Below are 977,700 nucleotides of genomic sequence, written 5' to 3'. Positions count from 1 at the left end.
GGACGTTCCTCTGCATACAACTTCCTGCATTAGAAATAAAAAATATAGATTTCAATTAATAACAGAATGCTAGAATTACAGAGTGGGGCAGGCCAGGTGGCACACTTTAATAATACATTCTTTCTCATTTTGTGATGATTTTGGAATTTATGTTTATCATAGCAACTAATCTTCATCAATTAGTCTACGAGAGATCCAGACATGAGGTAAGCAGTTGAAAGCTTTGGGAAATCATGGGTCCAAAGTAACCAGTCTTTCCAAGACATGTCGCAGCTAAAACACATCTCAAATTACTCACGTGCTGTATTCCTAATGTAGAGATGCTGGCTTTGGACTGGTTTGGACACGGTAAGAAGTCTCACAACACCAGGTTAAAGTCCAACAGGTTTATTTGGTATCAAGAGCTTTCAGAAAGCTGCTCCTTCATCAGGATAAACCCCTGTTGGACTTTAACCTGGTGTTGTGAGCACTTCTTACTATACTGTATTCCAAATTAGTGTTTTTTTTTAAAAAGACACAATTTGTACTTAATGAATCTATAATTTCATAGTCCACTATCTCCGTATGTAGAGAGATTGTTCTATGATTTGCCATTCACTCACCAGAATCTTTTCCCGAGATCAATTTTGAATCTATTGCCCTATTGAGTGCAGGCTGTCTCCTCTGGCTGGCTGCACTGTTCTGGATAAGGTGACGCAGCTCGTAATTGGCAAAAACTCCAACCTGATGGTGTACCAACCGGGATATTAAAATAAAGAAACAAAGAAATCACAGATGCAATAGTTATAATTTTCCAAAACTCCCTAGATTTAAGGATTTGGAATGGAGAATTGCAAATGTCATTCCATTATTTAAGAAAACAGGGAAAGAAGAAACCAGTTAATTATAGACCTATCAGTCTAACATCAGTTGTGGGGAAGTTACTGGAATTTATCAAAGACAGAATGACTGAGCATTTCAACAGTATGAGCTGGTCAGAAACAGTCAGCATGAGTTTGAGAAAAGTAGATCCCATTTGAAAAATGTAATTGAATGGCCTTTTTGAAGTCACTAACATGTGGGATGTGGTAGTGTTTATCTATATGAACTTTTATGAGTTCTTCACCAAAAGTTAACAAACATTACTGTAACTGGAGGGAACTTTGTGCTCGCTTACCAAATTAAAAATTGGATGGAAGGGCACTAAATCAGCCTACACCAATTCGTGCAGGTATTGGTTACATTGGGTGCCTTTGAATGAGCGAGTTAATATGTAGTTATAGCAAGCAATTAGAAGGCAAATGGTATCTTGCACTGCAAACCTACTACGGCACGGTGACTTTGTGGTTAGTACTGCTGCCTCACAGTGCCAGGGACCCAGCTTCAATTCTGACTTCAGGTGACTGTGTGGAGTTTGCACCTTCTCCCCATGTCTGCATGGGTTTCTCTAAGTGCTCCAGTTTCCTCACACAGTCCAAAGATGTTGATTGATCATGATAAATTTCCTTTCCCCTGTCAGGGAGACTAGCAGGGTAAATATGTGGGGTTACAGGGATAGAGGCTGGGTGCAATTGTTGTCAGTGCAGGTTCGATGAGCTGAATAGCCTTCTTCTGCACTGTAGGGATTTTATGATTCTACTCTACAAAGGACAACCTTTGCTGAAATTTTACAGGATTTTGGTGACACCACATCAGGAGTACTTGTGTGTGTTTTTGGTCACCATATCTACGAAGGATGTACTTGCCTTAGGGAGAGGGTTTAAAAAAAGATTCACTGGATTGATTCCAGAGGTGAGAGATTGTCCTATGCGGAAAGATCAAGTAGAATGAGTCTATCAGTTTGAAGAATGAGAGGTGATTATACTGAAACGTCAGATTCCGAGAGCAGATGCCATGTGACTTTCCTAATTACAGACTCTGGAATTAGGAGGACAGTCGCAAGAACAGGGGCCTGCTATTTAGGACAGATGAGGAAATAGTTCTTTCCTCAGACACTTGTGAATCTTTTGGAATTCTCCACCTGAGTGGGCCGTGGTTGCTTAGTTGTTGAGTAAATTTGAGGCTCTGATCACAGGTTTTTTTGGCATGGGGGCACAGTGGTTAGCACTGCCGCCTCAAAGCACCAGGGGTCTGGGTTCAATTCCCGGTTTGGATCGCTGTCTGTATGAAATCTGCATGTTCTCCCTGTGTCTGTGAGAGTTTCCGCTGGGTGTTCTGGTTTCCTCCCACAGTCTGAAAGACATGCTGGTTAGGTGCATTGACCCGAACAGATGCTGGAGTATGGTGACTAAGGGAATTTCACAGTAACTTCATTGCAGTGTTAATGTAAGCCTTACTTGTGACTAATAAATAAATTTTATCAATATCAGATCACAGGGATCTAAGAGAATCAAAAAATATGAGGATCAAGATTGAAGGTCAGCTATGACCTAATTAAGTGGTGGGTTAGGCTCGAGGGGAAGAATGGTCTACACTTGCCCCTATTTCTTATGTTGTTAGCAAGTTATGAAAGAACAAAGTCAGAGTAAGTGAGTAGGCACTTGATGACAGATGGGAGTTGAAGGTGAAGAAGTAAGTTCACCCACCTTAGATCTAAGGAAGACAAACTGAAAATTTTTTGAATACCCGGAGGTTACAAGCTTTGGACTAGCAAGAGGATTTAAATGTCTAGGTGGACAAATCGCTAAAAGCCAGTGCACAGCAACAAAAAGTAATCAAAAATGTTAAATGGTGTGTTGACCATTATCTCAAACGGATTGGAATACAAAGTGTACAATGCATTCAGCAGACTCTGGATTACGGCAAGAGTGTATGTGCGTGCGTGTGTGTGGGGGGGGGGGGGGGGGGGGGGGGGGGGGCGCGTGGAAGAGGAGGAGGAGGGCGGGGGGAAGTGGTGGCAGCAGGGTTATTGTGCAGATTAAATTATCAAGACAAGTTCATAAACTGGATATCTGTTTCCTTGGGTTTTAAAGATTAAGACTGATCGAATAGAGGTTTTTAAAATTATACAAGGATTTCATAGAACATAGAACATTACAGCGCAGAACAGGCCCTTCGGCCCACAATGTTGTGCCGACCAGTTTTTTTAAAAAAAACACTGACCCACTAATCTAAACCAATCCCTTTTCGTCCATAAACCTATCCACAGATCTCTTAAACGCCCCCAAACTAGGCGCATTTACAACTGCAGCAGGCAGGGCATTCCAATCCCTCACCACCCTCTGGGTAAAGAACCAACCCCTGACATCCGTCCTATAACTACTCCCCCTTAATTTAAAGCCATGCCCCCTCGTGCTAGCTTTCTCCATCAGAGGAAAAAGGCTATCACTATCCACCCTATCTAAACCTCTAATCATCTTATACGTTTCAATAAGATCCCCTCTTAGCCTCCTTCTTTCCAGCGAAAACAACCCCAAATCCCTCAGTCTCTCCTCATAGGACCTCCCCTCCATACCAGGCAACATCCTGGTAAACCTCCTCTGCACCCTCTCCAAAGCCTCCACGTCCTTCCTGTAATGTGGGGACCAGAACTGCACACAGTACTCCAAGTGCGGCCGCACCAGAGTTGTGTACAGTTGCAACATGACGCTGCGACTCCTAGATTCAATCCCCCTACCAATAAACGCCAAGACACCGTATGCCTTCTTAACAACCTTATCTACTTGATTCCCAACTTTCAGGGATCTATGTACACATACACCTAGATCCCTCTGCTCCTCCACACTATTCAAAGTCCTCCCGTTAGCCCTAGATAGAGTAGACAGAGAGAATTTATCTCCTCTTGTGGGGCAATCTGAGACAAAAAGGCATACTCTTAGACTTTGAGTCAGACCATTTAAGAAGGAAATCAGGAAGCACCTTCTCTCACACAAAGATGATTTGGAACTCTTGTCCAAAAGGCTGAGGATACTGCATTGATTTAAATTTTCAAAATTCAGATTGATAGATTTTTCTTAATTAGGGGTATCAAAATATGGAAGAGAAAGACTGGTAAAGTGGGCTTGAAAGACAGACCGGCCATGACCCAAGAATGACAGAACTGGCTTGAATTGAATGGCCTACTGCTTCCCATCTTCAGAAGAAAACAAGGACAGCAATTTGTAGTTTCTTGGTTCCTTTTGAAATATTTAGAAAATTCCACAAAATTACAATACTGTTGGTTCTTTGAACAATGTTCTAATGTCCTGAAATAATCTTTCCCCAAAGCTATACTGCTTAGAAGCAACAATGTGGTAAGGAGATAAAAGTCTGAAACCACACTTACAAGGACATGCCTGTTCAATTATGCAGCTTTCAGAAGGTAAATCCACGCAGCTACAGAGTTGTGCAGATACAGAGAGATCACACCAACTCTCCATGGGACAATGAGAAACACAAGATGAAACAGATATAGGTTAATCAGGAAGTTGTTGAGGGTGTTCAAGTTTGCATTTTTTTTGTCCTTGGAATGTGGATGAAGCTGGCAAGTCTTCTATTTCCCAGAGGGCATGAAAAATCAACCATACAGTGTGGGACTGGAGCCACATGTAGACCAGTTTCCCTTTCCTCTTGGTCAGTAGGTGGACATTCATGAACCAGTTGGATTCAGAAGCTCTCAAGACCAAATCTCAGCTGATAAATCATTCACTTCAGCTTGCTCGTCCAGTCCCGTGTTCAAGTATAATTTTTAATAAAAATGGAAACAGTGTGCGTTAGATAATCTGCAGAAAGCATTACAAGGTTGTGTTTTTTTGTTAACACCTTTTTAATAGGTCAAATAACTGTACAGTTCATTATATTCTTCCTGAGAATAATTTATACCCCAAAATGAAGGAGGGAGTTCCAGAGAACAGGTAATACATATGGAAAATAGAAATAAAAATGTACCACACCTGCATACTACGCTGTTCCCAACAAACTCCTCGATGAGCCAGAAACAAGATGGTTAGTAACTATTTTGTTTTTAATTGTGATCATGGCTTTTGTTTTAAATAATTAAAAAATGAAGTTAAACAATGGTAGAAGAAATATTAATACACAGCACTCAATTTTGCTGCACCTGCAAATGCAGCACAATCTGTTCCAGGTTTTCTCTAAACAACTGGCATGTATTTCTGCTTGGAGCAAAGTACAGTCTCAGGTCTATTCTACATGCTAGTCTTTTTAATTAACACTTCAGAGTGTTGTTGAAATTCAGAAGCACCTCCATTCTCCACATGAGGTGCTGTAACGAAGAAAGGTGTTTTTTTTTGTTACCTTAAATGACTTCAGTCTGAAAATATAACATCTTTGTTCAAATCCTGGTTGACATATTGCAGCTAAATATTGGTCAGTTTCTATTCAGTGTGTTCCAGTCTGGAGTTCCTGTACTGTGCAGCAAGAATTCTCAGCCCACAGGTGTCCTGGAATCCTCGACTTGACAGTACTTTCTCTGCTTTTTATACATATGTAGATATATAAAGTTTTTTTTTGGCTCTTTGTGATTCCACATGCTGGTGGTAGATTTGATCACACGATCATTTCAAGAACCCCCAGAGCAGGCTTCGGACGGCTAGAGGGGTCTAGGCTGACCTCCAATCATTTTCAGTCTGGCTTGGTCAATAACATCCAGTAAGTTTTTGGCATCCACGGCCAATGCATGCGCAGCTGTCAGCATCTGTTTCTTGTATTCCTGCTGGAGAGTCGTCATCACATATTGTTGGGCCAGCTTCATTTTTCCAATTAATTCTGCTAGATCAGAGTTCAATAGCTTTTGCGCCATCTCAATCTATAGAGGAAAATAAGGTGAGAGGCTTTCACAACCAAATATATTTACAAGGTAAACCATGACAAATGAGCATTATTGTAAATATTGGTATCTACTTCTCAATGATTAAATGAATTAAGCAGCATTTAGTTGAATTGATACAATTAATCCGATTGCATATGCTAAGGTGGGAATATAATACTGATGTGCGATCATAATATAAAACTAACAGAACGTAACATGTAAAAATTGATTTGTGAAAATAATCAACAAAAAAATCAAATATTATAACAATGATAAAATTTGACCTAATAGAGATCTTCAAAATTATGAAATGCTTTGATAAAGACAGAATGCCGGAATTTTCTAGCTGTTCTTAGTGTTGGGATCTCTGGGTCCCGTTGATGGTGAACCCCCGCCACAGGTTTCTGAGTGGCAGGAGATGAATAGATCAGGAAACCCCGCTGATGGTGGCAGCATCAGAACATCCCACCGCTGGCCAATGGCAGGCAGCCTCTGTGAAATGCACCGTGGAAAATCCCACCCAATTTTTTCTCTTGTGGACAAGAGTATAGATGGAGTCCATTAATATAAGATAGTCATCATGAAATCCAGAATTGAAAGGTCACCTCTTCATCCGAAAAGTGATAAGAATGTGGAACTTTTGCTACCATAGGAGCGACTGAAATGAGTAGCATAGTTGATCATAACCAGCTGCTAGTTGGCAGGTGAGTCTTCCTGGCCTGTAAAGCTCAGAATAAAACCTGAGCCATGAGAAGGGTTTGTTTCTGAAGGCTGATTGAGGCATTATATTTGACTTGATGACTGTGCTGTATATAAATGTAAAATAATGATTTAATGTGCCTGACTTAGTGCAGTTCATAATTTTGTGTAGAAATGGTGGATGTTTAAAAGAAGTATGACCACAAATGACAAAATCATATCACTATGATGGTTGCGATGGTAAAGTTACATGAGAAAATATGGAAGGAGGCTTGTGGCGTTTAAAAGCCAGCGTGGACTAGTGGGTCAAATAGCCCCTTTATATACTCTATAGCTTATGATTTACACAATTGATGATACCTTGCGGCATTTGTTTTAAAGTTCATTAAAAAAATTAGGCCAAATCCTGCTGGAAAATCAACAATAAGTTGCATGCCTCTAACTAGGTAAAGTTGCCATAGTCCCAGGTGACCATAGATTGTTCTCCCCTTCGAGGGGGAAAGCTGACTAGTGGTAATTTAACCCGAAGATCAGCACACCTTAGGTGGGTGACAAGGTTGAGAAGGTAGGCTTCCATGAATAATCTCAGCTGTTACGGGAATTAAACACAAGCTGTTAGCATCATTCTGCATCATAAAACAGCCATCCAGTCAACTGAGTTAATCAACCTCTAACTAATGTGTAAAGTTGGCACTGAGTTCAGGCAAAAAAAAGTTGGTAAAAAGTCTGACAACACCAGGTTTTAGTCCAACCGATTTATTTGATAATAGACTCACAAGCTTTTGGGGTTAGCCCCTTCGTCAGGTGACGAAGGGGCTAACCCCGAAAGCTTGTGAGTCTATTATCAAATAAATCGGTAGGACTAAAACCTGGTGTTGTCAGACTTTTTACTGTGTTTACGCCAGTCCAACGCTGGCATACCCACATCAAAAAAAGTTGGACACTGAGCTGCAAATCTAAACAATTTTCTGGTTGATTTATTCTGTTTCAACTTTTGTCTCACACAAATGGCAGCTCACCTTTAATCTTGCCCCTGTAATTTATTTTAAGAACTTGCAGAATTTACACATTAATTGCAGATTATTTTTGGTGCAGAAAGTTAGGGCTCACCCTCAATAGCTTATTAACGGTGTAATAATTGCCAATGCAATATTTACAAGAATGTTGCCAGGATAGAAAAATACTCTGAGGAGAGATTGGATAGGTTGGGGTTATCTTCCCTGGAGGGTTGATTTATTGAACGTACAAAATTATAAGGGGAAGAGATTAAGTGGATTAAACTGTTTCTCTTGGCAGAGGATTCTAGAACCAGGGGACATAGATTCAAGATAAGTGGCAGAAGGTATAGAGGGAACATGAGGAAGAACCTTTTTTTTAAGCAGAGAGTAGTGGGTGACTGGAATTCGCTGCCTAAGATGGTGGTGGAGTCAGAGACCCCAAATTATTTTAAAAAGTACCAGGATCAGCAACTCAAGAGCTGTAAGCCAAGGGCTATGGGCTGGGTGAAGGAAGATGGGATCAGAAAGGATACCTGGGGCTGACATGGACAAGATGGCCAAATGGCCTCCTTCTGTGCTGTAATTTTTCTCTGGTTCTAAGGAATTAACTTCTTTAATCAAGAAATGGAATGATTTAAACAGTCGAGTCTTATTCTTTGATGTTGTCAATTCATTTTAGAGATTTAAATGTGAAAAAGTCTTATTGTTCCTGTCTCACTCTTCCCACTTAATCCAATCTCTTTCTCTTTCTGCATCTGATTTGACTGCAATTTGCTCTATTTCACCGAGTTGCTTTTATAATTCTTTCTCAAACCTTAAATTTAATTGGTCAAGCAGGTAATACTGTTTGTCCCATTGATCCCATGCTACTTGAACTCATACTTACAGTAGCTTAAGACACAAATTATATTTGATCTGAAGGGGGCACTGAAAATTCCAAAGCTGCACACCATGAAATGCTCACTCCTGAGGAAGTCTACACTATCACTTAAATGGAATTAAATAAATCTTTAAACAGAAATGACATAAAAGAATATGGAGAAAACAAGGAACTGGGATTAGTCAGTCAAGTTGAAAAGCTAGCAACTACACAGTTATGATGGGCTGAGTGTTCTTGCATTATCTATGATTCCACTTTTGTAATGAGTTAAAATACAACATACACTGATTGAATTATCTAATAGCTTCACGTGAAATTTGTCTGAATATTCTTAATCTAATTTGTGAGCCATAATTCCGAGCACTGGACAGTCCACAGATGGGCATTACTTTGCCTTTTCAATTGTAGAGGTCAAATATCAGGCATGTGAGCAACAAATACCAGTGCCGATTCAGTAAAGGCTCCTCTGCGCATGAGTTAAGACAAATTGTTGACAGTTGTGTAAAAAGAGGATTAGAACTGCACAGTGGTTAGCACTGCTGCCTCACAGCGCCAGGGATCTGAGTGCAATTCCCGGCTTAGGTCACTGTCTGCGTGGAGTTTGCACATTCTCCCCGTATCCGTCTGGCTTTCCTCAGGGTGCTCCGGCTTCCTCCCACACTCCAAAGATGTGCAAGTTTGGTGGATTGGCCATGCTAAATTGCCCCTTTGTATCAGGGGGACTAGCTAAGGTAAATGTATGGGGTTAGGGCCTGGGTGGATTTGTGGTCAGTGCAGATTTGAAAGACCGAATGGTCTTCTTCTGCACTGTAGGATTCTATGCTTTACTCCAAATCAGGATTCAACAACCTTATTAACAAGGGGAACCATTTTTATAATTTATTCCAAAACGCTTTATCTTAAGAGCCGCAATGCTCAAGTGTCAATAATAACAAAACCATACCTAGAAAGGAATGGTTTGATAGAGCAGACACAGCACGGATTCGTTAAGGGGAAGTCGTGTTTGACAAATTTATTGGATTTCTATGAGGATGTGACTAGTGTGGTAGACAGAGGGGAACTGGTGGATGTGGTGTTTCTAGATTTTCAAAAGGCGTTTGATAAGGTGCCTCATAAAAGGTTGCTACTGAAGGTTAGGGTGCATGGAGTTGGGGGTAAGGTGTTAGCGTGGATAGAGGATTGGTTGTCTAATAGGAAGCAGAGAGTTGGTATCAATGGGTGCTATTCTGATTGGCGGTTGGTGACTAGTGGAGTGCCGCAGGGATCGGTGCTGGGGCCTCAGCTATTTACCATTTATATAGATGATCTGGAGGAGGGGGCTGAGTGTAGGGTGATGAAATTTGCTGATGACACGAAGATGAGTGGAAAAGCAAATTGCGTGGAGGGTGTGGAAAGTCTGCAGAGGGATCTGGATAGGCTGAGCGAGTGGGTGAGGACCTGGCAGATAGAGTATAATGTTAGCGAGTGTGAGGTTATCCACTTTGTCAGAAATAATAGTAGGAGGGATTACTATTTAAAGGGAGAAAAGCTGCAGCACGCTACGGTGCAGAGGGACCTGGGGGTCCTTGTGCATGAGTCGCAAAAACCCAGTCTGCAGGTGCAGCAGGTGATCAAGAAGGCGAATGGGATGCTAGCCTTTATAGCGAGGGGGATAGAATATAAAAGTAGGGAGGTCTTGCTGCAACTGTACAGGATACTGGTGAGGCCGCAGCTGGAGTACTGTGTGCAGTTCTGGTCGCCGCACTTGTGCGAGGATATTTTGGCCTTGGAGGGAGTGCAGAGGAGATTCACTAGGCTGATACCGGAGATGAAGGGGTTGGACTATGAAGAGAGACTAAATAGACTGGGTCTGTACTCGTTGGAGTTTAGAAGGATGAGGGGGGATCTTATAGAGACGTATAAGATAATGAAAGGGATGAATAGGGAAGAGGTAGAGAGATTCTTCCCACTTAGAAAGGATAGCAGGACTAGAGGGCACAGCCTCAAGATAAGGCGGGGGTGGGGGGGTGGGGTGGGGGCGTTTAGATCGGAGTTGAGGGGGAACTTCTTCACTCAAAGGGTGGTGAATCTCTGGAATTCTCTGCCCGTTGAAGTGGTGGAGGCTACCTCGCTAAATATATTTAAGTCATGGGTAGATGGATTTTTGGCAGACAAGGGAATTAAGGGTTATAGGGAGAAAGCAGGAAAGTGGAACTGATCCACTTCAGATCAGCCATGATCTTATTGAATGGAGGGGCAGGCTCGAAGGGCTAGATGGCCTACTCCTGCTCCTATTTCTTATGTTCTTAACAAAGAACAAATCTGAGGCACATTTCAACAACATCTAAAGGTTTTTACAAGAAGTTAACTAAATTATACTTTTGCACAAGTACAATATTAACAAAAGTTCAAAAAACATAAAAATGGGTTTCATCAACCAAGATCAGGAAATGTACAAGCTCTTAAAGAGCTACATGCTTCGGAGACTCCTGCCCTGCTCCAACAGTTGCCGAATCTATCTGTAATATGCTTGACTGCAAGTGTGAAAAGCAGGGCATGTTGTAAAATTTCCACCGCAGTTGCACGTATTTTTCTTAAAAAGTTAAAGAGATTTTAGAATTATCAGTCATTGCCTATGATGTTGTACATGGGGAGTCAAGACATTATGCTGTCTTTGACTGAAGTAAGATTAGCGATGCCATGAACATTTAACTATGATATTACAGATTTTATGGACAACTGCCTTAATGGTACATTTTTGTTTTTAAAACTTTAAATTGACTTGAAAGTCATTTTTCAAAATGGAACAATTAACGTCAGTTCTCTGCGTTTGTTCAAGCCTTGTCAGACTCTTATCTCTAGAGCTGGCCAAGAAGAGTTTATAAAATGCAAATACTCCTGCAGGGATGTCCATTGCATCTTCTAAAAGGAGTAAAAACCTATTGGCTTCTAAGGAAAGAGAGATAAGAAAGGACCTCAACATAATTGAATTCCTAATAATGATTTATTGAAAATGAACGTAGCAGCCATTTTGTATTTAAACTGTAAGAAGCCATTTTGTATGGCAATTTGGAGAGAATCCAGAAGATCTCAAAGTCAGTTCCAGTCCACACTTCCCAGCTGAACTAACGTGCTTCTCTGCAATCAGGAGTTATGTAGCAAGGTATCCAGAAAGTAATTTCAGCAATAGTTTTATAATAAACTAGCCTTTATCTTATTTAAGACTAAAGCTTTACTACTGGTTAGTCTTAAGTTGAATCACTCGCTAGTTAAAGGGAGCTACGTGCAACACACACAAATTCTTAACGCATGGACCATTTTGAGGAAACATATTTTATATGGTTGTGACAACAGGCAGGTATCCCTTCTGACTTAATCATCGTTTATTTTGTACTGCCTTCCTGGTTTTTAAACATACGAGTAAGTCCTTTCTGCAAAAGTGATTTCCAAAGAATTTGATTAATTGGTAAATTTCAAGAATGTAGTAATTCTCATAAAACATGTTTGTTTTTTAATTCCATGACTGCTACTGTCCATAATCTGAATGATTGCAATGGTACAATCACAGCTTCCCTCTGATGATGGTACTGCACTTTTTCCACTACAGTGTTTGGGTGGCAGGAATAGGGCACGTAGTTGTAGTTTTAATACATTTACATAGGTAGTTTCCACTATAGATCTTGACATAGGAAGTGATAATGAACATGCTGACAAAAAGTGAGTTCAGATGCAATATGCACATGCATACACAAGATTTACTCATCAACTCATAAGTATTGTTCTGTGAGTAACAATCATATTTAATCGAAGGCTAAAATACGTATTTGCTTACCTCTCTATGAGTGCTTGCTGGGAGTGAAGGAATGGTTTCATCCACTGTAGCCAATAAAGTTCTTAATGCCAAACCAACCTCCTGAGAAAACAGTTACTGGAATCAAAGCACTGCTGACAATATAATAACCAATTCAGTTAAAGACATGAAGAGAAAGACTCTCAATTCTTTATCCTCATTCAACTTTAATGAAATTCAATGGCATTTGGCAGAACATGATTCAATAAGCATTTTGTTCTTCATGTAAACATCATTGATTTGTTACATACTCAAGCATTTGATTGAGCTAATCTCACATTACTTGCTCTTCACCGTGGTGAGCTGAGAAGAAACAACTGCAGAAGCCATTTCTATTCATGGTAGCAAGCTGATCTTATTTGGTTATTTATCATTCCACTTTGAGAATGGCATCAAGTTTGGACGATATTTTAACAAAAATGATCTCACTACTCTGGGATACATTACAGAATCACTAAAGTCCTGTGATTTATAGAAACGGAAAATTTGTAACTCACATCTTTAATTTCATAAGTGAATACAAACCCCGCATTTTACTGAGCACTTAGCTGCTTTGATTCGTCGCAACGTACAATGTCTCACAAATTTTGGGAGTTAAGTGGATTTTGACATGAAAAAGAAAGTTAGGCTTCCTGCCAAATCAATTAGAACAGAAATCCCTTTTTTGGATTTATCCTCATGAGGTCAGAAGGGGCTCACTAGCAAAAATCTGAGAACAGCACATTTGGCAGGCAACTTGGAGATGGATAATGCTAGATTCATCTATGACCCCAACAATTTTGTTTTTAATGTTCTAACCCTCTTTATAATGATTTCACATCACTCCTCATCAGAGCGGCTCGGACTGTTATTGCTTCTTGCTTTTAAAACTTATGGGACATTTTCCATATCTTTTCAAATGAGATTGTCAATTTAGTGCTAATCAACTGTGATTTTGTGCTTAATTGGGAGTGCTGAAATCTATTTCACATGGGATCCTTACAGCCAATAGATAGTTTCCAACATCAGCTTGTGTCTGATTTGATCTCAGAGGTGAAAGGACAGAGTCTAATTGTTTTGTGCTCATCAATCAAACTTGTTCTGACCTTTTCCAAAGACATAGTGCAGACTGCAAGTGTGAAGATATCTACAGTGTCAAATTTAAAAGCACTTCTCACCTTTACCATTGGTATGTATTCCTCTGGAGGTGCTGGTTGGATTTTACTAGACATTTCTATAACTGCCTTCACCAATCCAGTTACGTTTTCATACACTTTATCATTGGAACGGTCCAGGTTAGCAGTGGGTGGAGGGCTTATTTCTTGTGGTTGGATCTGGATTACAAGAATCAAAATGGTTAGCATCACATTCCACTTCTTCAAGTTACTCAATATCATCACTGATTATCAGGTATATAAATCTCCGTAGCTTCGTGAAAATCATAGTACATCATTGATTCATAACACATACCGGACAAAAGAATTGAGCTTTTAATTGCATTTCATTTCTTAACAATGTCACAATGGTTAGTCTCCAGTGTGAATATTTTCATATTTCAAGGATATGTCAGTCAGCCTTTGTAAAAAAGTGTGCTGTCACACAGGCACCACAAAACTACAAAGGCTGCCCTTAAAACAAAACTAACTATGAATCACAGCAACTTCAAGGCTGTAATTTAACTATGGGATTTAGTTGAACATCACAATACCTGTTCAGCATTACTTACGTAACCCACAGCATCATTACCTCTCAGTGATATTAGAATTATCGCTCTCAAGAATCTATTATTCTCAAAATGCAGTACCCATTCATTTGAAAAAGTGCATTAATATTTCAAAGTTATACCAAATGCCCTTGGTATTACTCACTGCTTGAAGATCCATTGTAAGTTAACAATCACGCTTGTTACAGAAATCAATTGTCATTATTTTGATGCAGTTGAAAACATTTTACATTATTGAATTGAAACATAAAATTACTATAAACACTTCCATCAAAATTGAACCAAACCTCGGAAGGGATTTTTTAAATAAATGGGCATTCTTGCAAATTGTAGGGCTAAATAAATCCATTAACTTTCTAACTCGTCAAATTGAAAATTTTAAACCCTGGAACCTAACATATTGAGCATTAGGAAATGTCTCAGATAAGCTAACAAAGTTAATTAAATTTTTAATTAGGTGAAAGATAATGAATAACCCTGAAGGCTATATTTTAGAAACATTTCACATAAGGCATTAATAATCCCTTGAGGATGAAAGCTTCATCTCTCCTGTCCCACACTGACCCTTGCAAAAATATGCCAAAGTTAGGCCTATTCATAGCACAGAACTTTTTTTCAATTCTAACTAGTGGTGTTGTCTATGACAATCATCATGTCACAAATTCTCAAAAATGAAGGGCAGGATTTTCCAGCCCTGGCACCAGCGAGCATCATTGTGGGGTGGGATGCAAAGATTTGGAGAGCTGTTGACTTTAAACAGGGGCAGCAAATCCCACTGTAAGTTTAAAAAACTATTGAGATTGTGGAAGTGCTTTCCATCAAAATAATACATCAAAACAATAATGTAAAAACTTGATTCAAAAATAATTAACCTTGTCAGAGTGCTTTTCTGCTTCTACAAGTAAGTGCTGGAAAGTTGAATTTTCATAGAATCCCTACAGTACAGAAGGAGACCATTTGGCCCATCAACTCTGTACTGACCACAATCTCACCCAGACCTTATTCCCGTAACCCTCATTTACCCTGCTAATTCCCCTGACACTAGGGTCAATTTAGCATGGCCAATCAACGTAACCCTCACATCTTTGGACTGTAGGAGGAAACCGGAGCACTTGGAGGAAACCTATGCAGTCACGGGAAGGAAGTGCAAACTCCACACGGACAATGACCCAAGGCTGGAACCTGGGTCCCTGGTGCTGTGAGGCAGCAGTGCTAATCACTGCACCACCGAGTCTTTTCTTAAAGCTTTAAGCACCAAGTACCAGGAACAACAACCAGTCTTGAATTAAGGGCATCAGAGTCAGTTAGAGAGAGAAGATCCCTGTACTGTGTGCCAGCAGTGTGATTCAATTGCAATCTCCATGCAGTTACCAGACCAATTCTTAAATTTCCCACGCAGCTATTCTTAGTGCTGCACTGAGCAAACCTTAAATTTAGTACCAATGATTGCTAAAAATATAGCCATTATTGTGCTGAATTTGCAACAAAACAGTCTGCCAAGTTGCTTATCATAAAAGACTCTCAAGCTTGAAACCACCTTCATCTCTGGATTGGATTGAACTTAAACAGAAGTTGGAACACGTTGCGTTCTAATTTCCCGATCCAGCCAATTTCTCAGTGACCGTTAAGTTTTGTTATGATCTGAATGAGAACAATATATCTTTAGTGAAGACGTGCTGATTCTCTGCTAGGCAGATGAATTGGTTGACAATTTAGAATTTTATTTTACAGAACAGATAAGAGAAAGATTTAAACTAATGCTAAAATAATATTCATGTAAATAGTCAAAACATTAAGTTTAAAGCTTTTTTTTGTGAGTGTCACAAGTAGGCTTACATTAACACTGCCATGAAATTACTATGAAATCCCCTAGTTGCCACACTCTGGTGCCTATTTGGGTACACTAAGGGAAAATTTAGCATGGCCAATGCACCTAACCAGTATGTCTTTCAGACTGTGGGAGGAAACTGGAGAACCCAGAGGAAACCCACACAGACACCATGAGAACTTGCAGACTCCGCACAGATGGTGACCCAAGCTGGGAACTGAACCTGGGTCCCTGGCGCTGTGAGGCAGCAGTGCTAACCACTAAGAAAGGTTAAACAAGAACAAAACATAGCCACAAAAGTTTAATAACATGAAGAAGCCTTTGCCCCAACATAACTTTGGAGAAAACTCAATAATTTTGTGCATATGCAAAGCAAATAGTCTCAAATGAACTATTATGTAACTTTTCTCAAACTGGTTGAGTAAAAGTGGAACATTTTATTTCATTGTATATAACTAAACAAATGTTGAAATCAACTTTCCTGAGCTCTGCAGTGGACAAACAAAACTCTAATAAAATGTCTACCAAGCCCCTGTGCTCAATTCATTCCATAGTTGCGTTTTAGTCTACTACATATGGGATCTCATTCAAATAACAGATTCTACCAGCAACTCATCAAAACAAGGCCAAAGAACATTAATAAAAATAGTTTACTTTGTAAATGATTAAAAATTAATTTACATCATATTAGTAAAAGGTGATTATAACCACACAAGTAATTAAGTTGAACATGTGTTGTTAGATACGCCACAGTTATTTTTAGTTATAAGATCAAGTGACTAGAAAAGGGAGTATTCTTTTTCTGCCAAAATAATGTCCAAATTAATCTGAACATTTTATTAAAAGCTAATTTTTTTTGTTTATTTCACTTGTAACAAGACATATTTGCACCATGTTTGTTATATTCTACCAAGCTATTATGGAGCATAGAGTCTTATGGCAATCTTGGAATTATGAAATATATCAGACATGTTTGTCCCATTGTGACAAATTGTTACTACATTTTCATGGTTAGATTAGATTAAATATTAAAAGACATTTTGTAGAGATTATTAAAAAGGTTGTACAAACACCATGGTAAGGAAATACACAAAACTTGAAAGGCTGTTATTTAATACAATTGTTTTGCCTTTTTTAGTGTTTGCCTTCAAAATAGTGCTATGTGCATTGACAACTGTTGATATGCTAAAAGTTTAGAGCCTTAGATAAACCAAGTTAAAACATAGCAATTTTTAAAAAAGAGTGTGTGGGGGAGGAAGTCACTTCTAACTTTGAGTTTAAACACAATGAAATATTAACTGGAGATTGAAATGTCACTGTTTGTAACCAGATGCAAATCTGCTGGTGTAGTTTTCAGTTCACCTCTCAGTGACATGGTAAGTTATTCAAACAACAATGTAGTATTGTATTCAGCTACAGAAAGAATACAGTCAGAATTTGACTATTCAGAGCAGGTCTGTTTTAAAATCTATAGCAGGAAGGAAGGAAATTGCTGGTCAAATTTGGTGAAAATCCAAAATTAACTTATTTTCTGGTCAACTGACTTTTTCTCGAGCTTTCTCTTTGTCCAGTCCATTGTGATACACATAAAGCTTGAACAAAAACACTTTGGAGACACCTTGTCCTTTGTCTGCTTCATACCTGAAGCAGCTCAAATAAATCAGATAATTAATCTTTCTACTTTAGCAGAAATACCCAGCCATCTCAAATGACATAAGAACATAAGAACCAGGAGCAGGAATAGACCATCTGGTCCTTCGAGCTTGCTCCACCATTCAGCAAGATCATGGCTGATCTTTTTGTGGACTCAGCTCCACTTTACCCATAACCCTTAATTCACGAATGGGGTGGAGACTGTAAAACACAAAATTGCACCAAAGCAAAATATTCAGTATTCGCAAAGTATAGCTTTCAATTTACGGAGCTGATAAACTACAACATAAAAGAAATGAAGACCAGTGTAGCTCCAAACATGCCCACTATCAAAGTATCTGATGAGAAGAGGGTCAAGAGGCAAGACTAAAATCACTGGAAAATGTTATATGGCGTACTTGGCCAATGTTTTATTTGAAAGAGGAAATATACAACGTGATTTATACACAGTAGAACTGTTCTGCACATGAAGTAAAGCCAAATAATGTTGGCCTTGCTGATGACCTAAATAACACTTTGTTATTTTATCACTTATCATTGATCAGTGACCAAACAAAATGGAGCAAACATTCCAGCTGGGAGGGCTGTAAAGCTCCTGTGACCAACACCATCATTGCTGAGCAGATCAAACTGTAATAGTCCAATACTAACAAGGAGACAACTTTCTCTATCCACACTGGGGACTGGGAAAATAACTCACAGATGGACTGAATATAATATTATTTTCTCCTGTGATTGAAATTAAACATCAAGAGTCACAAGGCAATTGCCAATGTACATAGCACCTGCAGTAAAGAACTGAAGTTCCAGCTTTGATTGTGTTCAGAATTCATTACCAAATAAACAAATTTAATTTCAGAATTTTAGCTTTGAGGTCAGAGTTCTAATTAGTAGTTGTCAAATTAACATAATCTGCTTGCCGTTTGGCCATTAATTTCTGATAGATAGAATTCTAATATGGCTGTCTGAATTTCAAAAGTGATATCATATGAATTTTTACAGGGATTATATAAAGCTATTTGGAAAAATTTTTAATTAGGAAGCTTTATTGAAGCCCAAAGTGCAGAATCAACTGAACCAGACAGATCTTTCTCATCCTGTCCTTCAATCAGCTAGAATGTACTTCCAGAAAGGGTGGTGGAAGCATATTTAATAGTTACTTTCAGAAGGGAATGGGATATGTTTGAAAGAAAGCAACTTAAAGGGCTCTGTGGAGAGGATAGAGGAGTGGGACTACTTGGACAGCTCTTTCAAAGAGAAAATGCAGGTATGACAACCTGAATGGTTTCCTTGTGCTGTATGTTTCCATTAATCACTCTTTTTAAAGTTCTTACGTATTTGAACATAGAATCTGTGAGAAAGTGCACTCCTGCTATAACAATTTAAATCTTTTACTGTTTTGAATGAAACATCTTGCAATAATACAGCCCTTTTCATGTCACCTTGAAGGAACAGATACAATAATTACATGTTAGACAAAAATTAAAAAGAAAGAAATACACATATTATTTGCTTACCCTCCATGGCTAGTGGTGAACACAATGTGAAGGTTAAAGAAATTTACCAAAAAGGGAAAAAAAGGAAAACAATTATTAAAAATGCAGCAAGCAAACCAATAATGCAATGTGCAGTTAACAAAATGATGTTAAAAGCTGTGAAGAAAATGGCAGTCTAAAAATATCATGCATCATCAAACTTGTTAGAGTGCAATTTAAAAGCTGCTGTGTACATAATTTCATTTTCAGAAGCTATTTTGTTGAACTAAAAGCATTATATAAAAACCATGCAGATCAGGTCACTTAACTATACCAAATAAATGATAAAATCCATCACTCGGTGAAAATTAAAATTTTACTGCACAGTAAGGAACCATAAAGCAGGAAACTAGACAAATATGCTTCACTTCCCAATGAAGGCAATAAAAATTTGCAGCAGCTAGCAATGCAACCCAAAAGATAAAAAAAAAACTCAAAATAAGGTAGAATGAGAAACTGTGAGCACAGATTTGCGTATTGTACAATCATTCAAGCTTAGTGTTACACAATGGCATATCTAAACTCAGATCAACAAGTTATTTCCCATTTTTCTTTCTGCACCTAGCAGAAGAGTTGTGAAATAGGGAAATTCTGCTTAAAAGAAACACAGTAAGGACACTTAAAGAATGCCCTGCCCCAGAGAGCAGTGGAGGCAAGGTCACTGAATATTTTAAAGGCCAAGTTAGGTAGATTCTTGATTGACAAGAGAGTCAAACGTTATAGGATTGAACAGAAAAATAAAGTTGAGACTGCAATCAGAACGCAGCATGATCTTATCAAATGGTGGAGCATGATCAAGGGGCTGAATGGCCTACTCCTTCCTTAATTCATATGTTTGTTTGTAATTTGAAAATCATGCCCTGAAAATATTTAAATGAAATAACATGCTCATTTTTTGTCTGAAATCCCTCCAATTTAATCTTTCAATGCATTTTCTAACCTGGTTGTACATAAATTCCAAAAACCGATTCATTCTTTGCTGTCACTTTTTCCATTAACTGAACGACCCACCTGTTTCACTGGAGTTAAAAAAAATTCTACCTCTACTGTGCTGCACTTGTACAGGTAAGCTTACTTACTGCCAGGATATTTGTGTAAAATTTCTACTTTTGCTTTACTCTCAAACAAAAGTGTCGCTTTGCTGACATTTGATCATGATTTAAAGGGAGATTGAGTGTGAAACAGGGTAACATCAGGCCAACCCAATGCTGTAGGTCAACACATTGGGTTATATTATGGAGTCATATGGCATTAATGTCTACAAGTCTGACTATAATGTGTTTCATTGCCTGACACGTGCCTGTCTTATGAGTAATTTTGTATTAAGTACCATATTTCCGTAAGATATAGAATAAACATAAGGGTGTACACTCACGCAAGGAAAAATGAAAATTTGGAATAGTATGGATGACTAAATTGTCAGAAAGTCCACGTGATTTTGGCACATGGCTTGGACTATCATGTAAAATTGTGCAACTGAAATTCTGATGGCCATGTGGTTTGATAGGTAAACTTACTCAATATAAAATAGGCCAACATCAAAATCCAATAAGTACTTTCCTTTGTGTGGAACAAAAAGCAATTATTATTAATTCTGCTAACTAATATATTCATCATTGCAAGTCATTAAATTCCCAATAATATTCAAAAATAATGTAGTTTCACTTCTTTACAGTAGATCATAGAATACAAGTTGAATCAAAGTATAGAATAACTATTGTTTACGTTTATGCTCACTGCACTCCCTTTTTTCAACTAATAAATATGGCTGTAAATGCATTAGGATTTGGTGGATGGGATCAAGCAGGCAATATACCAAGGGAATGCAAGTGTTGCCAAGAAGATCCATGGGATTTAAGACACACCCATATAAAACAGACAGTGCATTGCGACTGAACAGAAATGGCTTCATATTTCAAAACTATGACCTTAATGAGAGACATCCTTATTGAAACTTAAAGGATTCTCAGGGGGCTTGACAGGGTAGATGTTGCGAGAGCCTAAGACCAGAGATCATAATCCCAGAGTAAGGCATCATCCATTTAAGCCAGAAATGAAGAGGAATTTCTTCTCTCAGAGGGTAGTAAATTTGTGGAATTCTTTAATGCTGAGAGGTGTAGAGGCTGGATTGTTAATTAAGTATTTCCAAAGCTGAGGGAGAGACAGATTTTAAATGAGTAAGGGAATCAAAGGTTATGTGGATAAAGTGAGAAAGTGGAATTGAGGATTATCACTTCAGACCAGTCATGATTTCACTGAATGGCAGATCAGAAACAATGGGCTGAATAGTCTATTTCTGCTGCTATGTCTTATGGTCAACACCAGCAGTTCACATTTTATACAGTGGAAGGATTTTTTGAAACTGGAAAGGTCAACTTAGGGTTTGTGACTTTTGGTAGTAATAACAACTCTAACCTTCAAATCGGATGTTTCAAAATTTTAGAAGAAATGCAACACCATACGGGTGAATTATGTCAAGTTTACTGTTGCATAATATAAAAAATGCAAAAATGTAGCATGTTCCAAAGGGAACAGAGCTAGAAGGTGCAGGATATTTGACCAACATCACTACTTCAGAGATGAACACAATTTCCTTATTCACTTGTAAGTTATAGTTAATCATGCAGCATTTGTCATTAGATAGATCCAATCAAAATGCAGATAAAAGTAAGTTAATACTTAAGAGTTTGAGCAGAAAAGAAATCCACAACGTTTCTTTGCCCAGCTAGTATTCCTACCAGTACAATGCCGAAGTGAAGGCCAGTTGGGTTCAAGAAGCAGTTTCTCAGAGAATCTGACTTTCAGGCCCAATAATTAGGTGAATCATTTTTAAATTATATTTTTGCTTCACTGGTACAAAAAGAAAAATACACAAAGGAGCTTGTTTGCGTCTTTTTGATTAGGTTAATTTGTCCTTTCATCAAATTCCTGCACTAAATACTCATCCTAACTTAATGCCTTCATGAGTGGACCATTGTTAACAGATCGATTACAAATTACTTTATTGTAATTACCCAGCTATTTTAAGTTTTAATTATTTAAAATATCAAAACTGATAAATTGAAGGATTGTTAGTGCAACAGAGTGACTGAGACTGGTTTCAGCACAAGTTGCAGAAGGGAAATGAGAATTTGAAGCTTGGCAACTGTAAGTAGCATAACAGAAAAGACATTAAATACTTTTACACATTAGCTGTACAGTAGACTCAAGCATATTGGATACGGATCAAGTTAAACAAAAACGGATGGTGCTAACAATTAGGTTCATGAGAGGATTTTAAGAACACCTTTCTCTTTTGTAATTTATTCTCGGGTGTCACTGGCAAAGCCAGAATTTATTACATTCTGGTAGTCTGAAGGTTACGGTGGGCCGCTTTCTTGAACTGTTGTAGTCCATATTCTATGGCTGGAGTTTGCAGTTGTAATCACAGCAAAACTGTCAGCCCATGAAAGCCATGGTTAACCCATGAAACTGATAACTTCTGACACCAATAATTGGCAATTAAACGTGGAACTCCAAACGATGCTCTGTAATCCCCAGCTCCAACACAGGGGACGTTACTCAAGTCCCTGAAAAAGGCAAATCTTTAGAAATCATTGAACTGATGAGAACCTCCCTTCTCAGACTATAAATCACTGCTGAAACACCCAAAATAATTACACTTTATTAATGAAGTGCGACTGGGTTTTTAACTGTATCATAAGCTTATAACTATTGCTGAACACTTGCCTTTGATACTTTCGTAATGTCAAATGTTTCCATTACAATAACATTTCCATCGTTTTAAATTAAGGTTTTCTGTAAAAATTGATGATATTTCAGCTTCTAATGTGTATTCTCAAATCTTTATTTTGCCTCCTGTAAAATTAAAAATGAATTGTAATCTGTGCACATCATGTTTTGCTCTGTGAAAATTATTTAATATGATTGACTGCTTACATTGGTGTTGTTGGATGTCTGGAGGTCCCCTTGGTGGCAAATTCAAATTGATATTGGGAAAACATCACAAGATTTTTGTGGATTTCTTTCTGGGGCCAGCAGTGAACATTGTTGACCATGCAATCTGGATGACTGAAGTAGTTTACACAACTGAGTGGCTTGTGAGCCCACCTAAGGACAACCACCATGATATGGGATTGGAATGCCATATAGGCCACATTGGGCAAAAGTGGCAAGATTCTTCCCCGAAAGACATTACTGAACCAATTGGGGTTTTCTGATAATCTATGGTCAGTGTTGAAAAAAAATTGTTTAACTTTCATACCAGCTTTTATTCTCCCAACTGAACTTCTCAACTTAGCCATTCAACTATTAGTCTATACTGCTGCATTATAGTCCAGTAACATAGCTGCTCTAGCCTACAAATTTGTTCTTGGAAATCATTGCTCTGATATAGGTTAAGTTTACAAAAGATTCATTTGGTGGAAGGTAAAGGAGGACTGTAAGAAAAGGGATAACCAGCCGTTGTTATCGAAGGAAATAAAGCAGAGTATTAAATTAAAAGCCGACGTGTTCAGAGTGGCTAAAAATAGTGGGGAATTAGAAGATTGGGAAAGATTGAAAAAACAACAAAGAATGACTAAGAAAGCGATAAAGAAAGGAAAGATAGAGTATGAAGCTAAACTAGCTCTAAATATAAAAAATGATAGTAAAAGTTTTTACAAATATATAAAGAGGAGGAGACTGGCTAGAATGAATGTTGGACCTTTGGAGGATGAGAGGGGGGATTTAATGGTGGGAAACGAGAAAATGGGTGAGACTTTAAATAAGTTTTTTGTGTCGGTCTTCACGGAGGAGGACACAAACAGTTTGCCGAATATTAAAGATAGAAGGATGGTAGGAGATGAGGTTCTTAATGCAATTACTGTCACTAGAGAGGTAGTGCTTGATAGACTAATGTGACTGAAGGTAGACAAGTCCCTGGGACCGGATGGAATGCATCCCAGGGTTCTGAAAGAAATGGCGGAAGTAATAGCGGATGCCTTAGTAATTATTTGTCAAAATTCGCTGGACTCTGGGGAAGTGCCGGAGGATTGGAAAACAGCTAATGTTACGCCGCTGTTTAAAAAAGGTAGCAGGCAAAAGGCAGGGAGTTATAGGCCGGTTAACTTAATGTCTGAAGTTCGAAAAATGCTAGAATCCGTCATCAAAGAAGAAATAGCAAGACACCGAGAAAAGAACGGCTTGATCAAGCAGACGCAGGACAGATTCGTAAACGGAAAGTCGTGTTTAATGAATTTATTGGATTTTTATGAAGATGTGACTAGTGCGGTAGACAGAGGGGAACCGGTGGATGTGGTGTTTCTAGATTTCCAGAAGGCATTCGATAAGGTGCCTCACAAAAGGTTGCTGCAGAAGGTTAGGGTGCATGGAGTTGGGGGGAAGGTGTTAATGTGGATTGAGGATTGGTTATCTAACAGGATGTGGATGTGCCGGCGTTGGACTGGGGTAAACACAGTAAAAAGTCTGACAACACCAGGTTTTAGTCCAACCGATTTATTTGATAGTAAACGCACAAGCTTTCGGGTTGTCACATTGTCGGCCACTTCAAGACTTGAACAGCAGGTTAGGTATAAAGATTCGCATTCTAATCAGTAATCTGTAAACTGTCTGTGCTTTATATGCTCTGTCTGAGGCCAGAACTCTCCATTCACCTGACGAAGGGACTAACCCGAAAGCTTGTGTGTTTACTATCAAATAAATCGGTTGGACTAAAACCTGGTGTTATCAGACTTTTTACTATCTAACAGGAAGCAGAGAGGTGGAATCAATGGGTGCTTTTCTGGTTGGCAGTTGGTGACTAGTGGAGTGCCGCAGGCATTGGTGCTGGGGCCTCAACTGTTTACCATTTACATAGACGATCTGGAGGAGGGGGCTGAGTATAGGGTAACAAAATTTGCTGATGACACGAAGATGAGTGGAAAAGCAAATTGTGTGGAGGGCGCGGAAAGCCTACAGAGAGATCTGGGTAGGCTGAGTGACTGGACGAGGACCTGGCAGATGGAGTATAACGTTAGCAAATGTGAGGTTATCCACTTTGGTAGAAATAATAGTAGGGGGGGATTATTATTTAAAGGGTGAAAAGCTGCAGCATGCTACAGTGCAGATGGACCTGGGTGTCCTTGTGCACGAATCGCAAAAACTCAGTCTGCAGGTGCAGCAGGTGATCAAGAAGGCGAATGGAATGTTGGCCTTTATTGCGAGGAGGATAGAACATAAAAGCAGGGAGATCTTGCTGCAACGGTACAGGGCACTGATGAGGCTGCAACTGGAATACTGTGTGCAGTTTTGGTCCCCATATTTGCAAAAGAATATATTAGCCTTGGAGGGAGTACAGAGAAGGTTCACCAGGCTGATAATGGAGATGAGGGGGTTAGCTTATGAAGAGAGATTGAATAGACTGGGTCTATACTCATTAGAGTTTAGAAGGCTGAGGGGGGAATCTTTTAGAGATTTACAAGATAATGAAGGGGCTAGGTAGGGTAGAGGTAGAGAGATTCTTCCCGCTTAGAAAGGAAACCAGAACTAGAGGGCACTACCTCAAAATAAAGGGCGGGCAGTTTAGAACAGAGTTGAGGAGGGACTTCTTCTCGCAAAGGGTGGTGAATCTCTGGAATTCTTCGCCCATTTGAAGTGGCGGAGGCTACCTCGTTGAATATATTTAAGTCACGGGTGGATAGATTTCTGATAGACAAGGGAATTAAGGGTTATGGGGAGAAAGCGGGAAAGTGGTACTGATTCACTTCAGATCAGCCATGATCTTACTGAACGGCGGGGCAGGCTCGAAGGGCTAGATGACCTACTCCTGCTCCTATTTCTTATGTTCTTAAGGTTACATAACCAATACTCTATTAAATAATATGTCCAGATATTGATACTTTGTGGCACAGAACCAGGACAGAGCTTGGTAAAATGTTCCTCAAAAGTTAACAAAATGCAAAATATTTTAAAAGTACACGGTTTGAGTAGACCTGTGAAAGGGACAGCACCACTGCTGGATTTTTCTGGAGTCTCCAAGAATTGAAGATGGATTTCCAGAAAACTGTTGAGAGCAATAATAACAGACAAGTTTAAAAGACAAGTTATTTCTTAATATTTTAAATTATTTTTTAGAAATTGGTGATTTGAAGAAAGGTTACTTGACAGACAATTGAAACTAATCCAATCTGATAACAGGGTCTGTTTGCTTTCCAACTGGTGGGGAAGGCGGCAAATCACCAAGATGGGCATCTTAAGGTGATAGGTGTCAGTAATGTGAGGACAATTGCTGGAGTAAGGAAATCATGCAATGAAACCTCTAAAAATATGCCCAGACCAGGTAACCTTGGTTTGTACAGATGTTTTACATATATCTATAACATTATCTAGTTAATCAGTACTTCATGAAATGGAATTGAATCTGTGGTAATACTTGGAAACAGTCTTCTGGACAGCTACTTATGCTTAATGACAGCATTTTCACCTTTCTCAATTCATATCCATCAGATTTTCAGCTTGTTCTCAAAGAATTAAAACAAAATGCTGTCCACTGAAGTGTTTTTAGTGCTGACATGTAATGCCTTTCAGAGTTTTAGGTTAAGTTATAGCAGAATAAAAATGAATAAAATAAAATTTCATGTTTCTTCCACCGACACAGATGTTTCAAATGATCTTTATAAGTTCCTTAGTCTGCTTATATTTATGGACTGCTTTCCAGCATTACAATTTCCAATGAAAGCTACCTGTTGAGATATTTAGAATTTTCAATATGGTTTTCAAATCCCTCCATGATCTCACTCTCCCTTATATGTGTAACCTCCTCTATGCCTTACAACCTCCTAAGATCTCAGTGTTCCTCCATTTCTGGTTTCTTGTGCATCCCAAATTTCAACACTCCACCATTAGCAACATTATCTGTAACTGTTGAGGACCTAAACTGTAGAATTTCCTTCCTAATTCTTTCCTCCTCCTTTCCTTTGACGCTCTGTTTAAAACTGACCTCTTTAACAAAGCTTTTGATTTATTATTGTCACATATATTGGTATACAGTGAAAAGTATAGTTTCTTGCGCACTATCTACACAAAGCATAAGCTACATAGAAAAGGAAAGGACAGGGTGCAGAATGTATTGTTACAATCATAGCTAAGGTGTAGTCAATAAACACGAGTCTGACATAGGTGCCTTTGTTATTCAGGTATTCCACGATCATCTATCCTTACACTTTATAAAATTTTGAGTAGTGTACTGTTGCAAAGAGCCTTGGACCTTTCTCGATGTTGACACTATGTAAATACAACTTGTTGCTTCCCATTATAAAAGATGTCTAAACTATGAACAGGCAACACAAGAATTTGTGTAAGAACAATGAATAAAAAAGCAAAATGGAAATTAGAAAGAAGCATTAGGTGAACCAAACATGAGACAAAAATTAGTGAGGTCAAAGTTTGAGTCCACGATCTCATCTTTCTGACCTCAATAGGAATATGACAGTCAGTTCCTTCCAGTAAAAACGGATGAGGGAAAGTCAAATAACTCCATTTCTAACCTTTGCTAGCCTATGCCATAGCAAATGATTGAGTAACAATAACAACATTCAGCAGAGCTTGTGTGGCATATGTTTCAACCACTTGTACAAGAAAACTATGTCAGGTTACTACAGTTTAAACACTGAAAGCTGCTCAAAAATTGAGTGGGGTGGATCTTGATCGTCCAATGGGGGAGAAATTTTATGAAGGCGTATTGCCTGCTGACTGTCCTGAGTCTGAGCATGAGTGAGTACAGGCAGGTTACTCAATCTTGGAGGGCATCATAGCTGAGAACAATCTAGGATTCATTGAAAACTACACAGCATTAGCCTGAGCTTTAGCAAAGGTTTTTGCTTTCTTCACCCACAGAGGCCATTTGGAATAGAAGCCAATTAAGTGTTCATGACTGATAGCCTGGCTAAGATCAGTGATTTTGGAAGTTTGAGATAATTAAGACTGACCGTTGCCTTTACCCACTAGAAAAACCTGAAGGAACAAATGTGGATTAGCTGGATAAGTTTAATAGCATGATATTTTAAGTTGGTATGGTGAAATAACCTATTTTTCAGTCGATAAGAAACACCACTATTCAAAGCCATTTAAAAGTGTTATTTCTTCTTGAAACCATGCATCTCTTCAGGCTAATATTTTAAAAATAAGAATGTTTACTATTTGGTTCCCTGATGATGCCTTTAAGTACACTCCACATCTAATATACTCCATGGGAACAAGCCAAGTTTATTTATTTTCATGGACAAACCACAGTCCATTTCCTATACAGCTGCACAAAACATAACACAAGGACCTCAGCACTCCAGGTTTCAGTAAATGCATCACTGACAGCTTTTGAAGGTGATTCAATTAGTTGGTGTTTGTTCCCTTCCTCCACATTGATTAAAAATATATATTTTTATTTGACTGATAAGTGAAAGTCACCGCTGGTCATCATTATTGATTACTGACATGGCTGTGTAACGAAATGCCGGACCATGGCTGTTTCCTGTTTGTTGACTTATATTTTATATTGTTTAACTTCTGTATGACATTCATATTCAGCATGTCTGAAATGGTCCAAAAGTAAAACTTCAATTTTTACAGTTTATCATGAGAAAACAACTTGCATAAAATTTAAAAGCTATAATACAAAATTAGCCCCTTTGGCCTAATCTGTCTAGGTCAGTCTTATTAGATTAATATACAGCTTCATGATTACCTTTCAGTTATTGTATTCTATATCTCATGATTTCTATCTTTGCAATGACTTTAATCAACTGGAGGTGTGGCTTTTAATGTCCTGTGTCATGACACACCTCCAAATTCACAGTGCTCATTAGATTTAGCCTCTCTTCCCCCCCCTCCACTGACTTCAAATCCATCAAGGGAAGCATTAAATCCTGCCCATCAGTTTGGTTCCCAGGCTGTCATTAGTCAGCAATACAATAACGAAGATAAGTGACTGAAAGGCATCAGTAATTTTAAATTCCTCCCTTTATAACATTGAAGAATGATGGAACGAATCAGTACCATTCGCTTCCACCTTATTTAAATGAATCATTAAAATTGTAGCCTGTGCAGCAGACAAGGCAACCCCTTCCTCAGTAAGTATCATTACAGCATTAGCTCTCTGTAAAATCAAATACATGAATCTCCATAATGGTTCAGTAAATGGCTGACCCAGGATTAGGCTGAACCTTAATGAACCATGAGGCAAAAATAGCTCAACAAATATCAAAGCTCACAAATGAATTTATATATATCGGAGGTCAACTGGTACCCATGAACCATATCCCAGCAAGCAATCAGCATCTTGAGGCAAGGAGAAAATAAGCGTTAACAGTTTACAGCAGTATACATGGGCAGATAAAACAGAGGAAAAATGAGTTCCATCTCTTTCACCATGATCTGTTCAGTTTTTCATAAGGGTACAAACCTCTATTTTCCATCTTTTCCTTACTGTCAAGGTTTGCTCCCAAAAACTGAAAGTGTCAAACTGCTGAAAACTTCCCACAGCTTAACTGAGGATACTGTGGAGTTGGGGATTGAAACACATTGCTTACTAGCATCTGCTTGCAAGCCAATACCACACCAGGGCTTCAGCACAAAAATCCAGGCTGATACTCTTGTACAGTACAGCTGCACTGTGCAGGTGCTGTCATTTGGAGGATACATTAAACCAAAGCCCTCTGATCAAATGGACAACAACCTCAGAAGCTAAGTCCAACATAAAACTGGAGACTTTAAATTAATACAGCTAAGATCTGCTTCAACAAGGTTACCACAGGTCAAAAGCCAACAGGGACACATATCAGAACTATCTCACATATTGAACAAGGGTACTTCACTTTAACAACAGGGAAGTCATCATGACCCGAAACCAGAACCCAGACCTTTTACATATTGAATAGAGGGGCTCAAATTTTATAATGGAAGAGCTGTAATGCCCCAGGGGGTACTCAGCCAGACTCACTGTGATTGCGTATTCCTTAGTTATGCACAACTAGGATGACCTGGCCTAACCTCTTTGGGTGTTGCGACCACCAAGCCCTGCCTCTCCCCTGCACCCCGTCATCCACTGGCAAAAGCCAGGAAACATTCGAATAAGGAATGGGGAGGGCAGAAACAGCCATTTTCGAAACAAACACCAGCGAAGACTCCACTGAACCTGCTGTGACCTCGGACAACATCGTAGGGTTTGCGAGATCCACCTAAGAGGACCCTGAGTTCATCTTTCACCGTGAGCTCACTGAATTGAATCCAACAGCCTGGCTAGTATCTATTTCTCAAGCAATTAGTCTACTCTGGGGAAAGTTAACTTAATCTATTGCATAAGAATTGTTTCTTTAACTTGCAAGTATTTTTTAATAAAACTAAGTTTGAACCTCAACCCTCCGTCTCATGAAGTAAAAGCATTTGAGCAAATGTGATAAACTGGTCCAAGTGTCTGTACAGAATATTTCACAGACAACAGCCCTGCCTATCCTCTAAGTAAAAGATTCAATGTGACACTATATTAAACAACAGTTTGGGAGTTAGCCCAGTGCTCTCGTCAAAATTTATTCCACCAGCAAGACCACAAAAATAGATTATCAAATGATTGCCACACTGCTATTTGTGGGAGCTTATTGCAAGCAAATTTGCTGCCGCATTTCCTTTATAATAACAATGACACTTCAAAAGTCCTTCATTGGCTGTAAGGTGCTTCAAGATGAAAGGCACTATATACATACAATTCTTTCTTTCTATTCTGGTGATGTCTATGGAAACTGTTATTAACGCTTAGGAACAAAACATATGATTTAAAAAAGCAAGCAAAGACATAGATTAATAAATTACATGGCAGTATGAATGAGCTGGTTCTCACCAACCTATTGCACCATTCGTACATCTTTGCTTTTATTAAAGAATACATAGAATTGGTTCCCACAACCAAACCTTCACAAGAATTTACCTGCAATCTCATAAAACGATCAGCTCCTATTCAAATCATTGTCTCAAATAAAAAATGCATATAATTATTATTTCAGACAAGATGGTTTATTGATTAGTAGTGTAAGCTTTCTTATTAATGCTAACCTTCACTCCTTCATTGTAACTGTCAATTGGACTGTTTAGGCTAGCAATGCTTCCTCCATGGCTAGGGGCACCAGGTCGAGGTGGCTTCTTTGGTGGTGCTACATGCTCTATTGGACAAAAGAGTAAAAGAGAAAACCTTTATTTGAATTGATTGTTATGAGACTGGCAGCTTGATTTCTACCAAAAAAGCAGATAATGTATAATCAATTAGAGATATATACACAGAGCGTAGGACAGACTTCTTCACATTGCGGATTTCACGTGTCTGACCAACGGAATATTCAATTACCACTGTGGGAGGCCCAATCGATTTCGAGGACCTAGCCCCCTTAGTATCAGCATATCATGAACAAAGCAGTCTGTTTGATTGGCATCCCTTTTCACCGGTTTAAACTTTCACTTCCTCCTCCACCAGTGCATTGTGGCAGCAATGTGTACTACCTACAAAATACACTGCAGCCACTCACCAAAGTTCCTTCAACTTGGGCAGCATGGTGGCACAGTGGTTAGCACTGCTGTCTCACAGCGCCAGGGTACTGGGTTTGATTCCAGTCTTCGGTGACTGTCTGTGTGGCATTTGCACGTTCTCCCTGTGTCTGCATGAGTTTCCTCCAGGTGCTCTGGTTTCCTCCCACAGTCCAAAGGTGTGCAGGTTAGTCGACTGGCTGTGATAAATTGCTTCTTAGTGTGCGAAGGGTGAATGGATTAGCCATGGTAAATGTGTGGGGTTACAGAGATAGGATAGGGGAGAGAGCTTGGGTAAGATACTCTGTCAGAGAGTCATTACAGACTCGAAAGGCCAAATGGCATCCTTTTGCATTGTAGAGATCCTTGATTCTATTAGTAGCAGGTTCCAAACCCACAAACACTACCGCCTAGTAGGACAAGGGAACACTATCATCATATAAACCATACACATCCTGGCTTGAAAAGATATTGCCATTCCTTTATTGTTGTTACACAGACCACAGGATTCAAGGCTGCTCACCATCACCTTCGCAAGGACAATTTGAAATGGACAATAAATGCTGACCTTGCCGGTGACACTCATTTCAAAAATGCAGAAAATCCCATAACTTCCAAGCTTTTGTATTCCATACTTCTATTTATAAAGCACAACATTCCATAAGCTTTATTAACTTAGCCTAGTACCCAAGATTTGTGCCCAACCACTCCCCAGATTGCTGTTTATGCATCCCTTTCAAAATTGTGCCATTTAAATTGTATTGTTTCTCCTAATTCCTCCTACCAGAATATATAACCCACAATTCCCTACATTGAATTTCATTTGCCATGTGTCCTTCTATTTCAGCAGCCTATCTATGCTCTCCTAAAGTCTATTACTGTTATGCTCACTGTTCCTACGCTTCCAAGATTCGTGTCATCTGGCAATTTTGAAACTTTGCCATACATTACCATTATGGATGGATTTGTGTTTATAATATTTCTACAATTGGGGTATGAAGACAGATTGCACATCTGACTGCTTTGCATCTCAGTTCTCCCAAACGCGCTTCACTCCTGTGAGAACCCCACCTCAACTACTATAAATTAGTCCATCCTTTTTAATTTGCCTCACCTTTCTATGTTAAACTTTCTATGCTAAACTTTTTATGTTAAACTGTCTCCAAGGACAGACTAGGTCAGTGGAAGCCCATTTTATCCAAATAGATTTCTCCTGCCTCAGATTTGCCCCAATGATTGGGGATCTTAAACTCTCCTTTGAGTATTGTCGTTCAATCCCAGTGTGATATGGCTAGTTATTTCCCTTATTATTCCTGACTATGATATGGAAATAATTATTTTACTTCAGAACCTATTGCTTTTTTTTAAAATGAATCACAACATCTGACTTCACTTTACTTCAGTAGTTTTCTATCAACATAAGTCTCTTCCTCTGATTGTTCAGGACTCCATAGTTGCTACAAAGATTTGCTACTGAATGCATATGCTCTTTTCTGCTGCATCAGAAGAGTGAAAATTGAAAGTATTTATTTTGTGAAACTGCATGCATGTTATCATGTTGCGATCACGAGTTTTACTTGGTTTCTCTGGTAGGATCTGAAATCGGTCATTGAAACTTCATTCTAAAATCTATACCCATTTCTTGAGCAAAAGAATTAAAACTTTGTGTTGAAGGCAGACTTCAATTCTTACCTTGTTTACCTACAGGCTGATAGATGTGTTGATTGCCACTCTAAAAAAAAATGGAAGCATAAAAATACAAATACAATAAAATATCTGATTAGTTTAATATTTTTATATTAATTTACATCTAATTACATTACTTAAGACAATTTATGTTAAATGCTAGCTTTTAATTGAAACTCTTGAAAAACAAGATTGAAAGTTGTCCTTAGTTTTCCCGGCAGCAAAAAACTCATATTTTGATTGATTTTTTTTGCCCTCGCAATTTTAGGTAACATATTATTATTCCAGAGATGGACAACTTGCTTTTTCATTTTCAACATCCCGATCATTTAAGCTGCAGACACCAGATGATGTGACAATTGAACTAACTTGTCTATTTTGGTGTCTATAGACCAGGCTACACTTCAGAAATCTTTGAGCCAAGATTCCAAGACTTTCTTAATATATGGACTTGCTATGATCTACTAATAGTGACATCCAGGTGATGCTTACAAGTTCATAAAAAATATTTTCTGAATAAAATGCCAATGCACAACATTGTATGGTAACTGGCAAAAGCAATTTAGTGGGGAAGTAGGTTTGTCCAAGACTGATTTGGTTTTTCCAATGAAAACTTCAATTTAAAATCACACCCTGTATATGCCTCTAAATACAGACAGAAACCATCTGTGATTAAAATTATAAACAAGTCAGACATCGTTCCCTCCCTTGATCAGAGAGAGAAAGTCTACTCGTGCCACAAATAACGTACTAGAAAAACTTACTGGATCCAGTGGACTGCCGTCATCTCGATCAACATTGTTTCTCATGGATCTTGGATCAGGTTTCTGTAAAGGAAATTAAAAGGCAGAGATTAAAATATTCAGATTATGTTCGTAGCCTTATGTTATTTCTGCTGCACAGATGGCAGTGGAAATCAGTCCAGCAAAATCTAAATGCAAACAACTCAAATTCAAAAGTGGTTACTTTACCAATTTTCCAACACATGACCTGAAAACCTCCATAGCATAATATTTGTCTGGGAGAGACACAGCAGCTTATTTTCCCTTCGCAGCAGAAATTACATACACAGGATGAGAATGACATGCATTAATTCCTGCTTCCTGTGAGAGGAAGGCTTACATCTACTTGGCTGCAGAAATACAGAAAATGCGTTCAATTACAACTTACAGGACTAAGAACATTTAAAATTAGACTGATCACTTAATAAATTCAACAAGCTCTTGCTTACTTACGATATGATGATGGTGCTTCATTTCATCAGTATGGGAATGGTAAAGTTCAAAATGCAGTGAAAGAAATAGGGTCAATTCTAAATCCAAAACTGTGAACTCCATTTCTGGTTCTGACACAGTCTGCAATCAATTTGTCCCAGTCTGTAATCAATTTGTCCCAAACCTCATCCCCATGGGAACGTCTTGTTTGTGATCTATTAATTATTTGTCTCTTCTTTAAGCTCATACTTTAAATATTTGGTTTGTGACCAATGTCTTTATTTGGATCAACTGTTTTTTTCTCCAACGCAAATGTGATGTGAATACAGTTTTAAGAGGGATATAAATTATGTACTTGAAATTGATTTTAAGCAACATAGAAGTCTTCATTCTTACAATAGCTTGGTATATTGAGGTTTGCTACAGATCGCCTTTTATTTAAACAAATCTTGATTGACTCCCCTGACCTTATAACAGTGCCTATGTATTGAAACAGAGGCCATTTCCCAGTAGAATGGGGAAGAAATTTAACTTGTGCTGAGATGTATTAATAGAAAGTTCGCCCAAAGAAATCACACTGAGGTCCAATTGAAAACGGGCTTTGGGCCTCATTTGGATTCAACGGGTGAGCCAAGTTGCCATTCTGACCAGCTTCAAATCTGATCCAGGCCCCAGTTAGTCCTGGGGTACGTGCAGCCCTGGATAGAATAAAGATGTGGAACAGCTGGCAGTGGCACAATTGCAGACGCATTTGAATGGGGTCCAAGAACTGCTGTGAGGTTTCTGATTTGCATACGCAAGATACATAGTGGTCATTACAGGCAAGTGACCTTGCAGAGTTACAAGTCACTGGATTTCAATTTGGTTGTTGCTGCACTTAGAGGAGATCGGGCACAGGAGATTACTGTTTTAATAAGCACAAAATAGAATTACGTTGAATTTCTGTGTCCTAAGTTTCTGAGAGGAAGATGGAAATATAATCAAAATGTTTAACCGACTTAAAAAAGATAATATTTTTCCATAAGGTCCATGTTTACATTCCTTGAATCTGTGTGAAGATGGCTGCATAACGCTGCATTTATATGGAAATTCTGGAGGCAATATGATATCATATTGGGTGCTAACCCAAGGCAAAAGTGAATTACAAAGCTAGAAACATGAATGTTTGACTGTATGGAAATAGTTTTTCTACAAACTTACATAATAGCTACAGTTTAAAAGGTGAAAACATTCTCCTGAAGCAGACTCATTCACATTTTAGATGACACATTAGTTAGCTCTTTCCATTGATTAAACCAGCATTTTCATGCGGCAAGCCGCATTTCAATTTTCCTCACACTGGGGATGGGACGGGGCAAATGAGTAAACTCATATCTGACGTTATGTTAAAATTTTATTCTCGTCCGCACGTCCGCGCACTCCTCCCACGCGCACGCCCACGCACTTCTTTCAACCACATGTCCAAGTACTTCTGTGCGCACGGTCCCCTTGTGGACATAGTGCACCTTCGAGAGTTTTTTAAAAAATCATGCTCTCTGCAGCTCACAGCCTTGTTGCCAGGCTGTCCATGAGGAGTCATTTTATTGTTCCTTAAGCAGTTTTTAACTAGGGGTTGTATATGTTTACTCAGATTAGTCTTATGGTCCTGCATTGTAAGGAGAAAAGGTCATGGTTTCTGGGCAGGTATTTTTCTCTTCCTAGGGAATTTAAGTTTTTTTCCTATTGGGCTGCAGTTTGAATTTGAAGTTTTAGAAGGGGCATCAAGCTGAAAAGTCTCTCTATCTCTCTCCCCTGGTTTGGAAATTCTGCTGGGTAGCTGAAAGCAATGCATCTTGTCTTGATGAAGGAAAGATTCTGCACCTAGTGGCTTGCCGAGAGTCTCTCCCCAGTGCTCTGGGAAGCTGTTCTGACTTCAAACTGTTTTGAGTCTGTCATGAGAATTGCAGAATTCAGCCAAAGGACTCAATTCCATATCACGTGAGCATTAGGGTTCTCTGTGTTGAACTTGTTTAAAGGATTTTGTCTATGGAGGGCTTTGGTTTGATCGGAACATCTTAGATGTATTTGTTAAGAGATATACATTAGTGTGGTTGTTTTGTTTTTGTTCTTAATTGGTAAATGTTATTGCTAATTCTCTTTCCATACATGTTAATGATATTCTTAAATAAACCTTGTTTGATTGAAGCTCCCTAGCGGGTAATTTGAATCATACATGAAGTGAAACATATCATGCTTATCATGATGTCACAGTGGTTAGTACTGCTGCCTCACAGCACCAGGGACCTGGGTTCAATTCCTGGCTTGAGTGACTATCTGTGCAGAGTTTGCACGTTCTCCCCGTGTCTGCACGGGTTTCCTCTGGGCACTCTGGTTTCCTCCCACAGTCCGAAAGATGTGCCGGTTAGGTTGATTGGCCGTGCTAAATTCTCCCTCAGTGTATCTGAGCAGGCTGTGGAATGTGGTGAGTTGTTCACTGCAATGTTAATGTAAGCCTACTTGTGACTAATAAATAAAAACTTTAAACCTTTTACCTTCGCCAACTTCAGGATGAAAAACTTAAGATCCAGGTGGGCTCCATAAAACACTTTGAAGGTCCTGACCTGAACTGCACCCCTTCTCTCACTCACAAGCACGCACGCACCCCTTCTCTCCCTTGCATGCATGTATGCACGCATGCACCAACCCCCTTTTCTCGCGGCAATGCACCTTTTTCTTGCACACATGCCCCCCCCTCACCGAAATGTGGTGAGCAGAGGGTTTGTGCCCTCCACTGTGTTTCCATCTCAACATCATCATAGTTTTTGGGGCTCACGCTGTGCCAATCACTGTCACCACCTCATTTGTTTTTGGGGGGATCTTAATATAGAAAAATATTTTGTTGTGTTTGTCTGGATGACAACAGTTCAAAGCAAAATTAAACAAATGTGAAAATGCTTTTTGTCCAATGTGCATTATGAAATTTTATATAAATGCAAGCTCTTCTTTTCTGCAGAAATTGTTACTTGTCCTTGAATCGATACTCTCCGTGAATAGACAATCTCTGGCTGCCTAAACTTCATTGCAATGCAAGTGGGGACACTGCAAAAATAGCTTTGCACTGTATTGCTGGGATGTGGGATTTTCCAGCCCTGCCTGCTGATGGCATCATCCAGTCCCACCGAAGATCTCCTTGAAAGTGGAACATAGAACATAGAACATTACAGCGCAGAACAGGCCCTTCGGCCCACGATGTTGCGCCGACCAGTTAAAAAACAATGACCCTCTAACCTAAACCAATCCCTTTTCATCCATAAACCTACCCACGGATCTCTTAAACGCCCCCAAACTAGGCGCATTTACAACTGCAGCAGGCAGGGAGTGGAGTCACACTTGGACAGAGTGGCGAAGGAGGCATTCGGAATGCTTGCTTTCATTGGTCAGAACATTGAATACAAGAGTCAGGACGTCTTGTTGAAGTTGTACAAGACATTTGGAATACTCTGTACTGTTCTGGTCACCCTATTATAGAAAGGATATTATTAAACTAGAAAGAGTGCAGAAAAGATTTACTAGGATGCTATGAGACTTAATGGATTGAGTTATAAGGAGAGGCTGGATAGACTGGGACTTTTGTCTCTGGAGTGTAGAAGGTTGAGGGGTGACCTTATAGAGGTCTACAAAATAATTGGGGGCATAGATCAGCTAGTTGGTCAATATCTTTTCCCAAAGGTAGGAGAGTTTAAAACTAGAGGTCATAGGTTTAAGGTGAGACGGGAGAGATACAAAAGGGTCCAAAAGAGCATTTTTTTTCATTCAGAGGGTGGCGAGTGCCCGGAACAAGTTGCCAGAGATATAGTACAGGCGGTTACAATTTTGTCTTTTAAAAAGCATTTAGACAGTTACATAAGTAAGATGGATATAGAGGGATATGGGCCAAATGTGGGCAATTGTGACGAGCGTCGGGGTTTTAAAAAAAACGGGCAGCATGGACAAGTTGCGCCGAAGGGCCTGTTTCCATGCTGTAAACTCCTATGATTTTTGGCTGGGTTGTTAAAACTCCAAAGTTTTCAGAATATTTCAAAGAAACCCCTTACACAATGAGTAAAATTCTATCAATCTTTGCAATGACCTACAAAGCAATTATATGAACACACTCTCCTAGCGCCACACCCATTTGCCCTGCAGTGTTAGCTCCTATATTCTGTGCATGTCTTAACTGTAAAGTGATTTGCACTGCCTTGCCAAATGTGCTTCAGACAGGAAAAGAAGATTTAAGGCTGCGTGATTAATTTTAGTCTTCAATGGAATTTATTAGTCAGTTTGTTCCTCTATTTCTCATATTCCGAGTTGCAGGATGATACTTTCTACCCAAGATTAATCTAATTATGATACTAAACCAAAGCAGAATTAGTCCCATTTTTAAATCCACATTAAGTATATTCAATCGCATTAGGTTTCAGAGATTGCATTCACTGTAAGTAACTATTTTATGGCTGGGATGGTCTGCAGGAAGACCAGCATTTGCACATTTTACATTTAACTTTTGTGTTATCCAGCACTTTACCACCTGGAATTCTCTATTAACCAGAATTTCTGATGTTCCCCTAATATGAATCATCACTTTATCAACTTTAGGAAGCAATCACAAAGTTATCCAGAATCTGAACTTATACTCTGTCAATCACGCAAACCAGTCTCCCATCCATTGATTCCGTCTACACTTCCTGCTGCCTCGAAAAGTAATTGGCATAATTAAGGGCCCCACGCACTGTGGACATACTCTCCTCTACCTTCTTACTTTGGGAAAAAGACAAAAAAGTCTGAGGTCACATACCATCTGACTCAAGAACAGCTTCAGCCCTGCTGCCATGGACTTACCTCATATTAAATTGATCTTTCTCCACACCCTAGCAATGACTGTAACACTGCATTCTGCACTACATTCTACATTCTCCTTTCCTTCTCCCCTATGTATTCTAGGAATGATATGCTTTGTCTGTATAGCACACATGAAACAATACTTTTCACTATATACTAAAACATGTAACAACAATAAATAAAACCAATGTAATTATTTTATACTTATGCTTTAATGTAGTTTTGAAAGTTGAAAGCAAAAAATAATGCTGTTCTCTACTTCCTGAGTACTAGCATATTAGTTCATATGAAAAGTATTACACTGTATTGCAGATTGGTAAATAGAACTTTTAGTTAATGGCATTTTTATTAACTGGCACCACCCATTATTCACACATGCTGGACAATAATAATTTTACTCTAAATAATTTTGGCAGGGCAGAAAATGGATTCAAATAAAGCTACTAAGTAATTTACAGCTAAGAATTTTTGCTTGATACGGAGTCTACACTCTTTCACCAGATGGACATAACCTACTAATCTGAATGCCTTAGGTTCAGGTCTGGATTAGCTGAGAGCTAAAGCTTAGAATCCCAGTATGCAGAAAGAAGCTATGAGATCTTGAGCAGATAAACTAATGAAGTGCATTGGTATAGAGTTCTGCAGACTTCTTGCTTTATGTCCAGCTGGACCATCTTCATTTAGAACACTGGTTGCCCAGTATATCTGAAACAAAGTGGGAGGAATCTTGGCCATCCGCTGACGGGTCCATGCAAGTGGCTCAATACTGCACATATTGTCAATACTGTAACTGTCATCATTATTTGATTCACACGTCCAAAAAGACAAATGTCATAGGAGTAACATGACAGCAAGTTTGCAAGAAATACATATTTTGCCAAGGTACCCATTGGACTTCAGTTATGAAACATACAGTGAAAAGAAACATGGTTAACCTGGCCTTCAAATATGTTTGTCCATTTTCCCCATATGACTGCTCTCAAACTCTGAGAACCTCTATAGGTTTCTGCTCGACTGCATCTCCCACTCCTTGCCGACCCCCCCCAGAGAAGGATCTCTCTATGATAGTCTCCAATCATCCCCAACCTCCCCATTCTACAGCAATTACACATGCAAGCAGCCCTTTTAAAACTCATTCATGGGATGTGGGCATCGCTGGCATTTGCTGCCCATCCTTAATTGCCCTTGAATGGAGTGGCTTGCTTGGTCATTTAAGAGTTAACCACATTACTGGAGTAAGACTAGGTATGAATGGCAGATTTCCTTCCATAGTAACAATGGTTTCAGGGTCATTTTTAGGACAGCAATTGGGCCCCACATCTAAGGATCTGCTGCCTTTGGAAAGAGTTCAGAAGAATGATCCCTGGAATGAAGAGTTTGTTATATGAGGAACGGTTGAGGACTCTGGGTCTTGTTGGAGGTTAGAAGGATGAGGAGAGATCTTATAGGATACTGTGAGGCCTGGATAGAGTGGATGTGGAGAGGATGTATCCACCAGTAAGAAAAACTAGAACCAGAGAGGCAAACTCAGGCTAAAGGGACAATCCTTTAAAACAGAGATGAGGAGGAATTTCTTCAGTCAGATGGTGGTGAATCTGTGGAGCTCTTTGCTGCAGAAGGCTGTGGAGGCCAGATCATTGAGTTCTTTAAGACAGAGATAGATAGGTTCTTGATTAATAAGGGGATCGGGGTTATGGGAAAAAGGCAGGAGAATGGGGATGAGAAAAATATCAGCCATGATTGAACGGCGGAGCAGGCTCAATGGACCAAGTGGCCTTATTCTGCTCCTGTGTCTTATGGTCTTATTTTTTAAATTCCAGATTGCTTTTTTTTATTGAATCTGCCATGGTGGGATTCGAATCCAAGTCCCAGAACATTATTCTGGGTCTCTGGATTACTTGTCCAATGATAATATCTCTACACCATCAGTTCCCTTGCCAACACTCAAGCCTCAATCATTGTTTCCAGGTAGAAAGTGGCCAGGATTAAGTTTTTCTAGCAGAGGCTTTGCTGAGGAGCTCAAAAGGGCAGGGGGTTACTTGATTTTGACAGTCAGTGGGGCCCGAGTCCTCACCTGATTAGTGATGCCATGGCTGTCATCACCACTAAGCACAGCCACTCACCTCACGCAAAATCTCATCAACTTCAGCAGTGGCCAATGATGGCGATGTACCTGAAGAGGATGCAACACTGGACATGTGTCTCATTTTCAGGTATGTTGGATCTAGGGACCAGCCAGGCAGCTCTTGCTGAGGTGAGAGCAAGTGGGACTGTTGCTGCATGGAACCCATTGCTGCTACAGCAGAGGAGCTCTACCTGGCTCAAAGAGTGCCTCCCAGGGTTTTCCACTGCAGTCCCCCATACTGCCAGCAAAATACCAGCAAAAGCAGGAAGAAGCCTTTGGATGGCTAGTAAATAGGCCTCTGGGTGTGAGGGCTGGCTACCATCTGCTAGCAAGATGGCACAGTGGTGGGAAGACAATGTGCATGCTACAAACCTCAACCTTCCCATGCTATGTTATGGCTCCTCCCCACATAGCCCTTTCCTAGTAGGATCACATAATCCAGGTTTTTAATTTGCTATTACAACACTGTATTCTGTGCTCATAATGTGGTCTTCTCCACAGTGGGGTCACCAACACATATGTTGATTGTGTTGTGGAACACCTCCAATCAATCTGCAAACATAACCTTGATCTTCTGGTCGTCTGTCTTTTTAAACTTCTACCTCTACACTGTTTTCTTCAAGAAAGTTCGAGAAACAGCACCTCATCTTTCGGTGAAGCTTTCATGCTTAAGGGTTCAACATTGAGTTCAACAATTTCAGATCCTAATCACTGCCCCCAACTTTTCAGACAGCAGCTGTTGGTAATGATTCTGCTATTCCCGTTTACATCTCTTTTAGACCGTTTTTCTTGTCCCTTCTGGCTTGCACCATCACCCCTTGTCATTTAATCTCTCCTGCCTTCCATGCCATTATGGACATTTCCTTTTGACTTTTCCTCCCCTCGCCTCTTTCCCAGCCCCGTGCCCATTTCATTCTCTACCACCTTTTCTCTAATTCTAAATTTTTCAGGCGTTGTCCCAAAATAATGTGTGTTTTTTTTTCTCCACAGGTGCTGCTTGATGTGCTGAGGGCTGCCATTATCCTCTGTACATCGCTGCTAAATTTCTGCAGCAGAATTTATGTTAGGTTTTAACCCATTATCGACAAACTTGTCTCCAGTCCAGAACACAATGCCAGCAGCTATGACCACACATTCCAGACTAAGACAACATCTTCTTTTGCCAAGATAACTTGTCAGCACAGTTATATTTCTCCAAGCAGCATTTCCAAATAGGGAGAAGCTGAGCACTATTAATCTTCCATTGACATTTCAAGTTTTTCCAACCAATCTAGCATTTCTAGATTGCATTTACAGTCATAAGAAAAGTTAGAATTTGTTTAATTGTTGTTGTAGTTAAACTATAAACTCTTGTTCCATCCAATCTGGAAATAGCAGCAATTACAGGTAAGAAACAAAATTTTATCTATCAGAAGCCATTCAAGGTAATTAAAGGACGAAAATCTCACAAAAAGGGGAGGAGTGTTTTTCAAAGCATTTACAGATGTTGTGAAGGACTATAATTTTTGAGGATATTTCTCAGCATATTTTCCAGGCATAATTCCAAAACCCATAAAAATCTGTTTTATTTTTCATTTTGGCAGTTAAAGTATGTACAGGAAAGATTGGAGGATTTTTTTTATAAAAAGAAAAACTTTTCAACCCTAGGTACCCTGACCAATAACATCCAGTACACCCTGTTTGAATCCACCACATCAGACAGCCAGTCTTTAACTTTATACAATAATCTATTAATATTGTGGTTGAAAGACAAGACGACTGTTTTTTTAAAAAAATTGATAAAATAGCCTTCTTGCTTTTGTATGTTTAGGCAACACTTTACTTCCGATTCAGCTGTAAAAGATTTATGTTTGACTCAATAGTTAGCGTGCGTATTCTTAGATGCTGGTAGTTCAGAAAAATCATAATCTTGCTGCAGTTCCTCCCCCCATCTCAATCTTACTGTCTGAGGCATATCTTAATTTTTAATTCACTGGTCCTGAATATCCAAGGTCTTCTCGTACACCATGCTCAGACACTATTCCGCTTCCCTTGGAAACTATTTTCTCAGAACACTCTCCAACCTTCAATCCTCAATATTTATTGCTTCACCTCAGACTAACACTTTGTCTCTAATATCCGTGAATGTGTTAACATCTTTTAGGTGCACTGACATCTACTGCTCCATAACTCCCTGCTTGAATTGCTGCAGTCTAGCTTCCACACTTCTCACAACACGTCCCTCAGCCTAACTTTAGATTCTACATCCTTTCCATCTCAAACACTACTTATTCTATAATTATTTCAACTTCATCAACATTGCTCACCTTTACCCCTACATCAATTAAGCATGTAGCTGGAGGTTTTTGTATAAACCCAGCTGGTTGATGAAGGACAGTCAGTGAAGGAAACTGCTATCCTCACCTGGGTTCCACATCAACAAAGTTGACTCTTAAACTGGTTGACAAAGCCATTCAGTTACACTAAATACTTGTGAAAAATACAGACAACACAAGGAGGCTCAACAGCATCTTCTCAGAGCAACTAAGGATGGGCAATAAATACCAATTTTTTTTTAGCTACACCCACATATGAAGAGAAAATTATTCGTACAGAGCCTCTAGCTATTGGGTCCTAAAACTCCTTTGAAATTCTCTGCCACTCCATTCCTCTATTATCCTTTGATAAATCTTTTAAAAACAAATTTCCTTAACCAAGCTTATGGTAGTTCTTCTTAAAACTCTCCCCTTCTAGCTCAACATTTTAGTCACTTACAGTTATCTGTGAGCACCTCAGAAATGCTTTTCTAAGGCAAGCTTTTGTTGTTGGTGATGCTTGCAATTGTTTGCTAGAAAGTAAATCTGGTTACCATCTAGTCCCAGGTGTGTGCTTTACCTCTGCTCAGCCACTGCCTCCTAACTCCAAACAGCACATCTGAGGTCAGGAACATGTTGGTGGGAATCTACGGTCACAAACCTGCATCTGTGACAATGCGAATGGGAGAACGCACTGAACCACCCAATTCTAATCCTGACATTCAGTAAGAAAAATAATGCATGCAATTCCTTCAATTCCATTGGTGACTTAGGTTTTTACTATTCACTTCATTGAAACCACAAAAATCCACAAAATCTTGAAACACATTACAGCCGCAATTTTGGAGATTTTCTGTTAAGTTTCCAGTAATCCAAAACTCAAGTTAATTTTCAGACGTAAAATTATAGAAGAACTGTAGTAACTGGTTAAGTAAAAAAAAAACAATGGCAGTGAAGGGATTATACTTTATTTTGATCTTGGTTTTAGCAGAAACTCATTTCCTCTTTGTTGAACTATGAAAAATTACACTTTCTTTTTGGGAAACAAAGCATTAGGCCTGATAAAAAAATGATAACCTGACCTTCTGTCAGCTTTAGCTGAATCAAGTCAAGCCATCAACCAACTTATTTAATAACTTTTGGCAGATGAACTAATGAAGGGCAGCCTGCGAAACAAGCCCTGGGGAATGCATTCAATTTAGGTCACTCTGCCCTTGATGGAATGTGATCTCTGTGCTGACAACATGGAATCATACAGCAAAGGAGGTGACCATTTGGCCCGTTATGCTTGTGCTGGCTTTCTGGAACAGCATCGAATTAGTCCCACTTATTCTTTACTCATAGTTGTGCATTTTTTCTTTTTAAGTCTGCTTCTGTCACCCTTCCAGGCAATGCGTTCCAGATCATAACAGCGTGCAAATAAAATAATTCTAATTACCAGTTAGTGGAAACAGTTTCCCCCTATCAAGTGTAACAAATCCACTCATAAGTTTGAGCAACTCCACAGAAATCCATTGTTAACCTTCTCTACTTTAAGAAAAACAACCCAAGCTTCCCTTTCGACCATGGTAGCATTTTGGTACATCCCCTCTGAAAAGCCTTGGCATCATTTCTAAATTGTGGTGTCCAGAATGCTTAGGTCTAACCCATGATTTATGAACATAAACAAAGCTTTATGACATTAAAGAAGCAAGTGGCCTAAATTTATCTTGACTTCACCTCCCCTTTCTCACTGGTTAAATCCCATGATAAATAGGACCCTTTTCAGTTATCATTACTGAAATAAATTTGGACAATGATAGAGAAGTTGGCATTTAGCATTGCTCACAAAACCACATTAATTCAAGAACAGAAATAGATCCAACAGTGAGTTTTATATGACTTGATATAATTTAGATGGACCAGGGGTTGGTCTGACAGTTAAAAAGCTTATCGCCTAGCTACAGGTTATATCAGAAACATTAGTAGCAATTTCATAAATGGAAAGGATCAAAATGCAAAACTTTTTTTTTAAAGAAATGCGATTCTATATAATTGTTTGTATTCTCTTCTCTATCGGCCAGGTCTTTGTGTCGATCGAGCTGAGGGTGATTATGTGGCCTGCTCTAAGACCTTTCCCCACACACAGATTCAGGACATAGAACATAAGAGCGCAGTACAGGCCCTTCGGCCCTCGATTTTGTGCCGACTTGTGAAAACCAATCTAAAGCCCATCTAACCTGCGCTATTCCAATATCATTCATATGTTTATCCAATGACCATTTAAATGCCCTTAATGTTCACAAGTCCACTACTGTTGCAGGCAGGGCATTCCACGCCCTTACTACTCTCTGAGTAAAGAACCTACCTCTGACGTCTGTCCTATATTTATCATCCCTCAATTTAAAGCTATGTCTCCTCGTGCTGGCCATCTCCATCCAAGAAATAAAGCTCTCACTGTCCATCCTATCTAGTCCTCTGATCATCTTGTATGCCTCTATTAACTCACCTCTTAACCTTCTTCTCTCTAACGAAAACAGCCTCAAGTCCCTCAGCCTTTCTTCATAAGACCTTCCCACCATACCAGGCAATATCCTGGTAAATCTTCTCTGCACCTTTCCAACGCTTCCACATCCTTCCTATAATGCGGTGACCAGAACTGTACACAATACTTCAACTGCAGCTGCACCAGAGTTTTGTACAGCTGCAACATGACCTCATGGCTCTGAAACTCAATCTCTCTACCAATAAAAGCTAACAAAACCATATGCCTTCTTAACAACCTTATCAACCTGGGTGCCAACTTTCAGGGATCTATGCACATGGACATGGAGATCTCTCTGCTCATCCACACTACCAAGTATCTTACCGTTAGCCCAGTACTCTGTATTCCTGTTACTCCTTCCAAAGTGAATCACCTCACACTTTTCCACATCAAACTCATTTGCCACCTCTCAACCCAGGTCTGCAGCTTACCTATGTCCCTCTGTAACCTGCAACATCCTTCTGCACTGTCCACAACTCCACCGACTTTAGTGTCATCCGCGAATTTACTAACCCACCCTTCCATGCCCTCATCCAGGTCATTTATAAAAATGACAAACGGCAGCAGCCCCAAAACAGATCCTTGCAGTACACCACTAGAAGCTGAACTCCAGGATGAACATTTTGCATCAACCACCACCCTCTGTCTTCTTGCAACTAGCCAATTTCTGATCCAAACCATTAAATCACCCTCAATCCCATGCTTCCATATTTTCTGCAATAGCCTAGCGTGGGGAACCTTATTAGGCAACTTAATAGAGGTTTATAAGATGATGAGGGGGATAGATAAAGCGGACATGCAGAGACTACTTCCTTGGGTGGATGTAGCTGTTACTAGGGGGCATAACTTTAAGGTTCATGGTGGGAGATATAGAAGGGACGTCCAAGGTAGATTCTTTACTCAGAGTGTGGTTGGGCTGTGGAATGCACTGCCTGCTGTGATAGTGGAGTCGGACATTTCAGGAACTTTCAAGTGGTTATTGGATTGGCACATGGAGCACACCAGAATTATAAGGAGTGGGATAGCTCGATCACAGGTTTGGACATAGCTCGGCACAACATCGAGGGATGAAGGGCCTGTACTGTGCTGTACTGCTCTATGTTTCCGTGTTTCAAACGCTTTACTGAAATCCATATACACCAGATCAACTGCTTTATCCTTATCCACCTCTGTGGTCACCTTCTCAAAGGACTCAATAAGATTTGTGAGGCACGACCTGCTCTTCACAAAACCATGTTGACTATCCTTAATCAAATTATTTCTTTCTAGATGATTATAAATCCTATCTGTTATAATCCTTTCCAAAACTTTGTCCACAACAGAAGTAAGACTCACTGGTCTATAATTACCAGGGTTATCTCTACTTTTCTTCTTGAACAAGGGGACAACATTTGCTATCCTCCAGTCTTCTGGCACTATTCCTGTAGACAAAGACAACATAAAGATCAAAGCCAAAGGCTCTGCAATTTCCTCTGTAGCTTCCCAGAGAATCCTAGGATAAATCCTATCTGGCCTATGGGACTTACCTATTTTCACACTTTCCAGAATTGCTAGCACCTCCTCCTTGTGAACCTCAATCCTGTCTAGTCTAATAGCCTGTATCTCAGTATTCTCCTTGATAACAGTGTCTTTCTCCTGTGTGAATACTGACGAAAAATATTGATTTAGCGCCTCTCCTATCTCTTTGGACTCCACATACAACTTCCCACTACTGTCCTTGACTGGCCCTAATCTTACCCTAATCATTCTTTTATTCCTGCCATACCAATAGAAAGCTTTAGGGTTTTCCTTGATCCTACTTGCCAAAGACTTCTCATGTCATAAGAACATAAGAACATAAGAAATAGGAGCAGGAGTAGGCCATCCAGCCCTTCGAGCCTGCCCCGCCATTCAATAAGATCATGGCTGATCTGTCGCTGCTCAGTTCCACTTTCCCGCCCTCTCCCCATAACCCTTAATCCCCTCTCCTATCAAAAACCCATCAACCCGCGTCTTAAAAATATTTAGCGAGGCAGCCTCCACCACTTCAACGGGCAGAGAATTCCAGAGATTCACCACCCTTTGAGTGAAGAAGTTCCTCCTCAACTCCGTTCTAAACCGCCCCCCTTTTATCTTGAGGCTGTGCCCCCTAGTCCTATTGTCTTTTTTGAGCGGGAAGAGTCTCTCCACCTCTATCCTATCCATCCCATTCATCATCTTATACGTCTCAATGAGATCTCCTCTCATTCTTCTAAACTCTAACGAGTACAAGCCCAGTTTATTCAGCCTCTCCTCATAGCTCAACCCCCTCAACTCCGGTATCAGCCTAGTAAACCTCCTCTGCACTCCCTCCAAGGCCAAGATATCTTTGCGCAGGTGCGGCGCCCAAAACTGCACACAGTACTCCAGCTGTGGCCTCACCAATGCCCTATACAGCTGCAGCAAGACCTCCCTACTTTTATATTCAATCCCCCTCGCTATGAAGGCCAGCATCCCATTCGCCTTCCTGACCACCTGCTGCACCTGCAAGCTGGGTTTTTGCGACTCATGCACAAGGACCCCGAGGTCCCTCTGCACCGTCGCCTGCTGCAGTTTTTCGCCTCGTAAGTAATAGTCCTTCCTACCATTTTTCCTACCAAAGTGGACCACCTCACACTTGCCAACATTAAATTCCATTTGCCATTTCCTGGCCCATTCGCCCAGCCTATCTAGATCCTTCTGAAGACTCTCCACACCCTCCGCACAATTTGCCGTTCCCCCAATCTTGGTGTCATCAGCAAATTTCGACACTCTACACTCGGTTCCCTCCTCCAGATCATCTATAAAAATGGTAAAAAGCTGAGGCCCCAGCACCGACCCCTGGGGCACTCCACTAGTCACCATCCGCCAATCCGAATAGCACCCGTTGACCCCCACTCTCTGCCTCCTATTTGACAACCAATCCTCTATCCACGCTAACACCCTACCCCCAACTCCATGTCCCTCGACCTTCTGCAATAACCTCTTGTGAGGCACTTTGTCAAACGCTTTCTGAAAATCTAGAAAGACCACATCCACCGGCTCTCCTCTATCCACCGCCCTAGACACATCCTCATAGAACTCCAGTAAATTTGTCAGACACGACTTCCCTTTAATGAAACCGTGCTGCGTCTGCTCTATCAAGCAATTCCCTTCAAGATGCCTCGCAATTTCCTCTTTAATGACAGATTCTAACATTTTACCTACCACAGGTGTTAAACTAACCGGCCTATAATTCCCCGCCTTTTGCCTGGCACCCTTCTTAAACAACGGCGTAACATTAGCCGTTTTCCAATCATCCGGCAATCCCCGGAATCCAGCGACGTTTGGAAAATAACCACCAAGGCATCCACTATCACCTCCGCCATTTCTTTCAGAACCCTCGGATGCATTCCATCCGGTCCTGGGGACTTGTCCACAATCAGCCCCTCCAGTCTGTCGAGCACCGCCTTTCTAGTAACAGTAATGTCATTAAGACCCTCCAGTCCTACCACCTTTCTATCGCTAACACCCGGTAAATTATTCACGTCCTCCTCTGTGAAGACAGAAACAAAAAAGTTATTCAATACCTTAGCCATATCCCCATCCCCTACCACTAGGTCCCCTTTCTCATTCTCTAAAGGACCAACATTCACCCTAGCCAGCCTCTTCCTTTTTATATATTTATAAAAACTCTTGCTATCCTTTTTTATATTAAGCGCTAGCCCAGCTTCATAGTTTCTCCTACCCTTCCTTATCAACTTCTTTGTCAATCTTTGTTGACATTTAAACCTCTCCCAATCCTCTTCTCGCCCACTACTCTTAGCTACTCTAAATTCCTCCGCTTTTAGTTTAACACTTTCCTTCACCTCCTTTGTTATCCACGGCTTATTACCTCTCCTCCTACTATCCTTTTTGACCATCGGAATAAATTTCCGTTGAGCACCAAGAAAGATCTCCTTAAAGATCCTCCACTGCTCCTTAACAGACCCTCCCTCCAACGCGCTCTCCCAGTCCACATTCGCCAATTCTTCTCTCATCCTACCGTACTTCCCTCTATTCAAACAAAGGACGCGTGTCCGGGAACCCACTTTCTCCTCCTCCATCTGCACCAGAAACTCCACCATACAATGATCACTCTCCCCAAGAGGATCCTTCACCACAAGGTCCCTAATTCTACCCGCTTCATTACATAGCACCAGATCCAAGATAGCTCGCTCCCTCGTCGGCTCCAACACACACTGTTCGAGGAAACTATCCCGGCAGCATTCCAAGAACTCTTCCTCAAGCCCCCCACGTCCAACATGGGTCGACCAATCAATATGCAGATTGAAATCCCCCATAACTACGGCCGTCCCATTCCTGCACGCCGCACTTATTTGCGCGTTAACAGCCCGCCCCATCTCCAGATCATTATTCGGGGGCCTATAGACGACACCCACCAGCGTCTTCCTCCCTTTGCTGTTCCTAATCTCCACCCACAACGATTCCACCCTCTGCTCCTTGGCTCCAATATCATCCCTTGCTACTACCGTGATGCTATCCTTAATCAGCAGAGCTACGCCCCCCCCTTTTCCCTCCTGTCTATCCTTCCTAAACACTTGATAGCCCTGTACATTCAGCTCCCAGTTCCTGTCACCCTGCAGCCACGTCTCTGTAATGGCCACCAGATCGTATCCATTTGTGTCGATCTGCGCCATCAGCTCATCCACTTTATTCCGAATGCTTCGTGCATTCAGATAAAGTGCTTTCATCCCAGCCTTCACCTGGACCCTATTTGCCGCAACGCCACCAACTATACTCACGCCCCCTACTCCCTCTATTATTGGGACATCCTCGGCCTCTTCCCTTACATGTACACTCTCCTTAACTTTAGACCTCGTAAGGTCACCTACCCTCACACCCTCCCCCCCCATAATTAGTTTAAAGCCCTGTCTACAGTCCTCTTTACTCGATTCGCCAGCACTCTGGTCCCAGCACGGTTCAGACCAACCCTATCCCTCCCGAACAGGTCCCACCTACCCCAATACTGGTGCCAATGCCCCATAAATTCAAACCCATTCCTCCCACACCAATCCCTGAGCCACCCATTCACTTCCTTAATCCTGTCAACCCTACGCCCATCTGCACACGGTTCAGGCAGTAGCCCAGAGATAACCACCTTGTCGGTTCTACTTTTTAATTCCATTCCAAGCTTTTCATACTCCCTCCCCAGATCCTCAGTCTGCATTTTGCTTACGTCGCCGGCACCCACATGTACCACAACGACCGGATTCTCACCCTCCCACTCCAGGTTCCTCTGCAGCCCAGCTGCGACATCCCATACCCGAGCACCAGGCAGACAACACACCCTTCTGTGCACTTTGTCATTGTGACAAAGGACAGTGTCAATACCCTTCACCCCACTATCCCCAATAACTACTACGTTCCTTTTCGTTTTCTCTTTGCCTATGTCCTGCTGCAGCACTGTACCGTGTGCAGCTTGCTCACCAACCTCACCTGCCTCGTTATCGTCCAACTTGGAAGCAAGAACCTCAAACCTGTTATGCAGATTAAGAGGCTGAGGCCTCTGCTCCTCACCCCCTTTCCTCTTCCCAGTAGCCCCCTCTTGTCCCTGACTCTTAGAGTTAGCCAGTCTAGGGGGGGTGGATGTCACTTGCACCCCATTGACAATGGCACCCTCTCTCCCCTTGATGAGCCTCAGTGTCTGTAGCTCAGAGGTCAGCTCATTTACCCTGAGCTGGAGCTCCTTCAGCAACCTGCACTTACTGCAGACATGGTCACTGGGATGAACCCTAGGGTCCACCAGTTCCCACATCATACAGAAACCACACATCACATGCCCCTCCATTATTTACTGTAGTAGTTTTGAAAAAATTTTTTTTGTTTTTTTTTGTTTTTCAAACAAACTCACCTGGCCTTTTTTCTTTCCAGCCCTTTTTGATATTAAGCCCTAGTAGCTCACTCTGCTTCCCTCTCACTCCGCTGCCCGCTCAGACGCTGCCCGCTGTCTACACCAGGCCTCCTTTTAAACCTGGCGCTGATTTAAATCTGATGAACCACAACTGCCTGCGAACCACTCCCTCAGAATTCTTAAAGCAGTAAATACAATAAATAAATGCTTTAAACAGTTCTACAAAGAACAAAGTGCTTTAAACTTATTTTAAACTGGTTTTTAACAGGTAAAATCTTAGCTGTCTCTCTGCTCCTTCACTCGTCTGCTCCAGCAAACAATGGAAGGCTTCACCTTGTGGTCAGTTGATATTTAAATCTGATGAACCACAACTGCCTGCTAACCACTCCCTCAGAATTCTTAAAGCAGTAAATACAATAAATAAATGCTTTAAACAGTTCTACAAAGAACAAAGTGCTTTAAACTTATTTTAAACTGGTTTTTAACAGGTAAAATCTTAGCTGTCTCTCTGCTCCTTCACTCGTCTGCTCCAGCAAACAATGGAAGGCTTCACCTTGTCCCCTCCTGGCTCTTCTTAGCTCTCTCTTTAGATCCTTCCTGGCTAACTTGTAACTCTCAAGTGCCCTAACTGAGCCTTCACGTCTCATCTTTACATAATTCTCCTTCTTCCTCTTCGCAAGAGATTCAACTTCTTTAGTAAACCATGATTCCCTCTTTCGACCACTTCCTCCCTGCCTGAAAGGTATATACTTACCAAGGACACGCAGTAGCTGTTCCTTGAACAAGCTCAGAGCAAAACACCAACTTCAGTTTTGTTATTTATTTTGATTAATTCATTTTCTTTTCCAATGTTCTCTTTTCCAATGTTATGATCGAATCAGACATTTATAAATAGGAGGGCATGTGACCCACTGCACCTGTGGTAAGGGATTAGAAAACCTGCAGTGTGGGAAAAATATCTCCTAGCCTTTCCCTTCATTTTTTTTTGGTGATGATTTAAATTGAGGCCCTTTAGTTACTAACTCATAAAAGAGAGGAATAAAAGTTTTTTCCTGATTTACCTTATTGAAATTTAATTTAAAACGTCTCCTAAGCTTTCTTCTAAGGAAAACTGTTTTTCATGCTTTGCAGAACTGAAGTCTCTAATCCTTCGTATCATGTTTGCAATTTTTTGTTCCTTTTCCACAGCTATGATATCCTTCTTAAAATTAGGCATTCAAAATCAGAAAGCCCCAACTATGGTCTAATTATTGTTTTCAATAGGTTCAAGATTTCCTGTTTATTTTTGTTCTCCAAATCCCTATTTTAAAAACCTAGATCTGTTTGGCATAGGTGGCTCACTATTGGCTGCTGGCAGAATCCCAGCCACAGATGGGTCGCATTCAATATGATCAGAAGGTCCTGCCAATGGGCAGGATTGGAAAATCAGGCTCTCAGTACTTAACAAAGTGACTAACAATGTGGGGGTGACAATGGAAAAGAAGAATGAATAAACAGTGAATATAGAAATTTGGTGGTGGGGAGCAGACCACTGATAAAATAATCAAACTCACAGGATAAAACATCTGATCCAGATGGATTGCATAATCACATATTAATGGAAATTGGAGAAGAGATGGCAAATACATCACATATAAATGAAAATAAATTAGAAAAGGAAACAGTGCCTGAGGTCAAACACCCAATGCTACTCCATTCCAAAAGGGAACTAAAACAGATTCAAGGAACTATAGAACAGTTAGCTTAACAGTGATGATTGGAAAGATAATGGATAACCTTCACTGAAATTGATTTGTTATTGTCACATGTATTAGTATACAGTGGAAAGTATAGTTTCTTGTGCGCTACACAGATAAAGTGCCCCTTTCTTAAAGAAAGAAAGGAGAGGGTGCAGAATGTAGTGTTAGAATCATAGCTACGGTGTAGAGAAAGATCAATTTAAATGAGGTCGGTCCATTCAAAGTTCTGGTGGCAGCAGGGAAGAAGCTGTTCTTGAATCAGTTGGTACATGACCTCAGACTTCTGTATCTTTTTCCCAATGGAATAAGGTGAGAGAGAGAATGGCAGGTGTGTGAAGTCTGTGATTATGCTGACTGCTTTCCTGAGGCAGCAGGAAGTCAATAGGTGGAAGGCTAGTTTGAGCGATGAACTGGGCTTTGTTCACGACCCATTGTAGTTCTTTGCGATCTTGGATAGAGCAGGAGCCATGCCAAACTGTGACACAACCAGAAAGAATGCTTTCTAATGCATCTGTAAAAGCTGGTGAGAGTCATAACAGACACACCAAATTTCCTAAGCCTCTTGAGAAAGTAGAGGCATTGGTGGGGTTTCTTAATTATAGCATCAGCGTGGAGGGACCAGGACAGATTGTGATGATCTAGATACCTAGAAACCTGAAGTTCTCAACCATTTTCACTTCATCCCCATTGATGTAGACAGGGGCATATCCTCCACTACGCTTTTGCTGACATTGAGAGAGAGATTACTGTCATCGCATGAGTTCACCAGATTCTCTAACTCTTTCCTGTACTCCATTTCAGCATCATTCGCCATCTGACCCACTACTTTGCTGTCATCAGCAAACCTGAAAATCGAGTTGGAGAGGAATTTGGCCACACAGTCGTAGGTGTATAAGGAGTATAGTAAAGGGCTGATGACAATAGGAAAACATATACAAAACAAAAAGTAGAGTGCACTGCTCTTGAAAGGGAAGATTAAACTTGACATATTTACTGAATACTTTGAAGCAACATCATAGACAAGATGTAATATATTTAGATTTTTCAAAATAAGTTCCTATTGTCCAGCGGACTGATGGTAAAGGTTAGGTGGCAGAAGGTAGCAAAATAGATACCAAGCCAAAAACAGAAAGTAGGAAGTGGTGTTCTACTGCAATTGGCGCAAGAATCACTGCTATTTAAGCAATAGTTTTGGGAATTGGAGATAAAGTTTGAGAACAGCACCAAAACTGGGAGGTGTGGTTAACACAAAGGAAAAATGTGTCAAAATAAAGACACGCAGAATGAGCACGTAATTGATAAGTGAATTGTGATATAGTTAAGTATGAGGTCATGCATTTTGATAGGGAGAATGGGGGAGCAATATTCTATTGAACAAGAATGCAAACAGGTTAGAGGAACAAAGTGATCTCAGGACACATTAAAAAAAATTACTAAGTAGCAACTCAAGTTTGTAAGGCTCTGAAGCACAAATTAAGCTTGATGGTTTTCTCAATAAGGAAAACTAAATTGAAAAGCAAAATTATTAAGCGTAAACGAACTTTGGCTATTTGAAATATTATGCATAGTTCTGGTCTTCATGTTATTAAAAAGTACAATAGAGTGGGTACAAATAAGTGGGCATTAGAGTGGGTACAAATAAGGTTCATAAGGATGAAACCAGAACTGCAAGGAAAAACTGAGCAGGCTGGGAGTCTTCTCATTTCTCTCAAAAAGGGAAGACTGATAGATGACCTGGTACAGATCTTTACAATAATGAAAAGGTTTGATTGGGTGAATTTGAAAAATGTCCCCACTATGGGGATAGGTAGTCACTCATAAATCCAATAGGAAATGCGTAAGAAACTTTACCCAAAGAGTAGAATACTCTTTAGAATAGAAGGAAATATTATAGATGCATTTGAAGGGAGCCTTGATAGGTACATGAGGGAGAAAGGGACAGCTTCAGCTGGGAGGAGGCTTGTGGAGTATAAATGGGAGCGTGGACAAATTGGGCTAAATTGCCACTTTGTTCTGAAGGCTTTATGCATCTATGTAAAATGGGTACAAAATATACCATACTTGTAGGTTAAATATAGAATGAACATTCAGATTTTATTTAGCAATTCAGTAGCTTGAATCATTCTGAGACAACTCTCCAGCCAATTTCAGAATGTCTGACTAAGCTCTTGTTTCCCAAAGTAAAGTCCCCCAAGTGCCTTTGGGTATGAAAGATTCGAACTACACAGTTCACTGGAAGATCACTACAGTGCATGGGAAATATGGCAAAGTTAGGACTGATGCCAAATACTGTTATTGTTGTCAGAGGCTATTTGAACAAGACGCACAAAAAACGCTTTCGCTCACTATAATAAAATTATATTGCTTTAGTCCAGACACCATCAAATAACAAAAATCGCTTAATTCATCACAATCATCCAAATAAACTTTGAGTTTTCAATTTCCTCAAAAAGAAATGGAAGAAGAATGGAATGTGCAAGCGTATAAAAAGGAGTTTGAACATGTATGTTTTTGAAAGCACAATGCAAGTTATTCATCTCCTGTCCTTAATGTGCATAATGCATTTTTTCTCAGTATGCTGCACTTCCCTGAATTCTGTTCCACCCCAATCTCAAGGCGAGTCAAAATGATCCCAAGCTTAGACAGAACAGCCAAAGAGCAAGGAAGCTTCCATTTGTTTGGTATCTTTTACAACATCTGTGCATTCCAAAGTACTTTACAGCCAATTTTTTTTTGAATAGTAGACACTGCTGTAATGTAGGAAACATGGCAGCCCATGTGTGTTCAGCAAGGACCAAGAAATAGCAATTAAGTAATAACCAGATAACAGCTTTGTGATGTTGGTGGTGGGATAAATGTTGGCGAGTACGTCAAAATGACAGCCCTCATTACAACAGTGGAGAGATTCAAACGTCTCATTCGGGTTCCAGGGAAAAAAAACACCCAGATTTTTGCCTGACTCAATTCTCCTCCCTGGCTGCTGACTCGGGCAACCAACAGTGCACCGCTCTAGTATCCAGTTCAACCAGAGGGCTGCCTCAAAACCTCATAGCTTATTCACTACCAAGACAACTTATTACCAGTTTCCATAACAATTCCATCTCTGCCTTTGTGCCACTCCACAACCACTGAAACTCATATCCATGCTTTCATTTACCAACAGATTTCTTTTCTGTAATGGTCTTGCTGCCCTCCCAAGATCCACTGTTCACAGGTTCAAATATGGCAAAAACACAATCTTTTGTATTAGGTCCCACTCAACCACCTTCTCCTTCAAAGCACCAAAATCAACATTTTCATTACTCTTTATGAGTCTTTCCATTTCCCCATTTCATGTTACATTCCCAACCTCCTCCAAAAATAGATTAGTCCTTCAGCCATGAATCATGAATTTGACTGAGTTTTTTGAAGGGATAACCAAGAAGGTAGATGAGGGCAGTGCAGTCATGTGGTCTACATGGACTTCAGCAAGGTCTTTGACAAGTTACTGCATAGTAGATTGTTGCACAAGGTTAAATCTCACGGGATTCAGGGTGAGATAGCTAAATGGACACAAAATTGGCTTGATGGCAGAAGTCAGAGGGTGGTTGTAGGGGCTTGTTTTTCAAAATGCAGGCCTGTGACCAGCAGTGTGCTTCAGGGGTTGGTGCGATCCACTGTTATTTGTCATTTATATTAATGATTTGGATGAAAATTTAGGAGGCATGGTTAGTAAGTTTGCAGATGACACCAAGATTGGTAGCACGGTGGACAGTGAAGAAGGTTATCTCGGGTTGAAACGGGATCTTGATCAATTGGGCCAGCGGGCTGATAAATGGCATGTAGAGTTTAATTTAGATAAATGTAAGGTAATGCATTTTGATAGATCAAACCAAGGCAGGGCTTACTTAGTTAATGGAAGGGTATTGGGGGGAGTTATAGATCAAAGAGATGAAAAGATCAAAGAGAAAAAATTATTAGGGATAGGATTTATAGTTATTTGGAGTGTAATGAATTGATTAGAAATAGTCAGCATGGTTTTGTAGCGGGTAGGTCGTGCCTTACTAACCTTATTGAGTTTTTTGAGAAGGTGACCAAAGAGGTGGATGGGGGTAAGGCAGTTGACGTGGTATACATGGATTTTAGTAAGGCGTTCGATAAGGTTCACCATGGTAGGCTTCTGCAGAAAATGCAGATGTATGGGATTGTGGGTAATCTAGGAAGTTGGATCAGGAATTGGCTATCAGATAGGAGACAGAGGGTGGTGGTGGATGGTAAATATTCATCATGGAGTGCAGTTACGAGTGGTGTGCCTCAGGGATCTGTTTTGGGGCCACTGTTGTTTGTAATTTTTATTAATGATCTGGATGAGGGTATAGTTGGGTGGATTAGTAAATTTGCTGATGACACCAAAGTTGGAGGTGTGGTAGATTGTGAGGAAGGGTGTCATAGTCTGCAGGGAGACTTAGATAGGTTGCAGAGCTGGGCCGAGAGGTGGCGGATGGAATTTAATGCGGAGAAGTGTGAGGTAATTCACTTTGGTAGGAGCAACAGATGTGTCGAGTATAGGGCTAACGGGAGGACCTTGAATAGTGTGGATGAACAGAGGGATCTAGGTGTGTGTGTACATAGATCCCTGAAAGTTGGGAATCAAGTAGATAAGGTTGTCAAGAAGGCGTACGGTGTCTTGGCGTTTATTGGTAGGGGGATTGAATTTAGGAGTCGCAGTGTAATGTTGCAACTGTACACTACTCTAGTGCGGCCGCACTTGGAGTACTGTGTGCAGTTCTGGTCCCCGCATTACAAGAAGGATGTGGAGGCGTTGGAGAGGGTGCAGAGGAGGTTTACTAGGATGTTGCCTGGTATGGTGGGGAGGTCCTATGAGGAGAGACTGAGGGATCTAGGGTTGTTTTCGTTGGAAAGAAGGCGGCTAAGAGGGGATCTTATTGAAACATATAAGATGATTAGAGGTTTAGATAGGGTGGATAGTGATAGCCTTTTTCCTCGGATGGAGAAAGCTAGCACGAGGGGGCATGGCTTTAAATTAAGGGGGGGTAGCTACAGGACGGATGTCAGGGGTAGGTTCTTTACCCAGCGGGTGGTGAGGGATTGGAATGCCCTGCCTGCTGCAGTTGTAAATGCGTCTAGTTTGGGGGCGTTTAAGAGATCTCTGGATAGGTTTATGGACGAAATGGGATTGGTATAGGCTAGTGGGTCATTGTTTTTGTAACTGGTCGGCGCAACATCGTGGGCCGAAGGGCCTGTTCTGCGCTGTAATGTTCTATGTTCTATGTTCTATGTTCTATGTAGGGCTATAGGTTCATAGCTTCTTGAAAGTGGAGTCACAGGTAGATAGGATGGTGAAGCAGGCATTTGGCATGTTGGGTTACAGTGATCAGAACATTGAATACAGGTGTTGTGACATCTTGTTGTATCACAGAATCCCTACAGTGCAGAAGGAGGCCATTTGGCCCATTGAGTCCGCATCAACCACATTCCCAGGCAGGCCCTATCCCCATAACTCCACTTATTTACCTCGCTAGTCCCCCTGACACTAAGGGGCAATTTACTATGGCCTATCAACTTAACCCGCACATCTTTGGATTGTGAGAAGAAGCTGAAGCATCTGGAGGAGACCCATGCAGACACAGGGAGAATGTGCAAACTCCACACAGTCACCCGAGGCCGGAATTGAACCCAGGTCCCTGGCTCTGTGAGACACTAGTGCTAATCACTGTGCAAGGCATTGCTAAGGCATTGGAATACTGTGCATAGTTCTGGTCACCTTATTATAGAAAGTATATTATTAAACTAGAAAGAGTGCAGAAAAGACTTACTAGGATGCTACAGGGACTTGATGGATTGAGTTACAAGGAGAGGCTGGATAGACTGGGACTTTTTCCCCTGGAGCACAGGAGATCTATAAAATAATTAGGGGCATAGAAAAGGCTAGTTAACATCTTTTCCCAAAGATAGGGGAGTCTAAAACTACAGGGCATAGGTTTAAGGTGAGAAGGGAGAAATACAAAAGGGTCCAGTGGGACAGGATGGTGAGAATCTGGAACGAGCTTTCAGAGGTAGTAGTAGAAGTAGGTACAATTTTGTCTTTTAAAAGACATTTAGACAGTTACATGGATAAGATGGGTATAGAGAGCTGTGGACCAAATGCAGGCAATTGGAACTAGCTTAATGATAAAAGCTGGGTAGTATCGACAAGTTGGACTGAGGGCCCGTTTCCATGCCATAAGCCTCTACAACTCAGTCCTCTAAAGATGGCAATCTGTGAACACCCCCCCTGCCCCTGTTGCCGACTACATTCTACCAGTGCTGATATAGCTTTCAGTTGCTTTTGGCACTATTTCTGCCATCAATTATCTCTCCCTCTTTTTTTAAATATTGCTTGGTGGCCATCTCTCCCCCACTAAGCTCATCAGAATGTTTATTACGTTTAAGATGGTATAACAAAAATTGCTGTTGTCACATCTCAAGTGGTACATAAAACGTCTACTATCACTTAAATCAGATAACTAAAAGTACTTCAGAAATACAGGAATGTCCAGGTTATCAATAGAAATTAAGCTGTGTAACATTTAAACAATGCTTCACAGCTGGCATTATTTCTTTTCATCATCTGTTTACCACTGCAGCTTTTTCTTAACCAACCTGAAAGCAAGTAACTGGTTAATCCTGAGGATACACAATCCATACCTGTAGATTCTATGCCACTTCATGCTAACTGTTGAAAATTTCCCACAGTGTATCTATGTATGTAATTACACAGTATATTTGGCTAAAAGCTGTAAAAGATAGCAAACATAAAAGATCTTACCAGAAACTTCTCTTCCTGTTCAAGCCACCGCTGATCCTCCTCCATTTCCTGTTGCTGCCTTATCAACTGTTCTTCTATAACATTTGTTGGGAGCATCTGCCCCATTCCACGCATGTCCAAAGAACCAGAATCCTGAAAATTTAATTAAATGCTTAGATGGCATGCCATATCAGTTCTACTCATGCAGTATAAGGTTACTTTAGATATTGACTGAAGCTTAACAGTGCTGGCCCAAGATGTTGCCAACACTTGCATTTTTGTGCAACTTCCACCCCATCCCAAACATATAAACCAGCTGGAGTCAATATAACTTCAGATCCTATATCAAAAGATCAATTACATCACATTCTTTTACATTAACATCCCACTTTCAAGATCTAGTACGTTGCCCCTTGTAAACCAACAAAAAAGTCCATGCTGCAATCAAACTATATGTTATGTAACAACTGAAGCAAAATACTGCAGATGCTGGAAATCTGAAATAAAAACTGGAAATTTTTGGAAAAAGCTTGCAGGTCTGGCAGCATCTGTGAACAGAGAAACAGAGTTAACATTCTGAGTCTGTTTAATGCTCTGAAGAAGTTATATGGATTTGAAACATTAACTCTGCTTCTCTTACCAAGGTGCTGCCAATTCTATCTATTAGGTAATTTGATGAATGAATTTAATACTGCAATCGATCACAGCACTCAAGGTAATATCATCTGAATTTAAAGGCTGTATTATTGCTTTACAACTTAACTAAAAATATCCAGTACTTATTTGTTTGGATCATATTATGAAGGATCTCAAATCCTCAGTTCTTGAGAGATATTTCGCTGGATTAGAATATCTTTATAAATTTCTTCTGATCACTCCACCATGACTTGATGGTGGGCTTTTCTGTAGTAAGCATCAACAATCACGTTTGAAGGACAACCTGTAAGCTATCAATATTATTCCAATAAGCTGCACTGCATTATAACACAAATATATTACCTCCAGATTTTGTGGCCAAATTGGAATATCCTGAGGCCTATGGTGATTCCAGGAATCGTGAGCATCTAATACACTTGCCTGTGCAGTATAAATACTTCCAGGCATGGGTGGAATTCCATGTGAACCAGTATATCCAGAAACCTGTTAACAAACACAACTGACTGGAATGATCTTCAGTATCTTCATCTACAGATTATTTTAATCTAGAACTGTCAAGAGAGCATGGAATTTTAAACAGAGGAGTCTAGAATTTAACTTTATACTAGAGCAAGGCGAGTTCAGTGTGCTGCGGCAAAATATTAGTACAATTTTAAATTGATGGAAGTATAATGTATAAAACACACACACTTGGAACCCCTTAACATTTACTGAGCCAGTTGTTTCTTCTCCTTAAGGGACAATGCTCAAGATATAACATACTTCTATTACATTGGTAACACACAAGACTTCCATTGTAATTGGTGGATGTATTAGACTTTCTTTTGGTTGACTTACCTTGGTTTCAGACAACATGTAGTGTTTGGTATTTACCTGATAATGATTGTGCTGTACCATGTGTTGTGGACTGGGGAAAAAACCATCACTGGATCTTGGACTTGGATAGCCTGGTCTACTGGGCTATTGTAGAAATAGAAATGAAGAGAAATGCATTGTAAATATCATCAATTGTTACAACTGGACACGAAGAGCCAAGTACTTGCTAAGCGAACAGATTAGGTATATGATGAATGCACTATGACAGAAAATTGGTTATTTCAGAGAATTGGATGGAATATTCCATATTAGCTATAAAGTTAAAAATTAATTTGTGCAAATCACGTCTCTACAACTTTCAAATAAATTTGACTATTAGTTTCAAGTCAAATTTTCATCAGATGCAGTTAAAGTGGAGAACTGGCCCTCGCAGGAAAACAGACACCATCCTCTGCAATTATTCAGTACAGCAGTGGGCAAATTTAACCCAATTAACTGCAATAATAATTGCTCGCTCACACTAGAGGCACCAGTGACAAGGATAAAAAAAATCATTTTCCAACTGTGTTGTCTTTAGTCTGTTTACCTGCTGAAGGATACGGTGGATAACAAGGAATGCAGTCTGTTTAAAGTAATTTTATTAAAACAAACATACATTTAAAATGTATGTGTTTTAACATGTCATGCAAGGTATTGAATTGTTTCTTTCAGCAAGCTAAAACATAATTTACGGATAGCCTAAGAAAGCGATATGATAAAGTCAAAACGTATTACCAGCAGTTTTTCCAAAGAACAGAATTCTCACCTAGCCATGTTTTAATTGCTACATTGCGATTAAGTGGTCTTAAATACAACAGTTTGACTGCTTATTTAATAACATAAGAATAGCTTAAATTTAAAGTTGTTACATAAATGCATCACTGAGTCCCAAGGCACTGACAGGCCATAAGTAATAAACATAACCAAGATGGTGTTGGAGCATGGCGATTTCTTGCAAGCTGTGCCCAGCATAATTTCTAATTCTATCTTTTACTCTGGTCTATATATCTAAAACTTCATTCTAACTCTTTTAAACTCTCTAACAATGCTTTAATTCAATGTCTTTCAAATTTGGCGGTCCTAAGAATTCTGGGGACACCCAACCTGACTGACCTACTTGCATTAAGTTCACCTTTCTCTATACCCTAGCTATGACTATAACACTACATTCTACACTCTCTGTACAGTATGCTTTGTCTGTATAGCGCTCAAGAAATAATACTTTTCAGTGTACACTAATACATGTGACAATAAATCAAACCAAATCAAATGAACAGCAAACCATAGGACAAGAGATTAGCAGGGGTTACAAAAAGAAATAGAGGTGGAGGCCCAGGCCACTGGAAGTGCAGTTGCCAACAGTTAGGTGAAGGGAGGGAGACATGTACAATAAGGCAGGCCAGGGGAATAGAGCATTTTTGTTTCTTTTTGAGGGGTATCATAAAATCCCTACAGTGCAAAAGGAGGCCATTAGGCCCCTCAAGTCTACATCGACTCTCCAACAGAGGACCTTACCCAGTACCCCCCCACCCCATCCCCATAACCCAACACATTTACCCCGCTAATTCTCCTACCACATTTCCATTACCCCACGCATTTACCCCACTAATTCTCCTAAATCTACACATCCTGGGTCACTAAGGAGCAATTTAGCATGGCCAATACACCTAATGTGCACATTTTTAAACAGAGAGGAAACCTACGCAGACAGGGGAAGAATGTGCAAACTCCACAAGAGAGTCACCCAAGGCCAAAATTGAACCCCGGTTCCTGGCGTTGTGAAGCAGCAGTGCTAATCATTGTGCCAGCGGAGACAGAGAGACATTATGGGCTAATAGAGTGACAGTGACAGGGTCAGGGAGGAGAAAAGCCATCTAGATACTCAAATATGACAATTCTGAATGGGGCGATTGTGAATGAATGTTTGTTAGCAAGGACAGAAATGACAGATAATGAAAACCTTTTGTGTGTTAGGATATGGGCTGCAGATTTGGATTTGGCCTGAAAGGGTGGTGGAGGCAGGGATTCAAGAAGCATTTGGATTAGCACGTGAAATGCCACAGCATACAAGGCTATGAACGAAGTGCTGGAAAATGGGGATAGAATTGATAAGGGTATGAAGGTCGGCACAGACACGATGAACCAAACATCATCTTTTTGTGCTGTAAAACTATCACATGAATTTACATACTATCACAGGAGAACTGAACGATCCAAGTCAAAGCCAACGATTACATCAAAAGCTCAGAGGATTTCATAAGCAAAAGGTTAAAACTACAATTATCAAATTAATCGTCCATCACAATGCAGAGAAAGTGATAAGGAAGAAAGAATTGGGCAGAACGTAGAACGGGCAACCTATTTGTTCCAGCATGCTCTGCGGTGTCGCTGAAGTTAAATTTAATCTATATCAACTATAGCCTTGGTAAGGGGATTGGAGAAAGGGGGTAATTCAGCAGTGCTGGCAGATGAAATTCAACTCCCAGTTAAGTCATGCATGTTCTTCTAAGTTTAATATTTCTTCTGCCAATGGAGGTTTTTGCAACAACTCTACTGGCAAAACTCAAATGAAAAATGCATAATTTACTCAGCTATGTTCCACTTCAGATGTGAACTCCGAGTTACATAATAGTGCAAGGCAAAAGTGTGTGTGTGCTCAAGATCTTAATGTAGCAATCAATATAGAATATTAAAAATATTTATACAGTACGTTATGCTTTCCTGCTGAATCTGTGTCAGTGCATACAGCAACTTTCACATGAAATTATATATATGCATTGAAAGCTCAACTTGATTTCCTGTAACAATGCCCAGGATCTTTTATGAATCTGACTCGACAAAACAGTAAATGAATCTTCAAAATAGAACGTTTAAAAAGTACATCACAATCAAGTCCACAGACTTATAAAAGTGAAAGGTTTAGATGAAGATCAGTGCTTTTCATACGTGCAGTTTCAGTGAAGATGACCTACAAGATACAAAGGGATGTTTAAATTACAGGCTATATCCAAACACAAACACAAGCCAGCAACAGACTGGTTAGGAATGTCTTCAGATCGTGTTTCTACAAAATAATCAATTTAATTTGGTTGTTATTGCTCAGATAATTAGGTTTCAGAAGACTTGAGCTGTTTCTGAGAGGAGAAATTGCAGCCAATGTTGAAAAATCACCTGACTAGGTAAAATCACCTGCTGAGTCAGAAAGTCTCCTGCTACATCTCATGGTGAGCAAATTAAGTACAGATTCTTCTTAAAGGTTTGAACTGAAACATAAAATGGTGTCCTCTGGTACCTCATTATCCTAATTAATTATTATGAATTAACTACTAATTCTCTTTTCAGATTGAGGTGAAATGCTGAATAATTGATGGCTGCTTGAAAAATTGAGTACACTCTTACAAAATATCCATCTTGTCCTCACTTGACATCCATAAGTGTTTACCTTCCTGGAATAGATGGATATCAAACTGATGGAGGTGCATCTTGGTTGATTTCCACCCCTTCCCAATGAAGAGCTACTGAAATACATTCCAACATCATAATCACCTTTCCATTAAGATCAGTGGATTTTGCACCGACCAGAACCACTCCCTGTCAACTGACTGTAGTAGGCACAAAAACAAACACAAATGCTTGCTGATAGCATCAAGCACAGGCTTAATGCATTGCTTAATAAAAAAGGTAAGGGTATAATAAGACAAATACAGGAAAGTAGATTTTGATGTTTAATTTTTGCTACGCTTCATGTTCACTCATTCATTTCTCTAACTTTTAGATGAAACATTTGCTGTTACAATAAATAAGCTGTTGCCAGTACCTGAATCATATATAGAGAAATAAACTCCATCACATCACATAAATTATATGCATGCACCATGCATTATGGCATGGCAATAGCTTTTGTGCTAGTAGATAAAAAATAATCAAGTTGCAGATGTGAAAACACCAATGCAATTGAAAAATTATTGCCATCAGATTCATAGGATCAGAAAGCAGGAAGAAATGATGTAAAGATATGTGGATGCACAAAAAGACAAGCAATTAAAAGAAAGGGAAAGTTACCAATCTTACAATAGGTTCTCTGTGAAAGGGAGATCTACAATTGACATGCTGGGTTAGACTGAACACTTAGTTCATTAACTGCATCCAGGAAGAAATTGCAGTTGCATGGATGTTACTCAAAGGAACTGGAAGTTTTCATAAATTTTGTAAAAAAAACATTTTTTGTCAACTGGTTAAAGATTTGGCTGCAATGTCATAGCAGAAATATGATGCAACAAGAAGTGAGTTTATGAATTTCCTCCAAAGCACCCCCAAACATGTTGAAGTGTATGTGAATTTCATACACATGGTGAAGGGTGCAGTTGTAATTCATTTTGAGTACTCCCAGGTTATGTGTACCACAATTAACTAACTGGAGTGAATTTTTTCTTTATTTTTATTCATTCAAGGATATTGCTGTTAAGGGCAGCATTTATTGCCGATCCCGAATTGCCCTTAAGATGGTAGTGGTGAACCGCCATCTTAAATCACTGCAATCCTTGTGGCGAAAGAACTCACAGTGGTGTTGGATAGGGAGTGGATACCACTTACTGCTGTTCACATTTTAACATTTTCCATATCAGTTGTTCTGTGACTTGTCAATTTAATACTAAACAGGGGTAGTTACCTGGCTGTGCCCAGCAGGAAACTGATTAGTATTACAAAACATATTTCATATCAGCACTTAGTGTTCAGACCGAGGATATAAACATTCCATCAATCTGGGCTTAGAAGTGAAAGGCCACGTTGAAGTCACTATACCACTGAGTCATTCCCAAGGATGTGCTTATGATCTATTTGTTGTTTGGATAACTTCTATTCAGTACATTTTGAAAGTAGAATCTTGTGTAGCAAAATAAAGGGCTTACTGATGGCACTGTGTCACCAAGTGGTAACAAATGAGTTTGCATCCACAATTTCACCAAGGAAGAGCCGTCTGAACTCAGTTCACCAACTGTATAGACATTATATATGGGTGAAATGTTTCTCTACAGAAAGTGAGGGGGGAAGATTATTCTGATATACCTTTATGGCGTCTGGGCTTAAAGGGAAGAAAAAAATGAATAAAAATATAGATTTTTCAATTGACTATATAAGGTTAAGATTCATCACACCTAGCCAATATGTGCATCAGACGTGGAAGTTAAGTGCAAGATTTAATGATATTTAATTCATTTATTCTTAACTAGATGACAATGTATGTGTTGGTATTTTTTCCCTTTTGCACAGTGAATCCTAACCATTGCATCTCCCTGGACTCTTCTCCATTCTTCAGGCATCAGTTGTTGCTGCAGATTTATATTCTGCCTGTCAAAATAAAGGGGAAGCAGACGAGCACTCTGTCGATATGCTGAAGGGGGAAGAGAAGGTCTGCGCCGAGGACACATAGGAAGAAGCCTGTCAGAAGTATACGCAGTGAATGGATGCTCATAAGCTTTTGATGGCTGTTCTAGACATAAACAAAACTTGGTGTTGCGCTGGGAGAACTCAGGAAAAGACAGACTGTCCAAGCTAAGGCTGTGTTGCAAAGGTGGCCAACGGGCTGGCTGCAGACAGACACACAAAGCAAATTAAAGCAGGAAAACAACATGAATCATTGATTACAAAAGTGTGATTACGATTATCATATGATCATTATGGATGACCAACAAGCAGATCAAAATCGAAGACATGCCACATGAAAAGCAGGCAGCAAACTCAATTTTACATTGCAAAAATTGTGTTCCACAAATAAAATGTATCATAATATTAGATATTTCTGGAGGAGACTCAAAGCACCACCCTGATTTTACCTTTATGATAAAATGTTAAAATTTGCAAGGCTTACTATTAACAAATTACAAATGTGATAGAAATGTGGCCATTTGGATTTATATATAAAACACACAGCTCACTGAAAGTTAAGTTATTTCATCATACAAGAGTGCTCATTAGTTCATTACTAATGACTGATCACAGGGGTCAGTTCAGACCTTTTCAAATAAATGAATTTGAACAAATAAAGTAGACAACGCAAATTAATTTCCGAGTACTGCCATTGTGATAGAATCTCAAAATCACAGTGTATAAAAGGTATTTTTCTGCTTATTTGCTCTGAATTGGGTTATTTGACTGACAACTCAGAGCCTTGATAAGGCATTGCATAATTCAAAAACAATCTGTACCTTGTCATCCATCAAACAAACAGCGTGATTTCTGATCAGATTTTCTCAACCGTGTGCCAGAATTAGAATGTGAGGCATGTATGTATAAATCATATATATTTTAGATATTTAAACTGCGATATATGTAATATGACTACAAACATAAAAAGGAAGTCAGAACATAGTTACTTTTAAATTCATTCCTAAATATTGAAGCAACAAAGCATTGTATTATCAAATAATTGAAGCAAATGCATCAATGGCAGTACTTTAACAGAAGTTCACAAGAACCCACCCAATTCATATTTGTTATTCATCCATAGTCTGTATTTTGTACAAAAGCATGGATTTCCCTTGAGGGCTTCTTTACCTGTCAGTCTCAAATGTGGGTCAGAAGCTTACACTCACGAGGGAAACAGTCACTCATTGTAATTTTTCCCAAGGGTGGCCAAGTAATGGCCAGGGAAAGGGCTTGCCATGTGATTAAGGATGGCAGACAGTATCTCTAAGCTGGAGGGCACTCACAGACAAACTAGCTTCAAAGCACCTGCAATATACAATGGAAGATAAGTAGGGAGGTGGGGGGGGGGGGGGGGGGGGGGGTGGTGGTGGTGGTGTCTGTGTGTGTGCGCGCGAGAGAGAGTGTGTGAGTGTGTGTGTGTGTGTGTGCGCGTGTGTAAAAATCATGTGCAAATTGGGGCGATGGCACGTCATTGTTCTAGAACATAGAACACTACAGCACAAACAGGCCCTTCGGCCCACGAGTTGCGTCGATCACATCAACACCTACCAATCTATAGACCTATCTATAACCCCCAATCCCATTAAACCCCATATACTCATCCAGAAGTCTGTTAAAAGACCCCAGCGAGTTCGCCTCCACCACCACTGACGGCAGCCGATTCCATTCACTCACCACCCTCTGAGTGAAAAACTTACCCCTAACATCACTTCTGTACTTTCCTCCCCGCACCTTAAATCTGTGTCCTCTCATAGCGACCATTTCAACCCGGGGAAATAGCCTCTGAGAATCCACCCTATCTATTCCTCTCAACATTTTATAAACTTCTATCAGGTCGCCTCTCAACCTTCGTCTCTCCAGGGAAAAGAGACTCAGCTCCCTCAACCTAACTTCATAAGGCATGCCTCCCAGTCCAGGCAGCATCCTTGTAAATCTCCTCTGTACTCTTTCTGTCTATGCATCATTTGCTGCTGAAATCTTCATGCATGCTTCTGTGCCTCTAGATTATTTTAATGTTCTCCTGGCTGGCCTCTCTCCCTCTACAAACATTAGGTCATCCAAAACTCAGTGCAAATTAAAGTAACAACTGCCAAATCCTGTTCACCTAACACCCTTAAGCTCACTGATCTAAATTCCTCAATTTTAAAATCATCATCCTTCTTTTGAAATCCCTCTAAGGCCTTGCTCAATCTTCTCTCCAGCTTCACATCCTTCCTGAGTTCTGTCCACTTTATCAATCCTGGCTTTTGAGCATCCCTAATTTTAATCACTCCACAATTAGTAGTGCTGTCTTCAGCAAAGCTCTGGAATTTCCTTCCTAAATCTCTCCACCTATCTCTCTGTTAAGTTGCTCCTTAAAATCTACCCCTTCATTTAAGCTTTTTTTTAGTGGATATACCTTCTTTCTGTGATTCAGTGTCAAATTTTGTTTGGTAACTCTCCTGTAAAGTGTTTTGGGTCAATTCACAACATTGACACTGCTCTGCCAGTGCAAGTTGTTGTTATTATTGATTTCATAAATGTAAACCTATCCAAACACAAAATGAAATTTTGGAGAAATGATTTTTCCCACCACAGAGTTAAACATAAAAACAAATATATAGTGCATTCTTCCATTGATGGGAAATTGAAAGTTAACTACAACTATTCTATACTACTACAACTATTCCATATTACTAACATCAACAAACCCACAGCAGTGGTAACAGATGTCCATTTGCATTTGTAATAAACAAATGATTTAATCAATGTTCGCACATAAACCATTAATTAGATATGACTTGAAAATACGCACTATGTCAAGCAGGGAAACAAACAAGCAATCAAAGAACACTACAATAGAGTGACTTTAAGATGATTCTAATATAGTACAGAAAGTTAGTTGGGTTGAATGTCCTTGATACCTTTGGAGGGGCTTCATCTGATCCTCCTGAATCCCAAGAAACTGTGATTTGTCTTCTCTGCTCCATTCTCATTCGCTCTTCCTGTTGCACCTTCTCTTCTTCTAATATTGTACTGTAAGAAAAATATATTCATTTATTTACTATCAGGAAAACAATAATGTGAAGCAAAGTTCAGGTAATTTACCAATTAATACGTGCTTTCTTGCAAACAAATAGTTGAATTTTAGGAAGAAAATTCTGGATCATGTAGCCGCGACAAATGAAGGCACAGCTTCAAAGGATGGGAAGTGGCTGATGTTCCTGTCCGAGGTGATAAAGCTGGAAAGAAATTTTAAAACTTAAGAAAAAACTTTATTATGCATCATGACATCACTCTATTAATTGGTTGAGTTCAAAATAGGTTTGCACAACAGTTGTCATGAATGGAGTCATGAAACCCAAAGTAAATTTGAAGGAATTCACCTCTAGTTCCAATGGAAAAGGAGTATGCATATGCCCAATGCAACCCAAAAATAATCCTTCCCTGTGTCGATCAGCTAAACGACTTATACTTTTTATAGTTACACAACAAAGATTATTACAGCAAAAAACTGGTTAGGGTCCCGATTTCGGGTGTTATGAAGTGATGCACTTGAAGTGCCTATTAGGAGTGGAAAATGAACCTCATCAGCACATTCCCAATCAGGATCCCGGGGCAGTATGCTGGCTTGGAGAAGATTTACATAGGAATTACAGCATTAGGGCAGGCTAATTGGTCTTTTTAAAAATTATTTCGTGGGATTGGACATTGCTGGTTAGGCCAGCACTTCTTGTCCGTCCTTATTTGCTTACATGAAAGGCAGTGCAGGGTCACTTTCCCAAACCATTGCAATCCCAGTGGTGCAAGTACACCCACAATATTTTTACAAGGAATTATATGCTTTTGACCCGGCAAGAGTGAAGGAATGATGTTGATATCGTTCCAGGATGCTGTGTAGCTTGAAGGGGAACTTTCAGGTGGAGGTGTTCTCATGCATCTGCTGCTCTTGTTGCAGGTTTGCAAGGTGCTGTCAAAGGATACTTTTAGGTGGTACACACTGCTGCCACTGCATGTCTGTGGAGGAGAGAAAGAACTTTTCAAGCGTTGGAAGGGGTGCCAATCAAGGGGGCTGCTTTCTCCTGGGTAGTATCCAGTTGCTTGAGTGCTGTTGAAACTGTACTCATTCAGACAAGTGGAAAGCATTCTATTACATTTTTGACTTGTGCCTTGTAAATGGTGGAGAGTGGGCTTTGGGAAATCAAGTGGTGAGTTACTTGTCACAGAATTTCTAACCTCTGATCTCTTTTAGATACAATATTGGAATGGCATAGTGGCACAATCGTTTGCATGCTCCTCACAGCATCAGGGACCTGTGTTCAATTCTGGCCTTGAGTGACTGTGTGGAGCTTGCATATTCTCTCAGTGTGTGGGGGATTCCTCTGGGTGCTCTGGTTTCTTCCCATAGTTCAAAGATGTGCAGATTAGGTTGACTGGCCATGTTAAATTAGCATCCCAAGATGTGTTGGTTAAGGCTAAATACGTGGAGTTACAGAGATAGGGTCTGGGTAAGAAGCTCTGTTGGAGAGTCTGTGCAGGCTCAATGGACTGAATGGCTTCCTTCTGCACAATAGGGATCATATGATAACCTTTAAAGGGAGATTTATATTGTATCTAACCTGTGCTGCATCTGAGTTCAAAGTGTTTGATGGGATGATTTTTTTTATTGTAGAAGGCACAAATAGCATCCCAAGAGTAGCTGGAAATCAACAGAGAAAAGAGAGAGAAGAACTTAAAACAATGGTTCACAAGCAAAGAATTGCTAGGAAACCTAATGGGACCAAAGGCTGGCAAGTGCAATGGACCTGCTGGCCTGCATTTGAGGATCTAAGTAGTTGCAGAGATAGTAGATGTTTGAAAGATTTGTAATCAACAAGGAGTGAAGGCCTCTGGGGGACAGGCAAGTAAGTGCGATTAAGGCCACAACCAGATCAACCATGAACTTATAAAATGGTGGAGCATGTTAGAGGGGCTAAATGGCTCCCTCCTGCCCCTATCTTTTATGGATATTTTGAACACCTGCTGTACCTGCCCTGGGAGAGTTTGGTGCTAACAATGAGTGCCTGAAATGGGGAAGTGTCCCATGCCCAAACGCTAGCATCCCTCTGTACATAAAACTCAGAATAAAACGTATTTGAAGGACTGGAAGAAGTCTTTGCAGCTGTGACCTCACAAAATTAACAACCCTGAACTATACATATGCAAGAAGACTGACCCCTATTTAAGGCAACTGCCAGTAAATATTGTTGAAACCCAAAATAACACCAGATGTACTTTATGCAGCCTTGGATCTTTTTGTATCTTTTTAATCAAGTGTGAAATGGGACAATGAGGTCACAACCAGATCAACCACGAACTTATAAAATGGTGGAGTATGCTAGAGGGGCTAATTAGCCCACTCCTGCTCCTATTTCTTATGGATATTTTGAACACCTGCTGTACCTGCCCTGGGAGAGTTTGGTGCTGACAATGAGTGCCTGAAATGGGGAAATGTCCCATGCCCAAACGCTAACATCCCTCTATACATAAACCTCATTCTTGCCAACGAACAACACTTGGAGGAAGCACTGAGGGTGGCAAGGGTGCAAAATGTACTCTGAATGGGGGATTTCAATGTCCATCACCAAAAATAGGTCTTCAGCAGCTCCACTGATCGAGCTGCTCAGGTGCTAAATAAAGGATATAACTGCAGCACACAGTGAAGGAACCAACAAGAGGAAAAAACTTACTTGACCTCATCCTCGCCAACCTGCCTGCTGCAGATGCATCTGTCCATGACAGTAACAGTAACTGTGACCACAGTCCTTGTTGAGAATAACCTCTATCACATTGTGTGGCACTATCACCGTGCTAAATGGGACAGACTTTGAACCGATCTAGCAACTCAAAACTAGGCATCCATGAGGCACTTGGGCCAACAGCAGCGGAACTGTACTCCAGCACAATCTGCAACTTCATGGCCCGGCATATCCTCCACTCAACCATTACCATCAAGTCAGAGTATCAATCCTGGTTCAATGGGAGGACTTGCCATGAGCAGCACCTGGCCTACCTAAAATGAAATATCAACCTAGTGAAGCTACCAAACAGAACTACTTGCATGCCAAACGGCATAAACAACGAGTGATGGACAAAGCTAAGCGATCCCACAACCAACAGGTCAAATCTAAGCTCTGCAGTCCTGCCACATCCTGTCACGAATGGTGGTGGACAATTAAGCAACTCACTGGAGGAGAAGGCTCCACAAATATTTTCATCCTCAACGATGGGGGACCCCAAAACATCAGTGCAAAAGATGAGATTGAAGCATTTGCAGCAATCTTCAGCCAGAGGTGCCAAGTGGATGATCCACCTCGGCCTCCTCCAGTAGTCCCCAGCATCTCAGTTGCCAGTCTCCAGCTAATTCGATTCATTCCACATGATATCAAGAAACAGCTAGATTCTGCAAAGGTAATGGACCCTGATAACATTCTGGCAATAGTGCCAAAGACTTGTGCTCTAGAACGTGCTGCTCCAATAGCCAAGCTCTTGCAGTACAGTTACAGCACTCGCATCTACCTGACAATGTGAAAAATTGCCCAGATATGTCCTGTTCTGTTGGTTTCAGGAAGAAATTAAATGCAACTCTTGGGGTTAAAGGGACTAAGGGATATGGGAGAAAAGGAGGGGAAATCAGGACATTGAATTCGATGATCAGTCATGATTAGGATGAATGGCGGAGCAGGGTCAAAGGGCTGAATCTTGAAGGCTGTACCTGAAAAACTGATAGAAGCTGATTCCACAAACAACTTTAAGAGGGAGTTGAAGAGACGATTGAAGATGAGAGGGATGCAGGGTTACGGACAAAAAGCAAAGATGTGCAACTAAACACCAATGAGCTTTCAAAGAGCCAGCATTGGTATTTCAGGCCTTATGGCCTCCCTCTGTGCTGTAAGTTTCTATGATAAACTATGAATAAAGGACTGAGAACTTCAGTGTCAAAGGACCATGTTATTTATTTATTGTATACAAATAAATTGTCACCATTTTATTGACCACTCTCAATGAGACGAGTTAAAAGAGTTCAGCTCTTTGGGGAATAATTAACTTATATAGTCATGTTAATATCTCAATAAGCTCTCAATCAATAATCAGGAGTTGCTTCCTAGCTTATTAAGTTCTTTCCTTTCAAAGATGCTAACATAGTTAAGGTAGAACATAATTCAAATAGCCCTTGTAGGTCTCTCGACCTACAACCTTAATCGCATGTCTTCTTCCCGTTAAGGAAAGTTTTGATTTCAGTAGGGTTTAATTAGCCCTTTCCACTCCCAGCATTCAATACTGCTCTGGATTTGATTTTTGTTAACTTAAGTTAATTTTCTAGAATATTTCTTCAATTGTACACACTATCCAAATAAATATAAATGGAATAGCACCAGCTGTAAGACTTTGTACCCTATTTAAAACATGGTCAATGGATGGTCTATCAAATTCAAATATTTTCATGGCATTCTCCAATTCCTATAGGCCGGTTAGTTTAACGTCTGTGGTAGGTAAAATGTTAGAATCCATCATTAAGCAGGAAATTGCGAGGCATCTTGAAGGGAATTGCTTGATAGGGCGGACGCAACACGGTTTCATTAAAGGGAAGTCGTGTCTGACAAATTTACTGGAGTTCTATGAGGATGTGTCTAGGGCAGTGGATAGAGGAGAGCCGGTGGATGTGGTCTTTCTGGATTTTCAGAAGGCGTTTGACAAGGTACCTCACAAGAGGTTATTGCAGAAGGTCAGGGGACATGGAGTTGGGGGTAGGGTGTTAGCGTGGATAGAGGATTGGTTGTCAAATAGGAGGCAGAGAGTGGGGGTCAACGGGTGCTATTCGGATTGGCGGATGGTGACTAGTGGGGTGCCCCAGGGGTCGGTGCTGGGGCCTCAGCTATTTACCATTTATATAGATGATCTGGAGGAGGGAACCGAGTGCAGGGTGTCGAAATTTGCTGATGACACCAAGATTGGGGGAACGGCAAATTGTGCGGAGGGTGTGGAGAGTCTGCAGAAGGATCTAGATAGGCTGGGCGAATGGGCCAGGAAATGGCAAATGGAATTTAATGTTGGCAAGTGTGAGGTGGTCCACTTTGGTAGGAAGAATGGTAGGAAGGACTATTACTTACGTGGCGAAAAACTGCAGCAGGCGACGGTGCAGAGGGACCTCGGGGTCCTTGTGCATGAATCGCAAAAACCCAGCTTGCAGGTGCAGCAGGTGGTCAGGAAGGCGAATGGGATGCTGGCCTTCATAGCGAGGGGGATTGAATATAAAAGTAGGGAGGTCTTGCTGCAGCTGTATAGGGCATTGGTGAGGCCGCAGCTGGAGTACTGTGTGCAGTTTTGGGCGCCGCACCTGCGCAAGGATATTTTGGCCCTGGAGGGAGTGCAGAGGAGGTTTACTAGGCTGATACCGGAGTTGAGGGGATTGAGCTATGAGGAGAGGCTGAATAAACTAGGCTTGTACTCGTTAGAGTTTAGAAGAATGAGGGGAGATCTCATTGAGACGTATAAGATGATGAATGGGATGGATAGGATAGAGGTGGAGAGACTCTTCCCGCTCAAAAAAGACAGTAGGACTAGGGGGCACAGCCTCAAGATAAAGGGGAGGCGGTTTAGAACGGAGTTGAGGAGGAACTTCTTCACTCAAAGGGTGGTGAATCTCTGGAATTCTCTGCCCGTTGAAGTGGTGGAGGCTGCCTCGCTAAATATTTTTAAGAAGCGGGTTGATGGGTTTTTGATAAGAGAAGGGATTAAGGGTTATGGGGAGAGGGCGGGAAAGTGGAACTGAGCCACGACAGATCAGCCATGATCTTATTGAATGGCGGGGCAGGCTCGAGGGGCTAGATGGCCTACTCCTGCTCCTATTTCTTATGTTCTTATGTTTCTTATGTTCTCTCCAGTCTATTCTAAAATTTCAATCTTATCATAACAAAACTCAGAAGAAATTGCAATACTGGTACACACCATCAAAGCCAATTGTCTGGTATATTCTGCAACATTGTCATTTAATGAAGTAGCAACAACTTTACTGAGCAGCAATGGAGTTATATTTTAAACAATAACATGGTTTTAGGGCTACCTGTATGCCACATTATATCAAATTAGATTCCTGCATTGTGCCCGATCAAATGCTTAGTAAGTTATTTTGTGGCACTATTTATAAGCATCAAATGCAATCCACATTTATTTCTACTGATGAAAAAGCAAAAAAATGTCAAGATATTTTAATCCAAGGTAGCTGGTAAAATTCTTAATAAAGTGTTTATTCTTTTCAAAATCTACCTACTTTCAGGGGTGATTCTACACCTCACTACACATTCAGTTCTTTGCAAATTTTATTTCATTACTACAACCCAGCTAACCTCAGGAACTGCAATCAGGAATATTTTTCATTTTCTTGCCTAATGTTCTCCCCTCTTGTCTCTACAAGGTACTGACTTGCACAATTGCACAGAAACTGGCACTCGGCTAGCTCACCAAAATCACCATTATTAATGCTCAAGCCAAAACAACGAACAGCTGCAGGCTGTTCTGCTATGAGAGCATCATAGCCAAGCTTGAACATGATATTCGTACAAACATTTTCTCACAGTAGATACTGGCTAACAATCGACAGTAGGATGGCTAGCTGATTCTATTCCCCCTCTTCAGCACAAAGGCAACAGTAACACCTAGGATCAGCTAACTGGGAAACATTCCTAGTCTGTATGACTCAGAACCACAACATATTGCTCCTTTATAGAGTCTAGCAAATTGGAGCAGGCCACTACACTCAACTGGTCAGTGCCTGGTGTTTAGCAACCTAGCAACCTTCTCCCAACCCATCTGCACCCAACCCTATCAGCCAATCCTTCTGTTAGTTTTGCCCTTATGTGATTATCTAGCTTCCCCTGATATGCATATATGCTATCTGTGTCAACAAATGCTTGCGGTACCACTTTCCATGTTTTGAGACTTTTTGGGCAAAAAAACTTCTGATTCCCTATTGAATTTATTGTGATAACTGTTTCTGTATATGACCAAAGGATATACTCTACAGCCAGCTCTGCTCCACAACACCCTCCAAACTTAAGATATGAAAACAATCTGAAAGTCACCCTTTGGACTTGCAAAATGGATCTCAATTCATGAGGGGGGAAAAACAACCTCTGACAGACCTAAAAGCAGAAGTTGTCATCCAGCGATTTTGAGGAGAACAGAATCAAATGCCCTCAGGATAAGCAAGTGTGGTGCAAAGCCAATGCCTCCACCCATCCTTCCATATGCCATGTCATTGCAATTCGCTATGCAAACCGAAACTTAGTCTAACATCACACAAGATGATGTCAATCAAGAGTGTCGGAAGTAGATTTTTTAAAACCTGAACATCACCAGTCAAAATGATGGGAGAATCCATCATCTAGCTTTATACTCCATACAGGTACTGTTAGAATTATGAGGTTTATAATCTTCTGGTGTTTTGAGTGTCTCTCTCTTTAAGGTAAAATGAGGCAGAATCATGTGACCTGTCCTAAAGTTAGCGGTTTAAAGATGAAAGGATGTCCAGATTGTTTTACTGGGAGGAAGATGAAAAATGTTTACATTTGGAAACAATGGCAGCAGTCTGAGTGCAAACAGTGGAGAGTCTCCAAAGTCCCAGAAAAAGTTGAGATGGTCAGGTTGTAAACAGTTTGCTTTAAGCTGTCATAGAATCATAGAATCTCTACAGTGTAGGAAACCATTTGGCCCATCAAGCCTGCACTGACACCAATCCTACCCAGACCTTATCCAGGTAACCCCAGATATTTACCCTGCTAATCCCCTTGACACCAAAGGGCAATTTAGCATGGCCAATCAATGTAACCCACACATCTTAGGACTGTCTATTTAGTTCCAAGATAAAAGAGAATTGGGATCTTAAGGTCAGCTAATCAGCATTTCTACCTGGGTATAAAGTTCATATGATTCACACTGCCATAAAAATGGACTCTAGAGAGGGGAAGGGATTCTAAGATATCCCCAAAAACCCGCAAACACAGTTGATCTATCAGAATCCAGGGGAGAGAAACAGCACCTATCTACAGCAAGACACTGTGAGTCATCACGCAGGGATATAGGTGGGAGCTTATGCTCGGGCTGGAAAGGCCAAATTTGTGGGGAGGTAAAATGAGGCGAGAAGATTTGCTGAAGGAGAAATCTTGGAAAACTTAGACCGTGGAAGACTGGTTTGGAGTTAAAAATACCCAGGCTGGGAAAAGAAAACATCAAAGTAAACCTTTGGCAGCTTAAAATCATTTTGGACTGGTTTTCGTAAAATTGAATGTGTACTTAAAGGACAATGTTACATATATCTGAGTGATTCTTTTGTGGTTAAGTGTTCCATTTTATTGTTTAAAGTACAAGGAACCCACAAAATTAGTGTTTAGACAATCATGCTTTTAGTTGGTTGTTCATCGTAAATGTCTGAAACCACAATATATTGTATAATCCGATTAGCTATGAAATGGACCACTGAATTTCATTTTAAAAGTTATCGTGACAATGGAAACCTTTTCTCCTGTGCCTACCTTATCAAATCCTTTCAGCATCTCGTCAACCATTTTTAAAAACAAACATAGAAAAACTACAGCACAAACAAGCCCTTCGGCCCCAAGTTATGCCGAACGTGTCCCTACCTACTAGGCATACCTATAACCCTCTATCTTACTAAGTTCCATGTACTTATCCAAAAGTCCCTTAAAAGACCCTATCGAATCCACCTCCACCACCACTACCGGCAGCCGATTCCACGCAACCACCATCCTCTGAGTGAAAAATTTACCCAACATCTCATAGAACATTAGAACATAGAACATTACAGCGCAGTACAGGCCCTTTGGCCCTCGATGTTGCGCCGACCAGTGGAACCAATCTAATGACCCTCTAACCTAAACTATTCCAATGTTATCCATATGCCTATCCACTGACCATTTGAACGCCCTTAAAGTTGGCGAGTCCACAACTGCTGCAGGCAGGGCATTCAACGACCTTACTATCCTCTGAGTAAAGAACCTACCTCTGACATCCGTCCTATAAACTACCACCCCTTAATTTAAAGCTATGTCCCCACGTGTTAGCCATCACCATCTGAGGTAAAGGCTCTCACTGTCTACCCTATCCAAACCTTTGATCTTGTATGCCTCAATTAGGCCACCTTGTAACCTTCTTCTCTCTAATGAAAATAACATCCAGTCCCTCAGCCTTTCCTCATAAGACCTTCCCACCATACCAGGCAACATCCTGGTAAACCTCCTCTGCACCCTTTCCAATGCCTCCACATCTTTCTTATAATGCGGCGACCAGAACTGTAGGCAATACTCCAAGTGCGGCCGCACCAGAGTTTTGTACAGTTGTAACATGACCTCACGGTTCCGAAATTCAATCCCTCTACCAATAAAAGCTAACACACCGTACGCCTTCTTAACAACCTTATCAACCTGGGTGCCAACTTTCAGGGAGCTATGCACATGTACCCCGAGATCTCCTCTGTACCTACTCCCTAGCACCCTAAATCTGTGTCCTCTTGTGGCAACCATTTTAGCCCTGGGAAAAAGCCTCTGAAAATCCACTCAATCAATACCTCTCAACATCTTATACACCTCTATCAGGTCACCCCTCATCCTTTGTCTCTCCAAGGAGAAAAGACTGAGCTCTCTCAACCTACCAATCCAGGCAACATCCTTGTAAATCTCCTCTGCACCCTTTCTATGGCTTCCACATCCTTTTGGTAATGAGGCGACCAGAACTGAGCACAGTATTCCACGTGGGGTCTGACCAGGGTGCAGCATTTTCTCCCGACTCCTACACTCAATTCCTCAGTTGATGAATGTCAGTACACCATACGCCTTCTTAACCACAGCCTCTACCTGCGAAGCTGCTTTGAGTGTCCTATGAACCCAGACCCCAAGATCCTTCTGATCTTCCACACTGCCAAGACTCTTACCCTTAATATTATAATCTGTTATCCTATTTAACCTGCCAAAATGAATCACCTCACACTTATCTGGGTCAAAGTACATCTGCCACTTCTCTGCCCAGTCTTGCATCCTATCAATGTCTCATTGCAACTTCTGACATCCCTCCAGACTATCCACAACACCTCCAGCCTTTGTGTCATCAGCAAACTTACCAACCCATCCCTCCACTTCCTCATCCAGGTCATTTATAAAAATCACAAAGAGCAAGGGTCCCAGAACAGATCCCTGGGGCACTCCACTGGTGACCAACCTCCATGCAGAAAAAGACCCATCTGTAACCACTCTTTGCCTTCTGTAGGCAAGCCAGTTCCTAATCCACAAAGCCCTTGGATCCCATGCTCCCTCACTTTCTCACTAAGCCTTGCACAGGGTATCTCATCAAACGCCTTGCTGAAGCCCATATAAACTACATCTACTGCTCTTCCTTCATCAATGTATTTAGACACATTCTCAAAAAATTCAATCAGGCTCGTAAGGCACGATGTGCCTTTGACAAAGCCGTGCTGACTATTCTTGATCATACTATACCTCTCCAAATGTTCATAAATCCTGCCTCTCAGGATCTTCTCCATCAACTTACTAACCACTGAGGTTAGACTCACTGGTCTATAATTTCCTGGGCTATCTCTTCTCTGCAATCCTCCGGAACCTCTCCCGTCTCCGTTGATGACGCAAAGATCATCACCAGAGGCTCAGCAATCTCTTCCCTCGCCTCCCACAGTAACCTGGAGTACAACCCATCCGGTCCCGGCAACTTATCTAACTTGATGCTTTTCAAAAGCTCCAACACATCCTCTTTCTTAATGTCTACATGCTCAAGCTTTCCAGTCCGCTGCAAGTCTGCACTACAACCACCAAGATCCTTTTCCATAGTGAATACTGAAGTAAAGTATTCATTAAGTACCTCTGCTATTTTTACTGCTTCCAAACAAACTTTCCTACTGTCACACTTGATAGGTCCTATTCCTTCACGTCTTATCCTCTTACTCGTCACATACTTGTGTAATGCCTTCAGGTTTTCCTTAATCTTGCCTGCCTTCTCATGACCCCTTCTGGCTCTCCTAATTTCCTTCTTAAGTTCCTTCCTACTAGCTGTATACTGTTCTAGATCGCTAACATTACCTAGCTCCCTGAACCTTCTGTAAGCTTTTCTTTTCTTCTTGACTAAATTCATTACAGCTTTCATGCACCATGGTTCCTGTAACCTACTATAACTTCCCTGTCTCACTGGAACATTGCTATGCAGAACTCCAGACAAATATTCCTTGAAAATTTGCCACATTTCTTCTGTACATTTCCCTGAGAAAACCTCTTTCCAATTTATGGCTTGAATTTCCTGCCTGACAGACTCATAATTCTCCTTACTCCAAATAACCACTTTCCTAGCTTATCTGATCCTATCTCTCTCCAATGCTAATGTAAAGGAGACAGAGTTATGATCACTATTCCCAAAATGCTCTTCCACTGAGAGATCTGACACCTGCCCAGGTTCATTACCCAATACCAAATCAAGTACAGCCTCTCCTCTTGTAGGCTTATCCACATACTGTGTCAGGAAACCCTCCTGAACACACCTAACAAACTCCTCCCCATCTAAACCCTGTACTCTAGGGAGATTCCAATCAATATTTTGGAAATTAAAATCTCCCATCACAACAACTCTGTTATTATTACATCTTTCCAGAACTGTTTGCCAATCTGCTCCTCAATATCCCTGTTACTGTGGGGCAGCCTATAGAAAACACCCAGTAAAGTTATTGACCCCTTCCTGTTCCGAACCTCCACCCACAGAGACTCTATAGACAATCCCTCCACGGCATTCATGTTTTCTACAGCTGTGACACTATCACTGATCAACAGTGCCACTCCCCCACCTCTTTTGCCTCCCTCTCTGTCCCTTCTGAAACATTTGAAACCCGGCACTTGAAGTATCCAGTCCTGTCCATGAGTCATCCAGTCTCTGTAATGGCCACCACATCACATTTCCAAGTAATGATCCCTGCTCTAAGCTCATGGTAGCTAAGAGTAGTGGGCAAGATGAGGATTGGGAGAGGTTCAAACGTCAACAAAGAATGACAAAGAAGTTGATAAAGAAGGGTAGGATAAACTATGAAGCTGGGCTAGCGCTTAATATAAAAAAGGATAGCAAGAGTTTTTATAAATACATAAAAAGGAAGAGGCTGGCTAGGGTGAACGTTGGACCCTTAGAGGATGAGAGGGGGGACTTAGTGGTAGGGGATGGGGAAATGGCTGAGGCCCTGAATAACTTTTTTGTTTCGGTCTTCACGGAGGAGGACGTGAATAATTTGCCGGGTGTTAGCGATGGAAAGATGGTAGGAGTGGAGGGCCTGAATGACATTATTGTTACTAGAGAGGCAGTGCTCGACAGACTGGAGGGTCTGATTGTGGACAAGTCCCCAGGACCGGATGGAATGCATCCAAGGGTTCTGAAAGAAATGGCGGAGGTGATAGTGGATGCCTTGGTGATTATTTTCCAAACGTCGCTGGATTCCGGGGAAGTGCCAGAAGATTGGAAAACGGCTAATGTTACGCCATTGTTTAAGAAGGGTGGCAGGCAAAAGGTGGGGAATTATAGGCCGGTTAGTTTAACGTCTGTTGTAGGAAAAATGTTAGAATCCGTCATCAAGGAGGAAATAGTGAGGCATCTTGAGGAGAATTGTTTGGTAGAGCAGACGCAGCCCGGTTTCGTTAAGGGGAAGTCACGTCTGACGAATTTATTGGAGTTCTATGAGGATGTGTCTAGGGCAGTGGATAGAGGAGAGCCGGTGGATGTGGTCTTTCTTGATTTTCAAGCGGTGTTTGACATGGTGCCTCACAAGAGGTTATTACAGAAGGTAAGGGGACATGGAATTGGGGGTAGGGTGTTAGCGTGGATAGAGGATTGGCTGTCAAATAGGAGGCAGAGAGTGGGGGTCAACGGGTGCTATTCGGATTGGCGGTTGGCGACTAGTGGAGTGCCCCAGGGGTCGGTGCTGGGGCCTCAGCTATTTACCATTTATATAGATGATCTGGAGGAGGGAACCGAGTGTATGGTGTCGAAATTTGCTGATGACACCAAGATTGGTGGAACGGCAAATTGTGCGGAGGGTGTGGAGAGTCTGCAGAAGGATCTAGATAGGCTGGGCGAATGGGCCAGGAACTGGCAAATGGAATTTAATGTTGGCAAATGTGAGGTTGTCCACTTTGGTAGAAAGGACTATTACTTACGTGGCGAAAAACTGCAGCAGGCGACGGTGCAGAGGGACCTCGGGGTCCTTGTGCATGAGTCGCAAAAACCCAGCCTGCAGGTGCAGCATGTGGTCAGGAAGGCGAATGGGATGCTGGCCTTCATCGCGAGGGGGATTGAATATAAAAGTAGGGAGGTCTTGCTGCAGCTGTGTAGGGCACTGGTGAGGCTGCAGCTGGAGTACTGTGTGCAGTTTTGGTCGCCGCACTTACGCAAGGATATTTTGGCCTTGGAGCGAGTGCAGAGGAGGTTTACTAGGCTGATTCCGGAGTTGAGGGGGTTGAACTATGAGGAGAGGCTGAATAAACTAGGCTTGTACTCGTTAGAGTTTAGAAGAATGAGGGGAGATCTCATTGAGACGTATAAGATGTTGAATGGGATGGATAGGATAGAGGTGGAGAGGCTCTTCCCATTCAGAAAGGACAGTAGGACTAGAGGGCATAGCCTCAAGATAAAGGGGGGGCGGTTTAGAACGGAGTTGAGGAGGAACTTCTTCAAAGGGTGGTGAATCTCTGGAATTCTCTGCCCGTTGAAGTGGTGGAGGCTGCCTCACTCAATATTTTTAAGACGCGGGTTGATAGGTTTTTGATAGGCAAGGGGATTAACGGTTATGGGGAGAGGGCGGGAATGTGGAACTGAGCCACGACAGATCAGCCATGATCTTATTGAATGGCGGGGCAGGCTCGAGGGGCTAGATGGCCTACTCCTGCTCCTATTTCTTATGTTCTTATCCACTTTGTTCACAACACTCTTTGCGTTAAAATAGACACATCTCAAACCTTTGGTCTGAGCGCTCCCCTTCTCCATCATCTGTCTATCCTCCCTCTCACACTGTGGACAAGCTCTCTCTATTTGTGAGCTAACCTCCTCTCTCTCCCAGTCACTTCACTTTGATTCCCACCCCCCAACCATTCTGGTTTAAACTCTCCCCAGTAGCCTTAGCAAACCTCCCCGCCAGGATATTGGTCCCCCAGGATTCAAGTGCAACCCGTCCTTTTTGTACAGGTCACACCTGCCCCTAAAGAGATCCCAATGATCCAGAAACCTGAATCCCTGCCCCCTGCTCCAATCCCTCAGCCGTGCATTTATCCTCCAACTTATTCCATTCCTGCTCTCGCTGTGTTGTGGCACAGGCAGCAATCCCAAGATTACTACCTTTGCAGTCCTTCATCTCAAATCTCTACCTAACTCCCTATATTCTCTTTTCATGACCCCTTCCCTTTTCCTACCTATATCAGTGGTACCAGTCTGTACCATGATCTCTGACTTCTCTCCCTCCCACTTCAGGATATCTTGGATGCAATCAGAAACATCCCGGATCCCAGCACCACGGAGGCAAACTACCATCCGAGTTTCTTGGCTGCCTCCACAAATTGCTTGTCTGACCCCCTCACTGTAGAGTCCCCTATCACTACTGTTTTCCTCCTCCTTTCCTTGCCCTTCTGAGCAACAGGGCCGGACTCCACGCCGAAGGCACAGCCACTGTTGCTTCCACCAGGTAGGCTGTCCCCCCAACAGTACTCAAACAGGGGCACATCCACTGGGGTACTCTCTAGCACCTGACCTTTCCCCTTCCCCTTCCTAACCGTGACCCACTTGCCTGCCTCCCGTGGCCACGATGTGGCCACCTGCCTGTAACACCTATCTATCATCTCCTTGTTCTCCCTGACCAGATGAAAGTCATTGAGCTGCAGCTCCAGTTCCCTAACGCGGTCCTTTAGGAGCCGCAGCTTGATGTACCGAGCACAGATATGGACATCTGGGAGGCTAGGAGATTTCAGGACCTCCCACATCCCACACTGAGAACAACAAACTGGCCTCACACTCATAATTTCCCTTTTCTTCAAATTCCACAGGAAAAGAAACTAAGAATTAAACCTACCCTGCCTCGCCTGTTTTCGCCTAAGCCCGTTGAGCCAAAGCCTTTCAGCTCTCACCCTGCTACCTGCTCATTCAACTGCCCGCTAACGACGCTGCCCACTGTATAGTGCGGCCTCTTTTTAAACCTCGCATGCTAACAAACCCTTCCCAGGACGCCCCGTGGCCTACTTCTGCTTTACCCTTAAAAAACTTTGAAAAAAAGAGAAACCCCGCGAAAACCTAAGAAAAATAGTCTATCGCTTATCCTTCACACTCCAGCCACAAGTCGCTCCTCTCTGCTTGTTCCGGCTGAAACAATGGGAGTAAACCTGCACAGTCTTTTCTGATAAGTGCATCCTCTCAGTTCTAGTTTCATTCTTACAAATCTATTTTTGACATTCACCAGTTTTGCTATAGCCTTTTTGTAATATGAAAACCAGAACTACATATAGTACTCCAAGCACTGTCTATCCAAGGCTCAATTTCTCCATTTTTCAATTTAACTTCTTTAGAAATGAAACCCTTGGTTTGATGTTTAATGGCCTTAGTAATCAGCGTTGCTACTTTGTGATTTGTAAATATGTACTCCAAGTTCACACTTTTTTCCTAACCCATTACAGATGTATTATCCATGTAGTCTGTGGCCTCTTTGTTCTTTTTACCAAAATACACCATCTCACACGAACCTATGCTGAAATTATTTACCAATTACATGCTGTTTTATTTCATTTTGTCACATTCCTTTGCGTATCTAAACCCCCTCAATTTTGGTGTCTCCAAATTTTTTAAACGTATTTCTAACTCCTGAGCCAAAATTGTTAATGCAAATTATGAACGACAATCATCAATCCCTGTGGAAACCATTACTCATCCTTCGTCAGTCTGTCCTGAACCTCAATTCTGTTTTCTGTTTTGTAATCAGCTCGCTATCCATTCCTCTACTATTGCTTCAACTCCACAAGTGAGTTTCTAATCTTGTATGGAAATTTTTTCTTGAAAATCCAAATACATGAAATAAGTTTTTAGAAAAATTCATAGACTGATCTTAGATATATGATACATTACACCGACTGCTCTTTTAGTTCTTTGCAAGAAGTCAATAAGTTTGGTCAACATAACTCATCGTTTTGAAAACCATATTGACAATCTTTAATATACTTCTAGTTTCCAGATGTTTTTCAAGTATAGTTTGAGTAAAGATTTCATTAACCTTCTACCAATAACATTAAGCTAACTGATCTAAAGTTCCCTGGATTTGTTCTGACTCCTTTTCTCTTCATACGAATTGTCTGCCAAATCTTTGGAATTTTCGAATAATGTTTTTACATACAGTTGGTACCCTTTTAACTCTTCCCCAAATGCTTCAAAAATGTGCGGAAGCAATCCACCTTGACATGGAGTTTTATACTCCAAGCTTGATTAGTTTACATATTGTCTCTTCCCTTTCTATCCTAACAATTCAGTAAGCTTTTTGTTGTCTTCTAACATCATGCATTAGACTGCCCGATATATACTGAAGCAAAGTAACTGCTGAATGTTTCTGCCAGTTTAATGTTATTAACTGGAGTTTAGCTTGTGCATTTCTTAGTGGCCCTATACTAATTTTTTGAGTTAAGTGTCTGTAGAGTACATGATTTTTTTTACAATCCTTTTATTAATTTAGTTTTCTAGGTCCTTTTTGGTGTCTCAATTCTTTGTAAATCTTTGTATTCACTTTTGCCTTTTTTTTATGTCTATCGACTCTCTTTTTTATCAGCTTTCATTTTATCAGCTATGTCTTTTATTCATCATTGTATTTCAACAGAAGAATTGCTTTTCCAGAATTCTATTGATCATTTTAAATGTTTCTATTTGTTGTTCTCTTTCCTTTCCCGTCATTTTTTTCACCATTTTTCCATCTCTAGTTCCACTTTAAACCTTTCGAGATTAGCCTTTTTTCAAATTTACTACTTTAGTCTTTACCTTACCTACTGAGTCATCAGGAAGCTCTTTGCAGTTTTCTGTTCATGCACAAGTATATACACATGCTGTAGCAAGGCTGACAGCTAATGCAATTTTCATTCCATAAGTAAGAGTAACTAAATAATTCATGAGAAAGTTATGCAGTTCTCTGTCACAGGTACAATTAAAAACTATAATTTAGTACTTCTGGTTACACAACTAATGATTAAAGAAAACTCCATATATCATAAGGCATCAGTTTTACATTGTGGCTCACGCTCACTACCACGTCAAACTCTGGAGGCCTCACTTAAATAGAAGACAAACTATTTTTCATGTCTTAAGAATCTAAGTCAGTGTGAAATGAAGACAGCCATTTGTCTCACCGAGTTCATTCCTTCCAACGAGCCAAGTAGGGTCTGCAATTTCAAAGTCTTCTCCAATTTATTTGTCCCTGACATAAGGTTTTGCTATTTAGCTAAACTGGGCTCAATGTAACCTATTTCTTTCGAGTCAATGTGCAGGTGTTCCCTATTGGGAGGTGGTCTAAGTAGGCAGGGACTAGTGTATAAAGAAATTTTCTTTGCTGCTTGGCACTTGCCTGTAAATCAATAGTTCTTGCCTTGTGGGAGAAGGAAAACGAGCATGGTAGTCTAGGTCATGTTACTAGTCTAGTAATCCAGAGGCCTGGACTGATGACTCAGTAGCACGAGTTCAACCCCAACAACGGCAGCTGGCTGCTGGGGAGTTTAACTTCCATGAATTAATTCAATCTGGAACAAAATACTAGCAACAATATTGGTAAACCAGCAGGAAACTACCAGATTGTCATTAGTGGTCCAATAATACCCTTTAGGGAAGGAAATCTGCTGCCGTCATCTGATCTGTCATATGTGACTACAGATTCTCAGTGTGGTTGACTATTAACTGTCCTCTGAAATGACTTAGCAAGCCACAAAGGCAGCTCACCACCACCTTCTCAAGGCCAAATTTGGGATGGACAATAAATACTGGCCATTCCAGCAACACCCACTGCCCATGAATGAATAAAAATCAAGGTCAGAAGAATTAATGGTCACCAGTTTCATTTCTTAAAGAAAGACTGAGTGCCTTGTCTAATGTGGCAAGGACACAAGTGAAATAAATTAAACTGTCAAATATTGAAATCTTTCCTGAACCCAAAAGCAACAGGAGGAAACTAGGGGTCCACATAACCCCATGTATCATTATCAAACCCACAGGCCAGCTCTAAAGGAGGAATATTTATCTGGAACATTTTACAGCCACAGGACATCCCAAAGTGTTTTACAATCAGAATAAGAAGTTTTGATATCTAGTCATAGAATCATAGGATCCTGCAATGCGGAGGAGGCCATTTGGCCCATCAGGTCCACACCAACCACAATTCCACCCAGGCGCTATCCCCATAATCCCATGCATTCACCATAGTGTCAGGGGGACTTGCTAAGGGACAGTTTAACTGGCCAATCCACCTAATCCACACATCTTCAGACTGTGGTAGGAAACTGGAGCACCTGGAGAGAACCCATGCAGACACGTGCAAACTCCATATCGACAGTGACCCAAACCAGGAATCGAACCCAGGTCCCTGGAGCTGTGATGCAGCAGTACTAACCACCGTGCCGTCCAGGTCACTATCGCAATGTAAGAAAAATGGCAGTCAATACATACATAGCAATTACTAAGTGTGCAGATCATCTGATGTTGGTTGAGGGATAAATGTTGGTCAGGTCATCGGACATGAAAATATTATTGAGCGCAAAATAAGCTATAAGGCATAGATGTAGGATGAAGGTAGATGCTGAAATATTAGAATTACATTTTAAAAGAATATTTTGATATGAATTTTCTTCACAAATGGAAACATTTGACATTACAAAAATATTTTCAGGGCCAGTGAGGGTGGGTAGCAGTTAATATGAACTTAGCATGATGTTAAAAACCCAGTTCCACTTCAGTCAGCAAACTATAACATTTTAAAGAGTTTTTATAGAAAGACTAATAATGCAAAAGAGTAATTTATCATCATTTCACTGATTTCAGACTGGGCGCACATCACCAGTGCAGATGACACTAATATCAGTGGAGTTGTGGACTTTGCGGAAGGATGACTTTGCGGCGGACGCAACACGGTTTCATTAAAGGGAAGTCGTGTCTGACAAATTTACTGGAGTTCTATGAGGATGTGTCTAGGGCAGTGGATAGAGGAGAGCCGGTGGATGTGGTCTTTCTGGATTTTCAGAAGGCGTTTGACAAGGTACCTCACAAGAGGTTATTGCAGAAGGTCAGGGGACATGGAGTTGGGGGTAGGGTGTTAGCGTGGATAGAGGATTGGTTGTCAAATAGGAGGCAGAGAGTGGGGGTCAACGGGTGCTATTCAGATTGGCGGTTGGTGACTAGTGGGGTGCCCCAGGGGTCGGTGCTGGGGCCTCAGCTATTTACCATTTATATAGATGATCTGGAGGAGGGAACCGAGTGTAGGGTGTCGAAATTTGCTGATGACACCAAGATTGGGGGAACGGCAAATTGTGCGGAGGGTGTGGAGAGTCTGCAGAAGGATCTAGATAGGCTGGGCGAATGGGCCAGGAAATGGCAAATGGAATTTAATGTTGGCAAGTGTGAGGTGGTCCACTTTGGTAGGAAGAATGGTAGGAAGGACTATTACTTACGTGGCGAAAAACTGCAGCAGGCGACGGTGCAGAGGGACCTCGGGGTCCTTGTGCATGAGTCGCAAAAACCCAGCTTGCAGGTGCAGCAGGTGGTCAGGAAGGCGAATGGGATGCTGGCCTTCATAGCGAGGGGGATTGAATATAAAAGTAGGGAGGTCTTGCTGCAGCTGTATAGGGCATTGGTGAGGCCGCAGCTGGAGTACTGTGTGCAGTTTTGGGCGCCGCACCTGCGCAAGGATATTTTGGCCCTGGAGGGAGTGCAGAGGAGGTTTACTAGGCTGATACCGGAGTTGAGGGGATTGAGCTATGAGGAGAGGCTGAATAAACTAGGCTTGTACTCGTTAGAGTTTAGAAGAATGAGGGGAGATCTCATTGAGACGTATAAGATGATGAATGGGATGGATAGGATAGAGGTGGAGAGACTCTTCCTGCTCAAAAAAGACAGTAGGACTAGGGGGCACAGCCTCAAGATAAAGGGGAGGCGGTTTAGAACGGAGTTGAGGAGGAACTTCTTCACTCAAAGGGTGGTGAATCTCTGGAATTCTCTGCCCGTTGAAGTGGTGGAGGCTGCCTCGCTAAATATTTTTAAGAAGCGGGTTGATGGGTTCTTGATAAGAGAGGGGATTAAGGGTTATGGGGAGAGGGCGGGAAAGTGGAACTGAGCCACAACAGATCAGCCATGATCTTATTGAATGGCGGGGCAGGCTCGAAGGGCTAGATGGCCTACTCCTGCTCCTGCTCCTATTTCTTATGTTCTTATGTTCTTATGATGCAGGTTACAGAGGGACATAGATAAGCTGCAGAGCTGGGCTGAGAGGTGGCAAATGGAGTTTAATGCAGAAAAGTGTGAGGTGATTCACTTTGGAAGGAGTAACAGGAATACTGAGTACTGGGCTAATGGTAAGATACTTGGTAGTGTGGATGAGCAGAGAGATCTCCATGCCATGTGCATAGATCCTGAAAGTTGTCACCCAGGTTGATAGAGTTAAGAAGGCATACAGTGTGTTACTTTTATTGGTAGAGGGATTGATTTTCAGAGTCATGAGGTCATGTTGCAGCTGTACAAAACTCTGGCACGGCCTCACTTGGAGTATTGCACACAGTTCTGGTCACCGCATTACAGGAAGGATGGGGAAGCATTGGAAAGGGTGCAGAGCAGACTTACCAGAATGTTGCCTGGAATGGTGGGAAGGTCTTATAAGGAAAGGCTGAGGGACTTGAGGCTGTTTTCATTAAAGAGAAGAAGGTTAAGAGGTGACTTAATAGAGGCATATAAGATGATCAAAGGGTTAGATAGGGTGAACAGTGAGAGCCTTTTTCCTCGGATGGCGATGGCTAGCATGAGGGGGCATAGCTTTAAATTGAGGGGTGATAGACATAAGTCAGATGTCAGAGGTGGGTTCTTTACTCAGAGAGTAGTAAGGGCGTGGAATGCCCTGCCTGCAACAGTAGTGGACTTGCAAATATTAAGGACATTTAAATGGTCATTGGATAAACATATGGATGATATTGGAATAGTGTAAGTTAGATGGGCTTTAGATTGGTTCCGCAGGTTGGTGCAACATCGAGGGCCAAAGAGCTTGTACTGCGCTGTAATGTTCTTTGTTCTATGGGGAAGTGTAGAACCATGGACCACATCTGGATTTCTGCATTTAACTGCACATTCTAAAGGCTGTGATGAGTTTCAGACTAGTAAAGTGATGGATGCTGACTATTTCACTATCACCACTGCTGCAAAGTCTAGGCCAATGTTTGATGTTGAAAAACAATTCGTTGGGAGTTCTGGACAAATTGGGTTTGGTCTAGATAACAGCAGAGTCTAGCCGAGCTGAATGGTGAACAAGAAAGCTGGAGGTGTGCCAAAATTGAAGGGCAAACTAGCCAAAACCAGCAGTTCCATTGTTTTTACAGCATCAAGAAGCTCTGGATAGTAAACTTTGAAAATGAATCATGGATGTGGTCATTCATCTTATCAGTGGCATATTTCCCAACAACTGGTATTTAGCCAAATGTAGCAACTTTGCAAATTTCACTGTACACCATATCATGGATGTGGTCATTCATCTTAGTTCAGGGAACTGTATTGAATCATTTTTTTCAATTGTGTGAGGAGAAGCAACCTTTAACGGATCAGAACTGGAAAGATGCTTCTGTATTTCAGGACAAGTAATGGTTTCACACCCCATCTTTGATGGTTCATAATATGGGGCGTCTGTTAGTCCAGGAATGTAGGAACACAACTAAGTAGTGACCAGATACTATGCCTTTGAGACAAAGCTTTAGTTTTGGGTGAATCAACATTCTACAGCAGGTTTTCTCACCTTGAAATTAGCAAGTGTCACTGTTTGTGCTCAATGTGCTGGCATCAAAAAAAGATAAAAGGCAAAAATTAACTAAGAAGATAATCTCCTGTTAGCTAGTATGACTCTGTTCAGTTTTTGGAGATAGTACCTTTGCTGATGAGACTGCACCATACAGTGAGGTCATGAGATTAGTTCTCTCATGTCTCAACTGTGATTCAAAAATTTCAGTGAGACTTTAAGGTTGTCCTTGAAGTACATTTTCTGACCACCTCCCTTCAATTAGCTCACTCTTAAGTTTTTTTTCGCGAGCACTCATCAGGGATTCTCGCAACATGTCCTCCCATCTTATCTAATCTCTTTTTCTATAGAGTATGGATGCTTGGAATGTCAGTCAGGAAGACATTCTCACCTTGTCTTGCTATCCGATCTTGAGTAGTCTCTGCAAATAGATCATGTGAGAGTGGTGTAGCTTGTTTGTGTGCCATGTACAGGTTTGAACAAGTACTGCCAGCCATGAATATCAACAAGTTTAAATCACAAAATCTGAAGTCTACACTCAAGAGATCCTCAGTTCAGTCATTTGCTCCAAATGTTGATGTAATGGTTTAAGCTGAGAGATGCCAGGTATGGGGTGCTGCAATGGCAGGAAATAAATACTAAACCCAAGTGAAATACCAGTAAGGTTTGCCTTCACTTGTATTGAAAAAATTTTTGCTGAATGTGGCCCATGCCAAAAAGCAAGCTATTACAACAGATCCACCATATAGAGTGAGCAATAAAGTAACTAATAACACTGCAAATGTACACTGTGCAAGTAAGATAATATTGATGTGTAATATTGATGTTTCTTAACTTTTGACACAGGAGGGCCTTGCATGATATGAAGAGTGAGAAGTTAAAGGAAGGGAGGCGACTCGAGATACATATAGACTGTGACAAGTTGTTCAGATCAGGTTATGTGATGACAGAAGGGATTAGTTTTGATTAATGCTCTGAGCAGTAATTTTTCAAGGCAACTTCAAACACATGAAAATGTTTCAGTTACCACAAGTACAAAATAATCATGCCAATTATACTGTTGAAAACTACAATAAAATTGAGATTTAGATATTATATGCCTCAAGTGATTTGCAATTGAGATGGGAAGAATAAATCAAAATATTCTTCTATAGGTTTAATGCTGTAGTTTGATACAGCAAAATACATTTAAAATCAATTGAGTTAGAATCAACTAAAACTACTAATATGCAAGATTGTTTTAAAGAGGATGAATTGAAACTAATGAAGTGAATCATTCCTCTGTACAGTTTATTAACTAACATTGTTGACAAGTAATTTCCAATACTTAAAACAGAATTGAAGAACTCAGACTGGCATGAAAGATACACGAATACTTCAGGTAACATGAACCTATATCCACATATCGTTCTCAATTACTGTTCCTTTCACAAAAGGAACAGTAATTGAGGACTCCTTGATTTATGACCTCTGCAACTTATCCACTGGAGCACATTAAGACTTCATCTTCAGCAACAGAAATATGCAACTGTGTGTGTGTGTGTGTGTGTGTGTGTGTGTGTGTGTGTGTGGGGGGGGGGGGGGGGGGGGGGGGGGGGCGACGACGACGACGACGGCAGTGTGGTATTGTCACTGGTCTATTATCCAGAGGCCCGGGGAACCAGGGTTTTAATCCCATCACAGCAGATAGTGAAAATTTGAATTAATTAACAATCTGGAATTAAAGGTATAATGATCATCATGAAACTATTGCTGATTGTTGTAAAAACCCATCTTGTTTTTGCATTCAGAAATTTGCCTACATTGTTGCTCTCTTAGCTTCCTCTCCCTATTTGGGGATCTATAGTACAGCCTGCGTGACGTAGTTACTCTTTTTTATCGTGGAGCTCAACACGTACAGCCACACTGATGCTTTATCTATCATCCCTCCTCACAGCTATAATTGATTCTTTAACAAATAATCCCACCTTTTTGGTCCCCTCTCTATCCTGTCAGAACACCGTATTATCCAGGAATGTTGAGCTGTTAATTTTGATCCTCTTTACGTCCAGTTTCCACTATAGCAATGATTTCATGTTACTATCTGTGCCCTCAGCTTATGGCTTTGTTTGCTATATCCCTTGCATTTAGATATATACCTTTTAACTGACAAATTCCTGTGCTGTTCACTTTTTAACCTTTGCTGCTTCTGTCCAGCAGAGTTACTCATTAATTTTCTGTCTTCTGTTCCTTGATCTGGATTTGTCCTATCTGAATCTGCTCTCAGGTTCTCATGTCCCTAAAATCTAATTTAAACTCTCCCCAAGAACACTAGCAAATCTCCCTGCAAGGACACTGTCCCAGTCCTATTCAGGCTTGTACAGAACCAATCCCAATGTCTCAGAAATCTGAAGCCCTTCCGCCCGCACCATCACCTTAGCCATGCATTCATCTGCTTTCTTTTTCATTCATGGGATATGGGTGTTACTGGCACAGTCGGCAGTTATTGCTCTTCCCTAATCGCCTTATGAAGTAGTGGTGAGCTGCCTTCTTGAATCGCTGAAGCCCATGTGTTTGTAGGTACTCTGATGGTGAGGCAAGGGGGAGAGGAGTGTTCCAGGATTTTGGCCCAGCAGCAGTGAATTAATGGTAATATATTTCCAAATCAGGGTGGTCTGCAGCTTGGGAGGGGTTAGAGGGAGAGGGAGAGGGGAGAGAGAGAGAGGACTTCCGCGTGGTGTGTGTTTCCATGCATCTGCTGCCCTTGTCCTTCTTGATGATAGTGGATTTGGAAGGTGCTGCCAAAGGAGGCCTTGGTGGGATCCTGCAGTGCATCTTACAGATGGTATACACTGCTAACATGGTTAGGCAGTGATGGAGGGAGTGAATGTTTGTGGGTGAGGTGCCAATCACTCAGTTTGCTTTGTCCTGGATGGGGGTGTTAAGCTTCTCAAGTATTACTGGAGCTGCCCTCATTAAGGCAATGGAGAGCATTCAATCGCATTCCTGGCGTGCCTTGTAAACAGTGGGGAGTGGACTTTGAGGAACTTGCCACAGGATTCCTAGCCTCTGACCTGCCTTGTAACCACAGTATTTATATAGGTCATTCAGATTCTGGCCAATGGTAACCTCCAGGATTTTCCTGTTCCTATACTCAGTCACTGTGGAGTAATCCAGCAATTGCTACTTTTGAGGTCTTGCTTGCAAATCTCTTTGTTCACTCTCTAAACTCGGCCTGCAGGAGCTCATCCTTTTTCATAGCTATATCATTGGTACTAATGTGGGCCATAACCTCTGGCTTTGCACCCTCATCCTCTGGAATGCTGTTGGTGATATCCATGAACCTTGTACCAGGGAGGCAACATACCATCCTGGAATCACACCAGTGACCACAAGTGCCTGTGTGTTCCCTTAACTACAAAATTCCCTGTCACTATTGCTCTCCTGTCTTTTTTATCTCCCTTTCTGCACAGTTGAGCCACCCACAGTGCTCTGCTCATGACACCTACTGGTCTCTCCAGAGGAACTCTCTCCCCCACTGACTCAGAACTGAGTACCTGTTAGAAAGTAGGTGGTGCAGAGGGAACTGCTATTCTATCTCATTTATCTTCGTTGTCTGTCTGGCAGCCATTCAGTCTCTCTCTGCCTGCATTTCCTTAAGCTGCAGCGTGATCACCTTCTGAAACATGCTATCTAAGTTGTTCCTTGCGAATGCACCTCAGTGATATCAGCTGCTTTTCGATTTTCAAGGTACGTTACTCAAGTTTTGCATTTGTTGGCACTTTCTGCACATGTGGTTGTCCAGGACATGGGTAGCATCCTGGATTTCCCACATGATACAGGATGTGCACTTCAAATGTTTTGTGAGCAGTTTTGCCATGCCTTAAATTTTTTTTATGGTATGAAAATTAAGTGAATACAGCAAAGTTAATTGACACTCTAACCCAGAACTCCCAATAAGCTTTATTATTACCAATAAACCTTACTAACAATACTGTACAATTACCAATAAATTGCCTGAGTTGTGATGTTTAAAGTTTTCTTTTCTCACCCAGATGTTTGTAGATCTTTCCTCAAAATAGTGAGCAAACCCAGTTACTTATACACAGTCTTTGTCCTAAGAACCTACTGACCAATCAACTTGCATTTCCTGTGACATCACTTTACAACAGAGCACCAATTTTCTAAAATTTAACAACACAAAATAATTCACAAGAAGGACAATAGTTCTAATTGGGTGAGCATTATATTCAAGTACACCTACGGGGTGCAGTATTAAAATCCTGAACTTCTTTCTAAGAAGAGTACCGAGTCTAAATCTCAAATTTTACCACATTTGAAAAGACCAGTTTTCAATATCAAAGCTTTAGCAATTAAGTACAATGATAAATTACACGATTGCTCAGTAGCAAAGCATGCATACCAGAGGAGAAACATCGCAAGTTCAGCCACATTTCACAAAAATTCACTACCTCTAACTAATGTAGTAACAAATATGTAATTTCAATGTGCACCGGCAGAATTCGAGTGAGATACAAAGTGAGAAGAAGCAATACACAAGTTCCTGGGGCACTGAGGGGCAGTCTGCAGAAATTAAGAGAAGAGTAAAAGAGCTTCTGAGGGAGAACAGCAGTCATTCCTTCATTACTGGGGCTGTGACAAAATTAAGACAGCATTTGGCGAGCCCAACATCTAAGCATTTAATTATTTCAAATCAGCTCAATTTGTTCTAATTACAACTATTGCACGAACATGCTATTTTGTATTATAAAATTAACATAGCTTCGAACATGTAAAATTTCACTTGGTTAAAATATCATATTAAACAACAGAAGCTTGGCTTTGTGATTTTTCTGCCAGAAAGATCTGCTTTTAGTCCTCATCTGCTGAATACGAGTCATGAAGTGTAAGTGATAAGTAAGTGGTCACTGAAGTGTCAAACTTGATGATCGCAATGCTTGCCATGCCTAAATACACATGTGTAGCATTTCCTTAACTGAAGAAAACAACCAACTTGAATAAGCTACTCAGAAAAAATACTGGAACTCAAAAATAAAACATTCGTTTCTACCCACATGTCCCAATGGTTACATTTAATTTTACGACTGTTTCAAACACACCCATTAACAATCAATGCTTTCCTGCTCAACTTGTAAGTTTCTTAAAATGAAGATTTTTTAAAAAATGAAAGAAACTTCCTTCAACGTGCACTTTAGGTCACAAAGATGACTTACAATCATTCTAGAGTAAACACAAGATACTTACTTAGAACTGGTGTACTGCGTTTCATGCTTATCAAAAAGTTGCTTGACTTTACGTTTCCACTGCATTATCAGCATTTTTAAAAATGGTTTACAGGTTTTTGTTTTAAAACGTGCAGAGGAAATAGACTAAGACTGATTGAAGAAAACTTGCCGTGGGAATATTTATTAGGGAACTACGTGTCTCACCGGAAATATGGTTCCGAGAAAGCTATAGCTTTTCTGTACTGCTGCATGATAAAAGCTGATGGCAAAGAAAACCTGGGGAGCAGCTGAGCGATAGCCACATGCATTACTATTCACCAAACCCATTATGATGAAACAGGATGTGCGAGTGGCTGGCAGAATGAGTCATTTTGTGGAAAATTATTTTTTTTTAAGGTATGCAAGTTCATAGCCCCAAGCAAACACAAATGCCGACTTCAATCTTACTTCCAAGGAATGTCTTAACAACAGCACTCCCAAATCAAATTCATGTTTAATGTTTCTCTTTCACTGTGGGAAACAGTTGCAAAATTCCTGGGGTGAGGCAGTAGAATAATGGTATTGTCAGTGGACTAGTACTCCACAGAACTAGGGTAACACTCAAGGGACCAGGGTTCAAATCCCATTATGGCAGATGGTGAAATTTGAATTCAGAAAAAAAAAATCACAATCATACAATGCTTAAATGCCTCTGAAATGGCCTAGCAAGCCACTCAATTCTAGGGCAAATAGGGATGGGCATAAAATGCTAGCCAAGCCAGTGACACTCACATTCAGTGAATAAAAAAACACTCAAACCTGTTGGCACTGCAAAGTCCCAACATTTGTCAAAGAGCTATCAGACTGGTTAAACAACAGGCTGACACTGTCATACTCACAGAATCATATTCTATAGATAACGTTCCAGACACTACCACTACCATTCCTGGGCATGTCCTGTCCCACTGGCAGGTCAAACCCAGCAGAGGTGGCAGCACTGTGGCACATTGGAAAGAGTTGGCCTGGAAATCCTCAACCTCAAATCTCATGAAGTTTCATGCATTAGGACAAACATGCTGCACACAATGTAGCCCCACTTCCCTCCTCAGCTGAAGAGTCAGTACTCCTCCATATTGACCACCACTTGGAGGAAGCACTGAGCATGGCAAAGGCACAGGACATAGGGAGCCTTCAACGTCCATCACCAAGAATGGCTTGGTAACATCACCACTGACTGAGTTGGCTGAGTCCAAAAGGACATAATTGCAAGACAAGGCTTGCAGTGACTGGTAAGGAAATCAACCAGAGGCAAATATATTTGCCCTTATTAATCTTGATTAATAACAGGATCAGGGGTTATGGGGAAAAGGCAGGAGAATAGGGATGAGAAAAATACCAGCCATGATTGAGTGGCAGAGCAGACTCAATGGGTTGAATGGCCCAATTCTGCTTCTTTGTCTTAGTAATCTCGTCCGTGTGCCGCAAATGCATCTGTCCATGAAAGTATCAGTAGGAATGACTACCACACAGTCCCTGTGGAGACAAAGACCAACGTTCACAATGAAGATACGCTCCATTGCATTGGGTGGCACTGCCACTATGCTAAATGGGACAGATTTCAAATTGACCCAGCAACCATGATGTACTAAGCATGACTATTAAACTGTACTCAACAACAATCTACAACTGCACAGCCCAGCAAGTGCCATACAATGACCATCACCACATGACATTCAATGGCATTGCCAATGCTGAATTTCCCAGTATCAACATCCTTGGGCTTACTATTGACCAGAAACTCAACTGGACTAGTGATATAAATACTGCTGCTACAAGAGCAGGTTAGGAGCTCAGAAGATTGCAGCAAGTAAGTCACCTCCTGATTATCCAAAGCCCACTCCACAGGATCTACGAGGTGCAAATCAGGAGTGCAATTGAATACTCTCCACTTGCCTGGATGAGTACAGATCCAACAACGCTCACAAAGCTTGACACCATCCAAGACAAAGCAGCCCATTTGATTCATATCTCATCCACAAACAGTTACTCCCTGCACAACTGACTCACAGTGGCTGCAGTATGTATCATCTACAAAATGCACTGCAGGAGCTCCTTGGACAGCACTTTTCAAACCCATGACAGCCACCAAGAGAAGGACAAGGGCAGCAGAGACATGAGAACACCACCTGTAAGTTCCCCTCATAGCCCCTCACTATCCTAACTTGGAAATACATCGCTGATCCTTCACTACTGTTGGGTCAAAATCTTGGAACTCCCAGCCTAACAGCACTTTGGTTGTACCTATAGAACATGGACTGCAGCAGTTCAAGAAGGCAGCTCACTACACCTTCCAAGGGCAGTTATGGATGGGCAATAAATGTTGGTCAAGTGTGTTGGACTAAAATGGCATTTAATTACATCCTAAATTCAGATGAAGTTATCAAAGAATATGAATAAAGCGACTGTAAACTTGCCTCCTTCAGAAACTATGCTTCTTAGTTGGACGAAACTGAATATCTTGCTCATCACAGTTGTAAAACTGGAGCAGTTCAAACAACTGATAAAATTACATCATCCAAAAGAATGACAGAATGTGATTACGCACGTTCTTTTTTTTGGCAAACTTCAACAAACTGGCCTGTGCACTGTCAGTTTAACCTCTGAAGTAAGCATCCATGCTCATCAACTGAGCAGAACCATACCCTGGAATATTTTCTCACTTTGGTTAATAGTAATAAAGTTGCCCCTCTATCCTTAATTCTCACAAATGCAAAGGTTTGTCTTTTGACTGGGAAACAAAGACTTTGCACTCCCACCCCCTTAGTCATTTTCTTCTATTCTGCTTTCCGCAGTCCTTCAATACTAAAGAGGATGATCGGATAATCTGCTCACTACCTTCCACCAATGCTTCCCTGAAGAAAATCTTGAAAGATGCATAATGTCGTAGACCCAGGGCATCTCCTTCTCAGATCGTTCCTCCCTGTGATGTAGCCTCTAAGGTGGAATGATTGCAATGGCACCGTGTATATGAATTACTACATCACCATTCCATGTATAGCAATGCAGCACTCTGGCATGCTTTTGTCCTTGTCATGAAAAACACATAAACAATGAGGGAAGATTTTCCAGTTTGTGCATTTATCACAAAATAATTACGGTTGAATCTTTCAAAGATGATTATGTGTTGGATAAACTAGGAACAGTCCTTTACATGTCCAAAGGTGATCATTCAAACCTTTACAAGACCCAGTTTTTTGTTGGGTAGCTTGTTATACGAAATCAGTTTTATCCCATTTTACAAGAACTCTCGTTCAGACTTGATTCATTGAAGAACAAACAAAAAACATACATGTCTGAATTAGCAGCAAGGGCAAGTGGCCAACTTAATTTCAGGATCATGTAAACAAAGTTCTCCTGAGTCCACTTCCTGATACTTTTCACGATAACTGTGAGTTTGATTCTTAATATGCTAATTTTGCATGTTTAAGAAAGATTCTTGCTTTTTTTTGCAACATGGACAACAATTGCAACATCTTGCATTTTAAGGCTAATTATTAATAATACCTTATCAAATAAACTCAAGCGTTTTCATCATGTGAGCTTTTCCAATGTATTGAAGAATTCTGAAGTCCTGTTTTTGCTGGAGATCAGAAGTCATCAACCTTCTCATTGTTCCTTGGGAGCACATCAGAGAGGAAGAGACTGGTGAGTAAGTTACTGTGTTTCTTTTTTTTAAAAGATTTAAAATCAGAGACAGGAAGTGGTCATAGGGAGATCTAAGAAGTTTTTTTTCCCCTCTGGGCCCCCATAAATTGGAAAAGTGAAGAAACCCGATACTCTACACAGGTAGAGTATCCCACCTCTCCCTCCTCCTCTAACCAAAAAGAGAGAGAGAGAGAGGGGCTCTGAGTGAGAGCAGGTAAGTTTGTTTTTGTTTTTGCGTGAGCTGTAAGGGCTTTGGCTCAGAGGGCCAAAGCAAAAAGAGTGAGGTAAGGTAGGTTTATAATTTTGTTTTATGTATTACTTTTTTCTCTGTATTTCTAAGAAGGGCAAATATGAGTGTGAGGCCAGTATGTTGTTGCCGATGCAATATGTGGGAGGTCTTGGAGGCTCCTGGTCTCCCAGATATCCATACCTGTGTTCGGTGTGTGGAGCTGCAGTCCCTACGGGACCTGGTAAAGGAACTGGAAAGGCAGCTTGAGGACATTCGTCTCATTAGAGAGAATGAGGAGATAATTGATAGGAGCTATCGGCAAGTGGTCACACCAGGGCAACGGGAAGAAGGCACATGGGTAACTATTAGGAAGGGGAAACCTCAGGTGATGGAGAGCACGCCGGTGGATGTCCCCCTTCAAAATAAGTACTCCTGCCTGAGTACCACTGGGGGAGACAGCTCATCTGGAGGAGGAAGCAGTGGCCAGCTCTCTGGAGCTGAGCCAGTACTTCAAAAAAACTAAAAAAAGAGAGCAGCAAGGCAGTACTAATAGGGGACTCCATAGTAAGGGGATCAGATAGGCGTTTTTGCGGACACAGACGGGAGTCGTGGATGGTGGTTTGTCTTCCTGGAGCTGGGATCCGGGATGTCTCTGGACGCATCCCAGACATCCTAAAAGGGGAGGGTGAGGAACCGCAGGTTGTGGTTCATATAGGTACTGCTGACATAGGCAGGAAGAGGGAAGCGTTCATGAAAAGGGATTATAGGGAACTGGGTAGGCAGCTGAGAAAGAGGAATGCAAAGGTAGTAATCTCAGGATTGCTGCCTGTGCCGCGGGAGAATGACAGCAGGAATGGAATGAGGTGGAGGCTGAATGTGTGGCTGAGGGACTAGAGCAGGGGGCAGGGATTTCGGTTCCTAGATCATTGGGACCTCTTTAGGGGCAGGTGTGACCTGTACAGTAAAGACGGGTGGCACTTAAATCCCAGGGGGACTAATATCTTGGCGGGAAGACTGGCTAGGGCTACTGGGGGGACTTTAAACTAGAAAGGATGGGGGGAGGGAATAGTGATGAGGAGACTGGGACCGAGGAGATTAGCTCCCAGGTAGGGCAGGACTGCAGGCAGTATGAGAGGGAGGTTAGACAGGGGGTGGAGAAGGGAAATGCCCAGACTGAGGGGCTGAAGTGTATCTATTTTAACGCCAGGAGTGTAGTAAATAAGGTAGATGAGCTTAGGGCGTGGATTGCTGCTTGGGAACGTGATGTGGTGGCCATTACGGAGACTTGGATGTCTCAGGGACAGGAACTGGGTACTTCAGGTGCCGGGATTCAGATGCTTCAGGAAGGACAGGGAAGGAGGCAAAAGAGGTGGTGGAGTGGCACTGTTGGTCAGGGACAGTGTCATGGCTGCAGAGAAGGAGGATGCCGTGGAGGGACTGTCTACGGAGTCTCTGTGGGTGGAAGTTACGAACAGCAAAGGGTCGATAACTTTGCTGGGTGTATTCTATAGGCCGCCCAATAGTGACAGGGAAGTTGAGGTGCAGATAGGGAAACAGATCCTAGAGAGATGTAGAAATAACAGAGTTGTCGTGATGGGAGACTTCAATTTCCCAAACATCGACTGGAATATCCCAAGGGTAAGGGGTTTGGATGGGGAGGAGTTTGTTAGGTGTGTTCAGGAAGGTTTCCTGACACAGTACGTGGATAAGCCTACGAGAGGAGAGGCTGTACTTGACCTGGTACTGGCGAATGAACCAGGACAGGTGACGGATCTCTCGGTAGGAGAGCATCTTGGGAACGGTGATCATAATTCTATCTCCTTCACAATTGCATTGGAAAGAGATAGGATCAGGCAGGCTAGGAAGGTGTTTGTCTGGAGTAAGGGGAAATACGAAAACGTCAGGCAGTTAATTGGGCAAATAAACTGGGAGGAGGCATTCTTGGGGAAAAGTACAGAAGGAAGGTGGCGGATATTCAAGGAATATTTGTCTGGAGCTCTGCGTGACAACGTTCCGATGAGACAAGGGGGTTTTGGTAGGTCGCGGGAACCGTGGTGCACGAAGGCTGTGGTGAACCTAGTCAGGAAGAAAAGGAAGGTGTACAAAAGGTTCAGGGAGCTAGGAGATGTTAAGGATCTAGAGGAGTATAAGGATTGTAGAAAGGAGCTTAAAAGGGAAATTAGGAGAGCCAGAAGGGGTCATGAGAAGGCCTTGGCGGGTAAGATTAAGGAGAATCCCAAGGCCTTCTACAAATATGTGAAAAGTAAAAGGATGAGAAGAGAAGGGATAGGACCTATAAAAGGTGAAGGGGGAAAGGTCTGTGTGGAACCAGAAGAAATGGCAGCGGTGCTTAATGAGTACTTTGCCTCAGTATTCACGGTGGAAACTGATCTGGGAGATTTTGCTACAGGTTTGCCGCAGATGGAAAAGATTGAGTATGTGGATATTAAGGAGGAGGATGTGTTAGAACTTTTGAATTCTATCAAGATAGATAAGTCGCCGGGACCAGATGGGATGTACCCCAGGTTACTGTGGGAGGTGAGGGAGGTGATTGCAGAGCCCCTGGCGATGATCTTTGCGTCGTCGATGGAGACGGGAGAGGTTCCGGAGGATTGCAGATGTAGTTCCTATTTTCAAGAAAGGGAACAGGGATAGCCCTGGAAATTACCGACCGGTGAGTCTTACCTCAGTGGTTGGTAAGTTGATGGAGAGGCTTCTCAGGGACAAGAGCTATGAGCATTTGGAGAGGTTTAGCATGATCAGAAATAGTCAGCATGGTTTTGTCAAGGGCAGGTCGTGCCTTACGAGCCTAGTTGAGTTCTTCGAAAATGTGACTGAACACATTGACGAAGGAAGAGCAGTGGACGTGGTGTACATGGACTTCAGCAAGGCGTTTGATAAGGTCCCCCATGCAAGACTTCTTGAGAAGGTGAGAGGGCATGGGATCCAAGGGCCTTTGGCCTTGTGGATCCAGAACTGGCTTGCCTGCAGAAGGCAGAGAGTGGTTGTGGATGGGTCTTTTTCTGCATGGAGGCCAGTCACCAGTGGAGTGCTCCAAGGGTCTGTTCTGGGACCCTTGCTGTTTGTCATTTTCATCAATGACCTGGATGAGGAAGTGGAGGGATGGGTTAGTAAGTTCGCCGATGACACGAAGGTCGGTGGTGTTGTGGATGGTCTGGAAGAATGTCAGAAGTTGCAGCAGGACATAAATAGGATGCAGGACTGGGCGGAGAAGTGGCAGATGGACTTCAACGCGGATAAATGTGTAGTGGTCCATTTTGGCAGGACCAATGGGATGGACGAGTACACTATCAAGAGCAGGAGTCTTAGCAGTGTTGAAGAGCAGAAGGATCTTGGGGTCCGGGTCCACAGGACTCTTAAATCGGCCTCGCAGGTGGAGGATGTGGTCAGGAAGGCATATGGTGTACTGGCCTTCATTAATCGAGGGACTGAGTTTAGGAGTCGGGAGGTAATGCTGCAACTTTATAAGACCCTTGTCAGACCCCACTTGGAGTACTGTGCGCAGTTCTGGTCGCCTCACTATAGGAAGGCCGTGGAAGCTATTGAAAGGGTGCAGAGGAGATTTACAAGGATGTTGCCTGGATTGGGAGGCATGCCTTATGAAGATAGGTTGAGGGAGCTGGGACTCTTCTCCCTGGAGAGGCGTAGGTTGAGAGGCGACCTGATAGAGGTTTATAAAATGTTGAGAGGAATAGATAGGGTGGATTCTCAGAGGCTATTTCCCCGGGATGAAATGGTCGCTACGAGAGGACACAGATTTAAGGTGCAGGGAAGCAAGTACAGAGGAGATGTTCAGGGTAAGTTTTTCACTCAGAGGGTGGTGAGTGAATGGAATCGGCTGCTGTCAGTGGTGGTGGAGGCGAACTCGCAGGGGTCTTTTAAAAGACTTCTGGATAAGTATATGGGATTTAATGGGATTGGGGATTATAGATCGGTCTATGGATTGGTGGGTATTGATGTGATCGGTGCAACTTGTGGGCCGAATGGCCTGTCTGTGCTGTAGTGTTCTATGTTCCATATTCCCTTTCAGTGCACAAATTCAAACATCATATTCTCTTTTGACTCAACAAATCAGCAGATAATGCACAATGCAGAACTTACCCTCTAACTTTGGAAATTTCCAATTTAGACACACCATCCTTTGCAGCGTCATTTTCCTAGTCTTCCCAAATAAAATGACTTCTGCAGCAATCACCTCTCCACAGACGTCAAAGTCATTATCCATCAAAACAAAAAGATCAAACTCTGCTTCAGTTAAGCAGTCACCTCCCTCCTCCACTGTGACTGGGTCAATTCTACCGTTTAGATGCACAGCACCAGACAGATTTTAGTTGGAAACTGTATATTGTAGTTGGAAACTGAGAGGCTGAATAAACTAGGTTTGTACTCGTTAGAGTTTAGAAGAATGAGGGGAGATCTCATTGAGACATATAAGATGATGAATGGGATGGATAGGATAGAGGTGGAGAGGCTCTTCCCGCTCAGAAAGGACAGTAGGACTAGAGGGCACAGCCTCAACATAAAGGGGGGGGCGGTTTAGAACAGAGTTGAGGAGGAACTTCTTCACTCAAAGGGTGGTGAATCTCTGCCCATTGAAGTGGTGGAGGCTGCCTCGCTAAATATATTTAAGACGCGGGTTGATAGGTTTTTGATAGGCAAGGGGATTAAGGGTTATGGGGAGAGGGCGGGAAAGTGGAACTGAGCCACGACAGATCAGCCATGATCTTACTGAATGGCGGGGCAGGCTCGAAGGGCTAGATGGCCTACTCCTGCTCCTATTTCTTATGTTCTTATGAAACTCAGTGAATCCATATTAAAGGAAGTAACAACAAGACATTTAGAAAGACACAGTGCAATCCATCAGAGTCAGCATGGTTTTATGATGGGTAAATCATGTTTTGATCCAATTTGCTCGTGTTCTTTGAAGATGTAACAAGCAAGGTGGATAATGGGGATCCTGCAGATGTAGTATATCTGGATTTCCAAAAGACATTTGATAAGGTGCCACCCAAAAGGTTAATGCACAAAGTTAGGTCACATGGGGTTACGGGAAATTTATTAGCTTGAACAGAGGATTGGCTAACCAACAGAAAACAGAGTGGGGATAAATGGGGCTTTTTAGAACATAGAACACTACAGCACAAACAGGCCCTTCGGCCCACAAGTTGCGCCAATCACATCTATACCTACTAAGCCATAGACCTATCCATAACCCCCAATCCCATTAGATCCCATATACTCATCCAGAAGTCTTTTAAAAGACCCCTGCGAGTTCGCCTCCACCACCACCAACGGCAGCCGATTCCACTCACTCACCACCCTCTGAGTGAAAAACTTACCCCGAACATCTCCTCTGTACTTGCTTCCCTGCACCTTAAACCTGTGTCCTCTCGTAGCGACCATTTCAGCCTGGGGAAATAGCCTCTGACAATCCACCCTATCTATTCCTCTCAAAATCTTATAAACCTCTATCAGGTCGCCTCTCAACCTACGTCTCTCCAGGGAGAAGAGTCCCAGCTCCCTCAACCTATCTTCATAAGGCATGCCTCCCAATCCAGGCAACATTGCTGCAGCTGTATAGGGCATTGGTGAGGCCGCAGCTGGAGTACTGTGTGCAGTTTTGGGCGCCGCACCTGCGCAAGGATATTTTGGCCCTGGAGGGAGTGCAGAGGAGGTTTACTAGGCTGATACCGGAGTTGAGGGGATTGAGCTATGAGGAGAGGCTGAATAAACTAGGCTTGTACTCGTTAGAGTTTAGAAGAATGAGGGGAGATCTCATTGAGACGTATAAGATGATGAATGGGATGGATAGGATAGAGGTGGAGAGACTCTTCCCGCTCAAAAAAGACAGTAGGACTAGGGGGCACAGCCTCAAGATAAAGGGGAGGCGGTTTAGAACGGAGTTGAGGAGGAACTTCTTCACTCAAAGGGTGGTGAATCTCTGGAATTCTCTGCCCGTTGAAGTGGTGGAGGCTGCCTCGCTAAATATTTTTAAGAAGCGGGTTGATGGGTTCTTGATAAGAGAGGGGATTAAGGGTTATGGGGAGAGGGCGGGAAAGTGGAACTGAGCCACAACAGATCAGCCATGATCTTATTGAATGGCGGGGCAGGCTCGAAGGGCTAGATGGCCTACTCCTGCTCCTATTTCTTATGTTCTTATGTTCTAACATCCTTGTAAATCTCCTCTGCACCCTTTCAATAGCTTCCACGGCCTTCCTATAGTGAGGCGACCAGAATTGCGCACAGTACTCCAAGTGGGGGCTGACAAGGGTCTTATAAAGTTGCAGCATTACCTCCCGACTCCTAAACTCAATCCCTCGATTAATGAAGGCCAGTACACAATACGCCTTCTTGACCACATCCTCCACCTGCGAGGCCGATTTAAGAGTCCTATGGACCTGGACCCCAAGATCCTTCTGCTCTTCAACACAGCTAAGACTCCTACCCTTGATATTGTATTCCTTCATCCCATTGGTCCTGCCAAAATGGACCACTACACATTTATCTGCATTGAAGTCCATCTGCCACTTCTCCGCCCAGTCTTGCATCCTATCTATGTCCCGCTGCAACTTCTGACATCCCTCCAGACCATCCACAACACCACCAACCTTTGTATCATCGGCGAACTTACTAACCCATCCCTCCACTTCCTCGTCCAGGTCATTTATGAAAATAACAAACAGCAAGGGTCCTAGAACAGATCCCTGGGGCACTCCACTGGTGACCGACCTCCATGCAGAAAAAGACCCATCCACAACCACTCTCTGCCTTCTGCAGGCAAGCCAGTTCTGGATCCACAAGGCCAAAGCCCCCTGGATCCCATGCCCTCTCTCACCTTCTCAAGAAGTCTTGCATGGGGGACCTTATCAAACGCCTTGCTGAAGTCCACGTAAACCACATCTACTGCTCTTCCTTCGTCAATGTGTTCAGTCGCATTCTTAAACAACTCAACTAGGCTTGTAAGGCACGATCTGCCCTTGACAAAACCATGTTGACTATTTCTGATCATTCTAAACTTCTCCAAATGCTCATAAATCTTGTCCCTCAGAAGCCTCTCCATCAGCTTACCAACCACTGAGGTCAGAATCACCGGTCAGTAATTTCCCGGGCTATCCCTGTTCCCTTTCTTGAAAATAGGAACCACATCCGCAATCCTCCAATCCTCCAGAACCTCTCCCGTCTCCATCGACGACTCAAAGACCATTGCCAGGGGCTCTGCAATCACTTCCCTCACACCTCCCACAGTAACCTGGGGTACATCCCATCCGGTCCCGGCGACTTGTCTATCTTGATAGAGTTTAAAAGTTCTAACACATCCACTTCCTTAACATCCACATACTCAATATTTTCAGACTGCCACAAACCTGTAGTAGAACCTCCCAGATCAGTTTCCACCGTGAATACCGAGGCAAAGTACTCATTAAGAGCCTCTGCCATTTCTTCCGGTTCCAGACAGACTTTTCCCCCTTCACCTTTTAGAGGTCCTATCCCTTCTCTTCTCATCCTTTTACTTTTCACATATTTGTAGAAGGCCTTGGGATTCTCCTTAATCTTACCTGCCAAGGCCTTCTCATAACCCCTTCTGGCTCTCCTAATTTCCTTTTTAAGCTCCTTTCTACAAGCCTTATACTCCTCTAGATCCTCAACATCTCCTAGCTCTCTGAACCTTTTATACGCCTTTCTTCCTGACTAGGTTCACCACAACCTTCGTGCACCACGGTTCCTGCGCCCTACCAAAACCTCCTCGTCTCATCGGAACATTATCGTGCAGAGCTCCAGTCAAACATTCCTTGAATAACCGCCACCTTCCTTCTGTACTTTTCCCCAAGAACGCCTCCTTCCAGTTTATTCGTCCAATTATCTGCCTGATTTTTTCAGGTTGCCAAGGTATAACTAGTGGGTTACCACAGGATTCAGTCCTTGGGCTGAATCTATATTAATAACTTGAATGCAGAGATAGTAGGTACCATAGCCAAATTTGCAGATAACACAACAATAGGTGGGAGAGAAAGTTGCAAAAATGAGATAAGAAATATTTATAAATGGATATGAATAGGTAAAGAGGGCAAATTTGGCAGATGGATTTTAATATGAATTACTGTGAGATTCTCCATTTTGGTAAGAAAAATACAAAGACAAATTATTATCCAAATGAGAGAAACTTTGGACTGCTTCGATGCAGAGGAATCTGGGTGTCCTTGTGCATGAATCATAGCAAGTTAGTATGCAGGTGCAGCAGATAAGAAGGAAGGCAAGTGGAATCTTGGCATAGAATGCTGTTGCTACCATACAAAACATTATGTGGAGATGCCGGCATTGGACTGAGGTGAGCACAGTAAGTAGTCTCACAACACCAGGTTAACATCCAACAGGTTTATTTGGAATCATGACCTTTTGGAACACTGCTCCTTCATCAGGTGAGTGGAGCTCCACCTGATGAAGAAGCAGCATTGCAAAAGCTCATGACTCCAAAAAACCTGTTGGACTTTAATCTGGTGTGGTGTGACTGCTTACTATACAAAACATTAGTGAGACTGCACTAAGAATATGGTATACAGTTTTGGTCCCTATACTTGAGGAGGATGGAGGTGGATCAGAGAGGTTCACTTCATTGATTCAAGAGACATGGGGTTTGTCTTACGAAGAGAGATTGGGCAGGAGTTTAGAAGAATGAGAGATCTAATTGAGGTGTACAAGATGATAAGGGAGATTGACAAAGTAGATGTGGAGAAGATGTTTCCTCTTGAAGAGCAATTCACAACAGATCATAGTTTTAGAAAAAGGGGTGGCACATTTAAAAAGAGATGAGGAGAAAGTACTTCTGTCAAAGGCTTGTGAATCTGTGGAATTCACTGCCCCAGAGTGTGTTGGATGTTGAGACTTTGAGTAAACCTAAGGAAGGGGTGGACAGATTTTGAATTAGCAAGGGCCAGAAAGTGGAGTTGAGGCTGAAATGAGATCAGCCATGATCATATTAAGTGGCAGAGCAGGCTCAAGGGGTTAAATTGCCTACTCCTGCTCTTAATTCTCATGACTCTTATGGTAGGCTGGAGTTTAGCAGAGATTGACAAAGATGTCATGGACAAAGACAAAGGGGCTAATTGTGTCATAAGGAACTGAAGAATTAATAGTGACAAAGATTTTCACAGTAACTTTACTGCAGTGTTAATGGAAGCCTACATGAATAAATAAACTTTACTTTTAAAGATAGAATAGAAGAATGTGTTAATAGGAGAACAAGGTCAGTGTTCAGTGGGAGCATAACAGAACAAGAGACAGTGGCCATGTGGGGGAGGGAAGGGTTATGTTGGGAAAATTGAATAACAAAAGCTGGAGACGGAAGTTCACAGTCTAAAGTTGTTGAACTTAATATTGAGTCCAGAAGGGTGTATTTGCCTGAAATAGAAAGAACTTTGCACAATTGGTAGAACAGGGGTTTGGGCTGGGGGTAAAGGATGTGAGAAATGGTTGTGAGAAACAGGAAAAACAATCACAGAAGTGAATCTAATTGGGCTACAATTATCCAAATTAGCTCATTTGTGTTTTTCAGGAACACGTTGGGTCACTTTCCATTCATCTGGCACATTTAATTGATCCCTGAGATATAATTTCTACAGCCATTGCAATTTCATCCCTCAGGGTCAGACACTTGTGTGTTTTCTTCTTTTGGTTGAATTAATTTAGCCAAAATATAACTCGTATTTACATTATTTAGCTTATTCAGTCACTTCAGGATTCATAACCTTCCATTTGGTAAAAACTACTCACAAGTACTTTTTAAAATGCCTGTACCATTTTCGATCATCATTCAATCCTCTCAAGGGTCCCACTTACTTTTAATAATCTTCTTTCAATTGACATACTTGTAAGAGATGTACATCATTTTGACCCCACCAGTGAGATGGCGGAGAGGTATGTAGGCAGAGAGCTCAGACCTCAGAAAAAAGATCAAGCTTTGAGATGTTTGTGTTTGCCATTGACAATTAACCATTAAAGAGTCCATGAAATGGCACAAAAAAAACAAGTCCACATATCACCTTGTACTGGATAAAGTAAACTTGTGCATTATACTCAAGGAAGGCATGAATGGTGGTGGGACAGACACACAGAGGCAGGTAAAAGCAAAGCCTATGTGTAATACAGAGTCTCAATGAACAAACTACGATGTTGTGGCCATTATGGAGACATGGTTAGAACAGAGACAGGAATGGTTTTTGGCAGTTCCAGGGCATAGGTGCTTCAGTAACAATGGGAAAGGTGGTAAAAAGAGGTGGAGGAGTAGCATTGTTAATCAAGGATAGTTCAACGGCTGCTGAAAGGCATTTCGAGGGAGATCTGCCTACTGAGGTAATATGGGCTGCAGTCAGAAATAGGAAAGGAGCGATCACGTTGTTAGGAGTTTCCTATAGGCCCCCAAATAGTAATAGAGATGTGGAGGAGGAAATGGCAAAGCAGATTATGGATAGGTGTGGAGGTCACAGTTTAGTGATCATGGGTGACTTTAACTTTCCAAATATTGATTGAAACCTTTATAGGTCGAATAGTTCGGATGGGGCACTTTTTGTACAGTGCGTGCAGGGGGTTTCCTGACACTATATGTGGATAAGCCAACAAGAGGTGGGGCCACATTGGACTTGGTACCGAGTAATGAACTGGGTCAAGTGTTAGATTTGTTTGTGGGAGAGCACTTTGGAGATAGTGACTACAATTCGGTGTCTTTCATTATTGCATCGGAGAGGGATAAGGTCACATGGCAGGGCAAGGTTTATATTGGGGCAAGGGTAATTATGATGCGATTAGGCAAGAATTAGGGAGCATAAGATGGGAACAGAAACTGTCAGGTAAAAGCACAAATGAAAAGTGGAGTCTGTTCAAGGAACAAATACTGTGCGTCCTTGATAGGTATGTCTCTGTCAGGCAGGGAGGAAATGGGCGAGTGAGGGAACCATGGTTCACAAAGGAGGTCGAACATCTTGTCAAGAGGAAAAAGGAAATGTATGTAAGGATGAGAAAACAAGGTTCAGTTTGGTTGCTTGAGGATTATAAGGCAGCAAGGAATGAGTTAAAAAAAGGGCTTAGGAGAGCTAGGAGGAGGCATGAGAAGTCCTTGGCGGGTCGCATCAAGAAAAACCCCAAGGCTTTTTACTCATATGTGAGAAATAAAAGAATGACCAGGGTATGGTTAGGGCCAGTCAAGAATAGTAGTGGGAACTTGTGCATGGAGTCAGAAAAGGCGTTGAATGAATGCTTTTCTTCAGTGTTCACCAAGGAGAGGGGCCATGTTTTTGAGGATGAGAGTGTGATACAGGCTGATAGGGTGGAGGAGGTAAATGTTCTGAGGGAAGATGTATTAGCAATTCTGAAAAACTTGAGGGTCGATAAGTCCCCTGGGCCAGATGGGATACATCCGAGGATACTTTGGGAGGCAAGGGATGAGATTACGGAGCCTTTAGCTTTGACCTTTGGGTCCTCACTGTCCATGTGGATTGTATCAAAGGACTGGAGAGTGGCGAATGTTGTTTCTCTCTTCAAGAAAGAAAATAGGATTGACCCTGGTAATTATAGGCCAGTTAGCCTTACTGGTGGTCAGTAAGTTAATGGAAAAGGTCCTGAGGGATAGGATTTATGACTATTTGGAAAGATGCAGCTTAATCTGGGATAGTCAGCACAGATTTGTGAGGGGTAAGTCTTGCCTCACAAATTTGACTGAATTCTTTGAGGAGGTAATTAAGTGTGTGTTTGAAGGTAGACCAGTTGATGTCATATACATGAATTTTAGTAAGGCTTTTGATAAGGTTCCCCATGATAGGCTCATGAAGAAAGTAAGGAGGTATGGGATAGAAGTAAATTTGGCCGACTGGATAAGTAACTGGCTGTCTCATAGAAGACATTTTGGAGGGAATATTTTTAGATTGGAGGCCAGTTACCAGCAGTGTACCACAGGGATCAGTGCTGGGCCCTCTGCCATTTGTGATTTTTATCAATGACTTGGAAGAACATAAGAAATAGGAGCAGGAGTAGGCCATCTAGCCCTTCGAGCCTGCCCCGCCATTCAATAAGATCATGGCTGATCTGAAGTGGATCAGTTCCACTTTCCCTTTTTCTCCCCATAACCCTTAATTCCCTTGTCTGTCAAAAACCTATCTACCCGTGACTTAAATATATTTAGCGAGGTAGCCTCCACCACTTCAATGGGCTGAGAATTCCAGAGATTCACCACCCTTTGAGTGAAGAAGTTCCCCCTCAACTCCGATCTAAACTGCAGCCCCCCCCCCGCCTTATCTTGAGGCTGTGCCCTCTAGTCCTGCTATCCTTTCTAGGCGGGAAGAATCTCTCTACATCTACCCTATCCATCCCTTTCATTGTCTTATAGAACATAGAACATTACAGCGCAGAACAGGCCCTTCGGCCCACGATGTTGTGCCGACCAGTTAAAAAACAATGACCTTCTAACCTAAACCAAACCCTTACCATCCATAAACCTATCCACGGATCTCTTAAACGCCCCCAAACTAGGCACATTTACAACTGCAGCAGGCAGGGCATTCCAATCCCTCACCACCCTCTGGGTAAAGAACCTACCCCTGACATCCGTCCTATAACTACCACCCCTTAATTTAAAGCTATGCCCCCTCGTGCTAGCTTTCTCCATCCGAGGAAAAAGGCTATCACTGTCCACTCTATCTAAACCTCTAATCATCTTATATGTTTCAATAAGGTCCCCTCGTAGCCGCCTTCTTTCTAATGAAAACATGTGAGAAACACATACGTCTCTATAAGATCCCCCCTCATTCTTCTAAACGCCAACGAGTCTAGACCCAGTCTATTTAGTTTCTCTTCATAGTCCAACCCCCTCATCTCTGGTATCAGCCTAGTGAACCTCCTCTGCACTCCCTCCAAGGCCAAAATATCCTTGCACAAGTGCAGCGACCAAAACTGCACACAGTACTCCAGCTGCGGCCTCACCCGTGCCCTGTACAGTTGCAGCAAGACCTCCCTGCTTTTATATTCTATCTCCCTCACTATAAAGGCCAGCATCCCATTCGCCTTCTTGATCACCTGCTGCACATGCAGACTGGGTTTTTGCGACTCACGCACAAGGACCCCCAGGTCCCTCTGCACCGTAGCATACTGCAGCTTTTCGCCCTTTAAATAGTAATCCCTCCTATTATTTCTGCCAAAGTGGATAACCTCACACTTGCTAACATTGTACTCCATCTGCCAGGTCCTCGCCCACTTGCTCAGCCTATCCAGATCCCTCTGCAGACTTTCCACACCCTCTGCGCAATTTGCTTTTCCACTCACCTTCGTGTCATCAGCAAATTTCGTCACCCTACACTCAGCCCCCTCCTCCAGTTCATCTATATAAATGGTAAATAGCTGAGGCCCCAGCACCGATCCCTGCAGCACTCCACTAGTCACCAACCGCCAATCAGAATAGCGCCCATTGATACCAACTCTTTGCTTCCTATTAGACAACCAATCCTCTATCCACGCTAACACCTTACCCCCAATTCCATGCACCCTAACCTTCTGAAGCAACCTTTTGTGAGGCACCTTATCAAACGCCTTTTGAAAATCGAGAAACACCACATCCACCAGTTCCCTTCTGTCTACCGCACTAGTCACATCTTTATAGAAATCCAATAAATTCGTCAAACATGACCTCCCCTTAACGAATCGGTGCTGCGTCTGCTCTATCAAACTATTCCTTTCCAGGTGCCTTGCTATTTCTTCTTTGATGACAGATTCTAGCATTTTTCCAACTACGGACATTAAGCTAACTGGCCTATAATTCCCTGCCTTTTGTCTGCTACCTTTTTTAAACAGCGGCGTAACATTAACCGTTTTCCAATCTTCCAGCACTTCGCCGAATCCAGCGAATTTTGGTAAATAATCATTAAGGCATCCACTATCACTTCTGCCATTTCCTTCAGAACCCTGGGATGCATTCCATCGGGTCCTGGGGACTTGTCCACCATCAGTCCCGTTAGTCTATCAAGCACTATCTGTCTAGTGACAGTAATTGCATTCAGGCCCTCAACTCCTACCATCCTTCTATCTTTAATATCCGGCAAACTATTCGCGTCGTCCTCCGTGAAGACCGAGGCAAAAAACTTATTTAAGGCCTCAGCCATTTCCTCATCTCCCACCACTAAATCCCCCCTCTCGTCCTCTAAGGGTCCAACATTCACTCTAGCCAGCCTCCTCTTCTTTATATATTTGTAAGAACTCTTACTGTCCTTTTTTATATTTAGTGCTAGTTCAGCTTCAAAGTCTATCCTTCCTTTCTTTATCAACTTCTTAGACATTCTTTGTTGATTTTTAAACCTTTCCCAATCTTCTAATCGCCCACTACTTTCAGCCACTCTGAACGCATCAGCTTTTAATTTAATACTCTCCTTTATTTCCTTCAATAACCACGGCTAATTATCCTTTCTCCTACATTCCTTCTTTATCATTGGAATATATTTCTGCTGAGCACCGAAAAAGATCTCCTTAAAGATCCTCCACTGTTCTTCAGCTGTCCTACCAACCAATGTGCGCCCCCAATCTACATTTGCCAATTCCTCTCTCATCCTATCGTACTCCCCTCTGTTCAAACAGAGGACACAGGGTGGGGACCCTACTTTCTCATCCTCCATCTGCATCAAAAACTCAAACCATACAATGATCGCTCGTCCCAAGAGGATCCCTCACAATAAGATCCCTAATCCTTCCTGCCTCATTACACAACACCAGATCTAAGATAGCTCGCTCCCTCATTGGTTCCGTCACACACTGTTCAAGGAAACTATCCCTACAACATTCCAAGAACTCTTCCTCAAGCCCACCGTGTCTGACTTGGGTCAACCAATCAATATGCAGATTGAAATCCCCCATAATTATCGCCGCTCCATTTCTGCACGCATCATTTATTTGCTTGTTTATAGCCCGCCCCACCTCTAAGTTATTATTTGGGGGCCTATAGACCACACCCACCAGCGTCTTCTTTCCCTTACTGTTCCTTATCTCCACTCACAACGATTCCACGTTTCGCTCTTTGGAGCCTATATCTTCCCTTACTACCGCCCTGATATTATCCTTAATCAGCAGAGCTACCCCACCCCCTTTTCCTCCCGTCTATCCTTCCTAAACACTTGATACCCCTGGACATTAAGCTCCCAGTCCCTGTCACCCTGAAACCACGTTTCCGTAATGGCCACCAGATCATATCTATTTGTGCTGATCTGCGCCACCGGCTCATTCACTTTGTTCCGAATGCTTCGTGCATTCAGATAAATTGTCTTCATACCAGCCTTTATCTGGACCTTATTTGAAGGAACGCAACTAACCTTTCTCATGCCCCCTACTCCCTTATTATTGGAACATCCTCAACATTTTCCCACACCCATACCCTCTCTTTTACTTTAGATATTGTAATTTCTCCCACTTCTGCACTGCACCCCCCCCCCCCAATTAGTTTAAAGCCCTATCTACAGTCCTAGTTATACGATTCGCCAGGACTCTGGTCCCAGCACAGTTCAGACGAAGACCATCCCATCTGAACAGGTCCCATCTGCCCCAATACTGGTGCCAATGCCCCATAAATTCAAACCCATTCCTCCCACACCAATCCCTGAGCCACCCATTCATCTCTTTAATCCTATTTGCCCTATGCCCATCTGCATGTGGTTCAGGTAGTAATCCAGAGATAACCTAAGAGGGGGCTGAAAGGTGGGTTAGTAAATTTGCTGATGACACCAAGATTGGTGAAGTCGTGGATGAAGTGGAGGGCTCTTGTAGGCTGCAAAGAGACACTGATCGTATGCAGAGCTGGGCTGAAAAGAGGCATAAAATCAGGTACATTTATTTGCATAGTATGGCACTGAAAAACTGTAAACAATTTGAATATTCACCTTCCACAATATTCAATCAGATGTCTGACTCAAAGCATATTCTTCTACCCACCAGTGACAACAGGATTCCACAGCAGTAATTAATTCTGTAAACTGGGGAACAATGATAGTCTCTGATTGAATCCTGAGGTTTAATTTTCTCACTTAGATATTGGACAGGTTCTTTGAGAATGAAAATTTTGCTCATGAGAGTGACATTGAAATCAAGGAAAATAATTTGTGCAAAAATTCAAATGAGGAGCGTGCTGAGGTACCCTGTATGCAATACAGAACACTGTCCTGTAACTTGTATACAATTTCCCAATGAATCTTGCAGCTGTTTATTAATAATCAGATTACTAGCAAGCAGGCCATTCTAGACTGGGTATTGTATAATGAGAGAAGATTAATTAGCAACCTTGTGGTGCTAGATCATTTGGGAAAGTGTGACCATAATATGGTAGAATTCTTCATTAAGATGGAGAGTGACACAGTTAAGGCTGATTTGAGGATCCTGAACTTCAGGAAAGCTAACTTTTGACAGTGTGAGATGTGCCTTGGCTGACATTATCTGGCAAAGGATACTTAAGGGGTTGACTGTGGATAGGCAATAGCAGATATTTAAAGAACACACGATGAACTTCAACAACTGTTCATCCCTGTCTAGCATAAGAGTAAAATGGGGAAAGTGGCTCATCCACGGTTAACAAGGAAATCAGGGATGATGTTAAAGCCAAAGAGGAGGCATAAAAATTAGCCAGATAAAGCAGCAAGCCTGAAGACTGGGATAAATTTAAAATCCAGCGGAGGAGGACAAAGATTTAATTCAGAAGGGGAAAATAGAATACAAGAGTAAGCTTGCACAAAACATAAAAACTGACTGTAAAAGCTTCAATGGATACATGAAGAGAAAAAGACTGGTGAAGACAAATGTCTTCCTTACAGTTAGGATCAGGTGAATTCATAATAGGCAAGAAAGAGTTGGCAGACCAGCTGAACAGATACTTTGGATCAGTCTTCGCTAAGGAGGACACAAATAACCTTCCATAAAAATATTAGGGAACAGAGGGTCTAACATGAAGGAGGAACTGAAGGAATTCATTATTAGTCATGAACTTGCAATGGGAAAATTGCTGGGATTAAAACCCAATAAGTCCCCAGAGCCTGATGCTCTGCATCTCAGAGTACTTAAGGAAATGGCCCGAGAAATAGTGAATGTGTTGGTGATCATTTTCCAGCATTCTATTGGTTTTGAAAGATAGCTAATGTAACCCCACCTTTTAAAATGAAGAGAAAAAACAGGGAAATTATAGACCAGTTAGCCTGACATTGGTGGTGGGGAAAATGCTGGAATCATAAGAACATAAGAACATAAGAACATAAGAAATGGGAGCAGAAGTAGGCCATCTGGCCCCTCGAGCCTGCCCCGCCATTCAATAAGATCATGGCTGATCTGTCGTGGCTCAGTTCCACTTTCCCGCCCTCTCCCCAGAACCCTTAATCCCTTCTCTTATCAAAAACCCATCAACCCGCTTCTTAAAAATATTTAGCGAGGCAGCCTCCACCACTTCAACGGGCAGAGAATTCCAGAGATTCACCACCCTTTGAGTGAAGAAGTTCCTCCTCAACTCCGTTCTGAACCGCCCCCCCTTTATCTTGAGGCTGTGCCCCCTAGTCCTACTGTCTTTTTTGAGCGGGAAGAGTCTTTCCACCTCTATCCTATCCATCCCATTCATCATCTTATACGTCTCAATGAGATCTCCCCTCATTCTTCTAAACTCTAACGAGTACAAGCCTAGTTTATTCAGCCTCTCCTCATAGCTCAACCCCCTCAACTCCGGTATCAGCCTAGTAAACCTCCTCTGCACTCCCTCCAAGGCCAAAATATCCTTGCGCAGGTGCGGCGCCCAAAACTGCACACAGTACTCCAGCTGCGGCCTCACCAATGCCCGATACAGCTGCAGCAAGACCTCCCTACTTAGTGAGCATTTGAAAAGTGGTGACAGGATCGGTCCAAGTCAGCATTGATTCACTAAAGGGAAATTGTGCTTGACAAACCTTCTGGAATTTTTTGAGGATGGGACCAGTGGAGTGGACAAGGGTGAACCAGTGGACGTTGTGTATTTGAAAGGCTTTTGACAAGGTCCCACACAAGAGATTAGTGAGCAAAATTAAAGCTCATGGTATTAGGGTGGATAGAGAACTGGATGGCAGATGGAAGCAGAGAGTGGGAATAAATGGGTCCTTTTCAGGGTGGCAGGCAGTGACTCGTAGGATACCACAGGGTTCAGTGCTGGGACCCCATCAATTCACAATATTGATTGGTGGAGTAGAGGATGAGGTGGAGTTCTCTTGCAGGCTGCAAAGAGACATTGACAGGATGCAGAGCTGGGCCAAAAAGTGGTAGTGGGAATTTAACCCTGATAAGTGTGAGGTGATTCATTTTGGTAGGACAAACTTGAATGCGGATTACAGGGTCAAAGGCAGGGTTCTAAGGAATGTGGAGGAACAGAGAGATCTTGGGGTTCATGTCCACAGATCTCTGAAGGTTGCCACTCAAGTGGATAGAGCCGTGAAGGCGGCTTATAGTATGTTAGCGTTTAATTACAGGGGGTTTGAGTTTAAGAGCTGTGGAGTTATGCTGCAACTACACCAGATGTTGGTGAGACCACATTTGGAATATTGTGTTCAGTTCTGGTCACTTCATTATAAGAAGGATGTGGAACCACTGGAGAGAGCGCAGAGGAGATTTACCAGAATGCTGACTGGTTTGGAGGGTAGGTCTTATGAGGAAAGGTTGAGGGAGCTGGGGCTTTTCTCTTTGCAGCGGAGAAGGATGAGAGGCGACTTAATAGAGGTTTATAAGATGATGAGAGGGATTGCTGGAGTGCAGACACTATTTCCTTGGGTGGATGTAACTGTTACTAGGGGGGATAACTATAAGGTTCATGGTGGGCGATATAGGAGGGATGTCTGAGCTAGATTCTTCACCCAGAGAGTGGTTGGGGTGTGGAATAGGCTGCCTGGTGTGATAGTGGAGTCAGACACTTTAGGAACTTTCAAACGGCTTTTGGACAGGCACATGGAGCACACCAGAATTATAGGGAGGGGATAGCTTGATCTTGGGATTGGACATAGCTCGGCACAACATTGAGGGCCGAAGGGCCTATACTGTGCTGTAATGTTCTATGTTCTAATATACATTAATGATTTGGACGAAAGAACTGAATGCAATATCTCCAAATTTGGACGGCAGTGAGTGCTGTGGAGAGGATGCTAAGAGGCTGCAGGGTGACTTGTTCGGGCTAACTCAGTGGGCAAATGCAACATAATGTGGATCAACGTGAGGTTATCCACTTTGGTGGAAAAAATGAGGAAGATTATCTGAATGGTGGTAGTTTAGGGGAAGGAAAAGTGCACAGTGGCCTGGGTACCATGGTGGAATAATTGCTCAAGGTTGGCATTCAGATACAGCAGATGGTGAGCAAAGCTAATGGCATGCTAGCCTTTATAGCAGGAGGATTTGAGTATAGCAGTAAGGGTGTATTGCTGCAGTTATACAGGGCCTTGGTGAGGCCACACCTTCAGTATTGTGTGCCATTTTGGTCTCCTAATCTGAGGAAGGACATTCTTCCACTGAGTGAGTCCAGCAAAGTTTCAGCAGACTGATTCCTGGAATGGCAGGACTGACATGTGAAGAGAGACTGGATCGACTGGGCTTGTGCACACTGGAATTCAGAAGAATGAAAGAGGATCTGATAGAAATCATATGAAATATTGATGGGACTTGACAGGCTACATGTGGGAAAAATGTTCCTGATATTGAGGAAGTCCAGAAATAGGGGTCACATTCTAAGAATAAGGGGTAAACCATTCAGGACTGAGATGAGGAAGAACTTCTTCACTCAGGGTTGTGAACCTGTGAAATTGTCTACCACAGAAAGCTGCTGGGATCAGTTTGTTAGATATGTGCAAGAAGGAGCTGGATGTGGCCCTCGAGGCTAAAGGAATCAAGGGGTATGGAGAGAAAGCAGAAGTGGGATACTGAAAGTCCATGATCGTATTGAATGGTGGTGCAAGCTTGAAGGGTTGAATGGCCTACTCCTGCACCTATTTTCTACGTTAAGGGTTAAGAAAAATTAATATTTTCATTGGCCAATAAAGACCATGTTCTGTACATTCAATTTTCTTCACAAATTAATGCCGATTTAGGTTCAGCTCAGCAAGAGATTTTTTAGCAAGTCAGTTTATTTGACATATTTTGAGTGAAGTCAAGAAATGAGGTACTCAAAAGTCAACAGCAGTAATTGTTAGATGCAGGAATTAGAGAACTAAGTTGAACCACAATTTTGGACAACAAAATAAAACAAATACCAGCACAATTGCTTAGAGTATGGAGTTTTAACAACAGTTTTATTTACAGTATCCAAAATTCGATTTCCCAAAAAAAAACACACAAGTTAAACAGTAGCCTTTAAAGGGAGCACTGCTAGCTTCTACCAGAAATACTAAAAAAAACTTGCCCACATTCAACACCAGCAGGTGAAGGAGTGCATTAAAAACTAGCCACTAGGCATCCTCATTTCTAACTGCTACTTTTGCCTTCTTCCTGGTCACTGACCCCAACTTCAAGTAAGAAGTCTCACAACACCAAGTTAAAGTCCAACAGGTTTATCTGTAGCAAACACCACTAATTTTCTGAACTGGCTGTTCCTTCGTCAGGTGGATGGGAGTTCAAAACCTGATGAAGGAACAGCCAGTTCTGAAAGCTAGTGGCGTTTGTTACAAATAAACCTGTTGGACTTTAACCTCGCGTTGTGAGACTTCTTACTGTATTTACCCCAGTCCAACGCTGGCATCTCCACATCCCAACTTGGAGGCCAGCCTTGGTCTTCCAACACCTACCTGAGAGTTAGAGTTGCCTGAAAGCAAACAGTCTTTGCTGGGGTACCTGAGGATACCCAGTAGGCATATGCAGTCGACCGCTCTGTTGATAATTCTGATTTAAGGTTCCAAATCCAAAATCCAGGAACACCCAAAATCTGGAATGGTCCTGATTTTGGACATCGAACCTGTGCATGAAGCAGCACTATTCTGTGATCATTAATGTCAAAGATCTAACGCAAACTTTAATGCATAATTAATGCCTTTTTAAAATTAATAACATTTTGATTCTGTACAACTTCAAAACAGAGCACATTAGAGATTTCACCCCCTCTAAGGTTGAGTTACTGGTGATTTTTTTAATTGCATACCTTTAACAAGACAGAAAAATTTAATGTAGAACTGTTAAAAGAAGTAAAGAGTACATGAAACAAGAGACTATCTATTGGCATGCCTCAAGAATTGATGGTAGAGTTGGGTTAAAGTGCTCAAGTTGACAAAATGTTACTAGTGGTGCCCCCAAGCTAAGAACTTTTCACTACATTTATGAATTACTTGGATGAAGGAACAGAGAGCCATCTGTCCAAGTCTGCTGACGGCATCAAATTAGATATAAAATATAGCACATAGGAGCACAAAGTTGCAAAGAAGATTTGGGGGAGTGGGCAAAAGTGGCACCGGAGTTAAATGTGGAGAAGTGTGATGTCATCTCCTTTGGTTTCTAGCCATCTGTTTCTCAAAATGGTTAACTGGCATAGTGTTAAGTGCTTTTGCTAAATTCCTGTTCTACATATGCATCCCTCTGCAGATTTTAATCTCGATTTTCATTTAGTGCTGGCTAATCTTTGCATTAACTTGTTCTGTGATCACAGACCAAGTTAATTGGCCTTGTTACATAGATAACATTGTTCTGTTCATGTTTACAAATAAACCTGGATTATTTTCAACTCAATTCAGTTATTGTTTCTTTGTAACTAGAAGTAATAAAATCTAAAATCATTGTGTTTCTCTAAATTTTCCTTGAATCATCAGTGGGGCTAGTCTTGAGTTTTGTAGCATGGGTGACAACCTGGCAGACTACAGTGGCATGCCCTACATTGATTCCATTGACTTTAATGGAGGGACAGACTCTACTATTAATGGTCAATGCTTTCCCTTTCTTACTTGTACTAAATAAACTTTGTTTCACGTTTCTGCTTCCAATGTAATTTACTTTCCATTTGTCAATATTAAAACCCACTTTTACTCATAAGCTCATGCGCTGTCATCAATTGTTGCCCCACCTGAAGGGAGACATACAAAAATAATTGTACTCCGAGTGGGGGGCTTCAATATTCATTTTCAGGAGTGACTCAGTAGTATCACCAGATACCACGAGGACATAGCTGTTAGACTGGGTCTGTGACAGGTGGTGAGGAAACCAACAAGATGTAAAAACGTACATGATCTCATCCTTACCAGTCTGCTCATTGTGGAACAGTACCAGAATGAGCACTGACAGTTCTTGTGGAGACAAAGTCTCATCTTCATTAAGGATACCCCTATCATGTTGCGTGGCACTACCTCTGTGCTAAATGGGACAGATTACAAATAGATCTAGCAACTCCAGACTGGATATCCATGAAGCACTGTGGACCATCAGCAGCAGAAGAATTGCACTCAACCACAAACTATAATCACATGGCCCAGCATAGCTCCCATTACCACGAAGCCAGGGGATCAACCCTGGTTCAATGAAGAGTGCAGGAGAGCATGCCAAGAATAGCTTCAGGCATATGTAAGAATGAGGTGTCAGCCTGGTGAAGATATAACACAGAACTAGTTGTGTACCATTCAGCATAAGTGACAAGTAATATACAGAGCTAAGCAATTCCAGAACCAACATATCAGGTCTAAGCTCTGCAGTCTTGTCATATCCAATCATGAATGGTGGTAGAGAATTAACCAACTCACTGAAGGAGGAGACTCCACATATATCCCCACCCTCAAACTGCAAACTCACAAAGACTTGTTAAACTGCACCAATACAGGAAGGACAAGGGCAGCTGATACCCAGCAACACCACCATCTGATTGCTTCCCTCCAGGTCACTTGCCATCCTTCACTGTCAGTCAAAATCCTGGAACTCCTTGCCTAACAGCATGGGGGGTATACCCACACCTTACTTAGCATGCAGCTCACAAACAAAGATTACAGGATCAACAAAGACATTTTAATGAACAGAATGCACAATATGGAAAGTTGTTTTGAACAGGAATGGGTTTTTCTCCTTTTATTGAATACAGGCTGCATCCAACTCACCGCTTCCCCAGTCTTTTTCCCGCCTCTGCTGTAACAGGCTTGATGAACCTGCAGCACAGATTGTGACCTATGATAGCCCCTGGAGCAACTGTTCAAAATGCTAGTTAGATGGACCAGTGAGGTTAAAGACCTTTGCATCAGTGAGCCTATCAACAGCAAACATAGGAGAAAAATAGGTTGTAATGAAGAGCAGTGAACACTGGCAACTGCTGGTGTATAGAGATGGGCACTGGACTCATGGGGCCTCTGCTCATCACGCTTGGCCCTGCTCTCAGACACTGGCAGGGCTTAGGACTTGCTCTGCTCTCTCTTCCCCTTTCATTGCATCTACTCTACTGCACCACTGATTGAGTGAGTGAAAATAAGGGAAGGTGGACAAGTGTAAACGAGAGAGGTGTGGGGATGGAAGGATAGGAGCGTCGGGGCAAGGGCAGGCAGGAGGGGCGACGTAATGAGCGCATGGGTAGGATGCGCATGTGCAGGAGAGGTGAGTGGGTGAGGCAAGGAAGTGCAAGCAGGGGGCGGGAGAGGCAGGCAAGGGGGACTGGAGAGGCAGGCAAGTGGGAGGGGTGAAGGCAAGCGGGCAGGAGGGGCATGAGTGCTGAGTAGGAGGTACGTACATATGTGGGTGGGTGTGCATGTGAGGGTTGTGAATGCTTATGTATGTGAGGGGTGAGAATGAGAGAGGGGTAAGGAGGATGATAAACTGTGGCATACTGCAAGGGTTCTCATTCACCGTCACCCTCACACGTTACTCTGAGGGTAAGTGTGCATGCACCCTGAAACTGGCCTGAGCTCAGGAGAGGCAATGACATAGTGGCATTGTCACTGGACTCATAATTCAGAGACTCAGGACAAGGTCTAGAGACCCAGGTTTAAAGCCCACCATGGCAGATGGTAAAATTTGAATTCAATATAAAAAAATCAGAATTTTTTAAAAATCTGGAATTAAGATGTCATGCCAAACCTCATCTTTCTGAAATTTGCTCATTGGTCCCAAGTGAGAAAAATCCAAATGTAACTGACCACACAAAAAGCCTTCTCTACAACATGATACAATTTCTGGAGGAACATTCACAAGGGAAGGGTACTAAATATAAACTCCACTAAAAACTATTACAGGAACAGTAACGAAACTGCTCAACTGAACTTTGACACCATTAGTTTTTGATTTTTTTAATACTGTTTCACTTAATACGAAAAACATGTACACCATTTCTACATATGCCTTTCATGATCTCAATACATTCCAACTGCTTAAACAGCCAATGAAGCATTTGAAAATGTAGTCACTGATAAAGTAGAAATCAATGCTCAGCTGGATTCCACAAACAAGAACGTGATAATGACAAAATATTCTGTTTGTTTACTGATGGTTGCTGGGGGATAATCATTAGTATTCCAGAACAACTCCCCAGTCTTTGAAAAGTACCATGGGAAATTTCACGCACACTTGCAGACAGGGTCTCAGCTCAGAGCCTCGGCCACTGTACTAACTGTTGGACTAGATTATGAGCTTCAGTCAGAAAAGGAAACTAAATTGTAACTGTAGCATTGGAATGAGAGTAGGCCATTCAACCCATTGAGCCTGCTCCACTACCCAATATGATCAAGGCTGATCATCCACTTTAGACATCAGTCAGTCTCAGTCCAAAGGTTCATAATCACCCAAATGAAAAACAAAATTTCTCCTCACCACAGTCCTAGCTGGCATCCCGCTTATTTCAAAATTGTGCCCCCTAGTTCTGGACTCTCCGACCAGAGGAAACACCTTCCCTACATCTACCCTGTCTATCCCTTTAAGTATTTTGTATGTTTTAATGAGATCATCTTTCATTCTTCAAAACTCTAGAAAATACAGGTCCAGTTCACTCGGTCTCTCTTTGCAGTACATCCTGCTATCCTGGAACAAGTCTGATTACTCTTTGCTGCACGGCCACTATGTCAAGGCAAGGGGACCAAAATTGCACACAGTACTCCAGGTGCAATTTCGCCAATGTTTGCAGGACTTTGCTACTCATGCACTCAAATCCTCTTATGATAAAGGCGAACATGCCAAAAGCCTTCCTAATTACTTGCTGCAGCTGCATGTTTGTCCTCACTGACTTAGACACCCGAGTGCCTCTGTACATTTACACTTTCGCTTGCCATTTAAGGAATACCCTCCACATCTGTTCCTTCTACCAAAGTGAATTACCTCATCTTTCCATAGTATATGCCATCTGCCATGTTCTTCCCACTCACTATGTCCAAATCCTCTTGAATCCCTTTGCATCTTCCTCCCAACAAACATTCAATCTAGCTTTATGTCATCTCCGAACTGAAAAATATTAGTTGTCCCAATCCAAATCATTGATACATACTGCAAACAGCTCAGGCCCACTTGCCACAGCTTTCAATGTGAGAATGACCCATTTATTCCCATTCTCTGAATTCTGCCTGTTAGCCAATCCTTCAATGCCACTATATTCTATCCCATGTGTTTTAACTTGGCTGATAAACCTCTTGTGGGGAACTTTAACAAAAGTCTTGTGAAAATCCAAGTATGCTATGTCCACCGTCTCCCATTTATCAATTCTGCAAGTGATATCTTCAAAAAACTCCAACAGGTTCATCAAACAAGTTTTTTCATTCATAACTCCATGTTGATCCTGCCTAATAAGATCATTGTTATCAAAGCGTTCATGAGAACATAAGAAATAGGAGCAGGAGTAGGCCATCTAGCCCTTCGAGCCTGCCCCGCCATTCAATAAGATCATGGCTGATCTGTCATGGCTCAGTTCCACATTCCCACCCTCTCCCCATAACCCTTAATCCCCTCTCTTATCAAAAATCCATCAACCCGCGTCTTAAAAATATTTAGCGAGGTAGCCTCCACCACCTCAACGGGCAGAGAATTCCAGAGATTCACCACCCTTTGAGTGAAGAAGTTCTTCCTCAACTCCGTTCTAAACCGCCCCCCCCTTTATCTTGAGGCTGTGCCCCCTAGTCCTACTGTCCTTTCTGAGCGGGAAGAGTCTCTCCACCTCTATCCTATCCATCCCATTCATCATCTTATACGTCTCAATGAGATCTCCCCTCATTCTTCTAAACTCTAACGAGTACAAGCCTAGTTTATTCAGCCTCTCCTCATAGCTCAACCCCCTCAACTCCGGCATCAGCCTAGTAAACCTCCTCTGCACTCCCTCCAAGGCCAAAATATCCTTGCGTAAGTACGGCGCCCAAAACTGCACACAGTACTCTGGCTGCGGCCTCACCAATGCCCTATATAGCCGCAGCAAGACCTCCCTACTTTTATATTCAATCCCCCTCGCTATGAAGGCCAGCATCCCATTAGCCTTCCTGACCACCTGCTGCACCTGCAAGCTGGGTTTTTGCGACTCATGCACAAGGACCCCAAGGTCCCTCTGCACCGTCGCCTGCTGCAGTTTTTCTCCATGTAAGTAATAATCCTTCCTACCATTATTCCTACCAAAGTGGACCACCTCGCACTTGCCAACATTAAATTCCATTTGCCAGTTCCTGGCCCATTCGCCCAGCCTATCTAGATCCTTCTGTAGACTCTCCACACCCTCCGCGCAATTTGCCGTTCCACCAATCTTGGTGTCATCAGCAAATTTCGACACCATACACTCGGTTCCCTCCTCCAGATCATCTATATAAATGGTAAATAGCTGAGGCCCCAGCACCGACCCCTGGGGCACTCCACTCGTCACCAACCGCCAATCCGAATAGCACCCATTGACCCCCACTCTCTGCCTCCTATTTGACAACCAGTCCTCTATCCACGCTAACACCCTACCCCCAACTCCATGTCCCCTGACCTTCTGCAATAACCTCGTGTGAGGTACCTTGTCAAACGCTGCCTGAAAATCAAGAAACATGACATCCACCGGCTCTCCTCTATCCACCGCCCTAGACACATCCTCATAGAGCTCCAGTAAATTTTTCAGACAGGACTTCCCCTTAACGAAACCGTGCTGCGTCTGCTCTATCAAGCAATTCCCCTCAAGATGCCTCATTTCATGTCACATCCTTTCAAATAGATTCTAGCATCATGTGAGGCTAACATGCCTTTGGCTCCCTGTTTTCTCTCTCTTGTGGAGCAACATTTGCTATCTTCCAATCTGCAGGAACTGAGAATCAAATTACCTGCAAAATTTTGGAGTATGAAAGGCAACACAACCATTATCTCCATAAAGCTACTTCTTTTAACATTCTGCAATATAAAATATCAGGTGCTTGGGTCTTATCATCCTTCAGTCCCATTATTCTCTTTAACACAACCTTCTTACTGATACTAATTTCCTTCAATTGCTCATTCTAAATGGTTCCCTGGATCTCTGAGATACCTTATATTTTTCTCAGTGAAGGCAGACACAAAGTAATCATTTAGCTTCTCTGCCATTTCTCTATTCTCTGTTATAAATTTTCCTGATTCCATCTTAGCTAAGTGTTTTCTTTTTATGTACCTATGTTAGCTTTTACAGTCCATTGTTATGTTTTTTGCTAGATTGCATTTGCATTCTACGCTCTCCAGTTTCTTGATTCTCCTCTGCTGCATTCTAAAATCCTCCAAATCCTCAGGTTTACTACTATTTCAGACAACTTTATAGGCCTTTTCTTTTATTCTTACACAATCCTTAGCTTGACTTTTTTGAGGAATGTACCGTTGCTGTAAATTACATAATTTTTAAAAGACTATCCATTGCCTCATCCACCTCAGTCAATTTGCTCCTCATAGCTCCATAATTTCCTTTGTTCAAATTTAACACCTTGGCTTCACATTGAACTACCTCACTTTCAAACAACGTAAAATTCAATCATAATATTGAATTGGATTCAATTGAATTGCAGAGCAGCTTTGACAAGCTGAATGGCCTGCTTCCGTTCCTATGTTCCCAACATGGTCATTCAACCCTAAAGTTCTTTCACAACAAGATTACTAATTAGATAGTTTTTGTTACAAAATAATCAATCTGAAATAACCTCAACATCCTGCTCCAGAAAGCCATCCCCAATACTCCAGAAACTCACGACCATAGCATTAATATGGATTAGGTTTACTCAGTTGATACTGCAGATTGAAGTCAGCCATGATCACTGTACTACCTGTGCTATAAGCTTTTCTAATCTCCTGATTAAGATCATGCACCACACTATCATTATTGTTTGTTGGTAGACAAATATTTGCTGCTCGTTGTTGTTTCTTAGCTCCAAACAGATTCCACATTTTGTTCTTCAGATTGGGGATCCTGTCTTAGAAATGAACTGATCACATCTCTTATTGTCAATGTAACATTACCTTTTTTACTGTTCTTCCCAAATGTTGAATATCCTTGATTATTTAGTTCCCAATCTTGATCACCTTGCAGCCATGTTTTCATAATGGCAATTAGATCATGCAATTTACCTCTTTTGTGCCTTTAATTCATCTACCATGTTGCATGCATTCAGGTAGAATGATCTTAACTTTGTCTTTTTGACATTATTCCACATTCTAAGCTTATCTGATGCTTGCCTGCATTTCACCAGCCCCCGAATTGGTCTTAGCACTTTGCTACCTCCTCTTACCAGCTTTACATCCTTCCAATTTGAGCTATCCCTTCAATTCCCTTCTTGCTTACAAGCTAGTTTAAACCCTTCCCAACAGCACTAGCCAATTTCTCTGACAGAATTATTAATTTTCACAAATTATTTCATATGGGTGTCACCAGCTAGGCCAGCATTTATTGTCCATCCCTAACTGCCCTTGAAAGGAGTGGCTTGCTAGGCCATTTAAAAGTCAATCACATTGCTGTGGATCTGGAGTCATATGCAGGCAAGACCAGGTAAGGACAGCAGATTGCCTTTCCTAAAGGACACTAGGGAATCAGGTGAGTTTTTAAATTACAATCAACAATCATTTCATGATCAGTAGACTTTTAATTACAGATTTACAAAAGAAATCAGTCCCTATCCTGTTAAGGTGTAACCCATCCATCTTGTGCAGGTCCCACCTGCCCTAGTACAGGTCTCAATGTCTCAGAAATCTGATGCCCTCCCTCCAACATCAATTCTCCAGCCACATGTTCAATTGATCAATCCTCCACTTCTTATGCTCACTAGTACTTCTTAGTACTCACTGGAAGTGAGTCTGAGATTACTGCAATTTAGTTTGGTCAAAACTTAATCAAAAGATAATGAGAACTTCTTCCTACCTGAGCTGCTGTTTCAGTTCATTGAACCGTGGCCTTCTGCTCGGATCATATGCCCAGCATTTTGTCATAAGGCTGTAGAGCGTTGGAGGACAGTTTGGAGGCATTGGTAACCGCTCACCATTTTCAATTCTACCAATTACATCGTTATTTTTTACTCCTTGAAATGGTTTCACTCCGTACATTAGAATTTCCCACATACAAACACCTAAAACATAGAAATAAAAAGTTAAAACATTTTAATTTAATATTAAATTGTTGTAGCTTAAAAGTGAACTCTCCTTTCAGCAGTTTGCCTAGCAAATTGAACCAACTGGTTTCGCTAGAGAAAACATCAAGTTTTGTACACATGTTTAATACTGGAAATAAAACCAGATTGCCTCACAATCCTCCAAATCCCCCTGATCTGATGCATTAGGCTTCCTCAAATGTTGTCCACTGCATTGGTTAGAATAGTCTCTACCCAATGTTATTGTGCTATAATCTCAATGTCAAGCCAAGTATTTCCATTTACAATTTCGGCTCAATTTATCAAAACAAACTGCTACAAGCAATCTTCAGAAAAATTAACATGAATTCCTTCATGTGCTTATGTAGCTTCCTCTCAAATCTGTCCCAGCTATTCCATCTACTCCTCGAGTTGGTTCATTCCATATTCTGACCATTCTTTGAATAGTTTCTCCTGAATTCTCTTCTGGATCTTTTCATTACCTTAAAAACTTCTATCAGGTCACCTATCAGCCTTCCCTTCTTGAGAGAAATGAACTCCAACTGCATCCAGTACTTAAAGGACTAAATCATAGAATTCTACAGCACACGAAGCCACCATTTGGCCCATTGAGCCTGCAACTGACCACAATCCTACCCAGGCCCCTACCTCCATAACCCCAGGCATTTATCCTAGCTAGTCTCCCTGATACTAATGGGCAATTTAGCATGGCCAAACCACCTAACCCACACATCTTCTGGATTGTGGGAGGAAACCAGAGCACCCGGAGGAAATCCATGCCGACACGGGGACAACGTGCAAACTCCACACAGACAGTGACCCAAGCCAAGAATTGAACCTGGGTCTCTGGCTCTGTGAGGCAGCTGTTGCTAACCATTATGCCACCATGCCGCCCTAAATAAAATTATTAATGGCTTCAGTGATGACTAAGAACATGCCATTTAATAGAGTTGTCACAAATGAAAGGGGATAAACTTGATATCTCAAAAATTGGTGCCATATTATGCAACACAATACATTCTGCACTCTCTCCTTTCCTTCTCTATGTATGGTATGCTTTGCTGTATAGCATACAAAAAACAATAGTTTTCACTGTATACCGATACATGTGACAATAATAAAGCAAATCAAATCAAGGTGCTGGATCTCCTCCCCTGCATCCCTGCCTAAACAGTATTGCTAGGAGTCTGCCAAAGGGAAATGGCAGATCAACAGTTACTTAAAAGCCTGCCCTTTTGAGTCAGGACGCCCAGCCAATCTGAGGTGACCACACTCCAGAGAACTTTTGAGCATAAGGCACTGGACCTTTTCCGATATGTATAGAGGGTCTCAGCAGGTGAACCCCAGTATTTGTGTTGCTTTCTAAGAAGACTTTAGACCTTATGTCACTATTTCTTAGCAATTTCTGTACTTGCACCTATTGCAAGTACTCCTCTATCTTGATCAGGCTCTTATCATGCAAACAGTATGAAGCCTTTCTTCTTGCCAAAATGTACCATGTCTCCCATATTGAAATTCCTTCCATAGACATTTCCTAACTCCATTTCTCTCTCCTCCTTTGATGTTACCTGGCTGGCACGGTAGCACAGTGGATAGCACTGTTGCTTCACAGCGCCAGGGATCCGGGTTCAGTTCCCGGCTTGGGTCACTGGCTGCGTGGAATTTGCACGTTCTCCCCATGGCTGTGTGGATTTCCTCTGGGTGTTCCGGTTTCCTCCCACATTCTGAAAGACGTGATAGTTTGGTGCAATGATCCAAACAGGTGCCAGAATGTGATGACTAGGGGTATTTCACAGTAACTTCATTGCAGTGTTAATGTAAGCCTTACTTGTGACTAATAATAAATTATATTGATCCTGAATTACATTTGCCAATTACATACTCATTCTAAAAATTTACCGTGCAGTAAATTTTCTGCTGTCCGCAAATTTTGAAATTGTACTGTGATTCCTGAGTACAATTCATTAATGTAAATCATGAACAACTATGGTGCCAGCAGAGATCTCTGTGCAACACCACTTCCCAACCTTTAGCCTGTAAATAACTTTAACAGCAGCTCTCATTTTTCTGACATGTAGCCTGCTGGCTGTCCATCCTGCTACCTATCAATTACACATGCTCTGACTGTAGTCATTAGTCTAGAATGCAGTATTTATTGCAGGCTTTTTGAAATACAAATTTATTTATTTTTTGTCATGCAGGAGTTTGTATTTTAAAGCAGCATTTTATAGTCACATGCATTAGGGTAGATGAAGAGAATTCGATCCGAGACATCAAATTGATTTATTGACGTGGCCTAACATTTTCTGAAAGAATGTAACCAGCAAGTTACATCAAAGGAGGAGAGAGAATTGGAGATGGGAAATGTCAATGGAAGGAATTTCAAAGCATTTATCACAGCCACCAAAGTTTGCATAGTAGGGGTGAGTCTCAAAAACGTCAAAATTCATTAAGTGTGGAATGGCGATATGGGTCACAGGAGATGAGAGCAAGGGTGTGACCAAAAAGAATATAAACACAATGACGTGATTTAAAAATTGGAAGCACAGAAGGAAACCAGTAAGCAACGTAGCCCAACGTGCACATGGGGGTGATAGATGAGGAGTAATTGGTGCAGTACAAGTATGCGCAGCAGTTTTGGATGATCCTGACTGAACATGAGTCATTTATAAGCAGGGCACTGGAACTGTCAAGACTGGAGGGACAAATGAGGGTTTCAGCAAAGGGCTAGGGCAGGGGCAGAGACAGGCAAGGTTAATGGAGATATACGCAAGAGTTCTTTATTATGAACAATATATTAAATCAGAATCCTAATTTGGGACTGAAATAGATGAAGTGATTGTGAATAATCTGGTTTGACCAAAGTAATGGTAAGGGAGGGCGATGCATCAGTGGCAACCTCGGGAAAAGAATGACAACACGAGTCAAAGGTGAACACTTCTGTCTTTCCTTCACGTTATGTGGAGGAAGTTGTAGCTCAACCAACACTGAATATTAGTCTGGTAATCTGACAACAAAGTTACAGCAAACAGATGGAGACAGGCTGTGGAGAGGTAGAGCTGGGTGTTATTAAATGTTATGGTGCAGGGCAGAAAGAGAAGCCACTGCTGGAGATGATCTGACGTTAATAAAATTGATAAGTGTGGAAGCAAGTGAAAGGAAACCTACCTAGATGAACAACAGAAGAAAAACAGTCAAACAGAATGATGTGGCTAGCCAGGTCAAAAACTACAGGAATGTCAATAAGGAATCATGCATTCTGGTCACAGTCACAGAGGACGGCAGGAATGGAATCCCGAATGCAATAACGGCAGGAAAGATGGGTATGAATTTGGAGGCGAAGTTGAAAGTTGAAGTTGTCCAAGAGCTTTGGGACTTGTAATAACTTTGTATGTATTCATTTAATTTATATAGTTATTGGGTGGTCTAGTCAATGAGTATTTGAAATGAATATTGCTGAAAAGAGAGACATGGCAAGCTTTCTGTCTTGCACTCATCAGGACACTTTGCAAGAATATCAGTTTCAAAGGAAAACAAGAACTCATGCTGTGAGAGAGGAGAATGCTGATAAAGCTTTGACATCTCTTTTTTCAGCAATATTTATGTTCTGTACTACCAAACGAATATTTGTTTTCAAAATGATTGAGGGATTTAATCAGATAAGTACAGAAAAACTATTTTCTCTTGAGGGAGGATCCAGAATAAGAGATCTTAATCCTAAAATTAGAGACTAATCATCTATGACTGCAATCAGGAAACACTTTTTTTTAAGACACAAAAGGATAGTGGAATCCGGAACTCAATCTATAAGGGTATAAATGCAGGATCAATTAAAATTTTCAAACCAGATATTGATAGACTTTTGTTAGGTAAGGGTATTGGGAGATATGGTTATCCACAATCCAAAGACGTGCAGGTTTGATGCACCTGCCACGCTAAATTGTCCATCAGCGCAACCCAAACAGGCGTCAGAGTGTGGCAACTAGGGGATTTTCACAGTAACTTCCTGATAATGTGAATGTAGCCTACTTGTGACTATTCAGCTAACTTTATTTTACTTTTAAAAGGGGGTTAAATGATCAGCCTTGATTGAATGGAGCAACATTAAGGACAAAGGGAGCGTATCCTAAGCAGGGAAGGAGGAGGTTGGTGATGTTGGTCATTTTGAAAAGGAGGGGTATATTGCTTGAGAATATTGAATGAATTACTACGTTAGCCAGCACGGAAGCCCGAAAGGGAGGTTTGCACAGTCAGTAATTTAGTGTGGCTGGGATCAAGAAAGCAGGTAATAAATCTAATGGATGATAAGCACCGACAGGGAAGATCAGATACGACACATGAATTTAGGATTTGGGCTGGGGGAGTTTTGGGATGGTGGACAAGGAATTTTAATTCAGGATATAATTACTTCAGTTTAAAGAGAAGTGGAGTGGAAAAACTTAGACACAATTGCACAACTTGCATGACTCTTAGTGATAACGATGTCCATGTTCTTCTTGCACTCCTTATTAGACATGAGGGTGTCAAAGATGGGGAGAGGGGTTTAAAGGGGACAACTATATTTCATTTGAAAAGCAGCACTATGTATATGAATGGAGTTGAAATAAACTTACCAAACATCCATACATCACTAGCTGAGGTAAACCGGCGGAAGTTAATTGATTCAGGTGCCATCCATTTGATGGGTAGCTTCCCTTTCGAGGCTGCCAAAAGAATGACACAGATTCACAAAAAGCACCATCTATCCCTTTATTTCCACCTTTAATCCTGTTCATCAATTGTACAAATTTGAAGTAAGCCCTCACAAAGCAAAGTAGTGCAATCCTTATGCATTATAAAAGGCCTGGGTTTGTGCTTGGGAATGCAATTGGGAGGAAATATGTAGAACATAGAACATTACAGCACAGTACAGGCCCTTCAGCCCTTGCTGTTGCGCCGACCTGTGAAACCAATCTAAAGCCCATTTAACCTGCAGTATTCCAATATCATCCGTATGTTTATCCAATGACCATTTAAATGTCCGTAATGTTGCAGACAGGGCATTCCACGCTCTTACTACTCTCTGAGTAAAGAACCAACCTCTGACATCTGTCCTATTTCTATCACCCCTCAATTTAAAGCTATGTCTCCTCATGCTAGCCATCTCCATCTGAGGAAAAAGGTTCACACTGTCCACTCTATCTAATCCACTGGTCATCTTCTATGCCTCTATTAAGTCACCTCTTAACCTTCTTCTCTCTAACGAAAACAACCTCAAGTCCCTCATCCTTTCCTCATAAGACCTTCCCACCACACCAGGCAACATCCTGGTAAATCTCCTCTGCACCCTTTCCAATCCTTCCTATAATGCAGTGACCAGAACTATACACAATACTCCAAGTGCAGCTGCACCAGAATTTTGTACAGCTGCAACATGACCTCATGGCTCCTAAACTCAATCCCTCTACCAATAAAAGCTAACATACCGTATGCCTTCTTAACAACCCTATCAACTTGGGTGCCAACTTTCAGGGATCTATGCACATGGACACTGAAATCTCTCTGCTCAACCACACTACCAAGTAACTTACCATTAGCCCAGTACTCTGTATTCCTGTTACTCCTTCCAAAGTGAATCACCTTACACTTTTCCACTTCAAACTCCATTTGCCACCTCTCAGCCAAGCTTTGCAGCTTATCTATGTCTCTCTGTAACCTGCAACATCCTTCTGCACTGTCCACAACTCTACCAACTTTACTGTCATCTGTAAATTTGCTCACCCATCCTTCTACGCCCTTGTCCAGGTCATTTATAAAAATGACAAACAGCAGAGGCCCCAAAAGAGATCCTTGTGGTACACCACTAGTAACTGAACTTCAGGATGAACATTTATCATCAACCACCACCCTCTGTCTTCTTGCAGCGAGCCAATTACTGATCCAAACCACTAGATCACCCTCAATCCCATGCCTCCGTATCTTCTGCAATAACTTACCGTGGGGAATATTATCAAATGCTTTACTGAAATCCACGTACACCACATCAACTGCTTTACTCTCATCCACTTCTTTGGTCGCTTTCTCAAAGAACTCAATGAGGTTTGTGAGGCACAACCTACTCTTCACAAAACTGTACTGGCTATCCCTAATCAAGTTATTCCTTTCTAGATGGTTATAAATCCGATCTGTTATAATCCTTTCCAAAACTTTGCCCACAACAGAAGTAATGCTCACTGGTCTATTATTACCAGGGTTATCTCTACTTCCCTTCTTGAACAAGTGGACAACATTTGCTATCCTCCAGTCTTCTGCCAAAGACTTCTCATGTCCCCTCCTGGCTCTTCTTAGCTCTCTCTTTAGGTCCTTCCTGACTAACTTGTAACTCTCAAGTGCCCTAACCGAGCCTTTACATCTCACCTTGACATAAGTCTCCTTCCTTTTCACAAGTGATTCAACTTCTTTAGTAAACCACGATTCCCTCGCTCGACCACTTCCTCCCTGCCTGATAGGTACATGCTCATCAAGGACACGCAGTAGCTGTTCCTTGAACAAGCTCCGCATTTCAATTGTGCCCATCCCCTGCAGTTTCCTTCCACATCCCATACATCCCAAATCTCGCCTAATTTATAGAATAGAATCCTTACAGTGCAGAAGGAGACCATTTGGCCCATCAAGTTTGCACCAACACAATCCCACCCAGGCCCTATTCCCATAACCCTACATATTTACTCTGCTAATCCCCTGACACTAGGATCAATTTAGCATGGCCAATCAACCTAACCCGCACATCTTGGGACTGTGGGAGGAAACCGGAGCACCTGGAGGAAACCCACGCAGACACAGGGAGAATGTGCAAACTCCACACAGACAGTGACCCAAGGCTGGAATTGAACCCGGATCCCTGAAGCTGTGAGGCAGCAGTGCTAACCACTGTGCCACCATGCTGCCCCTGTATTTTTTTCCCTACGTTTAACTGTTGATATGTTAGTTTACTGCACTCTAATCAAAAAGCTCACTGTGACACACGAAAAATAGTCAATGGTAGCTAGAGATGACAGGTTTAAATGTCGATTTTTGTGTATTTCGATAATTGCATCACAATTTCCTTTCCCCCAACTGTAACTCTTGCCCTGCGGTATATATCTATCCCTTTCCATCACTAATGTAAATGTAACCAAATTGTGGTCACAATGTGTCTCCTATTAGCTGGTTATCATAGAACTCCTACAGTCCAGGAGGAAGCCACTTGGCCCATTAATTCTGCAACATTAGCAATCCCATCCAGGCCCTGTCCCCATAACCTCATGTATTTGCCCTGCTAATCCCACTGACATTAAGAGTCAATTTAGCATGGCCAATCTACCTAACCTGCGCATCTTTGAACTGTGGGAGGAAACCGGAGCACCTGAAGGAAACCCAAAGGGAGAAAGTGCAAACTCCACCTAGACAGTCACCCGAGGCTGGAAGTGAACCTGGGTCTCAGGTGCTGTGAGGCAGCAGTGCTAACCACTGTGCCATCACGCCACCCAAAGATGTTGGTTCTGCCAAAGTGAAGTTAGTGCCAAATTTCTGCTCAAACACAGTGGCACAAGTCAGAATGTAAACTCTCCCTTGAATCAGCACAATTGAGAAGCATTAGTCAATGTAATTCATCATTGTTGGAAAAGTAGCAACAGTAGCAGTAGCAATTGGTTGAGCAATCTAGAGGTCCAGACAAATGATTTGGATGAATGTTCGAATCCTGTGAGAAACACAGCTCACAGTTAAACAATTTAGTCAAGTCAAGTTCTGAAGGAGCAAGATTTTATTTGACGTTCTTGCAAGACCGGGTGTCTAGCGAAATAGGCACACCTCACATAGATTTGCAGCACATTTTATACCTTTTTTACAAGCATTGTGATGGCTTTGCAATGTGATGTTCTCCCCTAATTGGTGGTCCCTGTCCCATCTATGTGTTGACATTCCCCTATTGGCTCGAGGTGCCCTAAGTTCCCATCACCTCTACTCCCCATCTAACAATGTCTCCTGTTATCACAAGAGTGCATTAGCAAACTCATCCATCTTAGCCAATACTGTTACATGTCCAGTTCAGATTGGCAGTAATCAATCCTTTGCCAACTTAATCACTGCTGTCCCGACTATCTCAGTGACCCCTTCCCCCTTTTATGCTTAGTTGTATAAACAACACATCTTGCAGACCATTTGCTTTTTATAACGTGGGCCTCTTACATTCCTGCAGGATGTGGTGTATGCTTCACTGCACATCACATCTCTGATGTTATCTCTACATTACCTGGGGGTGCAAGTGCATAAGTCCCTGAAGGTGTCGGTACAGGTGCAGAATGTGATGAGGAAAGCGTATGGTATGTTAGCCTTCATAGGAAGAGGTATAGAATATAAGAGTAGGAGTTTGATGTTGCAGTTGTATAGAATGTTGGTTAGGCCTCACTTGGAGTACTGCGTCCAGTTCTGGTCGCCGTACTACCGGAAGGATGTAGAGATCCTGGAGAGAGTGCAGAGGAGATTTACCAGGATGTTGCCTGGTATGGAAGGGCTGTCTTACGAGGAAAGATTGGATGAACTTGGGCTGTTTTCCCTTGAGAGACGTCGGCTGAGGGGGGATCTAATAGAGGTTTATAAGATTATGAAGGGAATAGATAGAGTAAACGGTGGTAAGCTTTTTCCGCTACAAGAAATGGATAGAACGAGGGGTCACGGGCTTAGGGTGAGGGGGGCTAGGTATAAGACAAATATTAGAGGGCAGTTTTTCACGCAAAGGGTAGTGGGGGTGTGGAATGCACTGCCGAGTAAGGTGGTGGAAGCAGGCACGCTAGGGTTGTTTAAGAGTCACTTAGACAGCCATATGAGCGGGCTACATATAGGGGGATATAGTAGGCCTTACTGAACATTGTAGGCTTGGGAATACGTTTTGCCTCAGGAATGTTAGTCTTTGCCTGTTTAATAATGAATTTTTTTGTCTCCACAGGCATTTAAGTCCAGCAAGGGGCATGCAGGCGGCAGGTTGTAGTGGGCTGCTCTTGGATGTTGCTTCGGGAGTTGCCTATTGCTTCATGTCGTTAGTGTGCTTAAACTGGACCATCTCGAGGGCAACATGACAGCTCAGAGACTATCTCTGTTGCTGTGCGGACACATGGATTTGGGCCTGTGTCTGTGGGAGTTTGCACGTTCTCCCCGTGGTTGCGTGGGTTTCCTCCGGGTGCTCCGGTTTCCTCCCACATCCCCCAAAGATGTGCTTTTAGGCTGATTGATTGGGTACTAAAATTGTCCCTAAATTGGACCTCCCTGATCCTCGCACGTTAGGCGTAGACTAAAATCATGAATAGGTCACTGAGATAGTAGGACGGCGGCGCGGGCTCGTTGGGCCGAAGGGCCTGTTTCCCGTGCTGTGTTGTTCTTTGTTCTTTGTATTACAGGCAGTCTTTTTATTATCCCTAATTATTGCTGTGTTAGCAGCATCGAACCTTATGTCCTATGTTTGTGACTAAACTCACAGTTGTTTCCATAAAGTGGGTTATCAATGTGCCTAACTATATCCAATCTATTTAACTTTAAGCTATTTCTCTATGCTCTACAAATATATGTGCTAACAACATCTTTACCTATTGCTCACAAATCCCACCCAAGTAATTAAGAAATTTAAGTTCAGCTAAATAAATATGGAATAAAAAGTTATCAGTTAAAGTGACCATGAAACTGCTGATGGTTGTGACAACTCATCTGGTTCACTAATCTCCCTTAGGAAAGGGAATCTTCCAACCTTACCTGGACTGGCCTGGCCAATCTGTGACTTTGGACTCATTGCTACGTGGTTGATTTTTAAATGCCCTCCAGAAATAGCATAGTAAGCCACCCTTCTGTAATCAAGATAGCTTACCATGATCTTCCAAAGGGCAATTAGGAATGGGCAATAAATGTGGTCTTACCAGAGAAGCCCAAATTCCATTAATGGATTTTTAAAAAATGGCCAATAAGGTTTCAAGGTAATTGAAAATATATTCAAGTAATTCGAGGGCTTGATGCAGTTGAAGAAACAGGATCATCAATTACATAAATTGGCTGCTGATCATAGGTTTCATGTAGCACAGATAGATCAATTTTCTGAATTTGAACTCACTTAAACTAAATTTAAAGTTATTATAGCTAAGTATGAGAAACAGACCTATGAGAGATTTGATTGATAGGTCAGTGGAGCAGGTTTTTAATGATGGATTAATGTCTGTGTGTGTAATTCTGGGCGTAATGTGACAAACTGCCCTAAATAGGTACAATGGGCATAACGGTCAAGCCAATCTGGGATGTGGTTAATTTTGTGGGTGGAGATGACTTGAACAGACTTTTGAACCAGTGCACAAGACTGCAATGGCTACAGGCATAACTCGTTTACACCTTAAACTCTGTAATCCTTTCGATTACTTCAGTTGTGTTTATATTTGGACGACATACATGAAGATTCCAGGCCATTGTACTTAATCAGAGAACCAGGAAAATGCAGATCTTCCTTTTTCATATCATAAAGATGGCACAGTGGTTAGCACTGCTGCCTCACAGCACCACGGACCTGGGCTCGATTCCCGGTTTGGGTCACTGTGTGTCTGGAGACTGCACATTTTCCCTGTGTCTGCATGGGTTTCTTCCAGGTGCTCCAGTTTCCTCCTACAGTCTGAAAGATATGCTGGTTAGGTTCATTGACCATGCTAAATTGTCCCTTAGTGTACCCGCCCAGGCGCTGGAGTGTGACAACTCAGGATTTTCATTGTCACTTTATTGCAGTGTTAATGCAAGGCTACTTGTGATACTAAAATAAAAACAAAAAGATATGCAATGATGCTGACTTAGATTAACTGATAGTAATGTAACTCAGGTATATGTTAACCTAAAACAGAATAAAACCCAATGTTAAATTGATGAGATTTTTGATATTCTGTCAAATATTTCATTTTCAGATTCTTTATGCTTCCATTCTGCAATAATTGCTTACAAAGACCCACACAACAAGAACTGCAAATTACAACGATGTGAAGAGCCAATAGTACTCGACTCATGTTCAGATGCTTGTATTGCTGGGGAATGCACCCTTTATGAAGTAAATGTCAAAGGATTTCAAATAAATAGTGAAGGATTTCTTTGGACCAGTATTAAATCTGATAGGTTTACAAATTGCTATGTTAAAAATCTAATGGTTCTCATATTTCGAATAACTTACTGTTGGCATGTTATCAGAATGTTATTTCCACAGAAGCAAAATATTGCAGATGCTGGTGCCCCGAAATAAAACAAAAGCAAGTACCGAGAAACTCAGCAGGACTATCGGCCTCTGTGATCAGAAAAACAAAGTGAACATTTCAAGTCCAATATGACTCTTCTTTGGAACAGTCCCGACTCAAAATGCTAAACTCTGTTCCTCTCTCAACAGATGCTGTCAGACCTGCTGAGATTTCCAGCACTTCCTCTTGTTATTCACAGAGACAGCCTCATCCGAACCTTTATGCTTTTGGTTTTACTCTGATCCCTACCTTTGTAATAAGTGCTGTCTTCCATGTATCTTGATAAACCAAAGTCTCCTAACTTTACACAATCCAATGAGGATACCAATACATTTCTGGCAGCAATATCCCTGCAAGGAGAAAAAAAATGCTTTAATTGTTCCTCTGAAGTGATGGGGCTTATTTGGTCAGATTAATCCTTTTCAGTTCTCTCAGATACAATGATGATTCATATTAGCATTTTCACTGGACAACAAGCTTTTTCTCTATGGTAAATTGCATTTCAAAGGCTTATCAATTTAATAGTGGTATTAACACAGGAGTCATGATCCATCAAACTAAAGGGCCACAATTTACAAAACACAAGTTGCTACAAATAATACAACTCAATTCTCACCTAAATCAACAGCTTTTCCCACTGTCCATCAGCTCATCAGCCACTCACCAAACTCACTGCCCAGGGGCTGATTCTATCTTCAATTTTTTAGATATCAAGTTTATCCTCTTTTGTTTGTGACAACTCATTACTGAAGACATTAATAATTTTACTTAGGGCGGCATGGTGGCACAGTGGTTAGCACTGCTGCCTCTCAGCCCCAGGGATGTGGGTTCAATTCCTGGATTGGGTCAGTGTCTGTGTGGAGTTTGCACGTTCTCTCCCATGCTTGTGTGGGTTGCTTCCAGGTGCTCTGGTTTCCTCCCACAGTCCAAAAGATGTGCTGTTTATGTGCATTAGCCATTCTCCCCATATCTATGTGTGTTTCCTCCCATAGTCCAAAGATGTGCGGGTTAGGTTGATTGGCCATGCTAAAATTGCCCCTTAGTGCCCTGAGATGCATAGGTTACAGGGATTAGAGGGCAAAATACGTAGGGATATGGGGGAGAGCCTGGGTGGGATTGTGGTCGGTGCAGACTTGATGGCCGAATGGCCTCTTTCTGTATTGTAGGGGTCCTTGTGCATGAGTCGCAAAAACCCAGCTTGCAGGTGCAGCAGGTGGTCAGGAAGGCGAATGGGATGCTGGCCTTCATCGCGAGGGGGATTGAATATAAAAGTAGGGAGGTCTTGCTGCAGCTGTATAGGGCATTGGTGAGCCCGCAGCTGGAGTACTGTGTGCAGTTTTGGGCGCCGCACCTGCGCAAGGATATTTTCGCCTTGGAGGGAGTGCAGAGGAGGTTTACTAGGCTGATACCGGAGTTCAGGGGGTTGAGCTATGAGGAGAGGCTGAATAAACTAGGCTTGTACTCATTAGAGTTTAGAAGAATGAGGGGAGATCTCATTGAGACGTATAAGATGATGAATGGGATGGATAGGATAGAGGTGGAGAGACTCTTCCCGCTCAAAAAAGACAGTAGGACTAGGGGGCACAGCCTCAAGATAAAGGGGAGGCGGTTTAGAACAGAGTTGAGGAGGAACTTCTTCACTCAAAGGGTGGTGAATCTCTGGAATTCTCTGCCCGTTGAAGTGGTGGAGGCTGCCTCGCTAAATATTTTTAAGAAGCGGGTTGATGGGTTCTTGATAAGAGAGGGGATTAAGGGTTATGGGGAGAGGGCGGGAAAGTGGAACTGAGCCACGACAGATCAGCCATGATCTTATTGAATGGCGGGGCAGGCTCGAAGGGCTAGATGGCCTACTCCTGCTCCTATTTCTTATGTTCTTATGATTCTACGAACATAGCAAGCTATATGTCATAAGTTTCAAAAAAGCTACAAAACAGTTAGCTTTTACTAAAGAAAACTCAAACCCGCTGTGAAAGAAGAGAAACATTGTCATCCAGCTCGCCGATTAAAGGCAACTCTTAGTAAAGCTTTAATATTGAATATGTCAGTGATTTTACAGCAAAATTAATCTGGGATAGCTTAGAGTGACCTCTGTCAGAAGGCTAGCTTCTTTCAATTCTTGGTGATTCCCAAAATCTAATCTCATTTCAATGATGACTTAAGGTTTTTCTGGTTTCTTCACTTTGTTAGTTTGCTCATAATTCTTTGTGCATTTTTATGTCGCACTTATTTAAAGCAACTTGTCACCAAGAGGCAGTTTCACTTTTTTCTGTCATTCATCTGTAATCCAGCAGGTGGCACTTTGTTTCCCTTCATGTGTAGGGATACTCATTATAAGATTAAATTCCGTTCATTATTTTCTTCCCATTAATAAACTGCGCAATATTAAAAAGATAAGGTTGCTCATCTCTGCCTGATATCAAGCACTTAATATATATTCAGTTTCTCAAATAGGGGGTAAAAAAGCCCAGGATTTGGAATATGCATGGAACATACTTCCAAACAACTTAAAGAGTCGAGTGGCACTTTGTTTCTAGTTCAAACACCATTATATCCACTGATTAATAAATAAATGGGCAACAATACCCACATCCAAATTAACATTCCTACAATGTCCTTTCCTTGAAGCAACAAGACGAAATTGCATATTTACTCACCGATGTACAAATCTCTTGCTCTCCAGATAAGAGAGTGCTGTGCTGAGCTGGTAGGCATACAGAATTAAGGAGGCCAAGTCCAAGTTGTATTTTCTGACTTGTAAGAATGACCGCAGCTGAGCACAAAACAAAATCTAATTAAAACCATCAGTTAGAATCGCCGGACCCCTAGAGTGTAGAAGGAGGCCATTCTGCCCATCAAATCTGCACTGACCACAATCCCACTGAGGCCCTATCCCCACAATCCCATGCATTTACCCTAGCTAGTCCCCTTGACATTAAATGGCAATTTACCGTGGCCAATCCACCTAACCCACGCATCTTTGGACTTTTAAGTTAAAAAACAATTCTGAAAGGATTAATCTTTTGACAAAGACCAAAAACAAGTTATTCTAAATGTATCATATTGCAAACCTTAATGAAAACCACTTATTATCGTGCAGGTTTTATTTCAAAATAAACTTTAGAAAACAGTCAGAATCTCATCTTGTTATGGCTTATGTTAATCTTCAATCTGTGTAAGTCTCATAAAATCTAGAAACAGCTGATCAAATAAAATTACTGAGCATATGCCTTAAGAAAAGTCATACATTTTAAATGATACAAATCACTGGTTATGTCATAGCTGGATACCGTATTGTGTTCAATTTTGAAAGCCTTATTCAGGAAGCATGTGATAGTTACAAGATAATGAAGGGGCTAGATAGGGTAGAGATAGAGAGATTCTTTCTGCTTAGAAAGGAAAACAGAACTAGAGGGCACAGCCTCAAAATAAGGTGGGGGGGGGGGGTGCAGTTTACATCAGAGTTGAGGAGGAACTTCTTCACTCAAAGAGTGGTGAATCTCTGGAATTCTCTGCCCATTGAAGTGGTGGAGGCTACCTCGTTGAATATATTTAAGTCACGGGTAGATAGATTTCTGATAGACAAGGGAATTAAGGGTTATGGGGAGAAAGCAGGAAAGTGGAACTGAGCCACTTCAGATCAGCCATGATCTTATTGAATGGCAGGGCAGGCTCGAAGGGTCTACTCCTGCTCCTATTTCTTATGTTCTTACGGAGTGAGTGCAGAAAAAAAATCACCTAGATGTTGCCAACGATGGAAGACTTTTATTTATGAAAGTCGAGAGAAACAAGGTTTTCTCATTATAACAAAGGAGGTTAAGGGAAGAGCTAATGGTGAAAAACATTTCCATTCTTTCAAGAATTACCAAATCTTTATGGTTTATGGTAGCCTTCCAACTCATAAGACAATGATTTGCACTGTGGTCAACTCCATGTTAAGCATCACCTGCTGTGGCTCAGGACCTTCACTCTGGCATGGCTGTCTCTGCTGCATTTGTTGCAGATAATTAGAGTGGGTTGAGAAGATGCAAAGTTCAGTGGCAGCTGTTTCCTCTGGACCCTCTTCTCATAGCTGAGCTTTTGGTTTCTGCTCGTCTCTTAAAATGCTTTTACTAACTTCAGATTCTACAACATTCAGGTCCACAAAATTATGAGAGGCATTGACAGGCTGGATAGTCAGAGGCTTTTTCCAAGGGTGGAAGTGACTATTAGAAGGTGGCGCAGGTTCAAGGAAAGCGGGGCAAGTTTAAGGGAGATACGCAGGGGAAGTTTTGCAAGCAGAGCGTGGAGAGTGCCTGGAACGTGCTGCCAGAGGATGTGCTGGAAGCTGGCACATCCATCAACATTTAAGAGGCATCTGGATGGGTACATGAATATGGAGGGAAGAGAGGGATGCTGACCAAGTAAGGGCAGAAGTTTTTTCAGTTACGGCATCATGATTGGCACAGGCTTGAAAGGCTGAAGGGCATGTTCCTGTGCTGTACTTTTCACGACCATCGTGACTGTCTCCCAATGATCAGCGTTAATGTCTGTTATCAGCCTATCTCACATGCAGATACCCTTGTAGTGGAGGTAAAGGCTGCCCATGAGGTCATGACCCAGAGGCCAGCTCACCATATGGAAGGTCTTCGAGTATAAGATTATCATCTATTTGATGAACACACCCAATTGATAACATTGTTAATTCAGCATGAATACATTTGACACAACGAGGGTGGAAACTATCTAGCATGTCTAGGTTTAGCCACTGTTCAGGAGTGCACAAAGGATGCAAGCTTGGTAGACTTAGTTTGCTGTTCTTATTCAGATTGCTATTATTCCACACGCACTTCCTCAGCTTGGACAGTTGCAGCTTTTGTGATACACGTGTTGACTTCAGCATCAAGTGACAGATTGCTGGCAATCTTGCAGTCTAAATATGTAAAGCTATCAACAACCTCTCACAGCACACTGTCTAGCTAGATGGCAGCATTGCAACAACCTGCACCATGACATTTATTTTACTGATGCTGATGGCTGAATCAAACTCTTTACAGTCCAAGAGAGTCTGTTTCTCAGAATGGAATATTAGCACGGCTTCTTTGCTGCAGAATAACTCACTGAAGAGCATTAGCATACCTTTTTCTTGGATCTCAATTAAGCAAGACTGAATAATTTTTCATCAGTCAGCATGTACCGGTTAGGAGAAAGGGTGGGAAAGGTAGGATTAGGGAACCATGGATTACTAGAGATATAGAAGACCTGGTTAGGAAGAAACGAGAGGTGTATGTCAGGTCTAAGCAGCTGGGAACAGAGAGATCGTTGGAGGAATACAGTGAGAGTAGGAGGGATCTCAAACGGGGAGTTAGGACAGCAAAGAGAGGGCATGAGATGGCTTTGGCAGGTAGGATTAAGGAGAATCCAAAGGCGTTTTACTCCTATCTTAAGAACAAAAGGGTGGCTAGGGGTAAAATCAGTCCTCTCAGGGACAGACGTGGGGAATTGTCCTTAGAGGCAGAGGGAATGGGGGAGATCCTGAATGAATACTTTGCGTCAGTATTCACGAAGGAGAGGGGCTTGATGTTTAGTACAGTCATTGAGGGAGCGGTAGACCAACTGAAAGATCTATTGATTACGAGGGAAGAAGTGTTAGGGCTTTTAGAGGGCCTTAAAACCGATAAATCTCCGGGGCCTGATTGCACTTATCCTAGGCTGCTTAGAGAGGTGAGGGATGAGATTGCTGGGCCTCTGACGTGAATCTTTGTCTCTTCTTTGGACACAGGTGAGGTCCCAGAGGACTGGAGGATAGCGAACGTGGCACCGTTTTTTAAAAAGGGTAGGAGGGATAGCCCAGGTAACTATAGGCCGGTGAGCTTAACGTCAGTGGTAGGTAAGTTGATGAAGAGGATTCTTAGGGATAGGATGTATGCGCACTTGGAGCGTTGCGATCTGATTAAGGATACGCAGCATGGCTTTGTCAAGGGGAAGTCTTGCCTTACGAATCTGGTAGAATTCTTTGAGGAGGTGACAAAAACGGTTGACGAAGGACGAGCCGTTGATGTCGTCTATATGGATTTCAGTATGGTGTTTGACAAAGTCCCTCATGGTAGGTTGGTACAGAAGATTAAAGCTCATGGGATATGTGGTCAGGTACCTAGATGGGTAGAGAACTGGCTTGCAAAGAGGAGTCAGAGAGTAGTAGTGGAGGGGTCTTTTTCTAGCTGGAGGTCTGTCACTAGTGGTGTCCCGCAGGGCTCGGTACTGGGACCTCTTCTCTTTGTAGTGAATATAAATGATTTGGAAGAGGGAGTAGGTGGTGTGATCAGCAAATTTGCTGATGACACCAAGATGGCTGGATTGGCAGGCGGTGAGGAGCAGTGTCTGGCAATACAGCGGGATATTGATAGGCTGGTTGATTGGGCAGATACATGGCAAATGGAGTTTAATCCGGATAAATGTGAGGTGATGCATTTTGGCCGGAATAATGTAGGGGGAAGTTATATGATAAAGGGTAAGCCCATAAGGAGTATAGAATCGCAGCGAGACCTGGGGGTGCAAGTGCACAAGTCTTTGAAGGTGACAGTGCAAGTGGAGAGTGTGGTGAAGAAAGCCTATGGTATGTTAGCCTTTATAGGAAGGGGAATATAAGAATATATAAGAATTTATTATAGGAATATAAGAATATAGGAATATAAGAGCTGGAGTCTAATGTTGCAGCTGTACAGAACGTTGGTTAGGCCGCATTTGGAGTACTGCGTACAGTTCTGGTCGCCTTACTACCGGAAGGATGTGGAGGCTCTGGAGAGAGTGCAGAGGAGGTTTACCAGGATGTTGCCTGGTATGGAAGGACTGGGGTATGAGGAAAGATTGAAGAAATTGGGGCTCTTTTCCCTCGAAAGACGCCGACTGAGGGGGGATCTAATAGAGGTATATAAGATTATGAAGAGTATAGATAGAGTAAACAGAGGTAAGTTATTTCCTATAATAGAGACACATAGGACTAGGGGCCATGGACTTAAGGTGAGGGGGGAGCGGTACAACACAGATATTAGAGGGAGGCTTTTCATACAGAGGGTAGTGGGGGTATGGAATGCTCTGCCAAGTAAGGTGGTGGAGGCAAACACGCTAGAGTCATTTAAGAGTAACTTAGACAGGCACATGCCTGAGTTGGAGATGGGTGGATATAGGAGATCCTTTTAAATAAGGGTCATTAGCATTGGGGCGTCCCTGGTAAGGTAAATGGATATGGTACAACAATAATTTTTTTTCTCCTTTTCATTCACAGGTTTTAAGTCGGTCCACCTTGTGTCCAACGAGGGGCATACACGCGATGGGTCGTACTGGGGCTGCTCTTGGTTGTTCGAGATTGGCCTAGTGCTTCATGTCGTTAGTGTGTGCCTAAACTGGACAGGATACTGGGCAAGACGACAGCTCAGTGACTATCGCTGATTGCTGTGCAGACACATGGATTTGGGCCGGTGTCTGTGGGAGTTTGCGCTTCTCCCCGTGCTTGCATGGGTGTTCTCCGGGTGCTCTGGTTTCCTCCCACACCCGAAAGATGTGCTGTTAGGCTGATTGGCAGGAATAAATTGTCCCTAAATCAGTTTCCCTCAATCTGGATGGCCATAAAACATTAGATAGGGGTCAGGGGTAGAGAGGTGGACTGGTGGTGTTGAGATGGCAGCGCAGGCTCGTTGGGCCGAAGGGCCTGTTTCCCAGGCTGATTTTGCTCTTTGTTCTTTTCGTTCTTTGGTATGTACGCAGACATCCTCCGTAGATGATTTAAAGGAATAGGACATCAGCAAAGAGAAAAATATACCAAAAGTGTAGGTGCCTGTTCTGATGTTGGCCTGTCATAGCTGATGTTACCCATTACAGCATCACAAAAAGAGAGCACATCGAGCAGCATTGGTGGATGGACACTTTCCTCCAACAGTTTAAATAGGCAACATCTGCTGACATGGCAGAATGCTATGGTGGGATCAACAAAGGCATCATATACAGTGACCTCCATTGGTCACGACATTTTTCTTGCATTGCAGGACTGAGATAATCATGACTATTATAGATCTTGTTCAGAAACCACGCCAGAATTTGAGGATCTGCAGTCTGACAAGGGTAACATGGGCAAATTTTCCAATGCTTAGCAGGGGGACTCTTCAATTGTTGCTTATTTTGCCCTTCTTTTCTTGTAGAGAATCAAAATCTTTGCATCACCCATATCCCCCAGAGGCATTGCCCCCTTTCTTCAGCAGAAACAGAGAAGTTTGTGTAAGTGTTGTGGGAGTGTCAGTTGCCTACGCTCCATGTGTTCAGATAGTATATTACCAACTGCCAATGGCAAGCAAGTCAATTGTTTTGTGAAACTCCTCCACTGTGGGTTTGATATTCAACTCTGCTTTGACTATCGTGCCTGGAGTTTCCTTAGCGACAGTGCTTTCCTTAGAGTATAATTCATAGCGTTCAATCCACCTCTCCAACTGTTCACTGCAGTTGGTAGTAACTTCCTCTATTTTGTTCACAATGGAGCTACTTTTTTTTTACAAAAGAACCTGTTGCCTTTTTAATCCTTTCATACACAGTGTCAAAGGACAAGTAGATATTTGGGCAAAGTTGTGACCATTAGTTACTTGGCACACCACTAAGCAGTCTGTTGGACTTTCCTTTGAGCATTTTTTTAGTACATCCAGTCTTCTCTACCAGATCTCTGTCCAAATTAATGAGGCTGGAATGCTTGGCTTCAATAACAGGTCCCATCACAGTGGCGCTAACTTCAAAACGAGTCAGCATTTTTCTGCTCTTGCTTCCCAAATGTTGAGAGTACTGTATTGTAACAATACATAAGAAATCGGACAAGTAGACCATATGGCCCTTTGAACCTGCTCCGCCACTCAATGCAATCTTGGGCTTCAACTTCACTTCCTTGCTCATTCCTCATATCACTTGGTGCTCCCAGACACCAAAAATCTGTCATCCAGCCTGAAATATATTCAGCAATGGAGCATCCACAAACTGCTGGGGCACAGAATTCCAAAGGTTCACAATCCTTTGAACATAAGAACATAAGAAATAGGAGCAGGAGTAGGCCATCTAGCCCTTCGAGCCTGCCCCGCCATTCAATAAGATCATGGCTGATCTGTCGTGGCTCAGTTCCACATTCCCGCCCTCTCCCTATAACCCTTAATCCCCTCTCTTATCAAAAACCCATCAACCCGCGTCTTAAAAATATTTAGCGAGGTAGCCTCCACCACTTCAACAGGCAGAGAATTCCAGAGATTCACCACCCTTTGAGTGAAGAAGTTCTTCCTCAACTCCGTTCTAAACCGCACCCCCTTTATCTTGAGGCTGTGCCCCCTAGTCCTACTGTCCTTTCTGAGCGGGAAGAGTCTCTCCACCGCTATCCTATCCATCCCATTCATCATCTTATACGTCTCAATGAGATCTCCCCTCATTCTTCTAAACTCTAACGAGTACAAGCCTGGTTTATTCAGCCTCTCCTCATAGCTCAACCCCCTCAACTCCGGCATCAGCCTAGTAAACCTCCTCTGCACTCCCTCCAAGGCCAAAATATCCTTGCGTAAGTACAGCGACCAAAACTGCACACAGTACTCCAGCTGCGGCCTCACCAATGCCCTATACAGCCGCAGCAAGACCTCCCTACTTTTATATTCAATCCCCCTCGCTATGAAGGCCAGCATCCCATTCGCCTTCCTGACCACCTGCTGCACCTGCAAGCTGGGTTTTTGCAACTCATGCACAAGGACCCCGAGGTCCCTCTGCACCGTCGCCTGCTGCAGTTTTTCTCCACGTAAGTAATAATCCTTCCTACCATTATTCCTACCAAAGTAGACCACCTCGCACTTGCCAACATTAAATTCCATTTGCCATTTCCTGGCCCATTCGCCCAGCCTATCTAGATCCTTCTGTAGACTCTCCACACCCTCTGCACAATTTGCCGTTCCACCAATCTTGGTGTCATCAGCAAATTTCGACACCATACACTCAGTTCCCTCCTCCAGATCATCTATATAAATGGTAAATAGTTGAGGCCCCAGCACCGACCCCTGGGGCACTCCACTAGTCACCAACCGCCAATCCGAATAGCACCCATTGACCCCCACTCTCTGCCTCCTATTTGACAACCAATCCTCTATCCACGCTAACACCCTACCCCCAACTCCATGTCCCCTGACCTTCTGCAATAACCTCTTGTGAGGTACCTTGTCAAACGCCTTCTGAAAATCAAGAAAGACCACATCCACCGCCCTAGACACATCCTTTGAATGAGTAATTTCTCATCTCAGTCCTAAATAACTTGCCTCTTATCCTGAGGCTGTGTGCCTGCGTTTTAGGTTCCAATGGAATCTAAAACACATTGTTTCCAGTGGAAACAATGGTTTAAATGGTGTCATGAAGTACTTCACTTCTGCACTGTGTGAGAGCGTCGTAGAGTGTCTGTTTAACTGTGTTGAGGAACTGTTGGTTTTTATCTGAGTAGTTAGTATGGCTGCATTGATAAGAGGATGCCATTTTGGTTTGAATGAAAAACTGCATTCTAACACTGGTGTGTACCAGCGAGTGATCTGCATCAGAATGCGCTGTCGTATCTGTGTGTTATGGCTGGTGATGATCAGGTCCAACTGGTGCCAATGGATGTCACCTACACACCTTATGACATGATTTGTTCTGAAAGGAAGTGTTGGTTGCAGAAAACTCATGATAGCAGCAAAATTCACACTGTCTCTCTCAGTTTTCACTGATATTTTCTGGGATATTATGTTATGATGTCTGATGCAGGAATGTCACACAATGCTGATGGTAGGTTCTGATTAGGGATTCTGCTGAGCGAGCTTCAAGCTCCTCACTGAAACAGTCTTTTGCCTCTGTGGTGGAGCACAGTGCTGGAGCATAGATACTCATGAAGTTCACTGGCACCAGTTGAAGTGGGGGTGGGGGCCATGCAGAAAACACATTCTTAACCATCTTGAAAGGGGTGCTATCAATAAGAGTGGAGAGTTCCTTACAGCAAAGCCTACACCTTGTGCATATGTTCCCTCTGAACTCTTACCCTGCCAAATGAATGTGTAATGTTTTTCTTTCACTGATCCACTGTCAGCGTGCCTGGTCTCTTGTAGGGAGGCTGTGTCACTATTCAGCCTATCAAGCTTTATGTTGATCACAGCTGTCATGAGCACATTATCAATCAGCTGCAAGTGGTCAGTTCCATGTACATGGTCCTAACATTCCAACGTATCAATCAAAGAGTTTGCATCTTCTTTATTTTCATTTGTTTCATTGATTTGCTGGGTGGAATTGATTCTGCCCATTTGTTGAACTGAGACTCTTTAAGCTTCACACAACCACTGAACTAGATGGAGCATTGTGGGTCATTGTACTAGTCAGGGACTTTCTGATCCAAGATGGACAGTTATTGGCCAGAAGGACACATTTACCCTTCTCAGTATTACAGACAGCCTGTAGCAACCATTCTCTGAGTCAGCCGAGTTGGGCTTATCACTCATTAATGCTGACTCCAGTGTTGAGTCAATGGCCCAGCAAAACTGGACTGTTCTCTCCACAGTGCAAGCATGAACAAAATTTATGGAGATCTTGAGCTTCCTAAATGTCAGGGTCTCCCTCTCAACTTGTCCAATTGAGCCTAAAGGAATGCAAAGCATCAAATTGGTTGCAGGACCTATCAGTTTGCTTTTGGGTTCCACTCCAGATTTTTTGTCACCGTTTACTATTGGCCTTCAACTCTCCCGAGGCAACCAAAAGACAGTGGAGCTATTTGCCATTGGTTGGGAAATTTGGTTCACGAGTGTCAGCACATTTCCACATATCAGGGGCCTGCACACTGCATGTCTGTGTGCAAAACCATCTCAGAGTTCCTCTGAAGCTTTAGCTTGGGCCACTTGTTTCCACAAGGAGGCACAGCTGAGGATTCATCTGACAGAAGAAGCCTTACACTGGGTTGACTTTTTTACATTGCTGCTTGCCAATGGTGTGAGCTGAAAATGAGAAGCAAACTAGCATATAAAAGCAGAAAACATGCTAACTTTCTACACCCACGCACCAGATGCATTGACAAGTCAGACACATTTCACGAAACAAAGAGTAGAAAGTTAAGATCGCTGTCAAAATAACAAAGGGACAAGCTATTATTTTTTATAAATAGGTGGTGGTTTGAACATGGAATACACACCAGAAGCAGTGGTAGATAAATATTTGAATTATTTAAAACCATATGCAATGTCAATAAGCCACCTTTGTTGCACCTTATTAAATATCCTTTGATCATTTATGTACGTATCCATGGAATATCTTTCGTTAATACTCCATGAACTTTAAGTTTATCAAACTAGCCTTTGTCCTTTTCATAAATAAGTGTGCTGGCAATCCTGAACTAACTCATGTCATTCTGAATGAATTCATGTTTAAAAAAAAACACCAGAGTCTTTAATTGTATTCAAATGTTTCTGATTGCATTCATCAGTACATACAATCATACCTCTCCGAAGGTACACAGCTCCATTATTATCCAGACCGGATTTTCTGTAATTACACCAATCAACTTCACTATATGAGGGTGGTCAAACTGTCGCATCGTCACTAAGAAAATAAAAAAGAATGTGTTAATTTTAGTGAAGACATATTTTGTTAACTGAATCAAAGAGGAAGACCAAAACTATGGCTAGAACTCAGAGTCAGGAGCAGGCTATTCAGCCCCTTGAGTTAGTTCAGTCAGTTAGATTGGGGGTGATCTGTATTCCGATTCTATTTATCTACCTTTCCAATATGTTCCTGGAAATCCTCACCTAATAAAAATCAATCAATCAATCTGTGACTTGAAAGATTCAACTGACAGCATCTGCAGTCTTTTCATGGAGAAAATGAAGGTTAACCAGTGCAAACTGATCAACAAGTCTACATCAATAAATCTCTATCAAATACTGCACTCTGTAATGGTAGAATACTAGCTTGGCCCAACACATTTCTTGTCATTATCAATATCAATATTCAACTGAGCCACCAGAACAAAAATGTTCCTGAAACCTGTTTCCCAAAGAAAATACAGGAAAAAAAACACCATTCAAATCACCCAAAATTCATATTCTATGCTAATCAGTGTTCAAAACTTAGCCAAAGAGATCACATCAAATGTCAAAACTGGAGAATAATTACTAAGTGCAAATCACAATGAAACACTAAAGCCAATGTTTCATTAATTTGAACCATCAGTTAACTGCTTAACCTTCAAGACAAAAAGTTGGCCAAACCAGGAAGAATTTCTTCAATGGTCAAACCAAAGCGATGCATTTCTTTTGTAAACACTTGTTAACAGCTGAAATACAAAGTCAAAACAAAATTCCTGTGAAGTGACACCATTCCTACCATCATATAAATGCATCTATCAAGCTAGTGCCTTGGAACGATGATGCAAAATCTGATTCAATAACCATAAAATGACAAATGTTGACGTAACCACGCCCAAAATATCAGACAATAATACTACGACTACCTAGTGTCATGAAGTGGCCAAACACAGGTTTATATGCCAAATAGAAGAACTGTAGCATCTCCCAAAAGGGACAGTGAAACTGGGCCACTTGGACAATCCATTTCCCCTTCCAGGAGTAAGCCAAGTAGTGAAGTATGGTACTGGAGCCAATCTTTACTCAGTCTTACATTTATTTAGAGTGAAATATTACAAGCATACCTCTTCTAACTCAACTACATCAGTTTCAATAAGTATCTTGAGTGAAACTCCAATTAATGTCCTCATCTGCATGCAATTTGTCCTCATCTGCAAACAATTAAACACATTTTCAATACGTACTTTAGCAAAGCCTTTGACAGAGCGCCACATGGGAGGCTGTTGCATAAGATTAAATCTCATGGATCCAGGATGAGATCGTCAATTGGATGCAAAATTGGCTTGATGACAAGATAGGGGGTGGTTGTAGAAGTTTATTTTTCAAACTGGAGGCCTGTGACCAGCAGTGTGCCTCAGGGATCAGTGCTGAGCCCACTGTTATTTATCATTTATATTAATGATTTGGATGAAAATTTAGAAGGCATGTTAGTAAGTTTGCAGATGGGCTGATGAAAGGCAGATGGAGTTTAATTTAGATAAATGAGGTGACGCATTTTGGTAGATTGAACCAGGACAGGACTTACTCAGTTAATGGTAGGGCATTGGGGAGAGTTATAGAATAAAGAATCCTTGAGGTACAGGTTCATAGCTCCTTGAAAGTGGAGTCACAGGTGGACAGAGTGGTGAAGGTGGCATTCAGCATGCTTGGTTTCGTTGCTCAGGACAATGAATACAGGAGTTGGGATGTCTTGTTGGAGTTGTACAAGACATTGGTAAGACCACACTTGGAATACAATATACAGTTCTGGTCACCTAATTATTGAAATAATATTATTAAACTAGAAAGAGTGCAGAAAATATTTACAAGGATGCTACCAGGACTTGATGGTTTGAGTTATAAGGAGAGGATGGTTAGATTGGGACCTTTTTATCCTTGAGCATAGGAGGGTTCGGGATGACCTGACAGAGGTCTATAAAATAATGAGGTGTATAGATAAGGTAGATAGTCAATATCCTTTCTCAAAGATAGGGGTATCTAAAACTGAAGGGCATAGGCTTAAGGTGAGGGGGAGAGATACAAAAAGATCCAAAGGAATAATTTTTTTCACATGGGGTGATGAGTGTCTGGAACGAGTTGCCAGAGGTAATAGTAGAGGCAGGTACAATTTTGACTTGTAAAAAGCATTTAGACAGTTATATGGGTAAGATGGTTATAGAGGGAAATGGGTCAAACGCAGGCAGTTGGGCCTAGCTTAATGTAAAAACTGGCTGGCATAGAGAAGTTGGGCCAAAGGGCCTGTTTCCATGCTGTAAACTTCTACGACAATTGAAATGCAATTAACAAAGGGGCGGCAACGAGGGAAGTCTGGGGAGGTTATTTGCAATAGGACATGAAGTATTATATATTCTCTAAACAGTCCTAATGATAACCTGTATGATGTGACAATGTACATAAATCTAAAACTCTATTTTGTACAAAAAGAGTGTGCAATTATACAGCATTCTATCACATCTCAAGGCGATCCCCTTGTAGATCAGTTTTTGAAATGAAGTTACTTATGCAGGCAAAAATGACAGCCAATTGGTACACTGCAAAGCACAGCAACAGTATGCCACAAGAAATTACCAACTGATCAGTTTTTGAAAAAATGTTGCAGAACACAATTTATGGGTCCTATTGACCCATCATGGTTTAATGCTTCACCAAGAGGATTTAACAGCAACAAAGTACTCATGGACAGAAAAAACTAAAATGAGATTAAGAAAGGAAGACAAAAGCGATCATAAGCGTAGGAAAAAAAAGAGAGAAAAAAAACAGGTCAGAAGAAGGGCAGTGTAAAATTACAAAGAGAAATATAGGATATGGAATCAAGGGGCTGGTCTTCTGTTGTATATACAATAATGGATGAAGTATTGTCAAGTATTGAACGCCAAGCAAAAATGACCAAAAAAGGGTATGATGTTATAACATTAACAGAGGAAGCGAGTTAAAAAGTATAGGATCAACTCCCACCCCAGGATTTTGAACACGCATTCTTGGTGACATCTCAGGCCATTACTGTTGGAGGTGCAGAGCAGGATTTTCCAGCTTTTCCTGCCTGTGGGATTTTACAGTTCCGCTTAAGTCAACCTCTCCCAAGGCATGGGTGGGAGAGCTATGGAAAAGGTCTTAACCATGATGGCATCAGAAGATTCCGCCAGCAGCCAACGGCTCTCCACATCGCAAAATCGCTGTCTTTTGGATGAAACATTATCTGCGATACATGCGACTTTACAATAATGAGTATACTTCAAAAGTACTTACATAGTTGCAAAACACCTTTGGATGCCCAAGGCTGAGAATTGCACTGCACACACAAAAGTCTTTCTTTCTTTATTCCTAAGCAGGACCATGAAGCTGTTGGATTGATGTAAAAATCCAACTGGTTCATTCGTGGCTTGCCTCTTAACTGCTGAAGTAGCCTCACAAGCCATCCAGTTCTGTCAAATTACTGCACAGCGGTTCAGGAAGACAACTCACCAGCACTTTCTCAGGACAACTAAAAGTAAATAAAGTTGCCATAGTCCCAGATGACCATAAACTAGTGGTGATTTTAACCTGACAGTCACCACAGTTCAGGAGAGGGCAAGGTTCAGAAGGCAGGCCTTCACAAATGATCTCAGCCAGTATGGACATTGAATCCACGGTGTTGCTATCATTCTGCATTACAAACTACCCTTCCAACCAACTGAGCTAACTAACCCCATTCAAGGGAATTAGGGATAGGTAATGAATGCAGGCCTTGCCACTGACACCCATGTAAAATGAAGATTGACCTGTACCCTCTCCACTCCATGATGATCAAAACTTTACTTACATAGAAATGAGTTCTGCAAAAACTTCACATGGAAAAAATTACCTTCTCAGATATAATTCATCGTGGATTTCTGAAGCTCAGAATAATATCTGGCATCAGTACATGAAGGGCTGTGTTCTCCATTATAATTTTAGGCTCGCCACAAGATATTTCCGTCTATATATTTTATGGACTTCAACTTAGTTGAAGGCAGTTTTTGTTTAGAAACCAGAAGCATGGGGCTGCTCCCAGTCAAATAAACACATCACTAAAGAGAAGGAAAAAGCAAGCCTTGTAAGATTGCCTAATTCTTTTCTCTTACCACATCTTTGCTATAAAGACATCAAAAGCAGCCTCATAGTTAAAAAGGAGCCACAACATTTTCAACAGTCTTGCTAAAGGGCAAACCTGCTACACAGCAGTTTGCCTGTCCAGCTTTTGAATAATGCTTTCACTATGCTCAGCTGCTGGCTTAAAATCCCAACTTCAACAGTTTCTTCACCAGTGCTAGTTTCAACACCGCGTTGGTGAAAATAAGAGAGAGTTGGGCAGCTGAGTCAAGTGTTATTTCAAACCTTTTACTGTAACAAACCATCCCTCTATTCATAAAAGTAGTAATTGCAGTTTTCAACACAGCCATTCAAATTTTGACAAGAACTTTTCTGTCAAGTAACTCAATAAGGTATCATGCCATAAGAAATGTCATGAACAAATTTAGGCAGGAAGTCCCAGGTAGATAAATAAATTTAAAGAACATTAATTGCCAATAGCTTTCCCAATAGTGAGTTGGAGGAAATGATAATTGCCAGTGACAGGCATTTTCCATCTTGTCACATTTAGTTGATCCAAACATAGTTTAATATAACCAATAATGATTACTTTTCCAAGGCTGAGCTTATGCATGTACATGGGGACAATATGGAATAGGTTGAAGGCTACATACTTCTCAGCAAGGTGCTGTAACATTAAGTAGTTGAGAAACACAAGGTGGGACTTTAGATCAGACCAAATTGGATTGAAGAAGGATTGCCAGCAGATCAAAGGTACTGCCGGTTGAAGTGTGTGAGAGCGCCATAGCCTCTGGTAGAACAGGACTCAGGCTTTGAACATTTTCCACTTACCTGTCCAGATTACTTGCAATCTACATGCTGGCTTGTTCACTAAGCAGGTCTTTCATATAGGTTTCCTAATCGACCTTATCTCAAAAGAAGTGCATACAAGAGATTGTTCTTGCAATTTATGCTCATTAGAACTGCAAAGTTTGTATTTTTTGTTTCAGACACAAGCTTGTGTTACTGGGCCCCTGCAGCATTTCCTTGCATGCTTACTACACCCAATCTACACCCGAACAGTTTGAATAATTCCCACACTACTTAACCACTCATACATAGGCTGTTCTGGTGCATTATACAAAAAAGGCAAGTTTTTTTTTACCTTAAAGGCACCATGACCAGTTTGCAGTACTGCAATATTCCAGGATTTGAAAGGCTTTCCAATAACAAGTTCTGCACACACTGTGAATGACCTGTCAACAGCTAAAACAATTCCCAAGGTAATATGCATCCTTAGGAGCCAGAGCCTGTCACTTAATCTTTGGTCAAGATTGATGCATCTCGAAAAATCCTACCAAAGCACAGGCCATTGCTCTGCAAAAGGAGTGTTGTATGTGGTCTGCAGACATAACAATCAATTGAGGACTAATCTCCTCTAAATTATAAAAAAAAAGTAGTTTTGAAATGCATATTCTTCTAACAAGGCAGCATTTTTGCCCACTCCCCTTTGCTCTGAAAGCACCAAGAGATGATCATGTAAATTAACCTAGAATCACATTATAGGGCAAGCATGACAGATTCCCATCCGTGAAGCAGTTCATAAATTAAGAGCATTCTCAGCGCAACCTGGGAGCTTTCTCTGTTATTGTCCTGGTTATCATAGAATCATGATGTGGGTATGCCGGCGTTGGACTGGCGTAAACACAGTAAAAAGTCTGACAACACCAGGTTTTAGTCCAACCTATTTATTTGATAATATATTATATTATATTTGATAATATATTATCAAATAAATAGGTTGGACTAAAACCTGGTGTTGTCAGACTTTTTACTGTATCATAGAATCATACAGTGTAGAAGGAGGCCATTCAGCCCACTGAGCCTGCACCAACAACAATCCCACCCATGCCCTACCCCCATAACCTCACGTATTTAACCTGCTAACCCCCTTAACGCTAAGGGGCAATTTACCATGGCCAATTCACCTAACTTGCACATCTTTGGAATGTGGGAGGAAACTGGAGCACTCGGAGGAAACCCACGCAGACACAGGGACAAGCCTGGGGCCAGAATTGATCCTGGAGCCCTGGCACTGTGAGATAGCAGTGCTAGCCACTGTGCCAAACCTGTGGATTATACACCCACAAAGGATCAGATTTACTGAATTCAGTTTCACTTTATTGAATTCCTGTCCTCTGACCAGTACCGTAACAATATTGATCCATTGCTTTAAATATTATTATGGATATATGTGGCTGAAAATCTGTTGCATTAGAAGATAATGGAATGAACTGTATTGAGAAGTGAACCTACTCTGCAGAGTGAAATGGTGTGACCCTATGCCAGAAAGGTTGAACAGAATAGCAAATTACTGCATTGTTAACAAAGCAAAGAATGTAATGGAAAGATCCTGTGGTTATAGTCAGCACCATTCATGAAAAGGTATGATCATGTTTTTCGAACTGACTTCCCCATCCCAATACCTGCTTAGTAATTCCTTGCCAAGATAAAGTTACAACTTTAGTAACACTGCATTATCTCATCCAAATACTCATTACCCATGACAGAGTGTCAGTAGGCTACTCAACCAATTGAGGAATCATAGCCCAAATAGATCCCATCCTCAACCAACATACAAACAAATATTCAAACAGGGGTTGGACAGCAATCAGGGACATAAATTTCCCTCTCCCTATCTCTGAAGCACTAAGGCCAGTTACAACTCATCAACTTGACTGATGAGCCAATCTGGTCAGAGGATGCTGATTGAAGTTTGGAGACCAAGAAGCTGAGATTTTCATTGGGTAAACTCACAAACCCCTTTGGGACAGCAAGAATGATTCCCAACAATCTCCAGCCTTAAATGGGTCCATCACACCCAACATAAATTTAAAATGATAGCACACCAACGTGGCAACATCGCAGCAGTAGAGCCCATCTAAATTGGCAGATTATCCAGACGGATATCTAGAATAATGAGCAAGTACAGGATTGCTCGCTCACCTCCGTTTTGCAAATATATTTTGGGTGGTACAGTGGCACAGCGGTTAGCACTGCGGCCTCATAGCTCCAGGGACCCAGGTTCAAATCTGGCCTCGGGTCACTGTCTGTGTTGAGTCTGCACTTTCTCCCAGTGCCTGAGTGGGTTTCCATTGAGTGCTCCAGTTTCCTCCCAAATATCAAAGATGTGTGGGTTAGGTTGATTGGCCATGCTAAAATGTCAGGGCGATTAGCAGGGTAAATATGTGGGGTTATGGCAATGGGGCCTCGGTGGGATGTGGTTGGTACAGACTTGATGGGCCAAATGACCTTCCACGCTGTAGGGATCCTATAATTCTATGATAATAAAACAGCCATTAGTTGAGAATAAGGTTTTAGAATTCTTCAGATACTCCCCCCTGAAAAAATAAGTTGAGAAAATTTGAAACATTAAGATCTCACCTTTAGTGTCTAATGGCATTTGTGGTGTAGGTTTGACAGAAGTAGAAAATTCTAACTGTAGGTGTACAACTTGCAATCTTTTAAAAGGGCTTTGGGGAAGTCCTCTTTTTCTGTTAGTAACAGGACAATAAAGCTAATTTATCATCAGCAGTCTAAAAGGCTAGTAAAAGCCTTGGCAATTTTCGGCAATTGAATCAAAGGTAAGATCAAAGCCCTGCTGCACCCAATGATGAATGGCCATGAAAAATTAGATGGCAAGCAGGAGGCGGTGGCGCCATGAACATCTCCACCCTCAATAACAAGGCAGCAAAGCACATTAATCTAAACATCAAGGCTATAGAGCTTGCAACCACATTCAACTATAAGTGCCGAGTGATGATCTAAAGGTCCCACCATCACAGATGCCAGTCTTTCCCAAATCATTAACATAGATTGTAAATAGTTGAGGCCACAGCACCAATTCCTGTGGATATTTACAGTTTGCCAACCTGAAAATTACCCTTCCACCCTGGCTCTTTTTCTTGTGAGCCAATCCTCTAACTATGCTAACATATTTCACCAACACCATCTTGTGTAGTGACCTTTTCAAAAATTGATGTGGGCATCAGTGGCAAGTCCAGCATTTATTATCCACCACGAATTGAATACCTTCTGGAAATCCAAATATACATCATCTACTGATTCCCCTTTATCTTGTTACACCCTCAACAAATTCTAATAAATTTGTCAACACAATTTCCCCTTTCACAAAACCAAGTTCCTTTGCTTCCTTACAAATTGATTCTAGCATTATTCCATTGAGTTAGACTAAATGACCAGTGTCCTGCTTTCTGACTCCTTGCTTTGTTGAATAGAGATGTTACATTTGCAGTTTTCTAGGCAGCTGGGACCTATCCAGAATCTAGGGAATTTTGGAAGATTAAAATCAATTCACTGGCTATCTCCACAATCATTTTTAATATTGAGGAAGCAAGGGGGCAGGAGGAGGACTTGGACAGGTTAGGAGACCAGGCAAAGAAGTGGCTGATGGAATACAATGAGGAAAAGTGTGAGGTTACACACTTTGGAAGGAGGAATGGAGGCACAGGCTATTTTCTAAATGGAGAAATGCGCAGAAAATCAGAAGCACAAAGGGACTTAGAAGTCATTGTTCAAGATTCTCTTAAGATTCAAGTGCAGGTTCAGTCAGCAGTTAGGAAGGCAAATGCAGTGTCAGCATTCATGTCGAGAGGGCTAGCATTCAAGAGCAGGGATGCATGTTTGAGGCTGTATAAGGCTCTGGTCAGACCCCATTTGGAATTTTATGAGCTGTTTTGGGGCCCCATATCTAAGGAAGGATGTGCTGGCCTTGGAAAGGATCCAGAGAAGGTTCACAAGAATGATCCCTGGAATAAAGAACTTGTACAAAGAACCACTGAGCACTCTGGGTCTGTACTCGTTGGTATTCAGAAGAATGAGGGGGGATCTTATTGAAACTTACAGGATACTGCTAGACCTGGGTAGAGTGGATGTGAAGAGGATGTTTCCACAAATAGGAAAAACTAGAATCAGAGGGCACAACCTCAGGCTAAAGGGGTGATCCTTTAAAAGAGAGATGAGGAGGAATTTCTTTAGCCAGCAAGTGGTGAATCTGTGGAACTCTGCCGCAAAAGGCTGTGGAGGTCATTGAGTGTCTTTTAAACAAAGATGGATAGGTTCTTGATTAACAAGGGGGGGTCAGGGATTATGGGAAAAAGGCAGGGGAATGGGGATGAGAAAAAAATCAACCATGATTGAATGACAGAGCAGAATTGATGGCCGACTGGCCTAATTATGCTCCAATTTCTTATGGTCTTATTTCTTCTGAAGACCCAAGATGTTGGCCATCAGGGGACTTGTTAGCTGTTAGACCTTTTAGTTTTCTCAGTATTCATTCTCTAATGATAGTGACTGTTTTAAATTTCTTCCTCCCTTTTGCCCCATTATTTTCTGTCATTATTGAGATATATCTCAGGTCTTGTACTGTGAAAATAGATAGAAAATATTTGTTCCAAGCTTCTGCCATTTCCTTTTTTCCCCATTATTATCCAGTCTCATCTTCAAAGGGGCCAGCGTTTATTTTAACTACCTTTTTTTTATACTTGTAGAAGCTCTTACTGTCTGTTTCCATATTTCTTGCCAGTTCATGTTCATACCCTAATTGTCCCTCTTTTTTGTCTTTGAGTCATCCTTTGCAAGTTCCTAATCTTTGCCAAATCGCTACCACTAATTTTCACAGCACTGTTTTTCTTTCAATGTGATACTCTCTTTATCTACCTCAGTTAGCCACAGATGGTGAATCCTGCCCCCCCCCGCATCTAAAAGCATCTGGGTCCTCATACACCACAGGGACTACAGCAGTTTAAAATGTGATTCCCTATTACCTTCTCAAGGTCAATGTCCAACAGACAAATAAAATGTTGCTTTTATGTATTTAAACTTGTGATCATTATAAGCTATGACTGTACCTTCACATCAGTCTTTACACTAGATTTTCAATGTACATATTACAGTGACACATATTAGTCTGTTACATCATGAACTGAATTAGCCAAAATGTGCTGCTGAAATACAATTAAATATTTAGAGGGACAGACATCACTCAAGGCATCAATGAAATTCCAGAATACGAGGTGATTATCTTCCCCACAACATCTTTGCTGTGCTACCTCTTCAAATCGAACCATCTGTTCTCATCCCACTTATACAGCAGTTGTTTGAACTGCTATATTTATTAAAGAATAAAAACACATTGCATAAACTTACATGCTTCCTGTAGGAACTTCTCTCGCACACTATCTGAAGTGGAGTTTTTGCACGTCTTGATAGCAACTGCCATCGCAGGATTTTCCTGAATAAATAAGCAAGGAGTAAAAAAATATATAATTATCAATGTTCACTTAAGTAGTTTGAACTAAAACATAGAAATACTGTACCATTTAAATTAATAATCTTGATCCAGAAAAACAATTTATGGATAAGCCACTTATAAATGACAAGAAATTTCATTAAACATTTCAATAGGCAAAAATACTCTTCAGTTAAGATCCAATTTGCTACAAATTCAATAAAGACCAGCCCTGTGTTTTTCTAAATTACTATAGTACATTCACAAACATTTTTAAGCAACGTATACGGAAATTCATTGAGCAGGCCAGGGTTTTGTTAGAGCACAAACTCTGTTGATGCCATTCTAAGGAGTGAGGGTTATAGCCTTTTTGAACGATTGATGTCCCTAGAGTCCCTTTGACAGGGCGGATATAGGACAGTGTGTGTTGGATGTATAAAAATTTAGTTGAGAACAGATTATATAGTATATAAAAACAGAAAATTCCAGATATGCTCAGTGGGTCTGGCAGGGTCTTTAGAGAGAAAAACAGGGTTAACATTGTGACCTTTCATCAGAAGTTCTGTTTCCAGATCATATAGTCTCTGTCCTGTATTATGTGCAGTCTGTGCACCACACATATGCTCGAAAGATGCTTTATTCCTGTTTGCTGCGAGGGGAAGTGTTATAAAACATCAGTACCAACTAACTAAATAAGACAGGACAAATAAGGTGGCCAGTGTTCTTTATGTCAAGATCCTGTAAACCTTGACTCAGTTGGTCTTCCAAAGAGTCAGAAGATTGTTGTTTCAAGATCTATTCCAGGATTTGAGAACATAATCTAGGTTAACACTTCAATGAAGTGCTAAGAATGCAAACATCAGCGAAGATGCCGTCTTTTGGCTAAGACATTAAACACAGATTGCATGCCTGCTTTAGTGCCTGAAGTTAAAACTGAATACCCATGGCATTACTAAAAATTGAACAAGAAATTCTACTGGTGTTCTGACAATAATTTTCTTTCAATCAACACAATAGTCATTCTTGTTATTGCACTTTGTTGGGTTTTGCTGCACTCAACATTGCTGCAACTTTTGCCTACAAAAAAAAACTCACTGCATCGGGAAGTACTTCATTGTATGCAAAACACTTCACTAGTTCAGAGCTGTCCTATAATACTAGGTAAATGCAAGCCTCTAAAGCAACCACAATCTGCTTTATTACACATGGTGCAAATTTTGTTTTAAGAAGTCTAACATGATTTTCAAATGTACCCAGACTTTCTGACTGGCTCAGTTATGAAAATGGCAACTTATTATTTTCTAAACGAGACTAGCAATTATGAATTTCTTACCCAACTCTGACTATAAGAAGAAACGAACATTTATAACTACAAACATATTAAGGTCTTCACAGAAGACAAGGCAGATTTAAACAGGTTCCTAGAACTCAAAGAGACAAGGAGAGAAACTCTGATATTGTTTCTACATGCTTGCTTTCATTCACTATCATATTGCTAGAGGTTGCATTGACATCAACATAGATGGAAACTTGACCACTTGTTTGCAGATGAAAACAACAACTTGCCCTTTATTGAAGCCTCTTCATTTGGTTATACTTATCAGATGCCCCACCTAAACTGCATCAACATTGACCTGGCTAGTTATTGTAGCAAAGTGATTATGGACTGGAGAAGTAATTCATAGGCCTGGACTTGGGACCCAGAGGCATGACTTCAGAATCCACCAAAGCAGTCATGGAACTTAAATACAATTAATTAGATAAATATGGAATAAAACAGTAATCATGAATCTACTGAATTGTCACCAATATTCTGTTTGCTAATATCCTTTACACAAGGAATCTGCAATCCTTACTCAGTTTGACTCGAGATTTGCTGCGATGTAGTTGACTCTTAACTGTCACCTGTAATGTTCTCAAAGGTAATTAGGGATTGATAATAAATTCTGTTCCACCCAGTGGTGTCTCCGCACCCCAAACATCAATAAGATAAAATCATCAAATCACATCATAGCCCCTTCCTCTACTTTTTTACCTTTTGACGTGGCTATTCCAATTAGTTGGTCTTCCATGTCCTAACCTCTGTAAAAACTTGTGGTCATCCAAATCTCTGCTGTGTCTCTTTGGAAGTTTTAACAAGTTACGTTCAGTTATCACCCCGATGCTCACTCATCTACACTGGCCCCAAGTTAAGCAATATCTTGATGTTAAATTCTCATCCTGTTTCAAATCCCTTCATGGCCACGCCCTTCCCTAGCTAGGACAAAGAACAAAGAACAACCCAGCACGGGAAACAGGCCCTTCGGCCCAACGAGCCCGCGCCGCCACATCTTCCTACAATCTTCTCCAAAATATCTGTGTTCCTCCGATTTCGACCTCCTGAACATCTCTGATTTTAGTCACTCTATCAATAGTGGCCATGCCTTCAGCTGCCAAGGCTCAAAGTTGTGGAATTCCCTCCCTCAGCCTCTCCACTGCTCCATTTCACTTGTGTCCTTTGAGACCTACCTCCCCAAAGCACACCTCTTTGATCAAACTTTTGGTCAACTGTCATCATGTCTCCACAAAATGGTTACAGAGACATTTATTTCTCGCCATAGGACCTCATTGCAAGACCCCATTGCTGCATTTTCTTGTGTTATAACTATGATTACTTAAAAAGTATGTCACTGGTTCTGAAGTGCTTAGGTGCATCCTGAAATCATGAAAAATAAATTAAAAGTGGGTGGCACAATGGTTAACACTGCTGCCTCACAGTGCCAGGGACTGGGATTGATTCCCAGCTTGGGCCACTGCAGAGTTTGCACATTCTCCCTGTGTCTGTGTGGGTGCTCCGGTTTTCTCCCACAGTCTGAAAGACGAGCTGGTTAGGTGTACTGACCCGAACATGCGTCAGATTGTGGCGACTAGAGGAATTTCACAGTAACTTTGTTGCAGTGGTAATGTAAGCCTTACTTGTGACTAATAAATGAACTTTATTGTTGAGATGTTGGATCAAAGTTAAGAATGTAAGAACTAGAACAGGAGTAGGCCATCTGGTTCCTCGAGCCTGCTCCGCCATTAAATAAGATCATGGCTGATATTTTCGTGGATTCAGCTCCACTTACCTGCCTGCTCACCATAACCCTTAATTCCTTTACTGTTCAAAAATTTATCTACCCTTGCCTTAAAAACATTCAATGAAGTAGCCGCAACTGCTTCACTGGGCAGGGAATTCCACAGATTCACAACCCTTTGGGTGAAGAAGTTCTTCCTCACTCAGTTCTAAATCTGCTTCCCCTTGTTTTGAGGCTATGCCCCCAACTTCTAGTTTCACCTGCCAGTGGAAACAACTTCCCTACTTCTATCTTATTTATTCCCTTCATAACCTTATATATTTCTACAAGATCTCCCCTCATTCTTCTGAATTCCAATGAGTATAGCCCCAGTCTACTCAGTCTCTCCTCATAAGCCAACCCTCTCAACTCCAGAATCAACCTAGTGAATCTCTTCTGCAACCCTCCATTGCCAATATATCCTTTCTCAAGTAAGGAGACCAAAACTGTACACAGTACTCCATGTGTGGCCTCACCAGCACCTTATACAGCTGCAACATAACCTCACTGTTTTTAAACTCCATCCCCCTAGCAATGAAGGGCAAAATTCCATTTGCCTTCTTCATTACCTGCTGCACCTGCAAACCAATTCTTTGATATTCCTGCACATGGACACCCAGGTCCCTTTGCAAAGCAGCATGCTGCAATTTTTTACCATTTAAATAATAGTCCTTTTTTCTATTATTCCTACCAAAATGGATGATCTCACATTTACCCTCGCCCACTCACTTAGACTATCTATATCCCTTTGCAGGCTTTCAGCATCCTCTGCACACTTTGCTCTGCCACTTATCTGACTGTCATCTGCGAATTTTGACACACTACACTAGGTCCCCAACTGCAAATCATCTATGTAAATCATAAATAATTGTGGTCCCAACATTGATCCCTGAGGCACACCACTACTCACTGATCACCAGCCAGAAAAACACCCATTTACCCCATTCTTTGCTTTCTGTTAGTTAACCAATCATCTATCCATGATAATGCATTACCTGTAACACCATGCAGCTTTATCATATGCAGCAGCCTTTGGTGCGGCACCTTGTCAAATGCCTTCTGAAAATCCAGATACAGCACATCCACAGGTTCCCCATTGGTTTCATTACTTGCGCAGTGGACATAGAAACCACAGAAACCATAGAAAATTACAGCTCAGAAACAGGCCTTTTGGCCCCTGTGCCGAACCATTTTTTGCCTAGTCCCACTGACCTGCACTTGAACCATATCCCTCCACACCCCTCTCATCCATGAACCTGTCCAAGTTTTTCTTAAAATGTTAAAAGTGACCCTGCATTTACCACTTTATCTGGCAGCTCATTCCACACTCCCATCACTCTCTGCGTGAAGAAGCCCCCCCTAATATTCCCTCTAAACTTTACTCTTTTCATCCTTAACCCATGCCTTCTGTTGTTTTCTCCCCTAGCATCAGTGGAAAAAGCCTGCTTGCATTTACTCTATCAATACCCATCAAAATCTTATACACCTCTATCAAATCTCCCCTCATTCTTCTTCGAATGTTCTCAAAGAATTCCACCAAATTAGTCAAACATGACCTGCCCTTCATGAGGCCTTCATAGCGAGGGGGATTGAATATAAAAGTAGGGAGGTCTTGCTGCGGCTGTATAGGGCATTGGTGAGGCCGCAGCTGGAGTACTGTGTGCAGTTTTGGTCGCCTTACTTACGCAAGGATATTTTGGCCTTGGAGGGAGTGCAGAGGAGGTTTACTAGGCTGATACCGGAGTTGAGGGGGTTGAGCTATGAGGAGAGGCTGAATAAACTAGGCTTGTACTCGTTAGAGTTTAGAAGAATGAGGGGAGATCGCATTGAGACATATAAGATGATGAATGGGATGGATAGGATAGAGGTGGAGAGACTCTTCCCGCTCAGAAAGGACAGTAGGACTAGGCGGCACAGCCTCAAGATAAAGGGGGGGGGGCGGTTTAGAACGGAGTTGAGGAGGAACTTCTTCACTCAAAGGGTGGTGAATCTCTGGAATTCTCTGCCTGTTGAGGTGGTGGAGGCTGCCTCGCTAAATATTTTTAAGACGCGGGTTGATAGGTTTTTGATAAGCGAGGGGATTAAGGGTTATGGGGAGAGGGCAGGAATGTGGAACTGAGCCACAACAGATCAGCCATGATCTTACTGAATGGCGGGGCAGGCTCGAAGGGCTGGATGGCCTACTCCTGCTCCCATTTCTTATGTAACCCATGCTGCATCTTGCCAACGGGACAACGTATATCCAAATGTCTCACCGTTTCTTCCTTGATGATAGTTTCAAGCATTTTCTCTACTACAGAAGTTAAGCTAATTGGCCTTTAGTTACCCGCCTTTTGTCTATCTCCTTTTTGAAAGAGTGGCATCACATTTGCTGTTTTCCAGTCTGTGGTTAAGTACTTTTCTAGTGGGAAGGAGGTAAACTTTCTGAGGGCAAGTTTCCTAGACACTTACACGACCTATTTACAGATCAAAGTGTAGCTAAAGCATACTTTCACCTGGGAACAGAATGTGGTATGCAAATACTATAAAAATAAGTAGGCGGTACAGAATTTGAGTATTGCTGAAAAAAGAGACAACGCTTTTCTCATCAGGCTGCAAAAATAATACAAGGAGAAAACAACAATTTAAAATGTTCAATCCTTTTGATTTCAATTCATTTTAAAAATCAACATCACCTGAGATTTCTTGAAGCTTGCAGATGTGTGCTCTGATCTTCACACAATCCAAGACTTCAGGTAGTGCAACTTTTAAAATACTTACACAATCAATGGAAGTTATGCACTGAAGATCTTTTTCTTCAAATGCAGTGATCAAAACAATGAAAGAGTTTTAAAAAGGTACAAAAAGTGTTTCTTAAAATTGTTGCATGATTAACATGGCAGATGAGGGGCATATGATGAATAGTCTGATTTGCTAGTTCCGGCATGCACACAGCACCCATTATTAATTTCACCAGCTAGCACTCCATGCTGAAGGAAAATCTATCAGAATTTTTCTGAAATGTAATTTTTAATGAATCCAACTAATTAAATTGCACATATTTGTGTTGATTTACCATTTAGAACTGACAAACAAACTTGTTTGAGACTGGCATTAATCAATCAATGGACACAACAGCATATGAATACATTAACAAACTTTTCTTTGCCCAATTCTATTCCTGGATCTCTGATCATGTTTTTCAATTAAAACTCAGCACCACATTACAGAAAGGATGTAGAAGCTATTGAAAAGGTGCAGAGGAGATTTACAAGGATGTTGCCTGGATTGGGTGGCATGCTTTGTGAGCACAGGTTGAGGGAGCTCGGTCTTTTCTCCTTAGAGAGACAAAGGATGAGAGGTGACCTTTTAGAATTGTATAAGATATTGAGAGGTTTAGATTAGGTGGATTCTCAGAGGCTTTTTCCAAGGGCTGGAATGGTTGCTACGAGAGGACACAGGTTTAAGGTGCTGGGGAGTAGGTACAGAGGAGATAACGGGTAAGTTTTTCACTCAGAGGGTGGTGGGTGAGTGGAATTGGCTGCCGTCGGTGGTGGTGGAGGCAAGTTCGATAGGGTCTTTCAAGAGACTTCTGGATGAGTACATGGAACTTAATAGAATTGACGGTTATAGGTAAGCCTAGCAGGTATGGATATCATCAGCGCAACTTGTGGGCTGAAGGGCCTGTTTGTGCTGTAGTTTTTCTATGTTCTATTCCCTTACTGAAGCAGAAACTGATCTGATTTCCTATCAAGCACTACAAATGAACAAATGATTACGGTATTTGGTGCTGTTGCTTTCGCGAATTAAAGATCTAGTAAGGTCTAAGGTATTGCTTTGAACATATGTGCAAATGAACATAGTTCACCTTTTGGCTTCTGTCATCATTACAAGAAAACGTTTGCAACATTTGAAATAAAAGTGAAGCACAAGGGCCTGATTTTCTTGGAGTCAGGTTGACTTAAGTTTTTTTAGAAAAAGCAAGCGAAACCCAGATACTAAAATCACCTCCCTATTTCCAGCAGATTCCATTTGTGTCAGTAGAGGGGAGGGAGTGGGGCATGAATCATACAGGCAGGGAAAACAACACTCAGCAGAGCCATTGGAATTAGTGCTGAGTTCAAGCAGGCTCCATTTTGTTTGCACCAAAAGCCTGAACCTACATTTTGACGGTTACTATGTTGAGGAGGAGACATAAACACTCGAAGAACGTAGGAGGTTTGCTAAGTAACATGATTTGGAGTTACTTAATTCCTTAGTCCTTTAAACAAGAAAAAAAATACAGGATGCACCCGTTAAAGTAAAAACAAACACACAGTTGGAGTGCATTGATTGACAGGCCACCTGATGTAACTTAGAAAATAAAAATCACCTATTCCTAAGTTATAATAGACTTCATTGTTGACATCTTCCAAGGTTATTAATACAGTTAAGCCCGTTATGAATTTGTGTCTCAGTTTCAAATGCTCCAAAGTCACAGCTTAGTAATGGGCTGAGTTCATATTTTGTTGACAGTCTTAATAAGCTATTAATGAATTCACAGCCCTTGATGTCATTAATGAACAGAAGTTTGCTTCTATAATGGATTGACTACTTGAAATGATTTAGAATCTTTGAATAGGTTTTCAGGAATTGGATTTTGTTTTTCAGTATCAAGGAGTAAGAACTTGCTTGATTGTTAGAAGTTTCTTTCATCTCAGTGTGACTCCTGAGGTCCGTCCACAGTGGATACTGAATGAATGGATAAGGAAGTGGTACGTAAGTATGAAGTAGCATGGGGAAGCATGGAGATAGCACAGGGGTATGAGATGGTACAGAGATGGCATGGGAAAATAACGCTAAAAGGATATTCTACTCAAATTCTCTTTCTATTTGACTCCAGACTCCATAAACTGTAAGCATCACATTTTGGCAAATAAATAGATTGCCTCCATGGTAGCTGTTAGGAGATATTTTTCAGGTTAAGATATTCCATTGCCAATAATTTTAGCCCTGCAATTTGGGGCCTCTTTCACAAGAGCCTTGCTCCAGTGGACATTCATATGAACATGAGGTAAACTGGCATTTGAACTTGATGTTCCCCAATGAGATTCCACTCTCCTGCTGGAACTTGATCAATTTTCTGCCTATATTGTCTTTAACCTTGTCACAAAGCTTTAATTTCTGAATTACTTACAGGACTCATGTAAATTCCTTGATGCACATCACCGAACTGCCCCTCTCCAATGCAGCGCCCCAGTTCAATTCTTTCCCTCTGTATCTCATAATCCCTGGCTGTAAAGAGTGGAGAAAATTAATTATTAAATCAACTTTAGTAACAAATTATTTTTCGTGTTTTTAAAGTGAGAAACGGTTACACACTAAATGACACACAAGTTGGCACAATAATATTCATCCAACAGGCAGCAAGCATAATAATCAGGCAACAATTAATAAACAGTTTCATTACCTTCATCTATCCCATAGCTTTCTGCATTGCAATTGGGAGTAGGGGGAAGAAAATCAAAAAGCAAGTGTACATTACAGTTTCTGAGACAAGTATGGAACATAAGAACATAAGAACATAAGAAATAGGAGCAGGAGTAGGCCATCTAGCCCTTCGAGCCTGCCCCGCCATTCAATAAGATCATGGCTGATCTGTCGCTGCTCAGTTCCACTTTCCCGCCCTCTCCCCATAACCCTTAATCCCCTCTCTTATCAAAAACCCATCAACCCACGTCTTAAAAATATTTAGCGAGGCAGCCTCCACCACTTCAACGGGCAGAGAATTCCAGAGATTCACCACCCTTTGAGTGAAGAAGTTCTTCCTCAACTCCGTTCTAAACCGCCCCCCCTTTATCTTGAGACTGTGCCCCCTAGTCCTACTGTCTTTTTTGAGCGGGAAGAGTCTCTCCACCTCTATCCTATCCATCCCATTCATCATCTTATACGTCTCAATGAGATCTCCCCTCATTCTTCTAAACTCTAACGAGTACAAGCCTAGTTTATTCAGCCTCTCCTCATAGCTCAACCCCCTTAACTCCGGTATCAGCCTAGTAAACCTCCTCTGCACTCCCTCCAAGGCCAAAATATCTTTGCGCAGGTGCGGCGCCCAAAACTGCACACAGTACTCCAGCTGCGGCCTCACCAATGCCCTATACAGCTGCAGCAAGACCTCCCTTCTTTTATATTCAATCCCCCTCGCTATGAAGGCCAGCATCCCATTCGCCTTCCTGACCACCTGCTGCACCTGCAAGCTGGGTTTTTGCAACTCATGCACAAGGACCCCGAGGTCCCTCTGCACCGTCGCCTGCTGCAGTTTTTCGCCCCGTAAGTAATAGTCCTTCCTACCAAGCAATTTATGTAGCATGGTATTGCAATGAACGCTGAACAATGGATTAAACCATTAGTTCTTCTGTGCAAAAAGCTGCAAATGTGTAAAAGAAACAATTTAGTGTAAAAATTTTTATACGTAGCAAAATTAAGACGGTGGTTTTCTCTCATTATAAATTGGTAGGCAAAAAAATCTGCTTTTACACATCCCTTTTCACAATCTCAGGGTGCCCAAAAGTATTACACAGCCAACTAAGTACTTCTGAAACGTTGTAATGTAGTAAACATAGTTGTATACTACAATCTCTCATGCAGAAATGTGTTAAAAACTATACAATCTGTTTCTTTGATGTTGGTCAAGGTATGAACATGAGCCAGGACATCAGGTATATGCTTTTGTTCTTCTTCAAAATAGTGCCCTGGGATCTTCCACATCAGAGGGCAGTTGGGGCTTTGGTTTAACATCTCACCCCAAAGATGGCACCTCCGACAGTGCAGTCAAGGTAAAATAATGGTTTGTGGCATAATTTAAATGATTCTTGTTATTTGATCAATTTATAAAGATTTTGTTAAACTTTGAACTTTTACACTGTACAATGCAATAAAACATTCCAAGGCACTTCACAGGAGCATAAGAAAACAAAGTATAACAGAGTCACACAAGGAGATATTAGAGAAGATAACCAAAAGCAGTTTCTTAAGGAGGAAAATTGGATCGAGAGATGGAAAAGGGTAACAAAGAGAAATCCATGGGCATAGGCAAATGAAGGCACTGCCTCCAATGGTGCAGCAATTATAATTGGGGGTGCCAGATTTATAATTGAAAAGGCTAGAATTAGCTGAGCACAGATATCTTTGGACAGTTAAAAGGTTGGAGGCTGAGGGAGAGGTACGGTCATTTAGAGATTTAAAAATATGAAAGAAAAGAGATTTTAAAATCGAGATATTGTTTGAATGCCAGTCATTGTTGGTCAGTGGACACAGATGTGAATGCAACCAGGTGCAAGATAGGACATGGTCAGCAGAGTTTAGGAATACTGCAAGTTTACAAAGGATAGAATATGGCAGACCAACCAGGGGTGCATTGGAAAAGTCAAGTCTAGGAGAACAAATGCATGGATAAGAATTTCTGCAGCAGACAAGACAAGGACAAAGGCAGATCATGACATGTAGGTGGGCAAAAGCAGTCTTAATGATGGTATAAATGGGGTCAAAGGGTGACATGCCATGCTAAGGTTGCAAACAGTCCAGTTTAGTCTCTTAATTGCCAGGGAAGCAGATGGAGTCAGTAGCTTGGCAACAAAGCTAGAGGAGGGACCGAAAACAATGGTTTGGACATTTTATTATAGTAAAGGTGCTATAAAATATAAGTTGTTGTTGTTTAGTCTATGCATTATTTAATTGAACTAAATTTCTGGTCATCCAGTACTGATGCCAGATAAGCTGTCTAATAATTTAGCAAAAGGTCTAACACCACCAGGTTTTAGTCCAACCGATTTATTTGATAATAGACTCACAAGCTTTCGGGTTAGTCCCTTCGTCAGGTGAATGGAGAGTTCTGGCCTCAGACAGAGCATATAAAGCACAGACAGTTTAGAGATTATGGATTAGAATGCGAATCCTTACACCTAACCTGCTGTTCAAGACCTGAAGTGGCTGACAATGTGAGTGGAAGGAGCACTGATCGCAGGTTACAGAGATGTGTATTGTCTCCAGACAGTACAGTAAGTGAGGTTTTGCAAACCCAGGCAAGTCACGGGGGTTACAGATAGTGCAACATGAAGCCAGCTCCAGACATTTTGGAAAGATGATGGCATTAAAGAATGAACAAAGGTCACCAAATATTAGTCAAATGGACACTATTATCAATGCTGCAGTCACAGAATCATTACAATATAGGAGGTAGCCATTTGGCCCATCAAATCTGTTCTGGCTCTCTGAAAGAGCATTCCAGCCAGTTTACACCCCCAGAAGAGGAAACACCCTCACCACATTCTCTCTGCCCAGGTCCCTCAGAATCCCAAGTTCCAATCAAGTTACCCTCCACCCGTCCAAACTCCATCAGGCACAAGCTGAGCCTGTCCAACCTTTCCCCACAGAGTGATCGCAGAATTATTGTATGATTAGCATATGTCAATCTGCATCCCTTCCAACAAGAAAAACATGAAGCCTTCAAAATTTGGATCACTTTCAGTGCTCTGTGAATCAGTAGTATGCAGAACTATCCCAATGTCCTTTTATCTTATCTCAGAGATCTGGAGTCAAAGGAATGAAAGGGAGCAGCAAATAAAGTATAATCATTTTAACTGTAACACAGAATGATGCATTAAATCAAACATTCATTGTGGGCATTTGGATTTTCCTTGATTTGCATACAGAACTTCAATTATCTATTTATCAGGAAAGTTTACTTCGCTTTAATGTAAAAATTTGCCTAAAATTGCTTTTGAAGCGTTCAGTTAGTTGGACACATTGTGTAGAGCTTCAAAAACAGCGGCTGTTAAAAGGTACCAGGAAATATGGATTTTCTCCTTTAATCCCAAGTTAATAGCAAATCGTATCAAAGTCTTATGGCGCAGTGATAGCAGCTCTACCTCCAAGTCAGAAGCTCCAGGTTTAAGTTCCACTCCGGGACCTGATGGCCACAGAACGAACTTCCATAATATGGCCAGACTCATTATCAACCAGCAAAACCTTCCAATACATTTATGTTAGGCACTAAGAGCAGGAGAGTCTCCATGTCAGAAGCTGCAGAAGGCAATGGCAAACCATAGTATCTTGCCAAATGTAACCATGGACCATCACCTGGTTGTCAACAGCTTCTTAGGCAGAGAGAGAGAGAGAGAGAGAGAGAGAGAGCTAATTTCAGTTGGCAGAAATGGTTCTGGGTCATTTCAAAACAGTGGTCTGAGTGAGGGAGGCAGCAGAGATTAAAAATGATTGTTATATCTGTGGAGTCTGAGAAGACCTCCTGCATTTCTTTGTTCCACAAAATAAATATTGTTAACAAAACAATATCTGTACAAAATGGCTGCTGTGTTTCCCACATTACAACTGTGACTACACTTGGAGTACTTTGTAGGTAGTAAAACACAAGTGGGGCATCCTGGCATCATGAAGCGGTTATATAAATGCAACTCTTTCTTTTTATAATGCCTTTTACCTGCCTCCTCTCTTTCATCGAGCACCCATACCTTCCCCTCCCATTGCAAACTTAATTTTAAAATATCCGTACCACAGTACTTTTATCTTCACTTGCCAACTCCCCTTCCCCACAATTGCTCACCACTATCCTAGTGCCTTCATACCCTCTCACAAACCATGACCATTCCAATCAATACAATATACAACAACTCTGTCAGGTGGACTATATCTTTAACAGTCCTGTCCATATCACAAGTGCCATAACTACCTCTCCAAGCAGTCTGACATGCCGCAATTTTTATTTCAGTTCTCCAAAGTCTTTGTACCAGAAGCAATGTTCCTGACCAGTTCACAAATATCAGAATCACTTGCCACATATTAGAAACTTAGATAACTCCCCCAAATCCTGACTTGTATGATATGCAGATCCTATTTATTCATCTGCAACAATGTTCATAGCATCTCCCTGAGTCACAATAAGTTAAAATGGATACAGGGTTTAGTTTAATAACAATCATGGGTTTATTTTCCGAACAAATATAGACATATTTGAGCCTGGAAGTATCGATGGCACTCGTACTCTGTAATGAAACAGTTTAACTTAATCATAGAAATATAGAAAATAGAGTAGGCCATTCGGCTCCTCGAGTCAGCTTCACGATTCAATCTGATCATGGTTGATCCTGAAGCTCAAAACTATACTCATGCACCCTCCCCTTCACAGCTTTAAAGTCTAGAAATCTATTTCCTTCTTAAATATATTCAGTGACTTGAACTTCTGTGGTAGAGAATTCCACACATTTACCTTTCAATGAGTGAAGAAGTTTCTCTTCATCGCAGTCCTTCGTACATTAACATTTCCCAATCTATTACCATTTGAATAATACTCTGCCATTCTCCTTCTCTGTTCAAAGTAGATAAATTCACATTCATCCACATTATGCTACACCTGCTATGTATTTACCCATTCACTCAACTTGTCTGAATCACCTCAAAGCCTCTTAAAACCCTCCTCAGCACTCGCATTCCAACCAAGTTGCGTGTTGCCAGCAAACTTGGAAAAATTACTTTTGGTTGCCTCATCCATTTATTCCTACTCTCAGTTTCCTATTTACTAATCTATTCTCAAACACTGCAAACCAGAGGTTCATATACAATATAATTTATCCTAATGGCCATTTCACTTTACGCCATAGGCAGTTAGCATATATGCAAAGAAAAAGGTGCAATTTTGTCCACCTTTGCTTTTGATATGAACTCATTGGTATGTGTTGATTATAGGATCATGAAGTCTGGGCTTCACCCATCCAGTGATACTTGCTTCCGATTGGCTGTTGCTAAGTATATGCTTGGTAAAAACAACCAGATTCATGGCCTTTCCAAGAACAATACTACCTCTATCCACTATCATGAATTGAAAGATGGGAAGACAGTGATGTATCGGTAATGTCACAAGATTAATAACCTACAGGTTACTCTTGAGACATTGGTTTGAATCCCACCACAGCAGTTAGTGGAATTTAAATTCAATTAATTAAGAAATCTGAAATTGAAAGCTAGTCTCATTAATGGTGACCCCAAAATTATCATTGCTTACTGTAAAAACATATCTGGTTCACTGTGTTTTCAGAAAATAAATATGCCATTCTTACCTTGTCTGGACTACATGTGACTCCAGACCCACTCTTAACTACCCTCTGAAATGGTCTAGAGTATCACTCAGTTGTACCAAACTGTTACAGAAAAATTGAACTAGATGGAGCAGGTAGCAGCTCACTCAAGGAGAATTAGGGATAGGTAACAAATGCTGACTTTGTCAGTGATGTTGACATCCCAAGAAAGATTAAACAAAAACATGATTTCAGAATAAATTTGGAGCAAAAATAGGACTTGGAAAAATGAGCACCAGAAATTTATACTAAATTTCCAGTGATCTTTGACTGGGCTAAAACATTTCAATTCCTGAGCACTCAATATTATAAGGTAAGGTGACAACTTCTTGAAGATGCAGGTAATTTGTTTTCTACCCAGCAACAGGTTCACAGGAGGTCAAATAACTAAAGATGAAAATTAAACACTTGCTAAGAAGCTGAAATAAAACAGAAAATCGGAGGTAGTCAGTCAGTATGATAGCGTGAATAAACAATCCCATATAAAGCCTCATTTCATCATTCAGACACTGACTGACAATCTACATTTTCAGCTTTTCTGTTTCATTGTCAATTCATTTATTAATTCATGGCAATGTTTGAGACAGAAACAAACGTAGACCAATGATACGTTCCAAATCTTTAAAGTCTTGCCCCTCCCAATCTCGAATTTCTTCTTGCCCTACAACCCTTGGAGACATCCACACACCCACAATTTTAGCTTCTTGAGCATCCTTGATTTTAGTGACTTCACCATTCACCAAGTCCCTTTAGCTGCTAAGGACTTAAACTCTGGAAATGCCCCACTGTCCACCACCACCTGTCCTGTTCCCTCAACTTTTCCACCTCTCTTTCCTTCTTCAAGCCACTCCTTAAAATCTAATTCTTTGACCAAGCTTTTCATCCTCATGTGGCTCTGTGCCAAAAGGTGTTTGGTAACACCCTATGAAACACCTCAAGATGTTGGACAACATTAAATGTACTGTTGAAATAGGTGTTGCTGTTGCGTAATGTTTGTTACAAGGGATTATTAGCCTTTTCCTCTAGCAGACGTCAAAACATTGGAATTTTCAAAGAAAATGTGCAGCAACATTGATCTGTCTCAGAAAATACATTAATATTTGTAATTAGAAGTGTAAATAACATACAACCGAGAAAACAATAGGTGATTTTAAACTGTCCCATGATTGTGCATTTTTTTTTCCACTTACAGCCCTCATGCAGAATGGTCATTCAAGTTTAGCATTAGGTGCTACTGTAATTTACTACCCCAAATACCAGTAGTATAGTATAGGATATGTTATGGAAAACAGCACTTATAAAAATTCAAGTAACGGTTGTAGTCAAATCTACAGTCATGCTTCATATGAGCTATTCAATTAGATCAGTCATAAACAACTTGTAAGTATTCATTATCCATTCATCGTGACCACAGATCACTGTGAAATTTGGATGAATCACTGCAGAAATTCATTCACCTTCAGTTCTCCCATGATCAATATACTCTGTACTACTTCAATACTGCAGTGCTAATCACAGAACCGTCTTTCATATTTTAAAGAACTGTGTCCAAAGAAAAAACATGAAGTAGATTAATGGGACCAAATAGCCAAGTACTTTGTTTTACTTTGGGTTTGAAAAGAAACAAATGTTAACAATTTATTAAATGTCACTGGATTAAGTATTAACAAAACTAACCAGCAGTGAGTAACTTCACTCAGCCACACAGGTTTCAAGACGTGCTCAGCACAAGAAACAAACTGATGCCTGAAGATTTAACTTTTGAGCAAGTGACTATGAAATTGAATGACATTTTCTATACAACAGCATTCTAAGTATTTCTAAACAATGTCAAAAACTATTTTTAAGCAAGTTGTTTTTCCACTGTAAATCTAACCAGCATTTGAATGAACTCCAAATGCCTCAGATAAGACACACTTGTACAAACCCGATGCTTATATACACATTTCCTATTCAACAGACGTTTAAATATGAGCCACATACAGCCATTACACAAGAGCAAATGTACTTACTGGAGGGCATGGTGTATGTGTCCTCTTCATCTATGATCTCTGCATAGTCATCGGTTTCTGCAAGTGAAGAACCACGCATTTTAGTTGAGTTTGCTCAAGGCACAAACCGTTTCTAATTAAAAACTTAGACACACAGCAGAAGGAAGGCATTAGAAGATTAATGTCCCTTTTCCTTTTAGACAGGGCTGAAGCCCACGCTTTTGAAAAAAAAACTTAGATTTCACTGAACCGCTATTACAGAAAGTGACGTCTGAGGACAGCCAGAATGCAAAGCTATTTCTGGAGAATAAGATGACATCATCCAGTCATAAGTACAGCCTTCCCTCCAGAAAAAGGAAGAACAGCAAGTAGGGGGATGATTCCTGACAGGATGGAAAAAGCATCAACAAATGTTAAACAAAACAGAAAAGCTCTGACCTGTGTTTGAAACACGCTGTGGTTTAAATTAAGAAACTTCACATACAAGATCTGTATGCCACGGCAAGCTCAAAAATTGCAAAAACCCTTTCTGTTGGCCCCCTGTGATTTACATAAAATGTCAAGGCTCTATCTGGCCAAGGTTATTATCGAGCAGTACAACACAAGGGAAAACAAAGGTGGTCTTTGCCCAGAATTCAGTTCTGATGACTTCCCACACATTAACATTTCTGGCACTTTGCCTTGTAACTATGGTTAAAAAGAAGTATTTCATTTGGAACATTCATGCTAGTTAAATGTAATGTAACTTGAGAAAAATATTTACATGGATTTCCTTGGAACACATTCTTCTGAATACACATTCTGCAGTGTTTCAAGATTTAGGTAAATACATCTACCTAATGGATTTCCCAGAAAATTGAAGTACAAAATTTGAACTTGTGCTTTACGGTTTCAATGTAATAAAATGTCCCAGGACAATAAAAAATATCAGAGTGAGTAAAATGGCAAGTTCAGGGAAGTAAGTAAATGAAAGAGAGATAGATTTTGATAAGCTTTTGAAGGAGGGCAGCAAATCAAAGCTGGATGGCATGAGGAGATGATTCTGAAATAAGCAGCTGAAATGGTTCTACTGTCAGAAGTGAAGAAGGAATGCAAAGTGAGTCATAAGAATGAATGATATGTACAGGAACAGAATCTGAATTGAGATGGAATGATAGGAAGTGGTGAGACCATGAAAAGCATCTGTGGACAAGTGCAAGGGTTTTGAAATCCATCCAAAAATGCCATCAAGTGAAAAAGTGGAAATGAAGGGGCAGTACTGGCAGGCATGTGGGTGGTGGAGTATTGCACATATAGCAATTTCCTGTAGAGGAAAACTTTGATGTCTGTTAAGGAGAGTACTGGAGTAACTGAGTCAGCAAATAACAAAGTTTCAGAGGTAGGAGGAATGAAATAGGAGCAGCAATTTAATTTTCCATGTCCAGGTGGGCACTGTGAAACTCTGCAAGATGCAATTCCCTGCTTTGTATAGGGATGACTACTCTCGCTCACCATAGGATCATGCCAGCCTTGCAACCTAGTTCATTTTTCCTAATGTGATACGGCTTCACGTCTTCAGAAATCAACTTATTCTGTCAACCAGCTGTTTCTGATCTTTGATAATATGGGTCTGATGTTTGCACATTCATAGGCTGACAAGAACAGTACCCAATTGATTCCTGGCTGGTGCAAGCAACGGAATGATCTCACCATCCTTGAAAAGACCCAACAGTGGCTCGCCTTAACAAGTATAAAATGTCTACAATAGGCATATTGGTATTCACACTCCATGGATAGTGCTTCTTTTTCTATCTCAACTTCTGTAATTGATGTCTCAGATCTATCAGCTAGTCTATGTGATAAAACTGCCCAAATGCTAAATGGAGAGGCATCACATATTAGCACTAGCTTCTTAGATGGATCAAAATGTGCCCAAAGGCAAGGTGAATGTAATAGTTGTTTGACTTTGTTAAATACTTCTCTCTGGGCACTTCCAAAATCCATCTCTAGTGCTTCTTCAATAAAATGCATAAAGGAGCCAATCGTATTGACAAACTTGGTAGGAATCGCCCATAATAGTTAACCATCCCCAGGAATGATTTAAGCTCTGAATTCATTCCAGGGGCTGGCTCCTCCTTCATTGCCCATACTTTGTTCTACATAGGATGCAATCCCTGGCACTGGCACAGTAACTGAGGTAAGCTACTTTGCTGGCTTGGAAAGTGCAGTTTTCCCTTTTTAGGCAAACACTTGCCACTTGAAATCTTCTTAGTACTTCTTCTACATTGCCCAAATGTTCATCTGCAATTGCACCAATAATCAGAATGCCTTCCAAGTATACAATGACACAAGGCAAACTCCTCAATAAGCTTTCCATGGTTCTTTGAAATATGGCACAAGCCGATGAAACGCCAAAGGGCAAGCATGTATACTGGTATAATTCTTTCTGAAGTTAATAGTCATGTAGTCTCTGCAAGCATCATCCAAGCTGGGAATGGAATTAAAAAGTAGAACCGACAAGGTGGTCGTCTCTGGGCTACTGCCTGAACTGAGTGCAGACGGGCGTAGGGTTGACAGGATAAAGGAAGTGAATGGGTGGCTCAGGGATTGGTGTGGGAGGAATGGGTTCGAATTTATGGGGCATTGGCACCAGTATTGGGGTAGGTGGGACTTGTTCGGGCGGGATGGGGTTGGTCTGAATCGTGCTGGGACCAGAGTGTTGGCGAATCGAGTAAAGAGGACTGTAGACAGGGCTTTAAACTAATTAGGGGGGGGGGAGGGTGCGAGGGTAGGTGACGCTACGAGGTCTAAAGTTAAGGATAGGGTACAGGTAAGGGAAGAGGCCGAGGATGTCCCAATTGGTGGCGTTACGGCAAATAGGGTCCAGGTGAAGGCTGGGATGAAAGCGCTTTATCTGAATGCACGAAGCATTCGGAATAAAGTGGATGAGCTGGTGGCGCAGATCGACACAAATGGATACGATCTGGTGGCCATTACAGAGACGTGGCTGCAAGGTGACAGGGACTGGGAGATGAATGTACAGGGCTATCAAGTGTTTAGGAAGGATAGGCAGGAGGAAAGAGGGGGTGGCGTAGCTCTGCTGATTAAGGATAGTATCAAGGTGGTAGCAAGGGATGATATCGGAGCCAAAGAGCAGAACGTGGAATCGTTGTGGGTGGAGATTAGGAACAGCAAAGGGAGGAAGACGCTGGTGGGTGTCGTCTATAGGCCCCCGAATAATGATCTGGAGGTGGGGCGGGCTGTTAACGCGCAAATAAGTGCGGCGTGCAGGAATGGGACGGCAGTAGTTATGGGAGATTTCAATCTGCATATTGATTGGTCGACCCATGTTGGACGAGGTGGGCTCGAGGAGGAGTTCTTGGAATGCTGCCGGGATAATTTCCTTGAACAGTGTGTGTTGGAGCCGACGAGGGAGCAAGCTATCTTGGATCTGGTGCTATGTAATGAGGCGGGTAGAATTAGGGACCTCGCGGTGAAGGATCCTCTTGGAGAGAGTGATCATTGTATGGTGGAGTTTCTGGTGCAGATGGAGGAGGAGAAAGTGGGTTCCCGGACACACGTCCTTTGTTTGAATAGAGGGGAGTATGGTAGGATGAGAGAAGAATTGGCAAATGTGGACTGGGGGAATGTGTTGGAAGGTAGGTCTGCTGAGGAGCAGTGGAGGATCTTTAAGGAGATCTTTCTTGGTGCTCAGCAGAAATTTATTCCGATGGTTAAAAAGGACAGTAGGAAGAGAGGTAATAAGCCATGGATAACGAAGGAGGTGAAGGAAAGTGTTAAATTAAAAGCGGAGGAATTTAGAGTAGCTAAGAGCAGTGGGCAAGAAGAGGATTGGGAAAGGTTTAAATGTCAACAAAGATTGACAAAGAAGTTGATAAAGGAGGGTAGGAGAAGCTATGAGGCTGGGCTAGCACTTAATATAAAAAAGGATAGCAAGAGTTTTTATAAATATATAAAAAGGAAGAGGCTGGCTAGGGTGAACGTTGGTCCTTTAGAGGATGAGAAAGGGGAGCTAGTGGTAGGGGATGGGGATATGGCGAAGGTCTTGAATAACTTTTTTGTTTCTGTCTTCACGGAGGAGGACGTGAATAATTTGCCGGGTGTTAGCGATGGAAAGGTGGTAGGGCTGGAGGGTCTTAATGACATTACTGTTACTAGAGAGGTGGTGCTCGACAGACTGGAGGGGCTGATTGTGGACAAGTCCCCAGGACCGGATGGAATGCATCCGAGGGTTCTGAAAGAAATGGCGGAGGTGATAGTGGATGCCTTGGTGGTTATTTTCCAGACGTCGCTGGATTCCGGGGAAGTGCCGGAAGATTGGAAAACGGCTAATGTTACGCCGTTGTTTAAGAAGGGTGCCAGGCAAAAGGCGGGGAATTATAGGCCGGTTAGTTTAACGTCTGTGGTAGGTAAAATGTTAGAATCCATCATTAAGCAGGAAATTGCGAGGCATCTTGAAGGGAATTGCTTGATAGGGCGGACGCAACACGGTTTCATTAAAGGGAAGTCGTGTCTGACAAATTTACTGGAGTTCTATGAGGATGTGTCTAGGGCAGTGGATAGAGGAGAGCCGGTGGATGTGGTCTTTCTGGATTTTCAGAAGGCGTTTGACAAGGTACCTCACAAGAGGTTATTGCAGAAGGTCAGGGGACATGGAGTTGGGGGTAGGGTGTTAGCGTGGATAGAGGATTGGTTGTCAAATAGGAGGCAGAGAGTGGGGGTCAATGGGTGCTATTCGGATTGGCGGATGGTGACTAGTGGGGTGCCCCAGGGGTCGGTGCTGGGGCCTCAGCTATTTACCATTTATATAGATGATCTGGAGGAGGGAATCGAGTGCAGGGTGTCGAAATTTGCTGATGACACCAAGATTGGGGGAACGGCAAATTGTGCGGAGGGTGTGGAGAGTCTGCAGAAGGATCTAGATAGGCTGGGCGAATGGGCCAGGAAATGGCAAATGGAATTTAATGTTGGCAAGTGTGAGGTGGTCCACTTTGGTAGGAAGAATGGTAGGAAGGACTATTACTTACGTGGCGAAAAACTGCAGCAGGCGACGGTGCAGAGGGACCTCGGGGTCCTTGTGCATGAATCGCAAAAACCCAGCTTGCAGGTGCAGCAGGTGGTCAGGAAGGCGAATGGGATGCTGGCCTTCATAGCGAGGGGGATTGAATATAAAAGTAGGGAGGTCTTGCTGCAGCTGTATAGGGCATTGGTGAGGCCGCAGCTGGAGTACTGTGTGCAGTTTTGGGCGCCGCACCTGCGCAAGGATATTTTGGCCCTGGAGGGAGTGCAGAGGAGGTTTACTAGGCTGATACCGGAGTTGAGGGGATTGAGCTATGAGGAGAGGCTGAATAAACTAGGCTTGTACTCGTTAGAGTTTAGAAGAATGAGGGGAGATCTCATTGAGACGTATAAGATGATGAATGGGATGGATAGGATAGAGGTGGAGAGACTCTTCCCGCTCAAAAAAGACAGTAGGACTAGGGGGCACAGCCTCAAGATAAAGGGGAGGCGGTTTAGAACGGAGTTGAGGAGGAACTTCTTCACTCAAAGGGTGGTGAATCTCTGGAATTCTCTGCCCGTTGAAGTGGTGGAGGCTGCCTCGCTAAATATTTTTAAGAAGCGGGTTGATGGGTTTTTGATAAGAGAAGGGATTAAGGGTTATGGGGAGAGGGCGGGAAAGTGGAACTGAGCCACGACAGATCAGCCATGATCTTATTGAATGGCGGGGCAGGCTCGAAGGGCTAGATGGCCTACTCCTGCTCCTATTTCTTATGTTCTTATGTTCTTAATTCCAGTTGTTGAAATGCATGACTTGTATTGAATTTAGTATATAATTGTCTTGCATATAAATCCTCTATTTTAGGGATAGGGTACATGTCCGGTGTACCTGCTTGGTTTATTCTTAATTTATAGACTCCACAGATGCAGACTGTTGTATCTGGTTTTACCACAGGCACTATGGGGGCTCTCCATTCCGCAAACTGATTGGATAATACTAAGTTCTTCTAGCCTTTTTAGCTCGGTCTCGACTTTCTCCAACAAAGCATAGGGCACGGTTCCAGCTCTGAAAAAGTCTAGGGTGGCTTCTGGGTCTATGCGAATTTTTACTTTTACGCCTTTTATTTTCTACAGTTTATCCTGAAAAATGTCCTACTACTTGTGGATTATTACATGCAGGCCCCCCTCTTTAATGTTGAAAATTTCCAACCACTTGAGTTTAATTTCTTGGAGCCAGTCACGATCCATCAGGCTTGGTCCTTGGCCAGACCCCACAATTAATTTGGAGACCATAGCTCAGGGCTATTTGAGTCATCCCCACTATCTCAATCACCTCTTCTTTGTAGGTAGCCAATCTAGTTGAGGTGTTGTTCAGCCTCAGAGGCTGAACTCTTTCTCCAAGATGCTGGTAAGTCTGCTCCCCTATTACAGTAGCAGACGCTCTTATGTCTACTTCCATTCTTAATTGTCGGTTGTTAACCAGTAACACTGTAATAGGGGCTACCTTGCTCACTTACACATTATTAACCTGAAGAACATTTTGATCACTTCTAGAAAAATCTTCAACATTATGTACTGCTGCCGATCAGTCCACTCTATTGCTACTCAGCAGGCTCTGCTTATTCTTATATCCACGCCTCAAATTAACCTTTCGGTGGTACACAAAGCATTCTGCATCCCTGAATCTGCAAATCTCTGGGGATTGGTTTCCCCCACATCCGTAACACACTGTATTGATCCTGGACTATTGATTTGTTCTCTTCTACGGCACCACGACTGGCTGCAGTTTCTTGCCCAAACTGGTAGAAAGTGCTATTTTGCATACTCCGAAGTTCGTTCTCAGCACTCTCCATTGTTAATGCTATTTCCAGCTCCTATTTTAAAATCGATCCCAGTTTCCCTGCTACCAAACTTCTGAATGGATCTACCTCGCATTCAGTTGATCTTTTTCTACACCCTAGCTATGATTGTAACACTACATTTTGTACTCTCTCCTCTATGTATGATAAGCTTTTTCTGTACAGCACGCAAGAAACAATACTTTTCACTGAATATTGTATGACGGTGGCACGATGGCAAAGTGGTTAGCACCGCTGCCTCACAGCATCAGGGACCCAGGTTTAATTCCCGGCTTGGATCACTGTCTGTGTGGAGTTCGCACATTCTCCCTATCTGCGTGCATTTCCTCCGGATGCTCCGGTTTCCTCCCACAATCCAAAGGTGTGCAGGTCAGGTGCATTGGCCATGTTAAATTCTCCCGCACTATACCCGAACAGGCGCCGGAGTGTGGTGGCAAGGGGATTTTCACACTAACTTCATTACAGTATGAATGTAAGCCTACTTGTGATTAATTAATAAACTTCAATTCTGATCTCAGGTCACTGTCTGCGTGGAGTTTGCACATTTCCCCTGTGTCTGCATGGTATTCCTCCAGGTGCTACAGTTTCCTCCCACAGTCCAAAGATGTATGCGTTAGGTTGATTGGTCATGTTTAAGGCATGTGTTAGGGGGATTAGCAAGGTAAATATGAGAGATTACGGGAATAGGGCATGGGTGGGATTATGGTCAGAGCAGACTTGATGGGCTGACTGGCCTCCATCTGCATTGTAGGATTCTATGATACCAATACATGTGACAAGAATAAATCAAATCAAATCCCACCAGCGACTTTCTCTATATTGCCTCGTCATTTGCTCTGCAAACCAACTGATCCCTTAGTATCTCATTATGTTGTCCCAAAGTCATAATGCTCCATGATTTTCCTAAGCCTTCCTACATATACTGCAATGTCCTCCCTCTGGGGTTTTCCCCATTGAATTAAACTTAAATCATGGAGGGCTTGGTATGGTAGTGGCCTTTTACCAATTTTATGATTTCCGCAAATGGCGTGTTCGGGGATGCGAGACCATGGATTAAATTATAGGTTTGGATCTAACACTCACTTAGTAATATTGCCTTCCTCATTCCTTCCTCAACTCCTTTGTATTTGAGAAAATATTCTAAACACTCAACAGTCTGTACCCATTCGTCAGTAGAGGAGTCAAAGGGATCCACTCTTTCAAATACAGGTATCCTTGCAGCTCCTTTTTATTTCACAAGGTCAAATTCAACAGGATCAGGTTCTATGCTGATGATGTTGTAAGCACACTTGCTGCTTTTTAATCTCATCACCAAATGTAGTAACTTGGCTCCACCAGTTAATATTTATTCATAGTAACAATGACATAAGAGTAATGTAGATTGGATGTTTACAGTCATGTCTTCAGGCTCCAACTGCTGGGATAAGCCCAGAGAAGCCCCAACTCGGTTCTTGATTGGTTAGTCTGGGTCATGTATTGCCTTCAGAAGAAAGGGGCCAGGCACCGCAATTGGATATTGGGTGATACATGGCAATGGCATATCTAGTTATGAATCACTCAATACTAAACTTTTCTATAGCAGGTAATAAAATGATTTCAAAAATATAGTACTGCTACACTAAGGATTATCTACATTTTACCATTTAAACCATTTTTATTTGAGCCTTGAGTAGTGTCATTCAAGTGAACAAAACAAAGTGGGTATGAAATTAGAATGGTTTGTGCCTATTGTTTGGGGGCGAGGGGGGAGGAGGGTTTGTTCTAAGTGTTCCTGCAGTTTCAAGCAACATTTTGGGATGAATCACACCAGCTACTATATTACTGAGGGCATTAGTGGGTATGCAGTAAACAGTTGCAAAAGTATACAGTGCAGACAGATTGTGACAAGCAGCAAGCAAGACTAATTTGAAACCACTGATGCCATGTTGTAGCTCAACGCTTCAGCTAAACCCATCACTTAACCGTACACAGCTGGACATGGGTTCTACAGCAGGTAGGGGCCTCAGCAGCACTATATACATAATTATTAAATACTTGGAGGTTAGGTATTATCTCCTTTCTTTTAGTTTTTATTTCAATTCTAGAAGTGTCTGGTGATTTCCATTGTTGTTTAAAGTTGCAAACACAGGGAATGGTGGGGCAACTACTAAAGATCTTTCTGCTGATTAAGGACGGAAAGGAGGACATCAGTGAGCAATTCAATATGAACTTCAGCCAGGAACAATGGGCTAGATTTGTCAGTTAACAGCGAGGAAATTGTGCTTTCCACTGACCTCAAAGAATACTTCCCTTAAAGATGTAGCAATCTCTATAAGGTACGGATGGAATGCATCCCAGGGTTCTAAACGAAATGGCAGAGGTGATGGCAGATGCCTGAGTAATTATTTATCAAAGTTCGCTGGATTCCGGGGAAGTGCCGGAAGATTGGAAAACGGCTAATGTTACGCTGCTGTTTAAAAAAGGTAGCAGACAAAAGGCAGGGAATTATAGGCCGGTTAGTTTAACCTCTGTAGTTGGAAAAATGCTAGAATCCGTCATCAAAGAAGAAATAGCGAGGCACCTGGAAAAGAATGGTTTGATCGAGCAGACAGAGCACTGATTCGTTAAGGGGAAGTCGTGTTTGTCGAATTTATTGGATGTCTACGAGGATGTGACTAGTGCGGTAGACAGAGGGGAACCGGTGGATATGGTGTTTTTAGATTTCCAAAAGGCATTTGATAAGGGGTCTCATAAAAGGTTGCTACAGAAGGTTAGGGTGCACGGAGTTGGGGGTAAGGTGTTAGCGTGGATACAGGATTGGCAGTCTAATAGGATGCAGAGAGTTGGTATCAATGGGTGCTATTCTGGTTGGCGGTTGGTGACTAGTGGAGTGCTGCAGGGATCGGTGCTGGGGCCTCAACTATTTACCATTTATATAGATGATCTGGAGGAGAGGCAGAGTTTAGGGTGACGAAATTTGCTGATGACATGCAGATGAGTGGAAAAGCAAATTGCGTGGAGGGTGTGGAAAGTCTGCAGAGGGATCTGGATAGGCTGAGCGAGTGGGCGAGGACCTGGCAGATGGAGTATAATGTTAGCAAGTGTGAGGTTATCCACTTTGGCAGAAATAATAGTAGGAGGGATTATTATTTAAAAGGCGAAAAGCTGCAACATGCTACGGTGCAGAGGGACCTGGGGGTCCTTGTGCACGAGTCGCAAAAACCCAGTCTGCAGGTGCAGCAGGTGATCAAGAAGGCGAACGGAATGTTGGCCTTTATAGCGAGGGGGATAGAATATAAAAGCAGGGAGGTCTTGCTGCAACTGTACAGGGTACTGGTGAGGCCGCAGCTGGAGTACTGTGTGCAGTTTTGGTTGCCGCATTTGCAGAAGAATATATTGGCCTTGGAGGGAGTGCAGAGGAGGTTCACTAGGCTGATACCGGAGATGAGGGGGTTGGACTATGAAGAGAGACTAAATAGACTGGGTCGGTACTCGGAGTTTAGAAGGATGAGGGGGGATCTTATAGAGATGTATAAGACAATGAAGGGGATGGATAGGATAGAGGTAGAGAGATTCTTTCCACTTAGAAAGGATAGCAGGACTAGAGGGCACAGCTTCAAGATAAGGGGGGGGGGGGGGTGGGGAGCAGTTTAGATCAGAGTTGAGGAGGAACTTCTTCACTCAAAGGGTGGTGAATCTCTGGAATTCTCTGTCCATTGAAGTGGTGGAGGCTACCTCGCTAAATATATTTAGATCACAGATAGATAGGTTTTTGATAGACAAGGGAATTAAGGGTTATGGGGAGAAAGCAGGAAAGTGGAACTGATCCACTTCAGATCAGCCATGATCTTATTGAATGGTGGGGCACGCTCGAAGGGCTAGATGGCCTACTCCTGCTCCTATTTCTTATGTTCTTATGTTCTCATGTGTTTACAACTGCTTTCCTGAAGGCAGTTTAAATCTGCTACCTAGTCAAGAAATCTCCAAGTATACAACAGCAGTGATATCAACAAGCTTGGTAAAAAAGCCAATCACATTGACACATTCTCTCAGACAACAAATCAGGAAATTAAAAACACTGAAACTTTTACATTTCCTGATAGCTAAATAAATGATGCCATTTGGAATAAGACAGAAGTTAAAACAAATGGACTAAAGAAAGAAAAAATATGGCGTTTATGTCATATTATTTAACGGCCAAATGAGCTATTTCACAAAAATAAAGCTATTTTTTCAGAGCAAGTGAGGGTATTCAGCAGTAATTATGAAGTTAGTATACCGCTAAAGACCCAATTAAAGTTCATTTAATGAAGTGCAATCTTTCCAAGCATCTTTAGTGAGATTCAAAGTGCAAAAGTGTAAGTTTTCTTTAATTCACTGACTGCTTCAGATTGCAGTCTGGCCAACCTCAACACAGCACACTCTGAAGGAACGCAGAATCAATGCCAGCAACATCTGTGTTATTCCTCACGTTTTTGAGCTCGTAAAGTTTGTCAGTTTTAGCAGAGTAATGATGTTGAACCCTGATAGTTTCAGCATCATTAACATCAAAAAATCCAGACTAATGTGTAAGGCATCTGCATAAAGATAACCTCACTGAAATCTGCCAACTCATCGCAAGGCAGGAAACACTTTGCTATTGGGTGAGAAGGTGACTGTGGCACTTCAATTTTATGCACTGATTCTTTGTAGATTGGAGCTGGGGATATTTCCAATATCTTGCAGTTTCCTACCCACTGTTGTGTAAAGCTCTATATTCAAAGGAAGCTAACTATATAGGCAGGGTGAGCACATGGCTTTGCTACGATTGCACGTTTCCCCATAGTGCAGGGTGACACTCGGTTATCAACCACTTTGTGGGCAACAGTATCAGCAATAGCCACCCCAATAATGACCAGTACCATCTCCTCCATGGGGTTTATGACAAGCAGGGGTGATTGTACCCAAGTTAGCTCCTGCTGCCTCTGGTTATATGCAAGAGAGAAAGAAATGTTTCAGTGAGTGTGCTGCATTGGTTGACTTGCTAACAGCAGGTGCAAGCTGAGAGATATGGGTATGGGCAGCAGTGCTAACTGTTGTGGGAATAATGAAGCAGATGAATGTCAGATATGAATCCTGATTGATAGACACTGGTGGTATGAGAGTGATGGAGGTGTGATGAATTGAACTGTGTTTGAGGCTATTGGGCAGTTGGTACGGTTTGACAATGAATTACTGACCGCAATAACTTACACAATGTCATTGATTAACTTGTGGAACTGCTTCCAAATCCTCCAGGCGTGATGCCTGCCAATGACCTCTATGGCTATCTGCTCCCACTGCTTTCTGAACAATGTCTGGAAGGCCTCTTGATCCCCTATATTGTAGAGCTGTAGAATCATAGAATCCCTACATTGCAGAAGGAGTTCATTCTGCCTCTCAAGTCTGCACCAACCACAATCCCATCCAGGCCCTATTCTAATAACACTACATATTTACCCTGTTAATCCCCCTGACACCAGGATCAATTCAGCATGGCCAATCGGCCTAACCCACACATATTTGGACTGTGGGAAGAAAATGGAGCACCTGGAGGAAACCCAAGCAAACATGGGAGAACGTACAAACTCTGCACAGACAGTGACCCAAGCTGGGAATTGAACCCGGGTCCCTGATGCTGTGAGGCAGCAGTGCTAACCACTGTGCCACCATCAGAGCATCTCTCCTCCTTTCCACCTCCTCCAGAAACTGCAGCATCCAAAAACTTTGGCGTCTGCTCTCTCCCGCATTGTTAATTTTCAGTGTTTCTAAGATAATCATTCCTGTATGACTAATGACTTTCTTTTCCTGCTCGATTGCCCTTCTCTTTATGAGGGGCAAGCATTTTAGACTGTGCTACTGGCCTTCCCTTATGCCTTCAGTCAGTCAACAGCGTCGTTAGTACTGGCTGGATGCTGATATTTTTAAAGTAAGCAGACAGCGTGAAGTTGGCTTGCTGCTTGCACTGTGCATCATGATCCCGGCCCACTCTCAAGAACCATCAAATATAACTCACATGAGGGGAGAAGCTCAGAAATATGAATGTGGACCTGAATAATTTGAAGGAACCATTATGCCAATGTCAGCATCATTCAGGTTAATTGTACATTCTGGCCCTCATCTCTCCAGGCCTCAGGTCCCTGATTTGGGTACATCTCACTGTTTGAGAACCTCCTTTCCAAGCAAAATAGAAAAGTGGTTTGCCTTATTTTGTTGCAATATGTCGGAACACATTTTAACCTCTGCAGTCTGATAAAGCATTAACTTCAGAAATAAGTCTGAAAGATGTGCTGGTTAGGTGCACTGGCCATTTTAAATTCTCCCTCAGTGTAACCGAACAGATACCAGAGTGTGGCAACGAGGAGATTTTCACAGGAACTTCATTGCAGTGTTAAGATAAGCCTATTAATAGATAAATTAAACTTAAACTTAACTGTTTTTTGATAATTTTACTATTAAGATTGTTCATTATTCCCCAAATTTCTCCCTTGATACATATGGAATATATTTTTTTCATGTAGTCAGTCTGCTCTGGATCTGTATCTAACAATTATACATTGTGAAAGAATATAGTCACATAATTCAATAGGGTTTCTTTCAAATGTTCTGGTGACTTTGATGCACACAAAGTTAGGGACAACGCTTGCAATGTCAACAAAATAAAGTAGATAGTCATCAACTTCAGGAAGCATACTGAAAGACATGCCTCTGTCGACATCAACTGGGAGGAAGCAGAAATGGTCGAGTGCTTCAAGTTTCTAGATGTCCAGATCACTAATAACCTGTCCTGGTCCCTCCATACCGACATAATAGTTAAGAAACATAAAACGTTACAGCACAGTACAGGCCCTTCGGCCTTCAATGTTGTGCCGAGCTATGTCCAATCCCAAGATCAAGCTATCACACTCCCTATAATTCTGGTGTGCTCCATGTATCCAATAACTGTTTGAAAGTTCCTAAAGTTATCCAATAACTGTTTGAAAGTTCCTGAAGTGTCCAACTCCACTATCACAGCAGGCAGTCTATTCCACACCCCAACAACTCTGAGGGGAGAATCTACCTTGGACATCCCTCCTATATCTCCCACCATGAACCTTATAGTTATACCCCTTATAACAGCTACATCCACCCGAGGAAACAGTCTCTGCACGTCCACTCTATCAATCCTCTCATCATCTTATCAACCTCTATTAAATTGCCTCTCATCCTCCTCTGTTCCAAAGAGAAAAGCCCCAGCTCTCTCAACCTTTCCTCATAAGACCTACCCTCCAAATCAGTCAGCACCCTGGTAAATCTCCTCTGCACTCTCTCCATTGCTTCCACATCCTTCTTATAGTGATGTAACCAGAACCGAACACAATATTCCAAATGGGATCTTACCAACGTCCAGTATAGTTGCAGCATAACCCCACGGCTCTTAAACTCAAACCCCCCTGTTAATAAATGCTAACACACTATAAGCCTTCTTCATGGCTCTATCCACTTGAGTGGCAACCTTCAGAAATCTGTGGATATGAACTCCAAGGTATCTCTGTTCCTCCACATTCCTCAGAACCCTGCCATTGACCCTGTAATCTGCATTCAAGTTTGTCCTGCCAAAATGAACCACCTCACACTTATCAGGGTTAAACTCCATGTGTCACTTTTCGGCCCAGCTCTGCATCCTATCAATTCTCTTTGCAGCCTGCAAGAGCCCTCCACCTCATCTACTACTCCACCAATCTTGGTGTCATCAGCAAATTTACTAACCCATCCTTTCAGCCCCTCTTCCAAGTCATTGATAAAAATCACAAATAGCAGAGGACCCAGCACTGACCAGTGTGGTACACCGCTGGTAACTGGCCTCCAATCTGAAAATTTTCCTTCCACCACCACCCTCTGTCTTCTGTGATACATACTTCTGTGATACAGCCAGTTACTTATTCAATCAGCCAAATTTCCTTCTATCCCACACATCCTTATCTTCTTCATGAGCCTACCATGGGGAACCTTATCAAACACCTTACTAAATCCAAGTATACGACATCAATTGCTCTACCTTCGTCTACACACTTCCTTCCTCCTCAAAGAATTCAGTCAAATTTGTGAGGCAGGACTCACCCCTCATGAAACAGTGCTGACTATCCCAGATTAAACTGCATCTTTCCAAATGGTCATAAAGAACATAAGAACATAAGAAATAGGAGCAGGAGTAGGCCATCTAGCCCTTCAAGCCTGCCCCACCATTCAATAAGATCATGGCTGATCTGAAGTGGCTCAGTTCCACTTTCCCTCTTTCTCCCCATAACCTTAATTCCCCTTGTCTGTCAAAAACCTATCTACCCTTGTCTTAAACATATTTAGCGAGGTAGCCTCCACCACTTCAACGGGCAGAGAATTCCAGAGATTCACCACCCTTTAAGTGAAGAAGTTCCTCCTCAACTCTGTTCTAAACTGCACCCCCCTCATCTTGAGGCTGTGCCCTCTAGTCCTGCTGTCCTTTCTAAGCAGAAAGAATCTCTCTACTTCTACCCTATCCATCCCCTTCATTATCTTATACGTCTCTATAAGATCCCCCCTCATCCTTCTAAACTCCAACGAGTACAGACCCAGTCTATTTAGTCTCTCTTCATAGTCCAACCCCCTCATCTCCAGTATCAGCCTAGTGAACCTCCTCTGCACTCCCTCCAAGGCCAAAATATCCTTGCGCAAGTGCGGTGACCAAAACTGCACACAGTACTCTAGCTGCGGCCTCACCAGTGCCCTGTACAGTTGCAGCAAGACCTCCCTGCTTTTATATTCTATCCCCCTCGCTATAAAGGCCAGCATCCCATTCGCCTTCTTGATCACCTGCTGCACCTGCAGACTGGGTTTTTGCGACTCATGCACAAGGACCCCCAGGTCCCTCTGCACCATAGCATGCTGCAACTTTTCACCCTTTAAATAGTAATCCCATCTGGCCCGGGACACTTATCCATCCTCAAGTTTTTCAAAATTGCTAATACATCTTCCCTCAGAACATCTACCTCCTCCACCCTATCAGCACTCATCCTCAAAAACACGGCCCTTCTCCTTAGTGAGCACTGAAGAATCGTATTCATTCAATGCCTCTACTCTTCTGAAAGCCCACCCAATGCCTCTACTTTCTCAGAAGACGAAGGAAATTTGGCATGTCTGCTACGACTTGCAGTAACTTTTACAGATGCACCACAGAAAGCATTCTCTCTGGTTGTATCACAGCTAGGTATGGCTCCTGCTCTGTCCACGGCCACAAGAAACTACAAAGAGTCGTGAATGAAGCCCAGTCCATCAGGCAAACCAGCTCCCAACCATTGACTCTGTCTACACTTGCCACTGCCTCGGAAAAGCTGCCAACATATTCAAGCGCCCTGAACATACTCTCTTCCATCAGGAAAAAGGTGCAAAAGTCTGAAGTCACATACCAACCAACTCAAGAACAGGTTCTTCCCTGCTGCCATCAAACTTTTGAATGGACCTATCGCGTATTAAGTTGATCTTTCACTACACTCTAGCTACGATGTACAACACGTTCTGCACTCTTTCCTTCTCTATGTACGGTATGCTTTGTCTATACAGCTTGCATGAAACAATACTTTTCACTGTATACTAACACATGCGACAATAATAAATCAAATAAAATCAAAAAGCGTAAGATTGTAAAGTAAAACTTAAGTTTTTCCAAATATAAAGCTCAGTGAAACAATTTGCCAAATAAACAATTTCTACAACATATCTTCCACACTAAATGTCTTTTGACTGCAATGAGATTGTTAATTTAATGCCAAACAGGAACGAGTTTTGTACTACATTCTAAGTCGATGAGGAACTGGTTCCCAATTACTCAAACCTTTCCACCAGGGTCATATAGCCCTTGACTCGTTGTAACCCTGGTCCAAACATGCACAAAACAGTTCAACAGGCAGGTGGTTGTCACTGTCCTAGATTCCAAGGCTTGATAGAGTGTGACAATAAGGAACCCTGGTAAATTGAAGGCAATGGAAATCAGGGGGAAAACCATCCATTGATTGGAATCACACTTAGCACAAAGGAAGTTGTCAGAGGTCAATCATCTCAGTCCCAGGACACTGTTGCATGAATTCCTCAGTGTCCAAAGCCCAATCACCTTCCACTGCTTCATTAATTACCTTCCTTTCATTATGAGGTCAGAAATGGAAATGTTGAGTATCATTCACAGCTCTTTAAATACTAAGTACTTTTCAATGGACCTACCTTATATTAAGGTGATCTTTCTCTGTACCTTAGCTATGACTATAACACTGCATTTTGCACCCTCTCCTTTTCTTCTCTCCTATGTACTCAACGAATGCTTTTGTCTGTATGACACAAGAAACACGACTCATTTCATACAAATACATGTGACAATAATAAATTAAATCAAGTCAAATCAAATGAAGCCCTGATGCACAATATGCAGCAGGACCTGGACAACATTCAGGTTTGGGCTGATGAATGAGTGACAAATAACAACAGGGCCAGGCGATGACCATCTCCAACAAGCAAGAATCCAACTGCTGCCCCTTATCATTCAATGGCATTTTTGTCCATCAGTGAGTCACTCGTTATCAACATCCTGGGATTACGACTGACCAGAAAGTGATCTGGACCAACAAAATAAATACCGTGGCTACTAGAGTAGGTCGTAGACTGAGAATCCTGTATAGTATAACTAAACTCCCGATTCACCAAAGCTCTCCAATGCACTAATCAAGAGTGTGATGGGACAAGGAACAAAGTAGTCTGTTGCTCAGCATCCTAATCACCACCTTTAACATTCACTCCCTCCACCACTGACGCACAGTAGCAGCAGCATCATGATATAGAAGATGCACTTCAGCAACTCACCAAGGATCCTTTAACTTCACCTTCCAAATGCACAGTTGCCATCACCTAGTAGGACAAGGGCAGCAGTTGCTTGTGAACACCATCACCTGCAAGTTTCCCTCCAAGCCATAAATCATCTTGATTTGGAACTGCATCACCACTTTTTCACTGTCACAGGTTCAAAATCCTGGATTGCCCTCCTCAGCAACACTGTGGATGTTGCTGCACCAGATAGTCTGTAGCAGTTCAAGAAGATTGTTCACCACCATCTTCTCAAGCGCAATTAGGGAGGGGTAATAAATGCTGATCTTGTCAGCAGTGCTCACATTCTGCCAAAGAATTGAGAAAGAACCTCACCCTGTTTTCAACTATGTTTGAGATATAATCACACTAAAACTCCAACAGGCCAAGAAACCTGCATCTGACCAGTTTAAAGTTTTAAAGTTCATTTATTAGTGTCACAAGTAGGCCTACATTAACACTGCAACAAAGTTATTGTGAACATAAGAAATAGGAGCAGGAGTAGGCCATCTAGCCCCTCGAGCCAGCCCCGCCATTCAATAAGACCATGGGCTGATCTGATAGTGGTTCAGTTCCACTTACCCGCCTGCTCCCTTATTGATCAGAAATCTATCTACCTGTGACATAAACATATTTAACGAGGTAGCCTCCACTGCTTCAATGGGCAGAGAATTTCAAAGATTCACCACCCTCTGGGAGAAGAAGTTCCTCCTCAACTCTGTTCTGAATTGACTCCTCCTTATTTTGAGGCTGTGCGCTCTAGTTCTCGTTTCCAATCTAAGTGGAAATAATCTCTCTGTTTCCACCCTGTCTAGCCCCTTCATTATCTTATATGTCTCTATAAAATCTCCCCTCAGCCTTCTAAACTCCAACGAGTACAGGCCCAGTCTACTCAATCTCTCCTCATAAGCTAACCCCCTCATCTCTGGAATCCACCTGGTGCACTCCCTCCAAAGCTAATATATCCTTTCTCAAATAAGGGGACCAAAATTGCACACAGTACTCTAGGTGCAGCCTCACCAGTACCTTGTACAATTGCAGCAAGACCTCCCTGCTTTTATACTCCATCCCCCTTGCGATAAAGGCCAACATTCCATTTGCTTTCTTGATCACCTGCTGCTCGGCAAACTGAGTTTTTGTGATTCATGCACAAGGACCCCAGGTTCCTCTGCACAGTAGCATGTTATAATTTTTCACCATTTAAATAATAGTCCATTTCACTATTATTCCTTCCAAAGTGGATAACCTCACACTTGCCAACATTATACTCCATCTGTCAGATCCTTGCCCACTCACTTAGCCTATCCAAATCTCTCTGCAGACTTTCCATGTCCTACACGCAATTTGCTTTCCCACTCATCTTTGTGTCATCCACAAACTTTGTTACCCTACACTCAGTCCCCTCCTCCAGATCATCTACGTATATGGTAAACAATTGAGGCCCCAGCACCGATCCCTGCAGCACGCCACTAGCCACCAACTGCTAACCGGGAAAGCACCCACTTATTCCAACTCTCTGCTTTCTGTTAGATAGCCAATCCTCAATCCATGCTAACACTTTACCCCCAACTCCGTGTACCTTAATCATATGCAGCAACCTTTTGTGAGGCACCTTATCGAATGCCTTCTGGAAATCTAAAAACACCACATCCACGGGTTCCCCTCTGTCAACTGCACTCGTTACATCTTCATAAAAATCCAGTAAATTTGTCAAACATGACTTTCCCTTCATAAATCCATGCTGCGTCTGCTTGATTGAACCATTCTTTTCCAGGTGTCCTGCTATTTCTTCCTTAATGATAGATTCCAGCATTTTCCCAACTACGGACATTAAGTTAACCAGCCTGTAGTCATCCGCCTTCTGTCTACCTCCTTTTTTAAACAGTGGCGTCACATTAGCTGTTTTCCAATCAGCTGGCACCTCCCCAGAGTTCAGCGAATTTTCATAAATCACATCTAACGCATTTGCTATTACTTTTGCCATTTCTTTTAGTACCCTGGGATGCATTCCATCCAGACCCGGGGACTTGTCTACCTTTACTCCCATTAACCTACCCAACACTACCTCTTTAGTAATAGTGATCGTTTTAAGGTCCTCACCCCCTACAGTCCCATGACCGTCAATTATCGGTATGCTATTTGAGTCCTCCACCGTGACGACCAACACAAAAAAACTTGTTTACGGCCTCGGCCATTTCCTCATTTCGCATTATTAATTCCCCCTTCTCAACTTCTAAGGGTCCAACATTTACTTTAGCCGTTTTATATATTTGTAAAAACTTTTACTATCAGTTTTTATATTTTGTGCTAGTTTGGTTTCATAATCTATTTTTCCTTTCTTTATTGCTTTCTTAATAGTTCTTTGTTGTTTTTTTAAAGCTTTCCCAATCTTCTACTTCCCCACTAATTTTGGCCACTCTGGTTTTTAATTTGATACTCTCCTTTATTTCCTTAGTTATCCATGGCACGTTATCCCATTTCTTACATTCCTCCTTCTTCACTGGAATATAATTTTGCTGAGTACTGAGAAAAATCTCCTTAAAAATCCTCCACTATTCCTCAGCTGTCCTACCAAATAGTCTGCACTCCCAGTCTACACTAGCCAACTCCGCCCTGATCCTATCATACTCACCTTTGTTCAAGCAGAGGTTATTGCAGAAGGTCAGGGGGCATGGAGTTGGAGGTAGGGTGTTAGCGTGGATAGAGGACTGGTTGTCAAATAGGAGGCAGAGAGTGGGGGTCAATGGGTGCTATTCGGATTGGCGGATGGTGACTAGTGGAGTGCCCCAGGGGTCGGTGCTGGGGCCTCAGCTATTTACCATTTATATAGATGATCTGGAGGAGGGAACCGAGTGTAGGGTGTCGAAATTTGCTGATGTCACCAAAATTGGTGGAAAGGCAAATTGTGCGGAGGGTGGGGAGAGTCTGCAGAAGGATCTAGATAGGCTGGGCGAATGGGCCAGGAAATGGCAAATGGAATTTAATGTTGGCAAGTGCGAGGTGGTCCACTTTGGTAGTAATAATGGTAGGAAGGATTATTACTTACGTGGAGAAAAACTGCAGCAGGCGACGGTGCAGAGGGACCTCGGGGTCCTTGTGCATGAGTCGCAAAAACCCAGCTTGCAGGTGGTCAGGAAGGCTAATGGGATGCTGGCCTTCATAGCGAGGGGAATTGAATATAAAAGTAGGGAGGTCTTGCTGCGGCTATATAGGGCATTGGTGAGGCCGCAGCTGGAGTACTGTGTGCAGTTTTGGGCGCCATACTTACGCAAGGACATTTTGGCCTTGGAGGGAGTGCAGAGGAGGTTTACTAGGCTGATGCCGGAGTTGAGGGGGTTGAGCTATGAGGAGAGGCTGAATAAATTAGGCTTGTATACGTTAGAGTTTAGAAGAATGAGGGGAGATCTCATTGAGACGTATAAGATGATGAATGGGATGGATAGGATAGAGGTGGAGAGACTCTTCCCGCTCAGAAAGGATAGCAGGACTAGGGGGCACAGCCTCAAGATAAAGGGGGGGCGGTTTAGAACAGAGTTGAGGAGGAACTTCTTCACTCAAAGGGTGGTGAATCTCTGCCCGTTGAAGTGGTGGAGGCTGCCTCGCTAAATATTTTTAAGACGTGGGTTGATGGGTTTTTGATAAGAGAGGGGATTAAGGGTTATGGGGAGAGGGCGGGAATGTGGAACTGAGCCACGACAGATCAGCCATGATCTTATTGAATGGCGGGGCAGGCTCGAAGGGCTAGCTGGCCTACTCCTGCTCCTATTTCTTATGTTCTTATGTTCAGAGGACACTGGTTTGGGACCCTACTTTCTCACCCTCCATCTGTGAAAATTCCCTAGTCACCACACTCCAGCACCTGTTCCGGTACACTGAGGAGGGATTTAGAATGGCCAATGCACCTAACCAGCACGCCTTTTGGACTGTGGGAGGAAACCGGAGTACCTGGAGGTAACCCACACAGCCACAGGGAGAACATGCGAACTCCACACAGACAGTGACCCAAGCCAGGAATCGAACCCAGGTCCCTGGCTCTGTAAGGCAGCAGTGCTGGCCACTGTGCCACTGTGTCGCCCAGCTGCTTATGCTGAAGTAAAACTAAAAGGATAGAATGCCACTCCCAATAGCAGTCAGTGCTTCCTTACTTACTTCAAGTTTAATTTTGTGAAACTTCAATGCAATCATAATCTGACAAAAATAACCATTAAATTTGTCTCCAAAATTTATTTAAAGTACTCAATGCTATGGTACAGAATGTGATGCATTCATTTACTTCTGAAGCTGTCAGACATGCAACTGCAAATAGTAGCTTAAAATTATTTTAGATTGGAATCTTTGAACCTAGTCATATCCAGATTGGTTTACTTTTATAGCTGTTCATTGACAAATAAAATTGATTAACATATTGCTTGGTAATTGATGAGAAGTTGAGGAAATTTAGTTCTTCCTCCTCGGTAAGTATTTTGACAAATATTCAAAAAGAAATAAAATCCCAGGGGTCTGCATTAAAGCTCTATTCCACGATGGTCATGATTACACATAACATCAGATCTCATTTATCAATCTCAGAAATAATCTAAAAGTCAGTGTTAATTTTGATGAAGGCACCATTTCCCAGGGATGGCACAGCATGCTGGAGTCATTGATGGTAGCATTCAATGATTTTCTGTATAACAATAATGTTGAAATCAATGTTATTGAGCTGAGACCAGACACCTTCCAGGAAGAGGAAAAGCAAATGACTGTTCTAGAACACACACACACACCAATAGCAAACAGCACTGCCAGAAACGTGACATTAAAATATCTTGATGCAAAATATGGTGCAAGAAAAATCAGATAGCAAATACATAATTAATGTAAAAACCATCCAAATAATGGCATTTTGCCAGTAGCAATATTTACATTTAGAAAGCAGTTAGTACATTTTATAGTTGTTGATTTACATGCACAGAATGAAAACGTCAATTGTAAATATGCTAGATTTTTAGTTAAAAGTAGTTTCTGAAGTGCTGTGTGGAACGTTTGCAAAAGCCAGACTCTACATTTTCCTAATGTCTATACTAAAATCAACACTTCTAAAACATGAATTAATGTTGTTAGCAAGTTCAAATTCTTTGTAATTTTAAGCATAACAATTACCGTCCCCACTAATTTCATCTGTGAATCCAGGCAGCAAGAGAGAGAAAGAGGAGAAACAAGGAAGGAAAAAAAGTGGAAAAAATGCATTATTATTAGAGACAAGGAACAAAGACAACAATCACTTTCAGGAACAAAAGGGACAGAAAATGCAAGGAAATATAAATTACATGGGATTGCTACAAAAATTAAAACTGAATTAACAGGTGGTTTAAAAATAAATCTTTATGAATTCCATAAGACTCTAAGTTAATGTTTCATTTTCCCATCCTTAAATTGGGATGAATCATTAAGGTATTAATACTGGAAATTAAATCAATTTCCACACTTGGCAGCATCTGTCAACATCAACCACTCACTCCCTCTTCAAGTACAGTTTCCCAGATACAAAAAAAATCGTTACCTTGCCTATCAATATGCTTAGAAGCTAGATGAACCTTGCTAGAATGTTCAACACGTCTGTTGACCAGCTTTTGTGCTCAGAATTCATGTCCATCAGGCTGACAAACTGAAAACTATTTCACTTGGGACCCAAAAGCTAGCAGAAAGAGGACACTTACATTCCATTAGTTTGGGCTGGAGTCAGACTCAGATGTTGAACAATTGCATCATGATAACTTCACTAGACTTGTAATCCAAAGGCCCAGATTCCTGCTGTGGGGGCAAGAGTTCAAAAACCCACCAAGGCAGCTGGTGCAATTTAGAAATGTTTTGAAGTTTAATTTGTGATTTGATTTTGTTTCAGGCTGTTTCCCTTGAACTAGTTCATTTAGTTTAATTGGTTTGCACAAGAGTGGGAAATAAAATGATACACTATAATGTAACAAGATCTAGGCTCAAGTTTGCCGAGGGAATAACAAACTGAGCAGCATGTCATGGATTTCTAATATGCAACCTGTTGTCACCTCAACAGCAGAATTGAAAGAATGTTCGGGGAAGGCCCGGGGCAGGAGCTGGATGGAAACCAAGTGCTTAATCAGGAATAGTCATCAGAGAAACATAGCAAAGTGTGTTAAAATTTTGTCAATAAAATCCTTAAACTTTAGATGGAAAATTATTCAGTGTTGAATGCACTTGGTAGACTCCTTATATTAAACAATTGGGCGCACCAGTCATCATATTAGCTTAAGTAGCCAAGATAATTTTTGAGAAGGACAGTAGAATAATTTTAATATTGAAAAGTTCCTTTATGCAAGCTTTGGTTTGAAAGGAATAAGTTTTTTCAAAACTGCTACAAAGCTTCAGTGAAAAAGTTAAAAAGGTTAGAAAAACCATGGTAATAAATCAATTGGCATTTTACGACATCTTGTTCTACTTCAAACTTAAGATGGAAAGAGGCATTAAATACAGATTTTTAATTTCATATTTTCAATAAGGATCACAGTTTAATGCATATATAAAGTATGTACAGTATAAAATTCTCAAATTCCATTCAGGAAATATAAATTAAAAATCTGAGTAGAACAATTTCTACTTGAAAAAGCAGAATGAATGCAAGATATTGCATTAGCAGACAAGCAAATTATACTAATTGCACGTTGAAAGTTAGGCTAAATCAAAAAACTGCAGATGCAGGAAAGCTAAAGTAAAAGCAGAAAATACTGGAAATATTGTCAGCACCGGTGGAAAGAAAAACAGGTTAATGCTTTAGGTCAATGCCCTTTCTCAGAATTGGAAAAAATTAGCACTGTAACAGGCTTCAAGCGAGTAGAGGCGGGCAAAGGAGGAAGAAAAATGGAAGGTCTGAGATACAGTGAAAGGTAGGAATGATTAAATGACAAAAGGGATGGCAGTGAAAGAGAAAAGGTGATGGTAAAGGGACAAGTAAGAAAACAAAAGCATGGATCTAGAAGCAATATAAATGGAACAAGCAGAATCATAACCAACAGCTGCTATCTGAAAAGAAAACCAAAGAAAACAAAAACACAAACAAAAAAAGTAGAAAATGAGGAAAGAAGTTATGATCTGAAATTGTTAAACTAAATGTTGAGTCCAAAGGGCCGTAAGGTGCTGAAAGATGAACCAACTTCATTCTTCCCTCTACCAACTATCTGTGATTGCTGTATTTGCACCCCTGTTGTCACACTTGATGAGATGCTCTTCTGGTCCTCATATTCATGCCATCACACCAACTATTTCCACCTTCAGCACATAGTCCAACCTCACCCTACCTCAGTTCATATGCTGCTGAAACTGATTCCAACCTTCGTTATGTCCAGACTTTACCATTCCAACACATTCCTGGCTGGTCTCCCGCATTCTACTTTGCTCAGCTTAAGATGATCTAAAACTCTGTGTGCATATCTTATCTCACACCAAGTTCACTGACCTGCATTGATGTAATTTTAAAATTTGCATCCTTGTTTTCAAATCTCAACATGGTCTAGCTGGTCTGTCACTGTAAACTTCTCCAGCCCCACAACTTTTCAAGATATTGGCGCTTCTCTAATTCTGGCATTTTAAATGCTTCACCACCAGTGGCTGTGCCCAAGTCCCAGGTTCTGGAATATCCAGCCTACACTCCTACTTCACTTTCATCCTTGAATACACTCTTCAACACTTATTTCTTTGGCCAAGTATTTTCTCAACTGACTTAGTATCACCGTAGGGCCTTGGGACACCTTATATTTATATACTACCTTTAACATTGCTGTTGCTGACGTTGAGATGCTGTTCCTCAAGTTTATGTTGGGTTTCAATGGAACAGTAAAGGACAGCAAGAGAGATCAGGGTGAGAGTGGATTGGAGAATTAAAATGGTAGGTGACAGGAAGGCCAGGGTTACACTTGCACACTGATTGGAGATGCTCCACAAAGTGGTTACTCAAACTGAGTTTGATTCCTTCGTGTGCAGGGGATCACATAGTGAATATAAATTGCAAGAATGTAAACACGCTGCTGTTCCTCTTGGATGGAGTTTTTTTTGGGGCCTTGGAAGATGACGAGGAAGGAAATTAACATCTCACCTCCGTGCTGTTGACCTCCGACATTAGCTCTGTTTCCATTTCCACAGATGCTTTCAGGCACTCAGAGCATTTTCAGAATTAGTTATTGAAACATTATGTTATTGTTGATATTAATGGAAGTTGTTCTACCAGGCCATCAACAACAAGCAAATATATGTTACTTGAAGGTGACTGAACATTGCCGAATACAGTGGTCATGGAATTTACTTTGCTGTCTCTCTTGCAAGAAGACGTATTCTTTTTCTGTTTTAAAATTTCTCCTTAATATTTATCAGTAACTGTCAACAGTAAAGTTCTGTCTTTGCAAACTAGATAAACATTAGCAAATTAACATGACGATGGGCTGAATGACTTCTTTCTGCAACCCAAATGTTTCATGGTTCTAATTGTTTGGGCCATCCCACTCCAGAAAGAATGTGTCCATTTATATAAAATCACCTTTAAATACAAAGGCGAACATTCAATTTTATTGGATAAATAGCTTTGGTTGATCAGACAGGTTATAAAGTACATATGCCAAATGATAATGTGCATGAATACTACAAACACAAGTGCTGTTTAAAGACTAGTGCAATCTCAATCACAAAGCTGAAGTGTTAGACTGAAGACTACAGTTAAATTAATCAAGGCAATACTCTAGATTTTTCATGAAGTCAAACAGCAATCCAGTACCCTTGGGTGTATGATGAGAGCAGAGGATGAAGGGAAGAAAACGTCTGGCTTTTTTAACTCTGGGCTGCCAATGATTCATTCCTTCAGTGTTGACAGGAATAAAGGAAAAATTGAACATCATGATGAAATACAAAATATTTTACAAATTGGAAATTCAATGAACAAAGAAACCTTAAAACTTTATGAAATGCCAAAGTTTTCAAATATCATTACGAGCTGCTTCAAAGGCGCTAAGCAACAAAAACTATTACTTCTGTTGCCTGTAGCTTGAGATGTACATTTTCACTTGAACAGTGCTGTCTTTTACCTGTAAGCAGCCACCCATTGTTGTGAACAACTATATGAAAAGTTGCTTCTTCACTATTGCTGGAACAAAAATGGTGTTAAAGCTCTTCACCTTGCACTCATCAGCATAGATGAAAGAAGGAAGATGCTGAATCTCATGCAACGTAAGTTCTTCTTCCCTTTGGGATTTAGCATTCTTACATCTGTCCTGATGAGTGCAAGACTAAAAGCTTTGACATCATGACAGACTTTTCAGCACTCAAACTATACTATTAATTGACTATTTCTTCACTCCCTTTCTTCCAGAGTCACGTCAATAAAATATATTACAACATTTTTTTCTTTTCAATCTTCCATTTACATATTTAGCAGCTCAAAATTTTGCTTTCTCCTTTCCATTTTTAAATGGATTTTCTGAAGAAACACATGTATATTAATCAGAAGTCAGAAGTTGCAGCGTGACATAGATAGGATGCAAGACTGGGCAGAGAAGTGGCAGATGGACTTCAACGCAGATAAATGTGTAGTGGTCCATTTTGGCAGGACCAATGAGATGAAAGAGTACAATATCAAGGGTAGGAGTCTTAGCAGCATTGAGGAGAAGGATCTTGGGGTCCGGGTCCATAGGACTCTTAAATCGGCCTCGCAGGTGGAGGATGTAGTCAAGAAGGCGTATGGCGTACTGGTCTTCATTAATCGAGGGATTGAGTTTAGGAGTCGGGAGGTAATGCTGTAACTTTATAAGACCCGTGTCAGGCCCCACATGGAGTACTGTGCGCAGTTCTGGTCGCCTCACTACAGGAAGGATGTGGAAGCTATGCGGAAGAGGGTGCAGAGGAGATTTACAAGGATGTTGCCTGGATTGGGAGGCATGCCTTATGAAGATAGGTTGAGGGAACAAGGTCTCTTCTCCCTGGAGAGATGAAGGTTGAGAGGCGACCTGATAGAGGTTTTTAAAATGTTGAGAGGAATAGATAGGGTGGATTCTCGGAGGCTATTTCCCAGGGCTGAAATGGTCGCTATGAGAGGACACAGGTTTGCTGGGAAGCAAGTACAGAGGAGATGTTAGGGGTAAGTTTTTCACTCAGAGGGTGGTGAGTGAGTGGAATCGGCTGCCATCGGTGGTGGTAGAGGTGAACTCGCTGGGGTCTTTTAAAAGACTTCTGGACGAGTATATGGGATTTAATGGGATTGGGAGTTACAGATAGTTCTATGGCTTGGTAGGTATGGATGTGATCGGTGCAACTTGTGGGCCGAAGGGCCTGTTTGTGCTGTAGTGTTCTATGTAATCCTTTCCTATCTCTGTCCATTCATGCCCATTGCCTTTTTCTTCTCCTTCCCAGTCTCTGCAATCATAATTTCCCCTAAGGCAACACCACATTAAATGCAGGCTCATAGGACTAGGGTTAATATATCAGTATGGATTGAGCAATGGTTAAGCAACAGAAAACAGAGTAGGAATAAATAAGTCATTTTTGAGCTAGTCGGCTAAAACACACAGGGTACTACATGGGTCAGTGCTTGAGGTTCAGTGGTTCTAATCTTTACTAATGGCTTAGGTAAGACAAGTCTGATGAGGTAAATTGCAAGAAAAATGCAAAAACGTTGTAAAGGGGCATAGGCAAATTAAGCGAGTGGGCAAGAACATGGCAAATGGAATTTCATGTGAAAAAGTGCAAGGCTGGATTATTTGCTGTGGGCGAGTTTCCTGCACCCCAGTGTAAATTTTGAGGGGTGAGCTCTCTCCCACTCAGTTGATTCATCCCGCTTAAATTTACTGTGTGAGAGCTCTTAATCAGTATGTGGGAGGACTTCCATCCATCTCCAGAAGGAGGTCCTGCCTCTGGGCATCCAGCCAAGTGGAGACCAGCAGCTCTGCATCACACGAGGATCATAGCCACTGCCAATATTGCAGGACGTTCGAAAGACAGATAAATCACAATGTCCCTAAAACAAATTAAATCCAGAATCTTATGAGGGTGGGTTGGCAAGAACTGACAAGAAGGGTGAGGGGACATGTTGGACATGGCAGAGAAAGGATGGAAATGGAGAGGAAAAACTGTGGGAGTTGGGCACGCTCCAATTGGCACAGGGGCCCCAGGATGGAGACACCCCTGCCTTTCGCTGACCTTGGACAGCATGTTTTCTTTCAGCAATGCTGGTATGGATTGAGAATCTATTAACAGGCAAAAATCAGACAATAGGAATAAATGGGTCATTCTCAGGATGGTAAGCTGTTACTAGTGGGTACCACAAATATCAGTGCTGGGGCCACAGCAGTTCATAATCTATATATAAATGATCCGAATTTGTTGATGACACAAAGCTAAATGGAAATGTAAATTGTGAGAAGGATGTAAAGGAGCTTCTAGGGGACTTGGACAAGCTAAGTGAAAGGGCAAGAACACGGCAGATAGAATATAATACCAGAAAGCATGAAATAATCCATTTTGGTTAAAAAAACAGAAAGTTTGCTGGAATCGCGAGAGGTTGGGAACTGATGTCCAAAGGGACTTGGGTGTCCTTGTTCATGAGCCATTAAAAGACAGCATGCAGGTGCAGCAGTCAATTGGGAAGGCAAGTGATATGGTGGCCTTCATTGCAAGGTGACTTGAGTACAGGAGTAAAGGTGTCTTACTTTGACCTTCAAAGACATAACTATCTCTGAATTCCCCCACAATTAACTTCCAGGGTTACCACGGGCAAGAAACTGAACTGATCTAGCCGTATGAATAATGCAGCTATCAAAGCAGCTCAAAGGCTAGGAATTTTGCGGCAAGTACTTCACTTCCCGACTGCTCAAAACTTGTCCACCATCCATAAAGCACAAAAAAGGAGTGCATTAGAATAGTTCTACTTGCTTGGACCAGCTCCAATTACACTCAAGAAGCTTGACACCATCCAGGGCAAAGCAGCCTGCTTGATTGAATATTTGTGGAAGGATTGCCAATCTCGCCACCACCAAGAAACACTAGCAACCACGTGGACCATCAATAAGATGCACTGCAGGAACTCCCAAGTTTACTTAAGCAGCACTTGCCAAATCCACAAACATTACCATCTAGAAGGACAAAAATAGCAGATACCTAGAAATACCACCACCTGGAGGATCCCCCCCAGGACAGTCACCATTCTGACTTGTAAGTATATTGTCATTCCTTCACTGTCACTGGGTCAAAATCCTGGAACTCCCTCCCTAACAACACTGTGGGTGTACCAACATCTTAGGGACTGCAGCAGTTCAAGAAGGCAGCTCAACACCACCTTCTTAAGGGCTACTAGGGATGGGCAATAAATGCTGGTCCAACCAGTGACACCCACAACCCATGAATGAATTTTTAAAAAATACTGCAATAACATTGTTTTGGTGACACTGCATCTGGAGTATTGTATATAGTTTTGATCTCCTTATCTAAGGAAGGATATACATAAAACAGAGGAAGGGCAACAGAGATTCACCAGACTAATTCCTGGATGGTGGGGTTGTTTGGAGGGAAAATTGAACAAACTGGGTCTATATTCTTAGCTTAGAAGAATGAGGCAATTTCATTGAAAATTACAAAACTTTTATAGGACGTGGCAGGGTAGAAGTAGATAGGATGTTTTCCCTGATTAGTGAGCCCAGAACCGGGGCAGGCTATTTAAGACTGAGATAAGGAATGGGGTAGCAAAGGAAAGTGGCACTGAAGTAGATGATCAGCAATAGCCTAATTGAATAACAGAACAGGATCAATGGGCCAAATGGCTTATTTTTGCTCCTATGTTCCAGTCATGCCCTCTCTAAGCTCATCTTATCCACTTGCTGCTCTCTCAACCCTCAGCACTAAACTACTGGATGTTGCTTGGTGTGGGAGGTCTTAGGTACGAGGTGAGATTGAGTAAACTAGGGTTGTTCTCCCTGGAAAGACGGGGGTTGAGGGGTGACCTAATAGAAGTTTATAAAATTATGAGGGGCATAGGGTGAACAGTTGGAAGCTTTTTCCCAGGTTGAAAATGACAAACAAGGGGTCACAAGTTTAAGGTAAGGGGGGCAAGGTTCAATACAGATATGCAGGGGACGTTTTTACACAGAGGGTGATGGGGGCCTGGAACGCACTGCCAAGCAAGGTGGTTGAGGCAGACACACTCGGATCACTTATCTAGGTAGCCACATGAACAGACTGGGAATAGAGGGATACAAACAGATGGTCTAGTTAGGAACACATGATCGGTGCAGGCTTGGAAGGCCAAAGGGCCTGTTCCTGTGCTATATTGTTCTTTGTGCTTTATGCTGACCACTCAATTTTTCTTCCTGTCTCGATTGATATGGTTAATGTTTCTCTTTCTCTCCAGGTTCTCTCCTGGTCGCCTTCAAATTTCTCATCAACATTATTCTCCTCAAAAAGCTAGCCCTCGATCCTTTCTGCTTGAAAATTACCACAGTGTTGTTGCCTCCCTTGTTCATACATCTTTACCCCAGAACTCATGCTTGAATCCCTTCAATCAGGTTTCTTCCTCTGACACAGAATTGAAACCCCTCTTATCAAAGTCACAAATTACATCCAATGTAATAGTGACAAAAGCAAGTAATCCTGCTTCCTCTTTTCAACTCATCTGCAACTTCTGACATCACCTGAAAAAGCTGCATCAGTTTCTGCTTGTACACTGGCGATATCCAGCTTTACTTTACCACCGTTTGTTTATCAATCACCACTGTACTCAATGACCTACATAGGCCCTTGGTAAATCAACGCCCCTACGTTAAAATTCTCATTCTTGTTTTCAAATCGTTCCATAGCCTTGCCCCTTATTATCTCTAATCTCCTCCTGCCCCATTCCACTCCAAGATAGCTGCACTTTACTAACTTCTGTCTTTTCAGCAACCTGATTTTAATTGCCCCACTATCATTGGCTGTGCTTTCAGTTGCATAAGTCTCAGGCTCTGGAATTCCCTTCCTCCAGCTCACCTTCCTCAAAAGCACTCCTTAAAACCTACTTCATGGATCAAGCTTTTGGTCACTTGTTCTAATATCTCTTTATGTGGCTTGGTGTCATTATTTGCTTTACAATATCTGTCAAGTAATAAAACATGCAAAACACTTCAAAAATGCTGTATAAGTAAGTACAAGCTATTGTGATGATTTTTATTCTCATTCTTACTTGTTCTCTAAGATTCACATGTTTTCCTGTCGGCTTTTGAAAGAGCTTTAAAGATAAGGAACTGAGCAATGATATATTGCTCTCGGAAGAAAAACAAAAAAAAAGCATGTAATGACTCCACAAAAATAGTTTTACTTGACTAATTAATAACAACAATTAGAACAAAGTAATATACACAGTTAGTTAAATGCAGATGTTGTCAATTAGTTTTTTAGCGCTATCTTAGTATTACCCAAGGTAAATCAAAAGAACACAGAAGTTAAATACCACTGAAAGGAGGAGAACTACTCTGATTTTCAGCTCCTCCTAGCTCTGTGCTGCAAAGAGAGTTAATATGACAGCATATGTATTTACAAAGTCGTCAATACAAATTCATCATAAGTTTGGGAAATTATTTTAACGTTTTTGAAATTTTATAGGGATATGAAAGCTGATCTCAGTAAAAACGGTTAATTAATTTTTGAATTATCACTTTACGGAATGTAATAAAATTTATCGGGGTACTGAAAAAGATACTTCTGTTGGGCATACTGAAGATTAGGATAACAGGAACAAGATTAGGCTATTCAGTCCATCAATCAAGCCTGCTCTGTCATTTAATTAGATCACAACTGATCATCTACCACAGCACAGCCTTTCCACACCATCACCACATCCCTAGATGTCATTCATCTCCAGAAATCCATCAATTTCTGTCTTGAACATGCTCTATGATCGAGTTTCCGCAGCTCTGTGGGGTAAAGAATTCCAATGAATCACATCCTTTGAGTGAAGAAATTCCTCCTCATCTTGGTCTTAAATGCCCTTCCCTTTATCCTGAGATTGTGTCCTCTGGTTTGAGACCAGCCAAGGGAAACATTCTATCTACACCGAGTCTTTAATTAACAGGGCTAAATTTTTAAGCTAATAAATGTGCTGCATGTCTTGATTAATAGTTGGCTGCTTAAATCTGCCTGCCCAAAGAAGAAAATTATAGCAAATGCATTCTCGGTCGGTGGGCATTATAACTTACAACATTAATTTCCTTCTATCCACTTTCACTTCACACTTCCTCTTGCACCGGAGAATGGCACTGAATGCAAGTTACCAAAAACAGGACAGTGGAACATTTGTGCATTTGATGAGTTTAAATATAAAATAATTATCAGATGTTTGTCCAAACTATTAAGGAGGTTGGGCAGAGGTGGGTATCTGGAGTCGGATCAGCTATGATCTCACTGAATATGGAACAGGCTTGAAAGGCTATTCTTGTGCCTATATTTGTCTGTTAAGCTGTTTTCACTCACAGCAAGTGAACATTAGAGCAACAACTTGTTCATTTACATAAATGCACTTTAGGCTGGATTTCATGCTCCTGACAAACAGGATGCATTTTCAGCAGGACAGCATACGAAATAGGTCAGATGGCTCACCCACACCTTTCTGCTCTTCCCTAACTGCTCCTGATAATACGCTAGGTGGGCAGGTGCCAAAGTCAGCAGTCCACCTAGCATATTTAAAGGAATGATTATGAGTTAATTAGGCTTATGAGCAAGCTTATGACCTGAAAGACATGTTGCCCATGCCAAAATATGGTTGGCACTCTAGCTGGTCATCACATATTTGATCAGGATGAAGATAACAAAGCTTAGGGCTGTACAACAGCTAGACAAACGAGTGACAAGGCAGCGTTACTGCAAGAACAGCAAAGTAGGCGAATGATTCACTGAGGGGAACTAAGCAGTGGCAGACAGAATATCTCATTAGCTACTGCAGGGATTTAACAAACAGGCATAAAAGGAGGAGCTTGCAAAATACAAACTCCAAAAACTGGGGCAAAGGGAACATCAAAATATAGCTATCTGTGGGACCCCATGGTGAAAATAACAAACTTGCCTTTACTTACTTTCTGGAAGATGTCATTTTTCTGCCACGAAGTGTGCGACTACAGCGCCATCCTATGTGAATATTAAGTAATGCCATTACAATTTAGGGAGCGTCATTCGATGGACAGTCTGCCAATGCTAGTTAGCATAACATTATGCTCATAATATCACTAAATGAATTACTAACAGAATGCGAAGCCAATCGCCATTTTATACAACAGGCAAACTGGCAGAATAATTGGACGAGGCTGAAGCTAACTGGATCTGTGGCTTCTTAAATCAAGGCACTGAGATCAAAAGCAAAGTGGCTTTTTAGAGGATTGCATCTAATTCTGGGCATCACACTTTGAGAAGGATATTAAGACCTTGGAGAGGATGCAGGTGAGATTTAGTAGAATGCTACCAAGAATGTGGATTGCAGTTATGCAAATAATAAAGAACCTGGGATTGTTTTTAGTTTAAAAAGGTTGAAACACAATTTAGTAGAAGTATTTCAATTTCTGATAGATTTTGCGTAAATAAGGAGGAACTGTTTCTGCTGGCAGGAAAGAAAGTAACCAAAAGGCACAGAATTAAGGTAATTGGCAAAAAAAGCCAAGCAAAGTGTGAAAAGATTTATTTTTATTCACAAGTTATAATCTAGTCTAGTGTGACTATAATCCAATCAGATAGATAGACAGACTAGATGTGACTAGACTATAATCTAGTCACACTCGGCTAAATGGCCTTCTTCTGTGCTGCATGATTCAATGACGTATAATGACACATTGGTATTGATGTGGCTAGATACTCATAATACCACGGAACAGTTAAAGATGTGAAGAATTTCCTAAAGATTGAATTATCGCTCAAGTCTTCTTATTGCTCAAATGGGTCAAAGAGTCAGTGTCTATTGAGCTATTTAAAAAAAACATTTCAAAGAAAGAAAAGTGATACAAAAATGCATGTTTCTTGGCATTAATCACATCTGCTCTTGATTCAGTTAGTCATACCAATATTGCAACGATTGAAAGCTTGTACCTTACTCATCAGATCTTCAAATTTGCAACAACTTCTGTAAAGGCAAAAGCCTTTCAGAATGGTCCCAGTAAAATATTACTAAACATAATTCAATAGAGTTTAAGGTACCTTTTTAATGTGACAGGAGTCTCTAAGAATACAGCAGCTACTTGTGAAATCATTGACAAGAAAAATTGATAAACTGATCAATGAGTTTATGATTTGTTAATTATATTTTGCCTTAGCTTGGCATAGTATCAATGACATGGGCTAAAACAGTTGAGATTTAGTACCTTCTCCTGCGGAAATCCTACGGTACAAATCTGAAAGAAATTCCTATACAAAAAGTCCTTTCACATCCAACACTAGGCCTCATCATCATTTTAACACTGAGGTCACAACACACAGTGCACTCTGTGCCTCGGCTGAAATTTCAATAAACTTCTATTTGTCCTCAGTAGCCTGGCATTTAGCATTCATTTGCGATCGACCTGAACGTAGGATTGAGCCCAGCAACATTCAAAAGAATACTTTTCATGTTGATTACTATTCAACAGAGCTAATATAGCCTGTGGCTTATTGACTCCAGCCATTGTGAGAACTCAGTCACTCTAAAGCAGCAAGCAGTTAAATTATGATCAATGCAGTTTTCCACATCATAATTGCATGGGTATTCATTCAGCCATTCTAACAAGGCCGAAATCAGTGAAGCAGAATTAAACACTGCAACAATTTCACAACAGCAAACAAAGATAAACAGCTGGTAAAATGAGTACAAACATGCAAGTGTTGACAAACTTGAAAAATTTACTAGTTATTGTTCAAAAGTTATATTTTTGTACGAAATGTAACATTATACAATGAAAGCCTAATATGAAACATTGTACAATGACAGCCATTTTTTTACTCACTGCAGGCTGCAAATTTTGATTTCACTATTCACAGAATCTCTTTGGTGCAGAAGGAGGCCATTCGGCCCATCGGGTCTACACCGAACACCCAGGCCCCATCCCCATAACCCCATGTATTTACCCTACTGGTTTCCCTGAGACTAAGTGGCAATTTAACTTAACCCACACATCTTTGGAATGTGGAAGGAAACCTGAGCACCCAGAGGAAACACACGCAGACACGGGGAGAACATGCAAACTCCACATAGACAATGACCCAAGCTGGGAATCAAACCCGGGTCTTTGGCACTGTGAGGCAGTAGTGCTAATCACTGTACCAACTCCCCCCAAAGGACTCACTGCACTAACCTTCCTCAACTAACCAAATTGCAGGCAAGGAAATCCCACGCTAGGATTTTCCAGCCTCGCCATTGCAGAGATATTTTTATTGAATTTAAGTTCCATCATCTGCCGTGGCAGGATTCAAACCCAGAACCCCAGAACATTAGCTGAGTTTCTGGATTAATTGTCAGGCGATAATACCAAGAGACCATTGCCAAACATACTTTAACTGCTTTTTGAATTTATTACTCCACATTCCACATTTGATAAATGTGATGATTTCAAGGAAAATAAGATAATTGCAATTGATTAACACTTAGAAGTTGACATATGCAGTCTTCAAGAATGTATTTAAAATAAGCACAGAATAATATTAATAATGCATTGAGGATTCCTTCACTCATTTACAAGTCTCCTGCTATAATCAATGAGAATATGTGTTAACATAATACTGTCATCACTGGATTGTCAATTAGAACTGGTAAATTATAATTAATAATCAATGTATGTTTGTGAATTTTAAAAGCATAAAATACCGAACTGCTTAAGTGTGGATTTAAAAAGCAGAATAAAGAGCCTATGTTATAAAAACAACAAACAATTATGACTTGGAACTGGAAGTATGCAACTCTAAAAGTCCTCAAGTTCAAAAATGCAAAAGATCTACTTTGAACAACCAATAAACACTTAGAAGGAAAATATACAATTGTTCCTTCTGCATAGGTCACTATTTCCCAATCAATTTGAGGGTTTTAGAAAGTAAAAACATTTTCTTAATCCCAGAAAATCCTACCTGAGACTGAGACGGTCCGAGTCCTCAATCCCTGTTTTTCACTGTTTGACAACCTGAAGAATGAATGTGCAAGATGCTGAATGTTATACATTTTCTGAAATGTCTCCTATGAATTCATTCCTTCTACCCAATGGCTGCCTGCAATAATTAGCAGGTTGTACCATTCCCTTTCTGGCACAGGGAGATTGCTATGAATAGGAGCTACTATATGAAAGCTTTGGAGGGTGGATGAAGAGAATGTGCCATGTGTATTGCAGCAAACACAGAAATTCAACATATTTAAGTTAAAGCTTAACACATTGGTGTCAGATATGGTGTAAACTGAATTTCCGATCTGCAGGCAAGCATTACAACTTATACAAAACTCTGACTCTATCATATATATTCTAAATGCAAGTGGAAAAAATCTACAGAAAATGATTGACTGAGGATCATTAGTTTGCACTGTGAACAGACAAAATGTTGATCCTGCCATTTAAAAGCCAAATAGGAAGTATAATCCACTCTCCAAAGTTCCTCACATTGCAATAATAGTAACCAGTTGGTGCTCGTGTGCATTGACAGGAGTGAAAACGAACAAGCACAGAAACCATAATGAACAGCCAAATCCGATCTGAAATTATTGTCTGAATGGTTAGCTTCTCTATTTCCCTATTTTCTTTCAAGGCCTTCCTAAAACTCACTGCTCTGAATAAATTTTCAAACACCTGTTTCCGCACCCTCCCGACCAACCCATGCTTGTATGAAGTACCTTGGGGTATTTTCCTACCTTAAAAATACAACATAAATAATTGCAAGCTGTTTTAAAAACAATGGACAATTCAGGGTAATACTAGCAGTGAAATTTGTGATCAAAAGAACTGAGCCTAATTGCATATTCCTCCAAACTTAAGAGTTTAAAATATGCAGCATTTTAAACCAAACTCCACATTGGCTCGCTTTTAAACGTGGATTTTAAGGCAAAATGGCATGAATAGACCCGCAATGGGACAAAAAGACGAACAATTTAATTCATGCAATATGAAATAAACTTTTATCCTTATAGTCACATCATTACTTCTTGACTGTCTAAAGTAAACAAAGAATTGTTAAAAGATTTCAGCCCATCTCCAACTTAGCAAAGTCCAGTTTATGTGTTTGCTTTACAACAGCTCCAAGTGAAAATGGGCATATTGGACTAAAATAGGATTGGAGCAAGCTGAAAACTAACAGTGGGCCAAAACTTGCTACAGGAATGAGTTAACAGTTTTTGCCATTAGTTATACTTGCCCTTTACTGTTTAATCTTCATAATCCTGCACTGTAAGTGGGAACAGTGAGGGAAATCAGACAGCTTGGACCAAACCAAAAATGACAAGCAACTCCATGTCTCTTTAACCAATCTGAACTACTGTGAAATGCACATCACAAGGACTGCGAGGGAACTGTATGATGTGTCAAGTTAATGTTAAGTAAAATATTGAAAGAGAAATAATGAGAGGCAAAGAAAGATCGGATCAAGAGCGAGAAGACAGACAGAAGGGAAATTAAAATAGAGTTTAACTTCAAATTTCATACTTTTATAATATCCAGTTACATTCTGAAGGAATGAGATCCCAAAAATGAGTTAATTTTCAGGGACAAATACTCCATAGCAGTAATTAACAATTCACACATGGTTAAAAGAATCTCTGACAGCTAATCCAGGTTTAATTGAATATGCACAGTTGGTAACTAGTTCCTAAACAACTCCTTGCGTCACCTCAGATAGCTCTAATTTCTAGCAGCAAGTTAAGTTCATGCCTACCAATTAAGTATAACAACTTCATTATATTTAACACATTTCAATCGTGAGTCAGTAGCACACCGAGACGGGAACTTTTTGATTTCTATGTTTAATCAGGTATCTGTCAGTGCCTGAGGTTAAGGTAACATATTATAAAATAACAAAGAGCACCATTAACCTCACCATTATTTCAACATCACATAATGGGCTATTAAAATAACAAATTGTCTCCAGACAATTTGCTGATGACACCAAGATTGATGGAAAGGCAAATTGTGCAGAGGGTGTGGAGAGTCTGCAGAAGGATCTAGATAGGCTGGGCGAATGGGCCAGGAACTGACAAATGGAATTTAATGTTGGCAAGTGCGAGGTGGTACATTTTGGTAGGAATAATGGTAGGAAGGATTATTGCTTACGTGGAGAAAAACTGCAGCAGGCGACGGTGCAGAGGGACCTCGGGGTCCTTGTGCATGAGTCGCAAAACCCAGCCTGCAGGTGCAGCAGGTGTTCAGGAAGGCTAATGGGATGCTGGCCTTCATAGCGAGGGGGATTGAATATAAAAGTAGGGAGGTCTTGCTGCGGCTGTATAGGGCATTGGTGAGGCCGCAGCTGGAGTACTGTGTGCAGTTTTGGGCGCCGTACTTACGCAAGGATATTTTGGCCTTGGAGGGAGTGCAGAGGAGGTTTACTAGGCTGATGCCAGAGTTGAGGGGGTTGAGCTATGAGGAGAGGCTGAATAAACTAGGCTTGTACTCGTTAGAGTTTAGAAGAATGAGGGGAGATCTCATTGAGACGTATAAGATGATGAATGGGATGGATAGCATAGAGGTGGAGAGGCTCTTCCCGCTCAGAAAGGACAGTAGGACTAGGGGGCATAGCCTCAAGATAAAGGAGGGGCGGTTTAGAACGGAGTTGAGGAAGAACTTCTTCACTCAAAGGGTGGTGAATCTCTGGAATTCTCTGCCCGTTGAAGTGGTGGAGGCTACCTCGCTAAATATTTTTAAGAAGCGGGTTGATGGGTTTTTGATAAGAGAGGGGATTAAGGGTTATGGGGAGAGGGCGGGAATGTGGAACTGAGCCACGACAGATCAGCCATGATCTTATTGAATGGCGGAGCAGGCTCGAAGGGCCAGATGGCCTACTCCTGCTCCTATTTCTTATGTTCTTATAAAATAGTTTAGCATGGATAGGTTACTCTACCATGTCCGCTTTGTTCAGTACTAACATAAATCTCAGAAATTGCAGAAATCGTTGCCCTGAGTTGGATTTTCTTTTTACAAAAATACAGGTGCCTATTTTATACTGCAATGCAGCAATATCGACTGTATTGTAATATAATGAAAGGGGAAAAAAGATTGAATTAAGAGAGTATAAAAAGTAAAAGTAACTACTGTATATATAGAATAAAAGATGCCACAACAGCATGGATACAAAATTGATGGGAAAGAAAGCTGTGAATGGCTGCTTCTGAACTGGGGGAGTTAAGAAATGATGTTCCTCAGGGTTCAGTGCAAGTACATTAATTACTTGAACTTGGGATCCTAAGGCATAATTTCAAATTGGAGATGACAGGAAACTTGGAAGCATGGTAAACAGTGAGGTAGACAGGGCAGACTTCAAAAGACAAACTGGTGGAATGGGCAGTCACAAAGCAAGAGAACTTCAACAACAAATAATGTAAGCAATCACTCTGGGGCCATGACCCAGTGGTCAGTTCACCATGCTGTGGAGATGCCGGCATTGGACTGGGGTAAGCTCTGCTCTGAAAGCTTATGGCTTGCGCTACCAAATAAATCTGTTGGGACTTTAACCTGGTGTTGAGAGATTTCTTACAGTTCACCATACTTTTGGATATACAACCACCATGCACCCGATGAACTCCCTCACTTATTTCTTATGTTCTTATGTTCTTCCTAAATTCCTGGGGTTAAGCACTTGGTCTTGCTGCACTCCATCTCCATCTGCATCTTCGTGCAACTTCCCCAATGGTCAGTACCAGGATGACTGTTTTTTTGGATCCATGCTAATGACTTAGATTTCAGTGTGCAGTGCAACAGTTTCAACATTTGCAGATGACACAAAACTTGGAAGCATTGTGAACTGTGAGTAGGACAGTGGTTGACTTCAGGTGGACAGAGACACACTGGTGGAATGGGTGGGCATGTGGAATTTACTGCAGAGAGGTGTCAAATGAAATATTTTGATAGGAAGAATGACAAGAAGCAATATACAATTCCAAAAGGGTGAAGGTGCAATGGGACTTATGGGTATACTTGCACAAATGATAGAAGGTGGCAAGGCACATCGACAGTGTAACATGACATGGTCAAATCCTGGGCTTTATAAATAAAGGCATAGAGTACAAATGCAAGGAGGTTATGGTAAACGTTCATAAAACACTGACTTGGCTTTAAGTCGAGTAGTGTGTCCAGTTGTGGACATCATACTTGAGGAAGGATATAAAGACATTATGGAGATGGTGCAGAAAAGATTTAAGAGAACATCTCCAGGGATGAGGAACATCAGTCACATGGATAGATGAGGCTGTTGTCCTTGAAGAGAATGTTGAGATTTGATCGCTATCGCCAAAATTCAGACAGAGTAGATAGGGAGTAGATAGTTTCCACTGACAGGAGGGTGGAGAACCATAGGACCCAGATTTAGGGTGAGTGGCAAAAGAACCAAAGGTGACATAAGGAAAAGCTTTTTCCCCCACAGCAAATGGTTAATATCTATAATGCTCTGATGAACCTGTGGTGGATGCAGATTCAGCTGTGGCCTTAAAAATCAAAGTGAATAATTATCTGAAGAGAAGAAAAATTGCAGGGTTACAGGCAGAGGGAGGGAGAATAGGACTGGCTGAGTTGCCCTTGCAGGGGGCTAACATGGACACAAAGGGCAAAATGGTTTCCTTCTGCGATGTAACTATTCTATGATTTGACATTTTACCCCTTTGGTCTAAAAAAAATTATTCCTTATAGTGAAAATGAAAAAAAACCACTAATTATTGTTCAAGTACAATTTAGCTTAAATTATGCACTGCTAATTACAAGAAACTATGTTTACTTACTTGGGTAAGGAAGGCAAGGCTCGCTCTCCTTCTGCAAGAACAAAAAACAAACAACAAATTTAAGCAGATTATCAACAGATTCTTTCCTATTACTACATACTGTTTTAAAGCTGTAAATTATGGAAACAAGAATTCCGTGAATCATGTGTAAATGATGTATATCAATCCAAAAAAATTGAAACCACCTGGATATTCAAACTAAGCAATAAATATACCATTGCAGCTGAAGCCATGAACAGAACATAACCATGGATTAATCCAAACTTCTGAAGCGTGAATTTGTTAATTATAAAACTCTTTCCATTATTTTTTAGTTTAATGTTAACTCATTCCTAGCTCCATAAAGAAGACCAGTTCTAACTAAAATTCCATCACACAATTTTTAATTACATAACCTACTACAGAAGGTTGAAGGTACCACTTCACAATATCAGAGGAATAGAATAGGCTATTAGTTTGCCAATATTGCTGTCTCTCCTAATTATGCCCGACCATCATATGCACCCACCACACCTTGACAATTATAAGCAGATTTGCTGTTCTGCGTGCATTTCAGTCTTTGAATTCCCCATCTGTCTGACTCTGGGATGTCAACGAAGCTGGTCTTCATTCTTTCACTCTCTTCACACAGAAGATGAAAAAGGAATCATAGTAGTAAGCAGGGTCATCCCAATGACACAGAGCAATGAAGGAGCCACATTAAAACAAAATGGTTGGCTCAAGAGTTTTGCTTTCATCTTGTTTTCCAATTTGGTGCTGAGCAAGTAATAACCAATAAGCTGTTATTGATAGACATTAAAATATATATATTTATCCATAGGATATGCTATATATGGGAAAGCCAGCATTTACTGCCCATCTCTAATTGCCCTTGAGAAAATGGTAGTCACCTGTCTTCTTGAACTGCCAATGATAGTCATGATGTGGAGATGCTGGTGTTGGACTGGGTTAAGCACAGTAAGAAGTCTCACAACACCAGGTTAAAGTCCAACAGGTTTATTTGGTGGCAAACGCCACTAGCTTTTGGAGCGCTGTTCCTTACCTGACGAAGGAGCAGCCAGCTGTTGTTTCTGAGCAGTAAAACCATAGTCATGGTGTTACTCATTCTCCAAGAAGTACCAGGAGAGTGAATTTCTAGTCCAAAAATATCAAAACTTATCTAAAAGAAACTACTCACATCAGGAAATTGTTCTATGTTGTATCAATCATCATTCAGACTCTTTGTTACCAACATTTAAAACTGTGCTGAGACCTATTAGAAATATTCAGCAAGTCTTTATGAGAATCTATGTTGAAGATGGTGCAAAGGAATTTCTTTTGTAGCATTTGAATAAGCTTCAATTTTAGAGAATAGTAATAGATACACAAGAAGCAAACAGAGGGTGAGGCTCTATGGACATCCTATCCCTAATGACACGAGGACACTCAGCCTCAGACTCCACTACATCCTTGGCCCAAACCGAAAAGAACTGAATTCCAAAACAAAGGTTACATCAAAGAAGCATTTGAGTGAGGCTTATACCAGAAAGCTCAGCAAAACTGAAATCAATGGGGATTAAAAGCACATCCGTTCCTAACAGTGCTGTGGGAGTACCTACACCACCTGGACAGCATCGGCTCAAGGCAATCGTTCACCACTACTTTCTCAAGGACATTTAGGGATGGGCAATAAATGTTAATCAAGCCAGCAAAGTCCACATTTCATAAAAAGTACGCTTAAAATTCAACACTATCCACAACAAAGCAGCCCACTTAACCGGCATCCCCTCCACCACCAACATACAGTGCTAAAGTCACAACTCGACAAGGCTGCCACACCTTCCAAACCCATGATCTCTACCAAGGGCAGCATGCATATGGAAACACCACCACTTGCAGGTTCCCCATCAATCACTTAAACATTTGAAAACATTTTTCATTTCTCAGAGATCAAGTTACCTTTATTCACCATACTATCACTGTTCATCAATGGCATGGAAATAGATCAATTGATCATTTCTATTTAACCTGTACCATGCAAGCAATTCAGTTCAACATTTGTTCATATAACAGTAGCAATGGCAGATCAACTAAAGATAATTCATTACATGTGCAGCTATTAGCGAAAGCCTGAAAATATATAAGTAATATGAATGCATGTTCTCTGTTTGCCTGCAGTACCGAGCAAATACTCTGACTATCTTGGACAACAAACTGGAAATTGATAGCTGCAAAATGGCAGAGTGAAGCAGCATCAGCAACTATGCTGAAAAATGAAGAATCATTTGTTTTTCTAGAAGTCAACATGAGAAGCAAAGACATATAACTTAGAATGCATCTCTGGCATCAGAGATATATGCAATTAAGTTTTACTAAAACATATTTCCAGTTCGATGCATGTTTCTGTAAAAAAGTCTTCAACATGTTCCTTAATTTTAGCTTTTCATGAGAAAAGACCGTTACTAAACATCAAAGATTTTCATTGAAATCTGAAGTATAGCAGCCAGATGGCACATGTAACCAATATTAGCTTTAAAAAAAATAAGAACTTTGTAGGAAACCAAAACCTACCTTTCTGGGACCTAATAATAAATGACTGCATGATTCCATTCACTAGGCGACAATAGCCATCTATCAAGTCTGCCATGTTCTCTGCGATGTTCAGTGATGGAGTGGTTATTGTCAAAGGCTGAAAATAAGAATGTAACATTATTGCCATAACTTGGCCCAGCTGTCAGTTCCCATCAGGACATTCAGTCCCATTCTAAACAAGATGTCAAGGGTCAATACATCATCACGAACACTCAATGAGAAAGGAGACTTCTCCAACTGTAGTTTTTGCCTCTTGTATATAAGTCATTGGCCAACTCAGACTTAAAGACCTGACAAAGAAGAAACATATAAAACGAAAAACAAGTTACAGTTTGAGTTTAAGAAGACAGATAGCAAATAGTGTTAGAAGGAGGAAATTTAGTGGAAGAGGGTAATTTTGAAGATCAAACAGGAAACTAACCACTTTTGTTTATGCAAAAAAGACAGTTACTTGCAGTGGAGTAACATAAAATATGCAGCACAAAATCAACAATTGGGATATAGGAATAATGTCAATTAAGGCTTCCTCAAATGAACTGTCTTGCAGATTACTGGGGCAACCAGCTCTGAAACACAAACCAATTACACACATTTATGTACGTTGCTAAACTATTAAAAAAAGCATAGGATATTTGAAAGAACACTATTAAAATTCCAAATATACGATTCTGAATGAGTATACGATGGGTCCACAATACAGTGATATTGAGACACCAGAGGTGGAAATCATTTCTTGTGTTTGTTTTCCAGTGGAAGAACAGGGGTGCAAAGAATTACCAATGTCCCAGGGCCATGCCCCCCAAGGATACCTGAAATATGGCAAAACCACTTTCACTTCAAGCTAATTTTCAAGCACCTCGATGACCAACTTAACAGGACCTCTTTTATGCTAATAAGGGGCTTAACATCTGTTTAAAGACCCCTCTGCCAAAGGAATTGACACCAAGTTAAAAAGGAGGCATTCTGCCTGCTCCACTCTACTGTCAATGGGATTTCTGCTGCCTAACAAGCTGCTCCAAACCAAAAAGTAATTACTTTTTATTTAATATCTTGTGGAACTTGGAGAACCTGCTCCAATGCAATCGTGACATCTAGAGTCAGTGCTAGTGGGAAAATTGGCTCAGGCCACATGGGAGAGTTGGCCAATTTGAGACTAACATCGGGGTTCGCAGTTCGGGTATGTGCTGTAAATGCATCACTAGTTACAGACCGAAAATGGATATAAAAATTTCAATCCTTAAATGTATATACGTTTCAGTGATTTAATAAAATGTTCATCACTATTATACATCAGCGATAAGAATCTAAGAAAATTTCCACTTCTTCCATTCACTAAAGGAGTATGTATTTTACAAAAGAATCTGGAAGTATATGACCCAGCACCATACACGCCAACTTGGAAAAGTTGATGGATAACTTCCAGAAGCTTGATGCAGCCTCCAAAAAAGCTGACAACACAAACAAAATAGTTGCCACGAGTGCAAACAGAAATGTGAGCACAAAACATTGTGAGTGTTGGGAAAACAAGGATCACGCCGGTGAAATCTCATTTTCTGATTGCCCCTACCTCTTGTCAGTGATACCCTGCCCAGAAAGGTTGGGAAACTTGTTTAGGGCTTCCCCCTTGTATGTTCCACATACATGGGGATCACCCTCCTTCGCCAACATGATGTCACGTCAGCGAAGTTTATAACAAGTTTTTGAAAATGGGAGCCAGTTGGAAGGAACACAGAGGGGGGAGGGGAGCTTTTTCTGGCCCTGCCAACATGAACTTGCATATTTATTCTGCACAGAGTGATCAATTATTAGCGTGAAAAACCAGATATGCAGTTAGTGAGCTACACACCAGTTTTCTTATCTCAGCCAGTGCAGAAAATGCAAAATTCCACTCACTGTAACTGAAAACAACAATTTTGCTTCATAATTTAAAATAAAGTTGGATTTCAGGATACATTGCTACTTTGAGATCTCAATCATATTTTCATCTGAAGTTCTGAGAAAACAAGCCTTTGGAATTGAAAGCTAGTCTCAGTGATGGTGCCATGAAACTACCATCCATTGTCATAAAAACCCACCTTCATTAATGCCCTTTAGGGAAGGAAATCTGTCATTCTTACCTGGTTTGGCCTACATGTGACTCCATACCCAATAGGGTTGACTCACACTGCCCTTCAAAATGGCCAACAAGCCACTCAGTTAGCAATTCAAGGAAGTGGTTCACTACCACCTTCTCGAGGGCAACTTAGTTGGACAACAAATGCTGGCCAACAAAATTCACATTCCATGAAAGAATTTTGAAAAGTTTTCAGTTATTAACAGAAGTTTCGAATCTCCCAAAAACAGAAGAAAAAGTCTTTGACACAGACACAATTGAGGTCCATTCAAAGGAATTATAAAATTAATTAACTTTGTTTTTTGATGTTAAAGGTCTTATATAACTATCAGTTTTGTTGTTGTCTTCCTTTCACAGTTTCTGGTGCAAGTGCACTGTTGGTGAATTCCTTCAAAATCACACAGTAATCACTAATGGTTTTAATTTTTTGTTATTCACAGGTTCTCTTTACAGAACTGATTTGAAACTGAAGGCAAATGAAATGCATTCTGTCCAGCTGATCTTGGAGTATTGACCTCTTTTAGTTCATGTTTATCTCACTCAAGAATTTTTTTTTATTTGGATGGCACAGTGGTTAGCACAGCTGCCTCACAGCGCCAGGGACGTGGGTTCAATTCCTGGCTTGAGTAACTGTCTGTGCAAGTCTGCACATTCTCCCCATGTCTGCATGCGTTTCCTCCAGGTGCTCTAGTTTCCTCCCATAGACCAAAAGATGTACATTGGGCATGCTAAATTCTGTCTCAGCGTACCTGAACAGGTGCCGGAGTGTGGCAACTAGGGGATTTTCACAGTAACTTTATTGCAGTGTTAATGCAAGCCTACTTGTGACACTAACAAACAAAATTTAAACTTTAGAAAGTTACAAATGAAGAGCAGGGGTAGGAGCAGGTCACACAGTCCCTCGAGCCAGTTCAATAAGAAAGATTTTTCCTCGTGCCAATCTTAAATGGGTGATCCCTAATTTGAAACAGCGTTCTCCAACTACAGGAAACATCATTTCTACATCCACTCTGTCAAGTCCCACTGTTGCATCAGGAGTCTTGGTCCATAGAAGGATTCAAAATTAATATAATGCTTGTTGAAATGCCAATTGCTTAAGACATTAGTTATCGATGGTTTGGTCTACTGTTCTGAAACTATACCTCAATGAAAGCATTTTAAAGAACAGAAAACAAAAACAAAAAAAGTTCAAGAAAGTTGACATTTGACACAAGTTGATTTGGACCTTACCTCTGCTGCTCCAGCTATTTTTAACTGCAAAGTTCCTTTCCTGTCTTTATCATCACTGTTTGAATACTGAATGGTCTGCACTTGGTTAAAATTAGCCAGGTGAGTTGGCTGTAAAACAAGACAAGTGTTCCTTCATGAATAACAACAGTAATAAAAGGCCAAACCATAGTACATCCTTTCACGCCATCAAGAAGTATCAAAGTTTTACATGTTATACTGTTGCCAATAACATTTTTCATATTAAAAAAAGCTTCTTGCAAATTTTTTTAAAAAATTGGATCATAAAATGTGGGTAGCTCTCAAGTGCAATCAGAAGACAGAGACAGGTTCATGTGCAAATGAAGATTGCAGCCCAATGACTCATTACCAATATTCTGAAAGTGTCAAGGTTCCAGATGTGGATAATTCCTAGAAGATTGAATATAATTAAATAGATTGAATACCATAACGAACCTCAATCTACAAACTCTGAAGAGCTTTAGATCAGCATTGTCAGTGTCTGGGAGGTCACCCATCTCGTTGTTGAATGGGAAATGTGACAACTAAATTTTCATTTATTATGTAAACACATGCATTATGTATAAATAAATAAATGGATGTGTGATTATATGAGAAGCCTCAATTATATCAAGAGAATTAACATGAGAATGAAAAAAAAACAATCTGGTAAAGCTGCAGTGATTATAAAGATACCAAACCTAAACCACTTGATTTAATCTAGACACACAAGTTTGGACAAACCACCACTTGGAGAGTTGCCAATATAAAAAATGAATAATACAGGGTTAATATCATGGAAATACAATAAGTGTGAAGTGGAAAAAGTGTTTTGTTTTAAAAAGGGAGGCCTTGGATTTAAATACAGCAGGTAATTTGTACAGAGCATGTTCCTACACACAATGAAGAGATAACAACTCAATTTACCGTTTCAGTGATATTGTTTGAGAATTGTTCAATCTAAAACTTTGGGCTGAATTCTACAAAGCATAGGGTTTTCCCCAGCCCCAGTTGGGGGAAGGCTGCAGCCAATTGGCCATTAATAGGCTGAAGGCTTAATTTCAACCCTTCTGGAATAAGAGATTCGACCTCAGAGAACCACTGACTAATCACAGCCAGCAGTTCTCTACAATGCGATATATCTCTATTCTGGAACGCTAATGTGTTGTGACTGCAGGATGTGAGAGCTCCTGAACGTCACTGAGACCCAGGAAAAACATATCTACACTCAGGTGTCAGAGAGATAGACACTTTTCTCTGCAGCCAAGTGTGAATACAGATGGCTGTGTTGCTTGCCCAGTGCCAGGGTTTGGAACATCAGTTTGGGGTTGGAGAGGAACTTGCTGTGGGAGACTTTCTGATCCACGTTAGGTACCAACAGCATTGATAGGACTCAAAAAGAGATTTTGCTTTGGGATCATGAACAGCTGGGGACTAAGTTAAAAGGCAGAACATTTGAACACTGAGCAAACTGCCACAAAGTAAAATCAGAAAGATGAATATGTGGCTCAAAGATTGGTGTGGGGTAAATGAGACTCAACTCATGGGGTGCAGCACGAATACTAGGGGAAGTTGGATGATCTGGTAAAACTGCAGTGACTAAAAAGATACCAAGCCAAATGGGATCTGATCTGTGCTGGGACCAGTGTTCTGGCAAGTCGTATTGCTAAGGTGGTGGTGAGGTCTTTGAACAAAATATTGGGGAGAAAGGATCATGAGAGGAGATGCGGCACAGTGGCAAGTACTACTGCCTCACAGTATCAGGGACCTGGGTTCAATTTCCGGCTTGGATCACTGTCTGTGTGGCGTTTACACATTCTCCCCATGTCTGCGTGGGTTTCCTCTAGGTGCTCAAGTTTCCTCCCATAATCCAAAGATGTGTACATTAATAAGAAATAAGAAATAAATAAGAAATAAGAAACAGGAGCAGGAGTAGGCCAACTAGCCCTTCGAGCCTGCCCCGCCATTCAATAAGATCATGGCTGATCTGTCGTGGCTCAGTTCCACATTCCCGCCCTCTCCCCATAACCCTTAATCCCCTCTCTCATCAAAAACCCATCAACCCGCGTCTTAAAAATATTTAGCGAGGCAGCCTCCACCACTTCAACGGGCAGAGAATTCCAGAGATTCACCACCCTTTGAGTGAAGAAGTTCCTCCTCAACTCTGTTCTAAACCGCCCCCCCTTTATCTTGAGGCTATGCCCGCTAGTCCTACTATCCTTTCTGAGCGGGAAGAGTCTCTCCACCTCTATCCTATCATTAGGTGGATTGGCTTTGCTAATTTGCCTCTTAGCATCAGGGGACTAGCTAGAGGCAAATTTATGAGGATAGAGCCTGGCTGAGACTGTGATTGGTTCCGACATGATGGACCAAATGGCCTCCTTCTGCTCTGTAGGATTTTATGATTCAATCAAAACAGAAACAATGGGATAGAGTCAGGTAGCGATTTGATTAATGATAACCAAAGTGTGGCAGGAGGGGTCAGAAAGTACGAACTTAAGAGCGCACCAGCAAGTAAGGTCAGAGATTGCAAAAATGGTCAAAAGTTAACTGAGATTGTTAAATTGAGTTAAAGGCTCCGCATTTGAATGCATACAGCATTAATTACAAAATGGTTCAATTGTTAGCACAGATAGAAGTAAATACTGAAGAATACTAAACATTACAAAAACATTAGAAGCTAGGAAAAAGTGGTGGGTATACTGTTAATTAAGGATATCAGGACTACAGTAGTGAGAGATGACTTTAGCTTGTAACAGCAGGATGTAGAACATAGAACATAACAGTGCAGTACAGGCCCTTCGGCCCTTGATGTTGTGCCGACCAGTGGAACCAATCTAATCACTCTCTAACCTAAACTATTCTAATGTTATCCATATGCCTATCCACTGATCATCTGAACGCCCTTAAAGTTGGCGAGTCCACAACTGCTGCAGGCAGGGCATTCCATGACCTTACTACCCTCTGAGTAAAGAACCTACCTCTGACATCCATCCTATAATTACCACCCCTTAATTTAAAGCTGTGTCCCCTTGTGTTAGCCATCACCATCTGAGGTAAAAGGCTCTCACTGTCCACCCTATCTAATCCTTTGATCATCTTGTATGCCTCAATTAGGTCACCTCTCTAATGAAAATAACCTCGAGTCCCTCAGCCTTTCCTCATAAGACCTTCCCACCATACCAGGAAACATCCTGGTAAATCTCCTCTGCACCCTTTCCAATGCCTCCACATCTTTCTTATAATGCGGCGACCAGAACTGTACGCAATACTCCAAGTGCAGCCGCACCAGAGTTTTGTACAATAGTAATGTAGAATAGTTTGGATGGACATAAGGAATCGGAAAGGTCAGAAGTAATTTGTGGGAATAGCTTACAGTTCTGCTAACAGTAGCTTCTCAGTAGGATAGAGTGTACAGGAAGAAATGATACCGCAATAATCGTAGGTGACTTTAATTTACTAGTAGATCAGATGAATCAAGTGGCAATGTTAACCTGAAAAATGAGTTCATAAAATCTACTTGGGAAAATTTCTCAAAGTAATATGTTTTAGAGCCAACTAGGGCGCAGGCTATTTTTTCTGGACCTGGTAATGAACAATGAGATAGAATTAATCAATAACCTCACGATAAAGGAGCCTCTAGATGATAGTATGGCGATCACAACACGAGAGAATTTCATGTTCAGTCGGAAGAAGTGTGGGTCCAAGACTTCTGTTTAACCTCAATAAAGGTAATTCTAAGGGTACAAAGGTTGACCTGGCTGAAGTGAATTAGGAAACCAGGTTAAAAGGTAGGGCAGTTAGAAATGCGGTACAGGCTTCTAAGGAGATACTTAATAACTTTCAACAACGATTTATCACAGTGAGAAAGACAGACTGAGAAGGATGCATCATTCATTGCTGAATAAGGAAGTTAAGGGTAGTGTCAAATTGAAAGAAACACTGTACAAATTCGCAAAGATTAGTGGTAGATCAGAAGATTTGTCAGATTTTAAGAACCAGTAAAAATGACCACAAAATTATTCAAGAGTGAGAAAGTTAACTATGAGAGAACACTTGTATTATAAAACCAAACAGTAGTAGTTTCTACAAGTATTTCGTACCTAAAGTTAGTATTGGCCAGCTAGAGAGTGCCTCAGGTATTGATAATGGAATACAAGGAAATGGCAGAGGCATTCGACAAGTATTGTGTATTTGCCTTCAATAGGGAAGGCTTAAAAAATTTGCAAAAATTTGAAAATCAAGATGTGAACAGGAGGGAGGAACTTAAAACCATTACTCGGGAAAAAATGCTAGGAAAACTAATAGACCTCAAGATATGGCAGCACAGTGGTTTGCACTGATGCCTCACAGCACCAGAGGCCCAGATTTGATTCCAGCCTGCTTGACTGTCTGTGTTGAGCTTGCACATTCTCCCCATGTCTGAATGGGTTTCTTCTATATACTCTGGTTTTCTCCCACAGTCCAAAAACATGCAGGTTAGGTGGACTGGCCATGATAAATTGCTCCTAAAGGTGCATAGATTTGACGGATTAGCCACAGTAAATGTGCAGGGTTACAGGGATAGGAGGAGGGGAGAGCCTTAGTGGAATGCTTTTCAGAGAATCGGCACAGACTTAATGGACCGAATGGCTTCTTTCTGCACTGGAGGGATTCTAAATCCCCAGGACCAAACGCCTGTATCCAAGGATCTTAAAAGAAGTGGCTGCAGATACGAGACGTATTTGCTATAATTTTTCAATTTCCTTAGATTTTGAAAGGGTACCAGTAGATTCAACAATAGTTAATGTAACCAAGAAGGGAGAGGGAGGGAAAGCAGGAAACTACAGACCAGTTGGCACAATATCTGTTAAAAGGAAAGTGCAAAAATCCATTATTAAGGAGGATATAGTAGAATTCTTAGAAAATCGTAATTTGATCATGCAGAGTCAACACGGACTTGTGAAAGGGAATTGTGTTTAATTAGAGTATTTGGAGGAAGTAGCAAACAAGGTGAACCTAGAGGTATTCTACACATGGATTTGCAGAAAGCATCTGATAAATTGCCACATTGAAGGTTACTATATAGGTTGCATGGTGAAGGGGGTAACATATCAGCTTAGATAAAGGTTTGCTTAGCTAACAGGACCAAATATAGGATATCATTGGCAAATTAAACTACTAAGATAAGTAGGAAAGCAAGTTGTCGAGAGATGGTACAGAATGTGCAAATGCAGATAGACAGGCTAAGTGAGTGGGCAGAAATTTGGCAGGAGGGTATGACGTGGAAAAATGTGAACTAGTCCACTTTGACAGGAAAAATAGACAAGCAGTATGTTATTCAAATAACAAGACATTACACAACTCGGTGGTATGGAGGGATATGGGTGCCCTGATATTTGTTTTTAAATTCTATCACAAGATGTGGGCATCATTGGCTCGCCCAGCATTCACTGACAATACTTAATTGCCCTGAAGGTGGTGCTGGTGAGCCACCTTCTTGAAGCATTGGAGTCCACATACTTTAGTTCACAAAGCTGCTTGGAAGGGAATTCCAGGATTTTGAACCCGCATCAGTGAAGCAACAGCAATATAGTTCTGGATGGCTTGTGGCTTGGGGGTGGTATTCCTATGCATCTGCTGCCCTTGGCCTTCTAAGTGGTACAGGTCAAGGGTTTAGAAGCTATCAGAAAAGCTTCGGTTAGTTGCTGCAATGTGCCTTGTATGTCACACAGTGTACTTCGGTGGTAGAGAGAAATAATTTTGTTGGATGGGGTGCCAATTAAGCAGGTTTCTTTCTCATGAATAGTGTTGTTGGAACTGCACTTATCCAGGCAAGGAGAGACTATTCTTTTACAGTCCTGACTTGAACCTGATAGATGGTGGAGAATCAGAAGGTGAGTTCTTATCTGCAGCATTCCCACCCTTTGACCGCTCTTGAGCCACAATATTTATATGGCTAGCATTCATTGTTCATTCAAGAGTCACATTCAGCATTTGCTAGAAGATACAGTGCAGCAAAATGTACTTAAAGAAATCATGGATACAACATGATAATTAAGGACTCAACACATTTCAATAAGTTGCAATGGTACTTTTTCCATTTTAAGTAATTGTCAAATTCTGTTCAAGAAAAGCATACAGATTAATCTCTATGGACATAAATTTTATCGCATACACATTTCTCAGTGGAGGATTCAGTAACTTTCATTCAGGAATTTGTTTCAATCTACTACGATGACATAAATCCAACAGGGAAACCTCACACATCATATTGCTGTCAAACTATCTGCACTATCCCAAAATGGCTATGCCCTTGAAAGTGTTTTATTAGCTTTAGAAAGTGGTGAAAGGGTAACATGTTTCGGGACTCTCCTTGCTCTAAGACCAATATCACTCTATTTATTGCACAAAGAGCCAGTCATCCTATAGTCAGCAACTGGGGTCAAAGACAGCAGCTTCCTAGAGCTGTAAACAGTCAAACAGTTTCCTTGACTAGAAACCAGGATTTAAGCAAGTCCATTATTACGAGAAGCTAAGTAGGAATGAAATTCACTTGCTAAAATGATCTAATGCTGTATTCCTGCAACCTGCATTGCAATTATAACTGGCCAGTCTTTAATTAAAGCAGTAGAGCCTGGGGGAAATTAATGTATATTATGCTGAAGGAATCAAAACATCACCACTCAGTGATTTCTTAATGGCTGTATTACACGTGATCACTTTAGCTTTAAATAAAATGCTCCACAGGGTGGCACTGCAAACAAGGTGTCACAATTCTGCAGTTGTGGCTGTATGTGCAACTGCAGATTAAGAATGAAGAATAACAATTAAAAGACCAAATATAGACTGTGAACTGTGAACAACTCTTAGTGCAGGAAAGTTTACATAAACATTTTGTACTTAGGCAAATTTAGTATCAGACAGGGTTTCCACAGAAATTAACTGTGGCAAATGTCTCTGCATGGAGGAGTGACGGACTTTTTCCAAATATGAATAAAACTCCCTTTTAATGCAATGTGTTTGAATAAACTGTTATCGAATTGAAGTAGGACAAAATAGAATACAATCAGACAGGGCCACTACTAACTTTAATAAGTGGAACTTCTCTGTATTGCAATGGCAATATGATCAAAATATCATTTCGGTTTGCAGTTTCTGCATTTCCACCCAGATACCTGGGCAGACTTGATTGAAATAGCACGGAACAAAAAGTTACAGAATTTAAAATGTAAATGAGTGAGCCCTGAACCATTTGTGCTCAAGTTCCTGTTAATTTGTACGCTTGTTCCGAAGTCCTTTCTGCAATCTTCAGGCCACTGACCATTTTCCAGTTAATAATCAATTATAAAATACTGCTCGATTGTGCTTACTCATGGGACATTTTACATTCAGATCTTGACAAATGGGATGATGTTGCTTCACTTTGGTAAAGCTCGTGCAGGGTCTGTGCAATGCAGGCACTTTTTCCTATCTGCAAACATGGCAGAAACCCCAAGCTATAATTTTGCTTTAAATAATCAAGTATGGATACTGGAGGGGACAAGAAATGCATTTTGTAATTGAAGCAAACATTTTTTTCTGCATGAATACAACAAGTTACTTGTTTAGGAGTAAAGTTTTGTCTTCTCCTAGAGAATTATACTTTTTGCTGTAATCTTGCATACTACTATGAAAGAAATGAAGACACAAGAAATAGAAAGTATTTCTATCATAGCAGCAAAGTTAGTACAATGTATTAACCAGAAGTGATAAGATATAAGGTTCTTTCAGGGATTACAGCCATAGCTAAGTCTACAGTTCCACAGGTGACTCAGCTATGTCGAGTAGGGGGCAAGGAAGGTCAAAAAGCAACAGTGATAGAAGATTCAAAAGTTATTGAGGCAAACAGATATTTTGACAGCTGCAGATTTGACTCTGGGATAGCCTGCTGCCTCCCTAGTGGAGTACTGCAGTTAATTTTGGGGGAGGCGAGACCTATATAAGATGGTCACATTGCGCTTCAACAGGGCCAGGAATAGTAATTGGTGGGGAGGTTTGTTAATGCTATCACGAGAGTTTAAACAGTTTGGAAGGGTGATGGGAATCTGAACACATAGTTAAAAGAAAGAGAAGGAAAACTGGTAAAGAAGGCAGAAAGTTAGTAAGAGAGCATGGAAGCTCAAGGAAGCAAAGGCTAGAAAATAAAAAAAGACTCAGTGAATAGTGGCATAGATCTTATTGCAAGGAGGCAAATAGATAAGACATATGAGCTGAGGGAACAGAAACATTGGGAAGTATAATATCATTGCTATTGCTGAAACATGGCTTAAAGAAAGACAGGAATGGCAGTTCAACATTTCTGGTTACAGAGTTTTCAGACAGGATTGAAGGATTTTTAAAAAAGGGCTATAATATTATTGATTAAAAACCAATCACTGCTGCGAGGAGTGATTATATGCTAGCAGGCAATCGAATGAAGCCACAGATTGAACTGAGTAGCAAGGAAGATGCATTCACTCTGTTGGAAATATACCAGAAAGACTCCCAGAGTCACAGGGAAATAGAAGAGTAAACATGGAGGGGAATGCTGAGAAATGCAGAAAGAAAAGGGTAATAACCTGATATTAATTGGATTAAATTCGGTATAACAAGTACATAGGGTGCAGAATTTTCAAAATGTATAAATGGTAGGATGTTGAGTAGCGTAAAGGAACAAAAATGTATGTCGACTAATCCCTGAAGATTGAGGACCAGTAGATAAGAAACAGCATATTTTTCTTGACTGGCCAAGGTCTCAAGTACAAAAGCAAAGAAGCTCTGTTAGAACTGTATAAGACACAAGCTAGAATTATATAAGAGACAAGCTAGACCACAACTAATGTGCTGAGTACAGTTCTGGTAACTACGTGATAAAAAGAATGTGGTCACATTAGAGGGGGTACAAGATGTTGTCGGAAATTGAGGAAGGATACGCTGTGATTGTGATACGCTGAATAAACTAGGCTTGTACTCGTTAGAGTTTAGAAGAATGAGGGGAGATCTCATTGAGACATATAAGATGATGAACGGGATGGATAGGATAGAGGTGGAGAGGCTCTTCCCGCTCAGAAAGGACAGTAGGACTAGAGGGCACAGCCTCAAGATAAAGGGGGGGGGCGGTTTAGAACGGAGTTGAGGAGGAACTTCTTCACTCAAAGGGTGGTGAATCTCTGGAATTCTCTGCCCGTTGAAGTGGTGGAGGCTGCCTCGCTAAATATTTTTAAGACGCGGGTTGATAGGTTTTTGATAGGCAAGGGGATTAAGAGTTATGGGGAGAGGGTGGGAATGTGGAACTGAGACACGACAGATCAGCCATGATCTTATGAAATGGCGGGGCAGGCTCGAGGGGCTAGATGGCCTACTCCTGCTCCTACTTCTTATGTTCTTATTGTTTAAAACAGATGAGGCCAAGAGATGATTTAATTGAAGTTTATAAAATTGTTGGAGGACGAGATAGATATGCCTACCAAAATTCAACTCCTTTCATCCTACAACCGATTTATGTAAGTTTATGGCCCCTGGTTATTGATCTCTCTGCAACACAAAGTCAATTCAGCATCACACAACTGCAGCATTAGCATGCATACTATTTTAATGCACCACTCAAGGTTTTACATTTGAAAGGCCACTTTTCTTGTATGTGTATATCGATGTACATATATATGTATCATTCATGTATTTCTAAAATAAATATAATTTTACTATTAGAAGAAAACTATTTGCAGGGCAAAGTATAAACATTTGCTGAGTTATTTCTTGAATTTTAGCAATGCAAATCAAACTCCATGATTCAACAAATCAATGAGCTGAACTGCAAAATGAAACCTAGCACAACTCATTCATCTCAACTTGATGAGGAATAGAGAAAAAAAAACATTGCACCAGCATTAAATTTCAGAAACACATCAGTGAACTGATCAAAACCACTAACAGTGAATGAAGAAAAGGAATACAATTATACTGATAAGCTCAGTGGGTCATGATCTATTCTGAGCCCCACAGATCAGAAACAGAAAGTGCTGGCAATACATGGTGAATCCACTAGTATTTGTAAAGATAAAAGATGGATTAATATCTAAGGCAAAACACGTTGCAAACACTCAAAACAGCCAATCTTTTCACTTTATAAATACCGACAGACTGGCTGTTCTCTTCCCCTCCCCATCAGTCCATGTTTGCCAGTTGAAAGAGTTTCTTTCCATTTGCTCCATCAAAATCGCTAAAAATTTTGAAAACCCGATTAAATCGCCCATTGCTTCAAGGAAAAATATCAGCCCCATTAGTACTCCCAGATGACAAAGCTCTTCATCCTGAATATCATTCCAGTAAATCCCATCTGTACCATTTCCAAGATTTCCAAATCCTTCCAAAAGTGTGGTACCCAAGAACGAATATAATATTTTACTTGGGCCTGAGTTATGCTTTTTCTTTATGTTCATTTTATTTTCTTACTTTTGTGCTCCATAATAATAAATAATAAAGCCAAGGATTCCATTTTACTTCGAACAGTTTTATCATCTTGTCATGCCATTTTCATCTTGTGCACATGAATCTCCACGTCTTTTGGTACTTGCAGCCCATTAAAATGTTTCAATTAGTTTATATCCTCATTTGACACTTCTCTGCATTAAATTCCATCTGCCATGTGTTTAATTTCACCACTCTATGATTTATTGAAGTCAGTTCCCATCTTCCTCATTGTTAACTACAGTTGCAAGTTTGAGTCATGAGCAACATTTGGAATCAGGTGTATTATGTTAATTTATTAGTTGCTTTTAATTGTATGCAGATGGTGGGCATTAACTGGGCATTCACTTTATCCCTTATAAATACAGACTAGAACTATAGTTGATCGATTAGGAGAGGTAACACTTGTAATGTGTAACTCTGTAAATAAATACAGAAGTGTACAAAGATTGGCTGTTGTCTTATTCTTCACAACTATCTTTTTGGAAGAGAACATCCTAAGCCCAGGTCTAAGTCATTGTTACACATCGGTAAAAGCTGTCTTACTAATCCTGACTTCTGCAGAACTATTGTCCCGGTTGGAACTTATGTGAGAAATGTCGTCCCCATTGGGACTTGTGTGTCATAGAAGACGAAACCCCGGATGGGTTCGTTGGGCCGAAGGGCCTGTTTCCCGGGCTGTTTTTGTTCTTTGTTCTTGGAAACCCCCAAAGATGATTGATGACTTAACTCACAATGGAATCCATTTTCATTGGGAGGGAAGTTGTTTGCTGCTGTATTACAGAAAGTTTCTTCACTGTTGACATTGTTATTATATCAGGTTGCTGTTTTAATAATTTATCATTGTTAAATTATAATTTATTTGGATTGTAATTTATAATGTATTTGGATTGTACTGTATTTGATGACTTGTTCAAAGAAAAAGTTGGGACTTGTGTATGTACATCACAGAGCAGTTAATATTACTTCCTTTAAGGTTGAGCTTCCTGACTTATTTCAATAGCCAAGCTATTACTTTAATTTCTTGGACTTGAATTTTGCTAACAAGTCTATTATGTAGCATTATATCAACGCCTTTTGAAACTGTTATCAACGGCACTTTTTTCTTCAATCGTCTCCGTTAGTTCATTAAAGATTTTATTCCAGGTTGTCAATCATTTTTGGCCTGCATAAGAACTGTGTTGGCTGCCATTTACTAATTCATACTTTTTGAAGTAAATATTGACTTGCAAGTAGTATAACTTAATTTTGATGAGAGCGGAGAGAAATAAATGCTATGAATTTACATACCATAGAGCCTTTGTCTGTAAGATAGCTGATGCCTTCTTCGGGTCCAATTGCTAATTCCACTGAAATGATCCAGCTTGACTGTTGAAGATTGAAAATGAAACACAGAATTGAATGATAGCAATTGTAGCGCTAAATGAATTCTGTTTTAAACTATACATATTACCAAATTAGCTTCTTCAAATACCAAAAGAAACTATATATTCAGAAAATCATTAATTTAGTAAGTGGTCCATACGCAGCTCAGGCTGATGCACCGTGACATTACTTTTAAATTCCAGGTAAAATTAAAACTGAAAGAATAAATACTCGATCTAGTTTACAAACTAAGGTTTGACTTCCTATCTACTTTATCTCGAGTCTTAAAATTAAATTGCTAACTACATTAAAATTCGTAGTAGTATTTGAAAGAATGAACCGCAGTTTTAAATTTTAATGAACAGCACATTCAAAGATGTTCACAGAAATTGAACAGCAACTCAATTTGTATGCATCATTTAAGCTCATCATTTATTACAAGTTTTGCCAACAATAAACTCATCTAAAATGGCGTAAGGCTTTGTGTCATAATTTGATGCGAAGGAAGAATCTCACTTTTACAACGTGAATTCAGTCAGTCAGGCACAATTTTGTCCAATAATCACATTTATACTGCAATGTATGTTTTGCTATCAAACATATTCGCTGATAAATTCCATATAGCATATACTATATACCATATACCTTTTATAGTCCACATATTCCAGAAGAAGGGGTTTACAATATTGCCAGGATAAGTATTAAGCCTGAAGATTCATAGTGTTTTGGAAACCAACAAGGAATGACCAAAAAACTGAGTTAATCAGCAAGAAATATAATTTATTTTACGAGATATTGTAAATTATTCTTCTTTCTAATCTTTTATAGTAAAATTTATTTTTGTTAAAAAACAGTCGAATCTTGTGGCTCTATTCATGAACTAAGTGGTTTAAATCTCAAACTTTGATTTGATTTATTATTGTCACATGTATTAACATACAGTGAAAAGTATTGTTTCTTGCGTGCTATACAGACAAAATATACCGTTCATAGAGAAGGAAACAAGACAGTGCTGAATGTAGTGTTACAGTCATAGTTAGGGTGTAGAGAAAGATCAACTTAATGCAAGGTAAGTCTATTCAACTGACAGCAGCAGAGAAGAAGCTGTTCTTGAGTCAGGTGGTACATGACCTCAGACTTCTGTATCTTTTCCCCAAGGAAGAAGGTGGAAGAGAGAACGTCTGGGTCATGTGGAGTCCTTAATTATGCTTTGCCGAGGCAACAGGAAGTGTAGACAAAGTCAATGGATAGGAGGCTGATTTGTATGATGGATTGGGCTACATTCACGACCTTTTGTAGTTCCTTGCGGTCTTTGGGCAGCGTAGGAGCCATACCAAGACGTGATACAACCAGAAAGAATGCTTTCTATGGTGCATCTGTAAAAATTGGTGAGAGTCATTGCTGACATGCCAAATTTCCTTGGTCTTCTGAGAAAGTAAAGGCATTGCTGGGCTTTCTTAACTATAGTGTCAGCATGGGAAACCAGGACAGGTTGTTGGTAATCTGGATAAACTTGAAGCAGCTCTGGACTCTTTCTACTTCGTCCCTGTTGATGTACACAGGGGCATGTTCTCCTTTAAACTTCCTAAAGTTGATGACAATCTCCTTCATTTTATCTACCTTTATCAAAATATTATTGGCCCCTAGCCAAATCCTACTAACAACTTGGAATTCTGGCCAAGGATCATAACAGCATTTCGAACTTGCAAACACTGCAATGCCAAACTAATACAGAATTGCTACCTGGCAGACAAGTATGGACAAACCTCCCTACTCATCAATACTCCCAGGAGTATGTCATGCACGACTTGAAAAACAGGGAAAGATGAAACACTGGGGCTTGCAAGTAATGAACTACCTAATCTGAACATTGGACAGAAAGTTTGTGTACAGCACTTAACTGATGGCACCCAAATCTAGCCAAAATTGCTAAGAAACACCAAATGTATAACCGTGGAGCCACAGAAAAGTTACGGCACTGAAAGAGGCCATTCAGTTCATCATGTCCTTGCTGGCCAAAAGAAAGAGGGAAAAAAGAAACTGGCTGCTCATTTAATCCTGCTTTCCACAACTTGTCCTTAGCCTTGAAGGTTACAGCACTTCAGATGCAGATCCAGATACCTTTTAAACAAGTGGAGTGTTTCTGCCTCAACCATCAATTCATGCAGTGAATTCCAGACATGCACCACCCTTTGAGTGAAAGTGTTTTTCCTCAAGTTCTCTCTAATCCTTCTACCAATCACCTTAAATCTATGCCTCTCTTAATTAACCCTCAGCTAGGGGAAATAGATTTTTCCTATCTACCCAATATAGACACCTCATAATATCATATATCTCAATGAGGTCACCCCTCTGCCTCCTCTGTTTTAAGGAAAAAAATCCTCTATCCAATATTTCTTCACAGCTGCAATTTTCAACCCCTGATAACATTCTTGTGAATCTCCTCTTTACTCTGTCCAGAGCAATTATGTTGTTTCTGTAATGTGGTGACCAGAGCAAAATTCCAACTACAGCCTAACCGGTGTTTTATACAATTTCAGCTTTACATCCTTGCTTTTGTACTCAATACCTCGTCTAATAAAGGAAAGTATTCCATATTCTTCTTTTACCACCTTATCAACTGCACTGTCACCTTCAGGGACCTATGGACATGCACTCCAAGGGCTTTCACTTCCTCTCTCCACCCTCAATATTGTTCTATTTATTGTGAATTTGCTGGCTTTGTTTGCCCTCTCTCAATGCGGTACCTCTCAATTCTCCAGATTGAATTCCATTTGTCATTTTTCTGCCCACAAATCATTGTACACTCTTCCCTCTTTAACCAGAATGCCTGTATCAACCCCCTCCTTGATGAAGGCAGAGAACACATTGAGAGCCCTGCACTATCTTCTGCGTCAATATACAAGTTATTATATACATCCCTGTTTGGCCCCACTGTTATCTTAGTTGTTCTCTTGCTCCCAATGTATTAGCAGATTTTACCTGGTAGTATTTTTGTATCCTCGCTTTGCTTTCTGAATTTCCTTTTCTACTTCACTCCTGTACTTTCCTTACTCCTCCAGGCTTTCTACGCTATTAAGCTTTTTGTGACTGTCTCTAGATTTGGCAATTACCATCCCTTTGCTTTGTAGAGACATGTCTATACTGTAACTGCGGAGTCTCACTTTTAAATGCCTCTCACTGCTTTGATACTGTTTTCTAGTAGCTATATCCAGTCAACTTTCGCCAGTTCACCTCTCAACTTTGTTGTCTCCCTTCAATTTAGAATTTTTATTCCTGTTCTGTCTTCATCCTTTTCCATAATGATGCTAAATTTAAGCATATGATAATCACTTTCCCCAAAAGGGTCCCTCACTGCTATTTCATGAACTTTCCCAGTTTCACTTCCGTGGGCCCTTCATTGAGCTTTTTACATGTTGGCTAAAAACATCCTCATAAATGCATTTCAAGAATTTTTTTGCATTCTGTGCCCGTCACACTGTTTGGCTCCCAACTGATAATAGGGTAGCTCAAGTTCCCAACTGTAATACTATACGGTATTGTTAGATTAATGCTGCCTTCTACTAGTCATAGAGCCAAAACAGTCATAAAGAATCAGAAGGAAGCCATTCAGCTTGATTCATATCATTTCTTCCCTATTTATAAAATAATTAAATTACTTTCACTGGAAAGAATATCACCATGTCATTACAAATTTAAGACGACAACTCACATTGCAAATTCAAAACTATGTAGACATACATCTTGCATCTGGTTCTAACTCATAAAATGTATTTGGTGGTTATTTTCCAAACGTCGCTGGATTCCGGGGAAGTGCCGGAAGATTGGAAAACGGCTAATGTTACGCCGTTGTTTAAGAAGGGTGGCAGGCAAAAGGCAGGGAATTATAGGCCGGTTAGTTTAACGTCTGTTGTAGGTAAAATGTTAGAATCCGTCATCAAGGAGGAAATAGCGAAGCATCTTGAGGGGAATTGCTTGATAGAGCAGACGCAGCACGGTTTCGTTAAGGGGAAGTCGTGTCTGACAAATTTATTGGAGTTCTATGAGGATGTGTCTAGGGCGGTGGATAGAGGAGAGCCGGTGGATGTGGTCTTTCTTGATTTTCAGAAGGCGTTTGACAAGGTACCGCACAAGAGGTTATTGCAGAAGGTAAGGGGGCATGGAGTTGGGGGTAGGGTGTTAGCGTGGATAGAGGATTGGCTGTCAAATAGGAGGCAGAGAGTGGGGGTCAATGGGTGCTATTCGGATTGGCAGTCGGTGACTAGTGGAGTGCCCCAGGGGTCGGTGCTGGGGCCTCAGCTATTTACCATTTTTATAGATGATCTGGAGGAGGGAACCGAGTGTATGGTGTCGAAATTTGCTGATGACACCAAGATTGGTGGAACGGCAAATTGCGCGGAGGGTGTGGAGAGTCTGCAGAAGGATCTAGATAGGCTGGGCGAATGGGCCAGGAACTGGCAAATGGAATTTAATGTTGGCAAGTGCGAGGTGGTCCACTTTGGTAGGAATAATGGTAGGAAGGATTATTACTTACGTGGAGAAAAACTGCAGCAGGCGACGGTGCAGAGGGACCTCGGGGTCCTTGTGCATGAGTCGCAAAAACCCAGCCTGCAGGTGCAGCAGGTGGTCAGGTAGGCTAATGGGATGCTGGCCTTCATAGCGAGGGGGATTGAATATAAAAGTAGGGAGGTCTTGCTGCAGCTGTATAGGGCACTGGTGAGGCTGCAGCTGGAGTACTGTGTGCAGTTTTGGTCGCCGCACTTACGCAAGGATATTTTGGCCTTGGAGGGAGTGCAGAGGAGGTTTACTAGGCTGATGCCGGAGTTGAGGGTGTTGAGCTATGAGGAGAGGCTGAATAAACTAGGCTTGTACTCGTTAGAGTTTAGAAGAATGAGGGGAGATCTCATTGAGACATATAAGATGATGAATGGGATGGATAGGATAGAGGTAGAGAGACTCTTCCTGCTCAGAAAGGACAGTAGGACTAGGGGGCACAGCCTCAAGATAAAGGGGAGGGCAGTTTAGAACAGAGTTGAGGAGGAACTTCTTCACTCAAAGGGTGGTGAATCTCTGGAATTCTCTGCCCGTTGAAGTGGCAGAGGCTGCCTCGCTAAATATTTTTAAGACGCGGGTTGGTGGGTTTTTGATAAGCGAGGGGATTAAGGGTTATGGGGAGAGGGCGGGAAAGTGGAACTGAGCCATGACAAATCAGCCATGATCTTATTGAATGGCGGGGCAGGCTCAAAGGGCTAGATGGCCTACTCCTGCTCCTATTTCTTATGTTCTTACGTTCTATTTACTTCCACCCACGACAAAAATGCCACACAATTATTTCAAAAATTCCTTTATTTACAAGACAGAATTAGACTTGAAACATTCCTTTCTCTTTATAGAATCCTAATAGCACTGAAACAAAATAACGTGCGTTTCAGGCTATGCATCTACATGAGGAAATACTCTTACTTAACACAATCAAAATTTCTAATATTGTGCAAATAAATTGCAATATTGGTTTCTTATGTACTATTGAAATATTTTACTGCATCTGGAAAGATGTTAAATTCTTATTTTAGCATATATATTTAATGCCTTAATAATACATTGCCAGATAAAATTCAAATGTTGGCTCGTTGATAAAATGTGATTCAATTATAAAGAAATGGCATAGCTTTATGCAAGTTTGAAGACTAGAGTTTTCACTTAACCAAAAATTAACTCGATACATTTCACTTTGTCACCAAGAATCAATACATTGATTACCACAGGGTAGGGGCAGAGATACAAATCGGCAGAAATATTCACAAAACACTGAATTAACACAAAGCCTTAAGAAAAGGTTTCAGGTGAAATGACTAAATATGCCGAAGACATGGCAGTTTTCAACTGCATCTGGTGCAAAATTTAAACACAATAAAAGTGATAAACTGTAAATGTCTAATGGTTTTCTGAAGATTTTGATGTTATTATTGCACAAAATTGCCCTTCCTGAGGTCATTTATTCACTCACTAATTATCAAAATAAATCCTGAACCCTTTGTAGAATTCCAATTCTGTCCTTTCTAGAGACATCAGTAATTATATTTAAAAATTCTCCATTAATTATTAACATCAGGATTCAATTGTCACAGAAGTCTGGAGGAAGAAAGGTTTACTTTTGGAAAGATTCTGAAGTTACAAACAAAAGTTTGTATTTTTTGTGAATTTTTAATTTGATATATTAATATCTTTGAGGAATACTACATTGGAGAGCTTTTTTAGTAGCATATGACCAAAAAGAAAATTAAAATAGCAGGAAAAGTATTTGTGGAGCATAACTGATGAATGATAATTGAAGAAGAAATAAGCAGTTAAAAATGAGAAACATTTATACACAAGCTATGTAAAAGGAGAAGATTGATCAAAGGCTCACTACTGACGAAGGTTTTGAGGTAACAATGAAGACAATGGACTCTACAGAAATGAAAGACAGAAACTTTTCATTAAATAGATTGTTAAACTTTTGGATTTATTCTCTCACTGTTTCATGTATGTTCAGTTCATATTTTGTTAAGTCAAAATTTATTAAAAACATTCTACAATCTATAGTGTCAACAAAATTAATTTGTATACACTTACTCTCTCACAGTGAACTTGCGGAAAGAATGACAATAATCAAAGTTGTACAAGCTGAAGCAGCAGAAGTATTATACATGGATAAGGAATGAAAAATGCATCAACCCGAATATGTGTTCGGCAGTAGAACACAGCACCACTACACACCCATGTCAGTCTTCTGCGACATTGAAAGTATTCATCCACACTCGCTTTGGATCAAAGGAAACATGATTAACTTTAAGAGTATCATCCTTTTTGATAAATTATAAAACATTACTGTAAAAGCTTACCCCTAGGGCACATTTGAAGCATTCCTTGTCAAATCTGTAAACTGGAGATAGAATCTCAAAGAACTTAAGAACACTTTGCTCTTCATTCAAATTGGCAAACTGTCGAAAAGATTGCTGTATCAACTTTCTTAGTGTTTTGGCCTAAAACAGAAATGGGGATTAGTTAGGCTTATCAGGAAGATCTAGTTTTCATTTGTCCAACTCAAAGACATAGCTGCCTAAAAATTTTATTTTTCCTTTAAACTTGTTATTGCCATCCTCTGGACTATGCCATCCTAGAAGTAAAAATTGTGGGATTATACTGAAACTGTATGTCCTGTTATTCTAGTTCATTAATGGTACTGGTAACTTGACCTGCGCATTTGATCAAGTCTTTAAATTTTCATAAAAGTAATTACCAAGAACGTGTCAATTAATTTTCATCCAGAAAATTATTGGCTTTTAGTTACAATTGTATACCAACAAGGGGAAGATAAGGTTGAAACCCACCAAGTTGATGGAATTGAGAGGTCTTTAACATAAGTAGTAGACAAATAAATTACAGTTCTCAAAGCACAATTAGCAATTGAAGAATTATACAAATAAAAAATCTTCTCAAAGAATATTCTTCAGGATCATGTTTTAGCATGGGGATAAAATTAAGATTAGTAATATAGAATGCAGCTGATAGTAGATATAAAAGACTGGTAAACTGCAAAGGATAATCATGCCTAGTACAAAAGAAAATGCTACCAATCCTGATTAAAACAAATAAACCTTGACAAAACTATTAACACTGGAAAACAGAAAAATATAACTTTTCCATCAGAATCAGAAACTAAAAGGACCCCGAGGTCCCTCTGCACCGTCGCCTGCTGCAGTTTTTTGCCACGTAAGTAATAGTCCTTCCTACCATTATTCCTACCAAAGTGGACCACCTCGCACTTGCCAACATTAAATTCCATTTGCCAGTTCCTGGCCCATTCGCCCAGCCTATCTAGATCCTTCTGCAGACTCTCCACACCCTCCGCACAATTTGCTGTTGCACCAATCTTGGTGTCATCAGCAAATTTTGACACCATACACTCGGTTCCCTCCTCCAGATCATCTATATAAATGGTAAATAGCTGAGGCCCCAGCACCGACCCCTGGGGCACTCCACTAGTCACCGACCGCCAATCCGAATAGCACCCATTGACCCCCACTCTCTGCCTCCTATTTGACAACCAGTCCTCTATCCACGCTAACACCCTACCCCCAACTCCATGTCCCCTGACCTTCTGCAATAACCTCTTGTGAGGTACCTTGTCAAACGCCTTCTGAAAATCAAGACAGACCACATCCACCGGCTCTCCTCTATCCACCACCCTAGACACATCCTCATAGAACTCCAGTAAATTTGTCAGACACGACTTCCCCTTAACGAAACCGTGCTGCGTCTGCTCTATCAAACAATTCCCCTCAAGATGCCTCGCTATTTCCTCCTTGGTGACGGATTCTAACATTTTACCTACAACAGACGTTAAACTAACCGGCCTATAATTCCCTGCCTTTTGCCTGCCACCCTTCTTAAACAACGGCGTAACATTAGCCACTTTCCAACCTTCCAGCACTTCCCCGGAATCCAGCGACGTCTACAATTTTGGTCGGGCTTATTTTAGTACTGTGGCAGAGAGAAAACTTTACTACAGGTCACAGTAAGAAATCTCACAATACCAGGTTGAAGTCCAACAGGCTTATTTGGCAGCACGAGCTATGGGAGCACTGCTCCTTCATCACATGATGAAGCTCCGAAAGCTCGTGCTACCAAATAAACCTGTTGGACTTTAACCTGGTACTGTGAGACTTCTTACTGTGCCCACTCCAATCCAATGCCGGCATCTCCACACATCATGTTCAAAGATCAAGTTGAGGGATAGGTGGATTTTGGAGGTGACAACATGTTTAAGGATTTTAAAGAAAAAAAGGGGGGTTGGAGATCGGATGGTAATTTGCAAGGACAAAGAGGTCAAGGACGGGACATAAGAGTATTGCAGAGAGGTGATGATGGAAGAGTTGAAAGGCTGTCAACAGATTCATGGATTAGGGTAACCTGATTGCCTCTGTCAACTGGTCTTTGGGAAAGCTTTTTATAAGAGGCTTTTCTACAAGATAGCCTGATGGCATTAGTAGTAATCTTCTGCAGTAGATTGAGAATTGGCTAAATTCCTAAAGGCTGAATGTGACTGTCAATTAACTTGATTTGTAATGATTGTTTCAGTAACTAAAGATTACAAGTTTTAAATTTGGTTGTCCTCCTCTGTTCTACAATATAGTAGTGCGGATTAATTGAAGCTCCATTCCAAAGTGAAACTGCTCATTTTCACAGCTCATTTTGATGCTGTTTAACAATCTGATCTATTTGCAAGTGTTAACTCATTCTGCCTACAAATATCCATTACTGATGATAATATATGCAGTTTTTGCTGTTAAACATCTGTGGGAAGTGGTAGAATTGACATTCTACAGTATTACAATTAAACAACAACAAACACCCATGGTACCTGAACAGGTTTTTCAACAGGATAAAATATAATTTACAGCAAATCAGATATTTTTAGTTAAAAGTCGGATTTTTGACACACTGCATTGCATTTCAACAAATATATCTTAATCGCTTACCACAATTAGCACTTCACTAATTCACTTTTTTTTGATCATTTATCAAATAGTAACTGTTGATTTCTATTAATTTGGGAGACTGTGAATTACTAGGAGGTTCATAGAAAGGATATTGACTTATTCCTTTACTCATCTGTTATGTCTGGATTGATACACAACAACTACTACTTCCTTCTCAGTCTTGTTTGGTATAAACTCCACAATATAGATCAGCTTCTAATTTTAAATCTAAGATTGATCGTATTAAGGGATATGGGGCAAAGGCAGGAAGTTCACACATCATCCATGATCTCATTGAATGAAACAAAAGGCTCAATAAATGAAATGCCTTTTTTAATTCTTTCATGAGGTGCAAGGCCAGCATTTGTGGTTGAAAGTGAGCCACCTTCTTGAACTGCTACATTCCTTGTGGTGTAGGTACAAGGACAATGCAGTTAGAAAATGGAGTTCCAACGACAAAGAAGAAATTGCAATATGGTTTCAAGTCAGGATGGTGTGTACCTTGCAGTTGGTGATCTTTTCATGTGCCTGCCCTCCTTGGTGGTAGAGATCAGAGGTTTGAAAGATGCTGTCAAAGGAGGCTTATTGAGGTGCTGAAGTGCATCCTGCAGATGATACACATTGTACTATGCTTCGGTGGTGGTGGAGTGAAAGTTTATTGCGTGGATGGAGTGCCAAACACGGAATCTGCTTTGTTCTGAATGGTGTCATGTTTCTTGATTGTTGTTGGAGCTACACTCAGTCAAGCATTTCTGACGTGTGCCTTGTGGATGGTGGACAGGCTTTGATGAGTCATGAGGTGAATTACACAGAATTCCCAGCCTTCACCTTACTCTCGTTATCACAGTATTTATGTGGCTGATGCTTTTATGTCTTTACTCCTGTTTTAACATTCCAATAATAGATCAAAAGTGGGCACCCATGAGGTCCAGTGGATCAGTAGCAAAATAATAATCTGGCATATCCTTCGTTTTATGATTCCCATCAAGCCAGGCGACTAGCCTGATTTCAATGCAAAGTGCAGGACAGCATGTTAGCAGCAGCACCAGGCATACCTGCAACTGAGGTGCCAACCTGGTGAATTTACACCACAGGACTATATGCATGGTCAACAGCTGAAGGAGTAGGCAATAGAGAGAGTCAAGTGATCTCGCAAACAACAAGTCAATTCAAATTGCTGCAGTGCGATCACATTCAGTGATAAATGGTGTGGACAGTTAAACAACTAAATTAACAGTTGGAGGCCCAGCAAGCATTCGCATCTCAAGGACCACAGAACCCAGCACATCTGAATCACTGGCAAAATGATGGAAGGTCTTGTTGACAGTGCTACCAAGCAGCACTTACTCACCAATGACATACTTTTTGATGCTCATTTTGGATTCTGCCCCGACCACTTGACTTCAAATTTACTAGAGCATTGGTCCAAACATGAATGAAATAGCTAAATTCCAGAAGTGAGGCATGGGTGACTGTCCAACACCTAGGCAGTATTTAACTCAGTGCAGCAGCAAGGAGCCCTGGTAAAACTGAAGTCAATATGACAGAGGGAAATCTCTTCGCTGGTTGAGTCGTGCAAAGTATAAAATGAAAACTGGTATGGTTGTTGGTGACCAAGCATCTCAGCCCCAGTCTTTGTTGCAAGGGTTCTTCAGGATGGTACCCAAGGCCCAATAATCTTCAGCTGTTTCATCAATGACCTGCCCTCCATCATTAGATCAGAAGGGAGGACATTCATTGATGACTCCACATTTTTGATTTGATTTAAGAACATAAGAACATAAGAAATAGGAGCAGGAGTAGGCCATCTAGCCCTTCGAGCCTGCCCTGCCATTCAATAAGATCATGGCTGATCTGTCGTGGCTCAGTTCCACATTCCCGCCCTCTCCCCATAACCCTTAATCCCCTCGCTTATCAAAAACCCATCAACCCGCGTCTTAAAAATATTTAGCGAGGCAGCCTCCACCACTTCAACAGGCAGAGAATTCCAGAGATTCACCACCCTTCGAGTGAAAAAGTTCCTCCTCAACTCCATTCTAAACCGCCCCCCCACCTTTATCTTGAGGCTGTGCCCCCTAGTCCTACTGTCCTTTCTGAGCGGGAAGAGTCTCTCCACCTCTATCCTATCCATTCCATTCATCATCTTATACGTCTCAATGAGATCTCCCCTCATTCTTCTAAACTCTAACGAGTACAAGCCTAGTTTATTTATTGTCACATATATTAGTATACAGTGAGAAGTATTATTTCTTGCATGGTATACTACACTTAGAGAAAGAAAGGAAAGGAATGGATGTAGAATGTAGTGTTACAGTCATAGCTAGAGTGTGGAAAAAAATCAACTTAATACGAGGTATGTCCATTTAAAAAGTCTGAGGGCAGCAGGGAAGAAGCTGTTCTTTAGTCAGTTGGCACGTGAACTCAGACTTCTGTATCTTTTTCCTGATGGAAGAGTGTACGTCCAGGGTGCGTAGGGTCCTTGATTATGCTGGCTGCTTTTCCGATGCAGTGGAAGTGTAGACAGAATCAATGAATGGGAGCCTGGTTTGCGTGATGGACTGGGTTTTGTTCACACGATCCTTTGTAACTTCTTGCAGTCTTGGATAGAGCAGGAGCCATACCAAGCTGTGATACAACCAGAAAGAATGCTTTCTATGGTGCATCTGTAGAAGTTGGTTAGAGTCGTAGCAGACATACTAAATTCGCTTTGAAGTGATGGTGGGCTTTTGTAACTCCCGCATTGGCATGTTGGGACCAGGACAGGTTGTTGGTAATCTGAACACCGTGAAACTTGAAGCTCTCGACTATTTCCACTTCATCTCTGTTTACGTAGACAAGGGCATGTCCTCCGCTACACTTCCTGAAGTCGATGACAATCACCTTCGTTTTGTTGAAACTGAGGGAGAGATTATTGTTGCTCCACCAACTCACCGGATTCTCTCTATCTCATTCCCGTACTGTCTTGTCATTACTTGAGATCTGACCCGGTATGGTGGTGTCGTCAGCAAACTTGAAAATCGAATTGGAGGGGAATTTGGCCACACATCATAGGTGTATAAAAGTATAGCAAGTGACTGAGGACACAGCCTTGTGGGGCATTGGTGTTGAGGATGATCGTGCAGGAGGTGCTGTTGCCTATCTTACTGATTGTAGTCTGTGGGTTAGGAAGTCTAGGATCTAATCCCACAGGGAGGAGCCACGGAGTTTGGAGGTGAGTTTCATAGGGATAATAGTGTTGAAGGTTGAGCTGTAGTCAATAAATAAGGGGTCTGACACGTGTTCCAGAATTGAGTGTAGGGCCAGGGAGATGGCATCTGCTGTGGACCTGTTCCTGCAAAGGGCGAACTGTAGTGGATCTAGAGAATCTGGGAGGCTGCCGTGATTAATCTTTCAATGCACTTCATAATAATGGATGTCAGGGTCACCAGATGATTGTCATTAAAGCATGTTGTCTGGCCTTTCTCTAGTACAGGGATTATGTTCAGATGAATTCATAGTCCTGCAGATAATGCAGTAGTGTATGATGGCTTGCAACAAAGCTGATAAGTTTCAAGTAACAGTTGAATGATAAAAGCACGAAGCTATATATCCCCACTGACAGAGGGACTAGTCACTTCCCTGTAACATGCCACACCATTAACATTCTCGGGTCACCACTGACTGAACCAACTGGAGCTACGAGAGATAAGGGATTAGGAATTCTGCGAGTAACATATCTCCTGACTCCCAAAGCCTTGCTAGCACTAAAGGCACAAATCAGGAATGTCAGCAAACATTTTCACATGCCTCGATGAGTGCAGCTCCAACCATCCTCTAAGATTTCTGACACCATCCAAGATAGAGCACTTGAACAGTTTCCCATCCAGCACTTAAACGTTCACTCTCTCCATTACTGCATATGATGGCAGCAACGTGTACTATCTAAGATGATGCTCTGCAGCAACTCATCAATGCTCCTTCAACATCAGCTTCTAAACTCATAACCTCTATCACCTATTTGGTCAAAAACATGGGAATATGCAACCTGCGAAATCCTCTCCAAGTCTCACTGACTGTGGACATATTTCACCATTTTCTCATCACAATGAAATCAAAAACCACATAGGCTGTAATGCTTCAATAAGGCAACTTAATCATCACCTTATCGCTTGCAATTAGGAATAGGTAATAAATGTGGGCCTTGGCAGTGCTGCCCACATCCCATGATTCACTAATTGCATCTATATATAACACAGATAATGCACATTTTAAAAAATATTCATGGCATCATTTCTATTCTATCCATACAGTTAGCTGTTTATAAGATTTCTTCAGTTCTGACTTTCTAAAATCACAAATTCCCATTCTGTGCAGCAGACTCAGAATTATATCACGACAGTTAACAGGTGAAATCAAAACTAAATCCTCAAATGCAGTGTCTGGATTTCATTAAATTAGGTGAATTCAGTGCAGTTTTAGTCAGTTTTATATTTTCTTTACAGTTCTACACCTGTACGCATAAGTAATATGACATGTACTGTTCTATTAGTGCACCTACTTAAGATAACTCGCTAAATATAAAATTGTTTTATCTAGGCAGAATTTTGATTGTTAGGAAATGTACTATTTTTCAAGGCCTGTAAATTGTATCCTTCAAATCAACTGAATCCCTTTAATGAGCAGTTATTTCTCTAATGAGAAAACATCTCATCCTGACTCGAAACGTTGGCTCTATTCTCTCTCCACAGACACTGTCAGACCTGCTGAGACTTTCCTGTTTTTGTTTCAGATTCCAGTGTCCACAGTGTTTTTCTTTTAAGTATTCTAGCCTGTTGCACTGCCTTTCACCACTTCAATATATTCCCATCGCACTTCCTAACCAATGAAATACATCTGAAGTGTCATCTCTGTCGGACATTCTCAAAGGAGATTTCCATGGAGGGAAACAACTGATGATTGATAAACTCTCAAATCTTTTACAGTAAGATCATATCTACAATCCATATCAGCACTTCCGACCTTTTTTTCCTATTATAAATTTGCATTTATAATAGAAACTGCTTACTTGCCACGTTGTAATTACACTATTCTTCTCGTGGAGGCAGTGCATAATCACCAGTGTTGGAAGTGTGTAATTACAGCATGATAAGTTGACAGAGCCAGTTTCTTTAAGAAATGTGGAGTAATAAACAAATATAAAATTTATGTCAAAATTTATGACTTCAAATGGGAACTGAATTATATCTATGCATGAATGTATATATACCAAAATTATTTCGAATAAAAAACATTGGCTCTATTTTTCTCATTCGTTAAGAACTTAAAAGCTGACATCAGTCAAAAAAATCTATCATTTTAATTTCCTAATGAAAACAATATACTTGTAAAAAAACAAAAGTCTTTTTTAAGAAGCCAAAACAAATTGTGATACCATCAGAAGAAATATTAGCTATAATACGGACTATACATGACAAGTATAACATGCTGTACATAACATTTTACGCAAGTCCCATACTGAATTACCAATGCCAAGAATTCCACTGTTGGTGAGTAAGAGAAGCCATATGTTTCCCAACAGGGATTGAGGAGAAATTGGGAGCAAGTCAGCTGAATCTAACCTTGCACTTTGATGCCACTAGAAATACAGCAATATTAGCAGAGCCATGGAAGTAAATTGCAAGTCTATCTGTTGCAATTGGTACGATGTATGGAAACCACTGATTTGCTCATTTGTTCCAAATTCTGAAAATGCTACCAATTTCCTTGTTTCATATTTCTCAGCATCATGTCAGTAACAAATCTTTTATTTTTCGATACAACTGAACTATCATGAATAAGAGCAGAGTAAAAACTACTAATTCTCAGCTCAGCCAGAAGAACACATCCACCAGAGAAGCAGCTTTTTGACAATAGTCTCTTGCACATCTTGGCCAAATGTTGAATTCCAAATTTTCATTGGGATATTTCATTTCCTCTTTTGAATTTTCAACTCCTTTCAATCCATAAACATTATACACAATTATGAACATTAAATTATGATGTTGCATAGACTCTACCAAGAAGAGAAATTGCACTTAAGACTTTAATCCAAAAAGCCTTACCTTCACTGAATCCAACAGGCTCTTGGGAAAGAATCTCTTCAAACCAACATCCTTCCTGTTAAAAATAAAATGTGTATTTAATTCTTAGTACAATTTTGAAGTCCCTATTTACTGACCAATAACAAAAATAGGTGTTGAAATATCTTATTCCACGATCTTCGAAATTGAAGTTTAGGTTTTTTATGTACACTATGCCAATAACACGAAACATTCCTTTTTGTACATGAACTGCATGTATTCTTTCACACGTTGCATGGAACAATGAAAGCATCAGATGTGGTCCTACAGTTCACAGGAAGGGTTATCATTCATACTCAGCTGTAAAGCATTTGTAACCAAATATCCCTGTTCATAAGATTGCTTGCTGCGGCAAAGGAAGTCCATAGAATTAAGTGAAATGTAGCATTATGATGACGAATTTCTCAGTGACAAAAAGCAGACAGTGGGGCTGTTGCATGCTTTACAGGCTGGAAAGTAGTTTAGAGCAATATTGCTCAAGAATCAGTTTTGGGTCCATTACACCTTTAAATCTTTTATGAATAACATATACACAGATGTAGGGAGCAGCATTATGAAGTTTGCAGTTGATACCAAACATGGCAACAAAGCAGGCAGTGAACAGAATGATAATTGCAGATTTCAAGACAACAGAGAGGATGGTAAAATGGGCTGAAGCAGATGGAGTTCAATGCAGAGGTATGCAAATTGTTGCACTTTGACAGGAGAAATACAGAAAGATGACAATTGGCACAATCTTGACAAGAACAGATAAACAAAGGGATCTTTCCAAAATTTGCTTGATTCTAGAAGGGACACAGGTAGCGAATTTAATCCTCTGTTTAAGAAAGGAGGGACAGACAGAATGCAGGAAACTGCAGGCCAGTTAGTTTAACATTGGTCGTAGGGAAAAGGCTGGAATCTATTATTGAGCAGGTTACAGCAGGTCATATAGAAATCTTAATACAATCTGGCAGAGTCAACACGGTTTTATAAAAGGGAAGTCATGTTTGACTAATATTTTTGAGTTCTTTGAGGAAGTAACAAGCAACACAGATCAAGTGGAACCTACAAATGTGGTGCATTTATACTTCCAGAAGGCATTTGACAAAGTGTCACATCAAAGGTTAAAACACAAAGAAAGCGCTCATGGTGTAGGGGGCAACATATTAACCTGGAAAGAGGATTGGTAAATTAACAGGAAACAGGTGGTAGGGCTAAATGGAATATTTTCAGGTTGTCCATTGTAATGAACTGAATTGTCACAAGGATCATGCTGGGGTTTCAACTATTTTCAACCAATTAGTTTCAACTAATAAAACAAAGAAAATTACAGCACAGGAACAGGCCCTTCAGCCCTCCAAGCATGCAACGGCCATGCTGCCCAACTGAAATAAAACCCCTACCCTTCCAGGGACCATAACCCTCTATTCCCATCCTATTCATGTACTTGTCAAAACATCCCTTAAAAGTCACAAAGGAAAACAGCGAAAGCTCCAACCCCGGATGGTCTTGAACCACCAACGTTTCGGTTAACAACGGAACTCGCTGATCAACTGCATCACAGGCGATAACTTGGAGGAAGAAACCAAATGCATGGTTGCCAAATTGCAGATGACACAAAAATAAATTGGGAAGGTAATCTGTGAAGAGAACATATAGGAGTTTGCAAAGGAATACAGATAGGTTAAGTGAGTGGGCAAAAAGTTGGCATGTGAAATATAATGTGGGAAATGCTCTCTTTAACAAGAAGAATAGTAAAACAGCATATTATTTAAATTGAAAGATTTTCCAGAAATCTAGTACAGAGCAATCTGAGTGTTCTGTTAAATGAATCACAGAAGTTAGCACACAGGTACAGCAGGTGATTAGAAAGGCAAATGGGATATTGTTGCTTATTGGAAGGGAAATGGTAGTTTTGCTAAAGTTGTACAAAGGACTAACGAGATCACATCTCAGTATTGTGAGCAGTTTTGGTCTCATTATTTAAGAAAGGGCATGACTGCATTGCAAGCAGTGCAGAGGACTAATTGCAAGGATTAGGGGTTTTCCTTTGAGGAAACATTGAGTCTGTATCCATTGGTGTTTAGAAGGACTTGAAGCGATCTTATTGAAATGTACAACATCCTGAGAGGCTTGACAAGGATGTTTCTTTCCCCCAATGGGAGACCAGAACTAGGTGACACAGTTTAAAAATAATGGTCTCTCATATGGAATGGAGATGAGGGGAGTGTTTTTCTTATTAATTTCATTAAGGTCGTTAGTCATGGAATTCTTTTCCCCAGAGAACAGCAGAGGCAGGGCATTGATTATAGCAGAGGCAGGGCATTGATTATCTTAAAGTCAGAGTTAGATTCTTGGCTGACAAGAAAGTTAGGTGGTATAGGAGAAAGACAGGAAATTAGACATCACAATCAGATTAGCTATGACCTTATTAAATGGCAGAGTAGGCTTAAGATGCCATACGGACTACTCCTGCTCCTAATTTGTATATCCGTAAGTTTCACATGGGAGATTACTCTGAAACACTATTTGAAAAGGTGGTGAAAGCTGATTCCATGAATCATTTTCACAGGGATTTATGCATGTTCTTGAAGAGTGAGGTCCTTACAGGGTTCCAAAGAAAATGAGATCTGCAATAAGCAAAATTGTTTATTCAGACAGCCAGCAAAAGCATGATGGGCTGAATGGTCTCTTTATGTGCTCTAAGTTTTTGTAGAATTTTACAATTCCAGGATCGACACGTTAGAGGAGCATTTTAGCCTAAAGTTCTATGCAATCCTTTTACACTAACCATGCATATTTCAAGACCAGAAAATGTTATGGTATATTTGTTCTGTTAATTATAAAACTGTTGAAGTAAATTTAAATCAGGAATCAAACAGGAATAACATATTGGAAAATTGGGGCTGTTTGGGGAGAGAATATGAGATTATTTGATAAAAATATAGGGCATATAGGGCTGTATAGGGCATTGGTGAGGCCGCAGCTGGAGTACTGTGTGCAGTTTTGGGCGCCGCACCTGCGCAAAGATATTTTGGCCTTGGAGGGAGTGCAGAAGAGGTTTACTAGGCTGATGCCGGAGTTGAGGGGGTTGAGCTATGAGGAGAGGCTGAATAAACTAGGCTTGTACTCGTTAGAGTTTAGAAGAATGAGGGGAGATCTCATTGAGACGTATAAGATGATGAATGGGATGGATAGGATAGAGGTGGAGAGACTCTTCCCGCTCAGAAAGGACAGTAGGACTAGGGGGCACAGCCTCAAGATAAAGGGGGGGCGGTTGAGAACGGAGTTGAGGAGGAACTTCTTCACTCAAAGGGTGGTGAATCTCTGGAATTCTCTGCCCGTTGAAGTGGTGGAGGCTGCCTTGCTAAATATTTTTAAGACGCGGGTTGATGGGTTTTTGATAAGAGAGGGGATTAAGGGTTATGGGGAGAGGGCGGGAAAGTGGAACTGAGCCACGACAGATCAGCCATGATCTTATTGAATGGCGGGGCAGGCTCGAAGGGCTAGATGGCCTATTCCTGCTCCTATTTCTTATGTTCTTATGTTCTAAAATATTTAAAATTATGAATAAATCAGACTAAGTAGGTAGATAGTAGATAGCACTGGAGGAACCTAAAACCAGGGGTACAAATATAATTAAATGCATGAACCAAAGCAGAAAAACCTTGTTTTACAGAGGAAATTGAGTTGTCAATTAAAGCAGAGACCATAAAAGGTTCAAAGGAAAAAGGTCTAAAGGCACATAGTTTGGATACAGTTCATCTGGACAACGTACACTGACAAAATGATTGCCAAAAAAATGTAATTCTGGTGTGATTGCATAATGACAACTATACAACCTGAAAGTTTATGCAGTGAACCTGGAGTCACATAGAAAACAATTTCTTTGACTTACAAAGTAACTCTGAAAATATGTTTTTGGGTTGAAAACTCTTACTTCCACATAGAATGGAATCCTAGAAGTCCAACAAACCTGTGTCAGTTAATCCCACTTCCCTTTTTCCAGTATCTCTGCAATTCTTTTCCCTTCAGATGCTTCTCCAATTCCCTTTTGAAAACCACAATTGGATCCACCTCCACCTTTTCAGGCAGTGCGTCAATGATTGCACAATAATACAGCACAGAAGAGACTATTTGGCCCACTGAGTCAGCAATCCACTTCATCCCACTCTTTCCCCACAGCCATGCATTTTTTTCTCCTTCAAGTATCTATCCAATTCCCTTCTGAGTAGACGACTGAAACTGTTCCCACCACGCTATGAGGCAATGTATTCCATATCTGAACCACTCATTGTGCAAAATTAATCTCTTCAGTTTTGCTGGATTGTTCCAACTGCACTTGTTGCCCAAATGGGTTTACGTTACAAGTTAATGTTTATGGATAACACAAGCAAACTTTAATCATTAATAATAAAACTAAGTATTTAACACTTTTTGCTCTCCCTTTACTTAACTTCCTAGCTTATACAATACAGTGACTCTTGACCTGGTCAACTGGGTTTTATTGGTAACAGCCCTGTCTCCAAGTCAGCAATCCACTCCAGGAGTTGAGCATCAAATCTGCACCTACACATACCCAGCACTGAAGAAGTGCTGCAGTGTTGATGGAGTCATCTTTTTGACTTGTTGCTTTGACTTCAAATGTCGTGAAATCAAAATTAATTTACTGCATATGAAGCTCTTCAGAACATTTCTGAAAGTTTAATAGAGCACTAAAAAAAATGCAAGTCCTCACCTTTTTATAAATCTAAACAACAGGAAGAAACATCAGCAGGATGCTGAGTTCCAAAGCACGGAGCCTTGACAGCTGAAACATGGCCAACTAATGATGGACCAATTAAAATCAGGAATGTTTAATAGGCCAAAATTAGAGGTGCATAGATAGTTTGAAGGAGTGTGGGATTACAAATTTAGGGAAATACAAAGCCACAGTGGGATTTGAAAACAAGGATGAACATTTTAAAATGGAGGCATAGATTAATCAGGAATTAACTGATCCAGTTATCAGTGAGTAAAATTGTGATACACGTATGAACTTGGCATGACTAAGGGTTCAGGCAGCTGAATTTTGGATGACTGAGTTTATAGAGAGTAGAGTGTGGAAGGTTGACTTGGAACAGACAATTGTGGAGGTAACAGAGGCATGGGTGAGGGTTCAGCAACAAATGAGTTGAGATGAGGGCAGGATGGAAGTGATATAATGGAGATGGATATTGATGGTCTTAGTGATAATGCAGATGTGGTTAGAAGCTCATCTCTGGGTTAAGTATGATAGCCAGGTTGAAAAAACAGTCTAGTTCAGTCATAACAGCTGCCAGGGAAAGAGATGGAGTTGATAGCTCAGGAGCAGAATTTATAGTGAGGAGAAAAGACAAAGGCTTCAGTCTTCCCAGTGTTCAGTTAAGTAATTTCTCAGAAAAGAAACATTCTATGTCCAACAATAATTCTACCTGAAATATTCTCAATGCTCCAAAGTTACATTTAAACTTGCTTCTAATGCACCATGTACGACAGTCATACAGCTTCAAAACCTTATATTTTTCATTGCTGTTTAGAACGTCTGTCATTTCCTTCTCCAAAACACTTTTTAAAAAAGAATGACTTTGTAAATTATCATTCTTTGAAATACCTTATTAATACACAGCACTGGTGCAAGTTTTCAAGTCTTGAATCACTAAAATCTCAGTCTTTGACCAGTTAGTTCATTAAAACCCTCAGGAAATGCACTCATGCACAATGTATGATTAAATACCATGATATTCACCAAATGCTAGAACATATGCAATTTCAACAGCCACAGGGACCGATCCACTTAAAACGAAAGTAAGCTTTGACATCTGACATCCGAGGAACAGTGGGTCAGCTTAAGGCAGAACATTTATCTACAAGCCACAAAGCAGATTTCAGAACCATCTGCTGATGTAGTGTGAAAGTGTGCCTAACAAAAAAAGGCAACTGGCAATGTTCCAGATCAAACTGGTACGAATTACAGCAATCAGACCCAGGGTGAACCCAGTCACAATTATGCAAACACTTAGGAAGTTCAAAATACATAGCATTATTTCTTAAAAAGCCTTGCTGAATTAGACTAGAAAAACGTTATGTCGGAAATAATTTGTCTGACTGCATACATCCTTGAAACTCCAACTCAGAACACTCAACCTTTTCACCAGCTGCAACATTTCATTCGGCAATAAAGGCACCATAAAGAAGTACTAGCATGTCTTTATTTACATCACAATATCATACAGTTAATGGATTTCAAGAAGACAATGTTCCAGAACACTTAATGATTAAAAAAATACAGTAGATGTATTATATACATCTTTATTTAGCTTGGAAAATAATCTTTGAACCTCAAGTTGAAATTGGGAGTGGATAGGATCAGCTCAGCCATATGAAGAATCCTCACAAACCAAAGGGAAGAATTGAGATTGCAATGCAAGACACCATGAAAGAAACTGGGAGTCATAAGTAAGCTGGAGAAGTTTTGCATATGCAACTGCACTGCACTTTAGGTTTACTGAAGATCAAGTTACCAACAGAGACACAAAGATTCCAAGACTAATAAATGTGCATATCTTTGAAACAAGGTTTCAGGAAATTAAAATATCAAAAGGAACAAAAGCATTATTTATTTACACATAGCCATATTGGCTTGGCCCTTTTCAAAAAGAGGTCACAGCGTCTATGACACTTATTACAATGTTACACCTTTGAGAAACAAAAGAAAAATCTATACTTTCATTAATAAGAACTGAAAAGCTTGAAATACTCAGCCAGTCAGGCTTTAAAGCAAGATCAGTCATCCAGATAACCTTTCAGGGCTGAGATTTGGAATTGTTGATTTGGCACACAATGTACACGAACTAGAGGTTTGCATTTCACCTACACTTCATGGAAAAAAACATGATCGTATGCATTTCTTTGCCTGTCATTGTGTCTGATCCAGAGAATGCAGACTGAGGGAATCAACAGGATTAAGCCAGCTCCATTTTAGTTTTGTTATAAATATCCCAGAGACAAAGGATGGGCAAGAAATTTTTAAAAATAGCTGGCACTAACAAAAAATTGCACTTTCAACATGTAACAAAAATCCCAGTTTGTCCACCACTTAGTCAATATTTGTAAAATCATTAAGTTTACTCTGAGGCAGCTTGTCTGTTCAATTCTATTAAGTACAACAGGACTCCGTACTGAATGTGTTATCCATATCACCCTGAGGGACTGTGGAGATTCTAATTAGCAAGCGTATAGAATGGATGGTAATCTGATCTGCCTTCTAATTGACCAACTTGACCATTATTAATTAGTGAATATCCTCCTGCTGCTGATCATTTAGTTCCTAAAAGCTGCTCTGGGGAAGGCATAAGGTATCGCATTGACCATCTGGTGAATAAAATTCATACATCAGTGCAGGTCTTTCTATTAATGAAAAGAATAAATTTAATTTGGTACAGACAACAAAAACTATATATGACAGTTATTGCATTGTTGAAAATATCTAGTCATCCAGAAATAAAAATTATTCAAAATCTCTTCATAAAGACCTGAAGTAATTCTCAAATTTTATGAACAGAAAAGAGTTATTGCATTGTCTGGTAATTCAACAAGGTGGAATGGGAGTATTTTTCAATTAATAAACCTATTTTTTCAATAATATTACCATTGCAGTTTTATGCAGATGTATGATCTGACTGTAATGCAAGACAATGTCTCAATATCCTAAAGCATTTATTGCCCACTGATCACAAACGTCATAGATGATTTGATTGTAATTACTAAGCAATGTTCTTTCTAACACAATTGCATCTCCACTGTATCTGTGTTAACTCAAAAGAGAACAAACATACACACCAAGATAATTAAAGATTGAAGACCTAGGGTGGCAGGGAAGGGAGACAAACACAGCAATGTGGGAACACGTATTAGTACATCTACATATAAGTGAGGACTATTTGCTTTAGAAAGCAACGTGAATGACAATAAAAGATGCGAAGTGGTAAGGATATTGCAGCCACAGATTAAAACTTCAATGTCAGATTATTCCAGACTCTTACATTTTAAATGTGCCAAAATTTGCTTTTTCTGGTGCATCTCAGATTCACAAAGCATTTGGGCAAGCTTCCTGTTCAAATGCAGCCAAATCTCTACTGTGTAATTGACTGCTTATATCTGAACAGGAAATATACGTTCACAGGTGTATCCTCTATCCCAAATTGCATATATTGCTGTGGACTTGGATTGAGTAATTGGCAAATGATCTTCAATAGGATTGCAAAAATCTATATTCATATAGGGTCATTCATGAAACAGAACATCCCAAAACACATCACAAGACCACCGCAAAGCAGGGGATATTACAGCCTATGACCAAAAACTTGATCTAAAAGGTATGCATTAAGGAGAGTCTTAACAGAAGAAAGCAAGGCAGAAAGCTTTAGGGGAAGAATTACATAGCTCAGAGCCAAGGAAAATGAAAGCATGTTGCCGGGGTAGGGGTTTGTGTGTGTGTGTGTGTGTGTGTGTGTGTGAGAGAGTGAGTGAGAATGTGAGATTAAAACAGGTTTGCTCAAGAGGTCAGAATTAGAGGATGCAGATATTGCAGTGGGTGAAAAATGGAGGAGATTACAGAGATAAGGAGGGCTGAGGCTATACACAGTTTGCGAAACAGGATTGTAAAAATCAAAGCACTAATTAACCAGGAGACAATGTAGGTCAGCAAGCACAGGGGTAATTGAGACTGGTGAGAGTGAAAATATGGGCAGCAGATCTTTAGATAGCCCCATGTTTGCAGAAGAATGTGAGAGGCAAGCGAGAAGTGCTTTGAAATAGTCAAGTTCAGACGTATATGGATAAGTGAGACTTGGCATATTTGGTGGAAAATAAGGCCTAAATGGGACAAAACAGCAGAGGAATTTGAGAGTGCAAATACAGTGCCACAATGAAGTAAAAGCAGTGAAGCAGGTTAGCACATAGGAACATAGGACTTAGAAGCAGGATGGCCAGAAAATACATGGCACTGGGGTTCATTCCTAGAAGGATATAATTGATAAACAGAGAAGTGGCATTAAATTTGTGAAGAACTTTGGTTACACTACTCAGATCAATTCCTTTTTTCTATATATGTAAAATTGTAGAAGCACAAGTAAGGCTGCAGATTTAGAACTATACCAGAATTTAGAAGTTGTATTCATCAAAAAAAAAATGAAGGCTAGGGTCCTTGTCTCTTGACAAGATTCCTGATTGAAGTGATTGAAATGAAGAAAGGCTTAGTAGGGTGGATGTAGAGAAGTTATTTCCACTTCTGGAGATACCACCAAAATTAGGGGCCACTAATAAAGATGGCCATCAATAAATCCAGGAGGCAAGTCAGGAAAAACTTTATCCAGAGAATGGCTGAAATGTGGAACTCACCATCACCAGCAGCAGACGAGACAAATCATATATGCTTAAGTAGCAGCTGGATAAATATGAAACAGAACATAATAGAAGGATATATTGATGGAACTGGATGAAAGAAAGGGTGGGAGGAAGCATGTGTGATGTACAGATACCATCATAGGCCTGCTGGGTTATATGACCTGCCTCTGTACTGTAAATACTACAAAGTACAGTGTAATAAATTGCCATATTTTTGAAACTGCACAAAAGTACTTTTTCCCAATCAAGTTTTGTAAATGCTGGGTCTTAAAATCTAAAGGTGAATATTTTGCAATAATTGGTCTAACATTTACACCTACAAACTAAACTGAGTATTTTTTAGACAGACAGAAATCATATTTATTTACATCCAGTTTTCTCAAATGAGATTTCAGAATAAAAAATAACAAATCCAAATTATAGCTTTTATCCTTTTTGAAATATTTTAAGGCAAATCACAAATCAGCTACTTACACATTGAAATAAATACTTACAGATTAAAATGCAACATATAAGCCCTTAGTACAGAAATATATAAAAGCTACTCACTCCAACAATTCATAATTTGATTTCTTTTCCAAGGCATTTCCCCGCATTTCCCTATAGAATCTCCTACAAAAAAAGGAATAAATTGTTAAATCAAACTACCTTGAAAAAGTGACATATTAATTAAACTGTTAATCCCTATTCTACTGAGAAAATCATTATAACCATATAAAAATCTGAGCTTCACAAGAAAATAATTTACATCAATTGTATTGTGCAAATACAGACAGAACGAACAGTGATAAAAGAAAAAACAGGTTTTTATGCGCGAAGGGTATCAGGGGATGCAAATCAAAGACCAGTAAGTGGAGTGGAGGTACAGATAAGCCATGGTCTAATGGAATGTTTTAAAAGGATCAAGAGTCTGAATGGTCTACTCCTGTTTAGCACAGAGAATAATATTCTGGATTTTGGCTAATCTGTTCTGAAAAGATTCAGGGACTTGCGACAAATAAATTAAACTGTCGTGTTGAAGGGCTTTTTTTGAAATCTATATGAACAGAGAAAGAATGGCTGTAGCAATAATTTAACAACAATAATGGCAGTAATAGCTTTAAAATGACTATTCTGGCTGAGAGCGAAGCATACAAAGAGGTCAAGGTTATGAGGTGCAGACAGAAACGTGGGGTCAGGGCCACTATCAGATCAGCTGTGATCTTACTGAATGGCAAAGCAGGCTCAAGGGGGTAAATGAATGGCGTACTCCAGCTCCTACTTCTTCTTATGAAAAATAGCTACAAATTCACATGTCCCAGCTGTGCAAATTCTTATAGCCAAATCAGCAAAGGCTGGAATGACCCTTTTTTAATAATTTACTATTTCTAATCCAGACCTGCAATTGAGGGACAAAACATTTACTTTTAATTGGATCACATTTCAACTGGACTTTAGTTTATTTCATTATATTTAAATAAACATTTTTGAAGTACATAATTAAGTAATATACCTGAATCTACCAGTTAGAAAATCTGTTGAGCGTATTAACATTGGCAAGATTGTCAAGATGGGCTTACCTGATCTCAAGGCATCCCAGCTTCAGTGCAATATCCTGGTCTACTTGATCTGCTATATCCATCATATAATCATTCTTAACCTAAACATGAAAATATATGCACTAAGAGTAAATATTTGAGCTCCAGCTTTGTTTCTGATTTGCTCTGCAGATTAATATGACATCTAATGGTGTAACTATTCAGCATATCCCAAGATCTGAAGCTAAAAACTTAGATATATTCAGGCATGAATCATAACAACACATTGTGTAAGTGGGATTACATGTACTGTCAATTTCAAAAGGCAAAGAATTATTCTCAAATTTCCATATGACATGAAATTCTCAAAAAAGCCATACATCTTCTAAGGAACAAGAGTAGATTTAACTAGCAAAGTAGTCATTAATTGGTTCTTTCCATAGAACCATAGCAACCCCACAACGCAGAAGACAAGCATTCAGCCTATCGAGTCTGCACTGACAACAATCCCACCCAGGCCTTATCTCCGTGACCCCTCATGTTTACCCTGCTAATCTCTCTAACCTACGCATCCCAGAACACTAAGGGGCAAGCACGACCAACTTAGCACGGCCAATCAACCTAAGTCACACATCTTTGGACCGAGGGAGTAAACCAGAGCACCCAGAGGAAAGCCTTGCAGAGACAGGGAGAACGTGCAAACTCCACTCAGACAGTGACCCAAGCCGGGAATCGAACCCAGGTACCTGGAGCTGTGAGGCAACTATGCTAACCACTATGCAACCTGAATTTGGGAAGATGCATGTAACTGATGGCTTGTAACCAAACATCTAAAACACTGCTGATGGACTGCTTATTTCAACCTGCAGAACCTTTCGAGTTTTTTTTTATTGTCACTTATCCAACACCATAGAAATCACCGTCGGGAGCTTCCCGAAGTTTGTTTCCTGAAGTAATACAAGTTTGACACATTTTCAATTCACTTTAACATATTCCCCCAGAACGATTTTCAATAATCAATAAAACTATTAAAATCAGTTTCATTTAAGGTTTGTGGGTTATGTTGTACACCATCATTTGTGAGCTCAGAGCCTAAAATTGCCCGATGTGACTGCATCTTCAAGTACCCCTGCTGATGCAAGGACATAAATTAATATAGTCTTAAGGGCACATCTGCAGATCCTGCTAGCTCTATTCAGCCAGAAACATCCAGCACCTCTTTTTAGCGGTTTGCCGAGGCCTCCTACCCCCGTCAATAAAGGTCAGTTCCTTGTGTCTAGAAACTAATCAAGATTCAAGTCGCCTCTTGGTTTGAAATCCAGGGTAGGTTACACTTGCTCACACCTGAAGGCTGATAAGCCTCACATTTCTCAGTGTACTGCCCTCTAGTCCAATATTGGGTCCTAATTACTCCACCAATAATATAATAAATTTCAGCAATGCATGGAGCATTGGAAATGATCTCAATGACAGCTTAGAAATGGAAGGCTAGAGTTGGGCATGAGGTTGGAACTAAGACGCACTAATGGATGGACATCAGAATTATTACAAGATTTTAAAGTCAATGAAATGAGGAACTTTGCACTAACGTTGACTGATGAGGACACAGAAGATGAAAGCGCAGGAGTTGGTGGTTGAGAGCAGCTGGGAAGACTGACAAGGATTACAGAAGTTATAGATGGTAACTTCTATGAAGTTGGATAAGTGAAAATAAAAAAACTGGAAAGGTTTTGCAGATTGAAATAAGTAGTCCATCAGTAAAGTTTTAAATGTTTGGTTACTTGCCAGGGAACATGCCTCTTCCCAAATGCAGTCTTACATTCTAGGTTAAGTTTGCACAAGCACAATTTGGCACAATTGCATGAGAATCTTCACATTTTAAAAGCAAATTCAAAAATTGGAAATGAACCCAATTAAACTATTCATTCTGGTTAACTGCACCTTTTGCAGGATACAAACTTCAATTTCTCTGAGTGCAGAAACTATTGCAGAATCACTGTGATCAATAAGAATCACGAGGATAGAGTTCATATGCCATTGTTTGAATTAAGGTTTTATGGAGTAAGAGATGCTGAAGATGCAGATAATCTGAAGTGTCAAGTCCATTTTTACATTATGCTTCACGCAAGCACCTGGAAGCACTGGTTTATTTCAACTGTTTTTCTGACTAAATCCAAAGCTTTATTGATTAGACCAATTTTATGTTTAGCTTTTGACTTAAACAATGAACTGTTTCCAATTGATTTCCTATCCCATTCCAATCAAAGGGCAAAGAAACAGTTTTAAGTATCATTATTCCAGCTGAGAAAGTTGACTCAACACTGACAGCACTGATTGAACTTTGAACGTTCCTTGCCTGTACAGTTTGGAATCAACGTGAGGAGGCTGAAGGTAAAAAGAGTTCTATTCTTATATAAATGTTCCAAGAAATTATATTTTATCCATGACTAGGGGATTTTATGTATTTTCTTCATGAGATTAGAAGCCCAGAGTTAAAGACCAAGTAACTGAGATTTGTGCATGGGAACCTGCATAAAACTGCATTGGGACTGTTCAGTGGTAATTCTTTTCACATGATGACTGCAGTGATAAAGGCAATTGCCTTGAAGACTCTAGGAATAACCAGTCAAAAATTTAGACATGATAGTGTGTGTTTGCCAATGGTACTTAGGTTAGCTGGAGCTTCCTAAGAACTTTTTTATGCATTTAACAACTTAAACTCGTTTTGTACTTCCACCTAACCTACTTTACAACAATGATTGCATTTCTGGAGTACTTTATTACTCTGAAGGACTTTGAGATAGCAAAATATATGCTCTATGAATTCATGTTAATTCTTCTTTTTCCATTAATATTCAATGATGGTCCCCAATATGGCAGGATCTTAATTTATTACACAGTGCAGATCAACAATTATGCATAACCAGTTAGTCAAATAGTCTATGTGGATAAGGCATAAATATAAAGTTAGGGTTATTAAATCATCCCAGGTAAGTCAGTATTCAAGTTGCCACAAATATAATTTGATAAATTCTTATTCCCGAGAGATGCAGTGAAGAACCACTTTCAGAATGTGTGGCAGCCTTTGGATCCCTTGGGCCTGCAGAATATTATCCAGCAAGAAACCAACAAATTGCACTTTGTGTCAAATCTTTAAGGGTATTGAACAACATGACAGTATAACTTTTATAAGGCATATTACATATTTCAGCTAATCGACAACCTCATCCAATACACTCTCAGCATCTAGCAATATAAGGATGAGGTTGATTTAGTGAATTTTTTTTCTTGAAATTCCATTCTCTATCACAAAAATGTCTAACAGCTACCTGTTGGAAAGAAGTTAGGTGTCTGATCATGGTCCAAATTATGTTAAGAGATGAATATCGAAGATGAAAACTCCAGTTTTCACATAGACTGATTCTATAAATGCCATTTACAGCAACAAGCCTGTCTAGAAGTTGCAAATATCAGGCATTGCAATCCTCCAAATCCAAGTTCAGCCTCGATTTATCTCTAACTTCTCTTTCTGTAGCTTAATATGAACATGTATTCCACCAAATCACCCAAACATAAAATAGAAAGTCACCTGTGCCCTATTCAATTGAAAATAAAAGCAGATTAAACTGAAAATAAATTACTGACAATCAAGTGAAATTAACTGGTGGAAAACCTGAACTAAATCAGGCAGCCAGCAAAAACAAAGATGCAAACAATTTGAGATGCAAACTAACCGAGACTACACTACAGTTCCATTCACCAGGAAACAATTTGGACGAAAACTAGTTTTCAAACATAAGTGGGCTTGACACAAGAGATGTTTTTAACACCTCAGAATTTATGAATATGCAAATAGGTATTGAAAAATGTGTATTTCCTTAAATTATTGAAGTTGATTGTAAAAATAGTGACCAAAATTTTTTGAATGACAATTACACAGAGAGTGATGTCCTCATCAACATCAATGATTACATGTCGTTTTACTACTTATAACTAAGGTAAAACTGTCTACTGCAACACAAATTGCAAAACATTTGTGAACTACAGATACTCTCAGATCTTGTCCCTTTGTATGAATTGAATTGGCTAATTATAGTTGCTATTTTTGAGTTGTAAAATTAGTTGAAGTGGCATTGGAGACACTTAAAACTTTAAATAAGGTGTCAAAGTATATTTATTCATGTCACAAGGCTTACATAAGAACATAAGAAAGAACATAAGAAATAGGAGCAGGAGTAGGCCATCCAGCCCTTCGAGCCTGCCCCGCCATTCAATAAGATCATGGCTGATCTGTTGTGGCTCAGTTCCACTTTCCCGCCCTCTCCCCATAACCCTTAATCCCCTCTCTTATCAAGAACCCATCAACCCGCTTCTTAAAAATATTTAGCGAGGCAGCCTCCACCACTTCAACGGGCAGAGAATTCCAGAGATTCACCACCCTTTGAGTGAAGAAGTTCCTCCTCAACTCCGTTCTAAACCGCCTCCCCTTTATCTTGAGGCTGTGCCCCCTAGTCCTACTGTCTTTTTTGAGCGGGAAGAGTCTCTCCACCTCTATCCTATCCATCCCATTCATCATCTTATACGTCTCAATGAGATCTCCCCTCATTCTTCTAAACTCTAACGAGTACAAGCCTAGTTTATTCAGCCTCTCCTCATAGCTCAATCCCCTCAACTCCGGTATCAGCCTAGTAAACCTCCTCTGCACTCCCTCCAGGGCCAAAATATCCTTGCGCAGGTGCGGCGCCCAAAACTGCACACAGTACTCCAGCTGCGGCCTCACCAATGCCCTATACATAACACTGCAATGAAGTTACTGTGAAAATCTCCTAGTCGCCACACTCCAGTGCCTGTTCGGGTACACTGAGGGAGAATTTAGCATGGCCATTGCACCTAACCAACATGTCTTTCAGACTTTGGGAGGAAACCGGAGCAGCTGGAGGAAACCCACGCAGGCAAGGGGAGAATGTGCAGGCTCTGCACAGACAGTGACTCAAGCCAGGAGTCAAACCCAGGACCCTGACACTGTGAAGCAGCAGAGCTAACCACTGTACCACCTTGCCACCCATACATCGGATGCAAGTCTGTTAACTGTCAAGAAAATGATTCTTGTACAAAAAGTAATTGTTTATAAAACAATGGAATAATAAGTAACTGGAGATAAATATCAACAATGTCAAACACAATTGTGTGAATACAATGCATTTGTGAACTGCCACCCAAAATTGATACCTTCATCCAAAGCATGAGGCAACTTAGTTCCCTCTCGTTGCCACTCAAAAACCTTTCAATTGAATTTCTAAAGTCTGACTAAACGCCTTGATGTTGGTTTTAACCTGGCGATTTGTTGCAAAAGTAACAGGATGAGAGTGATAGTCAAATTTACTTTGCAAACAGACTAGAATAACTAGCTCTTTAATAAAGCTAAGCTGTCAGTTAAAAGAAACCTCCATGTAAATTTAATAAGATGCATTCGTAAAGTCAGTATCAAAGATACTGAGGTTCTTGAAAGAGTACAGCAAAGTACTACAGATTAATGTCTCGTTATCAGATAGGCTGAAAAGAGTCTATACAATTTGGAAAAGCATTAATTCAATTGTAATGTGATTGGAGTTCATAAAAACATTAAGGGACTAGATTAATTTCAAATGCCTAGAAGACATGGAGGAAAATTTTCTTGATTGAATTGGACTTAGTTTGAAAATCAGGCCTTTTTACGTCTCTCAGAATATTACATGGCTTCAGGTAGAAAACTTTTATCTGATACACTAGGCATTGTAACTACGTGTGACAGATTGGATAAATTGGAACGTTCGGAAAGCAGGAACAAGATCACTAAATAGAAGAATAGAAAAATTAAGTTATGCATAAAATGGCTACTACAAACACATAAGCACAATGAATTCAAAAATGATCCAATTTCTGCATGTAGATTTGGCTGCCTCGTACCTTACAACAGTGACCAAACCTCAAAGATAATTCACCGGCTGTAAAACACCTTGAAACTTCCTGAGGCCGCTACAGGTATTAGGTAAATATTAATCTTTCTTTTGCTTTCTAGATACCAACGCAATGTCAACTGTGAAATAATTGCAGAAACAGTAATCCAGTTTTAAATTCTGCACCATCACCTGCAGGACTAATTTATCCCTGAATGCTTATTCATTGTGTGAAGTCAACACCAGTGGAAAAATTTATTATCCATAGAATCCCAACAGTGCAGAATGGAGGCAATTCAGCCCATCGAGTATGAATCGACTCCCCAAAAGAGTTTCTAATCCAGGTCCTCCCCTCTATCCTAACCCCCGTGCATCTACCATAGCTAATCCATCTTGACCTGCACAATTTTGAATTTTAAGTTTCCTTATTAGTGTCAAAAGTCACAACTGTTCTTGTTTCAGCATGTTTTCAGCTCACTGACCTTTGTGAAGGAATGCCTCATTGGGCTTTGATTCTGGAGCTCAGGTAAAACAACATTGATTTTTTTCTGTTGTCTCTGCATGGTAAATCTCTCTTTTTGCTATCTTTTACTGTATACACACAGAAAAGGCAACGCTGAAACTCTCCTCCCACATTGAGCATGTGAAAATGAACCAAACATTTGAGTTTATTCTGCTTCAATGTTTGCCATGGGGTTGGGAATAGCAACTGGATCGCACCAAAGCAGAGGGATTGAGAAATGAGCTACCACTTATCAAGATGGAAGCAAATCAAAATACCTTTGTGCTTATGGACGGGTGAGGAGATAAGAAATTCATGCTGTTAAAAACTTTCCTCCTGTCCATAACAAAAGGAATTTTCCCATCTTTGTTCAGTGCATTTCTCAGTAACTACTTTGTATTCATGGTCCCCAATTTTGGACTCCCTCATATTTTCTCCACATTTCCCATGCCCAATTTGGGCAGCATGATGGCACAGTGGTTACCATTGCTGCCTCACAGTGCCAGGGACCCGGATTCAAATCCCAGCTTGGGTCACTGCCAGTGCAGAGTCTGCATGTTTTCCCTTTGTCTGCATGGATTTCCTCCGGTTTCCTCCCACAGTCCAAAGGACATGCTCGTTAGGTGCACTGACCATGCTAAATTCTCTGTCAGTGTATCTGAACAGGCGCCGGAGTGTGGCGACTAGGGGATTTTCACAGTAACTTCATTATAGTGTGAATGTAAGCCTACTGCTGACACTAATAAATAAACTTAAACTTAAAAACAACCCATTCCTAATTTTAAAGGTCTCTATCACATCACCTCTAAAATCTTCTGTTTTTGACCATCCTCCAAACTGGAAAACTAAAGTTTATTTATTAGTCACAAGTAAGGCTTACATTAACACTGCAATGAACTATCCTTCTGCAATGAACTATGCTTCAGTCCTCCCCTTTTTGCTTTCTTTCCTTAGCCAATTTGTGCTCAACTCAGCTATTTAACCCCAATTCACATTCAGGTTATAGAGGTTTACAGCATGGAAACAGGCCCTTCCACCCAACTTGTCCATGCCGCCCTTTTGTTTAAACCCCTAAGCTAATCCCAATTGCCTGGTTTGGTCCATATCCCTCTATACCCATTGTACCCATGTAACTATCTAAATGCTTTTTAAAAGACAAAATTGTACCTGCCTCTACTACTACCTCTGGCAGCTTGTTCCAGACACTCACCAGCTTCTGCATGAAAAAACTGCGCCTCTGGACACTTTTACATCTCTCCCCTCTCACCTTAAACCTAAGCCCTCTAGTTTTAGACTCCCCTACCTTTGGGAAAAGATATTGACTATCTATCTTGACTATGCCCCTCATCATTTTATAGACCTCTATAAGATCACCCCTCAGCCTCCTACGCTCCAGAGAAAAAAATCCCAGTCTATTCAGCCTCTCCTTACAACTCAATCCATCAAATCCTGGTAGCATCCTAGTAAATCTTTTCGGCACTCTTCCTAGTTTAATAATATCCTTTCTATAATAGGACGACCAGAATTGCACACAGTATTCCAACTGTGGCCTTACCAATGTCTTGTACAACTTCAACAAGACGTCCCAACTCCTGTATTCAATGTTCTGATTAATGAACCCAAGCACACCGAATGCCTTCTTCACCACTCTATCCACCTGTGACTCCACTTACAAGGAGCTATGAACATGTACCCCTGGATCTCTTTGTTCTGTAACTCTCCTCAACGCCCTACCATTAACTGAGTATGTCCTGCCCTGGTTCAGTCTACCAAAATGCATCACCTCGCATTTATCTAAATTAAACTCCATCTACCATTCGTGAGCCCACTGGCCCAATTGATCAAGATCCCGTTGCAATTGGAGATAATTTTCTTCACTGTCCACTATGCCACCAATCTTGGTGTCATCTGCAACCTTACTAACCATGCCCTCTATATTCTCATTCAAATCATTAATATAAATGACAAATAACAGTGGGCCCAGCATTGATCCTGGAGGTACATTGCCGGACACAGGCCTCCAGTTTGAAAAACAACTCTCTACAATCACCCTCTGGCTTCTATCAAGAACAGTAAAAAGTCTGACAATGCCAGGTTTAAGTCCAACCGATCTATTTGATAGTTTACCCCAGTCCAACGCCGGCATATCCACATTCTGTCAAGAAGCCAATTTTGTATCCATTTAGATACCTCACCACGGATCCCGTAAGATTTAACTTTATGCAACAACTTACCATGCAGTACCTTGTTAAAGGCCTTGCTAAAGTCCACGTAGACAATATCAACTGCACTGCTCTCATCCACCTTCTTGGTTACCCCTTCAAAAAACTGAATCAAATTTGTGAGACATGATTTTCCACTCACAAAGCCATGCTGACTGTCCCTAATCAGTCCTTGCATCTCCAACTGCCTGTAGATCCTGTCTCTCAAAATACCTTCCAACAATTTACCCACCACAGGTGTGAGGCTCACTGGCCTATAGTTCCCAGGCTTTTCCCCGCAGCCCTTTTTAAACAAAAGCACAATGTTTGCCACTCTCCAATCTTCAGGCACCTCACCCGTGACTATTGATGATTCAAATATCTCGGCTAAGGAACCTGCAATTTCCTCCCTAGCCTCCCACAACATCCTGGGATATACGTCATCAGGTCCCAGAGATTTATCTATCCTGACTCAATTTAAGACTTCCAGCACCTCCTCCTCTGTAATATGTACATTCAGTAACCATTGTCTTGAGATCCCAGTAGCTTCAGGGCTAAAAATTAACAATTCTGATGTTTGTTTATTAATCCATCAGATTATCCTGCCACCTATCTCCTCCAATCCAAAGAATTGCCCTCAGCCCCACCCTAAATATGCTTAATCTTCGTATCAATGCATTGTGCATTTCTTTCTCCCTGTACTATACACTGGGCCCTGCTTTCTGCCAGTTACATCCCACAATGCAAAATTTCCTTAATTCCCCCTCTTTAGAGCATCATCCCTTGTCAAGGTGTTTGGGCACGATTCCTAATCTTATTTTCTTTGACTTGCTAAATGTTTTTCGTCACATTTCCATGAAAGGATACGTGAATACTTTCTAGTTTAATGATGCTGTTAGACTCAAGTCATATAATAGGCTAGGTGGTGATTTGCCAGTTGAATAAGAACATAAACATAAGAACATAAGAAATAGGAGCAGGAGTAGGCCATCTAGCCCTTCGAGCCTGCCCCGCCATTCAATAAGATCATGGCTGATCTGTCTTGGCTCAGTTCCACATTCCCACCCTCTCCCCATAACCCTTAATCCCCTCGCTTATCAAAAACCCATCAACCCGCGTCTTAAAAATATTTAGCGAGGCAGCCTCCACCACTTCAACGGGCAGAGAATTCCAGAGATTCACCACCCTTTGAGTGAAGAAGTTCCTCCTCATATATACTTACCCTGAAATTCATTTTACGAAGTTTTTTTTACTCAATCCATCATTACTGCCCTATGGCTCAGGTGGTAGCATTCTCGGCTCTGACTCACAAGGTTCCACATTAAATCCCATTCCAAGACCTGAGTACAACGATCAAGGCTAACACTCCAATGCGACACTCTGTATCCTACTAAAGGTACTGTCATTTGGGCGAACCTTTAAATCTTCTGTCTATACTGGTGGATGTGAAAGATTCCATGATACTCTTTGCAAAAAGGCCAGAGGAGTTATCCCTGGTATCTGATCCCTCTATCAACATCACAGAAGCAAATTATCTGATCGTAATCACATTGTTGTTTGTGGGAGTTTGCTTTGTTCAAATTCGCTGCCACATTTCCTGCATTACAGCAGTATCTCCACTTCACAAGTACTTAATTGGCTGCAATGCATTTAAGAGATGCCTGGTGATTATGAAAAGTGCTATACAAATGCAAGATTTTTTTTCCCCCACAATCACCCCACCCCACTCTGCAGAAAAGCTGAGGTCAGATTTAGTATAGCTCTGTTAGATTGAAATTTTTAGTGGTCTTTTATTCTCATTTATTTATTCCTTTGCAAACAAAATGAAGAATGTTTTCAGTCAAAATTTCAGACAATCATTTAAAAAGCTAAACACTTGTATCTTCAGGAGGCTGATAAGACTAAGGGGGAGATCTCTAGTTTCCAGAACTAGAGTAGTTACCAGGAAAATTTTTTAAAGCCCACACATAGCAACCAACTACATTTATCACAACTGTATTTGGAAAAGATACCAATTTGAACATAAATGCAGATTATTTTCTACCTGTGAATTCACTGAGATCCGAACAGGTTATTCAAACATGCTCAACTCACATAGACTGAATATTTCAGACATCAACTCACCTGTTGATAAAAGAAATTTAAACACGGCTTGTCTTCATTGAACTCATTCAGGAAACCTTTAGGTAGATATCTGATACGTAATTCATACCTGTGGGACGAGAAATAATTAATTAGCTGTTGATTTTAAACCTGAATATTTTTTGATTCACATTTAGGAAAATATTGTCAAACCAATTAAACACTTTTTTTGAGTTAGAATGAATTAGCAATTGAAAGTCTTATGGTCTATTATTATAAACGTACGTGATTAGTTACACTGAGGATAAACACATGATTTATCATCAATAGCAACAACTACTACCTGTATATACTACATAAGAACATAAGAAATAGGAGCAGGAGTAGGCCATCTAGCCCCTCGAGCCTGCCCCGCCATTCAATAAGATCATGGCTGATCTGTCGTGTCTCAGTTCCACATTCCCGCCCTCTCCCCACAACCCTTAATCCCCTTGCCTATCAAAAACCTATCAACCCGCGTCTTAAAAATATTTAGCGAGGCAGCCTCCACCACTTCAACGGGCAGAGAATTCCAGAGATTCACCACCCTTTGAGTGAAGAAGTTCCTCCTCAACTCTGTTCTAAACCGCCCCCCCCTTTATCTTGAGGCTGTGCCCTCTAGTCCTACTGTCCTTTCTGAGCGGGAAGAGCCTCTCCACCTCTATCCTATCCATCCCATTCATCATCTTATATGTCTCAATGAGATCTCCCCTCATTCTTCTAAACTCTAACGAGTACAAGCCTAGTTTATTCAGCCTCTCCTCATACCCCCTCAACCCCCTCAACTCTGGTATCTATACATACATATATATATGTATAGTGTTTTTGAAAGATTCTAAAGAACTTCATAAGGCAAGAATCAGGCAAAAACCAGACACTTAACCAAAGGAGGAAGTAATAAATGGGGTGATTAAAGGCTTCACTAAAGAAGCAGGTTTGAAGGAGTGACTTAAAGGATGGTAGACAGGCAAAGACATTTGAGGATAAATAAATAGTTCAGGATGTTTAATTACTGATGGTATGGCCCCCAAAGAGTGGAGGAGAATTAGAGTCCACTGGATTGATGTTGAGTTGACATAACCTGATTAAGTAATTGCTTTGGATTAAAAGCAAATTTGTGCCACTTCCTGACCTCAATTTCAAATTTCATTGTCTGGTTTAAAGCATCTATGCTTTACAGTCATGTAAAAGAACTGGAAGGAAGGTCAAATAGATCCATGCTTCCATGGGGTTTGTCACCTTTGAACTCCAGACCCTGTGTAGTCCTTTCATTGCTGCAGTTGTGAAGCTGATTCTCCTCAGTTTGTCTCGTTCACTACACACACCTGATGACAGTTTGCTGCCCAGGTGATGAAGTTGTTCACTAACTCCACAATATGTCCACAACACAAGTTAAATGTCCTTTTTCACAACTTTGAGCCACACAATAGACTTTTGTCTTTGCCCATTACAAAAACAGCTTAAAGGTGGTTGCCTCACAGCACTTCCAACTTGACTTGAAGCATGCTAATGTTAACCAAACTGTAAACAAGGATCAAATTCACTGTATAATAGACTAGATTTGAGATCTGAAAGCAGCTGTCTTCCTCTATTGCTTGCTGTATTTCAGTATAGGAGAATATCTGTACTATGGCTGTCCAGGCTGATTCTATGCTATCAGAATATTATGTGCAACAAATGTGCTTGCAATGTGACAAACACCTGTTGGTAAATTTGAAATTTTCATAGACACACTGTATGTCATGTATCACATAAAGTATGCAGTCAGGTTGAAATCAAGAGACAATTGTTTCGCAATGATGAAGTTATGAAGAAAATTGACTCGTGTTCTGTATCTCAATAAATGCAATATGTTTTGATTAAGTTGCCAAAATACAGCCTAGGTCCTTTCTCACAGATTATCTGGTTGCCTCAGATATTACAATGTCTGAACCCATGCACGGAACAACAACTTGAATTTATAGATCACCTTCAGCAAACTAAAACTGAAATCAAAAAAATTTAGTAAAATAAATATGGAATTAAAGGTCTAATAATGACCATGAAGCCACTGTTGATTGTTGTAAAAACCCATCTAGTTCACTAATGTCCTTTAGGGAGGGAAATCTTCCATCCATACCTTGTCTGGCCTACATGCGACTTCAAATCCACAGCAATGTGACTGACTCTCAGATGCTCTCTGAAATGGAGGGCAGTGAGGAATGGGAAACATATCTTCTCGCCCCGCAAATTAATGAAAAAAAATTTTGAGGTGCGTTGCAACAAACAAAACTTGATCCACACAGAGAGATATTAGCATAGACGGTCAAAGGTACGTTTTAAAAAACATTCAATGGGGGAGAGGGGGGTAAAGTGGAAAAGGGAGAGACAGAAAGTAGAGGATGAGTGAGAGGACAAGTGCAGAAGAGGGTAAAGCAAAGGTGACATTTTGGGAGAAAATAAGAGCTTAGAGCCAAGGCAGTTGAAAGTGCAGCCACCAAGGGTAGAGTAATTAAAATAAGGGATACACAAGAAGCCAGAATTAGAGAGCAGGGATCTTGGAAGGTACGATTGAATGTGGTTCCAAAGATTGGGAGAAGTGAGATTATGAAACAAAACTGAGGATTTTCTCATCGAGTTCATGCTTCAGAGGCAAACGTACCAAAACTAGTTTAGGTACAGCCTGATGTGGCAATCATGTCATCAGGTATAACCAGCAAATTAACAATTTTATATGTAGTGTTAGTCTATGTCTTTATATGGACATTGCTGGTTAGAGAAGCATTTATTACACACCTCCCACTGCCCTTGAGATAGTGGTAAAGAGTTACAAAGAACAAAACAGCACAGGAAACAGGCCCTTCAGCCTTCTAAGCCTGCGCCGCTCATTGGTCCAACTAGACCATTCTTCTGTATCCCTCCATTCCCAGTCTGCTCATGTGACTATCCAGATAAGTCTTAAACAATCCCAGCATGTCCGCCTCCACCACCCTGCTTGGCAGTGCATTCCAGGCCCCCACCACCCACTATGTAAAATACGTCCCTCTGATATCTGAGTTAAACCTCGCCCCCCTCACCTTGAGCCTCGTGTTTGTCACCTCCGATCTGGAAAAAAGCTTCCCACTGTTCACCCTATCCATAGCCCTCATAATTTTATACACCTCTATTAGGTCTCCCCTCATTCTCTGTCTTTCCAGGGAGAACAACCCCAGTTTACCCAATCTCTCCTCATTGCTAAGACCCACCATACCAGACAACATCCTGGTAAACCTTCTCTGCACTCTCTCCAAAGCCTCCATGACTCTTAAGGGAGAGGGGAGTCAGCCCCAAGTCATAGTTCATGTGGGGACACATGACATAGGGAGGATAAGGGAAGGGGATATTAAACAGAAATTTATGGAGTTGGGGTGGAAACTTAGGGCCAAATCAAACAGAGTGGTTATCTCGGGACTCTTGCCTGTGCCACGGGATAGTTTAGAGAAGAACAGAGAGAGGGAAAGTTTGAACTCGTGGCTGAGGGGATGGTGCAGGAGGGAGGGGTTCAGGTTCTTGAACAATTGGGGCTCATTCTGGGGAAGGTGGGACCTCTACAAGAGTGATGGTCTACACCTGAATCAGAGGGGAACCAATATCCTGGGGGGAAAATTTGCAAAGGTTATGCAGGGGGGTTTAAACTGATTCAGAGGGGGGGTGGGATCCTGAGTAGCAGGGATGAAATTGAGGGGGTCATAGATGAGGACTGCAAAGCGCGGCATCGTGGGGGTGGAGTAGAGCATGGTTTGAAATGCATATACTTTAATGCGAGAAGTATTCGCAATAAGGTAGATGAACTTGCAGCGTGGATCAGTACCTGGAACTTTGATGCTGTGGCCATTTCAGAGACATGGATAGGGCAGGGACAGGAATGGTTGTTGCAGGTTCCGGGGTTCAAATGCTTCAGTCGGAGTAGAGAAGGAGGTAGAAGGGGGGGAGGGGTAGCATTATTAGTCAAGGACTGTATCACAGTGACAGAAAAGAAGTTTGATGAGGACTTGTCTGTTGAGGTAGTATGGGCTGAGATTAGAAATAGGAGAGGTCACCCTGTTGGGAGTCTTTTATAGACCTCCTAAAAGTTCCAGAGAGGTAGAGGAAAGGATTGCAGAGACGATCCTGGACAGGAGTGAAAGTAATAGGGTAATTGTTATGGGAGACTTTAACTTTACTAATATTGATTGGAATAGCTATAGCTCTAGCTCGTTAGAGGGGTCAGTTTTTACACAAAGCATGCAGGAAGGTTTTTTGACTCAGTATGTAGATAGGCCAACTAGAGGTGAGGCTATATTGGATTTGGTGCTGGGAAATGAGCCAGGCCAGGTGTTAGACTTGGAAGTTGGTGAGCATTTTGGTGATGGTGACCACAATTCGGTTACGTTCATCTTAGTGATGGAAAGGGATAGGCATGAACCTCGGGGCAGTAGTTATTGCTGGGGTAAGGGTAATTATGAGGCTATTAGGAGAGAATTAGGGAGCATAGGTTGGACTAGGAAACTACAGGGGCTGGGAACATCCGAAATGTGGAGTTTATTCAAGGAACAGCTACTGTGAGTCCTTGATAAGTATGTCCCTGTCAGGCAAGGAGGAAATGGTCGAGCAAGGGAACCGTGGTGCACTAAAAAAGTTGATTCGCTGGTTAAAAGGAAAAAGGAGGCTTATGTCAGGATGAGGCTTGAGGGCTCAGGTAGTGCACTGGAAAGCTATAGATTAGCCAGGAGGGAGTTGAAGAGTGAGTTAAGAAGAGCTAAAAGAGGACACGAGAAGACTTTGGCTGATAGGATTAAGGAGAATCCTAAGGCTTTCTTTAGATATGTGAAGAATAGAAGATTGGTTAGGGCAAGATTAGGGCCAGTCAGAGACAGCAGTGGGAAGTTGTGTGGAACCGGAAGAGATTGGAGAGGCATTGAACAAATATTTCTCTTCGCTATTCACGCAGGGAGACGTAAATGTAGTTATGGAGAACACTGGGTTACAGGGTTGTAAACTGGATAGTATTGCAGTAGATAAGGAGGATGTGCTAGATATTCTTGAGGGTTTAAAAATAGATAAGTCCCCTGGGCCGGACAGGATTTACCCTAGGATTCTCTGGGAGGCAAGGGAGGCGATTGCAGAGCCTCTGGCTCTGATCTTCAGGTCGTCGTTGGTCACAGGTATAGTGCCAGAAGACTGGAGGATAGCGAATGTTGTCTCATTGTTTAAGAAGGGGAACAGAGACTTCCCCGGGAATTATAGACCGGTGAGTCTTACTTCTGTTGTGGGCAAAGTTTTAGAAAAAATTATTAGGGATAGGATTTATAGTTATTTAGAGAGTAATGAATTGATTGGAGATAGTCAGCACGGTTTTGTGAAGGGTAGGTCGTGCCTTACTAACCTTATTGAGTTTTTTGAAAAAGTGACCAAAGAGGTGGATGGGGGTAAGGCAGTTGACGTGGTATATATGGACTTTAGTAAGGCATTTGATAAGGTTCACCATGGAAGGTTTCTGCAGAAAATGCAGATGTATGGGATTGAGGGTGATTTAGTAAATTGGATCAGGAATTGGTTAGCTGATAGAAGACAGAGGGTGGTGGTTGATGGAAAGTATTCGTCATGGAGTTCGGTTACAAGTGGTGTGCCTCAGGGATCTGTTTTGGGGCCACTGCTGTTTGTAATTTTTATAAATGATCTGGATGAGGGTATAGAAGGATGGATTAGTAAATTTGCTGATGACACCAAAGTCGGAGGAGTGGTAGATAGTGAAGAGGGGTATCATAGTTTACAGAGAGACTTGGACAAGTTGCAGAGCTGGGCCGAGAGGTGGCAGATGGAGTTTAATGCGGAAAAGTGTGAGGTAATTCACTTTGGCAGGAATAACAGATGTGTAGAGTACAGGGCTAACGGTAGGACTCTGAATAGTGTTGACGAACAGAGGGATCTAGGTGTATATGTGCATAGATCCCTGAAAATTGGAAATCAAGTTGATAAGGTTGTTAGGAAGGCATACGGTGTCTTGGCGTTTATTGGTAGGGGGATTGAATTTAGGAGCCGCAACGTCATGTTGCAACTGTACAAAACTCTGGTGCGGCCGCACTTGGAGTATTGTGTACAGTTCTGGTCCCCACATTATAGGAAGGATGTGGAGGCATTGGAGAGGGTGCAGAGGAGGTTTACCAGGATGTTGCCTGGTATGGAGGGAAGGTCCTATGAGGAGAGACTGAGGGATTTGAGGTTGTTTTCGTTAGAAAGAAGGCAGCTAAGAGGAGACCTTATTGAAACATACAAGATGATTAGAGGTTTAGATAGGGTGGACAGTGATAGCCTTTTTCCTCGGATGGAGAAAGCTAGTACGAGAGGACATAGCTTTAAATTAAGGGGTGGTAGTTATAAGTCGGATGTCAGAGGTAGGTTCTTTACCCAGAGGGTGGTGGGGGAATGGAATGCCCTGCCTGCTGCAGTTGTAAATGCGCCTAGTTTGGGGGCGTTTAAGAGGTCCGTGGATAGGTTTATGGATGGAAAGGGATTGGTTTAGGTTAGAGGATCATTGCTTTTTTCTTAATTGGTCGGCGCAACATTGTGGGCCAAAGGGCCTGTTCTGCGCTGTAATGTTCTATGTTCTATGTCCTTCTGGTAGTGCAGCGACCAGAACCGGACGCAGTACTCCAAATGTGGCCTAACCAACGTTCTATACAGACGGCAATTCTTATACTCCATACCCCGTCCTATAAAGGCAAGCATGCCATATGCCTTCTTCACCACCTTCGAGGATCTGTGGATTTGCACACCCAGGTCCCTCTGTGCGTCTATACTTTTGATGGTTCTGCCATTTATTGCATAGCTCCCCCCTACATTAGTCCTGCCAAAATGCATCACTTTGTGGAGAGACTCTTCCCGCTCAGAAAGGATAATAGGACTAGGGGGCACAGCCTCAAGATAAAGGGGGGGCGGTTTAGAACGGAGTTGAGGAGGAACTTCTTCACTCAAAGGGTGGTGAATCTCTGGAATTCTCTGCCCATTGAAGTGGTGGAGGCTACCTCGCTAAATATTTTTAAGACGCGGGTTGATGGGCTTTTGATAAGAGAGGAGATTAAGGGTTATGGGGAGAGGGCGGGAATGTGGAACTGAGCCACGACAGATCAGCCATGATCTTACTGAATGGCGGGGCAGGCTCGAAGGGCTAGATGGCCTACTCCTGCTCCTATTTCTTATGTTATGTTCTTATGTTACCTTCTTGAACATAACTGGATGGCTTGCTATATAATTTCAGAGGGCAGTCAACCATACTGCTGTAGGTCTGGAGTCACATGTAGGCTAGAACAGGCAAGGGCAGCAGATTTCCTTCCCTGAAAGACCTAAGTGAATCAGGTCAGTTTTCACAACAATCCAGTGGTTTCATGATCATTACTGGCATTTTATTCCAGGTTACTTAATTAATCTGGTGGGATTTGAACTCTTAGATTGAACTGCTCAAGGTGCTATCCATTATGATAGTGTCCCTTCATGATTTGGATAGTAAAATGGTTATGCTACATTGGTGGATATCTAAATTATTTTTTCAGTACGTACAGTAATCATCAAATCAAGCAATAGCTTCCACAGTGGCTAAATGGAGCTGTCCGAACCCTCTGCTGAATTTTGTCAGGGAACAGTCTTCAATGATATGAGTCATTCACTGGAGTGCAGCATTGCTGCAGTCTAAGTTCCCTGCAAGGCCCACATGCCAAAACAAAGGCCTTGGCTAGTGCAGAAATAGTTCAAAATGCCCATGTTGGTGTCTCAGGTTGAATCCAGGTGGGCAGGCTGTGGGGTCTGAAATGAGGAAGTGTTTTTTAATGGTGGTGTGTTGGCCTCCATTGTTACTCCTTGGCATGGTGACCCTAGCCAAACAGGTTGGCATGATGGGAGGCGAGCAGCAGGTGAATTGGCAAAGTCTTTGTCCAGTGACAGGCTTGCATTGAAGTAAACTTTGCGAGTTTTCTTGTTAAAATCTCCCTCCTTATGTAAGGGGCAGGATTGTTGCTCAGGACTTGTAGAGACAAACCAGGGAACTACAGACCAGTGAGTTCCACATCAGTGGTAGGGAAACTGTTAGAGAAACTTCTGAAGGAGAGCACGTATCTCCACTTGGGAAGACAAAGCTTGATCAGGGATAGTCAGTATGGCTTTGTCAGAGGGAGGGCATGCCTAACAAATGTGATTGAATTTGTTGAGGCGGTGACCAGGTGTGTAAATGAGGGAAGTGCAGTTGATGTAGTTTATACGGATTTCAGAAAAGCCTTTGACAAGGTCCCCACATGGGAGACTTGTAAAGAAGGTAAATTCACATGGGATCCAGGGCAAGTTAATATGGTCGATTCAAAATTGACTCAGTTGTAGGAGACAGAGGATGATGACAGAAGACTGCTTTAGTGACTGGAAGCCAGTTTCCAGTGATGTACCACAGGGATTTGTGTTGGGCCCCCTATTAATTGTCATTTATATAAATGATATTGCTGACTATGTGGGGGGTAGGATCAGTAAGTTTGCAGATAACACAAACATTGGACAGGTGGTTAACAGTGAGTTTTGGACTACAAGAAGATCTAGACAGAACGGTTAAGTGGGCAAATAAGTGGCAGATGGAATTGTGAGGTGATACACTTCGGAAGAAATAATTTGACAAGAAAGTACTCAATGAATGGTAGGACATCAGGAAGTTCTGTGGAACAAAGGGACCTTGGCATGTTTGTCCACAGATTTCTAAAGGTGAAAGGGCATGTTATAGTAGGTGGTGAAAAAGGCATATGGGATTATCAATCGAGACATAGATCACAAAAGCAGAGAAGTCATGTTGGAGTTGTATAGAACTTTGATGAGGCCACAGCTGGAGTATCGCGTGCAGTTCTGGTCACCACATTCTCAGAAAGATGTGATTGCACTGAAGGGGGTGCAGAGGAGATTCACCAGAATGCTGCCTGGGATGGAAAATTTAAGCTATGAAGAGAGGTTGTATAAGCTTGGGTGGTTTGCGTTGGAGCAGAGAAGACCAAGGGATGACCTGTTCGAAGTGTACAAGATTATGGGAGACATGGACAGGGTGGAGAAGCAGCAGCTGTTCCCCTTAGTTGGAGGGTCAGTCACAAGGGGTCGTTGGTTCAAGGTGAGGGGCAGGAGGTTTAGACGGGATGTCAGGAAAAACATTTTTACCCAGAACGTGGTGATGGCCTGGAATGCACTGCCTGGAAGGGTGGTAAAGGCGGGTTGCCTCACATCCTTTAAAAAGTTTCTGAATGAATACTTGGCACATCACAACATTCAGGACTATGGCGAAGTTCTGGCAGATGGGATGAGGCGGGGGTTCAGGTGTTTCTCAATGGGCCAAAGGGCCTCTCCTGCACTATATGGTTCTACAATTCTATGACTGGGTGTCACAGGAGTTGATTTGATTAGAGGGTACCCAACCCAAGATGCCTTGCATTGTTGTATCAACAAGACTGATATGGGATGAGTTGTGCCATGCTGGTGCGCAATACTCTGCAGCCAAGTAGACAATTGCAAGATTTGAGGTTCTTGCGGTTTGAGCATCTGCAGCCCATGAAGAGCCAGCAAGGAAAAGGTTGCTGAGGATGCTGTTTCACGTTTTGCTGTCTTGCTCAGATGTCTTTTGTGTGTCAGTGTTCAGTCAAGGGTAAAAAGTGTCAAGGGTATCTAAATAAAAAGCAAAGAACTATAGATTCTGGAAATATGAAATAAAAACAGAAAATGCTGGAAAAACTCAGGAGAAAGAAACAGAGTTGAAGTTTTGAGTCCATGTGACTCTTAAGAACATAAGAACATAAGAAATAGGAGCAGGAGTAGGCCATCTAGCCCTTCGAGCCTGCCCCGCCATTCAATAAGATCATGGCTGATCTGTTGTGGCTCAGTTCCACTTTCCCGCCCTCTCCCCATAACCCTTAATCCCCTCTCTTATCAAGAACCCATCAACCCGCTTCTTAAAAATATTTAGCGAGGCAGCCTCCACCACTTCAACGGGCAGAGAATTCCAGAGATTCACCACCCTTTGAGTGAAGAAGTTCCTCCTCAACTCCGTTCTAAACCGCCTCCCCTTTATCTTGAGGCTGTGCCCCCTAGTCCTACTGTCTTTTTTGAGCGGGAAGAGTCTCTCCACCTCTATCCTATCCATCCCATTCATCATCTTATACGTCTCAATGAGATCTCCCCTCATTCTTCTAAACTCTAACGAGTACAAGCCTAGTTTATTCAGCCTCTCCTCATAGCTCAATCCCCTCAACTCCGGTATCAGCCTAGTAAACCTCCTCTGCACTCCCTCCAGGGCCAAAATATCCTTGCGCAGGTGCAGCGCCCAAAACTGCACACAGTACTCCAGCTGCGGCCTCACCAATGCCCTATACAGCTGCAGCAAGACCTCCCTACTTTTATATTCAATCCCCCTCGCTATGAAGGCCAGCATCCCATTCGCCTTCCTGACCACCTGCTGCACCTGCAAGCTGGGTTTTTGCGACTCATGCACAAGGACCCCGAGGTCCCTCTGCACCGTCGCCTGCTGCAGTTTTTCGCCACGTAAGTAATAGTCCTTCCTACCATTCTTCCTACCAAAGTGGACCACCTCACACTTGCCAACATTAAATTCCATTTGCCATTTCCTGGCCCATTCGCCCAGCCTATCTAGATCCTTCTGCAGACTCTCCACACCCTCTGCACAATTTGCCTTTCCCCCAATCTTGGTGTCATCAGCAAATTTCGACACCCTGCACTCGGTTCCCTCCTCCAGATCATCTATATAAATGGTAAATAGCTGAGGCCCCAGCACTGACCCCTGGGGCACCCCACTAGTCACCAACCGCCAATCCGAATAGCACCCATTGACCCCCACTCTCTGCCTCCTATTTGACAACCAAACCTCTATCCACGCTAACACCCTACCCCCAACTCCATGTCCCCTGACCTTCTGCAATAACCTCTTGTGAGGTACCTTGTCAAACGCCTTCTGAAAATCCAGAAAGACCACATCCACCGGCTCTCCTCTATCCACTGCCCTAGACACATCCTCATAGAACTCCAGTAAATTTGTCAGACACGACTTCCCTTTAATGAAACCGTGTTGCGTCCGCCCTATCAAGCAATTCCCTTCAAGATGCCTCGCAATTTCCTCCTTAATGACGGATTCTAACATTTTACCTACCACAGACGTTAAACTAACCGGCCTATAATTCCCCGCCTTTTGCCTGGCACCCTTCTTAAACAACGGCGTAACATTAGCCGTTTTCCAATCTTCCGGCACTTCCCCGGAATCCAGCGACGTCTGGAAAATAACCACCAAGGCATCCACTATAACCTCCGCCATTTCTTTCAGAACCCTCGGATGCATTCCATCCGGTCCTGGGGACTTGTCCACAATCAGCCCCTCCAGTCTGTCGAGCACCACCTCTCTAGTAACAGTAATGTCATTAAGACCCTCCATTCCTACCACCTTTCCATCTCTAACACCCGGCAAATTATTCACGTCCTCCTCCGTGAAGACAGAAACAAAAAAGTTATTCAAGACCTTAGCCATATCCCCATCCCCTACCACTAGCTCCCCTTTCTCATCCTCTAAAGGACCAACGTTCACCCTAGCCAGCCTCTTCCTTTTTATATATTTATAAAAACTCTTGCTATCCTTTTTTATATTAAGTGCTAGCCCAGCCTCATAGCTTCTCCTACCCTCCTTTATCAACTTCTTTGTCAATCTTTGTTGACATTTAAACCTTTCCCAATCCTCTTCTCGCCCACTGCTCTTAGCTACTCTAAATTCCTCCGCTTTTAATTTAACACTTTCCTTCACCTCCTTCGTTATCCACGGCTTATTACCTCTCTTCCTACTGTCCTTTTTAACCATCGGAATAAATTTCTGCTGAGCACCAAGAAAGATCTCCTTAAAGATCCTCCACTGCTCCTCAGCAGACCTACCTTCCAACGCACTCCCCCAGTCCACATTTGCCAATTCTTCTCTCATCCTACCATACTCCCCTCTATTCAAACAAAGGACGCGTGTCCGGGAACCCACTTTCTCCTCCTCCATCTGCACCAGAAACTCCACCATACAGAGCCCTGACTTGGTTTCTCCCTCTACAGATACTGCCAGACCTGCTTAGTTTTCCCCGTATTTTCGCTTTTTATTACAAGTGGATATCTAGTTTAATCACACATTACTCTTAGTGCAGTAAATCCAATTTAATTTGAAACTGTGTTTTTTGAATCTGGGATTACTGGGACTCGGGGGAGCACTGTACAGCACTTTAAAACACATTGTCTGCCAAACTCGTTCTCCAGTACTTATTTTCCTGGAAAACCAATAGCTCAAGCTTAGTCAAAGTAAGATTTACTCTTTTGTTCAGATCTGCTTCAATGCTGATCATGATACAGCACTTTGTAGTAAATTACGACTACACTTAATATCATGAGGTTATTACATTTGCTTTTAGCAATAGCTTCATGGTCCAGTGATCGGATTGATCCACTGATGTGTTTTTCCACATGCCAGATTGTTTGTGTAGATGAAATATTCCACAGATTATAGGATTTTTGCTGGTGAGCATCTTCATGGAGTCACACAGTCATACATTTCCTACATTGCAAGAGGCGGCCAATGGGCCCATTGAGCCTGCACTGACAACAATCTCACCCAAGCCCTATCCCTGTAACCTCACATATTTACCCTGCTCATCCACCAACAGTGAAGGAGAATTTAGCATGGCCAATGCACCTAACCAGCACCTCTTTCGGACTGTGGGAGAAAATCCACACAGAAAGGAGAGAATGTGCAAACTCCACACAGATAGTGATCCGAGGCCTGAATCAAACCCAGGTCCCTGGCATGCAAGGCAGCAGTGCAAACGACTGTGCCACCTTGCTGCTCATCTTGCCTGCTTCGAATGATTTTTTAAAAATTCAGCATCATACTTATTTCCATAACAAATCTGATGATAATCAAATTGTTTTCCAATTACTAACTCAGCAATGTCACTAAAGAACTAGTTTGTTTCTTCAGCTCCTATTCCAAGTCATAATACTTCAAGTAAAGTTTGTAAGAACCTAATGCCAGGTAATTTCAATCACAATTACTATATAGTAGCTGGAAAACATTTGAACTATTTTTAGTCCTGGTGTCCCAAAGCAGCTGGCTTAAATTCTTCATTCTGACATTCTAATTAACCTAAAAAAGTCTGCACTGACAGCTTAGTACAGATTAATGCAAGTACAACTATGCTATATTTTCATTAAATACAAATGCTTTCAAGTTCAGCACCAGATGTATCCTCAACATTTGCAAACTCTAAAAGCCTGCTGCAGATTCTTTTCACTTTGCCCTCTCCTTTCCCGACAGCAGTGACTCATAATGAAATGTGTTTCACACATGGAGATGGGAGGGGAAGGAAAAGGAATGATATCATGTCCAAAGCTGATCCTGTGATCACTGAATATGTTCTTATTCACATTTCTGACTAAGGGTCAAAAGGCTGAATCCACTGCTCTTCTGCATCTCTTCCCCAGCCTTTGTCATCTTCTCTATTCCTTGAATAATAAACTGCAACTCTGCTACCGACAACACAGCTCTCATCAACTAACTTGGCACAGTCTCGTAACAAACGAATGGCCTTCCTACTTTGGAACGCCTTCGTATCACATGTATCGTGGACTTCAAGTTCACTTTCAATTTAAATTTCCATCAATGAACACTCACACTGTGAAAGAGCACAAAGTTATCTGGATTAATTTAGATAGAAATTAGTCCTTATGCACAGTGAAGGTAAATTATTATAGATTAGTTTTACACTATGTTGTCAGTAATGTGTTAATGACTGTATTATATGATCACCCTTATGCTGATACAAACAATTTTAGGCATACAACAATATCTAAAGTGGTCAATGTAATCCAGACAATCCAGTGCACAGAAGTCCTAAAATGCAAAATAAATGTCATCAAATCATTTATCTCACAAAGTTTTATTTTAAATTAATTCACTTCTTTGATGAGGTGATGAAAAGGGTTGATGAGATTAGTGCACTTTCAGGAGGTGTTTGACAAAGTACCAACAAACATGTCAGCAAAATCAAAACCCTGGGGATTGAAGGGATAGTGCCAGCATGCAAGTGGCTAAAGGACAGAAGGCAAAGAATAGTAGCTAACTGATTTAATCAGGCTGGAGTGAAATACAGAGTGGTGTTACCCAGGGAGCTTTGCTCTTTTTGATATAATTAATGATCTGGATTTAAATACACAGGACATAATCTCAAGTTTGTCAATGATGTGAAATGTGGTAAATGCTAGGGAGGATAATAACAGACTTAACACGGGCAGAGACATGAAACATTTCATAGAAGTAAGAAGTGGTACAATTTATTAGGAAGAATGAGAAACAACACAAACAAAATGATATAACTTGACAGGTGAGGTGCATGTACAAAAATCTGTGAAGATGGCAGGACAAGTTGAGACAGTCATTATGAAGACGATAGGGATCGTTGCTTTCTAAAAGATCTTTCACTGGATGTGGGCATTGCTGGAAGACCAGCATTTCTTGCCCGTCTCAAAAGCCTTTGAACTCAGTGGCTTGTTAGTCCATTTCAGAAGGCAGCTAAGAGTCAATCACATTGATGTGGGTCTGGGATCACATGCAGGCCTGACTGGATAATAATGGTGGATTTCCTTCCCACAAAGGAATTAGTGAACCAGATAGGCTTTTGGGCAATCCATGATGGCTTCATGGTCACCAATACAGAGACTGGATTTATAATCCAGGTTTATTAATTGAATTCAAATTCCACCAGCTGTCAGGGTGGAATTTGAACCCGTGTCCCCAGAGCATTTGCCTGGTCCTCTAGATTGCTAGTACAGTGATGTCAGCACGAAGCCACCATCTCCCCTTAAGTTACTTATTTTTAGGTACATAATTATAAAGGCAAGGAAATTATGCTAAGTGTTTGTAAAAGACTGGATGGGCCTCAGCAGCAACATTCCGTTCAATTCTGGGCACCAAACTTAGGGAAGTTTTGGCCTTAAAGAGGGCGCAGAACAAATTTTCCAAAATGGCACAAGGGCAGAAGGACTTCAGTTATATAAAGAGATTTTATTTACAAACATTTGATCTTTATTTCATGCCCAATGCGTGAAAAACTCTCTTATTCAAAAGAATCAAAACATTCTAAGTGTGGAACACAGACGGGTTTAATAAGGTACACTTGAACACATAGCCAGCATGTTTCATCAGGATAATCTCTTGTAAGCAGATGTCGTCTGGTCCTATGCCCTATGGATGGTCAAAACCTTTTATTTTGGCAGCACGTCCTTCATTCACAGAAAATACAAATACATCAGGCTGAGAATCTGTTAAATCATGAAGTGACTCATGCACACTGACCAACTAAATTAAGCTTACAAATGTCATGAAAACATATTGCAAGCAACTGCTGCATATTGAGAAACTAACTGTGAATTAAAAACATTTTGTTTATACTCTTCTCAATTTAGATGGGTTGACATACATGTACACCAGTCAGTCAGTTCAACCCAAAATTGTTTTCTCATACTAAGATTTCATTAACAATTAATCCACCACAGATACTCATAAATCTACATGTATTGACAACTGTTTCGAAATAAGTTCATTCAGCTTAAAACCTCTCAGCACTCAAGACAGAATATGAAGAACTCACTGATTATTGCTGTCAAGCCAAAAAAGGTAGTCACAGAGTCATTGAGGTTTACTGCATGGAAACAGACCCTTCGGCCTAACTTGTCCATGTCCCCCTTTTTTTTAAATCCCTAAACTAGTCCCAATTGCCTGCATTTTGTCCATATCTCTCTTTGCCCATCTTATCCATGTAACTGTCTAAATGCTTTTTAAAAGACAAAATTGTACCTGCCTCTACTGCTACCTCTGGCAGTTTGTTCCAGACACTCACCACCCTCTGTGTGAAAAAATTGTTCTGCCGTCACACAAATGAGTAATGTGGTCTAGAATTTCAGTGCCAGTGTGCTGCTAGGTTTGCAGCCTATACATTCCAAAGACTGGCGGATCATATCAAGCAGCATATCTCAGACCTGATGAAGCATCATCCAGACTTGAAATGTTGGCATTCTCTCTCCACAGATATTGTTAGGCCTGAGTTTCTCCAGCACTTTCTGTTTTTGTTTCAGATCCCATCATCTACAGTATTTTGCCTTTATATTAGCACGTCTCTTTGTCTGTTTGCCCAACCTGCCCATGCCTGCAAAGTGGAGAACAATGTCCAACATTAGGTGTCATTCCATAGTTGGACAGCATTTGTTGAACAATCCTGAGTATGCCAAGAATTACACTGACAAACAATTTACTATTATTAGCCAGGTTCACAGTGTGGTGTACTTAGGCATGCTGGAGGCTACATACATTGATACAAAATATCCTGTCCTTAGCAGGCAGAAAGGTGCAATGTGTGTACATATTCTGTTTCTCAATTAAACAAAATACGCAACAGTCATTCACTGGTTCATTGCTCAGAACAATGCCTTGACCAATTAAGACTCGACCTGTCTGGTTTGAATTTAAACAAAGCTTGGCTGTTAACTGTCAGTCATCAGCTAATTGGTACATTTGCCACGGCAAGCCTCTACCACTTGCCAATCAATCAGCATTCTCTTCTCATTAAGAGAAAGTTGTTGTCCCCTTTACATTTGGTATTTTTGTCCTGATGTGTACAAGAGAAAAGGTTTTGACAACATATGAATATACAAACACATGAAATAGGAGCAGAGTTGGGCATTTGGACCCTGAAGCTTACTCCACCATTCAATAAGCTCATGGCTGATCTACCTGTATTTCAAGTTCTACGTTTCCATCTGCCCCGATAACCTTCGATTCCATTGCCTAAGAAGCGTCCACTTTAAAAATATTCAATGCCCCCACCTCTGCCACTTTAAGCAGCAGAGAATTCCTAAGTTGCGCAACCCTAATAAATTTTCTCATCTCTGTCCTCGAAGGGAAACTCCTAATTCAAAAAAAAATGCCCCTTAGTTCTGGACTCATCCACAAGAGGTAGTGTCTTTCTACAGCCGCCTTAGCAAGGCTATTCAAGATTTTGTATACTTCAGTCATGTTATCTATTACTCTTCTAAACTTTGAAACAAGCCCAGTCTGTTCAATCTTTCCCTGCAACACATGTCCCTCTTCACCACGCTTTGTACCACCAAATTAACAACTCACTAATTTTTACAGCTATGTTAACTGTTGATAGACATAAGTATTGTAGATTTATAGCTGGGCTATGCAGGGGTGTTAAAAATGGGCTTTAGCATCCCAGGCCAGTGAGGTTAAGAAAGTTAGCCGGGGCTAACTGACCAATGATCTACGTTGGTATTGTGCATGTGGATGAGAGTCAGTAATTTCTTGCAGTCAATCAGCCTATTGACTTGGCAACTAGATGTGTATGTGATGAACTGATACTTTGGCGTGGTACCGAGAATGTAACTTGCAACTTTGAAACTGTATTTCAAAACAAAGTCAAAACTTTCAGAAAAGGAAAAGCATGGAAGCTAAAAATTTGCAGAAAAAAAAATTCCAACACAAAGTCCACTGTACTTAACAAGCTTCTTTGAAGCTGTTCATCATATTTAAGACCCCAGTGTTATTATTTAAGTTTTCTCCAACATATTTTCACCGAATCAGCTTGAAGGTGGAAAACATAATTAACTAAATAAACTGAACTAATCATCAAAATTACACAAATACAAAAACTTTGTGACTAAAACAAGTGCATCATAAAATAATGAACACAGTACTTATAAAAGAGAACTGGAGTAATGTGAAATGGCATGCAACACTTGGCTCAACGCCAGACTGACCCCACAGTTTCTGTACAAATAAACTTGGATTCCTAATCAAGCAGCAACACAATGCAGTGTATTTATTTTGTTCTAAAATCTACCAAGTTAAGGTAAATCGAACATCTGTTTAAAAAAAACTGTGTTGGTACTTGACAGAGTTCAGGAAGCCATTCCTCAATTTAATAAGCTTGGGTCAACTAAGGGAGACATTATTTGAATTCTACAGCTCAATCTCAAAGGGTACACAAGCTATATTCCAAATAGTATGCCCCCTCAGTTTTAGTTTGGTATCACTGTACCACAGCTCAAACAAAAATGATGTCTTCGTAATTATGTGGACCAATCTGAATGTTCAATAATTACAGCTAACTTTGAGGAAGGCTTCAACAAGTTTGTATTATCAGTAGAATTAGTTATTTGTCAGTTATTAATTTAGTTCCTGAACAGGAAGCTCAAATTAAACATTTGTAAGTTGTATTATTATTGCCGTATATCTTTTATTTTTGACAAATGCTTAAATGCTAAACACAAGAATTGTAAAACAAATATAGTAAACATTTTTGTTCCCGATTTGACTCTATATTAAGTAAAGTTACATTTCATTTCAGAAGGAGCAAGGTCTTACTAATGGATGCAGTCAGCACAAAGCATAAGAGGAGTATTTGACAAAAATCTAACAACTTTCTCCGAAATAGATCATTTATTTTAAAAAGCCATCAAGCAAATAAAGTCTTTAACAGCATTTAAATTTGCTTAAGCGTGCAGTTGAAATGCTTTACAATTACAACAAAAAAGAGATTTGTATTGCCTCCTGAATTTGATTGATCTACGCAAATAAAAATGCAATATTAACACACATCATCATTTACTCCATCTGTTAGGCTGATTTCTACAGAACAATTCCAAATCTTTCAATACCACATGGAAGCTGCACGTCGGGATGAATCAGAAGGCACACGATTTGCTGAATAATTATATTCACATTGATTCCTGAATAGCATTTCAATTGACAGACTGTGTCATTTAACAGGTTCTGATGAGTAAATCTGAAAGAAAATGTTTTACGATTCCAGCAAATCTGTCAGTAAACTTATCACCTCCAAATTTTGCCAGTGTTTGTGAAATGGTTACATGCACTAATATAAATCAGATGTCATAATTTAAGAGAAACTAAATGCATACTATTGATAGCTTCCAGAAAAATCTTTGAAATTTACTGTTTAGAGCACCTCCACAAATACACAGGTATCATTGGTATGAGGAGAAGGCACTGGCTGAGGGTTCAGAAGACAAAATTTGGGAAATTGGGGAGTGGCAGGTTCAGCGAGAGGAAGGATCAGGAATGACTTCCTGAAAGAACATTCTCCACTTTGGTCAGTTACATGCCAGGGATGAGTGACCTCTTCAGGAATGCTTTGAGGACAGCCCTAAAGTGTTTCGCAGAATCGCTACGGTGCAGAAGGAGGCCCATTGTGCCTGCACTAGCTCTCCAAATCAGTATCCCGACTTGGTGCCAGTCCCCTGCTTTTTCCTGTACCTCACATATTGTTTCTATTCAGGTAATCATCTAATGCCCTCTTCAATACCTTGATTGTGCCTCCACCACAATTCCAGGCAGTGCATTCCAGATCCAAACCATTCACTGTGTGAAAGCGGTTTTTCTCACATCACATTTGCTTTATTTAGAAATGATTTTAAATCTGTGTCCCCTCGTTCTTGAGCCTTTTACAAGCGAGAACAGTTTCTTTCTATCTACTCCAACCAGTCCTTGTATGATTTTTAACATCTGTATCACATCTCTTCTTAGCCTTCTTCTCTCCAAGGAGAACAGTCCTACCCATTCCAATCTATTCTCATAAGTGAAATTTCCCACCTCGGACCCATTCTTGTATCATCTTCTACACTCTTACATGGTCCAGCAGTGTCATGTTCTGTTGTTAATGTGGACTTTAACCTGTATTACATGCACTATTATATTGAACATTGAAATGCTGAAGTTACCTGGTGATTTGATCGACACATGCTTAGCATCAAAGTGGTAATCACTTCTACAATGTGCAGTTGCTGCACTCTTTCCACCATGTTCACATCCTTCCAACAGTGTGGGGCCCAGGCTGTAGCTAATACTCCAACTGAGATCTAAGAGCTGATTTTGAGTGATTACCACTTTGATGCTGGGCAAAGAACAAGAACAAAGAAAATTATAGCACCGGAACAGGCCCTTCAGCCCTCCAAGCCTGCAGCAACCAAAAAGAGGTTGATAGATTTTAGGTGCTAAGGAATTAAGGGGTGTAAGGATAGTACAATAAGATAGCATTGAAGTAAAGCAGCCATCTTGTTGAATGGTGGATCATACACAAAATAAACAAGAGTAGGCCATTTTATTTTACCATCTAAAGTTTTACATCTTGTTTAATGTAGTGTAATTGTGTTTTTTGATGATGCAATTAATAAAATTTGATCAGCAGAACTGACCCTTTAAAAATAATTTTGTGATCTTGAAATGCCGTTAACCAATTGATTGATTTAGGATTTTTTTTCATTAAAAAACAGAAAACTTTGGTTTCTATCATCATCCCATGCATATGCCTAAAATTTCAACTTGTTCTGCATAATTTTTTTTAACTGATTTTATTTTAATGCTTTTTGTTTCTTCTTTGGATCTCTATAAAAATATTTTACTGTGATTGGCTGTTTAGGCAGCCTGATGATCTCCTTCCAGCTCCAGGTTGAGAGTAAACCAAAAGAGAAAATGCTAAAAAATCTCAACAGGTCTGGCAGTATCAGTAAGAAAAGAGCTGCCATCTTGAGTCCAGATGACCGTTTGTCAAAGCTTCATCAAAGGTTGTGAGTGCCCAGTAAAGAACACTGTAATCAGTTGCAGAACGACTATATAGTGATAGAGGTGAAATTCTGACCAAGATGATCTCTCAGCAAGGTTTACCTTGAACGTCTGTTGTTGGAAAAATGCTTGAATCCGTCATCAAAGAAGAAATAGCGAGGCACCTAGAGAAGAATTGTTTGATAGAGCAGATGCAGCACGGATTCGTTAAGGGGAAGTCGTGTCTGACAAATTTATTGGAATTCTATGAGGATGTGACTAGTGCGGTAGACAGAGGGGAACCGGTGGATGTGGTGTTTCTCGATTTTCAAAAGGCGTTTGATAAGGTGCCGCACAAAAGGTTGCTTCAGAAGGTTAGGGGGCAAGGTGTTAGCGTGGATAGAGGATTGGTTGTCTAATAGGAGGCACAGAGTTGGTATCAATGGGTGCTATTCTGATTGGCGGTTGGTGACTAGTGGAGTGCCGCAGGGATTGGTGCTGGGGCCTCAGCTATTTACCATTTATAGAGATGATCTGGAGGAGGGGGCTGAGTGTAGGGTGTCGAAATTTGCTGATGACATGAAGATAAGTGGAAAAGCAAATTGTGCGGAGGGTGTGGAAAGTCTGCAGAGGGATCTAGATAGGCTGACCGAGTGGGCGAGGACCTGGCAGATGGAGTACAATGTTAGCAAGTGTAAGATTATCCACTTTGGCAGGAATAATAGTAGGAGGGATTACTATTTAAAGGGCGAAAAGCTGCAGCATGCTACGGTGCAGAGGGACCTGGGGGTCCTTGTGTATGAGTCGCAAAAACCTAGTCTGTAGGTGCAGCAGGTGATCAAGAAGGCGAATGGGATGCTGGCCTTCATAGCGAGGGGGTTAGAATATAAAAGCAGGGAGGTCTTGCTGCAACTGTACAAGGCACTGGTGAGGCCACAGCTGGAGTATTATGTGCAGTTTTGGTCGCCGCACTTGCGCAAGGATATTTTAGCCTTGGAGGGAGTGCAGAGGAGGTTCACTAGGCTGATACCGGAGATGAGGGGGTTGGACTATGAAGAGAGGCTGAATAGACTGGGTTTGTACTCGTTGGAGTTTAGAAGGATGAGGGGGGATCTTATAGACACGTATAAGATAATGAAGGGAAGGATAGGGTAGAGGTAGAGAGGTTCTTCCCGCTCAGAAAGGACAGCAGGACTAGAGGGCACAGCCTCAAGATAAGGGGGGAGCAGTTTAGAACAGAGTTGAGGAGGAACTTCTTCACTCAAAGGGTGGTGAATCTCTGGATTTCTCTTCCCGTTGAAGTGGTGGAGGCTAGCTCGCTAAATATATTCAAGACACGGGTAGATAGGTTTTTGGTAGGCAAGGGAATTAAGGGTTATGTGGAGAAAGCGGGAAAGTGGAACTGAGCCACTTCAGATCAGCCATGATCTTATTGAATGGCGGGGCAGGCTGGAAGGGCTAGCTGGCCTACTCCTGCTCCTATCTCTTATGTTCTTATGTCAACAGCAAGGACCCTTGCTTCACCTCAAACCATAAATTCTAGGCAAATGTCAAACAGCAGGAGAAATGATGAAATGGAAAAAAAAATCAGAGATAGCAATTTGCAGGAAGGCAGCTGCTTCAATTTGTTAGCATATCAAATATGGTCATTGAGGTTAATTTATCATTTCATATGGTCCAATGTGTCTATGCTGTATCTTTGTAAGAACTATTCAATTAGAACAATGGCAACATGGTGGCACAGTGGTTAGCACTGCTGTCTCACAGTGCCAGGGACCCAGCTTCAAATCCAGCCTTGGATGACTGTGTGGAGTTTGCACATTCTAACTGTGTTTCCATGGGTTTCCTCTGGGTGATCCAGTTTCCCCCCACAGTCCAAAGATGTGCGGGTTAGGTTGATTGGCCATGCTAAATTGCCTCAAGATGTGTTGGTTAGGGGGATGAGCAGGGTAAATATGTGGCATTATGGGAATAGGGACTGGCTGGGATTGTTGTCCGTGCAGGCTCAATGGGCCGAATGGCCTCCTTCTGCATTGTAGGTATTCTCTGATTCTAATCCTCACCGCTGCACTTTTTACTTTTCAAGTAAGCCATTATCTCCCTCGACTTAATAAAAAATTAACAACAAACCTTCACTAAACAGCAATAGGTCAACTACAACTGAGATAAACATAAATGACGTAGAAAGAAAAACAAATAAATACTCAAGATATGGATGCTCAGAAATGGAAACAAACTGCTGGACACATTTACTCAGCCAGTTTTAGTAATTGCAAATTCTTATTGATTTGCTCCAAGTAGCAGAAGAAAAAGATGGATTTCATGAAGTAATCCTCAAAAAAAGGCTGATTGTTAAAACACATGTAACATGGGCCATTTAATACCATAGAGCTCCGAGTAGGCGGACAGCCAGATGGTTCAGTCTGAATCAAATTCTGAGCACAAGCAGCCAATATAGAAATAGAAATCAGGATCTCCTATTCCCGTTTACCTTTCAAACATAATTTGGTCTCAATAAATATTAATGTATCAACTAAACCTGTTACTTGAATCAGATTGCTAGGGTGCTGCTTGAATTGATCAGCTTACCCTGTTTCAGAAATATTAAATGATCTGTCCCAGTCAATTAAATCATTTCAGGACCTCCAACATCTGAAGCCAGTCTTGGAGAGTACTGCTAGGCTGTATAAAAATAATGGCTGTGTTCAAAAAGCACACACCACTATGCATATTAAATACAATTGACATAACAGGCCGTAAAGTATATTTCTGAACAGCTGCTACACTGCAAGATGTTATGGGACAACTGCAGTGCAACAGAGAAAGTAAAGACAGCCAGAAATTACAGCTATAGGATCTACAGCAATGTTAAACAAAACACTTCTTGCCCGACAATGACAACATAATTCCAATTTATAAACAGGAGCTAAAAGGAAAAACCTAAAAACCTTCAATAATAGGTCTATTCTTTTTTTTAAATGGTAGTTAAGATTGTCAGAAGTTATCATGGGAATTGCTCTACATCAACACAGACAGATAAAGCCTTATCAAGAACACCTGACACAGCTCCTGAAAAAGGGTGTATTTTATAAGGTTGACAATTTTTTTCCTAAACCATGAGGTGAAGTAAAGGGAATTAGCAGCAATGGGCTGGAATAGATTTCAAACTTTCTGCATGCTGGTAGGCAGAATGTTGTCGCCAATGTATTGGATTTTCTCAGAGATCAGTGACTGGTACTTTTTCTTTCACTTTTTGTTGAAGCATTTTGACAAAACTGAGTGGCTTGCTGGATCATTTTAGAGGGCAGTTAATCACATTACTGTGGGTCGAGAGACACACATCAGCCAGAACAGGCAAGGCTGACAGATTTCCTTCCCAAAAGGAAGCAGATGCATTTTGCGAAAACTGATGATACCTTCATGGACAGCATTATTGAGACCAACTGTGTATTCCAGATTTGTGAAATGAATTTAAATTACACCAGCTGCTATGATGCGACTGAATACATAGCCCCCACAGCAACAGCCTGGGCCTCTGGATTACTAACCCAATGTGTAGCCTAAAGCCGCAGCAAAGTGAAGACACCAGCAAAGCCCAGTGGCTAAAAGGGCTAGCTCCATATCAAGCTAAGGACTGTGGAAGCAGCAAAGAACAGGGTGCACAGCAATGGAACAAAAATGAGAATTGATTGGATAGTGACAGCTGCTATGCCTTGAACAGACAGTGATTGAACACAGACCTGGGTGTCATGTCCCTCAGAGAATTACAACCTGACAGAAGAATAACTCTTCAATCTGTTCCTGCCCCACTGAATTAATTTCTTCCTAACTTGACTCCATCGTCTCTTTTCTTGTCCAGTTCCTTCCCACCCTTCACGCAATTCCTCTGATGCTCTATGCCATATCAACAACTTCCAGTTCCCTGGCCCAAACCACTGCCTCCTTGCCATGGATATCCAATCCCACGACACCTCCATTCCCCATTAGAAAGGCCCGAAAGCTTTTCACTTCTTCCTTGAAAGAATGTCTGAACAATCCCCATCCACCACTACTCTCCTCTGTCTGACTGAACTTGTTCTCTCACTCAACAATTTCTCCTTTTACTTGTCTCACTTCCTTCAAATAAAATGAGTAGCCATACGGGGCACAGCTATGTCCGTATCTTTATGGGGTATGTGGAACACTCCTTGTTCCAGTCCTACTCTGGCCCCCACTCACAACCTTTCATCAGTACAACTATTTTGGTGCCGCTTCACGCTCTTATCTTGAGAAGAAAAATGTAATCAATTCCACTTCCAATTTCCACTCCTCTATCACCTTCACATGGTCCAGCTCTGATATTTCTTTTCCCTTCCTTGACCTCTCATCTCCATTTCTGGTGAAAGCTTCACACCAGCTCTGACGAAGGATCATCCAGACTCAAAACATTTGTTCTGTGCTCTCTCTACAGATGCTGTCAGACCTGCTGAGATTTTCCAGCATTTTCTGTTTGTGTTTGTTTTCTTTAAACTTGATTATTCCAACATACTTCTGGCTAGTCTCCCACATATACACTTTATAGAACATAGAACATTACAGCGCAGAACAGGCCCTTCGGCCCACGATGTTGCGCCGACCAGTTAAAAAACAATGACCCTCTAACCTAAACCAAACCCTTTCCATCCATAAACCTATCCACGGATCTCTTAAACGCCCCCAAACTAGGTGCATTTACAACTGCAGCAGGCAGGGCATTCCAATCCCTCACCACCCTCTGGGTAAAGAACCTACCCCTGACATCCGTCCTATAACTACCACCCTTTAATTTAAAGCTATGCCCCCTCGTGCTAGCTTTCTCCATCCGAGGAAAAAGGCTATCACTGTCCACCCTTTCTAAACCTCTAATCATCTTATATGTTTCAATAAGGTCCCCTCGTAGCCGCCTTCTTTCTAACGAAAACAGCCTCAAATCCCTTAGTCTCTCCTCTATAAACAGGAGTTTCTTCAAAACTCTACATCAATGGGGACAAAGTAGAAATGGTTAAGAGCTTCAACTTTTTAGCTGTCCAGATTACCAACAATCTCACCTGGTCCCCCAATGCTAACACCATATGTAAAAAAACCCACCAACCCCTCCACTTTCTCACAAGACTAAGGAAATTTGGCACGTCAGCTACAACTCTCACCAACTTTTACAGATGCACCATAGAAAGCAATCTTTCTGTTTGCATCACGATTTGGTATGGCTCTTGCTCTGCCCAAGTCCGTGAATGTAGCCCAGTCCATCACACAAACCAACCTTCCATCCATTGACTCTGTCTACACTTCCCACTGCCCGGAAAAGCAGCCAACATAATTAAAGGACCCCACACACCCTGAACATACTCTCTTCCACCTTCTTCCATCGGGAAAAAGACACAGCAGTCTGAGGTCACATACCAACCAACTCAAGAACAGCTTTCCTGCTGTCGTCAGACTTTTGAATGGACCTACCTCGCACTAAGTTGATCGTTCTCTTCACCCAAGCTATGACTGTGACTACATTTTACATTCTCTCGTTTCCTTCTCTATGAATGGTATGCTTTGTCTGTATAGCACACAGAAAATAATACATCTTACTGCATACTAATGCATGTGACAATAATAAATCAAATCAAATACTGCCCACGCTCTAACTCATGCCAAGTTCAGTCGCTGATCATCCTTTTTTCTGGTTGATCTAGATTGGTTCCCAGTCTAGCAGCAGATCTATTTTAAAATTTTCATCCTTACTTTTCAATGCCTCCACACCCTTGCCTCCTCCTTATCTCTGAAATCTCCTCCAGCATCGCTATGTTCATCTTTATCCAATTATGATTGTTGCACCATTGGTGGCAGTGCCTTAAGTTTGTTCTGAAATTGCTTTGGAAATCTTTCCACATTTCTTTCCTCCTTTACGACATTCTAAGGCTTTTGGATCATTTTCCCTAATATTACTGAACGTGGTGTCAAATTTTGATTGAGAACGCCTGTGAAGTGTCTTGGCATGTCTGATGCTAACATTTGTTAGAGACACAAGATAAATGCAAGCTGTTGACTACAAACAAAGTCACCAAAGATTATAGTGGCCTCGAATAGTCATGATTTACTATTTTGTCACTGTTACACTGTATTCATTTTACTGTGTTGCTTACCTCCATTCCTCTGCAGGATGATGCTGTTCAAATTTTTCACGCACATGTGAAACGCCCATATCTGGATGTAGCCAGTGGACTTCTTCAGAACGCATATGACTGAGTCGAATTCCAAAGCACGCCACATTCTTAACTTTGTGGGAGTCTACAATCTTCTGAATAATACCCTGAAATGAGACATAGGTACGAAATTAGATTGATTTATCCAAAAGAACCACACAATAAAAACTAACAGCAGCTGTAATTGCCTAGCTTATATATTAACTTTGAAATCAACTTATTTAAGTTTGCACCTAATATACTAGCCGTTCTCTCCAGGTAAGGCATGGTTATGAGGTGACCCAACATGGTCTTTTAAATTATGGTGGAGTAGATGTCGAGAAGATGATTTCCCGTTGTAAGGGAAACAAAAACGAGTGGTTGGGATTCAAACAGAATGTTTTATCCGAAGAGTAGTAAGAATGTCTTGAGACACAAACATAAATGCATTTAACAGAAAGGCAGATAGGGGTGAGGATGTGGAGGGATTGAAAAGTAAGGATGAAAATTTTAAAATAGATCATGACGAAGAATGGAAGAAAAGAATATGCAAATAGGTGGGAAGCAGAAGGATGGGAGGTTAAAGATAATAACTGTTTCTGTGCTGTGGATTCTATGCAGGTATAAACATTGACAATTTCATTTGCTTAGTCTTTTTTCGTTAGGTAGGCAGGATAATATCTTTTTTCCAATCCTTCATAGCAGAAGGTATGTACAGTGAGAATGGTTAGGAAAGACCATTCTTACTCAAATCTTTGGTGTGGGGGGAAAACAGAGCACCCAGAGGAAACCCACACAGACACAGGCAGAAAGTGCAAACTCCACAAATCACCCAAGGCTGGAAATGAATTCGGATCCCTGACACCGTAAGACAGCAATGCTAACCACTGTGCTAACATACGTCCCACTTCCATTTCAGAAAATTTTCAATGCTTTTTATTATCATTCAATCTTATTGGAGAAATGTTTCAAACTTGAGCAAAACATGCAACAGATGTTCAACATGTCAGTTTATTATATGCCTGATTTCCAGAATATTTGTAATTTCACAGAATGTTGTCCATGCTTCTTCATGATAGGCTGGCAGTTACTGAGATCCTTGAATGTTTGCAACAACCACACTTCAATTTTGAACATTGCTGATAATATCCTACCTGCCTTTGTTTTGCAATCTGCAAAATCTAAGTGCTACTTTCAACTGACATGTCACAGATGAAAATATACAACACATACTGTATAAATCAAAACGAGAAACGAGCTTGCAAGAGTAGTGGCAGGATTAAAGGTATCCAAAATAACCGCTGCACTAAATTTCTTCTGATTGAGAATCTAAACAGCTTGTTTTGACTCTTAATTACAAATTTATTCCCTAGCATAATGTGCAGTATTTTATATGCATTTCAGAAAATATAAGTAGATCACAGCTTTGTTCATCTGCTTTTATAAAGATTGCAAAATGTTGCAGTTAAGAGTACACAATTTTTAAATCAATCAACTTCTGCATGAGACTAAATTAATTCCCACATCAACTGAATCAATTAAATCAAAGACTAAATTAACAATTGATTCTGGTTCTTAGTGTAAAAATAACATTCATAAAACAAAGGAAATGGAAATTGCTTGATGAAGAAAAGCATCAGGTCTATTTTACCTGCCACCATCCTGGCAATTGAATAATACTATGATGTTGGAGCTGTTGATTAACAACAAACCATTTTTTCTTACATCCATCAGTTGAATATCATTCGGATCATAAGAATTAAATTGAAGAAAAATAACTAGTTACGGCAGTATTTTAAAGAAATCATTCTTGGGATACGCACATTGTTTGTACTGCTGGTTATTTATTGCCGATACCTGGTCGCCCTTGAGAAGCTGCTGGTTAAGGACAGAGTGAGATAACTACCAAAATCCCTGTTCCCTTCCCAACTGCCCACAATTGATAAGTTTTTAAGAAGAAGATGTATGTTTTCTTAACCAGAGTGTGTGAACAATAACCAGGAGCAAGTTTTTCATGGATTTAAATAAAAAGGATTGTTTACTAACTCGAATACTCAAATGTAACTAATCGTACTCACTCACACATGCACTCAAGTAAAGTACAGCTGAAGATAATACGCCAAAAGAATACTTTCTAATCAAGTGATTGTCTGCAGAAAAGTAAGTCTTCACTGCTAAAGGATATTTCAGGTGAATTCAACAGCTGAAACTGTTTGGCAACATCATTTCAGGATTCTCCCAAAGGGATAGACTTCTGCAGATCATAAAATTAGTTGCTTGTAGTCCCATTATTGTTACTAGGAACTGAAAAGGAACAGGCTTGGAGAAGTTGCAATGTCAACAGCCTTAAACTGCTATAAGGCATTGGTGTTGCTGCCCTTTCTGCTGCAGCTGTCTCTTACGTTGTCAAAACTTAAAGATTGCTAAGGGGAAAACATGGTTGCCTTACCTTGTGGCAGTTCATCATCCATTTATGGTGGTGGTCTTGGGTTGATGAGCCATAACTGGCTCATTATTTTAAAACTCTCGTTCTGAGAGGGGTTGAAACGATCAGTTCCTTTTTTTCAAAAAAGACCCAATCTGTTCCGGAATATCTCTTGATGGTCTCAGGATATGGGCAGTTAACAACTTTTCTTTTGGGAAGTGCCCTTTTCACTCTGCGAGTGTGTGACAGCTTTTAAATATGCATCTGACCTTTGCCAGTCATCTTTGCAGCACATTGGCTTTTCTGTGTAAAGAAATGCCGATCTCAGAGTCCACGTTGAAATACGTTTGTATCTAGAAGGTTATGAACATGATATGTCTTTACTGGATATAACAGGTTTCATGTTTGAACAATTGAAGTTCATATAGGGAAAGAACTGACAGGCAGGGAGTTTAGAATTTCAATCCTGAAGGAATAGTGATAAATGTTTAAGTTGGCATAGTATGTAGAACCATAGAAAAGTTCATGGTGCAGAAAGAGGCCTTTCAGCCAATCATGCCTGTGTCAGTCAAAAATAGAGAAAAATAAATTAGCCATTAATTTTTCACCTCCTTTTCCAGCAGCTGGTCCACAGCCTTTCAGCCTTCAGCACTACAGGTGCAGATCCAAGAATCTATTGAATCAGCTGTGCATTTCAGCCTCAACAAGTAGACGCTCGCCCCATCGAACACCACCCCCCAACCCCTCTAGCAATTGACCCTTTATCTAGGGGAAACAAGTCTTCCTGTTGATTAACATAGGCTCTTCATAATTTTATACACTTCAATTAGGTCACCCCTTTGCCTCCTCTGTTTAAATGAAAACAATCCTAGTCTATCCAATCTCTCTTCATAGCTTAAATTTTCAAAACTTGCTAATATCCTTGTAAATCTCAGCACTTATGTCCTTACTGAAATGTGCTGACCAGAACTGTACACAAATTTCCAACTGTGGCCGACCATGCATTTTATCCATCATTACAATCCTACTTTTGTATTCAATACCTCCCCCAGTAGAGGAAAGCATTCCAAATGCTTTCTTGACACTTTGTCCACCTGTCCTAATGCCTTCAGGGAATTGAGGAAATGCACTTTAAGGTCCCCCAACCTCTCAATATTCTGATTTGATTAACTGTCTCATGTATTAGTATACAAAGAGAGATATTCTTTCTTGCGGGCTACAAAGCATATTGTACATAGAAAAGCAAAGGAGAGGGTGTAGAATGTAGTGTTCTCGTACTAGCTAGGGTGTAGAGAAAGATCAACTTAATACTATAAGACCATAAGATATAGGAGCAGAGTTAGGCCAGTCAAGCCATCGAGTCTGCTCTGCCACTCTGATGGACTAATGGGACTGAAGGTGAACAAGTCCCCAGGGCCGGATGGAATGCATCCCAGGGTTCTGAAAGAAATGGCAGAGGTGATAGTGGATGCCTTAGTAATTATTTACCAAAATTCGCTGGATTCCAGGGAAGTGCCGGAAGATTGGAAAACGGCTAATGTTACGCTGCTGTTTAAAAAAGGTAGCAGACAAAAGGCAGGGACTTATAGGCCGGTTAGTTTAACCTCTGTAGTTGGAAAAATGCTAGAATCCGTCATCAAAGACGAGGCACCTGGAAAAGAATGGTTTGATCGAGCAGACGCAGCACGGATTCGTTAAGGGGAAGTCGTGTTTGACGAATTTATTGGATTTCTATGAGGATGTGACTAATGTGGTAGACAGAGGGGAACCAAACCGGTGGATATGGTGTTTTTAGATTTCCAAAAGGCGTTTGATAAGGTGCCTCATAAAAGGTTGCTACTGAAGGTTAGGGTGCACGGAGTTGGGGGTAAGGTATTAGCGTGGATACAGGATTGGCTGTCTAATAGGAAGCAGAGAGTTGGTATCAAAGGGTGCTAATCTGGTTGGCGCTTGGTGACTAGTGGAGTGCCGCAGGGATCGGTGCTGGGGTCTCAACTATTTACCATTTATATAGATGATCTGGAGGAGGGGGCTGAGTGTATGGTGACGAAATTTGCTGATGACACAAACTTGAGTGGAAAAGCAAATTGCGCGGAGGGTGTGGAAAGTCTGCAGAGGGATCTAGATAGGCTAAGCGAGTGGGCGAGGACCTGGCAGATGGAGTGTAATGTTAGCAAGTGTGAGGTTATCCACTTTAGCAGAAATAACATAGGACAGATTATTATTTAAAAGGCGAAAAGCTACGGTGCAGAGGGACCTGGGGGTTCTTGTGCACAAGTCACAAAAACCCAGTCTGCAGGTGCAGCAGGTGATCAAGAAGGCAAATGGGATGCTGGCCTTCATAGCGAGGGGGATTGAATATAAAAGCAACTGTACAGGGTACTGGTGAGGCCGCAGCTGGAGTACTGTGTGCAGTTTTGGTCGCCGCACTTGCGGAAGGATATATTGGCCTTGGAGGGAGTGCAGAGGAGGTTCACTAGGCTGATACCGGAGATGAGGGGGTTGGACTATGAAAAGAGACTAAACAGACTGGGTCTGTACTCGTTGGAGTTTAGAAGGAAGAGGGGGGATCTTATAGAGATGTATAAGATGATGAAGGGGATAGATAGGGTAGAGGTAGAGAGATTCTTCCCGCTTAGAAAGGATAGCAGGACTAGAGGGCACAGCCTCATGATAAGGGGGGGGCGCAGTTTAGATCGGAGTTGAGGAGGAACTTCTTCACTCAAAGGGTGGTGAATCTCTGGAATTCTCTGCCCGTTGAAGTGGTGGGGGCTACCTCGCTAAATACATTTAAGTCACGGGTAGATAGGTTTTTGACAGACAAGGAAATTAAGGGTTATGGGGAGAAAGCGGGGAAGTGGAACTGATCCGCTTCAGATCAGCCATGATCTTATTGAATGGCGGGGCAGGCTCGAAGGGCTAGATGGCCTACTCCAGCTCCTATTTCTTATGTTCTTATGTTCTTAATGCACCTAATTAGCATGTCTTTCAGACTGCGGGTGGAAACTGGAGCACCCAGAGGAAACCCATGCGTACATGGGAAGAACGTGCAAACTCCACATGGAGAGTGACCCAAGCTGAGAATCGAACCTGGGACCTTGGCACTGTGAAGCAGTAGTGCTAAAGGTTAGTCATGGCACAAATCAATTCTGGCCTCCCACATTGCCTGGATCCGCTACATTTCACCTATTGCCGCAACAGGTCCACAGCTGACGCCATTTACATTCAACCCTGGAACACCTGGATAACAAAGGCACCTATGTCAGTCTTATATATTGACCACAACTCAGCTTGAACGCCACTATTCCTACAAAACTCAACATCAAAATTCCATGGCCTGGGGCTTGGCTCTTCCCTCAGAGACTGGATCCTAAACTTTCTAACCCACAGACCAAAATCAGTATGGATAGGAAACAACAACACTTAAACAATCATCCTCAACACCAGTGCCCCACAACGTTAAGTCCTCAGCCCTTACTATACTCCTTATATGCCTTTGCCTGTACAGCCAAATTCTACTCTAACTCGATTTTCAAGTTTGCTTACATCATCACCATAGTGGGTCGGAACTCAAACAATAGTGTGAACCTGATTTTTTGGCTCTCTCAATCTTATCGGTTTAGCCTGCCCATTGACCGGTGCGGTGAGATGATAAAATCTCCCCCACCATCTTCAACCAACAAAATTATTGTGACTGTTTCTGATCAGAACTGCTTCCAATAGTTTGTCTATGACAAAAGCCTAACTAACCCACTGATAGTTTTTTGGCCTATCCTTCACACCTTTTAAATAATGGTACAACGTTCACAGACCCCAGTCCTCTGGAACCTTGCCTGAATTTAGTGAGGACTGGAAAATAACCTTCTGATCATCTGTTATTTCCTCCATGGATTCCTTCAACAACTTGGGATACAATCCATTTAGCCCTGATGATTTACCCACCTTCAAGGATGCCAGTTCCTCCAATTCTTCCTCTCTCACGACACTTATAGTATCTAATGTTTCACACTCCTTTTTAACTAGAATGTTTACATTATCCCTCTCTTTAGTGAAGTCCAATAACTCACTGAGAACCTGCTCACGTATTCTGCATCAACCCACGAGTTACCATGTATATCTCTGATAGGCCCTACCTTTCCCTTAGTCATTCCCTTACTCTTAATGTACTGGTAAAACATCTTGGGATTTTCTTTGATTTTGCCTGCCAATATTTTTTCATATCCTCTCATTGCTTTCCTAATTTCCACCTTTACTTCAACCTTGTTCTTTCTATACTCTTCTAGGCATTCTGCAGTATTAATAATACTACTATCATAATCTTTCTTTTTATACATTATGCTTGTATAATGTACTTTCTGAAGGGTTACATTTCCACCACAACTTTCACTAATTTACAGATGCACCATAGAAAGCATTCTTTCTGGTTGTATTGTAGCTTGGTATGGCTCCTGGCCTGTATGCTTATTGATGATCAAGTGGCTCTAGATTTGGTGGTACCACCCTTTTCATTTGGAGAGAACATGTCCACAGTGTTTGTAGAATCTTACCTTTGAATGTCTCCCACTGATTGGACACAATTTTTTCCTTCTCATAGTTGTATCCAGTCCAACAATCACCAACTCACCACTCAACTTGATGCAATTTGTCTTCCCCCAATTTCAAACTTCAATGCTTGTTCTATATTTCTCCTTTACTTTAATAATTCAAACTGTATTATGTTCACTATCTCCAAATGGTTCCCCATGCTATTTCATCAATGTACCCAGTTTCATTATCTAAGACTAAATTTAGAATCTCTCCCCCCTCCCCTCCAAATTGAGCTTGTTACATGTTGGCTGAAGAAAGTTCTCTTGAATGCAATTCAAAAATATTGCATCCTGTATGCACTTCACGCTGTCCATCTCTGAAGTGATATTAATAACTTGAAGATGACTGTGATGCATCTGATGCCCTTGTCCTTCCAGGCGTTGGAAGTCACAGATTTGGGACAGGCTGTCACAGAAAATTGGAATATTCTAATTGCATAAGTTACAATCCAGATTTTACAGTCAATAATATAGTGAAAGGGTTCATCGCTAACCTTGAAAAAAGCTACATTGAAAAATCTAGCGATCCCCCTGTCATGGTTTTAATCTTTCCCAACATTAATTTTATTCCAGTATCAGCTATAAAAGATCATAGAATTCCTACAGGACAGGAGGAAGCCATTCAGCAGAGTTAGAGGCACCCTATCCCCAGTTGCCATGGCTAATCCATGTAACCTAAATGTTTTGGGACACTTAAGGGCAATTTTACCATGATCAATCCACCTAACCTGCACATCTTCAGACAGAGGGGAAACCGGAGCATCCAGAGGAAACCCACACAGACATGTGGACACGTAAACTCCACAATGACTGTCCACCCTAGGCCAGAACTGAACCCAGGTCCCTGGCGCTATGAAGGAGCAGTGCTAACCACTGTGCTGCCCTAAATCTCGGACATTCAGCAACATTTGAGTCATCACACAGGCTAGGTAGTTAATCACAATGAAGAATTCTCACACGTAGCAAACCATGAAGCAAAAAAGCACTGGTTCAGAAATTATTAGAAATCAAAGAATGGAGCAAAATAAAGATTGGAGCATGCTTGTAGGATTAAGGTAGAAGCTGAAATATCAATTAATAATAGATTTAATAAAATAAATCTGTGGAACTTTTTCAGTTTAATGGAGAAATATGACATCACAAAAACATTGCTTTTTAAGAGCCAGTGAGATCGCACAATAGTGATTATGACTTAGTATACTGTTAAAATCTTCTCATTCAACAAAGTAATTTTTTCAAGGAGTTTTAAAAGAAGAATGCAGCTATGAAAAGTGAAGATTCACATCAAACCATGGTGTTTCCAAGATTTCTATCCATGCGGATTTCTACAAAGCACTCTTTTGAGAAGTGGGTATTCAGTGACAGCAACTTACAGATTTCTGCTTTGTGCATGTGCGAACACCAGGAGTTTTTGCCAGTTTGACAACATAATGATGGCCAAAGCTGACTGTTTCTTTGTCAATACAACCTCAAAATTTCAGTCACTGCAATTATTGAGACATAGCTAGAACCTAATTTTTTTTTTACAAATCACCAACCTATTACACATTACTCAGCGTTTCTAATTTTGCTATTCTTTTCTTCCCAAACCTGCCAGCCTTGTCAGAGACACAAATGATCAGAAGATGGTCAAACATAGTTTTGATTTTTTTGTCGCTCTCTTCTGCAAAGTGCTGTAATTCCTCCAGCAATTATATTCATGAAAAGGAAAGGGGCTTACCTCTCTGCTACTGGTAATAACCACCCACCTGTGGCCCTCCAATCGCACGTTAACTGTCAGGCCAGCAGGATTCTCAAAATTCCATCCCAAGGCTGGAGGTCCTTGGAGGTGGGACGATCAGCAAAATGGCAAGGGATTGTGTCAGATGTCATATCAATAATAGGCAACCCACCAGCCCAATGCTCAAATGAACTATTTCAGTGGTGAATTATGGGCCTCTTCCCAATTTCAAAGAACAAAGAACAGTACAGCACAGGACGGGCCCTTCGGCAAACTTATTGAGACCTAGCACCTGGTGGTGCATCTCTCTTTAGCCGGCCTATCATGTGTCTATCCAGATAAGTCTTAAATGTCACTGACATGGCTGCCTCAACCACCTTACTTGACAGTGCATTCCAGGCCCCCACCACCCTCTGTATAAAAAACTTCCCCCGCACATCTCGACTGAACCTTTCTCTCCTCTACCTTGAACTTGTGCCCCCTTGTAATTGTCATTTCTGCCTTGGGAAAAAGCTTCCAACTGTTCACCTTATCCATACCTCTCAATTTATAAACTTCTATCAGGTCGCCCTTCAGCCTCTGCCTTTCTAAAGAACAATCCAGTTTATTCAATCTCTCTTTGTAGTTGCAGGGGAATTTCACAGTAGCTTCATTGCAGCGTTCATTATTAGTCATAAGCCTTAATTGTGACTAATAAATAATTTACAGGCAACATCCTGTTAAACCTTTTCTGTATTCCGTCCAAAGCCTCAACATCCTTCAAGTAGTGTGGCAACCAGAATTGGACACAGTATTCCAAATATGGCCTAACCAACGTATTACATAACTAACATAATTTGCCAATTTTTATACTTGATGCCCTGTCCGATGAAGGCAAGCATGCCACATGCTTTCTTCACTACCTTTTCCACCTCTGCTGCCATTTTTAAGGATCTGTGAATCTCTACTCGCAGATCTCTCTCTGTTTGCCATTTATTTTATAGTTCCCACCTGAATTGAATCTACCAAAATGCATCACCTTGCATTTGTCTGGATTAAATTGAATCTGCTATTTCTCCGTCCAATTTTCCAGCCTATTCATATCCTGCTGTATTCTCTGACAATCTTCATCATTATCCGCACCAGCAATCTTAGTAAGATCCACAAAATTACTAATCAGACCAATTACGTTTTCTTCCAAGTCATTTATATATATTACATACAAAGGAGGTCCCAGCACTGATCCCTGTGGAACACCGCTAGTTACAGACCTCCATTCAGAAAAACACCCTTCTACTGCTACTCTCTGTTTTATGGCCATCTCTGAATCCATCTTGCTAGTTCACCCTTCATTCCTTGTAATTTTACCTGTTGCACCAACCTGCCATCACAGACCTTGTCAAATGCTTTACTGAAGTTCATGTACAAAACATCCATGGCCCTTCCCTCATCAACCATTTTTGTCACCTCCTCAAAAAACTCAATCAAAATTAATGAGACATGGCCTTTCTTGTACAAAACCATGCTGTCTGTCACTAATAAGACCATTCAGTTCCAAGTGTGTATGGATCTTATCCCTAAGAATCTTCTCCAACAATTTCACTATCACTGACATCAACCTCACTGGTATATAATTATCCGCATTATCCTTGCTACCCCTCTTAAATAACAGGGCAACGTTTCACTACTGACAGGGAGAGGATTCCTCTCTGGAAAAGGCAGGGCCTTTTTTTGAGACACTCTTTATCCCACAGAAAAGCTCCCAGGTAGAAATACCACAACCGACGTCATTTGCACCACCTGACTCCGAGCTTGCCTGATTGGCCCTGGCCCGTCCAATCCCCACCCACCTGATTAGTAGAATACATCACTGTGTTCTCTTTCCACAAGATGCAGCCACAGCAGCAGCAGCCAATGTTCCTAGTGGCACACTGAGACTCAGAGTTCTCAAACCTCTAACTACTGGTCTTCCTGTCCTTAACTGGACAGCAGGGTCAGCAGCAGCCCTTTAATTAGCTGCCTTCTGTAAAATGTAGCCCAGTGTCCAAGTGACCACAAAGCAGGATCGCTCCTTGTTTCTGGCTCCAAAAATGCTACTGCCTCGGAAAACTCTCAGTCCAAGAATAAAGAGATGACCCCAGTTGAAAGGCTCCAGCAATGCTGTGAAGACAATGATTAGTGAATTTTTTAAAATAAATACATGCTTTAGGCAATTTTGTGGGATTTTTCATATGAATTTTAAAGAATTTTGAGCTTCAACTTGCCAAGAACGTTATCTCCTCCAGTCCCTGCATTTTTTTGCGGACAGAATTAGTTTTATTATGCCTCTTTTGATTGTAGAAATGCAGATAATATTTAGTGTGATTTGTGCAGTTTGCCATTCCCTTTCTAGAAGATCAGTAAAATTCCACACCTCACTAAAACTTCAAGGGATTAAGAACAATATTTGAGAATGATAAAATTAATATCAATAGTTCAGATGGTTTTTTTTTAAAAACATGAACATTTCTCTCAAAATCCTTCCTAATTAAAAATACTTAAAATCAAAAATTGGCATTTTTATCATAAATGCATAATGTTCAAATAAATTTCAGAAATAAAGGTATAAACTCACCCGGACATCGGTGGCATCACCGTGCCTGATATTCATAGCCCAGGTTGAGGGATCGTTATCGCTCTCAAAGTAATGGAAGACCTTCAGAACTCGTTCCATGGCACCAGGGGATCGTTCCATACTCAAACGGGACTTGGCTCCTGAACCTGCTGTGTGGTTCAGGTTTGGGTCAAGGTAAGCAGCTGCCATGTTTCTGCGGGATGCTATGTGTCGGTCATATTCTATGGAGTAGGAAAATAAAAGTTAGACTCAAAAGTCGAAGGAACCATAAGGATTGTTTGATTTTTGGCGTCAAAACTTGCATTGGAACAAAATATATTGGTTGCCTGTAACAGGAAAAATTGGATTTCAAGTTGTGTTCCTCATCATTATTTCATAATTATTTCACACACAAACATGTGCCAACCATTGACTTGCAACAAAATGGCCCATACCGAAAATACAAACAGCGCTTGAATCCATCTAGTGCTTTATTTTATCAGCTGTCAGCTGTCTCACTGGTCACAGTCTCATCCAAAATCAGTCGCATTCAAATCCTACGCGAGACTTTAGCACATAATTTATGTTGACACTTCGATGCAGCACTAAGGGTTTATATAGGTGCAGTCATTCAGATGAGATGTTAAACCAAGACTTCATGTGTCCTCTCCAGGGGAACATATAAAAAAAACCCTTGCCACGATTCAAAGAACAGCTATGTCCTGATCAAAATTTATCCCTCAGTCAAAAACATTAAAGGCAGATTATCTAGTCATTTATCACTTTCCTTTGATGGGAACTTGGGTGCAAATGAAGCCGATGACCTTCTTTAACAAGTATCTGATTGATTGCAAAGGTTTTAGGTCTTCCTGAGATTGCAAAAGGTACTAAATAAATGCATTCTTTTTTTTCTTTCCTTCCTCTGTTCTTTCCACAGAAGTTGCCAGGTCAACTGGATCATCCAGCATTTTTTGTGCTTTCGTTTTATATATTTCAAATTGTGTCATGCAAATGGTTAATCAAAGCTGTTCTGAGACCATTTATGTTTTGTAGGTTACTTGGTTTCAGGAACATTCACCACACTCTCTAGTCTGATTTCCAATCTACAGCTAATCCATCAGCTCCAGCCTGTCCCATTGAGCAAGTCCCCAGCATTTGCTTCTCACAAGCAAACATCCCAATTTATTTCCCATCTGAACATGTCACTACAGCAACTGCCTGATGTGGTTGCCGTATTGTACCGATCCAATACATAAGAAAAACATGTGATATTCCATGTCACACGTGCCTGCTTCTTCCCAAGCCTAAGCCCCTTGTTTCTTCTGGCCTCAGCAGCAACCGTGGCCCCAATCTGACTCTGTGATACACTAATGCCTTTCTCCCTTCATCTTGCCTGGAAACATAATGGGAATCAGGGAATTGAATCCCTGAATCAAACTAAATATTTAATATTTGTAAGTGAGAAGCATATGGACAGCAAAGGAGTGGGAAGGATACTCAACAAGTAAAAAACATAAGTTGAAGATGTCAGTGTCTGACACCAGAACAGCTAATGATAAAAGAATCCCGAGGACTTGAATCCCCTGAGCAGTCAAGTCCGGGAATTTAGGCCCGGGAGAGTTTCAGTAGGTTAGGAAGAGAGAGTTACCCGGAGGAGATGGTGCCTTGAAATCAGCAGAAGGCAGCCCTTCCCATCCTTTAATGACTTGAGGTTTAAAAAAAAGCTTCCGGCTCATGCTAAACATTTTATGGTGTGGTCAACATATTATCAGGATCAACTGAATTTATAGCCAGCCTAATTGACCCTTAATTATCCATCTAAAAATGGTGGGTGGGTGGCTTTCAGCTCACTGACTGTGAAATGAGCAAGGGGACAAACTTGAGGTTGGTTTTTCAATTAAATCTGCCCTGGAACAAGGCGTAGATGGACAAAATTTAGTTTGGCTTTTCAACAGTTTAAAAGCCATGTAAATATCACATATCCATCCTTGTTCTTTGCTGAAAGTCTGATGACTTCTGCAGATGTGCAAATTACATTAGGTAAACAGAAAACAAGCATTTACAGTATAAAAATGACTATTTGATATGGATGAGCTACTTAGTGTACACATAACTGATTTAAAAACTAATCCACTTAAATTGATATTTGACTGGTTTGAGCATTTCAGGTGCAAAATTCCAAAAGGAAAATTGGGCAGCACGGTGGCACAGTGGTTAGGACTGCTGTCGCACAGCGCCTAACCACTGTACACTGGGACCTAGATTCAATTCCAGCCTTGGGTGACTGACTGTGGAGTTTGCACATTCTCACTGTGTCTGTATAGGTTTCCTCTAGGTGCTCCGTTTCCTCCCACAGTCCAAGGATGTGCAGTCTAGGTCGATTGGCCATGCTAAATTCTCCCTTAATATACAAAAATGTGTAGGTTCAGGGATTAGTGTGGTAAATGTGTGGTAGTTACAGGCATAGGGCTAGGGGGTGGGTCTGGGTAAGATGCTGAGTTGGTGTGGAGTTGATGGGCTGAATGGTCTCCCTCTGCACTATAGGAATTCTATCATTCTAAGAAAATAATTTCAAATTGCACAATACTCTCCAACAAAGATGGTGGGGCTTTGAAACATCGGATACAGATACGGACAGCAATGCATTTAGCTTTGTAACGATGCAAACTACCGCTTTTAAGGACTGAAATAATTTCGGAACTCAGATGTTATTTATCTGCAACCCTGACTCCATTATCCCTCTTTCATTTCCCAATACATAGATTTCACTATGTCAAGCAACTGAACACACACAATTAGGAAAGTTATGTTGTGAAGACAGACGGAGTTTGCAGGTGGATATTGATAGGTTGGGTGAATGGGCAAAAATCTGGCAGATGGAGCATATTTGTGAGGAAAATGTGAAGTTATTCACGTGGAGAATGAATGTAGAATGCCACGGTACAGAGGGAAGCATGAGCAGGTGTTGCATATAATCAAGGCGGCTAATGGAATGCAGTACTTAATAATGACAGGAGCTGAACATAAATACAAGGATGTTATGCTTCAGTTATACAGGGCACTGGTCATACCACATCTCAAATGTGTGCACAGTTTTGGTCTCCTCACTTAAGGAAGAATGTAAGTGCATTGGAGCGGTCCAGAGGATATCTAGGAATGAGCAGGTTGCCTTATGAGGATAGGGTGGACAGGCTGGGCTTGTTTCCACTGGATTTTAGAAGAGTACTTGGTGTGAGATCCTAAACGGTACTGACAAGTTAGACATGGATATGATGTTCCCTTTTATAGGCAAGTCAAGAACAATGGGGCACAGTTTTAAAATTAGAGGTCTGCCTTCTAGGACAGGAGAGGAGGAGAATTTATTTCTGAGGTTTGTACAACTTTGGAACTCTACCTCAGAAGACTGATCACTGAATATTTTTTAAGGAAAGGTAGATAAATTCTTGTTGGGTGAAAAAAATCACAGGTTATTAGGGATAGATGAGAATGTGGAGCTCAATGCAAACAGATCAGCCATGGACATATTGAGGGACAGAATGGCTTGCTTCTGCTCCTAATTCCTGCGTGCTGTTTGTTTTTACTTGAAAATCACCTTGCATTGGAAGAGGATTGCATCCCACCAATAAGTGGGTGTTGACCACGCCATCTGCCTCCCTTCTGTTGCTCAGCTGACTAACATTATGTTTGCCTCTTTCTACTCATCTATGCAGTCCTTGGCAGAGAAATTCCTGCAATTGTATTTCTTTTATCATCTGCACCATAATTTCTGGAGTTCCTCAAAGTTTTGTCCTTGACCCACTCTGATTTCTCATCAATATGCTGTGCCTTGTTGGCATCATCGGAATCAGAACATCAGTTTCTACATGTACATTGACAACAAGCAGCTCGACCTCACCACCACCTGTCTCAACCTGCTCACTATCTCTGCATGATGCCTAGTCGTGCAAGAGCCAAGATTAAACTGAATAACTAGGCTTGTACTCGTTAGAGTTTAGAAGAATGAGGGGAGATCTCATTGAGACATATAAGATGATGAATGGGATGGATAGGATAGAGGTGGAGAGGCTCTTCCTGCTCAGAAAGGACAGTAGGACTAGGGGGCACAGCCTCAAGATAAAGGGGGGCGGTTTAGAACGGAGTTGAGGAGGAACTTCTTCACTCAAAGGGTGGTGAATCTCTGCCCATTGAAGTGGTGGAGGCTGCCTCGCTAAATATTTTTAAGACGCGGGTTGATGGGTTTTTGATAAGCGAGGGGATTAAGGGTTATGGGGAGAGGGCGGGAAAGTGGAACTGAGCCATGACAGATCAGCCATGATCTTATTGAATGGCGGGGCAGGCTCGAAGGGCTAGATGGCCTACTCCTGCTCCTATTTCTTATGTTCTTATGTTCTTAGATGCTGGAAAAACTTAAGCCATTGTCTTCAGCCTTTGCCATAAACTCCATTCCCCAACCACTGATTCCATTTCCTTCCCTGGCCATCATCTCTGGCTGAGCCAGACTGCTTCCAGAATCAACATTCTATTTTTAGAGCTGAGCTTCCAATCCCATGTCTTGTATATCATGAGGACAGCCTACTTCCACCTACATGGTATCATCCATCTCCACCCGTGTCTCAGCACATCAGGCGTTGAAATACTGATCCATGCTTTGATGCCTCCAGAATTGACTATTCTCATACTCTGCTGGTTGACTTCTGATCTTCCACCCGTAATAAGCTCAAAACTTTGTTGCCTATGTTCTAATGCATATAAATCCCATTCAACCCATGCAAATTGACCTACATTGGATTCCAATGTACAGTTTTAAAATTCTCACCCTCACGTGGAAACCGTTCCATGGCTTAATTGTTCTCTACTCTTGTAACTTCTCGCAGACTTAAAACATTGAAATTTCAAAGCTTCTCCATTCTGGCCTTTTGTCCCACCATTCATGGCATTACCTTCAGAATTCCCTCCTGAAACCTCACCACCTCTCCTCCTGTGGTGCTCTTTCAAACACCCTACCTCTTTCACTAAGCGTTTAGCCCCATGCCCTTATGTTTCCTTCTCTGGCTTGGTGTAAATAGTGGCCATATTTCATTCTTGAAGGATGTGAGATGTCTAATTACATTAGTATCAATATGGAAATGCAAATTGCTGTTACACAGATACATGGAAACATAAAAACTAGAAGCAGAAGTAGGCCATTCGGCCCTTTGAGCCTGTTCCACCATTCATTTTGGTCATGGCTGGTTATTGAATTCAATATCCTGATCCCCCTTCCCAGCCTGTCTCTTGATCATATTAGATCCATGAGCTATATCTAATTTTTTCTTGAAATCAGACAACTTTTTAGCCTTAATTGCATTCTGTGGTCGTGAATCCCATACATTCACCACCCTCTAGGTGAAGAGATTTCACCTTATCCAAGTTCTAAAAGGTTTATCCTTTATTATCAAACTATGACCCATAGTTATGGACTCCCCCCACCATTGGGAACATTCTTTCTGAATCTATCCTGTCTAACCCTGTTTCTATGAGATCCTCTCTCTCTTCTAAACTCCAGTAAATATAATCCTAACTCATTTAGTCTCTTCTTATATGGCAGACCTGCCATCCCAGGAACCAGCCTGATAAACTTTTGCTGTATTCCCTCTATAGCAAGGATATCCTTTCTCAGATATGGAGGCCAAAACTGCACATAATACTCCAGGTGTGGCCTCACCAACACCCTATATAATTGAAGTAAAACATCCCTTTTCCTTTACTCAAATTCTCTCGCTATGAAGGCCAATATAACATTTGCCTTCTTTACTGCCTGCTGTACCTGTGTGCTTACTTTCAGTGACTGATGCACGAGGACACCAAGGTCTTGCTGAGTATCCACCTCTCTCAATTTACACACATTCAAGTAATAATCTTTTTTCTGTATTCATTCATGGGACATGGGTGTTGCTGGCTAGGCCAGCATTTATGGCTTATCCCTAGTTGACCTTGAGAAGATGGTGATGAACTGCCTTTTTGAATTGCTGTAGTCCATGTGCTGTGGGTTGACCCACAAATGACGTTAGGGAGGAAGTTCCAGGATTTTGACTCAGTGATTGCAAAGGAACAGTGATATATTTCGCCCAGCCTATCTAGATCCTTCTGCAGACTCTCCACACCCTCCGCACAATTTGCCGTTCCCCCAATCTTGGTGTCATCCGCAAATTTCGACACTCTACACTCAGTTCCCTCCTCCAGATCATCTATATAAATGGTAAAAAGCTGAGGCCCCAGCACCGACCCCTGGGGCACTCCACTAGTCACCATCCGCCAATCCGAATAGCACCCGTTGACCCCCACTCTCTGCCTCCTATTTGACAACCAATCCTCTATCCACGCTAACACCCTACCCCCAACTCCATGTCCCCTGACCTTCTGCAATAACCTCTTATGAGGTACTTTGTCAAACGCCTTCTGAAACTCCAGAAAGACCACATCCACCGGCTCTCCTCTATCCACCGCCCTAGACACATCCTCATAGAACTCCAGTAAATTTGTCAGACACGACTTCCCTTTAACGAAACCGTGCTGCGTCTGCTCTATCAAGCAATTCCCTTCAAGATGCCTCGCAATTTCCTCCTTAATGACGGATTCTAACATTTTACCTACCACAGACATTAAACTAACTGGCCTATAATTCCCTGCCTTTTGCCTGGCACCCTTCTTAAACAACGGCGTAACATTAGCCGTTTTCCAATCTTCCGGCACTTCCCCGGAATCCAGCGATGTCTGGAAAATAACCACCAATGCATCCACTATAACCTCCGCCATTTCTTTCAGAAATGCATTCCATCCGGTCCTGGGGACTTGTCCACAATCAGCCCCTCCAGTCTGTCGAGCACCGCCTCTCTAGTAACAGTAATGTCATTAAGACGCTCCAGTCCTACCACCTTTCCATCGCTAACACCCGGCAAATTATTCACGTCCTCCTCCGTGAAGACAGAAACAAAAAAGTTATTCAATACCTTAGCCATATCCCCATCCCCTACCACTAGGTCCCCTTTCTCATCCTCTAAAGGACCAACGTTCACCCTAGCCAGCCTCTTCCTTTTTATATATTTATAAAAACTCTTGCTCTCCTTTTTTATATTAAGCGCTAGCCCAGCTTCATAGTTTCTCCTACCCTCCTTTATCAACTTCTTTGTCAATCTTTGTTGACATTTAAACCTCTCCCAATCCTCATCTCGCCCACTACTCTTAGCTACTCTAAATTCCTCCGCTTTTAATTTAACACTTTCCTTCACCTCCTTCGTTATCCACGGCTTATTACCTCTCCTCCTACAGTCCTTTTTGACCATCGGAATAAATTTCTGCTGAGCACCAAGAAAGATCTCCTTAAAGATCCTCCACTGCTCCTCAGCAGACCCTCCCTCCAATGCACTCCCCCAGTCCACATTCGCCAATTCTTCTCTCATCCTACCGTACTCCCCTCTATTCAAACAAAGGACGCGTGTCCGGGAACCCACTTTCTCCTCCTCCATCTGCACCAGAAACTCCACCATACAATGATCACTCTCTCCAAGAGGATCCTTCACCGCAAGTCCAAGAGGATCCTTCACCAGGAAATGGCAAATGGAATTTAATGTTGGCAAGTGTGAGGTGGTCCACTTTGGTAGGAAGAATGGTAGGAAGGACTATTACTTACGGGGCGAAAAACTGCAGCAGGCGACGGTGCAGAGGGACCTCGGGGTCCTTGTGCATGAGTCGCAAAAACCCAGCCTGCAGGTGCAGCAGGTGGTCAGGAAGGCGAATGGGATGCTGGCCTTCATAGCGAAGGGGATTGAATATAAAAGTAGGGAGGTCTTGCTGCAGCTGTATAGGGCATTGGTGAGGCCGCAGCTGGAGTACTGTGTGCAGTTTTGGGCGCCGCACCTGCGCAAAGATATTTTGGCCTTGGAGGGAGTGCAGAGGAGGTTTACTAGGCTGATACCGGAGTTGAGCTATGAGGAGAGGCTGAATAAACTAGGCTTGTACTCGTTGGAGTTTAGAAGAATGAGGGGAGATCTCATTGAGACGTACAAGATGATGAATGGGATGGATAGGATAGAGGTGGAGAGACTCTTCCCGCTCAAAAAAGACAGTAGGACTAGGGGGCACAGCCTCAAGATAAAGGGGGGGCGTTTTAGAACGGAGTTGAGGAGGAACTTCTTCACTCAAAGGGTGGTGAATCTCTGGAATTCTCTACCCATTGAAGTGGTGGAGGCTGCCTCGCTAAATATTTTCAAGAAGCGGGTTGATGGGTTTTTGATAAGAGAGGGGATTAAGGGTTATGGGGAGAGGGCCGGAAAGTGGAACTGAGCCACGACAGATCAGCCATGATCTTATTGAATGGCGGGGCAGGCTCGAAGGGCTAGATGGCCTACTCCTGCTCCTATTTCTTATGTTCTTATGTTCTTATATTTCCAAGTCAGCAGAATGGCGAGTGGCTGGAGGGGAACTTGCAGATGGTGGTGTTCCCATGTATCTGCTTGCCCTTGTCTTCCTAGAATGGAAGTGATCGTGGCTTTGGAAGATGCTGTCTAAGGATCTTTGGTGAATTGTTGCAGTGCATCTCGTAGATAGTACACCCTGCTGCGACTGAGCGTAGATGGTGGACAGAGTGAACGTTTGTAGATGTAGTGCTGATCAAGTGGTCTGCTTTGTCCTGGATTGTGTCAAGCTGGAGCTGTACCCATCCAGACAAGTGCGGAGCATTCCATCATAGTCCTGATTTACGCTTTAGGGAGACAAGGTGGACAAGCTTTAGGGAGTCAACTAAGTTAGTCACTGCAGCATTCCTAGCCTCAGTCTTCAATCTTAGTACTAATTCACAATTTCAGAACAACACAGTGAAAATAAAAAGTTAATCTTGTTAGATGTCTACCACCCTGATAATTGCATTATGCAATAATAATAAAGGTTGCTAATGGGTCATGGTAATTAATCTCTATCCATTTGTCTGCCAAAGACACGAGGCAGTGAAACCTTAATGATTCTAATGCTTTTCACAAAAGTCACCTATCTCTCTCAAACTCTTCCATTATGCCATGATTTGAATTAATCACGTACTATATCCCAATTTTTTATTTAGTTCCTGCAATGAAAACATTACTCACAAAGCCATCATTTGTTGTCAATCTCTAATTGCCCTACAGAAGGTGGTAATAAACTGTCTTCTAGAAGCACAGTCCATGTGGTGTAGATGCATCCAAAGTTTTGTTAGGAAGAAAGTTTTAGCTTTTTAATGCAGCGGCAATGAAGGAACGATGATATATATCAAAAAGGAATGTAACTGACAATTGAATAAAATCAACATTATTTGTTTCCATCTCCCTAGTGCTTGTTACATACATTTATCAGTTCCTCAATACTTGCCTATTGCTTTCTTTTCAGTTTTTCTTAAACTGCACTCTGGCAGTGAAACTAAGAGAAAGTAAATTTCTATTGGTTTAACTATAAATGAAACAATTTGGCTGTTGCAATAAAGTTTCACCCTGTAGACCTACACAAGTAATTTCCCCTCTACAATTTCAAAGCATGATTGATAGAAACCTTTGATGTAATTTTGCCAGCATTATATCAAATTAGAACTCCTGTTTAAGTCCAACTTCTTGGATTTTAAGATTTCAGTTGGAATTGCCAATCTCATTTAAAAGGTAACAGCAATAACTTATTAAATGTTTTCTCACCAAAGTACTTCATAAATCAAGCATGAAATATACAAAAATACTTTAAAACTTTCCTGATATATTTATGAGAGGCAGACTTTTTTTAAATTCATTCATGGGATCTGGGCATCACTGGCTAGACCAGCATTTAATGTCCATCCTTAATTGCCCTTCAGTTGAGTGGCTGAGGGCATTTAAGAGTCAACCACACTGCTGTGGATCTGGAGTCAAGGATCGCAGATTTCCTTCCCTAAAGGGCAGATGAGTTTTTACAAAAATTGAAAATGGTTTAATGGTCAACATTAGACTTTTGGTTGCAAATCTTTATTGAATTCAAATTGCATCATTTGTCATAGTGAGATTACCCTGGGTCTCCAGATTACTTATCCAGTGAAAATGCCATTATACCACCACATTCCCTAAGCATTCTTTTTCAATTCCCACCTTTGACCCCAAACACTTCAATAAAATATTACAGCACCCTCAAGATACAACACAAAACAGAAAACCTTTTGCATTATTCACCCTTCTCTCTAACTGTATTAGAGGATTGCTGTTAGGATTACTTAGTTCAATTTGTTCAAGAAAATCACTGGTTAAATGTAATAAAAGTAATTAAATGTTCAAAGTTATTCTGGTTTTCATAATTTAAAATTCACTCATCACTGTTTGGGGATGGGGCGGGGAATGGTGTTAACCTTTCATTTTCTGAAGAGGACATGAAAATTTGGATCCTAAGATTGCACTTTAACTTCTTCAGACATCAATTCCTTTATATAATATACCAAAAGCTTAATGTTATTCCAACCATTATTTGTCCTCAACCTAGCTGATCCAACAAGACAGGAAGATGGCAACACCTAATTTAAAAATACTAATTACAGAAATCTTCTTACAATTAGACAGCAAGGAGGGCTGGTAATGGAAATGAATTTGCTTCCATGATGCATTTTGAAAATTTTTATGCTTTCAATCTCATACACCTGTTTTGCTATTCAGTTTTTTTTATGGCTGATCTGCAGCAAGATTCAACAGTCTTTCCCTCTGAACAAACAACAATTTAGTGATCAACGTTCAAAAAGATCGATTGGCATTCTCAGCCTTTTGGCTGGGTGAATTTTAGATGGTTCTGATTTTCACTTCTATAGCCTATTTCTAACTTGAAAATTGTTATCTTTTTCCTTTTACCCTAACCAAAAGAAACAGTTTATTTCCTATATATCTATGTAACACCTCCATTAGATCACCCTTGAGCAGTAAATTCAAGACATTGCAAGAAAGGTTTCCGCAACACGTCCCATAATTTAACCACTGAAGGACTTTGTCACATTGAAGTACTTTGATCTGCCCATGACCCTCCGCGCCAGATAGCCGAAGATCAGGAGTGTGAAGTCCAATCTGAAACTGAGGAACAACCCCCTCAGATGATGGAAAATGGTTGCAATGTTTCACACACTGCACAAATATGTAACACAAATTCCTCAGACTGCAGAAACTGCAGGTTCTGTAACTGGCTTAACACTATTGCTTGGGACTGTGACATTCAACACTGACCACACCAAATCCTCAAGGAACCTTCCACCAATGGCCCCTGCCTCCTCCAGATGACAGGACAAAATGCTACATGTCCAGACAGCTGAGGAGGGAGAAATTGGAAGATACGCAGGAATAGCCCATACAGGGAATCCTTCTAACAAGGCAGTATAAAATCCCAATCTTAAATATTTTAATTAATCATGAGTGAAGACAGAATACTTTATAACGGCCATTTGAATCTATTCAAATGAATTACACAACTGTTTTCCTATCCTACACATTATTGTTTACGCTATAAAATTCTAAACTGACTTTTTAAATTTATGTTTCTGTACTACCACAATTAATTGCACTAACACAGATTTTCTTATAAATTAGAGCTTTTTTTGACAATTTATCAAGGAGCAAACATTAATTTGGTGCCTAATAAACATCTGTGCAAAATTTAAGATATGAAAGCAAACATAGTAATTACAGGACTGACGTGGTACTTCCTAGCAGTGCTGAAAAGCATGAGTTCATAACACGCCGTCAGATGCACAACGCAAGGACGCCATTCAACCCAACAAGTCTGTACAGTTCATTCAAACAGTAATTCTTGTCCCATAGTCCTGCAATTCCTTTCCTCTTTCAATTATTTTTCAAATTCTCTTTTCAAGTGTACAACGGTAGGCCATCGTGGCAGGCAATGCATTCCAAATCCTAACCACGAGTTACACAAGTATGTTTTTCCTCAGGTCATTTCTGGCTCTTTTGCTAATCACCTTAAATGCCTAAATCCATGCCTCTTCATTCACTAGGAAAAAGTTTTATTTATTCTACACCTGAACCGTTCATGATTTTGAACCACTAACAAATTTAGTCTTCTCTATTCTGAGGAGAACAGCCTCAGCTTCTCCAGTCTTTCCACTGAAATGGAATCCCTCACTCTGGAACCATCTGAGAAAATGGTTCCACACTCATGAGCAGGCATTCACAGGCTTCCTAAATAAAATGTGTTGCCTAAAATAACAAACAATATCCAAGCTCGGGCCAATATAGGTTTTATATAAGTGTATCATAATTTCCAGGCTTTTGTAATCTTTGCCTCCATTTATAAAGTCCAGGATACCATAGCTTTATCAACTGTGTTGATCTACCATGCCATCTTCAAAGATTTCTGCACAACATCCTTAAGGTCTCTGTTCCAACACCTACTTAAAAACTGTACCATTTAGTGCAACAGTCTTTCCTCATTCTTTCTACAGGTTAAGTATCCTTTATCCAAAACTGGCCCCTGGGGCTAATTATGTTTCAGTGTTCAGATATTTTCTGTTTTCAAACCCACAATATAAATGGTAGGCCTCTTACGTTACAACAGCCAGTACAATAGTCAACACTTATTAGATTGTTCCTCCAGTTACCATCTCTTTCACACCATATCTCTTACCCATTAACACTCAAACCTTTAATATTACATTGCTTTATGAACATAAACGTTAACTGCACAGTTTGCTTTTGATTGTGTTTAGTTTTTGGATGTATAGATAAAGGATATTCATACTGAAATGAATCTCTCCCATCTAAGTTCTTCTTACAACATCTTTCAGTTTCAAGTTACCTGTAAACTTAACTTCGAACAGGGCATTATATGCCTAAGTCCAGGTTTATCAAGAAGGGCTGTGGCCTTAACCACTGGGAACAGTGGAACACTGGATTCTCAGAGGCTATTTCCCAGGGCTGAAATGGTTGCTACGAGATGACACAGGTTTAAGGTGTTGCTGAGTAGGTACAGAGGAGATGTCAGGGGTAAGTTTTTCACTCAGAGGATAGTGGGAGAGTGGAATCGGCTGCCATCGGTGGTGGTGGAGGCAAACTCATTGGGGTCTTTTAAGAGACTGCTGGATAAGTACATGGGATTTAATGGGATTGAGGCTTATAGATAGGCCTAGTAGGTAGGGATATGATCAAACAGGCTGAAGGGCCTGTTTGTGCTGTAGTGTTATATGTTCTAACAGATTGAAAAATAAGCACTCATTAAAAAAGATGGGAATTAGTGATTCACAGGAAGGAACTAAAGGCCTTATTGCTAAGTCTGCAGATGATACAAAGATATGTAAAGGGGCAGATAGTACTGAGGAAGCGGGGGCGGGGGGGGAGGGATGTGTGTGTGTGTGTGTGTGTGTGTGTGTGTGCGCGTGCGCCTGCAGAAGGACTTGGACAAGTTAGCAGAGTGACAGATGGAATATAACGTGGAAAAGTGTGAGGTTATGCACTTTGGAAGGAGGAATGGAGGCACAGACTATTTCCTAAATGGGAAAATACTTAGGAAATCAGAAACACAAAAGAACTTGGGAATCATAGTTGAAGATTCTCTTAAGGTTAACATACAGATTCAGTCGGCGGTTAGGAAGGCAAATGCAATGTTAGCATTTATGTCGAGAGAGCAAAAATACAAGAGCAGGGATGTACTTCTGAGGCTGCGTAAGGCTCTGCTCAGACCCCGTTTGGAGTATTGTGGGCAGTTTTGGGCCCCATATCTAAGGAGGGGTGTGCTGGCTTTGGAAAGAGGAGGTTCACAAGACTGATCCCTGGAATGAAGAGCCTGTCATATGAGGAACGGCTGAGGACTCTGGCTCTGTACTCACTGGAGTTTAGAAGGATGAGGGGGAATTTTATTGAAACTTACAGGATACTGCGAGGCCTTGATAGAGCAGACATGGAGAGGATGTTTCCACTTGTAGGAAAAACTAGAACCAGATGGCACAACCTCAGGCTAAAGGTTTAAAACAGAGAAGAAGAGGGTTTTTTTTTCAGCCAGAGAGCGGTGAATCTGTGGAACTCTTTGCTGCAGAAGTCCAGGTCATTGAGTGTCTTCTAAGACAGAGAAAGATTGGTTCTTGATTAATAAGAGGATCAGGGGTTATGGGGAAAAGGCAGGAGAATGGGGATGAAAAAAATTTCAGCCATGATTGAATAGTAGTGCAGACCCGATGGGCCAAGTGGCCTAATTCTGCTCCTATGTCTTATGAAAATGAAAAATGTTGTCTCAGAGGGTTGCTAATCTTTAGAATACGCTACCCCAGAGAGCAATGGAGGCTGCATCATTAAATATATTCAAGGCTGAGTTAGATTTTTGATCTACAAGGAAGCAAGGAATATGAAGTTTTGGGGTAGGGTGAAGCCAGTCAATGCGACAATCAGATCAGCCATGATTTTACTGAAAAGCAGAGCAGCCTTGAAGGGCCAGACGGTCTACTCCTGCTCCCATTTCTTGTGTTCTTGCATCCTTATGTTTATCTATCACTACTTTTTGTATCCTGTACCTTAACCAGATTTACATCCTGTGGATTTCAATATTGCTACAAGTCTATAAACTTTATCAAACACTTTTGGAAAGTCTAAATACACAACACAACATCAAACACATTTTTTTCATCAAAACTCTGCTTTACTTCAAAGAACTCAATCATGTCAGTTAACCAAACATGCCTTTAAAAAAACCATGCTGGCTATCATTAATTAATTCATATTTTTCCAGATGATGTTTACTTTTAGCCTGAATTTTCAAAGCAGCATTTCAGTTTAGCTCATCACATGAACCAAATGATACAAATGTTCATTGTAACTACTCCCTCTGACCAATTATAGAAAAAAAATTAACTAAAACTTATTTCTCCTTGATGGCAACTGGAATTTCATCGTCACTATTACAAAGCTCATTAAATGACTTAGCCTACATAGATACCCAGATATTTCCTTTTTGTTGGTGTCCTGCAATTCGGCAGACTATCAGAGTTTACTTCACAAAAGAAAAAGGAAAACATAATCCTTGAGCATTGCTGAAAAGAGAGGCATGTTGCCAAAGCTTTTCACTTTGCATTTATTAGGACAAATGCAAAAATACCAAATTTTAAAATATCACAACGATTTATACAAGAGAAGAAAGGAGTGGTAAGACGACTCTAGCTGAGTGTTGTCATGTAGAAAGCAACCCAAGCTCTCGGTAATTTTTTAAAAAGGCGCAACAACTGGACATATTCCTTTTGTTTGTAGAGAAGTGGTCCCTACAAACAAACTTAGTCACTTCTGACAAGTGTAAACAAGTCACAGTGGTTGTTGGTGTAGCTATTAATGCACTCGGGTTTGTTCAGCAAGTACTGCCAATCTCAGAATGATATCTAACATCAGTTGTTGCAGAGAGTCATAGAATTACTGCACTTTTTTAGCATACAAAAAAACCCTTTGGCCTATATTACCTGCACTGGCCATCAAGCATGTAATTTGTTCTAATCCCATTTTCCAGTACTCAGGCTGGTGCCCTGTAGATCCCTGTTTAAAGTGAGCTTTTAAAAGATGAGTGAATTATACAAAGGTAAGATCTAGTGGAGTGACAACTCACTATCACAAATATTTCCCACACAGATAATAGTGAGGGGTATTGTTTTGTTTTGGGTTTTGAAAGTACGGGCTGGGACAGTTTGATTCGTTCAGCCAATTTCTGGGATATCGAGCCCATGTACCTGGCATTGCACTGGCACTAAAATACAGTAGTTATGTAAACATGATTTTCCATTATCAGTCCAAAAAGAGATTCTACCATACAATTGAGCAATGCTCTACAAGAATTTCAACACCGGACTGGAGTTATCACACACTGACATCTATCCTTGATGTGTGAGCAAATGAGGCAAGTTGTGATTTGCATGAGATTACCATTAAATAGTGTCAAACATTTTATGACCAAGAATGAATTCATGTATATCAGAAGCAGGAGCAGACAATAATAAGCAGCAGCTGTTCCACCCTCCTCCCATAAAATACCACAACATTGTACGTAAATTAAACAGCTGAGTGCTTTGTGCTCTTCAATTTAATTCAGCAAAGATGATTAAACATCCTGGCCACGTTTGAGATTTTAAGGGCAGACTTAAAGAGGTGAAAACGTCAGCTGCAAAGTTCCATTCCTCAAGTAAAAAAGTTTTCATAGCAAAGGTGAGGTGTCCAACATACTGGCTCTTCAATGTACTCAACAAGAGTTATGTGCTGAACTTGGATCCCTGAGTGCCAAGATGTCAGATCTAATCTCCGTTATTCAGTCAATCAGTGGACAAAATCAAGGGGAGAGTAATGCCTCAGCAGCTGGTTCAAATTGGAAAAACTGACCCCCCCACCCCCCACCCTATAAATCAGATGGGGTGTGGTGACTGGGGTGTAGGCCAAAAGTATCTTTTAAAAAAAACGGATACAAAACACTAAGAATGTCAATTTTACTCCACTCACATTTGTGGCTGAATAACAAAGCAGTTTCAATATGCACCTTAAAAGAGCAATGTTTTACAACACCATTAAAATCTTGTTAACTACTTGACATTTTCTAAACATGACTCTGCCCTTTGTAATAATACCTTTTGCCACGAGGGGTTTTACTTCCACCTCACTTCTTGTTCGAGCACCCCAGCAAATACATGGCATGTAGGATTCTGCTGGAGAAGGAGGATCTTTCTCGGCAACAATCATAGATAAAATTTAGAATAATTAACTTCACTTTTAAAAAAAGATCAACAGGCCACAGAACTTTCGTCTTGTCGCATTACATTCTTGTAGTCAAACAATTCATAAACCAGCCAAACATGAATCACAGTAACCTGGAGCTTTTTAAACGTCACAAGTAGTATACTTCCTAGTTTTGTAACACTGTCTACATGTTTGACCACAATTCTACAGTGGCAGTATTTGTACATCCCAAACAGACGCCTCTAGACAACGAAGACATTGCGCTTAAGTATTAGATTGCACCATGTGAGTATTTGAAGATCTGATTGGCTGAAATTCCACTAAAACAAGAAAGAGTTGCAATACACAGGAACTCCTGCCAAATACGATTCAATGAGGTGGGGCACCACAAGAATTTTTAAGTGTTAATTTCCTTAACCCTTTCAGAGCTTGAACAGCAGAACAAAATAAAACAAGGCACTTTATTTTAGTTTGGATCCATCCTCAAAAAATACACATTTCCCATTAGGTAAGTACAGCATTTACAGTTTAGAAAATGGACCAAAAAACTTCTGTATGAGTCACAGGAAATTAATATGCGGATACAGCAAGTAATTAAGGTGGCTAATGGAACAATATCCTGTATTACGAAAGGAACTGAACATAAAAGAAAAGACGTTATGCTTAAGTTAGAGTCACAGAGGTTTGGAGCATTCAACCCAACTTGTCCACGTTGCCCTTTTATTGAAACCCCTAAGCTAGTCCCAATTGCCCTCATTTGGCCCATATCCTTCTATACCCATCTTAGCCACGTCTGTTGTTCATCCATCGTCATTGATGAGGACCTCGACACCATTAGTCATTTTGAGGCTGGTTGTGACGTGTCCGAAGATGACTGATCAGGCCAATTCGGGCACGGAATGTCCTGGCACATATTGGACAGGCTTGCGTAGACATTGTAGTTGTTTCGCTGGTGGCTCTGGACTTGCAGCTCATGCTTAAGTTGTGCTTCAGCAATACACCTTGCTTCATAAGCTTGACAGCCTTTGTGGATGAGGCAGCGCCAGGTAGGGCGGTTTTGTGCCAGTGTTTCCCAGGTGGTCGTGTCTCTGTCAAGCGACTTCAGGGAGGCCTTGAGTGTGTCTCTGAAACGTTTCTTCTGCCCTCCATGCGAGCGCCTTCCAACAGAAAATCCCCCAAAAAGGAGCTGCTTGGGTATGTGCTCATCTGACATACGGATGACGTGACCTGCCCACCGGGTCTGCGCTCTCATCAGCAGTGTGTGGACTGATGGTAGACTTGCTCTAGAGAGAACTTCAGTGTCTGGTACTTTGACTTGTCATCTGATGCATAATATTCTGCAAACACAAGTCATGTGGAAATGATTGAGCCGTCTTGCATGCCTTCAATACACAGTCCACGTTTCACAGGAGGGTAGTGAGTATCGCGGCACTGTAGACCTTCAGTTTTGTTGCTGGGCTGATTCCTCAGAGTTCCCATACAGTGCAGTGCAGTCTACCAAAAGCAGAACTTGCCTTTACTATTCTGCAGTTAACTTCTGCATCAATAGTAACTGTCTAAACACTTGTTAAAAGATAAAATTGTACCCACCTCCACTACTACCTCTGGCAGCTTGTACCAGACGCTCACCACCCTTTGTGTGAAAAAAGTGCCCCTCTGGGCCCTTTTGTATCTCTTCTCTCTCATCTTAAGCCTATGCCCTCTAGTTTTGAACTCCCCTACTTTAGGGAAAAGATTTTGGGTAAAGATATTGCCCATGTAGCTGATCTACGATCCTCACTATTTTATAGACCTCTATAAGATCACCTCTCCGCCTTCTACACTGCAGAGAAAGAAGTCCCAGTCTATACAGCCTCTCCTTATCACTCAAACCATCAAGTCCCAATAACATCATACTAAATCTTTTCTGCACTTTTTCTAGTTTAGTAATATCCTTTCTATAATAGATTGATCAGAACTATACACAGTATTCCAAGTGTGGCTGTACCAATGTCTTGTACAACTTCAACAAGACGTTCCAACTCCTGTATTCAATGTTCTGACCAATAAAACCAAGCATGCTGAATGCCTTCTTCACCAATCTATCCACCTGTGACTCCACTTTCAAGAAGCTATGAATCTGTACCCCTAGATCTCATTGTTCTGTAACTCTCCCCAGCACCCTACCATGGTTCAATCTACCAAAATGCATCACCTTGCATTTATAGAAATTAAACTCCATCTGCTCTTCATCAGCCCACTGGCCCAACTGATCAAGATCCCTTTGCAATCCAAGATAACCTTCTTCACTGTCCACTAAAGGGCATTGGTGACACCACATCTTGAATCTCTGTGCAGTTTTTAATCTCCTTATTTAAAGAGGGATGTAAATGCATTAGAGGCGTTCAAGTGAGGTTTACGAGATTAATACCTGGTTTGGTTGGGCTATTTTATGAGGAAAGGTTGAACAGAGTGGGCTTGTTTCCACTGGAGATCAGAAGGGGTAATTTGATTTAAGTATGCAAGATCCTGAACAGTCTTGACAAGGTACACGTGGAAAAGATGTTTCCTTGTGGTGCGAGTCCAGAGCTGGGGGCACTATTTTAAAATTGGGGGTCGCTCTTTTAGGACCGAGATGAAGAGATTTTTTTTCTCTGAGAGTTGTGTGACTTTGGAACTCTGCCCCAGAAGGCAGTCCACTGAATATTTTTAAGCGCTAGGTAAATAGATTCTTGTTAAGCAAGGGAATCAAAGAAAATCATGGATGGATGGGGAATTCACAGCACAAACAGATCAGCCATGATCTCACCAAATGGTGGGGCATACTCGAAGATCGATTGGCCAATTTCTGTTCTTATTTCATATGTTTGTAAACAATTCTCAAAGGGGATTGAATGGAATCAATGGCTCTTATTCGCCTATTCTGTTAAATATTCACTAAATTAACCCTTGTATGTTTTCACACTACCACTAATACATCTACTGAAGAGAACAAAAAATTGCTGGAAATTTAAAACAAACTAATAGAAAATTCTAGAAACAGTCATTTGTGAAGAGAACAGACAAGTTAATAATAGAGCTACAAACATTTAACCTCATCATTTCCTTCATCTCCATGACAACATTTTTATATTTGCAGCAATCTACCATGCCACCCATAAATTTATACTTTCAGAACTTTTTTTTAAACTGTATTCTCAGGATTACCTCTATTGTTATTCTTTCCTTCCTCTTGTTACGCCTGCACCCCCCCTCCCCCCTTCCTTTATGGTCAGCATGGTGTTTGCCTTGATTCCAAGGTTCAGTTCGAGTCAAATACGTTAGTAAATAATTAAACTAAATCATACCAACTTAATCTGATGTCAAGTCAGCATACAGTTGGTAAAAATCAAAAACTGCAATTGGTGACCGTACGCAAAATCATTGACAGCTAGTCAATGTAATCACAGCAAAATATCTTGTACTATGGGCTTGTTTAACCTACCTTGGAGGATGAAAATTCCAATCAGCTCAATCAAATCATTCTGAACATTCTTGCTCAGTTGAAGATTCAACATGACTTTTGATTCAATCTGCTGTTTAAAATAAGAAGCGTTTGGTCTGCAATTCCTAAATGGATACTCACGGGAGTTAGTGAAGGAGATTTCAAGCGTGAACTATATACTTTATAGAGGGCACGCTGACAATTCCAGTTGAGCAAAGATATAGAACTTGTGGAGGGAAAACACACAAGGCGTTGTGATATACAAATTTATGTTTAGAAAGAAAACAAAGCTTTAAAATTTAGAATAAAAACAAAATGCTGGAAATGCACAGCAACATCCAGAAAGGGGAAAATAGTGTGTGAAAATGTAGCCAGATGTCCTGCACACCAAACGTTAAGAGCCAGAAAATGTATTATAATAACCAAAAGCAAAATAAAAGAACAAAAGAAACCGATTCACCAAAGCTTTGACAAAGGGTCATCTGAATTCAAAATGTCAGCTTTTGTCTCTCCTTACAGATGCTGCCAGACTGCTGAGGTTTTCCAGCATTTTCTCTTTTGGTTTCAGATTCCAACATCCGCAGTAATTTGCTTTTATCCGATTCACCATCTGTTGCCACAGTTACTTCTACACAATGTAATGATTCATTTAAATTGCAATATTGGAAGCACCTTTATTGAAGTCAGCGCACTGAGAAGCAGCAAGTGCAGACTCAAGTGATTCTGGAACCTAATAAAGTTGTGATTCTAGCATATATACCAATATTCTGAAGTTACAGTTAGGAGTATGCCAACATTGCTGTTAGCATGCAAGAAAACAACCAACAGCACACACCACCTGGATGCAGCAGTGAATTGTGCTCAACAAATTGCTACTTTATACACCTGCTTGACCAATGGAATATACACACCCAGCCCAAACTACTTCAGAGCTTTGTCAATTTGTTTGTGTGTCATGGCCCTAAAACAATCCCTGCTAACTATATCATTGTATTTCTAAATAGGGTGGATTTTCACAGTCAGCAGCGAAAAGATGATACTGGCCATTGACTTTAAAGCCACATTGTAGGAAAGAGTGTAAATCAACAAATAATAGGAACATGTAAAAAGAATGAGAGAGATAATTACGGGTGACTTTAATTTTCGTGTCGATTAGAATAATCAAGTTGGAAAAGGTAACTATGACAACAAATTCATAGAGTGCATTAGGAACTATTAGGAATAGTTTCTGAGAGCATGATGTCATGGAGCCAATCAGGGAACAGGCTGCATTGGATCTGGTAATGAGTAGTGAGGCAGACTCAATAGATGACCAGGGGATGGGGATATGGCTAAGGTCTTGAATAACTTTTTTGTTTCTGTCTTCACGGAGGAGGACGTGAATAATTTGCCGGGTGTTAGCGATGGAAAGGTGGTAGGACTGGAGGGTCTTAATGACATTACTGTTACTAGAGAGGTGGTGCGCAACAGACTGGAGGGGCTGATTGTGGACAAGTCCCCAGGACCGGATGGAATGCATCCGAGGGTTCTGAAAGAAATGGCGGAGGTGATAGTGGATGCCTTGGTGGTTATTTTCCAGACGTCGCTGGATTCCGGGGAAGTGCCGGAGGATTGGAAAACGGCTAATGTTACGCCGTTGTTTAAGAAGGGTGCCAGGCAAAAGGCGGGGAATTACAGGCCGGTTAGTTTAACGTCTGTGGTAGGTAAAATGTTAGAATCCGTCATTAAGGAGGAAATTGCGAGGCATCTTGAAGGGAATTGCTTGATAGGGCAGACGCAACACGGTTTCATTAAAGGGAAGTCGTGTCTGACAAATTTACTGGAGTTCTATGAGGATGTGTCTAGGGCGGTGGATAGAGGAGAGCCGGTGGATGTGGTCTTTCTGGATTTTCAGAAGGCGTTTGATAAGGTACCTCACAAGAGGTTACTGCAGAAGGTCAGAGGACATGGAGTTGGGGGTAGGGTGTTAGCGTGGATAGAGGATTGGTTGTCAAATAGGAGGCAGAGAGTGGGGGTCAATGGGTGCTATTCGGATTGGCGGTTGGTGACTAGTGGGGTGCCCCAGGGGTCGGTGCTGGGGCCTCAGCTATTTACCATTTATATAGATGATCTGGAGGAGGGAACCGAGTGTAGGGTGTCGAAATTTGCTGATGACACCAAGATTGGGGGAAAGGCAAATTGTGCGGAGGGTGTGGAGAGTCTGCAGAAGGATCTAGATAGGCTGGGCGAATGGGCCAGGAAATGGCAAATGGAATTTAATGTTGGCAAGTGTGAGGTGGTCCACTTTGGTAGGAAGAATGGTAGGAAGGACTATTACTTACGTGGCGAAAAACTGCAGCAGGCGACGGTGCAGAGGGACCTCGGGGTCCTTGTGCATGAGTCGCAAAAACCCAGCCTGCAGGTGCAGCAGGTGGTCAGGAAGGCGAATGGGATGCTGGCCTTCATAGCGAGGGGGATTGAATATAAAAGTAGGGAGGTCTTGCTGCAGCTGTATAGGGCATTGGTGAGGCCGCAGCTGGAGTACTGTGTGCAGTTTTGGGCGCCGCACCTGCGCAAGGATATTTTGGCCTTGGAGGGAGTGCAGAGGAGGTTTACTAGGCTGATACCGGAGTTGAGGGGGTTGAGCTATGAGGAGAGGCTGAATAAACTAGGCTTGTACTCGTTAGAGTTTAGAAGAATGAGGGGAGATCTCATTGAGACGTATAAGATGATGAATGGGATGGATAGGATAGAGGTGGAAAGACTCTTCCCGCTCAAAAAAGACAGTAGGACTAGGGGGCACAGCCTCAAGATAAAGGGGGGGCGGTTCAGAACGGAGTTGAGGAGGAACTTCTTCACTCAAAGGGTGGTGAATCTCTGGAATTCTCTGCCCGTTGAAGTGGTGGAGGCTGCCTCGCTAAATATTTTTAAGAAGCGGGTTGATGGGTTTTTGATAAGAGAAGGGATTAAGGGTTATGGGGAGAGGGCGGGAAAGTGGAACTGAGCCACGACAGATCAGCCATGATCTTATTGAATGGCGGGGCAGGCTCGAAGGGCCAGATGGCCTACTCCTGCTCCTATTTCTTATGTTCTTATGTTCTTAAGTAGAGATCATAAGAACATAAGAAATAGGAGCAGGAGTAGGCCATCTAGCCCTTCGAGCCTGCCCCGCCATTCAATAAGATCATGGCTGATCTGTCGTGGCTCAGTTCCACTTTCCCGCCCTCTCCCCATAACCCTTAATCCCCTCTCTTATCAAAAACCCATCAACCCGCGTCTTAAAAATATTTAGCGAGGCAGCCTCCACCACTTCAACGGGCAGAGAATTCCAGAGATTCACCACCCTTTGAGTGAAGAAGTTCCTCCTCAACTCCGTTCTAAACCGCCTCCCCTTTATCTTGAGGCTGTGCCCCCTAGTCCTACTGTCTTTTTTGAGCGGGAAGAGTCTCTCCACCTCTATCCTATCCATCCCATTCATCATCTTATACGTCTCAATGAGATCTCCCCTCATTCTTCTAAACTCTAGCGAGTACAAGCCTAGTTTATTCAGCCTCTCCTCATAGCTCAACCCCCTCAACTCCGGTATCAGCCTAGTAAACCTCCTCTGCACTCCCTCCAAGGCCAAAATATCCTTGCACAGGTGCGGCGCCCAAAACTGCACACAGTACTCCAGCTGCGGCCTCACCAATGCCCTATACAGCTGCAGCAAGACCTCCCTACTTTTATATTCAATCCCCCTCGCTATGAAGGCCAGCATCCCATTCGCCTTCCTGACCACCTGCTGCACCTGCAAGCTGGGTTTTTGCGACTCATGCACAAGGACCCCGAGGTCCCTCTGCACCGTCGCCTGCTGCAGTTTTTCGCCCCGTAAGTAATAGTCCTTCCTACCATTCTTCCTACCAAAGTGGACCACCTCACACTTGCCAACATTAAATTCCATTTGCCATTTCCTGGCCCATTCGCCCAGCCTATCTAGATCCTTCTGCAGACTCTCCACACCCTCCGCACAATTTGCCTTTCCCCCAATCTTGGTGTCATCAGCAAATTTCAACATCCTGCACTCGGTTCCCTCCTCCAGATCATCTATATAAATGGTAAATAGCTGAGGCCCCAGCACCGACCCCTGGGGCACCCCACTAGTCACCAACCGCCAATCCGAATAGCACCCATTGACCCCCACTCTCTGCCTCCTATTTGACAACCAATCCTCTATCCACGCTAACACCCTACCCCCAACTCCATGTCCCCTGACCTTCTGCAATAACCTCTTGTGAATTTAATATTCAGTCTGAGAGAGAAACTTGAATCAGAAACAACTATGTTTAACTTAAATAAAGGGAATTACTACGAATATCACAATGAAATAAGGATAGTTAGCTAAAGTGGATTGAGCAGACAGAATAGCAGAAAATCCAGCACACAAGCAGTGGTAGACATTTAAGTAGGTGATTCATGACTCTTAGCAAAAACATATCCCAATGTGGAGGAAAGATTCAGGACAGAGATAAACCAACCATGGCTAACCAAGAAAGTTGAGAGCATTAAGTTGAAAGAAAATCCCCGAAGACTGGGATAAATTAAGAATCCAACAAAGGAGGGCTAACAGTGGCACAGTGGTTAGTACTGCTGCCTCACACACCAGGGACCCAGGTTTGATTTCTAGCTTGGGTCACTGTCTATGTGGACTTTGCGCATTCTCCCCGTGTCTGTGGAGGTTTCCTCCAGATGCTCCAGTTTCCTCCCACAGTCTGAAAGGCGCCAGAGTGTGGCAACTAGGGGAATTTCACAGCAACTTCATTGCGGTGTTAATGTAAGCCTTACTTGTGACTAATAAATAAACTTTAACTTTAAAAACAAACAGTAAAAAGAGAGAAAATAAACTACAAGTGAAAACTAGTGAATATAAAAAGTGACAATAAGAACTTCTTTAAATATACAAAAAGAGGTCAAAGTGAACAAAGACTTCGAAAATGAATCTGCGCAGATGGTTATGGAGAACAAGGAAATGGCAGAGTTAAACAGATAGTTGCATCAGTCTGGTGGAAGATACTTCAAAAATCACTCAGATTTAACATCCCTGAACCCCTCAACTACTGGAAACCATGTTTATATTTATGTCATCTGAGGCCTTCTTCGTTTTAAATACTTCCATCAAATGACCTTTGTTCAAAGAATACAACCTATTTTTCAGGTGTGGACTAACTAGGGTATTGTACAGCTTAAGCATCTACCCTCCCTTGAATTCTAGTCCTCTAAATATAAAGGTCCATTAGATTTGTCTTTCTGATTATTTTCTGTGCCTGCTCAAGACACTTTATATGAACCTGAACCCTGCAGTCCCTTTGAGACCTCTAGCTTTTCACCATTTAGAAAATACTCTGTTCTATCCCAAAATCTTTTCCTGCCCTTTCAGATTCACCAAAGTTTCCCACACGCTTAATTACTCAAACCAAAATCTACCACCCTCTTATATAGTGCCAGTAAATCCTATTTATTGCCTTGTTCCCCATTCCATTATCTTATGAACATCTCCTGGCAGTTTTTTTTGGCCATCAGAATTTGGTGCGTCTCCTAATTTCCTATCATCTACAGTTCTGGGCACTAATTCCTCTTACCCTAGATTCATTTCATCATATAAACATCAAGAAGTAGTAGCCCCAAAACGTAACCTCACAGGCTCTGCTCTCCACTTCTAACATCTCCCTAGGGGCTACCATTGACCAGAAACTGGACTAGCCATATAAATACTATGGTTACCAGAGCTGGTCAAAGGCTAGGAACTGTGTGGCGTATAACTCACCTCCTGACTCCCCAAAGCCTGTTCACCATCTAAAAGGCACCAGTAAGGATTGTCATGGAATACTCCTCACTTGCCTGCATGGATGCAGCTCCAAAAACTCTCAAGAAGCTTGACACCATCCAGGATAAAACAAACCATTGACTGCCCCCCACCTTCCATAAACATTCAATCCCTCCATCACTGACAAATAGTGGCAGCCATGTGTACCATCTAAAAGATGCACTGCAGGAACTCAAAGGCTCTTTAGTCAGCACCTTCCAAACCCATATTTATCGGGAATGTTTTAAGATTTTTTTTTCGACATTTAGTCGGTATGTATTGTCAGGAATATAGCTTAGATGCTTGGAAGGCAGCATAATTATACATTTTAGCTAATGTAGTGGTTCCTTCAGAGACAGCTAATATATTTTTGTTGATAGATGAAGGTTTCCCCTGGGATTTTTTATTTTGGATCGACAGGGTCATGTGGCTATTGGGAGGAGCTAGATATGTACCGGAGACAATCAGCTTTCAGTTCTGGTTGAGGTTTGCTTAAAAGACAGGAGGTCTGCAAGCTGCTCTGAAAATCAAAACCTTCAAGATTGTATACACTCCTTATAGCAAGTACATTTATGGTCACTAACTGTATTTAAAGCGGAATTGTAAGTCTGTAAGAGAACTTTGCTTAATTGGAACTAAAACAGTGATGTTAGAATTTGAAATGATTCTTTTCTTTTTTAAATATTGTTCAATTGTTAATGGTTAAGCTGTTTACTTTGTTAGAGTTATATTTAAACCATGTTATGAATAAAGCTTCTTTAGATTTAAAAAAATCCCTAGTTTATCGGGTTATTATTCCTGCAGTGAAGTATCCTCATATTTATGCCAAAACAGAAAAATTGTTGGGATCTAGTCTGGTTTCCTAATGTTATTTGGGATTCTGGTGCAGGACCCAAACATTTGTAAATTAAAAACAACTTTAAATCATCTTGCCACATAACTGCTCTTCATTGCAATCTGCTCGTTTATCTGTCTCCATAAATCGGTCAACATTGTAACTTGTATCAATCAAATTATAAAAGCATTACCTTAGCCTCAAATCACAGCACAAGCTGAAATGAACTTTCCAACATTTGTACCTGTTCAATTACAGCTGACTATCCATTATAAAGGTGGTAAATAAAGTGGTAATGTTTTGCAGTCATTCAGAGATATTATAAGCTAATTCTTCTATAATGTACCCCAGACATACTCTCTTCCACTGTCTTCTGTTGGGAAAAGGATACAAGAGTCTGAGGTTACATGCCAACTGACTCAAAAGCAATTTCTTCCTTGCCTCTATCAGACTTTTGAATGGACCTTCCTTATATTAGGCCTCACAGGTGGAGGATGTGGTCAAGAAGGCGTATGGTGTGCTAGCCTTCATTAATCGAGGGACTGAGTTTAGGAGTCGGAAGGTAATGCTGCAACTTTCTAAGACCCTTGTCAGACCCCACTTGGAGTACTGTGTGCTGTTCTGGTCGCTTCACTACATGAAGGATGGGGAAGCTATTGTGAGGGTGCAGAGGAGATTTACAAGGATGTTGCCTGGATTGGGAGGCATGCCTTATGAAGATAGGTTGAGGGAGCTAGGTCTCTTCTCTCTGGAGAGACGAAGATTGAGAGGCGACCTGATAGAGGTTTATAAAATGTTGAGGGGTATAGATAGGGTGGATTCTCGGAAGCTATTTCCCAGGGCTGAAATGGTCGCTATGAGAGGACACAGGTTTAAGGTGCTGGGGAGCAGGTATAGAGGAGATGTCAGGGGTAAGTTTTTCACTCTTAGGGTGGTGACTGAGTGGAATCAGCTGCCATCGGTGGTGGTGGAGGCGAACTCGCTGGGGTCTTAAGAGACTTCTGGATGAGTACATGGGATTTAACGGGATTGAGAGTTATAGATAGGCCTGGTAGGTATGGATATGATCGGTGCAACTTGTGGGCCGAAGGGCCTGTTTGTGCTGTAGTGTTCTATGTTCTGTATTAATTTGATCTTCCTCCATGCCCTAAGAATGATTGCAGTACTACATTCTGCATTCTCTCATTTCTTTCTCTATGAACAATATGCTGTATAGCGCAAGAAACAATACTCTTCACTGTATTTCCAATACATGTGACAATAATAAATCAGATCAAACAGCAGTTGACCTTAAGTGGAGCAAGTTTAAGTAATCAGTGCAAGAGTGTAAAAACCAGATCACACTGGGTGTTAGGGGAAACAAAAGGAATTTGTGCAATTACTCTGTAGACTTAGAAATAAGTCTAGCTTAAGGAAAATAATGGCTTTAGATTCATCCTTCCCTGAATATATGATTAATGATATTAGCACAGAAGTTGTTCCAGGAAGCTGCTCACCACCACCTTCTTTCGGAAAAATAGGGATGGGCAACAAATGTCTTGCCAGCAATGCTCACATCCCATTAATGAATAAAATAAAATCATGGGGTTAGGACTCCTGCCTTTATGGAGGATGTATACCAAGATGGACCAGGTCAAAGTACCTGTTTCAATAACGTCATTTCTGTGTAATTCAATGTGATGAGGTATCACAGCATGATTAGTGACAATGGAAACTATACTACTATAAGCAGTCAAAAAAAGGAGAATGGGCCATATTGGCTATGAAAAGTGGTAAGCAAAAAAATTGATACAGATGCTGTTACATAGTTAGAAAAAGGCCATTTGGCCAATCTTCGCTCATTAAGAACCTACATCAGCTGTTGAAATAATTGCAAGGGGTTTTTTTTGGTCCTCTGTGCCTAAATTCAGCACAGCGCTTTAAGCATTTTCATGTGAAGAGCATGCCAATATCAATTACTTTTGCCTTCAATTGTTGGATGGTGTGTTATATTTCCCAACAGTTGCAGCTTAATTTGAAGTCATGCTCATGCTCTCGGCACTGTTTACTGTTCTACATGTAGGCCTGTCATATAGTCTGTCAGGAACCTCCTTCTAAGTTAGGAAAGTTGAAATTCCTTCCTTCATAATTCAATCACGGACGCTAGATATCATTTTTGCAGCCCTGCTCAACACTATTCCCAGTGGCTGAGTTTCTGCATTGTGTCTGGGTGACTAGAACTAGATGTACCATTAAAAGTTTGCAGTAACTGCAATACATTAAGTATGACTTCTTCTGACTTCAATTCTATTCTTATTGGCAATATATTTCAATACCCTGTGAATAGAGAAGCAGAGTTAATGACCTAAAACATTAGCATTTTTTTTCTCTCAGATGCTGCTGCCAGGCCAACTGAATATTTCCAACATTTTCTGTTTTTATTTCTGATTTCCAGCATTCACAATATTTTATTTTTGTATTTCAACTATTCGCTTTGTTAATTACTGCCGCACAATGGTTAGATGTGCCATGTGTTTTTTTGTGTGACTACCAAACATGTCCCCTCCTTTGAAGACAATAATGGCTTGTGTTCAACTGCAGACCGTAGCCGTTCACAAATGATAATCAATGTACTGAGATTCTTCAAACATGGAGCATCAATGCCAAGTGAGGGCAGCAGAGCGGCGAAGGTGATTGGCGGTTGCAGGTCATATTGGCATAAATGTAGTCACTGTGACCAGAAGGTGGGCTTCTGGAAGATATTTTCCTATTCTGAGTGAAGGCAAGTGTCCAGGTGAGGACAGCAGTTCACATTTGCATAAGTGCAGTCACTGCAACCAGAAAGTGGGTTTCTGGAAGACACCTTCCTACTTCAAGTGAAGGCAAGTGTCTAGGTGAGGGCAGCAGAGTGGCAAAGGTGATTGGCAGTTGCAGGTCATGTTTGCAGAAGGGCAGTCACTGCAATCAGAAGGTGGTTTGTGGAGGAGCTGCTATGAAGGGACAATTGTACCCCAAACACTACTTCAGTGTTTCCCTCTTGACCTCCTCCAACCAAAAAAAGTCAGCAAGGGGACCATAAGCAAGGGACAGGTGAGTTGAGATTCTTTTATCCTTTTATTTGTATAAAGGCAATGCGACAGCTAGGGCAGTGGATGCTCCTCCTGTCAGATGTGGGCAATTAGGGAGCAACTTTGTCTCCCTGATACCTTTGACTGCAGGAAATATGTCCAGTTGCAGCTCTTCACAGACGGGAGGTGGATGCACTGTGGCAGAGACTGTGATAGACACTAGTTACAGGGAGGTTGTCACACCACAGGTTCAGACAGCTAGATGGGTAACTGCCAGGAGAGGCAGGTAGGTAGTGCAGGTGTCTCCTGTGCCTATTCCCCTTTCAAACAGGTATATCACTTTGGATACTGTTAAGGGGGATAGCCTTTCAGGGGGAGATACCAGCCTGGTAAGTGGCACACTTTCAAAAGTGTGTTGACCAGGGTTCAGGGTAAACACATTCCTCTTAGACTGAAGGGCAAGGCTGGCAGAAGTCAGGAACCCTGGATGACTCGTGATATTGAGGCCCTGGTCAAGAAGAAGAAAGAGGCACATGAAATGCATAGGCAGCTGGGATCAAGTGAATCCCTTTGAGTATAGGGAGAAAGATAAGAGAGAAATCAGGAGGGCAAAAACGGGACACAAGATTGTTTTGGCAGATAAGGCAAAGAAGAATCCAAAGAGCTTCCACAAATACATAAAGGGCAAAAGAGTAACAAGGGAGAGAGTAGGGCCTCTTGAGGATCAACAAGGTCATCTATGTGCAGATCCACAACAGATGGATGAGATCCTAAATGAATATTTCTCATCTGTATTCAGTGTTGAGAAAAGCATAGATGTTAGGGAACTTGGGGAAATAAACAGTGATGTCTTAAGGAGTGTACATATTACAAAGGTGGTACTGGAAGTCTTAAAGCGCATCAAGGTAGATAAATCCTGATGAAGTGTATTCCAGGACATTGTGGGAGGCTAAGGAGGAAATTGCAGGTCTCCTAGCCGAGATATTTGAATTATCGATTGTCAGGGTGAGGTGCCTGAAGATTGGAGAGTGGCAAATGTTGTGCCTTTGTTTAAAAAGGGCTGCAGGGAGAAGCCTGGGAAGTACTAGTGAGCCTTGCATCTGTGGTAGGTAAATTGTTAGAAGGTATTTTGAGATACAGGCATTTAAAGATGCAAGTACTGATTAGGGACAGTCAGCATGACTTTGTGAGTGGAAAATCATGTCCCACAAATTTGAGTTTTTTTGAAGGGGCAACCAAGAAGATAGATGAGGGCAGTGAAGTTGATGTTGTCTATATGGACTTTAGTAAGGTCTTCTTTGACAACGTACTGCATGCTAGGTTGTTGCATAAGGTTAAATCTCAGGGGATCCAGGGTGAGGTATCTAAATGGATACAAAATTGGCTTCTTGACAGAAGCCAGAGGGTGGTGGTAGAGAATTGTTCTTCAAACTGAAGGCCTGAGACCAGTGGTGTGCCTGAAGGATCAGTGTTGGGTCCACTGTTTTGTCATTTATATTAATGATTTGAATGAGAATATAGGAGGCATGGTTAATAAGTTTGTGGATGACAATAAGATTGGTGGCATAGTGGACAGTGAAGGAAGTTACCTCCAATTGCAATGGGACTTTGATCAATTGGGCCAGTGGGCTGACGAATGGCAGATGGAGTTTAATTTAGACAAATGCGAGGTGTTGCATTTTGGTAGATTGAACCAGGGCAGGACTTACTCAGTTAATAATGGGGCACTGGAGAGAATTACAGAACAAAGAGATCTAGGGGTACATGTTCATAGCTCCTTGAAAGTGGAGTCACAAGTGGACAGAGTAGTGAAGAAGGCATTCAGCATGCTTGGTTTCATCGGTCAGAACATTGGATACAGGAGTTGAAATGTTGAAGTTGTAGAAGACATTGGTACGGCCACACTTGAAATACTGTGTGCAGTTCTGGTCACCCTATTATAGAAAGGATATTATTAAACTAGAAAGAGTGCAGAAAAGATTTAATAGGATGCTACTGGGACTTCATGGTTTGAGTTATAAGAAGAGGCTGGATAGACTGGGACTTTTTTCTCTGGAGCGTAGGAGGCTGAGGTTTTAGAGGTCTACAAAATAATGAGGGGTACACAGATCAGCTAGAGAGTCAATATCTTTTCCCAAAGGTAGAGGAGTCTAAAACTACAGGGCATAGGTTTAAGGTAAGAAGGGAGATAGAAAATTGTCCAGAGGGGCAATTTTTTCACACAGAGGTGGTGAGTATCTGTAACCAGAGCCAGTGATAGAGGTGGGTACAATTTTGTCTTTTAAAAAGCATTTAGATAGTTACATGGGTACAATAGGTATAGAGGGATATGGGCCAAACGCAGGCAACTGGGATTAGTTTAAGGGTTTTTTTAAAAAAAGGGTGGCATGGACAAGTTGGGCCGAAGGGCCTGTTTCCATGCTGTAAACCTTTGACTCTATGCTTAATCCAATCCAATGAAGTGAAATTTAAGCAGGGAATATTGGGAGAGCCACTAACAAAAACGGTGAATTTTCCCCTCAGACTAGGGATGCTTTACCAGTTATAGCATCCATTCTGTTGCAAGTCAAGCTGGTAATTTAATAGATCTGGACTGACCCCGTAACCTACTTTGCCTGCATGATTTGCTTCCACATGAATAGCACATTTACAAACCTAATCAACATGGCTATTAATCAATTCTTATGTTATAAATAAAAATGGTTTTGCACTGTGTAATGGAAGTTGAGCATTACGGGAGAATTTCTCCAATTAAATGCATCTGGACAGTTGAGGAAGCTTTCCCCAGAACATGTTGCACAAAAGGGGAAGTCAGCAAAGTGGTGCAACAACAAAAGTGAGCATTTCACACTCCAGCTGCTTCCAATCTATTTTTAACATGGTTAAATATCTGCCTTCCAATTAACATCTCAACTATTACAATTTCATTATGTACATCCAAGCTTATTTATATGTAGTCATGCTATACAGAAATAACATCAGAAACATAGAAGAATAAAAGAATAGCCCTGGTGGGGAAATCCAGAACAAAAGGACAATCTTAAAATTGGAAATGGACCATTTAAGAGTGAAATCAAAATGTAATAAGACTTTTTCAAGCTACGTAGATCCTAGAAATATTCTAATGGGAGCAGTGAACCAACATGCTGAAAGTTAACAGAGTCCTAAAACTTATGTGCCAATGACAGTTAGGTCACATGCTGAGACTCTTGTGTCAATACATTTACATCATTTTGAAACTTGAGAGCGGAAAATAGAAAATCATTATTCATTTCTTCAACTTTTTGTCCATGTATCAAAAATATGAATTACCAAGATGCAGTCTGCAATTCGCCTGTAGGCATCATATAAATGGCTCCAAGAAGATCTTGTTTCTGTGAACTCGAGGAGCAAGTTTCAATATCAACCTAGTGAACTGAACCAAATTATCAATTGAATGGTCTGAAAACAAAACTATTTTGTGCATAATTACTAGCTTTTTAAATGTATTACAGCTTTCCTCTGGAGAATCTTTGTTCTTGCTTGAATCACAATATAAGTGAAAAGACTTCAAGCAGTGGGATTGGTCAAACATATTCTTCTTACAGCTTCTACCAATCATAGCTGATTAGTGTCTTGCGGCTTATTGGTCTTGTACTTATCACCAAACAAGATCAAAAAAGTACAGCACAGGAACAGGCCCTTCAGTCCCCCAAGCCTGCACCGATCATTTAAAAAAATCTGCCCTCACTTGGTCCATATCCGTCTATACCCATCCAGATGCCTGTTAAATGTTGCTAATATGCCTGCTTCCACCAGCAAGTTCCTGACACCCACCACTCTCCACATGAAAAACTTCCCCTGCACATCTCCCTTAAACTTTCCCCATCTCACCCTGAAACTGTGTCTCCTTGTAAGTGACACTTCCACCCTTGGTAAAAGCCTCTGACTATCCACCCTGTCCGTGCCTTTCATAATTTTGTACACTTCTATCAGATCTCCCCTCAGCCTCCATCTTTGCTGTGAAAACAATCCTAGTCTATTCAACCTCTCTTCATAGCCAACACCCTCAAGACCAGGCAACATCCTGGTGAACCTTCTTTACACTCTCTCCAAAGCTTTCATGTCCTTCTGATAGTGTGGTGACCAGAACTGCACGCAATACTCCAAATGCAGCCTAACCAAGGTTTTACATAGCTGCAACATGATTTCCTAACTCCTGTACTCAATACCCAGCTGATGAAAGCAAGCATGCCATATGCTTCTTAATCATGTTGGTCACCTGTGTTGCCACCTTTAGGGAACCATGACCTACGTGCCCAGATTCCTCTGTATGTTAATGTTCTTAAAGGTTCTGCCATTTACAGTATAATTCATACCTAAATTTGATCCTCCAGAACGCATCAAAAAATAATCGCTATCTTTAATCAATCAGCACAATTTCACACGGTGATTGGTTAACCCCACCTTGAAATGAACATGAAACTCATTTCTTCCCATCTTGATCCATCCTGTCTCCCCTAGTCTGGTCTTTTCCAACCTACATTCATGATTCCTCTGATGCTCAAAATTATACCAACAAATTTAATTCCCTAGCTCTCACTGCCTCTTTTTCATTATGGAGACCTAATCCCTCTGTACCTCCATCCTCTGTCAGAAAGTTCTGAGAGCTCTCTGCTTCTTCCTTGAGTGGAAGCCTGAACAATTTTATTCAGCACCATTCTCCTCCACTTGGCTCAACTTGTTCTGTTATTCAATAATTTCTCCTTTTACTAGTTTCACCTCTTGCATATAAAAGATGTGACCATGGGTACTCATATGGGTCCCAGTTATGCCTGTCTTTTTGTTGGTTATGTGGAATACTCCTTATTCCTGTCCTAGTCAGGCACATTCTGGCAAATCTTTTTCCGTTGTATCAATGGCTGTATTGGGTGCCACTTCATGCTCTCATCCAGACCTGGAAAAATGTAACTTTGCTTCCAATTTCCATCCTTCTCTCACCTTCAAATGATTGATCTCCAATACTGCCCGACCTCACTGTCTCCATCTCAGTTGATAGACTGACCACCAATATTCATTACATGCCCACCAACTCCCACAGTTACCTGGACTACAGCTCCTCTTACTCTGTTTCCTATAAGGAGTCCATCCCATTCTCCAAGTTTCTCCACCTCCATTGCATCTGTTCCAATGATGCCACCTTTGAAAATGACGCTTCTGATGTGCCTGCTTTCTTCCTTAACAAAGCCCCCCTCCCTCCACTGTTATTGACAGGGCACGCAACCAGGCTCAATCCATTTCCTGCACCTCTGCACTCACCCCTTCCACTCCCACATTTGACCATCACTAGGTCTCTCTTGTCCTAATTTCGCACCCTACCAGTCTTTGCATTCAAGGGTTTATCCTCCATCATTTCCACCAACTCAGCATGATATCACCATGAAACAGATCTTCCCTATAATCCCGTATCAGCATTCCACTGAAACCACTTCCTCCATGACACCCTAGTCCACTCCGCCATCGCACCTAACTCCCCATCCCTTTCCCACAGCACTTTCTCTTGCAATGGCAGAAGCCCCTTTACTTTCTCTCTCCTCACCATTCAAGGCCCCAAAAACTCCTTTCAGGTTAAGCAGCATTTCACTTGCGCCTCCTTCAATTTGGTTCATTGTATTCTCTGCTTCCAATGCAATCTCTCATACACTGGGGAGACTAAACACAGATTGGGTAACTACTTTGCAGAACACCTTCACTCAATCTGCAAGCATAATCCCAACTATCCTGCTACTTGTCATTTTAGCATCTTACTCTCACGCCAACATGCCTGTCCTTGACCTGTTGCAAAACTCCAGTAAAGCAAGCTGGAAAAGCAGCATTTCATCTTCTGATTAGGCATCTTACAGCCCTCAGGATTCAACACTGGATTCAACAACTTTATAAGAAGTCTCACAACACCAGGTTAAAGTCCAACAGATTTATTTAGCAGCACAAGCTTTCAGAGTGTCAGGCTCCTTCTTCAGGTGAGTGAACAACTTTGGACAGTGATCATTCTCCTCTGTCTTAATCTTTGTTAAAAAAACCCATACATTTTTGTCTCAATGCAAATACCTGCCTTCCCCTCCCCTACCCCCTGCACCTGATCATCTATCATTTGTTTTGAAGATTGCTACACTTTTTTGTTGCAATCTCTTCCAGCTGCAGTATAGTATCTAACAGGTGTTCTCACTCTTAGTTCTGATGAAGAGTCAAACAGATTCAAAACATTAACTCTGTCCTCTCGCTCTACAGGTGCTGCCAAGTAACAGTTTTTCCAGCATTCTGTTTGTTTCAGATTCCAGCATCCACAGTATTTTGCTTATTATTTTCATCTTTCTCTGTCTCTTACCCAGACTTCCAAGTATCAATTCTACAAGGTGCACACCAAAATGTGAAAACAATTACCGGCAATAGGAAAAATATTGCAAGTTGCGATTTTCAGGTTGTAGACTTTCCGACGGTTGAGTTTTCAGCTTTGTCTGTCAGATATATGACTACTTCCAGAGGAATCTTGAAAATTATTTCCTAATTGACTACTGTCTCCGCTGCCAGCAGTAGTCCCATTTCATTTCTATTCGTGTTGCCAAAAGTAGAGCTGCAACTAAGTAGAAAACCGAGGCATCATTTTTCAACTAAATAATAAATAAATCCCATTTTGTTTTAAATCACAAATCACAAAATTAATTTACAACAACAATTCATTCTTGATTGAGGGGTCATTGCTGTTCAAAAAAGGTAGTCTGTTCAAAAAAGGTAGTAAGGTAGTAGGGATAACCCTGGAAATTATAGACCGGTGAGTTTGACATCGGTGGTAGGGAAATTAATGGAAAAAATACTTAGGGGTAGGATGTATGAGCATTTGGAGCGTTGCGATCTGATTAGGGATACGCAACATGGCTTTGTTAGAGGGAGGTCTTGCCTTACGAATCTGGTGGAATTCTTTGAGGAGGTGACAAAAACAGTTGACGATGGCAGAGCCGTTGATGTCATCTATATGGATTTCAGTAAGGCGTTTGACAAAGTCCCTCATGGTAGGCTGGTAGAAAAGGTTAGGGCGCATGGGATACGAGGCCAGGTAGCTAGGTGGATTGAGAACTGGCTGGGTAATAGGAGACAGAGGGTAGTTGTGGAGGGGACCTTGTCGGGCTGGAGGCCAGTGACCAGTGGTGTGCCGCAGGGCTCAGTACTGGGACCTCTCCTCTTTGTAGTATACATAAATGACTTGGAAGAGAACATAGGTGGTGTGATCAGCAAGTTTGCTGATGACACCAAGATGGCAGGGTTGGCGGGTACTGAACTGGATTGTCAGGTGATACAACAGGATATAGATAGGTTGGTGCAGTGGGCAGATAGGTGGCAGATGGAATTTAATCCTGACAAATGCGAGGTGATGCATTTTGGAAGGAATAATGCAGAGAGGAGCTATGTGATAAAAGGTAGACAGATTAGGAGTATAGACATACAGAGGGACCTGGGAGTGCAGGTTCACAAATCCATGAAGGTTGCGTCACAAGTGGAGAAGGTTGTTAGGAAGGCGTATGGAACGTTAGCCTTTATAGGAAGGGGTATAGAGTATAAAAGCTGCCGTCTAATGCTTCAGTTGTACAGAACGTTGGTTAGACCGCATTTGGAGTACTGTGTCCAGTTCTGGTCACCTTACTACCGGAAGGACGTGGAGTCTCTGGAAAGGGTGCAGAGGAGGTTTACCAGGATGTTGCCTGGCATGGAGGGGCTGGGTTACGAGGAAAGGTTAGAGAAACTGGGACTTTTCTCCTTGGAAAGACGGAGATTGAGGGGGGACGATAGAGGTATATAAGATACTGAAGGGAATAGATAGAGTTAATAGTGAGAGACTGCTGCCTAGACTGGGCACAAACACGAGAGGTCATGATTTAAGGGTGAGGGGGGAGAGGTATAATTTGGAAGTGAGAGGAAGGTTCTTTACGCAGAGAGTTGTGGGGGTGTGGAACGCGCTACCGAGTAGGGTGGTGGAGGCAGGAACGTTGAACTCGTTTAAGGTACAGTTAGATTGACACATGAGTGAAACGAGGATGGGGATTGAATATAAAAGTAGGGAGGTCTTGCTGCAGCTGTATAGGGCATTGGTGAGGCCGCAGCTGGAGTACTGTGTGCAGTTTTGGGCGCCGCACCTGCGCAAGGATATTTTGGCCTTGGATGGAGTGCAGAGGAGGTTTACTAGGCTGATACCGGAGTTGAGGGGGTTGAGCTATGAGGAGAGGCTGAATAAACTAGGCTTGTACTCGTTAGAGTTTAGAAGAATGAGGGGAGATCTCATTGAGACGTATAAGATGATGAATGGGATGGATAGGATAGAGGTGGAAAGACTCTTCCCGCTCAAAAAAGACAGTAGGACTAGGGGGCACAGCCTCAAGATAAAGGGGAGGCGGTTCAGAACGGAGTTGAGGAGGAACTTCTTCACTCAAAGGGTGGTGAATCTCTGGAATTCTCTGCCCGTTGAAGTGGTGGAGGCTGCCTCGCTAAATATTTTTAAGAAGCGGGTTGATGGGTTTTTGATAAGAGAGGGGATTAAGGGTTATGGGGAGAGGGCGGGAAAGTGGAACTGAGCCACGACAGATCAGCCATGATCTTATTGAATGGCGGGGCAGGCTCGAAGGGCCAGATGGCCTACTCCTGCTCCTATTTCTTATGTTCTTATGTTCTTATGTTATGGTAGGGGCTATTAAATAAGGTTAGAACCTCGGGAGACACCGGAAAAGCAGGCTTGTAAGATTAATGTTTTTGTCTTTTTATTCCGCAGGTGGAGGTCCACCTCGTGTCAAACGAGGGGCATGCATACGGTGGGTCGTGCGTGGGCTGCTCTTGGAAGTTCCGGGAGTGGCCTAATACTTCGTGTCGGTGTGTGTGCTTGATCCTGGACCGGTAGACGGGCGCCGCAACAGCTCGGTGACTAGCACTGCTAGCTGCGCAGATACATGGATTTGGGCCTGTGTCTGTGGGAGTTTGCGCATTCTCCCTGTGGTTGCGTGGGTTTCCTCCGGGCGCTCCGGTTTCCTCCCACACATAAGAACATAAGAACATAAGAAATAGGAGCAGGAGTAGGCCATCTGGCCCTTCGAGCCTGCCCCGCCATTCAATAAGATCATGGCTGATCTGTCGTGGCTCAGTTCCACTTTCCCGCCCTCTCCCCATAACCCTTAATCCCCTCTCTTATCAAAAACCCATCAACCCGCTTCTTGAAAATATTTAGTAAGGCAGCCTCCACCACTTCAACGGGTAGAGAATTCCAGAGATTCACCACCCTTTGAGTGAAGAAGTTCCTCCTCAACTCCGTTCTAAAACGCCCCCCCTTTATCTTGAGGCTGTGCCCCCTAGTCCTACTGTCTTTTTTGAGCGGGAAGAGTCTTTCCACCTCTATCCTATCCATCCCATTCATCATCTTATACGTCTCAATGAGATCTCCCCTCATTCTCCTAAACTCCAACGAGTACAAGCCTAGTTTATTCAGCCTCTCCTCATAGCTCAACCCCCTCAACTCCGGCATCAGCCTAGTAAACCTCCTCTGCACTCCCTCCAAGGCCAAAATATCTTTGCGCAGGTGCGGCGCCCAAAACTGCACACAGTACTCCAGCTGCGGTCTCACCAATGCCCTATACAGCTGCAGCAAGACCTCCCTACTTTTATATTCAATCCCCCTCGCTATGAAGGCCAGCATCCCATTCGCCTTCCTGACCACCTGCTGCACCTGCAGGCTGGGTTTTTGCGACTCATGCACAAGGACCCCGAGGTCCCTCTGCACCGTCGCCTGCTGCAGTTTTTCGCCACGTAAGTAATAGTCCTTCCTACCATTCTTCCTACCAAAGTGGACCACCTCACACTTGCCAACATTGAATTCCATTTGCCATTTCCTGGCCCATTCGCCCAGCCTATCTAGATCCTTCTGCAGACTCTCCACACCCTCCGCACAATTTGCCGTTCCCCCAATCTTGGTGTCATCCGCAAAGATGTGCTCTTAGGCTGATTGGTTTTACCAAATTGACACTATTCTCCCCTGAATCTGGCTAAGTTAAGGGTTCCATTCGTAGACATGCAGGGTAGAATAGGTGTAGGGTGATGCGGCGGCACGGGCTCATTGGGCCGAAGGGCCTGTTTCCCGTGCTGGGTTGTTCTTTGTATTCTCATTTAATAATGTGGCAAACAGTGGCTCTTCCACCTACTTCTCAAACCGTTGCAAAGGAGTAGAGGGAAACGATTGTAAAACAAAATAAAATTGTTTCATTTTTCACAAACTATTATTTTATAAAAGCAAGAAACACAAAGATAGCAATTTCAAACCAATTATCTTATTTGAAACTTGTTAACATATGTGCACCAATCACTGACAGTGGCAATGCAAAGCGGCATACAGCATACTTGCCTTCATCAGTTGGGACATTGAGTATAAAAATTGGCAGGTCATGCTGCAGCTGTACAGAACCTTTGTTAAATCTCATTTGGAATATTGTGTACAATTCCGGTCTCTACAACACCAGAAGGATGTGGATAGTTTGGGGAGGATACAGAGCAATTTACCAGGACGTTGGCTCAGCTGCAGGATATTAGCCGAGAGGAGAGGCAGAATAAAATCGATTTCTTTGCACTAGAATGACTGGGGGGGGGGGGGGGGGGGGGCGGGGGGCAGCGGTGGGTGTGTGTGTGAGAGACCTGATAGAGGTTTACAATATTATGAGTGCATGGACAGAGTGGATAGTCAGATGCTCTTTCCCAGAGGAGAAAAGTCAAGTACCAGGGGACATACATAGGTTTAAGGTGCATGGAGAAAAATTTAGAGATGTGCGAGGCAATGTTTTTTTTTTGAGAGGGTGATGTCTGAAACTCGCTGCCTGGAGAGATGGTGGGAGCAGGTACAATAGCGGCATCTAAGTGGCATCTAGATGAATCCATGAATAGGTTGGGAATGGAAGGATACGGGCTCCATAAGTGCATACAGTTTCATTTAGGCAGGCATCATGATCGGAGCACACTTGAAGGGCCAAAGGGCCTGCTCCTGTGCTGTACTGTTCTTTGTTCTTCTATTATCATAAGCTTCATTGTCAAGGTGTATGTCACGAGTTCCTTGATGAGATTACTGTAAAATCACATAACCATTATTCTCCATTCTAGGTCCTCACCTGCCATATTCTTCTTGTCATCAATTTTTGGCATGTTGTTCGTGTCTTTCGCTATGAAGACTGACATAAAATTTCTGTTCAATGCCTCGGCCATTTTCGCATTTTGAGTTATTACATCCCCTTTCCCATCCTCTAAAGGACCAATGTTCACTTCAGCCACTCTTTTTCATTTTATATATTTGTCGAAACTTGCTATAAATATTTTTATATTCTGAGCTAGTTCACTCTCATAATCCATCTTACTTTTACTTGCAACTTTTACAGTGGCTTTCTGTTGACCTTTAAAGATTTCCCAATCCTCTAGTTTCCTACTAATCTTTGCCACTTTGTATGCACTCTCTTTAAAGTTAATACCCTCCTTTATTTTCTTAGATATCCAAGGCTGATTATCTCTTTCTACAGTACTTCCTTATCACTGGTATATACTTTTGTTGAGCATTGTGAAAAATCATTCTGAAAGTCCTCCACTGTTCTTCAATTGTCCCACTATAAATTTTTTGCTCCCAGTCTACCTTAGCCAACTCCTCCCTCATCCCATTGTGGTCTACTTTGTTTAAGCACAAGACACTGGTATCGTATATTACCTTCTCATGCTCCATTGTATTTTTAATTCAAATATACTGCGATCGCTTCTTCCAAGAGGATCCCTAACTACAAGATCATTAATCATTCCTGTCTCATTACACATGACCAAACTGAAAGAAACGTAGCAAGCTCGCTTTGCACACAGAGCCACAGTAACTCCGCTTACATGGCATTGGGCAATTGTGAGAGGTGTTGCAAGTATCTCCAGCTAGAAAACTGGGCTAGAAACAACCAGACACACAAAAACCTGCCATCATAGATACCTTCATGCCCACTGGCAATATGGTTCCTGGCCTCCCCTGAGGTTTAATCGTGGCTGCCGTAAGTGGCAGATTTCAGCGAGGCTGTCCTGACTAAAGCACAAGACATCTGGGTCCAATTTCAACTCTGCAAGTGCTTGGATTTTGAACGGGTTATTATTTCTCACAGATATTCAGGTAGCTGAGTAGATCCCTGAACACTATAACCATATGTGGTCTTCTGTCAACAGCCCTTTGGCACAAATGAACTTTTCAACTGAAGTCAATGGATAGTAATCAAACACAAGTTGATTTTTTTCATACTTAAATCCAGGGAACTAAAGTCATTTGTATTGCCCATTCTCCATCTTCCAAATTACCATCCAAGAGAGATTAGGATTTGATACTGCTTTGTCACAGCATATGGATTTTACTACCATATCAAGTAATACATTCCAACCAACATCAAAGCAGTAAGCACTTTTACTTGATAATGGCAAGTATTATGGAGAGAAAATGTCAAACTTGAATATAACATTTGCGGAAAATTATTTAACCAGTTAAAAAGGATTCATTTCCATCACTAATTAAATAAAAGAAATTCAGTTATATGGCATTTGTCTATCTTGGATCATTTCTGGTTTTGTGAAATGACTATTAGATCCTCACATCTAGGGCTAATTAAAATTCTGCTGCTAGAACGATTTCAAAAACTTTGAGCCCTCTGAGATAATGACAAGGCAGCAGCTGCCACTGATTATACAAAATAATAAGTTGCTTCAGTTGTAACCGCACTGGTCAGTGTATGGATGCACTGTCCTGAGGTAAAAAGGAACCAGAAATCAGCAATAATTATTTTAATCAAATTTCTCATGCACTGGATGTAATTTTATGTTTTTTTCCAGACACCAAGTCAGTTCTTTGGCCTCCTTGCTTAAATACAATATTTTAAAATAACATCAGCATTCATATTCATCTTTACTTTGTATTTGATGCAACTGAAAGTGTTCCCTGTCACAAATTACTCATTGGAACATTGTCTTATTTCAGCAAAACTGGCAGCTTTCATGCGCCAGCAACATTTTACAGACAACACAGAGATCAACGCCCAGTTATTTGACTTTTTGTTTTGGTTAATAGAGAAGCATGTTGGCCACATTAATTTTCTGCTTTTCAATTAATGTCATGATCTTAAACATGCACTAAAAAAGGCAGACAGAACTCCTCTGAACAGCACTTCAGCTGAAAATGACATCTGACAACTGAGCACTTGCTCAACAGTGAATCAGTTCAGATTATAACTCCTGTTATTAGGTTGTACCATTAATTGTCCAGTCTAGAGGTGAAAGTGTGTGAAACTGAATAAAGCTGACGCCATTCAAGGAAGAATAATGCACCAAACTCAACCTGTACCTCCAAATGGTTTCATATTTTGACCATTATGAAGCACAAAATTTCTACAATACATACAAACATAGATACAAGAGCAGTAGACCCTTGAACCTGCTCCGTCATTTAATATCATGGTTGATCTGATAGTAACCTAAAACCTGCACTCTGCCTACACCCAATAACCTAACGCCCCAGCTTCTTACCACAAATCTATCCACCTCCGTCTTAAAAATATTCAAAGACTTTGCTTCCATCCCTTTTCAAGAAGACAGTTGCAAAGACATATGATCACAGTTGCAAATGGCCGACCACTTATTTTAAAATAGTAACCCTCCCGAGCTCTAGGTTCTCTCAAGATGAAATATTACCCTGTCAAGGCCTCTCAAGATCTTGTGTTTAAATCAAATCTCCTCTTACTCTTTTAAACTCCAGCAAATACAAGCTTGCTGAACCTTTCCTCATAATACAACCCACACATTCCAGGTATTAGTCTGGTAAACCTTCCGTGTACTACTACCAACGCATTTACATCCTTCCTTAAATAAGGTGACCAAATCATGCACAGTTCTCCAAGTGTAGTTTCACTAGTCCCCTGTGCAACTGAAGAATAACCTCCCTATTTTTGAATTCAAGTCTTGCAAAAAAAAGGATAACATTCTATTAGGTTTCCTAATCACATGCTGTACCTGCATAACCTTTAAAATGGTGCGTTATCAAATGCCTTCTGGAAATCGAAGCACAGTACATCCACCTGTCCCATTTTAGCTCTATGATGAAAATGTGCTATTGCAATAGATACATTTTTTAATATTCATGGGGATTACCTACAAATTCAACTGTCAGTGTGTCTGTAAAATCCTGTCGGTATGACTGGAAAATATTTAGCTGAGATGGTAGGAGAGCAGGATAATTGCTCATTTTAGCAGTGTCATGCTTACTTAGAATAGAACTAATGGATTTTCGTTTATAGGTAAAGATTTCCCCTGGGTCTTGATTAGAAATGGAAGGTGGTTTTAGGTATTCAGGGCCATGTGATGATGTGGCTAATGGGAGGAGCTAGATTTGTAGCAGAGAAACAGCTTTTCAGTTCTGGCTAAGAATTGCTTGAGAACAGAAGTTTTCAGCAAGCTGCTGAAACTCATTCTCTTTTTTTTCAAAGCCTCAAGACTGTCTATACTCACTATAGCAAGTAAATTTAGGGTTGCTAACCGTATTTAAAGTGGCTTGTAAATCTCTAAGAGGAATGTTGCTTATCTGGAACAGAAACAGACACAAGCTAAAAATTAAAGTCAGTTCCTTTCATTTCTAAATATTTTTCAACTTTTAATAGTTAAGCTGCTTCATTTGTTAAAGTTATATTTAAACTGTGTTATTAAATTAAATTTGTTTTACTATAAAAGATCCCTAATTTGTCATTAGAATTACTCCCAGAACGAAGCACCCTTTCCTCATATTTATGCCAAACTATAAAACTTGTTGAGATCCAGTCTGGCAGCCTAATACAACTTGGGGTTCTGGTCCAGGACTCTAACACTTCAACAAAGAACACCAATAAGTTGGTTAAACATGATTTCCTTTTCACAAAATCATGTTGACTCTTCCTGATTATCTTGAATGATTTGAAGTGCCGAGCTTGAAAATGTTAGCAAATGTTGTCCCCTTGTTCAAGAAGGGGAGTAGAGACCATCCTGGGAGTTATAGTCCAGGGAGCCTTACTTCTGTTGTGGGCAAAGTTTTGGAAAGAATTATAAGGGATAAGATTTATAATCATCTAGAGAGAAATAAATTGATTAGGGATAGTCAACACGGTTTTGTGAAGGGTAGGTCGTGCCTCACAAACCTTATCAAGTTTTTTGAAAAGATGACCAAAGAGGTAGATAAGGGTGAGGCAGTTGACATGGTGTATATGGATTTTAGCAAAGCATTTGATAAGGTTCCCCATGGTAGGCTACTACAGAAAACACAGATGCATGGGTTATTTAGCAGTTTGGATCAGGAATTGGCTAGCCGATAGAAGACAGAGGGTGGTGGTTGATGGGAAATAGTCAACCTGGAGTGCAGTTACAAGTGCTGTACCTCAAGGATCTGTTTTGGGGCCACTGCTGTTTGTCATTTTTATAAATGACCTAGATGAGGGTGGAGAAGGATGGATTAGTAAATTTGCTGACGACACCAAAGTCGGAGGAGTTGTAGACAGTGAGGATGGATGTTACAGTTTGCAGAGGGACATAGATAAGCTGCAGAGCTGGGCTGAGGGGTGGCACGTGGATTTTAATACGGAAAAGCGTGAGGTGATTCACTTTGGTAAGACTAACAGGAGTACAGAATATCGGGCTAATGGAAGGACTCCTGGTAGTGTTGATGAGCAGAGAGATCATGTGCATAGCTCCCTGAAAATTGGCACCCAGGTTGATAAGGTTGTTAAGAAGGCGTACGGTGTGTTAGCTTTTATTGGTAGAGGGATTGAATTTCGGAGCCGTGAGGTCATGTTACAACTGTACAAAACTCTGGTGCGGCCGCACTTGGAGTATTGCATACAGTTCTGGTCGCTGCATTATAAGAAAGATGTGGAGGCATTGGAAAGGGTGCAGAGGAGGTTTACTAGGATGTTGCCTGGTATGGTGGGATGGTCTTATGAGGAAAGGCTGAGGGACTTGAGGTTATTTTCACTAGAGAGAAGGTTACGAGGTCACCTAATTGAGGCATACAAGATGATCAAAGGATTGGATAGGGTGGACAGTGAGAGCCTTTTTCCTTGGATGGTGATGGCTAACACGAGGGGACATAGCTTTAAATTAAGGGGTGGTAGTTATAGGAGCAGACGCAACACGGTTTCATTAAAGGGAAGTCGTGTCTGACAAATTTACTGGAGTTCTATGAGGATGTGTCTAGGGCGGTGGATAGAGGAGAGCCGGTGGATGTGGTCTTTCTGGATTTTCAGAAGGCGTTTGATAAGGTACCTCACAAGAGGTTACTGCAGAAGGTCAGAGGACATGGAGTTGGGGGTAGGGTGTTAGCGTGGATAGAGGATTGGTTGTCAAATAGGAGGCAGAGAGTGGGGGTCAATGGGTGCTATTCGGATTGGCGGTTGGTGACTAGTGGGGTGCCCCAGGGGTCGGTGCTGGGGCCTCAGCTATTTACCATTTATATAGATGATCTGGAGGAGGGAACCGAGTGTAGGGTGTCGAAATTTGCTGATGACACCAAGATTGGGGGAAAGGCAAATTGTGCGGAGGGTGTGGAGAGTCTGCAGAAGGATCTAGATAGGCTGGGCGAATGGGCCAGGAAATGGCAAATGGAATTTAATGTTGGCAAGTGTGAGGTGGTCCACTTTGGTAGGAAGAATGGTAGGAAGGACTATTACTTACGTGGCGAAAAACTGCAGCAGGCGACGGTGCAGAGGGACCTCGGGGTCCTTGTGCATGAGTCGCAAAAACCCAGCCTGCAGGTGCAGCAGGTGGTCAGGAAGGCGAATGGGATGCTGGCCTTCATAGCGAGGGGGATTGAATATAAAAGTAGGGAGGTCTTGCTGCAGCTGTATAGGGCATTGGTGAGGCCGCAGCTGGAGTACTGTGTGCAGTTTTGGGCGCCGCACCTGCGCAAGGATATTTTGGCCTTGGAGGGAGTGCAGAGGAGGTTTACTAGGCTGATACCGGAGTTGAGGGGGTTGAGCTATGAGGAGAGGCTGAATAAACTAGGCTTGTACTCGTTAGAGTTTAGAAGAATGAGGGGAGATCTCATTGAGACGTATAAGATGATGAATGGGATGGATAGGATAGAGGTGGAAAGACTCTTCCCGCTCAAAAAAGACAGTAGGACTAGGGGGCACAGCCTCAAGATAAAGGGGGGGCGGTTCAGAACGGAGTTGAGGAGGAACTTCTTCACTCAAAGGGTGGTGAATCTCTGGAATTCTCTGCCCGTTGAAGTGGTGGAGGCTGCCTCGCTAAATATTTTTAAGAAGCGGGTTGATGGGTTTTTGATAAGAGAGGGGATTAAGGGTTATGGGGAGAGGGCGGGAAAGTGGAACTGAGCCACGACAGATCAGCCATGATCTTATTGAATGGCGGGGCAGGCTCGAAGGGCCAGATGGCCTACTCCTGCTCCTATTTCTTATGTTCTTATGTTCTTATGTCAGAGATAGGTTCTTTGCTCAGAGGGTAGTAAGGGCGTGGAATGCCCTGCTTGCAGCAGTTGTGGACTTGCCAACTTTAAGGGTGTTCAAATGGTCAGTGGATAGGCATATGGATAACATTGGAATAGTTTAGGTTAGAGGGTCATTAGATTGGTACCACTGGTCGGCGCAACATCGAGGGCCGAAGGGCCTGTACTGCGTTGTTATGTTCTATTCTATGTTCTAATGTTCTATGAGCTACAACTTCTTTAATAATAGCTTATAACAAGATGTTAAGCTGGCTACCCTGCAGTTTCCTGCTTTCTGTCTCCCTCCCTTTTTGAATAATGGAGTTACATTTGCTGTATTCTAAATCTAATGGGGCATTCCCTGAATCTTAGGATTTTGTAAAATTAAAACCAATGCATCAACTATCTCAATAGACACTTCTTTTAAGGCCCTAGGATGAAATCTATCAGGACCCGAGCTATTGTCAACCTGCAGCTCCAACAATTTATTCAGTACCATACTTTAGGGAAGGCAGCGGCAATGTGGTATTGTTGCTAGACTTGTAATCCAGAAACCAGGGTGATGCTCTTGGTACTTGTGTTCAAATCGCGTCATGATTGATGATGGAATTTGAATTAAATAAAAATTTGCCACTAAAAATTTAATGATGACCATGGAACCACTGTCATTAAAACCTATCTGGTTTGCTACTGTCCTTTTGATTCAGAAATCTGCTGTCCTTACCTGGTCTGGCCTACACGTGCCTTCAGATTCACAGCAATGTTACTGACACTTAACTGCCCTCCAAAATGGCCAAATAAGCCACTCAGTCTTATTAAGGGAATCAAGGGTTATGAGGTTAAGACAGGAAAGCGAAATTGAGGATTATCGTATCAGATCAGTCATGATCTCATGGAATGGCTAAGCAGACTAAAAGGGCTGAACGGCCTACTTCTGCTTCTACATCTTATGCTAAGTTCAAGGGCAATTACGATGGGTAGCAAATGCTGATCTTGCCAGCAACTCCCACATCCCATGAAAGAAGTTTAAAAAAACTTCTCTGGTGCTTGTAATTTTCCTGAATTCCTCCCTTCCATTTCTTGGTTAAGACCTGCTTCTGAGATGTGACTTGTATTCTATATAGCGAAGGCTGATGCAACATACATGTTCAATTCATCTGCCATTTCCTTATTTTCCATTATCAATTCTGCAGACTCTATATGACCAACAATCACTCAATTTTTTTTAAACATGAACATTAAATGCTTTTGCAAGACTTCAATTTTGGTTGCAGGGAAAATGCATGACTCATAAGATGACATGGTGCAACAACATTACAAACATATGCGGCTGATTTAATATATCAAAGAGATTTGAATTAAAACTTCAAAGGAGAATTGTCTACATCCTAGAATGTTCTAAGATTAACTTCTTGACAAGATCTTGCTTCTAAGTATGCTTTTTCACAGCAAAGATGTAGACATGTAAAGCAACTAAAGGTATGTTCAAAGAGCAGCTCAAGTATTTGGAAGCTTGACTCTACTTGTTCATAAAGTTTCCAGCTGCCTATCACTAAAACTCATTTCCTCCTTCAGGGATAAAATTCTCTTTCAGTTTCTGTACATGAAGCACTGAACAAAGCTTTTTGCAGGAGGAGAGGGAAATTGGATAATTCAATCCACATTATTTGAATCAACTTGTGCCTGCCTACACAAATCAGTACAAAGGGGAATCATTCAGAAGTTGATGGCCCAGTTTATCCCATTTTGGTCAGAACCACCAACAAAGCAGCATGCAACCATTCCACAACCCCCACCCACATCTTTCATTTATTCTAGTAAGATTCTAATTAGTAACTCAAAAAACAAATTCAAGTATTTGTTGCAATAGAAAATAGGCAACTTGTTTTGTTATCTCAGATTGTGCGATATAAAGAAATCCAGAACTGCCTTAATATTCTCAAAGTACTATATACGGGATGCTGTTAAGACGTTATGTGGCCAAGTACAATAGAGCTGAAATAATAATATTCGACAGTCCAGCTGCCCTGAGCCTGAACTCCCCCCTCTCCTGCAATGCCATGTAGTTATTTGCATGATTACCTGCAGGTTGAAGCATGGCTGTTCAGTCCTGTCCCAGAATCTACAGTCTAAAGTTAAATCCATTAAATGTGCATATGGACATATATCAGCATCTGTCAATTCTAATATGTCCCAGCAGCCCCCTCAATAGAGCCTCATTTGCAGCTCATTAACCACTCATCCTCTTGTTCACAACCCCTCACATATTCATCCTTCCCTCAATGACCAGCCATTCCAGAATCACAAAAGCAAAATACTATTGATGCTGGAAATCTGAAATAAAATCAAAAACAAAAAAGGGTGGAAGTGCATGGCAGGTCAGGCAGCAGCTCTTTTTTATTCAATTGCAAGGAATAGGCATTATTGCTGGCCAGCATTTATTGCCCATCCCTAGTTGCCCAAGGGCAATTGAGAGTCAACCACATTGCTGTGGCTTTGGAGTCACACGTAGCCAGACCAGGTAAGGACAGCAGATTTCCTTCCATAAAGGACATTAGTGAACCAGATGTTTCTTTTCCAGCAAACAACAATGGTTTTGTGTCATCAGTAGATTCTTAATTCCAGATATTTTTTATTGAATTCAAATTCCACCATCTGTCATGGCAGGATTTAAACCCAGGTCCCCAGAATATTAGCTGAGTTTCTGGATTAATAGTCAGCGATAATATCACTAAGCCCCCAGCAAATGAGATAGAGTGTTAATGTTTCAGGTAGAGATGACCTTTCACAAGATCATTGCAACATGAAACATTAACTCTTGTTGCTCTCTACAAATGCGACTGATCTGTTGTATACTTCCAGCATTTTTTATATTTCTTTTTAATTCCAGACTGAACCCCTCTCCCACAGATCAGCACGTGTTTGGAAGACTCCACCTGCTTAGTCATTGGTCCACAAATTTGCACTGCCCACTATATTTTGGAAATCTCTTCCTCTCCCAACCTTACTCATTTCCCTTCCCTATGCACAATTATCCCCTCTAAAACCATAACTAAAAATCATTTTTATATTGACTCTGTGTAAATACCATCGGAAATCAATTTTTTTTTAGAAATTAGATTCAAAGTTCAAGGCTGCTTTCCAAGGTAGGTCATACGCTTCAGGAAACAACACATGACTACATTTTGTTATGGTGGTCTCCATGTAATATCGATACAGCAAATGTCAACATCAAGCATTCCCAGTTAATTATAGCACAGCTAGCTACAAAGCCATGTCCTCTCCCAATTTGGCTCAAATGACATGCCTTTGGTGTAACCGGAGAAGAAGGCCCCACTGCTACTACACTGGATTACCCTACTTCACACACTGGCCATCCTTCCATACAGTATTTTGACTGAGGCTCCATGCTACTGCTGAGTATTGTGTTATGGGCTTGTGTCCACAGGGAATTGGATTTGAATACTACATTCACTACTAATAAAACACTTACAGTTTGCAAATATTGATCAGAAATCAATTTAAGCACAAGTCCCAGCACCAGAACAGTGGTGTGCTAATCTACAGTAAATATCTGTCTGCTGGTAGCTGCCATTGCCAGGAGATGTGCTCTCATGATATGCCATGCCCATCTGTCCTGTGCCACCCTTAGACATCCACTGTAGCTGATCTGCAACCATTCTGTGCCACCTGTCTTCCAACTACCCGTAGGTTGACCCCTCTTTTTGCCGTACTCCACACTGCCTTCCAGAAGGGCTCCCCAGAGCTTTTCAGCTCTGATCAAATGGCCAAAATACTGACTATTTTCTGGATGTCACTTTTTTGAGTTCTGTTTGCTCTTGTCATTTCTTCTCATGTATGCCTTCTAACATTGTGTTTGTATACAATCCATATTATAAGCTTCTACATTTCACTTGACCTGCATTACATCTGTCTACTGCAATATTTTTAAACTTATCCTCATAAGCTAATTGTGGTCAGGTTTTGAAAGAATAAGGACCTTCAGGATATTATGTCACATTTTGCCAGAATACAAATTCTATTTTCTTCCCATTGCAACAATCATCTGTTTCTTTAAAGATAAAACTACCATGTGGAAAATTTGAAAACCACATGTGTACAGGAACATTGGATTTAGGAGCAGGAGTAGGCCATTCAGTCCTTTGAGCCTGCTGCACCATTCAACAAAATCCATGGCTAATCCGATTGTGGTCTCAACACTACTTTATTGACTGCCCTCATAACTCTCGATTCCCTTGTCTAACAAAAATCTATCAAACTCAACCATGAATAAATTTAAAAATCTATCCTCTTCTGGGGAAGACAACGCCAAACTCCAATAACCCTGAGAGAAAAAATTCCTGTCATCTCTGTTTTATTCTTAAACAATGTTCCAGTTTCCTCCACAAAAGTGAACATCCTCCTGGTATCCATGCACCTTATCAACTCCCTTCAAGATCTTATACATCTCAATAAGATCATCACTCATTCTTCTAAACTCCAACGAATATAGATTCAATCTGTTTCTTCATAAGGCAAGCTCTTCATCCCAGTAATGAGTCAAATTAACTGTCTCTGAAATACTTCTAAAGCAATTATATATTTTTGTTAAAAAAGGAGACCCAAACTTGTGCACAGTATTCCAAATATGATCTGCCCTGTACAGCTGCAGTAAAACCTTGCCACTATTATATTCCATGCTTTTTGCAATAAATGCCAAAATTCCATGTCTTCCTAATCACTTGTACCTGTACACTAATTTTTAGCGATTCATGTACAAGCACACCTAAATCCTTCTGTGCCACCAAGTTCTACGATCAAACAGGATGTGGCTGTCAAGCCAAACACGTTTCAACCTGTCACACAAATGAGTAATGTCATCTGAATTTCAGTGCCACTGTGATGCTAGGTATAAGAACATAAGAAATAGGAGCAGGAGTAGGCCATCTAGCCCTTCGAGCCTGCCCCGCCATTCAATAAGATCATAGCTGATCTGTCAGGAAGAGTCTCTCCACATCTATCCTATCCATCCCATTCATCATCTTATATGTCTCAATGAGATCTCCCCTCATTCTTCTAAACTCTAACGAGTACAAGCCTAGTTTATTCAGCCTCTCCTCATAGCTCAACCCCCTCAACTCCGGCATCAGCCTAGTAAACCTCCTCTGCACTCCCTCCAAGGCCAAAATATCCTTGCGTAAGTACGGAGCCCATAACTGCACACAGTACTCCAGCTGCGGCCTCACCAATGCCCCATATAGCCGCAGCAAGACCTCCCTACTTTTATATTCAATCCCCCTCGCTACGAAGGCCAGCATCCCATTCGCCTTCCTGACCACCTGCTGCACCTGCAAGCTGGGTTTTTGCGACTCATGCACAAGGACCCCGAGGTCCCTCTACACCGTCGCCTGCTGCAGTTTTTCGCCACGTAAGTAATAATCCTTCCTACCATTATTCCTACCAAAGTGGACCACCTCGCACTTGCCAACATTAAATTCCATTTGCCAGTTCCCGGCCCATTCGCCCAGCCTATCTAGATCCTTCTGTAGACTCTCCACACCCTCCGCGCAATTTGCCGTTCCACCGATCCTGGTGTCATCAGCAAATTTCGACACCATACACTCGGTTTCCTCCTCCAGATCATCTATATAAATGGTAAATAGCTGAGGCCCCAGCACTGACCCCTGGGGCACTCCACTAGTCACCAACCACCAATCCGAATAGCACCCACTGACCCCCACTCTCTGCCTCCTATTTGACAACCAGTCCTCTATCCACGCTAATACCCTACCCCCAACTCCATGTCCCCTCACCTTCTGCAATAACCTCTTGTGAGGTACCTTGTCAAACGCCTTCTGAAAATCCAGAAAGACCACATCCACCGGCTCTCCTCTATCCACCGCCCTTAACACATCCTCATAGAACTCCAATAAATTTGTCAGACACGACTTCCCCTTAACGAAACCGTGCTGCGTCTGCTCTATCAAGCAATTCCCCTCAAGATGCCTCGCTATTTCCTCCTTGATGACGGATTCTAACATTTTACCTACAACAGACATTAAACTAACCGGCCTATAATTCCCTGCCTTTTGCCTGCCACCCTTCTCTGCCACCCTTCTTAAATAACGGCGTAACGTTAGCCGCTTTCCAATTTTCCGGCACTTCCCCGGAATCCAGCGACGTCTGGAAAATAATCACTAAGGCATCCACTATCACCTCCACCATTTCTTTCAGAACCCTCGGATGCATTCCATCCGGTCCTGGGGACTTGTCCACAATCAGCCCCTCCAGTCTGTCGAGCACCGCCTCTCTAGTAACAATAATGTCATTGAGACCCTCCAGTCCTACCACCTTTCCATCTCTAACACCCGGCAAATTATTCACGTCCTCCTCCGTGAAGACCGAAACAAAAAAGTTATTCAAGACCTCAGCCATTTCCCCATCCCCTACCACTAAGTCCCCCTTCTCATCCTCCAAGGGTCCAACGTTCACCCTAGCCAGCCTCTTCCTTTTTATATATTTATAAAAACTCTTGCTCTCCTTTTTTATATTAAGCGCTAGCCCAGCTTCATAGTTTCTCCTACCCTTATTTATCAACTTCTTTGTCAATCTTTGTTGACATTTAAACCTCTCCCAATCCTCTTCTCGCCCACTACTCTTAGCTACTCTAAACGCCTCCGCTTTTAATTTAACACTTTCCTTCACCTCCTTCGTTATCCACGGCTTATTACCTCTCCTCCTACGATCCTTTTTGACCATCGGAATAAATTTCTGCAGAGCACCAAGAAAGATCTCCTTAAAGATCCTCCACTGCTCCTCAGCAGACCTACCTTCCAACGCGCTCCCCCAGTCCACATTCGCCAATTCTTCTCTCATCCTACCGTACTCCCCTCTGTTCAAACAAAGGACGTGTGTCCGGGAACCCACTTTCTCCTCCTCCATCTGCACCAGAAACTCCACCATACAATGATCACTCTCCCCAAGAGGATCCTTCACCACAAGGTCCCTAATTCTACCCGCCTCATTACATAACACCAGATCCAAGATAGCTCGCTCCCTCGTCGGCTCCAACACACACTGTTCGAGGAAACTATCCCGGCAGCATTCCAAGAACTCCTCCTCGAGCCCACCGCGTCCAACATGGGTCGACAAATCAATATGTAGATTGAAATCCCCCATAATTACGGCCATCCCATTCCCGCACGCTGCACTTATTTGCGCGTTAACAGCCCACCCCACCTCCAGATCATTATTCAGGGGCCTATAGACGACACCCACCAGCGTCTTCCTCCCTTTGCTGTTCCTAATCTCTACCCACAACGATTCCACTTTCTGCTCCTTGGCTCCAATATCATCCCTTGCTACCACCCTGATGCTATCCTTAATCAGCAGAGCTACACACCCCCCTTTTTCCTTCCGCCTATCCTTCCTAAACACTTGATACCCCTGGACATTCAGCTCCCAGTCCCTGTCACCTTGCAGCCACGTCTCTGTAATGGCCACCAGATCATATCCATTTGTGCTGATCTGCGCCACCAGCTCATCCACTTTATTCCCAATGCTTCGTGCATTCAGATACAGTGCCTTCATCCCAGCCTTCACCTGGACCCTATTTGCTGGAACGCCACCAACCATACTCACGCCCCCTACTCCCTTTATTATTGGGACATCCTCAGCCTCTACCCTTACCTGTACCTGCTCCTTAACTTTAGGCCTCGTAATGTCACCTACCCTCGCACCCTCCCCCCCCTAATTAGTTTAAAGCCCTGTCTACAGTCCTCTTTACACGATTCGCCAGGACTCTGGTCCCAGCACGGTTCAGACCAACCCCATCCCATGCAAACCATACATCCCAAACACTGGAGGATTATATTAGAAAACATGTCCCTTCAGCTGTTCGCAATAGACAACGTACTGACTGTACCCAAGCAGCCCATGTTTGCAAAACTCAAAACATACTGTCCAACATTAGATGTGATTCTGCAATTAGACAACACTGGTTAAACAATCCTCAGTGTGCTAAGAATTACACTGACAACCAACTTAGGTTTCAGTCGGGCAAGCAGTGAGGCTCACTTGAGCATGTTAGAAGGTACATATATTAAGACATGATGTGAAGATGCTGGCGTTGGATTGGGATAGGCACAGTAAGAAGTCTCACAACACCAGGTTAAAGTCCAACAAGTTTATGTGGTTGTACAAGCTTTCAGAGCGCTGATCCTTCATCAGGTGACTGAAAAGTTGGGTTCACAAACAGACTCAATTTACAAGATAATGGTTGGAATGCGAGTTTTAACAAGTAATCAGGTCTTTACAGGTGCAGACAATGCTAGTGGATGCTCCAGTAACAATGCTCCACGAGCATTGTCTGCACTTGTAAAGACCTGATTATTTGTTAAGACTTGCATTCCAACCATTATCTTGCCGATATATACCCTGTTTGTGAACCGAACTCTTCACTCACCTGATGAAGGAGCAGCTTGTGCCACCAAATAAACCTGTTAGACTTTAACCTGGTCTTGTGAGGCTTCTTACTATATTAAGACACAGGGCTCTATATTTTGCAGACATGAAGAACATGTACACTTGTTGCATCTGTTTCAACTAGATTAAATAGCTGACAACCATTCTCCGGTTAATTCCTCAGGGCAATGCCTTGACCAGAGTCAAAATGCCTTGTCTGAATGTAAACAAAGCCTGGCAGTTAGCTGTCAGTGATCAGTTAATGGGTTCATTGTCCATAGCAATGCCTCTACAAAAGTTCATTTGCCAACCAATCAGCACTCTCTTTATGCAATATAAATTGTTGTTCCTTTCACATTTGGCATTCTTGCAAGTTGTTCTGAAGCGTGCAACATGTAAAGTTTTGACATGCCATTTCTCAGCAACGCTGCTCAAGTTTCCTTACCATCCTTTCCAGAAAACTACTTCAGCTTTTACTTATCCTTCATGTGAGAAAATACTTAATTACGTTTTTTTTTAAACAAGTTTTGCCCTCACAGGTTTGTTACCTCACCACATCTGCAAGCCTTATTTGTATATGCTTTTTTTATTTGTCTTCCTGAAAACTTTCTTGGAGGCAGTTCAGTCTTGGATTAAGGATTCCTCATAACTCACCATCTATCATCAAGGATCAACCTCATTACTCTTATCTTTGCTGCACTGAGTCTTGTTGACAGAAACTTAATAATGTATTTCAGGTGTCATCTGACCAAGGCACCCTGTGGACTTCAGCGCGGTCTTCTGAATTTGCACTCAACAGATTTGGCAGTAAAATACATTAGCATTCTTTATTGCTGCCTCACATTGCTTCAACAGAATTATTGACAGCTAACACCCCAAAGTCCCTCAAAACTTGTGTTTTAGAAAGTTATATAATCTATTGATCATTTAAAGGGACAAACCTGCAAAATACGGCTCAACTCACCAGCAGTGAGTTCCTATATATACATACTTCCTGCATGTTGAATTAAAGCAAAATGAATCTAAGTATCCATCATGATTCTGGACATCTAGCAGATGTCCTACACAGCAAGGTAGTGCTTGACCAATGCTCCAACCCACCCATTTTGAACACAGCTCACTGAACTTAATCTTTGGAAATATTCTATTGATATCCTGAGAGATTCTACCAATCAAAATTTAAAGCAATGCTCCAATGGTATTTTTAAAATATTCTTAAACTATTCATACCAGAGTTTAATCCATTTTGAAATGCAATTATTTGGTCAGCTGTGAAAATGCAGTAAGGGCCATTAGACATGCCACAATCAATATTCACAGACTCAACATTAACCTAATAATTGACAACACTAACAAAATCATATAGAACTCATATCAAAATCATATAGGGCCAGGAAATGGCAAATGGAATTTAATGTTGGCAAGTGTGAGGTGGTCCACTTTGGTAGGAAGAATGGTAGGAAGGACTATTACTTACGTGGCGAAAAACTGCAGCAGGCGACGGTGCAGAGGGACCTCGGGGTCCTTGTGCATGAGTCGCAAAAACCCAGCTTGCAGGTGCAGCAGGTGGTCAGGAAGGCGAATGGGATGCTGGCCTTCATAGCGAGGGGGATTGAATATAAAAGTAGGGAGGTCTTGCTGCAGCTGTATAGGGCATTGGTGAGGCCGCAGCTGGAGTACTGTGTGCAGTTTTGGGCACCGCACCTGCGCAAGGATATTTTGGCCCTGGAGGGAGTGCAGAGGAGGTTTACTAGGCTGATACCAGAGTTGAGGGGATTGAGCTATGAGGAGAGGCTGAATAAACTAGGCTTGTACTCGTTAGAGTTTAGAAGAATGAGGGGAGATCTCATTGAGACGTATAAGATGATGAATGGGATGGATAGGATAGAGGTGGAGAGACTCTTCCCGCTCAAAAAAGACAGTAGGACTAGGGGGCACAGCCTCAAGATAAAGGGGAGGCGGTTTAGAACGGAGTTGAGGAGGAACTTCTTCACTCAAAGGGTGGTGAATCTCTGGAATTCTCTGCCCGTTGAAGTGGTGGAGGCTGCCTCGCTAAATATTTTTAAGAAGCGGGTTGATGGGTTCTTGATAAGAGAGGGGATTAAGGGTTATGGGAAGAGGGCGGGAAAGTGGAACTGAGCCACAACAGATCAGCCATGATCTTATTGAATGGCGGGGCAGGCTCGAAGGGCTAGATGGCCTACTCCTGCTCCTATTTCTTATGTTCTTATGTAACTACAAACAAATTGCAAAACAAGAACAGAAAGCTTGTCTAGTTGTTTATCCTTACATAGTTCTACCCACAAGTCAAAAATGGAGCTTCAGTTTCTTACTAAAGCAGTGATTATATCATAATATGTATGCATCTAAGTCTGCTAAATCTATCAGGGGAGTCTAAATGAGAACAAAAGAGGACATGCAAAGTTACGCTATAGTTTCATAAAAAAAAAGTGAGGCCCCATTTGAAGTTACTGTATCCTCTAACTGGGGGAAAAAAAACACATTTAGAGATAAGGAAACAGTTGCTATCTCAACAGTAAGTTTGTCTCCGACTTAAGAACATAAGAACATAAGAAATAGGAGCAGGAGTAGGCCATCTAGCCCTTCGAGCCTGCCCCGCCATTCAATAAGATCATGGCTGATCTGTCGTGGCTCAGTTCCACATTCCCGCCCTCTCCCCATAACCCTTAATCCCCTCTCTTATCAAAAGATGATCTGGAGGAGGGAACCGAGTGTATGGTGTCGAAATTTGCTGATGACACCAAGACTGGTGGAACGGCAAATTGCGCGGAGGGTGTGGAGAGTCTGCAGAAGGATCTAGATAGGCTGGGCGAATGGGCCAGGAACTGGCAAACAGAATTTAATGTTGGCAAGTGCGAGGTGGTCCACTTTGGTAGGAATAATGGTAGGAAGGACTATTACTTACGTGGCGAAAAACTGCAGCAGGCGACGGTGCAGAGGGACCTCGGGGTCCTTGTGCATGAGTCGCAAAAACCCAGCCTGCAGGTGCAGCAGGTGGTCAGGAAGGCGAATGGGATGCTGGCCTTCATAGCGAGGGGGATTGAATATAAAAGTAGGGAGGTCTTGCTGCGGATGTATAGGGCATTGGTGAGGCCGCAGCTGGAGTACTGTGTGCAGTTTTGGGCGCCGTACTTACGCAAGGATATTTTGGCCTTGGAGGGAGTGCAGAGGAGGTTTACTAGGCTGATACCGGAGTTGAGGGGGTTGAGCTATGAGGAGAGGCTGAATAAACTAGGCTTGTACTCGTTAGAGTTTAGAAGAATGAGGGGAGATCTCATTGAGACGTATAAAATGATGAATGGGATGGATAGGATAGAGGTGGAGAGACTCTTCCCGCTCAGAAAGGACAGTAGGACTAGGGGGCACAGCCTCAAGATAAAGGGGGGGCGCGGTTTAGAACGGAGTTGAGGAGGAACTTCTTCATTCAAAGGGTGGTGAATCGCTGGAATTCTCTGCCCGTTGAGGTGGTGGAGGCTGCCTCGCTAAATATTTTTAAGACGCGGGTTGATGGGTTTTTGATAAGCAAGGGGATTAAGGGTTATGGGGAGAGGGCGGGAATGTGGAACTGAGCCACGACAGATCAGCCATGATCTTATTGAATGGTGGGGCAGGCTCGAAAGGTTAGATGGCCTACTCCTGCTCCTATTTCTTATGTTCTTATAATACTTCTCCACTTGCTTCAACGGATGCAGCTCGAACAACACTTGAGCTCAACGCCATTCAAGACAAAACTTGCCTGATTATATCGGTGGAGGAGGGAGTGCCACAGTGACAGCAGTGTGAAACATCTAACAAGATGCACTGCAGCAACTCATTAAGGTTCATGTGACAGTACCCCCCAAATTCATGACCTCTATCACTCAGAAAAACAAGGGCAGCAGATGCATTGGAACACCACCACCTGCAAGCTCGTCTCGAAATCACGTACCATCTTCGCTTGGATATATCACCATTCCTGTCGCTTGCTCAAAATCCTGGGAGTCCTTCCCTAACAGCACTCTACCTACACTACATGAAATGCAGTGATTCAATACAGGTGCTCATCACCACATTCTCAAGGGCAATTAGGGATGGACAACAACACTGGCTTTGCCAGTGACGCTAAAGTCCCATGAATGAAATGAAATAAGTTTTAAAAATCATTCAACTAAGATACAAAAAGCTTTCAGACGGAGAGAAAAGAGAAAGGAAAATTCATAAACAAATCCCAACCCAAGTTGCAGATACAGTTGGGTTTTAATGGATAACCACTGTAGTCTAAAAAGCTATTAATGGTGTATTCAATTAAAATATGAAATCACCATTATAAGTTTATCATTCTATAAATTTGCAATTCAATATCAGAAAATTTACATACATTTTCAAACTAACTACCTTCAGAAAAATATTGTACGTGCACTGGCTTACTTATTAATCCTGCATAAGTTGTCGGTTTTACCTTGCTTAAAATTGTATATCTGAAAAGAGGTTTCAGCTTCAGCGCAACATCTTTCAGGGAAATTACGTTTGAATGATAAGTGGAGCCTTGAGCAGTTGGAAATTGCATTATAGTTTTTTTTGCAATAGAACCAACAAATTAGCAAGTTGACATGATTTAAACAAGAAGGCATTCAACAGAGCACATACCTTCGTTAACTCACTACAATTATGCAGCTCTTCCTGGAGGCTTTTCCCTGCCTGATTGATGCTCTGTAACTACAAAAGCTAAAAATAAATATTTTTATTCAGAGCTTCCATCCTGTGGAAGCTTCAAGTCAATCCACATGCAAGAACTTGCTCTGAAAACTCTGCTCACATTTTGATAGATCCACAGCAGCTGAGACTATGCACAATATTCTTAAACAATCAACAATCTAAATAAAACTCATAACATTTTAAATAAAGTCACTTCACCTTATCTCCCAATGTTAATGGATCCTTTAAAAATTTCCAGTATCTTGGCCAAAAACTAATCAGTACTTCCTTGGGCCATACCTCATGTACCAAATTTCACTGAAATCTATCCACTCATTGTTTACAGACAGATAAACAGACTAACACAGGGGTGAAAATATTACCTCCATCCACCTTCAGTAGCAGAGATAATTACAGATACATGCATATGTGTATGCTCATAAAAGGCTGAGATTTCTTCATAAAAACATACGTGGCCTGAAATGTTACATCACTTGTGGACATTGAACAAAACAGAACTGGTTGTGAAATGTAAGCATTCATATAAACAAACACCCATCAGTATTTACCATCCCTTGAAATAGTCAATAATTCATCAAATTAAATGTTGACTTTTTAAACTGTAGATAACTGAGGCAGTCCAAATATGAAGCAAAACAGTGACAAATGCCTGCACCTGGGTGCTTTGTTAATAAAATGAGGAGCACTGTCAGGTTTTATTTACCTGCTATGACCCGACAAAGGTGCAACAAGAGCACAAATTAGCTTCTCACAGAAGTGTTTTTTTAAACTGTTAAATGAATTCACAATTATCTGTGTTTTTAAATGATTTTATCAAACAAGGTCAAAGTGAGCACAGCAAATCAGGAAACAGTTGTCAAATAACAAAAGATATTTTCTCCGAAAGGCAATTAAGGCATTATTCTTTTGTAAAATGAATTTGTCCAAAATATTTAAGGTTTTTTTAAACGCTTGAAACATGCCAATTTCTTCTGTGTTCATTAAATGGGTAGGAATTTATTTATCTGTCAATACCTCTGGCCCAGCATACTGGGAACAGACTGCAGCCGCTCCTCTCCATGCAGACGACAACTGCTTCTTGGAACAGGCCTTGCTGCCTTGGCAGCAGCGTACACGCTAGCTAGGCCACTGCATACAATGTCTCAATTCAACACTGTCAGTATGGGCTCCAGCAGGGGGCTGGGAAGGCACTTCAATGTGTTCAGTCCAACACAAAAACCCTGCTTCCTTTCATATGCGTTTTCACATTAGTTCTCCTGTTACAGGTTCCATAGTGGTGAAGAACAGCATACGATTTCTTCAGCAAAGGACTGCATCAAACCTCCTTCAAGTTTCAGATTCTTCTCATGTTTCTCGTACATCCAAAACATCCTTGCAAACTGCTAAAAGGCACCACTGTAGCCAGCTCCATTTGGAGTTGATTAGCAAGCACCTTATTAATATGCTAATCTCACCCGCAGACTCCTGTTTACAAAACTGACAAGAGAATTCAACCGATGCCTCACTGCAAATCAAATTTGACCCAGGTCATGACTGTATGCCTTCAGATGTGCCTCTGGCATTTTGTAGACTTGCTTTTTCCCTGTTTCATTTAAAATTATGCTGAAGGTCAGGTAATAAAAGCATAAAACTTCTCTTTCATCTTGCCATTTTCTAACCATAAGAAAAATGTGCTTTTTTAATCATAACCTACGGAAACAGCATTGGAGTCTGAGCACGTACTGATTGGAAACTAGGGCAGTACTATAATAACCTATCAGTACCACAGCTAGCTCCTGAATCCTCAAAGGTAGCTTCCATATTTTCCATACAGCTGGTAAGAATGGTGACTGACAACGTTCTTTCAATCCATATGCCAACTACATCCATTTGTATTTCATTCACAATATTCCACATTGCTGTCAGGCAGTGTCAAACAGGATTCATCAGTCTTAGAATGGTACATGCTTGAAATTTGTGTTTTTATTTCTAATTCATTATAATCTATGAACAATTTAGGCCAGTGTTAAGCCCAATGTAAATGTGGTTAGAATGAATCTCATGTCACATCATATGTTTTGCATGTTCCAAACTGAATGCTACGTAACTTGACACAAGTACCACAAGAGGACAATTCTCTTTGGGGCGCTACATTTCTCCCAACAAAGTACTAAGTGGATGCTGAGGGGTATGCTGCCCTATTGGTGGTATTGTCTTTTGAAAGACAAGTAAAACTGAGGCCCTGTCAGCCCTTTCACGTGGATGTGTTTATTTATTAATGTCTCAAAGGGCCCAATTTTACCATTTTGATTCTAAGTGCCCAACCTGGGCGTAGTACAGATCCGACCTTGTAGCGCACTCGTACGCTTTCAGCCAGCTCCAGTCTGATCTGCGCTGTGGGCGGGGTTTAGCACTGCCAGAACAATTGGAGCTCTGAAAAAAATTTGAAAGCGCACCCGGGTCGGGAAAGAAAAAAAAAACACAAAGTAAAAGACCATCTCTCAGACACAGATCATCCTTGGGGACCGGTGGGGAGGGGGCAGGAGGTCAGATGCATCTCTGGGGGGTGGGGGCGAAAGGGCTGATCATTGCCTGGTGGTGGAGGGAGGCCCAATCACTCACTGATCAGGGAAGGGGGCCTGCTGCCATTCTGTGCTCGATCGGTGGGGAGGGAGGGGGCAGAGGTGGCCACTGCCACTGTGCGGGCGACCCCTTTTCCCCACCGGAGGAACAAATCCCTCTTCCTGGAGTGGCTGCCCACTCCAGGAGGAGGGATTCGTTCCTCCTGTGCAGAGGAGGGGTCGCCTGTGGAGTGTCAGTGGACCCCCCTGCCCCCTAACGCCTCCTCCATCCCCCCCCCCCCCCAACCAGAGATCCATCCGTGTTTCCCCCCTGCCACAATCAATGAGCGGGCCTCCCCCCCACCACCAGGCAATGATCAGCCCTCTCACCCACCCCGACCAAAGGATGATCTGAGTCACAGAGCCGTTGCAGGCTCTGAAGCCACTTTGGAGGTTCCCCTGCAAAATAAAAATTGGCTTTGGATTTTCATTTTGCAGGTCGCATGGACCCGGAATGGACCAGAAGAAGGTAAAGTGGATTTGGTGGGAGAGTTGGGCACACGGTTCATTAAATCGATTTAAGTGAATACTAATGCATTTAAATCGTCGGGCTGCCTGATTCAGGCACAGACCGGATCCGCGCCCAAATCGCGATTTGCTCGGATTTGGGTACAGATCACATTAAAGGCCCAATGCCCGAATTTATTGCAATTTCACACCCAAAAACGGGTGCAAATGTTTGGTAAAATAGGGCTCAAAGAGTCACATTAGTGTCACATCAACACTGCAATGAAGTTACTATAAAAATCCCCTAGTCGCCACACTCCAGCACCTGTTCCGGTACACAGGGAAAATTTAGCCCGGCCACTGCACCTAACAAGCCCATCTTTCAAGACTGTGGAAGGAAATCAGAGCACCCGAAGGAAACTCACACAGACACAGACATGCAGACTCCATATAGATAGTGCCCCAAGCTGGGAGTCGAACACAGGTCCCTGGTGCTATGAGGCAGCAGTGCTAAACACTGTGCCACCCATAATGTGAAAGGTCCCATTACACTACTGTAAAAGAAAAGAACGGGACTTCTCCCTCACCTGGTCAATATGTATCGCTCAAGCAAAATCATTAGCATCTGTTGATCATCACAATTACTACTTGTAAAATCTTGCTATGCACAAACTGGCTGCAGCATTTCCTACCTTGAAGCAATAATTGCACTTCAAAGAGTATGTCAGCAGGCTGGAAAATACTTTGGGGCAACCTATGGTCACAGAAAACACCAGATATGCAAGTTTATTTTTCCCAGTGCATCACAGAATCCTACAGCACAGAAGGAGGCCATGAGCCTGATGATTTTACTTCAAAGCTACACTTAACCTGTGGCCGATTTACCTTCACCATCCACTCGACCAAAATAACAATGGAGACAGTACTTATTCTCATTCCTCCAATTAAAGAGTCTGATGTATATGTGGGAGTGGTGGTCTGAGGGGAGATGGAGAAGCCAGAATCAGGAATGCACTTTGGAGCAAAACTGAAGTACCACAGCAGTGAGAAGCAATCTCACTGCAGATGGGGATCATGTGACAAATGTATTTTGTTACATGGATAGCAACCAAATTTGACAATAGGATGAAAAGGTTTCAAGCTTGGTTGAAAGTCAGGTACTTAAAATTGAAATATTTGGGTGAAAACATTCAATGATGCAAAAACAAAACTTTAGCAATTAACTTTTAATGAAAGGATGTTTTCGCCATGCAGGGGTGACTGTACTTGCACAACAGCAGGAGCTTACAAATATTATCTTTACTTGACAAGTCCATACAGATTGTACGAAGGAACAAAAAAAATCTGAGCAACAATTTGTACCTCCACATGACAACTATAATCGGAAAGAATCTGGCATAGTTCTGTGCTCCACATCTTAAGAGAAGTTCTATAATCATCACTTTCACATGCTTGACCAGCCACACTGTTCTCCTTCCCCCTGGAGGCAATGATCACTTGCCGAGGTAGTTTCATACGTCCTCCAGTACTTTCCCAAGCATCAGTTATTCACTTTGAAAGCTAGATAGTGTTTAGGCCCTGAGCCAGAATCCCAAATTACATTAGAAAGCTAGAATAGACCCCAACAGTGTTTCTATTTTGGCATAAACGTGAGGATAGGATGCTTCTCTCCAGGACTAATTGGGCTGACAAATTTGAGATCTTTTATAGTAAAATTAACTTTATTCGAGAGCACAGCTAAACGAGAGCACAGCTACTGTTTGAACAAAATTATCACGGTTTCAGTTCCAAATAAGCAATGTTCTTCTTACAGATTCAAAAACCACTTTAAATACAGTGAGTAACCATACCTTTACTTGCTATAAGGGGTGTAATCAGTCTTGAAGCTTTCAGAAAGACTTTGTGGAAAGCAGCTTGCTTTTGGTTTTTAAACAAACCCCAGCCAGAACTCAAAAGCTGCTTTCACTCTGCTACGTCCCTAGCTCCTCCCATTTACCACATTATCACATGGCCCTGTCAATCTAAACCCACCTTCCATTCCTTTAATCAAAAATCCCAGGGGACCTTTTCTTTTCATACACTAAAGGCCAATAGCTCTCTTATAAGTAAATACTATATGGCTAAAATGAATAATTATTCTGCTTTCCCAGTATCTGAGCTGCATTCCCTCCCGATTGCCACCTGGAGAGAAAAACCGAACTTTAAAACATTCCCCTTAAAACATAAAAAACATAGCAATAAGCACACCATCATCATAATGGTGAGAATTACAAATATATTCTTCTTAAACCACATAAGGCTATTAGAGAGACAGATACACAGTGGTAATGTCACTGGACGAGAATCCAGAAGCCCATGATCCTTGAATATCTTACCGAAGCAAGCATCTAATGGTTAAATGACAAACATTGGACTCCCTGCTACCAACACAATTGTTTCAGAGGAATTGCCTCTTGATTTCATTGGTAATATGTGATCTGAATGTATCCTGCTCTACTTAGCTGCATTTTTTGCACAGGCCACTGGGATTTTACCAATCCATAACTTCACTCCATCTTCATCCATCCGACCATTGTCATGGACATGCACAAAAACCCAACACTTGCATGCAACTGGATTTTTAGCATGGTTTTACATTTGAAAATTACCACAGGCTTTAATTTTGTTCCATCGGTCATTTAGGGAAGCGCCATCATGAATCTTGTCTTCTCACGTCCTGGGATTTTCACTAGAACTGTTCTCATACTTTTCCACTGCAGAGTTTGGTTGCTGGTATATCAAAATTCATGGATGTTCCATCCATGTTGCTGATGATATAATGAATACCCATTTTTATATCCCTGATGAATCACCATAGAGTGACAGAGTTAGAGATTTATAGCATGGAAACAGGTCTTTCAGCCCAACTTGTCCATGTCACCTTTTTTTAAAACCATTAAGCCAGTCCAAGTTGCCCACATTTGGCCCAAATCCCTCTACACCCATCCTACCCACGTAACTGTCTAAATGCATTTTAAAAGTCAAAATTGTACCCTCCTCCCTAATATTTCTGGCAGCTTGTTCCAGACACTCACCACCCTGTGTGTGAAAGAATTGCTAGATTCTGGACATTTTTATATCTCTCTCCTCTCACCTTAAATCTATGCCATCTAGTTTTAGACACCTCTACCTTTGGGAAAAGATATTGACTATGAAGCTGATCTCTGCCCCTCATTATTTTATAGACCTCTATAAGAACACCCCTAAACCTCCTACGCTCCAGGGGAAAAAGGCCCAGTCTATCCAACCTCTCCTTATAACTCAAACCATCAAGTCCTGGTAACATCCTAGAAAATATTTTCTGCACTCTTTCTAGTTTAATAATATATTTTCCATAATAACCAGAACTGTACACAGTATTCCAAGTATGGCCTTACCAATGTCTTCTACAATTTCAACAAGGCGTCCTAACTCCTGAATTCAACGTTCTGACCAATGAAACCAAACATGCCAAATGCCTTTTTCACCACTCTGTCCACCTGTGATTCCACTTTCAAGGAGCTATGAACCTGTACTCCAAAATCTCCTGATTCTATAACTCTCCCCAGCACCCTACCATCAACTGAGCAAGTGCTGCTCTGGTTCAATCTACCAAATTGCATCACTTTGCATTTATCTAAATTAAACTCCATTTGCCATTCATCAGCCCACGAGCCCAAATGATTTAGATCCCATTGCAATCCCGGATAACCTTCTTTACTGTCTTGGGATCATCTACAAGCTTACTAACCATGCCTACTAAATTCTCATCCAGTTCATTAAAAGTAAATGAGAAATAACAGTGGACCCAGCACCGATCCCTGAGGCACACCACTGGTCACAGGCCTCCAGTTTGAAAAACAACCCTCTAAAACCATCCACTAACTTCAAGCCAATTTTGTATCCAATTGGCTACCTCACCCTGGATCCCATCAGATTTAACCTTATGCAACAACCTAGCATGCAGTACCTTGTCAAAGAAGGCCTTGCTGAAGTCCATGTAGACAACATCAACTACACTGCCCTCGTCTAGCTTCTTGGTTTCCCCCTTCAAAAAAACTCAATCTTGTGAGACATGATTTTTCATTCACAAAGCCATGCTGACTGTTCCTAATCAGTCCTTGCCTCTCTAAATGCCTGTAGGTCCTGTCTCTCAGAATATCTTCCAAAAAACTTATCCACTACAGATGTTAGACTCACCAACCTGTAGTTCCCAGGCTTTTCCCTGCTGCCCTTCTTAAACAAAGGTACAACATTTGCCACGCTCTAATCTTCAGGTACCTCAACTGCGCTGTCAATGACTCAAATATCTCTGCTAAGGGACCCACAATTTCCTCCCTAGCCTCCCGCAACATTCTGGGATACACTTTATCAGGTCCCAAGGATTTATCTTTGATGCGCTTTAAAACTTCCAGCACCTCCTTCTCTGTAATATGCACATTCCTCAAGCCATCACTTTTTATTTCCAATTATATGCTCTTCTCAACAGTAAATACTGATGAGAAATATTCATTTAGGATCTCACCCATCTCTTATGGATCCGCATATAGATGACCTTGTTGATCTTTAAGATGCCCTACTCTCTCCCTAGTTATCCTTTTGCCCTTTATGTATTTGTAGAAGCTCTTTGGAGTCTCCTTTACCTTATCTGCCAAAGCAATCTCATGTCCTCTATTTGGCCTCCTGATTTAGAGGACAGAACATAGAAAAACTACAGCACAAATAGGCCCTTCAGCTCACAAGTTGCACCGATCATATCTCTACCTACGAGACTTACCTATAACCCTCAATCCTACTAAGTCCCACGTACTCATCAAGAAGTCTCCTAAAAGACCCTATCGAATCTGCCTCCACCACCACCGCCGGCAGCCAATTCCACGCACCCACCACCCTCTGAATGAAAAACTTACCCCTGACATTTCCTCTGTATCTACTCCCCAGCACCCTAAACCTGTATCCTCTTGTGGCAGCCATTTCAGCTCTGGGAAAAAGCCTCTGAGAATCCACCCGATCAATACCTCTCAACATCTTATACACCTCTATCAAATCACGTCTCATCCTTTGTCTCTGAGGAGAAAAGACCGAGCTCCCTCAACCTATCCTCAATAAGGCATGCCACCCAATCCAGGCAACACCCTTGTAAATCTCCTCTGCACGTTTTCAATGGCTTCCACATCCTTCCTGTAATGAGGTGACCAGAACTGAGCACAGTACTCCAAGTGGGGTCTGACAAGGGTCTTATACAGCTACAACATTATCTCCCGACTCCTCAACTCAATTCCTCGATTGATGAAGGCCAGTACACCATACTTCTTCTTAACCACATCCTCTACCTGCGAAGCTGATTTGAGAGTCCTATGAACCCGGGCTCCAAGATCCTTCTGATCTTCCATACTGCTAAGAGTCTTACCCTTAATGTTATATTCCTTCATCCCATTTGACTCGCCAAAATGAACCACCACACACTTAGCCAGGTTGAAGTCCATCTGCCACTTCTCCAGCCTGTCTTGTATCCTACCTATATCATGCTGCAACTTCTGACATCCCTTCAAACTATCCACAACATCTCCGACCTTACCAACCTACCTCTCCACTTCCTCATCCAGGTCTTTTATAAAAATCACAAACAGAAATGGTCCCAGAACAGATCCCTGGAGCACTCCACTGGTGACGGATCTCCATGCAGAAAAAGACCCATCTACAACCACACTCTGCCTTCTGTGAGCAAGCCAGTTCTGGATCCATAAAGCAACGTCCCCTTGGATCCCATGCCCCTCACTTCCTCAATAAGCCTTACTGATGTCCATATAAACCATATCTACCGCTCTTCCTTCGTCAATGTGTTTAGTCGCATCTTCAAAAAATTCAACTAGGCTTGTAAGGCACGATTCTGCCTTTGACAGAGCCGTGCTGACTACTTTTGATCATGCTATACTTCTCTAAATGTTCACAAATCCTGTTTCTCAGGATCTTCTCCATCAACTTACGAACCACTGAGGTTAGATTCATTTGGTCGATAATTTCCTGGGCTATCTTTATTCCCATTCTTGAATATAGGAACCACATCCACAATCCTCCAATCCTCCAGAACCTCTGCCGTCTCCATCGTCGCCAGAGGCTCTGCAATCTCTTCCCTCATAACTCTACTCCTACACCCTCTATACTCTTCAAGGGATCCACTTGATCCCAGCTCCCTATTCATGTCATGTGCCTCCTTCTTCTTGACCAGGGCCTCAGTATCCCAAGTCATCCAGGGTTCCCTGCTTCTACCAGTGTTGTCCTTCATTCTAAAAGGAATGTGCTTACCTTAACCCTGGGTAATACTCTTTTGAAAGCCTTCCACTTCCCAGCCATCCCTTTGCCTGCCAACAGATTTCCCCATCAACTTTTGAAAGTTCATGTCTAATATCATCAAAACTAGCCTTGCCATAATTTAGAATTTTAACTTTTGGGCCAAACCTATTATTTCCCATAGTTATCTTAAAACTAATAGAATTATGATCACTGATTCCAAAGTGATCCCTCACTAATACTTCTAAAATTACATCATTTGTCATGATAGAATTCAAACATGGGATTTCAGAATACTAGCTGAGTTTCTGGATCAATTGTCCAGCATGAATACCACAAGGCCATCACCTCCCCAGAAGCTGGCAATTTTTGGTGTCTCTTAGCAATTTTGGTTATCTGCCACAACACGAGGAATTTTTGTTCCATACACTAGCGACATCAATTAACCGTTGCTGTGAAATCTTTGCTGGACTCAGGATTTGATCTGGCCCACTGAAGCGTGAATTAGATTTCTGGCCATTAGTAACCCTTCTGACAATTTGAACGCCCATTCCAATACACAATTCTCAAGATGCACCCTCACTCAACCCATAACTTTCAATTTCTTTGCCTCACAAGGATCTATCTACCTCTGCCTTAAAGTATTCCATGACCCTGCCTCCACCACTTTGAGGCAGAGAATTCCAAAGACACAGAACCCTTAGAGGAGAAAATTCAAATCTCTACTCCAGAAAGACAAATGCCAATTTTAAAAAGTGTCCCCTAGTTCTGAACTCACCTACAATAAGATTCCTTCTTCTGTTCTCACATCAGTTTATCACAGACACCGAATTCTTTCATTGCATCATTTGACAGGTTAGCAAACGTTATGACGTGTAGCTTGAAACCAACTTTGAGCTTCATTCTTTTTGCAAGGTGATCCATTTCTGTTTGTGGATCACCGTATGTGGTCTGCTCTGTGCGGGCATGACATTTGCAACTGGGCCTTCTGAGTCAGTGTCTGTTTGATCTCGTAAGCCAACTCATATGTCAAGTATAACCTTAAACGCATCTCTAGGCCGAAACATTGAGGCCGATTCCTAATGCGAACATTCCCTAAACATGATGTATTGGCTGAAAAATTGGGTGGGCGGGTGGTGGTGGCGGCGAGGGAAGGGGGGGTGCCATCCTTCCTGAAGCCTTATGCATGCATTTTGACACTGAATAAATAGGTTCGTTTCAAATACTGTGATCTATGGTAGCAGCTTTAATGCAGAAAACTGTCCCATGGGGCTTCAAGGAAGTTTAACCAGACAGAAAAATGATACTAAGCCAAATACTGGGTCTTTGTAAGCTTGGACGAAGAAGATGGTTTTAGGAAGGGTCTGAAAGATGCAGAGAGGAGGAGATACTGAGAGGAAATTCCAGAATTAGTAAAAAGATGGGCAAAGGCATAACAACCAATAGTGAGGCAGCGTGAGGGATGTCTGGGAGAACAATATTGAAGGAATGCCAAATTCTGGAAGAAATGCAGGGCTGTAGCAGTGTACCAAGACAGAAAGAGGCAAGTCCCTCAAGATATTTGAAACCAAAACTGCGAGTTCTAAATCTGAGGCACTGGTCACAGGTCAACAAACATGGGAAGATGAGTGAGCATATTAAACATGGGAGCTCAAGTTTACTAAGCGTAGCTGGAAGAGCATCGTGATAGTTGAGTTTAAAGGTGATAAATTCATGTTTGAGGTTGAGCTGCTAGTGGGCTGAGGCAGATAAAAGTAAGAACACGAGAAACGGGAGCAGAAGTAGGCCATTTGGCCTTCATGAGCCTGACTGCCATTCATTTGCATCATGGCTGATCTGATCTTTGCCTAGGTCCACTTTGCTGCCTGTTCCCCATAATCATTGATGCCTCTGCAGTTCAAGGATCTATATCAGCTTTGAACCATATTCAAAGTCTCAGCCCTGAGTTCTCTGGGGTAGAGAATAAGCAATGCTTTGCTCTTCACAATGAAGACAGGAAATTCAGAGAAGAAATTGCAGCTCACCAAGGACAAGCTGTTTGACAACAGAGGGAGTGTAGGGATCAAGCAAGATGCTAGAAAGATAGAGCGCTGTCCACACATATCCTTCCTCAGCAGAGGTCGCTGAATAGCAGGAAGCCAAGACTAATCTCCAGTAGTACTGAGGACAACTGAAATGCTGTCATCAGAGATTCATACTTTGCTTGGCTGAGATCAGAGACAGCAAAATAGTCTAGGATCGAGCCAAGGAAAAAACTTTACAGCTCACCTATTCACTGGATAAAGTCTCTGATCTATCATGGAATCCTTTTATCATGCTTCTCAAAGTGATACAAAATCACAAATAATATGACAGGAAATATTCAAATATACTTCTCAAATAGAGCTTTAGCAGTCCATGAAATGATGGTGGACATCACTGTGAGCATCCAGTGAAATGCACTGTAGTGAATAAATTTCACAAGAACCATTTTCCATCAACTTTGTCTCTTTTTAATTCATTCGTGGGACATGGGCGTCACTGGCTGGCCAGCACTCATTGCCTATTCCTAGTTGCGTTTGAGAAGGTGGCGGTGAGCTGCCTTCTTGAATTACTGCAGTCCATGTTCTGTGGTTTGACCTACAATGCCATTAGCGAGGGAATTCCAGGATTTTGACCCAGCGACTGCGAAGGACTGGTGATATATTTCCAACTCAGGATGGTGAGTAGCTTGGAGGGAAACTTGCAGGTGGTGATGTTCCCATTTATTTGCTTCCTTTGTCCTAGATGGAAATGGTCATGGGTTTGGAAGGTGCTGTCTGAGGATCTTTGGTGAATTGCTGCACTGTATGTTGTAGATAGCACACACTGCTGCTACTGAGCATCGGTGAAGGTGGGTTTGAATGTTAGTAGACATAAAATGTTAGTGCCAATCGAGCAAGCTGCTTTGGTCTGGATGGTGTCAAGCTTCTTGAGTGTTGTTGGAGCTGCACCCATCCAGGCAAGTGCCTTGACCTGTGCCTTGTAGATGTGGATTGGCTTTGGGAAGTCAGGAGGTGAGTTACTTGCCACAGTATTCCGAGCCTCTGACCTGCTCTTGTAGCCACTGTGTTTATGTTGTGAGTCCAGTTGAGTTTCTGGTCAATGGTAACCCCAAGGATGTTTTTAGTGGGGGATTCAGTGATGGTTACACCATTGAATGTCAAAGAGTGGTGGTAAGAGTGGTGGTTAGTGTGTCTCTTATTGGTGATGGTCATTGCCTAGCATTTATGTGGCGCGAATGTTACTTGCCACTTGTCAGCCCAAGCCCGAATATTGTCCAGATTTTGTTGCATTTGAACATGGACTGCTTCAGTATCTGAATCGTCGCGAATAGTGCTAAACTTTGTGCAATCATTAGCAAACATCTCCACTTCTAACATGATGGAAGGAAGGTCATTGATAAAGCAGCTGAAGATTGTTGGGCCTAGGACACTACCCTGAGGGGCTCCTGCAGAGACATCCTGGAGCTGAGATGGCTGACCCTCCACAACCACAATCATTTTCCAATGTACCAGGTATGACTCCAACCAGCAGAAAATTTGCCCCCTGATGACCATTGATTCCTGTTTTGCTCAAGCTCCATGATGTCACATTCGTTTGAATGTGGTCTTGATGTCTTACCTCACTTCTGCAATTCAGCTCTTTTATCCATGTTTGAACCTAGGCTGTAATGAGGTCAGGAGCTGAGTAACCCTGGCGAAACCCAAACTGGGTGTCACTGAGCAGTTATTGCTGAGCAGGTGCTGCTTGATAGCACTGTCTATGACCCATTCCATCACTTTACTAATGATCGAGAGTAGACTGATTGGGTGGTAATTGGCTGGGTTGGATTTGTCCTGTTTTTTGTGTACAGGACATCCCTGGACAAATTTTCCACAATGTTGGGTAGATGCCCGTGTAGTAACTGTACTGGAAAAGTTTGGCTAGGGGAGCGGCAAGTTCTGGAACACAAGTCTTCAGTGCTTTTGCTGTAATGTTATCAGGGCCCATTACTTTTGCAGTATTTAGTACCCTTCAACCATTTCTTGATATCACGTGGAGTGAATCAAATTGGCTGGAGACTGGCATCCGAAATGCTGGGGACCGCTGGAAGAGGCCGAGATGGATCATCCACTTCACACTTCTGGCTGAAGATTGCTGTGAATACTTCAACCTTATCTTTTGCACTGATATGCTGGGTTCTCCATTGGTGAGGATGAGGAAATTTATGGAGCCTTCTCTTCCAGTGAGTTGTTTCATTGTCAACTACCATTCTAGGCTGCTGCAGACTGCAGAGTTTAGATCTGATTCATTGACTGTGGGATCGCTTAGCTCTGTCTATCACTTGCTGATTTTGCTATTTGGCATGCAAATAGTCCTGTTTGGTAGCTTCACCAAGTTGACATCTCATTTTTAGCTATGTGTGGTGCTGTTCCTGGCATTGAACCAGGGCTGATCTCCTGGCTTAATGGTAATGGTTGAGTGGGGGATATGCCAGGCTATGGGGTTGTAGATTGTGCTGGAGTACAACTCCGCTGCTGTTGATGGCCCACAGCACCTCATGGATGTCCAATCTTGAGTTGCGAGATTGGTTCGAAGTCTGTCCCTTTTAGCATGGTGATAGTGCCACACAACACAATGGCAGTTATTCTCAATGTGAAGGCAGGACTTCATCTCCACAAGGACTGTGCAGTGGTCAGTCTTAGCAATACTGTTGCGAACAGATGCATCGGTAGATTGGTAAGGATGAGATCAAGAATGTTATTTCCCCTGTTGGTTCCTTCACTTGCTGCAGACCCAGCCTAACAGTTACATCCTTAAGGAACCGACCAGCTCGATGAGTAGTGCTGCTGCCAAGTCACTCGTTGAAATCCCCCAGAGTACATTTTGCACCCTTACCACCTTCAGTTTTTTCTTCCAAGTGTTGTTCAACATGGAGGAATACAGATTCATCTCCCGAAGGAGGACAGTATGTGGTAACCAGAAAGAGGTTTCCTTGCTCATGTGTAACCTGAAGCCATGAGACTTCATGGCATTCGGAATCGATGTTAAGCATTCCCAGAGCAACTCCCTCCCAACTGTATAACCACTGTGCCGCCACGTCTGCTGAGTCCATCCTGCCGGTGGGACAGAACATATCCAGGGATGGTAACGGTGCTATCTGGGGTTATCTGCAAAGTATAATTCCATGAGAATGACTATGTCAGGCTGTTGCTTGGCTAGTTTGTGAGACAGCTCTTCCAATTTTGGCACTAGCCCCCAGATATTAGCAAGGAGGACTTTGCGTGGTCGTCAGAGCTGTTTGTTTTGCCGTTCTCTTTTCCGGTGAGAAGGTCAATGCCAGATGATCTGTCTGGTTTCATTCCTTTGCTGAGACTCTGGAGTGATTGTTACAACTGAGTGGCTTGCTAGGCCGTTTCAGAGGGCAGTTGAATGTCAGCCACATTGTTGTGGATCTGGAGTCATATGTAGGCCAGACCAGGTCAGGATGGCAGATTTCCTTCCCTAAAGGATATTAGTGAACCAGATGGGTTTTCCTGACAATCAACAATGGTTTTATGGTCATCAGTAGATTCTTAATTCCAGATTTTTTTTATTGAATTCAGATTCCACCATCTGCCGTGGCAGGATTCAAACCCAGATCCCCAAAACATTATCTGGGTTTCTGGATTAACATTTGAGCAATAATACCATGAGACCATTGTCTCCTAATAAATATAACAAATTTGTTCGTGAAGTAAACTTTAAAATGAACCTGGACAATAGTGGAGAGTAATCAAAATACAAGTAATTTGAGAATAGCAATGGAGTAATATTTTTAAATATTTTAACTTTTATGAGCAATGCAATGGAAGATTATTTGAAAAAGGAAACATCTTTTGGATTATTAACAATGACATTATTACAATAAAAAATATTTATTTAAGGGACCATAGAACACTACAGCACAAACAGGCCCTTCGGCCCACGAGCTGCGCCGATCACATCAATACCTACCAATCCATAGACCTATCTATAACCCCCAATCCCATTAAATCCCATATACTCATCCAGAAGTCTTTTAAAAGACCCCAGCGAGTTCGCCTCCACCACCACTGATGGCAGCCGATTCCATTCACTCACCACCCTCTGAGTGAAAAACTTACCCCTAATATCACTTCTGTACTTTCCTCCCCGCACCTTAAATCTGTGTCCTCTCGTAGCAACCATTTCAACCCGGGGAAATAGCCTCTGAGAATCCACCCTATCTATTCCTCTCAACATTTTATAAACCTCTATCAGGTCGCCTCTCAACCTTGGTCTCTCCAGGGAGAAGAGTCCCAGCTCCCTCAACCTATCTTCATAAGGCATGCCTCTCAATCCAGGCAACATCCTTGTAAATCTCCTCTGTACCCATGTAATTGAATCTGTTTTAAGTTGTCTGCTCTTAAGTTAAATGTCAGAAATATTCATTCCATACACTGTAGCTGCATTTATAAAGTGCCCCATTACATTGCTGACATCAAAGTATTTATACATTAAATTAATTGCGACACAATTAATTTTTTTTTCTCCCATTCAGTACATATCCAATATAACAACAGCACAGTTGAACAGTTTTGACACAGTAAATAAAGAGAAAATGTTTCCAGTGACAGAAGAGTCTATAAGTCGAGCATACAAATATAAGGTCATTGTCGAACAGCCAGAGGTACAGGGAGATTTTTTTTAAAGCTGCAAGCTGCTATGATCTGGAATGCACTGCCTGTAAGGTGGAAGAATATTTTCAATAGTGGCATTCCAAAGAAAATTAGATAGATAATATGAAAAAAAGGCAAGGCTTTGGGAGAAGAGCAGGGGAGCAGGAGTAATTGGATAATTTTACTGAAGAGTTGCACAGGGACAACGTATGGCCTCTTTCAATGCCATATCATTGAGTGCTTCTACAACCATTAAGAATGTTAGTCAACAAGACAAGGATGGAAAGTAAACATGACCGTGCCAATGTCATGCAAATACAGAGAACAAATGAATCTTAAATTCAATAAATGTCTTTCTTGGAGAAGGACATTTAATTAAATAGTGAAAGTTGCAGTAATTTGCTCAGTCATCCCTTCAGATTAATTAAATGTTCTGAAATAATATGACATTAATCTGGCTGCAGCTAATAACTCTACCAGAGCAAGGAAACAATAAAGATTTGGAACTATAAGCATTTGCACTCTGAAAGCTAGTGGCGTTTGCTGCCAAATAAACCTGTTGAACTTTAACCTGGTGTTGTGAGACTTCTTACTGTGTTAAGAAGCTAAACATGGAAAATGAAAACTTTACTTAAGAACAAATAAATACGAATTATTCCATGGTTTTCTGAGAGCTCCAAAGTGTTACTAGACCTAACACAGATTATTATTAGCTCAGTACGCCTAATAGTTTAGCTTAATTCCCATGAAAGCTTCACACACCACACACACAATTCTGATTCACAACTCTTTTAATGTCCCAGTTTTCAAATCGTTGCAACATGCTAAAGGGCTATTAATGGAACACCATGATAAATCCCTTCTCAAGTCTGATTCTCCTTACTTACTTTCCAAGTAGAGAAGCCACATAGAGACTTATACAGAACCTGTAACAGTCCCTGCTAAGATGCATATCTAAACATCAGCCAGATTCTTTGCAGAGAACAATTTACATACGATGCCCCAATCTGTGTGTGGATCCTGAAAGTGACTTGCTGTTTCAACTTTGGGACGGTATTTCCAATTTTGCAGTATTTTAGATTTACTGCATTCATTATACAGTGGCAGTATTTTCAGAAATTTCAGAGTATTTAACTCATTTACAACAATCACACCCATTCCTTCGGTGAGCTTCACAGCTATTGATTTCATACAAGGGTTTTTGAAAATTTTGAATTAATTTGATTTTGTTTGGCTCATTTCTACAAAATCTGTTTTCAGATTATCGAGTCAGATTCAAATTACAATAATTTGTATATACACAGCACATTTAATGTAATAACATGTTCCAAGGCACTTTGCAGAGGCATCTCAAAACAAAACATCACACCAAGCCAAATAAGGAGATACTTGGTCAAATGATCAAAAGCTTGGTTTAAGAGATAGTTTTAAGGTGTGCCTAAAGGAAGAAAGCAAGGTCGCGAGGCAGAGAAATGTACAAGGGGTACTCTATAACCAGAATTAGAGGAGCGCAGATAACTTGGAGGGTTGCACGGCTGGAGGAGATTGCAGAGATGGGAAGGGGCAAGGCTTTGAAGGAAGTTAAAACAAGTATGAGAATTTTAAAATAAAAGATATTGCTTGACTGGGAGCCATTATAGGTCAGAGAGCAGAAAGGCTTTGAATTGCCTCAAGTTTACAGGTATAGAATGTGGGAAATCAGCAAGGAGTCCATTGTAAAAAGAACAAAGAACAATACAGCACAGGAAACAGGCCCTTTGGCCCTCCAAGCCTGTGCCGCACATTGGTCCAACCAGACCATTCTTTTGTATCCCTCCATTCCAAATCTGCTCATGTGAAAAAATCATTGGAATCGTCAAGTGTACAAATAACGAAGGCATCAATGAGGATTGATGAATGCTATGTATATTGGTCTGAACCGTGCTGGGACCCGAGTGCTGGTGAATCGTGTAAAGAGGACTGTAGACAGGGCTTTAAACTAATTGGGGGGGGAGGGTGTGAGGGTAGGTGACATTACGACGCCTAAAGTTAAGGAGACGGTACAGGTAAGGATAGAGGGAGTAAGGGGGGTGAGTATGGTTGGTGGCGTTCCGGCAAATAAGGTCCAGGTGAAGGCTGGGATGAAGGCGCTTTATCTGAATGCACGAAGCATTAGGAATAAAGTGGATGAGTTGGTGGCGCAGATCGACACAAATGGATATGATCTGGTGGCCATTACAGAGACGTGGCTGCAAGGTGACAGGGACTGGGAGCTGAATGTCCAGGGGTATCAAGTGTTTAGGAAGGATAGGCGGGGGGAAAAAGGGGGGGGGCGTAGCTCTGCTGATTAAGGATAGCATCAGGGTGGTAGCAAGGGATGATATTGGAGCCAAGGAGCAGAACGTGGAATCGTTGTGGATAGAGATTAGGAACAGCAAAGGGAGGAAGACGCTGGTGGGTGTCGTCTATAGGCCCCCGAATAATGATCTGGAGGTGGGGCGGGCTGTTAATGCGCAATTAAGTGAGGCGTGCAGGAATGGGACAGCCGTAGTTACGGGGGATTTCAATCTGCACATTGATTGGTCGACCCATGTTGGACGCGGTGGGCTCGAGGAGGAGTTCTTGGAATGCTGCAAGGATAGTTTCCTGGAACAGTGTGTGTTGGAGCCGACGAGGGAGCGAGCTATCTTGGATCTGGTGCTATGTAATGAGGCAGGTAGAATTAGGGAACTTGCGGTGAAGGATCCTCTTGGGGAGAGTGATCATTGTATGGTGGAGTTTCTGGTGCAGATGGAGGAGGACAAAGTGGGTTCCCGGACACGCGTCCTTTGTTTGAACAGAGGGGAGTACGGTAGGATGAGAGAAGAATTGGCGAACGTGGACTGGGGGAGCGCGTTGGAAGGTAGGTCTGCTGAGGAGCAGTGGAGGATCTTTAAGGAGATCTTTCTTGGTGCTCAGCAGAAATTTATTCCGATGGTCAAAAAGGACCGTAGGAGGAGAGGTAATAAGCCATGGATAACGAAGGAGGTGAAGGAAAGTGTTAAGTTAAAAGCGGAGGCGTTTAGAGTAGCTAAGAGTAGTGGGCGAGAAGAGGATTGGGAGAGGTTTAAATGTCAACAAAGATTGACAAAGAAGTTGATAAATAAGGGTAGGAGAAACTATGAAGCTGGGCTAGCGCTTAATATAAAAAAGGATAGCAAGAGTTTTTATAAATATATAAAGAGGAAGAGGCTGGCTAGGGTGAACGTTGGTCCCTTAGGGGATGAGAAGGGGGACTTAGTGGTAGGGGATGGGGAAATGGCTGAGGTCTTGAATAACTTTTTTGTTTCGGTCTTCACAGAGGAGGACGTGAATAATTTGCCGGGTGTTAGAGATGGAAAGGTGGTAGGACTGGAGGGTCTTAACGACATTACTGTTACTAGAGAGGTGGTGGTGCTCGGCAGACTGGAGGGGCTGATTGTGGACAAGTCCCCAGGACCGGATGGAATGCATCCGAGGGTCCTGAAAGAAATGGCGGAGGTGATAGTGGATGCCTTGTGGGTATTTTCCAGACGTTGCTGGATTCCGGGGAAGTGCCGGAAGATTGGAAAACGGCTAATGTTACGCCGTTGTTTAAGAAGGGTGCCAGGCAAAAGGTGGGGAATTATAGGCCTGTTAGTTTAACGTCTGTTGTAGGTAAAATGTTAGAATCCGTCATCAAGGAGGAAATAGCGAGGCATCTTGAGGGGAACTGCTTGATAGAGCAGACGCAGCACGGTTTCGTTAAAGGGAAGTCGTGTCTGACAAATTTACTGGAGTTCTATGAGGATGTGTCTAGGGCGGTGGATAGAGGAGAGCCGGTGGATGTGGTCTTTCTTGATTTTCAGAAGGCGTTTGACAAGGTACCTCACAAGAGGTTATTGCAGAAGGTCAGGGGGCATGGAGTTGGGGGTAGGGTGTTAGCGTGGATAGAGGACTGGTTGTCAAATAGGAGGCAGAGAGTGGGGCTCAATGGGTGCTATTCGGATTGGCGGATAGTGACTAGTGGAGTGCCCCAGGGGTCGGTGCTGGGGCCTCAGCTATTTACCATTTATATAGATGATCTGGAGGAGGGAACCAAGTGTAGGGTGTCGAAATTTGCTGATGACACCAAAATTGGTGGAAAGGCAAATTGTGCGGAGGGCGTGGAGAGTCTGCAGAAGGATCTAGATAGGCTGGGCGAATGGGCCAGGAAATGGCAGATGGAATTTAATGTTGGCAAGTGCGAGGTGGTCCACTTTGGTAGGAATAATGGTAGGAAGGATTATTACTTACGTGGAGAAAAACTGCAGCAGGCGACGGTGCAGAGGGACCTCGGGGTCCTTGTGCATGAGTCGCAAAAACCCAGCCTGCAGGTGCAGCAGGTGGTCAGGAAGGCGAATGGGATGCTGGCCTTCATAGCGAGGGGGATTGAATATAAAAGTAGGGAGGTCTTGCTGCGGCTGTATAGGGCATTGGTGAGGCCGCAGCTGGAGTACTGTGTGCAATTTTGGGCGCTGTACTTACGCAAGGATATTTTGGCCTTGGAGGGAGTGCAGAGGAGGTTTACTAGGCTGATGCCGGAGTTGAGGGGGTTGAGCTATGAGGAGAGGCTGAATAAATTAGGCTTGTACTCGTTAGAGTTTAGAAGAATGAGGGGAGATCTCATTGAGACATATAAGATGATGAATGGGATGGATAGGATAGAGGTGGAGAGACTCTTCACGCTCAGAAAGGACAGTAGGTCTAGGGGGCACAGCCTCAAGATAAAGGGGGGGCGGTTTAGAACGGAGTTGAGGAGGAACTTCTTCACTCAAAGGGTGGTGAATCTCTGGAATTCTCTGCCCGTTGAAGTGGTGGAGGTTACCTCGCTAAATATTTTTAAGACGCGGGTTGATGGGTTTTTGATAAGAGAGGGGATTAAGGGTTATGGGGAGAGGGCGGGAATGTGGAACTGAGCCAAGACAGATCAGCCATGATCTTATTGAATGGCGGGGCAGGCTCAAAGGGCTGGTTGGCCTACTCCTGCTCCTATTTCTTATGTTCTTATGTTCTTATTATGTATCTCAATGCTTCTCTTACAACGTTGCTGAATATATACTGAAGTCAGGTAGCTTGTGCAAAATCTTCATTAAGTTTCTTCCTGAGACCCCATTCTATTTCTCCCAAATCAATGCACAACACCTGGTTCCAAATGGCATATTAGGGGACTGCTCTCTAACCTCTAAGTACCATTGTCAACTGACTATTGGCAAATACACAAATTACTTACTGTACTTTCATATTAGTAACAATAGAACTTTATGCACTCTCCAAAGATTTTTCTGAAAAAATTTTGAGAAAATGTTCCCAGCATCAAAAATACAGCAGAGATCCAATTTAAAAATCGATCTTAATTATAATTTTTGTTTAAACAATTAAGTATATATATATTGTATATATTATATATGAATATATTTTTCCATATTATATTTCTCCAATCTCTCCCTTGTCCTTCTCTGGCATGATTCCTGATACCAAGAAGGCGAGCCAACAAATTGGCACATTTTACCAATACTGGTGCAAGGTCATCAACTTGAAACATTAACTCTGTCTCTCCATAGATGCTGCTTGATTTGCTGAGTATTTCCCGATTTTCTGTTTTTCATTACAATTTTAATTCCTAGATTTAACTTTCTGGCAGATTTAAATAGCAATTATTTTGTAAATGCAACTATTTTGAGAAACTCGTGGGGAGGTTAACCACAAGATGTTGCTTACAAAGCAAATAACAGGAACGACAAATCGTCTAAACTTGTGCCAATTTGCAATTCAAGGGATAACGCTTCCTTGTGACAACTGAGCAATCTGCACATTAATCATGGCGTGCAACAGAAGAGTGAAAGGAAGTGGGATGGAAAGGGAAATGGAGAGGGTGAGACAAAAAAGAAGCAGAGGTGATCAACAGGGAAACAATGAGGAGACAGGGAAAGAAACGTGGGAGGTAGAAAAGAAATAGGAAAATTAGAAAGGTAAGGGCAATGAAAGGGAATGCAAGAGAGTATCAAAGAAAGGGAAGCATAAGTAGAAGATAGAGACATTGGGAAAGAGAAATACAGTCAGTGAAGAGGTGGGAATTACTGTTGTTGGGTTGGGTTTGGATGTGGGGGCTGCGTGGTGCAAGGTGTATCAAAATGATGTTTGACAGGATGGTTGATAGTCAGAGGATAGATTGAAACTGGAAATGCACCCAAGAGGACAGGCTTTAATTGTAATAGTCAGAGGTGGTGATGGTCAAATTGGGGAGTTGGGCTTTTTTCATCAGGTTTAGTTCTTACATTGCCAGGGCTGATGAAGGCTGAAATCTCAGCAAGGCTGGTGGTTGGAAGTATCATCAAGGTCTGCCTGAACTGCAGATGAAATATTAGTTCAAAGAGGGTATGCTGGAAGGCCTAAATTTTACCTAGCTGGCAGGCGCCAAATTGCACACTTACACAATTAATTACTTCCCAATAGTATAACTCATACCAAATTGACTGAGGATTTACAACAGATGTCAGCTTGGGAATCTGTAATTTTCAGCACAGGCCTTTTGCCGGTGAAATAGAAAGTTGGCAATTTGATGTTTTTTCTTACATTCTTACAATCAATCGGGAATCTTTTAAACAACAAATTGTAACACAAAAGAGTTTGGAGCTTAGAAGGAAACTTACTGATCATTACAGTATTCTGAATAATACTTAAGTCAGCAACAACTCCTATTTATAAAGTGCCTTTAACCTGAGACCAAACTCAGACTGGGTGACCACTTTGTAGAACACCCTCTCCGAGTCCGCAGGCATAACCCTAACCTTTCAATTGCTTGCCACTTTAATTCACCACTTCATTCTCACCCTCACATTCCTGTCCTCAGCCTTCTATAATGTTCCAATGAAGCTTAATCCAAGGTACAGCAAACAGATTGTCATCTTCCAATTCGGCAATTAAAAGCCTTCTAGGCTCAATATTGAATTCAGCAACTTCAGACCATAAATTCTGCCCTCAATTCTGATTTGTTTATTTTTCCAATTGCCAATCTATTCTTGATTCCATGTTTTTGCTTTCAAACAGTTCCTTATTCAGCTATTAACACTCACTCTGGACTAATATTTTATTTCTTTACTACAAGTATCATGACATTTTAGCTATTTAATCTCTCCCACTCTCTACCCTATTCCAGATCTTGCCTTTTGTTCTTCCTCTCACTTCCCCTTTCAAGAGCATACAATCCATTACATTTCTAACTCTCCTCAGGTCTGGAAAAGTCACATTCAATTTGAAACATTAAATCCTTTTCTCTCTCCACAGATGCTGCCAGACCTGCTGAGTATTTCCAGCACTTCGCTTTTATTAAATCACACCAGTAAGCCAAATATTTCACCTTGCAAATATGACAAAACTAAGACTCTGGAATACATTGAACACTTCTGATACTTGATAGGCACCTCTCTCAGAAGACGAGCATTAACAAGAAGATCAAATAGCAGATCAGTTGCGCTAACTTGGCCTCTTATAGTGAGTGGTGGACAACAAAGTCAACAGGATTCCTAGTGCACAGAGCATGGAAGGAAGCCATTCAGCCCAATAAAACAGCCATCCAACCTAGCCTTACTTTCTAGTTTTTTGTCTGTAACCTTGTAGGTTAAGGCACTTGATTTGATTTTGATTTGATTTATTATTATTGCATGTATTAGTATAGAGTGAAAAGTATTGTTTCATCCGCACTACACAGATTAAAATATACCATACATAGAGAAGAAAAGGAGAGGGTGCAGATGTAGTGTTACAGTCATAGCTAGGGTGTAGTAAAAGATCAACTTAATGCAAGGTAAGTCCATTTAAAAGTCAGATGGCAGCAGGGAAGAAGCCATTCTGGAGTTGGTTGGTGCATGTCCTCAGATTTTTGTACCTTTTTCCCAACAGAAGAAAGTGGAAGAGAGAATGTACGGGGTGCGTGGGGTCCTTAACTATGCTGGCTGCTTTTCCGAGGCACTTAACTACATTTTAAATATTATGAGGGCTCTGCATCCCCTTAATTTAAATCTATACACCCATGTTACAGACTTCCTCCTGCCCCCTCAACCAAGGGGAACAGGACTTTGTTATTCACTTTATCTAGACTTCTCATAATTTTATACACTTCAATTTGGTCTCTCCTCTGCCTCTACAAATTACTACAATTCACCAGTCCATGTAACATACTTGTAAAACAGAAGAGCATGAGAAAATTTCATCAGTAAAATCTCTGCTGTATCCTCAAGGGTCTTTGGGAGGACTATCAACCTAACATAAGTATCTTTCTTGAAACCAGCTCCACTAGGGTTCAGGAAAAACTCCTACATCAATTTCTTTGGACTTATCATCGCGTCCAAATCGCCAAAAAAAACCTCCCTGATCAAGTCTGGTTTACTCAACCTCAAAAGGCTAGCATTCCAGGGGAAGGCAAAGAAAACACTTCAAGAACACTTTGAAGCTCTCCTTGAAGCACAGTTGCATTGACATTAATAACTGAGAAAAACTTGCACCCAATCATTCAAAACGGCAACAACTTGTCCATCAAACTGCATCACGCCTGAAGTCACAACATCAAGTTTAAAGTTTAGTGTCACAAGTAGGCTTCCATTATCACTGCAATGATGTTACTGTGAAAATTCCCTAGCTGCCACACTCTGGCGCCTGTTCGGCTACATTGAGAGAGAATTTAGTATGGCCAATGCATCTCATCAGCACGTCTTTCAGACAGAGGGGAAGCCTATGCAGACATGGGGAGAAAGTGCAGACTCCATAAAGACAGTGACTCAAGCCAGGAATTAAACCCAGGTCCCTGGTGCTGTGAGGCAGTAGTGCTAACCACCGTGCGACTATAATTATGAGACAGAAAAGGAAATAAAAGGAAGCAAATCCTGCACCCCAGACATCCTGCCCCATGCAACCAAAGGTTTGTTTAGATCAAGTATCCAGGCTACATACCACTATTCAAGTACTGTTCACTTCTTGTCAATTTCATCTCTGGCATTCCATGCAGTTGAAAAGATTTCCCTTTGCAAAGAAGAGCAAGGCTACTAAACATATTAATAAACCTCAAATTTCCTCCGTATCATATCCTTCATCCTGTAAAGTGATGACTTCACCACTGTACAAAGGAAGTTTACATCCTTCACAAACTTCCTTTATTTATTCCATGAAATAATACATTGCAGAGATTGGCTTCAACAGAGTGGCTCCTCCATTTACTTTTCTAGTATGAAGCGATTTTGCATTTTCTCTTTTCTCACTCAAACATCCAAATACGATAACCTCTTGTTTGCATTATTATTTTTCCAAAGTAACGGTGTCATCAAGCTTCGTTACTAGTCTTCACACTGCAGATTCAACAGCTTGTTTACAAGTGTCATAGAGATTTACAGCCTAGAAGGGGACAATTTGGCTGAGTCTGTGCCACCTCTTTCCTTGAATCAAGATTCAAGCGTGACCTCAGATCACAATATTAACTTCACTGTGAAGTCAAAAATTCAAATTTAAAATGTCCTCTTCATGGAATTTCTCCATTCATTTCAATGGCTGGCATCTTACTCTCTTTTCATACCCTCCATGCAGAACACAGACAGCATACTGTGACAGGCAAACGTGACAGACAAGTGTAAAGGTCAGAAAATCCATGCCAAGTATCACCTATCTTTAAAAAAAACACTATCTGTAGATAGTCTAAAACAAATACTGAAATTTTCAACTACTCTGAACAATAACAAAAACAATAAATAGTGGATGCCATTCCTCACCGTACCAAAATATCACTTAGTGTTAGAATCGTAGAGGTTTACAGCATGGAAACAGGCCCTTTGGCCCAACTTGTCCATGCCACCCCTTTTTCTTTAAGCCACTAAGATACTCCCAATTGCTCGTGTTTGGCCCATGTCCCTCCACAATCATTTTACGCATGTAACTGTCTAAACGCTTTTTAAAAGACAAAATTGTACCCGCCTCTACTACTACCTCTGGCAGCTTATTCCAGACATTCATCAGCCCTGTGTGTGAAAAAAGTGTCCTTCTGGACACTTTTTGTATCTCTCCCCTCTCACTTTAAACCTATGCCCTCTACTTTTACAGTCCCCTATTTTTGGGAAAAGATATTGACTTTCTCGCTGATCTATGTCCCTCACTATTTTATAGACCTCTATAAAAGCACTCCTAAGCCCCCTATACTGCAGAGAAAAAAGTTCCAGTCCATCCAGCCTCTCCTTCTAACTCAAACCATCAAGTCCAGGTAGCAACCCAGTAAATCTTTCTAGTGTTGTGTCAGAGTGAGTGACAGTAATACAATTTCAGGTGATGAATTTAAAGTAGCAATACTTTACCTATATGAAGTAGTGCATGCATTAATAATTTTTACTTATATTCCAGTAACAAAATAGAATCCAAAACTCACATCAGAAGATAAAATAATGCACACTGACCTGTCGGATGATGTGTACTGGAAAGATCTGTAAGAAAGCAAACATGAAATGTATTACTTCTGGCACACGTGTTTTATATTTGTGCTCTATGGCATTGTTGGGCTTCTTTATAACACACAAAACAGAAACTGAATAATTATTAATACACAATTGAAGGGAAAGTAGTTAAGAGTATAGAATCCTCTAACACAAGCAATCGTTGAAGGTTGATCCTTCATTTTCATTGAAATGGATAAAAAGGTAAATGAAGAAAAAGCAGATGCGGCTCAAAGAAAATAAAATGGTAGATCTGCTAATTTTTCTGTTCTAAATTTCTATTCAAACTATTCAGTCACACGACGCATATTTCATTTCCAACCAGTGATAGAACATTAAGTTCCACAAAAACAAAGACTCAACTCTAAACTCTAATTGAATCTATGTTTTTCTAATATCTAAGTGAGAGTACAGTGCTTATTATAACCAGAAAATAAGAAAAAAAACTTGCCATTTATATAGCACTTATTACATCCTCACCCCAAAACATTTCACAGCCAATCAAGTACTTTTGAAATTTAATACTGGAAAACACAGCCATCAATCTAAACATATCAAGATCCCACAAATTAGGTAAGTCATCAGACAATAAGAACATAAGCAGCAGCAACTGGTCACACAGTTCCTTGAGCTTCTTGGCCATTCATTATGATTGAGGCCAACTTTTTACTGCAACTCTTCTTTCACGCCCAAACATTATGATGCTTAATCCCCTTAAAATTCAAAAATATATTGATTTCAGCCTTGAGTATAGAATTAAAGAATCCCCACAGTACAGAAGGAGGCCATTTAGCCCAGTGAGCCTGCACCAACTCTCTGACAGAGCAGAGAAGGGCAGTACGGTGGCACAGTGGTTCGCACTGCTGTCTCACAGCACCAGGGACCTGTGTTCAATTCCCGGCTTGGGTCACCATCTATGCAGAGTCTGTACGTTCTCCCCGTGAGTTTTCTCAGGGTGCTCTGGTTTCCTCCCACAGTCCAAAAGACATGCTGGTTAGATCATTGACCATGCTAAAGTGTATCGAAACAGGCGCTAGAATGCGGCAATTAGGGGATTTTCACAAGAGCTTCATCACAATGTTAATGTAAGCCTACTTGTGACACTAATAAATAAACTTTAAAATCTTACCCAGACCCTATCTCCATAGCCCCATGTATTTATCCTGTCATTACCTCTAACCTTCAAATATTGGGACACAAAGAGGCAATTTAGTTTGATCAATTAACCTAACCCACAAATTCTTGGACTTGGAAAGCAGAGCACCCTGAGCGAACCTGCACAGATGCAGGGAAAACATGCAAATTCCACACAGTCATCAGAGGCCAGAATTGAATCAGGGTCTCTGCTGCTGTGAGACCACTGTGCTGCAGTAATTAAGCATCCTTAGCCCTCTGGGCAACAGAGTTCCAAAGATATACGTCCAAGTGAAATAAAAATTCTCTTCATCTCAGACCAAAACGGCTAACCCCTATCCTGAGAATAATTCTAGACATAGAAACAGCATCTACCATGTCAAATTCTCACAGGAACTCGTATCTGAGTGTTCTGAACTCCAGATTATAGGTCCATTTTATTCAACCACTCTTCAAAGGTCAATACCCTCAGCCCAGGAATTAATCTAGTGAACCTTTATCATGCACACTCTGAAGTATATTCTTCCTTTGGTATGGAGACCAAAACTGCACATAGTATTTAAGATGCTTCCTCAACAAAGCCCTGTACAAGTACATGCAGCAAGATGTCCTTCTTGCCCATTCAATTAATATCTCTTTTGCAAACTTTGTCTTTATAACACCTTAGTCTCTCATCTAACTTTGTATCATCAGCAAACAAATTACACTGAGTCCCTTCATCCAAATTGATTGTTATAATTAGAAGGCCGCAGTATTAACCTTTCCAATACCAAATATTAATGGCTTGCCAATCTAAAGATTACCAATTTATTGCCACTCTGTTTGCATCCTTCAACCAATCCTCTCCCCATACTAATATATTACCCCAATCCCATAAATCTGTATCTTGTGCAATAACCTTTTGTGTGGTACCCTCTCAAACATGTTTTGAAATGTGTTACATCACAGCAGCACAGTGGTTAGCACTGCTACCTCTCAATGCCAAAGACCCAGGTTGGGTCACTGTCTGTGCAGAGTCTGTACATTCTCTCTGTGTCTGCGTGGATTTCCTCCAGTGCTCCGGTTTCCCCTCTCAGACCAAAAGACGTGCTGATAAGGTGCACTGGCCACGCTAAATTCTCTCTCGATGTACACCAAACAATGTGGTGACTACAGGATTTTCACAGTAATCTTACTGCACTGTTAATATAAGTCTGCATGTGACACTAATAAGTAAAACTTCAAACTTAAATGCACTGATTCTTCTTTATCAACGTGGCTCATCACATCCTCAAAAAGAACTATTCGATTTTTCGAACATAATTTCCCTTTCATGGAACCATGCTGGCTCTGTCGAATCACATTCTAATTTTCTACATGCTCTGCTACCACTTACTCAATAATGGATTCCAGCATTTCCCAAATAACTGTCAGGCTAGCTAGCTTCTTGTTCTCTGTTTTGTCTCTCGCTCCTTTCTTGAATAGTGGATTTGTTACCTTATAATCCACTGCTCCAATATTCAGGGAACTTTGGAAGTCCACAACCAGTCCAACATGCAGCCACCTCCTTTTAGAACCAGGGGATTTGTGAGCTTGTAGTCCCATTAATTTCTCTGGTATTTTTCCTTTACTAATATTAATCACCTTGAAAGATTATCACTTTCATTAGATTCTGTTTCCCATGACTTCTGTTATCTCCTTTAGTAGTGTTGATTGAAGGATGAATATTGACCAAGATACTGAGAGCATGCCTGCTCTTCCTCAATTAATGATACAGATTCTATAATGCTTATCCAAGAGGGCATGTAGAGTCTTGATTCAACACTTCATCCAAAGGTACTTCCAGCACTGTAGCACTCCCTCAACATTGCACTGAAGTTGTCAACACAGATTATGTAATCAAATCCTTTAAACAGGAGCTCTTGGGTTGAAGGTAAGAGCATTTCACTGACCTAAAGAAAGGGCTTATGTGGAGTATAACTATGGTATTGACTTGGAGTAATTGAAAATTGTACCAATATTAACCTTTAACCATCATTTGGCAGTATGATTCTTAAATTATGACTTATAATAAGTACAAATCAGATAGAATTGTTTCAAAATTTATATTTGGGATTCACTGAATAATTTAAGACATGTACATGTTTGGAATGAGTGACAAGTGACTTTGGACCCATGGAATAACCTAAATTTTCCCCACCTCAAGTCTGGGTCTGTTGGAGACTAATCGGTAAAGATTAACAGACATAATTATTTAACAGCTGCAATTTTATCATGGCATACAACTACCAGGGAGGTACCAGGTATCTAGAACAGTGGACATTTTTCACCTTTCTATGTGACGTTCTGGTGTTGAGCCACACAACAATTCTAAGACTCTTCTGCACTGTTGGGAATCTATGATTCCATGACAGTGATCAGAACTCGCTATGAACTGATCCTTGTTGCATCAGTAAGTAAGGAGTTGCCAGTCTCATGTTTGAGCAAACCATAACATAGATAATTTGATTTATTTTTGTCACATGCATTGTTATAACGCAAAAAGTATTATATTTTGCACGCTACACAGACAAAGCATATTTGTTCATAGAGTACAGACGGGAGAAGGAAAGAAGTGGGTGCAGAATATAGTGTTATAGTCATAGCTAGGGTGTAGAGAAAGGTCAATTTAACATACGGTAGGTCCATTCAAAAGTCTGATGGCAGCAGTGAAGAAGCTGTTCTTGAGTCAGTTGGTACACGATCTCAGACTTTTGTATCTTTTTCCAGACAGAAGAAGGTGGAAGAGAGTATATCCGAGGAGCATGGAGTCCTTCAGTGTGCCGGCTACTTTTGAGGCAGTAGGAAGTGTAGACAAATTCAATGGGTGGGAGGCTGGTTTGCATGATGGACTGCATTAGTAGTTTCTTGCGGTTTGGTCAGAGCAGGAGCTATACCAAGCCGTGATATATCCAGAAAGGATGCTTTCGATGGTGCATCTGTAAAAATTGGTGAGCGTTGCAACGGACATACCAAATTTCCTTAGCCCCCTCAGAAAGTAGAGGCATTGGTGGACCTTCTTAACTGCAGCATCGGCGTGGAGGGACCACAGCAGGTTGTTGGTAATCTGGACACTTCGGAACTATAAAGGGAGTAGTGGGTGGAATCAGGATATAAAAGGGGAACAGGACTTATACTGTAGTCCTTGAGAGATTACAATTTTAATTTAGATGCCCTTACTTCACTTTCTTTTTCTAATATACTGCAAACTTTAAGCTTCAAAGTCTCTATAGGGATCTTGACAGTGGAAGTGGTTCTCTGCCTGAATAGAATGAAGAACATTACAGCACAGGAACAGGTCCTTTGGGCCTCCGAGCCTGCGCCAACCATGCCACCTAACTTAACCAAAACCCCCTACCCTTTCGCGGACCATATCCCTCTATTGCCATCCTATGCATGTATTTGTCAAGTCGCCACTTAAAAGTTACTATAAGTATCTGCTTCCATTACCTACCCCAGTAATAAGTTCCAGGCACCCACCACTCTGTATACAAATCCTGACTCATACATCTCCTTTAAACCTTGCTCCTCGCACCTTAAACCTGTGCCCCCTAGTAACTGACTCTTTCACCCTGGGAAAAAAGCTTCTGACTATCCACTCTGACCATGCCTCTCATAATCTCGTAGACTTCTATCAAGTTGCCCATCAACCTCCGTTGCTCCAGTGAGAACAAGCCAAGTTTCTCCAATCTCTCCTCATAGCTAATGTCCTCCCTACCACCAACATCCTGGTAATTTTTTTCTGTACCCTCGACATCCTGCTGGTAGTGTGGCGACCAGAGCTGAATACTATATTCCAAGTGCAGCCTAACTAAGTTTCTACAAAGCTGCAAAATGACTTACCAATTTTTAAACTCAGTGCCCTGGCTGTTGAAGGCAAGCATGTCGTCTGCCTCCTTGACTGCCTTCTCCACCTGCATTGCCACTTTCAGTCACCTGTGCACCTGTACATCCAGATCCCTCTGCCTATCAATACTCTTAAGGGTTCTGCCATTTACTGAATATTTCCTATCTGCATTAGACCTTCCAAAATGCATTGCCTCACATTTGTCCAGATTAAACTCCATTTACCATCTCTCCGCCCAAGTCTCCAACCGATCTATCCCCTGCTGTGTCCTCTGATGCTCCTCATCGCTATTTGCAAATCCACCAACCTTTGTGTCATCCACAAACTTACTAATCAATCCAGTTACATTTTCCTGCAAATCATTTCTATATATTACAAATAGCAAAAGTCACAGCACTGATCTCTGAGGAATGCCACTTGTCACAGCTTTCCATTCAGAAACGCACCATTCCCCTGCTACCCTCTGACTTCTATGACCGAGCCAGCTTTGTATCCATCTTGCCAGCTCACTTCTGCTGGCGATTTCACTTTCTGCCATGAGGGACCTTGTCAAAGGCCTTACTGGTCCATGTAGACAACGTCCACAGTCCTACCGTCATCGATCATTTTCATCACTTCCTCGAAAAACTCAAGTTAGAGAGACACGACCTCCCCTTCACAAAACCATGTTAACTCTCACTAATACATCCACTTACTTCCAAGTGGGAATAAATCCTGTCTCGAAGAATCGTCTCCGATAATTTCCCTACCACTGATGTAAGGCTCACCAGCCTATAATTAGCTGGATTATTCTCGTTACCCTTCTTAAACAAAGGAACAACATTGGCTATGGGGATGTAGCCACTGAGACCTACGCAGTGGGTCCCGGGAATGGGAGAATAGCCACTGAGGATACAAAGGTTTCTCTCAAGGCCCTAGCAATTTCCTCCCTTGCCTTTCTCAATATTCTGGGGTATATCCCATCAGGCCCTGGGGAATAGTTTCATACGGATCTATTTGGAAATAGGGAAACTCAAACTCCAAGTGAAACTTTTCTTTCTTCCATCAAAGTGCAACTTCAGGAAAATGAGTTCAAACTAACACAGTAAAAATCTCCCCAATTAACCAGGTACCACTTCCTTTGACTTTTTAACTAACAGAATAGGAATCTTGAAAATCTATATAATCAATTTGCCAAAAAAGTTTGAGATGGGCATTTAGGAATGAGCAACAAATGTTGGCCTTACCAGTAGCATACATATTCCATTAAAAAAAATTTAAACAGATACAAGGATGGAAGATAACAGTTAAAATCAAGCAGTTGAAAAAAAAACTGATCGCAGGGGTGAAGGTGATATTGTAAAAATCGACAGCATCTCAGCTCAGTTTTCAGTCACGATATCAATTAGAACTGTTTTCCCTGCAGGTAATTTTGCTATTTATATACTTTGGAGCACTATGACTGTACACTAATAGAATGCAAAATTTTCCACAAAATGTCCTTTTCACTTCAGTCTTTGAGACTGATGCTAGATGGACTGCATACTTTTCTTATGGGTTCACAATTCCACAGCGCATCATATGGATGAGGCCACACTCAAACTTGAACAGTGGCAATTAAGACAAAGGCAAGAAGTGGAACCGTGCACGATGTTCAATAAAAAAACCAATGGCTAGAAAACTCCAAGGAGCAAATTTATTTTCTTTTTTGTGATTGTGGCTCCCCTTTAAAGGGTGCAAATATCAGACGCAGGAGAGATCTGTATTCCTAATGATACCACCCAAGGGCAACATTGATATTATTTATGTGCACTGAGTCATTCTTAACCACATCTTCAATTCCATTTTGACTATAAAATTCTTGATTTCGTCTCTAAGCATTCTCAAGGTCAGGTCCTGAAAATTCCCTGATAGTCAGCTGCAATAGTATTTATATACAATTTAAAGAATAAGATAAAATTAGGTTTTAAGCACAATATTAAATGAAAGTACACATGACATACATCAAAATGAAAAAAAAAACTGTATAAATATTTTATAATCAGCATTTCTGTTAAAAATGATTCCTTCCCTATAACAATGTGCAAACATCTGGATGTGTGACATCCATCAGGACCATGAAATAATGGCTTCCATATATAACCAGTTAACTTTCTCTTAACGAGCAGTGTCACCAGACTACCATTCAAACATTAACATGGATGAGTCAAAATTTCTCTTAGGGGAACGCAGGAAAACAAAAGTTATCCATTTTGGCTGTCATTGAAAACTTTGCTCACTGGTCTGTGACGTCACTACATCAAAATGAATCAGTATCCATGGATGGTGTTCTGTTTGACCTGTAAATGAATAGCAATCTCCACATCTATCTAACACAGGACCACTTAACTCCTGCACCAGTGAAAACCTCTTCCACATATTTGTTACTCCCAGGCTCTGTTTCTTTCACACTCTCCTTGTTGCTTCCTTTCTCTTCCAATAAATTTAAAATTCACTTTTTCAGAAATAAATAAGTCAATTGCCTCCAAAGCTGCAACTTCCATTAGTCATAAATTTTCTCTGCCCATCAATGTTCTTACAGTGACCTACTGGTCCTTCCATTCACCAGGGATGGTTGCGATTTCAGCCATTTGAGGACAATCTCCGAAACAGCCCAAAAACCCTTCTTTTCTATTTATCTGCTACTCTCTTAAAAATCATCTCTTCCAGCAAGTCTTGGGTCAGCTTGCCACGGTCAGTATTATTGTTTTAACCTTCTTCTGAAATATTTTTTGATTTTTAAATGGGCTATAAAAATGAAAATACTTGTTACTAAGCAGTTTGCAAATCATACAATACATGTTAAAAATGCTTCCCCACAGGGTGGATAGAGGCATAACTTGTTGCAAAATTAAACAAGACATGGAGAATAAAAATCACATTCCATACTGTTAACTGTTTCAGTCACATGAGCAGTTGGTGTGCTGCAATTTTTTTTATATATAGATTTACAGCATGTGGGCGCTGCTGGCTAGGCAGCATTTACTGTCCATCCCTTGTTGTCCTTCAGGTGGTGGTGGTGAGCTGCCTTATTGAACCACTACAGTCCCTGAGTTGTAGAAATACCTAGTGCTGCTTGGGAGTGAGTACTAGGATTTTGACCCAGCAACAGTAAAGGAACAGCGATATATTTCCAAGTCAGGGGGGAACCTCCAAGTGGTGGCGATCCCACGTATCTGCTGTCCTTGTCCTTCTAGATTGTAGTGGTCGTGGTTTGGAAGAAGCTGCCGAAGGAAAGTTGGTGAATTCCTGGAGTGCATCTTGTAGATGGTACACATGGCTGCCACTCTTCCGAGTATCATTATCTCAAGCACCACACAGTTTTAGAGACACTTTGCCATTCATTTCACCTTTCCCAAAAAAAAACTGCTGAAGGTTTTTTTTGCCTTTTCAAACATTTATCCATTTACCTTTTAAAAGCTGCCACTATTTCCAGGGCATTTTATGTCTTTTTTATTCTTCCACGGGATGTGGGCGTTGCTGGCTGAGCCAGCATTTATTGTCCATATGCAACTTCCCTTGAGAATGTGGTGATGAGTCACTGCAAATTACAGTGCCAGGATTTTGACTCAGCAACAGTGAAGAACATCAAAACAGTCTTTTGTCTATCACACTCATTATCGGAGTGTTTGCCCAGTTTCATTCTTTTTTTGTGGAAGTTTGATACAAGCAAATAGCTTGCTTGGAGGGCATTTGGTCTGGAAAAACAATCAGCCTCAACCAGATAAGGATGGAGATTTCCTTTCTTAAAGGACATTAGAGAATCAATGGGCTTTTAGAACAGTTGCCAATAGCTTCATAGTAACCTTTACTGAGACTCAGCTTTTAATTCCATATTGATTATTGAATGTAAATTCCATCAATTGCATGAGATTTGAACTCATGGCAAAAGAGCAATAACCTGGGCTTCTGAAGTAACCGCCCAGTAACACTACCACTATGTCACCAACTTACCCTGCATTAACATCTGCATACAAACAATGTCCAGGAATGGGTTTGAATTTATGGGGCATTGGCATCAGTATTGGGGTAGGTGGGACCTGTTCGGGTGGGATGGGGTTGGTCTGAACCGTGCTGGGACCAGAGTCCTGGCGAATCGTGTAAATAGGACTGTAGGTAGGGCTTTAAACTAATTAGGGGGGGGGAGGGTGCGAGGGTAGGTGACATTACGGGGTCTAAAGTTAAGGAGAGGGTACAGGTAAGGGAAGAGGCCGAGGATGTCCCAATAATAAAAGGGAGTAGGGGGCGTGAGTATGGTTGGTGGCGTTCTGGCAAATAGGGTCCAGGTGAAGGCTGGGATGAAGGCACTTTATCTAAATGCACGAAGCATTGGGAATAAAGTGGATGAGCTGGTGGCGCAGATCAGCACAAATGGATATGATCTGGTGGCCATTACAGAGACGTGGCTGCAAGGTGACAGGGACTGGGAGCTGAATGTCCAGGGGTATTAAGTGTTTAGGAAGGATAGGCGGGAGGAAAAAGAAGGGGTGCGTAGCTCTGCTGATTAAGGATAGCATCAGGGTGGTAGCAAGGGATGATACAGGAACCAAAGAGCAGAAAGTGGAATCGTTGTGGGTGGAGATTAGGAACAGCAAAGGGAGGAAGACGCTGGTGGGTGTCGTCTATAGGCTCCCTAATAATGATCTGGAGGTGGGGCGGGCTGTTAACGCGCAAATAAGTGCGGCGTGCAGGAATGGAACAGCCGTAATTATGGGGGATTTCAATCTACATATTGATTTGTCGACCCATGTTGCACGCGGTGGGCTCAAGGAGGAGTTCTTGGAATGCTGCCGGGATAGTTTCCTCGAACAGTGTGTGTTGGAGCCGACGAGGGAGCGAGCTATCTTGGATCTGGTGCTATGTAATGAGGCAGGTAGAATTAGGGAACTTGCGGTGAAGGATCCTCTTGGGGAGAGTGATCATTGTATGGTGGAGTTTCTGGTGCAGATGGAGGAGGACAAAGTGGGTTCCCGGACACGCGTCCTTTGTTTGAACAGAGGGAAGTACGGCAGGATGAGAGAAGAACTGGCGAATGTTGACTGGGGGAGCGCGTTGGAAGGTAGGTCTGCTGAGGAGCAGTGGAGGATCTTTAAGGAGATCTTTCTTGGTGCTCAGCAGAAATTTATTCCGATGGTCAAAAAGGACCGTAGGAGGAGAGGTAATAAGCCGTGGATAACGAAGGAGGTGAAGGAAAGTGTTAAATTAAAAGCGGAGGCATTTAGAGTAGCTAATAGTGGGCAAGAAGAGGATTGGGAGAGGTTTAAAAGTCAACAAAGATTGACAAAGAAGATAAAGAAGGGTAGGATAAACTATGAAGCTGGGCTAGCGCTTAATATAAAAAAGGATAGCAAGAGTTTTTATAAATATATAAAAAGGAAGAGGCTGGCTAGGGTGAACGTTGGTCCCTTAGAGGATGAGAGGGGGGACTTAGTGGTAGGGGATGGGGAAATGGCTGAGGCCTTGAATAACTTTTTTGTTTCGGTCTTCACGGAGGAGGACGTGAATAATTTGCCGGGTGTTAGCGATGGAAAGGTGGTAGGACTGGAGGGTCTCAATGACATTATTGTTACTAGAGAGGCGGTGCTCGACAGACTGGAGGGACTAATTGTGGACAAGTCCCCAGGACCGGATGGAATGCATCCAAGGGTTCTGAAAGAAATGGCGGAGGTGATAGTGAATGCCTTGGTGGTTATTTTCCAAACGTCGCTGGATTCCGGGGGAGTGCCGGAAGATTGGAAAACGGCTAATGTTACGCCGTTGTTTAAGAAGGGTGGCAGGCAAAAGGCAGGGAATTGTAGGCCGGTTAGTTTAACGTCTGTTGTAGGTAAAATGTTAGAATCCGTCATCAAGGAGGAAATAGCGAGGCATCTTGAGGGGAATTGCTTGATAGAGCAGACGCAGCACGGTTTCGTTAAGTGGAAGTCATGTCTGACAAATTTACTGGAGTTCTATGAGGATGTGTCTAGGGCGGTGGATATGGTCTTTCTTGATTTTCAGAAGGCGTTTGACAAGGTACCTCACAAGAGGTTATTGCAGAAGGTAAGGGGGTATGGAGTTGGGGGTAGGGTGTTAGCATGGATAGGGGATTGGCTGTCAAATAGGAGGCAGAGAGTGGGGGTCAATGGGTGCTATTCGGATTGGCAGTTGGTGACTAATGGAGTGCCCCAGGGGTCGGTGCTGGGGCCTCAGCTATTTACCATTCATATAAATGATCTGGAGGAGGGAACCGAGTGTATGGTGTCGAAATTTGCTGATGACACCAAGATTGGTGGAACGGCAAATTGCGCGGAGGGCGTGGAGAGTCTACAGAAGGATCTAGATAAGCTGGGTGAATGGGCCAGGAACTGGCAAATGGAATTTAATATTGGCAAGTGCGAGGTGGTCCACTTTGGTAGGAATAATGGTAGGAAGGACTATTACTTACATGGCGAAAAACTGCAGCAGGCGACGGTGCAGAGGGACCTCGGGGTCCTTGTGCATGAGTCGCAAAAACCCAGCCTGCAGGTGCAGCAGGTGGTCAGGAAGGCGAATGGGATGCTGGCCTTCATAGCAAGGGGGATTGAATATAAAAGTAGGGAGGTCTTGCTGCAGCTGTATAGGGCACTGGTGAGGCCGCAGCTGGAGTACTGTGTGCAGTTTTGGTCGCCGCACTTACGCAAGGATATTTTGGCCTTGGAGGGAGTGCAGAGGAGGTTTACTAGGCTGATGCTGGAGTTGAGGGGGTTGAGCTATGAGGAGAGGCTGAATAAACTAGGCTTGTACTCGTTAAGAGTTTAGAAGAATGAGGGGAGATCTCATTGAGACATATAAGATGATGAATGGGATGGATAGGATAGAGGTGGAGAGACTCTTCCCGCTCAGAAAGGATAGTAGGACTAGGGGGCACAGCCTCAAGATAAAGGGGGGGCGGTTTAGAACGGAGTTGAGGAGGAACTTCTTCACTCAAAGGGTGGTGAATCTCTGGAATTCTCTGCCCATTGAAGTGGTGGAGGCTGCCTCGCTAAATATTTTTAAGACGCGGGTTGATGGGTTTTTGATAAGCGAGGGGATTAAGGGTTATGGGGAGAGGGCGGGAAAGTGGAACTGAGACACGACAGATCAGCCATGATCTTATTGAATGGCGGGGCAGGCTTGAGGGGCTAGATAGCCTACTCCTGCTCCTATTTCTTATGTTCTTATGTTCTTCTGTCTCTTGGTAATGATCTTAAATATATGCTCTTTGGTGGGAATGCAGTAATTCACCACTCTGTGTTGATGCAAGGAACTTTATTTTGCTCGAGCGCCCCAGAGACAAAAAGGAGCACATACTCTCTAAAGTAACAATATTCATGAAATGCACACAGGCGTCGACTTCTGAATGCTCCACAAAGCCGAAAATTGTGTGTGTGTTGGGGCAGGAGGAAAGAAAATAAAACACTCATTCCACCCAAGCACATTCTACATAAAATTTATTTCACGAACAGAACGCAGGCATTTTAATGAAGGTAATATTTGCCTCCACGGGAGGTTATTTTGAAAGAGTCCCACTTTCCAGTATTTCAAATTGTGTATTTTTTCTGGGTGAGAAACCTCCAAAACAACCTAACTCCGGTTTTACCATCGATTCCTCTTGGAATCTGATTTGTTTAAAGTCATTCTGCTTAAAGTTGTGATTTCAGAGAAGGTAACTCAGATTTTAAGTGAGAAATTATTGTACCTTTTCCCAATTCATCTTAGCTTATCACAAAGCTAAAACAAATTCAAATAATGATCAAGAATCAGCCTGGCCTTCTGCCCCAAAATTCTATCTGCTGAATCTTTCTGGAAAGTATATGTTATTAGCTGTCAGGCAGAAATAAGATCAGGCTGGAATGTGATGTGATGATTTCACTTATGAGATACAAAATCATTATTTAAGTCTAACAACAATCACTTACATCAGGTGCAGAGAAATCCCAATTAAGAATCAGCACCTTCACAAAAGGAAGGAAAAAACAAGGGACTGGAGTGAAAACAATCGCCATTGCCGGAATCTACTCATTACACTTGGATATGTTTTAATAAATAGTTGGTAACAATATCAGAGCAGCAATTCTACAGTCATCACCACAGCATATCTCAGTGCACAAGAGGCCCTTCAGCCCATCTAGTCTGCACTGAAATGAGAGAAAAAAAAACTTGACCCGTCTACCTAATCCCATTTACCAGCACTTGGCCCATAGCCTTGAATGCTCATCCAGCTACCTTTTAAAGAAGATGAGGCAACCCTCCACCCCACCAACTCCATCACCCTCCCATGCAGTGTATTTCAGACTGTCACCACCTTCTAGATAACAAGGGTTTCTCCTTACATTCCCCCTTAACATCTGGCTCCTTACCATGAATTCTGTCTCCTCGTGACTGATCCTATCCATGCCCCTCAATCTTGTACATCTCAATCATGTCACCCCTCAGTCTTCTCTGCTCGAAACGAAAACCCAAGCCTATCCAACCTCTCTTCATAATTTAAATGTTCCATTTCATGCAACACCCCAGCGAATCTTCTCTGCACCCACTCCAGCGCAATCATATCCTTCCTAAAACGTGGCAACCAGAAATGCACACAGTACTTTAGCTGTGACCTCAAAAGTTCTGTACAACTCTATGATCTCCTGCTTCTGTAATCTATGTCTCGACTTATAAAGGCAAGTGCTCCATATGCCTTTTTCACTCCATACTAACATACCCTTCCGCCTTCAGTGATCGATGGACAGACATGCCAAGGTCCCTTTGTTCCTCAGAACTTGCTGGTTACATGCTGTTCATTGAATACTTTCTTGTCAAAATACTCCTTCCAAAATGAATCACCTCACTTTTCAGCATTAAATTCCATCTGCCATTTAACCATTCCGTCTGTATCTTCTTGTAGCCCAAAACACACAACTTCACTGTTAACCACCCAGCCAATCTCTGTGTCATCCCTAAACTTACTATTCCTACTCCCATATAGTTATCTATGTTGTTTACATAAATGATTAATAATTGGGGGCCCAGCACGGATCCCTGCGATATGCAACTGGACATTGGTTTCCAGTCACTGAAGCAGCCTTCTGTCATCACCATCCATCCTCCTACAACTAAGGTAATTTTCAAATTATGGGCATTTGCCTTCTTTGTAAGTGTCAAAGGCTTTGCTGAATTCCTTACATCAACTATACTACCCTCATCAACACACTTGGTTACCTCCTCAAAAAATTCAGTCAAATTTGAGAGGGATGACCTCCCTCTGATAAGTAGAAAGTAAATTCTGGAAAAATTAGTGGAAGTTCCTTGTTATTTTTTTAAAAAAACTTAATGACCATAAAATCATTACTCTTTTCCCCCATTGTCACAATGCCCACATTTCCCTTGCTTCTGGACATGCGAGTAACGACAATAATGAATGAGTGCCTTTCATAGTGTGGAAGGGGGGTTATGAGCTAATGCACAGAACCACAGTCAGATTCTTAAGTTAAGCAACAGCTGAGGAGGAAAGAGTTAGTGATTCATATCTAACAAGATCTGTTGACAGTTTATTCATATGTGAATGCATTAACAAGAGTGATATGAATATAATATGATTTTAAGTATTTAGTATCTTTATATCAAGATAATGAATGATGTACTTTAACAAGTACATCAGTAATTTTAATATATTTGCTCACCTCAGTCAGAAATGTGAATGTTGCAGATCTGGTAATGTAAGTTCAGAAGTTCATACTTGAATAAGCAGGAATACAATAGTTTCAAGTTTTAGAGATAGAGGATGAAACATAATTATGCTTAAACTATGAAATTTCTATTGTCCAGATAGAGAAATGTTTCAGTCTTAAGGCCCAACACTGATGCTATCTTTCTCTTGGCAATGTGCTGTTGGGAAAATAGTCAGGTGGTGGCCTCCTTAGAGAAATAGCAACAAGGAAGTGGACCATACCAAAGGGTAAAGATCCAGTAATAGAAACAGACAAATAGAACATGACTATGTCAGGTAGTGTATTGTAACTGGCTGAGGTAATCTATTATGGTTTGGACTGACATATTAATGTGAAATGAGGAGGAGTATCTGAGATAGGCAGAAAGTATAATTGTGTTGTATTTTGGATCAATCTTTAGATCTTTGAGAGGGGCTTTGTGATACTTGTCTGTACTACCTAGCCATCCCTTCAGCCGTAGGTTATTGTTATGTTTTGTCTTGTTTGGTTATTTTATGTTTTAATACATTTTTAGTATGTCTTAAGCTGAGATTTTGCCTTTGCAAGTTTTAATTTTGAAAGAATACTTAAGTTTTTCTAAAAATCTGGCCACCAATGAAATTCCTCACAACAGGAATTCCTTAAACTGGAAGCAGTAGACCATTTGACCCTTCGAGCCTATGCTACCAAGTATTTTCATCATGGCTGATCAGCAAATTCAATATCCTGATCCCCCACCTTCCCCCATATCCCTCGATCCCTTTAGCCTCGAGAGCTTTCCACAGTTTATTAACTGTATGGTTTCTAGTTAGTTAGGTAGCCATCCTGCAGAAGGCTGGAGTTATAAACTTTCGAGCAAGTAAAAACTAAATTTTTATTAAAATACCAAAAACAATTTTTATATTTTTTCTTTCAAAACAGGGAAAATACTTGAAATAGGATGTTTAGTGATCATCATTTTAGCTAATGATTATAGTAGTTAATATCATGCTTTCCACCAACTGTTAAATTAAAATTTGTTCTTGGTTATCTTTCTTTTCCCAGCCAACTATCTCCAGTTTCCACTATAAGGCATTTGGAAGATGCAGTCTTAGAATGACATTGCTTTATAATGGGTTGGTATTCTGAAAAACTTGAGATGAAAATTGTCCAGAAGAGATTCTTCCCCAGTTCTGATGTCAAACACAATCAGCCGAAATTTCAGAATGTTCAATATTATATTCACTGGAAAAACATTGATTTCTTAGAAAGTTTTAATACACAATGTCTAATAGTTAGCATGACAACTGCCCTGATAGGCTCCAAACATTGCCAATTTAGTTATTCAGTGCTTAAAATGATAGGAGGAACGGCTAAGGGTTGTGAAATAATCTCACGTTTCTTCATTCTAATAAGAACATAAGAAATAGGAGCAGGAATAGGCCATCTAGCCCTTCGAGCCTGCCCCTCCATTTAACAAGATCATGGCTGATCTGAAGTGGATCAGTTCCACTTTCCTGCTTTCTCCCCATAACCCTTAATTCCTTTGTCTATCAGAAACCTATCTACCCGTGACTTAAATATATTCAGCGAGGTAGCCTCCACCACTTCAATGGGCAGAGAATTCCAGAGACTCACCACTCTGAGTGAAGAAGTTCCTCCTCAACTCTGATCTAAACTGTCCCCCCCTTATCTTGAGGTTGTACCCTGTAGTCCTGCTATCCTTTCTATGCAGGAAGAATCTCTCTACCTCTACCCTATCTAGTCCCTTCATTACCTTATATGTCTCTATAAGACCCCCCCTCAGCCTTCTAAACTCTAACGAGTACAGGTCCAGTCTATTCAATCTCTCTTCATAGGCTAACCCCCCTCATCTCCAGTGGACTGGAAATGCTCCAAATTTATTTTTCTGACAAATACTCAATTAGTACATGAGATTTAATGGAATTGGGAGTTACAGATAGTTCTATGGCCTGGTAGGTATGGATATGATCGGCGCAACTAGTGGGCCGAAGGGCCTGTTTGTGCTGTAGTGTCTATGTTCTATGTTGTATGTTGTAAACAATCTTTGTACACCTTTATTCTCAAAATGTTTGAAAGTGATGGCTCGCCTAAACCCCAGATAAGAAATAGTTACCTTTCTTTTCCAGATTTAGTTCTACTTCTCAACAGCTCAATCTTTTGCTGAAAAATCTAGCAAAAAAACAGAGTTTATATTAAATACCAGTTTTCCAGATTAGGAACAAATTAGCAACCATCCTCAAAATTATCAATCTACATTCTTGCTTCATAAGAATACTGCCATCTGGCATAGCTCTCAGTGCTGTACAAACTAAGCTGTCTGCAGTGACACTGGCGGCAGCTGGCTTCCCTTTCTGCTTCTGAAATGCGAACAAAATACACTTGCCTCATTATTTCTCTCTGGGTTACCTGTTCATTTTCATATCCCTTGAGATTTAAAGTAAATTTTTTTGACAAAACAGCCTCTGCACTAAAATCACCCAAAGACTGAAAATGCTGTTTCCCCCACGCCTTACCATTCTGCATACCATACTTAAAGTAATTAAAAATTCAACTTTGGCTCTTTTGAACGTCTGTCATTTTATGAACATAGAACGTCAGCTGAACCCAAGTTTCTGCTCATGCAATGGAGATACAATGTTTAAATTTTAAGTGGCATTCCTCAACCTATTAGACATATGTATGAAGAAATATATAAAAAGGGTGATAATCTGAGAAAACTCCAAGCAAAGCCCATATGCCAAACAGCAGGCAACAGATTTCAGCATTATGAATGGTCCTCATTGAGTGGATCTGTCAAAATGTAGTTTATTTTAGAAATGTCATCAACAATTAAAAATAGAATTCCTGCACATGGCAAGGAGAAATGTTTATTTGTTACCAGTCGACATTCCAACAGTAACACCAAGGCCTCAAAAAAGCAAAAATTATCTTCACAATTCTTGTTCTAGAGACTAAAGTTAATGCTCTGGGGCACAGGTTTGAATCCCACCACAGCAGCTGGTGTAATTTAAATTCATGGTTGGCAATGCTGCCTCACAGCACCAGGGACTCAGGTTCGATTCCCAGCTTTGGTCACTATCAGTGCGGTATCTGCATGTTCTCCTCATGTCTGCGTGGGTTTCCTCCAAGTACTCTGGTTTCCTCCCAAAGTCCACAAGACGAGTTGGTTAGTACATTGAGAGAGAATTTAGCATGGCCAACGTACCCGAACATTGGTGCCGGAGTGTGGTGACTAGGGAATTTTCACACTAACTTAATTGCAGTATTAGTAATGTCTACTTGTGACATGAATAAAAAAACTCAAATATAAATGTAGTCTCAATAAAGGTGCCCAGGAAACTACCATTGATTGCCATAAGAACACATCATGTTCCTTTCGGAAAGGAAATCTGACAACCTTACCGAGTCTGACCGACATATGACTCCAGACCTGTTTGTGATCAGAATCCCCACTCACCTGACAAAGAGGCAGAGCCCCGAAAGCTAGTGGCGTTTGCTACCAAATAAACCTGTCAGACTTTAACTTGGTGTTGTGAGGCTTCTTACTATCCAGACCAACAGCCATGTGGTTGACTCTTAATTGGCCTCTAAAACGGCTGAGCAAACTAGTCTGTTCAAAGGCAATTCTGATTAGGCAATAAATGCTGCCTTGCAAGCAATGCCCACATCCCATACAAGAATAAAGATGCAAAACACTTGCATGTTGGTACAATTTGATTAACTGCAACATAAAGTTAACATGACCAGTTTAAATAAATGATCCATTCCAAACAAAGCTTTGTAAATATTTAAGACATAAATCTCATTCTGATCAGCAGAAAGGCTGATCAAAATTCCAGATACAAGTGTTTAAGTTTATTCATTACTGTCATAAGTAGACTTACCTTAACACTGCAAAGAAGTTGCTATGAAAATCCCCTGATCCCCATACTCCAGCACCTGTTCAGGTTCACTGAGGGAGAATTTAGGATAGCCAATGCACCTAATCAGCATGAAGCCTAATTTCAATTAAAACTGCAAAATCTCTAGTGTATCTTTTACAGCTTAAATTTTAGATGGAGCAGATTAGTGAGCTCAAAATTAAATTTGCCCATTTTCTGAAAGGACTTCAATTGTACTTACAAAATAAAAAAAATCAAATAACCACACAAATACTTTCTGGGATGATATACACCAGGACATTGCCTGGTATGGAGGGTCTTAGCTATGAGGAAAGATTGGGTAAACTGGGGTTGTTCTCCCTGTAAAGACGGTGGATGAGGGACAACGCAACAGAGGTGTGTAAAATTATGAAGGGCATAGATAGGGTGAACAGTGGGAAGCTTTTTCCCAGGTCGGAGGTGACGAACACAAGGAGTCACAAGTTCAAGGTGGAGGGGCAAGGTTCAACACAGATGTCAGGGGGACGTATTTTACACAGAGGGTGGTGGGGGCCTGGAATGCACTCCCAAGCAAGGTGGTTGAGGCGGACACGCTGGGATTGTTTAAGACTAATCTAGATAGCCACGTGAACAGATTGGGAATAGAGGAATACAAACGAATGGTCTAGTTGGGCGCATGAGCAGCGCAGGCTTGGGGGGGCCGAAGGGTCTGTTCCTGTGCTGTATTGTTCTTTGTACATTCCTACTGGTGTTATCTTGCTAGTGTTCTGAGCCAAGTTAGCACGTTAACTGAATTAGGATTACTCTTCTTTCAAATGCTGAATGTACACAAAAGCACAACGGTGAGAAAGATATTTTCTCAAGAGCCAAACTATTTTAAATCATTTTATGATATTAATGCATGCTATTTTCCTTCTGAATCTTTATACAGCAGAAATGTCAGAACAGTATGTTTCAGTTAGGGAATATCTATAATTGCTAAAAATACACAGTCCTTTCACATTACAGTCATTACAAACTGTTAAGATCAGTGGTGGGAGTGAAATTTCAAAACATTCCATATGGTTGATCAGTGCCTTAATATATTGGAAGTAATATTTGATATCAAGTGTAAAATGTAAACACAAAACCTAACAAATTCAGAAATTTCTGAAGTGTGAAATCCATGAAAAATCAATTGTTTGACATGTGGAAAGGTCTCTTGTGTGTAATCAAGTTAGAGAAATGGTATAATCGCTGAGAATTTATTTGGTTACCCTTGTTTCAACCAATCATTTCTTCATCACTTTAATGGCATGAAATAGAGATACTTCTATTTTAAGATCTTCAAAGTGTTGGTGAAATTATTCTGAAAAAAATTAAGATTTTGGACATTTTCTCATTTGAAAGTTTATAGTGTATAAAGATTTGTAGTTCTGATAATTATGCTCAATACCTTTTGCTTCTATTAATTAAATAGGATACAATAAATTTGAATATTTTTGCTTCAACCATGAGGTAAGCCTGATGTGTTCCAGCTTTCAGGAAGTGCAGGAGTTCTGGGTGGGCAACACATGGTACAAAATATCTCCATTCGGTGTCACACCACTTTCACTTAGAATACATGTGTGACTACAGGTTACAGATTAAGGTTTGCGCACAAGATAGGGAATGTTCCTGAATCAGAACAATTTTGCAGTCAGTCAGATTTTTCATCTTTTCTGCCTAACACTGCAATTATTAGTCACAAACCACCTTTTGAAGAATCTGAGCTTTAGAAAATCACGGCTTTAGCTCTGAGGGAAAAAAATCCACTACTATGAAAACTTCTAGGTATAAAATTATCAGCTGTAGATTCATATTCACCTTCTATTCCATCTGAATTGCATTTCTTTCAAACGCAAATGATTTTCCTGCATATAGGCTGATCCTCAATGACCATTAAGAGATATGTATCTATGGTTTTTGTTATTTATTTGTTCCTGTGTCAAGCACATGATACAAAACTAAGCAAGTTAGCACTAGGGAGCAACAATGAGCTTGTCTACTTAGGATCATGGAAACATTCAAAATAATTCTTACAGAAGCAAGAAACGAATCTGCTTCCATCCGGTTTATTCCAAAACTAATACCCCTCAATTGCTTAGTTTTTGATATATTTTCAATATTCCCTCAAGTTTTCCACACCAACTGCTTCCCTGGTCACAAATGAATAACCTTCAGAGTAAAACTGTTCAATCTAAAGCACATGCAGTTTCCCTCTTCCAATCATGAGCGACAGCAAGATCTTTGACAGGGTCCCTCATGGGAGGTTAGTTAGGAAGGTTCAGTCGCTCGGTATACATGGGGAGGTAGTAAATTAGATTAGACACTGGCTCAATGGAAGAAGCCAGAGAGTGGTTGTGGAGGATTGCTTGTCTGAGTGGAGGCCTGTGACTAGTGGTGCGCCACAGGGATCGGTGTTGGGTCCATTGTTGTTTGTCATCTACATCAATGATCTGGATGATAATGTGGTAAATTGGATCAGCAAATTTGCTGATAATACAAAGATTGGAGGTGCAGTGGACAGTGAGGAAGGTTTTCAAAGCTTGCAGAGGGATTTGAACCAGCTAGAAAAATGGGCTGAAAAATGGCGAATGGAATTTAACACAGACAAGTGTGAGGTATTGCACTTTGGAAGGACAAATCAAAGTAGAACGTACAGGGTAAATGGTAGGACTCTGAAGAGTGCAGTTGAACAGAGTGATCCGGGAATACAGGTACAGAATTCCCTAAAAGTGATGTCACAGGTGGATAGGGTCGTAAAGAGTGCTTTTGGTACATTGGCCTTTATAAATCGGAGTATCGAGTATAAAAGTTGGAGTGTTATGGTAAGGTTATATAAGGTATTGGTGAGGCCAAATTTAGAGTATTGTGTACAGTTTTGGTCACCTAGTTACAGGAAGGATGTAAATAAGGTTGAAAGAATGCAGAGAAGGTTCACGAGGATGTTGCCGGGACTTGAGAAGCTGAGTTACAGAGAGAGATTGAATAGGTTAAGACTTCATTCCCTGGAGCGCAGAAGGATGAGGGGAGATTTGATAGAGGTGTATAAGATTTTGATGGTATAGAGTGAATGCAAGCAGGCTTTTTCCACAGAGGCTAGGGGAGAAAAAAACCAGAGGGCATGTGTTAAGGGTTAAGGGTGAAAGGAGAAAAGTTTAAAGGGAATATTAGGGGGGGCTTCTTCACTCAGAGTGGTGGGAGTGTGGAATGAGCCAGATAAAGTGGTAAATGCGGGGTCACTTTTAACATTTAAGAAAAACTTGGACGGGTTTATGGATGAGGGGGGTATGGAGGGATACGGTCCAAGTGCAGGTCAGTGGGACGAGGCAAAACATGGTTCAGCACAGACAAGAAGGGCCAAAAGGCCTGTTTCTGAGCTGTAATTTTTCTATGGTTCTATGTGTCTCCTGTATCTAAAATTTGTGGTGACCTCAAACATACTATTGTATTCAATGCATCTATTCTTTCAAGAACTTTCTATATTTTAATACTCACCAGGTCCTTCAACCTCCTATGTATCAGAATCTTGTGCAAGTTGAGTTACTTGTTTTGCACTGATTCCGAAGCTGGCATATTCTTGTTGCAGTAAAACAGCAAGTACAATACCTGCTTTCCGACAGCTGCTTCCTGATTCCACATTTTGTGCTACCATTACAAATCTTAAAATCAGATTATGTTGTTGTACAGCTGGTGTTATACTGTTTCTTTTAGAAAGCAATGCCCCTCAAATTTCTCTGGAGTTGCAATCTGCATGCATCTATTTATAATCTTACTGTTTACTTCCCTTCTCTAGTTCCACTACCTGGTATTGAATCATAGAATCTCTGAGCAGCCAAGAATATCATTCAGTCCATTCTGTCTATGCTAGATCTTTGAAATAGCTGTCCAAATTGTCCTGTTTGTCTTTCCCCAGACTCTTGCATTTTTTTCTTTTTCAAGTATCCAATTTCCTTTTGAAAGCAATCGTCAAATCAGGTCGTGCGTTCTAGATCATAAAGAACAAAGAACAATGAAAATTACAGCACAAGAACAAGCCCTTCGGCCCTCAAGCCTGCACCAGCTATGCTACCCAACTTACCTAAAGCCTCTACCCTTCTGGGGACCATATCCCTTTATTTCCATCCTATGCATGTATTTGTCAAGATGCTCCTTAGAAGTTACCATCATATCTGCTTCCACTACGTGCCCCAGCAACAAGTTCCAGTCATCCATCACTCTCTGTGTAAATAAATCTGCCTTGTATGTCTCCTTTGAGCCTTGTCCCTCGCACTTTAAACCTGTGGCCCCTAGAAATTGACTCTTCCACCCTGGGAAAAAACTTCTCACTATCTATGACTCTCATTATCTTGCAGACTCCTATCAAGTCACCCCTCAACCTCCATCGTTCCAGTGAGAACAAACCAAGTTTCTCTAACCTCTCGTCATAGCTAATGCCCTCCATGCCAGGCAACACTCTAGTAAATCTTTTTTGTACCTTCTCCAAAGCCTTCACATCCTTCTCGTAGTGTGGCGACCAGAATTGAACGCTATATTCTGAGTGCAGCCGAACTAAGGTTCTATCAAGCTGCAACATGACTTGCCAATTTTTAAACTCAATACTGATAAAGGCAAGCACGCCATATGCCTTCTTGACTACCTTCTCCACCTGCATTGCCACTTTCAGTGACCTATGTACCTGTCTACCCTGGTCCCTTTGCGTATCAATATTCTTAAGGGTTCTGCCATTTACTGTATATTTCCTCTCTTCATTAGACCTTCCAAAATGCATTACCTCACATCTGTCTGGATTAAATGCCATCTGCCATCTCTCCACACAAGTCTCTAACTGATGTATATCCTGCTGTATTCTCTGGTGGCTCTCATCGCTATCTGCAAATCCACCAACCTTTGTGTCATCCGCAAACTTACTAATCAATCCAGTTACATTTTCCTCAAAATCATTTATGTACATTACAAACATCAAAGGTCCCAGCATTGATCCCCGAGGAAGGCCACTTGTCACAGTCATCCATTCAGAAACGCACCCTTCCACTGCTACCCTCTGTCGTCTATAACCGACAGTAGTCATGATGTGGGAATGCCGGCGTTGGACTGGCGTAAACACAGTAAAAAGTCTGACAACACCAGGTTTTAGTCCAACCTATTTATTTGATAATACTCACAAGCTTTCGAGGGGACTGCCTCTTCGTCAGGTGAATGGAGAGTTCTGGCCTCAGACAGAGCATATAAAGCACAGACAGTTTAGAGATTACTGATTAGAATGCGAATCCTTACACCTAACCTGCTGTTCAAGACCTGAAGTGGCTGACAATGTGAGTGGAAGGAGCACTGATCACAGGTTAAAGAGATGTGTATTGTCTCCAGACAGTACAGTAAGTGAGGTTTTGCAAACCCAGGCAAGTCACGGGGGTTACAGATAGTGCGACATGAACCCAAGATCCCTGTTGAGACCGTCCTCATGTGTGCAGAACTTGGCTATCAGTCTCTGCTCAGCGACTCTGCGCTGTCGTGTGTCGTGAAGGCCACCTTGGAGAACGCTTACCCGAAGGTCAGAGGCTGAATGCCCGTGACCACTGAAGTGTTCGCCAACAGGAAGGGAACAGTCTTGCCTGGTGATTGTCGAGCGATGTTCATTCATCCGTTGTCGTAGCATCTGCATGGTACATTGGGGAGACCATGCAGATTTCCTTGAAAAACTCAATCAAGTTCGTGAGACACGACCTCTCCTTTACAAAACCATGTTGCCTCTCATAATCTGGCCACTGATTTCGAAGTGGGAATAAATCCTGTCTCGAAGAATCCTCTCCAATAATTTCCCTACCACTGATGTAAGGCTCACCAGCCTGTAATTACCTGGATTATTCTTGTTACCCTTCTTAAACACAGGAACAACATTGGCTATTTTCCAATCCTCTGGGACCTCCCCTGTAGTCATGATGTGGAGATGCTGGCGTTGGGCAAGTAAGAGGTCTCACAACACCAAGTTAAAGTCCAACAGGTTTATTTGGTAGCAAAATCCACTAGCTTTTGAAATACTGCTCCTTCATCAGGTAACATTCTTGCCTGGTGATTCTCTTCCTGTTGGCGAACACTTCAGCGGTTACGGGCATTCGGCCTCTGATCTTCAGGTAAGCGTTCTCCAAGGCAGCCTTCATGACATACGACAACACAGAGTCGCGGAGCAGAGACTGATAGCCAAGTTCTGCACACATGAGGACGGCCTCAACTGAGATCTTGGCTTCATGTCACACTATCTATAACTCCCATGACTTGCCTGGACTTGCAAAATCTCACCAACTGTCCTAGCTGGAGACAAAACACATCTCTTCAACCTGTGCTTAACCCTCTCTCCACTCACATTGTCTGTACTTGATTACCTATAAAGATGTGCATTCCAACCATTATTTTGTAAATTGAGTGGGTGTCTTTATATGCCCTGTTTGTGAACAGAACTCCCACTTACATGGCGAAGGAGCAGTGATCTGAAAGCTAGGGGGTTTTGCTACCAAATAAATCTGTTAGACTTTAACCTGATGTTGTGAGACTTTTTACTGTGTGTATCTCCCCTGCAGCCAGTGAGGATACAAAGATTTCTCTCAAGGCCCCAACTATTTCCTCCCTTGCCTCTCTCGGTATTCTGGGGTATATCCCATCAGGCCTTGGGGACTTGTCTACCTTATTGTTTCTCAAGAACCCCAATACCACCTCCTTTTTGATCTCAACATGACTAACTATCTACACACTCTTTCCCAGACTCATCGTCCACCAAGTCCTTCTCTTTGATGAATACTGACACAAAGTATTCATTTAATACCTCGCCCATTTCCTCTGGCTCCACACATAGATACCCAAGGTTTTCTATGACACTATGTTGAAGAACCAATTGCACAATGGATTATATTAGATCTAGTATTGCGCAATGAGAAACGGATAATTAATAATCTCAGTGTAAAGGTGCTTTTAGGGTACAGTACCATAACATGGTAGAATTTGACATGAAGTTTGAAAGTGATGTAGTTCAATTAAAAACAAGGGCCTTAAATCTAAAGAAAGGAAACTACAAAGCTACAAGGGGCAAGTTGGTGTGGTAGATTGGGAAACTACATTAAAAGGTTAGGACAGTAGGTAAGCAATGATTAATATTTAAAGAACTAATATTTTAATAATTCCTTTAAGGAACAGAAATGCAAAAGGAAAAGTGATCCAAGCTAGACTAACAATAAAGAAGTTAAAGATTATAATATATCAAAGGGAGAGGCTTAACATGTTTCCCGAAAAAGTAAGCCTGAGGAATGGAAGCATTTTTAGAATTCTGCAAAAGCGGACTAAGAAACTTAGAGAGAAAATAGAATATGGAAGTAACAGAACCATAAAGTAGGAACAGGAGTAGGCCATTTGGCCTTTCGAGTCTGCTCTACCATTCATTATGATCATGGCTCATCATCCAATTCAATAACCTGCTTTCATTTTTCATCCATATCCTTTGATCCCGTTAGCACTAAGAATTACTTCTAACTTTCTTGAAAGCATTCAATGTTTTGGTCTCAACTACTTTCTGTGACAGAGAATTCCAGAGGCTCACCATGCTCTGGGTGAGGAAATTCCTCCTCATCTCAGTCATAAAAGGTTTATCTCATATCCTCAGACTGTGACCTCTGGTTCTGGACTCCCCCACTATCGGGAATGTCCTTCCTGCATCTACCCTGTCTGGCCCTTGTCAGAATTTCATTGGTTTCAATAGATCCCTCCTCACAAGAGCATGTGAAATAGGGGCAGGAGTAGGCCATCTAGCCCTTCAAACCTGCCCCGCCATTCAATAGATCTGAAGTGGATCAGTTCCACTTTCCCGCTTTCTCCCCATAACCCTTAATTCCCTTGTCTATCAGAAATCTATCTACCCGTGACTTAAATATATTCAGCGAGGTAGCCTCCACCACTTCAATGGGCAGAGAATTCCAGAGATTCATCACCCTTTGAGTGAAGAAGTTTCTCCTCAACTCCGTTCTAAACTGACCCCCCCCCCCCTTATTTTGAGGATGTGCCCTCTAGTTCTGCTATCCTTTCTAAGCGGGAAGAATCTCTCTACCTCTACCCCATCTAGCCCCTTCATTATCTTCTAAGTCTCTATAAGATCCCCCCTCAGCCTTCTAAACTCTAACGAGTACAGACCCAGTCTATTCAATCTCTCTTCATAAGTTAACCCCCTCATCTCCAGTATCAGCTTAGTGAACCTTCTCTGTACTGCCTCCAAGGCTAATATATCCTTTTGCAAATGTGGGGACCAAAACTGCACACAGTACTCCAGTTGCGGCCTCACCAGTGCCCTGCTTTTATATTCTATCCCCCTCGCTATAAAGGCCAACATTCCATTCGCCTTCTTGATCACCTGCTGCACCTGCAGACTGGGTTTTTGCAATTCATGCACAAGGACCCCCAGGTCCCTCTGCACCATAGCATGCTGCAGCTTTTCACCCTTTAAATAATAATCCCTCCTACTATTATTTCTACCAAAGTGGATAACCTCACATTTGCTAACATTATGCTCCATCTGCCAGGTCCTCGCCCACTCACTCAGCCTATCCAGATCTCTCTGCAGACTTTCCGCGCCTGCCACACAATTTGCTTTTCCACTCATCTTCGTGTCATCAGTAAATTTCGTTATCCTACACTCAGCCCCCTCCTCCAGATCGTCTATGTATATGGTAAACAGTTGAGGACCCAGCACCGATCCCTGCGGCACTCCACTAGTCACCAACTGCCAACCAGAAAAGCACCCATTGATTCCAACTCTCTGCTTCCTGTTAGACAACCAATCCTCAATCCAAGCTAACACCTTACCCCCAACTCCGTGCACCCTAACCTTCTGCAGAAGTCTTTAATTCTTCAAAACTCCAGTCAATATAATCCTAACTGACTCATTGTCTCCTCATATGTCAGTCCTGCCATTCCAGAAATCAGTCTGGTAAACATTCGGTGCATCCCCTCCACAGCAAGAACATGCTTCCTCAGATAAAGAGACTAAAACTGCACACAATATTCCATGTGGTCTCACCGAGACCCTGTATGATTGCAGAAAGATACCCCTGCTCCTGTACCCGAATCCTCTCATTATGAAGGTCAACATTTCATTGTCTTCTTCACTGCCTGCATGCTTCCTTTCAGCAACTGACATATAAGGACACTCAGATCTCATTGCACATTGCCCTCTCCCAATCTATGGCATTCAGATAAGAACCTGCTTTCCTGTTTTTGCTACCAAAGTGTATGACCTCACATTTGTCTACATGGTACTGTATTTGTCCACCCACTCAACCTGTACAAATCATGCTGAAGAATCTCTGCATCCTCCTCACAGCTTTGGATCATCTGCAAATTTGCAATTATTACATTTAGCTGTTTCATCTAAATCATTAATATACATGATGAATGGTTGGGGTCCTAGCAGGATCCCTGTGATACCCACGAGTCACTGCCTGCCACCTGCAAAAGACCTGCATCTGCCACCTGGAGAAGGCCTGCATATTCCTGCTCTTCCTTTGCTATCCGCCAACCAGTTTTGTATTCAACACAGTGCACTACCCTCAATCCCATGCGCTTTAATTTTACACATAAACCTCATATGTGGGACTGTGCCAAAAGCCTTCTAAAAGTCAAAATGAACCACATCCACTGGCTCCCTCTCATCAACTCGACTTGTTATATCCTCAAAGAATTCCAATAGTTTGTCAAGCATGATTTCCCTTTTGTAAATCCACGCTGACTGTTTGATCTTGCCACTGTTTCCCAAGTGTTGCATTATTAAATCTTTTATAAGGGATTCATTTTCCTCATGACCGATGTCAGACCTACTGTCAAATAGTTACCTGTTTTCTCTCTGCCTCCTTTTTTAAATAGCGGGGTTACATTAGTTCCCCTCCGATCTGTAGGAACTGTTCCAGAACCTATAAGAATTATAGAAGGTTACCAACAATGCATCCACTATTTCTCAGTCCACTTCATATGTATTCTGGGATGTAGATTGAGAAGGGTAGCAAGGATAACCCGGGTAATTAGAGGCCAGTGAGCTTGATGTTGGTGTTAGTGAAATTGGAGGAGAAAATTCTTAGGGATAGGTTCTATACACATTTGGAACTGAATAGTCTTATTAGCGAGGGAGTATAGTACGATAGAGGTCATGTCTCACTAATTTGGTTGAGTTTTTTGAGGAAGTGACAAAAATGATTGACGAGGGAAGGGCTGTGGATGTTGTCTACATGGACTTTAGTAAAGCATTTGACAAGACGCCTCATGATAAGTTGGTACAAAAGGTTAAATCACACGGGGTCAAGGGTGAACTAGCTGGATTCAGAACTGGCTTGGCTATTGAAGACAGAGGGCAGCATGGAAGGGTGTTTTTCCTGAATGGCGGTCTGTCACTAGTGATGTGCTGCAGAAATCAGTTCTGGGGCCTCTGCTGTTTGTAATATATTTAAATGACTTAGAAGAAAGCGTAACTGGTCTGATTAGCAAGTTTGTGGATGATATTGCTGGAGTTGCAGATGGTGATGAAGATTGTCAAGAGAATACAGCAGGGTATAGATAGGCAAGAAAATTGGGCAGAGAAATGGCAGATGGAATTTAATCCCGACAAATGCAAGGCATTGGTACAGCCACACTTGGAATACTGTGTGCAATTCTGGTCGCCCTATTATAGAAAGGATATTATTAAACTAGAAATAGCAGAGAAAAAATTTACTAGGATGCTACTGGGACTTGATGGTTTGAGTTATAAGGAGAGGCTGGATAGACTGGGACTTTTTTCCTCTGGAGCGTAGGAGGCTGAGAGGGGAACTTAGAAATTTATAAAATAATGAGGGGCATAGATCAGCTAGATAGTCAATATCTTTTCCAAAAGGTAAGGGAGTCTAAAACTAGAGGGCATAGGTTTAAGGTGAGAGGGTAGAAAAAAGTGTCCAGAGGGGCAATTCTTTCACACACAGGGTGGTGAGTGTCTGGAACAAGCTGCCAGAGATAGTGGTAGAAGTGGGTACAATTTTGTCTTTTAAAAAGCATTTAGATAGTTACATGGGTATGATGGGTATAGAGGGATATAGCCAAATGCGGGCAATTGGGATTAGCTTCAGGGTTTTAAAAAAAGGGCGGCATGGACAAGTTGGGTAGAAGGGTCTGTTTCCATGCTGTAAACCTCTGTAACTCTATCTTCTGGGACCTCACCTGTGCCAACAAGGAAATAAAGATTTCTGTTAGAGGCCTAGCAATTTCCTCGCTTGTTTTTCTCAGTAACCTGGGATAGATGCCATCTGATCCTGGGATTTATCTACCTTAATGGTGACTTGCTCTGGCGGGTTTACATACCCCTCCGAGACACCATCAATAAATGTATCCCTCTCCTTTGTGGATACCAATGAAAAGTACTCATTAAGGATCTCACTTACTTACTTTGGTTCTACGCATAATTTCTTTCCTTGGTCTTTGCATGGACCAACTCTTTCTCTTGCTATCCTAACGTCCTAACATATGTATAAAATGCCTTGGGATTCTCCTTAATTCTACCAGCCAAAAACATTTTGTGATCCCATTTTAGTATCCTAACTCCTTGTTAGAGTTCTTTTCAACTTTCCCTGTATTCTTCAAGTGCTTTATCTGTTTTTAGTTGCCTAGAACTCACTATACATTTTTTTACTTTTTGACTAGACTCTCAATTTCCCTGATCATCCACAATTCCCAAATCCTGACTTTCCTGTCCTTCCTTTTCACAGGTGCTCAGGTTTCCCCCCACATTCCAAAGATACACAGGTTAGATTGATTGGCCATGCTAAATTTCCCCTTAGTGTCAGGAGGACTAGCAAGGTAAATACATGTGGTTGCGGGGTAGGGTCTGGGTGGGATTGCTGTTGATGCAGATTCAACGGGCTGAAATGGCTCCTTTGCACCATAGGTATTATATGACATATTGGTCTTCACCAGTCTTTTTCTCTTCTCATCAAACAAGAAAGGGTAGGATTTTTGCGCAGACAGCCATGTGTGTTGCAGCAGCAGAGACAGCACCCCCCAATTGGCCGGCAGTGAGATTTGCTGGTTCCACTACCGTCAACAGGACTTCCCATTGACTGCACTTCTTGCCTCTGGGAAACTTGCAACTGGGGTGCGCCATTAGCTGGACCGGAAGATCCCACTGGCGTACATGGCTGGAAAATTCCTGGTAAAACTTCTACAGTTATGTAAAAATGAAAACATTAGCAAAAACAATTACAGCAGAGACAAGAGAACTTACAATGGGTCTTCATGGAGAAAGATATCAAAAAAACCTGCCAGATATATTGGAGAACCAAAGGACTAGCACGAATACAGAACTGGAAGAAATTTGTGCGAGCAAAAAAAAAGTAGTACTAAAGACAATTATGGGGTTGCAAGTTGCTAAATCTGGTCCTAATGATCTCTCTCCCAAAGTTTTGAAAGAGGTGGTAGTCGAGACAGTAGATGCACTGATGGTCAATCTTCCAAACTTCTATTGATTCTCAAATGATTCCTGCAGATTACAAGATGGCAAATGTAAGGGGGGGGGGAAGAACAGAGAACTACAGAATGGTTAGCCTGAGCAATAATAGGGAAATTAGTATAATTTATTATAAAAGGCGTTGATAACTGGAACGGAGCGAGATTGAAAAAAAGTGTTTAAGCCCAAGAGGCCTGGGGTGCTCTTGTTCATGCGCCAGTGAAAACTGACACGGAGGTACAGGAAGAAATTAGGAAGGCAAATGGCATGTTGGCCTTTACCTCAAGAGGATTTGAGTATAGGAGTAATAAGCCTTGGTGAGACCTGGAGTTTTGAACTTGCTGGCCCCGCACTCAACCCTGAAACATCTAGATAACAAGGACACCTACGTCAGACTCATATTTATTGACTACAGCTCAGCCTTCAACACCATTATTCCCACAAAATTAATCTCCAAACTCCATGGCCTGGGTCTCAGCACCTCCCTCTGTGACTGGATCCTGAAGTTCCTAACTCACAGATCACTATCAGTAAGGATAGGTAACAACATCTCCTCCATGATCATCCTCAGCATCAGTGTCACACAAAACTGTGTTCTCAGCCCCCTACTATACTCCTTATACACCCATGACTGTGTGGCCAAATTCCCCTCCAATTCGATTTTCACGTTTGCTGACGACACCATCGTAGTGGGTCAGATCTCAAACAATGACGAGACAGAGTACAGGAATGATATAGAGAATCTGGTGAACTGGAGCAGCAACAATAATCCGTCCTTCAATGTCAACAAAACAAAGGAGACTGTCACCAACTTCAGGAAGAGAAAAGAACATGCCCACGTCTGCATCAACAGGATGGAGCAGAAAGAGTCAACAGCTTCAAGCTTTTAGGTGAGCAAATCACCTGTCCTGGTCCCCCATGTTGACACTATAGTTAAGAAAGCCCACCAATGCCTCTACTTTCTGAGAAGACTAAGGAAATTTGGCATGTCAGCTACGACTCTCACCAACCTTTACAGATGCACCATAAAAAGCACTCTTTCTGGTTATATCACAGCTTGAAATGGCTCCTGCTCTGCCCAAGACCGCAAGGAACTACAAAAGGCCGTGAATGTAGCCCAATCCATCGCACAAACCAAACAGTCGCAAGTAAGGCCTACATTAACACTGCAATGAAGTTACTATGGAAGTCCCCTAGTCACCACACTCTGGCGCCTGTTCAGGTCAATGCACCTAACCAGCACATCTTTCAGATTGTGGGAGGAAACAGAAGCACCCAGAGGAAACCCACGCAGACACAGGGAGAACAAGCCTGACTCCGCACAGACAGCGACCCCAGCCAGGAACTGAACCCAGGTCCCCGGTGCTGAGACAGCAGTGCTAACCACTGTGCCACCGTGCCACCCTTGTTGCTGTCAGAGTTTTGAATGGACTTACCCTGCATTAAGTTGATCCTTCTCTACACCCTAGCTATGACTGTAACACGACATTCTGCACACTCTTGTTTCCTTCTCTATGAATGGTATGTTTTGTCTGATGTGGAGGTGCCAGTGTTGGACTGGGGTAAACACAGTAAGAAGTCTCATAACACCAGGTTAAAGTCCAACAGGTTTAGTTGATATTTATCAAATAAACCTGTTGGACTTTAACCTGGTGTTGTAAGACTTCTTACTATGTTTTGTCCGTACAGCGCGCAATAAACAATATTTTCCACTGTATGTTAATACATGTGACGATAGTAAACCAAATCAAATCCTTACCCAAGTAAGGATTTACTTGCCATTGAGGGAGCGCCATGAATGTTCACCAGACATTCCCTGGAACGGCAGGGTCATCTTATCAGGAGAAACTGAGGGCAGGGGACTTGTAGTCTTTAGGGTTTAGAAGAACAAAGTGAGATTTCATTTTAACGTACCAAATTCTTACAGGGCTCTCTATCTGTGCTGTGAAGATTCAGTTACAAGCATATCCAAGACATAGATCAATAGATTTCCGGATGTTAAAGACATCAACTTATGAAACAATGGTGTGGGGAAAATGGGGATGAGGGATCAGCAACGGTCTATGTGAGACAAGCTCAAGGAGCCAAACGGTCTACTCCTGCTCCTATTTCTTATGGGTAAAAAAAATCTAATCTTTCCTGTTTTTTTCATCAATTATCTTAAATTATGTCCTCCACCAATCAACGCTCCTGCCAGTAGAAACAGTTTCACCCTATCTACTCCATCAAATCACTTAACTTCAATCAACAAATGATCACTTTATCAAAAAATTTCTATATTCCAGAAATATTTGTGTGGCCACTCCAATTTCCACTACTTCTAGTTTGCAAAAGTGTTTCCTGCTGATGCTCTCAGTTTTGGTCACCTGTTTCAAAGGCATATGTGGCTCGGAATTACACTTTGTTTGGTGACACTCCTGTGAAGCACCTTTTACTGCCTTCAAAGTGGTACATTAAAGTAATCTTTGTTGCTGTTATTGAATGGCCTGGTTCCAATTTTATCATGTCTCTGTAGATACCCACACCAGAGGAAGTACTTTCTTTTTATCTGCCCTATCAAATCTTTTAATCATTTTAAACCTCACTGAGAACAACCCTTAATTTTCTGTGTTCAAAGGAACACATGCCAAATTCATGCAGCCATTTCACCTAATTTAAGCCTTCCAGCCTAAGTATCCTCCTGGTGAATCTGAGCCAAAGCCAATATACCCTTCCTGAAATGACTGCCCAGAATCGAACTCAGTACTACAGATGGCATCGAACCAAGGATATGTATAACTAAAGCATATTTAGACTCTCTTGAGATACAGGCCAACATTCCATCAACCTTTTGGATTGCATTTGGTTCCAGTCTACTAGCTTTTAGTTATTCATGTGCACGGGCACCAGAGTTCCTAGTTTTTCACCTTGTAGAAAATTCTCAAATTTGACTGCCTTGGATCCAAAGTGGATGGCTTCGCAGTGCACGCCACATGCCACAGTTTAGCCCATTTAATCTCTCAATTTAAATTTATTTAATCCAGATTTTAGTGAAACTTCCTGCTCCCACTTGCACTACTTTATGTTTCCAAACTTACTGTCACATGCAAACTTGGATCAAGTCACCACTTGTTCATCCAAGTTATTCATATTACAAAAAGTTAGGCTCCAGTCCACATCCCAGGGAAAGCACCTCGACACAGTCTCCTACCTTTCCCCACTAATTTTCAGCCTTGCCACATGGTTGCCCCCACATCTGTACACTCTCAATTTTGCTAATAAACTCATGCGGAATCTTATCAAATGCCTGCACCGATGAGCATACAAATAGAAGCTATATGTTGGTTACCTTGTCAAGAAAATTAACCACAAGACATCTCTTTCACAAAGCTATGCTGCCCATCTCTGATCACCACAAATTTTACTTAGTGTTCAGTCACACTTTCCCAAATGAAAATTCTAGCAGTTTTCCCCACACTGGCTAGCTTACAGATACTCAGTTCCTCTCTCCCTCCCTCTGTAAATAATTCTCCTGAACGAAACAGGAAATAATGTACTCAATGTACTTGCTATCTCATCACTTGATACCTATTACAAGGCCCGTGCTATGATCCCTGTAGAGATCAATTACCTGAAAAAAAAGGAATCCCTAAATAACTCTGACAAAAGGAATCAATGAAAGTAAAAGCAAATTACTGCGGATGCTGGAATCTGAAACCAAAACAGAAAATGGCAAATCTCAGCAGATCTGGCAGCATCTGTAAGGAGAGAAAACAACCGACATTTTGAGTCCAGATGACCCTTTGTCAAAGCTAAAAGCATAGAAAGTAGGAGATATTTATACTGCAGGGTGAGGGAATGAAAGAGGAGTCATAGCCACAGAACCCAGTGGAAAAGATTGCGTGTGTGTGTGTGTGTGTGTGTGTGTGTGTGTGTGTTGCAGGGGTGGGGGGGGTCAAACAGGTTGAATTTGGAAAAGGGGAAGCAAAGGGGGAGAAAAGGCAAGGTAAGGGAAGGGGGATGAAAGTAGGGGGAAAAGAGTGGGGGGGAGGTAAGAAAAATGAAGACAGACAATAAAAGAAATAAAAGGTGGAGAACAGTAAAAAATTAGATAAAATAGAATGAAAACAAAGGCCAAGGTGGGGTAGAACAAATCATCTGAAGTTGTTGAATTCGGTGTTGAGACCAGAAGGCTGTAAAGTGCCTAGCCTGTAGATGAGATACTGTTCCTCCAGTATGAGCTTCACTGGAACATTGCAGCAAGCCAAATACAGATATGTGGGCTTAGCAGGATTGTGTATTCAAATGGCAAGCAAATGGAACGTCAGAGTCCTGATTGCGCACAGACCAAAAGGTGCTCAGCAAAGCAATCACCCAATCTTCGCTTGGTCCCTCTGATATAGAAGAGACCACATTGGGAGCAGAAAATGCAATACACCAAATTAAAAGAGGTGCAAGTGAAACACTTTTTAACGGAATAAATGTTTTGGACTTTGGATGGTAAGCATAGAAGAGGTTGTTGTTATTCGTCCATCGTCATCGATGAGGACTTCGACACCATTAGTCATTGTGGTATGTCCGAAGATGACTCATCAGGCCAATTCGGGCACGGAATGTCGTGGCACATATTGGACAGACTTATGTAGACATTGTAGTTGTTGCGCTGATGGCTCTGGACTTGCGCAGCTCACGCTTAAGTTGTGCTTCAGCAATACACCTTGCTTCGTGAGCTTAACAGCCTTTGTGGATGAGGCAGCGCCAGCATTTCCCAGGTGGTCATGTCAATGTCAAGCGACTTCAGAGAGACTTTGACTATGTCTTTGAAACATTTCTTCTGCCCTCCATGTGCGCGTTTTCCAGCAGAAAGTTCCCCAAAAAGGAGCTGCTTGGGTATGCACTTATCTGACATACAGACGACATGACCTACCCACCGGGTCTGCGTCCTCATCAGTAGTGTGTGGACTGATGATAGACTTGCTCTAGAGAGAACTTCAGTGTCTGGTACTTTGTCTTGCCATCTAATGCGTAATATTCTGCAAAGACAAGTCATTTGGAAATGATTGAGCTGTCTTGCATACCTTCGATTCACAGTCCATGTTTCACAGACATACAGAAGGGTAGTAAGTACCACGGTGCCGTAGACCTTCAGTTTTGTTGCTGGACTGATTCCTCAACGTTCCCATACAGTGGAGCGCCTACCAAAAGCAGAACTTGCCTTTGCTATTCTGCAGTTAACTTCTGCATCAATAGTCACTGCTTGGGAGAGGGTGCTGCCAAGATAAGTGAACTGGTCCTCTGCCTGTAGTTTCTGCCCTTTGATTGTGATTATGGGTTCTGTACAAGGCGCATGAGGAGCAGGCTGGAGCATGACTTCAGTCTTTTTAATGTTGATGGTGGGTCCAAAGTTGTCACAAGCCGTGGAAAATTTGTCCCTACTGACTTGCATCTCTGGCTCTGAGTCAGCATACAGGGCACAGTCATCGGCAAAGAGGAAATCTCTCAGAACAGTCTCTTTCACTTTGGTAATAGCTTCTCCTCAGGCTGAAAAGCTCCCCATCCACTCTGTACTTGATTCCAGCAACACTGTCCTGGAAGGCATCATTCAGCACGGCAGTAAACATCATGCTGAACAGTGTGGGTGCGAGCACACAGCCCTGTTTCACGCCATTGTTGACTGGGAATGCCTCAAAAGGATTCTCTGCCATCATGCCATCATGGAACTGGCGTACCATCTGAATGAATTTGGGGGGGGCAGCCGAACTTTGACATGATCCTCCACAGGCCTTGTCGGCTTACAGTATCAAAGGCTTTCGCGAGGTCAACAAAGGTTGTGTGGAGCTCGCGATTCTGCTCCTGACACTTCTCCTGAAGTTGGCGCGCAGCAAAAATCATGTCAGTAGTCCCACGACCTTTGAGAAAGCCACACTGTGACTCTGGAAGCAGGCCCAGCTCCAGATGAGTGACCAGACGATTTAGCAGGGCTCTTGCGAGGGTTTTTCCTGTGATGGAGAGCAGCGAGATTCCTCGGTGGTTGTCGCATACTTGCCAATTGCCCTTCCTCTTGTAGACGTGTATGATGGAAGCATCTTTAAGTTCCTGAGGAATGGATCCTTGCTTCCAAAAGGACTGGAACAACTCGGTGACCTTCTCAGTAAGTGCAGGACCAGCAGCTTTATAGATCTCTGCAGGTATGGCATCAGCCTCTGGGGTTTTGCCACTGAATAGCTGACTGACAGCTTTCATGACTTCGGCTACTACCGCTGGGTCATCCATGGCGCTGTTGATATCAACCTGGGGAATCTTGTCTATTGTTTCATCGTTAATAGATGACGGTCGGTTGAGGACGGCTTCAAAGTGCTCAAGAGGTAAAAGGGACAGGTGTTACACCTGTGATCGCATGGGAAGGTGCCATGAACAACAGGAGAGATGTTGGGTACAATGGAGCAATGGACTATGTTACCCCAGAGGGAACGGTCTGCTGACAGAGGGAACGAAGGGAAGATGTGTTTGGTAGCATCATGCTGGAGTTGGCAAAAATGGCACAGGATTATGCTTTGCACGCGGAGGCTGGGGTGAAATGCGAGAACAGGGGGGACTCTATCCTTGTTCTGGGAGGGAGGGGAGGGGGTGAGAGTTGTGACGTGATAAACGGACTGCATGCTGTTGAGAGCTCTGTTGACAACCGTAAATGGGAATCCACTGTTGAGGAAAAAGGAACACAGATTAGAAGCACCACATTGGAAAGTGGAACCATCAGAACAAATGTGACAGAGGTGAAGGAGCTGAGAGAAAGGGATGGCGTCCTTACAGGATGTAGGGTGTGAAGAGCTGTAGTCTAGATAGCTGTGGGAGTCAGTGGGTTGTAATGGATATTGGTAGATAGTCTATTGCCGGAAATGGAGACAAAAAGCTCAAGGAAGAGAAAGGAAGTGTCTGAGATGGACCGAGTGAAGGCGATGAAAGGAAGCAAAGTTGATAAATTTTGAGAGATGTGGACGGGAGCATGAAGCAGCACCAAAATAGTCATTCATATACCAGTAAAGGAGTTGTGGGATGGCATCTCTATAGGCATGGAACAAAGAATGCTCCACATATCCCATAAAAAGACCCATGCATGTACCCATTGCTATTCCTTTGATTTGGAGAAAGTGGGATGAGTTAAGGGAGAAGTTGTTGAGAGATAGAATGAGTTCAGCCAGGTGGAGGAGAGTGGTGGGAATTGTTCAGCCCTCTTTTCAAGAAAGAAACGAGGAGTTCTCAGGCTGTCAGGTGTAGAGAGATTGCACATCTATGGTAAGTAGAAGGCCTGCAAATTGGAAGCTGTCAATATGACACAGGACATCTCAGCCCAGATGTAAGTGGGGAGAGAATGGACCAGGGGAGTGAGGATGGAATCAAGGTAAAAGGAAACAAGTACAGTGGGGCAGAAGCATGCTGACACAATGGGCCTGCCAGGACAGTCCTTTCTGTGGATTTTGGGAAGTAGGTAGAATCAATTAAAACTTTTACTGTAACAGTCAAGCCCAAAGTCAGCATAAAATTAAGCACATAACAGACAAATTTCACGAGAAACCATGAATCTCACTTTAAATAGTTCTTCAGTGCTCTATCCAACCTGCTTTTAAATGTGATTCATATTGCATCAAGGACATTTTCAGTTCTACTGCACCCTTTATATATTTCTCAATTTATCCTGCTGTCTGAGCATCAGGGACCCAGGTTCGATTCCAGTCTTGGGTGACTTTGTGGAGATGCACATTCTCCCTGTGTTTACTTGGGTTTCTTCTGGGTTGGCAATGCATTCCCCCACCACCCTGTGTGTAAAAAAACTTCCCCCCAATACATCTCCACTCAATCTTTCCCCTTTATCTTGAACTTGTGCCCCCGTGTAATTGTCATTTCTGTCCTGGGAAAAAGCTTCCAACTATTCATCTTATCTATATAGAACATAGAACACTACAGCACAAACAGGCCCTTCGGCCCACGAGTTGCGCCAATCACATCAACACCTACCAATCAATAGACCTATCTATAACCCCCAATCCCATTAAATCCCATATACTCATCCAGAAGTCTTTTAAAAGACCCCAGCAAGTTCGCCTCCACCACCACTGACGGCAACCGATTCCATTCACTCACCACACTCTGAGTGAAAAACTTACCCCTAACATCACTTCTGTACTTGCCTCCCCGCACCTTCAATCTGTGTCCTCTCGTAGCGACCATTTCAACCCGGGGAAATAGCCTCTGAGGATCCACCCTATCTATTCCACTCAACATTTTATAAACTTCTATCAGGTCGCCTCTCAACCTTCGTCTCTCCAGGGAAAAGAGTCCCAGCTCCCTCAACCTAACTTCATAAGGCATGTCTCCCAGTCCAGGCAACATCCTTGTAAATCTCCTCTGTACCCTTTCAATAGCTTCTACGTCCTTCCTATAGTGAGGCGACCAGAACTGCGCACAGTGTAATTTTATAAATATAATTTTATAAACTTCTATCAGGTCGCCCCCTCACCCTCTGTCTTTCCAGAAAGAACAATCCCAGTTTGTTCAATCTCTCGTCATAGCTAATATAGCCTCCATACCAGGAAACATCATGGTAAACCTTTTCTGTACTTTCTCCAAACCTCCACATAGTGCGGTGACCAAAATTGGAGACAGTATCCCAAATGTGCCCTAACCAACGTTTTACATAACTGTAACATAATTTGACAACTTTTATACTTTAATGCCCCATCCAATGAAGGCAAGCATGCCATATGCTTTCTTCTTTAAGGATCTGTGGACCTGTACTCCCAGATTTCTCTGTGTGCATCTATTCCTGTAACAAATTTATCTTACTAGGCTATCAAGTTCTTAGGCCAATCCTCCTGCTCAGTGTCTGTAGAAAACCCCCAAAAATAAACTCCCAGACCACATATGCCTAATTTTTTTCCATAAATCACCCACATTATCCATACTCCAATCTAATTAAATTCTCCTTTCTGAAGACAACGGCATTCAAACTATGGTTCCTGATCCAAAACAGGCTATACGCCTATTTAAAGAGTTCACAATAATTACTAACTGCCTATTTTCATGATTGGTATCCATCTTGCCTTTACTATAAAGTACTCAATTAACCTTCCCATGCCTTTACCCTCATCATTGATGTCAAAAACTGTACATAATAATTACAACTAATCCCCACTTATCTGAAAGTCATTCCGCTCGCTGAAGCATCGGTTTGCAAGAGACTATGAAGGATTATAGCCCCACCCCTTCCAATGAGCCAAACTGACTCATCTATCATCGACTCATTTGTGTTTTATTGCACACATCCTAACTCGCTGAAGGGATTTATTAATTTCCTGCAAACAAAGCACCATTGCAACTATCCCTATATTATTAATTTGCCACTGGTTGCAGATTGTGAACTGTGCAGAATTCAAAAGCAAATTTAAAAAGAGCCAGTTTGTTTCCAAAACTGGTTGTTGTTTGTGGTTTAAGCAAAGAAAAATGCTGCTTTCATACTCCACTTTTCATATTCCTAGTGCATCCAAACACACTTCAAAATCAATTAAATACATTTTGTACACATTTTTTTTATTTTTGTTCCAATTCAATCCAATCAAGTCCAATTCAGAGTCCCAACAAGTTGAGACATTCCCGATCCAAGCTGACAAGACAGAGCTCTCACCTCCTGTCTTGGGCTTGATCTACATGATCCAAGCTGATTGGGGTAGGCATAGCCCCTTCGCCAAGGCTTGATCTCATTTGCATCTTAGCCAAAAGGCCGAGATGCCGCTTTTAAAAATTGCTTCAAATGAAGCTTAAATGTAACCTAATGACTTCAACCAAGCACAGCATGACAGATACTACACTACCAAAAGGCCGAGAAGCGATTAAACTGATAAGAACAGACACTACACTTGATCTTAGCCAAAAGGTTTTGTACACAGTTGCTGTTCTGCAGGCTTGTGCGTCAGCCTATTTGCTCAAAACAAGGTCATTCAAACAGATCAGCCGAACACTAAGTTAATACATATTTCAGTGAGGCTGGCTGAAGAAAAATATTAGCCAGGACATAATCAGTACTCTCTGCTGTCCTTTGAATCATATCACTAGATGGTTTATCACCTGAACAGACCTCAGTTTAACACCTCAGCTGACAGATGGCATCTCCCACAATGCAGTCTGGTTAATCATCAGACTAGATTATGTGCTCAAGTCCTGGAGTGGGGCTTGGAGCCATAAGATTCTGACCGGAAGGCATGGGCACAATCAAATGAGCCAAGCTGACTATAAAAATGAACTACATTAATCAATTTTTTTTCCATCTAACCAAGTAATATTCCGATCTGAATTCTCAAATTATCAGCATGACGTCATTAGTTTATTATGCTTCATTAGCTTGACATGCTAAAGGGTTATTTCATTCATAAACTGCACTAACATAGGATGCAGTTTCCCCCTTTTCAAAAAGTTATGGAGTTTTCGCTCAATTTCAGCACATTTTCCCTGATATTGGTGTAACTGCCACAAAAGGTCATGGAATTTTAAACTAGGTACTTTCGGCACAACTCCAGCTTCTGCAATCTTTTGCAGAAGCTTTAACGCTTTAAAAACATCCTACTTGAAGGATAATTAGATGAATAATGCTTCTTGATTCTGGGACCCCAATATTAAATGGCCACCTGCTTTACAGAATATGTACTGGAAACGTCCAGAGAAAGTCTTGATTATAGCTGAACATCTGGAACATAAAAACTCATCTGTGGTGATCACGGAAGAAAAACCGCTCAAATATAGCTACTGGGTAGTCTAATCTAAAGATCATAGGAGCATATTTTAGGAAAACATTTGGCTTCGAGAGTTTAATTCACAACTGTCTGATGCTGAACTGCCATTGCAATGCCCAAAAAACTGTGCACGCTCCTGCGAGTTTCCGCTAATTGCAGTCATTTGCCAACCTTTAAGGAAGCCCCAAAAATTAAACTGGATTTTTGAACACAAAGGCACAAATAGGTACATATCCAAAGCTTTTGAATTTTCTCTGATGTACCAGTGAATGTATTCAATCTGACAAACTATATTTATATAGCACCTTTCATAGAAAACATTCCAAGGTACTTCACCAAAGCATTATCAAATAAAATTTGATACGGAGCCACATATGAAGAAAGGAGGACCAATGATTAAAAGTTTGAATAGAGGTTGGTTTTAGGGAGTGTCTTAAAGAGTAAAAGCAAAGTAGAAACACTGGGGTAGGAAGGGAATTCGAGCTTTGGGGCTTGGTAGCTAAAGGCATGGCCACCCAACAGTGCAGCTGATTAAAAGTGGATATGCTCAAGATATTATTTTGGGAATATTATAGGACTGGTGGAGATACCAAGATAGAGGGGGACAAGGTCATGAAAGAATTTGAAAACAACAATGACAATATTTAAATTGAAGCATCACTTAACCAGTAGCCAATGTAGGTCAGTAAGCATAGGAGTAATGGATGAACGGACTTAGTTGCCCGTGATCCAACTCGCACTGAGTTATTGATGACAAAAATTAATGTAGAACAAAGAAGGCTTACCAGCAGTCTATCAATGTAGCCAGGTTTGGAGCTAATAAATCCATGGATCGGAATTTCAACAGAAGATGAGCCAAAACAGGGATGAAATTGGGCGAGTTACAGAGATGGAAATTGGTGGCCTTAGTAACAGCTTGTATATGTGGCAGGGTGAATTAGTGATAGGGAGTTCATTTCAGGGCCAGATACATGATTGAGAGCAGTCTGGTTCAGTCTCAGTTTCGAGGGAGAGAGATGGAATTGGCGGCTGTAGAACAGATTTTATAGTATGGCCTCAAGACAATGACTGTGGTCTTCCTAACAGTATTGAAGGAAATCTCTGATCATCCAGTACTGGTTTTGGAAAAGCAGTCTGATAGTTTAACTGAATGTGGGGGAATTGAAAGAGGTTGTGGTGAGGTACAGTTTTGCTGTTGTTACTTAGGTTTCCAAATTTTTTCAGTAATTTAAAATTGGACGAATTAACATTGATTTAAGGTGTATTGTAATATTGCCCAACACTACTGGCTCATCACCGAATCAGTGTTATGTAGATGATCTGGGACAGAAATTTGAGGTGGAAGAAAGTACGGTAACAATTCTGGGGAGCAATTTTCACCAGAATTAACAGTTGAGCCCAAAATTGGAACCACTACCTCATGATGGTTCCTTTTCACCCCATTTCAAGTTACCAGGACTCTGTTATCATGGTTTCATCTCAGGATTTGTTTGCTCCTTACTGTAAAAGAGTTCATGCTGGAGGCAATGGTCTTTTATTGAAAATATATTTATTTATATACTATTTACAAAGGTTAAATAAGGCCAAGACATAGCTGGAGCTACTGCTGAGATGCTTCTCAGTCTTCTTCTCTCAGTGAGTGACATCACTGTGACATAACTCCTTATGCACATGTTCAGTAGCTATTAAGAGTTAATCCTTTACAACGACTACATCAAGAATTATAAGCAAAGTTCAGCTCGTGAAGTCCCACTGTTAGTACATGCATGTTAGTTCCAAACTCTGACTGCAATAGCCATGGCATTTCAAATTCCTGCAACATATATCAATCCCTGTTTCACCTCTGAATGTGGCAGCCAGTTTAATTGCAGCTGCAAGTTGTGCACACAAACCTGTAAAGAGTGACTCAAGATAGCTCAATTCCATTCTGTCTAAGACTCTGATAGCAGCAACAAGACTATTTGATCCCAGCTGCCTGTTTCAGATTCAAATTCAAGTCAGAGTTATAATCGTGAAGTGCGGAAAAGCATCTTCAGCCCATTGAGTCTGCACTGACAATGGCTACTACTAAAGTTGCACTTACCCCGTTTTCCAGCACTTGTCCCATATTCCTGAATGTTATATATTTCAAGGGTTCATCTAAATACTTGTTACCCTAAAACTATGCTCCCTCGTGATTGATCCCTCCATCAAGGGGAACAGCTGCTTCCTATTTATCCTGTCCACACCCTTCATGTTACACACCTCAATCATCTCCCTCTCAAGTTTTCTCCGCTCGAAATAAAACAATCCAAACATTCCCGGTCTGTCCTTATAACTCAAATGCGCCATCCCAGGCAACAACCTGGTGAATCTCCTCAGTATTCCCTCCAGTGTAATCATATTCTCCCTATAGCAAGGTGACCAGAACTGCACAGTACCCCAGCCGTGGTCAAAATAACTTTCTGGACGAATCCAACATAACCTCCTTGCTCTTATTCTCTATGCCATGACTGATAAAAGAAAATGTCTCATATGCCTTCTTAACAACCTTATTCACGTGCTCTGCCACCTTCAGGGAATAAGTACCCCAAGATCCATCTGTTCTTCTAAGCTTTCGAGTGGCCTACCATTCATTAAATGTTCCATTGTCTTGTTCCTTCTTCTAAAGTACATCACCTCACACTTAAATACCATCTGTCATTCTGCTGCCCATCTGACCAACCCATCTATATCTTCCTGTGAACTATGACCTTCTTCTTCACTATTAAGCACCCCATTAATCTTGATGTCATCTGCAAACTTACTTATCATTCCCTCCACATTATCATTTATAATATTTATGCATGTAACAAACAAAAAGGGATTCAGCACTGAACACTGTGATATGCCACTGACACCAGCCTCCAGTCACTCAAACAGCCTTTCACCACCACCCTTTGTGAATTATTACGAAGCCCGTTTCACTGAGGATCCATCTCACCAAGTTTCCCAAATTCCATGTGCTTCAACCTTCTCAATCAGTCTCCCATGTGGGATCTTGTCAAAAGCTTTGCTAAAATCCATACAAAACACATGAACTGTATTTCCCGCATTCACACATCCAATCACTTTTTTGAAAAATTTTATCAAATTTGTAAGGCATGACATTCCTCTGACAAAGCCATGCTGACTATCCTAATCAACCCACGCCCTTCCAAGGGGAGATTAATTCTCTCCTTCAGAGTCTTTTTTAATAGTTTCCCTACCACTGATGTAAGACTCACTGTTTCATCCCTGCCAGCTTCCTTGAAAGGTGGAGCCACATTAGCCAGCCTCCTGTCCTCTGGCAATTCCCTGAAGCCAGAGAGGAATTAAAAATTTGCGTCAGAGTCCCTGCAATTTCCTGCCTCGCCTCCCACAGCAGCCTAGGATGCAATTCATGAGGGCCTGGGGATTTGTCCATTTTTATGCCTCTCAAAACCTCCAATGCCTCCTCATTTCCTATGTCAAACTGCTCAAGATCATCACAATCCCATTTCCTGAATTCTGTACCTACATTTTCTCCTTCTCCTGAGTGAGGACTGATGGGAAGTATTCATTTAACACCTTAATGTCCTGCAATCTCACAAACAAATTGCCTCCTTGATCTCTAATGGGCCCTACTCTTTCCTCTCATGTATTTATAGAATATTTTGGGATTTGGGTAAGTTCCTAATCTTGTTTTCAAGTCCTTTCTCATGCTCCCTTTTTGCTCTCTAATTGCTTTAAGTTCCCTTTTGCACTTCCTATATTCCTCGAAGCCAGCAAGTAAATTGCTCCCTTTGGACTTTCTAAAAGCCTTTCTCTTCATCTAGTCATGAATTGTCCTAGACATCCAGGGTTCCCTAAGTTTTTGCTTCTACATTTCCCCCTATAGGGAACATGTTGGACCTATACTCTCTCCATGTCCTCTTTGAATGCACTCCTGCCCCCGCAACCCACTCCACGACAGATTTTCTTGCAAGGAGCTGTTCCCAGTCAACTTCAACTGGATCCTGCCTTATTTTAATAAAAGTTGCTTTCTCCCAATCCAAAGCTGTTTCTTACAGGCCACCTTTCTCCTTGACAATAACAAACTTGAACTGTAACGTGCTGTGGTCGCCATCACTAAAATGCTCCCCACTGCCACATTCAACGTTCGTCTGTCTACATTCCCCAGAACTAGATCCAGCATTGCTCCATCCCTTCTTGGGCCCTGTACATACTGATGCAAAAAAGTCACCAAAATACACTTCAAGAAATCGGCACTCTTTAAACCTTTTACAGTATGATTATCCCAATTTATGTTGGAGAAGTTGCATGCCCTTAATTCATCAGGATTACTTATTACACTCGCAGCAATTTAAGTAGCCTAGCCTTACTCTCATGACACTCAACATAAGAACATAAGAAATAGGAGCAGGAGTAGGCCATCTGGCCCTTTGAGCCTGCCCCGCCATTCAATAAGATCATGGCTGATCTGTCATGGCTCAGTTCCACATTCCCGCCCTCTCCCCATAACCCTTAATCCCCTTGCCTATCAAAAACCCATCAACCCGCTTCTTAAAAATATTTAGCGAGGTAGCCTCCACCACTTCAACGGGCAGAGAATTCCAGAGATTCACCACCCTTTGAGTGAAGAAGTTCTTCCTCAACTCCGTTCTAAACCGCGCCCCCTTTATCTTGAGGCTGTGCCCCCTAGTCCTACTGTCCTTTCTGAGCGGGAAGAGCCTCTCCACCTCTATCCTATCCATCCCATTCATCATCTTATACGTCTCAATGAGATCTCCCCTCATTCTTCTAAACTCTAACAAGTACAAGCCTAGTTTATTCAGCCTCTCCTCATAGCTCAACCCCCTCAATTCCGGCATCAGCCTAGTAAACCTCCTCTGCACTCCCTCCAAGGCCAAAATATCCTTGCGTAAGTACTTCAGATATGATTCAAATGATCGACTAGGGAGCTTTTATCACAAAGTTTATTTATGAATATAGTTAACTGCTATAGTAAGAAAATTAGCAAGAACCATATCAATTACAAACAAGAAACAGAACAACCATTATAATGTATAACTCTTAAATATATATCGTGTGGTCCAGTCAAAACCAAAACTTTCCAAGAAAAAACCCTTTAAGCATGTTCAACACAGCAAAGATAATGCTCACATGATAATGAAAATTTGAGCCTTTTGGTTGAAGTCTGCAGTTCTCTGGATTCACTCCAAACAGTTTGAAAACAAGACAGCTTCCCAAAACACCAGAGAAACTCTGGTCCAGCCCCCAACAACAGATTTTTCACCCTTCAGGAAAACAAGATCTTGTTTTCAGCTAACCAACAGAATTTCCAAAGAGACTTCTCTTTCAGCTTGATGCTTCTAACACTCCAACTTCCAAACTAAAACTGAAAATTAACTCCTGTACTTAACCTGTCCAGTTTTTTCCTCCTCCCAACAGTGATGTCACCTAAGGCTGTAAGCATTAATTTAAAAACTCTTAAAGGTACATTAACATCACACATCTTAAAGGTTCAGATATGAATAATGGCTACATGGGCACACAGGTACATCTCAAAGAGTTGTAAATCCATGGAACTCACTGGCCCACAGTGCAGTGGGTGCAGAATCAATGGATTCAAGAAAGAGAAAGATAAATATTTAGGATAAAGGGCTATGGAGAAAAGGCAGGGAAGTGGAGTTAGGATAAGAGGGAGATCAGCCATGATCATACAGAATGGGGGAGCAGGTTCAAATGGCTGAATTGCCTACTCTTGCTCCTAATTCCAATGTCCCTACATTCCTACCAGTAAAGCACCACAGGATGTTAAGTTACACAGATCGATTGGATAGACCAGGTCTGCATTTCCTAAGAATATAGAAGATTGATGCAGATGTCTCAGAGTATTGTAAGGTTGAAGAAAGTTATGGAGATAAGGAGTGACCAAATCAATGAGGGATTTGAACACAAAGGTGAAACATTCAAATTTGAGATGTTCATGGACTGTGAGCCAATGTCAGTCAGCAAACTGATGGGTAGAATGATTAGCAGAGCATCACACACGAAAATAAATAGAACAACCTCACAATCATAATCTCTGGAGTGTTACCTAGCCATTTGCAAACTGGTGTACTGTTATTGACCAGAAACATTAATTATTTATTTCTTCACAGATGCTATTCGACTTGATGAGTATTTGCAGCATTTTTTATTTCAGATTTCCAGTATCTGCAGAACTTTGCTTCTATAGTCCCAGGAATTCAGCAGAATGAAAGATGATACAATTGATAAAATTCTTAGGAGGTTTAATTGGAGAATGCTTCCCCTGGTTGGGGGCCTAGAATTAGAGGTCCCAGTCTTAGAATAAGGGTTGGCCATTTGTGACAGAGATTAGGGGAAATGTCTTCATTCAGTGACTCCTTGGAATTCTCTATCCCAGAGAGCTATGAATGCTATCAGTGACTATATTCAAGTCAGGAATCAAAAGATTTTTGGAAACTGAAAGAATCAAAGGATATAAGGATACAATATCAGCCATGATTGAATGGCAGAGGGGGCTCAAAGGGTCAAACAATTAAAACTTACTCATATTTCTTATAATATTTTGTGCTAATATCAGGGCTATGCTGAAGGTACAAGAAGACCGTCTTTGCCATGGACAAGATGTGGAGTTGACAGCATACAACTCAGGGCCCATTAAGGGACAGAGATTTTAAAAATCGGGTTCAGCCTGAAACAGTGCCTGGGGAGGAGAACAGAACTTATTGTAAGGATATGTTGCAGCAGGGACAGAAGACTTTAGCTTTCCCAATGTTTCATTGGAGAAAAAGATGGCTCATCCAAGAATGTATGATACACAAACAGTCTAACACCACAGATGTAGTATACAGCTCATGAGAGGTAGTGATGAAGTAGAACCAAATATTGTCAAAGCATATGTGGAACTGAACACCTTGTCTTCAGATGATGTCACTGAAGCAAGCATGTAGGAGAAGAATTAGTTTGTGGTAGCATCTGTAAGAGTTCACCACTGTACCAAGATTCAAGCTTATTGGTGAGGAATACTATTTGGGACAGAGAAAGTCCAGCAGTTCCAACGAAAATGGAGTCATGTCCCAGCATGACCAAAATTGCTGTCTAATTGCAGTTCCACGATTTTAACTGGTATATTTTTCACAACATGACCAACAAACAAAAAATAAAACTTCAATGCATTAACTTTAAACAAACTTCCTCAATAATATTTAAAATGCATTTTTTCTATACTGAAACAAATAGAATTACGACAAGAATGTTTATTTTGTATGATGACATGTGAAAATGATTTATTGACAGGAAATAATTCCAAGTAGCAAGGCAAGGACAGTTTGATTGGAGACACAATGTACGTTCTAAGGCAGCACAAAGGCTGCTAACTTGGCATGAGTCCAAACACCTGCCAGATACAATGCTTTGTTACAAGAAATAGTTTGAATGAATTTTAAATTGAATGGGTGGGGAAGACTGAGCAGCTTTGTAAAGCTTGCTGTATTTCAGATTCAGGCCCAATGCACAGGCCAACCTGTGTTTCCTGATTTATGTATGATGTTGGAAATTAAGATGGCAGATTTATAGAGTATCGTTTCACAAGGTTTAAACAGAAAGATTTTATGTGGCCTTTGAAACAAGATTGTAAGCTAAGAAGCATACATAATAAACATTTATCAATTTGAATTACTGATGAAATAAAAAAATGGAAAAAAATCATAGTGGAGCATAAAACAGAGGCAGCATTTGAAGCTTATCCCCAGTAGCCATCAAGTTACAACCTGACCTCAGTTTTAATGGTCAATTGTTGACAAGTTCACATATTTTTTCACATGTTGGACATAAAAGTTCACTTTCTCATATGCTTAAGAGAAAGGTAATTTGGTACATTATTATTCTTCTAAACATGGTGTTCTGTATTATAGTTGGTGTATGTTATGAGGGGACAGTATCCTTTTAAGAGGAGAGTGCCATGAACCCTGGTGACGTCATTAGTCAGGTTTGCAGATTGTCAATGACAATGGTCCTCAGTTTCTCGAGCAGAAATTTACAGACATGGAACAGAACAACATTCTGCACATTAAGTCAGTGCCTTATTATTCCTTGGCCAATGGTCTTGTGAAAAGATTCATGCAATCATTGAAGCACTCATTGATAACTTCAAAGGGCGAGCGAGTCAATAGTTTGACATGTCAATAGCTTCCTGCTATGTGCTGAAATACACCTCATGCCACTATCCAAAACTCGCCAGTGTACATACCATTAAAAATGAAGCTCCAAACCAAATTTCACCTCTACAAGAATATAAAGATAGGATGGTCAAATGGGCAGATAAATGGCAGATCGAATTTAACCCTGAAAAGTGTGAGGTAATATACTTTGGAAGGAGTAATTTGACAAGGAAGTAGTTAATGAACAGCATGATACTAGGAAGTTCTGTGGAACAAAGGAACCTTGGCGATCTCTGAAGGTGGAAGGGCATGTTAGTAGAGTGGTGAAAAAAGCATATGGAACATTTGCCTTTATCAATCAGGGTATAGATTACAAAAACAGCAAGGTCATGTTAAAGTTGTATGGAACTTTGGCAAGGCCACAGCTAGAGTACTGTGTGCAGTTCTGGTTGCCACATTTTCGGAAGGGTGTGATCACACTGGAAGGGATTCACCAGGGATGCTGCCTGGGATGGAACATTTAAGTTATGAAAAGAGGTTGGATAGGCTTGGGTTGTTTTTGTTGGAGCAGAGAAGATTGAAAGGCAACATGATCAAGGTGTACAAGATTGACAGACATGGACACAGTGGATAAGGAGCAGCTGTTCCCCTTAGTTGAAAGGTCAGTCACGAGGGAACACAGATTCAAGATGAGAGGCAGGAGGTTTAAGGGGAATAATTTACCCACAGGCTGGAATACGCTGCCTGGAAGTGTGGCGAAAGCGAGTTGCCTCACATCCTTTAAAAAACAAGCATGAGCACTTGATATGTCATAGCATTCTGGTCGCCTCACTTCAGGAAGGATGTGGAAGCTATTGAAAGGGTGCAGAGGAGATTTACAAGGATGTTGCCTGGATTGGGAGGCATGCCTCATGAAGATAGGTTGAAGGAGCTAGGTCTCTTCTCCCTGGAGAGACGAAGGTTGAGAGGCGACCTGATAGAGGTTTATAAAATGTTGAGAGGAATAGATAGGGTGGATTCTCAGAGGCTGTTTCCCAGGGCTGAAATGGTCGCTATGAGAAGACACAAGTTTAAGGTGCTGGGAAGCAAGTACAGAGGAGATGTTAGGGGTAAGTTTTTCACTCAGGGGGAGGTGAGTGAGTGGAATCGGCTGCTGTCGGTGGTGGTAGAGGTGAACTTGCTGGGGTCTTTTAAAAGACTTCTGGATGAGTATATGGGATCTAATGGGATTGGGAGTTTTAGACAGTTCTAAGGCTTGGTAGGTATAGATGTGATCGGCACAACTTGAGGGCCAAAGGGCCTGTTTGTGCTGTAGTGTTCTATGTTAACATTCATGGATATGGACCAAGTGCTGGTAAATGGGATTAGGTGAGAGATCAGCTGTTTCTCGCATGTTGGTGCAGACTTGGTGGGCCAAAGGGCCTCTTCTGCACTGTATAATTCTTGCTATCTGAAGAAACTCATGAGATTGTCAACGAGAGCCAATTAGCCCCGATGTCCAGAAGGAAAATGAATTTCAAAAGGCACTCTTTCCATCAAGGAGTAGTAGTATTGGCCCAGAGCTATAACACGACTGACAAGAGAGTACTTGCCACGATACTGGCCCAGACAGGTCCCATATCCTGCATGGTCCAGACTAGTGATAAAATTGTGTAGTGAAGATATGCTGACCAGCTGTTAGTGGCACACCCCTAAGTGTAACCACCCATCAACACAGGGCCTCGGCCTTATTATCTGAAGTCAGCACGCCATCCACTACATCATTGAGGGTACCACCATCTGTGTAAGAGACTCTGTATCAAGGACAAATAGTCTTCACCTGAAGTTTGCACTATCCTTAAGGTGAAGACAATCCTGTACCACTAGTAAGACGACAGCCGACACAACACAGGCACCCATTGAACAGACTATTATTAAATGTTTATCTAATGGAAACTCTTGTCTATGTAAATGCATTGCTTTTGGAATGATGGAAATACTGGAAGGTGTTTGCTTAAGGGGAAATTTCAAGAGGGGAGGTGGTGTTATGTCTTATAGTTGGTGTATGTTATGTGCAGCTGTATTCCTTTCAGAGATGAGTCATGACAGCACTGGTGACAGTCAGTTTGCAGTCTTTAGACCAGTCTTGTATGAAGCTTTACAGACTGCACAGCTACAACAAAACCTCCCTGTTGAGTTACAGCAATCAACAGGTTTGTACATTCTTTGGTTCCGACTGTGGCCGAGTAAATAGCTCTGTACAGAATATGAGGAACCTCTAGTCCCCTTTTACAATATCCAATATTTTTGCTTCAGCTGACAAGAATAGTGCATGTTACAGAATGTATAAACTCAAGGCCCACTGAAAACAGGTGGTTTCAAACAAGCTTGCAAAACTGGCAGCCCATGGACCACATTGTGCCCAGCAAAATTCTAAACTTTACTGGTTAGAAGCTATTGCACACTGACATGAGTTGGCCAATTGCAACTGTAGATCCCCAAATGGAAATTGGTAAATAAGCAATTAAATGTTGGAAACCATGGCAAAAACGATAACCTTCACTGGTTTGTAATGCATCATGTGACCACAGCAACAGAATTTGCCATTAAACTTGAACAGATCATTACTGAACTACTGTCACAACAAGCTTTACGGCCAGAATATTATTCCTTTCCAGTGGACAGTGATTAATATCGTCACATTATTCTAAGATGTTATTCTATCACAGGAGGCATAAGAGAGATTTGATTATTGTTGCATTTAAAATATTAACTATGACAATATTTTTCAAATGCATTTGAAATGCTCTCTCTGGATTGAGCTTAATCTGAGGATCATTGGTCATCTCTGGTGGATATTAAAAGATTTTATAGGATTGGAAGATGACTGTTTGCCCTGGTATAATGATAAATATTTATCCCTCAGCCACAATTCACTAAAAAAAAATGGTCATCTGAGGTATAAATTGATGACAGTGTTAACTACGTTATATCAGGGATTATACAAGTATCGGCATGATTTGGCAATCAGGTTCGCAGATGCTAGACATCCTCCATACTGTGCCCACAGACATAACTTGTGCTACAGCTGAGTTGTCCACCCTCGGTTAATATTCATCATGTGCATGGACAGTGATTGTTCAGTAACATCTAGGTCAAGTACAAAGTAAAACTCATCATTCCCTCGTTCAACAATCTGCCTTTGGCTTGGCTGCTAATATTTAATATTTTTGGCAGCTTGATATTTATCTCAATTGTTTCCTTTACAGAAAAGTTGCCTTCATGACCCGAGCAATGATGCCAAGTTAAAGGTGTAAGAAATACCAACACTATCTTTACTGTTCTTCCTACTGCTTACTCCTTCAACTTGCAGTCCCTCATCTACCGATTCATAGTCATCCTACCAACCATTCTCAATTAGTTTGATATACTCAGATCTACCAAAACTCAGGTTAAGACAGCTAAATTTATTTCATGTATACAGGAATTTTAAAGGTCGCAAGGAGATTTTCAATGCAAAGTCAAGGACAGTGTAATTAAGCACATTGAAATTCAACTCTTCAGTATTCAAACTCTAACTTGCTACAGCACTGCATTTGGGAAGTTACTACTATTTGGAATTCCAATTTCTAATCCATCTCCACTACCCTGCCTGAATGATGTCAAAATTTCAGCATGCTGAAGGAAGCTCTTTGTAACATACCTGTGATGATAATGCACTTTTTTTTTAATTCATTCATGGGACTTGGGTGTCGCTGGCTGGCTTGTATTTACTGCCTATCCCTAGTTGAGAGTCAACCACCTTGCTGTGGCTCTGGAGTCTCACACAGGCCAGATCAGGTAAGGACGGCAGATTTCCTTCCCTAAAGGACATTAGTGAATCAGATGGGTTTTTCCGACAATTGACAATGGTTTCATGGTCAGCAGTAGATTCTTAATTCCAGATATTTTGAACTCAAATTCTATCATCTGCCATGGCAGGATTTGAACCTGGGTCCCAGATCATTAGTCAAGTTTCTGGATAACTATAGTATCACTCAGCCATCATCTTCTAATTTTTGTGATATTTTGATGTATTTTGTGTTTAAGGTGGGGTCGCTTTAAGAGAGTTTTGTTACAAGAATTGATTTGTCTGGTAAACATGAAGCAGATGCTCAGAACGCAGGCTAATAACATTTTGGCTAGGAATGTGTTACTTTGTAGAGTCAATGTTTATCTAAGTTCTCCTGGGATTTTCGACTAGGTATGCTGAGACACCAGTTTTTGATTAGGTTGATTGACAGGGGCAGTCATGGGAAGAACTAAGCTTGCTGGAAAGCTCAGTTTCATTTTCAATTTAAAATACAAACAGTTGCTGCCTAAGCTACAAGAAGCAAACAGTGTGTTAGCATGGATTGAAAACTGGCACAGAAAACAGAGAGCTGGAATAAACGCGCTCTTTTCAGACTGGAAAGATGTAGCCGCAACAAGTGAGACTAGGCAGTTTGAGTCTGTGCTCTTTGGAGTTTAGAAAAGTGAGGGGTGACCTTATTTAAACATACAAGATCCTAAGGGGGCTTGGCTGGGTAGACGGTGAGATGTTTTCACTTGTGGGAGTGTCTCAAACAAGAAGATGTAGCTGCAAGATAAAGGGATGGTCAAAAACAGGTGCATAGAAATTTCTTCTCACAGAGAGTGGTGCATTTCTGGAATTTTCTGCCCCGAAGGGTAGTGGAAGCTGGATCATTAGAAGTATTGAAAATGGAGGTGGATAAATATTTGATAGATCGAAACATAGCGAGCTATGGGGAAATGGCAGAGAAAAGGAGTGGAAAACAGCATAGATCAGCCATGATCATCCTTTAAAAAGCATTTAGACAGTTGCATTGGTAAAATGGTATACAGGGTTACGGGTCAAATGCAGGCAATTGGGACTACCTTAGCGCCAAAAACTGGGTGGCATGGACAAGTTGGCCTGTTTCCATGCTGCAAACCTGTATGATTGACCAGTGCTTCAAAAATCAGGAAAAAAGTTAAAAGGAAGGCAAACTCAGGAGATGTTATTAATGGAAGTGTTAGAATTCAAAAAGGTACAAAAACTTCATGAGGACACCTCATCTAAATGCAAGTCGCATTCGAAACAAGGTAAATGAGTTGACAGCACAAATCATTGCAAACAAGTACGATTTGGTAGCCATCACACAGACATGATTGCAGGACGGTCATGACTGGGAGTTGAACATCCAAGGATATCAAACTGTTTGGAGGCACCGACAGGAAGGTAAGGGAGGTGGTGGAGCTCTGATACTTAAGGATGAAATCAGGGCGGTATGAGATAATATAGGTTCTATGGAAAAAAAAGGTTGAATCCATTTGGGTGAAAATTAGAAATAGTAAGGAGAAAAAGTCACTGATAGGCTTAGGCTATAGGCCACCAAATAATGACTTCACGGTGGGGTGAGAAATAAACAAAGAAATAACTGATGTATGTAAAAATGGTACAGCAATTATCATGGGAAATTTTAATCTACATATTAATTGGTCAAACCAGGCCAGTCAAGGCAGCCTTGAGGAGGAGTTCATAGGATGTATCCGCGATAGCTTCCTTGAACAGTATGTAATGGAACCGACAAGGGAGCAAGCTATCTAGATCTGGTCCTGTGTAATGAGACGGGAATAATTAATGACCTTGCAGTTAGGGATCCTCTTGGAAGAAGCAATCATAGCATGGTTGAATTTAAAATACAGATGGAGTGTGAGAAGGCAAAATCTAATACCAGTGTCTTGTGCTTAAACAAGGAAGACTGTATTGGGATGAAGGAGGAGTTGGCTAAGGTAGACTGAGAGCAAAACATTATGGTGAGACAATTGAGGAACAGTGGAAGACTTACAAAGCGAACTTTCACAGTGCTCAGCAAAAGTATATAACAGTGATAAGGAAGACTGTACAAAAAGAGATAATCAGCCATGGATATCTAAGGAAATAAAGGAGGATATCAAATTGAAAGAAAATGCATACAAAGTGGCAAAGATTAGCAAGAACCTAGAGGATCGGAAATCTTTAAAGGTCAGCAGAAATGCATGAGAAAAGCTATAAAGAAAGGTAAGCTGGATTATGAGAGTAAACTAGCTCAGAATGTAAAAACAGACAGCAAAAGTTTCTGCAAATATACAAAACGGAAAAGAGCAGTGAAAGTAATCATTGGTCCTTTAGAGGACAAGAAGGGGGATGTAATAACTGGAAATGAGAAAATGGCTGAGGCATTGAACAGGTATTTTGTATTGGTCTTCACAATAGGAGACACAAACAACATGCCAAAAATTGACAATATGGCAGGTGAGAACCTAGAAACTATTATCACAAAAAAGGTAGTGTTGGGCAAGTTGATGGGGCTAAAGGTAGACAAATCTCCTGGGTCCTGATGGAATGCATCCTAGGTTACTAAAAAAGATGGCGGGAGAAATAGCAAATGCACCAGTGGTAATTTACCAAAATTCGCTGGACTCTGGAGGTGGTTCCCGCAGATTGGAAAACAGCAAGTGTGACGCCACTGTTTAAAAAAGGAGGTAGACAAAAGGCAAGTAACTATGGACCGGTTAGCTTGACTTCTGTAGTAGGGAAAATGCTTGAATCTATCATCAAGGAAGAAATAGCAAGATATCTGGATATAAATTAGCCTATTGGTCAGATGCTGTATGGGTTCATGAAGGGCAGGTCATGTTTGATTAATATGGTGGAATTTTTTGAGAACATTACATGTTAATGGGGAACCTGTGGATGTGGTGTATCTGGATTTCCTGAAAGCATTTGACAAGGTGCTGCAACAAAGACTGGAATGAAGAGCCTGGATAGAGTGGAGGTGGAGAGGATGTTTCCGCTAGTAGGAAAGAACCACAGGGCAGGCTAAAGGAACGATTCTTTAAAACAGAGATGAGGAGGAATTTCTTCAGCCAGTAGTGAATCTGTGGAACTCTTTGCCACAGAAGGCTGTGGAGGCCAGGTCGCTGAGTGTCTTTAAAACAGAGATAGGTTCTTGATTTATTAAGGGGATCTGGTGTTATGGGGAAAAGGCAGGAGAATGGGGATGAGAAAAATATCAGCTAGATTGAATGGCAGAGCAGACTCAGTGGGCCGTGTGGCCTAATTCTGCTCCTATGTCTTATGGTCGTAAGCGATGGGAGCCCATCTCCAACAGCTGCTGGCCAATTGAAAGGCTGTCAGCGCGTTGGTCTTGGCGGCGCTTGTAGAGAGGCTGTCAGGAGTTCACCAGGTAGTCCCCAAAGCCACAGAGTGTAAAATGTCAGTGGTGAGGCAAACTTTTCAATTGGCACTTATTTGGCTCAGGAGGGCACACTATAACTGCCTTCGTTTACCACCCACAATCCACTACAGCTGGTGAAATCCAGTCCAATGTATGCCACATGGAGCATTGTTACTAGATTACAGGGTGAGTTAATTTAGCATTGTGAATTTTGTTGTTTGAATTTATGATAGACAATCATTAAGTAGCTCTCAGCAGCTTATAAGAACATAAGAACTACGAGCAGGAGTAGGCCATCCTGCCCCTCGAGCTGCTCCGCCATTCAACAAGATCATTGGGGCTCCAGATGTTCTGACAAAATTCTAGCCATTGATATCTTAAACTTGAATTTCTTTATCACAATCTGAATCATACTTTTTATATCAATTGTCAATACTGAAATTCTTTGTGAAAATATTTAGAATTGAAACCACACAGGAATAATATTTGGGTATCCCACTTCATCATCATTGTTTGGGCCAATCAAATCATGTAAAATGTATTGTGAAAACATTTCCGGTTGCAGTCTTTTTCCTCAGTTGCTAAAATAACTAACTTCCACATATTATCATTTGCCTTTTTTGGTGTATTCATTAACATTTAATGTAATGTCTCAATCTATTCAAATAGCCTGGGTTTGGATTAATATTTTTGCCCAGTGCAATAATATTGTGAACGAAAGGCAGACCCTGCAGTCTGAGCATGTGCAGTGTGCTCAATTTCCCAGAATGCAATTGTACTATTTCAGCTAACTAAATGATAGAGAAAAGCAACCTAAAATCTGTAGAAAGTTAACTGTGTGTTTTATATATAGAATATAGAACATTACAGTGTGGTACAGGCCCTTCGGCCCTTGATGTTGCGCCGACCAGTGGAACCAATCTAATGACCCTCTAACCTAAACTATTCCAATATTATCCATATGCCTATCCAATGACCATTTGAATGCCCTTAAAGTTGGCTCGTCCACTACTGCTGCAGGCAGGGCATTCCATGCCCTTACTACCCTCTGAATAAAAAACCTGCCTCTGACATCCGTCCTATATTTATCACCCCTCAATTTAAAACTACGTCCCCTCATGTTAGCCATCACCATCCGCGGAAAAAGGCTCTCCCTGTCCACCCTATCTAATCCTCTGATCATCTTGTATGCCTCAATTAAGTCACCTCTTAACCTTCTTCTCTCTAACGAAAACAACCTCAAGTGCCTCAAGCCTTTCCTCATAAGACCTTCCCACCATACCAGGAAACATCCTGGTAAACCTCCTCTGCACCCTTTCCAATGCTTCCGCATCTTTCTTATAATGCAGCGAACAGAACTGTACGCAATGCTCCAAGTGTGGCCACACCAGAGTTTTATACAGCTGCAACATGATCTCACGGCTCCGAAACTCAATCCCTCTACCAATAAAAGCTAACACACCGTACACCTTCTTAACAACCCTATCAACCTGGGTGCCAACTTTCAGGGATCTATGCACATGGACACCGAGATCTCTCTGCTCATCCACACTACCGAGTCTTTCCATTAGCCCAATACTCTGCAATCCTGTTACTCCTTCCAAAGTGAATCACTTCACACTTTTCTGCATTAAACTCTGTTTGCCACCTCTCAGCCCAGCTCTGCAGCTTATCTATGTCCCTCTGCAAACTGTAACATCCATCCGCACTGTCTACAACTCCTTCGACTTGAGTGTCATCCGCAAATTTACTAACCCACCCTTCTACACCCTCATCTCGGTCATTTATAAAAATGACAAACAGCAGTGGCCCCAAAACAGATCCCTGCGGTACACCATTAGTAACTGAACTGCAGGTTGAATATTTCCCATCAACCACCACCCTCTGTCTTCTATCAGCTAGTCAATTCCTGATCCAAACCGCTAAATCACCCCTCAATCCCATGCATCTGTATTTTCTGCAGTAGTTTTGTTTCAAATAAGCTGTCATTTTGTGCATAAAAAAAGTTGATGAACTATAACACACACAACCATAAATGTTCTATAATCTTCAGGAAGTGGGTTCTTCTGGGAAAGTGATACACACATACATAACTAGGAATTTTTCCCTCAGAGCAGTCTTCAATTATGGCACCGTTAGCAGCCATAACATGTAAAGATAGTAAGTTATGATAACTCACAAGAGACAGCATATTAAACCTCATATTTCACACCCTCCAAGTTGTGCAAAACCTCAGGAGTCTCTCTACGTGTTATATTAGAGGCCAAAGAAATAACTCCAATTGCAAAACCCCCCACGACTACCCAAACACAGTTCCACCATTTCCTGCAATCCACATTTCCCCCAGCAATCCACACAAACAGTTAGAGCCATCTCCCATACATAGGGCAGCATGGTAACACTGTGGTTAGCACTGCTGCTTCACAGCTCCAGGGACCTGGGTTCAATTCCCAGCTTGGGTCACTGTCTATGTGGAGTTTGCACATTGTCCTTGTGTCTGCGTGGGTTTCCTCCAGATGCTCCGGTTTCCTCCCAAAGTCCAAAGATGTGCGGGTTAGGTTGACTGGCCATGCTAAAATTGCCCCTTAGTGTTCTGAGATGTGTAGGTTAGAGGGATTAGCGGGTAAAAGTGTAGGGATATGGGGGGAGGGCCTGGGTGGGATTGTGGTCGGTGTAGACAGATAGCCTATTTCTACACTGTAGGGTTTCTATGATTCCATGTGTTGCCCAATAGCAAGGTGGAATGTCGACTAATCTGATAACAGATTGGGTCCTCTCAAAAATCACCTGACATATTTAACTTTGAGTGATGAACTTGTCATACCATCTTACCATTTTTCCTCAGCACTTAATTATGATTTTCACGTAAGTGAACAGTTGAAAAATTCAACGCCTCAAAAATCGGCTAAAATCCCAGAACACTAATTAATGCAAATGGCATTGAAACCAGCGGCTGTGTTGTTATCCCTGCATTGCACCAAACAACTCAATTCTTACAAAACAGATCAATAAGCAGCAACATTTTAAAAAAAACAAGGAGTTGAAAGCTCCTGTGTAATTCAGAGTTGACTATTTTAAAACTAGCAACATTTCATGCTTATTCAATTTATCTTGTGAACTTTTTGATTAGATTATGGACTAGAAACTCACTTTCTCCAAGTGTTAATTTTTGTGACTCTCCCTAATGGTAAAAACAGCAATGACAGAGACCACTGCACAACAAAATCAATAATCCAAGGTAATAACTAAAGTAGCTCAAAACCTCAAGAGGAACAAACAAAAGTTGAAGTTGCTGTTTGACCCGCTTAATTTTTCTGGTAGGTTGAGACAGCTGGACTTTAAAACTATGATACCCATTGGGATCAATAACTTTTTAAAAATTCAAACTTTATGTTAATTGTTGAAAGAATGACATTCTAAGATTTCACATTTTAAGGCATTTATTGTAACCAAAGAGTTAAAAACACTATTGACTAAACATTATCTTTGTGGGAAGCTTATCTTTAAAACCACAGAAGACTATTGCCCTTTCCATTTATTTTATTTGTGTCATAAGTAAGCTTACATTAACACTGCAATGAAGTTACTGTAAAAATCCCCTTGTCACCATTCTCCGATGCCTGCTTGGGTACATGGAGGGAGAATTTGAGGATGGCTAATGCATCTAACCAGTATGTCTTTCAGACTCTGAAAGGAAACCCACACAGACACGGGGTGAATGTGCAAACTCCACACAGACAGACAGTGATCCAATTCGGGAATCGAACCCAGGTCCCTGGCACTGTGAGGCAGCAATGCTACCAACTGTGCCACTGCGCCACCCATATTCTTATTTTTAGGATAATTAAAAAACACACTTCATAGGTATACATTACACCGTCCTTAATGTAAACATTCTTTGCTCTTGAAAACAGAGCTTCTAAGGGTTTGCACCTGTTCTTCTTCTTTCTTAGCCTGGTAACCTTAAACCCTAGAACAGTCCTTCATGGTATGCATATTACAAGAAAGTCTTCTCAGAGCTCAGACTAGAAAAATTTTCCAGGTTCGGTTTAACTCCTCACGAATCTGGTGTCTTCAATCTGAGTAAGAGTTTTCACTCACATTCTGGTGTAGTTAAAAAGCCTCGGGTTGTTCTCACTCTCTCTCTCTTGGACTTCAGCAGATAACTTTGTGAGAAATCCAGTTTTTGTAATGGCTTCTTCTGCATTCTTCCCCATGGCTGTGTGAATCACATGGTCCTTGTATCTAGGTAGACATTTTGATGAGCTATTATTGCGACCCCTGCTCTATACTATCCTGGAATCAAGGGATAGTTCAAACCTTTCACAATCTGACATTCTTAATATTTCCCTGGAGCTTAGAGACTCTAAATCTGTTTAGCAGTATCAAAACTATGTCCACCATTGTCTGAAAAAACACAATCTTGGCCTTCCTTTATTCTTTAACAGCTCCAACGCCGAGATCTGTTGTCAGGCAGAATTCAGCACAGTTCACATGAACTCTCCTCCCTGTTCTCCCCTAAATTTAAAGATATTGCAATACATCACAATATAAACCTCAATTATAAAAATATCCCAGCCTCAATGAATAGACAGACAATCTCAAAATATGTTTCAATATTAGGACATATGAATGGATCACACTTTTTTTGTTACATATGACATTGGCACCTTTCAGATGCCAATTCACTGTTTTTAAACCAGCATGAGGTGAGTTTATGACAGATGCTACCAACTTGATTAGTTTTAATGTTGAGCTCAAGAACTTAAAACAACAGCTAACAGAAATTGAATAGCATCCTACTGTATGGCTACTTAAAAATGTACTTAATGTTCTTAAAACTTTTTTGTTCATGAAGGAACAGCAGAAAAACAGTAGAGTTTTCATGCAAACATTAAGTTCAGGCAAAACAATTGTAATTAATAGTGCAGTCTTTAAGTATTACATTTTATCAAAACAAATTCTTCCATAGATCAATCATCTTTTTTAGTAAAGGGTATAGAATAAAAGTCAATTATATGCTGCAGAAGTGTATTTCAATAGCTAACCACAATAAAGAGACTCTTCAGCAATTTGGCTGTACTTTAATGAAATAAATAAAGATTCTGCCTAGTGGATTGAAAAGAGTTTAATCATATCAATATTTTGAAAAGGGAACCACATTCATAGTGTCGAGCTGCATTCACCTGTTCCTGGTGCACCATCACTTAACAGGCAACAATGTGAAAACCAATTAGTCTTCCTAGTAGGTCTGACAAAGTCCATGTCACCGATTTCACTAACTTCAGTGTAGATAGACCTAATAGCATGATGGTTCATGCAGTTCAGCGTATTAGCTAACCTGTACTGGACAGTCAGGAACGGGGAGGAAACAAACAAATTGATATCACGTACCCCCAAACAATCTGGCTAGTTTTCAAAAGCAAAGATAGACCAGTGGTAAGAGGTAAGGTGAGTGAACTGCTCTCTTCATATTTTGGAAAGTTAGGCCAGTCTCTTCAGTTTTGATTCATGGATCTTCCACTCTACGCACTTATGTTTAGAAAGTTATGCTGAACAGTAGAAAAATAGTGCCCTTTTCAAAATATTTTGCTAATACAACAACTCTTTTCAATCCACAATCTATTTCATAAAGGTGTAGTTACATCGTACAAAACCCACTTTGATGTGATTCACCACTGAAATGCCATTTCTACAACATTGACAATAAATTTAGTGTAAAACTAGCAGCACAAAATTAGCCCAAAAAAACCTGTGGTGCAAAAATTCACCGTTAAAGTGTACTAAACGCTTACCATATTCCCAAGCAGATGTTAAGACATATATCCAAAGCAGTTATTAATTCTAGTTGTTCCATCATGTTAAAGTGTTTAACAAGTATGAACAGATGTAGTTATTTGATCAGGCAGATCAAAACTCTCCAGAATCGATCTTGCACACATACAGATGAGAAAGTGGCAGCTGATGTGATTTAGCTAAAATGAGGCGCAATGACAGGAAATATATTCAGGGGTAAGTTGGATCTAGGATGGAGGTGGTGTTCATCTGCAAACTTAAAATAGGAGTCACGGAATGTTGAGATGATGAAACAAGAGGAATAGGGTACTGAAGACTCGGTTTGACGACTTGGTTACTGGGTATGAACTCAGAAACACACAAGATCACTTATGCAAAGTTCAGAATGCATGCATAAATAAGGATATTGATACCCAATGTAAATGCATAAAACTTCAAAAGAGGCATTGAGCAATAACCTAACAATTGAATAGAATAACAAAATTTACTGTGGTTAATTACCAAGAAACAAGTTCTGGAACAAAGCAAAATAAGACTGAGGCTCCAAAACAAATGCCGGCCATTAATGTGGAAAGTTGAATAAAGGATTTGCAACACAGGTCATATTTATATTAAGTTATGCTCTTTGATAACTGTTTCAACTTTTACATGTTGCAAATTTCAATTTGGAGTAGGGTCTGGTCACATACTTTTAATGGGAGAAAGGAAAAGGTGGTGATTACAAGCCAGTATTTCATTAAGTTTGAAAACAGCACTGATCTTCAACAGCAACGCAAGATATTCAGATATGACTAATCAGAAAAATACTCCATACATTACATACTGTGTGGTTCTCTGCCATTCACATCAACCAGCTAAATTACAAACTGCTACATCATTCCAGACGCATTGTTGGCATATCTCTATCACACACAAGAAGTCAACCATTTTAAGGACCTTCTCACATTTCAATTCTTAAAGCTCAAATCCAGCTATCCTTGCTGGGTGATTTTAACAAAATCTTTATGCCCCTTTGACAGCCAGTACAGGGCATTCTCATTCTTACATATATTTTAAAATCACAAAATGCAAGGGCCTTGAAAACATTTCTGCTACAATTACTAATAATTTATTCAGCCAGTAATTGTTCTGCAGATCTATAAAATGATACAAAGAAAATCAAAGATTTTTAAAAAATAAACAATAGAAACTCATCAAATTTGACTCCATGCAACTGAAAATTTGAATTCAGTTAACCTCTGAAGTTGACCTAACAACGTAACTAGAAAGTATAAGAGGCGTTAACTCACCATAATATTTAATATTCAGCTTCCAATTAAGAAAATCTTCCATATAAACAAAGAAGCTATCCCAACTGTAACAGTTCTACAATACTTATTAATGCGATTTCTAAGATCAACGTTTCAGATTTGCAGCAATCAGCAGCACATCAGCAGTTCCACTGAACACAGAAGAAAGGGAGAGAAAATGGCTCTAGCCCTGCATTAAAGCACCGACTAGTCTGCATCATGGTATACACTGACGCGGGTCTTTTGTTATGGCAAGCACCCAGAAGCTGCACATCAGAAACAATACACATCAATCACTACAGCCCAAAAGCACAGCAGACTCAACAATTTTGTCTCACAGATGGGTACGATCCTTATAATTTAATCTGCTGTACAAAATTAAGCAGCAGTTGTGTTGGTAATGATTAGTTCAATTGTCTAGACTGAAATACAGTTTCAGTCAAAGATGTGATTACTGCATTGAAATTCAATACTGAGACCACATTCTTTTATATAAAAAACTGTGTTTATATTCTTCGTATTGGTAATGCAACAGATTTAACTATGCAAAAAATCTAATTTGCACATTTAGCAAATTTTCATTCCTGGTATCATTCAAAGTAATTCATTTCATTTTAATTGCTGATACAGGAGATGCTTTTAAACTGTGAATATGTTTTGATAATTTTTTTGAACTTAAACAAAATTAGAATATTTTAGGGTTATTACTGAAATATAATCAGGCTAATAAATTAGAACAATGCATATTTTTACAGGGAATCCTTTCAGTGTCCTTTGTCTGGGCCTCCTTCTTCAAAGTCATAATCATGCTGTCACCACTTCACTGTTTACGGTTCATGTATTTTCGTAACTTTTCCTCCTCCCTGTATATCCCAAGGGTCTACATAGTAATGTACCAGCTGAGCCCTGCATAAACAGCCTCTCTGACATTGTAGTACATTGCAAATTACACCATGAACCCAAAGTTCAAACACAAGCACACCAAAGGTATATCTCTCATATGAAGCCTACACTAGCCTCAAGACTATTTTTTCAAAATATTACAATACGTTATTTCATGGTGAAATACGCAAATATACAGTCTTAATGCAGATACTGCGGACTAATTTTTTTCAATTTCAGTACTGATATGTTCAAATCTGACATTTATTCGCCACCTTCTTAGAATACAAAATAGCCAATATAGTACAAGTATCTGCAAACAATGGCAAAATTTAGATTGTAATGTTCTGCCATTATGAACCAACCTCTTATACATCAAGAGTAAAAATACATTTTACTGTTAATGCTACAATGGTGACATCATCTTTCCTAGAAAAGAATCAAAACAAATAAATTAAAATGCACAAAACATGTATGTTGGTTAAGCATATCCTGAATTGTTCATAATATTTTTTACACTAAGTTCTCCTAGTGTCCTCCACCAACTCCATGTTTGGTATGTTTATCTAACATCCTCAACCAGAATCTTCAAAGCAGCTATTTCCCATTCTCTCCTACTTTCTGCTCCTTCCACGTTATGTGCAGTGAAATTGAACTTGGGCAAGTATCAAAGTTTGGACTATCCAGTAAATACAAACATGTTTACATTCCACCTCCAGTTGTAGAGTGGTCATGAATGGAGTGTATCATGTTGAGCTCAAAATTGGAGTATATGTTGAGTGTGACAATTGGTTGATGGGTTCTTGATAAGAGAGGGGATTAAGGGTTATGGGGAGAGGGCGGGAAAGTGGAACTGAGCCACAACAGATCAGCCATGATCTTATTGAATGGCGGGGCAGGCTCGAAGGGCTAGATGGCCTACTCCTGCTCCTATTTCTTATGTTCTTATGTTCTTAATTCAGTGTATAGAAGTAAGAGGCATTTTGCTTCTAATATTTGTAATTTTCTTTTTACTTTGAACTACTTTCCTGAACCACTGCAGTACGTGTTGTCGGAACACCCACAATGGTGCTCAAGAGGGAGTTTCAGGATATTGACCCAGCAACAATGAAGAAATGATAATATAGCTTGAAGTCAAGATGGTGTGTGGTTGGAAAGGAACTTGCAGGTGGTGGTATTCCTATGCGCCTGCTGTTCTTCTCAGTGGATGAGGTTGAGAGTTTGGAAAGCGCTATTGAAGGAGACATGGCAAGTTGCTGCAGTGAATTGTGTAAACGATACACTGAGGCTTGGTGGTGGGGTGAATATTTATGGTGTTAGACAGGGTGCCAATCAAGGCAGCTGCTTTCTGCTGTATGGTGTCAGGCTTTGAGTGCTGTTGGAGATTCACTTATCCAGGCAAGTGGAAATTATTTCATCACACTCCTGACTTGTGGCTTGTAAATAGTGGACAGGATATAGGGAGTCAAGTGTGTTACTCACCATATGATTTCTACCCTCTGATTTGCTCTGATAGCAACAATATTTATACAGCTGGTCAGTTCAGTTTCTGGTCAATGGTGACTCCCAGTATGTTTATGATAGAGAGTTCAACAATGGTGATACTATTGAACATCAGGGGGAGATGGTTAGATTCTCTTATTGGCAAAGGTTATTGCCTGACACTTGTGTGGCTCGAACATTACTTGTCACTCATTAACCCAGGCTGAATGTTGTATATTTCTTGCAGCATTAAAGCATAAACTGCTATGTTACCAGAAACCATGAATGAACAGGGATTTATGCTACTTGCTGAAGTCCAAATTGGAGGCATTCAAGTCAGGCGACACTGACTTATAAAGAAAGCCAGATATGATCTAAGGACATCCACCAAAGATAGAGAATCTGGTGAACTGGTGCAGCACCAATAATCTCTCCCTCAATGTCAACAAAACAAAAGGAGATTGTCAACGACTTCAGGAAGTGTAAAGGAGAACATGCCCCTGTCTACATCAACTGAGATGAAGTAGAAAGGTTCAAGAGCTTCAAGTTTTTACATGTCCAGATCACCATCCTGTCCTGGTCCCCCCCCAAGCCAACACAATAGTTAAGAAAGCCCACCAATGCCTCTACTTTCTCAGAAGACTAAGGAAATTTGGCATATCAGCTCCAACTCTCACCAACTTTTACAGATGCACCATAGAAAGCATTTTTTCTGGTTGGATCACAGCTTGGTATGACTCCTGCTCTGCCCAAGACCACAAGGAACGACAAAAGGTCATGAATGTAGCCCAATCCATCGTGCAAATCAGCCTCCCATCCACTGACTCTGCCTACACTTCCTGCTGCCTCGGCAAAGCAGCCAGCATAATTAAGGACCCCACACACCCTAGACATTCTCTCTTCCACTTTCTTCTTTGGGAAGAAGATACAAAAGTCTGAGGTCACGTACCAACTGATTGAAGAACAGCATCTTTCCTGCTGCTGTCAGACTTTTGAGTGGACTTATTTTGCATTAAGTTGATCTTTCTCTGCACCCTAGCTATGACTGTAACACTATATTCTGCACTCTCTCCTTTCCTTCTCTATGAACAGTATGCTCTGTCTATATAGCGCGCAAGAAACCATACTTTTCACTGTATGTTAATATATGTAACAATAATAAATCAGATCAAATCAAAATGTTAGGATGGAACTGATCACTGGTCAGTCACTTCTGGCCTTGTGATGAAAGAAAGTTCATTGATGGAGCAGCTCAAGATGGTTGGGCCTAGGACATTATCCTGAGTGACTTCTGCAGCAGTGTTCTGAGGATGAGATGATTGGCCATCTACAATCATCTGCATTTGTGCCAGACACGACTCCAATCAGTGCAGACTGTTCCCTTTGATTCCTGTTGCTCACATGTTTTGCTCTAGCTCTTTGATATCACATGCGGTTAAACATCATCTTGAAGCAAGGACAGTCATTCTCTCCTCATCTCTAGAATTCAGCTCTTTTTTGCCCACACTGGGCTAGGATTGCAGTGAGATTTGGAGCTGAGTGGTCCTGGTGGAAGCCAAATTGGATTCCACCAAGCATGTAAAATCGCCAGGTCCAACGTACCCGTCCCTGGTAAGCTCAATATGTTCTACACCTGTTTTGAGCAAGAGGTCAGTAAGAGCATGCCCTCCAACCTGGAAGCCCTAGATGGGGTCACCATTGAAGATGTCAGAGCGGCTTTCTCGAAGGTCAACCCACAGAAACCAACTGGCCCAGATTGGGTATCCGGACGAGCGCTCTGACCCTGCACGAATCAGCTGGTGGGGGTATTCACAGACATCTTCAACCTCTCTTTACAACAATCTGAGGTCCCTATTTGCTTCAAGACAATGACCATCATTCCGGTAACTAAGAAAAGCCAAGCATCTCATCATTATGAAGTGCTTTGAAAGGCTAGTCATGGCCCAAATTAATGCCAGCTTCCCAGACTGCTGCAACAGGTCCACAGTAGGCGCCATCTTCCTGGCCCTGCATTCAACCCTGGAACACCAAGACAACAAAGACACCTATGTCAGACTCCTATTTATTGATGACAGCTCAGCGTTTAATGCCATTATTCCCAAGAAAATCATCTCCAAACTCGATGACATGTGTCTTGGCTCTTCCCTCTGCGACTCAGTGATGAACTTCCTAACTCACAGACCACAATCAGTAAGGATAGACAACATCATCTTCTCCACGATCATCCTCAACACTGGTGTCCCATAAGGTTGTCCCCAGCCCCCAGTTATACATCTTATACATCTATGACTGTGGGGCCAAATTCCCCTCCAACTTGATTTTGCGAACACCACCACTGTAGTGGGTCGGATCTCAAACAATGACGAGACAGAGTACAGGAATGGGATAAAGAATCTGGTGAATTGGTGTGCAGACAGTAATCTATCCCTCAATGTCAACAAAACAAAGAAGATGGTCATCAACTTCAGGAAGCGTAACGGAGAACATTCCCTTCTCTGTCTACATCAATGGACACAAAGTGGAAAGGGTCGTGAGCTTCAAGTTTTTAGATGCCCAGATCACCAACAACCTGTCCTGGTCCCCGATACCAACACTATAGTTAAGAAAGCCCACCAACGCCTCTACTTTCTCAGAATACTAAAGAAATTTGGCATGTCAGCTATGACTCTCACCCATCTTTACAGGTCTACCACAGAAAGCATTCTTTCTAGTTGTATCACAGCTTGGTATGGCTCCTGCTCTCCCAAGACCACAAGAGACTACTAAAGGTCGTGAATGTAGCCCAATCCATCATGCAAACCAGCCTCCCATCCAGCAACTACGCTTCCCGCTGCCTCGGCAAAGCAGCCAGCATAATTAAGGACCCCACACACCCTGAGCATTCTCTCTTCCACCTTCTTCCATCTGGAGAAAGATACAAAAGTCTGAGGGTACGTACCAGCCAACTCAAGAACAGCTTCTTCTCTGCTGCTGTCAGCCTTTTGAATGAACCTATCATGCATTAAGTTGATCTTTCTCTACACCCTAGCTATGACTCATTTCCTTCTCCAAGAACGGTATGCTTTGTCTTTATAGCACAAGAAGCAATACTTTTCACTGTATAAGAACATAAGAAATAGGAGCAGGAGTAGGCCATCTAGCCCTTCGAGCCTGCCCCGCCATTCAACAAGATCATGGCTGATCTGTCGTGGCTCAGTTCCACATTCCCGCCCTCTCCCCATAACCCTTAATCCCCTCACTTATCAAAAACCCATCAACCCGCGTCTTAAAAATATTTAGCGAGGCAGCCTCCACCACCTCAACGGGCAGAGAATTCCAGAGATTCACCACCCTTTGAGTGAAGAAGTTCCCCCTCAACTCCGTTCTAAACTGCCCCCCCCCCCCTTTATCTTGAGGCTGTGCCCCCTAGTCCTACTGTCCTGAGTGGGAAGAGTCTCTCCACCTCTATCCTATCCATCCCATTCATCATCTTATACGTCTCAATGAGATCTCCCCTCATTCTTCTAAACTCTAACGAGTACAAGCCTAGTTTATTCAGCCTCTCCTCATAGCTCAACCCCCTCAACTCCGGTATCAGCCTAGTAAACCTCCTCTGCACTCCCTCCAAGGCCAAAATGTCCTTGCGTAAGTACGGCGCCCAAAACTGCACACAGTACTCCAGCTGCGGCCTCACCAGTGCCCTATACAGCCGCAGCAAGACCTCCCTACTTTTATATTCAATCCCCCTCGCGTTGAAGGCCAGCATCCCATTCGCCTTCCTGACCACCTGCTGCACCTGCAGGCTGGGTTTTTGCGACTCATGCACAAGGACCCCGAGGTCCCTCTGCACCGTCGCCTGCTGCAGTTTTTCGCCACGTAAGTAATAGTCCTTCCTACCATTATTCCTACCAAAGTGGACCACCTCGCACTTGCCGACATTAAATTCCATTTGCCAGTTCCTGGCCCATTCGTCCAGCCTATCTAGATCCTTCTGCAGACTCTCCACACCCTCCGCGCAATTTGCCGTTCCACCAATCTTGGTGTCATCAGCAAATTTCAACACCATACACTCGGTTCCCTCCTCCAGATCATCTATATAAATATAAATATTGTATGCTAATACAAATGACAAATAATAAATTAAACCGTGTTTCATGTTAAAGGTAAAATATTTAATTAATTACTCACAACTTTAAAAGATCAAGTAATTAGTTAAAAATCTAAAAACTGCAAATTGATTATAAATATAAAACACACATTAACTAAATGAGTTAGTTAGGGATGACAGTGCAGGTAATGGACCACAATTGCAGAATGCAGGAGTCTGTGGAGAATATTTGTGATATTGGACAACCACATCTGCACTAAATACCTGCACATCAAGCAGCTTTAACTTAGGATAATGGAGTTCGGGTCTGAGGTGCGGACATTGTAGGGCATCAAGCTACCTGGACACTGATCCTGAAGAATCAGCCACAGCCCTTAGATAAGTAAGTGGTACAGATCTGGCCAATGTTCCAACCTGACTTGGAAGATGTAACTGTAAGTCAGACAGGTCAGGGAACTCCAGGTTCCATGTTGAAGAAGCTGCAACTTTTTCCCTTATTCAAGAGGAACAAGGTTCTTGGCTGCCTGCATGGAGTAGACAAAGACTGCAGGATGGATCAGCTGACAATGGCACCTTTGTACAAGACGCCATTCAAGTGAGAAGAAGGAAAAGCAAATGTGGTAGCAACAGCTGACAGTACATTCAAGTATTTGATGTTGTTTTCTGCAGCCACAACAAAGAGTTTTGAAAGTTGTGTTGCCTGACCAGTGCAGAATGAAAAACACTTCACATCTAGACAAAATTTAGAGTGGAGTGGGAGAATCCAATTGTCATGTTAACATGACAACCAATAAGATAGTGAGGAGGAGTGAGGTTCTAAGGGAAATTGAAGAGCTTAGATACAAATTAATAAGTGTGCATGATTGTCCTCATTGGGTCAAACTCCACTTAAGTCAGTGCTCTGAAGAGCCATTCAGACTTGAAACATTAACACTGTTTCTCTCTCCACTGATACTGCCAGACCTAGTGAGTTTCTTCAGCATTTATTGTTTTTCTTTAAGTCAGACTGGGACCAGTATGTTACTAAATTGAATAACCAATGCTGCAGAGCGTTTCAAAGTAAAATGTGAAGGGGGGCTTCTGGGGGGCTCAGATGAGGGGGAGGTATAAATATCACAAGAAAGGTCAGGGCCATGGGATAACATAGCAATCTGGGTAAAGATAAGCAGTGCCACAGGAAGGAATAAACAGGAAGAGTGCATCAGCAAGTAAGGTCAAACCAAGAAAAAATGAGCAAGTTACATTATCTGAATGCACAAAGCATTCATAACAAATTGGGTGAAATAATGACACGGAGGAAAATTGTTTTTTCTGATATCCATTGAAAAGACATGGTTACATGGTCACCAAGGTTGAGCACTAATTATCCAATATTTTGAAAAGACAGACAAAATAATGTAGTATTTTGGGGGGGGGGGGAGGGTAGATGGTTGTGCAGGTGGATAGCCTTGATAATAAATTATATAAAGGCAACAGTAAGAAAGGATATTGGCTTGGAAGAACAGGAAGTAGAATCTGTATAGGTGGAAGTGTCATGGAACCAACCAAGGAAAGAGGTTATTTTGCATCATGTCTTGTGTAATGAGACAGAATTAGAAATAAAGGATACTCTGGAGCAGAAAGATCAAAATGCAAAAGAATTTCACATCCAGTTTGAGAGTGAAGCACACACATTCAAAACAAGAGTGTTGAAATTAATTAAAACCAATTACATAGATGACACAAAAACAGAAAATGCTGGAAAATTTCAGCAGGTTTGTGGGGAGAGATTAGAGCTCTGACAAAGGGCCATCTAGACTTGAAACGTTGGCTCTATTCTCTCCCCACAGATGCTGTCAGACATGCTGAGATCTTCCAAAATTTTGTGTTTTTATTTCAGATTCCAGCATCCGCAGTGTTTTGCTTTTACACAGGTGACAGATTGTTTGGCTATGGCAGATTTGGAAATTAGAATAAGAGGCAAGACAGTGGAAATGCATTGGCAAATAGTTAAACAAAAATTTCATAATTGTCAACACATATACATTCCACTTACAAGTAAAAAACCCCATGGGTAAAGTGATCCATTTGTGGCTAACTTAAGCAATTAATGATAGTATTAAAAGTAGAGGCTTCCAATATAGTCAAGAGCTGTAAGACTGAGTGAGAATGGCAGAAATGGGGGATTGGGAGGAGAGAGGGGGAAAAATGTGGATCACAACAGGTTTTCACAAGATTGATTCCTTGGAAAGTTTTAACAGAATGTGCCTATACTGAGTTTAGAAAAATGGGTGGTGATCTCATTGACACATAGAAAGGCCTTTGACAGTGTAGATGTTGAGACACTGTTTCCCCTGGCTGCACAGTCTAGATCTAGGGATCATCATCTGAAGTCAAGAGGTCAGCCACTTACGCCTGATACGAGGAAAAACTTGTTCAGAGGTCTGCAAATTGTTTTGGAGTTCTGTAACCCAGAAGGGTGTTGAGGCTGAATCATTGCACATGTTCAAAGCTAAAATAAATAGATTTTTGAACTTGAAAGGAATCAATAGATACAAGTATTGAAAAGTGCTGCGCAAGTCCAAGTTCATTCATGACCTTGAGTGGACATTCTCCTGCTCCAATTTCTTACATTACGTTAACATAGTAAAAAAACTCTCAAGGTGCTTCACAGGAGCACTGTTATACAAAATTTCACACTGAGCTTTATGAAGACATCTTACAGCAAATAACAAGTGGTTCACCGAAACAAACAGATTTCAAGAAGCATCTTAAAAGACTAAAGAGAGGCAGAAATCATTAGGCAGGGAATTCCAGAGCTTAAGGCCTTGACAGCTGAAGGTAAGGCCACCAACGAACGAGCAATTAAAATCAGAGATGATCCAAGAGGTCAAAATTAGAGATGCATAGATCACTTAAAAGTTTAGGTCAAATTATGGGGTCGTCTCCTGTTTTTCAAGGAAGGAAAGTGGGCTGACGAATGGCAGATGGAGTTTAAATAGCTGCAAGGTAATGCATTTCGGTAGATCGAACTAGGGCAGGACTTACTCAGTTACTGTTAGGGCACTGGGGAGAGTTATAGAACAAAGAGATCTAGGAGCACAGGTTCATAGCTCCTTGAAAGTGGAGTCATAGGTGGACGGAATGATGAAGGCGGCATTCGGCATGTTTGGTTTCAGTGTTCTGACCACAGGAGTTGGGATGTCTTGTTGAAGTTGTACAAGACATTGGTAAGGCCACACTTGAGGAATATTGTGTATAGTTCTGGTCACCCTGTTACAGATAGGATATTATTATACTAGAAAGAGTGCGGAAAAAATTTACTTGGATGCTACCGGGAGTTGATGGTTTGAGTTATAAGGAGAGGCTGGATAGACTGGGATTTTTTTCTCTGGAGCATAGCAGGTCCAGAGGTGATCTTATAGAGGTCTGTAAAATAATGAGGGGAACAGATCAGATAGATAATCAATATCTTTTCCCAAAGGTGAGGAATCTAAAACTAGAGGGCATAGGTTTAAGGTGAGAGGGGAGAAATACAAAAGGGTCCAGAGGGGAAATTTTTTCAGAGGGTGGTGAATGTTTGGAACAAGCTGCCAGAGGTCGTAGTAGAGGTGACTACGATTTTGTCTTTTAAAAAGCATTCAGACAGTTACATGGTAAGATGGATATAGAAGGATATGGGCCAAACGCGGGCAACTGGGACTTACTTAGGAGTTAAAAAAGAGGCGGCATGGACAAGTTGGGCCAAAGGGCCTGTTTCCATGCTGTAAACCTCCATGATTCTATGAAACCCTAAAAATGCAATTCAACTCCTTCCAAATAAGCTACGCTTCTATGTACTATCGAAAACAAAGTGAATTATGTTGTGTTTTAACACCCAACAAGGTTTTGTCTTGTATCAAACATTTGGTTTACGCATGACTTGCTATCAAAGGACAATAGTGCCACTGCGTTACACTGGCAATATTCAGGTTCCAAATTTGCTCTTTTCCTATCACCCTTGACACGTTCTTTTATTGTCTAACGTGCTCTTCAATATAAAACAACAGAATTTGTTGCAAAGATAAAAAAAAACCTTTGGCTCAAAAGGTGCAACTTCTAATTTTCTATAAAACAAACTATTTAATAGAATTTTTTTGTTTAAGTTATCCCTTCTACTGTCATCCTAGCTCAGATGGTGCAGCTGTAACAGTTCAGTTGCAATATAACCAGCCAGCAGGTGGGGTATGTGGGCAGGCTTTAGTAAATTTTGAATTTTCCTATCACTGTTGCCCATCATAAAAAACATCTCACTTCAAAGTTACATTCCATAAACAAAGAAAAATAAGTTACACAAAATGCAATATATAGCGAGTGGAAAGTGTGACAAGCAGTCCTTGGATTCATGAATATCCTCTGTTAATTGGAAACCATGTAGTTCAACTGCTCAGGCTATGCCTAAACAAATATTTGGTGCAATACGAAATCACAACCTTTATTAAAAGAACCTTATAATGAGGCTTGTGACACACTGCCATTTTAGATTGATAATCAAATGCTCAATAAATAAAATTGCTCCATTATCCTACAAAATTATTTGTAAAATCAGATGACAAAGATAGGGGGAATTCAGTGCAAGGTATCCAGTCTTGTGATGATACAATTTGATGGGAAACTAAGTGATGAGGATGGTGCAACGAGACTGCAGGTGGGATGAAGACAGACTAAATGAGGGAAGTCAGCCACTTTGGTAGGATTTGTTTTAAATGAAGCCACAAAATAGTTACAGAACAGAAGGTGGCCATTTGGTAAGGGATTAGGAAATGTTCACATTCAAAGGAACCTATGATGAAGAGGAATTTCTGTCAAATAATTACACAATGATTCAAGCGCAGGAGGCCATTTGGTTCATCATGTTTCCTTTAGTTTTCTGAATGAGCAATTCAATATTGCAGAAATAGAACTGAAGACCTGTGCTCCAAAACTAGCTGAGCCTTTAGCCAAATATTTTAGTGCAGCTGCAGCACTGGCATCTACCCAGCAATGTGGGAAACTGCCTGGGTTTCAACCCTGCTAATTATCACCCCATCATTCTATTGCTGATCATCAGCAAAGTGATGGAAGTGGTCAAGCAAAACTGCAGTCCATGGGAATAAGGGAGAAAATTGTCCGTTGGTTGGGTCATACCTAGCACAAAAAACCGATTTTGGACAATGTCAGTCAATATTTCAGTCCTAGGACGTCAGTGCAGGAGCTCCTTGTATCCTAGGCCCAAAACATTTCAGCTACTTCAATTACTATCCTTCCATTAAAAGATCAGAACTGGACCAGATTCTGGTCACTGGTAAGCCCAGGATGTTGACAAGTAAATATATCATGTAAAAGGGTGAGAACAGAAGGAGTCAAATTGATTAGAGCAGGCTACGACAGAATGTCAGAGGCTGGGATTTCAGCAGAGAGGAACTCACCTCCTGGCTCTTCAAAGCCTGTCCACCATCGACATATGAACTAGGAGTAAGAGTAGCTATTTAGCCCTTCGAGCTTCCTCCGCCATTCAATAAGATGATGGCTGATCTGATTGTAACCTCAACCCCGCATTCATGTTGACCCCCAATAACCTTTCACTCTCCTTTGCTAATCAATAATCTATCCAGCTCTGCCTTACAAACATTCAAAGCATCTGGGTGGGTTTCCAACCGCACTCACCCCAGGACCAGAAATTTCCACCTGTGGTCAACGCACTTTTGCACGGTCTGCCAAATTCTGTCCCACTCGCTACGATTCCCATGGCGAGCAAGACAGGAAAATTTCGCTCCATTCCCACTATCTTTAAAGGAAGAGAGTTCCAAAGACTCAACCTTCTTAAAGATACATTTTCCTCATTTCTCTTAAATGAGCACCCCTTTATTTTTAAACAGTGGCCCCCCAGTTCTGGATTCTCCCACAAGAGAAAACATCCTCTGCACCCTGTCAAGACCCCTCAGGATCTTAAAAGTTTCAATTAAGTTGCCTCTTAATCTTCTAAATTCCAGTGAATACAAGCCTAACCTGTCCAACCCTTCCTCATAAGGCAATTCACCCATTCCAGGTGTTAGTCTAGTAAACCTATTCTGAACTGCTTCTGACACATTTATATATGTCCTTAAATAAGAGAACTAATACTGTAGACAACTGTCCAGATGTAGTCTCACCAGTGTCAAGTACAAATGAAGAATTTTAAAAATTCATTTATGGGATTGGGCATCATTAGTAGGGCCAGCATTCATTGGATATCCCTAATTGCCCTTAACTGAGTAGCTTGCTAGGCCATTTAGGTGTCAACCACATTGTTGTGTGTACTTTTGCAATAAATCCCCCTCACAATGTGCAATAACATTCTATTAGTTTTCCTAATTACTTGCTATACCTGTATACTCGCCTGTTGTGCTTCATGCACTCAGATAAGTAGATCTCTGAATCTCAGCTTTGCAATCCCTCACCATTTCAATAATATGTTTCTTTTTTATTTTTCCTGCCAAAATGGACCATTTCACATTTTTCCACATTATACTCCATTTGCCAGATCTTTGCTCACTCATTCAATGTAACTTCTGTGCAACCTCTTCACAATTTACTTTCCTACCTATCTTTGTTACCAGCAAATTTCACAACTAATCATTTGTATAAACTGTGAAAAAAAACAAGGCCCCAGCACTTGTCCCTGTGCTACACCACTTGTTGTTACATCCTGCCAATTAGAAAAAAAATTGTACCTACACTTTGTTTTGTTAGCTAGCCAACCTTCTATCCATACTAATTTGTTACCCCCTACACCATGAGCTACAAGGCATAATCAGGAGAAGGCATGAAAGGATTGCAAAGATGATCCTGGATAGGTGCGAAAGTAACAGGATAGTTGTTATGGGGGACTTTAACTTTACAAATATCGATTGGAAAAGCTATAGTTCAAGCACGTTAGAGGGGTCAGTTTTTGTCCAATGTGTGCAGGAAGGTTTCATGACACAGTATGTAGATAGGCCAACAAGACGTGAGGCTACATTGGATTTGGTACTGGATAATGAACCATACCAGGTGTTAAACTTGGAGGTAGGTGAGCACTTTGGTGATAGTGACCACAATTTGGTTACGTTTACCTTAGTGATGGAAAGGGATAGGCATATACTGAAGGACAGAAGTTATAGCTGGGGGAAAGGTAATTATGAGGCTATTAGGCGCGATTTAGGATACATAGGGTGGAGTAGGAAATTGCAGGGGCTGGGAACATCTGAAACGTGGAGCTTATTCAAGGAGCAGCTACTGCAAGTCCTTGATAAGTATGTACCTGTCAGGCAGGGAGGAAGTGGTTGAGCGAGGGAACCGTGGTGTACTAAGGAAGTTGAATCTCTGGTGAAGAGGAAGAAGGAGGCTTATGTAAAGATGAGATGTGAAGGCTCAGTTAGGGCCCTGGAGAGTTATAAATTAGCCAGGAAGGAGCTAAAGAGAGAGTTAAGAAGAGCTAGAAGAGGACATGAGAAGACTTTGGCGGATAGGATCAAGGAGAACCCTAAAGCTTTCTACAGGTACGTCAAGAATAAAAGATTGGTTAGGGCAAGATTAGGGCCAGTCAGAGACATCAGTGGGAAGTTGTGCGTGGAGCCTGAAGATAGGAGAGGCACTGAATGAGTATTTTTCATCAGTATTCACGCAGGAAAAAGTCAGTGTAGTCGGGCAGAATACGGCGATACCAGGTTGTAGACTAGACGGGATTGAGGTACGTAAGGAGGTGGTGTTGGCAATTCTTGAGTGTATAAAAATAGATAAGTCCCCTGGGCTGGATGGGATTTACCCTAGGATTCTCTGGGAGGCTTGGGAGGAGATTGCAGAGCCTTTGGCTTTGATCTTCATGTCGTCATTGGCTACAGGTATAGTGCCGGAAGACTGGAGGATAGCAAGTGTTGTCCCCTTGTTCAAGAAGGGGAGTAGAGACCATCCTGGGAATTATAGACTGGTGAGCCTTACTTCTGTTGTGGGCAAAGTTTTGGAAAGATTTATAAGGGATAGGATTTATAATCATCTAGAGAGAAATAAATTGATTAGGGATAATCAACACGGTTTTGTGAAGGGTAGGTCATGCCTCAGAAACCTTTCAAAAAACTCGATAAGGTGACCAAAGAGGTGGATAAGGGTAAGGCAGTTGACGTGGTGTATATGGATTTTAGCAAAGCGTTTGACAAGATTCCCCATGGTAGGCTACTGCAGAAAATGCAGGTGCACGGGATTGAGGGTGATTTAGCAGTTTGGATCAGGAATTGGCTAGCTGATAGAAGACAGAGGGTGGTGGTTGATGGGAAATATTCAACCTGGAGTTCAGTTACAAGTGGTGTACCCTCAAGGATCTGTTTTGGGGTCACTGCTGTTTGTCATTTTTATAAATGACCTAGATGAGGGTGTAGAAGGATGGATTAGTAAATTTGCTGACGACACCAAAGTCGGAGAAGTTGTAGACAGTGAGGATGGATGTTACAGTTTGCAGAGGGACACAGATAAGCTGCAGAACTGGGCCGAGAGGTGGCAAATGGAGTTTAATACGGAAAAGTGTGAGGTGATTCACTTTGGTAAGACTAACAGGAGGACAGAATATAGGGCTAATGGAAGGACTCTTAGTAGTGTTGACAAGTAGAGAGTTCTTGGTGTACATGTGCATAGCTTCCTGAAAGTTGGCACCCAGGTTGATAAGGTTGTTAATGCGGCATACGGTGTGTTAGCTTTTATTGGCAGAGGGATTGAATTTCAGAGCCGTGAGATCATGTTGCAACTGTACAAAACCCTGGTGCAGCTGCACTTGGAGTATTGCGTACAGTTCTGGTCGCCGCATTATAAGAAAGATGTGGAGGCATTGGAAAGGGTGCAGAGGAGGTTTACCAGGATGTTGCCTGGTATGGTGGGAAGGTCTTATGAGGAAAGGCTGAGGGACTTGGGGTTATTTTCATTGGAGAGAAGAAGGTTACGAGGTGACCTAATTGAGGCATACAAGATGGTCAGAGGATTGAATAGGGTGGACAGTGAGAGCCTTTTTCCTTGGATGGTGATGGCTAACATGAGGGGACATAGCTTTAAATTAAGGGGTGGTAGTTATAGGACGGATGTCAGAGGTAGGTTCTTTACTCAGAGGGTAGTAAGGGTGTGGAATGCCCTGCCTGCAGCAGTTGTGGACTCGCCAACTTTTAAGGGCGTTCAAATGGTCAGTGAATAGGCATAAGGATAACATTGGAATAGTTTAGGTTAGAGGGTCATTAGATTGGTTCCACTGGCCGGCGCAACATCGAGGGCCGAAGGGCCTGTACTGCACTGTAATGCTCTATGTTCTATGTTCTAGGAGTGTGATGGAATACTCACCACATGCTTGGACAAATGCAACTCCAAAAACACTTAAGTTCAACACCATCCAGGAAAAAACAGTCTATTTGATGACACTCCATCCAAAATCTTCAACATGTATTCCCTCCCCACAGTGAAGCACAGTGGCAGCAGTATGCATCATCTTCAAGATGTACTGCAGCAATTAACCAAAACTCCTTTGATAGCACTTCCCAACCCATGACTGCTATCAACTAGGAGGACAAGGGCAGCAGGTGCATGGGAACACCGCTACTTGCAGATTCACTCACCATCCTGACTTGGAACTACATCATTGTCCTTCACCGTCCCTGGGCTAAAATCCTAGAACTCCCTTCCTAATAGCACTATGGATGTACTTACAGCACACAGACTGCAGCAGTTCAAGAAGGCAGCTCATCACCACCTTCTCAAGGGCAATTAGGTATGGGCAATAAATACTGGTCCAGCCAGTGACATCCACATCCTAAGCATAAATTTTATATAAGTCGAGAGATAAGTTTGGGATTCCCTTTTCTATTAGCTGCCAGCCTCATTTCATACTTCCTCTTTGCTGCTAATTTGATTTTTCACTCCCCCCTTGATTTTTATTTAATCTGGTTCTCCATTGTACTTTCCACTCAACATTTGTCATAAGCACACTCTTTTTTTCATCATCTCCATCCTTTGTGTCACCCGGGGAGCTCTAGATTTGTTTACCCGACCATTATCTTTCAAGGGACTATACTTTGACTGGGCTCGAACTCTCTCGTCTTTGACCCATTCTCAGTTACCATTTTTCCCCATCAACCTTGGACTCCAATTGTCTGCCAAGAATTAACTGAAACTGCTCAATAATTGGGCTAACAAATCCTGGATTCATCTGTCAATTTCCTGTCAGCAACAAGCACTGAATTGAAATGTCAAGTTTCTGAACAACAGGAAATTTGCAGATTTGTATCCAAATTAGCTGCTATGTTTCTTTTTTTGTTTTCTTGCATTTGCACAAGTTGTATCTTTCCTTGTAGATATAAAATTATGAGGGGGCAATAATGGTGCAACAGGCCCAAAGCAACCCTCAGTCCATGCTCCAATCTGGCAACTCAAGCTGCAGTTCTCTTTCCCTCTCCCTCTTGGGGCGGGGGGAGCGAAGGGTGGGGCGGGGGGAGCGAAGGGGGGCGGGCAAAGGGGGACGGAGTGGGGGGGGGGGCAAAGGGGGACGGAGTGGGGGGGGCAAAGGGGGACGGAGTGGGGGGGGCAAAGGGGGACGGAGTGGGGGGGGGCAAAGGGGGACGGAGTGGGGGGGGCAAAGGGGGACGGAGTGGGGGGGGCAAAGGGGGACGGAGTGGGGGGGGCAAAGGGGGACGGAGTGGGGGGGGCAAAGGGGGACGGAGTGGGGGGGGCAAAGGGGGACGGAGTGGGGGGGGCAAAGGGGGACGGAGTGGGGGGGGCAAAGGGGGACGGAGTGGGGGGGGCAAAGGGGGACGGAGTGGGGGGGGCAAAGGGGGACAGAGTGGGGGGGAAGGGGGACAGAGTGGGGGGGAAGGGGGACGGGGGGACAGAGGGACGGGGGGGTAGGAAGAGTGCGGGGGGGGGATGAGGGAGAGGGGGGGGAAAAAGGAGTGTCTGTGTGTGTGTGTGGACAAAGAAAGAGCTGCAGCTTGGAGTTGCCATACTGGAGCATGGACTGAGAGATGCTTTGGGCCTGTTGCACCGTTTCCTGACACAAGCAAAGTGGTGGCTGTCCTTCATCTGCTAATTCGTGTTGACCATCAGTCTGAGATTTTGGATATCGGTCAACAGTCACACCCTTCAAGGTTCACTATCAAGTTCTGAACATGGCAGCAGTGAGTAGGGTGGCAAAACAAGGTATGGCCATGTCGGGAGGGGACCATTTTAAAAGCTCTTAAAAGAGGTAACGTACCATTGCAGTTGGATTTAACACTAGGGTTAGGTTCGTCCAGTCTTTAGAGCAGGAGAAAAATAAAACAGTAAAAAAAATTTTTATTACAGCACCTTTCACCCTCTCGAGGCAAACTTGCACGAGTTTCATACAACGAACAATCCTGCTCAGTAACCTACATTGGTTCCTGTTCAAGAAACTGCTAGATTTCAAAATTCTCATCAAGTAACGTAATAAATTAGTCTCATCATTTGAAGCTTGTTTTGTTTTTTGATGAATAGGAAGATAAATTTCTGATGCCTTATCTTTCCAAAATGGAATCACTGGCCCCATAAGTGAGAAAAGGATGCTCCCCCACCCCCCTTCCCACCCCCAGCAATCAATACTCAAGTAGAAGTGTCTAAGCTTTAGGAATTTGAATGGACTCTGACTTCCATGTTTAGCAACTTAAGAGCAAAGGAAGTTGAGCCAACTTAAGTGTTACATACAAAAAACATGTAAAAATATATTTATAAATTGATATTGATAAAATGCTTCTGCATCTGTTGCTACTAAACTTCATAGACCATTTTTTCCATGTGGAAGACTAGTCCTTGACCATTATTGTCCTGCTGCTATGAATTGCAGGAAGCTTTAATCAGCACAGGCTCGATTTACGTCATGTACTTCATGCTTGCTCTTCACAAGAAGGTGTGGCTCTTCATTTTTGCATGACCGATTTCCGTTAACTAATCTGAATGGGGTCATGGAGATCTGACTTAATTGCTTTTTCAAACCGCCAGGATGTTCAAAATGTGCAAGAGTTAACTCAGTGCATTAAGATATTGGCCACCAGCATAGTTAGATTTTAGCTTCCAGTAACAAAAGGAAATTGACAACATTGTGATTTATTTTAACCTTAATACAGTCAATGTGAACACACATTATAAAAGATTAAAACAAACAGCACCAAGTTTCACAACTGAATTTGGCAAATGTCATCATTTCAAAATTGTACCAATCAGCAAGCAGTACAAAGATTAAAAAAACAAATGTGGGCCTTAAGTAGATGTAACCGAACAGAGCCAGCAAATTAACGAGACACATTCGGCCATTTTCTACATTATCACATTTTTATCAACTTTTCACACAAGCTGCAAAACACTGAAGAGTTCCACAACATTGACGACATGTTGATGATCAGTTTCTTGTTCTTTCAAGGAAGTCAAACCGGCACCAAATGGTGCTCAGAGGTATTTCCATAAATCAAATTGAAAACTGGTAAAACAGCAGATAAAATGTGCTCTAAACTGCATTAAAGAAATTTACCTCTCATTCAACGATAATTTGTATTTATATAGCATTGTTAACATGGTAAAATAGCCATAAAAGATTCTTGTGTACATGATCAAAAGCTAAATCAGAGAGGCTTGAAGAAAGAGATAAACAGATCAAGAGACTTTGGCGAGGAATTGCAGAGCTTAGGCCTTCAGCAACTGAAGGGATGGTCACCAATGCAGAAGAGACTTAAAACTAGTAACACACAAGTGGCCAGAATTAAAGAAGCACACAGATCACAAATGGCTGAAGACTAGTGATGTCAGTTTGGACAAGAACATGAGAGAGTTTTAAAACAAGATAGAGTATTTCAAAAACAAAGAACTGCTTAAACCATCAGCCAGTACAAGATGAATGGAACTTAGTGCAAGTTTGGATTAGGGCAGCGGAGTTTTAGATGACCTCAAGTTTATGGGGTGGAAAATGTGGGAGGCAGGCCAGGAATGTGTTAACTCAGTCAGGTTAAGAGGTAGCAGAAGTATGGAAGTGTGTTTCAGAAAAAGACGAGCTAAGACAGGTAGAGTTGAGCAAATAGATGGTCTTAGCGATGGCTCAATGAAGTCTGAAGCTCATCACATGGTCAAATATGACACCAGAAGTTGCAGATAGTCCGAGTCAGCCTTAAAGAGTTGCTGGGGTGAGAGATGGCCAGGGAACAGAGCTTGTTGCAAGAACTTTAAGACTATGGCTTCAGGATTCCCAGTATTTACTTAGATGGAAGCTCTGCGCATGTAGCACTGATATCAAGCAAACAATTTAGAGGCAATTGGAAGTGGGGGGGAGGTGGTTTGGCGTCAAAGGAAGCCGTGGCAAGGTACAGCTGGGTGCCATCAGCATACATAGAATGCCTACAGTGCAGAAGGAGAGCATTCGACACATCAAGCCTGCACCGAAAACAGGAAACTGGAGCTCCCGGAGGAAACCCATGCAGACATGGGGAGAACATGCGCACTCCACATAGTCACCTGTGGCCAGAATTGAACCCGAAACCTTGACACGGTGAGGCAGCAGTACTAACCACTGACACTATATCGCCCACAGAATACCTAAAGTGCAAAAGAGGCCATTCGGTCCATCGAGTCTTCTCTATCTCTCTGACAGAGCATCTTACCAGGCCTACTTTATCTCTGTAATCCCACATATCTATGTGAGACAGCAGTGGTAACCACTTTGTTACTGTGCCAGGGGTGTCAAAATTGATGCTGTGTTTTTAGAATGGATCACTGTGGTATGGAGATGAGAAAGAGGGCAGTCAAGGTACAGGTCCTTGGGGTACCAGATGAAATGGTGCGGTCATGGTCAGAAATGACATGAGAAGGGATATTCTGGGTACAGCTGGATAGACAAAGAAAGTCTAGCAACTGCAGTTTGATCCAGCTGGATGAAACTGGAGAAGAGTTGGAAAAGGATTTTGCAGCAAACTATTACAAAGGCTCTATGTGGGTTCTGAATGTACCAGGGTGGATTATTTACCTTTGCCACAGTCACACAGAATATCATCCGAGACTTTGATAAGAGCTATCTTGGTAATGGCAGGAGTGGAAACTTTATTGGAGAGATTGAAATAAGAAGTTCCGGGAAAGAAAGGCATGGATTTGGGAGGTAACAATATGTTCACGGACATGGGAGAGGAAAAGGAATGTTGAAAATGGGCTGATAGCTTGCAAGAATGGTTGAATCAAGCATACCGTTCCCTTAAAAATGTTATTGAATGTATCCAGCTACAGCTACAGATACAGATACAAGTGAGGTTGGGACATGGCAGGGACTATGGGGAGGAGCGTTAGCTGTGTTAGGTCCCACATGTGGGAGTTCTTGGAGGCATCACATCTCCCGAAGGCCCACATCTGCATCAAGTGTTTACAGCTGCAGCGCTTGAGGGCCCGGGTCAGGCAACTAGAGGTGCGTTTAGAGGATGCGTTTCTGGTCAGGGAGAATGAGGAGTTAATGGCTAGGAACCATAAACAGGTGGAGGCCCCAGGGGCTGAGGAGCAGGATGGGTGGACAACTGTTAAGAGGAAGAAGAAGAATAGTCCTGGTCCACAGACCACCCCAGTGGCCCACCAAAATTCATCGACAGGGGTACAAAAGGATAGACAGGAGGGCCAGAATGACTCAGAGGGACAGAAGGGGGCTGGCAATGTGATAGTGTAGGGGATGGGAAGGTCAAAGGAATTGACAGGAGGTTCTGTGGGCAGAAGCGTGACTCCAGGATGGTGGTCTGCCTCCCTGGAGCAGGGGTACAGGACAAATCGGAAAGGATAGAGGGAATTTTGAAAGGGGAGGGGACCCAGGCAGAGGTAATAATACACGCAAGGGAGAGGGACGTAGGAAGGCGGAATAGGGCAGATGTATGCAGGCAATTTAGGGAGTTGGGGTCCAAACTGAAGAGCAGGACCTCCAGGGTGGCATTCTCTGGGCTGCTGCATAGTACCAGCAGGGCTAGGAATAACGAGATCATGCAGTTGAATGCATGGTTGAGGGATTGGTGCAAGGTAGAGGGCTTTACTTTTGTAGACCACTGGGAAGTATTTGTGAGAGAAGGGCAACTGTATAGGAGGGATGGGGAAAATTTGAATGGGAGAGGGACAAATGTCTTAGCAGGGAGGTTAGCTGGAGTGTTTAGGCGGGGTTTAAACTAATAGGGAGGGGGGGTGGGGGATGAGACTGATAGCTCATTAGACACTGGGGTCAGGAGTGAGTTGCATGATAGGGTAGGTTTGGGTGAAAGGAAAATTATCAGGGAGAAGGAGGTTCTGAGTGGCCCTGGTGGGTTGGACTGCGTCTGTTTCAATGCGAGGAGTGTGACGGGTAAAACGGATGAGCTTAGGGCCTTGATGTTTGTGAGGAGGTTAGATGTGGTGGCAGTAACGGAGATGTGGTTACGGGAAGGGCAGGACTGGCAGCTGAATGTTCCTGGGTATAAGTGTTTTAGGTGTGACAGAGGAGGGTTGAAGAGAGGTGGTGGGGTGGCACTGTTAGTAAAGGAGCACATCACAGCAGTGCAGAGGGAGGACAATATGGAGGAGTTAGGGATTGAGTCGCTGTGGGTGGAGTTGAGGAATAAAAAGGGACAGATTACAATGCTAGGGGTATACTATAGGCCACCCAACAGCCCGAGGTCAGTGGAGGAAGGTATTTGCAGAGGCATTTTAGATAGGTGCAGAAAGAATAAGGTGGTTGTAGTGGGTGACTTTAATCTTCCCGGAGTGGATTGGAAGGTGCTTAGAGCTGGGGGTACGGATGGGGAGGAGTTTGTAAAATGTGTGTTGGCAGGGTCCCTGGAGCAGTACGTAACTAGCCCGACTAGGGAGGGGGCTATACTGGATTTAGTGTTGGGTAATGAGCCGGGCAGGTGGTTGAGGTAGCGAACATGTGGCTAACAGTGCTCACAAGTCCGTCTACTTTAGGATAAAAATGGAAAGGGATGAGTGCCGTCCGAAGGGGAGGGTGCTGAACTGGGGGAAGGCGAGCTATAGCCGGATTAGGAGGGAGCTGAAGGACACTGGTTGGGAGGGGTTGTTAGCTGGCAAGTCCACGGTTGGTAAGTGGGAGGCTTTCAAGGGCAAACTGATAATGTTGCAGGAAAGGCATGTGCCGGCAAAGAGGAAGGATGGGAAAGGCAGGATTAGAGAGCCGTGGATTACAGGGGGTATCGAAGACTTGGTCAGGAAGAAGAGGGGGGCACATGTTAGGTCGAAACAACTGGGAACGAAGAGTGCGCTGGAGGAATATAGAGTAGGAGGGAGCTAAAAAGTGGAGTTAGAAGGGTGAAAAGAGGGCATGAAATGGCTTTGGCTGATAGGATTAAGGAAAATCCAAAGGCATTTTACTCTTATATTAGGAGCCAGAGAATGGTTAGAGGGAAAATTGGTCCTCTTAGGGACAAAGGAGGGGAGCTATGTATCGAGTCTGAGGGAATGGGGGAGATCCTGAATGAATACTTTGCGTCGGTATTCACGAAGGAGAGGGGTTTGGTGTCGTGTAATGTCTTGGAGGGAGCTGTAGATCAGTGGAAGAAAATATCCATTACAAAGGAGGAAGTGCTAAGGTTTTTACGTAGCATTAAAACAGATAAGGCTCCAGGGCCTGATGGTATTTATCCCAGGCTGCTTAGGGAGGTGAAAGATGAAATTGCTGGGCCTCTGACGCAAATCTTTGTCTCTTCCTTGGACACAGGTGAGGTCCCAGAGGACTGGAGGGTAGCTAATGTGGTACCGCTGTTTAAAAAGGGTAGTAGGGATAACCCTGGTAATTATAGACCAGTGAGTTTGACATCGGTGGTAGGAAAATTATTGGAAAAAATTCTTAGGGATAGGACGTATGAGCATTTGGAGCGTTGCGATCTGATTAGGGATACGCAACATGACTTTGTTCGGGGGAGGTCTTGCCTTATGAATCTGGTAGAATTCTTTGAGGAGGTGACAAAAACGGTTGACGATGGGCAAGCCGCTGATGTCATCTATATGGATTTCAGTAAGGCGTTTGACAAAGTCCCTCACGGTAGGCTGGTAGAAAAGGTTAAGGCACATGGGTTACAAGGACAGGTAGCTAGGTGGATTGAAAACTGGCTGGGCTGAAAACTGGCTGGGCAATAGGAGACAGAGAGTAGTAGTGGAAGGGTCCTTTTCTGGCTGGAGGTCAGTCACCAGTGGTGTGCCGCAGGGCTCAGTACTGGGACCTCTCCTCTTTGTAGTATATATAAACGACTTGGAAGAGGGCATACGTGGTGTGATCAGCAAGTTTGCGGATGACACCAAGATGGCAGGATTGGCAGATACTGAGGAGGACTGTAAGGTGACACAGCAGGATATAGATAGGTTGGTATATTGGGCAGATAGATGGCAGATGGAATTTAATCCTGACAAATGCGAGGTGATGCATTTTGGAAGGAATAATGCAGGGAGGAGTTACGTGATAAAAGATAGACCGATTAAGAGTATAGAAATACAGAGGGACCTGGGAGTGCAGGTGCACAAGTCTCTGAAGGTGTCAACACAGGTAGAGAAGGTTGTGAAGAAAGCTTACGGAATGCTAGCCTTTATAGGAAGGGGTATAGAGTATAAGATCTGCCGTCTAATGCTTCAGTTGTACAGAACGTTGGTTAGGCTGCATTTAGAGTACTGCGTCCAGTCCCGGTCACCTTACTACCGGAAGGACGTGGAGACCCTGGAGAGGGTGCAGAGGAGGTTTACCAGGATGTTGCCTGGCATGGAAGGACTGAGTTACGAGGAAAGGTTGGAGAAACTGGGGCTCTTCTCCTTAGAAAGACGAAGATTAAGGGGGCATCTGATAGAGGTGTATAAAATAATGAAGGAAATAGATAGAGTCAACAGTGGTAGGCTTTTCCCTAGATTGGGGACAATTACGAGAGGTCACGATCTAAGGGTGAGGGGGGAGAAGTATAACTTGGATACGAGAGGAAGGATTTTCACGCAGAGGGTCGTGGGGGTATGGAACGCGCTACCAAGTAAGGTGGTGGAGGCAGGCATGTTGGACTTGTTTAAGGTTTACTTAGATAGACACAAGCGAAACAGGGATGGAGGGTTATAGTAGACGGTATTAAATAGGGTCAGAGCCTCGGGACGACACCAGAAACGTAGTATTACATGTTACTGTTTTGTCTTTTTTAATCCACAGGTGTCGGTCCACCTTGTTGTCAAACGAGGGGCACGCACACGGTGGGTCGTGCGTGGGCTGCTCTTGAAGGTTCCGAGAGTGGCCTAGTATTTCATGTCGTTGTGTATGCTTAATCCTGGACCAGCAGACAGGCACCACAACAGCTCAGTGATTATCTCTGCTAGCTGTGCAGATACATGGATTTGGGCCTGTGTCTGTGGGAGTTTGCGCATTCTCCCTGTGGTTGCGTGGGTTTCCTCCAGGTGCTCCGGTTTCCTCCCACACCCAAAAGGTGTGCTCTTAGGCTGATTGGTGTACCAAATTGACACTATTCTCCCCTGAATCTGGCTACATTAGGAGTTCCATTCACATACACACAGGGCAGGGTAGGTGTAGGAAAATGCTTTGTTGAAGGGGCGGCGCGGGCTCTTTGGGCCGAAGGGCCTGTTTCCCGTGCTGGGTTGTTCTTTGTTCTTTTAGATAGAACCATAAAATAGCAAGGCACACAAAATCATTTGGCCCATCCACCCTGTGCCAGCACTTTCAAACAGCTATCCAGTTAAAAATAAAAATAGAAAAAGCTGCAAAGACTCAGCAGATCTGGTAATGTCTGTGGCGAGAGAAACAGAGTTAACATTTCAAATCTGTGTGAATATTCTTCACAACTAACCATCTAGTTAGTCCCAGTCCCCTATTCCTTTATATTCCTTCAAATTGATTCGCCTTCAAGTATTTATCCAATTCGCTTTTGAAACCAAATGAATTTGCATGCGTCATCTTATCAGACAATGCATTTTAAATCCTAACCACTCGCCTAAAAGTATGTTTTGTCATGTTGCCTCTGGATCTGTTTTCAACACGTTACATTTTGAATTTTTATGAAAGACGATGTACATGCAGTATTTAATCAGAACAAGGCCTGTTGCGCATCTTCCAGGCTGTGGTGTACAGATTAAAAGGAAGTTGAGTCAAGGTTTGCTTTGAGGAGCAAGCTTATGGTGGTATCTTGAAGAGTAGGGGGAACAATTCATGAGACAAAAACATGAACAATATTGGCTAACATGGAAGTCGGAAGGGAAAATGGGTAATTAACAGTTTAATGGGAATAGTGTTAATAAAGCAGTAGGTACCTCTCATGGGCCCTCAAGTTGTTGTATCAAACTCAATGATTCATTCAGAAATGAAAGTCATCTCTGGAACACAGAGGTCAACTCCAGTTGCATGAGAAAAGACGTTGGATAAAATGAGCTGAGAGATCATGAGATAATTCAGGAGGTGAATCAGAGAAAGATGCATGTTCTGGCTAGAGGCAGCTGAACAGATGATCTCAAATTTTGGTGACCAAGATTGAGCTCCTTGCACTTCACGTTGGAGGTATGAATGGAGGAGATACGACAAAAAGGGGGTTTCAGTCAATTTACAGATAGGTTCACTTTTTTATTCCAGTATGAATGTCAAATTGTGAGCAATTTCTACTGATGAGAGCAGGACTTGGTAGTGCTTTTTGTGGTTCAGCCATATCTGGTGCTGAATGGATAAACACAATAATAAGTCTCACAACACCAGGTTAAAGTCCAAAAGGTTTATTTGGTAGGAAACGCCACTAGCTTTCAGGGCTTTGCCCCTTCGTCAGGTGAAGCCCCGAAAGCTAGTAGCGTTTGCTACCAAATAAACCTATTGGACTTTAACCTGGTGTTGAGAGACTTCTTACTGTGTTTACCCCAGTCCAACATCAGCATCTCCACATGCTGAATGGATAAACCAGTTTCCATTATATCTGTTCAAATCTATGTCCTTTGGACTTAGAGAAGCAGAAATGAGGAACATACCAGGGTGAGAGAGAGGAATGGTTTTACTGGAGAATAGGAAGCTGTAGATGCCCACTTAGAAAAAGATAATACAATAAGGCAGCATCAATTCTTTTTTAATTTCTTTCCTGGGATGTGGACATTGCTGCATGAGGCCAGCATTTTTACTGTCCAACCAAATTGCCCTTCAGAAGCTGTCTCCTTGAATTGCTCCAATCTATGCAGCTTAGGTACACCCACAAACTGTTGGGAAAGGAATTTCAGAATTTTGACCCAACGACAGTGAAAGAACACCAATATAGTTCCAGGTCAACTTGGTGTGTGACTTGGAGGGGGGAAATTCTAGGTGGTACGTACCAAGCACCTGCTGCCTTTGTCCTTCAAGGTCCTTTTAAGGTGCAAGGGGCAAGGTTTAAAGGAGATGTACAAGGCAGATTTTTTTACGCAGACAGTAGTGGGTGTCTGGAACTCGTTGCCGGGGGAGGTAGTGGAAGCAGATACGACAGTGACCTTTAAGGGGCATCATGACAAGTACATGAATAGGTTGGGAATAAAGGGATATGGTCCCTGGAAGGATAGGAGGTTTTAATTAAGTTGGGTAGCATGGTCACTACAGGCTTGGAGGGCTGAAGGGCCTGTTCCTGTGCTGTAATTTTCTTTGTTTTTTTTGTGGTAGAGGTAACAGGTTTGGAAAGTGCTGTTGAAGGAACCTTGGGTAAGCTGCTCCCTTATTCAAGAGAAATCATGCATCTTTGATTATGTTCCATGACGAGCAGATAATGTAGTGCTTTCGGATTTCCAAAAGGCTTTCCATAAGATGTCACATTAAAAAGTTACTGCACAAGATAAGGGCTCATAGTTGGGAATAAAATATTAACATGAACAGAAAATCTGCTAACTAACAAGGAAACAGTTGAAATAAGAGTCATTTTCATGTTCGCAAACTGTAAATACTACAGCGCAGTAAGACGTCTCACAACACCAGGTTAAAGACTTGATGCCTGTGTCGATACGCGCAATTTTCTTGGAGATCCTCTCCACTTGGATCCAGCAGTTTGCAGTGTCGATGGTGGTCATGACGTGGAGATGCCAGCGTTGGGCTGGGGTAAATACAGTAAGAAGTCTCACAGCACTTTAATCTGGTCTTGAGAGACTTCTTACTGTGTTTACCACAGTCCACTGCTGGCATCTCCACAATAGTGCAGTGCCACAGGGATCAGTGCACGGGCCTCAACTATTTATAATCTACATTACTGACTTGGATGAAGGGACAGTGTGTACTGTTGAGCCTTTGATACTTCCAATAATTGATTCCAACTCTCTGCTTCCTATTAGACAACCAATCCTCTATCCAAGCTAACACCTTACCCCCAACTCCGTGCACCCTAATATCCACTTTGGTAGAACTAATAGTAGGAGAGATTATTATTTAAAAGGCGGAAAGCTGCAGCATGCTACAGTGCAGAGGGACCTAGGGGTCCTTGTGCACGAATCGCAAAAACCCAGTCCGCAGGTGCAGCAGGTGATCAAGAAGGTGAATGGAATGTTGGCCTTTATAGAGAGGGGGATAGAATATAAAAGCAGGGAGGTCTTGCTGCAACTGTACAGGGCACTGGTGAGGCCGCAGCTGGAGTACTGTGTGCAGTTTTGGTCGCCGCATTTGCGGAAGGATATATTGGCCTTGCAGGGAGTGCAGAGAAAGTTCACCAGGCTGACACCGGAGATGAGGGGGTTGGACTATGAAGAGAGACTAAATAGACTGGGTCTGTACTCGTTGGAGTTTAGAAGGCTGAGGGGGGATCTTATAGAAACGTATAAGATAATGAAGGGGATAGATAGGGTAGAAGTACAGAGATTCTTCCCGCTTAGAAAGGATAGCAGGACTAGATGGCACAGCTTCAAAATAAGGGGGGGCGCAGTTTAGAAGGAACTTCTTCACTCAAAGGGTAGTGAATCTCTGGAGTTCTCTGCCCGTTGAAGTGGTGGAGGCTACCTCGCTGAATATATTTAAGACACGGGTAGATAGGTTTCTGATAGACAAGGAAATTAAGGGTTTTGGGGAGAAAGCGGGAAAGTGGAACTGAACCACTTCAGATCAGCCATGATCTTATTGAATGGCGGGGCAGGCTCAAAGGGCTAGATGGCCCACTCCTGCTCCTATTTCTTATGTTCTTATGTAAAATTGTTACAAATCCAAGCAGCATCAACAATAATTTGAGTGAGGGCTATGAACACACCTTCAGATAGGGTGTCGCTTTGGAAGCTAGAATTGGAAATTGCATCCAGAAGATTCTAGTTGTAAGTAGAATCTAGTTGATTCCAGTTGTACATAGCAGTAAACAGCTTTATTTATAGCAAAGGAAAAAAGTGGATTTACGCACTTGGATAATGACAAGCACATAAATGTTGGTCAACTGAATAATAGTTGTCATGAAAGTCAAAAACAAGGCTTTCCAAGTCAGATGCAAAATAATCCTCATAAAAGTGCTTTAATCCAAATGACAAAGCACTTGTCACTTAATAATTTTATTCACTTTCGTAGAAACTATTCTCACATCCTTTCTGTACATGATTACCAATTCAATGCTTTGGGCCCAGTTCACAAGAATTTGATTAAGAAGCTCAAAGTCAAAGGCAAGTAGACTCGCTGTTGATGTTCAATAACCCACACTGAAAGATCAAGTGATTTCTCTGTTGAGAATTTCACCTCTATTGCAATGCAGTAATACTGGATACTGGGAATTTCCCAATGTGGAGCTGGAAAGATGATTGGCTGCTAAGAAACCATCACATGAAAGGGTTTTCATAGATATACAAACAGGAAGCAAAATGTACTCAAGTAAAAGCACTTCAATTTGCTCCATGTGAACATTTTTAAGATTGGGACATGCATACAAAGTTAAAATTTTCTGGAAAACTAAATCTTAATTTTAAAATGCTAATTAGTCATTTAGTAACACTCCATAATTATATATTTATTTCAGAGTGAGTTCTGCTGTACATCAAATTTTATTCATCCCACCTCCATTAAAAATCCAGTTACATCTAACTGAAGAATGTGTAACTTTTGAAGGAGTTTCAAACAGTGATTTAGAGATTTTCTGGATTTTCAGAAGGCGTTTGACAAGGTACCTCACAAGAGGTTATTGCAGAAGGTCAGGGGACATGGAGTTGGGGGTAGGGTGTTAGCGTGGATAGAGGATTGGTTGTCAAATAGGAGACAGAGAGTGGGGGTCAATGGGTGCTATTCGGATTGGCGGTTGGTGACTAGTGGGGTGCCCCAGGGGTCGGTGCTGGGGCCTCAGCTATTTACCATTTATATAGATGATCTGGAGGAGGGAACCGAGTGCAGGGTGTCGAAATTTGCTGATGACACCAAGATTGGGGGAAAGGCAAATTGTGCGGAGGGTGTGGAGAGTCTGCAGAAGGATCTAGATAGGCTGGGCGAATGGGCCAGGAAATGGCAAATGGAATTTAATGTTGGCAAGTGTGAGGTGGTCCACTTTGGTAGGAAGAATGGTAGGAAGGACTATTACTTACAGGGCGAAAAACTGCAGCAGGCGACGGTGCAGAGGGACCTCAGGGTCCTTGTGCATGAGTCGCAAAAACCCAGCTTGCAGGTGCAGCAGGTGGTCAGGAAGGCGAATGGGATGCTGGCCTTCATAGCGAGGGGGATTGAATATAAAAGTAGGGAGGTCTTGCTGCAGCTGTATAGGGCATTGGTGAGGCCGCAGCTGGAGTACTGTGTGCAGTTTTGGGCGCCGCACCTGCGCAAGGATATTTTGGCCCTGGAGGGAGTGCAGAGGAGGTTTACTAGGCTGATACCGGAGTTGAGGGGGTTGAGCTATGAGGAGAGGCTGAATAAACTAGGCTTGTACTCGTTAGAGTTTAGAAGAATGAGGGGAGATCTCATTGAGACGTATAAGATGATGAATGGGATGGATAGGATAGAGGTGGAGAGACTCTTCCCGCTCAAAAAAGACAGTAGGACTAGGGGGCACAGCCTCAAGATAAAGGGGAGGCGGTTTAGAACGGAGTTGAGGAGGAACTTCTTCACTCAAAGGGTGGTGAATCTCTGGAATTCTCTGCCCATTGAAGTGGTGGAGGCTGCCTCGCTAAATATTTTTAAGACGCGGGTTGATGGGTTCTTGATAAGAGAGGGGATTAAGGGTTATGGGGAGAGGGCGGGAAAGTGGAACTGAGCCACGACAGATCAGCCATGATCTTATTGAATGGCGGGGCAGGCTCGAAGGGCTAGATGGCCTACTCCTGCTCCTATTTCTTATGTTCTTATGTTCTTATTTGAAATTCTCTGACTAAATAATTGCCACTTCCACAACTTCAGGATCTCCATGGTAATTTGCACACGCTCTACATAATGAAGCTGTGCCTTTTTCAGATTTGTGATCACAGTAAACGCAGAGCAAACAATAACCGTTTGCTTTCAACCCCCCACTCCCACAGAGCACCGCCACCTCCCTGCCCTCAAAATTCAGCCATCAATTTTGTCAGCAGAAGAACAATTTTTACTTTTTTATTCCAGGATCCATTCAAACTAAAATGCCAGGATTTGAGGATTGACAAGGTAATTCACTTTGCTACCAAATCCTATTTGTTCCCCTAAATGATTTCAAACACACTTGGAGTCTCATTGAAACCATGGGTGATCAGCCTAACCCCCAGAATGAAGGGACAGCCGAGTAATTGCTCAGACATCATAAATCATTCCTGTTGCCTAGATGGGCTCCATAGGTTCCGCATAAATATTTGAAATGTTGTCTATTTTTAAATGAGTATGCATAGATTAAGTGGGAATATTTTGACCTACATATTGAACATGGTCCAGTACAGCATACGTGGCTGTACTCATCCTTCATAATGCTGAAAAGCTATAAGGTAAGCAACAATTTAAGATGTGCTGATTAAGATTGGATGCTGTTCACACATAATTCTCATATTCTGAATAAATACCAATGAGGTCCAGGAACTAAATCACTGAACACAAAGCTCCAATGCCAAAAAATTAATCCACAGGCCAAATCATTACAACAGAATACAGTTTCTGAAATTATTAATATTTTCCACTGGCTTTTACAGAATAAATCCAGCAGCCAAATGGTCTCAAGGATCAAGCAAAAATATATTGTTTAATTAGTGTTTTATTAAATTCAAAAGAAGGCTAAATGGCGTTTTCTGACTTGATTTAGTTCCTTGAAAATTGAATAACGTACATAATAACTTGAAAAGATTATGCAACTCTAGTAACTTGTCAAAGGAATTAAAAAGTATACTTTGAAAAGTAGTCCCTTTTGTTATTTTTATTCTTCCACGTTGTGACACTTGTTTATTCTTTTGGATACAAACTGATTCAAGCAGTGCAGTTCAAGTTAAGCCAGTTGAGGCAGCAAGAGCTACGAACCAGAAGGTAAGTGGCCCAGTCATATCATCAGAATACATCACACGCGAAGCAACAAATTAATCAAAACCCCTCAAACCTCCCTAGTTTGGGTTACATGATTCCTGTCCTACATGACGTGGCTGAACCAATGCCCTCAACATGAGGAATGCTGCGTAGTCAACAAACTGTAATCCATATCCTAAGATGTTAATAATAAAAAATGAAGTAGCATCATCCATTGATGCAAAAATCTTTGAAATGTTGATCCAAGGATCCTTATCCCATAAGTACCTCCTCTGCAACCTATGATTATATGCCATTTGAAATGACGATATTCTCTGAAAGCACATTTCTGAAAAGCTATCAACTGGAAAGTCAGGAAAGGTCTCAGGAAGCAAACAGGCAATGGGTGAAACTGGGCTCCTTTCCTGGAAAATTGCAAAAATGTTTACCACATTCAAACCATATTTTGCTTCCCATCGCTCACTTGCTGTCCTGCTTTAGTGTCCAACAGCACAAAATGGCAAGTAAAAATCTTTCAATGCATGAAATATGAAAAGACCATTTGGTTACCTAAATGCTGGAAAAACACTCCAGCTCAAATTTGGTGACGGGGATCAAAACAGTTGCGTAATTTCTCAATCCAAGTATTGTAACTTAAGTTAACTTTGGATAAATCTAAAAAGATCTTCCCTGTAAGAATACTAGTTAAATAGTGTTAATCTACTTCACTCTTTGTAGTTTTGCATTCAAAACATTTTATGCATCACCTTTCAAGATATTTGAATGGTAGATACATGAAATGCAAAACCGTTATGGGTACTTAGTTAAAAGCCTAATTGGGAACAATATCCACATAGTTCATAGAGAATACAAGAACACTCAATGCAATCCAAATGCAACAGACCTAACATTTCCAAAGAACACCCATGTAGCTTTAGGCATTAAATCAAAGTCAAACTACTATCATAAACACTCCGAAAGTATAACAGATCGGACTAAACCACATAGTAGAATAATGTAGGAAAGTAACATTTTCCACTTGGTCATTACCTCTATTTATGGCTTCTGTCTTGGATCAAACCCAGGTATCCACCACAGCCTTCAGGGGATCCAACTTAACAGCCAGGACATTTAAATGGTCAGAGCATTCAATCGTATTCCAGGCTTACATGGCAAATTTAACCCACTAACAGTGAAAGGAAATGCCTCTTTCAGGAATTGGGATCCTGCCTCAGTGCTGTAATGTCTGAGAATGATTGTTAATCAATACTCAGCACTTGAGTTTTTGAGCTGATTTGGGATTACCATCAGCAGTTCCATCGTCTGCTGATATATTTAAAAATGTCTACAGACTGATATGAAATACAGAAATGCATAAATGAAATTGGTGTCCAATAAAAAGGAAACTTTATCCATCCAAGAAGCCAACAGAAGCAGAACCACAAAAAAATGATGGTTGCTCCTCAGGTTAACGAAGTCTATTTCTGCACCCTGAAGTTCCCTTAGCATCGATACAAGAGTCACTTCATTGTTCAATCACAAAAAGTATTGATCTCACTGCCGAGTCCAAGACAATGACTGCTGGTTCCTGCCAACAATGCTGCATTTGGTCTTTATTAAGAGTCAGGAACTTAACTTTGGTAAGTTCTCTGCTTGCCCTTTGACCAACAAGTCCTTCACAACAGATTTAATGAAATCTCATCTGAATCTGATTTGATCCTATTCGTAAATTAGTCAGCCACATGCATTCAGTCTGACCTGTATTCAGGGGAACTTGTCATTACTATCAGGCACGGGCACATTCTTCATAGCAAGAAAAGATCTAACTTACAGCTTTCCCGTCCATCGCTGCTTGTAACACAAGTGTTCTGCTGAGAAGCTGCACATTCCATTTGGACCTCTGGATTGCAGGAGATTTTGTTAAACAAAGAATTCTCTCTATTTTGACATAGCAAATTTCATGCTGTCCCAAAGTACTTTAAAGCCATTGTCGTAACATAGGGAAATGCAGCAGTCAAATTACACTAGTTCTACAACATCAAGAACATAAGAACATAAGAAATAGGAGCAGGAGTAGGCCATCTAGCCCTTCAAGCCTGCCCCGCCATTCAATAAGATCATGGCTGATCTGAGGTGGATCAGTTCCACTTTCCCGCTTTCTCCCCATAACCCTTAATTCTCCTGTCTATCAGAAACCTATCTACCCGTGGCTTAAATATATTTAGCAAGGTAGCCTCCACCACTTCAACAGGCAGAGAATTCCAGAGATTCACCACCCTTTGAGTGAAGAAGTTCCTCCTCAACTCCGATCTAAACTGCCCCCGCCCCCCTTTATCTTGAGGCTGTGCCCTCTAGTCCTGCTATCCTTTCTAAGAGGGAAGAATCTCTCTACCTCTACCCTATCCATCCCCTTCATTATCTTATACGTCTCTATAAGATCCCCCCTCAGCTTTCTAAACTCTAATGAGTACAGATCCAGTCTATTCAGTCTCTCTTCATAGGCTAGCCCCCTCATCTCCGGATAATCATCAACTGGATAAATTATCAGTACTCTGCTTTTGCTGATGTTGGTTAAAGGTTAAATGTTGACCAAGGGAAATCCCCCACTCCTCTTTGAATGCTGTTAGAAACATAGAAAAACTTCGGCACAAACAGGCCCTTCAGCCCACAAGTTGCGCCAAACATGTCCCTACCTACTAGGCATACCTACAACCCTCTTTCTTACAAAGTTCCATGTACTCATCCAAAAGTCTCTTAAAAGACCCTATCGAATCCACCTCCACCACCACTGCCGGCAGCCGATCCCACACACACCACCCTGAGTGAAAAACTTACCCCTGACATCTCCTCTGTACCTAACCCTCAGCACCCTAAACCTGTTCCTCTTCTGGCAACCATTTCAGCCCTGGGAAAAAGCCTTTGAGAATCCACTCGATCAATACCTCTCATCATCATATACACCTCTATCAGGTCACCCTTCATCCTTCGTCTCTCCAAGGAGAGAAGACCCAGCTCTCTCAACCTATCCTCATTAAGGCACGCCACCCAATCCAGGCAACATCCTTGTAAATCTCCTCTGCACCCTTTCTATGGCTTCCACATCCTTTCTGTAATGAGGCAACCTGAACTGAGCACAGTACTCCAAATGGGGTCTGACCAGGATCTTATACAGCTGCAGCATTATCTCCCGACTCCTGAACTCAATTCCTCAATTGATGAATGCCAGTACACCATACGCCTTCTTAATCATAGCCTCTACCTGCGAAGCTGCTTCAAGCATCCTATGAACCTAGACCCCAAGATCCTTCTGATCTTCCACACTGCCAAGAGTCTTACCCTTTATATTATAATCTGTCATCCTATTTGACCTGCCAAAATGAATCACCACACACATATCTGGGTTGAAGTCCATCTGCCATTCTCTGCCCAGTCTTGCATCAACTTCTGACATCCCTCCAAACTATCCACACCACCTTCAAGCTTTGTGGAATCAGCAAACTTACTAACCCATCCCTCCACTTCCTCATCCAGGTCATTTATAAAAATCACTACGAGCAAGGGTCCCAGAACAGAATCTAGTCGATTCTAGTTGTAAACAGCAGTATATAGCTTTATTTATAGTCCCCTGGGGCACTCCACTGGTAACCGATCTCCATGCAGAAAAAGACCCATCTACAACCACTCTTTGCCTTCCGTGGGAAAGCCAGTTCTGAATCCACAAAGCAATGTCCCCTTGGATCCTATGCCCCCTCACTTTCTCAATATGCCTTGCATGAGGCACCTTATCAAACACCTTGCTGAAGTCCACATAAACCACATCTATTGCTCTTCCTTCATCAGTGTGTTTAGACACATTCTCAAAAAATTCAATCAGGCTCATAAGGCATGATCTGCCTTTGACAATGCCTTGCTGACCATTCTTGATCATACTATACCTCTCCAAATGTTCATAAATCCTGTCTCTCAGGATCTTCTCCATCAACTTAACAACCACTGAGGTTACACTCACTGGTCTATAATTTCCTGGGCTATCTCTTCTCCCTTTCTTGAATAAAGGAACAACATCCCCAATCCTCCAAAACCACTCCCAACTCCACTGATGACGCAAAGATCATCGCCAAAGGCTCAGCAATCTCTTCCCTCACCTCCCACAGTAGTCTGAGGTACATCCCATCTGGTCCCGGCGACTTAAATAATATTGTGGCATTATTTATACCATGCCAAGGGGCAGAATGGGCGTTGAAGGTCCAGCATTCCCTTGATACAAAATATCAGTCAAGCATATCTACTCAAGTCTCCAACATGGGTTTTGGAAGGGAGAACTTTCCAACTTGAGGTGAACATGCTACCAAGCAATTGATGATCCACATTATTTGCCTCTTTGGGTTTCATGGCAAAAACTCATCAAAACGTTTTAGCATTTCTGACGACAATTACACTCTTTCAGGAGATTACATGTGTGAATTATTAGTTAAGATGTGTGCTTGGCAGGTAATGACTTGGAATGAGTTGTTTATGCCCACTACCAGTGTGGGAAATCAATGATTTGCACAGTGATTAGTACTGCTGCCTCACAGCCCCAGGGACCTGGGTTCACTTCCAGCCATGGGCAACTGTCCTTGTGGAGTTTGCACATTCTCCCTGTGTCTGCATGGGTCCCCTCCAAGTGCTCCAGTTCCCCCCCCACAGTCCAAAGATGTGCAGTTTTGGGTGGATTAACCATGCTAAAATTGCCCTTGAGCATCACAAGATGTGTAGGTTAGATGGATTAGACATGGTAAAATGTATGGAGTAACAGGGATAGGACAGAGTACAGGGCCTGGGTATGACATCCTATCGGAAGGTCGATGCAGACTTGATGGGCTGAATGGCCTCCTACTACACATTTCTGCAGAAAATGCAGATGTATGGGATTGTGGGTAATCTAGGAAGTTGGATCAGGAATTGGCTATCAGATAGGAGACAGAGGGTGGTGGTGGATGGTAAATATTCATCATGGAGTACAGTTACGAGTGGTGTGCCTCAGGGATCTGTTTTGGGGCCACTGTTGTTTGTAATTTTTATTAATGATCTGGATGAGGGTATAGTTGGGTGGATTAGTAAATTTGCTGATGACACCAAAATTGGAGGTGTGGTAGATTGTGAGGAAGGGTGTCATAGTCTGCAGGGAGACTTAGATAGGTTGCAGAGCTGGGCCGAGAGGTGGCGGATGGAATTTAATGCGGAGAAGTGTGAGGTAATTCACTTTGGTAGGAGCAACAGATGTGTCGAGTATAGGGCTAACGGGAGGACTTTGAATAGTGTGGATGAACAGAGGGATCTAGGTGTGTGTGTACATAGATCCCTGAAAGTTGGGAATCAAGTAGATAAGGTTGTTAAGAAGGCGTACGGTGTCTTGGCGTTTATTGGTAGGGGGATTGAATTTAGGAGTCGCAGTGTAATGTTGCAACTGTACACTACTCTAGTGCGGCCGCACTTGGAGTACTGTGTGCAGTTCTGGTCCCCGCATTACAAGAAGGATGTGGAGGCGTTGGAGAGGGTGCAGAGGAGGTTTACTAGGATGTTGCCTGGTATGGTGGGGAGGTCCTATGAGGAGAGACTGAGGGATTTAGGGTTGTTTTCGTTGGAAAGAAGGCGGCTAAGAGGGGATCTTATTGAAACATATAAGATGATTAGAGGTTTAGATAGGGTGGATAGTGATAGCCTTTTTCCTCGGATGGAGAAAGCTAGCACGAGGGGGCATGGCTTTAAATTAAGGGGGGGTAGCTACAGGACGGATGTCAGGGGTAAGTTCTTTACCCAGCGGGTGGTGAGGGATTGGAATGCCCTGCCTGCTGCAGTTGTAAATGCGTCTAGTTTGGGGGCGTTTAAGAGATCTCTGGATAGGTTTATGGACGAAAAGGGATTGGTATAGGCTAGTGGGTCATTGTTTTTGTAACTGGTCGGCGCAACATCGTGGGCCGAAGGGCCTGTTCTGCGCTGTTATGTTCTATGTTCTATGTTCTACACTGCAGGGATTCTATGAAAAGGAAATTGGATGGGCCAAATGCTCTTCTATGACCTTATGATGCCTACTGATCTATTTTTTTTCAGCTTGTGTTCTGTGTGCTTGGTGGGAAGAGGTTGAAGCTGTGAGAAGAAAGTACCAACCTCTCTTTCAGAGAGTCACTGCAGGCTCAATGGGCTGAATGATGACCTTTTGAACTGTAGGGATTCTATAATTTTGTTAGTGCCTTGTAACTAGTGAAGAATTGACAAAAATATTTGTATTTTGTCTGCTTTTACAAAGGAATAGGACAGTTAGTTCCTGAGGAAGGTGTGGAAGAGTTACTATTGGAGCTTCTTTTCAAAAAAAAGGAAATGTGCTTTAAGACAATTGAGGGAGAGGATCTCAGAGACTTACAAAATTCTAACAGGACTAGGGTAGATGCAGGGAGGATGTCCCCAATGATGGGGGAGTCCAGAATCAGGGGTCAGACTGAGGATTCGGGGTAGATCATTTAGGTTGGAGTTGAGGAGACATTTCTTCACCCAAAGAGTCGTGGGCTTGTGGAATTCATTCCCACAGGAAGTAGCTGATGCTAAAACATTGAATGTATTCAACAGATGGCTAGATATAGCACTTGGGATGAATGGGATCAGAGGGGCCAAATGGCCTCCTCCTGCTTCTATTTTCGATGTTTCTATGTTTAAAACATAGGGTGACACAGTAGCACTGTTGCCTCACAGCTCCAGGGACCTGAGTTCGATTCCAGGCCTGGGTCAGTGTATGTGGAGTTTGCACATTTTCCATGTGTCTACCTGGGTTTCCTCCAGATGCTCTGGTTTCCTCCAACAGTCCAAAGATGTGCAGGTTAGGTGCACTGGCCATGCTAAATTGCCCCTTAATGTTCCAGGATTACAGGGATTAACTTGGCAAATTTGAGAGGTTCAGGGGATAGGGCCTAGGAGGGATTGTTGTCGGTACAGACTCGATGGGTCAAATGGTTTCCTTCTGCACTGTAGGAATTCCATGAAAACATTATGGAAGGTAAAAAATTGAATGGTGACATTCCTATTACCCTAGAATGCATCCAACCAACCAAAATTTGCATCCTTTTCCATCTAATATTTCTTCACATTTTTCATGATCAATAGGTTTTCCCTTATTTCTCTCCTAATCCAATCTTTCTTTCTATTGCTTTATTTTTCTTTCTGTACCTCATTTGACATTGAATTAACTCATTCCAATTCCCTTTGCTTCTCATTTTGTCCTGTTTATTTCCCTATCCTCAAATCTTAATGGTCAAGGAGATAAAATTATCCACTGTTGACCCATGTTCCAGATATTCTTTGCTCTCAATGTCATTGTCACCAAGCTCGGGCTCACAGTAGTTTGAAGTTCTGACATGCTTTTGCCCAATACGCTTCAAATGGTGTTAACCAACAAGACGAGATGCAGAACGCACTGATCCAGCAAAATCTGGCCTACTGTAGCTACCTCTTTGATGTGATTTGATTTATTGCATACAGTGAAAAGTATTGTTTATTGCATGCTATACTGACAAAGCATACCATTCATAGAGAAGGAAAGGAGAGAGTGCAGAATGTGGTAATAAGAACATAAGAAATAAGAAATAGGAGCAGGAGTAGGCCATCTAGCCCTTCGAGCCTGCCCCGCCATTCTATAAGATCATGGCTGATCTGTCGTGGCTCAGTTCCACCTTCCTGCCCTCTCCCCATAACCCTTAATTCCCTTGCCTATCAAAAACCCATCAACCCGCGTCTTAAAAATATTTAGCGAGGCAGCCTCCACCACTTCAACAGGCAGAGAATTCCAGAGATTCACCACCCTTTGAGTGAAGAAGTTCCTCCTCAACTCCATTCTAAACCAACCCCCCTTTATCTTGAGGCTGTGCCCTCTAGTCTGACTGTCCTTTCTGAGTGGGAAGAGCCTCTCCACCTCTATCCTATCCATCCCATTCATCATCTTATATGTCTCAATGAGATCTCCCCTCATTCTTCTAAACTCTAACGAGTACAAGCCTAGTTTATTCAGCCTCTCCTCATAGTTCAACCCCCTCAACTCCGGTATCAGTTTAGTAAACCTCCTCTGCACTCCCTCCAAGGTCAAAATATCCTTGCGTAAGTGTGGCGACCAAAACTGCACACAGTACTCCAGCTGCGGCCTCACCAGTGCCCTGTACAGTTGCAGCAAGACCTCCGTACTTTTATATTCAATCCCCCTCGCTATGAAGGCCAGCATCCCATTCGCCTTCCTGACCACCTGCTGCACCTGCAGGCTGGGTTTTTGCGACTCATGCACAAGGACCCCGAGGTCCCTCTGCACCGTCGCCTGCTGCAGTTTTTTGCCATGTAAGTAATAGTCCTTCCTACCATTATTCCTACCAAAGTGGACAACTTCACACTTGCCAACATTAAATTCCATTTGCCAGTTCCTGGCCCATTCGCCCAGCCTATCCAGATCCTTCTGCAGACTTTCCACACCCTCCGCACAATTTGCCGTTCCACCAATCTTGGTGTCATCAGCAAATTTCAACACCATACACTCGGTTCCCTCCTCCAGATCATCTATATAAATGGTAAATAGCTGAGGCCCCAGCACCGACCCCTGGGGCACTCCACTACTCACCAACCGCCAATCCGAATAGCACCCATTGACCCCCACTCTCTGCCTCCTATTTGACAGCCAATCCCCTATCCACGCTAACACCCTACCCCCAACTCCATGCCCCCTGACCTTCTGTAATAACCTCTTGTGCAGCACCTTATCAAACGCCTTCTGAAAATCAAGAAACAGCTGGTGTTACAACTATACCTACGGTGTAGAGAAAGATCAACTTAATGCAGGGTAGGTCCATTCAAAAGTCTGCTGGAAGCAGGGAAAAAGATGTTCTTGAGTCGGTAGGCACCTGACCTCAGACTTTTGTATTTTTCTCCCCAACGGAAGAAGGTAGAAGAGAGAATATCCGGGGTGCATGGGGTCCTTAATTATGCTAGCTGCTTACACAATGTTTTGATACACAAGCCAAAAGAAAAGCTTCATTCCACAAAATAGAGGCCAGTTGTTTGGATTTGCAAGTCAGTTGCAATGTCAAGGGCTCACTCCATGGTCAGGTTTTACCAATCAAAGCATTAATTTTGCATTAAACTCTTGAATCATTTATCCACTGTTGCTGTGGTTCCTTGTTCCGAGACATTTCGTGATGTTTTTGCTCTGGCATGACTGGCAGGTCAAGTTCAGAGGCAAAAGTATACAACACCTTTTGATCTAATTTCAACTGGGTTTAAAGCTATGGAGGAGTAAGGTGGATCATACATATTTCATTGCAATATATAACTATTGACACTAGTCTTGCTATTAATTGAACAACGCTAGAAATCTGCTCTGAACAAGGAACATTCAAAACATTGTTGGCAAAAAAAATTCAAAACTTCTCTTTTTAAATATATTTTTATTGCCATCTTGTATGCTCTGTGTGAACTCAATGCTTCCAAATGAATCCAACATGTCCAAAAATGTAGAGTTTTATCCCTCACTGGAAAACAGGAATGCAAATATCCTCGTTAAAAGTTATTGCTTGCCTTGAAGTACACGACTCTCATTTGTGGCATGTTGAAGTTTCAGGTGTGACATCATTGAGAACAGAAAGCTACTTCTGAAAGCACAAATAAAGAATTGGGAGAAACTGATACTTGAAATGCTATTAGAAAATAATCAGCTTTAACAGTACTTGAGAATTATTTAAAATCTTGCTGATGGCAAGAAAGCCATTTCAAGGTGAAACTTGACAGAAGTATGCATCAACTTGCATAGGTGCAAACCATGACAGTGTAAATTTAATTCCCATCTACATAGACATCGGTCTCATTCAATAACTTCGAGGAAATTAGGAGAGTCAAAGTTCTCAGTAGATCTACAATAGTAGTTCTCAAAGTTTTATCACCACATCATATTAAATCAAGAGTTTCTCCATGCCCCCCCCAATCCCCAAGAAAAAGATTTCCCCCTCTGCCAAAGATGCTTAATCTTGGTGGGATTTAGCCTCACTGACACCAGCAACCTCAACTTGCATTTCTATCGTCGCTTTTTTAAAACTCACACTGGCATTTTACAGGCAGTGTTGGCTTGGTATCTTATGAACTGCGTTATAACTGGAGTACTGTGTGCAGTTTTGGTCACCGCATTTGCGAAAGAATATATTGGCCTTGGAGGGGGTACAGAGAAGGTTCACCAGGCTGATACTGGAGATGAGGCAGTGGAGGATCTTTAAGGAGATCTTTCTTGGTGCTCAGCAGAAATTTATTCCGATGGTTAAAAAGGACAGTAGGAAGCGAGGTAATAAGCCGTGGATAACGAAGGAGGTGAAGGATAAGTGTTAAATTAAAAGCGGAGAAATTTAGAGTAGCTAAGAGCAGTGGGCGAGAAGAGGATTGGGAAAGGTTTAAATGTCAACAAAGATTGACAAAGAAGTTGATAAAGGAGGGTAGGAGAAGCTATGAGGCTGGGCTAGCACTTAATATAAAAAAGGATAGCAAGAGTTTTTATAAATATATAAAAAGGAAGAGGCTGGCTAGGGTGAACGTTGGTCCTTTAGAGGATGAGAAAGGGGAGCTAGTGGTAGGGGATGGGGATATGGCTAAGGTCTTGAATAACTTTTTTGTTTCTGTCTTCACGGAGGAGGACGTGAATAATTTGCCGGGTGTTAGCGATGGAAAGGTGGTAGGAATGGAGGGTCTTAATGACATTACTGTTACTAGAGAGGTGGTGCTCGACAGACTGGAGGGGCTGATTGTGGACAAGTCCCCAGGACCGGATGGAATGCATCCGAGGGTTCTGAAAGAAATGGCGGAGGTGATAGTGGATGCCTTGGTGGTTATTTTCCAGACGTCGCTGGATTCCGGGGAAGTGCCGGAAGATTGGAAAACGGCTAATGTTACGCCGTTGTTTAAGAAGGGTGCCAGGCAAAAGGCGGGGAATTATAGGCCGGTTAGTTTAACGTCTGTGGTAGGTAAAATGTTAGAATCCGTCATTAAGGAGGAAATTGCGAGGCATCTTGAAGGGAATTGCTTGATAGGGCGGACGCAACACGGTTTCATTAAAGGGAAGTCGTGTCTGACAAATTTACTGGAGTTCTATGAGGATGTGTCTAGGGCAGTGGATAGAGGAGAGCCGGTGGATGTGGTCTTTCTGGATTTTCAGAAGGCGTTTGACAAGGTACCTCACAAGAGGTTATTGCAGAAGGTCAGGGGACATGGAGTTGGGGGTAGGGTGTTAGCGTGGATAGAGGATTGGTTGTCAAATAGGAGGCAGAGAGTGGGGGTCAATGGGTGCTATTCGGATTGGCGGTTGGTGACTAGTGGGGTGCCCCAGGGGTCGGTGCTGGGGCCTCAGCTATTTACCATTTATATAGATGATCTGGAGGAGGGAACCGAGTGCAGGGTGTCGAAATTTGCTGATGACACCAAGATTGGGGGAAAGGCAAATTGTGCGGAGGGTGTGGAGAGTCTGCAGAAGGATCTAGATAGGCTGGGCGAATGGGCCAGGAAATGGCAAATGGAATTTAATGTTGGCAAGTGTGAGGTGGTCCACTTTGGTAGGAAGAATGGTAGGAAGGACTATTACTTACGGGGCGAAAAACTGCAGCAGGCGACGGTGCAGAGGGACCTCGGGGTCCTTGTGCATGAGTCGCAAAAACCCAGCTTGCAGGTGCAGCAGGTGGTCAGGAAGGCGAATGGGATGCTGGCCTTCATAGCGAGGGGGATTGAATATAAAAGTAGGGAGGTCTTGCTGCAGCTGTATAGGGCATTGGTGAGGCCGCAGCTGGAGTACTGTGTGCAGTTTTGGGCGCTGCACCTGCGCAAGGATATTTTGGCCCTGGAGGGAGTGCAGAGGAGGTTTACTAGGCTGATACCGGAGTTGAGGGGATTGAGCTATGAGGAGAGGCTGAATAAACTAGGCTTGTACTCGTTAGAGTTTAGAAGAATGAGGGGAGATCTCATTGAGACGTATAAGATGATGAATGGGATGGATAGGATAGAGGTGGAGAGACTCTTCCCGCTCAAAAAAGACAGTAGGACTAGGGGGCACAGCCTCAAGATAAAGGGGAGGCGGTTTAGAACGGAGTTGAGGAGGAACTTCTTCACTCAAAGGGTGGTGAATCTCTGGAATTCTCTGCCCGTTGAAGTGGTGGAGGCTGCCTCGCTAAATATTTTTAAGAAGCGGGTTGATGGGTTCTTGATAAGAGAGGGGATTAAGGGTTATGGGGAGAGGGCGGGAAAGTGGAACTGAGCCACAACAGATCAGCCATGATCTTATTGAATGGCGGGGCAGGCTCGAAGGGCTAGATGGCCTACTCCTGCTCCTATTTCTTATAATGAATTTTGTTAGGATCAACAGAGAATACATTTGTCATTCACAGCAAATGATATTAATAGTGATTGAGAAAGAAAAATAATCTAAGTTATTGTGCACAGATCAATGTGTTCATCACCAATGCATAGGAACCATAGCTATAGCTAACAAGGCACTGAGATATATCAATGAAATCCATTCAGTAAAAATAGAAGATCATTATTCTGAGATTATATATGTCATCGGTCAGACTGCATTTGAATTTTTGTGCCAAGTTCTATTCCTTTGGCATGATGGATGATATTACGGCCCTGGAAAAAGTTATGAGAGTGACTTAATCTATTTACTTAACAGCAGCATAGATCTACAGACAACCTAAAAGGGATCTACAAAATAATGGAAAAGCTGATACCATGCCAACTGGGGACTACTCCAGTTGGAAAGATTGGGAAGGACATGGTGGCATGTTTAAACTTGCAGAACCAAGTCTGGACTGGGTATTCAGCAGCTTCTCCTTACCCTCTAGAATAGATGGCTGGCTGATGCTTTGCATGTCTTTAGTAGGGAACTATGCCAGTTCTTCAGGGGCAGAGATCACATAATACAGAAAGCAAAAGGTTTTACAGGTAGCCACATGGTTTCGTGTGATCATCTGGATGGGTTTCAACTGCCTGTGGAGATCACAGAAGAATTTTCCAGAGAATTTTATTCCCATATTGACCCTAATTTTTGCATTTTAATACTTCACCACAAAATAACATAATTTTTATTCTATAGAGTCTTTAATCCAATGTAGTGTCCCAAGGCATCTAACAGGATTGCTATCAACAAGATTTTACAGAGGCACATAAGAAAATGTGATGGTAGATGAACATAAGCTTAGTCAAAGAAACAAATGTTAAGGACCATCTTAAAAGACTAAAGAGGAAGAGATGTGGTGAGATTTTGGGAAGGAGTTGAAGAATGTAGGCTCAAGACACATGAAGGCTATGCAAGATGAGGTGAAAGAGAGCATGGTTGAACCGAGTAATATTTTCTTTAAAGTGCACAGCAACTTGGAATGTACTTATATTTAGGGAGAGGCAATGGCACTGTGATATTGTCGCTGGACAAGTAATCCAGAAGACCATTCTGGGAACCCAGGTTCAGACCCAACAGAGCAAATGTTGCAATGCGAATTCAATAAAAATCTGGAATTTACAAAGTCTCATATGAAAATTAACATTGCCGGTTGTTGTAAAAACCCATCTGGTTCACTTCTGTCCTTTAGGGAAGGAAATTTGCTATCCTTACCGGTCTGGCCTACCTGTAACTCAAAACCCACAGCAACGTGGTTGACTCTTAACAGCCTTCCGAAATGGCCAAGCAAGCCACCCCATTCAAGGGCAATTAGGTTCGGCAACAAATACAGGCCTTGCCAGTAATGCCTGCATCCAATGAACACACACACAAAAATTAAATAGGCTGTTCACTACTTTTCATAAGTTCATTGACTTTTGTTACCACGGACAAGCAAATAGCAGTCAAGTCTCCCCAGTACAAAAGAAATCTTCAAGGGATCATCACTCTCAACCTGACTTATTTCTTCTGTACCTCTGGAAAAAAAGCTCTTCACCCTCAAGCAGCTACTTCTCTGCAAACCAACCCCCCTCCCCACCATATTTAATACCGTAATTTCCATTAAAATGGTTACTCTCTCTCACCTTGCAGTTTCTCCTCAAATCCAAAGGAAGCAGACCTGAGCGCACATAGCAAACAATTAGTTTAGTCCAAATTGCTTGGACCACATAAAGCATTCAGGCCTTGCTATCATCTGCAAATATTATTTGCTGTTCCAGCATTATCCTGTAATGTAAAGAAAACTCCCAGCTTCTTTTCCTGAATGCAAACCATTTTCTTAAACCGTCTCCATCTCACCTAACCTGTAACAAGGTCAAGAAGCTCACAAACTTCTTTGTCACTAAGACTGAGACCATCCAATTAGCAGCCTTTACCATTTTCCTCACTTCCTCATGCCCACTGGGTCAGACTTTCTTTAAGGTTTCCAACTGCCCTCGCCCCGAATTCCTCAAATTTCTCTCTGATCTTTCCTCACAGCCACTTAATGCTCATCCATGAGGCCCACCTCAGTTCCCTCAACTCTATTCCCACTTAATTGCTGACCACATAACTACCTTTAGTGGCTTCTATATCACTGAGAATGTTACCACTTCAGTCTGATCTGGTTCTGTTCAATTTTGTTTCATAACACTGCTGCGAAGCACCCTGGAAAATTTCACCAGTTAAAACGTGCTACACAAATACAAATTGTTGTTATTGTATTCTATCATTTAAATGAAAGATTTGGCAGCAATTCCTTATACTGTAGTCAAAGAATTCTATTTCGCAAATATTGTGCCTGTTGAGTGTTACTATTAAATAGCAGCTAACACTGCTCTTGACCAATATCATTGTCAAAGAACTAGGCAAAGTTTTACACAGAAAACAAATAGGCACTTAATGGAGCACATAACTCCACTGCCCTGTGCTAACTCAACATTATTACAATTGCTCAGCTCTTCCTTGAGGCTTGTCCTTGCCTGATTTATTCTCTAACAACAAAAATACTTCTTTGTTCATCTTTGTAAAGAGATTCCATCTTACTGAGGAGATTTCAGGCCAATCCACATCCAACAACAAGCTGTTAAGACTTTGCTCATGCTTTGACAATTATGGCAAATTGCACAGCCGCTGAGACAATTCACAATGTTCTAAACCAATCAACAACATTCCACGTAAAACAACATTCAACATTCCAAAATAAAAAGTCAACTTGCCCCATCTTCCAATATTAGCTGACTTTTAAAACACTTCCAGGATCCAGATCATTGCCAAAGCCTAATCAGTTCTTCTGTCAGCCATACCCCATCTGTGCACCAAGTTGTATTGAAAACCATTTTGTATTCGTTTTTGAGATATATTGTTTACAAACATGGGCAAAAATATTACCTCCACCCACCTCAGTGGCAAAGATAATAGTGATTTCTCGATTACACAATTGCAAAATTACCAACAGCAGGTAAACATCACTACAACACAGGCGGCTAAGTGGCAAATGCTGTAGCCTGAGGATTATTTTAGAAAATATAACAAGTGCTCAGTAATGAAACTGACATTTCCGAAGCTCAAAATAAATTAAAGTTAGTTTGTTTAATCTTCAACTCCTCAAAGTTTAAAATATTAAAAATAGAGGGGTATTTTTTATTTCTGGCTTTAATTAACTGTTAGGTGGATATAAGAACATAAGAACATAAGAAATAGGAGCAGGAGTAGGCCATCTGGCCCTTCGAGCCTGCCCCGCCATTCAATAAGATCATGGCTGATCTGTCGTGGCTCAGTTCCACTTTCCCGCCCTCTCCCCATAACCCTTAATCCCCTCTCTTATCAAAAACCCATCAACCCGCTTCTTAAAAATATTTAGCGAGGCAGCCTCCACCACTTCAACGGGCAGAGAATTCCAGAGATTCACCACCCTTTGAGTGAAGAAGTTCCTCCTCAACTCCGTTCTGAACTGCCCCCCCTTTATCTTGAGGCTGTGCCCCCTAGTCCTACTGTCTTTTTTGAGCGGGAAGAGTCTTTCCACCTCTATCCTATCCATCCCATTCATCATCTTATACGTCTCAATGAGATCTCCCCTCATTCTTCTAAACTCTAACGAGTACAAGCCTAGTTTATTCAGCCTCTCCTCATAGCTCAACCCCCTCAACTCCGGTATCAGCCTAGTAAACCTCCTCTGCACTCCCTCCAAGGCCAAAATATCCTTGCGCAGGTGCGGCGCCCAAAACTGCACACAGTACTCCAGCTGCGGCCTCACCAATGCCCTATACAGCTGCAGCAAGACCTCCCTACTTTTATATTCAATTTCAATCATTGACTGTTACAAGCTAGGTAAATAATTAACTTTAATGTTGACGACCTTCTAAAATGTGAACTTCATCTATCCAACTGATCTTAGATCACAAAATCCTAATTAATGAAGAAAGCCATTCAGCCCATCTGAACTGAATCATCCAGGGCAACATATTCTGATAAATACGACCTAAAACATTAACTCCTGTGCTTACCATAGCTGCTGCTTTATGTTCAACATGTCCTGTTTTTATGTGTGATTTAGCAAATGAGTAGATAAAATAAATGAATTTAACAATGTCCTTTTGCAATTTTGAGATCAAAGAGTTTTTTTTATTCTTTCAAAAGATTTTGGCATCACTGGCTAGGCCAGCATTTACTATTCATTCTTAATTGCCCTCGAGGTGGGTGGTGAGCTGCCTTCTAGAACCACTGCAGGCACTCACAGTGCTCTTAGAGTGGGAGTTCCAAAATTCTGACCCAACAACAAAGAAGAAATAAGAACATAAGAAATAGGAGCAGGAGTAGGCCATCTGGCCCTTCGAGCCTGCCCCGCCATTCAATAAGATCATGGCTGATCTGTCGTGGCTCAGTTCCACTTTCCCGCCCTCTCCCCATAACCCTTAATCCCCTCTCTTATCAAAAACCCATCAACCCGCTTCTTAAAAATATTTAGCGAGGCAGCCTCCACCACTTCAACGGGCAGAGAATTCCAGATATTCACCACCCTTTGAGTGAAGAAGTTCCTCCTCAACTCCGTTCTAAACCGCCCCCCCTTTATCTTGAGGCTGTGCTATATCATTGGCTATATCATTCCAAATGGCTATATCATTCCAAATAAGAATGTTCTGTTGGTTCAAGGGGAATGTGCATCTGCTGTCTTTGTCCTTCTAGACTGCAAATGGGTTTGGAAGGTAATGTCAAAGGAAAAAAAAGGTTTCCTTCAAGGAAATTCCAGTACAAAACATGTATATACTGCCTTCCTTTACTATATTTCAGCAAGTATTTCTGGGTAATATTAGGCTCACTGTCAATACATTTAGAAGTATGATTCAACAACTGTGTGTGGAAAAATAGACAGCAAATATGGGTCATGCAAGTCAATGAAAAAAGATTCACTTACATAAAAAGCAGGAAATGATTTGCTCATCTTTAGAGTCAGCCAGATCGGCATCTCTCCAGTCTGAAAGCATTACCAACTGTCACCAAGGTTTACAACCTACCCACAAGTAAATATTTTTTAAACTTTACTCTCTAAAGCTTCCAAAATGGATATCTTTTAGCAGCAAATTTCAACTATAAAATTCTGGCTATGAACAGTATCTAAATCAGCACCCATGGAAATCATAATTACAGCCATCTGAACGAACCCCCAGCAAAAAGACATTACTCCCCTGGACAACTTCGACAGACTTCAACTGCCTCAACTAAATAAAAATCATAAATACAATTAAGTTTATTCTAAAAATAATCATAAGATTCAGTGTTGTCCTATTGTACATAAAATTAATAAAAGATTTACCACCACATATTTCACACAGCAAAAAACACAAAAACAGGATTATCATGCAGCTTACTTGAAGCTATTAAGCGGGAGTGTCAAGAAGGATCAAGGGCATGATAGAACAGGAGAGAATGTCAAACTAACTTTGAAAGATAGCACAGCAAAAGTATTCTTATAAAAGACTTCCAAGTGTCAGGATCACAATGGTTGAAAACTCAGGCTCAGTGAAGCTAGAGGCCAACTTTAATATGGAGGCAACATGGTGAACGGCTAAAAAAAAAATCAGGTTGGAAATGTTGAGCATTCTGGGAGATAAAGTCAAGCATTCTGAGAGATAAAGGATCATTTTAAAATTATTCTCTCTGAGGCAGGAACCCCATGTTAAATATTGATGACAAAGGTAAGCAGGAGGGAGCACTTTGGCACAGTGGTTAGCACACTGCCTCACAGCTCTAGGGACCAAGGTTCAATTCCAGGCTTGGATCACTGTCTGTGTGGAGTTTGCACATTCTCCCCATGTCTGCATGGTTTTCCTCCAGGTGCTGCAGTTTCCTCTCAGTCCAGAGTTGTGCAGATTAGGTTGATTGGCCATGCTGAACTGCCCCTTAGTGTCAAGGAATGTGTCAGATGTAGGGATTAGTGGGGTAAATTTGTCGGGACAGGGCCTGGGCTGGGACTGTTGTCAGTGCAGACTCAATGGGCCTAATGGCCTCCTTCTACACTGTAGGGATTCTATGAGGACTTCTATGAGGGAACGGGCTAAAAGTTGCTATCTTGAAGCCTCTGAGCAATTCAGCCAAGGAATATCAGCAAGATGAACATTAGAGAAATAAATATTTGAGGCGATTAAAGTACAAGTTAGGCAAGAGAGGAGGTTGCAAACGAACATATGGCAACTAACCAGATTGGCCAAAGGACAATTTAGAAGTTCAGACATACTATCAAGATTTTGTACCACCTGATTTAACAGGGCAGCCGACGATCTCTGTTTTTATTCATGGTGGACTGAAGAAATATTAGCTGATGCAGGAACTTATGTTGGAAACCAGTTGTATTATGATGGCTTTAAGAAATATATTTTTATCATGTTTCTTGTAAGAAAGATATTTACAATTCAGATGTGTTTTGTATAGCAAAACCTTTAAATTGGTAGCTAAAAGGACAAGATAAATATTCGTTTCAGACATGGATTGCTTTTGTAAGCAGAGCAAATGCATTTGTGTTTACTTGGGTTTACCCTGGGCTTTCAGCCTCCACTTTGGATTACATTGATTCACAGAAACAGTGTCATGTACTTAATGGGAAGAGCTAAACTTGCAGGAGATACTGTTTTCTTCGGGCAGTCCAAACAACGTCTCCCCCGCCCCCACCCCCCTCCAAACAAAGGCTGTCTGAAAGCTCAAAGCCTGCTAACCTAAGTTATAGAAAATATGCCTGTGTTTAAGAAGAATATTGCTTGAATTGGAACTCCTTGATAGGGGAAGGCAATGGCCAGGTTGCTAGGCTATTAATCCAGGAACTCAGCTAATGTCCTGGGGACCGAAGTTCGAATCCCACCACAGCAAATAAGAACATAAGAACATGGTGGAAATGGTGGAATTGAAATTCTATTTTAAAATGGTGGAATTGAAATTCTATTTTAAAAAATCTGTAATTAAGAATTTAATGATGGCCATGAAATCATTGTCAATTGTCAGGAAAACCCACTTGGAACAATAATGTCCTTTAGTGAAGGAAATCTGCCATCCTTACCTGGTCAGATCTACATGTGACTCCAGAGCCACAGCAATATGGTTGATTCCCAATTGTCCAGGGCAAACTAGTGATGGGCAATAAATGCTGGCCAGCCAGTGTCTCCCAATGAATAAAACAAGATTAGCAGTTAACAGTCATTGAAAGTTAAGCTAATCAATTTGTTACAATTAAACTATGTCATTAAATAAAGTTGGTTTTGATAAAAGTTTCCAGTGTGTCAATAGTGTGCCTAGAGTGAAACATTAATGCCAAAATAAAAAAATTGTTGGGGTTTATTCTGGCTTCACAGTATACCTTGGGATTTCTGATCTTGTATCCAAATAGATATGGCCTTTAGAGTTTATGGTGGTTTAACAGGGCAGAAATGATATAACTACAGGCAAGCTAACAAGATGTTTGTCGTAAATGTAGTGAGTAGAATGTTACGGCAGTTAAAATAAATGTACTTCCAAACTTTTCAGTACTAAGAGACATTTCAAAATGCTTTACATTAAGGAAATGCAAAGTAGGAAGAAAATTTATTATGTAGATGAATAAAAGATGTTGCTTCAGTGCACATTTCAAAAGACTGAAGGCACAAGAGATTAACATGGTTGAACAGATATTGCAACTGCAGCAGGATATGTAAAATTAGAACCAGAGCATTCTACCTTGAATACAGACAATGGGAGTCACTGGAGGACTATGTAGCAGTTAACAATTTTCAGAGCATCGAAGGGTGGGAGGAGAAAGAGGGCCATTTTTCTACTGTCATAATCACATTCAAAGCTGTTCAATGTTGCAGGTGGGAATAGAAGTCATGTTAGAAGTTAATTCATGTATTCAAATCTCTAACCTTTCAAACATTTCTTTTAAATTGATAATACAAACGTATTTATAAATCCTAGATATCCATCACAGTGTATCTGATTGGCAACCTTAAGATCGCTATGTGGAATTCACTACCACCGAATGTAGTTGAGCACAAAACATTGTCTGACTTCAAAAAAATTAGATATAGCTCTTGGGGCTAAAGGGATCAAGGGATATATGAGAGGAGGGGGATTAGGATATTGAATTTCATCAGCCAGTGGAGCAAGCTCAAAAGGGCTGAATGGCCCCCTCCTGCTTCTAGTTTCTATGTTACTTTTCAAATCTTACCATAAGCTTTGCTTCAAATGTGTCAATACAGATCCCTTTTTGTGTCTGGACATTTAGATAACCTTTGATTTGCATGTAACACCAACCACAGCTGAGAAGGCAGCTGGCCTCGTAGGGATCTCTCAATCCAATACTAAAGCCAATTTACAACAATCTATGGTTCCAGTACAACTGCAACATAAAGTAAAATAGTGCAAATATAGGAAATTTGAAAGAAATACAGAAAATGTGGTAAACTCTCAGCAAAATCCATTTGGAGAAAAAGATAGGGTTAACATTCTAGGGCTTATGACTTTTTGCCAAAACCTGAAGCATGGTGACAAGTAATCATAATCAGTAAAGGGAGAGATCAATGCTAAACTGACAAGCCTTAAAATACAGGTTGAAAAATCTACCAGGAGGTTTTCTACCAAGTCTACAGCAAACCTACCATTAATCAATATATGCACTGGGATTCTTACAGTTCCACACGCAATGAAATTGGCATCATTGGCCATGTCGTAAATAGAACCAAGCCATTTGCTCACCACACAAGATTGATGCTATAACAGCAAATTAAAGATATTCCGGATAACCATTCAAGGATAATGGTTACTTGATCAAATCATTTTGTACTGCATATCATGCAAACTCATGAATGAGTCTGAGGCCATCACTTTTAGCCTTATAAAGAGCTCAGTCTACCTCAGGTTACTCTGGAAAGTCAAGGTTTCTCAAAAATGTGAGCAACAGGTGAATTTAGCTTCTTCACTCATCATTAACAGGATGCCACCATCAAGTCAAAAACACATACTGCCTATCACACAAATGAGTAATGTGGTACTTGAATTTCAGTACCCATGTGATTTTAGGTACGTAGAGCATATGTTCCAAAGACTGACGGATTGTATCAAACTGTATGTCCCTTCCATTGTTGGCACAGGCAAGGTATAGACCACACCCAACAAGCCTATGCTTGAAAAGCTCAAAACATAGTACCCAACATTAGATGCAATTCTGCAATTGGATAACAATTACTAAATGATCCTGTGTGCTAAAAATTACGTTGACAGCCAATTTAAGGCTTACAGTGTGGTGCATCCGCACGTACTGGAAGCTACAATATATTAATACACAGGACATTGTTCTTCACAGAAGGAATAGATTGCACCTGTTTCAACAAAACAAAATCATTCGCTGGTTTATTCCTCTGACAATGCTCTGATCAATCATGGTCAAACTGACTGGTTATAATTTCAAACAATATTTGGCAGTTGATTGTCGATCACCATGAACTGGTGCATTTTCCATGGAAATGCCTCTATCAATCAGAATCCACCAGCCAATCAGCAGTCTGTATTCAAAGTTGTTATTCCTGTGATTATCCTAACGAGTGCAAGACAAAAAACTTTGACAAAATGCTTTTCTTCCAGCAATTTTTCGAGTTGTTTGTGTGATGTGGGAAACACTGGCAAGGCAGCATTTATTGCTCATCCTATTTGTCCTGAGGAGCATCAAGTCAATTTATATGAGACTTTAGTCACACACAGACCCTTTGATGCAGGATATAGGTGACCCTAGTTGACTTTTATTTTAAAATGACAAACGAAGCAGTTTTGATTATCACATTTTGGTGCTTGGATATATATTACCACATTTATTTACTTCAGTTTCATAACTTGCCACAGTGGGATTGAACTCTCAACTTCCGTGCTACACATATAGTACCATACAACTAAGCTACCACACACAAGAAAAACGTGTGGTTAGACTCATGTACATTTGGACCAGGGCATAGCACAATTCCTTTTTCAGACACTACCAAAAATAGGTAAAAAAAAACTAAACGCCATATATGCTTACCTAAAAGTTGCATATTTGAAACCCATTCTATAGTTGGGGTCAACTTTTACACAGGTATCATTTGAAGGGTTCATCATTGATCTAAAACGCCAACAGACTAATCAAATAAATATTGTTGCTATGAGAGAAGATCAGTTGCTGGGTATTCAGCAGCAAATGGCTGACTCCATAAAGTCTCACAGCTATTGATAAGCAAAAATTAGGAATATAATGGGTTACTCTTCTTTGCCTGAATGGGTGTGGCTGCAACAATACTCAAAAAAAGCCCAATACCATTCTGGGCAAAAGTGAAGCACGTCATCCACCAACTGAAATGTCGCCCTGCTTCAACACCAGCAAATTGTGGTTACACTGCAAGAACTTGTCACACACTGCTTCAGCACCATCTCTGAAATCAAAAGCCTACAACACCAGAAATGCAGGTGCATTTGAATGCCATAATTTCTAAGTTGCACACAATCCTGACTTTGACATCTTGCACTGTTCCTTGATCATTGCTGGGGTCAAAGTCATGGAACACTTTCCCAAATCATATTGTGGGAACAACTTCACCGCATGAACTTCAAAGTTGAAAGAGGCTGCCAAGGGCAATTAGGGATGGTCAAAAATAAACCTTGATAAAAAAGGAAAGTAAAGATAAAAGGTAAGAAAATGCTCCGATTTGAACAGCACATCAGTCTGTGTTGAATGCAGCTTATCAAGCCAGTGGATACAGCACTCAAGATTTCAAGTCTGGAGGCGGTGAAGCTTAGATGAATATTTCACCTGCTGCAGGACTATGAAGTGGATGTGTAAGAAACATTGCAGAAGTTGAAATAAGCAGCTTAAAGAAGTACAGGCTAAGAAGAATGAAGCTCAGTTCAGACTGAACCAGAATCACAAGGTTAACCTTATTCACTCACATGGAAGATAAATGCTAGTACAATCTGGTTTTGTGGAGTGGTGTGCTTTCCAGTGCAACTTCTATTTATTTTAACAAGCAGTTTACAAAATATGGATCAGGGTGCAGATAAAATGAGAGATAAATACAATATAAAGGAAAAAACTGTAGACATAATGCAAAATACAAACAATGTTAGAAATATTCAGCAGGTCAGCAACATCTGTGCAGACAAAAATAGAGTTATGGCCTGGACTTCTGCAGTGTCATGAAGACTCCACCGCATATTCAAAATTACAGAAGGACCCTGGATCCAGAAATCCTGCATCCTGATCTGGCACAAACAATTTTCACTTAGGTAGTGGGAGGATTCAGTGTTGAATTCAAACATACCCCATTTTCACTGTAGCAAAGTTCTTATCTTACAGGTGGGAATTATGAATCAATATAGCAGAGTCAAAAGCTGTTTGTTGACATAACTTCAAGTTCTATAATTATAGAATTCTTAATGCTTGGTTATTTTCCATAATCTATTACCAGAGTAGGGGGTGAGTCCACAATTTGATTGACATCTCCAAAAGGTTACTAAAATTTTAGTTGTCTCGGATGTCAGATCATGAATACAATTGTTTGTTTTAATGAAGGATTAAGTATTTGACAGAATTTAAGTGTATTGAATGGACTTTCATGAATGGGAATGATTTTTTTTAAGTGCATTGAAGGTTGTAGTACATATTTAGAACTTCATTTTATTACATCTCAACATGGTTCCTGAGATTTGTCCAGGGTGAACACTGGATAAGTTGGCATAGGGCATGTAAAAGCAATGAATGGTAGATAGGGGCCACATATTCGCACAGGAGGCTGCCGACTAAGGTAAAAACCCATGATATTAGAGGCAAGGTACGAGCATAAGAGCACGGATATAAGATTGGCTGACTGGTAGAAGGCAGAGAGTGGGGATAAAAGAGTCCTTTCAGGATGATAGACAGTGACTAGTAGAATTAGCAGGGTTCAGTGTATGAACCATAAATTTTCAGTTTATTCATCAATGATCTAGATGAATGAACTGAGGGCATTGTGGCTAAGTTTGCAGATGATACAAAGATAGGTGAAGGGCAGGTAATATTGAGGAGACAGAGGCACTGCATAAGAACTTGGACAAGTTGGGAGCATGAACAAAGAAGTGACAAATAGAATACAAAGTGGGAAAGTGTGAGGTTATGCACTTTGGTAGGAAAAACAGAGGTGTAGGCTTGTTTTCTAAACGGGGAGAAAATTCAGAAATTGGAAGCACAAAGGGACTTGGAAATCCTAGTTCAGGATTCTCTTCAGGTTAACTTACAGGTTGAGTTGGTAGTTAGAGAGACAAATGCCATGTTAGCATTCATTTTGAGAGAACTAGAACACGAAAGCAGGATGTATTGCTAAGGCTCCATAAGGCTCAGACCAGACCATATTTGGAATATCATGAGCAATTCTGGGCCCTGTATCTAAGGAAGGATATGAAGGCTCTGGAGAGGGTCCAAAGCAGGCTCCCAAGAATGATTCCAGAATGAAAAGCTTGAAGTATGAGGAGCATTTGAGGACTCTGGGTCTGTAGTCGATGAAGTTTAAAAGGATGAAGGGGGAATCTTATTGAAAGGCCCAGATAAAGTGGACGTGTGGAAGATGTTTCCATTAGAGGAGAGGCTAGAATTTGAGGGCATTGCATCAGGTTAAAAGGACGACCCTTCAGCCAGAGGGTGGTGAATTTATTCTATGAGTGCTATGCCACAGAAGGCTGTGGAGGTCAGGTCAGTGTACTTAAGACAAAGATAGGTAGGTTCTTGACTGATAAGGAGATCAAAGGTTACGGGAAAAGACAGGAGAATGAGGTTGAGAAATATATCAGCCATGATTGAATGGTGGACCAGATTCGGTGGGCCGAATGCCCAATTCTGTTCTATATGGTCTTATACTGGCATTGATGGGTACGGGTAGAGGAGTGAGAACTGAGGTCAGGAGACCTAAAATATAAGCATAGTGTATAAAACATTAAAATAGTTTTTAAGAGACATCCACACCTGTGCTCAGTGTGTGGAGCTGCAGACCCTATGGAACCAGGTTAAGGAGCTGCAAATGCAGCTCGAGGACCTTCGGCTCATTCGAGAGAGTGAGGAGGTTATAGACAGGAGCTATCAGCAAGTAGTCACACCAGGGCAATGGGAAGAAGGCACTTGGGTAACTATGAGGAAGGGAAAACCTCGGGTGATGGAGAGCACACCGGTGGATGTCCCCCTTCAAAATAAGTACTCCGGCTTGAGTACTACTGGGGGGGACAGCTCATCTGAGGGAGGAAGCGGTGGCGTCTCTGGAGCTGAGCCAGTAAGTCAAAAAATTAAAAAAGAGAGCAGAAAGGTAGTGCTAATAGGGGACTCCACAGTGAGGGGGGCGGACAGGCGCTTTTGTGGACATAGACGTGAGTCGCGGATGGTGGTTTGTCTCCCTGGAGCTGGGATCCGGGATGTCTCTGGGCGTGTCCCAGAGACTTGTGAAAAGGGACTATAGGGAACTGGGTAGGCAGCTGAGGAAGAGAAAAGCAAAGGTAGTAATCTCAGGATTGCTGCCTGTGCCACGGGAGAATGAGGGCAGGAATGGAATGAGGTGGAGGTTGAATGCGTGGCTGAGGGACTGGTGCAGAGGGCAGGGATTTCGGTTCCTAGATCATTGGGACCTCTTTAGGGGCAGGTGTGACCTTGCAGTAAAGACGGATGGCACTTAAATCCCAGGGGGGCTAATATCTTGGTGGGAAGACTGGCTAAGGCTACCAGGGGGACTTTAAACTAGAAAGGATGGGGGGAGGGAATTGTGATGGGGAGACTGGGACAGAGGAGGTTAGCTCCCAGGTAGGAGAGGACTGCAGGCAGTATGAGAGGGAGGTTAGACAGGGGGTGGAGAAGGGTCATGCCCAGACTGAGGGGCTGAAGTGTATATATTTTAATGCCAGGAGTGTAGTGAATAAGGTAGATGAGCTTAGGGCGTGGATTGCTGCTTGGGAATGTGATGTGGTGGCCATTACGGAGACTTGGATGTCTCAGGGACAGGACTGGGTACTTCAGGTGCCAGGATTCAGATGCTTCAGGAAGGACAGGGAGGGTGGCAGAAGAGGTGGTGGAGTGGCACTGTTGGTCAGGGACAGTGTCATGGCTTCAGAGAAGGAGGATGCCATGGAGGGACTATCTACTGAGTCTCTGTGGGTGGAAGTTAGGAACAGCAAAGGGTCGAAAACTTTGCTGGGTGTATTCTATAGGCCGCCCAATAGTGACAGGGAAGTTGAGGTACGGATAGGGAAACAGATTCTAGAGAGGTGTAGTAATAATAGAGTTGTCGTGATGGGAGACTTCAATTTCCCAAACATCGACTGGAATATCCCTAGGGTAAGGGGTTTGGATGGGGAGGAGTTTGTTAGGTGTGTTCAGGAAGGTTTCCTGACACACTACGTGGATAAGCCTACGAGGGGAGAGGCTGTACTCGACCTGGTACTGGCGAATGAACCAGGACAGGTGACGGATCTCTCGGTAGGAGAGCATCTTGGGAATGGTGATCATAATTCTATCTCCTTCACAATTGCATTGGAACGAGATAGGATCAGGCAGGCTAGGAAGGCGTTTGTCTGGAGTAGGGGGAAATACGAAGAAGTCAGGAAGTTACTTGGACAAATAAACTGGAAGGAGGCGTTCTTAGGGAAAAGTACCGAAGGAAGGTGGCAGATGTTCAAGGAATGTTTGTCTGGAGCTCTGCATGACAACGTTCCGATGAGACAAGGGGGTTTTGGTAGGTCACGGGAACCGTGGTGCGCGAAAGCTGTGGTGAACCTAGTCAGGAGGAAAAGAAAGGTGTACAAAAGATTCAGGGAACTAGGAGATGTTAAGGACCTTGAGGAGTATAAGGATTGTAGAAGGGAGCTTAAAAGGGAAATTAGGAGAGCCAGAAGGGGTCATGAGAAGGCCTTGGTGGGTAAGGTTAAGCAGAATCCCAAGGCCTTCTATAAATATGTGAAAAGTAAAAGGATAAGAACAGAAGGGATAGGACCTATAAAAGGGGAAGGGGGAAAGGTCTGTGTGGAACCAGAGGAAATGGCAGAGGTGCTTAATGAGTACTTTGCCTCAGTATTCACAGTGGAAACTGATCTGGGAGATTTTGCTACAGTTTTGCAGCAGCTGGAAAAGATTGAGTATGTGGATATTAAGGAGGAGGATGTGTTAGAACTTTTGAATTCTATCAAGATAGATAAGTCGCCGGGACCAGATGGGATGTACCCCAGGATACTGTGGGAGGCGAGGGAAGTGATTGCAGAGCCCCTGGCAATGATCTTTGCGTCGTCAATGGAGACGGGAGAGGTTCCAGAAGATTGGAGGATTGCAGATGTAGTTCCTATTTTCAAGAAAGGGAACAGAGATAGCCCGGTAAATTACCGACCGGTGAGTCTGACCTCAGTGGTTGGTAAGCTGATGGAGAGGCTTCTGAGGGACAAGATTTACGAGCATTTGGAGAGGTTTGACATGATCAGAAATAGTCAGCATGGTTTTGTCAAGGGCAGGTCGTGCCTTACGAGCCTGGTTGAGTTCTTCGAAAATGTGACTGAACACATTGACGAAGGAAGTGCAGTGGACGTGGTGTACATGGACTTCAGCAAGGCGTTTGATAAGGTCCCCCATGCAAGACTTCTTGCAAAGGTGAGAGGGGATGGGATCCAAGGGCCTTTGGTCTTGTGGATCCAGAACTGGCTTGCCTGCAGAAGGCAGAGTGTGGTTGTGGATGGGTCTTTTTTGGCATGGAGGTCAGTCACCAGTGGAGTGCCCCAGGGATCTGTTCTAGGACCCTTGCTGTTTGTCATTTTCATAAATGACCTAGATGAGGAAGTGGAGGGATGGGTTAGTAAGTTCGCCGATGACACGAAGGTCGGTGGTGTTGTGGATGGTCTGGAAGGATGTCAAAAGTTGCAGCAGGACATAAATAGGATGCAGGACTGGGTGGAGAAGTGGCAGATGAACTTCAACACAGATAAATGTGTAGTCGTCCATTTTGGCAGAACCAATGGGATGAACGAGTACACTATCAAGGGCAGGAGTCTTAGTAGTGTTGAAGAGCAGAAGGATCTTGGGGTCCGGGTCCACAGGACTCTTAAATCGGCCTCGCAGGTGGAGGATGTGGTCAAGAAGGCGTATGGTGTACTGGCCTTCATTAATCGAGGGATTGAGTTTAGGAATCGGGAGGTAATGCTGCAACTTTATAAGACCCTTGTCAGGCCTCATTTGGAGTACTGTGCGCAGTTCTGGTCGCCTCACTATAGGAAGGACGTAGAAGCTATTGAAAGGGTACACAGGAGATTTACAAGGATGTTGCCTGGACAGGGAGGCATGCCTTATGAAGTTAGGTTGAGGGAGCTGGGACTCTTTTCCCTGGAGAGACGAAGGTTGAGAGATGACCTGATAGAAGTTTATAAAATGTTGAGAGGAATGGATAGGGTGGATTCTCGGAGGCTATTTCCCTGGGTTGAAATGGTCGCTACGAGAGGACACAGATTGAAGGTGCGGGGAGGCAAGTACAGAAGTGATGTTAGGGGTAAGTTTTTCACTCAGAGTGTGGTGAGTGAATGGAATTGGCTGCCATCAGTGGTGGTGGAGGCGAACTCGCTGGGGTCTTTTAAAAGACTTCTGGATGAGTATATGGAATTTAATGGGATTGGGGGTTTATAGATAGGTCTATTGATTGGTAGGTGTTGATGTGATCGGCGCAGCTCGTGGGCCGAAGGGCCTGTTTGTGCTGTAGTGTTCAATGTTCTATGTTCTAAGAGTGTTTATATCTCGCAGTCTTTGAAACTCATTCAAACTATTCTGATCCGGCAACACAATAATATCAGCTGAAAGAATACAATATAAGCAAACTGGGATGAACTCTCAAAAAACCAAGGGCAGCACTTTAAACAGCCTGCCTCAGAAAAAAAAAAATCAAAAGTGTTTCCAAGATCTAAAATCGATTTTGAGTCTAGAAAGCTGTCAAATACCCAATCAAAAGGCAGGTGCTGTTCTTCGAATGTCAGCTGAGCTTCATAAAATGATCAGAAATAGAAATGGGTCATTTGGTCCCCATGAACCTCCTTTGCCATTCAAGTAGTATCATGATGAACTGATCTTGGCCTTAATTCCACCTGCTTTCTGTCCCTCTCATCATTGACTGCCTTGTAGATCAAAACTCTGTTTAACTCTACCTTGACCATATTCAATGATTCAGCCTCTAATGCTCTTTGTAATACAGAATGCCAAAGATGTACCACTCAAATTCCTCTGATCTACATTTTAAATGGGAGATTCAAGCTTCAGATTCCCAAATGGAATGTTGTCCTTTCACGATGTTCACTGAAAATGGAATATTTTGTTGAGAACTGGTGTTTGGGATAGTTATTTCTCATTGGTGCAATCTGAACCCTTGTTGTCACCTGTTCTTCTCCTCCACCAAACTCCCAGGCCACTCGCCACTCGAGCTTTCTTCATTTTGATAGATTTTCCACACATTCCTCTATTTCTGTTAATCTGCTACAGCCATTGACACATCTTCTGGGTCTCAGATTCAGTTATATATTTCTTTCATTATCATCTTTTTGTCACACTTTTACCATACATCTCATTTAATGATCTCCTGAGCCTCCCTTAATCACTGACTGTACCATTTTCTCCCTCTTCTTATACCCTGTCTCTGTTCATTTGCCATGATGTGGAGATGCCAGTGTTGGACTCGGGTGGGCATAGTAAGAAATCTCACAACACCAGGTTAAAGTCCAACAGGTTTATTTGATAGCACAAGCTTTCGGAGTGTTCCCCCTTCTTCAGGTGAGTGACGAGTTGAAAAGGGAGGAACACTCTGAAAGCTTGTGCTAACAAATAAACCTGTTGGACTTTAACCTGATGTTGTGAGACTTCTTACTGTTCATTTGCAACGGAGATGAAAGGCCATCAATAGGACAAGTTAACTCTACCTTGCTCTCACTGCAGATACTGTCTGACCTTCTCAGTGTTTCCAACATTGTCAATACATATTTCAATTTCCAGCGTCTGCAGTATTCTACTTTTAATTTCATTGTTTTCCTCTGGCTGGCACATACACAAATAATTCCATTCACAAAAACGAGGAAATGAACAACCAAGTAGACTTGTATAGATTTTTTTTTCCTTAAACACAAGTCCTGCTACTTATTAACACAAAGTTATGTACAACAACTTAGCACACTCAGGTCATAATGGATAAGCTGTACTTACAGCACCAAACTTAAAAATGAAGGAATGCAAGGCTATTGTTTAAATTGCTGATTAAATTTAAGTTTGGTGTCTCACATACCTCCACCTGCACAATTCAAAAATTCCCAAAACTGCATTTTTCACTGCAGAACATAAATCTTCTGTACAGGGAATCCGAGTCTGTCCACTGTTCTGTTATCAAATATAAATCCTCTCTTGATTAGCATTCCACCATGTTTCAGGAACATTGTGACTGAAAAACAGATCAAAACATGTCCTAGTTCCGCAGGAACATTTTTCCAAGTGCAATCGATTCCTTTGGCGTGAGTAATCTGCAGGAGTAATTACGTTTTGCTTCTGGTTTGTTACTTTTTTCTGATTAGGTGGTAGTTATTTTATCTGATATATCAGGAAATCCCAGTGATTATATTACTGTTGTTGAAAAATATTTTTATAACCCAAGGACTAAATTTTTTTTTTAGTTTCCATTCAACACAACACAGCCACTACACCGAGGAGGGTTGGACACAACATTGGAAACACAATAAATCCAACATACTGCAAATTACAGCCAGCTAAGGAAAGAGCATTCGCTGTGATTTTCTTTTGCACTTGGCCTTATTCTCAGTGTGATCATTGTAAGTGCTATACATATCACATTTTTAGCCAGATTGTTTGAAGATGGCCATTGGCCATCAGTTGCTCAGGTATGCTATTCATATACCTAACTGAAAGATTAACTAACTGGTAAGTACTAATTATTCCTAAAAACGCACACAACAAACAACATTCATATTTTCACTTAACAAGTTGGTCAGTGATCAACACCTGTAAATGACAGTATAGGCTTTTATTCAAGCAGCAGTTAGTTACACCACACATGAAAACAACTGTGCAGTTTTATGGGAGACAAATAACTGACCTTGGACATCATGGAAAAGACTTCTTGTAATGTGAGAACTTCTACTGTGAGCCAACTGCTTGCCCATCTTCTGCATTATCACTATCATCAGCACAGGCTGTGACACTCAGGCAAATACAGGAGACAATGAAATCTTGCTCCCAAGATTTGGTCAGAGTCCACAACTGTTAAACGAGGAAAACTGACATGGGGTTGGGGAGGGGAGATTAATCAAGTACATCAGTTAGCTCCCCAGTTTGTTCGATGCTAACAAGGAAGCAGCAGTTGGCAAAGGATTTGATGACAGCAGATGGTTTAACCTGATGTATTGCAGCAAAAATCAAACTGCAAGAGTGGGGCAATTGCACTAAGGTGATGAAACTTCCGCAGTGGGTGAAGACTGTGAATTGATCTTCGTAGCAAAAGAGTTCAGCACATACTTGCACTAGTAGGTTTTTACAGTTTTAATGATGACTTGATTGAAAAATGGAAGTGGTTTTGGGTTGGAAAAATACACAAGATTGACAGTGAAAAGACAATGATCAGCAGGGAGAGAGGAGGCATTGTCCACAAACAGAATGACCATGAGTTTTCAGCTGCCATTTTACGATGGTCTTTACCCCATATATTCAGAACACACTGATCTATTTGGGCCTTCTCATTATGCTCCCAGGTGAGTGGAAAATGGTAATCTCCAGGAACTCACTAACTAATAGCATGAGTGTATTGACACTACAGGGACTTCTACACCTACACCCCAAGAATTAATCTATAAAAGTCATAAAAACATCCACATTGAGCAGCAAGGCAAAGAACTAGAGACTTTGTGATCTTCCCCAGAGCACTGCGGTAAGTGTTGGGTGAGGCACAGAAAAACACGGTGGTCTTCTTCATTTCACTGATGTTCCTTTTTTGTACATCAAGCATGTTTGCAAGATGTTGCTTCCAGTCACTGACAATAGTGTGGACAACAATGGCACAATCACCTAAATTGATTTGAAAGGAGGTGGCATGACAATTGCAAAATAATTCCATCCACTCATTTGGGTTCAGAATCCTGGGTGGCTTTTTTGCTGAAGGAATGGACTGAGGATGGAGTCAAATTGTGACTGAGCACACAGAAAATCATTTCTATATAATGGAATTTATTGTGGATAGGTCGATATATAGCAGCAATGCTTTCTCAGATTGATATGTACCAAAAAACTAATTGTACTTGGGTTTAGCAATAATTTTCTCAAATCTTTCCTGGTAAACATTTTCCCAACAATCTTGCACAAGAACCTATTAAGATTATAATCAACACCTAATCACCTACAAAAATGTTAAGAACTTTGGTATGGAAGTAGATATAACAATGAAAGTCCTAAGCCAAATACACCATCTGTGCTTTGGAACTTGTCCCTTCAGAACACTCTGAACAAAGAACAAAGATAATTGCAGCACAGGAACAGGCCCTTCGACCTTCCAAGCCTGCACAGGCCATGCTGCCTGACAACCAAAACCCCCCTACCCTTCTGGGGACCATATCCCTCTATTCCCATCCTATTCATGTATCTATCAAGACGCCCCTTAAAACTCACTACCATATCCGCTTCTACTACCTCCCCCAGCAACGAGTTCCAGGCACCTAAAGCTCTCGGTATAAAAAATCTGCCTTGTACATCTCCTTTAAACCTTGCCCCTCGCACCTTAAGCCTATGCACCCCAGTAATTGATTCGTCCACCCTGGGAAAAAACTTCTGATTACAATGTACTAACGAACTATAGGGATGGTTGGATGCATACGTACCTTCTGGTCCAAGTGGTGTCAGTTTCATGCACAATTTCTGCTATGCGTTATTTTTGGAAATAGGGATATGAGGAGCGATTCAAAACTCCATATCAGCAGGCAAAACAACTGCAGCAGTGATTCAAACTCCAATTGGTAAAGACAGCAGCTGCAGGAGAAACTGAGTAATTCAAGCCTCAATACCAGCAAGGACAGCAGCCATGCTAGTCTTTTCCATTTTATAAATGATCCTTGTTTGTATATCTCAAGCATGTTTGCAAGACAGTGTTTCCAGTCATTGACATTAGAAGTAGCAATGGAGATTAATAAGGCCAGAGCCAAAAAAGCAAACCAAACATGGTGGTTTAAAAAGGTGCAGCAGTTACCATAGTGGGCAATTGAAATGAATTGAAACGAAACGGGTTGGACTATGAAGGGAGACTAAATAGACTGGGTCTGTACTCATTGGAGTTTAGAAGGATGAGGGGGGATCTTATAGAGACGTATAAGATAATGAAAGGGATGGATAGGGTAGAGGTAGAGGTAGAGAGATTCTTCCTGCTCAGATCACTCAAAGGGTGGTGAATCTCTGGAATTCTCTGCCCGTTGAAGTGGAAGAGGCTACCTCGCTAAATATATTTAAGTCACGGGTAGATAGGTTTTTGACAGACAAGGGAATTAAGGGTTATGGGGAGAGAGTGGGAAAGTGGAACTGATCCACTTCAGATCAGCCATGATCTTACTGAATGGCAGTGCAGGCTCGAAGGGCTAGATGGCCTACTCCTGCTCCTATTTCTTACGTTCTTATGAATTGTGTAAGGGGAAGCTAAATATAAGAGGGAAAAGGGCATGAGAAGGGAGCGATAGGAGAAAAGATGGGAAGAGGTTTGAATGAGCATAAACACCAGCGGAGACAGGTTCAAGGCAGGTTACCTTGCGGTTGAACCAGATTATTGATGTTATATTTGACCTCACAATATGCTTTTGGCCTCATATCCATGCCTCTGTAACTTCACCCAACTCAACCACTGCTTCCGTACAACCGCTGCTGGAATTTTACTTCACGATGATATAATCGACACTTTTCTAAAGCACTCCTGACAATTTCTCATATTCTACTCTCCAGTAACTTGGGCTCATCCAAAGCTCAACCTGCCCATGTCCCAAAACACAAGTTCCATTTATCCATGGTCTCTGCGCTTCCTGATCGATACTGACTCTCACTTGAGCAATGCCTCAACTTTAAAATTCTCATCCTTGGTTTAAAGTCCCTCCATGGCTTCACCCCTCCCTATCTCTGTAATCCCCTCTAGTCCTACAATCCTCCAAGATATCAGCACTCATCTACTTCTGGTCTCTTCAGTATCCCTGATTTTAATTACTCCATTGTTGATCGTTGTGTTTTCAGCTGTTGAATTCTCCCCCTCAACTTCTCTTTCATCCTTTTCACCAAGTGTTTGGTCACCTATTATCACCTTATCTGCCTTAGTATAAAATTTTGATAATGCTCCTGCAAAGTGCCTTGGAGGACTTTTCTGCTAGAGACTTTTCTCATATAAAAATAGGTTGTTGCAACTCTATGCAGTATTTTGAACTGTGATCTCAGGCCATGACCCATGTTTTGAGCTATGTACGTTGCGATGATACTGTGTCTTTCAGAAATATATGTATATTGTGTTTCGTCGAAGGGGTAGCTTAGAATTCAGATGTTTCTCAAGGTGCTGATATGCCTGAGAAATATTTTTTAAATTAGTAGCTGGGAGAACAGGATAAGTACATGAAATGTTTGTTTAAGCAGGGCTAACCTCAAGTTTCAGAGTGGAGTATTGACAAAATTAATTGACATCGACAGAGTCATGTGCTTAATGTGAGGAGTCAAACTTGCAAGGAAAACATGGTTTCTCTTTTTTAAAAAAAAAACAAGCAATTACTGTCTCAAAGAAGCAAGACTTTTGTCTCTGCAGGTTGTCTGTAAGCTCCAAAACTGGCAACCTAAGGACAAGCAAGTAAGCTGGTGTTTTGCTAACTAATTTTAAACAGGGGGTTTAAATTTATAATCGATAACACAATTCAGGAAATTACAGGCCTATGAGCCTTATATTATTAGTGGCGAAATTATTGGAGATGATGATTTTTAGGAACTGGATGTACTCACATCTGGAACAGAATAGGCTTATTAATGATAGACAGCATGGTTTTGTGAAGGTGAGGTCATGTCTCACAAACTTGATTGAGTTACTTGAGGAAGTGATAAAAATAATTGACCAGGGAAAGGCAATGGGCATTGTATACATGGACTTTAGTAAAGTCTTTGATAAGCTGCCTCAAGGCAGGCTGAAACAGAAGATGAAGTCACATGGGATCCAAGGTGAGCTGGTAAGATGGATACAAAATTGGCTTCGGCATTGAAAGCAGCACGTAGCAGCAGAAGGGTATTTTTCTAACTGGAGGTCTGTGACAAGCGGTGTTCCACAAGGATCAGTGCTGAGACCTCTTGTTTGCAATAAATGATTTGGAGAAAAATATAAGTGGTCTGATTAGTAAATTTGCAGATGAAACAAAAATTAGGGAGCAACGGATAGAGAGGAGGATTGTCAGAGGATATAATGGGATATAAATCAGCTGCAGACCTGGGCTCAAAGATGACAGATGGAATTTAACCCAGACAAACGTGAGGTGATGCAATTTGGAAGGTCGATGGCAGAAGGAATGTATACAGTAAATGGTAGAGCCCTTAGAAATATTAGCATAGAGGAATTTAGGTGTGCAGATCCACAGTTCCCCGAAGATGGCAACTCAGATGGACAAGGTGGTCAAGAAGGCGTATGGCATGCTGGCCTTCATCAGTCGGGACACTGACTATAGGAATTGGAAAATCATGTTGCAGTAGTATAAGACTTTGGTTAGGCTGCATTTGGAGTGTTATGTACAATTCTGGTCACCACACTACTTGATGCATTGGAAAGGGTGAAGAGATTTACCAGGATATTGCCTGGTTTGGAGGATATGGAACATGAAGAAAGCAGCATAATGGCACAGTAGTTAGCACTGCTGCCTTACAGCGCCAGGGAACCTGGTTCAATTCCCAGCTTGGATCACTGTCTTTGAGGAATTCACATATTCTCTCCATGTCTGTGTGGGTTTCATCCAGGTGCTCCGGTTTCTTCCTGCAGTCCAAAGATGTGCGGATTAGGTTGATTGGCCGTGCTAAATTGATCGAGTTTCAGGGAGGCATGAGCAAAGTAAATACGTGGGGTTACAGGGACAGGGTGGGATCGATGAGCTGAATGGCCTCCTTCTTTACTATATAGGGATTCTATGAAACTTGGATCATTTTCATTGGGGTATCAGAGGGTCAGAGGACCTGATAAAGGTTTACAAGATTACGACAGGCTTGGATGGAGTGGATAGTCAGATTCTGTTTCCCAGCGGTCAAAGGGCCAATGACTTGGGGGCATAGGTTGAAAGGTGAGGGGGGGAAGTTTAAAAGCGATGTAAGGGGCAAGCTTTTCACACACAGGGTGGTGAATGCCTAGAACACACTGCTGGAGGATATGCTGGAAGCAGATTCTATAACATTCAAGAGACACCTGGATAGATGTATGAATACACTAAGAAGTCTCACAACATCAGGTTAAAGTCCAACAGGTTTATTTGGTAGCAAAAGCCACTAGCTTTCAGAGCGCTGCTCCTTCATCAGGTAAGGGGGGTTCTGTTCACGAACAGGGCATATAAAGACACAAACTCAATTTACAAAATAATGGTTGGAATGCAAGTCTTTACAGGTAATCAAGTCTTAAAGGTACAGACACTGTGAGTGGAGAGAGGGTCAAGCAAAGGTTAAAGAGATGTGTATTTTCTCCAGTCGGGAAAGTTAGTGAGATTTTGCAAACCCAGGCAAGTTGTGGGGGTTACAGATAGTGTGACATGAACCCAAGATCCCGTTTGAGGCCGTCCTCATGTGTGCGGAACTTGGCTATCAATCAGACACACAGAACAGCCACGGGAACCAAATTTGCACCTCAATATGCCAACATCTTCATGAACAGGTTCGAACAAGACCTCTTCACACCAGGACCTTCAACTGATGCTATACACTAGATACATCAATGACACTTTCTTCCTTTGGACTCAAGATGAACAATCACTGAAAAAAACTATATGATGACATCAACAAGTTCCATCCCACCATCAGACTTGCCATGGACTATTCTCCAGAATCGGTTGCATTCCTGAACACACGCATCTCCATCAAAGATGGTCACCTCAGCACTTCACTGTACCGCAAGCCCACAGATAATCTCACAATGCTCCATTTCTCCAGCTTCCACCCTAAACATGTCAAAGAAGCCATTCCGTATGGACAAGCCCTCCATTATATCCAGGATCTGCTCAGATAAGGAGGATCGCAACAGACACCGCCAGACGCTGAAAGATACCCTCATAAGAACAGGATTTGGTGCTCGACTCATCAGATCGACAATTCTGACGTGCCACAGCGAAAAACCGCACTGATCTCCTCAGAAGACAAACACGGGACACAGCAGACAGAGAACTCTTCGTCGTCCAGTACTTCGCAGAGCGGAGAAGCTACATCTTCTATGATGCCTTCAACATGTCATTGATGAAGACAAACATTTCACCAAGGCCATCTCCACACCCCCACTTCTTGTCTTCAAACAACCACACCACCTCAAACAAACTACTGTCCACAGCAAACTACCCAGCCTTTAGAACAATGACCATGACACCACACAACCCTGCCACAGCAACCTCTGCAAGACACGATGGATCTTCAACACGGATGCCATCATCTCACGTGAGAACACCATCCACTAGGTACGTGGTACATACTCTTGCAAATCAGCCAATGTTGTCGACCTGATATGCTGCAGGAGAGGATGTCCTGAGGCGTGGTACATTGGGAAGACCATGCAGACACTATGACAATGGACAAATGAACACCACTCAACAATCACCAGACAAGAGTGTTCTATTTCTGTTGGGAACACATCAGCCATCACAAGCATTCGGCCTCTGAATTTCGGGTAAGCGTTCTCCAAGGCAGCCTTCACGACACACAACAGTGCAGAGTCGCTGAGCTGAGACTGATAACGAAGTTCCGCACACGAGGACAGCCTTAACCGGGATCTTGGATTCAAGTCACACTATCTGTAACGCCCACAATTTGCCTGGCTTGCAAAATCTCAATAACTGTCCTGGCTGGAGACAATACACATCTCTTTAACCTGTGCTTAACCTTCTCTCTACTCACACTGTCGATACTTTAAGACTTGATTACCTGTAAAGATTTGCATTCCGACCATTATTTTGTAAAATTGAGTTTGTGTCTTTATATGCCCTATTTGTGAACAGAACTCCCACTTACCTGATGAAGGAGCAGTGCTCTTAAAGCTAGTGGCTTTTGCTACCAAATAAACCTGTTGGACTTTAACCTGGTGTTGAGAGACTTCTTACTGTATTTAACCCAGTCCAACGCCGGCATCTCCACATCATTAGATACATGAATAGGCAGGGAACATTCGAGTATGGGACCATGCAGAGGCAATAAAATATTAGAGAGGCATATGCATCAGCACAGACTTGATGGGCCAAAGGGCCTATTCCTGTCGTGTAAAATATTGCTTGAATTAGAACTCATGGGATGGGTGAGCAGTTAAGAATTGTATCGCGTCAAGTTTAAATATTGTTCAATTGTTAAAAGTTAAGTTGATTAATTTGTTACAGTTAAATTGTGTCATTAAATGAAATTTGTTTTGATAAAAGCTTCCCAGTGTGTCAGTAGAATCTTGCCTGGGGTGAAACATCATATTAATGCCAAAATAGCAAATTGCTAGGGTTTAGTCTGACTTCATAACATACCTTAGGGTTTCTGATCTCGTATCCTAACAAGATGCTGCCTACAAATTAGTGATTTGCAAATCTTCTATGGCTTCAGAGTGTCTCTTGTATCTTTTACAATGCAAGTTATTTGGCATCAAGAAGTTTATTGCTCTCAACAACTGATCCAGATGAAATACAAAAGATGCCATACTGAAACAATTTACACACAACATCAGAGGAAACATCCAAAATTTACAAAAACCAGGGGGAAGAAAACAAGTGAAACCAAACAATACACGTTAGCAAAAATAAACCACTTCTATTCATAAGGTTTGCATGAATTAAGGCAAAAATATACCATTTAGCTAACATAGCAAAAATCCACAGTTTTGACTGTCAAGCCATATGAAGTTAGCTAATTTCCATAAAGAGCAGCAACTTCAATGATCCAAGTGCCTCAGTGCATGCGAAATGCCTTATTGGAAAGTGCATTTGCATAGTTCAATTGCGACGTCCTCCAAAATAAAGTTATACAGCAACATTTGAAAGTGAGCCACACAGGCAATATTATGGCAGCTGACCAAAAGTCTGATCAAATAATAGGCTGGCAGCATTTGATTTGTGAATTTGCTCAAGTTTCCACTACTGCAGAGTTACTGAAGGTCTGCTGCCCCACACAGCCATATTTCAGCAAGAGTCATCAGCTTCAAGAAAAACTAGGGTAGGAGAGGACTAATTCACTGATATATTTTCAAGTACAGATCGTCAAACTGGATATTCTGTATTTGGTTAAGTCCTATTTACAGGCTGTGATTAAACAGAATAGGATATGTGGTATTCTACAGACAAAATGGACCGTCATTTCCAAACTCCCCAACATCGGATTTGGGAGGTACCCCAAAGATATGCTGAGGAATCCTTCTCGGAACTTCAAAAGGTAAAGGTTTGCACGACAATCGCCCTAAGTGTTAAGTTCTTCTGGGCAATTGCCTTGCATTGGAAACCAACCAAAAATGTGACTTAAATCGCAAACATAGGATGGTTTCCGCCAATGTTACACAAACAGTCGCCAGAAAAGGTCAGAAGAATTAAAACCTCTGATAACGTCTGGTAACTTTTGGAAAGACACAGACCTCCACGCTCGACAACATTTCCCACCACCAGTCACTACCTATCCCCGGACAGACCCCATCAACAATCACAAACAAACCACACACCCCATCCCACCAACCAATGTCTGACCCTCCCCCCACTCTCCAGAGACCAGTCACTCCCTCATTCCCAACCCCAAAGAACAACACCGCTCCCAATGTTATCACCTGTACAGAAGTAATCGACTCAAAATGCTTCTACAGATATAATATTTTATAGATCAAGCAGTACAAAAATTTATACATGTTCACAATTTTACTTCCTGAATTCCTTGAAACAACACCAACTGAATACTATAAGTAATACCATGCAATTATGTAGGTCAGTAAACAAATTTCTTAGCATCTTAAATGGTTTGTTTTATCACTGTAGCCAACTGCCCATGCTTTATGTTTTGCTAGCAAGGAATATTTGCCACTCAGCACTGTGCTGTATGTGGAAAAAAGCAGACTTGCTATATAATTTAGTTAAACATTACTGAAATGATCATAGGATTTGTTTATAGAAATAAGGAAATGAAGGCCGAGCTCCACCCAAACCAGGCACTATAATCTCAATCAAATTATATCACTGTGTAGGGACATAAACAGTCTCAAGCTACTTTCTTAATTTGCAAAGAAGTGCAAATACCAGCGTGTACATAAGAAATTTCAGACATAGGTCAGCACCAGGAATAGGTGACGCATTGGTAATTTTTTTTGGGTTATGAACAACTCTAGCAAGGCAGTATTTATTACCTATCCCTAACTGTCTTAAAGCATCAAGTCAAGCATGCATTTGCTCCCCTGAAAGGCATTTGTATATCAGTTTAAAGGATAATCAGGCAGATTCCATGGTCATTTTCTAAGCTTAACCCACACACAACCAGTTTTATTGAATTCAATTTTATAATATGCCACTGTGAAATTAGAATTTACAACCAATAGAATGGTACTCCAGTACTGCAACCACTAAGCTGCCATACTCATATTACTAGCCTTCTAAAAGATCGCTGAGAAGATTGTCTTCTTTCTGTTGTCTCTTTGACTACAAATCAACAGGAAGCTGGATTGAAGTCATGCATTGGGAGGGAGAGTTACAAATATGCTTGGCGTGTTTCCCTTGATTTAAAAATCAGATACAACCTGCCAAGATTTTAAAAAGCACAAGCATCTCAATAACAGGGGGCTGAACTTTAATCAGGAAGGGGATTATTATTTAAATATCAGAAAGCTAGAGCAGCAAAGCAGAACAACTTACACAAAAGGTACAGAAATGTACTGATTCTGTAGGAGAAAGTAAATGGACTAATGCTGACACGAAGGGATAATTTTTTTTTAAATGTAAATTTCTTAACATTGGTCTTCGTCTTTAAGGAGTGCCAGGATCTCTTGTCTTTATGGCATGTTTGGGGGAGGGGGAAGGGGAAGAGAGAGAAATTAAGAAAAGATTGGTAGCAGTCATTCTAGTGTGCACAATAGTTTGCTATGCATTTGATTCCAAGCACATTCATAATCTACAACACATCTGACTTAAACAGAGAATACAAAACCTAAACATTCCGAGAATCAAAACCACTTGGCACACATTACCTCTGTGCAACATTCCTGGCCCAGGCGTAACATTTAATTATGTAATCTCCATGAAAAACATTACTCCTGTAATTATCTTGATTCATCAGTATAAATATCCAGGGTCCATCAAGTTTAACCCAGCTTTTCAAGTGTTAGATTTAATAGATAAACAGAAGCAAGAAAGCTTATCTTACTCTGTCATTCAGTCACCAGATGTACACATCACTGGCAATGCCAGCATTAACTACCCACCCCTAATTACCCTTCCATACAAACATACAAATTAAGATTAGGTCACTCAGTCCTGTGAAGCTGCTCCACCATTCAATTTTATCATGGTTGAGCTGACCGTAACTGCCAGCCCACCCCCAATAACGGTTCATCCCCTTGTTAATCAAAAACCTATATACCTCTACCTTAAAAACATGCTAAGACTCTGCTTCCACTGCTTTCTGAAGAAGAGATTTCCAAGGACTCTCAATATTCGAGAGAGGGAAAAAAAATCTCAATCTCTGTCTTCAATAGGCAACTCCTTATTTATAAACAGTGACCTCTAATTCTAAATTCTCTCCAACAGGAAATACTCTCTCCACACCCATTCTGTTAAGACTCCTCAGCATCTTAAAGGTTTCAATTAAGTTGCCTTCAATCCTTCTAAATTGCAAGCTTAGCCTGTCCAATCTCTCTTCACAAAACCATTCCTGGTATTACTCAAGTAAATCTTCACTGAGCTACTTCTAACACATATACATCGTTCCTTAAATAAGGAGACCAATACTGTACGCAAAACTCCAAATGTGGTTTCCCCTACGTTTGAATTCAGTTCCTCCCAATAAACAATGTTCTATTGGCTTTCCTAATTACTTACTGTACCTACATAATGGTCTTTCATGATTCATGCACTAGGGCACTCAGATTCCTCTACACCTCGAAGCTTTATAATCTCTCTCTGTTTTGATAATAGGGCAGCATGGTGGCACAGTGGTTAGCACTGCTGCCTCAAAGCGTCAGGCACTGGAGTTCGATTCCCAGCTCAGGTCACTGTCTGTGTGGAGTTTTGATGTGGATATGCCAGCGTTGGACTGGGGTAAACACAGTAAAAAGTCTGACAACACCAGGTTTAAGTCCAAGTGATTTAATTGATAGTACACTCACTAGCTTTCGGGTTAGTCCCTTCGTCAGGTGAATGGAGAGTTCTGGCCTCAGACAGAGCATGTAAAGCACAGACAGTTTACAGATTACTGATTAGAATGCAAATCTTTACACCTAACCTGCTGTTCAAGTCCTAAAGTGGCCGACAATGTGCGTGGAAGGAGCACTGATCACAGGTTAAAGAGATGTGTATTGTCTCCAGACAGTACAGTAAGTGAGGTTTTGCAAACCCAGGCAAGTCACGGGGGTTACAGATCGTGCGACATGAACCCAAGATCCTTGTTGAGACCGTCCTCATGTGTGCAGAACTTGGCTATCAGTCTCTGCTCAGCAACTCTGCGCTGTCGTGTTTCGTGAAGGCCGCCTTGGAGAACGCTTACCCGAAGGTCAGAGGCTGAATGCCCATGACCACTTAAGTGTTCGGGTAAGCATTCTCCAAGGCAGCCTTCACGAAACACGACAGCGCAGAGTTGCTGAGCAGAGACTGATAGCCAAGTTCTGCACACATGAGGACGGTCTCAACAAGGATCTTGGGTTCATGTCGCACGATCTGTAACCCCCGTGACTTGCCTGGGTTTGCAAAACCTCACTTACTGTACTGTCTGGAGACAATACACATCTCTTTAACCTGTGATCAGTGCTCCTTCCACGCACATTGTCGGCCACTTTAGGACTTGAACAGCAGGTTAGGTGTAAAGATTTGCATTCTAATCAGTAATCTGTAAACTGTCTGTGCTTTACATGCTCTGTCTGAGGCCAGAACTCTCCATTCACCTGACGAAGGGACTAACCCGAAAGCTAGTGAGTGTACTATCAATTAAATCACTTGGACTTAAACCTGGTGTTGTCAGAGTTTGCCCATTCTCCCCGTGTCAGTGTGGGTTTCCTCCGCGTACTCCAGTTTCCTCCCAAAGTCCCAAAGATGTACTGGTTAGGTGGACTGGCCATGCCAATTTGCCCTTTAGTGTCAGGGGGACTAGCTTGGGTAAATTCATGGGGCTGTGAGGATAGGACCTGTGTGGGATTGTCGTCGGTGCAGACTCAATGGGCCAAATGGCTTCTTTCTGCACTGTAGATTCAATGATTCTCTTTTATTCTTCCTGCTAAAAGGAACAACTTCATATTTTTCCACATTATATTCCACTTGCAAAGTCTTGTCCCACTCACCCAACCTATGTCACTTTACAGCTTCCTTATGTCCTCTTCACAACTTACAATTGTAAAAGGTTCAGGCCCCAGCAGTGGCATATCATTCATTATATCCTGTCAACCAGAAAAAGACCCAATTTATGCCTGCTCTCTACTTCCTGTTAGCTAGCCAATCTTCTATCTATACCAATGTTACCCACTACACCTCGAGTTTTCATTTTCTGCAAAAAAAGGCTTGTTATCCGGTTGAAAATACAAATACCAGGTTAAATCTGTAAAATTTAAATTTTATTTTTAAAAATGGACACAGCTGACCATCCATGACTGAGTCATACAGTCCAGAAGAAGCCCTTTGACCCATTGAATCTGCACTGACCAAACTACACTAATCTCAGCACTTGGCCCACAGTCTTGAATGTTATGACATTTAAAGTGCTCATCCACATGCTTTTTAAAGACTGAGAGGTTTTCTGCCTTTGCTCCCTACCAGGAAGTACATTCCAGTCTCCCACTATCCTCAGTGTGAATCCCCTCTAAATCTCAAGCCACTCACCTTAAAATTGCGCCCCTCTTGTAAGAGGGGGCAACTGCTTCCTATCTACCATGGTCATACCCCTCAATCTTATAAAGCTCAATCAGGTTCCTCCTCCCTCCCCCACACAGCCTCCTCTGAGCCTATCCAGCCTCTCTTCATAGTTCAAATGTTACATCCCAGGCAACATCCTACTGAATTTTCTCTGCACCCTCTCTAGTTCAATCACATCCTTCTAGGGCGGTCGATAGAGGAGAGCCGGTGGATGTGGTCTTTCTGGATTTTCAGAAGGCGTTTGACAAAGTACCTCATAAGAGGTTATTGCAGAAGGCCAGGGGACTTGGAGTTGGGGGTAGGGTGTTAGCGTGGATAGAGGATTGGTTGTCAAATAGGAGGCAGAGAGTGGGGGTCAACGGGTGCTATTCGGATTGGCGGATGGTGGCTAGTGGAGTGCCCCAGGGGTCGGTGCTGGGGCCTCAGATTTTTACCATTTATATAGATGATCTGGAGGAGGGAACCGAGTGTAGGGTGTCGAAATTTGCGGATGACACCAAGATTGGGGGAACGGCAAATTGTGCGGAGGGTGTGGAGAGTCTGCAGAAGGATCTAGATAGGCTGGGCGAATGGGCCAGGAAATGGCAAATGGAATTTAATGTTGGCAAGTGCGAGGTGGTCCACTTTGGTAGGAAGAATGGTAGGAAGGACTATTACTTACGGGGCGAAAAACTGCAGCAGGCGACGGTGCAGAGGGACCTCGGGGTCCTTGTGCATGAGTCGCAAAAACCCAGCTTGCAGGTGCAGCAGGTGGTCAGGAAGGCGAATGGGATGCTGGCCTTCATAGCGAAGGGGATTGAATATAAAAGTAGAGAGGTCTTGCTGCAGCTGTGTAGGGCATTGGTGAGGCCGCAGCTGGAGTACTGTGTGCAGTTTTGGGCGCCGCACCTGCGCAAAGATATTTTGGCCTTGGAGGGAGTGCAGAGGAGGTTTACTAGGCTGATGCCGGAGTTGAGGGGGTTGAGCTATGAGGAGAGGCTGAATAAACTAGGCTTGTACTCGTTGGAGTTTAGAAGAATGAGGGGAGATCTCATTGAGACGTATAAGATGATGAATGGGATGGATAGGATAGAGGTGGAGAGACTCTTCCCGCTCAAAAAAGACAGTAGGACTAGGGGGCACAGCCTCAAGATAAAGGGGGGGCGTTTTAGAACGAAGTTGAGGAGGAACTTCTTCACTCAAAGGGTGGTGAATCTCTGGAATTCTCTACCCATTGAAGTGGTGGAGGCTACCTTGCTAAATATTTTCAAGAAGCGGGTTGATGGGTTTTTGATAAGAGAGGGGATTACGGGTTATGGGGAGAGGGCCGGAAAGTGGAACTGAGCCACGACAGATCAGCCATGATCTTATTGAATGGCGGGGCAGGCTCGAAGGGCCAGATGGCCTACTCCTGCTCCTATTTCTTATGTTCTTATGTTCTTAATATTGAGGATAATCGGAATGGCACACAGTACTCCAAAAAAGTTTTGTACTGCCGCAACATAACCTTTCATTTGGCTTATTGTCACATGCGTTAATATACAGTGAAAAGTATTTCTTCACGCTATACAAAGCATACTGTTCATAAGAGAAGAAAATGAGAGAGTGCAGAATGTAGTGTTACATTCATAGTTAGGGTGTAGACAAAGATCAACTTAATGCAAGGTAAGTTCATTCAAAAGTCCAACAGCAGCATGAAAGAAGCTATTCTTGAGTCATTTGGTACATGACCTCAGACTTTTGTATCTTTTTCCAGACGGAAGAAGATCATTGTTAGAAAGTTTAAAAGAGTTAGAAATAAAATTAGAAGCATAGAATGAGAGTAAAAGATAGAATTAGAAGATATGCCGAGCACAACTTGCAAGAAGTTGTCTTGCTCCAGCGCTGACTTGAGTTACCCCTGTTTTACAATATATGCCACATCCAATAAAGGCAATGTCCCATATGCCTTCTTAAACACCCTATTTAGCCTGTCCAGTCACTTTCAGGGATCTGTGGCTTCCAAATGTTCTGCCATTCATTGAGTATTCCTTTGTCTTACTCTCTTTCCAATGTGCATCACCTCACACTTTTCAGGGTTAAATCCCATCTGCCCAACAGTCTATATCCTCCTCACTATTAACTACCCTGCAATCTTCATGTTTTCCACAAATTTATCATCTTCCCCACATTCTCATCTAAATCATTTTTACATGTCACAAACAATAAGGAACATAGCATGGATCCTATGGTATGCCACTGGACGCCAACCTCCTTCACACTACCAGCCTTCTACCGCCACCCTTTGCCTCCTACACTAAGTCAGTTTTGGATCCATCTTGCCAAATTACTTTGGATCCCATGCACTGTTACTTGCTTTATCAGTCTCCCATGTGGAACCTTGTCAAAGGCTTTGCTGAAATCCATATAAAAAAAAATACATCAACTACACCACGCTCATCTACACACCAAGTCACCTCCTCGAAAAAAATCAAATTCATTAGGCATGACTCCCCCTGATAAAGCCATGCTGACTTCCCTGATCAAAACATTGTCTTGGCATGTGGAGATTAAGGTTCCCATTCAAAATTTTCTCCAATTGTTTCTCTACCAATGGGTAGGTGGGTTTCCTCCGGGTGCTCTGGTTTCCTCCCACAGTCCAAAGATGTGCGGGTTAGTATGATTGCCCATACTAAAATTGCCCCCTAGTGTCCTGAGATGTGTAGTTAGAGGGATTAGGGGGTTAATATGTGAGAAAATGGGTGGGATTGTGGTCAGTGCAGACTCAATAGGCCAAATGGCCTCTTTCTGCACTGTAGGGTTTCTATGATCTTCTATGATCCACCACTGATGAGAGACTCACTGCTCTGCAATTCCCTGGTTTATCTCTACCACCCTTCCTGGAACCACATTAGCTGCACTCCAATCCTCTGGCCCCTCCCCTGCGGCTAGAGAGGAATTAATAATTTGATTCATAGTTCCTGTTTTAAATTTTAAACTCATACAGGTCTGGGGATTTGTCCACATTTAAGCCTGCCAAAACCTCCAATACCTCCTCTACTCCCCATATCAAATTGTTCAAAAACCTCACAGCCCCACTCCATGAATTCTGTACCAACATCCTCCTTCTCCCCAGTGAAGACAGATATGAAGTACTTGTTTAACACCCTATCAACGTTCTCCAGCTTCACGTACACATTGCTGACTTGGTCCGTAATAGGCCCTTCACTTACCCTGGTTATTCTCTTCTCGTCAATGTACTGATAGAATACCTTGAGATTCTGCCTAATCTTACCCAGCTTTTTCTTTTTCACACCCCCCCACCCCTTTTGCTCTCCTAATTACTTTCTTATGCCTGCCCCCACACTTTCTACACTCCACTAAAGCCTCAACTGATTTGATGTTCCTTGTACCTGCTGAAAACTTTTCTTATTAGTCATAGGTATCCAGGGCTCCTGGGCTTGTTGCTCCCACAATTCACCTTAAAAGGAGTATTTTGGGCTTTTACTCTTCCCATTTCCTTTTTAATTCCCCTCCATCCCAAACTACTCTGCTATAGATTTCCCGCAAGAAGCTGTTATCAATCTACATTTGGCCAGGTCCTGCCTTGTTTCAAAAAAAATTGCCCTCCCCAATTCAAAACCATTTTTTGCTGACCTTCTTAAATCATGCTGTCTTAGTCACCATCACTAAACTGCTCCCCCACTGTCACATCAAGCGGCTCTGTTGCCCAAAATTAGATCCCATACTTCACCATACCTATTGGACCTTCGGTGCGGCACTTTGGCATAGTGGTTTGCATTGCTGCCTCACAGTGCCAGGGACTGGGGTTCGATTCCAGGGTTGGGTCACTGTCTGTGTGGAGTTTGCACATTCTCCCCATGTCTGCATGGGTTTCCACCACATGCTCCAGTTTCCTCCCACAGTCCAAAGATGTGCAGGTCAGGTGGATTGGCCATGCTAAATTGTCCCTTAATGTCAGGGCGACTAGCTAAGTGCATGGGGTTATGAGGATAGGGTCAGGGTGGGATTGTGGTCGGCGCAGACTCGATGGGCTGAACGGCCTCTTTCTGCACTTCATGATTTGATGATTCTACATACCAACATAAAAAGCTCTCCTGAGCACATTTCAAGAATCTGTCCCCTCGGAACTTTTTACACTATGACTAACGCAATTAATGTTGGGAAAGTTGGAATCTCCCAATATAATTACCTTTTTTTTTACACACCTCAGAGAATTGTCTGCCTATCTGCTCCACTATTGCTTGCTGACTGGCAGCCTTTAATACACTGCTAGCATGTGATTGCTCCCTTTTTATTCCTAAACGATACCCACAAAGCCTCAGCTGAAGACCCTTCCAGGCTTTTCTCCCTCCTTACTGCAGCAACTGACTCCTTCATAAATAATGTAATGCCACCACCTCCATTACATCCTCCCAGTCACACCTCAAGATCTTATACCCCGGAATGTTGAGTTGCCAGTCCTGCCCCTCCCTCAACCATGTTTCTGTGATGGCAAAATATTACAATTCCACGTTTCAAATCCACACCCTCAACTCATCAGTCTTGCCTATAACACTCCAAGCATTAAAGTAGAAGCCATCCAACTTCACCTTATTCCTTGGAACTCAACATGGTTGAATTCCCTCTGGCTTGGTTGCTTTACTAGAGTATGCTGCCGAACTAGTTTGAACTCCTCCCAACAGCAGTAGGAAACCCACCCACAAATGTGTTGGTCCCATTCTGGTTCAAGTGCAGACCTTCTCCCTTATATATGTCCTACCTTCCCCAGAAATGGTCCCAATGATTCAGGAATCTAAAGCCCTCCTTTCTGCACCAACTCTTGAGCCAAGCAATCATGTGCCCTATTCTCCTATTTCTGAACTTGCTAGCACGTGGTACTGGAAATTATAACCTTGCTTTTTAATTTGCTGTGTAGCCCTCTGAATTCCTGATGCAAGACCTCCCCGTTCCTTCCACCTACATTGTTGGTACCAATATGTACCATGACCTCTGATATCACCCGCCCCTTTTAGGATGCCCTGCAGCCAGCGACATCCCTGACCCTGAGCCCAGGGAGACATCACACCATCCTGGAGTCATATCTGCAGCTGCAGAAAAGTCTGTCTGTTCCCTAATTAATGAATCCCCTACCATTATCGTTCTTGCTTCCTTATTGCTCCCTTCCCAGCCAAACTACCTGTAGCGCCAGAAACGTGGCTTTTACTGCACTCCCTTGAGAAATCACCACCTTCATCAGCTTCCAAAAATGGAAAACCCATTTGACAGCGGGTCCCCAGAGGACATAGCACTATCTGCTTGTTCACCTTGGACTGCCTGATGGTCACCCTTTTCTTCTCCATCCCCTTCTAAACATGCTATCCACATAACTCAGCCTTGCAGATGCACCAGTGTTTCCAGCCTCCACTCGAGTTCCACAACCCAGAGCTCAAGTTTCTGCAGTTGGAAACATTTCCTGCATATGTAGTCATCCAGGATGCCGCTCTGGTCCACGACTTCCCACATAGGATAGATCACACATTCCACTCAGCTGACCTCACCTGCCGTGTCATAAACTTAACAGCTTTCACTCCCACACCAACAACTACAACTATCTTCCTCTGCACCAGGCATGACTACAGCACTAGGCATGATTACAGCCAGACAAGAGAGAGCTGATTCGGTCACTTGGATCCACATAAACTGGATTTTTTTTCAAGCAGCATGCACAGTTGGCTCAGCAGCAAGTGCTGCCACTAATTAGGTTGTAATACAACAATAGGTATTGAAAAGTATAATGTTAACAGCATGGCTAACACCAAATGTGACAAAAATGCAATTTTCTCTATATGGGATTGATTTGAAAACGTTGTTAGTAATAAAAAAAACTGCATTTTTTTCCCCACAACATCTAGAAAACAGGCTTCATACACAATGTAGAGGTTCAACTTATTTACATGAGGTTGTAGTCTCTGGGCAACAAAGGCATTTTCATTTGCTCACGTAAGCCAATTGCAGAGGAATTAATTTACCTTATATATTTTCGAGCTGACTGGGAGAGTGAATCCAAAATATGAACCTAATTGTTTATCTATTTAATAAGACATAGGAGTTTTTTTTAAAAAAAAGAGTGTTCAGACATGCAGAAGTAATCCCAAGCCACCTTGGCACAAATCAAAGAATTAGACTAACCTTAGTGAGTTTGAATGAGAGCTACATTTTAGACAATCTTCCCAAAGGTCTCAAATGTAGTTTTCTAACCACAAGTGGAGAGGAGTTAAAGCCATAGTTTTTATTTCCATTTTTCCTGGAATAGAATGCTATGGTTCTAGTTTGTGCCAATTCAGTAGGGATGCAAAGGCAGACTGAATCTGCAGGATATTTCACAGCTTTTGTTGAAAATTATTATGCAGAGAGAGGAACTGTATTTTTCTTTGGTGTCAAGTAGGAAAGTGAAGCCTGTGAACATATAGTAAACAGTTCAATTATTTTTTTAAAAATCATCTAGTTTAATCCACCTTCAATAATAGAATGAAAAGACCACAAATTTAGCCTTCTGGTAGTCAACGTGAGAATTCACTTTTGTTCAAAAAGAAATTGGTTAAAACGCACCCCAAACTCAAAGGGGCAGGGTGTCCACTAACAGGACTGGTAAGCAACACTGAACCAAACATCAAATTTAAAAATTCATGAAAGGAACATCAGTTTTAGTTCCCAACATTTCCCCTTAAGCAAGTAAAAATCCTGCTTTCCAACATTCCAATTTTTTTCAAATTAGTTTTTGTTACTTTTAATCTATACAGCTCCACTGGGTGCATGCTAACTGAAATATCTTTCCTTAGAAACTTATTCTAAAAAATGGAGTTGAACATGGCATTGTCTATTGGCATATTGCAGTCATCTACAATCATGCATTACCATCACAAAACATTAAGCTGCAGCATCTGTCAACATGACTATTAACTAGGTTTACAATAAAAACTGCTGATTTGACACGATACAATATCTCATTTCAAATAAATACAAGCACAATTTAAGAAAGATGTTTACTTCAGCAGAACAGGACAATGTAGGATTTAAACAATATTTTAAAAAATGTCTTCCAAAGCTTTAGGAAATGTAGAAATAAAAATTAAGAACACAACAAACACCAAAGAAAATCTGTGCTTTCTCCATAAATTTAGTTTCATAGGTCAAAGGAAATTCTCCTACAATCCAACAAAATACAGAACCTTAAAAATCTTCAAGCGATCTTATCAATATCTAGCTTATTGCAACAGTTGAAATGTGTCCATTTTGAAATATCTGATTCTCTGGATACCTTTCAAAGGCAAGTTTTCTTTTGACTGCATGATGTTAAGCACAATAATGTGAAAGTATTATTCAGAACTTTATGAAGTACTGGTTAGGCTCCAGCTAACTCGATTATCGCATTCAGTTCAGATCGCCGCACCTCAGGCAAAATGGGAACGTGCTCAAGAGGGTGTAGAGGAAACTGACCAGAATGGTCCCAGTGATGGGGGTTTTAGTACAAGGTTAGTTCAACAAGCTTGGAGTTCTCTTTGGAGAAAAGGAGATTGAGGGAAAATTTGAAAGAGGGAAACAACATTATTACAGGCTTAGATAAGGTGGAAAATGAAAAACACTTCCCATTACTAATGGTAGAAGGGATATGTGAGACAGATTTGAGATTTTGGGCAAGAGATTCAAGGGGAATGTCAGCAAGAACTTTTTTACTCAGCAAGTGGCAATGAGCTGGCACTCACTGTCCACAAGAGTGGTGGAAGTGAAAATAATCAATGATTTCAAAAAGAAATTGGATCGGCACTTAAAAGGAAATAAGCTTGCAGACAACAGAGATGACATTGCCTCAATGGGCCAAACAGCCTCCTTTTGTGCTGGAAGTAATTCTGTGACCCTTAAGATGGAACTAAGCAAATGGAAATATCAAATTTATTCTAATAAAATTTTTCACTACCTATTACTGAACACCCATATTAATTCATTTATTATTATACTGACCCCAGCTGAAAAGTTTTAATTTCCCAACTCAATTTGAATAAACACCCTGTTCTGGAAAAAAGAAAAACATTACCCAACCGATTATTACCTTCTTCTCTGGGATATTACACTTTGATTTTCTTTTGAATGCAGTCAGTAGGCTATGAACCTACAGACAAGCCAGCACCAGCCTGCAGAAGGTTAGGGTACATGGAGTTGCTGCAGAAGGTTAGGGTATACCCAGTTGGGGGTAATGAGTTAGCATGGATTGAGGATTGGCTATCTAACAGGAAGCAGAGAGTTGGAATAAATGGGTGCTTTTCTGGTTGGCAGTTGGTGACTAGTGGCGTGCCGCAGGAATCGGTGCTGGGGCCTCAACTGTTTACCATATACATAGACGATCTGGAGGAGGGGGCTGAGTGTAGGCTAACAAAATTTGCTGATGACACGAAGATGAGTGGAAAAGCGAATTGCGTGGAGGATGTGGAAAGTCTGCAGAGAGATCTGGATAGGCTGAATGAGTGGGCGAGGACCTGGCAGATACAGTATAACATTAACAAATGTGAGGTTATCCGCTTTAGAAGAAATAATAGTGGGATGGAATATTATTTAAATAGTGAAAAGTTGCAGCATGCTACTGTGCACAGGGACCTGGGGGTCCTCGTGCACAAATCGCAAAAAGTCAGTCTGCAGGTGCAGCACATGATCAAGAAGGCAAATGGAATGTTGGCCTTTATCGCGAAGGGGTTAGAATATAAAAGCAGGGAGGTCTTGCTGCAACTGTACAGGGCACTGGTGAGGCCGCAACTGGAGTACTGTGTGTAGTTTTGGTCCCCTTATTTGTGAAGGGATATATTGGCCTTGGTGGCAGTACAGAGAAGGTTCACCAGGCTGATGCCGGAGATGAGGGGGTTAGCTTATGAGGAGAGGTTAAATAGACTGGGCCTGTACTCATTGGAGTTTAGAAGGCTGAGGGGGGATCTTATAGAGACTTACAAGATAATGAAAGGGCTAGATAGGGTAGAGGTAGAGAGATTCTTTCTGCTTAGAAAGGAAATCAAAACTAGAGGGCACAGCCTCAAAATAAGGAGGGGGGGGCAGTTTAGAACAGAATTGAAGAGGAACTTCTTCACTCAAAGGGTGGTGAATCTCTGGAATTCTCTGCCCATTGAAGTGGTGGAGGCTACCTCGTTGAATATGTTTAAGTCACAGGTAGATAGATTTCTGATAGATAAGGGAATTAAGGGTTATGGGGAGAAAGCGGGAAAGTGGAACTGATCCACTTCAGATCAGCCATGGTCTTATTGAATGGCAGGGCAGGCTCAAAGGGCTAGATGGCCTACTCCTGCTCCTATTTCTTATGTTCTTAGTTCACTGCTCCATCTGCTGCTCACTATTGTATCCTCTTACTGCAGTCAGAGGATAAGCATTGACCCCAAAAATGAAGTATTCCCCTGCTCTCTTTAACTCATGCCACACAATCTTGAACATCCACCCAAAGGTACAAGCTCGCACTGTTCCAACATCTGACTCCATGAGACAGCACTTCATCTTAGGTTACATGCTGAAGTGAAGACAGGTAAGATAGTTAAGAGACTGCAAAAGGTGAAAATCCAAGGAAAGAAGCAGAATGCTGCAAAACATGGCATACACTTCAAAATGGACAAGCAGAAAGGGTAAAGATAGGTGCAGAATACATCCATGTATTCTGGAGTAGCTTGTAAATCAACTGCTTGAACAATAAAAAGAACAGTTAGCAGTGACCTTTATAGCTCCAGTTAGCCACACAGTATTACCTGGGAGGTCGAAAGGTTAGAATGGATGAAAAGCAGACAGGCAAACAGAAGCACTGATAAAACCACAGGTAACAGAACAAACCACAGAGGCTATGAGGGCCCCGAGTTACCAAAATACAAAACCACAATCTGATGATTTTGATCTAGTCTGCAATACTGAGAAAAATGGAAGGATTGACTTCTGATTGACAGTTAATTTTGTAGTAATGTGCATGTTTCCATTGTGAGCTGTAAACAACAATGTCTCCAAACTTCATGCGGAAGACCTCTCCTGCACGCACATGGTAAAGGCTTGAATAAGTTCACTTTATTACGTTCCACTCAGGTCCAAAGGCTCAATCTTTACTATACCCTCCAACATTAAGTATCCAGAGTTAAAATCTTAACCTTTGACTTTCTGACTTATGGTAAAAGTGCTACAACTGAGCCTACAGTGGTACTGAGCATGTAATTTAAATGCATCAAATAATTTCTAAATCGCAATGAAAAGATAATTGAAAAACACACAGTTGAGATCTTTATTTATGTGCTTTAAATCTATATCAACCTTTTCATATTTAATTTATTGGTCAATTTTTAAACAATACCCTTGTTTTACCCAATTACTAAAAGGTAAAGAAAACTGAATTGGAGGACAACTTTATGAACTAACTTTTTTATCCCTCGCTTTATCAAATATCCATAACTTGCATGGCTTCCTTCTACAAATACAAGCAGGAAACCAGCCACGTCTCTAAGAAAGATGAAGCTTTCAAGTTTCTATTTTGTGGACCCAACAGCTGGTCTCTCTTCAACCCTTGTCCATAATAACATGGCTTTGATTATAAAACATAGTGCATTGCCATATCAGGTATTTTACTGGCATACAGCGATTTCAATCTACTGCATTTTAGCGTCCAGCGTAGACAACTGTAATTGAAAGATTACTGAAGCAGCCTGAAATTATGGTAATTTTTACTTGCATGTTAAGTTAATCCCATGACTAAGCAGAAGAGCTCCGAACTATTGTACTTTTCCTGCTGACAACCACAGCCAATTATACTGAAGTTCTGAAAATAGTAACTTTCAAATAGTAATAAGCATATTTGCACTTCATCTGCATTAATACTTAACACATTCTTGATTATATTACCACGATAAATTTCTTTATAAATAGGGCCATGGATGTATTCCCAAACTGTTAAAAATCAAGTAACCAAACAAATGAACCATCGTTAGTCTTCCAATTTGCTTTGCAGGCCAATATACATGTTGCTTCCCATTCATGCTATAATCAAAAATATCTGTGGAGATAACAGGAAAATTAAATTTCCAACTTTTGTATCTCCAATTCTGTGCAAAAATGTCTTCACGCACCTACACAATAATGTTACTAACATGATGTTACAATAATGTTACAATCATGTTACTAACATGAACAGTTCAAAACTAAGGGAACTAAAATGACCGCAAAAGATACTTAATCACCACGAAATGTCAATGACTATCCTTTAAACTTGCTACAAACAAAAAGACTAATTATAGCTTAAAGATTACTGAAGGATAATTAGAATTCAGGAAATAAACAGGAAACATCATTCTTTTGAAGCAATGTCTAACTTAACAGAAACTCTTCAGGGGTCCATACATACTACAGTTGCACACAAATCAAATTTGATCTTGGAACACAGGCATTACAGTAAAAAAGTAAATGTATACAGAACATGAAAGGGCTACAAAACCTTATCAACCTTCTATATCAAGCATTTAGTTTCAAATCTCGGATGGAATACAATGTGGAAAAGTGTGAGGTTATGCACATTGGAAGGAGGAATGGAGACACAGACTATTTTCTAAATGGGAAAATGCTTAGGAAGTCAGAAACACAAAGGGATTTGGGAGTCCTTATTCAAGATTCTCTTACGGTTAATGTGCAGGGTCAGTTGGCAGTTAGGAAGGCAAACGTAATGTTAGCATTTATGTTGAGATGGCTAGGATACAAGAGCAGGGATGTACTTTTGAGGCTCTGATCAGACACCATTTAGAGTACTGTGAGCAGTTTTGGACCCCATATCTAAGGAAGGATGTGTTGGCCTTGGAAAGGGTCCAGAGGGGGTTGACAAGAATGATCCCTGGAATGAAGAGCTTGTCATATGAGGAATAGTTGAAGACTCTAGATCTGTACTCATTGGAGTTTAGAAGGGTGAGAAGGGACTTTACTGAAACTTATAGAATACCATGAGGCCTGGATAGAGTGGACATGGAGAGGATGTTTTCATTAGTAGGAAAAACTAGAACCAGGAGGCACAACCTCAGGCTAAAAGGACGATCCTTTAAAATAGAGATGAGGAGGAATTTCAGCCAGAGAGAGTGATGAATCTGCGGAACTCTTTGCACAGAAAGCTGTGGAAAGCTAGGGGGGGAGAGCAGTTTAGATCGGAGTTGAGGAGGAACTCCTTCACTCAAAGGGTGGTGAATCTCTGGAATTCTCTGCCCGTTGAAGTGGTGGAGGCTGTTCACTAAATATATTTAAGTCACGGGTAGATAGTTTTTTGATAGACAAGGGAATTAAGGGTTATGGGGAGAGAGCGGGAAAGTGGAACTGATCCACTTCAGATCAGCCATAATCTTATTGAATAGCGGAGCAGGCTCGAAGGGCTAGATGGCCTACTCCTGCTCCTATTTCTTATGTTCTTATCAGACCAGGTCATTGAATGTCTTTAAGACAGAGATAGATAGGTTCTTGATTGATATGGGGATCAGGGGTTATTGGGAAAAGGAAGGAGAATGGGGATGAGAAAATTATCAGCCAGATTGAATGATGGAGCAGACTTGATGAGCCAAGTAGCCTAATTCTGCTCTTATGTCTTATGGTCTAAGTCATTACATTTTTAGAAAATCACTTCAAAACCTGAATGAAGAGTTAGCATTGGCATTGATCAATTTAATACAAAAAAAAACTTGAAAGACATATCATTCCTTTCCACTAAATTTTAAGGTGAGATAAACCTATGACTATGAATCGCAACACTTTCACCACAAACCAGGAGGGACAGAAAGCGTTGTGGTAAAGTTAATTGACAATAACCCTGACATAAAAACAAACAGTGCTGGAAAAATTCAGCAGATTTGATCACATCAGTGGAGAAAGAAATAGGAGTTATCAATGTCTCTTGTTCGGAATTCCTTATTTTACTTCTAATCTCCAAAATCTGTAATATTCTGCCTTTAATTTAGTAATACAGACACCTGAACTAAGGTGCCAGAGACAAGAGTTCAAACATCACCATGGCAACTTGGGAATTTTAATTAATTAATAAATCTGTAGTAAAAAGCTCGTCTCAGTAATGATAATCACTAAACTGCCATAAAAACCCATCTGGAAGGAAATCTTATCAACTGTTCTACATATGACTCCAGAGCCATAACAATGTGACTGACTGTCAAAAAAGCCAAGCTTACCTTACAATGTTGAGAGTTAGGGCCAGGAGCTCCAAGTCGCTTCAGAATTTCCACACATGCACAACAGATAGGGAGCATACTACACATGTGCAAAGCCCAGCATGCCCGCACAGAAAAGAAAAAGGATACGAAAACTTGGGTAATACAACCAGGAGCAGACCAATATTTCAAGTAAGGAATAGGGCGAGGTCCCAAAGGGAGAAGAGACAGGATAAGGTCCCCAAAAAAGGAGTTCCATTCCGGGGACAGGAGCAGAGAAAGAAGCTCCAATCAGAGAAAGATTCTAGTTGACAGACTAAATGGTGAGGATTCAGGAAAAACCCTGGTAATTTAAGGAGGCTCAAGAGAACCTTGCAAAGAAGGCAGCAGCAGAAGGTTGGTGACTCTGTGCTGTAAGTCAGTGGGATGAAGGTACCCCATTGACAATGATCTCTCCCTCAATGACAGTAAAACGAAGAAGATAGTCATCGACTTCAGGAAATGTAGTGGAGGATATGCCTGTCTACATCAACGGGGATGAACATTCCCCGGAATCCAGCGACATCTGGAAAATAACCACCAAGGCATCCACTATCACCTCCGCCATTTCTTTCAGAACCCTCGGATGCATTCCATCCGGTCCTGGGGACTTGTCCACAATCAGCCCCTCCAGTCTGTCGAGCACCGCCTCTCTAGTAACTGTAATGTCATCGAGACCCTCCAGTCCTACCACCTTTCCATCTCTAACACCCGGCAAATTATTCACGTCCTCCTCCGTGAAGACAGAAACAAAAAAGTTATTTAAGACCTCAGCCATTTCCCCATCCCCTACCACTAAGTCCCCCTTCTCATCCTCTAAGGGTCCAACGTTCACCCTAGCCAGCCTCTTCCTTTTTATATACTTATAAAAACTCTTGCTATCCTTTTTTATATTAAGCGCTAGCCCAGCTTCATAGTTTCTCCTACCCTTCTTTATCAATTTCTTTGTCAATCTTTGTTGACATTTAAACCTCTCCCAATCCTCTTCTCGCCCACTACTCTTAGCTACTCTAAACGCCTCCGCTTTTAATTTAACACTTTCCTTCACCTCCTTCGTTATCCACGGCTTATTACCTTTCCTCCTACGGTCCTTTTTGACCATCGGAATAAATTTCTGCTGAGCACCAAGAAAGATCTCCTTAAAGATCCTCCACTGCTCCTCAGCAGACCTACCTTCCAACGCGCTCCCCCAGTCCACATTCGCCAATTCCTCTCTCATCCTACCGTACTCCCCTCTGTTCAAACAAAGGACATGTGTCCGAGAACCCACTTTGTCCTCCTCCATCTGCACCAGAAACTCCACCATACAATTATCACTCTCCTCAAGAGGATCCTTCACCGCAAGGTCCCTGATTCTACCCGCCTCATTACATAGCACCAGATCCAAGATAGCTCGCTCCCTCGTCGGCTCCAACACACACTGTTCCAGGAAACTATCCCGGCAGCATTCCAAGAACTCCTCCTCATACTGGAGTTCTATGAGGATGTGTCTAGGGCGGTGGATAGAGGAGAGCCGGTGGATGTGGTCTTTCTTGATTTCCAGAAGGCGTTTGACAAGGTACCTCACAAGAGGTTATTGCAGAAGGTCAGGGGGCATGGAGTTGGGGGTAGGGTGTTAGCGTGGATAGAGGATTGGTTGTCAAATAGGAGGCAGAGAGTGGGGGTCAATGGGTGCTATTCGGATTGGCGGTTGGTGAGTAGTGGAGTGCCTCAGGGGTCGGTGCTGGGGCCTCAGCTATTTACCATTTATATAGATGATCTGGAGGAGGGAACCGAGTGTAGGGTGTCGAAATTTGCTAATGACACCAAGATTGGAGGAACAGCAAATTGTGCGGAGGGTGTGGAGAGTCTGCAGAAGGATCTAGATAGGCTGGGCGAATGGGCCAGGAACTGGCAAATGGAATTTAATGTCGGCAAGTGCGAGGTGGTCCACTTTGGTAGGAAGAATGGTAGGAAGGATTGTTACTTACATGGCGAAAAACTGCAGCAGGCGACGGTGCAGAGGGACCTCGGGGTCCTTGTGCATGAGTCGCAAAAACCCAGCCTGCAGGTGCAACAGCTGGTCAGGAAGGCGAATGGGATGCTGGCCTTCATAGCGAGGGGGATTGAATATAAAAGTAGGGAGGTCTTGCTGCGGCTGTATAGGGCATTGGTGAGGCCGCAGCTGGAGTATGACAAAGTGCACAGAAGGGTGTGTTGTCTGCCTGGTGCTCGGGTACGGGATGTCGCAGCTGGGCTGCAGAGGAACCTGGAGTGGGAGGGTGAGAATCCGGTCGTTGTGGTACATGTGGGTGCCGGCGACGTAAGCAAAATGCAGACTGAGGATCTGGGGAGGGAGTATGAAAAGCTGGGAATGGAATTAAAAAGTAGAACCAACAAGGTGGTTATCTCTGGGCTACTGCCTGAACCGAGTGCAGACGGGCTTAGGGTTGACAGGATTAAGGAAGTGAATGGGTGGCTCAGGGATTGGTGTGGGAGGAATGGGTTTGAATTTATGGGGCATTGGCACCAGTATTGGGGTAGGTGGGACCTGTTCAGGTGGGATGGGGTTGGTCTGAACCGTGCTGGGACCAGAGTGCTGGCGAATCGAGTAAAGAGGACTGTAGGCAGGGCTTTAAACTAATTTGGGGGGGGGGGGGGGGGGGGGGGGTGGAGGGAGGGTGCGAGGGTAGGTGATGTTACGAGGCCTAAAGTTAAGGGGAGGGTACAGGTACGGGAAGAGGCCGAGGATGTCCCAATAATAGAGGGAGTAGGGGGCGTGAGTATGGTTGGTGGCGTTACGGCAAATAGGGTCCAGGTGAAGGCTGGGATGAAAGCACTTTATCTGAATGCACGAAGCATTCGGAATAAAGTGGATGAGCTGGTGGCGCAGATCGACACAAATGGATATGATCTGGTGACCATTACAGAGACGTGGCTGCAGGGTGACAGGGACTGGGAGCTGAATGTACAGGGCTATCAAGTGTTTAGGAAGGATAGGCAGGAGGGAAAAGGGGGGCGCGTAGCTCTGCTGATTAAGGATAGCATCACGGTGGTAGCAAGGGATGATATTGGAGCCAAGGAGCAGAACATGGAATCGTTGTGGGTGGAGATTAGGAACAGCAAAGGGAGGAAGACGCTGGTGGGTGTCGTCTATAGGCCCCCGAATAATGATCTGGAGGTGGGGCGGGCTGTTAACGCGCAAATAAGTGCGGCGTGCAGGAATGGGACGGCCATAGTTATGGGGGATTTCAATCTGCATATTGATTGGTCGACCCATGTTGGACGCGGGGGGCTCGAGGAAGAGTTCTTGGAATGCTGCCGGGATAGTTTCCTCGAACAGTGTGTGTTGGAGCCGACGAGGGAGCGAGCTATCTTGGATCTGGTGCTATGTAATGAGGCGGGTAGAATTAGGGACCTTGTGGTGAAGGATCCTCTTGGGGAGAGTGATCATTGTATGGTGGAGTTTCTGGTGCAGATGGAGGAGGAGAAAGTGGGTTCCCGGACACGCGTCCTCTGTTTGAATAGAGGGGAGTACAGTAGGATGAGAGAAGAATTGGCGAATGTGGACTGGGGGAGCGCGTTGGAGGGAGGGTCTGCTGAGGAGCAGTGGGGGATCTTTAAGGAGATCTTTCTTGGTGCTCAGCAGAAATTTATTCCGATGGTCAAAAAGGATAGTAGGAAGAGAGGTAATAAGCCGTGGATAACGAAGGAGGTGAAGGAAAGTGTTAAATTAAAAGCGGAGGAATTTAGAGTAGCTAAGAGTAGTGGGCGAGAAGAGGATTGGGAGAGGTTTAAATGTCAACAAAGATTGACAAAGAAGTTGATAAAGAAGGGTAGGAGAAACTATGAAGCTGGGCTAGCGCTTAATGTAAAAAAGGGTAGCAAGAGTTTTTATAAATATATAAAAAGGAAGAGGCTGGCTAGGGTGAATGTTGGTCCTTTAGAGGATGAGAAAGGGGACCTAGTGGTAGGGGATGAGGATATGGCTAAGGTATTGAATAACTTTTTTGTTTCTGTCTTCACGGAGGAGGACGTGAATAATTTGCTGGGTGTTAGCGATGGAAAGGTGGTAGGACTGGAGGGTCTCGATGACATTACAGTTACTAGAGAGGCGGTGCTCGACAGACTGGAGGGGCTGATTGTGGACAAGTCCCCAGGACCGGATGGAATGCATCCGAGGGTTCTGAAAGAAATGGCGGAGGTGATAGTGGATGCCTTGGTGGTTATTTTCCAGACGTCGCTGGATTCCGGGGAAGTGCCGGATGATTGGAAAACGGCTAATGTTACGCCGTTGTTTAAGAAGGGTGCCAGGCAAAAGGCGGGGAATTATAGGCCGGTTAGTTTAACGTCTGTGGTAGGTAAAATGTTAGAATCTGTCATTAAGGAGGAAATTGCGAGGCATCTTGAAGGGAATTGCTTGATAGAGCAGACGCAGCACGGTTTCATTAAAGGGAAGTCGTGTCTGACAAATTTACTGGAGTTCTATGAGGATGTGTCTAGGGCGGTGGATAGAGGAGAGCCGGTGGATGTGGTCTTTCTAGATTTTCAGAAGGCTTTTGACAAAGTACCTCACAAGAGGTTATTGCAGAAGGTTGAGGGACATGGAGTTGGGGGTAGGGTGTTAGCGTGGATAGAGGATTGGTTGTCAAATAGGAGGCCGAGAGTGGGGGTCAACGGGTGCTATTCGGATTGGCGGATGGTGACTAGTGGAGTGCCCCAGGGGTCGGTGCTGGGGCCTCAGCTTTTTACCATTTATATAGATGATCTGGAGGAGGGAACCGAGTGTATGGTGTCGAAATTTGCTGATGACACCAAGATTGGGGGAACGGCAAATTGTGCGGAGGGTGTGGAGAGTCTGCAGAAGGATCTAGATAGGCTGGGCGAATGGGCCAGGAAATGGCAAATGGAATTTAATGTTGGCAAGTGCGAGGTGGTCCACTTTGGTAGGAATAATGGTAGGAAGGACTATTACTTACGGGGCGAAAAACTGCAGCAGGCGACGGTGCAGAGGGACCTCGGGGTCCTTGTGCATGAGTCGCAAAAACCCAGCTTGCAGGTGCAGCAGGTGGTCAGGAAGGCAAATGGGATGCTGGCCTTCATAGCGAGGGGGATTGAATATAAAAGTAGGGAGGTCTTGCTGCGGCTGTATAGGGCATTGGTGAGGCCGCAGCTGGAGTACTGTGTGCAGTTTTGGTCGCCGCACCTGCGCAAAGATATTTTGGCCTTGGAGGGAGTGCAGAGGAGGTTTACTAGGCTGATACCGGAGTTGAGGGGGTTGAGCTATGAGGAGAGGCTGAATAAACTGGGCTTGTACTCGTTAGAGTTTAGAAGAATGAGGGGAGATCTCATTGAGATGTATAAGATGATGAATGGGATGGATAGGATAGAGGTGGAGAGACTCTTCCCGCTCAAAAAAGACAGTAGGACTAGGGGGCACAGCCTCAAGATAAAGGGGGGGCGGTTTAGAACGGAGTTGAGGAGGAACTTCTTCACTCAAAGGGTGGTGAATCTCTGGAATTCTCTGCCCGTTGAAGTGGTGGAGGCTGCCTCGCTAAATATTTTTAAGACGCGGGTTGATGGGTTTTTCATAAGAGAGAGGATTAAGGGTTATGGGGAGAAAGCGGGAAAGTGGAACTGAGGAGCGACAGATCAGCCATGATCTTATTGAATGGCGGGGCAGGCTCGAAGGGCCAGATGGCCTACTCCTGCTCCTATTTCTTATGTTCTTATGAGAGCTTCAAGGTTCTAGGTGTCCAGATCACTCCCTCCACCAACACTATAAATTCAGGAAGCCCACTAATGCCTCTACTTTCTCAGAGGGCTAAGGAAATTCAGCACGTCCTCGATGACTCTCACCAATTTTTACAGGTGCACCATGGAAAGCATCCTTTCCAGATGTATCACAGATTGGTATGGCTCCCGCTCAGACCAGAAAACTACCAAAGGTTGTGAACAAAGCCCAGTCCATCACACAAATCAGCCTCCCCTCTATTGACTCCATCTACACTTCCTGCTGCTTTGGTAAAGCAGCCAGCATAATCAAGGACCCCAAGCTCCTTGGACACGCTTGTTCCACCTTGTTCCATCAGGAAGAAGATACAAAAGTCTGAGGTCATGTACCAATTGAATCAAGAACAGCTTCTTCCCCAATGCCATCAGACTTTTTGAATGGATCTACCATATATTAAGTTGATCGTTCTTTACACCCTAGCTATGACTGTAACAGTACATTCTGCACCCTCTCCTTTCCTTCCCTATGTATGCTATGCTTTGTCTCTCAAACACACAAGAAAAATACTTTTCACTATACCCCAATACATGTGACAATAATAAATCTAATTAAAAAGCAATAGTATTATGTTCGGCACTGCCATAGAGCTAAAGTTGTGCTTGTGAATTAGTGCTTAATTGCATACTTGACAATCCAACCTTGGAAGTGAAACCCTGTGACTTGGGCCATCTTTGATACCATCAGGTTGCAACGACTTTTAGAGAGAATTGCAAGATTGGATCTTCGAAGGTGAAGACTGGAAAGCCTCACGAAAGAGAGAGAGAGAGTGTTTCACAATTGGCTGACTCTGTGTTTCCTGACATCTTCATTGGCTGTTCAGAAATCCATGGAATCTGTCTTGGTTGCACTGTGATTTATTGCGCAGTGTGGTGGGTTCAACCACGTATTAATTCCTGTCTCTCATTTACCCTGTATGTTCCAGTACAAGATAGATATTGCAAATTATTTTATCTTTAGTGACCGTGTAATGTTCAGTTTATTTTTGCTGGTTCAAATCTAGTAGAATCTTGTAGCTTTCTTCACTAAGCAGCTGTTTAGAATCTCAAACTTTGTCTACTGTAAACAAAACTTTATTGATCCATAATTGGATCTTATCAAAGATTTTGAGCTCTGGTCCAGCAAAGACCAGAGCAGGCCAATCATCTCAGTCCCATGAGATCACTGCAAGCAGCAGTGTGTAGGGCCAATCATCTTCAACTTGTTCATCAATGATCTTCTCTCCTTCATTAGGTCCAAATTAAGGATATTTGCTGGTGGTTGCACAACGTTCAGTGCCATTCTCAACTCCTCAGACACTAAAACAGTCCATGCCTGAATACATCAAGACCTGGACAATAATCAGGCTTGGAGGTGCTAAGTGACCAGTAACATTCGTGCCACCCAACTGTCAAAATATGACCATCTCCAACAAATAAAATCTAACCATTTCCCCATGACATTTAACAGCATTACCTTTGCTGAAACCCCACCAGTGACCCGAAACTTAACTGTACCAGTCATATAAATACTGTGGCAACAAGAGAAGCTTCAAGAGGGGTGGGTGTTCTGTGACAAGAGACTGACAAATTAGAGGGAAACTTCTCTACATGTCTGGCTGAGTGCATCTTCAACAGTCAACAAGGTTGACATTATCCAAGACAAAGCAGTCCACTTGGTCAGCACCCCATCCATCACTGTAAACATTTATTCCCTCCACCATCAACACACAGTGACAGCACTACATACAATCTACAAGATGCACTGCTACAACTTGCCAATGCTCTTTTATCAGCTCTTTCCAATCCCATGACCTCAACTGCAAAGAATAAAGAGGTAGGGCCCGGGTGGGATTGTTGTTGCTGCAGGCTTGATGGACTGAATGGTTTTCTGAACTGTAGAAATTCTGTGATTCTAAATGCATGCAAAACTACCACCTGTAAATTCCTCCAAATCGCTTCCCTGCAAGTTCCCTCCATCCTGACTTGGAACGATATCACTCTTCCTTCACAGTCCCTGGATCCAAATCCTAGAATTCATTCCCGAACGTCACTGTTCTTTCAAGAAGGCAGCTCAACACCACGTTCTCAAAGGTAATTTGAGATAGGCAATAAACACTGGCTGAGCCAGTGATGCCCACACTGCATTAACAAATAAAAAATTCCAGAATGAGCATTGTGGCTTTTCTCCAGTTGAAGTCAGGTTTGAAACAGGGACTTCTGCTCTAAAACACAACTTAGTTCCAGAAAAACAAAAGATTAAACGTAAATGTTAAAATAGAGCTTCACTAAAAGAAGTTCAGCATCTTTATAATATCAGGAAGAAGAATCTTGAGCATAAAATCTACCAGGCCACCTGACGGCTACTACAGCCTTCAAAGTCTGATAATTAATACTACAGTGGCACCAAGTACGAGTAACTTTTTTTGGTGAACTAACCCAAGATCAATATTCAATCATCCAAATTACATTTGTAGCACACCACTAACGTAGCAAGGCATATCATGGCACCTTGGTTGTGCATCAAACCAAACAGGATTAAGAAAATTCAGGTCAGAGCAGTATTTTCCAAAGATATTTGAATAAGTATAATATCACAAGTTTAGGAAGACGGTTTTTATTTGGGAGAAAGATGACTGAAGGTTGGACCACTGATCATAGCAGATTGGAATGGGATTGCATAGGAGACATGTGACCGCATGTGCACACACATACACACACACAGTGGAAGAAACTAAAGATGTGCTGGCTGCATTGAGACAAGTAACAAATAAATCAACATTACTGAGAAAGGTGCCAATAAAGTGGACACTTGGTCTTGGATAGGGATGAAGATTTTCTCCTCAAAGCTAAGGGAGAGGAAGAATAAATTAAATGGTAGCTCATTCAGAATTACAAAAGGTGGAATTCATGTTGTGTAGAGTTCAGAAGACCAAAGAACTGTGGACTTTGGAGGTAGCAAAGACATGAATGAAAGTTTCAGTGCAAGTGGCTGAGAGGCAGGAGTTTAAATCTCATCATTTGAGGTGCTAATACCCAGTATTAGTGACAGATTGGATGTAGGATTTAGGATTTAAAGTTCAGAATTGTGAATAACAGGAGATTGTGTCGGATTGCTTTAGGTTTGAGCAGTCATCCAGGGAGAGTAATGGGATCAACCACCAGCATTTATATAGCACCTTTCACATCTTAAAACGTCCCAAGAAACTTTGGAGGAGCATTCAGAAACAATATATATCACAGAGTTAAGGAGGTATTAGGGAAGCTTAGTCAAAGGGAAAGCTTTTAAGAAGCGTACTAAGGTGAGCTAAAAGGTGGAGGGGTTTAAGTGAGGGAATTACACAGTTCAGGGCCAAGCGGAGGCACAGCTACCAATGGTGGAACAACTAAAATCGGGAATACTCAGGGCATCAGAGTTAGAGCATGGCAGAGATCAAAAGAGGGTTGTGGAGAAGACACAGAGATAATGGAAGGATCAGCCAAGCAGGGATTTTCAAACAAGAATGAGAATGCTAAGATTGGGGACAAAATAGGATGCTGCAAATTTGGCCTCAGTCACCCAAAACCTGGCATGCTGTTTGCAAAGTGCAATAAAAAAAAATCAAAAGTGGCAAAGAATTAACAATAATGGATATTGTCAGGAAATCTATCAAAGTTATCATTACGTTTGGAAATAATGCCACTAAGAGGTACCATATTTATGAGGAAGAAGGGCAGTAAGGATGACAAAATCACTTGATTTGATTTGTCACATTATTAATACACAGCGACAAATATTGTTTCTTGCGCACTATATAAAGAATTCCGTACATAGGGAAGGAAAGGAGAGCAGAATGTGATATACTTCAGAAGAGTTAGAAAGAAGATTAGAAGCAGAGAGCAAGAGTAAAAGATAGAATTAGAAGGTATGCTGGGCACAGCTTGCAAGAAATTGCCTCACTCTGATGCCATTTTAGTGTGGATGCTAAAAATCTGAAAATGTAAATTATTATTTCAAATTTCCAGCATCCATAGTATCTTGCTTGTTTGGTTTTTATTTCACTGACACTTCTCTCCCCACCTGGAAGAAATTCTGCTCTTCTCCCAAATTAGATTTCTGCATGTCTCTATTTCAAAATGAAAGGTCACAGACCTGAAATGTTTAAATCTGTTTCTCTCCCAAAAGCTCTCCCATTTCAGATCTGCTGAGCACCTACAGCAACTTCATATTGCAAAGGTGACTTTGTGGACATAGTAGAAGCAACTAAAGATGTGCTGGCTGCATTGAGTCAAGTAACAAATAAATCAACAGCAAAGACAACCATGAAGAAGTATGGCGCAGTAACCCACATCAAAAACTGAGGAAAGTCAAGAACAATGTGAAGGGATAACACCGCCTCCTCGCAGTCACACAGATTGTCGTTGGCAACTGATTACAACAGTTTTAACGATTTTGGATGAAATATAACTCAAACTGAAAAGATGCAAATATGTAATGATGTATGTTTGCAGCAGCTTCTGTTACCCTATAATAATCATAGCAAGAAACAATAGCAAAATCTGAAATCACAATAGTTCAGCACATCCCATTTGTCCACCCTTCCTTAATAGCTATTGGCATTTTTGATTTTACATATTTTGCTTGGATGTATTTTTTAAAAATGTGTTCTTTGAAAGATAATTGTCATTACACCTGAACACAATACTATAGAACTACAATTGGGTATAATCTGTTTATATGCTGTTCCAGAGGCTGGGTTGGCAAAACACTTTCAATTTTTTTTTGTTTTGATTAGTATTTTAAATGTGACCACCATCAAACATAAACTTAAAAGCATCTGCACCATAAAGACTGAAACTATTCAAGAACGCTGCTCACCAACAACTTCTAAAATAGCTGAAAACAGACCGTAAGTGGAGCGCTGTCAGTGTCATCCTGTTTCAAGAACAAATACAAACAAAAAAGGAACTGCCAAGTCCAAGCAGAAATGTTAACCTATTGCCTTAACGCATGTTAAAGTTTGACCTGCAGATATTTGACAGAATCACCATAGTACAGTTTTTCAACAAAAGACTAACTGTCTGGTATCAATTAAAGTATGTACTTTGTTACCATCCATCATTGTGAATAAGTTGACCTGGCAAAAAATATTTCTGCAAACAGCTAGTGTGTAAATTAATATGTAATTTAGCCACATCATGCTATCATATAGTTGCATTAGTAGTCAGTCCCATTTTTCAGCACACAATTTCACATTACAATGGCGCGCAAGTGATTAAGCAGGCAAATGGACTGTGTTGCAAAGATGCAGAGGAGCCTAAGACTTGCCCGCACAGAGCGGACTGCACATAGTGAACAAGAAAGAAAAATCACTCTTCCAAAAAGAAAGGAAAATGGTTTCAAGCTAAAGGTATAACATTTGCTCACTTGTGCTGCCACAAGGAAATCTGACGTTAGTGGAAAAACTAGTACAACAATGGAAGATGCCCAAAATCAGATGTGCAATGAGAACAGGCTTGACTGAGAAGTTGGAATATGTCCTCAAAAATCATCAGAATGGTTACATCATCACCAGAAATGCAATGTGCAACAGCACACTTATGTGGGCCAAATCAAACCCCAAGTCCTGCAAAGATTCCAGAAACATAGAAGACAGGAGCAGGAATAGGCCATTTGGCTCTTCAAGCCTGCTCCATCACGATCATGGCTGATCATCCAACTGAATAGCCTAATCATGCTTTCTCCCCATAACCTTTGATCCCATTCACTCAGGTGCTATATCTAGCCATCTATTGAACACATTCAATGTTTTGGCATCAGCTACTTCCTGTGGTAATGAATTCCACAGGCTTTGGGTGAAGAAATGTTTCCTCATCTCTGCCTAAATGGTCCACCCCAAATCCTCAGATGGTGATCTCTGGTTCTGGACACTCCCCCCATCAGGAACATCATCTCTGCATCTACTCTGTCTAGTCCTGTTAGAATTTTATAAGTCTCTATGAGATCCCCCCCTCATTCGCCCAAACTCCAGCAAAAATAATCCTAACCTCGTCAATCTCTCCTCATACATCAGTCCCACCATCCCCGGAATCAGCCTGGTAAACCTTCACTGCACTCCCAAGAGAGCAAAAACATTCTCCCTCAGAAATGGAGACCAAAACTGCACACAATACTCTAAGCTGTGACCTCATTAAGGCCCTGTGTAATTGCAACAACACATCCCTGCTCCTGTACTCAAAGCCTCTCACAATGAAGGCCAACACACCATTTGCCAGTACCTGTATGCTTACCTTCAGTGACTGGTGTACAAAGACACCAAGGTCCCCGCTGCACACTCTCCCAATTTACAGTCATTCAGGTAGTAGTCTGCCTTCTTGTTTTTGTTCCAAAGTGAATAGCCTCACATTTATCCAAATTATGTCTGCCATTGATTTGCTCACTCACCAACTAGAGGGTGTAACTAATTTATGGAATCATGGCAGCACGGTGGCACACTGCTGCCTCTCAGCGCCAGGGATTCAGGTTCAATTCCCAGCTTGGATCACTGTTTGTGTGGAGTTTGTACATTCTCCTCGTGTTTGCATGGGTTTCCCCTGGGTGCTCTGGTTTCCTCCCACAGATGTGGATATGCCGGTGTTGGACTGGGTAAACACAGTAAAAAACATTTTCATAGAATTCCTATAGTGCAGAAGAGGCCATTCGGTCCATCTTCACTGACCACAATCCCAGTCAACTGTATCCCCATAGCCCCACATGTTTACCCTGACAGTCCCCCTGACACTAAGGGGCAATTTATCATGGCCAATCAGCCTAACCCGCACATCTTTGGACTGTGGGAGGAACACAGTAAAAAGTCTGACAACACCAGGTTTAAGTCCAACCGATTTATTTGATAGTAAACTCACTAGCTTTCGAGGGGTTTCCCTCTTCTTCAGGTGAATGGAGAGTTCTGGCCTCAGCATATAAAGCACAGACAGTTTACAGATTACTGATTAGAATGCGAATCTTTACACCTAACCTGCTGTTCAAGTCCTAAAGTGGCCGACAATGTGAGTGGAAGGAGCACTGATCACATGTTAAAGAGATGTGTATTGTCTCCAGACAGTACAGTAAGTAAGGTTTTGCAAACCCAGGCAAGTCAGGGGGGTTACAGATAGGGCGACATGAACCCAAGATCCCTGTTGAGACCGTCCTCGTGTGCGGAACTTGGCTATCAGTCTCTGCTCAGCGACTCTGCGCTGTCGTATGTCGTGAAGGCCGCCTTGGAGAATGCTTACCCGAAGGTCAGAGGCTGAATGCCCGTAACCACTGAAGTGTTCGCCAACAGAAAGGGAGCAGTCTTGCCTGGTGATTGTCGAGCGATGTTCATTCATCCGTTGTCGTAGCGTCTGCGTGGTCTCCCCAATGTACCATGCTTCGGGACATCCTTTCTTGCAACGTATCAGGTAGACGATGTTGGCCGAGTTGCAAGTGTATTTACTGTGTACCTGGTGGATGGTATTCTCACTTGTGATGATGGTATCCATGTCGATGATCTGGCATGTCTTGCAGAGGTTGCTGTGGCAAGGTTGTGTGGTATTGTGGTCACTGTTCTCCTGAAGGCTGGGTAGTTTGCTGCGAACAATGGCCTGTTTGAGGTTGCGTGGTTGTCTGAAGGCAGGAAGTGGCATCGCTCGACAATCATCAGGCAAGACTGTTCCCTTCCTGTTGGCGAACACTTCAGTGGTTACGTGCATTCAGCCTCTGACCTTCGGGTAAGCATTCTCTAAGGCAGCCTTCACGACATACGACAGCGCAGAGTCGCTGAGCAGAGACTGATAGCCAAGTTCCGCACACGAGGACGGTCTCAACAGGGATCTTGGGTTCATGTCGCCCTATCTGTAACCCCCCTGACTTGCCTGGGTTTGCAAAACCTTACTTACTGTACTGTCTGGAGACAATACACATCTCTTTAACATGTGATCAGTGCTCCTTCCACTCACATTGTCGGCCACTTTAGGACTTGAACAGCAGGTTAGGTGTAAAGATTCGCATTCTAATCAGTAATCTGTAAACTGTCTGTGCTTTATATGCTGAGGCCAGAACTCTCCATTCACCTGAAGAAGAGGGAAACCCCTCGAAAGCTAGTGAGTTTACTATCAAATAAATCGGTTGGACTTAAACCTGGTGTTGTCAGACTTTTTACTGTGTTCCTCCCACAGTCCAAAGATGTGCGGGTTAGGTTGATTGGCCATGATAAATTGCCCCTTAGTGTCAGGGGGACTGTCAGGGTAAACATGTGGGGCTATGGGGATACAGTTGACTGGGATTGTGGTCAGTGCAGATGGACCGAATGGCCTCTTCTGCACTATAGGAATTCTATGAAAATGTTTAAAAATGTTCAAAACAAACCAAAATACCTCAATGCCACCATTAGCAGTTTCTAATGACTTTTCGTCAGACAGCAGCAAAAACATGTGTTCCCATTATCCCGCATCAACAACACGGATGAAATGCCCCTGAAATTCAACATGTCTAGAAACTGAACTGCAGAGTGGAAAGGTTCAAAACCACAGGACATGTGACACCACCTTCAAGCCACATACCCATCCTGATTTGGAACTACCCTTTCACACACACCTTCATTGTTGCTGGATCAAATCCTCCAGTCCATTCTGAAAAGCACTGTGGGAACTAATCTGCATGGTCTGCAGCAGGTCAAGAAGGCAGCAGTGGTGTGTGTGGGAAAGAGAAGAGATTCACTGTCATGACCAGTAACCAGAGGCCCAGGCTAATACTCTAGTGACAGATTTGAATCTCACCATGGAGGACTGGTGGAATTTAAATTCTTAACAAAAGATATTCTGGAATTGAAAACTTTTCTCAATAATAATCTCATTGTTGTAAAAAAACCCATCTGGTTCACTGATGTCCTTCAAGGAAGGAAGTCTGCTATCTTTATTAGGCCTGGCCAACATTTGTCTCCAGATTCACAACAATGTGGTTGACTCTTGCTTTCTGGAATTGCCACGAAGCCACTCAATTCAACAACAATTAAGATTTGGAAATAAATGCTGGTCTCAATAGCGATGTCCACATCCCATGAATTAATAAAAACAAAAGTATGATTCAGTTGTATTAGCCTACATAGCCAATGGAACAAAATTACAACGTACAGTTTATTTGAAATGCAAAACTGTGCCAATAAAAAAAAAAATCAGGTTTTCTGCATGTCCATTCAGCAATTGGATGGATGAGGATGAAGCAATGTTATCAATCAATGATGAATGGAATAGTCATTCCCTAGCCAAGCTGTTCTAGTACAAAAATTGACATCTACCTAGCAATGTGGAAAATTGCCAAATGTACACAAAAAGGACAAATTCAACCCAGCCAATCACCATATTTGTCACTCTCGACCATTTGTAAACTGATGAGAGAGATCATCAACAGCACTATCAAATTGCACTGCCTTAGTAATACCATGCTCATTGGCACTCAGTTTGGGTTCCACTACAGTCATTCAGCTCCTGACCTCATTATATCCTTGGTTCAAACATGAACATAAGAACAGAGGTAAGCTGAGCATGATTACCCAATGGGAATCAGTGGAAAACTCGATTGATTGGAGTTATACCAAGCACAAATGAAGATGATTGCGGTTGTTGGAGATCAATCACTTCACCTCCAGGACATCACTGCAGGAGCTCCTTAGGGTAGTGTCCTGGACCCAATCATCTTCAACTGCTTCATCAATGATCCTCCTTCCATCATAAGGGCAGAAGTGGGGATGTTTGTTGATGATTACACAATGTTCAATATTATTCGCAATATCTGATACTGAAGCAGCCCACGACCAAACATAGCAGGACCTGGACAATATCCCCCTTGGGCGCACAAGCAACAAGTAGCAGTTGCACCAAAGAAGTGCTAGCAATGACCACCTTCAATAAGAGATCAAGCTATCACCCTCAACATTCGACAGTATTGCTATCACCAAATCCCCTATCAACGTCTTGGGGTTTACCATTGACCAGAAACTGAACTGGACTAGCCATATTGTGATTGCAGGTATAAAAACAGGTCATAGATTAGGAATCCTGCTGCTGGTAACTCGCATCCAACTCACCTAACACCCCAAAGCCTGTCCACAGGCTACATGATACAAGTAAGAAATGTGATGGAATACTCTCACTTGCCAGGATGACTGCAGCTCCAGCAACACTGAAGAAGTTTGACACCATCCAGGGCATGGCAGCCCATTTGATTGGCACCCAATCCAAAAACATTCACTCCTCCACTACCAATGAACAGTGGCAGCAGCATGCACCATCTACAAGATGTATGGCAGGAATTACCAAGGCTCCTTATATAACACGTTCCAAACATATGACCCCTACTCCCGAGAAGGACAAAGCCAGCGGATGCATGGAAACACCATCACATGCAAGTTTCTCTCAGAAACACACATCATCTTAATTTGGAAATACAGCATCATTCTTTCATTATTGCCAGGTCAAAATTCTGGAACTCCCTCTCGAACATCACTGTGGGTGTACCTACATCAACGGCCTGCAGTATTAGAAGGCAGCTCGCCACATCATCTTCTGAAGGACAGATAGGGATGGGCAATAGTGGCCTAGCCAGCAATACATACATCCCATGAAGATCAGTTGGCTGAACCAATGGCTCATAATGAAGAAAGAGGTCAACAGCACGGATTCAATTCCCATATAGACTAGGGTTATTCATGACAGCCTGTCTTCTAAACCTTGCCCCTTGCCTCAGGTGTAGTGATCTTCAGGTTAAATTGCCACCAGTCAGCTCTTGCTCTCAAAGGGCAGGGCAGCATATGATCAATCAGGACTATGGCATCTTTACCTTTATATCCCATGAAATGAATTTTTTAAAATCCTAGTGGCCTACATAAAGAATGCAGCTTATTAGCATGGGGCATGTTCAGATCCCATATAACCAAAAAGATCAAATAGTATCTGCAAAGGAATAACTTTCAAATTGAATTTATAGCAGGGGATCTGATGTCCATAGTTCAACCTTAGGTTGCGTACATCAACAAGACATCCAAGGACCATCTCTGCAACAAGTGGAATAGGGAGACTTGAAAGTGTGGAAACATGCCCTGCTTGAAGTTGTGTGTGGTTTCATCATCAATTAATGGGATGTTATTTGTGCACCAAGTGTCATCTGATTATTCAAGAAAATGTGAAATTTCCAATTCAATAGATAAAGATTATGGTGACTGGTTGTGGAGGAATGATTTTGATACCCAAAGTACCATATCTGATCCAGGGTGAAATCCTGACAATGATGCCATCGCCAAAGTGACTCAGAATAAATTTGATTAACTTTTTGTATCAAATGCCAAAGACAATGATTTTGGTTCAATGCATTGTTATCAAATTGACTCACTAACTTAATATGAATTACTGGGGTTATTTTCTCACATTTCAAAATCACAATCATCCACACCAGCAGTTCACATTTTTTGGAAGCTTCAAAGGTGGATTTATATGCCATTAAGTTTTTTTGGTCTTCTATTCAGACATTTGCAATCTAATTGTTGTACATAAAGGGAATGCTGTACAATATTCAAGTTTGGTTTTAAAAAAAATGACTAGATCATGATGTTAATTATTTATGTTTTAATTTCTGGGGCTGCCTCATGAATTCAGCCAGTCATGCTGCCAATAACAAATGACTCGTACACTGAGCTCCTCATTTACAGATCTATAATCATCACTCATCTAGGAAGTGTTGTTGAAATGCTTTTCATTTGTTATTTAAAATTATAAAAAAAGTAAAGATGTATCTGCACTTCAATTGATTGGTTATTTCAACAACTGTATTGCTTCAGTCCCTGTATGTCTTCTTGAGAGTTCACAGTTTGATCTAATTTAGTCAAACCAAAGGAAGTAAGTTGCAAGTTGATCACAGCTTTTTTCGTGAAACGTAAACTGGAATGAAAATAGGAGAACATGTCTTCATTACAGGCACTCCATTAGGAATACTGTGCATCAAACTCTGTTGCACTTCCCGACACTGTTGGGAAGACAACATCACTGGGTTCAAAAGTCGCAGATTTGCCTCAATCCTTGACACTACATATAACTACATTAGACAAATATTCAATACAATTTTTTCCCTGTTAGAATTAGGTGCTCATCAATATCCATCTCCTTCAAATACCAGAGTTTCCACCATTTTATTTTTATTTCCAAGATATAAAAAAAGTGTTCATTTCTGATCTGTGGCTACACATCACATTTGTATTTGTAGATATCCGAATTAGAGGATATTTGTCATTTAATGACCAATGTTTTTAAAATTGATATTTTAAAACTATAGTAGACTTCTTTTATTTTTGAGATCTATCTCAATGTATATAACTTAAAAACAAATGGCTTTTTTTGTGGTGCAAAAATGCATTAAAACATTTGTCAAAGCTCCACACGTTATTCCATTATTCAGATACGTTTCACTGGTAATATTTGTTACGTCTTCAATACCAGTGACAAGGGACAGATACTAAAACTAAAGCGTTAACTGTTTGTATACCAAGCGCATCTGAGTTAATAGGAATCTTTTACACAGTCAAGACATTTCACATAAAAATCATAATGGCCACATGAACATTCGTTTGCAACAAATTAACAATTTCAGTAACATTCAAGAATAAAAATTATTCCATTCCAGGGAACAAATATCTCGAATTAATGTGTTACGGTTTAGTAAATATAATGTATTAATGAGATTATTAATTCACACAATCTAGTATATAGTACACGAATATTTCGTGTCACCATTCTGCAGCACACCACTGCTTGGTGGAAGGTTAGAATGCAGTACAGATTGCAAACTGAAGCAACAGACGAGCAAGGCGAAAGAATTGTTGAAAATTCAAATGAAAACACTGTATCAGGTGTACGTGTACCGCCGCCACGAATGGAAATAGATTTGGATTTTTGGGTGGGGGTGAAACAATTTAAACGAACCTCAATGGAGGACGCCACCTAAAAAAAATACAGATTTTTGTTCGAGACGCAAGGAAAATAGCGAAATAAAAGCTTGGGAGGAGAAAGCAGGTAGTGGGAGAAAACAGCCGCAACTCTCCACTGCATATCCAGCTAACTGAAATGTGTACACAACAAAACGAGGCGAGCAGCAATATTATACAGGCATTACAACCGATTGCAGCCTTGGTAAATGCAGTGGAAGTGCATAAATGCATAACCTCAGGCCCAAATGCAACAAAAACCACAAGACTTCAAAAAGGGACACCTCTGGCGATTCTTTTTCTTTCACTCTCTGCCCACGTCCAGAATGAACTTTTGTGCCAAGGAGGAAGAAACGCACAATTAAAGCCCCCAGGCTGACAATCTGTTGCACTTCCCAATTTTTTTTTAGGGAGTGAGCTGGTGGAGATAAATAAAGTCCTTTCCTCCCTCGGCTCCCCACCCCACTCTCTCCTCTGACGGGGCTGGACAAGAACAAGGACTGCGGGGCGACAGCCGGCGCCACTCTCTCTCCATCCTCGCCTCAGAAACTTCGGGGAACAGGATCGACCGTTCAGTGATCACACACCCTCCTCCTCACTCACTCACACCGATCCCTGAATCTGAAGCAGACAATATCCCCGTACAGTATTTTTAAACATTTTTTTAATAAAAAGACACACACTTACTTTCTGTCGAGTTAGGAAGGGGAGGAGGGAGGGAAATCAGTGGCTGATTCGTTCTTCACAGACAGACAAAGCCGATAAATTGCGCCGTCTCCTTTTATTGTTTGATTTTATTTTTTTAAAACGAACACAGGCAGGAACGGGGGAAGAGGGAGGGGGCGGGGGAAATAATCGGTAAAGGAAAAGGTTGAGATTCCGGCCGCCTTTCTTGATTAGCGGCTATGTCTGACAGACAGTGCGAAAAGGCAGCGGGACCTCCCACCAGCAGCAGCAGCATTCAGATTCCCCCCCGCCCTCCTCCCGGACGGTTACTCCCGCCCCTCCCCCGTCCCCACCAACGGCTGCCAACCGCCGGCCTGCCGCACGGGCCGCCGGGACACACCGTCAGCATTCCAAGATGGCGACTGGTGGAGAGGGAGAAGGAGAGAGAGAGTGAATGAGTGGGGCGCACACACACTAAGAGTAAGAGTCCCCTCAAAACACCGTGTTCCTCTCAATGATCAAGGGCAAAAAAAATGCTGCAGATGGAACATAGGAGCAGAAGCAGTCCCCTCCAGCCTGCACCGCCATTCAGTCAGATCATGGCTGGTGACTGATCAGAGCTAAATATTGCAGATTTCAGAATCTGAAACAAGAACAGAAAATGCTGGAAAACCTCAGAAGGTTTGACAGTATTTGCGGAGAGAGAATAGAGCCAATGTTTCGGGTCTGGATGACTGCTGCTGGTTGACCCTTTGGTGTGGAGATGCTGGCGTTGGACCGGGGGAAGCACAGTAAGAGGCCTCACAACAGGTTAAAGTCCAATGGGTTTATTTGGCAGCATTAGCTTCCAGAGCCTCAATCCTTCTTCAGGTGAGTCAGAAGATATTACCTGTCTCCTGACTCACCTGAAGAAGGAACTTGAGGCTCTGAAATCTAGTGCTACCAAATAAACCTGTTGGACTTTAAGCTGGTGTTGTGAGACTTCTTTCTGGGATGACCCTTTGTCAGAGCTGCTCTGACAAAGGGTCATCCAAACTCAAAACATTTTATTCTCTCTTTAAGTCTCTCAAAACTTCATTCACTCTCCACTGATGCTGTCAGACCTGCTGAGATTTTCTAGCATTTTTCTGTTTTTGTTGCATGGCTGACCTCCCTAGGCTCAAATCCACCTCCCCGACCTGTTCCCCATATCCCTTTTTTACATTAGAAATACACTCAGCTCCTTCTTGAAACCATTCTATGATTCAGACTGCGCCATGCAATGGGGCAGCAAGTTTCACAAATTCACCACCCTCTGCAAGAAGTAGTTCCTCCTTATCTCAGTTTTAAATCTACTACCTCTCAACCTATACATGTGACTTCTTGTTCTAGATTGCCCTATAAGGGGAAATATTTGGTCTACACTTACTTTATCAAACCCTTTTAAAATTTTATATACTTCGCTCAGATTCCCTCCCATCCTTCTAAACTCCAGCAATTATGAGCCCAAACTGTTTAATCTCTCCTCGTACATCAACCGTTTCATCCCCAGAGTAAATCTGGTGAACCTCCTCTGAACTGCCTCCAATGCCACCACATACAAATAAAAGCAAAGTGCTGTGGATCCTGGAATCTGAAACTAATAGAGAAAATGCTGGAAAATCTCAGCAGGGTTTTCAGATGATCCTCATCTGGACTTGAAATGTCAGCTCTGTTCTCCTTACAGATGCTTTCAGATCTGCTGAAATTTTCCAGCATTTTCTCTTTTGGCCACCACATCCTTCCTCAAACAAGGAGACCAAAATTGGACACAATACTCCAGATGTGGTCTCACCAATATCCTTTACACTGCAAGAACACTTCTCTGCTTTTATATTCCAGTTCTTTTGCGATAAGTAACCCTCAGATGCTGGAATCTGAAACAAAAAAAGAGAATGCTGAGTGAATTACCCCCTCCCCCTGCTCTCACAGTTTCTGATTTTCTTTGCCTTCAGCTCTGACCAAGGGTCTTCCTGCCATGCAACTTTGGCTCTATTCTCTCCCCATAGATGCAGTCAGACTCGCTGAGTTTCTCCAGCATTTTCTATTTCTGCTTCTCAAAATGTTCACTCCAGAATTTTTACCCATCAAATGTCACCCAACCCCCAAAGGGTAACTTTGAAAAAGAAATCCATTTGGACAGCATGCACTTGTTTAGTTCAAAGATGATAAAAGCAAATGACTGCGGATGTTAGAATCTGAAACCAAAAGAGAAAATGCCAAAAAATCTGAGATTTTAGTTCAAAGGTGACCCCACTTTTATGGCTTAGAAAGGGACTGCCTTATTCTCATTTCAACCATTATTCAAACATTACGAATGTTTCAATTATTGTTTGTTAAATAGTGAAGATATTTACACATCCTCCCTCTCAGCAACCCTTGGTCGTAACTGTCATAAAATTAATTTTTTAAAATGTTGTCATTAGCTATAATGAGACAACCAGGCTATTATTTTCATTGACTATTCCCCAGACGATGGAATGGATTTGGAGCCCCATTATGTTGGCCCCTTGTTTCTTCTGAAACTTTTATGTTTCTTTTGTGGGGGAGGCCACACACCAAGAGGTCCACATTGTGAGAAAATTGAATCCCATTGGAACAAAAAGTATTTTCCTTTGGACCTCCAGAGAAATGTGTTACTAGCATTTAATCTGACACTTTACTTTGTATACCTAGCAATTTTGGATCTAAAAATACTTTGCATACATCCTTCCTATCCACAAGCCTTACTTCCTCTGTCACAATTTTGAGTCATGCCTTTGTGTTAACAATTAACATTGGAAATTTCTGTGTAAACATTTATAATGCAACAAAGTGAGGGGAACAGGTCAACAATCATCATCAAGAAGAGAGGCAGAGGGATTAGGGAGGGAATTGTGTAAACTGAAGTGTAGGCAGTTGAAGGCACAGTGAGGCATAAAGACATGACTATTCAGGAGACCAGATCCAAAGAAAGGAAAAATCAGGGAAATGTCAAGTTGTGGGGCGAGAAGAAATTATTTAGATAGGAAGGGCTGAGGCAATAGTTACAAACAAGAATACATTTCAAGCATTGTGAAATACACTATAGTTAAGAAAGCCCACCAATGCCTCTACTTTCTCAGAAGGCTAAGGAAATTTGGTATGTCCACTATGATTCTCATCAACATTTACAGGTGCACCATAGAAAGCATTCTTTCTGGTTGTATGGCTCCTGCTACATCCAAGACTGCAAGAAACTACAACATAGAACATTACAGCGCAGTGCAGGCCCTGTGGTCCTCAATATTGCGCTGACCTGTGAAACCAATCTAAAGCCCATCTAACCTACACTATTCCAATATCATCCATATGTTTACCCAATGACGATTTAAATGCCCTTAATGTTGGCGAATCCACTACTGTTGCAGGCAGGGCATTCCACATTCTTACTACTCTCTGAGTAAAGAACCTACCTCTGACATCTGTCCTATATCTATCACCCCTCAACTTAAAGCTATGTCTCCTTGTGCTAGCCATCTCCATCCAAGGAAAAAGGCTCTCAATGTCACCCTATCTAATCCTCTGATCATCTTATATGCCTCTATTAAGTCAGCTCTTAACCTTCTTCTCCCTAATGAAAACAGCCTCAAGTCCCTCGGCCTTTCCTCATAAGACCTTCCCACCATACCAGGCAACATTCTGGTAAATCTCCTCTGCACCCTTTCCAATCCTTCCTATAATGCAGCAATCAGAACTGTACGCAATACTCCAAGCGCAGCTGCACTAGAGTTTTGTACAGCCGCAACATGACCTCATGGTTCCGAAACTCAATCCCTCTACCAATAAAAGCTAACACACCGTACGCCTTCTTAACAACCCTATCAACCTGGGTGCCAACTTTCAGGAATCTGTGCACATGGGCACTGAGATCTCTCTGCTCATCCATGCTACCAGGTAACTTACCATTAGCCCAGTACTCTGTATTCCTGTTACTCCTTCCAAAGTGAACCACTTCACACTTTTCCGCATTAAACTCCATTTGCCACCTCTCAGCCAGATCAAAGGATCGTGAACAAAGCTGTCCATCACTCAAACCAGCCTCCCGCTCATTGACACTGTCTACACTTCCCACGGTCTCAGAAAAGCAGCCAGCATGATCAAGGACCCCACGCGCACTCTCTTCCCCCATCTTCCATCTAGAAAAAGATACATAAGTCTTTTGTATACCAACCAACTCAAGAACAGTTTCTTTCCTGCTGTCATCAACTTTTGAATGGACCTACCTCACATTAAGTTGATCTTTCTCTACACCCTAGCTATGACTGTAACACTGTATTCTAGCACTCACTCCTTTCCTTCTCTATGAACGGTATGCCTTGTCTGAAGAGGGCGCAAAAAACAATACTTTCCACTGTATACTAATACATATGACAATAATAAATCAAATCAAAGAAGGAATTTATCACATACTATATCACTATTCTTTCATTGTTGCTGATTCAAAATCCTGGAAATCCATTCCTAACACCACTGGTTGTCCCAACATCACATGGATTTTAGCAGCTCAAAAAGGTAGCTCACCATCAGCTTTTCAAGGGCAATTAGATGCAGGCAATAAATGCTGGCCTAGCCAGCAACATCCTCATCCCTTGAATGAATACAAAAAGGTAAATGAGGATGTGTTTTGGACAGCAGCACTTGATGCTGGTTAGGGCAGGAGAGTTTCAGATGAGCTCACATTTATGGAGAATGGGAAGCCAGTTAGGAGGCCAATGGAGTGATTGAGTCAGTGGATTATAAAAAGCATCTGAGGTGGTCAAACCTAGCTGAATGTTTTTTGTTGTTGGTTGTAGGAGATTGTGTCACTGATTGGTATGGGAAGGGAATGTGAATGGCTGTTGTGCTGTGCACAAGTTGCAGCATGACATGGGACAGCTTTGATGGAGAAGTTTACTGACCTTCAATTTCGTATATTCTACTGCGATTTCTATAACTTAGGTATCCACGAGTGCACCAACATACTTTGTCATAAACCCGTAAGAAACAGGATTTCCTTCTGGCTAGATGTGGCAGAGCCCTGGAAAATTAATCAGATGGCCAATTTCATTGCTTAGCACATAAAAGGATACATAATTAAAGTCCACCAGCACAGAAAGAGCCATTCAGCCCATAAAAGGTGAAAATAATTCACATTAGAGATTCCATTACAATTAGATAAAATAATTTACTGTCAAAAATTTAATATCACCATGTTACAAGAAATGGTAAAAAATTCCAACATTAATTATTGAATATAATCACAGTAGTATAATATGTGTTTAATTTCATCAGTGTCAAAATGAGGGAAATATGTGATACACAGCTTTACAAAGCAAAATATTTTACAAAGAAAAGCACAGTAGAAAATAATCCTGAAGATCACAAAGATCCCAAGTTTGTTTTTTTCAATTGCATTTGACAATTTCTATAGCTCCACGTGGTAGTGCAACAAAACACTTCAATCTATCTCACCAGCACCCAAGTTCCTAAAAATTATAGTTTAGAACCAGAGAAATTTGAACCACAAAAGAAATACTAACATTTTCCAATCAAAATTAATATTTGAAATAAAAGTTTGAACTTTAATCATATGTGGCTTCTTTCATGATCAGCTGATGCCAGGAGCCATCTCTAATCGCATCTCTTCTTTGCCCTAGTGAAAATAGTCAGTTTCTAAACTGTTACAGCACAGAGTTAGACCCTATCATACTACGCTGGCGTTTTGGTAAGGCATTTAAAAATCACTGATCGACTCACTGTTCAACACTGAATCTTTCTTTGCTTCAAACTTTTACCTTTACAAATACAGTAGTCATTTCTTCAATTCTAATATGAAGCATTCCATATTTCAACTCTGAATAAAGACATTTTCTTAATTATGTTCATCATCAAATTAATGACAATATTAAATTGATGACTTCTTATCACTGATTCCCCATCCAGAGGAAATAGTATTTTCTAGTTTGTTGAAATTCTCTAGAAACTCTCCAGTTATATTTCTCTGCTCAAGTCATAGTCCAAGAATCACAAGTATCTCCTCAAAATTATAGATTTTTTTAAAATTGTGAAGTCACCCTCATGACTCTTTTCTGTATACTCTCTATGGCTTTCATGTACTTTCAACAAAATTGTATCCAAATGTACACAATTCTGAAACTGTGACTCAGATGTTGCACCATTGCTCTTATACCATATAGCCAAATGTATAGAAACTAGGCTGCCACTGCCATTTTTATATGGTAATGTACCTGTTTTCACACTTTTGGTGAATTATATATTTAAAACTGTAGATATCACTGTTCATCCACTCACTTCAGGATTTTTCAATTGAATGAACAATATCCTCCCAAAATATATCATCTTTCTGTGACTCATCAGAGTTATCATCAAAGTTTAGAAGGCTGAGGGGGGGATCTTATAGAGACTTACAAGATAATGAAGGGGCTAGATAGGGTAGAGGTAGAGAGATTTTTTCCACTTAGAAAGGAAAATAGAACTAGAGGGCACAGCCTCAAAATAAGGGGGGGGGGGCAGTTTAGAATGGAGTTGAGGAGGAACTTCTTCACTCAAAGGGTGGTGAATCTCTGGAATTCCCTGCCCATTGAAGTGGTGGAGGTTACCTCGTTGAATATATTTATGTCACAGGTAGATAGATTTCCAAGGCAAATAATGGAAAGAACGAGGTCATGTTCTTTGGGAATTGGGTGAACCACCCAACCAGCCAATTTTGTCCCCTTCACTGTTAGGTCAGACTATTTGGAGGTGTTGGAGATCTGGTTTGGAGAAATTAGTCATGTGCCAAAAGCTGGGAAGAGCATAAGAAACACCATACTAAAATGTGCCGATGACACAAGAGTAGGGAGCTTGGCAAAATACCATAGGATTATTAAAGATTTTATGAAGAAACGGGAATTAAGGGTTATGGGGAGAAAGAGGGAAAGTGGAACTGATCCACTTCAGATCAGCCATGATCTTATTAAATGGTGGGGCAGGCTCGAAGGGCTAGATGGCCTACTCCTGCTCCTATTTCTTATGTTCTTACATTTGTATGTGTTAAATTGGATGAGCCATCAAATTAGCCATTCCACTATCCTTACTCATTTCTTCATAAAATCTTTAATAATCCTATGGTATTTTGCCAAACTCCCTACTCTTGTGTCATTGGCACATTTTAGTATGGTGTTCCTTATGCTCTTCCCAGCTTTTGGCACATGACTAGCCTCTCCAAACTAGATCTCCAACACCTCCAGATAGTCTGACCTGACAGTGAAGGGGACAAAATTGGCTGGTTGGTTGGTTCGCCCAATTCCCAAAGAACATGACCTTGTTCTTTCCATTATTTGCCTTGGAACCTAAAGCTCAGGTGAACTGATCACAGATGCTCATCAGTCTGCACATGAACAGCAGATCCAAACAGAAGACGGCAACATTGTCCAAGGTGCAGGAAGGATTTGACCTGCACGCCTCCACTACCTGGGGTCATAACCCCTTTTATGTCCATATTCTTCCTCATAGACACTGCAAAAGCTTCAATGCAACATATAAATAATGGGTATTTAAATAGCTGAGCAAAATCTCGACTTTTATCACTTCAATTTCCCCCAATAGTACAAGCTATTGGTCACGGCAGTGCAAGGATTTATCCATCTTAAGGTCTGTTATATTTTTCAGAACCAATTCTGTTTCCACAGTTTTCTGTTTCAATTGTTCCATACCCTGTTCAGTTACACCATCATTCTCATTCTCACCATCGTTGGTGAAAAACTACAATATCTATATTAATATGCAGATTTATTCTGTCAGCTTAAGGCTTTTTGGTGGGTTTATTTGGTGAGTGGTACGTGGGTAGTCTCAGTATGCAAATATTACAGTAAAATTTTAAACAATCTAATTAATCAACTGCCATTCCGTCAATGCAGAACAACAGAGTTTTGCACAACAACTGCATTTGACATGAAGTACTCCTGGTGTGGGTTTGAGAGTGGATATGGAATAGCATGGAAGGAGGAAGGAGATGGGGTGGACAGTACGGGATGGAATGCTTGGGAGGTATGAAATGGGGTTGGGATGGGGGTTTTTGATTTGATTTGATTTATTATTGTCGCATGTATTGGTTATCAGTGAAAAGTATTGTTTGTGTACACTATACAGACAAAGCATTCATAGAGTACATAGGGGAGAAGGAAAGGAGAGGGTGAAGAATATAGTGTTACAGTCATAGCTAAGATGTAGGAAAAAGTTTAAGAGAGTTAGAGTTAAGTTCGAAAACCATAGAATGAGAGTAAAAGATAGAATGAGAGGTTATGCCGGGGACAGCTCGTAAGAATTCGCCTTGCTCTGCCGCCATCTTAATGAATTTAAGATCACTCAGAGGGTGGTGAGTGAATGGAATCGGCTGCCGTCAGTGGTGGTGGAGGCGAACTCGCTGGGGTCTTTTAAAAGACTCCTGGATGAGTATATGGGGTTTAATGAGATTGAGGGTTATAGATAGGTCTGTAGGTTGGTAGGTGGTGATGTGATCGGCGCAACTTGTGGGCCGAAGGGCCTGTTTGTGCTGTAGTGTTCTATGTTCTATGTTCTATGTTCTATGAGAAGGTTGAAAGGAATGTATTGGATATGGCACGAGAGGAATGACATAGGAAGTATGGGATGGGGATTTAAAGAAATACTGTTGCAGTTTCTCCAGGGCAATACAGATGGGCAATAAATGCTGGTCTAGTCAAGATGCTCAGATCCTGTGAAAGAATAAAAAAAGCTAATTGCAAATATTTTTGTTGGTCTGTGCTCATACTACTTAATATCTCTGTCACACCTTCACCCTTCACATCTATATTTCCCCTTCACCCATAAGATATGCCTCTTTTAAACAATTCTTTTATTTAAGACATGCATACAAAAGCTCTTATTATTTAATTTAATATTGCCACATCCAATTTGGTCTTACAAGACTCAAACTAAATATAATTCTTAGTTCCCTAGTGTTTATGCAGAGGGCAGTCCAAAATCATTTCATGTACTGGGAAGTGCTACATTACCTGAATGACATACACACAGATTTTTGATTAACAGTTAAAATACACAGGAGATTTCTGTCAGCTACTTAGACTTTTTGATACAAATCTCCTTCATCATAGTCAAAACAAAGGCAGTGTGCAATACGCATCTTCTTGGCAGGTCAAAGTTACATTTATTTTCACAGGAGCTTTTAAATTGATAGATTATGTTCCAAAATGTGCTTTTAGGGCAAGGGCAGATCACAGAAATGAGTTCGCTCCTTCAGAATTTTGTCAGTTTTATAATGCACCCTGCTGATTAAGTGAATTTGTGAATTCCAGTTTATATTCATTTAAAAACTTATTTTACGTAAAAACTAGGAGCAGGAGTAGGCCATTTGGCCCTCAAGCCTGCTTTGCCATTCAATAAGACCATGGCTGATCTTTTTGCAGATTCAGTTCCACTTAACCGCCCATTCACCATAACTTTTAATTCCTTTAATGTTCAAAAATCTATCTTTTCCTTAAAAACATTCAATGAGGTAGTCTCAACTATTTCACTGGGAGGGAATTCCACAGATTCACAACCCTTTGGGTGAAGAAGTTTCTCCTCAATCCAGTCCCAAATTTGCTCCCAATTATTTTGAGGCTATGCCCCTAGTTCTGGTTTCACCCATCAGTGGAAACAACCTCCCTGCTTCTATCTTTTCTATTCCCTTCATAATTTTATATGTTTCTATAAAATCCCCCCTCATTCTTCTAAATTCCAATGTATATAGTCCCAGTCTATTGAGTCTCTCCTCATAAACCAACCCTGTCAACTCTGGAATCAACCAAGTGAAACTCCTCTGCATCCCCTCCAATGTCAGTATATCGTTTCTCAAGTAAGGAGACCAAAATTATACACATTTTGTTACTTACCTTGTCAGACATTGAAGGTTCAAGATTCACTGGCACTTAATTTTTCCTACTTGAAAGAATGGGAGCACAAGTGTCAAATCTAGAAGAAATAAGAATAGTAAAATAGGAGGACTGGATGAAATACCTGCAAAATTACGGACCTGCCAAGGCGACTGAAGAATCCAATTCTTGACCAAGTTACTCAATTGTCTTATAAAACGAGGCCATAGAGGAAAGGAAAGGGAGATGTCCAGGTTTGCAAAATCTGCTGAACAATTAAGCTACTGCCATACATCTTCAAGATTCGGAAGAGAGTCATAGGATCATAGAATGTAAGAGCTGGGAGAAGCCATTTGACTCTGCCATTTGATAAGATCATGGCTAATCTGATTTTGGTCTCAACCCCACTTTCCTTGGATGGCAAAGTGGTTAGCAGTACTGCCTCACAGTGCCAGGGACACGGGTTCAATTTTGGTTTCGGTTCACTGTCTATGTGAAGTTTGCACATTCTCTCTGTGTCTGCATGGGTTTCCTCCAGGTGCTCTGGTTTCCTTCCACACTTCAAAAATGTGTGAGGTAGGTTGATTGGCCATGGTAAATTGCCTCCTAGTGTCAGGGGGACTAGCAGGGTAATTACAAGGGGTTTATAGGGATAGGGCCTGAATGGGATTTTGTCAGTGCAGGCTTGATGGGCCGAATGGCCTCCTTCTACACCATAGGTCTTCTATGATTCCTGTCTGCCCCACTCCCAAAAATTCTTGTTTCCACCAGAGAATGAGAAAAACTGGAAATTCATGAAGGTGGGTTCAGATTCACGCCTGGAAGATGCAGCGCTACTGGTGCCATTTTGGAGAAAGCGAGCAGTTTCAAGAACCCTGAGTTGATGTTGACAGAAGATTGAAATATGCAAATTGAAATTACGTACTGGAATAGCTCATATATTGGCTTTGACTACCCTATTCATGGCCTTGGTGCCTCTACATTGCAACTCACAAATCCCAAGCTTCTGCTTTTGTTCCTTACTGCAGTAGGGTTAGAGTTCTTGCTCTTTCTTCCCCTCTACAACTACTGCTCCGCCCCTTCTTCAGCCTGCCAATGACATCACTTTGTGTCCCGATGGTGCCTCGCAATGTTGACTGAGTCTCCTGCCCGATGTCCTGCTGGATGGACAATCTCTGCTAGTGGGGACCCAAAGCCCCATAGGAATGCATTGCACTGGGTGGGGCCCAGCAACCAGCTCTGTGTGGAGCATTTGGACAATTATGAGCTGATCAAATAGAATCAATATGGACATATGAAGGTTCAGTCATATATGGCTGTTGAAGTTGAATAATTTTAGGAAATCATCAACATAGTTATTGGATGATGTATGGAACTCCATCTGGCATTTAATAAGATTGCACACATGATCATTTGCAAAGTTAAAAGTGTACAGGGTTGGAGGTCACCTTGGGTAGGACATGGGTTGGTAATTCATTTGGACATGGGAGAGAGTAGAGATCATGGAAATGTTCCATCTTTACCGGGATGTATCGAATCCCATGGACAAATGAACGAAGGTGAGAGGGCATGGGATCCAAGGGCCTTTGGCCTTGTGGATCCAGAACTGGCTTGCCTGCAGAAGGCAGAGAGTGGTTGTGGATGGGGCTTTTTCTGAATGGAGGTCAGTCACCAGCGGAGTGCCTCAAGGATCTGTTCTGGGACCCTTGTTGTTTGTCATTTTCATAAATGACCTGGATGAGGAAGTGGAGGGATGGGTAAGTAAGTTCGCTGATGACACGAAGGTCGGTGGTGTTGTGGATGATCTGGAAGGATGGCAAAAGTTGCAGCAGGACATAGATAGGATGCAGGACTGGGCGGAGAAGTGGCAGATGGACTTCAACGCGGATAAATGTGTTGTCGTCCATTTTGGCAGAACCAACGGGATGAACGAGTACACTATTAAGGGCAGAAGTCTGAGTAGTGTTGAGGAGCAGAAGGATCTTGGGGTCCGGGTCCACAGGACTCTTAAATCGGCCTCGCAGGTGGAGGAGGTGGTCAAGAAGGCGTATGGTGTACTGGCCTTCATTAATCGAGGGATTGAGTTTAGGAGTCGGGAGGTAATGCTGGAACTTTATAAGACCCTTGTCAGGCCTCATTTGGAGTATTGTGCGCAGTTCTGGTCGCCTCACTATAGGAAAGATGTAGAAGCTATTGAAAGGGTGCAGAGGAGATTTACAAGGATGTTGCCTGGACTGGGAGGCATGCCTTATGAAGTTAGGTTGAGGGAGCTGGGACTCTTTTCCCTGGAGAGACGAAGGTTGAGAGGCGACCTGATAGAAGTTTACAAAATGTTGAGAGGAATAGATAGGGTGGACTCTCAGAGGCTATTTCCCCGGTTTGAAATGGTCGCTACGAGAGGACACAGATTTAAGGTGTGGGGAGGGAGGTTCAGAAGTGATGTTAGGGGTAAGTTTTTCACTCAGAGGGTGGTGAGTGAATGGAATCGGCTGCCGTCAGTGGTGGTGGAGGCGAACTCGCTGGGGTCTTTTAAAAGACTTCTGGATGAGTATATGGGGTTTAATGAGATTGAGGGTTATAGATAGGTCTGTAGGTTGGTAGGTGATGTGGTCGGCGCAACTTGTGGGCCGAAGGGCCTGTTTGTGCTGTAGTGTTCTATGTTCTATGTTCTATGAAAAGGGAACAATTTAGTAAGGAGGTACAAAGTAACTGATTGCCATGTTGTAAACTGACCAAACATCCTCTTAAAACACAAAACTAAATACACACATACCTCAGATCACCATAAAAGCAGATATAGATGTAAAATTTTAAGTTTTTTTAAGAAAACCAATGTACCTATCCTTAGTGCCGCACTGTTCCTAAATCTACCTGGGTATGCACCATGGTAGTAAGTACCAAGGAGTGCGATGGTGCTTGGCATGAGCCATTTGTGGTTAAGGTAATCCAAATTTCAGAGCATCTAAGTTCTGCTAACACTCTTCAGTAGGCCTAGTTAGCTTCACCCCTCCATTGTGAAATTTATATCAGATGAATTTTCTCAAAGTTGTGAGATTTTAGGTTTTTACTGGAATTTGTCAATGGACATAAGTGAAAATTGATCTTAATGATATTCTGAAAATCATTTTGATCCTATCAAATCATTTCTGGAAATTAAAGCATATCATGCATTTAGGGGATTATATTATGCATACAATTTCAAATGTAAATATAATGTTAATTTATGTAAATCTATGTTGATCATTGCTATGACTTCTCAAGACATTTTTAACCACAAAAGTAGCTTTTGCTTTATGTCCAATTGGGCCATTTGATTTTTTTTTACATTAGTATCGCAACAGTTTGCTCTTTGTATTAAAAGTCCTCGAGTAGGAGTTAAGGGAGTTTAGTTAGCGATATTGTCAGAACAAGTTTTAAAGTCATGTTCTGATAATTGTCTTCCTCCCTCCTTTCCAGCCAACTTCTTCATCTTCCATCAACAAGCAAAGTTAACTTTCAAGGATAAAGTTATATGTGATTATCAGACGAGAAAAATGCATTTTCTTTTGACAGTTCCAGCTTTTCAGTGATGTAGTAGCCGTGGGAATTGAAAAACAAAGTATGGTGTTTGATAAGTATATCTTTTATAAAGTTTTCCACCTGATAATATTCCATGCATTCTTTTTAGACATATTTCTGTGAACCAAACAATGCAGTTGAAAGATAATTTGAAGAAAACAAAATTAAGAACATCCACTGTCAAAACTGTGGATTATTTGAATTTTACAACAGTCCGCTAGCGTCATGGCAACTTTTATTTTAATTAAATTTTTTTGGCTTGAAACTGAATTCAGATGATCAAACTACTGTGAAAGAGCCATGGTAAAATAGTCTGTATTATTAATCCAGTAACACAATCACTTCTCTCTGTTGCAGTAGAACTTTTTTTCAATTGGGAAAATTGGTCATATTAACTGACATTTCAGAATCAAAAGCAATTAAGAGGCAACTCATTTCAACAATGTACACCAGCTGTAAGGCTTATTATGCTATTTTTAATCCCTAGGAAGAATTGAGCTACTTCAGTACAGAACCACCCATGTTATTCACAGCATAAATGTATGACAAGCATCCATCTGAAGGTCCTCTGAGTCTATTAGCAGAATTTTGTAGGCAGGATGTACAGCACAGGAAACTGCCATTCAGAGAAGTAAAATGCACTCGACTCGCAGTTCCAAATCCTAACAATTGAAAAGCAATTAGAAAGATCTCTTAGATGCGTCACACAGCAGCAAACAGCAGAGCTCCCAACATTGAAACAAACCTCAGTATGAGGTTTTCAATCATGAGGATAAACCTTTAGCTTTCGCTCATAACATAAAACTTAGACACGGCTAACAGTGATAAATTACATCTGCCACAGTGACTACTTCTTATGAAGACTATAAATAAAGAGGGAATGCTATAAACAGAGGACTATCCTTGAATTTATCCTGATATGCATTACCTTTTCTTCAAACAGAAAACACTACATTTTAATGCAGAGCTTTGCATATTTCTGTGAATGCACAGATCGCTGTGCCTGCCTTTTTCTTGTTTATTTTGCTGTTCAGTATTTTCTTTCTTCACTTTTCCTGTCCAAAACAGTTAGGTCCAGTTGTGTCACAAAGTGGTATTTTTCTCCAGTATATCTTCCTACAAAGATGTCTGTTTAATGAGCTTTGTCACTTTTCAGAATTAGAAGTTCCCGCTTGCCTGTGAGTTTATCCAGCAGACCTTTTATTCTGAGCAGGATTAAGCTCCTGTTGTTGGTGCTGGTTTAAGCAAATATCGGCCAGCATGTCTGGTGTACATTATCAGGGTGCCTGGTGGCCACTGATCAGGTACCCAGTGGCCTCTGCCAGGGTATCTGGGGCTAATACCATTGTTCTAGGTGGGCCCCACCAGGTGGGCATTGCCTGGCCATGCCTCCAACCACCATTAGTGGAGACCAGTACAAATTCTTGCTGTTATTGCGCCATGCCCAAAGGTGAGAAGATTCTGTGCGCTTTGAATTGAATGGCAATGCATGTCCAGTTTGTGTCATCAGAAAAGGGACGAGGTAATTGCAAACTGTTTCGTGTTGGGCGCAAAGCTCATTTTTAGGCCTGCACACTATTTTCCTAGATTAATATGACCTGTGCCCGGCCTGGCGAGATGGGAAAATCACTCCAAGAGGTTAATTCGACCAATGGTTTTGTTGCCCTGGATTGGAGCAGGGAAAATTAGCCAGGTTGTCTTATTGCATTCTCCTGAGCCTTGCTGACACTCCCAAATGAATAATGGCCCACATGGGATAGATACTGTTCGTAAACATTCCTCAACGAGCAGTCAACTTCTTCAGGAGAAAAATGAATGTCAATAAAAAATATTAGTACTGCAAATTATGGATATAACATTTTGCACTAAAAGTAAACAATGTGTTTCAATGTGCAAATTATTTTGATTTTACCAATATTTTGTCAATCTTTCAGATGAGATCTTAAACTGATTACTTAGTTAGATGTAATAGATCATAGAATCTCTACTGTACAGAAGGAGGCCATTCAGCCTGCACCTACAACTATCCCACCCTCCCCACATATTTGCCCTGCTAATCCCTCTGAAACTCGGGACAACTTAGCATGGCCAATTAACTTAATCTGCACATCTTTGTGGGAGGAAACCAGAGCACCCACAGGAAACCCATGAAGATATTGGGAGAATGTGCAATTCCACTCAGGCAGTTACCCAAGCTGGGAATTGAACCTGGGTCCTTGGTGCTGTGAAGCAGCAGTGCTAATCACTGTGTCACTGTGCTGTCATGCTAATTGCTTGGCATTATTTTGAAGAAGAGCAGGGAGTACTCCCAGATGTCCTGGACAATGTTTATCCTGAAATCAACATTGCAATGGAGCAGATTATCTGATTATTATCACACTGCTATTTGTGAGAATCTGTGTACAATATGGCCACCGTGATTTCTCGACGACAACAGTGACTACACTTCACAAAGAAAATACTTCATTGTATTTATAAATGCAAGTCTTTATTTTATTTAAATGTTTAAAATTTCTTTCACTAGAATTTATATTCATGTTTCATCAGTAGCAAATACATGTAATTATATTGTGCCTTTAAAATAGGAAGGCGACCGCAAGATGCCTCTGATAGGTGTCATCAATAAAACTGGGTATCGAAATGTTAAGAAGATAGGTCAAAAACTTACGAGTACAACAAAACCTACATATATTATGTTAATTAACATGATGAAATGGCCAAAGCGGCTTCACAGGAACAATATATAACAAATTATGGTATCAAGCTACTTATGGAGCTATTGGGTTAGTTTTTTTTATTCATTCATAGGACACAGGCATTGCTGGTTGGCCAACATTTATTGCCCATTGCTAGATGGCCAAGGGCAGTTGAAAGTCAACCACAGCACTGTGGCTCTGGAGTCACATGTTGAGCCAGACCAGGTAAGATGGCAGATTTCCTTCCCTAAAGGACATTAGTGAACCAGATGGGTTTTTACAGCAATCGAAAATGGTTTCATGGTAACAGTGGTTCTTAATTCTAAATATTTTTTATTGAATTCAAATTCCACATTCTGTCATGGTGGGGTTTGAACTCAGGTTGCCAGCGCATTAGCTGAGTATTTGGATTAACAGTCTAGTGATAATACCACTAGGCTATCGCCTTCCCATAAAGCTGACCAAAAGTTTAGTCAAAGAGACAAGGTTTAAGGAGTATCGGAAAGAAATACGGGGAGAGTATTTCAGAACTTGGGGTCCGGGCAATTGAAGGCACAGTTGCCAAAAGTTGGAGCAGTTGAAATTTGAAATGCAAAAGAGCTTAGAGTGAGAAGAACACAAAATTCTCAGGCAATTGTAGGGCTGGAGAAGATTATGAAGGGCTGATGCAGAGTTTATGTGTCAGAATTTTGGAACATTTTAGTGCTACCTTGACAAATATGGGCTGGATTTTACAATCCACCTGGAGGCCAGAAAGCAGGTGAATGGATCCACCTACTCCTCATCCCCCTCACTGTAGCTTATCACAGCTTTGCCTGCAGTTCTAAATCCATCACAGAAGCTCTCCTCAACATCTTCAGGGCAGTATTAGCAGTGGCCACCATTCCCGGTGGTGTTTCCAGTATTCTGCACATGCAGCTTTACAATGTGGGACTCCTTCCTGAAGAGGAGCCGTGGTCTCACCTCATAACAATTTAAACCCCACTGGCCAAAGTATGGAGATGGGGTGAGCTGGCCAACTGGAGTTAAGCTCATCCTTTATATTGATGCTTGAGTGAGGGGAGCCTGCCTTTAATGATAAAAACAGCCCAGTCTGTCTATAGATGACACCTTTTCTTTGCTTCATGTTATCACCCACCGGCAAACAAATTTTGTAAACTGCAAAAAAAACTTTGCATTTAAATAGCTTCTGTTAGATCCTCAGTCCATCCATTGCTTTTGTGAAGTGTTATCCTTGTCAGAATGTTGGTAACATGGCAGCCAACGTGTGTAGCAACCTCCCACAATCTGTTTTTCAATAGTTACATTTGTTGACAGATAATTATTGATCACCAGCTCTTCTTCAAAATGGGGCCATAGGATTTTTAAAAATATTCATGGGAGGCTGGAGCAGCATTTATTGTCCATCCCCAATTGTCCTTGATGGGCAGTTCAGAATCAACTATATTGCTATGAATCTGGAACTATACAGACGTCTGGCTGGGAAAGGATGGCAAATTTTCTTCCCTAAATGGCATGAGTGAACCAGATGTGTTTTTATGACAGTGGCTTGACAACAGTTTCATAGTCATAATTAGACTTCTAATTCCACATGTTTTGTTGATTCAAATTTCACCATCTGCCATGATAAGATTTGAACACATGTCCCCAGAGCATTACTCTGATTATGGGCACTATCCCATAATCTTTTGTGCCATCCAGGACCTCATGCACCCCAGACATTCTCTCTTCCACTTTCTTCTGTCAGGAAAAGGATACAAAAATCTGAGGTCATGTACCAACCAACTCAAGAACAGCTTCTTCCCTGCTGCCATCAGACTTTTGAATGGGCCTACCTCACATTAAGCTGATCTTTCCTTACACCCTGGCTATGATTGTAATGCTACATTCTGCGCTCCTTTCTTTCCCTATGTACAGTTTGCTTTGTCTGTATAGCATGCAAGAAACAATACTTTTTGTTGTATACTAATGCATGTGACAATAATAAACCAAATCAAATCAAAGCCTTTGTTTAATGTCTGACCTGAAAGATAGCTCATCTGATGGTGTTGCACTTTCTCACGCAGTACCACATTGGAATGACAGCCTAAAGCTTTGTGCTGAAGCCTTTGGGCTTAAATGAGAGTGCTGCCAACAGAGACATGGCTGCAGGATCTTGTATACGTGAGCACTAACTTAAAGGAGACAGTAACTTAAATAACTAGTAACATGCATAACATCAAACAGAGAAAATAGCAAGCTAAAAATCGGCTTATTTAAGAGAAATTAAATACTGAAGGGAAGCTGCGCTTGTTTGGCCATCTGCCAATTATATTTCAAAGCAAAAATAGAGGAACAATAAAATTTCAACCCACTCTGTATTGTTGGAATGTTGACTCACATTCCAGGGGTATTTGCAGCACATTTTATATTATAAGCAATTTTACTGCATTTTATTTATAAAACAGGGGTCATTATTGCTCTCAGGATAACCAGAAAGATTTAAGAAGAAGAAAAAAGGTTTGTATTTATGAACACCTATTTATTGTTCTCACTACATGTGTTGGAATGGTTCAAACAAGATTGGAACTTCAATACTGGACACAGTTTTGTCAATAACAGTCAGATTTTTTATTTTAAATTCTCCACAAATGTGAAGAATCTTGAAGAAATCTAAATCAGTCTGACAGCTAAAATGTAAGTGTTTACTTAATTGGAATTATGCCTTGATAAACGGATTGATCATATTTCATAAAGGACTAATTACATGCTGAATAACTTTGTTGTACACGGGCCAGCCTGAGTTCTGCTCCAACTGTTTCTGATACATCTGGATAGCATTGCACCAGTGGCACAAAGGAGTGGAATTTTCAGGACATCGGCCCCTAAATGTGCATATTAATGAGGCTTGTAGTGCAGAACAGCTCAAATTTTGTTTGGCCTTGGCGCAGCCCCAGTGGAAATCCAGTGTGAGAATATTACCCCTGGTTTTCTGCTGCTCCTCTGCCTCTTGGGCATCTGTGTTGCTGGTGCACAGGAGAAGAATTTCAGTCTTTCGAATTGTCCCTGTAAAATGAAAAGTTGCAGCCATGATTGTTAAAATGTGATGGGAAATGCATATGTTAAGGAGAAAAAAAAGACATGCTTTTACATGATTGACCTCAGAACAATCCAAGCAGCTTTACAGTATTTTCCAACAACAACAAACAGAAAATGCTGGAGAAGCTCAGCAGGTCTGACAGCATCTGTGGAGAGAGAATAGAGTTAATGGTCCTGATTTGACCGGCATGCCCACCCCAAAATCACTGGTATGGGCGAGGCTTGCAGAATGGCATTCCCCTTTGGTCTCAGAGAAAATCTTATGGGCCTCGGGCAGCCGTACTAGTAAAATCAGGGCTAACGTTTCAAGTCTGGATGACGCTTTGTCAGAGTCCTTAACTAAGTATTACCAATGTATTTTTCAAATTTAATCACTATTGAAACACAGCTTTGTGTTGCTCGTTGTTTTGAGATCAATCTTGCAATATAGATGGGCAGTTTGCAGAATAATTAAAATTTAAAATTAGTGAAAAACTAATGTTTTGAACAGAAGCAACACATCAGCAGGTGCAGCAGGTGGTCAGGAAGGCGAATGGGATGCTGGCCTTCATAGCGAGGGAGATTGAATATAAAAGTAGGGAGGTCTTGCTGCAGCTGTATAGGGCATTGGTGAGGCCGCAGCTGGAGTACTGTGTGCAGTTTTGGGCGCCGCACCTGCGCAAGGATATTTTGGCCCTGGAGGGAGTGCAGAGGAGGTTTACTAGGCTGATACCGGAGTTGAGGGGATTGAGCTATGAGGAGAGGCTGAATAAACTAGGCTTGTACTCGTTAGAGTTTAGAAGAATGAGGGGAGATCTCATTGAGACGTATAAGATGATGAATGGGATGGATAGGATAGAGGTGGAGAGACTCTTCCCACTCAAAAAAGACAGTAGGACTAGGGGGCACAGCCTCAAGATAAAGGGGAGGCGGTTTAGAACGGAGTTGAGGAGGAACTTCTTCACTCAAAGGGTGGTGAATCTCTGGAATTCTCTGCCCGTTGAAGTGGTGGAGGCTGCCTCGCTAAATATTTTTAAGAAGCGGGTTGATGGGTTCTTGATAAGAGAGGGGATTAAGGGTTATGGGGAGAGGGCGGGAAAGTGGAACTGAGCCACGACAGATCAGCCATGATCTTATTGAATGGCGGGGCAGGCTCGAAGGGCTAGATGGCCTACTCCTGCTCCTATTTCTTATGTTCTTATGTTCTTATGTAAATAGCAATGCTCAGTCTCTTACATATGAAACCGAAATAATAGAGCCCTTTCCTTATCATCATAATTTAGTTTAAAAAAAACTAATATGAATGCTTCTAGCTCCATGAAGATCTATCTCACTGCAGTCACTTGAACATGCAAGCAAGTTAAACATCTCAGGAAATGAGCATAACTGCACAGAGCACTCAGACCAATTTCAAAGACAAATTCACCCAGGTCCCACATTTCCAAGAATTGCTAAATTGTAGAAGGTATCACCTGTACCTTTAATAATTAATTACTCGATTTTGCTTTTTTACAGAAAGACAATTTGGCTATAACCCTAGTTAGTTAAGATTATTGGCATTTTCCTATGCCAATAATATTCATTATATGGGAAAAATACATTCACTACAATTGATAATTTGCAGGTGGATGTAGTTTAGCTTCCATCACATTGCCATAAGATTATGTGAAGGAAGTGAAAGCAGTCACAAAGGCCTGATTAAAATTTTGTCCACCGTTAACTCTGAAAAACAGAAATGTGTTGGCATCCTTTCATCTACGAGAGATGACGGACAATCCATTTATGTGGCTTGTCTTCATTTGGTGCACCTTTGCTGTTGGCTGTGAAGGCCAATTCTTGAGAAAGAGGTTCTGCCACTAGCACTGCACATGAAGCTGTCATGTGGTATCTGGATTGTTGTTTGTGGTATTGGCGCCTGTTGCTATGCTGCTGCGACATGGTAGTTCATGTCAGCCCACAGAAAGTGTAGCCATTCCCTCTTTTACCAGCTGGTGGCTCCCAGGTGTGATCGTCAATGTTTCGGGCCTTCATGTCACACTTGCAGGCATTCTTGAAGTGGGGCCTTGATCATCTGGCTCTGATCACCACACAGAATGTCCTTGGGTATATAACCAGCTTCCATCCTGCTGATGTGCCTGATCCACCAAAACAGCCTCTCTTTAATTAGTGCCAACAGATTTGGGAGCTCTGCCTTTGAGAAGTCTGTTATATTTGTGATTTTGTCCTGCCAGGATATACCCATTTTATGTGTTGCAGACAGCAAAGATGGCAGCTGTAAGTTACCCATGTCTCACAGTCATACAGCAAGACATTGAGAACTTAGGCTTTTTAAGCTATTAGCTTGATCCTCAGGATTAGGTTGATGTTATCTCATGCACATTTTCAAAATGAGCCAAATGTGGTTGCTGCTTTAGCCATTTTTATATTGAACTCTGCATCAAGAAATAGATGGTCTGTCACTGGGGGCCCAAGGTAGCAGAACTTGCTAATCACTTCCTGTGGGTTGCGATCAGGGGTGGAGATATTCCGTGAAGATTAAAACCGAGAAGAATGGATCTTTGTAGCTGAGTTTTGAAGGGCAAATCGAATGATATCATCTGTGTGCAAGAGTTCTCTGACAGGATGTAATATGATTTTGTCTTGGCTTTCCATTGATAGATTGTGGAGTTTGCCATTTGATCCAGTGTGCAGGTTGATTCCTTTCATATCTACAGGGAGGTAAGGGGGCAAGAGCATGGAGAAGATTATGCCAATCAGAGTTGGGGTTGGAACACAATGCTGTTTCACTCCATTCTCTATTGTAAATTGTTGAAAGTGGAGCCACCAAACTTTAAAATGTTGTATATGTTGTCATGGAAGGAGTGATGAGATTGAGTAGCTTTTTAAAATTCATTCATGGGACATGGGCATTGCCGGCTGGCCAAGGTTTATTGCCCATCCCTAGTTGCCCGAGAGCAGTTGAGAGTCAACCACATTGCTGTGGCTCTGGAGTCACATGTAGGCCAGACTAGGTAAGGCTGGCAGATTTCCTTCCCTAAAGGACATTAGTGAACCAGATGCGTTTTTCTGAAAATCAACAATGGTAAGGTGGATAGGTGGATGGATAAGATGGCAAAATGGCTGAGGTGGATAGCCAATTATTTTCCAAAGTCTGGTAGAATACCTGAATGAGGTCTACAAAAGGAAAGGGGTTAACTCTGTTCACTCAATTTCGCTGCTGTAGGGAGAAAATCATGTCCACAGGCAATATGCTGGCACAGAGACCGCATTGCACTTCCAGGCACACTCAGTCTGCAAGTTGCTAGAGTCTTTAATATGTTCCAGCAAAGATCTTCATTGTGACACTAAGGAATGGGATATTCCAATCTCCTCTGTCACCTTTGTTCTTACAATACCAGGTTAAAGTCCAATAAGTTCATTTGGTAGCACAAGCTACCCTGATGAAGGAGCAGCGCTCCAAAAGCTAGTGGCTTGTGCTACCAAACAAACCTGTTGGACTTTAACCTGGTGTTGTGAGACTTCTCACTGTGTTCACCCCAGTCCAACGCTGGCATCTCCACATCTTTGTTCTTGTACAGTGTGAAGATTTTGGTGTCACACACCTCCTGGGGCATGGACCCTACCTTTCAGCAGAGAAGGAGACAGTCATTAAGGTGTATTAATACTGCATTAATTTGTAAACATTGCTTTTGTATGAGTAACATTTGTTGGCAACGTTTCTTGATAATTATCGAGCCTCTGGAGAAGATCACACCATAGTAACACCAGCTGTCAGTTTGCCTACGTTTTTCCCCATAATATAGAGTGCATCTAACTTTAGCTGTGCTGTTTTTAGGATGCACAATTTAATCTTCCTTGCATCTAATTTCATATGAGATTTTGAACAGGTTTTATCAGACAGCACTAACATTGTCATGCTAAAGGTCTGGCAGCCAGCTTATATATTTGTCTGTATAAATGTGGCACGAAATTTGTATCACATCATCAATGACTCCATATAAGGTGCAGCTAGTTTTGAGAAAGATCATTGTAATTAGTTCTAATCATGCAGTATTATTTTGTTAATTGGTGTATCAGGTGAAGCTGGCACAATGCATTATATTTCGATGCCAACCAAATAAATCAAATTAAACAAACTCAGGGACAAAGCAAGGAGGACAGCACACCCCCCGCCCCCACCACCCACCCCCCCCCCCCTTCAAAAGAAACAAACCGCCGAACCAAAGAGCAAAGAAAGGAAACTTAAAACATTAAATCAAAATGTGATTGAAAAGGTCAATAATACAATTAGTTTCAATAGACTTTTGTCTGGAAGTAAATGTTTGTGCAATTAAATACACCACATGTACTCAGTGTCAGGAAAAGCTTGGATCAACCTCATATACACAATGTGGCACTCTGAACTTTCGTGGAAATTTAAGTCACGCTACCATAATCAGTTATAAAATCACAGAATTCCTACAGTGCTCAAGGAGGCCACTCAGCCCATTGAGCCTGCACAATCCCATCCAGGCCCTATCCCCGTAACCCCATATACATAAGAACATAAGAACATAAGAAATAGGAGCAGGAGTAGGCCATCTAGCCCTTCGAGCCTGCCCCGCCATTCAATAAGATCATGGCTGATCTGTTGTGGCTCAGTTCCACTTTCCCGCCCTCTCCCCATAACCCTTAATCCCCTCTCTTATCAAGAACCCATCAACCCGCTTCTTAAAAATATTTAGCGAGGCAGCCTCCACCACTTCAACGGGCAGAGAATTCCAGAGATTCACCACCCTTTGAGTGAAGAAGTTCCTCCTCAACTCCGTTCTAAACCGCCTCCCCTTTATCTTGAGGCTGTGCCCCCTAGTCCTACTGTCTTTTTTGAGTGGGAAGAGTCTCTCCACCTCTATCCTATCCATCCCATTCATCATCTTATACGTCTCAATGAGATCTCCCCTCATTCTTCTAAACTCTAACGAGTACAAGCCTAGTTTATTCAGCCTCTCCTCATAGCTCAATCCCCTCAACTCCGGTATCAGCCTAGTAAACCTCCTCTGCACTCCCTCCAGGGCCAAAATATCCTTGCGCAGGTGCGGCGCCCAAAACTGCACACAGTACTCCAGCTGCAGCCTCACCAATGCCCTATACAGCTGCAGCAAGACCTCCCTACTTTTATATTCAATCCCCCTCGCTATGAAGGCCAGCATCCCATTCGCCTTCCTGACCACCTGCTGCACCTGCAAGCTGGGTTTTTGCGACTCATGCACAAGGACCCCGAGGTCCCTCTGCACCGTCGCCTGCTGCAGTTTTTCGCCACGTAAGTAATAGTCCTTCCTACCATTCTTCCTACCAAAGTGGACGACCTATACTTACCCCACTAATCCCCTGACACAAAGAGATGATTTAGAATGGCCAATCAACCTAACCTGAACATCTTTGGACTGTGGGAGGAAACTGGAGCACCTGGAGGAAGCCCACACAGTCACAGGGAGAACATGCAAACTCCAAACAGACAGTGACTTGAGGCCAGAATCAAACCCAGGTCCCTTGCGCTGTGATGCAGTAATGCTAACCACTGTGCCACTATACCGCCCTACCTCTAAGGGGGAGTTTTAACTTTGAGGAGCTTTTTTTTGTTTATATCCAATTCAATCCAAAGTCCAATTCAAAGTCTCAACAAGTGAGACATTCCAGATCCAAGCTGATAAGACAGGCTGGTCTCTTCCTATCTTGGGCTTGATCTACATGATCCAAACTGATTGGAGCAGGCATTGCATCTTCTCCAAGGCATGATCTCATTTGCGTGTGAGCCAAAAAACATTGATGCTTCTTTAAAAAAATGCTTCAAATGAAGCCTCAGTGTAACCTCATGACTTCAATCAAGTGCAGGATGCCAAAATTACATTTGATCGTAGCCAAAAAGCCAAGAAGCAAACTTTGAAGAACATATTGATTGAGGCACAATTGAGGATTTAAAGTTGGCAAATATGCCAGAGCTTCTAAAAATCTCTTCTAATGCACGGTGACCTCCATGCTTAACTCACAGTGTGTTCAGCTGCATCTGTGTAATCACTTGCAGAGAGGTGGGCAGAGGCAGACTTTCAATGAAACACGTCATGCCAGGGCACAGGGTATTGACCAATGAGGGGAGGGTATGTGCTGGTATCAATGGGCACCAATCAGAATAACTCTGCATTTTCTATTGGCTTATCTTTGATGACTAGTGGAGTGCCACAGGGATCGGTGCTGGGGCCTCAGCTATTTACCATTTATATAGATGATCTGGAGGAGGGGGCTGAGTGTAAGGTGACGAAATTTGCTGATGACACGAAGATGAGTGGAAAGGCAAATTGTGCGGAGGGTGTGGAAAGTCTGCAGAGGGATCTGGATAGGCTGAGCAAGTGGGCGAGGACCGCAGATGGAGTACAATGTTAGCAAGTGTGAGGTTATCCACTTTGGCAGAAATAATAGTAGGAGGGATTACTATTTAAAGGGCGAAAAGCTGCAGCATGCTACAGTGCAGAGGGACCTGGGGGTCCTTGTGCATGAGTCGCAAAAACCCAGTCTGCAGGTGCAGCAGGTGATCAAGAAGGCGAATGGGATGCTGGCCTTTATAGCGAGGGGGATAGAATATAAAAGCAGGGAGGTCTTGCTGCAACTGTACAGGGCACTGGTGAGGCCACAGCTGGAGTACCGTGTGCAGTTTTGATCGCCACACTTGTGCGAGGATATTTTGGCCTTGGAGGGAGTGCAGAGGAGGTTCACTAGGCTGATTCCGGAGATGAGGGGGTTAGACTATGAAGAGAGACTAAATAGACTGGGTCTGTACTCGTTGGAGTTTAGAAGGATGAGGGGGGATCTTATAGAGACGTATAAGATAATGAAAGGGATGGATAGGGTAGAGGTAGAGAGATTCTTCCCGTTCAGAAAGTACAGCAGGACTAAAGGGCACAACCTCAAAATAAGGGGGGAGCAGTTTAGAACAGAGCTGAGGAGGAACTTCTTCACTCAAAGGGTGGTGAATCTCTGGAATTCTCTGCCCGTTGAAGTGGTGGAGGCTACCTCGCTAAATATATTTAAGACACGGGTAGACAGGTTTTTGACAGACAAGGGAATTAAGGGTTATGGGGAAAAAGCGGGAAAATGGAACTGAGCCACTTCAGATCAGCCATGATCTTATCAAATGGCGGGGCAGGCTCGAAGGGCTAGATGGCCGACTCCTGCTCCTATTTCTTATGTTCTTATGATGAAGTGAAATAATTTGTTCATTCATTGGTAATGATGTGCCCTGTGTTTCAAGATCACCAGCTGATTTGTGTAGACCAATAGGTGCGGAGGTGTTTAGAGTAGCTAAGAGTAGTGGGCGAGAAGAAATGTCAACAAAGATTGACAAAGAAGTTGATAAAGAACGGCAGGAGAAACTATGAAGCTGGGCTAGCGCTTAACATAAAAAAGGATAGCAAGACTTTTTATAAATATATAAAAAGGAAGAGGCTGGCTAGGGTGAACGTTGGACCCTTAGAGGATGAGAGGGGGGACTTAGTGGTAGGGGATGGGGAAATGGCTGAGGTCTTGAATAACTTTTTTGTTTCGGTCTTCACGGAGGAGGACGTGAATAATTTGCCGGGTGTTAGCGATGGAAAGGTGGAAGGACTGGAGGGCCTGAATGACATTATTAGAACAAGAACAAAGAACAAAGAACAACCCAGCACGGGAAACAGGCCCTTCGGCCCAACGAGCCCGCGCCGCCGCATCGCCCTACACCTATTCTACCCTGCATGTCTACGAATGGGACCCTACTCAGTCAGATTCAGGGAAGAAATAGTGTCAATTTGGTGGAAACCAATTAGCCTAAGAGCACATCTTTGGGGTGTGGGAGGAAACCGGAGCGCCCGGAGGAAACCCACGCAACCACAGGGAGAATGCGCAAACTCCCACAGACACAGGCCCAAATCCATGTATCTGCACAGCTAGCAGTGCTAGTCACTGAGCTGTTGCGGTGCCCGTCTATCGGTCCAGGATCAAGCACACACACCGACATGAAGTACTAGGCCACTCCTGGACTTCCAAGAGCAGCCCACGCACAACCTGCCGTGTGCATGCCCCTCGCTTGACACGAGGTGGACCTCCACCTGTGGAATAAAGACAAAACATATTAGTTATACAGCCTGCCCTTCCGGTGTCTCCCGAGGTTTACCCTATTTAATAGCCCCTACCATATCCCTCCATTCCCGTTTCACTCATATGCCTATCTAACTGCATCTTAAACGAGTCCAACGTGCCTGCCTCCACCACCCTACTCGGTAGCGCATTCCAGACCCCCACAACTCTCTGTGTAAAGAACCTTCCTCTTACCTCCAAATTATACCTCCCCCCCCTCACCCTTAATTGATGACCTCTTGTGTTCGTACCCAGTCTAGGGAGCAGTCTCTCACTATTAACTCTATCTATTCCCTTCAGTATCTTATATACCTCTATCATGTCCCCTCTCAATCTCCTTCTTTCCAAGGAGAATAGCCCCAGTCTCTTCAGTCTCTCCTCGTAACCCAGTCCCCCCATGCCAGGCAACATCCTGGTAAACCTCCTCTGCACCCTTTCCAGAGACTCCACGTCCTTCCGGTAATAAGGTGACCAGAACTGGACGCAGTACTCCAAATGCGGTCTAACCAACGTTCTGTATAACTGAAGCATTAGACGGCAGCTTTTATACTCTAAGCCCCTTCCTATAAAGGCTAACATCCCATAAGCCTTCCTAACAACGTTCTCCACTTGTGACACAACCTTCATGGATTTGTGGACCTGCACTCCCAGGTCTCTCTGTACATCTATACTCCTAATCGGCCTACCTTTTATCACATAACTCCTCTCTGCATTATTCCTTCCAAAATGCATCACCTCGCATTTGTCAGGATTAAATGCCATCTGCCACCTATCTGCCCACTGCACCAACCTATCTATATCCTGTTGTATCACCTGACAATCCAGCTCTGTACCCGCCAACCCTGCCATCTTGGTGTCATCAGCAAACTTGCTGATCACACCACCTACTCCCTCTTCTAAGTCATTTATGTAGACTACAAAGAGGAGAGGTCCCAGTACCGAGCCCTGCGGCACACCACTGGTCACTGGCCTCCAGCCCGACAAGGTACCCTCCACAACTACCCTCTGTCTCCTATTTCCCAACCAGTTCTCAATCCACCTAACTACCTGGCCTCGTATCCCATGCGCCTTAACCTTTTCTACCAGCCTACCGTGAGGGACTTTGTCAAACGCCTTACTGAAATCCATGTAGATGACATCAACGGCTCTCCCATCGTCAACCGTTTTTGTCACCTCCTCAAAGAATTCCACCAGATTCGTAAGGCAAGACCTCCCTCTAACAAAGCCATGTTGCGTATCCCTAATCAGATCGCAACGCTCCAAATGCTCATACATCCTACCCCTAAGTATTTTTTCCATTAACTTCCCTACCACCGACGTCAAACTCACTGGCCTATAATTCCCAGGGTTATCCCTACTACCTTTTTTGAACAACGGGACCACATTTGCTACCCTCCAGTCTTCTGGGACCTCACCTGTGTCCAAAGAAGAGACAAAGATGTGCGCCAGAGGCCCAGCAATTTCATCTTTCGCCTCCCTAAGCAGCCTGGGATAAATACCATCAGGCCCCGGAGCTTTATCCGTCCTTACGCTACCTAAAAGCCCTAGCACTTCCTCTCTCGTAATAACTATATCCTGCAACTGAACCTCCGCTCCCTCCAAGAGACCGCACGATTCCGAACCCCTCTCCTTCGTGAATACCGACGCAAAGTATTCATTCAGGAGCTCCCCCATTCCCTCCGACTCAATACACAACTCTCCACTCTTGTCCCTAAGAGGACCAATTTTCCCTCTAACTACTCTCTTGCCTCTAATATAGGAATAAAATGCCTTAGGATTATCCTTAATCCTACCGGCCAAAGCCATCTCATGCCCTCTCTTCGCCCTTCTAATTCCCCTTTTTAGCTCCCTCCTACTCTCTCTATATTCCTCCAGCGCACACTCCGTACCCATTTGTTTTGACCTATCATACGCCTCCCTCTTCTTCCTAACCAAGTCTTCAATATCCCCCGTAATCCACGGCTCTCTAATCCTACCTTTCCCATCCTTTCGCTTAACCGGAACAAACCTCCCCTGCAACCATTTCATTTTGTCCCTAAAAGCCTCCCACTTGCCAACCGTGGACTTGCCAGCTAACAGTCCCTCCCAGTCAGTTTGCTGCAGCTCCCTCCTAATCCTGCCATAGCTCGCCTTTCCCCAGTTCAGCACACTCCCGCTTGGACGGCACTCGTCCCTTTCCATTTTTATCCTAAAGTAGACGGACTTGTGGTCACTGTTCGCCACATGTTCGCCTACCTCTACCTCACCCACCTGCCCTGGCTCGTTTCCCAACACTAAATCCAGTATAGCCCCTCCCCTAGTCGGGCAAGTTACATACTGTTCTAGCGACCCTTCCATAACACATCTCACAAACTCCTCTCCCTCCGTACCCCCAGCTCTAGGCCCCCTCCAATTCACTCCGGGAAAATTAAAATCACCCACTACAACCACTCTATTCTTTCTGCACCTGTCCAAAATGCCCCTGCAAATTCCCTCCTCCACTGACTTTGGGCTGTTGGGTGGCCTATAGTACACCCCTAGCAGTGTGATCTCTCCCTTTTTATTCCTCAACTCCACCCACAGCGACTCAATCCCTATCTCTTCCATATCGCCCTAGATTATTGTTACTAGAGAGGCGGTGCTCGACAGACTGGAGGGGCTGATTGTGGACAAGTCCCCAGTACCAGATGGAATGCATCCAAGGGTTCTGAAAGAAATGGCGGAGGTGATAGTGGATGCCTTGGTGGTTATTTTCCAGACGTCGCTGGATTCCGGGTAAGTGCCAGAAGATTGGAAAACAGCTAATGTTACGCCGTTGTTTAAGAAGGGTGGCAGGCAAAAGGCGGGGAATTATAGGCCGGTTAGTTTAACGTCTGTTGTAGGTAAAATGTTAGAATCCGTCATCAAGGAGGAAATAGCGAGGCATCTTGAGGGGAATTGCTTGATAGAGCAGACGCAGCACGGTTTCGTTAAGGGGAAGTCGTGTCTGACAAATTTATTGGAGTTCTATGAGGATGTGTCTAGGGCGGTGGATAGAGGAGAGCCGGTGGATGTGGTCTTTCTTGATTTTCAGAAGGCGTTTGACAAGGTACCTCACAAGAGGTTATTGCAGAAGGTAAGGGGGCATGGAGTTGGGGGTAGGGTGTTAGCGTGGATAGAGGATTGGTTGTCAAATAGGAGACAGAGAGTGGGGATTAATGGGTGCTATTCGGATTGGCAGTTGGTGACTAATGGAGTGCCCCAGGGGTCGGTGCTGGGGCCTCAGCTTTTTACCATTTATATAGATGATCTGGAGGAGGGAACCGAGTGTATGGTGTCGAAATTTGCTGATGACACCAAGATTGGTGGAACAGCAAATTGCGCGGAGGGTGTGGAGAGTCTGCAGAAGGATCTAGATAGGCTGGGCGAATGGGCCAGGAACTGGCAAATGGAATTTAATGTTGGCAAGTGCGAGGTGGTCCACTTTGGTAGAAATAATGGTAGGAAGGACTATTACTTATGTGGCTAAAAACTGCAGCAGGCGACGGTGCAGAGGGACCTCGGGGTCCTTGTGCATGAGTCGCAAAAACCCAGCCTGCAGGTGCAGCAGGTGATCAGGAAGGCGAATGGGATGCTGGCCTCCATAGCGAGAGGGATTGAATAAAGAAGTAGGGAGGTCTTGCTGCAGCTGTATAGGGCATTGGTGAGGCCGCAGCTGGAGTACTGTGTGCAGTTTTGGGCGCCGCACCTGCGCAAAGATATTTTGGCCTTGGAGGGAGCGCAGAGGAGGTTTACTAGGCTGATGCCAGAGTTCAGGGGGTTGAACTATGAGGAGAGGCTGAATAAACTAGGCTTGTACTCGTTAGAGTTTAGAAGAATGAGGGGAGATCTCATTGAGACATATAAGATGATGAATGGGATGGATAGGATAGAGATGGAGAGACTCTTCCCGCTCAGAAAGGACAGTAGGACTAGGGGGCACAGCCTCAAGATAAAGGGGGGGCGGTTTAGAACGGAGTTGAGGAGGAACTTCTTCACTCAAAGGGTGGTGAATCTCTGGTGTTCTCTGCCCGTTGAAGTGGTGGAGGCTGCCTCGCTAAATATTTTTAAGACGCAGGTTGATGGGTTTTTGATAAGCGAGGGGATTAAGGGTTATGGTGAGAGGGTGGGAATGTGGAACTGAGCCATGACAGATCAGCCATGATCTTATTGAATGGCGGGGCAGGCTCGAAGGGCTAGATGGCCTACTCCTGCTCCTATTTCTTATGTTCTTATGTAGAAACCATTCTGAAAATACTTTTAACAACACCTGTCACAAATGCTTCCAATGAACATTCTTCTTTCTTATACTGAAAAAATTAAAAATGATCTGCAAAGTACAATGAGTCAGGAACATTTGACAAGTTCAGCAATATTGACAATTGAAAGGACATCTTTACAAGATTTTGCCACAAAGAAACATATCAAAGGAGATGTTGATGGGGTGAGATAAAATAGAGTGGGAGAATTGCTGTTGAGGAGCGATAAATGGACCAGCATGGTCCACTTGGGCCAAATGGCCTGTTTTTATGCTGTACTTTCCATGCAATTCTAAATAACATGGGCATCTGAAGGAATCTGGTCGCATGAGAAAGAAACGTATTGGCTTACGAGTATCTTCTTTGTCTGCACATCAGAACAGAACACATGAACAGAATGAGACTCAGCTCATTTGACATCTCAGTGGAGCAGTAGTCATTGTGTCAGGTGGTGACAGGCATCTGCAGTACCCTAGAAGAGTATTTCCTCCACACTGGACCAATGCTCCCTTTAAGCTGCCCAGCCATCAGGCAAGTTGAAAGTCCACAAACAGGCTATGCACAAGTTAGCTCCTTTAAATTACTGCATATTGCAGAACCTCATGAAAAAAATTAACGTGACTTCACACTTTAATAAATTGTTCATCTACTCAAGAGATTGCAGGGAATTGTGCACTGGATCTTGTTCCCACAAGCACAGTAAGACAGTGATTAGCACTGCTGCCTCACAGCACCAGGGACCCAGGTTCAACTTTGGCCTGGAGTGATTGTGTGGAATTTGCACATTCTGCCTGTATTTGTGTGGGTTTCTTCTGGATGTTCCAGTTTCCTGCCACAGTCCAAAGACATGTGGGTTAGGTTGATTGGCCATGCTAAATTGCCTATTATTGTCAGGGGAATTAATAGGGTAAATATGTGGGGATAGAGCCTGCGTGGGATTGTTGTCAGTGTAGGCTGGACAGGCCGAATGTCCTCCTTATGTACTGTAGGGATTCTATGATTCTATGATCCCAGAGTCTGTCAAATTGATCATTGTCCTCAACATTTTTTTGCTTCCAAATCCTTCCAGAATTCAACTGGAGATAGCGTCTCCCAGTCAGCTGCACATAAATGCATAGGGAGGTCACTGATGCGTTGTTTGACAGGGCCGGTAATTATGTCAGTGTTGTTTGTAATTATGTTACACAGAATGAGTAGGCGTCTTGAGTTTGCATCTCTGGCTTTCTTCCCAGGGCTGCAGCAGGTCAGCAACTGCACACGCATGGCAAGCTGAGCACATCCACACTAACCAAGTGTATTTGAAAACTGCAAGGATCTATTCCGTCAACATTCGATTAATAGATTCTCAGGAAGCTGTCATGATGCTTTCATCCTATGGCAGTCCAAGCTCCCTGACCGCTATGTAGTTGCAAGCAGACTAAGGAATGGCTGCTCGGCGTGGCACAGTGGCATGGTGGTTAGCACTGCTGCATCACAATACTAGGGACCTTGGTTTGATGCTTGGGTCACTGTCTGTGTGGAGCTTGCACATTCTCCCAGTGTCTGTGTAGGTTTCTTCTGGGCCCTCTAGTTTCCTCTGGATAGGGACTGGGTAGGATTATGGCTGGTGCAGTCTTGACGGGCCGAATGGCTCCTTTTGTGCTGTAGGGATCCTATGATTTTATGAGAAGATGAAGGACATCCCCCTCAAGCTTGACTGATGAGCCCCATGAGAAACCCAACCAATAAAGTCCATAGGGTAGTACATAGAAAGGCACATGATAGCCTGATGTTGTGGGAATGTAAGAGTTAATGTATTAAATTTGAAACAAAATACCAAAGTATTCTGCTAACCAACTGACCTAGAAACTTGGACGTGCCCACTCTATGACAAATGAGAGCCAACTAAAAGTCACACAAAGATAGCAGCGGAATGTATACAACATAGACTGTGTAAGTTAGTTGAGTAGGAATCGAGGGGATAACATAATGTATTAAAGAATGAATAAAGAAGCAAATATTCCACCAACTCCTGGCTCTTGAGAAGTCTGTATTCAACAATGTATTTTTGAGCAAGGTCAAGTATATGCTTAAAGTGTCAAGACAGACCTCGAAGTATCCTTCAGTAATTGCCCTCCAGGGTTTCCAGAATGCGGTGTGCACAGCATTTCACAACCGTGAAACTGAAGTTACAAGAGGAACAAAGTGCTGAACGCATTTTGTCTGTGACTGAAACAGAAGAGGAGAAAGGTGGCGATCCCAATACAGCTCCAACTGAATGCCAGGGATTACCTTATAGCTGTACAGTTAGTTACAGCCGCTGAACTGATGTAACAATAGCATCCAACGGTTATTTTCCTGCCCTTTCCATCCCCTATCCCAGAGGCACAAAATAGTCCCATAACAGTTCTGGTGAAAGGTCTTTGACCTGAATTTTTAACTTTGACTCTTTCTCCACAGATGCTGTCTGACTTGCTGTGGATTGCCAACATTTTTTGTTTTTATTTCAGATTTCCAAAATCTGCATGATTTTGCTTGCTCATAACCAACTAATCAATCATTGCACATACTCTGAACAGTTCCCTTCAATTCAAGACTTCCCATTCATTAAAGAATAACTCAAAAGGTGAGTTGCTACCCAGCAAGCAAGAATAGACAGTGCAGGAAAGTGGTGAGAGAAATAAAGTGCATGTGATCCTACTCAACAACAGAAACTTGAAGACATAATATTTTATCACATGCACCCATTCAGACATGCTCACAAAATTATAAAGCTTTACTTTTCCTTTTCCTGCCACTGCTCGGTGGTGTAATACCTTTGATTTGAGTAAAAGGAAAGGCAGTCTGCTCAGATCCCTGCTTCAACTGCTGAAATGCCCTTGGCTGACAATCTGTGAGTTTTGGAGCCTGTGAGGGCTCCGTTAAAAACTGCCCCAACTGCACCTATACAGAGTCCTCAAGAAGAGTCATATGGACTCAAAACATTAAGTAAAATTTATTTATTAGTCACAAGTAGGCGTACATTAACACTGCAATGAAGTGACTGTGAAAATCCCCTGATTGCCATACTTCAGCACCTGTTCAGGTACACTCAGGGAGAAATTAGCATGGCCAATGCACCTAACCAGCACATCTTCCAAATTGTGGGAGGAAATTGGAGCACCCAGAGGAATCCCACACAGACACAGGGAGAATGTGCATACTCCACAACAGACAGTGGCTCAAGTTGGGAATCGAACCCAGGTTCCTGGTGCTGTGAAGCAGCAGTACTAACCACTGCGCCACCATGTGTTTCTCTTGCCACAGATGCTGCCAGACCTGCTGAGTTTTTCCAATATTTCCTGTTTTTATTTCAGATTTCCAGCATCCGTAGTATTTCACTTTGAGCTGACTTCCTAATTCCAAGTTTTCTTTCACCATCATCACTCTTGTGAGCCAGCCAACTGGGTGGCATGGTGACACAATGGTTAGCACTGCTGCCTCACAGTATCAGAGTTCAATTCCCAGCTTGAGTCACTCTCTGCGTGGAGTTTGCACACCCCTCCTTGTCTCCTCTTGGTGTTCTGATTTCCCTCATAGTCCAAAGGATGTGCTGATTAGGTGCACTAGCCATACTAAATTCTCCCTCATTGTACCTGAACAGAAGTGTGGCGACAAGAGTATTTTCACAGTATCTTCATTGCAATTTTAATTTAAGCCTATTTGTGACATCAATAAATACTTTTTAAAACTTTATATCTCACCCCTACCACTCTGCTGATGAGCAACATGATGCAGATCAGTAACATGCTGCAAGGCCAAGCTAAAGTACCTCTCCAGACATATTGGTGTCTAAAGTCTGTGTGTCCATGGTTAAGATTTGCATGAACTTATTTAGTTGCTTTGACTGATGTCCCACCAAGTTAACCTTTCTATCCATAGAAGAAGACTTCTTCACAAAGCCCTGCAACATCAACTCACTCATGCCTGAACTGAATTCCTACATTCTCCCTGCAATCATGGGTATTGTGCATGGAACTCATGCCACTATGTCACAAATTGTCCATTTCACTTCAGTGATTACCCTTTTAATTGATATTTTTTGCCCCTGGGTATAGCATCTATGTCCAACTTAGCGAAGGTTGGAGAGGTCTGAATTCTCTAATATGGATTTGGCACAGCATATGTTACTGTATGCTCTGAGCTCACTTATAAACTATGACTTCACCTGATGAAGAGCCAGCTATCTGTTTTATCACACTCACTAATGCGCAAGCATCTGAATTGCTGCATGACAATCCCAGTAATGGCCCATCCTCAGAAGGAATCAGCGCCTGTTAGAAAAAGTCAGACCACCAACCACTGCTGAGTGGAAAGAAAATATACAAATTAGTACTGGCAAAATAAGAATATTTCAGTTTATCATTATGATGTACACAGAATGGGGGATGGTCACATCCCCTAGGACCTGCTCTATGGCAAACTTGCTCTGGGCTTGAGACCAACAGGTCAATCACATCTGCAACAAAAGAATGTCAGTAAGCAAGACTTCAAGTTGATCAGGATCAGAGCCTATGTAAGGGAAGTCCTTGCTACTGACCAGTGTGCTTGGACAAAAGTAGTCAGGAAGGATGTAGGAAAAGCAGAGGACAAAAGAAATGACAAGACAGTGAAAAAGAAAACCTGTCAGAAAATGTATCAGTCCACTTCAGGCCAATGCTATCCATTTGTGCCAGTTGCAGAAGGGACTGCAACTCACGAATCGGTCTCTACAGACACAACAGACAATGGTCAATTCGGAAGTGACAAACACTCTCGGTGCAATCCAACATCTCCTGAGACAAACAGATCCTAGAATGTGGCGACTAGGGGATTTTCACAGTAACATCATTGCAGTGTTGACGAAAATTCACTTGTGACAATAAGCAAAATAACTCCATGCATTGATCATTGCCAGTCCGCCTAACTTACATATTTATTGGACACTAAGGGGCAATTTAGCACAGTCAATCCACCCAATCTGCACATCTTCGGACTGTGGGGGTGGGGGAGGGGTGAAATTAGAACACCTAAAGGAAATGCATAGAGACACAAAGGAGAACATGCAAACTCCACACAATCACCAAAGGCCAGAATTGAACTTGGATTCCTGCTGCTGTGAGGCAGCAATGCTAATCACTGTGTCACGTAACCAAAAGCTTGGTCAACAAGGTAGGCTTTGTAAAACAAAAGAAAGATAGAGAGATGGTGAGGTTTGGGAGGGAATTTCAGAGCTGAGGACCAAGGCAGCTGAAGAACAGCCAATAATGGTTCTGTGATTAAAATAAGGGAAGCCCGGAATTAGAAGTGTGCAGAGATCTCAGGCTATGAAGGAGGTAATGTTACAGAGATAGTGAGGGGCAACGACACAAATGAGTGCTCAGGAGTTGGCACAAGTTTGAACACAGATATCCGAGTTTTGGATGAACTTTTGGATGAGGGCGGAGTAAAGCAAACCAGCCAGGAATACATTGTAGTAGTCACGTGTCAGTTGATATCACACAAGCCTTTGAATCAGAGGTTCCATGTTCAAAGTTTGTTTGAGGACTTAAGCTCAAAAATCAGGGCTAACACTCCACTGCAGTGCTGAGCATATGCTGCATAGTTGGAGATGCTATATAAGAACATAAGAAATAGGAGCAGGAGTAGGCCATCTAGCCCTTCGAGCCTGCCCCGCCATTCAATAAGATCATGGCTGATCTGTCGTGGCTCAGTTCCACCTTCCTGCCCTCTCCCCATAACCCTTAATCCCCTTGCCTATCAAAAACCTATCAGCCCGCGTCTTAAATATATTTAGCGAGGCAGCCTCCACCACTTCAACGGGCAGAGAATTCCAGAGATTCACCACCCTTTGAGTGAAGAAGTTCCTCCTCAACTCCGTTGTAAACTGCCCCCCCTTTATCTTGAGGCTGTGCCCTCTAGTCCTACTGTCCTTTCTAAGCGGGAAGAGCCTCTCCACCTCTATCCTATCTATCCCATTCATCATCTTATATGTCTCAATGAGATCTCCCCTCATTCTTCTAAACTCTAACGAGTACAAGCCTAGTTTATTCAGCCTCTCCTCATAGTTCAACCCCCTCAACTCCAGTATCAGCCTAGTAAACCTCCTCTGCACTCCCTCCAGGGCCAAAATATCCTTGTGTAAGTGCGGCGACCAAAACTGCACACAGTACTCCAGCTGCGGCCTCACCAGTGCCCTGTACAGTTGCAGCAAGACCTCCCTACTTTTATATTCAATCCCCTCTGTTATGAAGGCCAGCATCCCATTCGCCTTCCTGACCACCTGCTGCACCTGCAGGCTGGGTTTTTGCGACTCATGCACAAGGACCCCGAGGTCTCTCTGCACCGTCGCATGCTGCAGTTTTTCGCCATGTAAGTAATGGTCCTTCCTACCATTATTCCTACCAAAGTGGACTATATTACAGAAAAGATGTTAAATCAAGGTTCCATCTGCTACTCTAAGATGCAATAACAGTCTTTCCAATTAGAGCAGTTAAAGGTGTACTGGCTAATATGTATAATAACATATAAAGCAATGTGGTTGACCGTTAGACACTCTCTGAAATGGAGGCAATTAGGGATTGTCTAGCCAGCGATGCTTACATTCTGTAAATGAAAAAAAAAGTCTCAATCAACATGACAAAAAGAGATTATTTGCTCTTTATTAAACATTCTCCTTGTGCCTGCATGAGTTTCTTTGGCGTAATCCAGTTTCCTCACACAGTTCAAAAATGTGCAGGTTAGGTGGATTAGCCATGCTAAATTGCTCCTTTGTGTCCAAAGATGTGTAGGTTAGGGGGATTAGCAGGGTTATGAGGATGGGGTGGGCCTGGGTAAGATGCTCTGCTGGAGAATTAATGCAGACCCAATGGGCCAATGGCCACCTTCTGCACTGTAAGGAATCTATGATTCTCTTCTATCACATGTCCAGTTTTAACATCAGCTGGGATCGTACCATGGTGTTATCTCCAGATTACACAGTTGATAAATTCCTAAACAAATGAAACTTGATTACTGAAGCTCATTTCAACTGAAAAAGGAATAGAATTATGCCAATTGGTCAGCATTTCTGGGAAAGCCGTGGAACCTTGCTGTGTGCAAATTGGCTGCTATGTTTGCTACATTTTATGGCCACTGGAGTGTAATCACTTTGAGACATCTGGTCTCAAATGCAAGCCTCTTTCTCAGTCTGGATATGACAAAGGCACGGGTGAGGGTTTCAGGAGCAGATGAGCTGAAATAGCCAGAGTATATCAATATTACAGAGATGGAAATATGGACTCTTGATGTTGGCGAGAGTTCCTAACTTGAGGATCATCTGGGGACCATAAAGTTTACTAACGGTCTGGTTCCACCTCAGGGAGAAAGTTGGGGTTAGTTGCTCAGGAATGGGGTTTATGGCGGGAATGAAGACATTGGCTTTGGTCTCCCCACTGAGGACATTTCCCTTCAACTGGTATTACCAGCAAAGGTTAATTTTCTCCTCATCTGACATCTGTAAATGTGCACACTTTCCAGGAAAGGTCATTAGTCAATGACCAATTGTGAGAATTGAGGCTGTTCCCTCCCAGTTCACCAGCCCAGGAATGCAAACCAATTGGAATAATCCTATTCCTTTTTCAGTTGAAATGAGCTTCAGTAATCAAGTTTCATTTGTTTAGAAATTTACCAACTGCGTCATCTGGAGATAGCACAATGGTATGATCCCAGCTGATGTTAATACTGGACAAGTCATAGAATAGAATTTGGCCCATTGAGTCTGCACCAACTCTCCAACAGAGAATCTTACCCAAACCCATCCCATCCCTACAACCCTGCTAATCCCCCTAACCTACACATTTTTGGACACAATGGGACAATTTAGCATGGCTAATCTACCTAACCTGCATATTTTTGGGCTGTGTGAGGAAACTGGAGCACCTCAAGGAAAGCCATGCAGACACAGGGAGAATGTGCAAACTCCACACAATCACTCAAGTCTGAAATTGAACCCGAATCCCTGAAGCCGTGAGGCAGCAATGCTTACCGTTCTGCCTCCACGCTGCCCAGATCCCAGAGTGAAACCTTTCTTGGCTGAACGTTACTCTTTTTCGAGAAACATAGAGGGAAGTTACTGAACAAGTTCACAGGAGTCTGCTGATTAACTTTTAACACAAAGAATAAAATATTTATTTAAAGAGGAAAAATGAACGATATTACACTAGACAAAAAGGCTGGAAAAATCCAAATACAAACACGAGAGGATGATTCAATTTCCCAATATACTTATACCTCAGCAATATCCCAATAGACACAAAACCCAATAAAGATTTACCATTATCTTGGCACCTAGGCTTCTTGCTTGGACAGGCACAGTTGCAAACAGTTTCGTTCCAGTGTATTTCTGAGGATTCATTCAGTGCTTTTCACCCAGCTGGTATCACTCCCTGAGAAAACCCAGATCACACTGTAAACTCACTATTTCTTCATCAGGGGAGGTGATGGCCTTGTGGTACTATTGCCAGACTATTAATCCAGAACTCAGCTAATTAATTTGAACCCGGGTGCGAATCCTGCCACGGCAGATGGTGGAATTTGAATTCAACCAAAGAAATCTGGAATTAAGGATCTACTGGTGACTGTGAAACCATTGTCAATGTTCAGGAAACCCCATCTGGTTCAATAACGTCTTTTAGGGAAGGAAATCTTCTGCCCTTAACTGGTCTGGCCTACATGTGGCACCAGATTCACAGCAATGTAGGAATCATGGAAACCCTACAGTGCAGAAAGAGGCCATTTGGCCCATCAAGTCTGCACCGATCCCAATTCCACACAGGTCCCATCCCCATATGCCTACATATTTACCCGCTAATCCCTCTAACCTACACAACTCAGGACACAAAGGAACAATTTTAGCACGGCCAATCAACCTAACCCTTTCAGTCCTAGGACTGTGGGACGAAACCGGAGCACCCAGAGGAAACCCATGCAGACATGGGGAGAATGTGCAAACTTCTCACAGACAAGTGACCTCAGCCAGAAATCGAACCCAGGTACCTGGAGCTGTGAAGTAGCAGCGCTAACCACTGTGCCCCTATGGCTGACTCTATGAACAAGAGCAACAAGGCATGGGCAGTAAATGCTGGCCAGTGAGCAACACCCATGTCTCATGAATGAATAAAAAAAACTGCAGAGCAAACATGAATTCCCTAAAACAAAAATGGAAAATGGTGGAGAATCTCAGCAGGTCCGACAGAATCTACGGACAGAGAATAATGCCAACGTGTTGAGTCAGAATGACCTTTTGTCAGAGTCCTTTTAACCCCTTTTAATCACTCTTTTTAGCTTCAGGTGTTGCCAAACCTCATTAAAATGTTAATTTATATGTAAAGAAAATTGGCCTTTCAGCCACAGGAGCACCCAGGCTTCTAAGCACTGAGTTTCCTACAAGTAAAAGTTTATTTATTAGTCACAAGTAAGGCTTACATTAACATTGCAATGAAGTTACTGTGAAATTCCCCTAGTCCCCACACTCCAGCACCTGTTCAGGTCGATGCACCCAACCAGCACATCTTTCAGACAGTGGGAGGAAACTGGAGCACCTGGAGGAAATCTACATAGACAGGGGGAGAACGTGCAAACTGCACATTGACAGCGACCCAAGCTGGGAATTGAACCCGGGTTCCTGGCGCTGTGAGGTAGCTGTGCTACCATACTGCCCCATCGACATGAATTCTGGAACCAGTCTACCTTTCTTAACACAAAAATAACGTGTATAAAAATTTAACTTAAAAATTATACATTGTTCATCACAATAGAATACAATTTGCAACAGAATGTGAATCGATGGATGCAAAATGAAGCCTGTTTTTCACATGCATGCGTGGAGGAATATATTTTTTCCACATTTCTCAAATGTATAAAGAACAGGCAATTTTATTTATGGAATTGTTAGGAAGGAAGAAAGAAAGCTTATTGTGTTATTTTATGGAATGCACTGCTGGAGAGCATGCAGAATACTAATGCAGCTGGAGGAGTCTATTTCAGAGGGAACCAAGTGAATCTCAGATGAGTTCTACGTTTTTCTGCTTCCGAAACTAAATTTAATTTACAAATAAATGTAACACATCTCCTGTACGACTGAAAAATATCAACTTGATTTTTAAGATTTGTAATCCCCGTAGGTAGCATCAGTTCCTGAATTAATATATTATTCATGTTAGCTTCTTCCACTAATTTCACTGTGGCTCATTTCTTGCACTTGTGTTACCGCTGAAACCATTATCTGTGGCTAATCTCAGTTTCCTGTCAAAAGATTGTTACCACAAACGTCCGTTGTGGAGTTATGAAAGGAAACCATTATCTCTGCTGGCCTTTCCTGGCGGATATAATGTAGTTACAATGCGCGTTTTAAAAAATATTAGTTACTAGGCGTCTAAAAGTTACCTTTATAACCTTTTTAAAAAACTGCAACTGCTGCGTACATAAGTAAGTAATATTGATACTGAGAAATGTTTCAATTCTTTCCCCTGCCCCTCCCTACCTCAAATGCAGAGTCGTGTCTCAGACACTGATCTTATGCTGCAGGCATTTTCACCCTTCAAAACGTCCGGTTAGGAAAATGTATTTCAAAGTTTCATCTAATAGCAGAGTCAGGTAACTGGCATGACAACTGAACTGCTTGCGCGTTTGGTAAATTGAATAATTATCAGAATCGGCTCCCCCTTGGAAAATTATTTCTTCCATTTGCTGATTAGTTTCTTGGCTGGATTTTGTGACATTGCAGCTGCAGAGGGCTCTCTTCCTGCACATGTGCTTGCAATGCCGATGATGTCAAAGCCAGTGATATCCTGCATCAAAACTGGTGCACCTGGGGGGAGTGCAGGGGCTGCGTTCATCTTTTGGACTTGAACACACCACAATTATATTTACAATCAATGCTTTGTTTTGTTTTTGTAACTTGATGACTGGGTCATAGTTGAAAAAAATTAAACTTTCAAGTGGAAGCCACAGTGTCTCCCATCAGTTTTCATGAGTGGAAATTTAACTCCACCAAATGAGATAGATGTTACAACTACTATCAATAATAGTCTTTAGGCCACCTGGACTTTAACCCAGGCAGGTGGTGAGAGAACCAACATGAAGGCAAAACCTATTTGACCTCATGCTTACCAATCTACCTGCCACAAATGGTATCCATCCATAACAGGTTAGTAGGAATGACCACCGCACAGACTTGTGGAGACAAAGACCCACTGAAGATACCCTTAATAATCGTAATCATCATGTTTAGTGGATTAAATTCAGAAGAGATTTCACAGTTCAAAACCCTGCATCAAGAAGACATTGTCTGATGTCAGCAGCATTGGAATTATATTCCATCATACTCCATAATGTCATGATCCAGCACATCTCTCGCTCTTCCATAACCATCATGCCTGGTTCCAATCCTCGTGCAGAACAGTAAACCAGAAGCAGTGCCAGGCATACTGAAAAATGAAGCACCAACCTTGTGATGTAATAACACAAAACCACATACATTATGAACAGTGGAAGAAGCATAGTGTATAGTCAGTATGAAGAGCTCCCACAACCAATAAGTCATATGGGGTCTGTGGTAAGATGAATATGGAACAAGCTTAGTCATAGAAGACAGAGATTACTTGTGGAAGGGTGTTTTTTTCTGATTGGAGATCAGTGACATTCCGCAGGGATCAATGCAACCACCACTTTATTAATTTACTCCCTCCACCACTATCACACAGTGGCAGCAGTGTGTACTGGCCACAAGATGCATCTTGGCAACTTGCCAAGAACCCTTTAACAGCATCTTCCAAACCTACAAACTTTACCACCATGAAGGACGAGGGTAATAGATGCATGAGAGCATCATCATTTGTAAATTTTCCTCCAAGTCACACACCCTCCTGACTTGGAAATATAGTATCATTCTTTTACAATTTATGGAGCAAAATCCTGGAACTCCCTCTCTAATAACATTGCAGATGTTCCTACAAAGAACAAAGAAATTTACAGCACAGGAACAGGCCCTTCTCCCTCCAAGCCTACATCGACCGTGCTGCCCGACTGAACTAAAACCCCCACACTTCCAGGGACAATATCCCTCTATTCCCATCCTATTCATGTATTTGTCCTGATGCCCCTTAAAAGTCACTATTGTATCCGCTTCCACTACTCCCCCGGCAATGAATTTCAGGCACCCACCACCCTCTGTGTAAAAAACTTGCCTCATACATCTCTTTTAAACATTGTCCCTTGCATCTTCAACCTAGCCCCCTGGTAATTGACTCTTCCACCCCGGGAAAAAGCTTCTGGCTATCCACTCTGTCCACGCCCCTCATAATCTTGTAGACTTCTATCAGGTCGCCCCTCAACTTCCGTCGTTCCAGTGAAAACAAACCAAGTTTCTCCAACCTCTCCTCATAGCTAATGTCCTCCATACCAGGCAACATCCTGGTAAATCTTTTCTGTACCCTCTCTAGAGCCTCCACATCCTTCTGGTAGTGTGGCATCCAGAATTGAAGACTATATTCCAAGTGTGGCCTAAGTAATGTTCTATGAAGCTGCAATATGACTTGCCAATTTTTAAACTCAATGCCCCAACCAATGAAGGCAAGCATGCCATATGCTTTCTTGACTACCTTCTCCACCTGCGTTGCCACTTTCAGTGACCCATGTACTCTACACCTAGATCCCTCTGCCTATCAATACTCTTAAGGGGGTCCTGCTATTTACTGTATATTTCCTATCTGTATTGGACCTTCCAAATGCATTACTTCACACTTATCCAGATTAAACTCCATCTGTATCTCGCCACCCAAGTCTCCAACCAATCCAAATCCACCAATCTTCTTGAATTCCACAAACTTACTAATCAAACTAGTTTCATTATCCTCCAAATCATTTATATATATTACAAAAAGCAAGAGTTCCAGCACTGACCCCTCCATTCAGAAACACACCCTTCCACTACTACCCTCTGTATTCTATGACTTAGCCAGTTCTTTATCCACCTTGCCAGCTCACCTCTGATCCTATGACGACTTCACCTTCGCCACCAGTCTGCCACAAAGGACCTTGTCAAAGTCCCTTATGGACTGCAGCATACACCATATGGACTGCAGCAATTCAAGAAGGTGCCTCACAACTACCTTGTCAAGGGCAAATGGGGGGTAGGTAATGAATGCTGACTTGTTAGGAGCATCCATTACCTAAGAACAAATTTAAAATCTGGTTAAAAGTTCCAACTGGTGTTTAAGCATGCTCTGACTTAATTCACTAAAATGCAATAAATAATAGGGTATTTAAACACCTACTTCATAATCTGCAAAGCAAAAACCCTAATTAAATGTATCTACTCATATCATAGAATCAGTGCTGAAAGGGGCCATTCAGCTGACCAGGCCGCCACCGACAACAATCCCACCCAGGCCCTATCCCTGTAACCCCATGTATTTACTTTGCTAATCCCCTGACACTAAGGAGCAATTTAGCATGGCCAATCTACCTAACCCGCACATCTTTGGACTGCGGGAGGGAACTGGAGCACCCGGAGAAAACCCACGTAGACACGGGAAGAACATGTAAATTGTCATAGGCAGTCACCAAAGACCAAAATCCTGGAATGTTTAAATAGAACCGTATTACATATGTGGCGGCGTGGGCTTGTTGGGCCAAAGGGCCTGTTTCCCGTGCTGGGTTGTTCTTTGTTCTTTGTACATTGATTACATAACAGAATGAGGCCATTTGGCCTATCAGGTTACTGCCAGTTCACCAAACACAACTCAGTTAGCCCACTCCATAGCCTTTTCTTTGTAGCCCTCCTCAGGTGCTTACCCAATTCCATTCAGAAAGCTCAGTTTGAATCTGGTTCCATCATGTTTTCAGGTAATGCATTCCAGATCCTAACTACTCACTGCACAAAAACATCTTTCCTTAATTTTTCATTGGTTCTTTTGTCATTCACCTTAAATCAGTGTCCTCTGGTTCTCAACTATTCCAACAAAAGTATCTCTAAAATGGGTCTTTATCTAATTTCTCCCTATGATTTTGAATACCTCTGTCAACTCTCCTCTCAACCTTCTCTTCACTAAGGAGAACAACCCCAGCTTCTTCAATCTATCTACATAATTGGCAGCATGGTGGTTAGCACAGCTGCATCACAGTTCCAGGGACCTGGATTTGATTCCCAGCGTGGGTCACTGTTTATGTGGAGTTTGCACATTCTCCCCATGTCTGCATGGGTTTCCTCCAGGTGCTCCGGTTTCTTCCCACAGTCCAAAGATGTGCGGGTTAGCTTAGCTTGATTGGTCCGTAAGTGTCCTGGGATGTGTACATTAGAGGAATTAGTGGGGTAAATATGTGGGGTTGTGGGGATAGGGCCCAGGGTGGGATTGTTGTCAATGCAGAGTAGATGGGTTGAATGGTCTCCTTCTGCACTGTAGGGCTTCTATGATCCTATGATAACTGAAGTCTATCATTCCCAGAGCCATTCTCATAAATCTTTGCCATTGTCTTCCTAAAGCCTTCCCATCCTGCCTAATGTGTGGCAACCAGAATTGGTTTGCTTCAGTTAAGGCTGTACCACTGTTTTATAAAGATTCTTATTAAATAATTTGCTTTTGTATGTTAATCATCTTTTTATAAAGCCCAGGAGCCAAATGCCTTTTGTCAGCCACTTTTGCAACTGACCCAGACATATCTAACCATTTATCCGCACACTTTTTGAAGTCTTTTTATTTGTTGGCTTCTCACTGAGTTAATTCTAAGGAATTGAATATCGACAATTCCACTCCAACAAAACTTGCAAAACACTCACGGATTGAGTTTTCAGGGTTAGACTATTGAAATAATTTGCAGTGATTGTGCATTTTGCACCTGGGGAAAAGCGTGGGTCGGAGGCAATATTGGAAAGTAGCTTTTGGTTTCAGATTCCAGCATCTGCAGGAATTTGCTTTTATCTAGTGTTAAACTTGCTCTTCCAGGAATGCTTACCCTGAAGAAATACTGCCCTTTTCTCCAACAGGATTTCCATATGTCTCTCCCTCCCATCTATCTTCACTGCTTTCCATTTCTCTCTTAGTGTTGGCTATGATTCATTTTCATTCTCTCATCTTGCAGTATAAATATCTCCCACTTTCTATGCCTTTTAGCTTTGACAAAGGGTCATCTGGACTCAAAACGTCAGCTCTTTTCTCTCCTTACAGTTGCTGCCAGACCTACTGAGATTTTACAGCATTTTCTCTTTTGCTTTCAGATTCTAGCATCCACAGTAATTTGCTTTTATTATTTATTGGAAAGTAGCTTTTACCCAATAGGAAGAAATAACAGTTTGGACCAGTAATCTTATTTCCTAGTATTACTGGTGTTCCATTTTAAGGTATGCTAGACCAGTTCAGACCATTACTATTTCTGGAAGATTATTCTGGAATAAAAAATTAAAAACGGGTAAATAAGAATAATCTTCTATAAATAAGAATAATGGTCATAACTCTGTCTTGTATACCTTAGAATGGAATGCCAGTAAAGGCCGGAAAATATGAAACAAAAACAGAAAATCCTGAAAATCTCAGCAGGTCTGACAGCATCTGTGGCGAGAGAATAGAGCCAAAGTTTCGAGTTGGATGACCTTTCGTCTGGTCCAAACTTTTTTTTCTTCTGCCGCAAGTTTTAAAAGATGTTAGCATGGATGAGATCCGTCCTTATGTTAGAGCACTGACTGAAATTTGGTTGCCTTTGATAGCTGGGATGTTCCAAGCCACGTAGCCCAAATTGGAGCACTGCTGTGGATCGCAGCCCTGCTTCTGCTTTGCACTGAATCCATCACTGCCGCATAGAAAAAGCAAAGCAGGATGTCTAATGCTGCTCCTCTCTCTTCACTGGCAGTCCCCCATGTAGCGGATGAAACTCGTGCCCTCCAATTCTCAGCAGGAATTCCCTGTGGATCATTTGCAGATTTATTGTTTGTGGGTTTCTCAGCTCCGCAGTAGCTGGATGTTAGACTTCCTCCACCCTCGGAGTGATGAGCAATAGCTTTCGGCTTAAAATAAAATTAATAACACCGTGACAAGTGTATCTCAGAAATTTACAGCAGTTTTGGCCTTTCTCAGGTTCTGAATTTTGATGGCTGCTTTACTGCCGGCTCTAGGACTGTGAAGGTGGACCTTGGGTTCCGATACTTTTCAGGGTTCTATTAGTGTCTGCAATATTATTCGCTTTAAAAACACATTACAAGAAGTTGACTCTTGGAAACATGCCTGGTACTTCGAGGGACGAAGGCCCGTGATTATCCGCTTTTTTCCTTATACTTCATCTGCTTAAGTGAATTAAGATTGAAAGATGGTTGAATCTGATTACAAATGGGGCTGCGCCGGGGCAGTTGTCGGCTGAGAGAGATTTCACCCTCCAGTGGCTGCTAACAACACCACAGTAATGTTACCAGGCAGACAAAGCGATCGAATGGTTTGATCATTGTCACTTCTTGACCATTAACTTCTTAAAATGAATTTCTTAACTAAATTTGGCAGTCAAATGTTTACACTTATTTGAAGGTCAGACCATCCTAAGGTTAATCAAAAAATCACGTTCTGGCAGTTCCTTTTTCTTTGTCTGCCAATATGTTTGCCAGGTATGACGTCTGCAGTTTTCAGCTCTTATTAATAGTCTAACTCATGCTCTTTACACCACAGGCTTTCATTTTCCTTCTGTGGGTCATATCCTTACAAAATTATTTAGGTTCTTGATTAGCCAGGGGTGAAAGGTTATTGGAGGTAGGCAGGAATGTGGGGTGGGGTTGATGTTACAATCCAATCAGTAATGATCTTATTAAATGTTGGAGCAGGCTCAAGGAGCTGAGTGGCCTACTCCTGCTCCTAATTCTTATGTACTTCATCTTAAATGTTGCAGTTTAATCTCTTTATCCATGGAAGTTAAATCATTTGATATGCCACTTTTTAACTTTATATTTTGCATATGATATGTCTTGTTTTAAGTTCTATCTGTTTTATATTTGAAGATGTCCCAATTGCTAATCTCTCTCAATCTGCAATAATAGGAAGGTTCTGGAGGCAATTCAGAGGGGGTTCATTAAATTGATTCCAGAGATGAGGGGTTTGTTGTATGAAGAGAGATTGAACAGTTTAGGCCTATACTCTCCAGAATTCAGAAGAATGAGGGAAGATCAAATTGAGGTATACTGAATGATAAAAGGATAAAGTAGACATGGAGTGGATTCTAGGACAAGAGGTCATTGTCTTGGGATAAGGTGTAGCAAGTTTAGAAGAGTTGAGGAGAAACTATTTCTTCCAAAGGCTGGCAAATCTGGAATTCGCTACCCCAAAGTGTGGTGGCTGCTGGGACAGTGAGTAAATTTAAGGAGGAGTTAGACAGATTTTTAGTTGGGAATGGGTTGAAGGATTGTGGAGAGAAGGCAGGAAAATAGGGATGAGGAGCATATCAGTCATGATCAAATGGTGGAGCAGACTCATTGGGCCGAATGGTCTAATTCTGCTCCTATATCTTATGAACTTATAATCCATTAAATAATATCAATGCCAGTCATTCAAGGTGATTGAGTAAGTCAGATTACATTTTTACTACATATGGTTATAGTAATATTTCTGGAATTAAGTTCTGTACTCCTGGCTTGTCTTTCAGTGAAAATCATATATTATTGGCTTTGATTATTTCTACATATTCCTTTCAAAGTATGCTTAATTTTATTACATGCTTTTAAGGTGAAAGGTACACAGCTAGATAATAGGTAACATGTACCTCCATGGAGGCACATATATAGTTAGCAGCACTGACAATTAGTTCCAACATTCTCTTTTTCTGTTTTCCCTTACTTATATTGCTCATTAATTCAGCAGCAGGGTGGCACAGTGGTTAGCACTGCTGCTACACACCACTAGGGACCCAAGTTCAATTCCAGCCTTGGGTCACTGTCTGTGTGGAGTTTGCACTTTCTCCCTATGTCTGTGTAGGTTTCCTCTAGGTGCTCCAGTTTCCTCCCACAGTCCAAAGATGTGTGGGTTAGTTTGACTGGCCATGCTAAATTGACCCTTAGTGTTAGGGGATTAGCAGGTTAAATATGTGGGGTTATAGAAAAAGGACCTGCGTGGGATTTGGTTGGTCTAAACTTGATGGGCTGAATGGCCTCCTTCTATACTGTAAGCATTCTATGATTCTATGAACTGTTTTCACTCTGAAAGCATAAACAGAACACATCCATGATTATCTCATCTTTATAAAACATCGACTTGAAAACATTTTGTCGGATGGAAAAGAACGAATCAAAGCCAGAGAGTTTCAGTTTTCATTTGGAGAGTTAACAACTAGATTTGTGTATTAAATGTGTACAATGTGGAGAATCTTCTAGTTTTTATGGGTATATGAGTTGAGTCATGTCACAATTCGAAGAAATTTGTCCTCAGATGGTAGCAGTGTTTGTTATCCACGTAATTTCACAATGTGCATTACTTTTTGAGTTAGTGTTTTACAGAAAAAACTATTTCAAGCGCTCATGTTTTATGCTTTGCTTCTTGTTCTATTTCTGTCCAATGTTTACTTTTTGCAACTCATCTTTGCCACACTTTCTGCCTCTTTCTCGCTCTATTTAATTGGGTTACTGAAACTGATAAATTATTTATAACTGAAACACCAAAAAACATTGAACCAGTATGGTCATAATCTGCATTACAAGCACATCGTAAAAGTTGTACCCATGTAAATGAACTATAGGAATATATAATATATGTGATACCAAATAAACCTGTTGGTCTTTAACCTGATGTTGTAAGACTACTTACTGTGCCCACCCAAGTCCAATGCCGGCATTTCCACATTATAGAAATACGTTGTGGTTTTTCCCCCAAAATAATTTTGGAAAAAATAGCCCCAAAAAATGTTAGAATGTTTCTTTTTGAATATATGTAAAGGAAGTGTTCATATGCACACAGACATTTTAACGAATAAATCCCTAGTTTTAAAATTATTTTGTTACGATATGATAGGTACTCAGTGAAAAATAGATCTAGCACAGAAGCACAACTGTGAAAATTACATATGAAAGTATGGTTAAATATTATTAATAGACAGGTGCAAATAGGAAATACTTGTATTTCTTTAAATAAAAAAATAAATACCAAAGGTGAACATTTAATGTGCAAATGAATAATTTTCAATGCAGGAAAATAGAGCTTCATCATTATAATTATTTACTCATGTCATTGACCTTGTTCTTAAATATGATTACACTATTTTCTAACCACTTCAGAGCTGTTATCCTGATGGATTGATCAACATGCAGGTTTTCTAGTTTAAAATAGAATTTTTAAAGATCAGTTTGCATGTTGAAGCTGTATGCCTCTTGCCTTGTCCAGCATTTATTAGCAGGAGAGTCATTACAACTATAATCCTTTTCAGTCAAATGATTGTCTGAGTTAAGTAAGTCCAAAGATGTGCAGGTGAGCTGGATTGGCCATGCTAAATTGCCGCTTAGTGTCTAAAGTTATGTAGGTTAGATGGTAAATGCATGGGATTATGGTGATAGGGAGGAAGAGAGGGATTGGGCCTGGGTCAGATGCTCTTTCAGAAAGTTTGAGTAGAACAGATGGGTCGAATGGCCTCCTTCTGCACTGTAGGGATTCCCTGGCGTCTTTGAATTCTCACATGTTTGAGCTATTCTTTGAATATGTTGGCTTTTGATTAATATGTTTTCCCTTCAAGCTTAGGGATCGTTGTAGCTGACTATGCTGTGTTTAATGTTCAGGGAGCCTGTTGGATTTACTGAAACTATGATTCTTTTGGACAACAAAAACGCCTGAACTCAGATGTAGAAGTTTCAGTCTTTCATTGCCTGGGTGATTATTATCTCCACAGTATATTGGAGGCAAATAGCCAAATGATGATGTAAATTGGCAAAAAAAATCGTGTGGGATGGAATGGATTTTCTGTTCAAAGATACGGTAACTTCAAAGTGGATCTGACCGTGCATGTACTATATATCCAGATTTAGCTCTGAATAGGTCAAGCTCAGCTAGGTCCTCATAAATAGTTATGCATTTGTTGCTTTAGTAAGAACCTGCAGCTACATTTTGGACACATGGGATTAGGACAATTGTTTATGCAGAGGGCTGGTTGGGCCTGAAGGCCTATTTCTGCACTGTAAATTCCATTTAATTCACTTCAAAAATGCAGTTTAAGATTATTCTATTTCTGCCATCAAGTGGCTGAAGTGGTTATTGCAAGATAATAAAATACCTTAGTACTTGTTAAAAGTACAAATGGACAGAAGTAATTTCATTTAAAAATGTGTAATTTGTTAAGTCATAGAGTCATTACCACATTGAAAAAGGTGATTTGGCCCATCAAACCCATGTCAGCTCTCTACAGAGCAAATCAGTCTGTCCCATTACCCTGCTGTATCTCTGTGACTGCAAGTTTAGTTCTCTCAGGTGGCCATCCAATTTCTTTTTGAAATCATTCATCATCTCTGCTTGCATCCTTATAGGTAATGAGTTCCAAGTCATTGCAAGTTGCAATTCTTGGCCAAGATCTTAAAACTGTGTCTCCTAGTCCTCGTACCATCAGCTGATGGGAACAGATTTTTTCTCCCTTACCAAACCTTATGCATCCCTATCAAATCTCTTTGCAATCTCTTTTATTCTAAGGACAAAGTCTCCCTTTGTGTCTAAATATCCTCATCCCTGGAAACATTCCAGTAAATCTTCTCTGCACCCTCTAAAGAACCTGCACGTCCTTCCGAATGTATGATGACTACAGAAACATACAAATTAGAAGCAGGAGTAGGCCATTCAGTCCTTCGAGCCTGCTCCACATGATTTTGATCATGGCTGATCATCAAATTCAATATTCTGATAGCCCCCCCCCATATCCCTTGATCTCTTTAGCCTGAAGAATTATATTTGTTTCTTTTTCTTGAAACCAGACAACATTTTGGCCTCAACTATTTTATTAGTTTAAACCCTCCCTAACTACTCTAGCAAGTACCAGAACTGGATGCAGTGTTCTAGCTGTGGCCTAACCAGATCTTTGTAAAGGTAGACCATAGGTTCCCTGCTTTTGTATTTAATACCTCTATTTACAAAGCTCAAAATCCCACATGTTGCGAACTATACTTTCAATATGCCCTGCCATTTTCAAAGATCTAAGTGCAAGAATCCAAGATCCCTCTATCCCTGTGCACTCTGGAGAACTGTATCGTTAATCTATATAGCCTTTCCCTATCCCTTCTGCCAAACTGCATCCCCCCACACGTCTCTGTAATAAATTCCATCTGCCACTTCTCTGCCTATTCTGCTAGTCTATCTCTGTCCTGTTGCAATTGATTGGAGTCATCCTCACTGTTTGCCATACCTACTGGTTGGCAAAATTTGAAATTTTATTATTTATTGCGAGTCATTTATATGCATAAAAAGCAATGGTTCTAACATTCAACCTTGGGTGGCAAGCTGGCACAGTGGTTAGTACTGCCACCTCACAGTGCCAAGGACCTGAGTTAGATTCCTGGCTTGGGTCACTGTGTGGAGTTTGCATGTTCTCTCCATGTCTGCATGTGTTTCATCATAAGAGCATAAGAACATAAGAAGTAGGAGTAGGCCATCTAGCCCTTCGAGCCTGTCCCGCCATTCAATAAGATCATGGCTGATCTGAAGTGGCTCAGTTCCACTTTCCTGCTTTCTGCCCATAACCCTTAATTCCCTTGCCTACCAAAAACCTATCTACCCGTGTCTTAAATCGATTTAGCGAGGTAGCCTCCATCACTTCAACGGGCAGAGAATCCCAGTGGATTCTCCTTTCAGTGAAGAAGTTCCTCTTCAACTCCATTCTAAACTGCACCACCCCCCCCTCCCCCTTCTTAAGGCTGTGCCCTCTAGTCCTGCTGTCCTATCTGAGCGGGAAGAATCTCTCTACCTCTACCCTGTCCATCCCCTTCATTATCTTATACGTCTCTATAAGATCCCCCCTCATCCTTCTAAACTCCAACGAGTACAGACCCAGTCTATTTAATCTCTCTTCATAGTCCAACCCCCTCATCTCTGGTATCAGCCTAGTGAACCTCCTCTGCACTCCCTCCAAGGCCAAAATATCCTTGCGCAAGTGTGGTGACCAAAACTGCACACAGTACTCCAGCTGTGGCCTCACCAGTGCCCTGTACAGTTGCAGCAAGACCTCCCTGCTTTTATATTCTATCCCCTTTGCTATGAAGGCCAGCATCCCATTCGCCTTCTTGATCACCTGCTGCACCTGCAGACTGGGTTTTTGCAACTCATGCACAAGGACCCCCAGGTCCCTCTGCACCGTAGCATGCTGCAGCTTTTCACCCTTTAAATAGTAATCCCTCCTACTATTATTCCTGCCATAGTGGATAACCTCACACTTGCTAACATTGTACTCCATCTGCCAGGTCCTCACCCACTTGCTCAGCCTATCCAGATCCCTCTGCATACTTTCCACACCCTCTGCACAATTTGCTTTTCCACTCATCTTTGTGTCATCAGCAAATTTTGACACCCTACACTCAGCCCCCTCCTCCAGATCATCTATATAAATGGTAAATAGCTGAGGCCCCAGCACCGATCCCTGCGGCACTCCACTAGTTACCAACCGCCAATCAGAATACACCCATTGATACCAACTCTCTGCCTCCTATTAGACAACCAATCCTCTATCCACGCTAACACCTTACCCCCAACTCCATGCCTCCTAACCTTCTGAAGCAACCTTTTGTGCAGCACCTTATCAAACGCCTTCTGAAAATCGAGAAACACCACATCCACCGGTTCCCCTCTGTCTACCGCACTAGTCACATCCTCATAGAATTCCAATAACTTCGTCAAACACGACTTCCCCTTAACGAATCCGTGCTGGGTCTGCTCAATCAAACAATTCTTCTCTAGGTGCCTTGCTATTTCTTCTTTGATGGATTCCAGCATTTTTCCAACAACAGACATTAAACTAACTGGCCTATAATTCCCTGCCTTTTGCCTGCTATCTTTTTTAAACAGCGGCGTAACATTAGCCATTTTCCAATCTTCCGGCACTTCCCTGGAATCCAGCGAAGTTTGGTAAATAATCACTAAGGCGTCTACTATCACCTCTGCCATTTCCTTCAGAACCCTGGGATGCATTCCATCCAGTCCTGGGGACTTGTCCACCATCAGTCCCGCTAGTCGATCAAGCACTACCTCTGTAGTGACAGTAATCGCATTCAGGCCCTCAACTCCTACCATCCTTCTATCTTTAATATCCGGCAAACTATTCGCATCCTCCTCCGTGAAGACTGAGGCAAAAAACTTATTTAAGGCCTCAGCCATTTCCTCATCTCCCACCATTAAATCCCCCCTCTCATCCTCTAAGGGTCCAACATTCACTCTAGCCAACCTCCTCCTCTTTATATATTTGTAAAAACTCTTACTGTCCTTTTTTATATTTAGTGCTTGTTTAGCTTCATAGTCTATCCTTCCTTTCTTTATCAACTTCTTAGTCAATCTTTGTTGATTTTTAAACCTCTCCCAAACTTCTACTTGCCCGTTACTTTTAGCCACTCTAAACGCATCAGCTTTTAATTTAATACTCTCCTTTATTTCCTTCGATAACCACGGCTGATTATTCCTTCTCCTACGTTCCTTCTTTACCATTGGAATATATTTCTGCTGAGCACCGAAAAAGATCACCTTAAAGATCCTCCACTGTTCCTCAGCAGTCCTACCGACCAATCTGCGCCCCCAATCTACATTTGCCAATTCCTCTCTCATCCTATTGTACATCCCACAGTCTGAAAGATGTGCTGGTTAGGTGCAGTGACCTGAACAGGCGCCAGAGTGTGGCGACTAGGGGAATTTCACAGTAACTTCATTGCACTGTTAATGTAAGCTTACCTGTAACTAATAAAGAAACTTTATCACTATCCACCCTCTGCCAATGTGAGAAACAGCCATGATTCTGTTTTTGTCCTTAAGCCAATTTTTATGTAAACTGACACTGACATTGAGCCTCAGTATTGTTAACCAGCATTTGGTGTGGTACTTTGTCAAATGCTTTTTAAAATTCCCCTGGACAATATTACACTCCCATCGTCAGCTGTCTCCATTACTTCATCAAGATATTTTATTAGATTAATCAAGCATGATCTGCCTTTTACAAATCTGTGCTGGTTCTCCTTGATTAACTTAAACGTCTCCAAGTGTCTGTTGACTTTTCCCCCTCAATATTCTTTCTAAAATGTTAAACTGATTGGCCTGCACTAACGAGGCATGTCCAACCACCTTATCTTAAATAAGAGTGTCATATTTGCTACTATCCAACCCTCTGGCATCTCCACCATATCTAGACAGGATCGGACGATAATGGCAAGTCTTTCCACTATCTCTCACACACTTTCTTTGGCAACCTCAGATTCAAGCCACCTGAACCAGGTGACCTATTCACTCTAAACATAGTCAACCTTTCCAGCACATCCTTATCAATGTTTATCCCATCCATTACCTCTACCATATCCACATTGACCTGTTTATAAAATACAAAGTACTCAAGCCAATTGCTATAAGAACATGATTTGGGTCTCCTGAATCAATTTTGCCATTTTGGTGATGGACTCCACTTATCTTGTCCTCAAGCTGTTTCTTCTAACAGCATCTGGAAGATCACACTTATTCACCCACTTTTACAGATGTACCATAGAAAACATTCTTTCTGGTTGTATCACAGTTCAGTATGGCTCTTGCTCTGTCCAAGATTGCAGGAAACTACAAAGGGTTGTGAATGAAGCTTAGTCCATCAGGCACACCAGCCTTCCATCTATTGACTCTGTCTATACTTCCCACTGTCTCAGAAAAACAGCCAGCATAATCAAGTACCCCTGCACACTGGACACACTCTCTTCCAATGGGAAAAATATACGGAAGTCTGAGATCATGTACCAACTGACACAGATACAACTTCTTCCCTGCTGCCATCAGACTTTTGAATGGACCTACCTCACACTAGGTTGATCTTCAGTTCTATGAGGATGTGTCTAGGGCGGTGGATAGAGGAGAGCTGGTGGATGTGGTCTTTCTAGATTTTTCAGAAGGCGTTTGACAAAGTGCCTCACAAGAGGTTATTGCAGAAGGTCAAGGGACATGGAGTTGGGGGTAGGGTGTTAGCGTGGATAGAGGATTGGTTGTCAAATAGGAGGCAGAGAGTGGGGGTCAACGGGTGCTATTCGGATTGGCGGATGGTGGCTAGTGGAGTGCCCCAGGGGTCGGTGCTGGGGCCTCAGCTTTTTACCATTTATATAGATGATCTGGAGGAGGGAACCGAGTGTAGAGTGTCGAAATTTGCTGATGACACCAAGATTGGGGTAACGGCAAATTGTGCGGAGGGTGTGGAGAGTCTGCAGAAGGATCTAGATAGGCTGGGCGAATGGGCCAGGAAATGGCAAATGGAATTTAATGTTGGCAAGTGTGAGGTGGTCCACTTTGGTAGGAAGAATGGTAGGAAGGACTATTACTTACGGGGCAAAAAACTGCAACAGGCGACGGTGCAGAGGGACCTCGGGGTCCTTGTGCATGAGTCGCAAAAACCCAGCTTGCAGGTGCAGCAGGTGGTCAGGAAGGCGAATGGGATGCTGGCCTTCATAGCGAGGGGGATTGAATATAAAAGTAGGGAGGTCTTGCTGCAGCTGTATAGGGCATTGGTGAGGCCGCAGCTGGAGTACTGTGTGCAGTTTTGGGCGCCACACCTGCGCAAAGATATTTTGGCCTTGGAGGGAGTGCAGAGGAGGTTTACTAGGCTGATACCGGAGTTGAGGGGGTTGAGCTATGAGGAGAGGCTGAATAAACTGGGCTTGTACTCGTTAGAGTTTAGAAGAATGAGGGGAGATCTCATTGAGACGTATAAGATGATGAATGGGATGGATAGGATAGAGGTGGAAAGACTCTTCCCGCTCAAAAAAGACAGTAGGACTAGGGGGCACAGCCTCAAGGTAAAAGGGGGGGCGGTTTAGAACGGAGTTGAGGAGGAACTTCTTCACTCAAAGGGTGGTGAATCTCTGGAATTCTCTGCCCGTTGAAGTGGTGGAGGCTGCTTCGCTAAATATTTTTAAGACGCGGGTTGATGGGTTTTTGATAGGAGAGGGGTTAAGGGTTATGGGGAGAGGGCGGGAAAGTGGAACTGAGCAGTGACAGATCAGCCATGATCTTATTGAATGGCGGGGCAGGCTCGAAGGGCTGGATGGCCTACTCCTGCTCCTATTTCTTATGTTCTTCCTCTACATCTTAGCTATGACTGTAACATTACACTCTGCACCCTCTTCTTTCCTTCTCTATGTATGGTATGCTTTGTCTATATAGTGCGTAAGAAACAATACTTTCTATTTTATGTTAATACATGTGACAACAATAAATCAAATCAAATCAAATGGTCAATGCATTCTGGTGCACCTACAGTCCAGGCTGTTCTGGTCAGAGATTACCATTTCCAGTCTTCTTTTGGCATTTTCTGAATTCTGAGGAGAGTGTGCAGCAGTTGAGCAGTATTTTCAGCATTATGCTTTGGAGATTAGCCTGATTCCAGGAACTTGGTTTGTACTAGGATATTGGCAGCAAGGTTTTCGATAAGTTCAAGTTACTGGTAAGAAAAAGTTGGATGACAGAGAGAGCGATACATAACTAGAAAAATGTATGTAATTTTTTTATGATTGATGTATCTGTCTGATTCTTATCTTTTGGGACCAGTTCTGTTTTTATGTCCAGAACAAAATTGAAAAGTATGAGGTGTCTTTTAAATTTGATGAAAGATATCTGGTGATGTGATAGCTATTTAAAGGCAGAAGTTGAAGGAAATCATCTTTTGGAAAGGTCCACATTCATTGAACTGTCACAATGCCAAGGAACTTAGCTTTGTGGATGCAGTAGTTGAGTGATTCTGCAGGAAATGGGGTAAAGGAGCATTGCCTAGTTTGGCTTGCCAATGCACTTTCTGCACTGAAGCGTGATTATCAATGTTTTTGGCAGGAGGTTGTGCAATGTGGTTTCCAGTAGCCAGAAATACTAGCATCAGATTGGGAAGACATTTCTGGAGCTGAAGAAATCAGGTCAATGGGTAAAATCTGCTTTTCACAAAGTTTTCCCTTTTATCCTGCTACAAATTAGCTGTTGCCCTCATCTAACTTACAACCCTTCAAATGCTTACCAGTAATGCTATTTGAGCAGCAAAAGTACAGATTTCAGTTGCAACATTTTACTGCTGCTTAGAATATCCCCATTAGGTGACTGGCAAAGACCGCAGAAAAAAAATCAGCTCAAAACAGTTATTTACATCCCGGGGTTCTGTGAATCTCCCTCTAAATTTATGGCAGAATTTTCATTTTCTTCATCTGACTTGGCATCGCTGACAAAGCCAGAATTAATTGCCATTACTAATCACCCTGAAGAAGGTGATGAGTCCCCTTCTTGAAAGTGCTGATCCACAAGAATTGATGCCAGGCCATTATTGTTTACAATTTACAAAAACAATTTGCACTCAAAATTGGAAGTAGAATTTCAAAGCTTGTTGATAACACCAAATTGGGATTGGTGGATATAATTAACACTGAGGAAGATTGACATAATGCTGGAGGATGTCAATAAACTTGCAGAATGGATGTTTATTGGTAGAAATAAACGCCGCATTACTGTGGGAAGAGTAAGAGTCCATGGACTGTTTGGAAAATAAGTATAAATGTGATAGTGAAGGGATCTCGGGATACAAATTTACAAATTAATAAAGGAGTGACACATGTTAATAAGACCCTAAAAGAGACACAAGATACTGAGATTCATCCTGAGGGTCGGAACTGAAGAGAAGATATGTTAATCTTGTGTAAAACCTTGGCGAGATCACCTGGGGTTGATTCACTCAATTGATGGAAATCTGGTTTGTGATGTACAGCAACACCAACAGTATGGGTTCAATTCCTGAACTGGCTGAGGTTCTTCATGAAGCACGCCTTCTCAACCTTGCCCCTTGCCTGAGGTATGGTGATCCTGAAGTTAAAACATCAATAGTCATCTGGGACAATGATAACTTTACCTTCAGATTATAAAAAATATAAGGATGAAACCAGAACTGAAAGATTGTATTTAGGATGTCTAAATAACTAGGGCACTTTTCTCTAGAAGAAAAGGCTTTTAGGAGTGTTGGGGGAAAGGAAGAGGTAAGACTAACTGAGGTCTTTAAAATTATGAAGGTTAGAGTTTTGTCAGGGAGAAAGAATTCATCCACTTATGAGAAGACCGAAATAAATAAGATAGTTGTCCATAAAACCCAGCTGGGCAATCAGGAAAGCCTCTTTACCCTGTGTGGTAAGAATGTAGAACTCACTAGCATAAGTAGTAGTTAAGGCAAACAGCATAGATGAATCTAAAGGGAAATTAGATAAGAATAAATGGGGGTAAGAACCAGAAGCATATGCTGATAGGGTGAGAGTAAATAAAGTGGAAGAAGGCTTGTATGGAGCATAAAAGCCAGAGTAGATCACCAACTGGCCTGTTTTTGTGTTGAGTTCTATGTAATTAATCTCAAGATTTTTTTTCACTTGTAAACTGAGCCCTCATTATTCCATTGTGGTCCACTTGGTCTAGTTATGGGTCTCTTGTGTTTTCTGCTGCTGCTCCAATTTCAGGGCAACTTTCCTCTGCGGGGTGCTGTCACTCTTTTATCCCTCTTAAAGTTGCTCCCAGCATTACTTCAGTATTTAATGTTGAAACCAGTTATCTTTATCATATTTTTGAGTGCATACAGGTTGCAAAAGAAACCTCTTACTTGGATTATATTAATTTGAAGTTTACATTTTATTAATTATTTTTAGTTTTTAACTGTAGAAGTGTTTTTTCGTTTATTTAGTCAATAGAGTATGTTGCAACTGACTGTGTGAAGCACGGGAAAACAAGGGGAAGTGGCATTTAAAGACTGCCAATGTGCACTTACAATTCTTCCCACTTCCCCTGCCATGCTTCCCAACTGATGCCTCGAGCATATTTGTTTTTGTGTACCTGTGACTTTGCTGCAGACCAGCTTGGCTAATCAGGTATAGCAATGTTCCCTCTTCAGAAGAAAGCAAGGTAATCTGGTAATCCAGGCTACAAATAGTATTCTTAACACACTTGATGATTCTATTAAAATTAAAGTACAATTGTTTGAAGATTTCATTCTGCAGATTCTGGGATTGCCATACCTTTCAATAGTATGTTCTTGGTTTCTATCAACCTAAATTTGTCCTTTCAGCTGGATCAGTGTCTTCTTGCTGATTTGTTGCTGATGCAGGTGACTTAGTATGATGAGTATTTGGTAATTCTCGAGTAGCGTGGATTTCTTAAACAAATGTATGTAGACCGAATTAAAATTTCTTTTCCATTTGTTACTGTGACAAAAATGGAGCCCAACATATACTATCAGTAATTCAGATAATTTCTTACTCTCCCCTTATGAAAAGTTGAAAACAACTTATAGAGCATATGTGGGGCCAAATTTTCATCTTGGTGTGGAAACCTGTTTCAGTGTTGGTGTGACACACTTTTAATTGTTCCCCCCTACTGGCAGATCTGAAGGAGCAGGATTGTGGGGGGAGGGAGGGATGCTCATAATCAGTGCCTGACACCTCTGTGCCAGCCTTCAATTTGTCGGGGTATGGTGGAGGTGTCATTGGATGGCCTTAAATAGCCAATTAACAGTCACTCAAATGCCCCATCGTTCCCCTGCTATTTTGTAGGTTGCCTATGTCATGCAGGTAGCCTGGCAACTTTAGCTGTGTGGGCTGTTGTCAGTCAAGTGAGTGGTAGATACCTCCTTTTGGGGGCGTCGCCTGTGTCCATTGGATATATCCCCACAAGGTCATATCTATGCCCTTTAACCCCTCCAACCTCTCAAACTTGATCTCCCAACCCCATTGCATCACTTGCTGGGAATTGCCAGCCTAGACTTAAGACCGGTGTCTCTCACCTCCTGTACTTTGGAGACTGGCTGTCTCAGCTGGCACTGCTGGGATTACAGAGCTGCCAGCCATCTGATTGGTCTGCAGTTCTCTAAGGTGGGACTTCCTCCCCAATTAGCAGAGCATATCCCACCCTTAGTTACTTCACTGAACATTAACTGGCAGTGAGGCAGTTGTGATATTTTTCCCACAGGCTCTCCATTTCTGCCATCCAAAAAACCCAATTCATGTTTTTTTTTCTGGAGGAAATCTGATTTTCCTGTTTCATGACACTGAGCAATTTTCTTTTGGCTTCCTTGTGGGTCAGAGACTGGCTGTCCCAGCTTGTCCAGTCCTCTGTGGAGGAGTCAAATGGGTCTATTTTCCCAAAGAGAGACATTGTGGTGAGTGTATTTTTGTTTCTTTTGCTTGGACTTCTATTAAAACATGTGGGCCAGAGGCAGTGTCAGGATACATTATGCTTGCAACCAGATATAATGATTCACTGTCAGACACTTGATTAGTGAACAAAAAATGATTTATTTACAAGATCTACAAGAGTAGCAATACGTATTTACAAGTGTAGCAATACATTGTTCGACTGTGGAAGGAAACCGGAGCACTTGAAGGAAATGCACACGTGGGGAGAACATGCAAACTCCACACAGTTACCCAAGGTTGGAATTGAACCTGGGTCTCTGGCGCTGTGAGGTAGCAGTGCTAACCACTATGCCCCTATTACTTGATAGCTCCTCATATCTCCGATACTGCTGTCACCTCTTCCCTTTTCATTTATCCCTTCCTACCTCTTCCCCTTCTCATTCTTCTCCTTTATTCTCAATCATTCCTTTTCATCCTTTCCTATCACACTTCTCTGATGCCTCCTCCAAGCTTCCTCTTTATTGCTTCTTCATTTCCTCCTATTTTCACTCCCCTCACTGCCCATCACCATTTGCTGCTCTTATTTGAGAGATTATGTGTATCTGTTTAAGAATAAAATTGCAATGTGGGTACTTGAGAACCGTTTGCAAATGTCAAATGCCTTTTAGGTGCTGCTAATTACGCTCATGGACAGGAAAGTGATTCGAGAAGTGTTGGCACTGGGTGGGTTGTAGGTGATGTTCCCATACATCTACTGCTCTTAATATATCAGGGTTAAGATTGAAGTTGATTATGTCCAGAGAATACTGAGGGGGACTGTCAAGACCATAAAACCACATGACATAAGAACAGAATTAGACCACTCGGCCCATCTGCTCTGCCATTCAATCATGGCTGATCTTTTCCTCATCTCCATTCTCCTGCCTTTTCCCCACAACCCCTGATACCCTTATTAATCAAGAACCTATCTACCTCTGTCTTAAAGACACTCAATGAGCCCGCCTCTACAACCTTCTGTGGCAAAGAGTTCTACAGATTCACCACTCTCTGGCTGAAGAAATTCCTCCTCATCTCTGTTTTAAAGGATCGTCCCTTTAGTCCAAGGTTATGCCCTCTCGTTCTTGTTTTTCCTACTAGTGGAAACATCCTCTCCACGTCCACTCTATCCAGGCCTCGCAGTATCCTGTAAGTTTCAATAACATTCCCCCATCATCCTTCTAAACGCCAACGAGTACAGACCCAGAGTCTCTTCCTTAACATTCTCCTGATACAATACCTGTGGTACAGGTGCACTTTTTGTTTCACGTTCTTCGCCCAACATCCAAGGCTGATTTATTACCATGTACATAATGGTCCTGGTCCTTGTCGGGTTTTTCACCTGTGTTTCTGTGGACCTAAGCTTCATTTGGTTAATATGAAATTATTGAGGTCTTTATGATGACGGGGAGTAAATGTTAAGAGAAGAAAATGAAGTTTTTCAGTGTTCAGTCTGGCAACGCAAGTTTGCATACAGTGAGTGGCTGGTTTTCGTCGTGGATTTATTTAACAGAATTTCAAGTTAGCATCACCATGGTTATGTTCTGGGTGGTTGGTGAGTTTGAGACAAGCGAGGACTGAACTGAATGCATGGAGAGGTTGCCACATTTCTTTCTCGCAAATAGTTAGCACTGCTGTCTCACAGGGCCAGGGATCTGAGTTCAAATCCTGGCTTATACCGTCTGTGCAGGGTTTACATGTTCTCTCTGTGTCTGCATGGGTTTCCTCCAACAGTCTGAAGAACGTGCTGGTTAAATGCATTAGCCATGCTAAATTTTCCCTCCTGTGTAGCTGAACAGGTGCCAGAGTGTGGCGACTTGGGGATTTTCACAGTAACTTTACTGCAGTGTTAATGTAAGCTTACTTGTAACTCAGATAAATAAATTTTAAATAAATGGAAGATTCCATGTAATACAAATACGCAGCACAGTGGTTAGCACTTCTGCCTCACAGCGCCAGGGACCTGGTTAGCACTTCTGCCTCACAGCGCCAGGGACCTGGCTTGTGTCACTGCCTGTGTGGAGTTGGCACATTCTCTCCTTCTCTGCGTGGGTTTCTTCTGGGTGCTCCTGTTTCCTCCCACAGTCCAAAGGTGTGCGGGCTAGGTGGATTGGTCATGCTAAATTGCCCCTTAGTGTCAGTGGGGACTAATTAGGGTAACTGCATGGGGTTATGGGGATAAGGCCTGGGTGGGATTATGATCGGTGCACTCTCGATGGACAGAATGGCCTCCGTCTGCACTGTAGGGATTTTATGAAGATGAGGTGAAACAACACTTTATTCTCCTGAGCATGTGCAGGGTGAAAACTTATAAATTGATGAGGAATCTGGCCATGTCATGGACGCCTGCGAGAGTTCATTTGCAGATTTAGTTGCTCTGCTGCAGAATCATCATAACCTGAAGCCTTCTGTGATTGTTCAAAGAGTCAAATTTCATAGCCATTTTCGAAAAGCAGGTAGCTAACTTTGTGGCAGAATTATGCCAGCTTTCAGAACAATCTGATTTCAGAACAGTTATATATAGAAATATACATTGAAACTAGAAGGAGTAGGCCATTCAGCCCTTCAAGCTTGCTTTGCCATTCATTATGATCATGGCTGATCATCAAATTCAATATCCTGATTCTACCTTCCTCCTTTGATCCCTTTAGTCTCAAGAGCTATATCTAATTTCTTCTTGGAATCACACAATGTTTGGAAGCAGTGGAAGTGGATACGATAGTGAGTTTTAAGGGGTGTCTGGACGAATACATGAATAGGATGGCAATAGAAGGATATGATCCCCGGTTTTAGTTCAGTCGGGCAGCATGGTTGGTGTAGGCTTGGAGGGCCGAAGGGCCTGTTCCTGTGCTGTAACCTTCTTTGTTTTGGCCTCAAATCTCTTTCTGTGGTAGTGAATTCCACATATTTACCACTGTCTGCATGAAGAAATATTTCCTCACAATTCTAAAAGGTTTAACCCTTATCCTCAAAGTATGACCCCTAGTTCTGGACTCCCCCATCATCACAGAACATAAAACACGACAGCACAAACAGGCCCTTCGGCCCACAAGTTGCGCTGATCATATCCCTACCTACCAGGCCTATCTGTTGCCCTCAATCCCATTAAAACCCATGTACTCTTCCAGAAGTCTCTTAAAAGACCCCAACAAGTTTGCCTCCACCACCACCGACAGCAGCTGATTCCACTCACCCACCACCCTCTGAGTGAAAAACTTACCCCTGACATCTCCTCTGTACCTACTCCCCAGCACCTTAAATCTGTGTCCTGTCGCAGCGACCATTTCAGCCCTGGGAAATAGCCTCTGAGAATCCACCCTATCTATACCCCTCAACATCTTATAAACCTCTGTCAGGTTACCTGTCATCCTTTGTCTCTCCAGGGAGAAAAGACCGAGCTCCCTCAACCTATCCTCATAAGGCATGCCACCCAATCCAGGCAACATCCTTGTAAATCTCTTCTGCACCCTTTCAATTGTTTCCACATCCTTCTTGTAGTGAGGCAACCAGAACTACGCACAGTACTCCAAGTGGGGTCTGACAAGGGTCTTATAAAGTTGCAGCATTATCTCCTGACTCCTAAACTCAGTCCTTCGACTAATGAAGGCTAGTACACCATACACCTTCTTGACCACATCCTCCACCTGCGAGGCCGATTTAAGAGTCCTGTGGACCCGGACCCCAAAGTCCTTCTGATCCTCTACACTGCTAAGAGTCCTACCCTTGATGTTATACTCCTTCATCCCATTGGACCTGCCAAAATGGGCCACTACACATTTATCCGCGTTGAAGTCCATCTGCCACTTCTCTGCCCAGTCTTGCATCCTATCTATGTCTCATTGCAACTTCTGACATCCCTCCAGACTATCCACAACACCACCAACCTTCGTGTCATTGGCAGACTTACCAACCCATCCCTCCACTTCCTCATCCAGGTCATTTATGAAAGTGATAAACAGCAAGGGTCCCAGAACAGATCCCTGGGGCACTCCGCTGGTGACCGACCTCCATGCAGAAAAAGACCCACCCACAACCACTCTCTGCCTTCTGCAGGCAAGCCAGTTCTGGATCTACAAGGCAACAGCCCCTTGGATCCCATGCCCTCTCACTTTCTCAAGAAGTCTTGCATGGGGGACCTTATCGAACACCTTGTTGAAGTCCAGATCAACCACATCCACCGCCCTTCCTTCGTCAATGTGTTTAGTCACGTTTTCAAATAACTCAACAGAGCTCGTAAGGCATGACCGGCCCTTGACAAAGCCGTGCTGACTACTTTTGATCATACTAAACTTCTCTAAATATTCATAAATCCTGTCCCTTAGGATCCTCTCCATCAACTTACCAACCACTGAGGTCAGACTCACTGGTCAGTAATTTCCTGGCCTATCCCTGTTCCCTTCCTTGAAACTAGGAACCACATCCGCAATCCCCCAATCCTCTGGAACCTTTCCCGTCTCCATCGCTAACGACGCAAAGATCATCGCTCTGATTCTACCCTGTCTAATCATTTCAGAATTATGTACTTTTCTGTGGGATCCCTTCTCCCTCTTCTAAACTCCAATTAATATAACCCTGACCAAAATAGTCTGTCTTTATAATGACAGTCCTGCCATCCCTGGAATCAGCCTGGCAAAGCTTTGCTGCAGTTCCTCCATAGCAAGAAGTTCCGTCTTCAGATAAGGACACCAAAACTGCACATAATACTCCAGGTGTGGCCTCACCAACATCCTATATAATTGCAGTAAAACATCCCTATTTCTGTTCTCAAATGCTCTCACAATGAAGTCAACATACTATTTACCTTCTTTACTACCTGTTGCACCTGCAGTCCTTCTTGTTGAAGCCCGTTGGCTCATTAGTATGGTCACTAATATAAACACATATCCCCATTTACTTTAACCCATCTTGTGGTAAATTTTTTGTTGTCTTTGATGTTGAAATTGTCTGAACCAAAAATTCCTTGTACTGCGATGTTCATCTTGAGAGTCTCTTGTACTTATTGTCTTGATTTTTCATATTTGCTTGGGCATATTAACCATTTCATGTCAAAGTGGGTCTCTGACTCTATATATTAGATTAACTACTCCTGTACACTTTCAATGCCTCAAGTGATGGCCAGATTAACCTTCACAAGAACTGAATTTGATATGTTCTGTCCTTTTTAACTAACTACATTTCCCATTTCCTCACACCATTATACATCTGCAATAGTTACCATTTTATCTTGTTCAGTTTGTCTGGAGAGACTTTATAGTGCAATACAGTATTCTCATAATATCTTTAAAACAGAAATCAAACATTTCTATTTGAGTCCAAGCATTAACATGCTTTGATTCTTTGCTTTCTTTCCCTGAAAGAAGGATTTACTTCCTCAAAGTTAACCTACAAAATTACTGTGCTTGACTTGTTTGTCAATTTAAAAATGATTCCAGCAGGCTTGTTGAGCTGCCTTTTTTTCCTACACTGCCAAAAATATCTAAATAAAACAAGGGTTCGCTGTGCTTGACATGGAATGAATTCATTCATCATCAGGCGAAAAGTTCGAGCTGCTATCAGAAAAAGTTAACTCCCTTTTTGCAAAGACTGTTTCTTTCTTTTATAACGTTATGGGTAAGTCTGGTTTTAAGTGTCTTTTTCCTTTAATAATTGTCCTTTTCCTGAGTTAAGTTTTAAAGTTTATTTATTACTGTCACAAGTAGGCTTACGTTAACACTGCAATGAAGTTACTGTGAAAATCCTCCAGTCATCACATTCCGGCACTGTTCGGGTACACTGAGGGAGAATTTAGCATGGTCAATACACCTAACCAGCACGTCTTTTGGACTGAGAGGAAACCACAGTACCCGGAAGAAACCTATGCAGACATGGGGAGAACATGAAGACTCCGCACAGTGATGCAAGTTGGTAATTGAACCCAGGTTCCTAGTGAGGCAGCAGTGCTAACCACTGTGCCGCCATGCAGTCACCCTAACTCTGTTTTCTCTGACAGACGCATATGGACGTAAAATTTATACAGAATTACTATTTTTTTCTCTTTCGAATGTTTATTTCACAATTCCTTATACTTGTCTGGGGTCCATGATGGAAGCCATGATGTGGAGATGCCGGCGTTGGACTGGGGTGAGCACAGTAAGAAGTCTCTCAACACCAGGTTGAAGTCCAACAGAAATTTAGATTAGAACTCAAAGATCAGGTGATTAAGGGCAGTGCTCTGAAAGCTTGTGCTGCCAAATAAACCTGTTGGACTTTAACCTGGTGTTGTGAGACTTCTTACTGTCCATGATGGAACCCAGCCTTCCTTCGTCATTTTACTTATGATCTTCTCTTTTTTTTATTTGCCAAATATCTATTGAGTGACCCTTTGGGTTCTAATCTAAATTTCTATCTGTCATGGCTAATGTTTTGTTGAGGGTCTGGCTATTATTACTGCCACCTTAGTAGTAGACAACCCCTTCCTGTCCCACGTGTTTCTCCCCCCTCACCTCACCAGAAACTAAAACAGTTGATAGCATTCTAAAACACCAGTTTTCTCATTGCACCGGAAACAAAGAAATGGTTGATACCGTTTTACCGCACTGGATTTCTCACAAATTAACCCTGGATAATACTAATCTGTATACACATTAAACAATCAAAGAAAAATATTAAAACAACATACAGATTAGGACTACAGAGCATTAACAAACTGTTCATTTGGTAACACAAAAACAGCATCTATAGACACACATGGAATCACATTAGTTAGCACTGCTGCCTCACAGCGCCAGGGGCCTGGGTTTGACTCCCAGTTTGGGACACTGTGTGGAGTCTGCACGTTCTCCTTGTGTCTGCATGGATTTCCTCTGGGTGCTCTAGTTTCCTCTCACAGTTTGAAAGGTGTGTTGATTAGGTGCATTGGCCATGCTGAATTCTCCCTCAGTGTACCCAAACAGGTGTGAGTGTGGTGACTAATGGGTTTTTGCACTAACTTCATTGCAGTGTTAATGTAAGCCTACTTGTGATGTGAATAAGTAAATAAATAAATCAAGGCAAGAAAAAGATCTATCCCTCACCAAAATATGCAAATACTCACACACAAGTTACTTCCTTTTTTTTGTTGCCTTTTTGCACAGCATTTGAACTACCTTTTTCCTAACTTTCTCGACCTTGTGACTGAGATTTACAGAAGCAGACTGCTTTATGTTTTGGGCAGGCACATGTGCTGGTGTGTCACCTCAGTGAACGGGGAGTTCACTTCCTGTAACTGCTGAAGTCAATGCCTGCTATTTTCCTAATTCCCCTTTTTAATCTAATATAAGAACATAAGAAATAGGAGCAGGAGTAGGCCATCTAGCCCTTCGAGCTTGCCCTGCCATTCAATAAGATCATGGCTGTTCTGTTGTGTCTCAGTTCCACACTCCCGCCTTCTCCCCATAACCCTTAATCCCCTTGCCTATCAAAAACCTATCAACCCGCGTCTTAAATATATTTAGCGAGGCAGCCTCCACCACTTCAACGGGCAGAGAATTCCAGAGATTCACCACCCTTTGAGTGAAGAAGTTCCTCCTCAACTCCGTTCTAAACCGCCCCCCCCTTTTATCTTGAGGCTGTGCCCTCTAGTCCTACTGTCCTTTCTGAGCAGGAAGAGCCTCTCCACCTCTATCCTATCCATCCCATTCATCATCTTATATGTCTCAATGAAATCTCCCCTCATTCTTCTAAACTCTAACGAGTACAAGCCTAGTTTATTCAGCCTCTCCTCATAGTTCAACCCCCTCAACTCTGGTATCAGCCTAGTAAACCTCCTCTGCACTCCCTCCAAGGCCAAAATATCCTTGCGTAAGTGCGGCGACCAAAACTGCACACAGTACTCCAGCTGCGGCCTCACCAGTGCCCTGTACAGTTGCAGCAAGACCTCCCTACTTAAACTTTCTGTGGAGAGAACATAAGAACGTAAGAACTGGGCCCTTCGAGCCTGCTCCGCCATTCAATAAGATCACGGCTGATCTTTTTGTGGACTCAGCTCCACTTAACCGCCCGCTCACCATAACCCTTAATTCCTTTACCGTCCAAAATTTATCTATCCTTGGCTTAAAAACATTCAATGAGGTGGCCTCAACTGCCTCACTGGGCAGGGAATTCCATAGATTCACAACTGTGTGTGAAGAAGTTCCTCCTCAACTCAGTCCTAAATCTGGTCCCCTTTATTTTGAGGCTATGAACTCTCGTTCCAGTTTCACCCGCCAGTGGAAACAACTTCCCTGCTTCTATTTCTATAAGATCTCCCCTCATTCTTCTGAATTCCAATGAGTATAGCCCCAGTCTACTCAGTCTCTCCTCATAAGCCAACCCTCTCAACTCTGAAATCAACCTAGTGAGTCTCCTCTGCACCCACTCCAGTGCCTTTCTCAAGTAAGGAGGCCAAAACTGTACACAGTACTCCATGTGTGGCCTCACCAGCACCCTATACAGCTGCAACATAACCTCACTGTTTTTAAACTCCATCCATCTAGCAACAAAGGACAAAATTCCATTTGCCTCCTTAATTATCTGCTGTACCTGCAAACTAACTCCTTGAGATTCCTGCACAAGGACACCATGGTCCCTCTGCACAGCAGCAGACTACAGTTTTTTACCATTTAAATAATAGTTCATTTTGCTGTTATTCCTACTAAAATGGATGACCTCATATTTGCCAACATTGTACTCCATCTGCCACATTCTCACCCACTCACTTAGACTATCTATATCCCTTTGCAAACTTTCAGCGTCCTCTGCAGACTTTGCTCTGTCACCCATCTGTGAATTTTAACATATTAAACTTGGTCCCTAACTCCAAGTCATCTATCTAAATTGTAAACAATTGCGGTTCCCAACATGGATCCTGGAGGCACACCACTAGTCACTGATCGCCAACTGGAAAAACACCCATTTACCCCCTCCCTTTGCTTTCTGTTAGTTAACCAATCCTCTATTCATGCTAATACATTACACATAACACCTTGCACCTTTATCTCATGTAGCAGTCTTTGGTGTGGCACCCTGTCAAATGCTTTCTGGAAATCCAGATACACCATATCCACAGGTTCCCCACTGTCAACTACGCATGCAATATCCTCCAAAGAATACCATCAAATTAGTCAAACATGACCTTCCCTTCATTAACCAATGCTGCGTCTTACCAATGGGACAATTTATATCTAGAATGCTCACTATTTCTTCCTTGATGATAGATTCAAGCATTTTCTCTACTACAGAAGCTAAGCAAACGACCTATAGTTATCTGTCTTTTGTCTACCTCCTTTGTTTAAACAGCGGCATCACATTTGCTGTTTTACCATCTGTGGGAACCACCCTGGAGAGAGTCGAGCCAACCATTTCGATTCAGGATGACCCTTGCTCAGAGCTCGACTGAGCTACGACAACGGATGAATGAACATTGCTCGACAATCACCAGGCAAGACTGTTTCCTCCCTGATGGCAAACACTTCAGCGGTCATGGGCATTCAGTCTCTGATCTTCGGGTAAGCGTTCTCCAAGGCAGCCTTCACGACACACGACAGCGCAGAGTCGCTGAGCAGAGACTGATAACCAAGTTCCGCACACATGAGGATGGCCTCAACCTGGATCTGGGGTTCATGTCGCACTATGTGTAACCCCCCATGACTTGCCTGGGCTTGTAAAATCTCACTTACTGCCCTGATTAGAGACAATACACATCTCTTTAACCTATGCGAATGCTATCTCCACTTACATTGTCTGCATCTTTAAGACTTGAATAGCAAGTTTCTAATCAGTATTCTGTAAACTGTGTGTGTGACTTTATATGCCTTTCTCTGATAAGAACCTTCCACACACCTGACAAAGGAACACCGTTTCTGCAAGCTTATGGGATGACTATGAAATAAACTGGTTGGACTTTAACCTGGTGTTGTCAGACTTCTTACTGAGTTTACCCCTGTCCAACGCCGGCATCTCCACATCAGAGCTGAAAGCCCAGAGGAAAGGTCCACAACCGACCCGCTTCAGCAGCGCCTCTCACGCACGCGCGCTGCGAGTCTCTGCCCTTGCCTTAACGGTCGCTCGGTTTGAATCTGTCGCTCGTGGGGCGAAGGTGCGCATGCGCACGTCCCGGCGGCTGGCCGGTCGCTGAGCACGCGCGGCAGGTGTGGGTCGGCTCAGGACGTGGCGAATCCGAGACAGGGGAGAAAATCTGTCGCTCAGCAGAGGGAGGGAAAGTGAGGGAAGAGCATGCGAAGCATCTGTGTTGTTGGCAGCAAACCAGCGTGACGAGTCCATTGGCGGATGGCGAATCGGAGAAAACTGCCAGCCAGCTTTTGATTAAAGTTATCCTTTCGGTTTTAAACGTATTGGTTGAGCTGCAGTTTTGTTGATGTTAAAATCGCCTTTACGTCCTGTACTTGGGTATTCACAACCATCAGTAAGTGTTTAATTCAGTGATAACCCCTTGTGTGCCTCTCTGCTCTTCATATTTTCCCTTGATGTGTACTTTTTACTTTTGAGTTGAATTCCACTTGACTTTCTTTGCCCTGCACAGTTTGCGAACTTTGATTCCTTCATCAAAAAAAACATTTCCTCTTTCGCCAAACTTTATTTTTAAATCTTTCATCTTCTCTGGAAGTCGAATCTATCAGAGATTATCTGTCCATTTTTAGGGAGGAAGTGAATTAATGCGAAATATTTCGGATTGTTCCTGTACTTTCAAAATCCAAAATCCGATCTACAAGGTGCGGGGATATTTGTGTGTGTGTGTGTCCTGAAATAAGTAAATTAAATAAGAAAGCTGAGCCTGCTGCTCTGCGGTTTCTGTCGATTTTGATTCAGAGAATACTTGTGGTTGTCAGCATTCTTCCAGTCCCTTTGTGAGTGGGATTAGTTTCACATGGTGCATTTCTGCTGATGGCTGAAGGGACCCAATCTGATGAGGAGGAGCAAATGCTGCCACAAGTGACCCATGTGAAGTGGTTATTGGTCATTGTGAATTGCTGTATTTGGTTGCCTGTTGACCAGCTGCTGTCGCCACTGATGATCATAGTGGCCTACGGGTTATTTTGATAATTCCTCTCGCACTGGGCTAATATCTCCCAGGATGCGTTAGAGTAGGGTGGGCACAGTAAGAAATTTCACAATACCAGGTTAAAGTCCAGCAGGTTTATTTGGAATCACGAGCTTTCGGAGTGCTGCACGTTCATTAGGTGACACTTATGATTCAAAATAAACCTGGACTTTAACCTGGTATTGTGAGATTTCTTAGAATGTCTCCCAGGTGTGGGAATCGATGTCTCAGGTCTCCGTGTCATGCTTTCAAGAGTGCTTGAAGTAGAGTTTTGGGTTTCCCATTGGTCATTTCATAGGATCATACAGAAGCTCTTCAGTGTACCTGACCTCCCACCTAATCCCATTTATCAGCACTTGGCCCATGGCCTTGAATGTTAGAACGTACCAAGTGCTCATCCAGATCTTTTTCAAGGACATGAGACCAACTTGCCCCCACCATCCCCCCAGGCAGCACATTCCAGATTGTCATCCCCTCTGGGTAAAAAGGTTTTTGCGTGTCCCTCACCTTGAACTTGTGTTCCTTGCTCTGGTTACCTTGTCATACAGAAAATCTTAGATATCCAAGCAGCAGTGAATATTCCGTTTTACAATAATAGATGTTAAGCCAGTTAGATAAAATATCAGAGTAATGGTTAGATGGATTGGTCATGCTAAATTGCCCTTAGTGTCCAAAGATACGTAGGTTAAGTGGAGCCACGGTAAATGTTTGGGTTACAGAAATAAAGTGGAAGGGAGGACTTGGGTGGGATATTCTTTCGGAGAGTCATTGCAGACTTGATGGGCTTAATGGCCTTTTTCTGCAATACAGAGAGCCTGTGGTTCCGAGTGGAAGATTATGACCAGTACCCCTCTGCTTCCCAGCTTTACTTCCCGCAGCCCAACCTTTTCTGCCTCCCCATATTTTCCGTTTTTCAAACATCCAGCCTTCAACTGTAACAAAACAAGCAAAATACTGTGGCTGTTGGAAATCTGAAACAAAAATAGAAAATGCTGAAAATACTTGATGGGCCTGTCAGCATCAGTAGTATGTGATAGTCAATATTTCTGGCCTGAGCTTTAATAATGTATTATCAATTTGACATTTGCTATATACACCCTTTTTATGCTTAATCTTAGTCTGAGACCTCCAGCACCTACAAAGCTCTAGTTTTGATTGCCTCATCTTTTCCCCTTGTGGGAATCTATCTTGACAGCATGTGGAGCATTCAACTTTAAAGGCTGTTCATTGTCCGATTTCATTTCCTTGCCAAAAATGTACCCAGGCCAGATCTGTTCCCAAGGTGCTGAATTTTTCCCTTCACTTGAGTATTTTTACTCTTGAATGTTCCTTTTCCTTTTCCTGATTTAAACTGAAAGTTGCTCTACTTGATCTACCTCAGGTAGGTTAGTCATGGCACAAATCAATTCCAGCCTCTCAGACTACCTGGATCCACTACAGTTTGCCTACCACTGCAACAGGTCCACAGCAGACGCCATTTCCCTGGCCCTGCACTCAACCCTGGAACACCTAGATAACAAGGACACCCAAGTCAGTCTCCTATTTATTGACTACAGCTCAACCTTCAACACTATTATTCTCACGAAACTCATCTCCAAACTCTGTGGCATAAGCCTCAGCACATCCCTCTGTGACTGGATCCTGAACTTCCTAACTCACAGATCACAATCAATAAGGATAGGCACCAACACCTCCTCCGTGATTATACTCGGCACTGGTGCTGCACAAGGCTGTATTGTGGGCCCCCTACTATACTTATACACCCATGACTGCATGGCCAAATTCCCCTCCAATTTGATTTTCAAGTTTGCTGACGACACCATAGTGGGTCAGATCTCAAACAATGACGAGACAGTACAAGAATGAGATAGAAAATCTGGTGAACTAGTGCAGCAACAATAATCTCTCCCTCAATGTCAACAAAACGAAGGAGATTGTCATCGACTTCAGGAAATGTAAAGGAAAACGTTCTCCTGTCTATATCAACGGGATGAAGCAGGAAGGGTTGGGAGCTTCAAGTTTTTACATGTCCAGATCACCACCAACCTGTCTAGGTCCTCCCATGCTGACACTATAATTAAAGTCCACCAATGCCTCTACGTTCTAAGAAGACTAAGGAAATTTGGCATGTCAGCTGTGATTCTCATCAACTTTTAGAAAACATTCTTTCTGGTTGTATCACAGTTTGGTATGGCTCCTGCGCTGCTCAAGACCCCAAGGAACTACAAAAGGTCATGAATGTAGCCCAATCCATCACACAAACCAGCCTCCTGTCCATTGACTCTGACACTTCCTGCTACCTCGACAAAGCAGCCAGCATATTTAAGAACCTTGCACATCCTGGACATTCTCTCTTCCACCTTCTTCCTTCGGGAAAAAGATAGAAAAGTCTGAGGTTGCATACCAACCGACTCAAGAACAGCTTCCTCCTTGCTACTGTAAGGGTGTGAAGAAAGTTGAACTTTCTCCACACCCTAGCCATGACTGACACTACATTCTGCACTCTTTCTTCCTTCTCTATGAATGGAATGTTTTGTCTGTGTAGTGCACAAGAAACAATACTTTTCAGTGTATGTTAATACTTGTGACAATAATAAATCAAATCAGAAAAGCAACCAGCATAATCAAGGACCTCACTTCTATTGGGAAAAAGCTTGAGAACACACACCAACCGATCCAAAAATAGCTTCTTCCCTCTCTAAAAGAGGCCAAAAGACTTGAATAGACCTACCATAGATTAAACTGATTTTTCTCTTCACCCTATCTGTAATTGCAACGCTATATTCTGTAGTTTATCCTTTCCTTCTCCTATTTACTGTATGAACAGTATGTTTTGTCTGTATAGTGCACAGGAAACAATAACATAAACATAGAAACATAGAACATTACAGCACAGTACAGACCCTTCAGCCCTCAATGTTGTGCCAAGCTATGTCCAATCCCAAGATCAAGCTATCCCCTCCCTATAATTCTGGAGTGCTCCATATGCCTATCCAATAACTGCTTGAAAGTTCCTAAAGTGTCCGACTCCACTATTACAGCAGGCAGTCTATTCCACACCCCAACCATTTTCTGAGTAAAGAATCTACCTCGGACATCCTTCCTATATCTCCCACCATGAACCTTATAGTTATGCCCCCTAGTAACAGCTACAACCACCCGAGGAAACAGTCTCTGCACGTCCACTCTATCAATCCCTCTCATCGTCTTATAAACCTCTATTAAGTCGCCTCTCATCCTTCTCTGCTCCAAAGAGAAAAGCCCCAGCTCCCTCAACCTTTCCTCATAAGACCTACCCTCCAAACCAGGCAGTAGCCTGGTAAATCTCCTTTGCACTCTCTCCAAATACTTTTCACTATCCCAATACATGACAATAATAAATCAAATCAAAGCATTTGGCTAGAAAAGACTGCTTTGTTGTTCAGCAGATAAAGATAATTGTCCATTGCAATCAGTCCACTAGTCTGCTTGCCAACAAATTCTCCTCAATGTACGTCAGAAATTCTTCCTCCTTTCAGACCGTTGCATATTATCTCAACCCTTATTAGGATAATTTAAATCCCCATTATCACGATTTCATAGATTTTGAATCTCTTTGTACTTTATTTTCTCTGCCTGTTTGCTGCTTTATATTCTTTTCAGTAATTGATGACCAAGAATACACAATAGCATAATGGTACCCCGATTATTTCTTAGCTCTGACTTTGTTTTTAACTTCCCCAGGACATTTTCTCAATTCAGAACTGGAATATTCTCCTTTATTTATATATATATTATATATACTGCTACTTTCCTTTGCTGGTCATCTTGTAATCATGAATTTTTAGTACCTAACCCTTTTTGGAATCAGGTTGCAATTATGTGTCTATTTACATCTGCAATTCACTGACCTTATTTACTAAATTTTGTGCAATTGCACGTGTGACACTACAAAACTACCTTAGATCTTGCAGAGAGATATTGGTCTGATCCCAATTGGTATTGTATTATTTCTTATTCTCATTCTGTTTCTCCCAATCCTTTCATCCAGTTTCCCTCAATCCTTTGTCCTGAACTCACTGAAATTCCTAACCTTGTTTCTCCACTCTAATTCTGCATCTAGTCTGTTGATTGTATGTTAATTGTGTTTAATTGTATTCAAGTGGTGGGAATTAACTGGGATTCAGTTGTGCTCCTCAATTCAAACTGTAGTTGTTGTATTCAGAGGTGCTGTTTTGTAATGTGTACTTTTGCAAATAAAAGCTAATAGAATTGTGTACAGATTAGCTGCACTCCATTGGAATCACTGTGTTCCCTGGATTTTTATAATGGACAGTTCTAGGGGAGGAGGAGTCTATGTAGGTGAGACTGTGCCCCAGAAATCTAAAGCCCTCCCTCCTACACAAGTTCTGTTGCATTTATTCACTTTGTTCTCTGGTTCTTGAACTTGTGGCAGGAGGAGCAATCCAGTGATAATGACATTTGACGCCGTATTCATCAACCTCCTCAAATCTACCTGCAGGACCTCATCCCTTTACCCTTTATCATTGTCATTGGCAGCTCACTCACCCCCTTCAGAATGTTTTGTGTTAGATCCTGGCATAGTGGAGGAACTATACATCTGTAACGGTAGAAATATTTGTCTATTCCCCTCCTGATGAAGTCCTTGAGCACTATTGCATTCCTGATTTCTGCGTGGGCTTCCTCCGGGGGCTCCGGTTTCCTCCCACAGTCCAAAGATGTGTGGGTTAGGTTGATTGGCCATGCTAAAAATTGCCCTTAGTGTTCTGAGATGCGTAGGCTAGAGGGATAAGTGGGTAACTATGTAGGGATATGTGAGGAGGGCCTGGGTGGGATTGTGGTCAGTGCAGACTCGATGGGCCGAATTGACTCTTCCTGTACTGGAAGGTTTCTATGATTTCTATGATCTTTTCAAAAAATGCAGAGCTACCCATGGTGCTGTTGACTTATTTTGGCTGCACTCACAGAAGCCAGTGCTCTCACTGATTTTCAGAACTGAATACTAATCTGTGTGATGCATTCAAAGCACTATCTGACTGGTGTTCTTAGTCTGCCTGCACACTCTTAAGTTGTGGGGTGACAACCTCTAGAATTGTGCTATCCATGTATTAATTTATTAGCTTTGCAGATGGAGGGCAGTAGTGTCAGTTTCTGCTGAGATTTTGAAAACTGGAGCTGGAATTGGTCATAAGGAGCATCCTGGAAATCTCCCGAGGGAGCAGGATGTGCAATTGTAATGTCATGCCCTGCCATGCTTCTATTTATTAGATTACTAATTGAACTTTTCAGAAATAGGACTTAAAAATTTTAAGATGTGAAACTTAATACCTTACACTCTTTAAACCTATTTTAGTTATTGTTCTGATCCTCATCAAAACTGATAACTTTAAATAGGTTTAAATTTCCAATAATCAAAAGGAATAATACAAGATTTCAAGTTTTAAGACTTGTCTGAACACGACCAATATCAATGTCATATCACCCTCTCCACAGAATTGCAGTCTTTCTAAGAAACAATACAAGGTACTTCCCAGCTTTCAATCGGTCCACTTATCCTGTTTCACAGAGTTGTCAGATTCAGGACCATTTAAGGTCCTTTCCCTCTGTCTTCTGAGAATTTCCGAAACGACTGCCAGCCTCTGGCCTCACCAAGAGAATCTTTCAGATTCTGTAAACATCAATACGTTACATCTGTTTGACCAGGCAACATCTTCCGATCCTCGTTCTGCCTCGTAGCTTAAAGTGAAAAATGGCCTTATTCCATCCACTGATGGCAGCAGCTGCTGTCTGCCTGCCCCTGTTCAAAGTCTGTGGGATAGCAAATCTACAATAGTAAAAACCTCTATCTCTCTGTGCTCAGATACTAAACCTGGCATATGCATTTTAATGCAACTTGTCCTGAGCCTCAATCCCTGTGGTAACCAAGTCTTTCAGATCACCTACCTCTCTTCATTACTGTTTTCTACATTTTATCTTAGAAGCAGTTTAAAATATAACCATCTTGCAAAACCCCCCTTTTGTAACATGATTCAAGTTCCTTATCTTACACCATTGCCTCAATGCTTACAATTGATCACAATCCCAATTCAGTTGGGCTCAGCTATCATTTCTCGATTGTGAAGTCGGTTTTTCACTTTTTCACTGTGGGTATTTAGCCTTCTTTATCCTCTGCCATCTGTCCTTACATAAAATGTGGAACATAGGAGGCCATTCAACTCATTATTCGGTCTCCTCTCATTTTATCAAGCTTATTTCAGTCTTTTAGCGTGGCCTCATCTGGTTTCTTTTTGAGAGCATCTAGGCCATTTGCCTTGATTATTTATGAAGCATGACATTCTAACCACTGAGTGAAGATATTATGCTCCTTAGTTACTTGTTAAGTTTACTGAAAGGGAAGCTTCCATTTTAATAACACCTTTCATAGTGTCAGGATCTCCCAAAATGCTTTTTTAAAAAAAAGTTAATTATGTATTTTTAAATGTTGTCACTTTCACTGATGTAGTGGCAGCCAGTTTATGCACAACAGGTTCCCACAAACAGTTGTGAAATAATAACAGGAGGATTATTTTTAGTAATATTGATTTACGGGAGATTAGGGCAAAATTCCCTTTAACAAAATAGTGACATGGGACGAGGGTCACTTGAGGAGCGGGTGTTGACTTAGTGTCATCGAAAAATGTACCATTCCCTCAGTATTGCAACTAGAGTGTAAATATTAATTATGTTTAATTGTTTCCAAGTGCAAGATATTAACTGGACATTCGCTTTACTTGGCTATAAAGAGACACAGATTGAAAATGTGGTTGTTTGGTTAGGAAATGTATGCTTTTGCGTACGTAAATAAATATAAAAGGTATAAAGATTTGCTCCGGTTCTGTCCTGGAGTAGAAGAACATGGTTGCTTTAAGTGCCCAGGTCAGGCCATGTCTGTGAAGAGAAAAACAAAGTTAACATTTCAGATTGGTGATCTTTCATTAGAACTGGAAAAAACTAGAAGACATAATGGGTTTTGGGTAAGGACAAAAGGAAAGTCTGTGATAGATGGCAAACAGGAGAGACTGAATGATGGTTAAGATAATCTTACAGGGCCAAAGGGAATAGTGATGGGGCAAGAAATTCAACAAAAGATATACTTAGAGCAAGCGCGCTACTGTGTGAAAGTGAAAATAAAAGAAAAAAACAAAACATGCAATGTAAAGTAAACAACAAAGGGGGAAAATTTACTGTCTGAAATTGTTAAACTTGGTGTTCAGTTAGGAAGGCTGTCAAGTGCCTAACAAAGATGAGGAGCTATTGAGCTTAGAATTAGCTTCATGTTTGCAGACTGTACTGAGCCTTGTGGAACACCTCTTAACTGCTTTCTGAAATGGTTGAGCCAGTCATTAAGCTCAAGGGCAGTTTGGGATGGTATTTCAAAACTTTGAATAGCAGGTGAAACTAATTGTTTATATGTTGCTAAAGTGCACTGCTAACATGTGTGGTGTTCACCGCTAACAAGATGCAGCCATCAAGCCAAAAGGACAACCTGCCTATTATACAAATGAGTAAAATGTTATGTGAATTTCAGTGCCTTGTTATGCTAGGTATGTAGACTGTACTTCCCAAAGGCTAGCAGATCACATCAAATAGCACATCCCCTTGGCTGTTTGCAAAACGCAAGGTGCTGACTGCACCCAATCAGCTTGTGCTCACAAAACTCAAAACATGGTGAACATGATGAGATATGATTCTGTAATTGGACAATCATTATGTTGACAGTTGATTTAAGATTATTAGTTGCGCTTACAGTGAGGCACACTTATGCATGCTACAATGCCCGTTCCTTGCAGACAGAAAGAACATGTATGCCAATTTCAACTGAACAAAATAGTGACAGCTTTCATTTCCCCTGGGTTATATCTTCAGCAATCAGAGTCAACTTGCCTGGGTTGAATTTGAGCAAAGCTTGGCAGTTAATTGTAAGTTCACTGGTGCATTCTCCATGGCAGTGCCTCCATGAATCAGAATGAGACACCAGAGCAGCCTTCTCAAAGGTCAACCCGTGGAAAGCATCTGGCCCTGATGGGGTATTCGGACGAGTACTCAGATCCGGTGCGGACCAGCTGGCAAGGATTTTCGCGACATCTTCAATCTCGCTTTACAACCATCTGAGGTTCCTATCTGCTCCAAGATGACCATCATCCTGGTACCAAAGAAAAGCCAGGCAGCTTGCCTTAATGACTATCACCTGGTGGCTCTGACATCTATCATTATGAAATGATTTGAAAGGTTCATCATGGCACAAATCAATTCTGGCCCCCCAGATTGCCTGGATCCACTACAGTTTGCCTACTGCTGCAACAGGTCCACGGCAGACACCATCTCCCTGATCCTAAATTCAAACCTGGGACACCTATGTCAGAATTCTATTTATCGACTACAGGTCAGCCTTCAACACCATTATTCCTACGAAACTCATCTTCAAACTCAGTGGCCTGGAGCTCAGCTTCTCCCTCTATGACTATTATTAACTTCCTAACCCACAGACCGCAATCTGTAATCTCCTCCACAATCATTCTCAACACCGTTGCCCCACAGGCTGTATCCTCAGCTGAGGATACATCTCCTTGTACCTCTATAACTGTGTGGCCAAATTTCCCTCCAGTTCAATTTTCAAGTTTGCTGGTATCATAAACATTAACGAGACGGAGTGCAAGAATGAATTAGAGAATCTGGTGAACTGGCGCAGCAACAATAATCTCTCCATTGATGTCAACAAACGAAGGACATAGTCACCGACTTCAGCAAGTCTAGTGGAGGACTTGCCCCTGTCTCCATCAATGAGAACAAAGTAAAAAGGATTGAGCAGTTCAAGTTTTTAGGTGTCCAGATCACCAACAACCTGTTCTGGTCCCTCCATGTGGACGCTATTGTTAAGATAGCCCATCAATGCTCTACTTTCTCAAGAAACTAAGGAAATTTGGCATGTCTGCTACAACTCTCTCCAACTTTTACAGATGCACCATAGAAAGAATTCTTTCCGGTTGTATCACAGCTTGGTATGGCTCCTGCTCTGTCCAAGAGCGCAAGAAACTACTAGTCCATTATGCATACCAGCCTCCCATCCATTGACTCTGTCTACACTTCCCGCTGCCTCCTAAAAGCAGCCAGCATAATTAAGGTCTGCACGCATCCTGGACATATTTTCTTCCACCTTCCTCCGTCAGGAAAAAGATACAAAAGTCTGAAATCATATACCAACTGATTCAAGAACAGCTTCTTCCCTGCAGCCATCAGACTTTTGAATGGACCTACCTTTTCATTAAGTTGATCTTTCTTAATACCCTAGTTATGACTGTAACACTACATTTTGAGCTCTCTCCTTTCCTTCTCTATGTACGGTATGCTTTGTCTGCATAGCGCGCAAGGAACAATACTTGTCACAGTATACTAATACATGTGATAATAAATCAAATTAAAAACTTGCCAGCCCATCAGCAGAGGCTGGATAGATTGTGACCTTTTTCTCTGCAGCATAGTAGGTTGAGGGATAATCTTAGAGGTCTACAAAATAACGAGGGGCACAGATCAGCTAGATAGTCAATATCTTTTCCCAAAAATAGGGGAGCCTAAAACGAAACGGTATAGGTTTAAGGTGAGAGGAAAGAGACACAAAAAAGTCCAGAGAGGGTTTTCACAGACAGGGTCGTGAGTGTTTGGAACAAGCTGCCAGAGGTAGTAGTAGAGTCGGGTACCATTTTGTCTTTTAAAAAGCATTTAGATATTACATGGATAAAATGGATATAGAGGCATTTGGGCCAAACGTGGGCAATTGGGATTAGCTTATGGGTTTAAAAAAAGAAGGGCGGCATGGACAAGTGGGCTGAAAAGCCTATTTCCATGCTGTAGATCTCTGTGACTCTATAACACTGTCTTCTGATGAAATATAAATTGTTGTTCCTTTTACATTTGACATTGTTGTGAATGTCCTGATGAGTGCAATATTAAAAAACCTTGATTATATGTCTTTTTTTCAGTGATACTTATTAGGGACCAGATCAGAAACTCCAAGGTATATTTTGAAGTTAGCCTTGACCCTAACTTTTCCATTTGATATTGGCATTAGGGTGAGCATCAGGTGTTTTACTCCAGAAATGATTCAATTGACTGACAGTGAAGCTTTTATGAAAACAAATTTTATTTTTAACAACACAATGAAAATATAACATGAGCATAACTTTTACCAATTGTAATACTTGACAAAGCTAACAATTCCAATTGTAAGTAGTACTCCCATAAACATAAATCCCTTTTATCAGAACCCTTTAGCGCCAAAATAGGTATGCTCACATGGACGCTAGATTTTCAATCTTTGTAACACCTCTGGACAGAAATCTAGATAGACACCTCTTTTCTGAGTCTCGTACAACCGCCTTCAGAGAAGGATCCACTTCCAAACACCAGAATCTCTGAAAAAGAGATGTATTTAAGCCCTGGAATTTCTGCATGATTTCCACCCTGATGTATGCTTAATGCATGTAGAATTTAAGTAATTATAAAGTTTAGGAATGTAAAGCATGAATAAGTTGCAGCCATAACCATTTTGCACTGGAGTGTCCCTGAATTTTTTTAAGCTGGTTCACACAGCCAAGGCTGTTCCAGCGCACTGAGGTGGATGCACCCCAGGTCGAAAAGCCAGGTAACTGCTGATTGTGTGCATGAGGGGTGTTCACCCAGAAGTTGGGTGCACAGGCACCCACTGTTAATTTTGCAAATATTGTGCCAATTGTGATTAAGAGCAACTCATACTAATTGGGAAAGGCTATGGCGCATAGTCCTTCAGTTTGTTTGATTTAGTTTAATTGTTCAGCTCAGAAGGGTATAAGAACCAGTTCTCACCAGTGCTGGGGTTACAATGTAGAAGGGAAGACTAGTCTGCAGTTATTTTGCTGGGTTTGTGAATACACCTATGAAGAGAGAATGGCTCCAGCTTTTTTTTGCTAGATGGATATTCAACAATTTAACATGATTAAAGCAGAGGATTAAATTCCATCTGTGATGGTTTGAAGCGAATAAGACATTTTTGTTTCTCTCTTCTGATTAAAAATACTGCTCCTAGCAGCCTATGGTGTGAAATGGGAAGGCCTAAAGCACATTCTCAAGCTTCTACACCATTTTGAGTGTGACCATATAAGCAGTGGACTTGTTCACAGTGGGAAAAGTGATTTTGAAATGTTTTTGAAGCATTTTAGAGGACGAGAAGCGAGATGTAATAACTGGAAATGAGAAAATAGCTGAGGCATTGAACAGGTATTTTGTGTTGGTCTTCACAGTGGAAGACACAAGTAACATGCCAAAAATTGATGACAGGAAGGCTATGGCAGGTGAGAACCTAGAAACTATCATTATCATGAAAAAGGTAATGTTGGGCAAGTTAATGGGGCTAAAGGTAGATAAGTCTGTTGGTCCTGATGGAATGCATCCCAGGATGCTAAAAGAGATGGTGGGAGAAATCGCAAATGCACCAGTGGTAATTTACCAAAATTTGCTGAACTCTGGGTTGGTTCCCACAGATTGGAAAACAGCAAATGTGATGCCACTGTTTAAAAAAAGGAGGTAGACAAAAGGCAGGTAGCTATAGGCCGGTTAGCTTAATGTCCTGGTAGTAGGGAAAATGCTTGAATCTATCATCAAGGAAGAAATAGCAAGACATCTGGATACAAATTGTCCCATTGGTAAGACATAGCATGGGTTCATGAAGGGCAGGTCATGTTTGACTAATTTGGTGGAATTTTTGAGAATGTAACATGTGCAGCGGACAGTGGGAAACCTGTGGATGTGGTGTATCTGGATTTCCAGAAGACATTTGACAAAGTGCTGCACCAAAGACTGCTGTATAAGATAAAGGTGCAAGGTGTTAAGGGTAATGTATTAGTATGGATAGAGGATTGCTTTCTGTAAGTTAACCAAAGAGTGGGGGTAAATGGGTGTTTTTCTGGTTGGCAATCAGTGACTAGTGATGTGCCTCAGGGATCGGTGTTGGGACTGCAATAGCTTAGGATTTACATAGATGATTTGGAGTTGGGGACCAAGTGTAGTGTGTCAAAATTTGCACATGACATTAAGATGGATGAAAGAGCGAAGTGTGCAGAGGACACTGATAGTCTAAGTGAGTGGGCGAGGATCTGACAGATGGAGTATGATGTTGGTAGATGTGAGGCCATCTATTTTGGTAGGAATAACAGCAAAATAGACTTATTTAAATGGTAAAAAAATTGCAGCATGCTGCTGTGCAGAGGGACCTGGATGTCCTTGTGCGGGAATCTCAAGGAGTTGATTTGCAGGTGCAGCAGGTAATTAAGGTGGCAAATGGAATTTTGTCCTTCATTGCTAGAGGAATGGAGTTTAAGAACAGAAAAATTATGTTGCAGATGTGTAAAGCACTGGTGAGGCCACACCTGGAGTACTGTGTACAGTTTTGGTCTCTTAGGAAAGAATATACTGGTATTGGAGGGGATGCAGAGGAGATTCACTCGGTTGATTCCGGAGTTGAGAGGGTTGCTTATGAGGAGAGACTGAGTAGATTGGGGCTATACTCATTGGAATTCAGAAGAATGAGGGGAGATCTTATAGAAACATATAAGCTTATGAAGGGAATAGATAAAATAGAAGCGGGGAATGTGTTTCCACTGGCAGATGAAACTAGAACTAGGGAGCATAGCCTCAAAATAAGGGAAAGCAGATTTAGAACTGAGTTGAGGAGAAACTTTTTCACCCAAAGGGTTGTGAATCTGTGGCATTCCCTGCCCAGTGAAGCTGTTGAAGCTACCTCATTGAATGTTTTTAAGGCAAGGATAGATAAATTTTTGAACAGTAAAGGAGTTAAGGGTTATGGTGAGCGGGCGGGTAAGTGGAGCTGAGTCCGCAAAAAGATTAGTCATGATCTTATTGAATGGTGAAGCAGGCTCGAGGAGCCAGATGGCCTACTCCTGCTCCTAGTTCTTATGTTCTTATGTAATAAAACATCCAATGTCGAGGCCATTTTATGGGCAAACACATAGAAAAAAAAGATGGAGAAATGTATTCTGAAATTTCCATCTTTAGATGACCCCAACAATTTAAATACATTATTTTTAATATCTGTTCTGGAAAACTTTGAGTTTGACTGCAGCTGGTTTTATAATATTTCTTATGGGAGAAAGTTGTACACATTGCCCTCAAGCCTTGGGATACTGAAAAAATGAGAGTAGTAACAAGCACTCTGATGGCTAAACTCTTGTATTTGTTGAGGTAGATGATATGACATTCTCTTCATCAAATATATTATGGGAAATTCTGTATCAAGGAAATGCAGAAGAGGCCATACCTTCTGAATGTTACATGGACAATTGTTCCCTTTGGGATAATGTGCACTCCACTAAGCGTCAATGAGAAGAGATTAAACATTGATATTGTGAGTTTGAAACAAATCTTTGAAAAAGATTCAAGCCATGTGGAGGCTTTTGGAGAGGGTACAGCAAAGAGTTACCAGGATGTTGCCTGGTATGGAGGGCATTAACTATGAGGTGAGGTTTATTTCCTCTCACTGGAACAATGGAGGTTGAGGGGTGACCTGATGGAAGGATACGTGATTAAGGGGGATGGACAGAGTGGACAGTCAGAAGCTTTTTCTCAGGATGGAAGAGTCAATTACTATGGGCATGAGTTTAAAGTGTGAGAGGCAAGGTTTAAAGGAAATGTATGAGGCAAGTCTTTCATAGGGTAGTGGGTGCCTGGATCTCACTGCCGGGGGAGGTAGTGGAAGCAGATACGATAATGACTGTTAAGGGGCGTCTTGACAAATATATGAATAGGATGGGAATGGAGGGATATAGTCCCCGGAAGGGTAGGGGGTAGCATGTTTGGTGTAGGCCGAAGGGCCTGTTCCTGTGCTGTAATTTCCTTTCGTTCTTTTCTTTGTTCCATCAATTGTCTGACTGTATTACCAAAAGGGGCACTTTCAGTGAGAATTCATTGGGAGCCCAGGATGAAGGATGCCTCAAGATGCAAATATTGGAAGTTGTTTCTTTAAAAAAGAATCTGTAAATATGTACTGTTAATTTGTTTTTAAGAAAAAAGAGAATCTGCCAGTGTTGTAAATGCTATGACAATTGAGCACATGTTTTAATTGTGATTAAGAGAAGCTGATATTAATGGGTGAAAGATTCAGCATGTATATGAGAACCTGTGGTGGGGACTGCTGTGGAAAAGGGAAGACTTGTTTGCACTTAAATTTAGTTACAAACCCAATATACCACATGTTGAAGACAGGCTCCAACTTCCTCATTTTCTAGATCAGCGTTCAGTGACATAACACTCATGGTCATAAGAATTCAGTGCTAACCACCAGACCAGCAGTGACTGACAGTAAATTAAAACCTGATCCAAGTCTTTTTCTTTGGCCACTGAAGTTACTTAAAATTGATCTGCCCTCGGTACATAAGACCTTTGGCCAGGCAATTAAATGAAACAGAGTAAGTAGTAAGACGAAGAGCATTTTATTAGTCAGATGATTTACAAGTATACAAAGAATAAGAGACTGGCTAGAATGAATGTTGGACTCTTGGAGGACGAGGGGGGGATTTAGCGGTGGGTAACGAGGAAATGGCTGAGGCTTTAAATAAGTTTTTTGTGTCGGTCTTCACGGAGGAGGACACAAATAGCTTGCCGAATAGTAAAGATAGAAGGATGGTTAGAGATGAGGTCCTTAATGCAATTACTGTCACTAGAGAGGTAGTGCTTGATAGACTAACGGGACTGAAGGCAGACAAGTCCCTGGGACCGGATGGAATGCATCCCAGGGCTCTGAAAGAAATGGCAGAGGTGATAGCAGATGCCTTAGTAATTATTTATCAAAATTCGCTGAACTCTGGGGAAGTGCCAGAAGATTGGAAAACAGCCAATGTTGTGCCGCTGTTTAAAAAAGGTAGCAGACAAAAGGCAGGGAATTATAGGCCGGTAAACTTAACGTCCGTAGTTGGAAAAATGCTAGAAATTCGTCATCAAAGAAGAAATAACAAGGTACCTACAAAAGAACGGCTTGATTAAGCAGATGCAGCACGGATTCGTGAAAGGGAAGTCATGTTTAATGAATTTATTGGATTTCTATGAGGATGTGACTAGTGTGGTAGACAGAGGGGAACCGGTGGATGTGGCGTTTTTAGATTTCCAGAAGGCATTTGCTACCTTTTTTAAACAGTGGCACAACATTGGCTGTTTTCCAATCTCCTGGCACTTCTTCAGAGTTCAGCGAATTTTGATAAATAATTACTAAGGCACCTGCTATCAGCTCTGCCATGTCTTTCAGAACCCTGGGATGCATTCCATCCGGTCCCGGGGACTTGTCTACTTTCAGGCCTCACAAAAGGTTGCTGCAAAAAGTTAGGGTGCACGGAGTTGGGAGTAAGGTGCTAGCATGGATTGACGATTGGTTGTCTAACAGGAAGCAGAGAGTTGGAATAAATGGGTACTTTTCTGGTTGGCAGTTGGTGACTAGTGGAGTGCCGCAGGGATCGGTGCTGGGGCTCAACTGTTTACCATTTACATAGACAATCTGGAGGAGGAGGCTGAGTGTAGTGTAACAAAATTTGCTGATGATACGAAGATGAGTGGAAAATCAAATTGCGTGGAAGGCATGGAAAGTCTGCAGAGTGATCTGGATAGGCTGAGTGAGTGGGCGAGGACCTGGCAGATGGAGTATAATGTTAGCAAATGTGAGGTTATCCACTTTGGTAGAAATAATAGTAGGAGGGATTATTATTTAAAGGGTGAAAAGCTGCAGTATGCTACAGTGCAGAGGGACCTGGGGGTCCTTGTGCATGAATTGCAAAAACCCAGTCTGCAGGTGCAACAGGTGAGCAAGAACGTGAATGGAATGTTGGCCTTTATAGCGAGGGGGATAGAATATAAAAGCAGCGAGGTCTTGCTGCAACTGTACAGGGCACTGATGAGGCCGCAACTGGAGTACTGTGTGCAGTTTTGGTCACCACATTTGCGAAAGGATATATTGGCCTTGGAGGGAGTACAGAGAACGTTCACCAGGCTGATACCAGGGATGAGGGGGTTAGCCTATGAAGAGAGATTGAATAGACTGGGACTGTACTTGTTGGAGTTTAGAAGGCTGAGGGGGGATCTTACAGAGACATATAAGATAATGAAGGGGTTAGATAGGGTAGAGGTACAGAGATTCTTCCCGCTTAGAAAGGATAGCAGAACTAGAGGGCACCGCCTCAAAATGAGTTGGGCGGGAGTTTAGATCGGAATTGAGAAGGAACTTCTTTCAAAGGGTGGTGAACCTCTGGAATTCTCTGCCCATTGAAGTGGTGGAGGCTACCTCGCTGAATATATTTAAGTTACGGGTAGATAGATTGCCTTTAGACAAGGGAATTAAGGGTTATGGGGAGAAAGCAGGAAAGTGGAACTGATCCACTTCAGATCAGCCATGATCTTATTGATATGGTGGGACAGGCTTGAAGGGCTGGATGGCCTACTCCTGCTCCTATTTTCTTATGTTCTTGTGTTATGATTTGTTCTGCCCTGATGAAGATCAATTTGTTAAGTTAAAGATTGGCTCATTTCTTGAGGCCACTCTCCCCAGCTTACTCCTGGCAAATGTCCAATCTCAGAAACAAGCCAAACGAACTTAAATCCAGAGTCACTTTTCAAAGGGAGCTGAAAGAGAGGCTGTGGTGTGCCTGCTTCACAGAGACATGGCTCACTCCTGCTTCACCGGACTGTGCCCTATATTACTGGAGGGCTTGTCAACCAAGCGAATGGACTGCACAGCCTCGGACAAGGCAAGGAGAGGTTGGGTCTGCCTTTGAATCAACACCTCTTGATGCTCAGGTGTAGCAACACTTGCGGGTTTCTGCTTCTTGAACTTAAAATATGTGATGGTGAAATGCCACCCTATTGCCTGCCACCAGAGTGCACCTCTATTATCCTGACAGCAGATTATATTCCACTCCATGCACACGTGAAGACTGTGCTGGATGAAATATATAACATGACAAATAGCCTTGAGATGAAAGGCCTTTTTCATCGTGGCCAGGGATTTTAACCAGGCCAAGCTCAAGAGTGTCTCACCAAGATATAACCAACGTGTTTCCTGTCCCATCAGAGGCCCAAATATCCTTGATCACTGCTACACAAACCTCAAAGACATCTATGTTCTATCACCCATCCACACTTTGGCAAATGAGACCACAAAGCTGTGCTCCTGCTCCCAGCTTACAAGCGAAAACTAAAGTGGGAGAATCTGATAAAGGATGTCGTGCAGTGTTGGTCTGATGAATCAAATGATCTACTGTGGGACTGCATTGAATCGGTGGACTGGTTAGAAGACTGTCTGATGAAGAAGCAAATCTGTGCGTTTCCCAATCATGGAAGAATGGGGACATCCACTGCTTACTGAAGTCCAGGTTTGAGGCATTTAAGCTGGGAGACCCTGATCTTTCCAAGAAATCAATGCACAACCTGTGGAGAACTATCAAAGATGCCAAGTGACAATACTGGACCAAGCTAGCATTCCAGGCTAGCCATATGAACACCCCACGATTATAAGAACATAAGAACAAGGAACCATCTGGCCCTTCGAACCTGCTCTGCCATTCAATAAGATCATGGCTAATCTTTTTGTGGACTCAGCTCCACTCACCCGTCTGCTCACCATAACCCTTAATTCCTTTACTGTTCAAAACTGTATCTATTTTTGCCTTTAAAACCTTTCAATGATGTAGCCTCAACTGCTTCGTTGGGCAGGGAATGCTACAGATTCACAACCCTTTGAGTGAAGAAGTTTCTCCTCAACTCAGCTCTAAATCTGCTCACCCTTATTTTGAGGCTATGCCCCCTAGTTCTAGTTTCATCTGCCAATGGAAACAACCTCGCTGCTTCTATCTTATCTATTCCCTTCATAATCTTAAATGTTTCTGTAAGATTTCCCCATATCCTTCTGAATTCCAATGAGTATACCTCTAGTGTACTCAGTCCCTCCTCATAAGCCAAATCTCTCAACGCCAGAATCAACCTAGTGAATCTCCTCTGCACCCCTCCAATGCCAGTATATCCTTTCTCAAGTAAGGAGACCAAAACTGTATACAGTACTCCAGGTGTGGCCTCACCAACACCTTATACAGCTGCAACATAACCTCATTGTTTTTAAACCCAACCCCCTAGCAATGAAGGACAGAATTCCATTTGCTGCCTTGATTACCTGCTGCACCTACAAACCAACTCCTTGTGATTCTTGCACAAAGACACCCAGTTCCCTCTGCACAGCAGCATGCTGCAATTTTTTACCATTTAAATAATAGTCCATTTTGCTGTTATTCTTACCAAAATGGATGACTTCACATTTACCTACATTGTACTCCAGCTGCCAGACCTTTGCCCACTCAGACTATCCCTTTGCAGATTTTCAGTGTCCTCTGCACACATTGCTCTGCCACTCGTCTTGGTGTCATCTGTGAATTTTGACACACTGTATTTGGTCCCCAACTCAAAATCATATGTAAATTGTAAACAATTGCGGTCCCAACAGTGATCCCTGAAGCACACCACAAGTCACTGCCAACCAGGAAAACATCTATTTACCCCCACTCTTTGCTTTCTGTTAGTTAACCAATCCTCTATCCGTGCTGATACATTATCCATAACGCTGCAGTCTTATCGCAAGATCTACATGACAGGCTATAAAGTGAAGATATGTAGAATCACCGGCAACAATAAGACCGTATGATATAGGAGCAGAATTAGGCCATTTGGCCTATGGAATCTGCTGTGCCTTTCATCATGATTGGTAACTTTCTCAAACCCATTCTCCTGGCTTTTTCTCCCTAACCTTTGATCCCTTTACCAATCAGGAACCTATCTATCCCTGTCTTACAGACCCAGAGTCCTCAAACGCTCCTCATCTGTCAAATTTTTCATTCTTGTGTGAACTTCCTCTGGACCCCCTCCAGGATCAGCAAATTCTTTCTTGGATACAGAGCCCAAAATTTCTCACAATATTCCAAATGTGGTCTGACAAAAACTTTTATATTCTTGTCCTCTCAAAATGAATGCTAGCATTGCATTTGCCTTCTTAACTACCAACACAACCTGCAAGTTAACCTAACAGAACCCTGAACTAGGATTCCCAAGTCCCTTTGCAGTTCTGATTTCTGAATTCTCTCTCCATTTAGAAAATAATCTATGCCCTTTCTTTCTACTGAAATGCATAACTTCATACTTCTTTCTGGATTGTATTCCAATTGCCACTTCTTTGCACACTCTCCTAATCTGTCCAAGTCTTCCTGCAGCCTCCCCACCTCCCCAGTACTATCTGTCCCTCCACCTATCTTTGTATCATCTGCAGACTTAGCCACTATGCCCTCAGTTCCCTCATCTAGATCATTGATGTATCAAGTGAAAACTTATGGCCCCATCACTGACCTCTGTAGAACGCCACTAGTCACAGGCTGCCATATTGCAAAGGACCCTTTTTATCCCCACTCTCTGCCAGTCAGTCAATCTTCTATCCATGCTAATACCTTGCCTCTAACACCACGGGCTCTTATCTACTCAGCAGCCTCCTGTGTGACATCTTGTCCAAGGTCTTCTGGAAATCCAAGTACATAACATCTAGTGGCCCTCCTTCATCTAACCTGCTCATACCTCCTCAAAGAATTCTAACAGATTTGTCAGGCATGACCTCCTTTTGATGAAACCAGGCTGAGTTCACTCTATTTTACCATGCACTTCCAAGTATTTGAAATCCAATCTTTAACAATGGATTCTAAGATCTCACCAATGACTGAGGTCAGGTTAACTGACCTGTAATTTCCTGTCTTTTGCCTCCCTCCCTTCTTGAACAGGGGTGTTACATTAGTGATTTTCCAGTCCTCTGGGATTCTCCCTGACTCCAGTGATTCCTGAAAGATTGCCACTAATGCCTCCATTATCTCCAGCTTTTTCTCCCCCCAAGATGGTGCTGGAGTGAGGTGACTTCTTGCAAACTGTGCCCAGCATGCTAATTCTTTTACTTTCGTTCTATGCTTCTAAAACTTCATTCTACTATAACACTACATTTTGACTCTCTTGTTTCCTTCTCTATGAATGGTATGTTTTGTCTGTATAGAGGTAAAGAAGTAATACTTTTCATTTTATGTTAATACATGTGACAATAGATCATATCAAATCAAGCTGTCTCCTTCAGAACTCTGGAATGTAGTCTATCTGGTCCAGGCAATTTATCTACCTTCAGGCCTTTTCAGCTTCCCTAGCACCTTCTCCTAAGTGATGGCCACCATACTCACTTCTGGTCCCTAACTCTGTTGAAATTTTGGTATGATACTAGTGTCTTCCACCGTGAAGACTGACGCAAAGTACCTATTCAGTTCCTCCACCATTTCTTTGTTCACCATTACTACTTCTCCAGCGTCATTTTTCAGTGGTCGAATGTCCGCTCTTGCCTCTCTCTTACCCTTTCTCTAAAAAAAACTCATTGAGTAGGGTAATCTATCTGCAACTTTTTAATTATGCTTTTAAAGTTCTGTTCCCTTTCTCCACCACTCCAGAAGACTATGGATGGCAGTTGATGTAAAGTTTGTATATGATTCCAAGTAATTTTTGCGTTTAAGTGAAGTTTTTGTGGCTGAAGTGTGACTTTGGTCACTATCTACCTGCAGTGATTGTCCTTACTTGTAGATTATCTCAATCAATAAAATTCCATACAAACTTATTGCTAATTCAAAGTTATTTACGTACAAGTATTCATGTCTTTAGCAACAAATTCAATGAAACAACTTAAAAGCTGCTCCAGCTCTTTTTTGAAAACTGTGTTCCATTTGTGGACATTTCTTACTAAGTGCCATTACTTCTTGACCTTCATTTGTCACAATCTGAAATTCATTTTACTTGGACTGCTTTAACAAGTATCATAGTGTATAATACCATTTTGATTGTTTTAAGATCAGTTACTCGATGGAGTATGTCAGTACTTCAACAATTTAAGAATATTGTGTTGCTCTGCTGACCACAGTGACCATTTCATGCTGTTTGCCAAGTTGTTGAACATGACTGACACCTGTTTTTCAATGCATTTGACTCCTGACCTTTGAACCAGCCTGTTTTTGAATTAATTTTGCGTATCCTGTTGGTTACTTCACACACAACATCTGCAGTGTCAGTACTATGCCAGCACGTTCTTAACTTTCAGGTGATCTTATCAGAAGATCTTGAAGTGAAGGATGTGAAGGGATAGGACCTGTGAAAGGGGAAAAGTCTGTGCGGAACCGGAAGAAATGGCAGAGGTGCTTAATGAATACTTTGCCTCGGTATTCACGGTGGAAAATGATCTGGGTGGTTGTACTGCAGGTTTGTGGCGAACTGAAAAGATTGAGTTTGAGGACGTTAAGAAAGAGGATGTGTTGGAACTTTTAAATTGCATCAAGATAGATACGTCGCCGGGACTGGATGGGATCTACACCAGGTTACTGTGGGAGGTGAGGGAAGAGATTGCAGAGTCTCTGGCGATGATCTTTGTGTCGTTGATGGAGACCGGAGAGGTTCTGGAGGATTGGAGGGTTGCGGATGTGGTTCCTATTTTCAAGAAAGGGAACAGGGATAGCTCGGGAAATTACTGACCGGTGAGTCTGACCTCAGTGGTTGGTAAGTTGATGGAGAGGATTCTAAGGGACAAGATTTATGAGCATTTAGAGAAGTTTAGTATGATCAAAACTAGTCAGCATGGCTTTGTCAAGGGCAGATCGTGCCTTACGAGCCTAGTTGAGTTCTTTGAAAATGTGACTGAACACATTGATGAAGGAAGAGCAGTGGATGTGATTTATATGGGCAAGGTGTTTGATAAGGTCCCCCATGCAAGACTTCTTGAAAAAGTGAGAGGGCATGATATCCAAGGGGCCTTGTGGATCCAGAACTGGCTTGCCTGCAGAAGGCAGAGAGTGGTTGTGGATGGGTCTTTTTCTGCATGGAGGTTGGTCACCAGTGGAGTGCCCCAGGGATCTGTTCTAGGACCCTTGCTGTTTGTTATTTTCATAAATGACCTGGATGAGGAAGTGGAGGGTTGGGTTGGTAAGTTTGCCGACGACATGAAGGTTAGTGGTGTTGTGGATAGTTTGGAGGGATGTCAGAAGTTGCAGCGAGACATAGATAGGATGCAAGACTGGGCAGAGAAGTGGCAGATGGACTTCAACGCGGATAAATGTGTAGTGGTCCATTTTGGCAGGTCCAGTGGGATGAAGGAGTATAATATCAAGGGTAGGAATCTTAGCTGGGTTGAAGACCAGAAGGTTCTTGGGGTCCAGGTCTATAGGACTCTTAAATCGGCCTCGTAGGTAGAGGATGTGGTCAAGAAGGTGTATAGTGTACAGGCCTTCATTAATCGAGGGATTGAGTTTAGGAGTTGGGAGATAATGCTGCAATTTTATAGGACTCTTGTCAGGCCCCACTTGGAGTACTGTGCGCGGTTCTGGTTGCCTCACTGCAAGAACGATGTGGAAACTATTGAAAGGGTGCAGAGGAGATTTACGAGGATGTTGCCTGGATTGGGTGGCATGCCTTTTGAGGGTAGGTTGAGGGAGCTCGGTATTTTCTCCCTGGAGAGGCAAAGGATGAGAGGTGACCTGATGGAGGTTTATAAGATGTTGACAGGTATAGATAGGGTGGATTCTCGGAGGCTATTTCCCAGGGCTGAAGTGGTCACTTCGAGAGGACACAGGTTTAAGGTGCTGGGAAGCAAGTACAGAGGAGATGTTAGGGCTAAGTTTTTCACTCAGAGGGTGGTGAGTGAACGGAATCAGCTGTCGTCGGTGGTGGTGGATGTGAACTCGGGGTCTTTTAAGAGACTTCTGGAAGAGTACATGGGATTTAATGGGATTGAGGGCAACAGATAGGCCTGGTAGGTAGGGATATGATCGGCGTAACTTGTGGGCCGAAGGGCCTGTTTGTGCTGTAGTGTTCTATGTTGTATGTTTTAAGTCTTTGCTCAATTCTCTGTGCAGTTCCCTTTTCAAAAAAAGTTACTAGGGAACCGCACAAATATCTCCAAGATAAAGCTTTTAATTTAATTAGTCTCATATACACTTTCCTTTCTCTTGAATGTATATCAATCCCAAATTTATCTGTTGGATGTAGTTCAATATAAATTACCCCAAGTTCCTTTTGATGTTGTATCCCCTTTCCTTAACTCTATCAATAGCATTTTATCTCATTACGAACCCTGGTGAAACCTTACAATGAGATAAAATATCTCCATAATATCCTGAAAATAGGAAACACATATTATAAACCTTTGTATTCTAAATTACATTTCCAGCTTTTCTAATATATCTATTAATAAATTACATCAATTGTCTCATAGTTAAGGCTGTCTACTTAACTAATCTGGCTGGTTTCCAGTAGTTTTTATTAAAATGGCTTTTATCAATTGTAGCACAAAATGCTTAAGAACATATTAATTCAAATTAGAAAATGATAGTCATACTAAAATAGAGATTTTGATGTGATTTTTTTGTTGCTTATGTGCTTGCATCACTGAATTGCCATTTCTACATCTCCAGTCCGCGCACCCCACCTCCCCCAAAACCCCAATCTCTTCAGTTCTTTTCCTCGTGGCCCCTACGAAAGGATTCTGTGACTGCAGAAATTCCCACAGGTTGGCAGAAGTCTGAATTGACCTGAGAGGAAGGTACAAACAAAAGAGCCAGGCATTGTCTTCTACCAATTAGAACTTCGTTTGTATGCTCTATGCTAATTGTTATAGCTAAGTTCAGAAAATTCAACACATAAAAGTAGTGATTGACTGTAAGACTAGCTGGTATGGCTCTACAGTGTGTGCCATGTGGCGTGATTACATCTGTAACTGACATTTCCATTTCTGCTTTAACTGACCTTTTTGAAATGCTTTCTTTCTTTGCAGAGGAGAAAAGGGTAGTTGAATGACCAATTTCTTTGCTTACCCAAGCCTTTAGTACATTTTCTTTGCTCAACTGCATTGCATTCATGGCGTATTTAAATTTTTTCGATTTCTGGTCCACTGTTTGATCTGCTGTTTCTTAGAAACATAGAAACTGGAAGCAAGAGAAAGCCTTTTGGCCTTTCAAGTGTGCTCTGCCATTCATTGTGATTATGGCTGATCATCAAATTCAATATCCTGATCCCTCCTTCCTCCTAATATCCCTTGAACTCTTTAGCCCCAAAAGTTATATCTAATTTCTTCTTGAAATCAGATAACGATTTGGTGGTACTGAATTCCACACATTCACCACCCTCTGGGTAAAAAAATTTCTCCTCACCTCAGTTCTAAAAGGTTTACCTCTTATCCTTAAACTATAATCTCTAGTTCTGGACTCTCCTAGCATTGGAAACGTTCTTTCTGAATCTACCCTGTCTCCCAGAATAGCAAGGACCGAAACTGTACACAATACTGTACGTGTGGCCTCACCAACACCCTATACAATTGCAGCAAAACATCCCTATTCCCTCTTGCTATGAAGGCCAACATACCATTTGCTGCCTTTACTGTCTGCTGTACCTGCGCACTTAGTTTCAGTGACTGATGCATGAGGGCGCCAACGTCTTGTTGAATATCCACCTCTCTTAATTTACACCCATTCAAGTAATAATCTGTCTTCCTATTATTGCTACCAAAGTGGATAACCTCATATTTATCCACATTATACTGCATCTGTCCACACACTCAGCCTGTCCAAATTCACTGAAGCATCTCTACATCCTCCTCACAGCTCACCCTCCCACCCAATTTTGTATCATTTGCAAATTTGGAGATAATACATTCAGCTCCCTTTTCCAAATCATTGATATACATTGTGAACAGTTGGACCCTAGCATGGATCCCTGTGACTCACCAGTCACTGACTGCCAATTAGAAAAAGACCCATTTATGCCAACCAGCTTTCTATCCATCTCAAGATAGTATCATAGAAACCCTACAGTACGCAAAGAGGCTATTTGGCCATTGAGTCTGCACTGACCACAATCCCACCCACACCCTACCCCCCATATCCCTACATATTTACTCATTAATCCCTCTAACCTACACATCTCAGGACACTAAGGGCAATTTTTTTTAGCATGGCCAATCAACCTAACCCGTATCTTCAATCCCATGTGCTTTAACTTTACATAATAGTCTGTTATGTGAACTGTTCTGAGTAGACCTATTTCGTTCTCTAAAAATGGATCACTTCAACCCTTTGCCTTTATGCGGATGTGTTTATATATCTACTTCATTTGGTTCTACGATTAGCAAATTGAAAGTTGTGCAACAATTTTGGTTTGGTTTCCATCTCTGTTTAATGATTCTCATTGGCAGTATTTAAATACTTGCTTAGGAAACTATAAAATTGGCTTGTCAGCTTCACTCAAATGTGCCCCTTTTTTCGTTTTTCATAAAATTGAAGCGCCTAATTTGATGCAAACAAAAAATCAAAAATCCAAAAACTAAATATATTAAATACTCAACACATTCAATTTGCTTCACATTTTATGTTATTGGCAGGCAAACTAATGTTATCTGATGTGCAGTTTTATAAAGCTTATCTTTTATGGCGACTTTGCACAAATGCTTCTGAGCAGTTCGTGATCAGTAATTATTTTTTCAATTATGTGCAAATTGTGTGAGAATTTGATATGTTGTTGTCTCATCTTGAATGTGCAGCACCCCTTCCCCTTTGAATGTACATTGGTGGAATGTAAAGCCATTTCTTAATCAATTTACAGCTGCTGTTTTACATGTAAAGCAGTCTCATTATTTAATAAGTATTAAAAATACATTTCCTACATGAAGATGCTGAGTAGCTCCAAGATCTTTTCTGCTTCATGCTTTGGATAGAAATTCTGGATTGAGCAATATGATTTGATATATTCATGAATTCCTCCTTGTGGCAGAGTTTGATCTCAGAATAAGTCAGTGACATCTGGCAGGAGTTTCTGTCATGATATGCTGTAAAAAATAAATTGGAGCAAAAGTACGTCCATCAGAACACAAGAACAGAAGACACAGGAGTAGGCCTTGTGAGCCCCCTTTTATCATTCAGCAAGATTGTGGCTAATCTTTTGCCTCAACTCCAAATTCTCTCACTATCCCCATATCTCTGAAATTCACTTAACACCAAAATCTCTCTTGGCTTCTTATCTTAAATGTACTCTGACACCATCCATCACTCTCTGGGTAGAGATTGCCAAAAATTCACAACCTTTTGAGTGAAGAAATTTCTCTTCATCTCTGTTCTAAATTGCTGACCTCTTATTGTGAGACTGTGTTATAGATTCACCAAAGAGGGGAATCATAATCATCTGCCCTATCAAGCTCTTTAAGAATCTTATGTTTCAATAGATCATCTCTCATTTTTCTCAACTCTGAGGGATATAAATCTAGACAGCAAAATCTGTCCTCGCAGGACAATTCCTTAATTCCAGAAACCAGTTTAGGGATCTTTGTTGCACTCGCTGTAAAGCAAGTATATCCATCCTTGGGGAAGGAGACTAAAAATGGATAAGGTAATGTAGCTGTGGTCTCAACAGTGCCCTGTGCAATTATAGTAAGAGTTATTTACTCTTATATTTCAGTCCCTTTACAACAAAAACAACATACCATTTGTTTTTCTAATTGCTTAATGTTCTGCATATTAATTTTCAGTGATTCATGTACAAGGAAATCCAAGGGCCACTGAATGCAAACATTTCACATTCTCTTTGCATTCAGAAAAAGCTACACTTTTATTTTTTCTAGCAGTAGATAACTCCATGTTGCTGCCTTGTATTCAATCTGTCATGTCCTTGCCCACTCAATTAAGTGAGTCCTCTGTAACCTCTTGGTGCCCTCCTTATTGCTTGTTTTATTATATTGCTAGGGGATTTTCACAGTCACTTCATTGCAGTGTCAATGTAAGCCTACCTGTGACACAAATGAACTTTAAACTTTAATAACTTAGTATCATCAGCAAACTTGGGTTGACTCCTCATCTAGTCATTGATTATAGATTGTGAATAGCTGAGGCCTAAGCAATGAGCCTTGTGATATGCAACCAGTTCTAGCCGACCAACTTGAATTGACTGTTTGTTTTATTCCTATTCTGTTTTCAGTCCATTAACTAATCCTCAATCCATTCTTATAAATTATCCCTCATCCTATGAGTCCAGATTTTGAGTAATAACCTTGTGTCACACTTTTTGAAAATCCAAATAGACTGCACTGTTGATTTCCCACTCGTCCATCTTCCTAGTTACATCCTAAATAGTACTCTTAATATCTTTGTTAAACATTATTTCCTTGTCATAAATCCAGGTTGACTCTGCTTAAACATATTAGGATTTTTTAGTCTTAATGAAACTGTTATGAATCTGTGGAAGAGGGAAATAACATCTGTGAACTGAAGGAAGTAGAGAGGTGTTTGAATTGGCAGAGAGCATAGCATCAACATTATCCTTGCCAACATCTTGTATAACATTTTATGTGACTCTTTTTTCCAGTCTATCTCTGGCACTTCTTCTGACACAAAAACTAAGTATGATGTGTGTTTCCAGAATTCTATCAATTTTGGGGTTAATGTGTAGGATTTAACAGTCTGGATTTTAAACATGCATGTTGAGGAAAATGATAGTTTGTAATATTTTTGCAATCTTATTGTCACATACTGGAAAACAAGCTTGTGGGTGAGTAGTTTAATTAAACTGAAGACAGAGGACTGCAAAAGCCAAAACATCAATAAAGAAGATGTGAAGGCAAGTGATCCAAATGATACTGAACAAGGGCCGAGGGGAAACAACTTGACCAGAATTTTTTATTAGGCAGATAAGAGAAGTTATGTGAAAGTTGACTGATGGATTTCAAAAGAAACATACATTTCCAAACTTCCAGCTGTATGTGAGGTTGGAAGAGGACTTTCTAAGAGAACACAGAAACAATAGAGTGGCTGATTAGTGGATAAAAAACATAATCAAAGTGAGATTGAAGGCATTGTGGCTGTGAGATCTTAATCAAGACTGTGTGTGCTGAAGCTAGATTCATGAATACCAGTTTGTTGCCACCCTCAGAGGATAGCCTGTCTGAGATTTCCCGGCAGGGCATTGTGTGATGATGTTGCTAGAAATTTCATGAATTAGATCCTATATAAGGAAATTTCATAGATTATATACTATATAAGGAAATTTCATAGATTAGATAACATATAAGGAAATTTCATAGATTAGATAATATATAAGGAATCTTGCATTAAAAAAGAAGCTTTAGCTTTGGGTTTATTAAAACCAATATCTAGTAGGAAATGTTGGTAGAAGTTAAGTGTGCAAAGGGGTTGTTATGTCTTTAACTGTTTCCTTTTTTAATTTTAATAAATGTTTAAATTTAATATTTAAAATCAAAGAACAAAGAACATCCCAGCACGGGAAACAGGCCCTTTGGCCCAACGAGCCTGCGCCGCCGCATCTTCCCACACCTACCCCATCACAAGTCGTCTGAGGGTTACTTATATTGACTTCAGATACCTCCTCATAATATACAAATTGCAAACGATTCTGGCAACATGTTTCAAGTTTCCTTCTGGGATTTGTGCAGTTGGGTGCTTACCATTTGCTGTGCCACAATAATGCTTGTGTTTATTCTCCTTCTGGCTCTTATGAGCATGTAATTTCTTAATCTAAAAAAAACTATCTGGAGCTTGATTTAAGCAATAGTGAGCATACTTTTCAGCCATATTATTGTACTGTATATCATAGAATAATACAACAAATGACTGTATGGCTTGTGTGGTATTTTGCTGAAGTTTCATTTTGTTTAACCTCTGACACAAGGGTGGCACAGTAACACAGTGGTTAGCATTGCTGCTTCACAACGCCAGGAACCCGGGTTCAATTCTCAGCTTGGACCACTGTCTGTGTGGAGTTTGCACGTTCTCCCCGTATCTGCGTGGACTTCCTCCAGGGCTTCGGTTTCCTCCCACGTTCTGAAAGACATGCTGGTTAGGTGAATTGACCTGAACAGGTGCCAGACTGTGGCAACTAGGGAAATTTCACAGTAGTTCCATTGCGGTGTTAATGTAAGCCTTACTTGTGACTAATAAATAAACTTTAAAAAAAAGTTCATTCAGTCAGAGAATTGTTGCATTGTAGGGGAGGCCATTCAGCCCAATGTGTCTGCACCAGCCTACCAAATGAGCAATTTATTGAGTGCTATTCCCCTTCTCCCTGTACCCCATTTCATATTTCCCTATAAATTCTCCCTTTTCAAATAATAGTCTGACTTCCTATTATTTGAATAGGAAAATAATATTCAATTATTTGACTCGACTGAACGTGCCTCTAGCGCATTCTTAGGTAGCGCATTCCAGACCTTTACCACTGGCTGTGTGGAAAAATTTTGCTTGTCGTTTTTTTGCCAGCTACTTTAAATATGTGCTGCCTCGTTCTTGCTCCTCTCATGAGTTTTTTTTCCTATCTACCCTCATGATCTTGAATATTTGCATAAAATCTCCCCCCAGGTTTCTCTTCCAGGAAAACAGACCCAACTTCTTCAATCTACCCATGCATCTGAAGTTTGCCTTCCTTGGAGCCATTCCCATAATTTTTTTTTATTACATCCTCCAATATCTTCACGTCCTTCTCAAGGTGTGATGCCCAGAACTGGATTCAAGACTCCAGTTGAGGCTGAACTTGTATACGATTACAAGTTCAACATTGCCTACTTGCTCTTGCATTTATGTTGTTCTGTTCTGTTAATGAAGCCTAGGTCTCGCAACCTGTCCTGCCACCTTCATTGACATTTACACCCAGGCCTCTCTGCTTCTGTGCATCCTTGAGAGTTGTATATCTTTATATTGTCTCTCCATGTTTTCCTACCAAAATGAATCACTTCACATTTCTCTGCATAGAACTTCATCTGCCACTTGTCTGTCCATTCCACCAACTTGTCTGTGTCGTTAAATTCGGCACTATCCTCTGCACAGTCATTTTGTGGATGATATGAAGCTTGGAAGCAAATTGGAAATTGGGCCCCATAAACTAAGGTCTCGCTCACTAACAATTGTTAGGAAATGCAATAAAGTTAATATCTAGCATTTTACATTGTTAACAGGACTTGTGCTCTGTTTAAATCATCAATATTTTTTGGCATTGCTGACTAGGCCAGCATTTACTGTCCATCGTAATTTCTCTTGAGAAGATGGTGGTGAACAGCTTTCTCAAACTGCTGCAGTCCATGTTCTGTAGGTACACCCACAGTGCTGTTCGATCGTTAAACATGTTGATTAGACTTCACCACACTGCAAACAAGTTTTTAATGTTACACCTTTCCCTCCTGTTTAAATCTACAACTCTAGAGTGTTCGAAGAAAAGACAATCATGGCTGATATCCTACCGAATGCAATATTGGAAATATGTGTAGTTGTGGGAGCATCTAATGAAAAACTGAAGGAAGTATGTCAGGTAGGTTTATTTTTATGAAACAACCTATTTCTTGTGTCTGTGATTTACTAATGCATCGTCAAGCGTACATACTCTATTCCCAGCCAAAGCTATTTTACAAGTATACAGTTGTAGATTACCAGTGAGTAGTATTGGGGTGATTATGGGGCCCCATGTGGAAATGCCAAGCCTTTGCTACCTCCTCACAGTATGATGGGCAAATTGGTAATTTGGGATGGCTGTGATGAAAGGTCAAGATCTAATGCACAGTTAATTCCATGTCTCATTACTTCACCGTACTTCAGTAGATTTTTTATATGTTTTAAAAGCAGTATTTGGTTTTACCATCTTCTGAAGGGTCTGAAAGTATATCCCAGTTAGCAAATTAATGTGAGGTATGTGACTGTTATTGTGTTAATGTGTTGGGCCATCTTCTGCTCTTCAAGTTCTCATAAACCAGTGAGATGAATCAACAGTTAATTTATTTTTAATGCTATTGGTTAAGGAAGACATGGTGACTGGATTACTGGGAGAAATCTACGCTGTTCGACTCATGAAATGGAATTTTAACATTCAACAGAATAGGCTTAGGAAATTATTTATTTTTTTTTGGTATGATACTTCTGACATGTCAGTATTCCTTCAATTGCAATTTTGTTTTGTTTTAATTTCCTGTCCCGTTCATCTACTTCTTTCCCATGCTGTTGGCTCCCCCATGGGCAACAAAAAATGGCCACTCTGTCTTCCTATCCAAGATTTCCAGTCTTTTGTAAATGTTACTTATCCTACACCTGGTCATAACAGCAAAGTGTAGTGTCTGTCACTCTGACTAATGAGTTTCCTGCTACTATTATTCTTGCACTTGAATTAAATTCTTTCCTTTGAACCGTCTTCTGCTTTTTCGTAATTGATTTGATGGCTCTATGCCCAGATCTCCCTTTTTCTGCACTTCCTTAAGAGTTATATCTTTTATTTTACGTTGCTTTTCCTACCAAAATGTATTATTACATACTTAGATTTAATCTAGTGCATGTCCACCCACTCCACCAGCCTGTCTATATCAAGTCTTTTGTTATCACTCATACCTTAAGTTTTCTGTAATGTGCAAATTTTGAAATTGTGCTCTACGCCCTCAAGTCTAGATCATAAATATGGATCGATAAAAGCACTGGTAATAATCCCTTGGGGAATCCTACTGTATACCTTCCTCCAGTCTAAAAAAACAATTGTACACCCCTACTCAATCTTCTGTCATTCAACTAGCTTCATGTGCATGCCAACACTGTCCTTTTTATTCCATGGGCTCGACTTTTGTTGACAAATCCATTTTGTGGCACTCGTGCCTTTTGGAAGCCAAATGTAAGGCAAACCAACTGAATTATCCTCATCAGCCCTTTGCTACTTCATTGAAAAACTCAGATAAAATTAGTTAAACATAACTTCCCCTGAACAAATTCATGCTAGCTTTCATTAATTCATGGAACTTCTGAAGGTCCCGGTTGAGAAACTTCCCTCCCCCTCCTCAGTTTGATGGATTGTGTTCAATGCCACCTAAATTCGTAGATGTTAAGCTCAATTGGAGACTTTTCCTGCTGAAACTAAGGGCTGCTACTTTGAAACTCCAACGTTCAGAATAAAAATGTTAGTTTGGATTGTCTTATCTAACTATTGTCTTTCCCATGTGTTTCAAATTCTCGTTCTTGTTGATTCACAGCTAAATCTGATTCTCTGTGTTAAATCCACAAATGTACACTTCCTGAGAGAGGAAACTTTATTGATATCAATTAACTGGATGCAAAATTGGGATTAAAACATTGATTTTCCTAACCTATGTTGCAGTAATTTGGGGTAGGTTTAGTGCTTTATTGTATAGACCAGCAGATCCTTAAATTGAGATACAGTCATACTTGTTAGAGTCTATTCATCTCTAGTTGATTAAAATGTATAATTTAGTATCCAGTTTTTTTGTCTTTTAGATATCAGAAAGTGCAAGTTGATTTTATATTAGCAATTTTCATAGTTCTTATACACAATCAATTATTATGATTTAATGCTTGTACACAGCATTGATTTGTCTGGTTTTTTTTAGGCAGTCCATAAAGATGGTGCTCGATCACATACTTGCTTTAGCCCAGAGATTCAGTCAGTTCACGTTCCTCCATTTGTTACGAAAGAGGTCAGTCAGTCTGGAACTGTAGCTCAAACATTTACCAGAACTCCAAGGCACCGCTCATTCAGAAAGAAAAAAGAATACAAGCAGGCTGCTCCTGGCTCAAGCAATGCAAATACACAACACATGGAGTCACAGACTGAAGAATTTAGCGTTCCAAATAATATAGATCTTCAAGGATTGTCTCAGTTATGTTTCCCAGGTATGCTATTTATATTTGAAAAGCATTTGTTTTCGCCTTTGCACATCCAACCAGGAGATCTTATACGAAATGTGCAACATATTTTCAGTTGTACTAACTGTTCTGCGGTGCAGGCTGAATTCAGCCAAAGTACATGACATGCTTGGATTTTGTGTTTTGGTGCGATTTTATGCTTGGATTAGGAGAAGGTCTTTGATAGAGTTTCACATATGTACATTATGAATATGCTTTCCAAACTGGGGTCTGAGGAGAGAATGTGAAATTGGATCCAATTACTCGACACAGACATCAATAGCACAGTTATAATTTTTGAGTGGGAATTGGAAGGCTCTCTGATCAAAGCAAATGTCTATCACCTCTTTCTGCGTTTTGTCCATGTGCTTGTATCAAACCTGAGTCCATTGTTGGGCAAAACAAGGGCAATGATCCTAGGCAGTGGGAGCTTGCAGGCCAAGGCATCACAATGCACAATCTTCTGTTTAGATTTACTGTCATATGACACATTGGTAAGCATTTGTTATAATTTCAATGTGGGAAAAAATGCTCAGATCCAGAGTAAGGTTGTAGCAAAAGCGAGGCCTTGTTCTTTGGCATTTGAACCAATTGTTGCCTCTGCCATCAGGTCAATTTTCTGAAAATGTTTGAAATATGGTTTGGAGTGGTAAGAATCTGGTCACCAGTGTTGCTCTCTGTGAAGCTGGATTGGCTCACAATCCACCCCTGTGCTGCAAAAGTCACTTGAGTCATATCTGAAGTTCCAAAATAGACCATGCCCTCGGGACACCATGATGTACAAGAAGATCAAAAATGGACCATGTCTGAATTTGATTTGACTCATTATTGTCACTTGTATTAACATACAGTGAAGTGTTGTTTCTTGCGTGCTACACAGACAGAGCACACCGTTCATAGAGAAGGAAATGAGAGAGTGCAGAATGTAGTGCTACAGTCATAGCTAGATTGTAGAGAAAGATCAACTTACTGCAAGATAAGTCCATTCAAAAGTTTGATAGCAGCAGGGAAGAAGTTGTCCTTGAATTGGTTGGTACGTGACCTCAGAATTTTGTGCCTTTTTCCTTAAGGAAGAAGGTGGAAGAGAAAATGTCCAGGGTGCGTGAGTTCCTTAATTATGTTGGCTGCTTTGCCAAGGCAGCGTGAAGTGTAGAGTCAGTGGATGGGAGGCTGGTTTGCATAATGGATTGGGCTACATTCATGATCTTTTGTACTTCTTTGTGGGTCTTGGATGTTTCTGAATGAAAGGGCAACAAAATATCTAATGTCAACTAATATCATCCTAAGGACTTTTGACATGCAAAGACCAAGTCTTGCTAATATTGAGGTTCCATCTCTTCCTGGTGCTGGAAGTAATGGGTATGGCTGTATTGCCATAAATGCTCTATTGGATTCATAGAATCCCTGCTATGCAGAAGGTGGCCATTTAGGCCATTGAGCCTGCATCGATAACAATTCCACCCAGGCTCTATCCCTGTAACCCCACGTATTTACACTGCCAATTCCCTTGACTATGTCAAGGCAATTTATCATGTCCAATCAACATAACCCACACATCTTTGGCGTGTGGGAGGAAACAGGAGCATCCGGAGGAAGCCCACACAGACATGGGGAGAACGTGCAAACTCCACGCAGACAGTCACTTGAGGCTGGAATTGAACCCAGGTTCCTGTGACGCAGCAGTGCTAACCACTGCACCACCTGTGTACTGTGTCACCATCTAACCTTTGTAGAAATGTTTGCAGAAAAATGCATTCAGTCACAAGTTGGTGAGATAGTGGTTGAGACACAGCAGAAAAAAGAAACAGGTGGATCCTGTTGGCTGCATCCTGAGCTGATCTTTAAAGATATTTGGTAGAATTACCTGTAGAATTTACAATTAAGCACCCAGCTATATATAGACTGGCGATTGAAAAAGGTCCTCCGTGTATGATTGTTCATGCACATCTGGTGAAGAGACTGTTGCCCATCTTCTTTTGGAATATATGTTTCCAAAGAATTCTTTTGGTTATGTTCATGCCAAACAATTCTTTAACCCAGGACTTTGCTACACCTAGGAAGTCTGCAGAGAAAAACATCAACTGTTTCTGAAAGGCATTAACTTTCTAAAAGATGCTCATTGGTCTGCCTGAAATATGCTGATCCTCCAGTGCAAGGATCTGTCCATGACCAAGCGTTTCAGGCTGCAAAGTTCTGGTGTCCAGGACTAGGTGTTCAAATGATGCACTGAAACCTGCTGAGGCTGCAAAAAAGTAGCAAAACAAATATTGGATCTCCTTGGCTGTGCACTGTCATCTTTTACTTTTCATTCTCTACGTGATTGATTGCCAGTGTACAGTATGACAGTCCTGAAGTATGCTGATGATATGGTAGTTGTGGATCTCATCAAAAATAGCAAAATAAACTACAGCAACTCGCTGGAGAAGTCCTTAAAATGGTGGGATAACAGTTCTCTTGAATTGAATGAAAACCAGATGAAAGAACTAGTCGGAGACCAAGAAAAATTCAGTCATATTGTTCCTATGAAGACTCATGATGTGGACACTGAAATAGTTACCAACTACAAGTGCCGAGGTATCAAAGTAGATGATAAATTGAATTGGAGGGAAAAGTGTGCAGATGTGGTGGCCAAGGGATGTACAGGCAATCTTCAACGACATTTGAATTACAACAAATGGCACTTATATTTATGAATCGACACGTTTTTTGAGCTTTACACTGCCGATTCTGATTTTATGACACCATGCTGTTGGTATTTATCAGTTGTTACGTTCCACCTTTTCACAACTGCAGGAAGGACAAATTATTTATCAGAAATAGTATAGAAATGACTTTGAAAGTGCAGGCATTTGAAAGTGCAGCACGGTTTCGTTAAAGGGAAGTCGTGTCTGACAAATTTACTGGAGTTCTATGAGGATGTGTCTAGGGTGGTGGATAGAGGAGAGCCGGTGGATGTGGTCTTTCTGGATTTTCAGAAGGCGTTTGACAAGGTACCTCACAAGAAGTTATTGCAGAAGGTCAGGGGACATGGAGTTGGGGGTAGGGTGTTAGCGTGGATAGAGGACTGGTTGTCAAATAGGAGGCAGAGAGTGGGGGTCAATGGGTGCTATTCGGATTGGCGGATGGTGACTAGTGGAGTGCCCCAGGGGTCGGTGCTGGGGCCTCAGCTATTTACCATTTATATAGATGATCTGGGGGAGGGAACCGAGTGTAGGGTGTCGAAATTTGCTGATGACACCAAAATTGGTGGAAAGGCAAATTGTGCGGAGGGTGGGGAGAGTCTACAGAAGGATCTAGATAGGCTGGGCGAATGGGCCAGGAAATGGCAAATGGAATTTAATGTTGGCAAGTGCGAGGTGGTCCACTTTGGTAGGAATAATGGTAGGAAGGATTATTACTTACGTGGAGAAAAACTGCAGCAGGCGACGGTGCAGAGGGACCTCGGGGTCCTTGTGCATGAGTCGCAAAAACCCAGCTTGCAGGTGCAGCAGGTGGTCAGGAAGGTGAATGGGATGCTGGCCTTCATCGCGAGGGGGATTGAATATAAAAGTAGGGAGGTCTTGCTGCAGCTGTATAGGGCATTGGTGAGGCCGCAGCTGGAGTACTGTGTGCAGTTTTGGGCGCCGTACTTACGCAAGGATATTTTGGCCTTGGAGGGTGTGCAGAGGAGGTTTACTAGGCTGATGCCGGAGTTGAGGGGGTTGAGCTATGAGGAGAGGCTGAATAAATTAGGCTTGTACTCGTTAGAGTTTAGAAGAATGAGGGGAGATCTCATTGAGACGTATAAGATGATGAATGGGATGGATAGGATAGAGGTGGAGAGACTCTTCCCACTCAGAAAGGATAGTAGGACTAGGGGGCACAGCCTCAAGATAAAGGGGGGGCAGTTTAGAATGGAGTTGAGGAGGAACTTCTTCACTCAAAGGGTGGTGAATCTCTGGAATTCTCTGCCCGTTGAAGTGGTGGAGGCTACCTCGCTAAATATTTTTAAGACGCGGGTTGATGGGTTTTTGATAAGAGAGGGGATTAAGGGTTATGGGGAGAGGGCGGGAATGTGGAACTGAGCCAAGACAGATCAGCTATGATCTTATTGAATGGCGGGGCAGGCTCGAATGGCTAGTTGGCCTACTCCTGCTCCTTTTTCTTATGTTCTTATGTTCTTATTATTATCTCATTGTAACCACACTACTGTAGGGCAAGTATGCTGAAGTAAGATCTCAAAACCTTTTCACTATTCAGTGAAAATAATGTGTTGCTGCTCGGTTCGGGAACTGACCTCTATTTATAACATTGTTCAAATGGGAAAACAGGTTCTGACTGCCTGTACACTAAAGTAAAGTTTATTAGTCACAAATAAGGCTTACGTTAACACTGCAATGAAGTTACTGTAAATTCTCCTAGTTGCCATACTCCGACACCTATTCCAGTCAGTGCACCTAACTAGCAAGTCTTTTAGACTGTGGGAGAAAACTGGAGCACCAGGATGAAACCCACGCAGACAAGGAGAGAACATGCAAACTGCACACAGACAGTGACCCGAGCAGGGAATCAAACCCGAGTCCCTGGTGCTATGAGATAGCAGTGCTCACCACTGTGCCGCCATGCTTTGCCACCCAGCTTCCTGCCTCCCCTCCCCATTATAGTATTATATTTCAGAAAATTAAAATTCTTTTAAGTAGATCTTACAATCATGAAACTCTTCTCTGTCTCTCCTGTTACTGCTGTCTTGGGAAAGCAGACTTTTTTAGAGTACGAAGTTATTGAACCAGGTAGGAAGGGTATTTGATGATTGAATCTTTCTTGATGAAATTTCTGCTGAAGTAATCTGACAAAAGTAGAGTGTCATGAGCAATGAGGATTGCTGCTTGCCTCAATATTACTGTTTCCTCCATTGAGTGAAAAGGCAGGACATGCAAGTCAAATTTGTTCTTGAACTTATTTGTACCCTTCTCTGTAAAAGCTTCCATCAGGAGTATTTTTTAAAATTTAATCCTTGGGATGTGAACATTGTAGAGTAGGCCGACATTTACTGCCTGTCTCTAATTGCCCTCGAAGGGCTGTGGACGAAGTGATGCAGTTGGATATGGACTCGCTGATTATTTTAATGCGTTGGAATAGTTTTGAATACATATTTTAAATTAGATCTCGATGATGGGGTAATTTTCATCCTTTTGTTCTTATCATTTATATATGTGTATATATATTAACAAATGTGTTATGTAGCCAGAATGAATTTCTGTATGGACAATGAAGTGAAATTAAATTGAATTGAAATCACTCAATGTGGGAAGATCACAATTTAGGACTTTCTCACTGGACTGGAACCAGTGTGAAATGCCTAGGGTCATATGCATGAGAAAGGGTTTCATCTGTAAATGTAGATGCAATCTACAGTGTGCAGTGGAGCATCTTAAGTGCCATGTACTGTATTAAATTTATTTTTTCTGTATCACACTGTGAATTGTGGCATTTGGATTGGACTGTCAAGTATCTTCACACATTTTATGAATAAAATATTTATTGGAACAGAATTTTTTTCCTTCAGGTTTTAACATTTCTTCCACTTGATCATTCTTCGGCTGTAGCCAGTGTTGTTTAATTTGCATTTAACTCTGAAACATTTTCAAAATAACTAACTTGTCATTGTTTCTGTGATTGAATAGGTTATTTTTCAAAGACAGTTGGAAAACATGGGCATAATTTGATCTCCATGAATATATCATATGTTCTTAGTTATAAGTGCCGGAAGATTGGAAAACGGCTAATGTTACGCCGTTGTTTAAGAAGGGTGCCAGGCAAAAGGCGGGGAATTATAGGCCGGTTAGTTTAACGTCTGTGGTAGGTAAAATGTTAGAATCCGTCATTAAGGAGGAAATTGCGAGGCATCTTGAAGGGAATTGCTTGATAGGGCGGACGCAACACAGTTTCATTAAAGGGAAGTCGTGTCTGACAAATTTACTGGAGTTCTATGAGGATGTGTCTAGGGCAGTGGATAGAGGAGAGCTGGTGGATGTGGTCTTTCTGGATTTTCAGAAGGCGTTTGACAAGGTACCTCACAAGAGGTTATTGCAGAAGGTCAGGGGACATGGAGTTGGGGGTAGGGTGTTAGCGTGGATAGAGGATTGGTTGTCAAATAGGAGGCAGAGAGTGGGGGTCAATGGGTGCTATTCGGATTGGCGGTTGGTGACTAGTGGAGTGCCCCAGGGGTCGGTGCTGGGGCCTCAGCTATTTACCATTTATATAGATGATCTGGAGGAGGGAACCGAGTGCAGGGTGTCGAAATTTGCTGATGACACCAAGATTGGGGGAAAGGCAAATTGTGCAGAGGGTGTGGAGAGTCTACAGAAGGATCTAGATAGGCTGGGCGAATGGGCCAGGAAATGGCAAATGGAATTTAATGTTGGCAAGTGTGAGGTGGTCCACTTTGGTAGGAAGAATGGTAGGAAGGACTATTACTTACGTGGCGAAAAACTGCAGCAGGCGACGGTGCAGAGGGACCTCGGGGTCCTTGTGCATGAGTCGCAAAAACCCAGCTTGCAGGTGCAGCAGGTGGTCAGGAAGGCGAATGGGATGCTGGCCTTCATAGCGAGGGAGATTGAATATAAAAGTAGGGAGGTCTTGCTGCAGCTGTATAGGGCATTGGTGAGGCCGCAGCTGGAGTACTGTGTGCAGTTTTGGGCGCCGCACCTGCGCAAGGATATTTTGGCCCTGGAGGGAGTGCAGAGGAGGTTTACTAGGCTGATACCGGAGTTGAGGGGATTGAGCTATGAGGAGAGGCTGAATAAACTAGGCTTGTACTCGTTAGAGTTTAGAAGAATGAGGGGAGATCTCATTGAGACGTATAAGATGATGAATAGGATGGATAGGATAGAGGTGGAGAGACTCTTCCCGCTCAAAAAAGACAGTAGGACTAGGGGGCACAGCCTCAAGATAAAGGGGAGGCGGTTTAGAACGGAGTTGAGGAGGAACTTCTTCACTCAAAGGGTGGTGAATCTCTGGAATTCTCTGCCCGTTGAAGTGGTGGAGGCTGCCTCGCTAAATATTTTTAAGAAGCGGGTTGATGGGTTCTTGATAAGAGAGGGGATTAAGGGTTATGGGGAGAGGGCGGGAAAGTGGAACTGAGCCACAACAGATCAGCCATGATCTTATTGAATGGCGGGGCAGGCTCGAAGGGCTAGATGGCCTACTCCTGCTCCTATTTCTTATGTTCTTATGTTCTTATGTGATTTGAAAACTGAAGATGAATAATGGGCAAAATCTTAATATCCTTCTGAAGGCAGGGATCTGTTATTTGCGCAGGAAGGTGTGGGCTGGAGACTCAGTGACTCCTTTTACCTCCTTTTCTCCCGCCAAAGTCTGGGGTGGAAAGGCTCAATAAGACCTCTTTTAATCACAGAAACGAGTCGAAGCTCTTAAGCGGTGGAAGGGTGTCATGCCATGTGAGGAAACCTGCTGGAGTCTTCTGGCCTGGTGGGTGTTCCTTCTACTTGGGCTGCCTTTGGATGAAGATAGCCATCTTTCCTAAATATTGAATCCACTCCCCACCCACGCCAGGATTAAACTGGACTGCTGCAGTGGAGGGTCTGAAGCTGGTAGGGGGGTCCATAATTGCAAGCGTTAATTTCACTCAATCACATTTTTATGTTCTGTTTTAATAAAGTGAAGCTTTAAAATATCCTTGTCTTTAGTCGGGGGTTATTTGGGGAACATAAACCCATTATTTGCATCATTGTACAGTGAAAATTTTGCTGTTCATGTACACTTAAAAAATGTAGCATTAAAAAAACTCCGCAAAATAATGCGCTGCTCTGAGCAATACTGTTTGCTTGTTTACAGGAGAACTGCAAATAGAAACTGAACCAAAGGAGGACCACTATCATTTCCTGGTGTTCACAGACGTTTTTGGAACAAGAACCTATGGTGTAGTAGTGCAGTTCTACAGACCTATTCAGGTACATAAAGCTTGCAATAATAACTTAATTTAAAAAGGCAGTGGGTAAAATTCTTGCCCTTTGGGTCTTGCCATGTGAAAGCACTTGAGCGCTTTTCCCAAATTGAGGTACGGATTGTTGTACTTTCTTTGGTCTGATCAACTGATACAGGATGCTAACTGCGTGTCAGGAATTGACAGGGTAGTCAGATAATAAGTATGTGCCCCCCAGTGCAGTAATCACTTGCTGACTGATGCAAGATTTCCCTACAGAGAAAAGGATAATTTTCAGAGCTTTCCTGCTTTGATTCTTGGTAACTTTGAAAGAGCTGCCAACTTTTCATGCTCCCCGTTCTCGATGCCTTTTTGGAAATTATCGGTTTCAAATCTTTATTCATTCTGATGCTTCCACCGCTTCTTTTTGATGAGGCTGTCCATAATGTAACATCTTCAGGCTTTGTTCTTTTGTTAATCTTTTAAAATTATGCTTTCAACTATTGAGTTAGTGACTGAATAAAGCCTTTTTTCCTAATTTTCCTTGCCAAAACCCTTCTCATTTTGAATATGCTTTCTGATCTGTTGATTAGTTTTTTTTGTAAAACTCTCGACCCCAGTCGCCCTTGAGAATGTGGTGACGAGCTGCCTTCTTGAGCGATTGATCCAACCGAATGGCTTGTGACTTATTTTGTTTCATGGTTTCATGACAATATGCAGGGTTTAATATAATTGAGAATTGGGAGAACGAGGAAGATTAACTTGACTGTTTGAAAATGCAAAGTACTTAAGTGGGGTTCAAATACATTTGGAAAGATGTGTGTCAATTGAATAAATATCGTGAATTTGTAAAAAAAATAAAATCTGGAGATATCTGTCAACTTTAGTTAATTGTTAACTGTTGGTGGCAGTGGGTAAAGCAAATCAAAAGAGATATAGTATAAGATCAATATTGAGATGAAATAGTAAGGTAATTTGGCTACTTAATGTACCATCAATGCCAGCCATTGCAGTGCAAAAAAGTTATTGTAGTTATTGAAAGGATACAGATGAGACAACCCAAATGAAAGTTTGTTTGTTTATTTATCTATTAGTGTCATAGGTTAACATTAACATTACATTAACATTGCAATGAAGTCACTGTGAAAATCCCCTAGTTGTCACACTCTGGCACCCGTTTGGGTACATTGACCATGCTAAATTCTCCCTCAGCCTAACCAGCATGTCTTGTGCAGGAGCACCTGGAGGAAACCCATGTAGGCACTGGGAGAATGTGCAAACTCCACACAGACAGTGACCCAAGCCAGGAATTGAACCCAGGTTCCCTGGTGCTGTGAGGCAACAGTGCTAACCACTGTGCCACCCTGAATAATGGTGGGATTATGAGGAGAGATTACATAAATTAGTTGCCTTCTCACTGAGAAAGAGAACGTTGAGAGGTAGTTGGATTCTGAAGAGACTGGAGAATTTTGACCATGACAATCTGTCTCACCATGTTGGACCATGAGAACCAAAGGTCATGTCCCATACCTGAATAAGGCTGATTCCAAACCAATCTGTGAAAGTATCATTTTAATGAGTGAGGGATTATTTCAATAGATTCTGCTTCCCTGTGATATATTGGAAACAGTTAGTTTTGAAATCTTGAAATTATGTAACATGCCCGTTTTGCTGCTTCTGTTAGCCACTCTCATATTTTGAATTGGCAGGCCAGCAAGTTATTTTAGTTTTTTCTATTTCAAGCCATACTTTTTCTATTTACTCTTTGTGGCTCTAACATATGGATTTATGCTCCTTTTTCAATCAATTCTATCTTTTTTACTCTTTCTTTACCACGGTGTCATTTCTGCTCCATTTACTGCAGAAAGTCATATTTTGATTCCCTTGTGCTATGATGATCTTTCTCAATCAGTGACTTGATGTCACATTTTTTGTCCTCTTTGTGTATCCTTGGTATTCAGCTCCTAAAGAAGTTTGGAACCAGTATTTCTCTGGGAGATACTGAATTCCCTCTTGTTTATTGGTGGTCCTCCAATCCTGCATTGGCAATATATGGGAAACAGTATTCTCTCTGTCCTCCTCCAATTTAATGTCCCCCAGCCATGATCTGTTTTTAAATTACTTTGCATTGATTCTTTGCTGATCTTCATGCTCTTGCATTGTTGATGTGAAATTTGTCTTTCAAAAAAAAACTTGCACCTTTTTAACAAATAAAATTTCCCAAGAAGCTTTGCATGATGTTCTGAGACAAATTCGACAAAGAGCCACATTTTGGAGAAGGTGTTTTGGGAAAGCTTGGTTAAAGAGTTTGATTTTAAGAAGCACTTTAAAGGAAGAGAAAGCATTTCAGGGAGGGAATTTTAAAGTTTCTGTACTTGGCAGTGGAAGGAAGAACCATTAGAGCAATTAAAATCTGGGGATACTCAAGAAACGGAGTTGAGGAGGAACTTCTTCACTCAAAAGATGGTGAATCTCTGGAATTCTCTGTCTGTTGAAGTGGTGGAGGCTACCTCGCTGAATATATTTAAGTCACGGGTAGATTGGTTTCTGATAGAAAAGGGAATTAAGGGTTACGGGGAGAAAGCGGGAAAGTGGAACTGATCCACTTCAGATCAGCCATAATCTTATTGAATGGCGGGGCAGGCTCGAAGGGCTAGATGGCCTACTCCTGCTCCTATTTCTTATGTTCTTATGAAACCAGAATTAGAAGAGTGTACACATGGGGATTACAGGGCTGGAGTTTCCTCATCTTGACAACATTCCCAGGTCATTCTATAAACTGCAGCAGGCGATGGTGCAGAGGGACCTCGGGGTCCTTGTGCATGAGTCGCAAAAACCCAGCTTGCAGGTGCAGCAGGTGGTCAGGAAGGCGAATGGGATGCTGGCCTTCATAGCGAGGGGGATTGAATATAAAAGTAGGGAGGTCTTGCTGCAGCTGTATAGGGCATTGGTGAGGCCGCAGCTGGAGTACTGTGTGCAGTTTTGGGCGCCGTACTTACGCAAGGATATTTTGGCCTTGGAGGGAGTGCAGAGGAGGCTTACTAGGCTGATACTGGAGTTGAGGGGTTTGAGCTATGAGGAGAGGCTGAAAAAACTAGGCTTGTACTCGTTAGAGTTTAGAAGAATGAGGGGAGATCTCATTGAGACGTATAAGATGATGAATGGGATGGATAGGATAGAGGTGGAGAGACTCTTCCCGCTCAAAAAAGACAGTAGGACTAGGGGGCACAGCCTCAAGATAAAAGGGGGGCGGTTTAGAACGGAGTTGAGGAGGAACTTCTTCACTCAAAGGGTGGTGAATCTCTGGAATTCTCTGCCCGTTGAAGTGGTGGAGGCTGCCTCGCTAAATATTTTTAAGACGCGGGTTGATGGGTTTTTGATAAGAGAGGGGATTAAGGGTTATGGGGAGAGGGCGGGAAAGTGGAACTGAGCAGCGACAGATCAGCCATGATCTTATTGAATGGCGGGGCAGGCTCGAAGGGCTGGATGGCCTACTCCTGCTCCTATTTCTTATGTTCTTATGTTCTTATTCTATAAATTAAATCAGTACTTTTGTAGTTGGTGAGAATTTCCAGTTTCTGCTTGACAATTGTGTTCAAAAGACATTTAAAATGTGGTCATTGCGATTTCAAGTTTTTGCTAAAATTGAAGTTTCTTTATTATTTATGAGTCACAAGTAAGAGTTACATTCACACTGCAATGAAGTTACTGTGAAAATCTCCTAGTCGCCATATTCCAGCACTTGTTCGAGTCAATGCACCTAACCAGCGTGTCTTTCAGACTGATTTAATTTATAGAATGATCTGGGAATGTTTTCAAGATGAGGAAACTCCAGCCCTGTAACCCCCATGTGTATACTCCTCTAATTTTGGTTTCTTGAGTACCCCCAGATTTTAATTGCTCTAATGGTTCTTCCTTCCACTGCCAAGTACAGAAACTTTAAAATTCCCTCCCTGAAATGCTTTCTTTTCCTTTTAAATTGCTTCTTAAAATCAAACTCTTCAACCAAGCTTTCCCAGAACACCTCCTCCAATATGTGGCTATTTGTCGAATTTGTCTCAGAACATCATGCAAAGATTCTTGGGAAATTTTATTCGTTAAAGGTGCAAGATTTTTTTTTTAAAGACAAATTTCACATCAACAATGCAAGAGCTTAAAGATCAGGAAAGAATCAATGCAAAGTAATTTAAAAACAGAGCACACAGAGGAAACCCACGCAGACATGCAAACTCCACACGCACAGTGACCCAAGCTGGGAATTGAACCCGGGTCCCTGGCACTGTGAGGCAGCAGTGCTAGCCACTGTGCTACCATGCAGATGGGATTGTATTGCAAATGTAATGCATTCATTGAACTAGCTTTATGACAGCATAATATTTAAGTAGGATTAAAAAGTATTTCTTGACGTATTTGTGAGTACAGTTTTATTAATACAGTTGAAAGTGAATTTATCACCAAAAGTAAACATTTCTAATGAATGGCCAGTCCTCCACTTGAGAGTAATTCGAGTTCAAATTGCTAAAAATGGCTTTCTGAAAACTGTATTCAGCTAGTTATCCATTTCAGTGGTATATATAAATTAGTGTGTGAATAAATATATTTGATACTTGCCTACTGTAACCAGAGCTTTCCCTAAGCAGAAAAATTGGATGAGTTTGGGTTAACCTGGGATGTGGCCAGTTTTCTGATTTGGGAGAATTAAACCTCAAACTAACATTAGAAAGTCATAAAAAACGTTGGTTTTGGACAACTCCCATTGAAAATCTCCTGATTCTTTTGTGAAAATTTTGCTGATTTCACACAGATTTGGCTAATATTACTCTTTTTTTTTTTAGCAGTCCTGTTCTTTTTTCTGTATGCAGTGTAGAAGCTCCAGGGAAGCTACTCATAATCTTTGACAAACGTAGCTTCCAATTTTATTAGAATACATGCCTGATAACTGTCCTGTCAGTATGCCTCGCTCATGGCATCCATGCCTTTTCAATTTCTTTTTCTGGTATTCTGGGGTTTGAATTTTTCCTTCATTAAGCTAGCAATCTGCTATGTTTGTTGTGGTAACATCTTGAGTCACCTTATTTTCTTTCTTCTCTTGAAATGTCCTTTCTTCAATTTAGGCCTTTCTTTTTCACTGACTAATGTCTTGACAACAGAATCCAACATGACCCAATTTGTATACTTGGAGGATTGTCCGTCCGCTCTCTGCGTAAATGGATTGTGGGTATGGACGACGTTTTTCCTTTATTTATATAAGATTTACCTCATTAGGGAGTGGCTGAGTAAATTATGCAGTTGATGAATTGAGCTATTGGAAAAATCTGCAGGGATTAGTTTTATTGCAAAACATAGCTTTCAATAAATGTGATTTTTTCAGGTGTGTAATGGGAATTTTTTATTCACAGGAAGGGAGTAGTTTCCAAAATGGACAAACACACTGGGATATAGCTGTGCATCACCCGAGGATGTCTTTGTATGCTCCTTCCAGCATTTGTGTGATATCTAAATTTCCTTATTATACAGCCTTTAAGGATTCTCTCTCCTGGTAAGCATTAGCGAATGATTTTGTTTGCTTGAACTGAACTCAGAGTCTGTGCATTTTAACTGCTTGTAGTTTATGCTGCACTGTGAGATTGCAATTACTTTCCCTGCATGCCTGTAGGACAACTGGAGCTTGACTGAAGAAGGATGGTTTCTGGCTGTGAATCTAGCAGTGGAATGACCCAGTAGTATCAACGATGGCTAGCACATGTAGTGAAAACACCTCTGACTGAGTCTCTTTTTGACCCTATTGTGCAGCATGGACATTGCTCCTTTTATTTGGTTGAAGTGCTGTCTTGGTTTGTTCTTGCTTCTTATTTTATTCATAGCTCACCTTTTTCTTCCTGCAGGCATCCTCTGTGTCCTTTTTTTCTATTGCTTGGATGTTTTATGTCTTTACACCAGCATTCAGCAGCAGAATGCCCTGGCTTTGCACACCTTTAACATGAATGAGGTTTGGCAGCTTTGGGTGTCATTTCAGCAGACACTTTGTGTGTTGCATACACAAACTCAGTTGCTAGGGTCATAATCTGAGGATATGGGGTGAACCTTTTAGGACGGAGATGAGAAGAAATTTCTTCAACCAGAAAGTGGTAAGCCTGAGGTGCATACATTAATACAGCATAGCTCCAGTGAGCCAGAAAGAATAAATACAAATAACTAACTCTATTCAACTTCCTTTTGACATCATTGATTGTTTCTGCTTTCAGCACCCTCATGGGTTGTGAGTTCTGTGTCGTTAAGATTTGCTGTGTAAAAGAAGAAGTTCTTCCTCACATTTCCCCTGCATTTCGTGCCCTTCATTTTAAATCTGTTTCTCTTCATCCTTCTGCTTTCAGCGAATGTGCAATGTTTTCCAACTTAACCTTGTCACTAAATCTCGTCCATTCCTGGATTTGTTTTGGTAAATCTCCTCTGCACCCATCTCGAGCACCTTCATATCTTTCCTCATGTGGTGGTGAGAACTAGATGCAGTATTCTAGTTGGGGTCTAACAAGAGCTTTCTATAAGTTCATAGTCACATCCTTGCTTTTGTAGTCAATCTCTCGTTATATTTTTATGAACAAAATCCCTTGCATGGACAAATTTGGTCAGTAACAGTGAACTAGTTTCCTTCATTTTTCCATGCACATAAATGGTCACAAGAGGGCACTAGTACACTCCTATCTTAATGGTTTTTGAAACAACTTATATTTGAGTTCCTTCACCCAAACTTCATGTTTTTCTTAACTCTTTCAGCCTGTCGTCTTGGATCTGCATGTTTCGAGATGAAATAAGTAAACCACCCAAATGAAAGAACTTGATTCATTACTGAAATTCCAGGAGTTGAAGAAATTCTAAATGACAGCGTATGAAATTGGCAGAGACCTTTTATGTGTATTGCTAGTCAAACATGCATTTAACTCAAGTTGCTGATGGGCATTTGTTGGATCAGAAAAAATCTGGCCTGCTGACATTGTGAACAGGACCGTCAGATTTGGCATAGTTTCAGATGGATTGCATTCCAGTATCTGAGTTAGTTACCTTGTAACCCCCACATATTTTTACTCTACCACCAGTCTTTGGGATTAGTATTGTGGAAGGAACCTAGTTGCTGTGTTTTTTTTTTGGGAGACAATTATTATAGAATCCCTACAATGCAAAAGAGACCATTCAGCCTATTGAGTCTGAACTCTGACAGTATCTTATCCATGCGCTGCCCCCTGCCCTATCCCTGTAACCCCACACATTTGCCATGACTAATCTACCTAACCCGCACCTCTTTGGACTATGGAAGGAAACCAGAGCACCCAGAGGAAACCCACACTGACACAAGAAGAATGTGCAAACTCCACACCGACAGTCACCCAAGGCTAGAATTGAACCTGGGTCTCTGGAGCCGTGAGCTATCCATGCTAACTGCTGTGCTACAGTGTCACCTGTTCTACTAATGTTTTTAGTTTTGAAGCTTTTTAGTTCTCAGTCTCAAATCTTCAGTTTTTGTTCTACCTCCTCTCGAGAATAGGGTGCTGGATGTGCCCTGCAATGAACTGGTCTCAAGTTGCTCAGAGTATGTTTGTTCCCCTTGTATCTTTAAAGTGGTTTGCTGGTTTCGTTGAAAACTTAAGGGTGTTGATCATGCTGCCTTGCAATGTGAATTTTGCTTCAAAGTGAAAAAGTCTGCTTAAATTTAACTTAGGTTCTGCTAACCAATTTCTTCCCAAAGGCTGAATTTTCCATGATCACAACATTGTTAGGCAATTTTGCCCATTGCTGATTAAATGTGACTGGAATCGACACAATTCCAAATATAGGAACATGCTCTCCTTCGTAACTACATAATTCTATTTTTTCCAGCTGATGTTGACTTAATTTTTCATGATGCAGTGAATCAGGAATTGTACTAACTGATGCGCCTGTGTCAAACTCCATCTTTACAGGAACTTCATCTAATGCTACTGGACTACGATGCCCTGTGAATATCCATGGGTCATCCTCTTGCTTCTGGTCATATGGATATCAACAGACCCTTCAACAACCTGTTGCAGCTCAACAACTTATGGGGAGGCAATGGCCTTGTAGTATTATCACTAGACTATTAACACACAAATTCAGCTAATGTTCTGGGGACCCATATATCCTGTCATGGCAGGATGGTGGAATTTGAATTCAATAAAAAAAATCTGGAATTAAGAATCTATTGATGACCATGAAACCATTGTTGATTGTCAGAAAACCTCATTCTGTTCACTAATGTCCTTTAGGGAATGAAATCAGCTATCCTTACCTGGTCTGGCCTACATGTGACTTCAGAGCCACAGCAATGTGGTTGACTCTCAATTGCTCTCAGGCAGCTAGCGATGGGCAATAAATGTTGGCCATCCAGCGACACCCATTTCTCCTGAATAAATAAAAAAAAAACTGTATGCAGAAGCTGCCCTTTCCTCCAGCCAGTATTATCTCTGTTTATCATCTTGCATCTGCCTTTGCAAGATAACCCTTCTTCTTATAGCTGTAGAACTCTGCTTTCACAAATGGACAATTCTGCACACAATATAAGAATATATGAATATCATGTACAAGAGCAAAGCAGAGGCTCTGTACTCTGCAATACGTGGATCATTTCTTGATTCCTGAATGCTTCTCCATCTTCTATAATGTTCAAGTCAGAAATGTGATGCAATGTTCCCAAATAACCTGAATGGGTACAGCTGCAGTAATACTCAACAAACTCAATACCTTCCAGGGCAAAGCTGTCCACTTGAGCAGCATTCAACTTCTGAATTCACGCCCACCCACTCTATCATTGGTGTACAGCGGGTGCTGTAGACATCATCTATTATAGATGCACTGTAGCAGCACTAAAATTCTTCTGACACCATTTACCAGCTCATATCCTCTACCATTAAGAGGAGAAACATGAAAATAATAGGATCACTACCATCTTCAACATGTCTTCCAAACCCTGAAATGTTTTACCTTATTACACTATGGGAACATTGTGAACACAAACTATAATACACCAATCAGAACAACCCACATTTTAAAAAAAAATTCATGGGACATGGGCATCGCTGACTAGCCATCTATTGCCCATCCTTAGTTACCCGAGGACAGTTGAGAGTCAGGAGCTGGGTTAGCAGCCCTGAATAGCAAAACTGGCTGGCTCCTCTCTCCATTACCCAGGATTATTGCCCTAACTGAGCGCAGCCCTGGAATTAGACTTATTTCCAAATACAAATACCTCAATTTGCTAGGTTCCTTAAATCTAATATTTTGCTGTTGTAGCACACGTTTAGAAGCTATTATTGCATGCTTTTGTTCACATTGTTCACAAGGTTTCTGGTCTGTCTTTCAGTCTGACAAAGCAGGTGAAATCATGTCGCGAGGTTGATTTTGATCATGAAGTTAGACGATTTGCAGCAAAATTAGCATTGATACCCAGTCCACCACCTGGAGCCCTTCATTTGGTAAGATGGCATTTACCATAGATTCAAAATAAGATAGATTGAATTTTGTAAACTTTATTGGAAATAAGGCTAGAAATGTAATATTCAAATTGTCCAAAAGGCTAGAAGTATGGGGTCATGTGATCTGGCCAATTAATGAGCTCACTGTAGTCTCAAGTATTTTCTGTGCCTCTGGTCAAAATCCATTGCTTCCTGTAGGAACAAAATGTTGATTGTTCTATCTCTTTGGGCATAACAAGTTTAAATGTCTTTTATTGTCCCGATGGTGGGGAGAAAGTTTGTCTGTTAGTCGTGTAGTTTTTTTTAAAACTATAACATGGCCTTACGATGGGGTGTGAGAGTGGAACTATTTTGTTCTTGTAATCTCTGTTGGAAGTTCCAAAACAGATGGCCAGTGAATCATGTGACCTGTAGCAGCTGTTTTATGGTTCAGCAAACAGCCCTTTAACATAGGAAAAAATAAGAACAGTAATCAGTTACCCCTAACTTGCCTGCTTCTCTGCCATTCTTGCAACAGAGCTGAAATGTACCCCGTGAAGAGAGCTGAATTAATGAGGTTGAAGGGTTAAGTAATGAGGAAAGACTGTAGAAACATGTCTTGTATTCTTTGTTTGAGGTTCAGCGTGATAATTGCAGTGTCTAAAATTTGTTAGTGTAAATATAGAGAAAGTATTTTTTTCTTGTAGGAGAAATGCAGAACAATGTGGCATGTGTTTAACTTGAGGCTAGGCCATTGAGAAGTGAAGTAGGGAGCAGCTTTTCATAATAAAGGGCAGTGGAGTTCTGGAACTCTCTCCCTAACCAATCTATCTGTTGCAAATGCATCTGTCCATGGTACATGCAGAAAGGACCATTGCATTGTTCTCGATGAAGATGAGGTCCTACCTTCACACTGAAGCCATTCTCCATCACATTGCTGCAGTGAATAATATAGTTTTGAGTGGATGAGATGCCAATCAAGTGGGCTATCTTGTCCGAGATGGTGTCGGGCTTCCTGAATGGCGTTGGAGTTGCCACTCATCCAGGCAGGTGGGAAGCATTCCATCATACTGATGAATTGTGCCTTGTAGTTGGTGGACATGCTTTGGGGAATCAGGTGGTTAGTTCTGTGCAGATTTCCCAGCCTCTGACCTGCTCCTGTAGTCACAATAGCTTTATGGCTGGTCCATTTATTTTTGGTCAGTGGCTTAAACCCCATGATACTGATGCTGCTGGAAACTCTTGAGATCGTATTGATGTTGAAACTCAAATGGTGATGGTTGGAGATGGTCATTGACTGTCACTTACGTGCTGTGAATGTTATTTTTCATTTTATCAGCCCAAGCCTGAACGTTGTTCAGCTCTTGCTGCATGTGGGCTCAGGCTCTGTGTCTGAGGAGTTGTGAATGATACTGAACACTCTGCAATCATCGGTTAACATGCCCATTTCTGACAATGTAATGGAAGGAAGACCTATTAAAAGGCAGCTAAAGATGCTTGAGTTTAGTTTAGTAGTGTCACAAGTAGGCTTACATTATCATTGCAATTAAGGTACTGTGAAAATCCCCTAGTGGCCACACTCCAGTGCCTGTTTGGGCACACTGAGGGAGAATTTAGCACAGCCAATGCAACTAACTAGCATGTCTTTTGGACTGTGGGAGGAAACTGGAGCACCCGGAGGAAACCCATGCAGACATGGGGAGAACATGCAGACTCCACACAGAGACAGTGACCCAAGCCAGAATTGAACCTGGGTCCTTGGCATTGTGAGGCAGCAGTGTTAAACACTATGCCACCGTGCCACCCATAGGACATTACTTTTGAGGAACTCCTCTGGTGATGTCCCTGGGGCTGAGATAAGTGGCCTTCAGCAACCATAACCAACTTTCTTTGTATTATAACTCCAACTAGTGGAGATTTTTCCCCTTGCTTCCCATTGACTTCAATTTTTGCCAAAACTCCTGAACAGCACATGGTTATTTGGTGCCTTGATGTTGGGGCAGGTGCTTTCACTTCATCTCTGGAATTCAGTTTTTTTGACCAAGTTTATCCGAAGCTGTAAAGAGGTCAAAAGTCAAGTGGCCCTGGCAGAACTCAAACTAAGCATCAATGAGCAAATTATTATTGATTGATTATAGCTTGACATCACAATTGAAGACAGCATGGAAATTAAGTTACAACAGCAAGGCTTGGAAAGGATGGAAAAAGCTTATTATCAGACAGAGGCCTCATTGAGGTCAGCGGTTGCGTATTCAGGAAAGAGACTCAAGTAACTTTGTCAGTTTCATAAACATTGCATTCCCGGCCTTGCCCACAAGATGAAACAAAGACAAATTACCACGACAAATACCAAAAAACAAGATAGGGGATATTGACATATTACGCTAATGAAGGAGATGGTTTTCTTTTGAATATGAAAGGGCAAAAAGCTATTTTATGATTGGTGGACTATGTATGCAAATGAAGGATTAGAAAGTTGCTCATTTCTCTTTTACTGTAATTAACTATAACTGCTAATTATTTGTATGAATTGTACTGCATTGTGTTGAATGTGTTTCTCCTTGCTAGTAAGTAATAAAGCTCATTTGGTAATACTGATTGCGTACTCTTAGTGCCTAATGTTGATTGTACCCAAGCTGACTACTGCGTCTAGTATTGATCGTACTCAGGTCGATGACTACAGATCCCATTGCTTTGGTTGAGATTAGATTATTGGGGCAGTAATTTGCTGAATATATCCTGCTTTTTGTAGATAGGATGTCCTTTTTTTTAATTTTCAAAAGTGGTTTGAGGTCAATGTGTTGCTTGGACTGGAACAGCTTGGTTGGGGCAGGCTAATTCCGGAGTGCAAACTTCTAATACCACAGCTGGTTTATTGTCAGGGTCTGTAGCTTTTGCTGAAACCAGTGTGTTCAGTAGCTTTGAGTGTCTTAAGAGAAGTTCAGGGAGGACTTCTGGGCCTCAAAGCCAAGAAGACTGAAGGCATACCTCTGTTGATGGTGTTATTAAAATTGGGTTACTCAAGAGGCTGAAATTATAGGGTTACAGATATTTCTGAGGGTTGGAGGACATTACTGAGGGTCCAGGTCGCAGAGAGCTTTGTAAACAAGGATTTGAGTTTTAAAATTGACACATTGGCAGTTTGGCCCCGTTCTTGGAATGCTGCCGGAATAGTTTCCTGGAACAGTGTGTGTTGGAGCCGACGAGGGAGCGAGCTATCTTGGATCTGGTGTTATGTAATGAGGCGGGTGGAATTAGGGACCTTGTGGTGAAGGATCCTCTTGGGGAGAGTGATCATTGTATGGTGGAGTTTCTGGTGCAGATGGAGGAGGAGAAAGTGGGTTCCCGGACGCGCGTCCTTTGTTTGAACAGAGGGGAGTACGGTAGGATGAGAGAAGAATTGGCAAATGTGGACTGGGGGAGCACATTGGAAGGTAGGTCTGCTGAGGAGCAGTGGAGAATCTTTAAGGAGATCTTTCTTGGTGCTCAGCGGAAATTTATTCCGATGGTCAAAAAGGACAGTAGGAGGAGAGGTAATAAGCCGTGGATAACGAAGGAGGTGAAGGAAAGTGTTAAATTAAAAGCGGAGGCGTTTAGAGTAGCTAAGAGTAGTGGGCGAGAAGAGGATTGGGAGAGGTTTAAATGTCAACAAAGATTGACAAAGAAGTTGATAAAGAAGGGTAGGAGAAACTATGAAGCTGGGTTAGCGCTTAATATAAAAAAGGATAGCAAGAGTTTTTATAAATATATAAAAAGGAAGAGGCTGGCTAGGGTGAACGTTGGTCCCTTAGAGCATGAGAAGGGGGACTTAGTGGTAGGGGATGGGGATATGGCTGAGGTCCTGAATAACTTTTTTGTTTCTGTCTTCACGGAGGAGAACGTGAATAATTTGCCGGGTGTTAGAGATGGAAAGGTGGTAGGACTGGAGGGTCTTAATGACATTACTGTTACGAGAGAGGCGGTGCTCGACAGACTGGAGGGGCTGATTGTGGACAAGTTCTCAGGACCGGATGGAATGCATCCGAGGGTTCTGAAAGAAATGGCGGAGGTGATAGTGGATGCCTTGGTGGTTATTTTCCAGACGTCGCTGGATTCCGGGAAGTGCTGGAAGATTGGAAAGCGGCTAATGTTACGCCGTTGTTTAAGAAGGGTGCCAGGCAAAAGGCAGGGAATTATAGGCCGGTTAGTTTAACGTCTGTTGTAGGTAAAATGTTAGAATCCGTCATCAAGGAGGAAATAGCGAGGCATCTTGAGAGGAATTGCTTGATAGAGCAGACGCAGCACAGTTTCATAAAGGGAAGTCGTGTCTGACAAATTTACTGGAGTTCTATGAGGATCTGTCTAGGGCGGTGGATGGAGGAGAGCCGGTGGATGTGGTCTTTCTTGATTTTCAGAAGGCGTTTGACAAGGTACCTCACAAGAGGTTATTGCAGAAGGTCAAGGGACATGGAGTTGGGGGTAGGGTGTTAGTGTGGATAGAGGATTGGTTGTCAAAAAGGAGGCAGAGAGTGGGGGTCAATGGGTGCTATTCGGATTGGTGGATGGTGACTAGTGGAGTGCCCCAGGGGTCGGTGCTGGGGCCTCAGCTATGTACCATTTATATAGATGATCTGGAGGAGGGAACCGAGTGTAGGGTGTCGAAATTTGCTGATGACACCAAGATTGGTGGAATGGCAAATTGTGCGGGGGGTGTGGAGAGTCTGCAGAAGGATCTAGATAGGCTGGGCGAATGGGCCAGGAAATGGCAAATGGAATTTAATGTTGGCAAGTGCAAGTTGGTCCACTTTGGTAGGAATAATGGTAGGAAGGATTGTTACTTACGTGGCGAAAAACTGCAGCAGGCGATGGTGCAGAAGGACATTGGGGTCCTTGTGCATGAGTCGCAAAAACCCAGCTTGCAGGTGCAGCAGGTGGTCAGGAAGGCGAATGGGATGCTGGCCTTCATAGCGAGGGGGATTGAATATAAAAGTAGGGAGGTCTTGCTGCGGCTGTATAGGGCATTGGTGAGGCCGCAGCTGGAGTACTGTGTGCAGTTTTGGGCGCCGTACTTACGCAAGGATATTTTGGCCTTGGAGGGTGTGCAGAGGAGGTTTGCTAGGCTGATGCCGGAGTTGAGGGGGTTGAGCTGTGAGGAGAGGCTGAATAAACTAGGCTTGTATTCGTTGGAGTTTAGAAGAATGAGGGGAGATCTTATTGAGACGTATAAGATGATGAATGGGATGGATAGGATAGAGGTGGAGAGACTCTTCCCGCTCAGAAAGGATAGTAGGACTAGGGGGCACAGCCTCAAGATAAAGGGGGGGCGGTTTAGAACGGAGTTGAGGAGGAACTTCTTCACTCAAAGGGTGGTGAATCTCCGGAATTCCCTGCCCGTTGAAGTGGTGGAGGCTACCTCGCTAAATATTTTTAAGACGCAGGTTGATGGGTTTTAGATAAGAGAGGGGATTAAGGGTTATGGGGAGAGGGCGGGAATGTGGAACTGAGCCACGACAGATCAACCATGATCTTATTCAATGGTGGGGCAGGCTCGAAGGGCTAGATGGCCTACTCCTGCTCCTATTTCTTATGTTCTTAAGCAAGGACAGTCTCCAAGCATTATGGATCTACGCACACCAGATGAACTGCAATGATTCAAGAAGTCAACTCACCACCACCTTCTCTATAATAATTAGGGATGTAAAACAAACGTTGATCTTGGTAGCAACATTTACCTACCACGAAAGAATTTTTAAAAAGCCTACACTTGCAAAGTGTTACTTTGCCTGAGATCATCAGTGGAGCAATGCAATGGAAGGTCTTTGTTTCCGCGCCATTAATTCCTGGTGCTTAAGTGACTGTTTTTACAAGAGTGTATCGCGTTGAATCCTTTCAAGCTCAAGATCTGTTTACTCTGTTTCAAGATAACACTTGTTTCTACTGCTCCTCCAAAATGTCTAATTATGTTTTATTTCTAAGTATTAACTGCAGTTTGTAAAAGAACATTTCTTATATTTTCTCAGGTATTTGATTTGAAACCTCTGCAGATTGTGTTGCCGCCAAGAGAGGATCCTAAATACCCCATAATAGATTTGGACCTTCACAGCCCTTTTCTCTGCTTCAAACCCAAATGTATCCTTCAGGTAACTACTTTTCCATAATTTGGAATACCATCATTCACTCTGCATAAGCTTCAGTTTTCATTTATGCACTTTGTCTTTTTGGCATGAGCATTTTAAGGTAATAATTCTCTTATTTCATTTTCCTAAATGTCTCCCCCTTCTTTACGTCCTCACTGCTCCCTCTTCCTACTCTCTCCTCATCTGCTGGTGCTCCATAATTTGTTGACTTGTAGCCACTCAAGGACTTGTCTATCCTTTTTGTCCTCCCATGCTGCCTTCCATCTGTCCTACTTTACCTGTTTCAATCCAGTTAGCTTTCTGCCTGCCTAGTCTGAATATCACAAATACATGCTACTATAGATGCTCATCAGATCTTTGGAGCGATTAAACGGAGGTAACATAATCATTGATCTAAAATATTAACTTTGTTTCTGTTTCCATTTATGCTTCCTTCCAGACTGTCTGAGTATTATTATTATTATTTTTATTATTGTTGTATCAGCATTTTCATAAGATCATAAGAAATAAGAGCAGGAGTAGGCCATCTAGTCCTTCGAGCCTGCGCCGCCATTCAGTAAGATCATGGCTGATCTGTCGTGTCTCAGTTCCACATTCCCGTCCTCTCCTCATAACCCTTAATCCCCTTGCCTATCAAAAACCTATCAACCCGCGTCTTAAATATGTTTAGCGAGGCAGCCTCCACCACTTCAACGGGCAGAGAATTCCAGAGGTTCACCACCCTTTGAGTGAAGAAGTTCCTCCTCAGCTCCGTTCTAAACCGCCTCCCCTTTTATCTTGAGGCTGTGCCCTCTAGTCCTACTGTCCTTTCTGAGCGGGAAGAGCCTCTCCACCTCTATCCTATCCATCCCATTCATCATCTTATATGTCTCAATGAGATCTCCCCTCATTCTTCTAAACTCCAACGAGTACAAGCCTAGTTTGTTCAGCCTCTCCTCATAGTTCAACCCCCTCAACTCCGGTATCAGCCTAGTAAACCTCCTCTGCACTCCCTCCAACACTAAAATATCCTTGCGTAAGTGCGGCGACCAAAACTGCACACAGTACTCCAGCTGCGGCCTCACCAGTGCCCTGTACAGTTGCAGCAAGACCTCACTACTTTTATATTCAATCCCCCTCGCTATGAAGGCCAGCATCCCATTTGCCTTCCTGACCACCTGTTGCACCTGCAGGCTGGGTTTTTGCGACTCGTGCACAAGGACCCCGAGCTCCCTCTGCACCGTCGCATGCTGCGGTTTTTCGCCATGTAAGTAATAGTCCTTCCTACCATTATTCCTACCAAAGTGGACAACTTCACACTTGCCAACATTAAATTCCATTTGCCAGTTCCTGGCCCATTCGCCCAGCCTATCTAGATCCTTCTGCAGAATTTCCACACCCTCTGCACAATTTGCTGTTCCACCAATCTTGGTGTCATCAGCAAATTTCGACACCATACACTCGGTTCCCTCCTCCAGATCATCTGTATAAATGATACATAGCTGAGGCCCCAGCACCGACCCCTGGGGCACTCCACTAGTCACCAACCGCCAATCCGAATAGCACCCATTGACCCCCACTCTCTGCCTCCTATTTGACAGCCAATCCCCTATCCACGCTAACACCTTACCTCCAACTCCATGCCCCTTGACCTTCTGCAATAACCTCTTGTGCGGCATCTTATCAAATGCCTTCTGAAAAATCGAGAAACACCACATCCACCGGCTCTCCTCTATCCACCGCCCTAGACAGATCCTCATAGAATTCCAATAAATTCGTCAGACACGACTTCCCCTTAACAAAACCGTGCTGCGTCTGCTCTATCAAACAATTCTCCTCAAGATGCCTCGCTATTTTCTCCTTAATGACGGATTCTAACATTTTACCTACAACAGACGTTAAACTAACCGGCCTATAATTCCCTGCCTTTTGCCTGCCACCCTTCTTAAACAACGGCGTAACATTAGCCGTTTTCCAATCTTCTGGCACTTCCCTGGAATCCAGCGATGTTTGGAAAATAATCACCAAGGCATCCACTATCACCTCCGCCATTTCTTTCAGAACCCTTGGATGCATTCCATCCGGTCCTGGGGACTTGTCCACAATCAGTCCCTCCAGTCTTTTGAGCACTGCCTCTCTAGTAACAATAATGTCATTCAGGCCCTCCACTCCTACCATCTTTCCATCGCTAACACCTGGCAAATTATTCATGTCCTCCTCCGTGAAGACCGAAACAAAAAAGTTATTCAAGACCTCAGCCATTTCCCCATCCCCTACCACTAAGTCCCCCCTCTCATCCTCTAAGGGTCCAACGTTCACCCTAGTCAGCCTCTTCCTTTTTATATATTTATAAAAACTCTTACTATCCTTTTTTATATTAAGCGCTAGCCCAGCTTCATAGTTTATCCTACCCTTCTTTATCAACTTCTTTGTCATTCTTTGTTGATATTTAAACCTCTCCCAATCCTCTTCTCACCCACTACTCTTAGCTACTCTAAACGCATCCGCTTTTAATTTAAGAACATAAGAAATAGGAGCAGGAGTAGGCCATCTAGCCCTTTGAGCCTGCCCCGCCATTCAATAAGATCATGGCTGATCTGTCGTGTCTCAGTTCCACATTCCCGCCCTCTCCCCATAACCCTTAATCCCCTTGCCTATCAAAAACCTATCAACCCGCGTCTTAAATATACTTAGCGAGGTAGCCTCCACCACTTCAACGGGCAGAGAATTCCAGAGATTCACCACCCTTTGAGTGAAAAAGTTCCTCCTCAACTCTGTTCTAAACCACCTCCCCTTTATCTTGAGGCTGTGCCCTCTAGACCTACTGTCCTTTCTGAGCGGGAAGAGCCTCTCCACCTCTATCCTATCTATCCCATTCATCATCTTATGTCTCAATGAGATCTCCCCTCATTCTTCTAAACTCTAACAAGTACAAGCCTAGTTTATTCAGCCTCTCCTCATAGTTCAACCCCCTCAACTCCGGTATCAGCCTAGTAAACCTCTTCTGCACTCCCTCCAAGGCCAAAATATCCTTGCGCAATTGTGGCGACCAAAACTCCAGCTGTGGCCTCACCAGTGCCCTGTACAGTGATTGAAATTTAACACTTCCCTTTACCTCCTTCGATATCCACGGCTGATTATCTCTCCTCCTACGATCCTTTTTAACCATCTGAATAAATTTCTGCTGAGCACCAAGAAAGATCTCCTTCAAGATCCTCCACTGTTCCTCAGCAGACCTACCTTCCAATGCGCTCCCCCAATCAACATTCGCCAATTCCTCTCTCATCCTATCATACTCTCCTCTGTTCAAACAAAGGACACGTGTCCGGGAACCCACTTTCTCCTCCTCCATCTGCATCAGAAACTCCACCATACAATGATCACTCTTCCCAAGAGGATCCTTCACCACAAGGTCCCTAATTCTACCTGCCTCATTACATAACACCAGATCCAAGATAGCCTGCTCCCTCGTTGGCTCCAACACACACTGTTCAAAGAAACTATCCTGGCAGCATTCCAAGAACTCTTCCTCAAGCCCACCGCATCCAACATGGGTCGACCAATCGATATGTAGATTGAAATCCCCCATAATTATTTTCTGTTTTTATTAATTGCATTGGATTTCAACTTGTAGAACACCACACAGGACTGATTAATACATTATTGTAATCAGCATTTCCTTCATACTTTATGTTCCTGTGTAGCCCTTTATACTGCAAATTTTGCTATTTTTTTCAATAGGATTTTCTGATTAAATGATAATGGATTATATTGGAATATTTTAAAAGCATTGCTATGAGTTTACACATTGGTTCACTAGTTTCTTTAGCTAAAGAGATGGGAAATAAGGTGGTGTATTTTCTGTTTTGTTTTTAAGTTATCATGTTTATTGTAGTACTACTGTTTAATATAGTATATTAATATAACACATGAACTAGGAGCAGGAGTTGGCAATTCAGTCCCCTTGAGCCAGCTCCACAAGTCAGTAGAATCATGGCTGATCTCAGCTCAGCCTCATCTCCCCCTTCCTGTCTGCTTCCCATAATGCTTCATTGCTATTGATTTCCTCAGATTTGTTCAGTTCCATTATCTACTGCTCTCTGGGGTAAAGAATTCCACAGACTCAGAACTCTCTGAATGAAGTAATTTCTCCTCATTTCTGTTTTAAATTTACATTTACCCCTTAGCCTAAAACAATGGCCTTTTGTTCGACAATGTCCAACAAGGGGAAGCATTCGCTCTATTTCTATCCTGTCTAATCCTTTTGACATCTTATATAACTCAATTAGATCTCCTCATTTTTCTAAACTCCAACAAATTTAGGTCTAAACTGCTCAATATCTCTTGATAGGATAAGTCCTGCATTCCTGGAATCAATCAAATTCCGAACTGCCTCTAAGGCAGTCCCTTCTTAAGTAAGGGAACGAAAACCGTGCGTAGTACTCGAGATGCAGTCACAACAATACCCTATACTGTATTTCCTGGTATGTGATGGTGAGGTGAGGCATTATTCAAATCTCATTTAAAAAATAAGTAATCAGCTAATTGGTGGTTTGGGGCAAGACCTGAATGGGGCATAAAAAACAACTGGTGGAAATGCAGCACAGGAAGAGTTGAAACTTGAGAAGTCAGGAACAATAAGTGACAGCACTCAGATTGATTGATGATCAGATTGATAAGTAGCTGGTGAGTAATTCTATTTTCAAGCCTCCAGTTTATAATTAATAGCCTGGTTAAGTTGAGGCATGGCATGGTTGCGTGGTATCATTCTGTGATATGTGGGAAATTGTTGATGCTTCTCTCAGCTGGACAGCCATGCGTAGGAAGTGTTACTAGCTGCAGAAACATGAGCTCTTGATTTTGGAGCTCAAGCTGGAGATGGACTTGCTGTGCTATATCCACATGAGAAGTACATGGAAAATGTGTTTAGGGAAGTAGCCACACCACCAGGTGAGCAGAGTGCAGACAGGGAATGAATAGAAGGACCAGGCAGGCAGTGCAGGAGTTCCCCAGTTCATCTTGCTTGCTAACTGGTTTTCCTTTTTTGCATACTGGTGAGGCAGTGATTCCTCAGAGTGCAGCTACAGCCAAGCCAATGGCACCACAGATAGTTGCAGAAAATGGATAGAAATAGTGGACAAGCAATAGTGGTAGGTGATTCAGTAGTTCTGAGCAGATGGGCATTTTGGCAGTCATAGATGTGGCTCCAAGATGTTGTGTTGCCTCCCTGCTACAGGGTCAAGGATGTCACGGAGCAACGGCAGGACATTCTTAAGGGAGTGGGTAAACAGCCAGAGGTCGTCATCCGCATTAGTACAACAGACAGAGGAATGAGGTAGAAAAGAGAATAAAAATCAAGACTGCAAAGAAAATTGCTCCCAATGCCACTCATCCTTGAGTACAGAATTTGGAAAAAAAAGAAGTGAATGCGTGGCGAGATATGGTGCAGAAGGGAGAGCTTTAGATTTTTGAGGATTGGGATTGGTTCTGGCGCTAATGGGATGTGTACGAGAAGGACGAATTACAGCTTACGAGGATTAGTACTGATATTGTCTTGGGGAGATTTGCTAGCACTGTTGGATAGTGTTCAAACTGGCTTGGTAGAGGTTGGGAACTCGAGGAAAATCAGGTAGGAGAGAAACAAAGTTGGTAATGGTCGGAAGAAAAGTAGTAAATGAAATTGGAAGGCAGCAGAAATGAAGGCTGGCATCAAATTGAGTCAAAATATGAAAAAAAAAGTTAAAGGCAAAATTTAAGAGTCTCCATCTGAATGTCTATTCAATGCTGCATAGATGCAGCATTCACAACAAGTAGAAATAAACTGAAGGCAACCAAGACTGGGATTAGACATTCAAGGGTATTTGACATTTAGGAATAACAGGTGAAAAGGAGTTAAAGTTAACGTTTATTTATTAGTCACAAGTAAGGTTTACATCAACACTGCAATAAAGTTACTGTGAAATTCCCCACAGTCCAGCGCATGTTCGGGCCAATGCACCTAACCAGCGCATCTTTCAGATTGTGGGAGCACCCGGAGGAAATCCACGCAGATTTAGGAAGAACATGGTTTGGGAGGTAGAATAAAGTTGTCAAGCTACATGTAGGCACAAATGACATGGATGGGACAAGGAAAGACGTTCTGCATTCTCAGTGTGAAGAACAAGGCACCAAATTAAAAAGCCTCCATAATCTCTGGATTATTACCTCAGCTGTAGGGTCCTTAATTTGGACTGTGGGATGAAACTGGAGCACCCAGAAGAAACCCACGCAGACAAGGGGAGAACATGCAAACTCCACACAGGCACTCACTAGAGGCCAGGATTGAACCTGGATCTCTGGCAATGTGAGGCAGCAATGCTAACCACTGTGCCACCATGCCACCTGTTAGATATTACAAAGATAACAAAAAGACAAAACTTAAAGGTTCTGTATCTGAATGTGCATAGCTTTCATAAAGTAAATAAATAGTGTTAGGGTAACAGACCAGAAAACCCAAAATATATTATGAAGCCAAATTGACCCTAACAATTTTCTATTATGGCATTAGTGTGAGGATAAGATACTTCACCCCAGATGTGATTCTATTGAAAAACTTGGAAGCTTTTAACAAAACAAACTTTATTTAATTACACAATTTAATTATACAAATGAATTAGTTAACTTGTAGCAATTGAACATGACAACACAAGATGTTAATGTTAAGATGCTAATGTTTGTGCAGCAATGAAGAGATTTTGAGGAAAAGAGGGGGTAAGTACCAGGTATTGATAATTATCTAATTTTCTTTCTACTTCAGATCCTGACATCCATTTTAGTAGAACAGAGGATTGTCTTTGTGTCAGCTGATTGGGCATTGCTGACACTCATCGCTGAATGTTTTATTCTCTACCTTCACCCACTTCAGTGGCAACATACCTATGTGCCTGTCCTGTCCAAAGGGATGATGGATTTTCTGATGGCACCAACTGCTTTCCTGATGGGCTGCCACATTGATTACTTTAATAAAGTTAACTCTGTAAGTATAGTACCATATATATAAAAACAAAGCATGATCAGTGGAACCTCAAAAGATGTATATTTCCTCCTCAGTTCCACATAGCCACCAGAAATGGAAAAGTAGCAGGAGCTTAGGTTGGTAGTGTATTTTGACCTCTGTCCTGGCCCTGCCAGCAGGATCAGTTGGATAAAGGTTTTCTACAGAGACACATTTGGAACTGCAACTGTCAGACATTTTCTTGGTACCATTCCTGGCATCCTGGGCTGGCCAGCAAATAGAATTTTTGCTCATTTCCAATGACCCTGCATGCAGCATTAATGCTGATAGCACTCTTGAGATCAAATCAAATGTTGCCGAGTAGTCTAAGTGGACAATTCTCGGTGATGATGGTTTTTATTTGCCCTGTTTAATGGCGCTGATGTTTTTGCATTTATTTTGAAGTCTGAGTTTGAGGGTAGCTGCTGCATTATGTCTTTGGCACACTCCACTGTACGGGACTGACGGTGGGGTATGTCAGACAGGAGAGCAGCTTTTTACACAGTTTCACTTGACAATGATAGCTGAAACTGAGAGCTAGTAAGAACATAAATGCAGGGAGGAGTTTCAAACTCATTTATTTGTGCAAGCGGTAACTTGAGTTTGTCATTCAGAGGAAGGGAATTGAGAACATGATGCTCAAGTGACCTGAGGACATTTGAGGATATATATCTCAATTACAACATTGAGTAACAATTGGCAGTGCAGTTTGGGGAAGTTCTTGATAATTTTGGATAAATTTCGTCTCTCTAAACAATTGAAGTTTCAAAGTTTTGAAAATGAAGGTTATTCTGAGAAGAATTTACAATCTATATCTAAAATAGTTAACCATAACAGACCTTTTCTGTTTCTAAAGGCTTGTATTGTTTATCTTTTAACATAGAACATAGAACACTACAGCACAAACAGGCCCTTCGGCCCACGACTTGCGCCGATCACATCAACACCTATCTATAACCCCCAATCCCATAAAACCCCATATACTCATCCAGAAGTCTTTTAAAAGACCCCAGCGAGTTCGCCTCCACCACCACCGATTCCACTCACTCACCACCCTCTGAGTGAAAAACTTACCCCTAACATCACTTCTGTACTTTCCTCCCCGCACCTTAAATCTGTGTCCTCTCGTAGCGACCATTTCAACCCGGGGAAATAGCCTCTGAGAATCCACCCTATCCATTCCTCTCAACATTTTATAAACCTCTATCAGGTCACCTCTCAACCTTCGTCTCTCCAGGGAAAAGAGACCCAGCTCCCTCAACCTAACTTCATAAGGCATGCCTCCCAGTCCAGGCAACATCCTTGTAAATCTCCTCTGTACCCTTTCAATAGCTTCTACGTCTTTCCTATAGTGAGGCGACCAGAACTGCGCACAGTACTCCAAATGAGGCCTGACAAGGGTCTTATAAAGTTGCAGCATTACCTCCCGACTCCTAAACTCAATCCCTCGATTAATGAAGGCCCGTACACCATACGCCTTCTTGACCACCTCTTCCACCTGCGAGGCCGATTTAAGAGTCCTGTGGACCCGGACCCCAAGATCCTTCTGCTCTTCAACACTACTAAGACTCCTGCCCTTGATAGTGTACTCGTTCATCCCGTTGGTTCTGCCAAAATGGGACGACTATGCATTTATCCGCGTTGAAGTCCATCTGCCACTTCTCCGCCCAGTCCTGCATCCTATTTATGTCCTGCTGCAACTTTTGACATCCTTCCAGACCATCCACAACACCACCGACCTTCATGTCATCGGCGAACTTACTTACCCATCCCTCCACTTCCTCATCCAGGTCATTTATGAAAATGACAAACAGCAAGGGTCCTAGAACAGATCCCTGGGGCACTCCACTGGTGACTGACCTCCATTCAGAAAAAGATCCATCCACAACCACTCTCTGCCTTCTGCAGGCAAGCCAGTTCTGGATCCACAAGGTCAAAGGCCCTTGGATCCCATGCCCTCTCACCTTCTCAAGAAGTCTTGCATGAGGGACCTTATCAAACGCCTTGCTGAAGTCCATGTACACCACGTCCATGGCACTTCCTTTGTCAATGTGTTCAGTCACATTATCGAAGAACTCAACTAGGCTTGTAAGGCACGACCTGCCCTTGACAAATCCATGCTGACTATTCCTGATCATGTCAAACCTCTCCAAATGCTCGTAGATCTTGTCCCTCAGAAGCCTCTCCATCAGCTTGCCAACCACTGAGGTCAGACTCACCGGTCGGTAATTTCCCAGGCTATCTCTGTTCCCTTTCTTGAAAATAGGGACTACATCCGCAATCTTCCGGAACCTCTCCCGTCTCCATTGACGACGCAAAGATCATCGCCAGGGGCTCTGCAATCACTTCCCTCGCCTCCCACAGTATCCTGGGGTATATCCCATCTGATCCCGGCGACTTATCTATCTTGATAGAATTCAAAAGTTCTAACACATCCTCCACCTTAATATCCACAAACTCAATCTTTTCCATCTGCTGCAAATCCGTAGCAAAATCTCCCAGATCAGCTTCCACCGTGAATACTGAGGCAAAGTACTCATTGAGCACCTCTGCCATTTCTTCTGGTTCCACACAGACCTTTCCCCCTTCACCTTTTATAGGTCCTATCCCTTCTCTTCTCATCCTTTTACCTTTCACATATTTATAGAAGGCCTTGGGATTCTCCTTAATCTTACCCGCCAAGGTCTTCTCATGACCCCTTCTGGCTCTCCTAATTTCCCTTTTAAGCTCCTTTCTACAGTCCTTATACTCCTCAAGATCCTTAACCTCTCCTAGTTCCCTGAACCTTTTGTACACCTTCCCTTTCCTCCTGACTAGGTTCAACACAGCCTTCGTGCACCACGGTTCCCGCGACCTACCAAAACCCCCTTGTCTCATCGGAACGTTGTCACGCATAGCTCCAGACAAACATTCCTTGAATATCCGCCACCTTCCTTCGGTACTTTTCCCTAAGAACGCCTCCTTCCAGTTTATTTGTCCAAGTAACTTCCTGACTTCTTCGTATCTTCCCTTACTCCAGACAAACACCTTCCTAGCCTGCCTGATCCTATCTTGTTCCAATGCAATTGTGAAGGAGATAGAATTATGGTCACCATTCCCAAGATGCTCTCCTACCGAGAGATCCATCACCTGCCCTGGTTCATTTGCCAGTACCAGGTCAAGTACAGCCTCTCCCCTCGTAGGCTTATCCACATACTGTGTCAGGAAACCTTCCTGAACACACCTAACAAACTCCTCCCCATCCAAACCCCTTACCCTTGGGATATTCCAGTCGATGTTTGGGAAATTGAAGTCTCCCATCACGACAACTCTATTATTACTACACCTCTCTAGAATCTGTTTCCCTATCCGTACCTCAACTTCCCTGTCACTATTGGGCGGCCTATAGAATACACCCAGCAAAGTTTTCGACCCTTTGCTGTTTGTAACTTCCACCCACAGAGACTCAGTAGATAGTCCCTCCACGGCATCGTCTTTCTCAGCAGCCATGACACTGTCCCTGATCAACAGTGCCACTCCACCACCTCTTCTGCCATCCTCCCTGTCCTTCCTGAAGCATCTGAAACCTGGCACCTGAAGTACCCAGTCCTGTCCCTGAGACATCCAAGTCTCCGTAATGGCCACCACATCACAATCCCAAGCAGCAATCCACGCCCTAAGCTCATCTACCTTATTCACTACACTCCTTGCATTAAAATATATACACTTCAGCCCCTCAGTCTGGGCATTTCCCTTCTCCACCCCCTGTCTAACCTCCCTCCCATACTGCCTGCGGTCCTCCCCTACCTGGGAGCTAACCTCCTCCCTCCCAGTTTCCCCATCGCAATTCCCTCCCCCCATCCTTTCTAGTTTAAAGTCCCCCCCGATAGCCTTAGCCAGTCTTCCCGCCAAGATATTAGTCCCCCTGGGATTTAAGTGCCATGATGTGGGTATGCCGGCGTTGGACTGGCGTAAACACAGTAAAAAGTCTGACAACACCAGGTTTTAGTCCAACCTATTTATTTGATAATATTCTCACAAGCTTTCGAGGGGTTACCCTCTTCGTCAGGTGAATGGAGAGTTCTGGCCTCAGACAGAGCATATAAAGCACAGACAGTTTAGAGATTACTGATTAAAATGCGAATCCTTACACCTAACCTGCTGTTCAAGACCTGAAGTGGCTGACAATGTGAGTGGTAGGAGCACTGATCACAGTTTAAAGAGATGTGTATTGTCTCCAGACAGTACAGTAAGTGAGGTTTTGCAAACCCAGGTAAGTCACGGGGGTTACAGATAGTGCGACATGAACCCAAGATCCCTGTTGAGACCGTCCTCATGTGTGCGGAACTTGGCTATCAGTCTCTGCTCAGCGACTCTGCGCTGTCGTGTGTTGTGAAGGCCGCCTTGGAGAATGCTTACCCGAAGGTCAGAGGCTGAATGCCCGTGACCACTGAAGTGTTCGCCAACAGGAAGGGAACAGTCTTGCCTGGTGACTGTCGAGCGATGTTCATTCATCCGTTGTCGTAGCGTCTGCATGGTCTCCCCAATGTACCATGCTTCGGGACATCCTTTCTTGCAACGTATCAGGTAGACAATGTTGGCCGAGTTGCAAGAGTATTTACCATGTACCTGGTGGATGGTTCCGCACACATGAGGACGGTCTCAACAGGGATCTTGGGTTCATGTCGCACTATCTGTAACCCCCGTGACTTACCTGGGTTTGCAAAACCTCACTTACTGTACTGTCTGGAGACAATACACATCTCTTTAAACTGTGATCAGTGCTCCTACCACTCACATTGTCAGCCACTTCAGGTCTTGAACAGCAGGTTAGGTGTAAGGATTCGCATTTTAATCAGTAATCTCTAAACTGTCTGTGCTTTATATGCTCTGTCTGAGGCCAGAACTCTCCATTCACCTGACGAAGAGGGTAACCCCTCGAAAGCTTGTGAGAATATTATCAAATAAATAGGTTGGACTAAAACCTGGTGTTGTCAGACTTTTTACTGTATTTAAGTGCCACCCATCCTTGCTGTACAGGTCCCACCTACCCCTAAAGAGGTCCCAGTGATCTAGGAACCGAAATCCCTGCCCTCGACACCAGTCCCTCAGCCACGCATTCAGCCTCCACCTCATTTAATTTCTTCCCTCATTCTCCCGTGGCACAGGCAGCAATCCTGAGATTACTACCTTCGCTTTTCTCTTCCTCAGCTGCCTAACCAGTTCTCTATAGTCCCTTTTCACGAGTGCCTCCCTCTTCTTGCCTACGTCAGTAGTACCTATATGTACTACAACCTCTGGTTCCTCACCCTCTCCTTTCAGGATGTCTGGGACACGCCCAGAGACATCCCGAATCCCAGCCCCAGGGAGACAAACCACCATCCGCGACTCCCGTCTACGTCCACAAAAACGCCTGTCCGCGCCCCTCACTGTGGAGTCCCCTATTAACACTACCTTTCTGCTCTCTTTTTTGATTTTTTGACTCACTGGCTCAGCTCCAGAGACCTGGCCACCGCTTCCTCCCTCAGATGAGCTGTCCCCCCTAGTAGTACTCAGGCTGGAGTACTTATTTTGAAGGGGGACATTCACTGGTGTGCTCTCCATCACCCGTGGTTTCCCCTTCCTAATAGTTACCTTTTAAAAGTAAGAATGATAGAAAAATGAAAATTATTGCAGCCCAGAAAACATTTAAACGTAATTGCATAGAATTTTGATGAATTTTAAATATTTCTCTATAAAGTCTAAAAGTAACTTCGTTTATTTCAGGAAATTGAAGGATTAATATTGGTTAACATTGATGAAGGAACGATTAAATCTTCAAACTTGACAGATATCAAACTAGACATACCCAGAATGCCATTAGAAGCTGCAGCATGTTTTACAGAAAGGTAAGTGCAAATGCAATATATTTAACAAACTTTCACGTAGCAACTCACCATCAATGAGGTCGTGCAAGCTGAATTTAATGAGTTAGGAGTTAAATTTAAAAAGTAGGACCTCAGAGGTAGTAATTTCAGGATTGCTACCAGTGCCACGTGCTAGTCAGAGTAGGAATGTCAGGAAAGCTAAGGGCTTGAGGGATGGTGCAAGAAGGAGAGATTTAAATTCCTGGGACATTGGAACCAGTTCTGGGGGAAGTGGGACCAGTACAAATCGGATGGTCTGCACTTGAGCAGGACTGGGACCAGTGCCCTAGGGGGAGTGTTTGTTAGTGCTTTTGAGGAGGTTTTAAACTAATGTGGCAGGGAGATGGGAACCGATGCAGGAAGTCAGAGGGAAGTAAAGTGGGGACAGAAATGGAAAGCAGAGAAACCAAAGACAAAAATTAAAAAGGGCCAGAGTGCAGAGACTGGAGAAGTCAGTGAATGGGTCTAATAAGGCTAACAGAAATAAAACATGGAGAATGTACAAAACATGACAGGACTGATGGTCTGAGTTGTGTTTGCTTTAATGCAAGGAGCATGACAGGTAAGACGGATAAAATTAAAACTTGGATTACTACGCGAAACTATGATGTTGTGGCAGTTATGGAGACCTGGGTGAAAGAAGGGCAGAATTGGCAGCTTAGCATTCCATGATTTAAATGCTTCAGGTGAGATAGAGAGGGTGACAAAAGAGGTGGAGGTGTTGTTCCTTTACTGATTAGGGAGAATGTCACAGCTATACAGAGAGAGGACGCATTAGTTGGGATCATGTAATGAGGCCATATGGGTAAAACTCAAGTATAGGTTGGGGTTGTATTACAGTGTGAAGTGGAGGAACTGATATGTCAGCAGATTATGGGAAGATGTAAAACCAGCAATGTTATGATGGGTGATTTTAACTTCCCCAGTATAGACTGGAATTCCTTTAGTGCTAAGGCTTTAACAGGGCAGAGTTTGTTCAGCGTGTCCAAGAATGCTTCTTGAAGCAATATGTGGATAGTCCAACTGGAGAAGGGGTTAGCTTAGACTTGGTTCTACAGCCCGGGCAGGTGATTGATGTCTCAGTGCGGGACCATTTTGGGAACAGTGATTGCAATTCTGTAAGTTTCAAGATACTTGTAGAAAAGGATAGAAGTATTCCCAGAGTGGAAGTATTAAACTGGAGGAAGGCTAACTGTGACAGTATTCGGCAGGAGCTAGGGAATGTAGACAGGGGGCGGATGTTTGAGAGTACATCCACATCGGATATAGGGATTGTGATAGTTTGTATGTCGCAAGCCAGCATGTTTGTAGGTATGTGGTGGTTTGGAAAGTTAAACACGTGGTTTGCCTGCTATCTTCCCACTCACCACCCACCACCAATCTGTTTCCCATGTTATAGTGAGCAGGCAACACATCAGGCTGCCCAATGTTGCGGCTCTTAAATGGCATTTACGGGCCTCATTTCTCCTCCCTTGCAATTTTAATTATGGCTGACTGAGGCAGAGACAAGCAGCCCAGTAGCTTTCACTGTGTGAGCTGCTGTTGGGCGGAAGTGTGGGAAGGGGTATCTCCTTTGGGTGGATCCCATAGACACCCCCCCTCCAAGATCATACCCTCCCCTCACCAGCCTGTGGAACTCATGTTAAAGTACGCTAATGAATACCTTTGCTCTCAATCAAGAATAAATTATGAAGCTTGGCAGAGAGCCCAGAAATCCATTAGTACATTGAACATAGACAATAGAAAATCTACAGCACAAACAGGCCCTTTGGCCCACAAGTTGCGCTGAACTACTAGCGCAGTTCGGCGCTAGTACTGAACTGCTACTAGTAGTCTATTGAAATCCTGAGCCCCCACCTGAGAAAACATTGCTTGATTGCTATCTCTAGTTCTCTGACCTTTGCTGTCAATTACACAATCTTCATTAACAGCGAATATTACCTGGTGTATTGTATTGTTTTGGTGTCTGTATCTGAGGAAGAGTGTCCTTGCTATAAAGGGAGTACAGTGAAGGTTTAGCAGGCTGATTCCTGGGTTGGCAGGTCTGTCATATGAGGAGACACTAAGTTGGTTTGGATTATATTCATTGGAGTTCAAAAGAATGAGAGGGGATGTCATAACAACATATAAAATTCTAACAAGATTAGACAGGGTAAATTCAGAAAGAACGTTCCTGATAGTGGGAAAGTCTGAACTCCAGGGTCAGAATTTGAAGATGAGGGGTAAACCTTTAAGGACTGAGATGAGGAGAAATTTCTTCACCCAGAGAGTAGTGACTCTGTGGAATGTACTACCACAAAGTTGTTGATGCCAAAACGTTGTGTGATTTCAAGAAAAAATTAGATGTAGCTCTTCGGGCGGAAGGGATCAAGGGCTTTGGGGGGAGGATGGGATCGAGATATTGGATTTGATGATCAGCCATGATCATAATGAATAGTGGAGCAGGCTTGAAGTGCCAAGTGGTCTTTTCCTGCTTCTAGTATTTGTTTCTATTAAGTGCTCTGAGTTTTGGTCATTGAAACTTCAAAGGGTCTTGTTCATTGATTTTTCTTTTTATTATTGCCCCACCGCAAAGGAGTTTTAAACATATTGAAAAGTTTTTGAATATTGAATATTTTTTAAAAGTTTTTTAAAAACATGTCCCGTTGTCACTATATGGTTCTTTGGGTCATCGGGCATGGAGGTGCCACAGTTTAACTTGGGGTGTGGGAATTAGGTAGAAGGGTTTAGCTTGGCAAGGGAGGCAAGAGGAGCCATGGGGATGAATGGAGGGACATACCTTGGTATGGGATTGCTGGACACGAGGGACCAAAGTAGGTGGGTAGGGGCTTGGAATGACATGGATGGAGTATTGGAAATGTTTGATGAGTAGGTGTGAGAGCCGGATAACTTTTCTTTGTTTATTTTAACTGGGATGATGTCCCACAGTACTGAGGTGGTGGTAGGTGGTATACCTTTTTAAGTATCCCATTTTGTCGCCCAGCAACCCCTATAGCTGCTTCTGATCTTTTTCCCAGGTTGGTTGACCCAACTCCATCCTGCTCCTGCCCCCTCCACAATAAGAATCCTGTCCTTGTGGATACTTTCGCCTGAGGCTATCCACCTTGAGTATGACTGTCTAGGCCATTATCTTAAAATTAAGACTGACAAATTGGCATCAGAATGAACATGATAATATCAATGGACAGAAAACCTATATGTGGATAATTGTTTTAAATTAATATTATTTACTACTTAATTTCATATTGTTTGATGTAGATTAATACTATTTATTTGGGGTGGGAGAGAAACGTTGTATACAAGTCATTACAAATCTTAAGTAATCTGCATCCTTTTGTGTATTTCACAATTGTCAACCTGTAACATCTTAAGGAGGCTTTGTTATAAAATAGACCTGGGAAAGTTTGATTCTATTACCAAAAAAAAAATTTTGACATTCTTATTGTTTTTCAGGGTCAAAAGTCTACAATTGCATTATGATCTGGAGTCATCTCACTTGGGCTCTTGCACAGATATTTCAGATTTACGAATACGCAGAAGGGACTGGCAGCAAAATTTGAACTCTCAGATTCAAGATATATGCTTGGAATTGATGGTGAATATCTTCAGGTATGAGTGGCAACTTCTGGGACGCTCTGCTTTTATGAAGCTCAACGTTGGACTTTTAGATAATGTTTTAGATAACTTTGAGAGAATGGTTAACATTTAAAAATAATTTTGAAACACCTAGCCTGTAAGTTATGATTCTGCTCCATGCAGTGGGATGAGACTTCCATTGATTTGTTTCTCCTTGCCTGACCAGTTGCAAATTACTTGAATACTTAAGGACCATTTCTACTCTGTGGCTGTAGTGGGAATTTGAGTCAGCACCTTGCTTCTTGATTGGGTGGTGTGGGTGTGGCTTAGGCCAGTCAACGACTTCAATGGTGGAGAAATAGAAGTAGTTGGAGATAATTGATCTTTTGAAATTTTAGCTTCAGGTAAGCTGTATCTTGTTGTATGAGCTCTCTTCTATTGATGGATTCAGACCTCAAAAGACCAGCAACTTTGTCATTTTTTTTTGCTCCACACCAAAGCACAAACTTCTGAGATCTCTCTGCTCCTCCATTTTTGCTTTCATGTGTGGCCCCCATTTTGTTACAAATTGTTGAATAAAGATCTGAGGTTTGTTGCAGTAAAAAGACTTGTTTTTTTACAACCATGTTCAGAGAAGATCCAGATCCCTTCTGATTGCACAGCCTTCATTTCTATTCCTTTTAAAACAAAACTGAGGCCAGAGATAAGGATGGATCTATGAAGCCAGTGTAATGTGAACAACACACTATGCATGGCGTTGTCACAAATGGCATGCATTTTGTTAAACAAATAATCAAAAACGTTCATAATTATCTAGAAATCCAGGAGATTCTATGTTGTTTTCCCTAAACTCATGTGAAAGAAATGGAATTTCGTTGGTGGAAATTGATCAAAATTTTGTGTTGATAATACCCAGATGCTTCTCATAATAATCATGGCAAATTAGTTGGTTGAAAGGACCCCTCATTATTATCTGTATGTGAAACTTTTGTGATAGATAGTGAGATGTCACTCCACCAGATCTCTCCTTTGAAAAGCCCGCTTTAAATAGGGCAGGCATTCAACAGCAAAAATAACAAATTAGTAGCTCTGTTCAGTTTAGATACTCTGCCATTTTTCTATGTTATTACAGATTCACACTCTTGCAGTACATGTGGAATGCTAGAAAGAAGATAGTTTGAAAATTCATTAATGAGATCCTGGCTTCTTTAAATGGAAGCAGCTTCTCGTGTACAAAGTTTGCAGACATCCCATTTTCATCTCTTGGAATTAGAAATTATTGTAGTTGTCATGGAAGAAAATTATAACCGTCAGCTCATGGAAGAGCGCCATGCTTGGAAAACCAAGATCGTATCAGTGTTATGACAATTACTTCAGCGGAAGTACCTCCAAACTGTTTTAATATAAAGAAGTGAAAGGAACTTCCTCTGGTACATGTACATGGAAAAATACAAAATAGCATTGTGGTATTGTGCAGAGTAACTGTTAAATTTTTTACACCATGGTTTTATTCTGAAATTGCAGTGTTTATTTGTCAAAGACAGAGTTCCTATTTATTAAAAAAACTTGTCTTGTTTATACTTTGAAATAATTGTATCATTAGTCCATAATTTTAATTTCCATACAGACTGGGTACCAAAATAATACTGATTCATTAAAAATTTAAAGTGTCATATTTTTGACTGCAGAATTAATTCAATAAAGCCATTATTATTGCAGGGAAGTGTCATCCCATCTTAATTACGAATATCGCGTCTTCAACAGTGAAGAATTTTTGAAGACCAGAACTGTTTCTGATAGGCCTTTTTACAAGAAGGTAATCAGTTAACTACTATTTGCACTTCTGAAAATTTGTACTGATGCCAAGGACATACAAATTTCCATTTGAATGGAAACCATTTGGTGGTTGTTTTCTCTTGTAATAAAGTTATCTTAAATTTCATTTCACTGCTTTTTCCGGTTCCTTCTGATATATCTTGAAAGCTTTTTCAAAGTCTAATTTCTTAAATTTTAGAAGTTGCTGTAAAAAGACTGTTGTTTTTACAGCAGTGCTCAGAGAAGATCCAGGTCCCTTCTGATTGCACAGCCTTCATTTCTTTCCTTTCAAAAAACTCAACCCAGGGATGTCTATGATGTTTTTTGAAATACCCACTTGAGTGGCATTGCATATTCTAAAAAACCTATTGCTGAAAAAAAATCCTTGCCAGCTGCTACTTTTTCCAGTGCTAATTTTGAATAATGAAGTCTATGCTCATTGTGCCATTTCACTGATCTGTAGAAAAAAATCTTTCAACATTTTCCGTTCTGAAAGCTTCCATAATTTTGCAGCTTCATTCTCTTATTTTGTCTGTTCTTCAATCATTTCTGTTCATTCTGAATTTGTATTACACCTTTCCAGTTGCGGCAAGGTGCTTTTCATAATGTGTGCTGAAAACTGCATACAGTATTCCTAACTGTGTGGCCTAACCAACATTTTGTACTTTGTGCTCAGATATTTAAAATCTACATTCTTTCTGTCACTCTTCACACCTTCAGTCCAGCTTATTTTACACTATATCCTCACATTCCTTCCTCTACTTATTTTTGTTACACAGTTTAGGTTATATTTCGCAATTTTTTTGTAGAAATAGATTTTCTGTACTACTATTCAAAATATTTGAAATTTTAAAAAGCTCTACACGCTATAAGAATGATCCTTTTTGAAACTGTTTGAAAGAAACAAGAATATAATGAGGATATGAACTTATAGTATTTAAGTTAATGAAGGGACATGAAATGAACATGGACCCACATAATGCAAACCAGGTTGTTGGTGCAAAAACATGGAAGAAAATCTGTGGAAATGATTATGTTAAGGAAACAATGACTTTACATGTAGAATAGCTTTATCATTTCTATTTAAGAATGTAATGTTACACAGGGAATGATAAAGGATGGGATCAACTTTAAAGAAGCTTAAGGCATGTTGAGTAATTTCTGACCCTAGCATTCAATAAGGAATAGAAGAAACACTACTTTTTGTTTAACTTTCTCGGATCATAAATTTCCCATATTTTTGTTGAGGCTCTCATTTCATGTCATATGCTCTCATCTTTATTAAAAGGGAAATACAGTTTGACATGGAAGAGTTACTAAACAATAAAAATGATGAGATAGGATGCTGGATGATTACTGGTTTGTGCTTTTAAATCTGGAATTTCACCATTTACCATTCTGACTGTAGCTTTATCTTACAGCTAGATATGCTATTCCTTAAGATGCACACAATAAAGATGATTTTATTGTTACAAATTCTAGGTATTGGAGACCTATATCTTCCATTCTTTCCTTAAAGCTCGTTTGAGCAGAAAGCTGGATGCTTTCGGCTGCATGGAACTCCGCATTTACTCTGAAAAAGACAGGTAAATTCTGAAAGGACGTTGTTTTAGAAACTGCAGTTCCTCCAAAAAGATTATACAGTAAATTGTGGACTGTTAAAGTAAATCCTAAGTTAACTGTTAAATTGAAACTAATTAGAAATATTCTGGTGGTTCTTGCAGCTGAATGTTGAGTTTCCATCCAGACAGCCCTGAACAGAATTTTAATCTCAATTGTTCTTTATACAGGTTTTGTAATTTTCTGCCAGATAGCAGAATGAAGTATTTCACCCAGGTGTGAGTTATGTCATTCAGATGACACCTCCTGCCCAATTAGTGATAGTAATGACATTTATGCCAAGGTCTTGCCCTAGTGTAATATAGTTCATTTTTCTTGTTTCATAAATATTTTGTTTAAAAATTCATCAGCAGGCTTCTGTGAATTTGATCAGTAACTTAGTTCTTAGAAAAAGTTTGGAACTATCAAACCTGGTTTCATTCTGATATCCGATTTGTTCAGCAGTAACATCAGCTGCAATCATAACAGGAGCTTAACAGTAATGGAAGAGAATGAGCCACTCTAAGCTGCCCAAACGTACTATAATTTATTTGAGGACATATATGTTTTGTTTCTTCTTCCCCTGCTTCTAAATTAGGAATTGGTTACTACAGAATAATTGCATTTCAAGTTTATGCTCTTCAGTTAATTTTCTGAACTGTTTCCTATGAGTTGCTTCCAATAATACCGTTGGCTTTGTTTTCCTCTCCTTTTTATGTGGCAATTTCTTGGCCAATGTTTGGAACATATCCATTGCCACATTGCCGGTGATGGGAATTTAGCATCTCTGCGATGATGGTTGTAAAATAATTTAATTTCTTCTGAAATAGTGTCTATTATGGCAATTAAAGATGCTGTGTAAATTTAAAATTGGCAGCACTCTATTCAGCTGCTAGGGAAGTATGATATTTTACTGTTGTGAGTAATGAGTTCCATTTCTTTAAGTGATTTTGCTGATTTAGAAAAAACATTTTCTTTATAATATGACAGAAACTGATCTTGCAAGGTAATTTATCTTGAGCTGTTTCAGAAAATATCTCTATTTTCATCTTACTCTTTTCCCTTCCAGTAATGCATGTAATGTTTTTGTAACTTGCAATGTTTTAACTAAGAGTAGCAATTATCATTTTTCTGTGAATAATACACATGATTTGGAATGCTAGCCCTAGTAAATTTCTAACACAATGGATATCTTTCTATTAAACATAAGAACGTAAGAAATAGGAGCAGGAGTAGGCCATCCAGCCCTTCGAGCCTGCCCTGCCATTCAATAAGATCATGGCTGATCTGTCATGGCTCAGTTCCACTTTCCCGCCCTCTCCCCATAACCCTTAATCCCCTCGCTTATCAAAAACCCATCAACCCGCGTCTTAAAAATATTTAGCGAGGCAGCCTCCACCACCTCAACGGGCAGAGAATTCCAGAGATTCACCACCCTTTGAGTGAAGAAGTTCCTCCTCAACTCCGTTCTAAACCCCCCCCCCCTTTATCTTGAGGCTGTGCCCCCTAGTCCTACTGTCCTTTCTGAGCGGGAACAGCCTCTCCACCTCTATCCTATCCATCCCATTCATCATCTTATACGTCTCAATGAGATCTCCCCTCATTCTTCTAAACCCTAACGAGTACAAGCCTAATTTATTCAGCCTCTCCTCATAGCTCAACCCCCTCAACTCCGGTATCAGCCTAGTAAACCTCCTCTGCACTCCCTCCAAGGCCAAAATATCCTTGCGTAAGTATGGCGACCAAAACTGCACACAGTACTCCAGCTGCGGCCTCACCAATGCCCTATACAGCCGCAGCAAGACTTCCCTACTTTTATATTCAATTCCCCTCGCTATGAAGGCCAGCATCCCATTAGCCTTCCTGACCACCTGCTGCACCTGCAGGCTGGGTTTTTGCGACTCATGCACAAGGACCCCGAGGTCCCTCTGCACCGTCGCCTGCTGCAGTTTTTTGCCCCGTAAGTAATAGTCCTTCCTACCATTATTCCTACCAAAGTGGACCACCTTGCACTTGCCAACATTAAATTCCATTTGCCATTTCCTGGCCCATTCGCCCAGCCTATCTAGATCCTTCTGCAGACTCTCCACACCCTCTGCGCAATTTGCCGTTCCACCAATCTTGGTGTCATCAGCAAATTTCGACACCATACACTCGGTTCCCTCCTCCAGATCATCTATATAAATGGTAAATAGCTGAGGCTCCAGCACCGACCCCTGGGGCACTCCACTAGTCACCAACCGCCAATCCGAATAGCACCCATTAACCCCCACTCTCTGCCTCCTATTTGACAACCAATCCTCTATCCATGCTAACACCCTACCCCCAAGTCCATGCCCCCTTACCTTCTGCAATAACCTCTTGTGAGGTACCTTGTCAAAGTTCAATACCCCATGATATAAGTGCCACAGAAAACCTAATAATTCAATCAGCATTTAGAACACAATCATGTGGTTCAGTACAGCAGGATCCTACATGATAAATCAAAGTCTATCACTTTTGTCTTGAGCTGAGAGAAATCAGTGGAATGCAGAAGACCAGAAGAGCATAAAGCTGTCTTTCAGCAGTGACATGAAATCTTGAATCTTAATTTATTTGTATTTTGTGTTTAATTTACTTCATTTTAGCAGTGCAGCACTACTGTGAGTTGCAAGTACTTCTTATTTCATTGCTTTACCAAAGAATGGGTCGAGCCATGAACTGATTGCATATGGTTTGTGATTAGCTATTGCCTGCATATTTTCTCCTTTTAGCATTTAGACTGAGGCAGGATAGATTTGAGTTTATTGGGGTGAGATTAATCTTTGCATTTACTGACCTCCTGAAGTTCAAAGTGAAGTTTCAGCAGGTGTTCTGTCTTAAGAGTGAGTACAGTCTTGAAGATACTTGACCTATGTTGAACATTTTTCCTGTTCAACAAAAACAACAGCTTGTATTTATATAGTACCTACAAGATAATATGCCCCAAGATAATTCACAGATGCAATATTGAACGAAATTTGACACCAAGGTTGTGGGCAATTTGATTCAGGTTCAGATAGTTGCCAGGGACAGGAACAAAGTCTGTGGCTAAGGAACAAAATTTGTGAAGGGGACTAATATTTCTGCTCATCCACTCATGGTCAAGGGATATGGGGCTTAGCTAGTGTTAGGTGTCATTACTGTATATGCAGAAAGTGATGTATTTTTGGATCATGTCATGGAGGAGCAGGATGGAGATGCAAAATAGAAAGGGGCTCTGAGTGGATCTTTGGTGGACACCTATGTTAACGTTGTGGGTATGGGAAAATAAGTCATTGCAGATGATTCTCCAGTTATGATGGAATAGATAAGAATGGAGCACAAGCCAAGCCATTTGGACAATGGAGAAGTGTTGGAAGTGGATGATATGGTCAACTGAGTTAAAGGTTGCAAACAGGCCAAGAAGGATGGGGAGGAAATTAGCATTTTCACATAGGATGTCATTTGTAACTCTGAGAGTCATTTTAGAACCATGGGAGAGATGGAGAGTTGATTGGAGGGATCAAAACCTGATTGTGGGAAAGATGGCACAGATTTGGCAGTTGGCAACATGCTCAAGAACTGTGAGCCACCTACCAATCGTCACTTCAAGAGTAGTTCAAGCATTGAAGAGTCTGGTAAACAGGGAGATATCCAGACTGTTATCAAAATAGTTTACATCTCTTTATCAGTGCCCACCTTTGTACATATCTTTATCCTGTTAAAATCATAATTGGTAATTTAATCACCTGGAGTCTGGAAAGATTTCTGAACATTCAACATAAACTGCATGTTCAACAGTTTAATTTTGTGAGCCCAGTTTTGATATGTTTTTGATTCCCCATACCACATTTCCCTTTGGCGCATCCTACTAGCTGTTGCTTTGTTTTTGCCAATGTCATTGTGCAAAAATCTAGTTGCATATTTGCCAAGTTAGTAGACAGACTCAACTTTTTGTCTTGCCTGTGAGAAAGCATCATTTCTGTCCATTGCAACAGCTGAGCACCTAAATTAAATAGTAAATGTGAGCTGGCACCCTGCTCTTTCACTGTCAGGTACAGCATATTGGTGAGCCAAGATGCGCATGATGACTTGTGCCTTGTTTGATCACGCTTCCGTTTTCTTGATCAGTGTATGAAGTCACTTGTCGAAGTCTTTTGGGCAATTTCAAAGCATACTGGATGTTGGGTTTTTTTTTGGAACAATTTTCAAAATTACTTCCTGCGTTCCATTACTTCAGGACTCAGTAATCAGATGAATCGCTATGTCATATATTCTGATTTGTTAAAATCTGTTTGCCTTGCCTCGCAGGAAAGATAAGTGATTTCACTTTTGTTATTTTTAATAGCATACTGACTTGTTTATTATAAGCTTATTGGTTGATAACATTCTAGGATGAAGATGCTAGATAGCCCAAGAAGACCCACGATGGAAGAAATGGCTCTGAGGAAGGAACGTTCTTCTGACTTCTTAATGGTTAAACGACTTGCTGCAAGCATGCCAAATTTGCCAGTGGATATCTTGCATGATTTTCCGATTGACCACTTGTCTATGAAGATGAACAGGCTTGAGAATGATAGTAAGGCCTATTGGTAGAGCTTCATTTCAAAGTAATATTTTATTTACAAAAATTCGCTGTTTGACTACATAAAAAATGATTTTCTTTCTTTCAATTGATTCCCATTTATGTTCCTATAATAATTTAATCTTAACTGTTCTCTTTTTTAAAACTAGTACTTTGAGATTTAGTGCTCAGGTTTAAGCTCCTGCCTTGGCAAGCATTTAAACCTAGGTATTCTATTTGTATACATTTTTATATGGCTTCTTGGATGTCAGTTTTGCAAGATTGGAGCATTCTATCTTTCTCTGACACTTGAGTTAGTTCTGCAAATGACTACAGACATACCCTGTGTGACATTGCTGTCATTCACGCTTTTTGCTTGAGAGGTGTAGGAGGAGTAGACTGTAGTAAGAGCAAAGTGTATTGGCTATTGCATTGTGAATTGATGGACAGCAGCATTGATTTAGGTTCCCGATCTTAAACCAGTTATCTATGGTGTGTGATTTAATCAGCAGAGCACAGTTTTGCTGTGGATTGCAATGAAGAATCCCTTGCAATTTAATGGCAATGCACCCATTCATTTGCCCTTTACCACTACCAAAGATAATTTAGTATTATCAGAAGGGTATTTTGATTTTTCCCCAGATTAATAAATTCAAACAACTTTACCAAGTGTGCAGGATATCCATTCAGTAAACTGACACTTTTTAAAAAAATTGTGGAATGGGGGCATTGTTGGCTAGGGCAGAATTTACTTCCCATCCCTAATTGCTCTTGAAAAGCTAGTGGTAAGTTCCTGTCTTGAACAGCTTCAGTCCATGTTCAGTCCAAGATACACTTACCATGCTGCTGGGAAGGGAGTTCCAAGATTTGACCCAGTGACGTTGAATGAATAATGGTATAGTTCCAAGTCAGGATGATATGTGGTTTGGAAGGGAAATTGAAAGTGATGATGTTCCTATGTATTTGCTGCGCTTGCCATTCTAATAGGATTCGTGGATTTGGAAAGCACTGTCCAAGTAGTCTTGGTGAGCTGCTGCAGTGAATCTTGTAGATGGTATACACTGCTGCCATTCTCTGACAGTGGTGGAGGAATGAATATTGAAGTGCTGGATATGGTGCTACTCAAGCAGGCTGCTACGGCCTGAGGGGGAGGTGGGGCCTGAGCCCAGTGGCACATCAAGGGGCCATGATGGGGGTTAGACGGGGATCCATCGGGAGGGCTCCAAAGCCGGTGACAGGGTGGGGGAACATGTCACCGATGAGTTGGGGCCCCGATGTCTGCTGGGAGGCAAGGGGTCTCCCAGTGCACTGAGATCGGGGCACCCTTGCGAAACGGTGTCTGACCACTCTGTAGCCCGATGAGCCATTCAATACCTTGAACCTTTCTTTCGCCATCCAATGAGATCGTGGCAGATCTGATTGTGGCCTCAACTCTACATTATGCCTATCCTGTTAATTAATCATTTATCCATTTATCTGTCTTAAAAATATTAATTGACCCTGTCTCTGGAGAAGAGAATTCCAAAGATTCATGATTCTCTGTGGGGAAAAATAATCTTCTCACCCCAGTCTTAAATGGGAGATCTCTTGTTTTAAAACTGTGTCCTCAAGTTTTAGTCTCTCCACAAATAAAAACATTATTTCAGTATCCACCCTGACAAGTCCCCAAAATTGTACCCAACAGACAAATAGAATAAAGTTCCCTGTACGCTAACATTTCTAAAAATTCATTTATGGGATATGGGCATCACTTGCCCATCCCTAGTTACCCTTCAGAAGGTGGTGGTGAGCTGCCTTCTTGGACCACTGCAGTCCCTGAGGTGTAGGTATGCCCGAGGGAGGGAATTCCAGGATTTTGACCCAGCAATATTGTTGGCAAGTGCCTGAACCTAAACCTTATAGTATCCCAACTGCATCAATGTGATATTTTTATGTTTTCCTATCGACTCATCCTTGGGCTTCCTGCGTGACCTACCTAGATTGGGTTGCCATCCATCCAGGATTGCTCTGGTGTCTCTGGTGGAATTGAAGAACAATCTCTAGGACACTGCTGTGTACAATCCTGGGGAAAAATCATCAGGACATTCAGAAGCATTTAGGTTTTTCTGTCATTTCCTTTGAACATTTCTCTTTACCAGTTACAAAAGTATTGAAAATGGGTGGGGGAATGCTGTTTGTTTGACGGTCAAGTATCATCCAGTTGGGTAATGAGTCTTTTTGATTTCCAATGGCATAAGAACAGTGTACTCAACAGGCTAGATGTATTGGCTGACCAGTGGCTGAAGTTTAGGGGCAAATCATGTGATGAAATGTCCAGAAATATATCTAATCGTAGTTGGTGATCCTATCCCCAGTTAATGCTTAATTAGGCTGTGGGGTCAGAGCTTGATTGACACTGTTCAAACTTTTTCTAAAAAGGGTACACTTTTGTTTTGCTTGACGATGGGCATCCTTATTTGTTTATTATTTAGAAAATGTTTAGGATCCTAGAGGCAGCCAAGAGAGTTTCACCAAATATCTTTCCTGAGAGCTACGTTATCATACTGCAAAAGGCTAACGCTATACATTGACAATGTTTAAGCGTATCTCCAAAAGTGTATTTGCCTTATCTGACCACTGCATTTAATGTACGTGTCCAACATAGAATCTCAAATGATAGTTTGAATGAAACGAAAGCAATTTTCTAAGATCAGAGTAATTTTCAATTAAAGATTTTGGGTATACAAATGATCAGCAAATACATTGTAAAATTAGATGCAATTAGCTAGAAATGCGTAATAGGTTTCATATCAAATGACTTCTGGTCAATTTAAAATATATTTCTTTCAGCTTTAAAAAGAAACACAAAATCAATAAGAAGATTCAAGCTGCCAGAGTTTCGCTGCCCACTTACTTATTCCAGTGTGATTGCATGGTATACAGATTCCACCAACTTGCTGAGCAAGGCCATAAATTCCACAGGACCAGAAAGTTCAAGTCTATTGGCAAGATACTACTATCTCCGTGGATTGGCTTACTTGATGCAGGATAAGTTTCAGGAGGCACTTTTGGACTTCCAGAACCTTTACAAGACGGATCGTGATATTTTCCCCAAAGAACTTGTAAAAAAAGTGATCAGTGTAATGCCTCCAGATCAACGCAAAAATGCAAGTAGGAAATCAGAACTAAAGCGACTTATTAGCATAATGTTAGAGAAAGAAGGTGATGTGATTGCAGCTGATGAACATGTCAAAACCTTTCAGCTGCCTAAAACGCACATGCACAAAGAAGATTTTGTGAAACGAATCCAGGAATCTGGAATTGTGAAGGACATTGACACAATCCTTCGGCTGTTTGATGCCCTGACAATCGGTTAGTGATGCATTTTTCATAAGTATGTCTCTTGTTCATATGTTTTCCACGTGGTAAAAAATGTAGTGAATTGAAGTTCCCTGCTTTTTGGTATCCTAAGTGACTATAAACTCAAGTATTGGCTATCTTTGGGATTCAAATAGATTCCATAATTCAATTAACCAGGAACTCCCCAGTTGAAATCAATGGATGTTTGAGCATGATCATTTATTTAAAAGTTGCAGCTTTTAAGCATCTCATGGTTTTTGCTTTCCATTGTCAGGTTTGGAAACCTATCTGGATTATCCAACTGTCAGTGTAATGTTTGCACCTGTCTTGGGGTAGTTTAAGTTCCCTGGATGTTAACTCCCAGGAAAAAAAATCTATTCAGGATGTTACTCAAGATAAAGTTAGTGGAATATCATGTGTTTTACAACTATGCTTCCTGCATATGAGATTAGTTTGAGACAATGGAAATTATCCTCTGTCTACCAGAGAATTTTGCCTATCTGTTGAATTGGATGCCAATTGGAGTCGACATCTGAAAACTAACATATCAGTGGAAAGCTGGAAAAGGATTTGAGGTTATAGTTTTAGTACGATTGTAATCTTAGTCATTCAGCATGAAACTGAGTGGACTGGATTAACATCCTGTTTTACATCCTAGCTGGTTTTACATTTTACTTAGCAATTTTGATTTCTCACTCACCCTCTCTGTCTCCCTTTGTTTAATGTATGTCAAATAAATACATTTCAATTTTTTTAGGAAAGCAGTCTAAAGTGCAAGAATCTTAATTGTACCTCAGTTGCTATCTGGGAGATGGAGACTTTGATTAATTAAGTTGGGATGTTGGATACATGGTCACACAAAACTCAACAATAGTTGAAAGTTTACCAGTGCTTTTGTCAAAAATGAACTGGCGCTTTAGCTGTCTTTGGATTAAAATTGTTAATTAAAAATCTGAAATTACAAAACAGATTTCAGCTGTACTCAATTTTAATAATTTCATGGAAAGTATCTTGTTTGACAAGAGGGAGAAATGAACACTGAGCACAACTGTCGGTGGTGCTGGGGATAGTGGAGGTGGATGTGCTGCTTGTATGCTGGAAGAGAAATATCAAGACAAAGTGCTCTATCTAGATTCCAAATAGATATGGATTTTATGGCTGAAAAGCAGGTGGTATAAACCCGATGAAGGATATGTATATTTATATGTTGTAAATCTGAAGGAATAATGTGTGGCCTGGAATATATGACAGAATATTTCCCAGGAAGAATTCTAATCCCATTTATTTTTCCACGTAGTTACTTTTAAAACTTGGATTTAGTAGAACCAACCCTCTCATTATCATTGTGAACATGCCATTCATTAATCTGATCAATAACATTCCCTCTGCTAGAGTGAGTAACATTAGTTTCTACTTAATGGTAAGAATTTAACAATCTAGATTTGATTTTGTGTTGATTTATTATTTATTTATTATTATTCAATATGTTGGGAAACAAATTGGAGATGTGGCAACTTTGCATTTAGTATTGTGTAATGGCACAGGCTTAATTAATAATTCAGTGGTAAAGGATTGCTTGGGAAGAGTGACCACTGTAGTTTGGTGATGTAATTATTCAGAAACTTGGCTCTTAAAATTTAAGCAGAGCCCAGTTGTGGAGGTATGAGAGGTGAGTTAGCTGAGGTAGATTGGGAAATCAAGTTTAAAAACACAACGGAAGGCGAGCAATGACAACTATTTAAATAAATAATAATTCTCAAAGAATATACAATCCACTGAGAATTAAAAACAGAGTTAGAGATGTGGTACAGCCATGGCTTAATAGAGAAATTAGGGAAGTAAATAGATTAAAAGAAAAAGCTTACAATTTTGCCAAAAAGTGTAGTAATCTTGAGGATTGGGGACAGTTTTGGAAATCAGCAAAGGAAGACCAAAATATTGATCCAGAGAGAAGATTGAATGAGATTAAGCTAGCAAGAAATATCTGAACCAATTGCAAATGTTTTTGAGTGTTAAAATGAGAATAGTGAGAATAGTTTTTATGGGGGCAAAGTCAAGAGAAATTACAGTGGGGAATAAGGAAATGGCAATGATGTCAAGTAGATATTTTGTGTCTTCATAGGAGAGGAACTGTGGGAATGGGGGTGTTGAGTGTGGGGGGAGGAGGGTGGGGTTGTGCGTATCATGTAACAGAAGTAGCCAGATAAGGTTTCCTTGGGAGGTTAAAGCTTACGTTGGGTAATTTTCTGGCAATTGAAACCATCCAATAATACGATTAAATTGCAGACAGTGAATGCTTCCAACTGTCTTACAGTAATAACTAACCAGGAAAAGTTAGAAGAATTAAAACCACTTCTAACTTCCGAGTAACTATAGTACTGGCCTCATAGCCATAAAAAGGGATCATGGCTTCCTGGCCTCCGATTCTGCAGCTTTCAACTGTGTAGCATGCTGCCCTACACTGTTTTCACGACATGAGTTACAAGGTTGGGCAAAGAAGAATTGGCTGGATTTCCAGCTAAATAACTAGGAGTGAAGTGGTAATCCGACTCTCTTTGCAATTCCGTGGAAGTTCAGACCCAGTATGTTGATGCAAGTTGGCACAGTTTTATGAAAGGAAAGTTGTTTCGACAAAGCGATTTAGTTATTTGAGGTTGTAGGTAGCAGGATTGATAAAGGGGGAGTCAATGAATTTTGAAAATCTTAACAAAATTCAAAATGTACTGAGATATTAAACAGAAGGTTGTTGCAGAAGATTTGGGGCACAAAGTTTGATTATATGGGATTGTGAGATAATATATTAGCATGGACTGAAGATTGGTTAATGAACAGAAAATAAATTAGGGATAAACAGATCAATTTCAGAATGGTAGAGTGTAACTCGTGGAGTGCGGCCAAGATCAATGCTTGGGCTTCAACTATTGACAAGAATATGATTTTTTTTGTTCTGATTTTAGATCTAAGTCTGGTTTCCCCTGAGAATAGTTAAAGTATTAGATTGGAAAATAGTGCTTGGCCGCAACATTAGATAGAGCAAGCTGTATAGGGCTGATGATTTTTTTGAACATGTTGTAGATGAATCAAAAAAAAAGAGGTCTTTTCACTAATGGAATCACAAATATCTAGACTCATGGAAGGCTCTTAACATGACCATTTCATGCTTTTGGAATTCCAACATTGATTTCATCTGCTGTCATCTAGTGGATATGCTTGGTAGTAGCCAGTTTGTGGATCAATAATATGGAAAATGTGGATCAATAATATGGACAATGTAGAGAAAAATAATATAGAAAATTTTATTAGATCCAAAAATTTGCATGCCTAAACATTTCCTTTCGTTTTGAAAGATTTCTTGCAGTGATTAATGCACTATTATCCAAGCCCAGTCAGTTGTTTATTAGGGATTTACATTTAAAAGTCAACATTTCAAATAAATCTTTCTAAATATGTAAGCCCACGGCAGGCTGTACCAATTGAACAATGAGAGGTATGATTGAATTTAATGTTAAGTCTGATATGAAGAAACCATTACTAAGATTCCAACTTTAAGGTTAACATTATTGAGATGAGTGACAGCAAACTGTTTTCACCTGGAAATTTAGATGAACAGAAGAAGCATTTAGTTTAGTAAAGGACCAAAATATATTTCAGAGTGAAAAGTTCTATTTATCAAATACAACAATCATGGTAACAAAAGGTGAGAGAGAACCTGAAACTATAGGAAAAAAGCAAGGAACAGTGTACCTGTAGATTCAGGGGGCTGTGGTGGTTTGGAGGTTGGGGGGGGTGGAAGGAGAAGAGTGAGCAACTACATGCACTTCATGCATTTGAATATCTAGTTTATAGGTGAAGTATCAGTTTAGCAAAGCATGTGGAGGAGCAGTGCAAATTGAACAGCATCTTGTGCATTAAATTGCTTGTGTATGGATGCCAGCAATAGCTGTCTAATTTATTCTGTAATAAAGGTAAGGGCTCATTGTTTCCCCATTATTCTAACTGCAAAGCCAAGCCAATAATGATAAACTTACTGGTTTATGATTTCCAGTTGCATCTCTTCACTCTTACCAGTTAAACTTCATTAATGTCAGTTCCCATTTCTTTAAATTGCATAAATGCTACTTCATATATGTTGGACCTGAGGTGTTACCAAAAGTTAGATTTAGACCAGCTTCTGTTTGAATTGGCTATTGAACAGCTACGTAAGGAACTAATCATTCACCCACTTCTAGAAATATGCAGTTCGCCTTCGTTTTTACCTCTATTGTTTTCCCTCAGTCGAATCTGAAAAGAACAACCTTAATTATCGTGACATGACATTGGAGCAATGTTCAACGACTAAGGTGGTTTCGAGATCAGTATTTTATTTATCGGCTGAGACTGGTAAGCAGAATGTAACACCAGCCCATCTCCAAACACTAACATCTCTAACATCCTTATTGATCTGTTTTTCACTTTTTTAACAACATTATCATGCATTGACTGCTGCAGGATCTTCTCATCTACTGTTGTAAAAAATCAGTTTTCTTTTTATTCCATCGATATATTCCATCCATATCGATTTATGGGCGTTGTTGGCAAAGCATGCATCCATTGCCTATTCCTGGTGGCCCTTAATGTAGTGGTGGAAGGCCTTATTGAACTGTGACAATTCTGGTGAAAGTAAACCTGCAATGCTGTTAGTGAGCTTGAGGAATTTGCCCAAGTGACAGCAATGGCAGCAATATAATGGTGTGTGACTTAAGGGTGATGGTGTTACTATGTACTTGCTGCTCTTCTAGGTGGTTAAGGTTGCGCATTTGAGAGAAAAGTTAATGACTTCATGGTGTGTATCCTTTAATACTATATACACATAGTGCACTGGTAAAGGAGGGAATTTAAGGCTGTTTAACTGATGAATGGGGTGCTGACCAAGTGGATGATGTCAAACTGCTTGAATGTTGCTACAGTTACACTCATGTCATGGATGTTTAAATCAAATGGCCATTCAGCCCCTTGTGTTTATGCTGGGTCTTTGATCAACCAATTGTAAACTAATTCCACTGCATCATATACTTAATTTTTTTTTTGCTTTAAGTCCTTATTTAATTTGCTGTAAGAAAGCATCCCATCATCCTTTTGAAATTTTCTTTTCTTCACCACTATCCTCACTCGGTGACAACTGCAAGTTGTTAACACTATTACCAGAGATAAATGGTCTTTACCTATCTGGATATAATAGTTTTTTAAAAGGATATTTGTGGTAAGGCTGGAATCATTGCACTTTCTAGTTAATACACGGTGGAGGGTGGACCTTTCCCTTTAGCCATAGAACTTCTAATGATATTTAGATAATTCCTTTTGTTCATACTGTTATATTACTGGTCATGCAATTGATACTGTACTTAATATGAATGTTTCAACAACAACTTATATTTATAAAGCATTTAACACAGTAAAACTCCCCAAGTTATTTTACAAGAGCATTTTTAACAAAATTTGTTATTATGGCATGCAAGGACTTAGTATGACAGGTGAGCAAAGTCTTGATCAAACAGATTTCAAAAAGCACCATAAGAGGAGCGAGCAGTAGAGGTATTTAGAGAAGAAATTCCAGAGCTTAATGCATAGGCAACAGAAAGCAGAACAATTAAAATCAGGAATGCATAAATAGCCAGAATCAGAAGAATGCAGAAATCTTGGAAAGTTATCGAGCTAGAGGTGGTTACAGAGATAGCATAGGACAAAGCCATGGAAAGCTTTGAAAAGAATTATGAGGATTTCAAAAATGAGGCCTTGCCAAACTGAGAGCCAGTGTGAATCAGCAAGTATTGGAGTAATAGGTGACTGTGATTCTGTACAAGTATGAAACAGATCATGTCCACAAGTATTATATACAATAATACACATTACAAATTCCTCACCATCAACAACCTGGGGTTCATCATTGACCAGCTGATCAACTGAAGCAGCCATAGCAGGTGGTCAGGAAGGCGAATGGGATGCTGGCCTTCATAGCGAGGGGGATTGAATATAAAAGTAGGGAGGTCTTGCTGCGGCTATATAGGGCATTGGTGAGGCCGCAGCTGGAGTACTGTGTGCAGTTTTGGGCGCCGTACTTACGCAAGGATATTTTGGCCTTGGAGGGAGTGCAGAGGAGGTTTACTAGGCTGATGCCGGAGTTGAGGGGGTTGAGCTATGAGGAGAGGCTGAATAAACTAGGCTTGTACTCATTAGAGTTTAGAAGAATGAGGGGAGATCTCATTGAGACGTATAAGATGATGAATGGGATGGATAGGATAGAGGTGGAGAGACTCTTCCAGCTCAGAAAGGACAGTAGGACTAGGGGGCACAGCCTCAAGATAAAGGGGGGGGGGCGGTTTAGAACGGAGTTGAGGAAGAATTTCTTCACTCAAAGGGTGGTGAATCTCTGGAATTCTCTGCCCGTTGAAGTGGTGGAGGCTACCTCGCTAAATATTTTTAAGACGCGGGTTGATGGGTTTTTGATAAGAGAGGGGATTAAGGGTTATGGGGAGAGGGCGGGAATGTGGAACTGAGCCACGACAGATCAGCCATGATCTTATTGAATGGCGGGGCAGGCTCGAAGGGCTAGATGGCCTACTCCTGCTCCTATTTCTTATGTTCTTATGTTCTTATATAAATACCATGGTCACTGGAACAGTTCAGAGACAGAATGTCAATGTCTAACTCTGCAAAAACTTTTCCACTACCTTTCAGGCTCAATTTATAAATGTGCTGGAATACTTGCAACTCATCTGGTGGATGCAGCTGCAAAAACATTCAGTAGCTTTATCAGCACCCATTCACCGATTAAATGTCAATCTCCTCTATTGCCAGTACATTGTGTATGTACTCTGTAAAGGATGTGTGGTCTTATGGTTATATATTTCACAAAGATGTGGTTGTTGAAATTCAGTACACTTTTAAATATCAATCTAATGTGATTCCTCACTTCTGATACAAAATCGGCTTTGCAATAGCAACCGACTTAACAAATGTACATGTAGGTCCAGGGTCAAAACTATTTTACACTATATTTTGAGTGAAATTTAGAAACTTTGAGGAAGAAACAGGGGGTGTAATTTAATTTCCTCCTCATAAAGTTAAAGCTTATTTGTTACTCTCAAGTAGGCTACCATTAACACTGCAATAAAGTTACTTTGAAAATCCCCGAGTTGCCACACTCTTTGCGTGTTTGGGTACATTCAGGGAGAATTTAGCATGGCCAAAGCACCTAATCAGCACGCCTTTCAGACTGTGGGAGAAATTTGGAGCACCCCAAGGAAACCTATGCAGACATGGGGAAAAACTAGCAAACTCCACACACACAGTGACTCGAACTCGGGATCCTAGTGCTGTGAGGCAGCAGTGCTAACCACTGTGCCATGATGAGTTTGGTGGCTTTGGAGCATCTAATCAGGCAGGAGAGTGGCTGTTGGGGACCCCATTTCTGCCTCTATCCAGGTTAAGTCCATGGTTGGAAGACCCACTTAACGGCCTCATCGCACTGCTGCTAGCCATACCAATGGCAGTTGGAGGCCTTGCAATGACGGGGTGTGACAAGAAAACTTGTGTGGGGCTGCTTGGGAGTCCCCAGAGGAGATGGGGGGTGTGGGGAGTAGGTCATTCAAAGGCACGTTGTGCCTGACTGAGGAGCCGGCCATCAAAGTGGGTGCAGGGTGCCCACTGTTAGGGCTCTTGCTCTTGTTGCCAACCCCCTCCTAGCCCCACCACTTCTCTGTAGCCTGGTATCTGCAATGGTTTGGACCGTGGGACGGTGTTGTACTGCTGGTAGCTATTGCCTTCCTAATGGCACTGCTGTTCAGTAAACTTTCAGCTGAGAGGACCTCTGTTCCCGAGGTTAAGAAGTCCAAGCAAGAACATAAGAACATTAGAAATAGGAGCAGGAGTAGGCCATCTAGCCCTTCGAGCCTGCCCCGCCATTCAATAAGATCATGGCTGATCTGTCGTGGCTCAGTTCCACATTCCCGCCCTCTCCCCATAACCCTTAATCCCCTCTCTTATCAAAAACCCATCAACCTGCGTCTTAAAAGTGTTTAGCGAGGTAGCAGAGAATTCCAGAGATTCACCACCCTTTGAGTGAAGAAGTTCTTGTGCCAGTTCAGTGCCTTAATGGGACTTAATTTGGTGAGCCTTCCCTAAGAGGGCTGACATGGGGCTTCCGCTCTCCAACCAGAATTGTTACAGCGCAGGAGGAGGCCATTTGGTTCATCATTTTAGCAGTAGATCTTCAAACAAGGATCATAACTTAATACAATAACCCTGCACATTGTTTCTGTTCAATACCCTTTTGACTGCCGTGATTGAACCTGCATCCGCCACACTTCCGAACAGTGCTTTCCAGATCCAAACCACTCACGTGAAAAATTTTTTCTCGCATTGCATTTGCTTCTTTTGCAAATCACTTTAAATCTGTGCCCTTTTGTTCTTGATCCTTTTATGAGCGGGAACAGACCCTATCCAGCCATGGTTTTGAACACTTCTATCAAATCTCCTCTCAGCTGCCTTTTCTTCAAGAAAACAGTCCCAACCCCTCTAATCTATCTTTATAGCTGAATTTTCTCATCCCTCGAACCGTTCTTGTAATCCCCTTTTGCACTCTGTCCAGTGCATTTACATCCTATGGTGTGGCGCCCTGAACTGTACACTATATTTATTCCATCTGATATCTAATTAATGTCTTGTATAAGTTCAGCATAACTGCCTTACTCTTGTACCGTGTACCCCTATTAATAAAACCCCAAATATTACGTGCTTTATTAACTGCTCTCTCCACATGCCCTGCTACTTTCAATGATCTATGCACATAAGCACACAGGTCCCTCGGCTCTTGCACCCCCTTAAGAATTTTATCCCTTATTTTATTTTGTCTTTCCACGTTCTTCCTATCAAAATGCATCAGCTCACACTTCTTCACATTGAACTTCATCTGTCACCTATCTGTCCACTCCACTAACTTGTCTATGTCCTTTTCAAGTTTTACATTGTCCTGTTCACAGTTTACAATACTTCCAGGTTTTGTGTCATCCACAAACTTTGAAATTGTCCCCCGCATGTGAAGATGTAACTCATTAATGTGTATCAAGAAAAGCAAACAGATCCTTGGGGGATACCACTCCAAACCTTTTCCCAGCCATGAAATATCCATTGACCATTGCAGCCAATATTTGTATGCAAGTTGCTACCATCCCTTTTATTCCATGAGCTATAACTTTTTGCAGGGTTATTGTGTGGCACCGCATCAAATACCTTTTGAAAGTCTCAATACACCGTATCAACAGCATTACCCTTATCGACATTTCTGTTGCCTCAAGACTCCAGCGAGTTAGTTGAACACACTGTCCCATTTAGAAATCCATGCTGGCTGCTCCTAATAAACAACATTTTTCCATGTGATTGCTAATTCTATCCTAAATAATTGTTTCTCAAACAAAAAACAGTAAATGCTGTAGAAACTCAGCAGGTCTGACAGCATCTGAGCTCTGACAAAGGGTCATCCAGACTTGAAATGTTGGCTCTATTCTCTCTCCACAGATGCTGTCAGATCTGCTGAGATTTACCAACATTTTTTGTTTTTGTTTCAGATTCCAGCATCTGCAATGTTTTGCCTTTATCTAATTGTTTCTAGAGGTTTGCCCACTACAAATAAACTGACTGGCCTGCAGTTGCTGGGGCTATCCCTGAAACCTTTTTGAATAAAGGTGTAACGTTTGCAATTCTTCAGTCCTCTGACATCTCCCTTGAGTCTAGGGAAGACTGGAAGATTATGGCCAGCACCCCTGCAGTTTCCATTCTCACTTCCTTCAGTATCCTTGGATGCACTCATTTGGTTCTGGTGCCTTGTCAACTTTAAATACCAGCAGTCACGAGAAGTTTTTTTTTGTTCCTGCCTGCCTCCTAGCATCTGCCCATAGTGGATATTGGGTAAGTTGGCATGGAAGGTATGAGTATCTTTGGGAGGGGTGAGAGCATGAGCTAGTATGGGATACTTCCTTGTCAATTTTGAAACCTGCTGGGAACAGCATTCACCCGTCTGTCACCATGTCCTGGGTAGCATCTTGCTAAATGGTGCTAGTGATGAAGTGGGATTGTGTATATTAGTGTAAACTATGTTATGACTGATATATTTTCATATACTCAAATTTGAAAGACCTAGTGCTGTGAGGCAGCAGTGCTAACCACTGTGCCACGGTGAGTTTGGTGGCTTTGGAGCAGCTAATCAGGCAGGAGAGTGGCTGTTGGGGACCCCACTTCTGCCTTATAGTTTCACATGAGAATTTGTTGGCTTGCATATACCTCAGCCATGCCCCCAGCCTCAAGATATAAATACCTTGCACAGCCCCTAATCGGCCCAACTCTTCCTTTTACTATTTTACAATGATCTGCCATATAGAATTGGGATTCCCGTTTATGTTGGTTGGCTGTTTTTTCTCCATCTCCCTCTCCTCCTCTAATGAGCTTTTTCACCTCCGTCCTGAATCCTCTGTATTCCTTTTGGTTCTCAACTGTATTTTCTACCCAACACCTGTCATAAGCACACTTCTTCTTCCTTAACTTAATTTCCATCTCATCTTTTTCCCAGGGAGCTCTGAATTTGTTTGCCTACCTTTCCCTTTTAAGGAAATACCTCTACTGTGTCCTGACCATTCCTGTTTTCAAGGTAATCCATTGTTCAGCCACAAAGTTTTCCACCAATCTTTCATTCCTGCTTAACTGGCCCAGCTCCGTTTTGACCCATTGAAGTTGGCTGTCCCCAGTTAAATATTTTTACTCTGGATTACCTAGTATCCTTTTTGGTCATCATCCTGAACCTTATAATATAATGATCACTGTCTCCTGAATATTTCCCCACTGATACTTGATCTACTTTTCCAACCCCATTTCCAAGAATCAGATTTAACAGGGCCAGTCTTGTTGGACTGGACGCATACTTCTGTATTACATTTTCTGGAATACAATGTAGGAACTTCTGCTCCTCTCCATCTTTCACACTACCACTGTCTTTGTATGTATGAGTAAGTAAAGTTCCCCTTAAAACTACTCTGTAATGTTTTTATCTCTCTGTTTCCCTGAAGATTTGTTCTGATACATTTTCACTAGTGATAGCAACCCCCTCGCCTCCATTAAATGCTGTCTAATGGGCTTTATTTTGGCGTCTGAGACTGGTAGCTTGAGTAGGGGAATTTTCAAACCTGCTGGGCATGCCTCAGTTAAAAAGTGCCTCAAATCACTCTGAGGGGTGGATGCAAGATGAAATCTGCCCACCATGGAAACAGATGCTGAGAGGACATGGGAGCAAGTGAATGCCAAGATAGGCATTTTGGGAGGCCCATCTCATTCTTTGGGACTTGGTCTGAATTGTTTTAGAAGGGTCTAAGCTTCGTAACCCAAACCCCTTACATCCCAACCCCCCAATACCTCCCATGCCAGCTCATGCCTCCATGGCCTTTAATACCCCATACCAGCTCGTGTTCTTGCCCCTCCCAAGACTCTGATGCCTTCCATGCCAATTTAATGCCAACTCACCCAGTATCTATTATGGGCAGACCCTAGGAGGCAGGCAGGGAAAAAAAAACTTCTAACAATCAAATACAGTTCTCACTTTACAGATGTGATAGTGAAACAAATCCCATTTATGAAAGCATCAAAGCTTTTCAAAATCAAGTGATTAATCTTTTATGAAAACAAACAAATTTATGTTCATAAACCAATCCTTTAAACACCTCTTTAAGCTGTCAATCAAATTGTGAACTCCAAAACCCCTGCTTTTGAAACTCAACCAAACTTTCTTAATGAATAGCTCTTGAGGAAATGTCAAAGCAGTCCAGCAGAGGTTTTTATAAGCATTCACTAATTGCTGCAACCAGACTTTTTTTTTACTTTTTGAAGAGGGGGGAAACCTAAAAAAAAATTCAGGTTATGACGGTTAAATAAGAGCATTTATGCCAAATCCATCAATCTGTAACTTTAACATCGTGGGTTAAGACCGCTAAAACAGTCAGAATGAGGTCTGATTGAGCTCAACATGAAGTTAGATGTTCATGCTGAGTTTGGGTTTTCCTCCTGTGTGATTTTCATCCACCCTGTTTTCTCACCTGGCAAAAATAAGATCTGTTGCAAATTGGGGTGGGAGTTTTGCATCCAAGTCCTGCCTATCATTTTTAAAGGCGTCTGGAGTCTTACTGACTCTGAAAATCCAGCCCTATGTCTCAATGATAGGCCAAAGCTCACTGCAAAATAATGAGTTGACACAGAGATTAAAAGTTTGATAATGCTTTTGTAAATAGAGATACATTAATTATTAGTAGTTATAACAAAAGCAGAAAATGCTGGAAAATCTCAGCAGGTCTGACAGCATCTGTGGAGAGAGAATAGAGCCAATATTTCAAGTCTAGATTACCCTTAGTTAGAGCCCACTAGACTTGAAATGTTGGCTCTATTCTCTCCCCCAGATGCTGTCAGACCTGCTGAGATCTTCCAGTATTTATTTATTTTTTGTTTCCGATACCACCATCTGCAATATATTGCTTTTATATTACTAGTTATAGTTCATTGTGTTTTTGAGTTGAACAGAACATGTGAAAACTAAAATGGCTGAGTTGCAATCTTTGACATCAATGACCAATTTAACTACCTGAATGATGTTGGTTAAGGGGTGAGTATTAGCTGGGGCACCAGGGAGAACTTGGTTGCATGTCAGATTTTCTGGATTCATTTGATAGTCATTGGAGCCTTGATTTAACCTCTTGTCTGAAACATGACACTTCACACACCTGCAGCAACCCCTCAACACTGCACTGAAAAGTCGACCTAGATTTTGTGCTCAAGTATCTGGAATTAGACATGAATTCATGTCTTCCTAACTTCTAAGGTTCCCCTGAGCAAAGGTTGACAGCCCAGGTTTCTTCAAAGAGAAGCATGAATTTAATAGCATTTTGAGCTATGTAGCTTCATTGAAGTGAAATGTTTTTACGTGAATGCAGAAATGTATCAATAAAAAGGGAAAACATATATTTTGAACAGAAGTAAGCCACTTAGCCCTTGTGCCTGTTTTATCATTCGTGGAAATGGTTGATCTGCAACTTCATTCCATTATTCCTCTATCAATTTCAGAAGTAAAGTTTACAATTGATCAGTGGAGAATGGGATTAAATGGATAGCTGTTTGAAATATCTGGCACAGGGAATGTGGGCTGAATAGCCTCCTCCTGTGTTGTGTAATTGTATGATATTTTGGTATGAATTGTAGATAGCTATTTAGGTTATTAGATTTTGGGTAGCTCTCATGGCTTCAACTGATGCTTGGCTTAAACTAATATTTTCTTCATTTCCTGCTTGTGGGGAAGAGCTGATTTGCATTTCATAGCTTTGCACAGTCATGCAGCAAATTTGATACTTCAGTGAAGGGGGATTCACTCAAAGTCTTGTTATTTAATGAAGCTGTGCCCTGGTGCTTTAACTTGCTGTGCCAACATGCCACAATATTAAGTTGCCAACAAAATATATTTTTGAATTTGAGCATTGCTTGCTACAGAAGCTTGCTGCAAAATCTTGGTGCTTCCCATAATTTTCAATCCATTAATGGTAATGAAAACGTTGTAGTGAATGCCTCCATTTTCCAAAGATGAGGCTTTCTCCTGGAAGCGCACATTTGTAAAAATTGGTCCTTCTGTTTTTTTTCCTCCAAATTTGCTAATAATGTAAATGTGGAATAATTGGTCAAGTTTGTTTTCACAGCTGTTTTAAGTGTGCTTAGGAGCAACTAACAGACTTGACTTTCTTGTTTTGTGTGAATATTATCACAAATGATCAGCATTTCTGTCGAGATTTATTTTCACTTCCATTTAACAGGAATCCTCATTTTTCTTGGTTTAATGTGAGTTGTGCAATGAAGCTTAATTTTGTTTAAATTTAAGGGCATCTGAAACAGATTGATCCTGAGACATTTAAAGACTTCTACAACTTTTGGAAGGAATCTGAGACTGAGGCACAAGAAGTTAACTTGCCCCTGGAAGTGATAGGGCACTTGGACAAAAATGAAAGTGTCTATAAATTGTCATCATCTGTGAAGACCAATTATGGTGTGGGAAAAATAGCATTGACACAGAAGCGACTATTCCTTCTTCTAGAAGGAAGACCTGGCTATGTTGAGATTGCAAAATTTAGAGACATACAGGTAATGCTTTGAAATAGTTCATATAACTTAGACTTTCTGAATGCTTTATAACCCTTTGTTTTATGTAAGTTATGTGAAGCAAGAAGCCAAAACAGAGGTGCTGCTCAATTATACAAATCCATGTTCTCCCTATGTCACAGTAGACGATATATTTGGGGGTATAGTACTTAGTCCTGCTGCCTCACAGTGCGGAGTCTGCATGTTCTTCCCGTGTCTGCGTGGATTACCTCCTGGTGGTTTCCTCCCACAATCCAAAAGACATGCTGGTTAGGTGCATTGGCCATGCTAAATTCTCCCTCAGTATACCCGAACAGACTCTAGAGTGTGGCAACTAGGGGATTTTCACCGTAACTTCATTGTAGTGTTAATGTAACTCTAGTGGTGACACTAATAAATAAACTTTAAATATAAATCAGTCAAAACATAGTAGCTCTGCTCTAAAGGCATAATAACTTAACTAGTGGTTCCTGAAAGAACAATGTATATTTTAAATGTAGGTTCTCATCAGATTTTTTAAAAATAGATCATAGACCATAGAACCCTGCAGTGCAAAAAGAGGCCTTCGGCCCATTGAGTCTGCACCGAACACAATCCCACCCCCATATCCTTATATAATATACCCACTAATTCCTCTAACCTCTGCTACCCTAGACACTAAGGGGCAATTTGTTAGCATGGCCAATCAGCCTAACCTGCACATCTTTGGACTGTAGGAGGAAACCGGAGTAGCCGGAGGAAACCCATGCAGACACGAGGAGAATGTGCAATCTCCACACAGACAATGACCCGAGCCAAGAATTGAACCCAGAACCCTGGAGCTGTGAAGCAGCAGTGCTAACCACTGTGCTATCATGAAGCAGCAGTGCTAGCTACTGTGCTACCATACAAGCATGTTGTTGTTGAAATTAAATATCAAATGTGTGTTAGATATGGTTAATATCTGAGTTGGCTGACTGTTGAGATCCCTTGATCTTCATTTAATAAAATGGAATTGAAGTGGGAAGTTTTGGAAACTAGTTCAGAAACCCTCAATCACCTTAGTTTGGATGGAGGTAAGAGGAGACGCCAAGCACTTGGTTTAGTGCTTTATTGTTCTTTTATACATTTTATATGATTCTTCTTAGCACAAACTAATGCAGGCTATGCTTTAAAACTATATGTCGCCTTTCAAGTGTTTTGTTTTTCATCGTCAATATTTTTCTTCTTAATTTTTAGGAACTTGAAAACATATCAGTGATGCTTTTCCCACTTCGAATTCCTGCTCTAAAAATTAAAACTGCTCTGAAAGAACCATTTATAGGAAACCTGAAGAATGAACGTGATCTTTGGCAATTAATTGTGAAGGAAATGTGGGCTGGGAAAACAATGGCGGATAAACACAAGGTTTAATGATCTTTTTAAAATGCTTGATATCTTAAATGTGTTATGACTCCAAATCACTGACTTGAATAGGTATACCAACTTCCTTCATTTGGGAAGCGTCTTATTGGATGTTATTGTCATTTGCTTGTTATTATGATCTCTTGGGCATTCTGGCTTTGTGATATTCTTTTGCTTTTTCTTGGGAGAAGATTCCAAAGCTTGAGTGATTTGAGATCTGAAATCCTTGTGTGAAAGACAGAATTCCAGTGAGACCGGTTGGCTCACAGTGTAACAAGTAATAGCAAAAATTGTTTTTGAAGGCTCTTAATTAAAAGATAATCCTTAGCCACAGTGGATGCTGAACTGAGAATGGATTTAAAGATTAATACTGTTATGACCCCAGCTGGTGTTACTACTGGACAACTCAGATCCAAGGGCCTGATAGATTCTAACTTTTATTTATTTTTGTTTAGAAATGTGGAGATTGACTATTGAGCAGATTGTCTGCTGATGAACTTTTAACAAAATGATAGAACACTTATTAAACAAGAAAAGATTAACTATATTACACTACTCCCTCACCCACAACTATACCTTTTACAGGTCTATATATACCTATTCATAAGGATATGTTCATATTAAGTGCACAGTCCTCTGTGTGACTGATGATCACACACACCACACTCTGAAACCAAGTGACAGATGCCATGCCAAAAAAATACTGTGGGTCTCTCATCAACATTCTCCCCCGTTCCAAACTTCTGTTCAAAATCCTGGAATTAAATGGGACTTTCTTTTGTCCCCGCTCCCTGGCTTCTGGACATCCTTTTGTTTTCCTGGGAACTCTGCTCCCTGCAGCTCCTATTCTGCTCCTTCTGTGCCACTTTGTGTAATGGTGTCTTGTTTTGGGTCACCCAATCCTCTCTCTTCTCTTTTTCTTTTGTTTACTCTCCTGTGCAAGCCCAGCACATACTTTAAATTGAAAAAAATGGAAAAGAATAAACTTTGCCTGCCTGCAGGGGCATATATTGGCCTAACACTGAGAATCTCACCCAACTGTGCATCTGCAGCCATTCTCTGGCTGGCACATGCGCAGGAGCCGTTTTGGAAAAAAAAGGAAAGATCTGTGATTGTAGGTGTGCAGTGTCTGCTGAGGCCTTCTGGGACTTCAGTTGTAGTCCCTGCTCTCTGGGACCCGATCTTTGCTTTGAAAGGTAAATATTTATTTTCCCCTGACTCTGTAGCAAATACAAAGATAGAAATGTATTAAGATTGATTGCATTAGAGGATAAGGAGACAAGACAGGTCAGCAATGATTAGTGAAGCTAATGAAAAAGGCTTTAATGTAGAACAGGTGATGGCAAGCAGGTGTTTATAGAACCTGAATGATGATAAGTCAACAAAGAGTGGGAATAATCAAATCTGGAGGTGTGCAACATTGGGGAGGTGGAAGTAAGCAGATTTGAATAGGATGTAAGGGTATGAAGCTCTGTTGAGGAAAAACATGGTGAGTATAGTGTGGCAGGATTGAGGCTAGGAGCCCATGGAGGTTTAACAAACTGAGGAGCTTTAGTAAGGAGATGTGTTCTGTAAAGGCTGCAAACCTACTCTGCCCAGTTATGCCTGCAAACTGCTGATGACGCCACTTCCAGTGACGTCATGCATGCATTATCTTAAAGTGCCCAAGTAGGCTGCTGTGTCCTGGAAGGTGTTGAGCATTGTATTTACCACAGAATTCCCAGCCTATGACCTGCCCTTGTAGCCACAGTATTTATAATGCTAGTCCAGTTCTATTTCTGGTCAGTGGTAACTCCAGTAAGTTGATAGTGGGAAATTCAACGATAGTAATGCCATTGAATGTCAAGGGAAGGTGGTTGGATTTTGTTTCTTTTTTAAATTCATTTGTGGTACCTGGGCATCACTGGTTGGTCAGCATTTATGGCCCATCACTAGTTGCCTGAGGGCAGTTGAGAGTCAACCACATTGCTGTGGCCCTGGAGTCACATGTCGGCCAAATCAGGTAGGGATGGCAGATTCCCTTCCCTAAAGGTCTTTAGTAAACCAGATAGGCTTTTTCAATAATCAACAATGGTGTCATGGTCATCAGTAGATTCTTAATTCCAGGTTTTTATTGAATTCAAATTTCACACCTGCTGTGGCAGGATTCAAATCCTGGTCCCCAGGGCATGAGCTGAGTTTTTGGATTAGTAGTTGAGTGATAATACCACTAGGCCATCACCTCCCCTAATGTTTGAGATGGTCATTGCTTGGCACTCATCACTTATCAACCCAAGCAGGGATAATACAATCAAAACACAGGAAATAAGAGCGGGAGTAAGCCATTTGGCTCTTCAAGCCTGCTCAGCCATTCATTTTGATCAAGGGTGATCATCCAACTCAGTAACCTGTTCCTACTTTCCCCCCATATCTTTTGATCCCTTTAATTGCAAGAGCAATATATAACTACTTTTTGAAAATAATGTTTTGCCCTCAACTACTTTGGCAGGATTGAGGCTAGGAGGCCTCGGAGCTTCAACAAACTAAGGAACTTTAGTAGGCGATGTGTTCAGTACAGCGGCAAAACTACTCTGCCCAGTTACCCCAACAAATCGCTAATGACGTCACTTTAGGTGACATCATGCATGCATTATCTTAAAGTGCCCAAGTGGACTGCTTTGTCCTGGAATGTGTTCAAATTGAGGGAGAGATTATTGTGTCACACCAGTTCACCAGGTTCTCTATCTCTTTCCTGTGCTCTACCTTGTCATTGTTTAAGATCTGACCCACTAAGGGGGTGTTGTTAGTAAACTTGAAAATCAAGTTGGAGAGGAATTTGGTCGCACAGTCATAGGTATATAAGGAATATGGTAGGAAGCTGAAGACACAGCCTTGTGGGGCACTGGTTTTGAGGAAGATCGTAGAGGAGGTGTTTTGCCTTTCTTTACTGATTGCAGTTTGTGGGTTAGGAAGCTCAGATCCAATTGCAGAGGGAGGAGCTGAGCCCCAGGCCACAAAGTTTGGAGATGACTTTCGTAGGAATAATCGTATTGAAGGCTGAGCTGCAGTTAGTGAATAGGAGTCTGGCATAGGTATCTTCGTTATCTAGGTGTTCCAGGGTTGAATGCAGGGCTAGGGGGTTGGAGTCAGCTATGGACTTGTTGTGGTGGTAGGCGAACTGTAGTGGAGCCAGACAATCCGCGAGGCTGGAATTGATCCGTGCCATGACTAATCTTTCAAAGCACTTCATAATGAAAGATGTAAGAGCCATCGGACGATAGTCATCAAGTCACGCTGCTTGTCTTTTCTTTGGTACTGGGATGATGATCGTCTTCTTGAAGTAGATAGGGACCTCAGATTGTTGTAATGAGAGGTTAAAGATGTCTGTGAATCCTCCCACTAGCTGGTCTGAGTGCTTCTGTGGGTAACCCATCCAGGCCAGTCGCTTTCCGTGGGTTGACTTTCGAGAAGCTGCTGTGCCATCTGCAGTGGTGACCACAGATACAGGCTCATCTGAGGCTTCCAAAGTGGAGGGCATGCTCTTGTTAACTTCTTGCTCAAAATGGGCATAGAATGCATTGAACTTATCAGGAAGAGGCGTGTTGGAGTTGGCGATTTTACATCCTTCATCTTGGAGACTGTTATGTCTTGTAGACCTTGCCTTGGTCTGTGTAGCTAGCCTGGGATTCGAGCTTGGTCCGGTACTGTCTTTTAGCATCTTTGATGGATCTCCTTAGATCATATCTGGCCGCCTTCTATAGGTCAGAGTCACCTGACTTGTACGCCTCAAGCAGTGGATATCCTGTTCATCCACGGTTTCCGGTTGGGAAAAACATAGATTTGCTTCTTTGATACATAAACTTCTACACACTTCTTATTAATGAAGTCAGTTACTGTAGCGGCATACTCATTCAGGCTTGGACAATCCAAAGTTTTTTCCCAGGGTTGAAGAGTCAGTTACTAGGGGGCACAGGTTTAAGGTGTGAGGGCAAGGGTTAAAGGAGATGTATGAGGCAGATTTTTTACCCAGAGGGTGATGGGTGCCTGGAACTCGATGCTGGGGAAGGTAGTGGAAACAGATACGGTAGTGACTTTTAAGAGACGTCTTGACAAATACGTGAATAGGATGGGAATAGAGGAATATGGTCCCCAGAAGGTTTGGGGGTTTTAGTTAAGTCGGGCAGCATGGTCAGAGCAGGTTTGGAGGGCTGAAGGGCCTGTTCCTGTGCTGTAATTTTCTTTGTTCTTTATTTTGACTTTAAACAGTCCCATAGGAGATCATTTGATTCCTCAGACCAACATTGCACAACTTTCTTATAATAACTAATATTATCTCAATGTTTGCAAGACCTGAGCAGTGCACAAGTGTCTAATTTAACAACAGAGGTGAATAGTTTTACTTCATTTTTAGGACCCACAATACATTCAATGTGCACTAACCAATGTTCTGTTGATGGATGCTGTGGTTGGATGCATGCAGTCACCGCGAGCGATTTATGCAGCTTCCAAATTGGCTTATTTTGACCAAATGAAGAATATGGGTAAGATTAAGGAAATCTTTGTTATTTCAGTTGAATATTTTAAATGATTTTTACAGACACTAGGTCAACTTCAATTGCCTATTACTTCTTTAAAGACTACGATGATAGTACAGTACACTGACTCATGACTAAACCGAATAACCTAAATGATAAAGAAACTGCAAATGTTCAATGTAAAACAAAAAAAAATCCTGAAATACACAGCTGGTCCAAGCAAAGAGACTGGATGATTAATGCCCATGGGTACAGAGTTTTCTTGTGTTCAGATTCAAAATATGCTCAATTTTTGTTCTCTCATTACAGATGTTTACTAATTTGCTGTTTATTGCCAGCATTTTCATATACTCTACCTTTGTGTCTAATGTCTGTTGTGTTGTGGATTTATTCTAGTGGTTCCTAAAACAACTTCAGAGACTTTAAAACACAAGATAAATCCTTCTGCTGGTCAAACTAGCCCTCAGGCCGTGAATGCACTCCTGTATACACCAGGTAGAAAAAAGTTAATTGTTTTAGAAATAAATTGCTGCACACAATCCATAAATTGTTTATGTAATTGCCTGAATCTTGGAGTGTTAATGACCAATCAGCCATTTGTTGTCATGACTCCTGTGATACTGACAGCATATGTATAGAATAATGCAGGAATTTAGATGTTGCTGTTAGTGATTTTCTATGTTTCTCTATAGGATCTGTTGCTCTGCTGCCCCAGATTACAATCAATTGGGAATCTATGAATTGATTCTCAGGCTAGCTGCAAAAGTCTTTGAGAATTTGCATCTTTTATAGAATGTTAATCCCATCATTGTTTATTTTGCTATCTGTACGAGAATATTTCAATGTGATGAGCAGTTTACCACTTGTTGATGTAACTGGTCCTGCAGTGTTTGCGTCAGTTCATAAATTTCCAGTTGATGGCAGCATGTCCCATAGTTTGGCACTAAATTCAAACTGCAATTGGAAAAGGGGAAGTCTGCACCACAGAGATCACTGGTCAGTGCATCCCAAACGTTTTCCCGTCCTGACCCCATTTGATGCTAGAAAATTGACATGACCTCGGTGAGAGTGGTGTGGGGGCGAAGGGGTAGTTGTGTGGAGACTCTGGGAGCAGAGGGGCAAATTTGTGAGAATGGGTTGGGTGTTAAAGCTGAGGGGAGGGGCTCTTGGTTTGCAGAGTAGACAGAAATGTTTGTTTCACCTACTGTTTTTCAAACTCTGTTCAATTACAGAGATTGGGTCTCTGAGCTTTTTTCTTTAAGCCATGCCCACTGAACCTGACCAGGAAAACAATGGTGCAAGTCATGCTTTTACTTTTTTATGGATCTTGGATTCAAAAATAACTAAATGAAGTTTAAAGTTTTGCAGCTACACACTCACTCAACCACATGCTCACTTTATCTGCATTAAGAACTCAGTGGTTATTTCTGCAGTTGTTTTAGTGTTTTTTTTCTGTTGATGCTTGGGTTTTCAGGAGTCTTGAGAGAGTTATGCAGGCATTTTTCAACTATTTTAGCAGCACAGTGGGTTAGGGAAGACAGACTCAAAGTTGTAGCGGAGTGATTAATGGAGTGCGCTGTTACCTTAAAGCTGAGAGATTTATCTTAGGATGAAGGGAAAAAGTAGATTTGGAGAGGCTGAGGAAGTTTTGTTTGGATAAGGGAAAGGAGGAAGCAGCATAAAATAGATAGAGAGAGCAACTTGCCTTTCATGATCTCAGCCTTAGTACTTCATGTCAAAGAAACAGTTCAGAAGTGTACTCACTTATAGTGTTGGATGGTTGAAGTCCTTGATATCCTGGCACTTGTCCTTTTGCTCTTCTACCTTCACTTCCAACACATGAGAAATTTGAAGAGGTAGTTGGAAAATAGAAACTAATCTTCTATTTGTGGCCCCTAATGATTCTAGAGCAAGACAAAATTATAGAAAACAATTATAAACAGAGAAAAATAAAGTAAGTGAAAGAAGGATGCCTAGTGAACACAAATGAAACACTATGTAGTATTTTCTATCCATTTGGAATATATATGAAATCTTTGCTACAACATAGATTGTTCCTTTTCTAGTAAATGCCACAGTAAAATTCACATTGAAAAGTGTATCATATATAAATTCACTTTTTAAATCAAAGTTATGAAAATTACTCCTCATTGAAGAAGTTCAGTGGTTTCAGTTGTGTCTCATTAGCTCAGATTTCAACAGCTATTTATATTTAGAATGCACTTCTTTTGTCCAAATATGTTGACCCCATATGCACCATATTTAAGGATAGGGTTTGTGTTACCAGATAGTATAAGTCCTATATAGTGATATGATTAAGATTGATTGAAACATTATTTGCCACAAAATTACCAAGTGGAAGAGGGAAAACGTGTGCTGAAACAAAAGGGTGGGTGACATCACTTGTTTCAAATTAGATTTTAAGCTGTGCTAAACTGGGGGAATCAAAACAAAATAATGACCAGGTTTCTGTTTCAGTTTGCATTTTCTTAACAATCTGTTGGTGCTGCACTAAGTTCTGAATTGCTTGCTTTACTGTGCTAGGTCATCTGATACAACAAGAAGAGGATGAGAATACAAAACCGAGACTATGGTGTGCATTAAGTGAAGGAAAAGTAGTGCTTTTCAATGCAACGTCTTGGTCCATTCAGCAGCATTGTATTCAAGTAGGAAACTCAAAATTGGTGAGTTGTTAGGAAATACGGCTGGTTTAAGTATTTGTGTTTAAGCTTGATTTGTATTTCTGTACTTGTGTGCTAAGAAAGAGTTAAAACTTTAGCTAGTTTCACGTTAAACAAAGGTGCTTGCCTGTCTGTGGATTTTAGTTTCACTTTAAACTGTGCCTGTATTGTATTTGAGGTTTTATGATATAGAAGGAATTATAGATTTTAAAAAAAGCTAAGCTGTTGCTTAACAACCAAGGCACACCCTGGGACAGCAAGAACTTTTGAGTTAGAAAAACTGGACACAAGGAAGGGAACTGCAGAAAATAGATTTTCCAAAAGAACAAAGGCTGCCAGGTCAGGCAGGACAATACAGAGATGCAGGAAAAAAAAGTCCCAAAAAAGGTGGATCCTTGATGGATGCATCCAAGAAAAAGCATGGTTAAGGGGAAGATTCCAAATGTGTTCTTTGAGATTAGAGTTTTGAAGTTATGTGGAAGTCAGAGTTCCAGTGAGACAGTAGGCTCACAGTGTGACAAGCATCTGGGGCAATTTGATGAGAAATCCGTTCAAGTTATAATGGGCGTTGCTCAGTTTTAGAGTGTGGTGTGTCTGACCACATATCCCCTGTTGGTTTACATGGACTGTATACTTAGAACATTCGTCATTGGTCACAGGTATAGTGCCAGAAGACTGGAGGATAGCGAATGTTGTCCCATTGTTTAAGAAGGGGAATAGAGACTTCCCCGGGAATTATAGACCGGTGAGTCTTACTTCTGTTGTGGGCAAAGTATTAGAAAAAATTATTAGGGATAGGATTTATAGTTATTTAGAGAGTAATGAATTGATTGGAGATAGTCAGCACGGTTTTGTGAAGGGTAGGTCGTGCCTTACTAACCTTATTGAGCTTTTTGAAAAAGTGACCAAAGAGGTAGATGGGGGTAAGGCAGTTGACGTGGTATATATGGACTTTAGTAAGGCGTTTGATAAGGTTCACCATGGAAGGCTTCTGCAGAAAATGCAGATGTATGGGATTGAGGGTGATTTAGTTAATTGGATCAGGAGTTGGCTAGCTGATAGAAGACAGAGGGTGGTGGTTGATGGAAAGTATTCGTCATGGAGTTCGGTTACAAGTGGTGTGCCTCAGGGATCTGTTTTGGGGCCACTGCTGTTTGTAATTTTTATAAATGATCTGGATGAGGGTATAGAAGGATGGATTAGTAAATTTGCTGATGACACCAAAGTCGGAGGCGTGGTAGATAGTGAAGAGGGGTGTCATAGTTTACAGAGAGACTTGGACAAGTTGCAGAGCTGGGCCGAGAGGTGGCAGATGGAGTTTAATGCGGAAAAGTGTGAGGTAATTCACTTTGGCAGGAATAACAGATGTGTAGAGTATAGGGCTAACGGTAGGACTCTGAATAGTGTTGACGAACAGAGGGATCTAGGTGTATATGTGCGTAGATCCCTGAAAGTTGGAAATCAAGTCGATAAGGTTGTTAGGAAGGCATACAGTGTCTTGGCGTTTATTGGTAGGGGGATTGAATTTAGGAGCCGCAATGTCATGTTGCAACTGTAGAAAACTCTGGTGCGGCCGCACTTGGAGTATTGTGTACAGTTCTGGTCCCCACATTATAGGAAGGATGTGGAGGCATTGGAGAGGGTGCAGAGGAGGTTTACCAGGATGTTGCCTAATATGGAGGGAAGGTCCTATGAGGAGAGACTGAGGGATTTGAGGTTGTTTTCGTTAGAAGAGCCGTGGATTACAGGGGGTATTGAAGACTTGGTCAGGAAGAAGAGGGAGGCGTATGTTAGGTCGAAACGACTGGGTACGGAGAGTGCGCTGGAGGAATATAGAGAGAGTAGGAGGGAGCTAAAAAGGGGAATTAGAAGGGCAAAGAGAGGGCATGAAATGGCTTTGGCTGGTAGGATTAAGGAAAATCCAAAGGCATTTTATTCCTATATTAGAGCCAAGAGAGTAGTTAGAGGGAAAATTGGTCCTCTTAGGGACAAGAGTGGAGAGTTATGTATTGAGTCGGAGGGAATGGGGGAGCTCCTGAATGAATACTTTGCGTCGGTATTCACGAAGGAGAGGGGTTCGGAAACATGCGGTCTCTTGGAGGGAGCTGAGGATCAGTTGCAGGAGATATCTATTACGAGGGAGGAAGTGCTAGGGCTTTTAGGTAGCGTAAGGACGGATAAAGCTCCGGGACCTGATGGTATTTATCCCAGGCTGCTTAGGGAAGTGAAAGATGAAATTGCTGGGCCTCTGGTGCAAATCTTTGTCTCTTCTTTGGACACAGGTGAGGTCCCAGAGGACTGGAGGGTAGCAAATGTGGTACCGCTGTTCAAAAAAGGTAGTAGGGACAACCCTGGAAATTATAGACCGGTGAGTTTGACATCGGTGGTAGGGAAATTAATGGAAAAAATACTTAGGGGTAGGATGTATGAGCATTTGGAGCGTTGCGATCTGATTAGGGATACGCAACATGGCTTTGTTAGAGGGAGGTCTTGCCTTACGAATCTGGTGGAATTCTTTGAGGAGGTGACAAAAACGGTTGACGATGGGAGAGCCGTTGATGTCATCTATATGGATTTCAGTAAGGCGTTTGACAAAGTCCCTCATGGTAGGCTGGTAGAAAAGGTTAGGGCGCATGGGATATGAGGCCAGGTAGCTAGGTGGATTGAGAACTGGCTGGGTAATAGGAGACAGAGGGTAGTTGTGGAGGGGACCTTGTCGGGCTGGAGGCCAGTGACCAGTGGTGTGCCGCAGGGCTCAGTACTGGGACCTCTCCTCTTTGTAGTATACATAAATGACTTGGAAGAGAGCGTAGGTGGTGTGATCAGCAAGTTTGCTGATGACACCAAGATGGCAGGGTTGGCGGGTACTGAACTGGATTGTCAGGTGATACAACAGGATATAGGTAGGTTGGTGCATTGGGCAGATAGGTGGCAGATGGAATTTAATCCTGACAAATGCGAGGTGATGCATTTTGGAAGGAATAATGCAGAGAGGAGCTATGTGATAAAAGGTAGACAGATTAGTAGGAGTATAGACATACAGAGGGACAAATCCATGAAGGTTGCGTCACAAGTTGAGAAGGTTGTTAGGAAGGCATATGGAATGTTAGCCTTTATAGGAAGGGGTATAGAGTATAAAAGCTGCCGTCTAATGCTTCAGTTGTACAGAACGTTGGTTAGACCGCATTTGGAGTACTGCGTCCAGTTCTGGTCACCTTACTACCGGAAGGACGTGGAGTCTCTGGAAAGGGTGCAGAGGAGGTTTACCAGGATGTTGCCTGGCATGGAGGGGCTGGGTTACGAGGAAAGGTTAGAGAAACTGGGACTATTCTCCTTGGAAAGACGGAGATTGAGGGGGGACATGATAGAGGTATATAAGATACTGAAGGGAATAGATAGAGTTGATAGTGAGAGACTGCTCCCTAGACTGGGTACAAACACGAGAGGTCATGATTTAAGGGTGAGGGGGGAGAGGTATAATTTGGAAGTGAGAGGAAGGTTCTTTACGCAGAGAGTTGTGGGGGTATGGAACGCGCTACCGAGTAGGGTGGTGGAGGCAGGAACGTTGGACTCGTTTAAGGTTCAGTTAGATAGACACATGAGTGAAACGAGGATGGAGGGTTATGGTAGGGGCTATTAAATAAGGTTAGAACCTCAGGAGACACCGGAAAAGCAGGCTTGTAAGATTAACGTTTTTGTCTTTTTATTCCGCAGGTAGAGGTCCACCTCGTGTCAAACGAGGGGCATGCACACGGTGGGTCGTGCGTGGGCTGCTCTTGGAAGTTCCGGGAGTGGCCTAGTACTTCGTGTCGGTGTGTGTGCTTGATCCTGGACCGGTAGACGGGCGCCGCAACAGCTCGGTGACTAGCACTGCTAGCTGTGCAGATACATGGATTTGGGCCTGTGTCTGTGGGAGTTTGCGCATTCTCCCTGTGGTTGCGTGGGTTTCGTCCGGGTGCTCCGGTTTCCTCCCACACCCCAAAGATGTGCTCTTAGGCCGATTGGTTTTACCAAATTGACACTATTCTCCCCTGAATCTGGCTAAGTTAGGGGTTCCATTCGTAGACGTGCAGGGTAGAATAGGTGTAGGGTGATGCAGCGGCGCGGGCTCGTTGGGCCGAAGGGCCTGTTTCCCGTGCTGGGTTGTTCTTTGTTCTTTGTAGAAAGAAGGCGGCTAAGAGGAGACCTTATTGAAACATACAAGATGATTAGAGGTTTAGATAGGGTGGACAGTGATAGCCTTTTTCCTCGGATGGAGAAAGCTAGCACGAGGGGACGTAGCTTTAAATTAAGGGGTGGTAGGTATAGGACGGATGTCAGAGGTAGGTTCTTTACCCAGAGGGTGGTGAGGGAATGGAATGCCCTGCCTGCTGCAGTTGTAGATACGCCTAGTTTGGGGGCGTTTAAGAGGTCCGTGGATAGGTTTATGGATGGAAAGGGATTGGTTTAGGTTAGAGGGTCATTGCTTTTTTCTTAATTGGTCGGCGCAACATCTTGGGCTGAAGGGCCTGTCCTGCGCTGTAATGTTCTATGTTCTATTGTAGTATAAGGTGTATTTTGTAACTTGTGTAATCTATATAGACCTGTTTGTCTTTCTGAAGTTGTAGTGGAGTGGGAGTGAAGAAGTAGTGTACTATAGTTAAGCTTTTCTTGTTTAGTAAATGTTTTATCCTTTTGTTAAATGTTAAATCAGTAGTCCTGTGACTATGTTCATCCGTGTGTCAAAAATAAAAGTTATGATCTATTGAGCCAGGATCCATCCTGAGATCTGACTGCCCAGTAGTAATGTCAACTGGGATTCAACATTGTTGAAAAATCTTTTTAAAAATTGAGGGAACATTAAAGTCAGATAAAGTACAATATGAAAAGAAATTTGGAAATAACTTCACAATCCATTGATGGTGTAAAAGATCCTAAATTGTTACGATTAGAGGAAGGATGCACTTGAATGTCCTTGTTTGCTGCAGGCTTTATGCTACCTTCTAAAACTGTGTAAAAATTGATTTTGTGCAAAAGTCAACTCCATGATTTTTGGCCTAATAGCCCAAAATTTGACCCTGTGTTTTCAGCTGAACAAAATCCAAACATTTCAGAGTCAGTGTAGAATCTCTGCAGTTAAATCAAAAATCTAAATTCATTATTCATGAAAAAAGTTAGATTTAATTCTTCCCTTACCAACTTGTCAATGAAAGCGGGAGAATGTAGATCAGGCTTGATTTTTCAAGGAGGGAACTGACCTATTGGAGAAACCAATAACATACGTGGAAACGAGATGCAAAGGCCAATGTACAGTGTGAACATTAAATAAAATATAATGCCTGGGGTTTGCGTCAAACATCACTCTCTGCTTTCTCATGGAAGGGCTGGGATACCTGGGCCTTGTCACTTTGGACCTTACATGTGCTGACTCAGTGCAAACTTCCTTGCGCTAAGATCGAGGTCAAGGGTTTAGGGGACATCACTGTAACATTTACTAATGGTGGGCCTTTCCCTTTCCTTTTCTTCCCTGGGCAGCATTGTAACTGCAGGCCCAGATGACATTGCTTCTTCCTCTCGCGGGTTGGTAGCACGAGGCTCCTTTATAAAAGCAGAGAGTGAGAAAGAGACAATAAGTAGCTGATATGAACACTGCTTCCCCCATATCTTGTGGATCCTTTTGAGGGTCATGTTAGATGTTCCAAGCAGGTATGTTTTAGGTGAAAGTAAGCCCCTCAAAATGTAACCTGTATGAAAGTTAACCCCTTAGCATTTTGCCTAATAGAAATACCTCAAAAATGTGCCTTTTACAGGGTTGTATTCGGCAAGTCAATTAATGGCATACATCTTGGAAAGGATTAATTTCAAGTTATTGCGAGGTAACATTTTGAAATGAGAGATTTTGGAATCTATGCGGCTAAAATCTGACTTGGCTGCAAAATGGGCAGTATTGTATCTACTGAGTACCTGATTGATGTAATTGTTTCTGAGGGATATTAGCTTGTGACCTCATTCTTTAGAATGAAATTTCTGATGTAAGCAGTGTTGAAAACATTATCGAGTAATTGAGCAGGGAGGGAGAACAAACTGATCCTGCAGATGTGATAACATTGATTAATTTTCATGAGTTCAAAAATTACATTATGAAATGTGTTAATACTTTGAACAAAATGTACTTCCTTAGCCATGTCTTTCTGCTTAACAATGCCCTAATAAATTGTACTGCAATGCAATATTTCTAGTCGTTGACATTAGCTGAAATTAGTCATTCATTTTCAGAATTGTATGTTGGGAGTGGAGTTCAGCCAAGTTTGGGTTGGTTCACAGGACTCCTCTATTTACATTATAAATACTTGCAGCATGTCCTGCAACAAACAACTGACGGAACACTGCACTGATGTCACTGACATGGTCCTTGAGGGCTCAAAGCTCAGGTATGGTACCTGGAAGAAGTCTGTTTTCACTGCATGGAAGTTGATTTTAGAGCTTTGAAGTTTCAATATTTGAAGATAATATCTGAATAATGTATGAGTTAATACATGATGTTATAGTATTTTAGTAAGCATTTGTTGATCAGTTTGTGTTAAATAATTGAGGTTTTGTTGAATTGACAATTCTCCTGTGTTTCTAGTCACAAACAAGTGCACTCATGCAGCCTAGATGGAAGAATCATTTGTTGGGATGTGAACACATTAGCGATAAAGACAAATTTTCAATTGCCCAACTGCCACAAGCTAACTGCCATTAAACTTCACAATTCTACACTCTGGTGTTGTGAGTATTAATAATACTTTTATTCTCTTGATTTTTGCATCAAGACCGTCGGGTGACTGTGTGGAGTTTGCACATTCTCCTTGTGTCTGTGTGGGTTTCCTCCGGGTGCTCCAATTTCTCCCCACGGTCCAGTGATGTGCGGGTTAGGTTGACTGGCCATGCTAAATTGACCCTAGTGTCATAGTTAAGAAAGCAGACCTTGGAGTGCATGTTGATACGTCCTGGAAGGGGGCAGGACTGGTGGGCAAGGTTGGAAAGAAAGCTGATGGAATACTTCCCTTTATTGGGCAAAACATCATGACACTAGGGTCAACTTAGCATGGCCAATCAACCTAAGCAGGGTAAATATGTGGGTTTACAGGAATAGGACCGGATGGAATTGTGGTCAATTACAGATCAGTAATGTGATCAGTACAGACTTGATGGGCCGAATGGCCTCCTTCATTGAAGGGATCCTATGGAAATTGAGGACATGGATAATCTTTATTTAAATTGCACAAAAGATCTTCATATCTAATTAAAGATCAGATGCATGTTCTCAATGTTATGGCAGTGTATTTTATTCATCATTGCATGTTGCATTTTATTTCAATTTATTTAAAATTGTGATGATGGCATGTTTTGTTACAAACTATATTTTGCAAGACTTCCATTTAATTTAGAATGGTTCCTGCTCAGATGAAGTTCATTCAGTCCATCAAGCCATTGCTGCCTCTCTACAAGATAAATTAATCGAGTCCCACTCCCTTTCCCTTTAGCCCTGCAATGTTATCCCCTTCAGTTACTTTGGAATGCTGCAGTTGAATTTTCTTTCTACAATCTTTCAGGCAGTGCATAAATACTTCAGCTTAAAGAACAGGTCAGGGATTGGGATTTTTCCTAACTCTCCAAAGCCAATCCACCATCTACAAGGCATATGATGGAATGTTCTCCATTTGCAACTTCAATAACACTCAATCAGAGAATCACAATTGTTGACATTGTCCCGCATGACAGACTGATCAGAGAAATAAGATTTTATTTTATTTATTATTATCATATGTATCGGTATAGAAGAAATAATACTTTTCACTGTATAACAATATATTAGGACATAGATAGGATGCAGGACTGGGCGGAGAAGTAGCAGATGGACTTCAACGCGGATAAATGTGTAGTCGTCCATTTTGGCAGAACCAACAGGATGAACGAGTACACTATCAAGGGCAGAAGTCTGAGTAGTGTTGAGGAGCAGAAGGATCTTGGGGTCCGGGTCCACAGGACTCTTAAATCGGCCTCGCAGGTGGAGGAGGTGGTCAAGAAGGCGTATGGTGTACTGGCCTTCATTAATCGAGGGATTGAGTTTAGGAGTCGGGAGGTAATGCTGGAACTTTATAAGACCCTTGTCAGGCCTCATTTAGAGTATTGTGCGCAGTTCTGGTCGCCTCACTATAGGAAAGATGTAGAAGCTATTGAAAGGGTACAGAGGAGATTTACAAGGATGTTGCCTGGACTGGGAGGCATGCCTTATGAAGTTAGGTTGAGGGAGCTGGGACTCTTTTCCCTGGAGAGACAAAGGTTGAGAGGCGACCTGATAGAAGTTTACAAAATGTTGAGAGGAATAGATAGGGTGGACTCTCAGAGGCTATTTCCCCGGGTTGAAATGGTCGCTACGAGAGGACACAGATTTAAGGTGCGGGGAGGGAGGTTCAGAAGTGATGTTAGGGGTAAGTTTTTCACTCAGAGGGTGGTGAGTGAATGGAATTGGCTGCCGTCAGTGGTGGTGGAGGCAAACTCGCTGGGGTCTTTTAAAAGACTCCTGGATGAGTATATGGGGTTTAATGAGATTGAGGGTTATAGATAGGTCTGTAGGTTGGTAGGTGATGATATGATCGGCGCAACTTGTGGGCCGAAGGGCCTGTTTGTGCTGTAGTGTTCTATGTTCTATATGTGACAATAATAAATCAAATCTCATGGAATACTGGGGAAGGTAGCAGGGTGGACAATACAACAACTGTCTGTGTCAGGAAATGAAGGGTAACGGTCAGTGGATGTTTTTGTAAATGGGAAACAGTTCCTAGTGGTGTCCAATGCTCAGTGTTGGGGTCCTTATTGTTTGATGTATATATTAATAATTTAGGCTTAAATATGGGTAGTATGATTGGGAAATTTGCAGATGTCATAAAAATTGGCCATGTAACAGATAGCGAGGAGGATAACTATTGACTCCAGAATTATATCCATAGTTTGGCTGAGATTTGACTTGACTTATTATTGCATTAACATACAGGGAAAAGCATTGTTTCCTGCGCACTATATGGACATAACATACCGTTCATAATATATGTCCATTCAAAAGTCTGACAGCAGCAGGGAAGAAGCTGTTCTTGAGTCAGTTGGTACGTGACCTCAGACTTTTGTATCTTTTCCTGACGGAAGAAGGCGAAAGAGAGTGTGCCTGGGGTGCATGGAGTCCTTAATTATGCCATCTGCTTTTCCAAGGCAGCAGGCAGTATAGACAGAGTCAGTGGGTGGGAGGCTGGTTTGCGTGATGGATTGGGCTACATTCATGATCTTTTGTCATTCCTTGTGGTCTTGGGCAGAGCAGGAGCCATACTAAGCTGTGATACAATCAGAATGTTTTCTATGGTGCATCTGTAAAAGCTGATGAGAGTCGTAGCTGATTGTCAAATTTCCTTAACCTTCTGAGAAAGTAGAGGCATTGGTGGGCTTTCTTAACTATGGTGTTGGTATGGGGGGACCAGGACAGGTTGTTGGTGATCTGGACACCTAAACTTGAAGTTCTCGACTCTTTCTACTTCATCCCCATTGATGTAGTCAGGGGCATGTTCTCCTTTACGCTTGCTGAAGTAGATGACAATCTCCTTCATTTTGTTGACATTGAGGGAGAGATTATTGTTGCTGCACCAGTTCACCAGATCTTGCAAGCTGTGCCCAGAAGGCAGAGAAGTGGCAAATGGAATTCAGTTTGGAAAAGTGAGAGGTAACGCATTTGATGAAGGCAAACAAAGCAAGGGAAGATATTGAGAGGAGTAGAGGAAGTGAGATACCTTGGAGTGCATGTCAATACGTCCTGGAAGGGGGCAGGACTGGTGGGCAAGGTGGTAAAGAAAGCTGATGGAATACTTTATTAGGCAAAGCATTGAATATAAAAGCAAGGATATAATGATGGAAATGCAGGTTAAGCCACAGCTGGTCATTACATTAGAGGAAGAGCATAATTGCTCTTGAGAGAGTGCAGAGGAGATTGCCAGTTGAAAACTGCAGCTATGAGGAGAGCTTGGATGGAGTAGGGTTGTTTTCCTTAGAACAGAAGCTAAGGGATGACCTAAGTGACATGTACAAAATTAGAAGGGGCCTAGACAGGGTAGATGAGAAAGACTTGTTTCCCCTAGCTGAGGGGTTAGTTGCCATGGGCATTGATTTAAGGTGATTAGTAGAAGGATTAAAAGATATATGTGAATAAACCTTTTCACCTAGAGGGGATGGGTGTCTGGAATTTACTGTCTAAATTGGTGGTTGAGGTTGAAATGCTCAACTAATTTAAAAGATACCTGGATTGGCATCTGAAGTGTTGTAATTTGCAAGACTATGGGCCAGTGCTGGAACTTGGGATTAAAGTGAGTAGCTAATTTTTGTTTTTGGCCAGTGCTAACAGGATGGGCTGAATGGCTTCTTTCTGTACTTTATTTTTCTATGGTCCTATGGTTATGGTGCAGCAGGAGCCATTAATCCCATTGTAACTGCACCAGCTTTTTGAATGAGCGTTATAGCTTAGTGCCATTCTCCTGCCTTTTCTCTGTAACTCTGCACATTGTTTCTATTCAAATAATTATCTAATGTCTTCTTGAATGCTTCAGTTGACTCTGCCTCCACCACATTTCCAGGCATTGCATTCTAGACCCGAACCATGTGCTGTGTGAAAATGTTTTTTCTCACATTGCATTTTCTTCTTTTGCAAAGCACTTTGAATCTATGCCCGTTTGTTGTTGATCTTTTTGAGGGTGTCCATTCCCCATGTGATTTTGATCTCCACTGTCACATCTCTTCTTAACCTCCTTGTTTCTGAGAAAACTAGTTCCAATCTATCCTCAGAACTGAAGTTTCTTATCCTTAGAACTATTTTTGTAAACCTGTTTTGCACTCACAAGGATGTGAACGCACTGGAGAAAGTGTGGTGCCCAGTATTGTACACAATTCTCAGCTGAGGTAAATGCCTTCTGCAAGTTCAGCGTAACCTCTTTGCTCTTGTACTCCAAGCCACAATTGATGAAGCCTAAGACATTGCATGTCATTGAAGATTGCAAAGCATGTGGTATCTTTTACTTTATTAAAGGGGCATTGAGTACAAGAGTAAGGAGGCCATGTTGAATGTGTATAGGATGCAAGTTAGGCCTCGTCTGAGTTCTGCATCCATTTCTTGATCAAGGATGTGAAGGCATTGGATAGAGTATCAAGGAGATTTACAAGAATGACTCCAAGATGAAGAACTATAGCTATGAAGATAGATTGGAAAGGTTGGGTCCCTTTTCCTTCAAGAAAAGAAGGTTGAGGGGAGACTTAATAGAGTTATTCAAGATTTAGAGGGGTCTGGATAGGGTAAATAGTGAGAAACTGCTCCCACACGAGAGCATCAAGATGTTGAGGGTACAGTTTCAAAATAATTGGCTAAAGGAGTAGAAGTGATGAGAGAAATATTTTTCACCTAGAGGGTTGAGAGAGTCTGGAATGAACTTCCTGAGGAGGTGGTGAAGTCAAGTTTGATCGAGGTATTCAACAGGAAACAGGATTGCTATCTGAAAAGAGAGAATATACAAGGTTACGTAGATAAGGCAAGGGGTTGGGGCTTGATAGAGTGATATTTCAGAGAACCAGTATAGACTGGCCTCTTTCTGCAGTGTCAAGATTCTGTGAATCACAGCATTCTGTAACTCTTCAGCCAATGGAAAACAATTTCTATCACTTACTCAGTCCCTCATAATTTTGAACATGTCCATCAAACCTCCTCTTGGCTTTCTTGTCTCCAAGATGACTAATCCCAGCCTCTCCAATCTATCAACATAACTGAAGTCCTTCATCTCTGGAATCATACTTATAAGTGTTTTCTGCACGCTTTCTAAAGGCTTCACATCCCTCCAAAAGTGCTGTGCCCAAAATTGGTTGATACCATGTCAAAAATTAGTAGCCAAACTAGTGTTTTATTAAGGTTGATTGTAAGTTCCCAAACTTGAATGCCATTGTATATCTTAACTGTTCACAATTACTCTTTCCAAAGTTAGCACTTAACTAACTTTGTATCCATGCTGCCATTATCCCTTTTATTTCATGTGCTTCAAATTCGCATACAAGCCTGCTATGCGACACCTTATCTAATATTTTTGGAAGTCCATGTGGACCACATAAACTAAATTACTCACATCAACCTTCTCTGTTGTCTCACCAAAAATGTCAGCCAAGTTAAATGTTTGTCTGTGGCATTAATCCTTCAAGCCTACCTGCTCTGACTCTTCTAGGTGTAGGAGATGCGCTGCTGGAAGTGAAAAAAAATGGGCAACTATTACGAAAGTTGATACTGGAAAATCCAAAAGGAAGCCATGCCTATTTTAGCTGTTTCCTTGTCTTTCCTGAGGTAAGTTTGTTAAGTTTTATAAGTTTAAATTTATTTATTTATCAGTCACAAGTAAGGCTTACATTAACACTGCAGTGAAGTTACTGTGAAATTCCCCTAGTCGTCACACTCCGGCAGCCGTTTGGGTCAATGCACCTAGGTAAGCTAAAACAGTGAAACAATGTATTTCTAATTAGCTTCTTCTGCTTGAATATTGTTATTTATTTTTCATAAAATGAAACCTCTTCTTCTGATCTAGATATTAAAAAAATCTCCTTTTAGAAATGATTCCAAAATGTAAAGAAAACTTTTACATCTGTGTGGTAAACAGAATTCTGTCCCTTGAGTGATCTCTATTCATAGACTCATTTAACACATTAGTCTTTTAGTTGAGTAACATGCAAATTTAGTGTGTTGTAGGGAATAGATTTGTTTCATGCTTCTGTACATGTTTGTCCCAAATGTGGAGGCTAATGTCAAGGGTTGCATTAAAAAAAAGTATAAATATGTCAGTTGTGAAATTGACCTTTTGTTTTGTAAAATCAGTCTGTTTTAACCCTTATATGATGGACAAATAACTTTGAGTAGACGTCTTATTAGTACAAACAATATTTATTTAAACCCGCACAATCAATAATCACCCACCTGACCAACAATAAGTTATCTTACAGAAAATGCTAGAATTCAAGTACAATACAAGACCTTGACTTAACTTTGTGTGACTGACAAGTATCCAAACAGATATTGGCCTTTATCTCTGCACTGATCTTGGTAGTTGTCTGCGTAGTCTGGTCCTTTGGTCTGGTGTGGCACTCTGGCTCTGATCTTTCTTTCTTTCTTTCCTTCCTTCCTTCCTTCTCAGGTGTGGTGGCTCTCTGCCGTTGTAGCTTGTTCGTGGGGTCAGAGAGAGAGAGACAGATTCCTGGTTGTGCAACACCCTTTATACCCCGTTTGGTTTCACGCCCCTTTTTTGGCCATTGCCAATCAATCGATCAGGACTTGATCACCCTGATTGATAAGAGTCCAATCAGGTGCTACCACACCGATCTCTGGGTGTGTCCCTAGCGGCCATGCCTGTAGGTGTTGTAGGCACATAGGTCACATATCTTCCTCCTAAATAAGGATTCACGGTGCCCCTATGTCTGGCACACAACCCAGTGTGGCCAGAAAGTCGCTTTCATCCTGGAGATGGCCCATATCCTGTGTATTCACTCATCAGGGTTGCAGCCTGTTTGTCTGTCTTTAAACTGCAGCCTGTTGGTTTAGTTTCTTGCCCAGTTGTCCCAGAGTGCTTTACAAAACACCATTTTAGATGGCCTGTTTGGCTACATTTTCATTCCTGTATTATTTACTAATGGATTTGTTGTCATGAGACATGTTCCCTCTTCAACTCAGTACATTGCACCTATTGCTAGCTTTGTACATTTAAGAACTTGAAACGATTATAGACTAACAAGTTCTGTTGTTTTCTGTTTTCTATCATTTAATCAACTTCCTATCCACAATTCCAACTTAATTTCAATACCTTGTTCTTAACTAAAGTTTCCTGTACAAAATCAAATATCTTTCCAACAATTCTGGCCAAGCATCCACTGTGTTATTGATCTCACAACACCAGGTTAAAACCCAACAGGTTTATTTGGTGCTACCAAATAAATCTGTTTGACTTTAACCTGGTGTTGAGAGACTACTTACTGTGCTTACCCCAGTCCAATGCTGGCAACTCCACATTGTTTTATCAATGTTATCATTATGTTCCTCCCAAGAGTCCTGTCAAATCCAAGGACTGAAGACTATTTTTTTTTCCCCCTTTATTCTTTCATGGGTTGTGGAAGTTGCTGGAAACACCAGCATTTGTTGCTCATCCCTAATTATCCTTGAACTAAAAGGCTTGGTGTTGCTAAGAGCAGTTAAGAGCCATATTACATTGGGTCTGGAGTCACATGTAGACCAGATAAGGTAAAGATGGAAGATTTCCTTCCCTGAGGTGAATTAGTTGGGTTTTTTAATGGAAATTAATGATAGTTGTTGTGGTTATCATTGCAGAGACTAATTTCATATTGCAGATTTATTAATTGAATTTAAATTCCAGCAGTTGCCATCATGGCATTTGAATCCATGTCCGTAGAGCATTCGCCTAGGGCTCTGGATTACTTTGACATTGCCACTATGCAACTATCTCTCCACAACTGAGTTAAACATCCATGTGAACCACATCAGTCACTCTCATGTCCTTCTCTTCTGTCAAAACAATTCATAACCTTGAGCTTCTCAGAGAGCACAATGAAATATCAGTAATGCTCCCTTTCAGTTGAAGATTGTCATTGCCCCTTTGTCAAAATCCATAATCTTTGCTCCTCTATGGTTGCAATCTACAGTCCCCCTCAAGTCCACTAATGCACTGTTATCTCAAGATCTGTACTCATCTTTCCTGAATGAATCACCTTGGCAAATTTCACTATATTGAAGATGGTATACAAATGCAAGTTGCCATTGTTAAACTCCCTACTCTCCAATTAGGTTTCCAACCTGAAATGGCCCTAACTTGAATAACAAATGAGACCCATGGTGACTCACCTATTTGCAATGTCTATTCACATCCTCCTTGACCTCTCTGCAATCTTTAATGTGGTTGACCACACTATCCATCTCCAGGGCCTTACTCTATGTTCAGCTCTCCATGATTGGCCTCCCCTGTTTCAATTTTAGCAATATGATCATAGCTGTAGAGCCTCCAGTAATGGCCTCCATGCAGTTATGCAAGTCCCTTAAAGATCTGTCCTTGCCTTGTCCCTGCTTACTGCCCCTTGGTGACATCCTCCATAAAAATGCAATCAGCATTTTCATGATGATACTCAGCCTTACATCATCTGTCTTAACCCCTTTATTTTTTCGGATGAACTGTAATTTCGTCCAGCTATACTTTGGAAAGATGGAATCCGTTGTTTAGCATAATACTCTTGCTCCCAATTCCATTCCCATTTTTTCCACCTTGATTAGAGGTTACAGACCTGTTTTTTTTCTCTCCATAGCAGTTGCCTGACTTGCTAAGTGTTCCCACCATTTTCCGTTTCTATTTTAGATTTCCAACATCCATGGATTTAGCTTTTATGTTAGAAATACATATTCCAGTTGAATAAAATATTCAGTCTTCAACTAACATTCAAGGAAACAAATGAATAAAATTGTCAATGTTGGGGGAAAAAAGCTTTGCAAATTGTAATAATTTGGATGTGTAAACTTGGCAATGTTGTAAGCATTTAATTGAAGAAAATGGGGCACATGTTTGCAGCAGCCAAATTTTGGAAAATGTGTATCATTCTACAGGCCAGTCAGCTTGATGGAGGTGATATTTTTAAGTTGCATTAACCAGTTCTGACTGCCCTAAATATTGTCTCCTTTTAATATTTTCTTTATATGTTCTCTCATTAGAAAAATCAACTGGTGGCAGCATGTGGTGACAAAGGAGAAGTTTATATTTGGGATATGAAAGATCTATCAAAACCCAGGCAAAAGATTCAACTTCAGGACTGCAAGAGTATTAGCTGTATGATACTTGCGAAAAATCAGGTAACATGGCAACTTCAGCATCAGGTTTGTTTAACACGTGGAAAATGTATGGTGCACTGCAGCGTTACTTCTCAGTGAAACAGTTCACTTTCCTTGATTCTATCTTGGTGACTCATAATCAGAGCCACTGTTGTCAACCATAAATGCCCCAACTTCTTTCCTCGGTTGTAATGAACCGGAACTGACCTGTGGTGATTTGTCTGAGGTTCCTTGATAGTTAGATACTTAACCACTGTTAGTAAGAGTTAGTCTTAGAGTTAATACTAATAGTCCACTATTTGGTTTTAGAGTTTGTTTATCGACTCATTTTGCATTGAAAGTAATTATCAAGCACGTTTAATTTTTGTAACAAATTAGATAATAATGCAAAACTAATGGTAATAAGTTTGTTTTTCACTGGTTCGTTCTTCTAATAATGACTAATGTGTAGACGTGTTTGGATTATTAAAATGATTTTTAAAGATTTGCTCCAATGATATTGGGGGGATGCTTGCTAGGTTCTGCCATTGCAATTTTTTAAAATGATTTTAATTTATTTGTATGTGTTTTCAAAATATGAATAATTTAATTACCACCTTTAAATAAAAGTTTAACATTTAAATAATTGTGGCAGCACCAGATCGTCTCTGCCAAATATGCAAGGTACTTTATACTGGTCAATTATATTCTGAATAATTGGGTTGAGACTAGCAGATACATCAGGATCATACAGATGCAAAACCTATATCACAAATACAGAGTTGTAATGGTATTGCCACTGGATTAGTAATCCAGAAATCCAGGGCAAGATCTGGTGGACCCAGGTTCAAATCCCACCATGGCAGATGGTGAAATTTGAATTTGAAATCAATGAAAACAATCTAGAACAAACCATTGTAGATTGTCATAAAGACCCATCTGATGCACTAATCTGCCGCCTTACCTGGTCTAGCTACATATGACTCCAGATTCTCAGCAATGTGGTTGACTCTCAAATGCTGTTTGAAATGGAGGGCAGTTAGGGATGGGCAATAAATGCTGGCCCAGCCAATGATGCCCACATCTTGTAAATGAATTTAGAAAAAAGATTCCAGCCCAATCTGCAACAATCATGGAAAATTTACACAACTCTTTTTGTGTCTGTCACCCACCATTTCCTGTCTGTTAACTTGAACTCATTCAAATGCCTGTATTCTAACTTGCACCAAGTTAATTGTCCCTGTACTTGCTGACCTATGTTGGCCCATGATGTGATACCTTGATTTTAAAATTCTAATCCTTAAAACAAAAACCCGCATCTCTCTGCATCTGCAGTTAAAGAGCAGACCAGAGGTTGGGAATTCTGTGACGAGTAACTCAGCTCTTCATTCCGCAGTGCCTGACTACCATCTACAAGGCACAAGGTAGGAGTGTAATGAAGTGCTCCCCACTTGCTTGGATGAGTGTGGTTCCAACAACACTCGAAGCTTGACCTCAACCAGGACAAAGCAGCCTGTTGATTAGCACTGTATCAACCAACAGACATTCACTCCATCCACCAATGATGTATTGTGGCAGGAGGGTGTACCAAATGCAAGCTGCTGTGCGACAACTCACCAAGGCTCCTTCAACATCACCATCCAAACCCACAAACTTTACTGTCTAGAAGGATGCGGGCAGTGGATGCATGGAAACATCACCACCTTTAGTTCTCTCTCAATCACCATTCTGACTTGGAACTATGTTGCTATTACTTAACTGTTGCTTCATAAAAATCCTAGAACTCTTTTCTGAACACCATTGTGAGTGTACCAGTGCATTGCAGCACTTCAAGAAAGAGGCTCACCAGCAGCATTTTGAGGGCAATTGGGGATGGACAACTAATTTTGGCATTGCCATTGATGTCCATGTCCCATGAAAAAAATCACCACTAGTCCCTGAAACACTGATCACTGTCTTCCTCTCTCGTCTGTATGCAAGATGTCATTATGTTGGCAAGTTTCCATTTGCCTTTTACTAGCTGACAGACGTCTTCCAAGATTAAATTCTATCAAGGTAGATAAGTTGCCGGGACCGGATGGAATGTACCCAAGGTTACTATGGGAGGTGAGGGAAGTGATTGCAGAGCCCCTGGCAATGATCTTTGCATCGTTGATGGAGATGGGAGAGGTTCCGGAGGATTGCGGATATGGTTCCTATTTTCAAGAAAGAACATAAGAACGTAAGAAATAGGAGCAGGAGTAGGCCATCTAGCCCTTCGAGCCTGCCATGCCAGTCAATAAGATCATGGCTGATCTGAAGTGGATCAGTTCCACTTTCCCGCTTTCTCCCCATAACATAGAACATAGAACACTATAGCACAAACAGGCCCTTCGGCCCACGAGTTGCGCCGATCACATCAACACCTACCAATCCATAGACCTATCTATAAACCCCCAATCCCATTAAATCCCATATACTCATCCAGAAGTCTTTTAAAAGACCCCAGCGAGTTCGCCTCCACCACCACTGACGGCAGCCGATTCCATTCACTCACCACCCTCTGAGTGAAAAACTTACCCCTAACATCACTTCTGTACTTGCCTCCCCGCACCTTAAATCTGTGTCCTCTCGTAGCGACCATTTCAACCCGGGGAAATAGCCTCTGAGAATCCACCCTATCTATTCCTCTCAACATCTTATAAACTTCTATCAGGTCGCCTCTCAACCTTCGTCTCTCCAGGGAGAAGAGTCCCAGCTCCCTCCACCAAACTTCATAAGGCATGCCTCCCAGTCCAGGCAATATCCTTGTAAATCTCCTGTGTACCTTTTCAATAGCTTCTACGTCCTTCCTATAGTGAGGCGACCAGAACTGCGCACAGTACTCCAAGTGAGGCCTGACAAGGGTCTTATAAAGTTGCAGCATTACCTCCCGATTCCTAAACTCAATCCCTCGATTAATGAAGGCCAGTACACCATACGCCTTCTTGACCACATCCTCCACCTGCGAGGCCGATTTAAGAGTCCTGTGGACCCGGACCCCAAGATCCTTCTGCTCTTCAACACTACTAAGACTCCTGCCCTTGATAGTGTACTCGTTCATCCCATTGGTCCTGCCAAAATGGACGACTACACATTTATCTGTGTTGAAGTCCATCTGCCACTTCTCCGCCCAGTCCTGCATCCTATTTATGTCCTGCTGCAACTTCTGACATCCTTCCAGACCATCCACAACACCACCGACCTTCGTGTCATCAGCGAACTAACTAACCCATCCCTCCACTTCCTCATCTAGGTCATTTATGAAAATGACAAACAGCAAGGGTCCTAGAACAGATCCCTGGGGCACTCCATGGTGACTGACCTCCATGCAGAAAAAGACCCATCCACAACCACTCTCTGCCTTCTGCAGGCAAGCCAGTTCTGGATCCACAAGGCCAAAGGCCCTTGGATCCCATGCCCTCTTACCTTCTCAAGAAGTCTTGCACGGGGGACCTTATCAAACGCCTTGCTGAAGTCCACGTACACCATGTCCACTGCACTTCCTTCATCAATGTGTTCAGTCACATTTTCGAAGAACTCAACTAGGCTCGTAAGGCACGACCTGCCCTTGACAAAACCATGCTGACTATTTCTGATCATGTCAAACCTCTCCAAATGCTCATAAATCTTGTCCCTCAGAAACCTCTCCATCAGCTTACCAACCACTGAGGTCAGACTCACCGGTCGGTAATTTCCCGGGCTATCTCTGTTCCCTTTCTTGAAAATAGGAACTACATCCGCAATCTTCCAGAACCCCTCCCCTCTTCATTGACGACACAAAGATCATCACCAGGGGCTCTGCAATCACTTCCCTCACCTCCCACAATATCCTGGGGTACATCCCATCTGGTCCCAGCGACTTATCTATCTTGATAGAATTCAAAAGTTCTAACACATCCTCTTCCTTAATATCCACATACTCAATCTTTTCCATCTGCTGTAAATCCGTAGCAAAATCTCCCAGATCAGTTTCCACTGTGAATACTGAGGCAAAGTACTCATTAAGCACCTCTGCCATTTCTTCTGGTTCCACACAGAAGAAATAACCCTTAATTCCCTTGTCTATCAAAAACCTACCTACCCATGACTTAAATATATTTAGCGAGGTAGCCTCCACCACTTCAACGGGCAGAGAATTTCAGAGATTCACCATCTTTTGAGTGAAGAAGTTCCTCCTCAACTCCGATCTAAACTGCCCCACCCCCTCCCGCCCTTATCTTGTGGCAGGGAACAGGGATAGCCCGGGAAATTACCGACCGGTGAGTCTGACCTCAGTGGTTGGTAAGTTGATGGAGAGGATTCTGAGGGACAAGATTTATGAGCATTTAGAGACGTTTAGAATGATCAGAAATAGTCAACATGGTTTTGTCAAGGGCAGGTCGTGGCTTATGAGCCTGGTTGAGTTCTTTGAAAATGTGACTGAACACATTGATGAAGGAAGAGCGATGGACGTGGTTTACATGGACTTCAGCAAGGTGTTTGATAAGACTTCTTTAGAAGGTGAGAGGGCATGGTGTCCAAGGGACTTTGGCCTTGTGGATCCAGAACTGGCTTGCCTGTAGAAGGCAGAGAGTGGTTGTGGATGGGTCTTTTTCTGCATGGAAGTCGGTCACCAGTGGAGTGCCCCAGGGATCTGTTCTAGGACCCTTGCTGTTTGTCATTTTCATAAATGACCTGGATGAGGAAGTGGAGGGATGGGTTAGTAAGTTCACCAACGATACGAAGGTTGGTAGTGTTGTGGATAGTCTGGAGGGATGTCAAAAATCGCAGCGTGACATAGATAGTATGCAAGACTGGGCAGAGAAGTGGCAGATGGACTTCAACGTGGATAAATGTGCAGTGGTCCATTTTGGCAGGACCAATGGGATGAAGGAGTACAATATCAAGGTTAGGAGTCTTAGCTGTGTTGAAGAGCAGAAGGATCTTGGGGTCTGGGTCCATAGGACTCTTAAATCGGCCTCGCAGGTGGAGGATGTGGTCAAGAAGGTGTATGGTGTACTGGCCTTCATTAATCGAGGGATTGAGTTTAGGAGTTGGGAGATAATGCTGCAACTTTATAAGACCCTTGTCAGACCTCACTTGGAGTACTGTGCGCAGTTCTGGTTGCCTCACTACAGGAAGGATGTGGAAGCTATTGAGAGGGTGCAGAGGAGATTTACAAGGATGTTGCCTGGATTGGGAGGCATGCCTTAGGTTGAGGGAACCAGGTCTCTTCTCCCTGGAGAGATGAAGGTTGAGAGGCGACCTGATAGAGGTTTATAAAATGTTGAGAGGAATAGATAGGGTGGATTCTCGGAGGCTATTTTCCAGGGCTGAAATAGAACATAGAACATTACAGCGCAGAACAGGCCCTTCGGCCCACCATGTTGCGCCGACCAGTTAAAAAAAACAATGACCCTCTAACCTAAACCAATCCCTTTTCGTCCATAAACCTATCCACGGATCTCTTAAACGCCCCCAAACTAGGCGCATTTACAACCGCAGCAGGCAGGGCATTCCAATCCCTCACCACCCTCTGGGTAAAGAACCTACCCCTGACATCAGTCCTATAACTACCCCCCCTTAATTTAAAGCCATGCCCCCTCGTGCTAGCTTTCTCCATCCGAGGAAAAAGGCTATCACTATCCACCCTATCTAAACCTCTAATCATCTTATATGTTTCAATAAGATCCCCTCTTAGCTGCCTTCTTTCCAGTGAAAACAACCCCAAATCCCTCAGTCTCTCCTCATAGGACCTCCCCTCCATACCAGGCAACATCCTGGTAAACCTCCTCTGCACCCTCTCCAAAGCCTCCACATCCTTCCTGTAATGTGGGGACCAGAACTGCACACAGTACTCCAAGTGCGGCCGCACCAGAGTTGTGTACAGTTGCAACATGACGCTGCGACTCCTAAATTCAGTCCCCCTACCAATAAACGCCAAGACACCGTATGCCGCCTTAACAACCCTATCTACTTGATTCCCAACTTTCAGGGATCTATGTACACATACACCTAGATCCCTCTGTTCATCCACACTATTCAAAGTCCTCCCGTTAGCCCTATACTCAACACATCTGTTATTCCTACCAAAGTGAATTACCTCACACTTCTCCGCATTAAACTCCATCCGCCACCTCTCGGCCCAGCTCTGCAACCTGTCCAAGTCTTCCTGCAAACTAAGACACCCTTCCTCACAATCTACCACTCCTCCGACTTTGGTGTCATCAGCAAATTTACTAATCCACCCAACTATACCCTCATCCAGATCATTAATAAAAATTACAAACAGCAGTGGCCCCAAAACAGATCCCTGAGGCACACCACTCGTAACCGAACTCCATGACGAACATTTACCATCAACCACCACCCTCTGTCTCCTATCTGCTAGCCAATTCCTGATCCAATTTCCTAGATTACCCTCAATCCCATACATCTGCATTTTCTGCAGAAGCCTTCCATGGTGAACCTTATCAAACGCCTTACTAAAATCCATATATACCACGTCAACTGCCTTACCCCCATCCACCTCTTTGGTCACTTTTTCAAAAAACTCAATAAGGTTAGTAAGGCACGACCTACCCGCTACAAAACCATGCTGACTATCTCCAATCAATTCATTACTCTCCAAATAACTATAAATCCTATCCCTAATAATTCTTTCTAAAACCTTGCCCACAACAGAAGTGAGACTCACTGGTCTATAATTCCCAGGGAAGTCTCTGTTCCCCTTCTTAAACAATGGGACAACATTCGCTAACCTCCAGTCTTCCGGTACTATACCAGAGGCCAACGACGACCTGAAGATCAGAGCCAGAGGCTCTGCAATCACTTCTCTTGAAATGGTTGCTACGAGAGGACACAGGTTTAAGGTGCTGGGAAGCAAGTACAGAGGAGATGTTAGGGGAAAGTTTTTCACTCAGAGGGTGGTGAGTGAGTGGAATCGGCTGCCGTCGGTGGTGGTAGAGGCGAACTTGCTGGGTCTTTTAAAAGACTTCTGGATGAGTATATGGGATCTAATGGGATTGGGAGTTACAGATAGTTCTATGGCTTGGTAGGTATAGATGTGATCGGCAACTTGTGGGCTGAAGGGCCTGTTAGTGCTGTAGTGTTCTATGTTCTATTAAATTGGGCCCAGTGGGAGTCTAATATCATCTGGATGCCACATGCTTGCCCCCGTCCATTAGTGTTTTTTTCCCATTGTTTGGAGAGAAAAATATTTAATTGGATTAGATTTCGTTGATTTGTGTGGAAGTAGGTTTTTTCCAATTTCAAATAGAAAGAATTGTGAGATGAGATATTGCAAAATACCGCTCAGCATGATGACACCAACAACAAAGTTTAATCCTGAATAGCATAAGACTACAATTTAAAAAATTCATTCCTGAAATGTGAGCATCGCGGGCAAGGCTATCCTTTATTGCCCTTGAATCAAGTGGCTACCAGGACATTTCGAAGATATTTAAGAGTCAACCACATTCTTCAACAGAATACAGGGTTTAAATATTGCTCTTGATTTTCTGTTGGAACAGAAGTATACTTAATGTGTTACATTCAGAGGAATATAAGTGGTTAATATCAATATTTTTAAAAATTCTTTTCAGCTTTGGATTGGAGGCAGAGGATCAGATAAAGTCAGAGGGAAAATCTATGTGGTGGACACTTCCAAGCACTGTGTGGAAAAGGAACTGGTAGCTCATGTAGACATGGTTCGAGCTTTGTGCAGTGCTGAAGACAGATACGTTCTTAGTGGTGCTGGCAAGGAAGATGGGAAAGTTGCTATCTGGAAAGTAGAATAATTTATTTTCTTTGCATACATATTACCCAAATTGTGCTATAGTGCTGAACACTTCTTCTAAGGGGTATATGAGGATACAAAGAACAAAACTGCCCGGGAAACAGGCCCTTTGGCCCAACAAGCCTGCGCCGCCATTTTTTTACGAGCAAGGATACGTGCAATGTCCTGTGCTTTGGCACAGCTGTTAAATAATGGGTCATCACTTCCTGGCTCCCCAGTGCTGAATTTGGGGAGAACCCCAAAAATGCACTGAGGAATCCCTCTTGCATGGAAGTTCCCATGTAAGGGTTTACCCTGCAATTGTTCAGAAAGGTTAATTTCTCTTTGACAATTGTGCTGCACTTGGAACTAACTGACAAAAGCAATTTAAGTCGTTAACTTTCGGAAGGTTCTGCCATGGTGTTTTACCCTCATAGTTACCAGGAAAAAAACACATCTAACTTCAGAGTGACTGTTTTAAACAGCGGGACTGAGCCCTGCATGGTATACAGCTCAGTCCATCCTCACCACAGGCAAGCACTTCGCCCCCACCCGCATGGGATTTCCTGTCCCCCCCACAACCTTAAAAACTTCTACCTTTCAATTAGACCTTTAAACTTATCTGCTTTATGGCAGCTAGTGCAATAAAAGCGGGTGGAGAATTGGTGTCCTCCTTTGCTCCACATCTTTTGCACTTTGGTACTGGAGCCAAGGAAGCTGTTTGCTTTTTCAGTCTCAAGTGGCCTGAATCAGGAAGATCGGATTAGACGGGTGCTTTCTGTTTTAAGCACAAGTAACTTATGTGGAGTAGCAATCCGTCACTGTTTTTGTTTGAGAAGCATTGGCCAAATTATCTGTACAAAAATTACTTATTGCTTCCAGCAGTAACACCCATTTGTGCTGCTTTATCTGCTTCATGTTGAAAAAATTGAGGGATCAGAAATTTATACTAGTAAAGAACAGTCACGGTTCCAGTGAGGTGAAGCATTTGATATGAATTATTTACTTTGATTTCATGCAATTGTTACAGGATCCCTGTTGAAATTAAATAGTGCCGATAAAAACATATTTTAACTTGTGCTATAGTGGAATAACCTATGTAACCCTGAAATATTTTGCTTAATAACTTATTTGCTACTTTATCTATTCATCAAATTACACGTCGATTACTTATCTTTACACGTCAGATTAACCAAGGCAATAATAACCAGATTGCACATATGATTGCACTATTCAGCAGGTTAAGAGAGGCATTGTTAACAATGCAGGTTGATGACCTTCATTAGATTGGAAAGGTCACTGACTTGAAATATTCTCTGTTCCTCTCCGCACAGATGCGGCTTGATTAATCAATTGAGAATTGCCAGAATTTCTTGTATTTATTTCAAATTTTCAGTATCTGCAGTATTTTTCTGTTTAAAAGTTTATTTACTAGGCTTACATTAACATTGCAATGAAGTTACTCTGAAAACTCCCTGGTCGCACACTCCGGTGCCTGTTCGGGTACATAGAGGGACAATTTAGCATGGCCAATGCACCCTAACCATCACGTCTTTCAGACCATGGGAGAAAATGGAGCACCCGGAGGAAACCCACGCAGACACAGGGAGAACATGCAGACTGTGCACAGACAATGGACCCAGGCTCCTTGTGATGTGAGGCAGAAGTGCTAACCACTGTGCCACCGTTCCACCCGTTTCTGCATTCTGTTTGCTGTTTAAATGATGATTAAATTACTTCTGAATTCAAAATTGCCAAATCATAAAATATTATGAAAAGGCGATTGCATTGGGGTCACCTTTCAATGATATTTTAAAGCAGTGGGGAATAACCCATGGAAAGATCTAAAATGAAGTTAAATCAACTTAAGAAAAAAGAAGCAAACTTGGCCTTGACTACTGGAATATCATCAGTATATTTTGATTGAGCTGTTACATGTATTTAAAGAAATATTTATGTGCTAAATGATGAAATGTATGGGGCTGGATGTATAGTTAGTCGGTAAGTCTCTGTGGATAGGAAATATCATAGCCCCCAGTACTTCCTGCTAGTAACCTGAAAGCTGCAAAATGCGAATGCAACTTCGAGCAGCTTGTGAAATTCAGAATCTTAACTGGTGTGGGTATCTGAAGCTTATGATTTATATCATTGCCCAGAGGTTATGCTTAAATACCTACACCTATTAATATCATTGTGTAAATTTTAAAATGATTGATCGGCTGCTAGTTTATATTTTAAATGATCTGTAATATGAGCAAATAGTACAGTGTGGCAATGTGTGGTAAACCTACATAATTTGTGCAGAGCAATGTTACATCATTGGGCCAAATTTTCTGAGGGATGGTAATCACTGTCAGACTGCCACTTTGCTTCTATTTTTTGACATAGCACCAGAGCTCCGTAATTCTGGTCTGGATATCCAAGCTGTGTGTTTTGACAGCATACCTGTTCTTACAGCCCATCTTCGTAGGGCAGCTAAGCCACACCGCTATTTACATCACTAACTACTGTATTTTGGAAGTCTTACAGTGGAAAGCTTTGCGACATTTAAGTATCTTTTTCAGTGTTCTAGAAATTGAGTGTTTTTTATCCACTCGAGGGATATGGACGTTGCTGGCTGGCCAGCATTTATTGTCCATCCCTAGTTGCCCAAGGGCAATTGCTGAGTGAGGTAAGTGGGTAAGGTGGCAGGGTCAGGGGAACGAAATTCAGAAGGTGAGCAGGGTCAGCATGGAGTCAGTGGGATCACTTGTACCGTTACCCAGGATTTAGACTAGGTTATTTTCCTGTCTAACGTTCCCTGGATAACTAGCCAGGTAAGTGAGTCAGAACCCTCCAAGATCTGTGACTCAGAGACCTTTTTTGAGGATTCCAGATGCAAGGGAATTGCCTGTTGGAACTTGAAATTTCTTGGAGTCCTGGCATTGGGATTTCCAACAGGTCTCCCTTGTCTCTGGCTATCTGGAGAGCAGAAGATCTGGGCCATTAAGAATAGCTGATCATCCTTGGCCTTCCTAATAAAAACTGTGTTGAGGTATGCAGTGAATGAGCAGTGGAGCACGTCGCAACATAATTGATCATCATACTAACAAAATGTACAGTTTTATTGCTGTAACAAACACTATGACCAAAGATTTTGTTTTCCAGTAACTTAGTTAATAAAAATAAATTTAATGCTAGGATTAGTCAAGTCATAATGAAAACTATCCATATAATATGTCCATGGAGTACGTTTTTCTTTTTTCTTTGAAGTGATTACTGCCAATTAATCCTTACTAATTACTGATTATGATTTTAGATTAAAGCATGGAATAGATTTTAAAAAAAAAGGTCTTTTAAAGCAAACAGTATTTAATGGACATGACCAATACCAAAAGAAGACTCTGTGTTCAGTGGAGAATATAAAACGTGTTTTGTTTTGGAAAAGTTAAATTGAAATCGTTGTTCTATGAATACAAAATTTGATTGTTGTACACTTTTTTCTTCGAAAAATTACATCCACAATGCAACACAACAGCGATATTTTTCATACACTTTTATACAGTTGTATATTTCTCAAATCTTGTACAATTTCAATAAATGCTATTTTTTGAAGAATGCCGAAAATTCTATTTTTTTAATACCTTTCCTTCAGAAGAGAATGTTTGAATGTGTGGGGCTGATTCTCCCAAAAAAAGTTCTAAGTCCTGAATTCATGGGAAAACTGATGTAAATCACAATTTTTTTTTAGTGCACCTTCACTCTCAAATCTCTCACACTCTGTGAAATGCAGGGGTTACAGTTGTGAATATCATTAAAAGCTGGGGGGGGGGCAGGGCCTATGCACACTGGATTCTGACAGTTCTGGAACTCTGCGCATGTGCAGTCACCCTTATTTGACAGCCTGCTGTTTGCTGGCCAGTTTGATCACTAGCCAACCTGGGACCTGCGCAGTGCTGCCTTCCCCAGCCCGATTGTGGCCCCCTGACTACACCCTCTCCCCAGTCCAGGAGCACCCTGATCTTCTGTCTCTCCACATCATCCCACCAGCCCCCGTCCCCCCACCCCACCCCAGCAGAATCTCCCCCCCCCCATAGGAGATAGAATCCCCTGGCAGACCACCCCCCTCAGCCTGCCCCAACCGATCCCCATGCAGAGTGGCAGTGGTACCCCCATCAATCACCCCTAGACCCCAACCCCTTGGCACTACCCCATGCCCAGTGGGCAGTGCCGAGGTGCCCCCTGGGCATGGGCACTTTGCTTCTTGAGCATAGTCAGGGTGTCCATGCCCAGGGTGCAACCCCATGCCACTCACCCCTTGAGAGGGGCCCCGATTGCCCCCTTCAGTCCAGCAGGGTTGTCCCGCTAGTTGCCCAAAATTGGTGAGCTAGTCTGAACTTAGCCGGAGTGCAATTCTACTAGTAGGTGGGCGATGATAGTGGGCCCGGAGACATCTGTTCTGAACCGGATAATCACATTTAAATAAGATTAAAAATAGATTAAAATACTTACTTGCTGTTTCCGCCAGTTTCCAGTGTGGTCCCGATCACGCTAGATATCCAGTGCTGGGAGATGTGTGTGCGTCGAATCCTGTGAATCGACTGACGTGCGATTCACGCAGCCTGCCCAGCGACAGTGAAGGAACAGATTACAGTTTCAAATCAGGGTGGTGTAAAGCTTGGAGGGGTATTTTGCAGATGCTGTTGAAGGAGCCTTGATCAGTTGGCGTCTTTTATCCCAATGTATAACCTAACGCTCTAAGCATATCCCCCATCCTACCAATGATGAGTGGAGGAAGCATGTCAGGAGCAGCACTTAGACATATCTAAAAATGAGTTGTCAATCTGGTGTCAGTACAACACATACCAATCAGCAGACACAGCATGCAACAGAGCTAAGGGAGCTCACAAAATCTGATCAAATCTCTGCAGCTCTGCCACATGTAGCCGTGATTGGTGATTGATAACTAAACAACAGCACAAGAATCCACAAATATCCTCTTCCTCCATGATGGGGGACCCAACACATCAGTGCAAAACATAAGTGTTTAAACCACCTTCAGCCAGGAATGCAGAGTGGATGGTCTATTTTGGTCTCTTCCTGAGGTCCTCGGTATCAGATGCCTGTCGTCAGCCAACTCGATTCACGTTATGTGATGTCAAGAAATGGTTTAAGGGCATTAGTAAACCAGATATGTTTTTAGGACAACCCGTCAGTTTTGTAGTCACTATGACTGAGAGTTGCATTAACAATCCTGATTTATTAATTCATTGGTTTTAAACATCCTCAAAATGTTGTGGTGGGAATTGAACTTGTGTCCCTAGAGCCTCTGGATTACTAACCTACGAACTATATCACTATTCCCTCTGGCAAGCTTTTTCATTATGGGAAATATTACAGCTTAACTCAATTCTCTCCACTTGATGTCTGGAGAGCCCAGATCAAATCTGGGACTTTAAATTATTAACTGTAGCTCTGCATGACGTGAAATGCATTTTTCTGTTTTGCCACTGGAGGGAGATGTTGTTTCATTGATGCTTTCTAACATTGATAGTGTCAAAGCCCAGTGTGCCAGCGGGCCTGGAACAGCTCCTGGAGTTAGGGCATCATTTCCTGGGGAAGAGATTCCAACATTTCGTGCAATGCCGAAGATTGAGAGGTGATTTAATTGAAACATGAAATTGTTTATGGTGTTAGTGGGGTAAACGCTGAGAAAGAAAATATTCTCCTTGCCGGGGAATCTAAAACGCTGGTTCGGTCTGAGAATAAATGAGAAACATCTCAAAGGTTGAGAATCTGAGGAATTCTCTATCCCCGAGGTGGTCAATTATTGAGTATATTCCAGACAGAAGTCTATATTAAGAGATGAAGGAGGAGAAGGTGTTGAGTTCGATCAGCCACAAGCTGAGGCTCGAGTGGTCCACTCCAGCTTTTATCTTGTATGTTCTTTTATTCTTTAATTTTGGATTCCCTACCAGAAGAAATATTGGCTTGGATCTTCTGATAGCAATGGAGGTGAACATTGAGACTTTCTTTGGAGATGTGCATCAGAAGCCTGAGGAAATCCCAGCCCATGTGTACATGTGGTATTTACCTGTGAAGCTGAAACTTGTAATGGGTAGAATTATGCTGCCCACGCCTTTGAGACTGCCTTTGATACTGATGTTAGCGTCAAACGCATGGGCTAGATGCCCTGTTCATATTTTTTTCTCTTTTGTACTTTTTTTTGGTTAATATAACTTTGTCCTCCGTGCAGTTACAACTTAAATACATCCAGGAGAGAAGTGCTAAAGGAAATGTTTTGTAACTGAAGGGATGTGACAAACAATATTTGATTTGATTTATTGTCACGTGAACTAGGATATAGTGAAACGTATTGTTTCTTGTGCGATATGCAGGCAAAACATACTGTTTGTGAAAAGGACAGGGTGCAGAATATAGTGGTCCACCCATCGGTAGGGAGAAAGATCAGCTCAATATACAATAGGACCGTTCAAAAGTCTGATGCCAGTTGTGAAGAAGCTGTTCTTGAGTCTGTTTGTACATGTACGCCGCAGGGATTGGTGCTGGGGCCTCAACTGTTTACTATATACATAGACGATTTGGAAGAGGGGATTGAGTGTCGGGTAACAAAGTTTGCTGATGACACGAAGATGAGTGGAAAAGCGAATTGCGTGGAAAGTCTGCAGAGAGATTTGGCTAGGCTGAGTGGATGGACGAGGACCTGGCAGATGGAGTATAACATTGGCAAATGTGAGGTTATCCACTTTGGAAGAAATAATAGTAGGATGGAATATTATTTAAATGGTGAAAAGTTGCAGCATGCTACTGTGCAGAGAGACCTGGGAGTCCTTGTGCACGAATCGCAAAAACTCAGTCTGCAGGTGCAGCAGGTGATCAAGAAGGCGAATGGAATGTTGGCCTTTATCGCGAGGGGGATAGTATATAAAAGCAGGGAGGTCTTGCTGCAACTGTACAAGGCACTGGTGAGGCCACAACTGGAGTACTGTGTGCAATTTTGGTCCCCTTATTTGCAAAAGGATATATTGGTCTTGGAGGGAGTAGAGAACATTCACCAGGCTGATACTGGAGATGAGGGGGTTAGCTTATGAGGAGAAATTGAGTAGATTGGGCCTGTACGCGTTGGAGTTTAGAAGGCTGAGGGGGTATCTTATAGAGACATATAAGATAATGAAGGGGCTAGATAGGGTAGAGGTAGAGAGATTCTTTCCACTTGGAAAGGAAACCAGAACTAGAGGGCACAACCTCAAAATAAGTCGGGGGGGGGGCGGTGGGGGGGCAGGGGGCAGGGGGCGCAGTTTAGAACAGAGTTGAGGAGGAACTTCTTCTCTGAGTGTGGTGAATCTCTGGAATTCTCTGCCCATTGAAGTGGTGGAGGCTACCTCGTTGAATATTTTTAAGTCATGGGTAGATAGATTTCTGATCGATAAGGGAATTAAGGGTTATGGGGAGCAGGCGGGTAAGTGGAACTGATCCACTTCAGATCAGCCATGATCTTATTGAATGGCGGGGCAGTCTCAAAGGGCTAGATGGCCTATTCCTACTCCTATTTCTTATGTTCTTGTGTTTTCAGAATTTTGTATGTTTTTCCCAATGGGAGAGAGTATACCCAGAGTGCACAGAGTCCTTGATTATGCTGGCTGCTTTTCCGAGGCAACGGGAAGTGTAGACGGAGTCAATGGATGGGAGGCTGGTTAGCATGATGGACTGGGCTACATTCACGACCTTTTGTCACTTCTTGCAGTCTTAGTCGGAACAGGAGCCATACCAAGTTGTGATACAGCTGGAAATGATGCTTTCTATGCTGCATCTGTAAGAATTGGTGAATTTTGTAGCGGATATGCCACATTTCCTTAGCCCCCTGAGAAAGTAGAGGCATTGATGAGCTTTCTTAACTGTAGCATCAGTGTGGAGGGATCAGGACAGATTATTGGTGATCTGAACATCTAGGAACTTGAAGCTCTCGACCATCTCTCAATTGTAGGGAAGAGGGATGGGGAGTATTTTTAAGGCCTTCTCAATACCTGCTGTTGACCATTGTCAAGCCGGTCCCATGCTTGAGATTAACAGTGAGGGAACTCTGGGGCAAATTGCTTCCTAGGAATAGGGCATCTAGCTCATGTGTTTGACGCTAACATCAGTATCAAAGGCAGTCTCAAAGGCGTGGGCAGCATAATTCTACCCATTAGGATTTCCTCAGGCTTCTGATGCACATCTCCAAAGAAGGTCTCAATGTTCACCTCCATTGCTATCGGAAGATCCAAGCCAATATTTCTTCTGATAGGGAATCCAAAATTAAAGAATAAAAGAACATACAAGGTAAAAGCTGGAGTGGACCACTTGAGTCTCAGCTTGTGGCTGATTGAACTCAACACCTTCTCCTCCTTTATCTCTTAATATTGACTTCTGTCTGGAATATACTCAACAATTGACTATCAGACTGGAGATGGAGGGATACAAAAGAGTGTTCTAGTTGAAGATCAAGACCCTCAGGACGTTCCTGGGAATTAATAGATTCCTATCGGCCGTCCAACAAATTTTAAGGCTCACCTGTCTCTTACGTTGGAGCTACTGGGGATCTTCCATTAATATCTGTATAGTCTGTTGTATGTTTATTGATGTCTCCATTTTACACCCACAGGCAATTCGGTCTGCCTTGTTGACCAAGAAGGGGCATTCATGCGGTGGGTTGTGCAAGGGCTGCTCTTGGATTTTGCTTCGAGAGTTGCCTAGTGCTTCACGTCCGTTAGTGTATACTTAAACTGGACCAATTGACGGGCAACACGGCAGCTCAGTGACTATCACTGTCTGCTGTACAGTTACAGGGACCCAGGTCGGATCTCCAGCTTGGGTCATTGTCTGTGGGAGTCTCCCCGTGCTTGCGTGGGTTTTCTCCGGGTGCTCTGGTTTCCTCCCACATCCCAAAAACATGCTTTTAGGCTGATTGGTGTTAATAAATTGTCCCTAAATTGGATCTCCCTTAATCTGGCGTGCATATAATTCCCTAAATTTGCACCCCTTTATGTGGAGTCCACCAGATGTAGACAAAAGTCGTAGGTAAAGACTTGAATAAGGCACTCACTGAGTGTTAAAATGGGCGGCACTGGCTTATAGGGCCGAAGGGCCTGTTTCCTGTGCTGTGCTGTTCTTTGCCTGGCACTTGTGTGGCACAATGTCTGCCACTTTAGAACAATGACTATCTCAAACGAGAGAATCCAGCCATTGCACCTTGACAAGCAGCATAGTTGCACAAACAGTCCACTGGCACAGTGGTTAGCACTGCTGCCTCAAAGCGCTAGGGACCCGAGTACAATTCCCAGCTTGGGTCATTGTCTGTGTGTGGAGTTTGCATGTTCTCCCAGTGTCATAGAATCATAGAAACCCCACAGAGCAGAAGGCGGCCATTCGGCCTATCGAGTCTGCACTGACAAAATCCCACCCAGGCCCTATCCCTGTAGCCCCACATAATTTTCTTACTAATCGCCGGGACCAGATGGGATGTACCCCACGGTACTGTGGGAGGCGAGGGAAGAGATTGCAGAGCCCCTGGCGATGATCTTTGCGTCGTCAATGGAGACGGGAGAGGTTCCAGAGGATTGGAGGATTGCGGATGTAGTTCCTATTTTTAAGAAAGGGAACAGAGATAGCCCAGGAAATTACCGACCGGTGAGTCTGACCTCAGTGGTTGGTAAGCTGATGGAGAGGCTTCTGAGGGACAAGATTTACGAACATTTGGAGAGGTTTGACATGATCAGGAATAGTCAGCATGGATTTGTCAAGGGCAGGTCGTGCCTTACAAGCCTAGTTGAGTTCTTCGATAATGTGACTGAACACATTGACGAAGGAAGTGCCGTGGACGTAGTGTACATGGACTTCAGCAAGGCGTTTGATAAGGTCCCCCATGCAAGACTTCTTGAGAAGGTGAGAGGGCATGGGATCCAAGGGCCTTTGGCCTTGTGGATCCAGAACTGGCTTGCCTGCAGAAGGCAGAGAGTGGTTGTGGATGGGGCTTTTTCTGAATGGAGGTCAGTCACCAGCGGAGTGCCTCAAGGATCTGTTCTGGGACCCTTGTTGTTTGTCATTTTCATAAATGACCTGGATGAGGAAGTGGAGGGATGGGTAAGTAAGTTCGCTGATGACACGAAGGTCGGTGGTGTTGTGGATGATCTGGAAGGATGGCAAAAGTTGCAGCAGGACATAGATAGGATGCAGGACTGGGCGGAGAAGTGGCAGATGGACTTCAACGCGGATAAATGTGTAGTCGTCCATTTTGGCAGAACGAACGGGATGAACGAGTACACTATCAAGGGCAGAAGTCTGAGTAGTGTTGAGGAGCAGAAGGATCTTGGGGTCCGGGTCCACAGGACTCTTAAATCGGCCTCGCAGGTGGAGGAGGTGGTCAAGAAGGCGTATGGTGTACTGGCCTTCATTAATCGAGGGATTGAGTTTAGGAGTCGGGAGGTAATGCTGGAACTTTATAAGACCCTTGTCAGGCCTCATTTGGAGTATTGTGCGCAGTTCTGGTCGCCTCACTATAGGAAAGATGTAGAAGCTATTGAAAGGGTGCAGAGGAGATTTACAAGGATGTTGCCTGGACTGGGAGGCATGCCTTATGAAGTTAGGTTGAGGGAGCTGGGACTCTTTTCCCTGGAGAGACGAAGGTTGAGAGGCGACCTGATAGAAGTTTACAAAATGTTGAGAGGAATAGATAGGGTGGACTCTCAGAGGCTATTTCCCCGGGTTGAAATGGTCGCTACGAGAGGACACAGATTTAAGGTGCGGGGAAGGAGGTTCAGAAGTGATGTTAGGGGTAAGTTTTTCACTCAGAGGGTGGTGAGTGAATGGAATCGGCTGCCGTCAGTGGTGGTGGAGGCGAACTCGCTGGGGTCTTTTAAAAGACTTCTGGATGAGTATATGGGGTTTAATGAGATTGAGGGTTATAGATAGGTCTGTAGGTTGGTAGGTGATGTGATCGGCGCAACTTGTGGGCCGAAGGGCCTGTTTGTGCTATAGTGTTCTATGTTCTATGTTCTATGTTCTATGTTCTATGTTCTATGTTTATGTTCTAATCTCTCTAACCTACGCATCCTGGGACACTAAGAGGCAATTTAGCATGGTCAATCAACCTAACCGCACATCTTTGGACTGTGGGAGGAAACCCACACAAGTACGGGGGAAGGTGCAAACCCAACACAGGCAGTAACCCAAACTGGGAATCAAACCCAGATCTCAGGAACTGTGAGGCAGCAGTGCTAACCACTGTGCTGCCCATAATGCTCTGGTTCCCTCTTTCAGTCCAAAAAGACATGCTGGTTAGGTGCATTGGCCATGCTAGATTCTCCCCCAGGCAGAGTGTGGTAACTAGGGGATTTTCACAGTAACTTCATTGCAGTGTTAATATAAGCCTACTTCTGACACTAATAACTAAAAACTTAAACTTGACATTCTGTCATTAACATCACTAAATCCCTCACTATCAAACTGAACTGGACCAACCATATAAATACTGTGGCTATAAAAGCAGCTCAGAGGCATAGAATGCTGCGGCAGTTAACTCACCTCCTGACTCCCCAAAACTTGTCCACCATCTTCAAGACACAAGGGACGGATTTTATGACATATTCTTTACTTACCTGGATTGGTGCAGCTCCATAACACAAGAAGCTCAACATCATCCAGGACAAAGCAGCCCACTTGTTTGGCACCCAACCCACAAACATTCACTGCCTCCACCACTGATGCACAGCGGAAGCAGTGTGTACCCTCAACAAGATGCACTGCAAGAACTCACAAAGGCTCCTCAAAAGCACCTTCCAAACCCGTAGCCACTACCATCTAGACAGGCAAGGACAGCAGGAACACTGCCTGGAGGTTCCCCTCCAAGCCACTTACCATCCTGACTTGGAAATATATCACCGTTCCTTTATAGTCGCTTCATGTGCGGTGGACAATGGTGAACCTGTGGCTGTAACGCATCTGGATTTTCGGAAGGAATTTGACAAGATTCCACACCAAAGACTGCTACATAAGATAAAGGTACACGGTGTTACGGGTAATGTATTAGCATGAATAGTGGATTGGTTAACCAACTGAAAGCAAAGAGTGGGGGTAAATGGGTGTTTTAATGATTGGCAGTGACTAGTGGTATGCCTCAGGAATCAGTGTTGGGACCACAATTGTTTACGATATACATAGATGACTTGGAGATGGGGACCAAGTGTAGTGTGTCAAAATTCACAGATGACACTAATATGGTTGGAAGAGGATGCTGAAAGTCTGCAAAGGGATTTAGACAGTCTAAGTGAGTGGGCCAGGGTCTGGCAGACGGAGTACAATGTTGGTAAATGTGAGGTCATCCATTTTGGTAGGAATAACAACAAAATGGACTATTATTTAAATGGCAATATGCTGCTGTGCAGAGGGACCTGGGTGTTCTTGTGCAGGAATCTCAAGGAGTTGATTTGCAGGTGCAGCAGGTAATTAAGGTGGCAAATGGAATCTTGTCCTTCATTGCTAAAGGGATGGAGTTTAAAAACAGTGAGGTTATGTTGTAGCTGTGTAAGGTGCTGGTGAGGCCATACCTGGAGTAATGTGTACAGTTTTGGTCTCCTTACTTGAGAAAGAATATACCAAGCACTGGAGGGGGTACAGAGGAGATTCACTAGGTTGATTTCGGAGTTGAGAAGGTTGGCTTATGAGGACAGACTGAGTAGATTGGGGCTATACTCACTGGAATTCAGAAGAATGAGGGGAGATCTTATAGAAACATATAAGATAATGAAGGGAATGGATAAGATAGAAGCAGGGAAGTTGTTTCCACTGGCAGGTGAAACTAGAACTAGGGGGCATAGCCTCAAATAAGGGGAAGCAGATTCAGAGCTGAATTAAAAAGGATCTTCTTCACCCAAAAGGTTGTGAATCTGTGGAATTCCCTGTCCAGTGAAGTAGTTGAGGCTACCTCATTGGACGTTTTTAAGGCAAGGACAGATAAAATTTTGAACAGTGAAGGAATTAAGGGTTATGGTGAACGGACGGGTAAGTGGAGTTGAACCCACAAAAAGATCAACCATGACCTTATTGAATGGCGGAGCAGGCTCGAGAGGCCAGTTGGCGTATTCCTCCGCCTTGTTCTTATGTAATGATTCAAGAAGGCAGCTCACCATCACCTTCTCAAGGGCAATAGAGATGGGCAAAAATGACAGCCTAGCCACAGATGCCCAGATCCCAGGAAGTTATTGTTGCCAATCATTCTTTATTTTTTTTAAAAACTTAACCCTGAAAAGCAATTCTACATCCTTCAATCACTTTATATCGCATAATAATGTGTTAAATGCTGGCTTACGGATCAAAAAACTGTGCCAATTCAACATCATGTGTGTTAAATTCTGGCTTGGTAGCCAATTGAGTAATGAAAACAGTCAGTCCAATTATGAAGGGTGGACCGAAACCTTTTTGAGAATGCAACTCGTAGAAAAGGGTATGTCTCATTATGTAATTAAAAAGCAACTTAAATTAACTCCAGGCACACTAGAACCTGCCTGATGCATACATGGCGTGCTAGAGTCATGAGAGAGTTAGTGGCTGCATAGGGAAGGCAATGGCTTAGTATTATTGCTAAACTATCATAATCCAGAAATTCAGCTAATGTTCTGGAGACGCGGGTTCGAATCTCGCCACAACAGATGGTGGAATTTGAATTTAATTTTAAAAATCTGTAATTAAGAATCTATTGATAACCATGGAATCATTGTTGATTGTCGGTAAAACCTATTTGGTTCACTTGTCCTTTAGGGAAGGAAATCTACCATCATTACCTGGTCTGGCCTTCATGTGACGCCACAGCAATGTGGTTGACCCTCAACTGCCTTCCAAGGGCAATTAGGGATAGGCACTAAATTCCGGCCAGCCAGCGGTGCCAATGTCCCACAAATGAATTTTTTTTTGAAAAAGGTTCTTTAAAATTTCCTGGACATCTTTGCAGAACCAGTTATATCAACAAAAGGAGATTGTAATACTCTAAACTATTACTCAATGTGATCCACAGTATACTGTCCCATATTGTTAAGCCAAGATTCCAACATGACAAACTAATGGATCAGAAACAGTAATCCACTCAGTCACCTTGAAGTCTGTTCCACCAGCCATTAAATCATTGCTGATCTTACTTCAACTCCATTTACCTGCTTTTGTTCAATACAAAATTCTAACTAACTTGATCTTGCATGTAAATTCATGTACCCTAGGAGTCACCTTTTTTCCAGAAAGTTGCAGATTTCCACTTCCAGTCTGCTCATGTGCCTATCTAGGTAAGTCTTAAACAACCCTAGCGTGCTTGCCTCCACCACCCTACTTGGCTGTACATTCCAGGCCTCCACAATCCTCCGTGTAAAAAACATCCCTCTAACATCTCAGTTATACCTCGCCCCTCTCACCTTGAGCCTGTGACCCCTCGTGATTTTCGCATTCAACCTGGGAAAAAAGCTTCCCACTGTTGACTCTATCTATACCCTTCATAATCTTATACACCTCTAATAGGTCTCCCCTCATTCTTCGTCTTTCCAGGGAGATCAACCCCAATTTGCTCAATCTCTCCTCATAGCTAAGACCCTCCATACCAGGCAACATCCTGGTAAACATCCTCTGCACTCTCTCCAAGGCCTCCATGTTCTTCCGGTAGTGTGGCGACCAGAACTGGACGCAGTACTCCAAATGTGGTCCAACCAACGTTCTGTACAACTGCAACATTAGGTGCCAGCTTTTATACTCTATACCCCTTCCTATAAAGGCAAGCATACCATATGCCTTCTTCACCACTTCTCCACCTGTGCTGCCACTTTCAAGGACTTGTGAACTTGCACACCCAGGTCCCTCTGTGTTTCTATACTCTTAATGGTCCTACCATTTATTGTATAACTTCCCCCTACATTATTTCTTCCGAAATGCATCACCTCGCATTTATCTGGATTAAATTCCATCTGCCATTTCACTGCCCAATTTACCAGCCTATATATATCATGTTGTATTGTTCGATACTGTTCATCACTATCGGCAAGTCCAGCCACCTTCGTGTCATCTGCAAACTTGCTGATCACACCAGTTACTCCCTCTTCCAAATCATTTATGTATATTACAAATAGCAGAGGTCCTAGTATGGAGCTCTGCGGAACACCACTAGTCACAGACCTCCAGCTAGAAAAAGACCCTTCCACTGCTACCCTCTGTCTCCTGTGACGAAGCCAGTTCTCAACCCTTCTAGCCACCTATCCTTGTATCCCATGAGCCTTAACCTTTTTCACCAATCTGCCGTGAGGGACTTTGTCAAATGCCTTACTGAAATCCATATAGACGACATCCACGGCTCTTCCTTCGTCAACTGTTTTTGTCACCTCCTCAAACAATTCCACCAGATTTGTAAGGCGCGACCTCCCTTTTACAAAACCATGTTGCCTGTCACTAATGAGATTTTGTTCTAATGCGATACATCCTATCTCTAAGAATCGTCTCCAACAACTTCCCTACCACTGACGTCAAGCTCAGTGGCCTATAATTACCCAGGTTACCCCTGCTACCCTTTTTAAACAATGGTACCACATTCGCTATCCTCCAATCCTCTGGGACCTTATCTGTGTCCAGTGAAGAGACAAAGATTTCCGTCAGAGGCCCAGCAATTTCATCTCGTCTCCCTGAGCAGTCTAGGGTAAATGCCATCAGACCTCGGGGATTTGTCAGTTTTAATGTTCCCTAAAAAAACCTAACACTTCCTCCCTTGTAATGAAGATTTTCTCTGACGGGTCAACAACTCCCTTTAAGACACTTCCAGACAACAAGTCCCTCTCCTTTGTGAATACTGATGCAAAGTATTCATTCAGGATCTCCCCTATTCCCTTGGGCTCTAAACATAGTTCCCCTCCTTTGTCCCTGAGAGGCCTGATTTTTTTCTCTAAAAACTCTTTTGTTCCTAACATATGAATAAGATGCCTTTGGATTATTCTTAATCTTGTCTGCCAAGGCCATTTCATGACCTCTTTTCGCCCTTCTAACTCCCCGTTCGAGTTCTCTCCTACTCTCTCTGTATTTCTCTAGACCTCTCTCCGTTCTCAGTTGCCTGGACTTAACGTACGCCTCTCTTTTCTTTCTGATCAAGTCCTCAATATCCCTAGTTATCCACGGCTCTCTAATCCTGCCTTTCCTATCCTGCCTCTTCACAGGCACATATCTGTCCTGCAGCCTTATCAGATGTCCCTTAAAAGACTCCTACATATCAGAAGTGGACTTACCCTTGAACATCCTCTCCCAATCAATGGCCACCAATTCCTGCCTAATCCAACTATAGCTAGCCTTCCCCCAATTTAGCACCCTACCCTTTGGACAACACTCATCCTTTTCCATTAATATCCTGAAGTAGACAGAATTGTGGTCACTATTTGCCACATGTTCCCCTACTGAAACCTTGACTGCCTGACCAGGCTCATTTCCCAGAACTAGGTCCAGTATAGCCCCCTCCCTAGTCGGGCTAACTACGTACTGCTCCAAAGAACCTTCCAGTACGCATTTCACAAAATTCCTCCCTGTCCAGACCCCCAGCCCTAAGCACCTTCCAATCCACACCAGGGAAATTGAAATCTCCCACTACAACAACCCTATTTTTTCTGCACCTATCCAGAATTTCCTTACACATATGTTCTTCCACTTCCCGTGGGCTATTGGGCGGCCTATAGTATACCCCCAGCATAGTGGTGGCACCCTTCCTGTTCCTGAGCTCCACCCACAGTGACTCATTGCATGACTCCTCTAAATCGTCCACCCTCTGCACCGCTGTAATATGTTTCCTAACTAATATCGCTACTCCCCCACCTCTTTTTGACCTTCCTCTGTCACGCCTAAAACACTTATACCCTGGAATATTCAGCTGCCAGTCCTGTCCTTCTTTTAACCATGTTTCTGTCACCACAACCACATCCAAATTCCGTGTAAGCATTAAGGCCTTAAGTTCATCTGTCTTATGCTCCTTGCATTGAAGCAGACGCACTCCAGACCTCCAGGCCCACTCGGGTCCTTCTTCTCCAGAATGATCCTCTCTCATCTAACCTTACCCAGGCAACCAACTCATCCCCAACCTCAGTGCCTACTGATCTATTAGTTTCATCCCCACCCCACCTCCACATTAGTTTAAACCCTGCCGAAACACTCCAGCTAAACTTCCAGCAAAGATATTTGTACCCTTCCCATTTAAGTGTACCCCATCCTTCCTATACATAAGAACATAAGAAATAGGAGCAGGAGTAGGCCATCTAGCCCCTCGAGCCTGCCCCGCCATTCAATAAGATCATGGCTGATCTGTCGTGTCTCAGTTCCACATTCCTGCCCTCTCCCCATAACCCTTAATCCCCTTGCCTATCAAAAACCTATCAACCCGCATCTTAAAAATATTTAGCGAGGCAGCCTCCACCACTTCAACGGGCAGAGAATTCCAGAGATTCACCACCCTTTGAGTGAAGAAGTTTCTCCTCAACTCTGTTCTAAACCGCCCCCCCCCTTTATCTTGAGGCTGTGCCCTCTAGTCCTACTGTCCTTTTGAGTGGGAAAAGCCTCTCCACCTCTATCCTATCAATCCCATTCATCTTATACGTCTCAATGAGATCTCCCCTCATTCTTCTAAACTCTAACGAGTACAAGCCTAGTTTATTCAGCCTCTCCTCATAGTTCAACCCCCTCAACTCCGGTATCAGCCTAGTAAACCTCCTCTGCACTCCCTCCAAGGCCAAAATATCCTTGCGCAAGTACGGCGCCCAAAACTGCACACAGTACTCCAGCTGCGGCCTCACCAGTGCCCTGTACAGTTGCAGCAAGACCTCCCTACTTTTATATTCAATCCCCCTCGCTATGAAGGCCAGCATCCCATTTGCCTTCCTGACCACCTGCTGCACCTGCAGGCTGGGTTTTTGCGACTCATGCACAAGGATCCCGAGGTCCCTCTGCACCGTCGCCTGCTGCAGTTTTTCGCCATGTAAGTAATAGTCCTTCCTACCATTATTCCTACCAAAGTGGACCACCTCACACTTGCCAACATTAAATTCCATTTGCCATTTCCTGGCCCATTCGCCCAGCCTATCCAGATCCTTCTGCAGACTCTCCACACCCTCCGCACAATTTGCCGTTCCACCAATCTTGGTGTCATCAGCAAATTTCGACACCATACACTCGGTTCCCTCCTCCAGATCATCTATATAAATGGTAAATAGCTGAGGCCCCAGCACCGGCCCCTGGGGCACTCCACTAGTCACCAACCGCCAATCCGAATAGCACCCATTGACCCCCACTCTCTGCCTCCTATTTGACAACCAATCCTCTATCCACGCTAACACCCTACCCCCAACTCCATGTCCCCTGACCTTCTCTAATAACCTCTTGTGAGGCACCTTGTCAAACGCCTTCTGAAAATCAAGAAACACCACATCCACCGGCTCTCCTCTATCCACCGCCCTAGACACATCCTCATAGGACTCCAATAAATTCGCCAGACACGACTTCCCCGTAACGAAACCGTGCTGCGTCTGCTCTACCAAGCAATTCCCCTCAAGATGCCTCGCTATTTCCTCCTTGATGACGGATTCTAACATTTTACCTACAACAGACGTTAAACTAACCGGCCTATAATTCCCCGCCTTTTGCCTGCCCCCCTTCTTAAACAACGGCGTAACATTAGCCGTTTTCCAATCTTCTGGTGCCTTTCTCTCATGAAAACTTCCCAATGATCAACAAATGTGAAACCCTCCTTCTTGCACCAATCTTTTAGCCATGCGTTCAATTGAAGGATCTCGCTGTTCCTAGCCCCACTAGCACTGGGCACTGGGGGCAGTCCAGAAATTGCTACCCTAGAGGCCCTAGAACCGCCAGAACCGCCTGTCTCTAACCATCACATTCCCCCACCACTATTTCTCTCCTAGTCCCCTTTTTTCCCTTCTGGGCCACGGAAGCGATCTGGTCCTCATAACTTACTCCTGGAAGGTCATCTCCCTCCACAGAATCCAAAACAATATACCTATTTTGGAGGGCGTATCCACAGGGGATTCCTCCACTAACTGATCACTCCCCTCCCCTCTCCCATCTGTCGCCCATCCCTTGCTATTTTGGGAGACTGCCTTTGGGGTCCTCTCTGGGATATTACCCTTTTGATTTTTGCCGTTCCTAACTGTGACCCACATATCATCCTCCCTAGGCCCCGCTGTGACCACCTGCTTATAATGTCTATTATTCTCTCGTTCTCCCTGATTAAAATTAAATAATCGAGCTGCAGCTCTAGCTCCCTGACACGGCCTCTCAGAAGCTGCAGTTCCACACACCTGGTACAGAGGTGGACTTCCGGGAGGTGCGTTATCTCCAGGAACTCCCACATCTGACACCGAATGCAACAAAATGGTTTGTCACTCGTACCTGCCATTTACTTTATTGCTTTGGGAGATCAAAGAAGAAAGGAATAAAAAGACAATAGCAAACAACAACTTATCTTGCCTCTGCCTGCTTTCGCCTAAGCCCAGTGAGCCAAAGCCCACTCTGCTCCCTGCTCACTCCGCTGCCCGCTGTCTACTGCGGCCTTCTTTTCATATTCCGCGCTCCCTGCCCGACTTACCCCCACGCCTAACTTCCATTATTTTTTTTTTTAAAAGTCCTCGTGAACTGGAAAAGGGGAAAAAAAAACGTGAAAAATAAACAGAGATTCAGTGTCTTACCACCAGCCACAAGCGCTCCTCCACTTCAATTGTTCCGACGAACAATTTATTAACCCAAGTCTGGATAGTGACCAGATCTTGCTGCATTAATCATGGAGTTCTTCAGTATCTGTGGTACGGTGAATGATGCTGAACATTGTGCAGTTATCAGCAAACATTCTTATTTCTGACCTTATGATGAAAAGGTCATTAATGAAGCAGTTGAAGATGGTTGGACCCAGGACACGCCCCTGAGGGAATCCTGCAGTTATATCCTGAAGCTGAGATGGTTGACCTCCACTAATCATAACGATCTTTCCTTGTGCCAGGTATGACTCCAGTTTTGCTGGTGATACCGCTGTCATACTTGTCAAATGCTATCTTGAAATCAAGAGCAGTCACTCACTTCTGGAGGTCAGCTCTTTTGTCCATATTTGGACCAAGGCTGTCATGAAGTTAAAAGTTGAATGGCTCTGAGAATCCAAACTGAATGCTGATGAGCAGGTTGTTGCTAAACAAGTGTTGTTTGATACCGTTATTGATGTATCCTTATATAGATTGATGGTCAGGTTGATTTGTCCTATTTTTCAGTATACAGGGCACACCTGGGCAACTTTCAACATTGGTGGGTAGATATCAGCGTTGTAGCTGTACAGAATCACACAATGCAGACAAGACCTTTTGGCCCATTGAGTCTGTTCTGAAATGAGAAACACCTGACCTACCTAATCCCATTTACTAGCACTTGGTCCATTGTTCATACAGGGGGCAGCTTGTAAAGATGTGGCAAGTTCTGCGACACATCTTCAGTAGTGTTGCTGGAAGAGTTTTAAAACCCATAGTCTGTGCACTATCCAATGGCTTCTGCTGTTTCTTAATATCGTGCAGTGAATTGAATTGGCTGAAGTCTGGCATCTGTGGTGAATCAGGTGCTTGGACCTTCCAGCTGAAGATATGGTGAAAATGATTCAATGCTTCAACTGTGTATTTTGCACTGATGTGCTGGATTCCCCTATCAATGAGGATGAAGATATTTGTAGAACCTCCTCCAATGAGTTGTGTAATTATCTGCCATCATTTTCTGCTGGATGTGGCAAAACTGCAGAGCTTTTGATCTGATCTGCTGGTTGTGGATTCACTTAGCTCTGCTGTTTGGCATGCAAGTAGTCCCATATTACAGGTTCACCACATTGACACTTTTTTTTTAAAAGGTGTTCCTGGCTTTGGTCCTGATTATGGCCTCCTGCACTCTTCGTTGAATCAGACTTGGTCCCCTGGCTTGGTGGTAATGGTAGATTGGGGAAATGCTAGGCCACGAGGTTACAAATTGTACAATTTGTCTGCTGCTGCCACCTCATAGCAACTTGAGACTGGGGAAACTAAATTCATTCAAAATCTATCCCACTTAGTACAGTCATAGTACCACATGAGACAATTTCAACTCCAGAGGAATTACGCAGTGGTCACTCCTACTGCTACTGTCATAGATAGACATATCAGGTTTTGTGAGGATGAAGTAGGTTTCTCCCTTTTGTTGGTTTCCTTACCATCTGCTGCAAATCGAGTTGAGCGGCACGGTTTAGGCTGTACAATTTCATCTCCTGTCTTCCTGAGCAGTCTAGGATTGATGCCATCAGGCCCTGGGGATTTGTCAGTTTTAATGTTCCCCAAAAAAACCTAACACTCCTCCCTTGTAATGGAGATTTTCTCTAACGGGTCAACACTTCCCTTCGAGACACTGCCAGTCAACACCTTCTCCTTTGTGAGCACTGATGCAAAGTATTTATTTAGGATCTCCCCTACCTCCTTGGGCTTGAAGCATAATTCCCCTCTGTCCCTGAGAGGTCCGATTTTTTCCCTGACAACTCTTCTGTTCCTCATGTATGAGTAATGCCTTAGAATTCTCCTTAATCCTGCCTGCCAAGAACATTTCATGACCCCTTTAGAACATAGAACATAACAGCGCAGAACAGGCCCTTCGGCCCACGATGTTGCGCCGACCAGTTTAAAAAAAACAACAATGACCCACTAACCTAAACCAATCCCTTTTCGTCCATAAACCTGTCCACAGACCTCTTAAACGCCCCCAAACTAGGCGCATTTACAACTGCAGCAGGCAGGGCATTCCAATCCCTCACCACCCTCTGGGTAAAGAACCTACCCCTGACATCTGTCCTATAACTACCCCCCCCTTGTTTAAAGCCATGCCCCCTCGTGCTAGATTTTTCCATCAGAGGAAAAAGGCTATCACTATCCACCCTATCTAAACCTCTAGTCATCTTATATGTTTCAATAAGATCCCCTCTTAGCTGCCTTCTTTCCAGCGAAAACAACCCCAAATCCCTCAGCCTCTCCTCATAGGATCTCCCCTCCATACCAGGCAACATCCTGGTAAACCTCCTCTACACCCTCTCCAAAGCCTCCACATCCTTCCTGTAATGTGGGGACCAGAACTGCACACAATACTCCAAGTGCGGCCACACCAGAGTTGTGTACAGTTGCAACATAACGCTACGACTCCTAAATTCAATCCCCCTACCAATAAACACCAAGACACTGTATGCCTTCTTAACAACCTTATCTACTTGATTCCCAACTTTCAGGGATCTATGTACACATACACCTAGATCCCTCTGCTCCTCCACACTATTCAAAGTCTTCCCGTTAGCCCTATACTCAACACATCTGTTATTCCTACCAAAGTGAATTACCTCACATTTCTCTGCATTAAACTCCATCCGCCACCTCTCGGCCCAGCTCTGCAACCTGTCTAAGTCTTCCTGCAAACTATGACACCCTTCCTCACTATCTACCACACCTCCGACTTTGGTGTCATCAGCAAATTTACTGATCCACCCAACTATACCCTCATCCAGATCATTAATAAAAATCACAAACAGCAGTGGCCCCAACACAGATCCCTGAGGCACACCACTTGTAACCAAACTCCATGATGAATATTTACCGTAAACTACGACCCTCTGTCTCCTATCCGCTAGCCAATTCCTAATCCAGTTCCCTAGATCACCCCCAATCCCATACATCTGCATTTTGTGCAGAAGCCTACCATGGTGAACCTTATCAAACGCCTTACTAAAATCCATATACACCACGTCCACTGCCTTACCCTCATCCACCTCTTTGGTCACTTTCTCAAAAAACTCAATAAGTTAGTAAGGCACGACCTACCCGCCACAAAACCATGCTATCTCCAATCAACTCATTACTCTCCAAATAACTATAAATCCTATCCCTAATAATTTTTTCCAAAACCTTGCCCACAACAGAAGTGAGACTCACCGGTCTATAATTCCCAGGGAAGTCTCTGTTCCCCTTCTTAAACAATGGGACAACATTCGCTAACCTCCAATCATCTGGTACTATACCAGAGGCCAACGACGACCTGAAGATCAGAGCCAGAGGCTCTGCAATCACTTCTCTTGCCTCCCAGAGAATCCTGGGGTAAATCCCATCCGGACTAGGGGACTTATCTATTTTCAGACCCTCCAGAATATCCAGCACATCCTCCTTATCAACTGTAACACTGTCAATTCTACTCCCCTGCAACCCAGTGACCTCCTCAGCTATATCCATGTCCCCCTGCGTGAACACCGAAGAGAAATATTGGTTCAATGCTTCACCAATCTCCTCCGGTTCCACACATAACTTCCCTCTGCCGTCTATAACTGGCCCTAACCTTGCCCTAACCAACCTTCTGTTCTTGACATACCTATAGAACACCTTAGGATTCTCCTTAACCCTATCAGCCAAAGTCTTCTCATGTCCTCTTTTAGCCCTTCTTAGCTCGCTCTTCAACTCCCTCCTAGCCAATCTAAAGCTCTCTAGTGCACTATGCGAGTGCTCACGTCTCATCCAAACATAAGCCTCCTTTTTCTTTTTAACCAACGAATCAACTTTTTTGGTGCACCACGGTTCCCTAGCCTTACCAATTCCACCTTGCCTGACAGGGACATACCTATCACAGACTCGCAGTAGCTGCTCCTTGAAAAAACTCCACATTTCGGACGTTCCCAATCCCTGTAATCTCCTAGTCCAACCTATGATTCCTAATTCTCTCCTAATAGCCTCATAATTACCCTTCCCCCAGCTAAAACCACTGGCCCGAGGTTCATGCCTATCCCTTTCCATCACTAAGGTGAACGTAACCGAATTGTGGTCACTATCACCAAAATGCACACCAACTTCCAAATCCAACACCTGATCTGGCTCATTTCCCAGCACCAAATCCAATATAGCCTCACCTCTAGTTGGCCTATCTACATACTGAGTCAAAAAACCTTCCTGCACACTTTGCACAAAAACTGACCCCTCTAACGAGCTAGAGCTATAACAATTCCAATCAATATTAGTAAAGTTAAAATCCCCCATAACAATTACCCTATTACTTTCACTCCTAACCAGGATCGTCTCCGCAATCCTTTCCTCAACCTCTCTAGAACTTTTAGGAGGTCTATAAAAGACTCCCAACAGGGTGACCTCTCCTCTCCTATTTCTAATCTCCGCCCATACTACCTCAGCAGACAAGTCCTCATCAAACCTCCTCTCTGACACTGTGATACAATCCCTGACCAATAATGCTACCCCTCCCCCCCTTCTACCTCCTTCTCTACTTCGACTAAAACATTTAAACCCCGGGACCTGCAGCATCCATTCCTGCCCCTGCTCTATCCATGTCTCTGAAATGGCCACAACATCGAAGTCCCAGGTACTGATCCACGCTGCAAGTTCACCCACTTTATTGCGAATACTCCTCGCATTGAAGTATACACATTTCAAACCCTGCTCCACCCCACCCCTGCGATGCCATGCATTGCAGTCCCCATCCATGCACCCCTCACTTTCAACCCCTCTACTCAGGATCCCTCCCCCCCTCCGAATCAGTTTAAACTTCCCTGCATAGCCCTAGCAAACTTACCCCCCAGGATATTGGTCCCCTTCCGATTCAGGTGTAGACCATCCCTCTTATAGAGGTCCCACCTTCCCCAGAACGAGCCCCAATTGCTTAAGTACCTGAGCCCCTCCCTCCTGCACCATCCTCTCAGCCACAAGTTCAAACTTTCCCTTTCTCTATTCCTCTCTAAACTATCTCGTGGCACAGGCAAGAGTCCAGAGATAACCACTCTATCAGTCTTGGCCTTTAGTTTCCACCCCAACTCCATAAATCTCTGCTTAATATCCCCTTCCCTTAACCTCCCTATGTCATGTGTCCCCACATGAACAATAACTTGGGGTTGATCTCCCTCTCCTCTAAGAGTCCTGAATACCTTTTCAGATACATCCCGGACCCCAGCCCCTGGTAGGCAACACACCAGCCCTGAGTCCCTACCTTTACTTCCGACCCTCCTATCTGTCCCCTTAACCGTGGAGTCCCCAATCACGAGGCCCAATCGTTTACAGCCCCTAATTTTTGCCCTAACTCCCCGTTTGAGTTCTTTCCTACTTTCTCTGTATTCCTCTAGTGCTCTGTTTTTAGTTGCCTGGACCTAACGTATGCCTCTTTTCTTTTTGATCAGATCCTCAATTTCCCTGGTTATCCACAGCTCTCCAATCCTACCTTTCCTATCCTTCCTTTTTACAGGCACATGCCTGTCCTGCAGCCCCATTAACTTCTCCTTAAAAGATTCCCACGTCAGATGTGGATTTACCCTCAAGCAGCCTCTCCCAAAACAGCCACCAATTCCTGCCTAATCTGGCTATAGTTAGCCTTCCCCCAATTCAGCACCCTTTCTAGGGCAACACTCATCCTTTTCCATTACTATCCTAAAGTTAACAAAATTGTGGTCACTATTTACCACATATTCCCCTACTGAAACTTTGACGACCTGATCGGGCTCATTCTAGGTCCAGCATAGCCCCCTCTCTAGTTGGGCTACCTACATATTGTTCCAAAGAACCTTCCTGTACGCATTTTACAAATTCCTCATCCTCCAGACCCCCAACCCTAAGCACATTCCAGTCTATACCAGGGAAATTAAAATCTCCCACTACAACACCCTATTTTTGCTGCACCTATCCAGAATCTCCTTACATATCCGTTCCTCCACTTCCGTGGGCTGTTGGGTGGCCTGTAGTATACCCCCAGCATAGTGACTGCGCCCTTCCTATTTCTGAGCTCCACCCACAGTGACTCGTTACATGACCTCTCTAAACTGTCCACCCTCTACACTGCTGTAATATGCTCCCTAACAAATATTGCTACTCCCCCACCTCTTTTAGCCCCTCCTCTGTCTCGCCTAAAACACTTATACCCCAAAATATTCAGCTGCCAGTCCCGTCTTTCTTTTAACCAAGTCTCTGTCACTGCAACCACATCCGAATTTTGCATAAGCATTAAGGCCCTAAGTTTGTCCGTCTTACGCTTCTCGCATTGAAGCGGATGCACTCCAAACCTCCAGGCCCACTTAGGTCTTCCTCCTCCAGAATGCTCTTCTTCTTAGCTAGCCTTGTCCTGGCCCCAAGCTCGTCCCCAGCCTCTGCACTTACTGACCTACTGTTTTGATCCCCAGCCCCCGCCACATTAGTTTAAACCCTTCCAAAACACTCCAGCAAAATTGGATGCGAGATCCAATGCAACTCAAAAAGGTGTAGGTACTGGAGGGGAAGAGGGAATGTCTATTGTCAGACAAAGTGGAAGCATAAGTTTCAATCTGGTGACCCGATCTTTTGCAACATAAGATACAAAGCAAATCCATGGAAAGAAGTCAGGCTGGAGACACTAAAGAAGGGGAAAGGGCAAAGCAGCAAAAAACTCAATGAAATGAATTCATTACCACACAAATACCAGCAACTTAAAGCAAAATAAAATGACTAGTGACACAATTACGATCATGGGGCTCAGATAGCATGGAATGAGTCAATAATTACAATCTGAACTTTGACAGCCTGCAAATCATTCTAGTTAGACTGTACAGACTGTAAAGTTGATGGGGCAATTTGAGTTTTGTACTCACGTCACCTGTCAGTACACTTCCATATCATTGCACAATACAGCTGGCACCTTCAGTGACAACTCTATCAAGTTGTAATTTACACATCAGCAATTCTTGGTTTTATAGTTAATCTACATTGAACAGGGCTATAACCAAAACAGAAAAATGCTGGAAAATCTCAGCAGGTCTGACAGCATCTGAGGAGAGAGTAGAGCCAATGTTTCGCATCAAGATAACCTTTCGTCAGAGCAGTGATATAACTAGTCAACAGAAGTAACAGCACACACAAGAATAAATTTTGAATTTTTTATTCTTCATGAAAGAGAATATATTGAAACACTATATGGAAGAATAGAATTTTTTTCTAAATTTCTTTTTAAAATCAATCGAGTACACAGATAAAATGGAAAGTGCTGAACAAAGTCACTGTTTCATGCAATGACTCATTTTAAATCCCTCCAACAAAAAAGCTTGAAAATATAGAAATAAAGTCTATGCCATTAAGTCACTCTATCATCCATCTTAAACATTCTTTGCTTTCATCCCTTTTTAAAAGCTAAAGCATGTGTTTAACACATTTAATATTTCCACTCAGCAAGAGCTACTAATGCCCCAACTTAATAAGTTGATTAAAAAAGCAGTCGTCTTTTGGCCAGTTCACTATGGAACCATATTTAAAATGAGATGCTTTTGTATAACCATTGGTATAAATTGGAGGCATTTGATGTATTTCCTCCATTATTCCATCTAAGTGCAGTTCAATAATTACAAGGTGACAGTAGCCTCCGAAAACCATGGATTACTACTATAGACAATTTTGGTAAATCTTTAAATATACAGAAAACAAACACCATGTACATGCTGTGCAAATTTGGAGCAATCACTGTCATCTTGGCATATTTCAGTTGTCAAATGCAAGATTTTTCTGCACGTTAACAAAAACTAGCGAACATCCCAGGCCATTCTCCACAATTGAGGATTATTTTTAAAACAAAGACATGCTAAAAGTACAATTGCTTTAAGCCATAGACTGGAATATGCCGACCAGAAGAAATATATTTACAACCTGTTCACAACAGTTATACATTAATCATTGTGAACTGGACACATCTTACAAGTGGTGTGACCAAGCACAATTCTTTGCATTAAATAAAGTGACAAGATCAAAACAAATTAAGCTTCTGGTCATTATCAATATAAATAAAGTCAAGTCAACTTGTATTTGAATTTTTTTTCCCCTGCAACCCCTCAACTTTCACCCCCATTGACATGGAACAGATGTTACAACAAATTGCATTGGGTATTCATAAAATACGACACATTCCCATTACTATAACAGGCTTTGAGGATGAAAGCAGTATTTTTGTTTGAACGGTTAGCAGCTCCACTTTTGGCAGGCATGGGTTAGCTAGAGTTAAAACTCTCAACAAGCTCAGAAAATCAAAGACCATTACATTTTGATTTCTTTTCCCCTGTACAAATATAAAAAGGAAGTTTGAAACTTTAAAAATTCTTGAGGATAATTGCCTTATCACAAGAGTTTGAATATAAACTGCACCCGACACAAGCTGACATTTTGTTTGAATGGATCCTCCAAGTTCAGTAGTATTTTAAAATACAAAAAAAATACAATTGCAAAATAAATAAGACCTTGGAAAATGTTTAAAAGTCTTTTGTGATGTGGAATTGTGTACAATTTCTCTGTTGGATTGCCATAAGCATTCAAAGAACCAAGCATACTACATTCATAGAGTTTTGCCAAATAGTCAACATCATGATGGTGCAGAACCAATGTGTTGACTACAGAATTTTTGCAAAGTCTCTTCCTTTGTCAGTTATTGATGTCAATTTGCTTTGGCTAGATGGTGCTTTTGTTACAAAGACATAAGTCCTTGCACTATATCCATACTTCAAGTACTAACAATGGATTTATGGTGGAATTCAGAATAGTTTTTTTTAAACACGCAATGCCATTATTTTTCTGGTGATGACAGCACAGTTTCTTCACGCATTCAGAAGTCTATTTTACATCAAAGAGATAGATAAATTATTGCAACATTGGTTTGATTAGGCTGCACGCAACAAAAACCCAGCAGTTAGCCTCCGCTTTTCTTCTTTTCTCGGCACATTGACAATGTCATTCTGAATTATGTTTCTCAACCTGAAACCAGGCTGAGGACAGTCCAGATTAATCCTGGAAATATCAAGACTTTTGACAAGTAGTTCTGTTTCACTTCAACATTAAGAGCAACAGAAATTATTATATGCTGCATTTTTGCCATCCTTTTCAGATAGTAACAGGCAAACCTTAAGCCATCTCAGAGCTGCATCTATAAAAACAGGCCATGTTTAGTTTTAGGCTTCTTTGGCCCCAGTTCAATTTTCAAAAGATTGAACTTTCATTTGGTGGTAAATTATAATCCTAATTGCTGCTAAAATCTGTTTCCCTATAGTTGTCATTTCATGTATTAAAACAATTCTCTCCATAGTACATGATTTGCTAACCTATTACTTCAAGGTGAAAATGCTGGGACTGTCAAGTAGTTGCAGTGTCAAACAACATTAAAAGCTCCGAGTCCATACTGGGAGTGGTGAAGCAGTTTTTACAGCCTGAAAGATGGCAGTTCGTTCCTGACATGGGAAAGCAAGGTGGACCAGTCCCATCTTGTAGAAATGTATCTCGTCAAAAGCAACTATGAAAAGAGTCTTAGATGAAAGAACAAAAATATATAATTGGGCCATATAAAATGTAGCCACAAACCTGGCAAAGCAGCCTACAGGAAGTTCAGCATGAAGACAGCAGGTCTTGTATGAATTTATAAATCATTTGCATTTTCAGGACAAGTTCTCCATTTAGTCTTTGCTGATTTAATAAATTACGTTATGTTCAAATGTTTGTTCCTCACTTCTTCAGGTGAAGATATTAAACAAGTGAGCCTACAAAGTTGGCATTAAAATGTAAACTGTTTGAAAAGTCTCTCACACAAAGGAAAACCTGGACAGTCACCATCTAAAACAAATAAGGTACTGATTGGATAGGTTCAAATTACAAGAGGCCAACATCCTAGTTGGACACAAGACAGTTCTTGAATATTTAATCATAAATTTGCTCTCTCCTAGTCTTCTTGTAAATAGTTTACTACAACAGATAACAGGTAAAGCCAATGGGCATCCAACATGAAAAAATTTGGTCACTCATTTCTTCCAAATTTTATAGGCCATGAACATCTTTGATCATCCAAGGATGAGAAAAAAAATGTAAAAGGGGCAACATTTTGCATAATAAAGTTTGAAAATAAGTTTAAAGTGCCCAGGAAAATAGACAGTTACTGATGAACATTTTAATTGTGGAAATGATTAATGAATTTTTTAATTTCAATATTCCACTTACGTTAAGAGAGGCCAGTTTTTTTTAAAGGTAGTTTTATTCAAGACTGCCAGCGGCTTTTTAGGAAATCAATTGTTGCAAAATAGAAAATCTTTCCGAGCTACAAAATGCTACGTTTACGTAGTAGATCAAGGTAATTTTTGTTTTGAATGGACCAAAAATCTCTCTAGTCACTGGATACCTCCCTGTAGCCTTTGGTACATAAAAGCAGCAAAATGTTCTGAAAATGTTCACTGTTAAAACTTGTTTTTAAAAATTTGCTTACTGTGAACTGCACCACTTTGTGTCTCAGTACATACTGCCAAATGAGCAACGCAGGCTTTTATCAGAACCTAACGTGGTAAGTTTTTGCTTCCCCCCTTCCCCCTCCACAAGATGGGTTAAGACTACAGAAGAAAATGAAGCACAGGAAATTTGTGTATTTCTAATCACAAGTTTCTGGAATGTTTTGCCAACATGCCGATTCACGCAACCGATTCGGCCTCCACTTCAGAGACGATGCCTTTACGATTCAGCTGCAAAACAACTGGCTTCTCTGCATTTTTCCCATTGCTTTCTGAAGATGCCATAAGGGTCTCTTTATTCTCCTCTTTTTTTAGATTCTCCTGACTGTCAGGATATACGACAAGAAACAAGGCACACAAAAAGCCAAGAAATGAACTAACTGATGCCACAATAGGGATGACTCGAACTGTGCCAACTGCTTCCACTATACCGCCCAGTAACGTTGCTACCAGTATTTGGGAAACGTAAACTTGGCAAGATAGGATCGCACAATCTATACCAAAGCCCCTCTTGGAGTTTCCAGGACTGTGATCTCTATACTGTAAAACAGAATTTTAAAAAAGTTTGACTAGACTGGAAATTAAGAATCATTCCTGAATAAAACATAACACTAATTATAACATTAAAAATTAGGAACACAGTCAAATATTAAAATACTGGATGGCTCTTAAGCCCAACTCTCTTTTACAAGAAGCAGGGATATTTTTTCTAAAATAGTAATTTAGATTAATGGGTTATTGAACATTTAATAACATGCCAACAAGAGTTTTTTCTGCCTTTCATGCTTCATTTAATTCACAGAATCCTAAACTGCAGAAGGAGGACCATCAAATCTGCACCGACCCCAATCCCACCCGGGCCCTATCCCCGTAACCCCATGCATTTACCCAAGCTAGTCCCCCTGATACGAAGGGGCAATTTAGTGAGGCCAACCCACCTAGCCCACACATCTCTGGACTGTGGAAGGAAACCAGAGCACCTGGAGGAAACCCATGCAGACATGGGTGAATGTGCAGACCCCAGGTTCAAATGCTGAATCCATTCAATACATCTAGAGGGGAGAAATTTGTTCCATTCCAATACAAGTAGAATGCTTAACTGACATTCTTGGGAGTAAGGATTTTATTGGTTTCCAAAGTAATGAATTATATAATTAACCGGTAATTTGAATCCCACCTTTAGTCCACATAAATTTTAGAAACCACTGTTGCTACCAAGTACTGCAGCTTGGCTTAGAATCCCGACAGTACAGAGAGGGGCCATCTGGCCCATCGAGTCTGCAACGACCACAATCCCACCCAGGCCCTACCCTCATATCCCTACATATTTACCCACTAATCCCTCTAACCTATACCTCTCAGGACACTAAGGGCAATTTTAGCATGGCCATTCAACCTAACCTGCACATTTTTGGACTGTGGGAGGAAACTGGAGTACCCGGAGGAAACCCGCACAGACACGAGGAGAATGTGCAAACTCCACACAGACAGTGACCCAAGCCAGGAATCAAACCCAGGTCCCTGGAGCTGTGAAGCAGCAGTACTAACCACTGTGCTACCGTGATGCTTAAAACCTGTGGTAACAAAGACAAAACCTCAAATATACTGCTTACCGCTTTAATTTCATGGTATTGTCCAAGCAGAGCATAAGGACAGTACAAATTACTCATGGTCACTATCCCCATTGTACTGATCATTGTCATTGCCACGTATACATTTGGAAAAATAGCCATCACTGCAGTACCAATCGAAAATGACAGCGTTCCCAATATGTAGATAACTTTAATACTCAAATCGTAGTTGTCCAGGTACTTTTGCAAGACAGCTGCCAGGAAAAAAGAAAAATAATTCAAATGTATGAAAACAAATCAGTGATTTAATTAGATACTTTTATGAAATTAAGTGGAGTGAATGGATTTTAGTCAAGAGCTCCAACATCTTAAAAGCTACAATCACAATTTTCCCAGCAATAACAGTTTCATTTAGTCCAAAATTCTGACAATACAAGATCATGTAAAGTAACTTATTTCGATGTGCACACCAACCAAGCTCATGTGGACAAACTATCCAAGAAATACCCTATTTCAACACTACTGGATTTTGCCCTTTGGTTATTACTATCTGAATAGCACAAGTTACTGATTGAATAACAAAGCAGAATTACTGAACATACTAACATTTAGCATTAACAAACACAGAAATAAGTTTGTACATTTTAGAAAGCAACATTTTGCCTCTTGGCAGTACAGGATTTGCATATTGCTGAAGAGGGATGTGCTGCTCGTGTTTTTAATCTTCCACCCCAGGACAAATGCAAAATGCCAAATTTCAAATGATCACAATTTATACCACAGCAGCAAGAGGTATTGATTGGTTAGCAAGTCAACTTTGATTGGCTAAGGTGTCGATGTGGAGAAAGCAACTGGGAACTATAGGTTCTGCAAGCAACTGGGTAAGGTACAAGGCTTGAACATGTTCCTTTAGTACACAGATTCTTGTGTACTAATGCGTGTTACTTCTAGTGAGCATAAATGAGCTTGGCTGATTTTCTTAAATTGGTTTTTAGTGTAGCAATTAGCCCATTCAAGATTGTTCAGCAAGTTTTGCCCCATCATGGAATTATTTCTAAACAGTACACATTTTGTTTTGGGTTTTGCAAGTGTGGTCTGGTTGAGTACAATCCATTCCCTGCCCATTTTGAACACAGTAAAAAGTCTAACAACACCAGGTTTTAGTCCAACCAATTTATTTGATAGTAAACTCACAAGCTTGAGGTTTCCCTCTGTCAGGTGAATGGAGAGTTCTGGCCTCAGACAGAGCACATAAAGCACAGACAGTTTACAGATTACTGATTAGAATGTGAATCTTTACACCTAACCTGCTGTTCAAGTCCTAAAGTGGCTGACAATGTGTGTGGAAGGAGCACTGATCACAGGTTAAAGAGATGTGTATTGTCTCCAGACAGCACAGTGAGTGAGGTTTTGCAAACCCAGGCAAGTCACGGGGGTTACAGATAGCATGACATGAACCCAAGATCCCTGTTGAGACAAAGAGGGAAACCTCGAAAGCTTGAGTTTACTATCAAATAAATCGGTTGGACTAAAACTTGGTGTTGTTAGGCTTTTTACTGTGTTTACCCCAGTCCAACGCCAGCACATCCACATCATTTTGAACAACCAAGGGAGCCTGAGTAATCAATTGTTCCCCATTTTCTGTGCTAATGCCTCAGCCAGAATGGAATTGCCAACCAATCATCACCCTTTTCTTTTGTACAAAAAGTTATGATTGCTTAAAATTTGACATTTTGCAGTTGGTTGGATGAGGGCAAGTCAAAAAACTTCCAAAACATTTCTCTTTCAACAACATACTTCACAACACAGATACTTTATCCAATGTACTCTCTCTAAAATATCTTATTCAATTGGAAAGTTCAGTAATTCCTCACTGATGGACACTTTATAGTCAACAATTTCATTGTGGCTTACACAACCATTGGCCTTATATAAACATCTGTAAGACAAAGGTCCATCAAACTGCTCCTGCCACATAGCACTGTTTCTCTCCCCCTCCCACCGCCATCCATCAAAATCTACAAGACCTTGGAAAACATGGATCACTCTCCATTCCAGCAATCTAGAATTTCATTTAATCTTCAGATTCCTTGTTACTCTGCATTATCACTATAACTGTGAAGTGGAGAGAACTGGATACTGTGAGAAAGTCAGTTATGCTAATAAATTAGAGCAGTGAATTTACACTGGTTTAGTACTTATTGGCTCTTTGCACTAAACTGATCCATGCTGTGCTAAAAAAATCAAACTTTGTTCATTGTCACATTAAAATATCCTTTTCAAAAATACACATTTTTATGGCTCCCAAAAGCAATATTACATAGATACAGGGGCAGTCCACTATGCAGTTATGAAAACATTTGGATCTCATTGTGTCAGCACTAAAGAGCACAACTAATCTCCATTCATGACCTGCACATTGTTGTTTTGTGACCTTTCACCTACAGCTAAAGCATTTTTCTTTCCAAATTGACAGCAGTCTACAACTACATGAAGTATTAAAATGCTTTTTTAAACTCAATAGCTAGCATAATCATACAATTGATTATGGCACACGTGTAGGAAAAACCTTGGCTTTGATGCAAGAACTAGATTATACAGTAAACTTCTGCCTGGTTCAGGCATAGTTAGCCTTGATACTAACCTGAACAGATGGCAGCTGTAACAGCAAAAACAACAAGTCCCCAGCTTCCCATCTGTACACCAATGTTATAGTTCGAGAAATCGGTAGAATTAGAAGGCGCCTGAAAGAAAGTCAAGAATTTTGATCAAGTCAATATGAAAACTAGTTGTAATATTTGTTATAAAAGTTCACTGGTACAACTGTTTAATGTTGGATAGGAAGGAAGAAAGAGAGAAAGGAGAAAAAGAATGAATGCCAGAGACACAAATCAGCTGGTCAATAGTTAGACAACGTGGAATTTTCAGTGGATTCTGCTTTCAGCAAGTTTGATTATCAAAAACCCTGCAATGCAGAGTGGGGCTATTTGATTTGGCCCATCAAATCTGCATTAACTCTGAGTAAAAAGTCTGACAACACCAGGTTTAAGTCCAACCGATTTATTTGATAGTAAACTCACAAGCTTTTGGGGTTTGTCCCTTTGTCAGATGAATGGAGAGTTCCCCCGAGAGCTTGTGAGTTTACTATCAAATAAATTCGGTTGGACTTAAACCTGGTGTTGTCAGACTCTTTACTGTGTTTACCCCAGTCCAATGCCGGCATATCCACATCTTAACTCTCTGATGCAGTCTCCCACCCAGGCCCTATCCCTGTAAACCCACATATTTACTGCACTAATCTGCCTAACCTACACATCTTGGGACACTAAGAGGCAATTTAGCATGGCCAATCCACCTAACTCACACATCTTTGGGCTGTGGAAGGAAACCTGGAGCACCCGATGGAATCCCATGCAGATACTGGGAGAAGGTGCAAACTCCACACAGATACCCAAGGCTGGAATCGAACTCAGGTCCCTAATGCTATGAGGCAACAATGCTAACCACTGCTACCGTGCCACCTCACGTTAGCTGGAACTAACATTTGAGTATGGCTGAAACCAAACATGATTAAATTTATTATTCTAATTTCCTTGCTATGATTTTGTTCATTCAATGTTTTATTTTGGATTTAGGGACACGCAGTTTTTATCAATTAATAGTTTTTTTTGGAAACTCAGCCCTTGTAGGCATCCATTTGTGTTGAGGTTCTCTGATTAGTGCTACATGTCAGTGTCTGGAAGAAATCACCCATTACTTACAGCACCCACTCTGCAATTAATCGATTGCAGGCTGAAAGTTTGTGAAATTGATACAAGTTGGACAGCAACTAGTCAATAAACAGAATTTAAGAAAATAGCAATTTCCCTTGCAGTCCTTTACCAAGCTTTCAGCTAGAATGAGCATGGTATGCAATGATGGTAATGAGTCACTTATTCTCTTATTTTCCTGCTTTGAATAATTCAATCTGAAATGCTCACTAACACCTCTCCAACCTGTCATATCATTCCAATATCCAAGGTTGCCTAATAAAACATCATTGCCGTTTCCTCAGTTCAGTATTTTAGTCTAAACTCTGGTTTGCGTGATGGCAAAGGATAAAGAAAACAAATTAAATGATCATATGCTTTACAATGCATCATTTCAGACAGACATTCTAATGCAAGTTTGTTCTTTCTTCTTAAAGGCAATATGCAACTAGCTGTACACAGCAAGACAACATGAAAACCTCACTAAAAATTTTTTTCTTCTGCAAAAAAAAACAGATCAAACATGCTATGTAATAAAATGAAAAATGTGTACAACTAATGTGACTGAGCAGAAAGTCTATCCATTAATTGTTTTACAGTTCATTTAGTTGATGTTTTAAGAGCTTGGATATTGTTAGAAGTAAAAGGTCAAGTCACACATTTGCATTTCATCCTGTTTTCTTAAATCATGACTGCTTCATATTCTGGCTTTCCTTATCCCCACAACATTGAGGATAACAGAAGCTGAAGGATTACTCACTGGTTACAAAAACAAACCTAGTGAGAACAAAATAATACCATTCAATGTCTATGTGCACCAATACAGAATTGTGGCTAGTAAATTCTTCAAATCATCTGGACACAGCACTAAAATATTCTACATTCATATTGACGATTAACATTTTAGCTTTAAGCAGCCATTTTCAATTGGCACCATTTCCATCAAGAGCTCTGATTAAATTAAAACATATGTTTTAAACAAAGGGAAGCTGAGTAAGTCATTGACAAAGAATATGAAGAGATACAAGGTCAGAGAAACAGAAGCAAGTCCAGTGAAAATGCTAGCTGCAACATAATGCTTCTGTTCTACCATTGCCAGAATTCTTACCTCAAGCCAATCATGCCTTCTTTGGATAAACGGCTTTTCCAGCAAGCAGGACTGTATGCACACTTTACCTATTATAGAACTTTGTACCATCCAAGAATTTCAATATTTAATCTATTCACTTCTAAACTTATGTAGAGTGCGTGGAGTTTGATTTGACTTATTCTCAAATTTTGAACTCGCTGTAAAAAGAACCCAGAATTTCATCTGAAATTATGCAACTTGATTTAAACCAAAATCTATTTAAAGAACAGATGAATTGACACCTAGAAGCTGTAAAGGGGCTCAAGGTTTCAGCAAGGACTGAATAGACTATTAGAAGACATTTTTCATCATCACCCTCCTTCCAAACAGTGAGTGCCTTTCAAGAATACATCAGTAGATATTGCAAGATCAATAAACTCTTTTAGAGGACGATTCTACAGGGGAATGGGACTGAATAAGTATGGCTCTATCCAAAGATAGCACAGATACAGTGAGCTGAACAAAAAGGCCTCTCTGATTGCTGTAAATATTTGGACCATGAAAATATACACGACTATCTAATACTATTGAAAGTTATATGATAAATTACAGTATGGCTCACATTGCAGAAAAATGAATCACAGAGCCTAATCAGGGTCTTCTAAATGGTTAGGTTAAATCCTTTTACTTTGCAAGTGGACATGAAACAATTTAAAATTCTACAATGCTGAACATCCTTACTTATCTGTTAGAGCAAACAAATTTAGAGGGCACACCTTGCATAATCAAAATACAAGAACAAATATTTACTAATATTGATTGGAATTGCTATAGCTCTAGCTCGTTAGAGGGCTCAGTTTTTGTTCAAAGTGTGCAGGAAGGTTTTTTGACTCAGTATGTAGATAGGCCAACTAGAGGTGAGGCTATATTGGATTTGGTGCTGGGTAATGAGCCAGACCAGGTGCTAGACTTGGAAGTTGGTGTGCATTTTGGTAATAGTGACCACAATTCGGTTACGTTCACCTTAGTGATGGAAAGGGATAGGCATGAACCTCGGGTCAGTAGTTTTAGCTGGGGGAAGGGTAATTATGAGGCTATTAGGAGAGAATTAGGAAGCATAGGTTGGACTAGGAGATTACAGGGACTGGGAACGTCCGAAATGTGGAGTTTTTTTTCAAGGAGCAGCTACTGCGGGTCTGTGATAGGTATGTCCCTGTCAGGCAAGGAGGATTTGGTAGGGTTAGGGAACCGTGGTGTACTAAAAAAGTTGATTCGTTGGTTAGGAAGAAAAAGGAGGCTTATGATCGGATGAGGCTTGAGGGCTCAGGTAGTGCATTAGAAAGCTTTAGATTGGCTAGGAGGGAGTTGAAGAGGGAGTTAAGAAGGGCTAAAAGAGGACATGAGATGACTTTGGCTGATAGGATTCTCCTTAATCCTAAGGCGTTCTATAGGTATGTCAAGAACAGAAAGTTGGTTAGGGCAAGATTAGGGCCAGTTACAGACAGTAGAGGGAAGTTGTGTGTGGAGCCGGAAGAGATTGGAGAGGCATTGAACCAATATTTCTCTTCGGTGTTCACGCAGGGGGACATGAATGTAGCTGAGGACGACACTGGGGTGCAGGGGTGTAAAATAGACAGTATTGCAGTTGATACCGGGGATGTGCTGGATATTCTAGAGGGCTTGAAAATAGATAAGTCCCCTGGTCCGGACGGGATTTACCCTAGGATTCTCTGGGAGGCAAGAGAGGTGATTGCAGAGCCTCTGGCTCTGATCTTCAGGTCATCGTTGGTCTCTGGTATAGTACTGGAAGATTGGAGGACAGCGAATGTTGTCCCATTGTTTAAGAAGGGGAACAGAGACTTCCTCGGGAATTATAGACCGGTGAGTCTTACTTCTGTTGTGGGCAAGGTTTTAGAAAGAATTATTAGGGATAGGATTTATAGTTATTTGGAGAGTAATGAATTGATTAGAGACAGTCAGCATGGTTTTGTAGCAGGTAGGTCGTGCCTTACTAACCTTATTGAGTTCTTTGAGAAAGTGACCAAAGAGGTGGATAGGGGTAAGGCAGTTGACGTGGTATATATGGATTTTAGTAAGGCATCTGATAAGGTTCACCATGGTAGGTTTCTGCAGAAAATGCAGATGTATGGGATTGGGGGTAATCTAGGTACTTGGATCAGGAATTGGCTAGCAGATAGGAGACAGAGGGTGGTGGTTGATGGTAAATATTCGTCATGGAGTTCAGTTACGAGTGGTGTGCCTCAGGGATCTGTTTTGGGGCCACTGCTGTTTGTAATTTTTATTAATGATCTGGATGAGGGTATAGTTGGGTGGATTAGTAAGTTTGCTGATGACACCAAAGTCGGAGGTGTGGTAGATTGTGAGGAAGGGTGTCATAGTTTGCAGGGTGACTTAGACAGGTTGCAGAGCTGGGCCGCGAGGTGGCGGATGGAGTTTAACGCGGAGAAGTGTGAGGTAATTCATTTTGGTAGGAGTAACAGATGTGTTGAGTATAGGGCTAACGGGAGGAGTTTGAATAGTGTGGAGGAGCAGAGGGATCTAGGTGTATGTGTACATAGATCCCTGAAAGTTGGGAATCAAGTAGATAAGGTTGTTAAGAAGGCATACGGTGTCTTGGCGTTTATTGGTAGGGGGATTGAATTTAGGAGTCGCAGCGTCATGTTGCAACTGTACACAACTCTGGTGCGGCCGCACTTGGAGTACTGTGTGCAGTTCTGGTCCCCACATTACAGGAAGGACGTGGAGGCTTTGGAGAGGGTGCAGAGGAGGTTTACCAGGATGTTGCCTGGTATGGAGGGGAGGTCCTATGAGGAGAGACTGAGGGATTTGGGGTTGTTTTCGCTGGAAAGAAGGAGGGGATCTTATTGAAACGTATAAGATGATTAGAGGTTTAGATAGGGTGGACAGTGATAGCCTTTTTCCTCGGATGGAGAAAGCTAGCACGAGGGGGCATGGCTTTAAATTAAGGGGGGGTAGTTATAGGACGGATGTCAGGGGTTGGTTCTTTACCCAGAGAGTGGTGAGGGACTGGAATGCCCCGCCTGCTGCAGTTGTAAATGCGCCTAGTTTGGGGGCGTTTAAGAGATCTGTGGATAGGTTTATGGACGAAAAGGGATTGGTTTAGATTAGTGGGTCAGTGTTTTTTAAAAAACTGGTCGGCGCAACATCGTGGGCCGAAGGGCCTGTTCTGCGCTGTAATGTTCTATGTTCTAAAGAAAATGGCTCAACTCAAAATAGCTTACTTGTGGGTCTCCTCCAAAGATAGCCTGCCCCATGAAGTCTGTGTAGAACACTGAATTGCCAATCACTCCAAACCATGTTATCAGATGGCACATACAGAGTCGTAACAGCTGCTTTGGCATTTTCAGCATGGATAACCATAGAAGCTTCACCGTAGTTTCAGTCTCTTCTTCTTCGCTCTCTGTATCACTGTTTGTATTGGTCACACCACTGCTCTCAAGTTGTCTCTGTCGCTGCCTCTGTCTCTTCTGCAGTTCATACAGGTCATTCATACTCCGTGAGGATTTGATCAGGACAACGGCGTTGGCACGACGGAAGCGATAACGGTGGGAACCCATTTTGCCATGGTATGAAAAAGTATGAGATGCCTGCCGGTGGAACATGTGCCTCCGTCTGTGCACGGCCATTGATTGTTTAATTCCATTTGCGCTATGAATGATATTACCCTTAAGATCATCAGCAAGTCCTTTTGTCACTTTGGAATCAGCCTTCTGTGAAGAATCAATCTCATGTTCCCTGAGCAAATCAGATACTTGAGCAATCTCTGGGTTGTTAATTTTGGGTAAACTTGATAAAGACTGACACTTGCTATCACATTGGTCCTGAAAAATAGAAGGTTCAATATCCTGCAAAAACAGCAACTCAGATTCAACTCCGTTTGCTGTATCAGGCACATGCAAAACAGAGTCACTTTTGCTCCGTCCAATATTTACATCCAGGAAGTCAAGACCAACATCATGCACTGAGTGGGTTTCAGGGAAGACTGAAGCAGAGTAAGGCTCTTCCAAGTGAAGCAAGTCACGCCGAGAGATGGGCGGGAGGCTGTGATTTTTCTTAACAGCAGAGCGTGTCTCAGATTCCTCATCGATGCGGTCTTGAGGGTTATACACCTCCTCTTCAATGCTGAAAAGATGCAAAGTAACTGACACAATAAAGATGACGGCTGCAAAGATGAAGAGGACCTGTTCTTGGGATTGGAAGATGTGGCCCAAAGCGGTTTGTGTCCAATCTAAACCACCTACCACATAGCCAAAAGCGCCACCCAGACCTAGGGAAAAATTATAGGCAAAAACCAATTTAGATTCTTAATCTGCATTGATAATCCATTTATCTTTTCACAAAGATCCTTAATAATTAAAGTAGTTAGAATCACAGGCTGTCTCCGATACAGTTAAAATAATTTATCTGAAAGAGGGAAAGGAAAATAGGATTTTTGATTACTAAGGGAATTGAAGGATATGAGTTAAAGCCCAAGATCAGCATGATCATAATGAATGGCAGAGCAGTCTTGACAAGCTGTATAATCTATGCCTCTCTCTCACACTTCTATGTTCAGGACCTGAAAATATCATTAGGACTCAACCCAAAAATACTTTATATTCAGTTAATTCTTCAAACTGAGAAATAGATAGCTATCTATAGGCAATCTGTTCCATACCTTCTTTTTCCATTACGCATGAAGTAGTTACTTTTAAAGTCACTTCTAAACTCAAGTCCTCACCCTCAGGTTAATAACATTGCCGTTGTGTCAAATAATTTACATTGGATCAGGCTATCAATACCCTTTAGAGCTCTGATGAAAGTTTTCATGAGCCTTTGTTTCCCTTGGTGAAGATCTTCAACTACTTCAAGTTTACTCCTCAGAACCCATTTCCCATCTGTCCTTCTCTGCATCCACTTTAAAACCAGGATATTGGTTTTAAATTGTAGATACTATGACTAGCTGGGGGTAAACAAATGCTCTGCATCTTAAAGTGCATTAAATATAGAATTTCTTTTAAAGAGCGTTCCCGTGCACGTTCAATGAAGTAGTAAATTAACTAATAGCTTTTAAAAACAGAAGAGCTTGATAAAGGTGTAGAAAAATTCTCACCCAAGTATGGTATACACTTTAAATTATACATATACTATTTTTATGTGGATCAATTATATGATTTACTTCAAAATCTCGTAAAAGTCAGTTTATTAGCAAGTTCTTCCCTTTACATTTGAGAGATAAATATAAAAAAGGGAATGAAAACAGGTTACAAACCTGCAGCAAAAGCATGGATATTGAGTGCCAAATCTTGCTCTTCAGTGTCTGCTACATCCAGCAAATAAGCTCGGATTGGTCCCTCTGATGCATCTGCGCTAAAATCCAATATTATTACACCCAGAACAGTCAGGACTATACCAATTGGCCGATGGTCGGGGACATCTCCAATGGCTAGACCTGTGGAACAGAATTACTCAAAATAAAACAAGGCTGCTAGAAGCACATGTTTGCATTAAAGCCAGTATACAACTTTCACGATCCTAAAATGGGTATATTTCAACTCCAAGCTCCATTATCTCAAAATATCATCTTGTATTTAAAGCCTTGAACAAACTAAAATTGTAGTAAGAAGTCTCACAACACCAGGTTACAGTACAACAGGTTTATTTGGTAGCAAAAACCACTAGCTTTCGGAGCGCTACTCCGACTTATCTGATGAAGGAGAAGCACTCCAAAAACTAGTGACTTTTGCTACTAAAATATACCTGTTGGACTTTAACCTGGTGTTGAGATTTCTCACTGTGTTTACCCCAGTCCAACGCCAGCATCTCCATTAACTAAAATTGCCAAAGTATTTCTTGCTTGAGTGCATGTAAATGAGGAAGATTACTCCACATATTCAAATTCCAAACTGATTTGTATCTACAACAATTAGCACAAGTGAAATTACCTCACCTCATACTGACTTTAAATTGTAATTTTACTTTCCTGTTTTAACTTAATCTATTCCCTTTCAAATCGTAAAGTTTATTTATTAGTCACAAGTAAGGTTTACATTCACACTGCAATGAAGTTACTGTGAAATTCCCCTAGTTGCCACTCTCTGGCACCTGTTCAGGTCAATGCACTTAATAACCAGCACGTCTTTCAGACCCACGCAGACATGGGGAGAACGTGCAAACTCTGCACAGTGACCCAAGCCGGAAATCAAACCTGGGTTCCTGGTGCCGTGAGGCAGCAGTGCTAACCACCTCCCTTGTCCCTACAAAACAAACTTCAAAATTCTGCATTTCCCTCCCAGGGCTCAAACTATTGGGATGGAGGAGCAATGTTTTGGAGATAATGTGCCAGTTGTACCCTGCAAATACAGGCATTGATGATTACAACAGTTACAATAGGTACTTTTTAAACAGGTGCTCCAGTTTCTTCCCACAGTCCAAACATGTGCAGGTTAGATTGATTGGCCAAGGTAAATTGTCCCTTAGTGTCAGAGGGATTAGCAGGGTAAATATGTGGGGTTACGGGGATAGGGCTTGGGTGGGATTGTCAGTGCAGGCTCAATGGGCAGAATGGCCACCTTCTGCACTGTAGGGATTCTATCATTCTATAATTTTAACCAAGATTAACGATGGTCACCATTACGTATGTGCAAACTGGATAACAACTTCCAGTGACTTCAGTCCAAGATGATAAGGAGACTTTTATATGCTATGTGAAACCTCGGTTTGGTTTCTCATTCAAATGTATTAAGTAGTGTGAAGCATCTATTATTTTGTTGTAGATTTGGATTAAATTTGCCACAAAAAGTATCTTTAAAAATATCTTCATTACAGTTAAGCAATGTCTCAAACAGAGAAAGTTAACTTTGATACGTTCAGGGCTTTGTTCTTTCGGCCTTTAATTAATCTTGGGAGTTGAAAGAACACATTAAAAATGGTCTCAATGTCCTTCTTAATCCAATTCTGCTTTTCCTTGCTTTTTTTTCCTCTACTTGATGCGACATGGAATAAATTACAATATTCACTGCCTGGTTCAGACTCTTGTACTGATGATTAATGGTTCTTTAATCTGACCATTTTCATAATCAGCTCTTGCACTGTTTGAACACCACATCTTGTCAAGATGTGCCACCAACAGTAACTTTGCAGTGCAAAACTTAATTGAAAGTCAATGGGAAGGTGCCGTTCATTTACAGCTCACTGAAAAATCTGTCAATTTCTTTGGAACCTAATTGATCAATGTACTGAATGTCAATTAACATATTCACTATTTTTAAAAATATGCAACTTCCATTCTCATTCATCAACTTCTAACACCTGACGTGCTTCTCCTTGTCGCAATAAAAATGCAATTAAATCTGAGGTGGTGATGCTCTGTTACATTTTAAACTCCCTTTTAAGCATTTTAAATTCTTTAAGTTTACAGACAACATCAAGATTGGCAGGTGGTTAATAGTGAACAAATTGGTGGGAGGGTACAGGAAGATATAGATAGATTGGATTGATCAGATGGGCAGAGCAGTTGCAGATGGTATGGTATTTAAATGCAAAGCGATGCATTTTGGAAGAAACAACAAGATGAGGGATTATTTGATGAATGGCAGGACACTGGGTAGCTCAGAGGAATCTTGGGATAATTATTCACAGTCCCTGAAGGTGACAGACAGGTGAACAGGAAAATTAAGAAGGCATATGGGACACCTGCTTTCACCTATTGTGGTATAGAGTATAAACGCAAGGCGGCAATGTTGGCATTATACAGAACATTGGTTAGGTCACAGCTGGAATACTGGGTGAAATTCTGGTCACCTCACTATAGCACTACAGGGTTTACAAAGGAGGTTCACAAGGATGTTGTCTGGGATGGAGCATTCGAGCTAAAGAAGAGGCTAGATAGGCTAGGATTGCTTTCTTCAGAGCAGAGAAGGCTAAGGGGAGACATGATTGAGATTTATAAGATTTTAAGGGCTACGGACAGGGTGAGTAGGAAGCAGCTGTTCCCCTTGGTTGAGGGTCAATCTCAAGAGGACATAGATTTAGGGCAAGGGGCAGGAGATTCATAGGGGATTTGAGGAAAAAAAACTTTTTCAGAGGGTGGTGGGAATCTGGAATGCATTGCCTGGGAAGGTAGTTGAGGCCAGAAACCTTATAACCTTTAAAAAATTTTTGGATCAGCGCTTGAAATATCATAACATTCAAGGATATGGGACAAATGCAGAAAAATGGGATTAGCACACCTTTAGTGGTATTGTTGGTCAGATTCAATAGCCTGAACGGCCTTTTCTGCGCTGTATGATTCAACTGCTCTATGACTATTTCTCACTTGATGAAAATTTAGTTATTTGACAAGCAGTGTCAAAAATACACCAATTTGGAAACTGTATATAAAAAACTTTAAACCATATGGGGGATTGATGGAGAAAATCAAAGAGAAATGAAACATGCCATGGTTCCATGTAACAATTTTTCTTGAAGTAAAAGGTAACATTTTTAACAGTTTTGATAGTTTATTTTCTTTATACCATTTAAATGGAGTTATAATTTTGTTAGTACCAAATAATAAAATCTTTGTAACAGTTGAACCCGGAAAGCATCAAGGTCTCACTGGTACATATGACTGCCACTTGTGACAATGGAAACGTGACAACGGGCCAAGCAATTCACAAGCTGACTGCAGCGCTTTTTGCCCATACTCACACTGGCACATGTGAAAGGCTGCTCCCAAGATGGTGGCACTCAGCCCTCGTTTATAATAAATACTTTATTTTCTGACAGAGAGGACAAGTCCAAAAAAAAAAGCATTTCTTTGAAAAAGTTTTGTATTTTTGACATTTAAGACTATAGTTATGGACATCAAGATAGCAGAAACATTTTTTTGAGAATACTGATAAATACTGCCACTCACACCTCAGCACAACAAAAATGTTTATGATTCAAAGTCCCCTTCAAGATTTGGGAATATGTTCTGATACTTCAGAGCATGACTTATCTTTCAGATTAATTAAGGGGTACCTGAGTATTCATGTGGAAACAAGCCCCCGAGGTGCCTCACTTAGGACCATGCAAACTTGTCATCACCGTGTACTAAAATACAAGTGATTACATTTCAAATAGCAATTCACTTACTCATTAGATGGTAAATGCTTTGGAACATCAAGGATTTGAAAGATACAACAAAATAACAGCTTACATCTTTTGGTCTACCCTAAAAGTTTTCAAATGTCATTTTTGATGTCCTTGTCATCTGCAGAATTCTAAAGTATTAGCCCATAATTTTGCTAAGCGTGAAACTGAATCCAATGATATATCCTGTTTTTTGAACTGGTTTATATATTGCAACCATACTTGGTCAGTAACAACTATTAATTGTTTTTGCTCTATCTCCTTGAAAGATTTGGAAACATGTGCCCCCAGGTCCCTTGGCATTTGTAGCCACCCTTTAAATAACACTGTTTAGATTACACTACCTCATCACCATGTTGTTCCTCTTGAATTGTACCACTCTATCCTTAGTACATCTATCCATTTCACCCGTTTACCTACACCCTCTTCTGCTAATTTTTGTGCCATTCATAAATTTCAAAATAGTATTCCCTATACCCAAGAACAGGTCACATATCAAGGAAAAACAGTAGTCCTAATAACGACCCCTGGAGGAATCCCACTGCATCCTGTTTCGTTCAGTACATCTAACGATGTGCGAGAAATTCATTGCTTTTTAGAGCAAAAATGACACACTGAATGCAAATGTAGGCTTCATGTATACTTCATCTTATTGGTGCTACTGCTACATGAAAAATAATTGTTCTGTTAAGTACTCTTGCACATGTGAAAACGTGTTTACTTGCGAAAGAAATTAGTTGTTTCTTCTGAAGACCATAACAGGAGGTGGTGTAAAGATTTGGACCTGATATGAGCACAATGTTCCAATAATAAAGGATGTGGACTTGTACTCCTCTGACAACTGCTTGAGAATTCTTTTATTAAAAGGAAAACAACAGGAAACATTTCCTATGAATTGCTTCCTACCATTTTTCTCATGTGAAAGAAGTTGGATTTATGGAATTCCCAAAGCATGTGAATGAATCAAACTAAAGACAACCAACTTAATCAAATTTACAAAAAAAAAGATGCTTTGTAGATTTTTAATGAAACTATCCACAAAGCATTGTGTGGAGAAGGTGAATTTGCTTTCAAATAAGAGAAATGAGCCTGTTATAGACTTCTTAAATACTTGAATTCATTTCCTTTCTGTGAAAATTTATTGATGAGTGGTTCAATTACACTATCTATTCCACATGGACTGCACTGATTCAAGGGAGGTTCACCTTCACCTTCTCAAGAGTAATTAGGAATGGGCAATAAATGCTGGCCTAGCCAATGACGCACACATTCCAGGGGGAAATAAAAATCAGTTGCTGTGGAATAGGTGCTTTGGACTAGCTCAAAAGCGGAGTATCTGGCAATATCTATTATTGTTTTTTCCCCAGGTTAGCATTTCTTCCAGTTTGAAGCAAAACAAGGTTCCCATAAAAATGCAAAGATTACTATGGATGTGAGCAAGGACCCAAAATAGGGAGTGAGTTAAGGCAGGTAAAGATAGTGCCTTCACCATGTTGGGGAATTAAGGCATAAAAAGATAGAAATGTTTATCTATTTCTAATCTTTGAATAGAAACTGTTTAAGTTTATTTGTTAGTCACAAGTAAGACTTACATTAACATTGCAATGAAGTTACTGTGAAATTTCCCTAGTCACCACACTCCGGCGCCTGTTTGGGTCAATGCATCTAACCAGCACATCTTTCAGACTGTGGGAGGAAACTGCAGCATCCAGAGGAACCCACACAGACACAGGGGGAACGTGTAAACTCCACAATGACCTGAGGCCGGGAATCAAACCCGGGTGCTGTGAGGCAGCAGTGCTAAGGACTGGGCTGCCCACTGTGTGCCAAAATTCATGTCATTTCTCAATCAAGTGTCAATGTTTTGACTCAAAATCCTTAAGTAAGTGTCAGCATCCACCTTGACTGAATTGATGCAGTGCCAATTCCCAGAGTACGATTGTCCAGTGAGCCAACTTGTTTGTGTACTAAAATTTCAAAATTTGAATGAATTCCATGCTTTTATCACTGACCTGATTAGAAAAGACTTTTCCTACCAGTAATACCTAAATTAAGCTGTGACCAGTATTTAGTCTGAACATTTCTAAGTCTATAAATACATTTTGGTGGAGGAATATGGTGGAATGATTATTTGAGACACTTTCATTTTAATAAACCTTGCATTGCACATAAAGTGGAAAAATTTTAATTTGCTTATTGACAAACTGTGGTTGCTCGCTAGAGGTAATCAGTGCATAAACTGGACTGCCAGATTGTATTTAACAGTTTAATTCTTGTACAACAAGCAATTCAATAATTAGAAAAAATATTGATTTACGCATCTTGTTTTCTACATACTGGTGACAATTTGTTGACTGACCTGCTGTGTACATACACAATAACTTGTGTTTGTATTACATTTCATAGTCATTTAAGAATTAGAATATTGATCAAGTGCTACTTATTTGGGTTATGATCTGTTGCAGTTGACCTTTACTCAGGTCCTTGGCAATCATAGCGAAACCTGCCTCATATCTGAGGCAGGTGAAAGGCCCAGGAACCAGGGTTCTGGATGAACAAGTAGGCAGATTAAGAATTTTTGAAATTACCCGACATAACCAAAGAAATCAAGATACGGGAAGATATGTCAAATTATAGAAATCTTGACTGGCTGTGTCTTAAATCATATTTTTTCCGAGATACTGCAAATCTTTGAAAAGGCAGGTTTTATAATAACCTTCTCTGTTTAATATATTGCTTTGAAAAAGTACCTGTTTTTATACAGCCAGGCCAGCTCAACTAGTCTGCTGGTGCTTTTACAAAGAACAAAGAACAAAGAACAAAAATCAGCCCGGGTAACAGGCCCTTTGGCCCAACGAGCCCGCGCCGCCATCTCAACACCACCAGTCCACCTCTCTGCCCACAACCCCTCTCTAATGTTTTATGGCCATCCAGATTGAGGGAAACTGATTTACCCTGCATCTCATCCCATTCCATCTACGTAATCTCAGCTGCTCACCAGATCTTTCCTATCCTTTTATGTACTCATCCTTCCTTTCGAAAACATTTAAGCCATTCACCTCTTTCATCCTGTGGTCACAAGTTCCAATTTCTAATTGCTGAGTAAGAAATATCTGTTCATTTCCCACTTGGATTCATTAGTAATTATCTTGTATTTAGAACTCCTAGTTTTGGATTTCTCCACATCTACCCAGCAAGTTGGAAAATTGCGCAGGAATGTCCTAGCCATAAAAAGCAAGGCAAATCCAATCGGCCTAGTTATCAACCATAATTGACAGGGCTATCAAGTGGCACTTGCACAGCAATAGCCTGCTCAGTCAAGCTCACTTTGGGTTCTGCCAGGGTCTCTCAGCTCCTGACTTCATAACAGCCTTCTTGAAATAATAAATCTTGGCCTGAACTATTTTCTGTGGAAGTGAATTCCACAAATTCACCCAGATGAGACATCCTGTGCTCGGGTCCAGGATGTCTCATCTGGGCTGCAGAGGAACCTGGAGTGGGAGAGTGAGAATCCGGTCGTTGTGGTACATGTGGGTGCCAATGGCATAGGCAAAATGGGAACTAAGGATCTGCAGAGGGAGTATGCAAAGCTGGAAATCAAATTAAAAAGCAGAACCGACAAGGTGGTTATCTCTGGATTACTACTGAACCACATGCAGATGGGCGTAGGGTAAATAGAATTAAAGAGATGAATGGGTGGCTCAGGGATTGGTGTGGGAGGAATGGGTTTGAATTTATGGGGCATTGGCACCAGTATTGGGGCAGGTGGGACCTGTTCAGATGGGATGGTCTTCATCTGAGCCGTGCTGGGACCAGAGTCCTGGCGAATCATATAACTAGGACTGTAGATAGGGCTTTAAACTAATGGGGCGGGGGGGGGGGAAAGAGGGTGCAGGGGGGGGAGAAATTACAATATCTAAAGTAGAGAGTGTATGGGCACGGGAAAATGTTGAGGATGTCCCAATAATAAAAGGGAGTAGGGGGCATGAGAAAGGTTGGTAGTGTTCCTTTGAACAGGGTACAGATAAGGGCTGGGATAAAGACACTTTACCTGAATGCACAAAGCATTCAGATCAAAAAGTGAATGAGCTGGTGGCGCAGATCAGCACTGATGGATATGATCTGGTGGCCATTACGGAAATGTGGTTGCAGGGTGACAGGGACTGGGAGCTGAATGTCCAGGGGTATCAAGTGTTTAGGAAGGATAGACGGAAGGAAAAAGTGGGTGGGGTAGCTCTGCTGATTAAGGATAATATCAGGGTGGTAGTAAGGGAAGATATAGGCTCCAAAGAGCAGAACGTGGAATCGTGGGTGGAGATAAGGGGGAGGAAGTCGCTGGTGGGTGCGGTCCATAGGCCCCCAAATAATAACATGGAGGTGGGGCGGGCTATAAACAAGCAAATAAATGATGCGTGCAGAAATGGAGCGGCGATAATTACGGGGGATTTCAATCTGCATATTGATTGGTTGACCCAAGTCAGACATGGTGGGCTTGAGGAAGAGTTCTTGGAATGCTGTAGGGTTAGTTTCCTTGAACAGTGTGTGATGGAACCAACGAGGGAGCGAGCTATCTTAGATCTGGTGTTGTATAACGAGGCAGGAAGAATTAGGGATCTTGTTGTGAGGGATCCTCTTGGGATGAGCGATCATTGAACATAAGAAATAGGAGCAGTAGGCCATCTAGCCCTTTGAGCCTGCCCCACCATTCAATAAGATCATGGCTGATCTGTCATGGCTCAGTTCCACATTCCCACCCTCTCCCCATAACCCTTAATCCCCTTGCCTATCAAAAACCTATCAGCCCGCGTCTTAAATATATTTAGCGAGGCAGCCTCCACCACTTCAACGGGCAGAGAATTCCAGAGATTCACCACCCTTTGTGTGAAGTTCCTCCTCAACTCCATTCTAAACCGCCCCCCCCTTTATCTTGAGGCTGTGTCCTCTAGTCCTACTGTCCTTTGAGTGGGAAGAGCCTCTCCACCTCTATCCTATCCATTCCATTCATCATCTTATATGTCTCAATGAGATCTCCCCTCATTCTTCTAAACTCTAACAAGTACAAGCCTAGTTTATTCAGCCTCTCCTCATAGTTCAACCCCCTCAACTCCGGTATCAGCCTAGTAAACCTCCTCTGCACTCCCTCCAAGGCCAAAATATCCTTGCGTAAGAGCGGCGACAAAAACTGCACACAGTACTCCAGCTGCGGCCTCACCAGTGCCCTGTACAGTTGCAGCAAGACCTCCCTACTTTTATATTTAATCCCCCTCGCGATGAAGGCCAGCATCCCATTCGCCTTTCTGACCACCTGCTGCACCTGCAGGCTGGGTTTTTGCAACTCATGCACAAGGACCCTGAGGTCCCTCTGCACCGTCGCATGCTGCAGTATTTTGCCATGTAAATAATAGTCCTTCCTACCAAAGTGGACAACTTCACACTTGCCAACATTAAATTCCATTTGCCAGTTCCTGGCCCATTCGCCCAGCCTATCTAGATCCTTCTGCAGACTTTCCACACCCTCTGCACAATTTGCCATTCCACCAATCTTGGTGTCATCAGCAAATTTTGACACCATACACTCGGTTCCCTCCTCCAGATCATCTATATAAATGGTAAATAGCTGAGGCCCCAGCACCGACCCCTGGGGCACTCCACTAGTCACCAACCGCCAATCCGAATAGCACCCATTGACCCCCACTCTGCCTCCTATTTGACAGCCAATCCCCTATCTATGCTAACACCCTACCCCCAACTCCATGCCCCCTAACCTTCTCTAATAACCTCTTGTGCGGCACCTTATCAAACGCCTTCTGAAAATCAAGAAACACCACATCCACCGGCTCTCCTCTATCCACCGCCTAGACACATCCTCATAGAACTCCAATAAATTCGTCAGACACGACTTCCCCTTAACAAAACCGTGCTGCATCTGCTCTATCAAACAATTCTCAAGATGCCTCGCTATTTTCTCCTTGATCACGGATTCTAACATTTTACCTACAACAGACGTTAAACTAACCGGCCTATAATTCCCTGCCTTTTGCCTGCCACCCTTCTTAAACAACGGCGTAACATTAGCCGTTTTCCAATCTTCTGGCACTTCCCTGGAATCCAGTGATGTTTGGAAAATAATCAAGGCATCCACTATCACCTCCGCCATTTCTTTCAGAACCCTTGGATGCATTCCATCCAGTCCTTGGGACTTGTCCACAATCAGTCCCTCCAGTCTGTCGAGCACTGCCTCTCTAGTAACAATAAATGTCATTCAGGCCCTCCACTCCTACCATCTTTCCATCGCTAACACCCGACAAATTATTCACGTCCTCCTCCGTGAAGACTGAAACAAAAAAGTTATTCAAGGCCTCAGCCATTTCCCCATCCCCTACCACTAAGTTCCCCCTCTCATCCTCTAAGGGTCCAACGTTCACCCTAGCCAGCCTCTTCCTTTTTATATATTTATAAAAACTCTTACTAACCTTTTTTATATTGAGCGCTAGCCCAGCTTCATAGTTTATCCTACCCTTAGCTACTCTAAATGCATCCGCTTTTAATTTAATACTTTCCTTTACCTCCTTCGTTATCCACGGCTGATTATCTCTCCTCCTACGATCCTTTTTAACCATCAAAATAAATTTCTGCTGAGCACCAAGAAAGATCTCCTTAAAGATCCTCCACTGTTCCTCAGCAGACCTACCTTCCAATGTGCTCCCCCAATTCCTCTCTCATCCTATCGTACTCCCCTCTGTTCAAACAAAGGACACAGGTCCGGGAACCCACTTTCTCCTCCTCCATCTGCATCAGAAACTCCACCATACAATGACCACTCTTCCCAAGAGGATCCTTCACCACAAGGTCCCTAATTCTACCTGCCTCATTACGTAACACCAGATCCAAGATAGCTCGCTCCCTCGTCGGCTCCAACACACACTGTTCCAGGAAACTATCACGGCAGCATTCCAAGAACTCTTCAAGCCCACCGCGTCCAACATGGGTCGACCAATCAATATGTAAATTGAAATCCCCCATAATTATTGCCGTTCCATTCCTGCATGCCGCATTTATTTGCGCGTTAATAGCCCGCCCCACCTCCAGATCATTATTTGGGGGCCTATAGACGACACCCACCAGCATCTTCCTCCCTTTTCTGTTCCTAATCTCCACCCACAACGATTCCATTTTCTGCTCTTTGGTTCCTATATCATCCCTTACTACCACCCTGATGCTATCCTTAATCAGCAGAGCTACAACCCCCCTTTTTCCTCCCGCCTATCCTTCCTGAACACTTGATACCCCTGTACATTCAACTCCCAGTCCCTGTCTCTAATGGCCACCAGATCATATCCATTTGTGCTGATCTGCGCCACCAGCTCATTCACTTTATTCCGAATGCTTCGTGCATTCAGATAAAGTGCCTTCATCCCAGCCTTCACCTGTACCCTATTTGCCGGAACGCCACCAACCTTACTCACGCCCCCTACTCCCTTTATTATTGGGACATCCTTGGCCTCTTCCCGTACCTGTACCCTCTCCTTTACTTTCGACCCTGTAATTTTACTTACCCTCGCACCCTCCCCCTCCCCAATTAGTTTAAAGCCCTATCTACACGATTCGCCAGGACTCTGGTCCCAACACGGTTCAGACCAACTCCATCCTACCTGAACAGGTCCCATCTACCCCAATACTGGTGCCAATGCCCCATAAATTCAAACCCATTCCTCCCACACCAATCCCTGAGCCACCCATTCACTTCCTTAATCTTTATCAACCCTACGCCCGTCTGCACACGGTTCAGGCAGTAGTCCGGAGATAACCACCTTGTCGATTCTAGTTTTTAATTCCATTCCCAGCTTTTCATACTCCCTCCCCAGATCCTCAGTTCGCATTTTGCCTAAGTCGTTGGCACCCACATGTACCACAACGACCGGATTCTCACCCTCTCACTCCAGGTTCCTCTGCAGCCCAGATGCGACATCCTGGACCTGAGCACCAGGCAGACAACACACCCTTCTGTGCTCTTTGTCATTGTGACAAAGGACAGTGTCAATACCCTTAACCACACTATCCCCAATTACCACTACATTCCTTTTCACCTTCTCTTTGTCTATGTCCTGTGTCTGCATCACTGTACTGTGTGCAGTTTGCTCACCAACCTCACAGCCCTCGTTCTTGTCCACACTGGAAGCAAGAACCTCAAACCTGTTATGCAGATTGAGAGGCTGAGGCATTTGGTCCCCACCCTCCTTCCTCCTCTCAGTAGCCCCCTCCTGTTCCTGACCCTTAGAGTTAGCCAGTCTAGGGGGTGTGGATGTCTCTTGCACCCCATTATCAATGTCACCCTCCCTCCTGTATGGTTGAATTCTTGATGCAGATGGAGGATGAGAAAGTAGGGTCCCAAACCTGTGTCCTCTGTTTGAACAGAGGGGAGTATGTTAGGATGAGAGGGTAATTGGCAAATGTAGATTGGGGGTGCAGATTGGTTGGTAGGACAGCTGAAGAACAGTGGAGGATCTTTGAGGAGTTTTTTTTGGTGCTCAGAAGAAATATATTCCGATGGTAAAGAAGGAATGTAGGAGAAGGGATAACCAGCCGTGGTTATCGAAGGAAATAAAGGAGAGTATTAAATTAAAAGCTGATGCGTTTAGAATGGCTAAAAGTAGTGGGCGAGTAGACGATTGGGAGAGGTTTAAAAATCAACAAAGAATGACTAAGAAGTTGATAAAGAAAGGAGGGATAGACTATGAAGCTAAACTAGCACAAAATATGAAAAAAGGACAGTAAGAGTTTTTACAAATATATAAAGAAGAGGGGGCTGGCTAGAGTGAAAGTTGGACCCTTAGACGATGAGAGGGGGGATTTAGTGGTGGGAGATGAGGAAATGGCGTAGGCCTTAAGTAAGTTTTTTGCCTCAGTCTTCACGGAGGAGGACGCGAATAGTTTGCCGGACATTAAAGATAGAAAGATGGTAGGAGTTGAGGGCCTGAATGCAATTACTGTCACTAGAGAGGTAGTGCTCGATAGACTAGCGGGACTGATGGTGGACAAGTCCCCAGGGGTGGATGGAATGCACCCCAGGGTTCTGAAGGAAATGGCAGAGGTGATAGTGGATGCCTAAGTGATTATTTACCAAAATTCGCTGGATTCCGGGGAAGTGCCGGAAGATTGGAAAACAGCTAATGTTACGCTGCTGTTTAAAAAAGGTAGCAGGCAAAAGGCAAGGAATTATAGGCCGGTTAGTTTAACTCTGTAGTTGGAAAAATGCTTGAATCTGTCAAAGAAGAAATAGCGAGGCACCTAGAAAAGAATGGTTTGATAGAGCAGGCGCAGCACGGATTCATTAAGGGGAAGTCATGTTTGACGAATTTATTGGAATTCTATGAGGATGTGACTAGTGCGGTAGACAGAGGGGAACTGGTGGATGTGGTGTTTCTCGATTTTCAAAAGGCGTTTGATGAGGTGCCGCACAAAAGGTTGCTTCAGAAGGTTAGGGGGCATGGAGTTGGGGGTAAGGTGTTAGCATGGGCAGGGGATTGGTAGCCTAAGAGGAGGCAGGGGATTGGTAGCCTAAGAGGAGGGGGTAGGGCCTGGGTGGGATTTTGTTTGGTGCAGAGTCGATAGGCCGAAGGGCCTCTTTCTGCATTGTAGATGGTTTTATGATCTACTCTGCCCACCTATTCATAATGTTAAAGATATATCAACAACCTCATGTTCTCTTTTGAAAATAAAAGCCCCAAACTGTCCAATCATTTCCATAGCTGTAATCACTTGGTCCTGATATGATTTTTGCAAATCTTATCCCAATCCTGAGAGATTTTAATTGCTTTCCTGATTAGCATTGCTGCTTTTAATGATTTGCAACCTGTGGCCTTGGATCCCTTTGCTCTTTTGCTCCATTCAATTTCTCACTTCCAAAGGCAAGAAATAAGATTTTTATTTTGTTCTACCAAATTGCATCGCCTCTTACTTACGTGGTGAAAAACTGCAGCAGGCAACGGTGCAGAGGGACCTCGGGGTCCTTGTGCATGAGTTGCAAAAACCCAGCCTGCAGGTGCAGCAGGTGGTCAGGAAGGCTAATGGGATGCTGGCCTTCATAGCGAGGGGGATTGAATATAAAAGTAGGGAGGTCTTGCTGCAGCTGTATAGGGCATTGGTAAGGGCACAGCTGGAGTACTGTGTGCAGTTTTGGTCGCCGCACTTACGCAAGGATATCTTGGCCTTGGAGGGAGTGCAGAGGAGGTTTACTAGGCTGATGCCGGAGTTGAGGGGGTTCAGCTATGAGGAGAGGCTGAATAAACTAGGCTTGTACTCGTTAGAGTTTAGAAGAATGAGGGGAGATCTCATTGAGATGTATAAGATGATGAATAGGATGGATAGGATAGAGGTGGACAGACTCTTCCTGCTCAGAAAGGACAGTAGGACTAGGGGGCATAGCCTCAAGATTAAGGGGGGGGCGGTTTAGAATGGAGTTGAGGAGGAACTTCTTCACTCAAAGGGTGGTGAATCTCTGGAATTCTCTGCCCGTTGAAGTGGTGGAGGCTGCCTCGCTAAATATTTTTAAGACGTGGGTTGATGGGTTTTTGATAAGCGAGGGGATCAAGGGTTATGGCGAGAGGGCGGGAATGTGGAACTGAGCTACGACAGATCAGCCATGCTCTTATTGAATGGCGGGGCAGGCTCGAAGGGCTAGGTGGCCTCCTCCTGCTCCTATTTCTTATGTTCTTATGCTTCTGAAAAAGTTTATTTGTTAGTCATAAGTAAGCTTATATTCACACTGCAATGAAGTTACTGTGAAAATCCTGCTAGTTGCTACACTCAGGTACATTGAGGGAAAATTTAGCATGGTCAATGCACCTAACCAGAATGTCTTTCAGACTGTGGTAGGCAACAGGAGCACCCAAAGGAAACCCATGCAGACAGAGGGAGAATGTGCAAACTCCACACTGACCCAAGACAGGAATTGAACACAGGCCCCTGGTGCTGAGAGGCAGCAGTGCTAACCACTGTGCCATCATCCATTCATGTGTAGTAAAGTTTGTTTGTCTCTCAATTGCCCATTCTACAAGTTTTCTACTGCTTTCTTGACCTGGTGGTCTAACAGAAAAAAAAACATGCTTTCAGAATATTGGAAGATATACTTTAAGTGAATATTTACTACAGCCCCCGAGGTTTGGACTTGGCTACAGAGACCTCTATAGCCAAGATGCAACTCTTCCTTGGATTTCTGTTAATTATTCTCCCTCTCTGGAGGCTTTTCTATCCCAATCTCAGTAAACAGCAACTATTACCTGAAGGGTGAAAAGGCTACCTTGGAGTATTTCCTAGTTTTCCAAATTTGACCCAATTACCCAAAAGCTCAGACCACAGTATTTAAAATAACTAAGTTATGCATGTAAGAACCAGAGGTTGCTCCACAATATTTTATGTGGTTACAACTCCCATTGTTTTAACCACTTGAAGCTGCTTGGAGAAAAAAGGTAGAGATTCTCATGTTGAATGTTTTAGCAACAAGAGCACATCTGTGATTTTTGCACTTCAATATTTTGTTGCTTGTTTATCTACATTGTATTTGCAAACTGTTGCGTGTGGGATTTGCATTTTCCAGCTTCAGATATACCACAAATGAAACAGGTTTCAAAGCGAAAACGAACGCTAAGCTATTTCTGGGGTTTCCGATCAATGACGTTCAGGAATTCCTAAATTGAGTTAGAATTTGAAGTTATTTCCAAATTATTTACGATACTGTGAAACAATAAACATTGCTTACATTGTAGCTAGTGAATTAATGGAATACTTACCAATAAGGGAACCATTTAAGAATAGTGCAATCCCAATGAGCATTCCAACACAGAGACCCAGGATGAAAGGCCGCCGGCGGCCCCATTTCAAGGTGCAGCGGTCACTTGCAGAGCCCATCAGAGGAGTGAAGATCAATCCAAGGACTGGACTAAAGAACCAGGTGAGACTGTAGAATTGTTCTGGAAGACCTGCAAGAAGAAATTTGAATCCTCAGATAAAGGCACCTTCTGTCAGTGGAAATGAACTATTCAGAATTAATTTGTAATAAATAGTCCCATTACAATTTAGGATTCCTTAAATCATGTACTGAATGATTATGTGCATGACTCCCAATAAGTATCCCCAGCTTCAATTAAAAGTGCAAGATAAAGATGAGAAGAGAGTTAGAAATCTGGCCTTAGTAATTAACTTTTTAATTTCAAAATATAGCTTTAGTTAAACTTACTTTGACAGGTGATGTTGACATTGTAAGATGATACATCCAATTCTGACTGTAAGTGAATGGAGGATGAGATGGGGAGGAGGATTGATGCTTGGGTCAGAAACCACTACTGTGCTGGTGGTGTAACCTATACTTTTGTTTCAGCTGCATTTTCCCTTCAGACTTCTGGATTATGTTCTAAATTGGCATCTTTTCCTTTCCGTCTTACCACCTCAGCTAGTCACACAGTCTGTGTCAAATTATCCTTCTTCCCATAATCTCATGTATCCTCTACTAATTAAGCATCTCCTGAATTCCTTTTATGTATTTCACAGATCATTCTACATCCTGTATTCACTCATTGCTCTTTTTCTTTCTAAATAAAGTTAACCAGTTCTTTAGTTCTTGTCCCGAATTGTTACCTCATCTACCACAGGTATCAACAGAAAGCAAAACATTCATCAACCTACTATTCAGCCTCCATACCAATATTTTTAAAATCCATTTAAACCACAGTGCCAGATTCATTCCCATTGTCTTAATGTAGCCTACGGCTAAAGTTATCTGATTTTGTCATTCACATAGCAGATTGGAGATCAACTGTACTGAAAAAACAAACCACATGGTTGGGTCTATTCTGGATGCAAAAGAAAAGTATTTCTTTATCAAATGGCAATTAAAACAAATACAAAAGATGCAAAACATAAAACAGATATTTTCATACTTCATAACTAAGCTAAAAAAAAGTTAACACATCATACATGGGTCAAGGGATGCAAATTCACAAATTCTATCGTCAAATCAAGACTGAGCATCACCGAAGTGTCTACATAGGCTCCAGGTTAGTTTTTAAACACAATTAACAGCTAAACAGGTCCTACCTAACTAATCACACGATAAATCTATCCCATGAAGATATACTTTTAATTTGTTAAAAAATTCAGGATAAGCGCAATCTTACTAGATTAATAAATCAAGTGGGAATAGAGAGAGTAGGACCATTAAAGTTGTAAATGAACTTGAAAGGGGATGAAAACAAGGTTATGTTTTTTCTAAGTGGCTTTGTCCAAATGACCTCTAGAGAAGATGAGCAACTAGAAGGCACAGAATCAAAATAATTGGAAAAAAGTAGTAAAAGTGATGGGAGTATTTTTCCCCCCCACCAAAGGGTGGTTGGAGTCTGGAGCGAACTTCTGACAGAGTGGTGGGGGCAGGTTTGATCGAGGTTTTTTAAAAGGATTGCTAGCCTAAAGGAATTAGTGCGCAAGATTATGCAGATAAGGCAGGGAGCACGACTGGGCAGAATGCTCAGTACGCCAGTGCCAATTTGATGAACTGAATGCACTGTAACAATTGTGAACGTTGCTCATCATCTGCACAATGATCTACACCAAAAATAATCTCTACAATATAAACAAGGTGGATGTCAGAGCGCTAAAGATGGAGATTTGAGAGCCATCAACAATTTTCAGGGAGTCAGTAGACACTGGGATGGTATTGGCAAGATTGGAAATGGGATGTAGTTTTTATGGATTTTCAAAAAGCATCTCCTAGTGCCGCACAACAGACACAGTGAGCAAAACTTCAACTCATGGCATAAAAGGGAAAGTAGGCACTTGAATGAGAAATTATTATTACTACAAGGTGGGTTCCAATTTCCTCCCATAGTCCAAAGATGTGCAGGTTAGGTTGATTGGCTATGCTAAATTGCCCCTTAGTGCCCTGGGATGTTTAAGTTAGAGGAATTAGTGGGGTAAATGTGTGGGGTTGGTGTTGGCTTGATGGGCCAAATGGCCTCCTTCTGCACTTTAGGCTTTCAATGAAATTGGCTGACTGACAGGAAACACTGTGGTAATAAAATGGTTGTTTTTCTGATTGGAGGAACATTTGAACTAGAGTTTCCTAGGAGTCAATGTTGGGATCCTTGCTCTTCCGGATATACGTTAATGACCTTGACTGTGGTACTCAGCATAATTTAAAAATCTAAAGGTGATACAAGGATTGGAAATGCCATCAACTGCGATGAGCAAAGTCTAGGATCTCAAAAAGGATACAGTCATGTTGGTGGCTTGGGAAGACAAGTGGCAGATGAAGTTCACTGCAGAAAAGTGTGAGGTAAGAAAAATAGAGACAATAAAAAAATGAATGTAGAAACTCTAAAGAGGTGGTGCAGGTCCTGAGTGACTGATGTCTGTCTATGCAAGTCATTGAATAGTCTTAAGGCAGACCAAGATAAGATTCTTCATCAACAGGGGGAGGTGAGGGGTGAAATGTTATCAGGGAGACAGGAATGTAGGTTGAAGTTGCAGGCAGAGCAAGTTGGGGGATCCAGTAGTCTGCTCCTAATTTGTATGTTCTGCACTGTAAAGGTTGTAATTCTGATTCCATATATAGGAAGTGAAAAAATATTCCTGCATAGAAGAATGCAATTGATTACTGAAGGTGTAACCATTTACTAAATTTTAGTCAACGTGATTTTGAATGCAGAGATCCCATCAATTGCTGACTCTTTTGAAGAGGTAACAGCTCAAGAACAATGTGAACAAAGAACAAAGAAAATTACAGCACAGGAACAGGCCCTTCAGCCCTCCAAGCCTGCACTGACCATGCTGCTCAACTTAACTAAAACCCCCTACGCTTCCAGGGACCATATCCCTCTATTCCCATCTCATTCAAAGAGCAACTCAACAAATAGCAAGTTCCACATGAAAGGTGGACTAGATAAAGTTCTGGAGATTCAGGTTAAATTTTGGGAATTGACAAGAACCTAAGATGGAGGGTTGAAAATGAAAACTATCAGTTTAAGCTTTATTTATTAGTGTCACAGGTAGGCTTAATTAACACTGCAATGAAGTTACTGTGAAAATCCCCTAGTCGCCACAGTGTACCCGAACAGGTGCCAGAGTGAGGGAGGAGTTAGCATGACTAATGCACTTAACCAGCATGTCTCTCAGACTGTGGGAGGAAACCAGAGCACCCAGAGGAAACCCACACAGACATGGGGAGAATGAGCAGACTCTATACAGACAGTAACCCAAGCTAGGAATTGAACCTGGGTCTCTGGCACAGTGCCAACCACTGTGCCACCCGCAATGCTGTTGTCCAAGATTATTTATTTATAACTTTTGAGACTGCTCAGGATTTTAGGGCTGATCATATGAAAATAAATCAGACCATACTGATTTATACAAGTACATTCTACATATTAATGTAGCAGCTTATTAAAAATCTATTTTTGGAAATTTTTCATGGTAACCGTGCATGGTAATTTGATAAAAATGGAGCAACCAAAAAGATCAGAGTCAAAGGGAAAGTCTAATCTTCAACAACAGGAAAGCAGTGGGATTTAGTTGAAATAGCCTTTCTCACAACACTACACACAGGAATTGATGGTATTGAGCATCAATTCACTGATTGAAAACAATAATGTCTGCATAAATTCCATGCTGCAGGAAAACATTCATTGTGTTTCTCCAGGTCAGAGAATGACTTGAGCTCTAACTGTTTGACAACCTACTCATTACAGAAATCAAGACCGGCCATCCATACACACACATCTTGGTCAGAACAATGATGTAATTTCCCTTCGCTACAAGTTACTTTTCCTGTCAGCTCCTAGATAAATGGCAGGTGGATAGTTCACTCCTACTGACTATTAATGCAACTAATAATCTGAACAGGAAACAGATGGATGCACCTGCTAGTACGATATACAATATGGCAGAAAACAGATGGAATGAATTGGAAATAATTGTTTATCAACATTGAATTTAATCTGTTTATTTAAAAAAAATTAAATTTTCATTACCTTTCCCATTTGTTTTCTTTCTGGGAAATGACTTATTTACACCTCCTATTTTAATGTCTCAGTTTTATAGAGATTTCCCAGCATATACTTGTGTGCTCTGTGGATTTTTTTGGGGAATTTTCGTAAGATGTTTCAATTGTGTAACTTTCCTGTGTGCTTAAGTTTTTTCATGTTCCTCATAAATCTTTTAAGTTTTTTAAATCCCATTAGCGTTACTGAAATTCTATGCCCTGTTTTCAGAATACAAAGAAAGAATTTATGATCAGTAAGACAGGTTTCTCTCTGGGATTTGGCTTGATCAACAAGTAATACCCACTATGGTTTTAATAGTAGCAAATGAGAAGGATGAACTTGGTAGCTCGGGCCAGAAGACAATAGCTTTGGTCTTCCCAATTTTAATTTAAGGAATTAGTGCAGCACAGTGGTTAACACTGCTGTTCACAGTGCCAGGGACCTGGGTTCGATTCCTGACTTCGATCACTGTCTGTGTGGATTTTGCACATTCTCCCGATGTCTGTGTGGGTTTCCTCCCACCATCCAGAGATGTGCAGGTTAAGTGGATTGGCCGTGCTAAATGGCCCCTTAGTATCAGACTAGCTAGTGTAAATGCATGGGGTTATGGGGATAGGGCCTGGGTAGGACTCTAGTTGATTGCAGACTTGATGGGCCAAATGGCCTCCTTCTGCATTGTAGGATTCCATGAATTCTCTGCTTGTCCAGTAACGGATGTCTGACAAGCAATCTGATAATTTACCAACTGTGATCATTGAAAGAAGTGGTGGTGAGGTAGAGCTGGGTGCTGTCAGTGTACATGTGCAGACCAATATTCTGGTTTTGGATGTCTTTGCTGAAGGGCAGCATTAGATCGATCCTTTGGAGGGTACACTGACAACTGTAAGAAGCAGGAAAGTAAGCTATTGCAAAAGGATACTCTGGTTACTATTAGATAGGAATGGAACAATGCAAGCACAATCCCAGCCTGATGAGCAAAATGGAGAGGCTTAAAGATGACAATTTGGTCAACTGCATAGCTGTAGAGATAGAGATTGAGGACAAGGAGGAATTAGTTTATTTTCATCAGTCAGATGAGGTGCTTCAGAAGTATTTCATTTGCTGACATCAAGATGTCCTGTGACCAAAAGGAGTATATGTCAGTCTTTAAAATGTTATTAACTGCCTGGATTTTTAAAATAATCACTCATAACATGTGGGCATTGCTGACTAGGCCAGCATACATTGTCCATCCCGAATCACCTTTGATAGGGACCTGGAATTTGCTGTCTACAAGGGAGGATGAAAATATGCATGATTGATGATATCTAAAGGAAATTGGATGGGTGAAAGTAAACTTGTGGCGCTATGGGGGTTGGAGGGGAATGGGACTGACTGGATTGCTCTACAGAAAACCAGCATGAATTGGATGGGCCAAATGGCCTCCTTTGCACAAATGATACCAAGACTCAATTAACTACCTGATGTGGTCTACATGTAACTCCAGGGCCAGGGCAATGTGATTGACTCAACTGTTCTGAGCAACAGCAACTAGGGATGGGCAATAAATGCTGGCTAGCCAGCAACATCCAAATCCCACAAATGAATAACAAAATGAATGAGAACAATGCTACTTGGAAATTCTCCTTCAAGACACACACACACATAACTTGGAAATATATTACCATTTCTCCACTGTCACTGGATCAAAATGCTGGAAATCTCTCCTTAACAGCACAATGAGTGTACTTGCACCACATGGGCTGCAGGGGTTTAAGTACAGCTCAGGAACAGTCTCTCTGGCCCACCAAGTCAGAGTCAACACACAAAAGGTCTTTGGTTTAGAAAGGTGTTCTCTCTATGTGGTCTGTCATAAGAACATAAGAAATAGGAGCAGGAGTAGGCCATCTAGCCCCTCAAGCCTGCCCCGCCATTCAATAAGATCATGGCTGATCTGAAGTGGCTCAGTTCCACTTTCCTGCTTTCTCCCCATAACCCTTAATCCCCTGGCCTACCAAAAACCTATCTACCCGTGTCTTAAATATATTTAGCAAGGTAGCCTCCACCGCTTCAACGGGCAGAGAATTCCAGAGATTCGCCACCCTTTGAGTGAAGAAGTTCCCCCTCAACTCCGTTCTAAACTGCCCCCCCCCCCCACTTATCTTGAGGCTGTGCCCTCTAGTCCTGCTGTCCTTTGAGTGGGAAGAATCTCTCTACCTCTACCCTATCCATCCCCTTCATCATCTTATATGTCTCTATAAGATCCCCCCTCATCCTTCTAAACTCCAACGAGTACAAGCCCAGTCTATTCAACCTCTCTTCATAGTTCAACCCTCTCAACTCCGGTATCAGCCTAGTGAACCTCCTCTGCACTCCCTCCAAGGCCAAAATATCCTTGCGCAAGTGCGGCGACCAAAACTGCACACAGTACTCCAGCTGTGGCCTCACCAGTGCCCTGTACAGTTGCAGTAAGACCTCCCTGCTTTTATATTCAATCCCCCTCGCTATGAAGGCTAGCATCCCACTTGCCTTCCTGATCACCTGTCCCTTTATTCCCTAACGTTTCCCAAAACGTTGATATTGTATCTGCATCTACTACCTCCTCTGGCATCATATTCCAGGCATTTACCATCTTCTATGTAAAAAAAGTTGCCTCTCGTTTACTTTAAGCCTTCCCCTTTTTACCTTAAACCAATGTTGACCAATAATTGACATTTCTACCCTGGGAAAAAGATTCCACTATCCATTCCTCTCAATTTTGTAAACTTTTATCAGGTTGCCCCCTCAGCTATCGGCATTCAAGTGAAAACAAACCAGGTTTGTCCAATTGCTCCTCATTGCTAATACCCTTCAAAGCAGGCAACATCCTGGTAAACATTTCCGACCCTCTCCAAAGCCTCCACATCCTTCTGGTAGTGTGGCGGCTAAACCTTATTAAATATACTAAATGTGGCTTAACTAAAGTTCTATACAGCTGAAACTTGCCAATTTTTATACTCTATGCCCTGACTAATGAAGGTAAGCATGACAAATGCCTTCTTGGCCACTTTATCCACTTGTGTTGCTATTATTAGGGACCTGTGGATCTGTACACCTAGATCTCCTCTGTATGTTAACACTTCTAAGGGTTCTGCCATTTACTGTATACTTCACTTCTGCAAAAATCTTCCAAAATGCATCACCTCATATTTATCCAGGGCAGAGGCAGTTAGAGGTTGGCAATAAATGCTGGCCTACCCAGCAATGTACACATTCCATGAATGAATTTTAAAAATGTCTTTTGGTTGCTGGACATGACAACATCTTGATTCTCAAATATGCAGTCGCTGCCATGAACAAATGATCAGACAACAGGGTGAAAAATTACATACTAGCAACATAAAATAGAAATAGATAGTATTGCTGAACTTTGCCAGTAATGACAACCAATGTAAGGCAGCCAATCAGGCTCGCTGTGTGACGCATTTGCCTATCCTGGAAGGCACTTTATTAATACAGAGGGGCCTGTTCTTTGCAGACAGAAAGAACATGCACACACATTACACCTGTCTCAGCTGAACAAAATAAATGACAGCCATTCACTGGTTCATTCCCCAGGGCAATATCATAACTATTAAAGTTGCCTAGCTTAAATTTTGCTTGGCAGTTAACATTCAATCACCATCAACTTGTGCATTCTAAGGCAATGCTGCTACCAGAGTTCACCTGCCAATCAGCATTCTCTTTTCATACAGCATAATTTGTTGTTTCCCCCTTATAACAGTATTCTTGCAAAGTGCCCTATGAGTGCAAGATGAGAAGTTTAGATGCCTTTCTTTTTTCAGCAATATTCACGTTCTATGCTACCAAAGTAATAGTGTCACTGGCATTGCAAGACCACAATGTTTCAGTTGTCCTTTCAGTACATGGATGAGGCAATACTACCTGCATTGTTTTATTTACTCCTATTCTACTTGTTACCAAAGAGAAAAGGGGGAAATAAAAGCTTTCCAGCATTGTTCACCCCTTTACTATTGTTGAGATGCAATATGTAAGGGCAACCCCATTTCATAAACATGTCAGCACAGTTGTACTGAACAATACTAGGAACTAGTATTCCCTACTTTTCCCAGGACAACGCTAAAGAAACACAAGAGAGTGGCCTTTTCTATTTTCACATCTCAGCTGAGAATCAACAATTTAAGACTATATTTTGCAGGTCAAACATATTTAGTTATGAGGAAGTTTTGGATAGGTTGTTTACTTCAACATATGCTGTTTTAGAATGTTTTGCTTGAACCAGCTTAACAATAGACCTTAAGTAAATAAGTAAAGATGATTACTTGATAATGGGGGAAAACAATCCAAATTATTCCAGTTTGTTTTTCAAAGAAAAAAAATGTAAACACATTTTTAAAATGTCAGTTTACCAGATGTTGACAAAAACAAGAGTGGGCCAAAAGCCAAATGACCACTTTGCGAGAGGTGCAAGTACTTTTTCAAATAACAGCCAAATTTGACACACCTCAGCACAATTAGAGACCCAACTCTAATTCACGGGCAATGCGAAGAAGAGTTCAGTCAAATGTCTGGGTCATAATAGAGTTCGATCACATGTCTGGTGAGCTGAACAAGATTAGGTAATAGCCAGCTTGAAGTAAAAATAATGCACACAAAAGGATATCAAGGATAGCAAAAGTAAGCTGACAAATAGAGAAAATGATTTAATTAGAATTGTATGCAAGTGAATTCAGCTCTGCATTTTCTCCCCCACCCAGAAAATATTTGTTATTGGTTAACTGTTATATCAGTGCTCACTTTATCACAATTCCAAATTGAAGATGCTACATCTTTTGCAGCATTGTTGGATTATAGGGAAACTTTGCTGCTGTATTCACAAGATCCTCTTTGGTAGTTCACAGCTTGAATATTACTGACAAAGAGACATGTTACCAAAGCTGCGCGCCTTGCACTCATCAGAACAAAAACAAAAATGCTAAATTTCAAACAATCGCAATACTTTATACTAAGGGTAAAAAAGGGTGCTTGGCGTTGATGCCAGGTGAATAGGTTGCATGTGAAGGGCTGATCAAACCAGATAGCATGTTCCTTTGATTGTTCATGATAGTACAGAAATCAAAAAGACAGAATTACACAATGAAGGAATACTGAAAGATGCAGAGGAAGTGAGGGACCTTGGTATGAACATCCACAGATCCCTGAAGGTAGCAAAACAAGTTGATAAGGTGGTTAAGAAGTTATGTGGAATTGATTCATATTCTGCACTTTGATGAATAAATTAGAGCAGGGAGATTATGCTGGAACTATAAAGAAAACATTAGTTAGCTTGCAACTGGAGGGTGGTGCATGGTTCTGGTCACCTCATTTCAAGTAGGATGTAATTGCCAGAGAAAATTCAGAGAACATTTACAAGTGTGACACTACTGTGCCTTTAAGAAATGTAATTTTAATCACATTTCTCTGCAGTTCTTTTAAGAGAGCCTGGCCTTTTATGCTAGTTGGTATTCTGTCTGTACTGGTATCTTTTATGGTTGTTGTAGCAGGATAATTGCAGAAACGTTTATTTTTAATTTGGGTCTAATGCAATGTCCTGGAGTTTACAACCTTTTTGAGTTGTCTGATTTGCAACGGACTGAAGGTCAAGGCCAGGTGGTTCCCATCATAGTGAAATTCAGAGCTACTTTCAGTTTGGCTATTGGAAGTTATTTGGAATTCAGACTGAAAACAGAGTTTCTGTCTCTCTCTCCCTGGTATTGAGGTTTGGCTCTTGGTGGCTGGCTAGTTAGTAGCTAGAGACAAGGAGTGCCTCTGTCTCTCTAAGTGTGCTGAAAGAATCAGGGTCAGAAGGCCTCAGCGTTTTCAACTCACCATCCAAAGGGGTAATCCAGAGGGGGTTGGAATGCCACATCATGTGAGCATTCTTAGTTTCTGTGCTAAAATTAAGACGTGTGTGTTTGCAAGAGTGTTTGGTTGGAACAGTATATTCAGCTGTTAAGGTTTATGCAAGTGGTTTTTTTGCTGGTTTGCAAATGGTATAAGTTGTTGCTAATTTTCTGTGTTAACTGTTTACTTATATAAACTTTGTTTGATAAAAGCTCCCTAGTGAGTCACTTGAATCATACCTGAAGTGAAACATCTTACATTTATGCATGCCAAAATTCCAAGTGCAAAATGGTCTAGGCTAACTTCATGAAAACCATGGAGTTCTGACCTAGATTATAATACTAAGATATTGCCAGGTCTGGAAAATTGCAGTTATGAGGGAAGATTGGCTAGGCTGGGTTGTATTCCCTAGAATAGTGGTGACTGAGAGGAGATTTGGTTCAGATGTACAAAATTGAGGGGGACATGGATAGAGTAGATTAGAGAGTTTATTTATTTTAGCAGAGTTCAGTGACTAGGAACGTAGATTTAAAGTGATTGGCAGAAGGCTAAAGACCAAAATAAAAAATAGGAATTCAAGCATGCACATCAGCCCCTCAAGCCTGCTCCACCATTCAACAGAATCATGGCTGATTTGACATTCATTGTGCCCACTTTACTGCCCTTCCCTGTAACCCTGGATTCCTCACTGATCAAAAATCTATCTCAGCCTTAAAAACACACAAGGACTCTGTCCCCACAGCTCTCTGTGGCAAGGAGTTCCAAAGACATGCAGCCCTCAGAGGAGGACCTCAACTCAGTTTTAAATGGGCACCCCCTTATTCTAAGTCTATGCCTTCAGATCCAAGACTCTCCCATGAGGGGAAACATCCTCTCAGCATTTACCCTGTTAAGTCCCACAAGAATCTTGTGTTTCAATGAGACCACCTCTCATTTTTCTAAATTCCAATGAGTACAGTCCCAACTTGTTTAACCTTTCCTCATACAACAATTCTGCCATACCAGGGATCATCATAAGTGTACTGCCTCCAATGAAATATCTTTCATTAAGAGGACCAAAACTATTCCAGATGTGGGCTTGTCAATACCTTATACAGTTGCAGCAAGACTTGCCCCACTCTTATACTCCAACCCCACTTGAAATAAGGGCCAACATTTCATTAGCCTTCCTGGATACCTGCTGTACCTGTGCACTAGCTTGTACTTCCAAGCACCCTTCTGTTGCAGCTTTCTGAAGTTTTACTCCATTTAAATAATACTCTATTTGGAAGAGAGAGCAAAGAACTTTGCATTTTCCCACATTATACCCATTTGCCAACTTTGTGCCCACTTATTTAACCTATCTATATCTCTTTGCAAACTGTTTGCATCCTTCTCACAAACTGCCTTTCCACCTATTAGGAGGCATGAGGAGGGCATAGTTTTAACATAGGAGCAGGAGGCAGCCATTTGGCCCTTCATGCCTGCTCCATCATTCATTACAATCATGGATGATCATCCAACTCAGATTATGGGGGAAAAAAAAAGCAGGATTAGTCTTATTCCATTTACCCAAAGTATTACATCCAGCTGCCTTTTGAATACATTCAATGTTTTGGCATCAACTACTTCCTGTGGTAATGAATTCCATTAGGTTCACCATTCTTTAGGTGAAGAAATGTCTCTTCACCTCCGTCCTAAATGGTCTACCCTGAATCCTTAAACTGTGACCTCTGGTTCTGGACACCATTGGGAATAACCTCCCTGCATCTACCTCATCTAGTCTTGTTAGAATTTTAACTCTCTATGAGATTCCTCCTCTCCCCCCCCACAATTCATCTGAACTCCAGCGAAAACAATCCTAATCAAGTCGATCTCTCCTCATACATCAGTCCCACCATCCCTGGAATCAGCCTGGTAAGCCTTCATTGCATTCCCTTGAGAACAAGAACATCCTTCCTTAGAAAAGGAGATCAAAACTGCACACAATACTCGAGGTGTGGCCTCACCAAGACCCTATATAATTGCAACAACACATCCCTGCTCCTATACTTGAAACCTCTCGCAATGAAGACCAACATTCCATTTGCTTTCTTTACTGCCTGCTGCACAAGCATGCTTACCTTCAGTGACTGGTGCACACTCCCCTCTCCCAATTTACAGCCATTCAGGTAGTAATCTGCCTTCTTGTTTTTGCATCCAAAGTGAATAATCTCACGCTTATCCTTATTATACTGCATCTGCCATTGATTAGCCCACTCACCCAATTACTCCAGATCATGCTGAAGGATCTCTGCATCTTTGTCACAGTTCACCCTCCCACCCAGCCTGGTATCATCTGCAAACCTCATTGAAATCATTAATATATATTGTGAATAGCTGGGGTCCCAGCACCGATCCCTGTGGCACTCCATTAGTTACCGCCTGCCAATTTGAAAAGCACCCATTAATTCCTTCTCTTTGTTTGGAGGGAGTGCAGAGGAGGTTTACTAGGCTGATGCCGGAGTTGAGGGGGTTGAGCTATGCGGAGAGGCTGAATAAATTAGGCTTGTACTCGTTAGAGTTTAGAAGAATGAGGGGAGATCTCATTGAGACATATAAGATGATGAATGGGATGGATAGGATAGAGGTGGAGAGACTCTTCCCGCTCAGAAAGGATAGTAGGACTAGGGCGCACAGCCTCAAGATAAAGGGGGGGCGGTTTAGAACGGAGTTGAGGAGGAACTTCTTCACTCAAAGGGTGGTGAATCTCTGGAATTCTCTGCCCGTTGAAGTGGTGGAGGCTACCTCGCTAATATTTTTAAGACGCGGGTTGATGGGTTTTTGATAAGAGAGGGGATTAAGGGTTGTGGGGAGAGGGCGGGAATGTGGAACTGAACTAAGACAGATCAGCCATGATCTTATTGAATGGCGGGGCAGGCTCGAAGGGCTAGCTGGCCTACTCCTGCTCCTATTTATGTTCTTATGTTCCTCTCTGCCAACCAGATTTCTATTCATCTCAATACACTTTGCCCAATCCCATGCACTTTAATTTGGCGCGGGACTTTGTCAAACACATTCTGAAAGTCCAAATACACCACATTAACTAGTTGTCCATTGTCAACTCTACTAGTTAAATCTTCAAAGAATTCCAACAGATTTGTCAAGCATGATTTCCACTTCAGAAACCCAAAGGGCTGTTGGGATCTGGAACGTTCTGCTTGAAACAAAAACTAGTGGGCCATTTGGCCCTTCAAGCCTGCACCGCCATTTATTTTGATCATGGCTAATTGAATTCAATATCCTGACCATCCCTTATGCCCATATCCCTTTAACCCCATGCGCTATATCTAGTTTATTTTTGAAATTCTATGACGTTTTGGTCTCAGCTACATTGTGTAGTAGTGAATTCCACACATTCACCAGAAATGACAAAAGAAAGAAAAAGAAATTTCTCCTCACTTCAGTTCTAAAAGGTTTACCTCTTATCCTCAAACTATAACCCCCAGTTCTGGATTCCCCCGCCATAAGGAATATTCTTCCTGAATATACCCTGCCTAATCCTGTTAGAATTTTCTAAGTTTCTATGAGTTCGCCCTCATTCTTCTAAACTCCAATTAATATAACTTTAACCAAATTAGTCTCTCATATGACATCCTGCCATCTCAGGGACCAGCCTGATAAACCTTTACTGTACTCCCTCTGTAGCAAGGACATCCTTCCTCAGATAAGGACACCAAAACTGCACACAATACTCCAGATGTGGCCTCAGCAACACCCTATACAATTGCAGCAAAACATCCCTAACCTTATATTCAGATCCTCTTGCTATGAAGGCCAACATACCATTTGCCTTCTTTACTGCCTGCTATACCTATTCGCTTACTTTCAGTGACTGACACACAAGGGCTCCAAGGTCTCATTAAGTATCATCTCTCTCAGTTTACACCGATCAAGTAATAATCCGTCTTCCTATTATTGCTACTGAAGTGGATAACCTTACATTTAGAGACCACATGCTGGAAAGTGGGATTAGACTGGCTGTCACATTTTTGAGCTGCAGCATATAGGACAGAGTGTATAGATGAGGGTGGTACAGTTGATGCAGTTTATATGGATTTCAGCAAAGCCTTTGACAAGGTCCCAAATGGGAAACTTGTAAAGGTAAATTCACATGGGAAACAGGTAATTTGATAAAGTAGATTCAAAACTGGCTCAGTGTAAGAGACAGAGGGTGAAGACAGAAGGCTGCTTTAGTGGTGATTAGAAGCCAGGGTCCAGTGGTGTACCACAGGCCCCCTATTATCTGTGTGGGTATAGGATTAGTCAGTTTGCAGATGACACAAAGATTGGACAGGTGGCTAACAGAGAGACAGAGTCTTGGGCTACAAGAAAATGTAGATGGAATGGTCAAATGGTCAGATAAGTGGCAGATGGAATTTAACCCTGAAAAGTGTGCGAGATACACTTTGGGAGGAGTCATTTGACAAGAAAGTATTCAATGAATGGTAGAACACTGGAGAAGTTCTATGAAACAAAAGGACCTTGGTGTGTTTATTCAGAGACCTCAAAGTGGAAAGGCATGTTGTAGGGTGGTGAAAAAGACATAAGACACTTGCCTTTATCAATCAAGACAGATTACAGACGTAAGGAAGTCATGGGGTTAGAGAACTTTGATGAGGCCACAGCTAGAACACCGTGTGCAGTTCTGGTTGCCACATTTTCAGAAGGATGTGATTAGAGGGGACGTGTAGGGGATACAGAGGAGATTTACCTGGATGCTGCCTGGGATGGAACATTCAAGTTAAGAAGAGAGTTTGGATAGGCTTGTGTTGTTTTTGTTAAAGCAGAGAGGAGTGACTTGATCAAGATATACAAGATTATGAGAGACATGGCCAGAGTAGATAAGGAGCAGCTGTTCCCCTTAGTTGAAGGGTCAGTCACAAGGGGACACAAGTTAAAATTCATGTGCAGGAGGTTTAGAGTGGTGATGATCTGGAATGCACTGCCTGGGAGGGTGATGGAGGCATGTTGTCTCACATCTTTTAAAAAAGTATCTGGATGAGCACTTGGCACATCATAACATTGAGGGCTATGGGCCAACTGCTGGCAAATGGCATTAGGTGGGAGTTCAGGTTTCTAAGAGGTCGGTGTGGACTCGATGGGCTGAAGGGCATCTTCTGTGTTGTATGATTCTATGGACTAAGTTGCCTCTTTCTCCATTATAAGCTATGATTAAATGACAATGTAAAGTTAGATTCTTAAAAAGTGTATATTTGCTGTAATGAGACTGCAGATATTTACTGCATTGACAACTCAGTTCAATTAAAATACAAATAGTCAGTGTGGGTGTATATAAATAGGAAATGCATGGATAAATAACTCAATTAAAATACATTAGCTTAGTCCCAGTGTTTTGGTCTCTTATTGAATCTGAACTGTAAAAAAATTTCTGCAGATGCATTTTCTAGTGTTACTTATATTTTTGTACTCACCTATCTGTAACAATACTGGTGTTACCAAGGCAGTTTCCACTGCATAACAGAATTCCCTGCCAAACATCACTAAACCATGCATCACCCATAATCTGACAGGAGTGCGATCGATGGACTCCTCACTAACTGTTTCATCACCATGCTCCTCGTCATCCTTTTTCTTTTCCAATTCAGTTGGTAATTCTTGTGCTTGCATAGTTTCTGTCTCGTCATTCTGTGGAGCCATTGCTGCCATTGGAAATAAGCGTGCTTTTATTGGGAAAAATGCTTGTTCAAGATGTCTTCGTCGTTTAGTTTTGTAGGCTTAGCACTTTTCTGCCTCTATTTCTTTCAGATGCATTCAAAAAACCAAAAGCAAGCTATTTGGTAGAAACTTTGGATTATGGCTTATTTATTGTCTATTAAAAATCCATATTAATTGCCATTCAGTTAATACTAGTTTCATTATGGAAGAGGTGTTTTCTCTGCAGCATAAAGTTGGGAGGGCAACACAAAGAAATGGTCCTCTGTTACTCCCCATCGAGTGACTGTTCTGAAACACAAAATAGGGAAAAAAAACAAAGGTTGAAACTATCATAGTACCAAAGGAAACTATTCAGTCCATCATGTCTACGCTGGAAGATCAACAGTAATTGCAAAAGGACAGGTAATAAGATCAATAGATCAAAATTTGTTTTTGGTCATTGATAAAGGCATAAAAACTATCTATCCAACGCTGTCCACAAGCAAATCAGACATTTCCATTTCCAAAAGTGTGGTCCAGCAATCTTTACAATGTTTAATTTTACATTTGCATTCCAACATATAGGGATCATGCCAAGACTACTGGTTTTTTAAAAAGTAGTCTGTAAAGGTTAATTGCAGCTTTGCAACTTAATCTTTATTAAAATTAATAAAGATTAAGTTGTATAGGTAGTCTACATGCTCCTCTGAAAACGCGTATAGTGACAAAACTTTTTCTTCCTTCACTCCTTTCTTGATGCTTCCACAGTCTGATTCGCTATTTTGTCCACACAGTAGTGGATGAGCAGAAAGTTCTACCAACTAAGTCTCCACCACAAGCTCCATTCTCTGACAGTGTCCATCCCTGGCAACTGACCAATGCATTTGCAACCTTGATCAGCATCCATTCCATTTCCAAAACTGCCTTGGAATTATAGAATCCCTACAGTGCAGAAGGTGGCCATTCGGCCCATCAAACCTACACTGACAACAATCCCACCCAGGCCCTATCCCTGTAACCCCACATTTATACCCTGCTAATTCCCATGACACTGAGAGGCAATTTATCATGGCCAATCCACCTAACCTACATATATTTAGACTGTGGGAGGAAACCCATGCAGACAGGGGAAATCATGCAAACCCCACTCAGATAGTGGTCGAGGCTGGAATTGAACCTGGGTCCCTAGCTCTATGAGGCAGCAATGCCAGTATTTCCCCCTCTTCAACATCCAACTGAGACCCTGTCTCAGCTCTTTTGTTGTTGAAACTCTCACTCATGCCTTACTTACCTTTAATATTAATATTCTAATGCTTCCTACATGGCCTACCATCTTTCATAAGAAATAGGAGGAGTAGGCCATCTAGCCCTTCGAGCCTGCCCCGCCATTCAATAAGATCATGGCTGATCTGTTGTGGCTCAGTTCCACTTTCCCGCCCTCTCCCCATAACCCTTAATCCCCTCTCTTATCAAGAACCCATCAACCCGCTTCTTAAAAATATTTAGCGAGGCAGCCTCCACCACTTCAACGGGCAGAGAATTCCAGAGATTCACCACCCTTTGAGTGAAGAAGTTCCTCCTCAACTCCGTTCTAAACCGCCTCCCCTTTATCTTGAGGCTGTGCCCCCTAGTCCTACTGTCTTTTTTGAGCGGGAAGAGTCTCTCCACCTCTATCCTATCCATCCCATTCATCATCTTATACGTCTCAATGAGATCTCCCCTCATTCTTCTAAACTCTAACGAGTACAAGCCTAGTTTATTCAGCCTCTCCTCATAGCTCAATCCCCTCAACTCCGGTATCAGCCTAGTAAACCTCCTCTGCACTCCCTCCAGGGCCAAAATATCCTTGCGCAGGTGCGGCGCCCAAAACTGCACACAGTACTCCAGCTGCGGCCTCACCAATGCCCTATACAGCTGCAGCAAGACCTCCCTACTTTTATATTCAATCCCCCTCGCTATGAAGGCCAGCATCCCATTCGCCTTCCTGACCACTTTGTATAAAGTTGTACTCATCCAAAATTCTACACTACCCATATCTTAACTTGCATAGATCACCCACACATGCTCATTCCTGCCTATCTGACCTCTTCCAGCCCTAGAAGCCTTTGAAATTTTTACACTCCAATTCTGACCTCTTGGCATCCAACTTCCAATATCTCACTGCCTTTGGTCACTGTGCTTTGAGTTACCTTGTCCCCAAAGTTCCCTTTCCTAAAACCTACCTCTGAGCAAGCGTTTTCTTACCTATCGTTATTTCGTGACTCAGTACAATTTTTTTTTAAATACTGATACACTAAGCACCTTGGGATATGTTGCTATATTAGAGGATATATAAAAGAAGTCCTTGCTGGATGTGGGCCAAATGATGGATGTGGACTGAAGGATATTAAACCTGTCTGCACTACAATGGCATAATCAGAATACAAAATGAAAACACTAACTAGTGACTTCCAAAGCCTCACAGCTTGAAAATGTATCTCATTCTCAGTTGCAGATTTCACATTTAATTTTTTTTACCTCTTGTTACATATTCTAGACCTCTCAATTATAGAAAATTTCCATTTAAAAGTAAAGAGCATTTGCTGCTTCAAGCTGATAGAAGGAAGAGGCTCTCTCTCTGTAGCTCACTCTCCAGAAGTTTTCTCAAACCTCCAAGACTATGGGGACACCATGGTGGCTGGGGCAGCACAGTGGTTAGCCACTATGCCGCTCCCACAACCTAGCTGAATAAATGTATTATTTATCAAAATTGCTCATCTTGTGCTCAATTACTTCAGGATTCACTTATTTTTCTGATAACCATCTTTGTAGACTGTAAAGCTTTTTGGGACGTCTTGAGGTGATGCAACAAAAGACTAAGATGAAGTAAAACTAAATATCCTTAACATTTTTTGATTATTCTTTTTATTCTTGCAATTTCAGAGTCTGTTCCATATTCCCAAATGAAACAAAGCCATCTAATTTTTATTGATGTGCTTCACGGTTCACACACATCACAGTAAGCTACAGCTTTAAATCTAAGGAGTACCGAATATTCTTGTCTTAAATGCATCTCTACCTTCTGTACCTCAGATCATCATATCTTTCATCCTCCACTAATCAACAATACGATTACCCTTGCAAATCTTTGTCCAATATCCTTTCCCTGCTGATGTTGGTTTGTCTCAATTTCCTGAAGCAGGTATGGTGCCAACTCCCACAATTAAAATTGTTCAAGTCAACACTGTGTTCAAAACTCAAGTATATTTGGAGCTCCTCTACTGCCATTTTTGGGTTGCTTAGTTGGTCACTTGAATATAACATCTAGCTTATTTACCACTTCTTTCCTGCTCTGCACTCAATTCCAACACCTAAAACTTCACTTCAGAAGTTCTTACACCATTCTTGTATTTTTTAAATCCCATGTCCAACTCAAAATTCCACTGACAGCATTCTCAACATAGGTGGATAAAGCATCTGCTCCCCATTGTAGACATGATGTGGAGGTACTGGTGTTGGACTGGGGTAAACACAGCAAGTCTCAACACCAGGTTAAAGTCCAACAGGTTTATTTAGTAGCACAAGCCACTTGCTTTCGGAGTGCTGCTCCTTCATCAGGTGAGTGGAATTTCAGTTCAAACAGGGCATGTAAAGACAAACTCAATTTACAAAATAATGTTTGGAATGCGAGTCTTACAGGTAATCAAGTCTTAAAGATACAAACAATGCGATTGGAGAGAGATTTAAGCACAGGTTAAAGAGATGTGTATTGTCTCCAGCCAGGACAGTTAGAGAGATTTTGCAAGCCCAGGCAAGTCATGGTGGTTACCATGATAGTGTGATATGAACCCAAGATCCCAGTTGAGGCTGTCCTCATGTGCGCGGAACTTGGCTCAGCAACTGTGTCGACACACGACAAAACTACCAAATAAACCAGTTGGACTTTAACTTGGTGTTGTGAGACAGGTTCATGAAGATACAACATAAGAAATGTTCTAGTCAAGAATAATGCATATACAGTAAATAGAATAAATTTAAATATTACCACATGTAAAGGCTGATAAAAATCATCACATTTCTAAGCTGAAATTTAAATTATTTTTACTAGGCTTTAGACTTTTGGTGACTCACTAACACAGGAAGCTCCATGCTAAATTCAGAAATGCATGCATTATACAAACTGGAGAATAGAATCATTATAAAATCTGAGTTACGATTTTACTTCTGCAATCAATTTCATTTGTAAGGATAGTCTAAATAAATGTATACTTCTGCATATTTGTTTCAACACAGCTGATTTGACAATGACTGAAACCTACGGTAAGCACAAGTTTAAAGTCAAGACCAAAACATAATGAGGTTTGCAGGTTGGGCTTCAGACAATTGCTGACAATTTCCTCTGTTGACACTACAATCTGCAATAACCCACTGTAGCTGTCGCAGCATTTCCAACAAAGCCAAGCTTCACTTCTGTGTTTGAGGATTTTCTAGTCAAGTAATTTGGATCCGCAGTCACATGAAAAACAAATTGCGCAACTTCTGCCTGCATACAGCTCCCTCAACAATTTTAAAAAAAAAATCACAAGTTTCAGAGCAATCACCACTTCCTAAATTTTGTTTTCAATGTGGCATCAAGAAAACCATAGCATTGCATTTTCCTTCGGGTTTGTCTGTTCACTTTTAAACCTTCTGGACCACGTCCCTATGATTAGAGAAAGCATGTCTTTCTAAAAGTATACAAGTATAACTTTCACTGGACACATTTATAAAGGTGCAGAAAGCATTGTTTGAGACCGTTTTTTTAAAAAAAATTAAGATATGATCCAAGACGACAAAGTTTTTCTGGACTGAGGGCTAATCAAAGCCATGGTACTTTGTTTGACAAGTCAGTTACACAGCAGGCAGATTCGACTGCAAGTAGTAAACACTAGCCTGGGGCTTCTATTGCTGAGTTACTGAAAGCCTGAACCACAGGAATGAGCATGTTTTGCAACAAGAAATTTGCCTGATTTTACTGACTATTACATTCTGCAACACTGAAGTCTAATCCAGATAAATAAATTTAGCCCATTTGCAAAGAAAAAACATACATCTTACTTGGTATTCATAGCATAAGTGATTACAAACTATTAAATTGTTGGATTTGTAATAAATTCCGGTTGTTTTGAGAGAGGTAACAATGTATCTGGAGTTTGTATACATTTCTATAGAGCACCATTCTTTGATTTCAGTAAGTAATTTTTGTTTGGGCTGCTGCAGTACTGTGGCAGGGATGGGAACCAAATTGTGGATTTAAACAGGGAATAGCAGGAAAAACGGGCATTAGAAACATCAACATAGAAGTGGGCCATTCAGCACTTGGAGCTCACTGTGCCATTCATCATTATCATGGCTAATCATCCACCTCAACAGCCTGACCCTGTGCACCCCCCCTCCCCCACCCCAATATCCTTTGATCTCCTTTGCCCCAAAAGCTATGTCGAACTCCCTCTCTTGAAAACATATGATGCTTTGGCCTCAATGATGTTTTGTGGTAGTGAATTCCACAGATTTCCCACTCCCTGAATGAAGAAATTTCTTCCACCTGTCCTAAATGGTTTACTCCATATCCTTGGATTATGATTCCTGGTTCTGGACTCTCCCCACCATCAGGAACATCCATCCTACATCTACCCGGTCTAGTCCTATTTTCTATGAAATCTCCCCTCATTCTTCTGAACTTTAGTGAATATAATCCTAACTGACTCGATCTTTTCTCATGTGCCAGTTCTGCCATCCCAAGAATCAGGCTGGTAAACCTTTACTGCACCCTCCTCTACAGCACAGTCATCCTTCTTCAGATAAAGAGACCTAAACTGCATACAGGTATGGCCTAACCAAGGCCTGTAAAATTGCAGCAAGATATCCCTGCTCCTGGGAAGGCCAAGTAAGATGTCTCACAACACCAAGTTAAAGTCCAGGTTTATTTGGCAGCACAAGCTTTCAGAATGCTGCTCCTTCATCAAGTGAGTCAAGGAGCAATGTTCCAAAAGCTTGTGCTGCCAAATAAACCTGTTGGACTTTAATCTGATGTTGGAGACTTCTTACTGTGCTTACCCCAGTCCAACGCCGGCATCTCCACATCCTGTGAAGGCCAACATACTATTTGCCTTGCTGCACTTGCACGCTTATCTTCAGTGACTAGTGTACGTGGACACCCAGGTCTGTTTGCACATTCCCCCCCTCTCAATTTATAGCCAGAGAACAGTCTGCCTTATTTTTGCTACCAGAAGTGGATAACTTCACATTCATCTACATTATACTGTATCTGCCTTGCATTTGCCCACTCACTCAAAAAAAATGGCTTATTTACTCCTACTTTTTGATTTCAGAGAATTGGAGGCAAAACACAAAGCTTTGAGATACTATTTACCCCTCACTTCGTCAATCTGTAATTATTCCCAATAATACTACTCATCTCATATTGTTACTCTGACTCAACATGCTGCCTTTTGTAACTTGCAAGTACAAGGTCAGCTTCCTGTGAGATCCACCCATCGCAAACCTTCCACTGGTACGTTTGGAAGAGGTGTAGAATCAAGTGAGCCAGAAAACAGGGGAGGTGTTGCAGAAACTGATATGGTCTACTACATTAAAAAGTGTAAAGTTGAGGAGGAATAATGCACTACGACCACATTCTGAGCATGTTGTAAGAAAGACAGACAGACAGACCTGGGAGGAAACAAAAAAAATGTAGGGGATGATGGACATGGGGTGACAGATTCCAAAGACAGATAGACTTGAAGAAAAAGACGAGAAAACCATCTTACTTGCAGTTTGTGAAACAGTTCAAGTAACCTGAACAGACAGCTTTGAATTTTAATATAGAATTCAAATTACTGCTTTTCAAACAAAGAAAAAACACTGGCGCACACTTTCAGTAAATAAGAAAAAAAATTATATTAAAACAGCAGAAAGCTAAACTGCTGTCATAAGAAAATGATGTACAAAAGATGGATAGGCTTATTGCTAGGAATGTACAAATCAATATGGGACTTACCTAATTATCTGAATTTATCTAAAATGTGTGCTGTTACAATTAAGCTATCACTGTCAAACATCCCCAAGTTTATTTTTGGTGATGACTGAAATCTGAACAGAACTTCATCAGAGGGACCTGTGACCAACCTTCTTTAAGCTTACATATGCAGACTATCAAATCAAGCAAACTAACAGGTTGTTTCTCAGTTTAAAACACTTCGGTAGGAATAATGGTAGGAAGGATTATTACTTATGTGGCGAAAAACTGCAGCAGGCAACGGTGCAGAGGGACCTCGGGGTCCTTGTGCATGAGTCGCAAAAACCCAGCTTGCAGGTGCAGCAGGTGGTCAGGAAGGCTAATGGGATGCTGGCCTTCATAGCGAGGGGGATTGAATATAAAAGTAGGGAGGTCTTGCTGTGGCTGTATAGGGCATTAGTGAGGCCGCAGCTGGAGTACTGTGTGCAGTTTTGGGCGCCATACTTACGCAAGGATATTTTGGCCTTGGAGGGAGTGCAGAGGAGGTTTACTAGGCTGATGCCGGAGTTGAGGGGGTTGAGCTATGAGGAGAGGCTGAATAAACTAGGCTTGTACTTGTTAGAGTTTAGAAGAATGAGGGGAGATCTCATTGAGACGTATAAGATGATGAATGGGATGGATAGGATAGAGGTGGAGAGGCTCTTCCTGCTCAGAAAGGGTAATAGGACTAGGGGGCACAGCCTCAAGATAAAGGGGGGGCAGTTTAGAACAGAGTTGAGGAGGAACTTCTTCACTCAAAGGGTGGTGAATCTCTGGAATTCTCTGCCCGTTGAAGTGGTGGAGGCTACCTCGCTAAATATTTTTAAGATGCGGGTTGGTGGGTTTTTGATAAGAGGGGATTAAGGGTTATGGGGAGAGGATGGGAATGTGGAACTGAGCCATGACAGATCAGCCATGATCTTATTGAATGGCGGGGCAGGCTCGAAGGGCTAGATGGCCTGTTCTTATGTTCTTACAGCAAACCATATATCCTGAAATATTTCTATAGAATAAAAGAAAAGCAATTGACTATATGTTCGATATAGATGGAAAAAAAATCAGCAGGCCAAGTTTAATTTAACTCAAAACAGTCATACAATTAAATGATAATCAGCTCTAGATTTTACATGTATCTGATTGCTTACTTTTCTATAGTACATTCTATGATACCAGTTATAAAACAAAAATGTTACTCTTAAAAAAACAAATCTAATCTTAAGCCTCTTGGCCAAATCACATACCTTTCCTTAGCGGAAATGCTTAGGCAGCCTTTATGTGATTAAATATTCAAAACAGCAAGTCAAAGACTCCAGATCAGCTTGAAAATTTAAAGCGAAAGGGCTGCAAAACACAATATTCCACAACACAAATTTTTGCTAAAATGCATTTTTTGAATATATTGGTAAGTATTTATAATAAAACTGAATGCTGGTAGAGTGTTGCAGAACTTTAAACCCCCACTAAAGGGGTTTTAGATTACAACCTTGGAGTGCTAACCTAATCCAGTTGCAAAGATGAAAGACAGAGCTGCAAGCTATTAAGTTCATAGTATGTTTATATATGTATAGAAATACAGAGGGACCTGGGAGTGCAGGTTCACAAGTCTATGAAGGTTGCAACACAAGTGGAGAAGGTTGTGAGGAAAGTTTATGGAATGCTAGCCTTTATAGGAAGGGGTATAGAGTATAAGAGCTGCCGTCTAATGCTTCAGTTGTACAGAACGTTGGTTAGACCGCATTTGGAGTACTGCGTCCAGTTCTGGTCACCTTACTACCGGAAGGACGTGGAGACTCTGGAGAGGGTGCAGAGGAGGTTTACCAGGATGTTGCCTGGTATGGAGGGACTGAGTTACGAGGAAAGGATGGAGAAACTGGGACTTTTCTCCTTGGAAAGACGGAGATTGAGGGGGGACATGATAGAGGTATAAAAGATACTGAAGGGAATAGATAGAGTCAACAGTGAGAGACTGCTCCCTAGACTGGGTACAATTACGAGAGGTCATGATCTAAGGGGGGGGGGGAAAGAGGTATAATTTAGATGTGAGAGGAAGGTTCTTCACGCAGAGGGTCGTGGGGGTATGGAACACACTACCGAGTAGGGTGGTGGAGGCAGGAACGTTGGACTCGTTTAAGGTTCACTTAGACAGATACATGAGTGAAACGAGGATGGAGGGTTATAGTAGGGGGTAGTAAATAAGGTCAGAGCCTCGGGAGACACCGGAAATGCAGACTTGTATGTTAACGTTTTTGTCTTTTTATTCCGCAGGTGGAGGTCCACCTTGTTGTCAAACGAGGGGCATGTACACGGTGGGTCGTGCGTGGGCTGCTCTTGGAGGTTCCGGGAGTGGCCTAGTACTTCATGTCGGTGTGTGTGCTTGATCCTGGATCGGTAGACAGGCGCCGCAACAGCTCAGTGACTAGCACTGCTAGCTGTGCAGATACATGGATTTGGGCCTGTGTCTGTGGGAGTTTGCGCATTCTCCCTGCGGTTGCGTGGGTTTCCTCCGGACGCTCCGGTTTCCTCCCACACCCCAAAGATGTGCTCTTAGGCTGATTGGTTTACCAAATTGACACTATACTCCCCTGAATCTGGCTAAGTTAGGGGTTCCATTCGTAGACACGCAGGGTAGAACAGGTGTACGATGATGCGGCGGCGTGGGCTCGTTGGGCCGAAGGGCCTGTTTCCTGTGCTGGGTTGTTCTTTGATCTTTATACCATTGAAAGGGGACCAATTTCCAGGTTTATAATTTTTTTTTAAAATAGAAAACTAATCAAAGACACCTCTGCAGTATACACTCAAATTATGGTATTAAATTGTAGATTGACAGTATGAAAAAGTCAATAAATTCCTTGCTTGTACATTTACCAAGTCCAACCAAATCATAAAGTACAGTGCTAACAGTTACATAAGAACATAAGAAATAGGAGCAGGAGTAGGCCATCTAGCCCTTCGAGCCTGCCCCGCCATTCAATAAGATCATGGCTGATCTGTCGTGGCTCAGTTCCACATTCCCGCCCTCTCCCCATAACCCTTAATCCCCTCGCTTATCAAAAACCCATCCACCCGCGTCTTAAAAATATTTAGCGAGGCAGCCTCCACCACCTCAACGGGCAGAGAGTTCCAGAGATTCACCACCCTTTGAGTGAAGAAGTTCTTCCTCAACTCCGTTCTAAACCACCGCCCCCCCCTTTATCTTGAGGCTATGGCCCCTAGTCCTACTGTCCTTTGAGCGGGAAGAGTCTCTCCACCTCTATCCTATCCATCCCATTCATCATCTTATATGTCTCAATGAGATCTCCCCTCATTCTTCTAAACTCTAACGAGTACAAGCCTAGTTTATTCAGCCTCTCCTCATAGCTCAACCCCCAAAAATGAATGAAAATCTATCCCAGTCAATTCACCTTCTCTTAAAGTAATTGGATGAGTCATAGTGCCATTAAAACATCACATACTTACCAATTTGGGTTCTACAAGAAACTCCAAATCCAATTATAATCTTCATCGAGGCCAAGACACAAATGTAAATTGTGCAAACTTAACTTCCAAAAAAATTATAGCAGCAAAACCAACCTGAATACTGGCTAACATTTTCTTTACCAAATGCTTTACAGCATTTTGCTCATCAACAACACATTTATTATTTGTTCTCAGTACATGAGACACCCTGGCACAGTATTGTTACTAACCATTTAGGATGTGGAAGCTATTGAGGGTGCAGAGGAGATTTACAAGGATGTTGCCTGGATGGGGAGGCGTGCCTTATGAAGATGGGTTGAGGGAACTAGGTCTCTTCTCCCTGGAGAGACGAAGGTTAAGAGGCGACCTGATAGAGGTTTATAAAATGTTGAGAGGAATAGATAGGGTGGATTCTCGGTGGCTATTTCGCAGGGCTGAAATGGTCGCTATGAGGGGACACAGGTTTAAGGTGCTGGGAAGCAAGTATAGAGGAGATGTTAGGGGAAAGTTTTTCACTCAGAGGGTGGTGAGTGAGTGGAATCAGCTGCCATCGGTGGTGGTAGAGGTGAACTCGCTGGGGTCTTTTAAAAGACTTCTGGATGAGTATATGGGATCTAATGGCATTGGAAGTTACAGATAGTCCTATGGCTTGGTAGGTATAGATGTGATCGGTGCAACTTGTGGGCCGAAGGGCCTGTTTGTGCTGTAGTGTTCTATGTTTTATTACCAACTGTCCTAAATTTGCAGCAGGCTTTTTCCTTTTGGCTGCCAATCTTATGCTGAAAGTTCAAGGATGAATTAACCAAAGAATTCCAGGATATTAACTCAACAGTGAAGTAAAAAGATGATATAGATCTAAAACAAAATGGTGTGTAATTTGGAGCTGATGGCATTTTTATGGAACTATCCACATTCCTTTCTCAGGACTTCTTATAATAACCTGGAACAGTTAGTAAATTATTTATGAAATGTTGTAATTATCTATCTTGAAGCAGATTAGTGTTTAATACAAGAAAGACTTGCATTTATAAAAGCACCCATCGCTACATCAGGAAGTCCCACAAGCATCTTACAGCCAATTAAATACACAACCATATTGGTATGGAGCAAACGTCACAGGCTTTTTTTCCCTCTACTTTTTTCCAAAAAATGTAAAATTTTTAAACAAACCCAGTGGACACTATAATGGAAAATTGAGCCCACAGGCCAAGGTAAACCCACTGAAGCCTTTTCCAGATACTGACTCCATCAGAAGTGGATTCTGCATGCTTTTTGGGAGTCTGGGCGAAGAATCTTCAGATGTTTGCCTTAATTCCTTTACATCATTCTGTCAGAGATTCAGTCTAAGTATTTCATCATTTTCCAACAAGAGTCACAGATAAACAAGACAAGTTTTTCTTTCCCTATAGATAGAAGGGATCAACAATCTAGGAGATTCATGGTCATGCTTAAGGAGCTCCAGTTTTTTTAACCCTTTTTACAAAATGATTAAAATTCACAAACTATCATGATGGAAACACACATGGAAAATAGGGGTAGGATTAGGCCATTCAGTCCTTAAAACCTGCTCCACCATTCATTATGGTAATGGTTGATCGTCAGATTCAATACCCTGATCCTGCTGTCCCACTCATATCTCCTGAGCCCCCAGAGCAATACATGATTCCTTCTTGAAATCACAATGTTTTGGTCTCAACTACTTTCTGTGGTAGTGAATTCCACAGATTCAACACTCTGGGTGAAGAAATTTCTTCTCACCCCAGTCCTAAAGTGTTTACCCCTTATCCTCAAACTATGACCCCCTAGTTCTGGACTCTCCCACTACTGGGAACATTTTCTCAATATACTTGTCTAATCCTGTTAGAATTTTATATGTTTCTGTGAGATTCCCCTTCACTCTTCTAAACTCCAATGAATATAATCCAAATTGACTTAGTCTCTCCTCATGACATTCCTGCCATCCTAGGGATCAGCCTTATAACCCTCTGCTTTGGATTTGAGACCAGGGAGAAATTTGCCATGATCTGATTGATTGGTAGAGCAGGCTCGAAGAGCTGAATTTGCCTATTTCTGCTCCTAATTCCTACATTTGCTGTACTCCCTTTATAGCAAGTCATCCTTCCTCAGATAAGGACATCAAAACATTTAAAATTGAGATGAGGAGGAATTACTTTTTGCAGTGGATGGTAAATTTTTGGAACTTGCTGCTCATAGTTACTGATTCAGACTCCATTAAGAACATAAGAAATAGGAGCAGGAGTAGGCCATCTGGCCCTTCGAGCCTGCCCCGCCATTCAATAAGATCATGGCTGATCTGTCGTGGCTCAGTTCCACTTTCCCGCCCTCTCCCCATAACCCTTAATCCCCTCTCTTATCAAAAACCCATCAACCCGCTTCTTAAAAATATTTAGCGAGGCAGCCTCCACCACTTCAACGGGCAGAGAATTCCAGAGATTCACCACCCTTTGAGTGAAGAAGTTCCTCCTCAACTCCGTTCTGAACCGCCCCCCCTTTATCTTGAGGCTGTGCCCCCTAGTCCTACTGTCTTTTTTGAGCGGGAAGAGTCTTTCCACCTCTATCCTATCCATCCCATTCATCATCTTATACGTCTCAATGAGATCTCCCCTCATTCTTCTAAACTCTAACGAGTACAAGCCTAGTTTATTCAGCCTCTCCTCATAGCTCAACCCCCTCAACTCCGGTATCAGCCTAGTAAACCTCCTCTGCACTCCCTCCAGGGCCAAAATATCCTTGCGCAGGTGCGGCGCCCAAAACTGCACACAGTACTCCAGCTGCGGCCTCACCAATGCCCTATACAGCTGCAGCAAGACCTCCCTACTTTTATATTCAATCCCCCTCGCTATGAAGGCCAGCATCCCATTCGCCTTCCTGACCACCTGCTGCACTTGCAGGCTGGGTTTTTGCGACTCATGCACAAGGACCCCGAGGTCCCTCTGCACCGTCGCCTGCTGCAGTTTTTCGCCACGTAAGTAATAGTCCTTCCTACCATTCTTCCTACCAAAGTGGACCACCTCACACTTGCCAACATTAAATTCCATTTGCCATTTCCTGGCCCATTCGCCCAGCCTATCTAGATCCTTCTGCAGACTCTCCACACCCTCCGCACAATTTGCCTTTCCCCCAATCTTGGTGTCATCAGCAAATTTCGACACCCTACACTCGGTTCCCTCCTCCAGATCATCTATATAAATGGTAAATAGCTGAGGCCCCAGCACCGACCCCTGGGGCACCCCACTAGTCACCAACCGCCAATCCGAATAGCACCCATTGACCCCCACTCTCTGCCTCCTATTTGACAACCAATCCTCTATCCACGCTAACACCCTACCCCCAACTCCATGTCCTCTGACCTTCTGCAGTAACCTCTTGTGAGGTACCTTATCAAACGCCTTCTGAAAATCCAGAAAGACCACATCCACCGGCTCTCCTCTATCCACCGCCCTAGACACATCCTCATAGAACTCCAGTAAATTTGTCAGACACGACTTCCCTTTAATGAAACCGTGTTGCGTCTGCCCTATCAAGCAATTCCCTTCAAGATGCCTCGCAATTTCCTCCTTAATGACGGATTCTAACATTTTACCTACCACAGACGTTAAACTAACCGGCCTGTAATTCCCCGCCTTTTGCCTGGCACCCTTCTTAAACAACGGCGTAACATTAGCCGTTTTCCAATCCTCCGGCACTTCCCCGGAATCCAGCGACGTCTGGAAAATAACCACCAAGGCATCCACTATCACCTCCGCCATTTCTTTCAGAACCCTCGGATGCATTCCATCCGGTCCTGGCGACTTGTCCACAATCAGCCCCTCCAGTCTGTCGCGCACCACCTCTCTAGTAACAGTAATGTCATTAAGACCCTCCAGTCCTACCACCTTTCCATCGCTAACACCCGGTTACACTATTATTACACTATTTAAAAGATAAACCAAGCAAGGGTGAGATTGATTAGAAACCAAGTACACAGCAGTTTTCACTAAAGAGATGTCACAGTAATATCACAGTAATAAGGTACTGGAGGGAATTGGGTAGGTTAAAAACAGGAGGTTCTTGAAAGGTGATCCAGGTTAAAAGGAAACCAGCTATCAGGTCACGACCAACATATCAACTCTACTTCTTTCTCCACTATTCAGTATTTTCTGTTTTTCACTTCAGCTTTCCAGCATCCACAGTATGTTGCTTTTGTACTTTAAAAAAGTTAACCACTTAATCTGAATAGGACGTGTAAATAGGTTGCTAGGATAGACGAGGGAGGAAATTAGAGGTGCTCTGGTCATAATCTTACAACTCGATCTTAGAGCACTCAAGGTTGCAAATAGTACGCTTCAATTCAAAATTCAGGGAGGGAAATAAACCTAAATTAAAAGACCAGGCAGCTCAAGGTAAATAATGGTGAACAGAGTCATTGATTAGACCTCAAAAAAAAAATGCATTAACGAAACCCAGTCTGACAAATTTATTGGAGTTCTATGAGGATGTGTCTAGGGCGGTGGATTGAGGAGAGCCGGTGGATGTGGTCTTTCTTGATTTTCAGAAGGCGTTTGACAAGGTACCTCACAAGAGGTTACTGCAGAAGGTGAGGGGGCATGGAGATGGGGGTAGGGTGTTAGCGTGGAAAGAGGATTGGTTGTCAAATAGGAGACAGAGAGTGGGGGTTAATGGGTGCTATTCGGATTGGCGGTTGGTGACTAGTGGAGTGCCCCAGGGGTCGGTGCTGGGGCCTCAGCTATTCACCATTTATATAGATGATCTGGAGGAGGGAACCGAGTGTATGGTGTCGAAATTTGCTGATGACACCAAGATTGGTGGAACAGCAAATTGCGCGGAGGGTGTGGAGAGTCTGCAGAAGGATCTAGATAGGCTGGGCGAATGGGCCAGGAACTGGCAAATGGAATTCAATGTTGGCAAGTGCGAGGTGGTGAACTTTGGTAGGAAGAATGGTAGGAAGGACTATTACTTGTGTGGCGAAAAACTGCAGCAGGCGACGGTGCAGAGGGACCTCGGGGTCCTTGTGCATGAGTCGCAAAAACCCAGCCTGCAGGTGCAGCAGGTGGTCAGGAAGGCGAATGGGATGCTGGCCTTCATAGCGAGGGGGATTGAATATAAAAGTAGGGAGGTCTTGCTGCAGCTGTATAGGGCATTGGTGAGGCCGCAGCTGGAGTACTGTGTGCAGTTTTGGTTGCCGCACTTACGCAAGGATATTTTGGCCTTGGAGGGAGTGCAGAGGAGGTTTACTAGGCTGATGCCGGAGTTGAGGGGGTTGAGCTATGAGGAGAGGCTGAATAAACTAGGCTTGTACTCGTTAGAGTTTAGAAGAATGAGGGGAGATCTCATTGAGACGTATAAGATGATGAATGGGATGGATAGGATAGAAGTGGAGAGACTCTTCCTGCTCAGAAAGGGTAATAGGACTAGGGGGCACAGCCTCAAGATAAGGGGGGGGGTGCGGTTTAGAACAGAGTTGAGGAGGAATTCTTCACTCAAAGGGTAGTGAATCTCTGGAATTCTCTGCCCGTTGAAGTGGTGGAGGCTGCCTCGCTAAATATTTTTAAGACGCGGGTTGATGGGTTTTTGATAAGCAAGGGGATTAAGGGTTATGGGGAGAGGGCGGGAATGTGGAACTGAGCCACGACAGATCAGCCACGATCTTATTGAATGGCGGGGCAGGCTCGAAGGGCTAGATGGCCTGCTCCATGTTCTTATGTTCATTCTTTTTTTACCAACTTGAGATTTCTGATGGAACAGAGAAGAAAATGGATGAGCGTAATGTGTTTGATGCACACAACTGTAGGGCTCTAGCTGTACTGTAGCCAATTCTGGGCATCATACTTTTAGAAGAACATCACAACCTTGGAAGGTGTTCACTTGAACTGCACTGCCTGAAAAGGGTGATGAAAGAGAATTAAATAATTTGTGAAGGGATTTGGAAAATACTTAAGATCTTGGGGAGTGGAAAGAATTTGCCTTTCAAAGAGTTGATATGGGCACAATAGACTAGACATTCTCCTTCTGTCTTGTATCGTTCCATGATTACAAATCTTACACAGAAACAAGTACACAAATCTATTTGATACTCATAACACCGTACTGAAGGAATTTTGCACTGTTAGAGATGCTGCATCTCAGTATTAAATCAAGGCATCTCCAGCTCCTGGAATAGACATAGAAAAAGTCCCATGGCATTATTTGCAAGGTAAAGCAATTTTTCCCTGTTCTAGCCAATATTATACCTCAACCAACAAACATTGCCTAGTCATCATCATATGCTGTTTGAGAGAGCTTGCTTTCAAGTTGACGGATATGCTTTTGTTATGATCCCAGCTGATATTACTACTAAATAAATCAGATTTCAATCTCGATAGATCATAGAATCATAGTGCAGAACTAACAAAAATCTGTAAGGACCATTTTCATTGTAGACTGGCACTACTCCAATCACAAAACCATAGAAATACCATAGACTAAATGAAAAAAGCAAATGCAGCAGATGATAATTAACTGAATAAATTAAAGTTAATGTAAATATTATACTTCTAGGAAGCTTAACATTTTATTTGAGTTAAAAAAAGTAAAAGATAACATTTTAATCCATTTATGTACAGTGCTGGAAGTATTTTTCTCCGAAGTAGTGTCCAAATTTATGTCACCAACTAACACACAGCCTTTCATTTTTGCATAATGAACAGGTGTCTCTAACAATATCCCTTATATAGCTTCAACCACAAAGCTCATGGCTGTTCAAAGAAGAACAATGAATTGTTCCAGAACAACAAAATAAGCCAAATTTCCCAGTGTCTAATAAACTGTTCTGCGGCCCTAGTGCAACACGATACTAATTTTGCCATTGAACTGTCAAGGAACAAAGTATAAGACAATTTACGACAGTGGTCGTAGCCTGCAGACAAGAAATTAATACTGCCATTATTCCACACTTTGAATTTCTACATAATACTGAAATGCAGTTGCAAGAATTTGCTTTTCTGGCACATAGATGGGAATTTTGAGCACTATGACTCTAATCTTCTGAAGATCATACCAAAACTTTTGGGGTTGTACAAGGTATGCAAAAGCAGACTCTGGGATTGAATACATACTAGGTTTCAAACTGTGGATCACATGTTACTCTTACTCCTTGTTCTTAAGAAACAAGTACATAAGAAATAGGAGCAGGAGTAGGCCATCTAGCCCTTCAAGCCTGCCCCGCCATTCAATAAGATCATGGCTGATCTGAAGTGGCTCAGTTCCACTTTCCCACATTCTCCCCATAACCCTTAATCCCCTTGCCTACCAAAAACCTATCTACCCGCGTCAATCTTCTATTTGAACTTTATGATTTTAACAAGATTTGTCATCAAACCTGAATCAAAATATAATCAGCAATTTGTTGAAGGCAAATCGTGTTGGAATAACCTGATTAGAGATCTTTGATAAAGTAATAGTGTTTTGATAAGGCAACAGTGTTACAGATATGGACTTACAAAGGCAGTTAAAATACCCTATAATATGTGTTCAACAAATTTTTGAAATCACAATCCTATGATGTGTGGAATCATGGATACTACACAATCGGGGCTGTACATGTGTGCGTGTACGTACGTGTGTGCGTGTAAAAGAGAAAGTTTGAATGCCTGGTAATGTCCAAGATTTTGAGATTATTTTCAATGAATCTAAATTGAGACAACACGGTAAAACCATAATGCAGAACAGAAGATTGAAAGAGTAAAAATTACTAACTAATCTGGAACTCACGGACGATTCCAACTTCAGATTGTAAAAGTCTGATGATTCAAGAGGAAACAGCAATTTGAAAAAGATTTCATAATTTTTGAGAACAGTGAATGAGGACACTGATACACAATACTGATAGAGGGGTTTGGGAGAGGAGGAAAAGCATTAATGATGTCTAGAACAAATGAGGAACGAAAATACATTCGGGAGGTGGGGGGTGGGGAAGTCATTAACCATTATGAAAATATTAAAATTCAGTATTCACGTGACTGATTTGTACAAATAGGAAGTGGTGTTCCCCAGATACCTGCATCAGCAATGGAACCATTTGTTCAAGTTCTTCACAACTTATGCAAACAATTTGGACTCAGCACAATTTCAAAATTTGTGCATGATACCAAATACTTTTAGGGGTTGGCATATGTCATGCTCAGAAAACCGAGGGTAAAGAAAATACACACTTTACATATCAACATCCTGATTGACTAGATGGAACCACACAAATTCTGTCTGTAACACAGTTAATACTGAGAATGTCAGATAAAATACAAGATAAAATGGTGCAATGACAATAATCTCTTCCTCAATGTCAGTAAAACAAAGGAGATAGTCATTGACTTTGGAAAATGTAGAAGACATGCCCCTATCTACATCAAAGGGGATAAATGGAGATGGTTGCCAGCTTCAAATTTCTAGGTGTTCACATCAACAATCTGTCCTGCTGTTTCCAAACTGATGCCATTGTTAAGAAAGCCCACCAATGCCTCTACTTTCTCAAAAGGTTAAGGAATTAAGAACATAAGAAATAGGAGCAGGAGTAGGCCATCTGGCCCTTCGAGCCTGCCCCGCCATTCAATAAGATCATGGCTGATCTGTCGTGGCTCAGTTCCACATTCCCGCCCTCTCCCCATAACCCTTAATCCCCTCTCTTACCAAAAACCCATCAACCCGCGTCTTAAAAATATTTAGCGAGGTAGCCTCCACCACTTCAACGGGCAGAGAATTCCAGAGATTCACCAGCCTTTGAATTCAGCATGTCCACAATGACTTTCAACAATTTCTACAGATGCACCATAGAAAACATCCTTTCAAGTTGCATGACAGCTTTGTATGGCTCCTGCTCTGACCAAGAAACAGCAAAGGGATATGAATGTAGCCCAGTTCATCATGCAAATCAGCCTGCCATCCATTAACTCCATCCACAGTTCCTGCTGCCTCGGGAAAGCAGCCAGCTCAATCAAAGACCCTCAAACCCTAAACATATTCTCTTCCACTTTCTTCCATCAGGAAAAAGATGGAAAAGTCTGAAAACACATATCAATTGACTCAAGAGCAGTTTCTTTTCTGCTGTGATTAGACTTCTGAATGATCTTGTCTGGAGTTCTATGAGGATGTGTCTAGGGTGGTGGATAGAGGAGAGCCGGTGGATGTGGTCTTTCTGGATTTTCAGAAGGCGTTTGACAAGGTACCTCACAAGAGGTTATTGCAGAAGATCAGGGGGCATGGAGTTGGGGGTAGGGTGTTAGCGTGGATAGAGGACTGGTTGTCAAATAGGAGGCAGAGAGTGGGGGTCAATGGGTGCTATTCGGATTGGCGGATGGTGACTAGTGGAGTGCCCCAGGGGTCGGTGCTGAGGCCTCAGCTATTTACCATTTATATAGATGATCTGGAGGAGGGAACCGCGTGTAGGGTGTCAAAATTTGCTGATGACACCAAAATTGGTGGAAAGGCAAATTGTGCGGAGGGTGGGGAGAGTCTACAGAAGGATCTAGATAGGCTGGGCGAATGGGCCAGGAAATGGCAGATGGAATTTAATGTTGGCAAGTGCGAGGTGGTCCACTTTGGTAGGAATAATGGTAGGAAGGATTATTACTTACGTGGAGAAAAACTGCAGCAAGCGACGGTGCAGAGGGACCTCGGGGTCCTTGTGCATGAGTCGCAAAAACCCAGCTTGCAGGTACAGCAGGTGGTCAGGAAGGCGAATGGGACGCTGGCCTTCATCACAAGGGGGATTGAATATAAAAGTAGGAGGTCTTGCTGCGGCTGTAATAGGGCATTGGTGAGGCTGCAGCTGGAGTACTGTGTGCAGTTTTGGGCGCCGTACTTACACAAGGATATTTTGGCCTTGGAGGGAGTGCAGAGGAGGTTTACTAGGCTGATACTGGAGTTGAGGGGGTTGAGCTATGAGGAGAGGCTGAATAAATTAGGCTTGTACTCGTTAAGAGTTTAGAAGAATGAGGGGAGATCTCATTGAGACGTATAAGATGATGAATGGGATGGATAGGATAGAGGTGGAGAGACTCTTCCCACTCAGAAGGATAGTAGGACTAGGGGGCACAGCCTCAAGATAAAGGGGGGGCGGTTTAGAACGGAGTTGAGGAGGAACTTCTTCACTCAAAGGGTGGTGAATCTCTGGAATTCTCTGCCCGTTGAAGTGGTGGAGGCTACCTCGCTAAATATTTTTAAGGCGCAGGTTGATGGGTTTTTGATAAGAGAGGGGTTAAGGGTTATGGGGAGAGGGCAGGAATGTGGAACTGAGCCAAGACAGATCAGCCATGATCTTATTGAATGGCGGGGCAGGCTCGAAGGGCTAGTTGGCCTACTCCTGCTCCTATTTCTTATGTTCTTATGTACATTAAGCTGATCTTTCTCTTCGCCCTATCGGTAACTCCAACACTATATTCTGCACCCTAGTCTTTCCTCCTCCCCCCCCCCCATGTATGATATGTATGTGTGTAACAGCTCGCAAGAAACAATACTTTTCACTGTATCCCAGAGACTTGACAATAATAAATTAACTCAACTTAAGATGTTAAACTTGCAGAAAGGACAAGAACATAAGAACATAAGAACATAAGAACATAAGAACATAAGAACATAAGAACATAAGAACATAAGAACATAAGAACATAAGAACATAAGAACATAAGAACATCCTATGAGGAGAGACTGAGGGATTTGGGGTTGTTTTCGCTAGAAAGCAGGCGGCTAAGAGGGGATCTTATTGAAACATATAAGATGATTACAGGTTTAGATAGGGTGGATAGTGATAGCCTTTTTCCTTGGATGGAGAAAGCTAGCACGAGGGGGCATGGCTTTAAATTAAGTGGGGGGTAGTTATAGGACGGATGTCAGGGGTAGGTTCTTTACCCAGAGGGTGGTGAGGGATTGGAATGCCCTGCCTGCTGCAGTTGTAAATGCGCCTAGTTTGGGGGCGTTTAAGAGATCCGTAGATAGGTTTATGGACGAAAAGGGATTGGTTTAGGTTAGTGGGTCATTGTTTTTTAACTGGTCGGCGCAACATCGTGGGCCGAAGGGCCTGTTCTGCGCTGTAATGTTCTATGTTCTATAAGAACATAAGGAGCAGGAGTAGGCCATCTAGCCCTCCGAGCCTGCCCCGCCATTCAATAAGATCATGGCTGATCTGTCGTGGCTCAGTTCCACATTCCCGCCCTCTCCCCATAACCCTTAATCCCCTCGCTTATCAAAAACCCATCAACCTGCGTCTTAAAAATATTTAGCGAGGCAGCCTCCACCACTTCAACAGGCAGAGAATTCCAGAGATTCACCACCCTTTGAGTGGAGAAGTTCCTCCTCAACTCCGTTCTAAACCGCCCCCCCCTTTATCTTGAGGCTGTGCCCCCTAGTCCTACTGTCCTTTCTGAGCAGGAAGAGTCTCACCACCTCTATCCTATCCATCCCATTCATCATCTTATACGTCTCAATGAGATCTCCCCTCACTCTTCTAAACTCTAACGAGTACAAGCCTAGTTTATTCAGCCTCTCCTCATAGCTCAACCCCCTCAACTCCGGTATCATTTTAGTAAACCTCCTCTGCGCTTCCTCCAAGGCCAAAATATCCTTGCATAAGTGCGGCGACCAAAACTGCACACAGATGGCAGATGAATTTCAATATTAATATGCGAGGTTGGATATTTTGATAGAATAAGCAAGCCATGTACACCTTTGGGGTAAACTAGAGGAAACTGAGTAAATAGGATAAATCAGCAAAGATACTTAAAAATATGGATGCACAAATCAAAGCAGTGGTACAGGTCAATAAGGCCATTGCAAAAAAAGCACAGGTCTATTTCTTAAGAGATGGTCTATATCAAATTTGTATATAGAACCTACAGCAACATTTAAAAAACATTTGGATAAGTACATGGATGGGAAAGGATTAGAGGGATAATGGGCCATATGTAGCCAATTTGGACTAGCTGGGAGGGCACCACAGTCAGCATGGAGTGGTGGGGCCAAAGGGCCTGTTTCCATGCTATATTGCCCAATGACTCTAACCTTAGTTAGACCTCATTTGGGAATACTGTGCACATTTTTGGTCTGCTTATTATACATGAAAAATATAAAAGGCATTGGTAAAAGTACTAAAAGGATTTACAAAATTTACTCCAGAACAAAAAAAAACCAGTGAGAAAACATTGCATTTCCACCTCCACACCAGCACAAAATCTCTCTGCTTCCCTACCGTGATTAAAAATTTTGCCTTTTAAATATGCACTTCCTTCGATATTCTTATTTCCAAATTTATTATCTCATATTTTTCAACATTGATCAGAATCTGTCAACATCCATTTTACTAGGTCTCTGTAGTCTTTCCCAAACAACTGCCAAATTGTGACAAACAAAAATTGAGGTTGTTCCCTTAAACCTGAAGACTAGGTTATTTATTTGCGCTAAATAATCACAGGTTTTAATACATACCTGTGGAGTATTACTCACCACAGTCTTTCATTCCATTAAAATTCCTATTATGCTTATCCTTAGCCTTTCAATCACCTCTTTATCCATGTCGCCATGCTCACTTTTTTTAATACTCAGGCTCACGTGGCAAATGCTGCATTTCCGACATCCATCTTTTCAAGGTTAATCAAGCACTGCCTGCCTTTCAGAAATGCAGACTACCTGGCCCTGATTAGCCCACAGCTCTCCAAGTAATTACTATTTTAGTTCTGTATTATTAGCTACACATGAGCCAAACCCCACTGATGTGAACATACAAAATAGAAGTAGGCTATTTAGCCACTCGAGACTGATCTCATTCAGTAAGATTATGGTTGATCTGTTTGTGTTGAGTTCCATATTCCCACCTATCCCCAATAGCCATGGATTATCTCTGCCATAAAAATATTCAATGATCTCATTTCTATTTTTGATTTCCAAAGTCACAACCCTCAAAAGAAGAAAAATTTCCTCATCCTAGTCCTAGTCCTTAACCATCATGGTGGTAATGCAAAGACATTGCCTATCGAAGTGCAAAGAGAGGTCAAAGTGGATAACCAAAATGACATTTGGGGTCACACTTTCAGACAGAATGGTGGTGTTTGCAAAGCCATCACGCAATCTACATGTGATCTCCCCAATCCCTCAATGTAGAGCAGGCTGCATTGCAATTAGTGAATTACAGATACTAAATTGAAAACAGTGTACTAAATTGCGTCCAACAGTTCAATAAGACAGGTGATCTAGTGTGTGGGTGAAGAATGGGAGTAGGTATAATTCAGCAGTGCACTAAAATGTCAGTCTTAATTATGAGCTCAAATTTCATGGTTTGCATCTCAACTAATCATTGGAATGTCACTCTAGACGTTGGACATGAAATTTGCATACAATAACTTTTTTTTAGAAAAGGCACCCCCAAGAAGACATCTCCAAGAACACATTACGCCAAACGAATTAAAACTTCATATTCCACTAGCCAATCCCAAATGTCATCCATCTAAAATTCATCAAGCCCACAGTTACTTTGGGTGCCACTTGTGCATAACGTTTCATATCCCCAATACAGTCAGATTCAATTTCATTTCTCTGTTGCTTGTTCTGGCTGTAACCTGTTGACGCACAATCCATGTCCTGTGCCACTGAGCCTTAAGTCACTTCTAGATATAATTATCTATTCTGCCAATTGACTGAATTCCATCAAGAAGACATTAGAAAACTTGTAGACTGGGCAGATGGGTGGAAAACAAATAATTGTGTGGTAATAAGACTTCAGTAGGAAAAGCAGAATCACTTGCACTTCAGCAAACAAGCAATGGGATAGAAGTAAACCGATCTAGCGGTATAGAGGAACATGTTAAAAGCAACATCCTAGGGTCAACAATTTCTAGTGATATGGAAGTCAGAAGCAATGAAGTTATCTTAAATTTATATTGGGCTGCTAGATGCAAAAGGTAGCATTATGAAATGCAGAATGCTTCAGCAGTATATCAAAATATCACTATATTATGTACTCAAATTTTGGAATGGGGCATCAACCAACAAGCTTCCCAATCAGAAGCAAGATAACCAAATGAGCTGAGCCAACATTAGGAACACTGTAATTTTAAAAAACTGAAGGTGGGAAACCTGAAATAAAACATAAAAATGCCAGGTTTACACAGCATGCCAATAACACAAACAGGTTGATGCACTGAGGGACTCTTCAGCAGGATCATCCAAAACATTATGGATGATAACCCAAATATCAGGCTGCATCTTTCAAATAACACAGCCAACACAATTAACTGACTAGCTGTGTATTTATGGATTGTGTTAGGAGGAAAATGTATTTAGCTTTTTTCTACAAATTAAACGGGTGAAGGTTGCTATAACAGAGCCATAATTCACATCACAAAGATTCTAAAACTCACTGACACATATGATTCAGATTGTAATGTTCTTATGGTTACAACTCCTGATAAGCATATGTCTCCTCCCTCCAACTCCCTTCTCCACCCCCCCCCCCCCCCCCCCCCCCACCCACCACCAACTGCATATTTTCCCAAAAGGGTACAATAATGCAGCATCTACATTAAACACCTTAAACTTGAAAAAAAAGTGGAATACAATTTTAATTCGATCAAGTAATTTATTGTTCATCAATATTTAGATATTGTAATTCCCAGTCTTGGGATCATTTGCAGTCAGAAGCTCCAGAGATTTTATTTTGTGTATAATTTTCACCATTCATCTGTATCATCAGGTACAATGAAGCCCTTGTGCTCTTCTTTGGAAGGCAATTCCCCAACTCAGGAAACACCAAATATTTATTCAGTGTAACACGTCCAAAGAACTAACCGAAATTCCTTTGAAAAAAAGCCTTCCAGCTTCACAGGCAACCAAAAAAAACTTGATTAGTTACAGTACGTTAATTAAGTGGGGCTCACATAGGTTTTAAAAATGTAACCATAAACTATTCTAGTATGGTTTCAAAATTAATATAGTGACGATTGATCGTATTTTACAAAAAATGTTTTGCTAATGAAAATGAACTCAAGTTTACCTCAGTTAGGAAACTTATATTCTATAGATAGGAAGAATAAAAATGTGTCCAGTTTAAAGACAAATGATGCAGTACAATAAAGAAGCTAAAACACTTGTTAGTCTTTAAAGACACTACAGATATATACATTTACATACTAAAAAAAATGATTCAGTCGCATTACACTTGCATAGTCATTCATCTCACCTTCGGCAAAGCGCTTTTAAATCTCTGTGCAGTCGGCTATTGCATTTAGCAAAGACTTGGAACTAGGAATGCCTGTCACTGATATAAATGATCATGCGACCGTAAGTGCGATATCATGCTATCGTATCCTGACCTTTGTAGCCGAATGATTTGGGATTAATTTAAACAAATGTGACACGCACAAATTGGAAAAAAAGCGAGATTCGTCAACGGAAGAGTTGAAATATATTGAGACACACACCTTAAACGAGTAAGTGAAATTACGCCAGCTCTGTAAGAATGCAATTATGTGTTCAAGCGTCAAAAAACACTGTCAACATACCTGTTTGTCACTTCCATTTTAGGAGGTATAAAAGGCACATTAGCCGAGATTCTGGTGATGGGAAATGAGCTTCACTATACCCTCATGACAAAAAAAAATCACCGCACTTGACTCTACAAAATAGGGAGAATCGGGATCGAAATCACCACGATCCTTTTAACAGAGCGGAAAAAATCCCAGTGTAATCAGGATAATCCGGCACAACAAATCAGACTCAAATGGTGTGGGAGATGGCAAAGAAAGTAATAAGTTATTAACAAAAATAACGAACCCAAGCCTCCACTCCACCCAGCCCGACGGTCATTTAATCGAGTGGATTGTCCTGTCTGAAGGGGATGGGGTTCATGTTTCAATTGTAAACTTGTAGTGCCCAACATAAACTGTAACAGGCGCAAGAGCTCATTGCAAAGCCTGCAATAAATATGAGACAGTTTACAAACAAACGCCTATTCCAAATGCATCATTTAGACAGCGGACAGACCCTGCACTTGCAACAACATTGGAACTGTTCCAGACACTGATCCGATCAGAGGTGTCCCTTTAAATTCACCCTTCATCCCCTGTCAGTGTCACCCAGCTGCGGGGGCTCCAGCCTCACAGGGGGGGCGCCACCGCCGCACCCCCATCCCACTTCCCCACCTCTGTCCGCCCCTTCCCCCAGACTGCAGCATCCGCAGCCCCGATACACCGCCGGCTCCTCAGCTTCCCTCATGAGCTGATCCCCAGCTCTGGAACAGCTCGGGTCCCCTCCCCCGCGACGCGCGCTCTCTCACCTCTCCCCGCGGACCGGTCGCTGAAGCGGGCCTCCAGCAGGAACAAGTGTGCGGCGGTGTTTTAACGCGGGTGTGAGCAGGCAGTGTTTTCCGGGGCGGGAGGCCAGGAGGCCGGGCTGTGTGCTCTAGGGGGCTGCGCCGCGCTCTCACCATTTCCCAGGGGAAGGACCGAAGTAAGGAGTGGGGGCGGGGCGGGGCGGAGCGGAGCAGGGATGGGGGGGGGGCGGATTTTCAAACCGGAGAAACAGCCGTTACCGACAACTTCCGGTCAGGCTCCTTTGAGACTCCGCGCGCCGCCCGAGCGCATGCGCCTCCTGCCGCACCCGTCATCTCACCTCATAGCCCTGTCCCTCTGTACAGCCTCATCACAATTCCTGTCCCAACACCGCCGCTCATCACAGCTTCATCACAACCTCCACCCTTCACAGCCTCATCACAATCCCTACCCTAGCACCTCCACCCCTCACAGCTTCATCACAACCTCCACCCTTCACAGCCTCATCACAATCCCTACCCCAGCACCTCCACCCCTCACAGCTTCATCACAACCTCCACCCTTCACAGCCTCATCACAATCCCTACCCTAGCACCTCCACCCCTCACAGCTTCATCACAACCTCCACCCTTCACAGCCTCATCACAATCTTTACCCCAGCACCTCCACCCCTCACAGCTTCATCACAACCTCCACCCTTCACAGCCTCATCACAATCCCTACCCTAGCACCTCCACCCCTCACAGCTTCATCACAACCTCCACCCTTCACAGCCTCATCACAATCCCTACCCTAGCACCTCCACCCCTCACAGCTTCATCACAACCTCCACCCTTCACAGCCTCATCACAATCTCTACCCTAGCACCTCCACCCCTCACAGCTTCATCACAACCTCCACTCCTCACAGCCTCATCACAATCTCTACCCTAGCACCTCCACCCCTCACAGCCTCATCACAATCCCTACCCCAGCACCTTCACCCCTCACAGCTTCATCACAGTGATCACAGTATGGTTGAATTTCTGATGCAGGTGGAGGGTGAGAAAGCAGGGTCCCAAACCAGTGTCCTTTGCTTGAACAGAGGGGAGTATGATAAGATGAGGGCGTAATTGGCTAAAGTAGATTGGGGGCGCAGACTGTTTGGTAGGACATCTGAGGAACAGTGGAGGATCTTTAAGGAGATCGTTTTCAGTACTCAGCAAAAATATATTCCGGTGATAAAGAAGGAGTGTAAGAATAGGGATAACCAGCCATGGATATTGAAGGAAATAAAGGAGAGCACTAAATTAAAAACCGATGTGTACAGAGCGGCTAAAAATAATGGGGAATTAGAAGATTGGGAAAGATTTAAAAAACAACAAAGAATGACTAAAAAAGTGATGAAGAAAGGAAAGATAGAGTATGAAACTAAACCAGCTCTAAATATAAAAAATGATAGCAAAAGTTTTTACTAATGTATAAAGAAGAAGAGAATGGCTAGAGTGAATGTTGGACCCTTGGCGGACGAGAGGGGGGATTTAATGGTGGGAAACAAGGAAATGGCTGAGACTTTAAGTAAGTTTTTTGTGTCGGTCTTCACAGAGGAGGACACAAATAGCTTAGCGAATATTAAAGATAGAGGGTTGGTAGGAGATGAGGTCCTTAATACAATTACTGTTACTACAGAGGTAGTGCTTGGTAGACTAACGGGACTTAAGGTAGACAAGTCCTTGGGACTGAATGGAATGCATCCCAGGGTTCTGAAAGAAACGGCAGAAGTAATAACAGATGCGTTAGCAGTTATTTACCAAAATTCGCTGGACTTTGGGGAAGTGCTGGTGGATTGGAAAACAGCTACTGTTACGCCACTGTTTAAAAAAGGTAGCAGACAAAAGGCGGGTAACTACAGGCTGGGTAGCCTAACGTCCGTAGTTGGGAAAATGCTAGAAACCATCATTAAAGAAGAAATAGCGGGACACCTAGAAAAGAACGGTTCGATCAAGCAGACGCAGCATGGATTCACGAAGGGAAAGTCGTGTTTGACGAATTTACTGGATTTTTATGAAAATGTGACTAGTGCGGTAGACAGAGGGGATGTGGTGTTTTTAGATTTCCAGGAGGTGTTCGATAAGGTGCCTCACAAAAGTTTGCTGCAGAAGGTTAGGGTACACGGAGTTGGGGGTAAAGTGTTAGCATGGATTGAGGATTGGCTATCTAACAGGAAGCAGAAAGCTGGAATAAATGGGTGCTTTTCTGGTTGGCAGTTAGTGACTAGTGGAGTGCCGCAGGGATCGGTGCTGGGGCCCCAACTGTTTACCGTATACATAGACGATCTGGAGGAGGGGGCTGAGTGTAGGGCAACAAAATTTGCTGATATGAAAATGAGTGGAAAAGCGAATTGCGTGGAGGACGCGGAAAGTCTGCAGAGAGACCTGGATAGGCTGAGTGAGTGGGCGAGGACCTGGCAGATGGAGTATAACATTAGCAAATGTGAGATTGTCCACTTTGGAAGAAATAATAGTAGCTTGGAATATTATTTAAATGGTGAAAAGTTGCAGCATGCCACTGTGCAGAGGGACCTGGGGATCCTCGTGCACAAATCGCAAAAACTCAGTCTGCAGGTGCAGCAGGCGTTCAAGAAGGCGAATGGAATGTTGGCCTTTATTGCGAGAGGGATAGAATATAAAAGTAGGGAGGTCTTGCTGCAACTGTACGGGGCACTGGTGAGGCTGCAACTGGAGTACTGTGTGCAGTTTTGGTCCCCTTATTTGCATAAGGATATATTGGCCTTGGAGGCAGTACAGAGAAGGTTCACCAGGCTGATACCGTAGATGACGGGGTTAGCTTATGAGGAGAGATTGAATAGATTGGGCCTGTACTCGTTGGAGTTTAGGAGGCTGAGGGGGGATCTTATAGAAACTTACAAAATAATGAAGGGGCTAGATAGGGTAGAAGTAGAGAGATTCTTTCCACTTAGAAAGGAAACCAGAACTAGAGGGCACAGCCTCAAAATAAGAGGGGGGCAGTTTAGAACAGAGCTGAGGAGGAACTTGTCTCAGAGGGTGGTGAATCTGTGGAATTCTCTGCCCATTGAAGTGGTGGAGGCTACCTCATTGAATATGTTTAAGTCACGGGTAGATATCTGATAGACAAGGGAATTAAGGGTTATGGGGAACAGGTGGGAAAGTGGAACTGATCCACTTCAGATCAGCTATGTTCTTATTGAATGGCAGGGCAGGCTTGAAGGGCTAGATGGCCTACTCCTACTCCTATTTCTTATGTTCTTACAACCTCCACCCCTGCACAGCCTCATCACAACCCCGACCCCACCACCTCTATCCCTCACAGCTTCATCACCTCTCCACCCCTCTAAGCCCTGTCCCCCTGCAGATCCTCATCACAACCCCTACCCCACCCCCTCCACCCCTCACAGCCCTGTCCCCCTGTACAGCTTCATCACCCCTCCACTCCTGTCCTCCTGCAACAGCCTCTTCGCAATCCTTACCCCACCACCTCCACCTCCACCCCTCACAGCTCTGTGCCCCTGCACAGCCTCTTCACAACACTTATCCCACGACCTTCGCCCTGTGTAAGCGTGATCACACTCTTCATCACCACAGCCCTGTCCCCCTGCACAGCTTCATCACAACCCCTACCCCTCACAGCCCTGTCTCCCTGCACAGCTTCATCCCAATACTTACCCCCACCCCCCCCACAGCCTCTTCACAACCCCAACCGCTCACAACCCTGTCCCCTTGTTCACGTCATCATTCTCCACCCCTCACAGCCCTATCCCCCTTGTACACCTTCATCACAACCCCTACCCCACCACCTCCACCCCTCACAGCCCTGTCCCCCCGTACAACCTCTTCACACCCTCCACCCTCACAACCCTGTCCTCCTGCACAGATTCCTCACACCCTCCACCCTCACATCCCTGTCTCCCTCACAGCTTCATCACAACCTCCAGCCCTCCCTGCACACCTCAAACCTCCACCCCTCCCCCTGAACTCGCCCTTACACATCTCAAACACCCATCCTTACCTCTCAAATCCCTGTCGCCCTGCACAGCTTTCTCACAGCTCCTCATCACCACTACTCCACCTCCACCCATGCACAACTTCCTCACAACCCCTCCCAACCTCCACCACCCTGTTTTCCTGCACAGCTCCTCAACCTCCATCTCTCCCTACACATCCCCCACCCCTCCCTGCATACCCCCAGCCCTCACAACCCACCTCCCTCAAACCTCCACCACCATCTCCACCCCTCCCTACACGTCACAATCTCCATATTTGGTGAGAGGGCATGGGATCCAAGGGCCTTTGGCCTTGTGGATCCAGAACTGGCTTGCCTGCAGAAGGCAGAGAGTGGTTGTGGATGGGTCTTTTTCGGCATGGAGGTCAGTCACCAGTGGAGTGCCCCAGGGATCTGTTCTAGGACCCTTGCTGTTTGTCATTTTCATAAATGACCTAGATGAGGAAGTGGAGGGATGGGTAAGTAAGTTCGCCGATGACATGAAGGTCAGTGGTGTTGTGGATGGTCTGGAAGGATGTCAAAAGTTGCAGCAGGACATAAATAGGATGCAGGACTGGGCGGAGAAGTGGCAGATGGACTTCAACGCGGATAAATGTGTAGTCGTCCATTTTGGCAGAACCAACGGGATGAACGAGTACACTATCAAGGGCAGGAGTCTTAGTAGTGTTGAAGAGCAGAAGGATCTTGGGGTCTGGGTCCACAGGACTCATAAATCGGCCTCGCAGGTGGAGGATGTGGTCAAGAAGGCGTATGGTGTACGGGCCTTCATTAATCGAGGGATTGAGTTTAGGAATCGGGAGGTAATGCTGCAACTTTATAAGACCCTTGTCAGGCCTCATTTGGAGTACTGTGCGCAGTTCTGGTCGCCTCACTATAGGAAAGACGTAGAAGCTATTGAAAGGGTACAGAGGAGATTTACAAGGATGTTGCCTGGACTGGGAGGCATGCCTTATGAAGTTAGGTTGAGGGAGCTGGGACTCTTTTCCCTGGAGAGACGAAGGTTGAGAGGCGACCTGATAGAAGTTTATAAAATGTTGAGAGGAATAGATAGGGTGGATTCTCAGAGGCTATTTCCCCGGGTTGAAATGGTCGCTACGAGAGGACACAGATTTAAGGTGCGGGGAGGCAAGTACAGAAGTGATGTTAGGGGTAAGTTTTTCACTCAGAGGGTGGTGAGTGAATGGAATCGGCTGCCGTCAGTGGTGGTGGAGGTGAACTCGCTGGGGTCTTTTAAAAGACTTCTGGATGAGTATATGGGGTTTAATGGGATTGGGGGTCATAGATAGGTCTATAGATTGGTAGGTGTTGATGTGATCGGCGCAACTCGTGGGCCGAAGGGCCTGTTTGTGCTGTAGTGTTCTATGTTCTATGTTCTATATCCCCACCACTCACAACTCCTCAACTTCCACCCCTCCCCTCTCCTCACAGAATCCCCACAGTACAGAAGGAGGCCATTCGGTCTGTTGAGACCACATCAACTACAATCTCACCCAGGCTCCATTTCCATTCATTCTGCCAATCGGGGCAGTTTAGCATGGCCAATTCACCTAACCCACATGTCTTTCAGACTGTGGGAGGAAACTCATGCAGACACAGGGAGAAAGTGCAAACTCCGCGCAGGCAGCCACCCAAGGCCAAAATTGAACCTGGGTCCCTGGCGCTGTGAAGCGGTAGTGCTAACCATTGTGCCACTATGCCACTCTCCTCTTCCATAGCTTCCTCACAACCCCTAACCTCCAATCCCTCACCACCTACACAACCCCTCCATGCATCCTCCCAGCCCTACTCACCTCCCTGCACCCCCACCCTGCACTCCCCACCAACCTCACAACCCCTCCCACACCTACCCACAACCTCAGTCCCTCAACCAACTCCGTATATACCCTTTCAACCTCCACTCCCTCCTTGTCCCTACATACTGCACAGCCTCCCCCTCACCCCCTTCCCAACATACCCCCCAACCCTCTCCCATACTCTCAAAGCCCTCCCCACTAAAACCCTCCCCCTCTCTACAGAAAACAATGCCTTCAATCCCCATTGCATTCCCACTCACCTCCTCAATCCCCTTCCCATATCCCCACACACTCTCACACAAATCTCCTCCCCATCCTCTCTCAACACCTACTCACATCACCTCCCCAAATCCCCACTCACACCTCAACCCTAATCCCCTTTCCTCACAAGCCTTCTCATTCCCCACATTTCCATCAAACCAATTCAGAACCCCTCAAGTCCCTCTCCTCCACATCCCTACCTTCATTCCCTCCTTTAACGTTTCTCCTACTGCCTACAGCCCCACTCACACATGGAAACATAATAGCAGGAGTGTGTCATTTGGCCTTTCGAGCCTGCTCCACCGTTCTGATCCTGTCTTTTCCCCATAATCTTTGATGATCTTAGCTAACAAAAAAATTGGCGTGAAATAAATGGAAAGACTCAGCATCCACTATTTTCTGGGGGAAAGCATTCCACACACCAACAATCTCTCTTGAATACCCTTCCCTTGTTCTTCCTTCTCCTCACATCTCTGCAATTTTCCAACCCCTTTGCATCCCCACCTCCTCATTTCCCCTCTCTCTTGTAATCCCTCTGCTTTGTCCTCAAACCCCCTATTCCTTTGCATTCCCTTACCCTCACACTCCCTCCGGGCTCACACCACCTCTCCTTGCAGCTTACGCCTCCTCTGCCCTTGCTGTAACTTCCCCTCATACCCCATTCCTCCTTGCTCCCGATGTTCCCACTATCTTGTGCCACCTTGCCCCTCACATCCTCTTTCCCTTCCACCTTGGTGACCGTTTTGCTCTCCTTCTAGCATATCCTTTTTTCATATGCATCGATGAATTCCCACATGAGCTTCCCTTCCAACTCAGAAACAAGCATTCTATTGCATTACCAGGACGTTTGAGCACCTCATACTCACTGTATTCCTTTGAAGGTCAATTACTGCTGCTCAGCAAACAAAGATGTCAACACAACAAGATTCAAGATAGACCAAACAGCATAAATAATCAGTTCATTTATTTTTGATAGTTGGTTGGGGTGGGGGTGGGTTTTGGCCTTTGTTTGGAGAGGGTGGGGGCAGGAGGAAAGTTCCCTGTGTTTCTTTCACTGTTACAATGGGATTACTTGAATAAAGAGATAAAGCCTCAGTTTAATGCCTCATCCAGAAAAACAGATAGGCAGCACCTCTGAAAATGCAGCTTTGCAATGTCAGCTTTGATTATGTGTTCAGTTCCTGGAACGGGCTGAGCCCATAACCTTCATTGCTTAAAGGCAAGAGCATATCAAGTGAACCAAACTGACGTTTATAATCAGAATCTCTTTCATTTATGTAGGCCCCCTAAAACATCCCAGCTGAATTCCAGATCGGCTTCTCACTCCACTTATCACTTTAGTAATCACTGACTAAATTCAATTATAGTTCTCCTTCTCTCAGTGCCTTAATCAGATTCAAAAGGAGTCCTGAAAGATGGTCTGACACACTAATAAGGCAAAGTTACCTTCAGTGAACTTCTGTAATTGCAGAACCACTGCCAGACAAATGTTTGTTGGGTGGATATATTCAAGCAGAGTAAGAGGTCCGCAGCAGCATTAGAGTGCAGTTATTATTTAGAAAATGAAGATTTGAATTGAAAATCATAGAATAGAATCCCAGTGGTGCCCCGACAACAGTCCCACCCAGACCCTACCCCCATAACCCCAGGTATTTACTCTGCTAATCTCCCTTACACTAAGGGGCAATTTAGCCAATCAACCTAACCCACACATCTTTGGACTGTGGGAAGAAACCGGAGCAGCCGGAGGAAACCCAGGCAGTCACAGGGAGAACATGCAAACTGCACACAGTGACCCAAGGCTGGAATTGAACCCCAGTACCTAGTGCTGTGAGACACTGCGCTACCGAGGTGCCCACAAAATAATAAAAACAGTTTCAGGTTAAATGTTTATTGTTCCTCACCCTTTTCCCTATATCTTGTAAATTCTGTGAGTCATGTTTTATCTTGCGAACATCTGATGCAATTTATTGCAAACTGCTTTTAATACAATAATGGTGAGAGAAGAGTGATACAGCAAGTATTTTTTTAAACTTTATTCCAATCCAATCAAGTCAAATTAAAGCCAATTCAGAGTTCAAACAAGTTAGTACATTCCTGATCCAAGTTGACAAGACAGGGCTCTCACCACCTGTCTTGGGCTTGATCTGCATGATCAAAGCTGATTGGAATAGGTGTAGCTCCTCCTCTGAGGCTTGATCTCATTTGCATCTTAGCCAAAAGGCCGAGATGTCGCTTTAAAAAATTGCTTCAACTGAAGCTGAAATGTAACCTAATGACTTCAACCAAGTGCAGCATGTCATTACTACACTTGATCTTAGCCAAAAGGCCGAAGAGTGATACAGCAAGCATTTATATGGTGATATCACTTATTTCCAGGCTATCAGATTTTTTTCATGGGTTTATGTCAAATTATATTTAGCTTTGTCACCTTCTTTTATATGATATTAATTTGAAAGAGTCAATCACTACAACATTTTTAACCCTATGGCAAAGGTTTGACTGCATGGTGGTCAGAGTTATTATGGTCATTAAATCTCAAGATCAAACAATTTATAGTAATAATGCGCAGTTGTTATCATTCAGCACTTGTCTGATTTGTCAATGAATTGAATTAAACCTATGACTCTGCACTTGTGGGATGACAGTGAATTAATTAGATATTTTAAAACTTTGTTGCAATTTTTGGCTACTGGGTGCACTGAGTAAAATCATTTTGACCCATCTGAGACAAGGTGTTCCAGGAAGTCAACAACAGTGTCAGTGAGTGGAACAGAGTTCAGGTATTTCCACGGTGACACAGTGGTTAGCATTGCTGCGTCACAGCGCCAGGGACCCAGGTTTGATTCCCGGCTTGGGTCACTGTCTGTGTGGAGTTTGCATATTCTCCCTGTGCTCTTCTGTGTTCTTCGGGTGCTCCAGTTTCCTCCCACAGTCCAAAGATGTGCAGGTTAGGTGTACTGGCCATGCTGAATTCTCCCTCAGTGTACCCGAACAGGCGCGGGAGTGTGGCAACTAGGGGATTTTCGCAGTAACATCACAGCGACCTCCCTGGAAACCTCATGGGAGATCAGCAGCGGGTGAATCCAATACTGATAATTGGTCATCACATCTTGCACGGTAAAATCAGCCACCTGGAATGGCAAAAAAGACGTCTGCAAGGCTGCAGCCAGAGTCCAAAGGAAATGTGTGCCTATTTGTGACTAATAAATAAACTTTACTTTCTGCCCAGCTATGGAGTTGGGGGGGAGGGGTCAGCACATGGGGAACTTGATGTGTGGAGGGAGTTGATGGAGAGAACAAACAGTGGAAGGTAAGGGATGTCAAGGATAAATATTGGAGGAATTGGGGACAAGAGATAGGGGAAACAACTTTGGCAGCATAAGAATTGTGGGGAATGGTATAGATGGGGGCAAGGGGATGATGGGGGGGTTCGACATGGGTGGAGGGTATGGTATGGGATGCACTGAAATTAATGTTATGTACGGAATGGGAGATTGAACAGTATAGAATGGTGATAGTATAGGAAGAAGAAGTGGGATGATATGAGAGGATTGGGATGAATATGGCAAGTGAGCGATAGTGCTGGAAGAATTGACAGAATATTGTTGCAACAAGGATATTAATTTCACCGCAAGTGTTTTGTGGGTCTCTGTTAATTGTTTAAGTAATGGACAGTACTGAAATGATGGAAAGGGACATATGTGAGTTGATGCATCATTTTGAATTAAATAGATATAAAACAAATCCTCATACAGGTTTGCTTTGTTTGTTTATGGGATGTGGCAATTTACTGACTGGACCAATTATAGCCCATTCCTAATTGTCCTTGAACTGCAGGGCTCGCTAGGCCATTTAAGATTCAAACACATTGCTGTGGGTCTGGAGTCATATGTAGGCCAAAACATAGCAGATTTCCTTTCCTAAGGACATTAGTGAACCAAGTAGTTTTTATGACAATCGGTTCATGGTTGTCATTAGACTTTTCATTTCAGATTCTTTTCCATCACCATGGTGGGATTCGAAATTGTGTTCCCAGAGCATTACCCTAAGCCTCTGGATTACTAGTCTAGTAAGAAGTCTCATGACACCACAACAAGAGTTGTGTTAAACACAACTCTTCACTCACCTGAGAAGGAGCAATACTCTGAAAGCTTGTGCTGCCAAATAAACCAGTTGGATTTTAACCTGGTGTTGTGAGACTTCTTACTGTGCTTGCTGTCCAACGCCGGCATATCTACATCATTACCAGTCCACTGACAGTACCACTATTGCACCATTGCCTAGTACTGAAATATATCTAACAAATTTCAAAAACTTTAGGCCTGATTTAATGGGACCTTTTGGCGACATGTTGGAGGAGAGACTTTTCTTGCAGTCATTTTGCACCATTAATCATTATACACAGTCAGTAAGAAAGTTGATCAGGTGGACATCTATTTGTTTTTAGTTGTATACAGCATTCTGGAATTTGGCTGTCCTTGACCCGAGAAGTATATTTTGGAACTTCAGTAGACACTTCTTCTCTTGGAACTAATTTTGCATCATTCTCACATGGTATAGTAGCAAAGACACAATCATTAGGCAACCCTGATTCAATAAAGTCTTTCATAGTAACATTCACAACACGAGAGTCTAAAGAGGTTGGTAATTCTGCATATGAGTCTGGGAAATAATTTTGGGGTGACAACAATTGGTCAGCATGGCGCCGCCAAACTAGTTCATCTTTGGTGTGAACATGTATGAAATTGGACTTATTTTTGCTAAAACTATGGCTGTTACCCATTACTCACTTGTAGTATAATTATGCTCTAACACTCAATCTCCTTGTTGAAATGAGTGTCATTTTGCCCTCACTCTTCATCTAGCAACTTGAGATTGTTATTGACGTTCTACTATCTCTGAAGTTTCTGGAGGTAACAGCAAATCAAACATAGTTGTCAACTTTCTCTTTCAGAGTAGCAAAGGTGAACGTTGGGTAGTTGCATGAATAGTATTTCCATAAGATGCCAAAAAGCTATTCACATGACGTGATGACGAACCTTACTCTTTTGAAAATTTTAAAAATGTTTCAGGCTTATACAAATCTTTCAGCCAATCCATTGGTTGATGGATGATAAAGTGCAGATTTTATTTTGAGATAATTCTCAAACTCTAGTGAAGTAAACTGTGAGCCTTTGTCGCTAGCAATTTGTTCCGGTTTACCAAATCTTGCAAAGATTTCGTCAAGTTTGTCAATGATTTGTTCAGTTGTAGTAGATCTCATAATAACAACTTCTGGCCAACTTCAAGTGTGCATCAGTTATGACTAAGAACATGTAACCCTCAAATGGACCAACAAAATCTACATGCAATCATTGCCATGGCATTTTAGGTCACTCCCAAAGGTGTAAAGGAGACAACAGTGTGTGTTTCTTATTCATGCTTAGATTGACACTGTCCCCCTTTTTCTGAGCATCTAGACCCGGCCACGAAAAATAACTACACACTAATTCCTTCTCCCTCACTATACCAGGATGTCCTTCATGTAGTTGTTCAAGAACTCTTCCTTACAGGCTAGGAGGAATGATCACCTGGATTCCTTATGATAGACACCCACCTTGGATGGTCAACTTGAGCTTTCTTGACACACTTGGTATCAAATCAGAATGCAGATGATGCTTTCCAGCTTCATTCCTTCCAATGCCATATCCATCAGCTTCCTCATCAGGGGATAATTTCTGGTATGCCTGTGAATTTGAGAAACTGTCACAGGAAATGAACTTCTAGGGAAAAATAAAGAGCATTATAGTTGGTGGCATCTGCTCGATAGGTAAAGGTAACAGTGATAATGTACCAACATTGGCGTGGCACATGATTGACGACACTTTATATCACAGGAGTGTGCAGATAAAATGAATAGCCATCTTTGCAATTGGCTAACAGCTAACGAAGGTATGTCTTTATATGGCCCAAAATTAGTAGTTAAGGATTGATGATCAATAATGTGAAATGACGATCACATAAATAATGATGAAACTTTCATAGACCAAAAATTATGCTTGATGCTTCTTTTCCTTGCTGAACATAGTTAGATACAGCACTTGTCAGAGTATGTGAAGCAAAAACTATTGGTCATTCTTCTTCCAAAGGCATAATATGTGAAACTACTGCCTCTGTTCCAGAAGTTGAAGAGTTGCAAGCAAGCAGTAATGTTGGTTTGGATAAAAATGAACCAATACTTCAGATTTCTGCAAAGCATCTTTGATATCCTTCTATGCTTTCTCTCATTTTGTTGCCAAGTCCCATGACTGTTTTACACCTAATAAATTATGCAATGGCTTCAGTAATGCAGCTAAGTTAGGAACAAATTTGTCCCAATAATTTACTAATCCTAGAAAGGACCTCAACTATGTCACACTCATCAGATGTGGTGCTTCTAAAATAGTGTCAATCTCTTTAGGTGCTTTATGTAGGCCTTTGCTATCAATGATGTGATCCAAGCACTAGACTGACATCTGGAAAAGGTCACACTTTATTTTGATACACAGACCATGTGCTTGAAGACATTCCAATGTTATTTCTAAATTATTCAAAATGCTTTTGTTCACTGAACTCTGTAATTAGAATATTTTCCAGATAGCATTGTATACTTAAAATTTGATCCATTGATAAGCTTGATGCGGATGTTATTCCAAAAGGCAATCTTTTATAACAAAAAAAAGTTTACAAGTAAACAATGGTTATCATTCAGCGGCTACATTCATCTATAAATATACTTGTAAAAGATCAGTCTTGCTGAATTTCTGTCCACTTGATAACCCAGCAAAAAAATCTTCAATTAAAGGAAGCGACTATTAATTAGTATACAACACTGGATTATATGGTTGTTTTAAAATCAGCACAAATAAAAACTGAACCATCTGATTTCATGACATGTACAATGGAGGGTAGCCTAGTCGCTCATTGTAATTAGCATTAGCATTAGCACACCAGTGTTAACAAGTCAAACTAATTTTTCTACAACCTTGGGATGAATTATATATGGCTGACTTTGAGGCATTTTGAGTGACTATTAGGCTTTATCTTGATAAAAACAAATTACTGTGGATGCTCGAATCTGAAACAAAAACAGAAAATACTGGAAAATCTCAGCAGGTCTGACAGCACCTGTCTATAGAGAATGGAGCTAACATTTCAGATTCGAGACTCAATATTAGCTCAATTCTCCCTCTGTAGATGCTATCAGATCAGCTGAGGCTTTGGCGTACAACTTTTGAACAGTGAATCACACTACGAAGATTAGAGGACGAAGAGTCTCAAAGGGCAAATACCAATTTTTCCAATCTTCAATTGAACATTCGAGACATGTAATCGATGCCAAGAGACTTTATAAGTTTCTTTCAAAGATCAAAGCTATTTCCAAGGCACCTGCACCTCAGAATGTTAACTTCAATCCTTCTTAGGCTTACTAAATTACTATAGAAGATTTGTCCATAATTTTGTGGTCACTTTGAAAACCCTTTCGTAACTTTCTGTGTCAAAAAGTGGAAGTGGTTGAATCAATGTGATACAGTGTTTGTGCAAGCCAAGGAAGTGTTGCTTAAGTCAGAAGTCCTGACAGATTTTTATTCAAACCTACCCCTAAAGTTAGTGTGTGTCACATCACCCAATGATGTTGGGGCAGTAGTACCCCACATCATGCCTTCAGGTGAAGAGAAACCTATAGTCTTTGCGTCCAGAACATTGAGTAGAGCCAAAAGCAATTATGTGCAAATTGAAAAAAAACCTTCAGGAATTATCTTTGGGGTAAAGATTCTATCAATTCCTGTATGGGTGAAACTTCCCATTATTGACAGATCATCATCCATTCACAGCAATGTTTGGACCACATACAGGGATCCCATCACTGGCAATGAGCAGAATACATAGATTGGCATTGTTATTGTCAGTACACACGTATGTTATCAAGTATCATAAATCAAGCCTTCATTGTAATGCAGATGGACTTTCCTGAGTAACTTTATCAATTGGTTTGTCAATATGTAGTTTGAGCGGAAGCATCTTCCATTTTGAGCAGCTAGGTATCACGATGCCTTGAGGCAAGATTACAGGAGTACCCCTGATTTGAAGCCCTATTCAACTTGAAGGTTTGAGTTATCTGTAGAGGCAAGATGTTACCTTCAGAGATGAGAGTAATCATTCCACCACCATTAAGAAAAAGAGTTGAAACAATTACAGGAGGGCCATTGTGGGACTGTGAGAATGAAGGAGATAACGATGAGCTACTTCTGGTGGCCTGGATTGGATGCTGAAATAGAGGAGAAGGCAAGGGGCATGCTTGTCTTGTATGAAGGGACAAAACCTGCCACTGTTAACACAGTTGCATCCTTGGGAATGACCAGAAGAGGCTTGGCAACAGGTACGTGTTGATTATGCAGGACCGTTTGAAGGACGCATGTTTCTTATTATAGTTGATGCTCATTCAAAATGGCCAGAAGTTCCTTATCTCAGTCCTGAAAGGCTCACCCCTTATTCATAGAATTTAAATCATAGAAATCCTACAGTGCAGAAAGAGACAATTTGGCCCATCGCAATCCCACCCAGGCCCTACCCCACATCGCTACATATTCACCCACTAATCCCTCTAACCTAAGCATCTCAGGACGCTAAGTGCCAATTTTAGCATGGCCAATAAACCTAAACTGCAAATTTTTGGACTGTGGGAGGAAACCAGAGCACCCGGAAGAAACCCACGCAGACGTGAGGAGAATGTGCATCTTCCACACAGACAGTGACCCAAGCTGGGAATAGAACCCAGGTCCTGGGAGCTGTGAAGCAGCAGTGCTAGCCACTATGCTACTGTGCCACGCCTACTCTTAGACTGTGACCCCCTAGTCCTGTACTTCCCCAACATTGGGAACATTTTTCCCATACCTAGCCTGTCCAGTCCTGTCAGGATTTTACTTGTTTCTATGAGAGCCCCTCCTGCACTTCCCCCTTTCTTAAACCGCCACCATTCAGATAATAACCTTCCTTCCTGTTTTTGCCACCAAGGTGGAAAACCTCACATTTATTCACATTATATTACATTTGCCAAGCATTTGCCCACTCAGCCAGCCTGTCCAAGTCACCCTGCAGCCTCTTAGCATCTCCTCACAGCACTCACTGTCGCCCAGCTTAGTGTAGTCTGCAAATTTGGAGATATTGCAAATTTTGGAGATTTTCACAGTAACTTCATTGCAGTGCTAATGTAAGCCTTACTTATGACTAAAGCGATGCAGGAAGGTTTAAACTGATTCGGAGGGGGGGAGGGATAGTGAGGAAAGGGGGTGAAAGTGAGGGGGGCATAGTTGGGGAATGCAAGGCACGGCATAGTGGGGGTGGGGCGGAGCAGGGTTTGAAATGCGTGTACTTTAATGCGAGGAGTATTCGCAATAAAGTGGATGAACTTGCAGCGTGGATCAGTACCTGGGACTTTGATGTTGTGGCCATTTCTGAGACTTGGATAGAGCAGGGTCAGGAATGGATGTTGCAGGTTCCGGGGTACAAATGCTTTAGTCGGAGTAGAGAAGAAGGTAGAAGGGGGGGTGGGGTAGCATTGCTAGTCAAGGACTGTATCACAGTGTCGGAGAGAAAGTTTGATGAGGACTTGTCAGTTGAGGTAGTATGGGCGGAGATTAGAAATAGGAGAGGAGAGGTCACCCTGTTGGGAGTCTTTTATAGACCTCCTAAAAGTTCTAGAGAGGTTGAGGAAAGGATTGCGGAGACAATCCTGGTTAGGAGTGAAAGTAATAGGGTAATTGTTATGGGGGACTTTAACTTTACGAATATTGATTGGAGTTGCTATAGTTCTAGCTCGCTTGAGGGGTCAGTGTTTGTACAAAGCGTGCAGGAAGGTTTTTTGTCTCAGTATGTAGACAGGCCAACTAGAGGTGAGGCTATATTGGATTTGGTGCTGGGAAATGAGCCAGACCAGGTGCTAGACTTGGAAGTTGGTGTGCATTTTGGTGATAGTGACCACAATTCGGTTACGTTCACCTTAGTGATGGGAAGAGATAGGCGTGAACCTCGGGTCAGCAATTTTAGCTGGGGTAAGGGCGATTATGAGGCTATCAGGAGTGAATTAGGAAGCATGGATTGGATTAGGGGATTGCAGGGACTGGGAACATCTGAAATGTGGAATTTTTTCAAGGAGCAGCTACTGCGAGTCCTTGATAGGTATGTCCCTGTCAGGCATGGTGGATTTGGTAGGGCTAGGGAACCGTGGTGCACTAAAAGAGTTGAGTCGATGGTTAAAAAGAAAAAGGAGGCTTATGTTCGGATGAGATTGGAGGGCTCAGATAGTGCACTAGAAAGCTTTAGATTGGCTAGGAGGGAGTTGAAGAGTGAGTTGAGAAGGGCTAAAAGAGGACATGAGAAGACTTTGGCTGATAGGATTAAGGAGAATCCTAAGGCGTTCTATAAGTATGTCAAGAACAGAAGGTTGGTCAGGGCAAGATTAGGGCCAGTTACAGACAGCAGGGGGAAGTTGTGTGTGGAACCGGAGGAGATTGGAGAAGTATTGAACCAATATTTCTCTTCGGTGTTCACGCAGGGGGACATGAATATAGCTGAGGAGGACATTGGGTCGCAGGGGTGTAAAATAGAAAGTATTACGGTTGATAAAGAGGATGTGCTGGAAATTCTTGAGGGGCTGAAAATAGATAAGTCCCCTGGTCCGGATGGGATCTACCCTAGGATTCTCTGGGAGGCTAGGGAGGTGATTGCAGAGCCTCTGGCTCAGATCTTCAGGTCGTCATTGGTCTCTGGTGTAGTCCCGGAGGATTGGAGGATAGCGAATGTTGTCCCATTGTTTAAGAAGGGGAACAGAGACTTTGCCGGGAATTATAGACCGGTGAGTCTTACTTCTGTTGTGGGCAAGGTTTTAGAAAAAATTATTAGGGATAGGATTTATAGTTATTTGGAGTGTAATGAATTGATTAGAAATAGTCAGCATGGTTTTGTAGCAGGTAGGTCGTGCCTTACTAACCTTATTGAGTTTTTTGAGAAGGTGACCAAAGAGGTGGATGGGGGTAAGGCAGTTGACGTGGTATACATGGATTTTAGTAAGGCGTTCGATAAGGTTCACCATGGTAGGCTTCTGCAGAAAATGCAGATGTATGGGATTGTGGGTAATCTAGGAAGTTGGATCAGGAATTGGCTATCAGATAGGAGACAGAGGGTGGTGGTGGATGGTAAATATTCATCATGGAGTGCAGTTACGAGTGGTGTGCCTCAGGGATCTGTTTTGGGGCCACTGTTGTTTGTAATTTTTATTAATGATCTGGATGAGGGTATAGTTGGGTGGATTAGTAAATTTGCTGATGACACCAAAGTTGGAGGTGTGGTAGATTGTGAGGAAGGGTGTCATAGTCTGCAGGGAGACTTAGATAGGTTGCAGAGCTGGGCCGAGAGGTGGCGGATGGAATTTAATGCGGAGAAGTGTGAGGTAATTCACTTTGGTAGGAGCAACAGATGTGTCGAGTATAGGGCTAACGGGAGGACTTTGAATAGTGTGGATGAACAGAGGGATCTAGGTGTGTGTGTACATAGATCCCTGAAAGTTGGGAATCAAGTAGATAAGGTTGTCAAGAAGGCGTACGGTGTCTTGGCGTTTATTGGTAGGGGGATTGAATTTAGGAGTCGCAGTGTAATGTTGCAACTGTACACTACTCTAGTGCGGCCGCACTTGGAGTACTGTGTGCAGTTCTGGTCCCCGCATTACAAGAAGGATGTGGAGGCGTTGGAGAGGGTGCAGAGGAGGTTTACTAGGATGTTGCCTGGTATGGTGGGGAGGTCCTATGAGGAGAGACTGAGGGATCTAGGGTTGTTTTCGTTGGGAAGAAGGCGGCTAAGAGGGGATCTTATTGAAACATATAAGATGATTAGGGGTTTAGATAGGGTGGATAGTGATAGCCTTTTTCCTCGGATGGAGAAAGCTAGCACGAGGGGGCATGACTTTAAATTAAGGGGGGGTAGCTACAGGACGGATGTCAGGGGTAGGTTCTTTACCCAGCGGGTGGTGAGGGATTGGAATGCCCTGCCTGCTGCAGTTGTAGATGCGTCTAGTTTGGGGGCGTTTAAGAGATCTCTGGATAGGTTTATGGACGAAAAGGGATTGGTATAGGCTAGTGGGTCATTGTTTTTGTAACTGGTCGGCGCAACATCGTGGGCCGAAGGGCCTGTTCTGCGCTGTAATGTTCTATGTTCTATGTTTTTTAATAAATAACCTTTGACTTTTGCATTCAATTGCTTCGTCCAAATCATTAATGTATATTGTGAATAATTAATGTCAATCCTACTTTTGTCATGGTTTAAGGAAAATGTAGCAGATTAAGGTTTGTTGGGGCATGGCCCTTTATGAGAATGGGTCAGGTAACCCGGAACTCAAGCCCCACCTTTTGGTGGAGCTTGCCCAGGACAGTCTTGTGCTGACTGTGCTAGGACATAGATGTATAATAAACTGTTGTGTTAATTTACTATCACTGACCTTTTCCATTATTCTCTGGATGATACAAAGGAATCAATTGTATAAATAGGCAGTTGTAATTCTATACTCACTATTGCTAAAACACAAACGTCCAGTCTAGTGCCACAACGTATGGCCAGATTATACAGGAGACAGCACATGATGGGTACTTAACATCACACTAATTGGCGGATGTTGATCGACTGGACTTCAGGACTATTCAGTTAGGACAATAGTTTCAAAATTTGGGCAGATCAATGGCATTTTTGATCACTGAATGCTTGCTCAGCTGCTTTAGACTTGTGTTATTCAGAATGATGTCAATCACATAATGATATCCTCTGGCACATAATGTGACTTAATTTCATATCAGTGATCATGCTAAAATGATTAAGAAATAATGTTATCATATCTCTTGAATAATTTGATCTTGTATGTAATGCATTACCACCAGCAAGTGAAGGAAAGTGAATGACTCAGCACTAACCCAAGAGTAACTGGTACAAATTGTGGATTGATGTTTTACATATATTGATAAATACTTCTCTGGGCATCGAAATGGCTTCTGGAGTAGAAATTAAATTCAAGTTATAGGCACAAAACCATGGTCATGGGGATCAGTTTTGGGGGACATTGGGGTAAATTTTCTAGTGCCGTCGGCCATAGGAATCGTAGTGAGTGGGACAGAAAATTTTGGGGACCATTTAAAGGCCTCTTGACCTTGATTGGGAATTTCTGGTCTTGGGGTATGCATGGCTGGAAAATCCCACCCATTATCTTTGTGCCCTTGTTTCTCAGTCATGCCCAGGCTGGCAAATTGGTAGTTGGCTTCGTCTGTAAGTGCCCAGCCGTCTGCCTAACACACCATATGGAGGCAGGGGTCATTGAATAGTTTTAAGATGGAGAGAGATAGGTTCCAGTTAGGCAGGACCTTCGGGAATGTGGAACTTGAAACACAAACAGATCTGTCATGATCTTATCATGTGACAAGCAAGCTCGAGGGGCCGAATGGCCTACTTCTGCTCCTACTGTGTACCTCCCCTGATTATGCAAATCTGGAGCCTAATGTCAATTTCAGAATCTTTGTGCCAAATTGGACCAAAAGATTGAATGGGGCATGAGAAATTGTTGGAGTCATTGTGGTAAGTGGATTGTAGTTTCCAACTCATGATGTTATGGGTGGCACAGTGATTGGCACAATGGTTGGCACAGTGGTTAGCACTGCTGCTTCACAGTGCCAGGATCTCAGGTTCATTCCCGGCTTGGGTCACTGTCTATGTGCTGTTTGCATACTCTCCCCATGTCTGCGTGGGTTTCCTCCAGGTGCTCCGGTTTCCTCCTACAGTCTGAAAGATGTGCTGGAAAGGCGCATTGACCCAAACAGGCACAGGGGTGTGTTGATTAGGGAAATTTCACTGTAACTTCATTGCAGTGTTAATGTAAGCCTCACTTGTGACTAATAAATAAACTTTATGTCCAGTCTGGAGCAGTTCATAACTTGTGTGTGCTAAGCGTCTGCATTAGTAGCATGCAGGCAGTCTGGGTGATCCAAGGTCATCTGCAGCCTTTAATAGATGCTGAATACTCAGGTTGCAGCCATACAAAGCTTGAACTGCAATGTCTTCTCCTTCCTTAATGACTCCAATATTTTCTCATGCTCAGAAGACTGTTGTTAGGCCCCAGAGAACAGATGCATTGGACTTCTTACTGTGGAGTGTGGGATCCTTTTTCTCTCAGTAAGATGCTTCCTTTGCCTCATCTTCACTTACAGCTGCTCCTGTGTATCACCAGGAGACCTGCTAGATCAGTGCTAACACTTGGGAGTTTGGGATGTAATGATGCAGTGCCAATTTTGTTGATTGCTTCTGGGAAAAATCTGCTGTTTCTTCCTCTTTGTCCGCGGAGGCAGAAAGAATCTCATGGTAAATTATAAACATAGAAACAGAGAAAATAGAAGCAGGAGTAGACCATTTGGCCCTTTGAGCCTGCTTTGACATCCATTTTGATCATGGTTGATTATGAAATTCAATATCCTGATCCTACTTTTCCGTCCCCATAATCTCTTGATTCCTTTAGCCCCAAGAGCTACACTTATTTTTGAAATCACATGTTTTGGCCTCAACTACTTTCTGTGGTAGTGAATTTCACAGATTATCTACTCTCTGGGTGAAGAAATTTCTCCTCACCTCAGTCACAGAGTCATAGAGGTTTACAGCTGGAAACAGGCCCTTTGGCTCAACTTGTCCATGCTGCCTTTTTTTTAAACCCTTAAGCTAATCTCAATTGCCTGCATTTGGCCCTTATCCCTCTATACCCACCTTATCCATGTAACTATTGAAATGCTTTTTAAAAGACAATATTGTACCGGTCTCTACTACTACTTCTGGCAGCTTGTTCCAGACACTCACCACCCTCAGTTTGAAACAATTGCCCCTCTGAACACTTTTGTATCTCTCCCCTCTTATCTTAAACTTTTGCTCTCTTGTTTTAGACTTCCCTATTTTGGGGAAAAGATACTGACTATCTAGCTGATCTGTGCGCCTCATTATTTTATAGACCTCTCTAAAAGAACTAATGAAGAGCAAAGAAAATTACAGTGCAGGAACAAGTCCTTTGGCCCTCCAAGCCTGCACTGACCATGCTGCCCAACTGAACTATACACCTCTACCTCCTGGAGACTGTATCCCTCTATTCTCACTCTATTCATGTATTTGTCAAGACACCCCTTAAAAGTAACTATCGTATCTGCTTCCACTACTTCCCTCGGCAGAAAGTTCCAGGCACCCACCACCCTCTGTGTAAAAAACTTGCCTCGTACACCTCCTTTAAATGTTGCCCCTTGCACCTTAAACCTCTGCCCCTGAGTAATTGACTCTTCCACCCTGGGGAAAAGCTTTATCCCATATCCTTATGACCTCTAGTTCTGCATACCCCAACCATCGGGAACATTCTTTCTAAATCCACTCTGTCTAATTCTGTTAAAATTTACATAAGAACATAAGAACATAAGAAATAGGAGCAGGAGCAGGCCATCCAGCCCCTCGAGCCTGCCCCGCCATTCAATAAGATCATGGCTGATCTGTCGTGGCTCAGTTCCACATTCCCGCCCTCTCCCCATAACCCTTAATCCCCTCGCTTATCAAAAACCCATCAACCCGCGTCTTAAAAATATTTAGCGAGGTAGCCTCCACCACTTCAACGGGCAGAGAATTCCAGAGATTCACCACCCTTTGAGTGAAGAAGTTCCTCCTCAACTCCGTTCTAAACCGCCCCCCCTTTATCTTGAGGCTGTGCCCCCTAGTCCTACTATCCTTTCTGAGCGGGAAGAGTCTCTCCACCTCTATCCTATCCATCCCATTCATCATCTTATACGTCTCAATGAGATCTCCCCTCATTCTTCTAAACTCTAACGAGTACAAGCCTAATTTATTCAGCCTCTCCTCATAGCTCAACCCCCTCAACTCCGGCATCAGCCTATTAAACCTCGTCTGCACTCCCTCCAAGGCTAAAATATCCTTGCGTAAGTACAGCGCCCAAAACTGCGCACAGTACTCCAGCTGCGGCCTCACCAATGCCCTATACAGCCGCAGCAAGACCTCCCTACTTTTATATTCAATCCCCCTTGCAATGAAGGCCAGCATCCCATTTGCCTTCCTGACCAACTGCTGCACCTGCAAGCTGGGTTTTTGCGACTCATGCACAAGGACCACAAGGTCCCTCTGCACCGTCGCCTGCTGCAGTTTTTCGCCACGTAAGTAATAACCCTTCCTACCATTATTCCTACCAAAGTGGACCACCTTGCACTTGCCAACATTGAATTCCATTTGCCATTTCCTGGCCCATTCGCCCAGCCTATCTAAATCCTTCTGCAGACTCTCCACACCCTCCGCACAATTTGCCGTTCCACCAATCTTGGTGTCATCAGCAAATTTCGACACCCTACACTCGGTTCCCTCCTCCAGATCATCTAAATAAATGGTAAATAGCTGAGGCCCCAGCACCGACCCCTGGGGCACTCCACTAGTCACCAACTGCCAATCTGAATAGCACCCGTTGACCCCCACTCTCTGCCTCCTATTTGACAACCAATCCTCTATCCACGCTAACACCCTACCCCCAACTCCATGCCCCCTGACCTTCTGCAATAACCTCTTGTGAGATACCTTGTCAGACGCCTTCTGAAAATCAAGAAAGACCACATCCACCGGCTCTCCTCTATCCACCGCCCTAGACACATCCTCATAGAACTCCAGTAAATTTGTCAGACATGACTTCCCTTTAACGAAACCGTGCTGCGTCTGCTCTATCAAGCAATTCCTCTCAAGATGCCTCGCTATTTCCTCCTTGATGACGGATTCTAACATTTTACCTACAACAGATGTTAAACTAACCGGCCTATAATTCCCTGCCTTTTGCCTGGCACCCTTCTTAAACAACGGCGTAACATTAGCCGTTTTCCAATCTTCCGGCACTTCCCCGGAATCCAGCGACGTCTGGAAAATAACCACCAAGGCATCCACTATCACCTCCGCCATTTCTTTCAGAACCCTCGGACGCATTCCATCCGGTCCTGGCGACTTGTCTACAATCAGCCCCTCCAGTCTGTCGAGCACCGCCTCTCTAGTAGCAGTAATGTCATTAAGACCCTCCAGTCCTACCACCTTTCCATCTCTAACACCAGGCAAATTATTCACGTCCTCCTCCGTGAAGACCGAAACAAAAAAGTTATTCAAGACCTCAGCCATATCCCCATCCCCTACCACTAAGTGCCCCTTCTCATCCTCTAAGGGACCAATGTTCACCCTAGCCAGCCTCTTCCTTTTTATATATTTATAAAAACTCTTGCTATCCTTTTTTATATTAAGCGCTAGCCCAGCTTCATAGTTTCTCCTACCCTTCTTTATCAACTTCTTTGTCAATCTTTGTTGACATTTAAACCTCTCCCAATCCTCTTCTCGCCCACTGCTCTTAGCTACTCTAAACACCTCCGCTTTTAATTTAACACTTCCCTTCACCTCCTTCGTTATCCACGGCTTATTACCTCTCCTCCTACGGTCCCTTTTGACCATCGGAATAAATTTCTGCAGAGCACCAAGAAAGATCTCCTTAAAGATCCTCCACTGCTCCTCAGCAGACCTACCTTCCAACGCGCTCCCCCAGTCCACATTCGCCAATTCTTCTCTTATCCTACCGTACTCCCCTCTGTTCAAACAAAGGACACGCGTCCGGGAACCCACTTTGTCCTCCTCCATCTGCACCAGAAACTCCACCATACAATGATCGCTGTTGGGCCAGTGTGTGCTGGAAGGAGATTAAGGGAGGTGTTGGAAAATGTAGGGTGGAAGTCGGGGGCAACCCATGGAATGTGGAGAGGTCTTTTATAATCGTGCTCGTAATATGGGCAACTCAACAATTACTTGTTAGTATTTAGTAACAAACTGCCTTGGGTAGGCAGCCAACCTGATGCTCCATTTGTGGCCAGCTTGCCTGTTTGTGCTTGAAAGAGGAAGTGTCATTCAAGAGCCTGAGCATGATCATATCTTCCTGTTTTCATGAAGGTAGGTTAGCTTGTGAATTGCCCACAAGAAACCTTCCAGATTTAGCTTTCTACCTTCTGTTGTGCACAAACCTCTGCTACAACAGCGGAAGCAAAGTTAAAGAAGGTACCATGTACTGGCAGAAATCTGCTTAGTCCTGTGTGTAAAGGCCAACTGCAGCAGAACAATAAAGGCTGAGATGTAGAGAGTTGCAATGGAAGGATTGTCACTAGCTTCTTTTGGGCCAGTGTGTGCTGGAAGGAGATTAAGGGAGGAGTTGGAAAAGGTAGAATGGAAGTCAGGGGCAATCCATAGAAGGTGGAGAGACCTTATATAATCGTGCTCGTAATATGGGCAGCCTGAAGGTTACCCTGCAAATGCAGTTTTTTATTCTATATCTTACTGGTTTACTGGACAGTTAGAAGGCATCCAGCTTTAATTCTCAAGGAATTAATGAGGTGCTAGGTCATGTTTTCCACTGTTTATGGAGATCAAAAAAGAAGGCCAGGTAACGAATTACCTTGCCCTTCTAATGAGATCATTGAATCTTTTACAGCATCCTCTGGGCAGTGCCTTTGTAACTTATTGATAGGGTCACCTCCCGACATACGTTTCATGTCACAACTTTTCACACCTTTTAAGCCATGGGAAAGAAGGGAGCCTTCCCTCCGTCCCTCCACTTCCTGCAATAGTACTTCTATTGTGCTCCATTCAAAACAAGGCGCCCAGATTCTTTGTGAAATGTTATCAGACATAACAACTCACTTCCTAATTCAGGACAACAATAAATGCTGACGAATGCAGCCAGAGAAAGGAATGAAACTGCAGAAAAACAACACTATAGGAACGAGGAAAAAACAACCATGGAGCAAAGCCAGACTGGCACAGGTCCACTTGCCTTTTAAGCTGCTTACAAGCCTTTAAATTCTGCTGCAACACAGCAACTTCCTCAGGCGATAGAGTATGTACTCAATGCAAGTGGTACAAGTGCCCAGCACATCCTCATTCCATGCAAATGAGTCTAAACCCCCTCACCACCCTCCAAATAAATCAGGGAGCTACTGATTCCCTCTGGCAGAGAGCACTTCTGGTGTGCTTTCTGGGCCATGTGGTCTGGCAGAATTGCCATCCCCTAACTCCAGGAAATCAGCCCTCATTGTCGATAGATAGGGAGCGGCATGGTGGCACAGTGGTAAGCACTGCTGCCTCGCAGCGCCAGGGACATGGGTTCGCTTCTGGGCTTGGGGCACTGTCTGTGTGAAGTTTGCACGTTCTCCCCATGTCTGTGTGGGTTTCCTCCAGGTGCTCGGGTTTCCTCCCACATTCTGAAAGACATGCTGGTTGGGTGCATTGACCAGAACAGGTGCCGGACTGTGGCAACTAGGGGAATTTCACAGTAACTTCATTGCAATGTTTGTGTGACTAATAAATAAACTTTAAGATTATGGACAACATTTATAGGTATAAAATGAATTTGTTGTTTCCCTTAGATTACAGCTAAAAAGGAAAATACATTAATTTGCAGCTTATTCTAAGAATCACATCGATAGCAATACTAATTAGGCCCGTAACCTCCTGCTGCCCAGTGTCAGGTTTGGGGGATACCTCAAAGATGTGTTAGGGAATCCCTCTCAGACATTACATCCAGGTAAAGGTTTATCTCACAATTGTGCAGAAGCACTACCTTCCCCTAGTCAATCGTGCTACGCTGGAACTATCAGACAAAGTAATTTAAATCGTTAACTTTAGTTGTTTCTGCCAGTGTTACGCTAATAGTTACTCTGAAATAAAAGTACTTCTAAATTCAGTGTAACTATTTGAACTACCCAGACAGGTCCTGAAACCAGACACCTGTTGCATTCCTGACCCCTCGGAGAGATCCCCTACCCCATCCATGGTACTCCTTACCCCCAAACCCACACCGGCATGGGTTTCCTTAAACTGATCTTTCAATCTGACCCGACCTCCACCCCCGACCCACCTGACCACCCCCACCCCCCACAACCTGACCTGACATGCTCCGACACGATCCCTATTCCCCTGATCCAACTAGACCTGGTCACCCCTCCCCCGCACCACTGTCTAGCACCCCTCAATTATCCAACCTCCCGTAGGAATATATTTGACTCCTCCTCCATCCTTGATGTTTGACCCTCCCATTCCCCTGATGTTCAACCTTTCCAACATCCACCTCTCTCTCCACCTCTCAACGTCTGACATCCCCCCCAATGTCCGACCATCCAATGCCCAGCACCCAAACCCCTGATGTTTGACACCCTCTATGATGTCCAATCCCCCCACCTTCCATATCTGACTACCTACCACCTGAAGTCTGACCCACATAATGTTGCCCAAGACCCCCCCCCCCCCCCCCCCCCCGCCCCCACCCCGGCCCCCGCCACCACAAATGTCTGACTCTCTACCACCCTTCCTCATTACCGGTATCTGACCCTTACCAATGCGCTACTCCCCAAGCTCCTGATGTCCAATCCTCTAATGTCCCAACCACCGTCACCCGATGTAATGACCTCCCCAACCCCCCTGATATCCAACTTCCCACTCTCTTGCCTGACCTCCTAAATCCCATCCACTTAAGTTAGACAGTTACCTTCTCTCTGGCCTGTTATTTTCAACAGGACCTGCTTTATGGCAGCTAGTGTATGTGTATCAAGCCAAGAAAATAGGATGGCACAGTGGTTAGCACTGCTGCTGCCTCACAGCACCAGGAACCCGGGTTCAATTCTGCCTTTGGGTGACTGTCAGTGTGGAGTTTGCATGTTCTCTAAGTATCTGCATGTTTCTTCTGGGTGCTCTGGTTTCCTCCCACCGTCCAAAGATGTGCAGGTTGGGTGGATTGGCCATGCTAAATTTCCCATTGGTGTCCAAAGATGTGTAGGTTTGGAGGATTTTTTTTATTCATTCGTGGGACATGGCAGCTGCTGGCTGGCCAGCATTTATTGCCCATCCCTGGTTGCCCTTGAGAAGGTGGTGGTGAGCTGCATTCTTGAATTGCTGTGGTCCATGTTCTGTGGGTTGACCCACAATGCAGTTAGGGGAATTCCAGGACTTTAACCCAGCAACTGTGAAGGAACAGCAATATATTTCCAAGTCAGCATGGTGAGAAGCTTGGAGGGGAAGTTGCAGGTGGTGGTGTTCCCATTTATCTGCTGCCCTTTTCCTTCTAGATGGAAGTGATTATAGGTTTGGGAGGTGCTGTCTAAAAACCTTTGGCAAATTGCTGCAGTGCATCTAGTAGATAGTATATACTGCTGCCAATGTGTGTCAGTGATGGAGGATTGGAACATTTGTAGATGTGATGCTGATCAATGGGCTGCTTTGTCCTGGATGGTGTCAAGTTTCTTGGGTGTTGCTGGAGCTGCAGCCATCCAGGCAAGTGGGGCATATTCCATCACACTCCTGACTTGTGGATGGTGGATAGCCTTTGGGGAGTCAGGGAGTGACTCTCTGCAGTTAGCCATAGTAAATGCATACCATCACGGGGATAGGGCAGAGGGGAGGTACTGGGTGGGATGCTCTTTTGGACAGCCAGTGCAGCCTTGATGGGCCAGATGGCCTCTTTCTGCACCGTAGGCTGTATGAGCCTCCAGCATGTCCACAGTTTACAATATGCCGACAGCTGTGGCCCACACCTCAAATGACATTCAGATCTCTTCAAATCCTGCAAAAATGTGTTGATATCTCACTTAACATCAGCAAGACTAAATCCTCCACCCCTCTCCAGACAAACACTGACACCTCTGGATTTGTAGCCCAGTAATATAAACGTTATACTAACGCATCCCAATCTGACAGAGATGAACAATATGGTAGCTAGAACAAATGCCATGGATGTCGTATGCATGGACTTCAGAAATCCTTTGACAAAGTAGACATTTGGGAGACTGTTGGAGAAGATTAATGGTTATGTTGAATTAGGGAAAAGGTTTGACATTTGATTAAAACTAGTTAGAAGGAAGAAAACAGAATAAGAGTTAAGGGCAAATGTCAGACTGGATGGAGGTGGGCCGTGGTAACCAACAGGCTCTGCTCTAAACATGCAAATTTGTTATTGACTCCAAAACTGGATCTGACCCACTGTGCGTGATTTGTTCCAGATGGTTGGTGACTATGGCTGCATTTTAGTTGCATGTTCGTGGTAATACATCTGGTCCTGAAAGACGTGCATGAAGTCTTGTTGTGTGACATGTCAGAAAGAAAAACAAAATGAATTTTCATTTAAAGCATTTCAAGCACCAACAAATTCCCTGCCCTTGTGCTCTTACTGAACAGCTGAAGTTTCATGTTGCTTCTTTGATTTTAAAACCTTCCGAAAAAAGGATGGGTTGCAGAACCACATCTGCATTGGCACAAAAGTGCAGTAGAGATAATAGAGGACAATTGATTCGGAAATCATTGACTTTTCCAAGTAACTTCTTTTTATTTTGATCACGCTGATACAAATCAATCTTACTCACAAGGTGTGGATTTTAACCCATGTGAATTTTAGCTAGGGGGTGGGGCAAATGCAAGATGCTCTCACAAACCTACATTGACCTGGGAAGTGACACTGCTTACATAGTCACTTTCCCTAGTGTTCTATCTTTTCCTTTTCCCTGTTCTGGAGCTATTGTACAGGTCTGGTCTTCATCTGACTTACAATCACAACCAACCTGTGGGGAAGTTCTCTGGAGTGTTAAACAGGGCAGTGCTTTTTGCTTCCACCTTATGCAGCAGCATTCCTATTATGTTGGCCATTAAATGAGAAGGGTTCTCGCATGGCCACAAATTTTATGTTGTGCCTCCACAATTGGACTCCTTTCACTTCATTCTTTCCCATCTGTGGATACTATTTAAAATGCATTCTGTTCTTTATAAAAAGGTGGAACAATATCTACTCTTAAACGCAGCCCCTTTGCCTGTAAGCAGTTGGCTAGGACTGCTGCCTCACAGCACCAGGGACCCTGGTTTGATCCCTGGCTTTGGTCACTGTCTGTGCGAAGTTTGCACGTTCTCCCCGTGTCTGTGTGGGTTTCCCCCAGGTGCTCCAGTTTTCTCCCACAGTCTGAAAGATGTGCTGGTTAGGTGCATTGATCATGTTGAATTCTCCCTCAGTGTACCCAAACAGGCACCAGAATATGGCAACTGGGGGATTTTCACAGTAACTTCATTGCACTGTTAATGTAAGCCTATTTGTGACACTAATAAATAAACTTTACTTTAGCTTGAAGTTTCAGCTAACGACTAGATTCTCCATGTCTCAAATTGGGCTGGCTTCCAATACAAGGCTGAATCTGCTTGCAGAATTCATGCTAATTATTCAATTGAGTTGACCTCTGAAGGTCAGTCAGCTCAACATGTTTTCAGCTGGCTTTGCGTTGTGTTACAAGGCTAATTGTTCAGGCTTCGTTTCACTGAGGCTGCAAAGAACACAGGCGCATATATCTTCAGGCAAGAATGTTTTCAAAGCCTTAAAATATTTAATATTAGCTATTATTAAAGTTTTTTTGTTAAACAATAACACCAGATTGTGCAGCAACCTGATTATTTCATCCTTTTTTTATTTGTTCAAGAGATGTGGGCTTCACTGGCTGGGCCAGAATGATTGCCCATCCCTGAGGGCATTTAAAAGTCAACTTTGCTGTTGATTTAAAGTTTAAAGTTTATTCATTAGTGTGTGTATGTGTCTTCCCCACCCCAAGTTCCCTCCCACCCTCCATAAGATGGTGTGAAACAAGCCCCCTTGAGTCTTTTCTTTTAGTTGTATTCAATCAAATCCATTCGAAGTCTTGACCAGCGAGACATTACAGATCCAAGCTGACAAACGGGCTGTCCTTTTCCTGTCTTGGGTTCGATCTATTTGGTGATAGTGACCACAATTCGGTTACGTTCACCTTAGTGATGGAAAGGGATAGGATGAACCTCGGGACAGTAGTTTTAGCTAGTTTTTGGCTGATAGGATTAAGGAGAATCCTAAGGCGTTCTATAGATATGTTAAGAACAGAAGATTGGTTAGGGCAAGATTAGGGCCAGTTAGAGGCAGCAGTGGGAAGTTATGTGTGGAACCGGAAGAGATTGGAGGGGCATTGAACCAATATTTCTCTTCGGTATTCACGCAGGGAGACATAAATGTAGCTGTGGAGAGCACTGGGTTACAGGGTTGTAAACTGAATAGTATTGCAGTTGATAAGGAGGATGTGCTAGATATTCTTGAGGGTTTGAAAATAGATAAGTCCCCTGGGCCGGACAGGATTTACCCTAGGATTCTCTGGGAGGCAAGAGAGGCGATTGCAGAGCCTCTGGCTCTGATCTTCAGGTCGTCGTTGGTCACAGGTATAGTGCCAGAGGATTGGAGGATAGCAAATGTTGTCCCATTGTTTAAAAAGGGGAACAGAGACTTCCCCGGGAATTATAGACCGGTGAGTCTTACTTCTGCTGTGGGCAAAGTTTTAGAAAAAATTATTAGGGATAGGATTTATAGTTATTTAGAGAGTAATGAATTGATTGGAGATAGTCAGCACGGTTTTGTGAAGGGTAGGTCGTGCCTTACTAACCTTATTGAGTTTTTTGAGAAAGTGACCAAAGAGGTGGACGGGGGTAAGGCAGTTGACATGGTATATATGGACTTTAGTAAGGCGTTTGATAAGGTTCACCATGGAAGACTTCTGCAGAAAATGCAGATGTATGGGATTGGGGGTGATTTAGTTAATTGGATCAGGAATTGGCTAGCAGATAGGAGACAGAGGGTGGTGGTTGATGGTAAGTATTCGTCATGGAGTTCGGTTACAAGTGGTGTGCCTCAGGGATCTGTTTTGGGGCCACTGCTGTTTGTAATTTTTATAAATGATCTGGATGAGGGTATAGTTGGGTGGATCAGTAAATTTGCTGATGACACCAAAGTCGGAGGAGTGGTAGATAGTGAAGAGGGGTGTCATAGTTTACAGAGAGACTTGGACAAGTTGCAAAGCTGGGCTGAGAGGTGGCAGGTGGAGTTTAATGCTGAAAAGTGTGAGGTAATTCACTTTGGCAGGAATAACAGATGTGTAGAGTTTAGGGCTAACGGTAGGACTCTGAATAGTGTTGATGAACAGAGGGATCTAGGTGTATGTGTACATAGATCCCTGAAAGTTGGGAATCAAGTAGATAAGGTAGTTAGGAAGGCATACTGTGCCTTGGCGTTTATTGGTAGGGGGATTGAATTTAGGAGCCGCAACTCCATGTTGCAACCGTACAAAACTCTGGTGCGTCTGCACTTGGAGTACTGTGTGCAGTTCTGGTCCCCACATTACAGGAAGGATGTGGAGGCTTTGGAGAGGGTGCAGAGGAGGTTTACCAGGATGTTGCCTGGTATGGAGGGAAGGTCCTATGAGGAGAGACTGAGGGATTTGGGGTTGTTTTCGTTAGAAAGAAGGCGGCTACGAGGGGACCTTATTGAAACATATAAGATGATTAGAGGTTTAGATAGGGTGGACAGTGATAGTCTTTTTCCTCGGATGGAGAAAGCTAGCACGAGGGGGCATAGCTTTAAATTAAGGGGTGGTAGTTATAGTTCGGATGTCAGAGGTAGGTTCTTTACCCAGAGGGTGGTGACGGAATGGAATGCCCTGCCTGCTGCAGTTGTAAATGCGCCTAGTTTGGGGGCGTTTAAGAGATCCGTGGATAGGTTTATGGATGGAAAGGGATTGGTTTAGGTTAGAGGGTCATTGCTTTTTTAATTGGTCGGCGCATCATCGTGGGCCGAAGGGCCTGTTCTGCGCTGTAATGTTCTATGTCCTACGTGATCCAAACAGGCATTGCATCCCCTCCAATGCGTGATCTCATTTGCATTTTAGCCAAAAAGCCTGTATGCCATTTTAAAAAATTGCTTCAAATGAAGCCTCAGTGTAACCTTCTATCAAGAGCAGGATCAAAAACTACACTTGATCTTTGCCAAAAGGCTGAGAAGCGAAGAACGTTGTGATATCTAAACAGGAACAAGAACAGTATCCCGGGAGAGTTAAATGCTGGTTTTCTCACCGGAAACAACACTCTGTGCCATTTTTTGTTAAGACTTCGCCCAGTGCATGGGCGTACAGTGAAAAGGCAGGAGAATAGCACTAAGTCATGATGCTCGTTTGGAGAGCTGGTGGGCTGAATGGCCTCCTTCTGGGCCGTTTTCAATTTCTATTGATTTCAAGAATAACTTTTTTTTATTGATTTCAAGAAGAAATTAGATTTGGTTCTTGGGGTTAAAGTGATCAAGGGGTATGGAAGGAAGGAGGGATTAGGATATTGAATTCGATGATCGGCCATGATCAAGATGAATGGCAGAGTAGGCTCGAAGGATCGAATAGCCTACTCCTGCTTCTAGTTTCTATGTAGCAGTTCTGTGATTCTGTGTGACCTAACCTTTTTGACTATGAGTGTTGCTAACTGGCTAACATTGCGCAAAGGGTTAGAACATAGAACATAGAACACTACAGCACAAACAGGCCCTTCGGCCCACAAGTTGCGCCAATCATATCCCTACCTACCAGGCCTACCTATAACCCTCAACCCTATTAAATCCCATTAAGTCCTATTAAGTTACTTTGTTGAAGTAAAGATTTCTAGAATGTGAAATCAATCATCCCAAATTACTGTTTTATTTCACCACAAGGTTTCTTTTGGGGGGGGTGTGGAGTTGGGGGTTATGGGGAGAGGGCGGGAAAGTGGAACTGAGCAGCGACAGATCAGCCATGATCTTATTGAATGGCGGGGCAGGCTCAAAGGGCTGGATGACCTACTCCTGCTCCTATTTCTTATGTTCTTATGAAGTGTGGAGTTGCGGGGGCGGGGGGGGGGGAGAGAGTGTGGAGTGGGGGGGGGTGGTGGACGTGATTATAGCCACAGAATAAACTCTATGTACCTTCCTGTCCCAATCCCCCTTTCCCAGAACTGCCGGCTGCTCCCTGACTGCTATTTTAACTTGCACAATTGAACTGGTAGAAAGGACACCGTCCCACTTAGAATGAATGTTGGGTCTCTAAGCAGCCAGTGAGTTTCTAACTAAAACCAACCTGGGGTGGTGAGGCGGGGAAGCAAAGTTTAAATCCAACTGAGGCTTGTACCGAGGCGTATTGTGGGGAATAACGCAAGCGACAAATGTTAAGCAGACTTGTTCTTCCTCTCTCGATAATGAAGACATTGATCCAAAGTGACCTCCCACGCATCTGTTTACTAAAACGGAAAAGAAATTTAGTCCTCAAAAGTTCACCGAGAATTCATTAACTGTTCTGGATGTATTTGTATGTAAAATGTGTTGGAGTAGCGGCGCTGCTGCTGATGACTCCTTGTATTGTATCGTTCAGAATTTGGAAACACAGGTCAGCATTTTTCCCACAAAGCCTTCTCACAATCCTTGCCCTATATTCAAATGTACACGATGAACTCAGGACCAGTTAAACAAGTTCATTTTTGGGCCTTTCCTTAGAAAACAGTAAATAATTTCAGCGCTAAACTCTTATATAATTTTTGTCGTGGGCACTAATAATTATATTTTTGGTAGAAGACTGCCTGTCCCATTCTGACTATCCATTCTGTCCATGCCTCTCATAATCTTATAGACTTCTATCAGGTCTCCCCTCAACCTCTGTCGCTCCAATGAGATCAATCCAAGCTTCTTCAATTTCTCCTCATAGCTAATGCCCTCCATATCCAGCAACATCCTGGTAAATCTTTTCTGTACCCTCTACAAAGCCTCCACATCCTTCTGGTAGTGTGGCGACCAGAATTGAACACTATATTCCAAGTGTGGCATAACTAAGGTTCTATAAAGCTGTAACATGACCTGTCAATTCTTAAACTCAATACCCCGGCTGATGAAGGCAAGCATGCCGTATATCTTCTTGACTACCTTCTCCACTTGCATTGCCAATTTCAGTGACCTGTGTACCTGTACACCCAGATCCTTTTGCCTATCAATACTCTGAAGGGTTCTACCATTTACTGTATATTTCATATCTGTATTCGACCTTCCAAAATGCATTACTATACTGTGTAGTTTATTGTCTGTATAGTAATGTAAAATGCATTACTATACAGACAAAGCATACCATTCATAAAGTACATGGGGAGAAGGAAAGGAGATAGTGCAGAATGTAATATTCCAGTCATGGCTAGGGTGTAGAGAAAGATCAGTTTAATATATAGTAAGTCCATTCAAAAGTCCGATAGCAGCAGGGGATAAACTGTGCTTGAGTTGGTTGATATGTGATTTCAGACTTTTGTAGCTTTTTCCTGATGGAAGAAGGTGGAAGAGTGTATGTCTGGGATACGTTGGATCCTTGATTTTGCTTGCTGTTTTTCTGAGGCAGCTGGAAGTGTAGCCAGAGTCAGTGAGTGGGAGGCTGGTTTGCGTGAGGGGCTAGGCTATGTTCATGATCCTTTGTAGTTTATTGCAGTCTTGGTCAGAGCAGAGCCAAACCAAGCTTTGATACATTCGGAAATGATGCTTTCTACATGCATCTGTAAAAATCGGTGAGGTTTGTAGCAGATATGCTGAATTTCCTTAGCCTCCTTAGAAAGTAGAAGTGCTACTATTTGTTTGATTTGTTCGACCAGATCTGCTAAGTGATCACTGGGACAGATCTGATCAAGAAATATTCACGCTTTTTTGGAGTAAAGATGGGAAATATACTGGGATGTAGTTACATTGGAGATGATTTAGAAAGAATCACCAGATTGATTCCAGAGATGAGGGGTTTGACCTATGAAGAGAGATTGGACATGTTTTAACAGAGGGTGGCACAATGGCACAGTGGTTAGCACTGCTGCCTCACAGCGCTAGAGACCTGGGTTCGATTCCTGGCTTGGGTCACTGTCTGTGTGGAGTCTGCATGTTCTCCCTGTGTCTGTGTGGGTTTCCTCCACGTGCTCTGGCTTCCTCCCACAGTCCAAAGATGCGCAGGTTAGGTGAATTGGTCATGCTAAATTCTCCCTCTGTGTAGCCGAACAGGTGCCAGAGTATGGCGAATAGGGGATTTTTACAGTAACTTCATTGCAGTGTGAATGTAAGCCTACTCGTGACTATTACATAAATTTAAAAAAATCCAATTCAAATTTCACCATTATAGGCCCATACTTATACTTCTTGGAGCTTAGAAGAATGAGAGGCGACCTAATTGTAGTGTGCAAGATGATAAGGGAGATTGACAAAGTAGATGTGGAGAGGATGCTTCTCTTGTGGGGCAGTCTAGAACAAGAGGTCACAGTTTTAGGATAAGAGGTGGCAGATCTAAAATGGAGATGAAGAGAAATTACTTCCCTCAAAGGGTAGTGAGTCCGTGGGATTCACTATTCCAGAGTATGGAGGATGCTGAGTTTTTTTGAGTAAATTTAAGGACGAGGTGGACAGATTTTTAATCAGTAAGGGTTTTAAAGGCTATGGTGAGCAGGCAGGAAAGTAGAATTGAGGCCAAGATGAGATCAGCCATAATTGTATCAAACGGTGGATTAGCTTTGAGGGGCTAAATCACCTATTCCTGCTCCTAGTTCTTATGTTCCTATGACTCAGGGGTAATGCTCTGGGGACCTGGGTTCAAATGTATGGCAAATGTGAAATGGAATTAAAAGTCTAATGATCTCATGAGACCATTGTCAATTGTTGTAAAAACCCATCTTTTTCACTAATGCCCTTTAGGGAAGGTCACCTACATGTGACTCACAGATCCGCAGCAATGTGGTTGAACCTTAATGTCCTCTGAAATGCACACAGTTCAAGGGCAAGTGGAGATGGGCAATAAATAGTAACCAATAAGAATTTTGTAAAAGAGACCAGAGTGGCTCAAGGGAAGAGGAAATGCAGGAGAAGTCGGGGATACGTACAACTCTGATTTGTTTTGTTTGAAGGTGGCAGTGAGTTGCCTTCTTGAACCATGTGGTGTAAGTACACCCAAAATGTTTTTAGGAAGGGAGCGCCAGGAATGTCACCCAACAACAATGAAGGAATGGGAATATCATTCCATGTCAGAACGGTGAGTGACTTGGAAGGGGACTTGCAGGTGGTGGTGTCCATATCCTTCTGGATGGCAGAGGTCACAGGTTTGGAATAAAAGCGTCAACCTCAGATTTTCAGAAAATATTGAGTGATATTGCAAACCCAACAATATAAGAAGAATTACAAAAACAAAATTGAAACCAGTTGACAAATCAGTACAGTCCTTGCTTCAGCAATTGCACATCCTCTGTGACAGTGATTACGTACCTCATTTACACTTCTTTCTTCTAACTGATAAGTGCTGATAATGTACTATTTCTGGATCTGCTTTCTTTCAGGGAAGATCAAGAGTGCATGTAGTTATCTGAGTGACACACAGTGACCTCATTGACAACGACCTTCATGCAGCCATTCAATGAGAAACAGAAAGGCGATCAGATGCTTCGTTATGTTTTGACCATGAAAGGATTAAACCTGAAGGGTCTTTTACGGCTAGCAAATTTTAAATGTTCGTTCTGTTTGTTTTTTGACACCTTTCTGTCAACATCTGGCAGATTCTGGGGGAGAGGCGTATGTCCACTCTTGCTAGATTGTTGCCACACTCATTGTTTGCTACTTTCAGATTAGCAACTTGTTCAACATAATGAGTCATACTTCCAATCCCTTTTCCCTAGATATGTGGGTTAATTTAGGAATCTTTCTTTAAAATACCACTCTGACATAAGGGATAATGACCATTGCACATGATCCCATCATTCCTGATGTTTACGAGATTTGTGGCATGACTTTGCTTTCTGGTTCACTGGACATGGCATCTTCACTATATTACCGCCAGTGAAAACTAGATTGAACTCATCAATAAAGGCTGAATGTCACATTCAAGCAGATAAGGCTGCACATTCATTTAATTTCAAAGAACCAGTTATGCAGAACTATTGACAATTTTAGTTTTAGCCTGAGCTCCGTGGTAGCACTCCCAACTCTAAATTCGAAAGAATCTTTTTAGATCTAACGTGGATGACCTTGCATTTGCCTATATCGAAATCTATTTGACACAGTTCTGCCTTTCACTTAATCACTTGCATTTGAATGGCATAGTGGCACAGTGGTTAGCACTGCTGCCTCACAGCGCCAGGGACCTGAGTTCAATTTCTGGCTTGGGTCACTGTCTGTGCAGAGTTTGAATGTTCTCTCTGTGTCTGTGTGTGTTTCCTCCGGGTGTTCCAGTTTCCTCCCACAGTCTGAAAGATGTGCTGGTTAGGTGCACTCGCCATGCTAAATTGCCCCTCAGTGTTCCCGAACAGGCACCGGACTGTGGCGAGTAAGGGCTTTTTCACAGTAACTTCATTGCAATGTAAATATAAGCCTACTTGTGACTATTAAATAAACTTTAAAAAGTCTATCTTTTCACAATTTTACACTTCTATCTGTACTGTCTACAACGTTGCCTATATTTGTTTTACTGGCAAATTTGGATATGTGCCTTTCTGTTGTCTAAGTGGGAATTTATATTTCTTACCAGAAACTTGTGCTCATTGTTCTTAAAATTCCCAAGGAGACCACTATTCCAGAATAGAATTACTACAGTGCATAAGGAGGCCATTTGGCCCATCGAACCTATATTGACCGCAATCCCGCCCAGACCCTATCTGCATATCCCCTCATATTTACCCTGCTAGTCCCTCTGACACTAATGTACAATTTAACATGGCCAATCAACCTAACCTGCACATCTTTGGATTATGGGTTGAAAGTGGAGGACCCGGAGAAAATTCACACAGACACGGGGGAGAACGTGCAAACTCCACACAGACAGTGACCCAAGGCTGAACCTGGGCCCCTGGTGCTGTGAGGCAGCAGTGTTAACCACTGTGCCGCCGTGCCGCCCACATTCAACATTCTGTTGAAGTTGGCATCTTTCAAAGGAGATGTTAAACTGAAGGTGCAGAATTTGGATTTATTTTACAGTGCCAGCCAGTATCAGCAGCTAGGGTGCCAAAACATACAGAAACAAACACAGCCTTACGTGAGATGTATACAAAGGGTTCAGCAAAAAAAGTGCAATTAGGAAATGGGAGACACACAAACAATGAGCAGGATAACCTAATTAAGAAATGTAGTAGGCTGTTGTCACGTCATCTGATGATCCCAAACCATCAGATAAAGCATAGAAAGCATTCTTTCTGGTTGTATCACAACCTGCTCTGCCCAAGACCGCAAGAAACTACAAGAAGTCGTGAATGAAGCTCAGTCCATCACTCAAACCAGCCTCCCACCCACTGACTCTGCTCACACTTCCCGCTGCCTCGCAAAAGTAACCAGCATAACTAAGGACCCCACGCACCCCGGACATTCTCTCTTCCATCTTCTTCTGTTGGGAAAAAGATACAAAAGTCTGAGGTCACCTACCAACTGACTCAAGAACAGTTTCTTCCCTGCTGCCATCAGAATTTTGAATGGACCTGTCTTGCATTAAGTTGATTTTTCTGTACATCCTAGCTATGACTGTACCCTCTCCTTCTCTATGAACAGTATCCTTTGACTGTATAACATGCAAGAAACATTACTTTTCACTGCATACTAATATATGCGACAATAAATCAAATCAAATCAAATCAAATATTAATTCACCCCAGTAAACATTTTATGCAGAATACACATATATTCCTTACTGTCTCTGGAGGGATAATACCCAAATCTCCGTATTGCATTTACTGATGTGGAGATACCGGCATTGGACTGGGGTAAACACAGTAAGAAGGCTCACAACACCAGGTTAAAGTCCAACCAGCTTGTTTGATAGTAAACCCACAAGCTTTCGGAAACGCTGTTCCTTTGTCAGCTGTGTGGAAAGTTCTGATCAGAGAAAGGCATATAAAGGCACACACACTTTACAGAATACTGATTAGAATGCGAGTCTTTACAGCTAACTTGCTATTCAAGTCTTAAAGGTGCAGACAATGTGAGTGGAGATAGCATTAAGCATGGGTTAAAGAGTCGTGTATTGTCTCCAGACAGGACAGTAAGTGAGATGTTGCAAGTTCAGGCAAATCATGGGGGTTATAGATAGTGCGGCACTAACACAAGATCCCTGTTGAGGCCGTCCTCATGTGTGCCAAGTTCTTGGAACTTGGTGTTTCTGAAAGCTTGTGGGTTTACTATCAAATAAACTGGTTGGACTTTAACCTGCTGTTGTGAGACTTCTTATTGCATTTACTGCACAGGAACATAATTATCACCCCATCGGAGACCATTGTGCTGTGACCTTTGTCTACTTTATGCTATCAAGTTGTAACTGATAATAGAAACATATATAAACTGTGTTCATTTAAACCTCAGCAACTCTGATAGCATCTGAGGAAAGAGAATGGAGCCAACTATTCTCAAAATGCTGGCTTTATTCTCTCTCCACAGAAGCTGTCAGATGTGCTGAGATTTTCCAGCACTTTTTTGTTCTTGTTTTAGTTTCCAGCATTCGCAGTGTTTTGCCTTTATCTTATTTGAACCTCATTGGAGAAGTTTCTGGAATGGTTTGTTTTGGCTCCCTGCATGTGTAGTGACTATTGCACTTGACCATTGCAACTGGACTTCTAGCGCAGATGTTTTACAACTGAGTATTTACCCCAGGCCGGAATTGAACCCAGATCCCTGGTGCTGTGAGGCAGCGATGCTAACCACAGTGCCTGCAGCTGTCTGTGTGGAGTTTGCACGTTCTCCCCATGTGAAGTTTGCACTTTCTCCCTGTATCTGCGTGGTTTCTTCCAAGTGTTCATTGTTATTCCATTTGTAACCAGACAATTAGAAATTAAAGGGTCCAAATCATCCTCATAAAATGCCTGACCAGTTTATTTGTCAGATACTTGATGTGATCATACTGTTTTAGAATTTAAAGACAGGGAGAGAAAACACACTCACTTTATTAACAATATCCCCTCAATAATGGCATTGTACAAGAACAAGATTTTGGGTAGTTCCCGCATGCCCCCAACCCCAGCAAAGTAAAATGGATTTTCTCCAGTAATGTTACTAGTGCCTGGCCACATCACCTGTTCCACAATGTGTATAATCCTCGGCAGCCTTCAGAGACAAACCAAGGCTGATTAATCTGGCTAAAAGCTAAGAGGATAAGTCATCGTTGGATAAAGAGATGTGGATCATAAAGCAAAGTCACTTAGTTCAATCCAGTGACAGACTTTCAACTCATGGGTCCTTGTGCTCACCATTTCTAGCCCCACTCCCCATGATAGAAACATAGAGACATAGAAACTAGAAGCAGGAGTAGGCCACTTGGCCTTTTGAGCCTGCTTCACCATTCATTTTGATCATGGCTGATCGTTGAATTCAATATCCTGATTCCCCCCTTCACCCCATTTCCCCTGATCCCTTTAGCCCCGAGAGCTATACCTAATTACTTCTTGAAATCAGACAATGTTTTGGCTTCAACTACTTTCTGTGGTAATGAATTTCACATGTTTACTACTCTCTAGGTGAAGAAATTTCTCCTCACCTCAGTTCTAAAATGTTTACTCTTAGTACAAAATGATCCCCCATGATGTAATATCCCACCGCAGTGATGTAACACCATTGTTCAGTTCTGCCTGTGGACCTGAATATTTTCCTGCCATATTTGTGCCATGCCCAATTTTTGACATCCAAAACTAAATTTGCAAAGATTTCCACAGCAGTTTTCTCCAGACACTCAGAAGCATGGATAAGAACAAATTACTACTGATGCTGGAATTGAAATCAAAAGAGGAAATGCTGGAAAATCTTAGCAGGTATGGCAGCAAAGGTAGATTTTACAAAAGGTCATCTGGACTCAAAACATCAGCTCTTTTTTCTCTCCTTACAGGTGTTCAATAAATAGGTTGGACTAAAACCTGGTGTTGTCAGACTTTTTACTGTGCTTACAGGTGTTGCCAGACCTGCTGAGATTTTCCAGCACATTCTTTTTTGGACTCCGAAGTGTGAGATCGTAGCTGGACAAAACAGAGAAATCGCTCCACAAATTCACCAGTCACATATCTTAAAATGAATGTTAATTTCTCCACATGACTCACATCTGGTGTTGAATCAACGAATATGGAATAGTATTGGCATCTTTTACTTCATTAGTGAATTAGAGTCTGAGCCATTCTGCTGTTGTAGTGATGAAGTCGTTCGTATGTGTTGTGTGTTAAAATGTTGGTCTTCCTTGAGCCAAAATGTTGATAACTTTTCAAATGTTCTTTGAGAAACTCATCAAATTCACTGAGATATTCAAGGCAAGTTAAAAAAATACCATTTTCAGTTGATAATTTTGACTCATCAGTGGAGGCAGTCCCGAAGAAGACAGCAGTTTGATTGTGGCGACAATATGTCTCTGCACTTCCCTGCAATAAGAAATCTCCTCTTCAAACTGAGCCAATAACGCAGAATCAATTCTTCCAGATAATTTACATCTTTGAACAAATGTACATATTGGGTTAATACGAGCTGTGGAAGTTTCATTATCGGCGAAATCTCTTCCAACAGTTCTCCTGTTAGAGTACTCACCGACAACACTCTCATTTCCCTCTACTGGGGTCAGGGAATAATTTGTGAACATAACAGCAGACGTTTCTGAAAAATTCCTGATTTCCATCATCCCATTTCTCTTTATCCTCAAAAAACGAGACTTATGCAGACTTCTAACCGGCTTTTGGCCTCCAACCTCAAACTCTTTCCTCAAATCTTTCACATTACCTTTGTTTCCTGGCTTATTTAGAACAAAATAATCTACCATACACAGTGGAACAAATTTTGACCAAAAGGCAATGTCTTCAGGATAGGTTTCTTCTTTCGCTTCAGCAGAGGAATCAGCTGTATTTCCATTCCCATTTCAGAGTCCACTTCTTGTGCAACGTTTTCAAGAGATGAGGTATCTCCGAAATCAGCAAGTTGAAGTCACCATTTAATTTCGCCATACCTTTGGTGAATGAAAATGAATGTGCAGCTTATGTACCATCCAATATTTTGAATTGTTTAAAATAAAATAACAAACCTTTTGCCTAGCTTCGTCCTCTTACCTTGCCTTTATGATGGCCAGTGTTATTTCATATTGACTGATCTTTCTTCTTTTAACAAATATGAATTTTCTGAAAGAGAAGGCTTTTTTTGCTTTTCTCAGCCCTGGTGGCTGAGACGACCTTGCCTCACCGATGGCTCAGGTTGCTTGGCTATGGTGCAGCCTTGCTCTCATCTGCCAAACTGTCGTCTGCCCATGCCTGGGGCTTGGGTCACCCGCTGGTCCGCTTGATGACTGCTGGCACATCCTTGGCCCTTGCCCCTCACTCGAGTTCAACAACCTTGCTACACTGGCTCAGGCTGCCCATCTAGCCATCTGGCTTCACCTTGCCCTTTGTTGCCCAGCCCTGGCTGGGGTTCAAATTGCCCCACTGCTCCTATTGACGACCTTCTTGGCCCTCAAGCTAGACAACATTGCTGCGCTGGCTTTGGCTGCCTGTCTGGCTATCTGACCCCCTCAGCCCTGGGTCAGAAACCTGGCTGCTGCTCTCTCCAAGTCAACCTCACCTCTCAATGACTGTGGGCAGTGTTTTCCTGCTCCAAGGGGCTTCGATTAATCTGAACCTGATGTTGCTCTGGATAAAAGCAAATTACTACGGATGCTGGAATCTGAAACCAAAAGAGAAAATGCTGGAAAATCTCAGCAGGTCTGGCAGCATCTGTAAGGAAAGAAAAGAGCTGATGTTTTGAGTCTAGATGACCCTTTGTCAAAGTTGCAGATGCTCTGCATTGCCTACTAATAGACTCATTTGCATTTTTGAACACGTCAGCAAATTCAGAGCTACCAGGCTCTGATTGGTGTCCCCACAGCCATTGGCTAGCATTTCCCCCCCCACCGGCCTCTACATTGGCCAGCTCTGTGCCTAGGCATGATACGTTTCCTTGTAAGTCTGTCTCTGATTCAAGCTTTGATTTGATTTATTATTGTCACATATGTTGGGATACAGTGAGAACAAAGAACAAAGAAAATTACAGCACAGGAACAGGCCCTTCGGCCCTCCAATCCCGCACTGACAATGCTGCCCGACTTAAGTAAAACCCTTCCGGGGACAATATCCATCTATTCCCATCCTATTCGTGTATTTGTCAAGATGCTCCTTAAAAGCCACTACTGTATTCGCTTTCACTACCTGTCCTGGCAGCGAGTTCCAGGCACCCACTGCCCTCTGTGTAAAAAATCTGCCTCGTACATCTCCTTTGAACCTTGCCCCTCACACCTTAAACCTGTGCCCCAGTAATTGAAATGTTTAAGAAGTATTATTTCTTGCATGCTATACAGACAAAGCATACCATTCATAGAGTAAATAGGGGAGAAGGAAAGGATAGGGTGCAAAACATTGTGTTGCATTTACAGATAGGGTGAAGAGAAAAATCAGATTAAAATATGAGAAAACCATTCGAAAGTCTGATGGCCGCAGGGAAGAAGCTATTCTTGAGTTAATTGGTATATGTTCTTGGACTTTTGTATCTTTTTCCCAACAGGAGAATGTTGAAGAGAGTATGTCCAGGATGCATGGGGCCCTTGATTACACTGGCTGCTTTTCCAAGGCAGCAAGAAGTGGAGACAGAGTCAGTGGATGGAAGGGTGGTTTACATGATGGACTGAGATACGTTCACAGTACTTTGTAGCCTGCATGGGTTTCCTCCAGATGCTCTGGTTTCCCCCCCACCCCCCAAACAGTCTAAAGATGTGCAGGTTAGGTTGATTGGCTGTGCTAAATTGCCCCATAGTGGGCAATTTAGTCAGGGAAATCAGCAGGATTAATACATGGGGTCACGGGGATAAGGCCTTGGTGGGATTGTTGTTGGTGTGCAGATTTGATGAGCCAAATGGCCTCCTTCTGCACTGTTGGGATTTTACGATTCCATGAACCTGCCCATCTTTGGACTGTGGTAGGACACTGGAGCACCTGAAGGAAACCCATGCAAACCCGGGGAGAATGTGCAAACTTTGCTCAGACGTCTAACCACTGTGCCACTGTGCTGCCCCATGTCAGTGCTGGCATTCGGCTCAGATGAAGGGTCATTCAGGCTTTAACCTTGCTGTCTTGGTCAGAGCAGGAGCCATACCAAACTGTGATACAACTGGATAGGATGCTTTCTATGGTGCATCTGTTAAAATTGGTGAGATTTGTGGTGAACATGCCAAATTTCCTTAGCCTTTTGAGAAAGTAGAGATATTGATGGGCTTTCTTAACTATAGCAGCGACATGGAGGGACCAGGACAGGCTGTTGGTGATTTGAACACCTAGAAACCCGAAGCTATCAACAATTCAAAATGTTTGGCTCCAGTTTACATTGCTTAGTTCACATTATCCAAGGATTCACATTTTAGTGCAGTGTGGTAGCTTTGGCTGGCTGGGCACAGCAAAATGATTTCTTTGGTCTTCTATTGTGCATGGATCAATGCAACAGCCATCTTGAATGGCCATCTTGCATTGGCAGGAGAGTCAGTGTTCTGTATTTCTAGCCACATTCCAAGAAATGTTGATTAAACAGCTCATTAGCTGCTTAAGAAATTGAACCATACCATTAGTTGAGGCCCACCAGATTAAATTGAATGGAATTAAATAGATGAGAAATATTTTGAACATAAATGAACTCAATAATACCAACAGTTTGTGCACCATCTATGGGTGGTATGGTGGCACAATGTTAGCACTGCTGCCTCATGGCGCCAAGGACCTGGGTTCGATTCCCAGCTTGGGTCACTATCTGTGTGGAGATTGCACATTCCTCCTGTCTGCATGGGTTTCCTCTGATGCTCCGGTTTCCTCCCACAGTCCAAAAATATGTGGGTTAGATGGATTGGCCGTGCTAAATTGCCCCTTAGTGTCAGAGGGACTTGCAAGGTTAAATATGTGGGGTTATGGGATAGGGCCTGGGTGGGATTGTGGTCAGTGCAGACTCGATGGGTTGAATGGCCTCCTTCTGCACAGTAGGATTCTATGATTCTATGCAGAGATATGTGTTGGACTTTAATTCCAAACCATTTTAATTACTTGATTTAGAGCACAGCACATTCAATTGGCAAAGGAAACACTAATGCTTTATTAATGAAAAAGGGAATTATAAATAAAACATTCAAACAATAGATGAATTTATTTGTGCTTATATTTTTCTCTGAACAACCTCCAAGTTTTGTGATTATAAATGGATTAGAGACCTAAAGTAGGTCAAATCACACTAGATATCGTTCCTTTTTTTTAAAAGTTAGTTAGTTAAGACTTTCAATGAAAAGTATTGAATTCAGTTTTCAGAAGCACTATTTGCTTTTGTTACAATTCCAGCTGATGTTACTACTGGATTGTCAGACTGTAAAACGGAACCCAGCTCGATAGATCCTAACTCCTATTGTTTGTTTAGAGACATGGAGGAACAGGGTCACAGGAATGCCTTAATTTTAACATAAGAATGAAACATGTGTTACACAAGAAAAGATTAACAATAAGACATTTCTCCTTAATCCTACCTATACCTTTACAGATTCATACAGACTTAGAAAGATAACACAAGCTACAAAACCAAATGTTCTAATGTTTTCAGTAAATACACAGTCCATATAAACCAATAGGCAAAATGTGGTCAAACACACCACTCTCTGAAGGATGGATGCTCCCAAAGCAACATCTGTGGTGATGTATATCCAAGTTATATGGTGAGAGACTTGGAAGGGGAACCTCTAAGTGTTGATGCTCCCATGTGTCTGCTGTCCTGTCCTTCTAGATGGTAACATTCATGGGTTTGGAAGGTGCTGTGTAAGCAGCCTTAGTGAGTACCTGCAGGGCATCTTCTAGATGGTATACTCTACTGCTACTGTGCTTTGGTGATGGAGAGACTGAACGTTTGTCAATGGGATGTAAATCAAGAGGGCTACTTTGTCTTGGCTGGTGTCAAACTTCTTGAGTGTTAGAAACATAGATTAGTTACAATGCAAAAAAAGGCCATTCAGCCCATCGTGTCTGTGCCGAGTGTTGCTGGAGCTGCACTCATGCAGGCAAGTAGGGAATATTCTGTCATACTCCTGACCTGTGCCCAGCTGATGGAGGACAAACTTTGGGGAATCAGGGGGTGAGTTCCTTGCCGCAGGATTCCTAGTCTCTGACTTGCTCTAGTAGGCACAGTTTATATGGTTCACCTAGTTCATTACACTGAAACAATTAAGTCCCTTATAGATGCGCTGAGTGGCATTTTGCTGGAGGGTGAGGTACAAAGTATAATTCTTGGGAAATAGTTCTTGTTCAATGCAAAATCTTGTTACATAACTTGTCAACATTCTTTGATGCTACAAATAAGTCAGATGACTTCCTATTTTCTAAGAATAGCAGTATTATGACATCTAAAACAAATGCATTATTCTGCCACTAATGTTCAGCTGTTGTACCTTGCTGTGCCTTTTTAAGGCTATTAAAACTGATTGTTCTTTGTTAATGTCCCTATCAATTAGATATTGGACTGATTACCTGTAAAATTGTGTGACCCATGAAGCCAATTAGAAACTAATTTTGTGTTGCTGGGAAGTATTTCTGTGAGATTGAAAATATCTGCTTTTCTTCGAAGTGTTATTTTAAGCCTGAAGTCAAGTGTAACATTTTATACGGCTTTTGCATTTGTCTGCATTCAATTTTATTTGTTACTGTTCTGCCCACTTACATATCTTGTCCAAATTGTTTTGCAATCTCTGAGCTATGAGCTCTATTCATAGTCTCTTATAGTCTAGTACCACCTGCAAATTTGAAATATATTGCACTTCTGATGTAGTTGATGTAAATGGGAAATTATGTGAGTCCATCACAAGTCCTTGGTTGCAGATAGGTAATGGGGTTCTCTTCCTGCTCTGGCACTGTTACTTTTGCAATCCCTGAGGCGCTATCCTTAGCCCCCTTGGTTTCAATCTACATGTCCTTTCTAGGTGGCATTATCCAAAATCACAACAGTTTGCACACGATACTGATAATGCACAACTCTTAACTCACCATCACTTCTCTTGAGCCATCCACTGCCTTTCTGTTGCTACTTGTCTGACGTTTAGTTCTGGGGATGAGCAGAAATCATGGACAACATGTGTTTCCTCTCTTTATTGACTGTAATCGATACAGGAAGAGGTGTACAGCCTCAAAATATGGGGGAGTCAATTTAGAACAGAGTTGAGGAGGAAAATCTTCGCCCAGAAAGTAGTGAATCTTTGGAATTTTCTGCCTATTGAAGCAGTAGTGGGGCTACCTCGTTAAATGTGTTTAAGCTACAGATAGATTGATTTTTAACCAATAAGGGAATTAAGGGTTATGGGGAGCGGGCAGATGAGTGGAACTGAACCACTATCAGATCAGTCATGATCTTATTGAACGGTGGAGCAGGCTCGAGGGGCTAGATGGCCTACTCCTGCTCCTATTTCTTATGTTCTTATATATCTTTCCTTGCTTTAGGTGTGAGCATTCCAATTAAATAATCCAGCAGCAAGCTTTCATGAGTTTAAAAAAAATTAAGGTTAAGTACTCCTACCTGGAGTTACACAATATCACACTGTTGGTCTCACACAAACACACCCACACACCAATATTGGGTACAGATAATTCAGCTTCTCATTTACATTTTCCAGGCCTGTGGTTTGTTGAAGGGATTCAATGCATACAGATAAAGTTAATGAACGTTTATAGATTATTCTTCTTCGGCGATCACTTGCTAATGAGTATGGAAATCCACCTAAGAAACTCCATGTTACTGGCCGTGGGTTTTGTGGGTCTTGTATGGCTGATGAACCAGACTCTGGGGCAGTGCCTCCGACCACACACTTGGCAGGTGTTTACTGGAGGTGGATTCAGTCCTTGGATTCTAGACCACTAGTATCCCTTCCTCAGGTTCCTTTTCTGGGTCTCCTCTTACCAGTGGGTGTCCTTGAAGAATTGTGTTCCTTCAATCAGTTGGTTCATCTAAGTAGATCTCTTTTGAGTAATGGTCTGAGCCACGTGTTGACTTCTATGTTGCATTTCTTGAAGAACACCTTCAGGTTGTCTTTGTTGTGCTTCCTTCATCCTCTTCTTGTTCGGGAGTCTTCTTTGAGCTGGGTGAAGAAGACTTGCTTTGGTGGTTGGGACTCTGACATCCTAAGCACATGGCAGGCCCAGTGGAGTTGGTTTCAGATGGTCATGGCCTCAATGCTGGCGCTCTTTGCTCCCTCAAGTACGCGACATTAGGGTGTGCCCATCCTCCCAGCTGATGCATAGTATCTGTCTCAGATAGCGCTGGTGGTATCTCTCCAGAGTCTGTATGTAGCCTAAGTTTCTGAGTCGTATAGAGTTTCTGAGCTGTATAGAAGAATTAGGAAGACGACTGCCTTGTACACAAGAATCTTGGTGTCAGCATGAATGTCGCGATTGTTGAAGACTCGTCCTTAGGCATCCACAGATGGCGCTCACAAATTGGTTACAACATCGTATCTCTGATTTGATGTTGGCCCTAGATGAGAGGTGACTTCCCAGGAAGGGGGAATGTTCCATGTTTGAGGGGTTCTCTGTTGATTTTGATGGAGGAAGAGACTGGATCTTACCCTGGGAAGGCTTAGTAAAGGACTTGAGTCTTCTTGAGGTTGAGGAACTTTTTTGTTCTTGAATAACTTTTTTGTTTCTTGAATAACTTTTTTGTTTCTGTCTTCACGGAAGAGGACGTGAATAATTTGCCGGGTGTTAGCGATGGAAAGGTGGTAGGACTGGAGGGTCTTAATGACATTACTGTTACTAGAGAGGTGGTGCTCGACAGACTGGAGGGGCTGATTGTGGACAAGTCGCCAGGACCGGATGGAATGCATCCGAGGGTTCTGAAAGAAATGGCGGAGGTTATAGTGGATGCCTTGGTGGTTATTTTCCAGACGTCACTGGATTCCGGGGAAGTGCCGGAAGATTGGAAAACGGCTAATGTTACGCCGTTGTTTAAGAAGGGTGCCAGGCAAAAGGCGGGGAATTATAGGCCGGTTAGTTTAACGTCTGTGGTAGGTAAAATGTTAGAATCTGTCATTAAGGAGGAAATTGCGTGGCATCTTGAAGGGAATTGCTTGATAGGGCAGACGCAACACGGTTTCATTAAAGGGAAGTCGTGTCTGACAAATTTACTGGAGTTCTATGAGGATGTGTCTAGGGCAGTGGATAGAGGAGAGCCGGTGGATGTGGTCTTTCTTGATTTTCAGAAGGCGTTTGACAAGGTACCTCACAAGAGGTTATTGCAGAAGGTCAGGGGACATGGAGTTGGGGGTAGGGTGTTAGCGTGGATAGAGGATTGGTTGTCAAATAGGAGGCAGAGAGTGGGGGTCAATGGGTGCTATTCGGATTGGCGGTTGGTGACTAGTGGGGTGCCCCAGGGGTCGGTGCTGGGGCCTCAGCTATTTACCATTTATGTAGATGATCTGGAGGAGGGAACCGAGTGTATGGTGTCGAAATTTGCTGATGACACCAAGATTGGGGGAAAGGCAAATTGTGCGGAGGGTGTGGAGAGTCTGCAGAAGGATCTAGATAGGCTGGGCAAATGGGCCAGGAAATGGCAAATGGAATTTAATGTTGGCAAGTGTGAGGTGGTCCACTTTGGTAGGAAGAATGGTAGGAAGGACTATTACTTACGTGGCGTAAAACTGCAGCAGGCGACGGTGCAGAGGGACCTCGGGGTCCTTGTGCATGAGTCGCAAAAACCCAGCTTGCAGGTGCAGCAGGTGGTCAGGAAGGCGAATGGGATGCTGGCCTTCATAGCGAGGGGGATTGAATATAAAAGTAGGGAGGTCTTGCTGCAGCTGTATAGGGCATTGGTGAGGCCGCAGCTGGAGTACTGTGTGCAGTTTTGGGCGCCGCACCTGCGCAAGGATATTTTGGCCTTGGAGGGAGTGCAGAGGAGGTTTACTAGGCTGATACCGGAGTTGAGGGGGTTGAGCTATGAGGAGAGGCTGAGTAAACTAGGCTTGTGCTCGTTGGAGTTTAGAAGAATGAGGGGAGATCTCATTGAGACGTATAAGATGATGAATGGGATGGATAGGATAGAGGTGGAGAGACTCTTCCCGCTCAAAAAAGACAGTAGGACTAGGGGGCACAGCCTCAAGATAAAGGGGAGGCGGTTTAGAACAGAGTTGAGGAGGAACTTCTTCACCCAAAGGGTGGTGAATCTCTGGAATTCTCTGCCCGTTGAAGTGGTGGAGGCTGCCTCGCTAAATATTTTTAAGAAGCGGGTTGATGGGTTTTTGATAAGAGAGGGGATTAAGGGTTATGGGGAGAGGGCAGGAAAGTGGAACTGAGCCACGACAGATCAGCCATGATCTTATTGAATGGCGGGGCAGGCTCGAAGGGCTAGATGGCCTACTCCTGCTCCTATTTCTTATGTTCTTATGTTCTTAAGTGTTCGCAAAGGTGACAAGCATGGCTTGGAAAATTTCTTCTGAAGAGATGGCGATGTCATCCACACACTGGAGTTCCTCGAGTGATGTCAGCTTCATTTTCTTCTTTGATTTCAACTGGTTGAGGTTGAAAGGTTTTTTGTCCATCTTGTAGACAATGTCCACTTCACTGGGAAGGCTGTTCTCAACAAGGTGAAGGATGGTGGCGATGAAGATGGAGAAAAGTGTGGGGGTGATAACACATCCCTGCTTGATTCCAATCGTGACCTCAAAGGTATCTGTCTTATTTCCATCAGTGGAGACAGATGTTGACATCTTGTCATGGAGGAGTTGAGGGATGTTGATGAATTTCTCTGGGCAGCCGGTCTTTGACAGAGTTTCCAAAGCACTTCCCAATTACAGATTACAGTTAATTCAGTTATCATTTATGGTTTCCTGTTTCCCATGTAGCAGGCCTGTGGTTTGTTGAAGGGATTCAATGACTTAAAATTGAAGTGAGGATTTTGCAAATTGAAGTTCACAACAGGTTGCAAGTTTTCGTGTAGTTGAATATCTAGGCGGTTGCTTCTCAGGTGAACTTTTAAATGGAAAAGTTTAGATGCTTTGGCTGGTTCTGGAAAGACAGCCTTTCTCTGCAGTTGTTGTCAAACTTCCACTGTTGCCTGCCCTGGCCTCTTCTAGGTCTTGGGATGATGAAAGACCTCAGTGTCAAAAGCCAGTATCGGTCACACTGTCAATCGACGTTTTTGAACAAATTGGCCACTCGCTTAAACCTTAAAAGGTCTTTGACATCAATAAGATTTAGATGGTGGTCTTCATACTTAATTCACAGATGACTGGTCTCATTGGATTTTCTTTTTTGAATTGCAAACATGAAAACATTGAGCATTTATGAGATTAAATGTCTTGTGGGGGCTCTAGCGGCACCTCTCCCACAGGCAAAAATGGTGGGATCCCACATTGGGTTCAAATCTAGCCTTGGGTATCTGTCTGTGTGGAGTTTGTACATTCTCTTCATGTCTGCGTGGGTTTCCTCTGGGTGCTCCAGTTTCCTCCTACAATCCAAAGATGTATGGGTTAGGTGGATTGGCCATGCTAAATTGCCACTTAGGCTTCCAAGATATGTAGGTTAGGGGGAACTAATTGGGTAATGTGTGGGGTTATGGTGCGGGGCTGGGTACGATGCTCTATTGGAGAGTTTGTGCAGACTTGTGCAAACTCTCTTTCTGCACTGTGAGGGTTCCATGATCCAAACAAGCTCATATGAGCTTAATCTATCTGCAAGCTTATGAAAATGACATGCCTTTACTGGACACAACAATCAGCAATGGTTTCATGGTCATGAGAAGATTCTTAATTCTAGATACTTCTTATTGAATTGAAAGTCCACCATCTGCCACAGCAGGATTTGAATCCAGGTCCTCAGAACATTCGCTGAGTTTCCAGATTAATAACCTAGTGATAATACCACTGGGCCATCGCTTCCCAAAACTTTGCTACTCATTCATATCAAGTGAGCATCACACCCTGAACTACCCTCACGTTCAATCCCTCCATAGCCTCAACCAACCTTATCAATCCTCCAACCTTACAATGCGCTGTGGCCAGAATTTTCTGGGGCTGTATGGAATGGGTCGGAGGCCAGGGAAGGTGCTTAAACTAAAATCAGAACAGAGGATGTCAGTCTTCCAGACCAGCAACATTGAATAGAACATAGAACATAGAACATTTACAGCGCAGAACAGGCCCTTCGGCCCACGATGTTGTGCCGACCAGTTAAAAAACAATGACCCACTAACCTAAACCAATCCCTTTTCGTCCATAAACCTATCCACGGATCTCTTAAACGCCCCCAAACTAGGCGCATTTACAACCGCAGCAGGCAGGGCATTCCAATCCCTCACCACCCTCTGGGTAAAGAATCTACCCCTGACATCCGTCCTATAACTACCACCCCTTAATTTAAAGCCATGCCCCCTCGTGCTAGCTTTCTCCATCCGAGGAAAAAGGCTATCACTGTCCACCCTATCTAAACCTCTAATCATCTTATATGTTTCAATAAGATATCGACCTACCTTGCATTAAGTTGATTTTTCTCTACACCCTGGTTATGACTGTAACAATGCATTCTGCACTCTCCCCTTTCCTTCTCTATGTACAATATGCTTTGTCTGTATAGCGGGCAAGAAACAATACGTTTCACTGTATACTAATACATATGATAATAAATCAAATCAAATCAAATCTTCACGCAGCTTCCACATTTTGCCAATCTCAGATGGCATGGAGGGTGGATTTCACACATAGGCATGGTGGACGGTAATTAAGGAATTTAGGCCAATTGATTGCAATTTTACAATGCATTTTAAACTATACCCATGGCAATTGGGAACCATGAGAGCCAAAGAAGCTGGCATGCGAGTGGGAGAAAGCAGATGTGCCATGCCAAAGAGGGCGGAGACAATGGCACTTGCTCCAAAGAAACGTATGAGGCAAAGTGGTGATGGGCTGGGTATGGGTGGAGGTAGAATAGAGAGAACACCTTCATCATTCACTCAGACTTCGGAGCTCTCCACTGAGGAGGAGGAGCAGCCGAGATTTTTAAAAATTCATTCATGGGATGTGGGTGTCGCTGCCTGGGCCAGCATTTGTTGCCCATCCCTACTTGCCCTTGAACTGAATGGCTTGCTAGGCCATTTCTGAGGCCATTTGAGAGTCAAACTGTAGACCTGGAGTCACATGTAGGCCAGACCAGGTAAAAATATTAAATTTCCTTCCCTAAAGGACATTAGTGATGGAGTTTTACAACGATCGACAATAGTTTCAAGGTTATCATTAGACTTCTTAATTCCAGATTTTATTGAATTCAATCTCTGGATTACTGGTCCATCTCAATCACACTATGCCACTGCCTCCTCTGTGATGGAGGGTGGTCCAGGCACTGGCAGCCTACAGGACAATTTGCAGGGAGGCGTCGCTGTCCTTAGGGACACCTAGGGTCTTCTATGCTGCTTCTATCATCGTATGCAGGTTTTCTTTCAGTTATTTTGTTTCCACCTTGGCAGGTAGTAATGTCTGGGAAGCATGAAGTGGCACCTGGGAGATAAGACACAACACTTGGAAAGCGGGAAATAACACCCGGGAGGCAGGAAACAACATCTGGAGGACAGGAAGTAATATTTGGAGGACAGGAAGTAGCACTTGAATGACAGGAAGTAACAGCTGGAAAACAGGAAGTAACATTGGGAAGGCAGCCTGCTGCACTGGAAGGCAGTAAACAGAGAGTGTAAAGCTAGCACCCCTTTAAATATGGTACCAGCATCTGCTCTGTGGGTTGACAGCCTCTGCACCCCCTCCCAGTGTTAATTGCCTGCCATCATAACATTGCATGTGGCCAGTTGTTCACCTCCCATGTAGAAGCAGCTATGGATATAGGGACCTGAGGCCTAGCTGCAGAGTAAAGCCCTGTGTTTCTCCAATTATGGCCTCTTGCACATCTTTCATCCCACCATTGATTGCCATGCCTTCAATCCCATGTAGCAACTAGGGATTCTTTTACTACATTGAAGGTGCTATATAAATGTAAGTTGGTGTTGAACTTGGGAAATTCTGCGTTGCAGTTCCTACAAGGAGATTTGTTCAGCTTCCTGCTGCCACAACTCCATTAGGCTTCAATGCCGCACAGTGTGTCCAGGTCACATTGCGAAAGGAAAATGATTTCACTACTGCGGAGTTGAGGAATGACTCATCTTTCTCACAGGAGCAATCAATTATTTTGTCTGTCTCTGTCCTTTTACAGAGAATTATAGGGGCTAAATTTGACAGCTGGGATTACAATGTGTGATTAACCCATACCCACTGATTGCACTGTAGGCAGTACACCAACTTTATGCTGCCTTCTCATTTCAATGATTTCATCGCTCAACATGTGTCAACTACGCTTTTGTGACATCAGGGAGGCAGCCTTCTGTACTAGAAGGCAGTAAACAGTGAGTGCAAAGTGAGCAACCTGGACGTCTGGATTACAGGTTGATGACAATAACACTTTGCCACTGCCTCCTCTGTGATGGAGGGTGGTCCAGGCACTGGCAACATGATGGACAATCTGCAGGGAGGCATCGCTGTCCTTGGGGACACCCAGGGTCTTCGATGCTGGTCCTGTCATTGTATGCAGCTGGACACCACAGAAGAGGATAATAGTGTTGAATGGCTGGCATTACTCAAAGCTAGCCTGCCCTGCTTAAGACAAGCTCACAGCTTCTCGAAGCTGGAGTTACTGACCTGGGAAATATGGCATAACATTGGAGAGAGTGGGCTTCGAGGTTTTGGACACTGCACTGGAGGCCTTGGTGGTGGAAGTGGAAAGGAGGTGGAACGTCCTCTATCTGGATCAGATGGCCTGATGCTGAAATCATTGCACAACACGCTCAGAAGGCAAATCACTGTGGAGATTAGTGTCAGGAGTCATGCACTGAGGACCTATCGAGCTCAGTGAACACATCTTCAATTTTCATATCTGATTAAATGTACCTCTAGCTGCAGACATAAGGGAGTCAAGTGTTTTGGCAGCAGACAGGAAAATGGAGTTGAGGCCACGATCAGATCAGCCATGATCTTATCAAATAGCAGAGAAGGCTCAGGGGCTGAATGGCCAACTCTTGCTGTTATTTCTTATGTTCTTCTTATGTTTGCATGCTCAATTCACCATACCCCCTCCACCTATCAACCAACATTCTCTATCAAGCACGAGTCACAGCTGAAATTCATTTTTATGCGTGCTGTTCCCTCACACACTTGGCATGGCTGCAAGCCTCATCACATAGATTTCACATTCAAGTGTGGTACACACATCACTCAAACATTTTGCACAATGTCCACTCCCTTTCTTTTTGGAATAGGATGGATGATGATCGTAGGTGGTAGTAGCAGCCAACGGGGGCAGGTGTGACCTCATGAGTTCCCCACCATGGAGGAAAAGGTGCCAGCATTTATTGGAGCAGCAGTTGCTGAGGCTGTGACCAGTGAAATCACTAAAGCCATTGAAGATGATGGTATGTTCCTGCCTAACGCAGCTTCTCAAATCCCACACCACCCTCATCCCACAGTTTGCTATGACGTACCAGCTGTGGACGGTGTAACTGGGCACTTCCAGCTTCCTACCCATTCCTCATACCTACACTAAAGACTTAGTCTTTCAAATAGTCAAGAAACTGCTGCTGCACCAGCCAATGGTGCCTGAGGATGAAACCGTCATGGATAAAGTTTAAAGGGAGAACAGACCTTTAATTCTCATTTAGCCAATAGCTCAAATACCAGCATTGTGCAAACAGTTATACAGGGCTTTGGTGAGAGCACACCTGGGGTATTGTGTGCAGTTTTGGACTTCCTACCTAAGAATATTTGGGGTGGCACAGTGGTTAGCGCTGCTGTATCTCAGCTCCAGGAACCCGAGTTCAATTCCGGCTTTAGGTCACTGCCTATGTGGTGTTGGCACATTCTCCTTGTGTCTGCATGGGTTTCGTCTCAGTGTTCCAGTTTCCTCCCAGAGTCCAAAGGTGTGCAGGTTAGGTTGATTGGCCATGCTAGATTTCCCCTTAGTGTCAGAGGGATTAGCAGTGTAAATATATGGGGCTACCAGAGTAGGGTCTGAGTAAGATGGTTGTCGATGCAGGCTTGATAGGCCGAATGGTCTCCTTCTCACTGTAGGGATTCTATGATTGATATCAACGCAGTGCAGTGAAAGTTCACGAGCCCGATACTGGGTTTGTGGGACTGTCCTATGAGGAGAGATTGGTTCGAGTGGGCCTGTATCCACTTGGGTTTAGAAAGATGACAGGAGATCTGATTGCAACATATAAAATTCTAACAGGGTTGGACAGACTGGATGCAGGAAGGCTGTTTCCCTGGTTGAGGAATCTAGACACAGTCTCAGGATAATGATAGACCATTTGGGACTGAGATGAGGAAACATTTCTTCACAGAATATTGAACCTGTGGAAATCTTTACCACAGAAGGTGATGGAGGCCAAGTCACTGAGTGCTTTCAAGAAAGAGATAGTTTTTTTTAGATTTTAATGGCATCAAGGGTGATGGGAAAAAGGCGGGAAATATGGCATTTTGACCAAGGATCAGCCATAATCATATTGAACGCTGTAGCAGGTTTGAAAGGTTGAATGGCCAACTCCTGCTCCTATTTTTTATGATTCTGTGTTTACTGGGTTGCAGAGAGGCAATCTGCAAATAGTGAACCATCAGGCATGACTGAACTGCAGTTAGGTCAGGTTGGAAGGTTAGCATTCATGCTAGCTCCTGGAGCACATTTGTTCTGCTGCTGATGGGATGGCATATTGGAAAAAACAAATGGACGGAATCAAAGAAATGTTTGCTACATTGGCAGACCTGCCAGAGAGCCTGTTGCCAAGGAGCATGGAATAGTCTGTCTCTGTTAAAGAAAATTTTTAAAGATCAACCTACATCCTGGCAAATCTACACAATATTGCTTCATTTTATGCTTACAACGGCCGTTGGGAGTGATCAGAATACTGATTTTATACTAATACAACTGTGTACTAATACATGTGACAATAAGAATTCATTCAATCAATTAATCAGAAGGATCTGCTCAAAGACGTTCTGTTACCGCCATCTTTTATACAGATCATAGGAGTATATTCAATTCTGTACAGATCTAATCACATCAGCTGTCTTTTGTACAAATTTAGTCAGATGAGTATATTCGGATCTAATCACATTCCTCAATACAATGGATTTCCTACCTTGTTTACTCAGTAGACCTTCAGAATACAGCTACACCCATAACTAAAATACTTACGTGATTGTAGCTTTTTAGACAGGGGTCATGGGTAGAGAGGTGGACTGGTGGTGTTGAGATGGCGGCGTGGGCTTGTTGAGCTGAAGGCCCTGTTTCCCAGGCTGATTTTGTTCTTTGTTCTTTTTCCCCCAGAGAATTCCATTCTTTGTTTGCCTTCATTTTATCCTCTCTAACCCTGTCAAGCCATGCTAAACCTGTACTTTCTGAATCAGCCCCTTATTTATATTCTACTTTCTCAGTCGGCAACATGAAAGAGGTTTTCATGCACAGCTTGGAGTCCATCTTTCCCATCATGACCTGTGGACTTAACCATGATCCAATGTCTGATAGCTGATGTCTCAGCTTCCATTGCAGCATAAGCAGAAGCCACACAGTGCATGAGTGCTGCAATGAAAGCTCAGACTGAAGCTATGTCTTTAGACCATAGTTGTGGACACCAATGCTTAAAATGCACCATCTCACAGCAGTTCAGCGACCCTAGTGCTCCAGCAATTAACTGCTGAGGCAACATCCTGGAGAGGTGGCAGTGGCTGCTTTCTCAGGGTGAAACCATGCACCTGCCATTGTCACTGTGTCAATGTCCTGTCAACCAGTCATGCCAGACTATTGACTCCCATGCTGGGGTAATGCGGTTTAAAGTTGGGACCTTCAAAGCTCAGAGTTGTTTGTGGTTATCCTGGGAGGTCACCTGCAGTTTCCCCCGTTGTACCTTCTAGCAATTCAGTGAGCCACATTGTGAGCCCACAATGAACAGTTCCCTAGAGCATTCTCCATGGCACCACCCTGACTAAAATTGGAGTTCACACGCCAGCACACAGCACCTGCAGTATAAGTCGCTGCTTCCTTTGAAATTTGGAATTCTTGTATTTGTCCTAAGGAGTACAAGGTGAAATACTTTGACAGCAAGTCTCTGTTTTTCAGCAAAATCTCATACTCCTATAAACTCTGCAAGAACCAGCAGATAGTAATAATGAATCAACTTGAAGATTGGGTGGATTCCTTTAAATAGCATTGGTGGGGAAGACTCCTTTGTGAATGCTGTATTAAGAGAGCATGTTAACTAGAATACAGTTTGAAGACAGATAGAGCATGAATCACTGACTGATATCATAATCTCACTCTTCTGTGTCCTTTTGGATAATATCTGGATAATACTGAACACTTGTGCTATTGTCCTTAACATCAGGGCAATTGTCTTGTTCTTACTTTCAAGGGAATGCAGCCAAAGGTTAACCAAGCTGATTCCAGGAATGGCGGGACTGATTTACGAGGAGAGATTGACTAGGTTAGGATTGTTTTCACTGAAGTTTAGATGAATGAGAGATTCTAACAGGACTAGATTCAGGGAGGATTTTCCCGATGGCGGGGGAGTCCAGAACCCGAGGTCACAGTCTGGGGATTCGGGGTAGACCATTTGGTATGGAGATGAGGAGATATTTCTTCACCCAATGAGTGGTGGGCCTGTGGAATTCATTACCACAGGAAGTAATTAATGCCAAAACATTGAATGTATTCAAGAGGAGGCTAGATATATCACTTGGGGTGAATGGTATCAAAGGTTATGGGACAAAAGCAGGATTAGGTTATTGAGTTGGACGATCAGCCATGATTGTGATGAATGGCGGAGCAGGCCCGAAGGGCCAAATGGCCTCCTCCTGCTTCTGTTCTTCTGTTTCTATGTCGGAAATGGCCAGGAGCATCACAAGTCCCACTTTGCAACTCAACTGGAAACTGTAGCGGTGAAACTATCATTGTTGAGGAGCTGAATTTTGCAGCCATGGTGTTTTAACAAAAAGCTTGATTAGACAACAACAGCAAATTGCATTCATATATCCCCTTTAACATAGTGAAACATTCCAAAGTGCTTCACAGGAGCGTAATCAAACAAAGCCTATCCTGGCAGCATTGTCCTTGCCCTGCTCTGACATTGGTTACAAAACTTCCCAATCCCACATAAGTAGGTAATAGGACTGGTTAGGTTTGCAAGGAATGCCTTAAAGGAAGGCAGAATGGGAGCAAGGCAGTCATTTGCAGTGCAACAGCAGCAATACAGTTAAAGGATATCAACTCTAATAGAGAGTTAGACAAAGCTCTGTTGTACAGGTTTTTGGCAGCCGTAACATTTTTTAACTCCATTAAAGGAATGCTATATTGTGCAGCTGCAGTAATTGCAAATTCAGAGTCTAATCTGATCAATTTAGTATGGAAATATTCTGGTTCCTGTGGTTTCTAACTTTAAACTCACAATTTAATCCGTTTCAGATATCCCAGTGTGTGATGGATTGCAATTTTAAGCATTCTTTGCTAATTTATCATAGGTTGGTTCTTAGCAAGAATGCTTCAAAACATTTTCCACTGCTGATTCACACAAAAAAAACAATCTGAAAGTACCTTAACAGCTAACAATAGGCTGCCAGTAAAAAAAACAAAAGCCTTCTTGTTAATGATTCAGAGAATATTTTCTAGTGGGTCGGATCTCAAACAATGATGAGGAAAGAGATAGAGAGTCTGGTGAACTGGTGCGATGACAATAATCTTTCCCTCAATGTCAACAAAACAAAGGAGATACTCATCGACTTCAGGAAGCATAGTGGAAAACATGATCCTGTCTACATTGATGGGGACAAAGTAGAAATCAACAACCTATCCAGGTCCCTCAGTGCTGACACTATAGCTAAGAAAGCTCACCAAAGCCTCTACTTTCTCAGGAAACTAAGGAAATTTAGCATGTCCGCTCTGGACTCTCACCAATTTTTACAGGTGCACCACAGAAAACATTCTTTCTGATTGTATCATAGGTGTGGCTCCTGCTCTGTCCAAGACTGCAAAAAAACTACAAAGTGTCGTGAACGAGGCCCAGTCCATCACGTAAATCAACCTCCCATCCATTATTCTGTCTATACTTCCGCTACCTTGGAAAAGCAGCCAAAATAATCAAGGACCCCACGCACCCCGAACATACATGTTCTTCCATCAGGAAAAAGGTACAAAAGTCTGAGGACATGTACCAGCCCACTCAAGAACAGCTTCTCCCCTGCTGCTACCAGACTTTTGAATGGACCTACCTGGCATTAAGTTGATCTTTCTCTTCACCCTAGCTATGACTGTAACACTACATTCTGCACTCCTTTCCTTCTCTATGAATGGTATGCCTTGTCTGTATAGGGCGCAAGAAACAATAATTTTCACTGTATACTAATACATGTAACAACAATAAGTCAAACCAAATCTTTTAAATGGTTCAGTGCTTGTGTATTTTGTTTTATTCATTTACAGCATGTGGGCTTTGCTAGCTAGGCCGGCATTTATTCCCATCCCTAAATTCTCTTGTGAAGATGGTGGTGAGCCATCTTCTTGAACTGCTCCAGTCTCTGTGGTGTAGGTACACCCACAATGCTGTTAGGGAGGGCATTCCCAGATTTTGACCCAGTGACAGCGAAGGAATGGCAACAAGTCAGGGTGATGAGTGGCTTGGAGAGAACTACCAGGTAGTGATTAAAGGTTCCCAGGTGTCTACCACCCTCGTCCTTCTAGAGGAAAGCAGCCTCCAGTTCGGAAGGCACTGCGTAGGGACTCTAGGTGAGTTTGGTGGTATACACAACTTTCAACTGCAACCTTTCCCTTCAATGTATATGTGAAATTTTTCTTTCTAAATTGCGTAATGAACATCAGAATGCAGAATTAGAGACTTGTAAAACATGCAGATTAAGGAGCAACTACCTCAGTGTAAGGCGTTAACTTATTGCATGAACTAACATCTTGTTACAAGAAAGTGAACCATGGGTGGGGCAGTCGGCTGGTTGTGTGGTATCACAGCAAATGGAAATGATCACAGGTTTGATTTCTCATGCTGCTGTGAACACATCTGTGCGGTTGCGATATGGAAAGGTGCTGATCAGAGGCTGCGTATTCACCCAAGGAGCAAGTGAACATCACAGAGGGAGAAAAGAGAGCTACTCTGTTTCTTCTGCATTTAACTTTGATGTTGGCCTGGATGCAGCTTGCCAGTTAACCTTTCAAAAGCAAAATACTCTGGATGCTGAAAACCTGAAATAAACACCGAAAACGCTGGAAAAAAGCAGCAGGTCAGGTAGCATCCATGGAGCGAGGGATGGTCGATGACCCTTTGTTAACTGGGATAGGTTAAAAATGTAATTAGGTCTTAAACGAGTGAAAGGAGGGAGAGGCTGGCATTGATTAGCCATGATCAAACTGAATGGCAGGATAGGCTTGACGGACCTGACTCAATGCCAGAAAAAGAACACAAGGGAGGGTCTGTGATAGTGGGGAAAACAGGAGGCATTAAGTGACAATAAAAGCTCACCCCTGGCCTCACCTTACACCCTATTACAGCAGCTTTGTTGGACATGTGCCTACTCAAGGTTCAAGCCCTTTAGTGCTTTTTGGGGAAGCCACAAGAAATCACACGACAACACATGATGAAGTAAGTGCACTTTGATACCTTTTCCTCTGCCCAGTTACCAGAAAAAGTTGAATGCCTAAACACCAAACAATTGGAAATCTACCATGTGGTCTGTTACACAAGAACTAGATACAGGAGTAGACCTCCTGGCCCTTCAAGCCTATTCTGCCATTCAGTATGATTATGGCTAATCAATGCTGTTCTCAGCTCCCTTTTCAGTGCCATTTCCCTGTAGCTCTCTGTTACTCAATCTATTAAATATTTATCCACCTTCACTTTAAATACTTCTAATGATCCAGCCTCCTCTACCCTTTGGGGCAGAGAATTCCAGAGATTCACCACCCTCTGCGAGAAGACATTTCTATGCACCTCAGTTTTAAATGACTGGCCCTTTATCTTTAGCTATTTTTTTTAAAAGTTTATTTACTATTACTCACAACTAAGGCTCACATTAACACTGCAATGGAGTTGCTGTGAAATTCCCCTAGTCACCACACTCCAGTGCCTGTTAGGGTCACTGCACCTAATCGGCAAGTCTTTCAAACTGTGGGAGGAAACTGGAGCACAGGGAGGAAACCCACGCAGACGTGGGGAGAATGTGCAAATAGGTTCAAGGTGAGACAGAAGAGATACAAAGGGGTCTAGAGGGCCAGTTTTTTCACACAGTGGCTGGTTAGTGTCTGGAATGAGCTGCCAGTGGCAGGGGTACAATTTTGCCTTTTAAGAATTATACGGGGAAGATGGGTATGTAGGGATATGGGTCAAATGTAGGTAGTTGGGACTAGATTAGTGGTAAAAAAATGGGGCAGCATGGACAAGTTGGGCTGAAGGGCCTGTTTTCACACTGTAAATCTCTATGACTCTATGATTCCTAACCTCCAGAGCCACAATGTGTGGTTATTATTCACATTTCCTGCTTCCTAAGGGCATGTTATCCACATGCCAGGAACAAAACTAAAAAAAAGTCCTATAATTATCCTAATGACAAAAGTGGCAATATATATGCTTGTCATACTGCAAAGGTGTCATTAGTCTTACCTGCATACGTGCTGATTTGATACCACTAGCCACCTCTAACCTTTGCAGAAGTGATTGGGGTAACATCAGACTGAAATAGCAAATAACCTCGTTACTAGCCCACAACAAGATAAATGCAGAAAAATGTAGATGGTGGTTACCTTGCCAAGTAACCACAATCTACTGATAACAGAATGGCAATTTTCCTGAAAGAAATAGAATGACTTTGACTTTGGCTTGCTGCTGTTCCTACACTTCTGGAGATACTGCTTTTCACTTAATTGTAGCTGAAAAAGTAGGTTTATTGGTAGTGTAGCAGTCCAATCAGACTTTATGCCTTGTACACCACCTGACAATCAATTCCTTCTATTGCTGGTATCTTCACTGAGTGTAGCACTTCCTGCAGTAAGTGGAGAAAGGCAGAAATCCAGCTGTTAATCTGTTGTGTCTGACTTGCCTTATGCTATTTCAACTATAGTGCCTGATTGACAAAGGCAGCAGCAATGCAAAGCACATGTGGTGTATTAACTTCATAACCCAGGCTTGTAGGGTTTCATCTAATCTGTTGTAATTAGTGGTTAGAATTTAATTGGTGGCTTTATTTGATTGAGCGTTTCTAAATAATTGCTTCATGCACTTATGATCACAAATTGCATTGAGTTTGATATGGACAAAGTCACTGTTCATTCCTGAGAAATAACTACATTTTATTGCCTGAACCAGGAAACATTCATAATACAACTCTGATTCCTGCTTCTATGTCAAACAAAACACTCTTACAATCTTGTTCTTTCTATTTAATTTTCAGTTTGTTACTTCCATCTCCATATTGTTTGAAAATAGGCACAATGGGGAGCGTGTCTGTCGACAATTCAGAAGATTCCAGGTTCGTCTCCTGGCCGGCTCATTGGGATCGCTTTAAATAGAATCAAGCTCAGGGCAGCACAGTGGTTTGCACTGTTGTCTCACACTGCCAGAGACCCAGGTTTGATTCCCGGCTTGGGTAACTGTCTGTTCAGAATCTCCACGTTCTCCCTGTGTCTGCGTGGGTTTCCTCCGGGTGCTCCAGTTTCCTCCCATAGCCCAAGGACATGCTGGTTAGGTGCATTGGCCATGCTCAATTCTTCCTCAGTGTACCCGAAGAGCCTCTGGGGTTTGATTTGATTATTATTGTCACATGTATTAACATACAGTGAAAAGTATTATTTCTTGCACGCTGTACAGACAAGACATACCAATCATTGAGAAGGAAATGAGAGAGTGCAAATGTACTGTTACAGTCATACTTAGGGTGTAGAGAAAGATCAACTTAATGCAAGGTAAGTCCATTCAAAAGTCTGAATGAACAGCAGGGAAAAAGCTGTTCTTGAGTCGGTTGATATGTGACTTCAGACTTTTGTATCTTTTCCTTGAAGTGAAAGAGCAAATGTCGGAGTGCGTGGGGTCCTTAATAATGCTGGCTGCTTTGCTGAGGCAGCGGAAAGTGTAGACAGAGTCAGTCGATGGGAGGCTGGTTTGCATGATGGATTGGGCTACAATCACGATCTTTTGTAGTTCCTTGCAGCCTTGGACAGAGCAGGAGGCGTACCAAGCTGTGATGCAACCAGAAGGAGTGCTTTCTATGGTGCATCTGCAAAAGTTGGTGAGAGTCTTGGCTGATTGCCAAATTTTCTTAGTCTTCTGAGAAAATAGAGGCTTTCTTAACTATTGTGTCAGCATGAGGGGTACCAGGACAGGTTGTTGGTGATCTGGATATCTAAAAGTTTGAAGCTCTCTACCCTTTCTACTTTGTCCCCATTGATGTAGACAGGGGCATGTTCTCCTTTATGATTCGTGAAGTAGGCAACAATCTCTTTCGTTTTGTTGGCATTGAAGGAGGGATTATTGTTACAACATCAGTTCACCAGACTCTCTATTTCATTCCTCTGCTTTGTCTCGTCATTGTTTGAGATCCGAACCATTACAGTGGTGTCATCAGCAAACTTGAAAATTGGATTGGAGGGGAATTTGGCCACACAGTCACAGGAGTATAATGACTATAGTAGGGGGCTGAGAACACAGCCTTGTGGGTCACCGCTGTTGAGGATGATCGTGGAGGAGGTGTTGTTGCCTATCCTTACTAATTGTGGTCTGTGGGTTAGGAAGTTCAGGATCCAGTCGCAGAGAGATGTGCCGAAGCCCAGGCCACAGAGTTTGGAGTTGAGTTTTGCGGGAATAATGGTGTTAAAGCCTGAGCTGTAGTAGGAGTCTGACGTAGGTGTCCTTGTTATCTAGGTGTTCCAGTGTTGAGTGTCGGACCAGGGAAATAGTGTCTGCTATGGACCTGTTGTGGCTGTAGGCAAACTGTAGTGGATCCAGGTAGCCTGGGACTACCCTTTCGAAGCACATGATGATGGATGTCAGAGCCACCAGCCGATAGTTATTGAGGCCTGCTAATTGGTTTTTCTTAGTACCAGGATGATGGTTGTCTTCTTGAAGCAGTTAGGGACCTCAAATTGTGGTAAAGAGATGTTGAAGATATCTGTGAATACACCCACCAGCTGATCTGTGCAGGATCTGAGTACACATCCGGGTACCCCATCCAGGCCAGTTGCTTTCCGTGGGTTGACCTTCAAGACAGCTGCTCTGACATCTGCAATGGTGACCCCAGATACAAGTTCATCCAGGGCCTCCGAGTTGGAGGGTGTGCTCTTGCTGATCTCTTGTTCAAAACGGGCATAGAATGCATTGAGCTCATTGGGGAGGGGTGCACTGGAGCCGGTGCTTTCATCTTGTAGCCTGTTATGTCTTTCATACCTTGCCATAGTCGGGGGGGGGGGGGGGGGGGGGGGGGGGCGGTGGTGGGGTGGGGGGGTGAGAGTCACCCTGGCTTGTGGATTACTATGTTCAATGATGTTATCACTAACCAACCAGGGGCCTCTTATTCTCCAGAAACATTTTTTTTCGAGTGCTGCATGCTTTAGCTGTTTAGTGGCCAAACATTATCCAAGGATAATTCCTCCCATATTCCAAAGATGTGCAGGTTAAGTGGATTGGTCATGTTAAATTGCCCCTTGGTGTCCCAAGATGTTAGATTAAGGAGAATTAGCAGGGTAAATGAGTGGGGTTATGGGGTATGCCCATTGGTGGGCTTGGGTAAGATTTTTCTTTGGACAGTCATTGCAAACACAGATGGGCTGAATGGCCCTCCTTCTGTACCATAGGGATTCTATGGTTACTGTTGAAACAAAAGATTATTCCAGAGGAATGAAAAGAAAAACAAGATGATGAACTTGCTTCTGACAATTCTGAGTTTGGTACAGAAATTGTGCTCACTCATATTCTAGTAGAGAATGGAAAATCACTCCATATCATCAATGCCAAAGGAATGTCAGAAATGCTTTTACAGATCAGTCAAGCTTGACGCGTTATCATCAGCATCAAGCTCATGTAAGATTGTTTTGAACATTTATTCCCACATGACATCTTGAAAAAGGTTGTGCAACCACATTAATGAAAACGCTTGCTCTTACTCTGCCTTCAATTGGCTTTCAGTTACGTTGACTTTATTTTCATGAGTTCAGTTCTGCTGGTTGCTGAGATACACTGTGATCACCAAATTGCTGCATTCCATTATCTAGGTTAATGGTTAATTAGATGCTGGACCAAAGATTAATAACTAACAGAGTACTGACTAGGAAGAAATGATTGTTGAATTGCCTAATTGCTGGAAAGCATTGTATCTATCTAATTGCGGATGAAAAAAAACCATCCTGCATTTGTCTACCTTATTTAGAAACATATGTGAGGGTCCATATGTAATCGTGTCAATATTGATCAACAGAAATGAAATTGCCGTATCGATAGCTCTAAAATTTATTCGCTTCAAGGCTCTTCTTTCAAAGACTTTAGTAATCATGGACCCTTCATACAATCCCAGTGGTCTAATGCAGAAGGCACTGGCCTCCTAAGCCAGGGATTATGTATTCAAGTCCCATTTGGGGTGGGGCATCTTTTAACATCGCTGTGTCCAACACTGGCAAATAGATTTCCTTCTAACTTATCAACTAATATTAGCTATACTTGGGCTGCTTCATTTACTGTCCCTTGTTTTAAGGGTGGCACAGTGGTTAGCATTGTTACTTCACAGCGCCAGGGACTTGGGCTTGATTCCCAGCTTGAGTGACTATCTGTGCAGAGTTTGCATGTTCTCCCCATGTCTGTATGGGTTTCCTCCCACAATCTGAAGGACGTGCTGGTTAGGTGCATTGACCATGCTAAATTCTCCCTCAGTGTACCCGAACATGAGCCAGAGTGTGGTGACGAGGGGATTGTCACAGTAGCTTAATTGCAGTGTTAATGTAAGCCTACTTCTGACACGAATAAGTAAACCTTAAACTTTAAACTTGGCATGTTTACATTTCTGAAAGTAAAGTTCATCAGTGTTTTACTGAAGTTTGGTGGGAAGAGGGAAATTTTAAATATCTTTCTGAAAATCTAATATTGTTTGTATTTGTGCTTAACATTTAACTGCAAGTATTGTTTAACTTGTAAATCTCATCCAGGGGTCTATACAGGGGGAATAGAAGTTATCTATTGGCAGCAGCTAAAAGATTCATTAAGGAAACTAGTTTGAACTGGCCTCTGCTTTACTTAGGCTCAGATAGTCCCTTTGTAGCTTTATAACTTCTGTCTTATCCGTGGCTCATTCTGTAATCTTCAAATTCACATCATTACCATCATGTTGCATTTTTACGTCTACTTTACACAAACACTCCAGGCTGGAAAACTACATGTATGTGGCATGGTGGCACTGTGGTTAGCACTGCTGCCTCACAGCGCCAGGGACCCAGGTTCAATTCCCAGCTTGGGTCACTATCTGTGTGGAGTTTGCACATTCTCCCCATGTCTGTGTGGGTTTCCTCCCAAATTCTTTCCACAGTCCGGAAGACATGCTGGTGCATTGACCTGAACACGCATTGGAGTGTGGCGACTAGGGGAATTTCACAGTAACTTCATTGCAGTGTTAATGTAAGCCTTACTTGTGACTAATAAACAAACTTTTAACTTTATTTGAAGATAATATACAGGATGGCTCAGCAGGTGGATCTACTTTATGGATTCAGCAAACATTACTCACAATTATAGCACAGTGTTAATTCCTATGCGCACACACTACTCACTACAGGTCACTTGCTGCTCTGCATCCTAATCATAAGCCGAGGAGGAAGGATTGGTAGCCTGGATGGAGGGGGGTGGGAATGTCGGACTTGGGGGAAATTGTGCATCCGGGAGAGGACAGTGCACAAATTATGACCTGGTGGGAAGGTATACACGGAATTAAAAAAATAATAATTCAAGAGATTTGGGCCTTGCTGGCTGTGCCAGTATTGATTGCCCAATCCTAATTGTCCTTGAGAAGGTGGTGGAGAGCTATTGTTTTGAACTGTGGTGGAGGTATACTCACAATGTAATTAGAAAGAGTTCTAGCATTTTAACCCAGAGACAGTGAAGAAATGGCAATGTATTTTCAAGTCAGGATGCTTTTCACATCCATCTGCACCCTTGTCCTTCCAGATGGTAGCAGTCATGGTTTGGAAGGTGGTGTCTAAGGAGCATTGGTGAGTGGGCTTGGTTCAGGGGTCATGCAACCTGGAATCACAGGGGCCAAAAGACCTGGGGCCAGGATTCTGTTAATGTGAGTTGGGGAGAGCACTTTTCTTCCACTTTCTGGTAATTAACATAGAACAATACAGCACAGTACAGGCCCTTCGGCCCTCGATGTTGTGCTGAGCTATGTCCGAACCCAAGATCAAGCTATCCCACTCCCTATCATTCTGGTGTGTTCCATGTGCCTATCCAATAACCACTTGAAAGTTCCTAAAGTGTCCAACTCCACTATCAGAGCAGGCAGTGCATTCCACACCCCAACCAGTCTTTGAGTAAAGAATTTACCTCGGACATCAGTCCTATATCTCCCACCATGAACCTTATAGTTATGCCCCTAGTAACAGCTACATCCACTTGAGGGAATAGTCTCTGAATGTCCACTCTAGCTATCCCCCTCATCATCTTATAAACTTCTATTAAGTCGCCTCCCATCCTCCTCTCCTCTAAAGAGAAAAGCCCCAGCTCCCTCAACCTTTCCTCATAAGACCTACCCTTCAAACCAGGCTGCATCCTAATAAATCTCCTCTGCACTCTCTCCAATGCTTCCACATCCTTCTTATAGTGAGGTGACCAGAACTGCACGCAATATTCCAAATGTGGTCTCACCAAGGTATTGTTACTTATTCTTTGTTGCAGATATTTTGCAGAATTGGTTGCACCTGCATTGAACCTGTTGCACTGTGCAAACCAGCTTGCAGTTTGAACTTGAAACTGATGTAATGGGCCTAATACCTACATCAGGTGTGAGTAAAAGACACCTCTTGTTTGTCTATATCTAATAATACTGACGATTTGTGCTCCAGAAGCATACTGCTCCATTATAGCTACAACACTGGCATCTATCCAACAACGTGGAAGATTGCACGTTCTGCCCATATGAAGCAGGACAAAAGCAATCCAGCCGGTTCCTGTCCCACCAGTCTATTCTTGATCATCAACAAAATTATGAAAGATATCATCAACAGTGTCGTCAAGCAGCATTTCACAGCAATGACCTGCTCACTAATGCTCAGTTTGGGTTCCACCAGGGTCACTTAGCACCTCACTTCATTACAGCCTTGGTCCAAACATAGATAAATGAGCTGAACACAAGAGGGGAAGTAAGAGTGACTATCCTTGACATCATGGAAGCATTTGACTGAGTGAGGCATCAAGAAACCCTAGCAAAACTGGAGTCAATAGGAATAAGGGGGAAAAGTCTCTACTGGTTGGAGTCATGTCCATAACATAAGAAGATGGTTATGGCTGTTGGAGTCTAATTATCTCAGTCCCAGGACATAGCTGTACGAGTTTCTCAGGGTCCTGTCCTAGGGCCAACCATCATCAGATGCTTCATCAATGACCTTCGCCCCATCATAACGTCAGAAGTTTGTGGATCATCCCAATGTTCAGTACAACTTGCAACTCCTCAGATAGTGAAACAGTTCACATATGCAGCTGATAACTGGCAAGTAACATTCACACTATACAACTTCAAGCCATGACCATCTGTCAAGAGAAAATCTAACCATCTTCCCTTGACACTCATTGGCATTACCATCACTGAGACCCCCACTATTAACATCTTGGAAGTGACTTTGAGCAGAAACTGAACCTGACTAGCTATGTAAATACTATAGCTACAAACACAGGTCAGAGGCTTAGAATACTGTAGCAATATACTCCCCAAAGTCTGTCTGCTAATCTACAAGGCACAAGTTAAGGATGTAATGAATACTGCTTACTTGCTTGGATGAGTGCAATTCCAAATACACTCAAGAAGCTTGACAGTACCCAGAGCAAAGCAGCCCACTTGACTGGCACCACATCCACCAGTACAAACATTCAATCCCACTACCCCGTTGATCTTTCTCTATACCCTAGTTATGACTGTAACATTACATTCTGCGCTCTCTCGTTTTCTTGTCTATGAACGGCATTCTTTGTCTGTATAGCCTGCAAGAAACTTTTCACTAATATACTAATTCATGTGACAATAATAAATCAAATCAAATCAAAATCAAATCACAAGTAGGTAATGGCAGCAATGTGTACCATCTAAAGGTTGCACTTAAGAAACTCGCCAACCCTCCTTTGACAGCACCATCCAAACCCACAACAAGGGCAATAGATACCTGGGAACACCACTACCTCCTCCAAGACACATGCCATCCTAACTTTGAATGATATTGTTGTTTCTTCACTGTCACAGGGTCAAGACTCTGGAACTCTCTTCCTAACAGCATTGTAGGTGCATTGACAACAGATAGACTGCAACAGTTCAAGAAAGTGGCTCACCACCACCTTCCCAAGGATAGTTAGGAATAGCCTACAAATGTTGGCCTTACCAGTGACACCCATATCCCATGAAAAATTTTAAAAATAAGCTTTTCCGTGCTTTGTGCCCATTGTATTGGGGGATGTGTATAAGGGTGTATGGGGTGTCAGGGAGGAATAGTACCTCTGGTGGGGGAACATGTCGCATCCTTTTCAGGGCGGTTTGTCCACCCTTTGTTCCCACCTGGCACTCAGCTCTCACCTGTGGCTCCCCGTAGCTGTCTGCATGCGACAGCGGCCACACCCTGGGCAACGGCTTCGACAAGCCGGCTAAACCAGGTGAGGGTAGCCGACGGGTCTCAACCCTCGGTGAGACACAGAGATGTCTATCCTGGTATGTGAAGACAGACCCTGGCAGATTGAGCGGGCGAGACCACTGGAAAGTCCAACGGCCAAGAAGGCAGTCTCTGGTCATGGAACGCGAAGAGCAGGACAAGATACAGAAGACGTCCTGGTCTCCATTGCACCTAGTCCCATCTCCAGCCATCGTGACTCTTGTCTTGCCACTAGATCCAGATAGGAATTGGGAAGAGAGAATGAGGCTGATGCTGCGCAACTCTCTCTCACTTTAATCCAAACTCTCTCTCGCTTTAATCCAAATCAAGCGTTAATCTCGACACCATCATCGTCATCATTGCCCTTTGAAGTCCTGTGGCGATAGGCGAGTGATGAAGCAGCAGATGTGGATACACAGAGAGCTGTACTCACGGACCTGCACGCAGGCAGCTCAGGTCTAATGGTTGTTTTCTGCTGACTGAAGCAGCAGTGAAACTCGGTGCCTACCTGGGCGGCTGAGCAGCCCTCTTCAGGAACGCACTGCTCACCTCCGTAGAATGAGGAAGGGGCTAGAAAAGGTGCCCTAAACATTGTCTGCTTCACTACACCCTGGTCAGTTTACCGCGGCTGGCGGGGATCCCACCTTGCAGTCGAATAGATAAAATAAAACACAAAGTGACAATGGTCACCATTGGTACTTGGAACGTACACATGCTTTTGGACAACCCTACACCAGACAGACCAGAGAGAAGAACAGTCTTAGTTGCCAGAGAGCTTGCAAGATACAACATTGACATTGCAGCCCTGAGTGAAACTCCTCTTGCCAACATGGGTCAGTTGACTGAAACTGGAGGTGGATACACTTTTTCTGGAGTGGTCGCGGTTGCGATGAGTGTTGTGATGCTGGAGTTGGATTGGCCGTCAGGAGTCACCTTGTTCAGAAACTTGCTAGTCTACCCAAGGGTGTGAATAACCGGCTTATGACTTTACAGCTTCCGTTACAGAAGCCAAGCCACCCTGATCAGCGCCTATGCCCCCACAATGAACGACCCGGAAGAGATGAAAGACAAGTTCTACGAAGAACTAGACGCCCTCCTATCAGCAGTGAGCAGTACGGATAAGCTGATCTTGCTGGGTGATTTCACTGCAAGAGTAGGGTGTGACTCTGCAATCTGGCAGGGGGTCATTGGGAGGCATGGAGTGGGCAAGTGTAACAGCAATGGCCTACTCTTAATGAGGACCTGTGCAGCACATGACCTCCTCATCACCAACACAACCTTCCGTCTGCCTACCTGTAACAAGGCCTCTTGGATGCACCCCCGCTCTAAGCATTGGCATCTTATCGACTATGTCATTGTCAGGAGAAAAGACAGGCAGGATATCAGAGTGACCAAGGTCATGTGTGGTGCTGACTGCTGGACAGATCACAGGCTCATCGTCTCCAAAATGAGGCTCCGCATCAGACCCAAGAGGCAACCACAAGGAAGCAAGGTTATGAAAAGAATCAATGCGGCCAAGCTAAAGAACCCCAGCATAGCTTCAGCACTGGCTGAAGACTTAGAAATCAAGCTTGCTGACCTACATCTCACAGGCAGCGCTGAGGACGATTGGGAATGCTTCAGGGATGCTGTCCATTCATCTGCACTGAAGATGCTCGGGCCCTCCACCTGCAAGCAGCATGATTGGTTCGATGAGAATGATGAGGAGATACAGGCTCTACATGTTGAAAACCACCATCTTCATCGGGCCTGTCAGAACGACCCATCTTCAGCTGCCAAGAAAAATGCCTTTACCAGTGCTCGCAGGACAGTCCAGAATAAACTGCGTAAAATGCAGGATGCCTGGCTGAGTGCCAAGGCAGATGAAATACAGGGATATGCCGATAGAAACGACTCAAAACGGTTCTATGAAGCTCTCAACACTCTCTATGGACCTCAATCTCTCGGGAGCTCCACCCATCTGAGTACAGATGGTACAACTCTCATTACAGAGAAGGCTCAGATACTGCAAAGATGGGCTGAACATTTTGAAGACGTCCTCAACCGACTGTCTTCTATTAACGGTGAGGCAATAGACAGGATTCCCCAGGCAGTATCAGCTGTGTCATGGATGATCCAAAGGTAGTAGCCGAAATCACAAAAGCTGTCAACCAGCTATCCAATGGCAAAGTCCCAGGGGTAGATGCCATACCCCCAAGGATCTACAAAGCTGCTGGTCCTGCACTTTTTAAGAAGCTCACTGAGTTGTTCCAGTCCTTTTGGAAGCAAGGATCCATTCCTTAGGAACTTAAAGATGCTTCCATCATAAACCTCTACAAGAGGAAGGGCAATTGGCAAGTATGCGACAACCACCGAGGAATCTCGCTGCTCTCCATCACAGGTAAAACCCTCGCAAGAGTCCTGCTAAATCGTCTGGTCACTCGTCTGGAGCTGGGCCTGCTTCCAGAGTCACAGTGTGGTTTCCGCAAAGGTTGCAGGGCTGTTGACATGATTTTTGCTGTGCGCCAACTTCAGGAGAAGTGTCAGGAGCAGAATCGCGAGCTCTACATAGCCTTTGTCGACCTCGTGAAAGCCTTTGACACTGTAAGCCGACAAGGCCTGTGGAGGATCATGTCAAAGTTCGGCTGCCCTCCCAAATTCATTCAGATGGTACGCCAGTTCCATGATGGCCAGAGTACTGGATGGCAGAGAATCCTTTTGAGGCATTCCCAGTCAACAATGGCGTGAAACAGGGCTGTGTGCTCGCACCCACACTGCCATGCTGAATGATGCCTTCCAGGACAGTGTTGCTGGAATCAGCCTCAAGTACAGAGTGGATGGGAAGCTTTTCAACCTGAGAAGACTTCAAGCTATTACCAAAGTGAAGGAGACTGTTCTGAGAGATTTCCTCTTTGCCGATGACTGTGCCCTGTATGCTGACTCAGAGCCAGAGATGCAAGTCAGTATGGACAAATTTTCCACGCTTTGTGACAAGTTTGGACTCACGATCAACATTAAAAAAACCGAAGTCATGCACCAGCCTCATGCACTGTACACAGAACCCATAATCACAATCAAAGGGCAGAAACTACAGGCAGTGGACCAGTTCACTTATCTTGGCAGCACCCTCTCCCAAGCAGTGACTATCGATACAGAAGTTAACTGCAGAATAGCAAAGGCAAGTTCTGCTTTCGTTAGACTGCGCTCCACTGTATGGGAACGTCGAGGAATCAGTCCAGCAACAAAACTGAAGGTCTACAGCGTTGTGGTACTCACTACCCTCCCGTATGCCTGTGAAATGTGGACTGTGAATCGAAGGTATGCAAGACAGCTCAATCATTTCCACATGACTTGTCTTTGCAGAATATTACGCATCAGATGGCAAGACAAAGTACCAGACACTGAAGTTCTCTCTAGAGTAAGTCTACCATCAGTCCCCATACTGCTGGTGAGAGTAAAGACCCAGTGGGCAGGTCATGTCATCTGTATGCCAGATGAGCGCATACCGAAGCAGTTCCTTTTTGGGGAACTCTCTGCTGGAAGAATCTCACATGGAGGGCAGAAGAAACGTTACAAAGACACACTCAAGGTCCCCCTGAAGTCGCTTGACATAGACACGACCACCTGGGAAACGCTGGCACAATGCCTCATCCATAAGGGCTGTCAAGCTTACGAAACAAGGTGCATTGCTGAAGCACAACTTAAGTGCGAGCTGCGCAAGTCCAGACTCACCAGTGCAACAACTACAGTGTCTACACAAGTCTGTCCAATACGTGCCAGGACAGTCCGTGCTCAAATTAGCCTGATCAGTCATCTTTGAACACATCGCATCCAGCCTCAAAATGACTAATGGTGTCGAGGTCCTCATTGACGATGATGGACAAACAACATTGGGAAATGTAAAAATTCATGCACCTGAAAAACCAGGCTCTACGTAACCCTAATTCTAAGACCATAATCTACTGTGGCATCAACTCCATTTCATCTGTTTAAACTGAAACTTTTGCATTAAAATTCCTCCTTACTTCTCGATCCCCATGGATAATCAAGTGAAGTTTCATATTCTTTGTTAATTTTTATTCATTCATGGGACATAGATATTGCCGCCTGGCCAGTATTTATTGTCCATTCCTAAATGTTGCCATATTTGCACTCAGCATGGACTCACGGAACCATACTCATGCAGTTATATTCAATTTTGGTTCATACATTTTCTGAAAACCCTCATATATTCCTCCCTTACCTATACAAGTTTTGTTATAGAATGAACCATCACTGCCTGGCCCATAGCTGCTGCAGAATTGTAATGGGCCATCTATGACTTGTCGATTTGTTTAGCCTAGCTACAGTTGTGTTAACTCTTTCTGTGAACTTAGCAGCCAACTAAAGGTAAGTAAGTGAGGCACCTAGAGCTGTTATGCCACATAATGTACAAGACAAAGTGACAGAATAATATTAGGTGCCTCATAAAACATTAATAGAATTGAACAGCCCATCTGTCACCCCCATCTGTTATGTACCATATATCAATGAGTGACATTTTGAAAATTATAAGTTGATTTCTCGGCATCGCACATGGAAAATCAAGACTGAATTCAAGCCCAATTTGGCAGCAAGGAATAATTGAAAAAGGTAGGAATGGGTGAGGAGAGGGCAGCTGTTGGGAGGAGCTCGGGGACAGAGAGGAGTGTGGGAAAGAAATGGATGGGGAAGGGGGAGGAGGTGAGAAGTAGTGAGTGGCGGGGAAAGTGAAGGGAGGATGAATGAAAAGGAGAGTATGAGAAAGGAGGAAAGTGAGGGAAGGAAAATGGTAGTAGGGTGAAAACAGAAAAGAGGAGGATGAGGGAAGGGGAAACAACAACTGGAAAGAGTTGAATAATAGAATCCATACAGTGCAGAAGGCCCACTGAGTTTGCACTGACCACAATCCCTATCCCTATAACCCCATTCATTTACCCTAGCTAGTCCCGCTGATACTATGAGATAATTTAGCTTGGCCAGTCCACCTAACCCGCACATCTTTGGACAGTGGGAAGAAACTGGAGAACCCGGAGGAAACCCACATAGACATGAGGAGAATTGTGCGAATTCCACACAGACAGTGACCTGAGGCCGGAATTGAACGCAGGTCCCTAGCGCTGGGAGGCAGCAGTGCTGACCACTGTGCCACCCATGTTCCATTGGTGGAAAGAAGGCAGGAGGAGACTGTCAGGATGGTGATTGGAAGAAAGGGAGACAGATGACAAGAACGTGAGAAGGTTATGGTGGAAAATAATCGAAGGGCTGTCGTAGGATTGGAGGTAGGGGGATGGTCAGCGAAAATCAAAAATAGTGGTCTGGACTGACAAACTCTTGGAGCTGTTGAGGGGACACTGTGATGGCGAGGGCATGAATAGGGTCGTCATATATGGCAGCGGTACTTTTCTAAAATTTTTTTATAACTAATTGTGAAGGTGCTCACTCACCAGTTTAGGGAAAATACAACTCGTTAATTTACAGGTTAGAAATGTACAGAGGCGGGCAGCCCCCTGCCCTGCTCCCTGATTGGTTCCCTGGATCATGTGACTCTTACTCAGCAGATTGATCCTTAACAGGGCAATCTCTGTCTCTAAGTCCTTTTATAAAAATGTCAATACTCAATTAATCCTGATAATTAAATATTTAATACATAAATGTAGTCAATTATAAATTACATCTTTCAGTGAGTCTCTGAATCCTTGTAGAGAGGCCTAACTCCTCTGTCTGGGGCTCTTCCACAGGATTGCTGTTAGCCACAAACCACAATGGCAGATGTTTCTTCAGGCCCAGGCAGTTCAGTTCTCTGTTTCCAAGGGGATGTCGGTTGTGTCTGCCACAGAGGGCCAGGTACTTCAATGCTAAAACTGTTGGTAACATTTCCTGATGGTAATATGTTTCTTGATCACACAGCTGGCTGCTGGGGCATCTCTTTTTTTCTCAAATGACTTATGTGTTTTCAGGTGATCCATTCCTCTACATCCACTTGATAAGAGAAAGGTCCAGCTTCAGGGATCTGAAGTAGTGGCAAGTGTAGACAGAGTCCGTGGATGGGAGGCTGGTTTGAGTAATGGACTGGGCTTCATTCATGATCCTTTGTAGTTTCTTGTGGTCTTGGACAGGGCAGGAGCCACACCAAGTTGTGATACAACCAGAGAGAATTTGATTTTTTTAAAATTTTGATTTGACTTATTATCGTCACGTGTATTAACACACAGTGAAAAGTATTGATTTTTGCGCGCAATACCGACAAAACATACCGTTCATAGGGAAGGAAACAAGAGAGTGCAGAATGTACTATTACAATCATAGCTAGGGTGTAGAGAAAGATCAACTTAATGCAAGGTAAGTTCATTCAAAAGTCTGATTTTTGAATGGACTTACCTTGCATTAAGTTGATGCTTTTTATGGTACATCTGTAGACTTTGGTGAAAGTCGTAGTGGTTATGCCAAATTTCCTTAGTCTCCTAAGAATGTAGAGGCATTGGTGGGCTTTCTTAATTATAGCATCAGCATGGAGGGTCCAGGACAGGTTGTTGGTGATCTGGACATAAGAAAGGAATTGGCCTGCTGAAAGCCAGGTCCCTGCCCTTTCCTCTGAACCCCCTCACTAGTGACCATTACTTAAAGTTTATTTATTAGTCACAAGTAGGCTTACATTCACAAAGCAATGAAGCTACTGTGAAAATCCCCTAGTCACCACATACTGGTGCCTGTTCGGGTCACTGAGGGGAGCCAATTCACCTAACCTACACATCTTTTAGGCTGTGGGAGGAAACTGGAGCACACCCACACAGACACGGGGAGAACATGCAAACTCCAAACGTGATAGTGACCCAAGCCAGGAATTGAACCTGGGTCCCTGGCGCTGTGAGACTGCGGTGCTAGCCACTGTGCCATCATGCTGCCCTATGACCCTAGGTCTTTCTCCAGAGGTCACATAATGAACCTTGAAGCTCTTGACCATTGCTGCAACTTTATAAGACCCTTGTCAGGCCTCATTTAGAGTATTGTGCGCAGTTCTGGTCGCCTCACTATAGGAAAGATGTAGAAGCTATTGAGAGGGTACAGAGGAGATTTACAAGGATGTTGCCTGGACTGGGAGGCATGCCTTATGAAGTTAGGTTGAAGGAGCTGGGACTCTTTTCCCTGGAGAGATGAAGGTTGAGAGGCGACCTGATAGAAGTTCACAAAATGTTGAGAGGAATAGATAGGGTGGACTCTCAGAGGCTATTTCCCCGGGTTGAAATGGTTGCTACGAGAGGACACAGATTTAAGGTGCAGGGAGGGAGGTTCAGAAGTGATGTTAGGGGTAAGTTTTTCACTCAGAGGGTGGTGAGTGAATGGAATCGGCTGCCGTCAGTGGTGGTGGAGGCGAACTCGCTGGGGTCTTTTAAAAGACTTCTGGATGAGTATATGGGGTTTAATGAGATTGAGGGTTATAGATAGGTCTGTAGGTTGGTAGGTGTTGATGTGATCGGCGCAACTCGTGGGCCGAAGGGCCTGTTTGTGCTGTAGTGTTCTATGTTCTATGTTCTATTTCTACTTTGTATTATTCTTATGCATTATTTTACATACACAAATTAAGATACTTTAGATTTCAAAAATGAGTATTTTATTTTCATGACCAATGACTAATTTCACCAATAATTCACCTTTTGTGACCCCAAGTCATTCCAAACGCTTTTAAAGCAAATGGACACAATTTTACAAGAATATTTCTAAGTTTCCAGCTAATGTGAAAATGGGAGATCCATTTTTTGGGCCCAATCTTGTACACACATATTGCATGGGAAAACGGTCTAAAACATTTCTAGTTGCTGCAAACAGTGGGCTGAACTTAATTCGCCAGATAGCCTGCAGAGGAAGCTGCTGCACATGTGCAGACCTCTGATTCTGCACATGCGCAACAGTAGCAGCAGAGGTCTGACAGACAGAAAGAGAACCGTCAAGCCCACAATTGCAGGGTCCCGCTGTCAATTGCGAGCTCCACACCATCATGTCACCATTCGAATTAGCACCCCCCACCAATTGCTTCTGCAGAGCAGCAGCGGCCCTCCTATCTTCCCCATCGATTGCAGCTACAGAGTGGCTGTGGGCCCACCTCACTTCCTGATTGATTGGATTGCCCCTTCAGCCCTTGCCCTTATAAGCGCCGTCCTTCATAGTACCCAGCCTCTTCATCAGTCCCCTTTAGGCCCTGCCCCCTCACAGGCTCTGCCCCATCATGGTCCCCACCCAAATAGGCCCCACTCCCTGGTGGGCAATGCCAAGGTTCCCAGTGGGCATTACCAAGCTGCCAGGCTGATGGTGCCAAGGCAGCACTGCCAGGCTGGCACTGGCCAAGGGCCACCCAGCTTGTCCTCGGCCTCTCTGTGGGGGGGCGGGGGGGGTGGTTTGATGGCCTCTACTACTGACGAGGCCAACATGCCTTTCCCCCGTTCATGGGGAGCAGGTGTTTTCCTTGCTGGAGAGAACCTCGCCCGGCGAGTCCATAAAAGCAAGCGAGCCCGGACGATTCTGCGCCGGGCTTCCTAATTCCATTGAAATTAACATTATAATAAATTTAAGTAATCCATTCAGCGTCTCGCCCATTTCTGACAAGAGGTTGACCTTACTGGAAACCCAGCTCTCGTAAGAGAGCCAAGAAATTGGGCGTGATCCTGATTTTTTTTTAGCTCTTGCGTGATTTTGCCGGCTTGCTCTGCCCATTGCTGGGCGGGGTGAGCTGGTAAAACCCCAGCCACAATCTCTGCACATCGAGTAAATATTGGGACCAACGAACATGGACAAATGTGCAGCAATTTCCTCTAACGTTTGGTGCCTCGCACAATGCACCAGACTTCATTCTTGTAAACAGGATGTTTGTGTGCCTTACCTTAGGATTGTGGACCACATGCAGAGCAGAGAGATGATTATGTCATCCAGCACGCAATGCGGATTTGATGCCAGCACAACTATTTTCAATTGACACACTCTAGTCTTGACATGCAAACTAGAAGATCCCAAGAGAAGATGAGAAGTATAAACAAAATATTTGAATTGAATCTCCGAAAGGGGAAGAAAAACAGCATCAATATCATATCCCACAGGACCACTTTGATACAAAGCTGAGGCCTGAATTTTTGGCACCCATTGAAAGCTGTGAGGCCGGCGAGCGGTGATTTTGGCCAGAATGGGTTTAGCACTTGGCAAGGTCCCCTGACACTACAAAATGGGCAAGGATTAGGCTCATTAAGAGGTCAAGGTGATTTTCCTGTTACCTTTCAGTTTCTCGATCGAGAGGCGGACATGCCAACGGTAGTACTATTGCTTAAGGCAGGCCTAAATGGCCTGCTTGAGTGAGGTTGCAGCCAAAGTGAATTTCAAACACAGCAGAGAGATTGCCTGGTTGCTGTTTGTACTTTTTCAGTTAAAGTTTTAAAGAAATGGTGGAGTGGAGACCTTCTCTTTGAACCAGTCTCCCAGTTGCTTATCTTACATTGTAGCTGGGTGTGCCTCTGAAGTAGGAGGCATCTGATTAGCCAACCAGTCTTGTTAGCTTCCCTCCCATGACACAGGAAACCTGTCCGCCAGCCAATTCTGGCAACGGGCTGGTAACAATTCCAAATCAGTGACCATGCTACGTCCCATCCTGCACTCCTAGGACCCAGAAGTAATCCTACTGTTTCCTGTCTTGTGATGAAAATTCAGGCCTTAATGTCTTTTGTAGAATGAGCTAATATAAATCATAGAATCCCTACTGTACAGAAGAAGGCCATTCAACCCATTGAGTCTGTACTGACCACAATCCCATTCAGGCCGTATTCTGGCAACCCATGCAGTTACCCTGCTAATTGCAGATGACACCAAGGTTGGTGGCATAGTGGAGAGTGAAGAAGGCTATCTAGGATGGCAAAGGGATCTTGGATCAATTGGGCCAGTGGACTGACGAATGGCAGATGGAGTTTAATTTAGATAAATGTGAGGTGATACATTTTGGTAGATCGAATCGAGGCAGGACTTACTCAGTTAATGGCAGGGCATTGAGGAGAGAACAAAGAGGTCGAGGGGTATAGTTTCATAGCTTCTTGAATATGGAGTCACAGGTGGTCAGGGTGGTGAAGAAGGCATTCGGGATGCTTGGTTTCATTGGTCAGAACATTGAATACAAGAGGTGAGACATCTTGTTGAAGTTGTACAAGACACTTGGAAGACTGTGTACTGTTCTGGTCACCCTATAATAGAATGGATATTATAAACTAGAAAGAGTACAGAAAAAATTTACTAGGATGCCACCAGGACTTGATAGTTTGAGTTATAAGGAGAGACTGGATAGACTGGGACTTCTTTCCCCTGGAGTGTTGGAGGCTTAGGGGTGATCTTATAGAGGTCTATAAAATAATGAGGGGCATAGATCAGCTAGATAATCAACATATTTTCCCAAAGGTAGAGGAGTCTAAAACTAGAGGGCAAAGGTTTAAGGTGAGAGAGGAGAGATACCAAAGGGTCCAGAGGTGTAATGTTTTCACTGAGAGGTTGGTGAATGTCTGGAACGAGCTGCCAGAGGCAGTAGTGGAGGCGAGTATAATTTTGTCTTTTAAAAAGCATTTATACAGTTAAATGGATAAGATGAGTATAGAGGGGTATGGGCCACATGTGGGCAATTGGGACTAGTTTAGCAGTAAAAACTGAGCAGCATGGATAAGTTGGCTGAAGGGCCTGTTTCCGTTCTGCAAACCTCTATTATTGTATGACTCTATATCTCACTGACATTGGCCATCCTAAATTGCTCCCAATCAGCCTAACCTGCACATATTTGGACTGTGGGAGGAAATCGGAGCACCTGGAGGAAACCCACGCAGACACAGGGAGAATGTGCAAACTCCACACAGACAGTGACCCAAGGCCGGAATTGAACCTGGGTCGCTGGTGCTGTGAGGTAGTAGTGCAAACCACTGTGCCACCGTGCTGCCCTATGGTGCCATCATGCTGCCCTACTGTGCCAACGTGCCACCCTATTATATCTTTGAGATATAAAGTAAAATGATGAATGTTGGAAGATAGAACTAAAATTAGAAATACACAGCAGGTCAATGCAAGGCAAGTGAATACCTTCAGCATGATTCAACTGGTTTGACTGGTTCTATTGAATGCTACATCCAACATGTTAACTCTGTCATCTTTGATCAAGCGGATCCAACTGCTACTTATTTTCAGTGTTTGTTCTTTTATGTTAGATCTAAGATTGCTCACTTTAGACCTCTAGATAACCCAGTTAGGGCTTTCACCTACTGAGCCACTTGGGATAAACAGTCCCAGGCTCAAGAAATACAGAAGGATCAGGCAGTGTTTCCACTCCTGTGTTATTCAGTAACACCATTGGAAAGCATGTGTGTATGTATATGTATTGATCTCAGTGTGTATCTGTATCTGTTTATTTATTTGTGTGAAAGTGGAGGGGGCAGTTAGTGTGCTTCAGATAGGACTGTGGATCTATGGATCTTTTCCCACCTGCTATCAGACTTAACTGAGACTTAATACTCAGGTCTTGTGGTGCAGTAGGAACCATCCCTGCCTTTGAGTCAGTATCTCTGGCCTGAGGTTCCACTCTCGGGCTTGATGGCCAAGGAAAGGACGTTCATTACATGGCTGAACAGGTAAAGTAACAACCTGAAAATCCTTCCAACCTACACTCATGGCAGGTGGTCAGAGTGGGAAATTCCTGGTCAACCATGTGAGGGACCAAATTTTTAAAAAATTCATTCGCGGGACATGGGCGTCGCTGGCTGGCCAAGCACTTATTGCCCGTCTCTCGTTGCCACTGGGAAGGTGGTAGTGAGCTGCCTTGAAACGCTGCAGTCCATACGCTGTGCGTTGATCCACAATGTTGTTAAGGAGGAAATTCCAGTATTTTGACCCAGCAACTGCGAAGGAACGGCAATATATTTCCAACTCAGGATGATGGGTGGCTTGGAGGAGAAACTGCAGGTGATGGTGTTCCCATGTTCCCATTGGCCTTTATAAATTGGAAATCGGAGTATCGAGTATAAAAGTTGGAGTGTTATGGTAAGGTTATATAAGGCATTGGTGAGGGCAAATTTAGAGTATTGTGCACAGTTTTGGTCACCTAGTTACAGGAAGGATGTAAATAAGGTTGAAAGAGTGCACAGAAGGTTCACAAGGATGTTGCCGGGATTTGAGAAGCTGAGTTACAGGGAGAGATTGAATAGGTTAGAGCTTTATTCCCTGGAGCATAGAAGAATGAGGGGAGATTTGATAGAGGTGTATAAGATTTTGATGGATATAGATAGATTGAATGCAAGCAGGCTTTTTCCACTGAGGCTAGGGGAGAAAAAAAACCAGGGGCATGGGTTAAGGGTGAAAGGAGAAAAGTTTAAAGGGAATATTGGGGGGGCTTCTTCACGCAGAGAGTGGTGGGAGTGTGGAATGAGTTGCCGGATAAAGTGGTAAATGCGGGGTCACTTTTAACATTTAAGAAAAGCTTGGACAGGTACATGGATGAGAGGGGTGTGGAGGGATATGGTCCAAGTGCAGGCTAGTGGGACTAGGCAAAAAATGGTTCTCCACAGACAAGAAGGGCCAAAAGGCTTGTTTCTGAGCTGTAATTTTCTATGGTTCTATGGTATGTATCTGCTGCCCTTGTCCTTCTAGATGGAATGGTCATGGGTTTGGAAGGTACTGTGAAGGAGCCTTGGTGAATTGCTGCGGTTTATCTTGTGGATAGTGTACACTGCTGCAACAGAGCATCAGTGGTAGAGATGTAGATGTAATGCCAATCCAGCAGTCTCCTTCATCCTGGATGGTTTCTTCAGTGTTGTTGGAAGTGCCTCCATCCAGACAAGTAGCGACTATTCCATCACACTTCTGATTTGTGCCTTTGTAGATGATGGATAGGGCTTGGGGAGTCAGGAGGTGAGTTACTTGCCACAATATTCCTCGCCTCTGACCTGCTTTTGTAGCCATTGGCTAATGGTGAAGCCAGTTGAGTTTCTGGTCAATGGTAACCCCAATGATGTTGACAGTGGGAAATTCAGTGATGATAACACCATTGAATGTCAAGGTTAGATAGTCTGTTATTGATGATAGGCATTGCCTGGCATTTGTATGGCATGGGCGTTACTTGGAGTTTCTACCATTATTATGCATATCTCCAGGCTACAATAAGCATGAAAAGTTGCATGTTCCCAAAATAACTCGGGAGGATTGATAGGCTCAGTTAGCTGGCAGCTGACATGATCAAACTGGTACCAGCAGCAAGAGGTTCGACCCACATTCTGATTGGGGTGAGTTCATGCTGCCTCCTTGCCCTACCTGTGGTGGTGATCATGGCACTGTGCATTGAACCTGCGTTTGGGCAGATGACTCGAGAAGAAGGAAAGGTGCCATTGCCAAAGGTTTGTCTTGTGGCTCCCTTGAGTGGGATCACATATTGCATGTGATTTGAATTGGAAAGTGATGCGATCATATTCTTGATGAATTTAAGCTACATTCCAGTCAGCGTAACATTCACCAAGTATTCCAACATTTGAAGCGCAGGCAATGACTGCAGAGCCCTAAGGTCTGAATGGTTTACAAAGTAGCCTGGAACTTTGAATATGGTCGTACCACTTGCAGGCAATAAGGAAAGGTAAGACATTTTAGTTGCACTTGGTGATCACAAAATTCCAGTGTGTTAACTAACTGAAAAATATAAATGAATCATGCATTTTATTCCAAGTTTCCATTTTCCATTATGATCTCCCATCTTCCGAATAGGAATCAACCTTGAGGTACAATCAGAGAGGAAGATGAATAAATGGAATGAATGAAATGGAGGGATTTTGACTGTAGGAAGCATTTGCATTTGTGGGGGGGTTGCAGCCGGTTCAGCTGTGTTGTGCTGTAAAGTTTATCACAATCCACATTAATTTAGACAGAGATTCAAAGTCTTTGGTGTGAGCCAAAATAATGACATGACCAGATTTCAAGCTTTTAAAAATCTTTTACTGTATCAGTGGCTAAAGACAAAACACGATTAATCAAACACTATACATTTTCATAGGTGACATGTGTTTTAAACAACTGACAGCACGGTGGCACGGTGGTTAGCACTGCTGCCTCACAGCACCAGGGACCTGGGCTCGATTCCTAGCTTGGGTCACTGTCTGTGTGGAGTTTGCCCGTTCTCCCCGTGTCTGCATGGGTTTCCTCCGGGTGCTCTGGTTTCCTCACACAGTTCAAAGATGTGTGGGTTAGGTGGATTGGCCATGCTAAACTGCTCCTTAGTGTCAGGGGGACTAGCTAGGGTAAATGCATGGGGCTATGGGGATAGAGCCTGGGTGGGATTGTGGTCAGTGCAGCCTCGATGGGCCGACTGGTCTCCTTCTGCTCTGTAGGATTCTGTAATTCTAACTGACTCCCCAAAGCTTCTCCACCATCTACAGGACCCAAGTCAGGAATGTGATGGAATACTCTCCAATTGCCTGAATGAATGAAGTTCCAACAACACTCAAGAAGCTTGATACCATCCAGGACAAAGCAGGCTGCTTAATTGGCACTTAAAAAATTAAATCCCTCCACCACTGATGCACAGTGGCAGCAATGTGTACCATCTACAGGATGCACTGCAGCAACTTAGCAAGGATCCTTCGACAGCTCCTTCCAAACCCATCAACTCTATCATCTACAGGAGAAGGACAGCAGATACACTGGAACACAACCATTTGCGGTTCCCCTCCAAACCATCCTGACCTGGAGCTACATTGCTGTTCCCTCACTTTTGCTGGATCAAAATGATGGAACTCCCTCCCTAGCAGCGCTCTGGTTGTGCCTACACCACATGGACTGCAGCCATTAAAGAAGCCAGATCGCCACCAGTTATCAAGGGTAAGTAGGAATGGGCAATGAATGCTGGCCTCACCAGTGACAGCCATGTCCAGAAAAATAATAATGCAAAATACAACAACATTTATAAATTGTGGGCAAGTGTTATGTGATTAGATGTCTTAGATGAGACTGTCCCACCTCCCAGCCGCATCTTGATAGCAGGAGGTGGCACGCAGTTCGTTAGCGGTGAGGTTCTCTGGTTCCACTGCTGTCAGTGGGATTTCCCATTGATGTCACCCCCATGCTACCGTCAAGCCCATGGCTGGAACCACAGGATCCTGCTGATGTGAACAGCTGGTGAATTCCAGCCCTTGTGTTCAAATATCACTGATAAATCCCCCAAGAATACCTCCAACTTGAGGTGACAACCCTTGGCACGTTGCTGATTACCTATTCATCCCTGTCACTTTTCAGTTTATTGGAATGGTGTAGAAATGACAGAAATATGGTCCAATATTCAATGTATTTTCTCTCATTTGTGCCATACAACACTCAACCATTCTGGAGACTTGCATCCAGCGTTGCTATGATTTAAGTGGATGAGAAAGTCTACCATAACTCTGTGAGGTCAAGTATCTTTTTACAGTAATTTTGTGCCCATGTTTGTGGTATATCTTGCCTTTACAGCAACAGTGAAAATATCCTAAAAGTAATTCTCTGGCTAAATGATGGGATGTCTGAAGGGTGTAAAAGGAGCTTGTATAACTGCAAGCTTTGTTGTGGATGAGCTGAGATGGGTTCTCCTTTATCTAATCCCCTATTGTAATTTGTGATGGAGGAAGAACTTGCCCTGACTTGGTGTCTCACACATCGGGGACGTATGAAAAGAACTATTGATTTCCTGGAAGGATTTCTTAGAAGGAATGGCTTGGAAATTGGATTGACCCCAGATTGCAGAGGCACTGTGGTGCTGGGCATGCTGGGTGTGCCCAATCAGGCCAGTGGCATAACTATGGCAAATTGATTCGTCAGACTCAAGAGCCTAGCACAGGTTAGCTGTGGGTCTGTCAAGGTGTAGGTCTGCAGAGAGTGGCGTTGGAATTCAGCCAGCTTGCAAGTTAGCGGAGGGCCTCAGATTAGTCCACAGTTGGGTATGGATATTTGTAAAAACTTATCCCTTTGTGTCAGTCTACGTTTTTTTATTCATGTCACAAGTAGGCTTACATTCACACTGCAATGAAGTTGTTGCGAAAACCCCTTGGTCTCCACACTCCGGCACCTGTTCGGAGGGAGAATTTAGCTTGGCCAAGGCACCTAAACAGCACATCTTTTGGATTGTGGGAGGAAACCGAAGCACCCAGATGAAACCCGCACACATATGGGGAGAACATGCAGAATCCACACAGACAGTGACCCAAGTCTTGAACCCGGGTCCCTGCGCTGTGAGGCAACAGTCACTGTGCCAGTCTCCAGTAGTTACTTTAAGGATCTCTGCTTAGAACATAAGTAGACATCAGGTATTTCAATGCCCACTGCAAACAAATTGCAAATTCCCAGTTTGGATTGTAAAATAGGTGTTACATCTCTTATTAGTATGTTCAAGCAGCCTAATAGGCAGCTGCCCGGGTACCTGAAATAACGTGATGCTGGATGTGTTTCCAATGTTGTTCAAACATAGGAGATTGGTTCTTAAATTCCTACCTACTTTCCATCTCAAAAACAACTGCATTTTCAACCACCCTTTCAGGACAAGACGGAGACAATGAGGAGGATTTTTGCCTTGAGAAAACAACTCACTAAAACTGTGCCGAATCTATTTTCCCAGCAACACCAGCCCATTCACAAACAGCCGAGTGCTGCAGACAAGCTGTTCCTTTTGTTCCAATGACTTGCCCCAGCCGAGACCCAGACATCTTGGATGTGGACGTTGGCAAGCTTCATTTTAGCCAGCTAGGAAAGCAGTCATTATTCTTTATGGGCTTGGCTGCAGAAACCATGAATCACTTGTGAGCAAACAATGCTTTCATACAGGCCACGAATGAGTGGGCCGAGCAACAGGGCAGCCGTGCATAATAGATGGATACTGGAGTCCAGACCCACTGGGGAAAGTAAATATAGTCATCAATTAAGTTGATTTGTATCCCAGGTGCATTTCCATTCAGTGCAGGAATGCCACCTGAACTGGCAAGGGATTGCAGTGCATTAGCCAGGTCTCTCTCGTAACAGACAGATTGAGGGGAAGGCCTGCGCCCTTACTCCCAGTAACTTTAAGCAAAAACTCCCTCTCCTCTCTGCTGACGTCTCTGGCTCATTTTGGTCCTGGTGCCAAGGGTGCCCAGCACACTCCCTCATCATCGTGCCAGTCATTGTTCGATCAATATCAGCTCACAAAAACGTAGTCTCAGAAACATTTAGAGGTTTATGGGGAAGGTGCTGAGAGTGGGAGGGGCTAATGGGTTAGTTCTTTCAAAGAGGCAATGCAAGAACACTGGGCCCAAAATAATAGCAAATTTCACAGACAGATTTCACACTGCAGCCTTCTACAGATATTATAATTTTAGATCAAACTGTTTTGGAAATATTACCTGTGGGGTATTTATTGATTAGAATATCAGAAAGATGAGCATTACTGCAGTATTAATATCTCAAAGCAGAAAATGCTCAAAAGCCCTACACATCAAATCTTGGAATCCCTCGATTGCAGAATGAAGCCATGTGGCCCATTGAGTCTGCACCAACAACAATCCCACCCAAACCTTATCCCCGTTAGCCCATGTATTTACCCCACTAATCTCTCTGGTACTAAGGGGAAATTTAGCATGGCCAATCAACCTAGCCAACACATCTTTGGACTATGGGAGGAAAACAGAGTACCCGGAGGAATCCCACACAGACATCATGATGCATGTACTCACTGACAAGAACAGGCTCCAGTCAAACAGCCCAGCTCACAACAATGGATCACACATTGTTGAGGAGCACAGTGGACCTGTGTAATATATCCCTATGGGCTTCGTGTCTGCATGGGTTTCCTCCACATAGTTCTGCTGTCTCACAGTGCTAGGAACCTGGGTTTGATTCCTGGCTTGGCTCACTTTGTGGAGTTTGTGGTGTTCTCCTCATGTCTACATGGGTTTCCTCCAAGTGTTCCAGTTTTGTCCCATAGTCTGAAAGACGTGCTGATTGTGCATTTGCCATGCTAAATTCTCCCTCAATCTGCCCGAACAGGTGCTGGAATATGGTGACTTGAGGATTTTAACAGTAACTTCATTGCAGTGTTAATGTAAGCCTACTTGTAACACTAATAAAAAAATTTAAACAATGTGGGCATCTCAGAATTAGAAGTAGTAAGAGAGAGATGGGGTACAATCCTTCACCCATCTTCCACTGCTTAAATTATTTCATTCCAGTTTGTCACCTTATTTTAAATTAAACCTTTAAATGCAGAAACAAATAGGGTATTTGGAAGACAGAGAATGACTGAACGGCAGAGTGAGAGAGGAAGAACTAAAGTGAGAGAGACAGATGTTTCATTGTTCGATCAACATCAGCTCACAAAAATATAGTCTCAGAAACACTTAGAGGTTTATGGGGAAGGTGCTGATAGTGGGTGGGGCTAATGGGTTAGTTCTTTCAAAGAGGCAATGCAAGAACACTGGGCCCAAAAGGCCCATTGGGATGTATTACACAGATCCATTGATGAGGGCATGATACTTTGGTGCGCATGACACTGGATAGCTCCCAATGTGACTTTATAAACAAAATCCTTCATTTTCCATTTGGAAACCTTTTGCTTCTGAGTCTTTTCGGAATGCATTTTAAATAATTTAAATATTGCGTTGTAAGATTCGGCATATATATCAGGCGTTGTGGCTTACAAGGCTTCAGGCCAGTGGAACAATAAATCGTTAGATCTGTTATATATTCACAGTAATTCTGGCGTTTTAGTGCAGTAATACCATTTTACAGCTGCAGATGGTATTCTAAAATATAGCTGAATACGCTATTTGTAAAGCATTTGTAAAAATGCTTTGGTTTGATTAGATACTTCAAATTCTATGGGACTAATGGTGCCATTCGCTGTGGTGGTCACAGCAACAGTAGGCACTGAAGGGGGCATATTTCCCAGCAATGGTATACACTCAAGGATCCCATAATCATAATCAAGGACCCCACGCACCCCTGACATTCTGTCTTTCAACTTCTTCTGTCAGGAAAAAGATACCAAAGTCTGCGAACACATTCCAACCAACTCAAGAACAGCTTCTTCCCTGCTGCCATAAGCGTTTTGAATGAACCTACTTTATATTAAGTCGATCTTCCTCTACACCCTAGCTATGACTATGACTATATTGTAAGAAGTCTCACAACACCAGATTAAAGTCCAACAGGTTTACTTGGTAGCAAAAGCCACTAGCTTTCAGAGTGCTCTCAGCTTCTTCGTCAGGTGAGTGGGATTTCAGTTCACAAGCAGGGTATATAAAGACACAAACTCAATTTACAAAATAATGGTTGGAATGCGAGGCTTTACAGGTAAACAAATCTTAAAGGTACAGACAGTGTGAGTGGAGAGAGGGTTAAGCACAGGTTAAAGAGATGTGAATTGTCTCACTAACTGTCCTGGCTGGAGACAATACACATCTCTTTAACCTGTGCTTAACCCTCTCTCCACTCACATTGTCTGTACCTTTAAGACTTGACTACCTGTAAAGACTCGCGTTCCAACCATTATTTTGTAAATTGAGTTTATGTCTTTACATGCCCTGTTTGTGAACTGAAATCCCACTCACCTGATGGAGGAGCAGCGAGCGCTCAGAGCTAGTGGCTTTTGCTACCAAATAAACCTGTTGGACTTTAACCTGCTGTTGTGAGACTTCTTACTGTGTTTAACGCAGTCCAACGCCGGCATCTCTACATTATGACTACATCCTGCACCCTCCCCTTTCGTATGCTCTGTCTGTATAGCGTGCGAGAAACAATACTTTTCACTGTATCCCAGTACACATGACAATAACAAATCAAATCAAATCAAAAATCAAATGTGCAAAACATATATTGTGGTCTGCATTATTTAATTGGGATATATTACACAGATCCATTGATGAGGGCATAATACGTGACACTGGGTAGGTCCCAATGTGACTTATAAAACTGAATCTTTTATTTCCCATTTGGGAGCTCAAATGTTTGTTTCAGAGAGTGTTTTCGGAACACATTTAAAATAATTTAAATATTGTATGCTACATGTGCCAAATGTTGTCAACAACCGAAGGCATGATTTGACAAAATGGCTTATCCAAAATAAACAGATCAGACTGGGGTAATTCGAGACTCTCTGCAACATAGCAGCTTTGAGGTGCTTTCACATGTATTGGGCCAGCCGTAACACACTTCCTTTCTTGTCACTAAATTTGTGGAGTGCATGCAATGAATTGAAATCATTTCTCACTCACATTGAACTGAACACCAACTAATTCCGGACCAGACTAATACAAACGGCCCCTTGGACCTGACTGCTGGGGAAGATTCGCCAACAACTCCTACCCAAATTAACCTGCAGAAGGAGCTTAACTCTGACCAAGACTGAAGTCAATAGCAAAACCAATTGGTTGAAATGGACTGAGTTAAAAGGCGGCTGGATGATGGACATGTTGGGTAGTGAGAGACACAGAGAAGCAGAGAGCGAGACAAAGAGGAAAAGGGATGGGTAACAGAGAGAGAGAGAGAGAGGGAAATAGAGATGGAGCTATTTCCAGGAAATTCAACTCTGAACTTCATAACGTTGTATTAACATAGAAAATGCTTGTCTTATTCAATCAATTCATATATCACCATGTCAGGAATAGTTTTACAAACACATTGATTGCAGATTGTAAAACGCTGCAGGCAATTTACAGAAGTTCCCACAAACAGCCCTTTGCAAATAACTCTCTTTGTTTTATTCAGCGATGTGGTCTGAAGGGTATATCTGGACCAGGAGATTAGACTGTAAGAAGCTGACAGCACTCAGGCTCTACATAGGCGCCCCCGACAGGAAAATGCCCCAGTCACACAGGCCAGGTCTCTCTACTTTAACCCTCTCCTGAATGTTGCCACTAAGTAAACTAGATTTAATTCTCACTGACATCGACCAACACGGGGACCCTGGCATTTGTCAGGACCCTGTGCCTAGACATGAAGTGTTTCATTGCAAGCCTGCCTCTGAGGGTGCCTGACACAGCTGTGGATCCTGGGGATAAACCTAGACATAGCGTGAGAGTGAGCAGGATTAAGAAACCGTAGGCAATTAGTGGGCACGGGTGAACACAGACAATGGTAATGGTACAGTAGCATAGTGCTTAGCATTGTTGCTTTGCAGTGCCAGGGACCTGGGTTTGATTCCCAGCTTGAGTTACTGTTTGAGTGGAGTTTGCACGCATGTTCTCCCCGTGTCTGTGTGGGTTTCCTCCATGTGCTCTGGTTTCCTTCCACAGTCTGAAAGGTGTGCTGGTCAGGTGCATTGATCCAAACAGGTGCCTAGGGGAATTTCACAGTAACTTAATTGCAGTGTTAATGTAAGCCCATTTGTGACTAATAAATAAACTTATGTTATCTTAAACTCTCTGTCAGGTTGGTGTTGGACATATCACCGAGGATAAGAGGAGCATTGCTCTATCCTCAATGCAAGTCATTACCATTCCCCTGTATATTTACCCTCACTACCCTCCTTGACATCCTCATCCAAGGGGATGTGGTGGTCCTCCATCTCCTCCAGGTCCGGGTGCTCCATCCTTTGCAGCATCAAGTTGTGGAGAGCACAGCAGCCTACAATGATGTGGGTGAATCTCTGGGGTGGTATTGTAGGGCACCCCCCAACTGGTCCAGGCACTGGGACTGCATCTTCAGGAGCCCAATGGCCTGCTCAGCCAGAACGCATGTTGAAGAATGAGCCTCATTAGAAAGAGGCCTCCGCATTGGCACCATCAGCCTCATCCCTGGGAAATGGGCACACATGCATGACGTGCATCACGTGGTCACAGACGAACTGCACTTTGAAGGAGGCATTTCCCTTGCTCTATCCCTTGTGCCTCTGGATGTCACTGCATGGCGCCAGTGGAGAGCGCAGAGCCACGTAGGTACAGTCAATGAGACCTTGCACCTGGGGCAAGCTTGTTAAGGTAGCGAAGCCCGTGACCCTGGCATCTTGGCTCGCCTGGTCCCAGTCCAAGTTGATATACATGTAAGCTCTTACACAAAGAGCACCTTTAATTTCCCAGGTGCTTTTGTGCTGACTGGGAGATGCCACGCAGCTGCTGCCCTGGAATGAGCCGCTGGGCATAGAAGTTCAGAATGGTTGTGACTTTAAGGGCCCTGGGTCAGTGAATGCCTAGAGGGTGATGGTTGCCTGAGCTCTCACCCCTGAACTCTCCCTCGGAGATGAAGTTGCCAGGTTCATGCTGCTGTAGACTGATTGTATATGGTGTCAGTGCATCATCACGCCAGCGCCTACTGGATATTCAGTGAGATTGAGGGGGGGGATGTTCCAGAGAATGCTCGCTAATGACATGGTATGTTTTAAAATAAGATTCCGGGGATCCCGCGGTCAGTTTCCTGCTACTCTGCCAGCAAGTGTGCTGGAAAATCGGAAACACGCAGGTGAGAATCGGGTTTTTTGAGCCTCTCCAGATTTTAAGCATGCATCGCCAATTCTTTGCGTGGAGAATGCGAGCTCAAAATTGCCCCCAATAAACTGGTTTCCCTTCAGCTACTCAGGATATATACACAATAGGTTTGTATCAGGTCCTCCACCTGACCCTTGATTAAAGTGGAGCAAGACTGCCCAGGTCTACTTCTATTCCAGACTGCTGTAACAGAAATGGGGATCAACTTGGTGGGTTGTCATCAGTTAGAGTGAACAGGAAGTATTTTCCAATTTCAGGTAGATCTGGATGAAGTGTGTAGAGCTGTTACAACAGATTTCTGCTGATCGTGTCACTTCTGAGATTTTTGACCAGTAACAATGTTGAGATTTTAATACCGTTGCCAAAGGGGTATTGTGGAAATGGAGAGTAACCTCAGGACCCAGAAGAGAAAATGCTGGAAAATCTCAGCAGGTCTGGCAGCATCTGTAAGGAGAGAAAAGAGCTGATGTTTCAAGTCCAGGTGACCCTTTGTCAAAGCTGGTAAAAAATGTATTTTTTATGTACTAAGGACAGGACAATGTCCCAATTCACCCGTTATTTCAGCATCAGTATTTTATCATAAACCCCTCTGGCCTTTAACACTTCCCTCAGAAGTCTGGCCTCAGAAAAGAAGCCAGCATAAAATCAAGGACCCTGGACATACCTGGAAGGTCATAGAGCAGAGCAATATTTCTTCAGGGTAGGCATTCCCGGAAGTCATTTTCTCCCCCTGTGCTTCTCTTTTCTCCCTTTTTCTCAATTTTACCTCTATCCCTAATCTCCCCCCTCCTCCCACTTCTTCAACTTTCACAGTTTACCTTCTGATTTCAGCTTCACTGCCATTAACACCTTCTATTCTCTCTATGGACTGCCATTAGCAGACTTCCCCCTTGAAGTGGATCAGTTCCGCTTTCCTGCTTTCTCCCCATAACCCTTAATTCCCCTGTCCATCAGAAACCCATCCACCCGTGACTTAAATATATTTAGCGAGGTAGCCTCCACCACTTCAACGGGCAGAGAATTCCAGAGATTCACCACCCTTTGAGTGAAGAAGTTCCTCCTCAACTCTGATCTAAACTGCCCCCCCCCCCGCATCTTGAGGCTGTGCCCTCTAGTACTGCTATCCTTTCTAAGCGGGGAGAATCTCTCTACCTCCATACTTCTGCTGAGTACCGAAAAAGATCTCCTTAAAAATCCTCTACTGTTCCTCAGCCGTCCGACCAACCAATCTGCACCCCCAATCTACATTCGCCAATTCTGCCCTCATCCTATCATACTCTCCTCTGTTCAAACAGGGGACGCAGGTTCGGGACCCTATTTTCTCATTCACCATCTACATCAAAAATGGCATTTTGTGGCTACGACTCATTCCCTCACCCTGCAGTATAAATATATGCAGCATGTAGTGAAGGATCAACAGTGGCACAATGGTTGGTACTGCTGCCTCAGAACACCTGGAACCTGGGTTCAATTCCCAGCTTGGGTCACCGTCAGTGTGGAATTTGCACATTCTCCCCATGTCTGCATGAGCTTCCTCCAGGTGCTCCTGTTTTCTCCCACTGTCCAAAGATGTGCTGGTTAGGTGGATTGGCTATGCTAAATTTTCCCTCCATGTACCCAAACAGACACCGGAGTGTGGCAACTAGATTTTCACAGTAACTTCATTGCAGTGTCAATGTAAGCCTACTTGTGACTAATAAGTAAACTTTAGCAGGGAAGTATGAGGTCAACTACAGCTTGTTCTTGACTTGGTTGGTGCGTGACTTCAGACTTTTATATCTTTTTCCCGATGAAAGTAGTTGGAAGAGAGAATGTCTGGGGTGCGTCGGTCCTTGTTTACGCTGGCCAATTTCCACCTTGGTTAAACTGGAAATAGGCTCATTTGTGGCAAGCTGGGAATGTGTTTCACATTTTGCCCATTTCAACAGCACACCATCACTAACCCCTCCCAACATCACTAACCCTTTCTTCCGCCAAAGTGAAAAAAATCAATCATTAATTTATTGCCTGATTTGTTACAGATATCTATCTCATTTTTTACTGGAGAAGGGGAGAGAATGAGCAAGGAAATCAGAACTCTGAGCAAATGGCCTTTATTTGCTTGTTTAACAAGAAGGCAATTATCACCAACAGATATATCTTTGTTGTCAGCAAGCCATGGAATGGCCTGTGGGAGAGAAAGCAAACATTATTAACATCAGTTTTACAATTAAGTGATCTGAATGCATCTTTGTTATATTCAAGGCAGTAAGGCTTGTTTAACTTGCTGCCGAACCCTCACCAGCATTCCTACTTAGAAGAATTACAATAGGGTGCAAATTAATTGTAGTGGCCAAGAGTTCATTTAGCAAAAGACGAGCGACATTTTCCAGGAATGACTAGCTATGGAACCAGTCTGCCTTAGAACACTACTAGGTGCAGGAAGAGAAAAAAGAGGACTACCTTTGCCAGATTTAGATTGTAGATGATCCTGAGTTATGGCATCTTTAACCACCAACGAACCTTGAGTATTCGAGTACAGGAGCTGGAATGTCGTGCTGCAATTATACAGGGCCTTGGTGAGGCCACACCTGAAATACTGTGTGTAGTTTTGGTCTGTTTACCAGAGGAAGGACATTCTTGATCTAGAGGGAGTGCAGCGAACATTTACCAGGCTGATTCCTGGGATGGTGGGACTGATGTATAAGGAGTGATTGAGTCGGTTAGGATTATGTTCACAGGAGTTCAGAAGAATGAGGGGGGGACCTCACGGAAATCTATAAAATTCTAACAGGACTGGACAGGGTAGATGCAAAAAGGATGTTCCCAATTGTGAAGGTGGCCTGAAACAAGTCTAGGAGTTTGTGGTAAACCTCTTAGGACCGAGATGAGGAGAAATTTCTTCACCCAGAGAGTGGCAAGTCTGTGGAATTCACTACCACAGAAAGTAGTTGAGGGTAAAACATTGCGTGTTTTCAACAAGGATCTAGATATAGCCCATTGGGATGAAGGAGATCAAAGGATATGGGGGGGGGGGATGAGATCAGGATATTGAATTTGATGATCAATCGCTCAAAGGGCTGAATGGCCAATCCCTGCTCCTTCTTTCTATGTTAATTGACAATTTGCCTGTTGGATGTGAAAGAATTCCCTGGGAGAAAGCCTGAAAAACCTTGTGAAGGAGCCAGTGGCATGGCAAGCAAGGTCTCCATTTGGGCCTTTTGGCCTAAAATGAAATTCCCGCCAGGTGCCAAACCTGTCGCCATTCACCTGTCCTGCCCCACTGGCCCTGATGAGGCTCCTGTCCTGAAATTGGGCAAACCTGTCAATTTGAAGCCCAATTCAACGTCCTTCACCATTTACCCTCCTCCCCAGTGGGTGGGCTTTGGTGCTGATCATGAGTTTCACAGACCTGGCACGGTGGACCTCAAGAAGGGTCAAGGAAGTAA

At 42.1% G+C, this 977,700-nt stretch overlaps 3 protein-coding genes across 18 annotated transcripts; 1 reads left to right on the top strand and 2 right to left on the bottom strand.

Moving 5' to 3' along the window:
• Window positions 1-4,713: 4,713 nt before the first annotated feature.
• LOC145346825 (focal adhesion kinase 1) lies at window positions 4,714-577,280 on the bottom strand. Of its 14 annotated transcripts, none has more exons than XM_080194620.1 (35): window positions 577,052-577,280; window positions 403,490-403,516; window positions 316,461-316,681; window positions 305,098-305,264; window positions 278,293-278,380; window positions 267,572-267,651; window positions 266,562-266,624; window positions 256,587-256,641; window positions 247,867-248,007; window positions 240,908-240,985; window positions 229,154-229,261; window positions 225,790-225,907; window positions 223,240-223,270; window positions 218,406-218,458; window positions 208,093-208,173; window positions 204,459-204,476; window positions 181,621-181,677; window positions 173,932-173,952; window positions 173,659-173,756; window positions 165,327-165,411; window positions 154,907-155,007; window positions 145,074-145,189; window positions 142,669-142,769; window positions 135,769-135,858; window positions 130,930-131,134; window positions 70,354-70,465; window positions 62,042-62,128; window positions 61,511-61,651; window positions 60,533-60,664; window positions 33,846-33,908; window positions 33,088-33,127; window positions 30,931-31,037; window positions 13,292-13,447; window positions 12,117-12,197; window positions 4,714-5,725 (listed from the first exon to the last, which is right to left on the bottom strand). In XM_080194620.1, exons 3-35 carry the CDS (start codon window positions 316,647-316,649, stop codon window positions 5,510-5,512), a joined length of 3,279 nt encoding a protein of 1,092 aa, XP_080050746.1. In that variant the 5' UTR covers window positions 316,650-316,681; window positions 403,490-403,516; window positions 577,052-577,280; the 3' UTR covers window positions 4,714-5,509. The 14 variants fall into 14 exon arrangements, with proteins under 14 accessions (XP_080050746.1, XP_080050739.1, XP_080050738.1 ...); XM_080194613.1 differs by lacking the exon at window positions 577,052-577,280 and adding an exon at window positions 530,421-530,547; XM_080194612.1 differs by lacking the exon at window positions 577,052-577,280 and adding an exon at window positions 467,869-467,887.
• A 72,050-nt stretch (window positions 577,281-649,330) lies between these two features.
• Window positions 649,331-784,148, top strand: dennd3a (DENN/MADD domain containing 3a). Of its 2 annotated transcripts, XM_080194608.1 has the most exons (25): window positions 649,331-649,440; window positions 680,433-680,538; window positions 682,607-682,889; window positions 690,738-690,853; window positions 696,225-696,364; window positions 700,199-700,310; window positions 706,289-706,408; window positions 713,181-713,399; window positions 719,163-719,284; window positions 722,756-722,911; window positions 724,598-724,694; window positions 726,176-726,279; window positions 730,687-730,871; window positions 733,686-734,207; window positions 738,471-738,575; window positions 748,129-748,388; window positions 749,604-749,771; window positions 754,159-754,288; window positions 754,679-754,777; window positions 756,827-756,966; window positions 763,219-763,373; window positions 763,571-763,713; window positions 769,227-769,342; window positions 772,754-772,891; window positions 780,454-784,148. In XM_080194608.1, exons 2-25 carry the CDS (start codon window positions 680,455-680,457, stop codon window positions 780,646-780,648), a joined length of 3,909 nt encoding a protein of 1,302 aa, XP_080050734.1. In that variant the 5' UTR covers window positions 649,331-649,440; window positions 680,433-680,454; the 3' UTR covers window positions 780,649-784,148. The 2 variants fall into 2 exon arrangements, with proteins under 2 accessions (XP_080050734.1, XP_080050735.1); XM_080194609.1 differs by lacking the exon at window positions 738,471-738,575.
• Window positions 784,149-807,577: 23,429 nt separating this feature from the next.
• slc45a4a (solute carrier family 45 member 4a) lies at window positions 807,578-881,011 on the bottom strand. 2 transcript variants are annotated; one of them, XM_080194605.1, is made up of 8 exons: window positions 880,837-881,011; window positions 853,831-854,362; window positions 838,274-838,462; window positions 822,640-822,819; window positions 820,610-821,655; window positions 815,173-815,272; window positions 812,571-812,782; window positions 807,578-811,497 (listed from the first exon to the last, which is right to left on the bottom strand). In XM_080194605.1, the coding sequence occupies exons 2-8, from the start codon at window positions 854,063-854,065 to the stop codon at window positions 811,138-811,140; spliced, it is 2,322 nt and encodes a 773-aa protein (XP_080050731.1). In that variant the 5' UTR covers window positions 854,066-854,362; window positions 880,837-881,011; the 3' UTR covers window positions 807,578-811,137. The 2 variants fall into 2 exon arrangements, with proteins under 2 accessions (XP_080050731.1, XP_080050732.1); XM_080194606.1 differs by lacking the exon at window positions 880,837-881,011 and adding an exon at window positions 880,064-880,590.
• Window positions 881,012-977,700: the final 96,689 nt, after the last annotated feature.

The sequence above is a fragment of the Carcharhinus amblyrhynchos genome, chromosome 8 (assembly GCF_965287045.1).
Source record: "Carcharhinus amblyrhynchos chromosome 8, sCarAmb.v2.hapA, whole genome shotgun sequence".
Taxonomy (NCBI): Eukaryota; Metazoa; Chordata; class Chondrichthyes; order Carcharhiniformes; family Carcharhinidae; genus Carcharhinus; species Carcharhinus amblyrhynchos.
Note: the sequence above shows the minus strand (reverse complement) of the source record. Positions and strands in the feature narration are given on the sequence as shown.

What these genes read in the sequence shown, in the direction of transcription:
- LOC145346825 (XM_080194610.1), bottom strand. Translation starts at nt 333,145, where the DNA reads ATGATTGTTGCCGAGAAAGATCCTCCTTCTCCAGCAGAATCCTACATG. An exon ending in AAATAGCTGGAGCAGCAGAG is followed by an intron (nt 225,908 to 229,153) that starts GTAAGGTCCAAA and finishes TCTTATTTTCAG; the next exon opens with CCTTTGACAATAACCACTCC. An exon ending in TCAGCCTGTAGGTAAACAAG is followed by an intron (nt 31,038 to 33,087) that starts GTAAGAATTGAA and finishes TTTGTCCAATAG; the next exon opens with AGCATGTAGCACCACCAAAG.
- dennd3a (XM_080194608.1), top strand. Translation starts at nt 680,455, where the DNA reads ATGGCTGATATCCTACCGAATGCAATATTGGAAATATGTGTAGTTGTG. An exon ending in GTCTCAGTTATGTTTCCCAG is followed by an intron (nt 682,890 to 690,737) that starts GTATGCTATTTA and finishes GCTTGTTTACAG; the next exon opens with GAGAACTGCAAATAGAAACT. An exon ending in TTATTTATCGGCTGAGACTG is followed by an intron (nt 738,576 to 748,128) that starts GTAAGCAGAATG and finishes TTTAAATTTAAG; the next exon opens with GGCATCTGAAACAGATTGAT.
- slc45a4a (XM_080194605.1), bottom strand. Translation starts at nt 854,065, where the DNA reads ATGGCAGCAATGGCTCCACAGAATGACGAGACAGAAACTATGCAAGCA. An exon ending in TATCCATGCTTTTGCTGCAG is followed by an intron (nt 821,656 to 822,639) that starts GTTTGTAACCTG and finishes ATTTTTCCCTAG; the next exon opens with GTCTGGGTGGCGCTTTTGGC. An exon ending in TACAGCTGCCATCTGTTCAG is followed by an intron (nt 812,783 to 815,172) that starts GTTAGTATCAAG and finishes TTTTCCTGGCAG; the next exon opens with CTGTCTTGCAAAAGTACCTG.